The 1,014,457-nt window shown below is 51.4% G+C and overlaps 298 protein-coding genes across 298 annotated transcripts; 155 read left to right on the forward strand and 143 right to left on the reverse strand.

Annotated features, from left to right (window-relative positions):
- Positions 1-5,906: 5,906 nt before the first annotated feature.
- KVR01_003179 (uncharacterized protein) lies at positions 5,907-7,106 on the forward strand (the record flags this gene model as incomplete). The annotated part of the gene is made up of 3 exons (XM_044784532.1): positions 5,907-6,156; positions 6,249-6,589; positions 6,717-7,106. The coding sequence occupies 3 exons, from the start codon at positions 5,907-5,909 to the stop codon at positions 7,104-7,106; spliced, it is 981 nt and encodes a 326-aa protein (XP_044648194.1).
- A 147-nt stretch (positions 7,107-7,253) lies between these two features.
- KVR01_002123 (uncharacterized protein) lies at positions 7,254-9,763 on the reverse strand (the record flags this gene model as incomplete). The annotated part of the gene is made up of 2 exons (XM_044790193.1): positions 8,374-9,763; positions 7,254-8,281 (listed from the first exon to the last, which is right to left on the reverse strand). Exons 1-2 carry the CDS (start codon positions 9,632-9,634, stop codon positions 7,254-7,256), a joined length of 2,289 nt encoding a protein of 762 aa, XP_044647138.1. The 5' UTR covers positions 9,635-9,763.
- A 1,919-nt stretch (positions 9,764-11,682) lies between these two features.
- On the forward strand, positions 11,683-13,931 carry KVR01_003586 (uncharacterized protein). Its single transcript, XM_044790004.1, has 8 exons — positions 11,683-11,752; positions 11,824-12,320; positions 12,409-12,492; positions 12,554-12,623; positions 12,694-13,089; positions 13,174-13,371; positions 13,451-13,588; positions 13,679-13,931. The coding sequence occupies exons 2-8, from the start codon at positions 11,887-11,889 to the stop codon at positions 13,901-13,903; spliced, it is 1,545 nt and encodes a 514-aa protein (XP_044648601.1). The 5' UTR covers positions 11,683-11,752; positions 11,824-11,886; the 3' UTR covers positions 13,904-13,931.
- Positions 13,932-15,754: 1,823 nt separating this feature from the next.
- Positions 15,755-16,989, forward strand: KVR01_002506 (uncharacterized protein; the record flags this gene model as incomplete). The annotated part of the gene is made up of 2 exons (XM_044790255.1): positions 15,755-16,046; positions 16,109-16,989. The coding sequence occupies 2 exons, from the start codon at positions 15,755-15,757 to the stop codon at positions 16,987-16,989; spliced, it is 1,173 nt and encodes a 390-aa protein (XP_044647521.1).
- A 394-nt stretch (positions 16,990-17,383) lies between these two features.
- On the reverse strand, positions 17,384-18,920 carry KVR01_003059 (uncharacterized protein). Its single transcript, XM_044789697.1, has 5 exons — positions 18,716-18,920; positions 17,980-18,648; positions 17,883-17,911; positions 17,645-17,734; positions 17,384-17,592 (listed from the first exon to the last, which is right to left on the reverse strand). Exons 1-5 carry the CDS (start codon positions 18,837-18,839, stop codon positions 17,536-17,538), a joined length of 969 nt encoding a protein of 322 aa, XP_044648074.1. The 5' UTR covers positions 18,840-18,920; the 3' UTR covers positions 17,384-17,535.
- A 2,945-nt stretch (positions 18,921-21,865) lies between these two features.
- Positions 21,866-23,089, forward strand: KVR01_002964 (uncharacterized protein; the record flags this gene model as incomplete). Its single annotated transcript, XM_044787239.1, has 4 exons — positions 21,866-22,052; positions 22,257-22,778; positions 22,887-22,971; positions 23,050-23,089. 4 exons carry the CDS (start codon positions 21,866-21,868, stop codon positions 23,087-23,089), a joined length of 834 nt encoding a protein of 277 aa, XP_044647979.1.
- A 424-nt stretch (positions 23,090-23,513) lies between these two features.
- KVR01_003308 (uncharacterized protein) lies at positions 23,514-27,005 on the reverse strand (the record flags this gene model as incomplete). The annotated part of the gene is made up of 9 exons (XM_044784663.1): positions 23,514-23,758; positions 23,955-24,054; positions 24,146-24,324; positions 24,396-24,736; positions 25,182-25,464; positions 25,778-25,938; positions 26,000-26,231; positions 26,308-26,776; positions 26,829-27,005. The coding sequence occupies 9 exons, from the start codon at positions 27,003-27,005 to the stop codon at positions 23,514-23,516; spliced, it is 2,187 nt and encodes a 728-aa protein (XP_044648323.1).
- Positions 27,006-36,118: 9,113 nt separating this feature from the next.
- KVR01_002853 (uncharacterized protein) lies at positions 36,119-37,600 on the forward strand (the record flags this gene model as incomplete). The annotated part of the gene is made up of 1 exon (XM_044794273.1): positions 36,119-37,600. One exon carries the CDS (start codon positions 36,119-36,121, stop codon positions 37,598-37,600), a length of 1,482 nt encoding a protein of 493 aa, XP_044647868.1.
- Positions 37,601-38,011: 411 nt separating this feature from the next.
- KVR01_003809 (uncharacterized protein) lies at positions 38,012-39,482 on the forward strand. The gene has a single exon (XM_044781804.1). It carries the CDS (start codon positions 38,266-38,268, stop codon positions 39,424-39,426), a length of 1,161 nt encoding a protein of 386 aa, XP_044648824.1. The 5' UTR covers positions 38,012-38,265; the 3' UTR covers positions 39,427-39,482.
- Positions 39,483-40,103: 621 nt separating this feature from the next.
- Positions 40,104-42,424, reverse strand: KVR01_002233 (uncharacterized protein; the record flags this gene model as incomplete). The annotated part of the gene is made up of 2 exons (XM_044787767.1): positions 40,104-40,987; positions 41,044-42,424. 2 exons carry the CDS (start codon positions 42,422-42,424, stop codon positions 40,104-40,106), a joined length of 2,265 nt encoding a protein of 754 aa, XP_044647248.1.
- A 763-nt stretch (positions 42,425-43,187) lies between these two features.
- Positions 43,188-45,607, reverse strand: KVR01_002155 (uncharacterized protein; the record flags this gene model as incomplete). Its single annotated transcript, XM_044785946.1, has 7 exons — positions 43,188-43,529; positions 43,594-43,816; positions 43,867-43,970; positions 44,036-44,397; positions 44,497-44,608; positions 44,658-45,219; positions 45,270-45,607. The coding sequence occupies 7 exons, from the start codon at positions 45,605-45,607 to the stop codon at positions 43,188-43,190; spliced, it is 2,043 nt and encodes a 680-aa protein (XP_044647170.1).
- A 1,336-nt stretch (positions 45,608-46,943) lies between these two features.
- KVR01_002445 (uncharacterized protein) lies at positions 46,944-48,436 on the forward strand (the record flags this gene model as incomplete). Its single annotated transcript, XM_044783486.1, has 3 exons — positions 46,944-47,040; positions 47,326-47,796; positions 47,874-48,436. 3 exons carry the CDS (start codon positions 46,944-46,946, stop codon positions 48,434-48,436), a joined length of 1,131 nt encoding a protein of 376 aa, XP_044647460.1.
- A 268-nt stretch (positions 48,437-48,704) lies between these two features.
- KVR01_002948 (uncharacterized protein) lies at positions 48,705-49,247 on the reverse strand (the record flags this gene model as incomplete). Its single annotated transcript, XM_044785926.1, has 1 exon — positions 48,705-49,247. The coding sequence occupies one exon, from the start codon at positions 49,245-49,247 to the stop codon at positions 48,705-48,707; it is 543 nt and encodes a 180-aa protein (XP_044647963.1).
- Positions 49,248-50,060: 813 nt separating this feature from the next.
- Positions 50,061-51,889, reverse strand: KVR01_002825 (uncharacterized protein; the record flags this gene model as incomplete). The annotated part of the gene is made up of 5 exons (XM_044785455.1): positions 50,061-50,695; positions 50,763-51,064; positions 51,134-51,201; positions 51,256-51,502; positions 51,633-51,889. The coding sequence occupies 5 exons, from the start codon at positions 51,887-51,889 to the stop codon at positions 50,061-50,063; spliced, it is 1,509 nt and encodes a 502-aa protein (XP_044647840.1).
- Positions 51,890-52,930: 1,041 nt separating this feature from the next.
- Positions 52,931-54,640, forward strand: KVR01_002801 (uncharacterized protein; the record flags this gene model as incomplete). Its single annotated transcript, XM_044790905.1, has 2 exons — positions 52,931-53,146; positions 53,177-54,640. The coding sequence occupies 2 exons, from the start codon at positions 52,931-52,933 to the stop codon at positions 54,638-54,640; spliced, it is 1,680 nt and encodes a 559-aa protein (XP_044647816.1).
- A 144-nt stretch (positions 54,641-54,784) lies between these two features.
- Positions 54,785-57,082, reverse strand: KVR01_003611 (uncharacterized protein). Its single transcript, XM_044785211.1, has 6 exons — positions 56,925-57,082; positions 56,548-56,857; positions 56,284-56,490; positions 56,077-56,178; positions 55,655-56,013; positions 54,785-55,523 (listed from the first exon to the last, which is right to left on the reverse strand). Exons 2-6 carry the CDS (start codon positions 56,563-56,565, stop codon positions 55,049-55,051), a joined length of 1,161 nt encoding a protein of 386 aa, XP_044648626.1. The 5' UTR covers positions 56,566-56,857; positions 56,925-57,082; the 3' UTR covers positions 54,785-55,048.
- A 778-nt stretch (positions 57,083-57,860) lies between these two features.
- Positions 57,861-59,152, reverse strand: KVR01_003641 (uncharacterized protein; the record flags this gene model as incomplete). The annotated part of the gene is made up of 5 exons (XM_044789957.1): positions 57,861-58,080; positions 58,126-58,186; positions 58,260-58,405; positions 58,761-58,816; positions 59,135-59,152. 5 exons carry the CDS (start codon positions 59,150-59,152, stop codon positions 57,861-57,863), a joined length of 501 nt encoding a protein of 166 aa, XP_044648656.1.
- A 2,062-nt stretch (positions 59,153-61,214) lies between these two features.
- Positions 61,215-63,518, forward strand: KVR01_002713 (uncharacterized protein; the record flags this gene model as incomplete). Its single annotated transcript, XM_044792273.1, has 1 exon — positions 61,215-63,518. One exon carries the CDS (start codon positions 61,215-61,217, stop codon positions 63,204-63,206), a length of 1,992 nt encoding a protein of 663 aa, XP_044647728.1. The 3' UTR covers positions 63,207-63,518.
- Positions 63,519-63,716: 198 nt separating this feature from the next.
- On the forward strand, positions 63,717-65,576 carry KVR01_003443 (uncharacterized protein). The gene is made up of 3 exons (XM_044794724.1): positions 63,717-63,992; positions 64,058-64,707; positions 64,788-65,576. Exons 2-3 carry the CDS (start codon positions 64,237-64,239, stop codon positions 65,091-65,093), a joined length of 777 nt encoding a protein of 258 aa, XP_044648458.1. The 5' UTR covers positions 63,717-63,992; positions 64,058-64,236; the 3' UTR covers positions 65,094-65,576.
- On the reverse strand, positions 65,181-67,441 carry KVR01_003658 (uncharacterized protein; the record flags this gene model as incomplete). The annotated part of the gene is made up of 2 exons (XM_044784583.1): positions 66,974-67,441; positions 65,181-66,879 (listed from the first exon to the last, which is right to left on the reverse strand). Exons 1-2 carry the CDS (start codon positions 67,171-67,173, stop codon positions 65,181-65,183), a joined length of 1,899 nt encoding a protein of 632 aa, XP_044648673.1. The 5' UTR covers positions 67,174-67,441.
- Positions 67,442-68,047: 606 nt separating this feature from the next.
- On the reverse strand, positions 68,048-70,006 carry KVR01_003573 (cleavage polyadenylation factor subunit CLP1). The gene is made up of 3 exons (XM_044786991.1): positions 69,729-70,006; positions 68,535-69,609; positions 68,048-68,471 (listed from the first exon to the last, which is right to left on the reverse strand). Exons 1-3 carry the CDS (start codon positions 69,762-69,764, stop codon positions 68,203-68,205), a joined length of 1,380 nt encoding a protein of 459 aa, XP_044648588.1. The 5' UTR covers positions 69,765-70,006; the 3' UTR covers positions 68,048-68,202.
- Positions 70,007-70,328: 322 nt separating this feature from the next.
- On the reverse strand, positions 70,329-72,872 carry KVR01_002300 (inositol polyphosphate multikinase). Its single transcript, XM_044795001.1, has 2 exons — positions 72,138-72,872; positions 70,329-72,046 (listed from the first exon to the last, which is right to left on the reverse strand). The coding sequence occupies exons 1-2, from the start codon at positions 72,230-72,232 to the stop codon at positions 70,858-70,860; spliced, it is 1,284 nt and encodes a 427-aa protein (XP_044647315.1). The 5' UTR covers positions 72,233-72,872; the 3' UTR covers positions 70,329-70,857.
- Positions 72,873-75,743: 2,871 nt separating this feature from the next.
- On the forward strand, positions 75,744-77,421 carry KVR01_003475 (uncharacterized protein; the record flags this gene model as incomplete). The annotated part of the gene is made up of 4 exons (XM_044794435.1): positions 75,744-75,865; positions 75,915-75,932; positions 75,997-76,296; positions 76,368-77,421. The coding sequence occupies 4 exons, from the start codon at positions 75,744-75,746 to the stop codon at positions 77,419-77,421; spliced, it is 1,494 nt and encodes a 497-aa protein (XP_044648490.1).
- Positions 77,422-78,074: 653 nt separating this feature from the next.
- On the reverse strand, positions 78,075-78,696 carry KVR01_002864 (uncharacterized protein; the record flags this gene model as incomplete). Its single annotated transcript, XM_044784280.1, has 2 exons — positions 78,075-78,508; positions 78,639-78,696. 2 exons carry the CDS (start codon positions 78,694-78,696, stop codon positions 78,075-78,077), a joined length of 492 nt encoding a protein of 163 aa, XP_044647879.1.
- Positions 78,697-83,846: 5,150 nt separating this feature from the next.
- Positions 83,847-87,975, forward strand: KVR01_003406 (uncharacterized protein). The gene has a single exon (XM_044793580.1). The coding sequence runs from the start codon at positions 84,334-84,336 to the stop codon at positions 87,865-87,867; it is 3,534 nt and encodes a 1,177-aa protein (XP_044648421.1). The 5' UTR covers positions 83,847-84,333; the 3' UTR covers positions 87,868-87,975.
- An 11-nt stretch (positions 87,976-87,986) lies between these two features.
- KVR01_002792 (uncharacterized protein) lies at positions 87,987-91,115 on the reverse strand. The gene is made up of 3 exons (XM_044783316.1): positions 90,550-91,115; positions 88,892-90,490; positions 87,987-88,835 (listed from the first exon to the last, which is right to left on the reverse strand). The coding sequence occupies exons 1-3, from the start codon at positions 90,593-90,595 to the stop codon at positions 88,765-88,767; spliced, it is 1,716 nt and encodes a 571-aa protein (XP_044647807.1). The 5' UTR covers positions 90,596-91,115; the 3' UTR covers positions 87,987-88,764.
- A 629-nt stretch (positions 91,116-91,744) lies between these two features.
- KVR01_002387 (uncharacterized protein) lies at positions 91,745-92,924 on the forward strand (the record flags this gene model as incomplete). The annotated part of the gene is made up of 3 exons (XM_044788344.1): positions 91,745-92,114; positions 92,309-92,431; positions 92,490-92,924. The coding sequence occupies exons 2-3, from the start codon at positions 92,348-92,350 to the stop codon at positions 92,922-92,924; spliced, it is 519 nt and encodes a 172-aa protein (XP_044647402.1). The 5' UTR covers positions 91,745-92,114; positions 92,309-92,347.
- Positions 92,925-93,765: 841 nt separating this feature from the next.
- On the forward strand, positions 93,766-94,266 carry KVR01_002685 (uncharacterized protein; the record flags this gene model as incomplete). The annotated part of the gene is made up of 1 exon (XM_044791755.1): positions 93,766-94,266. One exon carries the CDS (start codon positions 93,766-93,768, stop codon positions 94,264-94,266), a length of 501 nt encoding a protein of 166 aa, XP_044647700.1.
- Positions 94,267-95,306: 1,040 nt separating this feature from the next.
- On the forward strand, positions 95,307-97,938 carry KVR01_002556 (uncharacterized protein). Its single transcript, XM_044786337.1, has 4 exons — positions 95,307-95,387; positions 95,524-95,569; positions 95,628-96,654; positions 96,706-97,938. Exons 1-4 carry the CDS (start codon positions 95,324-95,326, stop codon positions 96,895-96,897), a joined length of 1,329 nt encoding a protein of 442 aa, XP_044647571.1. The 5' UTR covers positions 95,307-95,323; the 3' UTR covers positions 96,898-97,938.
- KVR01_003897 (uncharacterized protein) lies at positions 97,098-97,403 on the reverse strand (the record flags this gene model as incomplete). The annotated part of the gene is made up of 2 exons (XM_044789898.1): positions 97,098-97,228; positions 97,295-97,403. 2 exons carry the CDS (start codon positions 97,401-97,403, stop codon positions 97,098-97,100), a joined length of 240 nt encoding a protein of 79 aa, XP_044648912.1.
- Positions 97,939-98,445: 507 nt separating the features above from the next.
- KVR01_002920 (uncharacterized protein) lies at positions 98,446-99,707 on the reverse strand (the record flags this gene model as incomplete). Its single annotated transcript, XM_044791532.1, has 2 exons — positions 98,446-99,401; positions 99,474-99,707. 2 exons carry the CDS (start codon positions 99,705-99,707, stop codon positions 98,619-98,621), a joined length of 1,017 nt encoding a protein of 338 aa, XP_044647935.1. The 3' UTR covers positions 98,446-98,618.
- Positions 99,708-103,268: 3,561 nt separating this feature from the next.
- On the forward strand, positions 103,269-104,042 carry KVR01_002889 (uncharacterized protein; the record flags this gene model as incomplete). Its single annotated transcript, XM_044783214.1, has 3 exons — positions 103,269-103,282; positions 103,442-103,958; positions 104,007-104,042. The coding sequence occupies 3 exons, from the start codon at positions 103,269-103,271 to the stop codon at positions 104,040-104,042; spliced, it is 567 nt and encodes a 188-aa protein (XP_044647904.1).
- A 227-nt stretch (positions 104,043-104,269) lies between these two features.
- On the forward strand, positions 104,270-105,879 carry KVR01_002806 (uncharacterized protein; the record flags this gene model as incomplete). The annotated part of the gene is made up of 3 exons (XM_044791916.1): positions 104,270-105,070; positions 105,159-105,230; positions 105,295-105,879. Exons 1-3 carry the CDS (start codon positions 104,483-104,485, stop codon positions 105,877-105,879), a joined length of 1,245 nt encoding a protein of 414 aa, XP_044647821.1. The 5' UTR covers positions 104,270-104,482.
- Positions 105,880-106,593: 714 nt separating this feature from the next.
- KVR01_002697 (uncharacterized protein) lies at positions 106,594-107,949 on the reverse strand (the record flags this gene model as incomplete). The annotated part of the gene is made up of 1 exon (XM_044792621.1): positions 106,594-107,949. The coding sequence occupies one exon, from the start codon at positions 107,947-107,949 to the stop codon at positions 106,594-106,596; it is 1,356 nt and encodes a 451-aa protein (XP_044647712.1).
- Positions 107,950-109,818: 1,869 nt separating this feature from the next.
- KVR01_002719 (uncharacterized protein) lies at positions 109,819-113,052 on the forward strand (the record flags this gene model as incomplete). The annotated part of the gene is made up of 1 exon (XM_044792062.1): positions 109,819-113,052. The coding sequence occupies one exon, from the start codon at positions 109,819-109,821 to the stop codon at positions 113,050-113,052; it is 3,234 nt and encodes a 1,077-aa protein (XP_044647734.1).
- Positions 113,053-113,164: 112 nt separating this feature from the next.
- KVR01_002967 (uncharacterized protein) lies at positions 113,165-114,353 on the reverse strand. Its single transcript, XM_044789130.1, has 2 exons — positions 114,104-114,353; positions 113,165-114,042 (listed from the first exon to the last, which is right to left on the reverse strand). Exons 1-2 carry the CDS (start codon positions 114,215-114,217, stop codon positions 113,362-113,364), a joined length of 795 nt encoding a protein of 264 aa, XP_044647982.1. The 5' UTR covers positions 114,218-114,353; the 3' UTR covers positions 113,165-113,361.
- A 392-nt stretch (positions 114,354-114,745) lies between these two features.
- On the reverse strand, positions 114,746-115,907 carry KVR01_002412 (uncharacterized protein; the record flags this gene model as incomplete). The annotated part of the gene is made up of 2 exons (XM_044790047.1): positions 114,746-115,665; positions 115,727-115,907. 2 exons carry the CDS (start codon positions 115,905-115,907, stop codon positions 114,746-114,748), a joined length of 1,101 nt encoding a protein of 366 aa, XP_044647427.1.
- A 1,082-nt stretch (positions 115,908-116,989) lies between these two features.
- On the reverse strand, positions 116,990-120,317 carry KVR01_003545 (uncharacterized protein; the record flags this gene model as incomplete). Its single annotated transcript, XM_044789010.1, has 4 exons — positions 116,990-117,648; positions 117,733-117,811; positions 117,870-118,664; positions 118,734-120,317. 4 exons carry the CDS (start codon positions 120,315-120,317, stop codon positions 116,990-116,992), a joined length of 3,117 nt encoding a protein of 1,038 aa, XP_044648560.1.
- A 1,711-nt stretch (positions 120,318-122,028) lies between these two features.
- On the reverse strand, positions 122,029-123,930 carry KVR01_002882 (uncharacterized protein). The gene has a single exon (XM_044794002.1). The coding sequence runs from the start codon at positions 123,738-123,740 to the stop codon at positions 122,772-122,774; it is 969 nt and encodes a 322-aa protein (XP_044647897.1). The 5' UTR covers positions 123,741-123,930; the 3' UTR covers positions 122,029-122,771.
- Positions 123,931-125,749: 1,819 nt separating this feature from the next.
- Positions 125,750-126,973, forward strand: KVR01_003632 (uncharacterized protein; the record flags this gene model as incomplete). Its single annotated transcript, XM_044785034.1, has 1 exon — positions 125,750-126,973. The coding sequence occupies one exon, from the start codon at positions 125,750-125,752 to the stop codon at positions 126,971-126,973; it is 1,224 nt and encodes a 407-aa protein (XP_044648647.1).
- Positions 126,974-127,011: 38 nt separating this feature from the next.
- KVR01_002761 (uncharacterized protein) lies at positions 127,012-131,147 on the reverse strand. Its single transcript, XM_044783587.1, has 3 exons — positions 130,379-131,147; positions 129,939-130,309; positions 127,012-129,878 (listed from the first exon to the last, which is right to left on the reverse strand). The coding sequence occupies exons 1-3, from the start codon at positions 130,496-130,498 to the stop codon at positions 127,151-127,153; spliced, it is 3,219 nt and encodes a 1,072-aa protein (XP_044647776.1). The 5' UTR covers positions 130,499-131,147; the 3' UTR covers positions 127,012-127,150.
- Positions 131,148-131,419: 272 nt separating this feature from the next.
- KVR01_002636 (uncharacterized protein) lies at positions 131,420-133,929 on the forward strand. Its single transcript, XM_044786568.1, has 2 exons — positions 131,420-133,182; positions 133,261-133,929. The coding sequence occupies exons 1-2, from the start codon at positions 132,975-132,977 to the stop codon at positions 133,860-133,862; spliced, it is 810 nt and encodes a 269-aa protein (XP_044647651.1). The 5' UTR covers positions 131,420-132,974; the 3' UTR covers positions 133,863-133,929.
- A 1,111-nt stretch (positions 133,930-135,040) lies between these two features.
- Positions 135,041-136,194, forward strand: KVR01_002900 (uncharacterized protein; the record flags this gene model as incomplete). The annotated part of the gene is made up of 2 exons (XM_044789721.1): positions 135,041-135,227; positions 135,281-136,194. The coding sequence occupies 2 exons, from the start codon at positions 135,041-135,043 to the stop codon at positions 136,192-136,194; spliced, it is 1,101 nt and encodes a 366-aa protein (XP_044647915.1).
- Positions 136,195-137,613: 1,419 nt separating this feature from the next.
- On the forward strand, positions 137,614-139,629 carry KVR01_003434 (uncharacterized protein; the record flags this gene model as incomplete). The annotated part of the gene is made up of 5 exons (XM_044786029.1): positions 137,614-137,952; positions 138,003-138,411; positions 138,599-139,258; positions 139,321-139,461; positions 139,517-139,629. The coding sequence occupies 5 exons, from the start codon at positions 137,614-137,616 to the stop codon at positions 139,627-139,629; spliced, it is 1,662 nt and encodes a 553-aa protein (XP_044648449.1).
- A 3,062-nt stretch (positions 139,630-142,691) lies between these two features.
- Positions 142,692-143,712, reverse strand: KVR01_002952 (uncharacterized protein; the record flags this gene model as incomplete). Its single annotated transcript, XM_044787904.1, has 3 exons — positions 142,692-142,851; positions 142,923-143,201; positions 143,264-143,712. The coding sequence occupies 3 exons, from the start codon at positions 143,710-143,712 to the stop codon at positions 142,692-142,694; spliced, it is 888 nt and encodes a 295-aa protein (XP_044647967.1).
- A 1,711-nt stretch (positions 143,713-145,423) lies between these two features.
- On the reverse strand, positions 145,424-146,985 carry KVR01_003229 (uncharacterized protein; the record flags this gene model as incomplete). Its single annotated transcript, XM_044791095.1, has 1 exon — positions 145,424-146,985. Exon 1 carries the CDS (start codon positions 146,684-146,686, stop codon positions 145,424-145,426), a length of 1,263 nt encoding a protein of 420 aa, XP_044648244.1. The 5' UTR covers positions 146,687-146,985.
- Positions 146,986-147,872: 887 nt separating this feature from the next.
- On the forward strand, positions 147,873-149,754 carry KVR01_003451 (uncharacterized protein). The gene is made up of 3 exons (XM_044782657.1): positions 147,873-148,106; positions 148,186-149,121; positions 149,198-149,754. Exons 1-3 carry the CDS (start codon positions 147,906-147,908, stop codon positions 149,603-149,605), a joined length of 1,545 nt encoding a protein of 514 aa, XP_044648466.1. The 5' UTR covers positions 147,873-147,905; the 3' UTR covers positions 149,606-149,754.
- A 513-nt stretch (positions 149,755-150,267) lies between these two features.
- KVR01_003505 (uncharacterized protein) lies at positions 150,268-152,178 on the forward strand (the record flags this gene model as incomplete). The annotated part of the gene is made up of 4 exons (XM_044785469.1): positions 150,268-150,618; positions 150,723-151,037; positions 151,096-151,354; positions 151,418-152,178. The coding sequence occupies 4 exons, from the start codon at positions 150,268-150,270 to the stop codon at positions 152,176-152,178; spliced, it is 1,686 nt and encodes a 561-aa protein (XP_044648520.1).
- Positions 152,179-152,674: 496 nt separating this feature from the next.
- KVR01_003621 (uncharacterized protein) lies at positions 152,675-156,115 on the forward strand. Its single transcript, XM_044788728.1, has 2 exons — positions 152,675-154,427; positions 154,615-156,115. Exons 1-2 carry the CDS (start codon positions 152,785-152,787, stop codon positions 155,963-155,965), a joined length of 2,994 nt encoding a protein of 997 aa, XP_044648636.1. The 5' UTR covers positions 152,675-152,784; the 3' UTR covers positions 155,966-156,115.
- Positions 156,116-156,521: 406 nt separating this feature from the next.
- KVR01_003558 (uncharacterized protein) lies at positions 156,522-157,075 on the forward strand (the record flags this gene model as incomplete). Its single annotated transcript, XM_044791007.1, has 2 exons — positions 156,522-156,590; positions 156,677-157,075. 2 exons carry the CDS (start codon positions 156,522-156,524, stop codon positions 157,073-157,075), a joined length of 468 nt encoding a protein of 155 aa, XP_044648573.1.
- Positions 157,076-158,329: 1,254 nt separating this feature from the next.
- Positions 158,330-161,661, forward strand: KVR01_003422 (uncharacterized protein; the record flags this gene model as incomplete). Its single annotated transcript, XM_044787564.1, has 3 exons — positions 158,330-158,602; positions 158,669-159,091; positions 159,148-161,661. 3 exons carry the CDS (start codon positions 158,330-158,332, stop codon positions 161,659-161,661), a joined length of 3,210 nt encoding a protein of 1,069 aa, XP_044648437.1.
- Positions 161,662-161,733: 72 nt separating this feature from the next.
- On the reverse strand, positions 161,734-165,339 carry KVR01_002501 (uncharacterized protein). The gene is made up of 2 exons (XM_044782996.1): positions 162,871-165,339; positions 161,734-162,759 (listed from the first exon to the last, which is right to left on the reverse strand). Exons 1-2 carry the CDS (start codon positions 164,665-164,667, stop codon positions 162,727-162,729), a joined length of 1,830 nt encoding a protein of 609 aa, XP_044647516.1. The 5' UTR covers positions 164,668-165,339; the 3' UTR covers positions 161,734-162,726.
- A 1,573-nt stretch (positions 165,340-166,912) lies between these two features.
- Positions 166,913-167,728, forward strand: KVR01_003730 (uncharacterized protein; the record flags this gene model as incomplete). Its single annotated transcript, XM_044791835.1, has 1 exon — positions 166,913-167,728. One exon carries the CDS (start codon positions 166,913-166,915, stop codon positions 167,726-167,728), a length of 816 nt encoding a protein of 271 aa, XP_044648745.1.
- Positions 167,729-168,534: 806 nt separating this feature from the next.
- KVR01_002868 (uncharacterized protein) lies at positions 168,535-173,732 on the reverse strand. The gene is made up of 2 exons (XM_044791145.1): positions 173,133-173,732; positions 168,535-172,983 (listed from the first exon to the last, which is right to left on the reverse strand). Exon 2 carries the CDS (start codon positions 172,925-172,927, stop codon positions 169,913-169,915), a length of 3,015 nt encoding a protein of 1,004 aa, XP_044647883.1. The 5' UTR covers positions 172,928-172,983; positions 173,133-173,732; the 3' UTR covers positions 168,535-169,912.
- On the forward strand, positions 169,099-169,353 carry KVR01_003991 (uncharacterized protein; the record flags this gene model as incomplete). Its single annotated transcript, XM_044787500.1, has 1 exon — positions 169,099-169,353. The coding sequence occupies one exon, from the start codon at positions 169,099-169,101 to the stop codon at positions 169,351-169,353; it is 255 nt and encodes an 84-aa protein (XP_044649006.1).
- Positions 173,733-179,401: 5,669 nt separating the features above from the next.
- KVR01_003044 (ubiquitin-protein ligase RKR1) lies at positions 179,402-184,288 on the forward strand (the record flags this gene model as incomplete). Its single annotated transcript, XM_044788732.1, has 4 exons — positions 179,402-180,406; positions 180,809-181,203; positions 181,342-181,438; positions 181,505-184,288. 4 exons carry the CDS (start codon positions 179,402-179,404, stop codon positions 184,286-184,288), a joined length of 4,281 nt encoding a protein of 1,426 aa, XP_044648059.1.
- Positions 184,289-184,604: 316 nt separating this feature from the next.
- On the reverse strand, positions 184,605-185,465 carry KVR01_002347 (uncharacterized protein; the record flags this gene model as incomplete). Its single annotated transcript, XM_044795014.1, has 3 exons — positions 184,605-184,876; positions 184,943-185,203; positions 185,297-185,465. The coding sequence occupies 3 exons, from the start codon at positions 185,463-185,465 to the stop codon at positions 184,605-184,607; spliced, it is 702 nt and encodes a 233-aa protein (XP_044647362.1).
- A 1,085-nt stretch (positions 185,466-186,550) lies between these two features.
- Positions 186,551-188,028, forward strand: KVR01_003467 (uncharacterized protein; the record flags this gene model as incomplete). The annotated part of the gene is made up of 1 exon (XM_044790855.1): positions 186,551-188,028. The coding sequence occupies exon 1, from the start codon at positions 186,691-186,693 to the stop codon at positions 188,026-188,028; it is 1,338 nt and encodes a 445-aa protein (XP_044648482.1). The 5' UTR covers positions 186,551-186,690.
- KVR01_002207 (uncharacterized protein) lies at positions 187,686-189,817 on the reverse strand. The gene has a single exon (XM_044781590.1). It carries the CDS (start codon positions 189,446-189,448, stop codon positions 188,522-188,524), a length of 927 nt encoding a protein of 308 aa, XP_044647222.1. The 5' UTR covers positions 189,449-189,817; the 3' UTR covers positions 187,686-188,521.
- Positions 189,818-195,482: 5,665 nt separating this feature from the next.
- Positions 195,483-197,368, forward strand: KVR01_002273 (uncharacterized protein; the record flags this gene model as incomplete). The annotated part of the gene is made up of 2 exons (XM_044794376.1): positions 195,483-197,112; positions 197,172-197,368. The coding sequence occupies 2 exons, from the start codon at positions 195,483-195,485 to the stop codon at positions 197,366-197,368; spliced, it is 1,827 nt and encodes a 608-aa protein (XP_044647288.1).
- A 445-nt stretch (positions 197,369-197,813) lies between these two features.
- KVR01_003707 (uncharacterized protein) lies at positions 197,814-199,956 on the reverse strand. The gene has a single exon (XM_044782594.1). It carries the CDS (start codon positions 199,773-199,775, stop codon positions 198,102-198,104), a length of 1,674 nt encoding a protein of 557 aa, XP_044648722.1. The 5' UTR covers positions 199,776-199,956; the 3' UTR covers positions 197,814-198,101.
- Positions 199,957-201,268: 1,312 nt separating this feature from the next.
- On the forward strand, positions 201,269-201,749 carry KVR01_003095 (uncharacterized protein; the record flags this gene model as incomplete). The annotated part of the gene is made up of 2 exons (XM_044781834.1): positions 201,269-201,370; positions 201,432-201,749. The coding sequence occupies 2 exons, from the start codon at positions 201,269-201,271 to the stop codon at positions 201,747-201,749; spliced, it is 420 nt and encodes a 139-aa protein (XP_044648110.1).
- Positions 201,750-202,088: 339 nt separating this feature from the next.
- On the forward strand, positions 202,089-202,952 carry KVR01_002940 (uncharacterized protein; the record flags this gene model as incomplete). The annotated part of the gene is made up of 2 exons (XM_044792812.1): positions 202,089-202,344; positions 202,468-202,952. The coding sequence occupies 2 exons, from the start codon at positions 202,089-202,091 to the stop codon at positions 202,950-202,952; spliced, it is 741 nt and encodes a 246-aa protein (XP_044647955.1).
- Positions 202,953-203,381: 429 nt separating this feature from the next.
- On the reverse strand, positions 203,382-207,485 carry KVR01_002204 (uncharacterized protein; the record flags this gene model as incomplete). The annotated part of the gene is made up of 9 exons (XM_044794456.1): positions 203,382-203,953; positions 204,005-205,084; positions 205,144-205,388; positions 205,448-205,673; positions 206,197-206,946; positions 207,004-207,038; positions 207,099-207,196; positions 207,265-207,402; positions 207,463-207,485. The coding sequence occupies 8 exons, from the start codon at positions 207,483-207,485 to the stop codon at positions 204,176-204,178; spliced, it is 2,424 nt and encodes an 807-aa protein (XP_044647219.1). The 3' UTR covers positions 203,382-203,953; positions 204,005-204,175.
- Positions 203,541-204,070, forward strand: KVR01_003868 (uncharacterized protein; the record flags this gene model as incomplete). Its single annotated transcript, XM_044794314.1, has 2 exons — positions 203,541-203,857; positions 203,977-204,070. The coding sequence occupies 2 exons, from the start codon at positions 203,541-203,543 to the stop codon at positions 204,068-204,070; spliced, it is 411 nt and encodes a 136-aa protein (XP_044648883.1).
- Positions 207,486-208,020: 535 nt separating the features above from the next.
- KVR01_002676 (uncharacterized protein) lies at positions 208,021-210,833 on the forward strand. The gene is made up of 6 exons (XM_044788083.1): positions 208,021-208,954; positions 209,037-209,167; positions 209,238-209,315; positions 209,384-209,834; positions 209,901-210,104; positions 210,179-210,833. Exons 1-6 carry the CDS (start codon positions 208,855-208,857, stop codon positions 210,529-210,531), a joined length of 1,317 nt encoding a protein of 438 aa, XP_044647691.1. The 5' UTR covers positions 208,021-208,854; the 3' UTR covers positions 210,532-210,833.
- A 117-nt stretch (positions 210,834-210,950) lies between these two features.
- Positions 210,951-212,155, reverse strand: KVR01_003643 (uncharacterized protein). Its single transcript, XM_044786049.1, has 3 exons — positions 211,820-212,155; positions 211,458-211,562; positions 210,951-211,386 (listed from the first exon to the last, which is right to left on the reverse strand). Exons 1-3 carry the CDS (start codon positions 211,966-211,968, stop codon positions 211,158-211,160), a joined length of 483 nt encoding a protein of 160 aa, XP_044648658.1. The 5' UTR covers positions 211,969-212,155; the 3' UTR covers positions 210,951-211,157.
- Positions 212,156-212,836: 681 nt separating this feature from the next.
- KVR01_002966 (uncharacterized protein) lies at positions 212,837-217,290 on the reverse strand. Its single transcript, XM_044789858.1, has one exon. The coding sequence runs from the start codon at positions 215,920-215,922 to the stop codon at positions 213,490-213,492; it is 2,433 nt and encodes an 810-aa protein (XP_044647981.1). The 5' UTR covers positions 215,923-217,290; the 3' UTR covers positions 212,837-213,489.
- Positions 217,291-218,384: 1,094 nt separating this feature from the next.
- On the forward strand, positions 218,385-224,814 carry KVR01_003783 (uncharacterized protein). Its single transcript, XM_044783647.1, has 6 exons — positions 218,385-222,407; positions 222,491-222,524; positions 222,599-223,207; positions 223,272-223,853; positions 224,050-224,363; positions 224,473-224,814. Exons 3-6 carry the CDS (start codon positions 223,136-223,138, stop codon positions 224,708-224,710), a joined length of 1,206 nt encoding a protein of 401 aa, XP_044648798.1. The 5' UTR covers positions 218,385-222,407; positions 222,491-222,524; positions 222,599-223,135; the 3' UTR covers positions 224,711-224,814.
- A 210-nt stretch (positions 224,815-225,024) lies between these two features.
- KVR01_003826 (kinetochore-associated Ndc80 complex subunit NUF2) lies at positions 225,025-227,617 on the forward strand. Its single transcript, XM_044784591.1, has 2 exons — positions 225,025-226,429; positions 226,487-227,617. Exons 1-2 carry the CDS (start codon positions 225,155-225,157, stop codon positions 226,610-226,612), a joined length of 1,401 nt encoding a protein of 466 aa, XP_044648841.1. The 5' UTR covers positions 225,025-225,154; the 3' UTR covers positions 226,613-227,617.
- On the reverse strand, positions 226,796-227,554 carry KVR01_003318 (uncharacterized protein; the record flags this gene model as incomplete). Its single annotated transcript, XM_044792777.1, has 1 exon — positions 226,796-227,554. One exon carries the CDS (start codon positions 227,552-227,554, stop codon positions 226,796-226,798), a length of 759 nt encoding a protein of 252 aa, XP_044648333.1.
- Positions 227,618-227,790: 173 nt separating the features above from the next.
- KVR01_003959 (uncharacterized protein) lies at positions 227,791-230,510 on the forward strand. Its single transcript, XM_044782790.1, has 2 exons — positions 227,791-227,967; positions 228,027-230,510. The coding sequence occupies exons 1-2, from the start codon at positions 227,928-227,930 to the stop codon at positions 230,339-230,341; spliced, it is 2,355 nt and encodes a 784-aa protein (XP_044648974.1). The 5' UTR covers positions 227,791-227,927; the 3' UTR covers positions 230,342-230,510.
- Positions 230,511-231,321: 811 nt separating this feature from the next.
- On the forward strand, positions 231,322-233,381 carry KVR01_002029 (uncharacterized protein; the record flags this gene model as incomplete). The annotated part of the gene is made up of 2 exons (XM_044790056.1): positions 231,322-233,153; positions 233,303-233,381. 2 exons carry the CDS (start codon positions 231,322-231,324, stop codon positions 233,379-233,381), a joined length of 1,911 nt encoding a protein of 636 aa, XP_044647044.1.
- A 1,274-nt stretch (positions 233,382-234,655) lies between these two features.
- On the forward strand, positions 234,656-235,529 carry KVR01_002390 (uncharacterized protein; the record flags this gene model as incomplete). The annotated part of the gene is made up of 3 exons (XM_044784750.1): positions 234,656-234,836; positions 234,923-234,998; positions 235,040-235,529. The coding sequence occupies 3 exons, from the start codon at positions 234,656-234,658 to the stop codon at positions 235,527-235,529; spliced, it is 747 nt and encodes a 248-aa protein (XP_044647405.1).
- A 1,852-nt stretch (positions 235,530-237,381) lies between these two features.
- KVR01_002742 (uncharacterized protein) lies at positions 237,382-239,091 on the forward strand (the record flags this gene model as incomplete). The annotated part of the gene is made up of 3 exons (XM_044783348.1): positions 237,382-238,263; positions 238,319-238,367; positions 238,478-239,091. 3 exons carry the CDS (start codon positions 237,382-237,384, stop codon positions 239,089-239,091), a joined length of 1,545 nt encoding a protein of 514 aa, XP_044647757.1.
- A 103-nt stretch (positions 239,092-239,194) lies between these two features.
- Positions 239,195-240,441, reverse strand: KVR01_002362 (uncharacterized protein; the record flags this gene model as incomplete). Its single annotated transcript, XM_044792295.1, has 3 exons — positions 239,195-239,468; positions 239,537-240,035; positions 240,240-240,441. 3 exons carry the CDS (start codon positions 240,439-240,441, stop codon positions 239,195-239,197), a joined length of 975 nt encoding a protein of 324 aa, XP_044647377.1.
- Positions 240,442-241,551: 1,110 nt separating this feature from the next.
- KVR01_003745 (uncharacterized protein) lies at positions 241,552-243,333 on the reverse strand. The gene is made up of 3 exons (XM_044784346.1): positions 242,802-243,333; positions 242,560-242,733; positions 241,552-242,329 (listed from the first exon to the last, which is right to left on the reverse strand). The coding sequence occupies exons 1-3, from the start codon at positions 242,907-242,909 to the stop codon at positions 241,592-241,594; spliced, it is 1,020 nt and encodes a 339-aa protein (XP_044648760.1). The 5' UTR covers positions 242,910-243,333; the 3' UTR covers positions 241,552-241,591.
- Positions 243,334-243,346: 13 nt separating this feature from the next.
- On the reverse strand, positions 243,347-246,163 carry KVR01_003978 (uncharacterized protein). Its single transcript, XM_044790959.1, has 4 exons — positions 245,617-246,163; positions 245,270-245,538; positions 244,024-245,203; positions 243,347-243,957 (listed from the first exon to the last, which is right to left on the reverse strand). The coding sequence occupies exons 2-4, from the start codon at positions 245,337-245,339 to the stop codon at positions 243,924-243,926; spliced, it is 1,284 nt and encodes a 427-aa protein (XP_044648993.1). The 5' UTR covers positions 245,340-245,538; positions 245,617-246,163; the 3' UTR covers positions 243,347-243,923.
- Positions 246,164-247,568: 1,405 nt separating this feature from the next.
- On the forward strand, positions 247,569-248,858 carry KVR01_002332 (uncharacterized protein; the record flags this gene model as incomplete). The annotated part of the gene is made up of 4 exons (XM_044792331.1): positions 247,569-247,665; positions 248,240-248,562; positions 248,613-248,661; positions 248,725-248,858. 4 exons carry the CDS (start codon positions 247,569-247,571, stop codon positions 248,856-248,858), a joined length of 603 nt encoding a protein of 200 aa, XP_044647347.1.
- A 566-nt stretch (positions 248,859-249,424) lies between these two features.
- Positions 249,425-250,619, reverse strand: KVR01_002846 (uncharacterized protein; the record flags this gene model as incomplete). Its single annotated transcript, XM_044781770.1, has 3 exons — positions 249,425-249,885; positions 249,967-250,221; positions 250,370-250,619. The coding sequence occupies 3 exons, from the start codon at positions 250,617-250,619 to the stop codon at positions 249,425-249,427; spliced, it is 966 nt and encodes a 321-aa protein (XP_044647861.1).
- Positions 250,620-251,399: 780 nt separating this feature from the next.
- On the forward strand, positions 251,400-257,621 carry KVR01_003757 (uncharacterized protein). Its single transcript, XM_044781289.1, has 3 exons — positions 251,400-253,693; positions 253,799-255,883; positions 255,962-257,621. The coding sequence occupies exons 1-3, from the start codon at positions 253,578-253,580 to the stop codon at positions 255,972-255,974; spliced, it is 2,214 nt and encodes a 737-aa protein (XP_044648772.1). The 5' UTR covers positions 251,400-253,577; the 3' UTR covers positions 255,975-257,621.
- Positions 256,388-258,080, reverse strand: KVR01_003300 (uncharacterized protein; the record flags this gene model as incomplete). Its single annotated transcript, XM_044782656.1, has 3 exons — positions 256,388-257,461; positions 257,691-257,750; positions 257,847-258,080. 3 exons carry the CDS (start codon positions 258,078-258,080, stop codon positions 256,388-256,390), a joined length of 1,368 nt encoding a protein of 455 aa, XP_044648315.1.
- Positions 258,081-259,247: 1,167 nt separating this feature from the next.
- On the reverse strand, positions 259,248-260,463 carry KVR01_003946 (uncharacterized protein; the record flags this gene model as incomplete). The annotated part of the gene is made up of 1 exon (XM_044783420.1): positions 259,248-260,463. The coding sequence occupies exon 1, from the start codon at positions 260,337-260,339 to the stop codon at positions 259,248-259,250; it is 1,092 nt and encodes a 363-aa protein (XP_044648961.1). The 5' UTR covers positions 260,340-260,463.
- Positions 260,464-261,738: 1,275 nt separating this feature from the next.
- KVR01_003360 (uncharacterized protein) lies at positions 261,739-264,266 on the forward strand (the record flags this gene model as incomplete). Its single annotated transcript, XM_044784477.1, has 6 exons — positions 261,739-262,211; positions 262,362-262,438; positions 262,493-262,588; positions 262,695-262,782; positions 262,846-263,032; positions 263,177-264,266. Exons 1-6 carry the CDS (start codon positions 261,944-261,946, stop codon positions 264,264-264,266), a joined length of 1,806 nt encoding a protein of 601 aa, XP_044648375.1. The 5' UTR covers positions 261,739-261,943.
- Positions 264,267-265,699: 1,433 nt separating this feature from the next.
- On the forward strand, positions 265,700-266,437 carry KVR01_003807 (uncharacterized protein; the record flags this gene model as incomplete). The annotated part of the gene is made up of 1 exon (XM_044792571.1): positions 265,700-266,437. One exon carries the CDS (start codon positions 265,700-265,702, stop codon positions 266,435-266,437), a length of 738 nt encoding a protein of 245 aa, XP_044648822.1.
- Positions 266,438-270,413: 3,976 nt separating this feature from the next.
- On the forward strand, positions 270,414-271,213 carry KVR01_003021 (uncharacterized protein; the record flags this gene model as incomplete). The annotated part of the gene is made up of 3 exons (XM_044784974.1): positions 270,414-270,447; positions 270,498-271,070; positions 271,128-271,213. The coding sequence occupies 3 exons, from the start codon at positions 270,414-270,416 to the stop codon at positions 271,211-271,213; spliced, it is 693 nt and encodes a 230-aa protein (XP_044648036.1).
- A 311-nt stretch (positions 271,214-271,524) lies between these two features.
- KVR01_002411 (protein kinase C) lies at positions 271,525-278,316 on the reverse strand. Its single transcript, XM_044788371.1, has 7 exons — positions 276,955-278,316; positions 276,604-276,870; positions 275,562-276,542; positions 274,456-275,503; positions 274,204-274,405; positions 273,749-274,154; positions 271,525-273,672 (listed from the first exon to the last, which is right to left on the reverse strand). Exons 1-7 carry the CDS (start codon positions 277,391-277,393, stop codon positions 273,611-273,613), a joined length of 3,405 nt encoding a protein of 1,134 aa, XP_044647426.1. The 5' UTR covers positions 277,394-278,316; the 3' UTR covers positions 271,525-273,610.
- KVR01_003870 (uncharacterized protein) lies at positions 271,655-272,923 on the forward strand (the record flags this gene model as incomplete). Its single annotated transcript, XM_044783000.1, has 1 exon — positions 271,655-272,923. One exon carries the CDS (start codon positions 271,655-271,657, stop codon positions 272,921-272,923), a length of 1,269 nt encoding a protein of 422 aa, XP_044648885.1.
- A 3,221-nt stretch (positions 278,317-281,537) lies between the features above and the next one.
- On the forward strand, positions 281,538-282,152 carry KVR01_003023 (uncharacterized protein; the record flags this gene model as incomplete). The annotated part of the gene is made up of 2 exons (XM_044792683.1): positions 281,538-281,727; positions 281,782-282,152. The coding sequence occupies 2 exons, from the start codon at positions 281,538-281,540 to the stop codon at positions 282,150-282,152; spliced, it is 561 nt and encodes a 186-aa protein (XP_044648038.1).
- An 891-nt stretch (positions 282,153-283,043) lies between these two features.
- On the forward strand, positions 283,044-284,233 carry KVR01_002241 (uncharacterized protein; the record flags this gene model as incomplete). The annotated part of the gene is made up of 2 exons (XM_044791776.1): positions 283,044-283,854; positions 284,043-284,233. The coding sequence occupies exons 1-2, from the start codon at positions 283,134-283,136 to the stop codon at positions 284,231-284,233; spliced, it is 912 nt and encodes a 303-aa protein (XP_044647256.1). The 5' UTR covers positions 283,044-283,133.
- A 123-nt stretch (positions 284,234-284,356) lies between these two features.
- KVR01_003786 (uncharacterized protein) lies at positions 284,357-285,811 on the reverse strand (the record flags this gene model as incomplete). The annotated part of the gene is made up of 3 exons (XM_044790817.1): positions 284,357-284,402; positions 284,462-285,628; positions 285,690-285,811. The coding sequence occupies 3 exons, from the start codon at positions 285,809-285,811 to the stop codon at positions 284,357-284,359; spliced, it is 1,335 nt and encodes a 444-aa protein (XP_044648801.1).
- A 538-nt stretch (positions 285,812-286,349) lies between these two features.
- KVR01_003014 (uncharacterized protein) lies at positions 286,350-286,951 on the forward strand (the record flags this gene model as incomplete). Its single annotated transcript, XM_044786792.1, has 2 exons — positions 286,350-286,514; positions 286,583-286,951. 2 exons carry the CDS (start codon positions 286,350-286,352, stop codon positions 286,949-286,951), a joined length of 534 nt encoding a protein of 177 aa, XP_044648029.1.
- A 660-nt stretch (positions 286,952-287,611) lies between these two features.
- KVR01_003239 (uncharacterized protein) lies at positions 287,612-289,071 on the reverse strand (the record flags this gene model as incomplete). The annotated part of the gene is made up of 4 exons (XM_044783398.1): positions 287,612-287,679; positions 287,733-288,021; positions 288,072-288,914; positions 289,024-289,071. 4 exons carry the CDS (start codon positions 289,069-289,071, stop codon positions 287,612-287,614), a joined length of 1,248 nt encoding a protein of 415 aa, XP_044648254.1.
- Positions 289,072-291,647: 2,576 nt separating this feature from the next.
- KVR01_002661 (uncharacterized protein) lies at positions 291,648-294,250 on the forward strand (the record flags this gene model as incomplete). Its single annotated transcript, XM_044791369.1, has 2 exons — positions 291,648-293,908; positions 293,962-294,250. 2 exons carry the CDS (start codon positions 291,648-291,650, stop codon positions 294,248-294,250), a joined length of 2,550 nt encoding a protein of 849 aa, XP_044647676.1.
- A 526-nt stretch (positions 294,251-294,776) lies between these two features.
- KVR01_003007 (uncharacterized protein) lies at positions 294,777-296,153 on the reverse strand (the record flags this gene model as incomplete). The annotated part of the gene is made up of 3 exons (XM_044787096.1): positions 294,777-294,790; positions 294,903-295,511; positions 295,595-296,153. 3 exons carry the CDS (start codon positions 296,151-296,153, stop codon positions 294,777-294,779), a joined length of 1,182 nt encoding a protein of 393 aa, XP_044648022.1.
- A 1,296-nt stretch (positions 296,154-297,449) lies between these two features.
- Positions 297,450-299,429, reverse strand: KVR01_003223 (uncharacterized protein). Its single transcript, XM_044785871.1, has 2 exons — positions 298,307-299,429; positions 297,450-298,236 (listed from the first exon to the last, which is right to left on the reverse strand). The coding sequence occupies exons 1-2, from the start codon at positions 298,680-298,682 to the stop codon at positions 297,572-297,574; spliced, it is 1,041 nt and encodes a 346-aa protein (XP_044648238.1). The 5' UTR covers positions 298,683-299,429; the 3' UTR covers positions 297,450-297,571.
- Positions 299,430-299,636: 207 nt separating this feature from the next.
- Positions 299,637-302,106, reverse strand: KVR01_002130 (uncharacterized protein). Its single transcript, XM_044786636.1, has one exon. The coding sequence runs from the start codon at positions 301,917-301,919 to the stop codon at positions 299,994-299,996; it is 1,926 nt and encodes a 641-aa protein (XP_044647145.1). The 5' UTR covers positions 301,920-302,106; the 3' UTR covers positions 299,637-299,993.
- A 785-nt stretch (positions 302,107-302,891) lies between these two features.
- On the forward strand, positions 302,892-303,769 carry KVR01_002749 (uncharacterized protein; the record flags this gene model as incomplete). The annotated part of the gene is made up of 2 exons (XM_044791426.1): positions 302,892-302,904; positions 302,982-303,769. 2 exons carry the CDS (start codon positions 302,892-302,894, stop codon positions 303,767-303,769), a joined length of 801 nt encoding a protein of 266 aa, XP_044647764.1.
- Positions 303,770-303,928: 159 nt separating this feature from the next.
- On the reverse strand, positions 303,929-306,670 carry KVR01_002650 (uncharacterized protein). Its single transcript, XM_044793381.1, has 2 exons — positions 304,348-306,670; positions 303,929-304,274 (listed from the first exon to the last, which is right to left on the reverse strand). Exons 1-2 carry the CDS (start codon positions 306,529-306,531, stop codon positions 304,059-304,061), a joined length of 2,400 nt encoding a protein of 799 aa, XP_044647665.1. The 5' UTR covers positions 306,532-306,670; the 3' UTR covers positions 303,929-304,058.
- A 352-nt stretch (positions 306,671-307,022) lies between these two features.
- KVR01_003047 (uncharacterized protein) lies at positions 307,023-311,223 on the forward strand (the record flags this gene model as incomplete). Its single annotated transcript, XM_044784870.1, has 5 exons — positions 307,023-307,136; positions 307,226-309,204; positions 309,273-309,398; positions 309,504-309,592; positions 310,151-311,223. 5 exons carry the CDS (start codon positions 307,023-307,025, stop codon positions 311,221-311,223), a joined length of 3,381 nt encoding a protein of 1,126 aa, XP_044648062.1.
- A 196-nt stretch (positions 311,224-311,419) lies between these two features.
- On the reverse strand, positions 311,420-312,208 carry KVR01_002388 (uncharacterized protein; the record flags this gene model as incomplete). Its single annotated transcript, XM_044788687.1, has 2 exons — positions 311,420-311,993; positions 312,078-312,208. 2 exons carry the CDS (start codon positions 312,206-312,208, stop codon positions 311,420-311,422), a joined length of 705 nt encoding a protein of 234 aa, XP_044647403.1.
- A 666-nt stretch (positions 312,209-312,874) lies between these two features.
- Positions 312,875-313,586, reverse strand: KVR01_003265 (uncharacterized protein; the record flags this gene model as incomplete). The annotated part of the gene is made up of 2 exons (XM_044790286.1): positions 312,875-312,943; positions 312,978-313,586. 2 exons carry the CDS (start codon positions 313,584-313,586, stop codon positions 312,875-312,877), a joined length of 678 nt encoding a protein of 225 aa, XP_044648280.1.
- A 3,620-nt stretch (positions 313,587-317,206) lies between these two features.
- On the forward strand, positions 317,207-319,159 carry KVR01_003094 (uncharacterized protein; the record flags this gene model as incomplete). Its single annotated transcript, XM_044792241.1, has 6 exons — positions 317,207-317,310; positions 317,366-317,432; positions 317,499-317,751; positions 317,870-318,228; positions 318,297-318,378; positions 319,134-319,159. The coding sequence occupies 6 exons, from the start codon at positions 317,207-317,209 to the stop codon at positions 319,157-319,159; spliced, it is 891 nt and encodes a 296-aa protein (XP_044648109.1).
- A 169-nt stretch (positions 319,160-319,328) lies between these two features.
- On the forward strand, positions 319,329-321,146 carry KVR01_002010 (uncharacterized protein). The gene is made up of 3 exons (XM_044793619.1): positions 319,329-319,553; positions 319,612-320,824; positions 320,881-321,146. Exons 1-3 carry the CDS (start codon positions 319,413-319,415, stop codon positions 321,021-321,023), a joined length of 1,497 nt encoding a protein of 498 aa, XP_044647025.1. The 5' UTR covers positions 319,329-319,412; the 3' UTR covers positions 321,024-321,146.
- A 2,799-nt stretch (positions 321,147-323,945) lies between these two features.
- Positions 323,946-326,516, forward strand: KVR01_003743 (uncharacterized protein). Its single transcript, XM_044784546.1, has 6 exons — positions 323,946-324,213; positions 324,267-324,319; positions 324,390-324,557; positions 324,616-325,394; positions 325,453-325,500; positions 325,602-326,516. The coding sequence occupies exons 1-6, from the start codon at positions 324,080-324,082 to the stop codon at positions 325,935-325,937; spliced, it is 1,518 nt and encodes a 505-aa protein (XP_044648758.1). The 5' UTR covers positions 323,946-324,079; the 3' UTR covers positions 325,938-326,516.
- On the reverse strand, positions 326,237-332,553 carry KVR01_002182 (uncharacterized protein; the record flags this gene model as incomplete). The annotated part of the gene is made up of 3 exons (XM_044783797.1): positions 332,398-332,553; positions 332,262-332,336; positions 326,237-332,200 (listed from the first exon to the last, which is right to left on the reverse strand). Exons 1-3 carry the CDS (start codon positions 332,398-332,400, stop codon positions 326,237-326,239), a joined length of 6,042 nt encoding a protein of 2,013 aa, XP_044647197.1. The 5' UTR covers positions 332,401-332,553.
- Positions 332,554-332,733: 180 nt separating this feature from the next.
- Positions 332,734-336,047, forward strand: KVR01_002267 (uncharacterized protein). The gene is made up of 7 exons (XM_044788141.1): positions 332,734-332,953; positions 333,073-333,112; positions 333,172-333,298; positions 333,364-333,494; positions 333,559-333,839; positions 333,892-334,877; positions 334,938-336,047. Exons 1-7 carry the CDS (start codon positions 332,947-332,949, stop codon positions 335,484-335,486), a joined length of 2,121 nt encoding a protein of 706 aa, XP_044647282.1. The 5' UTR covers positions 332,734-332,946; the 3' UTR covers positions 335,487-336,047.
- Positions 336,048-337,363: 1,316 nt separating this feature from the next.
- On the forward strand, positions 337,364-341,001 carry KVR01_002605 (uncharacterized protein). Its single transcript, XM_044785630.1, has 5 exons — positions 337,364-338,835; positions 338,902-339,205; positions 339,314-339,481; positions 339,537-339,735; positions 339,804-341,001. Exons 1-5 carry the CDS (start codon positions 338,570-338,572, stop codon positions 340,628-340,630), a joined length of 1,764 nt encoding a protein of 587 aa, XP_044647620.1. The 5' UTR covers positions 337,364-338,569; the 3' UTR covers positions 340,631-341,001.
- Positions 341,002-346,131: 5,130 nt separating this feature from the next.
- KVR01_003754 (uncharacterized protein) lies at positions 346,132-347,970 on the forward strand (the record flags this gene model as incomplete). Its single annotated transcript, XM_044794691.1, has 3 exons — positions 346,132-346,374; positions 347,187-347,257; positions 347,334-347,970. The coding sequence occupies 3 exons, from the start codon at positions 346,132-346,134 to the stop codon at positions 347,968-347,970; spliced, it is 951 nt and encodes a 316-aa protein (XP_044648769.1).
- A 992-nt stretch (positions 347,971-348,962) lies between these two features.
- Positions 348,963-350,189, reverse strand: KVR01_002085 (translation machinery-associated protein 20). Its single transcript, XM_044787778.1, has 2 exons — positions 350,084-350,189; positions 348,963-349,979 (listed from the first exon to the last, which is right to left on the reverse strand). The coding sequence occupies exons 1-2, from the start codon at positions 350,095-350,097 to the stop codon at positions 349,409-349,411; spliced, it is 585 nt and encodes a 194-aa protein (XP_044647100.1). The 5' UTR covers positions 350,098-350,189; the 3' UTR covers positions 348,963-349,408.
- A 398-nt stretch (positions 350,190-350,587) lies between these two features.
- KVR01_003313 (uncharacterized protein) lies at positions 350,588-350,912 on the reverse strand (the record flags this gene model as incomplete). The annotated part of the gene is made up of 2 exons (XM_044788388.1): positions 350,588-350,725; positions 350,802-350,912. The coding sequence occupies 2 exons, from the start codon at positions 350,910-350,912 to the stop codon at positions 350,588-350,590; spliced, it is 249 nt and encodes an 82-aa protein (XP_044648328.1).
- A 1,474-nt stretch (positions 350,913-352,386) lies between these two features.
- Positions 352,387-353,157, forward strand: KVR01_003866 (uncharacterized protein; the record flags this gene model as incomplete). Its single annotated transcript, XM_044793678.1, has 3 exons — positions 352,387-352,698; positions 352,788-352,851; positions 353,057-353,157. The coding sequence occupies 3 exons, from the start codon at positions 352,387-352,389 to the stop codon at positions 353,155-353,157; spliced, it is 477 nt and encodes a 158-aa protein (XP_044648881.1).
- Positions 353,158-354,048: 891 nt separating this feature from the next.
- KVR01_002647 (uncharacterized protein) lies at positions 354,049-355,386 on the reverse strand (the record flags this gene model as incomplete). Its single annotated transcript, XM_044792945.1, has 4 exons — positions 354,049-354,578; positions 354,717-354,767; positions 354,875-355,231; positions 355,287-355,386. 4 exons carry the CDS (start codon positions 355,384-355,386, stop codon positions 354,049-354,051), a joined length of 1,038 nt encoding a protein of 345 aa, XP_044647662.1.
- A 1,642-nt stretch (positions 355,387-357,028) lies between these two features.
- On the reverse strand, positions 357,029-357,822 carry KVR01_003953 (uncharacterized protein; the record flags this gene model as incomplete). Its single annotated transcript, XM_044792700.1, has 3 exons — positions 357,029-357,394; positions 357,458-357,723; positions 357,783-357,822. The coding sequence occupies 3 exons, from the start codon at positions 357,820-357,822 to the stop codon at positions 357,029-357,031; spliced, it is 672 nt and encodes a 223-aa protein (XP_044648968.1).
- A 1,253-nt stretch (positions 357,823-359,075) lies between these two features.
- On the reverse strand, positions 359,076-359,962 carry KVR01_002135 (uncharacterized protein; the record flags this gene model as incomplete). Its single annotated transcript, XM_044787899.1, has 2 exons — positions 359,577-359,962; positions 359,076-359,518 (listed from the first exon to the last, which is right to left on the reverse strand). Exons 1-2 carry the CDS (start codon positions 359,875-359,877, stop codon positions 359,076-359,078), a joined length of 744 nt encoding a protein of 247 aa, XP_044647150.1. The 5' UTR covers positions 359,878-359,962.
- Positions 359,963-360,925: 963 nt separating this feature from the next.
- Positions 360,926-362,281, forward strand: KVR01_002053 (uncharacterized protein; the record flags this gene model as incomplete). The annotated part of the gene is made up of 3 exons (XM_044788096.1): positions 360,926-361,124; positions 361,196-361,518; positions 361,589-362,281. The coding sequence occupies 3 exons, from the start codon at positions 360,926-360,928 to the stop codon at positions 362,279-362,281; spliced, it is 1,215 nt and encodes a 404-aa protein (XP_044647068.1).
- A 512-nt stretch (positions 362,282-362,793) lies between these two features.
- On the forward strand, positions 362,794-363,917 carry KVR01_002101 (uncharacterized protein; the record flags this gene model as incomplete). Its single annotated transcript, XM_044785218.1, has 2 exons — positions 362,794-363,397; positions 363,499-363,917. 2 exons carry the CDS (start codon positions 362,794-362,796, stop codon positions 363,915-363,917), a joined length of 1,023 nt encoding a protein of 340 aa, XP_044647116.1.
- Positions 363,918-364,189: 272 nt separating this feature from the next.
- On the forward strand, positions 364,190-366,062 carry KVR01_003548 (uncharacterized protein). Its single transcript, XM_044792769.1, has 2 exons — positions 364,190-365,269; positions 365,332-366,062. Exons 1-2 carry the CDS (start codon positions 364,757-364,759, stop codon positions 365,818-365,820), a joined length of 1,002 nt encoding a protein of 333 aa, XP_044648563.1. The 5' UTR covers positions 364,190-364,756; the 3' UTR covers positions 365,821-366,062.
- A 2-nt stretch (positions 366,063-366,064) lies between these two features.
- KVR01_002306 (uncharacterized protein) lies at positions 366,065-367,502 on the reverse strand. The gene is made up of 3 exons (XM_044793614.1): positions 367,088-367,502; positions 366,630-366,904; positions 366,065-366,526 (listed from the first exon to the last, which is right to left on the reverse strand). The coding sequence occupies exons 1-3, from the start codon at positions 367,298-367,300 to the stop codon at positions 366,193-366,195; spliced, it is 822 nt and encodes a 273-aa protein (XP_044647321.1). The 5' UTR covers positions 367,301-367,502; the 3' UTR covers positions 366,065-366,192.
- A 525-nt stretch (positions 367,503-368,027) lies between these two features.
- KVR01_002758 (uncharacterized protein) lies at positions 368,028-372,985 on the reverse strand. The gene is made up of 4 exons (XM_044792058.1): positions 372,735-372,985; positions 371,082-372,338; positions 370,745-371,010; positions 368,028-370,694 (listed from the first exon to the last, which is right to left on the reverse strand). The coding sequence occupies exons 2-4, from the start codon at positions 372,193-372,195 to the stop codon at positions 368,538-368,540; spliced, it is 3,537 nt and encodes a 1,178-aa protein (XP_044647773.1). The 5' UTR covers positions 372,196-372,338; positions 372,735-372,985; the 3' UTR covers positions 368,028-368,537.
- Positions 372,986-379,665: 6,680 nt separating this feature from the next.
- On the reverse strand, positions 379,666-380,334 carry KVR01_002008 (uncharacterized protein; the record flags this gene model as incomplete). Its single annotated transcript, XM_044783940.1, has 1 exon — positions 379,666-380,334. The coding sequence occupies one exon, from the start codon at positions 380,332-380,334 to the stop codon at positions 379,666-379,668; it is 669 nt and encodes a 222-aa protein (XP_044647023.1).
- A 2,608-nt stretch (positions 380,335-382,942) lies between these two features.
- On the reverse strand, positions 382,943-387,001 carry KVR01_002873 (uncharacterized protein). The gene is made up of 2 exons (XM_044781721.1): positions 383,573-387,001; positions 382,943-383,504 (listed from the first exon to the last, which is right to left on the reverse strand). Exons 1-2 carry the CDS (start codon positions 386,303-386,305, stop codon positions 383,199-383,201), a joined length of 3,039 nt encoding a protein of 1,012 aa, XP_044647888.1. The 5' UTR covers positions 386,306-387,001; the 3' UTR covers positions 382,943-383,198.
- Positions 387,002-387,210: 209 nt separating this feature from the next.
- On the reverse strand, positions 387,211-390,265 carry KVR01_003396 (uncharacterized protein). The gene has a single exon (XM_044784513.1). The coding sequence runs from the start codon at positions 388,936-388,938 to the stop codon at positions 387,808-387,810; it is 1,131 nt and encodes a 376-aa protein (XP_044648411.1). The 5' UTR covers positions 388,939-390,265; the 3' UTR covers positions 387,211-387,807.
- A 2,538-nt stretch (positions 390,266-392,803) lies between these two features.
- KVR01_002824 (uncharacterized protein) lies at positions 392,804-394,880 on the reverse strand. The gene is made up of 2 exons (XM_044794693.1): positions 393,951-394,880; positions 392,804-393,693 (listed from the first exon to the last, which is right to left on the reverse strand). The coding sequence occupies exons 1-2, from the start codon at positions 394,325-394,327 to the stop codon at positions 393,681-393,683; spliced, it is 390 nt and encodes a 129-aa protein (XP_044647839.1). The 5' UTR covers positions 394,328-394,880; the 3' UTR covers positions 392,804-393,680.
- A 408-nt stretch (positions 394,881-395,288) lies between these two features.
- KVR01_002047 (uncharacterized protein) lies at positions 395,289-396,324 on the reverse strand (the record flags this gene model as incomplete). The annotated part of the gene is made up of 2 exons (XM_044784812.1): positions 395,289-395,816; positions 396,142-396,324. The coding sequence occupies 2 exons, from the start codon at positions 396,322-396,324 to the stop codon at positions 395,289-395,291; spliced, it is 711 nt and encodes a 236-aa protein (XP_044647062.1).
- Positions 396,325-397,035: 711 nt separating this feature from the next.
- Positions 397,036-398,546, forward strand: KVR01_003015 (uncharacterized protein; the record flags this gene model as incomplete). The annotated part of the gene is made up of 3 exons (XM_044784324.1): positions 397,036-397,047; positions 397,504-398,324; positions 398,537-398,546. 3 exons carry the CDS (start codon positions 397,036-397,038, stop codon positions 398,544-398,546), a joined length of 843 nt encoding a protein of 280 aa, XP_044648030.1.
- Positions 398,547-402,920: 4,374 nt separating this feature from the next.
- Positions 402,921-405,295, forward strand: KVR01_002741 (acetolactate synthase catalytic subunit; the record flags this gene model as incomplete). The annotated part of the gene is made up of 5 exons (XM_044792260.1): positions 402,921-403,093; positions 403,197-403,289; positions 403,346-403,413; positions 403,473-405,164; positions 405,234-405,295. The coding sequence occupies 5 exons, from the start codon at positions 402,921-402,923 to the stop codon at positions 405,293-405,295; spliced, it is 2,088 nt and encodes a 695-aa protein (XP_044647756.1).
- A 5,536-nt stretch (positions 405,296-410,831) lies between these two features.
- On the forward strand, positions 410,832-419,398 carry KVR01_002938 (uncharacterized protein). The gene is made up of 3 exons (XM_044789775.1): positions 410,832-413,118; positions 413,204-414,485; positions 414,666-419,398. The coding sequence occupies exons 1-3, from the start codon at positions 413,010-413,012 to the stop codon at positions 415,096-415,098; spliced, it is 1,824 nt and encodes a 607-aa protein (XP_044647953.1). The 5' UTR covers positions 410,832-413,009; the 3' UTR covers positions 415,099-419,398.
- Positions 417,388-418,959, reverse strand: KVR01_003795 (uncharacterized protein; the record flags this gene model as incomplete). The annotated part of the gene is made up of 1 exon (XM_044783464.1): positions 417,388-418,959. The coding sequence occupies one exon, from the start codon at positions 418,957-418,959 to the stop codon at positions 417,388-417,390; it is 1,572 nt and encodes a 523-aa protein (XP_044648810.1).
- A 393-nt stretch (positions 419,399-419,791) lies between the features above and the next one.
- Positions 419,792-420,409, reverse strand: KVR01_002935 (uncharacterized protein; the record flags this gene model as incomplete). The annotated part of the gene is made up of 3 exons (XM_044791658.1): positions 419,792-419,830; positions 419,914-420,006; positions 420,050-420,409. The coding sequence occupies 3 exons, from the start codon at positions 420,407-420,409 to the stop codon at positions 419,792-419,794; spliced, it is 492 nt and encodes a 163-aa protein (XP_044647950.1).
- A 742-nt stretch (positions 420,410-421,151) lies between these two features.
- KVR01_003399 (uncharacterized protein) lies at positions 421,152-423,091 on the reverse strand (the record flags this gene model as incomplete). Its single annotated transcript, XM_044783372.1, has 3 exons — positions 421,152-422,159; positions 422,221-422,477; positions 422,665-423,091. The coding sequence occupies 3 exons, from the start codon at positions 423,089-423,091 to the stop codon at positions 421,152-421,154; spliced, it is 1,692 nt and encodes a 563-aa protein (XP_044648414.1).
- An 869-nt stretch (positions 423,092-423,960) lies between these two features.
- On the forward strand, positions 423,961-425,996 carry KVR01_003006 (uncharacterized protein). Its single transcript, XM_044788159.1, has 3 exons — positions 423,961-424,168; positions 424,263-425,257; positions 425,314-425,996. Exons 1-3 carry the CDS (start codon positions 424,166-424,168, stop codon positions 425,402-425,404), a joined length of 1,089 nt encoding a protein of 362 aa, XP_044648021.1. The 5' UTR covers positions 423,961-424,165; the 3' UTR covers positions 425,405-425,996.
- Positions 425,997-426,867: 871 nt separating this feature from the next.
- Positions 426,868-427,986, forward strand: KVR01_003967 (uncharacterized protein; the record flags this gene model as incomplete). The annotated part of the gene is made up of 5 exons (XM_044783178.1): positions 426,868-426,960; positions 427,180-427,433; positions 427,520-427,580; positions 427,629-427,881; positions 427,943-427,986. 5 exons carry the CDS (start codon positions 426,868-426,870, stop codon positions 427,984-427,986), a joined length of 705 nt encoding a protein of 234 aa, XP_044648982.1.
- A 1,035-nt stretch (positions 427,987-429,021) lies between these two features.
- KVR01_002726 (uncharacterized protein) lies at positions 429,022-434,219 on the reverse strand. Its single transcript, XM_044793568.1, has 2 exons — positions 433,111-434,219; positions 429,022-433,050 (listed from the first exon to the last, which is right to left on the reverse strand). The coding sequence occupies exons 1-2, from the start codon at positions 433,234-433,236 to the stop codon at positions 429,373-429,375; spliced, it is 3,804 nt and encodes a 1,267-aa protein (XP_044647741.1). The 5' UTR covers positions 433,237-434,219; the 3' UTR covers positions 429,022-429,372.
- A 1,571-nt stretch (positions 434,220-435,790) lies between these two features.
- Positions 435,791-437,538, forward strand: KVR01_003395 (uncharacterized protein; the record flags this gene model as incomplete). The annotated part of the gene is made up of 5 exons (XM_044786095.1): positions 435,791-436,259; positions 436,337-436,446; positions 436,506-436,565; positions 436,634-436,888; positions 436,948-437,538. The coding sequence occupies 5 exons, from the start codon at positions 435,791-435,793 to the stop codon at positions 437,536-437,538; spliced, it is 1,485 nt and encodes a 494-aa protein (XP_044648410.1).
- Positions 437,539-439,719: 2,181 nt separating this feature from the next.
- On the forward strand, positions 439,720-442,562 carry KVR01_002795 (uncharacterized protein). Its single transcript, XM_044782906.1, has 2 exons — positions 439,720-440,557; positions 440,611-442,562. The coding sequence occupies exons 1-2, from the start codon at positions 440,024-440,026 to the stop codon at positions 441,673-441,675; spliced, it is 1,599 nt and encodes a 532-aa protein (XP_044647810.1). The 5' UTR covers positions 439,720-440,023; the 3' UTR covers positions 441,676-442,562.
- Positions 442,563-443,379: 817 nt separating this feature from the next.
- KVR01_002646 (uncharacterized protein) lies at positions 443,380-445,254 on the reverse strand (the record flags this gene model as incomplete). The annotated part of the gene is made up of 4 exons (XM_044787243.1): positions 443,380-444,448; positions 444,513-444,680; positions 444,736-444,790; positions 444,873-445,254. 4 exons carry the CDS (start codon positions 445,252-445,254, stop codon positions 443,380-443,382), a joined length of 1,674 nt encoding a protein of 557 aa, XP_044647661.1.
- Positions 445,255-445,370: 116 nt separating this feature from the next.
- Positions 445,371-448,012, reverse strand: KVR01_002353 (uncharacterized protein). The gene is made up of 5 exons (XM_044785153.1): positions 447,706-448,012; positions 447,280-447,630; positions 446,826-446,930; positions 446,574-446,639; positions 445,371-446,456 (listed from the first exon to the last, which is right to left on the reverse strand). The coding sequence occupies exons 1-5, from the start codon at positions 447,820-447,822 to the stop codon at positions 445,797-445,799; spliced, it is 1,299 nt and encodes a 432-aa protein (XP_044647368.1). The 5' UTR covers positions 447,823-448,012; the 3' UTR covers positions 445,371-445,796.
- A 1,607-nt stretch (positions 448,013-449,619) lies between these two features.
- On the reverse strand, positions 449,620-450,375 carry KVR01_003933 (uncharacterized protein; the record flags this gene model as incomplete). The annotated part of the gene is made up of 3 exons (XM_044789786.1): positions 449,620-450,069; positions 450,227-450,294; positions 450,354-450,375. The coding sequence occupies 3 exons, from the start codon at positions 450,373-450,375 to the stop codon at positions 449,620-449,622; spliced, it is 540 nt and encodes a 179-aa protein (XP_044648948.1).
- Positions 450,376-451,400: 1,025 nt separating this feature from the next.
- Positions 451,401-452,525, reverse strand: KVR01_003671 (uncharacterized protein; the record flags this gene model as incomplete). Its single annotated transcript, XM_044783069.1, has 2 exons — positions 451,401-451,823; positions 451,941-452,525. The coding sequence occupies 2 exons, from the start codon at positions 452,523-452,525 to the stop codon at positions 451,401-451,403; spliced, it is 1,008 nt and encodes a 335-aa protein (XP_044648686.1).
- A 590-nt stretch (positions 452,526-453,115) lies between these two features.
- Positions 453,116-454,305, reverse strand: KVR01_003371 (uncharacterized protein). Its single transcript, XM_044781370.1, has 2 exons — positions 453,942-454,305; positions 453,116-453,879 (listed from the first exon to the last, which is right to left on the reverse strand). Exons 1-2 carry the CDS (start codon positions 454,228-454,230, stop codon positions 453,224-453,226), a joined length of 945 nt encoding a protein of 314 aa, XP_044648386.1. The 5' UTR covers positions 454,231-454,305; the 3' UTR covers positions 453,116-453,223.
- A 487-nt stretch (positions 454,306-454,792) lies between these two features.
- KVR01_002120 (malate dehydrogenase MDH1) lies at positions 454,793-456,883 on the forward strand. The gene is made up of 4 exons (XM_044793040.1): positions 454,793-455,041; positions 455,113-455,223; positions 455,294-455,411; positions 455,522-456,883. The coding sequence occupies exons 2-4, from the start codon at positions 455,158-455,160 to the stop codon at positions 456,358-456,360; spliced, it is 1,023 nt and encodes a 340-aa protein (XP_044647135.1). The 5' UTR covers positions 454,793-455,041; positions 455,113-455,157; the 3' UTR covers positions 456,361-456,883.
- Positions 456,860-461,365, reverse strand: KVR01_002649 (ion-transporting P-type ATPase SPF1). Its single transcript, XM_044787592.1, has 3 exons — positions 460,745-461,365; positions 457,601-460,674; positions 456,860-457,541 (listed from the first exon to the last, which is right to left on the reverse strand). Exons 1-3 carry the CDS (start codon positions 461,114-461,116, stop codon positions 457,004-457,006), a joined length of 3,984 nt encoding a protein of 1,327 aa, XP_044647664.1. The 5' UTR covers positions 461,117-461,365; the 3' UTR covers positions 456,860-457,003.
- A 329-nt stretch (positions 461,366-461,694) lies between these two features.
- KVR01_003554 (uncharacterized protein) lies at positions 461,695-462,828 on the reverse strand (the record flags this gene model as incomplete). Its single annotated transcript, XM_044785923.1, has 3 exons — positions 461,695-461,734; positions 461,804-462,757; positions 462,814-462,828. 3 exons carry the CDS (start codon positions 462,826-462,828, stop codon positions 461,714-461,716), a joined length of 990 nt encoding a protein of 329 aa, XP_044648569.1. The 3' UTR covers positions 461,695-461,713.
- A 331-nt stretch (positions 462,829-463,159) lies between these two features.
- Positions 463,160-465,650, reverse strand: KVR01_003816 (uncharacterized protein). The gene is made up of 3 exons (XM_044788482.1): positions 464,908-465,650; positions 463,872-464,717; positions 463,160-463,796 (listed from the first exon to the last, which is right to left on the reverse strand). Exons 1-3 carry the CDS (start codon positions 465,121-465,123, stop codon positions 463,389-463,391), a joined length of 1,470 nt encoding a protein of 489 aa, XP_044648831.1. The 5' UTR covers positions 465,124-465,650; the 3' UTR covers positions 463,160-463,388.
- Positions 465,651-469,638: 3,988 nt separating this feature from the next.
- On the forward strand, positions 469,639-471,490 carry KVR01_003875 (uncharacterized protein). The gene is made up of 4 exons (XM_044782650.1): positions 469,639-469,982; positions 470,044-470,221; positions 470,287-470,313; positions 470,404-471,490. The coding sequence occupies exons 1-4, from the start codon at positions 469,713-469,715 to the stop codon at positions 471,303-471,305; spliced, it is 1,377 nt and encodes a 458-aa protein (XP_044648890.1). The 5' UTR covers positions 469,639-469,712; the 3' UTR covers positions 471,306-471,490.
- A 1,702-nt stretch (positions 471,491-473,192) lies between these two features.
- On the forward strand, positions 473,193-475,594 carry KVR01_003879 (uncharacterized protein). Its single transcript, XM_044783932.1, has 3 exons — positions 473,193-474,324; positions 474,389-475,391; positions 475,485-475,594. The coding sequence occupies exons 1-2, from the start codon at positions 473,286-473,288 to the stop codon at positions 474,991-474,993; spliced, it is 1,644 nt and encodes a 547-aa protein (XP_044648894.1). The 5' UTR covers positions 473,193-473,285; the 3' UTR covers positions 474,994-475,391; positions 475,485-475,594.
- A 370-nt stretch (positions 475,595-475,964) lies between these two features.
- On the reverse strand, positions 475,965-479,805 carry KVR01_003314 (uncharacterized protein; the record flags this gene model as incomplete). The annotated part of the gene is made up of 5 exons (XM_044781921.1): positions 479,335-479,805; positions 479,070-479,274; positions 478,513-479,003; positions 478,220-478,462; positions 475,965-476,075 (listed from the first exon to the last, which is right to left on the reverse strand). Exons 1-5 carry the CDS (start codon positions 479,485-479,487, stop codon positions 475,965-475,967), a joined length of 1,203 nt encoding a protein of 400 aa, XP_044648329.1. The 5' UTR covers positions 479,488-479,805.
- A 755-nt stretch (positions 479,806-480,560) lies between these two features.
- KVR01_003008 (uncharacterized protein) lies at positions 480,561-482,845 on the forward strand. The gene is made up of 8 exons (XM_044792814.1): positions 480,561-481,050; positions 481,129-481,271; positions 481,360-481,401; positions 481,485-481,551; positions 481,618-481,658; positions 481,756-481,845; positions 481,921-482,263; positions 482,349-482,845. Exons 1-8 carry the CDS (start codon positions 480,823-480,825, stop codon positions 482,580-482,582), a joined length of 1,188 nt encoding a protein of 395 aa, XP_044648023.1. The 5' UTR covers positions 480,561-480,822; the 3' UTR covers positions 482,583-482,845.
- Positions 482,846-482,922: 77 nt separating this feature from the next.
- KVR01_002145 (uncharacterized protein) lies at positions 482,923-483,649 on the reverse strand (the record flags this gene model as incomplete). Its single annotated transcript, XM_044792636.1, has 2 exons — positions 482,923-483,004; positions 483,063-483,649. The coding sequence occupies 2 exons, from the start codon at positions 483,647-483,649 to the stop codon at positions 482,923-482,925; spliced, it is 669 nt and encodes a 222-aa protein (XP_044647160.1).
- An 884-nt stretch (positions 483,650-484,533) lies between these two features.
- Positions 484,534-485,324, forward strand: KVR01_002033 (uncharacterized protein). The gene is made up of 3 exons (XM_044786817.1): positions 484,534-484,821; positions 484,904-485,148; positions 485,229-485,324. Exons 1-3 carry the CDS (start codon positions 484,614-484,616, stop codon positions 485,244-485,246), a joined length of 471 nt encoding a protein of 156 aa, XP_044647048.1. The 5' UTR covers positions 484,534-484,613; the 3' UTR covers positions 485,247-485,324.
- Positions 485,325-488,061: 2,737 nt separating this feature from the next.
- Positions 488,062-490,557, forward strand: KVR01_002291 (uncharacterized protein; the record flags this gene model as incomplete). The annotated part of the gene is made up of 3 exons (XM_044789569.1): positions 488,062-488,218; positions 488,292-488,687; positions 488,738-490,557. 3 exons carry the CDS (start codon positions 488,062-488,064, stop codon positions 490,555-490,557), a joined length of 2,373 nt encoding a protein of 790 aa, XP_044647306.1.
- A 958-nt stretch (positions 490,558-491,515) lies between these two features.
- KVR01_002477 (uncharacterized protein) lies at positions 491,516-493,955 on the forward strand. Its single transcript, XM_044793583.1, has 5 exons — positions 491,516-492,164; positions 492,217-492,761; positions 492,839-493,046; positions 493,152-493,494; positions 493,573-493,955. The coding sequence occupies exons 1-5, from the start codon at positions 491,929-491,931 to the stop codon at positions 493,849-493,851; spliced, it is 1,611 nt and encodes a 536-aa protein (XP_044647492.1). The 5' UTR covers positions 491,516-491,928; the 3' UTR covers positions 493,852-493,955.
- A 1,885-nt stretch (positions 493,956-495,840) lies between these two features.
- Positions 495,841-497,691, forward strand: KVR01_002682 (uncharacterized protein; the record flags this gene model as incomplete). Its single annotated transcript, XM_044793059.1, has 7 exons — positions 495,841-495,981; positions 496,038-496,181; positions 496,249-496,407; positions 496,458-496,924; positions 496,991-497,108; positions 497,213-497,364; positions 497,430-497,691. The coding sequence occupies 7 exons, from the start codon at positions 495,841-495,843 to the stop codon at positions 497,689-497,691; spliced, it is 1,443 nt and encodes a 480-aa protein (XP_044647697.1).
- Positions 497,692-512,820: 15,129 nt separating this feature from the next.
- KVR01_002981 (uncharacterized protein) lies at positions 512,821-514,011 on the forward strand (the record flags this gene model as incomplete). The annotated part of the gene is made up of 2 exons (XM_044781570.1): positions 512,821-513,022; positions 513,089-514,011. The coding sequence occupies 2 exons, from the start codon at positions 512,821-512,823 to the stop codon at positions 514,009-514,011; spliced, it is 1,125 nt and encodes a 374-aa protein (XP_044647996.1).
- Positions 514,012-514,337: 326 nt separating this feature from the next.
- On the forward strand, positions 514,338-516,210 carry KVR01_002655 (uncharacterized protein; the record flags this gene model as incomplete). Its single annotated transcript, XM_044789239.1, has 4 exons — positions 514,338-514,988; positions 515,062-515,496; positions 515,553-516,086; positions 516,142-516,210. 4 exons carry the CDS (start codon positions 514,338-514,340, stop codon positions 516,208-516,210), a joined length of 1,689 nt encoding a protein of 562 aa, XP_044647670.1.
- Positions 516,211-517,637: 1,427 nt separating this feature from the next.
- On the forward strand, positions 517,638-518,111 carry KVR01_002754 (uncharacterized protein; the record flags this gene model as incomplete). The annotated part of the gene is made up of 3 exons (XM_044790021.1): positions 517,638-517,678; positions 517,764-518,004; positions 518,097-518,111. 3 exons carry the CDS (start codon positions 517,638-517,640, stop codon positions 518,109-518,111), a joined length of 297 nt encoding a protein of 98 aa, XP_044647769.1.
- Positions 518,112-518,619: 508 nt separating this feature from the next.
- KVR01_003364 (uncharacterized protein) lies at positions 518,620-522,351 on the reverse strand (the record flags this gene model as incomplete). Its single annotated transcript, XM_044793319.1, has 9 exons — positions 518,620-518,651; positions 518,775-519,267; positions 519,321-519,841; positions 519,926-520,286; positions 520,835-521,268; positions 521,324-521,828; positions 521,884-522,010; positions 522,085-522,116; positions 522,172-522,351. The coding sequence occupies 9 exons, from the start codon at positions 522,349-522,351 to the stop codon at positions 518,620-518,622; spliced, it is 2,685 nt and encodes an 894-aa protein (XP_044648379.1).
- Positions 522,352-522,831: 480 nt separating this feature from the next.
- On the reverse strand, positions 522,832-524,047 carry KVR01_002893 (uncharacterized protein). Its single transcript, XM_044782695.1, has 4 exons — positions 523,653-524,047; positions 523,472-523,554; positions 523,315-523,365; positions 522,832-523,245 (listed from the first exon to the last, which is right to left on the reverse strand). Exons 1-4 carry the CDS (start codon positions 523,953-523,955, stop codon positions 522,870-522,872), a joined length of 813 nt encoding a protein of 270 aa, XP_044647908.1. The 5' UTR covers positions 523,956-524,047; the 3' UTR covers positions 522,832-522,869.
- A 3,642-nt stretch (positions 524,048-527,689) lies between these two features.
- On the reverse strand, positions 527,690-531,406 carry KVR01_002980 (uncharacterized protein). Its single transcript, XM_044789360.1, has 4 exons — positions 530,952-531,406; positions 530,584-530,877; positions 530,418-530,527; positions 527,690-530,364 (listed from the first exon to the last, which is right to left on the reverse strand). The coding sequence occupies exons 1-4, from the start codon at positions 531,108-531,110 to the stop codon at positions 528,165-528,167; spliced, it is 2,763 nt and encodes a 920-aa protein (XP_044647995.1). The 5' UTR covers positions 531,111-531,406; the 3' UTR covers positions 527,690-528,164.
- A 278-nt stretch (positions 531,407-531,684) lies between these two features.
- On the reverse strand, positions 531,685-534,272 carry KVR01_003339 (metalloendopeptidase). Its single transcript, XM_044782874.1, has 2 exons — positions 532,155-534,272; positions 531,685-532,094 (listed from the first exon to the last, which is right to left on the reverse strand). Exons 1-2 carry the CDS (start codon positions 533,987-533,989, stop codon positions 531,824-531,826), a joined length of 2,106 nt encoding a protein of 701 aa, XP_044648354.1. The 5' UTR covers positions 533,990-534,272; the 3' UTR covers positions 531,685-531,823.
- Positions 534,273-534,935: 663 nt separating this feature from the next.
- On the reverse strand, positions 534,936-536,789 carry KVR01_002351 (uncharacterized protein). The gene is made up of 3 exons (XM_044786685.1): positions 535,740-536,384; positions 535,344-535,577; positions 534,936-535,257 (listed from the first exon to the last, which is right to left on the reverse strand). Exons 1-3 carry the CDS (start codon positions 535,918-535,920, stop codon positions 535,229-535,231), a joined length of 444 nt encoding a protein of 147 aa, XP_044647366.1. The 5' UTR covers positions 535,921-536,384; the 3' UTR covers positions 534,936-535,228.
- A 674-nt stretch (positions 536,790-537,463) lies between these two features.
- On the forward strand, positions 537,464-538,632 carry KVR01_004002 (uncharacterized protein). The gene is made up of 3 exons (XM_044782013.1): positions 537,464-537,762; positions 537,928-538,149; positions 538,226-538,632. The coding sequence occupies exons 1-3, from the start codon at positions 537,513-537,515 to the stop codon at positions 538,411-538,413; spliced, it is 660 nt and encodes a 219-aa protein (XP_044649017.1). The 5' UTR covers positions 537,464-537,512; the 3' UTR covers positions 538,414-538,632.
- Positions 538,633-538,839: 207 nt separating this feature from the next.
- On the reverse strand, positions 538,840-541,384 carry KVR01_002736 (RNA-dependent ATPase HCA4). Its single transcript, XM_044782155.1, has 2 exons — positions 541,210-541,384; positions 538,840-541,158 (listed from the first exon to the last, which is right to left on the reverse strand). Exons 1-2 carry the CDS (start codon positions 541,342-541,344, stop codon positions 538,873-538,875), a joined length of 2,421 nt encoding a protein of 806 aa, XP_044647751.1. The 5' UTR covers positions 541,345-541,384; the 3' UTR covers positions 538,840-538,872.
- A 1,623-nt stretch (positions 541,385-543,007) lies between these two features.
- On the forward strand, positions 543,008-544,730 carry KVR01_003234 (uncharacterized protein; the record flags this gene model as incomplete). Its single annotated transcript, XM_044782373.1, has 7 exons — positions 543,008-543,092; positions 543,141-543,189; positions 543,305-543,437; positions 543,483-543,761; positions 543,827-544,014; positions 544,096-544,339; positions 544,419-544,730. The coding sequence occupies 7 exons, from the start codon at positions 543,008-543,010 to the stop codon at positions 544,728-544,730; spliced, it is 1,290 nt and encodes a 429-aa protein (XP_044648249.1).
- Positions 544,731-545,273: 543 nt separating this feature from the next.
- Positions 545,274-546,910, forward strand: KVR01_003055 (FMN adenylyltransferase). Its single transcript, XM_044794179.1, has 2 exons — positions 545,274-546,220; positions 546,284-546,910. Exons 1-2 carry the CDS (start codon positions 545,441-545,443, stop codon positions 546,473-546,475), a joined length of 972 nt encoding a protein of 323 aa, XP_044648070.1. The 5' UTR covers positions 545,274-545,440; the 3' UTR covers positions 546,476-546,910.
- Positions 546,911-547,173: 263 nt separating this feature from the next.
- KVR01_003926 (uncharacterized protein) lies at positions 547,174-551,443 on the reverse strand. Its single transcript, XM_044790972.1, has 3 exons — positions 550,999-551,443; positions 550,438-550,859; positions 547,174-550,360 (listed from the first exon to the last, which is right to left on the reverse strand). The coding sequence occupies exons 2-3, from the start codon at positions 550,796-550,798 to the stop codon at positions 547,293-547,295; spliced, it is 3,429 nt and encodes a 1,142-aa protein (XP_044648941.1). The 5' UTR covers positions 550,799-550,859; positions 550,999-551,443; the 3' UTR covers positions 547,174-547,292.
- Positions 551,444-551,806: 363 nt separating this feature from the next.
- On the reverse strand, positions 551,807-553,747 carry KVR01_002573 (uncharacterized protein). Its single transcript, XM_044781706.1, has 3 exons — positions 553,290-553,747; positions 552,944-553,178; positions 551,807-552,864 (listed from the first exon to the last, which is right to left on the reverse strand). The coding sequence occupies exons 1-3, from the start codon at positions 553,319-553,321 to the stop codon at positions 552,019-552,021; spliced, it is 1,113 nt and encodes a 370-aa protein (XP_044647588.1). The 5' UTR covers positions 553,322-553,747; the 3' UTR covers positions 551,807-552,018.
- Positions 553,748-554,705: 958 nt separating this feature from the next.
- KVR01_003213 (uncharacterized protein) lies at positions 554,706-561,297 on the reverse strand. Its single transcript, XM_044788960.1, has 2 exons — positions 558,544-561,297; positions 554,706-558,489 (listed from the first exon to the last, which is right to left on the reverse strand). The coding sequence occupies exons 1-2, from the start codon at positions 560,645-560,647 to the stop codon at positions 554,969-554,971; spliced, it is 5,625 nt and encodes a 1,874-aa protein (XP_044648228.1). The 5' UTR covers positions 560,648-561,297; the 3' UTR covers positions 554,706-554,968.
- A 24,995-nt stretch (positions 561,298-586,292) lies between these two features.
- KVR01_002007 (GPI-anchor transamidase) lies at positions 586,293-587,739 on the forward strand. The gene is made up of 2 exons (XM_044793197.1): positions 586,293-586,972; positions 587,038-587,739. Exons 1-2 carry the CDS (start codon positions 586,434-586,436, stop codon positions 587,681-587,683), a joined length of 1,185 nt encoding a protein of 394 aa, XP_044647022.1. The 5' UTR covers positions 586,293-586,433; the 3' UTR covers positions 587,684-587,739.
- Positions 587,740-588,197: 458 nt separating this feature from the next.
- On the forward strand, positions 588,198-591,143 carry KVR01_003099 (uncharacterized protein; the record flags this gene model as incomplete). The annotated part of the gene is made up of 3 exons (XM_044794995.1): positions 588,198-588,212; positions 588,269-589,444; positions 589,497-591,143. 3 exons carry the CDS (start codon positions 588,198-588,200, stop codon positions 591,141-591,143), a joined length of 2,838 nt encoding a protein of 945 aa, XP_044648114.1.
- A 347-nt stretch (positions 591,144-591,490) lies between these two features.
- KVR01_003740 (uncharacterized protein) lies at positions 591,491-592,598 on the reverse strand (the record flags this gene model as incomplete). The annotated part of the gene is made up of 2 exons (XM_044786225.1): positions 591,491-592,161; positions 592,235-592,598. 2 exons carry the CDS (start codon positions 592,596-592,598, stop codon positions 591,491-591,493), a joined length of 1,035 nt encoding a protein of 344 aa, XP_044648755.1.
- A 3,319-nt stretch (positions 592,599-595,917) lies between these two features.
- On the reverse strand, positions 595,918-597,030 carry KVR01_002839 (uncharacterized protein). Its single transcript, XM_044790153.1, has 2 exons — positions 596,494-597,030; positions 595,918-596,423 (listed from the first exon to the last, which is right to left on the reverse strand). Exons 1-2 carry the CDS (start codon positions 596,849-596,851, stop codon positions 596,047-596,049), a joined length of 735 nt encoding a protein of 244 aa, XP_044647854.1. The 5' UTR covers positions 596,852-597,030; the 3' UTR covers positions 595,918-596,046.
- Positions 597,031-597,876: 846 nt separating this feature from the next.
- Positions 597,877-602,026, forward strand: KVR01_002487 (uncharacterized protein; the record flags this gene model as incomplete). Its single annotated transcript, XM_044787105.1, has 15 exons — positions 597,877-597,997; positions 598,028-598,116; positions 598,187-598,357; positions 598,417-598,567; positions 598,655-599,040; positions 599,106-599,462; positions 599,555-599,765; positions 599,810-599,967; positions 600,003-600,183; positions 600,491-600,727; positions 600,789-601,025; positions 601,088-601,164; positions 601,224-601,387; positions 601,453-601,488; positions 601,561-602,026. The coding sequence occupies 15 exons, from the start codon at positions 597,877-597,879 to the stop codon at positions 602,024-602,026; spliced, it is 3,042 nt and encodes a 1,013-aa protein (XP_044647502.1).
- Positions 602,027-603,283: 1,257 nt separating this feature from the next.
- Positions 603,284-603,951, forward strand: KVR01_002784 (uncharacterized protein; the record flags this gene model as incomplete). Its single annotated transcript, XM_044794338.1, has 2 exons — positions 603,284-603,452; positions 603,584-603,951. 2 exons carry the CDS (start codon positions 603,284-603,286, stop codon positions 603,949-603,951), a joined length of 537 nt encoding a protein of 178 aa, XP_044647799.1.
- Positions 603,952-604,327: 376 nt separating this feature from the next.
- On the reverse strand, positions 604,328-605,900 carry KVR01_002606 (chitobiosyldiphosphodolichol beta-1,4 mannosyltransferase; the record flags this gene model as incomplete). Its single annotated transcript, XM_044783104.1, has 3 exons — positions 604,328-605,323; positions 605,390-605,583; positions 605,678-605,900. 3 exons carry the CDS (start codon positions 605,898-605,900, stop codon positions 604,328-604,330), a joined length of 1,413 nt encoding a protein of 470 aa, XP_044647621.1.
- Positions 605,901-606,568: 668 nt separating this feature from the next.
- KVR01_002398 (uncharacterized protein) lies at positions 606,569-610,374 on the forward strand. The gene is made up of 2 exons (XM_044784511.1): positions 606,569-607,676; positions 607,736-610,374. The coding sequence occupies exons 1-2, from the start codon at positions 607,117-607,119 to the stop codon at positions 608,892-608,894; spliced, it is 1,719 nt and encodes a 572-aa protein (XP_044647413.1). The 5' UTR covers positions 606,569-607,116; the 3' UTR covers positions 608,895-610,374.
- KVR01_003910 (U4/U6-U5 snRNP complex subunit SNU23) lies at positions 609,535-610,245 on the reverse strand (the record flags this gene model as incomplete). The annotated part of the gene is made up of 1 exon (XM_044794914.1): positions 609,535-610,245. The coding sequence occupies one exon, from the start codon at positions 610,243-610,245 to the stop codon at positions 609,535-609,537; it is 711 nt and encodes a 236-aa protein (XP_044648925.1).
- Positions 610,375-610,637: 263 nt separating the features above from the next.
- Positions 610,638-611,588, forward strand: KVR01_003088 (diphthine synthase; the record flags this gene model as incomplete). The annotated part of the gene is made up of 2 exons (XM_044790482.1): positions 610,638-610,772; positions 610,860-611,588. 2 exons carry the CDS (start codon positions 610,638-610,640, stop codon positions 611,586-611,588), a joined length of 864 nt encoding a protein of 287 aa, XP_044648103.1.
- Positions 611,589-612,214: 626 nt separating this feature from the next.
- Positions 612,215-613,031, forward strand: KVR01_003846 (uncharacterized protein; the record flags this gene model as incomplete). Its single annotated transcript, XM_044783141.1, has 1 exon — positions 612,215-613,031. Exon 1 carries the CDS (start codon positions 612,240-612,242, stop codon positions 613,029-613,031), a length of 792 nt encoding a protein of 263 aa, XP_044648861.1. The 5' UTR covers positions 612,215-612,239.
- Positions 613,032-613,709: 678 nt separating this feature from the next.
- On the reverse strand, positions 613,710-615,904 carry KVR01_002224 (uncharacterized protein). The gene is made up of 2 exons (XM_044792568.1): positions 615,730-615,904; positions 613,710-615,678 (listed from the first exon to the last, which is right to left on the reverse strand). The coding sequence occupies exon 2, from the start codon at positions 614,957-614,959 to the stop codon at positions 614,117-614,119; it is 843 nt and encodes a 280-aa protein (XP_044647239.1). The 5' UTR covers positions 614,960-615,678; positions 615,730-615,904; the 3' UTR covers positions 613,710-614,116.
- A 40-nt stretch (positions 615,905-615,944) lies between these two features.
- On the forward strand, positions 615,945-618,726 carry KVR01_002648 (uncharacterized protein). The gene is made up of 4 exons (XM_044793567.1): positions 615,945-616,641; positions 616,702-617,135; positions 617,200-617,710; positions 617,766-618,726. Exons 1-4 carry the CDS (start codon positions 616,627-616,629, stop codon positions 618,183-618,185), a joined length of 1,380 nt encoding a protein of 459 aa, XP_044647663.1. The 5' UTR covers positions 615,945-616,626; the 3' UTR covers positions 618,186-618,726.
- A 180-nt stretch (positions 618,727-618,906) lies between these two features.
- KVR01_002319 (uncharacterized protein) lies at positions 618,907-621,432 on the forward strand. Its single transcript, XM_044793594.1, has 4 exons — positions 618,907-619,249; positions 619,327-619,795; positions 619,849-620,667; positions 620,754-621,432. The coding sequence occupies exons 1-4, from the start codon at positions 619,050-619,052 to the stop codon at positions 620,982-620,984; spliced, it is 1,719 nt and encodes a 572-aa protein (XP_044647334.1). The 5' UTR covers positions 618,907-619,049; the 3' UTR covers positions 620,985-621,432.
- A 464-nt stretch (positions 621,433-621,896) lies between these two features.
- On the forward strand, positions 621,897-625,163 carry KVR01_002484 (uncharacterized protein). Its single transcript, XM_044785629.1, has 2 exons — positions 621,897-622,776; positions 622,899-625,163. Exons 1-2 carry the CDS (start codon positions 622,742-622,744, stop codon positions 624,949-624,951), a joined length of 2,088 nt encoding a protein of 695 aa, XP_044647499.1. The 5' UTR covers positions 621,897-622,741; the 3' UTR covers positions 624,952-625,163.
- A 2,923-nt stretch (positions 625,164-628,086) lies between these two features.
- KVR01_003544 (uncharacterized protein) lies at positions 628,087-629,875 on the forward strand (the record flags this gene model as incomplete). The annotated part of the gene is made up of 3 exons (XM_044793826.1): positions 628,087-628,566; positions 628,635-629,530; positions 629,602-629,875. 3 exons carry the CDS (start codon positions 628,087-628,089, stop codon positions 629,873-629,875), a joined length of 1,650 nt encoding a protein of 549 aa, XP_044648559.1.
- An 89-nt stretch (positions 629,876-629,964) lies between these two features.
- KVR01_002396 (uncharacterized protein) lies at positions 629,965-631,210 on the reverse strand (the record flags this gene model as incomplete). The annotated part of the gene is made up of 3 exons (XM_044791804.1): positions 629,965-630,045; positions 630,383-631,043; positions 631,146-631,210. 3 exons carry the CDS (start codon positions 631,208-631,210, stop codon positions 629,965-629,967), a joined length of 807 nt encoding a protein of 268 aa, XP_044647411.1.
- A 4,982-nt stretch (positions 631,211-636,192) lies between these two features.
- KVR01_002438 (uncharacterized protein) lies at positions 636,193-637,701 on the forward strand (the record flags this gene model as incomplete). The annotated part of the gene is made up of 4 exons (XM_044781441.1): positions 636,193-636,635; positions 636,951-637,263; positions 637,324-637,386; positions 637,417-637,701. 4 exons carry the CDS (start codon positions 636,193-636,195, stop codon positions 637,699-637,701), a joined length of 1,104 nt encoding a protein of 367 aa, XP_044647453.1.
- A 7,012-nt stretch (positions 637,702-644,713) lies between these two features.
- On the forward strand, positions 644,714-646,499 carry KVR01_003139 (uncharacterized protein; the record flags this gene model as incomplete). Its single annotated transcript, XM_044781392.1, has 3 exons — positions 644,714-645,053; positions 645,112-645,588; positions 645,672-646,499. Exons 1-3 carry the CDS (start codon positions 644,805-644,807, stop codon positions 646,497-646,499), a joined length of 1,554 nt encoding a protein of 517 aa, XP_044648154.1. The 5' UTR covers positions 644,714-644,804.
- A 1,161-nt stretch (positions 646,500-647,660) lies between these two features.
- Positions 647,661-650,776, reverse strand: KVR01_003039 (guanine nucleotide exchange factor VPS9). Its single transcript, XM_044781691.1, has 5 exons — positions 649,065-650,776; positions 648,939-649,016; positions 648,712-648,884; positions 648,026-648,657; positions 647,661-647,967 (listed from the first exon to the last, which is right to left on the reverse strand). The coding sequence occupies exons 1-5, from the start codon at positions 650,548-650,550 to the stop codon at positions 647,925-647,927; spliced, it is 2,412 nt and encodes an 803-aa protein (XP_044648054.1). The 5' UTR covers positions 650,551-650,776; the 3' UTR covers positions 647,661-647,924.
- Positions 650,777-651,431: 655 nt separating this feature from the next.
- Positions 651,432-652,891, forward strand: KVR01_003552 (uncharacterized protein). The gene is made up of 2 exons (XM_044791806.1): positions 651,432-651,766; positions 651,825-652,891. Exons 1-2 carry the CDS (start codon positions 651,580-651,582, stop codon positions 652,781-652,783), a joined length of 1,146 nt encoding a protein of 381 aa, XP_044648567.1. The 5' UTR covers positions 651,432-651,579; the 3' UTR covers positions 652,784-652,891.
- Positions 652,892-653,064: 173 nt separating this feature from the next.
- KVR01_003704 (uncharacterized protein) lies at positions 653,065-657,328 on the reverse strand. Its single transcript, XM_044781308.1, has 5 exons — positions 657,055-657,328; positions 656,524-656,988; positions 655,597-656,446; positions 655,225-655,477; positions 653,065-655,165 (listed from the first exon to the last, which is right to left on the reverse strand). Exons 2-5 carry the CDS (start codon positions 656,859-656,861, stop codon positions 653,538-653,540), a joined length of 3,069 nt encoding a protein of 1,022 aa, XP_044648719.1. The 5' UTR covers positions 656,862-656,988; positions 657,055-657,328; the 3' UTR covers positions 653,065-653,537.
- Positions 657,329-657,535: 207 nt separating this feature from the next.
- On the forward strand, positions 657,536-659,039 carry KVR01_003780 (uncharacterized protein). Its single transcript, XM_044791261.1, has 2 exons — positions 657,536-657,712; positions 657,796-659,039. Exon 2 carries the CDS (start codon positions 658,023-658,025, stop codon positions 658,959-658,961), a length of 939 nt encoding a protein of 312 aa, XP_044648795.1. The 5' UTR covers positions 657,536-657,712; positions 657,796-658,022; the 3' UTR covers positions 658,962-659,039.
- Positions 659,040-660,383: 1,344 nt separating this feature from the next.
- KVR01_002151 (uncharacterized protein) lies at positions 660,384-661,147 on the reverse strand (the record flags this gene model as incomplete). Its single annotated transcript, XM_044787980.1, has 3 exons — positions 660,384-660,646; positions 660,719-660,790; positions 660,858-661,147. The coding sequence occupies 3 exons, from the start codon at positions 661,145-661,147 to the stop codon at positions 660,469-660,471; spliced, it is 540 nt and encodes a 179-aa protein (XP_044647166.1). The 3' UTR covers positions 660,384-660,468.
- A 649-nt stretch (positions 661,148-661,796) lies between these two features.
- Positions 661,797-663,427, forward strand: KVR01_002478 (uncharacterized protein). Its single transcript, XM_044794712.1, has 3 exons — positions 661,797-662,626; positions 662,699-662,829; positions 662,908-663,427. The coding sequence occupies exons 1-3, from the start codon at positions 662,459-662,461 to the stop codon at positions 663,260-663,262; spliced, it is 654 nt and encodes a 217-aa protein (XP_044647493.1). The 5' UTR covers positions 661,797-662,458; the 3' UTR covers positions 663,263-663,427.
- Positions 663,428-664,136: 709 nt separating this feature from the next.
- Positions 664,137-666,484, forward strand: KVR01_003282 (uncharacterized protein). The gene is made up of 3 exons (XM_044789531.1): positions 664,137-664,769; positions 664,830-664,897; positions 665,007-666,484. Exons 1-3 carry the CDS (start codon positions 664,649-664,651, stop codon positions 666,249-666,251), a joined length of 1,434 nt encoding a protein of 477 aa, XP_044648297.1. The 5' UTR covers positions 664,137-664,648; the 3' UTR covers positions 666,252-666,484.
- Positions 666,461-668,734, reverse strand: KVR01_002193 (histidinol-phosphate transaminase). Its single transcript, XM_044792959.1, has 2 exons — positions 668,068-668,734; positions 666,461-668,003 (listed from the first exon to the last, which is right to left on the reverse strand). The coding sequence occupies exons 1-2, from the start codon at positions 668,139-668,141 to the stop codon at positions 666,794-666,796; spliced, it is 1,284 nt and encodes a 427-aa protein (XP_044647208.1). The 5' UTR covers positions 668,142-668,734; the 3' UTR covers positions 666,461-666,793.
- Positions 668,735-669,387: 653 nt separating this feature from the next.
- On the forward strand, positions 669,388-670,859 carry KVR01_002785 (uncharacterized protein; the record flags this gene model as incomplete). The annotated part of the gene is made up of 5 exons (XM_044788149.1): positions 669,388-669,492; positions 669,664-670,041; positions 670,102-670,249; positions 670,368-670,700; positions 670,789-670,859. The coding sequence occupies 5 exons, from the start codon at positions 669,388-669,390 to the stop codon at positions 670,857-670,859; spliced, it is 1,035 nt and encodes a 344-aa protein (XP_044647800.1).
- A 417-nt stretch (positions 670,860-671,276) lies between these two features.
- Positions 671,277-671,687, forward strand: KVR01_002055 (uncharacterized protein; the record flags this gene model as incomplete). The annotated part of the gene is made up of 2 exons (XM_044784548.1): positions 671,277-671,305; positions 671,378-671,687. The coding sequence occupies 2 exons, from the start codon at positions 671,277-671,279 to the stop codon at positions 671,685-671,687; spliced, it is 339 nt and encodes a 112-aa protein (XP_044647070.1).
- Positions 671,688-673,081: 1,394 nt separating this feature from the next.
- On the forward strand, positions 673,082-674,805 carry KVR01_002146 (uncharacterized protein; the record flags this gene model as incomplete). The annotated part of the gene is made up of 3 exons (XM_044784907.1): positions 673,082-673,379; positions 673,661-674,306; positions 674,367-674,805. 3 exons carry the CDS (start codon positions 673,082-673,084, stop codon positions 674,803-674,805), a joined length of 1,383 nt encoding a protein of 460 aa, XP_044647161.1.
- A 1,816-nt stretch (positions 674,806-676,621) lies between these two features.
- On the forward strand, positions 676,622-681,821 carry KVR01_003686 (uncharacterized protein). Its single transcript, XM_044787501.1, has 3 exons — positions 676,622-678,187; positions 678,318-678,934; positions 679,027-681,821. Exons 1-3 carry the CDS (start codon positions 677,690-677,692, stop codon positions 680,984-680,986), a joined length of 3,075 nt encoding a protein of 1,024 aa, XP_044648701.1. The 5' UTR covers positions 676,622-677,689; the 3' UTR covers positions 680,987-681,821.
- A 1,712-nt stretch (positions 681,822-683,533) lies between these two features.
- KVR01_002221 (uncharacterized protein) lies at positions 683,534-686,202 on the forward strand. The gene is made up of 4 exons (XM_044793507.1): positions 683,534-683,885; positions 684,065-684,226; positions 684,339-684,640; positions 684,717-686,202. Exons 1-4 carry the CDS (start codon positions 683,843-683,845, stop codon positions 685,173-685,175), a joined length of 966 nt encoding a protein of 321 aa, XP_044647236.1. The 5' UTR covers positions 683,534-683,842; the 3' UTR covers positions 685,176-686,202.
- A 102-nt stretch (positions 686,203-686,304) lies between these two features.
- KVR01_003036 (DNA topoisomerase 2) lies at positions 686,305-692,644 on the reverse strand. Its single transcript, XM_044782123.1, has 4 exons — positions 692,235-692,644; positions 688,765-692,115; positions 688,418-688,696; positions 686,305-688,365 (listed from the first exon to the last, which is right to left on the reverse strand). The coding sequence occupies exons 1-4, from the start codon at positions 692,304-692,306 to the stop codon at positions 686,692-686,694; spliced, it is 5,376 nt and encodes a 1,791-aa protein (XP_044648051.1). The 5' UTR covers positions 692,307-692,644; the 3' UTR covers positions 686,305-686,691.
- A 446-nt stretch (positions 692,645-693,090) lies between these two features.
- KVR01_003152 (uncharacterized protein) lies at positions 693,091-699,310 on the forward strand. The gene is made up of 4 exons (XM_044781338.1): positions 693,091-697,400; positions 697,482-697,597; positions 697,656-697,740; positions 697,813-699,310. The coding sequence occupies exons 1-4, from the start codon at positions 697,022-697,024 to the stop codon at positions 698,955-698,957; spliced, it is 1,725 nt and encodes a 574-aa protein (XP_044648167.1). The 5' UTR covers positions 693,091-697,021; the 3' UTR covers positions 698,958-699,310.
- Positions 699,311-699,346: 36 nt separating this feature from the next.
- Positions 699,347-701,111, reverse strand: KVR01_003889 (HSP70/90 family co-chaperone CNS1). The gene has a single exon (XM_044792892.1). It carries the CDS (start codon positions 700,732-700,734, stop codon positions 699,415-699,417), a length of 1,320 nt encoding a protein of 439 aa, XP_044648904.1. The 5' UTR covers positions 700,735-701,111; the 3' UTR covers positions 699,347-699,414.
- Positions 701,112-708,954: 7,843 nt separating this feature from the next.
- KVR01_002054 (uncharacterized protein) lies at positions 708,955-710,147 on the reverse strand. Its single transcript, XM_044793341.1, has 2 exons — positions 709,952-710,147; positions 708,955-709,874 (listed from the first exon to the last, which is right to left on the reverse strand). Exons 1-2 carry the CDS (start codon positions 710,067-710,069, stop codon positions 709,042-709,044), a joined length of 951 nt encoding a protein of 316 aa, XP_044647069.1. The 5' UTR covers positions 710,070-710,147; the 3' UTR covers positions 708,955-709,041.
- A 288-nt stretch (positions 710,148-710,435) lies between these two features.
- KVR01_003320 (uncharacterized protein) lies at positions 710,436-712,043 on the reverse strand. The gene is made up of 2 exons (XM_044785167.1): positions 711,555-712,043; positions 710,436-711,446 (listed from the first exon to the last, which is right to left on the reverse strand). The coding sequence occupies exons 1-2, from the start codon at positions 711,657-711,659 to the stop codon at positions 710,862-710,864; spliced, it is 690 nt and encodes a 229-aa protein (XP_044648335.1). The 5' UTR covers positions 711,660-712,043; the 3' UTR covers positions 710,436-710,861.
- A 678-nt stretch (positions 712,044-712,721) lies between these two features.
- On the reverse strand, positions 712,722-714,366 carry KVR01_003106 (uncharacterized protein; the record flags this gene model as incomplete). Its single annotated transcript, XM_044794062.1, has 2 exons — positions 712,722-714,069; positions 714,155-714,366. The coding sequence occupies 2 exons, from the start codon at positions 714,364-714,366 to the stop codon at positions 712,722-712,724; spliced, it is 1,560 nt and encodes a 519-aa protein (XP_044648121.1).
- A 954-nt stretch (positions 714,367-715,320) lies between these two features.
- KVR01_002497 (uncharacterized protein) lies at positions 715,321-717,396 on the reverse strand (the record flags this gene model as incomplete). Its single annotated transcript, XM_044794733.1, has 3 exons — positions 715,321-716,177; positions 716,244-716,966; positions 717,051-717,396. The coding sequence occupies 3 exons, from the start codon at positions 717,394-717,396 to the stop codon at positions 715,321-715,323; spliced, it is 1,926 nt and encodes a 641-aa protein (XP_044647512.1).
- A 3,253-nt stretch (positions 717,397-720,649) lies between these two features.
- KVR01_002452 (Sec63 complex subunit SEC62) lies at positions 720,650-722,040 on the forward strand (the record flags this gene model as incomplete). The annotated part of the gene is made up of 3 exons (XM_044784314.1): positions 720,650-721,145; positions 721,204-721,760; positions 721,822-722,040. 3 exons carry the CDS (start codon positions 720,650-720,652, stop codon positions 722,038-722,040), a joined length of 1,272 nt encoding a protein of 423 aa, XP_044647467.1.
- A 356-nt stretch (positions 722,041-722,396) lies between these two features.
- On the reverse strand, positions 722,397-723,514 carry KVR01_003324 (uncharacterized protein; the record flags this gene model as incomplete). The annotated part of the gene is made up of 3 exons (XM_044785213.1): positions 722,397-722,536; positions 722,595-723,323; positions 723,391-723,514. The coding sequence occupies 3 exons, from the start codon at positions 723,512-723,514 to the stop codon at positions 722,397-722,399; spliced, it is 993 nt and encodes a 330-aa protein (XP_044648339.1).
- A 1,043-nt stretch (positions 723,515-724,557) lies between these two features.
- Positions 724,558-726,072, reverse strand: KVR01_003216 (uncharacterized protein). The gene is made up of 2 exons (XM_044786125.1): positions 725,046-726,072; positions 724,558-724,990 (listed from the first exon to the last, which is right to left on the reverse strand). Exons 1-2 carry the CDS (start codon positions 725,550-725,552, stop codon positions 724,838-724,840), a joined length of 660 nt encoding a protein of 219 aa, XP_044648231.1. The 5' UTR covers positions 725,553-726,072; the 3' UTR covers positions 724,558-724,837.
- A 4,184-nt stretch (positions 726,073-730,256) lies between these two features.
- KVR01_003041 (uncharacterized protein) lies at positions 730,257-733,124 on the forward strand (the record flags this gene model as incomplete). The annotated part of the gene is made up of 3 exons (XM_044785952.1): positions 730,257-730,479; positions 730,542-731,581; positions 731,652-733,124. 3 exons carry the CDS (start codon positions 730,257-730,259, stop codon positions 733,122-733,124), a joined length of 2,736 nt encoding a protein of 911 aa, XP_044648056.1.
- Positions 733,125-733,716: 592 nt separating this feature from the next.
- KVR01_002037 (uncharacterized protein) lies at positions 733,717-736,014 on the reverse strand (the record flags this gene model as incomplete). Its single annotated transcript, XM_044781282.1, has 3 exons — positions 733,717-734,043; positions 734,097-735,738; positions 735,800-736,014. The coding sequence occupies 3 exons, from the start codon at positions 736,012-736,014 to the stop codon at positions 733,717-733,719; spliced, it is 2,184 nt and encodes a 727-aa protein (XP_044647052.1).
- A 1,207-nt stretch (positions 736,015-737,221) lies between these two features.
- Positions 737,222-739,289, forward strand: KVR01_002092 (uncharacterized protein). The gene is made up of 2 exons (XM_044783155.1): positions 737,222-737,946; positions 738,037-739,289. The coding sequence occupies exons 1-2, from the start codon at positions 737,458-737,460 to the stop codon at positions 739,210-739,212; spliced, it is 1,665 nt and encodes a 554-aa protein (XP_044647107.1). The 5' UTR covers positions 737,222-737,457; the 3' UTR covers positions 739,213-739,289.
- Positions 739,290-739,473: 184 nt separating this feature from the next.
- Positions 739,474-739,926, reverse strand: KVR01_003455 (uncharacterized protein; the record flags this gene model as incomplete). The annotated part of the gene is made up of 3 exons (XM_044781585.1): positions 739,474-739,623; positions 739,720-739,787; positions 739,848-739,926. 3 exons carry the CDS (start codon positions 739,924-739,926, stop codon positions 739,474-739,476), a joined length of 297 nt encoding a protein of 98 aa, XP_044648470.1.
- A 1,518-nt stretch (positions 739,927-741,444) lies between these two features.
- Positions 741,445-742,770, forward strand: KVR01_003635 (uncharacterized protein; the record flags this gene model as incomplete). Its single annotated transcript, XM_044793556.1, has 3 exons — positions 741,445-741,552; positions 741,699-742,484; positions 742,549-742,770. The coding sequence occupies 3 exons, from the start codon at positions 741,445-741,447 to the stop codon at positions 742,768-742,770; spliced, it is 1,116 nt and encodes a 371-aa protein (XP_044648650.1).
- A 219-nt stretch (positions 742,771-742,989) lies between these two features.
- KVR01_002470 (uncharacterized protein) lies at positions 742,990-744,330 on the reverse strand (the record flags this gene model as incomplete). Its single annotated transcript, XM_044792907.1, has 3 exons — positions 742,990-743,714; positions 743,794-744,028; positions 744,094-744,330. 3 exons carry the CDS (start codon positions 744,328-744,330, stop codon positions 742,990-742,992), a joined length of 1,197 nt encoding a protein of 398 aa, XP_044647485.1.
- A 1,125-nt stretch (positions 744,331-745,455) lies between these two features.
- On the reverse strand, positions 745,456-749,822 carry KVR01_002157 (uncharacterized protein; the record flags this gene model as incomplete). The annotated part of the gene is made up of 2 exons (XM_044792377.1): positions 745,456-749,151; positions 749,250-749,822. The coding sequence occupies 2 exons, from the start codon at positions 749,820-749,822 to the stop codon at positions 745,456-745,458; spliced, it is 4,269 nt and encodes a 1,422-aa protein (XP_044647172.1).
- A 988-nt stretch (positions 749,823-750,810) lies between these two features.
- KVR01_002927 (uncharacterized protein) lies at positions 750,811-752,496 on the reverse strand. Its single transcript, XM_044788780.1, has one exon. It carries the CDS (start codon positions 752,386-752,388, stop codon positions 751,210-751,212), a length of 1,179 nt encoding a protein of 392 aa, XP_044647942.1. The 5' UTR covers positions 752,389-752,496; the 3' UTR covers positions 750,811-751,209.
- Positions 752,497-752,860: 364 nt separating this feature from the next.
- Positions 752,861-754,642, reverse strand: KVR01_003532 (Nem1-Spo7 phosphatase regulatory subunit SPO7). Its single transcript, XM_044784275.1, has one exon. It carries the CDS (start codon positions 754,282-754,284, stop codon positions 752,983-752,985), a length of 1,302 nt encoding a protein of 433 aa, XP_044648547.1. The 5' UTR covers positions 754,285-754,642; the 3' UTR covers positions 752,861-752,982.
- A 21-nt stretch (positions 754,643-754,663) lies between these two features.
- On the forward strand, positions 754,664-757,627 carry KVR01_003495 (uncharacterized protein). The gene is made up of 2 exons (XM_044787064.1): positions 754,664-755,426; positions 755,537-757,627. The coding sequence occupies exons 1-2, from the start codon at positions 755,073-755,075 to the stop codon at positions 756,848-756,850; spliced, it is 1,668 nt and encodes a 555-aa protein (XP_044648510.1). The 5' UTR covers positions 754,664-755,072; the 3' UTR covers positions 756,851-757,627.
- Positions 757,628-757,932: 305 nt separating this feature from the next.
- On the reverse strand, positions 757,933-763,177 carry KVR01_003271 (uncharacterized protein). Its single transcript, XM_044789210.1, has 7 exons — positions 761,551-763,177; positions 761,426-761,479; positions 761,003-761,370; positions 760,860-760,955; positions 760,150-760,802; positions 759,084-760,092; positions 757,933-759,015 (listed from the first exon to the last, which is right to left on the reverse strand). The coding sequence occupies exons 3-7, from the start codon at positions 761,115-761,117 to the stop codon at positions 758,231-758,233; spliced, it is 2,658 nt and encodes an 885-aa protein (XP_044648286.1). The 5' UTR covers positions 761,118-761,370; positions 761,426-761,479; positions 761,551-763,177; the 3' UTR covers positions 757,933-758,230.
- A 2,860-nt stretch (positions 763,178-766,037) lies between these two features.
- On the forward strand, positions 766,038-772,015 carry KVR01_003536 (uncharacterized protein; the record flags this gene model as incomplete). The annotated part of the gene is made up of 11 exons (XM_044782917.1): positions 766,038-766,408; positions 766,535-766,568; positions 766,631-766,930; positions 767,201-767,274; positions 767,390-767,423; positions 767,489-767,728; positions 767,922-768,056; positions 768,287-768,417; positions 768,948-769,056; positions 769,250-769,407; positions 769,587-772,015. The coding sequence occupies 11 exons, from the start codon at positions 766,038-766,040 to the stop codon at positions 771,427-771,429; spliced, it is 3,429 nt and encodes a 1,142-aa protein (XP_044648551.1). The 3' UTR covers positions 771,430-772,015.
- Positions 772,016-776,550: 4,535 nt separating this feature from the next.
- Positions 776,551-777,298, reverse strand: KVR01_003851 (uncharacterized protein; the record flags this gene model as incomplete). Its single annotated transcript, XM_044783033.1, has 2 exons — positions 776,551-776,565; positions 776,765-777,298. 2 exons carry the CDS (start codon positions 777,296-777,298, stop codon positions 776,551-776,553), a joined length of 549 nt encoding a protein of 182 aa, XP_044648866.1.
- A 2,776-nt stretch (positions 777,299-780,074) lies between these two features.
- On the forward strand, positions 780,075-782,168 carry KVR01_002915 (pre-rRNA-processing protein ESF1; the record flags this gene model as incomplete). The annotated part of the gene is made up of 1 exon (XM_044781340.1): positions 780,075-782,168. One exon carries the CDS (start codon positions 780,075-780,077, stop codon positions 782,166-782,168), a length of 2,094 nt encoding a protein of 697 aa, XP_044647930.1.
- A 311-nt stretch (positions 782,169-782,479) lies between these two features.
- KVR01_003712 (uncharacterized protein) lies at positions 782,480-783,264 on the forward strand (the record flags this gene model as incomplete). The annotated part of the gene is made up of 3 exons (XM_044789959.1): positions 782,480-782,614; positions 782,770-782,917; positions 783,011-783,264. The coding sequence occupies 3 exons, from the start codon at positions 782,480-782,482 to the stop codon at positions 783,262-783,264; spliced, it is 537 nt and encodes a 178-aa protein (XP_044648727.1).
- An 89-nt stretch (positions 783,265-783,353) lies between these two features.
- Positions 783,354-785,904, reverse strand: KVR01_003453 (uncharacterized protein; the record flags this gene model as incomplete). Its single annotated transcript, XM_044784375.1, has 4 exons — positions 785,379-785,904; positions 784,789-785,266; positions 784,305-784,703; positions 783,354-784,251 (listed from the first exon to the last, which is right to left on the reverse strand). Exons 1-4 carry the CDS (start codon positions 785,716-785,718, stop codon positions 783,354-783,356), a joined length of 2,115 nt encoding a protein of 704 aa, XP_044648468.1. The 5' UTR covers positions 785,719-785,904.
- A 2,339-nt stretch (positions 785,905-788,243) lies between these two features.
- KVR01_003800 (uncharacterized protein) lies at positions 788,244-790,277 on the forward strand (the record flags this gene model as incomplete). Its single annotated transcript, XM_044786699.1, has 2 exons — positions 788,244-789,492; positions 789,553-790,277. 2 exons carry the CDS (start codon positions 788,244-788,246, stop codon positions 790,275-790,277), a joined length of 1,974 nt encoding a protein of 657 aa, XP_044648815.1.
- An 880-nt stretch (positions 790,278-791,157) lies between these two features.
- Positions 791,158-791,772, forward strand: KVR01_003963 (uncharacterized protein; the record flags this gene model as incomplete). The annotated part of the gene is made up of 4 exons (XM_044791659.1): positions 791,158-791,315; positions 791,388-791,464; positions 791,534-791,649; positions 791,722-791,772. The coding sequence occupies 4 exons, from the start codon at positions 791,158-791,160 to the stop codon at positions 791,770-791,772; spliced, it is 402 nt and encodes a 133-aa protein (XP_044648978.1).
- Positions 791,773-792,832: 1,060 nt separating this feature from the next.
- On the forward strand, positions 792,833-793,855 carry KVR01_003869 (uncharacterized protein). Its single transcript, XM_044790192.1, has one exon. The coding sequence runs from the start codon at positions 793,064-793,066 to the stop codon at positions 793,697-793,699; it is 636 nt and encodes a 211-aa protein (XP_044648884.1). The 5' UTR covers positions 792,833-793,063; the 3' UTR covers positions 793,700-793,855.
- Positions 793,856-800,587: 6,732 nt separating this feature from the next.
- On the forward strand, positions 800,588-803,299 carry KVR01_002064 (transcription factor TFIIB). Its single transcript, XM_044782925.1, has 3 exons — positions 800,588-801,798; positions 801,853-802,156; positions 802,219-803,299. Exons 1-3 carry the CDS (start codon positions 801,637-801,639, stop codon positions 802,815-802,817), a joined length of 1,065 nt encoding a protein of 354 aa, XP_044647079.1. The 5' UTR covers positions 800,588-801,636; the 3' UTR covers positions 802,818-803,299.
- A 310-nt stretch (positions 803,300-803,609) lies between these two features.
- On the forward strand, positions 803,610-805,932 carry KVR01_002586 (uncharacterized protein). Its single transcript, XM_044784241.1, has 3 exons — positions 803,610-803,847; positions 804,065-805,061; positions 805,115-805,932. Exons 1-3 carry the CDS (start codon positions 803,793-803,795, stop codon positions 805,614-805,616), a joined length of 1,554 nt encoding a protein of 517 aa, XP_044647601.1. The 5' UTR covers positions 803,610-803,792; the 3' UTR covers positions 805,617-805,932.
- A 3,775-nt stretch (positions 805,933-809,707) lies between these two features.
- Positions 809,708-810,007, forward strand: KVR01_003648 (uncharacterized protein; the record flags this gene model as incomplete). The annotated part of the gene is made up of 1 exon (XM_044787602.1): positions 809,708-810,007. The coding sequence occupies one exon, from the start codon at positions 809,708-809,710 to the stop codon at positions 810,005-810,007; it is 300 nt and encodes a 99-aa protein (XP_044648663.1).
- A 4,098-nt stretch (positions 810,008-814,105) lies between these two features.
- KVR01_002378 (uncharacterized protein) lies at positions 814,106-818,866 on the forward strand. The gene is made up of 2 exons (XM_044790345.1): positions 814,106-814,899; positions 815,730-818,866. Exon 2 carries the CDS (start codon positions 816,184-816,186, stop codon positions 817,219-817,221), a length of 1,038 nt encoding a protein of 345 aa, XP_044647393.1. The 5' UTR covers positions 814,106-814,899; positions 815,730-816,183; the 3' UTR covers positions 817,222-818,866.
- Positions 818,867-819,225: 359 nt separating this feature from the next.
- Positions 819,226-819,957, forward strand: KVR01_003768 (uncharacterized protein; the record flags this gene model as incomplete). Its single annotated transcript, XM_044791934.1, has 1 exon — positions 819,226-819,957. One exon carries the CDS (start codon positions 819,226-819,228, stop codon positions 819,955-819,957), a length of 732 nt encoding a protein of 243 aa, XP_044648783.1.
- Positions 819,958-820,444: 487 nt separating this feature from the next.
- KVR01_002568 (uncharacterized protein) lies at positions 820,445-821,827 on the reverse strand (the record flags this gene model as incomplete). The annotated part of the gene is made up of 1 exon (XM_044785002.1): positions 820,445-821,827. One exon carries the CDS (start codon positions 821,825-821,827, stop codon positions 820,445-820,447), a length of 1,383 nt encoding a protein of 460 aa, XP_044647583.1.
- Positions 821,828-822,739: 912 nt separating this feature from the next.
- Positions 822,740-827,748, forward strand: KVR01_003925 (uncharacterized protein). The gene is made up of 5 exons (XM_044788642.1): positions 822,740-823,085; positions 823,194-824,490; positions 824,589-825,089; positions 825,151-825,624; positions 825,693-827,748. Exons 2-5 carry the CDS (start codon positions 823,787-823,789, stop codon positions 826,000-826,002), a joined length of 1,989 nt encoding a protein of 662 aa, XP_044648940.1. The 5' UTR covers positions 822,740-823,085; positions 823,194-823,786; the 3' UTR covers positions 826,003-827,748.
- KVR01_003404 (uncharacterized protein) lies at positions 826,906-827,664 on the reverse strand (the record flags this gene model as incomplete). Its single annotated transcript, XM_044786681.1, has 1 exon — positions 826,906-827,664. One exon carries the CDS (start codon positions 827,662-827,664, stop codon positions 826,906-826,908), a length of 759 nt encoding a protein of 252 aa, XP_044648419.1.
- A 3,508-nt stretch (positions 827,749-831,256) lies between the features above and the next one.
- KVR01_002572 (uncharacterized protein) lies at positions 831,257-832,477 on the forward strand (the record flags this gene model as incomplete). The annotated part of the gene is made up of 5 exons (XM_044794258.1): positions 831,257-831,610; positions 831,687-831,743; positions 831,879-832,065; positions 832,143-832,371; positions 832,438-832,477. 5 exons carry the CDS (start codon positions 831,257-831,259, stop codon positions 832,475-832,477), a joined length of 867 nt encoding a protein of 288 aa, XP_044647587.1.
- Positions 831,735-834,670, reverse strand: KVR01_002504 (uncharacterized protein). Its single transcript, XM_044789133.1, has 2 exons — positions 833,984-834,670; positions 831,735-833,881 (listed from the first exon to the last, which is right to left on the reverse strand). Exons 1-2 carry the CDS (start codon positions 834,180-834,182, stop codon positions 832,776-832,778), a joined length of 1,305 nt encoding a protein of 434 aa, XP_044647519.1. The 5' UTR covers positions 834,183-834,670; the 3' UTR covers positions 831,735-832,775.
- Positions 834,671-834,713: 43 nt separating this feature from the next.
- On the forward strand, positions 834,714-836,867 carry KVR01_003966 (uncharacterized protein). The gene is made up of 2 exons (XM_044783029.1): positions 834,714-835,750; positions 835,801-836,867. Exons 1-2 carry the CDS (start codon positions 835,120-835,122, stop codon positions 836,634-836,636), a joined length of 1,467 nt encoding a protein of 488 aa, XP_044648981.1. The 5' UTR covers positions 834,714-835,119; the 3' UTR covers positions 836,637-836,867.
- Positions 836,868-838,166: 1,299 nt separating this feature from the next.
- Positions 838,167-841,550, reverse strand: KVR01_002461 (uncharacterized protein). The gene is made up of 2 exons (XM_044783276.1): positions 840,226-841,550; positions 838,167-840,172 (listed from the first exon to the last, which is right to left on the reverse strand). The coding sequence occupies exons 1-2, from the start codon at positions 840,980-840,982 to the stop codon at positions 838,731-838,733; spliced, it is 2,199 nt and encodes a 732-aa protein (XP_044647476.1). The 5' UTR covers positions 840,983-841,550; the 3' UTR covers positions 838,167-838,730.
- Positions 841,551-841,724: 174 nt separating this feature from the next.
- Positions 841,725-845,291, forward strand: KVR01_002337 (uncharacterized protein). The gene is made up of 2 exons (XM_044788749.1): positions 841,725-842,635; positions 842,723-845,291. The coding sequence occupies exons 1-2, from the start codon at positions 842,111-842,113 to the stop codon at positions 842,981-842,983; spliced, it is 786 nt and encodes a 261-aa protein (XP_044647352.1). The 5' UTR covers positions 841,725-842,110; the 3' UTR covers positions 842,984-845,291.
- On the reverse strand, positions 843,347-844,891 carry KVR01_003480 (uncharacterized protein; the record flags this gene model as incomplete). Its single annotated transcript, XM_044793915.1, has 1 exon — positions 843,347-844,891. The coding sequence occupies one exon, from the start codon at positions 844,889-844,891 to the stop codon at positions 843,347-843,349; it is 1,545 nt and encodes a 514-aa protein (XP_044648495.1).
- A 492-nt stretch (positions 845,292-845,783) lies between the features above and the next one.
- KVR01_003798 (uncharacterized protein) lies at positions 845,784-846,940 on the forward strand (the record flags this gene model as incomplete). Its single annotated transcript, XM_044785401.1, has 4 exons — positions 845,784-845,838; positions 845,907-846,100; positions 846,163-846,227; positions 846,295-846,940. 4 exons carry the CDS (start codon positions 845,784-845,786, stop codon positions 846,938-846,940), a joined length of 960 nt encoding a protein of 319 aa, XP_044648813.1.
- A 521-nt stretch (positions 846,941-847,461) lies between these two features.
- Positions 847,462-848,507, reverse strand: KVR01_002352 (uncharacterized protein; the record flags this gene model as incomplete). The annotated part of the gene is made up of 3 exons (XM_044787421.1): positions 847,462-848,172; positions 848,227-848,330; positions 848,492-848,507. 3 exons carry the CDS (start codon positions 848,505-848,507, stop codon positions 847,462-847,464), a joined length of 831 nt encoding a protein of 276 aa, XP_044647367.1.
- Positions 848,508-850,358: 1,851 nt separating this feature from the next.
- KVR01_002136 (uncharacterized protein) lies at positions 850,359-854,131 on the forward strand. The gene is made up of 2 exons (XM_044785299.1): positions 850,359-851,513; positions 851,573-854,131. The coding sequence occupies exons 1-2, from the start codon at positions 850,890-850,892 to the stop codon at positions 852,023-852,025; spliced, it is 1,077 nt and encodes a 358-aa protein (XP_044647151.1). The 5' UTR covers positions 850,359-850,889; the 3' UTR covers positions 852,026-854,131.
- Positions 854,132-855,516: 1,385 nt separating this feature from the next.
- On the forward strand, positions 855,517-859,632 carry KVR01_003900 (uncharacterized protein). Its single transcript, XM_044785788.1, has 3 exons — positions 855,517-856,164; positions 856,400-858,282; positions 858,337-859,632. Exons 2-3 carry the CDS (start codon positions 857,118-857,120, stop codon positions 859,323-859,325), a joined length of 2,154 nt encoding a protein of 717 aa, XP_044648915.1. The 5' UTR covers positions 855,517-856,164; positions 856,400-857,117; the 3' UTR covers positions 859,326-859,632.
- A 2,205-nt stretch (positions 859,633-861,837) lies between these two features.
- On the reverse strand, positions 861,838-864,296 carry KVR01_002149 (uncharacterized protein; the record flags this gene model as incomplete). The annotated part of the gene is made up of 4 exons (XM_044782481.1): positions 861,838-862,746; positions 862,828-863,831; positions 863,903-864,012; positions 864,091-864,296. The coding sequence occupies 4 exons, from the start codon at positions 864,294-864,296 to the stop codon at positions 861,838-861,840; spliced, it is 2,229 nt and encodes a 742-aa protein (XP_044647164.1).
- Positions 864,297-864,632: 336 nt separating this feature from the next.
- Positions 864,633-868,986, forward strand: KVR01_003804 (uncharacterized protein). Its single transcript, XM_044793286.1, has 6 exons — positions 864,633-865,238; positions 865,404-865,564; positions 865,620-866,423; positions 866,493-866,742; positions 866,909-867,028; positions 867,104-868,986. Exons 1-6 carry the CDS (start codon positions 865,085-865,087, stop codon positions 867,769-867,771), a joined length of 2,157 nt encoding a protein of 718 aa, XP_044648819.1. The 5' UTR covers positions 864,633-865,084; the 3' UTR covers positions 867,772-868,986.
- Positions 867,817-868,759, reverse strand: KVR01_003488 (uncharacterized protein; the record flags this gene model as incomplete). The annotated part of the gene is made up of 2 exons (XM_044791819.1): positions 867,817-868,131; positions 868,199-868,759. The coding sequence occupies 2 exons, from the start codon at positions 868,757-868,759 to the stop codon at positions 867,817-867,819; spliced, it is 876 nt and encodes a 291-aa protein (XP_044648503.1).
- Positions 868,987-870,117: 1,131 nt separating the features above from the next.
- Positions 870,118-872,438, forward strand: KVR01_002075 (uncharacterized protein; the record flags this gene model as incomplete). The annotated part of the gene is made up of 9 exons (XM_044782358.1): positions 870,118-870,187; positions 870,303-870,629; positions 870,711-870,757; positions 870,832-871,005; positions 871,076-871,311; positions 871,370-871,407; positions 871,578-871,781; positions 872,018-872,164; positions 872,242-872,438. The coding sequence occupies 9 exons, from the start codon at positions 870,118-870,120 to the stop codon at positions 872,436-872,438; spliced, it is 1,440 nt and encodes a 479-aa protein (XP_044647090.1).
- Positions 872,439-873,508: 1,070 nt separating this feature from the next.
- KVR01_002845 (uncharacterized protein) lies at positions 873,509-875,075 on the forward strand. The gene has a single exon (XM_044785502.1). The coding sequence runs from the start codon at positions 873,551-873,553 to the stop codon at positions 874,823-874,825; it is 1,275 nt and encodes a 424-aa protein (XP_044647860.1). The 5' UTR covers positions 873,509-873,550; the 3' UTR covers positions 874,826-875,075.
- Positions 875,076-879,289: 4,214 nt separating this feature from the next.
- On the forward strand, positions 879,290-880,690 carry KVR01_003148 (uncharacterized protein; the record flags this gene model as incomplete). Its single annotated transcript, XM_044782827.1, has 3 exons — positions 879,290-879,564; positions 879,640-879,731; positions 879,901-880,690. The coding sequence occupies exons 1-3, from the start codon at positions 879,379-879,381 to the stop codon at positions 880,688-880,690; spliced, it is 1,068 nt and encodes a 355-aa protein (XP_044648163.1). The 5' UTR covers positions 879,290-879,378.
- Positions 880,691-881,074: 384 nt separating this feature from the next.
- KVR01_002454 (uncharacterized protein) lies at positions 881,075-882,588 on the reverse strand. Its single transcript, XM_044786809.1, has one exon. It carries the CDS (start codon positions 882,332-882,334, stop codon positions 881,651-881,653), a length of 684 nt encoding a protein of 227 aa, XP_044647469.1. The 5' UTR covers positions 882,335-882,588; the 3' UTR covers positions 881,075-881,650.
- A 2,169-nt stretch (positions 882,589-884,757) lies between these two features.
- KVR01_002069 (uncharacterized protein) lies at positions 884,758-893,571 on the forward strand. Its single transcript, XM_044785771.1, has 5 exons — positions 884,758-885,789; positions 886,075-887,220; positions 887,301-890,702; positions 890,870-892,042; positions 892,106-893,571. The coding sequence occupies exons 1-5, from the start codon at positions 885,607-885,609 to the stop codon at positions 893,255-893,257; spliced, it is 7,056 nt and encodes a 2,351-aa protein (XP_044647084.1). The 5' UTR covers positions 884,758-885,606; the 3' UTR covers positions 893,258-893,571.
- A 189-nt stretch (positions 893,572-893,760) lies between these two features.
- On the reverse strand, positions 893,761-894,551 carry KVR01_003107 (uncharacterized protein; the record flags this gene model as incomplete). The annotated part of the gene is made up of 2 exons (XM_044789267.1): positions 893,761-893,972; positions 894,107-894,551. The coding sequence occupies 2 exons, from the start codon at positions 894,549-894,551 to the stop codon at positions 893,761-893,763; spliced, it is 657 nt and encodes a 218-aa protein (XP_044648122.1).
- Positions 894,552-895,144: 593 nt separating this feature from the next.
- KVR01_003899 (uncharacterized protein) lies at positions 895,145-896,647 on the reverse strand. Its single transcript, XM_044793447.1, has 2 exons — positions 896,446-896,647; positions 895,145-896,291 (listed from the first exon to the last, which is right to left on the reverse strand). The coding sequence occupies exons 1-2, from the start codon at positions 896,506-896,508 to the stop codon at positions 895,686-895,688; spliced, it is 669 nt and encodes a 222-aa protein (XP_044648914.1). The 5' UTR covers positions 896,509-896,647; the 3' UTR covers positions 895,145-895,685.
- Positions 896,648-898,125: 1,478 nt separating this feature from the next.
- KVR01_003450 (uncharacterized protein) lies at positions 898,126-901,142 on the reverse strand. Its single transcript, XM_044785075.1, has 4 exons — positions 900,269-901,142; positions 900,114-900,178; positions 899,734-899,881; positions 898,126-899,429 (listed from the first exon to the last, which is right to left on the reverse strand). The coding sequence occupies exons 1-4, from the start codon at positions 900,506-900,508 to the stop codon at positions 898,254-898,256; spliced, it is 1,629 nt and encodes a 542-aa protein (XP_044648465.1). The 5' UTR covers positions 900,509-901,142; the 3' UTR covers positions 898,126-898,253.
- A 1,029-nt stretch (positions 901,143-902,171) lies between these two features.
- Positions 902,172-904,184, forward strand: KVR01_002372 (uncharacterized protein; the record flags this gene model as incomplete). Its single annotated transcript, XM_044788997.1, has 3 exons — positions 902,172-902,685; positions 902,778-903,991; positions 904,022-904,184. The coding sequence occupies exons 1-3, from the start codon at positions 902,524-902,526 to the stop codon at positions 904,182-904,184; spliced, it is 1,539 nt and encodes a 512-aa protein (XP_044647387.1). The 5' UTR covers positions 902,172-902,523.
- Positions 904,185-905,824: 1,640 nt separating this feature from the next.
- KVR01_002779 (uncharacterized protein) lies at positions 905,825-908,570 on the reverse strand. Its single transcript, XM_044788079.1, has one exon. The coding sequence runs from the start codon at positions 908,299-908,301 to the stop codon at positions 906,085-906,087; it is 2,217 nt and encodes a 738-aa protein (XP_044647794.1). The 5' UTR covers positions 908,302-908,570; the 3' UTR covers positions 905,825-906,084.
- Positions 908,571-908,626: 56 nt separating this feature from the next.
- KVR01_002269 (uncharacterized protein) lies at positions 908,627-910,791 on the forward strand. Its single transcript, XM_044792383.1, has 2 exons — positions 908,627-909,404; positions 909,462-910,791. The coding sequence occupies exons 1-2, from the start codon at positions 909,212-909,214 to the stop codon at positions 910,709-910,711; spliced, it is 1,443 nt and encodes a 480-aa protein (XP_044647284.1). The 5' UTR covers positions 908,627-909,211; the 3' UTR covers positions 910,712-910,791.
- Positions 910,792-911,182: 391 nt separating this feature from the next.
- KVR01_002639 (uncharacterized protein) lies at positions 911,183-911,704 on the forward strand (the record flags this gene model as incomplete). The annotated part of the gene is made up of 1 exon (XM_044793332.1): positions 911,183-911,704. The coding sequence occupies one exon, from the start codon at positions 911,183-911,185 to the stop codon at positions 911,702-911,704; it is 522 nt and encodes a 173-aa protein (XP_044647654.1).
- A 699-nt stretch (positions 911,705-912,403) lies between these two features.
- Positions 912,404-912,721, forward strand: KVR01_002044 (uncharacterized protein; the record flags this gene model as incomplete). The annotated part of the gene is made up of 1 exon (XM_044784130.1): positions 912,404-912,721. The coding sequence occupies one exon, from the start codon at positions 912,404-912,406 to the stop codon at positions 912,719-912,721; it is 318 nt and encodes a 105-aa protein (XP_044647059.1).
- Positions 912,722-914,314: 1,593 nt separating this feature from the next.
- KVR01_002472 (uncharacterized protein) lies at positions 914,315-914,998 on the forward strand (the record flags this gene model as incomplete). Its single annotated transcript, XM_044782716.1, has 3 exons — positions 914,315-914,390; positions 914,473-914,859; positions 914,919-914,998. The coding sequence occupies 3 exons, from the start codon at positions 914,315-914,317 to the stop codon at positions 914,996-914,998; spliced, it is 543 nt and encodes a 180-aa protein (XP_044647487.1).
- Positions 914,999-915,290: 292 nt separating this feature from the next.
- On the forward strand, positions 915,291-919,595 carry KVR01_002939 (uncharacterized protein; the record flags this gene model as incomplete). The annotated part of the gene is made up of 5 exons (XM_044786606.1): positions 915,291-915,301; positions 916,976-917,192; positions 917,514-918,091; positions 918,215-918,759; positions 919,096-919,595. 5 exons carry the CDS (start codon positions 915,291-915,293, stop codon positions 919,593-919,595), a joined length of 1,851 nt encoding a protein of 616 aa, XP_044647954.1.
- Positions 919,596-919,945: 350 nt separating this feature from the next.
- On the reverse strand, positions 919,946-920,953 carry KVR01_003118 (uncharacterized protein; the record flags this gene model as incomplete). The annotated part of the gene is made up of 2 exons (XM_044787097.1): positions 919,946-920,233; positions 920,306-920,953. 2 exons carry the CDS (start codon positions 920,951-920,953, stop codon positions 919,946-919,948), a joined length of 936 nt encoding a protein of 311 aa, XP_044648133.1.
- A 1,496-nt stretch (positions 920,954-922,449) lies between these two features.
- KVR01_003102 (uncharacterized protein) lies at positions 922,450-923,157 on the reverse strand (the record flags this gene model as incomplete). Its single annotated transcript, XM_044790383.1, has 1 exon — positions 922,450-923,157. One exon carries the CDS (start codon positions 923,155-923,157, stop codon positions 922,450-922,452), a length of 708 nt encoding a protein of 235 aa, XP_044648117.1.
- Positions 923,158-924,404: 1,247 nt separating this feature from the next.
- On the forward strand, positions 924,405-925,773 carry KVR01_002442 (uncharacterized protein; the record flags this gene model as incomplete). Its single annotated transcript, XM_044791920.1, has 2 exons — positions 924,405-924,619; positions 924,699-925,773. 2 exons carry the CDS (start codon positions 924,405-924,407, stop codon positions 925,771-925,773), a joined length of 1,290 nt encoding a protein of 429 aa, XP_044647457.1.
- Positions 925,646-927,177, reverse strand: KVR01_002822 (uncharacterized protein). The gene is made up of 2 exons (XM_044794579.1): positions 926,237-927,177; positions 925,646-926,175 (listed from the first exon to the last, which is right to left on the reverse strand). Exons 1-2 carry the CDS (start codon positions 926,913-926,915, stop codon positions 925,955-925,957), a joined length of 900 nt encoding a protein of 299 aa, XP_044647837.1. The 5' UTR covers positions 926,916-927,177; the 3' UTR covers positions 925,646-925,954.
- Positions 927,178-929,178: 2,001 nt separating this feature from the next.
- KVR01_002227 (uncharacterized protein) lies at positions 929,179-931,181 on the forward strand (the record flags this gene model as incomplete). The annotated part of the gene is made up of 5 exons (XM_044786781.1): positions 929,179-929,370; positions 929,422-929,452; positions 929,550-930,057; positions 930,111-931,010; positions 931,061-931,181. Exons 1-5 carry the CDS (start codon positions 929,212-929,214, stop codon positions 931,179-931,181), a joined length of 1,719 nt encoding a protein of 572 aa, XP_044647242.1. The 5' UTR covers positions 929,179-929,211.
- Positions 931,182-931,415: 234 nt separating this feature from the next.
- KVR01_002326 (uncharacterized protein) lies at positions 931,416-931,938 on the reverse strand (the record flags this gene model as incomplete). The annotated part of the gene is made up of 3 exons (XM_044794015.1): positions 931,416-931,456; positions 931,543-931,675; positions 931,735-931,938. The coding sequence occupies 3 exons, from the start codon at positions 931,936-931,938 to the stop codon at positions 931,416-931,418; spliced, it is 378 nt and encodes a 125-aa protein (XP_044647341.1).
- Positions 931,939-932,671: 733 nt separating this feature from the next.
- Positions 932,672-934,421, reverse strand: KVR01_002428 (uncharacterized protein). The gene is made up of 3 exons (XM_044782940.1): positions 934,372-934,421; positions 933,481-934,291; positions 932,672-933,376 (listed from the first exon to the last, which is right to left on the reverse strand). The coding sequence occupies exons 2-3, from the start codon at positions 933,630-933,632 to the stop codon at positions 932,704-932,706; spliced, it is 825 nt and encodes a 274-aa protein (XP_044647443.1). The 5' UTR covers positions 933,633-934,291; positions 934,372-934,421; the 3' UTR covers positions 932,672-932,703.
- Positions 934,422-936,680: 2,259 nt separating this feature from the next.
- Positions 936,681-940,215, reverse strand: KVR01_002698 (uncharacterized protein). The gene is made up of 2 exons (XM_044792122.1): positions 938,063-940,215; positions 936,681-938,001 (listed from the first exon to the last, which is right to left on the reverse strand). The coding sequence occupies exons 1-2, from the start codon at positions 938,239-938,241 to the stop codon at positions 936,744-936,746; spliced, it is 1,437 nt and encodes a 478-aa protein (XP_044647713.1). The 5' UTR covers positions 938,242-940,215; the 3' UTR covers positions 936,681-936,743.
- Positions 940,216-940,806: 591 nt separating this feature from the next.
- On the forward strand, positions 940,807-942,136 carry KVR01_003703 (uncharacterized protein; the record flags this gene model as incomplete). Its single annotated transcript, XM_044783715.1, has 5 exons — positions 940,807-940,875; positions 941,099-941,189; positions 941,306-941,674; positions 941,785-941,951; positions 942,017-942,136. The coding sequence occupies 5 exons, from the start codon at positions 940,807-940,809 to the stop codon at positions 942,134-942,136; spliced, it is 816 nt and encodes a 271-aa protein (XP_044648718.1).
- An 804-nt stretch (positions 942,137-942,940) lies between these two features.
- On the forward strand, positions 942,941-944,505 carry KVR01_003675 (phosphoglycerate kinase; the record flags this gene model as incomplete). Its single annotated transcript, XM_044781722.1, has 3 exons — positions 942,941-943,006; positions 943,262-943,682; positions 943,739-944,505. The coding sequence occupies 3 exons, from the start codon at positions 942,941-942,943 to the stop codon at positions 944,503-944,505; spliced, it is 1,254 nt and encodes a 417-aa protein (XP_044648690.1).
- Positions 944,506-945,078: 573 nt separating this feature from the next.
- Positions 945,079-945,600, reverse strand: KVR01_002903 (proteasome regulatory particle lid subunit SEM1; the record flags this gene model as incomplete). Its single annotated transcript, XM_044794840.1, has 3 exons — positions 945,079-945,121; positions 945,283-945,391; positions 945,474-945,600. The coding sequence occupies 3 exons, from the start codon at positions 945,598-945,600 to the stop codon at positions 945,079-945,081; spliced, it is 279 nt and encodes a 92-aa protein (XP_044647918.1).
- A 568-nt stretch (positions 945,601-946,168) lies between these two features.
- Positions 946,169-951,024, forward strand: KVR01_002485 (uncharacterized protein). The gene is made up of 2 exons (XM_044781394.1): positions 946,169-948,939; positions 948,996-951,024. The coding sequence occupies exons 1-2, from the start codon at positions 946,901-946,903 to the stop codon at positions 949,273-949,275; spliced, it is 2,319 nt and encodes a 772-aa protein (XP_044647500.1). The 5' UTR covers positions 946,169-946,900; the 3' UTR covers positions 949,276-951,024.
- KVR01_002301 (uncharacterized protein) lies at positions 949,633-950,694 on the reverse strand (the record flags this gene model as incomplete). The annotated part of the gene is made up of 1 exon (XM_044790886.1): positions 949,633-950,694. The coding sequence occupies one exon, from the start codon at positions 950,692-950,694 to the stop codon at positions 949,633-949,635; it is 1,062 nt and encodes a 353-aa protein (XP_044647316.1).
- A 1,395-nt stretch (positions 951,025-952,419) lies between the features above and the next one.
- On the forward strand, positions 952,420-958,062 carry KVR01_002624 (uncharacterized protein). The gene is made up of 3 exons (XM_044790899.1): positions 952,420-954,625; positions 954,717-956,381; positions 956,478-958,062. Exons 1-3 carry the CDS (start codon positions 954,547-954,549, stop codon positions 957,509-957,511), a joined length of 2,778 nt encoding a protein of 925 aa, XP_044647639.1. The 5' UTR covers positions 952,420-954,546; the 3' UTR covers positions 957,512-958,062.
- Positions 958,063-959,404: 1,342 nt separating this feature from the next.
- Positions 959,405-960,185, reverse strand: KVR01_002733 (uncharacterized protein; the record flags this gene model as incomplete). Its single annotated transcript, XM_044794221.1, has 2 exons — positions 959,756-960,185; positions 959,405-959,683 (listed from the first exon to the last, which is right to left on the reverse strand). Exons 1-2 carry the CDS (start codon positions 959,906-959,908, stop codon positions 959,405-959,407), a joined length of 432 nt encoding a protein of 143 aa, XP_044647748.1. The 5' UTR covers positions 959,909-960,185.
- A 1,132-nt stretch (positions 960,186-961,317) lies between these two features.
- Positions 961,318-966,085, forward strand: KVR01_003990 (uncharacterized protein; the record flags this gene model as incomplete). Its single annotated transcript, XM_044790412.1, has 8 exons — positions 961,318-961,665; positions 961,728-961,781; positions 961,876-962,037; positions 962,102-962,230; positions 962,368-962,596; positions 962,686-962,771; positions 962,839-965,673; positions 965,777-966,085. 8 exons carry the CDS (start codon positions 961,318-961,320, stop codon positions 966,083-966,085), a joined length of 4,152 nt encoding a protein of 1,383 aa, XP_044649005.1.
- A 690-nt stretch (positions 966,086-966,775) lies between these two features.
- KVR01_003165 (uncharacterized protein) lies at positions 966,776-967,313 on the reverse strand (the record flags this gene model as incomplete). Its single annotated transcript, XM_044792870.1, has 3 exons — positions 966,776-966,832; positions 966,887-966,998; positions 967,060-967,313. 3 exons carry the CDS (start codon positions 967,311-967,313, stop codon positions 966,776-966,778), a joined length of 423 nt encoding a protein of 140 aa, XP_044648180.1.
- Positions 967,314-971,237: 3,924 nt separating this feature from the next.
- On the forward strand, positions 971,238-972,664 carry KVR01_003100 (uncharacterized protein). The gene is made up of 5 exons (XM_044783369.1): positions 971,238-971,412; positions 971,467-971,629; positions 971,756-971,944; positions 972,062-972,150; positions 972,340-972,664. Exons 2-5 carry the CDS (start codon positions 971,495-971,497, stop codon positions 972,521-972,523), a joined length of 597 nt encoding a protein of 198 aa, XP_044648115.1. The 5' UTR covers positions 971,238-971,412; positions 971,467-971,494; the 3' UTR covers positions 972,524-972,664.
- On the reverse strand, positions 972,642-976,510 carry KVR01_002612 (uncharacterized protein). The gene is made up of 2 exons (XM_044785465.1): positions 973,746-976,510; positions 972,642-973,696 (listed from the first exon to the last, which is right to left on the reverse strand). The coding sequence occupies exons 1-2, from the start codon at positions 975,321-975,323 to the stop codon at positions 973,112-973,114; spliced, it is 2,163 nt and encodes a 720-aa protein (XP_044647627.1). The 5' UTR covers positions 975,324-976,510; the 3' UTR covers positions 972,642-973,111.
- A 1,455-nt stretch (positions 976,511-977,965) lies between these two features.
- KVR01_003003 (uncharacterized protein) lies at positions 977,966-980,910 on the reverse strand. The gene has a single exon (XM_044790599.1). It carries the CDS (start codon positions 980,695-980,697, stop codon positions 978,655-978,657), a length of 2,043 nt encoding a protein of 680 aa, XP_044648018.1. The 5' UTR covers positions 980,698-980,910; the 3' UTR covers positions 977,966-978,654.
- Positions 980,911-981,146: 236 nt separating this feature from the next.
- On the forward strand, positions 981,147-983,333 carry KVR01_002287 (dolichyl-P-Man:Man(6)GlcNAc(2)-PP-dolichol alpha-1,2-mannosyltransferase). The gene is made up of 4 exons (XM_044789977.1): positions 981,147-981,290; positions 981,371-981,629; positions 981,698-982,123; positions 982,172-983,333. The coding sequence occupies exons 1-4, from the start codon at positions 981,226-981,228 to the stop codon at positions 983,243-983,245; spliced, it is 1,824 nt and encodes a 607-aa protein (XP_044647302.1). The 5' UTR covers positions 981,147-981,225; the 3' UTR covers positions 983,246-983,333.
- Positions 983,334-984,033: 700 nt separating this feature from the next.
- KVR01_002957 (uncharacterized protein) lies at positions 984,034-984,555 on the forward strand (the record flags this gene model as incomplete). Its single annotated transcript, XM_044784814.1, has 1 exon — positions 984,034-984,555. The coding sequence occupies one exon, from the start codon at positions 984,034-984,036 to the stop codon at positions 984,553-984,555; it is 522 nt and encodes a 173-aa protein (XP_044647972.1).
- A 5,874-nt stretch (positions 984,556-990,429) lies between these two features.
- On the reverse strand, positions 990,430-991,698 carry KVR01_002748 (uncharacterized protein). The gene is made up of 2 exons (XM_044791496.1): positions 991,678-991,698; positions 990,430-991,620 (listed from the first exon to the last, which is right to left on the reverse strand). Exon 2 carries the CDS (start codon positions 991,190-991,192, stop codon positions 990,542-990,544), a length of 651 nt encoding a protein of 216 aa, XP_044647763.1. The 5' UTR covers positions 991,193-991,620; positions 991,678-991,698; the 3' UTR covers positions 990,430-990,541.
- Positions 991,699-991,776: 78 nt separating this feature from the next.
- KVR01_002871 (uncharacterized protein) lies at positions 991,777-993,940 on the forward strand. The gene is made up of 3 exons (XM_044791848.1): positions 991,777-992,230; positions 992,293-993,026; positions 993,220-993,940. Exons 1-3 carry the CDS (start codon positions 991,975-991,977, stop codon positions 993,820-993,822), a joined length of 1,593 nt encoding a protein of 530 aa, XP_044647886.1. The 5' UTR covers positions 991,777-991,974; the 3' UTR covers positions 993,823-993,940.
- Positions 993,941-994,431: 491 nt separating this feature from the next.
- KVR01_002024 (uncharacterized protein) lies at positions 994,432-996,005 on the reverse strand. Its single transcript, XM_044783626.1, has 4 exons — positions 995,903-996,005; positions 995,637-995,724; positions 995,069-995,579; positions 994,432-994,967 (listed from the first exon to the last, which is right to left on the reverse strand). The coding sequence occupies exons 3-4, from the start codon at positions 995,569-995,571 to the stop codon at positions 994,580-994,582; spliced, it is 891 nt and encodes a 296-aa protein (XP_044647039.1). The 5' UTR covers positions 995,572-995,579; positions 995,637-995,724; positions 995,903-996,005; the 3' UTR covers positions 994,432-994,579.
- A 195-nt stretch (positions 996,006-996,200) lies between these two features.
- Positions 996,201-998,299, reverse strand: KVR01_003288 (uncharacterized protein). Its single transcript, XM_044789844.1, has 4 exons — positions 997,961-998,299; positions 997,513-997,850; positions 997,352-997,450; positions 996,201-997,282 (listed from the first exon to the last, which is right to left on the reverse strand). The coding sequence occupies exons 1-4, from the start codon at positions 998,026-998,028 to the stop codon at positions 997,008-997,010; spliced, it is 780 nt and encodes a 259-aa protein (XP_044648303.1). The 5' UTR covers positions 998,029-998,299; the 3' UTR covers positions 996,201-997,007.
- A 249-nt stretch (positions 998,300-998,548) lies between these two features.
- KVR01_003565 (uncharacterized protein) lies at positions 998,549-1,000,270 on the forward strand. The gene has a single exon (XM_044784360.1). It carries the CDS (start codon positions 999,041-999,043, stop codon positions 1,000,010-1,000,012), a length of 972 nt encoding a protein of 323 aa, XP_044648580.1. The 5' UTR covers positions 998,549-999,040; the 3' UTR covers positions 1,000,013-1,000,270.
- Positions 1,000,271-1,000,278: 8 nt separating this feature from the next.
- Positions 1,000,279-1,002,644, reverse strand: KVR01_003186 (uncharacterized protein). Its single transcript, XM_044792523.1, has 4 exons — positions 1,001,878-1,002,644; positions 1,001,549-1,001,805; positions 1,001,272-1,001,391; positions 1,000,279-1,001,201 (listed from the first exon to the last, which is right to left on the reverse strand). The coding sequence occupies exons 1-4, from the start codon at positions 1,002,178-1,002,180 to the stop codon at positions 1,000,472-1,000,474; spliced, it is 1,410 nt and encodes a 469-aa protein (XP_044648201.1). The 5' UTR covers positions 1,002,181-1,002,644; the 3' UTR covers positions 1,000,279-1,000,471.
- Positions 1,002,645-1,003,823: 1,179 nt separating this feature from the next.
- KVR01_003916 (uncharacterized protein) lies at positions 1,003,824-1,004,168 on the reverse strand (the record flags this gene model as incomplete). Its single annotated transcript, XM_044786100.1, has 1 exon — positions 1,003,824-1,004,168. The coding sequence occupies one exon, from the start codon at positions 1,004,166-1,004,168 to the stop codon at positions 1,003,824-1,003,826; it is 345 nt and encodes a 114-aa protein (XP_044648931.1).
- A 3,498-nt stretch (positions 1,004,169-1,007,666) lies between these two features.
- On the reverse strand, positions 1,007,667-1,008,683 carry KVR01_002270 (uncharacterized protein). Its single transcript, XM_044783138.1, has 3 exons — positions 1,008,530-1,008,683; positions 1,008,174-1,008,467; positions 1,007,667-1,008,097 (listed from the first exon to the last, which is right to left on the reverse strand). Exons 2-3 carry the CDS (start codon positions 1,008,380-1,008,382, stop codon positions 1,008,007-1,008,009), a joined length of 300 nt encoding a protein of 99 aa, XP_044647285.1. The 5' UTR covers positions 1,008,383-1,008,467; positions 1,008,530-1,008,683; the 3' UTR covers positions 1,007,667-1,008,006.
- Positions 1,008,684-1,008,772: 89 nt separating this feature from the next.
- KVR01_002912 (mitochondrial 54S ribosomal protein YmL3) lies at positions 1,008,773-1,010,741 on the forward strand. The gene has a single exon (XM_044793571.1). The coding sequence runs from the start codon at positions 1,009,047-1,009,049 to the stop codon at positions 1,010,409-1,010,411; it is 1,365 nt and encodes a 454-aa protein (XP_044647927.1). The 5' UTR covers positions 1,008,773-1,009,046; the 3' UTR covers positions 1,010,412-1,010,741.
- A 20-nt stretch (positions 1,010,742-1,010,761) lies between these two features.
- Positions 1,010,762-1,013,568, reverse strand: KVR01_002813 (uncharacterized protein). The gene is made up of 2 exons (XM_044787947.1): positions 1,013,192-1,013,568; positions 1,010,762-1,013,119 (listed from the first exon to the last, which is right to left on the reverse strand). Exons 1-2 carry the CDS (start codon positions 1,013,379-1,013,381, stop codon positions 1,010,859-1,010,861), a joined length of 2,451 nt encoding a protein of 816 aa, XP_044647828.1. The 5' UTR covers positions 1,013,382-1,013,568; the 3' UTR covers positions 1,010,762-1,010,858.
- Positions 1,013,569-1,014,457: the final 889 nt, after the last annotated feature.

The raw sequence follows: 1,014,457 nt of genomic DNA on the forward strand, positions 1-1,014,457 counted from the left end.
AAATAATTTTATTTATAATATAATAAAATTAATAAATAAATATTTATTTATAAAATAAAATTAAAATTTTAATTAAAAATAATAATTTTATTTTATTTATTTTAATTAATTTATATTTAAATTATATAATAATTTTATATATAATATTTAATAATATTAAAATTAAATAACTTATAATTTATAATAATTTTAATTTTTAATAAATTAAATATAATTTAATATATTAATATATAAAAATAATTTTTAATAATAAATAATATTATAAATATAATAAATTATAAAATTATTATAAAAATTTTATATAATAAATTTAATTAAATTAATTTTTAAAATATATTATATTTTATTTTTAAAATTTTAATTATTTTATTTAATTTAATAATAAAATTAAAAATATAAATAATTTATAATAAATATTAAATATTTTTTATTAATTTTATTTTTTAAAATTATTAAAATAAATTTATAATAATTAATTATTATAATTTAAAAATATTATAAATTATATTAATAAACTTTTATAATATTTTATATATATAATAAATTATAAATAAACTTTTAAAAGTTTTTATAATATAAAATATTTATTAATAATATTATAATATTTTTAAATATTTTTAAATATTTATTTATAAAATTATTAAATTTATAATTAATATTTTAAATTTAAATTTAATATATAATATATAAAAATATTAATAAATTTTATTAAATTATATATATTATATATATTAAAATAATATTTAAAATTATTAATTATTTTTATTATTTATTTTCTTAATTTATTTAAATTTAAATTTATTATAAATAAAAATTTCTTTTAAATATAAAATTAAAATTATAATTATAATTTTTAATTAATTTTAATTAATTATTTTATTATATTATAATTTAATTTAATTTTTAATTTAATTTAAACTTTTTAAATTTTATAAAAGTTTTTATTTATATAAATATAAACTTTAAATTAAAACTTTTAAATTTAAATTTAAAACTTTTATAAATTTTAATATATTTTAAATTAAATTTATAATTTTAAATTTTTAAAATATATTAATTATTTTAAATATTAATAATTTTTTTAAAATAAAACTTTATTTTATATAATTATAAATTTAATTATTAATAATTATTTTTATTTAATAAATTTATTAAAATTATAAATTTAAATAATAAAATATAATTATTTTATTTATAAATTATTTTTAATTTAATTAAATAATTATTTTAAATATTTTTATTTATAATATAATAAAATTAATAAATAAATATTTATTTATAAAATAAAATTAAAATATATATATATATATTAAAAATAATAATTTTAATTTATTTATTTTAATTAATTTAAAAATTTAAATTATATAATAATTTTATATATAATATTTAATAATATTAAAATTAATTTATAATTTATAATAATTTTAATTTTTAATAAATTAATTTATATTAAAATTTATAATATTAATTTAAATTAATATAATTTAATATATTAATATATTAAAATATTTTTAATAATAAATAATACTATAAATAATTATAAAATTATTATAAAATATTTATATAATAAATTTAATTAAATTAATTTTTAAAATATATTATATTTATTTTTAAAACTTTAATTACTTATTTTAATTTAATAATAAAATTAAAAATATAAATAATTTATAAATAAAAGTAATATTATTTATAAAATATTAATAAAATTATTATAAAATAAATTAATAAATATTAAATATATATAAAATTATAACTTTTAATATTAATTAAATTATTTATATATAAATTTTAATAATTAAAATAATATATATTTATATTAATTAAAGTTTATTTAATTAAATTAATTAATTTATTTAATTAAATTAAATAATTTATATATAAATTTAAATTTATTAATTTTATTTATTTATTTAAATTATTTATATTTTTAATTTTATTATTAAATTAAAATAAATAATTAAAGTTTTAAAAATAAAATATAATATATTTTTAAAAATTAATTTAATTAAATTTATTATATAATATTTTTATAATAATTTTATAATTTTTATAATATTATTTATTATTAAAAATATTATTTAATATTAATATATTAAATTATATTTAATTAATTTAAATTAATATTATTAATTTTAATATAAATTAATTTATTAAAAATTAAAATTATTATAAATTATAAATTAATTTAATATTAATAAATATTATATATAAATTATTTATATTTTTAATTTTATTATTAAATTAAAATAAATAATTAAAGTTTTAAAAATAAAATATAATATATTTTTAAAAATTAATTTAATTAAATTTATTATATAAAACTTTTATAATAATTTTATAATTTATATTTATAATATTATTTATTATTAAAAATATTTTTATATTAATAAAGTTAATATTTATTTATTTAATAATTATATTTATTTATTTAATTTTTTTTAACTATTTACTTAATATAAAAATTTATATATAAAGCTTATATAAAACTATATACTTAATTAAGATTCTTTAAATTTTTAATACTTTTAATATAAGCCCTTTCTATACTCCTTTTAATACCCCTTTTAATATACCTTCTAATATACCTTTTAACACACCTTCTAACATACCTTCTAGGCCTTCTAGGCTGTATATATTTAGGTACTAACTAAGTATTTAAATGCTAACTAAACGCTAAAAGGCTAGAAGCTAAGAAGGTAAAAGTAAAGACTATATACTTTCTAACCTTCTAGCACCCCTTCTAGCTCTCTCTAGCATTTTAAACTTCTAGCCTTTTACCGTTTAGTTAGTATTTAAATGTTTAGTTAATATTTAAATATATATAAATTAAATAATAAAGGTAAAGATAAAGGTAAAGGTAAAGGTATATTAAAAGGGGTATTAAAAGAGGTATTAAAAGGGGTATTAGAAAGTATATTAGAAGGGGCTTATATTAAAAGTATTAAAAATTAAAAAAAGAAATTATATTATAAAGTTTTTAATATTAATTTAAAAGGTATTTATAAATATAAAGGAATTACTTAAAAATTAATATTAAATAAATAAATATTAATTTATATTAATATATTAAATTATATTTAATTAATTTAAATTAATATTATTAATTTATTAAAAATTAAAATTATTATAAATTATAAATTAATTTAATATTAATAAATATTATATATAAATATTAAATTTATTATATAACTTAAATTATATATAAATATAAATTAATTAAAATAAATAAAAATAAAGTTATTATTTTTAAAAATTTTAACTTTATTTAAATAAATATTTATTAAATAAAATTATTTAAAATAATTATTTAATTTATTATATTATTAAATTAAAAATAATTAAATAAAATAATTATATTTTATTATTTAAATTTATAATTTTAATAATTTTATAAAAAATAATTATTAATAATTAAATTTATAATTATATAAAGATAAATTTTATTTTAAAAAAGTTATTAATATTTAAAATAATTAATATATTTTTAAAAGTTAAAAATTATAAATTTAATTTAAAATTAAAATTTATAAAAATTTTAAATTTAAATTTAAAAGTTTTAATTTAATATTTATATTTATATTTATAAAATATTTATATAATTTAAAAAACTTAAATTAAATTAAATTAAATTATAATAAAAAATTAATTAAATAAAAATTAATTAAAATTTTAAAATTATAAATCTTTTAATTTTATATTTAAAAATTATAATTATTTATAATATTATTTATTATTAAAAATATTTTTATATTAATATATCAAATTATATTTAATTATTTTTAAATTAATATTATTAATTTATTAATATTTAAAATTATTATAAATTATAAATTAATTTTAATATTATTAAATATTATATATAAAATTATTATATAATTTAAATAAATATAAATTAATTAAAATAAATAAAATAAATTTATTATAAATATATATATATAAATAATTAAAAGTTTTATTAATTATTTATTATTTAATTATTTAATATAATTTATTTATTTATTTTTTAAAATTAAACTTTTTTATAATTTTTAAACTTTTTTATATAAAAATAATATTATTTTAATTTAAATTAATATATTAAAATAAATATTTTATTTTATTTTCTTTTATAATATTTATTATTTTTAAACTTTTTTATTTTATTTTATAAATTAATATTTATTAAATAAATTTATTTAAAATAATTATTTAATTTATTATATTTTAAATTAAATATAATTTTAATAATTATAAATAATTAAATTTATAATTATATAAAAATAAATTTTATTTTAAATAAAATTATTAATATTTAAAATAATTAATATAAAAATTAAAAATATAAATTTAATTTAAAATATATTAAAATTTATAAATATTTTAAATTTAAATTTTATAAAAATAAAAGTTTTTATATAATTTATAAATATATATATATAGGTAATTAAAGGCTTTATTAACTATTTATTATTTAATTATTTAATATAATTTATTTATTTATATTTTTAAAATTTAAACTTTTTTATAATTCTTTTAAACCTTTCTTTTATATAAAAAGTAATATTATTTTAATTTAAATTAATATATTAAAAATAATTATTTATTTTATTCTTTTTATAATATAATTTAAAAAATTAAATTAAATTAAAAATTAAATTAAATTATAATAAAAAATTAATTAAATAAAAATTAATTATAAAATTATAATTATATTTTTAATTTTATATTTAAAATAAATATTAATTATATAAATATATATTATATAAAAATTATATATTAAAATTTATTTTATAATTAATTTAAAATAATAAAAAATAATTTAACTTTAATTTTAATTTTAACTTTTATATAATTTTAATAATAATATATATAATTATTATATTTATTTTTATTATTTAATATTAATATTAAAAATATATTTAATTTTAATTTATTTATTTAATTTAAGGTTTTAATAATTATATTTTAAAAATAAAAAATATATAAAGAAATAAAGAAATAAAGAAATAAAGAAAAAGAGAAATAAAAAAAAAATAAAGAAATAAAGAAATAAAGAAATAAAGAAATAAAGAAATAAAGAAATAAAGAAATAAAGAAATAAAGAAATAAAGAAATAAAGAAATAAAGAAATAAAGAAATAAAGAAATAAAGAATAAAAAAATAAAGAAATAAAGAAATAAAGAAATAAAGAAATAAAGAAATAAAGAAATAAAGAAATAAAGAAATAAAGAAATAAAGAAATAAAGAATAAAGAAATAAAGAAATAAAAATAAAGAAATAAAGAAATAAAAATAAAAATAAAGAAATAAAGAAATAAAGAAATAAAGAAATAAAGAAATAAAGAAATAAAAATAAAGAAATAAATAAATAAAAAAAATAAATAAATAAATAAATAAATAAATAAATAAATAAATAAATAAATAAATACTTTTATTAATAAATTTTAATAATAAATTCTAATATTTAATATTAATAGTTAAAAAATTATTAATATTAATAGTTAAAAGAAGTTAAGTTAAAGGGGGGGTATAAAAAGTACTCTATGTGGGTAAGTGTAGGTATTGTGGAAGGGCTTGAATGTGTGGATTTGGGGTTTTGTTGCAAAATAGCGTTTGGTCCAGCGTACCTGGGGCTTGCTGCTGGCAGGGTACGCACAGTGCCAACCAATACACGCGTCTGCTACCCACCTCGGCAGCATGAACCGTCCGTCATTTCGAGTTGTTGACCTCGGGAAGGCATGACGAAGTCCAATGAACCCGGCATGTGCAAGTCCCAACAATCAACAAAAAAACATCAAAAGTGAGACCACATGGCACCACTCAGGCCTGCATTTTGATATGTAAGACGGCGGAGTCCAGCCTCAGGTCCTGTTCAGAGAAGCGTACAATCTCTTCGGAACGTATACTTGCTTGCACTCACCCACCGAGATGACGGCCAACACCGGGGAAGCCAACGTGCGCCGGCGGCGGCGGGATTCCCTGGGCGCCGATGACAGCCAAACCTCCAATTCCCTCGTGAACGCCGCAAAGAGTGTGGAGGGCAAGATAGAAGACACGCTGCTCTGGGCTTGGGATGAGCTTCCTGACTGGCGCAAGGACAATGCCTTCATCCACACCGGCTACCGGCCCACCAGCAACAGCTACCGCCTCTCCTTCGGCAGCATATTCTCCATCCACAGTACGCATATCATCCCGTCGCGCCTTTCACACACACCTGATATCTGGTCTTGAGCACCGGAATCCGTCACAAGGTCACTCACAAGCAAGCAGACGAAACCGTCAACGTGTGGACTCATCTCCTGGGCGCTATAATCTTCTCGGCCCTGGGCGCCATAGCCTACTCCTTCTACGAGGCTGTCATCGCACCGCGTTATGCAACCGCGAAATGGGAGGACTGGCTGGTCTTTGGCTGCTTCTTCGCCGGCGCATTCATGTGTCTGGGCATGAGCGCGACCTACCACGCCCTCTGCAACCACTCCCCGGAGGTGGCCAAGTGGGGCAACAAGCTCGACTACACGGGCATTGTGTGTCTGATCATGGGGAGCTACATGCCCGCAATGTATTACGGCTTCTACTGCTTGCCCAGGCTGTTGGAGATCTATCTTGCTCTGGTGAGTCCTAGCCATATTTACTGCCGTGGTGGGACGATACATGTCCCCACCATGCTTCTATGGAGCACCGCCTCAACATTCCCATCCATATTGGGGTGCACTTCCTCTATGCTGACGTTCATCTCAGATATGGGCACTCGGCCTGGGTTGTCTTACGGTCTCATGGTTCGAGCACTTCCGGACGCCAGAGTGGCGGCCATACCGCGCCATGATGTTTGTGGGCTTGGGTGCCTCCGGCGTGGTCCCCGTTATCCATGGTCTGAAGATATACGGATATAAAGACCTCAACGAGCGCATGGGGCTTGCGTGGGTCTTGCTGCAGGGCTTCCTATACATCTCGGGAGCTTTCATTTACGCCATGCGATGGCCGGAGCGGAGCTGGCCCAAGACGTTTGATATTTGGGGCTCCTCCCACCAGATCTTCCATGTCCTCATCGTCCTAGCTGCTGCGGCGCATCTCTACGGGATGACAAAGGCGTTTGATTACCATCACGGACCGTTCGGGGCGAGATGTTAGAGTGTTATTCGTTGGTCAGTTAGACAGCATAGACGCACAAACTCCTTGCATCGTCTTGGGTATCTTGGTTCTATGGAAAGGTCTATAGCCTGTGTCACTGGATTTACAGAACCCCGTCACAAGCACAACCTGATGACCTTTGATTAATCATTCTCCAATCCCAAGGTCCATGATCTTGACTAGCCCAGAACCCATCGCGGCCGCCGCCCACCAGCCATATTCAACATTGGGATTCCACGCCGCCACCACAATTCTCGTCCTTGCGTCGTGGACAACCGCCCTGGTCTCGTCCAGCAGCTTCGACAGAGCCTTGCCCTCCCCCTTCGTCAGCAGGTCATCCTCATCATCGGTGTCCTCCTCAAGTGCCTTCTTCTTGCCCTTGCCCTTGGACTTCCTCCGGTTCGCCTCGTTCCTCTTCTTGTTCTGCTCCCTCACATACTCGGCGCGAGGGTTGCTGTTCATCTCGGGCAGAAAGCCCTGCAGGATCCGAGCCGCGCCGCGGACAACCTCTCCGCCCGACTGCTGCTGCTGTGGCACGACGCCGCCGAGCTTGGCTGGGGGCCGGAACTCGTGCTGCAAGATCTTGAGCTTGTAGATGGGGTCCCCGCGGTCCTTGAGAAGGATCCGCAGGGGATTGATGGCCCATAGGCTGCCGTCTGCGCAGCCGACTAGGGTGAAGGGATGCGTCCTCCCCGAGGCGAGGCACATGGGCGGGTTGGGCGTCGTCATGAGCGTGCGGCTCTGGGTATAGTAGCGTATGTGCCCCCAGCCGATGATGGTGTTGTGTGGGATCGGCGCTGGATGCATGCCGAAGAAGCCTTGCAGGTGGTCGTTCCAGTCCACGAGGTTGTGCTGGAAGTTGACGGTGCCGACCATAGGGATGTAGGTTGTCTCTGCACTTGGGAGGTTGAGATCCGTCACGGTCGGACAACCACCTACCGGCGTGGAAGAGATATGATAAGGGTATGAAGGAAAGCCGCTGGCGATGTCGAGAATGTAGCTTATGTGAACGGATTTCCGCATCAGCATGTGACGGGGACAGATAGACCAGAGACTGATTGAACCATCAGTGTGGCCCAGGCAAATGCGATTAGTGTTGACCCAGGCGAGGGACGTTGCATGGACCATGTACTCGTCCGTGAAGCCAATGGTGGCAACGGGGCTCGTGATCCATTCTGGGAAGTGTCATCAGAAAAATGAAATTAGAGCGGGCTGCTGTCCGGCCTCCTTTTTTGAGTATGGTTCACCTGGCAGCGTTTGTACTCACCGTAGATTGTCTGATCAGAATTCGGCTTGGGAACTTCGAGGACCCTTACTTGACCATCGCCACACAGGACGGCAAGTAGTCCGATGGTGGAGTCGTCAGGCGAAGGGATGGGACACCACTGTAACCGCTTCGGCCGGCCCCAGTCGAACCAGAAATGGTGTGCCAAGCGGGCGTGGCTACCGTCAGCTTTGTGGCATGGGATCGACCATATTTGGACGCTGCCCTTATTCTCCTCCCCCAACTCTCCTTCAGGTGAACGCGACAATTTGATCTCCTGGTCTGAAGGTGGAATAGTGCAGACTGCCAGATACTGCTCCTGACGTCCCGTGATAGGTGCCCAGCCTATCCCCAGCGGCAGGCCGCCAGTATCCAACAGCCACCCTCTAGCCGGCGTGGCTTCTTGTTGTAGTTCTGGATCGATCGCGGCTTGTGGCTGTCCAGTCTCCAATAGAGGTTGGCCATACCCGTAGCTTGACCGCGCTTGGGTCTGGTTGTTGAAGGGGCCCAGAAAACACACCAAGCTTTCTGGGGGCGGCCTGAACATGTCGATGTGCTCGGGTCGGATTTTGTGCGAGCGTTGGATTTGCTTGGCAGCACGACACCGCTCCTGCCACGCCCTGGCCCACTGTCTCTGCTTCACCTCATAGTCCTCTGCCAGCCAGGGACTTGACATGACGCCGCCTCTCCCAGAGTGAGTCTTGCCGGGCAGCACCTGACTCGAGAACCATTTCTTGAACATGCCTCTCGCGACAGCGAGGCGTGCCTGGTCGGGACCGTAGAGCATGGCGAGGAGCTGGTGGCTGCGGGTCCATCGCTTCAGAGGTCCGTCGTAGACCCGAGTTTTCCGCAGGTCGGTTGGGTACGGAGGCACAGCATGGACCGTTGTGCGCTTTGGGAGGTTCTTCCTCCACCTGCCCCTCCCTCTTGGAACTCTGGTGTGGCGCTTTCTGGGGGTGCCGACGACGCCGTCGTCCTCAGATTCAACGAGAACAATGCCATCCCCGTCGACTGCCCCAAGCTCATCCCCCCCTCCCAGTGGCTCCTCATCCTCGACCTCTGCGTCTTGTTCGTCGTCGTCATCCTCATCGTCGTCGCTGGCACCTTGCCCGCCTTCGACATCTTGAGTCACGTCAAAGTCGACATCATCGTCCTCGTCAGCGTCTTCGACCTCAGCGGGCCTGTCCGAGTCGTCGTCCGACTCAATGCCATAGGTTTCGGTGAAGCTGAATCGTTTTGACTTGTTGGCTTTGCGTGTGCGCATTCTGAGTCTTTCAGAGATCACTTGAGCAAGGCGAGGTGAGATTTCCACGGCGGCTGTGATGTTTTAGCTGGTTCAGGTCCACAAACCGTAGCTCAAATTCCAGAGGCCTGTGCAGTGCCGAGCTGAGAAGATTGAGGTCCCAAGTATTGCGGCTAAGGGTTGGCAGCTGCGGGTTAGCGGGCCTGGGCCTGCAGCCCTGCAAGCTTGGGGAGACAGGAGGTGCCACAGGCCCACATCAGTTAACAGCCCTACAGCGGGTGCCCCACACTAAAGTGAATGGCAGCTCGCTCTGTAGACGACCCAACTCACGAGGAGCAAAGATAGCCACCTCAATTATATCAGCGTCACCCATTTGAATATGATATAATTTGCTTAGTTTGGAAGAATTCAGGGGCTTGGTGGTCTCACCCAGCAATGACATAACCGTACAGCCAGAACTTGCTTGATTCGACAGTGAATGCTACTGGCTATGAGATGTCGACTTCGGTGATGTAGCTCGAGATAGCAAAGGAGTATACTGTTGTGGTATATCATGTTTTAAGAGATTCATTCCAGGTTTGGGGGTAGAGAGCAAGCAATTAGCGATCTACCAGAGCACAAACCTAATATGGTTAGATGTTTCTCCTCTGCCAGTAGCTTAGCTTCTAAGGCTTCAAGATAATTTATCATAAGAACGGATATTCACACAGGAAAAAACAGCTAGTACACAGGTACAAATACCCCCCAGTATACCGACCTTAATTTACACCACCCACTTGCTATACAAAATAGAAATTTACACTCATTAACTACATATATCCTTATCAGCCCTTAATTTTTAATCCTCTTTAAGTTATTATTACTTTTAATTTAATAGTTTACTACTTCTTTCCTTCTTATCACCTACCTAACTAAGTAAGGCACTTTAATAAATATTTAAATACTTAAATCTCTTCTTAAATCTCCTTCTTATCACTAGTAAAGTCCTCTATAGTTAGTCCTATAAGCCTTGATATAAGGCTTCTTAATAGTGAAGGAGAATTAATAGGTTTATATAGGGGGGGGGGTAAAAAGCACTTTATGTAGGTAGTATGTATAGTTAGGGGAGGTTGAATAGAGCCCTCTAATTAGCTGCAGCCTAGGTGGGCATTTGTATCTGTGTACTAGCCGTTTATTCCTGTGCGAATATCCGTTCTCTTTATTATAACGATCTTTCCAAGCCACATGAAGTGCAATGCAAAATGCCGTGGTCAGTTTGAGCCTTCTGAAACTAGCACTTTGTATCAATATACAAAGTAACTGGTTTCGCTTCTATTCCGCATATGTCCGAGGACATACATGGCGCCTTCATACGGTGGTAAACGCTCAAGACCTAGCGTTTAAAACGCAGGCTGTCGGACTGTATCATTCTTAACTGCGAAATTGTAGTAATATAACTTCCAAATTAACAAGATCCACCACTCTGGCGTCCAGTTGATCGCGTATCACGAAAACAAAGATGACGCCTACTCGCTTCCAGCATCACTCCAGCATCACTCACCACGGAGTGCAATGGGATTGCGTTCGTGTTTGTACTGTCAGCACTCCCGAAGATACTTGAATAAGAAGAGGTTGAGACTAAATGCAGAGATCTGCAAAGCACAGAGAGCTTTACACCCAAGACCGGAAAGATGGAATCACACGAGAAGCAGATGGAGACCTGCAGAGTGAGGAGCTGGGCTGTCGCCACCGGTAAAACCGATCAAATCCTTCATCAGAACACGATGCACTCCTACTGAACTGCACAGTACCCCCGACCTTAGTGGCATGGGTGTATCTATCAGGCCGCAGCCACCGCATTACGCTGGGAAATACACGCTGTCTACCAACTGTTCAGGAGTCTGTCTCTTAATTTACTGTCTGAATCAATTGCAATGGAAGAAACATGTGTACTCATTATGACTGCAGCACCAAGTATTTTGTGAAGTCGGTTGCGTGCATTGTATCGGACTCGAAGAATGCCGAGGGCCACAACCTGGGCATGCATAGAGTGACATCGTCTGATCAGCAATAGCACATCCGACTCCTCTCTTCTCACTCATCACATATATCCTGAGGTCGCTTCAAACTCTCGATTGACTTCTTGCTACATTGACGGAGGTAACTGCCCATCCTATTTAGGGTCCTGGCTATTGATAGTCAAGTTGTTAAATCCTTCACTACTTACCCAGATACTACTGCACTTGCACAACTACGGGCTAGCCGTCACCGACATCGCAGCGACGTTCTATCCTATGGATGCCTTCGATGTGCTACTGAGAACAACCAGCACCTCGGGGCTCGTTCTTCGAGGCGCAGTAGTTCTAGCCGCCATCGCGATCATCATATCCTTGATTCGAGCGGCCGCCTCCCCGTTGAGATCCACCCCCGGGCCCTTACTGGCACGCTTCAGTCGCATGTGGTACCTGAAGAAAGTCTGGACCGGAGAGCTGCCACGGATTAACGTCGATTTGCACCGCAGATATGGCCCGGTGGTCCGGATTGCTCCAAATGAATACTCGCTTGACGACCCTGCCGCAGTCAAAACCATCTACGGTCTGGGAACCACATTCACAAAGGGGCCATGGTACACCGCAAGCGGTCTCCCTTTCAAGAAGGACTGGAACATGTTCCAGATTCCCGAGAATGACAAGCATATCCTGATCAGGAAGAAGCTAGCGGGATTGTAGTATGTCAATTCTACTTCGGGGGTTACACAGAGCAAGTTGATCAAGTTGCAAAATGCAACAATCACTGACAACATCAATGGCGAGCAGTACAATGTCATCTTTGATGAAGATGGAAGCACAAGTTGACCAATGCATTGACTTAATCGAGACGAGATTCCGCGAGATCGCTCGGTGAGTGACGATGGGAAAGCAGCCATTACAACATGTGGAAGCTGATTGTTGGCGAATAAAGGAGCGGAACGGCCATGGACTTGCAGGAATGGATGCAGTTCTATGCCTTCGATGTTATTGGAAACATAACAGTAAGAGTACTCTATTCCGAATGACCTCACCATGTCCATCTTATGCGATTAATGTTTATGATAAACACAGGTAGCGAAGCGCTTCGGGTTTCTCGACGCTGGCCGAGATGAAATGAACCTCATCCGGTCTCTCGACTTCTTCCTCGTCTACGCAGCCCGTGTCGGTATATATCCAGAGCTGCACAAGTTTCTGTTTCTATACGGGGCCACAGGTGCTCAGGCAATGGTCAAGATTATCAAGTTCGTAAGGGAAGAAATGGAGCAATATGAATCTGACAAACCGATCGGCGATGACTTCTTCCTGGCGCGTGCATTGCGGCTGCACAAGGAAAAGCCCGACTACTTCACAGACGTTGAGATCTATAACACCGCCGCAGCGAATATTAACGCTGGAAGTGATACAACGAGCATTAGTCTCACAGCTATTATGTGGAATCTGTTGAAGCATCCTGAGTCTTTTGCCAAGGTATGAACAAGAGTTCAGACTTGCCACCCTTGACAGATGATTTAGAGCTTGAGGGTAACCGAGTCTGACGCTTATGTGGAATAGCTACGGGCCGAAATCGACACGAAGATATCGAATGGAGAGGCCAGCGAGAGTCTTACGTTCAGCGACACGCAGAAGATGCCTTATCTCCAGGCAGTCATCAAGGAGGCTTTGAGGCTGCATCCTGCGGCGGGCCTTCCGATGCAGAGAGTAGTTCCCAAGGGAGGAGCTCAGCTCGCGGGTCTATTCTTTCCAGAGGGAGTAAGTTTCTCGTTGACATGGCATGCTGAGTTGGGCCCACAATGAGTCCCTCTAGCTAACCAGACTTGCCAATATTTAGACATATGTCGGAATCAACTCTTGGGTCGCACACCGCAACTCAGAAGTCTTTGGCAGTTGCGTTGATGACTTCAGGCCGGAAAGATGGCTAACTGATGACGAGGAGACCAATCTTAAGATGGATCGATACTTTCTGACGGTGCGGCTTGTCCCTTTCCACACCTGCCTTGGCACCCGGTACAAGAACATTGACTGCAGATGATGATTGCTAACGCCACATGTTTTCCAGTTTGGGCACGGTGCCAGGACTTGTTTGGGCAAAAACATATCAATGATGGAGATATGCAAGGTTATTCCTCAGCTGGTTCGAAAGTTTGACTTCCAGCTGGCAGATCCAAACGCGGAGCTGAAAACATACAACGCATGGTTTGTGAAGCAGGCCGATCTGAAGGTCACGGTGAGCGAGAGGGAGCTGTGTTCTTCCCTAACGCATCAGCAAGTCCCACTGCACTGAATTACCTGTCCTCTCAGGACCTCGGGAGTTTGTTCTTGTCCATTGCTACCATACAACTACGTGATGCCAAGAGCGGAAGATTGGAATATGTGGTTTCGCTTCTATTCCGTATACGTCCGAGGACATATATGGAATATGTAGCAACCATAAATATGGAATGGAAAATAGTCGCTTGAAATAACTAGGTCTCGCCCTACCTCACCTCAACCGTCGAAGTCACCCAGCGCCCGGTCCACTCGGTGAAGAATTTGCGACGGGTTCCTATCGTCTAGTCAGTCCACCATGCAGCTTTTTTTTATGGTTCAATCAGTGGATGGGACGAGTTTGATATCTTGTAGTCCTTAGGCAATTGTTTGGGAACCTCGGCCGTTATCCTCCCGGGTATAGCTAACCCGATCTTGCATTTCCAGGCGGTGGGGAATGAGGTGCAATCCCTCGGTACTCGATGACAATCACGCGTGCTTCTCAGGCGCGAGTCATTTCATCGATACCGATCCTGCTCCCCGGCAGAGATCACATACCTTCCCTATTAGGAACAGATTGATGAACTGCCGCTAGCTGGGCTCGTTACCGGGACCCAGTCCGATGCCACCCAAACCGACTGCTAACTAGGGCTTACGGTAAGCGTCGCGGCACCTTTCTTTGTTGGCCCCCCTTTTTCTCACTCGAATTGGTCTTCTTGTTGACGTCGGCCCCTGTTCTCTTCGCCGATAAGCATCAACCACCAACCCAAGAGGGCAGGTAGCTATCACTGGAGCACCACCAGGTGGTATTCCTGCATGCAAGAATCGGCCAAGAAAGCTTGAACCAAAGCTTGTGCTGTGACAAAAGCTTGTTCCGCTTCGACTGGGGTCTTCCACTGTTCAAGTTAGCCTCACTGGAACGACATCACATGGTTGATTCCCACACCATCTTCAAGGACGCGCCCACGGGTGGCCGTCGACATGGGCATTGGTTTACGGGGGATTGACAAGTGCGACTGTGTGGCTCAATAATCGAACTGTCCTGACCAGTTTCACCCGAGAAGGACCTCTTGGACACCTGTGCATACAAACACCGCAGGCGACGGACAGGACTTTGCGATTTGATTTCCCATCAATGATGTCACTACATGAAGCTGTGTACCTAAGCAGGGGAGGCCCGCTGATGGAGAGTCTCTTGATGTGCTGAATTTGCTTCCGTCTGCTGAAGAATCGTTGACTACAATGACTACAACGAGTGGAGGTGGGGACAGGCGTTTAGAACCCACCTGGGCAGGGAAGAACCACAAAGTTATAGCGGCAGTCGAATACCTACTTAAGTAGGTAACTAAGTAAGTACTATATTTCTCTTAGGCGCGAGAAGTTCTTCTCTGAGGTCGAGTCCAATATCCTTCACAAATTCATTTGAAGCCTGGACTATTCTGACGCAACCTAATTGAAAGTTGACATTTGAGTTCCCTTACTTACGAGAGAGAATCTGGAAGAAGAAGGTGACGTGCTTTAAGCGCGTGTATTGTCAGACCCCAGGAACACTGCCGGGCACCAGTGCTCCACACTGCAGCTATACCCAGGTATCCTGGTAAACCCCGTGTTCCTGAGCAGTCCGAGATAAGCAAAGCACACCATACTACAATGGATAAAAGAACGAAGCCGTTAATGCTCACCTTCCTTTTCCGTATAGGACAACCATGAATAACCAACATCACGGCCAAGCGTGTGACCGGTATATTCTTGGGCACGGCCTGCGAGGTCCACATGTGCAGGCCCAGTATAAATACCTGTCCAGCCGGCCGTTCAAAGAATACCTAAGCGATACCAATCCTTTGCTTCAAGCATCTTTTGCCTCTAGGTCTTGTCTTATATACCAACAATGTTGTTCGTCGCCTGCCTTTCCGTAGCTGCCGTGGCAGTGTCCGCGGCTCCGCTGGAGAACCGAGCTGCGGCGATCGCCCTGCCGTTGAAGAAACACGTCAATGTCACATCGATCAGCAACATCGTCCAGAAAGGCCACGCCCGCATCAGCGCGATCAATGGAGAGCAGGCAGCTCCTGCCGCCCGCGCCGTGCAGGTTAGCTCCGGCACGGTCACCAACGAGGACGTTACATATGTTGCCGCGGTCACCATTGGTGGTAAATCCTATGATCTGATCGTCGACACTGGATGTAAGTCGTTCTCGGACAATCTATGGTTGAGGTGCTTTGAACTGATGCGGGACCCTCTCCAGCTTCAAACACCTGGTGTGGTGCTCAGAGCGCATGTGAGAAGTCCTCGACTGGCAAGTCTACTGGCGGCACAGTCTCTGTCACCTACGGCAGTGGTTCATTTTCCGGAACTGAGTACACGGACACGGTCAGCTTCGGCGGCCTGACCGTCTCTTCCCAGTCGATCGGTTCCGCTTCCACCTCGTCAGGATTCAGTGGCGTGGACGGAATCATCGGGTTTGGTCCTGTCGGTCTTACCTCGGGAACTGTTTCCAACGCCAACACAGTTCCGACTTTCCTTGACAACCTGAAGAGCCAGGGGTCTATTTCAACTGAAGTCCTTGGTGTTTCCTTCAAGCCCGAAAGCGGTAGTGATACAGATGATGCCAACGGCGAGCTGACCCTCGGCGGCACCGATTCGTCGAAGTACACTGGCACGCTCACCTACTTCCCCAAGCTCACGAGTGGCTCTGCTGCCGCCTACTGGGGCATCTCAATTGCCAGCTTCACCTACGGCTCTCAGACCCTCGCGTCGAGCGCGTCTGGCATCGTCGACACCGGCACCACGCTGATCTACATCCCGAGCTCGGCCTACTCCGCGTTCCTGTCGGCGACCGGTGGCAAGACTGACAGCTCGTCCGGGCTTGCTGTCTTTACCACTAAGCCGACTGCGAATTTCGGTATCAAGTTTGGTTCGACGACTTACACCCTGACGCCAGCCCAGTACCTCGTTCCCACTGCTCAGTACAGCGTCTTCGGCCTCACCTCTGGCAAGTACTACGCCTGGATCAACAACGGCGGCAGCTCAGGTGTCAACACAATTATTGGCCAGAAGTTCCTCGAGAACTACTACTCGGTTTACGATACTACCAACTCTCGCATCGGCTTTGCTACTGCTGCCTAAAATCCATGTGAGAGCTTGGCTTGAGTCGTTGGTTTGATGCAGTGAATGTAAAGCTTCTAGTCAGACCCCGTCTGATGAGCGGAAGAGGGCTCTTGTTCGTCTAGGCCTAGATTTTCATTACATTTACACTACTTTCTAGGCCAAAAGTGCCTCAGTATATACATGTGAATAGTTACGATATCTGATAGGACACGAATCACATTAGCGAGCTTCCCAACTAGTTGATGTGAAAGAAACCTTGGAACCAGTTTGCAGCGGCACTGGCTCAACCTCGAGAAAAATGGATGCTGAGCATCCCGACCTAGGTGCTGACGAGCTGTCTTTTCCGTGTGTCTTTATCAGGGCACGGAGTGGACGGGAACCTCAACTAAGCAGGTGCGTGGCCTAAAAGTCACACGAAGCAGCATAGAGTATGTTCTGGCCTGTGTCTAGTACGAACTATCCTCGCAATTGTTATCATAAACGATCATCCATATAACAGGCACAGAATCTCCACGAAAGCACCCCTAGCCAACCATTCACAAAGTAACCACGACTCGGATGTAGCTATAGCTTAGCATATTCATCGCATGTTTCTATGAGTTTGCGCTTGGTTCCGGGCTCCTGACGCAGGTCAGTGGTTAGGTCTTGTCTCAGAGATGAGTATTCAACTTACTAGTGCACTGTGTCCAGCATCATCGATCCAATGAAGCCTAGACTCAGGAAACGCCTTGAATAATTCCCACGCGGTGATAGGCGGACAAACCTGGTAATCCTTAGCAAGTTTCACAAGATCAGGTTGCTATGCCGTGGAAAATTATCCATAGGGATTGATACTGCCCCGTAATCATCTTGGTCGAATTGATCTGTTTTGGAATTCGGTCTGAGGTGGGACACCTCGACTCATCACTTACCACGTCGTAACGGCCTTGCACCAATGTAGCTTTACCAGAGAATCAGCATTTTGCCCGTAGAACAGTGTTAATGTATCCAAGAACAAAACATTCTTACTTGGTAAATGACGGATTTTGTCAACATTTGCCTTTTTCAGCAGCTGACCCTCTTCCAGAAAGGCGCCATTTGTGAAGTAATGTGCCTCGATCCGTGCGTGGGCAAGCAAGTAAGACTCATCGTCAAGCTGCTTGAGTGCATCAGCACTTGGATAGAGGGTGCTGATGGAAAGCTCCCATTTGTTCCAAGCCTTGGCCGCAGGAAGGCTGATCTTCGGGTCGTCTGAAAGCAACCGTTTCAAGTAGGACTCGACATGGTTCTTCCTCTCTTCATCTGGAAGAAAGTTGATGAACTCGTCAAATGCATCGGGCCACATGATGCTAGCGCCTTCAATTAGAGACCATTTGAGCTCGAGCTGGCGAACAGCGAAGATGCCTCTGAGGATGAGGGAGCCGACGGATCCAGGATGGGTCTGGGCATAGGCCAGGGCAAGGGTCGAGCCCCACGAGCCTCCAAATACCACGTGCCATTTCTCAATCTTGAGGTGGCGCCGGAGTCTCTCGATGTCTTCCACCAAGTGCCACGTGGTGTTCTCGCGAGTCTCGGCGTTGGGCCGGGATTTCCCACAGCCTCGCTGGTCTAATAACACAACTTGGTATTGCTCTGGGTCGAAGAAAGCTGTGTTGCTCTTTGAGATGTGACCGCCTGGTCCTCCATGGAGATATATCGCTGACCCGCAGACATGGAACCATCAGTCTCGCCATCTTTTCCAATGGGTAAGGGTCAGCGGAGATACCTGGCTTCCCGTCTTTCTTGCCGTATTGCTCATAGTATAACTCATGGATGGAGTCAACACGGAGCCAGTCGACGTGCCATGCGTCCTCATGAGCATACCCGCTGGGCTGAGCCTGTTGCGCCATGTTGCTCGGGATGCCGCGGCAGAGAGCTTGTATCAGGTGGCGGAGGAGAGTAATACGCGGCTTTGAATGCTCGGCGCTAACTGGAAGCTGAGATCATTGATGACACTCTTGCAATTGCGGCTTCACTATTTGCTTGCTTACTAAGCCATAGATCCCCCACATAAGCAAATGCAGGAATTACGCGCGATTCAGGCCGATAACAACCTGTAGCCAGATAGGTACAGTTCTCGATTTAGCAGACCGGCAAAACTGGACATCCTTACATGTGAGACTACAAGACGTTTTCTCACATGTCCTACTTACTAGTCACGGTTACTAGTCACTGTGTTCAGAGGTCTGCTTTGCCATCACTCACACCCTGTCCGACCTTCAATGTTGTCATGACAGGCAGGCACTACCTAGTTACTAGTAGTGTATTGAAGAACGTCGGCAGGAGATCCGCGCCGTGCAAGCCGAGCACGATGGCCAACGAGACATAAAAGCTCTTGCCCAGATGCACAAGCCGAATAGCGTCTTTCGCGAAAACTAACAGCTGAGGTTGGCCCAGATAATCGGGCCTGGGGATTTCTAGCTATTTCAACCCCGGCCCCCCCCCCCTCTAGTAGGTATCCATTGAATCAATGATCATGGTGAGATTGGGGTAAGATGGCGTCTAGAATAAGGATGATACTACCCTGCCACCTCTCGGGTTTGTACAGGCATGAATGGCCTGGCCAATGAAAGTCTCAAGTACGTTGCCGTGATTGCCAAGAAGCTGAATGCAATGCCTGAACAAAATCGGCAGATTCGTGCGTGGAACCAGTTTTTGAAAATCTCATTTTGCTTTTCGGCATGGTCGGATGCATCTGTTATCCTTTGCGCGTGGTAGCTTAAATGCGACGAACCGACTTCGAGACTCTCCAGCCTGGGGCGTCCGGTCCGTTCTCATGAGTACCTAGGTAGTTAGCAGAGGCCGCCCGGGGGCCAGACGTGATGTTAACAAGGTACTTGCCGTGACGCTCCCGAAGAGCTATTACTTCAGCATAGAGGACGATGGCAGAGGCAGAGTTGAATCCGCCGTTGTAATAGCATGTGTCATAATAGGATCGCCAAGGGATTGCTAAATACGAATTACCAGCAGGCTGGGCAAAGTCATGTGCATGCTGCGATCCCACCTCACCCGAGGGATGTTGGAGGCAAATGTGGACCCCTCTCAAGGACAAGAGTCGGCGCCAAGAGCTCCCTTGATCCTATGCGGGGCCAGAAGACAAACGACACACTCCGAGCCCAGAATCTAGGCCTGATGCTAATTCCAGAGCTCACAAAGTGAAGGAGTATTGTCCCGAAAGTTTCCTTGACCGACATGGTTTTGACAAAGGACATGCCCTCACGTATGATCTGAATAAGACAAATGTTTATCCGCAAACCCCATTGACCTGTCAAAACCCCTGGCTGTCAACTGACTGAATGATCGGATAGACTTCATACACTGTTGTAAATAGACAGGCGCATACGGGACCCCCATGACAAGCCCAGACCGAGCAAAGCTAAAAGAAAAAGCCCCAGAAATAACCAGGCAACAAGCAGACAGCAATTGCAGGGGAAAGCTGACGCTAAAACTGTGCGCCGCCCAGGTGGTGGGCCACACTACTCTAGCTCCCTGCGATATCAGAAGCATTTTCTTTTTTTCTTGGGTAGTACTCGGTAAAACAGACGTTGCCAATTGATTGAGGTGGAATTTCAAGTGCGAAGCTACGAACAGACTGATGCCGGGAATCTGCTGCCTGTGGCCCATTGCTGGTGTAACTTGGTCTTTGGTGAAATAATACCAGTTGACCCCACGTTTCCTAATGCCCAAGCCAACCTGGGGAACACACGGCCATTTCTTTATGGCCTGAGGGACCCTTGCCGAATCAGCATCGCCATTTGAACCAGGATAGGTGGCCAATATAGTTGGAGCCAAAGCTACTTCCGAGTCTTGCAAGGTCTGCTTGAGCCGCGAATCACGCGATTTACAGTCTGTTGGGCACATGCTCCGCGTGGTGGCGGCACTCTCGGAGACTGGAATTGTGATGCATTTCAGGTCACGGGTCAGCATGATTAAAGATGAGCCCCGTATAGTAAGCAGTGAAAATAAGTGGCTGTGCAAGGAGATATGCTGTTCCATTGCACTAGGCTGATGTGACGATCGCGACCTCGGGAACGACGAGTGGTCCCGCCGAGTGCTGGCGCCCCTGTCGGGGTGCCGACCTACACTCCCGTCTCGGGCACACCTTTACACGCGATGTGCATCTCATCGTGACCGGTTCCGCCGCAAGCATGACACGCGCCTCGATAATGGAGCCCAAGCAAGTGTGCATACTATCAGGCCAAGATAGTAACAAGACTTTTCCAAGCTTAGGAAACGGCAGGCGCCAAGGTCAGTTCCAGACACGCACACCACACCACATCACCGTCGAGTCCGCATTTTACAATTTCACAATTTCTCCTAGGCTGAGGTTTCATTTCCGAATGTTCGTCATAGTCATGCCATCAGCTTCAAGTGAACTCTATCTTTATCTTTGTTTCACTAGGTGAAAACAAACCCGTACCTTGGCCTAGCCGGGTGTAGGTTTGCCAAGCTACCTACTTAAGTACTTAGGTAGGGCGGCCACGACATGCATGGCATGGTACCTAGGTAGTTCCTTGGCAACCTGTAGACCCAGCCTGCCGGTCCTCACCCAACGTCGGCTACATCACGACTTTTCGGTATTTCTACTTTTCCTGTCGCGTGGACAGGGCGAAGGCCCACTGATACCCCTTAGGATAGCCCGGGCAGACGAAATGGGGTTGTCACAGCTAGGGTAGTCAGAGGAGCAAAGGCCGAGAAACTCAATCCTGCCGCCAGAAGCGATGATGAATTATATAAATCCCCTCAGTATCCTACTTAAGGCTAAGGAATGACACCCGTCTTCTTCTGGAAGCTTTTGCTTGTAAACCTTCGCTGACTGTTCCACCTACCGGGCCTTTTCACGCACCACAGTCCTCACAACAGCCTCCAAGTCAAAATGCTTAGACATAGCTTGGTAGTCGCCTTGTCGCTGGCCACAGCCACTCTCGGCTGTGCGACACACAATTACCACGCGCAGCTGGCAAAGCGACAAGACGGGGCCAACGGGGGCAACTCATCAACTGGCCCGGAAGCCAGCGATTGGAGCTACGATGCATCGTTCGACTGGGGAAGAGTCAGCGCAGGTGAGAACTCCTAATTGATTTGCAGCGCACCGAACGAGCCGACTTCGCGGGTGCAGACCGAGTTCGACAACGTACTTAGGTACACAGCTAGGCTTCTCCTGGCGTGACTTGCCGTTAGTCCCGGCGTTCACCAAGCCTGAAGCTTGTCTCGCATTGGCAATGAGTATCCAAAAGCGTACATTTCATCTAATTGGGTTTTGCTAGAGTACGAACTTTGCCAAGCTGGGACACAGCAGTCTCCAATTGCGCTCAGCCTCAACAATGGGCTATCTTTGAATCACATTCCTACGTTCAACTATCCCAATGAGACATCGGGGAAATTTTGGAACTGGGGTTACGGTCCTGCTTTTACTTTGGAGCACGAGGAGGGAGTCTATACTGACAACCCATCCGTGACCTACGACAACGAGACTGTGTACCTTATCGGCTGGCACATTCATACCCCGGCTGACCACTCGATAAACAACTACCGCACCCGTGCTGAGCTGCATCTCGTGCACGTCGACGCCGAGGGCCACGAGAAGGCAGTCTTTGCCATCATGCTTGATCCAGGGAACACCAATGATGCTTTCGTGGACCAGTTCATTTCGCCTCTGATTAGGTTCAACGACACCCAGGAAGTGGACACGACCCTGTCTCTGCCTGAGGCTCTTGCGAGCGTGGCGAGGTTCAATGAGTTCTGGTCATACGAGGGCAGCCTGACAAGCCCTCCTTGCCACGAAGGGAGTAAGTTGCCCCCCCAACTTTCAAGCAGAAAGGCCTTCGGGCGAATCTCTCATCATGATTGAACTTTTCAAAATGTCCCATCCCATCAGCTGACTCTGAAAATCAAAGTTCGATGGTTTGTAGCACGACAGGTGATGTTTACAAGCAACGACCAAATGCAAAGGATTTTGGCCGCAAGCACGTACAGTGCTAGGTAAGACCTTCCTTTTCCTCTGTGATGCAATCTCTCAAACATAGTCTGTTGTCTGATGCTAACCTGGGGCGCCTATAGGGAAGAGCAGATGGTGTGGCAGCATAGAATCAATGAGTAAGAGTGGAGAGAGACCGTGTGGGGGGGGGGGGGCTCGTTCACAATTTCTTGTACATTACCGCAAGGTCTGACCCTGCGTTGGACTGTATTCTTTTCATGACATACTTGTAGACGCGAGGACTTCAAACCCCTCAAATGCACATAACTGGCTTCGCTTCTATTCCACATATATCCAGTGACATACATAGCGCCTTCATACGGTGGTAAACTCTTAAGACCCAGCGTTTGAAAACAATAGTGTGTCTAAAACTATAGTTAAATACTACTTAAGTCATTATTCTCGGACCCCTGTGTACATAGGTAACTGATACAGAAACCTTTCAAAGTGCTAGTGGCTTAGAAAACATGCCGACATTGCAAGGGCAATGAAACTTTTCATGAGCGCACAAGACGAGCCCTCATCACCGTGACAAGACTAATAAAATCTAGCGCACGATGGTAGAGGTGGAGGCGTTGGCGGTACTGTTATTCTGGACCACCAGCCGGTTGGAAAGCCTGAATTGCCAGTCTTGTGCATTTTCACGGTCGCCAAAGGTCTTCAACGCTCGGCCAAGGATTCGGTATTGACCATTCAAGATCGGCGTTCCATCGCTATAATTGCTGCTGACGCTTGCCTGGAAGGTGTTCAAGCTTCGTGGGTAGTAGGCGAAAGGGTACGGATAGTACACATCTAAGTTCATATCAGCATACCGCCCGTCACGTATATATATCCAATAAAGCTAGAGAGAAAAACGTGCGGCTGTGGGCAATGTGTTCCCACTCTTATGTCTTCGCGCGATAACGAGTGACAAACAACGGCCGCAGGAAGATGTTCCTGGATTCAACAGCGCCAAACCCATGCGAACCGCTGAGATAAAGATACGTACCGTTCAGAGCGTCATAGAATTGAAGTGAGCCGAACCAGTTGTTCTTTCCAGCGACTTGAGGGTAGACCCAATCGGACTCCTTCCAGTCTACACTGACAAGCTGTTTCCAAGAAACAAAGATGTCAGTCCCGTTGTAGAAAAGCAAAAGAACGCTGGCGTCAAAATCAGTCCCAAGGGAATGGCATACTTACATCAAAACTGTGCTCACGTGTAGCCCAGAGCATGTTATAGTACAAAACCGGGGTTCCCTGGTTCAAGTCAAAGACACGGCCGTCCTCGAAAGTATCGCCGTAACCACCAGCGCCGAAATATACCGGGACGCCACGATCGAGTTCCCATGTCTTGGCATCATGTAGCGACCCATAAACACCTATGTGGAAAATGTGAGTCAGAGATAGAAGTATGACAGTAAAATAGATCGAAAAAGATATTTATACTTACCTAAATAAGTGGCTTTCAGAGCCTCACCATTGTCGCCGACGATATGAATGAATCCGCCGTAAATAGGCAATACTGAAGCATCGATATCAATGGGAGCAGTGAAGACCACATCAAAAGTGGCCTTGCCCCCAGTGGGAACCGTGATCGTTGACACAGAAAAGTTGGCACTTGCCTGGCCGAAGTCTGTCTGAAGAATAGGATCTTGTCCCACCCAATTCACGGGGTTCATTGTCATACAGGCAGGGCCGGATTCATGACTGATAGAGTAGGTGACTGGTTCAGCTCCGTTGTTTGAGATGGTAATTGTGTGTTGGCCGGTGAAGTGGTCTGTGTCATTGAGGCTGAGAGTCGCCGGAAAAATTGAAGTGTTGTATGACACAACCTTATAGGCATCAATGAGACCGGCACCGGCCTGCCCGATATGTCTGGAGGAACAATTTGTGGGTTAATCAGAAGAAACAGGAAGGGAGGCGTTGTGGGGATCGATGCGAAGTGGGAGGCACGTACGCTTGCAGAGTTGTGCTGCCATTGTGGTGGAGGACAGGGGAGCCACTCGAGGCAAGACGAGTGTGCGCTACTTGGGCCGCATTAGAGCCGAGACCGGATCGTCCCCCAACAGACTGGTAAAATAAGGCGGCCACACCGGCGATGTACGGTGTGGCCATGCTGGTTCCTGAGAGAACTGCCCAGCTGCCCTTGGATGTTGGCCACGTGGACAAAATTTGACCACCTAGCTTGTCAGAATCGTAGTTATTCATCATGTGTGTCTTCTTGATCAATCTCAACTCACCAGGTGCAGATATCTCAGGCTTCTGCCTCACGTCCAAAGTCGGTCCCCATGAACTAAAGTCGTTGATCATGTTTGTGAAGGAGTCAACTCCGATCGCAGCCGCGGGATCATATTTGAACTCAAAGGTCACGTTCCCGCCCGCAAGGATTTGGTTCTTCAACCAGACCCCATCATCATAGTTGATACTGGCGAAGCCGACAGCCTGCCCTTGTGTATAGAGGATCCGAGAGGGACGGTCGTAGAGCCTGTCCTCCCAGTTCACCAAGAATACCCAGGTGGCTTTATCGATGAGAGCAGAGTCCATGACCTGCCAGGATCCGTCTGCACAAACTCCATTCCGCCCACGAGGCTACATATGTAGTAAGTCTTGTCAGTTCCCCCGCCATTTGAACCCATTGGACACGAAAGCGTGATTAGGAAGGCTTCAGTCAACATACCAGCACGGCAACGATATCTGGTGATAGAGCTCCATCCCAAGGCACCTCTAGAGAGCAGATATCCGGAGGGTCTAGAGGAATATATGCCGAGAAGGTCCCCGTCAAGTTCCAGTTCTTGGCAGCAGAGTCCAGGTAAACTACCGTTCTTGACTCGCCACTTGTTGACCTGGCCACAACGGAATAGGCAACCTGCTGTGTCGATTGAACACTGCCGACTGCGAGGGCACCGTATCCATTGCCGAGGCTGCTGGTGAAGAATGGACCACGCTGTCCAGCGTTTCCTGCTGCAACAGAGGCGAAAACACCCTGACTCGTACTAGCACACCAGGACTAAGTTATCCACACGTCAAGCAACAGTGACCCGGATAGATCCTTACATTCTGGTGACAACCAGGGCAGAGAGGATTTCTGGGAATCCTTGACTCGAGCCAAGCGAAGCGGTAATGATATCAGCGCCGTCCTCGAAAGCCCGAATTAAAGCCATGGCGATGATGTCCTCGGTAGTACCATCCTCGCACCCAAAGACCTTGTAGGCTCTCAGGGTAGCTCCGGGTGCAACGCCAGGCAATTCACCATTGGAACTGCCAGCAATTCCGGCTACATGTGTACCTAGGCGAAATTCAGCGGTGCACCGCCTTCGCAAGGTCGACGAACACGGCAGGCCAGTAAGGACAGTACGACTTACCGTGGCCAAGGCAGTCAATTGGATCTTCATCTGGAAAGAGAACATCCGGAGAGCTTGCACTGTAGTTGTCTCCGACGAAATCGTATCCAGACTCGACCTTGAAGCCCGTGCCAAAGCCGCCACCAAGAGAGGGATGAAGATAGTCGATGCCACTATCAACTACAGCTATCACAACGCCTTTTCCATCATACCCCAGAGCATGAACATCTTTGACACGGGTTAGATTGTGAGGGCTCCATTGGCTAAAGTTCGCGACAGTAGACTCAATCTTCGGGCTGGCGTAGACAGTTGCGACGGGCCACAGGTTTACAACCCCAGGCAACGCCTTGATTTCCTCTAGATCTGTCGCAGCAGTGTCGCTGGCTAAATCAAACGACGCGCCATGAAAGATGCTGGAGGTGAAGTTGAGAGCGGCTTTGGCAGTGACATTAGTGTCCTGAGCGACGCTCTGATAGAAGCCCTCGGTATTCTATCGTGCTGCAGTGAGCGGAGGACACTAGACAATAGAAGGTCGCTCGTACCATGGAGCCGTCGCGAGCTCGAAACTTTTCAGAGCCAGCTTCTGAGAATTCGACTACATATCGTGCCCGGAGAGGCACGTTGGAGGGGTCAACGGGTTCGAGACCAGTGTCCGGATCTTGGACCTGAGCGAGCACAAAGCCGCTGAGGAGAAGAGCTGGCACCACAGTGAGTAACATCGTCGTTTATGTTGACAGAACAAGCGTTATCTCAGGCAAGGCCCATTGCTGATCGCATCGTGGGGCTTCGCTCTTATATCGCAGCTCTCATTCGCACTTGAGCACTTCAGGTGAGCTTATTAGGGCCGTGGAAATTGAAGGCTCTTAGCATAGCTGGTCCTGAAACTGGCCTTGGGCGGCCCACTTGTCAACGCAAAAGTCCAATGAGCTTGGAAGAACCATTCGTTGGCGCCGAATCAATAGCTTGTCTGCCAATAATTGCGCAAAACAGGCATTGCAAGTTACCACCTTCTGTTCCTGGTGATCCGTAGCGGTGCAATCCTTCCAAAGCCCCATCGAAACATACATGGCCAGATGCACCCGCGTGTTGATGTCTGCATCTGGCGAGAAAGGGAAATTAATCCGTGGATTCTCAGGGGCTGAATCGGATCTACTGCCTTGGTTCTTGCTTCCGAGCCTCAAGCGCGTCTGCCGAATGTTGGAAGAGCATGGTATTACCACGAAATCGACGCCAAGGAAGTTAACCATGGACTTAGACTTTGCATGTCCCGCATAGGGTAGCATTAAAGGGACCTTTAATCAACCGCGTGCCAGGAATTTGATATCGCAATCATTTACCCGTTTAATTTCACAATACACCTACCTAATTTGGAGCTGATATATGCCAGTGATAGGCGCCTATCAAGCTTTGAACCCTCTGAATTGGCTACTGCACATCCGGTCCCACACACACCCTAAATTTGGTCCACTTTCTAAAGTTTCCCACCGAAATCGCTATTCTCTTATATCTTCAGACATATGCGAAATAGAAGCGAAACCAGGTAGGTAAGTTCTTTATAAGCATCTCATATATGCCAGCTAAGCAACTAACAGCCAAGTTAACACATACCTAGGTAGCTATTATATATCATACTTATAAAAAATACCCTATTTATTGACGGCTTTATATCTATCTATAGCCTAATATAACTACTATTTTAGTCCTTTAAATACAAGGTACTAACTTATATAAGGAATACTTATTTCTCTTAATTTTTATAGTATTTTAGTAGGTATTTAAAGAATTTACCTTTATTTATAAAAGGGATTATCCTCTTTCTTTTAAATAAATTTATAATTAAAAGAAATTTATTCCTTTATTTTTATAAATTATATCCTCTAATACTTAACTAATTAGATTATAGTAAACTTAACTTATTTATTTTAAAAGTTAATTTATTATATTAAACTTATTAAGTCTATATTTAATTAAATTAAATTCTTTAACTACCTTTTAATTAAATTAATTAAATCTTATCTTTTAAATTAAAATTAATAAAATATTTTAAACTATTTATACCTATTTTTAATATTATTAACTTTAAATACTTTTTAATTATTTTATTATTATAAGATTTATTTTATTATAAGGTATACTATTTAATTTATTTTAATAAATAAATTTTAATTATATTATTTTTAATTATTTAAATTTATAATTTTAATAAATTATTATATAATTTTTAATTTCCTTAAAAACCTTTAAATTAATTTTTTATTAAAGACCCTTTAAATATCTATTAAAAATCCTCCTTTTAACTTTATTTTTAAATTTTTACTTTATAAATTCTTAATTAAATTTTTATAAAAATATTATTTAAAACCTTAAATTTCCTTAATTTTTAATAATACTTATATTACTATTTTAACTAATTAATAAAACCTTAAATCTTTTAAAATATTTATTAATAATACTTTAATACTTAAATTTTATAATTTATTTAAAATTAATTATTTTAATTAGTTTTTAATATTTAAATAAAGTTAATATATATTATATTTAATATTTAATTTATAAGAAAATATTTAAAAATATTTTTAATATTATTATAAAAGATTATTATTATTATAACTTTATAAAATATTTTTAAAACCTATAACTTTATTATAAAATATAATTCTTTAATTTATTATATTATATTTAATATAATTAAAATTATAAAAATATTTTTAATTTTAAAAATAAATAAAATTTTTATAAAAAATTATAAAAAAGTTAAAAATATATTAAATATAATAAAAATATATTTAAAAGGTGTTATTATATAAAGTTTTTAACTTATTTTTATAATATAAGTTTTTTTCCTTTATAAAAATTTAAAAATTCCTAATAACTTTATATAATAAATATAGTATTCTCTAGTTATCTAATATAAAAATTACCTATATTAAAGTATAAAACTATAACTTTCTTTATAAAAAAGGTTTAATTAAAAATAATAATAATTTATAAAATCTTTTAGTTAATAAAACTATAAAGTTAATACTTAATTTACTTAATATATAAAAGAGACCTTTTATATATATAAAGTATAAAATATTATTATAAAATTTTAAAATACCTTTAAAAGTTTTATAAACTTAGTAAATTTACTATAAAATATTTAATTTTAAAAACTTTAAAATACCTTTTAAAGGAATTTAATATTATAAAAATATTTAAATAAAATTAAATAATTAATTAAAAATTTAAAAATAAATAATATTAATCTTTTAAATAAATAATTATTATTTAAGTATTAAATTTACTTAATAATAATTATAAAAATTTATATAAAATATTATATAAAGCTTAAAAAGATTTTAAAACTATATAATTAATACTCTATTTATTAATTTAATAAATAAATTAAAAAGAAAAAACTCCTTTTATAAAAGTATTATTTATAAAAATAATAATAATAATAAAAGAAAAATATAAGGTACTCTTATTATAATTTAAAAGGGTATATTAAAGAAAATTATTATTTTTAATTTTAATAAAGTATTAAAAGTTTAAAAATAAAGAAAAAATACTTATATATATAAATTAAATTTTAATAAATTAAATTAAAATAAAAGATTAATAAATTATTCTTTATAATTATTAAATTAAAAGAAAGGCACTAATCCTTTTAATAAATTAAAGGATAAAAAGATAAAAAGATTTATTAAAAATTTTTTAAAAATTACTACCACTTATATACTATATAAATTATTTATAAACAAAATAAATATAAATAAAATAATAAATAACCTTAATAATATTAACCTATTAAGTTTTAAATAAAAGGTAAATACTATTTATACCCTTATATATTTATAATAAATATAATAACTAATATAAAATATAAAAATTATATAAAACTATACCTATAAAATTTATATTTAATAGTAAAATAAATATAATTAATCTATATAATAAAAACTATTTAAAATATTAAAATCTATAAATAAAAAGTTAAATAAAGTAAAATAAGTATAATAAATATTAAATATATTAAAAAGTAATATATTATTCTTAAATAATAACTATAAGCTTAAAGTATTAAATATATATTATATATTCTTATTAAATTTAAATATATTTAATTATAATATTATAAATTATATTATATAAACTATATTAAAAGGAAATATAGTTAAACTTTATTTTATTAAGTTTAATAAATTTATAGGTAAAGAATATAAAAAATAACCTATATTATATTAAAGTTAAAATATTTAATAATAATTCTAATAATATATAAATAAATACTTTAATTATATAAAAGATAAAATAACCTCTTTAAATAATTTATATTATTAATATTATTATTTAAGCTATATAAACCTTATTTTATTTATATAAATACTTAAAATAATAAAATAAATATTAAAATTTCTATTAAAACTTTATAAATTTTTAAATATAATATTTACCTATAAACTAAATATATAATTAAATAAAATAAAAGTTTAAATAATAAAGAATATAATATTTTAAAAGAATATATAATAATATAAGTAAACTACTTATATTTATATATAATAAATATAAATATTATATTTTATTTCTTAATAAAAACTAAATATCTATATAAGTATTTATTAAAAGAAAAATAAAATTTTAAAACCTTTAAAGACTTTAAAAATAAAGAAGAAAATAATAATAATAAATCTATTAAAGAATTCTTTTCTAATAATAATACTAAATTTACTAATAAAAGATTTAAATTCTCTTTAAATAAAAGTAGTATATATTACTTTATTACTCCTATATATATAAAAGAATCTAATAAAGTTATAAAAATTAAATCTTATTATAATAAATAAAGTTTAAAGTTTAATAATAACCTTTAATTTATTATATATATTATAAAAAATATTTTTAGAATTATTATATATTTATATAATATAACTTTATATACCTTTTAAATTTTAAGAGTCTTTATAAAATAAAAATGATAAAATACCTAATATTAATAATATAAGAACTTAGGGTTCTATAGTTTATTATAATAATAATAAATATAAAATTAAGTTAAAAGTTAAAAATAAAAGGTTTCTTAATAGGTTATATTTTTAAGATATATATATATAGAGTCTAAGATATAAAACTAATAAACCTATATTAGTATAAGATATATAAATTTTAAAAGGAAAATTTTTAATAAATTTAATAAATTTAAAAATAAAAATAATATTAAAAATCCTATAAAAGAAGAAATATTTATAAAAGAAGATAAAATTTAGAAAAAATTCCTATAAGAGAAGAGATACCTATAAAAATAAAAATAATAGTAAAAGGGTATAAAAACTATATTTTATTAAGAATATTTATATAAATATTATTATAAATAATTTTAATAATTCTTCTATTATTATAATAGTTAGTATTATAGTTAAACTTTTAATATAAAAGAAATATTAAATTCTTTTAAAAAGATTTATAATTTAAATTTATAATAAATAAAAAAATAATTTAAAAATAAAATTTTATAAAATAATTATATTACTTAAAAATAAAAATAATATTATTTAATAAATAGGTATTAAAAAGAAATATATAAATAATTTTAATATAATAAAATTTAATTAAATAGTTAATAAAGAAAAACTATTAAATATAAAGTTAGATAGGTTATTTATAGTTATAAATAATAATTTAAAATAGATTTTTAAAAATTTTTTAACTATTTATAAGTTAAAGACTTATAATATATTATTAATTATAATAATTAATAAAGGTTAATATATATTAAGTTATAATATAAAAATATCTTTTATATTTTAATATAAACTATAAAATATATATTAAATTCCTAACTTTATATATAATAAGGATAAATATAAAATAAGGTTATTTTATTATAAAAGTTATATATAGTTTTAAATAAATACTTTTATTATAATATAAATATTTAATTAATATTCTAATAAAAGTTAAATTTAAAATATATTTTTATAATAAAGGTATATTTATAAATATAAATTTATAAATAGTATTTATATATTATATAGATAATATAATAGTTTTAAATATTAATTTAAATATTATAAATAATTTAATTTTTAATATTTAAAATATAAATTTAGATTTTTAAAAGGAATTAAATAGTTTTTAGAAAATAATATTAAAATTAATAAAAATAATAAAATTATTATTATAAATTAAAATTAATATACTTTTAAAATATTTATAAAATTTAATATATTTAAAAATAATTATATTAATAATATTAAAATAAAATTAAAATTAATACTTTATACTTTTAAAAGAACCTTAAAGAGAAATATAAATTAAGCCTTTAAAGAAGAAATAGAAGCTTTTAATAATAAATAGGCTCTCTTATATATTAATTTAAAAATTAAGTTAAATATATACTTTTAATATCTAAATTAATTAAATATATATCTAACCTTAATATAAAATATTTTAAAGAATTAAATAAATTATAGGAATATTTATTAAAATTCCTTAATATATATAAAAATTTAATATTTTAAAAATACTTTATATTTAATAGATTATTATAATTTAAGTTAAGGTAATAATATAAATAATAGAAAATCTACTTTAAACTATATATTCTCTTTATCTATTAAAAATAAAAATATATTTAACCTTATTAATTAGTTCTTTTAATAATAAAAATACCTATATTAAGTACTTATAAGGCTAAATATATAACTTTAAAAAGCTATTAAAAAGGAATTTATTTATATAATTTAATAATTTATTTTAATAATTCTTTAAAATTAAAATATAATATTCCTAAAAGTAAAATATATAAAGATAATAATACTATTTTAAAATTAACTAAAAATTAAATATTTTATAAATAAACTAAATATATAAATATTATATATTACTTTAATAAATATATAATTAAAGAAAACTTAATTAAAATTATTAGAATAAATATAAAAATAACCTTATAGATTAATTAATAAAGCCTATAGTTAAGTAAGAATTTAAGTTAGTTAAAAAACATAATTTATATAAAAATAAATATAAAATATTCTATATATATATAAAAGTTTTAAAATAAAAAAGTATTTTAAAATAATAAATAAACTATAAATATCTATTATAATACACTTAATAAAGAAAATATTTTTCTAAAAATAATAAACTCTTTAAATAAAAATATTTAATTTTTACTCTTTATAAATAGATTATTTTCTCCTTTAAAACTAAATTTAACCCTATATACTAAAAGGTTTTAATTATTAAAAATTCTTATTAAAAGTAGAAATTTTTCTATATTTTATAAACTATTAAAAATATACTAAAAATATACTAAATAAGTTTAAAAGTACTCTAATTTATAAGTTTAAAGTAACTTAAAATAAAAGTTTAAAGTAACTCTCTTAACTTATAATATATAATATACTATATATTATTATAACTATTATACTTAATTTATATTTATAAACCTATAAATTTATATATATTTTATAGATTTATAGTATATATAATATAATAATCTAAATATAATAATTAAATTATATAAAAATATATCTATATATAAATAAATATAATAATATATAAATATAATTATAAAATCTTTTAATAAAATAACTATAATTATATATTAAAGGTTCTAAGTTTAATTACTAATATAATTAAACTTTTAAACTTTTAGTTTTTATTCTATTTAATAAATTAAATTAAAAATTATTAATATATATATAGTTTATATTTTACTTATAAACTAAACTTTTTTATAAAGGTTTTATTTAGTTAAAATATTTATAATTATAACTATTTATTAAGTTTTTATTCCTTTATAAAGGTTTTTCTTAATAATAAATTCTTAAAATTAAGTTAAATAATACTTATATTTTTATAAAAAGCTATTTAAATAACTTATATTATATATCTAACTTTTAAGGGACTATAAAAAATACTTTATTTATTAATAGCTTTATATTTATCTATAGTTTAATATAACTACTATTTTAGTCCTCTAAATATAAGGTACTAACTTATATAAGGAATACTTATTTCTCTTGATTTCTATGGTATTCTAGTGGGTGTTTAGAGGACTTGCCTTTGTCTATAAAAGGGACCGTCCTCTCCCTCCTAAATAGGTCTATAGTTGAGAGAAATCTATCCCTTCATTCTTACAGTGCTGCACCGTTGACTAGAATCGTCGACACAAGTCACGCAAGGGATATGATGAAGAATCAAGAGGATGAATGACAAGAAGCGCTGCTCTGACAAATACCAACTTCTTTCCACAGTAGGGCTTCATACCATGTGCGTCTTATCAGGCATTTGATCAGGTCACTCGACATTCGCCAAGCCCTGCGATTACCCGCTGGGAACTCGGGACCGTTTGCCAACATGGCAAGCTTCAATGTTCTGTCTACAGATCCCATTGATAACATGGATCAAGCACGGGTAGATAATGTAAGGCTCTGGCGTGAAGACTTAGCGTGGACGCATTGCCTTAGATCATCTGTTCCAACCAAAGCTTCTGGGGCCATCTAACTCCAGCCTCGTAACCCAAAGCCACACATATGGGGTGTACCTACACTCTCAGAAATCACCACATTCCACTTTTCGAAGTAGGTATCTGTTCTAGCAGTTCGGAAGGCATTCGGGATTAGCTCAATTTCCTCGCCCGACACGATTCCCAACAAATTTCTCAGGTAGTTCAAAGCCAAGTACCACTGGCAGCGAATCCAGCGCCCGGCAGATAAGTCTGTCGTCTGCTATAAGCAAGTGGTAGCTTTCCGATCAGAATTTGACGGGAGACCCCCTGTTCTCACTGGTCTATCTCTGACTGGTTCTTGACGGTTATCAAGCCTGCACGCTGTGCACATGCAACTTGGCTGAACTTGTCTTCGTGTTCTGCACCTGAACAATTTCACCTGGCAATCATCGATCAACTTGCACACTTACAGGTTCAATATCCCCCTGCCTGCCGACTTGCTTTGGTACCAACCAAACAGACCCCCGTCACTGGTCTTTTCGACCACTTATCATCGAGCTGCATATGGGCCGTTTGGTTTGAGAAGGCTCCGGAGATTCATCTTCAGACCATATTGCTTCTTCCCAGGTGCGATCTTACAACGTCACTTTCTTCAAAGGTTCCACCAGAAAGCCTTACCCAGAACGGCACTCTGAACTAGTCCGATCAAGTCTCAAGGGCCCGGTTTCTGAGGAGTCCGTCAACTTCTCGAAACAGCCTTGCCCTAAACAAGCGCCGATCAACATCCTCGTTCTAAAGTTCTCAAAAGCAAGGTCCAGTCCCAGTACTACCCACCCAAGCACATTGAATTAGCGAAACTGAGGGTTTCGACTTCAACGTGAAATAGCATACACACTCAAGATTTGCCGGAGGCTGCTGACACATTGGATGAGGTACGTTTATTTGTCTAAGCCGCTTTTCGAGGGTGAGCCACGACTTTTTCGAAACACCCACTTCAGCAGTGCTCCATTCCACCGCTGTCGAGCACTTTCATATTTGTGGAACTTCATGCACAGGTGCTTTCACTCCCTTCACTTATTTTCAGGTGCCCAGCCCTTCGATATGAGGAATCTTCTTCCTCGGTCGACGGTTGCCTGTTTTACCTGCCAGTAGTTCAGCAACCCCGTATCAGAGCACATGTCACCTTTCTCTTGTGCCCTTTCATCCGTCCTATGAATGGACCCTTATTCCGGGGTGCCCGTTCGTATCAATTTCCCAATCCCTGAGCCGGCCGCGTTTGTCTACTGCATTGCTCACCACCAAAAGTGGTTCTCCTTCTCCGTCCTCAGAGAACTCAAAACGCTAACGCGCAAACAGCCGAACAAGTCAAATCAACCAGGCACTGCAGAAATGGCTCCACTAGAAGCTCCTGTCCCTGGCAGCTTGCGGCCGTTTGATCCAACAGCATACACCGGCAAGGCTCAAGCCGCCACACCGCCTTCAGACCCAGCGGTCGGTGTGAAGGTGGATGACAAAGCCAATTTGGAGAATCTCGGGACTGGTACACCCATTCATGAGGATCGAATCAGCCTGAAAGGCTTTGGTTCGGCTGTCCCTACTGATCCCGCAGGGATTGCCCCATCGACGAAGAGCACCACCACAGTGGACAAGGCCGCCACGGAAAATGCTGGCACGGAGCGACTTGTCAGCCTGCGAGTGATCGAGAAGATCTTCAACGCGGAGGTGGACGACAAGAACTATACCTTCGCCCAGGTCGGTGGTTGGACATGCAAGATACCACCCCGGCAGTACAGAGAGGGCGAGCTCGTCCTCTACTTCCAGATCGACTCTTTCCTCCCGGGCGTCGATGACCGGTTCGGCACGGGCTCTGGCAGAGCCAGAAAGCTCCAGATGCTGGACGGGAAGCTCGGGCAGAGGCTCAAGACGGAGAAGTTTGGGAGTGGTGAAGACAAGGTGTTGTCGCAGGGCATGATCATGCCGGTGCAGACGTTCCCGGAGATCTGGAAGACGCTCGAGGTGGTGCGGCAATTCATCTCGAAGGATGCCATGGAGAGGAACGTTGGCTTGATCAACGCGACCTTGTTGATCATGTACCGCGACCGGAACTGGGCGGAGGTGCTGGGGGTCAAGAAGTGGGAGGACCAGCTGGCCCAGCCGGACAAACCTGAACACCGGCGCCTGGGCAACTACCCCGGAGAAGTATTCAGGAGGACCGACGTGACGCGAGTGCAAGACTGCCTAAACCTTTTCCAGAAACACAAGTACAACAGCCTGGTCTACCAGGAGAGCGTCAAGATGGATGGCTCCGCAATGGTTGTCTACTTCGTCAAGAAGTCGTGCAGACACTTCAACTCTCTCAACCCGTTGCCAGAGAAGGTGGGCCCAAACACGGTGCTGGAGGGTGCCCGGTTCGGCGTCTGTAGCAACAAGGTCGACAAGAACGAGCTGGAAGAAGATGGGCCAAATGCTCCCAGGTACTGGCAGACTGCCCTCCGGCACGACCTGCCGGCCAAGCTGTCGAAGCTCGGCGCCAACATTGCGATCCAGGGGGAGCTCTGCGGCGACGCGATCCAGGGCAACCGCGAGGGCCTCCCGGAGGGGGAGCAGGAATTCTTTGTCTACGCCATGTTTGACATCGACAAGCAGCAGTTTATCCACCCCAGAAGGGTGGAGCTCATGGCGAAGGAGTTGGGACTCAAGCATGTGCCGGTGGTGGGCTACGTCAAGCTCACCGAAATCGCGAGCAACCACCAGGACTTCCAGAAGCGAGCAGCGCAGAGGAAGGGCGAGGGCCTGGTGTTCAAGTGCGTTCGCGACGGGCGACGGTTCAAGGTCATCTCCAACACTTACCTGCTGGAGCACGGTCTCTGAGGACGAGTGCGGACAGCGCAACTGCACTGGACTTGGGGGTTGATCTTTGCTTTTCACAGATCGGCCGGTTGCAGGCTTGGGGACTTTTTAGACTGGGGCGCATGATGGACAGCGACCGACTGGATTTTGGAGCCGAAAAGGCAGTAGACTTTTGCGAATGAATTTTTTATCACGCCCGATCCTACAGGTGCCTAAAATGGGCTGCCAAGCAACACGGCCGCCATGTGTGTGGCGCAGCTTGGATCATCGGTTAACCACCCTCTGCCTTGGGAGTCGATGGATGGGGCTGAGTGCAGCGGGCCAGGCACTGCCAAAAGGCTGAACCAGATGTGAGCATCCCACAGACATGTAGTCTACTAATAAGCCCTCATTTAAGAGTGCGGAATGCCGTTGCGTCACCCATCGTGCATTTTTATAAGTCACTAGTAGTTTCGTGATTTCAAATGTTTGACGCACCAACGTAATTATTAACTGATTCATTGACTTCCAGACAGGACAGGCTCTCTTTGAAATAACAAACGCATCAACCGGTCTAATAACCGGTCTTTCTGAGCCCGCCAGGGTCGTCGCACACTCACCCAGACTGCCACCATCTATTAACTATCACGTAACCACAAGTGCACTCGGTCCAGTCGCTGAGACCCACCACCCACCACCCACTTACAATGTCCCTCGAACCCATTGAAGCCAAGATCAGAGAAACTTCGGAGCGCAACTCGGAGCTGCTCAACATTCTCCACCAGACCGAGAGCGCGGCCCCGGATCTCGACGCACAGAACCACCAGGTCGCCGACCTCGAGAAGCAGGTCGCCCAGCAGGCCGAGAGGCTGAAGCAGATCGGCTACAGGCGCAAGCAGGAGCTGAGAGAACATGAGCACTACCGCGACAGCGTCCTGCGGCGCTTCGCCTTCAAGATGTCGGGCAAGGCCGACAAGTTCGAGGCCAGGGCCGCCAAGGAGGAGCGCGAGTACTTTGACGTCCTGCAGGAGGAGCACCAGGCCGGCGTCATGAAGAAGAACCTGGACGAGATGCTCGCCGACGCCAGGACGGTGCGCGGCGAGCTCGAGGTCAGGGCCGCCACCCACGCCGAGGCCCAGAGGGAGCTGGACAGCCTGTACGAGTCCATCTTCACGGGGCCGTCGCCCGGCTTCCCCGAGGAGGACCAGCGGGAGCGCGAGACGAGCAACGCCCTGCGTGCCTACAAGGAGGCCCGGTCGCGGGCAGAGGCAGACGGTCAGGTGGTCAGCATCCTCACACAGGCCCAGAACCGGCTCAACGGCGCCCTGATGGCGATGGAGGATGCCCTGCACGCGTCCCGGCTGGACATGTACGGCGGCGGCACCTTCGCCGACATGATGGAGCGCAACGCACTCAACCAGGCCGAGAACCTCGTCCGGCAGGCCACCGCCCTGGTAACGCAGGCCCAGCGCGCTTCGCCCATGGTCCGCCCCCTGCCCCCGGTCAGGATCGCACAGGGGAACCTGCTCGGCGACGTCTTCTTCGACAACATCTTCTCGGACATGGCCTTCCACGAGAAGATCCAGCAGTCAAACCTCGAGGTTCGCAACTGCGCGCAGTCCCTCAACATCGACCTCATGTCGGCCACACAACGACACATGGAAACACTGCGCGAAGCAGACCAGAAGAACGAGGTGGTCAGGCAGGCCAGGGCGCGGTTACAGAAGGCACGGGAGAATGTGTTTCAAAGGGTCAGTGGCAGGGTGGCGTCTTCATCGCCATCGCCCCCGCCAGTGCCGCCCCCTGATGGACCACCGCCTAGTTACACAGAACGTGCTGATGCTGTGGATAACTGGTGGGAGAGATGAGAATGCGCCAAAAAAAATTAGTTGATCAATTTCAATCTACCTAGGTAGTCTCCCTGTCCTCTGCTGTCGTGATATTCATTAAATGCCTCGAGCGTGTCGCACTTGCGGCCCAAATTAGAGCAGCGGTCAGGTGAGGTGAGCATCTCCCCACGGACTCGCCTGGCTTTCTTTGTGTCACAAAGGAGAACTGCAGCCATTCCGAAGCTTGCCATTTGTTTGCATCAGCCAATGGCTCCTCAAAACTGGCAATTCTCCATCCGTGAGCCGCGGTCCCATTCGTTTTCTCTCTCCATCCTTCAAGAGCATTCAACAGGCCCCATGTGCGTCCTTTCAATTCGGACGCTCTAGGCCTCTTCTGAATGCCACGATGTCCACAAACCCAGGACCTTTGATTGCGCAACCGCGCGCGTGAACGTGCCGAGGTCAGATATAGCTCTGCCTCAACTCTGCTGTCATCTCCTCAGTAGTGGCAGGGTTCCGAGATTCGTAACTGTGCACTATTATCTCAAACAAAGTCTTCTTCAAGACCATATCCGCATGGAATCATGAATCACCTGGGGCAGATGAATATCCATGCGATGTATCCCCGTTGGGCCACCCGCTGCGAGCTGACGGCCCCGCTTTCATGACCTTCTAAGTTCGCGCACAACTCGTTGTAGCGATACTTTCTCACTAGCCTAGGCGCGTGCAGGATTGAAATCCGCATCCGGATCATTGTCTTTGCTGCTTTTCGCTCCCCGAGCCTTGGAGCCGCGGGTATTTGGAGTTGATGGTGTGCTGGACTTGCCGCCAGTAGCATTGTTGTTGGCCTTTGGCAGTCCATGGCTACGAGTCTTCACGTTCAATACCATTCTTGGTTGGGAAGTTGTGGCACTGTGATCCAGCTCGTCCTCTTCTTCTTCGTACTTAACAGAGTTCGGTGTAGATTGTGCTTCCTTCGCTCTTCTGGCTGCGGGGACTGAGGCGTTGCATTCACCCCCTGTCTTGGCTTCGTTCGACTGAGTAGAGATCGCTCGTGACGGAGTGGAAATAGTTGGCTTCCGGATCAGTTCTTCTGCATTGCACACGACGCCCATCTTGATCAAGCATGTCTTCATGTCATACTTTGCGCCGCTGTTGTTGCCTCGCTTGTACATCCCAGGACACGTGATGAAATCTACGGACAGATCATGTGGAGGACTCTTGCCGCTGCGCTTGGGGGAATGATCGACCATGATCTCATCAGAAAATGCGAATCCATGCTTGAGCCTCTGTTTTTGCCCAGATATGTCCAAAACATGCTTGCACCAGCGGAAGCCGTAGACAGGTTTCAGGATTCGGAGCTGGATCTCCAACTCTCGGGCCTCCTTGAAAATCACCATTGCATCGTCCTTCATGGTGCCAGTGATGTCGCAACCGCAGAGCTTTGACAGAGTCGAGATCACGGTTTGAACGTCTGAGTCGAAGTACTTGGGTAGAAAGTTGTCGCCGTTTATGCGGTGGATGAGGCTGCTCGAACTTGATCGAAAGTGTTGGAAGTCAATGTACAGGTCGTGTTTGTACCCTACTTCTTGAACTTCATCTGTTTCCATTGAGTCAGCTCGATGGTACGAGAACGATGGATTGCAGAGAACTTACTACCCGCTAAGCGAATGGTCTTTTCTAGAGACTGGCCCAACTCGCCAGTCCAGATTTCTGATCCCGGAGAGAAGATCCTCGTGTGCAGGTAGTCCCACACATATGCTTCGAAGACGAGGTTGCAGAGAAACGGTGATGCCAAGAAGTCTTGTAGTCCGGGCGACCAGTTGGGCCAGAGAGTCTTCAGGTCCTGATCCGTAGCAGCGAGGACTGGCCTCGCGCAGCCATCGACGAACTGACGAATCCTAGCCTCCAAAGAAGCGAAATCCTCTTTGATCTTTTCATCTGGCTCTTTGTAGTTGTATCGCTGGCTCTGATTGCGAGATGCTATTAGCTTTTGCTGGAGTTTTTCGACCGTCTGGCTCAGGTCATTACAACGACGCTCTAACGCAGCCTTCTCTGACCGCACCAACTTAAGCGTAGCTTTAGTCCTCTCCTCTCTTGCCAGAGCACCATGCATCCGGTGGCCGTTTGCATCATTGACAAGGTGTAATGCTTCTGCTTCCTTCCCAGCCTGCTCACGGGCTGTGTTGGCCTCGTCCAGCTTCTGTTCCGTTGATCTCAATTTCTCCGATTTCTTTACAAGCTCATTCCGATATTCGTCCTGATTCGACAGTGCAGTCTTGAGTGCAGCGCTTGTCTCGCCGACAGCATTCTCGAGCCCTGCACTTTGGGCTTTGCTGTCATCGAGATTCTTCTCTAAAGCAGCGATGCGCTCGGCTTTGATGTTCAACTCGTCATCCTTTTCTTGGCATGACTGACGCAATGCGTGAAGGTCATTGTCAGTGTCGTTCACCTGAGCCTTCAACTGCTGAATTTCCTCGCGTTCCGCCTTGATGGTCAGCTGTTGCTTTCGCACCTCTTCACGCTGTAGCTTCTCCAATTCATTGGCGTGCTCCAAATCGGAAATGATTGATTGAAGGCGTCCATCTTGTTCTTTGAGCTGTTCCTTTGTGGACGCAAGATCTGCCTTTGTGCCGTAATGTGCTTCCCTAGATTTCTCCAACGAGCGCTTGAGATCGCGAATGTTATCAGATGACTCCTGCTTCAAGTCTTCCAGCTCTTGCTGGATGTCGAAGTGCTTTCGCTGGGCATCCTTCAACTCTTGCTTGAGAGTACAAACGTCCTCCTTCAGCTGATGATAATTGCTGGTGCGGGAGGCTTTGCGATGGTTAACCCTCTCTCTCTTTCTCTTACGCTTCGCCTTTGGGGGCATGTTTTCATCCTTACACATCGGAGGCTCGCTGACCCTCTCCGTCTTGGGGCGCTTGCTCGGGCCTTCGACATGAGTATCTTGATCATTCCGATCGTGCTTGCGCGAGCTGTCGGTATCGCTCAGCCTGTCGCCCGTGAGGTCGATAAAATTTTCTCGGGGCATCATGCTGGTTGAAAGTGATCTTCGGTGTCTCTTGGAAGGACGGCACTGCTGGTCTGGCGGGTCCGGCGTCATCTTGAGTGTCAGTGATTGCTTTCAATCTCGTGGGGAAAGGCACAGCAGTTACGGATCCTCAAGTGTCGGCTTTGATGGGACAAGAAACGCAAGTCGAGGAAAGGAGATGGAGAGGAGACACAGCATGGGCCAAGCTGGTTTATGGGTGTAGGATGTAGGTCTTGTAGACAGCACATCAACTAAGAAGAGCGGACCCCAAACGGTTAACCACGGAAGGATCAGAGTTGTAAGGGTGAACTTTGTGCCAAGTTGGGAGGTGGGTATCGAGACTGTAATACCGGTAACTCAGGTACATTGAGGAAACTTTGGGCAACAATTTCTCACGCGCGGAACCTCGGCGGGAGAGCTTGATGGAAATATTTTGAGTGAAACTTTGGTCGAAGCAAAGCAGCGCAAGGCGCCAGACTAAAAGTAGCTACCTAGATACGAGGATCGTGTTGGAAATCTACGAAATAGCCCAGTCATAAAATGACCAAGGAGATGGCAAACCCATGTGCATGTATTTTGAATGGCTTGGTCTCAACGCTATGTACCAGACGGCAAGGTCACAATCCCAACGTTTGACTGTCTTGCCATGCACTTAGGTACCTACCTAGGTAGGTATGTGCAGCTAAGAAAGCAAGTGCGCCACCCGAGAAAACTGTCCGCCAGATTCAAAAAGCCCCCAAAGATGAAAACGCATGCTCCCTCCAAGTCAGGTATCTGCAGTCTCCAAAACCTCAACAGATACGTTCTTGCCAGCCTGTTTGTATCCACCATGGTAGATGTAGAAAGCCGTAGCTCCAGAACTGCACTTCATCTCGACTGTGTACTCAAGCTTCCTGTAGTTCTCGTCCTGTTCGAGAAGCTCTAAGGCATTCCAATCAATCTGAATGTCCCAAGTGAGTTTGAAAACCTCACCAACCGAGTTGTCCTTGCGTGTAGGAGGATTTTCTGCCAGAGACATGAAAATGCTGGTCTCGATCGTCTCTGGCGGCTGAGACAGGAGTTTCGTGAACAGGAATGAAGGATTCTTCTTTGAAAAGATGTCCTGGCCCTGTAGGTCGGGAGCCAGAATGTTAGAGAGTAAACAATCGATTAGAAATACTTTTGCATCTTACCTTGATAACATGCCACTTCATCACCCCGGGCACCACATGCTTCCGCAAGACAGGGTTGAACCGCTTGTGCTCTGGGTTGTGTTTACCCTCATCGTACAGCTCCTCACACTTCACCCCGTAACTGGCCCTCGCAATTCTTGATCCGACACTCACACTGAAGGGTGAGTCGATCTTCAAATTCGTGAGACCATGGATTACGGCGCCGCGCGAGATCGCCGACCAGCTTGACTGTGTTAGCACGAGTCCATTGCAAGGACAGCGAACAATGCTTACGGCGCGGAGCCTCTCCCTGGCAAAACTTCTACGTCTCGAAAGTGACGCCTGAGATGCTGACGAATATAATTGCAACTTCCGAAGCCTCCCACGAGCATCACGTACTTGAGAACATGGTCAATAAGGCGTTCAAAAATACGCATGAGGTTGTTCGAAAAGTCGCACTCACCTGGGGGGGACGGTCCGGGTGCTTTTTGATTGCAGCTTCAATCTGGCGGTGAACCAGGGACTGGATTTCCTCCACACTGGATTTGAAAACCTCTTCAATCTCTGCTGATGTGATTGTGAACTGGGGATAGCCACTGTTTGGGTCCGGCTGACCGTCAATGAGGCGGTACGGCTGGCGGATGGTCCAAGTCTTGGCTTGACCGTTGAATTGGCTGCGGATTTCACTCTCCCAATTGCGTTTCATGATCTCCTGGATCTCTGCCTCAGATACCAAGTCCGTAGCGTCTTCACGTATTGCTCGTAGCTTTCTGATCAGAAGCTCCTTGAATCGCTCGTCCACGAAGATGGCGCCACAAAGCCGACCTAATCATTGGTCAGGACTTTTCGCAAATGACCAGAGCTAAATGCTCCAAGGTCAAAGATGTCGTACAGGGAATAAACAGCCATAAAATCATCACTGACCTTGACCCTTAACGACCTCTGCAACATCCATAGGATCCATGCTCTTGATCCTGTAAGTTATGATGTCGACTGTGCCGCCTCCACAGTCAACGACAACAAAGACATCGCCCTCCTATGATTTGGTCAACGGAAAATTCCAATACTCAAGCCAATATACAGACCTTGATGGTGTGTCGCCCTCGCATGCCTGATAGCGTTGCAAGAGCAGCAGCCTCAGGCTCAAAGACAAGTTCATGTTTGGTTTGACCAGCTGGGCGCTTCTTGAGAATGCCTGCCAGCTTGACGGCCTTTTCCATTCGGTTGCGAGCATAGGTTGGCCAGATGGCTGGAACTGTGATGTAAACGTGGAAGCATGAGGTGTCAACAATCTCCTCTCCCTCTGCCTCTTTGAGCTTCTCATTGCAGCGGTCCCACACATGTTTCAGGTAAGCACCAATGGCCTCTTCAGGGGAGATCCCCAAGTCTGATAGCACTCGTCGTGCGTTCTGAATCTGGATGGAGTTGCGGACTCCGACATCTAGGTCGGACGGATTCACGAGGAGCAGCTTGAACCATCTCAATGCGTCCGGAAGATCCTTGGCTTCGATGCCCCAGATGTCCTTTGGTTTGCCTAACTTGATGACTGTGGGGATCTTCACATGGTCGTCGTTAGAGTCATCCCAGCTCATAACAATTTCAATTCTGTTCGCATCTCCCGAGTAGGCGTAACTGACGCCCGTAAACCTGCTGACCGTGAGCATCCACCATGTGGCCTGTAAGTTGATTCGACTTACGTAGTTCCGAGGTCGATGCCGAAAACGAGTTTGCCTTTGACTCTCGGCTTTGTTGGAGGCTTCGCTGGGGCTGCCGTCTTCTTCTTGGAGGCGGTCGAGGCCCTGGAGGCAGCAGAGGCCCTGGCGGACGCGGAGGCCCTGGCGGAGGCCGCAGTGTTCGCTCGCTTAGTTGACGGACTTGCGCCGGAGGAAGTGCCTGATCGCTTGCGACCCCTCGTGGGTGTTCCGTTTGACCCGACCGTTCCAATGGTACCTGGAGTGTACAGGTCATCACGCTCAAACTCTTCCTCTCCTCCTCCACCTGGAGGTGACGGCGATGGCGTCTTCACGCGCGTCATTCTGGAGATACCTTCTCAAACTCAGTCTGTGGTCAAATGGTGTAAGGATGAATAAAGTGCGTGTTTGTGTGTTGAACAAAACGAACCTTTCAGAATTGACGAAGTGCAAGCAGCTTTCTTGAGGTGTTGAGTAACGTGGCCGAGCTGCTTCTTGTAATTGATCGATGGGAAAGTCGAAAGGAGGTAGTCTCAAGTGGGACTGCTGACTTTTCCAATTAGATGAGAAGGGATGAAAGTCGGACGACGACGAAAGCACTCAAGTGCTCATAAGCCAAATGCGTGTGACCAGCCTCTCCTACCTAGGTAGGCCCCTAGAGAAAGTCTAAGCTCCTCAGGAAGCGATCAATGTAGAAAAGCAAGAGCGGTTTGGTGTGAAGTAGGCTGTAAATGCGAGTAGTAGGAGATTTGGTAAATTTGGATGGGCTTTAGATAGGAGCGGACAGGGATACAGTGCTTGACCAGCAGACGGGCATTGGCTTCAAGGTGGTAGAGAAGCTGCCAATATTTGAAGCCTCTAGCTGCGGGGTTGGGAAGTTGCGATGAGAAGGAAGGTTTCTTGCAAGTCAGCAGTTGGTGTCAGCGTTATGGACGATCATCTGAGTACTTTAAGTTGTTCTATGCATAGCTCATTTATAGACTCATGTCAAATGTCTCATTGATTTCTTGTATGATCCAGTAGTCTCTGTTGCGTTCAGTAGCATCACCATAATTGACTCAGTCAACGCGTTGCGTTTCTACTAGCTACGTAGGCAGCTCTGCCACATCAAGTGAATAAATTTCTGCACTATGACACCTTGACTGTAATATGCCACTGGTGAGAGACACGGAAGGACCTAGGCCCGCATAATTAGATGCAATAGTCTAGAATTTGCGGCTCCAAATCAGGTTCCCAATTAGAGGTAGACTCAACTGTGCCCAAAGAAGCTTGTATTGAACGTGCTGAAAACCCACCTGGGCAGTAAGGCTTCGTAAAATGAAACCTTAGCGCCTTGGATCACCATGGCTAGAGTCGTTTAGAAACAAAGCTTAAGCATACACTGCTGAATGAGCCATTGATTGAAGGACCAAAACTGAATTTGAGACCATCATTTGGTCCTACACTCTTTCTTTTATATTTCTGGCCTGTTTTCAAGAGCAGGCCGGATGCGGTCAGGTTTGGGGGACTTCTTTGAACCACGAGGTCCATCATTCGCATAAAGACGGATTGCTCTGCACGTAATTGAATTTACGACCAATGGAATTTTGATACTGTTTTCGAATGATCCACTCGCAACCTCAACAATTGGCCCAGGATCACCCCCCACGGATGCCCGGCGAGGGGACCGAACAGCTCATCATGCCGGACCAATGGTCCCCGGTCGACCGCTGTTGCGCCAAGCGCAGCAATGACGAATGCGCAGGAATGTTCGCAAAGAAACAGAGGACATCCACAAGTCTTTGCGAAGAACAGACTGAATGGGAAGATGTCTTAATAAAAAGCCGCGAAGGGTCTCGTCCAAGACCACCGCCACTCGACCCCCCAGACCGGGCTACCAACTCCGGCTCGCAAGGAAATACGGCAAATCCTCCAGGCATTATGATATTTGATGATGATGAGGATGACGACGAAGTAACCTGGCGCGCCGAGTGGGCCCAGCGAAATACAACCACACCTGTGCCACCCGCCGAGACGAACAAAACCGGAGTTCAAGGGCAGCATGATCATCCTCAGCAATCAGCACAGGTTGATAATACAAATGCACCAATAAAACTCCCTAGGCAAGGGACACAACACATACCCGCCCCGCCGCAAAGTAGCCCATCTGCTACAAAGCAGGGCGGTGCGACAACGGCAGAAGCACTGCAAAATTTCTCAACGGAAAATGAGATTCTGGACCTGTTTGCCATCCTTGAACAGATGGTCGTCCTCTGGGTTGGGGAATGTCTGCCGGATGTATTGCCACCCGATTTCATAACGACCAAACCTGAAATATACTGGGAGCTCTGTGGCTGGACCAAGCCTATGTCGGCGCTTGGGCGGAATTTGCTCCAAAACCGATCATGGGCCAAGCATGTATACGAATCATGGGTCTGGCGGTTTTTTTATCAAGAGATCTTCCACATCGATTCGCTTGTTTGGGCGGGCTTTGACGTCCCCATCACTGTGGGGGGACTCGGCGGAGTCGGAAGGGCGACCAACAGGCAGTTCGGTAAGCCAACACACGCCACCTGGCGCGCCGCTCATAACACATGATATATAGAACGAGCTGACTCTGATTTACTACAGAGTTCCTGAAAGAAGGAGAACAGAAGATCACTCGTGATGAGTATCAAAAACGCATACGGTCAAGAGCGGCTACGATGAGACGAGTACAGGAAGAAGGTGCGGTCACCGATTCCGTACAACGCGCAGTATCAGGATGGCTCGTCGAAGAGATGCTTGCCGCCTTCTACCCATACTTCGCAGATGAGTACCATCCTGTCGATCACCCTCAAAACGCCGAGGTGCTCATTAGGGACACGTTGTTATTGGTCTTGAAGGCTCAAGAACTCGACGAGAAATTGAGGAGCGCCAGACATGTGTACGAAATTGTTGGTGGCAAAGAGCACTACCCGGTCCAAATCAGCGGGGTTCCCTCGCCGACAATGCAGAGCTATCCTGTTAGTCGGAGTGTCGCCCGTGTCCTGGGCGATGACGACGACATCGCGCTGATAGTTGTGCCGGGTCTAGTCAAGAATATTGTCCTGCAGTCCGCGGGCGCGAGCCCTCAGTTGAGCAAAGTTGTGCGTCGGTATGCCAAAGCCTTTACGCAGATGGACTTGTTCGACGCAATTGGAAGAGCCTCTTGATACAGAGACCCATGTTTCGAGCTCCGAGAGGACAGATTACTGCCTTGTAAACTTTAGCTGTACAACCTAGCCTATTTATCTGCAGTACAAGATCCAATTGCGAGCAGTTTCTGTGTGCAAAGTTTGACTTGTCCCTTTCACCTGACACTGGTCTGGTCAAGTTAGGTATCCTACCATGCAAGCAACCCTGGGGCACACAAACAGGATCATCCCATCGCATAACACCATGGCCATTGGGCTGGGGCGGATGGTAGCTTGGTCGTCTCAATCAGCCATGCGGCAGCACTTGGGCTTTGGTGTCGAAGACGGTGCCATGCGCTGTTGGCCTCATGTACGAAGTCAGTAGCCCGCCAAGCCAGGCCAACAGACTCGGCTTTGTATACGTCCTCCGCAGCACCAGCGACGCAAGGAACCAGCCGCCTTCTTTCTTCCTCCATGTCTCGTAGTAGTAGCCTCCACCACGGACCTCGATGGGCAGCAAGCCCTGGCGCAAGATGATGTGATCCTCCATCGGCCAGATGGCTCTGACTTCGTCCGACTGGATATGCTCCAGCTCTCCTCTTCCGAACATGTGAATTGTCTGGGCATTGCCCAAAAGCTTGTGGAAAAAGGATACGCATTCTTCCGACGACGTAAAGGCAAGAGGCGTGCTGCCAAAATGGCTGAGGGAGCCGTCGGGGTCGAAGAAGCGCAGCTCCGCGTCGGGAAGGGCGATCGACCTCAGCTTGTCCCACTGTTTCGTATCGATGTATCGGCCGTAGAGAGCCTTGCGGCGTGAGATTGCTTCAGTTGCTTCCCACGAGACGGGCATGGTGGTCGTCAAGGTCGAGGCACTTGTTGTCTACTCAAATGGTTGCCGTAAGAGATCCAAAAGAGGAAAATGATGAAAGGTTGAAGGACGGTGCCATAGAAGGGAAAAAAAAAACATTTTTAGTACTTATAATATTTGATATGTATTGGTCTGTGAAGTCAGCCACATCCTGAGCATGACCAAATGCTGACGGCGCTTCGCAAACGACGGGGCTACCCCCGGGTAGGTCTTTGGTCAGCCCCTTTGAGCCCATCATGGCGGCTGGACGTAATCAAATGCGGCCATATTGGCTGGGACAGATGTAAAGAGAATTTCATTCAATTGTGTAAAGAGTCCCGATAAAGTGATGAGATGCCGGAGTATTCCCCGGAATTGGAGCTCTCTCTGAGCACTCGCCTTGTATCCGTCTGTGATGGGCCACTGCTGGCGTCTGGCGGGCATAAAATCCAGATGTGAGGCAAAAACCTCGAGTGTAAGTGTGCTGCGCTCATTACATTTTGCTAGACTGTGTCGCCTGTAGCTCGATCACTTGCTGATCGCGAATGTGTGCGGGGGTACCTAGGTAGACACGTACTTTTCCTAGCCAACGAGGTTGAGAAACTGTCGAAGAAAACGCAGTGCGATACATATAACTATTGTTATCGGCATCGTGTTCTTTCCAAGCGCTGGGTCTTGAGTGCTTACCACCGTATGAAGGCGCCATGTATGTCCTCGGACGTATACGGAATAGAAGCGAAACCACACATAGGACCCCTATACTTAGATTTTGTAGACGAGCTGTGGCCTAGCAGACGACGCAAATAAAGAAACGTCTCATGAACTCCTCACAGCCACCTCGCGATCGTATCTCAAAACGCTCTGACACAAAACCTCTGCGCCCAAGGCACAGTCCTCGGCACTCGTCCACTCCTCGGGGTGGTGAGAAATGCCATTCCTGCTCGGCACGAAGATCATAGAAGTCGGACACCTCTGACTTGTGTAGACACTGTCGTGCCCGGCCCCGCTCGTCATGTCCCGGAAGAGGCCATCGTCGCGCAGGACCGACTTCGCAGCCGCCCTCACCGCAGCTATGCAGTCCTGGTGGAACAGCACAGCGGGGCTGTTGAAGTCTGTCCTCCAGGTGACGGAGAGCGGCAGCCCTTCCTCCCTGCCCTGCGCGGGGTCCCCGCCTTCGCCGTCGACAGCACCCCGCTGGGCGAGGGTCGCGAAGTCGCGCTTCAGCTCCGACTCGACGGCCTCGACGGCTGCGTCGGCGGCGGCTCGTATGTCGAGACTAAAGCGGACGTTGCCCGGGACCGTGTTGACGCTGCCGGGGGACAGGGTCAGGATGCCCGTCGAGGCGAGCGCCGAGTGTTTTGCCGCGATGCGGTTGGAGTGGGTTATCAGCCTCGACGCGAGGAGCAGGGCGTCGGCGCGGGCGGAGAAGGGAGTAGTGCCTGTGTGGGATGCTTTGGTGGTGGGTGAGCCGTCATGGTCCACTTGAGTAGAATCGGGGCAATCAGCCCTGGAGCTCACCTCGTCCCTCGACGTCGATGGTGAACCATTTGTACGCCTGCACCCCTTGCACCACCCCAATCTTTTGTTTCTGGGCTTCCAAGATCGGGCCCTGCTCGATATGGAGCTCAAAATGGGCGGTCATTGGTGTTGAGCGGTAGCTCGCAGGCATGTCGCCCAGATACCCAATCCGCTCCAGTTCCGACCGCATCGTCGCGGTGCCGCCGCCGACCTCCTGGAGGTTGTGTGCCCGCTCAAGGGGGATCTCTTCGGCCCACACGCCCGAGGAGCTCATCGACATGGGGAACCTCGCTCCCTCCTCGCTGCAATGGTGTCAGCGATTTGAAGCCGGGAGACCTCGAGCCACGTTTGAGCATGCCCAGGTGGCTTACTTGGTCCAGTTGACTACACCAATCGGATACTCTGTCTCGACGTCGTGATCACGGAGCAAGTTCAGCATCTGCAGAGAGCACACTCAGCTTCGAATGTTCCACCCAGTCATACGGAAACGTACTTCAATGCCTGCATGGATGCCCAAGATTCCATCATACCGGCCAGCAGCAGGTTGGGTGTCGAGATGCGAGCCCGCAAATATGGGCGCAACGTCCTTCCTCCGCCCCGGCCTGACGGCAAAGATGTTCCCCATTGCATCAACAGTGACGGAACAACCGAGGGACGCCGCTGTTTCCACAAACCAGTCGCGAGCTAGTTTGTCCGCGTCTGACAGCGCAAGACGCGCCATGCCCGTCTCAGTCGGCTCACTGGGTGTGGATAGGAACATGTCAGCCTTGAGTCTCTTTCGATGCATGTGGGCAGCCACCAATGTCATGAGAGCTCGACCCGTCCTTCCAGCTTGATCTAAACAGGTCTGCAACAGGTGGAAATTCTTGCCTTCCCCATCTGAGGCCGGTGCCAAACTTGCAGGTGTGGTGAAGGGTGTCCATCAACCTCCGCCCATCGACCTTGACAGCAGCCAGGTCAGATTCTTTCATGTCGGCCGTCCTGATCCAACTCGGCTTTGAAACGCTGAAGGTCCTCTTCGACAGAACGTAACATGTCGTCGCCGGTGCTGCCCTGAAGATGGGTCGACCATGCATACTGCGCCAACACACGCCCCTGATTCCTGCCGCAGGATGTCGACCGAGCATGGTGTTATGACTTGGACCTGAACAAGGCCACTTCAGCTTCCGGCGATGACGGCCAAAAGGACGAGTCTTCCTTTGGGTTCACTGCTGATTGCAGAAGTTACTTAGACAGCCCGTCGTCGCTCGGAAGCGGGGTTGTCGCCCAGGTGCCGCCCCTGACGGCGCTCGGCGCTCGCAGCGGCACACTGCCGAGATAAGGACCGGACATTGGGAGCACTCTTGTTTGCCGGGCCGTGCTGTCTCTCGTCTTCCAACGTTCCGGTTCATCACTTCGAGCCCTCATCACAGATGACTACGGTTGCCTAAGGATATCGACAGGATGCAGGGAAACCCTTCCCTTGCAGATCGTATCGAAAACTCCCAGCATATTATCTAGGTACAGCATCGCCGGCCCCTGTCGGTTGACTTTGTAGATGATTAACTGCGTCTTCACTGAGCTCATGCCATGTGCCTACATATGTGTGGTCTTGAAGCTGCATTACAAATCCTTGACTGGCGCGTCACCCTTCTTTTTGCCTGTTCCATTAGTGCGCCCCTTCTCCCTGCCTGCTTCGAACTATGGTACTTCGGGGCTATCCATGATCTTGGCGGCTTTGTCTGCCTGGAGCTTCTTGATGGCCACACCGATTCCCTCGTTCGAGTGGTCCTTCTCATCTGCCTGGTGTCTATCGTGCTTGACCTGTATGAAGTCATCTACGTGCAGGCGTGGCTGCACCCTATCGTGCCTGCCACAGGTTGCCTAAGTAAAAAGAGAAGAAAGGAAGGTTGCCCCTCAGGCCTCAGGGCAAGAGGTAATGGTGTAGCAGTCTTGTCTTACCGATGAGGGCACCTGCAGGGACTCCTGCGGGTCCCACCTGCCACCCTTGGCTCTACTGTAAGCTGATGGGTAGTCGGAAATTCGAGCTGACAGCAGGCAGGAAAACAATTCCTTCGAACAAGCACACGCCGAAGCCCATCATCCTGAGTCGATTCCAAAAGGCCGCATTTGACACTCAACATCTGTACCAAACACTTATTACAGCAAGTCCTTTTCAAAACCTCAAAATGTATCTCATCAGTCTCGCTGCTCTCGTGCTGCTGATGTTGGCCTCCATTGCTCACGAGCTGGCCCCCTACCAATGGAGGCACCAATGCCCACAGCTCGGTCCTCTTTTCCCTGGTCCTCGTAACCTCAACGAGAACAACAAAGTTTCCGGGCTCGATGAATACCTCAAATCAAAGGAATTCTTCAACACCTCCGTGGCTCGCTTATCTGGAGCGGTAAAAATTGACACTGTCAGTCAGGACTAGTGGTCTGAGTTGCCTGGCAATGATCCTGTCTGGACGCAAATGGGGAAGTTTCGCGACTACCTAAGGGAAACTTTTCCATCAACCCATCGTTACCTGGATCTTGAGAATATCAACGAGCATGGTCTTTTATACACATGGAAGGGAAACAATCCATCGCTCAAGCCAACTCTGCTCCTGGCTCACCAGGACGTTGTACCGGTGCCTGACGACACGATCCTCGAATGGACGCATCACCCTTTCAGCGGCGATTTCGACGAAACGTACGTCTGGGGTAGAGGTGCGTTCGACTGCAAGACCACACTCATCGCGATCATGTCAACTGTTGAGGAATTGCTCAAGGTTGGCTGGAAGCCCCAAAGAACACTGATACTCGCGTTTGGCTTCGATGAGGAGATATCCGGATTCCAAGGAGCCATGAAAATAGCTCAACGTCTCGAGGAGCAATATGGGAGGGACGGGATAGCCTTGCTCATCGATGAAGGCCCTGGTATACAGCATCACGTGGGAACTGGCACAACCTGTGCCACTCCGGCGTTATCCGAGAAAGGCAGCTTCAACGCCAACATTTCTGTTCACATGACTTCCGGTCACAGCTCATCCTCAGATGGTCACAATTCCATCACCGTGATGTCTGCTCTGATCGGCAAAATCCATGCTACTCAATTGCCTGCCGAACTTCAAACGGATGATATTTTCCTGCAATCTGTTTTCTGCGCAGGGCAGCACGTTCCTAGTTTGCCACCGTCTGTTATCGGCCACATCCAACGAATCGACCAGAATGAGTCAGTCATAAACGACATTCTCCAGAATAAGTCAGCCATGAAAGAAATTCCCCAGAACATCAGGATTCTGCAGCCATTTTTGAAACCACTTGTTGGAAACAAACGGACTGTGGCAAAAGTCGAAGGTGGGGTCAAAGTGAACATGGTTCCAGAACGGACGACATTGTCAATCAATCATCGCCTGCTACTAGGGACCTCTGTTAAGGAAGCCAAGAGTGCTCTCGAGAAGATCGTCAAGAAACACATTGAAAATATCAATGAAGTCGAGGGAGGAACCAATCTCACCTTTCGCGGCTGGTCTGAGGAAGAGACTGTGAATTCGATCAAGTTGACTGCGTTTCCTGGAGAACTAGAGGCCTCGCCAACCACGCCTTTCGCCGTTGATGGCCAGACTCCATACGGTGTCCTCCAGGCAACAATCCGAAGTTTGTACGATGACCAGAACTTGACATTTGTGGCTCCAATACCACTGCCCGCAAACACCGACTCTCGCCACTACTGGAACCTCACGCAACACATCTTTCGTTTCAGCCCAGGGCATGACATGACGGATCCAACAGATAACTACATTGGAAGCGGAATACACAACACCAACGAGCGTGTCAATGTTCTCGGACATGTCAACGGCGTGAGATGGTTCTCATTGTTCATACAGAACATGGACAACGCAGACTTGATATAAAATCATTACTCGCACAGACGACTTCCACAAGTTGGTTGGGTCAGAAAGACGATCAAACCTGAAATTCCACGACTGATAATTAGCCGGTAGAAAGTTTGAATTGAATTCCTGGTATTACTTCCAAGGTTGTGATGATATGTGATTGTTTGTAGACTTCCTCGCCAGTTTTACTGTGTTGCAATTGGACCTCGAGGCATCACAAGCTCCGAGAATATGCGAACAGACACAGAAATCTGCTAGAGACCGTGAATTAGTGATGAAGGAAATTCGGGGACCAGTACGCGACAAAATCTGTAGTGACTCTTAAGTAGTGATAGATTGTCCTCGATGAGACCTAACGAGAATGCCGACATGCAAGCAAGACAGCACAGACCAGGTATCTTCACTGCTCTTACAATTCTCCATGCCTCAAGCCGGAACCCCCATATCTTGTGCTTTCGCTTCGACCAATCTCTTGTGGCTTTCTGAACTACCATTATATGCTTCGGCAAGGTACAATGGTTCCTGCGCATGGCCTTCAGCAGTGTATTCGCTGTGGACGGAGACTTCATTTCGCACACCAATAGTGCCCAGCTCGTTTGACTCTGTCGGTGCCGACCAGTTCGTCCTTTTCGAGACTCGACTCGAGGTACCGGTACCCTGGCCGGAGGACTTGGCGCCCTTGCTGCCGCCGCCGTAGAAGCTGCTCGAGATTGATTGCCATCCTCTTGACACCATCCTTGCAAGAGGTCTCAGTGCAAGCACGGAGCTAGCAAATATCGATAGCCCGTGCTCTGTAAAGGCCCATAACATGGTCAAATACCATATGGTGAGGTCGTCGTTGCTTCGTGGGTGGAATGTTTCGTAATGAATCTGAAGCTTCATGATCGCCGCCACGGCAGCACTGGTGATGTAGCTTGCATTAGTGATTGATCCCAATTGGGAGTGAATTTTTGGCAGCAGGTTTGGCAATTTGATATGGAATGGACAGAGGAAGGAACTTTAGCAGTTAGACAAATATCCAACCAGACTTACAGGAGTCCGACACTGAACAGTCCGACCACGCTCACTTTGAGAGCCTTTGATATTTGCACATTCCATAGAATGTAAATAGGCAATAGAACATGGAAGACGTCGTAAATGACATAGGACGAATCCTGTGCGTAGAAGGTATTTGCGCACACTGTCATGCTGATTGCATATGGGCTGAGCCTCATACAGCCGAGCGAGATCACCAAAGTTGTGGCCAGATTCCATAGAACGCATGTGACAATGTCTATGATGATGATTGTTCGAACCGCCGGACGGCTGTCCAGACGAAATAGTACCAATGCGACGCTTATCTTGACCACTCCGGATATCACGAAGCAGACGACGTTTTTCACAAAGTCGTACTAGAATAGAAGTCGGCTTAGGAACCATTCATTTGGGGCAAAATTCCAGGACGAACTACTCACCCTCGTAGTTGCAGGATCATTGAGCCACGGCTTATCCTCGGATGAGTCCACCTGACTTTCCATAGATAGTATGCAGAGGGCCGCAAGTACTATCATCAGTACCTAGAAAACGTCGTGCTTCATTAGCTGTGTCCATCATAGGAAAATACCCCAAGGTGGCAAGGAGGCCGGGCGTTGCTGCCTACGCCAGGAAATTAAGAAACTCACGTATGAAATGACGAGGGAAACATCATCCCACCCGAACGCTCCTTTTGTGAGCCTGGTTCTAACAAACACACGGAGTCCGACGGTGGTTGTGCAAAGTGCACTAAAGAATATCAAAACGCCGAGGAACTGGTCGTGCAAGTAGAAGCCCATGCTGAGTTTGATGCGCGCCTGATAGCGCCGGGCTCTGAGGGTGGGGAGTAAACGATGCTACACAAGAATCGCCGTTGGCTCTCGGGTGCACACCTGGGCAAATTGGATACATACAAGGGCTGACAAGACCATGGGGAAGCAGAGTTCGAAAGCGATCGGGAAACTCAGTCATCAGAGCCCCGGCAGGGCCATTTGCTATATATCAGCCGGCGATCCAATTATGACTGCACTTACATCACTTTCCTCACACCCTCAGCGCCGCCTTTGTCAGGGCCAAGGGCTGGAGCTAGAGCCTTTCCTCAGGAGAAGAGAGGACTTTTTGGACGGAACGGCGCGGACCACGGTTAAGGGAGGACAACAGTAGTCGACACTCACCTCGGACTCTGGTCGTTACAGTGGTTTCCATTAATACTAGAGTGGAGCACTGAACATTGAGAATGCGTCTCAGTGGTTTATTTTGGTTGCGGGATGGTGTGGTCGTGTCAGCTTACTGCGTCTTGATCGGTTGTTCTAATTGCCCATCAGGGGGAAACTCCGGCCGCTTGGTATGTCACAGCATGCAAGCGTTGTTTGGCAGTCGTACGCCAACCCTTCTGGGCAAATCACATCCACACGATCCCAAGGTGTGTGCAAGCTGTGCGGAGAAAAGGAACGTGGGCCTGCTGGGAAGCTTACACCGACCCACAATTGGATGGAATACTCTAGTCTGGTCTCATCTACCGGTTATGTCCAGTGACCTAGCGGATCTGCTGGAGCATGTGTATTTGGACGTATGCAGGTTTGAGGGGAACTGATTTAGCAGGTTCGAGTTCTCGATTTGACGGAAATGTCCGGTAAAAGTCGCATGGCTGATTTGCTAGATGTTGAGATATCGGTCATTTTTCTGTAGAGACAAGTGACAAGGAACAGGTCTCATATGACGGGGGATATGCGACAGATATCTCGCCACGAAATTACATGGGTGGTCTTCTGGACATCCACCGAATGCTCCAGTGTGGCCGGATCAATCAAACCGGACCTCAGGAGTAAAGACGGTGTGAAGTGGCGGGAGCGTGACACGAAGCCCAGAGGAAAATGGATGCACACACAACCTCTGGCTGTGAGTTTGACAATACACTTAGGTATACGGACCTAGCCAAAGTTTTCAACTGTTTCAAAAAAAAAATCCAGAGCTTCTTTCTCGAATGCAGTCCCACCGGCTACTTCAGCAAATGTAATCTTCAAGTTCTACACAAGCGTTGAAAGCGCAATGCGCAGGCTCATTGTAAGCGAGATTCCTGCCCGAGCATGAACACTTAGGTACCTAGGTATGCACATCAGAACCAACTTAGCCACTTATGATGGGCTTCTAGTCACTCATCGGACTTCTCATACCAGCCAGGAAGGGGAGATACGACGCCTTGTCGGTCCCCTTGGGCGCCCACCGCTCAGGTATAAACTAATGTGCCCCCAGCCAATCGCAGGTCTCTTTGAATGTTGTGTACAAGCACTAGGAAGTTTGTATTCCCTGAGATGTGGACTTGCTTGATCAGCAGACCTGCCGCTAGGTCCTCACGGGACCCGGCAACAAGAACTGTTGGCTTCAGCTGAAGTGTCTCGGCGACGATGATCCAAAAATGTGACGATTTACTTTTTCTCGTACCCCTACTGCCGTGCCGGCCCCGGTCATTCATAGCTTGTGGAGCTGCTTACGCAGCTTTGTCTGTACTCCCACACTTTTGCAGAGACAGAGAACGGAGCATTTGGCAACGTGCTCGATGTTGTATCACCATGCAAGGGCTCGAGTTAGCAGGACATCTTCCAACTTTGCCACTGGTTTATGGAACGGTCCACCAATCTGTCAGCCAGTAGAAACAGTCTGAAGTCATTCTGAAGGGCTTCAGGGGTTGGGGCTGCAGAGAGGTCCTTGTCATGTACCGCCTTGACCAACCAGGATACGATGTCGCTCGGAAAATTCTCATTGTTCCACGACCTTTGATGGCCCGCAGATCAGTAATAGTCCAGAACACCAATGTGACGTTGGTCCACGCAGGAGATGGTTACATTCTGTTTAGCACGGATCTCGCCCGCGTGAAAGGCCGAAAATTCAAAGTAGATGTGTGGAATTGGAAGGCAGGTGAGAATGTTCATCAACCATGGTACAGGCCCAAGACCCCCAAGGCCTTGATATGCTTATGAATTGGCATGATGGCTGGATGCTCGCTACCAGTCAATCACGAGATTACCTACCTAGGTAGGTACCAAAATCCCCAAATTCACCGATGAAGCCGAAACTGTAGAACATGGCCCACTTCGTGATGATGATAGATCACCTGCTGCATTATTGCATTCGTCCCCCCAGGATATCCGCCTTGGCTTTGACACATTCTAATTGACATTTGAACTCGCAAGGACTGCATATCGTTAGCCAATAATGGTACGTCCTGCTTTCAATGCCACATCATTTTGATAGCAAAACCTCGGTCCCAGGCTCTTCGTCGACTTTGGTGTCGTGTCAAATTGCGCACATTGTCTAGTGAAAACTCCACCTGCATCATCTTCTCGCTGGGCATGCCAGATTCACTTCAGTCGTAGTGTTCCGGGACCCTATATCTCAGTGACAGCCGAAGCACGAAAGATAACTAGCGATTTCACGCGGCCCTGTAATCGGTCATCTTACGTCACACTGCACCCCATAAGTGTCCTGTAGCTGAAACTTTGCACCATGCTTCGACTGCATCTTTTGAATCGGCTGCTCGTGAGTTTGTGTGCCTACCTAGGTATCGGTACCGGACGTCTTCTGAATCTGTGGAACAGTGACCTGTAAACGCCGGTGCTAATAAAATAACTCGGGTTGAAAACCTACCTGGATGAAGGTCGACTTCACAATTCCTTGTCTTCAAACCCCGAGAACACTATCGCCACTGATAGAGACATTATCGGCAAAAATTCCAGGTAATAAAAAATAGACCTTTCGAGTTTGAAAGTCTGAATAGAGACGTGTAGCAAGACTCTGAGTAATGCCGCTCCAATGAGGGCATACCGAATTGGCAGTAGCCACGTCGTGGAGTAAGCTTTGTTCCATATTTCAAAAGCGGTCCATTATAATGATCCGAGTGATTCACGTCAGTACTGACTACTCCGCTCTGATGGAACAGCATCAAGCTAAGGAAGATAGAACAGAGCCGACGGTCAAAGAAGTCGCGTGTCAATCGTTTTATGCAGTCAGATCGTTACACCTCTTGATGCGGTGGAGTCATGGACTCGCAAAAATTGACAAAATGACAGCTCCGATTTGCATAAGCCGTACTTCAACATGAAGAGTAGCTATTCAGAGCCCTTGGGGTGGACAATTACGTGAAAGATTCGTAGCATCAGAGAGCAAACCCTTCTTGAAAAGGGCGTCCTACGTGCCAGGACCACGGTCGAGGTTGGACTCCGGTATTCGCTTTGTGTGACGGTACGGGCTTATTTACCGCTGGATTTCTAAGATGGGGGACTTGGAAATAGGGTCTTTTGGCCGAGCGGTCTGTTACGCAGCAGTCAATGGGTAAAGCCGTCTCACTCTGGGCTTTGGGCTCATCTTCAATTTATGGTAGAAACGACTTGGACAGGAGCAGTGATTTTCATTCGTTCAGCCATGATATACAAACAAGTTTACCTTTAAAACACACTCTCCTCTCGTCAATATTCTTCCGCAGGAAGGCTGTAGAATTCTATTAGGTCTCAACTCGGTATTATTGCTACCCTCTAGGCGGTATAGCGTCAAACACTTTAGCTTAATGTTAGTAGTACTGGGGCTATAACAATGTTCCCTGTGAGTATATCCTGTGTTATAATCGTTGCTATTCCGTTCAATTTTGACTTCTATGACCAGCCGTGGACACTTGTTTACAAGCCTATCTTATGCGTATGGTGCCACAGCCGAAGATCTAGCATCATGCCGTGTGCAGATGTTTGCATGGCCAGATCTGGTATGTTCTGCCTACTTTGGAACAATCTTTAACGGCAGTTAACCAATCATTCAGGGTAACTTGAAATGGTTGGACGGTCATTCATCCAGTCACAAAGCTACAAAATGATGTTGTGTGTTCCTGGGAATATGCAGGTCTTGTTACTGTAACACAAACCTGGAAAGACTTTTGATGCTATTGGGTTGGAAAGGACAGTTAGTCTGTCCAAAAATTTCATGAGAAAGGACCGGGTGGATGCTTGCTTATCCATGGTGTTTGCGCTTGCAGCGTTGCCCTCCCGTCCAAACCGTTTTAATGAGCTGCCTGGCACGTTCAACAGGTTGAGTTGGAATCCCTAGCTCGGTCTGTCATATACCAAGAATCCATGCCTTGAGGTGTGGATGCATCCATTTTCCTCTTGGCTCACTGTTTGATACCTCCGTGAAACCATCTGCCCCAATCGGAACATATGGTATCCTCCTTATCAGAGAATGTGTACACATGAGATAAATGGGAACCCGCATGATGAAAGATTGCTGTGAAAACGATCTGAGACAATGTTTCATGATTTCTTTGACGAGGAAACGCATTGTGACGTACATTGAGAATTCTGTTTGCTGTATGTAAGTCGTCTTCACCCGACCTTCAGATAATTTTTACATGGTGGGAAATTACACTAGCCTCCGAACAAGGAGAAAACCGGTCCATAACTCCATCAAAGCTACCATAATTCTTCGAGAACTCTCCCCTGCCAAGGGATTCTCTCAGCACCTTAACTCTGCGAAGCATTTATCAAATCGTGATTCAGGGACACCGCACCGAATCCAATTGCCGAACAGTGTTGCAAAGATGTCAGCAAGCGAGGACAAACCGGTGATAGTCGGCATATATGGTGTTTCCGGATGCGGGAAAACAACACTTGTTGAACGTCTGAAGACGACTCTCGGCGAGAAAGACTTTTCGTTCTTCGATGGCTCTCAAATTCTCAGCTCCCTGGTACGCGGAGGGCTAGCCGCCTTCAAGCAGAAGCTTGACTCCGAAAAGGCTGTCTACCGTGAAATTGCCATTCAACACATCGCAGCAAAATGCCAGTCAGACCAGACAGTGGGTATTGTCGCTGGACACCTCACTCTCTGGACCGGAAATGGCGCCCTGGCGATACACACGCAGGCCGATCTCGACACATACACTCACATTTTGTACCTTGACACACCCCCTGAAACCATTTTCGAGTATCGCCTGAATGACAACAAGCGGGACCGCCCGGACATGAGTGTGGAAGACTTGCGCCGGTGGCAGTGGAACGAGAAGTCGAGAGCAAAGACTTTGTGTCGCCAGCATGGCATCATGTTTATCAACCTGCGGCTTCCTTTGGAGCCTGGTATGTCCCGTGCCTTAAATCTGATGCGAGACATTCGAGATCACTCTGAGCAGGAAAACCTGCGACGAGCACTCGCCAGGCTCGACGATATCGTGGCCCCTTTGTCGAACAAGATCGAGACTATCCTAGTCTTGGACGCAGACAGGACTTTAGCGCCCCTGGATACTGGAGCAAGGTTCTGGGGCGAGCATCTGAAGATGGGCGAAGATGGAAGCAACAGACTGAAGCAGTTTTTTGGCCATTCAGTTTGGGGCTATTCGTACAAGGCTTTCCGGCAAGCTGCATGGCTTTATGAAGAAATCCCGGAACCTGAATTTGAGCGACTTTGCCAAGTCATTGCTGAGGAAGTCAACTTGCACCCTGAACTAGCAGATCTTCTTCACTCTGGGGGGAAATTGAGGCATATCAGAGCCGTGGTCGTGACTTGTGGGATCAAGCGCATCTGGGAAGTGGTTTTGCAACGTGTACAGTCTTCGGCCCACGTCGACATCATCGGGGGTGGGCGGATTTCAGACAGCTTCGTTGTCACACCAGAGGTCAAGGCAGCAGTTGTCGAGCGCCTCCGCAAGCACTATGGAGTGCAAGTCTATGCCTTTGGCGACAGCGAGGTGGACATACCGATGTTGAGGGCAGCCGATCGCGCTTACGTTGTGACAGGAGACGTCGAGACCAGGAGCAAGAGCATGGATCAAGCCTTGCTGAATGCTATCAGCAGTGGTCTCTGCCCGAGACAGATACTCTTGCCCCCCGGCTCACGCCCCAGACTGGCCGAAGGCGTGGTTCCGATTGTCGAAATGAACGCCGCCTTCTTCCACGACATACTTGCCCGACGATCGAATGATCCACAGCTCGGCCGCGTCCACGCAACTGGCTCAGCGGCAGCGAAAATTCTCATGACGCCAATGAGAGACGCGGGCGTCGCTGGCCCAGGCTTGCGAGAGGCACATCGAAATGCAGGTTGGTGGATCGCAACACAACATGTATCAGAGATGATCGGATGCGAGGAGATCAAGATTCCTCACGTACAGAATCACCAGACTGAGGGGTACCGACTCCGCGGTGAAGACAAGACGACCATTGTTGCCTTGATGCGAGGGGGCGAGCCGATGGCCTTGGGCGTGAGCGAGGCCTTCCCAGCCGCCGTGTTCGTCCATGCGAAAACCCGGGACGATCTGACGGAGCAGTACATCAGAGGTCAGAGCACTATCCTTCTTGTGGATTCTGTTGTGAACAGTGGAAAGACCATTGTTGGTTTCATCGAGCACATTCGGAGCATCGAGAAGAGCGTGCGCATTGTGGTCGTTGCCGGCGTCATCCAGGCCAAGTTCTTTACCAACCCCGTGGCCCAGGCCGATCGGAATGTCGGCTTGGTCGCGATGCGCCTCTCCGAGAATGAGTTCAAAGGAAAGGGGCAGACAGACACTGGAAACCGATTGTTCAACACCACACAGTTGGACTAGACGCGCGAGCTGCTCCGGAGTGCCGCGACTCGGGAAGAAGTCTATGTATTTAGCACAGATAGTGTATGGTCGGAAGCCTCAGCCCTCGAGCTGTCTCTTGGAACAAAAGTGCGCCCGTCGACATGGTGGTTGCTCAATGACCGGCGTCTGGGTCTTCTGTTGCGTAGCTCGGTTACTATCTCACGTCATCGGCCCAAAGGGAAAGTTTCCGTGATATTTGCGTCACAAATTAAGCCTTCACATGCCTAGAAACCGAGAGGTGAGTGCGAGACAAGTCCACCTGCCCACTATTACTGAGGTGGGCACCTGGGCACCTGGGCAGCTGCGGCGCAGGAGGATGATAGGATCTTGGAGTGGCGGCTGACGTTGCGAGGGTTAGGGAGCAGCAGAGGTACTGCAGTGTACCTAAAGGAGGTACTGCAAGCGCATGCGCAATCAGCCACCCGCATGCAAGCAAGCCTCGCCTCCACTACACGTACGACAAGATATGGACTTCCAAGTTACACTGACAATATGTCCATGGCTCACAGTGAGTCTCTTACTGCGAGGCCCCCCACCGAGGCCCCTATGAAGCCCTCAGCACTACCGACGGAAAGCTCCATTTAGATGGCGCTTGCCGGGGCCTCCGAGAACGGCGGCGGCTGTGACCACCAAACCGAGGCGCTTATCGCGACTACGAGTCAAGATGGACGTCACACACATAGGTATCACTTGCTCTCCCTTGTCCTCGCCCGCTTGTCCACACGAGCAAACACCCCAAAGCTGCCATCGTCTGCATATATATATGTGTGTGTGTGTTCGAGTGTGTGGGTGTGTACGTGTGTGTATAAACTCACCGAATACGCCCCCAGAACACTGCTTTTTCCAAACTTGGCCACCCTTGAGCTTGCTTGAAATTCAAGGCTTCATTCACTCAAGCTGAAACTCGCCTTACCCCTTGTCGAGAGCCGCCCGTCTCCTGGCGCCGAGCTTGAATATATCATCCTATATACATACACGCTTGAGTCCGAAATCTCCTGCACGCGCAAACATGGGATCGACGGCCGCGAGAACCCCCGTCCGCCTTGCAATCCTTGAGGCAGACACCCCCGTGCCCAATGCAAACGCCAAGTACCACGGCTACAGGGGCGTCTTCACTGACCTCTTCCGACGTGCCGTCGCCCCGGAGCCGCTCGAGGTTCACTTGGACATCACCGGCTACGACGTCGTCAACGAGCCGGACAACTACCCTGACCTGGAGTCTCTCGACGCCGTCCTGATCAGCGGGTCCAAGCACTCCGCATACCTGGACGACGAGTGGATCGTCAAGCTGGTGGCCTTCACGCGCAAGGCCCTGGCCACCAACGGGAGGGTCAAGGTGGTGGGCGTCTGCTTTGGCCACCAGATCGTCGGGCGGGCCCTCGGCGTCAAGGTCGACCGCAACGACAAGGGCTGGGAGGTCAGTGTGACCGAGGTCAGATTGAGTGAGACGGGGAGGGCCGTGTTTGGGTCCGACACCCTGGTAAGGCGCCAACAGCGAACAGCGTGCCACCCGGCTCAACGTGGTCCTATCAATCTCCATACACTAATCCAGTATCGCAGAAAATACACCAGATGCACCGTGACATCGTCTTCTCAAATCCCGAGGGTGCGCAGAACCTGGGCGAGAACGACATCTGTGCCAACCAGGGCTTCCTCCTCCCGGGCAAGGCCATCACGGTGCAAGGGCACCCAGAGTTTACGGGCGAGATCATAAGCGAGATCCTTGAGCTGCGCCACGACACAAAGGTCTTTACTGACGACGTGTACTCGTCGGGCGTGGACAGGGCAAATATCGATCACGACGGTGTCATGATAGCACAAGCCTTCTTGCGGTTCATACAGGGCCAAGAAGCCGTCAAGGCCTAGAGGTCGAAAATTAATAGTAATCATTGTAACGTATCTCAACCATGTTACACACTAAGCAAACATGACGTCCTCAAAGGCACGACACGTTTAATTGGTCTGCGTGCTGCGCCGTTTCCCGAGCATGTTATGCTCTGGCCCCTCATCAATCTTGACCTTGCCATCTTGACTTCCTACCTCGTCACTGTTCAGCTCAACATCCCACCAGTTTCTAGACACAGATGCCTGAGACGTTCCCCCTGGACTGAACCTGCTGGCTCGCTGCTCCCGCTCCATCTCCTCCTCCCTCCTCAGCCTCGCCCTCGATCCCTCGTGGAACATCTCCTCCCTCGTCCTGCCAATCTCATTCCTCGAGTCAAAGCTAAAGCCATTAATGAAGCTGCCCATGTTCTCGAAGAAGCCGCCCTGCATATATCTCCACGGCTTCTCGCGCGCGCAAAACACAATCGAATCTGCCAATCCCTGTACGCACAGCGAGACAAGGCTAGCCACTGAGACCCAATAAGGCCCCTGAAAATGATCTTTGTCGAACCCAATCACATCGCTGATGAGAGGGAATATCCAGATACATGCATATACTGTCGGGTATACGAATAAGAGGCGTAGCTGGCGGCGTATCCTGTCCCTGTCGCGCGAGACTCCGTCAGATGCAAGCATTTCACAGTCGAGTGAGGCTGTAACAGTGTTCCGCCTCGGTGCGGTCTCGTTTTGCTGACTGGGTCCTTGCTGCAGGATCGTAAAGATGTGCATCTGAGCGCCTCTCAAGATTCTGCTTCTGCCGATGTTGAGGTTTTCGTCTTTGGACAGCTCTTCGTCTTCTTCCATAGCTATGGATATTGGGCGACGATAGCATTCGGGCAATTTGGGGCATAAAGGGACGAACGACCGCGATGCAAGACTCGAGACCTTTCCACTCGGTGACGGCGGGGGTCTTGTTGGGTGTAGCCCGTGCTCTATGCCTCCGTTTCCTATCACCCGTTCCTGGTCAACTGTCCTTGGGGACACCAAGCCCGAAGCAGGAGTGGGCTCTCTGACTCCAGCCTCCCAGTCCAAACCCTCCCATGGCCAGGCCTTTGGTCGTGCTGAGCTCACACTAAGCCGTTCCAGCCTTGATCGCAGTGAATTTCGAAACCCGGTGCTCTCGTCATCCTGGAAAAGTCGACTTTCTTCGTACAAGCTCCCATTGGTAGGAACTCTGAAGGAAATTCGCCTGGATTCATGTTGTGAAGGGATCAAACCATGGCAGATGAGAGGCGGTGTGTCCGGGGTTTGCCTCTCTCGACGGCTCATGGGAATTGGCACATGTTGTCTGCTGAAACGTCTCATCTTTGTGCGTATGTATGCGTAAGAAGCACCGTACATGAAGATGATCAAGATCACGTTGATGTATCGTGGAATCCAGGAAAGAGACATGCGGCCCCACCATGGATTTCTAGGCAAGTAGCAGTACTGACCCGTATCCACGTAGGCTGGGAACCTTGTGAGAAATGCCAACGAAGCCATCAGCATGGGGAAAATAGCGTAAAAGGCAAAGGCGAGATATCTATAAGGATAAATGCTACTTTCGCCCGTCACTCTGTTCGATCGAAAGATGTAGACGGCCCAATGAAGCGCGATCAGAAACACGGCGGCGTCGGACGCCTCGATGCCTAAGGCGAAGAAGAAGCCGCTGACTTGGCAAAATGTTGTTGCAGAGTCCGTTGACAGTGAGTTCGCAATGGTGATGCAGGAGTAGATAACGAGCCACAGGGACCTGACGAGGTCACTGGATATCAACAGAATGATCAGGCTGAAGCCCAAGTCAGCCTTCGCCCAGGTCACAAGTAGAGCACGCTCAATATGCAAGGTCAGATAAGTAACGGACCCAAACCATGCTGACTTACTCATGACGAAAACTTCGGCGCATTCGGACAAGCCAGTACATCGACAGAGATCCGGCAAGGAGACTGCCAGACGACAAGACGAGTGAGATTATCTTCAGACTCCTAGCCTCGGGCCAGTCGACTCCAGACTCGGGTGTCGATATAGTCTCCGGTCTGGCAGACCTCGTGTGTGCTGCCAGGGTCGCCAACCACCTCTGCATGGTTGCAGATTCTCATCCTACGCTGCCCGTAAACGTAACGAGCCCATGAGATGGGTGTCGTGTTAGAGGATGAAGTGGTCTCCGCTTGTTGTATGCACCTCCGTGCTCTTGATTTGAAGTTGCAAGAAGCCGGCAATCAGAATACGGCAACGCGCCCCGTGCTGTGTTGTGATAATCCGGGGTGCTCCTGCTCGTCCATCTCCGTCGAATTAATTGACACCACTCCGAAGATGAGGAAGCAACGAGCTGCGCAACACCCGGCTTTTTCTAAACTGTTTCTAGCAACCGCACGACTCAAGCAACGAATGTCCAGGCTCAGTCATACGCGATAGGGAAAAAGCAAAGACGAGGCAGTATGATCATCTTGCTGCAAAAGCAGAAGTTGGCGTCAGGCGAGGACGCCGCCTCTACAGTCGATTTAATGATTCACACCTTCTTCATATGTAACGCATCACAGGGGTAATTAGCGCTTGGGTCTAATGACATTTCAGGCTGCCCTAATGAAACAGCGAGGTAGGCCCAGACTGTGGCTTCATCCGCGAGGGCCTCATTAGTCAAAGAGCCTTGTTGCTTCTGGCAAGAGTTGGGGGTTACTTCGCCACCCTTGCCCTGATCTGCATGCGCTGGGCGTCGCGGAGGGGAGCTGAGAGAAAGAAGCAAATCGCCTCCGCAAAAGTCCCGAGGTAAATGGCCACTGGGTCTATTTCTGATCTATCCAAAGCAGAACAGCTATGTGGTAGTAGTATTATGTGCTGATCAGATCGTGGGATTTATCAATGGTGTGAGAACTTAAAAATGTCTGACGAAGCCATCAAAAATCATGAGCATCATTTTTTGTAAGCTGCGCCCGGAGCATAGCCTCAGCTGAAATCATGATTGGTACCTTGTACAATTCTTGAAGTCCTCTAATCGTCTATAGTACGAAAAAATGACGCCGTGAACGCCGGTCCCAATGCAGCCCAAACCGAGACGAGCCAGAAGGTGGCAAGTCTGTTGCCCCTGAAAAGCCAAACTGCGTGACAGACGTGCTCATCCCAAGAGATTGATATATTGCTCCGGCCAGTTCCCCCACAATAATGGCCGCTGGCCGAGCCTACCGCTCACAGGCGTGAGCATGCTCAGCTTTCTTCTATCCTTGACAACGTCCGAGATGTAGACAAATCCCAGCACCGACGCCGTCCGTATGCTTTCCGGAGAGTCACCGACCGAAGCGTTCATAACCGCCAGGGTCCAGTGGGACAGGGCTGGCGTAGGTTCGATCTTCTCAAGTCCTCGCCCTTCACTGCCATGCTCGTTCGCTGCTCGTTTCTGTCAGTACTGATTACACCAGAACAGAAGAGGGGGGGTGGGGCAAGACGCACGCTCGGGAATACGGTAGATAGCCACGGAATCAAAATCAACTTGCTGAGAAAAGGGACTCAAGGTCCTCTTGCTGTCCCCAAAGAAGTATTCCTTAATAGCAGCCTCTTGCATAAGCTTCATCCATCCCTCATCCCTCTCGACGACACCGTGAGACTGATCAAGCAATACCGACGCGATGGGCTCGCCCAGCGTCGTCTTCTCCCTAGCAAAGCGCTTCTGTAGCTCCGTATGTATCTTGGGTGAGCCCAGGACAACGACGATGTTGACAGAGAACTCGTCGATCACGTGGGTCAAGGCGTCCAAGGTCCCTGGTTCGATCTGGCCAGAGAATTCGATGCCTGGCGTGTCAATGATCATCCCAGAACTCTTTACGTCCCCATCGCCGCTCATGCGGGCGGTCGCGGCCCCAGCAAGCTTCGACACAAGCTCCTTGTACAGCTGGATATCGTCCGTCGCGTCCTGGCGACCATAATACTGTGCAATGGGCAGCTTCACGGGCACGCCAGACGGTCCACTGGTTGGGGTCCCACCCCACCCATTCGTCCCCTCACCATCCAAATCCATGATCGTGGCGTAGACGGCAGCGGTTAGTGTCCCTGGCAGACTCAGCATACCCTCATGCGGGTCCATGTTGGCCACCACCGGCTGCGCGCCAGACTTGACGGCGAGCGCCGCCAGCGTGCGCGCCAAGCTCGTCTTGCCGACACTGGGGGCGCCGGCGATCAGGACGCGCGGGCCTGTGGCGCTCCTCGCCCTGGCTTCTTTCCTCAGGCCGTCGAGCAGGAAGTGCAGGTTCAGGTACGAGACCTCGGGCGTCTCGTCGGGGCCGGCGTACTCGGCCAAATACTCGTCGAATTCGCCCGAGGGTTCGATGTCGAGCTCGCAGCCGCGCCAGGTCAGAATCTTTGACTTTATGCCGCGGAACTTGTAGGTAACGTTGAGGGCGAGCTCGGTGCCGTCGCGCTCGGCGGTGCCGGAGACGAGCCGCACGGCCACGGTGTTGTTATGGGGGATCTGGAAGCGCCATTCCCAGAAGGGCCGGAGGTTTATCTTGCGGGCGGAAGTGGTGGCTGCCTGTGTAGGTTTTGAGGAAGCAGTTAGCTAGCTGGCCAGCCTGTTTTCCGCAGGGCAGTCTGAGCTCCGCCCTGCCCTGCCAATTGGTGTTCTGGGGATGACAGTTCAGGCTGGCTTACCTTGATGGGCAGCTGCCCTAATCCAGGAATTGACATGGCGGAATGCTCATCCCCAAATATTCGACTGGTGATAAGGATAGGGCCGAGGATGGCAGCAGCTCAGCCTTGTCGGGTTCGACTCAAGGCGGGACGCGATTGTGGAGCTGCTGCTTGCGGCCCGCAGATATCGAGAGCTACCATGTACTCCGTACAGCAAAAGATCTGCCCCAAGCAAAATAGCCTAGCCTGGGCAAGTACCCAGGTACCACCTACCTTCCTACCTGCACAGCAGCTTTTGGGAAGTCGTTAGCTTCTGGGTGGGTAACAGCAGATTGCCACGGGCCAAGCCGAAGGCACTCCACACACCCACCCACTGAGAGATACCCCCACACCTGATGAGGCGCATCGCCCGGCTAGTGCAGCTCCCCTGAGCTGGGGGACGAGGCAACCAGACAGCGGCCCAATCCTGAGCCGGGATGCAGTCGAGAGGGTCCGTCGCTGGTGACGGAAGACTTGCAGGAAGACGTCATGTCCTTTTGACTTTTGATGGCCGCTACGGTTAAGGTATTCTACAAACCAGTCCAGATTTGCCTTTGATGGCTGTGCCGCAAACAAATAGGCGCAGCATGTGCCTGCAACATGGCAGAGCGTCTTGATAGTCTCGCACGCGTGCCCAGTTCGGGTTTACTCGGTGCCACGGTGGTCTAGAGGGTAGGTTTCAAATTTAGTTGCCTCCGCGTTGCGAACATTACTGGGAAGAAACATCAGGGTCCAGAATGCATGCGCTCCTGGAACCCACATCACTGCCACATGGCACACCACAGACACACACAGACACACACACATGTATATACCAGAGGGTTAACATGAGAAGCCAAGTTTATTGCAAGACCAAGAGGCCGCTGGGGCCCCTTTCCGAACGCCTGTTGTAAGTCAAGTAGGTACCGGTAAAGCTACTTGCGCGACAAGACCTTGTATGGGGTATTATGATGAATCGTCATGGACAACCAAGGTGGATCGAACAAGTTTCTTGCCGTATCCAGTCATGCCTGAACCCGTTGATGCTGCCCAGAACTCTTTTTCTCTTGCCCGAATATCATCAACACAAATGTCTACCGTGTAATGCCCGGAACGCCTATCCACACCCTCATCAAGATGACCGTCTCTGTTTCCGACTGGTCACCGGCTTTTCTGGGTCCCTTGACAACTCTTCGAAAATGTTGATCAAGCTTCGGACGCCCAGCAGAATATTTTCGTCGGGACCCTGCCCCGGGACGAAGGCAGCGTGTGCAAAGTCAATGAGCTTCAATCTCCAGATGTGCTGCTCGTCGGCATCCTCGTCGCTCTCAGACATCTCGCCGTACTGTTCTTGTGTGGGGAAGACCATCTCGCCCTCGTCGTCTAGGCCGATGCCACTATCGATTCGGTTCGTTGTCCGACCAGGCAGACAGTCTTCTTCCGTCTTGGCCTTCACAGAGGCGACGGTGCTCCGGCTCTGCTCATCTATCTCTGCCTTGAGCGCGGGGCCGTCGCCCTCGAAGATGAACAAAAGACTGGAAGAGTACATGCGGGTCTCTTCGTTCTCGAGGACCTCACGAACGTGCTTCAAGTCTCGCAGGAAAGCCTCTGCGACGGCTCTGGCATACTCGTCGTCGATCCCAGCCCTGCGGTTGTACAGAAAACTTCGGAACGCGTCAACAACATTGTCACAGTTGACATCTTTTCGGCCGTAGTCCTTGTCGTAGATGCGATAGTCCTCCTGGTCAAGATCCTCGGGATTGTCTGAGCCTTTGAAGATGCGCATGCCGGCGATTCGGAAGCCAAGCTCGCGGTGGGTCGTCTCGGCGCTGATCTTGTCAAACCTCCGCTTCTTCTCCAGTGGTGCGTCGTCAGCCCAAAGGCGTTTGCCCAGTTTGACGTCCACAATGTTGGGGCGCCTGAAACCATAAGCCGCATTGTCCAGCACAACCGCCTTGTCTGTCGGGATCTTCCTGCTGGCATTCGGTATCCAAGTCACATTTTCCACTGGTGCCGAGTCTTTTGCCCGGACCGGCGTCGGCGCTGGGGCGGCCATCTCGGCAAGTTCTGCCGTCTTCTCTGAGATCAGCTCGAGGACCTGCTCTTTCATCTCGGGAATGACATCTCCATCTACTACTGGCAGCTGCTCGGTGATGGAGTTGATATCGGTGGCGGCGTTCAAGGAGAGGCTGCCGACGAACTCGGGCACGATTTCCAGCATGCGCGAATGGTTCTGAGGCAAAGATTGATAGAAGTCGATTTCGGCCTGTGTGCATGGCTTTATGAACAGCTCGCCCTCGGTGTCGCAGAGCGTTCCATCACTTTGGGGACAAGAAGCTGTCAGCGGACGAAAGGGTTCGGGGGCCGGGGGGGACACGGGTCCTGAGCCCGTACAGGCTTGCGCAAACTTACTGTCCAGCGACCGCATAGTTGTACTCGACGAGTTCCGAGGGGTGAGGTATCTGCTTTTGCGAAAGTGGCATTCTGATGTGTGTCGTCCGTTGCATGTTGAGAGGCGCCCGTCTCAGGCAGGGAAACGGGTGGGAAAGAAAAAGTTGGCGACTATCAGTGCCTGAGTGTGGCGCATGTATTTGGGCGAGACGAGACGGGAAGCGGCGTTGGGGGGTAAGGGGTTTGAAAGGGGCCGCCAAAATTAATTAAGCTGTGGCGAGGGTCAATTTGCGAAGGCCGGGAGCCCAAACGGCACGTAGTTGTAGACAATGGCAACGGCAACGGCAACGGCAACGTGGTGTCCAGGTCGGATTCGGAGTCAGGTTGACGGAATGAGAAAATGGGCCGGGTCGAGGCGGAGCGTGCAGAAGAAGAGAGGATAAAAGAGAGAGGTAGTGCAAGGTATTGAAGAGAAGAGACACACAAGAGTCAAGGATGGAAAGAAAGGGGACGGATGAAGGAGTGAAAAGAGGGAAGACGAAGACGAGGATCGCAACCTTGGAGGGCTTAGATTGTGACGGAGCAACAAGTACGAGTACGTAGGTACAGCCTTCGCAGGCAAGCGTGTCCGAGGGGCGGTCATGGATCTGTGTCCGCAGGTGGTAGATTGTGACCGATGACTGGCCTTGATCAGCGACTTTTGGCCATGGACCCCGGGATGGGCTTTGCGGCCGTGCCCAAGGCGGAAGCAAAGGCGCACACGCCCAGACGGCCTTGGGTGCCAGGGTGCCTTCTACCGGTTCTTCCACTAGTAGTAGACTGCTGTGCCACCCGTGCAGCAGCCCATGCCCATGTACCTACTGTACGGCTGTACGGCTGTACGACTACCGAGTACCTGAGTAGGTACCTGGCTGCCTGGGTGCCTCCCAGTGTGCACGCCCAGCCGAAGCGAAATGGCGCTAGGAGCCAACGTGCCAAGCTGGCAGGGGTGCAGATCTTCTGACAGCTGCAGGTGAGTTTGGGGCAAACCGTAGCAACCCCAAGACTGTTCATTGTTGGAGACAGCGTGCCAGCGTGCCAGCGTGCAGGGCGTGCCAGTGCCTGTGCCTGCCTGGCGGGCCCTGTCCGTGGTACGGATACAGCAGATTGCTTGCCCCCAGTTCAGTCCATCTGTCACCTTCTGTCACCTTTCTCGTGCAGCAGGCAACCCACTCACTCCGCATTCTGCAATCCAATAATAAATGGTGGCTGCTTGCTGCTTGCTGCTTGCTGCTGTGCCCAGACCCCAGGCCAGGTACTTAACTACATGTTCAGAAGATCAATATCAGCAGCGCGAGAGAGTCATTCACAGTCCCACGTCGCGCCCACGTCCCGCCCACGTCCTGCCCACGCACTACCCACGCCGCTGTCACCGCCTGACGCCAGCAGCTGGGACGTGCGTGTCATCCAGGCGCAGGAATGCCACGATGTGGACCCGGACGGATCTCCTTGCAGAAGAACAGGAGCACAAGAAGAAAAAAATAACCCCCAAGCCGCAGGGCCTAACGGCGCTTACGTGTGGCGTGCCAGGCCTGCCTCGGTGGAAACACAGGGGTCTTGTCCATCCTTGTTGGAGGGGCAGAGGGGGTTGAGGGGATAGAGGTCGAGGGGCGAGGGCCTCCCAGGCAGGCCAGGCCCCTCGGAGACCTCAGCCTGTGCTCAGCCACTCCCGAACCCTTCTTGCTACATGTAGTAGTAGCAAGAGCATGAAGGGGGATGGCAGCGTGGCAGGGTGTGGCAGGTCTGGCAGAGTGGCACAATCTCACGCCGTCTGTCCGTCCAGGCCGTCCAATCTTTTCGACTTCTGAGCCACCCCTCCTGCCCTCCTGATGAGCGACCGCACCGGAGCCCTCGCAGCCCTCGCAGCCCTCGCAGCCCTCGCAGCCCTCGCAAGCCCTCGCACTCAAGCCTCTTCCTGCCCCAAGCAGCGTCCTGCATATACGCAGTGAAACCCCCTTTACACAACACCCCGACACGAGACAAACACGCGCCGCCGGCCATTGCGAATCAGAGCAGTCCAGGTGTCCAACACCTGCCCAAGGGCTGATCATGGCCCTCTGCCAACTGGCACGCCTGAACAGAGACACCTCGCCCATCAGACGGCACTGCCGGCCTCTTGACCAACCACGCTAGGCGTGCAGGCAAGACCGTGCGTCCCACCGAGCTCTCTCTTCTCTCGACTGCCTTCGTGCCGGTTGCCGTGCCCATTTTCGCCGCTTCCTTTAGGTCCTGTGCCATGCAAAATAGGTTCATTCCTATTTTGGTACTGTCCAGTCTTGGGCCCTGCCGCAGCCCCACGACGTAGCATTTGCAGACCGCTCGCGGGTCGTAGATGACCCAGGGAGTGCCCTGGCCCTTGCTCTCCCTGTCTCCCTTGGTCGCTGGGTCGGCCTTGTCGATGCCTCTCTTTGCTGCAGGCAGATCGGTTCCACCAATCCTTCACTCGCATAATCTTTGCCCGAGTGCGCCACTCTGCACGTTGGCTGCTAAAAGAACTACCGTATAGTGTCGCTCGCATGCAGATAAAGTGTTCAGCCCTGATCTTGCATGAGCACAAATGGCTCAGTCTCACGGCAGATTCACCGTATGACAGAATCGCCAGCCACTCTCTCTTCCCAACACTTGCATGAGCCACCATGCAGTCAGAGTAAATAGATAGACTCGGCCTCGCCAGAAAATTCTCGTTTGCCTCTTAGGCTGATTTGGGGCTTTGTCCTTGCCTTTTCTCACTCATCAGGCGTGACAGAAGTTGAAGTGAATGTTCTAGACTCTACCTGCTTCTGTTAGAATGGGTATTCAAGTAGAAGAGCACGTCCCAGGCTTCATCTCATCTCTGAAGTTTGTTGGACAAGACTAAACTGCATACTCACTGATGAAATCCCTTGGAGACGAGACGGTGTCGTTGTGAAGAATTCTCTGTACTGTGTAGACAGTCTCGAGCAGGATCTTTCCCCGACTTTGACCCGGATGGTTTGTATTGATTGTACGAGGGGATTGTTCTTAAAGTAGCAGGTTCCTTCCATTACGTATCGGTTCAGAAGCAGTAGGGCGATCTGATCTTCTGTCTTGTGATCTCTAGATGTTTCCATGAGATATGTCATTGGACTAAGATTATTTCAATTTGTGGCCCGAAGCCTTGTAATTGTGCTGCCTTATTCGTCCTTGAGCATCATAGAAGCTCAGTGCACCCATGATTGCAAATTGCTAGCCTAGAAAGCTCAGTGTAGATTGAAGATTGTGGACAGTTTGCTAGATGGATAAGCGCATGATGGGTATATTAATTCATGTCCAAACAAGTTGGGAATGCTAAATCAGAGAGTTGTCCACTCCATCTGAACTTCTGAAGGCATTGTTTGTAGCTCTTGAATGGCAGCGCTCCTTCCACGGCCGTCATTCACCTGACTGCTGTTTTTTTACATCAATCTCTCTGCTTTTCATTTAAAATCTCTTTTTCCGTCGACCTTCCTTTCGCTACCCACGCTGCCAGTGCCAACAACAAACGGGCTGGCTTCTTGGTGGCCTCGCCCTCTCTCCCATCCTGCAGCAACTTTACTTCCTACCCTTCCCACCTCCCAGAATCAATCCATCATGAGCGCAAAAGGCAAGAGCAAGAGCAAGGGCAAGAGTCGTCCCTCAGGCTTCGAGGATGGCTTCGCGGATCCCCCTGTCACTCCGATGGAGTATGCCGCCGAAAGGCAGATCTACGACCCGTATGTCCCCCCTCCTTTTGTTGAGCAGATTGTAGCTAATTTGAACCAGGGCCCGACCTTTTCCTGAGTAAGCACTGTTTGGTCTTTCGAGTTTCCCAAACTTTTCAACTGATGTTTCAAAACCTGAACAGCCGAATCGAGGAGTGTATACAGCGGTACATGTCGCGTCGCCGCCTCACCAACGATCGCAGGGCTCTGTTCACCAAGTACCTGGCCCTAGGTGGCGTGGAAATAGACCAGCGCCAGTTCACTGGCACCGCGAAGCACGCCAAGGATATGAGGGAGGACGACGACTACGATGCCGACAACTTCCGCGAGATGACGGCCAACGAGGGTCTGTCCCGCGACTGCGACGAGGTTGGAAGGTACTATAATCCGTACTTTCCTCAGCACTGGGACGTGGATTTCGCTGGAATTGTGGCTGGGTTCCTGTAAGCTAGACCTTGCTTTCGCCAGGGACACCACACTACCACATATGCTAACATACACGGTCATGCAACAGTAGCGACCCTCTCTCGGTTCGCGACTACAAGCTCGCAGCCGATACCGTCCTCAACTTCTTGCGATACATCCAGCACCACGATGTCTGCCCCGAGTACGCGGACAACCTCAACCAGGCCCAGAGGATTGCTGAACTCTCTTTTACGGAGATCCCCTGCACCGTCGAGGTCAGCGCTGCCATGCCAGGCGACTTCAACACTGCTTGCCAGGTCCTCTTCTGCTGCGATAGAAACGCCGGCAGCGACCTTCCAGACTCTACTGACTCCGAGAGCGTGTCCGACGAGATGGGCGTTTGGGACCATGATCCAAGCTGCTGGGATGCGAGCATACTTGCCCCCCAGGATTTTGACGCTGAGCGCATCTTCAAAGCCACCATCTCTATCCTGGAGCCCGGCCTGATCGACCGCGTCCTCCAGCATACCTATGATCCGATTCGTGTGGTCAAGACGTACGAGGACGCCTTCGCCGTCAAGGAGATTATTCCCCCCGACGAGGAAATCACCAACATCTACAGTGGGATCAAGAGCAAGCTTGGAAAGACCAGCACCGTCGAGCCCGTCGGCCGCGCCGTCCTGATCCCTTCGATCATCGAGGACGGCTGGGACAACCATCCGACCGTGGCTGACGGACGTCGCGACGAGGGCAAGCCCATATCTCTTTACTTCGAGAATCAGATACTGGTCTACCTGAAGGAGGGCATGAAACTGCGCCTGACGATCTGCCAGCTGAACATCGGCGGTGGAGGCAACGGCGGCGGCGATGACGGCATTCATTTCGTGAGAGCGTGCTCCGACGTCCTGCCCAGCTTCCATACCTTCCTGCCGCAGTCGCTCATGTTGAAATACAAGAAGCCCCGGCTCAGCGACCGACCGCCACCGTCGGTGGACGATCCCGATGCAGAGGATCGCATCTTCCTCGAAGAGGCCGAGGCAGACGCCAAGGATGCCGAGAAGGCCGAGCGGCAGGCGGACTCCCAGCTGGACCGCGAGATGAAGGAGCAAGAGCAGGCCGAGGCGCTGTTAAAGGTCATGGAGAGGGTGAAGGTGGAGGAGTAATTCCAACACACCAGCACGCACCCTTTGAATCCGGAAGTCGTTGGGAAGTTTAGAGCTAGGACCGTCAGTTCAGATCGCACTAGCAATGCCTTTTTTCTTCAACAAGCGAAAACGTATGAAATGCTATCGTGTCTAGCGGGTGTGTGTTTCTGCTAGGGATCCCGAGGGTGTGACCGGGGCGTAGACTGCCACGATCTCCTAGACTTGGGCCACCTCGTAATATCAAAAAAAAAAAAAAAAAAAAAAGGCCAAGGTACAGACGATTACATCAGGAAGTAAGAGTTCTGCTCCGCCAGCCCTCATGCCGAACAATTGCGTCCCAACCAGCACCCAGAATCCTTATGCCGACCTCCCCGGGAACGCCATTCCAATGCAAATACAAATTCATGCATGTCTCATAAAACGAGTGAGTCGTGAAGCCTGAACAGGCTGGCACTGAGTGCAAAATCGGGCCGGGTGCCCTTGTCTTCCGTGAGCAAAGAGACGAAGCCCTAACCGGCTTGATCTGGTCCTTCTTTTGTCCGCCGCTCTTTCCAGCAACTCCTTGAGCCCCCACCTGGCCGTCGCTCGCACCGAATAAAAAGCCACTGTCACGCCCCATGCTGTCGCCATGAAACGCCCAAGACCAATCATTTCACTTGTCGGCCGCTCTATTACCGAGTCTGGTCCTGGATCTTGTGGTCGCCCATGACGACCTGGGCATAGCTTGGCGGAGGCTGGTCGTCGCTCGAGCCCTCGCCTCCGTTGGCTTGGCCTTGCTGCGGTGGCGGCGCGGAGGACGAGCCGGCGTGGCTGTTGCCGCCGCCCTGGGATGTGCCGTAGCTCATGTTTCCCTGGCGGGCGGGCTTGGGCTGCTGGCCCTGGGCGCGGGGCCGCTGGGACCGGCGGGCGTCATCGTCCTGCGAGACGACGATGTAGGTGACGCGGCCGTGCTCGGAGTCGCCGACGCGCTCGTAGTCGCCGTAGTCGGGCTCGGGGAACTTGGCGATGATGTACCAGGCGTGGAGGAGGCCCGGGAGGAAGCCGAGGACACACAGAAGGATGTTGATGACCGAGTCGGCGCTGCAGATTCCACACTTGACCCAGACTGCGGATGGGTTGGTTAGTCATGGCTTCATTCGCGGTGAGAACATGCGGCTCGCAGGAGCATCTTGAGTCAGGCGAGTAGCATGAGCGAGCGAGTGCCGCCTGGTGGGGGCCGCAGAGGGGGTGCTCACCAGGCAAAGGCGGGAACAGGATGGCGAGGAAGCCGAGGAAGATGTCAGAGGAGCACATTGTGGTGCGCAGTCAGGGACGAACTGCTGGCTGGAAGATGAAATGTTACGGATAGCACGATCTCGTTGTTGGTGTGCAGTGGTTGCTGCGTTATTCGGAGCCGAGTGGAGGAGGGTTTGTAGGAGAGAGGTTGGGTGGGAGGCTGCAGGCAGGATGCGGCTCGAGAGTCCAGTCACTGAGGCACAGGCAGCAGTCCCGTGGACATCCTCCCGCGGAATGGACGTAGTTGGGGGCCGACGGGGCGTTGCCGTTGGACAGAACCAGGCTGGAATACCTCCCTGGGGGCAAGCTAGTCCAGGCTGAAGGAGGGACTGAGGTCATGTTTCCTCGCGGGTGGCAGTGTTGAGCCGGGGGTACGTAAGTGGGGCGGCATACAGCACCTAGGTACCCACAGCTTGGCCACACTAGGCCTGAAGTCTCATGCCTGCTCTCTCCTGCATTGTTCGAGAACAACGGCCTTCTGTGGTGGGTTTTCTTGATGGTCTGACGGTGTATGCACAGCATTGTGGTCGTGGTCATGGACAAGGGTGTTTGGCTAGCAAATTCCAGGCACAGACTTGGCACATACGTCTGCAACCTTGAAGGGCACATCTACACCCTGTTGAGTGTCGAGCGGGTTGAAGGTTTTGGAGCTTATCAACGCTGCGGAGTGGGAATGCCCACTATCTCGGAAAAATGAAGCAGAGCCCCCCCCCAGTTAAATACCCCCTATTCCTTAATTAAACTAAAACTTTATTAATAGGGTAGAAACTCTAATATTCTTACTAGAATACCCCTATTAACCTTATTAATATTAGTAATAAGTTATCTTTATTATTTAATTAAATAAAAATAATATTATATTAATTTTATATAGTTAATTTAAACTTAATTTATAAAGGTATATATAATCTACTTACTTTAATATAAAATAATATTAATTTAATTAATTTTATAAATAATATTATTAAATTAATTTATTAAGTTTAAACTATTTAATATTTATTATATAAAACTTATTTAAAGAGTTAAATTATATAATTTATTAATAAAAATATTATATTATTTAAATAATTATATACTTAAAAGTTAACTATTAAGGTAATTAAAGCTTAATAAACTACTTAAAAGTATTTATAAATACTTAAAAACTATTTAAAATAAAATTATTATAATAAATTAAATAGTTTAAAGGGTATAAAAAATACTATTTAAGTTAATAATAAAGAAAATATATCTAATAATAGGAAAAGAAGGGTTTAAAAGTATTAATAATAAAACCTTTTACTATTAGAGTAGAATTTTAATAAATAATAATAATAATAATATTAAATACTTTAAAAGTTACTTAATTAACTCTTTAATATAAATATATTTAAATAAATTAATTTTAACTTTATTTATTAAAATTTATAACTTAAAAATTATTAATATTTTTATTATATAACCTAAAAATAAAATATTATATTAAAAAAGAATTAAAGTTAAGGAATTTAAGGCTTTTTATTAAATTATATTAACTTATTTAAAAACTTAATTAAAAGAAAGTATAAAACTATTTAAATATAATTATTAAGTTAAAAGATATTTTTATTAAAGTTAATTAGTTTATAAATTAAAAGTTTTTAATTTTATAATTAAAAACTATAAGGAAAGATATTAATAGGAAGATTAAAATATTTAATTATAATAATATTATAAATATACTTTTAAATTTTAAAGACTTTTTTAATTTTATATAACTATAAAGTTATATTATTAATATAAAAGTTATAAATATTTATATTATAAAGTAATTATTTAATTAAATAATTATTAATTAAGGTTTTTAATTATTATTAATTATTTAATAAATAACTATTTTAAAAGATAGTTTATTAATAATTAAATAAATAGTAAATATAAATATATTTAATAAAGATTTAAATTTTAAGACTTTTAACTTATATTAATAACTATTAAATAAAGAGTTAAAATAAAAATAGAAGTAAACCCTATATAAAAAAGTATAAATAATTAATAAAGATATAGCTATATTTTTAAGTAATTATTATAAAGTTAATTATTATTATTAAAATAAGAAGAATTTCTATAATAATAATATTTTATTAAATAAAATAATATATATATTAGTTTATTTAATAAAAATTAAAGGATTAATTTAATATAATTATAATAAATAATATTATAATTAAATACTTATTAAAAGTCCTTTTAATTATTAAATAACTTAAATAAAACTTAATAAAAGAGTTTAATAGTAATAGGATTAACTTTATTTCTTTTAAAAAAGTAATAAAAGTAGAAATAAAAGAAGTAATATTAATATAGTTATTAACCTATTATTTAATATTAACTTATTTAAAGTTAAATATAATTAAATAATTTTAATAAAGTTATTATTATTACTATTATTATTAACTTTTTTATAGGTTTAATAAAGTTTTATTATTATTAATAGTAATAATAATAGTATTTAAAAACTTATAATAAAGGTAAAGGTTATTAGTTATTTTTATTATTACTATTATAAATAAAAGGAGATAAGATAATCTTATATTAAAAGTTTATTATAAAAGTATTTTAAAAATATTTTAAAATTTATTAAAAAGGTTTAATTTAAATAATTTATAAAAGTTATAAAGTATAAAGGGTTTAATTTTTATAGGCTTTATAAAAGAAAGATATTTAATTTAATAAATATAATTTAAAGGTTATTTTATTAATTAAAATATTAATTAAATTATATTTAAAAGGAAAAAACTTTATTAATTTTTTAATAATAATAATAATAAAAGAACTTATTATTATAATAGAAACTATTAAATAGTTATTTAATAAATTATTAAATAAATATTAAAAATATATATTTTATAAAATTTATAAAAGTTATTTAACTAATTAATTAGTTTTATTTAATATTAGGTTTTATAATTAGGTTAGTTATTTAATAAAAGGTTAAAAGTTTATTAGAGTAGTTTTTTATTTAATAGGGTAGAGTTATATAATAAGTTTTAAAGGACTTTTAAATAAAGGAAGTAGTAATTAGGTATATAAAAGATATAATTAATAATAGAAAGTAGTTAGAAAGAAAAGTTATTTATTTTAAGTAAATAAAGTAAATTAAATATTTAACACTAAATATTTAATTAATTAAATAAATTTATTTATAATTAATTTATTTATTTTAATTTTTAACTATTAATTTAACTATTTAATTTATAAATAATACTCTTTTATTTATATAACTTTATTTAATTAAAACTTTATTAATTTTAATTTTTATAATTTTTAATTAGAATTATTATATTTATTTTATTTTATATTTTTTAGTATTTATATATAATAGAAATATTTTTAAATAGCCTTAATTTTAAATCTAACCTTTTAAATATAAAAGAATAGAAATTAAATAAAATCTTTATTTAAATTATAATTTAATAATTTATATTAATATTAATAATATAAATAGTATTTTAAATTATTAAAATATATTTTAATAAAATTAAAATTAAAGGAGTATAAAGGTAGATATTTATACTTTATACTTTTATATTTATTACTTTAATTATTTCTATTTTATAATATTAAAAATATTATTTATTATAAAGATTAATTTTAAATTTAAATATAGATTTATTTTTAATAAAATATTTTCTTTTAATTATTAAAAGAAAAACTTTTATTATATAACTTTTATATATTATAATAATAAATAAGTTATTTAATATAATTATAAAGAGAATATAAAGGTAAGCTTTTATTTAAAAGACTTTTAATTTATAAAGTATATTTAATAAATATCTAACCTATTTTTTATATTATTTTACTTATTAAAATTAAACTTATTAATAAAAATAAATATTTTTATTATATAATTTAATTAATATATTTATTAAAGGTAATAATTATAAAGCTTTTATTATATTAATAAATTAATATATATATTTATTTATTATTTTATATATAAGTTTTAAAGATATTACTTATTATTTTATAATAATATTAATTTATAATTATTTAATAAAAAGTATTATATTTTATTAAAGTATAAATTTAATTTATTAAATAGAAAATTTTTAATTTTTAATTTATATAACCTATATATTAATTATACTTTATAATATTATTATAAAAGTAAGCTAATAAATCTTTATAATTTATTACTTTAATTTAATTATATTTAATAATAATAATAATAATATATTTAAAGTAATTATATAAATAATAGTAACTCTTTAATAATAAATTTAAATTATTATATAACTATATTAAAACTTAATTTATAGTTATTTATTAAATAATAATAAATTAAAATATAAATAAAACTTTAACTATTAAAATTTAAAATATAATAAATAATAACTAGTTATTATTAGAACCTTTTTTTTATTAATTAAGAAATATTAATAGATTAATAGGGGTATTCTAATAAGAATATTAGAGTTTCTACCCTATTAGTGAAGTTTTAGTTTAATCGAGGAATAGGGGGTATTTAACTGAGGGGGGGCTTTGCTTCATTTTTCCGAGACAGCAACAGTACTCCACCAACCAGTCCTCGACCAAGTAAATGCACATCTACTGTCTCTCCCCACCTGCAGTTCCTGGTAGTCCACAGTTACTTGTCTTTGGTCCCCGGAGAACAGACCATTTAAATGTTTAGTGGGCTCTGGTGTCAAATGTAAAAGCATCATACCGACTAGAATGACGTCCGATGGTAGGCGCGCCCCAAAAAATTCTGGTGCCAGATCAAGATTCAGAGCGACGTCAACAATGAATACCTGACAGTTGAATAGACGCTATGGGGCCTATTTGAGCATCATCTCCAATACTCTAAATGGTAACCTCCCATACTGTAGATTATCCGAATAGGCATCACACTCAAGTAATACCAATGGTTCTCACGATATTACAATTTGCAAAGCTATCTATGACTTGACTGCCGTCTACCTAGTTGCCTATATCCTAGAGATCCTAGAGCAGCCTCTCATGCGGGCTGTCCAGGTTAAAGCTATCACTATACACAAGCTAGTCTAACGCCATTCCACACTATGTCAAAGTGACCTCGCTAAGTGACTCAGACTTTAAGATCGCCCAAAATGGAACATTATAAAAGACGCCGTACCCTGACAATATATGCACGAGTTCTCAATCCATGCTCTGGTTTCCTTGACACACCCCCGGCATCCACCATCCCTTTCCAATCCTCCTATAGGATATCCTCCTACTTCCGATCGTCCTATAGGATATCCTCCCCTCCTATTTCCGATCCTCCCATAGGACTTCCTCCCATAGGACATCCTCCCATAGGATATCCTCCTATAGGATAACTTCACACAACACAGCTTCCCTTTGGAGTCAAGTTCTGAGGTATAATTTCCTAGCAGACAACCTCCTAAGAGATAACCTCCTAAGGGATAACGTCCTAGGGGACGGTTTTCAACCTTGCCCGTGGTGGGGGCCATCACGTTTGTGAATCAGAGGTTTGCGGATAAGCTAGCTGCTAGCGCAGATCTATCAGTTACATCCCTGCAAGGCTCTCTACGGTCGCAAGGTAGCTAAGCCACCAAAACCTCAAACCCAGGTCGCGCCTGTCCAAATCCGCCTTCCAGGTAGCAAGCACCTTTCCTCGCCGTCTCCGTCGTGCGCCACGCCACCATGGATGAGTTACAGGCCCTCGAGTCCCTGGAGCAGCTGTCGCTTGTCTCCAAGATTTCTTCAGAGCTGCATAACCATCTAGGCATTCCCGACAACGACGCCCGCAAGACCCTCGCCGAGTTCGTCATCGCGAAACGACTGGACTGCGAAAGCCTCGATGACTTCAAGAAGATGCTGCCCAGCATGGGCGCATCGTCCCTACCAGACAGTCTCATTGAGAGCGTTGACCGTCTTGTTTGCACAATGCACCCCAAGATGAAGGGCAAGGCCCAACAGGAAGACAACAGGCCGCCGACCCGCACGATTCAGGACAAGGAGCAGATATTCAAGGGCCTGAGCCTGCCGGACAAGGAACCAGTTGGCAGAGGAATAGACGAGATCGACGATACCATGGCTCTCCTCGAAGGTCTGGAGGAGAAGACGGCAGGCAGGAAGCGCGGCCGAAGCCCGGAACACGACGGATCACGCAGGCAAAGGAAAGATCGTTACCGAGAACGAGACAGCGACCCATACGAGGATGATTACGGAAGGGAACGAAGGAAGCACAGGAGGCGAGGGCGCTACGACGACGACGACGCCGAGTACGAACAAAACGACGACCAGACTCGACGACCTCCACCGCAGGAGCTCGACGATACCCCACAGCTTTACAAAGTCTACGATGGGCATGTCACAGGCGTCAAGGACTTTGGCGCTTTTGTTAATATCCATGGGATAAGAGGAAAGGCTGACGGTCTTGTACACGTATCAGCACTTGTCGAAGGCCAGCGGGTCAATCACCCCTCCGATCTCGTTTCGAAGGGCCAGAACGTGAAGGTCAAGGTCACCAAACTCGAGGGAAACCGTATTGGACTCTCCATGAAGGATGTGGACCAGGAAACCGGCGATGACCTCGCGCCACAGGCAAGAATACAGTCCGGGGCTAATTCGATGGCTCTGGGTAGCGCGGGTTCCATGCCGAGCAGCCTCCCATCCAGCGGCGCTGGCACACAGAAGCGGCACAAGAAGCGCATGACGTCGCCTGAAAGATGGGAAATACGCCAGCTGATCGCATCGGGAGTGGTAAAGGCTTCCGATTTTCCTGAGCTGAATGAGGACTACAATGCAACACTTACCGGCAATGGTCAGATGGAGCTTGAGGAAGATGTGGACATCGAAATTCGGGACGAGGAGCCTCCCTTCCTGGTTGGACAGACGAAACAGAGTCTCGAGCTGACTCCAATCCGAATCGTCAAGGCACCGGACGGATCACTCAACCGTGCGGCAATGTCCGGCACGAATCTTGGAAGAGAAAGGAAAGAATTGCGCCAGCAAGAAGCGGCGGCGGCGGAGGAGCACTCAAAGGTGGACCTTGCAAGTCAGTGGCATGATCCAATGGCAGATCCAGACAAGCGGAAATTTGCCAGCGATATGAGGCAGGCCAACGTGCGACAGAAAACGGATGCAGCTCCGGATTGGCGAAAAGCGATTGCACCAAAGGATGCATCCATGGGCAAGCGATCAAATTTGAGCATCAAGCAGCAACGAGAATCTCTACCCGTCTTCAGCTTCAGGAGCCAGCTCATACAGGCGATCAAGGACAATCAAATCATGATCGTGGTCGGGGAAACTGGTTCTGGGAAGACCACACAACTGCCTCAGTACCTGGCAGAGGCTGGATTCATCGAGCATGGCATGGTAGGTTGCACGCAACCTCGTCGAGTCGCGGCTATGAGCGTGGCAAAGCGCGTAGCAGAAGAAGTCGGATGTGAGGTTGGCGCCGAGGTCGGGTACGCCATCCGGTTCGAAGACAAGACCAGCAAAGACACTGTTATCAAGTACATGACGGACGGCCATCTTCAGCGAGAGATCGTTATGGACCCTGACCTACACAAATACTCAGTCATCATGATAGACGAGGCTCACGAAAGAACGATTGCGACAGATGTGCTCTTCGGCCTGCTTAAGAAGACAGTCAAACGGCGGCCCGATCTCAAAATCATTGTCACCTCCGCCACACTGGATGCGGACAAGTTCTCGTCGTATTTTAACGAGGCACCGATCTTCACCATCCCTGGAAGAACGTTCCCTGTGGAAGTTCTCTACTCAAAAGAGCCAGAGAGCGATTATCTGGACGCCGCATTGGTTACGGTCATGGAGATTCACCTTGGAGAACCGGCCGGAGACATCCTCGTTTTCCTTACGGGCCAAGAAGAAATCGACACAGCCTGCGAAGTCCTATTCGAGCGGATGAAAGCCCTTGGCCCCAATGTGCCTGAACTCATTATTCTGCCTGTCTACTCGGCACTGCCAAGTGAGATGCAAAGCAGGATCTTCGATCCCGCGCCCCCGGGAAGCAGGAAAGTTGTTCTGGCCACCAATATTGCTGAGACGTCCATTACCATTGACGGCATCTATTATGTCGTTGACCCAGGCTTCGTCAAGCAGAACGCCTACGATCCGAAGCTAGGAATGGACTCCCTGGTCGTTGTGCCGATTTCTCGCGCCAGTGCTCAACAGCGTGCAGGACGCGCAGGCAGGACTGGTCCAGGAAAATGCTTCAGGCTCTACACTCAGCAAGCATTCGAGACGGAGATGCTCCCTACGACGGTACCTGAAATCCAAAGGCAGAACCTCGCACATACAATCTTGATGCTGAAAGCCTCAAACATCAACAATCTAGTGAACTTTGGTTTCATGGATCCGCCACCCATGAATACTATGCTTACGGCTATGGAAGAATTGTACGCGTTATCCGCCCTGGACGACGAAGGACTACTCACCCGACTCGGTCGAAAGATGGCAGACTTTCCCGTCGAGCCCTCACTGGCCAAGGCCCTTGTATACAGCGTTGACCTGGGTTGTTCCGACGAAATGCTCACCATTGTCTCCATGCTCAACATCCAAACCGTGTTCTACCGGCCCAAAGAGAAGCAATCCCAAGCGGACCAGAAGAAAGCCAAATTCCACGACCCGCACGGCGACCACCTGACGCTGCTCAACGTGTACAACTCTTGGAAGCACAGTGGGTTCTCCAACCCTTGGTGTTTCGAGAACTTCATCCAGGCGCGGAGCGTGCGGCGTGCCAAGGACGTGCGGGACCAGCTCACCAAGATGATGCAGCGGTACCGGCACCCCATCACGTCGTGCGGCCGCGACACGGAAAAGGTGCGGCGGGCGCTGTGCTCTGGCTTCTTCCGCAACTCGGCCCGCAAGGACCCGCAGGAGGGCTACAAGACGCTGATCGAGGGCACCAACGTCTACCTGCACCCGAGCTCCGCGCTGTTCGGCAAGAACGCCGAGTGGGTCATCTACCACTCGCTGGTGATGACGACCAAGGAGTACATGCACATCACGACGGCCATCGAGCCCAAGTGGCTGGTCGAGGCGGCCCCGACCTTCTTCAAGGTCGCCCCTACCGACCAGCTCAGCAAGAGGAAGAAGGCCGAGAGGATCCAGCCGCTGTACAACAAGTACCAGGGAGAAGACGACTGGCGGCTAAGTGCTCAGAGGAGGGGTGGGCGGTCAGGCGGCGGTGGTGGCACATGGGGTTAGGTTAGTATATGCGGTGAAGAGTTGCATATAATAGATATACTCTAAAAATTAACACATAGTTTATTTCACACTATAAACCCTGCTAATGATAAGTCTATTCTACTAGAAGTAATAGATGTATTAGAAGTAAGATAGTATCTTAGGAAGGTTATATTATAGGAAGACACCTTATAGGTAGGTAGGAGGTAACCCTATAGGAGGGTAGGAGGTTACTCTATAGGAGGGTAGGAGGTTACCCTATAGGAGGTTAGCCTGTGGGAGGTTGCCCTGTGGGAGGTTGCCCTATAGGAGGTTGCCCTATGGGAAGTTATGGGAGGTTGCCCTATGGGAGGGTAGGAGGTTACCATATGGGAGGTTGCCCTATGGGGGTTACCCTAAGAGGGGGGGCCGCGGTAGGAGGTTGCCCTATGTGAGGGTTTTGTCCTACTGGATAGGTATCACTCTGGCCCTTTGATCCCTTGTAGCCTGTCCGATAGAAGTCTAGGGGTTGGTCCTACAGAAGGTCGTCTTGTAGGAAGGTATCCCGCTAGAGGATGTTGTATTCCTGGAGCCTATGCTACTGGAGGGAATCCTACGGCAGACGAGCAGCTGACAGCAGTATTTACATGTGTCTTTCATGAAATCGCTCCCATATAGTTCCCAGGATATATTTTAAGCTCGGCTTTGCAGGCACCTCGTATGGCCATCTCACCGGGAATGTCACGTAGAATGTCACCTGCGACAATCATTCTGGGACAATAATCCTACAGCTCGTATGTGTATGCTGCACAAGTCGCCTGCTAAATTTGAGGTGGATTCCTTTCCTAACTACTATTTATATTAGATATGCCATTAGATGTCTTCAGACGTAACCACCTAGGTTAAAAAAAACCACTTCGTAATGGGGCTCCGCCGCGGTCACCTCAGCCCGAGCAATTTCAAAATGTCATGACGATGGAAGAAACTCCGATTCCGCTTGCCATAGATGTCTAAAGAGAGCGTCAGCAACGTGTAGCAAATGCTGGACCGGGGGGCGTGTACGTACACATCGGGATGCTGGAAGCGCAGATGACCACCTGAATTGCGCCAAGGGCGTTGAAGAGAGGTGTCGCCTTCGTACCATTGGTGATGAGCCACTCATAGGCCTTGAAGGTAAGAGCAAAGCTGAACATATTCTTGAATATGATCATACATGTGAGACCTTCGATGGCGAGATCACGATACGCATCCACGATGTACAGACTGCTCGCGACAGCACCAATGACCATACCACAGACCTCAAAGGCGAAGAACATGAGCGGCACGGCGAAGCCATACTTGCCAGCCAGCAGCCCGTCGGAGGCGGCGCCCCAGCCGAAGACGCCGATGCACCCAAAGACGAACTGGGGGATGACCAGGACGATGCGGAACTCGGGCTCGTAGACGCCGCCGTTACGCCTGGTCATGACCTTTGCGGACCAGTCGGAGAGCCCGCCGGCGATGAGGAAGCCGGCAATAGCACCGATGAAGGCGGCCGTGTAGGCGTAGCCCGTCTTGACCTCGTCCCACCACAGCGGGTAGCCCAGGAAGAAGGCGCCGAGGATGACGCCGATGAAGACGGTCCAGCCGATCAGGGAGCCGCCGATCAGGGTGGCCCACAGGAAGGCGGGCTGCAGGAAGAGCGGGAAGGGCCGCAGGGCGAGCTTCCAGAGAGCCTCGTCGGTCTTGCGGCCGTTGAAGAGCGCGAGGGACCGCAGGTAGCTGACCTTGGGCGGGATGGGCGCCGCGTTGCCGCCGGCCGCGGGTCCTGGGCCGTCTCCGTTCATGTACTTCTCGGAATCCTGGCTGTTGTTTTCGCGGGCGGATAGCGGGTAGTCATCGCTGCTGGCGACGCCGGCAGGGTTCTCCTGGGCGAGCATGTCGGTGTTGAGGTCGGTGTCCCGCCTGTAGGCGGTCTCGGGGCAGAAGAAGACGATGGCGGGCAGGCACAAGGCGCAGAAGATGGCGGTCAGGTAGAAGGTCCACCACCAGTTCAGCTCGTGGGTGATCTTGCCGACGACGATGGGGGTGAAGAAGGCGCCGCCAAAGACGGCCAGGTTGGTCAGGGCCATCCTGCTGCCGCGCTGGTGGACAAAGTACAAGTCGCCGACGGCAGCGTTGACCAGGGCCTCGTAGGGGGCGCAGCCGACGCCCTGGATGATGCGGGACCAGAGGAAGCTGTTGTAGTCCTTCCGGTAGCCGACATAGCCGCCCCAGGCGCTGGAGGCGACGAGGACGACCATGCCGAAGATGAAGGTGTGCCTCTTGCCCCAGACGCGGCTTGAGGGCACGAACAAGGCGCTCGCGAAGCCGGTGCCGAGCAGGAAGTAGCCGGTCAGGACGGCGACGTCGGTGAAGTCATGGGTCATGTACAGCGACACGGTGACGGTGTTGGCGGCGAGGATGGGCCCGAGGGCGGTGGCGAAGATGGCGGAGAAGGAGAGGATGAAGGTGATGAGGTCGCGCTTCCACAGGGGCCAGTTGAGGGGGTCGTTGGGGTCGTCGGAGGGCTGGGGCACGAGGATGATGGGCACGGGGCCGCTGTTGTCGGTCTTGAGGCCGGGGGCGCCTTGTGTGGAGGCATAGCGCGGCGGCTGGTCGGGATCGTCAAAATAGCGGGTGGTCCCTGAGAAGAACAGTCAGTCAGAGCCCAGGTAAGTGAGAGAGGTCGGGATGCAAGCGCACCTGGGACATGGTCCATGACCCTGTCCTCGAGAATTCCGAGGCCCATGATGGATGACTGGTAGATGTGTGATGTCCTAGAGATCTCTGCAATATCCAACAACTATTCAAAGCATGTTGATTGCTGGGGGGGGACAACCAGCGAACCTCGACAGCTCAAGCTGACAGGGAGGATGGGATCAAAAAAGAGTCGTGGGCGAGGGCGGGAAGGTATAGGCGTCCGCCCCGGGTTTTTTTGGCTGGTGCTGGATGTCTTGGCGCGGCGGCCGTCGCAAGATCGGAGTTCAAAGGTTGTTACTAGTGGCCGACTGGCTGGAGCTAGTGTAGAGTTGCAGCAGCACGGTGTGATGGGCGGGGTTGGCGGGAGAGGCGAGCTCTGTCGACGACCTCTCATCAGGAGTCAGAACTCTAATGGCAAGCATCCAGTGCCCCCCGTGCTGCACCATTCCGTCATGTCCAGCGGCAGTGCTAGTGCAGTGCAACACACGATGCCTGGATGCCTCGCAGCGCTCGTAGGCAGGAAGGCCTCTCAACCTCTCTCACGGGCTGACAGGCCATGTCAGGCATCCCGGCACCTAGCCTGGCACCCTGCACCCCTGATCGACCAGGCCTCGTGGTCTGCCCATTACAAGTGGAGCAGGCGTCCGATGTGACAAGCACTGGGCCGTCACAATCAACAACGGCTGCAGGCGTCTGTTTCTCCGCCTTTGTTGGCTGCTATGCAGTATATGCCGGCAGTGGCGTGGAAGATCTCTTGATGATCAGAGGGGAGTCCCTGGCATAGCTGGCATAGCTGGCATAGCTGCTGCCGTGTCCATTCGGCAGATACCCTCTGGTTTCTACACTAGATGTGGCAGACGTGCAGACGTGACGAGACAAAAGTAACGAGACAAGAGTGACGAGCAGTCGTCGAGGGTGGGCCCATTTTACCCTAGCTCCAGGGAACCTTGGGAGCACAGCTGAGTCTCTTCAGCGGGGCGGCGGGGCCCATGGCCCGGTGGGGGCCCCATTAAGGTTGAGCTGGAAATTGTCAATTTGGTTGGCTGGTTGGCTGGTTGGCTGCTTCGGCTGCTACACAGTATCTAGAGTCTACTTCACATGCCTCACATGCACTTCTTGCAAGTTGTTGACCTCAGCCGAGCAATCCGACTTGGTTTGCTCGACCGTGCCACAGAAGATGGAAAGCTTCCCACGATGCTTCAGCGCAGCAGCAAGCTCGGCACTGCACCTCGAGAAGCTTCCCCCGGGCAGGTTGCAAATCTTCATGATTCAGAGGCCCAACTTGAGCCCGGCAGCCGGCCGTCTGAAGTCATTAGTCTCTCCGGCCGCTCCGTCTCTATTCTCAGATTCTTCAGTGCTCTAATGAGTTGACGGCACAGCAACTTGGGTTGGTGGCGCTGGCCTGGACGCGGCAGCCAGACAAACTCGGCCCTGTAGTTAATCGCTAACACCACGCGTTGCATGAACCGGCGCCACTTCGTGATCCTCCCCGCCTGCTCCTGGCTTGCTTTCCCAGCCGGGTTAGCTTTGCATGGGTATCGGCGCGTTGTTCCTCTGCAGACGACTCCGTACGTCTGCACACCTTCCCCACCCGCCCTTGAACACTTTCCACGGGACTTCCAACAACTTTTGCTCCACTCACCGTTCTTTCTTCAGCCCCGAGCTTCTCTTCTGGCAGCATTACTCTTCGTTCCTTACGAGTACTTCACCCAGAGTATCGCCAGTTGTCTAACGTCAAGGTATTGCCTTCTCACCCACACAGACACGAGAATACCTCCGTACACAGCCACTGCCACCCAAGATGCTCTTCCCCACAGTCTCCCTCTCGGCGGCCATCTTCGCTGGCCTGACCGTCGCACAATTCCAGGGCCTGCCCACTTGTGCTGTAAGTCTGACCACTCTAACTCGAGTCCCTTCGCGACTGACATCCAATCCCACAACAGCAAGGTTGCGCCTCCGAGTTCTTTTCCGGCGGCTCTTACGCCGGATGCGGCACTGACCCCAAGTGCATCTGCGCGAACCAGGACTTCATCGGAAACGTCGCCTGCTGTCTGGTCGACGCCTGCAGCGAGGCCGACCAGGAATCCGCCCTCACCTTTGCCAAGCAGATCTGCAGTGCAAACGGCGTCGACGTCCCCGACCAGGTCAGCTGCTCCACCGCCTCGGCCGCAGGTGCCTCCGCCACCGGCACGCCCACCGGCTCCTCCAACAGCGGCTCCGCCACTGCCACCGGGGACTCGGCCAGCGCCACCGGGAGCTCCGCCAGTGCTACCAGCTCGGGCACCGCCGCCGCCCAGGCCTGGGCCCCCCGCCAGACTGCCGCCCTGGGACTCGAGCTGTTGGGCGGCCTGGCAGCCGCTGGGCTGGCGTTGCTGTAGGATGATATGGCAACCAAGAGTTGTGAAATAACAATACCAAGGCTGTCTTGCGGTTGGGTACGCCGTCGACGAGGCCTATAATTTGCCCTATGGGGCTACGGAGGGTGTCTGTGTGCTCCTTTCCTTTACTCGGTCTGCGTATATATCGGGAATGAATCTGGGGGCGCAACATCTTTTGACTACGGCCACAGCCGTTGGCAGTTTCTATTTTTTGTACATCTTGATCGGATACTCCTGATAATATCAACTTCTCCTGAGCACACCTCTTTACTCAACCATGTCGGTATCGGATACATCTTCAACGTTGTGGCTGCCACGCACAATGATCGCCTCTTCTAGTATTTGTCCAGGGATGTCCATGTCGTTGTCGCAAGCTCCAGACCAGCTCATGTTGGTACAGGTCCACACTGCCGTAAATCCTTCTTCACTGACTTCCAAGGTTGTAAGTCAGCGCCTGACGGTTCAGCCTTACCCAGGCTCCAGTCAGCTGATCAACTGCAGACATGTCAGCTGGAAGGATGTAAGCAGAGCAGCGTAGATCCCCCCTCCCCCCCCGGATAAGCAGTGCACTGCCGATCGCCTATGGGTGGAGAGTGAAAACCCAGAGTGCGAGACCATTGAACCACCGCTGTCTTTTCCCCAGACACTTCACACTTTGGCATCGCGACCTGCCTTTTCGAGCACTGGCAATCAGACTCAGACAGGAGGCCACACTGTCGATAGTGCGCGCTGTCGACTGACGACATAACCCTACCATACCGTTAAGCGCGTCAGTTGGGGATATCATTCAAGACGCTCTCGGGCTAGCCTAATACGCAAGCCCAAACAGGCCCTCGACAAGATGTTGCGCTTCCTGCTCATCCTCGTCTACATACTCGGCTTCCTCACCGCAGCAGTCATGACCATCCGACATGCCCACGACAGCGATACAGGGTCCACAAACTGGGACCAGCCCTGGGTCCCGGGCATAGCCCGCCGCGACGCCTGCGCCATGCCTTTCTTCCCGGTCTTCTTCCTCCTGCCGGCCATCCTCTGGCCCCTCATCCTGGCGGGCGGCATCCTGCTCGCGGCCGGCGCCGGCTTGTGCATGATGCTCAGCTCCGCGACCTCGTGCTGCGGCATACCGCTCCCCCGCGGTGACAAGAAACAGGCCGGCGGCGACGGCGAGCTGCCTGGGGACTTGGAGATGGGGGCGGGTAGTGGGTCTGCTGAGGGTGGGGATGGGCGTGCCGCAGAAGGTAGCGACAAGGAGTCGGAACACCCGCCCTCGTATGCGTCTCTTGGGCCCCGGGAGGATGGCGATGGAGAGGCAGATGGTCTTCTTGGCCAGGGTGCTAAGTGAGGCGCAGCCTTGTGGTCGTTGCGACATGGAGTTATATTTCTGGACCTGTCAGACAGGATGGATTCGTGACCGCTTCCAGCCATCTGAGAGATGGATCTACCTGATGGCACTTAGAGCACACCGGATGGACCCAGCTTACGGAGAATACTAGGGTCGGGAGCGAGCATCTTCGATATATATATAGGAAAATGCATAGCTGCCTTGATAGACCAATTCAAGTTACATTAGGTCAAGAATGTCCATTGAAAATCGACTAGACATTCTAACCGCTACATGATTCTTGCTTGGGTCAAACGCAGCACCAGCAATCTGGGCCGCCACTCAAGCTCGATATATATCTGCTTGGAAAATCTCGTTCCGGATAAGTGTTGTTTTAACATGCTTCAGTGTAAACAGTCGTTCCGAGACAATACAGGTGAATAGTAATTTGTTTATATACCTAGGTACTATAGAATGCAGGCTTGAACAACCCTGGAAGATGAGGAACATTTCGTCAGATAAACACCGGATACGTACCGACTGCTTTGGTGGTTTGACAGCGGAAATCACGGGGCTATCTAATCATATGTCGATGGGATGTTGAGCATGACCAACTTCTAAAGTTGAACTCCATTGATTTTGTGGTGTATGTTTCTGGAGAAACACCGCTGTGACTAGACTCGAGAAATTCCTCAGAGAGGGGGACTACAGTAACTTGATGAATCCCATGGGTCCATCCGCTCCAAACTGACCTTTGGGCTCAAATATGGCTGGCTCGGTCGACACTTGGCCAGGTCTGGGCCAAACAGGTCGTTTGGAATCATTTTATTTCTATCATTTGATACCATTTGTATGTATCAATTCGCCTTTTTGTTTTCTTCGTATTTTCCTAGAGAGAGTCGAACTTCCTCGAGGCGAGTCTGGGGCGGACGGCGTGCTGTAGACTGTGCCAGCTGGCGACAGCTGTGCCCCAGCTGCACCGGCCAGGATCACCTGCCCAAGCTTCAAGATGCCTACGACGACAGCGGTCCGCTCAGACCAGCCTGCACTGATAACACCCCCTTTCGTCAACTTCACCATGGATCAGTCACAGACTTTGCCGATACGCGGGCATGTTCGGAACAAGTCTTCAACGAGCAGGTGTAAGTCTATCGGCATGAGCCTTCATTCAAGCCCGAAACAGACGCCGTTCTAGTGACGCCGATCTGCGCCATGAAGCTGCATGCACACCACGCACCTAGTCCCAAGGCGTAGGACACTGGCTGATCTGATGTCTAGCAACGAGGCCTCGGTCCTCAACCAAGGGCCCACTCGATGCCGATGAGTGAGTCTTCTCACAGCCTGGTTGCTTGTATCATTCATAACTGAAGCCTGGAGCACAGCGACCCCCTAGCTTCGCCCCTGTCTCCTCAGCAGGCAAAGCATCTGGTTCCATCCCGCCCACTATCTCAGCGCGGCAGCCCACGGGTTTCTATCGACAGGCCTCGTGCATCCCCTCGCTCCCCAGGGCCCCGTCGGGCTGCCAGTCCAGCCATTCTACCACCCAAGGACTTCTCCTATCTGCTGCGGCCTGAGGTCTACCACCCCTTGACGCCTGTCACAGTCCCGCCTCCCTTCCGCAATTCAAGCAAGCAACCACCTCCAGATTCACCAATCGACGAGCTACTTTCAAGGGGCCACTTCCGTGCCGCGGCTATCGCAGCCGTCCAGGCGCTGACTGGCACCGGAGGCCAACCCGCGCCGGCACCCACGGACTATGCCAGGATCTTCGAGCTGCTCTACGTGCGGCTGTCATGCCTGACGCTCATAGATTCTACCCAGATTGCGGCCCAAGAGGTCCGGGCCCTCGAAGATGTCAACAGTGCCATTTACATGGATGAGATATCTGGCACCCACCTCGTGCCTTGGGACCTACGTGTCTTGATCGTCCGCTTGCAAGCCATGGGCTTCGGCGACCCTAGAAGGGCCATCATGAGCTACTACGATCTTGCGAGGGAGGCCCGGTCCGAGATAGCGACGGCATTAGCCAATCACAATAATTCGGCCAGTGAGGTCTGGAAAGACCGCCTGGTGGATTTGGGCATGAAGGTGGCTGGCGCAATGATCGAGATGGACGACCTCGCAGGTGCAGCACATCACCTCGCAGGTCTAAAGAGTCGCCCAGATGGAAAGCTAAACATCGCGAAGGCCCTCCTGTGGCTGCATCTCGGCAACACTGACGCTGCCAGACAGTGCATAAAGGACGGCGAGTCCGGCGAGAGGATCATATCCGCCCTGTGCGGCATGGCTGATGGCGAATACGAGACTGCCCTCTCGACATGGAAAGAACTCCGAGATGAGATGGGCGATGATGAGATGATTGCTGTCAATTTGGCTGTGTGCCTGCTCTATACAGGTAAAATGGAGGAGGTATAGTTGGTTTCTCAATCTCTTGCACGCATCGAGGCTAACGCATGGAAGGGACGCGAGATATTGGAGAGCCTGGTTGACCGCGGTTTCTCCTCGCATACCCTGTTGTTCAACCTGGCGACAATATTCGAACTCTGCACTGATAGGTCACGGAGCTTGAAGACCAAGCTCGTGGAACGAGTGGCTGCGTTGGAGCCTTCAACCTCAGGGTGGGAGAAGGCAAACGGTGACTTCAAACTCTGAAAACGCATTGCCATCACGAATCAAGTCTTGATGAGACAACCGCACTGGATGCAGGACCTGCCCAAATATATTGCTGTGGATGGTGGCACAGCTGGCCGCATTCGATGACCGCCAATGACAAATCAATCCCAATCGCTGGAAACACCAGCCCCATGCGCCGAAGGAAACCACACCTAGCCGTCCTCTGACCACCAACACGCTCAGATAATGCAACAGTCGCAAGGTAGGGGGCACGGGACGCAGAAACAAAAGCGTCCCGGGCAACACCGGCTGCGGTCGCCACCTCGCATCCGAGGAGTTGTATCAGCGATGGTGTGCGGTCGCTGAGGGTCTGTGTGCCAAGGTCAGCTCTGAGCACCGCTTGAAAATGACATGGTCCTGAGAGAGCAAATCTTACCCATCGGCGGGGATACTCTTGGCTGTGTCACTTCTATCCTCGGGGGCGGCGCGGGGAGACTCTGTTCGTCCACCACATTGCATTGAGGTTGGTTCTCCACTGGCGACATTGTGCTGCTCGGGTTGTGGAGGATGGTCCGTGGGAAGATAGCTGCAGTCTTTCCTTTGGCTACAGGCGGATGGTTTGTAGCGCAAGCACTTCGTCCCTGGGCAATGCTGCTTCGGTTGTGATGACAAGCTGAAAATGAACAGGCCAGATACCGTAACTTGCTGGAAAGAGAACTGGGCTTGGTCGCCTTTTTCAAATGCGTGCCGTGGGCTCACTGGAGCTCAATCAACCGCAGCGTCACCCCCACCTTTCAGGCCGAGTCAGGCTTTAGTGACCATGGCCCCCCCAACCGGCCCCTATCATTCGTGGCTGAGAGGCGTGCCCGTTTCATGCTGTGCATTGCTCGATTTGCTGGCGAGCCTGCTAGCGCCCTCGTGCTAACAATTAAACCTGCTGTGCAGCCAAGCGCCAGCCGGGATGCTGTCTTGCTCCGCATTACCGCAGGGCGTTTCAATCCCCGAACACGCAGACACGCGCGTCCCGAGGCACTGCCAGCGGTCGGGCCATTAAAATCCCTGCGTCATACGTGACATCACCCCCACCGAGGCGAAGTCAACCAGCTCTTCGCCGTTGATCTCTCTCGGCGCTTGCAATGCACCAGAACAAGCTTACTAGGCGTTGCGTTGGCTCGGACTCTTCGGTGTTTCTAGTTGTCTGCGGCATGGTCCGAGATTAGTAGACACTATCCCATCGTATTGGCAAAAGCATGCGGTCGGCAACACAACGCAGATCGTCTTCAGTGGTTGTCAGATCTCACATTGTATTGGCGAGATCCCCAGATTCATGGCAGCAGGAGAAAGACTCAGATAAGAGATATCACAATTCTACCTATTACCTCAGCTCTAGTCTTGTGTGAAGCAAACGCAGGGCCCACTGATGCCTAATTAGGCAACTTTCATGCACTCCCGGTTGCAGAAGCCCACGTGCTGGTCGTCAACGTCCAAATAGCCACAACGAGCCGCTCTTCAACTCATATGTGGGAATATTCTGATCTGGCCTCCACCTGTACCTGCTCACCAAGCTTCAACAGATCATTGTGGACTCGAGAATCTACATTGCACTCGATCTAGGCTCCGTGATTCTCGCTGACTGATGCCTTCCAAAATCGAACGTTTAATATGTGGTGTATGTCGCTACGTTGGCAATTAACTGCAGCATGATCTTCGTGCCACAAACTCCAACTTATGCCAATGCCTGAATGTGCATATATGCGCCCTTAACCATCTACACTGACAACAATTGTGGTCAGGCTCGTCGACGCTCCAAAGTATCTTGTCGCCAGGACCGGGGTGACCACGTCCAACACCTCCCAGCAGTCAACGTCCATCTTTGGGTACAGACACTGCCGCAGGCTGTCTGTGCTTCTGAGCATGATAAGTGCGCCCGGCTTCATGGCCTTGGCGACCGCGATCAGCAGATCCCTCTTGTCCCTTTCCGTCTCACCGATGAGCGCAGCAAAGTGGACGAGGTCACAGTCGCCCAGATCCGAAAGCGCCATCACCTCTGTGCCCGTGCGGTCAACCGAGGCGTCGTTCCCAGCTTCGGACGATGACGGGCTCGAAGCCGCCACCGCGACCTCAGCACGCACAAAAGTCATGTTCCCCGAGAACTCGTGCCCCAGCGAGAGGGCCACCCGCTGGCCGTGGTCGATCGCCTCCTCGCTGCGGTCGATGTTGACAATCTCCACCTCCCGGCCTAGCCTCTCCCGGAAACACAGGGCTGAGAACGGGGTGGGCCCGGACCCCAGGAAGGCGATCTTGCGCACCGGCGGCAGACCCTTTTCGCCGAGCGCGGTGTCGAGAGTGTTTGTCTCCATGCGTGCGAGCTGGCGGTACTGGTCCAGGTAGGGGAAGCTCTCGTACAGCCGCCGGCAGTCGGGGACCGAGGGCGACCCTGAGATGACCTTGCGCGCAAAGTCGAGCTCGAGGAGGTACTCGGCGTCACCCCACACCTGCCGCAGTTCTGGGATGATGGCTTGTATGCGTGGGTCCGAGAGGATCTGTCCACAATGGTTAGCGGGTTCGAGATCAGAGCGTGAGCCAAGTCGGAGGGGGGGAGGTTGAGCAATCACCTGTTCTTCCTGAGTGGTGGTGGTTTTTGAGATGGTCACGAGATCAAACAGCTGGTTGAAGAGTCTTCCGTTGATCGGATCTGGCTGTAGGGTCTCGAGCTCTCGCAGTTTACCGAACAATGTCAGTATGCCAAGGGTGATGCGCTCGGCTGTGTCTTCGTGGTATGGCAGTTTCGTGGCCACGCGTTCCACGGTGTTGCTGTGGCTCCCATTTTGTCTCGTGTCGACGGTCATGGTTGCAGATGGACTGTGCTGTACAGCGTACAAAGATGGCGGAGGAAGGAGGATACAAGCAGGCAGCCAAAATCTGTGAGTTTTAAATAGTCTCGAGGTACCCCCGCGGGGGCAGTTACGACTAGGGTGAATGAAGTGAGTTGGATTCAGCAGCGTGTGCAGGCCACATGTGATTCATCGCCTCGCTGCAGGTCAGAGTGATAAACAGAGAGAAGCAACAAAAACATTCCGTATGACCAAGCCACCTGGGTGGGTGATCAACAACGCCTGGGCCAAGTCGTGCGCAGTTACTAGCAGACGCGTGCCCGCGGTGTCCGCCGAAAACCTGGTGAAGCTTTGCCCATGTTGTGTTCACCTGGGCACCCAGGTCCACCCAGCAGAGACGCCCTAGACTGTCGAGGGCGGGCAGATTCATTGGTGAAACCTTCTTTGCTGCCCCGAAAAACAACACTATACGGGTGTAGTCGCATCTCGTCAACGGCCATATCCTTGCAGACCGCGGGCCATCAGGGTCCCCTCCACCCTTGTCCATCCATGCAGAACAACTCACACCACCATTATTATTGACCTACACAGGTAGCCCGTGTGACTTTGGATGGCGGGAGCTAGCTGCCTTGCCAAGCACGCTCGAACATCCCATTGCCCTCTCACCCGCGCCCCCTTCTTCCAGAATGTGGCTGCTCGGCCTTCTATATGACCCAGAGAAAGCCCTCCCGGCAGAGAGCCAGCGTGCTCCAGTCCCGAACTTCCGGCTTCCACCTGGACTGGATCATGGAGAGCTCGGGCCGAACTTTACGGCACGCCGAGTCCGCGGGACTTTTGTCACCTTCTCACCTCGGCCGCCGCCCGAGGTCCAGATATGCTGGTCCCTGCAAACATCCCACGCCGATCCTCTCAAGTGACTTCCGCCTCACTCACGTGGCTCTCACTGATGGTCTTATCACAACGTGGGACTCACATCCTCCAGTCATTTGTAACGTGTTCTGGCCAATATCCCTCACTACCTGCCTAGGTAGGTACCTGTTAAAAATCCTAGCAAAGCCTATTGAGAGCCTGAGAATCCCCATTGCAGCTTCATCATTAATGCGTTTGATTGTAGATCTACATGGGGCTGATAGCTCGGGCGAGTCCCCTTGCTCCCGACCCCCACGCTCTTTAATAATGTCATAAGAAATATGTGATAATAACCTATAGTCGGCAGATTGGTGCAAGCTTAAAGACACTATCTCCTGTATTCCTGATGCGCAATATGGAACCCAGTGGTACTTTGTTCCGTAGAATGCATGTGACCATAACAACTTATATTTGACTCAGTCAGCACACATGTACAGGGCACGCTGGACCTGGTTCAACTCGCCAGACTTAGACACTGGGTAGAAAGTAGAACTCAATGGTTACACAGGTAGAGGTCATAGTTTCTTCAAAGTGCTTTCGTTTCTAATACCCATATATATAAAACATACGTGGCGCCTTCATACAGTGGTAAACGCTCAAGACCCATCGTTTATAAAAAAACACAATGATCAAACTTTACACAACCAGTTGTACGTCCGTCCCCGGTGATCTACCTCGATTTGCACGGTAAAGTCTTATCTGGAAGGGCTTTTAAGGCAGTGCAGCCTAGTCTTCACAATCCTCCTTCCCATCACCTAGAAACACAAGTCAAATTACCAAAAGTCCCAAGGATCAAAGCAGCATGAGCTTTTATTGTGTGAGCTTTTATTGTGTGAAAGCTCTCAAGCACTCGACTTCATTGAAATTAATCTACTTGTTGCTTGAACCATAAACAGGTTGATCAAGACCAGAGTTTCCCATCATATGGTTTGGAATTCAAGCAATATATTTCTGCCCTACAAAGAGGCTGGAGTGCAGAAGAATTGCGGTCTTTCACCCCCTTCCCTTGCCTTCAGTGTATTTCCAGATAAACGCCCGACAGTGCCGTACCGTCACCTCGAACGAGAAAGTGGCTATGAACAATATGAGAATGTTTCAAGTTTAGCATACAATACAGAATTGATTGATTTGCAAATATAATATGCATAGATTGGTTACCGAAAATCAATGCTCCCGTTGCACCACCACTGTGCTAATTTTGGAAGTACGCCACTTAGGAGTTCTCAGCTGTGAGGTGGGATGCTTAGACTTGCTGCATAAGTTACCAGAGGGTTGTATTCTGAGAATACTTTTCAGTTCCTGTGCATGTATGTGCTGTCGTGTTCAGGTTTCACGTGTCACAGCGTCTTCAACATCGCATTCAGTTCGCATTCTGTTTCCAGCACAGGAAAAAGCAAAGACCCAGAGCCCCGGCTCATGCGAGCACGGAAGCTAAACATTCCTCTGGCCACATGTCTCCTAATATCACCTACTTCTTTCCGCCAGCAGATCCCTTGGCTGATCGTATATAGGACCACAAGACAGCGGGCTGAGACAAGATTGACAAGCACTGCCTTACGTGGGCACTACCGCATCCCTCGGTAACCAATTGAAACGAGGGCGTCCATCACCACCCAAAGGTGTTGCGAGCCCCGAAGGTGGCCCGTCTGCCACGGACCACGAAATACACGCTCCGTCCAATGAACAGCTGGTTACATGCATCACGATTCCCCAGTTTTGGAACACCTGTGCCGGCCTCCCCCAGCGGTGCCACCCTCCAACCCGGGGCAGAGCACAAAAGTCCCTAAGCCTTCAAGCCGAGTGGGGGAGAGGTTTGGGGCAGCACACCACCCCTCGGTCTCACAAGAAGGATGGAGGAAGCCCGGCGATCGCACACGGGTTGCATGCCCGCTCTTTTACGCTCTGGGATCTGGTTCGTGCATTTTCGATTGTGCAACCCTGAAGCCTGCAGCTCCCTTTTCAGCTTGGTCATCTTCGGTAGTGCTCTGATGCCGCCATGTGTCCCACGCGCCCCTCTGAGGCTTACGCTACGTCAGTTGCCCTTGGGTCTTACACAGAGGTGTGTATAAAAAGACTTGTGGTATCCGACAACTGTGCGCTAGCATTCTTACATTGTCATTTTGGCCACCTTTCTTTCCCAAAGATCACATTCCATGGCTAAGCGAATAGCTCTCGTGAGTACAGTCCCGCTGCCACGTGAAACCGGTCGAGTGCATTATGAGCCCTCTTGGTGGCACCGCTGGACTGGTGTCCAGGGCAGGTAATGGGAAGAATCCACCGTCAGAAACCTCGGCAATCATACTCGAGGGTTGGGCAGAAGGATTTAGGTGAGATGCGGTCCCCTTCCATCAATCCCAAATATCAGATGCAGCAGTGGGACGTCACTTGCCCAGCCCTGGAGGCTGTCATCTGCTATCAGAGGGTTGCTCGTTGCTAATAAAGCTTTCACGTCTAGTACGTAGCGCCATCATTGCGTGTCTTAGGTCTAGTAGCCTTAGTACTGACAAAAGTCATGTATATAGTGATTGGCGCATTGGTTGTCATGATGGGTATCACAATCGCCAACATGCGCAAAGGCGTTATTCTTCACAAACTAATTCTCCTTGAAGTGCGTGCCTGAGACCACACCTCCGATGGTCCCATAATAGTCACAGCTAACTGACTCAGATGTTATGCACTCAGCTTCTTCTCGGCGGATGGCAGGGCTACAACCTATTCTGGACGAACCCGACTTACGGATGGTGGCTCTCTATTGCTGCTACCTTTCTCCATATTTCCAACGGGTTACACAATCTCATCGCATGGATGAAAATCAAACCTTTCATGACCAAGCGGAGCAGCCGTATTTTTATTTCCACAATCATCCTTGTGCAGCCTTACTGGATAGTGGAAATATATGCCACCTTTGCCTTCTTCAACGACCTTCCTAACCGCAACCTTTTCTCAAAAACGAGGCCCATCGAGACCATCTTCCGCGACCCTTGGTGGGTCGCCGCGTGCATCAAGCTGATCTGGACGCTCAAGCGGCACTACGAGATGACCTTCACCCAGGTCGTCGTAATTTCTCCGAGGTTCGCCGTCATGCTAGCCGCCATGGCACTGAGCATTATTTTCTGCCTCCTCGATATTGTCTCCGTCACAGGCGCGCTGGGGGACGCCCTGCCCACGGGGGTGAACCCGTTCTGGAAGCTGGCGTTGGTTTTCAAGTGTCTCACAGACACTCTCGTGCTGGACGACTTCAAGACAGCACTGGACAAGCTGTGGACATTGAGGAGGGAGAGTCTTGGGTCTGGCACGCCACTGGTACCGAGGCAAGATGCCACAACCGTTAAGGCCCGGCCTGATGGGGCAGGCCATGTTCCGGCGCACAGGGGGCCAGGGCCCTCGAATTTTGATCATTTTGAGCTACAACCTCCAAGTAGCGTTCGCGGAATTGTTTAGCATAGTTCAATTTGGTCTGCGCAGTATATAGATTTCAAAATACAGGCTGCATAGTCTCAACCTTGGAAGTCAACTGCGTATCAAGAACCGGTCCGCCGGTCCCGAGACGGAGTTCTGTCGTCTGCCCTAACCCTGTCTGCCCTCGGTTTCAAGTATAGAAGAGGCGTTTTCCCCGCAAAATTGGCGATCATTATTGCCGAGACCTTTGCGATGGAATCGCTTCACGAGAGGCACACTAGACTGAATAGTCTACTTGGTTAGTCAGGTCCTACCCGTTCGGCGTTCGGCTTGTACATTTGATACCGAGACCTCCTACTTCAGATCTCCAAGTCATGGCTCAGGCTATGGTATTTAAATTACTGATGACTTGCTTCGCCTGAACCCAATCAACCACAAGACGTCAAAAGATTCATCCTATCAGCTAGTACATACGTCTCGAAATGGCTAGAAAGGGGTTTGAAAACATCATTATCGTAGGCGCTGGGCCGTCAGGGCTCTTGCTCGCCCTACTGCTTTCAAAGCATGGCATACCAGTTACCGTGGTCGAGATGTCGCACGAGCTGGACCAACAGCCTCGAGCAGCACATTATGGCCCAGCCGCGACCCCGGACTTGAGGCGAGCTGGAGTTTTGGACAAGGTCAAGTCCGAGGGTATGACCCTGGACACTATGTGTTGGCGTCGCGCCGAGGACCATGGCTATATCGCCGGATTCAACGCCGAGGTCATCTCTAACGTGGACGGCAACGACTGTCGCACCGTTTGTCTTCCATTACAGGACTTGGACAAGCTTATGCTGGATCTTTTTGTGGACAAGTATAATGGCAACATCCTGTGGAAACACAAAGTCGTCGACGTCGGTCAAGATGAGAACAAAGCGTGGATTGACGTCGAGGCTCCGGACGGGAAGAAGCGGCTGGAGGCAGACTACGTTGTCGGCTGCGACGGTGCGAACAGCGCCGTCAGAAGGGCATTATTTGGCAGTGACTACCCTGGCTTTACTTGGGATGCTCAAATTATCGCAACTAATGTAAGTCTCGGTTCTATACTTGCACCCCGCTTCTCTCATTCTGCTGCTCGCTGTCAGTGAACTATTATACTGATCATTGGTATCAAAGACTTATTATGATTTCGAGGGCAAGTTTGGGTTTGACGATGCCAACTTCATTATACACCCTGAGCACTTCTTTGTGAGTTTTTATGTTCCCAGCCCTGTGGCGAATGCAGAATCCTGATGAAACCCACGACGTGAAGATGGCAGCAAAGATTACGCGCGACGGCCTGTACCGTGTCACCTATGGCGAAACGCCCGGCCTGTCTACTGAAGAATATAAAGAAAGGCAACCGTGGAAGTTTGAGACAATGCTCCCTGGAAATCCGAAGCCGGATGAGTACAAGATGATCAACTTCGCGCCGTACAAAATGCATCAACGATGCGCAACCAAATTCCGAGTTGGCCGCATTCTCCTGGCCGCCGACGCCGCACATCTCTGTAACCCGTGGGGCGGACTTGGGATTACGGGCGGATTTGTGGATTGTGGAGGCCTCTTCGACTGTCTCGCTGGCATATGGGATGGCAAAGCCGACGACTCTATCCTAGACTTGTACAGCGAGAAGAGGATCGAGAAGTGGAAGACTATCATCGATCCAATTTCGCAGGAGAACTTCCGTCGCGTGTCCGACAAAGACCCAGCGACCAGGTACGAGAGGGATGAATTTATGCACTTGTTGACCAAGGGGCAGACGGACAAGGCTTTCTTGAAAGAATTGCTCATGGGAACCTTTGATGTAAGATATGATTTTACTCAGCATTATCATAATGCTGCGAAGGCGGCATAGATGATCTGCTGGGAATACAATTATCACGAAGAGCCGTTGGCAAAGGGAACTGTGGTCTGTAATTACAATGTCACTTTTCAAGATCATACTAAGAGAACAAATGATGAGAGTTTGCTCCGAATTCGTAATACGTCCCCGAACAATGTTCGGCGCGAGTATTTATGGTTCGAGATATGCTCGACTAAGTAGAAAATGACAGGCCTTGAAGAACCGACAGTCAGGAAATACCTAGGTAGGCACTTTTCCCGTGGTCATCGCGACCAAGTTCTACACCAGTAGACATACTAGAATGGGTGCTGTCCAAAAAACGCAACATCGCCGTCTCAAGCTTGGCTCCAGCACAGCTTGAACATATCCCAGCTTCCATACTTGATCCTGCCGAATCTTCATGATAACTCGATCTCTCTAGCAGTCTCAGAGCACACCAGCAAAGGGCTTTGCTGACCCAAACACATCACGAAAGGTTGAATACTTGCACGACCAGTTCGTCGTGTGTCGAGGATCTAACAAATGACTGGACGTAGGGAGTCAGTTACATGTCCAATCATAAGCTTGGGGGTTTTATGGGCTTCAAATGAGTTACTGACATTCCTGACAACACCGAGGGCCAGATTTAGCACTAATGACTGCTGGTTCGATGCCATTCTCGCATCTGACCGCCAAACTTGTGAGTTGACCGTATCGTCGATGGTCGGGAGAGAAGGCATGCTGGAACTAGGAACAACGATTGTTCGAAAGAGGGTGCAACGCTGGGCGGCTGTGGGCATGCTGTTCCTCAGCAGCTTCATGTACGACAGGAAGTCCAGGGAACTGTCGAGATCCAACACGGAATCCAGCATGCTGGTGCTGTTGCATAGTAGGAGGAGGAGCGGTGGGAAAGCGCATCGGCATGGCAGGGGCGACGGGAATCCTCTGGTCCGACGGCTTCCAGTGCTCCGGGTCGCAAGGGTCGCAGTGGAAGAAGCACCTAACCTCGGGGTGCTCGCGGACGAGCGCCATCTTGGCCGCCTCAGCCTGGCACCTGAAGCTGCCGAAGCGGTACTCGACGACGGCGTCGGTGTTATCGCCATTGAGGCCATCGCTGTGGGTAATGATGCAGTCGATCTGGAACTGGAGCTTTGTGCAGAAGTACTCGGTAAGGGTGGTCGGGTTGACAAAGCTGGGGTCGCCGCCGATGAGCAGCACGCGCGTGGTCGACCGGGCATGCTCCTGCTGGGCCGTCTTGATGCGGTTCCACATGACGCGCACGCCGAAGCCTTCGACTGTGAAGCCTCTCTCCTCGCAGGCTCTGTAGAAAGCCTTGGCCGCGGTGAGCTCGAAGAAGATGACCTTGGCGGCGCAGCCGTAGTGCTTGCGGTCCGGCTCAGGTGCGTTGATGTGAGTGGCGTAGATGCGGCCAGTGGGGCCCATGGCATGAATAGCAGTGATGAGACGATGTGTTGTGAGGGCCGGCGGCAAGTTGACCAGGAAAAGTGAGCAGTTGAGCTCGTCGGGGATATTGGCAGATCGGTTGCGTGGCAAGTTCGGATCTCCGTGATACTCTGGACTGAAACCGAGAGCGACCTTGGATGGCGCATTGGACTCGTCAGCATGGACTGAGTTCTTTGCGACATCGAAAGGAATGTTGCGGGCCTTGTCGCTTACCAGAATGGGTTTGGGATATTTGAGTTCGGCGAGGCCAGGGTGCATGGCGAGAGGTTGCTCTGCGAGTGACAGCTCTGCTATACCATGGATGCTGTTCATGGGCCAATAGTACTTTTCGGATGCCGCCTTTTCGGATGGACCAGCTCCACCAGAGAATACGCCAGAATAGTTGGGCTGCATGGGCTGGCGTATGGGCAAGACGAAATTCTGGACAGGATCATGACCTTGGAAAGTCTGCATGGACCCATGTTGGTCCTTAAAGGCATCAGGGATGGCCACAGCTTTCTGGCCAGGCTCTTTGGCAATCTTCATGAGATGTCGATGAGCATCGTCGTATTGAGAAAACCGCGTAGGTGTGTCAAAATTTCCAACCCTCGCTCGCCAACCAAGATCCATCAGATGATTCCGGGGCGAGCTGTCTGTCATGTTTCTCGGCGGAACAAAAGTCCAGTTGGACGGGGTATTCACCACTTGACCTGGTTTATTGTGTTGGACTGGCGTGGCCGGAACGGGAGCGAGATTCTCCTTGTTGGCTCTGACATGAGCCGGAATGCCCGATTCATTGGGGGTTTGATAAGACATGATGACTGGACTCTTGTAGGAGGGAGAAGAAGAGGTGAGAAGTACCAAAGGAGATGCGAGGGTGTCAACAGAAGAATGTGTTGTAAGATCAAAATGGTGTGACAGGCCCGTGGGAAAAAACAGCATGATATATAGTTTTGATAAGGCTTCCTTCCCCCAGGCTGTGCAAACAAGGGTTCCTGCCTCAGACACCTCAGGAATCACCTCATAATGGAATGTAGCTAACTTTAGAAAGGTTCTAGGTTCTTGTTGATACAAAATGGCGTAGTCATCGTCAAAGGCACCTGTCGAGCACGGCAAAAGTCTCAGGCTCGCTGACTCACTCTGCTCCGAATCTCTTGGATTTGTATTTCTACCGGGTACGCCTATCGACAACATTCCAAAAGGCCTTCATTATAAACAGAAGTTTTCCACTCAAATCCTCTTAGATGTGCCTACACATGTATCTAGGTAGATATGGCATTTGTCCAATCGTCAGCAAATGCGCCTGATAGCTCGTGTCAGGTGGTAGCAGCATCAAACGAAAATCCAGTAGTGTTGGAAAAGACTGGCGAGATTGGAGCAGACCATGGAAACCAGTTCTTGAAGCGTAGCCAAAAGCGAGAATGAATCCAGCGCGGATTGTCGTCTTCCATCATACAATAGCGCTTTTACCCATGGGTTGAAAGTGCCGCTTGACTTGGATTCTGTAAATCCATCTCAAATCAGAGCAATGCTGGACCGTAGGTTTATAAGCCGAAAGCTTGTCTCTGTTACAGGCTCTGAGAGCCCGGGCTACCATCAACGTGCGTATGAACGAGGAAGGTAAACAAGGGCAAGCATGTATCTGTGGGCCTCGTTGGATTGATTGCACGCGAGCTGAGTCTTCGTTCCCATGGCTAATAGCCCGCACACGATATTTCAATACATATTCACGTTTATTCTATTCATACTCGATCCCACATTCTACTGAGATAGACAGTTTGAGGCTCTGAATGAAACCTGGCCACGTCTTTTGTGTGAATGTGATCTCAGAACTTCATCCGCATTCAACGTCCGCGATAAGTTTTGAGCATTGCAAAATTGACGGACGGACGAAATGTACGGAAAAGATAGTCTTGCATAGAAAACGCAATCGCAGGCTTCCTGTGGGAATTGCCAGTGCATTTTCAGGCTGCATAATTGACAAAGAGGTGTTGATGTTGGGACATTGATACCTTACTCGACTGAAAAGTTGACAAAAGCGGAGGCAAAAGAGGATAGGGTATTGCGGAGACGCAATCGAGGATGGCCATGACAACCCTGGCAGTCTTCCGGGCATAATGAAACAACTTTCGAGTAAGAACGAGTTCAGCCCTCGAGGACTGAAGGGTGCCCCCACAAACACTCACAAAGTCGACTCTTTGTCCTTTTCCTTTGCAGCAGACATCCCTGGCTCGCGACTTTATTGTACATTGTTCCGTGCCCGAAAACAGCAGAGGCTTACACTCGAACAAAGATAGAGGGATTCGAACATGAAACTGCAATCAGTTCGGCTCGATCTCAACTGTGGACGTAGGACCTCCTGAATTATTACCAGATATGCGTTTCCAGCAATAAATATACTTCTTTCACAACTGCACGCTACGAATCAGACAGGCCTCGGCTTTGGAGGAGCCCCAGAGGCTGCAGTAAAATCATCATCGCTTAATCCGAGACCAGCGGGTTTTGTGTTTTTCGAAAGGCTCGAACGGAATGGACGCGATCAGGGTCAAAAAGCAGTCTCCGGCCAAAAGGCGGGCGGACGGAGTCATTCGTCGTCCAGGCCAAACAGCAAAAAAGCGGCAAGCGACAACTCCGCCCCGAATGACTCGATCTATGCTTAAGAAGCTCAACGAGAATGGAGGGTCACCTGTAGAACTCAACCCAGGGCTGGATATGGGTGTCAAGCGACGGGGTCCAAGAACAACACGGCCTCCGAAGCGACCTGCGCAGGACCAAGATATTACAGACAGTGTCAAGCAGATCGTTACAAAAAAGAGAAAGGCAGCAAAAGCACAAACCAGAGAGTACAAAACTGGAGGAATTGAGCCTGCAAAACCAGAACCTGCAGAGCAAGAGCCCAAGGAACTGGAACACACAGTGCCCAAGCTTGCCGAGCCACAAGTCACGGAGTCACAGCCTGTGGGGCTACAAACCACAAGATCACAACCCGCAGAGCCGCAGCTCGTAACGGCACAGGCCTCAGTACCAGTGACGGCAGCACCAGAAAATACAACATCGCAGCCGGGAGATTTGCACACAAGGATCTCAAAAGCCGATGTTGCTGCGGCGTCTCGACTCGCCCAGGCAGCACTTGCGGCAGGACTTACGAGAACAACTCCGGAGCCTGCGACCCCTGTGGTTGAAGAACGCCCAAGGCTTGTGCGCTTTTCGAAAAAAGACCTCAGGGATATTCTAAGTGAGGTCGTGGTGGATGACAGAACCCGTCAGAGAATGGAGCCTCACTGGCTCGCGAGGACGGAATTCCTCACATGGTGGGAGCGGCCCGCGGCCGACACGGACCACATCAAGGAGCAAGTCCGCAGGCTGGCAATACGGTGGAGCAAGGACCTCCAGGCTCGAAGTCCTGATGATTCGTCTATACCTACACCCATCCTGGAATCATGGCGAGCTGACCTCGTCATCATGGGTGGCCCTGAACAGGACGTAGGCGGCAATGGGGCTGAGAACGAAGGTGCGAAAGTGACACAGGATCAAAATTCAGACGATTATGGACCGGTAAGACGAGAGCAGAGCAAGAATGAAGTCGGGATGGAAGGAGATGGAAGGACTGAGGTCAAGAAGCAGGGGGGTGACGGAGTAGATCAAGTTGAGGGAGCCGACGACAACCCCAGGGCTGCAGAAGCACTCGCCGAAGAACTGATGATGGCAATGCGAGAAATGGTTGAATGGAAGAACTATTTTGACAAGGAAATGGCAGCTCAGCCGGAGTTCAGGAGGAGGCGTGCCTGGACTACGGTCGTATCGGAGTCTCAGCAGGAAGCGACGGCACTCGAAGAAGCAGCACGGGACCTGGGCATGCGCATACACCAGTTTGGATTGTCCACAGATTTGGCCGAGAAATCCGCGCAACCTTTGCTGAGTGACCTGCGGAGTTTCAGGCATAAGCTCAAAATGGACCGCGCGGCATTTTGGGATGAGTTCGATGAAGAAGGAGCAGAGGCTTTGTTAGAAAAGGCGCGAAGCGGTGGGAACGCTGAGGCACAGATACGAGATGACACTCAGCAAAGCGAAATGCAGACGGCCAAGGCAGTCATAGAGGCAAGGCTCCCGTCAGAGCCTGTGGTCGAGGGCACATCTCTGACCGAGAGGGACTCCGAGGGCGAGACCGCGAGTGAGCCGGAGAAGGCTGCCATCCAGGCGGCGGATATTCAAACACCCACCAAAGACGACACCAGTATGACAGATATTGAAGACCGCAACGACGTCGTAGCTGGCGATGAACGTATTTCAGGATCTGAAACAGGACAGGCTGAACCCCTTTCCGAAGTAGCGAATAGTGACAGCGAACCGGCGTCAATGCCTGTCGGACCAGAGCACAAGCCAGAAGGAAAGCCCAGTGAGGGATCCCTCGACCCCGATCAGCATGATGAATCTGCTTCGATAATGACAGAGCCATTGGTGGAGAGCAACAGTAAAGTCGCAGAGCTCCACCAATGGCGCGACGCTGAACGATTTGCACGTAAAAGCCCCATGGGCCTGCCGAGGGTAGCAGAAGAAAAGGAGTTCGATGCATCGCCTGTAGCCAAGCCTCAAGAGCAGGGTAAAGAAAGGGAAAGACCAGAAGCGGCACAGATGGATCCTCATAGAGAACCTACTTCTTGTGTGCCGGAGAGGAGCGGCGGTCAGAGCCCATCTCGACAACGTCCAGGTCGAGAACAACAAGCGTCCAAGGTAACCAGGCTTTCTGCCGCGGTCACTGCGGAGGGACAACCAAACCCTTTCCGCGAGGCCAGGATATGCATCGCTGCTCATTTGTACAAATCCGCAACAATCGAGGAAGGCAGTAGCGAAGGAGATCGCACAAACAATCAAGCCTCGACATCCCCTGACACAACCGGGATGTTTACGCCGGAGACGAACTCTGCGGCATCTAGAACCCGTTCAGCGAGCCCAGAGATAGTCACCTGCAAATCACAAAACGAGGAGGATGACAAGTCTTCCATTGCCTCCAATATCTCCAGTTTGCCTGGCGATCCAGGCTCTCCTGGGCCCGGCCAGTCAGAGACTGCTGAGGGAGTCGGGGAGGGAGTCGGGGAGGGAGACGTCGGGGGCACGCCTCCAGATACCCAGGACGACGTCGCCTTGGCAGAAGACACAAGCTTGCCGCAAGACGTTAATTCTTCCGTGGCGGTCGTATCCATAGGGAACACCGAGGAAGTCAGTGGCACCATAGAAGAGGCGGTGGAGGACATCTCGCCCAGCACTCATATAAAGAGGTTGCTAGAGGAAGTAAGCATGCCACGGGATATGGGCGCTTCGATCACCAGCGAACTGTCACGGCAATTGGAGGAAAGTGACGGCAAGCCAGAAGGGACAGCAGACCGTGACCCTACTCCGAAGTCACCGCAAGGTACAGGCCACACGGCGTCCGGCATCCCGTCAGGCAGCGACGTGGGGTTGAAAATCCAAGTCGAACAAGCCGTCGAGGACGGTGCTGCCCCTGGTGCTGCCCCTGATGCAACCCCTCTTCCACAAACAAGCAGCATTGGAGGTGACATTGACTCCCCCCCAGCCCGGAGCGTCCAGGAGAGCACGCTTGTTGTTCCAACTGTGCGGTACATTAAGCCGCAGTGGGAGGATACGGGTAGCCTGTTCAGTCCTGAGGAGCCCACGTACAGCTATAGTGCGAACGAGGCGGAGGAAGACGACGGCGACGAGGCCAACTCTATCGATGATAAAGAAACCGATGACGTTGATCCATGAATCGGACATGACGACGTTGCGGATCGCGGGTATGGGTCCGGGCGACTTGGAGTTTGGACTTGGAAGACGGTCGAAGTCTTAAGAGAACCTGGAGCTCGCCAGGTGGATTAGATTGCTGCGAACATTGAGCTTTTGATTTACCTGTATATGAGTCCCGAGGTTTAACCTATCGAAACGCCGAGCCATGCTTGCTGTTCCCAAGATGCCGCCGCCATCCGTGGTCTCTGGGCGGACCGACCGTACATAAAGCGTCCAGTGTATTAGTTCGTAGCGCGTGGATCATGCCGTGCCACCCGACCCCCAGCGTCATCATAAGCCCATATCGTCATCACTCTCCTCATACCCGGCACCGTCGGCGCCTTCCTCGTCCTCCTCCCGGCGCGTGGCCTCGGCACTGGCGCCGAGCTTCCTGACGCCGTCGACGACGCCGAGCACGAACCCCCTGTTCTCGGCCAGCTCCATGGCGCCCACGCCGCGGAGGTTCATGACGCCGCCGCCGAACTGCTCGAGCTGGGTGGTGCTGCCCCGGAGCTTGGCCGAGCGCACCTCGACCAGGTCGCGCAGCAGGCCCCTGATCTCGCCGGCGGGGGCGGACATGTCGTCGGGCGCGTGGGCCAGCAGCATCTCGGCCGTCTCGAGCCAGTGGTAGGGCAGGTACCCGGCGGGGGACTCGGCGGTGGAGCTCGGCAGGAAGGGCGGCGAGAGGAGGGCTGCGCCCTCGCCCTCGCCGTCGTCGCCGCCACCGCCGCCCAGGGCCGAGGTGTTGAGGCGGTGGGCGACGCCGCGGCTGTCAGCCCGTACTGGTGGCGGGGGTGGTTTGCTGAAGGCTGTGGGATCTTCTCTCGTTTCCTGGCGGATGATCTCGGCGAGTGACAAGGGGTGGAGCCATGCTGGTGGCACGATGTTGGCGCGACGTTGCTTCTTGAGGAGGAGGGCGAGCCAGAGGGGGAGTTGGGCACGATGCGGTGGTCGGAGGGGAGGAGTTGTGCCCTGGGCAAAAGACAGTCAGCGTGATGCTTGTATGTGAGCTGTGAGCGTGGGCAGGACGAACACTGAGAAGCTCTATACTGTCCAGGCGCCCTCTCGGGACGACCGTCACCATTTCCATCTCGCAGAGGAACGAGACCTCTGCGGGCGTCAGGCCCGGCGGGTGTGGGTGGGCCATTCTGTGCTTTTGGAGGCTGCTGTCATGCCATGGAGGAAGGCCTGGGCTATGGGCATGGACGGTCTGAGAATTGGTGACTTTGCGCCGGCATACCGCGCCGTATCATGCACAGTACGTGGGGTCGATGCTGACCCGCAGCGGTCGTCATATTCCGACCAGACGCGCCTCGACGCGACCCTCTTCCCGGGGTTGTCTGCCTGCCCAGGGAGTACCCCAACCCCGATATGTTGCGCCTGCCACAGCAATTCGACATGAGCTCGAGACGGACCCCGTCAGCAACACGCTGTGCTGCTTCATGATATTATGAACCCGGGGAGATCCAAAAAAAGAAAGGCACATCTACAGTGGTTGATTATCTGATTAATTTTATTTCGACTGGACGGTGATGAGAGGGACTGCATAGCACGCTAATTGTGGACGATCACACTCGGGCGAGGCATTCGATCGATCAATCAATCACTCACTTCACACATTTACGGAGGTACGCAATCACTCACTCACTCATTGATTGCATCACTCAGCACACTCTCACAGGATCTCCTCGGGCAGCACAACCACCCAGTTCTTGTCAGCAGTCACCTCGAGCCCGAGGTCCGCCTGCTGGCCCGCAAAGTCCTCGATCATCTCGCTGATGCCCTCCCAGGCAGACGACGACCGGTTCACCCACAGGTGGATCCCGCCCTTGGACACGTCCACGCCGTGGAACTGCATGGGCCCGTCGCTGTTTGGCGTGTCGCCGCCCGCCAGCACCGGCATGCGCCAGTTGTCGATGAAGGTCAGGATCGCCGCAAACTTGCCCGCCATCCACGTCGCCGGCGTCGACAGGTACGCCGTGTAGACGAGGTCCAGGTTGGCCGAGGGGTCGTACTCGCCCTCCTCGATCTGCCTCCTCGCCGTCACGAGGTCGCCGCTCGTCGTGTTGCGCAGGAAGCACGTCACCCCGATCACGTTCTCCGCCGGCACGTTGTACCCGTACTTTGGGTCCGACGCCACCATGCGCACCAGCTCCTCCGACGCCGCCGAGATCACGTACACGGCGATGCCGTTGGCCATGAGCCGGTTGTACAGCTCCGCCTGCCCCCGGAAGATGCGCGGCGGGCTGACCTCCACCGCCACCGCCTCGCCGCTGTCCTCGTCGTAGTACGTCGTCGATACCGTCCCGTTGTGCGCGAGCAGGTCGTCCACGTGGCCCTTGAGCTCCCGCAGCGTCAGCCCCGCGAACACCTGCGCCGACCACGGGTAGCAGAGCAGCTCGTCCATGTCGCACAGCCGCAGGTAGTAGCTGTACATCGACTCCGTGTGCGTCGCGTTGTCCCGGAACGGGATCAGCTTCAGCGACGGGTCGAGCGACTCCCGCGTCAGGACCCCCTTGTTGTCCAGCCACGGGATGAGCGACTCCTCCAGGTCGAACCTGTACGAGGTGTTGTCCATGTCAAAGACGGCGTAGTCTGGGACCCTGTCAGCAACCTGCGTTACACGACCGAACCATAAGGCACGTCCTGTACTCACTGCTCGAGTTCGCATTCTTAGCGATCATGGCGTCCAGCGACGCCGCCGCCTCGGCCGGCCAGTGCGTCAGGGACGGACCCGCCAGCGTCGCATTGCCGTTCCTGCGCGCCGGGCCGGCGTTGACCGAAAGAGCCCACATGGCTCCGGTGAGCGTGCCGGCTATTCTTGTCGAGGGCCTCATCTTGCTTGTTTGCTAGCCCACTGCAGGGAAGACAAGTGCGTTCGTTGTGTGAGGGTCTTGTCGAAGTCGCAGCACGTCTTTCAGTCGGTCAGGGGGCCTGCGGAGCGGAGGAGGAGGCTTGCGCTGCAGCAGCATTTTCCCCATGACACTGACGGTCAACCTCTCTAGTTATACCTGCGTCTTTATCGGCCACAATCTAGGTTAGCGGCCGGAGCTGCAAGGGCAACGCGAGATTGCGGCCCGGGGTATCGGTGTTGATGGTCGTGGGGACTGGGAGCCGTGGGGACCCGCTCGGCAGTCGGTCATTGGACACCTGCGGGCCGTTTAATTACCTAGAAGCCGGGGAGAGTCATTCATTCGCTTTGCTTTGTTATCTCATTCTCTCAACTTTCAACATCTTCTTCTTCATTATACACATGACTGGTGCGTGCCCGGTACGGCACACGGCGGCCTCTCTCAGAATCAAGGAATCGCTCAGCCACTCCACCAAAGCATGAGTATTTGACCCCTAAGTGTGTTTGTTTTGTCCCACCCACCAGGATCCCGGGCGACGACACCAAGGCCCCGGTGCCGAAATCCCGACAAGCGATAGATAGACATGCAAGGCATGACTCGAGTCACTTACACGAGGCTTGACAAATGATATCACACTTTATCTCAATGAGCCGTGGTATCACAGAAGCGAGTCTCGAAAAACCAGTTTTGAACAGCATGTGCCGTATAGGGCCAATCTCGGGATGAAAACCATGCACGTGTCAACAACACAGAGGCTTCACATGCCGTTGTGCGGAATTCATACATAGTACTTCAACTGAGCTGAAATCACTCAACCGCTTCTCCTTCAACCGCACTGAGTTGCGCCGAGGAGTCCAAAACCGCTGCCTCCACAACGACAACGACCGGCGTGACTATTCAGATTCAATATTGTTAAATCTGTTGGGTCAAGGGCCATAATCCACGCTCGCTGTATCAACGCCACAAATGTTGCACTTTGCTTTCTTGTTCTGCGCTCCGTGCCGTGCCACAAAAAGAGTGTCGAATATGCAAAACAAGAACGGTCTTGTGCCATAGTCTCCACTGTACTAGAAGTAGCTGCGCATGGCATCCTGATACCCGGTGCCACCCTTCAGGTCACGATCAAAATTGACCTGGACATCCAGGATCTGTCTGACGTGCACCATCGACAGCGGCTCACCCTTATTGACCGCGAGTGCCTGCGCCCTAATGACGGTGTTCTTGATCTGTCTGCCGTTGAGGTCATGTCGGGCAAGTGTGTTGTACTCTTCCTCCGTGAAAGGTGTGCTGTCCACCTTTTGTTGCACCCGGGCCTTCTCCACAAACATCTTGAAAATGGCCTTCTTGGCCCTCGAGTCGAGTGGATCGTACCGCAGGGCAATGTGAATGCGCGACTGGAATGCGTCATCGAAAGTCTCCACCCGGTTCGTGGTGAGGAACAGGATGCCCTGGAAGTACTCCAGTTGTCGCAGGAAGATGCTGACGAGGGCGTTGCGGTGAATATCGTGCATATTGCGCTTCTCCAAGAAAACGTCCGCCTCGTCTAACAACAGGATTGCACCCCAGGCATGGCATATGTCAAGAATTCTCTGCAGCTCGCCCTCGAGGATACGTGAGTCCGTGCCAAGCTCACCAGCAGATACCATATATAATGGGCACTTCAAGAGCTCACTGATCCCCTCGGCGGTGAGGGTTTTGCCTGTGCCGGGTGGGCCATGAAGCACGGCTTCACATTGAGTCAGCGATTAGTGCAATCAAAAAAAAAAAAAAAAAAAAAAGAAGGAAACAGTAAGAAGGAGAGCCGGCTTACAAACAAGGCCTTTGCCTTTGCCCTGGATCACGTCGTCTATGGATTCCGCTGCATGATACTTGTGGGATTCGACGAGAGCCTGGTCGAGAGTTAGCTGATATCGCACGTATGAGGTGCACCGTGGCGTTTCTGCGGACCTTGACCGTCTCCTTGGTTGTCTTCTCCAAAACCAAAGACTCATATGCATCTTCGTTCCACCGGATCTCCTGGACTCCAGAAACTGTGAATTCCAGCCAGAGCTTCTCTCCAAAAGAAAAGCCGAGGACGACAGGGCTTGCAATTAGGTACTCCTCATCAGTCCATTCCGGTCTCTTCTTGGAGCCCTGCAGTATGCCTTCATCACTGCTGCTCTCAAGAGCAGCATCGTCCTGGGTTTCAACCTTGGACAGCTTCTCCTTATTCATGTCCTCGGCTTCGTCCTTGGTCATATGGACAAAGGAAACTCGTCCCTTGTTGTCCCTAAGAAGTTTTGTGACGAATTTGACTTTCTCTTCACCGTCCTCGAGGTGGTCCTTGTCCTGGGCTTCATCCTCCTCCGAGTCTGACCCAACAGGGCAGCAGGCGTCCTCATCAGACTGTTCATCCTCACTAAGGACGTCCTGTTCCTTGGGACGGACAAGTGAGATTGGATAATTCGGGTTGATCCTCCTGTGTATTGCTGGATCAATCATCACGCGACCGTTGACGTTCACCTTGATGATGGACTTCTTCTTCTTATAGTACGCCATGCCATGGTGAGACTTGTAGTGGACCCCACTGAGAGACACAAACTTCTTCCCTCGCTCGACGAGATCCTCTGTTATCTGTTTCTCGTTCTTGTGGTATTTGAGTGGGTAGCAACTGAGACTCGTGATCTTCTTGGCGCCACGGAACTCTCCGATTTCTTCCATCATGCGACCATACCCAAATTGCTTTCCATCGTACTCGAAATACTAGGGAAAAGTCAGCATTGAATCTTATATGTGCCAAAAGAACCCTGGGGGTGGGGAGGTTGCCCTGACCTTGCCGTCAACGTAGTAGAATTCACCCTTGGTGATGTGATAATGCTTCTCGGCAGTATCAACCTTGAAGACCCGAGGTTCATCGTGTGACCCGTAGGTTGTGGTATACGCAAGGGTACCTGGCTTCCACAAGGCCCAAAGAAGATCAAAGGTAATCAGTCCGTGCTCCAACATTGGGTAAAGACTCTTCTTGATGTGCTCGTAGTCCTTGTCAATGTATTCCACAAGAACCTTGAGATTGCGCCACTTGTTCACGGCCCACTTAGAGTCCTTCGTCTGGTCTTGCTTCTTCCTCGCTTGCTTCTTGATATTCTTCCGGAGACTCCTGGCGTATTCCCTCAGGTCCTCAAGGTAGAGGAACAACACGTTCGGATCAAGCTTGGGCGTCTCATCCACGAGACTGACACCCTTGATGTTGCCTATGACATCTTGAAGGCATTCGCGTAGAGCCTTGCTCTTAACGTCCACGACTGTGGCCTTGTATTTACCTTCCCAGTCAAAAGTGCGACGAACATGGAAACAGAATCCATCGTATTTCTTGTCGGAGGATGACTCTGCAGTATCCTGGAGCTTGAAGTTGTGGATGGAGTTATCCCACACCTGATCAACCCTCTTGAAATCGAACTTCTTGGTTTTCTTCTTCTGCGGGGCGTCCGCACCAGCAGGCAGCTTACTGCCTGTAGCGACGGGTCGGCGGCCGGGAATGACAGCACCTCGTCTCAGTGGATCATGTAAACCATCAAACCCCCCAAACTCCCCTTCCAATGTCTGACGGGCTTCGCTTCTGGCCGCGGCGAAGGGGTCAGCTCCCTGCAGACCTAATGTGGCTGATCGAGGCAAAGCACCACCAGAATTTGGCAGTAGACCCGATGTGATCGCCGGTCCGAGTGCATAGCCTAGGCCACCATGGCTGGGAAGCGGCGGAGGAGGAGCGGCTGCTTGAGCAAGCTGCTGAAGCTGAATGGCCCGCCGGACTTCCCGTTGGACCTGGAGCGCGAGCTGCTGCTTGAAGGCCTGATCCTTGGTTTTCTTTTGGGAATCTACCAGCGGCTCAGAGTCGTCCAGGTCGTCGCTGGAGGATAGCTGAGAAGAATCGGAGTCGGAGTCGGAGTCGGAGCTGGAAGCCACCGGAGGCTTGAGCTTGCTCTTGACCGGGCTCTTGTGTTTCTTTGAGCCTCCCATGGTCTTGAGATTTGGGGCCTCCTCTCGCTTCTTATTTGTGCGCCTGCGGCGTATAACAACGCCTTCATCTGCGGAATCACTATCTGAATCCATTCCCGTTGCATCATCATCATCATCATCATCGGAGGTAGAGGAAAGGTCGGAAGAGTCATTGATTGCGGCTCGCTTCTTCTTCTTCTTCTTGTTCTTCTTCTTGTCCTTCTTTGCCTTGCTCCCCTTGGACTGCTTCGTGCCAGATTTTCCCTTCGACTCAGATGGCTTGGAGACGTCCTTGGGCTTAGAAGGGGCGTCAGGACTGGGAGCGGCGTCGGTGGAGGTTGGCTTGCCGTCCTGGCCGAGGCGCGGGTTGGGAGGCTCGCCTTCCCTAATGATGCTGTCTTCTGGCTGTGTGATCGGGTCCATTTCGGGGGATGGCTGGGAGAATTTTCGCGGAAAACCGGTGGCTTGATTTCAGCACTCCAGGGAAGTGACAAGCAAACCACATGCGGGAGCAAGTGGGTACGTAATTATGGAGTAGTAGGCAGTAGGGAGGGGTATGGTGGTAAGTCTGCCGGGGGGCAAAGCTGGTGGATGTTGGGGAAGTATTTGGTAAAAGTGCAGAAAGATGAGGTGATAAAAACCTTGAAAGGCGCCAGAGGCCTGTCGATGGGCGGGTTGAAGTCGTAGACCAGACAGCCAGGCATGAGTGGGAGTGGGGCAGGTGCCTTGGGCGCAAGCTGAGGTACGAGCCTGCGTCGCCAGAGAAGAGGCAGGCGTGCACCTCTCTCCAAGTGAGGGTTCTGGCGTTGCTCACACAGCAGGACCAGACAGTCACAGATCAGGCGCAGACGGGGAACCTGCAGGTGAGGGTGCAACAACTTGAGGGTGCAAAGGAAGAAAGAAAGAAAAAAAGAGAAGAGGGTGCGAAAGAGGGTGAGGCTCGCAGAGTCCACAGGTTGAGAGGCAGAGAAGTCGGTCGGCGGACTTTGTGTTCCTGTTGCCTCGATGCGAGCTACTGCAGGGTGAAGACGTGCATGGGATGGATGGATGGGATGGCAGAAGAAGCGGCTGCAGGCGGACGGCCAATCAATGAGGCGAGGCGACAAGCCTGGATCGACTTGCATGCAGCCGACGACGACGCTGCTGGCGCTGCTGGCAAGGGGCCTGTAGGAGGAAGATTTATGATAGATACAGCAAGTACTAAACACGGATACGGTCACATGAGGCTGTCTGTTTGCTCGTCGGCCAGATGAACGGAGCGAGACGACAGCTGCCTTGGGAATAATTCGTTGGTCGGGCTCCGGTGACGAGATGTGACGGCGACATCCGGTCTCGCTGCAGTGACGCCATGTAACTACAGTACAAGAGGGGAAGACCTGAAAGTAGCAGCAGGCTAAGATACCACCGCTGAAGCCTGGACGCGGCGCAAGAGCTGCCTACAACATGGTACGTACTTACTTAAAGACCTAGGTAAGTAAACAGGAGACATCTACGTGTAGGTACCTACCTGCTGGGGCACCTAGGTACCCAGCAACCTGGACCTTGACAGCTGAGATCTGGGGAGCTGAACCCTGGACTTCGGGACCGGGGCCCCTCTTGCCGGGTGGATCTACCCTGTGGGTGTGGACCCAATTGGCCCCATCTGACATGCCCAGGGTGGGGCAGCCGGGTGAATGCTTGGCGGCCCGAGAGCGGTCTCCCGCTCAGCTCAGCAAACCAGCACCAACAACCCGCCATCGACCCAAGTGCAAATATACTCCGTACGTCACGTTCCCATATCGAGCACTTCTTCATCAGGTACTGTGCTAATAATGTCGAGACATCGCAGCTGAGATGTTCAGCTTTGCATCCCAGGATGCATGTATTTCCCAGGGAAATAACCGATGTGAGGTCGTCCAGGCAGACGGGCGGATCCTCTCGCAGGTGCGGCTTGCAGAGTCCAAAGTACGACGCTACGATGCGTCAATGGTTTTATTTTTGGACGAACAAGAGCCCGTAGCATCCGCTGTCACAATGCCTGGTGTGCCATTGTGCCAAACAGCCCACAGGGCCCTGTGCAGGCCCAGAGCGGGTTTGCGAGCCACCCGCCACCCTGCGAGACCGTCGACACGGCGCCGTTCATCCCAGAGCATCATCGCCATTGGACCGCTTCATCCGATGTACGACATGCCGTGAGAAGGGCCACCAGGCAGACTGAACCCTGCCACATGAGCCGTTGCCCCAGGCAGAGACACGGCCTGGAGGCATGAACAGGCGACGGCCAGGCCGCCTATGCCGCCGACAACTGTTGCCGGACGGATGAGCCTCTCTTGAGAACCACCCCCACCCTGTGGACAGACAGGATCCACCGAGCCTCAAACTCTAAATCGGCAGGCATTGCCCATGCATGCACGCAGCTTCGCTCCCACACTGTCGTTGCTATCGTGCACGATGCCTGTGGTAACAGTGACTGACGGATGCCATCAACAACACGTCAGCGACGCCCACCGATCGAGCCATCCCGTGACATTCTTGGCCCATTCAGTGTTGAGCCCCGGGCGTGACTACTGTCTCAACTGTGGTGCGCATCGCCACTGTTCTTGACCGCACTGATTCGGCGCTGGGGGCGAGGAACTGAGACATTGCGGGTTGATTCACGAATGAAATGACCCTGGCCTGCCTCACCATGCCTCTGAGTATACAAATATCAAACCATGCCATGCAATCTCATTATTCTGTACCTGTCCAGACCCAAGCCGGAGTCATGCCTTCATCGCCAATCCCGCCCATCGCCGTCGCCTGTTCCAGATGCCTAGTCTGCCAGTGCAGAAACCATGTCTTGCCTCCCCATTGCTCCGCGCTCTAAAGCTCCGCCGTCTCTCCGGACACCCAGGACCATCAGCCCGCGTAGGAGTGACCAGCAAAGCTCCTCCGCTTTGTCTTTTTCCTGGGAGACCGTCTCACGTTGCGCGGCGTGCCGGCATGCGAGTCCTCTGCGCTTGAATCCCTGACTTCCTCCTTCGGCTTGATGGGCGTGTCGGCCGACAGCTTCAGCGCTGCATTCGTCGCGGTGTCAGGTGTTCCATCAGCCACCTCTGGCTGGTCCTCCGGCTTGTTGTCGCTGGCAGTGTTCACATCCTCGCCACTGTTCTCTTCAACCGCCTGTGTGGGCTCCTCGACGGACGGCAGCATAGGGTATTCCACGTCCTGCTCAACACTGGTGATCACAGTGGTCTCCTGGACGCCCTCCATCGGCTCCCCAGAAGCATTTTCTCCAGCAGGCCTCTTTACGACCTCCTCCACCTCCACGACCGTCTGGCCCTCGCCGAGGGGCGACCGTGACGCATCCGTCAAGAGCTGGTCTCTGATCTTCGCAGGCGACGAGTCCGGCTCTTCATCCAGGCCCGTACCCGCGGTCGGTGGGCTAGCCGGGGGTTGTAGTCTTGGGGTAGTGCCCATCGCCAGCTTCCTCAGCTCCTTGATCTGCTCCTGCTGCCTCTTGACGAGATCCTCGAGCTCAGAAACCTTCTTGGACGTAGCCTTGGCCTTTTGCCTGTGAGGCCGGTACGTCTGGACCCGCAGAGCGTACCGCTCCTTTCTGCCCATCGGCTTGCCTGCTGACTCCAGTGACTTCTGCAGTTCCACGACGCCCCGATGCCTCCTTGTCTTTTTGTACAGGTCCCGCCTGTTGGCCCGGCGCTGTTTGCTCTTTGTCCTTGAATCATCCTTTGACTCTTGCTTTTCTGGCACTGTCTGTTTCTCAGTGGCCGTTGGGCTGACTGCTGATGTGGTCACGCCCGTAGGTGCTTCTGTTGCAACGGCCTCTGGTGCGGCAGCCGCCGCCTTGGACCTTGTCGTCCGTGCCATGGTCGGGTCCTTGTGGTGCAGATGAGAAGCCTAGGCCGCGGGTTGGTGCTACGCCTGGTTCTCTCTTGACTGTCTCATTCAAGTCCTTTTTCAAGGAGAATTCTGATAGGTTCCTTCACAGGTGATTTTAGTGAGTGATGTGTTGTTGAAACTTCATTTGCTTGTTTGCATCTGAAAATTTCAAATTTTTGACGGGCACGGTCCAGCGTTGAAGTGGGGCTTGCATCTAAACCCTGGACTCTCTCTGCCTCTGCACTTGCAGCGCTTTCACCCCAAATCGGAATGCGACACAGCTGATTTCGGGGGTTACATAACCAGCCTCGGCCTGTGAGGTCTTCTTAGTCAAGAGCTGACGACCGACGGACCAAAGATCCGTCGACGTCTCTTGATGAGGCTCACTCCACTTAGAGAGGAGGTAAAGGTTTCAACCTGGCACTGGGTGCTCGTCAGTGGGGCACGCTCTGTCACATGCTGGACAAAAAATCAAATAGCAGAATATGCCTCTCCCAAAAGATGAATGAAGCCTTGTTGATCTTAATGCCTCTACTGTACCGGTGGACCTATGTAGATATTGTGCGAGGTTGTCTGGCCTGGCTATCGGCCATCTCCACAGCAGTGGTGCTCGTTTAAAGCTGTTTCCGGATGGTAAGCCTGGGAAGTAGTTGTGTATGCAGGGGTGTTCTCCCGATTAATTTCGCCCTACTATATGCAGGAGACGGTAAATTGTAGATATTCTTCTGACGGCGGTGTTCCTCGAATTTCCAGTTGCACGCACCTGCGCTATGAAACGGTTCGAACATTCTAATCTTCGCTTTCTTGGTCTGGGACTCCCTAAAGTCCTTGTTCATCCCCTCCTGAATCATGACGATCCACTTGTGCCTTCCGCTGTATGACTTGGTTCACCAGCTATTGCTCCTTCGGCTCCGTTTGTCGACGAGTCTAGTCAACGGCTACAACAGAAGCGATTTTTGCTAGTCTTGTCTATGCGGCTGCCACTGGGCTTGTTAGCCCATGTGTCACAGACCATTGTGGTCTCGAACCGCTGTTGTGAGATTTGTATTTTACTTGCCCAGTTACAAATTTAAAAATGTTAGGTCTTTAAGCACTTGATGCCGCATGAAAGTATCATGAGTACCTTCAGATGTATACCGATACAGGCCGAGGACGAAACTTCTTGAGACTTGGTCACTTCCTTCCAAGTTGTGCTCACCACCCTGCTATAGGACTCGTCTAGATTATAACGTCTGGAGAGTCATGCATTACTACATTTCACAGACATTGTTGAGTATATCACTGCAAGGAATAATCTTCCCAAACTGAGAACTAATGGAGAAGTAAAGGCCATCATTGAGCCAGTTGGTCATCCAAGGTGAGCGCTATTCACTTATATGGTATGTGCTTGCTTTGGGACCCACAACTCTGGCCCTTTCCACGACTCACCTGTAAGTACAAAGCCATTTGTGCATTGCATGACAGATACAAGTAAAGGAGTCATGTAAGTGCGTAGCTTCTATAGTCTCAATTAACCAACTGCCGTCACGAGCAAAGTGTTACCTGATGTTGATGTGGAATGATGGGATCTCACAACTCCGAGATTCAACCCTCCCTTCTCCGTATTGATTCCTTTCTGTGCCCGTTCACGGGACCAGTGACGCCTATGATCGAAACATCAAAGGGGTGTATCGAAGCTACAGTCTGTCTAATAGAATACACCCAAAATGTTCATTTTAAGAAAAGGTTGTAATCGCCGAGAAGCCCCTAACTTGTCCCAAGAGCTGCACCACACCCCGCAAACCAGGAGCGTCGGGCCGAGGGTGGAGAGGGCCGTGGCAGCACCAAAAGCAACAACTTCGGATTGAAAGGGGTCGGATCAACGAGATCCCCCTTGCAGGGCCGGCCTGCTGGAGATGGGCCACTGGCAGGGCATGTATATATCACACCAACCCTCTTCCCGCCCGTTATGATAGAAGCTGAGAGCATATCCAGGAAAATGACATGATCACTTCAACATGGCAGCATCAGCATCAGCGCAGAAGGTGATGAGGAGTGCGCCCTCACGGGCACGGGGCACGATGAAGCGCCTCTTCGCCCTCGACGAGGCACCGCCCCTAGACCAGCTCGCCTTCATGTGCTCGCAGACGGCGACACGCGATCATTACCCTCTCGCAGCCACGGTAGAAAGGAACGTGCCCATCTACAACCTCCCTCCCTCTTACTCATCCCTACCGTCCGCGGAGCGCAGCGCCCTGCAAGACGAGTGGTACCGTATCCTGCACAGCGGACCGGGCGTGTTCGTGACCAAGGGCCTGTTCCGCGACCGCAGCCTGCTGGAGCGGTCCAACAAGGCCTTCTACTCCATCATCGAGCGGGAGCGCGCAGGCGGCGTGTCGCAGGGCGATCACTTTGCCGCCGCGGGGAAGAATGACCGCATCTGGAACTCGTTCAGCAAGCACGCCCTCGCCGACCCGGCCTCGTTTGCAGACTACTACGGGAACCCGTTCCTGGGCCTCATCTCGTCCGCATGGCTGGGCGGCGGGCACAGGATCACGGCGCAGGTGAACAATATCCGGCCGGGGTCCAAGGCCCAGGTCTGCCACCGGGACTACCACCTCGGCTTCCAGACGGCCGACGGCGCGGCACAGATACCCAGGGCGATGCACGTCGCGAGCCAGTTCCTCACGCTCCAGGGCGCCGTGGCGCACGTCGACGTCCCGCCGGAGAGCGGGCCCACGCGGCTGCTGCCCTTCTCGCAGACGTTCGAGCAAGGGTACATGGCCTACCGCCGGCAGGAGTTCGTCGACTACTTTGACGCGCACTATGTCGCCCTGCCCATGGAGCAGGGCGACGGCATCTTCTTCAACCCGGCGCTCTTCCACGCCGCGGGCGAGAACGTCAGCGCCGGCGTTAACCGCATGGCCAACCTGCTGCAGATCAGCAGCCCCTTTGGGAAGCCGATGGAGTCGGTCGACGCCTTGCCGCTGCTGGACGCGTGCTGGGACGAGATCGTCGCGAGGCACAGGAGGCAGGGGAGGAGTGATGCAGTGGATGCGCTGTTGTGTGCGATATTTGAGGGCTATGCGTTCCCCACCAACCTGGACAACAACCCTCCCCGGCCGGGAGGCCTGGCGCCCGTGTCTGAGCTTGATGTTGCCATCAGGGGTTTGGAGGAGGGATGGAGCAGAGAGAAGCTCGTAAGCGAGTTCAAGACTCATCGGGACATGTCACGGCCATGATGAGAGGCCGTGGAAGGAACATGAGTGTGCGCAAAAACTAAAAGATAAGAGAGCCTAAATTAAAAAGAAATGTCCAATCTATGAGCTCCTGTCCGATCTACCTAAGCTTTTGTCGACCCAGACCTGCCTTTCCTATATCCAACGCCAACCTGTCTGTATCCCCAGTCTGGTACGAAATTAGTCGAACACATCCGTGGCGTATCTCTCATTCCTCACAGCGTCGAAGCGCGCCGTCGCATCCTCAACACTCAGGTCCTTGCCATGGTTCACCCTGGCGCCCTCGACGTACATCTTGATCGCCACTTCTCTCACCGCATCGCCCACGCCGCGGGAACCGCAGACGTAGACCTTGGCCCCCTGATCCCATAGCGCCTGCACCTCCCTGCGGTCCTGCCACAGACGGTCTTGCACGTGGGCGCAGCCCTCGCTGGCCTCGGGCTTCCGGCTGTACGCGCGCCGCACATCCACCGCGCCGGCCGCCTGCCATTTGTCCAGCTCCTCGCGGTAGAGGTCGTCATGCTCCGGGCCCCGGCAGCCAAAGAAGAGGATCGCAGGCGCCAGCTTCCTGCCGGCGCCGAGCATGGCCGCCCGCTCCTGGATGAACCCGCGGAAAGGCGCGAGGCCCGAGCCCGCCGCGATGCACAGCACTGGCGTCCTCTCGCTGTCCACCGGCAGGTGGAAGCTCGCGTGCGACGGCCTGATCGCGACATGCAGCTTGTCGCCCGCCTCGAGGCTCGCGAGGTAGCTAGTGGCGACGCCCACGTGGCGCTGGCCATTCCCGGCAAGGGCTGGTGCATCGAGCACGGCGTAGGTCAGGGTCAGGTTGTTGGGGTTCCACAGCGGTGACGAGGATATGGAGTACTGGCGCACCCTCATTGGGGGAAGTAGTGAGAGGAAAGTGGCGAAAGGAAGCTCGACTGATGGGAACTTCTCCAGAAGATCCAGCACCGAGAGGCGTTTAGCACTGACTTCGGACAGGTAGTTGTCACCGCCCAAGTTGCTGAGCGCGGCCTTGGTCTCGTCGTCCTTTGCAGCCTCGGTCAGGGCTGCAACGCTGCGTTTTGTGGCTGGCTGGGCGAGCTCGACATAGGCACCGAGAACATCAGATGCCGGCACGGAGGAGCCGGTGGGCAGGGTGGTTTGGCTTTGGCTGCTGATGGTGATGTGGGCGTCCCACGGCAGTTGGAAGCGGCGGAGGGCTCGGTGCACAATGTCCTTGGGGTTGATGGGAAGAATCGCCAAGTAGTCTCCTGCAGAGTAGGACATGTCACTCGGCAGTTGGATTTCAATGTGCTTCTTCGTAGGAGCCTCAGGGGATGTGAGATTGCGGGTTTCGACAACGACAGCCTCCTTGACGTCTTGGCGAAGGGTCGAGGACCGAGGCGTCGAGATTTCGACCGAGAGTCCACCTTGCAGGGCCTCTCCATCCTTCTCGGCCCCATCGATCCCATACTTCACCTTCATAGCTGGCCAGAAGACCTCGTCCTCCCAGGACTCAAACTTGGTGAACATGTCACCATCGGCGGCGTCAGCCAGCCCCAGCGGCGCTATTCTCGATCCACCAAACTTCTCAATTGTCGCATCACACATTTTTGGGATCTTGTGGAATGTCGAAGACCAGTCATGGTGTCCACAGCCAAACACCGCATACGAAACGTTCTCCAGCTCCTTGCCCTTGAGACCTTGAATCCAGTTGCAGAATAAAGCTGCGTTGTCTGGTGGTTCACCCTCATAGGAAGCGGTGATGATGGCGACAGGCCTATCGGTGGGAAGATTCTCGTTAGCGGCGTCAAGAGAATCAACCACTGCGGCACTAAAGCCGTGGCTTAGCGCGTCCGAGGCAAGTCGCTGAGCAAAGGCCTCGCATGTGCCGCTGTTTGATCCGTAGTAGATAGCCATCGGCTTCCCCTTTGCCCCTGACTCCACCGAGAGGCTGGCTACTGAATTCTCGAGAGGGGTCGAGGGAGCAGTGGTACCGTTGAGACGGTGCTCCAGTTGGGTGGGGGTGAGGCCGTGCCGGAGTGAAGCCCGCATCAGGAAGTCCTTGGGCTTGATAGTCAGGGTCTGCTTGATGCTGAGGTGGTAGTTGGGGTCGTCCGGCATGAAGTTGAAATTTTGCAACAACATAGCCATAACCAAAACAGCCTCCTGCCAGGCGAACGGCCTTCCGATGCAAGCTCTCATGCCGTTCCCGAAGGGCTTCCAAGAATTGGGGAATTCCCTGTTCAGTTTGTTGAAGTTATCTTCCAGCATCCTGTCCGGGATGAAGTCGTGGGCAGTCTCGCCGAAGACAGCGGGATCGACCTGAGACTTGGCAACAAGAAGCGCGATGGACTCGTGGGCGCCGACTGCATACTTGCCGCCAAGGACTGTATCTTGAAGCGGCTTCACCGAGATGGTGGGGATGGTGGCAGTGAGCCTGAGGGTTTCCCTCAAAACGGCCTGGATGTATTGCAGCTTCTTCACGTGGTCGACCATGATGGGTCCGGTCCCGACAACCTCGTCCACTTCCTGCTGGGCCTTCTTGTAAGTCTCGGGGTTCTTCAGGAGGTTGTAGAATGCAAATGAGAGCATTCCTGATGTGGTCTCATGGCCAGCAATGAGGAAGGTGATCAGATTGTCGGTGATGGACTGGTCGGTCATCTTCTGCCCAGTCTTTGGGTCCACCCCGTTCAACATAGCGTTGAGGAGATCCTTCCGGTCGGTGGGATTCTCTTTTCTCGCCTTGAGCACGTCGTCGGCTGTTTTCCTGAGGATCTCAATATCGCGCTCGTACTTGCGGTCGACCTCGCGATAGAAAATAGATGTGAAAGGTGGGCGTCTCGTCTTGTTGCCGGACTCGACCAGAAAATCTCCCATAGCCTCAATGAATGGGTGCATCTCGTCATGATAGAACGAGTTGAATCTATGACCAGTCTCAGCCAGAAATTCTCATCTCAGTTGTGACCCAGGTGGGGAGATTTACCTGTAGTCCATGGAGCAAAGGGCGAGGGTGTCGAGGGTCAGCCTCGTAAACTCGTCTGTGACCATGATGGGCTGGCTCGGGCCATGGCGAGCCCACTTCATCGCCAGCTGGTTCGCAATATCGTGCATCTCAGGGAACATGGCCTGGATGCTCATGGGTCCGAACGCAGGCATCAAGACTCGGTGAGCAATGCCCCAGTTGGGCTCGTCGGCATGGGCGGTGAAAAGGCCGTCGTGGACGCCAGCTCTGACCTCCTGAAGAACCTTGGCGACATCCTTCTTGAAGCGCTTCTCGTCGCAGACCTCGTTGACCAGGGCTTGTGAGGAAACAACGACCACACTTCTTCCGGGGAGACTTAGTCGATAGATTTCCTGTGCCAACATGTGAGCATGAGATGACAGGCAGGGCATTGGGCGTCTAGGGACAGGCTTATTACTTACACCGTATTTGTCTGCCATGTTGATCATGGACCCGAGGGGAAACTCTGGGTTGATGTCGTTGATGTTGCCCAGGAGTGGCAGCCCAGGGGGCTGTGGGATGGGCACTGTGTTGTCCGCCATGTTGTCGAGTCTGCCGGCGTGTGAGGTGGACAATTGAGTTCAGGTTGGGGCCTGAGAGGGGGCGACACCAGAGGCCCGTCCAAGGCGATGGGCGTAGTATTATTATATATGGTGTCAGGTCTCGGCGAGGAGAAGAGCATTGTGGATGAACGGCGACCAAGCTGGAGCACGGTTCCAGATACACAGACACAATAGCACGGTATGGTATGGTCAACAGGGCCGGCGTCATTGGCTGTGGACGGCAAGCGGCGGTTCTCCAGCTCCACCAGCTCCTCGGCAAGCCCCTGCAGTGCAGCATGGGCATAGCATCATGCAATTCTGACGCTAATGACAATGTCGAGATAAAGTCACCCTGCAGGACATGACATAGCACCCAAGCTACGCGTGTGTACTATGTAGTGCTTTGTGCCATTCACATCATACACAGCGTGCACGGCCTTGGATCATGGGAGGCAAAGGCAGAGGCAAAGGACCGGAGACGGACTTGGGGCAAACCGGCCATCCAAGTCCGTCGGGGCCAACACGGTGGACGCTGAAAAGGCCGAGGGAGAACATGTGCATATTATTGATGAATTCTGTCGCAGCCACGCGGCCGTATGATGTTGCATTACGGTACCAAAAGATTGAACCGAATGGCGAGCGAATAAAGGGCTGAAGGGTGCAAATTTGATGCAAGGGAGAAACCTAGCAAAGCTGGGCCGGCTGGGGGTAGGGTTACACCCACCAGCAGGGGGTAACCTGCCGAGGTCGTCGGGACGGCCGGGTCCCACCTTGCCTGACCCTCTGACGTGCAGCAGAGACGCAACCTACAGGTGCCTAGGTACCTCGATACTTGCTAACTTATCCCTCGGGCCAAACCTTGCCCAAGTCACCAGGTACTGTGTGATTACTCTATCCGTACACGATCTGGATCTGGATCGGATCAGCTCGCTCTTCCGGGGCGGAGTCCTCCCAGCCAAGTCCACGGCATCGGCAGGGCGAAGGATACGGAGTACACCTCGTCAATCAATTTCTCCGAAGACCCATGGATTCGGCACGGCTGCAACGAACCCACCGCTCCCGTGGGCCTCGGCTGAAGAGCAAGAGATACGAAGCGAAGCCCCGAAAACCACACCACGCCATGCCATGCCATGCCATGTCCTCTTCTCTTGGACCAGGCAGTCGACAATCCTCGATGATTCTAGGTGGGGCAATCTGCTTGGTTTCCAAGGCTCCCTTCTGGATCGAATCTAAGCAAAGCATCTTGTCCCGCTAGGCCCCGCTGACTGACTCTTGCAAACCCTGCCTGCCAAAGAGCCAAACTCGATCCCTACTTGGGTATCGTAGCCAATGCCAAACCGGCGACGAAGCGGGGCAGCACAGGTTTTGAGTTTGCTGTGTACCATCCAAGTAAGCACTGCTACTCTGGCAGTTCATGTTCCTCCCAGAATAGATCATGTGCCAAGCGGCCCACGCCAACCCGTACGAAAGCGAACCTTCACGGCACATGGCACAGTCACTGGGTGCTGGGGTTTGATCACCACCAACTGCTTGGGCGCCTCTTGGCGTGCTCGTGCCGATCTCGAGAGTCTACCTTACACCCCCACGCACCTCCTACCTGACCTAAGCGACCTCCTAGCTTTGCTTTGGCAAGTAAAAAGGCTTTCGGCAGTCCAAAGTTGTTGCCCTGCAACGACACCGCCCCAGACGGTTTCAAAAATCCACAACCCTCAACAAGTACACCTCCTACCGGCAGCTAGGTCGTCATCGTCCCAAAGCCATTTCAGCCTCGGCCCATTGGGGATGGCACTGAGCCCAGTACTGTGCAATCAAACCGCAGCTCATCGGACGAACTACCCCGGAACCTCGATCGCTGTTCATTTGTGGTAATAATGGCTGCTCCGTTATGTCATTGGGCTGGACTTGAGACGAGGTGACTGCCAACCATTCATCCACCAGTCCTTGCTGAGGCTGAGGCTCCCCGGACCAATTCCTCCCTTCCCGCCTTCACATGGCAGCCCACGAGCCTCGGGGCCGTCCCGTCCTGCAGTCGCATCCTTCCCACCCTACTGGTAGAGATGCCCAATCGGGTTCGGATTGCTGCATGTGCATGGGGTGAAACATTCCTTGATCAATGACAGGACGGTAGTTCGATCGTTTGTCCTTCCGCTGCCAGGCCTATTACGGCAATTTGAGCGCAGAAAACGTGGCTGCATGACGTCGACCCAATCACTGCTCCGCCGTCCATATAGACTTGGATGTCAACATATACGATCATGACATCGAGCCTAGTCCTGGTAGCGGTCTAGCTTTGTCCGCTCCCGAGTGCTGCGAGACCATGTGTCTTGACGCATTCTCCCCGGAGCCGATGGATAAATACTACTAGTAGTGAGAGGGAGCCGCAAGACACCCGCTGTCCGCTCTTATAACCTCATTTTGATGTTGCCTGTCGCGAGTGTCCGTCGTCCCCAGCTGCCAGCTCGAGACTCGCGGTAGAATGGCGCCAGCCACAGAAGTCGCTGTTGCGGTTCCTCACCGCAAGCGACAGAGCGACTGTCCTGTATTATTCCCAACCGACTGTGGAGATGGATTCTGCTGTGGTCCCTCGAGTACTTGTGTCGAGTCGCGTGGAAGCACAATGTGTGCCTTCGCTGGGGGCCCCGTCAACTTCCCTGCCGCGCCTGGAGCAGCAACGCCATCACCAAGTGAGACAATCCCAATTGAAGTGCCTCAGGGTCGTATAGCAATGCGGAAGCAAATCTAACCATGAGCCTTGCTCCCAGCCCCATCTACAAGCGCGAGAACCTCTTCCAGCACGAAACTTCCGACCAGTACCACTCAGCCATCGACAGAACAAGTCTCCACCACAACGCCACCCCCCCAAAGCATGGGCACGGGGTCGGTCGCCGGGATAGCCGTCGGTTCTTCAATCGGAGGAATCATGCTCATCCTGTTCATCATATCCGCCCTGATGTGGTATCATCGGAGGAAGCAGCCACGCTCGGAGCGAGACGAGGGATTCAACCCGGCCACAGACAGCGTGCGCGCAATGATAGACAGTCCTCGAAACACAAGTTCTCAGGTGGTATCAATGTATGACCCGGCTGCCTGGCGCGAAAACTATTCGGCAGCGTCACCGCGGGAGTTAGACGGCCGCCCGTCGATGCAGTTTCCCAAGCATGTCGCCAGCGATGCCGAGCTGCGAGGGGCTGCGTCTTCGATTGTGTCTCCCGTAGGTACCGTTTCCTCACATGGAAGGATTTCGCACTCTTCTTCGGGATCATCCAGAATGTCTAGAGATGGCTTGGCTGTGCATGGGGGTGGGGCTCCTCCCTATGCTCGGAGGACTTCGACAAGGGGAACTCCAATTGCCGAGCTGGAATAATTGCTAAATTGATATCTAATCCTTCATACCCTCCTCATTAATTTAAATGTCATTTGTGACATTGCCATCTAATTTGCTAGCCTTTGTGTGCACATTTACACATTTACGTCCAACCTTGGAAGCAAATATATACCTTGTGCAGGCTGTCTACTTAGTTTGTTAACATCAATGGTTGTGTGAACCACACTTGCCTTGGTTTTATTCTGAGCTTCAGGTGTGGGAGAATTGGCAATCTTCTCGCCAAACAATCATAAAATCTGGTGTTCTACACAGGCTTCGTGATCAAATCCAGGTGCAACATAGTAGCATCAGCTCTACCTTTATTGTGGTTGACTGCAGTGGCCACTACCTAGATAGTCGGTGTTCCTCTGAAAACTACTGTGTTTTATCAGTCTCGTATCTAAAGCTTGCCATTTGAAGAGTATTGCGCACCTCATTCTTCCAGAAGATCACTTGTCACTTCTAGGAAAGCCACAATGAAGTAAAGGTCTATTTGGTATTTTTTTAGCTGTTCAAGTACTCAAACAGATATATTAAAGCACATGGTGCTTGTGCTTTGAGTCAATACCAAGCTTAGTCTTGAACTGAGACCCAGAGAGCCTCCGCGATCTCAAAGATACTAATTAGGTTCCAAGATACTGAATAGGTTGATAGCAGCACAACAATACTACAACACCGGAACAACACAGCACTGCTAAAGTCTTCCTCAAGTACTATACACTGCGTATAACAATACCCAACCGTGCAAATAATAGAAAGCCCATCAGTCTCTGAGAGTTGCAGGCAGCACAAAAAGAATATTTAGACCCTGCTCGGTTCTCGCGTCTCTGACTTCCACCCAACTTTCTGAAGAGGCTTTTGCAGATCAGTAATTCCGACGGTTATTCTTTCCGTGACAACCTGATATTTTGATTGCATCAGAGTCACTCTCACCCCCTATCCCAAGATGTCTGACCAAAACCCGCCTATTCGACAGACTGCCCTCACCTTCGGAGTCGAATACGAGTAAGTGATTGCCATGTGTTCATATAAACAAGCCCGTTGTATTTCATACTGTGTATGCAAGCTCTTCGTGATACTGAGAAGTGAATAGATTTATGACGGCGAATCGCCTAGCTAACACACCCAATCCGCACCCCAACGAGACTCGTTATGCTTTCCCACCAGCCCCACCACCTATGTCCCCCAACTTCTCTGGAATTTCGGCGGCAGACCAGGCGCAGAGTTATATCGTCGCCCTGCTAAAGGACGGAAACATCCCCGCCCTCAGTGAAATTCGTTTTGACCAAGGAGGTCTCGAGTATTTGCGCGGCAAGGCGCAAGAGCAAGGAGTCTTAGTAGACCCTGGCCGTATTGCAGCGCACAGTAAGTGCTGGCTTTCCCATATGATATGAATTACAAACAATCTACGATCAAAGCTGATGATGGGCTTCTTCAAGAGTTCTGGATGGTCTCCGAGGACGTGGGCATCACACCGATCGATCGCCAGGACATTCCCGGGTACGAGTTTGTGGGCATGGAAGTGGCATCCCGAGTCCTGAAGGAGACTCAGTTCCAAGAAGTGGAAAGGGTTTATTCCCTGATCAAGAGTAGGCTGCGGACGCAGGTCAACAGTTCTTGCGGGCTTCACGTCCACGTTGGCATCAACCACCTCTCGCTTGAGTCGACCAAGAAGCTAGTCACGCTTCTCATGATCTTGGAGGAGCAAAGCCTGTTCAAGGACATCTGTGCGCCGCACCGCGAATATAGCGGCTGGTGCGACCCTGTCTCGGAAAAGAGCCGGGCTGTGATGCGCGGTAGCAACCAAGCAAGGGACATCATCAACCCCCGCCTCGCCCTACATGTCCCGCAGGTCCCCTTTGGCGTGTCTGCCAACTTGCGCCTAGGCCTGGACCGCATCTGGAATTGTGAGACCATCGACGCGATTGCGAACGAGACAAAAGTCCACGGAGGCTACCACGCCTCCAAAAAAGACCCATGGTGCGAGCGGGGAGGGTTTGCCATCAGAAACGATACATGGGGCCTCGATATTGACGGCGAGATGGTTCTCGGAGATGTCACCATCGAATTCCGGTATAAGGAATCCACGGGGAGTGCCGTACAAGACAAACACTGGCTGAAGCTGTGCCTGTGTTTCGTCCGGGCGGCAGAGTGGTCGGTTGAGCAATTTCGACGCGCAATGCGGGACATACATGAGGCGAGAGATTTGGAGGGCAATTTGGCCAGTCTGGGTGTGGAAGAGAGCGAAAGACAGTGGTGGTCAAGGATAGCCCGACATCATCGGGAGCACCCATACCCGGTGAGGATGACACAATTCCTGGCAGCAGAGTAGTTTGGCCGGCTTTATTCGCGGTCGCATTCGAAGTCATTTTATTCCTTTCTCTTAGGAGACATAGCCCTGGAGAAACATGGTCATACTGAGATTGAGATTGTCACCCACAAAGATCGGATACTCACTCATTAATCCACTGTGACCCTTCTGAAAATGTTCTCTTATTTTTCAAGACACTGCTCCGAGCATTCATCTGCCACTATCAACTCCACAAGCTGTTATCACTTTTGAAAAAAAAAAAGCTATTCCAACTCTATACGGGTGAACAAATATGCACATGAAGTGCTTGGGTCCTTTTGAAGTAATAGACTAGGACTTGAAACCACAGCATAGATAGTTGCATGCTAGGTATCATATGGGCTGGCTATATTAGCACATTGAGCGTGCAATTAGATTGTAACAATGCCATTTAAGTTCTTTCAGCTTACCTCAAACCGTGGCATAGGAGCTCTTATACAGCCATATATAGAGTATCACTATAGACTTAGGAAGTCTTAAGGTCTGGTATTCTCCTTAGCCATATGCCCTATCTCTTCTAAGGTTCAGATGGTAGCCCCATCCCGTCCCAAGGTTCAGGTGGTAGCCCCGTCCCGTCCAAGGTTCAGATGGTGGTGACTTCCCTCACTGTCTCCGCTGTAAAAAATTGCACTACTCTCCACTAGTCTGAACAAAGACACTCAGTGATACTCTCATGCTTTTTCAACCAACTTTCTAAGTATTAGGTGCAGGAATTATAAGCAAGACTCCATGAGATATGCTAGGACAATGCTGTGAAAACAATTACTTAAAATACAGATATCTACCCAGGTACCTACTATATATCCTGTATTATTATGGTCTATCTAGGAATATCTTTTATGAGATGTCCTGATTTGTGAGATTTCTTTCATGGCATTCTTGGCAACTATCACCCCATTCCCTAGACAGCCGCTTTGCCCCCCCCCCCCACTCTATGCGGGACCCGGGGAGGCAGGAAGATTATCTTTTCTCAGCTTCGTGCCGGAACGGAGTAGCATAATAAGATGTTATCATGTGGAGACTCCGGAGCCCGCCGCAGCAGAGGGCGCAGTAGGTTACATCCAGCATTTGAATATCAATACGCATCAGTACCGGTATTGTTATCTTGCCGCACTTGGCGAATCGCCGGGGGATCGTGAAATCCCCGCTTTCTATCAGGCCCGGTGATCGGCCTGTTGGCTCCCCTAGCTTTCCGATAGTCTGGGCCGCTTCCCGGGCACGCTACCGGGTAGCCGCTACCGTCGCACCAACTATTGGTTAGAGCACCATTTCCCCCTTCCTTAATACCAGTAGATCAATCGGCCTTTGTCTCTGCTCAGTGCGCGTCATCAGATTTGCAGTTTTATTCCTCCTTACCTAGGTACCATTAGACATCTTGTGTTTACGATCCTACTCGCTAAGATGACTATCAATCAGGCAATCACGTCCGCAACCAATTCTTCCAGCTCTTCAGCTAAGACTGGAAAGAAAGAAACATGGGAAGAAATTGGAGCACGTAAGAGGGCAGCTCTCCTAGCTTCTATACCGGAAGAGTGGCGTGTCCCAGATCATCTTTTGCCTCCTGATTCTCAGGACGACGTGACAGGATGGCCGCAAACTTCCGGCTGGTTCACTGCTGAAGAGCTTGCCATCACCGAGCTCTCAGCTTCCGAACTCATACCGAAACTCGCGTCTGGCGCGCTCAAGTCTGTGGTTGTAACTCGGGCATTCTGCAAGAGGGCAGCAGCAGCTCACAAACTTGTACGCCGAATTCTGGCCCCCCTGTGAAGTCAATGCTAACCCTGTCAAAGACGAATTGTTTGTCTGAAACATGTTTTGCTCGCGCTCTCGAAACAGCAGAGGCCCGTGACGAGCATCTGGCTCGCACAGGAAAGCCACTGGGACCTCTACATGGGCTGCCCGTTTCATTGAAGGACAATTTCAATCTCAAAGGGCTCGATGCTACCGTCGGCTTCGCTAGCCACGTGGATGCCCCGGCTGAGTACGACTCAACGCTCGCCACCATACTCGAAGATGCAGGCGCTGTGTTCTACGTCAAAACGAATGTTCCAACAGCGATGATGATCGCTGAATCTGTCAACAACGTTTTCGGTCGAACGGTCAACCCTAGAAACAGGCAGGTGACCTCAGGCGGCAGCAGCGGCGGGGAGTCTGCCCTAATTGCATTCAAGGGCAGCTGCCTAGGCGTCGGAACAGACAGTAAGCAGCTTCTGGATACAATTCTTACCCCTTCAAGAACAAGTATACCCCATTCTCATCAATACAAGGATTTCGGTGCTATAATGTGTGAAGACGAGCTATAGCCACCTTGTGGCCCACTCCTGGCCCCATTATTGGTATTGAGCCACTCGTTACATTTTTTGATCGCTGACTCCCAATGCTGTAGTTGGTGGGAGCCTTCGGATTCCCGCTGCCTGTACGGGGATATTCACTCTAAAGCCCAGCTTTGGGCGCTTCCCTACACTCAAATGCCGTAGTGGCATGCCGGGGCAGGAGGCTGTTCAGAGCGTGAATGGGCCTCTGGCAAGGACCCTCGACGACATTGCCCTCGAAGCCAAGACGGTCGTTGACGCGGAACCATGGCTTCACGATCCTCGCATGGTTCCTATCCCGTGGAGGGAGATCAAGCTGCCCGAGAAGTTGAAGATCGCCGTGATGTGGAACGACGGAATCGTCACGCCAACGCCTCCTGTCTCACGAGCTCTGCGAGCCACGGTGGAGAAGCTGCAAGCCTCTGGGCATGAAATCGTAGCCTGGGACCCGAAAGATCAGGCGCAGGGAGTGCGGCTCTTGGACCGCATGTTCCTCGCAGACGGCGCGGTTTCGATTCGCAAAGAGCTCGAGCGAACTGGGGAACCTATCCGGCCCGAAATGCGGGCGTATTCAGAGGCCAACGAGCTTGGCACTTATGATATGTGGCAACTCCACCTTGAGAGGACAGAGTTTCAAAAGCGCTACCTGGACAGGTGGAAAGACGCAGGAATCGACGCGATTCTTTGTCCCACGACGCCATACAGCTCAGTGCGGAACGGAGGATTCAAATACGGTGCGTGAAAATCACCATTTGCAGCATTTAACCTGTGACCTCACCTACTGACATAACTCCAGTTGGGTATACCGGCGTTTTCAACGTCCTAGACTATTCTTCTGTCTCCTTCCCGACCGGGATATTTGGAGAAAAGGAAGTTGACGCGCCATCGAATGACCACAAGCCCCTGAGCGATATTTGCAAAACGACGCATGCTGAATGTGAGTCGGAAAGAACCATGTCAAACCTGGCGATTGAATATTGACACTGTTGCAGATGATGCAGAACTTGTCCATGGACTACCAGTAAGTCTGCAATTGGTTGCTGGGAGATTACAGGAAGAGAAGGTTATAGCAATGGTCCAGCGGATATTGGAGACTCTGTCGTAACTAGCATTTTGTCGTAGCCAGCTAGGTGTTGTGCATTTTCAGGTTATAAAAATGCTAGTAGGCATGACCTCAACCGAGGACTTTTCATTTTCATCAGTATGAATTGTCGGAATCAATTGATTCCATGAGATCCTCGGTTTCAGCTGTGTTGCCCAAATAAACACACCGGCTATACTGTATGAGCAATTGTTCTTGGTAAATGACACGAATGTGAAGATCGGACAACCGTAACTTAGAAGTATACAGCAGTACTCTTTTACTTGACCTGTATTTCTTCAAACGCTGGGTCTTGAGTGTTTACCACTGTATGAAGGCGCCACATACATTTTATATGTATGGGGATTAAAAACGAAACCACCCTTTTACTTGACAAAATAATCTTACTCCGCGAACTTTGGTCCGGTGTCCTCCTCGGCCTGTTCGCTCTCCGCATCATGCCCAAAACCTTCTACCCTCCTTTTCAGATCGTCCTTGTGATGGAACCACGACAAACCACCACACCAGACCGCAAGTGCAATGGACGTAGCGATCATTGCCCACATACCGCGCTGCGCGGTGAGTCAGAACTAGGCTTTGTTTTAACACATCGGTTGATTGGAAGACTCACATTGAACCATGGAGCCATTGACGCGCCGTAGAATATGATGGACCACCATGCGTTTATCGCATTACTCCCTAAATTCATGCCAGCCAAGACCACACCCCGGAACACTGGCTCCTCGAACCTCATCGCGTCGTTGCACCAGGCGAAAAATGTTGCCTGACATGCGTAGACTGCACCAGCCCAGTAGTAGGCGCCGAAGACTACTGCCGTGGACTTGGAGCTCGTCGGATCTCTGCCGGCCTGGAGTATCATTGCAGATGTCACGATGCCTGTGATGCCGATAAAATAGCCAACGAGATACCTCTTTCCACTCAGGAAGTCGGTGAGCGTGGCCCAGAACAGCGTTGAGATGATCCCAATAGCCGGCACGCCCGTTGGATAGTTGTTCAGCTGGGCCACCGTGTACTTGTTCTTTGGGTGGCTCTTCATGTAGAGTGCTAGAAGTGAGTTGCTGCTAAAGGATTCCGTCTCGCCGGCAATGATCCATAGGATAACGAAACCCCACCAGTACCAGGATGTCAGGACCTTCCTTAAGAATTGCCACGTCATGGGGCTGCGATCGTGGACCTCGGGCACGCGGGCTTGGGCCAGAGCCTTTTCGTTCTCGGTGAGATAGGAGGCTTTCGTGGTGGAGGGAGTATCTGGAAAGAGTAAGAAGCCGTACAAGGCGACTGGCAGGGTCATGATTCCGTCAACTGTGGATGGTTAGTGGTCAGTCTCTGGCGATGAGATTTGTTGCTCCTTCAGCTTTTCATACTAATAAATAGCCATCTCCAGCCGCTAAGACCCCGGATGCCATCCATGCTCTCATGAATGCCCGTCTGAATGAAGCCTCCGATACTTGGCACACATGTCAGCGCCGAGACACGACCAAGAGTCTGTCAGCCCGACTTACAGGGTTCCTGCAAGGCCTGATGCGGTAAAAATGCCGCTCCGCTTCCCAAGCTCGCGCTCAGTGTACCAAGCGCCAAGAATGTAATGAGTGCCGACGAACGTGCTGGCCTCAAAGATCCCCTGAAAGAATCGAATAGCCATGATGGAGCGAGGATCGTGGACGGAAGCAGTGACCATTGTCAAGCCAGCCCATACCAGCATCATACTGGGAAAGAAGAGGCGGGGGCGGACATAGTGGAGCGACAAGTTTGAGGGGATCTGGCCGAGGACATATCCCACAGTGAAGCAGGTGTTGATCTGATTCAACTGATTGCCAACGAAGCCTATCTCTTCTTTCATGCCTGAGACGTACGCATTGGCGAGGTTGCTGGCGCGTGTTAGTCACCTTCCAAGGTTGAGAGAACATTTGGATAGGAAGGGCGGAATGAGGAGAGGTGTGCCCACGAGCGATCGAGCTATGGCAGCCAAGTGTCAGTCAGGCATGCTAGCAGAGGAACTGCAGGGGCGATGCATCGAGGGCTCACGTAATTCATGAAGTAGCTTAGACAGCAGAAGGTGAGGATGAAAAAGTCGATCTTCTGGACCAGCAGCCGCTCCCCCGGCTGGTACTCCACCTTGAAGTACTCGCGAACGGCACGCGCCATTATGCAAATCCACACGGCTTGTATGTTAGTTCTAAAATTTGATCAGGAAGCTGTGTCTTGATGCGTCCGGAGCCGACATGGGGGCACCTGGGTGCTTGTGTGCCGCGCACTATATATCCATGCAGGTGCTGCGGTGGAGTCGGGCCTCTCGGTTTCGCTGAGTCGGCAGTGGGCACTGGGTTTGTTACGGCTGCCCTGCAGAAAAAAAGGGCGTGCGGCAAAGGCCCGGCCTCTAGCGCCAAGAACCCTGAACCCACCGGCTTGGCTCTTGGCTCCAATGTTGCATTTCACACGGCCCGGCACCACGATACCAGTTGGGCAGGGGTGGATGATAAGTGAGATAGTCTTGCATGCTTCTGATACAGAAAGATCGCTATCTGATATCTCCAAGGTCAGCCGTGCCGGACAGATGCCAGCTAGCCTTGAAATGGACAAGACTGTGGCTGCAAGGAAAGATGACCGCAGGTTGCAAGTGATTGCAATCCCGAGTATAATAAACCCTTGACGATGCCCCTTGGCCCGTGGCATTTGAGAAGCTCATGGCTACTTAAGTGCGTTTACATTAATGCAAAGCAGTGCTGTTCATCATACCTAGGTCCAGGGCTCTCTTTTGTGGGCCCGGTGACGACTCTTGAAGGCTAAGAGACACACATTCCCCTGCCAGCCCAGCCACATATTGTAGACAGACTGTCCCGTTTCACAACATCTTCCAATGGCATGCCTTTATGCTGCTTCAAACAGAATGAGCACATTCAAGCCTTGAGGGCATGTTCACGTTGGCAGCTTAACAATCATCATGCGCCTGTTTTCATAGTTTGAAGTCGAAGTGGATAAACTAACATACAACGCTAGAATTCATAATACATATCTCATACAAGAATGGACGTCGCATAATGATACAAATACACCACGGTTGACATCTAAGCCGAGTTGTACACAGCGACATACTCCGCCTGGTACACACCACCTGATGCAGTGCTCTCCAGGGGTGTTGCGTCGGCACCGTAATCCTTGTTCGGGAAAGAGCCGCCGATGGCGAGGTTCATGAGAACAAAGTGTCCTCGGTGAGCGATTTGAGCCCTGAGAGTACCACGTTAGTATTTGAAAGCCTCAGATTGTGGGTGCTGGTGGACCGGAACGGGCTGACTGACCAGACGTCCTCGGGGAGTTCTGATTGCTTGATCTCCTTGTACTGCTCATCGTCGACAAACCAGCGCATCGCCTCTTGGCCAGTTGTCGTGCGGTCTACCTCAAAGGTGTATGTGTGGAAGTTGCCTTGCGGCAGGGATTTGGGCGTGATTGATCCCGAGAGACCAGTAGTCTCGTTGCACACACCACCAGGGTTGGTGCCGCAGTGAAGAGTTCCGAATGTGGTCGGCTTGCAGTTGACGTTCTCCAAGATGTCAAACTCTCCAATAGACGGCCAGTTTCTGTACAAAGGATTGTCAGGGGCTGCGAATCGGAAAAGGTCCCAGATCGGATTTGAACTCACTGAAAGTTGCCACGGAAGTCTGCTCCCAGTGTCCAGAACGCTGGCCAATAACCAGCACAGGCTTCTCCCATGTCGGGCAGACTCAGGCTTGCTTGTATCCGCATCTTGCCGCCAGCAGCAGCCAGGAAATCCGTCCGCTGAGTCTCAATTCGAGCCGAGGTCCAGCTTGTGCCGGTCTTGACTGCCGTGATCTGAAGTGTACCGTTCCCGCTAACTTTCAGGTTTGCCGGATCAGATGTGTAGGTTTGAATCTCGCCGGTGCCCCAGTTAGCAGCACCTCCAGGGTAGGATGTTCCGGTGGAGACGATCCAATTGGCTGGGTTTGGAAGAGAGTTTGCCTCTCCGACAAAGTCATCACTCCACGTGACTTTAAAGCCCTCGATGTTAGGGACCGCAGCATTTGCGACTTGGAATGCAAAAGCCAGAACGAGTATCTTTGAGTAAGGCATGATGTCGATGATGTTGATGATAGAAAACGAGTCTCTCAATAATGATTGAAGGCAAGGGAAGGAGTGTTCTTGTGTGTAAAGACAGAAGAGTTATGATGGTGATGATGATGGTGATAGATATTCATGATATTCCTGAAGACATGAGATCATACTTATATTACTTCCCATTGCACGAATTTGAAGAGTATCTCGGTGGCTTGAAGACTTGCACACCGTCAAGATCGCATGTTGTCCCTTGCCCAGGTATCCACCTTTCATTACCCATTCTTGGAATTTGGCATATAGTGGTACGCACCAGGAATGTCACTGCAGCGTATAAACAAGCCAAGTATATCTTGTTTGATGTTTAAAGGTGTTCCGCCTAGAGGGTGCCTAGATTCAACCCCGGACACGTCGGGGATCTGCCTAGATAGCCGGAGTTGCTATTATTCCTCTCTGAACCGTTAGATATTCTACAAGCGAGGTGGCTGTGGTAGCCAAAAGTCGTGCACTCGACATCACGGCCAAGCTTTCTGTAGATATCTTGGGATGATCAGATGTATCGGATGAAACCAGGGCCCTGAGGACACCGGCTCCTTGAGCAAATCGGGCAAGCAGTCCGGGTCCCGTCGCGCGGTGGGCGCCTGTGTCTAAGGCATTGCCAGCCGAGTTGGATCTGGCATTGGTTGTTAAACAGAGACGTTTGGCCCCGAAATACCAAACTACCTAGGTACCCTGAACATCCAAAGCTTGGCCTGTTTGATGTGCCCGATCCCTGGCAGCCAGATTGGCGAACCTTTGGCGGCCCGCTATTGGCTGTAGAAGTTAAATATGGAGGAGCGCCGTAGATCGTCAAGGTTGCCCCTTGAGCGCCCTGATTGATTCACTAAGCATAGTGAACCCCATAATAGCGGCCGTTGCCTGTCAGATGATGCCAAGGGTGGGACAGAATGGGGCCAGGGTAGGGGCCAAGCGCGACAATAGTTTATTCGAAGGGTACAGATTACCTGAACCCCACACTACAAGGTATGTAGAGGATAGCTTGTCTGCAATGCTTTCTCGCTCCTGCAAAATTACTTACTCGTGTCTTGACGAGCGCGCGCGTATGGGCATGGGAGCTGTTGGTTGCGTTCGTGTGGTCTTCAGGTTTCCTCCTACTAGCACTATGACTAAACTTGGCGAAACACACAAGGCCCACTCATTTCAAACAACGCTACCAAAAAACCTTATAAATGCATTTTTAGATCATTGCACACTTACCTGCCATGTCCCCCACGAGTCGTAGAACTCGCCCTTGCCCTAAATGGTGTCACAGCTGATGCAGCATTCTTCCACCACTTTAAGGATTCCAGCGACCTATCTACAGCTTCCTTTCATCCAACACCATTTGACTTATATATAGCTCCTATCGCCCACTTCTCAATCAATCTGTCACTTTACTGGAAGCCCTGGAGCCGCGGTGAGCAGAATACCTAGGTATCCGGGATAGGCTGCGAGTCAGGACTTGCGTGAATTACGCTGGCGCAAACATAGTAACCAATATGCCCAGGTGGTGTCTTGCTGAGGTCTGAATTCATTGGTACACTATGCTGAGCTCGTCTTGGAGTAAATCAGAGCCCGCCTGCCAATTCCGCACGCCGCCTTTGCCCCGACTTAGGTACACTATCCCACACTAACAGACTATTATGAGAATCGCCCTCTTCCATTGCTCACGAATATTAGAAAGTCGAAGTCAAGACTCCTTGTTCCACTTCTTGCCATTCCACAGGTTCCCAGTCGTCCAAAGCCAGTAGTCCCTCCCCTTCAATAACCATACCAGGAAACTGGGTAGTTGAGCTCCCATCGCTGCGCCCACACCCTTCGTTGTACCAATAGGAACCAGCTGTGTTTCTCTGGTATCCTCCTCGAAAACACGTCCGCCTCCGGCCGACGGGTCTTCCTGGTGATCCCCTTCAAAGAGCAGGTCATGTTTCAAGCTCGCACAGAGAACAGGGACTGCCGAAAGGATGTTGTGTACGGCTGGACGCGCGTAGGAGCTTGCGTCCCCGATGGAATAGATCCTGGAACCAGGGCCGGCGCAGTCCACCCGCAGAGTCGATGGATTGGTATTGACACGGCCATCGGTTGTCAGCAGAGATCTGTCGGAAATGAAGCCGGTATTGGGTGTCGTGCCGGTTGCAGGTATGTACAGATCGGCGTCGATGGTTCTCCCGTCCTCCAGGACGACGGTGGTCTCAGATGTCAGCAGCTCGAGATCACTGCCGGCGCCGGTGGGCGTGACAGTCCTGACGCGGGCATTCTTGATGACTGACACGCCAACATCGGCCAAGAGCTTCTCCGCTTTGTCGGCAATACTCTGACCTAAATTTGGCAGGATCTTTGAACTACTCGTGATGATAGTTATGTTGGCGCGAGCGCTGTTTCGTCTTGAGCGAATGGAACTGGGTCGTCCGTTCAGGAACTGGCCAAGTTCTCCAGCTGTCTCAACGCTGGTTGGGCCACCTCCGGAGATGACGATGTTTCGAGCTGCAGGAAGTGCCTTTCGGAGTGAGCTCCAGCTTTCACGTAGGAATGCCTCGTCCTGGATGAATCCAAACAATGGGGATGACGTCGAAGCACCAGTAGCGATGACAAGAGCATGAAAAGCCAATTCCTGCGAAGTGTCGGAACCTTTCTTGATGGTAACAATGCGCTGCTCATGATCAAGATGCGTGGCCGTGCCTTTGATGAATTGGAAGTGGATGTCATCTTCATAATGCTGAAATTGGGTCTGTATGTCCACGAAGAGCTTGTCCTGGGGGAACATATCGTCCGAGAGCATCGCGCGCGGGCAAGAAGGCCGGCAGAAGGCTTGAGACGAAGTGCTGATCAGAATAACCCGAAAGATCTGTTTGTTTGGGGCCTTCGCGATGATATGTTTGATAGTGTAATGCGCAACAGACAAGCCACCATAAGATCCGCCCAAAATAATGATGTTCTTTGGAGACTGGGCCATGATTCCAGCTAGCTGTGCTGTCTATGAAAATGTGAAGACGTGGTTGGAAGGCAAAGCAACCTGTGGTAGCCAAACCTTGGAACCTGTCGAACGAGACAATGCTCCTGAACAAGAGTTTCAGTGAGTTTCGGGAGCTAGAGGCAGATAAATAGTTTTTGGAACCGCTATGCGGCTTCCTCATGGTGGACGAACGGCCGAATTTCGTCCTGAATCCTTTACAACGCGATCTGCTGGTGAGCGCTAGTCCTCAAGCGGCTGGGCTAGTCCAAAGGGGATCGAACCACGGTGTCCGGGCGGACGAAGTGTCGGCGCCCGGGACTTGTCGAACGATACATTTGAAGGAAACAGAGAGCTGCCTCTTGATGAGAGACGGCAACTCCAAAGTGACATCATCGGAGTGGCCTCTCTTGTCCACATGCATGCAGACGTAAGAATTCTGGCTTGTTCGTCATGGTCAAGGCCTTGCGAGCCAATCAGTCACGGGCGACAACTCTAGACGAGCCAATCAACTTACACCAAGCCAGCGGGGAATTTCCTTTTCCTCTCCACCACAGGAATAAGGAAGCATGCGGCGCTTTCTTCTCCTAGCAATTGTCATTCAAGGTCTTCGCTTACCCTGTATATTAGGCACGCGACATTTATGCTTCAATCACCTACCTACTAGGTACCTAGGTAGGTAATAATTCGGGCTGGCTGCCCGTCAAAGGAACCCGCCAAAGATCTTCATGACGGACTATACGGCAACATCCAACCGCTCTTGATCAAGACTTCAGGCTGAGTCTCTGCCAAGGATAAGCCCGGAAGTTCGGCGCTCGACTCGAACGGAATATGCCATGCGAGCACTGCAGTCCGAGGGGGACGGCCCAGAGTCAGGCTCGTTTACATTGGCATCCTCGGAGTTCGCACTGCTTCTTAGCTAGTTGTGGGTTTCGTTGTTGATCCGACTGCTGACGACCCCATAATTCGGAACTCAGGTGGCCAACCAGGCCCTCGATGGTTGTATTGGTGCCTGTGAATGATGCATAAGCGGCGACTAGCTTAGCGCATGCGACCCTGATCTGACATGTTCATGCAGGGTCACAAACAGGACAGTATCCGTCGACAATTCAGATGCTTATAAAGTCAAGATACATGCCTAGGTATGTAGGCTATGCCGAGCTGTCTCAATCTTCCAAAGAAATTTTGTCTTCCACCCCCTCAAGAGGCAGACCTGACCAACATGGCTACTGAAGCGTACAGCCTACTGAGCAGGTCACCCTTGGTTGTGGCCAGCATCGTCCTCATCGCCGCAGTGCCGATTGTGTCTTGGCTGCTGCAATGCAATCAACGGCCGAAAACCTTCCCGCCCGGACCGCCAACCATTCCAATCTTCGGAAATCTCCATCAAATGCCCACGAAATCGATATATGTCAAGTTTGCTGTAAGCGATAAAGCCTCTGTGTACTGTCACCGGAGAGTGTCGAGACTGGATTGAAGTTCGCTAATGACCCTTCTCTTAGGAATGGTCAAAGCAATACGGAGATATAATTGGGCTCAAGGCCGGTCCACAGAACATGGTGATTATAAGTAGTCCTCAGCTTATACGTGAGACTTTTGTCAACCGCGGCGTCATCTATTCGGGCAGGCCGGTGCTCTACGTTAGCCGCGAATTGCTATTTCCCAACCAGACCAACCACATGTTCATGCTGCAGAATGACGACACGCTGCGACGCAACAGAACTGCCCTTAAGCGCCTCATGGGCCAGGCCGGACTCAAAGAGGCCTTCTCGTTTCAAGAAACCTTGACGACCGAGCTGATTTCGAATCTCTCCAGTGGCAAGGAATCTCCGGAGAGGTGCGTCCGTTTATACATGTTCAGAATTGCCATGACTGCAACCATGGGCCCAGTCGCCGACGAGGGGACCGCCACACTCATGCTTGACGAGTGGACACACATACAACATAGACTTATCAAGGTCCTCGAGGCAACAATGTCATCGCTCTTCGACATGCTACCATTCCTCAAATACGTGCCATTTATTCCCGGCAAACAGAATGCGAGGGATATCGGGGCTTACTTGCTCAATCTGAGTACGGAATTACTTGGACGCTTGAAATTCCATCTGGCACAGGCAAAAGAGTCTGGTTCTGATGATGTCAAATACTGGGGTCTGATTGGCAACATTCTCCGGGACCAGGAGGGAGAGAAAGATGATGTGGAGAAGAGAAAATTCCACTTCACGGACTCGCAGCTCAAAACGATGGGCCAATTCGTCCAGGATGCAGCCACAGACACAACGCTTTCGACTGCAATGACTTGCATCATGGCACTGACAGCAAACCAAAGCCTGTTCCGCAAGGTTCAGGAGGAGGTTGACACAGTCTGCGGAAAGGACGGCGAGCTGTTCTACTATGACATTGACAGGCTACCTTATGTCAAGGCATGTGTGCTTGAGGTATGCACAATCTGAGCTGGTCTATCCTGGATCTCACATTCCGTACCTAAGTATGGCCAAGCTGACTCTCCGACAGACACTTCGATGGCGGCCTGCAGCACCTATCTTGTTGCCGCACCGTCTCGAACAGGATGACCACGTACGGGGTTATCACATACCAAGAGATACGATGATCATGGCGAACGCCTGGGCTGCTAACCATGACCCTGCACACTTTGATGAGCCCGATGTCTTCAACCCTGATCGTTTCTTGGGATTTGAAACCTACCCAGGCGTTTACCCCTTCGGAATTGGGCGTCGCTCCTGTCCTGGTGACCGGTTCGCATTAAACACGTTGATCATAATGCTTTCCAAGCTGGCAGCATCCTTTGACTTTACCTTTGATGGTCCAGCTCCAGACATGAGCCTTGAGAACGGTTACGATGCTGGCGTTATAATGTACCCTAAAACGTTCCCTGTAAAGTTCATTGAGAGGAGAGTCTGAAGTATTGTGGTGTCCTGAAGTCTGTGTGTGGTGGGTCGGGACTGCAGCATGCCCCGGTGGTGGGTGGAATGTGAGCAAACATTGATGAGACCAAACATGAGAGGATGCATGGGGATGACATCAGATGGACAGACAGAGACAAACTTGCTATTGAGACCATTGTGTACATTGATTGATGTGCCCTCGAGCCATTGTTTCTCTCCAGTGCCATTGACAGACAGGAATTAAATTGAGTAGCAATAGCTCCATGGCTGCCGCCCGGTCAGCTGGCTCTCTGGCAGTTCACCTACCGGGAGGTACTACTTAAGCTCCACCTCCTCGATTTGATTCCTGCAAGCCCCAAACTTTCACCCTACAACGAGTCTGGACAGGGAAGGCGCTCAGCTACCTGCCCACTCCAGCAGCACAGTTGTCCGCAAGCGCAAGACCGTTTGCGCGTGACCGTTTGCGCGTGACCGTTTGCGCGGCAGCTGCCAACCTCCCAAGTTGGAACATCATCCATCATCTCCAGTCTTGTGCTGCACTGCGCTTGGCGGTGCCCGATCCGCAACCCACAGTCGCGATAGCTTCTACGAGGCGGTGGTCACCTCCAGGTAAGCACTCAACGCTCACGGGGCTATTAATCACAGACTCAGCCAAACAACCCTCAGGCAGCCGCCACAATGGAAGCCTCTCGCGAGAAGCCGATCCATCAGCAGCCGAAGCTCTGCGAGCATATCCTCAGCCATGCTTCCAAGTCGGCCGTTCCCCTCCGCATTGGCGCATCCTCGATTCCTCAGGCTGGCAGTGGGCTGTTCGCTGTCAATCACATTCCTGCTGGGTCCGAGATTTTTCGCTCTAGCCCGCTCGTCGTCGTGGCCGAGTCTGCCCACCAAAACGTTTGTGACTTCTGCTTTCTGAATCGTGGATCATCGGTCAATCGCGATGGCCAATTCTACGGCAGCATTGAAAATGAGGAACGGCCGGCACTCACTCGCTGCGGGGCCTGCAAGGTCTCGTATTACTGCTCAAAGGTGAGTGCACACAGCTTCTCAACTACGTACCCACTTAGGTACCTAGGTAGGTGGGTAATTGGCCACTTGCTGACCATGCCTTTTCGTCTTCTTTTCATCTTCAGACATGCCAGACCAAGGCGTGGAAGAGCTACCACAAACGGGAATGCAAATTCCTGCGAGACAATCCGCGCATGGCATCCTTGGATCAAGCGTTGTGTCGACTGCTCGTCTGGATCAAACATAGGACCCTCTCCGAAGATGACATGCGTGCTATCGTGGCATTGGAGACCAAGTTCGACGCCCAGCTCGAACAAACGCGCCAGGCGGCCGGTGACGAGGGACCTGGCATCGACAAGTCTCTTCACGTCGCTCAGAACCTACACGCTGTTGTCAAGCCGGGCATCAGCCTGAGTCTGTGCCGCCAACTCTACTGCATGGTAAGCTCGGCCTCCCAGTGCATGCAGAACAACACAGCTAACTTAGCCACCCTAATAGCTCGCTATCAATTGCCTCGCCATACGCCCTCCCGAGTTACAGATCGCTTACGGGACCTGTCTCGACCTCGTGGTGTCACTCATCAATCATTGCTGTGATGAAAACGCACACATCTTCTTCGAGGGACGAGAGCTGAGGTGTCGTGCCGTGAAGAACATAGCAGCTGGGACAGAGATCACCGTGTGCTACCAAGATAGCCGGCAAGATGTCCTCCATAGGCGCAGCCTTTTGAAAGACATCTTCTTCTTCACCTGTGACTGTAAGTCCGTGGTCCTGGGAAAGAAAGGCCTTTTGCGATGCCTCAAAACTGACCTCGATCAAGGCAGCAAATGCAAGTCCGAAACGGCGCAGCATATCGCCGCTGCAGTCAAGCGCCCAAACTACCTCGAAATTCTCAGGGAGGCGCAGGATGATCTGAACAAAGTCGTGCACAAATATACCTTGGCATCTGAGCGCTCGGCCAGGAACATCAAAACCATCATGGATTATCAGACCGAGCTCCTTGACATCGAGGAAAAGGTCTTCCAGGGTAGCAACTGGCCTGACCACATCGAACCGATGCCATCAGCCCTTCGCGATTTGGGTGGCATGTACTTGGAGCTCAAGTACGTCGTGGGCCTGGAGTTTGTTCTCAAAGGCACCTTCTACTCACGCACCCAAGACGACCCCCGCTGGGTGCTCGACCTGATGAAGCTCGTCAAATACATCCTCTACCTCTCACAAGAGAGAGATGACGTGCTCAACTGGACTGGTGCTGCACCACCTCAGGTACTAGGGGGCCGGCCCACCCTCTTTGATACTGCTAGGGGATATCTCGTCCACGTGTGCCTGAGTGGCAAGTTTACCTTTGGCCTTGACACGAAGTACGTCCAGGCCCTGTACCACTGGGCGGGCAACCTGATCGAGCGGCCTGGAGATCCGGGCATCGACACGAAGGCCTTCCAAGAGCGTTTCAAGAGTTCGCAGGACAAGCTTCTCACCTGGGCAAAGATGAAGACGGGCCGTGGCCTGGAGCTGCCCTCTCTCCAGGTCATGGTCGGATTTCGAAAGGACGTTGCTGAGGCAGCGGAAGGTGACAAGTGAAATGGGGTTGCTCCTTTGGCATGCTTCCTTTCAGATCATTCGATGTGAGAGGAGAACAAGGCGCATGTCAGGATGCGCCAAAGAACAGCCTTGGGCGATTCTTGATGGCGTGGAGATGAACGGGGCTGCTTGGGTCTGCGAAGAGTTCAGCGTTGTAGAATTTGTAGACTAGATCGCTTGCACGAAATCTGATAGATGCAATCAAAAACGGTCATGGAAGGAAATTGGTCATATCTAGTGCACCGACGCCAGAATAAGACTGCAGAGGCCTGATTCCATCCACCACCGAAGCATATATCGCTAGGGCATTATGTCCTTCGGGGGAGCTAGTAAGCTACCTACCTAGGTACTTAAGTACGTAGACACCAGGTGTAATAAAGGGGTGTTGCATTGCTACGGTTGGCGGTGAGTCGCGGCAGAATGCATGGGTAGACGCGTCGAACACTACCAATCCAACCTCCGGTCAGTCTCATTTCATTGCTTGTTCATTTCTTTTGTGAGAGGCCAGTTCACTAAGGACAAGAGAGAGGCCTCAGATTGGTGCGAAAAGGGATATTGTGATCTAGCCTTCTTCACTGCGGCGCGACAAAACGGCCACTGGCGACCATGGCCAGGATCGAAGACCTCCCAGTGGAGCTGGTTGAATTCATTACGGACTACCTCGGCCGAACTAGCGACCTTGCAGCTTTGGCGCGGACGAGCCACAAGTTCAATGATGCAGTGGATCCGATCCTGTACAAGTTCGCCAAGGCGAATGTATCGAATCTTGTACCACGGCACCCTTTATGGTGGGCCGCGCAACATGGCCAGACCGGGACAGTCAGGAAGGCCCTGGCGTCTGGGATCGACGTCAACATGGCTTTCCTGAGATCCCATGCGATGGAACACGACCGGCACATGTGGAGGGATAGTGAAGAGATGGTGGATATGCCCCCGTTGGAGTCTGACCATGAATGGCAGCCACAGGAGGACGACACGGACCACGACGATACGAGGAGCTTGACTTCTACAGACGACCAGCCCGACAGGTATTCTGACCTGCGAGGCCGCAACGGTCCAAACATGTATGGCGACGAAGACAGCTGGGATGATTATGATGTATTGGCTGCAATGGATCCGTTCCACGCAGAGAGCGCAACCAACTCCATGGCTGAAGATGATTCCTTGTCCGGAGATCAAGCTGCTGCCGCGCTCGACTTTTTTGGCCCTTTCGATCCGGCCTTCGATGGTGGTGTTGATTCTGACGAGGAGAATCTTTTTGACGAGGATGACGAGGATGGTCTGGATGAAGATCCTGGTGAGGATTCGGAGGATTCCAGCCACTCAAGGGAAAGAAGACACATCGTGACGCAGACTTTCAGGGCACTACACCTCGCAGCCCGAGCAGGCAATGACGATGTCGTGGGAATACTACTTGACCACGGCGCTAGCATCGACGCTTGTTCACACCAACTGGGCCGACGCACGCATTTTCTCTCCTTGGGTTCTGACATTTATTATGGGGCGTCGATATCTGACGCAGGTTACTCGCCACTCCATCTAGCAATCTGTCATTTTCGGTCTTCCACGGCCAGATTGCTGCTGTCCCGCGGCGCTTCCTCCAAGTTGAGCGAGCCGGACCGCAAGGATGCTATGACAGCTCTCCACGCCGCTGCTGCTACTGGCCAGGTCGACCTGTGCAAGCATCTATTAGATGGAGGCTTTGTCGAACTAGATGCCCCTGACCAGACCGGTTTGACACCGTTCTACTACGCGTACCGGAGCGGCCAGTGGAACTCGACAGTGGCCTTACTTCTTGAGAGAGGCGCAAACATCAACTGCTCCGTCCGCCGGTGTCCTCGTGTTACCCGAGCCTCCGTCGAAGACGGCAAGTTTGGTACTGTACTTTACGAGGCTTGCACCTTTGGCCGCTATTACGCAGCCAAGAAGCTCATTTATCTCGGGGCCGACGTCAACAGAGGGCTCGTTGACCGTGATACTCAGTGCCGCTCGCCTCTTCACGCTGTCTGTGACCTGACCGAGGCGTCCAGCGAAGCCTATCGGCACCACGCGCTGCGTACTCTAGCCCCAGCTAGGAACGATGAGCTGGAGCGTTTGGAGCTGATTAAGCTCATGCTAAAGTCGGGAGCCGAGCTCGAGGCTACGACACGGCCAGAGCGCGAGTCGGCGCTTCACATTGCGGCAAATCATCGTGATGTCGCTGTGCTTCGACTTCTTCTCGCCGAGGGAGCCCATGTGGAATCACAAAGGTGAGTTGCTTTGTCGACATTTAACTTATGGCCGAACATGTCTTGATCAAATCCTCCGATATCCTGAGACGGCTGCTACCCCGTTTGCTGTCTTCAGTCCCCTTCCCCTTTAACTAAGCTCCTGCCCACCGTTCTGTTGTATTTCAAGCTCACTTTGGGAAGCGGCAACTGATCCGTGAGGCTTTAGTTCTGACGGGCGAACGGCCCTTATTCATGCATGTGATCTAAGAGGTCCACGGGGTTATTATACCTCACATCTTCATCTTCGCCGCGAATCGCAAATAAATGCCGTCAACATGCTGGTAGACCATGGTGCAAATCTCAATGCCAAAGACAAGGCCGGCGACACGGCCCTCCATCGCGTCTGCTCAGTTGCCAACGATCCACAATCTAAGGATCACGACAAGATAGTCCGCAGACTTCTACAAAGGGGAGCTGAAGGTAATGCTCAAAACCGCTCTGGCATTACTCCTTTTGAGGCCGCGTTCCGTGGTGGAGTCATGGGAGTCTGCGACATACTTGCGCGGCATGGGCATTACCCTCGCAAGCAGGAGGACTTCGAAAGGATGATTCTTGATCTCATCCAACTCAGACCATATGACTTGTCCGCTCTTGACTTTCTGATTGATCTTGATGTCCAAGGCTTTCTGTTTAGCAAGTCGGAATATCTGATGAAGATGATAGATGGACGACATGTCAAAATGGCAAGCAGGTACCTGGAAAGGTGCCCTCGGTTCCCACCTCTGAGCCCGAAACAGAAGCTCACCGTCCTGCGAGAGGGACTCGCTCTTGACAATAAAGAGCTCGTCAAACAGATTCTGGGGACGAAAGTCTCAATTAATGTCCCAGATAAGAACGGCCACACGCCACTCTACGTTGCGGTGCAGCGCTATCGTTCGTCGGACCACGACCTCATCAAGGCACTCCTTGAGGCTGGCTCGGACATGCATTTCAAGCCACCGTCAAGCACCATCATGACGCCTCTGGAGAAGGCTATCACGGAAGGGAAAGAGATTCTTGTTCAAATCATGCTTGATCACCAGCCAATTCGAGACAACCCAAAGGCGCCGAAAGGGGTCTACCTTCACGCAGCAGCCCGCCGGGCTCCATCCAAGCGGATGATCAGCACCCTCGTCCGGTCCGGCGCCAGTGTGACCGAGCTAGACGGCAACAACGACACCCCGCTCTCGGTGTTCCTCAAGTCTATCGCCGACCTGCCGCAGTGGACAGCGTTCAAGCGGCGCGCGGGAAACCGAATCTTCAGGACAATCTGGTACCTGTGGAGCAAGGAGTTGGATATCAATTTCAGGAACAATAGCGGCAAGGCCATCACCAGCTACCTGCTCGCGTTGCGGATGTATGACGGCGATAGTCCGGCTCGGAAACGAATCGCGCAGGAGTTGGAGCTTGGTCTTTACCTGGTTCCGGCTGAGGGCGTAGATGGTGAGAAGGGTCTCAAGACTCTTCGCTTTCGACACTCGGTCATGGGACTGGGAGATTCCCGTGGTGGGTCAAAGCGGGCCGTTTGCTCATACTGAGGCTTTCAAGCCTACCTAGGTATACGGTCTCCCACGAAGGTACCCGTAGATGTCGGCGGGGGGAGGTTCTGATTTGTGCGTTTCTTCCCATGTAGAATGTCGCTTATGAAGGTCTTGGGAGCCAGGCTTATCAGAACCTGGCTTTGCGGTAGCTGTATAGCGTATAATGTCCTTGCTAGGCTTCTATTTTTGTAATAAAATAATAACGGGTCCTGGGCGCCACATACTTTTTATATGCAAAGGGATTAGAAACGAAACCACTTCAGACAATACCGTCACAAGGTACCTTCAGCGTCAGTCCTGCACGCCAAAAGCTGTGCGGCCAGCGCGGCGGACAGTCCTCATAGCGACGGAAGGTGCCCGAGTTGTGCTGCAGAGGTGCTTCAGAGGTGCTGCTGTCAAGTGGCAAGGTGCCAGCCAGCCTGACGGGAAGGTACGGCGCGCTTCAAATGTTGCCTGGGGTCAGGTAAAAATGACCTCTTCGAGCCAACTTGGAAAACGTCAGTTACCGATTTTCAAAGCTCGATTTTCCACTCTCGTCACATCTGCTCCCACGATGTTCCCCAACATCATCGTCCAAGCTCTCAAGCTCGTCACAGTCGTGGAGGGCTGGATTCCGCTCCCTGTAGGTGGTCGCCTTCCCTGGTTTTGGGCCCCGTGATGCCATCAGGAATACCGTAATTGCTGACTGCTGCCCTGACTACTGCCCAGACCCCCCCTTTTGGCGAATCTGCACTTTCAAGCGGCTTAATACAGCTCCAGACCTACAACATCCATGCAGCGGTGTCGCACCACTTAAGCACACTCACAGCCCACATGGAGGCGGAGATACGCATGCTTCGCGACCTTGAGGCCATGGCAAACCAGCACCAGAACGACTACGCGGATTTCTTCGAGCTCATAGAGTCCCACCGCCCTCTGGATGACTTCGAAAGCGCGGCTCGTAATTTCTACCAAGTGTTGGCGGAAAGTGGACGGTCCGCTGGAGCGAGCGCCGAGGCCAAGGAGCAGTTCTTGGCGGGGATCTTGAACAAGAGTGGTGCGAAGGAGGGGAACGATACGGTGGAATTGATGGACCCGAACAACGGTATGGGCCTCTTCGTGTTGTGAGAGAGCTGGATTGCGGTGATTGGGACACGGAGGTCGTCGTCATGGTCTGCGTTATTGTAATGTCCCGAGTCGCATGACGGGCATTTATTTCTCTTCGGCTATTGGGGTCAGAACGAGCAAATTGTGAGGTTTGGTTTTTACACCAATGTCAACTCTTGCGCTTGCCGCTGAATGTAAAACTTCCGCAAATTTTCTCTAGATTTTACAAGGTGATCGTAACCTAAGTAGTGCGCTACCCCGTCTACAGGTGACAGTGGAGTCCAACCTCAAGTGCTTCCATCCTGCCATGTGCCCAACAGTGATTTATGGTACCAGTTGACTGCATGGTCCCCTTGAACCCACCGAACTGCCCTTGAATCAGAACGCTGGGGGAAGGTGATATCTCAAGATAAAAACTGGCTCACATTTATGCCATATCGCTCGCACAGGACGTTGAGTGATAGCTAATCAAAATGGAGGACGTGGTGGGTAGCCCAGTGCCATTCATAAGCTTTAGACTTGTCGGGACCCTCGGATACCTAGGTACATCAATACCGCAACTGGGCACCGTGACACAACGGCTCCGAGCGAGCAAGCCCCGAGTGAGTGCATGTGTACGTCTCCGAATGTTTTCCAGGGGCTCCCTCTCGCGCTTCGCGCCCAACGGCGAGACCGTAGCCGTGCGGGACCTGCGGATCTGCCCGCGATCCACCAATGTCAGAGGGAGTGGAGGGAAGGTTGGGAGGGAACAGCGATTGTGGTGCCTAGTGTAGAAGAAAAAGCTTGCTCTGGTGGAAGTGTGGAAACCGCTCGCGATCCTGACGTTAACATCGACCAAGAGTGCCGGGCGCCCATCCCTGTCTGGCCACTCGTGGGCCCGGGAATGAATCATTCTGACCATGACATCGTGGTATCGACAGCGACCCACCTCGAGCACAAACACAATATCTTTCCGCACCTGTTCCGCGATGGAGCCTACTCCCTATATGTGGGCCCTCCCTCTGTGCCTTCGGAGGCTCGGTTTGAGTGTTAGATGGCGAGAGGCGTGCACACACGGGGTTTCCTAGCGACTAGGTGCAAGGACATGCATGTCGGTGTACATGAGCATGGCTGGCTGCCACAACATAAAAACGCGCCAAGCCTCTCCTCACTTGAATATGCTTCCAAGACATCCCTGAAGTCTTCTAGAATATATTTTTAAGCTGATTGAATCTTCTCTGACCACGGTGTTGTCCTTGCTTATATTCAACGTCTTTGCGGTGTTCTCCTTTTGAAATGTCGGATATTTGGTGGACAACAGAGAAGGGCCTCTTGCCCAACTTTGTCAACCGAGAGAGAACAAACCAGACCGAGCCTTTCTTCGTCGTCACCAACCCAGAGACTGTTGTCCTAGAGTTGAGCTATGCCGACGTCGACAATGCGGCCAACAGGGCCGCCTGGTTTCTATCCAAGAATATGGCACAAGATGAAGAGAAGTTCTTCTACATGGGTCGGATGGACTTGAGATACTACATTTGGGTTCTTGGAGCGATGAAAGCTGGAAAATGCGTGAGTTTTAAATGCGTCCACATGATATTGAAGACCTTGGATCTACTAACCTGAGAAATCTACCAGGCTGTACTGCCCTCGCCCAGCAACACGGTCAATGCAAACCAGATGTTGTTTAAGGATGTTGGCGCAAAGACAATGTTCTTTAGCAGAGAAAGTTTCGACATGTTGGAGGACCTGTACGCTGCGACCAAAGACGACATGCGATGGATCGAAGCGCCAATGTATGAAGACCTCCTTAGCAAAGACAGAGTCGAGGATTTTCCCTTCACATATACCTTCGAGGAGGTCAAGAACAAACCATTCATGGGCCTCCACACATCCGGCACGACTGGCCACCCTAAGCCCATCTACTGGACACATTCCACGGTTCCCATCTTTGCCTCCCAGATTGACCGCAGTATCCGACCGGCCGGCTCGACCGACGAGCTTGTGTTTGAGCAGATTTGGTCTAGAACACGGCTCTTCATGTCTTTCCCATTTTACCACGTATGTGACAACGATAAGCATACCAGATACCGCTGATGACTGAAACAAGATCTTAGGCTGGCGGCATGATCGCGTTCCTTGCAAGTATAGTGGTTGGGGCGAGGACAGTGATCGTCCCCGCCCCGGGGACCCGCCTCACTTCCGAGAACGTGGCCGGCATGCTGCAGGTCACCAACCCCGACACCGGTATTTTCGCACCATCGATCCTCGAGAACATGCTGAAATACCCGTCGGGTATGGACGCACTCGCCAAGATGAAGCACGTCGCCTACGGTGGAGGTCCCATGAACCCAACGTCGGGCAGCAAGGTCGCCGAGGCCGTGCCGCACTTGATAAACTTCATTGGCTCGACGGAAGCCTCTCTCTATCACACAGACGCCTCCACTGATAACAAGTACTGGAACGCCTTCAAGTTCATCGAGATGGGCCAGCGGATGGAGGAGGTCGAGCCCGGCTTGTACGAGCTGGTGTACCCCCGGACGGAGCTGATCGAGAAGACACACCTGATCTTCCACAGCTATCCGGACCTGCAGGAGTACCGGACCAAGGACCTTTTCTCGCCGGTGGATGACAACTCAGGCTGGTGGGTTTACCGAGGACGCGCCGACAACTGGATCGCCATGAGCAACGGCCTGAAATTTGACCCCAAGAGCATGGAAGACAAGATTGGGGCACACCCCGACATCACGGCTGTGATGCTCGCTGGAGAGCGGCGCTTCAGGCTATGCCTGCTCATCGAGCTGGATGAGAGCTGCTACCCGGCCCAGCCCTTTGAGTCTCCCGAGGACGGGTCGAGGTGGACGCAGAAAACCCTGGCCAGGCTGTGGCCGGCTATCGACGCGGCCAACCATGAGGCGCCCAAGTTCGGCCGTGTGCCCAAAGAGCTCGTGCTTTTCACCAAGAAGGACAAGCCGTTCTCTCGATCGCCGAAGGGCAGTGTCCAGAGGCGACTCACAGTCTCTTTCTACCAACAGGAGATCGACGACCTATACACCCAGTCCGAGCAGGGCCTCCTGACGAGCGGCCTGCCACCTCTCAAGTCAACAGCCGCTGATGACCTGATTCCATTCCTCACAGAACTTTACGCGCAGACGCTGGAGCACGAGAACCTCAGACCAGACGACGATGCCTTCTCCTTCGGCATGGATTCATTCGCAGTCGCCTCCCTATCCTCCCGGCTGAAGGCTGCCCTGAGAGCCTTCGGCACATCCGAACAGAAGCTCGGCCGGATTGGTCTCCGCCTGATGTACACCGCACCCACACCCCGGAAAATGGCGCAGAGCCTGTCAAACCTGCTTTCTGAGACGAATGGCATCAGCGGCGGCGAAGATGGCGCGAGCGAGGCGGTGGAGATGGTGGAAAAGTACGAGGCCGAGGTGAAGAAGCTCGTCGAGAGGAGGGTGCAGCAGAACGGATTGAACGGGCACTCCAATGGTTATGCCCCCGGACACGTCGTCGCCGTCACCGGTACGACTGGCTCCCTGGGTAGCTACCTCCTGGCCACGCTCCTTGCCCGGCCGGACGTCAGCAAGGTGATCTGCCTCAACCGCGCCGCCGACGCCGAGGCGCGACAGGCCAAGGCGCTGAGCTCCAGGGGCCTGCCTGCCCTGCAGCCAGCCATCGACTCGGGGCGCGTGGTGTTCATGAAGATGGACGTCGCCGCGCCGAGGCTCGGTCTCACCGGCGACGAGTACGACCTCCTGCTGCGAGAGACGACCTCCATCATCCACAACGCCTTCCCCGTGAACTTCCTGCTGGCCGTGGCCCAGTTCGAGCCGCAGTTTTTGGGCACGCTGAGCCTGCTCGAGGTCGCCCTCGCAGGGCGGAGGCACCCGTCGTTCCTGTTCGTGTCGAGCATCGGCGCCTCCGTGCGCAGGACGAACCCGCGCAACCCGGTCCCGGAGATCATCTTTGACCGCGACGAGGCCAAGGACCTCGCCCTCGAGGGCTACGGCTCGGCCAAGTTCGTCTGCGAGCGCATGACGCACCAGTTCACCCTCTCGTGCGCCGAGGCCGGCCTGTCCTCGGCCGCCGCCGTGCTCCGCGTCGGTCAGGTGTCGGGCCCACTGGCCGGCGGCGGCGCGTGGAACATCTGGGAGTGGCTCCCCTCCATCGTGGCCAGCTCCAAGTTCCTCGGTGCAGCGCCTGCCACCATCGGCCAGAAGGTCGACTGGATCCCCGTCGACGAGCTGGCCAAGATCACGAGCGACCTCGTCGACTCCGTCGAGGGGCACAGGCAAAGAAGCTTCACCCCTGTGTACAACGTGGTCAACCCCAATGTCACCACCTGGGAGAAGGAGCTGCTTCCCGCGGTGGAGGCCCTCACGTCTGAGGTCGTGCCTCTCGAGGAGTGGCTGGACCGCCTCGACAAGACCAAGGACACGAGCGCTCACATCCTTGACAAGAACCCAGGAGCGAAACTGGCGGACTTCTACAAGGGCTTCCTTTCGACTGAGGCTGCCATGAACTTTGCAACGGATCAACTTATCCGAGACAGCCCCACCGCCGCTAATCTGGGGCCTATCACTCAGAAAAATATGGCTGGATGGATCAAGACATGGGGTCTGTAGACTGTAGCGATATTTGTTTAATTGACTTGACTTGAAGCGGTTAGCCTTAACCGACTCATCATATCGGAGTTCGAGTGGTCGCCTGTCTTTTGTTGCCTTTTTGAGATTACCTTTTGTATGTGATTGTGGTAGATTTGTTGTCCGAGTGAGAGGGAGTGGGAACGGGGCCAGGCAATGACAGCAAAGGATTGAAGAAGAAAGGGTTTGGGGGCAAGTAAGGCGATCATCAGTCTGAGCGTCATGACATGTCCCAACTGCTGCAACAACACATTCCATTCGCCAGCTATCGGAAACCAGAACCCCTCAAATGCACCAATTTCATCCTCCACGAAGCGGTTATCAACTTTCGGTTTCCCCTCTTTCACCAAGTTCGGTATCCTGCCATCGCTCCACCATACACATTTGATATAATCAAAAGTATTGAAGGCCAGCCAACAACAGGCTGGGCGGAACCAACGCGACTTGTGTACCTTACTAGGGATGTCTTGAGTTCTTTGTGACCAATGTTGCAAGCGGTCAGACAGCGCCAAGAGCTGTGTGTATATTTCTGTGTTATTGTTATGTCGGGGGGGGGGGGGGCATGGGGCTGAAGGAAAAGGAGAAAATTGAAGATGAGATAGCCGGCAACATCCCAATCTTTCTTTGAAAACTCCTTCGCGCTATGCAAGAAGGGAATATCTGTATGTGCAGAGGCGGCGGTTCATAAGATGAAAACAGGGCGGCGATATACATCAATGATATCAGGTCATCTCATGATAGCGGCGTAACGATGCTAGCGTAAAAGGGGCATTAGATATTTGGTTGATTGGGGCTGCAAGACCGAGTCGGCTTTCGCCTTGTGCCCACGAAACCGTACCATGTGGTTCTGTACGAAAGACGTCGATACCAGGAGTTGATCATCCGTCGACAGGAGTCAGTGGGCTTTGGATGGGTGACATCGAAATCGTTCGTCCGGATCGGGCGGCCAAGGAGGCGCCATGATGTTATTGACAGCATTGACAGCGGGAACCGCGACAAGCAGTGCATGCGGGCATAGAAAGGCTAGGCCTCGCCATGTGCAACAACCTATGGTGTCCGCGGTCTCTTCCAATAGTATTGCTGCAATACAAATGTCAGTATAACATACACGATCTGACAAGGGCGGGCTCATTAAAGTTGGACCTGGGACACGGTTTTTGCAAGAGCCATGGCTCAGAGGGATGTTCGTACCACATGATGCTTCCGACAATTTCGCAGCGTCGGCTTCCTCAACCCATCGACGACTGCCGCGCGCCTATGTTCGTCGTCATCCTCCTCGGGAATGTAATAGTACTGACTCTCCAGCGGCTTGCCGTCGGCATCCTTGCCTTCACGCTCAATAGTACCTATACAAGTGGCGGTCTCGACGATAAACTTCAAGTGATGGCGCAGAAGGTCCTTCTTCTCCTCGGCAGGGAGGTTGGCCATGATGGTTGACAAGGGCGTAGACGAGAGGCGGGAGAAGGCTAGCTGATTGACAACATGGTTGGTGATAGTTGCAACATCCAGGTGGCTCACATCAGGCTGAACTTCCTTCTCCTTCTCGACCCGCACAGAAGTCTCATGCCTGAGGCTATCCGGCGTAGGAGTGTGCGAAGCCTTGTTGCCGATGCTCGCCTCACGCGATGTCGATGCGGACTTGCTGCCAGTAAGGGCGTGGTTGGAGGCATCTGCAGAGGCCCGCACCTTGGAAGCCCCGTTCACTCGGGGGGACGCAAATGCCCCGGATTCCAGTCGACGGCGTTTGGGCGAGTCAACGTGGAACGAAGTCATAGCCATACGGCTGTTGAGGTTGGCACCGAAGGGGCCGAACGAGTGGACGATGGGGTCGTTTTCCTCGTTGGCGTAGTTCTCGTCCTCTCCGTCCGAGCCGGCGTCACTCAGGTCGCTCGAGAAACTGTTGTTGATATCGGTCATGAAGCTCTGGTCAACAGTCAGTCCGGCCTTGGCGCCAGCCCCCTGCTCCTCAGCATCCTCATCCTCATATATCTCGACGCTCTTTTCCCTCTCGCTGATGCTTGGCAAGTCGGACAGGATGCTGCTGTGCTGAGAGTTGCTGGGGACATCATCAGACATGACCTGCTGTAAGGACGCGTGTGCGGGAGTGGGCGATTCCGGAGAAGTAATACGCGTCCTCCTGTGCAGGGGACTGGACTGCAGCAAGCCGAGGCCACCAGCACTTCCGAGGCGCGGACTGCCACCTCCGAGCTGAGACGCGGCGTTCCGAAGCGAACGCGGCGGGGAGTCCTCCCAACCCAAATCTGCCAAGCCATCCCTCGCATCCCTCTTAGGCCAATGTATCAGAACGCGTGCATCTTGGACGTTGAGCATGATCTCGACACCCTCGGTCTCGAAGGAGAGCACCTCGCCCTTGTGCATGTCATAGGTCCTGCCCTGGCAGTGCAACTTGAGGCCGTTCCAGCCGTTGCACTCGATCTCGATCTTGTTGGGCTGCAGCGGGACGGTGGCGGGGACATATCTGGCCTTTACATGGACGCGGCTGATGAGACGGTTGGCGGATAGCTGGTAGTCGGACGAGTTGCTGGACCTGCCCATGCGGAGGGTGTCGCCGTTCTCATTGAGCTCGACCGAGGGGACGGCGGACAGAGGAGCACGTTCGGAGACAATGCTGGGGGCGCGTTGGGGCTGTGGGTGGGCATGGACGCGTGGGGGGGACGAGGAGAGGATGCCGGTGCTGGACGTGGGCACAGGGGTGGGATACTTTAGGTAGTCATTGTTGGTGACAGCAGACGCGGTCTTGTGGGCCGAGACGGGGCGGCTCTGGCGTCTTGCAGGCACATTGGGAAGTGCTGGCAGCCCGGGCGACGACGACAGCAGCTCGAGGGGCGGCAGGAGCTGGGGCTGGGAGGCGGGCCTCTTTGACGTGGAGGTGGTGGTGGTGGTGGTGGACGCGTCGCGATGCCCAGAGGCAGAGGCAGAGGCAGAGGCAGGACGGTCGTCTGCCTTTGTGCGGGGCGACGAGTCCATGATGTGGATTGCAATCAGGCGTGCATAGCAATTGGCAGGCACAAAGGAGGAATATGTGTGCGCGTGGTGGAATCAATGAATGGACGTTTCCCTGCAGGCAAACTCGACCCAGACCCGAGGAGATGGAAAGGGAGAAAGCACTTGAGGGATACAGAGGAGAGAGGGAAAGGGCTGGGCTGGGGGTCCTTTTTTTGCAGAGCCCAAATCGCGGTCCCAAGTCAAGTCGCGTACAGTACGGAGTCGAGGACGGCACCGCGTTCCAGGGTCCGTCAGACCGTCCGCCCGTCCCCACCAGCGCCCGTGTCAGAGCTCAGAGCTGGGCTTGGGGCCCAGAAACGGCAACTCCCTGGTTGTTAGTCTGGTCCGCCAGAGGAAAAGAAGCAGAGGGAAAGCTGGGGTGAGAGGCGAGGTGAGGTGAGGCGAGGCCAAGTTGCAGAGCTGGTATCAGTCTTGTGTCTCTGGATATCAGGATATCAGACAGCAGCAGACAGACAAAATGAGAAATGTTTCACGGCCTGCGAGGCTGGTCGGTTTTGAGGAGCGAGGGCCTGGGTGCCTGGGTACCTGGGTACCTGGCCAAGTACTACTTGCCTTGGAACGTTCAACTTTTGTTGCTTGACGCGCTGCGCATGGCCGGCTTACAACCGCGTTTTGGGGCGGGCGGCAGACGAGCTAAGGCCTGGGTGAGCAATGAGCTAGCTGGCCTGGCTGGCCGCAAGTGACGGGGTCCCACGTCTTATTAGTGGCCCCGAGTCACCGCACCAGCGCACCTGCATGCGGTACACCGAACACCGCAGCTCCCTAAAATGTCACCACCATCCATTCCTGGGTACTGGCTGCACTTCTTGCACTGTATCTTCCACTCGTCAGTGTTTCACATCCCACGCGCAGCCAGACCGGCAGCCAGACAGACACGACCGTGCCGTGAAGGAAGAGCAGTAATCGGCTGCTGAGCTAGATACCTAGGTACCTAGGTAGATCGGTACTGTGAGGTAGACGACCGTCACAGCCTGGGAGGATGCATGCACTCTTCCAATATTGCCATATAAGACTCCCTACCTCCCGTGCTTGATGCCAATACCCAGGCCTGCTCGGGCCCTGCTCAGCCAGCTTCCAATTGCGGCCGTGGCTGCCCTCCCCTTCCGCGCCAACCCCTGTCCGTCGCGTTCTCTACCTTCCTCCGTTTCCCCCCTTCCCCTGCTCTACGTCACTCCCACTCTGCCGCTCCGTTCCCGTCACTGCCTGCCCTCTCGATTCGAAATAATCGTGGCAGAACACCTGTCAGAGACGCCCAAAGGACTGTGCACCCATCCGCAGTCCAACAAGGACATCGCGTCGAAAGCCTGGCACGCCCGTACTTGTGACGTTGCATCGGCCGACTCCGGGCATCCTCCGGAGCCGAACCCCTGTCAGACGCGTCTCGGCTCCGGACCCGGCTGCCGCCGACCTCACCCGAACTCGGAGCCTATCAGCTGCGGCTGCCGGCTTTGCATCCCAACGTTGCGAACCAGGCTCTGTTGTCAACTGCAGAGATGCCTCCTCTCACATTTTCAAAGCCTCATTCTGCTGTCGGCTCAAACACGTTCACGTTGAGACCCGGGCTGCACCTGCGTGCCTCGGCAATAGCGCCGTCTCGACTACGACCACAGAAGACAGTCGTGTCATGTGTCACAATGCTCAAAAACCGGACGTAGGGCGAGGACGAAAAAATACCAGCATTAGTTTTCCAGCGTCTTAATTCGTGGCTGTCCAATGACGAGGTCGGCAGCCCAAGCTGGCCACTCGTTCTTTCTACCATGCCCGTGAGATTTCGGGACCTTCAATGAGCCCGCATGCATTACCTGCCCACCTCACATCAATATCATGTAGAGATGCCATGCCCTGAAGGAATTGTGTCGGGACCACCTCAGTTCTTAATCGACTTGGAAGGCAACGCGACTTCCAATAGGCGCAAGAACGTTGGCAGTCCTGCTTTCACTCGATTAGCAAGTGCGTCGTCAATGATATGCTAGGCGCAGTCTCCTGCTCAGTGCCAGCTGTTCTCGTACACCCACTCGCACCCTGCTTACTGTTCGTGTTTCCACACGATCTCTCCTCCCTCTCGAGCTGCCCAACCAAAAGAATCTAGTACAACCGGGTTCTACCTCCCAGGAACCAAATCCTGCACGACAACACCATCATACACACAAAGTACTCCTCTTTCAGCTCCAAATCTCGGCAGTGTGCTGTCGAGGAACCCACCAAGATGTCGTTGGATCATCAGAAACTCGGTGAACTGGTCCAGCTGCTCGAGGACTACTCGGAGCTTCAAGAAAAGAGGCAAAAGGTCCAAGAACAAGCCGAGAAAATTGCCCAGGCTCGAGCTCGGGGCAAACGAGCTCCCAGTGTGCCCAACAACTTCTCGGAAAACCTCGATGCAGACCGCGAGATGACCCCAGGCCAAGAGCAAAAGAGCTACGATTCCTCCGTCGACAGCGACGAGGATATGGACTATACAGTCCCTCCTCCTTCCATCGCCGAGAGCCCAAACTCGAATCCACCGGCCCCAAGCGAGGAAGCCCTCCGGCGATTCGCCACGACGGTCGCCTACTCGTCATATAGCAACTTCTGCGGCACCTCGGATGAGACCTTGGTGCGTCACTTGTTTGAAGATGGCCTACAGAACGATTCAGCTGTCATTTTTGATCCAAAGAAGATGATCGAGATCAACAAGACAGATCACAACATTGCCTACCTCTGGAACGAGCTGGCTGAAGCCGCTGCTTCCCCTTTTGTCGCCAGCATGACCGAGGCCCGCCGCCGAATCGACCCTGGACTCACGACAGACGATCAAATCCGCCGGTTCGGGCCTGCTGAGATCCTAAATGACAGCTTACCGATCTACTGGATCGTCACCCTCAGCCAGCGGGGCGTGATCGATTGGGAAGGAGGCTGCTCCTTGGCCCGCGCCTACCGCCGTGTCTTTGAGAAATTCGGCGTCGATGACGTCCATTGCTTGGTGTTCGAGTACGAGACAGATCTTTCAGGCGAGGATAGCCGGAAGGCATTTGCTCTGGAGTAGACTCCTGCTTGCTTGTTACTTGATTCTTGTTGGCGTGGCAGGCTTGAAGACCCCGGTCCAGAAAAGGAACCCGGGACTGGTTCGTTGGAGATGCCCTAGATGCTCGAAAGGTGAAAGAAAGTTGCGTTTGGTATTTGATTGAATAGGATATGGCCATTTGGTCGACCAAGAAGTTAGACACCATGAAACTGCAGTTTGAAGGTGCAGGTTCCAAGGCTGGATCGGTCGTTGTATCAGGCCATGGCAGAGAGTTATTTCGCGGAGGGGAGAAAAGTTTAAAGTCGATAAGTTTGGGAAGACATCAGATGTCTTCCGAACGCCGCGGTATCAGCGTGGGTGGCCTTGTCTTCGGTTATGGTCCAAATTCGGTCTTTTCACGTGCTAACCCCGTTGCACACAACGGAGATCTGCACTCGTTGATCATCGCTTTAAGAAGAAAGATGGCTACTGAATGAAATTCAATGATTCCGCCTCTTGTTAACAAGTCTTCAAGCGAGTCTTGGTGAGACCCGTGCCGTCGCCAAAAGACAGCCTTGAAGTCAGCAGAAGCGAATATCCGAGTGTGATCGAATGAGGGTAGTTCCGGCTGGGGATGGTGTGAGGATTCTCAGAGGGGTCGCCCCGGACGTCCAAGGCAGTCGATTCAGCAAACAAATTTGAGAGCTACAGTCCGATCCTCACCTTTCTGAAGGTAGACTGCAGATATCACATGTTCTCTTACATGTTGATCTTGAGCTACCTATATATAGGTATCTACTCCAGGTATGCCAACGTATTCTGGCCAGACCACCCTCAACCCGAGGCCTACGTAGCCCAAATGCAACACTTGAAAGAATGAGACGCTGCGGCTGCCGCGCCGATCAGCTCACTGGCGTCACGTCAATGTCAAGCTGCCGCCGACGAGGGCTGCAGTGCAGGAGCTACCCCGCAGCGTACGATCCCGATTGACCAATGGCCCAGCTGCAACAGGGACAAAAGCTTCCCACTTGTGCTGCACCAAGGGACCATTGGGGAGGGATGTCCGCCTGTGGCACCAGTCCATTGCCGGGGAGAAGGGTGCTAGTACTGCGATATGAGGTCGTGATCGACCCACGGGCGATAAGTTTCCTGGCCCCTCCTCGCCTTATTTGACGGATTCCCTCGCTTTCTCATCTCTAATCAGACTCTCGATCCTCTAATCGACCTATTTTAACCCATCACCAGTTGTGTACTTATTTCTGCACAGGCCCTTAACCACCAACCCGAGTCTCACCAAGCAAGATCCACTTACACCCAAACAAGCACATCGTCACCAAGAACCCTCCTCGGCTCGCCGCGGCAACAACCCCCCCACCACCACAACCAGACACATCCTCAGAGACCTCTCCAAAATGGCCGCCAGTCAGCAGCAACAAGCAAGGATCAACACAGATACCTCCTCCTTCGGCGGAGCGGACGCAGACCTCGCCGCGCGCCTGACGGGCCCGACCTCGCCCACCACCGAGCGTGCCGCAGAGGAGGCCCGCCGCCGCACCTCGACCTCGGAGTGGAAACCCCCGATCCAGCGCACTGCCAGCTTCGACCACGAGGAGTACAAGCGCCAGATGATGTCCTCCAGCGGCACCTTGGAAAAGGACCATGCCTAGGCCTAGGATCGACGGTCTGGGGATGAGATAACCAAGGGAGGGGTGTTGGTTTCCCCCGAGGGCAGTGCTTTGGGGCTCGTCGGTCTGCATTTGTTTTCCTGTATTTTTGGGACCTCAGAATGATTCAATGAGCGGGTGCGGGACTGTTGCGTCTTGAGCAGTGGGTTTGCCTGTGAGTCGGAGTCGTGGCTTGTACGGCCAGGTTAGGTGCATGAAGAATGGCATCAAGTGACACAAAATGGCACATATCATAGAAGAATGTTAGCATTAGGAAACAAAACTATGCCATCAAGGATGTGGCGCTAATATTGAAAGGAGAGTGTTTACGCTGTGGGAGTATCTGCCGAGTCGTGTCTGCCATCCTGAACGCCGACCAAAATCCATGGACTCGAAATATTCAGAGTGGGGAGTCCGCAATCATAATGTACCTTGTACAGTGCCATCCCTTCCATCACGTCTGCCACTTGTCCTACAATATCTTTACAAGCAATTCTCCACCATCGAAAGATCCAAATCGTGATCCCTACCATACTACTGAAGGCGCCATCCAAACGAGTTCTTAGAGTCCTGTTGGTCCCATTCCATCAATACCACCGGTTGTGAAGTATTCTGAGATGACACCGAGCGCGTAACTGATACCGGCAACCCAGACACCACCCACAATTAGCCTCTTGCCGAGGCCTGTCTTCTTGGTCCTCTTATCGTTGATTCTTGCTTTTGGTCCACTGAAAACGGGCTCCTCGCGGTGGACATCGATGTTGTACTTGATCCTCGGAGGAGGTGGCGGCAGTTTGCTAGCTGCAGTCTCTGGTATGTTCTCGTAATTCACATAGCCTGTAGGTGAAGCAAAATTGGCACTGGCAGGAGAGAACCGCGGCATCCCCGTCATGTCGATTGGGTTGATGCGTGTCTCGACCGCTGCAGACTCATCTGTCGCTGAGACCGATTGTTCAGGCGCCGGAGTTTGCACGGCCGGTATGCCCTTGCTGACCTCTGAACGTACTTTGCGGAAAACAAGTACATCGCCTGACCCGGAGATGATCTCGTAGCCTTCAGCCTGCAAAGGCCCAAAGTGGGGGAAGAATCTCGTAGGGTGGGATAGGCGGAGTAGGGCATCAGCTGGTGTCAAGGCAGACGCAGTGTCGGGAACGAACGAGGACGTCTCAGCGATTTCGATCTTCTGCATAGTTGGATCATAGGCTAGGATCTTGTACAAGGTAGGCTCGTTTGTCGTTTCACGATGGATGGTGTCTGAGATTGTTGGTTCCATTCCCTTGTTGGCCGGGGTTGGGGAGGGCGCTGTTCCGCTGGTAGAATTGGCAACCATGGTCTTTACCTCCCGAGCAGAGTTGATGTCGCCGTGCTCACTTGCAATACCTGGGGTAGTCTTTCGTTGCTGTCCATCAGACTGCCTGTCGAGTGCGGGCTGGATCTTAGCTGGTGATGGCCGTCCAAAAGCACCCTCGAGTCCGCCGTCCATGTTCTGACTTTCGAACAAAAACTCGTAATCTCGCTGAGCCGTCTCACTCGGGGCCGTCGACAGCGTCTCCGTCCAGGACTTTTCAAATTCTTCAGGGAAGTCTCGGACATAATTGCCAGTGAGCTGGCGCGACGACTCGGCCTTCGCCGCTCTGGCCTTTGCAGACTTGACGGCCAGACTTGCCTCATGGTCTGTCACATCCGAGGCTGCCTGGTCTTCCTTCATCTGTGATTCCAGCATCTGTCTGCGATGGGTTTCTTCGGAATTGTTTTCAAGCTGCTGGCTCTCGCAAGTCCTTCTCGGCACCTCAGTGCCCGAATCGTCGGCTGTGTCTGCTGCTGAAGGCTGCCCATCAGGCTCGTTCCGTTGCACTGGTCTCTCGTAACCTTCAAGCTCTTCAGGCATGTATCTTTTCAAAAGGCCCTCGGCTACTCGCTCGTCCATACCAGGTAAAGGCTTCCCATCTGATTCGTTCCAGTAGTCTGGGTTATACTTGGCAAGTTCCCTGGGATTGTATCTCATTGTGAGATCTTCGGCGACTCGCTCATCTGGCTCGTTATGATACACATGCTTGTGATTTTCCAGCTCTTCAAGCTGTTGCCTCAAGGTCTTCAATTCCGCAACTGGCTCTGCTGCAGACGATGAAGAGCCCCTCTTCGGCTCGGCATTCCCCACGACCGTGTACTTTCGCAGCTTTGCTGTCCCATACTTTTCCCGCAGCTTCTCGATAGTGGATGTGTCAAAATCGCCGGGCCCCAGATGCTCGACCTTTTGCTGACGATTCACCGACGTCCAAGATGGTCCGGTCATAGAGATTTGGGGGCCAAGAGGTTTCTCGTGAGGCTCTTCGGCCCCTGGTGGTATGTGATTATCCAAGCCATCCTCCGCTGGCAAGACTTCTGTTCGCTTGGCAGCAGAGTCGACAGAGAAAGCTGGTCTGAGCTTGCCGAGGTCGTTGTACCCAGCGCCTTGATCTAATGCGTTTTCTGAGACGAAATCTTGGCTGTATCCGTGCAGATCCGAGTATGGGGCCTTGTCACTCTCGAAACGAGCCACAATTTCGTCGACCACTGCTTCATTGTACTTTTCAAGGTCTTGGTACGGGGGGTTCAAGTCCTGGAACTGGATGGGCTCCTTGTTTTCCACTGACTCGTATTTGTCCACGGCGGCGTACGGTTGCTGCGGTGCCTCGGACGAGACCTGTCCTTTGTCCAACACAGGCTTGTACTTATGTAAGTCGTCGAATTCGGGTTTCAAACTTTGGACACCATCGCCAACTGGTTTTCTAGAATGACCAGACGATCCTCCTGGGTTTTCTGCGTTGGGATCGGCCTCGACCTGGCTTGGTTTGTATAGGTCATTCAGGGGTATCTCATTGTAAAATCCAAGTCCGAAGTGTCTGGTTGAATATTGAATTCCGCGGTCTTTGAAGGTCTTGACGGGTATGTCCACCCCGACATCAGGACTACTCGGAACGGGATGCTTCGCAACCTTCCGGTTGGTGACTGGGTCAATGAAGAAGTCGTCTTGCTCCTCAGCTAAACCAGAGAAAGGGCGAATTTGCTTGTTCTTCTTGCCACCTCGCTTCCGCTTCGTCTTGAGCCCACGCGCTGGATCCTCTTCATCTTTGCCGAATATAAGATGCTCAATGGCTCCTCGCTCCACATCTTCAATGTTCTGGCCTGGGCGCACTCCATCCTTGTTATCGGATGTGTGTTGCTTGCTGGACACAGCATCCTCGGGTGCGGCGCATGGGCGTGGATCATGGGAAAGCCAATAGCTAGCCATCACGCGCTTGACGGCTCGCTGGGCGTCATTCGCCACCTGGTAATCGTCCGAATTGTGCTGGCGTCGGCCGAGATATTTCTGCTTGAAGATCTGTTCTTGCCGCCGCCTTATTTTGTCCTGAATTTCCGAGTCTAATTGGGTGAACCACGAGCCGAAGCGAAAGCCGCGGGTTTGCTGGTACTGCGGCAGGGCGATGGCGCCGGAGGCACCAAGCACGCGATGCACAGTTGCAGCTGCACTTGCGGTGGCATGGGTGGTCCGCAGACACCTGGCTCGAGGGCCGAATTGGGATGCGGTGGTTAACATGGCGTGGAGTTTATGGCAAGGGTCATATTATGTGAAGTGCGTCCAGGCAGGAGATACTGGAAGAAGTCAGACCGAAGATGCCGTCAAGTCTCAGACGACGGCTGTACAAGAAGAAAAGTGCAGGCATGGGGTGCCCGACAGCATGCCTTGATGCCGGGATCAGGTATCACATAGAAGTTGGACTTCACATAGAAGTTGGACTGACCGGTGTGATTTCCGGAGGGGGACGGCAGGACCGTTGGTTGTTCACGCAGCCTTTGTGACGTTGATATGCAGAGCGATACCTGAAGTGTAATGTGCAGGCTGCTGGCAAGGACATCAAGGGTCAAAGATCAAACAGCGAATCTCGAATCTCGAATCTCGAATCTCGAATCTCGAATGGTACGGCGGGAGCAAGGCAAGGAGAGGCAGCAAGTGTGGCCAAGGCGTTGGCCAGGATGGCCGGCTGCTTGGGAGGACGACCCGACCGACTGCGTGTTGTGCTCGTACCGCAGTTGCCGTGGGAGCAGTCAGCCAGCCTCAGGGGCATGGGCAAACAGCTCAGTCAGCGGGACGTGTGTCTTGAGGCATCTGTCCGGGTCTAGGGGGCCGGCTAGGCAAGTGCAGTGTGACAATATGTGCCTAGGCAGATGAGCCGACGATGGCAGTTGAGTGATGCGGGAGAGGAGGAGGGAAAGGCAAGAGAGGGCTGTGGTCGTGCAAGCTGGATGAGGGGTCACGTTGGAGCTGGTCGTGCACATACAAGGCTCCCTCCCGTCCTTATCTCGGGGTTAAAGAACGGGCCTACTGCCACACCTTAATGAGAGACCCGTGTACTGTCCATGTGTTCCTTCTTGGCCAGCATCTTCCCCAGGCCCAGGGCCGAGCCCACCTTGCAACGTCGGCCCCGGGGACTGGAGAACAACCTGGCCCAGGTCGACTGGACCAAGGCCTATATTTCTGGCTGCCAGAAAGTTCCGTGCTGCGACACAACGTGCTTGCATGCATGTGTCGGCGTGCTGTCGACATGCCATGTACGGCGGGGCGCTTCCTTGTCATGCGGGGTACTGTGGGGCATTGCCGACGGGAGCCCGGGGCCAAGACGCCCTTCCGGAGCTCCAGCCCCACCGTCACTAATTGCTGATTGTGAATACTAATAACAAGTGGACGGCACGGACATATTTAAGTAGGCAGGACTACTACTACTAGCATATACTAGCTTCATTATAGTGTCCTATTATAGTCTATAGCTTCTCTAAGCAATATTAATAGTATAAGAAGAGATTATATAAAAAGAAATAAATAGTATATAAGTATAAATACTCTTTAATATACTAACTTTAATTTATAAAATTAATATCTATTTATTTAATAATTATATTTACTTACTTAATTTCTACTAATTATTTACTTAATATTAATTTTTTTTAAGTAACTCCTTTATATTTATAAATACCTTTTAAGTTAGTATTAAAAGACCTTATAGTATAATTTCTTTTTTTAATTTTAATACTTTAAATATAAGCTCTTTTTATATACCTTTTAATATACCTTTTAACACCCCTTTTAATATACCTTCTAATACCCCTTTTAACACACCTTTTAATATACCTTCTAGTCTATATATATTTAGGTATTAACTAAGTATTTAAATACTAATTAAATGTTAAAAAGTTAGAAGTTTAAAGGGTTAGAAGGTTAAAAGGAGAGTTAAAAGGTTAGAAAGTATATAATCTTTACTTTTACTTTCTTAACTTTTAGCTTTTTAGTGTTTAATTAGTATTTAAATACTTAGTTAATATCTAAATATATATAGGTTAAAAGGTTTAAAAGGTATATTAAAAGGTATATTAAAAGGTGTATTAAAAGATATATTAAAAGGTATATAGAAAGAGTTTATATTAAAAGTATTAAAAATTTAAAAATTTTAATTAAATATATAATTTTATATAAACTTTATATATAAATTCTTATATTAAATAAGTAATTAAAAATTAAGTAAGTAAATATAATTATTAAATAAATAGATATTAGCTTTAATTTATATTACTTACTTATTATATAAAATTAAAATTTATATTTATTAACTATACTTTTAATTTTTATTATTACTTTTAATTTAATACTTTTAATTTAATAATTTATTACTTCTTTTATATTATTATTATTTAAAGCACTTTAACTTATATTTAAATACTTAAATCTCCTTTTAAATCCCTTTCTTATTATTAATAAAGTTTTTTATAATAAAGTTAACTTATAATAACTAATTTATAATTCTATAAATCTTTATATAAAGTTTTTTAATAGTTAGTAATAAAGTATTATTTAGTAAGTAAAGGAGAATTAATAAGCCTAACCTTAAAGTAAGAGTGTAAAAAGCACTTTATTTAAGTGGTATATATAGTTAAAAAAGGTTAAATAAAGCCCTTTAATTAATTATAACTTAAAAGGAAATATTATATCTATATACTATCTATTTCTTTCTATATAAATATTCATTCCCTATAAGAATACTATTAAATATAACTAATAAAAATAAAACTCTATTAGTTCCTTAGGTGATTTAAGAAGTCTCTTATATACCTTGTTATAGAGGCAGCTAATAGTGTTGATATGAAGGTGAAGGTGGGATTGATTGTTATGTACATGGATGACTAGAATATACACCACAACGGTGGAGGTGAAAGTCACTGTGGAAAAATACAATTCGCCAAGCGGACCAGCCTTGGTAAGTCAGCTACTCGGACGAGCTGAAAACCCTGGCACGCCCATGTGTTCGGAGATGTAGAAGGGTTGTGGCTGAGAGACGGTTCTTTGAACGTTGATGCACAAGCATTGCTGTGGTCTCTACTAGTGAGATCTTCATGCCTCATGCTTGGATACCTAGGTATTACTATTCTAAAATCACTGCAGATTCACTGGTACCCGTGGCTATGTTCTATTGCTGCAATTAAAATCTACAGTCTATCTAGTTATATTATTATTGAGAACGGAAATTCACGCACCTAGAATCGGAAGGTACACACCTATCTACTAACTAAGAAGTACTCTATATAGATTTCTTCCACGAAAGGGCCGGCTAGGGTAAAGGGGGTAAGCTCTAAAGTATAAAGTATAATGGAGGGCTGTAAGTAGGGCTAATAGGTACGACCTAAGTTCCTAGAGGATTAACCCACCCTATTTATAGCCTTTAAAATCGTAAAGAATACTTATTTATTAAAGTTATAAGGACTTTAAGGTTTTATACTCTAATTGGCTGAATAGTAGGGAGGGTGTGCGCCTTCTGACTCTGGGTGCGCGAATTTCCGTTCTCTTATTATTGTGCCCTGACACCTGTTTGGGTGAGTATGTCTCCCACCTCCTTTGCGCTCTTCAAGTCTTGAGCTTGTGCTTAACTTTAACCTTGACGTCGGTCCCGGTGTTGATTCTGCTAGTTAGGAATATGGAGTAGCCAGTTATTTTTTTCTCGGCTGAGATGTCTTTGGTTGTTGTCTACAGGTGTCGTATAAGTCAGCGCACCGGTCTGCGCACATCCCCACCAACGCACACACATTTCCCACTAAAAAGGTTGATTTTTACTAGACTTTATTTAATTCTATAAAAATACTATATAAATAAATTTAATATTATTAAAAATTAGATTTTTTATTTATAGTAAATAAAAATCTAAATTATTAATAAATATTACTATAAGTTAGAAATAAATTATTAAAGTTTAATATTTTCTTTCTTAATTAAATAACTAATAATTAATATAGAAATTAGTTAAGATATTAAAATTTAATTTTAAATTTAATTTAATTAAATAATAATATAAGTTTTATTATAAAAATATATATTATTATAATATTTATATATATTTTAAAAGTTTCTATTTATAGAAATTTATTAGAATTAATTATTAAAGATTTAAGAAAAGTAGAGTAAAAGAGTAGGGAATTTACTCTACTTTTCTAAAATCTTTAATAATTAATTCTATTAATTTTATAAATAGAAACTCTTTAATTTTAATTTTAATAATTTTAATAGATTTTTATATATAATAAATTATAAATATTATTAAAAACTATATTTTATAATAACTTAAAGTTTTAAAAATATTTCTTATATTTAGTAAGGAAACTTTAAAAATAAAATTTCTAACTTTAAATAATTCTTTTAAAAATACTTACCTATTCTTTTATTATAAAAGTTATTATATATATAAATAAAAATAAAGATTTAAATAAAGTAACTTACTTATTTCTAATATTTAAATAGATTTATTTATTAATAAAAATGAAAATTATATATATTTTAATTTATTATAATAAATAATATTATTTATATAATAAAAACTATATTATTATATAGATATTAACTATACTTATAATATATATTTAATTTAGAATTTTAAAAGTTATATAGAATTAATAATAATATATTATATAGTTAAGAAATAATGTGTGTTGGTGGGGATGTGTGCAGACCGGTGCGCTGACTTAATTCCATGTCGAACTTGCAGAAGACACGTGCGAGAATCATATAGGGTTCATTGTAAGCTGAAATAGAATTGAGACATCAATATTTCCAGACTTGTGCAGTTTGCAGATAAATGCAGCTGCATGTGTACCAACTTATCTTCACTAACTTTGAGACACGGAAGGAATGGATAGGAGAGGCGCATCGGTTAAGTGTGAATAATCAAGGGCCGAACTCGGTTGAAAGACAAACATAACCAGCACTACTCATCACTTACTACTCTGGGTAGTCTTGAGAGGTTCTGAGAACTTGATTCTTGCCCTATTTTAAGAGAAAATAAACTGAGCAAACGTTTGAAGTCACCTCCGGTTGCTCCATGGACAGAGGGGCTGACGAACTCATATGATTAAAGGTGTGCTACAAATCGTGCTGCCTACCCTGGGGTACCAATGAAACCCCCCGCTGTGACACTCAGGCAAATAGCCGATTGAGTATCCAGTTGACACTCTGGCTCTTGCTCGATGACTGTGCAGACGACAGTAACGCTAGCATGGAGTCATTGTTCCAGGACCTGGTACAGAATCATACTCAGAGGAACGCGTGATGGCTCCTGTTCAACGATAGGATTCCGGCCTTGCTTAGGTGCTACAGTCCTTTCTATTCTTTGAATATTTCCAGGAGCAGCCTAGACTGTGAGTTACTATAGCGTTGTAGTATTCTGGATGTTCTGTGCTCTCATATTAGAGAAACTGACGGAAACCGTCTCAAATTAGTCTTCTAAGGATGCTGGATCGAAAGATACAACTTCCAGGGTCTACACGGCGCAAATTATTACCCACAGTCCCCCGTGGTCTGAACAGGTTAGGCCAGATTGTGGGGGCGTCGTTGTTCCTCAGCACGCCGACACAAGAGCGGGAGCTAATAAACAGTTCGTCTGACAATGAGTCCAAGAATACAAGGACGTGCTTGGTAGCAGCAATGGCGAAATGGTGGGGCCGGGCACCCCACTAAAAGAATGCATGATTTCAGAGGGTTAGCTTAAAAGGGAAAAGTAAATAAAACTAACCTTAAAAGATTAAAACTTATAATTATATTAATTGTGGGAATAGTAGGCTGCAGTGGATTAGCCACTGCAAGGCTAGTGGGCCCGTGCGCACGCACGGACCAAGATTAGTCAGCAGGTCTGGCCAACCCAACTGGGCGCTTCGCCGCCCAGCCAGGCAGACCTCTAACTATCACCAATACACACCACTTCACCCAACCACTTACGCGTAAGCAAGCCGACCGACATTAATATTATTATAAAAATAAAAATTAGATTAAATTAAATTAAATTATAAAGTAATATAATAAATAAGAAAAATTAAAGTTTAAAATAATTATTAATAAATTAAAATAATTATTATTTATATTTTATTAAAATCTTTAATATTTATTATTTTTTATATTTTATTAAATATATAATAATTACTTTATTATTTTTTATTATTCTTTTAAAAATTTAAATTTTAAAATTAAAAAGTATTAATAAATTATAGGAATGATTTTATGTAAATTATATACTTACCTTACCTAGTGAAGTAAAATGGGGAGTGAAAGATTCCGAAATTAACTAAAACCATCACTGTAAGTTGGCAGTCTATCCGTCCCGGCTCCGTGGTGGTTGGCGCGCAAGCAGGGGACTGCCCTGCGGGTCCGAGGTACACTCAATAAGGTACAGTTAAACCGCGCTAGTGATGCTGCCCGGCATGACGCATTTCGGATCCATCCCACCAACCGTGGGGTAGCTTTGGAGATACTGAGCATTTCTTCTGCTGATGATTTATAACCCATCTACCACCATCCCGCCGATGATCGCCAGTCTCCTGCGAGTACAACCGACTCGTCAGGCCCAGATTGTCCCATCCCACCTTCCTCGACACTTTGGCCTCCTCCTTGTCCTCAGTTTCGCCCTTCCGAGACGTCGACGAGAAGCTGTAGTGGCGCGTTCCGATCATCAACGTCACTCCCTGTCCTGTCCTGATCTCGGCCATGTCCTTCAAGGGTGCAAAGGGTCGCGCCGCGAGTGGCAGGGGCTTTGGAAGCCCGGCGCCCTCTGGCTTCGGTGGATTCTCCTCATATTCGACCAACAGCGGCAGCCTCTCGTACCTCTCCGAAGACCCTGATTTGTCCTCGCTGTCAGATCCGAATATCGTCGTCTCGTTCAAGAACCTCTTAAAAAAGGACAACACCACAAAGTCAAAAGCACTCGCAGACCTCATCCAATACACGCAGGCGCACCCTAATGAGACAGATGGGGGCGTGGAGGAGGCTATACTGGAGGCCTGGGTCCGGCTCTACCCTCGCATATCAATCGACAACGACCGCCGGGTCCGCGAGCTGTCCCACACACTCCAAGTCGAGCTGCTGAAGTCCGCCCGAAAACGGATGGAGAGGAACCTGCCCAAGATTGCAGGGCCTTGGCTGGCTGGTACATACGACAAGGACAAGGCTGTCGCAAGATGTGCGACTGAAGGCATCTCGGCCTTCTTGAACACAGAAGACAAATTGACCCTTTTCTGGAACAAGTGTCAAGCACAGATCCTCCAATATGCGACCGATGCAATCACCGAGACCCCCGACACGTTGAGCGACGAGCGTTCTACCAAGCCAGAAGACGCAGAAGCGAAATACTACCGTGTGATCGCTGCAAGCTTTTCTCTGGTCCATGGCCTCCTCGAGAGGCTCTCAGGCTCGGGCATGGAGAAGCATCGCACAGAGTACGAGACGTTCTTCACATCTGGCCCGGGCGATAATGCATGGGCCTTTGCAGTTGCCGACGATACCCACGTTAGGAAGACGGTCTACCAGTTGCTGCAGCTCTGCGCCGAGACCCATTGGGATCTGATTGAATCAGACATGTCGCGTATTGGCAAGATCTTGACATCAGACGCCCTGAAAAAGTCACAGCTGGGCTCTGCAGCCGAATTGCTCACGACCTTGACCATTGTGACACGCAAAGACAAGGAGCTTTGGGGCACAAAAAAGTCGCCCCTTGCTAGGTTAAGGGCCTTCATTGAGAAGGGATCCCAAGGTGGTCCCCCAAGATTCTGGCGGGCCTTGGACGAGCTGTTGGCGGCGCTTCCATCAGATTCTCTGCCACCTGCGGATCTTTCAACCTTCTTGAAGTCCTTCAGGATTGGTCTCAGTAGAAGAGAAGAGGCGAGATCCAACGCTCCGTATGCTTGGATGGCTTATCTCAACGCTGTCTCTCGCTTTCTCCCTCGAATCGACTCAGCCGCGCGCGTCGATATCATTAAGGATCATGTTTTCCCATTGACTGATCATTACTTGTTCGCGGCCGATCGCGAGGAGGGTTGGTCAGTGAACGGCGAGATTGCAATTGTCTCTCAAGCCTACAGAGTTGCAGCACTCTCCAGGGATCCTTCGATTCTACAGCTCCTTGACACTGAGTGGGACAGGTTGGCTCAGGTACTCGTGGCTCGGATTTCGAATTCCCTGCCTGAAGTCTCGAAAGAGTTCGACGCATCCCAGAAGAAACTTGCAGAGGATGGTGCCCGGTGGTTCTCCGTCGTTAGTACCATCCAAAGAGATGTCAAAGCAGTGCCAAAACAGAGTGCGAGCGATGAAATACCTGACCACACCGAAGCCTCATCCTGCACCGTCATTCAGAACGCCACAGATCTTCTAAGGCGACGGAACTACAAGCCATTTGGCGCAGCTGCAATCCTACAGTCAGCCATCAAGTTGACGCCACACCTCTTTAACATAAGCGACGCATCCTACCTGCAGTCCTTGATCCCAACTGACTCTGACGAAGACATGCAGAAGATGTTGTGTTCACCGTCAGCCTCATCTATTATCTCTTGTCTCCTTCCTTTGGGTCAGCAGAACCCCGACCTATACAGGTCGTTATGGAGCGCCACTATCAGCTGCATTCTTAAGATGAGCGATCGGGAAAGGGCTGATAGTTACATCACACTCCTGATTTCACATGTTTTGGCAAAGCCTCTGGCACAGGACAACCTCGCACTACAAGACTATGTCAAGACTCGGGTCTTGGCCAGCGTGCGCAACGAGTGCCATTCGTGGGCGCTTTTCAAGTCAGCTCTGCAGTATGATGCCCTATCACAGGCGAGTTCACAGGACATATGTTCGCAGCTTGTCGATGCACTCAGCTCCGAGAATGAATCTAGTATCCTGGCCTTGGAGATGATACTGAAGAGCAAGCCTGCATCCCTTTCAGAGGACGACGCTCTACATCTCAACCTTGTCACGAAGCTCCTCTCCATGATGGAGGTGGCAGACTCGACAGTCTCGTCAAGAGCCACTCAGCTACGATCAATGTTGGAAGGACACGTTGATGCCCAGCCGTCCATCCTGAGCATAATCCAGGACAATTTGGAACGCCCGGGGTCAGGATCCTTGGCTATTGACACTCTTGTACAACAGGCCAGGTCTGTGTCGCTGTCTGATGGGGTGGATGTGGAGCAACTATTCCCGAACACGAATGTCTGGATGCAGGAGCTTCTGCAGCTGCTGCAATTCGAGCTCAGTCCTTCACTGGCACTGACGAGCAACATTCTCGGGGCCTACTTCCTTCCTCAAGGCACCAGCAAGTCCAGGCCGCGAGTTCAGCGTGACCAAAGAGGGCTTTCCGTTCCAGCTCGGATGGCCATGTATACAGTGGCGCTTATTGAGAGCGGTTCTGAACTCGGGACTCTTGCCCAGAAATTCCAGGCGGAACTGTTATATCTGCTATACCTCGTTGCAGAAGTGGCATCTGATCAGATTACCCTCATGGAAGAGAATGTCTTGTTGGGCTCCCTCAGAGAGCCATCCCTCCTGAAAGAAATCGAAGATCTGGTCTCTACAACGAGGAGATTGGTCAACAACATCTTTACTGAGTCTCCTCAATGGCGGCCCGGAGGCACCGAAAAAGGCCTGCGTGATGAGCTGATTGACATAATGATTCAACAGTCAAAAGAGCTCACGCCCATTGCTCTTTATAGTGCTCGGGCATTGAGCGAGATATTCGCAGCTTTCTCAGACGCCCACGGCCAGGAGGCGGTTGTCGAGGACTGGCTGGCTGCAATCGACGTTATGAAGGCGACTCACACGACGGTCTTCCCCGCCGTTGCCCTCTTGACGGGCTACGGCGAGGCGCTTGCAAACTCCAAGATTGTCTCAAATCTTCTCAACCGGCTTGTCAGTGATATTGCTGGTGCCTCAACTCAGTCGGACAAGACGGTCCTGACCTTAGTTCTGCTGAACGCTTGTATGCCAATCTATGAGCTTGGCCAGCTTCCGGTGGCGAACAATCGTCTTGTCTTCGCGGTGAAGCAAATCACTTCCTGGACGGGGCAGCCAGTTGTGGATCTAAGTGTGGGCATCGTCACAGAGAGCTGCAGAGCGTTGCAGCGATTACTGCCATGTATTCGCGAAGTCTACGGTCCCTATTGGGAGCAGTCGATCGAGTTCTGCCTCGCTCTGTGGAAGCGTGCTGGCAGAGGCAGCATCGAGAAGCACTTGCCGTACATTCACGCGTCCGTCAAGCTTATGTCTGGCCTTTCCGCTATTGAAGATCCCAATGATGATCTTGTCGACGCTCTCAACGCCCACGCGGAGTCACGAAACCACGCTCTTTTGGAATTGTTGAAGCTTCCCCGACCCGAGATAACTTCGCAACCAGGAGCAATGGTAGATGCCCTGCTCTGTCGTGAAGCGGGGAAGATTCCGTTGGAGCATCTCAAAGATCTGTCGGAGGTCTACGGCTTGGTGGCATCCGACTCACGAGACATACAGTCAGCTGGCTTCAACCTGCTCCACCGAGCGCTTCCAGCCGCCCAGGAAGAACTCTCGCTAGACGTTCTAATCGAAAAGAAGCAGGCCAAGCTCCCTGATGAGCTCATGTCTCTCCTTCTCGATGCACCGACGCTCGAGGCCTACCCGGAGGAGGTTCTGGTTCAGTTCCCCACAGCCATCAGGTCCTATCTTCTATCATGGAAGCTCATCTTCGACGCTTACCAAGGCTCTGCGCACAAGTTGCGGGAGGATTACACGGAGCAGCTCAAGACCTTGGGAGCCATCAATCCACTCATGGAATTCACCGTTGACGTGTTGGGGCACTCAGCTGCTCACGCCATCAACCTCGACAAGATTGGCTTCTCATCCCTTGACATTCAAGATTATGACATCAATGTTGGCGACTCTCTGCCGGAGGAGAAGAACATGCAGTGGCTTCTAATCCACCTGTTCTACCTGTCGCTCAAGTACGTGCCGGGCCTGTTCAGGACGTGGTTCATCGACTGCAAATCCAGGCAAACCAAGAACGCCATCGAGCCATGGACAGAGAGATGGTTCTCGCCCATCCTGATCCGCGACGTCATGGAGGAAGTGGAGACTTGGTCCAAGTCGCAGGTGGCCGACCCGGACGAGCACGAGTTCGTGATCAAGGTGAACCAGAAGGCGCGTGAGATCACAGCAGCGTACCCGATCGACGACGGCGACGAGGAGCAGTCGGCATCGCTGCTCCTGCAGATCAGCGCCAACTTCCCCATCGGCAACGTCAATGTGGTGGGGCTCAACCGTGTGGCTTGCAACGAGCGCACGTGGCAGTCGTGGGTGCGCACCACACAGGGCATCATCATCATCTCCAACGGCAGCATCGTGGAGGGCCTCGGCGCGTTCCGCCGCAACGTGGTCGGCGCTCTCAAGGGCAACGTCGAGTGCGCCATCTGCTACAGCTACATCTCGGTCGACAAGCGCATGCCCGACAAGCGGTGCGCCACCTGCAAGAACTTGTTCCACCGCGACTGCCTGTACAAGTGGCTCGAGTCGGCCAACCAGAACACATGCCCTCTGTGTCGGACGAGGATGGATTTTGTGGACAAGAAGAAGCCACGGAGGAATGTGTGAGGAATTTCTGTTGGTGAATATGCACGCATCACCTCGAAACCGCATAAGATCATGTTGGAGGGTTATACCACTCTAGAATACTTTTGACTTCTTCAATCAGATACAGTACAACCAAATCAGACGTGATCGACCGTGTACCAAAAGCAGGGGGTTTTCACCGCTATATATACTACATCAGGGAGGGTTGCGGTTTAGTCAAAGGAGTGTTGGATATGCGCCATGTCCTCGCGCTTGCTTGGCTCGGGCAAGCAAAGGAAGAGCCCTCAGCATCAATGCCAGGCTCCCATACCATCGTGTTGTTGGCAACATGATCCGCTCACAGGTTAAGATTTGCGAGCTTGTGGTGTAGAACCTCACCAATGAAATGTCCGATGGACTGCGTTATGTTCCCACCTGGGCCGCCGGCCGTCTGTTTCTCTTTCTCAGACACAAGGTGGCCAAGGTAGGCAATCCCGGCGGCGATGGCGAACCCGATGCCATTCACCAGAGCAGCGAGCGCGGCCAAGGCCCCACCGACGACGGCGTTGATCACCAGGACTATTGCGCTGAGGGCGAGGAAGAAGGGACTGATGGATTTGCCCAGGGCGTCTGTGCGGTCGGGGATGCTCAGCTTGGTCGAACCGGCAACTCGGGTGAGGGATTGATGGTACTTACGCAGCCCGACCTTGAGAAGTGACCTGTGGGCCGTGCCGCCGACATGCTTGACGAGATTTTTGGTTTTGTCGATGATACACGTCACATTGCAGGGCAGCCCGTTCTCGTCGACCAGCTTCGTTTCGTTTGTCAATGAACCCAAGAGGCCCCGGGCGTCGTGTAGGGTGTCTGTGATGTTATGGAGATGTATGCCGATCAGACCGGCGACCTTGTCGGCGGCATCTCCCACGATGGGGCCTGGGTGCTGATCCAGGATGTTGTCTATAAACATTTGTTACTGTCAGCCCGTGATGCCTGTACCCTTCTTCGTGGAGTCAATTGTTGGCCACTGGACCAAGGGGATTACCAACTTACCAATCGCACTGGTCTCGTGCTGGATAGTATGGAGGAGATCGGGTAGGATGGTGGTCAAGTTTGGAAACAGGCGGCTGCCCTCGATCTGCACCTGTGGGATTTCGGCGGCGATTGGGCCGCCGGAAACGCCAGCAACAAGCGTCAAAGCTGTAATAAAAATTAATCTCATGGTTGGTTTGCTCTTCAAAGTGCTTGCGCAGAAGTAAGGCACAACAGATTCGGGTCGCAGGAGAACGTCAAGGGCAATGCAGGCACGGGGACACGCGGACAGCCTGTTTATCCGCGGCTTATATGTGTAGTTGCCTGTTTCCCGAGTTCAAAGTCCCATATGTAAACAACAGGAACGAGATTCGGTAGTTCTCGGCTAGGGGCACACCGTCTCACTGCCATGGTGCCATCCAGAAGGCCGGTGGATCAACCGTGCAGAGCGACGACCGAGTCGTCATGGCTCAGAGATGGCATTGGCTCATATGCGCACCCATGAGATACTGAGGCTCCTGGGGCAAGGTCTGCTGGAGAGATATCAGTCGACAGCATGTACACCTGTGAGAAGACGGATTTCTGGGGCTTCGAGGAGCTCCGTTACGCATGACAATGTCCTATGCCAAAATTCGACATGAAGAGTACTATGTAGTATCGAGGTAGTTGACTTCAGGACCGACGATAGAGGGCCGCATTGACGCTGCGCCATTGGACGTCGACGATGTCACTTGAGAGGTTCAATGATGTGTCCATGTCCGACCTCGTCGCTCGAGCGTAGATGCCTGGGCGACTTTCACAAGCTTCATCCGGAGCTTCCTGTCCGTCTTCAGCAGACGGGGTGAGGACCTGTGAGAGCACAATTCACAATTAATGGTCCTCGTGGATGTGTCAGCATGTCAGGTTGGGGATAGCCTCACTCTCGGTCCTGGGAATGGAAAGACTGACAGGCCAGGCGGCCGAGGTGGCGTGCCGAAGCTACAGCACACATGCACATAGCTATAGCTCGGTATCTGGGGCGTTTGGTGAGCGTTGCAGTCCAGTTTTACCCGCCAATCGGCCGGGCCCCCGGAAAGCTGTCGGTAAGCGAGCAGCCACTCAGCCAGTCTAGAGCTGTCAAGGGTCCGCCAAGAGGGCAGGCGGGCAGGAGGGGAACCGGGGCAGACAGGGGTAGAATTGGTAGAGAAGATGCCCCACAAAACAACGCATCCGGGGAAACGTCCTGCTTCATTTCGTGCAGTCCCTTGAACCATACCAATCATACCAATCATACCACCCACTCCCAGTGGCACCCACCACCCACCATCTACCTACCTGTCTACATACACAGTCACAGTAAACTTGCAATGCAGTCAATACGTCACCCTCAGCTTCTTCCCCCGCGTCAACGCGAAAGTCTGGCAGGCTGACTTTCGATGCCGATGCCCTTCAACTTTCTTTCTCCCATCACGCTTGGCATCACTCGACGCCTCTGCCACTCAGCACTCCTGCAAACCCATGCAAGGGACAACCTTAGACCCTGCCAAGAATCTCTGCAGTCTGCAGTCTGCAGACTGGCACTCACCGAGAGCACGGTGGAAGTGAGACAGCCGACGTGCCTGTCTGACCCGCGCCCCAACATCCACCCACGTCGTCCTCGAAACATTTGCGCGATATTGCTTGCACCTTCAGCCCTCGGCCCTCACAGTACGGAAACAATAAGCCAACCACAGGCCATACCTCACGCAGGCCACAACCAGCCACGCAGATCATCGTCGTTCTTCAAGATGGGAACCAAGTCACTTAACAGGAGGCCCAGCCTGGTTGACCGCCTCCGCCAACTCCGCACCGCTACCCTGTCCCCCTCAAAGGCCACCTTTTTAACAGAGAAGCGACCATCCTATGTCCCCATCCACACAGATGCTGAGCAAACCACTGCTCACTACCGTGACGAAGAGCCCCACAAGCCAATGTCCAATCCTTGGTCTCGGTCTCGGTCTTATTATCCCGGAAAAAGCCTGGACTTGGAGGAACTGGACGCCAAACTTGAGCAGTATGCCCAGAGGTCCCTGGAATCGGCGGACGCCGACTTTGGCCTGTATGGAGTGAATGACCAGGCCTCGACGGCCGAGGCCTCTGATGACGGACCGGAGCGTGACCCAAGCTCGTGCTTAGAGCCGGTTGCCAGCTTGCAACCGCCATCCCAGGGGGTCGGCAGCGTCGAGTCTTGCCTTGTCTCGCCCACGAGCGCGGCACAAGAGTCACAGCCATCAGACTATGAGCTGTTCATGCGGGAAGCCTTGGAGGCCGAGCGGCAACGGATAGAGGACAATGGCCAGGCCCCACGGCCCGCCCGTGAGCCACCACTGAATCCCTTCTACTCCAACAACTGGGATCACCAATCGCGCCCGTCACCAAAACTCGGGGGGATCCAGGAGGCAGGCGACGATAATGCGAGGGAGGGTGGGGATGCCCACGCAGTACCAGGGCACGTTGATTCGGAGCGGCGGGCGCTGTCCTCGGAAACATCGAGCGAAGGGGGAGACGCGAACCTTGCACCACCAAAGGGCACCCTCTCGCGGGCCAACACTGACCTGCCCGGCATGGGGAGACGTGTCACGTTCAGCAACACATCTGTGCCCCGGGAACGCGTGGAGAGGAGAGCCTCAGCACCGAGCTGTGCGACCCGGGTCAGGTCGCCGTCCAGGCCAGTGCGCAAGCAAAAGAGCATCAAGCAGCTCATTGCAGATTACATACGGCCTCCCAGGAGCTAGTATCTTAGAGAGTGTGGAACATGATGTATTGGAGAATGATGATGGAGAAAAGGTATTTCTGAGGATGGCTACGATAGTCCTTCTTAAAGTGGGGATGAAAATAATACTTTGAAGCGTGTGAAGAAGCCCTGGTTCCGTCGAGGTCACTTTGTGTCACTCAAGCAAAGTCTGCCCATATACTCGATTTCAAATGTGACCCAGGGTGAAGTAAAAAGTGGTATCATTCTGGCCAGACTGAAATTCTAATAAGCCCCATCGCTCCCTCGAAAAAACCCCATCAAACATCCAAAGAACACCGCCCTCACTCCACGGGCGACAAAGCTGCAAAAGCACTTGTCACGTTGCGCCTGAACTCCCTCGTCCCATCAGCTCCATGCCGAAAAGTCCAATGCTAGATTCCATCCCATGCAGTCACACCCTACCCTCCTGGACGGAGCCGCCCACAAGGTCCACACAGCCAGAACTACCCAGTCCGGCTTCACCAGAAAGAGTCCTAGTCCCTCCTGCGCTCCTGATCCCAAATGACGAGCCCCGTAGTGACGGCCATGACCGCCCAGCGCTCCCCGAGAGCCCCCGACAGCCCCGTCCCCAGGAACGAGAACTTAAACAGCTTAGTCATGCTCATGACGGCGTCTGTGCACACGGCCACGACCTCGTGCCCGTCGCCGGCGGGGGGCCCGCTCCCCGAGACGGCCAGGCCGCCCGGGGGCAGCTCGTTGCTGATGCGCACGAGCTTCCAGCCCTGGGAGCGGCCGCCCAGCCCGCCGATGGCGAGGCTGTTGCTCCTGCGCCACTCGAAGGACTCCATGCGGTAGGTGGTCGCGGGGCCGGCGGCGGGGCCGGGCCAGGGGACCTCGACGGTGAAGGCGAACTTGGCGCTCATGAAGGTCGGGGTCTGGACGTGGACGGGGCCGGAGGCGGGGCGGCCGGGCAGGGGCGGCAGGCTGACGCGCATGTGGCGGCCGGTCATGTCGTAGGCGACGGTGGCGAGGGGCGCGTGGTCGTCGCTGGGGCCGTTGTGCAGGACCAGGCTGGAGCCGGAGGCGGCGGCGGTCCAGCCGGCGGTGACGGAGTAGAGCGGGGAGACCTGGTGCTCGGCGAGGAAGTAGGAGCGCGGCCCGCCCGGGAAGGCGTCGCGGTAGAGGTTGAAGGCGGGCGGGAACTGCCTGGCGGTGGCCTGCTGGGAGACGGGGAGGATCTGCTGGAAGGTCTGGGCCGGCGTGTGTGGGGTGACGGTTGGTGATGCCGGGCCGCCCGGCGTGACGGGCCCGTTGGTGTTGATCTTGTTGTTTGAGGGCCTTGGTGGTAATGTCGGCGGCTGGGCTCCGTTCTGTCCGGGGCGGTGGGTGATGGACGGGCGGCCGGTGGCCTCCTCGTAAGAAGGGGGTGGCTCCTCGTCGAGGATGTCGTGATTGTTCATGGTGGTGGTTGTGGTTGTGGTTATCGAGTGGTCTGCGACGACGGTTCGAAAGTGAAAGTGGACGAGGAAGACGATGCCGCTCCTTGGTGGCCGACGGGCAGTAAAATAAGTCGGGCAGCCGGCAGTCAAGTCAAGTGCGTCGAGCTGCCCGCGCGCCGAGGCTGGCTTCCAAGCTTCGTAAACGTCTCGGCGCAGGAGTGGCTGTGTTTGTGTGAGGTGGTGGGTGGATGTTTCCGTCCCCTGGATCCGGCCCTCTTAGCTCCCGCTGGCAGCTTGTTGCTTGGTCTAGTTTCCCCCCGCGCTGGAAAACAGTCAGTCAGTCCGTCAGCTCAGGTGAGGTGGAACATGGAAATAATATTCTGGGGTTCGGTGTCAGCAGCAAAGTCGCATGTTGGGGGTCAAAGCCGAGAGACCCTGCTCCGGGTTGCGTATGACGTAACCGCAGCCCTCGGCCCTTGTCTGTAGGGCTGATCAAGACCCACTGCAGTTCACCTTTGCTTTGTACGACTACCGACACCTCGGGCCATTGAACATACCGGCATGGTCGGATTGTCTGGTAAATATCCCAGCACTCGATAGAGCTGGACACTCACCTTAATGCAAGCTTTATATATATATATATACTGATCAGCATCTCGATGCCTTCCTCTTTCATATGCACCACACTGCGTGCACCTCGCTCCTTATTGCCGTGCTTGGTGAGGCCGTCGTGCAGATGGCCCAGCCCAGCCCATGCTGCCGAACGAGCTCGTGCTGCTCAGCATGGCGGACTGGTCGTCTGCCGCCAAGGCGAGCAGCGTGGCGAACTAGATCCATGTGGCAAAGAAACCCTACCTGCACCTCCTGAAACTCGACCACCGCTCTTCATTAAGTAACCTTTCCTTAATGGGGCTTTTTTTCAAGGGCACAGCTTTCAACTAACACTAACCTCAGCCTAACTATGTGTGCTGTCCTCAGAACTCAGTATGCATTAGTAGGGAAGGGACGGCCCATGTTGCTTTGACCCCAGATTAAAAAGCTTCTGTCCGGAAGGATACCCTTACATGGAAAAGAAAAGGATAGCATACAATTTGGAGTTCCTGCTCCTATAAATTTGTGTGCCGAGGCAAGCATCCCTTACCTAGGTAGCTTGCATGTTTTAACTTGTCATGACTTGTTTGCGAATCATGACGGTCAACGGTGTTGTAGAATGTCACGTTGGTGGGTTTTTTAATGAATGAGTTCTCATGCAGGCTCACACTTCTTTTGATGGAAGCATGCAAATACATCTGCAGGCAAGTTCACCTGAGCCATCATTAAAATGTGAGATCTTGGATCTAGATGCTGCCCCACTTCAAAGGAGAGTTTGCTACCTTCCAAGGTTATCAGCTTAACAAGTGATTCCATATGGTTTGTATACTTAGGTTGACCTATGGCACTTAGGATGAATGTACTTGCAGTGTGGCTGCAATAACTCACATCCATGGACCGCAGCTGCCTGTGGGTGTACCACAAAGCTATTAATATTTGGTTTATGAAGTTGTCACTCTTCTAATTGTAGTGTAGAGGTCAATTTCATAGCAAGCCCTACCAGGCTGATTATGATGGGAAAATAGTACCTAGGTACCCTGGTTATTAGATATGACTGCCGACCACCCTGGGCATCAATGACCATGTGAAGAGTTCACAAGATGGCATAATACGAAATTACAAGACACCAAATGGATATAACATAACCCCACAGGCTGAAAACTTGAAGAAGTTATAGATTTGTGCTCTGCTAGTGTTCATTTTATCTAGCCAGGGACCTAGTTCCTCCCAATAGGAAGACATGGCTTTCAAGGTGCGATATTCTGGTTTGCTAGTATTGGTCAATAGGCATTAGATATATTCTTCTAAGCCGAGGGAGCTTGAGATGGCAGATGTACATTGTGCACTTCAGTTGCATACAGCCATTTCACTCCCATGTGATTGTTACTACCCTAGCGTACCTCTAGGTACAAGTGTAGGTACCTTAGAACATTGGATCCACAATTTGAACTGCTAAAGCGAAACCATGCTCTACCCCTTTCTGTACTGATTCGCCCGTATATATGTCTGACAGTTTTCAGCTCATGCATTCTGTTGGCTCAGAACTACGGCGATAGACTGTAGCAGATGCATAAGCGATCAGTTGAAAGCCTTCGATCTGGATTTCCCAGATTCCTTGCACCAGGTTTTATTGCTAGTCTGTGACACTGGCCCTTTTCATTGCTAAATTTGTAGGTATTCTGCGGGCGCTTCCTGAGATATTGGGAACTGTGAATGACAACCGACGAATCGCTGACCAAAAGTTCTGGATAAAACGGCGGCTGACCTATCCGAGGATACTTACCAGCCATCCTCGTACAAGGACAAGCAGCTGTGGGGGGTGGGGGGGCCTTTTTAATAAACCTCAACAGCTTATGATAAAGTAGAAAGCGTTTAAGTCAAAGTCACCCAACATTGAACCCCCTCGAACCTGCTCCTCATGCTCGATTAACTACTGAAGCTGAGAACCACACTCAGTTAAGCTGTCCATTCGAACAGGGGACTTCACTCCTCCGCCGTTCACCTCCTGAACCAAGCAGTGGCTAAGGTTTTCAGATCTGTAGACTGTGGGTCAAATCGAACATCGAGCCGATTGAGCATGATTGTGCGCGACCGTCATGCTTGCGCCACAGGGTTCGTCCAGAACGACACCATGATCTCGACGATCAGGAAAGCCTGTTCAACTGTGGGCTGATTTCTCCTGCGGACATTGCTGCGCAGATGTCTGGGGCTACAAGATGATACTCTGGTTGGCTACCGACCCGCGCGTGGGAACCCAGGGTTTGGTCTGTTGGCCGTGCTGTGTGGAGCAGTGGCAGTGTCCGATCTGACACAGATCTTGGGCCATCTAGATTTGTGACGAGATAGTCGACACTCGACTCACCTCATTGACAGTCTCGGGAGGCATGCCGAGATTCTAAGGTAAGCTGGGCGGCTTGCATGAATAACTTGAGTTTTGAGCACAAGAATCTGCCCCCAGCACCGCCTTCTGGGTCGAAAGCGAGATGGTTCCCTTCCCTCGTAGAACCGCAAAATGCAGTGGACTCAGTCTGGAACAAAACCTCCACAACGGCCCATGCACTATAAAGTTTTCGGCGGGTCGCGCCGCCTTGTTTGAGAACAGTTTGCAGGTCAATGAAACTCAAAGTAGCACCTCGAGCACACAGATTGCACTTGAGCATTCTCACGACGTCGCGTCACATATTTCTGGTTGGTAAGACGGGGCGCAAGCTCACAAGCACGGGTACAGTGGGATTCTGGTGGATCACGAAGCTGGTGAGCCCCAAGCTCCCGGTCGAGGTACTTACTATGTCAGTGTTGCGCATTGGTCGGTCGTCATACACGACTCGATATGCGCGCAGCACATTGTCTCGGCCGGTCTCATATCATTGTCGGACGGCAAAGACACACGCATCGTCTGTGACGGGATCCTGGGCAATTGTTTGCGAACCCAGCGGCTCCCCATGCGTGAGCTTCTCTGAGATCTGAAGTCTGAGCTTGTTTCGTTGTCCAAGACGTTCGTTTCTGACTCTCGAATAATACCTTGCTGGAGGACTTGGTCATGACGGCCCGTGGTGAGGAGGTGATGGAGGGCCCACTTCCCGCGATGTCAAAGGAGTTGCAGACCTTCTTGGAGGCCGTATCGGCAGGGTGTAGAAGAAACCGGGCATTTTTCAACAGATCATGCTGTCGATATGGCGAGCGTGCGGAAATTTGATCCTGGGGCAGAGCAAGCAGTGATGCCACAGCGCCTGGGCATATCACGGCTCCGAGCTGAAGTCCGACCGAAGTTACGGCGGAGGAGGGAAGGAGCCGGTCTCGACACAATGACTATGGTGCAAGGTGTGTGCGGGCGCGCGGGCTTGGTGTTTAGGCGCGAGGCTGGGACCACTGCGGCGACAGAGAAGAGGCTCCATGCAAGGGGAAACTTTCGCGGCATCGTGAAACCTTTTCTGGGTCTACGCCATTGACAGCGATCAAGGCCCACTCGGCACAGGTTCAGGCGCAGGGCCAGAACCAGGGCCAGGGTGCAAGTACAGGAGAAGGGTGGGCGTTGTGGACACTCCCAGATTCTGTGAGTGTGGCGACAGGTGTCACGGCGGCGTGACGATGCGGCTCTCTCATGCTATGCAGGGCCCGACATCAGTCGAACGGGCCTGACTGTTGTGATAGTTCAGAGTCCAGACATTGAGATCCAGAGATAGCGTAGCAAACAAAGAGGGCCCCCACGCAGGGTGGGTAGGTGGGCGTTGCAGGGGTGGCGGTTAGGAATCAAGGCTGGCGAGAGCTTGGATGGAGTGGTGCGAGGTTCGGCCAGGAATAGCGTGGTGGGCAGGGCCGAGAGCCTCCAAGGCATGGGTGGAGCTCGGGATGCAGGCCAAGGAGGCATCGAACGTCGAACCATCGGCGCTGGGCCAGAGCGTGATGGGCTGGGCTGGCTGGCTGGCTGGACGGGCGGCCCAGAGCGGACTTGCTGCCAGTGCAGCCAGTGCTGCGGTATTATCAGCGAGCAATGAATGTGCATCTCTCATGGCATCTCATGATTTGGCCAGGGTGGTCGCCGAGGTGCTGGGCGTGGAAAAGTGGCTGCAGCGGGAGTGAGGTGTCAAGTTGTCAAGAGTCGGAGGCTGCAGGAGGGACCCGCCAGGACCGAGGGCTGGTGGCGTGATTTCTGAGCTCCCGTTGTCCCAGCACATGGGACCATGCCATCCGTCATCTCCCGCCCCAGGGGCCCTGAGCACTCAATGTCGGCAGGGATCCGAGCTTATCAGCAACCCGCAGTCAGTTATTCAGTCAGCCAGTCAGTCAATGTCTGTCGCAACCTCAGCTGAGCTCAGCACAACTTACAACGGAGACAAGAGCGAGAGTTTTTTCAAACACGCACTGCATACGCTGCACGTTTGCACCGTCATCAGAGGATACACTTCCGGTGTGGAGTGACCATGACGAAACAAATGCCTATTTTTTCTCCCTGTTCGTTTCCATTCTTATCTCTCTTGTCTCGAAGCGCCTGCATCTCGTGTCATGGCGACCGCACGGCAAATAGTAAGCAGCTTGCCGTATGTATGTATGAATGTGTGTATGTATGTGTGTACGTAGGTAGCCAGGCATCATAGTGCCGTCCGTGTATGTATGTATGTACCTAGGTGTGTATAGATGTGTGGCTGCAGGCTGCATGGCTGCGTGGCTGTGGTGCAGATATGCAGCAGGTCAGTATTGAGGCCGTCCCGGCTTTTCATCTTTGCAACTCCACCTAGGCACATTGTGTTCACACTTTCCCAGTTGTGAGACCTCGTCCAATGTACCTTTGTACCCTCGTAAACGGCGGAAGCAACAGTGGGCGATCCCGCCAACCTCCTGCCCCAGTTTTCCTGGGATGGGCTGGGTGGCCGCTCCCGAAGACCAGCAGATGTCAGGCAGTCAGGATGTACTCCGTACTGCTGCTATGCCTGCCGTACCGGCCCGTGCAGACACGACAGTACGTACACGTACATTCCCGTCTCCAACAATCTGGACTCGTCCTGCCCTGCTTCCGGCCCTGCTGCCCTGACACTCAACCACCCGCAGCCAGTGACTTTGTGACATGTCGCTTCCACTTTTCATCAGTCCATCACCGCAAAGTTTTTCCAGGGAACCGCCAATGGGTCCCCGATCCGTCTCTCGGACGCTGGCGATGGCCACAGCGTACGACACGACACACCCAACCAGGCCCAGCCCTTGACAGCCAGCCGCCTTGTGCTGTCTGTTGCGAGCAAAAGATATAAGACCATCTTGAGCCTCATACGACATCCAGCACTCAGACCTCCCTCATCAGTCTACTACTCATCCAAGCCTTCTTCTTATAGAAAGACAACAACCAATCCCCAGTCCTCTGGACGACACCACCACCACCACAACCACCACCCTTCCCTCCTCCGCCAAAGGGAACAAGATAACCTCCCTCACCTTACCCTCACCTCAACACCTCACATAATAAACCCTCCCAATGTCGGCAACACCGGGCAAATTCACCGTCGGTGACTACCTCGCCGAGCGGTTGGCCCAGATCGGCATCCGGCACCACTTTGTCGTGCCTGGCGACTACAACCTCATCCTCCTCGACAAGCTCCAGGCCCACCCGGACCTCAAGGAGATCGGATGTGCCAATGAGCTCAACTGCAGCATGGCTGCTGAGGGCTATGCCCGTGCCAACGGTGTCTCCGCCTGCGTCGTCACCTACTCTGTCGGTGCCATCTCCGCCCTGAACGGAACCGGCAGTGCCTACGCCGAGAACCTGCCTCTGATCCTCATCTCCGGCTCCCCAAACACCAACGATGCCGGCCAGTTCCACCTGCTGCACCACACCCTCGGCAAGCTCGACTACAACTACCAGCTTGAGATGGCCGAGAAGGTCACATGTTGCGCCGTTGCTGTCAACCGTGCCGAGGAGGCCCCCAGGCTGATCGACAGAGCCATCCGCGCCGCCATCCTCGCCAGGAAGCCTTGCTACATCGAGATCCCCACCAACCTGTCCGGCGCCACCTGTGTCCGCCCCGGCCCCATCTCCGCCGTCACCGAGCCCGTAATCTCCGACCAGGGCGCCCTCGCCGCCGCCGCCGACTGCGCCGCCGAGTACCTGAGGGGCAAGCTCAAGCCTCTTATCCTCGTCGGCCCCAAGCTGTCTCGCTGTGGCGCCGAGAAGGCCCTCATCAAGCTGGCCGAGGCCATGGGCTGTGCCGTCGCCCTCCAGCCCGCAGCCAAGGGCATGTTCCCCGAGGATCACCCTCAGTTTGTCGGTGTCTTCTGGGGCCAGGTCTCCACCCTCGCCGCCGATGCCATCCTCAACTGGGCCGACGCCATCATCTGCGCCGGCTGCGTCTTCAACGACTACTCCACCGTCGGCTGGACCGCCATGCCCAACATCCCCCTCATGAAGTGCGACATGGACCACGTCACCTTCCCCGGCAGCCACTTCAGCCGCGTCCGCCTCAGCGAGTTCCTCGACCACCTCTCCACCGAGGTCCAGTTCAACGACTCCACCATGGTCGAGTACAAGCGTCTCCGCCCCGACCCCTACGTCGTCCACGAGGCCGCCGACGAGGAGGAGCTCACCCGCAAGGAGATCCAGCGCCAGCTGCAGCCCCTCGTCACCCCCAACACCACCCTCTTCATCGAGACCGGTGACTCGTGGTTCAACGGCACACAGCTGCACCTCCCCAGGGGCGCAGGCTACGAGATCGAGATGCAGTGGGGACACATCGGCTGGTCTGTGCCCGCCTCCTTTGGCTACGCCATTCGCCACCCCGACCGCCGCACCATCTGCGTCTGCGGTGACGGTTCCTTCCAGGTGACCGCCCAGGAGGTCTCCCAGATGGTGCGCTTCAACCTGCCAATCACCATCCTGCTCATCAACAACCGCGGCTACACCATCGAGGTCGAGATCCACGACGGCAGCTACAACAAGATCAAGAACTGGAACTACGCCCTGCTGATGCAGGCCTTCAACTCCACCGACGGCAACGGCATCTCCTTCGTCGCCAACACCGCCGGCGAGCTCAAGGAGGCCATCGCCGCCGCCAACAACCACAAGGCTGGCCCCGCTCTGATCGAGTGCACTATCCACCAGGACGACTGCAGTAAGGAACTGATCACATGGGGCCACTACGTCGCTGCAGCTAACGCCCGACCGCCGAAGGCCTCGACCCTGGACGACTACTAGGAGAGTCAAAGTCCAACACCGGCGGCGGCTCGCGGCGAGCGGCGGGAGACGGCCTGAACGGCCTCACCAAGCAAGACATCGTAGAGAAGGTCTACGACGGTAAGGGGAGGCTTGGTGGGTATGGCTTTTGCAGCCTTGTCACAGGTATGAGACGAGAGCCCGAGGCTCACTGAGCATTGTATATATTGGGCCATTGGCATTGGTTTTCTGTTCTTTTTTTTTTCTTTCATCATCATCGTCATCGGAGTCATTTTACGGATGGGTTTATTCCTTTTTCTGGTAATGAGGAGAGGAGAATGGGACATTGCATTTGATCAGACTCGGTTTACTTCAAGTTTCGGCTCAGGGTTGCGGTGTCCCGTCATAAATCATAGAAAAAGGCATAGATACCTCATAGACGATTTCAAAAAACAACTCATCTTCAATACTTGAACTTCTTCGAACATGCCGCGCTGAACATGAAAAGTCCATCCTGCTGAGCAATGGCAATTCGTCTCAAATTGGCCACGTCTTCATTTCGATTTTATTTTTTTTTTAATTTTTTTTTTGGGAAGGCATACAGTACCCACTCACACGTACCATGTCGTCCCCAGTCATCCCCAGCGCCGCCCTTGAGTCGCGTGTCGGTAGTCACCCTCGTTAGCCCACCAGATTGGACTCATCAGGGTCCTGAAGAAAGTGACCTATCTGTTTGCGTGGGGCTCGCGGCGCTCGTAGGGCTGACTCTAGGCCAGGCTTCGGGCCATTTGGTCCCGAATAGGAAAAATGGCGCCACGGAGAAATCCAATCCCCATCAATGGCGAGGTCGCACGACAGCATGGCTCACGACGGGACGCTCAACAATCCTGTGTGTCTCTCGACAGCAACATGCGGTCAGGGGTCTATCATTTCTGGGGCCTCTCGAGTCTATCCACAGTCGGGCTCATCACCTGCGCTGCCTGTCTTCGCGCCCTGCTGCCCACCGTACACACCGCCGTCCAAGATGACAGCCTCGTTGTCGTCGAGGTCGTCCTGGACCCTCCTCCATCGCGTCGCGGCCCTGTCCTTGCGGCCCTCAAGTGCGACCCCTTTGCCCTTTGCATCGTAGACCGGCTTGATCATCCCGCCCAGAAGGGGGTTCCTGCTGAAAGTGCCCCCGGCCCCGGGCCGCCTGTTCGCACTGGTTTCTTCTAGGATGCCATCGGCAGCAGCGCCGGAGCCCAGTGGCCCGTCCCCATCCTCGTCGTCGGGCGTGACCGGCCTCTCCTTGGCCACAAACTTCTTGACCACCTTGCCGCCCACCAAGTCAATGCTGACGACCTGCTGCCTCTTCTCGTAGTCGGGCCGCGCGTTCCACTCCATCTCGCGCAGGACCTTCTGCTGCCTCTTGAGCTCGCGCGCCCGGTCCTCAGGCGACGCCCACAGGCTGCCGCCGAACCCTGCCATGGCGCCCGAGACGTCGAAATCGGCCGCCTCGTCCCTGACGGTCGTCCGCCGGGCGTTCTGGGCCTGGAACCCGAGGAGCCTGTCGCGGTGCTCTAGCGCCCGCGCCTCGGCCTCGTTCACGCTGCCGGTCTCGTCGGCCCCCGTCCGCGGCTTGGTGAACGGCCTCGGGGTGGCGGACACGTCGGCCCGCTTGTGCGCCTGGCGGTCTGCCGCCTGCTTCTCGCGGCCCCGCTCGGCGCGCAGCTCCTGGATCATGGACTGGACCTCGCTCGAGGACAGGAGCGGTGTGCCGCAGGACGTACAGGGACCCAGGCCTTCCTTGAGGCAGATCACCTTGCCACAGCTCAGGCAGTTGGGCGCGGCGCTCTGCAGCGGGTGCCGGGTCGCCACGCAGTTGCAGCGGCGGGCCGAGACGTCGCGGCCGGAGGTGGATAATGACGGGTTCGTGGTCACCTCGAGCGAGCGGATGGCTGCGTCCAGGTCGGCGAGGGCTGTCGAGGCGCCGTGCATGGGCGTGCCGCCGGCAATCGATACCTTGGTGACTGGGCCGCCATTTCCCTTGGACGCCGGGCCGGGCGTCGAGCTGCGGGAGGTCGGGGTTGACTTTGGCTTCTGCTTGGGTGCCAGGCGGTCCGAGACGAGGGAACCGCCCGCGGACGGAGGCTGTTTGCTGAATTTCTTGGGCGGTGGTGTGGCAGACTTTGGCGGAGGGGCCACAAAGGGTGAGTTGCTGTTAGATGGTGTCGACGGGCCGGACCTGCTTGCTATGTAGTCATCCTCGACCGTCTTCTTGCTGTAGACGGTTCCTGAGGCCGGGGTCGCATCTGTGATCTGGCGTGCCGCTGGCGTTCCAAGGGGCGCTTTCTTCTTCTTGGGCGCCCTTTGCTTTTTGGGGACAGCGTCCAAGTCTGAGGAGGCCTGATTCCGCGAGTCTGGAGCGGGAGAAGGGGCAGGGCCCGGGGCAGGGGCAGGCTTTGGATCCTGTCGCCGTGAATTGAAGGACGAGATGAACTCGATGGCCTGCGGCGAATCGCCAAGCAAGTTCTTGAAGTGGTCTGCCGCCTCTGCCTTGGACAGCGTGGCTCCGTAGTCGAGAATTTGTTTGCAGTCCGAGTCCGGGAGACCCAAGAGCATGGATAGCTGGTTCAGCGACATATTGCGCTCTTGGAATTCCTGTCTTGACAAAGTTGTAAGACAAGACGAGCGCTGAAGCTCCAGGGGTGACGTCCTCAACTCACATGAGTAACGACAAGCATGCAGGCAGTCACAGTAAGCAGCACTTCGGCCTGCCCATTTCGGCTCGCCGCCCTGACCCTGACCCTAACCCCAAAGCGTCTAGACTAGAGGTCACTTGTGCTGAGTTGGAAGATATGAGATCCAGTCTCTTCTTTTACACCTCTAATATTAGCACAATTTGAACCATTTCTCTTCCTTGTAGTGAGAAGACACACCTGGGCGTGGAGTAGATATCTTCTTAGGCTTCAAGTGTACATTTAGACCCATAACATTGATAAGATGAACTACAGTAACGTGAGAGCACGATTTTACTACTGGGACCTGTGTGCATCAATTGATCTTTTGAACGTTGTGACAGGTCGTTTGAAGCCCACTGGTCGGGGTAGAAGGCAGGCTTGTCAAATCAATTGATGCAGCTCTAACAAGTTTGGATCATAAACTGGGCAAGAAATGAGCATAATGTCTTCATCTTGAGGAATAAAATGTTGGATCTCAAACAGGGACATGCAGAGCTTGGTAAGACGGATGCGTATTTCAAATGCGGGAACAAGCGAGTCCCCTCAAACTTCATGGACTTTGACCAGCGGGAATCCGTCGGGATTGGGTGTTTATTTCTCTCTAACGCCGAACCTTTTTAGTGCTTGGGTGCTTGCGGGATACGGCCCTGCGAGCCATGATGTCTACTAGCTGAGATGGCCTGCCTGGGAACTCGGTCAGGTGCTTGGTGGAAGCCGTCTGGCCTGCTGACGCGAATTGCACCTCGTACACATGGTCGAATCACAGATTAGGATTCAACGAAAGTTGGTCACTTTCTGTTGGCGTGGTAAGCAGGATGAATTTCAAATGTCTCGCTGCACATGGTGTCCTTGGATGATATGAGGACATTATTTCCACAAGTATGCCGGGGTTCCCGCTGCATTTGTTCTCATTTCTGGTCTTGAAATACCTAGATAATAATCAAATTCCACCGGCACAGTTCAAAATGACAACTAGCACCATGGTCACCATTGGCTCAGCCGAACAGAGTGCTAGGACCGACGACTTGAATGCAACCAGGGAGAAAGTGTCCGATCAGGCTAACAGCGCCGAACATGCTCAATCTGCGGACACTGTCCCGGACAAAAAGCCGCTATGGCGGCGTATACTCATTACAATAGCTTTACTAGCGGGAGTCTTTCTCGTTGCTCTGGACGTCAACATACTTGGTATGTCCATGCCAAATTGTTTATCCAGAGGCCATTTTTCCGTACAAATAGAAACTGACATGATCCTGCCACAGCTACGGCGACTCCGAAAATCACGACCGAGTTCCACAGTCTTGAGGACGCAGCCTGGTACACCACATCGTATAACCTGGCAAAACTGGCCACCCAGCCAGCATTCGGGCGACTTTATACATCTTTCTCACTCAAATGGACATTCTGCTGGAGCATTATGGTATTCATAATTGGTTCCATAATCTGTGCTGTTGCGCCCAACTCAGCCGTCCTCATATTCGGAAGAGCTTTTCAAGGGTGTTCAACGGCTGGGGTCTTTACAGGCGGCCTGGTCATAGCTGGCTATGTCGTCTCTAAGCAGAAAGTGCCCCTGTTCATCTCCTTCATATCTACCATGTACATGGTTGCCTCTATAGTGGGCCCTGTTCTAGGGGGCGTTTTCACCGAAAGCAGCTTGACCTGGAGGTTCTGCTTCTGGATCAATCTTCGTGAGCTTTCCCGTCTTCCCTCAACCCGCGGTTTTATCCTGCCTATGATTGTAGCACAAGTGCTTTCAGATTATTATCAATGCGTCGTGCTAACATTGCCGGTCCTCAAGCCATCAGTGTCGTCTGTCTCGCCTTCACGTATGTTGGCTTCCAGGAGCCAGCTAGGGAGCATACAAACGTCACATTAAAGGAGAAGCTCCTTTCCCTGGACCCTATCGGCACATGCCTAATACTTGCCTCCATGACCTGTCTCGTCCTCGCTTTCCAATGGGGCGGGGCTGTTCTTCCGTGGAGCGACTCGAGAGTTTGGGGCACTTTGCTTGGTTTCGGGTTGCTGTTGATTCTGTTCTTGTTTCTGCAAGTGAGGCAGAAAGAAAGGTACTTATGAAAGTCCCTGCCACAAAATCCGGGCTTATTGGGTTGCCTGTCCCATGGCTGATTCTGAAGTCCACAGGGCGCTCGTTCCCATCCGAATCTTGATCCACCGGACGGTAGGCTTCGGGTGTGTCGCCGGTGGGGCTGTCATCATGGCAATTAACTGTCTGACCGTTTATCTTCCATTCTACTTCCAAGCAACAAAGGGTGTATCACCGGCCACTTCGGGTCTGTATATTCTTGCTTTGGGCATACCGAATTCCTTGGCGACGGTGGCTTGTGGTCTCCTGATGACCACCACGAGATACTACATCCCCTACATATTAGCTGGATCTGCAGTGCTTGCGGTCGGCTCAGGTCTCTTATCGACTCTCGATGCCAGCAGCAATGTGGGGCATATCGTAGGCTGTAAGTAAAATCGGGATTTCCAACTTCACCCTTCCGCAAGCTCCACAGGTCTTGCACATCCACGCGACCCGTTCAGTGTTCTTCATTCTTCGAGCCAAGACCGGTAGCTAATAGTCTGAACAGATCAATTCATAGCAAGCATCGGCTTCGGCTTCAGCGTACAGGTTCCATTGACAGCGATGCAAAACGTCTTGAACGAAGCCGACCTCCCCACCGGCAACTCTCTGTTCATGTTCGCCCAGTCACTGGGAACTGTGATTGCACTACCAATTGCCCAGTCTATTTTCTTGGAAACACTACATAACAAGCTTGACGCGCGTTTATCCGATGCTCAGGCATCCCAGATCATAGACCTCGGGGCATCGAGTGTCGATGCTGGCCACATGGACGCCGATCTGGTGCCATTAGTTGCTGAAGCCTACGGCTATGCAGTTCAGACTGCAATATACGTCTCAGTGGCAGCGGCTACCTTAGCTTTCGTGACGGCAGGAGCTATGGAGTGGAAGAAGCTGGATTTCAAGAAGAGCACTGATGGGGATACAGAGGCTGGGACTTCGGCGAGAATCGAAGCAAGCTCAACAGATATTCAAGGATCTGAGAAAGCATGAAAACACAATGGCGAGGTCCCGCCTAGCAGATGTTCAGGAAACTCAACGGCAGCAGCCTCTGCGCTTCTTCTTCCATGAACAAGGTCGCAGTTATGGAGTGTCGGAAATGTGAACTTCTCAAAACTATACCAGACGAAAGATAGAGAAACGAAATGTGCATTGAAATATGTACGGTTATCTGGGAATGCAGACTTGCATACTGTCGTCCTTCCCAACTTTCGCCATCATGAGTCCGGAGGTCTCCTTGTTTCGTCTAGACCCAGGGACAATTCTTGGGGGGAGGAGGAACATTTTACACAGGAGACATTTGACAGCTTCACTGTATGATTGAATGCATGAAAAGAGCATGTTCAACCAGGAAAGCCCTCGGAATACAGCGTTCTGGAAGAAGCATGGAAAACGGCGTAACGGTCAGGTGGAAGTGGGCAGTGGAGTGCACATGTGAGTTTATGCATGTTCGTTATGCTACCGCATTATCCAGATTATGCATTTAGCGTGGTACCAGAAAAAAGTTGGTGGGGCACGAAAACCGACGCTCGATCGCGCCCAAGTCACCGACCCGCCGCCTACAACATCTCAAGTCGAACAATGGGCCGTCCCAAGCGCAGCGTGCTGGCAGCAGCCACCGAGTCCACCACTCCTCCCGACGAGCTGACCGAGCACCAGTTCGTCGCGCGCGTTGGCAAGCCCGAGGGCAACAACACGTACACGTGCATCCTGCCCAACACCAAGACCGCCCTCGTCGAGCTCGCGCAGCGGTTCCGCAACACGATATGGATCAAGAGAGGGGGCTTTGTCGTGGTCGATCTGACGCCGAGTGAGGAGCGCAAGACGAATAACAAAGTCGAGGGGGAGATCATCAACGTGGTCCGGGACGAGAAGGAGTGGCGCAAGATGCCATACTGGTATGAGACGCCCTGTGCACCCTTTTTCCTGCGCTGCAGTCCCACGAGGCAGCCCAGAACCCAATTGCCTCCCAATCACACAAAGACTGGCCAGTTCTGACGAACGTGTTAATCACCAGGCCTCGAGAATTCCCAAAGAACACTTACCCTGACGACGAGGATGACTCGAGAGGCCTGCCACCAACAGACTCCGAATCCGAAGGGGAGGAGTGACCCCAGCATTGGTCTCGTGCGGGACCTGCTGAACACGTTGTTTCCGAAGAGGTAGTCTCACCACCTTGGACGCTTGAACTCAGTCTTCCCGTTTTGGTAGCCGGTCTAGGGCTTCCGAATAGACCGAGTCGGCGCTCCAGGGTTGCCGGCGGACTGGTTGCGCGCATTTGGGCCCGCCGTATCGTCGGACGTGCCAAACCACACCGCCATGACTGTTATCGCCATGACACCCACCACGGCGGCTGAACTGGCTGGTGTGCTGGGGAATACATTCCAGGCCCACTCCTGAAGGCCCCACAAGACGTACTGCAACACAGGATGCACCCCACCGCGCCACAGGAGGTAGGGGGTAGACCAGGCTAGGTAGGAGTAGAACTGGTAATGGAGAGAACGAGCGAAGAGTAGGCCGACAACATTGGCAGTCAGGATAGTAGTCAGAATGTACTGGGGCGTAAATCCCTGAAATAATGGCTGCCAGGTCCTCCGGACAAATGTGGCATGAAGGACGTCCCCCAGCGATTTCCCGGTTGGCGGGAGCCACCGAGTGAATATGAATGTCAAGAGGACGGAAGCGTGCAAGACGAGTAAGGAAGTCGAGAACCCGCGGCTGAGAAAGGTCTCCTCGCCGACAAAGCGCCAGTTCACGGTCCACTTGAATAGGAATTGGCGAGAGAATTCGAAGGCACGTCCAAAGTACGAGGCCGGGTACTTGAGGAACGGCGCCGCAAGCTGGACCTGCAAGCCCGCCATTGAACCGCCCAAAGCAATGGTTCCAATCACGCCCTTGGCGAAGAAGATGAGAATACCGACCACCGGAAGCACCAGAAGCAGGGTCATCTTGACTCCAAGGCCGAAACTGTAGACGAGACCGCCGGCGACCCACTGTCTGTGCTGGAAGAGGAGGATCGACAGCCACATAAAAAAAACTGCAAAACAGTCATTGAAGCATCGGAGCATAAAAACGCTGTGCAGGCGTTTGGACAGGATCAACAGTGGGAAGACGTAGGGGGGAGCCTATTGGCACAGGTCAGCCGGCCACAGTTTAGTCCCAGTAGGTCGGCATCGCGGCCTACCTTCGCCTTCCAGTAGCAGGACATGACGACCGCCAGATTAACCAAGTACAACCCGGCAAACAGTTGCTGGGCTAGGGGGATATCCTTCCCATGGTTGGTGAGGTAGTACAGCCCAGTGTATATCCAGACGTGAGCAGCTGGGTAGACCAAAGGACCAGTGCCGCCCTCGATCTTCGTGTAGTCCCTCTCTCCATCGAGAAACAACTGTACCTGCTCCATGTAGGCAGTCCAGTCAATTTCGGTGTCTTGGCACAAGCGAGGTCAGTATTGTGAACATGTCTTCTTATGCCGTCGGCTCACTTACAGGCCACCTTGGCTATCACCAGCACACACAAGGCTGCATCCAGAAGAATCAGTACAGGGGGAACTAGCCTTGACAGCCAGTGCCTCCCCGTAGCAACATCCTGTGCAAATCGGAGGAGTTGCAGGTACAGTGGGGCCTGGTTGGTGGCCATGGTGTCGGGGGACGTGAGGGAATGATGGTCGTTCTTGAGAGGGTGGGAATGTTTAGCACGGGACGGACGGGTGGTCTGAATTGCAGGCGACGACGTGTTTAGAGCTACCCCTGTCACTCAAACCCCAGGGCTGGGCCAGAGCTGGAACCCTGCCCACGGTGGCCGAAGCTCATGTCCTCAATTTAGCGATATTTATTTATCAGGTGAGTGCATGCTTCTCCCAACTCCCCTGCCTTATTCCTGTTGTTGCAGCCAACGCTTTTCAGTTCATGGCCTTTAAATCTATGCTTTCCTGAATTTCAAAAGATATTTCAAATTGAGATATTTTTAACCAGAATATGGCTGATGTTTCTTAGAATTCTCATCAATTGTTTAGTTTATATCCGCTGGGGTTCTCATTTATTCACCCTATTCCAACCGAGACCCATCACTCAGCAGTACTATGTAGTACGTCTACTGAGACACATAGTTGTACGCTGCAGCCAATGATATTATTTATAATTTTGAAAATAAACGTCTAATTCGTCAACCACGACATTCATTACCCCTCGCACCAACTCACGGCTTACAGCTTGCTCCTCCCCTGGATCTCACCAACCAACTCGACCACCCTCTCGGCTGTCCCATAAGATCCCTGATAACCCCAGCCTGCATGGCCGTAATTGTGGACGACCCACGTCCCATCTATCTTCTCCTTCTCAATCCTCACTCCTCCCTCCCGGTATGGCCTCAGCCCTACCCCATGACGGATGATGTCCAAACCTTTCACCCCCTTCCCACCAGCTATTTGCGGATACAGGTCCACCACCCGCTGCATAATCCTCGCAGCAATGTTCGGGTCCGGATTTGGATCCCAGTTCCCCTTCTGGTACGTGCCGCCCAGTATCGTGCCGCCGCCAGCAGCCCGCGTCATGGTGTAGACCAGCTCGTCCGGCGAGTCCTCGGTGCTGGACGTGGCGACCATGAACGGGCTCACGTTCCTCACCACCACGATCTGGCCCCTGGCCGGCGTCACCTTGGTGTCCATCACGCCCCCGAGCTTGCACGCCATCAGGCCGGTGCAGTTCACGATGATGTCTGCCTTGCCGGAGGGCCCCAGCGACGAGGCCTCGGAGATGTGGTTCAGAGACGCCCGCTTGAGGACCACGCCGTGCCGGCGGCACTGGCCCACCAACCAGGGCAGGTAGATGGCCGTGTTGATGCACACGGACCCGAACTCGTGGCCGTAGGCCATGCCTGAGGGCAGCTCCTCTGGCTTCATGCTGCGGTAGTCCGGGAAGAAGTTGGCGTACCAGGGCTTCTCGTCAAAGAGGGCATCCCCGAGGCCATTCTTGGCGGAGACGTCGGGCTGGTGGCAGTCATAAGTCACATGTCCCTCTTTGTCCCTTTCCTTGGTTCAACTCACCTCTAGGTCTCGGGCGCTTCGCATGACGGCCGCCTCTTGACGCGTATGTCAGCATGGACCAATGGCACCCCGTTCCTAGCCATGTATGCACTCACTCTGGAAATGTATGCCGGCTTCTGGAACCTCCGCCGCGAGCCTCTTGATTTCGGGCCATGTCCTCCTCTCCCAACGGCTGTTTTCATTTGTCGACATACTGCGGATGATGAGAACAAGCCCTGTGTTTCTCGGCGCTCGCCATTCATTGATGGGCCCTGGACTCACGGCAAGTAGTTGGCTCCAGCCCACGGAGAAGTATATTGGATGTCGTAATCCCCGGGCATGTGCTTGGCGACAACGGTCACATTGTTCCCTTTGTCTTTGGCCAGCAGCAGAGCCGAAGTGAGGCCCACCACCCCGGCGCTGGCTCACGACTGCGTTAGTTACTTCCAGCTTGGACATGGGCTTCTCAAATCTGCCTACCCGACAACGACGATTTCAGGCATAGTTTTCCTCTAAATACAACTCGTTGAATCAGAAGTAACTATTACCACGGTCAACGATGGCGGTGATGGCCAGTCGCGTCACTGACGGGGTCCAACGTTGATAATAGGCCCAGGGAAAGCTCCGGCACCGCGGCCCGCTCGCGGGTGCGGAGCTCTGCGATGGCCGGACGGCGCAAAATCGGCGCCTCATCCTCAAACCGGCAACAGATCTCTAGGCACGTCAACACCGGCCCGTCTGTTTTTTTCTGGTCCCGCGGGAAACATATCTCTTGGGTCCCGCTTGCAATCCATGGAACCACGTGAGATCAGCCCACCACAATCTTGTGGTCTGAGGCTCCGCGTCCGAAGACGCAGACCGAGAAACAAATATCACGCCCTTGGTGCCGGCTTCATTCACACGTCTCTCAAATGCTGGTTCCAACACATCTCCTTGACGGGCCTACAACTGCACATGGATGAAAACCAAAGACGTTCTCAACAAGGAGATGAGAATTGCCCAGGTGGGTATAAGTCAACTTTCCTGGACCATTGTGGCGTCAGCCTCTGTCACGCATGTGGCACTTGACACTCAAAGCTCGTCCAGCTCGTGCAAGCCTGCCCGTCCTAGTCCAGTAAGCGCACATCGGGCTGAACTCGATCATCTATAGCTGCACCTGTGCTCATCCCGATTGATTGCACTGCGCCCACCACCCTCAGCCCTTCCATGCAAGAGGGTACCCAAGCAGCGTAACCTCGTTTTCGTAAACCATGGCAAAAAGCAAAACAAACACCACTGTTACACCCTCCCCCTCCACACGTGCGAATATCCCAACTCGCGCAGCCCAACATCCCTCTGGCCGCGGCGCTCGGGGGGAGGGAACATCAGCTGAACTGTACATCGAACCACCGAGGCCGAGCGGCGCCGCAGTCCGGCCAGACCTCATTGGCCGCCCTAAAGCCAAATCTATATCGACCTGCCATCTTGCATCTCCCGTGCATTGGCGGCCAGGGCGGCGCGGGGCATGCCACGACGCAGCGTAGCAGCAATGGCTGCCCGCCCTGCCCGCCAGGCCCGCCACCTCGGCCGATGGGTGCTTGCCACATGGGCAGATGGGCAGCCGGCGAGGGAAGAGGGGTCGGACAAGATAACCTACGTAGTCTGTCCCACCGCATGCACATGGCCCTACCTGCAATGTTATACTTAGAAATACATCACATACCGTCGCCGCGCGGGCGCTAGACGGACTTCCCCCACTGAGAAAAAGGCGAACGGCTAGTGTCATTGCGCTGAGAAAAGGGAGAAATCCTCCAGGGCTGACAGAGCCCGCTTCACATACCGCCTCTATCTGCAAAGCTACGAGTTTTCTGGTCCTGGCTCGATACCGCGGCGATGGGATCTACGGCAAATGCTCTGCGGGTGCTGGTGGCAGGAGGGGGGATTGGCGGGCTTACGGCTGCTGTTGCCCTCCGCCGACAAGGGCATGATGTGGATAAGTTAAAACCGCTACCAGTGTTTTGTTTGCTCTCGAGTTCGGCTGTGGTTCACCCCAGCGTCTCTGACCGTGTATGCACAGGTGTTTGAAAAGTCCCGGCTACACCGGGGCCAGGTAGGGGCCGCTGTCTACATCGCGCCGAACTGCACGGTTGCACTGTCGCATATAGATGTACACAGTCAGGATTATAAAGGGACCGAATACCGAGGGGTGAGTCCTTTGAATCCAGTATCGTGACTGATGATTCAATAGGGGCTGGTCCTGACGTGTATCCGAACAGTTCAAATTTGTGAACAGCGACTGTGAAGTGGAGCAGAATTGGACCTACACCGATGAGCAACGAGCAAATTGGCCAGCCGTACGTACATATTTCCCGGCGGGGTTTCCCTCGGGCGGCGGGCGACTAATATGGATGCGTCCATCAAGGGCTGGTGGCTGGTCAACCGGCCAGACCTCCACGAGGCCTTGAAGGCGAAAGCAACCTCGACCGAGGGGCCAGGAGCCCCGGTGAGGATCCACACGGGCACAGGCGTCGAGGGCGTGGACTGCGAAGCAGGCACCATCCTGCTCTCCGATGGCACCCGCGTGGGCGGCGACCTGATCGTCTGCGCAGACGGAATCCACAGCAAAACACGAGCGTCCGTCGCGGGCGGCGAGGTCCCCATGATCGTCAGCGGGCACGCCTGCTATAGATGGCTAACACCGGTCTCTGTGCTCGAGAACGACCCCATCACAAGGACCTTTGTGGACAACCCAGGTCATTTTGTGCAGATCTCCGGTTCGGATCGGAGGATTGTGCTTTATCCTTGTTCAGAAGGGCGGCTGGTCAACTGTGTCGCCTTTGCGCCGAGGGACGAGGTTGGCGAGATCAAGAAGGGTGAGTGAAATACTGCCTCAAGCCTGCTGTTCTGGACCAGGGTTGACAACCAGTGGCTGGCCGCAGACGTGACCGGGTATGACCAGCGCGCGAACAAGAAGCAACTCATAGACCACTTCAAGTCTTGGTCCGAGCCAGTGCTGCGCCTCCTGGACACGGCTCCGGACGACGGGGTGATGCTATGGGATCTGCTTGACATGGAATTGTTGCCCAACCTCATCAAGGGCAAGGCAAACCTGATCGGTGACGCAGCGCACCCTTTCCTGCCCCGTGAGTCTTTCCTCATATTGACTCTCTGTGTTTGAATACATGGAAGCTGAAGTAAGTATTCCGGGTCCGAACAGACATGGGCCAAGGTGCAGCCCAGGCTGTTGAGGACGCTTGCGCCCTCGGGGCGATATTGCCCCTTGGGACCACGCCCGAGAAGATTCCCTCGCGACTGGGGCTGTGGCAGCAGTGCAGGAGGGACAGGGCGGCCAGGATTGTGATGCACACGAGGCGCAGGTCGCGAAAGGCGGACGGGAGCCAGGGGCCACCTCAGACCAGTGAGTATTCACCCGCAAGACCCTACACACGTGTGCCGTGCGTCTGGACACGTGTACTGAGACTTCAACCCGTTTCTCAGTGGACGAGTTCAACGCTGCCATGTCTTATTGCATCCATCACGATGCTTGGACGCACGCCGAGGAGCAACTGAAGGAATGGAGCGAGGCCAAGGCCCTGGCAACTGCCGCATCGTAATCGCGTAAAAGCTGGTAATGGCGAGTTTCAAAAGACTTGGTTAGAGGGCTGTGTATTGGGGAGGAGTATCAGAATATGTTCTGCTTGAAGTTGCATCTCAAATTGTTTCGACGATGTCCAAGCTTTGCTTTATGTTCCGTGGTTCTCACAAAAGTCGACGACAAGCAACCTGAACAAGGGTATAACCCTCACAGTTCTGTACCCCGCCACCTGCGAGACCGGGACTTGGCTCACCCCGCGATGACAGCTTTGAATTGGAGAAACAGCAGCAGCTCGCGTCACAAGCACGTAATAATGCAGCATGGTTGATTTACGCGCCAGAACAAGCGGAAGAGAAACCCAACAAATCACTATACTGAGATGTGTGGCATGAGGCTTCTAAAATACTTCAATTGGTATCTGCGGGATATAGGAGTGGCAGCCTCCCTCATGATACATCACATTCCCTTCAGTTCGAACCTCTCGAACCGTCGTCACAAATGACTGCTGTTGCTGCCATTGCCCCTATAGTAGAACCGATTTTCTTGCTCAGGGACCGCGCCATGTAGCCGGGTATGAGAGAGGACGGAGACAGAGAAACCCTTACTCGGCCTTGGCCTCCTCCGCGGCCTCGCCCTCCTCGGCGGGCTTCCACTTCTCGATAACCTTGAGCAGGGCGGGCGGGTTGGCGCTGACGTACTCGTCGACCTTCTCGCCGTCCTTGAAGATGTGGAAGGTGGGCATGGCGCGCACGCTGTACTCCTGCGCGAGGTCGGGCAGTGCGTCGACGTCGACCTTGGCGAAGTGGATCGCCGGCATGGACTGGGACCACCTGTTGTTGTGGTTGGGCCAGAGGTCAGCGTGACACCTAGGAGACGAGATGAGGAGGGACTGTATGCTTACTTGGCGATCTGGGGGGCGATCAGCTTGCAAGGGCCGCACCACGTCGCGAACCAGTCGACAACGACGACGGGGTTCGAGGCGATGGTCTCCTTGAAGGCAGAGGCACTGGGGGAAGAAGAAGACTCTGTCAGTATCGTAGGACCGACCCGACCCGGCAGTTGACGTTGGGACCTGCAGCTGCAGCTGCACCTGCGGCAACTGAACTGGGCGTCAGAGTGCCCTGCGGCGCGAGCCTCGCAGCAGAGGCGGCCGGCTGCTTGCTTTTGCCTGCTCGGGTGCTCTGGTGCCCTGGTGCCCTGGTGCCTTGGTGCCTTGGTGCCCGGGGATGGGCCACGGCGGGGCCAGGGCCAGGATAAACTCACGACTCAATGTTGTGGACAGTCATCTTGGGCAGTGTGGAGTGGAATGATCTCGCGAGTGTGATGCGTGCAGAAGTGGACAGTGGTGTGCTGGAGACAGAAGTGCGTGTCGCTATGTTGAGGAGCGGTCGTAGGAATTGCTTCGCAGGCATTTGTATCGCGGGTCGGGAGGGACGGGGTGGGGGAGTGGTGGAGGGAGTTTTGCCGGTTGCACCCTTTTTGTATTTACGGCGCGGGTGACGGGTGAAACGCCTCTTGGGGATTTTGCTATGGTAATCTGGTAGCGTACTCAGTACGCCTTTCCCCTTCGCCGCGCTATCAGAAAATCTGCGGTTTCTGGAAAAGTCTCAATGATGTAAGCCGCTTGATTTGTCAAGGCCCGCTGTCTTGTCCCCAGAGCTCCCAACCAGGGCCCAGGATCGCGTCATCCTGGGCCCTGCCCACCGACTGCCGACTGCCGCCGCACCACAGCCAGCCTTGATCAGTCATCAGACAGCGGGAGGGAGTTGGGAGGATATCCCAGTGATCCGTGGCGGCATTGAACAGAACTAGGACCAGTTGACTGTCTGTTGTGCGCTCTCCATATGTAAATGAGTACATAGGTGCCTAGGTACATCTTACCATGAGCGGCTCGGTAATGGTTGTGCTCGTACAGTACAGTAGAGTCAAAGGTACCTGGGTACTTGCAATCCGCCACGCATCACCACCTACAAACGTGCTTCTCCCAGGATCCCTATGCCTCTCTCAAAATGGCCACAAAGGGCCACTAAATTGGCTCCCGCCTGTCAGTGTGACAGATAAGGACAACGCAGGTCCCTTGGCCCCAGTCGGAAAGGACAAAGTCGCACATGGTGACATCAATGATGTGTCTAGCCCGGCAGCTGGTTCATGTCACACCTCGCTCTCCTTTTTACGAACTGCACAATGCTGTGTCCTTGTCTCTCCTGGCTGGGCTGCCCCACCGTCCGTCCACACATGCCGATCATACCGCATTTAATCCATCAAAAAGAGACCGCAGGTAGGTTCAAATAATAATAGGGTATTTGATGGGATATGAACGCCCACGTCAGCCGACGTTACCGTAGTAATCTATGTACATGCCAATTGTAAAAAGCTCAACGCGCTCTCAGAGGCTTTGTTCCCGAAACGCCCCGTCTTGCCCATCCTTGCTTTTCCGTCCCCACTGGAACAAAACCAAAACGCGTCAAGGGTATCCTGTGAGAAAATGTGTCATGTCGAAGTAGTAGAATGTAGAATGGAAACCGCCGTGCCTCCTATGACACCGCCCTTGGCTACAAGACAATGGTGATTTGAGATTTGGCCGTGAGATCAGAGCAACCAGAGCAGAGAGACAACGCGAGAGATCTTGATCAGATATGAGCTAGAACCTGTTGATGGAGTGACCGATATGCGAGACGCCAACATTTTTATCTTGCCTTTTCAACTGTTTTTTGTGTGGTTTGGTCGATTTTGGTGACTAGGATAGGAAATTTGAAGGAGCGAATGAAGGTCGGTGCTGACAGTTGTAAGGAAATGTCGTCGAGACTGTGGTTCTTGAAGATTGTAAGGAAATTGCAACGAGTGTGGCAGGCATCTTCGCATATCAGAGTCAAGCTCCATGGTTGAGGTTTTCACCGTCTCTGTCTCTCAGACGTATGGTCTCTACTGCAAAATTAGTTGGCCGAGGCTCTCCTCCTCGCGTCATCAGAGTGCCGCGGTGAGATCTGGAGCAACTTCGCATTGCCCTTCTGTCGAGTAATGCTCGTTGCTCGCTTCAGACCGTTCTCGTCCTCATTGTTGATCTCTATGTCATCGTCACTCAGGTCGCTGGCATCATCTGCATCAGAAAATGTGTTGAGCAACCCCTCACGGCTCCTGACAAAGTCGCCAGCAACCACTTTGGGTTGTTGCCCCCCGACAGTGCCCCAGCGAGGATCATCGATGTCGTCAGAAGATGGTCGTGCGTTCGTAGCATGGGAGTCCGAGCTCCGGTGGTTTGCGAACCGATCAAGGTACTCGTCATCTTCGACGTAGGTCGCCGATTCATCCAGTATCTCCTGGGTCGGAAGGTCTGGGTCGTGGTGTGACGAGCCATCGGAGCTCATGGATGATGTTCTGTGGTGCTCGAAGCGGGGCGGCGAGATTGGCGTTGGGATCGAACGACGGGGTGTCATTCTCTTCCCGAACCACGCACCCTCGGAGTCCACTGAGTTCAACGACATGGCTTGTGGTTCGGGAGAAGGGCCGACCGATGTCGGAACACTGGGCGGGACACTTCCCACGACACCTTCTTCCGGTGACATGGGGGTATCTCGCCGCTTCGGTAACGTCTCCTCCAGACGTGGGTTTGCTTCGAGTTCGGGGGAGTCCTGTTCGATAATTGCAGGTGGTAGAGGGTCGGCGTCGGGTGAGTGAGGTGGTGACAGGGGCAACTCGGGCAAATCCTCGCGGAAGCGAGACATTGTCCTCTTTGGCACATTGCTGCTGAGCTTGCGCGTCAATGCGTCCGAGATGGGAGGGGCTGGCACATGGTTCGCCGACATCGAGTCCCGGGATGTGTTGGAAAACGAGGACGGGCCAGAGTTGCGCTTCGACCTGCTTCCCCATCTGAACAGATTGGTCCATGACCGCCGAGGTCTCGCTGGACCAGAGCTGCCTTCAGAAACCTTCCTGAGCGAGTCTGATACATCGGTCTTGGCAGGTTCCGATGGGTGGGGAGACTTGGACCTAGATATCCTCTTCATCAGAGCGATTTTCTTCCTCGGGCTCTCGGTCCGTTCTGGTCGGGGACCCTCCAGCTGCTCCGAATCGTTGACCACGGAGACCCGATCCAGCGGCACGCTGTCAGTCCTGTGGAAGTGATCAAGGGGCCTGTTGCCGGAGCTGCTGCCATCGCTGTCATAATCATCCTCCATGTCCGCAGCAGGCCGCTTGCCCAGCGCCTTGGCTGTGGGACTCGGCGACCTTCTCTTCTTTGAGGATGTCACGACAGCTGACTCTGGACCGATACCTAGACCGACCGACTCTCGGCCAAGCACGCCCCTCTCCATGTTAGGGGGTGATTGCCTGCCTTCCGCCTTGGCTGCGCGTTCCTTCTCTGCCCTTCTGGCCAGCCTCCGTTCCATCCTCTCTTGTTCACGTTCTCTCTTCTTTGCCCTCCTGCGCTCATCACGCTCCATTAACTCCCTCAGGTCGCTCGCGGTGAGGTCGTCGGCGAGGTCGTCGATCCGCTTGTGTGCCTTCAAAGTGGCCTCAGGGATTGGCTCCTTCTCTGATAATTTGTTCTTCACTGACAGGTGGCGACCAGATGCGGTCGGCGGTGTGCCATACCTTGGGTATACGGCATACTTCAAGGTTGGGCGGGGCGCCAGGGCCTCCAGGGCCGACACCTTGAACGAGACCTGCTCTGAATCAGAGGACAGGCTGGAGTGGATGCTCCCAGGCATGGGTAATGATATGTCCGAGGTCGGGTGTTCCTTTTCCCAGGAGCGTCGGAAACCAAGACCGAGCCCGGTCTTGACCCGCCTGCTGTCCCGCTTCATGGGGCGGCCTGACTGCCAGGGCTCGGCGGCCGGTCGCATCGGCTCGAAGCTGGCCAATGCCTTGATCTCCTGCTCGCGAGCATGGTCTGCCTTCCTCCGCTTGCTGGACTTCTTGTGCGGCAGGTGCTCGCCATTTCGTTTGTTGTGTAGGGTGGGCATCCTTGGAAAGTTGGCAGAGTTGAAGACAGAGGGGTCGGAGGGATCGAGGACTCCCGTCTCTTTTGAACGAGAGTGGACGCGGGGGCCCACTGGACCCTGGGAGGAGACCCCTGCCCCTGTTTTCCGACTGGGTCTCTGCCGGTGGACCACCAGGTCATCGTCCCTCCCTTCCTCGAAGCTGTAGGTGCGTTCTCGACGGTGTAGTTTGTTTGGTTGTCTCTTGATTGGTATCGGGGCAGTGGGCAGGGGGTCCGAGGCGCCGGGGTTGATAGGCTCGGTTTTCCTCCTGCTGCGGGCACGGGCCTGGTCCTCTGGCGTGCCCCTTGACGCACCTTCGCCCTCAGACTGGTTCCCACTACGGGGCCTCTTTCTGCGGCTCCGCCGACGGAACGGCCAGAGGGCCATTGCTCCCCTGGCTCGGGCCTACGCCCGCTCTGGTGAGATGTGATTGATGGGATGTGGGTGGAGGTGGTTGCGGGCTAGAACGAAACAAAGCGCTGTGCTGGGTGGTGGGCTGTATGCTGCAATGTGCTGGAGGACAGAAGCGAAGTCATTCTGGTCGGAGAATATGCTGGCAACGGCAGATCTGGGTCATCGGCAGGGTGGGCCCGGCAGAGGTGTGCTGGGTTGGACCAGTTTCGCAAGAATTGGGGTTGCTAAGATTGCCGTGGGTAGGTATCAAGACCCAAGGGTTGAGCCCAAGGGGTTTGCTGCAGTACTCGGGCGCAAAGGTGAGTCTGGGCGTGTCAGACAGGAGCGAGGGCTGTTTTGTTTGCGTGGGAGTGTGTGTACGAGGTGTGGTGAGTGGTGGAGGGAAAGGAGGGAAATAGAAAGTTGGAAAGAGGATGGATGGATTATGCGTGAGAAAGGTGCGGCGCAAGGCGAGCTGCGCCGCACTGAACCCTCGTAGCAGCAGGACGGGGATTTGGGGACTTGGGACTTGGGACTTGGGACTGGGAGGTTGTGTGACCCCGATGGCGCGGCGAGGTGGCGACGGGCCCAGGGAGGCTCGACCTGGGCTGGCCTGGGGGTGATACGCAGGATACGGCCTGTGAACCTTGAATATGCAGGTACCACGGCGGCACGTCTCCTTGCTCCCTCGTGATTGACTGTGCAAATTGGGACGGCCTGGCGCGGTGCGACTGGTCAATGCTGCATGCGCCTTCGCCCTCGTCGTACGGTACCTTGTAGTGAATGGAGCACTCAAAGTTGTTATGCCCTTGACCACCGACCCGAGGACCCCTTTTTTGCTTGTCGGCAGGGGGGACGGGGACGGGGACTGGGACTGAGACTGGGACTGTGACTGACGATGTGTGCCTGCGTGCCGGGCCAGGCACGGAGCACACCAGATATGTATGTATGTATGTACCTGGAAAAGCTTACTGCAGGTTGCATGCGTCGCTGATGAATTGGGTGTCGCAGATGGCAGATCACAAAGAAAAGAGAAAAGGGCAGTCAGGGCCCCCCGGGTAGGTACGGAGTCCTCGGTACCCCTAACCAGAGACAAATGCTGGGAAAAGGTTGGAATGGGGTGGGTGGCTCAAAGGGGTCTGTCTCTGTCTGGTCTTGCCTGATGAAAGCCGTGGGAGCAGGGAGGGGCGGCTGGTGACGGGCAAGGACCTGCCTGGCAGGGGAGGGAATGCGATTCGAAATCAAGTACCGGGCGCGGGCATCAATGCCCCCCGAGGTTATTATTACCCTCAATGGGCCCTCATCACTCTGCAGGCATACGAGACGGGAAGCAGGTTGGCAGGCACAAGCAGTTGGCATTTCTCCGTACAACCTTGGAAGGGAGGAGGGGGAGATGGGCAGAGAAGCCATGTGCTTTGGCTGCTGGCCAGTCACCGTTAAAAAGCAGGTCTTGCCACACCTGGGCACCACATCCGCACCACACCAAGACCACACCATGCCATGCCCTGCCCTGCCCTGCCCTGCCCTGCCATGCCGCACCAAGGGGGGGGGGGTGCCTGATGACCAGGTCTGGCTGGCCTTCATGTCAGTCCCTCCAACTGGCCGAGCGTGCCAAAGCAAGCACAGCATGAAGCAGTAAAACAGTGAATAGCCCGGCAGCAGTAAAACACCGAAAGATAAGTTGCTGAGAAACAAAAACGTGGAAGCCCAACCAGCCCTATCAATCTACCTGCTTACCTATATACCTGTCTACTGTGTAAGTACCTAGGTATACCTAAGCGAGCAAGCAGCAGCCCAAGGTGGGGATACGTTGTGGGCTCGACTTCAACGTCTGCCCCCGGTTGAGGATTCTGGCCCGCTTGACTGGCTCGAGCTCCAGCGCTGGTGGGCGGGCTAGTCTACTGGGCCCACTCGAAGCTTTAAACCCGGCCAGTGCACGGCTGGAAGTACCCAGGTACCATGGTAGGTAGCCAATTCATGGATTATAGTGTAGCTCAGTGGGGGACAGACTCGATACAAACCCCGTCAGTGCGCGTGCTATGCCTTCTCCATGTACCTCAGTACCCCTGAAACCTCCAAGCTCGTCTATTTAGTGCATAGTACCTGGCCTGCGACATGTTGTAGTGTAGATGATGGCATGTTTCCTTGGCCCGTGTTCAAGGTTTCCGGGCCGCGGGGACACCTGGGAAGGGACTTGGTTGGAAAGGGAATGGCTCCCGATCTGGGCGCTGAGGGCGGCGATGGCATGTGGGGCCAAGCCGACAAGAGAAGCAAGCAAGACAAGAAGCCGCCCAACACGAGGAACGTGCGGCTGGCCAGCTGCTGTCGAGAATTGCCATCACATCATTGCAGGAGCCCAGGCCTGGGGCGCCAGGGGGCTCTCACCCCATCAGCCTCCATTACAGGAGGTTGGCCCGGGCCAGACCACCCAGCCCACCCTGACCAGGCCACCGCACCGCCGGCCAACTCTATCCTCAGGGGAGCAGGTCTGTTTTCTGACCTGCCAGGCTGCCACCCTGCCCGTGGCAACCTTGATAAATTAATCACCCAGGCACCTAGGGGAGCGGGCAAACAGGCGCGCAGCTGAGTGCTGAGCCGCTTCCGCTCCCGCGCAAACCACCGTCAAGGTTTCTGCCGCCATGACGCCCGCCCCTCGCTCGATCCAGAGGGTCCGTCCTTGACTCCTTGGCCAGCCAACTTCCTGCCCTTCCAAAGCCACCCTGGGCAGGGTTGTCCTTCCGGGGGCAACAACTCCTCGCAAGAGAGGCAGCGACGTGCGAGGCGCGAGGCGGCGAGGCGGCGAGGTCAGACGTCAGAGCCCTCGGACTCATCAAACCTACTAGGCCTGCCATGATACATTCTTGGTTGCCAAATGCAAGAAATCCTCTGCACAATACGTAAATGCTGCTCGAGGAACGGCCAGTTCGAGATACATCTCCGTTCAGAGACACGTCGCATCAACCCGCCCCGCCAATCTTTTCCCCAACAGAGGAACGACTGGGGCCGTTAGCCCACTATGTCATACCTGCCAGGCGAGAGCTAAGAGCAAGATCGCCGTAACGGTGGACGGGGTCGAGCTAGGCTCAAACTGTCCTAATCCCGGCCGATCAGATCCTCCTCCTCCAGCAACCTGGGCAGTCAGGCAGCCTGGCAAGCGTGGCAGCCAACAGTAGGCAGCCAGCGCTTGCCAGCGCCCCTCCAACGAAAGCATCAACGGCGCATCTCGGGTGCAAACACTGCGAGGCCACGCTGCTGACGAGTCCGGTGTCGATAGGCTGTGGCGCTCTCGCTGCTCCAGCCCGGGGGAGGGTGACGCCTGCGTGGGGACGGACTGACCACCATTTGGCATCAACACCAACAGCCGATGGTTGCGCGCGACAAGCCGACCTGCAGCACGCTTCGGTGGAGCATCCACGTATCTTTCAACTGCATTGCATTGCATGCTCTTGCCACGACTTGGTTGCAGCTATCGTTTTACCCGGGGCACTCGAGCGAGGATTGCTGAGACCAGGACTCCTTGGGCTTTCACTCCCTACTGTGACCCTCCGCTCGATAGCACGACACTTGGTCGGTTGCTGCTCCGAACCAATGTCAGACGGTAGCGCACGCCCAACGCCCCGGCTCGTCTGCTCGTCTGGATACCAATGACCCTACGCTACGACTAGCACCAAGCGCTGTTCAATTAGGCCTGCCGTGGTCTAGCTTTCCCGCCAAGGGCTGGCCGTTGGACTCCGGTCGCCATGCTGCCATTGGGATCTTAGTTATTAGCCCCAGGCCGAGCGTCGTGTGGGGAGGAAAACCTCGTGATACCACACCTGAGGTTTTAGCAGCAGCCCGATTCATGCACTTGCTCAAGTCGCTGCTAAGCTTTCCCTCGTCAATTGGGCTGCAGCAACCAAAGGAGGGCTCGTGACCCGAGACTTTTTGTCAAGAGCTCTGCGGGGAGACGGGAGACGCCAGATGAACCGTTGCTCGCCAGCAGATCGGCCGCAATTTGATCAGAGTTCCTGCAGAGATGCTGACCATGATTCGCGTGGCGATCGCGACTTCACAGTCAGCCAATCCAGTCCCTTGTCTTGTCCATCGAGTCTGGCCTCACTTCCAGACGCTACCTACATCGCAAGGGCCGGCAGGCCGGCAGGCTGGGAGGGGGGGGCCGGATCGATTCAAACATCGTCATTCGAGGTCGGTGACGAGCTGGGCGGGCTGGTTGTTTCAAGCCAATATCAGTCCAATCAAGCCCATCTCGGCACACCCCTTCCCAATAGTCATTCTTCACATTGGGGAGGGGACGTCGCTCGAATTCTATTCTTGCATCCAATCTCAAGGGTCCCAAGCGGGCATTTCTTCCCTCCGAGTTTCACTTCTCCAAATGAACCCCTGTAGCGTCGGCAGAGGCTATTTTCTGCAAGCTCTCGAGACCACCCGACCTGCCTGGCAGCCTGGGCAGCTGGATGCACGGCGCCGCCCTGTTCTGCCTGTGAGCACTACGGAGTGCATGGCCTTGTCGGTTCGGCCGCCTGTGGCTGACGGGAATATGTATCTGGCTCGCGTGGTAGCTCGATAGCATGGAGTTAAGATCACCCGCGATGGACAGATCGTCTTGCCCTTTTGGATCTTGGTCGGCGGATCTTGCAGAACGCCACTGGCTGCAATTGTGGCTTACCCCATATCGCCAACGACGCCTGCAGCATTTACTCAACTACCCAGACTACCTCAGCACCATTGCAGGCGAGGCTTTCTACAAAGTTTGGCTGCCAGGAACTGCGAAGGCAGACAGACTATCGCTCAGCAGGAAAAGTTCCGGGATGTGGGCGGTCTTGAGGCCCTGCCGACCTATCAGCCCACCCAACCTGGATCATTGGCGGGCCAGCATGCTCGGAGCGGTCTGGTTTTAGGCCTGCTATTTTCACCCGACATTGGTAAGACCATCTCTGAAGCTCTGAAGGGGAGCAGATGGTCCAAGGGCGGCATTCCGTTGGCACTGCTCTGGTCTGTCAGTCGTCAGTTTGCGTACCATAGCAACCTATACCTAGAGGGCAGATGCAACCGATGCTCAATGGTGCAATTGTGATTGCCCGCGGGACTCGAATGCCGAAACGTGCTCGCGATGCCTGTGGGCCCCACTGTTCCCGCGATCGGCAGAAGCCAGAAAGCTCCGAACCTTGGAAGTGGGACGGGCAGGCCGGGCTAGAACACGCCGGGGCCTATTGCGCCCAGAATTTGAGGTCGCAACAAGGCAGAGCACGCGCCGACTCGGGAACTCACGGCGGGCTCTCTCAGCACGGCCGGACGTACTGCCCATGAAAACTACCCTCGGGCAACAAATTTGGAGCAAAGGACCACTGGACCTCCACGTTGAAACGAGCGGGGCGGAACTTTGCTGGGCCACCAACTCGTCCCGTGCGCTCTGTCGCCCTTCACAATTCATTCTGCCGTGATCCGGATCTACTCTTAAGCGCAGCTGTGTTGCAAGGCAACGAGTACGTACGCGGCAGATATGTTGTACATTGTCCGGGATGCTTGCAGTGGACCCGCGGGAGGAGATGTTAGACTTCGTATATCTGTAGATCTCGGACCTTTTACCTCTTACAACTCGGCATCTCCATAGGTAATAAAAGTTTCAACTTTGAGCCCCGCCCGTAACCTCCGCCCAGAACCTCCGCCCAGAACCTCCGCCCGCGCGTTTGTCAACCGAAACAGAAAAATGTTTTTCCCTCCCGCCGCTGGGCTGGAGGCGCTTGATTTCAAAGCAAGGGGGGTCTGGCTGGTGGGCTCCGGAATTCCCGCGGCAAGACGCCGCAGCGGAAGGTCGAGATATCTATGGCGGGCCATCGCGACATTTTGGCCGTATGCCTCGGCCAAGTCCGAGTCATCGCCCCGGCTGTGTCCGGCGCCCCGGCCATCGCGGCCTGAGGACTTGGCAAAGTGCATGAATTTAATGCGCCGGAGAGGACCATCACCAGACAGTCCGGTTTTCCAGGAGATCCGAGGGCATGGCTACGCCATCTCTGTCATGGTTGACGACAACGCGAAGGTGTCGCCCCACAACCGTTGCCATGAATGGAAATGAAGAAAGAATAATTTTTTTTTTTAAAAAAAAAAAACCCCAAAAAAAAACACCGGGAAACCCCGAAACAAACCTCCCAAAGCACAGAACCTGGGGGGGTTCGGACTGCCGACGCTCACGGGGCGTAGATACGTGTCTACCATCGCTGCCAGGGGGATACTCGGTTTAAGGCGCGTGGTCAGGATTGGAGGTGGTTCTGCCACGGGCTCCCCGTCGTGATGCCCATACTGCAAGAGTCGAGAGTTCGAGAAAAACGAATCCGCAAGGCCTTACTCTCCTTGGGGACTTTCCTGAACTTGACACGCTGGTACCGACGTACCTGTGCCACCACGCGTTCTAAATGGCGACAATATTCGGGCTGAAAAGGAGTCGGTCCACCTCTGTAACCGATCTGTCGGCTGCCGCTGAGGTAGGTCTACCCCATATGCCTTGTGGGAGATGACCCGAGGTTTGCGACCAGATATTAGCTGAGAAGCACACTGGATGGCCCAGGAATTTGTGTGCAATATGCTGTAGCAGCATCGAAGTCAGTATCGCTGTGAACTGTGGCACTGTTTGCCTCCATACGAAATTTGTGGCCATACACTGATAGTGCTCCAGCACCAGCCCGTGTGTCTAGGCAAGAAAGGAAACGGCCAGACAGCGACGACAATTGGCCAAGGACGTCAGGTCTTGCGTGAGCATGCGCGGCGAGACCCCACGTGCTGGTGTACGCATCTTGCGTGCCCTGTGTTTCTACCTTCACGACTTCGTCGTGAGGACTGTGGGACTCAAAATGCGTAGTGATACGCTTGCTTATTACGGCCAAGTGTCTAGACGCAGCATTAGTGATTTGTAGCATTCCAAGCAGGGTTCACGACTAGCTGCAGGAAGAATGGCACCCCGCTTTGCAGGAGAAAGGCTGACGGCGTGCTTGAGCAATTTCATAGAAATGTCGATCCATTTGAATCCGAGGCCATGAACAAACAAGGCGGTTGCAAGTGTGAACTAGATTCGCAGGCATCACGTGTAACGAGGACAGTCACTGGAGTGAACTAGACCGGGAAGACGACCCGGTACGGCCTGGAAATAGAGGACGGGGAACAGAAAGCCAGGCTTTTTTTGAATTGCCGCGCTCACCTGAGCAACGTGGAGAGGATGCCGGAAAGACCTGTCCTCATTGTCGGTGCAGGAATTGTGGGACTGAGTCTTGCCAATGGCCTTAGAAAGGTGAGAAAAGATTGGAAGGGAGGATATGCAACTTTCGAGACTCGTCGACTTATGCCACGTCTAGAAGAACATTCCCTTTCAGGTCTTCGAACGTGATGACAACATTGCCACTAGGGACCAAGGTTGGGCCATCACTATCCACTGGGCTCTAGGATTTCTGAGATCTCTCTTGTCAGAGAAGGCCTTCAATGGTATCGAAGACACCCAAGTCGACCCCGAAGTTGGTCGCAACGACACGGGAAACTTTTTATTCATCGACCTCGCTTCACTCGAGACCAAGTTCCGCATCCCACCCAATGACCGGCGCCGAGTGAACCGAGACAAGATCAGGAAGTTGCTGCTGAAAGAAGTCAGTGAAGAGGTTCACTGGAACAAACGCTTCGTCGGCATTGAGGAAATTGAGGGCGGCGGGGTCGTTGCGGTCTTCGAAGATGGCTCAAGAGTGGAAGGCTCCGTCATTGTTGGCGCTGAGGGATCCAACTCGCGGACGCGACAGCTCGTCGCTCCGGAGACATACAGAAACACCCAGCTTCCTGTGCGGCTCACCGGAACGGCTGTCGACTTCAAGCCAGAGCAGGTCAAGCCGCTGCGGGACTTGGACCCCCTCTTATTCCAGGGATGTCATCCCAGCAGCTCGACGTTTCTCGTAAGCAGCTTCTGGATACAATCTCCACCCCCTTCAAGGACAAACGTGCCCCATTCTTAGCCTATATAACAAAGACTTCAGCCCTAGGGGCCATGGGTTGGAGAGATAGGATATGATTAAGTAGTGGCCTGCTCTTTTCCGCACTGGCATGAAGTTATTCCTCTACTTCTCTGATGGCTGACTCTGACTGGTGCAGTGGGTTAGCATGATCGATACACCGGAAAGTAATGGTACTCAAGGGACGGACGATGAGCGGTATCGTGTTCAGATCCTCATGTCCTGGCCTTACAAGTCACCGGAGGATGAGGTGAAGCACACGCAGGCCGAACGTCTTAAGGAGATGAAGCGGCGGGCGGAAGTATTTCACGAGAACCTGCGAGGCACCATACAGTCTATGCCCGAGGACACCAACTGTGTCGAGATCGTGCTACAGGACTGGCCGTGCCTGGACTGGGATAATCATGGTGGCAGGGTCACGTTAGCTGGGGACGCAGCTCATGCAATGACGATGTTCGTACCACTATTCTCATGCCCTGGATCCCCATTGTCTATGTTTTGGAATGCCCAGAACCCCTTACAATACGATCGGCAGCATGTGACTGACACGTACCGGTAATAGGTATAGGGGAGAGGCGGCCAACCACGGCATACTCGATGCTCTCAGGCTCTGTGAAGCTCTCGAAGCCGTGTATACGGGCGCCCAAGGCATGGAAGACGCCATCCTCGAGTTCGAGAAAGAGCTCCGGGGCAGGGCGATTCCTGCGGTGCTTCTCAGCCGTCAGGCATGCTTGGACGCACACGATCTGGCGGGCCTGAACGAGCATTCGGCGGTGCTGAAGAGGAGAGCGATCAATTAGATAAGCTCTCAGAGCCCAGGGTGGTAAATAGATGCACTGTGTCTCTTTATGGAAATCGTGGGTACGATATATTTTAATTGTGTAGACTTGGTTTGCACCACTTAGATCAAGGCACAATAGTCCGTGTGTACATAAATCCGAGCCTGGGTACGGTAAGGTTGCACATGTGCAGTGAGATGGACAGGGAGCCCCACTGCGGGACCATTGCATTCAGCCCCACACGTGGTTGCTGTACCAACGCCCGGGCACTAGCTCCCACCATCTTGGCCCATGAGCCGCCATGTTTTCTTGGGTCGCAAATTGGTCCGTTCAACGATTGAACCTCGTCGTCAACTCCCACCAACTCCCGCCAACTCCAACTTGTGTGCAGCACCTTACTCCCCGCCTCTGAAGACTGCATCGGACCGCCAATATCCGACATTTTGCCCTTAAAAGCAGGCCAAGATGGCCTACAACCCCAGGATGAGCATCATCCCTCCGGGGCAGCAGCACTCGCGCAACCAGCGCAAGGAACCAGAACCCGACGCGTTCATGCTGCTCAAAGACAGCGAGATCGTCGGCTGCATCACTGACATTGGCATCCCATTCACCGTCGCCGACCTTGCGAAGCCGAACCCTCTCCAAGTACAGATGATCTTCGAATGGTTCGCCGAGCTCATCCTCAATGCAACCCGCGAGACCGTCGACCCTGCCATGCGCGCCGCCGCCGAAGACATTGTTGGCGACAAGAGCGATGTGCTGTTCCCTGCCGACACGAGGAACCTCATGGGATTCTACGTGTCATTACGCCGACTGCTGCTGGAGTGTGGCATCCGCGATTTCAGCTTCACAGACCTGTACAAGCCCACGCAGCCCCGGCTGGTCAAGATTTTCAGCTACCTCATCAACTTTGTGCGCTTCCGCGAGAGCCAGACCTCTGTGATCGATGCGCACTTCAACAAGGCGGAACAGACGAAGACGCGGATCGAGAGTCTTTACGGCGAGAACCAAGACATGGAGGCCCGACTGGAGGAAATGCAGCAGACCCGATCGCAGATGCAAGGCATGTACGCGGAGAAGCAGCGACGTAACGAGGACTTGAAGAAGCGCCTGCTGGAACTCCGACGCGGGCAAGAGAGGGTCGCAGCCCGGCTAGAGGAGGCCAAGGAGAGGAAGAGCGAGTTGTCGACGCAGCTCGAGCAGAAGACGGCCGAGAAACTAGCTGTCAAGCACGAGAGCGCCAAGCTGAGGCCCTACGTCCTACAGAGCGCATCTGCGTTGCAAGCGAGCCTGACGGAGCTGTCAAACACCCTTGGCAACGACAAGGCACATATCGATTCACTCGACCGGCGGGCACGGGCACTGCAAACCTCTACGGATTCTTTCTCCGTGGTATCTACCGACGTGGCGTCATGCATCAAGCTCCTGGACGAGATCGGCGTGGAGCTTCAGAAGGAGGAGGACGAGACCGCACGCAAGAACAAGCAGAAGGATGCCCTTCTTGAACGGCGGACAGACGTCCAGGATGTCGAGCGAGCCGAGACACTACTGCAGAGGCAGCTGTCCAAGTGGCTTGAGAGGACGGAGAAGCTTAGGGAGCAAGCCAACCAAAAAGCCCAAGAGGCCAAGAGGAAAATGGAGGAGCTGGAGAAGGTCCACAGGCAACTGAAGCAGGAGCGGACGGAGAAGGGCAATGAGATGGAGAAGCGCCGGGTACGGATTGAGCAGACGGAGAAGAAGGTAAGTTGCATACTCAAATGTGTGCCTTGTCTCGACTCGCTAACGCGCTGTGTACAGATGCAAGACCTTAAGGAGGCCATCGAAAACGAGGTCCACAATGCTCATGATGAGTACCTCAAGATGGAGGCACACATCAAGCTGTATATCACGGAGATGGAGCAGGCCATCCCGTTCAACGAGTGAAACGACTGTCTCTTTGTGTATTTATTTGCAATGAGTTTGGGAGGGCTGATACCAGGTCGGGGCGTTCGGTTGGAGTACTGCTTCTGGATACCTAGCGATTAAGACCACTGAGGACTGCAAGAATTCCAAGCCTCGGCATGATTATGATCATGTCGCAATACATTCAGCCAAGCCCCATGGTAATCATGTATGCTCCTGCACATCCTGAGCCCAGTCCCCTTTGCGGTACCGAAACCACCTGCCAAGGACCCTCTCGATGGTTACAGTACGGCCGGTCCAGTCAGCATTATCCAGATGGGCGCCGGCCCTTCTAGTACTGGCGCTCAGGACTGGGACCTCCTCGGACAATGACGTTTGCTCTGTCTCAGTTCCCAGGTGGCTATCATCGGCATCTTCGTCTCGTGCCTCCCCGCCATCTTCCGAGCTTTGCATCACAAACTGCGGTGGATCGACTACAACAGCCCGGAGGCCAGCCCTCCACGCAGTCTCTACTAGGTTTGCAGCCGTGCTGCTTATACCCTGGGCGCTCCACTCACTCGTGTCGCGGTGCATGGCGAGGAAGCCATAGACCAGCAGGAGAGGCGGCATCCTTGCTCGGCCCAGGTTTGTGGCCGGCGGAGGAGGAGGGACCTTGGAGTCCTTGGTGTCAAAGACGGAGAGGCAGGCCCGCAGGTGGGAGACAGTGGGCACGAAGATCATTCGTATATGGCGGACAATGGCAACTTGGTAGAGAGGGGACGAAAGTAGGGACGAAAGAGGTGATGCTTGGCCATCGTCACCCGCTGCTGGCAGGCTCTTCTGTGCGTCGCTCAGGAGGGATTCTAGAAATTCTGCTTGCGTCGAGCACACGATCAGTGTGGTTGGGTACTCATGGCGTCGGATGATGTATGTGAGCAGCTCTGAGGGAAGTGCCGGCGACAGGATGAGCGGCGTCAGCGGCATCTTGAAGAGGACAGCTCCTCATGGTGATGTGATATGGTTCAGTGACTGAGACGTCCAGCCCGCTGACCGTGTTGATGAAGCTCCCGCTCTCCCCAGAATACAAAGTCGGCGTGGGTACTATGTACCTAAGTACCTAGGTAGGTACCTACCCGGGTAGGCGGACTAGGTAGCTACCTGCTTAATGTGGCAGGGTGCCAGGTGCCTCACGCCTGCCCGGTGCTGCCCCACCACGCCTGCAGGGATCCTCCAGCACGTCACTACCGCCTGTCAGCACCACCTACACACCACGCCCAACAGATGGACGAGGTAGCTACCTAAACCACGGACTATCCCTCCCACCACGACCAAGACGCCCGTCTTGTGCCTGTTCAGGATGGAGCCAATATCCCGGATCTCGTCGCTCCTCGAGAGAGGTGAGTCCTCAATACAGGCCGCCAGTTGATCGGCAAGACTGACAGTATCGTGCACCTAGCCCAGGAGCTTACCCTCGACGCTGCCTCCGCCGCCCGAAGCTCGCGAAGTGCGCCAAGGTCCCTGGACAAGAACCAGGTCAAGAAACTCCTCGATAGCCGAAATGAACGCGAGGTGCTCGAGGGCCTGCGCAAGGTCATCTCCATGATGTACCGCGCACAAAAGACCCTGCCCTTCTTCTCGTCCGTGGTCAAGAACGTCGCGTCGCCGAACCTTGAGATCAAGAAGCTTGTCTACATCTACCTCATCCACCATGCCGAGCAGGAACCCGACCTCGCGCTGCTGTCGATCAACACCATACAGAAGTCTCTGTCAGACAGCAACCCTCAGGTCCGTGCGCTGGCGCTGAAGACCATGTCGGGAATACGAGTGCCGGTTATCAGCCAGATCGTCTCTCTGGCCATCAAGAAAGGCGCCGGCGACATGAGCCCCTACGTGAGGAGAGCAGCAGCAATGGCCATACCGAAGTGCTTCCGCCTAGACCCAAATCAGTCACCGCAGCTGATTGAGTACCTCACGACGCTCCTGGGGGATAAGCAATACTTCGTTGCCGGTGCAGCTGTCACGGCGTTTATGGAGATCTGCCCTGAGAGGACGGATGTTATACATAAACACTACCGCAGCCTGGTCCGGAAGATTGTCGACATGGACGAGTGGAGCCAGCTCTCAACATTGAGGATGCTGACTGTGTATGCTCGAAAGTGTTTCCCAAGGAGGACCAAGACTGTCAAAGCTGGAGAGAAAGCAGCCGACTTGCGAGGCTTCTACAACGAGGCAGGCAACAGCGGAGACGCAGGCGAACAAGTGGTAATCCTGGACCCGGATCTCGAGCTGCTTCTCAACTCAATAAAGCCACTGCTCCAGAGCAGGAACTCAGGCGTCGTTGTTGCTACAGCCCGCTGTTATGTTTCAATAGGGACACCCGAGTATATCAAGTCAGCCGTTGGACCGCTGGTCGCTTTGCTCAGGGGCCCCTCCGACATTCAACAAATTGCTCTTTACAACATCGTGTCTGTCTGTTTACTAAGGCCTACAGACTTCGTCAAATATGCCTCACACTTCCTCGTCAGGGCAACTGATAGCAGCTCAGTATGGGAACTCAAGCTAGAGGTGTTGACCCTCGTCTTCCCACACTCCCCGCCACACGTCAAATCGCTCATCCTCAACGAACTGGAACACTTCTCGAGAGGCTCAGACAAGCTATTGGTGCGTGAAGCTGTCCGAGCCATCGGGCGATGCGCGCAGAGCGACCCGAAGACGAGTTCAAGGTGTTTGAGGTTGTTGTTGAGTCAGATATCCAGCCTCGACGGGAATCTGGCGGCAGAGAGCTTGACTGTCATCCGACACCTAATCCAGCAGGATTCTACCGCCCACACTTCCACAGTGGTGAGGCTGGCAAAGAACCTCGATTCCGCCACTGATCCACAAGCTCGAGCTACCATCATCTGGCTTGTCAGTGAGTTCGCCGGCCTCAATGGCGAAGACAACATCGCAGCAGATGTCTGCAGGATTCTACTCAAAGGCTTCGCAGAGGAATCAGAGATCGCCAAGCGGCAGATCCTATTACTAACCGCCAAGGTCTATTTGCACCATGTGAACCGTGTCATAGAAGCCAGGAAGAGCCAGGAGTCCGAAGAAGGGGAAGCAGCTGAACCAACGTCACTGAACGAGATGGAAGATCACCCTGTGGCCCGATTGTGGGACTATGTTCTATTACTGGTGCGCTACGACACCTCGTATGACCTTCGGGACAGGGCAAGATTGTTCAAGGCGCTGCTTGGTGTTCCTCAGCTAGCAACCCTCATGCTTCTTGCACCAAAGCCAGCGCCACAAGCCCCCAGCCCATCAGAAACGAGAAAGGGCTTCACACTCGGCTCCGCAGCTTTGGTTTTAGGCGGTGGAGGGGGGATCCACGGCCTCAAAGGGTACGAGGCTCTGCCGGACTGGGTGGAGGACGGTAGGGAGCCGGATCCAAAGTTGAGATCCGAAGGAGAGCCAGCTAGCAGCAGTGGTGGCTTTGCGGTCTGGGAGAAGCGCTCCGCACCTGCAGCAGATAGTCTCGATAGCTCTACCGCCAGGTCTGGCGTGGGCAAGGCTACCAACGGGGACGAAGGGTCCGGTCTCGGTACCAAGTCTCTCGCTGACTGGCTTGCCGAAGATGAAGGCCAAGAGGAGTCAGGCGAGAGCGAGGAGGAAGAGTCGTCTGAGGAGGAAGACGAGGAAGAAGACGAGGAAGAAGAGGATGGCGAAGAAGAGTCCGGCGAGAGCGAGGAGGAGAGTTCCGAAGAGGATGCGCGGTTGGTTCGAGGATCATGATCGGAGAAGGCCTAACAACATACCCTAAGGACAACAGAGATACCTGGACTCCACCATCAACCCAGCGCAATATATCTAGTTCAAAGAGGCAGGGTGACATGGAACAAGGTGAATCGTATGTGGCACATAGCCCGAAAAAGATTTCTCACGGTGTAGAATGGAAATATCGAAGACAGGCTCGTGAACAATGGTCCTGCCTAGATTCGCTCGACTCATTGCCTCACGTTGAGCATTCAGACCCCGTCACGCTCAAAATTTCTATCACCTGTTTTCCAAACTTGTATACAGGGTTGATCATACTTCACCCTATGTTGCACATGAAATTCTTGCTTAGATATACTGAAGTCGCTCGTTTTGATACACTGCGATGATCTGCAACTCATTAGTTACTTGTGCGCTAAGCAAAGCCAGTATATCTTTGCACTACCAATTGCTGAGTTCAAACTACCCGTGGGCCCTGATAAATGTAGTCGACGCATATGGATACAGGGTACGATTCACGACTGTTCTCCGTTACAATGCCGAGAACATTTGAACCCGTGAGATCTGATCCTCAATTTAATTGGAGTGAAATCCTCAGCTGCAGCCACCTAGCGCCATCGAATCAAGCACCTATACGTGCCAATAGTTCGTACATCACTGCAGTGGAACTATTCCGGATCCAATCATGTAAAGTGTATCTGCATGATTCCTTATCCCGTCCCCACGCAGAGCCTCAGTCTGGCCCGTATTGGGGAGCACTGGGGTGCCCATCCTTGCTTACTGTCTTGTGCCATATTCTTTGCCTATTCTATCAGTGTCCTCGTTCCACCTCGGTCGTCCCCACTAGTGCAACTTTGTCTCGCCATGAGCAGCTTCTCCCAAGGCTTACCACGTCAACCCCTCCCTATTCGGCACATTTCAGCGTCTCATTACCTTCCGTTGTTGGGCCGGTTCTGGGCTGGCCTATCGCGCGGCTGTGGTATATTTCAGCCGAGATAATGTGGCTGATCGATACCACCACCCTGAGACTCGAGGAGATCGTCGATCTGCAGGACTGCAAATATGCTATTCTGTCACACACCTGGGAAAAAGATGAGGTAGACTTCCAGGACATGATGGCCGAAGTCCGGCCGGCACAACTCCTGAAGAAGGCTGGCTTTTTGAAAATCAAAAAGACATGCGAAGTGGCGAAGGAGAAGGGGTACGGGTTTGCGTGGGTTGATACCTGCTGTATCGACAAGACCAGCAGTGCTGCGCTTTCGGAAGCAATCAACTCCATGTTCCACTGGTATAAAGAATCATCATTGTGTCTTGCTTATCTGTCCGACCTCGAGGCCAACAACTTCGAGCACTCTGAGAGCAAGACATCGGAGTTCATGAAAGATTGCGTTTGGTTTACTCGCGGCTGGACGCTGCAAGAATTAATCGGCCCTGAGGAGCTCGATTTCTACGACCAGGAGTGGAAGTTCAGAGGCAGCAAGAAGACTCTTAGGCGTGAGCTGTCCACGATCACGGGAATCGACATCGGTGTTCTCGAAGACTCAGAATTGTTGCCGACGATTCCCGTGGGCCGGAGAATGTCGTGGGCAGCGTATAGGAAGACAACGCGGGTAGAAGACATTGCTTATTGCCTCTTCGGGATATTTGGCGTCAATATGCCAATGATTTACGGCGAAGGCAAGAACGCTTTCCTGAGACTCCAAGAAGAGATCGCCAAGAGCAACAACGACCTGACACTATTCGCTTGGACATCACAGAATGAGTCGGGAGTCGACAGGCGACCAACCCATCCAAGTCAACAGGGAAAAGACCTGCGCGGTATTCTCGCTCAGTCACCCTCGGAATTTGTGGATTGTGGCCGGCTAAGAATACTTCGAGACGGAGTCGCACCCGTTAAGGAGTTCGCGATGACGAACAACGGTCTGAGGGTAGAGACTGTTCTTGGATCGTCCCCTGAAAAGGAGTACGTCTTCGCCCTCGACTGTGTCAACGACAAGAATCGCAGGCTAGGGATCTATCTCATGAAGACAGAATTTGGGTTCGTCCGAGATCGCGCAAATGAATTATTCTCAACAACAGATAGGGGTTTCTGGAACGGGAAGCCGATCACGAGGTACATTGCAAGGACACTGAGCAATAGCCTTGCCCTCCGCCTGAGGGCTCAACTGCTACAGTCGCTGAACTTCCGCTTCCATCTGCAGCCCAGGGCAAGCTACAGTGTGGAGAGAATAAGGCCTCGGCCCTCTAATTTATGGGACAGTAACGGAAAACTGTTCCTCACAGGGAACCGCCGCGACTTCACCGCGTGCGTCGAGTTCAGTCTCAAACCGCTGTGGTGGAGATTCGTGATTGTTTGTGGCCTCATCGACATCAGGAGCGAAAACCCGGCCGTTTCTGACCTTTGGCACCAAGGTGATCACTTCTCGTCCGCCATGCCCTGGATGACCATATTCACAGATCAAGACCCAAGTGCAAGGCCCCAATTGGAGATAATCGACAAACTGAAGAAAGGCAACGATGAGCTGAGAAAGTTGAGGAGCACAGTTCTGTCATGGTATGTCGACGAAAATAATCGGTTGCCCTTGCGCAGTATGGCCGAGAAGATAAAGACGGTTTTTATCGAAGATGACGGCAGGGAGATATCGTATCACCTAGAGATGATCAGGGAAGCAAATTTCCACAGCAAGGGCACACCGGTTTTCAACATCAGAGTCTCCATTTCCGAGGTGACCAGGGTCCGCGATTCCTCTACCATGGGCGAGGTCGGGTCAGAAGAAGACGAGGCGAGTTATGCTCGCGCTGGGCCCAGCCCTAGAGCGCCGCAGCCCCCGTCAGCCGACCGCGAGCCGCCCCCAAGGCCGTCTGCACGGCGACCTAATCCGTTCTCACCGCAACCAGGACCCGCACAGCGGCATTATACTGACCCCGGTCCATTTCCCTTTCAGCCATATGCGAGCCCGTACCCTCATGGGATGCCAGAAAATCCGTACGGCTCGGGTCCTTCGGCAGGGCAATGGGCAAGCCCATCCGGATACTGTCCATCCGGGCCGGGATATAATCACGGCGGAGGAAACCCGGCGGGGTACAGATAACTTTCATCAACCTGTTCTTTCCTAAGCCGGGCGTTAGGGTATCTCCAAGGGCTGTTTGCTTAGACGTCACTGGGGCTTCATGGCATAAGGGCTTATAGTTTGCACCAAATAAGTGTAGTGAGTTGTAACACTGGAAATGCTTTGGGGGACAGGGGGATATCTGTGCCAGATTCATAGGTCTGGAAGCCTGTGGCCTGATCCAGGTTGTCGGCGAGCGCGGTTGACTGGACTTGAATTCAGTAACAGGAATGCGTTCTCTAGTCCCTTAGCCTTCTATAAGACTAGTAGGGAGAATTCTCCCTTCCTAAATACTCCTAGCATACACAAAAGCTCTAATACCTAACAAGGTATTAGGCAGCCTTAGACATAATCATACAAAGGATGTGTAAGGGCTCTTTCAAACAACTACTGGCCGGTCAAAAATAGACCAGCGATTTCAACCGCAGTCTTACTACTGGGGAAGCAGCTATTAACTAACTAGGTAGGTAGCGTTGTGCGATCCCGGCGGTGTAAATGCAATGGTATTTCGTGCTCAAGTGGGCCTGTCAGCGCACTGTCGTCGTTGGTTCAGCTCGCAGCTCCAGGGCGCAGACACACGATATGTCGTACTAGATCCAGCTCAAAGCATGGTGACTTCGAAACATGCCATTGTACAAGAGCCTCCTAGATATGGCAACTTTCTGAAACCCATCAGGGTATCTTGGGCGACTTCAAAGATGAGAGCATAAATGAATCCGTCCTCATATCCACCCCTCTTTCTATGGTCTTAATTAAGGGTACGGTTGAGGCTGCTCTCTCATAAGGAAAGGCGGGCGTTCTCATTTATGGCCTGCCACGCAGCGTGGAGCAAGATCCTGTGTTCGAGGAGGAGGTATGCCGGGGCCGCTTTCCCGTTTGAATGACACGGTTGTCACGTTGATATGATCCAATCAGCAGGTAGCCAAGTCCTACTCGACAACCTCTCTTGAGCGCTCCACTGACGCTATGGTTGGGCGCATCAAGGAAAAAGCCACGTCGAGTTCTGCTTGGTCCGATGACGAAACTGGAGGTTGTTGCAAGACCTGTAGACGCCTGACAGCTCCAACAAGTCCAACGCTGCCGTGGCCAAACATCTGCAGGCAAGATTGTAACTCTAGTCCCTCCACTCGCAAGACCGAAACAAAACGTCTTCACGCCTGCTAGAAGAACGCACCAGGTTACACGATATCAATAACACCAAAGAACAACAGACCCGTCCGCCATGGGTGCTTCCGAAGGAAGCAGAAAGCCCCATGATGAGCTGCCCGACTCCAAAGTGTTGGATGAGGTCGGCGATGTTCTCATTAAGGACGAGGACGGGAAGGAACTCCCTTTGAAATCACTCTACATGGACAAGCCCGGAGATGAACGCCAGCTTCTTATCTTCGTCCGCCATTTCCACTGTAAGCAGATTCTGGATTGAGTTTGCCCCTACACATGTCCAGAACAAACATCCCACGTTCTTAGCCTACATTTTAAAAGACTTCAGGGGCTCCGGATTTCAAGGCATACCATGGCCACATTATGACCTACTCTTCGCTGTATCAGCATGTAGCTAATACCTTGTTCCTTTAATGGCTGACCCCGAATGCTGTAGGCGGTGTAGGTGCATGCTCACTGGCCCAAGCTACCGGACAATTTCAGAACTGACCTGGGCCCAACAGAGCTGCCAGCAGTACGTGGAGGCGCTCATGAAAGACCTGACGCCTGAGAAGCTGTCCAAAGCCAAAATCAGCCTCACGATCATCGGCAGCGGGGAGGCCATCTGCATCCCAGACTACGCCAAAGCCACTGGGTCCGCGTTCCCCATCTACACGGACCCGAGCGTGCAGACCTATAAGAAATTGGGAATGATCTCGTCCCTCCGGCCGGGGACCACGACGCCATCCTACCTCAAGAAGAGTACGCTGGACAATTTTGTGAGTTCAACGTGGGCATTAGCCACCTCCGGGCACATTCTTTCTGGCGGGCCTAAGGCGCAGAATGGGGGAGAGTGGCTGTTCCAGGGAGGGGAGCTGAAGTGGTTTCATAGGATGAGAAACTCGTCCGACCATACTGAGACGGAGGAGTTGAAGAAGGTACTAGGGTTGACTTGAGTACATGAATAGCTACCCCTTACATTTAGCTGCCCACTGGATCTAGAAAGGAAATGAAGCCAGAGTGTAACGGTACGAAAGTAAAGAAGTTGTGTCGTTAGGACGGTGCTCTCTGTGCGGCACGAGGCTCAAGTGCTGAGGCCACCTGTCCACAGACGTACTGTATTCTCTCTGCAATGTTATTGGTACTGTATTTCTTTTTTAAACGCTGGGTATTGAGCGTTTACCACTGTATGAAGGCGCCACATACATTTTATATGCATGGGGATTAACAACGAAACCACCTAGGACGGCGCTCATTGCCGGTGCTGAGGACTCACCGGCCACTGCCCATGTTTACGGAGGATGACCTCGGGACGGCGTTTCACTGCTTGCACGCCTGTTGCGGGTCCATATGTGCCGGGAGGAAATATTCCTCCCAGGATACCTGGGAAGAGTGAAATCTGGGACCTCACTTGGTGCTGTGGCTGTCACCCTTGCTGGCTACATCTATCGCTCGGAACTCGCCAGCAGGACAGTGTCAGTGGCTCCCACGGCTGAGAAATTTGGTAGAAACTAGTTGATGATCGCAGTCTACGTGTGACTCTGAGGCAGCAAAGCAGCTTGTCTCACAGAGGCTGAGCGAATGTGATGAGACGACGTGGCTCTGGGGCAAAATAAAGAGTGATACGAGTCACCTCTGATCCGGCCCACACCTCACTGTTGCTCAATGCCCTCATCAATGTGTAAACCCCTTGAGACCCCACCCCCAACACCTCAGCTCCAACACCAAGGCCAACTCGTTTCCTTTTGAAATCGATCAATTTCACACAACTATCACGCCTTGTGCTAGAATTCCAGCCACTGCTGTTGTAATGATGGCTGCTTGCGAGCAGGGTGAGGAGCCCTGGTTCGTAGAGCCTCTGGCCTAATAATTGACTGCCATCTTGCCCTTCTGCTAGAGTTCTGTACTTATGGCAGTTATGGTCGTGGTTACGATTGCTTCCTCTACATACTACTGACCTGCAGCCCTGCTAACTACACCCTTACCGACCTTTCTTACACTACGTCACAATGCCGCCGTGTAAGACTGCTAAGGAAGCTATCTGTAGAGGTACAGAAAGGAGTTTAATTAGAGATAGAAGGGGATTAATAATAATTCTATTATCCTTAAGCTTATAGCTAAGGCAAACATAGATTGTTAAACATAATTTATTTATCACAAGATATCTAGGTATCAAGTTTTAACGGCGGCATGTTCGACACTACCTAGGTATGTGGGCATATTGTAACTTCCGGGCATGGAATAATAAATCGGAATAAAGATCGTATTATATCCTCCCTGCCCGGCTGCCGTCGATCGGCATCGTGGATCGCTGCATCTCGGTTTAGCCAGCCGCCTGCTCGGCTCATAGCGCCGCTTGAGTGGGCAGCCGTGGGCATCGCGTGGGCTGGGAATGACGTACCCCCAAGGGCAGATGCGTGGGACTCCGATTCCACATTTCAACACTACTGCCCACCATCGTCACATGTGCATGTAGCGCCAATACGCCCGATCCCATGCTGCTTGTTGCTTAGCGCAATGGCAGGCAGGCCGGCCAGCTTGCAACAAATATGCACTCCTACTCACCGCCATGCCATGTCTTCTCCCCCTACATGTCTCGGCCTGCGAAACATTTCGTCCGGATTTGGAGTTCCTGCTGAACCGTGGGGATTGGACTTAAGAAGCTTTGTTTCGTTGCTTCATTTTCCTTGGCTGGGATTTTCGAAGAATCGGGGATCAATTCGAGTCTGCCGTTTGGAAGCAATATAGAAAGACACCAAACTCCCCTCCGATTCATCTCCCAGCTGCCAGCGGGTCACCAACGCCGTCATGCCGTCTATCGGGCTGTCCAAGACCCAAGAGGTCGTCCTCTTCAGCTCGACAGCCATTGCCCTGTATGGCTATGACCAGGGCATGATGTCTCTGATCAACACCAACGAGGACTACTTGCGGACCATGGGAATTGGCGCAGAGGACCCCATGGTGGGCATCCTGGTCGCTGTCTACTACCTGGGCTGCTCCCTCGGCGCGGTGCTCTTCTCCTGGCTGTCTGACAACTACGGCCGCAAGAAGGCCATCTTCGCCTGCCTGGCGACCGCGAGCCTGGGTAATCTGATCATGTTCGTCACCGGCCTGGGAGGATGGATGCAGAATGCCCTGCACATGTTCTGGGTCGGGCGTGTGGTGATGGGCTTGGGTGTCGGGGGGATCGACGCCGTCATTCCCGTCTTCAGCTCTGAGCTGAGCAGCGACGGTGCGAGGGGGAAGGCACTGGCCCAGGAGTTTCAAATGAACATCTTTGGGCTCAACATGGCCTTCGCCATCAACATCGCAGTAACCAATGCGCTGGGCAAGTCAAGCCAATGGGCTTGGCGGACTCCGATCGTGGTTATGCAGGCGTACCCAGTGCTTCTGTTCCTGGTCATCGGCAGGCTCCCGGAGAGCCCGAGATGGTTCATTTTCCATGGGAGGGAAAACGACGCAAAGGACGCTCTGGTCGATATCTACGGTGATGAGGAGGGCGAGGAGAAATCGAAGGAGTTGTTCGAGGCGCACGAGAAGGAGAAGGATGATGAAAAGGCGACATATATCAACATGCTGACTCCTGGAAAGCCTCTGTTTCACCCGACTGTCATCGTACTCATGGGTCAAGTGAACCAGGCCCTGACAGGATACGGTGCTGTCTCGGTGTACGGCCCTCAAATCTTTGAGGTAGGTCAGTCCTGTTGTGGTGGAATCTTGACTTCGGCTAACCACACGCACACAGCTCCTTGGATTCGGCGTCAAGATGGCGGAGTACATAACCCAAGCGAACTGTAAGCACGATTTTTCTCATCCACTGTTCCCTATGTATCGGGATGTGTTTGAACTCCACGGTGTACACCACTCTCAGAACAGCAGGCAGTAGACGACTGACACGAAATAGACATCAGTTATTTTGTACTGATGACCTTGGCCTGGATCTTGATCGACGCAGTCGGCCGCCGCAAGCTCCTCCTCGGCGGCAGCATGGCACTGACGACCTGCTTCGCCTTGCTCACGCTCTTCGGCGCGCTGGCCATGAACTCTCCCGCGGACGGCCTGGGCGCCCCCGCGATTCTCGGTACTGTCACCCTCTTCGTCGCCACGGGGGCCTTTGGGATCGGTTGGCTGGCGACGGTTTGGCTCATCCCGACTGAGATATACGCGACAACAGCAAGGGCCCAGGCTTCTGCGATATCCGTGATAGTGTGGGGGCTCGCCAACTTCGCCGTGACCCTTTTGAGTCCTATACTGTTCAACAACCTGAAATACTGGATATTTTTGATCTTTTCGGCGACGAATGCATTTGCTGGCATTTGGACTTATATCTACCTCCCCGAAAGCGGCGGACGAAGTTTCGAGGACAACCAGCAGTTCTTCATCGACGCAAAGGATCAAGGTACCTGGAGGGTATCCAAGGTTTCGGGTGGGGTGTATAAGAAGCTGGCGTACGGCGGTACGGTGGGCGAGAACGAGCCACTGCTTCAGAGACTGCAGGACCAGGTTCAGGAACTGTGAACACCAGGTTAAGTGTGGTTTTCGGTGGTCTATTCTTGATCTAAGATTTGTGTTGCGTATCTTCTTGTGGTAGAGCGAGAGCATAGCGGTGCGCATATATACTTCATGTTTCTGGTTTTGACAGATGGCCTTCCTTTGGTTCTTGTTCAGCGGCCAGCCCACCCTGCTCTGCCTGGCTTTCCTCCCCAGCACTCTCTGGAACCCCGTTCTTGGCTTGTGCTGACTTCGAGTTCCTGGCCATCTGCGGGAAGAAGATGCCTGGCGGGAAGCAGCTGAGCAGCCAGACGCATATCAACATCATGAAGGAGTCGAGAACCGCAAAGGAGGGCTCGTCTTGCATGATCTCATTGCCCCACCCGCCAGCCATCTCGGCAACTCTGGGAGAGATGTTTAGTACATCAGGCTGCAAGCCGTTCCAAACATGGGCTGGATAGGGGCGGCTTACCGGTAAATACACCGAACCTGAACGCAAAGGTACGCTCCAAGCACAGCGTAGCAGAAGGTCCGAACCTTTTTGTCGTTCCAAAGCGCAAGCGCGGCAGGAGTCACGTCGGCGCTGTGCACCCACTTCTTGGCCCTGAAATAGTAGTCGGCGCACATGCTTCCGAAAGCCACCAGCACCACGACCTGGAGCGCAATGCCCGCGATGATGGCCTGGTTCCCGGCGTTGACCAGCTTCCGGTTCTGACTACCCCCGCTGGCAGCCAGCGCACCACCGATGGCCTGGACCAGGAGGCAGCTCACGTCGGCGGGCACGAAGATGAATGGGAGCCACTTTGGCCTGACACGAGAGAGGGATGGGTTCAGCGCGGTGGTGAGGTGTTTGAGCGTCAGGTATATCGAGATGCAGGTCAAGGTGGGAGCCAGAACGATGGCACATATCTCGGTCTGAAAGGCTTGCTGGTTCCATGGGTTGTCTGCGAGTGGCACTCGAGCAGCGTAGCCTATTCCAGTCTCGTGTCAGTAAGGTCTCTCTCCCCTGACTGTCCCACCGAGAAAGGACACAGGCATTAAAGAGCAGCCTAAAGTGGTTGCATCGTTGCCTGCTCCTGACGACGACTGGGAGTTGATTTCCGAGGTTCGAGGGACGGTTCTTGACAGTCGTGGCCACATCATCGACTATATACGCATGTAAAAGAGGCACGCACCAGCTACTTCGAGTGCACACCCGGCTACTATAAAGCCTGTGAATGCATACGTCTTCTTCCAGATGCCAATCACCAGTTGGATAACCAAGGCCAAGGCGAAAGCAGCGGCGCAGAAAATATTGAGAGGCTTGTTCGGGTAGTAACCAAGTGTTGTGTATTCCACCGGGCACAACGGGCTGACTTCTGTACACCTGGGCGCCATATCGAACAAGAGACACCCTCTGTGTAGCGGGCGGCGCTGATAGGTGTCGTACTGGGCAGCGCGTTGGCGGCTTGGATCGAAGGTTCGTACACCACCAGGGAAAAGGAAGACAGCCGGAAGAATCGAAATCGCGCTTCGAACAAGCAGAAACACAAGACAAAAAGATAACATTTGCAAATAGGGCGATACGCCCTATTTAGGTATAAGCAAGGCCCAGACCGTTGAAGGAGAAAAACGGGGACTCGAATGCGGCGACCTCAAGGGTGTGTCGCGTAAGCCACAACACACCCACGCTAGACAGCATCCTGCCAACCAGACAACCAGACGGCACGATAGACTTACTGACCGGGCCCGAAGGATCATTACTCATTGAGAGTGCCTGTCAGCCGGTGCGTGGCCAAGGGAGAAACGTAGCATCGCGCCAGCAGCCGGCGACCTGGGCAGCTGCTGGGCTGCTTTGGTGCCATGCTGTGCTCCCATTGCCTGTCAAGTCAGATTCCGGATTGGGCCGACATGGAGAGCAGCAGGCCGTGGTGATAGTCCTGGCATGGCCTCCCGGACCAGAACACACGTGGATCACCGTGTTGTTCCACTTGTCGAGAACAAACTAGCCAACAACGTGCTGTTGAAGGCCGTTACAGGCGTGCGAACAGACAGTCTGGCCGGCAGAAATTATTCCAGGCGCAGCCGAATCGGGTAACCAGCGCGGGTGGGATGCCGAGGGATGCCCAAGAAACGGGCGCTACAAAGGTGGGTTGGCACTCCCGGAGCAGCTGTGCTCCGGCCTGGCTTTGTGCAAGCCGTGCCGGGAATTGTGCAAGTTGCACCCGCTGGACCTATGCTCGGTCATTGCCTACCAGCAACATGAAAATACATTGTCTTAATTTTTCCTAGTTTAGTCGCTACGTAATCTGCAAGCAGCGGACTCTCAGAGTACTATGTAGTATGCACTGGGTATTGACAGCATGTCGGTACTTTTACAAGACTACAGACTGACTCGCCGGACACAGCACAATTTCTTCTCACCAGTTCATAGTTCACAGCTGGCTTGCTTGTTAGTCGCCAATCAACAAACCCCAGACTTTCTTTACTGGCAGAACCGCGACACAATCATGGAAAATGGTCTTTTATTTTGGAGCACGCGCTCGTCTTACGACTCCTTCCCGCCGAGCCATCTATAGACAACACTAAAGTCCCGGCCCTTGCAAGCCTCGTCCTTCTCGGCCGCCTCATAAAGCTCCCTCGCCGGCCCGGCCAGCTCGAGCCTCGCCCCGGCCTCGTCCGCCGCGACCATGGCGAGCCTCAGGTCCTTGCGCATCAGCGAGATGCCGAACCCGCCGGCGTAGTCCCTGCCCGCGGGGGCCTTGTCCACGACGCCCTTGACGGGGTTGTTGACCTCGCTGGGCCAGCACCGGCCCGTGCTGACGTTGATCACGCCCGCCAGCACCTTCGGGTCAAGCCCCCAGCGCATGCCCAGGTTCATCGCCTCGGCCGTCGCGATGTTGTTGATGGCCAGCAGGTAGTTGTTGGCCAGCTTGGCCGACAGGCCCGTCCCCTGCTTGCCGCAGTGGAGCACGTTCTTGCCCATCCGCCGCAGGACCGGCTCTACCCTGGGCACGACTTCCGCCGGCGCCCCGAGCATGAACGTCAGCGTGCCTCCGGCTGCCCCGACGATCCCTCCCGACATCGGCGCGTCGACAAAGTGTGCTTTCCCGCCGGGGAATGCCTCTGCGACCTTCCGGGCTACCTCTTGTGACGATGACGGGTCAATGGTGGAGCAGTCTATGAAGAGGCGCGGGCTAGGCCGTGGGCTTGGGTTCGCCTCCAGGATGGAGGCATACACGGCCTTGACGTGACTGGGCTCGGGCAGTGCTGTGATGGTGACATCCTGTGACAACCGCTTCATTAGCTCTCCTGCTGGCCACTGCGGGTCGGGTTTGAGTTGCTCAAGGAAGGGGTTGTGTGTGCCTATGTCAGAGGATTGGCTTTGTATGTATGAATAATCACGGGAGGGCCAGCAAGCTGACCCCAACTTAGATCATATATGGGATCATTGGTCTCATCATTTAGGACGGCGGCAGGGAAGTGCGTCAGAGGCGACACAGAGATCAGACTTACAGCTTCCATGGAGGCATCTGCTGCGCTGTCGGCCAGCGCAACAGATGCTCCCCCGGCCTGCGAGGCTGCCATTTCCCCGGCAAGCCTCTGGGCGGCCTCACGGTTGATGTCGAATATCTTCAGACGGTCACCTGGGGGAAGTTTGGCTTGGAGGTTCTTAGCCATTTGGAATCCCTGGTAGTGGTAAGCTCAAGTCAATCACGGTTCGCGGTGTGCGGCCGGGTCGAGCGGGACGTACTCACCATCTGGCCCAAGCCGATGAAGGCATAGTTGTCCAGCCTGCGAGGCGACGAAGAGAAGTGTCGCCTCTGCAGGCGGAGCTGCTTCCATGTTGTAGACACAGGGCGCATGGTGACTGTGTGTTAGCTGGCAGAATTGGAGAGGCGGCGCTCAATAAGCAGGAGTGCCCGAGACACGGCTTGCTCTTCTCTCTGAGAGCTTGACGTTTGCCGGCATCCTGGGCAGAGGGGCACAGTAGTGGTGGACAAGATCGTCCCTGCCCACGAAAGCCGCCCATTGCCGAGCTTCTCCAACCTCGGCGGATTGGGGCACGAGAGGGAACCCCCTCAACCCCTTTACCGGCCATGGTAAGCCGCCTCACCTCGGCCGGCCACTTACCTCGGAATCGACCACGGTGGATTGATTGTTTATGGTGGTAACGATGACCCTGTGGTCTCCAAGAACTCATGACTTTGAGCGCTGAGCGGTCATTGAGAGACCTGCGACATCCTCAACACAAACTGGTTGCGGAAGCAGCTTGCTTGTCCAGTGTTTGAAGGGGGGGGAAAGCAGAGTAAAATATTATTTGGTGCGAGTGCAACCAAAAATACAGGTTAGCCTCATTTGGAGCGGTCACCGGCGGCAGATTGACCTAGATTGACCTGACCCCGATACGGACGGACCCAGCTCCTCACAATTGGACGCGGCATCGTTTGAAGTAACTACGGCGGCAGCCACCTCCCATAGAACCAACTACCTAGGTACCCACGTACCCAACATACTGTGTACGCACACGAGACCGATTGATAAAATGGTTTGATTCCAGGCCAAAGTGTACACAAGTTACAAAAATCCGTTTTCTCTCAGCTCCTCTGGCTAGATAATCGTTGAAACGAACGAGATCCGCAGCGAGGGCGAGGCGCAACCGAAATGCTGTATGAAGCAGGTCCCGTTAAAACAATGATACTTCACCGGACCTTGAGAGAATATACCTGCAGGCGAAGAAATGTCCGACCACCCAAACTCCGCAGTCCAAGCCGAAAAGCAAAGAAATCTCGTCCTTTCAGGGGCCTGTTCTTTGTCCAAACACCGCGCCGTTTCCTACATCATACACGGCCCCGCCCGTTCTTGAATAATGCTCAATCTCACAGGAAGTTCATTGCGTAGGGGATCAGAGCTCTGTTCACATTGTTAGCAGGTGGCCCTGTGAGCTTGGTCAGGCCTCCCCGGGCTGTGTGCACTTACCCAGCTGCCAGCGTAAAGGTGATGCCCATCAATGCGCGCCTCTTCACCTTGTTCTTGCGCAGCTCGACCTCGGTCTTGGCCTTCTTTGCCCTCGGGCGAAGGTCGACATTCGTTTCCCCGGCTGCGCCATCCTCCTCCATGTCTGCCTCGTAGTCCTCCGCCTTCCTCTTGCCCTTGGCAGTTTTGGAGGAAGTCTCGGCGATGTCTGCTTCGGCGCTGGCCACCATTGCCTTCGCCTCCTCGATCATCCGAGCCGCGTCGTCCGCGCTCGGAGGGGCTCCAGCGGTGAAGGGCATCTTGAGGTCGACCTTGGTGCGCTCGACTTCGGTGCCGTTTTCCTCGACCTTGACGTCTTGTTCAATGGTCACCTTCACCTTGGGCTCCTCCTGGACGGTCTCGAGTGTCCCCGTTAGTCCCTTGTCGACGTGCTCGACCTTGAGCTCCTCAACCTTGAGCGCCTCGCTAGGGGCGAGCACTGGGATGTCACCATTAGTGAGAGAAGTCTTCCTGCTGGTGCTTGGTGTCTCGCTGGACTCAGGCTGCGCAGATGTTGTTCTGGTGGACCGCTTGCGCGGGCTCGCAGCGACGTTGCGGCGGCTGGAGGGCCCCTTGGTCGGGCTGGCGGATCGGCGGCTGCGCGTGCTGCGCATCGAGGTCGGCGTCGGTGGCACGAGAGTGGTGGCGGACGCGGTAGGGATGTACTTCGGGGGGGCGTTAATCCGCTTCGGTGGGCTGTTCTCGGACGCGTTCGATACCACAATGTCGGCGGGGTCCAACAGGGCACGGATCCAAGGCCCGATTCCGTACTCGTCAGCGAGGCTGAGGGCAGACTCTGGAGGAATCCACACGTTGCCGGCAGTCTCTTCGGGACTAGTAGTCGACAGAGACTTGATGTACCGGCGCTCGGCCTCTTCCTCCTCAGCCAGAGCATACGGGAAGCTGGCCTTGAACATTCCGGTGGCGGACACAAAACCGTCGTTGCTTCGGCGCATCAAGAAGTAGCTGTTTGGGCTCGACTTGAAGATGCCGGAAACGATGCCTTTGGGCAGGGGGGCGCGCAGGTGCGCGTAGTCGAAGACACCGAGGTTGGAGGGGTCGACTTGGGCGCCGGGTAGCGCGGCGACCATCTTGGCCGTCAGCTGGGTCTGGCCGAGGCGGCGCCTTGAGACAAGGTCAGTGTCTGCAGGGGACTGGTCAGCTTCTCTTGCGGTCTAGCCGTCGGCGTCAAGCACGCGAGGTCTCGTACAGTTTGGCACGTCCGCGGTCATGAAGGGGTTGCGCTTCTGCGGCAACTGCCTCGCGATGGTCGGCGCCATGATGGATGCGCTTTATGTGCAAACTTGATAGACAGGATGAGGTATCGCAGGCCGCCAGGGAGAGTGACGACCAGGCCGGTGGACAAGGTCAGGTCGGCGATGGGAGGGAATCGACGACTCTGCCAGCTTGGGTGTTGAGTTTGGACGGAAGGGCGATGCGACACTAGCGAGCTCGCAGCAGATTATTGTCGACACCTGGCTGCACAAATCGAGTCAGCGCGTGCACTTGATGCAGCCTATGTGGCACGGCCAAGGAGCTCGGACCCCCCTCACTGACCTGCTTCTGCGCGATTGATAATAAACGCAGCCTGAGGCCAATTCGCAATTCGGTGGGCAAAGACGAAGGCCGCCCTCACTCAAGATTGTGCGCCGAAGGCCGTTTACGCGCTACTTTTTGGGTGGAGCGGGAACGAAAAGAAGGGACGGGGCACGGGGGCAACGAAAGGGGGTCTTCGCACGAGAGGCGGGGCGGTCAGTCGGTCGTTGGTCCGGTCTGGTCTGTTCTGTTCTGTGCAAGGTTGATGAAATCTAATGACTGTGCTGTAGACAGTGTATGATTTATTGAAGGAAAGCTCCAACAAATAAGTTATCGTCAAGCAGAGGATGTGTGCGATCGACGGGTAAATAATCGTTGTTGCTGGTAATAAGCAGTCTGGATGGTTCGGATCGAAAGCGACGGCGTGGGGGGGGTGGATGTGATGAAGAAGCTGGAGTATCCGAGCAACTAACCAGTGGTACTGTGTAATAAGATGAGGTGCATGAGCTGGGGGGGGTCAAGACGGGGTCTGGTGCTTGTGACTCTCGGGTGCTGGGGCCTGGGGCAGTGACAGAGTGGGTGAGGAGACGTTGTGGGAGAGCACAAGGAGGAAAGGGGCTCGAGTGGGTCGGGGCACTGTTAAGGTCGCGATGCCCTTCCACAGCCAGCTTCACGTGGTGTTCTCACAGCTGCCTAACATGGGGCCTACGGCCTGGATCTCAATGTAACGCTTCCTTTCTGGAAGCCCAATTTTGCCGAGTGGGACCCGGACCCCAAAGCGGGAGCTGTCGGCCGGATACTGACAGGCAGCTCTGGAACTGCCCAGGTGGTTTGCTAGTGATAGTCGCGACCGCCTCGTGGGCACAAAGCATCTAACCAATCAGTCGATGTGCCCCCCCCCCCCCCGAGTCTGTTGGATAAGGACTCGCGGGAGTATGCGCAGGTGCCGGGTGGCAGCACAATCGACTTGCTAGACAGGCTGACAGGTTGACAGGGGCACAAGCTCACTCAAGCTCAAGCTTCGAACCATGCGATCACCCTCCCATATATGATGGTCAAGCCATCCCGGGCCGGTAGCTCTAACTTACACCATAACTACCACAGTATAGTGTAGTATGGCGGTTCAAGCTCATATCCTTGCCCCCCGCTCCCGCCATAGGTGGTCTACGCTACACTAACCACATCAGCCATGCCATGCCATGCCTTGCCATGCCCTGCCATGTCCTGCCCTTCCAGGAACAGCCTGACAGGTGTTCACGAGCCCAACAACCGTCCTTGGTGCACTAGTATGTGCATGAACTATTGACATCAGAATCTCGGGTACTCGTAATCTGATCTGGTCTGATTCCAAGCAACACCTTGGGGCAGCGGCCGCAGTCGGGCGCATCAGCGCGAGCGAGGAGCGGCAACTTTCACCGCCATGATGCGCAACTAGGTCCATGTGCCTCTGCTCAAGTGGCACTACTACTATGACATGGCCGCAGGAGGAGGAGCCCAGTTGGGCCTATTCTTGGCTGATGGATCAGAGCTTGTCACCGTCGGCAGGGAGCGGGCACGGAGCAGCCAGACCGTACTTGTGTGTGAGGAAGCTTGAGCCTGCGTGGTGGCTGTGGCCAGGTTGGCCTGCTTGGTTGGTCGAGTGTGTTCTCAGTACTGTGTTCCAGAACACATGCAGCAGCGAGGCCAGGTCCGGTCGCTCCAGTCATGCATCTCCCCTGGCCACACAAGACCGACCCCACCATGGGCCCGGGTGCTGGCCCGCTCTTTGTGCCCCTCATCAGGCTGGCTGGCCGCTGGCAATAAATACATGTGTGTTGAACTGTCCGCCTCATTGTCACTAACGGTTGATGGTCCTCACCGTATTCGACACACCTACCCTGACCGTCCCCCCTTCCAACAAGCTCTTCGTGACCTCACGATCCCGATTCGAGATCCCAACACTCCCACTCCTTGGACACCACCCAGCCGCCAACATGGCCTCCCACCATGACGAAGACACGATGCCCGAGGAGACCCAGGGCTACAAGCTGTCCCAGCCCAAGCAGAGCTTAGCTGAATATCAACAGATGGGTATGTCGATCAGCACGGCCCAAACCTCCAGCCCACAAAGGAGACACGGTCCATGAACACCACAAGAGCTTCTGCAAACAAGTCCGTCTCCAATGGCTGCATCTCATACTCTGGTGACGAGAAGAAGCAAGTGCTTTGTAGTATGCTATTTGGGGGGCCCGGCCTGGTTCTCAGCATCCCACCCGCCAACTCAACCCACAACTTGAGGCTCCACCAACCCATGACGAAGCCATCTTCGTCTTGGCCCCCCCCTCCATCCCGCTCAATGGCGATGGTTTCCCCCAGAACTCGCATTGGGATCATCTTGGGATTTCCCCCTCTCCCCATGGGCACCGTCTCGTGGTCCCTAGCGAGAACACATCTCCCCTTTACCTGCAGAGCCCCCAAGCCCCGCCTCCTTTCCTCGCCAGGGTATGAGAACGCAGTAACCAGGGCTCGCGCCTCCTCATGACCCCTCAACACCAAATGCGGGATGTCAAGCACTACTTGGCCGTTGTCCAGGACAAAGAGCACTCGTCCCCTCCGAGTTGACCCCGCAATGATCACTAACAACTGCCTTTCCGCGCCCACACAGACTCAAATGACGAGTCCCTCCAACGCTACAAGGAGTCTCTCGGCCTCACCGGCGGCAACGACCTCTCCGACCCCAACGACCCGCGAGTCTGCATCATCCAGTCCCTGACCATGGACTCGCCCGGCCGCTCCCCAGTCACCATCGACCTCTCCACCGCCGGCAGCGAGAACACCCTCAAGGACAAGCCCTTCAAGATCAAGGAGGGCGCAAAGTTCACCATGTCCGCCACCTTCCGCGTCCAGCATGAGATCCTGAGCGGCCTGCACTACGTCCAGATCGTCAAGCGCAAGGGCGTCAGGGTGTCCAAGGACAGCGAGATGATTGTGAGTCACCCCCCGCGGAACGCGACCGCACTGGTACTGACCGGGCATAGGGCTCTTATGCTCCCAACACGGACAAGCAGCCTTTGTACACCAAGAAATGTAGGTCATCGACGCCACGAGTTTCCTTTTTATCGTCCGAGACCCAGGGCTGACAGGTCACAGTCAACGAGGAAGAGGCGCCCTCCGGCATGCTGGCCCGTGGCCACTACAACGCCGTCTCCTCCTTTGTCGATGACGACAAGAAGGAGCACCTGAAATTCGAGTGGTCCTTCGACATCTCCAAGGATTGGGAGTAGGCGGCGCAGAGGAGGATTGTTTAGCTTAGTCTGCTCTCGTGCGACCGACCGCGACCCGCGACCCCCGGCCTGGCTCCCTCTTGCCACAGGGGCGAGAAGCCATCTATCTGGGCGGGGGACTACGAACGTTGAATCAGCCCAGAGTGGACTTGTGCCAGTGAATGAGCGTTGAAGAAAAGAGAGCTTTGGATCTGGGAAAGACGGGCTGGCTTGACGTGGAGTGACGACGCCCATCCATCCGGTCCACTTTCTGATCAACCACTCGCCTTGTTTTATTTATGTCTTTTTTCCTGCTTACTCAGAAGCACTCGACCAAACTCAGACACTATTGCACGAACCACGTGCAAGGGGGAGAACAAGAAAAGCGCAGAGAATCCGGGTTCCAGAATTGATCGTTATTTATGACACCCGGCCCTCCGTAGTCTATGTTTCTTGACCTTTATTTAATGCATGAGTCCTTGATCATAAAAGCCCCGTTCTCTGAAACACGCGAGTATTCCCAGGGCTGGTTGCAGCAGCTATCCAGTAATATAACTTTCCCCACTGGCTTTTTCCTGCTTCCCCCTTTACAAGAAGTAGTCAGGCAGGGCGTTCCCGTCTGGGCCCTTGTCGGCCGCCTGCTGCTGCATGTCCTTGTGCAGATCGTTCTCGGGCGCCGCGGCAAACACATTAAAGAACCGCTCGCCCGTGTCGCTGACCTCGAGGACGCTCGCCATGTTGCCACACCGGTAGCAGTAGTTGGGGGCGCTCCACACCGTGCTCAGCCGGTCGTCGTACAGCACCTGGAAGCCCTCCTGGCACAGCTGGTGCGCCCGCAGGATGTGGCTCATGTTGTTGACGGAGAGGAACTTCTTGACCACCTGCGCGCCAAAGGTGTAGCCGGCGCCGCGGGGCGAGAGGGAGAACTCGTCACGTTCGGGATCTGGGTCGGACCAGACCAGGTCGGCCATGGGGCCCTCGTGGGGGATCTCGCGGAAGCGATCGATGATTTTGATTTGGTCGATGGAGTGGATGGAGGGAGACAGCCCTGGGGGATCCGATCACATGTCAGCAATGATCTCTGGCAGGCGGGACACGGGGGGTTGATTTCTTGTGGACGGCGACTGACCTCCGTGTACACAAAAGATCTGGTCGTTTATCACAACGCTGAGCGTCAAAAAGTCAAACATGTCTGTAAAGTAATGCCAGACATTGGCATTGCCATATTTCCTCGAGCACTCCGTGTAGAACCCATAGGACTGCGTCACGCCGCGCGACTCGTGGTTGCCTCGTATCAAATGCACTCGGTTGGGGTATCTTAATTTCAAACAGACAAGAAGGGAAATAGTTTCGACGCTGAACATGCCGCGGTCAACATAGTCGCCTGTTTACGAAAGCCAGGACTTTGTCAGCAGGGTGCACAGGCGGGCAGTTTGGGGAGCCAGGGGGGGGGGGAAGGCAAGAGACGGCCAGGCCAGTGCTGCAGGCGTTGCCCCCGTGTCTCGCACGGCCGGGCCCAGGGGCATGCGCACCTAGGAACAGGTAGTTGGTATCGGGGCACCAGCCTCCTATCTTGAATATCTCGATGAGGTCGAAGAACTGCCCGTGTATGTCGCCGACGACGGTGACGGGGGCGCGCACGTGGACGACGTTGCTCTCGCGCATGAGCAGCTCCTTGGTCTTGGCGCATATTGCCTCGATGACTGACTCGGCGAGGAGCTCCTTCTTGTAGAGGCGCGATATGCATTCGTCCAAGTCGACTGACGCCGGCAGGCCGGGCATGGTGGTGGTCGGCTATGTGCAGCCGGCCAGGATGTTGAGGGCTGCGCGGGCGGGGATGTGGCCGTGGCGTGCGGAGGTGGGAAGAGGCGATATAGACAGAGGGCGCGTGGGGCGCGTGGAGGGGGGCTTCGTTCTGCAGAGGAAGGAACGAGGGGGTGAGCAAGATGTTCAGCAGGCTAGTTCAGCAGGCTACCTCGGGGTTGTTCTGCTGCCGTTGCTGGGACGTGAAGTTGGGTGTGGTGGACTTCTCCCGGCAAAGAAGGTCGACGCGATGGTTGAAGCGGTTGACCGAAGAACCAACATGATCGTGAGAGGGAAACGGCGGGCGGACGGGAATCGAATCGAAGCTCTCACACTGGACAGATGGAGCGCCGTCTCGATCAAAAGGCCTGGGCAGTGGACAAAGGCATTGGGAGGCGAGTCTGGCGGGTTTGAGGGGCTCAGTTGAAGCAGTTGAGCCGCGGGCTGGAACTGTCAAGGTCAAGAGATCCTTCCAGATATCCCACCAACAACAGCTCTGGCAGACGAAGCTCGAGGGGTCGGTCGGTCGGTCTAACACTGCCACCGCGGCCGTCACAAACCCTGGGACTTGGCTCCGTAATCAGAAAGTAGCCGGCCGGCCTGGGCTCGTCATTGGCCGGCCCCCATCCAAGGGAACCTTAGGTAGGGAGCCCTGGGGAGCCCTGTGCCTCAGGCCACAAGTCGGGCCCCAGGTTGCTTTAAAACCAGCCCTCGCCCTCTCGCTCCTGGCCATGGTCCCACGCCCTTTCGTCGTCATTTGTTCATTTCACACTCTCTCTGCAGGCAGCACCTGCTGTCGCCGTTCTCCCCTGGTGTGTGGCCGTCCCGGGTCTCGCTGGTTGACGAGTGCCCCGCCCTTGATGACCGTGCCGGACGAGGCTCTGTGGTCTCAGAGCCGCCGGTCTGATTTCATTTCAATCAAGTCGGCTCTGTCACAGCCGAAAAGCAGAGGCGGTATCGGGCCTTCCACTCCACGGCGGACTGGTTTTCCTTTGTTCTGCTACCGGGCAGTTGTGGGTTCAGGTGGTCGTTGCCGGCGGCCTTGGGGTCGAGATTGAGGCAGCTCCGCCGCCCTTCTTCCAAGGCCCGCTCGCTCGTCATCACTCCATCCCTTTGGCCAGTCTGGCTGTTTGTTCGGGACCGATCCGCGTCTCAAGTTCAAGTTCTCAGAGCCACCACCTTCGCCTGACGTCCGGCTTGGTCTGTCGTTGGACGTGGGCGACTTTTTCTATTCCCGAGCGCTGTGTCCGTCCTGCTCTGCACACACTTGACCTGGCAGGCTCATGAGGGGGCATCCAGAGACGATGGCCGGGTCATTGCAGTGTTCTTGGGTGGGAAGTCTACGAGTGCCTCCGTGTTGGCCTCACCGGGCCACATGGCACGTCTGCGCCTTTCACATCTTGGAGTCTGCTACAGCCTGCCTGCCCATGTCAGAAGCAGAGAACTCCCCGTACTGCATTGCACGCATTGCATTGTTCCCAGTTGCCTTGCTCCAATGTCATCGAGTCTGGTCTGTCAGTTTGGCATTCAGTCTTCTGCGGTGGCTTCGGTTTTCCGAGCCAGTCGTTGACCTTTTCCTTTTTCCTTTTCACATATGGTCTTTTCCTACTTCTTGAAACGCCAATATAGACACTAGAGCATCTATGCGAGAGCTAGAGGCCGACAAAAAGTATTGACTGGGCACATGTCATACGGAATTGGCATCTAGGCAGAGCGCATCCAACAAGGCACAGAGACAATAGTGACCGGTACTCCGTATCTGCTGCATGACTGACTGGACTGCTCACTCACTCACTCACAGCGGGGAATGTGTCGGGCCGACGTGTCGGCGGGAGCAGCGCAGAACAAACCAAACCAAACCAATAGAGCAGCATCAGACGCGGGAGGCAACGAGGCAGGCACACGGTAGAGACAGGCAGGCAGGCAGGCAGGCAGGCAGGCAGGCAGGTAGGTAGGTCAGGGGGCGCGGGGCTGGGCTGAAGCGAGCAAGCGACTGACTGACTGACTGACTGACTGACTGGCTTGACTTTGGCTGAGCTGAACGGGTGAGTGAGCGGGTGAGTGAGTGCCATGCCAGCGTTGGATGGAACCTTGCCTTTCCGAGCCGGTCAGTCAGCTCGACCCGTCCTTTCCCCAACCCAAACCCAAACCCAGACCCAGACCCAGACCCAACCACCGCCACTCACGGGACACCACTCGAGTGAGCTGCAAATATTCCATGCGATACCTCTTTGCCCCCCGTCGCGACTAGTTTGTCTGTTCTCTGATCTGTAATCCTTCCTCATTCTGCCATCTATCTACCCTGGAGTGCCAGCTCCGGGTGGGCTCAACGGGAGAGAGAGAGAGAGAGACAGAGCAGGCAAGCGGATCGTACCAGAGCAGACCCAGGTCTGCGCACGGTCGGCGCCTGGTCACTGTTTGATCCTCGGCTGGCGGCGCATGCCTTTCTTTGCCGCGAACCCTCAACATCGCCAACATCGCACCGTACCGCACCGCACCGAATTGCACGGCACCGAATCACACGGCACCGCACCGTTCCGCAGTCCTCCCCCGTCCCCCGGCTCTCCTCCCGACCGGGACTGTCTTCTGGCGTCTTTTCCTTGTGCTGCCCACCACTCCCGGGGGTTCCAGTGCGACGGTGGCGTCGCCTGCCCAGCGTCTTACCCAGCGGTCCGTCGCTTGTCAGCTTGAGCAAAACCTCTCCACAGCTGATTGCGGCTTCTGCTGCTCCCCATCCTGCGCTCCAACAGGGTCCACTTCGATGCTTGACGCCCTCCCCGTCCACTCTCATTGATCCCTCTCCTCGCGCATTGGGTGCGGTCCACTGCTCTCGCATGCTGGGTACTATAACCGGTCCCGACGCCATTTCAGTCGTCTCTCCCGTCTCAGCCCCGCGGCGCTCCTCTCCTCACGTTTCCTCACCCATGTCGGCGCAACATGGGCGATCGTCCGCCAGGTTTTGATACCCCAAAGGCAGAAGGGGGCTGCTTCAATTGCGGCAGCCAACTTCATTTTGCCTATGCATGTCCTGAGCCGACACGCAAGGAGCCACAGTAGGTTGAAATCTCCTTCGTCCGGCCCCAGCGCCACACGGGCCGCCGTTGCTGCCATCAACAGCCGCCCGCCCCTGTCTCCCGCACGGCTAACGGTCGATGCAGTGGCGCAGAGGTCTTCCGCCAGCGACAAGCGGCCAAGAGCATGCACAGTCACGGTGGACAAGGCTCCCCGAACAACCGGTCTAAGGGGCTGGTCATCACTCGATATGGCCCACCTCCATCTCAATATCCTCCTCCTCCCGCCCCGCAGAACCCATGGGGGCCTCCTGGCGGCCCTTATCCTCCCCCAGCGCAACCACCCAGCGCATACACACAGCAGCCGCCTGCACCTTACCCTCCGCCAACCCACGGCGCGCCGGCTTACCCACCTCCGTATCAAAACGTGAATCCGCCACCCGGCGTCTACGGGCCTCCGGTTCCTCCTCCTCCCCCGGCTCCCGCCCCGGGCTATGGACAATACGGGCAACCTTCCTACCCTCCACCTGCCCCTCCACAGTCATATGCTCCTCCGGGACCGTACGGGCCACCCTCTTACGCGCCTCCCTACCAGCCGCCAAATCCAGCGTATAATGGTGCGCCGCCTCCCAGCTTCCCCGGACCACCACCTCCACCAGCACCGCCTCCGGCTACCTATCCGCCACCCTACAGTAATTCTGCTCCCCCAGGTCCACCACCGCCGGGTCTCCTGCCAGGGATTTCTCCAAGTCTTCCCCCGCCTCCTCCCTCAATTTCATACCCGCCGACCCCCTACTCATCGGGCTACGAGCCTCAAGCACCGTACCCAGCCCCATACCCTCCGCCGCCAAGTCAGAGTTGGCAGCAGGGCTCTTCAGGTCAGAACCATTCGCGCCATCGAGACCACCGAGATCGTCGCAACGACCGTGACAAAGGCGGCAGGAACAAGCAGTCCGGCCGGGGTAACGACAGACACCACCGCGGCCGTGATCGTCGACACCAAGGGCCTGGCACGCGCTCCTCGTCCCATTCTCGCCAGCGAACGCCCAGACCTGAAAGCGAAAAGAAGGATGACAGCGTGAGATCGACCCCCAGGGTTGAAGAGGTGAAGCCCGACGGAAAGGACTCGGAGGTTGATGATGAGTTCTCCTGGGACCTGGAAAAGGCGTTCGTTGAGCTGGACACAAAGCCAGGCGACCCTGTTGGAAAGCCCCTCGCAGCAGACTGGAGCGACGAGCCAACAATACCTCCAGCGTATAACGCCAAATGCGTCAAGTCGGCATTTTGTGACCCACAAAATCCAGAATCCTTCACGCTATCAGTACGGGAGTCGAAGCAGTGGACTCAAGTCAGACGGGATCCCGTATTTCGGTATCGGCGTGATATGGTCGTCATCCGCTTTCCTGGGTCAAGCCACGAGTATTTCACGTATCATTTCTCTCGGAAGCTCGACTCTGGGTCTTTGGATGGCAGAGAGGTTGTTGCGCTGGGCCCTAGCGACTCGAGCTTAAATGATGTCGTCAGGCCTGCTGAAAGTCCTTCCAAAGACGCGCAACCCATCCCCAGCTCGAGTAGTGGCAAGCGAGGCCACGAGCATCCGGATGGAAACGCGAGGGACGTCAAGCGTCTCAAGGTCCAACCGGAGAGGATTGTGCACAGTCTACCACCACGACCGATGTCGCCGCGCCCCCAATCACACTCACCAGCACATGGGTCGAACATTAACGTCAGGGTCGAACCTTGGTCCCCACGGCCGGACGAGGCGGGACGGCCTGATTCCAGAGGCCGGTACTCCCGGTCGCCGAGTGGGTATCCAAAAGGAAACTCCAACAGCAAAGGCCATTTCACCCCGCGTGATTCAGCGCAGCGCTACGACTCGGGATACCAGAGCGCGCACTCCGGCGACAGGAGTAAGCCCTACCGAGAGAGGAGCCACAGCAGGCGTCTCTCCCCGCCGCCATCGCGCCGAGGTCGCGACGAGCGTGGCCCGAGCAGTGACCGAAGCCGCGACGAACCGACCCCGCGTAAATGGTCTCCGTCATATGCCAAGGCACGAGGGCGGTCACGTTCGCCCACGCCGATTGCAGCCACAAGCGATACCGAGTCCGCGGATCTGTCGGATCTAGAGTATGAGCTTCTGGGTATGGAACGACCCGAGAAGAAAAAGAAGAAGGCTGTGCCGAGCAAATCGACAGGGAAGAGAAGGCAGGTCAAGATGAACGACGCCTTTGGGTAAGTCTTAAATCCCCGTCTCCGTCCCGACAAACATTAAGGATGGTCTGGTTCAGCTTACTAACTGCACCATCATAGTCGTCGTTGGTGACACCAAGAGCCATAACTAAAGCAGGCACATCTCTCGTCTTGATTTTTTGGGGGGCTTTCCTGGCTCGCCATCCATCACCAGGCATTGCAACTTTGCCTTATATGCGTGCATAACATGTGAATTTTCACAATAGCGGCGGCGTTGGACGGCTGCGGTTAATACTCTGCATTTAGGAACGCAGGTGCACGGAAGGGTACAAGCAAACGGGACGGTCACAAAGCATGTACAAGCATACGCATTACTTGCAGATAGCGAGGAGTGGCGCATTCGACATTCTGAACCGCTTCACTTTGAGACATCATCTACTCAGCGTTTTCTTTTACTTTATCAAATGGTTCCGTTCCCAAAGAGGCTTCGCTTCCCGACTTCCCGACTTCCCAGCTTCCCATCTCTTCTGGTCCTGATACTGATAATCACGAAGAATCCCTCACAACCTTGTCCACAGCTTTGGCGAAGTACTCGACATTCCTCGTGTTCAAGCCCGCCATGCTGATCCGGCCGTTCTTGGTCATGTAGACGTGGAAGTCCTGGCGCAGCTTCAGGACCTGGGCCTCGGTCAGGCCGGTGAAGCTGAACATGCCGATCTGGTCGGTGATGTGGTTCCAGGTGCCCGGGGTGCCGAGCTCCTCGAGCTTGGAGCGCAGGGTCTTGCGCATGCTGATGATCCTCCCGCTCATGGTGCGCAGGTTCTCCTTCCACTCAGCAAAGAGGGCGTCGTCGTTGAGGACGGTGGAGGCGACGCGGGCGCCGTAGATGGGCGGGTTGCTGATCTCGGAGCGCTGCAGGATGGCCAGCTGGGAGGCGACGCGGGTGACGGTCTCGGAGGCGGAGGGGCCCGTGGGCGCGGTGACGAAGTGGAAACAGCCGGCGCGCTCGCCGTAGAGGCCAAAGTTCTTGGCGAAGGACTGGGCGACCAGGAGCTCGAAGCCCTGCTCGACAAAGTACCGGATGGCGCCGGCGTCGCGGTCCAGGTCGCCCGAGGCGAAGCCCTGGTAGGCGGTGTCGAAGAAGGGGAAGTGGTTCTTGGCGCGAATCACGTCGGCGATCTCGCGCCATTGCTGCTCGGTGGGGTCGACGCCGGTGGGGTTGTGGGCGCAGGCGTGCAGCAGGATGATGCTCCGGTCGGGAGCGTCGGAGATGGCCTTCTTCATGCCCTCGAAGTCGAGGCCCTTGGTCTTCTTGTCAAAGTAGGGGTATGTGGCGATGGGAAGGCCCACGTTGGTGAAGATCTGGTTGTGGTTGGCCCATGTCGGGTTGGAGAGGTAGACTGTCCGGTTGCCCTTGTAGAATCTGGCGAGGAACAGGGCGCCGAGATGGCAGGCGCCGGTGCCAGAGATGGTCTGGACGGAGGTGACACGCTTCTCGGAAATGGCAGCTGACGAAGGCCCGAGGACGAGGTCGCGGGCTTTGGAGGTGAAGGAGGCCAGACCTGCGATGGGCAGGTACTCGTGGTTTAGGTCGGGGTCGTTGCGAATGATCTCATCGGCCTAGGTGCAGCACAGAAACGGCGTGTTAGCAGAGTGGCGTGATGGTCACGTTGTGATGGGAATCTGGGGTGATCTGGATCCTGGATCCGGGGTAGCGGGGGAAGATCGAGGGGACCCCAGGATTGCGATCGAGCCGCGAGGTTGCAGATGCAACACGGTCGTGCATGAACTGCTTGGGGTTTGACAGGTGACAGGTAGAGAGGCCATCGACTCGTGCTCGCTCACTCACCTTCTTGACAACTGGCAAAATCCAGGGCTTTGCGTTATCGTCACGGTAGGCGCCGATTCCCTGGTATCGTGAGGCGTCTGGTCAGCTAGACAGCTCCGAGGCCGATGAAGAAGACATCATATCATGAGCTTGAAGGGAGAGGGAGTGGTGACGCACCAAATCGACCTTGTCCGGGCTGGTGTCTGCCCTGTAGGCAGCCATCAGACCAAACAGAGGGTCCTCGGGCGCCTGAGGGACGGCATCAGCTGGGAAGCTGGTGGTGAGTGCTGGGGAAGACATCTGGTTGGCGATGCTGCGTATCCTGTCGGTGGGGTTGGTCGGTGAGTTGTGGGCGTTGTAAGTCTGGGCCTTTGATCTGTCGCTGCTGGAGTTGTTGGGCGTGGAAGGCATCCTATAGAGAGAAGGGGTGGTTGTTATTGAGCTGGACCTGGGAAGAACCAGACCGTGCGACCTGAGGGAGGGTAATACTACCGGGCAGTCAGGTACGGAGTACAGCACTTACTTGATCGACAGGGTACCTGGGTAGGTACGGATAGCACGCGCAGGCTGGCAGGGTGCTGCAGGTATTCGCGGAGGGGCGAGCTGGGGAGGCAGCAAGCAGCAGCAGCAGTGGTAAGGACTCCCGAGCTTGGGAGGGGTCAGAGGGGCCCGTCCGGGGTAACAGGGGCCGGGGTAATGGGGTGGGCGGGCCCTGATGGCCTGTTCTTATTATCCAAAACTGTGGTAATAAATACCCTCGAGCGGGCGATCCAGTCAGGGAACCCGTATTACCCAAGGGCTCACGCTGAAGATGTATGCCAGGTATTGATCAAAGCAGCAGCTGTGGATGCCACCGCCGAAGCTCCCGCAGGCGCGCCAATGCCGTTTCGAAGCGTGGAGGCTACCGTTCTGCTGTGTTTCGAAGCTGGTCCCCGATCTTGCCGAGCAAAGTCCAGTGGCCGAGGCGGCGGGCGCAAGAGGGCGGTGATGTAAGAATATGTGAGAGGCCAGAGACCCGCGTCACTTGGCACCAGAGGGGATCCACGGCAGCCAGAGGGGATCCCTGGTATATCATACGAGTGCCCGTAACACCGACAGTGCACAGGAGTCAGGAGTCGACACAGACAAGATAAATGCCGCACCAGGCCCGGTGTCAGAAGAGCCAACAAGGTGAGTGAGAGAGTGAGAGAGAGCGTCCTTGTGTTCGTGTGTTGTGAGGACGACGCTGTAAACCATGGGCTTTTATCATCTGTACCAACCCAAGCACCCAAGCAAGCAAGCAAATAAATGCATGTGATTCTGCCGCACCAGGACCCCCCCCCTAAAAGGTGGTCTGGCCTGGGCTGCCAGGCTAACAAACTGCCTGGCTTGCGAGGTCTCATCCGCTGGGTGCTGGGTGCTCGGCCCACCGGGCAGGTCCCATCGGCTGCCGGCCGAGCTCCCGAGGTACCTAGGTAAACTGGCCCTCCCAGCACGTCATCTGCATCACCGGGTAAGCTCCTCAGGTCAATTCTGTCGACTTGGATTCCCGCAACATCCGTGAGTGCTGCATCACCACATCACCACCGCTATGCTATGCTATATTATCAGGTCCCACAACACCAGAACCGTGCAGAGGGCGCTGGCCGCGTAGAAGGTTACCCGCGCCTGGCTGAACTTCTTCTGCGACGCCTTCTTGAGCTGCTTGTTGCCGCCCCCGACGTTCTCCTCCGTCCTCTCCGCGTCCGTCACCAGCTGGTCGATGTGCGCCGACTGCACCGTCAGGTTGTCCGCCAGCATCTGCTGCAGCTCTGCGATCTCCACGATCGACTTCTCCACCGTCTTGACCTTGTCCAGGGCGCTGTTGTAGTGCTTGAGCATGTCCTGGTTGTCCCGCTCAAACATCTGCTTCTGTTCGTCCGTGAGGTCGAGGTCCTCGTCCTGTCTCCTCCTTGATTCCTCATCATCGACTGGCAGGCCGGTGGTGGATGACCTTGGCCCAGGAGCTGCGCCTGCGTCTGAGTCGTCGAACCCAAACTCCTTGGCCAGCGCGGGCGGCAGCTGCGAGCTTCTGGCCTTGGCCAGTATGCTCCTGTTCTTCTCCATCTCCCTCGCGAGCCTCGTCTCCATCATGCTGCCCTGTAGCTTGGTCGTTGAGCCCAGCCTCTCCCTGAGGTAGCCAATGATCGTCTCCTTGTGCACGAACAGCTGCATCTCCAGCTTGATGGCGGCTGCGTGCTCCGGGCTCTTTGCGCCGTCCCCTTCCCCGCCCAGCGCACCACCGGCGGCCCATCCTGTCAGCGCCCGTAAGCCGCGCCCATATCTGCGATTGATGTCCTTCATGGCTGCGTCGTGCCGTTTGGCCTCCTCATCCTCCAGGATGCGGATTCGTAGGTTGAGCCGCTGTAGTGACTCCTTAGCCATCTTGTCGACTGCATTGCGGTCCGCATCGGTCAGGTAGACCGGCTTGTCCTGCGTGCCTTTTCGAAGCTGTGTTCTGCGCGGGGCGGCTGTGGACAGGTATGCTTGTCGGATGTGGGACAGTTCGCTGTGCAGGTTGACAATGTCGCGGTTGATTGACGATGCCTCCTTGAGGTAACTGTCGATTCGGTCGAGGCCTGGCAGGGCGCCCCGTGTTGGAGACGCGGACCGCGCCTTGAGCAGCTCATTGAATGTGACGGTTACCTCCATGTTGTGGGTGCACTGTTCGTTGTACAGGCGGAAGAACAACCAGAGGGGTGGAAACCAGTGGCGAGGCGAAATGTACTGCCCGTCTGCAGTAATAAAGCTGCGATGGGGACAGCAAGCTTCCCGCAGAGCCCCCTGCCAATGACGGGTGCCAGTCTGCCAAGCAGCTCGATGTTAGTGCAGGTAGAGCGTGGCTTGAGAGGTCCAGCCACACCTGCGGCGACGGTCTTGCCGCATCGGCTCCGACATGCAACTAAGCCTTTAGTTCAACTACTCGCGTAAATCAGCATCATTACGAGTCGCACGAATCCATCTGATCATCAACCAACCCCACTGTCAGCCCTCCCAGATTCCAGGACCGTTGGACCTGTGGACTTGGCCATTAGCTTCCCTGCATGTGACAATGGCATGGCTCAGTGTGACCATGGCCCAGTCTCTCACAGCTGGCATCTCTGCTACCGTGGCCTCGTGGCTCTGGGCCATCCAACAGGCTTCCGGCCGAGGATACTCACCCTCAACACCATTCCAAGGTCTCGTTGTGCCTATTAACCACGTCAAACACAGGTGCATGGTCTCGGAAACTATGTAGCCCTCGATGACTACTCCGAATATGCGAGTGACAAAAGACGGGCCCGTTGTTGTAGATCACTTGCTTCGAAGTCAAAGGGCTAAGGCAGTCAGCCCAGAGCCATCAATCAAGGTGTGCCTCATTGGCTGTTTCTGCACCTCCTTCCTCTTCTGTGCTCTGGCAGCCGGTGTGCCACCTGGATAAGCCGTGACGAGACGGCCAGAACGGCCCAAGGGAAAGTGCCGAAGCGGTTGTCCGGCAACGCCGTCCACGATTCGCCTGTCGGCTACGGTGCCGATACCGGACACCCTTGGCGGCCATCAGACCGCTCGCCGTCGAGCGGGTCCTCCACAGCCGAGTCGCAGAATCGGTCCCACAGGGCACCAGGCACAAGATCGTGGGCCGTGGCTGCTGTTGGGCGCCAGGAACCACTCCAGCGAGACCAGCTGGCCGGGATGCTTGGCCGCCCTGGGGCAGTCTGGCCATCATCACAGGCCGGCGCGGACACGACGTGTCTCTTGCCACCGCACCTGGTGGTTTGCCAGATGTTTGTGCCTCGCAAGCCGCAAGTGGGGGCACTCGCCTGCCAGTTCTGCCCTCGGATTCCCTCCAGACAAGAGGCGCCGATCAGTCCTGTCATGGCGCCTGGCAGGGTGCCTGTCAGGGTGAGGTCGGACGGACTTCGACCGTGATGGAGAAGCTAACGGCAATAAGGCCCTGTGTAGTGGGCCCTGACATCGACTCCTGTCCTGCTTGCATTATTACGCATTCGACGGTGCCTTCGACTCCAGTCGCCCGGATTTCCTGTCTCTCAGTCCTTCTTCCCTTATGGCTCTGGCCGGCCCTGTTCATCGCCGATAAAAATCCCCACGAGAGTCTGGACTCTGCTGGGACTTTTGCGGCCTAGAACCCGATCTGTCGAACAAGTGATTCGATCTCTTACATAGACTCTCTTGCTGCCCCATGAGTAGCCAGAATCGGTTTCTGCTTCCCTTCCCTCTCTGCCGAGACCAGAAAGGCCCTGCTCTGTCCTCAAGCCATGGCAAATGCTGGACTTGCTGAGCCGGGGAGGACCCCCTCCCTCGTTCCACCCAACCTACCAGCAGCTGCCGTTGATTCCCAAGCGACTGCCGGTCAGGATCCATCCGTCGGGCACACAAGCAATCAGCCCGCCGTTGATCTGTCCGGGGAAAGACCCGCAGACTCCCAAAAGGGGTTTACAGGCGCGGTGCCGAGCCATGCCGACATTGAGGACCCCGAGCCGGACCCGGAAGCCCTTACCCGAACGACTAGTGGCCCGGTCTATTGTAGGTGAAGCCCTGGGCCTGCTTACTGTTGGTTATACTCGATACGCGTGATATGGCCTACAAGGCATATATGCTCACCCAAGACGTGTGGTTCTCATCATGTCCTGCCAGACTTCAAAGTTGCCCTTACTGACCTACACTACTGTCTAGCCGTCTTCTCAAGTCGCATGAAAAAATGGATCATTGGCGTTGTGACCTTGACGTCTTTCATTTCGCCCATGACAGCTGTATGAAGCTTCATCCCGCACGGCTTTGCAGACGATACCTAACAATCCTCTTAGAATATCTACTTCCCGGCCCTAAACCCCATCGCCGAGGAGCTGCACGTCTCTGTGAGCTTGATCAATCTCACATTGACGACATACATGATTTTTCAGGTCAGTCTTCACCACCGCGTCGGGGATGGGTTGCGGAAATCAAGTCCTTCGTTCCTTGGCTTATCTGTGTGGTCAAGACCACTTCTCAGTACTGACTTGCAGCCAGGGTATCGCACCAACCATGTTTGGTGACTTTGGGGATATGGCCGGCCGGCGCCCGGCTTTTATTGTTGCTGTGCTTATCTACATTGTCGGTAAGTTTGAACACTGCCATCATCCCATGGTCGTCGGAGTCGTTCTGATCAGTTCCGACCTAGCCAACCTCGGCCTTGCCCTGCAGAATAATTACGCTGCCCTCTTGATCCTCCGAATGGTCCAAAGTGGTGGCAGCAGCGGCACGTTAGCTTTAGGGTATGCTGTCGTTGCTGATATAGCTACCAGCTCTGAGAGGGGCAAGTATATGGGTGTTGTTGGTGCAGGCATCAACGTTGGACCATCATTATCGTATGTGAAATCTACAATCAACCCGATTCCTCTGCAATTATTGCTCCGATTTGCGCTCCAGCGGCAGAAAAAAGCGTCTTACACTTTGAGCAATATATGTTTCCTGGGTCCCTTTTGCTAATCAGGCTCTTCGACTTCGAAAAGACCAGTGATCGGCGGCTTGCTCTCTCAGTATCTCGGATGGCGTGCCATCTTTTGGTTCTGTTTCATATTTGCCTGCTTCGTCTTCGTGCTCTACACGCTGATGGTTCCGGAGACATGCCGCACCATTGTGGGCAATGGCTCTGTGACGCCAACCGGTTTCAACATGACGGCAATCGCCTGGCTGTCTCAGAAACGACGCCAGAGGAAACAACAGAAGGCAGGCGGCGGCACACAGAGTGTTGTCGTCCATCTCAATGAGGACGGCACCGTGCGACAAAAGCCAAAGCTCCGATTCCCCAATCCTCTACGAGCTCTAGCAGTTGTTTTCGACAAGGGTGTTGGCCTCATCATTTTCTACAACTCTTTGCTCTACCTCATGTTCATCACCTCCGTGGCAACGCTATCCACGCAGTTCAAAGAAAAGTATGGTTATGATGACCTGGAGATAGGCTTGTGTTACCTGCCCTATGGAGCAGGTTGTTTCGCCGCAGCTATTGGCCAGGGCTACATGCTGGACTGGTACTACCGCCGAATCGCCAAGAAGATCGGCTTCAGTATCGACAAGAAGCGCGGTGATGACCTGTCTAACTTTCCCATCGAGAAGGCCAGGATCATGCCTGCCTACTTCTTCATAGGCGTCGGCCTCGTGGCCGTCATCATCTACGGCTGGGTCCTCGAGCTCCGGCCATCCGTCGCCGCGCCGTTGTGCCTCCATTTCGTGATAGGGCTGTGCATCACCGGATCGTTCGGAATCCTGAACACGCTCATCGTGGACCTGAGCCCGGAGGCGCCGGCCACCGCGGTCGCGGCTAACAACTTTGTCCGCTGCGAGATGGGCGCCGCCGCGACGGCCGTCATCGACCTCATGATCTCGGGCATGGGCACGGGCTGGTGCTTCACCTTCTTCGCGCTGCTGGGCGTCGTCTGCCTTCCGATACTGTGGGCGGAGGGGAAGTACGGGATACAGTGGAGGCAGGAGAAGAGGCTGAGGAGAGAGAAGAAGCTTATTGAGAAGCGGGACAGGAAAGAACGCAAGGAGATGGAGAAGGCGGCTGCGGCCGTGCAGAGGGAAACGCAACAGGATTCATGATAATGATGCGGACAGGTTTCTACAAATGGTGCAACATAGAATTTGCATTCTGGCCCACTGGTTGTATATCAACTCTGGTTTTCGGGTCAGCTTGCATAGATTGATACCCAGATATGTATATATATGTACAAGTGTGTTTAAATAGTTCACACACAAGCTGGACTTGTAGTAATCCTGTTTTTGGTGTCACGTTATTAACTGGAGCACATGAACAGTGAGCCCATTGGTTTGTTAGTTCTGACAGGAAACCCTCAGGTTTCGTACTCAGCCGCGGCTCTAGTCGTTGACCCCTGCTCTCTACACGCTTCCCGACACGTGAAGAGCAAGCTACTTGGCTTACTCGGGACAAACAGGCTTATTCATCTAATACCAAGAGCAGAATTTGCCGGATTTTAAAGAACTAGTATACTTGAGGTCGACGCAGTCTAGGAAAGGGTAACTCTAGCCGCGTTCATTCAATTTTTGGACCAGTCTATGACTGAGGTCCTTCCTCAGCCTGGCCAGTCTCAGCTAATTAGTTGGTGTCCGAGTCACTCCTGCCGACCAATTTAGACTTCTACACAATGACCAAAGCATCACTCCATCACTCCTACCATTTGATCTGTTCTCCACATGCAGGCAAACTCGGCCCAATCTATCAGTGTGTCTATCAGCTTCATGATAATTTCGTGATAGAAAGACATATCTACTTAAGTAGCTAGATACTCTAGAATGTACATATCTATGATTGCGCGTTCAAACTCAAGCCTTTGAATTGACTTAATACTCAATTCCTCGAATTCTTGGCGATCTCTTCAACAGCATCTATGCTCAGAATCTGAAAATAATTTTCCGCTGCTGAAATGTCAGCATGAGTAATTAGTCGGCTTGTAATGAATCCGAGTACCTGTGCACCAAAAAAAGTCAGAATTCAGTCTCATACAACACTACTTGCACATTCACCCATAACATACTTTTCCCCAATAAATATTCCTAGTGCAATTCACCAGTCACCTTTCACGGCAATCTTTGTCCTCTAGTTGTTTCAGTTTACTTCCTAGCCTTGAAACAATCAACTCACTATCCCACTTACATGTTTTGATTAGGGCAAGCAGTCTTTTAGAAACACTCTTATTAGGCTTACATGTAGTGCCATTCCTGTACCCTAGGGCATACTAGTAAACCTAGTGTACAGTATCCCCCTGTCTACTTAGTAAACAACAGAAATTGGAAGAAATGGCAGCTTCATGAAAAATGTAGAATATAAAAAAGGAGCTCGCTCCTATACTGGCCTGGGAATTTTCTCATCTCCCTATCTCTCAAACACCACCTCTAGCCGGGCTTCAGCACACCTGGCTATCACAAAACAAACAGACATTAGCACCTCAACTTTCTCACGCTAGTACTTGCACAATCATAATTCTCAATATATCTGAACAACACAGAACTCTAAGATGGACACGACACGCTCCAAGTCTTTCCGCCTATTGGCACAACAGATCTACGGCCCTGCCTCGGGAAAATCTACTAACGCACGCGACCTTATCGAGGAACTGCTGTATGCCAAACGCCACAGGCCCCGGGGTTGTTCAACATCCGGTGTCATCTCCCCGTCCAAGCAGCCTCTCCCTCAAGACGAGGCGAGCTCCGATGGCGCTCCAACCTCGCGGGACGATGAGACCTCGGTTGACGACAACTTTCATGAAGCGATGAGATCAGAGATGACTACCAAGAGTGTTTCAATTGAGGCACCCACCACAGATGGGTCTTCTGCAACTGAATACTCCACCCCTCTCACGTCTTCTACAACTCAAGAACTCCCTCAGCCTAGCGCTTCCACCGACCGGCTACTAGCAATGCTTCCTCCGCCTTGTGCAAGTACCGTCGATCCCAAAGGTCCTCCACACCCCCCACCTGAAATCCCAATGGAGCCTTGCATGGTCGGCGGGGTGTCACGCATCGAACAGCTCGAGTACTTGATCAGGTGGAAGATCATGATCTTCCGTCAGCGACTGGGGGTTCCCTACATCTTCCGGAGCACGCAGCTGTGGGACATCGACTGCTGGGAGCAGGACCGTCGCCGCAACTTCTTCGAAAAGAACGGAGAGGAAGCATACCTTGCCCGCTATATCAACAGCGACTACGTCGGACGCGTGGAGTTTCACTATATCGCCCCTGAGGAAGTGTACTGATAATCCAGACGACAAAGGCGGCGATGAAATTTTGGATAAGCGGTATCGTCATTCTAGACTGACAATCATCCATCGGGTCAAGACCATCGAAGAGACTCAGGTCGGCCAGGTGTTTTGCTTTTTGATTTCTTTTTCCCCCAGAAAAGGGGAGGACGCCGAGTCTTTTTGGGGGGTAGAAACAAGGGTACTAGCGCAAGGCTCGGGCTTTTAGATCGTAATAAGCGGACTTCGCAGGAGGGATCTGACGGCGCCGTGAATGGCCACCCCACACGAAACGTCACTCGCCGTCAGGCTCGGGAGCAAAACAGATTTAAGTCTGTCCTAGAATCGGGGCCGTCTCTTACTACTATCGAATTGCCAGCCGACCGCGATCTTAATCGAAGCAAGACAGACACAGTCTATACTTAATGGTCCACCTGGGCAGTTTGGAAGGAAGGGCATTCTGGGCAACTAAGCCGGCATTAGGTGACAAACTAGATAGAACTCCAAAATAAAAGCGGAATCAACTGAATCCACTAATTACTGAATTTTTTGTAGTAATTACTTGTGATTATAGGGATCACACCAGTTGTGCAAAAGGTTATCAGGCCGTCATCTTACCTCCACGTTCCCAGTAGTGCTTGTAAAAAGCAACTAAGACTTGTAAAAATGTGATCTACCAATAGACAGAATTATGATAAATCGGTGATTTGTACTAATGGACATGACTCCCCGTCTGTACATGATGCGTTTGCCAAGCCATGTCGTGTGATTCTGTGGCATCCATGGATGGCTATCGACAGGTCATCTTCCAACCCTTGAAGCAACAAAGAAGTCGGAGAGGCTTTTGTCTGACACAAATATTATTATTGATGCCGGCAGATGAATTACAAATGACCTTTTGGCTTGTTTCATCGGATTTGGGAATGTCTGACTACGTAAGAAGTGATAAAGGCTTCTCCGGGAGGTTGTCTTGCATGTTGTAGGCCAGAACACGTTGCGACGCCGTATGTAAGCTTGATTCCGGCAACTTCTATAAAATGTGCAACAACTACTAAATTCTTTAAGGGCCTACAATAATCTGCCCGAATAGCTCTACCAGAACAATTCTGTGGTGCGAGAAAAACAATACTTGCTTGACCGCATCAATACTTGATCCGAATCCTCACAAATTGTTAGCACATTTCTACACGAACGGCTTTGCATTCAATCAAAAAAGAAATATATTTCGACATGCTTCTGGACACACACAAAAAGGAGGCCATCGTCAACGTCAGACTTGCCATGTCCCAGATGTTGTGGGCAAACGAAGGGCTACTGGCACAGAGGCTCATCGACAAACTAGAAAGACCCGTTTGCGATGTGGGCGCTTGGGAATTCTATCCGTCATGGTTCAAACGAGTTGATCGCTATCTAATCAGCACATCGAATGTCCCTGCAAGATTCTATTTGAGGTCGGCTGTCCATCTCTTGTGGGAGGCATGTCTTGAATTCGAAGCGGCCGGGATGCCACAGGCGGCACTTGCGTGTCTGGAATTCGGTGTCATGATTGTAAAGGAGGAGCTTTTGTTGTCTTGAGACATCAACAATTAACCCCTTGAGAACAATCTTATGAGGAGTATTCAGGGAAGACGAATGCTGCTGTGGACCCTGTATCTGTGAAGGGCATGAAGCATTCAGCGGGCCGGATGCGAACAGAATCATCACAACCTCTGACTAGCCCCCTCATCTATGCATATGATTACACGCTTAGACTTGACCATGATTGGTAGCAGGGTACCTAGGTAGCTTGGAGAGTACAATGCATTCTTCAACTCCATCAATGATGTTTGCAATAGAAGAGATCAAAAAGCTTAGAAAACAATGTACTACGGCTACCACACGCTTTTATCAAAAAGGAGTGTATTGCATCCTCAGACACGGAAAATGAAAATCCCGGTTTTCTTCAGACGAGAACCTATCAGGAAATTGTAAAATTTGGGGAGAGTGTCTGAGCCCAGTCTCTCATCTGGCACGAGTCTAAAGCTCTTCTAATGCGCCTCTGATTTGTCGAGAATGCAGGATCCAAGAGAATGAAGTAATCCCAGTCTTTCTCACAATGCTGGACTTGCTATCGAAAAGCCTGGGCCAAAAGTCGAGATCTTTGCTATATGCCAAGTCGCCAAGTGGCGCTTGACAGCATGATGATTGTTCCTTTCGCTGCGGAAAGTTACCGGCTCAACGCGTCCCTCTACCATTCTCCGCCAAACGTCCGAAAGGCTAGGACGTCGGGGCGTTCCTAAAGGACCTGGAAAACCGTGGGCCGGTGCACCACTTGTCATGAGCTAACTACTGTCTAGCTCATAGGCGGGCTGTTGGCATTCACGCCGATTGTGTGCTGCAAGAACGGCCTTGATTCTTTCAATGTTGAGAGCGAATCATCAATCATGGTAGCCCAATACTGTTATGCAAATAAGCTCAAGTTCTTTTATCATCAAACGAGCTAAAAAGAGAGCACATGGGTCAATGTCAATTGCAAGTGTAGTAGACACACAGGCCAGGAGTGGGTTGGGCGACTTCTGCGTCTTGCATGGGCCGATTCATACATGTATGTCAATGATGTGCTGCCCCTAGGTTGCGAATCCGAGTTGAACATGGTCATGCTTTGCCGATTTCTGTAAGATAATCATTGCCATCTGCCTTGAGGTTGTAGATCATTTCTCCTTTGAAGACTCTATGTGAACATGTACGATGCTGGACTGGTCTAGGCCCCGAGCTCTACAGGTACTACCAAAATTCTGCCGAGTGCTCAATTAAGACCTGTCCGTGGTGTTGTCGGCCTCCGGGTTCAAGGCACTGACCGATGCAGATCAAGGGATCGAGACGTTGGGGAGTGAATGCTTGGCTTGATCCCAGCCGCAGCTTATCAGATCCGAACGGGCTCTCTGGGAGTACCTCCAATCCAGAGAGAGCAAGTATCCAGAAACTCCTGTTCCCTTGCATCCTTCTGCCCACAAAATGAATACGTAAACTTGCGCGGCTGTGTAGCAATGATTCGTAGTGACCAACCTTGGAATCCATGCTTGCTGGACAGGAGCCTTATTACTATATAGTAACATCTTTATACTCCACGAAAACACGGCTCGCCGGAAGTCCGTCTGCAACTTTTGCAGGCTAAAGGCATGGCAATATTTTTCCAAGAGCTCCTTCTCAACACCGAGTGGCCAGCTTTGTGTGAACTTATAGAAATCACACTGTAGTCGTGAACAGACCCCTGAGTCCCCACAATCGACTTTCTTTCTCTTAATTTGATTGTATTCCAACGCTGTCGCCGTTATTAATACAGGAGACCTAGCTCTATCCAGGGAGATACTTAGTGTGCCGATAGCTGGCATGGCACGCGAGCGGCTTCCCCATGATGCGGAAGTACTGCACGCTTCTTCACACTAGTAGTCCACCGGCGTATATAAATCATGGCCGCCTGCAACGGACAAGCGGCGAAAAGGAGCCAGGCTCTTGAATTCTTTTCACCCTGAGCTCTTCACCCGAGGATGAAATGATGGTGCCTGATATCAAAGTCCTCTCCTGCTTCTGGGCACTGATCGTCAGTTTATGATATTCCCGCATCCTGAGATCTCTCAGGACCTCAATCTATGCTGCGCAAGGTGCTGACATAAATTAGGTTGGTGTCAGAAGCTATGCCGAACCAGAGCATTGCCTCGGAGAGTGCTTCGCTCACGATCCAGGGCTGATCCGGCGGTCCTCAGACGGGGTCTACTTCCGCTTCAACACGGACACGTACATCAATATCATGAAGTCCAACTCGTTATCTGGCCCGTGGAAAACCGTCGGCAACGTGCTGCCACAAGGCACTATTGTAGACCTGCCAAATGTCACGGCGCTTTGGGTGGGTGGATATCCTGCGGATGTTGCACCTTGACGTTGCTTTACAGTCTCATTGTTTAGTGTTGTTTGTGGCAGCTGGGTCTGCATTACTGACAGAGGACTCAAGGCCCCGATGATTATCGAGAGAGATGGAACATATATACTGTGTAAGTGATGACTCAAATGGTCTCATGTCATGACTGACAGTGCCATATAGACTACAGCGTCTCAACCCTTGGGAGCCAGGACTCGGTCATTGCATATGCAACTAGCACGACTATGGAGGATGGCACTTCGGAGGATCATGGGTCGACGGGCGTGGAGTCGACCTCGGGCAACTCATATAACGCCATTGATCCTACAATGGTCCTGGTCGATGGGACTTATCATCTCTCCTTTGGGTCTTACTGGGGTGACATCCACCTAGTCACGTTCAACTCGGACGCGACGGCTGCCAATGGAGATGCAACCCAGATCATCTACGAACCAGATGGGAACCACGAAGTCGAAGCTAGCTTCCCCTTCAAGTACGGGGATTACTTCTATATGTTCTGGAGTCAGGGGCAGGCCAACGACTATGATATCGTACGACCCGCCGAGGGTGAAGAGTACCGGATTCGCGCGTGCCGAAGCAGTGATATCGGGGGACCATACACCGACGAGGACGGAGACAGCTGCCTGGAGGGCGGCGGCAACGATGTTCTTGCCTCACACGATGATGTCTACGGCCCTGGTGGGCAGGGTGTCTACAATGACGCTGAGTATGGGCCGATCCTGTACTACAGATTTGGTAAGTTGGCACGCCCCCCGGACGTGGGATCCGAGATGGCTCATATCAGTTGCGTAGTCAACACATCGATCGGGTATGCACTCAGAGATTATCAATGGGGATGGAATGTAATTGACTGGGTCGACGGCTGGCCGACAATATGAGGCCGGGGGATGTGGGCTTGAAGAGGGAGGGGAGAGCCGTAGGACCATATTTTATATGCAACATGGATCAAGTCTGTTACTGCGGTGTACTTGCCAGAGGATGGTTGTGAAAGCACTGACAGTGGTGGCAGAGCTACCTAGGTACCCAGGTAGGTAAGTACCCAGGTACCTACTCAAGTACCCAGGCAGGTAGCATTGCGGCTGGTAACAAGCCGACGACCCCTGCCGGCGGGAGCTCTGACTGACGTGGAATCGGCCCCACTACCGGGACGGGCAGGGCGGGAGTTCAAGCTTCCTGGCTTAGGCCCGAGGTGGCATTGAAATAAAAAGTGCGGCGTCCAAAGGGGGCCGACCACACCCGCCCCTCGGTCATTAAACGGTTGACAGTTGACAGCCCGCTGCCTCTCGTCCCGCTGCGACTGCCCTGCACCCCAATTGGCAATGACGGGCCATGTAGCTGCTGCTCGGCCCTTGTTGCGGCCCGGGTCGACCACCTTCCTCCTCAAGCAGCTCACTGGCCCATCAGCACCAGCCTCGACCGCCTCGCTGTCGATATCCGCCTCGATATCCGCCTCCACCACCCGAGCCCTGACCGCCAGCCGCAGCCCTCGACGGCAGCTGCTCTCCCTGCACACACCATGTAGGCCGCAAAGCCGACTGCGCCTCTACTCCACGAGCCAGACACCGCCGCCAGGAGGCTCGTCCCCTGCCACACAGACAGGCGCCTCGAGACCAGGCCCCGAGCTCCCCTCGCAGGCCGACTCCCGCCGCTCCGCCGCCTCCCAGCAGTTCTCCCACGTCATGGACAACCTGCAGTCCCGCGTGCTGGTCGCCTCGCAGACCCTCAGCGACCTGACGGGCTACAGCGCCATCGAGGCCATCAAGGCCTCCAACGCCGCCCTCGAGGCCGACCTGGCCCGCGCCCAGGCCGACCTGAAGCGCGCGCGCCAGCACTACAAGGCCGTCAACGCCCGCCGCGCCTCCACCCAGCGCGAGGTCACCACCCTGCTGGCCCGCAAGGACACCTGGGCCCCGCCCGACCTCGAGCGCTTCACCACCATGTACCGCCAGGACCACGAGCTCGAGGCCGAGGTCGCCGAGGCCTCCACCGCCCTCACCGACGCAGAGGCCGACGAGGCCCGCCTCAGCCAGGCCCTCAACAGCGGCATCCTGCGCCGCTACCACGAGGAGCAGATCTGGAGCGACCGCATCCGCCGCCAGTCCACCTGGGGCACCTGGGGGCTCATGGGCGTCAACATCCTGCTGTTTATCGTCCTGCAGTTCGTCGCCGAGCCCTGGAAGCGGAAGAGGCTCATGAAGGGCATCGCCGCCGAGGAGAAGGCCGCCCTCGACGCCGTCCGCCGGGAGCTCGAGGAGGTCAGGGGCGCCCTGACCAGGAGGGAGGAGGCCGACGCCGCCGCAACAGCTGCTGCTGCTGCCGCCGCCGTCGTCGAGGGCGTCGGCGTCGAGGCTGCGCCCCTGGCATCGCTGCCAGATGCCGACACCCCGACCGTGCCGAGCCCGCCGGTGCTATCGTGGAAGGAGTTCCTGTCGGACCCCAGCCTGTGGCGGCCCGCGCTCGAGGACCTGTATAGCGACAGGATGATAGACTTGCGCATGAGGGATGTCTCCCTCATTGCTCTAGAGGGTGCCGTGACGGGCGCCGTGGCCGTGGCCGGCGTCGCCGCGCTGTTGGCCCGCCAGCGCTGAAGTCTGCACCCAACAGTTGGGAAAAAGAGCAAGGACAAGGTCTGTAAAATCATTGTATAGAGACACGGGTGACTCGCCGTCCACTGTTGTCTCGTGTAGATATGTACACGGGCTGGCGCATTCGAGCACTGGGGTTGATGCAAGGACTGGTCTTGTGTGTACGCCTGGTCTCGTCTCTCTACATTCAAAGCCATGCATCGGGACACTGTTCGATACCAATAGAAGGCAGGCTGGGCGACCAAGTGTAAAAGGCGCCTCCAAGCTGGCCAGTGTTGTTCACGAGGCGCTGGGTGCAATGATACCCAGTCTGTTTGGGGCATCTCCTCTTTGTTTCCATGCTCTCTCTATTAAAGTAGGCTGTCTAGCCGTCGCCCGCTCAAGGAACTCATCGTCAAATACGTGGCCATCATTTCTACAGTATCTAACATCCAGTCCCATGCGCTGCCGATGCGTCGTATGCTCCAGCGTCGAGGGGCGTGGCCTTTGAGCACTTGCGTGCGCATGAGAACACCCTGCGCTTGGCCTCGCCCAAGTATTATTAGCCCTCAATATATAAAACCAGCCTTTCGTGGCCCGCACATTCTGGCAAGCGCGGCTACATGCCAACCAAGGGCCCCGCCAAAGTCAATTGCAACCATGATCGTTCGCACACGGGTACCAATTACATTGGTCATTATGCTTCCTCGTCTACTCAAAATCGGCGGTGTAGGAGAAGCCACGGAACTCTTCTTGCATGGCTTGTGACAACACTGATAATCCGTTTAGTACAGTGACAGATACGACAGTGCACAAGGCGAAGGGAAAGGGACAGGAAAAGGGGCGTACCTGATTGGACTGGGGTGAGAACCGGAGTAACACTCGTGAACTCGGAGTCGAAGTTGCTAGTATCAGTTGCGCTCTTGATTTGAGGCAGGAAAGGAGGCGCGACGCGCTTGTGGTAGATGTCGTCCCAGTTAATGTTCCGGAAGAAAGGCTGGCTCATGACCTCCTGCGCATCGGTGGGCCCGCTTCCCAGTCGCTGGTCAGGCTCACGGATGAGCAGCTTCTGTAGGATCGACACCGAGTCCCTAGGCATGTGAATAGGGTAGAGAGGCTCATCTGCCAAGATGGCGTCGTAGATTTCGTCCTCGTCTTCACCACGGAAAGGAGATTGTTGCAGGAGCATCTGGTAGATAAGAACACCAAAGGCCCACCAGTCCACGGCGCGTCCGTACTTCTTGTCCAAAAGAATCTACAAAGGTCAGTACGGCTTCAATAACGAGATCCGCAGCGATACAAACCTCGGGTGCCATGAACTCGGGCGTGCCACAGAACGTGCTCGTCGTGGAGCCGAACCACATGTCTTCTTTGCAGAGACCGTAGTCGGCAATCTTGATGTGACCGTCAAGAGTGAGGAGAATGTTGTCAAGCTTCAGGTCTCGATAAACAACACCGTTTTCGTGGAAATATTTGAGAGCCAAGCAGACCTCAGCAGCATAGAACCTGATAAATGGTCAGCATGTTTCACGACAATCTGGGAGGGGTTTTCTTACTGAGCACGCTTGGTTCCAAACTGCCCGCGCTGGATATGGAGCATCAGATCACCACCGCTGATGTACTCCATCACGAAGTAAACTCTTGTCTCTGTCTGGAAACAGGCGTGGAGGTTGGTCAAGAACGGATGTCGTTCGCGGTTAGCAATCAAGAAGACCCGCTTTTCGGATCGAATGCTTTCGACTTCGTCATTTTCGATGATAAATTCCTTCTTGAGCACCTTGATAGCGTAAAGCTTCCTTGATCTCTTTGTCTCCGCAAGCATGACCTTTCCGAAGTTACCTTTTCCAAGAACCGCAAGGAAGTTGAAATGATCCAACCCAATACGCATACCGGTACCAGGGTCGGTAGCCGACGGGAGGGGCTTCTTGAGCGGGCCCGAGGAGGCTGTGGAGGTCGGCGAGGGCGCAATGGGTTCCGGCTGGGGCTTGGGCGCAGCGATTGGCTGCTGATAAGGCTGCTGCGGTTGGGCTTGGACGGGTGGTCGCTGCTGCTGCACGGGAGGCTGCTGAGCGTACTGGTTGACATTGGCGTAATCGGCTGGGTTGTATCTGCGACCCTGCGTGGGACTGCCATGCTGCTGAGAAGCATACGGATCCTCCTGCCCTGACTGGGGCTGCCCGTAACTATCCTGACGAGCCATGTAGTCCTGCTGCCCGCCTTGCTGCGGCCGCGGGGACTGGGTCCCAACTGCTCCGCTCATAGCCATTGTTGCCGCAGCGGCGGCATCCGTTGAGCTCGACATACGGCTGTTTCCAGGCCGGTCCGGTGAGGGCTGGCCATAAGTTCTCCTGGCAGCCTCTGCAGCCTCAGGAGAAACTGCGTTGAACGAGCCCCCACTCGTGCGGTCATAAAGTGTCGAAGCTTGCGAGGCCCCAGGGCTGGTTGTGCCGGAACGCAGTGTCCTCTCGCTCATCGATGGCCTCTGAGATTGGCGTTGCTTCTGGGACCTCATGCCCTCAAGAATCTGGTTTGCAGTGGTCATGGACATGCCACAGAAGTCCGGTACCAAATGCACACATTGCGCGTGAGCAGTGAGAGCGCATTCTACAGCAAGACCGTGTTAGCGTACGGAACCAGAACAGAGGATGGGAACAACACGTGCCTGAACATTTCCTGCAGTTCTTCCTTCCAAAAGGCAGTAGGTAGCCACAGTGGCAGCACCAGTTGGCAGTAAGATTCGAGAAGCCCTGGAATCTGTGGGGAATCCTGTGGTTGATCTTCTCTTCCTCGGGGTCGGTCTCTGCGTTCGATTTGCTGATGCACTTGGTTACAACATTAGTGTAACATTTCGTGTGGCAAGTGTACTTGCAGTCCTCGCACTGCATGCCCGCCGAGTACTTGAGGAAGTCGGCGCAGAAGGCGCAACGCATGATGTTGTAGAACTGCCGCGACACAAACTTGTGTCCGTACATCTCGTGAACCTCCTCCTTGCGCTGACGGACGGCACCCTTTCGACCAAGACCGACATCGAACTTGTGTGTGTTGCTGGTCTGCTTGATGAAGTTGAAGTTCAACAGGATCTGGCCGGTGGGCTCCAGGTTGAACCACCCATCGATGGGCTGGTTCACCGCTTGTGCCGGAGCTTGCGGTGGCGGGTAGGTGGCCTGCGCACTTTGATATCCAGGTGAGGTCGGAGGAGGGCCGAATTGAGGCTGCGGTTGCTGTGGATTCATTGGGAATTGCGACGGAGGCTTGGAGTTAGCCATCCTATCGGCCGACACCCATCCTGAGTTGTTGATCTCCGCCTCAATCCTCTTTCTACGCAGCTCTTCCGCGATGTCGGAAATCCTGACCCAGAGCAAGCCGATGGGGAGGGCGTGCTCCCCAGGCTTGTCGTACACCGTCAATTCGATCTCGTTTGCCTTGTCCACGTCGATGTTGTGGTACTCGGCCTCCCATCGGTCATTTCGGGTAGCCCTCGTTCGTGCCACGACCGCGTCCTCTACCTTGACGGCGACAAAGGTATCAGGGGTTCGAGCGAAGCGTCCGGTTGGGGCGTGGTCTACATCCTTCACGGCAACGACCCTGATGGTGAGCTGACCGGACAATGGTTTCCGCAAGTTTGGCATATTGATACTGTCATCTGGAGGCGGCGCATGTTAGCGAAAAGCAAGGGAGAGATCTGGGAGTACCGAGCCACGAACCGTCCGAGTTTTCAGCGCTGTCGGTGTCGATGTGCAGCTCTTCATACCGCTTCAGAGCCTGCTTGAGGAGGGTTATCTTTTGCTTGCTCTCGACTTTCCTGGCTGCGGCATCGGCTCGGCTCTTCTTGTCGCCTTCCATCTGGTACAACTGCACCATCTTCTCGACGCCCTTCAGGTACTGCTCCTCGACATTCAGTTTGAACTGGATCTGAGATAGCATGAGCTGGATGCGGGGCCCAAGGTAGGGCGTGTCATATTTGATCAGGTCTAGGACCAACACGCGGCATTAGCATCAGGAGCTCAGCTGACAGGAGACGGGGACAGGCCTGTGCCCAGAGAAGAGGAACGTACCAAGCTTGGTGAAGTTGGGGCGAGGTTTGGGGCCCGAAGACCCGGGGCCGGGTGGTGCAAATGGATGACGGGGAGGCATCAAGTCGCTGTGGCCGCCGATCTGACTGAACTGGGTCTCGCCGCCAGAAGTTGCATGACCGGATGCATCCTTGGGCGGAGGGGTGGGAGGGGCATCCGAGTCGGCGCGCGTGCCATGGGGTCGTGAGCTGGAGCTTCCGGGGCCCAAGTCCATGCCCTGCATGCCCCGGCGCAGCTGAAGCTCCTTAAGCTTCTCCTCGAAGAACTCGAGATTCCTCTTGCCCTCGCGCATCTGGGTGTCGAGCTTTGAGCGGACAGTGTCGTTGTTTGTCTGCTGTCGCATGAGGTTTGCGGCCTGGATCAGCGACTTCTCACGCTCGATCTTCTTGTAGACCTCCATTATCTTGTCTTCGTCGGCCATGGCGGCGGTGTTGTGCTGCGCGAGCAGGCGCGCAGTGCAGAGAAGAGCAAGATCGGGAGTGGAAAGGGATGTGGTGGCCTAGCAGAGGACGGAGAGCGGAGAGCAGAGAGCGGAGAGCGAGGTGGCCCGTCGCCGGCTGGGAGAGCTGGGTGGGTTGGTGAGATGGTGGTCTTTATCGGGCGGGTGGAGGGATCAAGAGGTTGACGGGCAGATTGATCGTGTCGCCCCACGCGACACGAGGGAGAGAGGGAGGTTGTTGTCGTGGTCCACGGGGAGGTCTCGCGGGTTGGTGAAGATTTGGCTAGTACGGAGTACAGCCAGACTGGTCGTGCCCGACTGGGAGCGAGTGCGGGCGCAGATGCAGTTGCAGTCCCCACGCAACCGCCCAGGACTCCACCCCCTACCCTGGGCTGGTCTGTCCTGCCTCTCTGGCCGGCTCTATCAGGCCGTGTGTGTCCTGTCCCACAGCCACCGGCTCTGCTCTGCCACTGCCGCCGCACGGGTTCGGTTGGGTTCCAAGGCTCGCCCGACCGCTAGCAGTAGTGTAGCATCAGCTCACGTGAAGGGGCGATCTTGTTCAGACTCGGCGAGGGATGTGGAGCCGACAATCTGGGATCTGGGTGGGGAGGGGGGTGTGATCCAGTGCGAGATGGGGTGGCAGAGTGGTGAGAGTGTGTGCTGTGTATGTTTGCGGTGCGTGGGAAATGTTGAAAGGGCAATGTCGTCAGTGCTTCTGGCACGCACGGGGAGACAGATAGATAGAGAGATAGAGACGGTGGGTGAATGGGCGAATGGACCGCCGCCGTGTTGGAGGTTCAATGGCGGGGTTTTTGTTTCGCATCTCAGCCTGCCTCAGCACCCAGCAGCTCAATCGATCAACGGTACGGTCACCCAAGCACCTAGGCACGCAGGTGATATTGGATGGGGTATGGGGTAGGGGTTGGAGAGACTACTACTACTACGCAGTCCTGACCTGACAGGACAAGTTGACAGGCAGGACGGCCAATCCTGCAAGCTACTGCGAGAAAGCTCCTCCTCTCGGGGAGGGGCTACGGCAAGCAGGGGAGGAAACAGGGAGGAGACAGGCCACGAGTGACAGGTGAGCAGAGGGGCACAGGTACTCCGTACCACCACCGCAGCCGTAGGACACACAGCATCCGGCTTGTTGCTTATTACTGCCCAGCCCAGGTGGGCGCTGCTGGGGGGCTGGGTGGGGGGAGGGGCGAAGGGGCGGGATCTCCCCTGCACAGCAACATCAACCAATATCTGGATGTGATGGCCACCATTTTGCCCGACCACACCCGGTTGACGCGTTCCTGGGGGCAGCCACGGCGGCGAGATTCCCCTCGGTTCCATTCAGAGCGCCTGTGTGCCCTGTGTGCGCGACACATTGACGCCGCCGTGGCAGCTGTGGCAGTTGTGGCAAGACAACAAGGGCCGAGTTTCTTTGACCCAACCCGTGCCAGAAATGCCAGAAATGCCACACAAGACAGCCCAGCCTTGATTGATACCTCAATGCCGTGATACCCAATGACGGGACGGAGGAGATGCGTCTTGCATCGCCCTCGTCGTCGTCATCCAGACACTGCCAACACACCAGGCACACCTTGTGTCCCTCCTCGGCGGCCAAGACGAGAGAAGTCAACCACTCATGCACGCCCGCATGAATTGCGCAGTACGGGAGCTTCCTTCCCGTCGCTTGCTTTTCCCCGGGGCCAGGGGCGCCTATCGCCTGGTCAACCTCGGACGTTGTCTGGCCAGTCAGCCTGTCAAACTGTCCGTCTTCAGCCGCCTGGTCGGTTCATTAGTCTAGGACTTTTTGCCCTGCCCTCCCGTGCCCTGCCGTGCAACGGGGCAGATCCCATCCAGGACTTTGCTTGCCCTAACCCTTGACTGGCTGACTGGCCCGTCTCTTCTCGTGTCTACAGGTCCGAGTGTTCGTCATCGCCTTGTCCCAGCCAGCAACCGTTCACCAGCCCACCCAAACTGCCGGGAATTGGTCCGATTCTAGATCTGCCAATCCCACACTAAAGTGTCATTCATCGGCTGCTTTACCCAATGTTCTAGACCTGGCTATTTGGGGTTCACAAACAATGCGGTCATGGCACTACCCCTCTGCCATGGTCGTAACAAAGTTCTCTGAGTCCATTGACAGTGGCCTGGATGACTAGAGGTCACGTCGAGGCCGGATACTCCGGATATTCCGGCCATTCTGGGTTCCTTGGAGCCGTTGGACCGCATCCGCACTCGGCTCCAATGACATGTGATTCCACAGTAGTGCGGCCACTGCCGATCTACAACCACCTGGGCAGCCATGCGCTACAGCTCATGTGTGAGTTCGAGAGACTGTGGGCATATAGACCGACTATTGTTGCCAGTCCATCACTAATATCCTGTCAACTGGTCCCATCAAAAGACCTCGGGACCTTTTCGGCCTCAGCCTTACCATCCAACACCCAACAACTGCATGTACGGCCACCCGGGCACCGAAGATACAGCTGACACCCCACTGGCAGGATGTACTCCGGTGAAGAGGCCCTGGTCCAAGCTGACGAAATAAAGTTTGCTGTCGCGGACCCAGATGCCGATGATACCGATGTCCAAAGGCGCCAGCTCAGGTTCTCGGTCGACAGTGCTCACCACTTTCGTGTCGATGTATAATCGGATGACATAACCCTGAGCAGGATCACAGATCGGTCAGAAGATTCTTCGTGTCATTGGGTGCGAGCCAAGCCATGCAGTTAAATTGCAAAGCTGAAGGTATTCGTGTGACCAAAGCTGTCGAAGGTGTGCAGGCTGCGCGACGGTGCTATTCTGGGCAGTACGGAAGTTGCGCATGATGAATCTCCATGTCACGTTGGAGCCCTCCGTCGACGTAAGGTTGGAAACAACCACATAAAACATTGAGGAGGTCTTTCTCAAGATCGGCGATTCTCAAACGGCCAGTGACGGTTAACTCGGCGACTTGTAGTGGTGGGTGGTCGCCTTGAGAAGACAGCCCACAATATAGCTTTGGCGAAGCGACCCATGCGGCAAGAGTGTCCGTCATTGCTCCGAAGAGCGAGATTCTGAGATTCTCTAGAGTTTGTGTATCTTGTACCACTTGCAAGGCTCAGGGCTGTGACTTCGGTCGCAGTCTGGCAGCCAGGGCTACTTAGAAAGTGAAAAAACCAGAGGCAGCAAGAAAACAATTGTTAGCCCTAGTGAACGAAGGTCTAGTATGAGTAGGTAATACCTTGTACTTGAACTGCGGCATGTGAGCTTTATGAGCAGTCTTGCCCCCACGCCAACCACGTCTTCCTGCAAGTGAAGTCTGCCAAGCATTCCAGGACTTCTGGATGCCTTCAAGATGCATCGCCTTTTTCAAGCTGCAAGTTAATAAGAAATGTCATTCTATGCAGACCCAAGTTTACGTAACCAGTCTGGTAGTCTATGTTACTACTTAAGTTCTCGCGCCCGGGCGGTATCTCATACGTGAAAAGGAACTGTTACAAGATTCTACATAGCGGATCGCAAAACCTCCGTTCTGTGGCATGTGTACTTATTTCATTGGGATTTGATAGAGCTTCAGGTGGGAAGCATGTCGTTTTGCCCGTAATTGGACCTGAGCGCCGTCCCGCGAATGGCACTCAAATTAGACTTTCATCTGAAGCACCACATGTTGTCAAGAGAAAGCTTACCAGTGAATACACAATGATGCGCGAGGTCGTCCTAGGTTTCAGACAGTGCTCCTGGGCACTTGGCATTTGCAGATTACTTCTCCGAATAGGGGTTCGGATTCCCATTCTACCGGTGCAACTGCTCAGCAACACAGCAGAACATCCATCTCACGTGGATCTACCCATGGTTGATAATAACTCTGATGCGAAGGGGTTCGTCTCATCAAAAGCTATTTACAAGGATTTCGTCGTTCGATGTAAGCTTTCCCACGGATATCTATATCCGGACTATGCCAGTGTTGCCCATAAGATCTGCCTGGAATCCTATTTTCCGCATGGCCCGTTCCTGTGCTCTTCTGGTCCACAGTACCTTAAGACAGGACTCACTCGTTCAGAGTTCGCGCAGACGCTTCTTGTTGGACGCTCGCTTCATTTGTTCTTTGATTGTATTCACTCTTTGTGTGTGGTCGCTCTTTATTAACGAAATGGGAATATTCACCTTAATCACGATACTTCTTGGCGCGACTGCTGCCGCACATGGGGTGATTAGGAATCCGCCATCCCGAGTTCTAGGACCATCTATGACTCGACTTTGTGGACAAACCGCGTTCGATATCGCCAGAGGGGATGTTACCGCCTCACTTGAGACCGTTGCCCCAAATATCACGGCTGGATGTCAGTGCCAATGCCGCATACATAGAAAACATTGATGCTAATATATCTTGGAAGGCCCTCTCACACTTTGCCGTGGGCACCAGTTCGACGACAATCTGGACAAGCTCTCCGTCTTCCGACCCGGTCAGATTGTCCCGATGAAGATTGAACTGAATATCCTGCACGGAGGACCGGCCAATGTATCAATTGTGAAGACTGCAACGAATAGCATGATTGGACCCCCTCTTATTCTATTTGAAGATTACGGGAACAGGGACCTGCCTGCGCTACCACCGAACAATACAGACTTTGCCGTAACGATGCCCACCAACTTGGCAGACACGGATTGCCGGGTGGCAGGAGACTGTGCTCTGCAATGGTTCTGGTCCACAATTGACAACCAGACCTATGTGGGCTGTTCGGATTTCATTCTGTTCGGACATTAGACTTGGCTTCGGGGCTTCTCTTGGTACAACGCGCAAGAGCGATGTTGAGAGAGGCCGCCGCAAGATAACCTCCCAACTTCGTGTTGCTCAATATCTGCAATACTCTGCGCGATGCTAGAGATTCTGATCACGATTGATGAGAGAATACGAAAGCCGGTGGCGGATATGATAGCTGCTGTTGGAGCTTCAGTGAAACTTCTATGTGCAATACGCGGGACAGCCAGAGCACAGCAGGACGCCGGCTGAGCCCTGAGGACGAGAATACCGAAAAACTGAAAGGGTTTTAATTCCGCCTGATACGAGAGAAATTGAAATCCTCATGACTTGCAAGACGCTGTTGGAGATGGACATTTTGGCAGTAGTGAGTGTCCGTATGTGACTTGAAGTGTCAAAAACATAGTTTCAAATGTTAGTTAGCTGAAACCTCAAGAAACAAGCATACCTAAGTACATATTCGCCGGCATAGAAGCATGTAGTAGTACAGAAATTGGTCGTTTGTGGGTTTGGTATTTGGTATTTGAGCTGCAAGTAAGGGAAATCATTTTGGAATGACAATAGTCTGTTCTTCAAGCACAGACAACCAGCAGGGAGGTACGCTTGGAGAGATTCTGGTGCCCCATACAGCAGACCTTTTAGATGTTGAGTTTGCATCCGCTACAGCTAACAACTTGTCAACCTATTCTTCCAGGCCAAGTATCATGGGTATCTATACTCATAGTTCTTTTGTTTTTGTCAATGGATTTCCACCTGCCCTTTGAGGTTAGACTCGGATGTGGCATTGAGACGAAGACTACCATAAAACCACATGTGCAATCTAAGCGCCTCGCTCCTATCTAGGTAGACGGCTGACAGCACTGAAGTGCTCCGGCTCCTTGGAACCAACAAAGTCTCTTGCAACTCCATGTCAGAAATTAGACTGTGTTTCGTGCAACGTGAGGAGTGCTTCACTTCCCCAACATTTGAACATAGACAAATGCGCAAATGGACGATCTCAAGCATCTCATCACCCCCGCCTTGCTCAACCTCCTCGTTGAGGCGCGTATCCCCTTCGCGCCGACTGGGCCCCTTGATTTCTCGCATGTCGGGCGGGAGACATTCCTGGAGTACAACTTTGGCCCAAAGGTCGAAGCTACTGCATGGCCTGCCCTCATCGCCCTCAGCAAAGCCGGCCTGGACAACCTCAGCCCTGAATACTTGATGACCAACTTTCTGCCGTCCCCGACGGGCACTGACTTCCCCCGACAGTGTCTGGGGCTGCAGCTTCTCCTGGACCAGGTTCCGCGAGCGCTCTGCAGCGGCGTCGACGGGAGGTGGAGGTCGTGCTACTTTGACGTGGTGAGCCAGCGATTCGCGAGGTCGTGGCTGGCCTTGCCCGCCGACCAGAGGCCGGACTCGATGCACCGCTGGTGCAACGAGCTGGGCGTGTCGTTCGACTACTGGACGTGTGTCCGGTTCTGGCTCGGCGCCCCGTTCGTCCACTCCGAATCAATGGAGAACCAAGAGATTGCCCTGGACTTCACGGACACGACCCGCAAAGCCGTTGAGGATAAGACTGGGTTGAGGGATCCGTGGAGAGCGAGGCGTGATGAGGTCCTCTCGGACCTTGACGGCTTCCCACGTTGCCTTGTCGCTGGACCGCCACAGGGCGAAACTGTGACCTTGGAAACGTGGTCTTGGTGGTGGACGATGCTTATGGATATCCGTAAGCATTTTCTAGATACAAGATTGACCACTCTTTCAAGGACAAACATACTTGACCTGCAGCCTCAAAAAAGAAGACTTTACGGGCTGCAGATCTTTACACAGGCTGTGGCCACCTTGTGGCATGCTTTCCATATTCCTACGAAGCCACTTCTTGGATTCTTTGATGGCTAACTCCTAATTCTATAGATAAACCAATAATCGACCGGTTTGGCAGATATCCGTACATGAATGCAGTTCGTGGACGTGAGAGTACGAAGGAGGAGCTGGACTGGGTCCAGAGGACAGATCTCTTTCGTCAAGACTCACCAGACGTTGCGAGGCAACTTGCGGAGGATTACGGGGCCGGGGTATGGCAGCCACTCGGGGCCGGGAGGTGATATGCTTGGAGGAAAATCAAAAGATGGCACATTGCTGGCTGCTAGTTACTTGTCATCTAAATTCTACATGAACTCCTGCCAAAATGCGTCCTGACTCTTCAAGCTGATTGGCCGGAAGCCGCTTCATGCCGTGTATTCCTTCTGCAGCAGCTTTGCAATGGTGTTCAGCCTAGAAGTGGTGTTAGTATTGGTCGACTTGTGTTTTGGTCTCACCGAGTGAAGACTTACTGGATGTTGCTTGTTCCCTCGTAAATAGCACCAATCTTGCTGTCTCGCCAGTACTTCTCAGCAAGCCCCTCTCTCACGAAGCCCATGCCTCCCATCCACTCAACCGCGAGCCCACTGACCCTACCGGCCACCTGGGAGGCGAACAGCTTGGCCATGGCCGCATCCCTGACAAACTCCTCGCCAGCCTCCTTCTTCCGGGCGGCATTGTACACTAGCGCCCGCGCAGCAGCAATCTCGGTGTACGACTGCGCAATCTGGTGCTGCATGCCTTGGAACTCGCCAACCAGCTGGCCGAACTGCTTCCTGTCATTCCATACATACCGGGCAGCATTCTCCCATGCGCCCAGCGCGAGCCCGGTCATCTGTGCCGCAATACCTATCCGGCCCTCGTTCAGGAGGGCAATGGCATACTTGTAGCCCTCGCCCACCTTTCCGAGGAGGTTCTCCTTGGGGACCTCGACATCATCAAAGTTGATGACGCATGTGCTGCTGGCCTTGATGCCGAGCTTCTTCTCCTTCTTGGCGATGGAGAAACCCTTCATCTCCCTCTCGACGATGAACGCAGTGATGCCCTTGTACCCCTTGCTGGGGTCCAAGTTGGCGAAGACAATAAAGAAGTTCGCCTCCATAGAGTTGGTGATCCACATCTTGGAGCCCGAGATCTTGTATCCGTTCGGGGTCTCGGTGGCCTTGGTGGCCAGCGCGAAAGCATCAGACCCGGAAACAGGCTCCGACAGACAAAAGGACCCGACCGTGTTGGTGGCAAGCTTGGGCAGGAACCGCTTCTGGAGGTCCTTGCTTCCCCACTTGAGGATGGCGGTGTTGACCAGCGTGTTGTGGACGTCGACGAGCACACTGACGGAGGGATCCACACGCGCCAGCTCCTCAATGGCGAGGATACCGGCAGTGAAATTCATCCCGGCGCCACCGTACTCCTCTGGAATCTCAATGCCCATCACACCTTGCTCAAAGAGCTGCTCGACTATGGCGGGGTCCATCTTCTCGGCCTCATCCATGTCTCGGACCTTGGGCAGGATCACGTCGTTGGCGAACTTGGATACTGACTCCTGCATTGCGGTTTCGACCTCGGACAAGTGTGTTATGGGCGTGGGAGGAATCTCCATCATGTCGGACAGCAGGCGCGGGGTGTTGGACAAAGAACGGGCACTGCAACGCGATGCTTGTGAGCACACACACCTGCAGTCAGGGTCGTACACCAGGTACTCACCTCTGTGCATTGGCAAGCCTTTGGACAGGACGTGCTACTCTGGGGGTTGCGCGCAGACCGCCCAGTCCCCTCTGGCTTACCCGGACCGCCGGGCGCAGTGCTCTCGCAAGAGAGGAAGACATGGTGTGCAGAGGTGATGATGCTATATGACTAGGTGGCAGAACAGAGAGAGAGCAAAGCCAGGGAATCCTAATTGTCACCAAGATCACGAGGAAGAGAGGTGTATAAGATGTCTCAAAGGTCAGGGGCGGGTTTGAGGGAAAACAAGCCGAGTAGGCGACTTGCGAGCAGCTATGGAGTAAACGGGCTCAAGCCGAGGATAACCATCAGGTCGCATCCCGCATTCCAATGCCCACTCCAGAACACCCCTGCTCCCCTCCCCCAACGCACCTGCACCCGGCCGCAGGGGTGCTCGGCCTGGTGCGTCATGGAGAAAAATTGGGGTCCGGGGTAGAGGCCCAGGGCCATGGCGAATAGCTCTCTCTCAGAGGCGGGTGGCATGTGAAGGGAAGTGACTAAGCGATGCCCAGAACGCTTGGACCACACCGGCTGTCCCAAGATTTTGGGCTCATCGGGACCTCTAATGCTGAACAGACGCGAGTGGGCCTCGATTCGTGACAACGGCGAACCCCAGGCCACGCACCTTCACCACCAGCAGTCATGGCGATGCCAATGCTGAGGCATCTGTTGATGTCATCGATGAGGAAGGCGATTCTCCCCACAGCTCGCCCCGTGGCAAAATCTGCCTTCCTCAAACCGTCGACACCCGTGCGATCCTTTTCAGCAACACCGGCACAGAACGCGACGCTCAACCAGGTTCTCAGGGTGCGTACTTCCCCAGAGCCCGTGGCTCTGCTACTTGGCCGATCTACGTGCTGAATAAACTCATCCAGGGCTGCCGCAAACCCCGCCGAGCCCGTCACGCCGTCTCCCCTGCCCTGGCCAGCGGCCACGATCCCCAGCGCAAGGGCGTGTGCATCAAGGTCGGCATCACGCGGCCCAAGAAGCCCAACTCGGGAGAGCGAAAGACGGCGCGTGTGCGCCTGACGTCTGGCAAGACTGTGACGGCCTACATTCCGGGAGAGGGCCACAACATCCAGCAGCACAGTGTGGTCCTGGTCAGGGGCGGCAGGGCGCAGGATTGCCCCGGTGTGCGGTACAAGTTGGTGAGGGGTGCGCTTGACCTGGGTGGTGTCACGAACAGGACGAACGCCCGGAGCAAGTACGGCACCAAGAAGCCTAAGAAGGCCAGTGTCAGCTAAGGCTGGATGAAAGGGGTGTTGGTGGGAACAATTGGCCACCGCTGGCAAACGGTGGAGTATATATCCGAGCTGTAGAACTGCATAGATCTCTCTATCTGGGAAATCTCTGGGGGCATGGCCTTCATGCCAAGTAAGCTATGGAATTCTGGAGGTTCGTGTCATGAAACCAAGGCTGCATAACTGAGAGATTCATTCGAACGCCAGTGACCAATGCATTTGCTTCTTGGAGTCACGAAGCACTAGAGTTCCACGTCCAGTAGTACGCTAGAATGTGTACATGATATACAAATAGGAGCCTTTTGTGTGGTGGCGGCAGGCCCGGGTTCGGGACGCGCGGTCATGATCTTTTCGAGTGCTTCATATTTCTGGTGGAGCTTCTTTTGCGCTCCGAATCTACCTGTCTCGCACGGAGGCATCGATATTCGTGGTTATAATGGACGTCGAAACTATGGACGTCATAATTATAGACGTAATCCCCTTTGCGATAAATCAATCGCGTTACCCAGATCCAGCCTGCCAAGCCCTGACTAGACGCCTCCAAGATCCTTTGATTCCCCCAGTGCTATGGTCGCATCCTACCTTTTGAGGGGGAAAAACCTGAAAACCAGAAGATGTGGAATTTCATAAAATGGCTAGTTGCCTGGTGTTTTCTTCTTCTTCTCAATCTGTTTGGCTCTCCCATCCTTCTGGCTTGTCTAAGCCGTTGATGTCGAAGTACCTCGATGTGCCTGCAGGACGAGATCAGCAAAATCACAAACACATGGACCGGGGATAAACGCACATGAGTAACCCTTCCAGTCGAAGTTGTCTTTAGGGTTGCAGTGACACTTCAGATCTTGTCGGTGTTTCTCGCCAGTCGGGCAGTGCGTGAATGGGACGTGATAGTACGCGATGTCGTTGAAGAAGTGGATCTGGTCTTTCGGCAGCATGAGCCCGGCGGCGATGGAATGAACAGGCGCATCGCCCCAGCGCTCGTAGAAAAAGCCCCCGTCCTGATCCAGAGACTCGAAGAAGTCGATGTACGCCTTTGAGCGTAGCCAGTTCAGGTCGCCGACCTCGAAGTTGGACCACTGGTCATTGTTAGTGAGACGCTCCAAATACAAGTTTCGAGGGGACGTACAAAATGGCAGTGGTTGTAGTTTTCGCCGTTGTCGTCGCTGAGGAAGCCCATAGAGTTATCCTTTGCAATGTGCTCTGGGTGGTTCTTGATGAATTTCTTGACGCTGTCCCAGAGAGTCGGGATAGTCTCGACATATTCGTACAGGCTGAGAACGAAGCTGTACTTCTTGCCGTTCTCCGCCATAAATCGGAAGGGGTCGTAGTGGATGTCGCAGAAGATCTCGACACTGGGCTCGACGCGCCAGTAGTAATCGTAATTCATCATGAGTGGCTGGCGGAAGAAGAAGCCGGACTCGAACCGACACATGTGACGATAGCTTATGGAGTCTCCGTAGATGATCTTGCGTTCCTTCATGTCCTCGCGGACCTGCTTAGCCCTCTCCTGGTCGATATGAGGAGGGAAGGACCAGTGTTCCTCGGCGATCTCGCCATAGTGCGTTTTCCCCGAGACCAGAGACGAGGTCACCTTCTTAAAGGTTGAATCAAATGGCTTGTCATTGAGAAACACCCAGTCATAGTTGTAGCGACGGTTAAACCGGTCCTCGATCTGTCGAATAGAGCGTGCAATTTCCCAAACGTCCGAGTTACGAGCCAGAGTCACAAACGTCGCGTTCATGCGCGGGCCAGGCGCAGTGCTGACCAGGTCCTCCCATTGCGGCGACCCGGGCTGGGTGACCAGTGGGCTTGTTCCCAGGTCTTGTTTCTTGTCGCCGGCCTGGGGCGCCTGGGTCTTTTCGCCATCTGGTTTGCTGGCATCTGTGTTGCCATGGGAGAAGCCGGGGGTCGTGATGGAGGTGATGGAGCCCCGATATGAGGTCTGAGCAATATAGAGAAGTATAATTATCTGGGCGCTGTGTTAGTACGGACTGATGCTGCCGGGCGCCTTGTACGTCGGCGCACGTGGACAACCGAGCGTATAGATGAGATGGCGAGTTGGCTCCGCGAAAACGTACAAAGAAGGTGGGCAGAGCGTATCGCAAAATCCGCACGCCGCCAGCCATCTTGAAGATTGTGAGAGAGTGTCGGAAGGGAAATGAGAGTCGATGGTCGGTAGGTTCAAGGAAGACTGGTCGTCTGCTGGTCGAGTATCGTGGCTCGATCGGCACTTAGTGGTCGCAGGTCGGGCTCAGGCGTAGCATTCTCCGCCTGCACTGCGCGCCAACTCGGCACTCTCAGGTGAGACGAGGATAATGATTCCGCTGGTGCAAGATTGGAACTCGACAGCGGGACGATATGACCTCCGTAGAACAGTCAATCGGATAGGAGAAGCGAAAATAAGCGGTTGCGAAGAAGTGCGAATGGACGGAGGCCAGTTAAGACGTCGGTCGTGCGCTCTGGTGCAGCACCACCTCCTGTCTGAGTCTAGTTGCCGCGTCGGTTTGTCCTACCCCTGCACCGAACGCTAATTTAGTACCTAGGTAGCCAGGGACCATCCGCACCCCTAACAAGAAGGCCGCGTCCGTGTGCCGCCCATCCGTTAGAGGGGTATTGTCCGCATGTCGTGCACCAAGACCCAAGCCACCCAGGCCTGATGAGCGGGATTCATCAATGCCCCCCCTATTCCGCTGCCCTCCTGTTTCGTTTGGTACAAACTTGGTATCTGGTTTAACTGTTGCAAGTGCCTGCCCGCAGAGGTCGTACATCGCATGGCCCTCTTTCGCTATTCAGGCTCCAGGGCTAAGGGCGGAATTCGTTTTGCAGTGGCAAATTGACCAAGCACGTGTCTCTGATAGAGAGGACCCGGAATGGCCGGCAAGGACGAGACTGGGGCGACCCTGAGATGCGCTGAGACATCCCCCAAGATCGCCCAGTCTGGCAGTCTGGCAGGCCTGCAGGCCTGGGCTCTCTGGGCCCATTGTCAGTTACCATGTGCTAGCCATGGCCCTCACTGCTGATACACAGTATTCATTTGTCAATCTGTCAGCTCGCATTTTGGAGTGCGACAATCTGTTCATTTGCTTTCCGCCCACTTGTTGATTCGCTTTTAACCAACCCCGCTGCCCCGCTGGATTCTGCTCTGACACCTGTCCCGACATGCCTCAGCCTCATGCCCAAGCTCCTTATTATCAGGGATTTGGACACTGCTGAGTGTTAATTGTAAGCAATGCTGCCACCCCTGTAGGCTCTTGTTGGTTACCTACGCCCGAGCCTGTCTTGCCAGTGCCGGACGACAGCATTAAACAACAGCTATCCACCCAAGTTAGCTACCTACCTAGGTACCTACCTAGGTACCTAGGTAGTGAATTAGGCACTCCGTAGTCTTAAGATGGCCCGGCTAGCCTTGAGACTCTCTCGTATTACTACCGGATCCAGCCATTATCTGTAGACGACCCGTCAATGAAACAAAGCTTGCTTTTCGTATCACGGCAGGCCCCTATTCCTCTTACGGCAGTTGCCCTAGCTCCCCACGTCAAGTGTCACTGTGTTACTCAGCACTTCTTGACCTGGATAATTACCACGAGAGCGCCCTCGGTGTTGTAACGCCAAAAGTTATGGTGATTGGCGGCACCTTGTACCCAAAATCCCGGGACTTGTTTGTTGGGCGTTCGGTTGTACAACGACAAATGAGCCCAGAGACTGTGCAAGATGCTTGAAATTCGCCCTGTTCCTGCAACACGATATTACGGTGCATTGTCTGTCGTCTTGAGGGTGAGTTTGTGTAGCAAGACCGGATGGTAGACTCGCATGTTCGGTCGGCTGGTCCGCAGTCAGTCGTCTGTCCTTTACGTACTGGGCGACCTCGGGTGCCGGAAGCCTCAGCGCCGATTCGGTGGTCCGTGCTGCGGGACTAGTCGTGGAGCTCTCCTCGCCAATGTTGTGTGCATCGTGACAGGCGTCATCTTTCCCAGCACTGCCCAACCATCCTTACTGCGCCGACCGTGTCGCTTGTTTTGACCCAAGGGCTGCCTGTCTTCCCTTACCCACCTTCTGCTTCCTAACTGCTCGCACATTCTTATTCTTGGCGACGACTCTCCTCTGCGTCTGAGCCTCATTGGACCGGTCAGGTCAAGATCCTGTCTCGCTGCTATCCTGCCCACTTGCGTCTCGAGATGATCGTGATAAAGCAGACCATTGGAGACACGCCGTACCCTTACTTCCTCTAGGTGTGAGTACTTGTCCAGCTCTGCTCTACCCCCGAAGCGCTTGCGCAAGTCCTCGCCCGCGACTGCGTCAGCTGCATCAGTCCCTCCTCGCAGACGTCCGACCCCTCCCTTGCCCTCCTCCCACCATAGACCCACTTTGGCCATACCAGCATGTGCGAAAGCTACCTGTCTATGGTAAGCTTGGAACTGCTGCTTTCCAGCCCACCCTGCACATTGCACCTTGCACCTTGCAACAGCTCCGACATCCACCAGAAAGCTGCTCTTACCCCACTGCCCCAAAGCAGACCACCCCGCGCTCTTCACCAGCCATCCCATCAATCGCTCCTCTACTGCTGTCTTGATTCGCATGCCTGGGACATGTGGCTCTTAGCCCTCGTGCCTGCATCTCAACCCACTCGCTCTGACTGACAAGGTTTTAGCCCTGTATCCGCTCCTCGACCCCTCTGATCCTCGAGACTACGAACGCCTGCAAAATGTCATTCTTTGGCTTTGATACCAAGGGCCACAACCAAGCCGCACCTGGCTTCTCTCAGGCGCATGATCCTTTCGCCGGACTCTCCGGTCACCACGAAGGTGATGGAGATGCAGTCGATTTTGAAGACACCTATGATGGCCTCGGCGACCAGCTTGACGAAACCGGCGATGACTTCAACGATGATACCTTCGGAGGCGACGCCGGCGCAGGTGGTGGGCCCGTTGGCAAGGATTTCGACTTCTTTGGCCGGACTGCCCAGGTAGCCAACGCCATCGAGGAGGAACACATGCTCTACACCCGCAACAATGCGACCGCCGCCGCAGCCCCACCCGCTCCGACAAACAATCAGTATGCGTCGTCTTACAACTATGCTCAGCCTGCCTACAGGCCTGTGCGCACGGGATACGAGAAATATGATGGGCCGGACTCTAGCATGGATCTCCAGGTCGACCCGACCCTCTGGGGTGTCGCTCCCGCCGAGCAGCAGGCTCCTGCAGCGCCCGCTCATCCCTCCCCAGCCCCCGCGCCAGCCTCGGGCCGTAAGGTCATGAGCCTGGAGGAGGTGGAGGCTGCAATGCGGGCCGAAGCTCAGGCGAGAAAGCAAGCTCAAGTTGGTGCGGGCGCAGCTCAAGGCAACTTCCAGCAGGCCGCTTCACAGCCGCAGCAACATGCGCCGCAAGTCCACGGGGGCTTTGATCAAGCCAACTTTTACGGTGGATCCAACCATGGTGGACAACCGCATATTCCAACCGAAACTCAGCGTCCCAACGATACGGCGCAGTTTCACGCGCATGGTCAGCCCGTGCAGATCCTCCAGCGACCTCGCTCAAAGCCTCAGCAACCGCAGCCTACCGTGCCACCCTCTTCGAGTCCCATGGTCCAGCAGCGTCAGCAAGTACCCCAGCCCACACAGATCCTGCAAAATCCAAACCGCCTGTCTGGTGACGCCGCTCGGGTTGGAGTGCCATCGTACCCGTCTCATCCTACCCACCAGTCACAAGGCTCCATTGGTCGCCAGCCACCGATAATCACCCACCCCTCGCAACTGGCCCAGCTTTCGGAAGACGAGAAGGCCGCTTATCTCGAGCGGGAGGCGCGCCGAGCCAAGCGCAACCACAAGATCTACCTCTTGTCCCGCGATAACGGCATCATGACCCCGCACGACAAGAACTTTATCACCCGTATACAGCTGCAACAGCTCGTTGCAGCTACAGGCAACCCGTCCGACAATGGTACCGATGAGGCCCTCGCCGAAGATTTCTACTACCAGGTTCACAACCAGATTCGGGGTGGCCAGCGACAGAACCCCAGCCAGCCTCTGAGCAACTTCGCGCAGACGTATCTATACCAGACGGGCAACCGTCAAGGAGGTCACAGGCGTCACCGCGGTGGACCGGAAAATCATATGCAGCGCATGGAACAGCAGGTTCAGCGGGCTGTAGAGGCGGCCAAGAACAAGCCCAAGAACTCACAGCTTGTCATCGAGGGCAGTCTAGGCAAGATTTCTTTCAGCAATGCCAAGACACCGAAGCCATTGCTCAACATCAAGCGCACAGAGAGTGGCGGTGATGTGCATCGTCAGGGCACACCACACAAGACTCACCCTGGTTCAATTCTTAACAGGAAAAACCTGCTCGCAGACATTGAGAAGGTCTACAACACTTTGATGAAGCTGGAGGACCACGGGCGCAAGATGCCGCCTCCGGCAGCGAGCGAGAACGATTCAGAGCTCGTCCAGCAGTTCGCCGAATGGGAGCAGACCACGAAGCAGCTCAATCAGCAGCTTTGGCGAGAGCTCAAGATCCATGAACCCATGCCCGCAGGAGCATTCGTCCACCCTTTCATCGCAATGCTCGAAACTGCCAAGGGCAAGAAAGCCATCCCACGAGTTTTTCGCCACGTGAACTTCGAACAGCGCACGACTATCCTTACATTGATCGTTGTGAATCTCGACAAGCTCGACGTTGTCCGAAGAGGCTCGGTTACCGACGGTCACATCAACCTCGACGCTAAGTTGCGTGAGGACATCGAGCTCTTCAGCATGGCAGTACATAACACGCTCTTCATGTTCATGGGCGAGCTCGAGTTGAACATCATCACCGGCATTCTAGGCCTGCTTTGTTCCGAGGTTAATGTGGATCTCGTTGCCAGAACCCGGGTTGGTGCTGGTTTTATGACTATGATTCTAAGCCGTGCCGAGATTATGATCCAGCAACAAGGAGGCAGAGACGGCATCCGCGCTCAAGACGGCGGCGCATGGTATGTAGCTTCTTACAACTATTCGGAAGCAGTGTGCTAATCGTTCTATGCAGGGAGCGCAACTACGCGAACCTATTCAACATTTTGGAGCCCACTCTGCCATACATGTTCCCGGGCACACCGGTGTCTGGCGAGGACGCCTATGTCTGGCAGCTTCTCGCAGCCCTTGGCATCGGCGCCAATGCTGATCAGCAGCAGCGGCTGGTTGTAGGAGTCAAGGACCGCGTGCTCGGGACCGTCGAGGTGGCCAAGACCCTGCCTCAAGATCTGGCAGTGCAGCGCCTGAACAATGTGAACTTGTTCATGCAAGCCATCGGCCTCGATGTGTCATTGCTGGGTTAATTCCCACGATTTACGGTGGTCGATGTTGACCGCCCCCCCCTTCGGGGCAGAGCGCACACTTGGGCCCATCTTGCTTTAGACAGGTGGGATTGAAATTTTGGAGAGCGGAACTTGGCGACATTAACCATTGGCGACGACGGGCTGCGAAGCCAGTTCACGACGGAAAAGTGGACGACCGTCACGGAGGATTGCGGTTTCAGGTGCCGTCGAATCAGTGAGGAACGGATATTTGAACAACAGGCACGAGCGGCTTGTACAATGTCCGTAATACCAGCGTGAGAGAAAGATGAGGTGAGGTTTGATATCGGACGGTATTACGCCTGTTCGATAGATTGAGCGGATCACTGTGGATCAGCAAATCATAGTATCCATCGAAAGCAAATACAACAACGCATATACGCATTCAGTGCCTTGCAGCGTGCCAGAGCCCCTTTCATCCTTTCCTTGTTGGGTATCGATGACCTTTGCGCCTAACCAACGCCATTGTATGCACTCAGAAAGCCTGGCTGCTATCTCGCGTGAATCATCATGACCCCGTCCCTAAAAAATCAAAACAACGCCACCCATAATCAGCACTCGTGTAATCATCAATCATTCTTCTTGGTCCTCGAAGGTCCTGCTCTCGCGGTGTTGGTGTTGGTTGCTCTCTTACCCCTGGTTGTGGTCTTCGCGGTGGTGGTCGTCGCAACGGCTTTGCCTTTTCCCTTCGCCTTGGATGCCGGCCCGGCAGCTGGTTCGTCGTCGGATATTTCGATCTTGACGTTCTTCGACCTCTCGATGCCGCTCGTCGTCTCCAGCATGCTGTCCTCGTCCCACGTGGTCCGTAGCTGCGCCACCTTGTCGACCAGGTCCGGCAGGCCGGGCTGGCTGAGCGGGTCGGGGTCGGCCTCGGGCGCCTTGCCCTTGCTGGCGTCCTGGTCCGCGGCGGGGGGTTCGGGCTGGTGCAGGAACAGGGCCTCCTCGGCGACGGCCCACGAGTCGCTGGCCTCCTCGTGCACGTAGCGCATCTTCTTCCAGGCCTCGAGCTGCACCTTCTTGAGCCGGTCCGCCATCGTCTCCTGCACGATCTCCTCGCTGCCGTCCGTGTTCTGCTTCACCGTCATGTGGATGGCGCGCGCGACGTCCTTGGTGGCGGCGGCCCCTGCGCCGCCTGCGCCGCCGCGTGTGGCTGCGAGGCGCTCCTGCTCGGTCGTGGCGTCGATGTGGTGGAGCTGTGGGCGAAGGTGGATGAGAGACGTTGCGGGTGTCAGGTGAAGGTTTGCTGTGTGGGAGCGGACAGTGGTCAGCAATTGCACGGCAGAAGGAGGTGGTCCTGACAGTGGGGTTGAAGCATTTTTCACATACGGCCAGAGAACACCCCAACCATGTACTTGGACTCCTGGCTCGTGTCTGGCATCTGCCCGCCCAGGGTCTGGGTGCGCAAGACGTAGTCCTTCCTCAGCGCCTCTGCCCAGTCAGTGGTGGGGTCGAACACCTCGTCCTGCTGCCTCCCGGGCCTCGCGCGGGGCGGAGGTGCACCGACGCCGAAGCCGCCGGCGAGACCGTGGGTGCCGCCCTTTTTGGCCTCGGTGCTCTTCTGCAGGTGGGTTCCCCAGTTGAGGCCCTTGGACCTGTCGTAGAAGGAGTTGTAGTCGATGGGGTAGTCCACCTCGACCATGCCCGTGTTGGTCTTCATACGGATCTCGAGCGGGGCGCGGGCCATTTTCTTGCCGTCGGACTTGTTGGGGTGTTCGAGGATCATGACCCTGCGGTGGGCGGGTAGCGAGGGCTTGAGGAAGACGTTGTACGACGCAACAATTGGGTCGTCATCGTCGCTTGCTGGGCTCTTGGCCCTTTTGGGAGGCATGCGGTCCATCGCGGAGTCAGACAGCGCCGGGTCGATCATGCTTGAGTCGACGTCCATTCTGGATGTCGAGGAATCTTGATCCCGGATCAATGCAGTCACCTCGAAGGCCAGTGGGCGAACCTGAGATATTCGAGTAGGCTGGGAAGATGTCGGCCGGGTGAGTCAAGGTTGTCGCTGACGGTCCGAGAGAGCACCCACCCAGGTCAGGGACGACAGACAGGTCGCAGGCTCCAAATTTTCGTTTGCCGGTTCGGCACCGATTGGAGGGCAAGGCGAAGGCTAAAGTCGATTTGACGTCAAATTTGCGCTTAGGAACAGAGGTTCTAGAAGCCCTGCTGAAATTGATGTCATGCCTGATATTTTAGTCTGGGAGATCTTTACGAGGTCTCACAATTGTGAGCGTGGGTTGGTAAAGGTTCTTTTAGCGGCGATGGCGAGCCAGACCAGAGAAGCTCGTGATGTTCTTGAATGGCAGCTTGGAATAATCCAAACACCAAGAATATTCCCTCAATATAGTGGCACTGGATTATGAGTAATAAATGGTTTAAAATCCCCTGCTAACGTTCAGGAAGACCTGTGGAATTATGAATCGATTGCATCGAATTACGCCCAGTATGCAACTTGCACCGTATTTGGCAATGCGTCTTCCGAGAACAAGTTGCCTCTCACCAGGGGCCACCGTGAGTCGGCAACTCGCCGCCCCTTCTCTCCAAATATCTGTCGCACAACCTGCTTAACCGGTGTGGAAGAAAGTAAAAGTGAGACTGTTTCGCTTGTATCCAAAGACATGTCAGGTACATATCCCTCCGCGACACCACACCAATCCTACATTTTATAATGAGGATGTGGACAAGCCAGAAAGTCATAGAAAATAGACGATGTGGGGCTTTTGTCTCTTCCCCACGATAGCCTGCAAGACCCCGCGCTGGTGCGGAGAACGACCTTCTGCCCCCTGACAAAGACAGGCCCATCCCGAGTCCCGGCCAGGAGGGGGCCATCTTATCTACGGCTTATTATTATGCTTGCCTGTGCCAAAGCACCCGCAACTGACAGCCGGGGACCCGTGCAGTAGCCTGATTTTTGAGTTCTGACGCCCAGGTGGGTGCCCGGGTGCCTGGCATGCTTAGGTGCGCAGCGAACATGCGGGCAGGTGGCCGGCTTAGCAGCCTACTAGGTAGGCAGCAACTTTGAAGGCACTGCCGTAAATCCACAAACCAACCACCTCGGAGCTCCCTCCAACTCTCAGCCACCGTGTGTCACAATGCTGAAGCGTCACGCCCATTCTTCAGTTGGTGTAGCGGTCATCGTTCTTACATCACGGAACAGCGGCGGAAATGAATGCGGCGGCAGAGGCTCGTGGGAAAGCAGCAGCTAGATCGTATTGGCTTCTTGGGAAAGCCACCTCATTATCTACATTAGGTCATAAATACAGTGGAAATCGGGTATCTTCTCGCTGTTGGTGATGCCTCGCCTGGTCACTTTTCATATGTCTGATACGAGAAACGACCCGTCGGTGACAGCGGGCTGGGGCTCCCTTCCAACTCGTGCCTGTCCTCGATCCCGGTTGGCAGCTCCTGTGGCTCCTGCTGCTGGTCCTGCTCCTTTTTAGCCGGCTGGTAGAACTCCTGGTGCTGATATGGGATCTTCTCCGACTGGAACTGGTAAGCAGGTTGCTTCTGATGCGACGGTGCGACCGGCAACGGCGATATGTGGTATTCCGAACTGCTGGGCGAAGCCACGACAGGCGCCTTGGTTGGCATCTCGTGGCTGTGATACTGGGTCGGCAGTTCCTGCGTCGTACCTGCGATCCGGGCCGGCCATCTGAACTCGGGCCTCAGACTCCCCACGCCCGCCGCCTGGGACGCTGACTCCAGCTGCTGGCGCTTCTCGGATCTCAGCTGCTCGTGTCTCCGGCGGCGGCGGCACCAGATCAGAGACGCTACTATTGCGATGGCTATGATGCCACATGGCACTGAAATCCCCACCGCGATGGCCACGACTCTGGAACGGCTCATTGACGAGCTCGGGGCTGACGTTGAGGTCGGGGTTACAGGGGCGGAGCCCACAGGTGTCGCCGATGCCGCAGTTGGCGACGCCGTCGATGCTGGCGACGCAGATGCTGTCCCGCTCGCCGTTGAAGCTACAACTCGGGGGTCAGCTTGAACAGACACCACATTCAACCGGCCCGGTGGCTGTCCAGAGTCACATACCGGCCGTAGTCGCTGTCGCCAGGTCACCCGGGACCCCGATGGCGCAGTACGCATCGAAGACGTCAATTGCACTTGAGGCCTGGTCCGAGACGATTGACGAGTCGCACCGATCTGAAATGGCATTCGTGATCATGCCGCTCATGAGTGAGCTTGAGTCGGTGCAGAAACATGTGTAGCTCGTCACGGCGCCCTTGTCACCACACCCGCTGTACTGCGCTCGTACGATGGTCGAGAGGACCTCCTCGGCACATGTCGAGAGCTCGTCGTATCCGGAGACAGTGTCAATGAAGATGGACGTGACCTTGGCCGATGCAGCGCCCTGGGCCCGGGCCACGAGCGGAGCGGCCATGGCCAGGACAAGGCGCAAGATCAACATGGTCGACGAACAAGACAGCAGTGGTCATGCGCTACCGACGAGATGGTCGAGGGGGAAATGCCCCGAGTGTCTGGCGCCCTGGGGTAATGGGACCTCGTGGAAGGATCAAAAAGCTCCCGGCGAGTCCCACACTGCTCCGTTTTTATTGCTCAGAACTGGACGTTCCCCCTTGGACTTGCGCCTCTCGGACACATTCTTTGGGGGCGGCGGGGCTCCTGGCTGTTGTGCTGGATGGCATGCAGGTCGACAGGACCTGAGCAGCAAAAGAGTCTGGAGTAGAACGAGAGCCCCTTCTTTACCCGCAGCTGCTTGGGTGTGCGGGCGCGGGCCAGGATTCTTTTGATTGCGTCGCATCGTGGGGCCCACAAGGGCAATACGGACAGGTGCCCCAGGGGCCTAGCCCAAGTCCTCCCTTTGCGGACAAGTGCGTCGCCGTTCCTGGCGCCATGCCGATGAAGTTGAAATGGGCTCTTCTGCGGCCATGTGGCGCAGGCGACTCAGCGAGCCGGCGAGGTGCGCAGCAAATTGCAATGGATGGGAGGGAAGGAATCCTAAAATTGGCATTGGGAAAAATTGACCAGGTCGTAAAGGCGGCAAAAAGGGGGGGCCGGACAGGCGTGCAAGTGGACGACGCACCCGCAGCACGATCTCGAGTTGAGACCAACCGCAGCTCACCCTGATCCTGCTGGACGCGTGGTTGCCGGGGGCCAATGGGGCCTTGCGATGCTGTGATGTTGGCCCGCAGCTTGACATGGCAGGATCTTGGGTTGCATATTGTGTGCCGTCAGGTCGTACGGCTGCCGCACCTTCAGAGGCTGTGCCTGTTCGGTCGAGCAGAAGGGCAGGCAGGGCAGGCAGGGTCTGTACCTACATAGCCGATTAGCAGGGTTGGATGCAGGGGCCTTGATCACAACATTCAGACAGATCCTTGGGGGCTTGCACTTGAACATATTCCGCGGGATCGTGGCACCGTGGGGGCCTTCTACAACACATCATTGAAGCAAATGTCTATAATCCATGTATCTATCTATATACTCACCACGTATGTATGTACGCACTGTGGATAACTACCGCAGGTGCACAATTCCCGGATATTCACCTCCAAAAGATGCCCGCCGACGCCATATGAAGCCGAAAGATCATGAACCACCATAAACTCCTGATACCCAGCTCCGACACCCATCAGAGGCAATCACTTATTGCCTTTTATGCTCTTGTCTAAAATATAGCACTCGTGGACTATGTCACCGGTCGAAAAACCTCTTGCCCTGAAAATGCACGTATGCGAATGCTTTGGAACAGGTGATCCCTTCACGAGCGAACCAACCTCGCTTCCACCCTTCTCCCTACAGTGACGCTCCAATTATCGATAACTTGCCAGTAAGACACCAGCTTCAGCGTGGCGCTCAAGAGCATGAACCACCCCATAACAAACCCAACCGGCCTGCCGAACAGCTCGAACAGCCGCGGCATGACCCAGAAACCGAGACTGTGGAGGACCGGCCCGTGGACCAGGTAGAATGAGAAGCTGACCTTTCCCAGGTACTGCGCCACCGAGCCCTCGAGCAGGTTGCGCAGGGTCGGGCTGCGGAGCACGCAAGGGATAAGCAGCAGCGCCCCGATGGCCTGGTAGTACATCCACTTGGACATCGGGTGGTAGTAGCGAGGCGCCAGCCAGGAAAGCAGCTTGAACCCGGGCGTGTACTCGGCGGCGGCGTCCGGGTACGAGAGGAGCCATAGCGAGACGAAGATGACAAGCCAGCGAAGGGCCCTCGCCTTGAGCGGCGACATCGGCTGCGCCCTGGCACCGCCTTTCCCACCGCCCAGGGCCAACAGGAGGGCTCGGTCGTCCGGTCCTACCTCGCTCGGGTCCGAGGTGCTGAGCACGTCGATCTCGGAGAGAATCATGCCGCCAACAAACGTGCCGATATCCCACCGTCCCAGAGTCAAGGCGTAGAGGGAGAGACCCACTGCCGTGCCCAGCCTCCACTTCGCCTTGAGTGCCGCCGTGCCCAGCAGGAAGGTGTAGAGCACCATCGAGCCGCGGAGTTCCATCGGTATGGTGTATGTGTGCGGGTCGTATCGCGGGTGGTAATGGTTAAAGTTGAAGGGATTTGCCCATTCCGAGTACACCACCGTAAAGTTGGCGAGGGCCTTGAAGATGTGAGGGTGGATAATCGGATGCTCCTCCCACATGCCGCCCAGCTGCATCCACGTAAAGTTCTGCGTAGTGTTGGTGGTGTTGAGCCCGAAATCGAAGCTGGAGTTGAGGTAGGGCACCTCGAGCTGAGAGCCGTCCGCGTGGTACCCCAGGTAGCTGTACAGTCCACGCAGGGTGCCCTTGTCCCTCCAGCTGTTGTCCTCGGTCTCGTTGACGTTGAAGCTTTCAGTGTCGTTGAAGCGCATGGTATCGTTGAACCCCAGGGTGCCGTTGAGCATTCTCTTGGGCTTCTTGACCTCGATCTGATTCTCGGGGCTGTAAATGGCGGCAGCGCCGTACAATGTCGACGTGGAGTTTAGACACAGCGTATCATTCCAGTGAATCGTATGGTTCAGGTAGTCCGGGGTCTGCAGGCCCAATGCACCAGCCACCCCCTCGGTGCCCATTACCGCGATCGTGTCGTTGGTCATGCATGTCTGATTGAAGAAGGCGTGCGTCACGGTGCCATTGATCCAGATCGAGTCGCTGCCCTTGTAGATGGCGTCCTCGGATTTGAAGGCTCCCATCTGCACGAGCAGTGCCACGATGAACATGCTAATGGACGGCGGGATGTAGAGGCGGAATATGCGCCGGAACACTGCAGACCCGAGCCTCTTGCGCGTGTCGTCGAGGCGTCCTTGGTACATGGACCTCAGCATGTGCCTGCAAAGAACATAGCCGGATATGGCAAAGAAGATGGCCACCATGGGCCTGCCCCTATGCAGGAGGCACACGATGGGCAGCGACGCCCACTCCGTGAAGGGCTCCGGGGAGTATGGCGGCCTCGCGCCGTAGCCCAGCATGATCAGTGGCGTCCATGGCCACAGGAAGTGGTAGTTGAAGACCAGGAAGCAGGCGACACCCCGCAGGCCGTCGAGGGCCTTGATCTTGTCCCTCTGCTTGCCGGGGTCCAACGGCTTCGCCTCGCCGTGCTTGTGCCCGCTCGAGTCCTCGGCCCCGTCGCTGGTCTGGGGCAACAGCTGCTGCCCTCCCCCTCGCTTCTGCGGGGCAGATGCGCCCCAGAGGCTGCTCAACATTGTCTGAATGGCGTTTCCAGGTGGGCGCTGCGAGAGACAGGCGGCTCGGCTGTGGAGAGGATACCTAGTATCTTTCACATTGTGCAACGGACGGACAAGACGACGTCACAACTGCCACGAGAGCTTAATTCATCTTTTGTGCTGTGCTGGCCTAATTCCCCTGAAACGGATCGCCCAGAGAACGAACCCACTTATTATCTCAGGGGAAGAGCCTGTAACACAGGCGGCTGGCCGACCTGCCGACTTGTCGGCGTCAGAATAGGCCTAAGCACCCTAACCCCGGACTCCAGGAACCCCCGGGCTCCCGGCCTATTTCTGAAGAGCGACCCAAATTAATGTTCTATAAAAAGTACCTAGGTACCTAGGCAGGCATGTAGGCGATACGTCGGGCTGTAGATACGAGAGGACCTTTCAGACACCACATAAGTTGTTGATACGACCCTTCTTATAGAACCTCTGCAACTAGCACGACAGGCTTAGCAGCATTTCATCTCACAGGCTCATGAGAACCTGGGAAGCTACAATCCCCGGGAGGCTACCATTCAGACCAATTCACATTGACTTCGATATCCAAGATCCACGACATACGTGCTGCGGCTGTGAAGCGAACAAGCGGGCAAGGCTCATTCATCTTGATTCTGGACTCTTTGGTTGCTTTATTAACCTGTTGTTTTCACTTAAAGCTTTGCTTTTGTGAACATTGTGAGGTAGTAGTTACGCCAAAAACAGAGGAGCCTGTGTTGTCGGCAGAGATCTTAGCCGCTGCTTGGGTGGAGGAAGCTTGATGCGCCGCCGCCTCTGCCGGGGAAATAGATTACCGGCATCACTGTAAAAAGTAACCAAGTAAACACGGAACAAGTTCATCATTTCAAGCTGCATGTTTTGCGATTCAAATTCAACCCATAAATTCCGTTGACAAGAGCTCGGAGAGCCAGCCAACAGCCATGGCTTCACCAATAAACCGTCTGCCAGATGGGCAGCCAGAGTGTGTCCAGCCAAGAAAGTTTTATATTTTTGGCTACAATATATCGCATTCCCTTTCCCCAACCATCCATAACGCAGGCTTTCAACATACGGGCTTCGCCGGACACTACACGATCCATGAGACTCCGGAGGTAGACTCGAGCGTTGCGGCACTCCTCACCGACCCTGATTTTGGCGGCGCTTCCGTCACCTTCCCACACAAGCTGCAAGTTGCGCACCTTCTCGAGTCTGTGTCCGACGCTGCTCAGAAGATAGGCGCCATCAACACCATTAGCAAAAAAGACGGGAAGCTGTGCGGAGACAATACAGACTGGTCCGGTATCAAGGCATGCATCGAGAGCGCGGACATATCCGGGCTCTCAGACTCGCCTGCAATTGTGGTTGGTGCTGGGGGTGCAGCGAGGGCGGCGTGTTACGCGCTGATCCAGCTGGGTATCCCCAAGATCGTGGTGGTCAATCGCACCAGGGCCAACGCAGAGTCCATGGCATCGAGGTTGGCGGGGGCAACCTTCGAAATACACGAGACGCTCCAGGGAGCCGTGGAGGCATTGAAAGTCACACCACCCAGGGTCGTCATAGGATGTATCCCTGCGGACGACCTCACCGAGGATAAAATCCCTGCAGAGTTGTTTGGGGCCATAGATACCGGGGTCCTGGTTGAGATGGCTTACAGACCACCTGTCACGGGCATGGAAAAGGCAGCTGCGAGGCAACCGGGCTGGCGAGTCTTTAAGGGAGTCGACGTTTTGAGAGAACAGGGCTATGCGCAATTTTCAATCTGGACCGGCAAAGCTGCGCCTAAGGAAGTCATGTCAAAGGCGATGGATGAAGAGCTGAAGCGAAGAGCTCTGGCCAAGGGACAATAAGGGAATGAATGTTTTTTGAGCATGACCTAACTAGTAGAGGTTGGAGCGCTTCAAGTTGTTGAGCGCATCCTGGCAATGTTGAGTATTATAAATATCCAAGTAAGGGGACGATGTTACCTAGGTATTTACATATGTAGCTATTCTAGAACGACCATAGATATACACCCAAAGAATTCCACCCCACACCTTCGAAACGTAGTCATTTGATTATGTGCCGGTATCTGCAAACGGCCAATTGAAAAGTTCTCAGCACAGGCTCTGGGAGGCTGATGATCGTGGCCAAAGAGAATTACGACGTTTGGCCGCGTCTCAGGTGCATCCTTTTGAATTCGCGCAGCATATCGGCGCGCATCAGCTTCTCCGGTGCCTTGCGGCCAGTAAAAAGCTCAAATTGAGAAATCCCCTGTTCGGGAAGCACATGCAAGCCGTGGACTCTAATCCACTCAGGCCTTCCTAGTTCGCGCACTTGCTTCAACAGAGTCGTCTCGAGGCGGTCATATGCTAGCTGCAAGGACGTCAGAACAAATAATCAATAGGAAGTTGTAAATGGGGGGGGGGGGGAAGGGTTCGGAACTCACCTCAACGACTACTCCCCCGGTCTTGCTTCCCAACCATGAAGAAGGGATCTCGATTTGTGGAGAGGGTATGCATGATACTATTATGGTAGGTAACGCCGTAAGGGCTTGCCAGTCCTCTTCCAGGTTCTCAACCACCCGGACGTTCGCCGGGCCAAAATAATCATCTTCTTGTCGTTCCTCAGGCGCATCCATAGCTACTAGCTCCGGTCTTGGGATGGAGTATCGCTTCCCATTATACCTGGCAGCCAGAGCCTTGGAATTTGCCAGGGTGCGACTCCATATCCATATGTTTTGAACTCCAAGACGTATCAGGCTGTACACACTCGCGTGGGCCATGCCGCCCGCGCCTAGCACGAGGGCAGATGTCCGATGCTTGACGGCATTGACGGGAGACAGGTTCCGGCGGACCGTGGTGTGGACTCCAATCCAGTCTGTATTCTCGCCGTAAAGAGCCAGCACTGGTCCTGTCGAAGTCCGGTCTAGCAGAGCGTTATCGCCAACACTCCGCAGCGGTATGACTGTGTTCACAGCACCGATCGCCTGGGCGTCGGGGCTTAGAATGTCAATCAATGGTATGATCTCTTGTTTGAAGGGAGACGTAATGCTCGCACCGCCGAAAGTCGGACTCTTGATAAAGAGAGCCAGGTCCTGAAGGGACGACGAATCGAAAGCCTGATATGTGTGCGGCATGGATGAATATTGAAAAGCGGCACCTTGCATTACTGGAGAGAGACTTGAAAAAACCCCTTGACCAAATATCCCAAAGCGCTTAGGTTCTAGTGTGAAGGAAGAATACAGGATCTTTTGCGCTTCCTGAACAGTGAAAAGCCCCTCATCTGACATTTGTTGGGTTGACGACCTGATGCGTAGGGTGCTGACGACAGGTGATAATATTGGATTAAGAACTCGAGATTGGCGGCCAATATGGCCAGTATTGTATGCGATGACAGGAATTCGCCTGCCTCTGGACTCTGTGACGGTCTTGAGGAACCTTTGTGCCTCGAGGTTGTCAGCCTCAGACAGGGCTGGTTGGCTGATGCGCACAAGATCACACCCGAGATCTTGAGCTCGAACAACAAATGACATGCGGTGCTGGCTCCTCCAGCCGGAGTTATCGATTTTGTTGTCAAAATAATCGCCGATGATTTTCGTATGCCCCTTGGCTGAGACTATGTCCTCGACGAGCGCATTGCCGAGACCAAGGTCCACAGTCAAGTATTCAGGCAGGAAACGTAAGGCGAAATGCGTGGCCTGCCTGTACAGCTCCACTGCATTCTCATAAGAAATACCGCATGATACCTGGGGAAAGCCCGAGGGGTGGGTGATGTGAAAGATCAAAGGTAACCTGGAGGCATTCCGAATCGTCCAGAAAGATTTGGTGATGTAGCTAGCCGCAGCGTGGTCAAAAGCCAAAGACTTTCCAAAAAAGGTCGACAAGTCAACCCTTAGCTCGACTGCGTCAACGAGACAATCTTCTTGGCGCAGAACTGGGGCCATCTGAGGCACCTGCTCCAGCGGCAACTGGAGGGCGTAAGTGTACAGCTTCCTTTCGAGGCTTGCGAAAGCAGTAGGCGTGCGAGCCTGGGCCGTCCGGGCGGCTGCGTGGCCCTGAATGCTATAGGCCAAGTGCAGAAAGTCTTTCTGAACTTCCTTCAAGGCTAATGTTGGCCTTTGTACAGCAAGACTATGCTCACGCCCATCCTGACGCTGGCCCGGCTGAGGGCTGGCAAGGTTGAAGAACTCGAAGCTGGATATAGATCGAAAAGTGGGATTTCCGGCCTCGATTATGGCAGAGACAGCCTCCGAGGAACATTTTAGATGGTGGGATATGCTTTCCGGATCCCTGAGAATGTAGATGACGGGATGGTCTTTGGCAAAGCGTCGGAGAAGAGTCTGGCCTGATTCATCAACACAGATTGGGCCGCAAATTATGACTGCTTGTGATGGATTTTGAGCAAGGACGCCTTCCAGCAACTTGAATTCTTTCGAGCGGCAATCGATGTGGCCGTGCTTGGATATATATGCACGTCTTGAAAGGCCGAATGCCTCTTGAAAGATGGTGTCGGTTTCGATGAGGCGGAAGCCTAGCGAGGCCGCAGCCAGAAGCCCCAAGGTCGTTCGCCCCGTCCCTCTGAGAGAGATGAGGACTATCGAGGCTTCAGGCGCGAACCTGCGTCCTGGCATGGCTGTTCACCGGGGTTGGAGTTGAGAGACCGATTAGGACTGCAACTTTCTTGGTCATATCTGTTGGACAATAGTTCCCATTTCCCGGCTTTAGACTGAGTCAACAAGCAGGTTTAGCGTTACTCGAGCCTCCTTCCGCGAGTTCTATTTGCGCGACAAGCCCCTAATCTCCTCGTTGGAACCGTTGGTGTCCGACTCGGGGCAGTTCATGCGTGGCCAGCGCTGTGACCTCCGGCTAAGACCTTTGCCGGCCGCTTCGCGGTCAGTGACGTGACCACTGGGCATCCTCGTCGATGCCATTACCTAGGTATTGACTCAGTTTGGGGAAGTACGTTCTACCATAATGGTCCAAAGTACTCTCTATGAGCTTGCAACGAATGGCACGTAGAATTACTGTCCATCTGCTCGAGCTCCGGAGGTCTGGCCTATGCCTTTGGGAGTGCCGACAATTTTGCTCACCCTGGTAGTGGAGCCGAGGCTATTTACCCAGCATGTCATCAAGCGAGACACGTTCGAGAAAAAGGGACGCGGAGACAATCCAGGTGGCAAGACAACCGGAAGCGAAGCGGACCAAACGTGTCAGAGTCTTTTGGGCTTGCACAGAGGTAAGCAAGCGCTCCCAAGTGCTCTAATCGCCACCGCGAAGGTGGAGTTGGATCAATGGCTCCAAATTTTCTGACGTCCAGTCTCGTAGTGTCGCAGAAAAAAAGAGCGATGCGATGGCATACAACCAATTTGTGGATCATGCAAATCTCAGGATCGCGACTGCTCCTACGTACGACGTCCCAAGAAACGCGGGCTCACGACAGGCTACGTCAGGGGCCTCGAGATATTGCTCGGGCTAATATTCCACTCTGTGGAGGGATGCGAGCCCTTCATTGCTGCCATATTGAAAGGCGAGTCCTCTATCGCTTCGCCCGGTGGCCAGGAACACCAGTCGGCCTCGACTGTCAACGTGCTGGTAGATACCTGGCGGACCAGCTCGTCATGGAAGGAACTGGAGAGAATCCTTTCGACAGTCGAATCTGGAGAAGATGAAGAGTTCACCGCGCGTGATCTACATGACAGACTTGATGAAGCTCTGAAAGAGTCGTTGTCTATTAAGGAAGGGACCGGCACAAGCACGCTACTTTCTGAAAAGCCATCAACCGATAGCCGGACTGTCCTGCCTGAGGGTGGCGGTACTCCAGAGGTCAATGATTCCCCTACACGAGAAGCAGGCGGCGGCATGCAGGCGACAGAATCCGCCACCGTTGAAACACTACCAAGTGATACTCCAAGGTTTTCCAATCTATTGCAAGATTGGCCTGAGCTTCTGGATACCTATTTCGCGAGTACAAACTCTTGGATACCTATTATCTTAAAGAATGACGCCTTTCGGGCAGCATATACTCTCGCTGCTGCCGAGCCGCACAGCGGTCAGAATGATCAACTTCCATTGGGCGACCAGGCTTGTCTTCTTTCAATGCTCGCCTACGCCAGATATACAGAGTGTGTTGCTCTTGGGAAGAACGGCTTTAGCAAAGATCTACAAGACAAGTTCGCAAATGTTTTCGCATGGGCTTCACAACTGATATCACATTACGAGAGTCAAAGTGATATCGGCCATATTCAAGCCATGCTCATCTTTACCATGCTCTACTACGCCCAGGGCAACTTGAAAATGGCGTGGTCCCTTGTTGGGAAAGCCGTTTACCATGTCGTGGAGCTAGGTCTTTTAAAATCGGGTATCGCACAGTCATCCCCTTTGGAACCCCGAAGCAAACGGGTTGTATTGAGTTGCTTTGTCCTAGAGACTCTGCTATCGGCTCGGCTGCACCGACGGCCATATATGCGGACCTGCGACATTCAATCAGTGGGATTACTTGATGCTGATGGCATTGAAGAATGGGAACCATGGAGGCCGGCAAGTTTATTGCCATCATCAACAAGTTGCGACCTACCACGGCTTTCACAGCAACCTGCAAGGGTGCTAACCACTTTCAACCTCCTGTTGCAAGCGTCAACCATAATGAACGACAACCTCCAAGGTCACATTGGTGACGCCGACAAGGGAATCCAACAAAGACATCTTGATATACTTGGTCTCTTGCAATCACAAGATCATCTTAACAACCTTATTGCCCAACCAGAAGCACAGGAGATGTCACCACAAGCTGCTAACCTCATGTTGGCTACTGTGGCCTGCCTTCCAAATCTGATCCCCACAGGTGCTCATATAGGACATACCAACCCCTCGTGTCCTAGCAGCCCCCAAGCCAACCGGATTCTTGCAAGTGTCGCCGAAAGAGCCAAGCAACAAAGAACCTTCTTACTGCCACCTTTTTCCGATTTATACCTCAATATCATCGAGAACAGGAGCAAGAACCCCGTGTTTTCTCACGAAACACATTATTCTATGACATGGATATGGGAACTCAGGGCGAAATACAATGGAACTTGGGGTGCTACCGACTTCTACTGTCACCATTCGCCGGAAGCAACGAGCCACCATTTTGGGGAGCCCTTGACCACCCCCAACGCCGGCTCTGCGGTAATTGGACAAGGCTCGAGTGATGAAGTTGGCTCGAGAAACCAATTCTCAACTATGATTCCAACGAGCACAGACAAAGGTGACACTGGTATATCTGCTGCCGGAGATCCAAGCGCTTCTCTCAGGCTCCAGCCGGAAGGGTAAATAATCCACATAACGACGCAAGTAATTCGCGGGCTGACGTCAACTGGTACTGTGCTTGATACAGATTTACTCGATCCGGTCAAGCTGGTGCGAACCGTACACCATACATGGGTCATTCTAGGTCGCCCCTCCTAGACTCCAGCCCGCAAGATTTGTTCAGCAGCCTTCTATCTCTGGAAAATGACGACAGGTGCGCTTCCATCTCCCCGTTGTCATTTTAAACGTCTTTCTACCGGTGCTTGACAACACGAGCCATCCTCGGTTCCCATACCTTTCTGACCGGGACAACCACTAGGCCGGTTCTATCACAAGAGTTTGTAGAAAATTTAGGGGTATTGGGGGACATCGGCATTGATTCCGTAGAGTTTCATAATCTCTTCACGGGTTAGGCCCTGTGGACCACAAGTAGCGAGTTGCGCTATTTACGCATTCATTAATGCCAGCAAATAGACTCTCACGGCTACCAGAGATGCGTTGTACTTTTGAGACTCATAATCGGCGACTTGAGTAGCGCAGACAATACCTAGGTAAGTCGAGACCACCCTGAGCCATGCGAAATGGACTTCATGAAATCAAGATATCACCCAGGAAAACCTGGCTACAACTTTCAGGAGACACGGACTTGTTCATTATTAATGGCGTCAATGCCACACTGCCGATTAATCCCGGGTACATATGTAGATATAGTACACTTTTACGAGTTGATAGGTGATGGTATCATCAGAGCACGACGTGTGCAAGTACCTGGAAAAGTTCTTATCAACCTCACGAGCTGCATGACATCATGCCATATGAGTGACTGAGTGATTGTCTTGGGTCTGCCTTGGGTAATGTCTTATCCGAGAGGTTGCAAGCATCCTGCTAGCTCTAGAAAAGTTACACAGGACGGATCTTTTAAAGTTCCACTACAACTTGAAGTCGGATGAAATTAAAATCTTTAAGTGAAACCTCGCCACATCGTCCATCGGCTGCCAAACCCAATGGCTAACGTTAACTATCAACCTTCCATCCTGTCTGTGTCGTTGGGCCGTGCTTGGCATCATGATCTCCACCATAAACTGAACCAGGCGGCTGCAGATGGCTTCAAGGGTGTGGAGATCTTCTACGAAGACCTCGAATATGAGGCGAAACGGAAGTTCGGGACATCTAGCCCAAGCTCAGAACAGTTGATTGAAGCTGCAGCCGGAGTCTATCAGACCTGTCAATCAGCTGGGCTTGAGGTCATCGATCTCCAGCCGTTCCTATTCTACGACGGTCTGCTAGATCGAGCTGAGCATGATCGACTGATCGGCAAGTTGAGTGTTTGGTTTCAAATTGCCAAAGCACTCCGAACAAACACGATCCAGATCCCAGCCAACTTCTTGCCTGCTGAAAAGCTCACCGGCGACTTCAACGTCATTGCGTCTGACCTCAGAAAGCTAGCCGATCTGGGCCTCAAAGAAGAGCCCCAGGTGAGATTTGCGTACGAGAATCTCTGCTGGAGCACTCATGTCGACACGTGGGAGAAAGCCTGGCAAATCTGCAAGATGGTCGACCGCCCCAACTTTGGCCTTTGTCTCGACACGTTCAATATCGCTGGCAGGGTCTGGGCCGACCCGACGTCGCCAGACGGGAAGACCCCTAATGCAGACGCGGACCTGAAAGCGTCTATTCAAGCAATGGTGCGGGAGGTAGACTTGACCAAGGTCTTCTTCATCCAGGTAGTGGATGCGGAGAGGTTGGCGTCGCCGCTCGTCGACGGTCACCCTTTCCATGTGGACGGCCAGCCGGCGCGGATGAGTTGGTCACGCAATGCCCGAACTTTCATATACGAGGATGATCGTGGGGCATATCTCCCCGTGGAAGATGTTGCTAGAGCCCTTATTGACGACATGGGATACAAGGGATACATCTCTATGGAGCTTTTCTCCCGCACCATGTCTGAGGAAGGCAGTGAGGTCCCCAAACAGCATTCGCAGAGAGGGATCCGAGCATGGGAAAAGCTGAAGGATCGATTGCAGCTAGATGTCAAGTGAAATCGAGAAGGAGCCTCATTTGCGCATCTCAAATAGTCAATCTTGCTAATCACATTAATGTGAACATTTCTAAATATTTCAAAAACCCGTTCTTTGCGGCACATGCAGTAGATGATCTTCTCGCCTCAAGATACCCTTAATCACCCCAGCGACGAGGCACTGGCACTGGAGTACTTCCGATCACCCCATCCAATCCCTAAATCTCTATCTCTCCCCCTTCTACCCAGGCACGTGCCTGTCTGTAAAGAAGATCATGCTTGTCACCAGATGGTGTCCCGGCGTGGCGTCGGTGACCGGGCATATCCCTAAGAACAGAGACCCCCATGGTGGCTTCTTGACAGTATGCCAGCATCTTGTATCCGTCAGGGTACGACCTGAGTCTCTCTTCGTCGAGAATAGGCACCCTAGCAGGGTTTACGGGGATCAATTTGTCCTTCTCGTACCAGTGCCTTACGAGGCGCGCCGCCCATCGCTCATCCCTCTTCTCAAAGAAGAATATGAATCGGCAATCCGCTTCTGCGTCTACCTCGCACCCATCGATGATGAACCTCTGCGTTATTGTCGCCTTCATCTTGGTGACTGCACGCTTTGCGTCTGGGGAGATATCTGTCGTGGTCCCATGACACCGATGCATGATGAATGCGCCTTTGTTTATTCCGGCCTTTGATCCCTCGATGAAGTCGGTGTATTTGACCCTCCCGGACCAGGTCGTGTAGACGTATGCATCCTCGTGGAATATTGACGCGAAGTTTTCCCATTCGCATGCGTCTCTGTCATGAAATAAATGTCAGCCTGATGTCGTATCACCAACTCACACGTTCCTGGGCGGAGAGTATCTCCACATGTGCACACACCTGTAACATGGCCAGCCTTCTGCAAGCTCTCGCAACTTGAATCGCTCCAGCACCAGATTTTCTGGACCATTGTTGCGCACAATTTCACTTCCAGGCAGCCAGCCATCCGGGAGACTGTGCAAGTCAGGCATGTTGCTGGGGCGGTACTGGACTCTGATGAAAGCCTCGAGTGCGTTCGAATGTTATGGGAAAAACAAGATGTAAAACGTTTTGTGGCAGTCAAAGCTGATGAATGCTACATTGACTATCAAAAGGAAAACCAATTTTGGGCCGGGACCTGCGCGTTCGCCATGTAACTAACATTGTACGGCTGCTGGCGACCGCTCATGAGTCCCGCGGTAGGACCTCGGGATGAGGGGCCGGCAGAGGTCTTTCCCGAACCACCACCCACCAAACCACTTGCTCTCAGAAGTTTATTCCGGGGCTTTCTTCAGCAGCGCGGAGCAACACCTTCCACGCCCCTTCGTTGTCTAGCTCGGCGGCCCGTTCTTCACCCGCCCAGAGTTTCCATTGTTTCTCAATCTGGTACCCAATGACGTGCGTTCCTTCTACCGTCGGCCATCCCTGCAGCATTAGAAGTCAGCCATCAAAGAACCAGACAATTAGCTTTATATCAACGCAGAAAGGGTAGGCTACGAGGTGGCAATAACATATCTCGAACCCTACAGCCCTTGAAATCTTTGTTATGTGGGCTAAGAACAGGGCATGTCTGTTCTCCGAGGGGTGAATCCAAAAGCTGCTTACCTTCTTCTCCGCCAGCTGGATCATCCGGGTTCGCCTCGGCTTAAAACACATGTCTAGAACAACACCTTTGGGAGAACGGCCCAGGAAGTGGTCCAAGACTGCCGCCACCGTCTTTTCCGCTTCTGTAGAGGGTGGGAAGTCGGGGACAGTGCCCACCACGTAGTACGGAGTTTCGAGACTTGAAGCCTGCTCCAGAGATTTGACATGTACGATCCTTGGACGTGGTTCGATGTGTGTTGTGTCCCGGACCAAGTCCTCCACCTCCTTTTCGTCGCGGTTCAAGACATAGATGGTCGTGGAGAAGAGCTGCGTGCTCAAGGCGTATACGGCGGCGCGGCTTGCACCACCAGCCCCGACAAGCAGCGCTGGCTGGTCGCTTTTCCCTGGCTTGGGGCGTTCGTTGTCGTCGCCCTTCTCGAGGAGACACCCTTTGATCCCCAACCAATCGGTATTTGTGCCCACCAGCTTGTGATCTGACGGGTCGTAGTACACATTGTTGCATGCCCCGATCGTGGTGGCTAGCTCGTCCAGGCGATCGAGACGAGCCATGACGGTACTTTTGTATGGCATGGTCACCACAAGCCCGGCAGTTTCTCCTGACCTTGCAAGCTCCATCAAACTGTCCAAGTCAGAGCACTCGGTGCTGTGGAATGTCCATGGTAGGCCGAGAGACTCGGCGATATGGTTGTGCATTGGGGGTGCGATGGAGTGCTTGACTCCAATGCCGACGAGATGGAGCTTTTTCTTTCCGTCCATGCCCGCCATGTTTGTGGAGCGTCTGGCGATCGAACGTAGGCAGAGCGGAATGTGAAGAGAGCAATAGACCGGAAGTCGCTCGATGTAGAGATATTGTACGATAATAACGCCTATTTCATGTGTGCAAGGACATCTCGGCCTATTAATTTGGAGTTTCCGTACCGAACGTCTTGTCCGGATGAGCTCTGGGCAAGGCGGATAAGAACTTATGCTGGTCGCATGTTGCCGCGCTGGTGCAGGGGATCAACTCAATTACGGCTCCGAGCGGGGTTATGGCTCATGTGCTGTGACACACCACTTGCACTTCTGGAAAAGTCGGAAGTCGTGCTGGATTGGTGCAGCAAGTAATTTCGTGACTTCGGGGTTCTTCAATTTTCTAGTTAGGATCACTGGAGAACACCTCGCGTTTAATAAGCGCAATCCTGTCCTTTCCCTACAACTCGTACTAATCAATTAACCAGCAACTTCTTTCACCCCCACAAAGCAAAGTTTCCAAGCTTCCCTTCACGTAAAATTATGAAGCAGTCCATATTCTCAAACTATAGTGGTATGACGGTACAGGCTTATAACTACTAGATTTCCAAGGTGGGGGACTTAGAAATTATAGTCTTTTAGCCGGGGTGTCTATGATGTAGTAGTTTATAATCTATCTTGATTTCTAAATTAAGAGTTATAAGTTTAAACCCCTATAGTTGAATAAAAAATCACAATATGGCTGAAGCCCCGTCTCAGCATACTTCTCTATCACAGACACTTGGTCTTCCATAGACGGAGCACAGCCAGCTGTCCAATGAGCCTACCATCCCGAAGCGTCTGCGCAATTGCAGCCGCCGCTGTGGCCTTCGGGCCCAGACGCTCGAGATTGCAATCGTTATCAACGTATTATTCAGCTTTGCATCTGGGTCCGTCTCAGAGGCTAACTGCAAGGTTGGATTGATGTAGAACGGTCCGAGGGCATTGTAAAAATCAGAGGTCGCCGCTGGCAGGTGCCATCGTCGAGTAGGCGGGGGACCTCGTTGACCATCCCACGTATAAAGCTGCGCTTTCCAATGGCCGGTTACGCTAACATTATGTGTGTAGTGATTACTTCAGTTGCCTCTGCAGTTATCCAACTCTGCGCCTCTACAAAAGAGGGAAGCTGCGGGTGCCACCTGGGCAGCCCTGGAGACTGAAGCGCGGCATCGCAGATTTTGGCTTGTGACTTGGCCAGGGAAGACTTTATCTCACCCTCCGTGAAGTTGATGAAGTTGAAAACACCTCTCTCAGGTTCATTGGGAAGCTACTTGAGCGCATGTGTTAGTCATCTAAGGTGTCCCACATAGGTTTCGAAAAATGCCTTTTGGCCGTTGGTACCTAGGTAGGCTTCTTCTCACTGGCACCCACCACGCTCGCGCTGCCCAGGGGAGTCAAGACGCGCAGGCGAAGTATTTCAACCCTGCTCTTTCTCCAAAAAGTACCTACAGCTGCCATGATTCCAGAGGCAAATACATGTGCTTTACGAAGAACTCGAGGACGTGTGCAGTTCGTCTCGAGTAGATCGTGGTTAGTACAAGCCTTCTATTTAGGGTAGATGGCGGCAACCTCGAACTTGGGGAGGCCCTTGGTGGTTTTGTATTCTTAAACCTGCTAGGTAAAATATTGCGGTCCTGCTACCTAGGTAGACAAGACCACCCAGCGTCTTCAATCAAGATGACGTGGACGTGATCCATACAATACCAGGACTGCTTTGCTCTCATTTCAGCTGCTACTCGGGACTCAACTTGAAGTTTGTATTTTTAGGTCTCGAATCTAGGCTGCGTGGGCCGAGGCCATGACACCATCATTGTTATTCAGATGTCAACCACAACGCCATTTGGGCATCACTCGCATTTACAAGCGCACTGCAGTCTGACTCCCCACGCTTCTCTGTTAATATTGGCTTGCCCCCTCTACATCTGCGCTACTAGAAGCTTTGTTCTGCCTCCTAAAGCGATTCGAACAGCAACCTTGGAAGGGCGTGGCGACTAGGACAAGCAGTTGAGTCCTCGGAATTCGCTTCGTGAAGGCACTGAGACATCATTGGGAATGATTCTCATGCTTATGAGGAGCGCCCTATCTCACCCAACTGCTGTTTCTGATGGCAAGCAACGCTGAAGTTGATTCAATGTCGAGTCTCGACAGGTGCCAACCTGAACCGGAAAAGAACAATAATGAGCGCATAACAAGTAATACATATAGTATGTACACAAACCTACTTGTCCATATTGCCTTTTGGGGCCGGCCAGAGTGCATCACTGCAACTCAAATGATAAAAGCTAACTTAACTCTTCACAGGAGCAGTGTCAATCTAATCGTAGGAATCCACATGTGCTGGTATGAAGCGACCGATCATCATTTTTGCCAACAAGAAATACTGCGCAATCCGTATCGACACCCTATGAGATATACTTTGAGAGCCTGTTTAGAAGCGATTAGTCATACCAGCTTGGGACGTCGTGGTGGTAAGGGGCGTGGTGGACACTAACTCGACCAAATTTCCGTCTGGATCTCTCACATACACACTTCGAATAGGTCCGTTTGCACCGGTCCTGCTGACCACTTGTTCACCCTCAAGAACCTCCACACCCTCTTTTTGGAATTTTTCGACCAGATCCTCAAGACTAGAATCGGCCTCTATGAGGAAGCACAGGTCTGCGGTTCCTGGCAGAGCTGTCTGGGCCTTTGGTTCAAATTCCTTCCCTTTTTGATGCAGGTTGATCTTCTGCGTGCCAAATTTCAGAGCATGCCGCTGGGCCGATGGATCAGACGACGTCGCGAAAGTTTCAGGCTTCATCGCGAGGAACTTGCTATACCACTGGATTGTTCTTGGTATGCTCGTACACGTAAGAACCAGGTGGTCAAGCGACCTTACAACAGCTAATGGTCTTGACATGATTATCCAAGCTTCCTAAGGTTGCCTTGGAGATTGATGCTGACTCAGAACTAAGGCGGCAGTAGAGAGCTATGTTAACAATGTGCTCTAGGTGCTCTAGTTGAGGGAGCTGGAAAATCGTGATGTCAGCTGCCCAGGTGTCGTTTGGTCCGGGCCGTGTGGAGTCAATTCCCCAGAATCTTGACTCCAACGCGCCTCCTACCGAGATCGGAGAATAAACTAAGGCCTAGCACGCGCTATCATACAAAGACTGAGTGAGACCTGACTGTATTTGGTACCGTGGAGGTCAATGTCTTGATCCCTGGCTTTCAGTTGAACTGCAAAATGAAGGAACACTGCAGCCCATATACAGCTGTACTCAACCCGAATGGCCCATCCACGATGTGGATTATCGCCAAGCCCAGGAAGTGCTGTTATTTACCCGCTGAAATTAGCTCTAGCACGGTAGCCCCAGCACTGCTCGTCCCAAAATGCCCCGAGCTGTCGTACAGTGGCGTGGGAAATTACGAGCCTGGTTCGACTGCAACAACGCCATTCGCGTCCCCTTCCGCCGGAAAACAAAATCCAGGATGCGGAGTCCATACGGGCTGCATATTCTACATGACAGTCTCTGCGTGTACAAGTACTGGCGAACCCCGCCAATGTTCAGTCCCTTGCCCTCTATTCGCCTCTTATCTCTGCTTCAAGTTGTGCTTGACCCTCAGCTATTTTGCCTACAATGGCGCGACTCCAAGCTGTTTACCGATTGGCGACTTTGTTTGTTGGCGTAGCAAACGCTGCACTTATTGATTCCTCCACACTGCAGAACTTCTCAAGTTTGGTGTAAGGGCTGAAATCCTCGCATTTACTCGTTGAGCTGTGATCTAAACTGTGACAGGGTCTTTGGTGATAGTTATACGGACGACGGACCAGAGTATTATACTCCACAGCCAAGTCAGAACCTTGTGAGTCCTCCACTTGTGTCGATAGCCAAGGCTTTGTCCAATGTAGTTATGCTGACTGACTGCCAGTCAACGGTCACTTCAACCGGAGGACGAATCTGGCCTCAGTACATCCAGCAGTATACAGGAATAAATCTCTATGATTATGCTGTATCTGGAGCAGTTTGTGACGCATACTTCTCGCCCTCGAAGCGGAATGGAGTGAAACAAAATCAAGTACCTTACTTCTTGAAAGACAAGGACTACGTTGGTGATAATTCACTCGTCATTCCCAGCAACGAGACGATCTACGCAATTTGGATTGGCACAAACGACCTAGGCCGTCAGTATCACTTTTATCCTCTTACTGATCCCCGTTGTTCATGTTTTGGAATATTCTAGAATGTAACACTTTAGGATCCGTGGCAGCCCGGAGGACTAACGTCACTGCCCTAGGTTAGCTTCATCATTTTTCACGGACAATCGGCAGGATCTTTCCCTTCTAGACTACGTGGACTGCGTCTACGAGCAGCTCGATACTCTTCACGAGGCCGGCGCACGAAACTTCATCCTCCTCAACCTCGCACCGCTCAACTACGCGCCGATGTATGCGTTGCCCGAGAACGGAGGCACGATCAACTCGACTTTCTGGAAGGATGAGGGCCCTGCCTACAGCAGCAACGTGACTCAGGTCAGCGAGAAGATGCGCCAGTATGTTGCGCTGCTCAACAGCGTCTATGACTACCGGACGACAGAAGAGGTTCAGATCTCCGATCGCTACCCCAGCAGCTCTTTTACCATCTTTGATGTGCATTCATTGGTAAGCCACTTTTTATCCTTTGGTGTCCCCATCGAGAAAATCGTGCTGACCGACCATTTGACCAACAGCTAAGTGACATCTGGAATAATCCTGAATCTTACCTCAATGGCACTGTGCCTGCGAACGTGACTTCAACAATCGTTGCCTGCGGTGCTGCCTGCAATAGTTCTGAGGTTCGAGACAGCTACCTGTGGTACGATGCGCTGCATCCGTCGGAGCAAACTGACAGAATCATTGCCCGGGAATTTGTCGACATTGTATCTGGGAATAGCACGTGGGGTAGGACATGGAAGTCGCCCAGTTCCAAGTAAGGTGGAACATATAAACACTCGTTCTTATAGAGCAATCATTCATCATATTCTTACCACTGTTATCGGCATAACATGTTTTTAGACGCTGGGTCTTGAGCGTTTACCACTGTATGAAGGCGCCACATACATTTTATATGTATGCGGATTAGAAACGAAACCACTTGCCATTGTATGTACAGGCTATGGATGGCTTGGACATGTGATACGGAAAAGAAGCGAGACCAGTTAAGATTATTGACCGGAAGTGATCTTGATCTGCCTTGGAATATATCTGTATGTATTTTCCAGGGCTGGGGAGTACGATTTTCCGAATGTTATTTGAATGCCCGTTTTTGGGCACCAAAAGCTTAGCATGAGAATATGTAGCGAGACAGCTCATATCATGCCCAACTTGAAGTGGTTTGAGCCAACAGAAGAACATCCACGGCGGGTTAGAGCCCCATGTTCTATTCCACACCCAAGACGTCGCAGAAACAAAATAATGAGTCTTTTTTTGGTGCTTCTATACTGTGCAAATACGATCCGTGACCTGCAGCGAATTTTATGAGAAGTCTTTGTGGTGGACTTGTTATCCGTGGATTGTCCCGTCCCCAGCTGTGCCGGGTCAAGGGTCCGGCTAGAGCTTACCGATTAGAGCAGGAAATGTGAGGAAATTTCCCCGCAATGTGCACACGGTCGCCGGGCGGCATCCTGTGCCGGCAATCCCGAGCGGCCGGGGTAATCATCTTAGTAGTCATTAGGCTTCTTGAGTGGCCGGTCTGCAATCTCTCATACAAACCTCGACATACCTCGTCCACTCCTGAGAGACAAAACTCAGAGCATCTGGATTACGTCAGAAGGCGAGGTGATCTCTCAGAAACTAACTACTTCACCATGTTGACCGGTTCTGAAGTTGCAAAGCATAAATCCAACGACTCATGTTGGACAGTGATACACGGCAAGGTCTATGATATCACGAGTTTCCTGGACAAGCACCCGGGTGGTCGAAGCATCCTTCTCAGGCAAGGCGGAGCTGTGAGTGTGCATACAATGATCCAGGCGGCCCACGTGTAGTATTGACGACCCTCGGTAGGACGCCACAGTCGAGTTCGACAAGATACACTCTTTGGAGATCATTGAAGACCTGCCCGATGGCAGCCTCAAGGGCGAACTGGACCCTTTGACGGCCGATTCTCTGAATGTTCCTACAAACCCATCGAAGGCAACAGCAGCATCCGACAGCCAAAAAGTGAAGCCCTTATCGCTCTGTGTCAGGGTCAGCGACTTCCGGGCCGAGGCTGAGAAGATACTCGACCGCCGGTCATGGATCTACGCTACCAGCAGTGCGAACGCGGGCCTCTCCTTACAAGGGAACATCGACTCGTGGAGCAGGGTGAATTTCCGACCGAGAATATTACGCAATGTAGCCAGCGTGTCTACAAAGTCATCCCTCCTCGGCAACCCTTCCCTCGTGCCCTTCTTCGTCTCCCCCATGGGCACAATGGGGATGTCGCATCCCAATGGAGAATTCGAGCTGGTAAACGCACTGGCACGGAAGGGCGTTCATGGTGTCACGTCGACAGCGAGTACCAAACCCTTGGAGAGCATCAAGCTATCCCATGCAGATGAGCTGAACAGGATCGGCGGAGAGTCAGTCAGCCCTTCCAGGTTGTTCTTCCAGCTTTATATCCCGACAGACAGGGCAAAAGCTGTGGAATTGGTCAGGAAGGTGAAACAGGCCGGTTACAAGGGTCTGTTCGTCACCGTGGACACGGCCGTGCTGGGAAAGAGGACGGAGGATCGAAGGAAGCAGGCTGACGAGGCGCTGGAGGATGGGCTAGATCACAGCACCTTCCAAACGCCTGTCGGCAAAGAAAGCAATGAGAATGCCTTTTCGCCTGCGGTGGGTGCACGACCGGTGCCGGGTCAGCTGAGTCCGATGGTCACCTGGGAGGACCTGGAGTGGATCAGAGAGGAATGGGCAGGCCCAATAGTCCTCAAAGGTATCCAGACAGCCGAGGATGCCAAACTAGCGGCCGAGAATGACTGCCAGGGTATCCTGCTCAGCAATCACGGCGGGCGACAGCAGCACACGGCCCCGAGCGCCTTATCAACTCTCCTGGAAATCCGCACATACTGCCCCGAAGTGCTCGAGAAGATGGAGATCTACCTGGATGGCGGCTGCCGCGATGGCGCGGATGTGCTTAAAGCCTTGGCACTGGGCGCCACAGCAGTCGGGTTTGGGCGGCCTTTCTTTTATGCGATGGCTGCTTATGGCGGGCAAGGCGTGGAGCGTTGTATAGACAGTAAGTTGTAAGCTGTGTTGATACCACTGAATGAGATACTGACAAAAGTATTGTAGTATTATCGGAAGAATTGGCGCTGGGAATGGCACTGTTGGGCGTGACTTCGCTTGACCAGCTTCGGCCGGAGATGGTGAATGCCAGCCGGCTTCTGAATGAGATGTGGAGACCAGAGTTACCTTCGATTTTGAGCAGACTGTAGTTTGAGCTATCTACGTACAGACAGTGTACTTTGGAGGTTGTCTTTGTGTATCGATTTGTTTGATTAGTCCCGTCGTGTCTGTGCATATGTTGCGTTGACGGATTAGACTATATCTGAGCTTCCGTGACCTCGAAACCTTTCCTCTTTGTGTTAAAGCTGTAGCAAGTCTCGCTCTTTCTGTTATGGCTCGTGACAGATAAGACCGTCGCGCCCCAGGACCGCCAGAGCGGCCAAACTTGACGAGTCTTCTTTCTTCTTCTTTCTTGAGCTATGATGTCTCGACAGCCTCAAGGTGTGTCACGATTTGCACGAGCACGCACTGTACTCAATTGCTTACGCACATATCATCATTAGCTCATAGCCCTCCAGCCGACAAATCAATCTACCAAGATGGGTCATTCAGGCCTCGGCGATTTAATCCCACAGCTTGCCAACCTGACGACTCTTACAAGGACCTTAGGATGGCAGAACTTTACGCACTGCTGTCTAGTCGCCGTCAATCAATCCATTGCGTTTAATGGACCGGATGGAACACTATCATTGAGCACTCCCACATACTTTCAGCCATCGTCCCTGACTATCTCAGAACTCGAACGAGCCTTCTCAGATGACTCCGGCTTCCCGTGCGGCGCTTCACGAGGTAGCAGCCCGGCTGGAGCACCCATCATCAGAGTTCCTTATGACTGGTGTCTATCTGAATGTCGAGGCTGGGAAATGAGTAGCATCAGCATTCCTCAGCAATCGGTTGGGCCCTTTGTTCACTTCATTCTGCCCAGCCTTGCATTTTGCTTAAGTATACCGAGGGCAAGTAAATTGGCGATGCCTCACATGATCGCCCGAGGGCGACCATGGAGCATTATATGGCTGGCCACATCCTGGATTGATTTGTTATGGACCAGTCTGCTCGTGGCGGTCGATACCATCGTTTGGATGTTCATCTGTTTTGCCTTTGGTGGGCCAATGCTGCTGAGTGCGATGTATGAGTCTGCGCTGGACAGGAAAATCTTGGGTCTCCTCAATGATCCCACGGGAGGGGGGAAATACGAAGGTGAAAAAGTCTCTCCAAAATTCAAGGCACAGCTGCTGTTGGCGGTGTCAGTTGGAAATTTGCGAATCTCCACGGCCCGCAGAATATCCATGGTCTCTCAATGGCACGCGGAGACCCACCGGAGAAGAATATCCGTCGGGGATATTCTCAAAGACAACACCTGGAACAGAGTCATGGCTATGGTCGATGAAGATGAATCAGACGTCGCATGGGTAGCTGGAGGTGGCAAGGTTTGTTTGTCAACCAAGCTGAACGCATTGCTCAACTCGCAGCCAAGGTCTGTCCACGTCCGGGAAAGAATACCCCGCAGAAACTCTGACTTTAATGAGACACAGATTCGGAGCAGCCATTGGGGCGCCAATCCTGTTCTTCATGGGTGCTTTCGTGTACACTTTGCTGGATCTAAAAGCCAGAAATTTCGAGGCCCACACCTTGGCCCTTGGAATGTGTAAGTCATGGGATCCTCATTAATTGGAAGTATACTCATTTTCCCATCAGGGTGGACAACAGTGCCGTATCTCGCCATTGTCTCTTGTGCCATGCTCGCATGCCCTGACCCGAGCACCCTCCGAGGCATTGTCTGGGATGGTGGTGCCATAGCGTCACGGGAGAGATCGGAGCGAGATTCTTGGGAAGCGATTAAAGATAAAGCCAAAGGCTTTGCCTTAGGTAGATGGATTCTAAAAGCCACGCGAAGGTACAAACTAACCCAGTCAATGTACGACGGCCAATTCAAGATAGTCACCCTATGGAGCCGTGGCCTCAATAAGAGGCGTTGGGTGGAAGAGGTCACCAGAGACTACACCGCCAACTTTGAGGAACATGGCGACCGATTGATGCCTCCAAATAATGTTCGCACCCGACTGGGCATGGGCCTTGGAGATTACCTCTACATTGCAGGTGGGGGTACTATCCTGGTGCTGGTTCCATCTGTGCTGGCATTTCTGACGTCGTACAATACGCCTCGGAAGGGAATTTCTTGTCACAGCGGCACGTATCTGATATATACCATCACTCAAATCTTCGAGAGTGTCTTCTGGGGCTGGGAAGCCCGGCTAAAGCACATATATAGGGAGAGGTGGTCGGAAGCGAGGACCCGGGCCAAAACGATTAGCTGGTGCGGTCAAATGATCATGGGGTTCTTTGCCACCCTCACAACGGTCATAGGTACCTTATTTCAACTAATTGGGGTGTACAGGACATGCGCCTGCAAGGTGTGTTTGGCCTTCTTTGCATTGCCGTTCCCACAAACTTCCCGCGCATCAGAGCAACTTTGGAATTGACATATCTGGAGTAGGTACCCTTCAGATACTGGCTGGATACAGAAGCACCTGGCGCCTATGTCGATCTGAGTGCCGATGGAGACATGAGCATTAAAAATGCTGAGAAATGGTGGCTAGTACTTGGCTGGGTATCAGTAGGCTGCGTTTGTTCTGTCAGTGTATCAGCTTGGTGGCAGCAAGGGAGACTTCGAGCAATTTTCAAAGTCCAAGCCGAAAGCCTGAATGATGGTCCAGGTAGTGCCCAGCTAACATTGGAGGAGAGTTGTGAGACCATAACGAAGGAGGGATCACGGATTCACTGGGGCAATTTAGGTTCCTATGCCCAAAATCGGATGTGACGGCCAGGAGTAGGTAGGAAAAGAGACCGCCTGGGAGTGGGTTGGTTGGAATCAACCTATCGAGCCGGCCCTTTCAAAGTCATCTCCTACCGACCACCACCCGACAACTGTAGGATTTAACACAACCTGTGGGAATAAGGGGCACGTCTCTAGCAGCTAGTTTTGAGGTCACGTGACCACCATGTTTGAGCCCATAGCGAGGAAGTCGCACTCGGCCCTGCAAGCCCGACTTCCTCCTCTAGCTTCCTACACACTACAACCCAACCAACCAAACCATCATTTACTTATGCATACGTGAAACCCGTACCAACACAATTCAAAGGGGAAGATCAACCCGACTGCATTAGATCCGAGGCTGGCGCCACGACAGCTTAGAAGACGACAGCAATGGTACCCCCCGAGAGGACAACAGTCGGCGGTTCGCTCGAGATTCCTCGAATGCTCAATGGCCTGTGGCAGCTCGCAGGAGGCCACCACAAAGACGTCTCCATTGCGGATGCATCAGCGGCCATGGACACACTGTGAGTGATAGCAAGTTGACGTCTACGAATGACTTGACCTGAGGATTGTATAGTATTAGTAATGGACTGGATGCATTTGATATGGCTGATCACTACGGGGATGCCGGTGAGAATGGTTTTGCCAAGAGACTCTTGATCCTATGTGATGGCACGACTGACCAGTTGACCCTCGCCAGAACTTGTCGTCGGCCGTCACAATGCTCAAAATCAAAACCAGGGGCAATTGACAGCGTTTACCAAGTGGTGCCCAGCAGAAAATGGGATCAAAAGTTTTGAGAATGCGGAAGCAGCAATTGAACTTGCTTTGAGGAGACTGAACCAGAGCACAATTTGCGTTCTGCAGTGTGAGCCGGCCCCCAACGATCGCCAACACGCCCCGGCGCTTACCCGTTAGCATTATAGATCATATTTGGGACTATACAGACGATACTTATTTGCACAACCTCTGCCACCTGACCAGCCTACAGTCCCAAGGCAAAATAGCTCACCTAGGCCTGACCAACACCGACGCCGCCCATCTGGAGATGTTGCTCGACACCGGATTCAACATTGCAACCAACCAGATCTCCTGCTCGGTGATCGACCTCCGGCCCGTCCGCGGGCGAATGAGCCAACTCTGCGCGTCCCGTGGCGTTGGCCTCCTGTGCTACGGGACGCTGCTGGGCGGTTTCATCTCTGAGAAGTGGCTAGGTAAGCCCGAGCCGGCGGACATAGACGCACTCAACTGGTCCCTGAGGAAGTACCTGCGCTTCATATGGGCCGCCGGAGGGTGGGCTACCTTCCAGGCTGTCCTCATGGCACTTGAAACTGTGTCGAATAAGCACGGCGTCCCGATCCCAGCGGTGGCGACGCGTTGGGTGCTTGACCTCCCTGCCGTCAAGGCCGTCATAGTGGGGACGGGGTTGAGTAACAACTCCGAGAAGCACATCGCGGAGAACCTCTTGGCCTTTTCGGTCGCCCTCGATGACGAGGACAGGGCAGTAATCGCAAAGGCACAGGATGCGCTGCGTGATATTCCGGGCGACTGTGGCGACGAGTACCGCAGGCCGCCATACCTGACAGCCGCTGGTGATCTAAGCCACCATGTCAGAGAGAGAGATCGCGCCAGTTCGGTGAGGGAAGCTATTGCTTTGGGCCAGAGGGTCGAGTATTTGAGCGGGAGTAAATGGGAGCCTATTTGTGTAAGATATAGACACCTTTGCCACGGGGCTTATTGCGCTGACCATCTATCTATCCCAGGGCTATGCTCGAGCAGTCCGAATTGGTTCTCATATCCATATTTCGGGGGTATGTTAACACTCATCTACCCCCTAACTTCCTACTTTCCTCCTGAAGCCTTCAAGCCTGCTCCACGTGAGGCTCAAATGTCAGTAAATAACATCCGCCAGACAACCGCGAACCCACCTGTGCCCTCTCTGCCCCGCGTAGGCGGCACCTCAGCTAGGAGTCAGGCAGTTTGGGCACTGGACATTATTGAAGCGGCATTGAAAGCCCTGGGTTCATCCATGAAAGACGTTGTCAGGACGCGTATCATCCTGTCCGACAGAAAGGACGCTGAAGCAGTAAGCGAGGCACATGGTTGGAGGATGCACTGCGCTGACGTCCTTCCCGCCAACACCTTGATTGAGGCAACCCTTTACGAGGATGAATTTCTGGTCGAGATTGAGGCATGGGCTGAGGTCGATTCTGGGGCCAGAGGGACAGTGCGAGTATACAAATCCTAACGACGCGGCCTTGATGCTGGCAACGCATCCCACTGGCGACCGGTACGCGCTCAAATGCTGAGAATCCAGGCTCGAAACGCCTTGCTCTTGAGCACCTTCTCGCAGCTGAGATTCTAGCTTCAATAAGAATTAAGGTTTTGCTACGGGGGTGACTTCGGTCAGGTCCGTCTCTCAAACGATACGCTACTGAGACCTCAAAGGCCCAGAATTTATTATCCAAAGGGCAGGCAACCTCCACATCTTGGCTGCCCTTCTTCCTCATACCTGACACCTGGAAGTTAAGCGGTGGGCCTGGATACTCAATCGGTCTCTTCCGCAGTGCCCTGGCTGTCCGGCACTTCCAGCTCCTCTCCTTCCTCCGCGGCCTCGGCCATCTCCTCATCCTCGTCTTGCGCGTCTTCTGCCTCGCCTTCATCTTCACTTCCATTCTCACCCTCCTGCTCCTCACCCTCCTGCTCGCCTTCGTCCTCGCCTTCTTCTCCTTCTTCTTCTTCGTCGTCCTCCTCCACGCCCTCGCCCTCCTCGCCCTCCTCACCTTCTTCTTCGCCTTCCTCTTCGCCGGAGCCCTCGCCGGAGCCCTCGCCGGAGCCCTCGGCTTCCTCCTCACCATCAGATGCACTGGTGCTCGAACCTGAGCTGGCTACAACCGAGAGATCCACACTGCGGCGTAGATTTGGGAACATCAATGTCGGCGGTATATCTCGGTCGTAGTCGTCAGGGACATCACTAAGGTCGCTCTCGTCATCTGCATCATCGTGGTCGGGCCTCGGACTCGACGCTTCACTCTCTTCGCCTTCCGCCGCTGCCTCTTCACCTGCTTCGTTACCGCCTTCTTGTTTTCCGTCAGCCTGCTCATCCTCGTTCTCGTTCTCCTGCTTCATCTCAACATCTCCGTCACCGTCCTCACCTTCGCTCTCTTCGCCCACGTTGTCGTCTACGCCGTTCTGCTGACTGCCTGGACTGCCACGCCTGGACCTCCTGCCGTTGGATCTCTCGCTAACGGCAGACTTGGGCGGCGGCTGCTCAGTAGCTCTCGAAGCTGCCTGTTCGGCCTTGCGCAGCACATCGGCACGTCGTACTCCTAGTAGCCTGCGTCGTGTGACGCCCGGGTCTCCCGTGTTGGAGGTGGACCGTTCCATCTTCTCCCCCCCGTTGACACCAGCAGATGGCGCCTCACTAGGTGCACGGCCGGCCGTTGAGTTTCCTGGGTCAGCACTCTTGTCCATCCCGCCGGGGTGTAGCAGACCGTTGAATTGCTCTTTGTCCTGATTGCCGTTGGTCTGCATTTCGGAGGTCTTAAGCCTGTTGCGCTCCTCGATAATCTGTGAAGGCTCCGGACCGGGAAGCTCCTTGGCGATACTTCGGTAGAGATCGGAATAGCAGTCGTGTATCAAGTCGTCAATCATACCTGCTTTGGTCAAACCACCGTTCAATTTCTTCACCTCGATCGCCTCCTTCATGGCGCTTAAAGCCGTGTGGGCCCTCTCCTTCGCCCCTGCCCAGTCGTTGATGCGTTCTCCCAGTATATCGAACTCTTCGAAGCTCATGTTCTTGAAAATATCCTCTTCAAGTGCTGGGATCTCATAGGTGCGGCGCAGGAGTCTCGTGTATGCTTGTAAACATGAAGCCCAGAGGTCACTAAAGTGGTAGAAGTCTGCACCTTTCTTGCGAATCTTGCGCAGAAGAAGCTCCATATTCACATGATCTTTTGTGTCAGTCAAGAGCTTCACTGTGTACCGTACATATTGCTCCGTGTACACATGATGACGACCGGCGCGCTCAGCGTCGCACTTCCAGACGTTGATTGCCATCGTCTTTGTGATCATGTGCTCGCGTAAGACAGCGAAGGCCGCTTGCGCTTCCGCAAGCTGGTTCAAGGGCTCCTCTTCTCGTGGGTCATAGATCATGCGTGCGTTCCGCATGATGATACGGTGCTGCCAGTGAGATTTGTCTTTGTCGCGCAAATGGCGCAAGTTCTCAATCACAAGAGCATTCCAATCATCTACAGACTGGATGCTCTCTTGTTGACTTTGTTGGACAGCGTAGGGCTGGCGCTGAAGGATGCTAACCGCCTCCGGGACCGTCAAGCTCTTGCGCGAGACCAGCTTGTGCAAAATGGAGACAATCTTGTAGTGCGGCTCCAAGATGGGGTCTTGGCCATGCCTCGGCTTGGGCAGCAGGACCACGACCTCGATTGTCTTCTCCAGAGCCTCGATGAGTGTCTTCACCGTAGGCAGCGTCTTTCGATCCTTCAGCTCAAGAACGTCCGCTGGCTTCTGGTGCATCTTCCAGAGACACTTGGACAGCATGTAAGCATTCTTCCAATCGTTTGGCTTGCCTTTCAATGCTCTCCTGAACAAAGTAGCTGCGTACTTCCACACCTCGTATTCGCTCATCTCTCTGTGCAAAAGCTTTTTGAACGTGCCACTTCCATTTGCCTCTGGGTAGAACCTGGCGTAGTCGCTATGTTGGAGAGGCTCCATCGCGAATGGCTCGCGGCTTGATGCATACATGCGCATGGCAAAATTGTGGTAGAATTGTGACAACTTGTCCTCGTCCTCTTTGGTCTCGGGGGTCCACGCGTGGGAATGTGACAGTGCTAGGGTGTAGCAGTGAATGGCATGGCGCTGGAACTTGAGAAGCTCGCTCCGATCTTTGTTCATTTTGTCAGCCGACCACAGCACTGCTTCGTCCAGCTCGTAGTCAAAACACTCCGCCAGTCGAAACCATGCCTCCCACATGTCAGGCGTGAATTGTAGCTGTAGGCGCAGGAATGTCGCACCGATGCGGAGGTCGTCTGTTGCTCCCGGGGTCTGGCGGCGATTCAAATCCACGCCCTTGAACTTGGTGAGGGCGATCATGCCCAACAAAAAGAACCAGCCATTCCTGGCGAGAGATGCTTCCGCCGTGTTGACCGTAGTTGCATCCAGCGGCACAGTGCCATCAAGAGCTTGATAAAGGCGCAACGGGTGTATCGGCTTCTTGAGGTACTCCTGGAAGTTGCGAAGATTGTGGATCATGGGTGTGCTGGACCTGGCCTGCCCGATAGCCCCTTGCATGTGCTCAATGGTATTCTTGAGATCCGACTTGAGCAAATCCTTCATAGATATGCGATTGGCGAGTGTCGTGATCTTCTCGACTAGCTGCATCGCCTGCCGCTTTTCCAGTTTCTCTGGTACGCAGCCATGGTCGTGTACCTCCCATATACCAACGCCCAGCCTGAGACCATGCAAATCGTAAAGAACCTGGCCCAGATAATCTTCCCAGTTCTCGATATTCGTCTGCTTCAAAAGCTCTATTCGCATCATCTTCAAGAAAATCTTGTTTGACGCACTGCAAGCTTTCCTGAGTCCAAGAACTTGGTGTACCGCGTTCAAAAAGTCAGCAAGGTCGTTGTCTGGTGTCTTGAACACACCAGTGTCCTGGTGGATGCCGACTTTGATCAGGCAGTATTGCAGTGTCCAAGTCCTCACCTCCAAGTCTCGCAAGCGCTCCGATAACTCCTTGAAGGTTGCAGACTTGGACGGCGGTGGCGTGATTCCTAGAGTGAACTCATCCCCTTGCATCACAGCAACGTGGATGAGGCAGCTCAGCCTCGCGAGAGCTGACGAAGTAGACCGAATGTGATCCTCATCAATGATGTCGAATGAAGTGTTGTCATTCAATGCCAAAGAAAGGGCGGACACCATCATATCATGGATGGATCTCAGGAGCTTCAGCAGAGCCATCTTTCGAGATTCTGGGGCCGCAGTTGAGTACGTCTCGCTGTCTATGTCATCGATGACCATCTCGATGCTTTTCAAGAGACAGGAGAACTGTTTCGTTGTGTATTTGATGGTGCCGTAGGCATCACTCAGACGAGACCACAAAAGAAGCCTGAGATCAGTGCTACTGGTCAGAAGGAATTTCCACAAGTCTTTCAGACCTTGGCTAGCACAGTCCTTGATTGAGACCTTGGCCACGGCTGCGCTCCCAGCTTTGTCGCCGTTCGTAGAGGGCCCTTGAGGCGGTTTTACGAAAACTGCATCGGGATTGAGCACTGGCTCAAGAGTATCGATGACCGCCACAGGGTCGGCCATTTCTTCCTGAAAAAGGCCAAGAAAAAAGTCCATGGTTGTCAGTTTACTGATCTCCCTGTCTGCCTCAACAGACGAGATCTCCGGCATAATGGCATTGTTCGGCAAGTCAATCCTGCCATCGCCAGTCGTCGTCAAATAGTCCCGCAGACTATGCCAGCATGCCAGTACGTGGTCTCGCGAGATTCCCTCGGCTAGGGTGGTTGAAAAGACGCATGCCCAAAGGAATCGCAAAGACAAGTCGACACTGGCGTCCGCTGGCCTCGTGCGCCTCAGATCAGATGCTAGATCCAACCACCGTCCAAGTCGCCCCTTCGTGCCAAGTCGTATTGCAACGTCGACGCGGCTATTCGGGTTCGTGATACGCTCGTAGACGTCAAGATACAACTCGAATAGCATCTGGACAAGGTTGTCAAGTTCAACAAATTCGGACTCCTTGTTTTCCTCATCCTCGCGGCCTTGAAGCTGGCCAATCTCGTAGACGACGCGATCATGGATAGCCTCGTCAAAATGACTGATGACTTGAACGACTGCGGTTTTGAGCTGCTCAGACCATTTCTTGGTTGTGTAACTTTTGGATATCAACAGAATCCAGTCAAAAGCGACGTCCTGAGCAGTCATCCAACCCGAGTTTATCCTCTTCACGAAGGCTTTCAGGCCGCTGCGTTCATCAAAACCGGCTGTCTCCACTACTCGTTGCGCACCAGGCTTTGTGTGCTCGAGGAAGGTGTTCATGCCTAGAGTGGGCGTCTTCAACTTTGTGAGGAAGACTTGTGCAATCTCTTCGTCGTATGAGACGAGGGAGTCGCGCAAATCCATGCTCGCAGCGTGCGTGATCTTCGACGTCCTTTCCTCGAGAGCGGCGGAGTCGATAATGTCACCAATCCGGTCAACGGTAGCCTTATCGGTCACGCCAAGATTTTCCAGAATATTTTTGGTCAATTGGAAGAGGTTCTGATCTGCGCCTTGGTATGGTTGCAACTGAGTCGCCCGCAAATTTGTGTCATTGACAACGTCTTCGGTGAGCGTGGTTTCACGTCTCCTTACTCTTTTTGGTCGTTTTGAATCAGCGTTGTCTTCTTCTGTGGGCTCCGGTAGACCGGCCACAGACATCGATCGTTTCCGGGATGGTAACGAAACGCTTCGCTGCCGACTTGTCCCATTCTCAGTCTGTCCATCTTTGGAGGAGGGCTTCGTATCAGTAGGCGAATCAAGTGCCGCATTTTCCAGAGAGGTTTCCTGAGCTGCAGCGGCGGGAGACTGTTGGTCAACTTCCATCTGCAGTCCTTCCTCGTCTTCGTCCCTCCCATCTGGCAGCTCAATCAGAACTGCTCGCCCAGTAAAGCCAGCCTCTGTAGCCAGATACACCAAGCGCATACCGATCTGTGCCCAGGACAAGCTTGGAATGTCGACAGGTAGTCTTGGCGAGCTGATTTCCGCGGCTAGTGATTTACGGGCAGCCAGCTCTTTGGTCGGGTTCGGAAGGAAAGGAAACGGGTCCAGATGCGGCTTCAACAATGCGGGCATGTCCTTTTCCACGAACGGTTTCATGATGGGATGGGATAGGGCTATGTCATCGGAAAGAATTTCGAGGTGATCCTTGAGTTGTTCGCCGGCGAACGCCTCAGCCAAGGATGGAGGTTCGGGTTCGACGAGGGCTGGGTCATCATCCATTTCTATTGCAGCCTCGAGGCAATATCGGCTCAATCGTGTACTGTCAAGGAACGCCGCCGTCCTTGCGGTTCTTCTCCAGAGCTCGGCGTCAGACGGGTCCCTGTCCAGGGCAGCTGTGAAATCATCCAGCGCTTTCCGAGCACTGGCTATGACCTCGGGCTCCTCGAAGACGGTGTCTGCAGACGGTCCCGCGGATTTCGCCCTGTATTTTATCTTATCCAAGGCGAATTGACCATGGTTCTTGTAGGAGAGGAAAAGAGCCTGGGGGAGACTGGCAGCACTGCCATCAGGGTCCACGGCAGTCACCTCGAGGCCCGAGCCAAAGTTCGACTCCAGCGGCACGAAGGGGTTCTGCAATCTTTCGGTACGTTCATACTCGGTCGTGCTCTCGGGGAGCTTAAATATGTCGGAAAGGAAGAGGGAGTCGTAGGCCTCGGATGCCTCGTCGAAGAACTGTGGACCTTGGGCATGGAGCTTAAGAGCATTCTGGAAGAGCTTGAGGGCTTCATCGACCTGAACACTGTCAATCACGCAATCCGAAGGATAAGGGGAAGGAGGAATGGGGTGTGTTTACTTGGAGCTCCTTGGTCGTGTCGAATTCCTCCTCGATATTCTCCTCGGGCTCGAGGTTGATGGCAGAGAAGGCAGGCTATGTATGAGTTGTAAGTCAGCGCGGCGCGTCGAGTTGCGCAAATGCCTGCAGCACCTACCATGACGCGTCAAGTACAACTGACGGAGCAATCGTTGCTTCCACAGAGGGCCCCGGTGTTGGAACGGGAACCAAAGACAGAATAAATGGCATCCGCCTTGTTGCCAGCCTGCGATGTGGTTTGCGACAGTAGGAAGTCTCTCTGGGTGCTTTACGCGTAGCAGGTCTGACCTCAGGCGGTGCTATGATGTACCCTGCCTGCCGCGTGGGACCTAAGCTTGGGCTCCAGCTACAGTACAAGCTAGCTCGGCATTGGCTGCCCATGCAGGGGTCTGCCGCCCTAGCAGAGGACCCCAAGCTTCCAGGCTCGTCTTCCAAGGCAGGCCTACCTGGATCCCGCTTTTCTTGGCCAACTGTTTGGTGTTGATCGTGCAGCAGCTGGCCTGGAGCTGAGCGAATGGACAAGTATCGGCCCGGGCCATCGTCGACGGATTCCACCACTGCGCCCGTGTTGTCTCATCAGTGACCAGCCAGATTATTTCAACATTGTCCAAGACTCGACACCCCAAAACGACCGCCCGTGCAGCCCTTGCCCATCTTCAGAGGTCGCATGCCGAGTACGTCTCCGTTTGGTTTAGTTCTCCCCGGCGGTGCTCTACCTTATCGGCGATTTGTTGTCTCGGAGCCGCTGCGAACTGAAGCCTCACAAGCGATCCAATTGCTCACTTGTCGCAAGGGGAGGACGTCGTCGCCATGGTAGCGCCAGCTGTGCCAGAGTATGTGCCCGAGCTCCCTCCCTCTCAATCAACCCCACTGCTGATGACTTGTTTCTCAGGATCACGGAGGAAGTCCTACAGGAATCCATCGATGCACGCACCGAGTCGCTCATCTCCCTCCGCGAACTTGGCCCCCCCGATCTTGTCCACCTCCTGAAGCAGCAGGCCCGTAACTCTGGCAAACATGTACGCTACAGCCTGCGCTTCCCCGACAGTAACTCACCGAGAACTATCGATTGACTCTGCATCAGATTGGCGTATACCACCATGTCACCGGCGTGGATGCCTCCTCCTCGGCCAGCCTGGCTGCGTACATAAACACTCTCACCTACAAAGAGCATGGACAGGCACAGTCTGCCAAGATCGTCGAGGGGGTGTACTGGTATGATACCACTTTGTCGTCTGAAGCATGCAGGTCCATCAAGCTAACCGCGATGCGCCATCAGTTGCTACAATGCCTTCTCCCGACTAGACATGCGTGTCCACGTCACCATCCCCGGGACCGTCGAGAGCTATTGCGTCGACGAGAGAGGTGAAAAGAGGAAGGCGACAGACGATCTCTGGCTGGAAACGTACCTCTGTAGCGTTCTGCGCGCTTACTCCTATGCCGACGATGGGAGCGGCGACACAATCAGGAAGGTCATGGGTGTGCGGCGCTTCAACCCAGTAACAAACACCGAGACCGAACAACGTTTCCTAATTGCTGCGGAGCAGTTGTTCTTCAGAGGTAAGCCAAGAAAGGGTGTCTCTCGACAGCATTGGATACTGACCACTACCAGGCTGGCAGCTTGGCTCGGACTCTATCGTTCAGGTACCGAATATTGTCTCGAACCACCTCACCACCGGCCTCCTTAAATATTTTGAAACCACTGGCCGTTATTCCTCCGGCATCAACCTGTTCGAGAAGCTCCGAACACAAAACGTGGAGGTGGCTTCGCTGTTGGCCAAGGTCTTGTTTATGGGCAACGAAGAGGTCGAGGGTGTCCGCGCTTTGCATGCGGCTCTCAAAGAGAGACCAATGGACTATGTCATGCTCGACACGCAAGCAGGCTTCTTGTTGAAGAAGGCGCAAACCGCTGCCACCCAGGAGCAGAAGGAGGATCGTCTACGGATGGCGCTGGGGTGCGCGGATAGGAGCACCATTGCAGCTCCGAGCGAGTTCGGAACATGGGCAAGACTCGCCGAAGTATATGTCGCCATGGAGGACTGGGAAAACGCGCTCACGATCCTGAACTCGTGCCCCATGTTTACGTACCAGGACAAGGACGCACCTCTGATGCCGGAACCCAAGGATGTATACCTTCCGACATTGCCCGAGACTAGGCTCGACGAGATCGACAGTGAGCCAGAATCAAGGTACCAGGAGCAGGTGGAGCCGAGCTTGCTGAGCTTGCGCGCCGCCTCGTACCGCGGCACATTCAAGAAAGCCTACGCAATCCTCACGGAAATGACCGCGAAGATCGGTTGGGACCAGCTTCTCAAGATTCGGAGCAATGTGTTTGTTATGGAAGACGAATACCGAACTGAGAAGCACGAGGTCGGGCCGCCTGTCCCAGCGAAGCGTGGGCCTAGTACTGACGTCCTTCGTGGAACGCCTGAGCCCACCACGAACGGCGAACAGTCCGACGAAGATGCTTCCGAAGAAGATTCGAAGCCCACCAACACCGACGAGACTGGGCAGTCGTCGGTTCCGAACGGAGACAATGGGAATGTGGAGAAGCCGACTGTCGCTGCTGATCCTGGCGAACCCAAGACGGAAGAGAACGTGCGTAAACAATGGCCCGAGTGCGATATTATCGCTCACGAAGCTAATTTGATGTCACAGGGAACCACAACTCAGCCTGAAGAGAACCTTTCCCGATTGAACAACAAGCGTCTTTGCGAGCGTTGGTTGGACAGCCTCTTCATGGTGTTATACGAGGACCTGCGTGTATATACCATCTGGCGCACGCAGATGGCTCAGTACCGTGCTCAATCCATGCAATACAAGAAGTCTGCCGAGGAATGGGAAATCCTCGGCTCTCTTGCGCACCGTCTGCAGCACACGGAAGAGGCCGTTGAGGCTTACCGTGCATGCCTTTCCCAGCGCTTCAGCCCCAAGGCTCTGACCGGGATCCTGAGGGTTTTCGAGCAGCAGAAGAACACGAGGGAAACGGTTGCAGCGACTATTCGCCTGGTCACCTGGCAGTACCGCTGGTATAGCGAGTTCAGCCCGGAGCTCCTGCACACGATCAGGACGCTTATCGAGGACGAGGGCGCCGTTAAGGTGAGGAGTATCATCCAAGCAACAAGCCTGCCGCAGAACGTTTTGGACTTGACCCATCATTACGCGGCTCTGTGCGCGACGTTCAGGAGCAGTGGGACCGATGGTTAGGAGCTGGCGCATGGGACCACTCCCGGACGGCGGCACAGAACATTTTTTGGGGGTGGTGAAAAGTCAACGGCAGACGGGAGTTTCATTGGAGCTTGATACCTTTTTGAAGTTGTTATTGGGCAGACATAATCCGTAACTCAAAAGAGCACATTGATACCAATGCAAGGCCTACTCGCGTCATGCTTCGTCGTATGGAGGCCTCGATGCGGATCAGGGCAACCCTGCCTGTCCTTTCATTGAAATGAAGGCTTGAATTGCACCGTCAGTGACCTCATAAGGAACACCACGACTACACAGGACCTTCTCAACCTTAGGGGCATGGGCATTTTTCCATGCTCGCTCTTGCCCGACTCCCGCTTCGCGCCCAACATAACGTCACCTGGTAAGCCTGCTGGTGATGAGATTGTTATGGCCAGCGCGGTGCAGATAGTTATGAAGAGAGCTGCGAGGTGTATGGTACACATCCTGGCGAGTTTCAGCCGATTTTCAAGGGAGACGATCGTTGGTGTGTGAATGAGCTAGCGTTGGTTGAGGCGGAAGAGTTTGCGTGACTTAAAGTTCTCGAAGGGAAGAGGGGGCATGATGGAGAGATTCACCTAGTCTAATTAATATACAAATTGCATAGCCCAGCTGATCTTTTTATTTCAAATGTATTATAATTTTCAAATGAATTATTACTATTCTGAATTTACCAGGGTCCTTTGGTCTTGGCCAGTTTCATACCTTGTTTACGAAGAAGGAAGAGAAAGACAATGACAGGAAACGCAGCAAATGGAAGGAATGACAGCTTGGTGGCTTTGTTCGAGGCACGTGTGACGGGGCCAGCAGAGTTTCGCCTGACGCGCAACACGCTACCACCTATTATTCATAGCAAGTGCGCGTTAGGCTGGACAGGCCAGGTCTTCTTGTCGGGGTCGTGGTCCATGAGTCGAGTGCTCCGTCCACAGCCTCTGGTAAAAGCTGGGTGTGCCCAGGTGTTGTTGAGATGCGGCAGCATGACTGACATGAGGCACCTCCAATCCGGCAGCCCAGCAGCAATGCCACTTGGCACCAAAGACAGCTGTGAACACCACGGCAGAAGCACGACGACCTGAGTGGAATCTGATTCCCATACTGTCTGACGTAGGCGCCTGCAAGCGCGACTACCACGGCACAGAATGGCAAGACCTGGCGAACAGTTAGCTCGAGTTTGACGGACGCGACCGAGTACACATTGATTGAAGGGTGCCATGTCAGAATTTTCAGTGTTATCTGATCACGGAAACACCATGCACAATAGGCAATGGTGCTTCTCAATGATGATAAATTTTGATGTCATCCTTATAGCGGAGAAGAGCGGTGTTCGCAAAACTTACACTTTCCGAGGTCGCATCGCCGTTTCTGCGCGCCGAGGTAGTGATATCAGGTCAGTCGTGATGAGGCGGGCGTCACCGGAACCATATCCCAGGTCTCCTCGTCATGGTCGTCACCAGTATGTGACTTCGAGTAGCCGGTGTCAAGGCCATGATTTGTGCGCGGTCCAGCCCTTGCCTTGCACCGCAGCAGGCTCAGGCGTGTGACCGCAGTGCGCTGCAACCCATCACGCAAGGAGCCTCATGCTTGGTTGCGACGTCCAAGAAGTCAGGTCGCTGCAAGCTGACGGCGCGCGTGGGACGTTGTGGCAGGCACAGTCCAGTGTGTGTGCCAGAGAAAGAGAGCGCGGGAGGGAAAAACTCGTCACCAAAGTGGGTTGGATTTTGAGTCGCCGTGGCCGCCGGGTTAGTGATTGTGGTGGGTCCGTGCGCCTGACGTCCAACGTCGGCCCAGAGGAAGAGAGACTTCAGCCTCGATCCTCACGACCTCTCAATACCTACACTACACGTACCGATATATCGTTCATGTCTTGGCAGAAATTGACCGTACAGATGCCGAGGAAAGGCCCCTGAAACCCGGAGCCGTCTTACTCGGTTGAGTTGACGCGCTCGGCCCATCAGACGATGGCGTCACTGCTCATCGCGGAGCATCCACAGTCTCTTCGCTCCCAGGACGAGGGGAAAATCATTCTGGTCTGTGCAGCGCGGACACAACATCCGGCAGAGCCGAGACCGCGGGTTCGGACCGCTCTCGCCGTGCAGAATATTTTGGGCCCGTACCATGAGGCGTCATGTCCATGCTGTTTCCGCTCTGCAGTACCCACCACAACCGTCCCAAGGGACAGTCGGCCTGACATGTCACTTGGACAAAGAAGCTGAAGCCAGGCAGCTCACGCGTCTACACGGCCAGCTAGACAGACTCCCGCCACTGCTTACTTCGTACAGGTCAGGGGCTAACCGCCTGTTGATCGATGCAAACAACGCTCGCTGGTCAGGTCTCAGCCGGGTTCAGCCTCTTTCCTTAGATTCGTGGGGTTTTGGTGACAGCACTACCGGAGTAGGCCATCTTGCCCTTGTACGCCTGTCCTGCAAGGCCACGGAACATGTCCGATGTTCGCATTTCCAGATGCCATGGTACTTTGACTATTTGGCTGACAATCCTGGCTTCCATTCTACCGAAAGGTGTGAGACTGTTGTATGATCGTGGGGCTCATGATGTCGACTATCCACGGCAAATGCGGCCGAGGCACAACCGCGTGCTGCACCACCTGCTTCGCCGCCATTCGTTGATGGACCCCTTCTAGCTTACCAGTCTCATACTTGCCAGATCTAGAGATCATCTTGCCGGTGGAGCCATGGTATTGGTCACTGTGCTCGGCAATGCAAACTAACGGCAGTGCTATACAGTGCACCACGTTGTTGATGTGAAAAGGGGCGAGCCCTTCTGGACGTCATCAGCCCGCGGAACAAATGCGTCTTTCCGCATCGCGCACATTCATGTTTACCTAATAGGCTCGCGGCCGCGCTGAGCTCTGGGGCGCGAGACTGCTTCTGAGATGATGGCCAGAAGCGAGGGCTTTCTCTCTCTCTTACGTCCTTGCTCCTGTTTTAAGGATTTACTCAAGTAGAGTTCACTACAACTTCTGGGGGTTTGGACGACAAGGATTACTGATCATTCTTAATTGCCATCTTTTCATACATCGAATTTGTGTTTTCGCATAAGCACGAATCATGTCACCCCGGACTGCAGTGCCGGCCCCTGACTGCGGTCGACGGCTGCTCCCTGCGGTCATCGACCAGCGAGCAAGAGAGGAGCCGGAAAGGCCTTGGTGCTCACTACCACGAGACGACTATGACTTGTCCAAGGGCTTTGAGAACATCTCATATGCTCGGTTCGCCAATGGAATCAACAAGCTCGCCTGGTTCATCGAGAAGGCGATCGGGAAGTCCACTTCCTTTGAGACCGTCGCCTATCTGGGAGTCACGGATGTTAGGTAGTAAGTCCATCAAAAAGATACCTGACCGTTATACACAAGTAATTTCATTAACCTCAACTCCTCTAGTCATATGATGCAGATGGCCGTGTGCAAAACGGGGCACAAGGTCCTATTTTCGACAATGCTCAATACCCCGGCAGTTCACGTGTCCCTGATGGAGCAAACTGACTGCAAGGCCCTGTTCACAGCTCAAGGTGTTCACGTGAAGGACATCTTGGCCTCACGGCCGATGAAGACCACGGTCATTCCAGAACTTGAGGTTCTCCTGGAGCCGAGCCCAGTACCTCGCTATCCGTATGAGAAGACTTTTGAGGAGGCCGAGCACGACCCGTACCTCATTCTCCACACAAGTGGCACGACAGGAGACCCGGTCAGTAGACTCAACATGAGCACCAGCAGCCCTGTCCTGCCCCAGGCTGGGCATGGACTTTTTGCTGGAGTCACCCTGCAATGTGGCTTGGCTAAAGGTAGTCTGTAGAAACCAATCGTCTGGAACCATGCATTCATTGCCACACAAGACAGGCATCTCTTGTTGCCGGAACGATCGGGACGAAAACACTGTTTGATGTTATCCCACCCCGGCGAGGACGTTCGATATATCATCACGACTTCGCCGTTCCACGCTATCTCTTCAGGATTCGCCATGGTCAGTCAAATAAGATCTTGGTGGCCAGCGGCAGTCACTTACACCTTCCTCACAGTGTATTTCGGTCTTCGGGAAGGCTGTTTTCCTGCCTGGTTTCCGTCACCGCACCGCTACTGCCAATGACGCACATTTGCTTCTCCAATATGCAAATGCATCCAAGGCATTCTTTACGCCCTGGGTCATGGAGGAGATTTCCCGTCGCGCTGATGCCGAAGGGCTCATCAAGCCCTTTGATCATGTATGCTTTGGTGGCGGTGAGTGGCATTCGCAGTCTTCCAAAGTTGGCAATCCGAATGGACGTCATCTAACAATTCTTTTTCAGCGGTGCTGTCACCGCAAGCAGCGAGCGTATGGGCCAAGTACACAAAAGTCCAGAACTTCTGGGGCGCTACCGAAGCTCTCGCTGCGGCTCAGCTTGAAGCTGACAGAGAAGATTATGCTTACAATTACTTTGACGTATTCACTGAGGGTTACGAGTTCCGTCGTGTGGAAGATACAGGATATGTGTCAGAGGAGGGCGATTCCAAAGACCTGTATGAGTTCGTCATGAAGGTTAACGACAAGTCGGCTCCGATCGCAAGCTGGCACGCCCGCCAAAATATCCACCCGTCAACCACCAAGCCACATCCCCTGGAGTGGTTTACAGGAGACCTGTGGACACCCCACCCCGACCCCGCAAAATCAGCCTTCGCTTGGAAGTTCGTGTGTCGCAAAGACGACTTGATCTCATTCTCAACGGGAGTGACAGGACACCCTGCTCCCCTAGAGCGCTCTGTCATGGCGGCCGACCAAGTGAGCGCCGCGATACTCATCGGCAACAAGCACCAACAGCCCCTCGCGCTTGTCGAGCTCGTTGCCGGTGTTGAGCCGTCCTCAGAACTGTCAAGACAGCTGTGGGAGCAGACTATCGAGCCCGCGAACGAGAAGGTACCAACTCATATCCGCATAGCCAAGACACACGTCGTGCTGGTGCCGGCCAATGGATTCGTCAGAACCGCCAAGGGGAGCGTAATACGGAAGCACACGGAGGAGAAGTTTAAGGGCCTTATCGACGAAGTGTTTGAGAAACACGGTGACAAGTGGCAGGAGGCTAAGGAGAGGTATGGCTCGATCTCACAGTCGACGGAAATTACGGTCGAGATCAACTAGAGAAGAGCAAATACGGATCTCACCACAGCGGGGCCGATTGATGCTAGGGAGATTTCAGTTGTTACCTCAGCACCAGAAACCTTGGAACGAACAGAAAGTTTCTTTGCCGAAAGCACCAGGTTGACAAACACATGGAGGCAGTTTTCCAGCCTTTTCAGTACCATGTCTCGTCTGCTTTGAGTAGAATCGAAGGAGCAACAGTCAAACAAGCTGCTGATTCACTTTATCCATCAATCTCAAAATTCTGACAATTATCTAGCCTGGTAGTATCTCCAGGCCAGAAAGGACCTTTGTATAGTAATTTGGAGAACAGTGTGTTGGTTATTGATGAGCCCTGGAGTACTTGAGGATAAATCTGACGAGAAGAGATGATCATGCATGTAAAACAGGTTTTGGTGAATCCCTAGAATAAGACCTTGTTTTGTCAGAGATTTTCGCCCCTCCCGGGCCATCCAGAAACGATTAAGCAAATTATCACTTGTCTTGTCAGTAGCGAGCAACATCTCAAGTATGATTGTCAATGCTTCCCTCTCTATCCAACTTGACAAAATCTAGTACTTGGCAATTCTGACCAGTATTCCAGTGGATTTCAGACAATTAGTACACATCATGTGACAAAACAGAATTCATCACACCAAAGACTTTGTAGGGGTTGTCTGTTGTAGTGCAGAGGTCATGAGCTGCTACATTTTTGCATGATTCACCAAGGATAACTGAGCAGACATGCACCCATTTCGTTCTCTGCTGTTAAGAGCCGTGCTGCCAAGAATTCCTTTGATCCTTGCCAAGAAGCCACAGTCTTTTGTTCCCTCCTGCTTAACCCTGTTTCCACTGCTGCTCTCCATCCTAATCAGGATAGATTCACCTGTGCCAAACACCCTCATGGCCCTGTCCATCAATAAAAGAGACACACATGGGCACTCAAGTCCTTCTGTGGAAAACTACTTCTACCAACTGTTTGGAACAAGGAGAATTTGTGATTCTAAGTAGAAAAGCCATCCCAGATAAAAAATTCCATATTAACTGGATGGGATAGGTCTTGTTCCTTCTGGACAAATATAAGACAATGTTTACACTTTATCCTGAAGTTCTGAAGGAGTGCTTACACAACTCCAAAGCCATATCACTGCTACGTGAGAGATACCAGACAGACTGTATTGAAACAAGGTGATGAAGATGATCCCAACTCACCGTGTTTCTGGAAGATTGGATCAATAACTGGCGAAGAGTAGTGTTCCCACTTGTATTTCCAACTCAACACCTCTCCTGCCTCAATGGTAACAAATAACTCCAAACCACCTTCTATTTTCATTACCTACAACCATCTGAGCAGTAGCAGCATAGCATACTACTTAGTATGACAATGCTTACCAAGTAGCCAAAGAACAGAGGTAAAAAGCTTAAGAAATGACTGCAAAAAGCCAACAAGAGACGTGACTGGGAAGTTATGTAATCATACGGTTCAACTGGCTACAGTGAGCCCCTTGATTTGCCGTTTCTGCTTTAGAAAGGTTTCATATTGGTCCAATTGCTGGTTTTGAGGGAGAAGAATCCCAAAAGCCGTCAGATTTTGCCACGGCCGAGTTTAAATGGCTTTTTTTGGTGTTAAGAGTCCATGGGTGGCAACTGGCGAGACATGCTCTTGGAAGGCTACCTACCTAGGTACCTAGGTACTTAAGTAGGTACCTAGTTATGTATTCAGATGTCTGCCACTGCCACCAGCTTTTCACCTGTCCATGCCGTATAATGGCTCAATGGACTAACTAGGTAGAGGCCTACATTGAATATGGGCTACTTTAGTCTTCATTTGCTTCAAACAAAAGCACTTGAGTGTGCTTTCTTCGCTACACCCAACAACCAGTTTCAGGTATGTGAACTCTGCGCTTGTGATACACGTCCATCCACATGCCCTAGAGTGTGTGACTTACCCTCAGGTAGCTAAACACACTATTTCTATCAATCCACTCATTTGTGCATGGTTCTTCCACTGATGGATTTGACGTAGTAGCCTCCACCTGGGCAGGCCTTTCCCGCTTAAGCAGTCCAAGGAGCTGACCTTACCAATATTAGGGTTTGAAGGGGCACCTTTTGTATCGTTGTACCCTCAGTCATATTTTGAAATGCTTTGCTATCCGCAGTAGGTACTGGCACAACCGATACAACACTTCCCTTTTATTTAACCCCAATGAACATAATTCCATACCTAGTACCAATGCTCGTATTGTCCTTATGTTACCGGCCAAGATTCTAAAGGCTGCTACTCGAGCTCTCGGTATTGACAGGAAAATTGGCTCTTTCCACCCATTCTGAAAGTGCAGAATTTGTTGAATCCATCTCAATTTTGTGGTATCTTGGTGATCTGGAAAGAGTTGGCGCAACTCCTTCCATACCTAGGTATGTTCTTGCGCGGATCCGTCGGATTTAAGGCTCGTGTTGGGAGGACAGTCGGTATTCAATGGGCGAAAGTCCTGTTAACCAGTGATCGCGGCATCATATTCTTCGGAATCGTATCTATGTTATGGGAAGTTCTTTCAGCTCTTTTCTGGATGTTTTGGTCTTCCAACGCCTGTTTGCCGTGAGACTCGGTGCTGTGGTGGTCGTATGGCGAGACGTGGCCTTGCAGCTTAAGCCACCAGACCTGGCTGCATCGAGATTGTCTCGGCTTCCTCGATCTTCTCGTTCCTCGAATCGATTTCGAAGCAGTAGGACATTACTCATGTGTCTAGACTAAGTGCCAAATGATGTCAGCAAGTTGAAAGGCGGTGCTAGCAGACAAACTTGAAGTGGGCAGGTCTCCTCGAGTCGGGCGTCTCAAAACTGTGAGGTTGACGGCCATTTCCCTGTTTGCGAGAAAAAAGTCATTCTGGATTTCCTCTTCAGCGACAGTGTTTCATCGTGAAATAGATCCAGGAAAGCACTGGCTGTCAGCTTTCGGTGAGCTCCAATGCCGTTCCACGTTTTGCTAGACTTCCACAGAACGTGAGGTCTTAGGAAACAACTGATGATTCAGAAGAACAGCTCCCTGGAATTCTTCTGTAACATCAGGCACCGACTGCCTTCGAGTGCCGCTGCTTGCATTCTCTTCCCTTGCAGTACGCACTTACGCCATCACTCTGCTCAGCCACAGATGATCGTGGTACGTACCGACACAACCCTCATCAGAAGCTTCCGGACAAGCATTCATACCATGAGAAGTACAGCCGGATCAAACGCTTACCGATACCACCATGGAACATGGGCCTGACCATGAGCAGTCACACGATCATCCGGCCGATCACGTGGCCAGTCCTTCTCATCACATGCTCAGAGCTGCTGTCTCATGGACTCAGCGAAACGGAATGGGTTTTCACAAAGGACAACAGCCAAAGAGCCGGAGACAATGTGCATGAATGACATTATATTTTTGCTCTTGCGGGATTACCCGAAGATGCACGGAAGGCTGAGAGGATGGGAAGACAATCACTGCATGATGTTGTATTGCACTACAGGATGAAAGACAAGAATCAATAACAAGAAACGTCAAGATAAAGGCATTCATTGAGATGCACTGCCATGTATTGCTTCTAAGGGACGGGCTCAAGTTGGTGTCACTCATGGCAAGGCTGCACTTACGAGGCTTGGAGACGGGGCTGTCCGAGGCTGTCCGAGGCTGTCCGGGCACAAGCGATGTACATCAGGAGAGAATGCCATAGGGATTACACTGTGTGGAGGACTCAAGGCACCACCTGGGCAAGTTTATTTTCCATTTCAACATGGACATCCCTGTAAGTTGGTCCCCAAGTCTTGCAAATTTTGGTTCAGGAGGATCTTCACACCAAGACTTTGTTTTCAGACGGGAGTGTGGTATCAAATTGTCAAACTGTCCCCCCAATCTACAAATCTAGTGTCCTATAGCTATTGGGACTACCTCCATGTTCAGGGGATTATTCTTATCTAGGTCTTGGCCAAAATTTCAATGACTCTATGGAAGTCACCCTAAGGAAAGCAGCAATGGGACATTAGGACACTCACCACCCCCAGCACCAGGCTCAAGGTAAACCTGTCAAGAAACAACCACGGCAAGAGTGTATGGGATGGTTGCTATGCCCCTTGTTTTAAGCTGGCAATAGAAGGAAGTCAGACACTAAATGGTTCACCAGCATCCTATCTCTTTCCGTGTCGTACAATGAGCTTCAGATATGACCAAAAGAGGCCTCTACTACATGGTGGTTGCCTTAGACACCGTCTGTCTACCTTTTTCATAATACACAACACTTGGAATCATGTGTATCCGGGCAGGCCTCCTTTCCAATCTGGTCTGTGGCTTCCCGAGGTCCTTGCGAAGGAGCTCACCTACCCTCCAGGAACTACAATGTCCACAGACATACCGCTATCTCTTAATCACAGGTCATGATGGATCTGTACCTAGGTACCTAGGTACTCATGCCCTGAGCCCTTTCGTAATGGATTCATCGTCCCTGATGGCAACAACAGCTGAGGGGACACTGGCACCATGATACATGTGTCTTGCCAACTCTTGGAAGGTACTCCTTCCCATCATGCTCATGGTCTCTATTCTGTCACACTTCCTACAACTAATCTTGTCAAACAACAAGCTGTGGGATTGCAGTATTTCGAAGACTTCGAAGACTTCGAGGACTTCGAGGACTTCGAAGACCTAAGCAGCCAAGGGCTGGCTTTCATACTGGGCACATTCAAGATTAGTATTCAAGTATGCCAACAAATCTTAAGGACACCTGGGCAATCACTGGCCACAGTTCCTCTGGTTGGAAGCACTCTAATTCACTCAATGTCATCCATAGCTCTTGCCAGTTTGGCCCCAGAGCCCGCGGTCCAAACTTCCAATGGCCCACAATGTTGGACCCGCCAACTTGACAACCACTCGCGACTTTCACGATAGCATCACTTCGTGATTTTCGCGATCCGGAATTGTAGCACAACACGGTCCATTGTGCGACTGAGATCAATAAAAGTTCTGGCACCCTCCCACAGGGTTGTTCTTTCCTGGGGTAATAATATTTAAACCCCCTCCCCTTTCCACCATAGACTGACCATCTTTCTCTCCTTTCCCACACCAGCCCCGTTTCGATGATTTCGTTTCTGACAGTCCAGTATTCAAGACCTCATTGAGCCATCCTCATACCCACGTCTTTCAGTTACAACCAACCGTCATCGAGACCGAGCTTCTCAAGATCAACCGTTGACCGCATAACATATCGCCTTCTCCGACAATCGTCGTCTTGGTCCATCGCACCCGTGAGGCAGCAACGCCTTGAGCCAGCAACGCCTTGAGCCAGCAACGTCTTGAGCCAGCATCGCCTTGAGCCAACCGACTACGGAGTCATAGCCACCTTGGGCCACCCTCGTCTACAGCCATCCTCGTCTACAGCAGCTTTACCACAGGGTCATCATCACCTTGAACGTCGCGATCCAGCATCGTACGATTTACCACGAAGCTCATATCCTCTGCTGTCATCGCCATCCACAGCCAGCCCTTCAACATGTCTTCCAACATTCCTACCAACGAGCAGAATGCTGTTGTCGCCGACGGAAGCGACGATGATTCTGTCTCGTCCATGGCCTCGCAGGTTGCTCACCTGAACCTCGAGAGCTCCTCTCCCCCGCCTCTCCTGTCGAGCCAGGTTTCTGATGATGAGGGTGACGTTACCATTACCAAGGACGTTTACGGAGAGGATTACCCAGATGAGGAGGGCCAAATCCCATTCCTTGACAAGGACGGTGAGGTAAGCGTTCCAGTCAAAACGGTTTCTGGATGGTGCCTTCTGTTATACTGCTACCCACAAATTCAAACCCCACTTTTTGTCTCTGTTGATGTCTGTCACTGTCTTTGTTTTGATCATACATCACAAAATCATGTATTGTGTTTCTTTTCAGATGTCTCTTGCCCTTGGTTGGGCGTTTTCCTCCAGTTCAAGCTTGAGCTCTTTTGTCATGATTTGGTTGTGCGTGCCCTTCAAAGATCCCACTCTCACCCCATTGGTGCCATCACTGAAGGGCCCTGATATTCTTTCGTCCAATATCACATTCCTCGTTCCCCTGTTGGCCTGACCGTCCCAACTTCACCCAAATGACCATGCCTATCTCCCACCACACATTTTTTGTTGGTTCACGTCTCCCCAACCGTCTGATATTCCTGGACGAGGCCTGCCTTACTCCTATTCCACGTTCTCTCACTGGTGGAATCATCGGATGTTTAGTTTGACACAACCCTTCTCACCTACCACTATACATTGTTCTTTTATTGGGCTTGTCTGCATGTTGCTGCTGGCAGGATTCCCCAAAAACTACTTAAACCCCCGCCTCCCCCCCTCCAGTTTCTGCTTTTTCCCCCCTCAACCATCTCCTCAACCATTCACTTCCTGAAGTCTCTTCAGATATCCTCAGAAATCCTCAAACCCTCACATGCCATCCTTGGGCAAGCTTTCTGCCCCCTCAGCCTCAAACACCCAACCCTCCTACCTATCGCGAGACCTTACTGGCGGCTTGGCACCGCTTCCTTTCGAATGTTCTCGAGCTGACGCGTTGTCGACTCTAGCCAGTCGACGAGGCCACACCTCCGGAGGACTTTGGCTCCTGGCCAGAGTACCTGCTGTTCTGCAAGCAGGGGTAAGTCTACTGTCCCCGTCACAATCCGAGGGGCACTATAGGTTTCTCGAGCAATGTTCTGACAATGACTCTGCAGGCCAAAGCTGAAGATCAGGCTGGCGGTGGTCAGGGACGGGGAAGCAGTTGGCTTCCGAAAAGTCAACTACCCGAAGAAGATGCTGCTCGACCACTCCGAGTACTTCCGTGGTCTCCTGCGCAACGCGGGAGCGATGGCCGAGTCGGAGAACGGATACGTCGACTTGGACGATGTCGACATGGTCAGCTTCGAGAGGGTCTTCATGATTCTCTCCTCTGGGCACCCCGGTGCGTACAACAACATCGGACCAACCTTCAGGACCCTTTCGGACCTCCTGGACGCGGCAATCCTCTGCGACCGCCTCATGATGAGGCAGATCGAGGCCTGGGTCAAGAAAATGATGACCGACTACATCCGAGACATGTCGGGCTGGTCGATCCAATACCAGCGCGAGGTGGTCGCGCACCCGAACGCTGGGCTCCTCGCCCAGCACAAGGAGAGGGTGATCGACGTGTCCGACGCGTGGGAGAGGACGATGGCCATGAGGGCCGACAACATAGGCCTGCCACTCCAGCCGCGGCACTATGTGAACTTCCTCATCACCTCGTGCCCCAAATTCCTGCTATCGCAGGTGGTCCACGAATTCCCGCCGGCACTGACCACGGAGGTCCTGACACAGATGTTGATGCTGCCCTAGAAGATGCGATCGGAGGTTCGATGAGGGGGGGAGGGGGGAGGGGGGAGGGGGGACTCAAAGGAGTCCAACTGGTGGTCGCTAGGTCGGCGGCCGGGGCAGAGAAAGTGGGAGGAGGGAGTTTGATTGTTTGAAGTTTGATTTTCGCACAGAGATCTGCACCATTCCAAAGTGAGGTGACAAGGGGAAAAGTTATTTCTGGCGTTCTAGGCTACGACGCCGTTTTCGAATGAGAATCACAGCCAAGCATAAGGCTTCATTCGTCATGCAACTCTCAGGGCCCTTTTTGTGAAATTCGGTGCTGGACGTAAGCTGCTAATGTGGTGACCTCTGCCAGGTGCTGCCAGACCTCGACAATACCTCCTTCCTCGATCCAAAATAGGTACAAAAAGTCACTCTCAAGGCCGCGTTTCTACTTCTGAGTCCATTTTAACTTTGAGAATCCTCGATGTGACTGGAGAAAACTGGCCAACGCTCTCATGACATTCCGCCAGCAGTGTTCCACTTGAAAAAGAAATGTATGGCGTTGTCATGGTGCCCACAAAGTACCTAGTTGGCAAGTATCAGAAATAAAGGACAAATTTCCATGGTGGAGAGCTACTGGTCAGAAGTGCTCAACACAGTGTCGACGCTATTGCGCCGCCAAGGGCGTCAGAGTACTTCTAAGTTGGAGGCATCTGGAGGGCATTTGCCCGTCTTCGAAAGCCGCCAGCCACCCACGAGGTGAGGATTCATAGCATGGGAGGGCCTGGGGAGGGATAAGTGCCCTGGATTTTCTGCGAGTATGCCCGAGGATGGCTGTCTAAGAGATGCAGTGGGAGACGGCCAGTTATGGTACCAAGGATACTACGATAACCCTAATTCTAGTCGCAGGTCTGAGATTTCACATAGCCATCATTTTGACAGAGTTCCAGAGCCCAGAGCGAGGTTGGGAGGATGTCCATGGCCTTGAGAGCCTGGAGTGGAGGGTCTTTGTCGTCGGAAGCAAGGACATGCCAATGAATATGGATGCATGATTGAGTGGCAGAGCACGCTATGGAGAAGCTGCATAAAAGTTTCCTGCTACAACCATTCTCCGTATGCTGGTTCTGAAGGCATTTTGGATCTCCTTAGAAATACTGGAACCACACCCATTTTCTTCTCCCCTCGTCACAACCGTCACAACGGCACCGCTCAGCCAATGCGTTGTTGGCAGCTAGGTGACTTGGAACCCGGCATAGAAGGGCAGTGACAGCAGCGTCCGTGAAGATAATTGGTCCGAGCCCCTTCCAGGAGACATTACGGCCCCAATTCTCGAAGACGAGTATCCCCTGGTCTTTCAAATGCGACAGCGACGCATCTGATGAGGCTCAAGCGTCCATCTCTGGACCTCCCATCCCGAGGCCGTTGCCATGAGGATACAGCCTCAACCACCACGACGACGAGCCAAATAGTGTCCACCTCAGTCGATGTTCAGTTTCCACAGTCCATCCCCAAGGAAATGGGCCTCCTCGATCACAGGACCCTTGCCCTTGTCCTTGACCTCCTTGGTCCCTGCCACCAGCAGCCCCACGGCGCAGGCGTGCTCCTTCCCCTCGGCCATAACCACCACGGGCTCCTCCTTCTCAAGCTCCCTGCTCCAGTGGCCCTCCTCGTCGACGCCCTCGTCTCCGTCCCGGGGCTGGGGCAAGCGACCGCCGGGGCTGGTCAGGCCGGGGGCCATGAGGGTGGCGCCGCTGAGCACGAAGCGGATAGCGCCGCGGTCTATGCGGATGGTGGGGAAGGCCTGGGGGAAGCGGTGGACGAGCTTCAGGTGAGGCAGGAGGGTGTCGTTGTCGTGCTGGAAGAAGATGGGCTCGCCATCGGCGACGTATAGCGAGGCGCGCTCGGGCAGCTTGATCTGGTTGAGGGAGGCCTTCTTGGGCAGGACCTCGTCGATGTATGGGTTCAGCAGCGGGTATGTGGTCAGGAGGGACTGGCGCAGGGAGCGCTGCACCGAGGACTTGAGCTTCTGCTTGGGAGCGCCCGGCAGACTGCGCGAGGTGGTCAGCCAACGTTACTGCTGGGCGGGCTCTGGAGGACGCAGGGGTGGGGGCTGCGCATCGGTCCATGTGCTATTGAGGGCCGGGACACTTACTCTTTCTTGAACATCTTTTCTGGCTATTCTGGGGCGCTGGGAGGTTCAGATCCGTTTGGTGATAAGATGTTGTGGGTTGGGAGCATGTTTGAGGCGGACTAGAAACTGCCCCGCGGAGCCATCGCGGGGTGAACGGGCAGGGGCAGGGGCCAATTCAGGTGTGGCGCTACAAGCATCTCCAATCAGCTGCCGCCACAGGCAGTGTCGTCAGCGGGGTAGCTCCCGAGGCTCATGCCTCAGTACCTGGTAGGTAGACAGTCGCTCTACGACGTTGGGGGGTCCTCCCCAAAGGCCTCACTGCATTTTGAGGGATTCCAAGATTGGTATCGTATCGTATTCTGATTAAACGTGACTAGGTAGGTAGGTGCTCAAGTACTCATGTAGGCTACGATGTCGTAATGGAGATTTTGACATGTCCCCCACCAACCAACTGCCCCAGCAACGTCGTCAAACGCCAGCACAGACAGCTATCGTGGGTGTCCCATTCCGCTCCCTCGCGTCGACTCAACCGTGGGTGACGTGCGAGACGGTGCCATCTTCCCTGACGTGGACGTTGAGGCGATCGGCGTGGAAGTCCTTGGTCACCATCGTGCCTGGCGCGATGACCCGGTGCTTCTCGGGAAGCTCACGCCTTGCAAAGTTCTGTTGGGACATGGACCGGTCAGCATAACTCGCTCTTTGGGACTCGGGTATTCAGGTGTCTGGGGAGATGGCTTACCACCTCGTTGGACGTCTCATCGTCGGTGATCTTCTTGCCGACTAGCTTGTTGCTCCACTCCTCCGTCTTGCTGTCGGGCGCGTTGGTGACTCCTGGCACGACGAGAGGCATCTTGGGCAGATTTCTGGGGATGCTCAGTCTTGGTGTTCTTCTGAAGGGCGGCACTTTGATGTCTTTGGTCGTACCGTATTGTCTTCGAGTTTTGAGATGGTTTGAGGTAGGGGGGAACGGCAGAGGGCCTGGAGTCTTGTCTCTGGGGAATCTGGTCACAGGCCATGACGTATGCTCCACCCAGCTGGGCTGGCCACGGTGACTCCTCACTGCGACTCCAATCACTCACTCACCTTCCCGAGTAGGCTACAACACCGGGCGGCGGCCTCCCAGACACCACGCCACGCATTCCGCACTTCTTACCCCAACCCTCCCGACCTCAAACTCGCGGCATCGAGGTGATACCACATGCCTTTCTGGCCTGCAGTATGTCCCTCTGACGGAGCAATTCCTTCAACGCGGAGCCTTTGCCGGTCCTCGCTGTCGCCGCCGCCGTGGATGCATCCTAGCCGTGAACACAACTCGTCGATATGCATGATGATGCACAGCAAAAGGCCATCCAGCCAGCCAGCTTGACCAGAAGAGAATCCCTCGAGTCATTTGGCAGACACTGTGACCGATCTCAGCCAGGAAAATTTTCCCGTCCTCTCGCCCTCACGCGCTAGGCGTCCCAATGCTTTCGCACGGAATGTCCAGGAGTACATGGTGTTGAGCGCGATCAAGTGAACCCCGTGGAGTCTGCGTGCCTCGCGCTGTCAGTGCCAACAAGTGCTGCGGGTCGGGCCTCTCGGTGCGGATCCGTGGCTGGCGGCAGGGACCTCCTCTATCTATGTATTGCTTCCCGGGGGGGTTGTCGCCCCAGACCAGGCGGACCCAATGAGGCTCCATTACAGTGCATAGAAAAGTCCCTGTTGGTGACCAACATCGTGTTCCTTTTGCTCCTGCAGGCTCAAAATAAGCGAGGCTGATGTGCATCTCAGGTGCAAGCATCCCTCCGCCCCTACTACATAGTACAGTATTCCCCAGATGTGGGCACGGCGAGCCTCATGAGGAACAGAACAGCTGGTCGAAATCGTGAGGGACTCATCTGCTGGGCTTGGAGCAAATAAGTCCTATCTATCATGACGTACAACCGATGGGAACTGTCCATGATGGCCAGTCCATCTGCAGGGAGAGATCAGTCTAACAGATCTTTCAATCTTCAGGCCCACCTAAAAATACTGGGCCACCGGACGGTGAGCATGGGATCGCTCCCCAACCTTCACCGTGATTACCCCTCGTTCGGGGGTTTCCCTGGTTCGATCTACACGATTTATTGTCTGATTTGCAAAAACGATACGAGGATTGGCTCCGGTGAGCCTCAGCCACCGCTGCCTGGTCAGGAAACTGGCCGTACAGTTGGCTATATAATTAGGCTGCCGGAAGCACTTGTCCAGACGTTGAGATACTCGGTGCAACAAGCAAAGACAACCGGTAGAGAACAGCTGAACATTCTCCACACAGATCCCAGAACCTGCCTACCAGCAATTTCATCATGCTTTTCACGGCCTTTGCTTTCTTCGCCGCTCTCGTCGGTGGTGCATATGCTGCTCCTGCTTCCGGTCGGACTGCCATCTCAGCACCCCAAGGACATGGCCAAATCATCGTCAGTCAGACCCAGCTCCGTGTGACGGGATGCCTCAATGCCTCTGGTCTTTGGAACGTGGCAGGCGACTGTGCGACCTTCACTGGCGATGAAGAGGGCGGTATTTCCGGCCCGGAGGGATATCTGCTCCTCACTGAAGATGGTATCACCACCTCGACAAGCTCTGATACGACCTGGCTGGGCTATTACTTTGATGGAAACGTGAGTATCTGGGCGAAAATAAAGCCAGATCAGGGTCCCGTTGATCCCACGAGGTGCCGATTGCATACTGATCTGCTCTCTTTGGATAGTCATCTGCCAAATACATTTCTGCCGATAAGACAAGGGTGAATGATGCTTCTGGACAGATCCTGCGTAAGTTCAAGTCCACCATCTCAGAACTGGCCCTCCTTCATGGCGGGAGGAAGGAAAGTTCTCACTTGGTTTCGCTCTTAATTCCTACACGTATAAAGCGAACGTGGTGCCTTCATGTATACGCTCAAAGGGGACTTCTATTCTCATGAATGTACCGCGGCCTTTTTTGTGACAATTGGACCATTACTGACATGGCATTATCAAGTACACGCGGACCATGTGCCCTCTGAGGCTGAGACGGTGCCAGTACACGCATCTGCCGCAGACAACGACGTTGCCGTGTACCTCTCATGGATCGCGCAATGATTGACGAATAACAAGGCCTTGGCAATCCCGGACACGCAAGACGAACATTTGAATTCAAGACTTGATGACCCGTGTAGAAGAGTGTGCGGCAAGGTTTTACGACTGTGTAACGTTAATGAATATTAAATGTAATCACTTGAGGCTCCGCCTCAATCTAGCACTCTCGCCACTAATCACCATTTAGAATTTGGTCATGAATCTCCATCCGCGGGCTCTCTGACTTCCATTCATATTGATTAATTCGAGAAGAAGGTATCCCATGAGATGCTAACCGATAGAAGGATGAGAGCCTGAGGTTATGAGAGTGGTGGGTAGACCTTTCTCCGGAGAGACGGGAGGATGCATATGTATGTTACAGGTGGTGAGCCCATATAAGGGTCCTTATTTTACGCCATTTGACTACAGCCTTTGGCTTTATCCCGAGGTCATTTCAGTGGGTTGACCAATCGAGACCCAGAATAAGTTTTCATATTCGTCCGAAGGCGAACGGTCTTTTCACATAGTGGTAGACTCTTAAAGACTCAGCCTTCACAAAAACACACAACGTCTATAACAGTGCTGAAAATACTATCGGTGGATTGCAAGAAAGCCTCTACCGTTTCCCGGATAATTTGGGCCCCAGTCATGGACTGGAAGCTGTTGATCTCAAGTGATAAATGCCTTTATACAGGTTCCATTTTGCAGAAGTATGTACAAGAAAGCTCAACGGTACCATTCATTACTCCAGCTCTTGAAGCCCGAAACATGATACCATCTGAGGGAGATGAGGCGGTACAAGATGTGTATCCAGATAGTGCGGCGCATGGCACAAGAAGAGTTCAACAAGCTCAGGATCTCACGGCGTTAGGCGGCAGGCCCAATAACAGTGAATCAAAGGCATTGAGAATAGTACTAAACCCCATCATTAGCTATCGCCAACCCGTAATGAAAGGAGATAATTACCTGGTTGGTAGCAGAACAAGTGCTGCCAGATTGGCAGCAGGTGGCCCCAGTCCAGCCTTGTCCGCCACATTGCGCGTACTTGGCAGCGCAGTTGGCACCACCCCCGGATGAAGCACTCGAAGTAGTCCCCGGCGCAGTAGAGGTAGTGAGCGTCGTAGGCGCAGCGGTCGTCGACGGCTTAACCGCGGTTCCAGTCGCCTGCGTGGCAGCACAAGTCGACTCACAACCCGCACATCCCGCGCCAGCACTCTTGGTTGAGCCCCCGGAGTAGACTGTGGGCCCGGGCGCGATGTAAGTCGACATCGGGGCGTGGATGTCGACGAGAATGCCAGGGTTGGCGGCGGCGTAGGCACCAGGGAGCTTGACAGTCGCGGGGGAGGCGGATCCACCGCCCGTGACGGTGATCTGGTAACACGTCATGTAAAACTGGGCTCCGCCAGATGAGCCTGCTGTGTGCAGTGCGAGGGCCTCGGCACGCACTTTTTTCATGTTAGTTGAAGATCAGTCAAGCATGAATGAGATGGCAGAATCAATACGGGGTCAACAGCATTGAGTAGTGAAGGGTATAAAGCGGTCAAGATGCTCAGAAGAATGTTGATAATTGTTGTAATACTTACACAGATAATCTCCAGGTGCAATATCGGAAGGAATCTTGACATTCATCCTACCTATAGTATTTGTTTGTCAGTGCTAGGTAATTACATTTTGAGCGGTCCGAGACACGAGACAGAGTTGGACGAATGCCCAGCAGGTAGGGTCAGAGTTGTAAACGTACCACAGCATGTTGTCAAGTCCTTGGTCCCCCAAAAATCGTCATCTCCAGAGGCCCCAGCAGAGTTCTTTGCCCAAGTGTCTGCAAAAATTTTAAACCATCCTGCTGAAGAACCAACAGCAGTAGAAGCGTCCGAGACCTTGGCCAGGTACACTTGCACAGGACCGTAGTGGGCTCCACCAATAGCTTCAGAAGCACAGTCCTTTGTGTTGGGCTGTTGATGCATCTCGACGGTGACCGTGGAGCCAGCCTTCACGGCGCATTTTGCCGCAGCGCTTGAGGACCCAGCATTGCAGGCGATGTCGTTCGAGAGGACGTCCGTGACTGGTGAGTTGCTCCCGGGAAGTCTGGCACACTGGGCTCCGTGCAAAGGAAGTCAGCTTGGGTATTCAGCCTGGTCTCGGAGATGGGAGACTTATATAATTAACGCCATCGACGTATAGAATCTGGAAGGTAGCATGGGCTGAGGCTTGAGCAACCAAGCCTGCCAGAATCGCAATCAATGTGGACTTCATTTCGGTTTGGATCTGCGTGATCTTCAATCAAAGCGTCTTGGCCTCTGAGGATCGTCAGGGACTGGTAATCGGATGCGTGGTTCGCCCATTCAAGAAGCCTACATCTGCAGGGCTGCAGCACCGTTATATACGCTTCATCTGGCGGTCCAGGCTCAGGGAATTTCAGTCATCTCGGGCCCTTGATCCCGTGCCCTTGTCATCATTATTTTGTTCTAGCTCAATCCAGGCGAGGCGACATTGGCATTCCAGACAAAAGCAGAGTCAAGCCGCAGTGCCTGGGTAGCCTCGTGCTCTCTAGGATGTACCACATGTACACAGTATAATGTCAATGCAAGCCTCTAATTACTGACGCATCTGACGCGCCTATTGATTACATGCACGTTGAACCAAGATCTGTTGTTGAGAAAAGTGCCCATGCGGCGCCAGTGAACATATCGTGTGATTCAACCCGGAATAGACGGGCCCGAGGATTGGCTGGCTGAATGTGATCAATATACCGGCAAAAGGTCACGGTCGGCTTGGCATAGACAGATGCGTGGTTATACTAGGCGAATCCATGCCCCGGTCCATGAGGTTCTCCGTCCCGTAAGTCAACTGGTATGAATTAGGAACCATGGAAGCAGCAGCGCCGAGATCCGAAATCCCACCTCTAAGGAGAGCAGAGCAACTCACCGACAACCTTGGAATGGCCGTCCATGTCTCCGATCGATACGCGCTCATTCGATCTCGTGGATGCTATGTACACAGTGTTTGGGAGAACGCAAGACGCCTATGTCTCGTTCTGCGTTGTACAGTCAGTCCCCAGCCCTGTCTAGCGACCTACAACGAACTCGAAGTCTGTGATGGTTTGAAAAGAATTCTCCGGTGCTGGGCCGGTCAGGCTAAAATTCTTGGCAAAAGCTTGATTTATCTATATTACTACATCGCTTCAGTCTTTCAACGGCAGCCACGTCACGGAGAGCGAGTTACGAGATGCGTTAGGATAGATGACAGCTGCAGCCGCAAATAATCGATTTTGTAAATGCCTCGTACTGTGGAAAACTTCACTTGGGAGAGCTCTCCGGGGGCATCTCATATCTTGTGAAACACAAGGAGAAAGGACTGCCTGGCATCGCTTCTATTTTTTCCATGGCTCTGTGTGGGTCTACTGGAAGTTAAACTGCTCCTATCCGTATGGATACCTAGGTACTACGTCTCTACCCACAGCACCCTGGATTTCCCGTTGGAATCATGTACGAAATGCGTTGCTCCATCCCATAACTAGCACTCCATATTGAAGTGCTGTTCAAGTTATTTATACCTACTTACCTACCTAGGTACTTGAGTATCTGAGTAGGTATGGCGTCAATGGTACCTAGGCAGGCTTGGTTGAGGTCGGCAGCATACCTGAACACGATCGTCCGCTGCTCTCACCTTAACGCATACAAAATAGTGCACAGAATATTTAATCATGACCCGTGCCATAAAGCCTCAGCCACACAAGGTATCAGTCTGAGAATGCAATGCTGCTTTGACATGTCGCTAATTGCGCATCCAGGCACTCTCCGAAAATGTTCTCTGATTGTCTGCGTGATCGAATCTCGAGGAGCGCTCTCGTCGGAACGGCGCCGTCTGATTGTCTACCTAGGTATGTATCTAGCAGTTAAGAAACCTGCACACCGAACAATTTGTCTGAGATCTGATACGGGATCGTGAGAATGTCCCCCTTGCGGACAACAAATTCGGGGCCATCTATATGCGGGTTGCGGTTCTTGAGGTCCTCCAAGGACACACCAAGCTTCTGCGAGATATTCGACATGGAGTCGCCATCAACAATGCTACACTCCGACGACCGCTCGGCTGACACCTCCTCGACCGATGGCGCATTGAAAGCATTGGCGGTGTTGGTCCCGTAAGCGGTCTGGCCCCACCAGTTTCCTGGTGGCGTATACCTGGCAACGATATAAGTCGCGCCATTCGAGGCCTTGGCGGCGGCGATCCCAACCTTCGTGGTTGTCGGCCATATGCACTGTTTACAAAAGGTTCTCGGTTATTTCAGTGAAAGAAAAAAAATGCTTGCATCGAGACTTACCTGGGTGTAGTGGCCGTAGCTGCCGAAATTCCCGTCCGCGATTTTCTCGCCGTGGTAGTTGGGCTTCTCTGCAAGCCAAGCTCGGGTGCCGTCGAGCAGACTGGCGTTACCACTAGACATGAACAAGTTTTCACCCTGGCCCTGAGCCCCAGAGTGCTCAAACTTTTTGTTGTCTGCTAGATATTGCGCGTATTTCTTGGCGTCGTTGATCAGACCATCATCCAAGGTAAGATCTGGGCGCTTCTGGCCCTGAGCAGCGCGGCGAGCTAGCATGTCGTTATTAGCTGGCAGTGATCTGGGGTAAGGAGGTCTGTAGGGTCTTCACCATCATTGTGAGCATTGAGAGCGGAAGTGATGTCAGACATGTCGATGGAGAATTCGGAACAACCGAGATATGTGGGATAGACCTCTGTGAACACGGTAGGAATATGAGCCGAGTACTGTAGGACAGACAAAGTCTTTACGAGGATGGAAGCGGAAATTCTCAATATTTATACACCCAAGGTCTAAGCAGAGACTCTAAAAAGCTATCTTGGTCCAAAGTGTCTCCACGATGAGGAGGTTCGACACATACCCCAATACAGACTCGGACATCCAATGTCTCAGATGATCTTGAGGTGGCCACTTGCAGAGCCCATGGTTCAGTTTCATGCTTCTCTTCTACTCACTTAAAGCGCGTGACTATATTTTTCGAGAAAAATGTGATTGTTCTAGAGATCTAACTGCTCATGTTTTGGTCGACGATGCGCTTGTTTCGCGAAAGGGATGCCAAACCCTGGCGGGTTTGGTCTTGTGTAGTCCCAATGGAGTGGAACATGCAGGCACAGCGCGTCGATGATGAAGGATGACCGTTGAGCCGACGCCATGCGGCGAGGCAAGGCAATACCAAAGCCACAATGAAGCCGCAAGGAACGCCTGCTGACATGCTGAGGCGGAAGGCTGTGGCCCGTCTCGGCTGACGACGAACATGGCTGTCAATCACATCAGCGGCCATGTACTGTATTTGGAAGGTAAACGAAATCTATCCGAGACCCGGACTGGAATATGACCTCATATTCAGGTATGGACTTTACAAAGCGCGGACGATGAGGTTGGTGGCTGCCGCTTCCGCACGCAGAGATATGCTCAGTACCTCTCTCCTTTGGGATGGGTCTCGTGGCCTCAGAGGTCCATGATTGAAATGGCCTTTGCCGCCATAAAATTACTCCATAGGTGCCTGGCGGGCGGGAAGCAAGGCGGCTTTTCAAGATCAGGTAATGTAACCGCATAGGTGCAAGAGCTTATGAGTACTAGGTGGTTTCGTTTCTGATGCCCACCCTATACCTATAAAACGTATGTGGGGCCTTCATAAAGAGGCAAACGCTCAAGACACAGTGTTTCAAAAACGCACAATGCCAATAAAAGTGTAGAGAGAATATAATACAGACTTGTAAGTTATTCCCTGTAATATAAGTATCAGAGAGAGTAAACTCTAGACTTTGGGAAATCAGACAATCCGTGCGAATAGCATCCCATTTCAATTACTACACAGATACAATTCCCTGACAACTTGAAGTTCGTACGAAGCGGACCTCTCTATTGCATGCCAACCTCCAATATAATGCATTTCACTGATATCTTAGATGTGCATTGGCTGGTCGTACATGAGCTTATAGCAGAGATCCTTGAATGAGCCGTCGGGGTTCATGAGCTGGGCCTCAGGGCTGACAAAGTCGTCGGCAACATGTCCCATACACCCAAAAAAGGCATACTCGTAGATGAAGTCCTTGCTGTCCATCCAGTTAGCCATCTCGACAGTGAAAGCCAGGACCTCGTCGTAGTTGCGCGAGACGCTGGCAATCTCGTGGACAATGATCGGTAGGCCGTAGCGCTGGTGCATCTCCTCGAGGTACCGCATGGTTGCGCCCGCGTCGGTGTTGTAGGCGTGGAGGCCGAGGTAGTCCGGCGGGCTGTCGGCGACGAGGGCCATGAATTGCTCGAGCCAGGCGCGACCCTCGTCGGTCCACGCCGGGCAGGGGCTGCACAGCTGCTTGCCGCGATTTCGCAGTTCTAGAACCTGACCTGATAGGAATTAGAAGTTTGACAGACAAGCAAGCCAAATGGGTCATCTCTGATTTACCATGCCAGATGTCTGCGGCCTGCTGAGGGCTAATGCCGTTGCGCTCCGGCTCGTTGAAGTAAAGTACTAGCGGCTGGTCGCTGTTGAGGATCCACTGCCACTTGTCACCTTGTGTCTCCTCTATCAAATGAATCATCGGCCGGAACGGCGCCCGGCCCTTAAGCTCTGGTGGGACCCAAGCATTCCAGTTGCAGACTGAGGATATAGGGTGGTCGTTGTCGAAAGGGACTTGGTCGAGCTGCTGGGGAAAGTTGTTGGTGTTGGTATAGTCCCAGAGCAGCATTCGTTTCTTGATGACCATGATGACCGATTATTTAAAGAGACAACTGTTGCGGAATTTGGATATGGAATCGATGATACTTCTGGGGTACTATGTGAACTTAATGTAGAGCAATGTGGAAGGTATGTTGCGACAAGCAGAATACTCAACACTTGAGAGGAATTCGAGTTGCTGAAATACGGACAAGAGCCGTGGAAAAGGACCGCCTGGCTCCATCCTCGGATTTTTTTCAAGACGAAGAACCTCATGCGGTCCCTCCACAGGCTAACGTGAGCTTAGACGACGGACACAGTACGTTGCTGACTCTAGAAGGGAGGCTTCACTCACGCGACCCCGATCGTATGTTGAGCGGTGAGCTAGGCCGCCAGGGGAAAATGCAATCGTTCGAAGTTAGATGCACGATGTTAGACGCCAAATCCGTATAAGCAACTTCCAAGAGTCAGCGCCATGCCCACCCACCGATGTGCTCCAGTCAGATCATGTGAGTGCCACTTACTAAGTAGCACATCTCAGCCACGCCAAGTAGGGCTGACTACGCTCATCTTTTGGAAAACACCAGGTTATTCAATAGATCGTTCACATCAGCCTCCAGGGCTTTCCTATCGTGGAGCAGTTGATCATATGATCCTTGGAGACCAACCATTTCTGACTAAGATCTTGGGACGCCGCTGCTAGATCGTGAGGATCGTGGCTGTTAGAAACCTCATGCCGCAGGTGTTTTGCGAGTCCAAGCTGTGCGAAGAGGCGGCCGCTTTTTTTTGAAGGAATCCGCCGTCAAAATTTACAAGATCGTCCCTCAAGAGGCGGTGATGGTTAGTCGTATAGCCTTGGAGATTTGTAAGTCTATATTTGTAGTTCTAGGCACGCTATTGCGTCCTCGAGTGTTGGTAAGCCAACCACGGCACTGAAGTATATAAGAAGACATTCACGAAGGCACAAAGGCCGTTTCTTGAATGCACATATCTTCAGAATCTCTCAATTTCCAGTACAATTGAGCATTTCAAGTTTGATTCGATTCACACCTATCCTTATCAGCAAAGCACTACGCATACCCACGAAAGCAACAGACATGGGCGTCATTAATATCAACAACATTTCTAGCCACGATCAGCTCTTTTACATCCATGGATGGGGCCAGGGAGACACTACTGTAGGCGCTGGTCAGATGTTCACATTTGATGCACCTGACGGTACTTCTGGCGCTATCATTGCTGTCCACGAGGGCCGTGAAGGAGAACAAGTCGAGGTCACCAAGGCCGGCTGGGGAGGTTCGTGTTAAATGCCGTTGATGATTTAGTTGCTGTTTTTACCATCCACATTCTCTAACGATTAGCACTAGGCAACGATGTCTTCGACACCAGCGTCCTGGTCGGCTCGGGTGGAAACATCACGGTCCAGCATTGGGGCAATGACAGCACCCGTAAGGGAGCACCGACTTACATGCAAGATGCTCAGGTTGCTTGGGATAAAGCGAGCGAGGAGACCAGAAATGCTATCCGGAGCGCTGTCATCGTCGACGGCGAGGGGAAGGTTGTCTATATCGGGCCGACGAAGGAAAACCCTCCCCTGGAGAACTGGGTTCGCAGCTTCGCCAATGGAAAGACTTATATCGGCATTGGGGCTTGGGGTGATTTCAAAGGGGACGTGAACGATAACAATCAGGTAAGCTACACCACAGGGAAGCAAACTCGTTCGTCTATCTAGGGAGGCTAATCTTCAATGACATCAACAGAGCTCCGCTGCTCCCGGAAGCCAGGACATCATTATAACATACAACGACGGCAATGCCAACCCTACACTAGGGGCCTCAGGTGGGTCCAACGAGCCCGAGCCGGCGCCGGTATTCGCGTTCACGGCCGACACGCAACAGGGGCCAGGAATCGTCCTGACTAACAAGTCCGGGGCGCAGTGTAACTACAACTTCTACAACAACACAGCCAACGGTGACGGCTGGGCCAACCCGGAGTTCAACAACACGACCGCCAGCGCGACCCTCGAGCCGGGACAGACCCAATTCGTGGCTCTCGACAGCTCATTCAAGGGCCGCGTGCAGCGCGGCACGCAGCAGCCGGCGACGTGGGTCGAGTTCCAGCTGCGTGCTGACGACGGCTGTGCGTGGGGCAACATCTCGCTCATCATGGGTTGCGACGGGGCGGCCGTCATCTCGGCGACGGATGGCAAGGGCGTCAGCGCTGGCTTTACGAATGACATCGTCAGCGGTGCGCCTGAGGCGGCCAAGGTGACCCGGGGCGACGGGGTCGTTGTGCTCGACACTACGCAGGGCTACTGGGCCGGCGGGCCCAACAAGGCCGCCAGTGATCACGAGTTGGCTGTCGTCGGCCAGCAGAACGCCTATGTGCTCGGGGGCTCCGGCACGACTGTCGTCCGGTCCGAGAACAACCGTCTTGCTGTGGACATGTATTGATCTAGTTTGACCTTTCATCTTTTGCCATATAAATAATAGATTTCCCTAACAAAAAGTACCGTGTTGGACCTTGGCTGGGGACGCCGTGCCTAGCTTTTACACCAAGGAGTTGCTGTGTTCAGCTGGCTGTCATTGAAACCACGAACAGTCATGTCAATCTAGTATGAAGCACTTGAATGGTTAAAAGCTGTGGCCCGGGCGCGCAAAGGAGAGCAAATACGAAAGCAGGAATAGCGCCATCGCATAAAGTTTTAGCGGGTGGATCTAATGCAACTGATGGCGGGATCCGTTAGTTGATAGATGCGTGGGCGTCCCGGAGTCCAAGATGCACACGTAATTCCGTCTAAGTCCGTCGGGGCACCGCCAGCGAGGCACAAGCAGTCAGGCCCATCAGTCTGACAAGATCGAATATAAAAAGGGAATGGATCTCGGTCCGATATCATGATGCACGCGGATCACAGATCTTGGACTGCGTCTTTTGAAACCAATCTACTCCAGTGCACAGAATTATAATGGCTTCCAACAGAGCCGCAATCCTGACAGCGACCAAGGCACCGCTCCAAGTCAAGGAGGCCCCCTACCCAATGCCAAAGGACAAGGAGATGGTAATCAAGAACCGCGCCATAGCCATCAATCCCGTCGATTGGTTTCAGCAGGAGATGGGGCCGGAGGGAATCCCATTCCTCAAGTTCCCAGCCATATTAGGGTATGATATCGCCGGCGAGGTTGAGGCCCTAGGATCCGGCGTGACCAAGTTCAAAGTCGGCGACAGGGTGACGGGGCTGGTGAACCAGGGGTTCCAGCAGCATGTGGCGCTCGCTGAACACATGGCGACGGCCATACCCAGCTCTGTCACTTTTGAGCAGGCAGCTGCCCTCCCGATGGGCGTCTCTGTTGCTACCAAGGCCCTCTTCCACAAGGACTACCTGTCGTTGGACCTGCCGTCAGCGTGTCCGAGCCGCAAGCAGGAGACGGTTCTGATCTGGGGCGGCTCGACCAGCGTTGGCTCCAATGCGATCCAGCTGGCGGTGGCTGCGGGATACGAGGTGTTCACGACAGCCTCACCGCATCGATTTGAGTATGCCAAGGGCCTTGGGGCTGCCCAGGTATTCGACTGTATGTATATCAGGTCTCAGATTGTGACGGCCGGCAAGCCCTTCACGCGTCCCCCTCTGAAAGACACGCCACCTCAGCCTGCGGTAATTGACACATCGCAGACAACAGCCCCAGCGTGAAAGAAGACCTGGTTGCCGCGGTCAAGGGGAAGATGATGGCTGGAGCGATTGCAAATGGCGGGGTGGACTTCAGCACATTCCCAGGGATCGTGGACGTGTGTGCGGCTGTGCTGTTGAGCACAGAGTCTGTTAACAAGGGCGGTAATTTTGTCGCTCTGACTATGGTGCCAGGCTTCCCAATGCCGGAGGGCATTCAGACCAAATTCGTGGAGGAGCTAGGGCCCGACGTGGAGCTTGCTTCGGCAGTCTTTCATGACTTCTTGGCTGGAGCGCTGGCCGACGGGAAGTACACGATTGCTCCGGAGTCGCGGGTTGTGGGGGAGGGTCTCGAGGCCGTGCAGGGGGCCATGGACACCCTGAGGAAGGGAGTGTCGGCTCAGAAGATCGTCGTCTCTCTCTGAGTGACGATTGTACTGCCCATAAAGCACACGATCTAGAATGGGAGAGAGAAAAAAGTATATTGAGCCAGAAGGATGTGCTTGGCCCGTGCTCCTGCCAAAATTAGAACTGCGGGAGTTGGCTGTGTGCGTTGGTGCAGATCTTAGCTCCCAAGTACCCAAGTACCTACCTAGGTACCTACCAACCACCATCGCCGTCAAGTGGTGCGGCGAGTGGACGTGTCTCTCCCCATCTGTCACCCCAAACACCTTCTCTTTGTTTGCCATCTCCTGCCAGACAGAATGCCTACTAGACAGGTAGATACCTAGGTATGTTACACCCGTGAGAGCATGGTCCTCAGGGGCAAGAGAGTGAGTGATACAATACAGTAAGACTGGCCCAGTGGGACCGGTCGAGTGAGACTGACCCCCGCCGGCCAAACATGCTTTGTGCAGCCGCTCTACATCCACAAAAGTCCATCGAATGGGCCGCAGTCAATCGGCCGTTGGTCGCTGCTGGCAAGCCCGAACGCGGCGTTTCAGGCAGCGGTGGGCTGGATCTGCGCGTTGGTGCGGGTGTGGAAGGATTTACTGCGCCCGTTGGTGAGTTGGTGAGCGATGCAGGAATCTGACTGAGATCCGCACCCTTGGAAACTCAAGTGCGCAGGCTTTTTTTTTTTTGGTGCTCCCTCCCTGATATTAAACTGGCAAGTTTGCCATCCTACCTCAGGTGATTTTTCTGCTTGCTCTCAGGTCCTCACATCCCCAGATCTGACCGTCTGCGTTGGTGGGACAAGCTGTACTCTTTTTTTTCCCCCCTCAACTACATCCTTCTCTCATTATTTCTCCTCGAATCTGTGAGGATGAAGCCCGCAAATATGAGAAACACCCTTCAGGCGGTGCTCCTGTCCTCGTCGTGGGCAGCCTTGGTCATGGCGGACCAGAAGCACTTCGAGCCGTGCTCCCTTGCCGAGAGACAAGACCTCGCCGCACACATTTCCTGCGGATCCCAAGAATCAGTCACACGGTGTGTGGCCGACCTCGCCGGGGACGAGGGCCTGCTGCAGGCGTGCCTGACCAGTGCAGGCTGCGATACGCAGGGCGCCAGGCAAGAGGCAGAGCAAGTAGCCAGGCGTTGCGGGACCAGCTCGGACATCGACGAGGCCAACATCGAGCTGCGGAGGCAGCAAAACCGGGGCCGCCTACGCTCCATCCAAACGGTCGTCGAGGTCCGCGCAGCCCTGCCCGCCGCCGACGGGAACGCCAACGACAACGCAGGAACAACGCTCGAAACAGTGGCCATCCGGGATGAGGCCACGCCCGCGCCCACCTCTACAAATACTTGGGTGATGATCCAACACCTGAAGGGCACGACCGTAAGCAGCTTCTAGACACTACCTCGAACCTATAAAACAATGGCTGACTCCAGACGCTGTAGTACACCACCGTGACGTGCATGACCCCCACCACCGTCGCCACCAGCGCCTGCAGCTTCATCAACGAAGCCGAGGACACTGCCTGCGTCCCGACCACAGCAGTTGTCCCCTCCTGCGTTCCAGGTATGATGTGCGCGTTTAATCAGGACAACGGCAGCGTCAGGTGTGCACAGACGGGGGGTTTCGGCCCTGGCGGCTTCGTCGTTGCTGGTGTCTTGGGCGTTGCCGCGGCCGTCGCCGTGTCCGCGCTGTGCTTCATGTGCTGCCGGGAGCGCAGTGCCCACAAGAGGGACCGCCGCGCTGCTGAGGCCCAGGCGGCGCTTGCTGCTGCCGCCGAGGCGAAGAAGGCTTCCTCGCGCGCCGCCACTGGCATGGCTACTGGAGGTGACTACGTGCCGCTGATGGGTGCCAGTGGCGGGCGAGACGGCCCCGAACAGCCCGGCCAGGCTGACCCTTTCAGAGGGGGCCAGCAATACTATGACCCTAGGTGAGAACCACCTGGAGTCTAGGTGCAGTGCATAAAATCGTGGCTGGTTTCGTATCCGGGTCAAACTTGATGGAACATGATTATAGAGGCGAAAGGGGCGATGCTTCATGGCCAATGGCTTGATGCCGGGTTACCGGGACAGTTGGGCTAAATAGACTGGAAATAGACCTGCTCCAACATCTCGCAGTAAGGCTCACATGAGGGACTCATAGACGTATTCTCAATCAGAATGTGAAATTAGTGTGATATGTGGTTTGCGCTGGTTCGTGCACAATGTTTTGACACTGATGTAACGTGTAATGAACTCTTCCGGTCCCAGATTAATTATACCAGTTGTCCCTGCTTCGACCGAGATCCGAAACACCATGATGAAGCTCTATGGTTTCAATACAAATTTCTGGTTCCCGCTCACATCATCCGTACCCAGCACCGGCATCTCATGGCCAACCTGGCTACCAGTCACCTCTATCGGGCGCTCGTCAACGCTCATCTCCACCGGCTGCTGGTTCACGGCTGGCATCTCGGCCGGCCACGAGGGCTTGGTGCTGTCGTAGTCCGGCGGCGGCGATCGCAGCGCGGCGAGGACGTCGTTGGCATTCTGGCCGCGTTCCTGGATGATGGCGAGGACCTCGTTCACCTTCCGCTCCATGTTCCTCCTCTTCTGGTCGACTTCTATGCAAGAAACCACAAAGAGGAAAAACTGGCACACGCTGCGGAGCCATTGTCAGTATGGAGTACTTGGTCGGAGGCGGTTTGTCAAGCAGCCCGTGCCGTGGAAGCAAGTCAAAGGAAAAGGGGGCCCCAAAAACTTACACCGTGGCAAAGTTGAGTGCGCACCAGAAGTAGATCACGCTCGCCCACTTGTTATACGTAGCTGCCGATATACCGCCCCCGCCTTCTGTGAAACTGCCTGAATATTGCTGGGTGGCAGCTGTGTCTGTGACCCACAGCGCCCCGACGACCACGCCCCCGAGCAATAGCAACAGCTCGCACGCGAGGTGCGCAGAAGGGTCGAGGCCCTTGTTCTTGTGACGCCGGACAAGCAGGACGGCGATCTCACTGAGCTCCCAGGCGAGGCTGAGAAGTGGCTGCCATGGTGTCTTGTGTCAGTATCAATGTGCGGGTCCTGGGGTATTCATCGTCGTTTCTGCCCGCCCGATCTGTCTCATAATAATATCTCGCTCCGGAAAGGGGCGAGCCTTTGGACAGTCATGCAGGTCTATCTATGTTGGTGGTGGTGGTGGTGGTGGTGGTGGTGGGGAACAACTAACATATGGGAGCCCGTACACGGGCATGAGGCGAATAATCCAGGAATCCCATCTTTTTGGGGCGCTGACGGACACGAGACTGGTGATGGTCGCGGCGAGCGACAGAACAATAATGATGCCTCTGACGGTGATCTTTGCGGTTGCATATCTCGGGTTTGTGGCCTGCTCGATCTCCTTTCTCTTCGGGCGTTGCGTGGCATCGCCAGAGTCACCCATGTTTGCTCTGATGAGCCCGGCGCCGATTTTCAAGCGATGAGGTAGAGGAACAGAGGTCTTCAAGCAGATCGTTGGTCACTCAATTCGAGCAGTGGGTCCAATTCAGAGTGTAGATTTAGTGTTTGCTTAAGAGCAAGACACCATGACTTGTTGAGGCGAGGAGGGACACCCCAAGGGCAACGTGTAGAGCTGACAAGGGCAGGAGAAAACACATGTGTTACCACAATCAGGATCGGGTCCGACTGTCGCGTGTCACATTCTGCCTCTCCATTTTATTTTATTTTCATTTCTTCCACCCATGTATGGCCACAAGCCGGACATGTTGCTCGGCATTCTTTCTCCTGCTGAAGGATCAAACATGGGGGCAGTGCGTCGCCCCATATTTTTTGTCCTTTTACCCTCAACATCCTACTTGCAACTTCTAGTTCCCCGTCTGTGTGTCTTGAGAGGCTCTGCCTCACAGTTATTCAGACTCTCTATCAAAATCTAGCTTGCTGGAAACAAGCAAGCAAAATATGAGGGACTCGCGCTCAGCTGAGCGATCGTCATTTCACTGAGAGCCATTGCACCAATTTCGTATCGAATCTTACTCAGCCTGGTGGCTCCTTAGGACCCATATTTGGTCCATAATGCGAGCTGTCATCCAGTCACATTCAACGCCACGGTTTGGTGGCCGTGGCGAAGCGGTGCGGAGACAGGCAGTGAGATGCAAGTTCAACAGGGAGTTGCCAAATCCATAAGGAAGATGATTCAGTCTGTAAGGGCCAAGACAGCAAGCAGCGTCATTGCACGCCTTCTTACCTGGGATAATGTACAAGACACGCAGGACCGGCAAGCAGATATAGTGATGGCAACAAGACCAGAGGTCACTTGGTTGCGCAGTTTTTGTATCGCACTTTCAGTACGGATACCAGCTAGTATTACAGTGATAATCCATAAAGTGGTAGGCTCAGGGGTATCAACAAGGGCGACCAGCCCCAAAGTGAGGGCCCAGGCCTCGGTTTCAGTGGGGACAAGCAACCATAGAGCGCTACAAGCATTGAGGAGAACCGGTATGTGGGTCTGGGTGTTGCGAGCCCCCTGGTTAAGGTTATTGTCGAAAGTTTCCAGCACGAGGTTCTTCACAGGCAAGTATTCGGCGCAAAGTTGTCTCGAGAGTCGGGTAACAGTCGCATAAGGCTGCCATGCTATAATGCACAAGGTCCGCCAACCATGACAAGTCGCCAATTTCCGAAAGCTAATGGCCAAAGGACGACCCCAACACGGGACTGCCAATGCCCGGCTGACCAGGCGCGCCGAAAGCGCCTAATGGCTGAGGCATCTTGTCCGGATTCCATCGAATGCTCTTCGTGCCGGCTTCATCAACCAGGTCGAAATTTCCCCCGCCGTTGGCCATGTTCCCCTCCGTCTCGCAGAGCGCGACAATGTCGTTCTCCGTCAACGGCCCGTCGCCCATAGGATTGAAGTCGACATAGGTCTTCACTGCCTCCTGCAGAGAAGTGAGCGGAATGAAGCCGTCTTTAGTGGGCTCCTTCAAGGCAAGGTCACGGCAGACATTGCAAAGGATCTGCCGTATCGCGACGCTTGCTGGCGGACGAACTGGCGCGACGTGGCGGAGGGGGATGGGCGAGGTGAATCCGAGACTTGGGCTGGCAGGCCATCCAACGGGAGTGCCAAACCCAGGAGGTGCCACAGGTGCCTGGCCGAATGCACTTATTCCAGGCAGCTGCATGGGGCTGCCCCACATAGAAGCGATTGCTGGATCGGCAAAGGGAGCTGGCGGGAAAGCCGGTCCCGGGCGGCCCGGAGCAACGTACCCGCGACGCAAGCCTGGCTGGAAGTCGGGGAGCGTCGGCAGGACGTCTTCAGAATCATCCAGTAAGGCGCTACTTCCCAAGTGATCCTGCATGTCATCAGGCTCCTGCTTCGGGGCCTTTGGCGGGGAGCCTGACTGCGGCCGCTGCCCGTGTACTACAGACGAGGGCCGGCCGATAGGCGTAGGCCGACTGATGGGTTGAGCGGCATGCATCGATGGAGAATCATAGCCTCCTGACTGCTGTCGCGTGTGTGTGCCCAGGGGTGCGTCTTTCGATGAGTGGTTGAAAGGTGACACCAGATCTGCAGCCGGTTGACCAAAACCAGGAGGCGGTGCGGGTGCAGGAAAGCCTCGGCCGAGCATGGGGCTGCTCAATCCCGGGGGGACCATCCCCGGGGGCGGCTGTCTGAAGCCAGGAGGCCCCGGGGGAAACAGAGGATTTCCAAAGCCTGGAGGCGGCAGCCCAGGAGGGTACGGCATACCCATGGGCGGGATGTTGATGGGAGCGGGCTGGGCGGAAGGGAACCTCGTTCCGCCAGACTGCGCCGGTGACATCGCCCGGGACACATTCGCCGAATGCTGACTTGCTGTGCTGCCTCTGGCACTTGGAGGCCCCGACGGCCGCGGGCTGGTCTGTGCCGGTGTGTTGGCACTCGGGGAAGGGTCGTTGCTCGCGGACCCGGACAATGACGTTGTGCCCGGGCCTGAGGAAATCGTATCCTGCTGCGACGCCTGTCGCGGTCGCATCGGCGTCGGTGCTTTCGGCAAGGCTGGCGTGGCGACCGAGGGTTTTGGCGAGGCAAAACTCGCCGTTGGCGGCTGCTGAGGCAAGACTGGCAATGCCGGGTTTGTCGGGTGTTGAGCTGGCCGCTTCGGGAGCGTCATCGTGGCAGGGGCCGTGGCCAGTGCTGCTGCTTTCTTGGCTGCGCGTTCCTCTTGTTTCTGCTTTTGGTTCGCCTTGTTCCCGTGCTCCGAGGTCTTGCTCTCGAGTTCCTTCTGTCGTTTCTGCGAGTCTTGCTTCTCCTTGAGCTCTTTGGCCTCGCGGTCCGACCTCTCCCTCTCCTCCTTCTCCTTGAGACGGGCCTCCTCACGAGCTTTCCTCTCACGATCCTTAGCCTCCTTTGCCTTCCTTTCCTGGTCGGCTTGGAGTTGCTTCTGGCGCTGTCGCTCGGCCTCCTTCCTCGCCCTTTCGTCTTCCTCGGCTTTCCTCTGGGCCTCCTTCTTCTTGCGCTTCTCGTCGGCCTTCCTTCTCGCTTCCTCGGCTTTCCGGGCTTCTTCCAGCTTCCGCTGCTCCTCCTCGGCCGCCCTCTCAGCCTCCCTGCGTGCTTTCTCCTCGGCCTGGGCTTGCTTCTTCTGGGCTGCCTTCTCTTTCTTCTTCTGTGCCTCCTTTGCCTTCTTCTCCTTACGGGCCGCTTCCCTCCGCAGCTCCTCCTCCTCCTCCTCCATGAGCTTGGCCTGGCGTTCGCGCGCCACTTTTTCGCGGTATGCTTGGAGTACTCTCTGCTCAAACATTCGCGCAGCGAAAATTTGGAACATCCGACGGCCTTCTTCCATACGTTGCTCTTCGGTCATGGTGTCCTGTGGTACGTCAGACATTGTCACACTTGCTCGCCAACTCGGACACCTACGTCATCCTCTTCCTCGTAATCGTCGTCCTCTCCAGAGTCGTACTCCTCGTCCTCGTCCTCCTCGTACTCTTCGTCGTCAACTGGTGGAGGTGGAGGGTGATCGTGGCTGGGAAGGCCGCCATTGACACCATGGCCGTAGCTCCGGTACTGGTCCTGGGTAAAGTCGCCCTCGCGTGCCATGCGTCGCTCGGCCAACTGTTCCATCATCTCAATGAACTTCTTGCCATCATTTTTCAGCAAGTCGTCGGCTACCGTTAATATGCCACCTAGAACAGACCCCAGTTACCATCGTGACACGGCTTGTAACCACGCATAGAGAGATTAGGGACACCCATACCCTGAACTGTCAGACTGCTTCCGAAGTTGAAGAACTCGGAAGCATAGTCGCGATGTATCTCCTCTTCGGGCTCATCCTCGTCGCTGTAGGCCTCGTCGTCGTCGAGCTCGTCTTCGCTATAGGCCTCGTCGTCGAGATCGTCCTCGTCGTCCTCGCCAACATGCTCCACTATTCGCCCGCGAGAGGGCTGGTGCCCCGCGTAGCTCGGAAACCTGTTGCCGTGGTGGAAGCCAAAATGCCGCGACGCACCCATCAAGGGCGGGTGGCCGTCTTGCTGAGGATGATTGGCAAACTGCTTGAGCTCCTCGTAGTAGGCATCGTACAAGCCCTCCAGCTCCTCCTCTATCGCATGCCGCTTCCTCCCACACACCGAGCAACTGCACGTGTGCTTCTGTTGCTCCTTCATCTTTTTCAGCACGGCCTCCTTTTCGACCTTGACCAGCGACTTGCGCTCATCCTCGCCGAGCCCGAGCCAGAATTCCTTGATCCTCTCCCGCTCCTCTTGAGAACTGGTGTTCCAAATCCGCTCCTTGGAGATGCCGGAGGGGTGGGGCGTGCTCAGCTGGGGGGTCGGAGAATCCGGCTGGTCTGCCAGCTCCCCCGCGGCTGCGGCGCCCTTGTGTCTCTTCTTCTTTGACTTCTTGGACTTGGGCGCGGGGCCAGGTATACGCCCGTTCGCCTGAGCATGTGCCTGGTCGGGTTGGGTGTGGAACTGGTCTTCATCCTCCTCGCTGTCCTCCTGGTCGGGAACCTGGTTCGGTCTGCGGCCTGCCGAGTCTGGTGCGCCGTTGGCATTTCCCGCATTCAGAGCAGCTTCGGCTGCGGCTTTGGCGGCTGCCTTTTCACGACGCTTCTGCTTCTTCCGGTTAACAGTCGGTGGTGGCGGGGGTGGCCCGTTACTTGTCAGGCCAGGGGCCCCGACGGCCTGTGGCTTTGCGCCAGACGCAGCGGAGGTCATTGGCGAGGGCTGTGCAGAATCGGGAGCAGACATGGTATCGGGCAACGTGATGAACTTGGAGCCGTCTCTGTTTCTGTATTTGGCGCCCCTCGCTGTCGGCGACATTGGTGGAGGGGCCTGGGGCGCAGGCTGGTTTCTAGACCCTTTGGACTTCATGTTGGCTGATTCTGTCTCCTACAAAGGGGCGGGTGTCGAGATCATAGAGGGGTATTCGGCGACTGCGCGGCCCGTCGGGTGGTCGTCAAGGTCTAGAGAGCTCGGTGGGGGGGGGGGGGGTCAAGCGTGACCTGGTTGGTGGCCTGCGGAGGCGGGATCGCGGGTCAGCTCAGATGCTCGGCAGCCAATATCAATCAGGCTCGTGCAGAGCGGCGCCCTTGGTTCGGCCTGGGGATTCAGTGCAAGGGCGAGCGGCCAAACGAGTGCTGCGGCCGTTTCGCGCTGGAGGGCGGAGGAGCTCTGACTGTAGCTACGGCTCGAGTGCGACCGGGACTGCACATGGGACGCAGGCGTGTGCAGGTATGAATCAAGCAAAAGAAATGGGACCAGGCACGGGTGCAGGTGCTGGGACAGGTGTGGGTAGTGTGCTTGGTGCACACAAATATCGCGGGCGGCTGGATGGCAGGATGGGAGGCTTGCTTGGTTGGGTGCAGGAGGGGCTGCGATGGCTCGCTCGCCTTGGGCTTGGCCTGCCTTACCTGACAGCGTCTGAAGGCTATCCGTACTCCGTACACACTAGCAGCTAGCAGCAGCTTCCCCGATGGACCAGAGCGAGGGGCGAACGGTTGATTGCGGGCGAGAGAGCCAGGCGTCGGGTGGGTCGTGTCAGCAGAAAAACCACAATGCAGGCTGCCACAAAAAAGAGCGATGATGATGCTGCTGCCCGCAAGAGCGCCAGGTGGTTGTCTGTCGTCTTCCCAAATAGAACCAAGACCCAAGGGGCGCCGTGGTGACACTGGCAATCAGTACTTTTCCCAAGAGCTACCAGCGTCGGCACGTCGTTCCAACAAGTCGGCCATAAGGGAGGCCGCGGGCCCAAGTCCCTCCCAGGTAGCCCTCCCATGCCGCCGAGGTGTGGCCGGTACATGCCCAGGACTTTGGGAGGAATCACGCCAATGAGCCTCGCCCCATGTGACCTGGAGACCCACTTCGCCCCATCTCCCCCGCGCCCGCCTTATCGGGCCTGGCACGAAGTCAGGGCACACAGTCCAGGGCAATCAGGCAGCGCAGGCAGCGCAGCAGGCAGGGCTGGGCAGGGCTGGCAGGTCGGTCCAGGGAGCCTGGAGCCTGCAGAGCCTGCAAAGCCTGAGTTGCAAGGCAAGTCATTACCGGTCTACGGCGTCACTTGGTTTGGCTGGATTCCACGTCTCGAAAATGCGAATTGCCACATCGGATTTCTGGACTTCCCCATCCTGAAACATGAGCAAATGCTCAGCTCAGCTCGGCTCTGAACCGATGCCTGGCGTACCTAGGTATGCTACACCTTGGCTCGACACAACCCCGGCAGCCCGGGCAGCTTCACCACACCAGCGCCCGACCAAGAGGGAAGAACTTGGCCCAGCAAGCCCAGATCAGGTCTCGACTGCCGCCAGCTGGCCTCCAATGGTGATATGACCCCGCCGGCGGTGGTCATGTACAGGATGTTTGGATCACGCTCGCGCCGTCCAAATTTTGCAGATGTTGCCTCCGCGACGGCTGTTGAGGTCACGCCTCCAGCCACGATAGTGACATCTCCCAGAGCGTCTATTGGTCTTCTGGATCATGCTTGCTCCTCCCGCGGCCATCCACGCATTGTCTCCATCGTCGAGCGCGAAGTTGATCCACTGGTCCAGCTCAGTGTGCGTGTGTGGTGGTCTCGAATTCGCCGACCGCCGTGCCACCATTAGCGTCAACGAAATTGGCAAAACACATCATGTCTTTATGAATCTGTATTCCACTCGTTGCAGGCGTACCGGAGGCGTGATCCGGTGCCGGGGCTTGAATGTATTGTGGGTCACGTCGGCATAGTCTCCGGTAGCGACACCACCCAATAGATGGTCCCGGTCTTGACGTCGCCAACGATGAGAAGCTGTTGGTCTGTATTGTTAGGAAACTGGTGAATGATGATTCGTGAGTCTGCCTTGCCGAAGGAAGAGTTATACGTCTCAGCGGTGATCGCGCAGCCTGAGAGCATACCCAGAGCGGTGGGTACGTTGGACAACATTTCTGGGGGTTGTCTTCGTTCTGGCCGAGATCAAAGACTGGTGCAGATTGTCTACCAGGGTAGTGGGCACACGTCGTCGCCTCATGCCCGATTCTTACGGGCACCATGGATTCCTCAAGTGCTCTACGAGGTCTCAGAGTAAGTCGCCGCCGACCTGAAGAAAATTGTCATCACTGATTCTTAACTCCGCCTTTTGACATCGGCCTCGTGAGGTGATGTCGGGGTTAACGAGATTGGTAAGGCAGACAGGATCCTGTACCACCAAGAGCTTTGCTCGGGTGTCCGGCACGCCACCACAGCCTCTACATAAGGCATCTAAGCAGTGCTCACGGTCTAAATTCCTGTAGGACAGATTCCCAAAGGATAACATACAGAATAACCGAATACCCCCCTTACGCCATAGGTAGGTAGTGCGTGATCCATCCATATGGGGTTATGCAATGACGGTCTCGCCCCTTTGAACTTGTTGTAACAGCGTATCCATATATGATGATGGTGACGGATTCCCAAGGCTCGGGTTCTGGCCACGGGCAGAGTGGCCAACGGCTGGCGCCTACCTCCGAGGGCCTCGGATACTCAAAAGAAAGCAAATCCAACACCAAACTTTGAAGCCAGTAAACGAGTCACGCTGGTTGGTTGACGGTCCACGGATTTCCACGCTGTTAGCCAGTAAATATACATGATTGAATCACGACTTGCACGTGCAGTGCAACGTCTGTCTTGTCGAAATTCGGGCTGATAGAACGGACAACGGCCCTGGGCGTTGCGCGGGCCCAAGGCAGCGGCACAACGCCCGATGTTCCGACCAGATTTGATCTTAGCTCAGGTCCTTTTGCCGTTGGATACACATGTAGTTAGTCCATGGGGTGCGTCACGCCTCGCGGCAAGCCCACATGACCTCGCGTAGACTAATCGGAGGGTGGTTTTTTAAGACGCACGACGCGCCCTATACTGTTCTGGGGGCCTGTGTGGAGAAGGTCGGAATAAAAACGCATTTTCCTGTGGTACGTAGGTAGATCCTTCTCTACATATGTCATTCTAATTACTCGTGTGCCCATATGGAGCTTTTTGGGGTCGCTGGGGCCGAACCAAAGCCGTGCCTGTAGACTACTCGGTACAGCTACGGAGACTCGAATCGCTTGCTGTCCATCTGCCGACGATCCCCCTGATGACGTGCTGCTTATTGTCCGCGCCAGGGCTGTCGTACCTGGCATGTACACTAGCATGCGCGAATGCATATCGAGGGGACATGTGATGGTCTCCGCCCTATTTGCAAGAATGGGGTACATGGCCCCAGTTGCGTACCCGACGGTATGGCAGAGACGGCGGTAATGGCAACAACTAGACGGCCCCATGCGTGCCGCCGGGGTTCTCGAAGGTTAACCAGAGCTAGCGGATGCGGCTAGCTGTTTCGCTCACGCTGGCCGGGGCAGCGTTCCAGTTCAAATTGACCCTCGTATCTCGCCTCTATTCTTGGTGCGCGCCCGGCTCCTTGGGTCGCTAGGGCCGGACATCAGCAAGATCAGCTAACAGAACCGCCCATACACACGCAGTAGCGCCAGATAAATCATGAGCCTGGCAACCTGGGTTGCCTCCCCCATCACCCAACGACAATGCCAGGTCGCCAGTTCGTGGCCGTCCCCACCTCCAGACGGCCGGCCGGGAGCCAAGAGAACCGTGACAAAGTTCTTCGGCACGGCCATGGGGGGGACGCTCGCTCGTGTCGCGATACAGAACAGAGGCGCTGGGGACCCTTTTGGGGCCATGGGTTGCACAGCCTCACTAGCCCTCTGCAACCTCCGACAGCAATGACGCGCATCGCATGCAGTACACCAGCGCGGTAGTTCACCAGCAGCTTCCGGTGGCCCCACCGTCGGCAGCAGCGAGCCCAGGAGTCGAAGGGCCGGCCTGCGCTGGGTTTGATTCGACATGGTTCGCTGATTCTGTGGCAGTTCGCCGGCGAGGAGCTGAGCACCAGTCAGTGCCGGACGAGGTCTTCGCATGCAACGCACGCGTCTCGCGATATTGCAGGCGGTGTGGACCTTGGAGCCGGGGCCATAATGAAGTCTCCGTTGACTCGTGCCATTTCTCATTTCTTTAATTTTTTTTTGTTTATTTTTTCTGTCTTTCCGAATTTGTTGGCAATGTAATAGCGGCTTGATTTACCATCGAAATGGTATATATGCTTGATATGGTCGCGCTCATGTCTGCTCGGGGTGGGTGTGACACTGCAGTTGGTTGGTTGTCGAGAGTGCCCGAGGCTCAAGGATGCTCCTTACGTCTGCTGCAGGCAGGGTCTCGTTGGATGCTTGCATCTCACGAGGCCCGATGCAGCCTGTCGATAGTCAGCTGTAGGCCTCGGGGCTCAGACGACTGGACGGTTGCTACAGCATCGACGATCAAAGCATCGGCCTGAACACGAAGGCGATTGTTCAGAAATAGAAAGAAGTATGGCATGGAAAGGTCCAAGGTCTCGTTGCTGTACCCTCGTACACAGTACAGCGGGAGCACACCACTTCGTCACAAGGTTGCAGTGCAGTGGGTGTGAAGCCCGATCGTGTACTGTACTGTGTCAAAGCAAGCATCTGGGAAGCCCTGGGGGTGGTGGGCAGGCCCGCAGGGTCGCAGGCCTCGGGACGCTGATGGCCTCACCTCCTTCCTCACAGTCGTGCTCGAATCTACCCCGTACTGTTACGGGTCGGCCGGGCAGTCGGCGGAGCTGGCAGGGAAAAGTGGAGTGAGTGACAGCGACGGGAATGCAGTGCTCCAGTTGCTCGTGGTCCCTCAGGTCCCTGCTGCCGCCTGCGCATCAAATACCCCCAGGCTGCAGGTGCTGCCCAAGACCCAGAAGACCCAGGCCTATGTCCCCTTCTTGGACCGAGGGTGCTTGGCGCCACAGGAGATCCCTGCCGCCGATCCACCCTGCCCATCGAGGCGGGCGCAGCAGAGCAACCCCCAATTCCCCCAATTTGTCTCAATCCATCGGTCCAGGACGGGCTGGCAGGCTGGACGGGGCTTCCAGGGCTCCCCCAAAAAGGTTGGCAGTTTGTCCATGACTGAACTGCCCGACTGGCTGGCTGGCCTCCGTACTGCGTACTCCCTACCTACTCCGTACCTGCTTGCTATTCTGCCCCTGCAGAGACGGCCATCCAATCCACCTCGCGAGTTTCAACCTGGCAAAGGCTGAAAGACCTGGCCGACCTACATGGGTACCTAAGTAATCTACCTGCCTAGCTAGCCTATTAAGCCTATCTTTCTACCTGGAATTCTTTCCCCTCAAGAATCTCCCATCCCGATCCACCCCCCAGCCTTGGAACCTCCCGCCGTCCCCCCCCCCCCAACGACATCCCAGTCCGAAACATTGATCCCGTCCGCTTTCTCGCATCTCTCCACGCCCAGCTCGTTTCACTGCGACTAGTAGTTCAGCTACTAACACTAAATTCCTTGCTTTGCTTGCTTGCTTCATTCATACTTCTTGACGATCGTTCATCCGCAACCCCCTTTTGGATCCTGCTCATCAGGCGCACTTGTTGGCGGAGGAAAAGGAGAACCTCACCGTTACATCCACAGCAGCCGGCCAGCAGGGACAGCACCACCACCAGCGAGACACCACTCCCGCCACATCAGTCAGCAGCACGCAGTTGGCGCCGACACTCACACATCCCAGTCCGATAACGACATCATAAGCTTTCCCACCTGCGACGGCTCTCCAACAACCCCCCAAACGAGCAATTGCTCAGTGAAGAGCGCTGTGAAACCTTGCTCTCCACGATGGCAAGCGCCGGTAGTGCTCAGAACGTCATCCGAAGGTACTCCAGAAGACACATATCCCCTTGACCTTGCCCTGGCCCTTTCGCCTCCCCAGTCGCCAATTGGATCTGACCGTCTTCTCCGCAGGAAGCTGGTTATTATCGGCGACGGAGCCTGCGGGAAAACATCACTGCTCAGCGTCTTCACATTAGGCTACTTTCCCACGGTTGGTTCTCCCCCATGCATGGCGATTCCCTCTTGGATCGAACAGTGAACTAACTCTTTCTCCAGCACTATGTAAGTCAATCGAACAGAGACTCCCCGATCCGGGCTGCCAGGGCGACACCATCCAGTCCGTGCTATCGCGACCACGATACCTAACGAGCTCGCTTGCCCCAGATACCCACCGTCTTCGAGAACTACGTCACCGATTGCAGGGTAGATGGGAAATCAGTTCAACTGGCACTATGGGATACGGCAGGACAGGAGGACTACGAGAGGTTGCGCCCACTTGCATACTCAAAAGCACATGTCATCCTAATAGGGTTCTCCGTGGACACGCCAGATTCACTGGACAATGTCAAACACAAGGTGGGTCGTTTTCTCTCCCGGGACTTTGACTCATGATAGGGACGCGGCAACACAGGCTGTGTGTGACGGACGGTCTTGTCCTTCCGAGGCCGTCTTGTCGCACCGGCATGGGCGACTGTCAACATCTTGGGCATTAAGGCCCTTGACGGCTGGCGGATGCGCCGGCCGTTCGTCGAAAATAAACCCGGAAGCTGACACAGACGCGCGCGGAACAGTGGGTCGAAGAAGCGACGGAAAAATGCCCGGGCGTGCCGATCATACTCGTCGGATTGAAGAAAGATCTGAGGGATGACCCGGTCGCCGTCGAGGAAATGCGGAAGAAGTCGCTCCGATTCGTCACAGAACACGACGGTGAGGCGGCTGCGAGAGAAGTCGGGGCGAAGAAGTACCTTGAGTGCTCGAGTCTAAGCGGAGAGGGCGTCGACGACGTATTCGAGGCAGCGACCAGAGCAGCACTGCTCACGTTTGAGAAGGGCGAGGGCGGTGGCTGTTGTGTGATCCTGTGAGCATGCGCCAACCTTGATTTTTCAGTGTTGCAAGGTGGTGTTGCCGGGGACCAACACAGGGACTTCCTGGTACAATCCCACTCGAAGCAGCACGACTTGAGACAGCGTCCCCAACAACGAATGCGCGGATAGCCACCTCTCCTTTGCACCGTCGCACACGTGGTATCCACGGGGCCCAAACAGGTACTCTGAGAGCCACAAAGCCACGAACGGAACACGGATGTCGACGGCCAAACATGTTCGGCAGCAATCTTGCCCTACCGCCCTGCATTATTTGATGGTGCAAATCCCACACGAAAGGGGCTTGCGAGAAACGCACCGGGAGCCTAAAGGCTGGCTAGCAAGGCCTGGTTCACGGTCGGGCGGAACGGAACGGAACGGAACGTAAAAAGGTATGGTCTACCGGGGAAGGGGGGGCTTACAGGAGGGAACGGGGCAAGGCAAGGGGGTTCAGTCATTCGGAGCAGCATCGCAGAAATCGCGCAAACTTCAGGCAGACTGAAATTCCAGCGTAGCAGACTTTTAACTATAAGCATCTAATTTCCATTCTATACACTCTCTGCGAGACTGGCGGAATAATCACTGCCTCTTCCACTCGTGGTTCCATGCCTTCTCGGCAGGGGTCTCGACCATGGGCCGGGCGTACTCGATGGGGATGGCCCCCTTGCCCCAGACACCAAACTTCTGCATGGCCTTGCGGTACAGCCAGCCCTCGGGGCGGGGCCCCGGCCCGCCCATGTTTCTCAGGGCCTCGCAGGCGTGGGCCATGCTCTGCTGCATGCGCATCATCTCCCTCTCGCGCGCCTCGGCCTCCTTGCGGCGGAACAGCTGCCAGGCGCGGTGGATGGTCCAGTGCCGGAGCCACCTGTTGCGGGCCATGCGCAGCGGCGGGGGCAGCTGCGATCCGGCGTAGATGAACTTCATCATGTCGGCGACCTTGGGGTCCAGCTTGGCCGCCATCTGGGCGCGCCGCTTCTTGCGTGCCGCCGCGTCCATGGGCTGGCCCTTGCCCTTGCCCGTGCCGCCCTTTACGTTCCGCTGCTGCTTCGGCGGGGCGCGCGCCAGGGGGGCCGCGGTGGTGCTGAAGGCCCGGGGCGTGCTCGGTGATGCCGTCGTGGTGGGCGGGCTGATCGAGAGCGCGGCCGTGGCGCGTGCGAGCGAGGTGATCCCATCTTGGGAGGAGGGTGTCGGGCGGATGCTGGTGCGTGCCGGTCTCAGGAGGGCCCGCAGGCCTGTTGATGTGAACATTTTGTTTGGGGTGTGGTGGTAGAGGTTGCTGGGCCTGGATGGTCGGTCTCGACTACGGCGAGGGTGTGGCGGTTGCGGGTCGGGAGGTGATGGTCGCCTGTGTTCGCGCTCACGCAGACCGCAGGCTATTCCAGCGTCACGGGTGGTATGCGTCCTTTCCCCTTGGCCACTCGCGTAGTCCCCGACCCTAGTGCCTGTCCTCTCGGTCGGTGTGTCGGCTGGTGTGTTCGCTGTTGTGTTCGCTGGCGCTCGCTCCTGGGCAGGCGAGTGCAGCGCGGAGAACTCGCAGGCTGGCTTGTCTGTCGGTGCAGGGTGGTGCGGGTCAATTGGCCGCCGGACCAGTCAGAGGAGGTGTCTGCAAAGTGTCGCCGCGAGGGCAGTGGGTGTCCGTCAGACGGGCAGGACAGTCGTGCTTGGCCTCGAGGGGATGCAGTATGGGGTACTGTACTGGGGAAGCATGGCTTGTCGCGACCCCAGAAAATCCGTACCGCCGGAGAAGCTCAGCTCCCGACGCTCCGATAAATTGGGTGGGGACGCGCTCCGCAGCTGTCTCGGATGACCTGTCGGGCGCTGCCGAGCTGGGTAGCATCAGGACCTCCCTATTAAGCCTAGTGGATCCCGTAGATATGTGCATCCTTGTCAAATGAGGCTCTTCGGTGCGCAGGTACGACGCTCAGACTTCAACCCCCCAGCAGTGCGGGTTTGGCACGGGCGCCATGTTATATCAGTTGGCATCCCTGAAAAGTCATATCCATCCTGGTACCTAGGAGTTCTTTCACATACCTAGGTACTTAGCAGGTAAGTAAGTAGCATTTGAGGTCTTTCGGTATAGCCCACGCTGTAGTGGAACGGACCTGTCGCACACAATGGCTGGTACGGCTGGCAGGAGCATAATATGTTTTCAGTACAGATTTCTGTCCGGCGTAGCGAATGAATAGACCCAAGGCTTCAACAAATAGAGTTTGTGACTTTTCACTCTGGGGCACAGACACCAGCCGAGCCGAAAGAGCCACATCTTTGGTCTACGACACTTGGGTTTATTTCCAGGCTCCGATGCCAGGGAACTAATCTTGTGCTTTGGGTTATGATCCAATCCTAGCGCTGGTCTTCGTGGTTAATGCTTCTCTATAAGCGTATGGAATATATTCCAGCTAGTTACACATCGACTCGCTCACTATTTGAACAAGATTTTACTAGCCTCAGGCGGGCTAAATTAGCTATATCATTTGCCAGTAATTGCCAGTAATTGCCCATTTTATATCTTCTTACCATCGGTCGACCTTGCCCTGTTAATTTGGAATCTAATCTGCACTTTCTCCAAATGCTAAATTCTAATCAAGGTCCCCTTTCCAGCCGGCAATTATCTACATAATCAGCCTCCGTCACAAAACAAGACCAATCAGATATACTGTACCATCAGTGACACCGACTCCTTTACTTCTCGCGGTGTACATCTTCTCCAAGAAATCGGCCTCACAGCCAGCCAGCCAGCCAGCCAGCCAGCCAGTCATTTCAAAGACCAGATTGGGTTAAAGTCTGTTCAGCTTTAGCCATGGATTCCGACTCTCTACCTTCGTCTACTGATTTCCCGGAATCAACACCGGGCAGCTCTACAACTTCACTCTCCACTTCAGATTCCATCAACGACACCAATACTCCTGGACTAATCAACATCCCGGCCCGTGTCCCACCGGTCGCAGGCTCAAAATATCCGAGGTCTCCTTTTCCGCGGCCATCCGATCGTCGTGTCTTTGGGCCAGGCGCTCACGTCAACATCGATGCTATCCCCCCTCTCGAACTCGGGCCACCAATGTTGAAGGTCCCACAACATACGTCAGCATCCCCATTCTCAAAATCTGTCGTCGATTTTGAGGGTGGGCCTGTCGTGGTCCATCCATTGCCGTATATCTTCACTACTCAGCCCACAAATGCCTTTGCAAAGCATGGTGTTCGTATAAACGAGGGATCTCAGGAGTTGAAAAACGCTACTCGCTCCATATTTCGAAATGGGTCGCGCCAGGAAGACAGGAACGAGACTCGGTCCAAAACAGGGCGTTTCCTGAGAGGGGCTCTGCGCCGAATTCTATAATTTTATGACTCTCTGGTTTAGTTGGAGCTGGTGGGGATTTTCTCGGCTTTGTCTGCTTCTTTGATCAATCGAGTCCGGGAAGAATTTTGAGCGACTTACATAGTCCATACTTGGGAGCTCGCCTCGCCCCTCTTATCGACGCAGTGCTAGTGAATGCTGGAGCGGGTGACATCAATCTGCAGGGTGTTGTGATTGTAGGCCAAGTTGAGGTTTCACTAATATACATCGCCTGAATTCCTCTCCAGTTCTTGTTCCTTATGCTCTTGACCGTTCTTCTACGTCGTCTGGCTTCACTCCGGAAACGAGCACATTCTCCTGACACCTGCCATCAATTCCATGCAGGGGTGGGCTAATTGTGAACTCAGCTTGCTGTATTGCATCTTTTAACCTAGTAAAAATGCAATGAACCTTGACTCAAGCAACCAAGCACTTAGAAGCTACCCTAGGAAATCAAAGTGGCCGTAGTAGTCAGGACTGCGGATGTATGCAAGAACGATTTGACAAGGTGAGTAATCTGGGCAAGTGTTAATTTGGTTTGTTAGATTAGATATTTGATTAATCCGCTGAAATCATACATCATACTAAGATACATGGACGTTAAGATCGTAGTCGCATTCCATCAAAGCGTACCATCAACTTCCCTTTCAAGGTCCCAAAACATTTTACCCGATTCCCCCCAATGGATAAATTACCATCGTGAATTATAACAGTCCAATAGTGCTCTTCGTTATCAAAAGTTCCCGGGAAGAAACCAGAGGGGGCTTGCGCGTTTCATTTATTTCTTCTTCTTGTCCTTGCCTGTCAGGGCCTTGGTCAAAGAACCTAGTCCAAGACCATCGAGCAGCCTGTTGAGGCCAAGAGTGCCCAGGAGGCCGTCGACGATACCGCCTAGGCCGAGACCGCTGAGCAGGCGACCCACGATGCCGAGAACACCGGTGAGCAGCAGACCGACGGCGGCGATGATCTGGAAGAGAGGCTCGCCCAGAAGACCCCACAGGGGGTTGAGCTCCTTCTTGGCGTGGGGCATGCCCTCCAGCTTGCGCTTGGCGCCGTCGATGGTCTCGGTGACGTTGGTGGTAAGCTATATAGTGGTATGTTAGTAAGTGTTTCTTGTTCTAGTTTATCAGCGGCATTGGGATCGACGCTTACCTCCTTGATAACCTCAGCAAGGTGGAACTCCTCGGGAGTGGCCTCACGGGTACCAGACTTGTGCTTAGCGTTGGCCTGGATGTGTCCGTCGGGGTCGATGCCGCGGATGACACCGTGCGCCTCGCGCAGGATGTTACCACCCTCCTCGATGAGTGGGCGGACCTCCCTGACTAGAGCCTCCTCGTCACGCTCTTCCTCGGGCTTACGCTCCTCAGCCTCGATCTTGTTGGTGATCATCTTGCAGATGGGCTTGACCTTGTCGAGGCACTGCTCCAAGCACATGGCCATCTGGGTTGCAAGCTTCTTGTCCTGCTCCGCCTGCAAGCGCGCCTCCTTCTCCTCCTCGGTCTCTCCGACTTCTTCCTCTTGGGGAATCTCGGAGAGCATGTTGACGTGACCGACTGCCTGACCTTTGCTGTTGATGACATCGCCATCGTCATCAATCTCCAAGCCAGAGCAGACAAGTGGGTCACCGCTGGTAAGCTTGGCGATGATGTTACCGTTGGTGTCGACGACATTACCCTCCTGGTTGACGTGCAGACCAGCGAGGGCGCCGACCTTCTTCTCCACCTCCTCGGGCTCCCAGCGCTCGGCCTTGCCGATGACGTTGCCGTTGCTGTCGAGAATGTCACCGTCCTGGTCGACCGTGCGGCCAGAGAGCTTCTTGGGGTCACCCTCCACGAGACGGCCGACAATGTCGCCGCCAGGAGTAACAACGTGGCCCTCCTTGTTGACGGTCAGACCGCTGAGCTGAGCGAAGATGCCCTCTTTGGAACCCTCACGCTCGCCCTCGGTGACAAGCTCCGCGTGTCCGATAACGTCGCCGGACTCGCTGAGGATCTCACCGTTCTTGTTGCACATGCGGCCAATCATCTTGGAAACATCACCATCGACGACCCGGCCGAAGATGACGCCGGCGGAGTCAACGATGTTGCCGTTCTTGTTGACGCGCTTGCCGGCAAGAATGGACTTGTCAATCTCAACCTCAGCCTCCGGCTCAACCTCCTCCTCTTCCCAGCGCTCGGCCTTGCCAATGACATTGCCGGCCTTGTCAAGAATTTCACCGTCAGGATCGACGGTCTTGCCCTGAAGGACCTTGAGGTCGCCCTCGATCACCTGACCAACTTGCTGGCCCTCCCACATGACTTTGCCCTTGCCGTCGATGGTGTTGCCCTCGAAGGACTCAAACGGCTTGGACTCCATGAGGTCTTGCAGCTCATTGTCGGGGATTGGCTCAGCACGACCAATCTCCTTGCCGCTGTCGTTCCAGATGATGCCATTCTCATCTACCTTTCGGCCGATGAGGTGCGACATGATACCCTGAGTAATGCGGCCGATAGCCTGGCCCTTCTCATTGACGACGTTGCCCGTCTTGTTAACCTTGGCACCCTTGAGGATCGAGTAATCGATCTCAGCCTCAGGCTGCACGGTGGCTGTCGGATAACCACTGGCATACGTGTATTCCGTCTGCTGGTCGTCGGGGATCTGGGCCTCGGAGCCAGCAGCCTGGGTACCCTCAGCGGCTTGGGTACCTTCAGCCTGGGTCCCGACCTCCGTCTCCGGAGCCTGGGTACCCTCATACTGGGTAGTACCGGGCTGGGACTCGTACTGGGTACCCTCATACTGGGTGGTGCCCTCCTGGAGCTGAGAGTCGGCCAGGGTGCCGTCCTGGAGTTGGGATCCCTGGATCTGGGTGCCGTCTGGGAGTTGGGTACCTTCTGGGAGGTCGTTCAGGTCGATTTGAGAGGCCGTGTACCCTTCGGGCAACTGGGTGCCCTCGGGCAGTTGGCGGAGTGTGCTCTCAGCCTCAGTTTGGCCTTCGGTTTGCTCGTCACCTGGGAGCTTTTGGCTGTTGTCAGCAGCGTAGGTGACCGAGTCGTCAGGTCCTAGTTCCTCGCCGTCAAGTCCGTCACCCTCGGTGTACTGACTGTCCTCGGGCCTTGCCGTGGTAGTTGCCTGCTCAGTGATTGCCTGGTCGTCGGTCTCGGCCGGAGTAATCCCTTCCTCGGTGGTGGCCTCGGTACCGCTCTTCTGGTCGGATCCCAGGGTCTGTGCTTGAGAGCTCTCGCCCGGCATGGTCAAGTTGGTGCCTGTGTCGCCGATCTGGCTCTGGATCTTGCGGATGGACTCCGGGATCTCCGAGTCGTCTTGCTGAGACTTCTTGCTGCCACCTCCGAATGAAGGAACAAGTCTGCTGGCGCCGCCCATGAAGCTGGAGAATTTGGAGCCGGTCTGGGACTGCGCCTTCTGGGTGTCCTCACCGGCCTGAGTGGCCTCTTCTCCGGCTTGCTCTATCGGCTCAGTCATGTCCTTGCCCTCATCCTCAGGGAGGTCGTCCTTCTTGGATGAGGCAGTCTCCTGCACGTTCTGGACTGCCTCATTGGCATTCTCAGAAATATCATCCTTGTCAACGCCGTTGGACAAGACACTGGGCTCCTTGGCGTTCCTGCTGAAGCTGGTGTTACTACCAGGACCCTTGACTTCATCATCCTCGTACCTGACTGACTTGTTGGCGGCACTGCCGGCGGCCGACTTGGCGTCCCCGACTTTGGATTGTACTTGAGATTGAGCATTGTCGCCCTCCTGAAGGACTTCTGGCTCTTGGATGCCCTTGTCCTGGAGTTGGTGCTGGGCTGTACTGGTGGGGGCCTCGGACGCGTCATCGCCCTTGGATGACTGCTGCTGCTTGTTCTTGCCCCATGGCCAACCTCCTGGTGGTTGAGTCTCCGACATGTTGATGATTAGAGCACGTGAATATGGTATGGGGTCTGATGACACTTGGTTCGCGTTGATGGTGTGATGATATAAGTTTGGTGTGTGATTATTCAGTCAGAGAACACGATAAAGATGCGATTTGAAAAATACGATGGGGGATCAGGGGGGAATCTTTTCGGGTATACGATAGTTGATTTGGACCTTTTGTGTTTTCTCAGCTTGGGATGATGGCAGAGACCAATCCAACAGCCTGGATTTGCCTGCGACGCCAGCTTATATGCGTCCAAACCACCAGTTCGAAGGACCCTGGGGGGCTCCGGCCTGGCGGCAGCTACAGTAGGCTGTCGACAACTTGCTGGCCAGGAACGTCATCTGTGGAAAGGGGTTGGTAGTGGTTCTCCAGCCTTACGTCACAGCCACACCCATCTCGATCGTGTCTCGTCCCGCCCGGTGGAGGAGATCATTGCATGATGACAGGATGGTGGTGAGTACAGAGGCAGAAGAAGCAGGCATCAAGCCACAAGAGCTCCCCGCGCATGACTTCATAACAGGGGGAGGGGGCGACATGTTCCGTGCTGGTGTAATTCTGCAGTGCATGTCACATCTGAAGTCCTGGACCAGCAAAAGCAGCCGGGCCCAGACCTGTCAGGGTTCGAGCGGTTACATCTCGAGCATGTCTCAGACTGGGCCTCGTGGATATTGCGTTGGCATACCGAGGTGAGGTGGGCGTGGGAGGGTGGGCCAGACTCGTGTAATGCCATTGGCCGGGCTCAGGTAAATTGGAGACGGCGCCCAGCGTATCATCGCATGCGGCAAGTGGCAAGAAACAGGTTATTGCAAAGGTGTGGCTTGTCTTCCTGGCGTGTGGCGAAGGACTTACACCAGGATGAAGTCAAGCCAGCCACTGGGCATCCTTCCAACGGCCCCAAGTGGCCGCCAGATATGCACTTCGCCCACAAGGATCGTTCGACAGGCCCTGATCGACACGACAGCGTTTTCCTGAGGCTTTCGCGCAGACAGAGGTCAGACAAGGGTAGCTACTTGCGTTGTACGTCATTCGGCCGGCTGGTGTGAGCCCATACGGGTTGCTTCTTGAAGCTGAGTTCCGTATCAGGAAACAGACAGCGGATGAATCGGCTCTCCTCCGGCTGCTTGTTCTCACTTTTGCTTCTGGACTCGCTGTTGATTCCCTGCCCCGCCGCGTCCGGTGCCCCCCGACTAATGTGGAAATTAGACAAATCGTATTTCTACAGAAGCTCCGCTTGGGCCAGCTGTTCGTTTCATCGCGGATTGACGAAGGGTGGTCCTGATCTCATCTCGGAATCTACGGAATACCACCTGCAAGACCACCACACGGACCCATATCACCACTCGGCCACCTCTCGGACCTATTGTCAGATCACCAGTTTAGCTAAGACAAACCCCGTTTGGTATCCCGTCTTCACTTTTTGGAACTCCTGACGCCGGCTCCCATCTATGGTGAAAACATATTGAACGTGAAAATCTCCAGCATGCCACAATCACTCGAACACGATCTTGGGTTTTGTCGGCTGCCCACTGCTGTTGAAAACCGTTGGAATGCGTATGGTGAGCTGAATGCCTTCAGTTGTTGATTTGACGTCGAGGAAAATGTCCGAAGGGCTCGGCTTCCTCTCTTCGGGCTCTTTCCTGTGACTCTGGGCATTCTCGCGGGGCCGGTACTCAGACGACGACTCGGCCTGACCGCCGGACTCGGGTGGATTGTCCTTTTGTTCTGAACCAGATTGTTTTGAACGCCCCTTGCCGGCCTTCCCGGCCTTGCCAGATTTCCCACTGTTACCATCGTGGGCTTTCTTCCCAAACCCGGTTTTGTTGTCGTGGAATGAGCCAACAACGTTCCCCTCTGCATCCAGGATGTTACCGAACGGATCGACTCTCAACCCGCCCGGGCCCTGACCAGCAGCAGCCATCGCTTTCATGACCTCCGCCAAGTCCCATGTCGGAGGTTGTTGTTTTGACTCCTGCTGCTGGCCCTCGCCGGTTTCCACCTCGGCAACGTAGCCGAGTAGTTCGCCATCGTCACCGAGCACATCACCCCGAGCGTTTGATATCGTGCGCCCAACCATCGACGGTAAATCACCCTCGACCCGGCCGAGCACGGCCCCTTGGTCGTCCAGAATATCCCCGAACTCATCGATGGTTTTACCCACAAGATGGTCCTTGGGTATTTGGTATATGGGGAGCTTTTTTGGATGACCTGGAGATTCGCCTTCTGGTGGAGGCGTTGGATGGAAACTGGGCTCTATGTGTTCGATTGGGTCGATCTTGGGAATGCCTCCAATAGGGGCAACATACGCCGGGCTATCTTTGGGCGTCTTCTTTCGCAAGCCACCTGGATTCTGGTCCTGTTCCGGCTCCGGACTGTCGTCTGAGAGCTCTTCCGCCTCAGGATCATCAGCATGGTAGACACCCTGTGGAGAGCTGCCTTGGCGATGCGTAGACTGGCGATAAGAGTCATCGACATCATTTTTTCCGCGACTGGCCGATTCAGGCGCAGCAGGCTTGTTGGCGCCGGGGCCAGGGCCGGGGCCGCCAGCGCTGGCACTCTGCTCCATGGGGATGTCGTAGGAGCCTCTCAAGGTCCCCTGGTGTGACACTTGTTCAATCGACATGGACTGATGGCCCGTCTCACTCCTTGATGTAGAGTGCAGGCGGAATATGCCTCTCGGGGCGAGGGCGAAGCTTGACTGTGAACTCTAAACAAGCTGTCTGCGGCGGTGAGCTCAAGGCGAGACCTTTTGTCGCGTCAGGCGGCGCTACAAGGTGGCGGCGACGCGCTCAGCTTCACCCCTAGCCAGTCGACAGGCAGAGCTCGAGAGGTGCAGGCGGAAGAAGCCGCAGACTACGTCACTCGGGATGGTTGGTGATGTGGGGAACGGCCAGGGCTGGTGTGAAGACAAGGAAGGCTGCAGTTGCAGGCTGGTTGGCTGGCAGGATGCAGGACATGCGAGGCCAGCGTAAGAAAGTAGTGCGAGTGAGCGAGTCTGGCGCCGTTGACTGTGTCGGGAGAACGCAGGAACACGACAAGGGGAGCAGCATACGGCCACGGCTGGGAGAGGGTTGAGGCGTAAGCAGGGCGAGTGCCGTGGATGGTCAAGAGGGTGACCCCGCTGGACTCTTGATCAAGCCACAGCTCTCTGAATACCCAAGCAACCAAGTAGGGTCTACATCGGCCAGTGGCCCAGTAGCCATCATGCGGGTGACATCACCTGGGCCGCCGCGCATACAGCAATGAATTGGAGGCATCTGATTCAGCGACGGGATGCCAGAAACCTGCTTTGGGCCCACAGACGCACACAGATCTGCTCCACACTCGCGCTTGAGATGAGGCTAGGGTGGAGTCTAGACTCGACAGAGATGTGGCTGACGCTCTGATGCTGGGATTGCGGGAAGATGATGGACATCCTGACCAGGTGCCAGGCAAGCAGGCAAGCCAGGCCCCCCCTCCAGCCACACCGGGCGTCTTTGGATGGCAGCAGACCTCCCTGCCTCCCGGGATGGGGGTTGTGCTGAGCAGCCTCAGCACGAACTACCGTTTCAGCTGCGGCGGGCGGTTCAAGGACCAGGAAGCCGTTCATAGCGTACCAGACATTTTCCATGCTACGGTCTACTATCTCGAGGGGCGCGGCTTGGCTGAGCATCACATGGACTTGGTCTCATTGCTCGAGACAGGCCCTGAGCGACCGTGGACCGGTAGTTCCAATGTCTCTGCAACTTGGAAATTCAGCAGGATCAAAAAAGGGAGGGTGTGTTTTGAGCTTCGTCGGTGAGGGAGGAGGGTGCAACCTGCTGGGTCGGCCGATAGGCAAAGCTTATATTTCCACGCACGAGGGTGGTGTTGTATGTAGCCCACCACAAGCTTTATGCGATGCCCCCTCGGTGAACTGCCGGACGTGCAGAGGAGAGAGCCAGTCTCAGCGGCTGATGAAGAGGCCATCAGCTGACAGGATGTGTATGTACGCAGTGCAGTCGTACCTGGCCTCGGGAGGTGGAAGGTTGATGTTGGTTGTAGTGAGTGAGTGGGTGGGCCAAAAGAGAAACACATGCACTCAACGCGAGGAACCCACACGCTCCGTACAATACTGTGTAGATGCATTGTGCGGACCCGGGTAGGTTGGTAGGTTGTGCTGCTGTGAGACATGCGCCAGCCTAAGCCTTTTTTTCCAACCTTAACCTGTACGGTTATCAGCATAGTGTGACTGCGGGTGTGCGGGTGTGCTACGGGACGCCTGGGCCGTCACACAAGAAAGACCCAGGCTGCCAGCCAGTCCAGAGTCCAGAGTCCTGGCCGTCCAAAATTTGGTACGGCACCGTTCGCCAAGCAGACCAGCAGCCCGGCTCACTGTGGCTCTCGTGGCAGCCGCCAAACTCTAATAAACCACTGCTCGACCCGCCACGCGACAAAACCAGGCTGAGCCACAGTTATTTGTCCTGTTATTATGAGCCTGAGCGCCACACCTGTCGATCCTGTTGTTATGCACGGCCATTGCCCCGTTGCAGTCGGATCCAATAGGCAAAACGGGCATACCTGGCGGTCCTCACGGTCTGGACCATTTGATCAACAGCGACAGCCTCTGGGCCTTTGGACCGGGCCATGCGCTACTGCGGAGGACTGCGGGCATGCGACAGCAAAGGTAGCATGTCAGCCATGTGTGGCGGCCGATTGGGCAGTCGGCCTGACCTTGGACCATGAATGGACGCCTCGAGGGCACTCGGCGCTGTTGATCGACATCCTTTACGCGTGGCCCTCCTCATCAAACCGTTGCTGTCTAGTCCCCAGGTCCCGTTGCTGTTTACACAGTACTACTACTCTGGCCATCCTGCACTGGGACTCGCCAAGCCCTCACCGTAGCGCCTCCGCCAGAGATTGGCTCTTTCTAGCTGCGGATTCAACCCCCCGATTCGTGCGAGGCGTGCTTCGGGATTCTCGTACGGAGAATATATGCATCACGCATGGAGCCTATCGAGCGGAGCCCACGCTGTTGGCTTGCTGGCTTTTTTGCCTTTTTGCCTTTTAGCACTGCGCTTCCTCAACAAATGACGTTGTTTTGGTGGAGAGCATGCGCCAGCCTGCCAGCGTGGCTAAACATGGCGGCCTTGTGCGAAAGTATGCTCGCAAGTGTCTTGTCTAGCCTCTGAGTTGTTCCGCGCCGGCCCCCATCGTTCAAGGGGGTACGTTGTGAGGCTGTTGCGAGCCGCCCGCCGCGCTGTTCTCAGCTTGAGCTTGTTCACGCCGTGCTGGATATCGGCACAAGGGTTTGCCTGGACTGACGGCAGGTCATAGGCGGCAAGAGGACGTGATGGCAGAACCGTGGGCCGGAGCTCATATATGCAACTGTGGTAGCTGGTTTTCCAATCTCCCGGTCCTGCAGGAGGCGCCGCCTAATGCGACAAGATGGCTTGACCAGCAAGACCAGCAGCGGCTGGTGGGGAGCAGTTGCTCCATCCTGTCGCCGGGGCTCCCCTGCATGGGCGCGATGGCAGGCTACGTACGGCTGGGCGTTGGGCCTGGCAGGCTGGCAGGCTGGCAGGCTGCCCACCACCGGCAGACAGTATGTGCAAGTCGACTGACTGTTTTGAATCATGAACCTCGCGGGATGTTGACATTTGATGGGAACAAACTCGACGTGGGGGTGGCCCAAAGTCACACAAACTTCCCGAACAACTCGTGCAGTGAGACAGGCCTAATATAAACTGTCCCTCACACTGGCAGACTGGCAGACTGGCTCATCCGTTCAGCCCGTTGCACAAGGACTCGATTTGTTCCCAAGGGATGGGCAACGCCAATGGTATTCAGATAGACCATGTAAAGGTGAGCACCGGGAATCCCGACGACCCATCCCCGGCCGCGCTACTCGTCCTCGAATATCGCCAGGACCGCTCGACGTTGCACTGATCTGCACACCAGAGGTGGAGAAAGGCATCACGGGCCACGGCCCAGTTGGAGGGCCGGGACCGCGAGCCATTGGCCGCTCCCAGATCTCCGGAGACGGCTCGATCATTCTTGCTGTGGGACCATGCCGTGGAACCAGCGGCCCTGTCCTATTGGCAGTCCCGTCTCGCGTCCGGTTTCCAACTGCACACGTCCTGACGTCCTGCGATGGACGGAGCAGCCTGGCAGCCTGGCAGCCCCTCCGTCGGGCAGGCGCACAGGCGCAGCGCGGCAGTGTGCGTGGGAAGGACTGCAGTGGAGTGCCGTGGTGCCCGCGATCTTCTACCGAGACATGTCCGTCATGTCCAAGATGCCTGGAGATCTGGTGTTGCATCGAGATGTTTGAGAACTATCGGCACTCCGGACTCTATAGCAGTGGGCATTCATTCCCATGAATTTCACATGAAGTTCATGCGCCACCTCAGCGCCGGCAGCCGGGCAGTCAGCAGCAAGTGTGTATGGGGACTACGGAGTATGGCAATGATGGGCACCCACCCCAGCGGTGATCCCGCAAGATCGGACCACACGCCACAGCCAAGCCCGCGCCAAAACCTGACAGTTTCGCCTCTGGCGCATGGCGGTGCCTGCGCAGCTGGGGTGGTAAGTGTGGCGCACCGCGCTGTGGAGAAACTCTGTTCACAAAGATGCTGCAAGCAACCGTCCTTCCCGCCCCCGTAGGGTTTCATCGAGCTGGGTCGGAGACGCGGGGAGCACGGTCAGTCCCATCAACATGACATCTGAGGCGAAGATCTAGAACCGCACACCCTCCAACACGGGAGCAGATCACTGTTCACGACTCGCAACTTGCTCTGGAGATCGACACATGGCGCATTTGTTTTGTTCTTATTCCCGTCGGAGGAGGCGACTCTTCAGCACAGTAGATGCAAGAACAAATTACACAGTAAATGGATTAACGTCGATAGGTCGTAATCATCCCCCGTTGGAATCTAGGCAAGCTCATACCCCTTTCATGACATGACTCTTGGTGAGTCCCCAAACCCAAACATGCGCCAGCACCGACTGCAATGACAATAAAAAAATACAAGAAAAATCCGTAAAATCGCCCCGAAAACGGCAGTGTCTCCGCGGGCGCCCCTCGCTCTCAGTTCCTAGTGTCCCAGCTTCATTAGTCTTCCGTGTCGCCTTTCACTGCCTTGTTCGCAGACAACAGTACATGAAGGTGCGGGAAATAGGATGCCAATCGCTCGGGACCACACCGCACGGCCAAAACAGAGACTAGCCAAGCAGGGAAAGACGACAACAGTATTGGTACATGTTTTCTTGGGGGGGTGCTCTTCGTCTTAGTCCCTGTCCGCCACACACAAACACACACTGTCTGGTTTGTCGAGTTCGGGTTTTATGTCTCCCTGTTTCTCGCCTTTAGCTGCCGTCCATGGTGCACCGTTGCTTTTTTTTTTTTTTTTACGTTGTGTCCCTGCCCGTTCTTTAGATACAGAACAGATGTGGTTACAGTGTGGTGGAGTTGATAGTGAGAAGGCCGTGTTGCGCTTTCCCTGTGGCAATGTGACAAGAAAAAAAGGGGAGCAATCTGAGGCAGGGGCTACCTCCGTCCACTGGGAGGTAGGTTTGCAGCCCCTCCCCCATGCATGGCGCCGCACCGGTGGGTGGCGAGAAAGCGACCAGGGGTGGATACAACAGACAAGAATAAATATGAAAGAGGTGAGCACATACAGCAGAGCAAGCTCAAGATCACCGTGGATCTTGGCCTTGAGAGTGATTTCGATATCCAGGTTCAGGTCCAGCCTCAACCGCAGCGTGTCTGACTTGCCGCCGCCGCCGCCGCCTTGTGGTTGCTGCTGCATGGCCTGGTTGGCCATGTTGCCCATAGCGCCAGGCATGCCACCGCCCATCTGGTCCATCTGGCCCATCTGGTTCATCGGGCCTTGTTGATTCCGCTGCTGCATCTGGTTGTTCTGCTGGCGCGAGCGACGGTTTGACCTCTTCGGGGGCTCGTACTGCTCCTCTGAGCCCGAGTCGGACTCGGACTCCTCGACCACCTGCTGCTGCTTCTTTTGCTTGCGGGGCTGGCGTTCCTGGGAGGAAGACATGCTGGCGGGTCTGGGGTTTGGTGGGTGAGGGCAGGGTAGATTGGGTATAGCTTGTTGGAGGGGCTTTGTGTGTGATGGATATGATGGCAGAGAAGAAGGAGAAAGGGCCGCTGGTAAGTGATTATTTCCCTTTTGTCTTTAAGAGATGGGCATGTCCAAGTGTCTCTGCCTCATCGACGCATGACAGCCTTCTTGTCCGAACGCCCGTGGCCTATATGGTGTCCCCCGTGCCGTCAAAACCTGATTTCCCCCTTCCTTTGCGATGTGCAAAGGTGTCGAAACAGAATGAGATCATACCTCACCCGCCGTGTGGCCCTCTCGGGGGCTTCGTCATCTGCACCCTCAGATGTGATCTTGGCTTGAACCACAGCTGATCGGATCGATGCCTGCTGGTGAGTGCATGGGCGGGACCCCTGTGGGCCCTCCCCACCGTACGGGGCAGGCGGTGGGACCACAAGATACATGGGATACATCACGGCAGGGGGGCGCCGCCCATCACCATTCCGTCTTGCCGTCTTGCCGTCCTGCCGTCCTGCCGTCCTGCCGTCCTGCCAGCCTACACTCGGCACGGTCTGGGTGGTCTGGGTGGTCTGGGTCTGGGCTCAGGTGGTCAGGGTGAGTGTCTTCTGTGAGAGGGAGTTGGGAGACAGGGAGACAGGTGCACCGGACAAGCCAGTCCCATGAAGTGGTTGGAGATTGACTTCCACTAACTCATTATGCCACGCAGCCAGCCCATGCGAGCTGCTGGGGCTGGTGAAGCTCAGACCAGCCTGCCACCTGCCCATGCTGACCTTCCCTTCCGTCTTTGCGTCCAGCGCCTGCCAACCTTGCTGCTGCCTCTGGACGCCTCTGTTTCGTGTCTGCCGCCAGCGGCTGTCCAGCCCGTCTTGTCTTCACTTCACCCCCCTCCACCCTGCCAGCCCTGCCTGCTGGCCTGCGGGTGCTACTGTGTTCAAGTGCACTACTGGTTCTCGTCCTTCTTGCCCCCGACCCAGTGGCTGTTCACCCCCAGCTGCAGCTTCCTGAGCAGCTTGATCGGCGCCCACCTGTAGGATGAGAATCTGGGGTCAAACACCGGCTGCTCATCACCCTGCTCCTCCTTGTCCTCCCCCTCCTCCCCTTTCTCAGCCTTGGGTTTCAAGCTGCCATCTCGATCCCTCGACAGGAAGACCTCCCACATCTTCCTCGCCCCTCCCCCGAGTGCCACCTCGACCTCGACGGCGATGAATCGCCAGTCGTCCTCGTCAAAGGTCAGGAACTGCTCGTCCTCGCTCCAGCCCCATGGCCCGATGACGTGCTCCGTCGTGTCCTTGCGGCTGCCGTACTTGATCATCCCCGTGTCCTTGTCGACGTACAGCCAGTTCAGCATCGGCGGGTCGTCTGAGATTGTGGACACCAGGCCCTGATACCCTTGTTCGGATGGGTACTTGAAGTAGTAGCCGTTGAACTTGTGGCCGGGGAACGGCGCGTCAGGGTGGTCTATCCACATCTGCCCCACGATTCAGTCAGCCCCAGTGTCCTCTTTCCTCTTTGAGGATCGCGATGCATCTCGGCATATATGTACGACGGCGAACAGGCAGTGCGTGCGTGTGTTTCGCAGTTCAGGGACCGTCACCCGGCTGCGACGGTGCGTCCATGGGCATAATTGCATGGGCGCATGTTGGTTCACCGCTGGCGTCGGCCGCTGGTCCAAGGGCGCGTCCGATCGAGTCCTGGGCAGGCCAGGCATGATGCCATAGCGTCCCCTCCCAAGACCGATGAGACAGGTGTGGCTAGTGCCACTATGCCGGAACAGGAGATATTAGCCTACTTACTCTTCCCGCCGCGAGGACTATCCAGGATTCCTTGGGTGGTCCCCCGTCGATGGACAGCGTTGCTGTCATGTTGAACTTGATCTTCTCCTTGAGCTTTGCATTCTCCTGTTTCTTCGCGCTGATGCCCTGGGCCACGCCCGTCACCGTCGGTATGGACGCGAGGACAAGTAGTCCTATCACCATGTCGTCTGTCGTCTGTCGCCTGGTGGGTCTCTTGTCCACTCTGTCGTTCCGTATCGTGGGCGATCTCCCCGTGTTGTTGTCCGATGCGATGTGGGGACTCGCCGACGGAATTAGAAGTTTGGTAGATCCTCCGTGTCGTCGCGGTCGCGCGCCTTTCTTGCGGGTCTCGCAGTGCAGTCGTGCATGCGGTCAGTCCACTGAATAGTCAGTCGGAGAGTAGAGAGTCAGACGGCAGGTTTGCAACTCGGCCGCCATCACGGTTCTATGCATCAAAGAGGGCCCTTTCTTTCGTCATCTTTTCCCCGGGTCCAGCCTTACTGTCCCCACACACCTGAAGCTCACCCTACCCTCCAGCGTGAAGCTCCATCCTGGCTATGACTTCACATCCTGCATGGTTGGCCGATGTGGCCCACCGTATCCCCACTTCACGCGTGTGTCATGCAGACCCCCTTAGTCGGTACCTGACAGTACATGTCATGTCAACGCTGCACACGCAGCGAAAGCCACCTTTTCTGCCTCTGCCTCTGCCTCTGCCTTCAGCTTCTCTCGACGTCATCCCACATCATCTCGATGTCCTCAATACCCACAGGCGCGGTCTGGACCACGGATACACACACACAGCGGTCCCTTGAGTTGCAAAACAAGATTCCACCCCAGCTCTCGGTATCACCCAACCCAGACCGGGCCCACTGACGCAAGTGCTCTGAGGCCATGGGTTCGTCGGCCGCGAGCTGGCCAGGCTGGGCGGGCGGAGGGTGTGAGATGATCGAAATGTGATCGGTAGTCCCCTTCGTTGTAAAACATGTTTTTTTCCGGACGCTCGTCGTCTGCCCTCCTTCGGGGTAGCAGGATCATTGCGTCAAGGCTGCCAACTTTCTCATGCAGGGTCTCTTCTGATCTCATCGACGGCTTTTAAAACAAAGACTTGCCGGGGCATGCACTTGCCCACCTTTTGGGATCCCCATTTTGTGTAAAGACAACTTTGTCAACTTAGTGTCTCGTTACCCTCCAGCAATATAGCCAGTATTCGAGTCCACTCACTAGAGTCACTCAACCTACTCAGCCCCATTCAAGCCTTTGTAATAGAATAACCGGAGTAATCATGTCGTCTCCGGTAGGTCGTCATCTTTGCCCGGTAACGCTCTTGATGGACACGGTACTGATTGCCGACACTTGTAGCAACAGGGAACGCCCAAGACCGAGGACAAGAAGGAGTCCCAGGGCGAGTCATCTCGTCCCGGCCAGCAGAGACAGGAGTCGCAGCAACAGGGAAATAAGGAAACCCAGGGCCAACAATCAGACAACAGCCAGGCACAGCAGTCAAAAGCTGAGGATACCAACCGCAACGCGCAGCCTGAGTCTCATAACAACCAGGCCAGCGCAGAAGACGAGCAAGAAGACTACGACCAAGACCAAAACCAGGAACAATATGACGAGGATGAAGAGCAATATGACGACCAGGACCAAGATCAAGAGGAAGACAACTATGACGACCAGGCCTACTCTGGCGACGAGGAACAGTATGAGCCTGAGCAGGGCCAAGAGCAAGCAGAGCAAGGAGAAGACGAGCCTGAGCCTGAGCCCGAGCCGGAGATGCAGCGCGACTCGGCCGCCACGCCGGCATCCGACCGGCCCGCCACGCCCAAGGACAACGAGGAAGCGACACCATATTGGGAACAGGACAACCAGCAAGACGAGGAGGACAAACAGGTAGCCAAGACCAAGAAGAGCAGCAAGAAGAAGAAGAGCAAGCGTCGACAGCCGCGGTACGAGACCGAGGATGAGGAGGACGACTACCAGGAAGATGACTACCAACAGCAGCAGTACTGGCAGCAGCAGCAACAGATGCAGATGATGCAGCAACAGCAGATGATGCAGCAACAGCAAGGTGGCGGCGACGGCGGCAGCAAGAACCCGCTCAAGCTGAGGCTGGACCTCAACCTCGAGATTGAGATCGAGCTGAAGGCGCACATCCACGGTGACCTGGAGCTGGCTTTGCTGTAAGTGGCCCCATTAAAACCCCCCATGCCTCTGACATGGCCTCTTTCCTTGCCCATTCAGTCCATGGCTTCCACGCGACCACTTGGTCCATGCCGTGTGGCTGGCACTCTCGGCGTTCGTCGCGGGTGTGTCGTTCTTTGGGTGTCATTCATCGTCCAGACTGCGGTCATCCGGCTAATTCAAGTGCTAATCAAGTACGATGTGATTGCAGTGACGGTTAATTATCCTTCATGTCGACTCGTACACACCACTGCTCCATGTCCGTGTCATCACATTCGCGTCGGCGGGTGTGAGGTCTCGCTGGCGTTTGGTCGAGGCGTATTTGAACGTTATTGTATTTTTGTTGACTTGCACGATGTTATGATTATGTGAACGGGTTTTCGGTTCAATATGGTGTGGTGGTTGGGCATCTCATGCTTTGTACTGATATCGTGTCTCTTTTGTATGCCAAAAGGATGCTTGATGGACAGCGTCAGGTCGATGGTATTCCAGATAGACCTAAATGTAATGCGCAGAACAAAACAAAAGTCTGTGAAGTTAGCTTGGTTCATGTCGCGATGCGGCAGCAAGCTCCTGAGGAAAGTGTTGTCTCTCTTGTTTGTTCGCGACCTGCCACCGCATAAAAATGTTTCCTGTCGTCAGGCATGTTGCCGCTGGTACGCTAATTCGACAAACAGACCACTCGAGGCTTGGGTATATCTCAAGCTCTATAGGCGGTATCGCGGCCGCTGAGGCTCAATCCGTCCGGATTGTTCATGCATCACCCACCTGGCAAGCAACCCTGGACGTGGCAGCCGGGACGACGCTACTGCCAATAGATCCAGCGGGATCCGACATCACAATCCAAACAAACAGTCGACAGGAACCCAAAGTCTGGCCCTGCGCTGTCGGCCGTCCTTGGCCATTTTGTTCCCAGCCCCGCTCGACGTCGTCGTCCTGTGGGTGGTCCATGCCCCGAGCCGCAGCCGCGAGGCGTCTTTTGTGAGCCCTCGGGATGTCTCGCGACACGGCAGCTGTCATCCCAAGGCGCCGGCACCGTCGCGCCGGGCATATGTCGCACAGGAAAATGAGGTCCGTGTTTTCTTTGGTTGGCGTTTGGCTGCCCGAGAAAAGCCCGTTGTTGTACAAATATTTGAATCTCTGCAGGCGTCTCAGCCACGCGCAAGGGGATGATCTCGGTGGTGCGGGTCTTGCGTCTTCGAGGTGACCGTCAGATGCTGGCTGCTGGGAGTGCCGAACCTCGGTGCTGTGGGTGGCTTTTGTGTTGACGTCGCAAGACACGTTCCTTCTCACTCGTGTTCTGCATTTCTCGCGGCTTTTTGGCATGCGCAGTCCCGGGGAGATGTCAATGGGTCCCTGGTAACTTGGCTCCTTTTCAAACTTGTACCTATTGGTGAGCATTTCGTGTCAGTAGCACGCCCTGCAATGTGCATCAAGGCTGCTGTCACTTTTCATATTGAGATTCGACTTGCGCTCTTGCCATGTCGGACCAGGTGTTGTTAACGGAGGAAAGGTCGACGGACCTTGCTCGAACGCCTCCTGTTACCATGGCGGAGCGGACATCTTGCCTCCTTGAAGAATTCCTGCGCGTGCTCGCTGGTTCCGGGAGGCGAGTTCCTCGACAAAGCGCGTGGATTCGTCAGGAACTGCGACTTGGGCATCCTGCTTGCTCTCCTGATCGAGCTGCCTTGCCCTTGAATGCAAACTCGGCCCAGCAGGAGTGGCACCGAGCTTTTGTCCAGAGATTCATGCCTCGTCGCTGTTCGTCTCGTCAAAGTCGCCAGCCTTCAGCAAAAGTGATGGTCATCCCGCAAACATCATCTCCAAACCTGGTGGAGGCTTTCCTGTGATACTGTTGTCGAGACATGTAACTCTTCCCATTCCCAAGACATCTCGTCCTCCTCTTGATGACCATGTAGCCATCACTATACTCTCCTCTTCTTGGTCAAATGAGACGATTCCCTGCGTGAAGCTCCTCCGCCGTGCACGAGATCGAAGACTGGTCGCCCGTTCAGCACGTGGAGCTCACTCATTACACTTGATAAACCATAGCCATCAACGGTCGGCGATCACAAGATGACTGCTCAGGCCCTTCGAGGCTCTGAATCCATATAAAGTCGATTTTCCGCAATTGTGTTCTGGAGAACCTTCAGCTTGCATCGGTTGTCAAAACTGTAGGCTACTGCCGAGAGCAGAGCATCCTCGCCGCAGGGGCACCTGTGCGGTTTATCAGGCGCACAATCTTCGGCTGGGAACGCATCTTTGTTTGTCATGGTGCGTCATTCTGCCCGTTGACGCTATGTTGTACCGAAGAAAGGGCCGCCGTCGTCCTACGGTCGGGCTGTTGATTGGCCGTGGGTTAGTTCCGCAAGCTACTCGCCGCCGCCGGTCCATCTTGATCGGTCAAGTTGAGGAGATTTTTGTTTTGTTTTGGCTAGGCGAACATTCCATCAAGCCGGATTGCAGCCTAGTCGCCTTCCCGTGCGTGTGACCAATTTTGTACACCGCAACTCGTGGCCCTCGCTATCATTGTGGTCCAAACCCGCCAAGAGCCGGAGCTGGGAGGTTGTCGAGCGGATCATGAACAGATACTGTCTGTTCTGCAGAGAGAATAAGAGGAAAAGAGTGGAAAGAACAGAGAGGAAGAAGAAGAAGTAAGAAGGATTTGCCGAGTACTACTCGACCAAGCCCATAGATGTCAAAGCCTGCAGGAGAGAGGAGCAGGCTGAACAGGAGGGTATAGGAGTTATTACCGTGGCAGTCCGCAGGCTCCGACGGCGGTTGACCAAGTTATCGGACGTGCTCGATGGGTTCCTGACTACAAGGACCAAGCAGGAGGGTTAAGGCTGACACCAAGATTGTTCAAAGGCCGAAATGTGGGCATAGTGTTGCAACGAACCAGGTATTCGTTCCAACGCCCTGACCTTTGCACGCAAAGGACCCTGAGAAGTTGGAAGGAGGATGTCGGCACCCCGGGTCGATAGCGGCCTCACATAAGCCCAAAATGCCCAGAAAGCATGGAATGTCGGCGCCCCTGAGGACGCCATTGGTGGAGGGGCAGCTGTGGACCCTTTGTGCTGCGACCTACAGAAACCTTATTTGGACCCTCGATGAGGTCAACAGGTTTTCTCGTACGATGCTGGGTGTGGCTCCCGGTGCACACCATCGGTGCCTCCTCCGACTACTACGGAGTACTGTAGCATGTAGTACTCGCAGGAGAGAGACACCGAGGCTGCCCGGGTGCTTGGGAGCCCTGGAGCTTGCGATGGACGGTCACAGGGCAGTGCGACCTCGAAGCCGGTGACCTCGCCCGCCAGTTGTGCAACTTGTGAGAATTTACCCAAGTATGGCCCAGTGACGCCAGAAAGTGTGACTATCTTGGCAGCCTAAGAGTGACAGGCGTTGAGCCTCTGGGACCATAGGCCAAACCAGGACAGAGAGCCCGTGTTGGTGGCTTGTTGGCTGCGCATTTGGAGTTTTATGGGTGTCAAATCTCACTATAGGCCATGGGTGGAGGTGCTTGCTGGGTTGGGAATCGAGATCAGGACCTGGGTTACATTGTGACCTGTACTCCGTAGACCTCGGGTCGTTGGCTACGATGCTGAACGATGGTTGACGACGATGTAGATGCATGTGTAAGTATATTATTATATGAGCTCTGGTCGGGTGTGAGCTGCTCGACCACGGGCTCCTACGGGGCGACCTCTTGTGCTCTTACGATCCCCCTATGGAACAAGGTTCTATAGACAAGTCTCCCACAGAGATAATACAGACAGCAAGCAGTCCAGCCACAGACTCTGCTGCAATATGATATTATTATTTTGATGGTGTGACGGCAGAACGGAAATAGTGTACATGATTGATGATAGACACAGCATCTACTACAGCCTGGTCCACATGTAGAGACCAAGATACCAGCCAAACAGAGGACGAGCAATGCTCGACCATGCACAGCGGGTGAAGTAGGCGTGGTGGGTCCAGGATTACTGAGGCCACGAGGGAGAGGTGGGATGTGGGAGGGGGGTAAGCTAACGATTTCAGGTTTGGGAGGGCAGGCGGTGGCAGTCTAGTACGGCAGTATGTGGCAGTATGGCAGTCTGGCAGTGTCCCGGCCCCTTTCTCCCCCGCAATTGCCCCCGGGGCCAGCAGGCTAGTGCAAAATGAAAATTCCAGTAAGAGTCACCAACCTGAGAGTGCAGCGAAAGTCAACCATGAGTTTGGGCGATCTCGGAGTCCAATTCTTTCCCGCTCGACTCGAGTCGCCTCCCACTGCTCCCATCCCTCTCTCCCCCCAGAGTGAGTCAACTACCGGACCCCTGCCCAGTGGAATAAAATAAGCTGCAGTCTTCTTCGCCGGCTACCGTTCGGTCCAGCCTGAATCTTCACCCGCCCTCTGCCCTCCTGCTACTGCCATTGACCTTCGTCACGTTGATGAAGACGTCGTAGGCTGTCCAATTCTCTGGGCCCAGTAGGACACACCTGTGCCAGACGTGCAGCCTCGCTCTAATCCTCTCTCTCTCTCTGTTTCTTTTGCCTTTTTCCTTTCCTCCTCTCCGTTATTGTGACCTCTCCACTCCTCTGCGCACACGCTCAAAATGCTCCGGTCCGGAAGCCACCAGGCCAGCAGGGCCTTCAAGGCCGTGGCACAGTCACAATCAAAACGGTCATTCACCACATCAAGTGCTCTGGCGACGGCCTCAAGACGGAGGGCGGTTCACTCCACAGCCAGGAATTCTGCAGCCGCCACCGCATCACAACCTACATCTTCGTAAGTCGCGCGCGCAACCTCTCGCAACCTCTCGCAGCCCTTTCCAGGCTCCCCCCCCACGCCCTTTTTATTGGTCCAATTGCTAATCCCAGCTGCTTTATAGCGAGGTCCGGTCGAAGCCCAGTCCCTCCTTCAACGCCGCGACAAGAAACCATGTCGAGCCCCTGGCCGAGAAGGCCTCTGACATGGACGAGTCGTACGTACCCATGCCAGTGTTTGGCCCGGCAGAATTGGTGTTGACAGCATGTGCAGGTTCATCGGCAAGACTGGAGGAGAGATCTTCCACGAGATGATGCTGAGGCAGAAGGTGGAGCACATCTGTAAGTCCCCATGCAAGACTGGACTGCGGGTTACCCTGTGGCTAACTCATGCACCCCAGTTGGCTATCCCGGCGGTGCTATCCTCCCCGTTTTCGACGCTATCTACAACTCAAAACACTTCGACTTCATTCTTCCAAAACATGAGCAGGGAGCTGGGCACATGGCCGAGGGCTACGCCCGCGCCTCCGGGAAGCCAGGTGTCGTCCTGGTCACCTCTGGCCCCGGTGCTACGAATGTTGTCACCCCCATGGCAGATGCTCTTGCTGACGGCATACCCCTGGTTGTCTTCACTGGGCAGGTCCCCACCAGCGCGATCGGAAGCGACGCGTTCCAGGAGGCAGACGTCATTGGTATCTCGAGGGCGTGCACCAAGTGGAATGTGATGGTTAAGAGTGTTGCCGAGCTGCCCCGGAGGATCAACGAGGCCTTCGAGATCGCCACCAGCGGCAGGCCCGGGCCTGTTCTCGTCGACCTCCCCAAGGACATTACAGCCGGTGTCCTGAGGCGGGCTATTCCTACTGAGTCAGCCCTGCCCTTCCTTCCCAGTGCCGCTTCGCAAGCCATGGCAGAGCTCAGCAGGAAGCAGCTGCAGGCTTCCATTCGTCGCGTGGCCGACCTGATCAACATTGCCAAGAAGCCGGTCATCTATGCTGGCAATGGTGTCATCTGCTCGGAGAATGGTCCTGCTATGCTGAGGGCTCTGGCTGACAAGGCTTCTATACCCGTTACAACCACCTTGCAGGGCATGGGCTCATTCGACGAGCTGGACGAGAAGTCCCTGCACATGCTGGGCATGCACGGCTCAGCGTACGCCAACATGTCCATGCAGGAGGCCGATTTGATCATTGCTCTGGGCGGACGATTCGACGACCGTGTCACCCTGAGCGTCCCAGGCTTCGCCCCTGGCGCCAAGGCCGCGGCGGCCGAGGGTCGTGGCGGTATTGTGCAGTTCGAGATCATGCCCAAGAACATCAACAAGGTCATCCAGGCCACCGAAGCCGTCGAGGGCGACGTGGCGACTAACCTGGACATCCTGCTGCCAATGGTCCAATCCAAGACCATGGAGGACCGCAAGGAATGGTTCGGACAGATCAACGCCTGGAAGAAGAAGTGGCCCATGAACGACTTCGAGAGGGCTGGGGATTCCGGGCGCATCAAGCCTCAGGAGATGATTGAGCAGCTGTCCGATCTGTGCAAGGACCGGAAGGAGAGCACGTATATCGCCACCGGTGTTGGTCAACACCAGATGTGGACCGCTCAACACTTCCGCTGGAGGCACCCACGCACCCTGATCACCTCGGGCGGTCTGGGTACCATGGGCTTCGGTCTGCCCGCCGCCATCGGTGCCAAGGTCGCCAAGCCCGACTCCTTGGTCATCGACATCGACGGAGACGCTTCCTTCTGCATGACCCTGACAGAACTCAGCACCGCCGCCCAGTTTAACATTGGCGTCAAGGTGATCATTCTGAACAACGAGGAGCAAGGCATGGTGACGCAGTGGCAGAACCTCTTCTACCAGGACCGTTACAGCCACACCCACCAGAAGAACCCTGATTTCATGAAGCTCGCGGATGCCATGGGTCTCGCCCACAGGCGCGTGTCGAAGCCTGAAGAGGTGGCCGACAGCCTGAAGTGGCTGATTGACACTGATGGCCCAGCTGTGCTGGAGGTCATTACGGATAAGAAGGTGCCTGTCCTGCCCATGGTGCCTGCAGGTCATGCCCTGCACGAGTTCATCACATGGGATGCTGGTAAGTGTGCTGATACATCTGAGCTCATGCAATGCCGGTCTCGTGACTAACTGATAATGTGTTCAACAGCCAAGGACAAGGCCCGAAGAGAAACGATGAGGGAGCGAACCGGAGGTCTGCATGGCAACTGATAGTCAACCACCCTCGACCAGGTCTACGAGTCTTCTCACAGCCAGCATGTTGTCTTGATCGTGATGCTACTGCCATGAAGAGGTTGTCCCGTTAAAACCCGCGGAGAAGATGGTGGATGTCCGTTGAAAATATACCCATCTGCGGGTTTTTCGATTACAAAAGTTGCATGTGCGGTTATGCCTCGTACATTGAGGAGTTTCACTGGAGCATCCGGGTTCGATTGGTATTGTCTGTAAATAATTAGTAAAACTTGAGGGGACCCAGGTTGGCGCAATGCAAAATAAGAACACATCTTGAGCGATAAACCGCTTCAGTACTGTATCCACGACACTCCTAGTACCATCCAAGCCCCCGTGATGTCGCGGCACCAAAGCGATTCTGTCCGGAAGATGTTGAGATGATAGATCACAATCCTCTGACTCTGAACCAAAAGTTTGACTATGTATGCTAAGTATGCGCAGTCATGAACCTACTTACACGAGTAGTGCCCACACTTGGACGTATCTCAAGCTCAATTAGAACCTACTTGCCAACATCACCGCACCGGCAAATCGGATATGCCTGACCACAAGCAGGTGGAGCGTCCAACCAGCGAAAGCGATAGCAGACACAGGAAAATCTCCAGGTTCTGACAAGGCCCTGGCGAGTTCTTTACGAGAATGGCGAGACTGTCCCATCAAGCCATGCAGAATACGGCTCGCGCTCGGACGTCATTTTGTTTTCCTTTCCCTGGACCTTGAAGGCAGCGATATTCAAGCCAGGACTCGTATATCACCTGCCGACTTGATTCCGCTTTTGGTGGGGGCTCCGCCGAGGGCGATTCCTGAAGCGGCCGACGTCTGAGGGCATCGCCCATCGTACCGAGAGAGCGAATTCAATCTCGACTCCCTGGGGCGCATGTCCTCGTGTTTGCCTTCCAGTAGGAATTGGGGTGCCAGGGCGTTTGCCAGAGGGCGACCGTGCTGCCGCCGGGTGCCGCACCGGTCACCCCGGGCTCGAGTCCGAAACCCCTGGCATTTTGCGGTCCAGACAGGGAGTGAGACCCTTAGCATTGTGGTAGCGCTCCGGAGGCAGGCTCGGAAGGACCATCCGGGGCTGGATCAAGAAAAAGCCTGGTCTGTTTGGCACGGGCCGAGATTTGTACACATAGGAGGCCTACGTCAAATGAGGACCCTGATCTCTTTTTCAAAAATGCCAAGACGAGAAAACAACAATCGTAGAGACCCGTGACCTTCATAAAACGGGTCCTGGTCCCACCCCTTATTTGCTTTTTTTTTCGTCCTCGTCTCCGCTAACACTGTCACCATCGGCCATTTCAGCGAGTGCGGTACCAGGGAAACAATCCGAACTGTTGTGTAAAGGACGGATCACCGCCGATCTCGAACGTTCCCATGAACGCATTGACAAAAAAACGGCAAGAGCCGACTGCGGGACCCGCGGAATACAAACGCACAAACGCAGCAGTGGGAAGAAAAGTGGATGTGTTGATGCTCGATTCCGGGGTCGTATGAAGCGCCTAGGAGCCCGGCTGCGTGCCGAGCGTCGAGTCTTGCGCCAGGCGACCCAGCCTGGTCATCTTTGCCCCCCCCCCCCCCCAAAAAAGAACTTATCTACCGCAGGGGCTGGCTGGCCGTTGTCCTCAGTAAAGTTGTGTTGTCGAGGTTTCACCGATGGTGGGTGTATGGCGATGGTCAGGGATATTCAGGAGATCCTGAAGTACAAGACCAAGCGGGCCAGCATAAAGGAGTTGCCAGTTCGACCAGGTAGGTAACATGGTAGCGGTAATCATTGTAGAGTGAGTGCAAAGGCTGCTTTGTGGAACACTCAATGTTGCTGGCAACAAGCCCACGCCTGAGGCCCAGAAGACGTGACTAACTTGAGCTTTGTGGTTTTCCTGTGTACTTAGTTGCACGCAGTTGCCACGAAGGCGAGCGCTCAAGCCAGCGTGGATTCGCAATTACTGAACAGTCGGGCCAAAACGGACGCACAGCGTTCGTTCTGTAGTCGATGGGGATTCAAGGTTGAAGGATGCTGTTGATGATGGGCATCGGAAGTGCTCGGCACAGTATTGCACGAAGAGAGCCCGTCTTGGGGAGGGATTCGAATGTGTCGTCCTCACCTGAGACCTATCCGAAACCTCTTTGCCAGGGGCGTCCCGCAGACGCAGGAGTGACACGCATGATTTTTCTAGCGAGCAAGACTCTGACGGCAGCAACAGATGCCGACTGCGCGCCTGTTGTGGCAGCGGGCATTGCTGCTGCTGCGTGACAGCCCTAAGGAGGACGCGTTTCTGGCACGGATGCGAGTGGCAGCCCCAGGGTCCAATAGCCTAGGGATTAGTGGCTGGCTCGGGCAGGTATTGTTGTGCATGGGAGCAGTGATGCGGCTTGATACAGTTTCGACGGGATGGATCGCTTAGTCGTCCGCACGGGATTCCTCGCGGTGGGATGGTGGGTCTGAGAGGCCGCAAGAACGGACGTTATATGCCAAGCACTGCTTGGGTATTTTTTGTCAGAGCTTACAGAGGGCATCCTCTTGCACGAGGTAGATTGAACTCTGTGTGCATGACGCAGAGCATGAACTGTTGAGCCCTGCTTGCGGCACACGGCCGCTGTGACTGCTGGCACGAGCTTGCATGCATGATTCCCACGTTGTTAAGGTTCGGGGCCCGACGAAGCACGTGGGAAAAAGCAAGAACCGCCGGGAGGGCGGTAAGGAAAAGGATGTTGGTTGCGTCAACTTGCGTGGGCGTTCTTTTCTCTCGCATGTGGTTGTTGGCGGGGCTGTCACCCTCGAGGTCGACACGCTTGATACCAGACCTGGCCCAATGCTTGCGCGAGGGCCGACATGACGGAGTGGATGTTGCGGAATATCCGTACTCATCGGCTTCCCCAGCCAGCAAGAACCATTGCGTGCCCTCGCTAATCTGGAGACGGCGCAGAGTCGCATCACCACCAGCCCCAGTCGCAGCGATCATTTTAGTGCAGTGACAGTGGATGGGGTTTGGAGTCATGACTTGTACGGAGTACCATGGTCCATGGTATCTACAGTGCTGTGGTAGAAGGCACTCGCTGGCGTGACAAGGGCGACCGACTGACTGACAGCGACCGTGCGTCGTGCGTCGTGCATGCAGTGGGATGCGGGACAGCCGGCGCCGAGCAATTTCGGTCAGTGCGGTCGTGTGCGCCTTGTCGTCAGCAAAGTCAATAGCGCAGCTTGTTTGATGAATATTGAAGCTTGACGAGCTCTGGAGTGTTATTACAAGTGGGTAGCTCCCGAGGTGACATTAGGGCGGGGGTGGGTGGAAGCATGTGGCATCATCGAGCAGGCAGAGCAGGCCTGGCAGGACGGCTGGCGAGTCGCACTTGATGTTACTTGCTGTGCGGCGGGCGGGGCGGCTGGGCTGCTGGGGCATGAACGAGCTGCAAGCTTCGAGGCTGCAAGAGGCTGCAAGAGGCTGCAAGAGGCTGCAAGAGGCTGCAAGGTCACAGTGCTTGCTGGCGGCTGCAACTGGCCAACGTCACTCCTGCCTGGCCGTTGTCAGCCCAAAGACAGTTTCTGCTCAACTCTTGCTCAATTTAGCACCAGCACTGGTTGCACCTGCCTGAATTGTAAGTGCCTGATTATGTGTCTAGGGTACGTACCTCTGTACCTAGCTTAGGTAGCTGGATTCCGGCTATTACCAGAGAGGCTATCTGTGTACTACGGTGTACTACTAAACCGACTAAAATCAGGGCCGTCCGCTTCAGACCAAGCTGACATTGCACGCTGTGGTGCAGTTGGTACAGTCAGTACCTAGCTCCGTACCTACACTAGGCGTGCACTTCCTTGAAGATCTAGGCAGGCTGGCTCTGGTGGCACGGAAGCTGCAAGCACGCTTATTAGATGCGACCTGCAGGTGTTGGCCCGCACTGCTGCTGTTTTTAGAAACGGGTAGTCTCGAGCTCCGCTTTTCTGACACTGACCAATTTGACGTGAGGAGAAGTGCAGCAGCCCAGCGAGCTGTCTCCAACGGCCGAATTCCACCCGCAATCCCAAATCCCTCGTGCGCCCCCGACTCTGTGCACTCAGCGACGGGCAAAGTGGCGGACAGGCGGCGAACATCACGGCGAGGAAGAGAGGAAGAGGAGGAGGAGGAGGAGTAGGAAGAGGATGATGATGATGAACATGCGCCGATCAGATCAGCCAGCCACTTGATCGCCGGCACGTCAATCCGCATGTCAGTCAAGCTGGTCAGGCAGGCCCGCCCTGGGTCTGGGCCGTCACCAACCCACCTCGACCTCCTGCACAATCAGAGTCTACACCCTTTTGATCTCATGTCCACCCAGGCTGCCAGGCTGGATATCTAAGCAGAGCAGAGGCCACCCCCGCCTGCGTCGCACCAAGATGCTGTCCTGATGGATCACCCGCGGAACACACCGCTCTCGTACGTACGTACGTACGTACGAACTACTATGTCCACAGTATGTGGAGTCGTCGACTGATTCCAGAGTCGCAAAAGCCTGTTATTAGCGTCTACTATACGGTGTATCCAAAGGCCAACTGAGATCCAGCCTACACTACTCCGTAGATCGGTTTGCGTCGAGCTAGGCTGTCGGCCGGCCTGTCGCCTCCTCTCGCTCGTGAGACCCTCCATCTGCGCAGGGGGTGGTTCGCAGGGATGCCTATGGCACTTGCATTGGTGGGCGATGGGCGGTGGGCTTCCATCCTCCTCCTGCTGTCAACACCGAACAAGCCCTCGCATCCGCTTTCGTGGCCGCGGACGGGACAAATCCTGACGAACACGATCTGCAAAGCACGTGGCTCCCTGTAGCTTCATCGGCGGCTCCCAGCATGCGGCTTATTGTTCCTCTGGGCTCTCCCGCCCTGTGCAACAATGCGCACAATGCACCTGTTCGGCCAGGACGACAAGCAATTACCCGGAAGACACAGGGCCCCAGGGATTCCAACTCGGCAAGATGCATGTTTCCCTATTCAAGAGATGCCAGCGCCGGTTCAGCTCATCCATGACAGCCGCCCGGGCCCGTGTCAACCTTAATGGTCCACCTTGTCACCTTGCCACCTCGTCACCTCGTCACCTCGTCACCTCGTCACCTCGTCACCCTGTCACCTGGCTCATATAACTGTTCGCCTATGACCCGTTGTCCCAGATATTCCGGTCTGTGAGGTCGCATCTGGCAGCCGAGGTGGTAGCTTCGCCGTGCTATGTCGTCGTCAATGGCATTGAACTGGCGGCTGACTCCGGCTATCACTTTGCGCAGCTTGGTGTGAACACACACGGCCTGGCTCTGCGTTAGCAGAACAAGACGCGGGCGAGAGTGAAACCTCTCTGTGGCAACATATCTATATACAGTCTGCGGTTGTGTGGCTGCTCGTGCATGACTTTGGTCTCAAGACGTGGTGGCTGTGGGATTTTCAGCTGGGCCCAGCCCCGGGCTGTTGGGGGTCGATCAGCGAGCCGAGATGTAAGGTGGAGGGCACCAGTCATCCATCAGCACGCCCGCTGAGAAGGGAGTAGCCCATCGGCGCAGGTGTTGGCTGAAGGTTTAGTGCACCACCAACTTGGGACCAGGTTGCAGACGCATATGGCTCACGGATGCACATTGCACACAGGACAGAACAGGTCTTGCTTTTCCCAGCTGGCCGTCCGCAGTAAATCATCAGCCGTGATCCCCGAGGCCACCGCGACTGCGATGCATCAAGCTAAGTTGAGTTGCAGTCAGAGGCCCGTCTCTGGAGCTCGAGGCGGCAGAACTCCTGTGAGTGGTTGATACTTGCAGCTTCTGGTTTCAAGTACTTCTAGCTCCTTTCCAAAATCATTCTCAGCCGTGTCGAAACATACCCAAGTGGTGATGAGCAAGGAGCATGGACCCCCATCTCGTTCATGGGGATCCCCCCGTCGGAAACGAGAGCTGGGTCCCCAGTCCAAGCAGGGCCCTGGAGACTCGACAGCAACGCCCCGCTCGAGGTCCCGCGTCTTCCGCCTCCGACAGGCTGCTGGTGCTGGTGCTGGTGCTGGTACCGCTACGACTGCAGCACGGCTGGTACCCTATACACACAGCCTGTGGTGCCTTGGGGCAACGGGATTGGTATTGTCTACACCGTGGCCAGCGTACCCAAAGCGTGGCGCACGCGCCCTTGGCATCCTGGCCTCGAGTTTGGATGGGTGTGGGCTTGGAGCCTTGGGCTGGCTGCCGAGAGGCCCGGCCAACCACAGTCCGAAGAGCGCAAAGGCTAGTAAAGTGACCAAAGCAGAAATGGATTTGGCCCTGGCAGGCCCTGGCAGCCTGAAGTGACCGACTGCGGTAGGGCAGGGCAGAACTCCGTACAGGGCAGACAGAAGAGGGTGGGATGGCGAAGAGGGGAGGGGAAAGGAGGAGGGGAAGGGACCCCAAGACAGGTTGCCAGCCAACAGGCAGGCCCAAGCCAAACGGCAGAACAGAGAGCAGTGCGCAGCAGACCACTGCGACATCACAGGCTCACAGCACAGCACAGCAGGCAGAGCAGGGCAGGCCGGGCACCACCCAGACTCAGACTACAACCACACCGCAACCTTGTGCTTTGGCTCTGCCTTTCATCCTCCCTCGCTCCCTCGCTCCCTCACCCTCTCCTCACCTTACCTTTCCCAGCAGCATCAGCACCAACAGAAGCAGCCAGCAGCCAGCAGCCGTGAAATTGCTGCGTGGATGGACCTCGACAACCGGCAACGCTCCTGCCGATCTCCCTCCCATTCAAGCATCGGGCCATTCCCAATTCAACCCAGCGCTCCCACCCGTGACAGGCAGCGGTGGTCCTGGCAGGCTCGCGCCAGACCAACTGCCCTTCCGGGTTTAAACCAGTGCAGAAGAATGCAGCAGACAGCACCAAAGCCCATCAGCTCATAATCTCTTTTTGCGCAGTAGGGTCTGCTTGGGCCAGTCACCACTCATCACGGCGCGGCCCCATCTGTGTGCATACGCCCTCATATAACCCTTTTCATCCTCCTGTCACCGGGTCTGCCTGCTCTTGTGTTGTCCGATGACACCCGCTTGATTTGGCTCGAGACCACCCATTTCCATATCCAGATCCATCCTGTCCATATTCAGGCCAATACCCATATACCCATACCTTATATCCACATTCCACACCCAGGCCTTGGGCAATAAGGTTGTGGAAAGCCGCCGCGTCCTCAACCGAACCGGTCGGTCACCCACACGCTCGCACCCACGCTCGCACGCACCTTTACCTATCTATATTTGAGGCCGCACACCACTCGACCTACCCTCTCCTCACCTGCAGATGTCGATGTGATTGGCACTTCCTGGACGTGAAGAGCCTCGTACGAACTCACCCGCAGAGGTCAATCATTCTTTTTTTCCCCGAACCCTTTTTTTCTCTTCTTCTCTTTCTCCTTCTCCCCACAATCTATTGTTCTCTTCTCTGCTTTCCAACATCATCACTTCGATTCAGCACGATCCCTACCCTTGTACACCGCCGACCACGCACGGCATCTTCGCTTTCTCAGCAGACAGCAATTTATCAGTCATTGCGGCAAATCAAACTCGGAGAAGACCAGTTCCTCGCCCCCAACTCTTACGCTTTTTCTCACCACCGCTCAACACATCGCAATCGGTCTGTTTTCCGAGTCCAACCCACGCATGTCGCGCCTTCACATGCCCCTGAACCTTCCCCGGAATTGAGCCAGTGGAGCCCATTTGCTTGAAATTCGGAAGGATGGACGGCAACAACAACGCCATGGACGACAGCGCGATGATGCGGTATTTGTTGGGGAAGTATGGATTGACCGATCTTGTGGGCATGCTGCGGTCAATGTCAGCAAACGGTAAGAACCCCCCTCCGAGCCCATCGCGACGCCCGGGTGCTGCCACGGGCGCTCGTTCTCTCACGTGTCTAACGGTCAGTCCCAGAACAAGGCATGGTACCACCTGTCAGTTCCAGCAGCAACGGCCACATGGCCGTGCCTTTCGAGGCCAATCCGAGCCCGATCTCATTCTCCGACGCCAGTTCCATCACTGGCAGCCTCTATTCTACCTGTTCCGACACCTCATCATTCCACAGCCTGAGTCTCGCACCCTCTCCGGCGTCCAACCAAAATGTGATGCCAGGCCACAATGCCGCACAAACCTCGTCAGTACGCTCTATTGGCCGCAAGGTCGTCCGTCGGGCAGCAGGCGCATCGAAACGCTCGAACCTCGGGGGGATTGGCAGTGCGTGGGGGAATAAAAAGCAGGATCCCTTCGAGTGTCCGTTCTGCGGGGAACGAGGGATTACGGTCGAGATCAAGCGAAAGAACGATTTGAAGCGCCACTTTCACGAATTCCACACCAACCACTCGGTGTGGACATGCGCCGCTCCCGGCTGCGGCTTGCCGTTCGAGTGGAAATCAGCATACACGAACCATTTGAAATCCTGCCACCAGGGCGTCGGGCCCTTGCCTGACGATGCAATGGCAAAAACATGCCCGCAGGTTGTTTTTGCGTGCGGCTTCCAGGACTGCAAACGGATTTTCGAAGCCCAGAGCGACGAGGATGCCGACAAGAAGGCACACGAGTATTTCGCTCACGTTGCCGACCATTTTGACGGCGATGGATTAACGCATCGCGATTGGTCCTACTCGGCGAGATTCCGAAACCTGATGCGCCAGTCTCCGGTGGACGAGGCGTGGAAACGCCGCGTCAAAATGTCATCCGAGTCGCCTGCTTGGCAGGCACTGTCGTCCTTCACGCTACGAAAGATGCTCGAGTGTCGCCACATCTCGGATGTTCAGCAATTTGTGCAATGTGCCTCAATGTTAGGATACGCGAAGAAGGACACCCAGCCTACTCTACCGCCTGGATTCTTCATTCCGATCCGCGCCACGTGCCAGATGGCATCGGTGAACCACCGCGCCAATCGCAGCCAGACCAGCCTCGACCAACTCCAACAACATCATCCGACGCAGCAGCAACAACATCAGCACCAGCAGCAGCAAGGCGTGGACATACCCGATTTTAGCCCTTTCGAGACACCATTGCCTACTTTCCCCAAGGTAGAGGAAGACGCGCAGAGCATGTCCAAGATAAGCATGGTGCCGGCGCCACTAAGCTTCACGCCTCAAAGCCTCCCATCGGATGCCGGCTCTTGGACTTCACAGGATCCACAGTCCGCTATGACAACAGCACAAGATCTCTCTAACACATCATTCCTATTGTAAGCCGTTTCTTTTCTTTTTTTTCCCCCCGTCCACCTTCTTCCTTTCTTTTCGTGCCTTGGGTGGCTCTTGGCGCACCTTTTGTAATGTGAGACATGTCTCAGCTCAGGGCTCATGTCATGTCTCACAAAGTCAATGTCCGCCATGTCTTCAGATGATACTAACCGTTGAAATCTTAGCCTGGACCCTGACGACACTATCATGAGCACACCCAACATGCCCAACATGCCGCTTCCGACGGCGCCAACCAACTCTTTCGGCTACTGGACGGATCTCCTCGCGCAGAACAACGGCTATTCGAACATGTCCGCCTCCATGGTTGTCCCAGGTGACCAGCAGCAGCACGGTCACATGCATCAGCACTATACAACATCGAGAGCGCCGGACCCACCCATCGGCCTCGACATGCAGCAAGGGCAACATCAAGGCCATATGTCCCAGGCATCGCAGAAGCGGCGATGGAGCATGCGGACCTCTAGCTCAGGCCAGACGGTCAGGCCTCCTCGCGAAAGTGCCCAGGGCGTGCCATACAGAGACTCAACCTTGACACAAAACAGCGATTCACGACCTGGCTCAATCATGTCCAGTGTTTTCCATTTTGGCGGATCATAGACCTGTGCATCGTTCACCGCGGGCGCTTGTCGCCGTTCAACGTAATTGGTCTACGATTTACCCAAGACCACACCATTCTCTTGCTATCTACCGATTGTTGGTTCTCCGAGAAGCAACTCACACTCTCTATCGATCTCATACCTTGTCACCCTTCACACACAAACACCACCCCGGCTGGTCGGTCTAGTACTTTTACTGGAGTCTGAGCGTTTCTTCGGCTGATGATGTACGCAACTACGTTTTCGTATGCGAGAGATACCGAGATACCCCCCTCCATTGTCATTTTTCGTCGACGGCCACCGTCGATCCGAGTCGCTCACACGAACACCTAATTTTCTTGCGTCATTTCCTCGGCGGTTCTGCTTGTTTTCGGTGTTCTCTTTTTTCCTTGTTCAAACCCTTCAAAAAAGTGGAGGATGTTGATCATCGGTTCTGCTGTGAATAATCATCTGGGAACCTGCCCACTTACTTGGAGTTTCCGAATCCCCATCCTGTTCTTACTTCCTCGTCTCTTCCGAATGTTTTCCTGCTCATTCCTTTGTTGGTTTCATGAAAGCGTTGTTATTTGCTCACATAGAATGGAGGTTGGTGGCCCATGCAACGAGTTACTCGGAGTGGAACGGACTTTTCTGGAAATGAAGAATACCCACAATCACACCTACATCCCGGACATTTTTCCTCGATGATGTCGGACGGTAGCAGCAGCTGCCCTGCTTAAAGTACCTAATATGGCACGTGGATCTTTGTTCTCATGGGCACTGACATAAAATACCCCCCAGTATCCCAAATACTATATACTTAAGTAGTGATGAATATACATAGACCCTGATGACCCCAATAGTCAAAGCGCCCTCCACGCCCTGCCCCAGTCTGCTCATTTTCGCCTAAGACAAGATCACACCACCTCTGGCTCAAAGCTGCCTGCAATGCCTCGGCAACAAAAGACTCCCTAGGCATCCGTGGCCCCACGTCCCTCTCTTAAACCTGCCGAAACGGTCACCCGGCAAGAGCCACAGATGCGTAATACAAAATGCAAAATGCGAGGTACAAGAAGCAATCATTCTCCTGCGGAACTGCCCTTGCAGTCGTCAAATAGATTACCGGCTTCTGCGCCTGGGACCCCTCGGGCTCCGCTTTGCTTTTCCGGATTCGAGGCGATGCAGCGGTGCTGATTACGCAGTTACAATACGAGGAGGGGCCGGGCCCGTTGTGTGCGATGCTGCTCTGCCTGCCTACTCGCCGACCCATGTTCCCCTTTACATGTGATTGTACTACATAGTGGTCTTTGTCCCACCTCTGAGTGACACGACAGTCGCCGGAATGCGACGTCGTGAAGGCACCTGCGGGAGAAAAGTCTAAAAGTGATGCGGCGCCGGAAGAGGCAGTTTGGAGCGGGGGTCATCGTCAGCGCAGACAGATTGGAACAAGCAACGGTGGGCGAACTGGGCCATGCTGATACTTGAGAAGCCCTCAATCACCCTCCTTATTTCCTTTTCCTGTGTTCTTTTGCTGTGACGGGCCACCCGGACGCAACTGTCCGACTGGCAAGACGTGGCACTCCGCGTCCGGCAACGTCCAGTCCGACCGACCGTCTGTCCGCTCCCTCACACGCCGGTTTCGTGCATTTCTGACTTGAGCGGAGATCTGGTCGACGACAAACCTTCCCAGGACCTTCTCTCCCTCTCCAAGCAGCAATCGCATCCCAAGCACAGGTTCTATTGCTCCCGTGGGAATGCCCAGTCGTCAGGGAGTTCAGTCCGGTGCGACTCTGCGGCGGGGCGCTCCAGGATTCCGCAAACCCCCCAAAACCACTGGGTTCCCACCTCCCGCTTTCTCGTCTGATGTTGTCAGGTTCGATCGCCCCAAGTATGGCGACACCGGTAGCCTCAACGGCCTCGTAGCCGGGAAACCGGGCTGGTGTGAGGTTCGTTCGAAGAGTGACGCTGGGGCTGTTTCGGGGCGCATGGACCCCCCCCAAAGGCCCCCCTGGTTCTCGATCATGCTCAGTCCTCCGGTTCTTGCTTGCTTCGGATGAACGCACATATCACGGTGCGGATATATGCCAGGTACCGCCGAGAATGTTCTCTCCAGTCCGTCTGAGCGTGGTCTCACCTGGACCCCTTCGAGGAGAGCAACGTCATCCCGGGACGTCTTTCGCTCACGGCGCAGTGCTCTTAATTCAACGGGGTGTTGGCCTCGCAGGGCTAGCCCTACAATGGTACTATTTTACAAGATGAAGCCTCTCAATCGCACCCTTCAGGCGTTCCTGCTGGGCACAAGAAGCCACATTCACAATGTGCCGTCGGCCACGACATAGACCGCGCTGCCGCTTCCCGGCCGGCTCTCGACAACCGCCCCCTCCCTCTGCTCCGGGGTGAGCTCCCTCTTGCTGTAGTACTCCCTCTCCCAGGCCTCCCTGACGGCGTCAACCTTGTCCGCCGGCACCAGGTGGACGCTGCACCCGCCCCACCCGGCCCCGGTCAGGCGGCTGCCGTAGCTGCCCGCCCTCCGCGCGATGCTGCAGATGTCGTCGATCTCGGGGCAGCTGCACTCGTAGTCGTCCCGGCAGCTGTCCTGGGTGGCGTTCATCAGCGCACCCAGCTTCTCGTTGTAGGCGGTCGTGTCCGCGCCGGCGTCCGGGTGGTTGGCCGGGTCCTCGAGCAGCGACATGAAGTCGAGCACGCGCAGGGCCTCGCTGAAGACGTGCAGCGCGCGCTGGCGCAGCTTGAACCGGTCGGCGCGCACGGGGAACTTGGACGTGAACCGGGCGTTGAGCTCGTCCACGCTGACGCCCAGCGTCTCGGCGACCTCCTCGCGCGTGTAGCCCTCGGCCTTGCTCAGGGTCGTCTCCGTCAGCGAGATGAGCTCGCGCAGCTGGTCCTTGACCGGCTTGCCCGCCTTGCCCGGGTGGCTGGCGTAGTAGGTGTCGTGGAAGCCCTTGAGCGAGACGCCCAGCGGCGCGGCGTCGGCGGGCAGCTGGGTTCCCGCGGGGTTCAGCGCGGCATTCAGGTAGGCAGCGGCCAGGCTGCACTCGACCACGCGCAGGTTGTAGTGGATGGGGCCGGTGACGTACTTGTCGGCGACGACGAAGGACTGGGCGATCAGGAAGCACAGCTCTGGCTTGGTCTTGGGGAAGTGCACGGGGCGCGCGGTGAGGCTGGGCGAGAAGGAGACGTAGAGGGCCGAGCCGCGCTCGGAGAAGACTGATGCGGACTGGTCCATGCCTCCCGAGTTGACGCCGACGGCGCGCTCGGAGACGATGGCCAGCTCGGTGAGCTCGGTCTTGTCGACCGTCTTCTCGCCGTTGGCGATCATGACGGCCAGGGCGGAGGTGCTTGTGAAGGCGGCGCTGGAACTCAGGCCGCCGCCGGCGGGCACGGTGCCGTCCATGAGGATCTGCATGGAGACGGGCTTGTAGGCGGCGCCATGCTTCTTCCTGAGGAGCTCCAGGGCGCCCTTGAGGCCGGACTTGAAGTAATTGGTCCACTCGTGGACCGTGGCGTCGATCTCGACGGCATCAAAGGGGATGTCGAACTCGTGGCTGGGGAACTTTTGGCCCTGGACATTGGCAATCTTGATCTTGTAAGTCCCCTCCTTCACAGAGGCAGCGTCGAGCGTCGTGGAGACGGCGATCAGGCAGTCGGCGGTAATGGCCATGGGCAGCACCGAGTACAGCGAATAGTCAATGTGCTCGCCGATGATGTTGACGCGACCCGGCGAGCGGGCGACGAACTCGGCAGGCTGGCCATAGGTTGCCTGGAACTGGCTCAGGAGATTATTCCACCTTTTCCCCTGGGTCGCGAGGGCATTGTCGGGGTAGATCTGGTCCAACGACTTTGCAAACGGCACGGGGCCCGCCATGGTGAGGGGTGAGGGTGGTGTCTTGTGTCTTGTGTGTCTTTGGGGGACGTGAAGAATATGCCCCGCAGTGGTGATGGTGGGTGATGGTGGGGGTGCGTTGGTTGCGTTGGTTGCAGGAGCGAGGGCGGGTTGGACGTAGTAGGCGAGTGGTTTATATGGACAAGACGTCGGGAGGCTGGAGAGACTTATAGAAGGAAGAACAAGGCCATGAGGCCAGGTGAGGTGATTTCATGATCTGTTAGCCTGGTCATCTCCCCATTTGCGCCGAGGATTGAGCCGCACCCTAACTGGGAGCACAACGCTGGTGCGCGAGCAAGCGAGCTGGCTGGTCGGAGCTGCTGGCTGGAGCTTGGAGCTGGTTCCACAGCCCACAGCCCACTCGCCCAACCCCATCGCCGCCCCATCCCATCCCACAACTGCCCCGCGTCCCACTCCCTGCCTAGGTACGTAGCTACCTAGGTACTTAGGTACTTAGGCACGTACCTACCCAGGTCGGCACGCTGCATCACGCATTCCTCCCACGAGATCCAGGAACGTGGCGACATGGGCGGCTGCGCTGACGGGCGCCGCAGGAACACACGCGACAACCACCAGGCTCGCTGCTCGCTGCTCGCCAGAACCGTGCCGCCAGAAAATGTGCACAACCAGGGCTCTAGGGCACCTCACCCGACCCATCCTAACGAGCTGATAGACTGATTGCTCGGTCCGCACTTCCCCGGCCCGGAATAATTTTATGTGGTAGCAAAACAGGGCTCCCATCGCCATCCTTGCAGCGATCATTTCACATGTCCACGCCAGAGGGCAAAATGTGCTCGTGACAGACAACATAAAACTACACACCATCGCCCATTTCATAATGCTTGTCCCACCGCTGTTGCCAGGGCATGTCAGCACCTAACCTTTGAGCGACGATGGCGATACAACAACTTGCGAGCTGGTGGCACGCACACTTACCGTGTCCCATGGCCTCGATGAGTCCACGAACCGCAGATCAGTCCCGACCCTGATCCGACCTTGGGCATCATGCTTTATCGTGGAAGCATGGATCTGGGAATTGGCGGCATCCAAGTGGATGAGCAGACGGCAACACCACAAATGCGGCCGCCAGCGGTGACCTCTCGAGCGCGTCCTGGCCCGCGCCGATGCCCGGATAGTCGGTGGGAGCCTTAGTGCTATTGAAGATGCCCTCGACGTTCACGGTGCCGGGCCTGAGGACGCCCGTGTGTGCCAGGCTGGCGAAATACGCTTCGCGGGCCTTCAGGACGTCACCGCGAGGGATAAGTCCCTTTAGGAAGACGTATCCGTCTGCCTGGTACCGCTCCCGCAGGACGTCGAGGGGTTCGTCTGTGCGAGACACTCGCATCAGTGCAACCTCAGACGGTGAGAAGAGACCATCGTTCACGTGTAGGTTGACGCCGCCGAGGGAAGCAGGTGGTTCTGCGTGAGGCATGATGACAATTCCGCTGGAGGCAGAACAATGAGAAAGACAAGAGCTGTGGCAGGGAGGTGATGTGGTTTAAACTTCCTGGTGCCGGCGTGAAAACGAAGAAAACAACCAGATCTGAACTACATATCCTGTGCTCCTTCTACCTGGGGACCATCGCTGAGGTCCCTCTGATCGCCATGTAGGTGCACTCGGAAGTGTGCTCAACCAAGCTTCCTCCCAGGGCGACCCACAAGGCAAAAACGGGCGAAAACCTTCCCAATCTGGAGTAAAAGGGCTAGGATACCCGACCGCACCGACGGATCCCTCAGGCGATTTGGGGAACCGACGCGTGGGGAAGATGGGGACTCCACGGGATTGGGCCCTGTGCCAGGAGCAACTAAGTCATGGTGGCCCGAATTTCAATACCTCGCGGCCGGAGGGCTGCCATCCTACGCCGCCTATCTTACCAGCCCGCGGATCTGACCCCTTATCCGCCTTGACGTGGAAGGTTTCGGCGGCTCGAACCGGCCATTCTGGTCCTCGGTCGATGCAATCGAGGCGACGTTGGTTGGAAATGCGATTACAAAGGTGAACAAGGTGGCTGCCTCAGTCATTTGCAACTTGTTTACCAGCCGCCATGCAAGTGCAAGCCTTGGACAGCTCCATAGCATGATATGACATATCGCTATCAGTCAAAACAATATGAACACAACGAGCTTTCGCGAAGCTGTTCCTGTACCCCACGCTATGTACCTCAGTATGTAGTCTAATCACCCTGTTGCGTTTGTGCCGGCTTTGGCTTCCGTCGCGGAACATTCCGAACCCTCCGGTGCCTCCTTACCTCAACGCGCCGATGTTTTGTGTACAGGTTTACCGCGTCCCTCGCCACGATAAAGACCATCCCGCCGACCAGGCTACGCCCCCATTGCTCCTGAAGTAACCCCGTGGCGGCCCGGGTGTGGGTTCGCATGATCCAGTTGTCGGGCAAAGTGTGGCGCAGGATCTCGCCCGCGCCCCAGCAGACGAGCGGAAAGGTGATGGCAGTGACGACCCCATTGACGAGATCGGTCAGGGTCGTCGAGGGACCGCCATTCCGCTCCCGAATCATCTCCTCTTGTGCTTGGTTGTTGTTGTTGTTGTTGTTGTTGTTGACGTTCTGGTTGTCGTTATCTGGGGGTGCGTTCTGCTCGCCATTACCCTGAGGCTCGATCCTGATGGGCGGTGGTGGTTCGGCGGCATCTTGCTCCCCCCCTTGGCTCGCGTTCTGCTCCTGCGGCTGCTCGGCTTCCTGCGCCCCAGCACCAGCACCAACACCGTCATCAACCCGCTCTTCGACCACTATGACACCCTGGTCATTCAGCTCATCCTGCAGCTCCTGGATTGCGGCGGCCTCGTCTTGATCAGGGCCGATGTGGAGCTCGATCTCGGCCACGACCTCTTCTTGGTTGTTCTCGTCGCCCATCAGATTGAGCACGGCATTACCGACCCTCAATGCCTGGGCAAAGTAGCCTTCATCATCCTCATCAGCTGGGGCAGGATTGTCCACAGCAGCATTGGCTTGCTGGCCACCGTCAGCATTTTCTGCGGCAGGGAGCTGCTCGTTGGGGAGACCACGGCCCCGGAGAGCCTTGTTGAGGCGACGCTCGTATCCTCCGAGGAGATCGTAATAAATCCTATTGTACGAGAAGCTAACCCATGGCATCATCGTCATGACCCAGGCTGGCGACGGGGGCCAGGTAGGCATTTCATCGCGGAGGACGAGCGAGACGCCATACTGCCACGGTTGTTAGGTATGAAGTCTCTGTCTCTTTCGTTGCCAAAGAAGGCCAACTCACGAGAATAGAAGCCGGGAGGGTCAGCATGTCCACTAGCTGGGACGGTAGGGCTTTTTGAATCATCAAGGCGGGCGCGATGAAGTTCAGCATCCAGAACCTGAAGCAGAACTCCCACCCAGCTTTCCACCTGTACCACGGCACGCCTGGGTTTATCCTTCGGTCTGCCAAAGCGCGTCCGAGACCAAGCCAACTCATCGCCGGGCCGGGGCCAGCGAAGACGCACATTGATAACATGCCGTAATAGCTCGATGACGCCACTGGTTTGGTAAAACACGCAGTTAGCCACCTCTGCTCCTTGACAAAGACCACATGTCTCTGGACAGAAGGCCAGACCGCATAGAGGTCTCGGATACAGGCGGTCTCCACTCCAAACCACCTTCGAGACAAAATGTCTGGTCACTACTGAAATGTGACAGACTCGCGGTGCGAGCAGGGGTCACCTACTGCTGCATCCTGTGACGACGCCCAACAATATCGCAGGGGTAATGCGACTGTACATCTTGTGTAACCGGTCTCGGAGACCCACGAAGCTGTCCTTGGGCTCTGTGGTCTGAATCTTTCCCTTACAGGCAGGGCAGCGCAGCGCTTTGGTGCTCTCACGCTCATGCTCCGAAATCCACCGCAGCATACAGTCTTCGTGCGCCTCCAGTGAACACGGGCATGCGTTGACCCAGGCGGCATTCGGCGTCTCGGCGGGCGTTTGCAGGCAGATAAAGCAGCTCCGAGAGCTGGAGTCGGTCTGGGCCCGTTGAAGCTGCGGCGCGGTTGGCGCTGCTGCGGGAGCAGCGTCGGTCCCGTCGGCGGAGGACATGCTGGGCTGGTCGGGGGGAGAACGGAGGTCGGCGACTGGCTCGCTGGGCTCAGGCGACATGGCTGAACGAATCGCGCCGACCCTGCCGCTGCCGGGGGAAGAAAGAGCTTCGTATGGTCAAGCTGTCTGCCAGGGAAGCGTGTGGTGCGTGCACGTTCTGAGGTGTATCTCCAAAGGGGGAGGGGAGGAGGGCAAAGCCGGCAGAGGTGGGCGCTGCCTGGGGATTCAGATTCAACCTGGATACTTGAGTGTGATTCGGTAATTCCTGTACCTGGGCTGAGATATGTCGTCTCTCCTCGTACGGCAGCTGAATTTTCAGACTTTTATCCCGTCACTGTTGGGAAGAGAGCAACAAGGACACGGAGCAGCAAACGAGGAGAGGTTAAGCAGTCTAGATGAAAGGGGGGTGGGTGGTCGGAAGGAGCTGCACCATTTGGGGCGGACCTGAGTGAGTGATGATTGTTTGAGGTGACATCAGAAACGCCAAGGGTTATGGGTGGACAGGCTTGGAGGAGCCTGGGAGAGAGAGGTGCCCGGTGGAGCAGTGGCCTACCAACCCTGAGTGAGTGCTTGCTTGGGTTGGTGCCCAAAATACTCCGTACCGGGAGAACGGTGCAACCCCCCTCGAGCTGTACTACTAGTTATCGTTTGCTGACGGCAGGCTGGGGCCCCTGAGACTTGGCTAGGTGCTGGGTACCTGCACATCCAACGTTTCTCACCTAGGGGGTCGGCAAGGTGTGTCCCTCATGTCTTGAAAGCATAGGGGATTGGTGTTTTTATGGTAGATACATAGGTACCTAGGTACTCTTCAAGCTCTGCAGGTTCGATCCTCGGGTATGCATTGATTATCTACGTATGAGAATATATTAAGTACATGGAGCTTGCTATGTATGTGTGTACCTAGCTGTGTCACTCAGGCCTACTGTGCATCAACCTCTTCTCCAAACTGGTCCCCGGGCAGGCCCCACCATCTGCTCCTCTTCTAGAACATCCCTCAATCCCACCTTTGTTTATTAGACAAGACACATCCTAGAGCCTCACCACCCCCCACCTTTCTGAATCTGCACAACATTTACCCTCTCACAGAGATACCCGAGCAATCTCTTTTCCCTGTGATATAAGATCCATCGAGCTATGGTACGTGCCCTGCTCTGCCCTGCCCTGCTCTGCCTGCCCCCATGAATTCTTGGCCCAGGCAAGAATGAATTGCCCCGCTGATCTCTGACCACAGGCAACTACGTCCAAGCAGCGCCTTGCGCTGGCCATCTGCGACTTCCTGTCAACCTCTGTCACCGATGGCACACTCTCAGCAGATGACCAGGACTCCATCGATGTTGCTGTCAACTGCATTGCCGAGTCCTTCAAGGTCGACCCCTCCAACAAGGCCGCCGTATCCGAGGCCATTGGCGACCAAAATCTCCTGAAAATATACGGCGTTTACGAGAAGTTGAAGAACTCTGCAAAGCCTGCTACCGATGCTTCCTCCTCTGCCGCACCGTCCCAATCAGGCCCAGTCAGCGAAGATGCCAAGAAGGAGGCCGAGGCGCTCAAGTCCAAGGGCAATGCCGCCATGGCGCAGAAGGACTACCCCAAGGCCATCGACCTGTACACCCAGGCCCTGAGCCTCCACCCCGGCAACGCAATCTTCCTGTCGAACCGTGCTGCCGCACACAGTGCCGCAAAGGATCACGAGAGCGCCCGTGCTGACGCCGAGGCCGCTGTCGCCATAGACCCCAAGTACACCAAGGCGTGGAGTCGCCTGGGCCTCGCCCGATACGCCCTGGACGACGCCAAGGGATCCATGGAGGCATACCAGAAGGGTATCGAGTACGAGGGCAACGGTGGCAGCGAGGCCATGAAGAAGGGTTTTGAGACCGCCAAGAGGCGGGTCCAGGAAGAGTCTGAGGCCGAGGTCGCGTCAAGAGGTGCCGGTGCCGGTGCTGGAGCCGGCGGCCCCAACCTGAATGACCTGGCGAGCATGTTCGGTGGCGGCGGTGGCCAAGGAGGTGGTGGCGGCGGCATGCCGGATCTGTCGTCCATCATGAGCAACCCCATGTTTGCTTCCATGGCTCAGAACCTCATGAGCAACCCAGATCTCATGCAAAACCTCATGAGCAACCCCAGGCTGCGTGAGATGGCCAACTCTTTCGGTGGCGGTGGTGGTGGCGGCGGCGGCGGCATGCCTGATATGTCAGCTCTTATGAACGATCCCAACATCGCCGAGATGTGAGTTCGACTGCCCTTCACGGCGTACGATACATCATCCACTGACATGTATACAGGGCACGTAATCTGATGGGAGGTGGCGGTGCTGGCGGCAACGGTGGTGCCCCTGGTGGTGGGCCTGGGGCTGGAAGCGGTTCTAGCAACTGAGCACAATAGCCGGCATCGCACATCACTCAACCTTCTTCTCCAAGTCTCACCTTCAAGACAACTGCTCCTCATTATTACTAGAAGCCTAGCTTTGGAGTTCACAACGAGGTTTTTCTCTGCCGGCTCTTTTACCGTATTTGACTGGCTACACCATGGTCACACTATTTCCCGCGTTCGCGCGCTGCTCGTGCCATATAAACCATATTTGAGAAGCTCATGACCCAAGCACAGCGCAGAAGAGGCGTTTGACCACAACCCAAGGCAAAGCACGCTCAAGTGAACGAGTGGCCACTGATGTGAACTTCACCCGTCTTTTGAAATCCGTTTATCTCGGCTCTTCGGGGTCTCGTGTCTGCCTCGTCTTGATGATTCCAATAAATAGCCCGGTGGGATGTTTCATATGGCAGTACCAACAAGTGGTTAAAAAATGCTCAAAATATGCCACTGCCTGCGTCCAAGTCATGATGACTATCAACGCGTGCTCGCGGTTGTAGATTCTTGCGTCTACAAAAGGCTCCTGTCCAGCTTGGACCATTGGGAAAAGGCATATTTAATATATATTCGGCTGGTTCAGCTCAGAAGCCACGCTCCGCTCCGTTCCACATTGATCTCAATGTGCTGAACATGGTCTCCCGGTGTTGCTTACAAATGTTTATGATATGTGATTGGTAGGCAAATGCTCAAACACCGAAAAAGCCACTCCCGGGACGTTCGTTGCAAAGCGAGGCGAGGTTGAAGCAGAGCAATAGCAACTTTGTGAATCCTCAAGTCCTTCCATGTCCAATAAAAGACCGTCTTATAAGAGAAGTCAAGAAAGAACTTGAAATAGTCCGTGATTTTGTTTTTGGAAGCCGTAGGTGGCTGCCATGAATAGAATTACCACAAACTCGTCCGAGACTCCGATGTCGTGACGACTTCAAGTATCTCGATCACACACACGGGAACGCACTCGAGGTGTTGAAAAGTAGCTTTCACAATACCAAGGCTCGAGGAAGGTTCGTTGTTGAGATCCTGGTAATAAGTAGCCTTACCATGTTACTCTTGGCAATAATTGGTGGACGCATTGGAGATACTGTCCTTGCCGTCACGCATAATTGGCGGAACATCTGCGGCGGCGCACGGCGCCTAGTCTCAAATAATATATAACGGACCCTCCGCGCCCCAGCTCACGAGGCTCGACCGTCCAGGTGGACAACACTCTCAGGTCTCGATGGACCGCTCTGTCTCACGCCAAGTGCCATGTTCGTGCCCACGGAACATGGCATCCGTAATGTGAGCACCAGGGCGAGCAGCCGTGTACGAGCGGGACATGGGATGTTGACTTTGCAGGAATGGCACTGCCAACACAGAAATACATATAGATGCTCGTTTCTATCAGATCTCGTCGCTCGGTAGTTGAAGTGAATCATTACTCTATCCATCGAAAGTCATCTCTTGGCAAATCGGAGAATAATTAACGCAAAATGAAGGCCATCGCATTTCTTCTGGGGTTTGTCGCTTCGGTCGCTGCTCACGGATATGTTGATAATGGAACCATTGGTGGGACCAACTACCAGGTATGGACATGAGCCTTGCAGTGTAGCTTACATCATGAATTCTGACATTCTTAGTTCTACCAACGTGAGTTGTGCAAGACTCTTCTGTGATATCCGACTCCGTCGTTGACAATGACAAGCCTACCAGGACCCTTACACTTCGACGCCTGTCAGTGCAACTGACCCTAGGACCCCTTTGTGCCATACCTTCTTGGGTACTGACGTTTCAATGCGGTCCAGCCTCAAAGGATCTCGCGCGCCATCCCAGGCAACGGCCCCGTGACCGATGTCACGCTCATTGATATTCAGTGTAACGGATATACCGAGGGCGGTGTTGTCGGCAGCAAGCCTGCTCCCCTACATGCAACAGCCGCTGCTGGATCAACATCCACGCTCTACTGGACAATATGGCCGGAGTCACACGTCGGACCAGTGATCACGTACATGGCGCGGTGCCCTGACGCAGGTTGCCAGAACTATCAGCCAGGCACGAGGTATGTGAAACACGATTCGCAGATGCATTGCATACTTAAGTACCTTGTTGTCGAGAATCGCAATATCAACTCACTTTGCATCCTAGTGCTGTCTGGTTCAAGATCGCTGAGGGGGGCCGTACTGGAACCTCAAACACCTGGGCTGATGTAAGCATCCTCATGAACTCGAAAAGACTGCTACTAACCAGGCTCAAGTCTTCCTTGATGGTTGCTGGCAATGCTGGAGTCAAGTACACCATCCCCTCCTGCCTGAAGGCAGGTTACTACCTCGTACGCCACGAGATCATTGCCTTGCACTCGTCAGGTACCTATCCAGGCGCACAATTTTACCCAGGGTGTCATCAGCTGCAGGTCACCGGCGGTGGATCGACAACTCCCGGTAACCTTGTTGCCATACCCGGTGCCTACAAGGGCAGTGATGCGGGCATCACATACGACGCTTATAAGGGTAAGTCCACGCAAACAGACATAGGACCCCGAGGGATATAATCCAGACTAACACCTCGCAGCGCAAGCCTACACAATCCCCGGCCCGGCTGTTTTCAAGTGTTGAGGAGGTCTAGTGCCAGTGGGTTGACTGAGGGACCGGGCTGGCTCTGCATCTTTCAATATAGTCAATATGCATGTTGACTGGTTTCGTTTCTATTCCATATAAGTCCGAAACCATACGCTGCGAATTAACAAGTCACATGTGCAGTACTCCTGTGAGGTCTGACTAGGAGACTGCTCTGATTTTTGAATATCTGTGTCATTTTGGAGTCTTTCTTTGCAGGATCGACTCAAGTGCCGAAAATACGCCAACTCATAAATCTTCCCAAGGGTTGTTTCTTGTGTGAAACTGCATCTTATTTGGGTCCGGAAGCATTTAAACTCGAGCTTGAAATGATGGATAATGAGCGGGCAGAGTTTGGTACCAGTCGACAGCTGTATACGAGCAATGTTGTTGCCCACATATGTTCGTGTCCCGAGCCCAAACTCCATCATAACGATACTTATCTAGTTATGTGGGAACGGTCAGGAAATGCTCAGCATTGCGCCTCCAGATTTCATGAAACTCTCGGCTCGGAAAGCTGCACACGGTGCAGAACTTAACCTCCGGGCATGAAACTGCTCGCATGTTCGGGTCGGCGCAACTGACGACGATTTGCCTTGCAGCTCGGTGGCAAATGTGTCATACACAACAGAAGATGACAAGCTCATGTCAACTGGTTCTATCAGCGTCAGCTGGGACTCCTGCGCAGGTGCTCTATCAAACCTGCCACCACAGGTATTCACTCTGAAGATCAGTTGCCTCAATTCGTCATTGAGCGGCGTATACTTAGCTATATATGTAGTTTTCACACCGTATGAAGGCGCCATGTATGTCCTCGGACGTATGCGGCATAGAAGCGAAACCACATAGAAGCGAAACCACATAGAAGCGAAACCACATAGAAGCGAAACCAGATATGTAGTCTTCGAGCCTCGCACTGACACCTATATACTAACAAACGATGTTTGGTCCTCATGTGACTCATGTTTCTTGATATGGTGTGGGCCACAACGCAGTGAGCTGCTGAATTGTGCTATATTGTATGACAAGGTCTTGCGCGGCCCAAGGGTCTGCTCGATCGACGTTACGATCTGGATGTTACATAGAACTGGCACCTATAGCACGATCTGGTGGCCGACCAGTATGACGTCCCTCCGGTCGGGGCATAATGGCAGTGGTTCAGTCACTGTGAACGCATAGTTGATGCTTCTTCATTCCACTGACGCTTGGACATTGATGATTCTCTTGGCGTGATGCTATCCTAGACCCGCTTGAAACAAATGAATGCCTGTCCTACAATACTCCGGCTGTAATGATGCATCATATCCGTCTTTGTTTGAGACGGGCGACAGTTTCGAAATCAATTTGTCGCATAGCACACTTTTAACTCCATTTTCATGCTCGACTTCAGACCATGAAGCGCCTTTCGTCAAAAACAGGCGGTCTTCTCAATTGGTTCAGAGCAGCCGCGGCCTCGAGAGCTTCTTCCTGATGGAGCTGGCGACTCGGGCTGTCGTGAATTGATTGCGCGCTCAGCGGCAGATGGACATCCTCGAACCCTGCGTTGTGGGGCAACATGATCGGCGCGCTGGCAAACGCGGACGAGCTGTGTGATGGGGGCACGGTTATCATCGCTAGCTGAGTGGCCAGTTGCGAAGTTGGTGGAGGAGCCGGCGGTGCCGCACCCGTCATTGTGTTTTGTCCATCGGGCTGTGCTGTGGTTGTCAGACCGACAAAGTCGAGACCTCTGCAAGGTCCCTCGAAGTTTCTCGATTGTGGATCTCTCAAATGAAAGGCACGATTCTGCCAGTGTTGAGGCGATGTTGGGGACATATCAGATGGCGGGCCCTCCACAATGACAATCGGTTCGAGTGGCTTGGCCAAAGGGTATGGCCGATCGTTGTGTTCCTTCTGCAGGTTGTAGCCTTCCAGGTTCTCTGGGTGGAGGGGTGCCAGTCTGCAGGACTCGTCAGGATTACCGGATCGCCCTGGATCAGGAGATTTACTCCTCTTGGGCTTTGGGACCGGACGACGTATAGGTATGGGAGGTGGTAGAATAACACTCTCCTTCATTCGAGCGGGTGCTGTTACTTCAGTTTTCACTGCCTTTCCCGCTCCTTTGTTTTTCTTCGCCTGTGCTGTCCTCGCCTGTGCTGGCTTCGCCCTGGGTTTGGCGCTGACGGCCGACGATGCAGGAGTCCCCCTCCCTGACTTTGAGAAACAGATGGTTTCTGGCTCAAAAATTGCTTTCGGCTTCCTAATTCTGTGGTGCGATTTGACCGCCGCAAGGATAGAGTTGCTCTCGACCGTGGTATCAGGACTGACACCCAAATCCAGCACTGGGGGCTTCTGGCAGGCTTGTGATACGGGCGTGGGGTCGTCTTTCCAGTCCCGGAAAGACTGATCTTCCGTGACTGTCAAATCTGGATCTGGTTTTGCTTCCGCCATGGCGGCAAGAGGACGGTCATCTCCGGGTATGGCCAATTTTTGTTGAAGCCCAGGACAGTCTGCACGTAACGTGCCAGCTTTGGGCTTCTGATCCTCTACTTGACCGTTCTGGTGGCCGGTTGAATCTTGATCCACATCTGAATTAGCAGCATCAATCATGGAGGTTTTTTCTGGCAGACGCTTTCTGGTCCTCGCATTCTTAAGGCGTGGGCCACGGCCCTTATTCAGGGGCAGTTTTGGCGCGACCAGTTCTGCAGGTTCCGGTTCAGCAGGTTTATAAACAGGTTGCCCAGCCCCAGGTTGTTTCTTCGCCGGTGCTGGCGTTGCTGACATCGTCGAGTACTTCTTCACCTGACGTCCGGTGAGCAAGGCCAAATTTGACATGATTCTTGTCGTCCAGTATGCACCATTGTCCTTGTGCTCCCGCTCGGAAACTGGTCGTTTCGGTGCAGGCTTCGGGGCAGAAGGTTTTGTTGGCGGCCGTGCACATTTCTTCTCGGCCTTTTTTGCGGGGACTTTTGGTTCGCTCATAGGCGAATCGTCAGCACCCTCACCTTTGACATCTCCCTTGCCGGCTGCCGCCTTCTCCAAGTCAACGTTGGTACGGCGTCTCCTCTTCGTGTTTCGGGGTTCCTCGGCAATGGTACCAGGCGGCGACCAGATAATAGGCTTCTTCTTTTTCAAATCATTCACCCAGGCATCGCAGTCCATCTCGACCCAGAAGTCGATTGTATCCGCCCAGACACTGTCAGCGGGTTTTGTGTAGTTTATGAAGATGACCTTGCCGTCCTTCTTGTTATGTATTGCTTTTGCAAATTCCTTGACGACTGTCTTGAGGCCATGGACTTTGAGACTCGTGCCCATGATTATGAGTAGGTCAGGCGCAAGAGATAGATCATGCTGTATGATATCGGATATCCGCTGTGACTCGGGATGTTCTTCGCCGTAGAGGACAATGTCAGGTCGCAATTTTCCAACGCCGAGAGCACGTTTGCCTTTTTCTTGCCTGGCCGTGGTTGCATCTTCACAGCGGGGGCAAGGCGGCTGATTACCAGACATGGTCTGCATTTCTCGATCGCCTTCGTCCCAGTCGATCACGCCTCCGCACTGGAAGCAGCGAAGCGAGCGCAGCGAGCCGTGGAGATATACGCACTCTACCCCTCGGTCTGGTTCTGGAGAGGAGGGAACTGTCTGGGCATCTCCTTGCTGGCACTGGTCTTTCGCTCCCTCGGTGGCCAGCGCGTGTGTCGTGTCATTTGCACCATTCTTCTCCTCCTCCTGGCATTCATCACTTGGCCGTGAGGACTGGGCGACTGGTTCTGGGCGATCAGAGCCATCAGCTGGACAAGAGGCAATCGGAGTAGCCGAGGTGGATGTTGCTGCTGGCCCAGCCGCCGCCGCGGCTGCCGCGGCTGTGGCTGTCGCTATTGCGGCAGCGGCAGCTGCTCGAGAGGCCCGTGCAGAAAATCGCGATCTGCTACCAGGACCTAAAAGTAGGCGCGTAGAAAGACCCACTTTGTCCTCAAGAAGGTCGATATTCTGGGTGTAACATCGAACCATCCTGCCGGAGTCTCGAAGGTGGCTGATGAAGTGATGTGAGCCAGTGGGATAAGCTTCTCTGGACTTCTGACGAAGGTTGGTGGCAAAGGTATAGAAGACGGAGGTTTTGACTGGATCTGACCATATGGAGGCGTCGAAAAGGTCACGTCCCTTCATCGTCGACAGGCTCGCACGCTTGAAGGTTTGGGAGTAGCTGAACGGCGGCAATGAAGGGGGTGAGTTCTCTGCCTCAGATGCAGACTCCGGTGACGTACACCTGCTACTAGATGTGGGCGAGTGATGAAATGCTTCCTCATAAGGATCAGAAAGAATCGGTGGAGGCGAGGACAAGGGTGAGCTGAAAGTGTTCGTTTGGGCCCCAGAATCAGAAGATGTTTGTTTGGGAGTCGAAGATCCAGACGACGTGGCATTAAGTGTATCTGCAGAGCGATTCGGGGATTTCGGCGCACTGCACCCCGATGTTCCTATGTCTTGTTGCTCTTGGTGGGAGGATAGCGCTTCAGGGGCCGGCGAGCTGCGCCGGGAGGGTCGTCTCGAGGATGCGGCTGCTGAGATAGGTTGGGCTTGACATTGTGAGTCCACGTGGGAGTTATTATGCGCCCCTTCGCTGCACTGGCCTCGATTCGCGGACTCGCGCTGAGACGCCCCCTTCGCATCCGGTCCAGCGAAGGAAGCTTCGCCCACGAGCACTGATTCCTCAGAGAGCAGATCGGCCTCCTCCTCTCCTGGTTCTTCCCGCTCACAGACGCGTTCATCATGATCACCTGGCTTCGTCTCATCTACTGGGTCCTGGTCTCCATGGTTTTCTCCTTGGGTCACGTCTGAGACAAGACTGTCGTCGGGACCCAGGACTTTGATGCTGTCGCCTTCAACCGTGGCGTCCCTATCCAGGTTTGGACCACCAACCTCAATGGTGTCGCCCACTAGTGATAACTTTCTGCGCTTCTTGGGGCGCAGCTCGTCACCACTGTCGTCTGACAAGACCCCATTGCCTCGGGTCTTGGCTCCGTCCAATCTGGCAGCGGCATCAAACTGGCTTTGAATCATGGAATACAAGCCATTCTCTGAGCGAAAATCCTGCAGGCACTGTCAGCAGACCGCATGTGAGCGGCGTATGCGTGCGAGCAAAATACTCACTGGAATCCCGGAATTGGTGCTGATACCGGCTCCTGTTACAACCACAACTTTCTTCGCCTTCCACAGCGAGTCGGCGATTTCCTGGAGCTGGGCTGATGAGCCAGCCTGTACGTGGATCGTCGGCATCGTGGACTAGCACACGGTCCTTGCAGCGGCAAGTCCGGCGATGTTTAGACTTGTTAGGACTTGCAGCGCCGCAGGGCAGATTCTGCCGCGATCTGGTGGCCTGTCTCCCGCAGTCCCTACTTGACAGGGACGGCCCTGACCCAATGAATGGTCCAGGGCGGTATGTTTTAGTCCTCCCAGGTTTTCCACAAGACTGTTCACGTGGCTGCTCTGCGTGCCCGTCTTGTCCATCCGTGACCTTGAACGCGTTGCCGGTCGGAGTAGCATGTGCTGTGGCCTCCGAGTGGGTTCTGTGGTAGCCTGGCAGAGACCGGAAGCACCACGGCTGCAGGGTGGGTGTATTTGCAGGCGCTCTTCGCCCTAATTGGTGTCTTTACTCGTTGGCAGTGAAGCTGTCACGCCATGGGGTGTCATCCGACCGCCTGTACGGAAAGTCGCATTGACCAGTAGTCGAAAGGGCCACCGATGACTCGATCCGGACACGAGAATGATTTGGCGGCTGTGTAGTACTCGAATGAGCCGCGCTCTCGGTGGTGATGTGGGAATTTGCTGTGTTGAGTGTCGAGGCTGTCTCGACTCCGCGGACTCGGCTCAATCCATGTGACCGCAAACAATGGCGACCGGGCAACACAAGTGCTGGAGGAAGGCCAAGCAGACTCAATTGAGGCTCAGATAGTCATTTGCTTGCCAGTCTCGACGGTCGTAGTCGTAGTTGTTATTGTCGTCGGTGTCGGCGGTGAACGCGTGTGGGATGCGGGAGACAAGGGTCCGAAGTCGAGGCACCGCGTCGGACGGGTACGGATACCTACTTAGTATATAGGGGGGCGGTCCCCTCCCCGAGGAGCAGAGCAGTCTGAATACCAGTCGGGCAGATGAGCCGACGGGGCCCGCAAGGAAGAGGTCGTTGCTGTTGCCGGCTGACACGGTCGGGACGGACAAGATGTCGGAGTGGTGGTCTGAAATGGGTATTGTCAATGTGGTGGTTTTGCCCAGTGAAGTCGAGGCGCGAGCTGCACATGGTCCAAAACATCCCCGCACAGGCCAAAGACAGCTCCTAGCTCTTTTGGAGTTCCTCCTGGCCTGCCACCTGCCAGCCTGCCACCCTCCACAACGCGCTAGAGAGGGCCAGACGGCCGAGACCCCTGTCCTGTGAAACCGTCTGCTGATGATCCCACTGTTCGTCCCTGCAGACGGAAACTCTGAACAGGGTTGCCTGGGGGGTTCGGGAGCTGCCGAACACAAGCCATGATCGAGTACCCTTTGTTTCGCAGCCACATCTCGGTCTGCCGAGACACTTCCTACCAGCCCACAGCTGCCACAACGAGAAACCGAGGGCTCAGGATTTTGTAGAGCTCGGATCAGTCAACTTCGATATAAGCCACAGGCTGAGGCCTTCCTCATCAATAACAAGACTGATGTAGGTAGGGGAGCAACACAACCCTCCAAGGTTTGATTCCTAGAAACAAGCCACCTGGAAGACAAGCTTTTCTTCCAGGTTAACAGCTGTACCATCAAGCATCCTCAAGAATCCCCCAACCTTTGCACGTCTAGTGAATTGTTACTCCTCGTCTGGACCAGGGGTCTCATGGTTGCCTGTGCCCACTCAATCCGCCAAATGTTCCAGTGGTGGATAGATCAGCAATAACAAGATAGGCACGGAAGGACTGCATTGACTTGGGTTTGAAATGCCGCAAGGTCTGGCTATCCACAGCAGCATCGAACCTGCTCCATGGGCTGCCCACAGGCCTCATGTCTTTCCCGCCCAGCTTCTCAGAGCTTTAACGCTCTCATCAATACCGCGAGGGCAGCCGTTTCTGTTCCATGGCCACTAATTTGAAGCCCGTCGAGCTGATGGTCATGATTGGACCAAAACTGAGTCCAAAATTGCTAAACAGGGCTAACGCTGAGGACGTGAACATTCTCGTCCCAGAAAGCCAGCCGGTAGGGAGGTCCAAGTCCCAAAGAGCCTCACACACTCGAGCCAATCCCTACGGCCTGTCCTGTTTATTAATCAACAGGGAGGCTGCCAGAATTTCGGTGCACATTTCCGCGGCTCTGGATTTTCAAGTCCGCTGTTACTATGCTGCTTTCTCCGATTCTTGATTTGCGCTACAGCCCCCTTGTCAATCGAGCACGCAACGGCCACAGGGCCGGGCCCGTCCAATCACATGTTACATTTGCAAGAGCGCTACATCATCCACGGATGTCGCCATCGCCCCTAGCCATGATGGATAACTTAACTCGCACACTGAGGGCCATTGCATAACTGGGTACTGCGTAGGATTCTGCCCTTGGTCCCGGAGGACTGGGCCAGTCGACTGAAGTGCCGGGACGAGGGCGGATCACTTGATAAATCTTGAACTCCTGCCCACGCCTGCATGCTTTTGGGGCACTGTGCCCCGTCTTCTCGCTTTCGATCTTTGTGTGCCTGGCGATTGTGTCCGTCCAACACTACACCGTGTGTTCCTGAAACACGCCGACTTCCATTCTGGTGGGCTCACGCGTGCTCTTGATCTTGGAAGGTTCACATCCGGCGCTTCTCAAGTTGCTGGTCATGGCTGAACAAGGCACCCAATATCCCGACGACAAGGTGGTTGAGAAGCAGACTGCGAGCCCCGGCTCCTCGTCTGATAATGGAGAAGCTGGTACCACTGGCATCAACGAGAACGCGCTTCTCCGCAAGATCGATCTTCGCCTCCTACCGGCCGTGGGGATCCTGTACTTGCTCTCCTTCTTAGACCGAAGCAACGTCGCAAATGCTCGCATCGAGGGTCTCGCCGACGACTTGGGGATGAGTGGCAATCAGTACCTGACTGGTCTTACGTTATACTTCATCGGTTACGTGTTGTTCGAGATACCGTGCAATATAATCCTCAAGAGGACCTCGCCACGGCTATGGCTGCCCACTCTCACGATCGCTTGGGGAATAGTCGCGACGCTGCTTGGGGTTGTCCAGAATCTTGCCGGTTTCTTTGTCGCCCGCTTCTTTCTCGGTGTGACTGAGTCTGGACTGTTCCCAGGTGGTGAGTAAATTCAGTCGCTCGTCCGAGTCTTCAAGGTCATGCCGCCACCTCAAACTGACTGACGCGGCTGCGTACAGTTGTTTACTACTTCTCCATGTGGTACAAGCGACGCGAACGGCAGTATAGGATCTCACTCTTCTTCTCTGCGGCAGCTCTAGCAGGGTCTTTCGGTGGAATCCTCGCCTATGTGAGCTAAACTGAGATCCTTCAACTTGATGCTCAACTCGATGCTGATATTAAGCTCAGGGAATAAGCTTCATGGCAGGAATTGTCTGGGCCAACGGCTGGCGATGGATTTTTATATTGGTACCCCCCCCCCCAGTTGGATAAAAAATAGAGGCTTCAGACTTGGTGCTAACAAATCGCTATTCCAGGAGGGTCTTGCGACCATTGTAGTCGCTGTCTTCGCGTACTGGTTCGTTTACAACTACCCAGATACTGCCGGATTCTTGACCGAGAAAGAGCGGAACATGATTCAAGCACGGCTCTCTGCAGACAGTGACTCGACGCATAACGAGGTCTTCACCTGGGGAAATGTCAACAAGGCACTCCGAGACCCCAAGTGTTGGCTTTACGGGTTCGCCTTCCACACTATGAGCCTGCCTCTGTACACGTACTCTCTCTTCCTGGTATGTACCATAATAACTTCTCCTCAATGTCTCGACAGTCTTGCTGACTGTAATCACAGCCAAGTATCATCAAGTCACTGGGATATACAGCAGCGAGGGCTCAACTCCTGACCATTCCGCCATACGCTTTCGCATTCATCACTACCCTGGCAGTAGCCATCCTCTCTGAGAAGCTGAACAAGCGTGCGATTTTCGTGGCCGGGTCGGCTGCTTTCGGAGCGATAGGCTATGTAATTCTGCTCGCAAATACCGATCCCGTTGGCCGACCTGGCATCCACTATCTGGGGACATTCTTCGCCGCCGGCGGGATCTACCCGGCCACGGCCTTGGCTCTGTCCTGGCCGGCCATCAATGTCTCCGGCCAGACGAAGAGAGCCATTGCAAACGCTATGCAAATCTCGATTGGAAACTGCGGAGCAGTCTTGGGTACGCAGCTGTACCGTGCCAATGACGGACCTCGGTATATCGTCGGGCACAGCTTTGCACTGGGGTATCTCTTGGCAAATATTATAGTGTCTGGTCTCCTGTATTGGATATTGAAAAAAGAGAACACCGAGAGGGAGGCGATTGCCGAGGAGGTCAAGGAGGTGGGCCAACTGGACGACTGGGCCCTCGGCGACGATGACCCAAGGTGGCGATTCCAGTACTGAAGCGGAAGCTTTCACATTGATACCATGTCCAAAAGATTAGTTACGTTATTGTAGTCTAGAGTTCCTGCCTGTTGAGAGGTGGACATAGATACCCCAGTTTGTATTCGTCGTTCTCCTTCACTAAACAGCCCTCAGGCACACTGCAAGCCGCGTATTGCAAACGCGTGAGGCCGACCGAGCGGGGTTATTTCTCTTCAAATTTATCATGTGCTCAACCCCAATGCGTGGTTCCTTCGAGGCATTCGGAAAGCAATACTCGAGTAGCTTCAAGCTATGATGGTTTGGGCTACTCTAAGTATTTGGACTCCATGCTTGAGTGCCTACCACCCGAAGGACTCGTCGAATCACAGCACACACCATCATCCTCTAATGGAGGCTTGGCAACCTGCCTACGCACACAGTTTGCATAGGCGCGAGCAACATGTTCTTCTGATGGTTTGACTGTGCAGGAACCGCTCATCCCTGCTTTCCCTAGGCCAAGAAGGATAAAAGATTCTTGCGTCCAGATGTTGTTCTGTTCTCAACATGCCCATGTTACGGTCCTCACTCTGGACATACAAGATGTTGCCCAAGGATGATACCGTCGTTAACTTGAGCGCTCCAGCTGAGGCGGACGTTACCACTACATCTGCGCCTACCAGGGAACGTCACAACCAGCAACAGTCTGCGAAAAGGGTGTGGTAATATCACAACTAATACTTAAGTATATTCCTCTATAACTTAATTATACATATAAATAAATTTATAATTATATAAATATAAAACTTTATTTTTTTAAAAAGAATTATTATATAAATATAAAACTTTATTTTTTTTTAAAAAGAATTATTATATAAATATAAAACTTTATTTTTTTAAAAAGAATTATTATATAAATATAAAACTTTATTTTTTTTTAAAAAGAATTATTATATAAATATAAAACTTTATTTTTTTAAAAAGAATTATTATTTAAAATAATTATAATATTTTTTTAAAATATTTAAAAAAGTTTAATTTTAAATTAAATAAATTAAAGCTTATTAAATTAAATAATTTAATATTATAAATATATAAACTTATTTTTTTTATTTTAATAATTATTTACTTTTTAATTTTATTAATATTATAATTATTAGTAGATTATAAGTATATACTTTAATAAGTGGGGGAATAAGGCTTGAGATAGTAAGAAACACCTGGCCCATGTGTTAATCTAGGTGACCTAGGACTCAGGCAAGCATGAGTTCCAATGAATTAGGGCTCCTGTTAGCCAAAAGTAACACAGGGAGTCTTAATGTCCTGATCATGTTGGGGTTGGACGCCTGCACTGCAGGTCACGTGAAACCGCGGCTGGGGCTGGGCGCGGCGCCGCAGAGGGAACAAGGGCATTATTATCATTGCCTTCAACCGCCTCCCCCAGCCGCACCCCGAGTTCTCGATGCGTCCTCGACTCAGATTTTGTTTGCTGAGGCGCTGGCCCTCAAAGAGGCTACGCAGTCGGGTATGGACCGGCGCTGGCAGACACGCAAGTGTTAACCTAGGTAGACTTTAGAGGGTGTAGAGACGATTGGATCGGGTCGATGAAAGCGAAGCGAGCTTTGAGACGTGGGAAGTGGGTGGCTGGGGGCGTCGAGGTGGACGGACTGGGTATGGCCCTGCTGGTACGCCGGGCCGACCCCACTGCACTAACTTCCACTTGGACGGTGGGTGCCAGTGCTGCCCCAGTGCCCAGTGCCCACGCACAAGGGCCCCGCCGACGAAACGCTGCCCACACAAACTCACGCTTGCCTGCCCACCCGTCCGCGAACCGCGTCGGCCTGGTGCACTGCAAATACTGTACACTGAATAAATGCAACACCCGGCATGCGACCAACCGACCGGCTGGTGGATTGTTGGATCAGTTAGATGGTTGGTTGGTTGGTTGGTTGATTGATGGACACTTGTGATCATATACAAAATCACACACAAATTAATTCCTCTCGTCAAGAAATGAGAGAGAGAGAGAGAAAGAGAAGAGAGAAGGCTGCTTGCTCTGCCCACCAGGCCTAGGCCCAGGCAGGCCCAGGCGTGTGTGTATGTGTTGCGTTACTTAATGCTTGCTCCCACGGGCCTGCTAGGCAAGGATGACCCGCCCGCCCAGCGCCCAGAAGCTATGGATTACCGCGCTGCGCGTCGCAACCACCTCGCCCGTCCGTCCACCAGACTGTCTGTGTTCCGTCCCGCTTCCCGCTTCCCGCCTCCCGTCGCCCGCACCGTCGCCAGCCAGTCGCCAGTCGACCGTCGACCGTCACCGACACCGTTCAACCACTCACTCCCACACTCGCTGCTGCAAATCCCCGCCGAGTCCACCCCCCGACCGCACCCTCTGCACCGTCGAGCACTCTCTCCCACCGCGCGCATGCGCAACCCAACCCAACCCGGTCACGACGCCATCGCCTTTGTTGTTGTTGTTGTTGTTGTTGGGCCACCCGAGACCTGGCCCTGACAGCGCCCATTGTTGACCATGTCGCGGCCTGCTGACGGCTTGCCGAGTCAGGCAGGACTCGGTGACAAGAGTGCCTCGAATCCTACAGCCAGCAAGCCTCACCTCTCCCTGTCTCGCGACACCATCACTCAACATTCCGCCCCACGAAACCGAAACCAAGACCAAGACCACGACCACCTCGACCCCTCTCGGAAGCGCTCCTCGTCCAACAGCGACTCCCAGGCCACCAACCTCTCCTCCGACGAGTCAACCCGCGTCTTCTCCCCGCCCATGATCGAGGCCGCCGCCAGCGACGGAGGCCCTGCGAGCGCCCAGGGCTCCAGCCAGGAGTCGCAACTCTTGCAGCTGTCCCAGCTGGCTGCTGCCCAGGACAAGCTCCCTGGCCACTCCCCGCCCCTCCGCTCTGCCGTCAAGCGGTCCGCCGATGGCACCATCAAGGACCCTCGCTTCTCCCCGGCCGCCTCCCCGGGTCGCACCGCCAACCACTCCAGGAACACCAGCGCCGTGAGCGCCGTGAGCGCCACCTCTGCTGCCAGCAGTCGCGTCACCGAGGTAAGTTCGGCCCCGCGGCCTCGTAAGCAGACACTGACGCGTCATGCTCGCAGCTGTCCTCGGAGCTCAAGACACGCCTCTCCTACGCCCTGCTCAAGGTCAACAACGGCTGGGAATCGCGCAACATCAACCAGGTTGAGGATCTGGCCTCGAGGGGTGCTTCTCCCGCCTCCAGCAACTCCACAATCCCCGGCGCGCCAAGGTCCTCTGCCAGCCCGCGCATCCAAGCTTCACATGTCCCGCCACCTCTGGCTCCACACGCCGCCTCCTTACCCATCCCGTCCCCGGAGGATACCTCGCGAGGCGCACCCACCAGCCCGGCATCACAACCCGCAAATGCTCACCCTCAAGACACCCCATCTCTCGCCCCTCCAGTATCGATACAGCCACATCATGGCGAGGGCAATCCTCGTCGGAATCCGAACCCCAAGCTCCCTGCCAACTTCCCTCCGCAGCAGCAATCGCATCATGCCAGCCCACGCACACCCTCGCTGGCCTCTCTGAACCTGTCGCCTGGCCCAAGGGGCTTGCACGCTGGTGCGGACCCCATGGTGGTGTCCCCGACTCACAACAACCGTGAGAAGGACGCCATGGAAGCCCTTCTGTTTATGAGTAGCCCGGGCAATTCCGCGAACCTAAAGCAATTTCCCAGGCCAACTCAACCACTGGAGCGTGTGCGCAACGGTGCGTCGGCCGCTCTCACCTCGCAGAGGACTGCCTTGCCTACTTCGGCACCAAAGAGAAAGAGCCTGCCAAACGGCCGCCCTACCCACAGCTCACAACCATCACCGTCTGCGCACTCACCCAAGAAACGCGTCGGCTTTAGTAGATCTCACAGCACGCTCAGTGAGATGGACATTGACGACCCCGCCAGTCCTCGCCGTCATGCCGGGTATGCGCGTCCGCCAGTCCCACCGCGGAAACCAAATGGCACAGCGGCAGACATGTTGCCGCCACACGGAAGATTCGCCGTGCCGCTTGCCCCGGCGTCAAGCAGGCCCACGCGGCCCAAACCCAGGATAAGGTCTTATGAGGACCTGGACGCCATGTTGGACCGCGTGGCAGCAGAGGCTTCGTCGTCAGATTCTGACGATGAGATTGACCTGTCCGGGGCATAACACGTAACAGTATGGCCGTCCATACTGTCGGGGAGTTTCGTGCACAACTCACCCTCAAAAGCGCCGAATGCATGTCCAATGCGCTCCAAAAGCCGGTGTCCAGGTGTCCAGGCCCGTTTGTTCGGTTCTTGGTTCGGGCCGTGCCGGTTTTGCCTGCACTCCTGAGTCTATTAACAGCAGCCGTACATATGTGGAGTCCTGGAACGGAGACTCGATTGGCGGCCCCATACACAGTTTTTGCTTCTTCCCCGTTTCTCCGCGCCGGACGTCGCCACGTGCTCCTGGCGCGCGCCTGAGGGCCAAACACACCAGTGATCACACGTTTCAAGCGTCATTCTGCTCCTATATATAACAATTTTGCCGTTTTATTTTTTCAATCATCACCACGGAGTTCTGGGACGGTTTTCGGGTCCTTGACCGGGCCTCGGAGGGATCAATGTACTATTATTGTCATTGTTAGTCTGATGAGCCACGACAGCATTTGCCCTAGCCAGGGCGGAAAGAGATCTGGCCACTGTTACCTGGCCGATCCAACGGAGTTTGCATCTTGATCACGGCGTTCTACTGGAGGCTTTGGATTTTGCACATGGCGGGCGGGCGGGCGAAGTGTCCGGAAGCTGGCTAGTCACGGTACTCTGGCATCAGACTTTACTTGATATATACAATATGTATAAGTAAGTCAAAAGGTCAAAAGGCCCCAGGCTATTCTTCGGTGCTCTACGGCGAGACAGGCCTTGGAGTTGTGACAGCTTCCGAGTAGCTTGCATGGTGGCTACGTGGCGTTCATGGCGCTTTCTGTGGCTGCATGTCTGTATGTTGCACCCGTACTTGTGATAGGAATTACATGATACATGCGGATCCCAATATCCCCAACCTTAATTTTCCACATCCGAGGCTATATCGTTGAAATCTCAAGAAATCATTTGCGCCTTTAAGAAGGAAGTGCGCGAAATGCGGCCCTGTATGTGGCCCCTTTTTGGGCATCCTCATTTTCATTCCTTGTCTGGTGAGCGACAACAAAAGCTCTTAAACCTTATGGTAGATATTTCTTTAAAGGTTTTTCTTCAAGTATTGGGAATTGGATAAGGCTGTCTCCACAAGGTCTTGTAATAGTCCAACATATGTGGTTTCGCTTCTATTCCGTATACGTCCGAGGACATACATGGCGCCTTCATATGGTGGTAAGCACTCAAGACCCAGCGCTTGGAAAGAATACGATGCCGATAACGATAGTTATAATACGATAGGTGGCTGCTACATATGCTCGCGAAAGATCGTTCTCCCCAGCACGAAATGATTCCAGGTTCCAGACAGAACTTCAAGACTGAGCGAGAGCGACCAAGGTCATTGCCTGATACCATACGAAAGGCGACCTGGAACGCCATTTGCAAGCACTTGAGAGCAGAAAAGCGGGGGCTTTCTGCTCCATGGGTCTTAAACCGGCTTTACAATAGCAAGGTAAAATAAATCCTCATGACAGACTTCAGGAAGCAACAGCTTCGGACGAAAATGTGGACAGAGCAAGTCTTCACACTTAGTTTGCAAGTATGTGCTCAGATGTATTAGTCTCGAGAAGTATATGTCCCGTTGATTGTTTCACACTATGTAGAATCTGGGTGATAGCGCACGGATTTGGCCGGGCACGCTTCTACCCTTGCCAGGTCCACACTGGCGAGGAAGTATTTACAGTGAATAGAAATTATCTCAAGCAATCTCATAGACCTCAAACCCAACCAAGTCCGGCGCCCAGGTCTGCGCAGTCCCCGAAGCAGTGAATACCACCTGGTTCGAGCTGCCGGCCTGGAACCCATCAACGTAGACATACAGCCGCCCAGAGTCGTACCAGTCACCGCCCGAGAGCGGAAAGGCAAAGCGCGTCCCGCTCGCGGCCGCCTTGTTGACGGCAATCGTCATGTTGCGAGTGTTGTCCCCCAGGCCCCACGCCGACCCCAGTGCGGCGTCGTAGTTGACAAAGTCCACGCCTAGGAGCTTCTTCCCGGCGGACTTGGCCGTGACGTTGGCGAAGGTCACCGCGGCCGCGCCCTGGCCCTGTCCGATGTTGCCGACCTTGCTGCCGGCTGGGAGACACTGGCCGGAGGGGCAGGCGACGACCGTGGCGGCCCCGGAGCGGGAAGAGCCCGTGGCGGCTGTGTAGTAGCCAGACGAGGTCTGGATGCCAGAGGTTGCGTTGGCGATGTTGGAGAGGACGATGAGGCGCAGCTCGTGGCCGGCAAGTGTGGTCGTGTACGAGCTGCTGAGGGTGCCGAGGTCCTTGGCCGCCCAGACGTCCCGGCCGGTGGCGGAGGCGATTCCCAGGTCGGCAGGGAGGCTGACAGTGACGCTCTGGCTGGCGTTGTTCCAGTTGGCCAGGCCCAGCACCTTGCGCGACCCGGAGAGCTCGCCCACCCAGACGTCGTACTGCTCGGTTGTGTACCGGCGGACGAGCTGGGCCTGCTTTCCCAGAGGGTCTTGGTTCAGGGCGAGGACCTCGGCATTCTTGAGGAGGTCTAGCGAGGCCGTGGGGGCCAGCTTGGTGTCCATGGGCGCCCCGATGATGAGAGGGGACTTGTTGATGGCCCACATTCCGAAATGGAATTTCTCCTCCTCGAGTGAGAGCGCGTTCAGGCCGACAATCAGCATGTCCATGTCGGCGTACTTTCCGACGCCGGTGTGCTTGTAGTATGGTACGACCTGGTTTGTAATGCGCCAAATGCTCCGCCAGGCATTGTAGATATCGTTGCTAATCCTCCACGAATTTCCGAGCTCAGAAGCCCTTTGAGGTTTTACGTTAGCACCTTCTAATTACTTCCGGCCAGCCTCGAATTGCGGAAACTTACCAGGTTCCTATATCAGTACCAACACCCCACTGGCAGATTTGGTATACAATGGCACGAGACGTGGCATCAAGAGCATCCTTCATGACACGGAATTTCGTAGGATCCTGTGTGACGGGGTCGTTGTAGTCTGCCGGGTCCGTCGTCGAGTTGGCGAAGCAGTTATCGTACCTATCTTGAAATTAGTATGAATACCTGAGGGGCTTGGGATGAGAATGGCACTTACTTGAGAGAATCTGCACCCCATGCTGTGAACGAATTGGCGTCTGTCGTCTCGTGGCCTGGGATAGGGGGGAAACATTAGTCAGATCAGTATGAAAGCAGTTAACACGCAATTACAGATAAATATCACGGTCAACTCACCCTTGGAAGCAGGCTGATCAGTCGAACCACACTGCAAGATGCCGCCGCCGGAATATACGCCGAATTTCAGACCAAGGCCATGAATGTATTCACCAAGTGCCGCGCCGCCGGCTGGGAAAATACTTGGGTTCCACACCAACTGGCCCGATGAGTCGCGGTAGTTGGCGTTCCAACCGCAGTCTACAGTCAGGTAAGTGTAGCCAGCCTTGTCGAAACCCAGGTTAACCAAGCCGAGGGCATTGTTCCGGACGATAGTCTCATTGGGATAGCAATTGTAGTAGTTGTACGTGTTCCACCCCAGCACCGGCGTAGATGTACGCACAGTCGCGGCAGAGACGAGGTTGCTTGTCAAGAACAAGCCCAGGAGCACAGTCGACGACATGTTGCCAGTTCAGATCAGAAACAAGCACTGGGATGGGGAAGTGAGGTTGAGCGGATGCTGTCTCTCATCCCGTCGCGACCTATAGCCATGCGCAAGGGCCGGACTATATATATGCGCGTGTATTCAATGTTGCTATATTCCGCCGGCAGACCGGCCGGATTGACATCACACGGCCGAACATTGCTAGGCAAATTGCTCCTGCATTCGCGTCGTCAGTGACCATAGGAAGCCCCTCAAGCAGACTATCCCCGTCCGACGTCGTATTATGCAAGTCATTTCCCCACAGACTGACCCCGGATTCGGGAGAAATGACCATCGGTCCCCGCATGTTAGTGCAGGGGCATAAGCGCACCATTCAATTGCGCCGACGAGTCGATCACCGCTAAGAATCAAACACAGACCCCCAGAGACAGGCCGGACAGAACGCGTTCATGGGAAATTCCGCCTGTTGTGACTCGTACGTTGTCCTCATATCGCTGTGGGCGTTCATCCCTGGCCCCACCCCGCCACCACCATGCCAACGACACGACGTTGCTGTTACATCAGATCGCCAGTTGCTCTGTCGAGACCAGGCCACTGGATCGCTTGGGGAATTCTAGTAAGCGCTCCAAATATGGAATGTTGTTGTGGTAGCGTTCGAGGAAGATGCATATAGCCTGGCATTCGAGGAACGCTCTCTTGCGCGTCCACCACTGCTGGTAGGGAATTGTCTTGGCGTACCAATAGGAGATCAAGAGGAGTACTCCGGGATCCTTCTCGATCCATAGTTCCCTGAAACCTTGTGTCATTAGGTATAGGAAAGTGGTGAATTTCAGAAGGTGGCGTTGATTGTACTCGAAGGGCATAAGCTGTGAAACAATGTTTGCGGCGCGGTAATAAGGACTAGACTGCCAGGTCTGTGGGTCTGCAAGTCCGAGAAAGTCCAGCAGCGGGCCGGGGAGGTTGTGGAATCCCCCATCTTTGAGCTCGTAGGGGTTGAAATCTGCGTCTCCGCCTTCGAGATTGGATCTGAGAAGCAGATTTCTGAAACAACTGTCCGCCCTGGACGGATCACAGAGATCCCAGATCTCATTCTTGGCTTGGCTGAGAGTCAACCAGTCTGGCTCTCCAGGCTCCAGGTCTTTCAATGGCCAGGCCTGTTCAGGTGACTCTGCTTCAATTTTGCTCCATTCCATTCCGCCAATCAATGTTGAGGTCATCCACTGAATAGAAGTAAGTCACTGATCTCCCAGGTCTGTTCTCTGGGTATTGTGAACGGCAAACAGGCCCCGGGGGTTCAATGTCAGAGCTGATATCTGGAATTAAGACTGGATACTCACTATTGCATCGCGCTCTGACGGAGTGACGTCTGCATTAAGCCTGTAGTTGAGGAGCGCAGCTCCTTTCTACAGAATTGGGAGTCAACGATCAAAGGGTTCAAGGAGTAGCTCAACGCTCATAAGGCAAAGGGTAGGTCGCAAGTAGCTATAGCCTGTCTTGAAATATGTAGCCCCGGAAGTCTTTATTGCAGAGACTAGAAATGGGGCATATTGTTCGAAAGCGTGGAAGGCTTGTATATAAAAGCTGCTTACATAGTTATGGAAGAGCTCAGCCGTACCGGCTTTTCCTGGTACTCGTTTTAAGAGGCGATCATGAGCGTAAGTGAAGGCGAGCACAACGTGCATTAGAAAAGGATGCTGGGTTTTTTATCAGCCTTGCAACCAAGAAGAAGCATAATCATGAAGGTTTAAAAGATAGGTAAGGGAATTATGATATTGAAGAAGCCCCGGTCTTTGAGCGTTCGCCACTGCATGAAGGCGTCGTATATGCCCAGGTGGCTTTGGACTTATACGGAATAGAAGCGAAACCAGTTATATGGAATAAGAACGAGACCAGTGAAGAAGCATGAAATTCACAGCATCAAGTAGATTCTGAGTCAAGTGCACAAGTGTTTGTGCGACCGAATCTTTGCGAAAAGTCTTGCTGGGTTATTGTTGCAAGAAAAAAAAAATGAAATGGGGACATTCGGAGATGAGCGTGACTTACAAGGCAGGCAAGCCTCGGGGTCTCAGCTTGAAGAACCCATTTGGTGACGTCGGTACCAATTGTTAAGATAGTGCGATTGCGGAACCTATCCAAGACCTCTAAATCCTGGACCTTGAGTTTGTATATTTGATCTCCCAGTATCTTGCCGGTGGGAGAATGGCGCAGGTTGTAATTGATCAAATCAAGCATAGTCTGATGCATGGAGACAGGGGCTTTTGGAGGCGTCTCCATGCATGAGGCCCCCTCGAAGGAGAGAACGAGCTCTCCCACGCTTGTGCTTCCCTTGGCCCCGTAATTACACGAGACCCCAAAGGCAACGCATTTCTTGCATTTTGGCTTCGTTTCGTCGCACTGTAAACGAGCCAAGGTTAGCGTGCTGCTGCTTACAAAATACTTTAGAGGTCTTGCCCTGCAGACCATACGCACCTTGACACGTCTAATCTTGCAATTGCCACATCCTGCTCGAGACTTGTGGTGGGCTTTGCGTTGCCTCTGGCCAGTCTTTGCCAAGGCGGCCGCTGATAACGTTGACACAGGGACCATGTCGGTGAGGGATTATTTGGTGAATCCTCGGGTCTTAATTCCGGCCCCAGGAGGTGTTCAGACTCGTGCTTCTCGGAAAACGAAAACTCTATTAAGACTTAAATCTGCGCATCCGACAACCCGGGAGGCAAGTGTATCGGATGGTTCGGACACACTGTCACTAGATCTGGCGAGGGGACGATGATTGCTCGATGCCGAAGGGATCGAAAGGAATTTCAGATCAACCCAGCCTGCTCGTCATTAGTCCATTCAAGTTGGGAGGCGCCAAAGGGGCTGAACTTAGGTGCAACCCTTTAAACCCGATTGGTCCGAACAATCTCGTCTTACTATTTGAGCAGATTACACTAACCTTGTTTCGTATTCACTTTGCTTCATTATTCCCGGGCTATGACAACCAAGACCCACACGTGCTTAGCAAGAAGGAACATATTATTTTCTTGCACCATAAATCTCATCCTCATGGGTGTATTTTATAGCGACAATTTGGGGATAATCTTTAAGAGATTTGGCCGTGATTTTGTATGTAATGCTAAGAACTTCCGCATGTCAGCGGTTCTGAATCCAGATGTCTGGAGGCAAAGTCATTACATATGCGGCTCACACCCATTTCGAGAACAAGATGATTATCATTCGATCAGACATTCTGGGGGATCTTAATGAGATGATGGGCAGCGTGCGCACTCAATTTACATGCCTCAAGCGTACCTAGCGCGTGTAGATGACCCCATCTGCTGTCTGGGCTGCCCCTGAAAGGATCCAGAGTTTGACATACTTAGGTATACTCGTGCGGTACACCGTCGTGGGGGTTTGTTTCATGGAGCTCCCGAGGTCCTCTGGTATTCAAATAGGACCTTGACAACGATAGTGTATATTTGAAGCATTGACGCCACGTGGACAGACCAACTCATCACAAATCTTATCTATTCCTAGGTTATCCTAGGCAATATTGGTACCTATTGCGGAAGGGGTCTTCAATGCAGCGGATTGAGAGGAACATGTGCATTTTACTGCAGCGTTTATTTGATCTTGCAGCCACGTTGAGATTTCCGCGCATAGCCATCGTGTGATCTAAAAGAGAGAAAGGGAATGGGTGCACTAGCTATCAGAGTACCGGGCTGTTTCGACAACTTTCTCTATCTTTACGTATCTGGTCCTTGACTACCTCCCCAGGTAGGTAGGTGGGGACGTCAGAGTTGTCGACTGCAATTTGAACCAGAATGAGCTTACTTGACGGATCTTCTAGAATATTCGCCAGCCGATCTGCACCATGGACACCGACAAGGGACATAAACTATCGCAAAGGGCTGCCCCTGATCGTTGGGGTTTGCCAAGATTGCTGTACCCAGATGACTGAACCTTGTCACTGTGAATATATCACGGAACCAACTGAGGCTGGAATCAAGTCAGATTTCGCTCTGTAGAAAATTGTCCCTACCGCCAGGTTTTGCCACGAGGCCCTCGGGTGTGCAGAGATAAGTGCTTGCGGCATTAACTTATGCGGAAACTTTCTTAGCGGGCACCGTGCGTCAGAGACAACCAAACGTATCCGCAGGACGGTGAAATGTATTCGTCATAAATATATAGATTCTTTCTTATGCTGTGTCTCAATATGTCTTGTAAAGTTGTTCGCCTTAACAGGGGTATAAACAATCCGGTCGTTCCGAGGTCAACCTATCGGCGCAATTCCCACCCCAGCATGTAGCCGCCCATACAAGTAAAAATCACAAAAACTCCACAAAGCTAATGCAAGGAATCCGTCACAATCAAACAGGTGTCGGTGTGTGGCGAGATCATGTTCTACCACTTGTGATGCCCGTGGTGACCATGGTGGCTGGAATGATGCGAGGGCGGCCCCTGGTGCTTCTGTCCGCCGAATAGGCCCCCGAGCGAGCTCATGGATCCCCCGTGCTGCGAGCCAGCGGCCGGAAGCAGGCCCCCGAACGACCCGCCGTGTCCGTGGTGAGAGTGGTTCGGGTGGTGCGGGGGAGGCGGCGCGTGATGGTGACCGTGGCTGGCCATGGGCTTCTTCTTGCCCTTGATCTTGTGCTCCACGGCGTTTGCCAGGGCGGCACCGGCTGCGCCTCCTAGGAGCGTCTTGAACTTGGAACCGTGGCTCATCTTGTGTCCTAGGGCCCCGCCGGCGCCGCCGCCGATGACCGTTGCCATGAGACCCTTTTCGCCATCCTGAGGCTGACCAGTCTGGCGGTTATCGTAATATTGTGAGGAAGGCCCCGACGCGTACTGCTGCTGTTGGGGTGCAGCATAATGTGAGTGCTGTTGATACTGGCTGGGGTGGCCACCATAATAATCTGCGGCAGACATGTCGATTGATGTTTGTATTGTGTTGTGTTGAAATGCTTGGTTTGTTGTGGTTCAAGTAAGAATGGGTGACAGGAGAACTTACTGCGTTTTCCGGGGAGAGGCGCGTCTTTTTGTATTTCTGGAATATTGTAGGTTCGCCTCTTAGGTTCGCTCCGCCAACGGAGCTTCAGCTATCGTGGCCGAGGCTTATGGAGGCGAAGTCCACGTACAAGGAGGCTCGTTGCTGCGCATTACGAATCAACGCGGCTTGTCATGGTTGCTCGGCGCTGAGCCAGCTGCTCGCCCTTCGCTGGCCAAAGGTGGCTGTGGCCAAACGTTATCTCACTTCTAATAAGGCTCCCAGTGGGTTGGGGTTAGGCGACGTCACCAATTAGGGCCGAAGTACCTGGGTACCCAGGCACTGCGCCCTGCATGCGGGGATCCCACACGATGGTCTATCCCTGTCGATGCCCCGGGCGGCCCGAGCTCGGGTCCCCCAGCCGTGGCCAGCTGCCGGCGACGTCTGATAGTTGGTGGCCGGAAGCACCAGGAGTACATGATGCCCCAGGAGCCGTTCTTCAGCCAGCCAGAGCGCGCGTAGACCTGGCCGGTGCTGGGTCATAGTTAGAAAAAAAAAAAAAAAAAAGACTGCTCCTTGCTGGATGACTTGAAGACGAGTATGTTCTTACCTGACCTTGCCGTCCTCAGAGACGACGTGGAAGGGGACACAGCGAGTGACTACCTTGGGATAAGGCTGGTTAGGAGTCGACGACGACTTGACCAGCCCAGCTTGGGGCGAGAGTGTTGTTCCAGGACTGAGCCTTCACGCCATCGAGCAGCAGTGACAACACTGGCAATAGCAAGCATGGACATGAGAGTGGACTGGATTTTGAAGGAATGTGGTTGACGACCATCAAATCAAGAATGAGTGTTGTGGTAGTTCGGCAAATGAGCGAAAACTGGCAAGGAAAGACTGGAGAATGCAAAAGAGAGTGAGATCCTGGGGTTGATAACTCGCGCGGAACAATGGTTTATACGGTAATTGTTTTCTATGGAGAGTTTTTCACATCTGATTCCCTTGAATCAACTGGCAACGTCCTCTTCGGCACTAAGAGAAGACAAATCCCCCTTAGCATCCAGGGCTCACAACGGTGGATGCCCAGGCCGTGCCACCTTCACCGGAATGTTGGTCTGCAAAGACACTACACAGCACAGCAGAATGGCTGCCAAAAGACATAGACGGGTGGTGGAGGGTAAGGGTCTTCGGCGAGTTTAAATCATCTCCCACGCCCATTGCATGAGGTTGAGAACGGCAGGTGGCGGTGCATCCGGTCGGTGATATGCAGCAGGCCGGGCTCATTCTGCTCGTCCACAATGCAATGCCGGACAAGGAAGTCTAGCCACACAATCGCTGCATCGTCCGTCATTTCGCCGGCCATGATCGCTTCTCTCAACTCCTCCGCATCCATTAGGAGAAACTCGTCGACCTCTCCATCGCGCGGGCGCGGCAGCAGGTCCGGCGGAAGCTCTAGCTCGTACGTGTGAAGGACTCGCGGTCGCAGGTGCCCTCCCTCGGCTGCGGGGCATTGATTGTAGTATGTCAGGATGCTTGTCGTTTTGATGTTCTCAGTCACAAAGTCCGGGCTAAGAGCGGCTTCCTCCTCGGCCTCGGCGAGGATTGTCTGCAATGGAGAGTCTCCCTAAGTATCAGGCATCCACTGTTAGTTGCGTGGTGAAACTCACAACAATACGTTCAGGGGTATTGAAGGAGAATTGACGGCAGTAGACAGACTTTCGAAAAACAAGACGGAACTTACGTTGGTGATGCCCCCGGCAACGGTGTTGTCAAGTTTTCCAGCATCATATTTCTTGTTGCTTGCTCGACGCGGAACCCAGAGCATCATCCGACTGCCTTCCTCAGATGGCACCCGAGTGTAGCAATTCATGTGTGAGCCCATTGTCACAATTCCAAACAGCTGGGCAGCGTTGCGGTCGACTTTGACGGAATCAAACGGGCTGGGGATCTGACAGCAGTCATTCTTGCGGTGGAGCTGATCAAAACCAGCGATGCCGCCACCATCAAGTAACTCCATGATCAGAGCGTGCAGAGCCTTGGTCCCTTCAGAGCCAGTACTGGCGTCAAGGTTGATGGCTTTGCTATCCCGATCGATTGTGAACCGGGGATGACGGTCCCAGTGGACCTTGTTAACGAGCCAGTCTGTGATATGGCCCACAGTGACAAAATGGCTCTGGGTTTCCTCTTGTAGGAGAAAGTCCCAGTAATGATTGAAGATTCCACCGCAGCTCTTTCGGTCTTCTTGGTCGGGGTAGGGAATATTGTCGAGTCTACTCAAGATTGTGAGCCAGGAAGACTGACCCCTCACAGGGTTGGTCGCATCCATGACTCAACAGACTGAGGTCAAGGCTGCTGCGATCTTAGTTTCGGGGGGTTTAGGGTGCTGAAGGAATCATACTGACAGAAGCAGTGAGAGATTTGGCTGATCACATCCAGACCATTTGTTGTCGGCTCAGTGCTCAAATGCTGAGTCTCAATGTCTACCCTGTGCACACAGCTCAGGTGTGTGAGACCAGGATTGAGTAGCGTTTAGGGTGGTGATCTGGAAGAAATGTTTTGCAAAGCTCCATCTGAGCCCAGACCTTAAGTAATGGCATGGGCGGTCTAAAATCGTCTGCGCTATTGGCAGAATCCCAGTGAATGTGAAGTCATTCACTCCCAGGGCTCACAGGGTTCAGACTTTTAATGTGCACATGGAATGACATGATTGCTATAAAGTGAGTTCCCGGTGGAAAACAAAAAAGACCAACGGATTATAGCCCCTATACCTTCCAAGGACAACATCTTCCCTGGGTCAAAGGCTGTAATTTGCATCCCCAAGTCTTAAATTGATGAAGTACAGGCTCACTGCAGCACATTCATAGTGTGTCCTGGGAAGCTGGGCTAAGATTGATGCAACACTCTTTTGATATGGACTTACCCAACCCAGCAATGCATTTGGTGTAATTATTATTACTGGACACATATTGAGAAAGCAAAAACCAACGATAGCATATGCCATATCTCACAGCAAATGATACTGAACTATGCCGTATTCTCCTTGGCAAATGAAACAAGTCTCGACCCCACAGCTTCGTACTCTGGCTCGTCCAGGCCCATACCAAATGTATATGATACATGGTTATGGCCTTTGAGCACCTCCAAGACGGGCAACTTGGAGAACCTCTTCCTGTAGTCGCTCAAGAATTCGAAGGTGCCATCGAGGATCTCATCGGCTTCGGCCTCGCCGACCATCACCAGCAGCTCACACGGGAGCGTTTCGCGAGGTGGGGCTGTTGCAGAGCCAAAATATTGCTGGCGGAAAATGGCAGCAGGGGCCCAGCGCTGGTTGATCTCGAACAGGTCGTTCGTCTGGAACCACTCCTTGAGCATTTGCACCCTGCTGGGGTCGCTGATGCTTGTGGTGAAGGGGGCCGAGAGGAGCACAGCACCACGGAGGATTGGCTTGGGGTTGGGGTCGAGCTTGCCAAGGAACATTGCAGTAGCAAGATGGAATCCGCCTGCGCTCTGGCCGAGTGCAACAATCTTGTCTGGGTCCCCTCCGTGCTTGGAGATGTTGGCTTGGATCCACTGGAGGGCTGCGGCGACATCTTCGGCTCCGTTGGGATGGTGGCCGCCCTGCAATGCCAGGCGGTATGTGACAAGACATGTGATGAAGCCATTGCTGGTGAAGTAGTTGCCTGACCAAGCATCAGACAAGGATTAAAAACGGTTGGCACGGGATGAGAAGATGGCAACACACCTATGTTAGCATACATGTTGTTGTCCCCAGCCACGAGGCCACCGCCGTGGATGAAGACCATAACAGGTCTGCCAGGGCCCATGGACTTGTCTGCCTCTGCTGGCTTGTAGACATCGAGACGATTCCTTGCGTCTGACCCGTACTTTATGGCAGTCTCGGCCTCGATCTTGCCGTCGTACTTGCTGCTGAGCTTGGCCTGGACGGGCCCGTAGAGCTTGGCCAGCGCAGGAGGCACCTCATTATTCCAGGTGTTGCCATATTTGGCCAGGGCTTCCCTTATGGAATCCATTTTGATGGACTGATTGAGAGACGAGGTTTGGGCACACGGTGGGGGGTCAAAGCCACATCCGATAGAAGTTCTGGGAGACTGCGACTTTTCATACGCATATTGGTAGCTGTGTGTAAGCCCCGGCAGCCGTGTATTATACAACCCCACACACGGACGGCTGGACCGGGAATTCCGGCATGAGTGCTCAAGTGCGTATATACCTATATACCTAGGTACCCATACTATCCGGGAAGAGGAACTCGACGAAGCTTGACTGGATGATCCGGCAGTATTGGAGCTGAAGATGGCTTGGCCCTAGCCTGGCCCGGTTTTGACCATGACCTGGGCCATTAAATAATTTGAAGCCTTCCCGGCCTCAGACAATTCATGTCACAACAAGATGAGGAGGTGGCCAAGGCTCAAAGAGGAGATGATGCATGCTCCTGGTGAGGCAAAAGACATGCATCAGACTAGCATTGCTACTGGACAAGAAAGTCAGTTAGGCTTTTGGGTGTGCACCAGCCCAGACAGGTCAATCAATTATAGACTGAAGCTGAGCTGAGGACAGACCCTCACCCACGATCGACCTCATTGCCAGGTAGACCAAGAGTCTCTCGACAGTGCCTGGAATCCCGAGGTGCTCCGATGGCCCGTGGCGCTAAGCCCTGAGGGGACAGTCGGCTAGCTCGCTAGCGCCGAACGGACAGATGGGCTCCACATCAGCAAGACCGACCGGAGTGAGCTTTTTGGACGCACCTGCAACCTCAGATTGGAAACTTTTCTTAAAGGCATTGTCGTCACCATCAACCCCCCAGCCTCTAATCTCTTGTTGGTAAGGCTGCCTATCATCCTCCTCGAGCTTCCTCCGCAGCAGTCGGGCTAACCAAGGTCTTCACCGCAAAGTCGTCTAGCCTTTCTGTTCTCTACCCTGACAAAAAGATAGTCAAGATGTTCGCCGCTCCTCGTATGGCTTCCATGTTCCAGCGCCGCGCCTTCTCGGCGTCGGCCCGTCAGGTATGCCTCCAATTGCAGCGGTGCCCATCATCTCAGAGTGGGAATTGACCTCTGCCTGTCTTCTCTTTAGCTGTCCAAGGTGACCGTCCTCGGTGCTGCTGGTGGCATTGGCCAGCCTCTGTCCCTGCTGCTCAAGCTCAACCCCAGAGTGACCGAGCTCGCCCTGTACGACATCCGCATGGCTCCGGGTAAGCTTCAGAATCTCCTCGTGCCATCGCATCAACTCCCCCGTTGTGGCCCGAGTCTGGCAACCAACCAACGGCATGAAGCGCTGACCGTCCCGTCCCGTCCCTTGCAGGTGTTGCTGCCGACATCTCCCACATCAACACCAAGTCCACCGTCACCGGCTACGACCCTACCGCCTCCGGTCTGGCCGACGCCCTCAAGGGTGCCGAGGTCGTCCTCATCCCCGCTGGTGTCCCCCGCAAGCCCGGCATGACCCGTGACGACCTCTTCAACACCAACGCCTCCATCGTCCGCGACCTGGCCAAGGCCGCCGCCGAGGCCTCCCCCAACGCCAACATCCTCGTCATCTCCAACCCCGTCAACTCCACCGTCCCCATCGTTGCCGAGGTCTTCAAGGCCCGTGGCGTCTACAACCCCAAGCGCCTGTTCGGTGTCACCACCCTCGACGTCGTCCGCGCCTCCCGCTTCGTCTCCCAGCTCAAGGGCACCGACCCCGCCGATGAGAACATCACCGTCGTCGGTGGCCACTCCGGTGTGACCATCGTCCCCCTCTTCTCCCAGTCCGCCCACCCCGACCTGTCCTCCAACGAGGAGATCGTCAAGCGCGTCCAGTTTGGTGGTGACGAGGTCGTCAAGGCCAAGGACGGTGCCGGTTCCGCCACCCTCTCCATGGCCATGGCTGGTGCCCGTATGGCCGAGTCCCTGCTGCGCGCCGCCCAGGGCGAGAAGGGCGTCGTCGAGCCTACCTTTGTCGACTCCCCCCTGTACAAGGACCAGGGCATCGACTTCTTCTCTTCCAAGGTCGAGCTCGGCCCCAACGGTGTCGAGAAGATCCTGCCCCTTGGCAAGATCGACGCCAACGAGGAGAAGATGGTCGAGGCCTGCCTTGCCGACCTCAAGAAGAACATCGAGAAGGGTGTTGCCTTCGTCGCCAAGAACCCCGGCAACTAAGGCTCTTTGCGGCCAACACTCGAGCCGGTGGAATGGATCAGACGTGCAGAACCGCTGGTAATCTTGACTGTGTCGGTTGTGTGATGGGAGACGGCTGTTTCTGGATCCTTGATTCCTGCGTTTCCTTGACCGGAATATCCCAGACTTGTGATTGTGGATTTGGATCCGATGTTTCGAAAAAGAGGCAAGATAAAACGGGGGAGAGCGAGAGAAAGAGCTGCTACTTTCTGCGTAGTCAGTCTAGTCTTTAATTCTTTTTCGATCTTCTATCGGAGATGCAAATAGACGACAGCTGCTTGTACAATAGCACAATGTTTCCCGAGGCTCCAGCTCGACTGTGAGAACGTTCTGTGACGGGAAAGAGCCTGCCTCAGGATGATCCCATGGTTTCTGGTCAAGCCCATTCACCTCCCGCAGTCCATGGCTTTGTGTAATGAATTCAAGCTACCGGAAGGCTGTAGATGCCTCCCCGGGACAGCGCACTTATGACTTGAAGGCGTGGAGCGAAACAGATTTGTTGGTGGGTACAAGCGTTTGCACCATGCGTAGTCTATCAGATCTTGTGTGATTCTAATCGAACCCCACCCAGTCTATATTACTTTCCTGACTTCGTACCTTCTGGCACGGCAGTCGACAGGTTTACCTAGCCCTGCTGACGGCCGTCTCTCCAAGCCTCCAGCCTCTGCCTCTGGGCCTCAACTTTGCGCTCAAACTCAGCCACCTTCTCAAGCCTCTTCCTCTCCTCCTCGGCCTCCTTGCGCTTCAGCGCCTCTTCCTGGCGCACCCGCTCCCGCTCCAGCTGGTCTGGTCTCCGAAGCGCGATGTCACGCGGCCTGTAGTCCGAGAAGAGCTTCTTCAGGGCAACTTCAATGATCCAGCATGCTGCGTAGTCGACGATCATGACCGCAGTCATGGTGTACTTGAACTCGTCCGAGAACGGCACAAGCTTCATTTGCTCATTGAGCTCCGGAATGAACTCGGTCGAGCAAGAGAAGGCAATGGCCGTCACGCCCACGATGCCGTAGAACATGCCCTTGTTCTCGGACAGGGCCTCACGGAATGGCCGACCTTGGTAGTTGACGGCGAAGGTGCTGATTTGCTGGATGAGCTGCAGGAGGTACACCGCACTGTTGAGGAGCGAGGGAGTGAACTCCGCCTCGAGATCGACAATTTCGTCACGGCTATAACAAGGTGTCAGTGGATTCCCGGGGCTCCTTTGAAGGCAATGATGGAAACTTACGGCTCGAGCTTGTCACAGAACCTGGCGATATAAATCAAAGTCACAATGTGCACAGCAAACTGGCCGAGGATAGAGCCGATGATGTAAAAGTTGAAGATGTTGGGCTGCGGGCGCTCCTTGGAGAGCCCCTCCACAGATTTGGCCCGTGAGATGGACAAGAAGCAGACGCTCATGAGCATGCCGCTGATGGTGTACTGGCCATCACCGAACTTGATGCCCTCCAAGTACAGAACACTCAAGCTGTAAGCACTGATGAGACAGTTGAGAGCAAGGATCTTGTACATCTGAATAGTGGCGACGAGTGTGCATCGGCCCTGGCGGATAATGTTCGGTATGGCAATGACATTCCGCAACTTGGAGGTGAATGGCGCAGCGACGGAGGCATCTCCAAGCTTGAGGGCTGGAGGTTCACCGTCGTCCAGATCGTTGTCCATCATGCTTTGCTGGATCTGCTCGGCGAAGCTAGCTGCCTTCTTGGCTGCTTGTGCTTGTCTGGCCGCACGGGGGTCAGAGTCGATCAGCTGTTGAGCACCCGGGGACGTGACTGTCTCGATGGGCTGCTGATGCCCCTGAGAACGGGCGTACTCAGCTGGAGAAACATTCTTCTTTTGTGCTTCGCGCTCGATGGCCTTTTGGTAATGGGGATTAGACGGCCCAGGAGGGTACAGGTGTGCGATCAGTGGAGGCACTGGAGGCGCAGGCTGGTTGAAGCGCTTCATCAGATCAATCTGCTTTTGGTACATCTCCTTCATCTTGGTGTTGCGACTGTGTTCGGCGATACGGGTGAGGTCTTCTTGGGTTCCGTTCAAGAGCGCAATTCCAATGTGAGCTTGCTTCAGTGCACCGACGTCGTTGGTTCCGTCGCCTGCCATCAGCGTGAAATATCCCATGTCCTTGTATCCCAAGAGCAGTTCCTCCTTTTGCTTGGGGGAAACTCGGGCATATACCCAGGTATAACGCAGAATTTGATGCCAGCCGACCTGATCCTTGAACTTGGCGAGAGCGTAGCCAGTAACACAAAGGTCATACTTGTTTAGGATTTCCGAGTCAATGGGCTTCGACGCGTCCACCTGGATATTGATGCGGCCATCGACGCTGTGCCATACAAGCTTGTCTCCATTCTCATTCTGCTCGGGCGCGTCAAGGATAAGCACATCACGATCAACAATCTCAACCTCACGAGCCACGTGGGCAGCCGTAAGAGGGTTGTCACCAGTGATCATGACGACCCTGTGACTGCTCTCGTTAAGCATCTGGACAGCCTGCTTGGCATCGTCCTTCAACGGTGTGTGCAGTACCAAGAAACCGGCGAAAGTCAGCCCAGCCTCCACGTTCTCACGCTTCAACTCGTTGATCTTCTTGGCGCCGAGTTCGTCGTCCGTCGATAATTGCTTATAAGCCAGGGCCAACACGCGGGATCCCCTGCGAGTGAAGTATTTGAACGTTTCCTCGTAATCGGCGGGAACGGATAGGAGCATTTTCATGATTGTTTCTGGCGCGCCTTTGACCCCGACAAATGTGCCTCGCATCTGCGCACCGGTCTTGGGATCCTTTCCTGCGACCGTAGCAACTGAACTCTGACGCTTGAGAGCAGACGAGAATTGGAAGCGGCGCTTGATCTGAACAGTCCCAACAGTACCTCCAGCAGCAGCAGTCGCAGGTTTGTGCGTCAACGTGTCGTTCTTGCCAAGAGTCCAGCCGAGAGCTGACAAGGTTGCCTTCTCCATTGGGTCGCCGACTATTTCGCCCTCATCCAGCTTGACCAGTGCATGAGCGGTCGCGAGCACGAGTGTGGAAGCCAAACCAGAATCCTTCACAGGCGTCATGTTGCTATGTGCGCCATCGGACTCCTTTGGTGTGTCGGTGCCAGACGCACCCAGGCCAAGTCCAGCGATACCCTCGACGACAAGATCCTCTCCGGTCAGGGTCCCCGTCTTGTCGAAACAGGCCACATCGATGCGACCAGCGAAGGGAATGCGGAAAGGCTCCGTGCAGAATATGGCGTACTTGGCAAGAGCCGCCAGACTCGTGTTGACAGCCAGACTAAGCTCCATAGGCAACTCGGGAGGGACCACACTCGTGATGATGAGAACGCAGTCGAGCAGAAGCTTGGATCGCTTACGGTCTTTCTGAACACCCTCAGTCCACACGTACCAAGATGCGGCGATGGCGAAAATAAGCAGGAACAGGATGAAGAGTAGAGCCTCGACGTTGTTGGCAGATACACGCTCTGTGGAATAGATCATGGTGCGGACCAAGCTACCCTGCGACGTTTCGAATCCGGTCTTGATAACAATGGCCATGGCACCCTTGTCTGGGGGAGGAGGCACGCCGGACGCAACGGGAGGCTTCGGGTCATCGGGATTGCCGTGGGTGATCTGGAGGACTTTGGTGCCTCCCCATAGGAAGGCGTTCTTGTCAAGACCTTCGGGCTCCAATCTCGCGTCGGCCGGGCGTAGCTGGATCGACTCCTTCAGTAACGGTGTGCTCTCTCCAGACAGCATAGCCTCGTTGACGATAGCTGTTCCTTCAACGAGTAGCATATCGCAGGCCACGCCGCTGTCTTCCTTGGTTCGGCCAGCAGACACCAAGTCCCCCGGGAGTAGCTTATCGCTCTGAATCTCAGTCCACTTTCCCAGTCGGTAGACCCAAATATCATACGGTTTGATGCTCATGCCACGGAACTCGTTCAAGGTCCTCTGACGCTGCCAGACAACGGTACTCTCAAACACAACCAGCATGAACAGGGTGAAGAGCGAGTAGTACCAATAATCATCCAGCATCCACAGACCAACGCAGAACACCTGGAAGACGAAGAACGGCGCGACTGCATGCTCCTTGAAGAGCTCGGTGAACGTAGGGACAGGGATGTCGAAGGTATTGGTACCGTAGTACTGCTCCAGCTTCTTGATCTCGGCAGCATTCGTAAAACCCTTTGCCTTTTGAAAGGTGTCGATCGTAGGCTTTGGCTCTGCGTCGACAGCGTAGCTCAAGGTTGCGAATGTCTTCTTGTCGGGGTCATAGAGGAAACGGCGTTTCTGGAAGAGGAAAGACAGGGTGTTCTTGCCATCAATCTAGAGACCGGTCAGCCAACAGTTCCGCGTGGTCCCAAGCTGACGGACAGAGCCGGCGGCAGAGACTCACCTTCTCTCGGATCAGGTCGCTGATGTCGGCGACGCCGGCATTTGCGACAGGAATGACCTTGATCAGTTGCGCCTCCTCAAGAGACGAAGCCTTTCTCGCGGTGATTATGGCCTTCGCGCTGACGCTCCAATGGGTACTCAACCAGAAGAGACTCTGGAAGGTGATGATGGTGCCCATCCAGACAAAGGTCCATTCTTGGCCACCAATGTGCTGATCATAGAGCTCGGGAGTCAGGTAGAAGGCCAGGAATACGGGCCAGGCGATGGTAAAAGGCCAGACATAGGCATGCAGGAACAGCGGCCGCGGCGTCAACAACTCAGCAGACTTGATCTGCGGGTTGTCGACGAGAGTCGTCGGTGGCGGCGGCGCCATGGTGGGGCGGGCTGCAACAACACCTGCAGAGCGGTGGTTGCGATGAGAGGAACCGGGTCAAGGTGAATGATCTAGGTATGCGCGCACAGCATTGAGGGGTGGGACGGAGGTGGTTACTTCAAGCAGGCTGCGCTTGCTCATGCGGAAGGGGTAAAGGAATGGAGTTGGGAGAGGTGGAAGTGGACGGGATACGTTCCTAGGCAGGAAGCAGATGACGAAGGAAATTTGGAGTCGCCATCTGTACTTTTTTGGGCCTGTCTGGCCAGAAGGAGCTGGAGAAGGTGCTGGTACGACAGGGATCAGTGTCCCCAATCCGCCCACCATGCGGAGGCGCTAGCCTTGCCAGGTACCTAGGCATCTTAGCAGATAAGCTGCCCTACGGCGAGGCCAACGTGCCCGCAGTCACAGACGGTGGGTACCAGGTAGGTAGTTGAGTATTCGAGTATTTACGCATGTCCACACTACGGTGACAACGGATCCGACCTGTTTTGACACACTTTTCCTGTTGCTAGTGTAACTCAAGTACCTAAGTGCCTACTTCAAAGGGACCTAGGTACTTAAGTGGGTATCTGATACTATGGGTGTGCTCCACCAAGCTCAGTTATACGGTGGCCAATCCTACAGCATCCGAATTAGCTCATGGTCAGCCCTCTCAGACTTGAGGGAAATTCACGGTTCAAAACTTACCCAGACACATCTCTCCTCTAACCTCTTAGTAACTACAACATCTCCCCCCACCTGGATCTCTGCACGCTCGGCCTGGAGGAAGCCGTACCGGCCAAAGACGGGCGAGTACTTGTTGCCTTTGTCGACTCTGCGATCTTTCATCAGCTTCTTGAGAACTTTGCCGCTTTCGCCTGTTCCGGGCTTCCCCGTCGTGTAGTCGACATTTATCGACACGCATCGCCCGCAGTTCCCCGTCAGGGAGAGCCGCACGCCATTCTCAACCTCTAGCTCTCCCCAGTAGTCTTCGTCGAACGGTCCCTCGCCCTCAACGACTATGTTTGGCCGGAATTTCCGGATGTCCATCTCCTCGCCAGGTGGAAGCCTGCTGCTGACGTCGTTCAGAGATGTCTCAGTAGCTACTAGATATGGGGCGACACAGGTGAATGTGAGCCAGTGCGGATCTTCGCTAGAACCAATATAGCTCTTCATAGAAGACAGCCACCCCTGGTTTTGCTTGTTCTGCGCATGTGGCGACATCGTACCCAGCACCTGCCGTTTGCCGTCGCCGACATAAACGAGTATGGCCTCGAATCCCAACCATGAGCTGAACCACGAGTTATGAGCCTCGGGCATACGGTAACCCATGGTCTTGCTCTTGTACAAGTCGACTTCTATTTTCTCAAGCCCCGAAGTATCCGGTTCCAATGGTATCTCGAGTGTTGTTTCCTGCGCCGGTGTCGGCGCCGGAGCAGAATCTGGCAGCTGGTATCTCACAACGATGTTCCCATCACGAATTTCCGGGATGAATAGAGCACATGCCGGATACCTGACAACTTCCACTGGTTCATGCCAGTGGTTGCCATCACGGTGGACTCTCAGGAGCATAAATCGACGGTCATGCTGAACACCCTGCCTATCAAGATTCGCCTTTTGCAACGCAATGCCTTGCAGCGATTTGATTGGGTAAACATAGATCTGTCAAGGTTATCAAATGTCCTTCATCTTATCATTCTCGTGTCGAAAATGCTCACTTTTGTGATTTTCATGGTGTTTGATACGTTCAGCTTCGATGCAACTTAGAAGGGAAAGGGAAAGGCAGACCTTTCGACCATCTCGGGCTTACATAAGAGCTGCTTGTCAATGACTAGCTGCTTGTTCATGACTCCATGTCTGCCAGGCTCGGTGCCTTCCTTCCCGACCTAACCGAGCCGAGAAGACTGTTTTATGTCGCGAAGCATTTAATTGTCTTCAATACATTAAGCAGATACTAAAAACCTTACTTTTCACAATATTAAGTAATTTAATAAAACTACTATTATAATACTAATAGTTTTACTTCTATTTCACAAATATTTAAAGATAAATATAGTATTTTTAAATAAAAGTAAATAGTTAAATTTAATACTTGAATAATTTTGAAAGAATATAGTTATATAGTATAAAGGAAAAGTATAGTGTGGCTAAAGCTAGACACTATTAATATCTTTAAAAGAATAAACTAATCCTCAAGGCCACAATGTGTCTGTGGTCTTATAGGACTATCTTTGCCCCGATGAGATATGCGAGCTCCCAACGAAAAGGTTCCCAGGTTCAGGAAAGAGGGAAATCAGTGCCGGTCTTCGCTTGTCGCAACTTGCTCCATCGAGGTACGTGGCAAAGTCGGCAAAGCACCGCTTTCTGCCTCTTGCTTCTGCAGACCCCAGCGAGGGTTGTTTGCAATGACCTCTTCTAACCTCTTAAGCAGCAGGCCAACGGAAAGTGGGCCCACGATGGTGTTCAGGACGATGGCCCAAATAGCGACAAGGAAGGCCTCCCCGGACAGGAACGTGGTGTCGTTCAGGCCCAGTTGGATTATTAGCAAACCAATCTCGCCCCTGGCGACCATTGCCATCCCTAGTAGAGTAGCAGGAGCCCAGTCGCTTGGAATGCCACTCTGTGGCTTGATTTGATCTCCATGCCCGGACACAAGCCCGCCCCAGAGCGAATTGAGCGGGATAGAGAGGCCAACCACAGCCTGTCGTGATAACGGTGTGAGCAGAGTGACATTAAGCTGGCATCTAGATTAGAGGTGAAGTGGATCAATTCTTACCTTTCCAATCACCATGAGCAAGGACAGTGTGATACCACGCCAAACAACAGTGCCTGTCCACAGCCTCGTGAATGGGATAGCGAAACCAATGCTGGCAAAGAAGAGCGGTTCCAGTACAAGGGCCAGTGAACCTGATATGAAGGTCTCGAACGTCTCGTGGAAAGCCGGGGCTACCTTTGAGCCGTCACTCCCACTCTCAACAGCTTGGATTGGACCATGTGGAAGGGTACTCAAGAACGTGCCCGCTAAGAAAGCTCCAAACAGGACAGAAGCCCCGGCATAGCCACAGACAGCGAGGTGGGCCGACAGAACGAGTATCATGAGGCATATCGTGGCTCGGTGGCCACAGGCAGCTATTTGTCGCTCTACAAAGCGCCGGTACAATGGACCTGCGACGAATTTGGCTAGTAGGGGCGAGACAGCACCAATTGCGAAACTCGCAAGGATGGGTCTGCCCACAATCCAGCCGATGTTTCCTCCTCCACCCTTGCCAATCCGTCCGAGGTTTGATATGACGCTGATCATGATCAAGCCAACGACGTCGTCAAACAGAGCCGCAGAGATCAAGACGGTGCCAACCTTGGTGTGTGTGAAGTCGACATTCGGCGAGCTATTGATGACCACGAAAGTTGTGCCGATAGATGTGGTGGAGAGAGCAGCACCGATAATAAACGTCTCCAATGCTCCATATCCAAATCCGAGGAAAAGGAGCAGATAGCATAGAGCGATGGGCACAGTGATTCCTATGGCTGCAGCGACTGTGCTGAGCAGGAAATTAGCCTTCAAAAGATCGAGTCTAATTGTCAGACCGCCTTCAAAGATGATCAGGATAAGCCCAACATATCCCTACAGCATTTAGAGTCAGCCATAAAAGAAGCAAAGGAGTAGCTTTATGCTAATATAGCAAAGGGTGGGCAACAAGTAAGCTATAGAATGTCTCAAGAACTAGAGCCCTTCAAGTCTTTGTTATGTAGGCTAAAAACGTGGTATTTTTGTTCCTGAAGTGGTAAAGACTTTCCAGAAGCTGCTTACTTACCAAGGCCATAAAGGTCTCCTGCCAACTGTCCAGGATGTTGCCGACGGGAGCGCCGTAGAGGATGCCCACGATAATCTGGCCTATAAGACCGGCATGGATGGCCTTGTGGAAGATCCACCTCAAAGATGACAGGAAGAAAAAGAACGAGATCAAGACCAGAATACTGATTATATCCGGTTCTTGATATTGAAGGAAGCGGTCTTCGGCTCCAGCCATGCTTACTTGGGCTGAGCTGGACAGTCTCGCGCAGAAGGTGCTGCAATTAGCAGGGGTGCAGTAATCTCAGGGACCACGGCGAAAGGAAGCCCTGTAGAAGCCTCTGGACACTGAGTGGCAGGAGTCCTGTGTGAAGGAATGATCGTGAAGATGGTGGGGTTTGCTGTGATGGTGAGCCAGAGCACTTGAGCCCTGAGGTTTGACGACTGCCCCGGGGTGGCCAGGTCAGGGAGCACGATGTCTTTGTCTGTCGCGCCGGATTCTGCGTGAGATAGTGTTGAGTGTCAAAGACTCCATCGAGAGACGATATGAGCCGCAGCAGTGTCTGGACGTCTGGTCCTTGGAAAGGGGGTGGAAGCTCGGAAACTACAGTGTGGATGGGCCGAGAACCGATGAACCGTGAGCAATTGAAATGTACGCGGCTGGATTGTGGCCGTCGATCTTTGGACGGATGAGTGCGGTTTGGACTGATGAATTGTAGACAGAAAAAAACGACGTCCTCATGATTTGGTAGATAAGGAATTGAGTTGAGGTTGGCAATCGTGGTGGGGACTGAGTGGGCGAGTTATTTCCGCCCCCTTGTTCATGGCCGATTTCAACGACGCTTCTTAGCATGATGCCATTTGCCATTTCCCATCATACTAGAACCCCAACCCTCATGTGAGCAAGAGGCCTTATTAAAAAACTTAATTAGGCTATAAAAGTATTAAATATTCTTATTATTAAGATATAATATACTAATTAATTCTTTAATAATTTCTTAATTATAATTAAAAAAATTATATAATAATTATAAATATATTATTATTAATAATAAATATTATTATTATTAAAAAAAATTATATATAAATAAATAATAATAATTTATATTTTAATTAAAAGTATATTATTATTAATAATTATTATTATTATTATTTAAAAAATTTATATATAAATAAAAAATAATAATTTAATAATTATAAAAATAGTAGGCTGCAGTAAATTAACCACTATAAGGCTAGTAGGCCCGTGCATACACACGGACCAAGCTTAGTCAGCAGGTCTAACCAACCTAACTAGGCACTTCACCACCCAGCCAGACAGACCTCTAACTATCATTAATTCACATCACTTCACCCACTTACACATAAGCTAAGCCAACCGACACTAATTAGTTATCAACTAACTTCTAATAGTTAGGTATAGAAATTATCTAAACTACTTAAACATCAAGTCCTCTCAAAGAACGAATTAATAAAGCTACTTTACCGTCATAGTCTTTAATAAGGAGGACAAATCGGCAATACTACTATTACCGTTACAACCTTTTTAAAAGGCGAGTCGTCTAAGTTACCTAGGCGCAATCAACCACTAAGTAGGACCCCTTCACTAAGCAAGTCTTACAAGCAAGCAACTCTCTTACAATAACTCTCTCTCTTTCTCATAACCAATAATTCAAGCCTACCCACCAGACCCTCAAACTAACGTTTAGCTACATACCTACTAACCCTTATTTAGCTACCTATTAATTAACCTATTTACCTACCCTTACATCACCTAAGCAATCAACTAAGTAAGCAACTTTTTATACACTCTTTTAACTTCTCTCTCTCTCTCTCTCTTTCTCTCTCTCTCTCTCTCTCTTATAACACTTAAGTAAAATTACTCTAGCATTATAACTACTATAATCCTAAGTCCTTTAAAGATAAAATTATTTATAACTACTATAAGTATATACTAACAATACTTTTACCTATACTACCTTAATAAAAAAAAGAAAATATTTAAGTTAAAAAATAAAATAAAGAAGTATATTAATAATATTTATAAAGAGGAATATATAATTATAAAGTTTAATAATAATAAAGTTTAATAGTTTATTAATAACCTTATTAATAACTTATTTTAAAGTAACTTTAATAACTATTTTTAATACTTCTATAAGACTTTTAAGTATTAAAGTAATTATTTTAAGTAAATTAAGTTAGAACTTTTAAAGATTTTTATAATAACTTTTATTTAAATAGTGTTTATATTAAGTTAAGTAAGTTATTATTTAATACTCTATTTACCTTTATTTAAATACCCTACTTAAATAAAGAGAAGATACTATAACTACTTATATAGCTAATTAAATATAAGATAAAACCTTTAATTAAATAAAAGATAAAATTCTTAATTAAAATAAAGGATTAATAAAGTAAGTAATAGTTTATTATAGAAAAAGAAACTACTAAAAGGGCTAATTAGTTAAATATTAATAGTTAGTAACTACTTAGTAGATAGCTTAATAAGTAATTAATTAGTAATTTAAACTTAATTTTATTTATTAAAGTAATTTAAATTTAAGTAATTTAAATAATTTATAAAATATTGATTTAGAGTGTTTTTATAGTATTTAAATTAAGTGAATTATAATTATATATTTAGTGGTAATTCTAAGTAATTTAGTAATTTAGTTAGAAATTACTTTATTAATAAATAGAGTTTTTTAATTAGTTAGAAGGAAGGAACTTAATTTTAAAAGACTAAAAAGTTACTAATATAAGAATAGTAGGTTATAGTAGATTAGTTACTATAAGGCTAGTGGGCCTATATATATATATAGACTAAGCTTAATTAGTAGGTCTGGCTAACCTAACTAGGCACTTTACCGCCTAGTTAGGTAGACCTCTAATTATTATTAATTTATATTACTTTACTTACTTCTTATATATAAGTTAAGCCGATTATTAATAATATTATTTTTTTAAAACTTTTTAATTATTTACTTTTAATTTAATAATAAAATTAAAAAAATATAAATAATTTATAATATTATTTTTATAAACTATTTATATTTTTTAATTCTATTATTAAGTTAGAAATAAATAGTTAAAGTCTTAAAAAAATAAAATATAATATATTTTTTAAAAATTAATTTAATTAAGTTTATTATATAAAACTTTTTATAATAACTTTATAATTATTTATAATATTATCTATTATTAGAAGATACCTTTTTATACTAATATATTAGGCTATACCTATTGAAAGTTAAAGCTATTATAGACTATAAGCTACTTAGTTTTAACGCCGTTAAGCACTATATATAATATCGCTATATAACTTAAATATAAATATAAGTTAGCTAAAATAGGTAAAGATAAAAGCTACTATTCTTCTAATTAGGGTTCTAGTTTTACTCTATAAGTAAATATTTATCTATTAGCTTTATAAGTAAAACTACTTAAAAGTAGTCACTTAGTTAACCTATTAAACTAAGAGATAATTAAATAAGGTAATTACACTCTATTATCTAGGTTTATAGTTTTAATAGCTTTATAAAAAAAGAAATAACTATTAATAATTAAATCTATAACTATATAAAGATAGACTTTTACTTTAAAGAGAAGTTATTAATATTTAAAATAGTTAATATATTTTTAAAAAACTAAAAATTATAAGTTTAATTTAAAGTATATTAAGATTTATAAGAATCTTAAATTTAAAATTAAAAAATATAAAGCTTTAACTCCTTTAAAGATATTAAAGTTAGAAAAACTTAAAAAGAGACTTAAATAAAGTTAGAAATTAAATAAGGTTATAATAATATAATATAGTTAAATAAAAACTAATTATAAAATTATAATTATAAGTTTTTAACTTTATACTTAAAAGAGTTATTTAAATATATAAATATTAATTTATAAAAATTTAAAATAAAGAAATAATTTATAATATATTACCTTTAAGATTTCTATAATAAAATATTAAATCTTTTAAAAAGAGTTTTAAAAGTAATTTATAAAAAATAAAAAAATATAATAAATTTATTCTTTTAAGTTTATACTTTTATTATTAATAATTATTAACTCTTTAATAATATAAAAATATAATAAAAATAAAAAAAAGTAAATTTAAAATTCCTTTATATTTAAATTATAAGGATATATATAAAACTATTAAAAACTTTATATATAAGTTTTAAACTATTAAAGAAAAAATAAATAATTAAATTAAAAAATAGTTATATAATATAAAGAAAAAATATAATATAGTTAAAGTTATAATATATTATTTAAAAACTATTTAAACTCTCTTTTTATATACTTAAAGATTTATAGAAGGCCTTAAAGAGAGTAGTAATAATATAATACTTATATACTATTAGGAATACCCAATAGGTAGATTAGTTATTATGGTCTTTTAGCCGGGCAGTTAAGACGTGTGGCTAGCAGTCGCGCCTTCCGTTGCAGAGGGGAGCTAAGAACAGCCTTTTTAGTGGAAAATAGACGTGTGTGAAGGGGTTGGTGTGTGAGTGGATATTCTGACTTACTATCTTGAATCTGCATGGTTCGCATTCTCCTCGCATCCTACCTACATCACGGACCGAGCACCCCATATGTGAATGATCGACGGATATCATGCATCGAGTGTGATAAGACTCATGCAGGGCATGCTTACACCAGCGTTCCAGTTGCGTTAGCTTGAAATTTGAGGGCTGGGCATCAGTCATCTCACGCACTCGTCAGCGCATATATTTACTCAGACGATTCCCACTCAGCATTCATGGCCACTCGATATTCTGGGGGAGCAAAGCCCAAAGTCCAACTTGAGGAACACCAGAAATGTCAAATGAAGCAGAGAAGCTCAATGTCCGATCAATTGGCGATCTGGAGGACTTGGGCAATGTGATATTGGCCAGTGCAAAAACAGTCAAGTCCTTCCTCTTGGATAACAATTTGCCAACACTGTCTTTCTCTTCTGGTGCTCCTCCGAGCTTCCCCGACTGCCCTCAGCATGTGCGAGAAGCACGGAATCAACTTCTTGATGCGTCCAAAAAGATTCACCAGCTGGCTCTCGGGCCAATCGATCATCTTTTTGAATACATGTGCTCGGTGTGCCCAGCTCCCAGCTTTGTCCAATCCCGATTACATTTTATTACTGACATCTTTCCAGCACAACATCGGCAATGCGTTTCGCTGGGTCTGTCATTTTGATGTGCCTTCGTTCGTGCCTATCGACGGTGATATTAGTTACTCTGATCTGGCAGCAAAGACGGGCGCCAACCAAGAAATCACTCAACGCATGCTGCGCTACCTGATGACGAGCAATATCTTCCATGAGCCCCGACCAGGTACCTAGAGCTCTGTCTATGTCTGGACGGTTTTGAACTCTTCTGATAAGTAATTCATGCAACAGGTTTCATTGCTCACACTGCTGGGTCAAGTAAGAACATACTTCTAAAGTTTGCCTTTTTATAGAATCTCTGCTTTCTTCACACGTTTTCACAGCAAGATACTTACCGATACACACCAGAGCTCCTGACTGTCCCTGGGCCTCGAGATCTGACCTATTTCTCAACGCTTGAGTCTACCCAATGGGCCGCCTCGTACGTCGAAACTTTTGACAGGTGGGGCTACTCAGGGGAACCCAACGAGACTGCCTTCAACTACACGTCAGGAAGCCCTCTCCCTATATACAAGGCCTGGGACTTGGATCCGGTCAGGGGCCCTCGTTTTGCTCGCGCCATGGACGGGTTTCAGTCTTCCCACGCCTACCATACAGAACATATGGTCGCAGGATGGGACTGGCAAAGCCTACCACCGGGAAGCACCGTAGTGGACGTCGGAGGCAGCAGGGGTACTGTATCATACGCACTCGCCAAGGAATTCCCGGACCCGAACTTTATTGTTCAGGATCTGCCCGAAATTATCTCTGAGGCGCAGGGCAAGTTGATCGTGGAAACGAGTATTGCCTCGCGGGTCAGTTTCCTCCCGCATGACTTCTTCACTCTACAGCCTGTCAAAAACGCCGACGCTTACTTCCTACGCATGATCCTTCACAACTACTCCGACAAGTACGCCATCAAGATCCTCCATCAGCTGATGCCAGCGATGAAAAAAGGGCCAGGGGGGTCCAAGCTGTTGATTGCGGATCAAATCATGCAACCGATGGTGGGATGTACCTCTTGGGATAGTACTGGTGGCGGCAGTAACCGAATGCCTGCGGGTGATGAGAGTTGGATGCGATTCTTGGACTTGCAAATGCTCATCATGCTGAACGCCAAGGAAAGAGAGTTGGTGGATTGGGAAGCTCTATTCGAAAAAGCAAGCGAGGAACGGGAAGAGGGGGTGTTAAGGATTACAGGCCACAGAAGGCCAGCAGGGGGCGTTCACTCCATCATCGTGGTTGAGCTGCTTCCCCATGGAGTTGAGTGACATCTGGAAGCCACCAGTTGACATAGCACCGATACTGTCGCAACTGGTAGTAAACCCATTGACATCTCATTCAGGGATGAGAGGTAAATGGAACGGTTATTTGGATGCCCCCAAGCAACAGTCAGGCTCTTTCAGGCGGAGAAGCTGCTGTCCCTGTTTTTTAGTCAATTGTTTCGATGATTCCACACAAATCGATTGCAATAGGTTACAGACAAAACAGCAAGATGCAACCTTCTGATAGAGACACCCTAAAACTTCTTCAATCACGGCCAAACATCACATTCTTTCATGGGCCACGTATATCCCCACTTCATTACCGGAGTATTACCACGGCTGACTTGCCTCTGATCTCATTTTCCAGGAAGGAATACTACAGAAGTCTTCTCAATACTCTGCCACAAGACATTATCCAATAGCAGGTTCTTAGAAATTATCCTATGGGATTTTATTTATGGGAGACTATTCCGTGGGAGCACCTGAGATGATTTTATTGGAGTTTTGGTCACAAATGATGAGGCTGCGAGGTGAACATCTGAGAAGAGCTCGCAGACTTAAATCCCTAGTAGGTAGCTTCCGAGGTATGTAGGTTTGGGAGCACTTGAGAGTTTCGCCTGACCATCCAATTCCTAGAGGCTCAACTGTGATGTCGATCAATCTTGGGTGCCAGTGCAGCCATGTTGATACCGACAGGCCTGTAGGGTAAGGGTTCTTCGAGTGTAGCAAAGGCGAGGTTCTGGAGCATCTCGCACCTTGGATACCGCGGGCTGATTTGCTCTGTCCACCTTCATATTTGATTGAGCGAGCGAAGGGTCGGGCGCTCGCGGCGCCTCGAATATTAGTGATAACATGAGCCAAGACGGGGCTGAAACCGCATCGATAGCGTGTGAGCCATGCAGGCACAAGAAATGCAAGGTCGGTGTTGTCTTTCCCCGGCACGAGCAGCGGCGACTGACGATCGGATGCAATCCCGGCAGTGTGATCGCAAGCTGTAAGGACCGTGGCCTTCTTATTATATGGGCAAACACAGGGGCACTGGCTGACTTGTCTCGGAAGACCCACGTGCACGCAATGTGCCGGTGCAACGGCGAGCTGCCTTTATCCAGAAAAGCACCGCAGGTTGGTCTTTCCGGCCAGCACAGCGGCGGAGGTCACTGACGAGGACCCCTGACAGAGGCATACCCGCTGGATACGTGAATGCTTTAGAAAAGAGGCTCGCTGAGACAGAAAGGGCTCTTTTCGAGGCCCTTGCCGAGGCCCGTTTCGGCGCTCGCCGTGGCGCGACGGCGGTGCCTGCTATTGCCATGAGGCCATCCGTCCTTGTCAGGTCCACGCCGACGACGCAGCAAGAGAAGGCAGGATTGATGGCGGTTTGGGGCAACGCCCCGCTGGAAGAGCCCGCCCAAGTAGAGGCATGGTTTGAGGCGAATGCAGCGGAAGGTGGACCCCAGACCAGCGTAGATGTCGGTCAGGCTCAGACACATGACGATTCTCAGCCTGGCATTCCACCCTCCACAGCACAAGATGATGGCCAGCACCGACTCGGAGTACGTGCCCAGCGGACCCGTCGTGTCCCGAGGCAGTCCGAGTCTCGCATCAGCCGACCGAGCACGACTCCGCGGCCGGCTCTGCCAAAAGTGAGTAGGGCAAGCAAGTTCGTCAACGAGAATAAAAACCTGTACTTCTAATTTCGGTGCAATTGTGCTCATCTTTGAGGCATCTGACTTCGCGCCGACGGGGAGCAGTGGAGGGACTTCATGGCGACAGTCGAAGTATAGAGACGGGTTATACCCAGGTACCTAGGCTCAGCGCCCTGGGTGCTAAATGTGCCCCGCCATCTCAGCTCCGAGGGTGCCAGGCATTTGGAAACTCGGCGCCGCTCTCTCACATCGGCCAACCTCACTTGCATGTTTTCCAAGTACGATCCGCAACAACAACAACAACAACAACCCAAGCACATACATTGGGTGGCCACCGGACACGATGAGCGCCTCTGCAAGTCCGGACGATTATGAGGGCGATTGGTCTCAAACAGAACCACGTTCCCCCGCCGAGCGATCCCGTAAACGACAGCGCACCGCCGCCTTTCGCGATCATCAGAACCAGGAGACAGGCTTGATGAGAGATGGCGACAACCCGGGACTTCCTCGCTTTGTAGGTAGCAGCAGTGGCATCCACTTTGTTCGAACAGTCTACGGCATTCTGTCCCGCACTGGCAACCAACTCAGCGTCTCACACCTGGTACCAGGTGAAGACGACCAGCTTGACGACGCCCGCGAATCTGTGGCCGGGTCCCCGGCCACACCAGGAACCGGTGCCCGTACTCCTCTGTGGCGTTCCGATGAGGTCGTACAGGGTGGGAACCACAAGGCCTCGGACATCACCTTCGACACCTTAATAGCCTGGACAAAGAGTTACTTCGAGATATGGCATCCCGTCTTTCCGTTCCTGCATGGCCCCGAGGTAGTGGAGATCCTCGAGCAAGTCGCCAACAACGGCCTGGAGAATATCTCTCCTCAGGACGCAGCTATAGTGAGAGCAGTAGTCTCCATCTCATTGGCAGATACCCGCCAGTTGGGCCCTGGGACAGATCCTGGCCCAGGGCCAGTTCCCCTGGACCTCGTTTTCTCCAGCCTCGATCACTTGGCCTCATCCCTCCACTTTGTCTTGGGGACACCGGCTTCACTTAAGAATATGCAGGCCGCTCTCTGCGTCGAGCTTTTTCTTGTCAGCATGCTGAAATTCAACATGGCCTCCAGAATAGGCGGAGTAGCCGTGAGGATGGCGTACCACCTCGGCTTGCATAGATGCCCGCGTCGCTACCAGAACTTTAATCCACATGAGGTATCGATGAGAAAACGGATATGGTGGTCGTTTTACTGTCTGGAACGGCTGGTGTGTCAGGCTCTTGGCCTCCCACTGGATGTCCAAGATTCCGACGTCGATGTCTGCTTCTCACACGATGTGGAATATCACCAACAAGCTAATAGCGAAGACGAGCAGTACGAAGATGAGTCCAATGGCATGCCGTTCCAGTTATCTCGGTGACATCATACTCTATGGCTGACATTGTAGTCGAGGGTCAGCTCAGTTAAAGCTCCTGACTCTTCTGTCTAAACATGCGCAGATCAGAGGCATGATTCTGGAGCTGCGTCACAAGAGCCTGCACGTTAGACAAGATACCCTTGATCGCTCATTGCTCGTTCAATCGAAACTTACGAGGTGGACAAATGTTGTTCATGAGAGTTATGAGTCCCTCACTGGCGAACAAACAGACGATGAAGATCAACCAGGGCCTGTGGCAGCAGGACAGTCCGGCGTTGACCGCACAGCTCCCTTGTATCACCCTTTACTCCTGATTCTTCAGCATGAGTCTACAATTGCGCTCAACAGACCACTCCTGGCCAAGACGCCTCGGACGTCTGCCTCTCAAGCCGCCCTTGAGGCTTGTATTGGCGCTTCGAGGGGGATCCTGGAAACAGTGAGTGACCAACAGTCGGACTGTGCCGGCCGTGCATTTTCGGCTGCGCTCATGGTCTGGCCCTTATTGACGTGGTCTGTGTGGATGAGCTGTTTTATTCTCAGTTACGCTGCACTAGAAGGTGTAACCAGTATTTCGTCCGCCCTAAGGTCTGTTAAGCGGGAAATTCACGTCTTGAACGCGCCTATTCGGAAAGTCTTAGCCCGCTGACCAGTTGACCAACCCCCATGGTACAGATATGCGAGGCGGACGCTTCGAATACTCGGCGAGCTCTCCAAACGGGGCACCTCGTGGCCTGATTCTTGTGCCCAGGCAGTAAAGCATCTAATTACGGCTCTCGAACAGAGGAAGTCAAAACCAGATGCTGCGCCCGCTCCCGGCGAGAAATCTTCTGCCACTGGCCCAGCTCATCCAACGGACCGCTCTACACGATCTTCTGGCAGAAGGAAGGGCAAAGCTATTGGGGACGCTATCAGAGAGGCCCAACAAGATGACGAGAGCCAGGCCACGCCAGTCGGCCAGACAATTGCGAATGGACAGCGTATCAGCACAGCATACCAACCTAACAAGCTTGGCCACGGTCTGAGGCCTTCGGAATCCGCTAGAGGGCAAGTGCTTGATCTGTTTGAGCCAAACATGTCTTCTGCATGCAACTCTCCCAGCAGACCACCACGAGCATGATGGCTAACTTTGCTGACCAGTACTCCATTGGTTGCCCAGCAGCCCGAAGTCGTGAGTTTCTATGGCATGGCACCGGGGTCCACCGGCTGGAACCCAGGAATGACTGCTACAGACCCGTATTTTATGCCGGAAGACATCACGGATTTCATTGAGAAGGAATGGTGGGACCCTCTTGGCGCCCTGGATTTCTCAAACTTTGCACAAGCTAGTAGTGCAGACTCCACGACCGGATTCACATTCTACTAGTACTGATAATCTGAGTCCGGCCCCATGCTTCCTAGCCTTGTCTGCGCGGCACGAGGCTGAAGCCACAGGCCCAGTCTTCTAACAGCGGTGTTGGCATCGTGTCTTTTTAAACGCTGGATCTTTCAGCGTTTACCACTCTCCGGGCTGTAAAGGGACCGTACGCCTTCGGGATGTGTACGGATTAAGAACGAAACCACACACCACCTATAATATCAAATCCCCGCTGATTTAACTTTCCACGACGCGGACTCGCCTTACTTCTTCCCATACAGGCTTCTGATCTCGTCACATACGGCAGCGGTGACATCAGCCGTCTTTGCGTTGCCGCCAAGGTCGGCTGTGACGATCCCCTTCTCACAGTCCAGCTTCGGGAGTTAAAATTTTCCTATTTTAGTAAAAGCTTTTCCTTTAAATAGTATATTATATTAATTATATATTTTATTTATATATATTTAAATAGTTTTATTTTTAATTTTTATATTTTTAAAACTTTATTTTTATTATTATTATTTAAAGTTATTATAAATATAAAAATATAAATATAAATATAAATATAAATATAAATATAAATATAAATATAAATATAAATATAAATAAATATAAATATAAATATAAATATAAATATAAATATAAAATATAATATAAATATAAATATAAATATAAATATAAATATAAATATAAATATAAATATAAATATAAATATAAATATAAATATAAATATAAATATAAATATAAATATATTAAAATATAAAATTTAAAATATAAAATATAAAATATAATATTTAATAAATTAATAAAATATTTATTTAAACTTTTATATATTTATTTAATTATTTATTAAAGTTATATTAAATTTTATATTTTATATATTTTATATTTTATATTTTAAAATATAAAATATAAAATATAAAATATAAAATATAAAATATAAAATATAATTATTATTATTATTATTATTATTATTATTATTATTATTATTATTATTATTATTATTATTATTATTATTATTATTATTATTATTATTATTATTATTATTATTATTATTATTATTATTATTATTATTATTATTATTATTATTATTATTATTATTATTATTATTATTATTATTATTATTATAATAATAATAATAAAAATAAAAGAATAATTAAATAAATAATTAGGTAAATAACTAGAAGGGTAGGTGGGAGGGTGGGTAAGTCGGCTGGCCAGCTATTGGCTAGCTGTTGGCCAGCTGCAGGGCGCGGCCGCACGGGTTAATCCGCTAGAGACCTTTAACAAAGCCTATAACCACCATAGGGTAGGGTACCTCTAAGGTATATAAGAACGGGATAATGGGTACCTAAGAATCTGGACCACTAACTGAAACTGAAGCGCGAAGAATAAAGTTAAACCTTTACGTTTATTAATTTACTAGCAAAGGCTACTAAACTTACTACAGAGAAAAATTGCCGCCAACATTAAAGATAAGCCGCGAAGAATAAAGTTAATATTTGCGGCAAATCTTTTCAAGTACCTGCTTATGTACCTTCTAGGTTACTTCACCTGGCCCCTTCGCCTTCTAACCTGCCTAGCCCTTCCAACCTGCCTAGCCCTTTCAACCTACCTAGCCCTTCTAACCCACCTAGCCCTTCCAACCCGCCTAGCCCCTCTTATCTACCCTCTTATCTACCCTTTTATCTACCTTTTTATTTACTCTTTTAACTACTTTTTAACTACTTTTTTAACTACCCTTTTATTTATTTATTTATTTATTTATTTATTTATTTATTTATTTATTTATTTATTTATTTATTTATTTATTTATTTATTTATTTATTTATTTATTTATTTATTTATTTATTTATTTATTTATTTATTTATTTATTTATTTATTTATTTATTTATTTATTTATTATTTATTTATTTATTTATTTATTTATTTATTTATTTATTTATTTATTTATTTATTTATTTATTTATTTATTTATTAAAATATATTTTAAAATATATTAAATTAAATAAAACTTTTAATGTAAATAATTAATAAAAACTTAAATAAATATTAAATAAATATTAAATAAATATTAAATAAATATTAAATAAATATTAAAGTTTTATATTAATTTTATTAAAATTATTAAAGATATTAATTAATTAAAATTAAATTTATAAATTATATTTTTAAATATTTTATTTATAATTTTATATATATATAATTATAATTATAATATTATATTTAAATAATTATAATATAATATAATTTTTATTTTATATATATTTAAATATATATATATTAATTAAAAATATATATTAATTATAATAATATATAATAATATAAAATATATTTATTTATTAAACTTTTATTATAAATAGTTTAAAATTATATAATTAATATAATAAAATAATTATTATTATATAACTTAATTTCTTTTTAATAATATTTATTTATATAAAAAGTTAAATAAACTATTAAAATAGGTAAAAGCTTCTATAAAAATAGGAAATCTTTTACTCCCGAAGCTGAAGAGACGTGCTCCACGGCATCCAACAGCTTGGTGCTTGCATCCTTTTCCCCGATCCATGCCAGCATTTCCGCACTAGTCCAGAATGTGGCAACAGGGTTAGATATTCCCTTTCCGGTGATGTCGAACGCGGAACCGTGGATGGGCTCGAACATGCTGGGATTTTGGCGGGTTGGATCCAGGTTTGATGTTGGCGCGATCCCTATGGACCCAGCAAGCGCGGCTGCCAGATCAGAAAGGATATCCGCGTGCTGAGACAAGGTCAGATCTAGGTTCAGCCCCCGCGAGGAGATGTGCTTACCAAATTCGTAGCCACGATGGTGTCGAGTGACTCGGGCTTCAGAACCATCCTGCAAGTCATAGCATCTACCAGCATCTTATCAACAGTAACATCAGGAAAGTCCTCGGCCACTGATGCGGCGACCTCGTCCCAGAGGACCATCCCGTTACGTTGGGCATTGCTCTTGGTCACGACTGTGAGGAGCTTCCGCGGCCTGCTCCGCGCCGTCTCGAATGCGAACCTCATGATCCTCTCCACTCCGTGGCGCGTGAACACTGCCACCTCGGTGGCGGTCTCCCAGGCCTGCCCGCGGTGGCTACGTCCGCCCTGCCCAGCATACTCGCCCTCAGAGTTCTCGCGGACGATGACCCAGTCGAGATCACCGGAATTGCAATTCCTCAGAGGCGACTGAGTTCCTCGGAAGACCTTGGTCGGTCTTACGTTGGCATATTGCTGGAAAGGTTGACATATAGCAAGCCGGAGGCCCCAGAGCGAAATGTGGTCGGGAACGTCTCCGGATTTGTTAGCAAAATTGAAACAAACCCTAAATTCAGCGACAGACAAGGTGAATTAATTACCTGGGGCGCCGACGGCGCCAAACAGAATGGCGTCGTGCTTTTTCAACTCATCGAGTCCGCCGTCGGGGATGTACTTTCCTGTTTTCTTGTACGTGGCAGAACTCCAGTCGAAGTGAGTGAAGTCAATGTCAAACGACCCCAGCGTTTCTGACAGTGTCTTCAGGACTGTGATGGCGGCATCAACAACCTCGGGCCCGATGCCGTCCTGGAGCCTCGTCAACAAGTCGTCCCGCGCGAGGGAGGCGGCCCAACTGGAGGTACTCACCGCTGGGATGGAGGCGATGCTGTAGCTCTTGGGTGCTGGGGCAGCTGAAGGGGACATGTTCACGGTCAACACAAGGTTACGGAGTAGCTTGTCTTCGTATGTGGGGGTTTTCAAAGAGATGTCCTCGTCAGTCGCTTCTTGCCATACACACATTATATACGACCGGTTGTCAGGCCGGGGCGGGGTGGTGGGGGCGGCGGGCGGCGGGCGGCGGGCCTGTTCCGGCAGCGGCCGGGCAAAGGAAACACCGTGAGGGCCCCGTCAACCGGTCCCTGTCTACGGCATTGCATACTTCCGCCTCCAACGTCCGACAAGCCAGCAACGACGTGCGGTTCAATGCGTTGTGCAACGATCCGAGTCCGCCGAATCCTCACGGCCGAGGCAGCAGGAAACATGTCGATTGCATTCGGAGATCACTGTTCTCCTCGGAGCATTGAGCTTTCTCACCGGCAGGAGTTAGTACTGTGCCTGCATCTCAACAACCGCCAGCTCCTGCATTCATTCACATGCGGCCCCAACCTGGGCCCGCAACGCCGCGCCCCCCCCCCCCCCAAACGCGCCAGGCTCGGCTCGTCTTATATGCATACGTGCTCGGATCTCGCTGCAGCCCGCGCTCCTGCTTGACGTCTTCGTGTTGTAAATGGGTTTCTACGCGTACAAGCAAGTCCCCCCACTTATTGGCAGCTCAAAGCTGGTGCTCACATATGACAGCCACGACAACATGGAGGATTGCGGGTCGACAGCGGGCAGGAAGCGGGCAACATGACCAGCCCGGCTGCCCGGCTGTCGTCATCCCACGCGTGCATACGGATACACAGTAACGTACCCTCAAGTGCTACCTCCCATGTTGGTACTTGAGTGGGTAGGGGTACTGTCAAGTACCGCCCTAATCCTTCCCCTGAACGTTGCCTTGGTTTTAGCTGGTTAGCATTGGGGCAGTAGGGGTGACGGCTTCTCGTGTTTAGCCAGTCAGCCAGTCGAGCGCCGTCACTGCCCTACCACGGCATGTGGCGCAGCCGTGAGCACCGGCTGTTGCGCTACCAGCGCCAAGTCCTGGGGGAGGGGAGGGTTCCAGGAGACAGTCGTATCCGTAGAGCTAGTCGAGACCGCCCTGGGCAGCTAATAAGGGAGTTAGTTGCAAATCACCATGCCGCTGCGTAACGTCCCGGAAGCCAATGGCCTCACCCTGGTCTAAAGCCACGAGATATTGGCCTGGCTCTGGCGGCCCCCGTCATTAGCACCCACAGTGGGGTCATCCGCCATGGAAATCCTGTGCTCGGGGCGATGCCCCGACCGCTACTCGTGGCGGGGGATGGCTAGGTAGTAGTAGTGCACGGAAGAGTAGACTAAGTAGACTAAGTAGACTATTTCATCTGCCCGTTGGCCTAGGCATTCCTGCTCCTGCCCAGATCCCACTGCCGACGCTGTCGACACTGTCCGTTCTTGAGGCTTCCACGGTTCCTCACAGCGTTTTGCAATTCATCAACGATGGCGAGCAGCGAACCCCCCGGGGATGCAGCGGGTGCGACGCCTCCAGCACCCCGACCTCCGGCCACCGAACCGTCGCCCGGTTCCTCTCCGCCCGTGCAACCCCCGGCGGCAGCGGCAACAGCAGCGGAAGCGGCACATGCAGCCAGCGGATCAGCAGGCGAGGAGGCGGCGGTCGAGGAGACGGGCTTACTGCCTCCCACGCATTGGACGGAACTGGCGGGACAGGTGGGTGCCACCTTGGGCAGGCTGAGAGGCATACAAGCAGAGAAGCATAGAAGCATGTGACGCTGAGATCCGGAACAGCAGGACCTGGACGAAGACAACGACTCCGCCTTCGGGGACACGGCCAGCTCGACAGACTCCATCACCTCGAGCATCCTCGAGTACAGGACCATCCACGGCCGGACATATCACAGCGACAATGTGGGCCTCAATGCGCAGTACTGGTGCGAGACACCCCATCCCGAAGTCCCCGCTGCTCCGACCCCCCTCTGTGTCTTGGCAACTGACTTGAACCTTGCTTTTCGACGCCAGGGGCTCCAACGATGAGATGCAGAACGAGGCCATGGATATCAAGTGGGCAATATCAATCCTGGTAACACCATCCACCAAGGGCGAAGGGCAACCTTTGGCTGATTACCGCGTCAATTAACAAACAGCCACCACTTCCTGAGCCTCTGCTCTGACAACAAGCTCTATTTTGCCCCGCTCCGAGACAATGTCCAGGTACGGCCCGGCCCTGCGGCACAGCACGGCGGATCCACGGATGCCACGCTGACCCTCGCTTACTAGAAAGTCCTCGATGTTGGTACCGGAACAGGGCTGTGGGCAATGTATGGCCCCCGATCCCGCATGCCTGGTGCATGACCGTTGCATTACCGGTGCATGACTGTTGCATGAGTGGTGCATGGCTTACAGATGCCTTCACAGAGACTTCGCCGACGACCACCCCGAGGCAACTGTCATCGGCACCGATATCTCCCCGATCCAGCCCAAATGGGTGCCCCCTAATCTGAAGTTGTAAGTCCTCCTGGCCGTCACTCAGCGTTGGCTGCGACCATGTACCCTGACCAAGAAATCCCCCCCCCCCTGCAGCGAGATCGAGGATTGCACCTCAGAATGGACCTTCCACGCCAATGAGTTTGACTACATCCATCTACGTTACCTCGTCGGCAGCATTGTCGACTGGTCTGCGCTATTCAAGGAGGCGTACAACGCTGCGAAACCAGGCGGCTGGGTGGAGAGCTTCGAGGGCTCGCCCCACATGGTCAGCGACGACGGCTCGGTCGCCGACAAGTCGGCCATCTCCCAGTGGGGCAAGTTCTTCGAAGAGGGCGGAAAGACCCTTGGCCGGACGTTCCTGGTAGTTGAACAGGGAATCCAGAGGAAAGCCATGGAAGAGGCCGGCTTCGTTGACATCCAGGAATGGGAATTCAAGGTGAGCCCGTCGTCATCGGGTGGGAGGCAATCGGATCTTGACCCAGGATCTTGTAATGAACCATGACTGACCAGCAACACCGCAGGCTCCTGTTGGCGGCTGGCCCCGCGACAAGAAGCTGAAGGAGATAGGGCACTGGGCGCAGACCGCTCTCGAATCCGACATCGAGGGCTACGTTCTCTTCATTGCCAATGTCATTGTCGGCTGGAGCAGGGAAGAGGTTCTGGTGTACATTGCTCAATTGAGGAGAGAGATCCGCTCGAGCAAGAACCACTCCTACTTCAAGTTGAAGGCGGTGTGGGGCCGCAAGCCAGAGTAAAAGCCTTGATTTCTTAGTCCATAACTGGGGCGGCACTTTGTACTTGCACATATCGTATACCCGAACGCAGCTCTGGGCAGAGCGGGCTCAGAGCGTGAGTTGTGAACTTATGGGATGAGATCATGACCATGACATTTCAAGATAATTAAGCGAACCTTATTTTATTGTCCGCTTTGTCTGCCCAGTTACTTGTATATACCCACTTTGTATGATCCTTCTAGATGAAGGGGGGCCAAGGGCTACCAATTTCTCGCTAAACATGCACCAGACTCGGGAAAGCCTTGGGTTACTTGCAGTGAGTCTTCGAGGGATTGTCCCGAGCTCAGTGTCATGTAGAGTCTCAAACAGTGTCTGAATCCGTCGCCAATATCGATTTCAACCCAAGGTCAAAATCTCCCGCCTGTGACTCTTGGCCGAAGAAACTGGAACAAATTCATTAATCATTGCGTCGAGGAAAAAACCTTTAACATTGTTACTCACCTCCGAATCATGATATTAAAGCGCTTGATGTCTCCGAGATTGAGAGGCGCCGTATCATTCTGCACCCTGCCACGATACGTGGGGACCAGGTCCTCGAACCTAACTACGGCCTGGCCATAACGGTCATCCGCCGCAGCAGCCGCGTCCCGAGGGGGCAACTGGAAGTCATGCTCCCAGCTGACCGTCGCCTGCTCGACCCCGTTGACAGGCGGGAGCACCGTATCCTTCACATTGAGCGTGTACGTCTTGCCGTCCGTGTACGGCACCTCGATGATGAACCTGTCGAAGGCGGAGAGGTCCGCCCCGGCCCACCCGTCGACGGTCCGCTGCGATGCGAACCCACTGCCGTTGAGCGCCTCGTAGTCGAGGTTGCCGGAGAACCTAGCGATGGCCTCGTCGCCCAGCAGGTTCCCGGGCGAGCCGGGCTGGATCACTTCGAGGCGGGACCGGCTCAGGCCGCCGCGGATGCCGTCGTCTGATGCGATCCACTCGCTGGCGTTCCAAGGGTGGAATAGTGCCAGACTGGCCCCGTGGACTCCGGCGGCGTGCAGGACAAGCACCGCGAGCGAATGCTGGGAATAGTACATGTCGATTGTTTGCTTGGATCGGTAGAGACACTACAGACTGCGGACCAGGTTCGCTCTGACCTAATAAATAATATTGGTTCTGAGCAGTCCCTCCTTTTCTCAAAATTAAGCTAGCTTCTAATTTTGACTCCGCTGCCGAGACTGGTTCTCATGATTCAAGACGCTGCGCCTGCGCACTCGGGGTGATGGCTATCCCGCGGGGGTGGATCCTGGTACGTTGTGCCTCCGACGGTACAGACAACCCGAGATGGTCTTCTCAGTCAGAGCATTTGAGATATCACGGCTCACCTGTTCAAATTCTGGCTTGAAATACGATCTGTATCCAAACCTAGAAGATTGACTTCATGATCATTGAGGCGCTGGGCAGTCATTGCCAAGCCAAGTTATGTCTACATTGCTTTTCAACTAACAATCGGCATACACCGTAATTCAATGTCTCGGTTGAACCATGCTTGCTAATATGCTGTGTGTATTACCTCTTGGCATATGCTTACATGTTCGAGACCGCTGACCATACTGCTGGCTTGCCTCGACAAAGTGCATGGGCCCGCAGCTACCTGGCCAGGTGCACGAACGACCATGTAACACGTCACTGATTTCTGCTGACTATGAAGTAGGTGCCGCCGTCTCGGTGCACAATGGCTTGTATTGATTTATGGTGCTGAGATGTTAGTCTTGATGAGGCATCGTGGCGGGCGCTAGGACGGCTCCAATCTGCTCAGCCGTTCGGATGACCTCAGCTCGACCTCAACTTTCAAAAGCAAAAAGTAGTAACCTGCAGTATCAGCTGGGGCTGAGGTGTTTGTGGCATAGAGAGGCAGGCTATAAGACTCTAGGGTACCTAGGTATTTCTGCAGCACAGAATCTTGCCATCTTTTCGAACACCGATAACCTGATTTCTGCCCGTCGCTCACCGTCTCGATTTTCAAATCATAAACCTTCATCTTTAATCGATCGTCTAGTCATGAAGATGATTCGCTCGTGCCTATCATTGCTGGCTCTAGCTGCTGCGGCCACGGCGGCCCCTCGTCAGCCCTCTCCGCCAGCCCTGAGCTACTTATTCTCGCTCAACATCACAAGTGGCCAGGCTATCCCTATCGGGCCAACTCCGTTGGGAGATAGGGTATTCGAACCTATTGTCGGTGGATCCTTCTCTGGGCCCAAGCTTTCAGGTAAGTCCAGTGAGCGAGACAGAGAAGCAGCTTTCTCGCCCCCTGCCGAAACAGATTGCTAATCCAAGATTGATGTATGTAGGCACTGTAGCTTCTGGCGGTGGTGATGCACTTCTGACTGACGGCAACGGGTCCGTCAATCCGGATGTCGTGTACGTGCTTCAGACACACGACGGAGGTAACATACTGGTCCGAGAAAAGGGCCACGCGCCGAACCTGTTCCTACTGTTCGAGACCGGCAGCGACAAGTACGACTGGCTTAACTCGGTCGTTGCGTATGGGCAAGGTTCGCAGATCCCTGGTGGGGTATCACTCAGTGTTTGGCAGGTCAGTGCCCCTTGAATTTTCCATAACATTCCTATATAGGAGTGTTTGTGCCGAAGAGAGTGAGTGCTGACATATTGAAGGTGGGCACATACCATTGAAAAGGTTCTGGCCGCTGGCTTGTGGTTCATGGCTGAGGGCCGGATAGTGCTTTGTCATTCACCTATGTAGCAATCTACTTAATCATGAGCGGTGGAAAAGTACTAGTTTATATTAATAAGAGGTCAGACAAACCCATAGAGCGCTATGCTATAGACGTCCTAGCTAAAAGACCACAATTTAAAGTAACTTATAACTTAGAGTCTAGTATTTATTAACCTATATTATTATAAGAAAGAAACTTTAAGAATTATTTTATAAAAAATAAAGTTTTATATTATATATAAATATATATAAAGTATTATTATTAATTAATTAATTAAATAACTTATAATATTATATTATTAAATTTTATATTATATTAACTTTTAATAATCTTTATATTTTAAAATAATAAATATTTATAAAGTAAAAGATAAATAATATAAAGTATTTTTTATAAAAATAAAGCTTTATATATATTATAATTTATTTAATATATTAATTTAATTATAATTATTATATTTTATAATAATTTATATTTTTAAATATATATTTAATAAATTACTTTATATAAATACTTTATATATAAAAATAAAAATAAATATAAATATATATTCTTTACTTTTATTATATAAATTATTACTTTTAATTTTATATTATAACTTTTAAAAGTATTTAATTTTAAATAAATAAAAGTATTATATAATATAATAAAGAAAATATATTATTAAAAGTATTATTATTAAAATTTTACTTTTATATTTTTATAATTATAAAATATATATTATTATATTAAATTAAAATAAATAAATATAATAATAATTTTTAATAACTTTATTTTTAATATAAACTATTTATTAAATAATAATAAATAATAAAAAGTTTTAAAAAATATATTTATAAATATTATTTAAAGAAATTAAAAAAGTAAAATATAAGTTAAATAATTTAAAGCTATAATATATTATAGTAGATAGACCGCTAGCTTATTAAAGTAAGTCGACAATTATAAAATATAGGTATTTTATTAGGTAAGCATTATATTCCCTCTGCACTGCTATTGTCATTATATCTTTTAAAACGCTGGGTATTGAGCGTTTACTATTGTATGAAGGCGCTACATATGTTTTATATGTATGGGGATAGAAACGAACTAACCCACTTTGTTGGGTAAGTTAGGGACATCTGAGTGATACTGACTTCCACACGAGAAGCTGTCCGGGTTTGAAAGAGCGTCTTCCACACAAGCCACTTTTGGGCGATATCACATATTATGGATAATTAATGGATCCCTTTGAGCTAAAATGAGTGTGGTTTGCCAGCGTGCTTAAATTTCCCCGCAGGAGAGAATTCCTGCAACACAGACGATGTTTCAAGCGCTAAATAAACGCGCTGGAACAGAAACACGGACACTCAGGAGTTGCCCAGGGCTACAGGACGGTGGTAATGGGGCGGGGCAACACAGGCCAAAAATAGAAGCTAACAGAAATAATGCACTGCCTTGACTCGTCGTGAAGGGCACTGATAAATAGGTTGACCTCGAGTAAACTCTGCTGGGGATTACTTTTACCTGCGGTGGCCGGCGCTGACAGTGTTGGGAATAAACTCGATGCTCTTGACTGAAACCCACCCTACTGGGCAGCAAACAGAAACGCCATTCCGGAACTAAAGGTCGATCATGGCACTGAGCCTGTCCAATGATTTGGTTCCCAGGTTGTATTTGCAATTAATAGTACTTTCGTTGGCGCTGTCCTGTCACGGCGCAATGCATTATCACTATCGCATGATATGGTGATCGATGTTAGGTGTGGCAGCCATTAGACTAAACGCTTCTGGGCCGGTGGTGGCTCGTTCTAGCCTTTCTGCCCCGCGAAACTGTCCCCCCCATATTGAGTCAACCTTAATGTCGTGCTCGGGTCGGCCGTCTCCCGGGGACTCTTTGAGCGGTGGCGTGGGGTGAGAAAAACTTGGTACCGCAGATGGTCCAAGGAACTCCCGGAACCCGGAGGGATGCTTGCCTGTGGCCTGCGACAGTTTTCGGGTTTTAGGGGGGGAGCAGGCGCCGAGATGGGATGGCGCTGTGGATTGGGTTGGCTCCAGCTGGGGGAAAGCGTAGCACAGCACAGCACAGACAGCAGTCCGATGTCCTCGTTGGGGTGTCTCCGGCGCCCCTTATCATACCATGTGTGGTCATGCCCTCTGGCGGTATCGGTTCTGGTTTCTGCTTGGTCTTGGCGACGGTTGGACTGGGCGCTGTTTCGACGAAGTCATTCGACGGCTCCAGTCTCCTCTTGGCTCGCTCACGCTCGCTCACGCTCTCCCCAAAATGCCAAGGCCAGAGCTGCAATAAGGCTCGATTGAGCGTATTGTGGATGGAGTCCCCGAAGTCATGGTTCGGCACGTCGATACCGAATGCAAGGAGATAATCATGGATGGCTAGAACTTTGAACTCGTGCATATGTTGTATGCTTTCGTATCAAAACGAACGCCGTCTTTCTGGCGTGCACGGGTGCGGCGCTCGCATATCGTTCGTGTGCCGCAGATCTCCAGGACAAGGAAGCTTATCGTTTTTGGGGCAGCGGCTCAACTGTTTCAGCCCGGTAGCATCATGGACATCCTTCTTGGCAATAGAAGCTCGGGACAATGCAGGTCATATAGTCATGAGGGCCCTGGAGGGGAGGCAGTTAATCATAGAAGACGATCTCTTGCGACCTTGCTGGCATCGTCAAAGGTCACCGCCGTGCCTCCCGTCTGTGTATACCCGTAGCTAGCCGGGTGCTGCTACTTTTTTGCGTTCAGTTAAATCCTGTTTGGAGACCACTTACATACGTGGTCATGGGCTTCAACACGAGAGCGGCCGGCCTGCTCGGGCTCTTCTCCTTCTCGTTGGCTGCGCCGGCTCCACAAGTTGGCGCTCCTCCTCCAGCCGGCAACAATGCCTGCGCGGCTGTCTCGCAGGCTCAGGCCCAGCAGATGGCCGCGAACCCTCGAGGTATGTCATGAAGCACTAGGAGTCGAGCAGTGTACGATAGCCAGCCAGTCGCGCTAACTCACCCTGCACAAAGCTGTTGCGAGGGTACCGGCCTCAACAGCCTTCGCATGCCTCCAGTCCGTGCCAAACAAGCCAGCAGAAGCCGCAAAGCTGATCGCCAGTACCAAGGCCTACGCCCAATGGCAGAGTACACTTGCATGGCTCAAAGATCCACCACCTTCCTACATGCTTCCGCCTACGGACATCCAAGGCGGGCTTGACGCTATAGGTGCCAATGCCACGGCAGGAAGGTTCCAAAGCGAGTTCGAGTTCCAGTCTGCCATGATCCAACTGGTTGCATCAGCACATGACGGCCACTTTGCGATCCGCCCAGACATGTTCAAAGCATTCAGCTTCAGGAATGACCTTGCCACGGACATCGTCTCCGTGTCAGTTGACGGCAAGCAGGTGCCAAAACTCTACAACCTCGGTCAGTGTTGAACCTCAAAGCCGTCTCAACTTTGCTAACTTCCCGTCAAGGCGTCCTCAATGGCACAGCATCGATAGGAGGCACAAACCAGACAGCCGTGAACAGCACGAACGGAATGCCACCAGCAATAGTGAAGATCAACGGCCAAGATGCCGCACAAGTCATTGAGGAGCAAGGCTTGAGGTTCATCAACTTCCAGGATCCCGATTCTCAGTGGAACTCACAATTCCAGTCGTACGCCGTGCCCACAGCGCGGACCGCACTGGCCTCGTCGATCTTCTTCCTCGGCGACTCGGTGACGCTCGAGTATGACAACGGCCAGAAGGTGACACAGGAAAGCTACGCCCTGATCCGACCAACGGCAGATTTCACGGGTGTGAACACCGGGGAGGACTTCTACCAGAAGTTCTGCAACCCAGCCAATGCACCACCGCCCACGGCGGGAGGTGGAGGCGGCCAGCCCATGCAGCCGCCGACACCACAGCCGCAGCCGCCCCCGGGTACATTGCAGCCGCCGGCGCCGGCGATTCCTGGATTCCCCATGCCCGCGATCCGTGACAGTGGGGCCAACATCACAGCCGGGTATTTCCTCCAAGGCGCGGGATACGAGGACACGGCCGTGCTATCGGTGCTGGGCTTCTCGCCCGAGGGAGACTTCGACATCCTCGAGTACGTGGTCAACTTCCAGAAACTGACCGAGAACTTCCTGGCCATGTGCAAGCAGGCGGGCAAGACGAAGCTCGTCGTCGACGTGACGGGCAACGGTGGTGGCCTCGTGGCGGCCGGTTTCGAGCTGTATGCGCAGCTGTTCCCAGGCACGCCGCTGTTCCAGGCCAACAACATGCGCCTGACAGAAAGCATGGAACAGATGGCCAAGATCTCGGCAGCATTGCAGCCCGAGGTCCTGGCGCTCGACCTCAACACGCTGTCCCCACAGAACGCGACGCAGAGGCAGCTCGCGCTCGCAGCGATCTCACAGAGCAGCGTCATCAGCAACCTCGTCCCGGGCGGCGTGTTCTCCGCCGGCGGTCAGGTGAATCTGACCTCGACGGACCAGATCATCTCACCGGTGACCATCAAGGGTGACCGGTTCACGTCGTACATCAGCACGCCGCTGAACGACACGGCCTCTGACTTCAACCTGACGGGAACCGGCAACCGAGCCAACCCGCCGCCGGCAGTGTTCGACCCGAACAACGTGGTGATCCTGACAGATGGCACCTGCGGCTCGACGTGCACGTTGTTCTCGTACCTCATGATCATGCAACAGAACGTCAAGACGGTTGTCGTGGGCGGGCGGCCGACGACGGGGCCGATGCAGTCGATCGCAGGCGTGGAAGGCGCGCAGGTGTTCCCGCTGAACGAGCTCCAGCAGGCGGCGGCAGCCACGCTATTCCTGGCGCCGCCGGAGCAGCAGCAGCAGCTGAGCCAGTCGGAGCTCGGTGTGATCGCCGAGGGCTACCTGCTGGACCGGTCGGCGACGCCGGGCAACGGGGGCGCGATCAACGGCAAGAACGCCTTCTCGCACACGGACGCGCAGACGCCGCTGCAGTTCCTGATGCAGCCGGCGCAGTGCCGGTTCTTCTACACCAAGGAGATGATCTACGGGCCCGAGGCGGTGTGGAAGCGTGCGGCCGACGCGACGTTCAAGGACCCGCAGGGACTGTGCGTCGAGGGCAGCATCACGCCGACGATGGGCGTGCAGGCCATCTCGAACGACTTCTTCGCGAACCAGCCGGGCATCGGAGGCTCGAGGGCGGAGGGCGCCAACAACCCGGGGGCGAGCGCCGGAGTCCGCTCCGCGGCGGAGAAGAGTGGCGTGGCGGTCTTGGCTGCGGCGCTGGCCAGCATGGTGTTGTTCTTAATCTGAGGGGGTCCCTTTTTTGTTGATTGCCTGCACGGCGTAATCAGGATCAGGATAAACGAGCTCATTTAAATTAAAGCCTTGACAGAATATTACCAGTTAGAAATTCATACATCAGTCCAGCCGCTCAATACCAAGGTCGACTGTCGATTTTCTTCAGCTGGCCTGCGCATACGAGACAGGCGCACTGGTGATAAGGGTGGGTCGCTTTGATGACTCGCTTGGTTCATCAGAGATATCATCCTGTCAGCCTGTCCGCCTGCCCGGTTGTCCGGTCGAGCAGTGCGTTGGTTGTCCCATGGGGATGCGGGCGGCTGCAGGGACCGAGCAATGGTCAAGTGGTTTCGATTAGAAGACGTTTCCACTTTTCCATGCCTCCTGGCCTCCCAGGTCGAGGAGCCGCGGCCTAGATGCAGCCCAAGTGGACGTCAGCTCCCGGGCTGGAGTATCGATTGGATAAGCAGCTGGGGTAAAAGATGGGTGTATCTACATACTAGTACCTGGGTAGTAGTACATGGTAAGTATTTATAGGTCTGCTGTCACTGACAAAAGCCAACCACGGCTGATGCCAACGTCGATGCTCCTTTTTGGACATACCAAGAGCCAAGCCGCCGTGGCTTTCGCGATTGCCGAGGGGCCAAAAAGCTTAACTGTCGGGACTGTCGGGGTGTGGCTTCAGGCGCGGGCATTGACTGGCCGATTTGATGAATCCATGAATGACTGATTGAATGCTCGAGGGGCCTATACTGGCCGATTGCGACCTGATAAGCACCCCAGCAAGCCCAGTCCATGTCCCAGTCCATGTCGCCAGATTCCGCATTGGCTGTGGAGACGGTCGGGTCCCGACGGCAATTCCCAGATTGGCAAGTACACACGAGAAAGGGTCCCGCCTCCCCAACCCCAACCTTGACCTTGGTGCTTGGGGCTCTTTTGGGCTGAGCCAATGCATACCCGGCCCGTCCTGTCGGTCACGAGGGGCGATCACTACATCACCTCCTGGGTACACAAGGTACACTACCAATGTATACACTGTACATGACAGCCCTGGAGTCCTTGACATTGCAGGCCTAGCGTCGTGTTGCAGACCAGATAGATAGAGCAAGAGATCTGCCCCAAGGTAAAACATAGTCTATCTACCATCTCTATATCTTTCCTGGCGGCTGCTCCTCGTTGCTCCAAAGCCCTCCTCCCATCGTCCCAGGTGCCGGAGCGCTACCCTTTTCTTTTCTTTCCTTTTCTTCTCTCCCCCCGCCCCTTTCGAGCCTCAGCCAGCTAGCCCCCGGCCACTGCAACCTCACTGGCATCGACGACCCCGACCCCGACCCCGACTCCGCATCCTCCGGCACCGACACGAGTGAAAAGCTTTACCCGGGCAACATGACACACGGTGGCATTATGGCCAATTCGGCCCAGGCCGACACTGAGGCCGACGCCACGCTCGAGAAGTTGGGGGTCAAGCAGGAGTTGCAGAGGAACTTCTCTCGTGTTTCCATGCTGGGTCTCGCCTTTGCTATCCTCAACAGCTGGACCGCCCTGGCCGCCTCACTTTCTCTGGCTCTTCCCTCTGGAGGGCCCTCGGCTATTCTTTGGGGCCTGATAACTGCTGGAATTTGGTAGGCATCTTCAACACTTTGAGACCCGTGGCAGGACTAACGTCACCATCAGCAACCTGTGCCTTGCTGCCTCACTCGCCGAGTTTCTCTCAGCCTGGCCAACGGCCGGGGGTCAATACCACTGGGTTGCCATCATCTCATGGAAGCGTTCCAGTAGGGCCATCTCATACTCGACCGGCTGGATCAACACCGCTGCCTGGGTGTGCCTCACTGCCACCGGCGGGCTCCTCGGGAGTGACCTGATTGGCGGCATCATCTCCCTGCTCAATCCCTCATATGAGCCCAAGTCCTGGCACCAGTTCCTCATCTACATCGCCTACACTCTCGCCGCCTTCTTCCTCAATGCTTTTGCCAACCGCCTCCTCCCGTACTTCAACAAGGCCGCATTCCTGTGGTCCCTCGCTGGGTTCACCATCATCTGCATCACTGTACTCTCATGCGCCACCCCAAACTATCAGAGTGCCTCGTTTGTCTTTGGGGGCTTCATTAACGACGTGTCATGGCCGGACGGGTTGGCATGGATGCTTGGTTTGCTGCAAGGTGCATTTGCGCTGACTGGATTTGATGCCACTGTGCACATGATCGAGGAGATCCCACGTAAGTCATCACCGGGCCTTCCGGGCGTTCAGCATCGACCTTTGGACCTGCAGAGACTAACTCACCATGCCATCCAGGTCCCCAGATTGAAGGTCCAAAGATCATGCTGTATGCCATCTGCATCGGCATGTTCACCGGCTTCATCTTCCTCACCTGCCTGCTGTTCGTCCTCAAGGACGTCAACGTCGTCATCGAGTCCGCGGCAGGACCTCTCTTGCAGATCCTGTATGACGCAACGAACAACAAGGCCGGCGCGGTGTGTCTACTAATGTTTCCGGTCGTCTGGTGAGTACAATTCTCTTCTCCTATGGGACCGATCACCTTCATGTTTTGGGGGTGTTCCAGAATGCGTCCTTCCAGGATCCGCAGCAAGTGACTGACGCATACTAGCATGCTTTTCACGACAACTTCCATCATGACCACCAGCTCTCGCATGAGCTATGCTTTTGCGCGTGATCGTGGCTTGCCCGCGTCCCGCGTCTTCGCCCAGGTCCACAAGGGCCTTGACGTGCCTCTCAACGCATTGATCTGGACTACCGTGTGGGTCATCATCTTCGGCTGCGTCTTCTTGGGCAGTGATTCTGCTTTCAATGCGATTACTGCCGCCAGTGTTGTCGCTCTGGGTGTCACATATGCCATCCCACCAGCCATCAACGTCATGCGCGGCCGGAAGATGTTGCCAGAGTCGCGGGCTTTCAAGATGCCAGAGTGGCTGGGTTGGTTCACCAATCTTGTGAGTGCCTCGCCGGTTCCTTGCATTTGTGCGATGACCCTCAATAGCTTGATGGGAAACTGACAACCCTTAATCTAGGTTGGAATCGGCTGGACGCTCCTGACGACCGTCCTGTTTGTCTTCCCTCCTGAGCAACCTGTAACAGGGACAAACATGAACTATGCTGTTGTCCCCTTTGGTGTAGTCCTTCTCATCGCCATTGTCCAATGGCTGACCGACGGCCGTAAGAATTACGAAGGCCCAATTATCGACGCGGAAGTCTTCGGTGTTGGCAAGGATGTTGTCGAAGGCGTCTCGGGCGGTGAAAGCAAGCCCTCGGGGGACGAGACAATTGAGTCCAAGGCAGTGGATCAGTGAGCGTAGCCACTTGAGCATGTAGACAGCTGCAAAATTGGGGAAACTGTCACATATATCAGCAAATTACCATAGCCACGCGCATAAAATGAGAAAATACTATTATGAAGCTCCTCTGGCCCATTGACCTTCCGTCTGTTTCTCCCATAGGGTACTTGGGTAATACCAAGTCAGAGCCTGGGAGGGTTTTCTCATAAGAGTTCGTCGCGATGGGGGCTTTTCTGCAGGGAATTAGCCTGCAGATGATTTTCTAGTTAGGTAGGTATCTCATCCGAGACAGTCCGGCGGGAATTCTAGATGAGGCTGTCCTGTATGAGACTGTCCTGTGTGAGGCTGTCATACCTAGGTATGTGACATAGTTTCCTGGGGGCACTATCCCGTAGTAGATTGTCAATTGTCTGTGAAATGGTGTCTCAAGAGAGCTGGTCTTATAGGGGCCATTCTAACAAGGGATTCTGCGCACGTAAGTTATTCTTCAAACACTCGAGGGTTGCTTGTGAGTATAGCCCATTGGGTAAAGGTGCTGTGGCCGCGTAACTAGTGGACCACCGAGCAATTTTGCATGAACGGGCAATGCAAATTGCGGATTGATCCTTGAAGTTTCTTTGATCGCCATGTCAAATGGTTGACTGTATGGGGAGTAGCATCGCAGTTGTTCATTATTGGTTCGGCGATAATTTCAAGATGCCGAGTGTATGCACGCCCAATCCCAAGTCCAGATGCCGTCAGTGAACCCCTGTTATGATACACTGCAAAGAAAGATACGCACATCAACAACCCTAGACACTGCTTGCAATTTACCACCAAGGGTAAAAGGGAAACAGCCGAAGCAACACAACATTTGAAATCTGAGGGGGAATGGCACGTCACTGCACGTGGCAAGATCGAACTCGTATTTGCAGCTAGCAGCGCTTCGTTGCTTCAACTTTGGAAGGCAATAAACTGTCGGTTGTGAAGAAACCTTGTTCGCGTATGCCATGAGCCGCTGAGGTTCCAAGGTTTACGTGCTTGCTCCATTGTACACAGCCATTGCGGCATGTTGATTATAGCTCAGCCCTCGGCAAAAATGCTCTTGTAATTTCTTCCAAATGTCAGACCAACAGAGTATCAGTCCTCAAGCCGAGTATCAGTCCTCAAGCCGTCGGCGACACGGGCGGCATCTCGGTGGCTACGTCTTCGCACGCGGTGCCTGGGCGCATCTCGGTGGCTCAAAGACGACTCGTAAAGAAATGGCCGTGGCGGTGTGAACATTCGAGAAGAAAATAACTGGCGAGACAATGACGCGTTCGGTCTATTCACCCGCCGAAGGGACGTAGGCTTATTACTTGTACCGACGGCGCACGGGCACGGTTGAGTCTACCTCCCCTCATTGCCAAGCAAACAGGTGAATGCGGCCCCTATTCCGAACTAGAAGGTCGAGTGGCATCGGGCCCGTGAATGTAACAACGCTATCTCTTGGCTGACTTTGCATCAACTCGTGCCCGGGAGTCGTGATGGGAAGCGGGTGGCTGCCTCTTAATCACTTTTGTCCGATTGGCGGCCGCGTCTTGGAAGAGGAGATGATCTTCATTGCAAGCCTTGGTTGCCGGCGAATCTGTCGACGGCAGTATGTAGCCGAGAAAAAGCCAAGGAAGCCAAGTACGGCCCACAGCAGTTTGTGTACTGTGACCCGGGGTGTCATTTGCCAAGCGTATTCACACCTACCTATTTCGTACACTCGAATATACGAGAGGCGATCATAGACTCTGTGATGCTTGAATGGCGTGCTGAGAACTTCGCCAACGTGACTAATACCATACCATCGCGGTTTTTTTCCAAGACCTATAAAAGATAGAGCCTGCCAGCATACGAAATTTGTTAGCCGTCTGTTTTTTATTGCTTGGTTGCTGTTGCTGCCGTTGTGCCCCATCGCGAACAATTCAAGCCCGTGTCGCGCAGCTAAGGAAGCCTGACAAGAACTCCCTTCTGACTATCCCACAATCGGCTTTCACCATGAAGACCACAGCTATTGGGGCCCTGGCCACGCTGGCTGGCTCACCGTTGGTGGCCGCAATCAGCCAGGTCAATAACCCTGCCAGGCAGGAGAAATACACCAGTGGCGCTGTTATGGACGGAATCATGGCTAAGAAATACGTGAGCGGGATGCCCCGTCGCTTCCCAAGTGCCAAGTACTAAAGGAGCACTCTTAGGCAACTTGGGACTCTCAGAAGGCTGCTGGCGTCTTCAACTCGGCTCTTTACCCGTCTTACACTGACGCCGCACCTGTTGCTTGCGTCAACGGCGTCGCCGAGGTTGTTCCTGGTGATGCCAACAACACCTTCAGGTGTAGCAACGTGAGTATAATATTGTCGCTGCAGCCTTTGTCATCTCAAAATAGCAAAGCCTCTAACAAATTACTAGATCGACTTCTATGACTTCAAGAGCCACGCCGACCTGGGATCCGCTACTGGCGAGGGTGCTTCAACTTGGGGGTGGGTCAGCGAGGATGGCCGCGAGTTCGTCGCCATTGCCCAAGCTGATGGTGCTGCCTTGGCCGAGGTTTCCACCGAGGGCAAGCTTGTGAGTGTAGTCCCACCACCATCTATGATTTATGACTGACCCAATCCTAGGTCTACCTTGGCCGCCTTCCCCAATATTCGGCAGCCGCGCCCAGCATCTGGCGCGAGATCCGAGGTTACAAGAACTATATCGTGATCGGCAGCGAGGCCCAGAAGCACGGTGTGCAGTTCTTCGACATGTCCAAGCTGGTCGATGTCGATCCAGCGAGCCCAGTAACGTTCGGTGATGCCGATCTGGCTGGCCATTTTAACGAGCTGCCTGTCGGCCGCTCGCACAACGTTGTTGTAAACGAAGAGCTCAACTACGCCGTTGCCGTCGGCGCGCAGCCTCGAAACTCATCCTGTGCCTCTGGTCTTATCTTCATCGATCTTGAGGACATCTCCAACCCTACCACTCCAGGCTGCGCGTCTGGCGATGGTTACGTACATGACGCACAGTGCCTCGTCTACCGTGGCCCTGACGAGAAGTACGCTGGTCGCGACATCTGCTACGGCTACAACGAGGACACTTTGACAATGTAAGCTTGAGTTCTCGCTCATTGCAGCGTGTGTGGCTTGGCGGCGGTTGTTAATGCATAAGATAGCTACGATGTGACCGACAAGACCACCACAAACATCATTTCGCGCGTTGGCTATGACGGTGCATCTTACACGCACCAAGGCTGGGTCACTGACAAGAACTGGCAAACAACCCTTGTCCTGGTAAGTGAGCTTACTTTCGGCCCTCTAGGCTTCGTTCCCGAAAGCCGTCCTCCAACTATCCTCTGATCTGGGCAAGAAAAAACTAATACCTAGGTAACCAATAGGATGACGAGTATGACGAGTACGACAAAGCTGGAGCTGGAGCTAATGGTTTCCCGATCTCCTACTTCTGGGACATTACCAGTCTGGAGGCACCGGTCCTCACGGGATATTTCAGGAACGAGTATGCCCTGGGTATCGACCACAACCAGTATATGTCAGTGTCTTCCAGATAATAGGTCGTGGAGCTTCTCCATTGCGGTAAATACTAACACCCACTAGTATCGATGGAGTCGCATATCAGAGCAACTATGGTGCTGGTCTGCACGTGCTTGACATCTCCTCGCTGGAGACTGACAAGACCGGTGCCGGTGTCACCGAGCTCGGCTACTTCGACATCTATCCCGAGAACGACGCACTTCCTGGTGGCGGCAGCATTGAGTTCGTCGGCACATGGGGACACTACCCCTTCTTCCCGTCTGGTTTCATCGTCATCAACACTATTGAGCGGGGAGCTTTTGTTGTGAAGAGGACTAACGCCTAGAGATGTTGGCGGGCCAGTGTCTTCAATTAGGGATTTGAGGCTGGTTAGGCAGCCCTGACTGGGACATTCGGCAGAGCTTAGATTATTCTAGTATAAATTATACTGAAACATCTTTCACTCTAGTCATATGCTAATTAACATAAGACCGACTTTTCACACACCCTTAGATATTATGCACCTTTTATTTACTAAGAATCCCTTTAGCTAATTAGGCTATAGGATTTTAAAATCTTTATAACTTTAAGAAATAAATCTTCTTCATAATTTCAAAGAACATAGGTAAAAGAGGTAGGTTAGCCCTCTAGACTTCCTAAGGGTTATGTTATGTGGTAAACTTATGTGACCCTCCTTGTAGCACTTTACTACACCTTAGGGCTTGCCCCCTTTACTCTACCGGTCTTTCTAGAGAAAAAGTTATCTTTAATTTATATAAGATGTATTAAGGGTGTGTGTTAGCTAAGAATAGGTGCCCTAATATTCAGTCCCATTAATATATACTAAGCTTGGTGATTAAATTTACTTAGATACATACCTAAGTATTTAACCTTCTATAGGTCCTAATAGACATACTATTAAAATACCTACCCTAACATACTATAAGTGCTTATATCACCTAATAATATACATAATATTATTTTTTCATGTATATATATATATATATAACTAATATATACTAAGTATGTGTGAGAGTTGAAAAGCGGTGTCGGTGAGACTAAGGATCCTAGTGTGGCTACTGGATGGTTTCTTGTGTGGGTTAAAGCAGCTACTTCTTGAGGTCGGCCATAGGAACGGCCCGCCTGAAAGAGAACTACAAGTTTTCGACACTACAAGTAATGGGTACACAAGGCAATGTATCGTCGTTGCTTTCAATACAATGCGCCGTCACCATTAGCGATTTCCCATATATTCATACGCAACTGGCCACTACAACCCGGCATACTCTGCGGGTGTCACACTCCGGCTTTTCCCGGTCAGAACCATGTCTAATAGCAGGACTATTGTCTTGTCTATCGTGGTGGTCCTCTCGTAAACCGGGACGCGATTTACAATACTCCTGGCTTCTTGGGACAGGCTTGAAGTTTCCAAGGTTCAGTGGAGCATGCCAAGCCTTGCGATCCATAGTAATTAGAATGAGAACGGAAATTCGCGTACCCTTAATCGAAAGGCGCATACCCTCCCTACTATTTAACCAATCAGAGCACAAAACCTTAAAGTCTTTATAACTTTAATAAATAAGGCTTCTTTATAATAAAGGACTATAAACAGGGTGGGTTAATCCTCTAGGAACTTAGGTCGTACCTACTAACCCTACTTACAGCCCTCCGCTATACTTCGCACTCTAGGGCTCACCCCCTTCACCCTAGCCGACCCTTTTAAAAAAAAGTCATCTTATATAAAATACTTCTTAATTAACAGATAGATATATACCTTCCAATTAAGGGTACGCGAATTTCCGTTCTCATTAAAATTTAACAATAACTTTATAAGCACCTACAATTATAACGTTTTACTTTATAATAGATAAGCAGCCGGATTTACCGCTGTTAGAGCAGCCTAGAATGAAATAAAAGGCAAGGTTACTTTTCCCGTACTATTATATTTAGAATATTAAAAAAGAGCACTAAAGCTACTATATACTATACTATACACACTAAGTTTATTAATAGAATATAAATATAAATACTTTAACTTTTAATATAAATATAATATAATATAAAGACTTTTAATATAAGTATATATAATGTAGTAAGTTTAAAATTTAAGTGTAAATAAAGGGGGGTAGGGGGGAAATTTTAACTATTTATTTAACTACTTATTTAACTACCTATTTAACTACTTATTTAACTATTTATTTAATTATTTATTTAACTATTAATAGAATAAATAAAATAAATAAATAGAATAAATAAATAAAATAAATAAATAAAATAAATAAATAAAATAAATAAATAAAATAAATAAATAAAATAAATAAATAAAATAAATAAATAAAATAAATAAATAAAATAAATAAATAAATAAATAAATAAATAAAAAATAAATAAATAAATAAATAAATAAATAAATAAATAAATAAATAAATAAATAAATAAATAAATAATAAATAAATAAATAAATAAATAAATAAATAAATAAATAAATAAATAAATAAATAAATAAATAAATAAATAAATAAATAAATAAATAAATAAATAAATAAATAAATAAATAAATAAGTAAGTAAATAAGTAGGTAAAAGTTATTTTATTTTATTTTATTTTATTTTATTTTATCTTATCTTATCTTATCTTATCTTATCTTATCTTATCTTATCTTATCTTATCTTATCTTATCTTATCTTATCTTATCTTATCTTATCTTATCTTATCTTATCTTATCTTATCTTATCTTATTTATCTACTAAATTAGAGCGTAAGTAGGTTAGTTAAGCGCCTAATTATAAGCTTAAGGAAGCACCTATATAGGGTAAAAGGAGATAGTAAAAATCTCTTAATTTAAATATATTTAGAAAAGAAATAAAGAAGGATTAAATTCTTCTAACTACTTAAAAGAGGGGTAGGTAGGTATTTTTTATATAGAGTGTCTATAGGTATAAAGGCCCTTACTAACTTATATTTTTACTAGTATATATATATTTAAGTATATAGGTAATAATATAGGTTTAATACTTATATAAATAAAGAATATTAAAAAGAATATTAAAAAATATTATAGTATAAATATAAGGAATAAATAAAGTTAGGTTTTAAAATAAAATTAATATATTAAAAGCTATAAAATATATTATTATTTCTATAAGTTTTTATTTAATTTTTAAACTATATTTTATATTTTAATTTTCTTTAACTTTTATATAAATTTATTTTTAAAATTAATATTATAGTTTATTTATTAATAAATATTATACTTTTATTTTAATTATAAGTAAAGTTAGAATACTTAAATAGAAGTAGTATTTATAACCCTTATAGTTAAAAAAATAGCTAATAGAGTAATTAAGTTAATAATAAGCTAATATTAATTATTATAATAAAATAATATTAATTAACTTAAAGACTATAAAGACTATATAAGTTAATTATTATTATTATTACTAATAATAAAAAGGATAATACTTTATATTTTAAAGGTATATAATAAGTATTTATCTTTATATATAGCTTTTATAAGAGTTATTTAGTTTAAAGAAATACTTTATATATATAAGTAATATTTAAAAGTATTAATTTCTTTATTTTTATTATAAAGCTTTATATAAATATATTTAATAGTAGAGTTTTTAAAAGAATTTATTTTAAAATAAAATATAAGCTAATAGGTTTAATAATTATATAAATTAAAATTTTAATAATACTTTAAGTTCCTTAATAAAACTTAAATTATTAGTTAATTATAAAGTAATATATAGTTATAACTAAAACTAAATATTTTTATAGTTAGATAAATTAATTTTATTTTTAATAAAAAGTTTAGGGATAAATAAGTTAAATTAAGGACTAATTTATAATTAAATATAAAAATAGCTTCTATTTTAAAAGTATTATTTTTTTATAATATCTACTTTATTTAAAGACTTATAGTTTTTAAGTTAATAAAGTTAATAACCTTTACTTTTAAATTTTATTTAAATAACTATAACTATTATATCTTTTATTATATTTTCTTTTATTTTTATATTTTAAATAAGGTTTATTATAAATAAAAGCTTTTATTTAATTTATATATCTATAAAAGCTTTTAAATAAAATAATTTTTAATTTTTAAAAAAGTATTTAAAAGTTATTAATAATATAAAAATTATTATTAAATACTTTTAAAGATTATATAATATTTAATAGGTATATTATATTAAAAATAAGTACTTTATAATCTTTTACTTAAATATATATAAATAAAATTATTTAATTATATATAGTAATTATTAAAAGGTTTTATAACCTTTATAATTTAAATTAATTATAAAAATCTTTTAAGTTTATAATTAACCTAATAAAGTATATAGTACTTATTAGTAGCTATATAAGTAATAAAGGTAACTAGCCACTTATTTTTAAGTTAAATATTATATTTTTAATTATTATATCTTTTTCTTATTAATAAATTTAATTATAATATTAATAATATAAATTATATTTTATAAATATTAATTAAAAACTTATTTTAATTTAAATATAGGTATTAGTTAGTTTTAATTATTTAAAATAAATCTTTTTAACTTATAAAAAGTATAAAATATTTTACTAAATAGGTATTATAAACTTTATTCTTATATTTATCTCTTATTAATAGGTTAGGAAGAAATAGTTAATAATATACTTTATTTAAGGTCTTAAAGTTATATTTATATAAAGAAAGGGAGGATATTTTTAATAAATTTAACTAAATATAAAACTTTACTAAATTAATTATATAATATTTAAGTCTTTTTAAAATTTTATTATTACTTAAATAAATATAAAAGAATATATAAGTTATTTTATTCTACTACTTTTAAGGTATTATATTAAAGTAATTTTAAATTAATATATAGTTTAATAAAAATTAGAAAGTTTATTTAATAATAGTATATTAAATAATAAAGTAAATAAATTTAAATAATAAAAGGGGTTTTATATATAAAAAAGTTTATAACTTTAGGGAATATTATATAGTTAATTAAGAAGGAAAGCGTTATAAAAGTTATTAATAAAAGGGCTATAAATAATTAAAGCTTTTATTATAATAATTAAAGTTAGATATATTTAATAATAATAAAAGTAAGTAACCTTTTTCTTATTTAATATTTAAAGGAGAAGTTATTAAAATTTTATTATTAATAGTTATTAAAAACTTCTTATAGCCTCTTTTATAAAGTAGTTATTAAAAGAAAGAAGGTTAAAGTTAGTTATATTAAATTAAAAGTTATGTTTTAAATTACTAATTTATAAATAGTTAAAATTATTACTAACTTATTTTAAATAGTTATTTATTTAAGTAATTAATAAAGTTAAATAAATTATTAGCTTTTTTATAACTTTTATTATTTCTAATTATTACTTAAACTTTTTTTCTTTTATATAACTTTTAACTCCTTTCCTTCTTCTCTTTATAATAATAATTCTAACTTTATAACTTTTATTTTATAAACCCTTTACTATATCTTCTAATAATATTAATAAATAAACTAAATATAAAGTTATTTATTTAAACCCTTAATAATTAATTAGGCTTAATATTAATATTAAATATATTTAATTTATAAAAAGAGTTACTTATTAAAAATAATATAAGTATTTAAATAATTAATTAATAAATTATAAACTAAACTATTTTTATTTATATTATAAATATAAATAAAAATTTACTTTTATTATATTTAAAAGTTAAATAATATTAATAAATTATTTAAATTAATAAATAATATTTCTTATAATATTAATAAGTTTATTACTCTTTATATTAATTAACCTATATAAAATATTCTTATATATTATATTAAATTCTACTATTTTAAAAGTACTTTTAATAAATATTTATTCATTTATAGCAATATTAATTATTATTAATTATATTATAAAGTTATTAAAATATAACTTTTATTTTTATTATATCTATTATTATATATTAACTATCTATACTTATAAAAATAAATATAATAAGATAATTCTATTTTATATTAATTACCCTTTTTCTATTATATCTTTTATTTTATAATAATAGGTAAAACCTATATAAATTATATTTATTATATAAAGTTAGGTTATAAGTATAATTATAAAACTTTAGTATATATATATATAAATATATTACTAAATAAGCTATAATAGTATAACTCTCCTTTCTTATTTAGTTCCTAATTTTAATAGTTTTATAAATTAATATTTCTTTTATAAAACTAGTATATTAAATTTAACTAAAATAACTTTAAAAAGTAATTAATTAAATAAAATATATAAAAATAATAAAAAGTAATAAAAGGAACTTAATAAATTTTAAAAATATAATAAAAGAGTAAAATAATAAAAGAAATAATAAAATAAGAATTAAGGTTAATAAGTAGATAAATAAATATTAAATCTAAATAAAATAGAATATTATTAAAAATTAAAGTTCTTATATATTATAATAAAATTTTATAAGTTTTAAAATTATTAATAAAATTAAATAAAATAAATATATTATATTAAATAAAAGTATATAAATATAATATTATAATATAAAAAGAGGAAGATTAAAATAAATAAATAAATAAATATAATTTATATTCCTTTCTTTATTAAATTAAAGGCTTAATAAAATATAAGAATAACTAAATAAAAGAATTATTAAAAATCTTTTTAATAGGATTTTAATATATTATAATTATTAATAGGCTTTATTTTATTTAGCTTTTCTTTATATTAGGAATAAATAACTAAATAATTTATTAATTATAAAAATAAAAATAAAGTTAATAATTCTAAGTTAAAGATTTTATTATTTAATAATAAAAGGTATTAAAAATATATAAATAATTTAAAGTTATTTAAAAGTTTTATTTAAATAATAAATTAAATTTTAAAACCTAAAAGGGTTATTTTATAGGTCTTAATAAAGATAAAATAGTTTTAAATAGTTAAGTTTTTATTTAAAAAAATCTTATTTAAATTCTTTACTAATATCTTTCTAAAATATAAACATAAATAAATACTATATATTTAGCTTCTTATTCTTAACAAATAATTTTAAATTCCTTACTATAAATATTCCTTATAAAACTACTTTATTTAAAATTTATAAATAATATATATTATTATTAAGGGCTTTATAAACAATAAATAAACCTTTTATTAATAGATTATCTTTATTTTATTAAATAATCTATTTTTATATATAATTATAAATAAAAACTATATTTTTAGTTAAATATTATTTTCTAATAATATATAATATTCTTTCCTTTCTTAACTCTATATTAATAAAAGAGTTTAATAGCTTTAATTACTTTCTAAACATCCTTTACTTTATTTTTAAGTATATTTAATTTAAATTAAAAGCTTCTTTTATAAACTAATTTAAATTCTAAAAGAATTCTTTATATAAAGATTTTATTTTAATAAAAATAATTAAATTCTATCTATAAATAAAATAAAATAATATATATTTATAAAAGTACTATATAAAAGTTCTATTTATAAAAGAGTAAGCTTAAAATAGTAAATTTAGTTTTTCTTTAATTTAAAAGTTTTTAATATTTAAATAATATTATAATAATTATTTTTAATAATTCTTTAAACTTATAAATTATATTTTAAGACTTAAATATAAAGAATACTAAATACTTAAAAATATACCTTAAATTTATATTAATTTTAAGCCTACTATTAATTATTACTTTAAAAATAATCTTTTAAAAGAATTTCCTTAATAAAGAATTTCTTTAATTTAAGTATAATTATAACTTTAAATAGTTAGCTAAATAAAAGCCTAAAAATTATACCTTACCTTTATAAAATATTAATTCCTTTATATAAAAATAAATATTAAATATTAATTCTAATAATAAAAATAATTAATTAAATATTAATAATATAATTCCCTAATTATATATTTTTAAATTAAACTATATATATTATAAATAATTAAAAATAACTTTTAAACCTTAATATATATTTTCTTTTAATAATAATAACATTAAATTCTATATATAGTTATATCTCTACCTTTATATTTATAAAGTATATAATAGTTTTAAATAATTTATCTTTATAAAATTAAATTATCTATTATTTATTACCTTAACTATTTTCTTTTTCTTTCCTTTATAAAAACTATTAATTACTTAATATTTTAGTACCTTAACTTTAAATCTATTAATTATAATTAAAATAAATTATAAAAGAATAATACTATATAAAAAAATTTATATATTAATTAAAGGTTATTATTTATTTATAATAATTATTAAAAATAACTTTTAACCTATTTAAAATTAATAATATTAATTTATATATTATACTAATTATTTAAATCTTTATTAAAGTTATAATTAAATTATTTTAAAGTTAATAGTTATAAAAGTATATTTATTATTAAATTTTAAACTTAAAAATATATTATATTTTAAAGTTAAAAATTTAATAACTAATATTACCTTATAATTAAAGTATTAAATATATTTAATATTCCTTTATTAATTTAATTTATTAATACTTTTATATTATTTTAATATAAATTAATAATTAAAAAATAATTTCTTATTTTCTTATTAAATAAAGTACTCTTTAATATTCCCTTTTATTATATTATATTTTACTTTTACTACTATTTAAACTTTACTTTTATATTAAACTAGCTTTTAATAGCTAAGAACTTCCTATATTAAAATTATTTTCTATCCTATAAAACTTATATCTACTATTAAAATAATCTTTTATAACCTTACTATAATTAAGATTAATAAAAATAAGTTTTAATAAAAGCTTTTAATTAACTCTTTTATTATACTCTATTTTAATTCTATTTATTAAAAAAGTATTCTTCTTCTATAAGTTAAATAATAATTATATAATTTATATAAATTTCTAAATTTAATAACTATAATAACCAACTATTTCTAAAAAAATTTAATATTTCTTAAACTTATATAGTAAATTTATCTTTAAATTTTATATATTTTCTAATTTTAAGGTATATAATTATTTACTTTATATAAATACTTAATAATATTAATTTATTTTTATATTATTTTAATTTAAATATAAATATTATTACTTTTATAAGTTTTATATTAAAAGAATTTTATTAAAATTTATAAAATACTTAATAATAAAGTATTAAACTTTAAAAATTTTAAAACTTCTTTACTATAATATATTATAATAAATCCTTTAATAATAATATTATCTATAAAAGTTTAATAAATTTATAAAATAAAATTAAATAGAAATTATATAATAATATATAGGAATTAAACTACTAAATTTATAACTTTTATTAGTAATATTATTATTTTAAATAGCCTTAAAAGTATTAAAAATTATTATATTTTAATTACTTTCCTTTAATTTAATTTAATTATATCTTAAAAGATATTTAAAAGTAATAAAATTTAATATATATTAAACTCCTTAAAAATTAGTTAATTAAAAATAAAATAAATATATTTTTAATTATAAACTAATTATACTCTTATATATTATTAATTAGTCTAAGTTTTTATTTTCTTTATAATTAGAAACTATTTATTTCTATATAATAATTTAAACTCCTTAAACATTCCTTTTTATAACTACTCTTTAAGTACTTTAATAACTTTATTTTAAAAAGTATAAAATATTAAAATACTTTAAGATTAAAATAGTTTATAAAGATAATTCTAATTTTCTATTTAAATATAACTTTTAAAATAATTTTACTAAAATAGAATTAATTTTAAGTTAAAGCTTCTTTTAGTTAGTAAGTAAATATTAAAATATATCCTTTTAGCCTTTATAAAGTTATTATAGTTTATTTTAAATAAAGTATTTTATTATTTATTTATAAATTAAAACTTAATAATAATTTTATAAAATAAAGTTTAATTTATTAATTATACTTTATTACTAATATATTTAATTATATAACTTATACTTTTTAAACTTTTATTTTTAATAAATTATCCTTTTAAATATTAATTTATTTATTTTAAATTTATTAATAAGTTTAACTTTCCTTTTAATTACCTTATATATTATATTTATTAATTAAAAAAATATTTAAACCCTTTACTATATAATTACTATTATATATAAAAGCTTATTAATATATAAACTAATAATAACTATATTTATACTTCTCCTTATTACTATTAAACTCCTTTTTATATATAGCTATTAACTTTATTTTAATAGAAAAGTAAAGCTATTTAATAAAAATAGGAATATTAAATATAAAAAAAAAGGATAAATATATTTCCTTCTTTTAAAACCTTAGTAACCTAATTAAGGACTTCTTTATTACTAACTACTAATTTCCCTAGCTTAAGGTTAATAGTTAGTTTTTTAACTATTTAAGTTATTTTATAAATTAACTTAAATTAATTATAGCTATAAGTTAGACTTTACTAAATTTAAAACTTACTTTTATTTTACTTTTTTAAGAATAAATAAATATTATTTTAATTTAATTAAAAAAGATATTCTAATAAAACTTTATAATTAACTTCTTCCTAATTAATTATAAAAAAGTATATAATCTTAATATCTAGTTATATATATATTTATTTTATTATTTTAATTATATTAATTAATATATTATTAAAAATAATTAAAAAAAAAAATATAAGGTAATAAAAATTTATTATATATAAAGTACTAATAATATTTATTATTATACTAATATTAATTAATACTTAAAATACTTATATTTTAGGCTACTAAACTATATAAATAATAAGTTAATTTAAACTATATATTTATTTAATATTTAATTTATTATAATATTAAACTTAATAACCTTATTATTAATAACTTTATTATTAAATTTATTATTTATAAAAGAATATTAATTTAAAGAAGATTAAAGAGCCCTTACTTTTAAAGAAATTAAATACCCTTTATATATTTAAAATTCCAATTATAGTTATATTTCACACTATTAAAAGGTAAAAGATAAATAAAGCTATATAAACTATTCTCTAATTAATACTAACTATTAGTTCTTTACTTATATATACTATTTCCTCTACTTTATTTTAAACTACTTAAATATACTTAATAATATAATTACCTAACTCTAAATAAATTATAATAAGTTTATTTTATATAAAACCTTTAAATATTTTAAAAAACTATAAAATAATTAATTCTAAAATTAATATAAGATTCAATTATTTAATTTTAGCCTTCAATTTTTTTAATTTTATAGGGTTAGCTTCTAGCTTAAAAGTCTAAATATTTTTAGGCTATGCAAGTTTATTTAAATTTATAGAAGTTGTTAAGTAAACTTTCTTAAAGTTTAATATTTAAAAGTATTCCTTTTTAAGTCCTCTACTATATAAAATAAGAGAGGTAGCTTTCTAGCTTCTTCTTTTTACCCTATTAGTATTAGTTTCTAATTAATTAACTAATAAATATAGTATTATTATCTACCTAACTTTCTTATTTAAATATAAATATTTTATTAAAATATTAAATTTCTTTTTTTTTAAATTAACTATTATAATTAAGCTAATTTATTTTAAACTATATTATAAATTAAAATAAAAGCTTCCTTAAAATTTATAAAATATTTTATTAATAGCTAGATTTATATTTCTTTTATAAATTTTATTCTTTTAATTAAATTTATATATTTAAATATTTAAGTTTTATTAATACTTTTATTAAAAGATATTTAAGAATTTTATAAATATAAATAATAATCCCTTTTATTAACTTATAATAGTTAACTATATAAAATTAAAAAGTCTTATAATTCCTTATTATACTTTATCTTTTAATTTAAATTAAAATTAATTTTTAAATAATTTTTATAATATAAAACCTTTTATTCTTTATTAATCTTAATATTAAATATTTTATAATAAAATAATTAATATTTAAATAATTATAGTAATTTATTTTTATATTATTTTTTATAATATATTAATTTATAAGTTAGTTTAATTATTAATATTATTTAAATTATCCCTTATAATTTTAAACTCTTTTAAATTATAACTAAATTCTTATTACTTTTCTATATTAACTTATATAAAATACTTATATTATTAATAGTTATTAGTTTCTTATTTTTATAATTCTTTATTTACTTTAAAAGCACTTTTAATTAATATTATACTTTATAATACTATATATATTTTACTTTAATATAAATTACTTAACCTATTTTTCTATCTATTATTTAAATATAGTTATTTCTATTTTTAAATTATTTAACTAAATTCTTAATTTTAAAAACTTATTAGAGTCTTTAAGAGATTTAATATTTATAAAATTACTATTAAAAATAGCATATTTTATTTTATTATTATAGTTAATTAAATATTAATTAATTAGTTTATTAAAGCTAGTTTAAACTTATAAGCTTTATTATTATAAATCTTAATATACTTTAATATTTATAAATATTTTTATTAACTATATTAATAAATATTATTTAAAATATAAAGTATAAATTTATTATAATTATATAATTATTAAATAGTTTTAATATCTATTTTAATCTTATATTTAATAGTTTTTAATTTTATTAGATTTTATTTTATATATTCTTTATTATATTTTATAAGTATTTTATTAATTATAACTACTTTTTTAAAAGATACTTTATTTTAATATTATAGTTTAAAGCTAGTTATTTTATAATATAAAAGAAGCTTTTTAAAAGTTTCTAACTAGCTTTTATTTATTTAGTTAAATTTATAAAATAATTAATTATAATTATAAATTATATATTATAAAGAGTTAATATTAATAATAAAGTAATTTAATATAAATTATTTAAATTACTAATTAAAAATATACTATTAATTAATATTTTTATTTTAAAATATATTTTTAATTAAGTTTTTAATTTACCTAATTACTTATATTAATTATATAAAGATTAATTTTAATAGCTATTTTTAAAAAGCTATTAAACCTTTTAATATATTTAAAATATATTTAAATAGTATATTTAAAAAAGTTAAATATTATTAAAATATTTTAAATAATTTATAATATTTTTATTTATAAAAGGTTTAAGTTTAAAATTATAAAAGTTTACTTAAATAGATAGAGACTATTACGCCCTTATAGTAGGAACCTATTTAAGTAATTATATAATAGGCTGCAATAAATTACTATTATTAAAGTTATTTTATTAATAACTATTTCTAATATTAATAATATTAAAGGTATTAGAGTTAAGGGTATTAACTATTTAAATAACTTTAATAAGCTTTAACTTAAATTTATTATTATTATAAATAAAAGATTATTAATAATATTTTAAAAGGAGTTAAGTTACTTATATTAACTTTAACCTTTTTAAATACTAAATTATATATATATATATAAATATTTATATAATAGCTTATTTATTAATAAAATAAAGAGTAAATAAATTTATTTAAAGTAAATTTTATATTAATTAATTTATTTAATAGTTTTATATAAATAAAATAAAGTTAGTATTTTAATTAAGTTTATAATTCTAATATTTTATATTTATAAAGTATATTATAAACCTTTTATTACCTAAACTTTACTACCTTTAAGTCTTTTAATAAAAAGTTTTACCCCTTAACTATTTTATATTAAAATAGATAGAAAATTATTCCATTTTTTTTTTAAAGTTTACTAGATTCTTATTTAAAAGTACCTTAAAGTTTTTAATATTTTAAATATTTCCCTATATTAATAAACTATTCTTCTTTATATTAAAATAATAACTATTATTTTTAATTAATAATTACTTTTAAGTTTTTAAAAGCTTATTTTAATTTCTTTAATATATATAAATAAAGCTATATATATAATTAAGTTATAAAAGTAGGCTTTCTATTAATAGTTATTAAAAAACTTATAATTAAAAATCTATTTTTAATAATTAGGATATTTAATAAATATAGCTACTAAATATAAATATATATATAGATTAAATTTCCTTTTTATATAAAAAATCTTTTTATAATTATCTATTAATAAATTAAAGTGTAAATAGGTTAATTAAGCACTTAACTATAGGCCTAAAGAAGCGTCTATATAGGGTAAAGGAAGATAGTAAAAATCTCTTAATTTAAATGTATTTAGAAGAGAAATGAAGAAGGATTGAATTCTTTTAACTACCTAAAAGAGGGGTAGGTAGGTATTTTTTATATAGGGTGTCTATAGGTATAGAGGCCCTTACTAACTCACTACTTAGTTAGCTTTTCTCTCTCTTTCTCTCCTTTCTTCTTTAACCCCCCCTATTTATATTTAAATTCTAAACCTACTATATTATATATATTAAATACTTTAATATAATATAATAGACTTTAAAATACCTTTAATATAATGGGGTATAGTGGGTATATTTATATGTATTATACTATATTAATTACACTAAGTGTAGTGAGTGGCAGCCTTAAAGAGCACCTTGGCCCACGAGCAAGCTAGCGACTAGAGACGGGATAGACACAATGAACGACAACTAAAACTTAAACTCGAATAGCGCGTCCGGCCACCGTAAAAATGGGCACTAAATCGACTATAAGAAATACGAGAATAAATATAAGAGTAGTTTCGTTTTTAATCCCTATATATATAAAATATATATAACACTTTTATATAATAATAAATACTTAAAACCTAGTATTTAAAGAAATATAGTATTAATAATAGTAGAAAGAGAATATAATATATTTATAAGTATATAACTAAATTTTATACTATATAAATAAGGTTAGAAAGCATTACTCTTAATAGCACTATATTAGAATTATTAATATAAATAGCCTAAAAGCTAATTTACTATAATATTAGAGTTAAAGTTAATAAAGTAGTTATATAGTGAAACTAGAATAATCTTTTAAAATAGCCTTTATAAAAGAAAAATCTTATAATATAAGATTTAATAAGTTAACTTTTCCTTATTAATATACTTATTATATAACTACTTAAATCTACCTTTATTAAGTAAGTTAAATATACTATAATCCCTATTTTAAATATATAATTAATAAAATAATAATACTATAATAATAAATTTATTTAAAAAAATCTTTCTATATAAATTTTATAAAAAAATTAAAACTTTTTTAAAAAATTAAATAAAGTTTATTTACTATATATTAAATAAATACTATATAAGGAAAGTAGAAATCTAGGTATTTAAAGATTAAATCTTCCTTTTTTAAATATACTATTTTATTATTAAGGATTTATTTACTTCTATATAATATATAAGGAATATAATAGAAGAGAGAGCCCTATAAAGGAAGCTAATAACTTTATATATAGATAAGTTTAAAGGTATATATTAAGCAATTATTAACTTTATGCTTGAGGTATGAGCTAATGGCTAGTTTAAAAGTCGAGAAGATAATGAATAGATAAATAGTTGAACAAAAAATACAATGTAGCCGAAGCCGATAAACGTGAGAGCCGAGGAGATATTCTCGGTCGGTTGGAACATTTTACATGGGCAAACTACACCCTGACGATGAGTACTGGTGGTATAACATTACTTATCTCGGAGGGCACACAACCGAATACATTCTACGGCCAACAAACCATCGGGAAGGTTTTGTACATATTCGACCTCGTGCTTTTCACCCTGGTCACCGGCGCTCTTGTCACCCGTTTCATCAAATACAAAGGCACATTCCTGGCCTCCCTCACACACCCAACCGAAGGCCTCTTCTGTAAGATTGACTTGGGCGTCATCAATGCTTCTGCCTGCAGGGATACTAATCACAAGTATACGACAGCGGCCTGTTTCTTCCTCTCCCTAGCAAGCATCATAGGATCTGTCGTTCGCTACGGTATCCCGAACTGCGGTTACTGGCTGGTCGTGGTCTGGAGGATCCTCTTCTGGGTCTATTTCGCCGCTACATTCATCTACGCTGTGGGAATGTACCTGGTCCTTTTTGCGTCACCCAAACTGAAAATTGACGACATGACGCCTGCTTGGGATCTCCCGATCTTCCCCTTCATGCTCTCGGGCACGATCGCAACCATCGGAGCTGGCAGCTCCGGCGGACAGCCGGCAGATCAGGCGATACCGATGATTGTAGCGGGGTTGACGGCGCAAGGACTCGGGATGCTGGTTTCTATCATGATGTATGCATGTTACATCCGCCGCATGGTCCAGTTCGGACTGCCGAGCCCTCACTCCCGGCCCGCGATGTTCATTGCCGTCGGACCACCCGGGTTTACTGCTTTGGCGCTCATTGGCCTGGCGAAGGCGTGGCCAACCCACTATTATAACTACTTCGGTGACGACGAGGTGACGAGTCAGATACTGCAGGTTATGGCGACGATGACGGGCGTCTTCATATGGTCTTCAGCTTTCTGGTTCTTCTGCCTTGCCCTGGCGTCTTGTCTGATGTGCTGGAGAGCTATTTCCTTCTCGATGAGCTGGTATGCCTGCATTTTTCCTAATGTTGGGTTCACGATAGCCACTATCAACATCGGCCAAGCGTTTGAAAGTAAGGCTATCCAGTGGGTGGGGACGGCGATGACGCTCATACTCATATGTGTATATCTGTCTGTATTCGTTTGCCAGATGAGGGCTTTGATCCGAGCAGAGGTGGTGGCTGAGGGCAAAGACGAGGATATTTATATCAATGAGCTCAGGCACAAGTACGGAAAGGTGAAGTGGACTGAGAACGATGCAGAGAAGCAGGCGTAGAGCTTACGAAAAACTCAAATACCAACTCGCATGATCGGATGCCCGAATTCAAAGTAATATTTCAATGAGCACCAACTGAATTGGTTCTGTTGCAATGCTCAAGCAAATGTGCGCGACCTTCCCTGCAGCGAATAGTGGTATTAATATTGGAAATTCAGAATTCTGGTTGATGGCCGAGGTCATAACCCTGAGTGTCACAACCCTGAAGTCTAACCCAGGGCTCCGCTGCAAACCCTGAAAACGCAGAGCCTTGGGTGAAGCCTCGAGCTCCTCGCCGAGCTTCTCACTTGAACCAATGTCAAGCCTAGCTGCACACCCATGGCAACATGTGCGGGATCCATGCTTTGATATCTGCATCGCATCCAGCAGCCATCACAGCCAATCTGCGACGATGTCTCTGTGGCCGGGGCCCAGATCACATCACCACTCTCGAGACGCAGCTGGTCGACGGCGCAGCCACGACTCACCTCTCCTTCACCTCCTCGGTCCTCGCTCTTCGTGGTGATCACGTTGCCCAGCAGCCGTTCGTCGACGCCGAGACCGGCTCGATACTTTGCTGGAACGGGGAAGCCTGGAAGATTCGTCACCATGACGTATCCGGCAATGATGGCGAAGCGATAGCTGCTCTCCTGGGTGAAGCCGTGAGGCGGCACCGTGGAGAGCGTGAGGCTGCCATTTTGCAGGTACTCCGGTCCATCGACGGCCCATTCGCATTCGTGTTTTTTGATAAGCCATCAAGCAAGATATATTATGGTCGCGATCGCCTTGGGCGTCGATCATTGGTGCTACTCGAAGAAGGCCAGCGCGTTACGCTGTCCAGCATTGCAGATGCAGTCAACCCGCAGTGGAGGGAGGTTGAGGCTGACGGCATCTACGTCCTGGATGCGGCGAGCATTCACTCACATAATTCCTCTGAAGATAATCACCGTGCGACAACACGACTGAGTTGGTTGGATGAGGATGACGCAGTAGATTTTGTGAGTTTACTGCTGCTACTCATCGGGTTGTTACATCGTACTCCCAGCAAGTACCCGGGACTTACTCATGCAGGTTTCCAACATTGGCCATTTTAATTCAGATGTCCCCGAAGGAGACGTTCGCCTAGCACCCGGCTCGCCACCAGTGACGGCCCTGCGTCAGCAGCTGACAGAGTCTCTCAGACTGCGCGTCCTCAATGTGCCTTTACCACCAGGAGCTGATGAGCACCAGCAAAGTGCGAGGGTGGCTGTATTGTTCTCCGGTGGGCTGGACTGTACTGTGATTGCGAGAATGTGTCACGATCTCATTCCTCTTGAACAGTCTATCGACTTGATCAATGTCGCGTTTGAGAATCCTCGAGTCGCGGCCAACGCTCAGAAGCTGAGGGGCCAGGAGGACTCAGGTTCATTCAACATCTATGAGGCCTGCCCGGATAGGATGACGGGAAGGAAGTCCTTCGCCGAACTTCAGGAAGTCTGTCCTGGGCGGGCCTGGAACTTTATCGCAGTACGTCTTTCCCTAGATGCCTAATCCCGCGGCCTCAATACTTAAACCCAAGGCAGGTCAATGTCCCTTACTCCGAGTATTCAAGCCACAAGGCCGAGGTTGTATCTCTCATTTACCCCCACAACACCGAGATGGACCTCTCCATAGCTTGTGCTCTGTACTTTTCTGCTCGGGGTCAGGGCGTGGCTATCACAGATGCCACCACAACTGCCTCAGCAGACTGTACCACAGGGGCGCGAGTGCTTCTCTCAGGGCTTGGCGCCGATGAGCTCTTTGGAGGCTATCAACGTCATGCGACAGCCTACCAGAGACAAGGCTATCCGGGGCTGGTCGACGAGCTCAAACTTGACGTTAGCAGGCTAGGAAAGCGGAACCTCGGCAGAGATGATCGAGTGATGTCGCACTGGGGAAAAGAAGTACGCTTCCCGTATCTGGACGAAGAGCTGGTGCGATGGGCCATTGGGACCCCAGCATGGGAGAAATGCGATTTCAGTAACCCCGATGGGGTTGTTGAAGCGGGCAAGCGGGTTTTGAGACTGGTTGCTTTGGAACTCGGCATGAGCCAGGTGGCGACTGAGAAGAAGCGGGCCGTGAGTTGGGTTGTCATTTCCGTCTGGAAGCTTGGTTCTAACTTGGTTGCAACAGATCCAGTTCGGCTCCCGAACAGCAAAGATGGAAAGTGGAAAGGTCAAAGGCACAACGCCGTTGTCGTGAGACAGACGAACCGGTGCGGGCTCGACTTCCTCCTGGCGGTGATGACATTACAGATACTTCTGAGTCACAGAGGCTTTCCGGATATCATGATGGTCGTGTTGTTTCGTACAGAAACCCATCGTCTTGTAATACCTGGCCCTGCGAGACAATGAAGTCGTAAAGGCAAGTCTGAGCCAGGATGTGAGGGGCGAATTCAGGCATAGAGAGTAGAAATGGCATGTGGCCAAACACGAAGCAATGACACTACTACTACAGTACCGAAGAACTTGGTGGTTGCATCCGAATGCGGGAGCCGGCCGTGGGCTAATCTCTTCGCCATGCCCATTCTGGACCCAGAAGCTCAGAAAATCGAAAATACCATACCCCCTGGACCCGGCTGCTAGCTACTGCAGGAGCGGGACGGTCTGGGGGTGGGGCCGCCCCATAAAAGAAAGACCCTAAACGGGCAGGTTGGCAGGCTGCCAGGAACACAGTTGAAGGCCCAGACCGTCCAGTTAGGGGCTGTGCTTTGGGCGCCACCCTCCAGCTGGCAGCCCTGCCGGGCCCTGCTCGGGAGCTGCAAGTTCGAAACGCCTGGGCTCTTGACCTTGCCAACCTACGACGTTTCCTGCAAGACCACTGTGCTCCTGATTTGGAATCGGTGAGTCCCAGAAATGCCGCTGGAGAAGAAAATGGAGCTCGGCTCTTCTGTCACGCGCGCCAGCTGGCGAGGACAAAACTTGGGAGGGTCCCCGGCTGCCCTGCCAAGAGGTGACATGGCGGGCCCGACGGGCTGGCTGTCCCGATCTGGCGATTCCTTCGCCTGAAGAGACAAGCCCCTCTCCCCACCAGGACCAGTCTCTTGATCAAAGACACGAGAGGCGGGCGCCATGACTCGAATGTTTTCTCCCTGGACACTTGGGTCCCACAAGGCCATTCGAGCCAGCCCTCAGTCTTCTCCTGGCCGCACTCTCTGGTCGCTTGTTGACAAGTGAGCCGGCCCCAATTGCAACAGTCAAGAGCACGAGACACGAGACCAGCTTCCTTTCTCGCAACAGCTTCGACTCGCGCCCGCGCATTGAGCGGCTGAGAAGAGACCCAGAGCCACATGTCTCAGGCCCGGGGCACCTCCACGCTGGGCGAGGATCAGGACCGGCGCATATCGACAAGGCAAGTTTCGAGGGGTTGACCAAGAGGCCAAGAACGTCAGCATGGCAACCTCACCAACGCCCGCCACGCGGCCGCCACCCACGGCGCATAGCAGGAGGTCAATGTTTATCGAGGCGCCCATGGAATACACGCCCGCACAGTCGACCTACGAGGGCTCGGTCCGCGGGCGCGACCGCTGGGGCTGGCCTGATATAACCCAACGCAGCTGGGCTCAAGCTGCGCTGCGGGCCTCGAATGGAGTTGCGCATGCCGCGGCGTGTTCGTTGCTTCTCTCGATCATGGCCGAGTTCCTCTACAGGCACAGAGGCCGCGAGCAAAGGTTCGTCTCAAGATCTGATGGGGTTGGTGCGGGCCCGCTCTGAACTGGGACAGGGCTCACTAACAGAGTTATCTTGTGGACACAGGCCGCCAGCCATCGCGCTTACTATCCTCGTCGCTACCGATATTTCCCTCGATATTTATTCCGTCGCCAGGGCCAAGAAGAAATGGCAAGCCTTGGCCTTGATTGCCCGCTTACTCAACGGGCTAGGCTACATTGCCATGTTCCTGGTTTATGTCGGCTTCCGCGAAGTGTTCCCGCACGGTTATACTTACTGGGGAATGACTTCAGGATTCTCGGACCCTGTCGTTTACCTTCTCCTATGGGTGATTGGGATCTGGGACCTGCTACACACCAGCATTCATCGCCACACCCTGGGACGAGACCTACGGACCGGGATCACATTCTCTCGGCACAGAACGAGGCCAAATGACAGTGGCGTCTCTCAAGTTCCGAACACCGTTTCAACGCCTTCCCAGCTTGAGCGCGGCATGGCCACAGAAGTGAACATCGCTCTAGGTGAGGTCCAATCGGGCGAAAAGCATAGAACTCAATTGGATGCGATGAGTAGAAATGGGTCATCTTCGACATCAGTGGAGTCGTCATCCCAAGGATCAACATCAGCAGGTACTCCAGAGAGCAAGACCGTGAGCGCAGAGTCGAGCAGGAGAACAAGCACTGCCTTATCAGAGGGCACGTCGGAGGGTGACGGCGCTCGCGAAGTCGCCATCTCACGAGAAGCATCCAAGCCATGAAATTAGCAAATTCTACAATTGTACATATATCCGTAATGCTAAAGCCGTCGCTTTCTACATTGAGGCCTACCCAGTTGCCCCTCGTCGAATTCCTTCCACTTTCGATAAGCTGAGTTGCCTCCGGAGACCGACTTTCGCAAATATCACAGAGCGGGCCTAAGAGGGAATCGTCCTGTTGGTATGCCTCTAAACTTTGACACCATTCTCTTCGATTTTCTCTACATCAGCATTGGTCAGCAAAATCAGCATGTCAGTCGCCTCAGTCAAACCTTAGTATGGCCATTTGGCTCATGCCTACAAGTGGATCGCTGATGGAGATCTTGGGGAGGGATTAAACGTACTGCCTTTCTCATTGAAAACAATCACACTGAATGCAGCATGGTCGTTGTCGTCCGTTAACCCACGGTCGTCGTCGGCCTCAGGCGGTAGCCGGCTATACATCCCCTTCCCCGGCCGAGGCCACAGCTTGGTGAACGAGGACTCCTCTTCATCATAGACATGATTCCCAGCCGCGAGGGCGCTTGCCTGCGCGGCTGTCTTGCTCTGCAGTGAGCCAGTCCCCGAACGGGCTTTGGCCAGGGTTGACTTCTTCGCATTGGCCGGGATCTTGCGGATGAAGTTCAGGGGGGCTGTGGGGTTTGTCTCGGCGCGGTGGAAGAGACCACCTGCCGAGGCACCTGCGAAGAGAGACCGTGGCGAGCTGCCCGCTGGCAATTTCTTTGGGGTAGAAGTGGACTCGATTGGGAAGATAGGGAGGTCGGGGTGCAACTCCGTGGCATGGAGTATTATGTTGACCAAGTCTTCGGGGGAGAGGGCAGAAAGATAGGCTCGTTTCTGGTGTCGATATTAGCAGCGGCAGCCGACGTTGGCTACGAGGACCAGCTCACCTGCGATGCTGGTCTATCAGCCCAACTGCCAAACCTAGGCTGCTCGACCTTCTTCTTGGGTTGTAGCCGCTCCCTCTTGGCCTGACAGATCACACAGTACCATTTCAGGTTCTGGTCCTTGGTGATCTCGTCTTCTATCCATGGATCATGACACCGCTGGTGCCAGGGATCGTTGCAGCCATCACAAAACACCATCTGGTTGGTGGCCGGGCTGTGCATTCGGGTACATTTCTTGCAGAGAGCCTGCTCCGTCGTTCGCTTGCCCAGACGCGCATTCTTCTTTGCATTGTCCTCGGCTGCAGGATCGTACGTGTCCGGTTTTAGAATCCGCCTTCCTGATTGTGTGATCTGAGGGGTTGTCGCCTGCTTGGGCTTTGCTTTCTTGATGCCCTCACCGTAATCCGAACCCTCAGCTAGCGAGGAGACGTCACTAATATCCCCATCGCCACGGGCTCGTTTTCGCTTCTGACCGACTGCCCCTGTTTGTCTTGCGTTGGAGCCGCTTGTCAGAGCTGACTTCACTGGGAGGCGGATTGTGCTGGTTGTTGTGCTCCTCGAAGAAGACGTGGGAGCCGGCAGCGACATGGTGTTTCCACTCGTCATGCTTGCAACTATGCGCTCCCTGACACTCTCATAGACGGGCCTCGGGAAGCTCGGTCTCGGCGCGCCGGGGGCTGTGGCTGATGCGAGGGCGGAACTCAGCCCGCCAGCTTCGCCGCGCATTCGCTTCAATATCATCTGTGTCGCAGGCGAGAACTGGGGGGTATACGGGGACGAGAACCTCCTGGAGCCATCGCTGACATACGGGGAGGCTGAGCGTGAGGCAAGGGCAGGCGATGCGTTTGCTGCTGCGGATGGGGGTGCTGCTGGTGTTGTGCCTTTACCATCACCGGCGTCGTCCGCTGGCACTGACGTGCCTGTTGTCAAATTGGGATCAGCCATGGTTTTTGTTCGGGGAATATTGCCCTGTAAGTGTTCTCTGTAAGTGGTCTGGCTACATTGCATGAACAGCCGCGAGTGAGGACGATGGCCCCGGGGAGTGGCCCGACGCTGGAAAGCACGTGCATATCACGTGCTATGTCGATCCCTGCGTACCTTCACCTCTTCCGCTCCCACTTTAATGCCATCTTATGTTCAGTCACTTGCTCTCTGCTCGAAGCTATCAGCTCTGCTTCACCTACCCTCAAGAGAGCCCATGCTCTTCAATGGCTGCATGTGTAGTTTGCCTGCCAAAGTGCCTAGCTCGTTGCAGTATCCGCAGACAACCTTGGAGCCCAACAGATTGTCTGCTGCGGCAATGGTCGATCCATAAAACGCTCCTTTTCCTGGATTCACAGACAAATCAACACCTAAAGAACCTGATGATATCTACTCATGTGGTAGAAGCAATTATCGACGGCTGCTACCTCTGGTCGGTGCTATGCTACTTAGGCACTTGGTTCTCAATTGACTACGCCCTTCTCTCTCAGGGCGCGAATCTGGGCCTCATCCAAGCCGATGTGTTCCCGTAACACCTCGTCGGTGTGCTGTCCCAGCGTCGGTGGTGGGCTCCTGAGCCCAGGCTTGCTTTCGGAAAATTTCATCGGGGTGTTGACCAACTTGATAGGACCGCAGTCCCCGTGATCGACTTCTATGACCATGTTGCGCGCCAGCGTGTGCTCGTGGTTCAATGTCCCCTGGACGTCGTTTACCGCGGCATACGGCATTCCTTTCCCCTCAAAGACGTCCAGCCACTCTTTTGTGGTCTTCTGGGTCGATATATTCTCGATCTCTGCCTCAAGCTCGTCCCTGTTCGCAACTCGTTGCGAGTTGATCTTGAATTTAGGGTCGTCTTTCCACTCAGGCTTGCCCAATCCGTCGCAAAGGATGCCGAACAAGCGGTCATTCCCGCCACCAAACAGGACATCGCCGTCTTTAGTTTTGAAGGCCTTGTATGGGACAATCGATGCTGATCATGTTAGTCAGAAAGATGCAAGCAGACCGCCGTGGCTCGGCGAACTCACGATGTGCCGTGCCCCATCTCCCGGTGTCCTTGTCGCCACTGATGAGGCAGCTACTGGCAATATTGGCCAGGGTGGCCGTTTGACAGTCGCTCAAGGCGATATCGAGATGCTGCCCTTTCCCGGACTTCTGACGGCCAAGAAGGGCAGCCATGATGGAATTGCTCGTGTATAGGCCCGTGGTCAGATCAGTGACAGCAACACCAACCTTGACGGGGGGGCCATCACGGGCGCCGGTGATGTGCATCAAGCCGAATTCTGCCTCAACCATCACATCATAGCCTGCTCTTTGCGAGTACGGGCCGCTCTGGCCGTAGCCAGTAATCGAGGCATAGATCAGGGCCGGGTTGATCTTATGGATGGTATCGAAGTCGAGCCCGTATTTCTTCAGCGCTCCGGGGATGTAATTCTCCACGAGAATGTCGCATTTAGCCGCCAGCTTGTGGAGGATGTCGACGCCAGCGGGATCCTGGAAGGACAGACCCAAGGACTTCTTGTTCCGGTTGACCTTGGTAGGAGTTAGTCTCCAAGGTGCCAACACGCCGAGCGACTCAATTGCTCACACCTAAGAAGTAAGCCGACTCTCCAGGCCCTTTATGCTCCGAGCCGTCTCTGTATTTTGCATATGGAGGACCCCACGCCCTTGTGTCATCACCGCGAACTGGATGCTCGATCTTGATGACCTCAGCACTGGCCAGACTCAGCATCTGCGGACCGAACTCGGTTTGAATGAACGTCTCCCCCCCCCCCTAGGGCGTGCTTACCCAAGATCACCAAGAATTTGAGTGCAGTAAGGCTAGACCATTGGGTTAGCGAATCAGGGGACACTTGGCCGACAGAGGTCGACTTACACCGGCCAATACACGTGTCATGTCTAGCACCCGGTAGCCTTGAAGGGGCAGCGAGCCGGCCGCGGTCGAGGAGCGGCGACAGAGACGGGCTTGATTCCTGCTGGCACTCGAAAGCTGAGACAGGCATGGTCGCGCACTTTTGCATGACCTCATCAAGGCCGAGAGACTGCTGGAAGCCATGTTTGGGGCGCTCACATTGAGTGTTGCACGATGGAGGACCTACCTAGGCACAGTAGAAACAATCCCATCCCGTGGACCGCTGGCCGAGATCGCAAGGACGGTGGTTGGGAGCCGAGGTCCACTGAGTGGCCCCCGGAGGCTAGCTGCCCTTCAGCGGGGTCGGCATTCGGTTTCGGTCCAAGGTGGGAGGGACGGACCGGAGCCGCCTGTGCTGCATCCAACGCCAAAACGGCGTGGATAATAAACGTTCGGTCATTCACAATAAGAAGCTCGCGTGCTCATTGTTGTGTGGACGGAAGACGATCAGAGCGGGGCAAGCGGCCGTCGCCAAACTTTAAGTTGATAATTACTTGAGTATGCTACGGACTACGAGTAGAATGCACGAAATACTCGCTACAACAGCTCGAGCAGCACTCAACCCCCTCTCATTCCACCCACCCCGACATCCCAAAACTTACTATTACTAGTATGCCGCCGGGACCGTCGTTTCGCACATATAGCCCATCCCCAGGCCAGTCCTAACCAGTGTACTTCACTGTGACAGAAGATCCAGAGACAGACGAGCTGGTCAGGACCTTGCTGTTCTGCTTTATGTCAATGAGGGTGGCCCCAGAGGGGGAAACCGTGCCGGAAGACCCGCTGGCAGAGGCTCCAGTGAAGGTCACAGTGCCGAAGTTGGCAAATGGGACAAGAGAGCCGCCGGAGCTGAAGTCCTCGACAATCCATTCCGCGTTGAGCTCCTGCAGGGCTCGGGTTTGGCCGGTGAACGTGTGGGTCACGGAAGTACCCTTTGACACGTTCTTCACAACTGCAGTTCCGGCCGTGGTCGAGGTAGCTGTGACGGTCACAGTGATGGTATCACCAGCCGAGATGCTGATACCGCTGAAGGTATAGCTGTTGTAAACTTGGTTAGACCAACAGCCACTCATCTCAGAAATGTTCCGCGGACGTTGTGGTACTTACGCATAATCGGGGTACCACTCATACCATGCGTCAAAGCTGATTGTTGACCCCCTAAGTCGTGACGTTAGTCCTGCTACGGATCCTAAAGTGTTGCATTCTACAGCATCCCAAAAACATGACAGGTTGGGATCCGTCAGAGGAGAAAGGTGATACTGACTTAATATAGAAGTCCACTCCAGTCTGCAAAATCGAATTTGTTGCAGTGTCTCCGTCAATGCCCACCCACGCGGAAGCGGCGTACTACATCAGTCCGAGTCAGCATGGGAATTTCTGGCACCACCATGTCCAAGCACTTCAGGATTTCCACAGTGATGGACGTTTGGGAGCTGCTCACTAACCTCAGTATTGGAGCTACCACCCGAGGGCTTGGAAGGAGTCGGCACGACAAATGTGCCCGTGACCGACTTGTAGCCAGTGCCAATGAGAACGGCGCCCGCCCAGTTGGACGAGTACTCGGCATGAGCAGTCTCGTTGGTGAATGCCTCGACCTGAAGACCATCGAGCTCCGTAGCAGGAAGAAGCGGGTTGGTCTGCCTGGATGCCGCGCGGGCCGCGTGCCGCTCACGACGCTTCTCGGTCCAACGGGCGGCGATGGCAACCTCAGCGCTGAGGGCGACGGTGGCAAGAGCAGAGAACCTCATTTTGAAGTCGTTTCACCGAGTCTGTACTTGTGCAAGGAGGAAAGCGAGGAGACAATGGTAGGTCCTGAATTTGGCTGATGCTCAAAGGCCGCTGTTGATGAGAGGGACACAGCTTTTACGATGAGGATATCAATGCTTCTTTATACCTGAGCCTTTGATAATCGAGGACCTGCGTGCCTGACCAGCCGCTGCACCTATGCATCTCTCCCCGTGCAATCACCATCGGCCATGGCCAGGGCCACCGGGTTGCGAAGCAACATTACGAAGCCAGAGAGATATGGAATGAGGCTATCTTGCCCCATATGGTGTCACTGCAGGGCCGTGTGTATTTACTACCACCTTCCTCATTGAAGGGGAATATCCCGGACCATTTCGAGTGCATAGAGTCCCCGTCTGGCAGTCTGGCCAGCCTGCACATGTGGTGTTGAATGGACGGGCGGGCAGGGGTGTCAGGGCACTGTCGCCATTCCACCAAGCTTATGTCAAGCTTGAAGGGGTGTGAACCAGGAAGATAGAAGATCAACGTCCACGTAGCGCCATGGTCCGATGGGCCCAGTGAGATATGAGATACGGCAAGCCCATATACACCGTAACATACTATTCTGAATAGCAATGTCCACCAATCAACAAAGATAAAGCGAGTTCAGCCGGCAGGTCTAGCTGAGACTGGAATCACTGCCCCGGGCGGGGTCCGGGGGGTGGGAACACTCGAGGTGGTCGTGACCGGTGGGTACTAGTATTAGTATGAGAATGTTGTGGACGGTCGGACTTGAGGTTGGAACATCCAGATACAACGCAGCAGGCCATCGGCAGGGGAGCGGAGAGGGGCCACACCACCTAGTGTTATCAATACGACCCATGAATGGTCAGCGGCACGCTTTCGTCAGGGCAGTCGCCGTGTGCGTTATCAAACGCCTGATTTCACAATGCACGCCCAGGTCGTTTTCTTCTCATAATAAGCTGTTGACGTGATGCCGTATCTCGCCGGAATGGAGAGAGTTGGCAACACTCAATTCGCTTCCAAGACTGCGGCGGCTCATCGTAATCCCTGAACAGCAGTCCAGCCAGGCTATCAACCTCACCAGCACAAGATGATGGGAGCTCTAAGCGCTCCTCCGTCAGATGCAGGCCGCGCGGTAAACTGCAACCCTTCTTGCCGGGCTCTTCCGTCTGCCGATCCACCTTGCAAACAATCCCGGGCAATCGCCAAGATCCCTTGTCAAAAGCTTGTGTTGCTGGGCGCCAAGGTCCCGACTATTTCGTGCACTCACTAGTATTCACCAATACCGTCCAAAGCTTGCGTGCGACGCACCTCATCTGACATGAACCAACCCAGGCAAAGCTGGCCTGAACACCTTCCTCTTTTGCCCTTGGGCCAACAACCTTGCCTCGCGCTAGGATGTGGCGATGATAGCCAGTGCCGGAATTTCCAGTTGCTCTGCTACCTAGGTACGGAGTATGAGCCCGTGATATCATCTTCGTGCCCGGCCAGTGCCAGATGTGTTGAATACAATTGAGTCTTCCTCAAAGATGTCTCGGAGATCCGGAGCCGAAAGTCGTGCTTCCGGTTTGGCAGCAATCAGGGACCGGTTGTGCACAGGAAGTGAACGCCAAAGTGAACGCCAACGTTTCCCGATATTACCTAGGCACTCGGCATCCCCACGAATATGAGTCCCTCCATTGTGTCATCTGGTGCGCGGAGCTGTTTACCTAGGGACTTTTCCAGAGCAGTCAAAATTATATCCCATAGTCTCAAGCCACCCATGACCGTGGTTTCATTTCTAATGCCCATACGTATAAAATGAATGTGGTGCATTTACAGCGGTCAAGGGTTTCACTTCTATTCCGGATACGTCCGAATTGCATAGCACGATTTAAATTACTTGTGTATGTCCAAATCGTGTGGGTTCGCTCATTCACACTGCCTCAGGCGACTTGTCGAGCACATTGGGCAACTGATATGCCACTTACCTCAGCCGAACTACCCAAGTCAGAAAAGGACTACCTTCATATCTATTGCTCAATCATGTTGCAGCTCACCTGCTTATTGGATTTGTCTCTGCAGTGACACAATGGCACTTCGTTTTTATATACGGTCCTGATTTCAGCAGGAAACCGAGTTCTCATGTACCACAAAGTCCTCAAAGCACTAAAGTGCTTGATACAATGCAGGGTGGCACGCCAGACAGCTTTGTGATATTTACTGCTATCAGCGAGCACAAATGCTTGAACCTAACATTGTCTCCCATTTTCCAAGGAGCCTTCCGACATGTCCCTTTGAGCTTACTTAGATACCTTTTAGAACTCTGGCTCTGGGCAACGAAATTTGGCTTCGCAGTTGTTTTATATCTGTACTGTAGCCGACCTTTAGGGATCAGATCTTGGGCTCGACGGCGTCTCGTAGAGGCAGGGATGGATGGTATTCAACATGCTGCGATCATTCATAATTCGACTAATGGTGGGTCAACTGGTGGCCTCCTTGTTACACTTCTCGCCACAGCCAAGACCAACAAGTTGGCTGAGACACCGTTGCCCCCTCCCCTAATGTGCATCATATCCGCCGTTGTTCTAATTGCCACCCACATGCCAAACCCCAAGCCCCTGGCAGTTGAACGGCTACAACGCGGTGCCCACGAGCTTCACAACGGGAAACATCAACAACTTGAAGTCGTGCTGCGCTGATGAATTAAGTAACTCCCACCAATGCAACCCTTTTGAGCCGCTCAGGCAGCGGAAGGTTTTAATCTCAAAACCTGCAACACAAGGGAAGCAGGCTGGGAACTTCAGAGCACACGAGAAGTTGCATATGTGGTTTCGCTTCTATTCCGTATACGTCCGAGGACATATATAGCGCCTTTATACGGTGGTAAGCACTCAAGACCCAGCGCTTGGAAAGAATACGATGCCGATAACGATAGTTATAATACGATAGGTGCTTGTGGCCTCAGCCTTGCGACGCACAGATAAGGCTAGGGGGTACCGTCTTGACGACGGCGTCGATCGTGGACAGAAGTAGCCCACGGGCTAGTCGCCGACTCTAGGGTATGTAGCTGCGAAGTCGGAATATCATGCTACCAAGTAGGTATGTAAAGTAGGTTGGGCTTGTGCTGTCCTACCAAACCCTTGGGGAAAACACAAGCAGGAAGAACGCTATAAATCTCGATCATTCTCCCAGTCACCGGCCTGAAAGACCGGGCTGTGATAGATATCAATGCCTTGATCCATCATTACGAAACAAAGAAGAGACAATGGTAGATGGGCTGAGGGCTTTCAGATGGATGCCCCTGTGAGCCTTGTTCGAAACGATTATCGACATCTTGAACTTGAAGTTTTGCGAAAGAGCACCGCCACTCGGAGTCCTTACATGACGACATTTCAAGACTTATCGATCGTCGTACCGCATAGGGGCCGTTGCCCGCGTGCTCCCCGCCCGATCGATGCTGCTTTGGCTGGATTAGTCTACACGCAGTATTATCGCCGACCACCCTTTGCATGCACATTATGTACACCAAGAAGATCCGCGCCCGATCGTTTGCTCTTGCTAATAGGTCTCCCAATGGATACTACGCATTAACGCGACGACCCTGGCTCGCTTGTCAAATTGCTTCGTTTGCTGTATGACCAGATATGCAAAAAAGAAAAGAGGACTCATGGTATTGCAGACAACTGGGTCACGCTGGAAATTCAAAAGTACTGGACTGGGACTATCAGGGCACTTTGCACACTTGAACGCCCAGTGGCAAAAATAACATAAAATTTCAGGAGCAACGAGATGTATATAAAAACAAAAAACGCCTTTGCCATGCGATGCTCCAACTCTGAACAACCAGACCGAAGAAGAAAGAAGAGCAAGTTACTTAAACCTCCCGATGCTCGGATATCCGCAGCGAGCACCTTCTTTGCGTGTTGGTAAACGCAAAGGAGCTCAAGCCGCATTGTCTGAGATCGGGCCTGACGATCACCTTCACCTTCGTTGCTCAACGGCAAACCCGGAAGAGATCAGTCATGTTGTACCGCCCATAAACATCTCCAAGGGCATCTCACCTGCCCCAAGGTCTTGCCGATTCCATCACAACGCCATAGTAATTTCCACAGCCTCAAGAACTCCTGACCTCGTGTGACACATGCTCGCGCGAGCAACATTGTTGGCTCAACTTGTACTTCAACATAACACGCAAACATCCCCTTCTAAGAACCGCTTGGCGCCGCTTATTCAGCGACGACCAGGCCTTCTAGGGCTCTAATAGCCCTTGTTCCTTCCTTCTCAAACGCCATAACCATGCTTTCGCACTCGAACTTAAGCTTCTGCTCAGCTTGGCCAGCGTTGTAATAGATCCATTCCTCGACGGTCATGTTGCGCTCCTGTTCCGTGAGCTCGCCACCTTTGGAGAAAAAGCGGTCAGCCGCCCCATGAGTGTCCTCCTGGTCATTTTGAAATCCGCCAAAGACGGAATCTAGGTCGACTGCCGTCCAAGGCTCTGTGCTCTGCAAACTCCCAATGGCATGTTGTTTTGACGGAGAGAGCTGCTTGGAAGGCGACATCTGACGGCTAGGCGTGACTGCGGTGGGAAGAGAAACAGGTGGTATGCGCTTGCCTTTGCTGCTGGCAGTGTTCGGCTTGGAGGAGGGAGGCCGGTTCTCTGCGTCTGACGCTTGTGGGGAAGGGGATGGCGAGATGGTGGCTTGCTTGGCCGATTGCGCGGGTGAGGCATTATGGCGTGGTGTTTTTGGTGGTACCGCAAGGACATTGGAAGTAGAAGTCGAGGTAGAGGGCTCATCTTTCCGAATCGCGAAAGGCGAATCTTTCGGGGCCGGTACAGGTTTTCGGGCGATCCGAGGACTGCTGGCTGCTGCCGAGAAGCTTTCTTGCACCGTCGCTGACTCGACTTGGACATCAGTCACAATATTTTGTGGCTTTGGCTCGACTGATGCCTGGTGAGGAGGCGGCATCTCTGGCCCGACTTCCAAAGGTTTGGGATTCTTGGGAGGGCGACCACGCTTCCCGGTGCTTGTCCGCTTCGTTGTGCCATCCGCCGGGACCAGGGCGGGGGCGGACTCAACGTCCGTCGGTTCTGTAGTGTGCCCCGTGGCGGCCGTTGGGCCAGCAGTCGGAGTTGCCTCAGACTTGACGGCCTCTGATACCTTCGGCTTCTTTGGCGGGCGGCCGCGCTTTGCTGGGCCCTTGGTGCTCGTAGTGCTCACGACGCTGCCAAGCGATGTTCTCCCCAGCGATGTTCTCCCGAGCGATGTTCTGCCCAATGACTTTCTGACCACGGTGCCATTGCTCCCGAAACTGACGTCTGCCTCTGCGATCTCATCCGGCTCTTCTGCCTCTGCATCCATGCGGGACTGTGGCTGCTCCGAAAGCACCGGCAGAGCGGGTTCTTCGCTTTTCTTAGCGGCTGTTTGTTTCGACACTTTCCGAGTGCCAGCCTTACGGCCCTTCTTTGGGACGACCATTTGTTCTGCCTCGGCCTTCTGATCAACATCCATCTCATCCTCCATAGCCTTCAAGTCCGCGTCAACCTGCGCATCGGTTGGCTCGGCCGGCGCAGGGTCAAACATGGCAAAATCAGCCGTCGCAGTATGGGCAAGAGGCTCGTCTTCGTTGTAATCGTTCTTGGCTTCCACCTTCACACGGGAGGCCGTCTTCTTCTTGATGTCCGGATCAGCCAGGATATCCTCATCATCCGACAGTGGCCGCTCAAGGTCAGCCTCCAGCTGTCTATCGATCTCGCTGTCGCTTGGGACAGCGACTGGCCCAGGAGAGTCGGCTGAAGCAGTCGATAATTCTCTGGCGAGCTGAGCCCCAGGTGTTTTCCGCGTATCAGACGCCTTCCTCGCCTTCCTGACTACGGACTTTTTGGGTGGCTCTGGCGCATCGACCATGTCTGTATCAACCGAAGAGGCCTCGGTCGCGGTGCTACCGCGGGCCTTGCGCGTCTTGGCTCGTTTCTTTGGAGCAGGTGCTTCGGCGTTGGTTAGCACCGCATCTTCCAACTCCTCGCTCGATCTCTTGCGGCCTCTTGCGGGCTTTGCAGGTGATGGAGGCGCGGGAGCCGCCTCTTGCTCTGGTTGGTCTTCCGGTACTTCAACAGCTTCGTCCTTCTTCGCACGAGTCTTCCTGGTCTTCGTTGTCGTCGGACCCTTTTTGCCCTTTGTGGCCTTCTTGGCCCCCTTAGAAGCCGTCGTCATGGTGGACGCTGTTGTGAGAACGCTGTCGTCGATATCTGCAGTGACATCGGCAAGGGATGTCAAGTCCGAAGCGACAGTAGCGACAGACTGTAGCGACAGGCGGGAGGCCTTGGAAGTCCTGGCAGCCTTGGACCGTCCTGTCTTCTTAGGGGCCGGCTTCGAGCTGATCAGGGCGAAAAAGGGGCAGTTGGGTGCCCGGCTATAATGTTCATCCCTAGGATGGGTCAGTGCCTCAGACGCATTGAAAGGAGTGGCGCGGCCTCGTACCAAGGTTTGTCACCCTTCTCCCACCCGTCAAGGCCCAAGTGGCAGTATGTGCAAGTGGCATGGTCATCTGACTCCAATGTTGGCGTGTATTTCCAACCAGCCTCAACAAGCTTTTGAGCGCATCAGCACATCTCTTGTAGCGCAGGATAGCAATGGAGCATCATACCTGCTTTGTCTTGCACGTCCAACCCTTGCTGCTCTCGTGAGGCCAACGTCCGGCAAAGGTGGCCTTCCGGGCCTCGGACATGAGCGCGTCTCTGGGGTCCTCGCGCACGTATTCGCCCAGCTCGGCCTCGACCGCCGCCGTGATGGCCCAGCCACATTCAGGTGCGTGTTTTAGGTGCTCCTCGAGGGGTCGGTCGTCCTCCTCCCAGCCGTCGAGGGCCTTGTTGCAGAGGAAACAGATGACATTGTCTGGGTTGCTGGGGTACGGCTGGAAGTAAAAGCCTGCCTTGGCCATCTGTACACAACAGGATCTGGTCAGGACATGTTCAAAAGTGAGCTGTCTGGGGGCACGGGGGTCGAACTGCGCACATCAGAAGGTTTAATGGACTTGTGCGGCCATGACAGCGTCTTTGGGGCGCGAGATGTGGCCGCGGACGATGCCCTCCGCTTTGTGACACGCTGTGGGCCATGGAAAGATGCAAGTCGGTTCTCGTAGATGAAGTACTCATCAATGTCGTCGGTAGACATCGTGAGGGCGATTGCAGCCTGGTGGGCTACGCAGGGCTGGAAGCTATCGTGTTATGATGGACTGGTCGGCGCGTGCATGCGTGCAGCTGGAACAGCCGAAGTGGCAGCCCAGACAGCGTGGGAGTGATGTGGGACGATGAGGTGGGAGTCGTTGTTAGGCGTGTAGGTGTTCTGAAGATGCAAGAGGGCGCGTCCGCATCGTAGACAAGCCTTATTGATCGTGGTTGCAAGGGACAAGCGGATGTAAAGAAATCGCGTCGCAGGGCATGGAGCTCTCAAGCAAGGCAAGGAAGGGCGAGGCGAGGCAAAGCAAACAACCCTGGGCATGAATCCCGACGCGTCATTGGCCTGCCGGCTCTTAAAGTAAACAAACGGGAGCCCCACCACAGCCCCCAGTCAGTCAGCTCCAGTGCTGGAGCTGCTCCGCACCAACCTGGATCTCATATTCAAACACGGCTGCTGATAAATGCATCCAACAAACTCCCTTCACTTTCGCATAACCTCCGATACCTCACAAGGATGCTTTCACTTCCACAGGAATGGAAGCTAATGCTTACCGCAGAATCATTTCGAGTGCGGGATTTTACAGTGTTCCACTCTTTATGTCGAGGCTAGCTAGATTGTAGGTACATCCATCCGCCCAGGCTAAAGCCATGAAGTGCTTCAGTGACAGCCCCTTGCTGTCAGAGGCGACTGGTCCTGGCCTGATCGAGTCAGCTGGCAAGACCGAGGTCTTTGTAGAAAGCGTCATTTGAAGGCCTCCTGCCCAGGAATTGTTCCAGAGTGACCATCTCTTCCTGACTGCCACCCCTCTCGAGAACCGTGTGCCTGTACCGTCGACCTTCTTTGCCGTTGAGGGGGTCCGCCTTGAAAGCAGTGTAGAACATGTCAGTAGAGTAGACCTGGGAAGACAGGTAGCCGTAATAGCCAGCGTCGTATCCTCCTATGAGGTGACCAAAAGTCGCCGGGCCGTTGCCCCAGTTGCTATGACGGACATGTCAGCATCTCATGCGCCACGGCCTCTTCTCGATAGCAAGAACTCACCTTCCCTGTCCCAGGGACTCCGGGCCCTGCAGGCCGGCAATTTCGGCACGCAGGTCGTTATAAACTGCGCTAGCATCAAGCTTCTCTACCTCCTCGTGGCTCTTGGGCGTGTGGACGGTCATGTCGAAGATGCCAAAATGTAACTGGCGCAAGTTGAACAGTGCACCGTTCACATGCTTCGTCGCAACAAGCTTCTCCACCAGTTCGTCTGGGATCTGCTCACCCGTCTCATAATGGCTCGACAGGCCCTTGATCTGACTAGGGGTCCAGCACCAGTTCTCAAGCATTTGTGAGGGCGCCTCGACAAAGTCCCGAACTGTCGAGGTGCCGTGGAATCTGGATGTCTTTGTGCGGCCTGCCAAGTCGTGGATGCCGTGCCCCAACTCGTGGAAGAGCGTCACCACCTCGTCGTGCTTTAGAAGACTGGGTTTCTTTGGCGTTGGCTTGCTAAAGTTGCATACCAATGCAGTGGCAGGATAACGGCGTTTCCCATCTGCCTGCAAGAAGCCTGGAGACAGGTTGAAGTTGGCCGCGTGAGAGTATTTTCCAGTTCGTGGATGAAGGTCAAGGTATAGGTACCCAACGAACTCGCCGCCTTCGTTGTCGTCGTCCCAAACCGAGAAGACGATCACGTCCTCGTGCCAGGATATATCCTCGCCCTTTCCTGTAGGGCTGATTGCTGCCCTGTCCTCCGGGGAAAGCTCGACGAAGACGAAGCCGAACAGCTTTTCGAAGATATTCAGCATGCCAGCCACCGTCTTCGACAAGGGGAAGTATTCGGAGATCTTGTTCTCATCGATAGAGTACTCCTGCTCGATCATCAGACGATCATAGAAGCGGTGGTCCCACAGGTAGTAGCTGCCGTCGAACTTCTCTCCGCGTGACTCGACGTCGGCCTTCTTGATCGCCTTGAGGTGTTCCGTCTCCTTCCTCCCACCAGGTGCAAGCTTGACACGCAGGTCTCCGAGGAAATCGTTGACCGTCTTTGTGGTCTTGGCCATCTTGTCCTCAATCCTGAAAGAGGCATGGTCTGGGAAGCCAAGCATGCGCGCAGCCTCGTCCCGCAGGGTAATGGCCTCCTTGAACAGGGGCATGTTCTTGTTGCACTTGTTCTCGTTGGCGATGAAAATCTTCCGGCGGGTCTCGGGGTTCTTGGCGAACTTCAAGGTTGGGAAGAGGTCCGGGTATTTGAAGGAGACGCGGAGCTTGCCCTCGTTCTCCCCCGTTCCCTTGTCCCAGCTTTCGGTGAGGTCGGTCGGAACGCCGTCCAACTCCTCGGGGGTGAAGTAGATTGCACCGTTCTCCTCGTTCAGGGCCTTGGTGAACTCGATCTGGATCTGACTAAGTCTCTTCTTGATCTCCTTGAAGCGCTCCCTCTGGGGTCCAGCGGGGAGCCCCAGTCCGTTCGAGATGTAGTTCTTCCTCTCTTTCTCTAAGAATTTCTTGTCCTCGGTGTCTAGACCAAGGCTGTCCTTTTTCTGGTAGACGGCGTCCACGATCTTGAAGACATCCTCCCTGGTGGCCATCTCAATGGCGAACTCATCCATGATGCTCTCGGCCTCCGTTGAGGCATCCCGCAGCTCCGAGTTGCTCGAGACATACTGATAGAAGCCCAGGATGCGGGCTGTCAAAGCCGAGTCATTCTCGTCATAAATCTGGGGCAGCAAGACGTCCTGGAACGTGATCTTGGAGCTGTCGTCGGCAGGTATCTTGGCGACGAGGTCGTCCAAGAGGCTGCGTGTCTTGTCACATAACGCCTTGGTGTCCGAGACGATGTTCTCCTTGGTGCCGATAAAAGTGGGCGGTGCCTGCGGAGGCTTCTTGTACTTGTCCATGATGTAGGAAGGTTGGGCGACGAACGGCCTAAATGTCGAAAATGAAGCAGTCGCAATGAAGGGGAACTTGGTCAGACGACCGGCTTTCAGGTGTGAGAAGGTTCCGAGCAGCGTGCGCGGAACGGCTCGTGAGACAGCCAGGATGGAAAGTAGAAGCACAAAGAGGGAGAAGGCAAAGAGGAGGGCAGTTTTCCGGGGCTTACCCCTAGTTTTCAAGGGTCGTTTTGGAAAATGGGACGCCACGTTGGAGGTCGGAGGATGTTCCTGCACAGCACGGTTGAGGGGATGGAATAGCATTGGCAGCAAGCAAGCGGGCTGGCTGGCTCGCGCAGCTCGATGGACGGGGAAGCTCGACTGCGGGACGGACACTGCGGGGTGCTTGCAGCTACATCAGGGGGTCCCTGCAGAGTTGGTGCGAGTGCATGCGGGGCCTTGCAGGGGGCTTTATCCCCGAGCCCTGCCACGTTGGGTGCGGTGAGGGCCGCTTTTGGGCTGTGACATACATACCTCCCGAGGTCTATAGGTAGACAACTACCCAAGGACCCTCCTAGGGCTGAACTAGGAGGTTGTCCCATGAGAGGTTATCCCGTGGAAGCTTGGGCATATGCAGTGATGCACAGCATGTGCATTGAGCAACCACTCAGACGGACGGTCCGCTGGTGACTCGCCGATGCACGAAGGCATCAATGCTCAATACGGGCACGGCAGCAGGGACGGGGACGACTTGGCGACAGTAGGCGGGTAGGTCACCCGCCAGCAACCAACTCAGAGAGGATGGGAGGAACAGGCTCATCATCCTCGAGTCAGGCGAAGCTGCAGAGCCTACGCCGTAGATCCACCACTTCTCTCCATATCACGGCATCGATGGAGTTCGGCAGCGTTTAAACCCGGAGGTTGTAGCGCTGCGACAAAGGTTGCACAGGCTCGATGGAGGGCCTGGCTGGTGCTGACAAGCAAAAAGAGGCTCCATATTCTCAAATGTCTGATCGATTGTACCTATCCTCCGGGCACTTTGGCCAACAGCCGACCCAGGGCACCCGACCCAGGGCACCCGACGTTTGTTTGTTTTGCTCAAGGCATATCTCGTCACTCGTCAGCAACAAAAGCAGTAAACGCCGGCCAGTCCCTTGACAACCCATGCAGTATATCATCCTATGCCTTGTTCTCCCCTCCCAGCATATGGCGCAGTCATCTTGTTCGCCCATCGTCCCGCGGCGTCTGGACTCGGTAATGTTCCATCTAGTTCGCAAGAATCGTCCGGACCAGATCTAGTCGGATCGCGTGTCAGTCAGCCATAACGCCATGGTCATAAGCGGCTCGTGCTCGGTGCAGGAGCGGGAGAGGTGGCACGCACCCGTGTAGTTGACCTCGCCCGAGGTGGTGTCAACGGCCTTGAGCAGCTCTTCCACCTCCTCCTCCGTCATCTTCTCGCCCAGGTTGGTCAGGATGTACTTGAGCTGGCCGACGCCGATGAAGCCCGTCATGTCCTTGTCGAAGACCTGGAAGCCGCGGCAGTACTCCTCAGGCTCGCCTGGGTCACGGAATCCGCCGGGGCGGTTCAGCACGCGCTGGAAAGTCTCGAAGTCGACTGTGCATTGTCAGACAGGAATTAGCGTCCGGGCGTCTTGCACAAATGAACTTGTTTGGCTGGCGTGGCGAGGCGTGGCGCGGCGAGGGCATGTTGTTGGAGTCGGGCGCACGAAACCACCCAGATAAACAAAGGTGGCTGGGGCGGGGAGGCAAGACTCACAGTCACCGCCGACGCTCTTCTCCAGGTCCTTGATCTCGGTCATGGTAGGGTTCTGGCCACAGGCGCGCAGGAGGTCGCCGAGGTTGTCGAGGGTGACACGGCCGTTGCCGCGCTTGTCGAACAGCGAGAAAGCCTCCTTGTAGTTGGTTGAAGCCTGCGCGTCATACTGATTAGAAGACATGATTGCGGCGCGTGCGAGTCAGGCCGGGGGGCTTGGAAGCAGCAGCGGATGAGGGAGTGGTGAGGAAGTGGGTGACGGATGCAGACGGCCAGGGCGGGTTGTGCAGTGATGTCGTGATGGCTAGCGTGTTGACAAAAGAGGGAGCGGTGTCGAGGGTGCTGGCTGCGGCTATCTGAGGTGGCTGGACTTTGAAATTTGGAGATGGGATCGACCCGAGACAGACAAGACAACACGGCCAACGCGGCCGACACGGCAACGGGGTTGGAGTCAAGCGCCTTCCTCGGGCTGGGCTGGCTGGCTGGCTGGCTGGCTGGCCTGGTACGCTGGTACACGAGGGCAGTTGGAGTACCAGGGCTGCCAGGTTCTGGGCTGGGCTGGCTGGGCGGCAGCACTAGACTGGAACCTGCCAGCCAGCCAGCCAGCCAGCCTGCGAGGGAGGCGCATCCGTGCTGCAGGCCGGGCGCTCTCCTTTGTTTACGTGTTGCCGGCTGTCCCAGCCCTCAGCGTCCAATAGCCGCACTTGCTGCTGGTGCGGGAAATGCCATGTCCATGTCTGTTGAGGGTCACGCAACTCACCATTGTGGGTCGTAGGGGCCGGCGGAAAGTGCGAAAAATGCGCAAAATGCGAGGATGGCGGGAGAGGGGCGGTAACGAGGTTGGCGATGGTGGTTCCTGGCGTTGAGGTTGGGATCCAGCTGGGCTTTATAAATAAAATGGAAGAGCGGTCTCCGTCCTGCCTTGTCTCGCTGGACATGGACCTGCTTATGGACCTGGCCTACGGGGCCCCTTTCGTGGTCTGTGCTGTTCATGCGAGCGGTGCAGGGCCACGCGAGCCGCCAGAGCCAGGGCCAGAGCCAGAGCCTGCCAGGCCTGCCCGACTGCCTGACTGCAGCCTCTTTTCAGAGGTCCAAGGTGTGATGAATGTGTGGGGCTGAAACTGACGGGGCAACGGGCGGGGGTCAACAAGGGGCAAACGAAACGACACACACAAGATCCATCCATCCAATTGACACCGTCATAGCCCACCTCCAGCCACCTCTCTATCTAGCACTCACTCCTACCGAGCACATATATCCACAGATCCTGGTATTTATGGAGTGCAGTCTGTCAAGTAGTAAGTACCTAGGTACATGATATGTATTGTCGTCTTCTGAACAAGACCGACCACCTTCTCGAATGTCATCATGTCTGCAGGCTGTTGTACAATGCGTCGTCCCATGCCGCCCGCCCCTGGCCACCTGTCCGTTTACGCACAACTCCTGCGAGTTCGTCTCAATCCGTCCCGGCCCCCGGGGCAGTCAGAACCTTGCAAAGGCTGTAAACCACCTCTGTATGTAGCTCTCCAACACACCTACCCAGATAGGCAGCACCCAAGACGCCGGAGACGCACAAAGAACCGCTCCCATGAAACGCTGTGACGCCGTTGTACATGGCTTTGGCGACACAAAGCCAATTACGTGATAGCGACTCTCTATGTAGTCTACCTAGGTACTTACCTAGGTAGGTAGTTACCTACCGTGGCAGGTAGAGACACGATATTTGGAATTCAACGACGACCTCACAATTACAAATCACGGCAACAGCTTGTTTTCATGTTGACTTATAACCCCGTCGCCCTCCGCTGCCTTCTATCGCATCGCCCCCTCAGCTGTGTCTGCTCCAGGCCGTCTTCCCCATCTAAGCTCGCCAAAACACCTCATTCATCATTATCATCCCGGCATCATCCTGCCTCTCATCTCACCACCACAATGAGCACCGACGCATCTCTAAAGACCTTCTTCTCCTCCAAAAACTTCGCCGTGGTCGGCGCAAGCTCAAACACGGCCAAGTTCGGACACAAGAGTAAGACACCTAGATAGATTCCGAGCCAGTGCACAAATACAGTAATAAATGTCTGCCGACTTTGAGCCAGGCAGGGGGGCCCAATCACCGCCTGCGGACCACTTAGATGGACATGAGTCCAGAGGCACGCCATCAGGTCGCACATGGGCTAACAATATCTCCCAGTCTTCGCCTGGTACCTCCACCACGACATCCAGGCCATCCCGATCAACCCGGCCGCCGCCACCATCGCCGTGCCATCCCTCCCGGACGCCGCAGGCAAGCCATCCGAGGTCCCTACCGTCAAGTCCCTCTCGGACCTGCCCGACCCCAAGGAGACCTCCGTGTCCATCATCACACCTCCCCCAGTAACCCTGAAGGTGCTCGGCGAGGCCAAGAAGCTAGGGAGTAAGCCATACCTACCTATGTACCCACCGACCTGCCTTTGCCGAGCCGATGACTGACCAGACATTGCCGTCCCTAGTCCCCTCCGTGTTCCTGCAGCCCGGAACCTTTGACGATGAGGTTCTGAAGTTTGCGAGGGATGGCGAGGGCGAGGACGCGGGCTTCAAGGCCGTCGTCGCCGGCTTTGGCGGCGGCACCGTCGGCAGCGAGGGGTGGTGCGTGCTGGTCGACGGAGAGAGGGGCCTGAAGAAGGTGGGAAAGCTGTAAGGCGACAAGGCACATGTGGATTGGATGACTGCGCCGCATACTAATCTTGGAACCGATCAACATGGGGCGGACGATGGGGTTCAAAACAGCCCCGGCGGATTTGAAGCATCCTCAGACGTTCATGTACCTGTGCCTTGGAGAGATAGAGTAGAATAGGCTCGTGATAGAACAGCCTCTACTGGTACAGCAGGGTATACGAATACACCATCTTGTTGGGGGACAACATGTTTCGTTGATGTCTCTTGTCGCATAGTCTCCCATAGATAAGCTTGCTGGGAATGTTGTTCTATGGCATAGATTACGCATAGCTTGGCCGCCCTACGTCGACCTTCTAGGGCAGCCTCACACGGAACACGTCCCTCGAGGAAGTTTCACGTGATGATGGCGTCGTGGGCAGCAACTCGTCTCATGGCAATGGGTCTTTAGTCGCGACTAGGGAGGGTATCAATTGTTTTATCACTACTCCAGCAGCCCTGCGGCGAGAGCCTCGAGATCCTCCAGGTTGTCTGGTTCCTCAGCCATCTCGATGACCCTGTTTCTGGTCTTCTTGTCCTTCTTGGACTTCTTCGAGGGCTTCTCTTCCTCAACGTCCGAGTCGTTCTGGAACCACTTCTTCTGCTTCTTCTTCGCGGGCCTCTCCTCTCCGGCCTCGCTGTCACTGTATCCTGCATCGTCCCCAGTGGGCAACGACCGCAACAGGGCAAGTGGGTCCTCGCCGTCGTCCGAGCCCTCGAGCCGAGCAACAGGCGCAGCCGGCCCGGGCCCTTCGCCACGCTCCATCCTCTCGAGCTCCTTTCTCCTTTCCCTCTTCTCCCTCCTCCTCGTCTTGGCCAGCTCCTTGTCCTCGACATCTGCCTCCTGGACCTTCTCCGTCTCCTGGTCGACGAATTGCCGCCTGAGCTCGTCCACGGGCCCCAACTGCTTGAACTCGTCCTCTCCGACGAGCTCGTAGATAGGGTGTGCGTTGCCTTCGTCGTCAAACACGAGCTTCTGGCCATGGCCCTTGAACTTGAGGAGTTTCTTCTTGGACTTGAGCAGCTTTTCGCGTCGTTTCGAATCGATGACGAGCTGCTGGTCTCCTCCAAAGTCGATGACCTTGGCACTGCTGTGATCGCCATTTTGCGCTGCCTTCTCGAGATCGTCGTCGTTGAGGACCCGCTTGGCAACCATGAAGTTGTCCTCGTCCTCATCGTCCTCCCCTGTCTCGCCTACCATCTTGCGGTAATGACTAGACAGCACGTCCTGGTTCGTTCGCTCAAACATCTTCTGCACCTTTGTCTTCACTTCGTCCTTGTTCTTGCGCTTGCCACCTTCGCCCTCCGAAGAGTCCTCCGAGTCGCTTAGTGCCATCCTCGGCGCATTCTTCAGCTTCTTGATGTCCTCTCCAGGCCGGAATTTGATATTTGGCGTTCCCGGCAGTCCCAAACTGGCAGCGTATGCATCCAAATCTAGCTTTCCCATGTCGAAGATCTCCTTATCCTTTTGTACATAGACAGACCGCACGTAAGTAACAAAGGCTTTCTGCGCCAGATACTTGATGTTGGGCTGCTTGAAGCACATGCTTTGCACCTGGTTCTTGATGCTCTTCTTCATGCTGTCCTTGATGTTGATCTTCTCTATCGGAATCTTCTTTTGCTTGAGCCTCTTCAACATGCCCTCCTCTTCGCTTGGGTCCAGGAAAAGAACCGCGCGGCCCTTGCTTTGGTACCTTGCTGTTCGGCCCACACGGTGGATGTAGGTGTCCGCGTCTTCAGGACAGTCGACTTGTATGACCCAATCAACCGCGGGAAAGTCGACACCTCGTGCGACAACATCCGTCGCAAACAAGCACGAATGCCTTGCCGATGTAAATTGTTGTGTTATGCGCAATCTCGCCTCCTGTTTTTGTCGACCGTGCAAGTGAAGCAATGGTATACCCGGTTGCAGCTGTCGCAGCGTCTCGTATACGTATCGGACCTGTTTCCCGGACGACAAGAAGACCACGATCTTGGTCTTCAAGCTCGCCTTTATGAAGCCATACAGCGTGTCCAGCTTTTCCGAGAGCGGCGTCACGACGTAGTGCTGCTGAAGGTTACTCGGCGTGGCTGTCTCGGCCGCTTCGTGAACTGAGACATATTCTGGTTCCTTGAGGCTGAGACGGGCGAGATCCGATATCTTCTTGCTCTGGGTGGCGCTAAACAGCAGTGTTTGCCTCTCCTTGGGCAGGTGCTCAATGAGGGCGTCAACGGCGTGCTGGAAACCCATATCCATGATGCGGTCGGCCTCGTCCAGAACCAGAATCTGCAGGTCGTCGACGTTGAATCCAAATCGCTGGTCCAGATGCTGAAGCATGCGACCAGGAGTACAAACGAGGATGTTCATACGATCGATGCGCTCGGCCTCCTCTTTCAGGTTGTTGCCGCCAATGACCAGGCCGGCAGAGAAGTCATGGTACCGGCCAATCTTGCGGAGGACGTCAAAGATTTGCACAGCCAGTTCGCGCGTAGGCGACATGATCAGGGCGCCGAGGCCATCGCGGGGGGTCCAGCGGGCGTGGTAGAGCTTCTCGAGGACGGGCACGAGGAAGGCGAGGGTCTTGCCGCTCCCGGTCTTGGCAGCGGCGAGGAGATCATGGCCTTTCAGGGCCAGAGGAATGGCTCGAGCCTGGACATCGGTGAGGGTTTCGAAGTGGGAGGCTTTGATGCCGGAGATTGTGGCTTCGCAGAGGGGCAGGTCGGCGAAATTTGCGGCTGGGGACTTGGGGTCCTAGAGGCATTGTCAGTCAGGACCGAGGGACTGTCAGTGAGAGATGCGTACCAGTTCGTCGATCGCCTTCTTCAGGCGGTCATGGTCCTCTGCCTCTCGTTTTCTTTTAAGGACTTTATCCTCTTTTTTTGAGTGTTTGGAGTGCCCTTTGGGCCCGGACTTTCCAGACTTCGGATGTGGCGCCATCTTCGTCTTGTCCGTCGTTGCCCGTAGGAGGGAATCTGCGTTGCAGTTGCGCATTCCGAATTCCAGAAAATTTCCAGCTCGGCAGGGTTGCTGGACAGGGATGTGACGGTACGTGGGGCTACCCCAGCAGATAGTTCGGCGACTGCCTGTCGCAGCGCTAGTCCCTAACCAGAATTAAACAACCCTTGCACGTTGCCAGAGCTGTTTCGAGACCTCCTTCTCGTCACACTTCGCGGCACTTGTCCTTGTTCATGATAATTGAGCTCTTAAGAGCTATTGGCGTCTGATGAAATGCTTGCCCACAATTTTTTTTTTTTTTTTTTTTGGCTTTGCTAGTGCCCTCGAGGCAATGATCCTGTGAACAGCTTTGCTACAAGAGATCTCTTAGTGCTCACAACCTAGCAGCAGCAGCGGGCGTTGATCTTCGCCCGACTCCTTGTGCAAAAGCATTTGGATCTCACAGGATGGCTTCTCATAGGAGAGCCTACTATGTGATAAAATCAGGTGAAATAATGTCCCATGGGATTACCTCCCACACGATTATCTACTCCTAGTACTGCAAGGCTTCTTTCTGCACGTTGAAATGCTTGGGCAAGCCTCCCATAGAAGAATGAAGAGAACGTACTTGAGTAAGTAAGCAAGCCACAAATCTCCGCGAACAGTTCAGTCAATTTTTACACGAGTGCTGAAGAACTCAAGACCAGCGAAGCCCTCTAACACTACGGGATGGAGTCTGAGTATCCAACCTGAAGATGAGAGCCGTGTTGTACTCGGCATTCAAAGGGCATTTTGGTGATATGTCAATTAATGTGGGCCCTGAAAGAACGAATCGAGAAGCATGTTTGCATTTATCATAAAATTGAGCCCTAGGTACAACAGAGAGCACGGATCCGTTGACACGGCACAGTAAAGCCCGCTTACTCTACTGCAATATTGAACATGAATTTCCAATAGGCGCTCTAGATTTAACAAAACCCACCATTTGAGAAGTGCTTTGTGGCAGACCCAAGTGACCAACAAAGGAAAGTGTTGAATTGATTGGAAGTGTTAGTGGCAGCGTGCGAAGCCGGATCTGGCATCTGGCAATGTCTGGACCTAGGTAAATAGATATCAATGATCTGGAGAGAGTCCTCGCAAGGCAGAGACAAACGGACGAACCACGACTGGCAGGTTTGAACTCATCAAAACCGACATCACTGCGGGGTTCTAGAAGTGATGCTGAGTGAGGGCTAAGTGAACTAGACTTTTGCATAGTTGATCCGCGGAAAGGCATTACCTCTATGTAAGGTGCTACACTTATTGTACATAATTACTTGGTTAACACTTGCTCTGCATCACATTGCACGTAATGCAGGCCGTTGAACAATATAAGCCGTAATTCTCCCTCATTTACACGGCTAAGTATATCGTGGGAATACCGTTGATTGTGGAAATGATCTCCTGAGTCGCCTCTCTGGCAGTTGTTGCTGTAACTGCCGTGCGGAGATGCACAGTCCGGAATAAATGTAGGACAACCTCAATCAATCGAGCCGCCAGCTGTGTCTTATATCGGTCACACATCTGATATGGAGACCTTAGCCGGCTCTCAATCCCTCGCTCTCAAGCGGAGGGCAGATCCTTAATTCTGTACCCAAGTATTAATGAAGCCTTGCGTAACGTCAGCATGAATGTTTCCCACCACAGATCAAAAGTGGCGGCAGCTATATATGCCATGACTCTTCCTCGGTGCGTGGTACGAGCACAAGTATGTTTGATGCCCCCTTTCTGGCTTCATTATACCTCAAACAGGTGAAAAGCCCAAGATGTGGTCAAACTGCAGCCCTCTCTTGTTCGTCGCGCTCCTCAGTGGAGCTCTTGCAAAGTTGCCCCCTGCTGGATATTCAGAAAGGAGTAACGCGTATGACGCTCCTTGATATTCTTCCGTTCGTTGTGCCTCTGCTTACTGTACGGGTTCACGCAGGGATCGTAACCCGAACTATCCACTCGATGTTGTCGACAAGCTAGAAGAGGCCACGATGCCCAAGGTCGAGGCTTGGCTGGAACAAAAGATTGCTGCCGGCAAGAACAATGAATGTACGATGGAGAATGCGTCAGTGAGACGAGAGTGGTGCGTCTCGATCTTCGTGGCACTCATGGAGGTGTCCCATCTCACTGACACACGTGGCAGGAGTGATCTTTCCGAGGAACAGAGACAGGAATATGTGGCGGCGGTGAAGTGTTTGATGAAGTTACCGCCAAAGTCAGACAAAACCAGATTCCCTGGAGCGATGAATCGGTTTGATGACTTTGTGGCCTACCACATGACGCACGCTATGGAGCTTCACAGCAACTACTACCTTTTCGGCGCTCACAAGTATTATGTCTATCTATACGAGCAGGCCCTTCGTGAAGAGTGTGGCTATACCGGCTACCAGCCCGTACGACACTTCTACTCACACCCAAGTCTGGCCGTTTTCGTACTAACCTTTGCCTTATCATACAGTATATGAACTACGACCGCTACTCAGATGACCCAATCCACTCACCGTTGCTCAACGGGAATGCATCTAGCATGGGGGGCAACGGCGAACCAGATCCACGATACAAGGGTGTTCAGCAACCGGGGCGAACACCGAACATTATCAAGTCTGGCGGCGGAGGCGGCTGCGTCACCGAAGGGCCATTCTCAGAGTCTGTCACACACACACACACACAGCTTGCCAACAGGATGTGCTCGCGTGAAGCATGTAAGGATGGCTGACCAGTCTATAGCATGGTGGTGAGCCTGGGGCCGACCTCGATGTCAACGGCGCTTGACCTGGTGCCCAAGAACCCCAGATCAGACGGGACAGGTGCTAACCCACGATGCTTGCGGCGCGACGTCAACCGCAATGCGGCAATGGGTGCCACGGCTGATCGCGCGCTCAGCCTGATCAACGACAACAACGAGATGAACGGCTTCTACAACCAGCTGCTAGGCACGCCGGTGCCCAAGAACGACTCGTTCCCCTGGGGAGTAAGTATCCCAACCTCACACCCGTCGTGGCGATGGTGGAGTCTGGACAATAGTCCAAGCTGACCATGATCCGAAACAGATCCACACAGCAGGCCACTACGTCGCTGCGGTGGACCCGGGCGGTGATGCCATGACATCGCCCGGGGATCCCATCTTCTACTTCCACCATGCCGCGCTGGACCGGCTGTGGTGGATCTGGCAGATGCAGGACGCAGACAAACGCCTCAATGCGATCCCCACGGTGACGATGCCGCCGATGCCCATGGCGCGGCGGGCGGACCCCATGAATATGACGGTGGATATGGCGTGGCTTGGGCCCGAGATCCCGCTCCTCGAGACTCACGACCAGCTGGGAGGAAATGGTGGAGCGTTCTGCTACATTTATGTCTAGGCCCCGGGTCGGATTAGCAGGGATGGTTTGACGGTGAAGTGAATAATGACAAAGTTTCTTGTGTCTTAGTATGGTATCAACGCTGCTCGGGACAAGGTGTGTCATTGAAGTTGTCCCGAGATGCTTCGTTTCTTCTGTCCGGACCCCGGGAATGTGATTCGAATTGTCACCGCAAGGTTGCAGTGAGGCGACTCGGGTCACGATGGTTCTGCAGCAATTACAACTAGTATCCGGGAAGTCGTCTCCCTCTGTTGATGTTGTCTTGGGCGTGATATTTTTACCTGAGTAACCTGATATGGCCATGTGGAAGGACCCCTGATTTACCGGTCGTGAATACTACAGTACAAGAGGATAGATACCCCGAGCGAGTTGGGACTAGACAGTACCCTAGGTGGTTACTCCGTACCTAGGTACCTATTAGTGTGGACCCCTGTCAGTTGCCGATCCCCCCGCCGTACTATTGCAGCCGAGGCCGGTGGAGAGACTGCCCAGCTTATCCGTCCACAGCTCGGACCGATCCACGGGCCAGACGGACAGCTTTCTGCCCGTTATTGTTCTAGTCAGCACATCTGTCTGCGGCACGGCGTGCCCGACAAGACACATAATCTTGCCACTTCAGCATCTTCCACAGCCGGCGTCCATGGCTGCATCTTCCGGGCCACACACAGCACGATCTGACCTCTGACCTCTGACCTCGTCCCTCTCACGCGATGCCACACAACCACCACCTCGCCAACGGCGGCGTCCCGCCCACCGCGAATGCGAATGGCGGGGTCAAGGAGCCGCCAGCTGCGGGCCCGGCCCCGTCGCCGTCGCTGCGCCAGGTCTGTCTCGAGCTGCAGGCAAAGGTCGACGCCCTCCTGGCCCACGAGGCCGAGACGAGCCTCCTCCGGGGCGTGCAGTCCCACGCGCGGGAGGCAATGTCCGTCATTGACGAGGCCCTCGAGAGATACAGCATCGACGAGCTCGCTCTCTCCTACAACGGCGGCAAGGACTGCCTCGTGCTCCTGGTCCTGATCCTCGCCTGCCTCCCGCGCCACCTCGAGCCCCCAGACGACCAGCCGCCGTCGCCCTCGCTCTCGCCGTCGCCCTACACGAACAGGACCGCCACCAACGGCCTCACCTCGCAGATCCCGACCAACACCCCCGCCGCCCCGACACCGGTGCGCAGCCGGTCGCCGCGCCCCTTCCCCACCGCCCTGCAGTCCGTCTACATCGTGGCCCCCGACCCCTTCGCCGAGGTCGACGCCTTCGTCGAGCACTCGGCCGCCGCATACCACCTCGACCTGTGCCGCTACGCCCTGCCCATGCGCGCCGCCCTCGACGCCTACCTGCGCGACAGGCCCCGCCTCAGGGCCGTCTTCGTCGGCACCCGCAGGACAGACCCCCACGGCGCCGACCTGACCCACTTCGACCCCACCGACGGCGACTGGCCCGCCTTTGTGCGCGTCCACCCCGTCATCGACTGGCACTACGCCGAGATCTGGGCCGTGAGTAAATGTGCTTCCCCTCGCGAGGCAGCACAAACCCCTGGCTGACAGACACACATCTAGTTCCTCCGCCACCTCGGCATCCCCTACATATCACTATACGACCAGGGATACACCTCATTAGGCGGCACCAAAGACACACATCCCAATCCTCTCCTCAAGAGGCAGCCCGGCGGGTCCGGCGACCCCCAAGGTTTCAGGCCCGCCTATGAGCTGGTCGACGATGACGAGGAGAGGTTAGGCCGTGACAGATGAGGGCCTCCGCCCAGGCCCCAGCTTCTGCAGAGCCAGGGGCCATCAAGTGGAAACGGGTTAGATAAGGTGCCCCCGGGGGGGGCGGGCTTGGTGGTGGTGGTGGTGGTGTTGGTTGTGGTCTGACTGTCATCATTTCACTCAGCGGGTCTTTCATTTTGTGCATAGAGATCATACACTATTTTCCGCCATATCCAGCGGGGCGCCCCCAGGCGCTGCCGAATACTTGCGAGCAAGGGCTCATTAAACAATTCTGCACCTCTAATTGTTGGTGATTCAGGAGGGCACGCCGTTGCGTCTAAAGAGATACCATGTTTATTCATGGGTGTGCTGTTTTGGGCCATGGTAATAAGCTTGGGTTCCCAATCCACCTCGATCAAATCATTGCTGTGCTCATCAAAAGAAAGAAGCAAAGAAATGCCAACTCTATGATTCTTCTGTCTACTCGGGTCGAGGTGATATATGGCCTTCATAATCGTTCCCGACTTCCGTCTTCCTCAAGCTGTCAAGACGACCGCTCACCAGCATTGCAAAGGACCAACTTTGAGGTAGATCAGTGTACAATAACCCAATATACAAGACCGAAGGGTATTGCCGACAAACGCCCTGGTCAAGCACCCTCACCCTATTCCCGAGTGGCACACGACCAACGCCCCCTCTCCATTTCCTCTCCATTTCCTCCATCCCCCCCATCCCCCAAGCTCGAGGGCATCATCTCTGCTCGTGTGCACCAACGGGTCATCCATCCATCGTGCTGGGTGCCAAAATAGCAAACGCCCTCTCTCGAGCTTCTATCCTCCTGTTACAAAGGAAAAGCCTGTCAAAGGTCCTTGTGCTCTGGGTCACCCGCCTCTGGCTTGTTGCTATCCCCGTCCGGCTTCAGGCCAAAGAGTCGCAGCCTGTAGAAACAGGTGTGGTCGCTTGCTCCATAGTTGCTGTTGGAGCGCACCAACACCTGCTGGGTCCTTACCCCAAAGTCCTCCAGCTCTTTGGGCAGCTTGAAGACCTGGGTCTCGCCCTTTCCTCCTCCCGAGTCGAATTCAAATTCTCCGACCTTGACGAAACCCTTCTCTTGGAGCTTCATTGCTGGAATCGTAGGGGGTTCGGTCCACTTGTTCTTGCTCCATTCGTCCAGGGGCCGCTGACTGCTGTCGCCCGGGGCCTTGACCCAGAACTCGATGTCTTTGGGCGTGGACCCCGGGTCGAAAGTAGAATCGCGGCTGATGTGTTCCACAACCAGGTATTGCGGAATGAGAACCTCGGCAGTGTAGATCGACAGGTCTGCGATTTGCGTGCCATTCTCGTGCGCCGCACACCAGCACTCCCCGTCGTCGTGCCATCTTTCTAGCGCAGCGGCCGGAGCAAAGGACATGCCGGTGAACTTTCTCCCGGGGCGGAATACCGCAGGATCCCCCCCAAGTATCCAGTCACTGAAGCTCCAGGATCTGGGTTTTGGCTCGTCTTGCTTCACCGCATCCCTCTTCGCCCTCCAGTCATACGTAGCTGAAGTCAGGTGCGGATCGATAAGACATCCTCGAAGGGTGCTGAAGTAGTTCTTTTGAGTGAGAAGCTCGGTGCTGAAATGGGACTTGATAGTACCCCTGGCCAAGGCCTCCAACTGGGCTTCTCCAACGGCCCGGCGCACCATCTCGCCCACAAGGCTCTCGACTTCGGAGCGGCTCAGACCAGGGGGAAGATTGGCAGAACTCTTGGCATCCCGAGCAATGCCCAGTGCTTGCGAGATCTTGTCATTCATAGCCGCCAGCTCCTTCTCGACGGTGGCACTGTGGTTGCGGAAATGCCCTTCCAACTTGGATATGAACTCTTCTCTGGTGACGACCCGGGCCTCCAAATTCATCTCCTTGAGCCGTTGGTCGACTGCCTTGTCAACCTGACCAAAGAGTTCTGAGTAAGAGGCACTTGGCTCCCCCTTTTCAGTGCCCTGTGCCTTGCGCACGTCATCTGCGTTTTTGGAGAGCCAATCCCGGAAAGATTTGGACACGGACAAGTCCACGTATCTCATGACCTCGTTGCTCAGCGCCAGTGGGTCATCATTCCCTGACTGGTGAGAAGTCGAGTCCTCCTCACGTAGTCGTTGCTTGATGGCATCCCAGTGCGCGTCTGAGATGGTATAAGAACCATTCTCCCCTTTGTGCATGCTGAGCAGATGCCACAGTAAGCCTCCCTTCTTCATCTCGTCATTCAAGGCATGCCAAAAAGTGTCCTCGACTTTCCACTCGGACGTAGCGATGCCAGCGTCCACCTTGATGAGCTCTGGAAGAATCCTGCGCAGCTGTCCGACGGCCTCTGTGAGAGTGTCCACTTTCTTCCCAGTGGCATCTTGGTTCAATTGCAACCAGTTTATGGTGGTGCGATAGTCTGCGTAGTCCAGATTGCCGGTCACAGTAGCAAGAGGATGCAGCAAGATCCACGGTACAAACTGCATGATGTTTTGCCTCCAACCCACAAGCGAATTCCCATGATACTCAAAGCGTTTGTTGACCACGATGCCGTCCCATCCAACCGCAGGGACGAAAAGCTCGATAAGGATCAACAGGAGCCACATGACCAAGGTGAAGAGGGCGAACATTTGCAGTGGTGTGCTAAGCCAACGTGGCAACTGGCCAATGTTGAGAGCCTCGTACAGCCAATTGAGGCTTCGAGCGATGACATTGTCGGCCTCAAACAAAACGTCTGGTGGGAGATCGGTGCCGTTGCCTGCTGGCCCTGGCGGCCCTGGCGGCCCCCGTGGCCCCGCCGGCCCTTGTGGTCCCTGCTGTCCCTGCTGTCCCTGCTGTCCCTGCTCTCCCTTGTCTCCCTTCTGTCCTTGCTGACCGCGCGGCCCTTGCTGTCCTTGTAGTCCCGGTAGCCCGGGCTGTCCTGGTGCTCCTGGCGGTCCCCTAGGGCCCTGCGTTCCTTCACTACCCCCTTGCTGAGCGCCGTCGTTAGAGCCTTGATTGGTGCCTCGATCAGGCGCTTGCTGGTTACCTCTGTTAGAGCGTCGCTGGCCAGGAATAACAGGAGGGACAGAAGGGCCAGGAGGGCCAGGAGGGCCGGGCACCATACCGTTTCCTCCGGTACCGGTTGTCCCAGTACCAGGCCCTCCAGTGATTGGTGCTCCAGTGATGGGTGCTCCAGTGATGGGTGCTCTAGTGATGGGTGCTCCAGTGATGGGTGCTCCAGTGATGGGTGCTCCAGTGATGGGTGCTCCAGGGGTGGGTGCTCCAGGGGTGGGTACCCCCAAACTCTCCCAAGTCACAGTACCTGGTTGATCTCCGGTGGCTGGTCCTCCTGTTGGAGGATTAAAGGGTGGGGGTCTCGTGTTGCGTCCGGGGATGTTCAACAATCCAGTGCCCGGAACTCCATCATTTTGCTGTATGGGGGTGCCTTGGCCTCCGGTCGGTGTCACCCCTGAATTGTCACTCGGGGTAGGTAGCCCTCCAGGGGGTGGAAGTCCTGGAACTCTAGTATCATCTCCTGTAGGAGTGGCGGTGGTATCCGGAGGCGGGCCAGGAGCTGTTCCTCCGAATCCACCACCTTGTGTGAAGCGATCGGCCCAGCTGATTGGCCGATAGCTCGGTGGAGGACGTGAGATCGTCGTTGGATCTCTACTGACCCTCGAACCGCTAGGCGTACCGCGTTGTAGTGGATCCTCGTCGTCATTGTCATCGATGGAATCCGATCCAGAATGCGACGCAGCAGTTGGCTGTTGTCGGGGTGGTCTGGATGATCCCGGTGTCCCGACGTTTGCATTTTGGTAGAGTTCGCTCTCCTCAATGAAGCTTCTGTGAGACGGAGTATCAGAGTGAAGTGGTACCGACATGAATCGATATGCCCTCGGATTGTTGGCATCAGGTTGGGCGGTCCTTGCCCGTCCACCAACTGACCCTATTTGTAACGGGGTTAGATACAATTACGAAGCTTGTAGACAAAATAACAAGAGCAGAGAGAGCCAGGAAGCATACCGTTGTTGTTGTTGTTGTTGCCTGCCGGTCCTGGGGGTGGAAGTGGAGGAAGCGGAGGTTGAGGAAGCGGAGGTTGAGGAGGCGGCGCAGGAGGGTTTGCAGGAGGGACCGCAGAGCCTCGGTTCCGTTGACTCCTTCTGCCTCTCTGTGCGTCTGGGTTATGTTGTTGCACGGATCTGATGGCATCGCCCATGCCGACATTCGTTGTTTGCACGGAGGCGCGGGACGGGGCGAGCTGCGCGGGAGATCCATACGCGGTACTCAACCTGGACGGTCCTGGAGTCCTCTGCGCTCTTGGCGATGGGTCAGGCGCCCCTGGGGTGTCTCCCGAGCGGGCGCCACGACCTTGCCTAGGCGGCATGATGGCGGTTCAATGGATGGAGCCCCCGAGATATTTGTTGCCGAGCAAGAACGAGGTCTTCCTGTGGCTAGTCAGATTTTGTTTGTTTGCGGCAAGTGAGACGACACATGAAAGATGGTTGCAGTAACGATGAGAGATCAGGCATAAACCTTGTGTTGCCTGGGGGCAATGGGGGGAAGCTCAAGGCCGCCAAAACTCACCTCGAAAATCGAGACCAAACACCTTCGTGAATATGGGCGGCGGAGGTTGGATGTGCAAAGAGAAAGGTGCAAGAGTGTTGAGATCAGGTCCGGTCACAGACAGCGATGGATGACTTTCCAGTGCGAAGACATCGGGCAGCAGTGGTTGTTGGCAGACGGATCCCAAATCAAAAACGAGGTCAGGGGTCGGGGGCATGAGCGGTGATGATGACCTCGAGAGAAGCGGGCGACCTGGACGAGAAAAGCAGCTGTCGCGCGCGGGCGGAATGTAGCATGGCGCAAAGGAGCCTTTGTTGTGGACTGAAAACGGGCGTTAAGTGCAGGCTTGCGTCTCGCAGGGGTGGCTTTGTGTTGAAGAAATCTTGTTGTTCGTCTCTTCAAATGCTGTACGAAACCGGCGGTGCAAATGCATTTCACTGTACGCAGTACGGCGCCTCGGGCGACGCGTCTGGGCCTAGGACGTGTCGTCGCCCATGTACTGTGTAATCTAATCTATCTGCAGTGTAAAGAGGTGTAAAGACAGCGCGACTAGGTGGGCCTGGGTGCAAGTGGTTAGTCAGCAGCACTGTGGGGGGTAGCTCTCCTCGCTCTGGGGAGACGGCCTCGTGCTATGCTTACGGCCACCTTCATGTCATTAACTGACTACCTACTTAAGACTGAAGTAGGTACCCAACACCTATCGTCATATAGCATATCACACCAGGTTGGAGGGGAGGGAAAAGCTTGCCCACATCACATTGTCTAGGATACGAACGGGCAGGCTCTCGCCGAAAAGCCTCCTTTGAGACTCGTCACGGGGCCACCGGCATGATTTGAAAAGTTCCATTATTCGTCTAACTCGTCGAAGCAAATTCTATGGGTGCTCCAGCCTTGATTTGCAGCCTTGTGTCCGCATGACAATGATAATCCCACTTCACCGGCAGTCATTGACTGCCACATTCCCAAAACGGCACTCATTATTCTTTTGCACATTCTTCCCCTCCGAACGCAACCGTGCTACTTCCAACATCCCTGCCGGGCCTATTTCTTCAGGGCCTCGAGCAGTTCCGCCGGTGGGCTCTGGCGGTAGCCTTGGGGGTTGTTGCTGACCCACCGCCACAGATCCGAGCAGGCGTCCTCCATCTTGAGCTCTGTCTTCCAGTTCAGCTCCTTGTTGGCCAGGCTGGGGTTTGCCGTCAGGTCCAGCACGTCGCCTTGCCTCCTCTCCACGACCTCGTACTTGAGATCCCGACCGACAACATCCTTGAAGGCGTTGATGATCTCAAACACGGTGCTGCCACGTCCCGAGCCGAGGTTCCAGGCCTTGACGCCTGGGTGGTGCTCCCGCAGGTAGTTCAGCGCCACCAGGTGGCCCTTGGCAAGGTCGCACACGTGGATGTAGTCGCGGATGGCCGTGCCGTCACGGGAGGCGTAGTCGTCGCCAAACACCAGCAGCTTCTCGCGCTGGCCGGTGGCAACCTGGCCGAGCAGGGGAAGCAGGTTGTATGGCACGCCCTGGGGGTCCTCGCCCATGATGCCCGAGGGGTGCGCGCCACAGGGGTTGAAGTAGCGCAGGTTGGCGCCGTTCCACTGCTCGTAGGGCTTGCCTGCCTTCTTGAGGTTGTTGCGCTGGGCGTTGATGTGGTCCTCGATGACGGTCTCGATCATGGACTTGGTGCGACCGTACGAGTTGGTCGGGCCGGTAGGGCAGTTCTCTGGGATGGGGATCATGTTGGGGAAACGGGTGGCGTCGCCGTAGACGGTCGCAGAGGAGGAGAAGACAATGTTGGTGACATTGTGGTCGGTCATGGAGCGCAGCAGGGAGATGCTGCCGCCGACATTGACGCGGTAGTACTCGAGCGGGATCTCGGCAGACTCGCCGACGGCCTGCACACGTTGTTAGCTCTCCTCTGGCCGCTCCCTTGCGCAGCAGCCGCACGACGATGCGCGGCCGGTGTGGACTTGCCTTGAGGGCGGCGAAGTGGATGACACTATCGATCTCGGGGTTCTCATCAAAGACCTTGTCCAGGGCGGGCTTGTCGGTGATGTCGACCTTGTAGAACTTTGGTCGCTTGCCGCAGATGAGCTCAATGCGGTCGAGGGCCACCTCGGACGAGTTGTAGAGGTTATCGACAATCACCACCTCGTAGCCGTTCTCGAGGAGGGCGAGGGAGGTGAAGGAGCCGATGTAGCCAGTGCCACTGCAAGTCACAGTCAATAATCGGGTCTTGGGCCGATGCCTGGCAGATCTACTCGTAGAGTGTCGCTCGCTGGTCGCGCGCGGCTCAGGCCAGAGGGGAAGGAGGGCTCACCCGGTGATGAGAACAGTTCCAACGGGCGCCATGGTGGACCGGAGAGGGTTGTGTGGCGTGGATTCCAACGAGCTTGGTGCGGCGGGACGGGACGAGCGAGTCGTGATGTGATGCCAGACAAGGAGGGGGTTCTGGTGGGAAGAGGCGGCGGGAGAAGGTGTAGGGAGAGAGCAGAGAGAGTGTGGTGTGAGGGATATTCGACAATTGACGTCCTCGGCCGTAGGTAGGCAATATTAAGGAACGGTGTGAAGAGTGCGATCAATCAACCTGGTCCAATGCATGCAAGGTTCGCGCGCGCATGGGTGGGCAAGGTACCTGGGCAGCTTGTCTAGCTGCGGCGGCAGAGGGAGGATTGGCGGGGCTGAAATTGATGGCAATCAAAAACAGCCCTCGCCCCTCACCCGACTCATTACGAGCAGGAGACCTGGAGACCTGGAGACCTGGAGACCTTCCACCTGCCGCCCTACCTGGGAAACTGGGCAACCACAAAGTTGGCAGCCAGGGCTGGGATACCCAAGCACAGAGGCACCGCGGTCGCGACTTGCCCCTCCACACCCGACCCACCGCTCAACTCGTGCCCCAAGCTTTCAGATCTGCCCCCCGCTGACGCAAGCACCCGGGCCAAGGGCCGCAAGGGGTGGCCGGGCTGCCGAGCAGGCATGCTCGTTTCACTTAGATAGGGCAGTGGTCCACAGCTCACACACTCGCATGCTCGCAGACCAGGAACGGCTGGCGATCAGGCAGTTTCACATGCTTCTGTCCGAGATTCTGTCCCGTGCTCTGTCACAACCTGCCTGCCTGCCTGCCAGCCCTGCACCTGTTATAACATGTCGATCGCCGCACAAGATTGCACCCTGTAGATCTTCACTTTGTGTCTTTGTGCAGCGGAAGCAACAGGAGCTGATCGCATCTCGCCATTCCCACGGGAGCAGGCGGGTCTAGGATGATGGATGCCCTGGCCTGTTGGTCGAGCCATCAACGAGTCCCATGACACAAAATAACCTCGACACATGACTACAGCAACAGGTTGGGCCGACTTCAGCACTGCAACTCACGCGAAAATACTGTAGCCCGTAGCCATTTGTAGTAAAGGGCACAACCAAACGGCTACATCTCAATAAGCTACCCCCCAGGACGTTGTCTGATGGGACGTTCGAGGCAAGGCTATGGCGAACAATCAAGCTTGTTTCCAAGCTCATCCGGGCCGAAAGCATCCGGCAATGACGGTATGGACCACTATTGGGGCGAAGCATGCCTGCTCCTTTCGCCCTCACCTTCATCAAAGTCACTCGTCACAAACTGCCCTGCAAATGCCAGCCAGCACGGCGCCTCTTCAGGCAAGACTAAGGCTCAAGCAGGCACAACGCCCGGGCCAACCTCGGGGTGGATCACCAGTAGTACCAAGACCACGGCAGACGCTGGCATCACATCATGAGATTCGTCAAACGACCAGACTATCGCAGACAGAGCCGGAAAGACTAAAAGAGAAACCCAGCGCTTCCTGTATCCCCAGATTCTAACGCGCTATACACGATTCTATATTGACAAAAAAAAAAACGAGATTCGTCATAGATATTCGCCTCGTGATCCTGAACACCTTCCTTCCGCCCACTTGCTCCAGTAATTATATGCCTCGGCAGCCGAGAATGTGTTCCCCCGGGGGGGCCCACACGCTACCATCAGTCCAGCTCTCCCGAGATGTAGCCAATCTGCCTCCTCTGCGGCATGCCCACGGTGCCAAGCTGGTTTGCCAATTGATTTTGCGAATCAACCAGCTTTTTCTGTTGCGCGATGCGGTTCTTGATCCTCGAATCGTGCTCTCGGTCCAGACGGTCAATGGCTTGCCGCTCGTCCACCCGGTTGGCCGTCATCTGCCGCGCGTGTTCCTCTCTCGCATCCGCCGTAGCTTTCTCGTACTCGAGCAACTGCAGCTGCCTGCGGCCTTCGGCCTCGAACTCCGTCTCCGCCTCTAACCGTTTGCGCTCGATCGCCGCCTGCGTGATGGACGACTGGTGCTCCATCGCCGCCGCCCTCTCCGCCCGCTGCCGCCGTACCGCCTCGTTGAACAGCTCCTCCTCCAGCTGCGCCCTCTCGCGGATGCCCTCGATCTCCGTGCTGCGCTGCTGTCGCGACCGTGCGTCCTCTAGTTGCGCCCTTTGTGCAAATATCTGGTCCTGGATGTCGGCAAACTCCTTGGTGCGTGAAAGGTTCCGCGAGTGGTCCTCAGCTTCGAGCTGGATCCGCTCCAGCCGTGCCTTCCGCTGGCGCTCGATGCGAACTATGTCGTCTGGTAAGCCGGTCGCGCCCTCCGGTTGGGGTCCTTCGTTCGCGTAGTATATATCCTGGCCCCGGTTCGCTTTGAGGAGATTGAGAAGCTGGTCAGAGTGGTTGCTTTGCGGCAGCACCCGCTTGACGTATTGCGTGGGTGAGTAGGTGTACGTGCTATCTGTGAAGTGGTTAAACGGCCGGTTGATGTGCTTCCACATGCCGGCTTTGAGCAGGGCTCTTGTTGTGACAATTGGTTCACGCGATTCCATGGCTAGGAGCAGCACTGATTTTCCATCTGACAAGAGGCTGAGATCCGTATTCTGCTTGAGGAGATATGCCATGGCTTTCTCCATGGTCTTTTCCTGGGCCGCAGTCAAAGCCCCGCCGTCTGCTGCATGTAGGCACAATTCGCCGAGAGCAGTCCGGCCACCGTGTATTGGACTGGGGAAGTCGATCTCGTGTCCGTGATCGACTAACACTTGCATGGCCGCAACATTGAGCTCCCTCGCGGCGTTGTGGAGGGAGCCGTCGTTCTGCGATGGTTCAGCAGCGAGAATGTTCTGCATAATCATCGTCCCCAGGTCTCCGCCGATCTCAGTAGCCAGTGTTAATGGCGTGTTCCCCGTGACATCGGCCACATCGACCTCTGCGCCAGCAAAAACAAGCTTCTTGACGATGTCATGGCGTCTTTCTTTGATAGCCAACATCAACGGAGTCGTCTTCGAGAGTTGTGCTTCAAAATTAACGCGTGCGCCTCTGTCAATGAGCATGTTGATGATGTTACTGCTGACCTTCTTCTGCGGCTGCAGGAGACACCAAAGCAGCAGATTCACAGGCTCCTCTTCTTCGATTTCATGTAGAATCCGTGCACTGGTCATCTGATCATGATAATACCCTGCGTCATCAAGTAAAGTCTCGACAATCGTTGTGGATCGCGGATACCGTGAGATGGCCTTGAAAACCACGGGCTCAGCATCTGGGTGGTTGAACATAGCATCTAGTCGCGTTTCGCCGTCAGAGTAGTCCGTAAATAAGGAAATAAGCTCCAGAGCTTGGTCCTCTGGCACCTCGTGGTCGAATACATAAGGGAAGGCCATGGAAACCGAATCTGAGTTTGGCTTTTGCTGCAACACCTGCCGCATCAGGTGAGCATTCGCACTCTTTGCGGCTTTGATCAGCGCAGCGCCCTGGTCCTGATTGACGTCTGCATTGTACTCGATGAGGAGGTCCACAAACTTCCGAGCTATTTCATCCTTTTCGGTGCCCAGATAGTCGATCGCGACTATTAGAGCACTGGCAGGGCCATCGCCTTGAGCCCCTTTCACCAGAAGGCGTTGTGCCACTTGGAAGCCTGGCTCTGTGAACCACTTGTCCACATCGGCAGCCGAGAAGGTCTGTAAGAATGCCCAGCTTAGGTCGTCCCGCGAGACTTCGCGTTGCAAGAACAAGTCTAGTATGGCGAGATTCATTTTTTGCGCGGCATCAACTAGGGCCTTGCAGCCGTTCGCGAGTGGCGATGCTCCGTTTTGTAAAAGCAGCCTGACCAGGTCAATATTGGGCTCCTCCTCGTTCACGGCTTTATCAAGCGAGACGTGCACCTCGTCGCAGACTGTTAGGCCGGCAGCAAAGAGCCAGTTCATGACCTCGTATCTCGGCTGGCCGCTTAGCTTCGAGCTTGCCTTGAGGGCGCGAATCATTGTCTGACTCGAAGGCTTGACTTGCTTTCCGCCCACTGGAACGATGCCAAGCATCAACTGGAGAATGAGCAGGAATGCACATCTCGTAGCATTGTAGACAGCCTCGCCGCCGTTGTAGTCGGTTTGCGCACCATATCGAAGGAGAAGGCGGACCAGGTCCAGTGCATCATCGCCGAAGCGAGCGGCGGACACCAGCTGTGCATCTAATACTTCCCCGCCGACGCCCTTGTCCAATAACAGCTGGAACACAGCCGCGCGGTGGTTGAGATCGCCCACTTCTGTAGCAGCTTGGAAGCCACGCTCGAGAGTCTCTTTCTTGATGGCGCTCTTGCTGGATAGTAGCATCTTCAGAACCTCTGGCGAACCAGCACGACACGCTTCAACCACTGCTTGACCCTCCTGGTGGTCGACACTACCTCCGTGGTCCAAGAGCATTTTCCCAAGGGACAGGTCCCCCGTGCCAGCGGCAGCGAGAAGGGCGTCAGAAATAGCAGTGCCTGTCGCTCCGGCCCTGAGTAGGAGCTCACAGATCGACTTCCGATTATCTCTGTTTTCGATGCCGATTGCCGCGCTGAAGGCATCATTCAATGTGGCCGGCGCGTGCTTCCTTCCTCGAATTGTGATCATCTCCACCATGAGCACGTTGACTTTTCTAACCGCCACCATCAAGGCCTCGCCGTCGCTGGTGTCTGCTCTGGCAAGAAGGGTATTAATCAGGGCGGTGTCGTCAGGATGCGTTGCAATCGCATGAACCAAAGCCCTGTTGACCTCCACCGCTGGGGCACCAGCATGAAGCAGCTTCTGGATGAAAGTAAGCCGTTCGGTTTGATCGGCGATGTGGAAGGTGAAAGGCATCGCCGCTGCCAGCGAAATGGTGTTCGGCTTGGCCGCAAGGAGGACGTCGGTGATTTTTGAATCTGCGCCAGCCACAGCATATTGGAGTGCTTTGGCCTTGTTGGTATTGACATCAACCCCCAAGTCAAGGAGTGCCCTCAAGACAACCAAGGTGCGGTTTTGAGGCGGCGCCCTGAGAATTGATTGGACCTCAAAGGCGAGGAGGCTGTTCAGGGACTCCTTCTGCTTCGCCCGCTTCACAATCGAATCCAGCTTGGTGGCTTTCTCTTGGCTTGACGGCACGTTGGCCATTGCCTGTATGGCTAAGTCGAGAGTCTCGGGTGTGGCCTTGCCCGCCTGTAGAACAAGCTCGAGCACTTGAGGATTTTGATCTCGGACAGCTACGCAACTGGTCAGCGAGGAAATTATAGGGGGTCCGGCTTGGATTAACTCACCAATCGTCACTGGGTCGCCTTCTTTCATATTGATGTCGGCATGCCCTTGTTGCAAAATCACGACCAGCAAACGAGTATCCACAGGTTGCTCGTGTAATGCCTTCATCAAAGAGTCGCCAACTATCTCCTTCGATTCATTTGCACCGGCCCGGAGAAGTGCGTTCACCATTCGTGCTCGCTTACTCTTGTCTTCTACAATCATGGCTTTCTTGAGTGCTGCTACCGCATTCTTCACTGTGGGTCGCTTCCTGAGCAAAGCCTCCAAAAGGTCGGCATCGAGATGCTCAATTGCTGATAAAATCGGTGCGCCATCGTCAGCGTTCGCATCGACGTCATGTTGGAGCAGGATCTTGATGAGACGCTCGTCTCTCCTCGGCGGTGAATCATCTATGGCCTGTTGTAAGGCGGCATGCACGCAAGGCCCGGTGACGCCAGCGTTAAGGAACGACTCTGTCATCACGTATCGCTGCATTTGATCGAGTTGATTTATGCCTGGGAAGACGGCGACAAGAGTCTCGATGCTTGGCTTCGCCGAGAGAATATACTCGACCATGGTAAGATTACCAGAGGAGACCGCCTTTGAAAGCGCCAAGCCAGCTTTGCAGTTCACATCTGCCGTTGCGTGTCGCTCGAACACCATAGATCGGGGCCCCATCTTGAGGTCGTGGCTTGCTTTTGGTTGCAATTTTCCCGAGCCAGGGAAGTGTGGCGTCAGTAGGAGCTTGACACATTCGTTGTCTCCACCTTCCACCGCCTTGATCAACGCTTCGTCGAGCGGTGGCCCCTTTGCGCCCTTCCGAAGCAGTGCACTGAGCAGGATACGTCTTTGTTCCGGGTCGATGCGCTTCCCTATACTTTCAATGAGCTGGCCGGCGAGGATGGGGCTTAGGACCGAGCCCTTTAGTAGCAAGTCCACTAGGTCCATGTTGCCACTTTCAATTGCAATCCTGAGGACCTTGGCGTTCTGATACTCGACCGAGGCGCCATTACTGAGGAGCAATTCGATCATTTCGTAAAACGGCCCATCGCAGGCCTTGATCAATGCTGCCGACACCACATCACCCTCGGCGCCGGCGAGGAGCAACACGTCTGTCAGAGTGATCTTCTCTGGCGGAAGCATGTTGTTATTCAAGGTGACCTTGTAGAAAGCCTCATTGAGGCATTGCTTGTTCGGAGGCTTGTTGCCAATAAGAATTGCCAAGGCAATGTCGACCCGGCACTGTGAGACGGCCTCCATGAGAGCCGCGCCGTCATTAAAACTGCCATCCGCGACAGACCGGCTTAGTTGGGCGACAGTACCCGCACAGCCTTTCCTTGCCGCGTCGATCATGGCCCCGGAGAGCCAATCTGGAGGAGGCCTGCCATCAGACTGCAGAATCAAGCCAACCAGCTCGGCCTGTCCACCGTTAATGCACAGCTGCCGAAACTGGAACTGCCCCTCTGGAGTCTGTGACACGCTGGCCCCGTACCTCAAAAGAGACTCGACGATATGGAGGTTCCCACTCCGCATAGCCAGGGGCAATGCAGCGTCCAGTGTCGCTGATTCGGCGTGGGGTACGAGGACGTCGACCATGTCTTCTTGGCCGGTCTCGACAGCCTTCTGCAGGATCCGGCTCTGCTCCTGCCCTAGGTCGTCCATGCTCCTCCTCCTGAGATTAAAAGGCGTTTTCGACTTTGAGTTTGCGCGGTTGAGGTCACCGCCTGCCATGCGTAGCTTGTGAATCAGAGCTTCCGCCACGCCTGGGGCACCTGCATTTGTGACATGAGCATCCAGGGCTTCGAAAATCTCCTTGGAGGCGAACTTGGACGAAAAGCTGTCTTTGCGGGTCAAAGTGAAGGATCTCTTCTTGGTTCCAGCCGCAGCACCACCACCACCACCACCACCGTCGCCATTAGCCTGGGAACTGACCTGCCTCCTCCGCCTGAGCAGGTCGTCTGCGCGGTGCTCATCCTCGGGGTTCTTGAAGTTTGGTGTCAGTGGCGAGGGGGTAGCTGCTGGCTTGTAGCGGGGTGTTGGCTCTGGGCTGTCGTTGATGTCGTACTCCTGGGCCAGCCGTCGCAAGCGCCATTGGCGCTCTTCGGCACTGACCGGGGAAAGAGCCATGGCGGACACGTGTGGAATTCGGAAAGGAGTAGGCTTGTGAACAAACACCCTCTCTGGTGTTGGAGATGCTCAAGACGACATGTGATATGACGAGGCACGAAGGCCCACACCAGAAAGGCCTACGGGTCTCTGGTGGCTTTTGATGGACGGGCTGGTGGATGCCAGCACTATGTCCTGCTTGGGCCTGGCCGCACAAGCGACAAAAGAATGCCTTGTGCCGTGGCGCCCACGTATGGTCTGCTTGTTTGCGATGGAGGGAGGGAACACCAGCACAACCGGTCAGCGTGTGACTTGACGGTTGGCAATGGCCACGGCTGGTGAGCCTTGCTGTGACAGTTGCGGCACTTGCACTGTCGTTGAAGCGATTGGATGGAAAGCGCCGAGGCACGTATCCTCAACTGCGAGCACACGGAGGGAGATGTTCTTGGATGGCGACTGGCAATCGACAAGATGAAGATCTATGACAAGACGTAGACGTCGCAAAAGCCAACCGCTCCCCGGCGTCGAACCGTGGGTAGGGTGAGTGGCGAAGCTGTGGTGTCTAGAAAGTCGAAGTAAGTTTAGCGGGGTTCCCTCGAACTGCAGACGGCCGGGATGTTTCAGATCACAACCGTGTGTGGAAGCGGCCAGCACTCGAACGCTGCGGCCAGCTTTTGATTTCGATTGCTACCAGAAACAAAAGTCCAGAAGGTTCTGACGAGGGCAGGATTCGATGTTTCAATGAGAGAATTCCTGCTCTGACGTCGGCACAAGTCCCAAGATGGTGAATCCCTACCGCCCCGACCGAACCCCTTCTCCTGTTTCTGGTGCCTACGAAGCTTGAGCCGCAGCACGAGGCTTCCAGGCTTCCTTGCCATCTTGGCGTTTGACGTTGCCAACCTGGGCAACTCCAACCCCTCTGCCCCTGCTGATCCGCAACGCCCACGTCTGCATGCTCGCCACGACCCGCCTTCAATGTTGCCGCTGGGCTGACTGGGCAAGCTGGGCTGACTGGAGAAACAAACGGCGCCCAACTCTTGTCACCCTGTTGCCGAGCGCGCCAGCCCGCATCGTATCGACGGGATGATCTCCACCCATCGGGACCTGCCAGCTGCTTGGCTCCAAATCGTCCTAGCCCCTTGGCCCGGACCTCCTAACCACAATATAGACCATGTTGGCTGAACTTGGGACCGACATACTACTTACTACCCGTGTCTCTTCATCCGGTTTCCGCACGGTCTCTCCTGGTGTCAGTACCGGTAACAAGCTGGCAACGCTTTCGCGAGGCTGTTACTGGGCAAGCCTCAATTCTCCTATTATCACCTCGTGGAGGCCAATCACCGCCATGGCACCCGGAGAATCGAGTAACTATAGGAATGTAAATAAAGAAATAATTTATAATAAATAACTTTTAAATATTAATTATTATTATAATTAAAAAACTTAAAGTTAAAAAGTAATAAAATTATAAAAATTATTTTAAATTATATTTTTAAAGATATTTTTTATATTTATTAATATAAATTATAAGTTTTATACTTTTAAATAAAAGTTATAATATTAATTTATTTAATAAAAGTTTTATTAATATATCTTTATATATATATATAAATAATTTTTAATTAAACTTTTTTTAATATAATTTATATATATAATAAATATTTTTAAATTTAATTTTATTATATAATATTTCTATAATATTTTAATTAATATTATTATTAAAATAATATTTTTTAACTTTATTTATATATTATAAAATTAAAGTTATAAATATTTATTATATTATAATTATTATTATTAATATTATATTCTTTCTAAGTTTTAAATTTTAAATACTTATTATTATTATATAAAGGCGCTATATATGTCTTTAAATATATATAGAATAGAAGCGAAACTATATTATAGCTAATGACATTAAGCTTCTTTAGTATTCTGTATTTGATGGCTGACGTTGTGGCCTTATAGTGTTTGTGTTGCCACCACTTTATGGTGGTCTTCTAGGAATGTCTCTGGCGTGTCATTTTGGAAGGGTTTCGTGACGATTCATGTGCAGGGAGGGATTGATGGCTGGCGGGTGAGTACAGATGTCAGGTCTCGAGAAGCTTATGTGAAGGGGGAATAATGAAAACACTTGGTAGGTAGTTGTGGTAGGCAACCATGTGTCTGTTCGGGTCAAAAAAGCAGGTGCCCAGGTGTGAGGGCCGTCTCGGAGTAAATATATTATTCAGAGGCAGCATCCCTCGGACGTAGAAAGATCCAAGTTAACCGCAGCCAAGACCTAAACCGTTGTCCTTTCGAAGAGCACAAATTTATCTTAAGGCTAGCCGCCTTACTCAGCATATAAACATCCTATAATAAATCCACTATAATTCTAATAGCCTATTAGTTAATATAACTACTTAAAGGCGGAGTAGCTATCGTTCCCACCTAGTATTTATAAAATAATGTAGGAGCCCTTTAAGGGTGTATTATAATTCTAACTTAGTTAGTAGTTTAGTTAGTAGGCTTTTAAACCTAAGGTTAGAGCCTTTACTCTAGCCTACTTATAGCTAACTTAATAACTAACTAATTTAATATACTCTTTTTAAACTTACTTACTTACTCTTTTATTTATTTATTATAAGTAGTAACTATAATTAATATTTTAATTTAATAAAATACTTTTATTATAAATATTTAAATAATATTAATTTTATTAAAATTAATTAATCTATAAATATAAAGTTATAATTAATTATTAATTTATTTATAATTATATTTATAGTTATATTTATAATTATTATTTAAATTAAATATTATAACTATTTATTAATTTATTAAAAGATATATTTATTTAAAACTTTTTTAATTAATTATTATATTTATTTAAAACTTCTTTTAATTAATTATTATATTTATTTAAAGAAAATATAAAGTTATAATTATTAAATTAAAAGAATACTTTAATTAATAAAATTAAACCTTTTAATAATAAGATAATAACTTTAAATTATATAATTAAACTTTTAAAAGTAATTATAATATTTTTAAAAATAAATTAATAAATATACTTTAATTAAACCACTTTTATTTTACTTTTAATATTAAATTATAATATTAATAATTATAAAACTTTTATTAAATAATCTTTTATTAAATAACTATTTAAACTTATAAAAGTATAATATAATTTATTTATTATAATTTAATTTATTTACTTATATATATTTAAATATATATAAATATTATTATTTATTAAATTAATTATTAATATTATTAATATCCTTACTTTTACTTTTAAATATTAATAATAAGAATATCTTTCTTTTATATATTTATTAATACTTTTAAATTTATTAAATTTTTAAACTTATTAATTAAATTAAACTTAATATTAATTAAATAATTTATATAATAATTAAACTTCATATTAATTAAATAATAAATATTAATTAAATAATAAATATATTAATTTTATATATTTATAATAAACTTTTAAAATATATTATTTATATATTTAAAAGGAGAAATATATAAAATAAAAGTTTTAAAATAATTAAAATAATAATAGTTAAAATAATTATTAAAGTAATTATTAAAGTAATTAATTAAATTATTAATTAATTTATTAAAAGAATTATTAAACTAATTATTAAAGTAATTAATTAAATAATATAAAAATAATAACTTTTATAATTTTAATTATTTAAATAATAATAATTTATATAAATTAATAAATAATTAATAACTATTTATTAACTAATAAAAGTTATATAATAATTAATAATTTAAACTTAATTTTATATATTAAAGGAATTAAAATTTAAATAATTTAAATAATTTATAAAATATTAATTTTAAGTATTTTTAAAATATTTAAATAAATTAAATTATAATTATATATTTAATAATAATTTTAAATAAATTAATAATTTAATTTAAAATAACTTTATTAATAAATAAAACTTTTAATTAAATAAAAATTATAATAAAAATATTATTCTTTTAATAACTTTATATTTATAAAACTTTAAAAATATATTATAATTCTAATTTAATTAATAGTTTAATTAATAAACTTTTAAATTTAAAATTAAAGTTTTACTTTAATTTATTTATAATTAATTTAATAATTAATTAATTTAATATACTTTTTTAAATTTAATTATTTACCTTTTATTTATTTATTATAAATAAATATAATATATAAATTATATTAATAATTATATAATTACTTTATATAATAATTAATTATAAATTATAAAAATTAAAATAATATTTATATTTAATTTAATTAAAATATATAATATTTTTAAGTTATTAAATATATAATAAATAAATATATAATAATATTTTATAATTTTAATTTTTAAATATATTTTTAAAAGTTTTAAATAAAATTAAAAGTTTAATTATTTATTTATATTAATTTTAATTACATTTAAAGTTTTTATTTATTTATTAATTTTATATATATTTATAAATATAACTTTATTAATATATAATAAAATTCTTATTATTTAAATAAATATTATTATATAATAAAATTTTATTATTTAAATAAATATTTAAAATTAAAATATTTAAAATTAATATATCTTATTATAAATTTATAGTAAATTTATTATTTTATTATAAATTTATAATAAATTTATTATATTTATTAATTTATTATAAATTTATAATAGATTTACTATATAGGAATATTTAATAAATTTATTAGGAATTTATTAAGTTATTAATTTATTTTATTTTTATTATATAGTAATTATACTTATATATTCTTACTATATATTTTATTATTTTATTTTAATTTAAGAATTAAGTTAATTTTATATTATTATTATTATATATTTATATATAAAATAATTAAGTAATTTTTATTATAAAAGTTTTTAATTATATTAAAATATTTACTATTTTATAGTTAAACTATTATAGAATATAAAGGTTTACTATTTTATTAATAAGTAGTTAAAGTTTTATAATAATAATTATATTTAAAAAGTCTTTAAATTTAACTTAAAGTTCTTTTTAATATTCCTAACTACTTTAATAAACTTTTAACTAATATATAATTATTAAAAGCTATTTTAACTTAAAGTAACTTTTATAAATATTTATTAGTTTATTAAAATAAAATTTTAATAAAAGATATAAATCTTTTAAAATTAAATACTTTATTTATTATACAATAAATATTATATAAGTAGTATTTATTATATTATAACTCTTTAAAAAAACTTAAACTAATAACTTAATACTATTTATTAATAGGTAAACTTTAAGATAAACTTATTTACTCCTTATAGTTAATAATAAGATTAAAACTTAAAAGAAAATTTAATAACTTTCTTATTAATTAGAAAGTTTATAATAATAACAATTAATAATTTCTATTTTTACTATTAATATTAACTTTTAATAATAATATTTAAACTTTATAATTAGAATATTATCCTTAATTAAATTTAATTACCTTAGTTTATAGCTTATTATTAAAAGTTTTTATAAAAATTAATTTAACTTAAATATAACTTAATTAAGAAATTTTATTTATTAATACTTTAAGTTTTAAACTATTAAATTTAATTTATTAGTATATAGTATATAAAACTTAATAAAAGAAATATTCTATTAAATATTAATAAAAGTAAAAACTTTTAGTTATAAATAATATATAGGATTAATAAAACCTTTAAATATTATAAAATTAAATATAAAGTTTAAAAGTTATATTTAATTTACTTTACTTTAAAATTATTAAAATTTAAAAAAGTATTAATATATAAGTATTTTATTAAGAAAGTTTTAAATAAAAGTATAATATAAAAATAAATTTAATATAAGAATTTATTAAAGAATTCTTTTAATTTTTATATATTATAGAAAAATTAAGTAATTACTTTAAAAATAATAAATAAGAATATAAATCTTACTTTTATAAGTATTTTAAGTTAAGTAAGTATCGGTTAGCTTAGCTTATATATAAGAAGTAGTTAAAGTAATATATATTAATATTAGTTAAAAGGTCTACTTAATTAGGTAGTGAAGCGTCTAGATAAGTTAGCTAAATTTTATTAATTAAACTTAGTTTATATATATATATAAGCTAACTATTACTTATAATAATTAATTTATTATAGTTTATTATTTCTATATTAATATCGTTTTAGTTTTTAAAATTTTTCTTCTTTTAATTAATTAAAGAGCTTTATTTTATTAATAAAATAGTTTTTAACTAAATTCTTTTAATTACTTAAAATTATTATTAAATGTATAATTATAATTTACTTAATTTAAGTACTTAAAATACTTTAAATTAATGTTTTATAAATTATTTAAATTACTTAAATTTAAATTATTCTAATAAATAAAATTAAGTTTAAATTATTAATTAATTAATTACTTATTAGATTATTATTAAGTGGTTATTAATTGTAGCTATATTTAATTAATTAATCCTTTTAATAGTTTTTTCTTTTATAGTTTATTTAGTTAAAGTATTTTAATATATATTAAATAAGTTTTTAATTAGAATAATAATTATTAAAGTTATTAAAATTATTATTAAAGTATAATTATTATAATTATTATTATAATTAAAATTATTATTAAAGTATAATTATTTAAGTAGTAATTATTATTTAAATTAAAGTTTTTATTTAAAGTAAAGTTTAATTTATCTTTATTTAAATAATAGTTCTTTCTTTCTTATAGTCTTTATTTTTATTAGTAGTATAAATTTTTAAAGTTTAATAAAGTAAGTTAAGGTAAAGTTATTACTATTATTACTATTATTATTACTATTTTATTATATAGTAAAGTTAGTTTAATTAAAGCTATTATTTATTATAAATTTAGGTTTTAGTTTAAATAGTTAAGGTTATTAATTTTAACTTTAATTTAAAAGAAAGTAGTTACTTTTACTTTTTTACTTTTTATAGGTTATTAAAATAAGTAGAAAGTTACCTTTTAAATTTATTTTAAGATTATTTAAATAAGTTTAATTAGTAGTCTTTATTTAATTAAAGGATTTTATTAGGTTAATAAAGGTGTTAATTATTTTTAAGTCTTTTTATTAATATAGAAACTATAATAATAAAAGTATTTTTAAAGCTTTTAAAGTATTTTATATTTAATTTTTAAAAGTTATTTTTAATTAATTTTAAAAACTTTTAAAAGTTATAATAGAAAAGTTTATTAAAGTTAATTAATTTATAGTTTATTATATAAAAACTTAAATAGTTTTATAAATTATTAATTCCTTTAAATAATGTATTAAAAGATCTTTATAATAGTAATTTATATTATAAAGAATTTAAGTTATTATAAGTTTTAATTTAAATAAGTAAATCTTTATAAATATTATTAATATACTTTTAAAGGCTATATATAACTTTAATTTATAGTTTTTATATTATAGGTAGGTAATAAATTAGCTAGTAAATATTATAATCTTTATAAAAGGTTACTTTAAAAAAGGTTATTTAATAAAAAAAGAAGAGCTTATTATAAGTATTTATAATTTAATAGTTTTTTTAATATATTATAAAAAAGAGAGAGAGAAAGAGTTATTATAAAGAGGGTTTATTTATTTAATTACTTATTTAAGTAATATAGGGTAGGTAGGCGGGCTACTAAATATATTAACTAGTAAGTAGCTAAATACTAGTTTAAAGGTTTAATAAATAGGTTTAAATTATTAGTTATAAGAGAGAAAGATTACTTAATAAGTAGAAAAGATTATTATAACTATTTATAATTTAATACTTTTTATAAGTTATTATATAAAAGTTTTATTATAAGAGTTATAAGATTTATTTAATAAAGGGGTTTTATTTAAATTATTAGTTTATATTTATAAGTATTTATAAATAATTTTATCCTTTTTAAATTATAGTATTTATAGGTATTTATAAATAGTTTTAATAATAGCTTTAAGTATTATATTTTATTATTAAAAGTTAGTAAGTAATTAATTAATATTAGTTAGTTTAACTTATATATAAGAAATGGTTGAAGTGGTGTGTATTAATGTTAGTTAGAAGGTTTATTTAGTTGGGTGGTAAAGCGCTTAAATAGGTTGGTTAGACCTTATTAACTAAGCTTAGTTTATATATATATACGGGTTAACTATTATTTATAGTAGCTAATCTACTATAGCCTACTATTCCTATAATAAGCCTACTTACTATTAATTAATATTAATTAAAAAGTTTTTATAATATATAAAACTTTATATTCTTTTAATTTTAAAATATTATATTAAAACTTTTATAATAAAAATAAATTTTATTTATATTAAATTAAATATTTAATAATTTTAATTATATAATATAATTAGTTTAATAAAATTAATTATATTAACTTAAAATAATTAAAATTATATATATAATTTTAATTTAATTAATTATAATTAAAATTTAAATATATATAATTTAAAATTATTAAAACTTTTAATTTTTTAAAATAAACTTTTAATTAACTTTTAAAGTTTTAAAATAATTAAAAATAGAAAATATAATTATTAAATAATTTAAATTATATAAAAATTAAAATAACTTTTAAAATTTTTATAAATATTTTATATTAATAAGAAAATTATTATATAAAAAGATTTTAAAGCTTTATTAATTATTATAAAATTTATATTATTAAAATAAAAGCTATAAAAATAATTTTATTAAAACCTATTAATAAATTTATTAAATATAATTTATTTATAATTTAAACTACTTTATTTAATAATAAAAATAAAAACTTATTATAATAAATATAAATAAATAAACTTTTAAAAATACTTTATAAAAATTTTAAAATATTAAAAATATTATTAAAACTTTATTTAATTAAGAATATTATTTCTATTTAAATATATATTATAATTATAATATTTAAAAATATATTTAAAAGTATATTACTTTACTTTTAATTAAATAATTATATTTCTTTATATTTTATAATATATAAAATAGTATTAATAAACTATTAATAATTTTTATTTTAATTATTTATTAATAAAAGTTAATTTATATATTTTAAAATAAACTTTTAAAATAAATAAAAGATATAATATTTAATAAAAAAGATTATATAAAATTATACCTTCCTTTATATTTTTAAACTTATTTATTTTAATTAATTTAACTAAAAAGGTATAACTTTATTAATATTTTAATTAATTTATATTTATTTTTATTAAATTTATATAAATATTTTAAAAATATTTAACTATTTTTCTATTTTATTTAATAATTATTTATTTAATTATAAACTTAAAATATATATTTTAATAATATTTTTATTATATAATTTTAAAATAAAATAAAAGTTATTTAATATTAAAAGACTTTTAAAGTAAAAATTATTAATATATTTTTAATTTAAACTCTTTATAAATACTTTTATATAAAAGAAAAATAAAATTAAAACTTTAAAAAGTTATAATTAATTTATTAATTTAATTAAAAATAATTATAATAATATCTTTAATAATATTATTTAAATTTTTATAATAAATAATAAATAGTTTTAATATAATATATTTTAAAAAAACTTTAATTTTAAAAATATTATTTAATAAATAATAAGCTAAATATTTTAAAATAAAGTTAATAATATATAAAATAAAGTAAAATTTAATTAAATTTAAATAATTTAAATAATTTAAAAATAATAATACTTTAATTATATTTAAAAATAACTACTATATTTTAAATAATATTAATTTATTTATTATTAATTTTTATAAAAATAAAAAATTTAAATATTAAATTATATATTAATAAATATATATATTATATAACTATTAAATTATATTATAAATAAAGTATTAATCTTTAAAATTAAACTAATTTATTACTTTAAATAAATAAATTATTATAAATTTTATTTAATTAAAACTATAAATATATTTATATTTATATATAAACTTAAAAATTATTAATAAATCTATTTTTATTACTTATTATAATATAAATATTTTAAAATATATTATATTTAAAAATATATTAAATAAGTTATTAAATATTATAGTAAATTAAAAGTTTAAATTAATATTTAAAAATTAAAAAATTTAAACTTTAAATTAAACTAAATTTAATATATTTTATTAAACCTTAAAAATAATAATTTAATAATAGTTTTTATATAAATTAAAACTTAAATATTTAATTAACTTAAAGTTAACCTTTTAATTAAATATAAATTTATAATATTATATAAAATAAATATATTAAATTTATTTAATAATAAAATTCTTTTAAATACTTTAAAAAGTTATTATAAAAGTAGTAATTTTTATTAAAACTTTAATAAAATTATTTACTATAAAATTTATTATAATAATAATTATTTTATTTTTTTATTAAATAATCTTTATTAAAACCCTTTATAAAAAAATAATTACTTTTTATTTAAATTTAAATAAGAAAGTTAAATTAACTATTTATTAAGTTATAATAACTTTAAAATAATAGTTATAAATTAATTTAACTATTTACTTTAAATACTTTAAAACTTTAAACTTAATATTATTATTATTTATTTTTATAAAATATACTTTTATTTATAAAAATATAAACTTTTAACTTTAATAAATAGAAATTATTAAGATTTTAAAATTAAATAAATTTATTTTTTTACTTTTTTAATTTAATTAATTTATTAAATATTCTTAATTAAAATAGTTTAAATTATATTTAACTTAATTAAAATATAATTCCTTTAATAATTATAAAGTAAAACTATTTAACTTTAATAAATTAAAGTTTTAAAATTATTTATATTTTAATAAAAGTTTAAAATAATTAAAATTAAAAATTTATTAAAAATTAAATTAAATAATAATATTTATATATATTAAAATTTAATTAAATTTATAATTAAAACTTTTATATTAATTTAAAATTTAATAATATTTTTAAAGATATTAATTTTATAAATATTTTAAAGTTATATTAAATAAAATTCCTTTAATAAAAGTTAATATAAAATTCTAAAATTAATAAATATTTATATTATTTTAATAAAAATTAAAAATTATTAATAAAATAATAATTAATTTTATAATAAAGTTTAAATTAAATAAATAAATATAATTATATTTTTAAATTATTAATATTTATTATATAATATATTATTAATAATTAAAAAGAAATTATATTATAATTAATTTATAAATATTAAATAAAGTTATAATATTAAATATTTATTTTTATTTTTATAATTAAAATAATTTAAAAGATTTATAATAAAAATATTTATTAATAATAAATATAAATCTTTTTTTATTAATTTTTAATTTATTTATTATATTAAAATAAATTTATTATAATTAATTATTATAATTAAAAGATTTAAAGTTATTATTATAAAATTTTATAATTTATTTATTTATATTTAAAAGTATATAAATTATTTATTTTATTTTTATTAATATTTTATTATTATTTTTATAAATAATATAATTATTTTTTTAATTTTATTATAAATTATATATAATATTTATATATAATTTTTAAATTATTTTAAAATTAAAATATTTCTTTTATTTAAAAATCTTTTAAAGTATTTATTAATTAATTTTTAAAATTTTATATAAATAAATTTAAACTTTATAATATAAAAATTAAACTAATATCTATTTATTTAATAATTATATCCACTTACTTAATTTCTATTAACTACTTATTTAATATTAATTTTTTTAAATAACTCCTTTATATTTATAAGTACCTTTTAAGTTAATATTAAGAGACCTTATAATATAATTTCCTTCTCTAATTTTTAATACTTTTAGTATAAGCCCCTTCTAGTACACCTTCTAGTATGCCTTCTAGCACGCCTTCTAGCACGCCTTCTGGCACGCCTTCTGGCACGCCTTCTAGCACGCCTTCTGGCACGCCTTCTGGCACGCCTTCTAGCACGCCTTCTAGCACACCTTCTGGCACACCTTCTAACACACCTTCTAGCCTACATACATTCAGGTACCAACTAAGCATTTAGATGCCAACTGAACACCAAAGGGCTAGAAGCTAAAAAGGTGAAAGTAAAGAGTATATACTTTCTAGCCTTCTAACTCTCCTTCTAACCTTTTATCCTTATAGACTTCTAGCCTTCTAATATTTAATTAGTATCTAAACGCTTAATTAATACCTAAATATATATAGGCTAAAAGGCTTAAAAGGTATACTAGAAGGTGTATTAGAAGGTATACTAGAAGGTATATTAAAAGGTATATAGAAAAGGTTTATATTAAAAGTATTAAAAATTTAAAGAATTTTAGTTAAATATATAGTTTTATATAAACCCTATATATAAATCTTTATACTAAGTAAGTAGTTAAAAAACTAAATAAGTAAATATAATTATTAAATAAATAAATATTAGCTTTAAAAGATTATATTAAAATTATTTATAAATTAAAATTTTTAAAACTTTTAATAGTTAAAAAGTTTATTAATTTTATTAAATACTTAAAGTATTTAGTTTTTAATATAATTATTAAATAAACTTTTTATAAAAGAAATAGTTATATTATTAATTACTTACTTTAAAGAAGAATTATTAAAAATAACTTTTAAGTAATATATAAAATAATAAATTATAATTAAATAATAATTAAAATAATTATTTTAAAAACTTTAAAAACCTTTATAAAATTAAATATATTATTTTATTATAATTTAAATTAAATTTTATTTATTTAATTAAATATATTTAAAAGTTAATTTTTAAATATTATATTTTAATTATTAAAGAATAAGTTTAAAATAATAAATTATTAATTTTATAATTTTAAATATAGTTAATTAACTATTTAAATAAAATTATTAATTTAATTAAATAAAAATATTAGTTTATTAAGTTAAAAGTTACTTATTTAATTTAATTAATTTATAAATTTTAATTATTATTAAATTTAATAAAGTTTAATTAATTTATATATTAATTAATTATTTAATTATAATTAATATAGTAAATTAAATATTTATAAAATTATAAATAAAATTAAAATAAACTTTAAATTAATTTTAATATTAAAATTCTTTAATTAATATTAACTTAATATTTATTATATTTTAAATTATATTAATAGAATTATAAATATTTTATTAAAATTATTAATATATTAATAATTAAAAAATTATAATATTTTAAATAAATTATATAATTAAATAATATTATTAATATATAACTTATTAACTATATATTAAATATAAAATATTTAAAGTACTTTTAATTTTTAAAAAAATCTAACTATTACTATTATTTATCCACTTATATTAATACTATAAAATTTTATATAAAGTAAAGTCTTTTAATATTAATTAATAATTAATAATAGTTATAAATTAATAAAAGAAGAAAATATTAACTATTTATTATAAAACTTAATATATTAAACTTATTTATTAATTATATATTATATATTAATTTTAAAGTATATTAACTAAATATTTTTAAAAAATACTTTTATTAAAATAAAATTTTAAGTATTTAATAAAATTAATTTATTTAATTAATTTATTTAATTAATTATTTAAAATAATTAAAAACTTTTAAATAATTAATAAAACTAATTTATTAACTTTAAAAATATTATAATATATATATAAAAAGAAAGTAATTTATTTATTTAAATATTACTTTTTATTATTTAAAACCTTAATTTTAATAAATATATATTTTTCTTTTATTTTCCTTAATATTCTATTTTTATTATTTTTATTTTTATATTTTAATACTTTTATAAAATATAGTATATTTAAAATAATAAATTTTTAAACATTAAAACTTAATTATAATAAGTTTAATTAAATTATTAAAATAATTAAAATTTAATTTTAATTTTATTATAATTTAATTAATTAATTAATATTAATATAATTATTAATAATTTTAATTTTAATATTAATTAATTAAATATTTTTATATATTATTTATATTAATATTTTATAATAAAGTATTTTAATTATAATTTATTTTAAAGTTTATTAATAACTTTAAAATTATAATATAAAGTATTTAAAAATTAATAAAATTATTTTATAAAAATAAAGTATATATTTAAATATAATAAAATATATATTAAAAAGCTAACCTTAAATATATTATAATTATTAATAAAAATATAATTTAAAAACCTTTTAAATAATTAAATAGGTAAGAAATAAATATTATATAATTAAATTTATTTTTATAGTATATAAAAATAGATAATATTATTTAAAAGGTTATAACCTAAAAGCACTCTTTAAAAGTAACTTTATATAAAAATTATTAAAAGATAATTATTACTTTAAGTTTAAAATATAAAAATAATAATAATATATAATATTAATAAAGTTTAAATTATTAATTTAAATATATATAGTTTTAAAAACTTTTATTATTATAATTACTTTTATAGTAATATTAAAATTATACTTTAAAATAAATTAATAAAGAGTAAATAATTATAATATACTTTTTTAAAAGTTTTAAATAATATTATTTTATTAAATAAATTAATAAGGTTTATTAAATTATATAATAAAATTAATATTATATAAGATAAATATATAATATACTTAATATTAAAGTTTATTTAATATTTTATATATATAAAGTTTATAAGATTAACCCTTTAAAATTTAAAGTAGTTTTTAAAAGATTATATTTAAACTAATATTTAATTATTAGATTTAATATATTAAAAGTAATATATTTAGAAATATTTATTTAAAGATTTAATTTTATTTTAATATTAAAATAAATTATTAATAATATTATAATAATTAAATTAATAATATATTTAATATTATTAAATTAAATAATAATAATATTAATAAGATATTTAAAGAGTTATTTTAAATTTTATTTAATATTTTAATAAAGACTTAAAATATTTAAATTATTATAAAGATATAAATAACTATAAGTTACCTTTATTAAAGTATATATTATAAATTATAAGAGCTTAAAATAGTATTAATAATATTTAAGTTAAATATAAAAAGTTAATATAATAGATTATAATTCTCTTAATATAACTTTAATTAAATAATTAAAATAAAGCTTTATATATATTATAATACTTTAAAGATAATATATATAAATTATTAATATTATAAATTATTTTAATTACTTTAATAAAGTTAATTATTATTTAAAGTAAAAGGATTTAAAAATAGTTTTTAAAACTATTTTAAAAGAGAATTATAAAGGTTATATTATAAAAGATTTTTAATATATAATAAGAATATAATAAACTAAAAATATATATTATATATAAAAGTAAGGATATTAGTTAATTAATTATTTAACTTAAAAGAGATTATAAAATAATAATTTTTAACTTTTAATAAAAATAAAGATAATAAATAAAATTAAAGTAATTAAAAGGAATACTTTAAAATATAAATTATTAATATAAAAGGTATAAACTTAAAAATAAAAATTAAAGATAATAATAATTATTAAAATTAATAAAATAATAATAATAAATAATACTTTATTTATTATTTAAAGAATTAAATATTTATTTATTATTTTATTAATAAGGTTAATATTTTAAAATTTAAATAAAGTTTAAAATAAATATAATTATTTAAGACTATTTTATTATAATATTTTAAAATATTATTTTAAATATAAATATAATAAAGGTTTTAATTATTAGAAAATAATAATTTAAAGTATTATAATAAAAGATTTAAATATTTAATTTAATACTTTTATAAAAGGTAGAGTATAAATTACTTTTAAAAATATATATATTAATTAAGTTTATAATAATTAAAATAATATTTAATATAGTTTTATTTTATATTATAAACTTTAATATATTATTTTTATTATTTTTAGATTTAAATTAATTAAATATTAAAGTTTATAATATAATAAATAAAATAATTTATATTAAAGATAAACTTTTAATATTTTTAATTATAAAGTTTAAATATTTATAATTTTTTTAAAATATAATTTAAAATATATTATATTTTATTTAATAAAAATAAAACTTTAATATTTATATAAATAATTTAATTATTTATTAATAAATTAATTATATAAACTTTATATAAATATAAAATATAAATTAAAAGTAATAAAATTTATTATAAATTTTATTATTAATATTAAATATATTTATTAAGCTTTTAATAATTTAAATTTATAATTTAAAATAATTATAATTTTAACTATATTATTATTATTATATATATATTTATTAAATAAAAGTTAGTTTTATATAGTATTAATAAAGAAATAAACTTTAAAATATATTTTTTAAAATATATTTATAAAATAATTTAAAAGTATTTTAATAAATTTAAGTAGATACTTATTTAAAACTATTTAATTATATTATTTATAATATAAAACTTAATTTAACTTTATTAAATTTTATAATAAGGTTAGAATTATAAAATAAAGTATAAATAAATATTAATAAAAGTATATTAATTAATTAATAAAATAAAGAAATATTATAAACTATTAAAATATATATTTAAGATCTTATAAATAAAATTAAATATATTTATATTAAAAGTAATTTATAAATAGTTATTAAAATAATAAATAATATTATAAGTTTAAATAAATTAGTATTAATACTTTTATTTTTAATATATATTTTAAAATAGTTAATTTTACTTTTAATAATAATAATACTTTAAAGAGCTAAAATAATTTAAAAGCTATAAAATACTTTAAAATAATTAAATATATAAAATATAAAATATATTTTAAAATTATTATATAAATTAAATATTATATAAATACTTAACTTTTATTTTAAAGTAATATTTTTATATAAAGAAAAAGTATAATTAAATTAAACTTTTAAAATAGTTTTATAAAAGGTTATAATATAATTATTTAAATAAAAATATATTTAAAGTATTTAAATTAATATATATTAAATTATATTATTAGAAAGTATATAAAAATAATATATAAAAGTAATAAATAAAAGAATTAATATAAAGAAAATAATAATTAAAAAGCTAAATAATAAATATAAATTTAAATATTTAAAATTAAAGTAATATAATACCTATATAATAAAAGAAAAGACTTTTAAAATTAAAGAATAAATTAAATTATTATATTATATAAAAGAAGTTAATAATTATAAATTTACTTTAAACTAAAATATAAAGGTATTATTATAATATTAAATATTTTATTTAATATATTTATAAAAGTAAAGTTATAAAATTAATTAATAAAAGTAATTAATTTTAAATAATATAATAAAACTTTTATTAAAATATATATATATTTAAAATATATTTTATATATAAAGTTAAAAATATATTTATAAAGCTATTTAAAAATAAAATAATTATATAAAAATATAATAATAAAAATAAAATATATATTTTAACTTAATTATTAATAATTTAATATATAAATATAAAATTAATTTAATTTTAATATTAAAAGATATATTTTAAAATAATAATTTTTAATTTTATATAATATTATATAAATATATATATAATTAAAATTAAACTTTAAAAGAGATCTTTATTTAGTTACTATTAGAAATAATTATAAATACCTATATAAAATAATTATATAAATCTTAAAACTATTTTATAAAATTATAAAATTAAATATATACTAATTTATAACTTATTAACTTTATTTATATAAAAAGTTATATATAATTATATCTTTATATAATTTTTATTTATTTATTATTATAAATAATATAATTAGTTTTAATTTTATTAAAATATAAATAAATAATACTTTTATACTTTATAATTTAATATTTTAAAAGGAGAAAGATTTCTAATTATATACTATAAAGTTAAAAGCTAAGAAATCACCTTTTTACTTATAAAATAACTTAAACTTTAATAATTATAAAATTATATAAATTAATAAAATAATTAACCTTATTTAAAAGGAATAAAATATACTATTTAAACCTATATAATATAAAACTTAAAATTAAAGAGATAAATATAGATTATAATATATTAAAATAATATAAATTATAATAATATTTTAATTAAAAGCTTTATTTATACTATTTATAATAGTATAATTATAATAAAACTTTATAAAAATAACTATAAATAGTTAAATATTTACCTATAATAATAAATTAATAATATTAATTAGGGACTAAAATATATTCTATTTAATATAAATATATTAAAACTATATATATTTATAAATAGATTACTTATTAATATTACTAATTTAAATTTATAAATTAATTTTATTATTATATTTAAAATAAACAATTAAATAATAATAACTTTAAATTATAAACTAATTTAATTTATTAAAGTTTAATAAAGTATAAAAGGGTTACTTATAATATTCTAATATTAAAATATATAAAATAATAATTAAATTTAATATTAATATTACTAAAAAACTACTTTTAATTCTATTATTTTAAGTATTATTACTAAAATCCCTTTATTATTTATATAAACTTAAAATTATAATTAAAAATATTTAATAATTAATATTATAATATTATATTAATTTTATAAATAATAAGAAATAAATAAGACTAAATAAATTTATAATAATAATAACCTAATTAATATAATAATAAAAGTTAAATTAAATAATATTTTATAAAGTTTATAAATAAAAATAAACTTATAATTTATATTAAAAAAAAGTAATTTACTTAAAGTTAGAATAATATATTCTTTTCTTTTATAAACTCTATTATTATATTTTAAAAGTATAATATATTATATTTATTATAAAGATTATTTTAAAATAATAAATTATTATAATTACTCTTTAAAAATATATTTTAAATTAAAAGTTATTAAATTTATTTTAAGATATTATTTAAAATAATAAACTATTATAGTTACTTTTTTAAAATAATATTTTAATTAAAATATTATTTAATTTTATTAACTTAAATTTAAATTTTAAATAAACCTTTAAATAATAAGCTTTAAAATTAATTTCTTAACTAATTTATTTTTAAAAATATATTAAAATAGAAATTAAGTTATAAAATTATTTTAAAATTTTTAAATTGTTTTTTTAATTAATTTTAATAACTTTTTATTAATATTAATATCTAAATTAATATCCTAAAGGTTAGTAAAATTACCTTCTTAAAGTTACTTTTTTAAAATTATTATTTTAATTATAATATTTAAATATTTACTATTTAATTAAAATACTTAAAAGAGTAATATTTTTATTAATATATTTTAATAGATTTTATAAAAAGTTAAAATAATTATAGATTTAAAATTACTATTTTAATAAGTATATATAAAAGGTAATTATATATATTATTAATATAAAACTTATAGTTAGTCTTTTATATTAAAATAATTTAATTTAAAATATAAATATTAAAATATTATACTCTTTTAATTCTTTTAAAAGTATATAAATAATAAATAATTAAAATTAAAATATTAAAATCTTTATATAAATATTACTACTTTAATTATAGTAAGTATAATAATTATTTTTATTTAAATTATTATTAAAATAGTTTCTAATAGATTTATTAAAATAGTACTATTAATATAACTTAAATAAAAATATTATATTTAATAATTATATTATAAACCTTATTTTTCTTTTAATAGTATATTTCTTTAATATTTTTAACTTTAAAGATTTTAAAATTATTTAATACTTTATAATTAAATAAATATAGTAAATAATAGAATCTTTTAAAAAGTAATATTAAAATAATAAATATTAAAGAAAAGTATTAAAATAAAGTTTTAAAACTTACCCTTTATACTTCTTAACCTCTTTATTAAATTTATAAGGATACTTCTTCTTAAATATAATTATAATTTAATTTAATACTTTAAAATAAATTAAAAAAGTATATAATTTAAACCTTAATTTTAAAAGTATTTTTAAGAGTACTTTAAAAGGATTTTAAAAAGTTATTAAAAGAAAATTTAAATTTACTTATTAAAAAGTAACTAAATATAAAAGCTTTAAATTAATATAAAGTAGAAAAATAATATCTATTTATATTAATAAAAGATAGCTATACTTTTAAAATTAAATTTTAAAAGTAATAGTATTTTTAAATTACTTATTTAACTAAATAATTAGAAAGTAACATCTTATTTTTAAAGATTACTTACTTAATTAAATAAATAAAAAAACAAGTTTTTCTTTTAAATTACTTACTCCCTTAAAAAATAAAATATTAATATTAATATATAGCCTTATTAACTATATATTAAATATTTAAAATACTCCTTTTAAAGTATTTTAGTTTTTAAAATCTAACTATTACTATTATTTATTTATTTATATTAATACTATAAAACTTTATATAAAGTAAAACCCTTTTAATAAATATATATTATAATAAAATTAAAGTTAATAATAATTTTTAAAATTATTATTTAAAATTATAAATATTATAAAAATTAAATAAAATTATTATTTAATTTAAAGACTTTAAAAAAGTTATTATTTTATTTAAATTAAAAAATAATAAACTTCTCTTTAAAAATATAATAATAAAAATAATTATATATTTTATATAAATTAATAAAACTTTAATTATTAAAATATATAACTTAAAGTATTATTTTAAATAATTTATATTTATTATAACCTTTAAAATTAATATATTATTTTTAAATATTAATAATAAATAGAAAAATATATTTAATATTATTTAATTTATAAAAATTAAAATAATAACTATATATTATTAAAAAATATAATTAATTCTTTTATTATTAATATTATTTTATATAATTATTATAAACTTTATTACTTATTTATTAAAAATATTAATAAAATAAATATTATAAAATTATTAATAACTCTTTTTTAATATATTTATAATAATAATAAATAAATTCTTTAAAATATTATTTATTATTTTAAATAATTTAATATATATTATTAGAAATTAAATTTAAATTCTTCTTAAATATTATATTTAAATAATTAAAGAATCTTATAATAAATAATCTTTAATTATAATAAAAGTTTCTATTTATATTTTAAAAGAACTTTAAAATCTATTAATATAAAGTTTTTCTTTTATTATATAATACTTTTAAATTAATAATTAATTAAAATTAAAACTATATAATTAAAGTAATTATATATATATAAACTATTATAAACTTTAATTAAAATAAATAAATATTATATTAATATTATAATTTAATTTAAATAATATATATAATAAAATAACTAAATATTTTATAAATTAAATTTTATATAACTTTAATATATTAAATATTATTATTATTATTAAAGTATTTATTATTAAGTTTAAAAATATATTAAAAAAGCTTTAATTTCCTTTATTAAAACTTAAATATTTATTAAAGAATATTATAACAAAAAGTATTATTAAGTTTAACTTAATATTAATAATTAAATATACTTTAATTTAAAATAAAATATTATCTTTTAAATAAACCTTTTATAAATATTTAAAATAATATATTAATTTATTTTAATTAAAATTAAAATTAATAAACTAATATATTAATTTAAAATACTATTTAATATAAATATATATTTAATAATATTTATATTATAACTTATATTAAGTTTTTATTAATAATTAATTATATAAATAAAATAAATTATTAAAAAGAAAGTTAAAATTAAAATAATAAAAAAATTAAAAGTATTTAAGTATTATAAAGTTAGTTATATAATTTAAAGGAGAGATTAAAGAATAAAATAAAATAAATAATTATAAAATATTTAATTAAATAAATAGATTATTTTAATTATTATAATATTTAAATATTAATAAAATATTTAAATATAAAAGTTAATTTAAAGTTTTAAAATTAAATATATTTATATAAATAAATTATAATAATAAATAAGAATTATAATTAATAATAAATTATTATTATTAAAATTAAAAACTTAAAGATATTAATTTATATTAATATAAATAATTAAATAATAAAAAATAAAATTTTATTATACTTTAAAATATATTAATATAAATATATTAAAATTAAATTAAATTATAAGGATATATTATAAATAGTAAAAGTTTTAAATAAAATAAGTTTTAATAAATTTATTATAAAAGTATATTATAATAAAGTTAACTTTAAAATATTATAAGTTATATTAAAATAAATAAAGTTATATATTAATTTATTATAAATTTATTATAAAAATAGTTATTATTTATTTTTATATAATTTAACTTACTTATAATATATTAAACCTTTATTTTATTTAAATTTAATTTTATTATATTACTTTTATTATTATTAATTTATAACTTTATATTATTATTAATATTTTTATTACTATTATTTTTAAATACTTTATTATTATTTATTAAACTACCCCTTTATTACTATATTATATTTAATTATAAATATTAAAGTTAACTATAACTTTATTTTAATAAATACTTTATTATATTAAACTTTTATATTATATTATATTTTATAAATTAAAATTTAAATATTATTTATTTTAATATAACTATATAATAAAGTATTATTATTAAATAGTTAATTTATATAAAAGAGAAACTATTATTTAATAAATATTATTAAATAATATATCTATATAATAAAGAAACTAATATTACTTTATAAATATATATTATATTAAACTAATATAATAACTTACTTATTTATTATTAAAATAATTATATTATATTTTAATAAATACTTATTAATAAAGAATATAATAAACTTTTAAATTATATTATATAATTTAATATTTTTATTTTATATGTTTTTTTCTACTTTTTTAATTAATTAATCTATTATTTAAATATAAGTTTAAACCTTTTAATATTTTATTTATTTTTATTTAAGTTAATTATAATAACTTATTATATTATAATTAAAAGTTATACTTTAATAATTAATTAAGTTAATAAATATTAAATAATTTTACTAACTAATAAAAAATAAATAAATTTATAACTATTAGATTCTTTTTAAAACCTTTAAATCTATTTATATATAGCTTTTTTAAACCTATATTATTAAGGTACTTTATTATATAAATAATATTATTATTTAATTTATATAATATTTATTATATATTAAAATAAATATAATTAATTTATTTATAATAAAGTTTAAGTTAATATAATTATTAAAAGGTTAATATTTTTAATATATTATTATTATAATAGTATATTTAATTAATAACCTTACTTTTTACTTTAATATTTAAATAGTTAAATTTTTAAAAAATAAGCTATTATTAACTTTATTTATAAGATTAATATTATTATAAATTTAAATAAGTTAAAGACTTTAAGTTAAATTATAGCTTATTTATAATTAATATTTATTAATTATAAATATTATATAACTATTAACTTTATTAAGAATAATAAGAATAAAGGTTTTATTTATAAGAAATCTTTTAAGTTTACTTTTAATTAAACTTTTAACCCTTTTATTACTTTTAATTATATTATTATTATATTTAAATATTTAAATAAAATTAATATTACTACTCTTTTACTATTATAAAAAAGTATTTCTTTTAAATTATTACTTTTTTATAAGTAAATTTAATACTATAATAATTATTAAATTTAATATTATTATAGTTATTATTATTACTTATTATAATAATTAATTAACTTAAATTAAGAACTATACTATTATTAATAGTTATTAAATTAATCTTATCTTTTTATTAATAGTAAAACTTAAATATATAAATCTTAATTAAGCTTATTAAAATATTATTATAATTATTAATAAAATAAAGGTAGTTAATAAAATTAATAATTTAAATAAACTTTTATTTACTTTATTTTTATAATATCTTTTATAAATATAGTAACTTTAATATTATTATTATTTATTATTATAAAGGTAGTAAACTTAATTAAAATATATTTTTATTACTTAAAAGTTAAATACTTTATTATTTTTAGTTTTAATTATAAGAATATATTATATTATTAAATTATTAAACTTATTAATTATATAACTTATTATAGTATTATTAAAATCTTTATTTTAAATAATATTAAAATTAAATTTATTATTAATATTATAATTAATAAAGTTATAAAGATTATTTAAAAGTTAATAATAATATTAATTTATTTAATTTATATAATTATTAATAAAAGAGTTAATTCTTTATATATATTAATATTATTTTATTTATTTTTTATATTAATTAAATTATAATTAACTTAAATTAACTATTAAAGTTATAATATTTTAATATTAATATATAATATATATTATATATATTATTAGATAAATTAATTAAATAAATAATAAATTAAATTTAAATTAATTATAATAAGTAATATATTATAATATAAAAGATATATAGTTTTAAACTTTAAATTAATTAATAAATTATATATATTTATTATAAATTTATATATAATATTAATATTATTATAATATTATTATTAATAATACTACTTTATATTATTTATATTCTTACTTTATATTAATATAATTATTTACTTATTATTATAATATTTTATATTTTTATAATAATTAAACCTACTTATTAAATTACTAGCTTATATAAAATAAATTATTATTAAAAGGTAATTAATATATTTTATTATAAATTTATAGTAAATTTATTGTTTTATTATAAATTTATAGTAAATTTATAGTATTTATTAATCTATTATAAATTTATAATAAATTTATTATATTAAAATACTTAGTAAATTTACTAGGAATTTATTAAGCTATTAATTTATTTTATTTTTATTAAAATATTAATTTTATTTTTATTAAAATTAATTTTTAAATAATAAATAATTAATATTTTTAAATTAAATAAATATAAATTAATTTTAAAGTAAATTTTATAATTATATTATATTAAATTTATAAATGTTTATAATATTTTAAAAATAAACTTTATTTATATTATAATAAAATTTAAAGTTATTTAAAGAATTTTAATTAATTTAATTTTTAATAATAATTATTATATTTTAAATAAATAAATTAAGTTTATTAAATTTATTTTTATTTTAAAAATATTTTAAATTATTATTTTATATTAAAAATTATATTTAATAAATTAATAATAATATAATAATAATTTAATTTTTAATTATATAAAATATTAATTTTAAATTATAATTTAATATTTTTATTTTTATATAAAATTATTTTTAATTATAAATTTTATAAAAATTAAAATAATATAATTTATATTAATATATTTAATTATTATTAATTATAATAATTATAAAAATATAATTATAAAAATAAAAGAAATTTAAAAAATTTAAAAATATAATATAAAAATTAAATAAATAAAAAAAAAAAAGAAAGAAAAAAGAAAGAAAGATAGAAAGAAAGAAAGAAAAAGAAAAAGAAAGAAAGAATAAATAAAAAAAAAGTAAAAAATAAATAAATAAAAAGATTAAATAAAAAAATTAAATAAAAATAAATAAAAAATTAATAAATTAATAAAAAAATTAATAAAAATAATTAATAATAATTAATAAAAAAAATTAATAAAAACAATTAATAAAAAAATTAATAAAAAATAAAAAATATAATTTTTTAAAAGTTTAAATTTAAAACTTTAAAATAGAGATAGTTAATAGAAGGGGTAGGGTGAGTAAATTAATATTTTTAACTTTTTTTATATTTATTACTTTAGACCACCCTATCTAAGTACTTAAGTAGTGTCGCTTTCTCAGCTATAGTGGACCCTGGTGCTGCAAGGGTGTCAACCGAGACTCTAACACATGCATTATGATTCTCGCCTCTCCTTAAAACCCAAGTCTACATTCTTTCCCCCGCCTGCACCTCTGCCTCGTCAACGTCTGCCCCTACTGCAGGCATCGAGCTGAGGTGCTTCCATCACCGTCACCATGAAGCTCTTCAACATCCTCCAGCTACCGGCGTTGCTGGCCGCGGCCCTCCTGAGCGCCGCCCTCGTTTCCGCAGAGCACACCAGCAACTGGGCCGTCCTCGTCTGCACGTCACGCTTCTGGTTCAACTACCGCCACCTAGCCAACGTCCTTTCCATATACCGCACCGTCAAGCGCCTGGGCATACCAGACTCCCAGATCATTCTCATGCTGCCCGACGACATGGCCTGCAACCCGCGAAACGCATTCCCCGGCACCGTCTACTCCAATGCCGACCGCGCAGTCGACCTGTATGGCGACAACATCGAGGTCGATTACAGGGGATACGAGGTTACCGTCGAGAATTTCATCCGCCTGCTGACGGATCGCGTCGGCGAGGAGACGCCCAGGAGCAAGCGGCTCCTGACGGATGATCGAAGCAACATCCTGGTCTACATGACGGGCCATGGCGGAAACGAGTTTCTGAAATTTCAGGATGCCGAGGAGATTGGCGCTTTCGACCTAGCGGACGCCTTCGAGCAGATGTGGGAGAAGAAGAGGTACGGCCACGTCTTGTCACGGCCCTGACGTCGCAACAAAAGGCTAACACAGGCTCATATTGCAGATACCACGAGATCCTCTTCATGATCGATACCTGCCAAGCAAACACAATGTACACTAAGCTGTACTCTCCAAATATCATTGCCACCGGCTCTTCCGAGCTTGACCAGTCTTCGTATTCCCACCATGCAGACAATGACGTCGGCGTGGCCGTCATCGATAGGTATACGTATTACAACCTCGAGTTCCTCGAAGGCGAGGTGCGGGACCTCAGCAGTAAGAAGACACTGGGCAACCTCTTCGACAGCTATACGTATGAGAAAATACACTCTCACGCTGGCGTGCGGTACGACTTATTCCCAGGCGGAGAATCGGCAGCCAAGGCAAGGCTGGTAACGGACTTTTTCGGCAATGTACAGAATGTAGAGGTTGACGGCACGAAGAACAACACACTCGAGGAGGACCTGTTGGCACTCAGCAAGCACATAGCAGAGCTAAGGAGGAGGGTTGGTGAGGACGAGGGCAAGGGTCCACAGAAAAGTGTGACAGAAGAAGAAAAGAGGCGCGAGGCTAGCAACAACAGGGTGAAGTCTGCTAAGCCGTTGACAAACGAGAACTGGTGGGCCAAAAAGCTTCTTGGGGCTGTTGTTGTTGGAGGCTGCATCTCAATCTGGGGCCTGGGCTCATTTCTGGAAAAGTCAACCAGGTAGCACGGTAGATGATATATCCCTCCATCAAGCGATTGAATTTCATAATTTTATCTTTCAATCTGGTCTTGGCCCCCACATGCGGCAAACCCAAGGTATTCACTTTGTGTGCCGACCCTCCGTGAGAAGTGTCGCAGTCTATTTTGGAGGTTGGTGGAGTGAGGGCGATGGCTTCAGTGATGGCAATTCTCGAGAATCAGAAGCATCAAAATTTGTCATCACCACTGTGAAAATGGTTTGTAGGTTATTTGTTGCGCAGCAACTATACCAGTGGATGTATTTGGGGTGTGGGTGGTTTTAGGAGGCCAGTGAGACACGAAATCTAGTGTCGTCGACTGGGGAGCGCAACCATTGAAAAACTTCACTCCTTCAACCCATCGTACACCAACTCAATGTACCATGCCCAAACACTACACCAACCGTACACTGCTCCCATTCGTTCATTCTGGAATTACCTGAGACGACGAAGCGAGCCTGGTTTCAACGACACATAATTGAGCTCAGCCAATCGCTCGAAATGAAAGACTCAAAAGTAGGTCCCGCTTTCATTGAATGCGACACGCCATCGGGTCTAACGCCGATCCGCAGATACTACCGCTTCGCGGCCTCAATCTTAATTCAAAACCGCTCAACCACAGGGCAATAGCATGGTCCTGCGATGCAGAACTGGCAGTCGCAGCTGATGACTCACTGGTTGTTTTCCTGCCAGAGTTCCCTATCCTGGACCCAAATGACGGGGACGAGGCCGAAGATGAGGACGAGTCCATGGGCGAAGATGACGCCCAAGACTTGCAGGTGCAGGACGGATATCTCTCATCACGTCTCCCAAAGCAGTATGGCGAAGGAGAAGACGACGACGAGGATCGGCTCGAGGACGACTCAGAGGACGACGACATCGAGGCTGCCGCCGCTGGCCAGATGAACGGCCCTGACAAGCCAGACATGGGCGCCGGGGACGACACGCACCAGGCAGCGACGCGCGCCAACATTGACCCGCTCGACACGTCCGACCCGCGGCGCCAGTTCTTCGACGGCATGCGGCACTTCCCCGTGTCGTGGCCATACCTGAGCGCCGACCTCAACGCGCACGTGTGGGAGGCCGCAGGCAAGCAGATGCCGCTCCTGCACACCAATGTGCGCGACCACCTCGATCGCGACGTCACGCACATCCTGGAGGCCATGCCCAAGGACGCCGAGCAGGAGGCCGAGTACATGGAGAGCGGCGCCGTCGTCCCCTTCCACGAGGTCAACCACCACCCGGGAGCCGGCGTCGGCCTGATCGGCTCCACCGGCACCAGCATGAACCACGTCGTCGCGATCGAGTGGTCACCCAGCGGGCTGGGCCGCAACCGGCGCCCCGTGCTGGCCGTGCTGACTGGGTGTGGCGGCCTGTCTGTCTACGGCGAAGGCTGTGCGCTGCCCTTTGGTAGCACGGTTCGGCCCTTGAGGAGCGTGGCTGCCAAGGGCAAGGGGGCAGCTAGGGACCTGGCCAGCTGGGTAGTGCTGTGGGCCGTGGGCGAGAATTTCGTCGTTCCTGGACAAGAGGATTACGGTTACGGCGAATTCATCAAGGCCTTCTCCTGGAGCCAGGAGGTTGGGCCAGGAAAAGCCTTGCTTGGCTATATGAATGACCTGAGAGAGATTGTGGTACTGTCTGTTGGGACTGAATACCGGACAACCAAGGAAGATGGTCTGGAGGAGGCGGTCTGGAATGTCCATGAGATCAGCAGGTTCGAAGTCGAGGTGCCCCATCGACAGCAGGATGTGAGTTGAGAACATACACGTGCCTAGGGGGTTGAACTAATGATGGGCGCAGGTCAACGATCCAGACTATGTCCCTGGAGCATCTAGCTACTGTATACGTTGGAGCCCATGGCTTCGAGCGAAAGACACATGGACGTGTGTGTTATCATACATGGAAAGGAACTACGTTGGGTTTCGGAGGATCACCCTCAACGCCCCAAGTTGGAAGCCCAGCGAGCAGCCGAAAATTACCGTCGATCCCAGCGATTTGGATGGCCGCTGCGTTCACCTGGGCCCGGATGCCTTCCTGGAATTTGAGAACATGGTGTGGGATGTTTCCAGCACGAAACTCTGCCGTGGCTATATCGCCACACCACTCATCGCCCAGCCCTTCGAGGTCGACATTACGCGCAGCAACCCGAACAGGCCAAAGTCCGAACACTCCACCGACCAATGCGATACCTCGCTTCCGAGCCACGAGCTGATTACAAATCCCATCACCGGCCTGGTTGTCCATCCTCCAGGTCTCCAGACCGTCAGCCCTTCGTTAGTGCCTTCCTACACCGCCGTTCGTCTCTCTGCGACAGCTACAAACCCCGCCTGGTGGGAGTCGAATTTGAACAAGCCTGGTGACCAAACCGGTGAGCCACAATGGGTGGCAGAGATCCAGCAGAAGATCTGCTCTAAACTTCCTCAGGGGTTAGCGGGCCGAGTGGGCATCTTCGGCGACGATGGGGAGGACGGGGAGGACGGAATCGAGCCCGACGACGGCGCGGAAGCCGCAAACGCAGGACCCGACGGCGATGATGACGTCGGGTCGGAGGAGTCCTCGGACGATGAAATGGACGAGGGCGACGGGTACGTGGGTCCGGACGTCCACCCGCACCGAATGCGCATCTGGGGCCTCACCATCTCGCCAGGTGGCGGTTCGACGGCGGTGCTCGCCACCACGCAGCTGACACAGAAGCCCGAGCGTGGCGGCTGGCACAGTCACCGCAGCCGCGTCATGTTCGCGTACACGGAGGGCGGCGCCCGGCGGATGGGACAGCAGCCGCCGCCGCCGCCGCCACAGCAGCAGCAGCAGCAGCAGAGGCCACTGCGGCCCGAGGACTTCCTGGACCCCAGCCTCGGCGGGACGCTGGGAACGGAAGACAGCCCCCAAAACGTGGACAACCTCACCACCGAGGCCAGGCTGTGGGAGTGGATGTACGGCGGCGGGCCTGGCGTGCCCGGGATCACGCACTATGCATACCCCCCGGAGGCGGGTGACGGCACGATCAGCCCCGGAAGGGCAGCACAAGAGGCCATGGACGCGCTCGCGCAGGCGCGGCGCGACCGGGTCAGGGACATCTTCCGGCCGTTCGTGGAGGGGCAGACGTGCGAGATCTGCGATGACGGCAGGACCAGGTTCGGGCCCATCCCCGGCGCCCGAGACCAGTCGCACGACGGGGCCATGGGCGGCGAGGGCGCGATCGGTCGCCAGCTCGACTGCATCTGCGAGAACGGGCACCGGGTCGCCGTGTGTGGCGCCTCCGGGCTCGCGATCGGGGAGCCGGGGATATCACGGTGCTGCGGGGTGTGTCGGTCACGGTGCATCAACATTGACGTCCTGGTCAATAAGGTGCTTCTCCCGGCGGGCAAGGCGGACGAGGCTGAGGTTGTGAGGAGGGATATCACGGGCGACGTCTGTGTCCGGTGTGGGGGGAAGTACCTTGACTAGTATATGGTAGGTGTGGAGGACTGTTTAACGCAGAGTGTATTCGCGTATATTCTAGATATTTGTCTAGGTATTTTATAAAGGGACAAGAAACTCAGGCATGTGCCTGCCGACTCTAAATGCTTGTAAAAACCAGTGGGTAACCACCAAACGCTTCAAAGAGACCCGAGACGGCCCATCGTCGTCGTCGTCGTCATCATCATCACCATGCATCCTTTCTAGGCCGGAACTATGACTGGACCAATGCGCGCCGTTGAGACGGCCCGTGACGATGTTAACTATTCAAAGACGCCTTGCTTTTGTCCACACACGCACACACGCACACACGCAAACACGTAAACAGCCGTGCCTCAGCCGAAGGCCTTGTTCATGGCCTGGTGCGCCAGCTCCACGCCGAGGAAGGTGGCGGCGTTGGCGGGGACGGCCCTCGCCAGGGCGGGGCCGAAGCCGGGGAAGAAGGACCGGATGCCGCCCTTTGCGTACAGCTCCCGGATGATGCCGCCGACGGTGACGTTGCCCTCGGAGGTCTGCAGGCGCGACTTGACGGTGTCGACGGGGAAGACGGGGATCCACATGGCGACGCCGGCGGCGGCACCGGCGCAGGTGATGGCGGTCAGGCTGAGCTGGCCGCTGGGCTTGCCGGTGGCCGGGTCGAGCGGCGTCAGCTTGCGCTTGATGTACTCGTAGGCGGCAAAGTAGGCGGCGCTGCCGGGCCCGTCGCGGGCGAGGGTGGCGGCGCTGCCGCGGAAGACGGAGCGCACGCCGCCCTCGCGGTAGAGCTGGCGCACGACGTCCAGGCCGCCGTTGTAGCGGGGCTTCTCGCCGGGGGCGAGGCGCTGGTCCTGGACCTGCAGGATGACCTTGACGCGCTCGAAGGGGGCGGTGATGGCGGTCATGGGGATGGCGGAGAAGAAGCCGGCGGCGGAGACCTGGGCGATGGAGAGGGAGCCGTCGGCGGAGGGGGCGGTGGTGCTGCGGACGATGGTCTTGCCCAGGTCGTAGCCCCAGAAGGACACGGCGACTGCGCACGGGGTGGCGGTCAGCAACGGCGGGAGAGGAGGAGGAGGACAAGGGGGAAAAAAAAGAAATCGTACACATCGGGGTGACGCCGACGAGCGGGGCGCTGACGCCGGCGTAGAGGCCACGCCTCAGGCCATCCCTCGCGACACTCTTGCGCACGACATCGAGGGCGCTCGAGTAGACGCCCTTGTCGGCGGTCTGCAGGCGGACCTTGACGAGGTCGAAGGGGTGGCCGACGACGACGGCGCAGAGGCCACCGAAGCCGCCAGCGGCGAGGGAGCGCAGCTGGGCGAGCCCTGCCGAGGCGGCGGCCTTTGCCTCGGCCTTTGCCTGGTCCTTTGACTCTGGGATGTGCGGGACCTTGTGTCCGATCTGGGCGGGGACGGCGTTCTGGATGGCCTGGTTGATGGAGGCGGCGGGGTTATCGTTGGAGGCCATGGCTGGCGAGGCAGTCGTCGAGATGGGTGTGGTGTATGGGGCCTTGTGTCTTCTCTGGTGCGGTTCTGCGGTTCTGCAGTTCTGCAGTTCGTTCCAGCCCCGTCGGTCCGTCCGTCCGTCCGCCCGTTGCCCGGAATGCGCCTAGTCCTCGAGCTTGTGGATGTGAAACCGCGCGTGCTGAGGTGGATGTCCTTTGTCCTATGTCCTATGTCCTCTGTGCTGATACACCTGGCTCTCGTCGTCGTCGTCGTCGTCGTCGTCGTCGTCTCCGTTTTTGTGTTGGCCGATCCGAGTCTGGGGGCCGGGTTGACAATTCCCGCGGTATTATAAAAGGGCGGACCTTGGGTTTGCGACGTCACGGCCGAGCCTCGGCTAACTTTGTGGTGGTGTGCAAGTCAATGGCGCTGCGGCTTAGCCTAATCTTGTGCCGACCGCAGCTTTACCCCCACGTCGCACCTGCGCCCTTGACCCTGTCACCTGGGGTCTTGTCTTTTTTCTTCTCTTCTCTTCTTTCTTTCTTTCTTCTTCTTTTCTTTGTCTGTCTGGGGTGATGACTCGGCCTGTTCCGGAACGGACAATGGTAGTCGGCTCGGTGGTGACTTGCTGTGCTGTGCTGAAGATCACGGTCAGATTTAAGCCTCGGCAACTCGGGCGCAGCTCTCCATAAATCTTTCAACAGTTACTCCGTCTCTACCAAGCAGCTGAAGATGGGGTCGGGAGGTGGGTCCAGATCCATCCTGACCGCCAGGCCCGATCCCCAGATTTTTATACCGTGTACCCAGTACCCAGTACTCTTATTATCCACTCCACTCATCCCGCGCCCTGGGTCGGATGACAGCTGGCGAATCCGTCCCAGCGCACCCTCCTCTTGATGGGGTGGTTGGGTGGGATATGACTTCATCCACACCTGCGGGCCAGAGGAAGGATGCGCAGCCCCGACTGCCCGACGCCCCCTTGTCCGGTGACATGGAGCTGTGATTTCTGATTTCTGATTGCTGATTGCTACTGGCAATGTCAGCCGCTGCGGACCGGCGGAGGCCAAGCAGCCCAGACGTCGGCTTACTTGGCGAGTACCAGCCAACTGCCCGGACATGGCAGATCCGCCATGACAGACAGAGTATAAGGCCCAGGCAGAACTGGGAGGGAGATGTGGCAACCCCAGAATCCAGAATCCCGAGGACACGGCTGGGTAGGAGGTGCCCAGCCTATATACCTACCTAGGTACTTAGTACCTACTTAAGCCGGCAGTAATGAGTAGGTGGCTTCCGAGGTCGTGAGTGAGGGGCAGTCCACACGCAGCGGCTGGGCCTGCATGACTCCATGCTACACAACAGTGCCCAGCCACAGGAGACTGCCCCGATTCGACGGCAACGATGCCACCTGCTGGGCATTTCACAATGTTGTCAATAGCCCACTCACATACATAACAATCAACAGACAGAGCCCCTGCGGCTTGCTCGTCTTTGGTTCGCTTCCCACGCAAGAGTGTTTCCCATCGAGAATGGGTGTTATAGGAGCACACTCTATGCAGAGAAGACTGATAGACATCCAAAGCATAAAGAATAGTTCTTTGTCCCTGGGATCCCACCTCTCAACCCCCTACCTCCGAATCTACCAAGTGCCTCATCCTATGGAATTGGAGGGAAATTCACAGATACATTTTCTCCCTAGTAGAGTTCCAACGTAGCATATCAGAATTTGTTTGTGGTGTGGCAGTTTAAACACCTAGGTAGGCTGCGGGATGCCCTTACATATACAGTCCCTGGGCAGCCAATACCAATTCTCAAGCGACGCAACATACCTAGGTAGCAAAATGCAAATCACGACAAGCCAGCAATCCCGGTACCATATAGTCATTGTGTCATTGCAATTCGAACTGATAGCAAAGCTCTTTTGCTGTCGGCATACAAGGACTCCTGCCCTCCCTCGCTGCACCGGATTAATTACCTTGGTACCTAGATAGCAAAGATGGTATTACAACACCCCCCCCACCCACCCTCCCCCAAAAGAACACAACACAATCAATGCATGGCCTCCGGCATCTGTGCAGTTACGCTTTTACATATCGGAGATGCGAGTAAGAGAATAAACTTTTGTATCCAACCACCTCCCCACCAGCTTATTTCCCCTTTCTATCTTTATCGCTCCGCCGTTTCTGTCGCCTATCGTGCTTCCTCGATTCCCGTGCGTACTGCCCAGGCACCTTATCTTGATCCAAATGACGCTCCAGCATGCTCAACTCCTTCTGCAGGCCCTCGGCCTGTACGTGGTCGGAGAGGCTGCCGGATGTTGAATTACGCTGCTGCATGCTGCCAGGCGTGAGTCTGACAAGCTCATCCAGTAGCGCAGAATATGACGTTGCCAGTGGTGCATGTCGGTTTGTGCGGTCGACATTAGTTGTCTCTCGTGCCGTGTAATCTGAACTCCAACCACCAACGCCCATCAGGGTCTGTTCGCTGTGACTCGCGTCGGCCATTGTTCCTCAGTTTCAGCAGCGCTGGGCTGCCGTTGAAGGGACGGAGATGAAAGCCTCGATAAATTTCCCCAGGCTCGTATAACAAACCCTGTGGGTATGACGTGGGTGCTGTTGTGCCTCGACACCATTCGCAATGATATCTTCTCGGGCCTCACTGCGCGTCTCAACGCCCAGGTGGATCAATATCGGCGCCAAATATTTGAAGTCTGTGGCAGGACCTATTACACCTTGAGCAAAGCAACTCTCAGTGCGTCGCAGAGGCCACATTACATGCTCTCCCACAGCATATATACATGACTGCATGCCATCATACAATCCTCAAGCTTCGAGGTCATCCGCGACAGCGATAGCCGCCCTCCAATGTGGCCACGCCCGGCGAATGATGGGCGCGCAGCATCTCTGGGCAGCCCTGTATGAGTGACTCAACACTGTGATTGAGCCTTGCATTCTTCTTCCGACTGCCCAGAAGGACATAGTTGGCCGTTCCTCATGGCACGTGGAACACGGGAACCTAGGTAGCCTTGCACGAGCAGGGGTCTACTTGACAATATGGCGGAGAAGAACATGGTCCCCTCCTGTTTTCATCACCCCAAGACCTCGTCGTGAAGGCGGTCTACCCATAATTTGCTGCTCACCCGCCGAGCGACAAGCCACGCCCTCACCATAGCGAGCTAAGTGAGCATGTCCCGACTTCCGATTGTGGACTAGAGGCGGCCTTTCCTGCGGGGCGTTCGGGGAGGATCTGCTGCATGCTGACCTGCAAGCCTGGTCTGCTTGGTCAACGACCTAGGTAGTCAGCCCATCCATAGAATCATACGTCGGAATCACGAAGGAATTGTTTGTGACTGCATGTTGGTGAAATTTGTAACTGGGACTTGGTTGTGTGGGTTCTCGAGATGGGGCCTCGACGTGTGAAGTTCGCAAGGACGCCCCCGCCCCCCTCCCCGGCTCCTCCGGTCCATCTCCGGGCAGTCAGGCGGGCCGGGCCGTTACACAGAGGTCCTCTCTTGACATCACGTCGATGTCCACCGTCTCTTCTTCATCATCCATCCCAGCAGTCACGGTCCCAACAAGCCTAAATCCCAGGTGTGCGTAGAGCAGATTCCCCATTGGACTCGCCATGACGGTCAGGGCCCAACCCCCTCGCCTGACGGCTTCCTCCTCGCCCCATTTGCACAATTTGGTGCCGGCCCCACGACGCCGGAAGCTAGGATGGGTGATGAGCCATTCCAGGCTGAGCTGCTCGTTGCCATATATGCTGAAATATTTCGTGAAAGCTGCAGACAGTGTCTCGGAATAGGCTCTCATGTGGCCCGGGTTCGCATCGCGTCGCTCACTGATGCCACGATCTGGTCAACATGCCTGTCAGCAAGTGGACCTGGATGTCAGACGTCCAGACGGGGAGGCGAGCAGTCTCACCTCCGCCGGCGCGCTGGGTGTTCACAGATATGTCCCAGACTGCGTATGCAATTGGTCTGTCCAAGTCTGCCCGGCTCTGGTCTGCGCCCGAGCCTGACGCGTCAGCAGCCACAGGGCAGGTTGCGACTAGTACGGCGAACTTGTTGGGTTGTTCGATATATTCCTCGTATTCCTTCCTCGTCCATTCCCAGAAATCAGCAGAGTACTTGCCGCGGTGTGGATATTTGTAATCACAACCCGGATCGTCTGGGAAGCCGGCCCTGACAATATCCGTGATGGCGTCTAAGTCGTGCTTCTCGGCTGCTCGAATCGTGATGGCCCTTGAGGACGCGTCTAGCTTGCTCGGTTCTCCACCCATTCATTAGTGCGGGCTTTTTGGCAGGTCGCCCTACTCTTGTGTGTGGCGTGAGGTGATGGGATTGCCGTTACACAGCAGTAGGGCAAGACAGGAGCAGCGTCGCGCCAATGGGATTGGGCCAGACTGTCCAGAATATCGGTTCGGGAGAAGCAAATGATGGAAAGAGCGCTGCCATGGACATTTTATTCTGCCTTGCGGCCTGATCGAAACCAAGGGGCAGGGCCCACAGCACTTTTTATAATACCTAACCAAGCCTCCGAATGTCTTGTCGTATGCCGAACACGGTCTCGCCCGACTTCCCAAGGTTCCGCAAAGAGTAACAACCTTGGAACAACCCGACTTCCCTTTTGGGTAGTCGGGAAGCGAGGGAGCCCAACCATCGCAGTGTCAACGTTGAAGCTGCCTTTTGGTCAACGTGGGAAGCTGAGCGCCATTGCAGCCGCAGAAGCCCTTGGCTCCCGGTCATTCCGGGATGACTTCTGAAAACCTATCCAATTAAGTCTAGGTAGTCAGCCTCACAAGGTGTACTCACAGGTGAGGCCGCTCCCGGACTGCATCTTCATACGTTGGTTGGTTTTCATCCGCCGTGGACACGCCTGACCGCCTCACACAAGTGGCGCTTGTCACGAATAATCCACAATGTTCTGCGCTGCGCTATGTTACAGCCCAGTGTCTAGATCCTTCCTCATTTGGATTCGTTACACAAAGCTACCCTATTGTACTTGGAACGTGATCACCGCCTATCCGGGTACTTAGGTAGCTTTGACCAGTACGCCTTGGGCGCCTTGGGCAGCGTTTTCTAAACCTAGCTGATGACCTGATATCCTCCAGACCGGTTGGCGGATCGTACACCCGCAGAATACTTATTGCGTCCATCTTATAGACTTGACGATATAGACCTTCCAATCCCAGCCACGTCCCATCCTACACGCTGGCCATATCAGCGAGGAGCATTGGCCCCTTTCTCTCCGCCACATTCAGCCGTTTCGTCACTTTATCGTCTGTAGCCCCCACTTCGAGTAACAATGGCGTTCCATGCTCGTTCGACGTTCGGCGCTTCGCTGAATGATTCCTCTTGGGAGACAACGGATCCTAAAATCTCGGCCGAGGCGGACAAATCACTTCAGGTTGTGCAGTATCACCATGGTACGTCCCACAGAATTTTGGGCACAGCAGGCAGGCCCAAGGGTGGTCCTATGACCAAGCGTCGCAAGGGTAAGGCTCGAGGGCCGACCTCAAGGTTTGACGTGTTGAAGACTGATAGGGTAAGTGGAGGCCCTCACAGAAGTCTTCTTACACCACCAGTACCCCACGCTGAATCCCTACTTCCACTAGTCACCCAAAACCATTATCAAGAAAGACGCGCGTGGAAAGATTGCCGGTACTTTGAACACTTTTGGTCTCCATCAGACCGCCCGCGTGGCACGCACGAGCGAAGAAGAGCGTGCAACGAACAATACGAGGAAGCTGGGGGCCTGCGAAAAGTGCAAAACCCTACGAAAAGGGGTCAGCACAGTCCACACCGTTCTAAACTGGCATTTCGGCTTACCTGTGGCATGGTGCAGTGTGTCAGGCCAGACGACCCGGTCGGCCTATATGAGCCTTGTGCCCGTTGCAAAACCTTGGTGCTCAATTCCTACTTGAAGCATGTGACAAAAGTTCAATATAATCCGTGCTTACGAGTGTCTCTTCTCGAACTTCGTTTGCATCGGAACGGTAAGTCAGGATTTGCCACTCGTCACTGCGGGCATGCACATGTTGAGGGAGAGGATTATTCTCCAGGGGCTGACAAAATCTTGGTAGGTCCGACGACACGCGACGATCTCTCGATTTGGTTTAGCGAAAAGCACAGAATTCTGCGTGAAGAACAGATGGATAAATCCGAGCATTTTCTGTTCCTCACGCAATTCTTTGGGGAGGGTTACGACGACGCACTCCGCCTCAAAGTCTCCCGCTTTCGACCAGAGCCTAAGGATAGGCTGGCCTATTTTTGGACGGATTCGTCTGGCCAATTTAGATTCATGGAGATGCCTCCAATCTTCATCAGCGACCTGGAAGATGCACGCCAGGAGCTGCTTCGATATTTTAAGGTCGTTCGTCCAGTTTATATCGAGACACTCTTGGCCGACTCAAACCCTATTGTGCACGAGACATTCCAGACTGCTCTATTATTCGTTCCTTTCGGTCAGGTCGGTACTATACTCCCAGGTGCTCTTCCGTGTCCCATGGTTTTTCTAACGGGTTTCTTCCACAGAGCGGACTAGTTTCAGACGCCTTGGACTTTTGGGTCGCGTCCCGCTTGATTGAGGAGCAGTTCCGCGTAATTAGTGGCGGCGTCATGCTGGGGATGGAGCATGTGAACGAGGTTGGCCATCCATACAATGGCTTCACGCCCGTGACACCGATGATGGACTCTCAGCTGGATGACCTTGTTATCCGCCATCTTATCCGTCCTATCTGTACCCGGTTCCTCGCACGACTGAAAGAAAAGATTGAGCAGTGCAAACGAGAGAATTGGCTGGAAATATATCTAGCATTGTTCATCATGTTGTATAACATGGCGCTTATTCAGAAAGACATGGCTATCCAAGCTGGGCGGAAAGGCCTGAAGGTTAGTAGCTAGGTGTTTTTATTCGCACCACCCACCCAGGTGGTCTCTATTCAGTACCGACATTGCCTCTCTGGAGCTAATTCGATAACCAGCCAGGTAATCGCGGAGGAACACTGACACAGTCTTACATACATGCATGCAAAACCATTCTGGCCTACTTTCACTTTGCCTGTGCCGGATCGGTCCCCTTCTCGATAGCCTTCGGGGAGTCGGAGGACGGAAATGTCGGGAGAAGCTACCACGGAATGACACAAGATCAACTCAACTACATGAGAAACATCCAGCAAAAGATGCGTCAGCAAAGTTAGTCATTGATTAGGCCCACCTCTAAATTCCCATCCTGCAAGAACGAAGTGGACTAACCATGGAACGCATTCAGAAACGACGTTCGCTAACTGGAGCGAAGCTTCAATGTACGAAAATGAGCTTTATTGGTGTAACCAACTCTTTGCACCAGACTGGCAAGGCGACATCCCCTATACAGCCGGGGAGATTGACGATTTCCGTGAGGAGGATTTTCTCTCGTCCTCTACCACGTAGCCTCGTGTGTTTCATGCAACTTGCTTACTACGCCGGGATGCGATCAAGCCACTTATTTTGACCGGTGAACCATCCAATATGGGATGCTTCAAGAACTGTGGGACAGAATGGAGATCCCTCCGTAGGATGGAGGGTGGGTTAAAGGCCTGTGAGGTCGGCTTTACTCACCTTCTTTACACCGGTAAGCCAAGGCTTGGAAGGCAGTCTTGTCGTTGGACCGTGATTTATGCATCGGAGATGTTAAAACAAGCTGCATAATCAATTGGACAAATTGTTGGACAGTCAAACAGCTGACCGCGTTGAGAAGAGAGGGGTTGGGCGTGGGGGGCAGAGCCTCATTGTCCATTGCGGAGGTCAGCTACTGACTAACATGATTTCAGTCAGGCTGAGTTGGGACATAAAAGCAGACAACATGAACATGTTTCCCTTCCAGTGACCCTGCCTAGGTAGCCATTCCATCCATCAAGCATTAAATATGGCCTCCGTAGTGTCAATGCAGGCACACGGCCTGGACTACGACTCTGCGAATTTGTTCAAAGGCACTCCATCTTGTCAGCAGACAATTGACGGCCAAGCTGAGGAGCTTCTCCCAGGATGGCCGTCCCGATACACAAGCGAGCGAGTCTGGAGTGGCTCAGACATGGCCCAGAAACAAGACAGATGGATATATGTTCTTTCCGAGCAAGACCATGACTCTATTATCAAAGCCTTGCGACTTTTCCAGGGTGAGGCGAGTCATCTGCTAACAATTGATCGATGCTCCAGAAGACAACTAACGGAGAACAGGCCTCGGACTCGGGCCCGAGGCGCTGAGTCCTCAATCTTTCCCTTTGCCACAAGAGCTCAGGGCTAGGCTGAGGGGCATATCGCGCGACTGTCACGAGGGCCGGGGTTTCGCAGTGCTGAGAGGGCTGCGTACGAAAGAATTCACGGACAAAGAGAATGTGCTGGTGTTCGGGGGCGTCTCTTCACACGTTGCTCCAACGCGAGGCTTCCAGGATATCAAACGCGAGTTGGTGACTTGTAAGAATAAGTAAACGGAGGAGTTACTGAGGCTTGTGATAGCTTCGCTGACTTCTTTGCAGGTCATGTAATCAGCGAGGACACTCGGCCCGGGGCCGAGGACCAGCAACTTCGACCGGCATTCACCAACGGGCGCCTGGTAAGACTTCCCATGGTTCGGAAAAAGAGCACCAAGCCAGCACTGACTTCGGCCCGTAGGCATTTCACACTGATCTTGGGGATATTCTTACCTTGTTCAACCTAGATGTCTCAAGGAACGGTGGGAAGACCTTGATAGCCAGCTCGTCTCAGGTCTATAACATCATCGCAGCCTCGCGACCTGATCTCCTCAAAGAGCTCGGAGAGAAATGGGTCTATTCAAAGTGAGCCCGGCGTTCTGTGTTCTATCTGCTATTTCCAACCAACATGAAATCTGACTCTGCCACAGCTCCATGGACTACCACACAGACGGCACCCCACTTGTGTAAAACATCACCTTTTACAATGTTTGGAACAAATACTTTAGCATCGGTAGCGGGACTAACATGACCACTAGTCTGAACGCCGCCGGTGACCGCCTCATCTTCCAATACTCGCGCCTGCCGATCACCGGCTTCCGTAACACAGGTGCCAACCCAAGCCTGCCTACCGTGTCGTCTCGGCGCCTAGAGGCCATGGCGCTGGTCGAAGAGATCGCCCTGGAGAACGCACTCCCGCTGCCCTGTGAGCACGGCGACATAGCGTTCATCAACAATCTGTGCCTGATGCATGCGCGGACACCGTTTGACCTGGATGCCGACGGCGCACCGCTGCCGTCTGCGCGGCATGTCGTCAAGCTCATGCTGCGCGACCCGGAGATGGCGTGGGAGGTACCGCGGGAATTGGACTGGCAGGTGGAGAGGGTGTATGGGCCGAATCGCGAGGACGGGAGCAGGAAGGAGAAGTGGCATTTGAGCATACATGATGAGAAGACTCCCGAGGGGAGGATGTGGGCTGGGTCAGGGGCTATGAGCAATGGGTAGAGCCTGATCTGCAATCTTTGCGTTGGGAAAGCCTATTCTAAAGTCACAACAGAGCAACACGCCTTTGGCCCCAGATTGGAAACTTCTGTTTGTTTATTCCGGTAGTCGTAATTTTAAATCGGGCTTGCAAATAACTCCCTTGATTTGAGCCAAGCCTGCCGCTTGATATATTACGATAGCCTGTGTTGCGGCTCTATAGTGTCTAGTACAGATTCACTGCGTAATTGTCTATATTTGCGTGGCAGCTATCAATGATTTATAGGATAATTTCCTACCTAGGTAATGGACAGCCTCCTATATATGAGATACTGTAGGACAAGCTCATATGGTACGTAGTTAGAATGTGAGCGAGTTTAGATGTTTTCAATGACATTCACTACTTATACTATGAGGATTTAGCACATATAGGAAGCCGGCATGGAATGTTCCCAAAGGGGAACCTCAGACTTGGCTCCGCTCCGCTCCGGGTCCGTGTTTGGGTGGGGCCGGAGCCTTTAGGGTCTGACTGTGCCTCGGTGCAAGGCAAGATGTCATGGGCACCTCCGGATAACAGGCGACAAGGTTGGTTTGTTTCTGTTGCATGAAGTTTGTACCACCGCGGTGAGACAGATGCAGTCCGGGACAAATTGAGCAGGCTGCATACATATACCTAGGTAGAGTATAACACCAAATCAGTGATCCCAGAAACCGGTGAGCCGAGTTGTCCAGAGCGCTCGCTACCAAGAGCAGGGCTTTGCTCCAAGGTCATACGGTCATACATGTAGGTACCTAGGTACCTAGGTACTCAAGCACTTACCTAGACTAGCAGTTCGCCGTAGCTGGGCTTCGACTCGGCCTCCGGGTTGCGGGCTTCCGGATAGCTCGAGTTGCCCCTCCCCCTCTTGGGCCATTTTACCAACCCTCAACTTCCCCTCTCAAGACGGCCTCGTCAACCATTCATTCAGTGCTGCCGAGCACCTCGGATATAACTAATTGCTTCTTTGGAATAACCACAGTGGGCTAAGCTCCAGTCACTCGACCCTTGGCTCAGTGACTCCTGTCGTTAATCATCGAGGTCTCGGACCCTTGAGGCTGGCTCCCTGCATGGTCATGCAAGATCCACAAGCCGCCACTTGCACCCGCCGGAATCGCCTCCCTCCAAGACCACACCGTCACCGCACCAGCCTGCCTGCCAGCCTGCTCTAGCAGAAAATATTAACCTTTCACCTCCCGAGACGAGACACCCGCCTCCAGAACACGCCAGAACACGCACGCGACATGTCCACATCCTCGAGCCCCGGTTCCGCCGGCCTGCTGCGGCGGCAACTTAAACAGATGCAGACCGACAAGGACATCCCAGGGATCTCGTGTGGTCTGGTCAACGACAACAACATTTATGAATGGGAGGTCATGCTCATGATAAACGACGAGACAAAATACTACGGAGGTACCGAGTCCCGTCGCCAGCCCAGCCCCAGCCCCAGCCCCTTGGCCGATCTCCTCCTCCCCTGCCGCCCTTCATCATTCCACAAGACAAGACTCACGGAACCCGATCCGCTGACATGCCGCTTCTCCCAGGAGCAAATTTCCGCGCACGACTAAAGTTCCCGCCCGAGTACCCGCTGATGCCCCCCGCCCTCACCTTCCAGGATCCGATCCCATTCCACCCTAACGTCTACCCGGATACCGGCCTGCTGTGCATCAGCATCCTGCACCCTCCCGAGGAGGACAAGTACGGCTACGAGGCTGCCTCGGAGCGCTGGAGCCCGGTACAGACCCCCGAGACCATCCTGCTCAGCGTCATCAGCCTGTTCGCCAGCCCCAACGACGAGTCGCCCGCTAACCCCGAGGCGGCCAAACTGCTGCGCGAGGAGAGGGCCGGCGCCAACAAGGATTTCCGGAAGAGGGTGCGGAAGTGCGTCCGGGAGAGCCTCGGCGAGGACTGAGCAGTGCTGAGTTCAATGAGTACGTACGTCAGTGTGACACTATATACCCTACAGCAGTCATTGTGAGCTGTACATTGCATACCAGACAGGTGGCGGCAGTGTTATCCCTAAGGGTCCTGGTCCTAGGGGCAAACAAGTTGGCAAACATGGGTGCCAAAGCAGCGGGCGGCCAGATCTCAACGAGCCAGAAACCGGATGCGGGGGCAAATATTTTGTAGACTATTTTGTTCTTTTGGTGGTTTGCCCATGCCCCTCCGTATTAAATTGAATTTGAAGCGAACATAACGAACCATATCACTAGGACTGGTAACATCATGCATTCCACGTGTGCCTGTTGTGACACGAGACCCTATCACGCGCCGCTGTGGCCCGCATATCATTCCGAGCGGGTGCCCTCATTCCGAGAGAACCCCAGGAGAGGCTTCACGACTTGATCCCATTCCTCGTCCCACCGGCGGCGACCCTCTCTGACGGCACCCTCCCTGAGCCTCGCCAGCTCGCCCTGCCCCTCGGCGCCCAACAGCCGCGACATGGCATCGCCGAGCTCGGCCGACGTCTCGAAGCCACACCCGTTCTCGCCCTCCCTGACCAGCTCGCTAAAGCTCTCGTAGCCCGAGTACGCCAGCACCGGCAGGCCCGCGCCGAACATGTCCACCACCTTCATGGGCAGGTCGACGCCGGAGCTGCTCATGTGCAGGCAGATGCCCAGGTCCGCGGCGGCCAGGAGGTGCGCGTAGTTCTCGAACGTGAGGAACGCCGTGCGCACCGTGATGCCAGGCAGCTTTCCCTCGGAGGCGAGCCTGGCGATCTTGGCCTCGTACGCTGCCTTCTGCGGCCCGCGCCCCGTGATTATGACGAGCAAGGGTGGCTGCGAGCTTCCGGTGGCGGAGGCGGGGGCGGAGGCGGAAGCGGCGCCGTACCGCACCAGCGCCTCGAGAAGCAGGCCGAAGTCCTCGTCGGGCGTCCAGGACGTGCTGCTCACGACGAGTCTGTGCTGGCCCCCCACGACGGCGCTGGCGAAGTCGCGTGCCTCGTCGACGGCTGAGAGGTACGACTCCCGCTGGCTCGAGGAGGCGACGGGCTGGAAGATAGCGGCGGGGCGGTCGTGCATCGTCACGATGGGGGAGCGGATGCCCCACGGCGCCTTCTGAAGCTGTCGCTTCATGGCGTGGGTGACGGTCAGGTTGGCCGAGGGCGCAAGGCGGCCGAAGAAGCACTCGTAGAGCTTTGATATGCGGACGAAGGGGTGGGAGGACCCACGGGTGCCCTCAAGGATTGTCCAGCCATAGTTGTGCCAGTCTATGACGAGGCGTGTGTTGCGGGCGGCGCATGTCAGCCAGGCCACAGCCAGGGTTGGTATTGAGGGCGGGTTCTAGAGACCATGTGAGTACTTGTGGCCGGGTTGTTCCACTGCCGGGCCGGGGTGCAGCTGGCATACCTGAACAAGCAGCCATTGTGCCGGCTGCGTCTTGTACAATAGAACGTGAAATAGATTGGAAACCTGCCACAGCACCTTGAGCGGCCCGGTGACGAGGAATGGTGCAGACTTGGACCTCAGAACGGCTGGCGGGGCGCCCAATGCGCAGACGGTCACATTCGGGAGCTTGGTAAGGGCGGGCAAGAGTGCCGACTCTGCGGGGTGGTTGGGCGTGTAAGCATGAGGCTATTCGCAGTGTGTGTGTGTGAGAGAGAGAGAGAGAGAGGGAGAGGGCTGCGTCAAACCCACCATGGTAGCCTATCAGCTCGACTGTCCCTCCATGCTTGGCGATGCTGTGTGCGTGGTATTGCATGCGAGGGCTGCGGCCGATATCTCCCAGCACCAGGACCTGGGCCGTTACGTGTCGCTGTGCGGCTGGGCGATGCCTTGTTGGAGAGAGCAGGAACACGGCGATGAGCAGGGTGAGAAGTACGGCCCCGAGCAGAGACAGCAGGATCACCTGTATCTCCATCCTGACCTACGGGGCGAAACTGGGAATTGGCCGTTCCTGCTGTAATGAGTGCTCCATTGAATGATGGTTGACGCAACAGATCACCGTGCACAAGGGTCTGGTTGGATGAGACGTGTTCGGAGTAAAGATGGGTTGCGAGTCTGAGCTAGACAACCGTCCAAACTTTTCTAGCACACGGACGGACGAACCCGTCTACCTAGGTTATAAGATCATCTATACAACATATATTATTGATCTCTGATCTTAGGGCCCCTGTTCTGGCTGGACCCCGAGCTGTAGATAATTTGGGGCTGAACCAACTTCCAAGCAGCTCAACTGCCTGGGAATATTGATGCATCCCGTCCGCTCCTTTGCCTCTTATTGCAAGACAGCAAGGTTGACACTGCCATTGCCGGCCCGGGGCACCTACCCAGGTACGGAGTACCTACTATAGGTAGCAGGTCCCAAGCTGCCGGGGCCAGATCAATCCAGTTAGCTTGTTGTTGCCGTGCGCAGCTTGTTTCTAACACTGATAATCCCTCCCCCTTTTGAGATTAGCTCGGGCTTCTTCCTGCATGCAGTCGCGGCAGAGCAACGAGATCGGCCTGGTGCCAGAAGATACCCAGAAGAGGACAAAGGCTGCTTGGCCACAGGCTGGCGCGCTAAGCTCAGGGGAACCTTGGGCTCTGGCGCTGGGCAGTCATGACGGTGCTGTGCCACCCTGCCACCGCCCTACCACACCCACCCCCACGATTTGCCCTCTCCTTTCCAGGAAGGTCGTCCCCAGATTTCCGCCCTCTCCCCTCTCCTAAATAATAATAGATGCGACCTCCTCTCTCCCTCCCGACTCGAGCCTCCAGCCGACTCAATTGAACAGGACGCGCCTCTTCGCACCAACACCTTGCCCCACCGTTCCCGAAATACCTCAGGCGGTACAACAGCACTGGGAAGACGGCCGGTTCCGCTTCGGCTCCTTCGACACGGGCCAGACACGACGCGAGGTCTAACACCAGGGGTCACTAAAAAAGACAAGCGGGCCGACGACATCGTGGGCCTTCCCATCGTGTGGGGTCCCCGTTATCCTGCGAGCTGGGAGCGGCAGACACGGGAGATATCACCATCTGCCTCCCCTCATGCTGTAGCCGCCCCGATCCTCAGCACTTTGTCGTGCGGCTCAGGGGCAGCACGGCTTAGACAACGCCAAGCCCTGGTCTATTCTTGCCTCGGGTTCGAGATCATGGCCTCCACCTATGTGCTACCGGGGACTACCATGCCCACCTCCCACCGACACCATGGACATAAACATGCCCATTCTCGCTCGCGCTCGCCCTCGTTTGGCTCCCTGAACAGGTCCTTCAAGATGGACTCGAGCTTTGGTATCCCCTCACCAAGCCTCGACGGCGAGCACGACCACGACCACGGCCACGGCCACGGCCACACCCATAACCACTCGCACTCGCACTCGCATTCGCATACTCATTCCGAACCACGCACGCAGCACGTCCATCATGCGAACTCGATGCAGCCACGGCAAAATGTGCCCCCGCCGCTGCTTCCCAGCAACGGGTGGAAGACAACGACGACGGCTGGGAAACAACTCATAACTCCTGTCACCTCGTCGTTTGCCGAGCATGAGCAGTACGAGGCACCAGAAGCACAGGGTACCGAGCCCATTCACGACCACTCTGTCGAGCGCTCGAAATTCACAAATATGCTACTACCATATACTTCAAAGTGGCCTATATTGCATGCAATCATGACCGAGAAAGACTCGAGGAGGATCTTTTATTTCATGAGGTACCTCGATCTTCGTACTATGTGGGGGGGTTGCATTGTGCTAATACTCTGTCTTACAGCTTGAACTTCTTTTTCATGACAATCCAGGCCTTCTACGGCTACATCACGGATTCTCTTGGCTTGCTGAGCGACAGCATCCACATGTTTTTCGACTGTGTTGCGCTCGCGGTTGGCCTGTTTGCTTCTGTGGCGAGCAAATGGCCCCCCAGTGCGCGCTTCCCCTATGGCTTCGGGAAGATCGAGACGCTCAGCGGCTTTGCAAATGGCGTGTTCTTGGTGCTCATCAGCGTTGAAATCATGATAGAGGCCGTGGAGCGGATCGTCGAGGGCAGGGAGACCAAGAGGCTCGCTGAGCTGTTCATTGTGAGCAGCCTCGGTCTGGCGGTCAACCTCGTTGGCATGGCCGCGTTTGGTCATCATCACCACGGCCATGGACACGATCACGGATGCGGCGGGCATGCTCATGGCCACGCAGAATCGGACGCTCACTCACATTCGCATCATCACACAGATTCTCATTCACATTCGCATGCTCATTCGCACTCTCACACACTATCGGAGAAGAGCAACCATTCAAATGATCACGACCATGATCACAGTGACCATAAGCACTCAGTTTCCCACGGACACGACCACCATCATTCTCATTCTCATACGCATTCGCATTCGCATGATAACGAAAACATGCTCGGCATATATTTGCATGTTTTGGCGGACACTCTCGGCAGTGCAGCAGTAATCGCGTCGACAGTTATGACCCATTTTGTCCCCTGGTCCGGTTGGGACCCACTGGCATCCTTCTTGATCGCAGCACTCATCATGGGATCTGCCATACCGTTGGTCAAGTCGTCCGCACGACGGCTCCTCTTGACAATCCCAGACGACATCGAGTACACTCTCCGCGAGACCATGTCCGGAATTCCAGAAATCCCCGGCGTTGCAAGCTACTCGGTTCCCAAGTTCTGGATCGACGACCGGTTCTCTGGCGAGGACGCCCAGGCTGGAAAGATGATGGGCGTCATGCACGTTGTCGCAGTCCGCGGCGCTGACATGGGGACCGTGCGAGACCGCGTACAGAAGTACCTCGCGTCGAGGAACATCGATGTCACATTGCAGGTCGAGCGGGAAGGAGACGGAAGCTGTTGGTGCGGTGTCGGGAAGATGCCGCTGACGCCCCTGTCCCCCCTGGGAGCTTCGCAGAGCCTGAAGGCGCGCTAGGCGGTTCATTCTTTCGAGACGCATGGCCATTCTTGAACGAAATGGGCCATGTCTATATTTGGTTTCATGTCGGGTCGTGATACCTGTGCAGCAAATATTCATTTCTATGGAGACACATGGTGTGGCTTTTTGTATATTACTTTATACGATTCCCATGAGAGGGTCTTGCAATAGATGAAGATACCCTTTGATTCATTGCTCGTGTGCTGTGACTCGGTCTTGCCTTGCCTCCCCAACTATCTCGACGTAGAAGCACTTCAGTGTGGCTATGGTGTAGATGGTATCGTCGCCACTGCGGCTTCTGGAGCGTAGGGACACCCAAGAACCAGTCTTGGCTCTCTATGCCTTGTTGCTCTTCCAACAGCCCTTTTCGTTCTCCGAACATGGGCGGCCGCTCGACCAAATGCTGTTCTGGTTCTCCGCGTGGTACCTGACCAGGTGAGTTGGTGGTCCACGCCGAGACCACGTCCTCGCGAGCTGCTTGGCCATAGCCGTTTCTGCCTTGTACCCCTTCGGCGCGAGCAGTCTCCTGTCACGGGCTGCCACCGGTACATATACGGGTGCGGCGCGAGCCTCGTACAGGGTCATATCGAACGCCTCGAATTGGGGCATGAACGAAGTAATGGAACCGCGGGCGTTCTCACTTCTTGGACGTGCCAAAGCCTGCAATACCCATCGCGGCCATCATGTCCTCCTCGTCATGCTCGCCCTCGATCCTCACGTCCTCGCCGTACTCCATCTTGACGCTCTTCTCCTTCTCCTTCTCGGCCCGCCTCCTCTCTTCGGCCTCTTTCCTCTTCTTTCTCCGCTCCTCCCTCTCGCGGGCCTCATCCTCCTCGTGGATCTTGATCCTCTCCTGCAGGCTCGTCTCGCGCTCCCTCTCGAGCTCGAGCCTCCTCTCCCAGACCTCGTCGATGCGCCGGTGGACGTCCTCGGCGGACGCGGCCCTGACCTCGCCCGTCTGGCCCACGGCTCGGATATGCTGCATCGAGTTGATGTGCTCGACCCACTGCTTGTTATCCTTGAACGTCAGGTCGCACGCCTCGCAGTAGAAGCCGGCGCCGCGCCCGCGCTTGCCCACGCCCGCGCCCGCGGCCACCAGCTGCGTCTTGCCCACGTGGCTGCTCAGGTCCAGCACGGCATTCCGCGCCTGCGTCAGCGTCTCCTCGCCAGTCATCGGCTTGTAGTACTTCTTGCCCGCCAGCTTCGCCTCGTACCGCGCCTTGGACTCCTCGCGCTCCGCTGCCTCCCGCGCCTTGGCCTTGGCGGCGTACTCGTCCAGATCGTACTTCTTGCGGAAGGACGTGTCGTCCGCCGCCTGGCCATAGGCGCCGCCGCCTGATTTCGACATTGTGATGGAGAGGCGGGCTAGAGTTCGAGGTCGGGTCAAGTCAGAGCGACGCGGTGGGCGGTGGGAGGTGGTCGTTGGGTTTTCAGGGGAAATGCAATTGCCATACGGCGGTTGGTTACGTCTGCAGAGGTGATGCGGATGGGTGGGCAGGCATCAGATAAGATATGGGAGGCTCGTCAGCCGACGTTAGTGCGTACTCCCGTGTACTTGGGCCAGTGGCTTGTAGCGCTATAGTGAGAGGTATAGTGGGCTGTTGCAATAACAGGGACAGGCAGATCTGGGGAAATTTAAGATTTCGGGAGCACTGCAACCAATTCAAAGATTAATTCGACATCTTCTCCCAGGACCAGAGCACGGCGTCTGCCATTATCATACGGCCACAACTCGCCGAGATGCTCTACCTCGTAGGCCTCGGCCTGTCCGATGAGACAGATATCACGGTCAAGGGTCTGGAGGTGGTGAAGAAGGCCTCACGAGTCTACCTCGAAGCATACACCAGCATTCTGCTTGTGGACCAACCGGTTCTGGTGAGTCAAGATCAAGTCCCCTTGCCTTCCTGGACGTTTTACAGCCATTTTACAGCAAATGGAGGGCTAACACTGACCGACCAGTAGGAAGGCTACTATGGCCGCCCAGTCATCCTGGCCGACCGCGAAATGGTCGAGTCGAATAGCGAGGAGATCCTGCGAGACGCCCAGACCGAGGACGTAGCATTCCTCGTCGTCGGCGACCCCTTTGGAGCGACCACACACACCGACCTCGTCCTGCGTGCGCGAGAGCTGCAGATCCCCGTGCGGACCGTCCCCAACGCCTCCATCATGAGCGGCATCGGCGCAGCAGGGCTCCAGCTCTACAACTTCGGGCAGACGGTGAGCATGGTGTTCTTCACGGACAACTGGCGGCCGAGCTCGTTCTACGACCGCGTCAAGGAGAACAGGGAAATCGGCCTGCACACGCTCGTGCTTCTGGACATCAAGGTCAAAGAGCAGAGCATGGAGAACCTGATGAGGGGACGCAAGATCTTCGAACCGCCCCGCTACATGACCGTTGGCCAGTGTGCCGCGCAGATGCTCGAGGTCGAGGAGGACAGGCAGGAGGGCGCGTACGGGCCTGACAGCCTTGCTATCGGCGCGGCCAGGGTTGGCGGGAAGGAGGAGAAGTTTGTCGCCGGCACACTCAAGGAGTTGTGCGATCAGGATGAGGTGCTTGGGTCTCCCCTGCACAGTCTCGTGCTCCTGGGACGGAGGACACACGAACTGGAGCACGACTACGTCCGTGAATTCGCCGTGGACAAGGAGACGTGGGACCGAATTTGGAGGGCCGAGTATGGCAAGCAGCAATGATCACCGTTGATACCCTCGTTATTGCTTGCAGTCTGGCGCACACAAGCCATTGGGACACCCCATCGCGCTTAGAGCCTACCGTTCAGCACAAGCCAACGGAAGCTTAAGGGGCCCGGACCGTGCTAGCTTGGTGACACGAGGTACTTGCACAAAGGGGTGGAGGGGCGGCGACGATCCCACCCCCTCCCGTGGGGCTGATCAATCGGTACTGAGGCTGGCTGGCGTCCACCTTTCTCGATTTCAAGCCATATTCCACCGAGTTGCGCAATCGGAGAATTGCAGGAAGGGGCTAGGAGATCGCTGTCTGTCAAATATCGGGTGTGCAGTCTGTGAAGGTGTGACGGGTACTAGCGCATGTCATCGAACGGCGACGCAGAGATGACATCATTAGGGAGTAGGAAAGAACGATGTCCCTTCGATGATGATATATCGCGCCTGGTACAAGACGAGAGAATTGGAGAAGGGGCAATTCTGGAGAAGAGATACTTAAGCAGATAGGCAGCAGCTTGTTGGGTGTCAAGTGTTTCGTACAGCTCTCATCCCTTGCCTTAGCCTGAGCAACTCAACAACACCAAAGCCACCTCACGTCGCCTTGGACATACCATATCAACCACAGCACCACCAAATCACACCTTTACCACCTACCAAAGTATGTTTTCTCTCCGTTCGCGGCTGATACAGCTATTGCCTGCTTCCAGAGCACCAATTCGTCTGCTTGACGGCCAATTCTCTAGATCTGTGGTCCCTTCTCAACCTTTGAAATTGTTGTCGTACACGACCAATTCTCAAGCCAAACGGTTGCTGACTTCATCGTCTAGTAGGAAGATGTCTTTCTCAAACACAAACACAGGCGACAAGCCCGCCGACCCTTACAAGGCAGCCAATGCCGACACTAATGTTTCAGTCGATCAGAAGATCAAGGACCTGAGTGACTTCATCGACGCCAGCAAGTTCGGAATGATGACCACACGTGACGCCAGCTCCGGCAGGCTTGTCTCACGGTGTATGGCCGTCGCGGCCAAGGAGTCCGGCGGCATTGACCTCCTGTTCCACACAAACACCGAGTCCAATAAGACAGACGAGCTCCAGGACGACTCCCACGTCAACATCTCCTTCCTGAACGCCTCTGGAGAGTGGGCCTCTGTCTCAGGAACGGCATCTGTGCAAACTGATCGGGACTTGGTCAAGAAGCACTACAGCCCTATTCTCAAGACGTGGCTGGGAGACCTCGGAGATGGCAAGCACGACGGAAGCGAGAACGACCCTCGCATTGGTGTGATTCGTGTCAAGACAGTCACCGCAACATATGCGGTTGTGGCCAAGAACTTCATAGCTCGAACAGCAGAAATAGCCCAGGGCGCGGTGACTGGCAAGCCTGCTGCCGTCAACAACCTGAGGGAGATCTCGGAGGCTGAGGTCACCCAGTGGAGGAGTGTGCACTAGGACAAGAGGGCAGTGATCGACAATCGACGCCGCATAGCATTGATATTTAGGTTGGGCAGGCCTAGCATGGCAGACGGTCCGCCGGGCAAACAATAATGATCATTTTGCCAACTAACCAAGCATCACACTCCACACTATGATATGCGCACACCGTCTGTGTATATGGCAGATCAGCCACTGCTAGACCGTCTCCAGTGATGTGATTAACTATCGTTTAATCATGCAACCACGGCCACTGCACGGTCGGCTTTTGGCTCTCAAATTCCGTAGGTTTGTAGGACCTGAAAGTTCGGTCTCCGCTACGCATCTATCAACCAACCTCTTACGGGATAACCTCCTATGTATGAACAAACCCGCTGTAGATCAGCCCCCCAGAGAACTACCAGCCAGGGCACAACGTTGTAGACTAACCTTGCGTAGGGCCATGCAAAATAACATGGTGGAGAATATACCCATTCCCCTTAATAAAGGCCATCATTCAGATGATATCCTACAGAACAACATGCTTTGGAATACCATACTAGGGGCGGGTGTAGGTATCCATGTGCAGCTATAGAGCCTCTACAAAAATATTGTCAAATTCCTTGGATGCGACCGTGTTACTGCAATATATGTGATGTGCCTTCCAACGCTTTCAGCGTGTTGCTATCTCCGAATCAGGGAACTCTTGTCGGAAAAGGAAAGTATGCATACCTAGCTATGTAAGTGTGTTTCCTGGAATAGCAAGATCTCATGAAGAGGTACCATGGAACAGCTGAAGTTTAAGGGACTTTGAAAGATGGGATGGCGCTTCCAATGGAAGCAAAAGTACCAGGGTGTTCAAGCATCAGGCATGCTTCACATCATTTTGCGGGTTGCATTGGTGGACGGGATGTGTTCTCGAAAGTTGGCCACACCAAAGTTCAAACACCTCGCTCTGCCTGAGAGGGGCAGCCGTTGCTACTGTCACAGTCTTGGCACGTACAGATAGATGTTCGCGATATATCACTTGATTTTTCGTTTCATCGATGGCCTGCTCGCAACCCAGAACGTTTCCCACAGTCAAGGCACTTGCTTGGACATGGTGGTCCGACCCCGTGGCAAATTCAACCGTGACTCGCAATCGAGGCGACCGACTGGCTTCTCCGCAACGCCACTCTGCTGACTGCCCTCCGCAGAGACATGGTCGAGGTCACACTGCGCAGCCTAGACGGCCGCCCTTCCAGACCCGCCCCAGCTTCTGCCCTGTAATAGGGTGTGGCCGCATCCTTTCCTGGCTCTCCATCCATATACTCTCGCAGCGTCTCGGGCAGCGGCGGCGCGCCTGGATTTAGTAAGCTCCTCTCAAAGCCGCAGTTGCTCAGCTTGTAGTCCTTCAGCAGCGCCTTGAGCTTCTTGTGGTAGACCCTGTGCGCCTGGTAGCAGACCAGCGCGTAAGGGCTCCTGACTGTCTTCTGGTCGGACATGCGGACGGGAAGCGACATGTATTGCAGTTGTACGGGCCAGAGGAAGCGGTTGAACATTTGAAGTTGCCATACGGAATCCCTGGGCAAGACGATGAATGATACCTCGCGCTCGGCGGCGGGGCCCTTGCCGGATAGCCTCCCCTGCCCCGTCAAATACTCGTCGACCAGTTGCCGTCTTGCCTCATAGGCACGGGTCTTGCGCGGGATGAGGCGTGTGGTGTGCACCTCGAAGGGCTTGAGCGGCTTGAGCAGGGCCTCGTACAGCTCGACCGAGTTCAGCGGCGCCTCGATCAGGAAGAGGACTTCATCTGGTCCGATACGGACGCTGTCGTCGGGAATGCGCGAGGGCGGTACTGCCTCGAAGATATTGGTATATCTGTCATATATGAGCAAGCCGAAGTCATCGGCCCGCTTCGGGGGCGGGCCTGATGATGGCTTGGCCGTGGCCGCGGCAGAAGGTTGTAGGACTGGAAATGTAGCCATCAGGTTGAGCTTGAGGCCCGCAAAGGGGACATTTGACGAAGTTCAAGTCCACGGGTGGGAGGGCGTGCACGCGTGATGAACGTGGTTTCCAGACACGAACAACCTCCAATGCTTGCAAAGGGCCAAGGCCATGCATATATATACCCATTCTGGTGTCATTTACCTGGAGACAGGCGAGTACGTGTAGATCGTTGTTGCAAGTGTTCCATATAGACTTTGGGGACTTGAAACATGCGGGTAGAGGCGTCGAGCCATGTCAGAAGCGTCACGCCTCGGTTGAGTGGTGTGATGGGGCGTGGCGTGCATTCTTTGCAGATCCTCAGAGCAGGTGGCACCCGTTTTGGGTTGAGCGTGTGGGCGTCCGGGGAAGGTTTAGACGGAGGTGGTATTGCTGCGTAGCAGATGCTGGATGGCCTGGACGGTGGGATCCCTGGCTCCTGGCCGACTGGTGGGAACTTGCGGGCTCCCCAGTCGTCAGGTTTCATGATCGAGTCCCGAGTGAGTTCTCAGGTTGTCAGGGTCCCCCGCTGCACTGCACTGCACTGCACTTACTCCGTATTATATTACACTCCAGCGGCCCTTGTTCAGGGTACGGGTATCGGGCCCGTCAGGTACCTGCCTGCCGATCCTGGGAGCTACCGGCCGACCAAACAGCCGGGACACCATTTTGAGAAGCACCAACAGGGTGCCGGAAGGCCGATCCTGTTGAGGCCGAATTCCTTGTCCGAGGATTAGACTAGAAATGTTCTGTCGAAAAAGGCAGCACGTACATGTTCAGCTGAGGGGAAGTCCTCACAGAGTCAAGGCGCATGTCCTGTCGTGTTGCCTTAGGTTTGGGTCACACCTACCTTGCACCGAGGCACCCGGCTGCCCCAGGCCTGGGGCTTGAGGTGGAGGGAGAGGGAGAGCTTCCAAAGGGGGGACGGACGGACATGCGTTGGAGCTGGGCCTGGAGTTTTCTTTTGGGACACGCACGCCTGCCCCTTCCACCTGCAACACGCCTCTCCTCCACTCTTCCCCGTCCGGCAAGCGCACGGGAGCCACTTCCACCCGCACACGCACCCGCTTGCGCACCTGCACCTGCACCTGCGCCGTTTGCTGTGCACCACTTGACGACTTACCTTAGTCATTCGCGCGCACTTTGACCTCTGTTCGTCGTGCGCCCGTCTCCCCGTCCCGACCTCACCTCCTCTCGCCTCATCAACGTCCACCATCCCATTCATTCATCAACGTCCCACCCCGCACGCCTTGAGCGTCCTGTGCGGGAGACCAAGTCACTGTCGCCCCCCTCGGCCCAGTCGGGGCGGTGATACACGTCCGTCTCTGACACCTGGGCATTCCGCATCTCGCCGACCCGACTTGGCCATCACTTTCGCAGCTCTCGTCATCTCGTGGGACCATAATCCCCCCTCTTTATCAGCCAACCTGCACGCTCAGGCCATCCCACTCAGGGGCCATCTCACCAAGGCAGCATTGAGCAACCACCACTCCATCACCACTTCTTCTCCCACTCACTCACGGCCTCTGCCAACTCACACCAGAACCCACGTCTTACGTCATCCGCCACAACGGCTCTCGGCCGCTGTTCTTTAATGTACATAGGGGCGAGTCTGTACGCATCTGCATCAAGCATCTAACCTGAGTTTGTGCAAACGCCCGATCTCATCATGGCCGGAACAATCGTGAGTCTGCGGCGCCCCCATTCTCCTACCGGACCCTCTTCTGTGTCTGACAAGTCCCAGGTACCGTGGGATGGCCGAGACCAGGAGGAGCAAAGCGAGATTCTCTACAACGCCCCATTGCGCACCAAGAACCGACAGCTGGAGGATGAGAACATGCATCTGAAGCGACTTCTGAGAGAACATGGAATCCCGTGGTCCGATTCCGTTGCCTCTCACCACGCCTTCCGGTCTAGCGACTCACACCCCACCTCGAGGCGCCGGCGTAGCTCCCGCCTCTCTGCTGTCGGCCAGCACCGCTTCCCCCACCTCCCTGTAGAGGTCATCCTCAGGATCCTTCACTATGCGCTGGTGGCAGACGGCCCTATTATTGACCCGCTGTCCAAGCTGAACACGGAGACCCTGACCTCCGCCGAGGCCAAGTCTGGACCTCAGATCGCCATCGGTTTCCTGGCTACCTGCAAGGCATACCACGTGGATGGCAAACGAATTCTGTGGTACGTGAGAGCCATTTCTGAAGGGTCTCTTGATACAGCATTGGTCTCTGACATTCGTATCCAGGACCAAGAACAAGTTCTCCTTCACTAGTCCAGCAGCTCTTCGCAAGTTCAGCGAACTTGACTTTGACCTGCGCAAGGGCATCGAGTCGATCAATTTGAGAATCGTGGCTCGTTACTACGACGATGAGAAGCGCCGCCACAGGCTGAGCTCAGACTACCACCCAGAGCTGACCAAACCACAGGCGCTCAAAGTCATCCCACGGTCCAGGGATGAAAGCAGCATGGCACGGAAAGGCTTCCACTCCTATGCCTGGACTCAGACCGTCGACTTTCTTGATGCCTTACGCCCTCCGTTCGATCCACGTCACACCCAAGGCAATCGACCGCGGCTTTTACCCGGCCTCTTGTCCATGCGGATGGATTTTGTCAACTTCCCGGATTACTTCCTACCGTTCCCAGAAGTGGACCTCCACGAAATCGCTGCCCATGACTTCGGCTGTACCTTGAACGAGTTGATGGTCACGGGGCTGCCTTGCTGCGAAGTCGGCGTCAAGGCCGGTGCTGATCTGCAGGTGGGTACAAATACACTCTTCCGCTTGTGAATGCCTACTCACAGGTCTTGACTAGGGCATGGTGAAAGATGACGGCCTTTTTTTGTGCCACGCCCCTTCGTACGTGCAACAGAAGAAATACTTGAAGCCACTCGGTGGTTACGAGGGACTCGCGAGAGTCGTCCGGGCCTGGCGAAAGCTGGCCAGGGAGCGCCAGGAAGCTGCGGGCCAAGTCTCTCTCATCAATGTCCCTTCTGTTCCCGAGGAGCAAGGACATCCCAATTCGGTTTGGAAGAAGAGAAAGACCATCTGGAAGCGAGTTCCCATCGCGCGGGACTCGGAGGAGAGGGATTGGGTTGAGTTTGACCGGAATACCGGAGAACCTGTTGAGGACATTCTGGACGACTACGACAGCGACGACGACAGCGATGCTATATGTCCAAACTGTGGTGTAGTTCACGGTCACTACGACTATTGGGGAAGCGACTCCGAATGAAGAGCGCAGCGCTTGACTGGTGGTTCGACTCTGGCATGGATATCGGGCTTCTGGTCTGGCTCCGTACAAGACAATGTGTTGAAAATTCGCTATGGCTGAGCAGGGTAAGTCGATATTGGTCGATGCCATAGGTGGCATGGAGTTGTTTTGGGAGTTTTTGTTTGCCATACAATGATACCAAAGCGACCGTGGAAGCTGCCTGCCTGTCCATATATTGATAGCTTGTTTGGGGGTCTTGCACCTTAATTACACCTCAAGGCACTTGATTACTACAGTGGCTGTCCCCGGAGGTACTTGGACCTCTTGTCTAGTTGTTGGTAACCCACCGGCCCAGACGGCCGATGCCCTCTCAGCACTGTGACATCCTCTCTTTCTGTCCCTACAGAAGAGCCCTTCTGGGGTTCCGCGCGGATGCATTGTGACGGTCGGGGAAAGGACAAATGGGGAAGAGAAGAAGCACTACACAATAGGCGACAGTTGTCAGAATCAGGCAGTAGGGAAGAAATAGGAAGGATGGGGGGAAAGGACCAGAGGCCACGACCACTCTCAGTACTACGTGGCGGAGGCAGGAAGCCCAGCTCGGGACAGGTCTCACCGTGGCTTGCTGATCTACGGCCGACGACCAGTCCCTGTGCAAGTACCACTTTTTCCCCACGTGAGAGCTGAACGAGCTGAACATCATCCTTTAACCATCATATTGTGCTTATTATTACCTATGAAGGACAAAAGTCCTTCCTCAACCTCAATCGTGTGATGAGAAAAAGCGCCCGGTATTAGCTGCACCACCCGCATTTGAGCATTTCAGCTTGATAGAGCACCGGTTGCTCGATTACCTAGGTTTTTCATACAGTCTAGTTTGTCAAAATGACCCGGGGTGATCGAGCGTCATTGAAATCAACAAATGGTACCGAAGTCGGACTTGAAAAGATTACACGAAGACATTTTCGCCAGTGGGGAATCGTCGAATATCGAGTCTACCGTGCAGAGCCTGAGTGTCCTTTTGAGGAGGTGGATCTTGCAGAGGATGAAGACTCGCCACTGTGCCAAGGAAGTCAGACTCTTATGTAGGCCAGTACTACCCTGCATAGAGAACATACAATGAGCAGTCTCTACGCTTTCGAAGATCGAGCTAACATGACAGTGTCTGCGAATCTCCAACCGGGCAAAGTAGTGACTCCCGCAGCACTCAAGATCTTGACCAGCCACATGAGCCTCTGAACACATTTGCGGACGTCCGGTGGTATCTCCGAAAAAACGAAGAATGCGAGCCTCTTCAATTCGAAGGGCATAGACATAATCCATGGCGACACGATGACATCATTTTTCACTTGCCTTACTTCCAGTTCAATGAGAGCAAACGCGTACACTATAGGGACGCTCAGTCAACGGACGAGTTCGAAGTCGAGAAGGAATGGTACTTTGAGTACGAACGAACCGCAGCAGAACCTTCAACGTCTTCCCAAAGGCTCAGTATCTTCATGAATATAGTTCGAGGGTTGGTCTCATCGAAGCATCCAAAAAAGGGAGGAGTCGATGAGGAGCGGGGTGCTCCTGAGCAGCGAACATTGTCTAACCCGACGAGTCTGTACTTTGACTCAAGGGCCTTCACCGTAGGAGCTACACAATGTCCTGCTTTAAGAGCACTTGCTGATAATCTTGCCAGATATGTATGTTACCATTTCTTGACGGCAAGCAGGCAGACAAGACTGAAGGCCCGGAGCAAAAGGGGCGCACGAACTGCAGAAGCTGGGTCGCCCTCGTCGTAGCACCCGGGGATATCATCTGGGACAGACAGGATGGGGAGAAGAAGCTCCTTGATGAGAAGCTTCTGGATGGCAACCTGGCGAGCCGAGCACCTGCCAATCGGAAAAGTCACAACCGGCGTCGGTTTGGCATGGAAAGATTCAAATCGCCGAGGGATGCAGACTACTTCCAGACATGTCTGATTGAGGTCGGAATGAAAAAGATCGCGGAGATCTGGAACAACAACGCGGACAAAGCTACCAAAGCTTGCCACTCCTTGGAAAGGAACATCCACGGAAACATCCACGGCTCTCCCAATAGCCGGTCGGACTACTGGCGCAGGGGCGTGAATGACGACTTGCTGAGTATTTACAAATTACAGAAGCGGCTGGAGTCGCTTGAAGCAAACCTGTTCAACAACCTCACGAGCCACGAGCAAGGAGTCTGGAGCAATTTCCGGAAGGCAAGACCAGGGCAAAGACTGGAACAACTAGAGAAGGAGGAGGAGGATGGTAAGGAGGAGAGGAAGAAGAAGAAGCGGAAGGTGAAGGCCCAGAAGTCGTCCGAGGCAGAGAATGAAAACGACTACAAGAACGGTCCGGATGAAAAGGACGCACTCGAGCGCGAGAGGCTGCGATTCTTACTGCACGGGTGTCTGGACCGACATTGGGATCGACTATGCGGCCAAAGCAAGAAACTGCGGCAAAAGATTGATGATTTAAAAGCTCTTCGTGAATTGGTAGGTAATAATACCCTGTACTGGCCAGGTGGATAGGCCGACTGGCCTCGTCTCCAAGATCCCAAGCTGACCTTGACCCCGGCAAGCTGGTCGAACTTTCACAGACAAGAGCATCGCTGTATGCCAACGACCTGGGAGACAACGTCATGTACTTGACGTACATCAGCATTCTTTTCCTTCCCCTCAGCTTCTGTACCTCGCTGTGGGCAATGAACCACGAGCTTCCTTACTATGCTTTTGTGCCCACCATCTGCGTCACTTCGGGGGCGACGGCCGTTCTACTCGCAGTTATCCGTTTTCGGATGAGTTATCAGTGACAGGGAAGGTTGTGTACTTGAGCTGAAGTCTGCTCCCCCCCCCCCTCTTTCCGCGCGCGTGTGTGTTTGTGTGTGGTGTGGGAATTTGGGTGTGTGTTTCGTGTTGCCACAAGCCAGGGCCTAATTTTCAATCTCTCTACCTGCCTGGATTTGGGGAGTGCATGCTTGGGTTGACGGTTTGATGGATTCAGTGACCCGAGTGAACAAGTACCTGCAATGCAGGTGTCTAGGTTGGTAGACATTTTGCTAGGTACTCAGTGAGTCAGGCGCATGACCACCAATCACAGGTGGCATGCAGGCAAGTGATTCTTTCGGTGCGGAGGGCGGAAGCTAATACACCAAGGTCAGTCTGAAGGCTAACACCATTTATTATCATTTCTGATTCTCATGTACTGGGAGATGGTGGGTTGCACATGAGGTTGTAGGTACGGTACACAGTACCACCCAGGTAGTCCTGTCAAAACCACCTGCTACCAAACAACCGTGGCAACGTGGAAGGGGAGAGGGTGGGGTTGGAGGGGCCCCGCCTGAGAAAATGGGCCCTGGATCACTGGCATGTGATGTGTGGAGTGGGGAAGCGTGCAGTGGATCAGACCGAGTGCAGCTTGCAGGAGCGGGAGCTGCACGATGATGCGTGTGCAGGATTGGTGGCAATTCAGGGCTACCTAGGTAGGTACCTAGGTACACAGTCCGGGGCGCTGAGTCTGGGTGCATGCGCGGGGCAGCTGGGGTCCTTGCTCAGGTGGCACGGCAGCGGCTAGACTGTCGAGGGATGCGATGAGGCAGCTTGAGGCAGCGTGAGGCAGCGTGAGGCATCGTGACAAGATGAAAAATGACGTGTTGGCAGGCTTGCAGTCGGTCACACAAGACCAGTGCTAGCAGCTGGAAATGGCTGTCATTAGTGTCGGCCCGGTTTGATTTTATTTTGCACCGCGGAATGCGTTGCCCATGTGTCCTCGTTCACAATTTTAAATCGGAAAGTTCCCTCATGGACAGTCCCTCCCGTTTAAACTTTCAGATCCAGATCCATCCGTCCACGGACTTCCCCGGCACGACACAGCTTTGTCTCAAGCAGCGACCCCTTCCCGTCCTCGTATGGTTCCTGCAGGGCCTTGGCTTTTGCCCGTCCGAGAATAGCGAGCAGCAGCATCAGCATCAGCATCAGGGCCCCTAGGCCAGAGACCCGAGGTCACGTTCACGCCAGCCGGCCGAGTTGAGTCGCGTCGCACGTCGCAGGTCTGCTGCGTGTGCATAACACCGCCGTCGGCCTGGTCGTGCAGCTCAAACAGCCCCCAACCACAGGGCGCATGCTCCGGAGACCACGGGGTTTACCCTCCTTGCCTCGTGTCAAACACACTCTGGCAGACAAAACCCGGCCCACTGTCCACCCTTCTAGACCTCCTCGATCGGCTGTCCGAGTTAATCTCATTCTCGCAACTTGCCATACCCTGCGATCCACCTCATTACCGAGTAGAGACGCTGGACCGCTGGAGCCGGGCAGCACGTGGGCCACCCTGCCCGTCCACCACCACACCGTACCCGCACCGTACCCTCGTACCGTACGCTGCATTCTGCCGCCAGCCCTTCACTATTACCCAACCGAGACAGCCCGCCTTTTGCCTACCCGTCACATTGATCGTCGACGACACTTGCGACCTCGCTAGCTCTTTCTCTCCAGCCCCAGGCCTCGAGCCCTGCGTCCCTGCGTCCTTGCCCTTCCGATCTGCTAGATCCCATTCCAAATCCCTTCCTCAGCTATGGGCCACGCTCCGGCCTACATTTTCGTCGTAAGGTGCGCCGCCGCCTCCCTCTCCACCAACCCCTTGCCTCCCACATCCGGTTCCGGTATCACCGCCGCCGACAGACGTCACCCCCGCCCACGACATTGCTCGCTAACAAAACCCCCGGCTGCAGACACGGAAACAGACTCGACGCCGCCAACAAGCAGTGGCACCTTCAATCGCCCACTCCCTACGACCCTCCCCTGACCTACAGTGGATGGAACCAGGCGAGAGCGGTCGGACAGAGGATCGGCGAGATCTTGCGTGATGGTGACAAGGAGAGGGACAAGCAACAGCAATCCGGCTCGCCTGCCACTGACGGCACCTCGAGAAAGCGTCGCAAGTACAAGGTCGTCATACACAGCTCGCCCTTTCTGCGCTGCATCCAGACTTCGATAGGCATCAGCGCCGGACTGGCCTCCATACCTGAGCCTGCACCGCCCACCGTCGCTCGAACATCCTCGACACATTCAGCCACAAACCCTCGTATCCCCGCGACAACTCAGCCAGACGTTTCCGTGCCGCCACCCACCCCTCCCACAAGCTCGCGTCCCGGCTCGAGACCAAGCTCTGATATCCAAAAGACCGTGCTGAGGCTCGATGCCTTCCTCGGAGAATGGCTCACCCCGGGCTACTTCGAGCTCATCACTCCGCCGCCTGGTTCGGGTCTGATGCTTGCCAGTGCCAAGGCGGAATTGCTGCGGAAGGAAGACTACACAAGTTATCCCGGCCTGTATGCACACAATCCCCAATACAGCTCATCATCATCTGGGGCCGCGGCTGGTCAGATGTGGGGCCAGTCCTCGGCCACCGCAACACCTGAAGCTGGGCTCGAGAATTTGGGCAGCCTCGCCGAAGCTATGAGGCGGGCCGGCCGGAGCGCCAGCGTGACGAGTAACGGAGAGTCGCGCCTGATCACCGGCGGTGCCTATGTTGCCCCAGTCCCCTCGTATGCGCTCTCGCATAATGCGGAGATACCCAGGGGATATGTCCCACATGCTAGAGACAACTGCTGTGATATTGACTACCAATGGGACTCGATGCGTGAGCCTTTGGACTGGGGTGATGGAGGTTCCTATGGCGAGGAGTGGACCGCGATGCACCACAGATTCCGCAAGGGTCTGCAAAACCTGGTCGACTGGTACGCCACTCACGAGCAGCCCGCGGAGATGGTGACCAAGGAGAGGCGGGATAGCGTTACGGCGAACGAGGACGCGATCATCGATGACGAGGAGGATGACGCTGAGACGGAGTCGGTGGTCATTCTCGTCTCTCACGGTGCTGGCTGCAATGCCCTCATCGGAGCCATCACACACAAGCCTGTCTTGACAGACGTCGGCTTGGCTTCGCTGACATCGGCGGTACGAAGGCCGGGCCTGGACGAAACAAGCCATGGAACAGGTTCTGACCGTACCAGAGGTGCCAATGGCGCCCTCGCCGACGCACCTTCCGGTCTGGTTGCGATCCATCAGTGTTATGACCTCAAGCTTTTCGCAAGTACCGAACACCTGACCTCCACAAGATCGGGGCGGTCGGGGTCTGTGACGGCACAAAATCGAGGACGTCTCTCCAACGCATTCGCATCGTCTCCCTTGAATGGGAATGACGGTTCTGGCAGTCGAAGTTCCTCTGCAGCTGCCAGCCTGGGCAGCATGAGGCGAGATTCGGGGGCTTCGTCGCGGCTGCCGAGCCGGCTCGGGCTGAACACGAACGGTATGAGCAGCGGAGGTATCACGGTTGGAAGCGGCGTGACTTCTTTCCTGAAGCAGACGCCCACGTCGACCATCGGTGGGCTCTGGTCCCCGCTTCGAAATACTCTGGATACGCCGGATGAGGGTGACGATGACGACTTCCTCCCGAACTTTACCAGCTTCGACATCGTGTCGCCAAGCACGAAAGCTGATGATGCTGCGAAGTCAACCGCTGAACCGCCAAGCACCCCAAAGACAAATGGGAATGGTACGGGCAGGAACAGGGCAGACAGTCGCGTATCCCCGCGGGCAATACCTCAGAATGAGTCTTTTCACCCCGAGGAGGAAGAACGCAACGCGGTGCCCGCCCTGCCTCAGCTAGGTTCGGGGACGGGCGGCTTATGGGGGAGCCCCAAGCCCCTTGGAACGACTGAGATACCGCGTGATCTGACATCCCCAAAACGGAGATGGACAGTGACTGAGAGAATGACTTGATCTTTCATGATGGAATTCAGCATCCCCAACTCTTTCCAGTTGGTCTAATACCGAGACGTCCGCATTATGAATTGGGTGGCATAGCATATTATGGGGTATATCGAAAGGAAAACCACAAAAAGTTCTGTCTGTATCGGAGCATGGCGCTCTTCGCCACTGTACGACTGCAGAAAAGTAGATGATATTTAATGAAAAGTTGTCCGAGAAGATCAGCCTGGTTGTAGGAGCACTTTCGCATGACTGTTCTTCGTGTGCTGCATGTCACCTGCCGGAATGCCGAGGTGTGCCTACCGACATCCCGAACTATCCCGAGTCCTCAGCCATACATCCACTGCGCTGAGGAGGGACAAAGACTTCGGGAACCCCAAAGCTGAGTTGGACCTTTATTCCCCATGAGTTTGCCTTCCCCGCCATCTGGAACTCTATCTTGAGCTTAATTCTTGCATTGGCCCTCCCGTCGCCAAGGGACAGACGTTAGTGAAGGCATCTTAATAGTGCTTGGACTTGAGAAGTTTGAAAAATATGCTGGTGGGAAGAGGTAGGATGCGTGCGAGGATGCACCAAGACATGGGAACGGTGGGCGCGGTACAAGGCCGTCCTGGGGTGGCACTTCCGGGTGAAGTCGCACCCTAGACACGATGCCGCCGACACCTAGGCAGAAACAAGCGCCTCGAAAAGTCCACGTTGTCTTTCACCAATGGGGCAACTGTGCAGCCAGCCTTCTCATTCGAGAAATATATCTTTACACATTTGCGTAAAGGATCTGCATCAATACCCTCCATAATCAATCAGCAATGGGGCAAAGAGTCATGTCCAAAGGGCTAACGTTGTAGTGTAAGTCTAGTAAAGTCGCAAGTCTCAACTAGTCAATGCCAACTTACCTGGAAGCAGGGCCTTGGATAGCGGACCTTCAACTCACATTGAATCCTTCTGCATCTCCATATCTGGACAATTTTCCAAATCTCCTGGTGCGTGGTGTGTATGCTCGACGTCAACAAGTGTCTCTTGTGTCGGTAACTGCCTACCGAGGCACTTACACTATCTAGCTCGGGCCAATCACATAACATGATTTCTCCCGCCGCTTCCCGCTTTTCAGCCTTCTCCCATTCCCACACAGCTGTAAGAATTGGGGATTCGTGTGCGAGGGAAGAGCGGTGCGAACAACCATTTTGCATTGTTATGAAGCGGCAGAACTTTGTGGATGTAGGATCCTGCGCGACTGATTGCTGCAGATATAGGATGTGTGCTCCAACTGTTCTTATTCCAGCATGCCACAGGGCTCAGGCCATGTGCCGCCAAATGTTCTTCATATGCCAGTCATAGACCTTGTCCCCGATAATAGGTCTCTGAGCATCTACTACCATGTAAAGGCACTCTAAATACTCTCTCTCTCTCTCTACACACACACACATGTATATGGGCATTTAAAACGAAACAACTTGAAAATGATCAAACAGCAACGGACATGGGTGAGGCTGCAAATGACAGGCACTTCGACCGGCGTGGAAATGTCCCGTGGGTTAATGTTCTCGCAAATCACTGGCTGGTCGATGCGCATTGCAGCTTAGCAGAGCAAAAACAAGACCTGTAGGCGTATCAATTACACGCGTGTCTTCCGATTTCCCCATGCTGGCCGGTCATGCTGCAGCCTGATGCATGTGATCGACGAGTGCAGCCCAAGCTGAGCGAGGGCCTCTATTCTATTCCATGCCATTACCGAAAAGTTCTCGCAATCATGTAGACCATTGCTGCGTCTCATCAACAAGCCAAATGTCTCGGAGCTTCAAGTCCAGGAGTGAAGTCAACTTCGGGTCGGCTTTGAACTGATGCCGTCGACGATTGCCAGAAATGGACGCCAACGTACTTAAGTAGATGCGAGATGACGTCTGCGTTTCTGTTGGTACTACATGTCATGAAGAGCGAACCCAGGGACTCGAGGACAAAGCATTTTCTTTTTGAAAACTGGCCGATGACGGCCGATAAAACCAAGCACGAGGCGCTGCAGCCGTTTTATTTTGGACCTCGAGCTGGATTTTAAGGTTTGATAAGGATCGCTAGCAACCTGTGAGAAGTTCGAGGGGTGCGGACCCTGCAAAGAAGTCGGGGTGTGGTGGACGAGCGGGCGAGGGTGCGCTTTGTACTATTTCAGGATTAGAGCGTGTTGGTTGACTCGATGAGATCGAGTAAGAGATGCGGAGTTTGTGGGGAATATGTTGATAAGCCGCTATCATGCTCTGGGAGCTTATCTATGTCACTCTAGCCTGGCCCCTGCCTGCGTCAGAGTACCTGGTACCTGGCTCCAAGCTGTAGGACCAGCTGGCTACGATGGCATCGGTACCTGAAATACGTCTTGTCCCAGCTCCGAGGGAATGCCGCAATCTCGCACCCAGCCATGAGTTACTCCCAGGGTTCACGTGTGCTCTTTAGCTTTTTCCGCCATGGCGACCAATGAATATTATCGGATTGACCGATGGCACAGGCCAAGAGCGCGCATATCTGATATCTCATCTCCTCGGCCGCTTGCGGACCTCGAGCCTAAGCCATCGGAGGATGGATCAACCAGCACTGAGATCAGCATGACCCCATTCGGTCCTGGGGGGCTTTCCATGCCCGACTAATGACTTACATGTCGCTATATGTCCTACCATTCCCGCATATCCTGCAGGACAATCTCTGCTTCTGCCAGGGTTCAGCATGTCGCTCGCACCCTGGAGTAAAAGAGTGGTCTTGGACGTGGGGATCTTATCAGTCTCAGGCGATGGTCAACCGTAGTCGCACGACCACTTGCTCTTAGCCCCAGAAATATGACCTGGGCAAACTCGCGCCTTTAGACTTTGCTTCCGTTGTAGGAGTATATATAAAATCTCAGCATATCCCCTCCCTCGATTCCCTCGCCTGATCTTCGCGCCATATCCCCAAATTCCCCTGCGACTTCTTTCATCTGCCAGACCTCGGGACTCAATCGAGGACTCTGTGGGCAAACCCCAACGGCAGCTTGTAACCAGACTCACCTCAGCCCTCTGCCGAACTGCCCCCGCTTACTCCATATCAACCTGCGTCCATCGCTCCTCGGAAGCGCCTGTTCTCGAGGCCACCACCTTGACGTTGCGATAGTCGCACCCCACAAGAACAGCCATGGACCAGTCCAGGGGAGCACGTCTCAGGCGATGGGGTGACAGGCTCGCCGTCGACAACGAGCCGGGCCTGACCACCGCCCAACTCATGCTCACCAACCTCGACCTCAAGCCTGTCGAGCCCGAGCGCCGCCAGTGGGGTTCTTGGAACTTCGTGGGCTTCTGGATTGCAGACTCGTTCAATATAAACACATGGATGATCTCCAGCTCCATGGTCGTCGCCGGCCTCTCTTGGTGGCAGTCATGGTTGTGTGTCTGGATCGGCTATACCATCGCCGCGTGCTTCGTCTGCCTCACGGGAAGAATCGGCGCGACATATCATATTGGTTTCCCCGTTGTCAACCGCTCGTCCTTCGGTATCTGGGGTTCTCTCTGGCCTGTATTCAACAGGGCTGCTATGGCCTGTATCTGGTACGGAGTCCAGTCGTATATCGGCGGAAAATGTGTTTACTTGATGATCCGATCCATCTGGAAGAGCTGGGTAAGTCACTCTCCCACTGCGGCCACGCACATATGCCCCAGGGTGTGTCTGCTAACACTGTTTCGAAGGATCGAAACACTATCCCGAACACATTCCCCGAGGGCTCTGGCACTACCACCGCGGACTGGGTCAGCTTCTTCCTCTTTTGGCTCATCTCTCTACCTGCCATCTGGTTCCCAGTACACAAGATCCGCCACCTCTTCACAGTCAAGGCCTACTTCGTCCCCTGCGCTGGGATTGCCTTCCTCATCTGGGCCATCGTCCGCGCAGGCGGTATCGGCCCTATCGTCCACCAACCAGCCACCATTTCCGGATCGAAGCTGGCATGGGAGTTCGTCACGGGCGTCATGAGCGCCATCGCCAACTTTGCCACACTGATCGTGAACGACCCAGATTTCTCGAGGTTCGCCACCAAGCCCAAGGACGCGCTCTGGTCCCAGCTGTTCACCATCCCTCTGGGCTTCGCCGTGACTAGTTTCATCGGAATCTTTGTCTCGTCGAGCTCGGCCGTCATCTACAACAGCGGGCCCGTCTGGGACCCCCTGCAGCTGCTGGAGCACTTCATCGACGACGGCGGCTCCGGGCAGCGCTTCGGCGTTTTCGTCATCGCGACGGCCTTTGCGCTGGCCCAGCTTGGAACCAACATTGCGGCGAACTCTGTCAGCGCAGGAACCGACTTGACCGCCTTGTTCCCTCGGTTCTTGAACATCCGACGCGGAGGCTACATTTGTGCTGCTGTGGGTCTGGCGATGTGCCCATACACGCTCCTCACGGACTCGAACAAGTTTACCACGTACCTGTCCGCCTACTCTGTGTTCCTTTCATCCATCGCCGGCGTGATGTGCGCGGACTACTACGTCGTCAGGAAGGGTTATCTTGAGATTAAGGAGCTTTATGATGCCCGGAAGACAGGGCCGTACTATTTCACATATGGCGTCCACTGGAGAGCTTACGTGGCCTACATGTAAGTCCACAGAGACAAGATACGTTCGAGTCAACCTTTGTATGCATGATACTGACTTTTCATTACCATAGTGCGGGCATCCTGATCAATGTGGTGGGCTTCGCGGGCGCAATCGGTCGAGACGTCCCCGACGGGGCCAGATATCTTTACAACGTCAACTTCTTCGGCGGATTCATCGTCTCTGGAACCGTGTATTGGGCACTTTGCAAGGTGTCCCCGATCCCCGCGTGTAGTGACCACTGGATGGAAGTTGGCGATGCAATCGATGACGTGCAACTCGCGTACGATGGCAGTGACTTGGAGGAGAGGAATGACAAACTTGATGGGGACACGAAAATGGTATGAATGATATGAAAGTATAAGCCCCAAAATTAGCGGATTCTTGAATGAATTTGTTTACTCAGCTACTCATGCCGACCTTGCCTCTACTCAAGCTACCTAGGTATGCTACACCCATTGCATTTTGTATCAAACACTGTACAAACACGATAATTACCCCAGGGTACAGCCGAAAACTATGCCACACCCGTATCAATGAGCTGCCCGAACAAACTCGGGTCCGCCAGCGCCAGGACGCAACCTTGGAATCGTTACGGATAACAGACAAGTTAGAAACCTACTGGAATTGCACCACGGGTCCGCCAAAACAATTTGCACAACTGTTTGCGATCCATGGCCCAGTGCACACCCAACAAAACTCACATCCACAATGGCACGTCATGTGCATACTGTTCTCAAACGTTAGTTTAGTAGTCCGCAACGGCACTTGAGCCAAGAAGAGTATTCAGAAACTCACCATCCTTCATTTTTCTCGATTCTGTTCCCACATCCAGGGCAACTCTTTGTCGAGACCTCAATCCATTTCTCACTGTTCTCATCCTCCACCTTTCTGCGGAGGACCTCTTCAGCCCTCGCCCTTCTCTCCGTCTCTGCTCTCTCACGCTCTTCTGCGTATCGCCTCGCCTCCAGTCTGGCGCGCTCCTCTCGCGCCTCACGCTCCAGACGCTCCCTCAGCTCTACTTGCTTCTGCCGCTGCTCACGTTCCCGGCGCTCCCGCGACAGCCTCGCCGCGTTCTGCATTTGAGCCCTCTCCTCTCTTATTCTTCTTTCCTCCTCGGCGGCCGCGGCGGCAGCTGCAGCAGCCTCCCGCCGGCGCTCCAAGATCTTCTCCATACGCTCGCGCGCCCGTGTGACGGCCTCTTCCTCCCTGCGCTCCACTGCTGCGCGCTCCTGCTGCCGCTGGTGGTCGCTGCGGAAGTTTGTTGGATCAGCGAGGTAGCTGTCATACTCGTCGCAGGTCATGTTCTCGTGCTGTGAGGGGGCCTGCTGCTCCGGCCGCGGCTGCGTGGGGATCCCGTGTCGGAAGCAGAACTGGGTGTTGCAGGCTGCGCATGTTACGAACGGGTGGGCATCGCCGCCCTCATGGACCTGACCCGAGCCGCAGTCTGGCATGGGACATCGTGTGAAGTTGGGCATGTCATTGACAGTCCGGTCGATCATGTGGGATAGATACCTGTCGATATTTGTGTTATTAATTCCGGTTGAACTTGGCCAGACGGGCCGTTTGAGTCTGTCCTGGCAGGCTCAGAGTGCAAGGGATGTTTTGTATACTTACGTCTTGAAAGTGTAGCTGTCCGCAAATTCCTCTATTTCCTGTAGTACGAGCGGTCTGTTGCACATTGGGCAGGTAAGTGAACCCTCTCTCGATTCCTTCGACTCTGTTTGTGACTTGATGTGCTGCATCATACAAACCATGCAGATATCTGAAAGGCATCTACAATCACTATCTGTCGATATTTGCGGGTACGAGTCGATATGCTTCTCTTCAGCACATACTAAACACTCCTTAGTCACAATCGTCCCGTGAAGAGACGAGCTGCTTGTCCTTGATTGATGTACACTTGGGCTGCTCGGCCGGTATAATTCTTCCTCTTGGAATGCAAAAGCCCTAAAACAGGCAACAAAGTCAGTCTCAGTTCATCGGGCCAAGTGTCTAAAGCATACAATTCTGCGTCAGTGAGAAAATCAACCCTGTTGAGATTGAATCCCGAACTCTGCCATTCTGGCTCCATCTCTGTGTTGAGTCCCAGACATTCCATGACCTGAGCTGAGGAGTTGCACTCAGTGTCGCTGGAGAGGACAGCCTGCGCCTTCTTCGCATAATCGACCAGTACATCCTTGTGGCGCTTGGCATCAGTGATCCACGCGTTGGTGTTGAGTCTTGCAGGGTTCTCAGCAAGCACGCTGACCGCTGAGACAGCAAAGTCCAAAGCCAGGGAGTCCTTCTGCGTGATGCCAACCTCCTGGGCAACCCACTTGCCCTTCTCATTGCGCGGAGTGTTTTCAACCATATTGCTGAACCCGTTGTTACGGTAGAATTACCTAGGTGTTCTCCCGTGTGTGTTTACTGATGGCCCGAGTAACAACGGACTAGGAGAATTCGTGCTGGGTGGGTTTGGAGGACTAGTTGAGCTGGGAGGGCTGATTTGGCCTGTATTTATGGTTCTAAAAATCGTCTCAAGTCAGCTTGATGTCTTTGAGACGCTGCTCTCCGGCCTACTTGGCTGTATAAAGCGTCCATCCACTGTAGAGCTCGTTGTCGTGTTAATGAGGATTCATGTTTCTAGCGCAACACCCATCTCCTCTGTAAAAGGATGTAGCCCAGTGGTACCACGTGGACCGAGCTTGCCAGATCTGCACGGTTCTGCCATCCGGACGCGATACCGGTGCTCGACAGTGCGGGTCCGCTGAGGCACCTTGGATAAGGCTGACAATGGTCTTGTGCGGTGGGGGTGGGGAAGGGAGCAGCATAGAAGTCTGGTGTCGTAAGGCAACTCACTTTTTAATGTGGAAGAGTGAGTTGATGAGTGGATGTTGTGTTGTAGGTGGATGGTGGTTGTTGTATTGTATGTGAGTATGTTGCTGTGGATGTGGTGTCAACTGGTAGAAGCGTTTTAAGTTGACCTCAAGCTGACCTTGGCTTTATATAGCCACATGACTTGCGTTTGAGTTAGGTGAGCGGAAGAGATAAATAGTAGTATAGAATGTGATTGCCCATGGGTCTTCCTACACTCCTCTGCCTTGACTCTGTTTGGAAGGATCCTTGTTGGAGTGACTGTGGGTCTCCGGTAAATGTATGAGTTGGGATGAGTTCTGTGTTGTAGGTGAGATGAAGCTCGGGAAGGTGACTGATACACAAAATCTTGATATGACTTTTGAGCTTTAATTCATCTCTGTAACTGAGGCTTTCTTGAGGAAAGATGTAGATAGACTAAAATCGACTACAGTTGTCGTGATCACATTGGGCGGAAGGTTCGCATCATGTCGTCCTATCAAAACCTTTGTGGCTTGTTTGATTGTGCTTGCCACAGCACAGTGAGTCAGCAACTTGAAGTTCTGAGGCCGTATATCGCTATGACTGCAGCTACTCGGTGACTGCCCTGACCAGCCCATCATCGATAAATACAGTTCTGTTCTAAAGTGTCAGGCAGAAGCAAGGCTCACATCATACTTAACAAGGCTCACAAGACAGACAGTGTGTGAAAATGGCCAAAGCAGTAGTGATATTTCTGTCGGTCAATGGTCATTACGGGCTCTGCCCGAGTGGCCACCATGGTGCCTCGTCTACAGGTATCCATCCCCCAACATCTTCAAATTGGGATGACCTCCCGTGGTGAGATCACATAGGATATCACCAAGTCACAGGGTCTCAATGCTTTGCTTCAGAACTTTTCCGAATGTGACTGTAGTCATGTATATGATGATGATTTCTGGCAAGACTTGTGGCCTTGCTGCACGCAATCTGAGAGCATTGCCCAGGTGTGATGTTCGCTTGGGCAGTGGACCCGTAACTATTATCCAGAACCTGATAGAAATTGGCATGAGCTTCTAATATAGGTTTCTCTAGAAAGCAGGTTTCCATCAGAGATTGTGTCATAGAGAGATGTTCCAAGAAGTGAATTATTAGTACAACATGAAACAAGGGTAACCAGTCTTCTTTCCCTTTGGCCATCCCTGTTGCTTTTACGGAAGTCGATGCACACTCGCCTCTCAAACCTGCCTTGCCACACCCGGTTGCCAGGGTTGTTTCCGTTCCGCTTGCAGCATCTTAAATCGGACACTGGCTGTGAAGCCTCACGCATCCCTACCCAAGCACTCCAGCTATTCCGCCGACACAGCGTTCGAACTTGAGTAGAAAACTTACCCTCCTCAACACACTTCCCTCGCCCCTTCTTCGCCGCTGAGGGAGGTCACCTAATTCTTGGTGCGCTCCCTTCATAACCATATGAGACAAATCAACACCAACTCATATCTTGACTGAGTCCTGAGATTCGTAGGCTCATTCGGAAGCTGCCCTCAACAAGACCACGGACCTTCCATTCCTTGCATCAGCAAGTTCGTTGTTTCCTTCTGGTCTCGTCTGTATCGGGAAATAGCTCTCAAGTGCTAGTCAGGACCTTCGCACTTCGCTCCATCCTACCGGCGAACACGCTCACTGGCACTGCCACCACGGCGGACAATTCTCAGTGATCTTCTGATTTGCAACTCATCTACTCCCATCCCTTTCCCCCAGCGTTGACGTACATCAGCAGAGGTTCCTTGGCAGGTACACTCCTCCCACCTTCGACTTTCTAATCATTAGCAGGTAGAGGCTGGCTAACACTTTGCAAGACACTACCTTTTCTTGGACTCGTCTCTTTAGGACAGGTCAGCCTTCAACTTCAACCTTGGCAGTTGGCTACACTGCCACCCGATACCTTTCTTTTCATTGAAGTTCCATCATTCTCATCTTATCCCCATCTGACCAATCTACCATGAGGATCTGGTAATCGAAATCATCCATCATGGCACCCAAGCGTGTCAAGCTGAATCTTCCTCGTCGCAAAGACGCTACTGCGTCACATAAACAAGACGACCCAGTCGATTCCGGTCCGGTAGATGACCGCAGCTTGATCCCTGCTGCAAAATCCGACGACACCAGCCATCAGTCTCACAGCCCAGAGATCAAGCAACCCCCAAGTACCTACATCAAGCAAGAGCCGACCTCCAGGCTAGCTAACGTTGCTTCTGCCACTACATCAAGCATTGCGAAAGAATGCAATGCAGTGTGGCAAGGGTCTGCAGCAACAGAGCGGAAAGACCAAGCTTCGTCTTCCTCCGCAAACCGTCCTGATCCAGATCCGATGGATGCTGACAATGGCTCCAACACAACTGTGAATCCCAATAATTGTGGTCCCAATCTCTCTACAAAGAGCGATGCAGAGCTATCGGAGTACCTGGACGAATGCAGGAATGAAGAATATCATATGACGCAGAGGCTTGAGAAAGCTCAGAGTCCCTTTACAGAATTCTACAGACAGCCGATCGAGGAGATACGATCTACAATCAAGCAGGTGAAGAAAGAGCAGGAGCTAAGGCAAAGTCACATTGACAATGCAAAGAAAATATCGAAGAGCCTTGGGCTTTCCAATTCAGCACTGCTGAAAGCTCCTGAGTCACCTCAGAGCAATGAGACGGATGAGACAGAACAGCGGCGACTGCGGAAACGCAAGTCTGGCAGCGACACAAGACCATTCAAACGGCCCAAGATTTCGAAGAAGACTCGCCAGGTCAAGGACACAGTCATGAAGACAGCCCTGTCCCGATTGAAGGGGGAAACATCTACCGTTCTCGACAGGGGCATTGCAAACACACTGCCCTCAATCGACAAAGCTCCCGCCCACCTCATAGATCACCTGAGAGCGATTGAGAACGCCGCGCTACAGAAGCCAGGGGTGGAAAAGGATGCTGTCTCACACGATATACTTGCATTTGCTGGTATATTGCCCGTCTTCCACACCATGATTCAACCGTGGGTGTCACCAGGGGAAGGGCCAAAGAAGATTGGAGACTACAAGTGGCAGCTCCGAGACATGGCTTTCCCCCTTCTTCATCACCAGGTTCCGGCAATTGGCGTTATGATCATATGCGAGAAGGATCTCGACAAAGACGGGGAAACCAAGTTCGCCCTGAGATCAGGCTTTCTCTTCGACTACATGGGTCTCGGCAAGACAATTGAGATACTGGGCTGCATTGTCTACAATCGGCCGACGAAACGACGGGGAAACTCCTCTGATAAAGGCCGTACCACAACCCTGATCGTCGTTCCCAAGTCTGTTGTCATTCAGTGGGAGCATGAGGTCCAACGTCATTGTCCTAGCCTCAAGGTTAGTATCTACGACAAAAGCTGCGAGACGGATCCAGAAGAAACCTTGAGCAACGACATCTTGCTTGTGACGTATGACCAGCTTCTTGTAGCTGATCGTATGGCTATTCGAAAGAACAAGGCCAAGAGAGGCAAGACCCGCGCCTCGCTACTCTTCAGATCAAACTTTTGGCGCGTGTGCCTTGACGAGGCCCATAAGATCAAGAACAAGAACTCGGAGACTTTCAGAATCTGCTGCAAGTTACAAGCCACACACAAATGGTGCGCCTCTGGAACACCTACCCCGAATGGCATAGCTGAGATATACTCGTATTTCAAGTTCATCAACCACCCTTTGGTGGAAGACTTCCCCAACTTCAGGAAACAGTACCTCGGAGGGGAAAACGGGAAAGTCTCCCAGAAAGAGGGCGAAAACAAGTACGAAAAGCTAGAACCACTGCTAGAGCAGATCATGATCATGCGAGCTCCAGGAAACAAGTTTCTGGACAGTGTTCTTGTGGAGATACCGGATCCTGACTGTTCTGCAAAATTAGTCGAGCTTTCCATGGAAGAAATCGTCATCTACGAATACATGGAGAGACATGTTGAGGCATATCTCGTCAGGAAGTCGGGAAGGAAGCCAAAGCCAAAGCTGAAGCCGAAGCCAAAGCCGAAGCCAAAGTCAAGCCGAACTCGCAACAAACCAGATTCTGAAATGAAAAAAAACCCAGACGCAGCCCAATTGTGCTACACGTCGCTTTACGAGGCTGCTCTGAGACTCCGACAGCTGGTTTCTAGCCCTCTCCTGCTAGAACAAATCGTCAAGGATGGGATCTGGACGGCGGAACAGGCCAGAGAAATGAAGAATGAAGCTCACAGACGAGGCTGTTCTGAGACCCCTTTCATCGACTATTTTGGGAAGTGGATGTCAGAACCGAGGATACCTCACACTCAGCCGAAGAGTAGGATGAGGCGGGAGCGAGAGCTGAATGAGCTCAACAGTTTGCGTTGTCCAGATTGCAATACACAGCAGCAGCAAGAACCGCACAGATCCCAATGTGGTTGTGTCTGGTGCAAGGAATGTGTGTCCGAACGGATCAAATACTACGAACACAAGAAGATGGGAATTAATTGTCATCGTTGCAAACAACCCATCGGAACACCGCAACCATGCGCTCTGCCTCAAGAGCTCCCATCAGGTTTCGATGTGCCAGCCATTGAGCGGCCGCGCATGAGGGGAGACGACGCCATTCATTTCCAACCAAAAGAAAACTTTGGCGCCTCTTTGATTCGCAACCTTGACGCAAATACTGGGATGGAGATACCGCTCAGCTCGAAGATGCGTGAGATCCTCGAGCAAATTCAAGCTTGGCAGCTTGATGCTCCAGGTGACAAGATCGTGGTATTTTTTCAGTTCATCGACACTCAACGTCTAATGGGAAGGGTTCTTCAGGATCACAACATCGATTTCCTATATTTCATCGGAGAGATGGACTATCAACAACGTGAAGCAGCGAAGGAGCGCTTCCGGACGGTACCTGAGATCAAAGTGATGGCAAGTATTATCATCGCCAGTGTCTCGATTTGTAAACACTAACCAGAATTCCAGATGATGTCTATGAAATGTGGGGGAGAAGCAATCAATCTCACATGTGCGAATCGCGTGATCATCGTGGATCCTTGGTAGAATCAAGGAGCCGAGCTTCAGGCGATCTGCAGAGTTGCTCGCTTGGGACAGCCGAAGAAAGTCCATGCCGTGCGTCTGCTAGCAGATGAAACAGTCGATAGAAGAATGTTTGATATGCAAGAGGCCAAGGTCTGTCAAATTAAGACCGCACTCCAGCGTTTACAAGAAGGTTCCTACGGACTCCGTGCTCTCAGGAGGGTACTCGGCTATCACTTCGAGCAGGTCAGTGTCATTCTTCACATCGCCCCTATCCCCAATTGTTTGGCGATTCACAATGAGGCCCAGAAGCAGCCGCTTTAGGATCATAGCCGGTCACTAATTTGTACTAGGATGGCGATGACGAGGACGAGAATCTCTCCAAAGACGGGGATACAATTGAGGACGAAGAAGAATACGATGATTCCGTCGATAATGATGACCCAGACTACGAGGATGAAGATGGTTAGCTCTACAACGGTGGCGGAAACCTTACAAGGTTTGTGGTTTCGTCGACCACCTGAGCAGTCTCTCGCCTGAACCCTGGAGCTGGAGCTTACCACCGCCCTGCTACTACGTGAGTCACTGGCAGTCTTGCATGAGACAAAACGTGGCATTTTACATTTCACAACGCATTGATTTTCTCTTTACTAATGCAAATCGAGCCCGAGTGGCCAATGTTTGCCTTTCGAAGCTCGGGTTGGGCCCCGGGAGGACGGGCTCGAAAAGCCATGGGCTTCCACGTACTCACAGAGTCTACACGAGCTTGAAGGCTACTCGGATGGTTTTAGCAGGACACCTGGCACAGCAAACTGTCATTGCAGTTGATAGTACATGCCCCATAGTGAGAGACATCTGGAGGCCCCAAAAACGACAGGATGGTTCAACTGGTGGAAAGGAACTTGGTATTGTTGGGGCCTCCTACGAATGGAGGGTAGACATGCACGCGATGAATTCATTGAAAAGCTTTTGCAATGAAGCCGACACCCATTTGACATCCGTGATATTATGCACTGGACTGAATAGCTAGCCGCTTGCTTGATGACCTGCTAGTGCTTCTCCCCAAGCGTGGACGCGAATTTCCCACAAATCACTGGCATTTATAAACAAAAATTTCGTGGGTTTCCGCTTTATTACACTGGTTCTGAGATTTTCGATGCCTCCAAGGGATGGTTTATAGGGCAAAGTCCACTGAGGATGCCTACCTCAGGAGGACATCTAACATTGAATAGGAAAGGCCACACTAGGTTAAATTGACGTATGATAACCTCCTACAAGGTGGTCTTAAGCAGATTTCCTTTCAAGGTGGTCTTTACACAGAAATTCTATAGAACTACTTCTAGTAAAGTCGAGGTACGTAAAATACAGAGGGTACATTACAAAATAGCTTCAACCACATTATATTTTTTATTTAACTATTTATCTATTTATTATCTTCTTAATTTTTAAACTAATTATTAACTTATATTTTAAATATAAAGTTAATAATTATTTAATATATACCTTTAAACTTATTTATATATAGAATTATTAACTTTTTTATAAAGCTCTCTTTTTTATTATATTTTTTATATATTATATATAATTTCACTTCTATTTTATATATATCTAAAGATATATATAATACTTTTATATAGTAATATATTATATAAAAGTAAATAAATCCTTAATAATAAAATAATATATTTTTAAAAATTAATTTTTAAGTATTTAAACTTCTACTTTCTTTATATAATATTTATTTAATATATAATAAATAAACTTCCCTTTTAAATATAAAGTTAAAAGATTTATAATTATAATTTTCTAACTAATTTTTATTTAACTATTTTATTATATTATAACTTAATCTAACTTTATTTAAGCTTTCTTTTAAGCTTTATAAAAGTTCTTATTTCTATAAATATAAACTTTAATTTAAAACTTTTAAGTTTAAGTTTAAAATTCTTATAAATCTTAATATACTTTAAATTAAACTTATAATCCCTTAACTTTTAAAAATATATTAATTATTTTAAATAATAATAACTTTTCTTTAAAATAAAAGTTTATTTTTATATAGTTATAAATTTAATTATTAATAGCTATTTCTTTTTCTATTTATAATAGAACTATTAGAACTATAAACTTAAATAATAAAGTATAATTACCTTACTTAATTATCTTTTAGTTTAGCTAAATAATTACTTTTAAGTAATTTTATTTAATAGGTATTTATTTATAGAATAGAGTTAGAACCTTTAGGGGAATAGTAGCTTTTATCTTCACCTATTTTAACTAACTTACCTAAGTTATATAGTAACCTCGCATATAGTACTTAATAGCGTTAAGATTAAATAGCCTACGGTCCGTAATAGCTTTAACCTTTAACGGGTATAGCCTAGTATACTAGCGTAAAAAGGTGTCTTCTAATAATAAATAGCGTTATAAATAATTATAAAGTTATTATAAAAAGTTTTATATAATAAACTTAATTAAGTTAATTTTTAAAAAATATATTATATTTTATTCTTTTAAAACTTTAATTATTTACTTTTAACTTAATAGTAGAATTAAAAAAATATAAATAGTTTATAATAAATAAACTTTATTTAACTTTTTAAAAAAGTTTTAATTTTTTTATAAAATTTATATAAAAGATTTTCTTAAATAAATTTATTATTATAATATTATTATTTTATTAATTATAGATTATAAATTATTTATATTTTTTAATTTTATTATTAAATTAAAAATAAATAGTTAGAGTTTTAAAGAAATAAAATATAATATATCTTTTAAAATTAATTTAATTAAGTTTATTATATAAAACTTTTATAATAACTTTATAATTATTTATAATATTATTTATTATTAAAAATATTTTTATATTAGTATATTAAGTTATATTTAATTAGTTTAAGTTAATATTATAAGTTTATTAAAAGTTAAAGCTATTATAAACTATAAGCTACTTAATTTAATACTAGTAAGTATTATATATAAGTATTAAATTTATTATATAATTTAAGTAAATATAAGTTAGTTAAAATAGGTGAAAATAAAGCTATTATTCCTTTAATTAAAGTTTTAACTCTATTTAAATAAATACTTATTAAGTAAAATTACTTAAAAATAATTACTTAACCTATTATATAAACTAAAAGATAATTAAGTAAGATAACTACACTCTATTACTACTCTAAGTTTATAATTCTAATAACTTTATTATAAATAGAAAAAGAAATAGCTATTAATAATAAAGCCGGGGGCGAGGACTTCGCACCCGGGGCTAGGGGTCCTCTACCCCCGACTTCTACGGTTAACTGTTTACTCGTAACGAGTAAGAAAGAAGATAGAATAGTTACTTCTAGGTACTAATTAAATAAGAATAAGGAGGGATAATTGCTAGTAAAGTCCTTTAAGGGAGAGGTACCTATTTATATAGTCTATATCTAGGGCTATTACTAACGGCCACTAAGATAATAATTAAATCTATAATTATATAAAGGTAGATCTTTACTTTAAAAAGAAGTTATTAATATTTAAAAGAATTAATATATTTTTAAAAAAGTTAAGGGATTATAAATTTAATTTAAAGAAAATTAAAATTTATAAAAATTTTAAATTTAAGCTTAAAGGTTTTAATTTAATATTTATATTTATAGAAATAAAAGTATTTATATAATTTAAAAGATATTTAAATTAAGTTAAAGATTAAATTAAATTATAATAAAAGAAATTAATTAAATAAAAATTAATTAGAAAATTATAATTATAAATCTTTTAACTTTATATTAAAAAGGATTTTATTAACTATATATTTAAAATAAGAATTATAATATATTTAATTTACTTAATAAAAATAAATTTAAATAATTATTAAATATATTAATAGAAAAGAGTTAACTTATTAAATCTTATATTATAAAATTCTTCTTTTATAAAAACTATTTTAAAACTATTTTAATTTTATTATATAACTACTTTCTTACTTTTTAATATAATATTATTAAGAGTAATACTTTCTAACTTTATTTATATAATATAAAGTTTAATTATATACTTATATATTATATTCTCTTTCTATTATTATTAATATTATATTTCTTTAAATACTAAATTTTAAATATTTATTATTATATAAAGACACTATATATATATTATATATATAGGGATTAAAAATAAAACCACTATATTATAAAATAATATAGATTATAAGAGGCTATATACCCACATATTTTATTCTCTCTTCACTATTATTAGTATTGTGCTGGCATTGTGCCTTATTCTAAAGTTAAACGCCGGGTCTTGAGCGTTTACCGCTGTATGAAAGCGCTAAATACGTTTTATATATTTGAGTCACCGTATGAAGGCGCCATGTATATCCTCGGACGTATACGGAATAGAAGCGAAACCACAACCACATATATTTAAGTATTAGAATTGAAACCACATGGATTATGAGCCGTTGAACTAATTGTATTTTTCGATTTCCTCTATTAAGCTCAAAACCATAATTACTAGTAGTGTCCTAGAAGGACGAGGCACAATGCATGCAGGGTGGGCCGTTTATACAGTGGGCTTCTGAGCTCCACTGTTGACGTGATCAATGACATTGTATTATATGACTACTGACAGGACCAACCAGATGACTATCGCCCGTGGATTCCTAGGGACCGTTATAGTGCCTGAAATTTAAGTACCTGGACTGGTCTGCGCACATCCCCATCAACGCACACGTATTTCTCACCAAAAACGTCGATTTTTACCCTAGCCTATTTAATTATATAAAATTACTATAAAAATAAAAATTAAACTAATAGTTAAAAGTATTTTTTTAAACTTTATAAAAAAATTTATTTAAGTAATATTTATTATATTAATATAGAAATAAATTCTTTAATATTAATATTATTTATTTTAATTAATCTCTATACTATTTATTAGTTATTTAGTTAAAAAAGAAAAATTAATTTTTTAAGTTAATTAAATTAATTATAATAATAGATTTAACTTTAAAATATTAATTAATATTATACTTTTATAAATATAAAAGATTCCTATTAATAGAAATTTATAGAATTAATTATTAAAGAATTAAAATAAGTGGAGTAGAAAAAGTAGGGAATTTACTTTACTTTTATTAAATTTTAAATAATTAATTTTAAAGAGTTTCTATTAATAAGAACTTTTAAAATTTATATTAATATATTTTAAATAGATTTATCTATATAAAGGTTATTAATATATATTAAATTTAAAATATATTATTTAATTTTTTAAAAAATAAGAAATAAAGTATAAAAAGTATATTTTTAAAAATCTCTTCTATTTTAATTATTTTAATATATTTAGAATTTAATAAGAATTTTAATATTTAGAATACACTTTATTTAATTTTATAATATTTATTATAAATTTAGTCTATATTTTTTATATTTTTATAGAATTAAATATACTAGAGTAAAAATCGATATTTTTAGTGGGAAATGTGTGTGCGTTGGTGGGGATGTGCGCAGACCAGTCCAGGTACTTATTGCACAGTTGAAGAGACTTTTTTCACCTTCGTGATGGCGCCTTTTTGGGAGTACCTTGCGGCAGACCGGCTGAGCGCCTCCAGAGCGTATGCGATTATAATGGTAGGACTTTTCCTTACCAAATTTACCCTAAGGTACTGTTATGGTGAAGTTCACTGCTATATTGCACAGGTCATGTAGTGGTGACTAGAGGTTGAGGCTTAACTCTCACGACTATTCCATGATAATTCTATTTTCCTTTGCTTCAACCAGACTATCCCGAACTCGTCGTGGTCCATCATATTCCCCTCGATATTCTTGCATCTAAGCGTATGATTCTATGAAGCAGGATGCCCTCATAAGACAACAAAGCTAGCAGGGCCAGTATATTGCTGGTACACGGCTGCACCAGCCGCAATGACAGGGAAATCTGTCTTGTTCCAGACTTTGAAAGCTCCAATTCCCAGCTTGTAATCCTCAAGAAAAAGCGTGTAATTTCCGTCGGAGTTGTCTGTTACAAAGGACCAGAGAATGGACGAGTCGTAGCAGGCAGTGGAAGGAACATTGGGAAGGAAGTAAGCCGTGTATATTGATGCGCTGCAGTTAGTCGGTGCAAGCAGCTGGTCGGTGGTGACATTGAAATGAAAACTAGGAACAAAGGCCCGTTAGCTAGCAGTTTCAATACTTCTCTTCACTTTCTGCCATTGACTTTTCTTTGCGCTCCTCCCCCCCCCCACCATTCCTTACTAATTTGTTCTTCTTTGCGATGAATCCGCCGCAATAGCCGTGGGCTATAAGCAGTGACTGTATCTATTTGGTGAAGGGGCAGGTAAGGAGATAAAACAGTTCGTACCTGCAAAGGGTGCCGTGAGGAATACAGCCGGCGTCGAATATTGACACATTGAATCCCTGGGCCCGCTGTTCGATGAGATTTGCAGACACGACTGCAAAAAGGGTCACCACAGAGACAAGTGAAAACTCCATACTGTAATATGACGGAGAGTGCAAAGAGACGGCTAGAGTAATTGTCGACGATGTTTGACGCGGAATTTCTGATGAGTCTACTTTTGTACTTTCAATCATCAAGTGGCCTTTGCTGTGGCGTACGGGATAGTATTTAAGTCACTCTATTCTCCTACTTAATGCTGTGTATTGATGAAAATAGGAGCATGTACCTAAGTACCTAGGCACACATGTGGGATTTGGGGTATTCCTGTTCCTCAAGGTACATGTAGCCGTACTGATTGAGCCCTTATTGTTGCAAGGAAGTATCACCCGTTCGCTCAACGGGCTGCTCCACGCCCAGACGTGGCATATATGGGTGAAAGAGAGCATGCTGTGTACATACGCTGTCACCCGCAAGCTATTTGCCTACAAGCACATTACGGGACCGGGTGTAATCTTACCCGCCGTACGATGTGGAACCAGAGGTAATTTGTCCGCCTCATGCAAAAAGTATTATATGATGTGCTCGAGGCTTGGTTGGTGCAGTTTCATCCATTGATGCCTCTCAATGAAAATCCACCTGAATATCGTTGCATATCAAGCACAGACTTTACCAACACTGCTCGTGTATGGATCGAGTAACCAGGTAGAGGACGGGCTAGAAAGCCCTCAAAGTTCTCTCGTGTTTGAACCAAAAGCCCCAGTCAATTGAGTAATTCAATTTGCTGGTCTAGAAGACCCGCTGTCAGCAACAGGTGGATTCGCAATAATCTGAAGCCCGGATGCCGGCCCCAGTATGCCGGAATGCCGGGGTGAGCAGCTACTAGTGGCTTATTCCATGTCTTTTTGCAAAGGTAATTTGAAAGCACCACCTCTCCTCACCCTTGGCCTCAGGAGAATGGAGCAAACTCCTCATCCGACAGTGAGAAGTGATCGTGGGTCCGACTTTCGATCTTCAGCAGTTCGTCAGCACCAATCGAAACAATGAAGTGGTGCACGGTTGGACGGCTTGGCAGTGTCGCGTTACAAGTTTGCGCAGCTGTCGCATATGCGTCACCCAACTACAGCAACTGCGTGGCTCATACAGACGACGTGGACTTCCTGGGACATCATCGAAATTCGATATGTGAATGGCTTGGAATTCCGTACGCGCAAGCTCCGGTGCGAGACCTGAGGTTTGCACCACCTGCCAAACCATTACCATCAAATGGCACTTTCAAAGCCGAGAACTATGTAAGTCGTTGTGGTGACACTGAACACCGGCATGCATCTGACAGGTTTCTCAACCAAGGGCTACGACTGTCCCCAAACACAGTCCAAGTATTTTGCGTACCCCAATGCAACCGACCAGTATGCTCGAGTCTACGCCAATTTCGTCAACTTGCTGAACAACACCCAAAGCGAAGACTGTTTGACATTGAATGTCTGGTCGAAGCCAGCTGTTAGTGGCCTGAAGCCTGTGCTCGTGTGGATCTATGGAGGGCGTTTTTCAGCCGGAACCAGTAACACTCCTTTCTATCATGGAGGACTTCTGGCCGATGCCCAGGATGTAGTGGTGGTGACATTCAACTTTCGGATGAACATATTCGGCTTTCCTGGCGCGCCTGAGCTCGAGGTCAAAAACCTCGCTCTCTTGGACCAGCGCCTGGTTGTTTCATGGGTTCGAGACAACATTTTGGCATTTGGTGGTGATCCTTCTCGAATAACAATTGCTGGCCAATCATCTGGCTCTTGGGCTGTGAATAATTGGGCGTATGCCTTCCAGGATGTGGGTTTTGGTTCCATGCTCTCTCGGGTCTCATAGTATCTCGCCTGAAGAGGCATCCAACGCTGACTAGACATTTATCCCAGGATCCAATCGTTTCGGGACTCGTCTCTCATTCTGGCAACGTCTTCTCCTTTGACAGCAACGGCGCCGAGCTGGCAGCGTCAAATTGGTATAATGTTACGAGGACGCTTGGATGTGGTGCTTCGCAGTCGACACTCGAGTGTATGCGCTCACCCAACATCACAATCGATTCTATTCTCGCCGCTGCTGCCCGTGTGCCCACCACCGGCGCAGGCAGTCGCGCTCTTCCGGCCTTTCAGATCACCCAGGACAACCACACCGTGTTCCCGAGGTCTGAATACGTCTCGAGACTTGCTTCGGGCAACCTAGCACCTATACCAAGCCTGATACTGCAGACCGACCACGAGTCTGGCTTCTACCGGGTCTCAGCATTAGCCCGTGGCACTGTGCTCCCGGAGAGCAACTGGACCCTCTTCGAAGAGCAGACTTTCACTTGCCCGCTGGCGGCGGACGCGCAAGGACGGGCGGAGCTGGGTTTCACGAGCTATCGCGCGCGATACATGGCCGATTGGGACAGCCTGCGGCTTTTCTACCAGTCTGACCCACCATTCACCAGCGGAGCCTATCACGGGTCGGACATCAACATGGTTGTTGGCAACACAGAGGGAGTCAGCGGCATTGCACCATCGGCTGAGGAGGTAAGGCTTACACAGGCTATGCAAGAGGCCTGGGCTGCTTTTGCCGCTGATCCCGCGGATGGCCTGACCTCTATGAAGGGTTGGCCTAAGTACCAGGCCGACAGCGAGACCCTGATCTTGCTGGGCTATAACACCACTTCGGCTGTGAAATTTGTGGACCCAAGGATTTACGATTTCTCATGTGGTGGCTGAGCTTTAACTCCATGAGGCCAGTCTGTATAATTCCAACACATAGTAAATTTTAGAATTTTCAAAGGGCTTTAATATACATTATTCTTATAACTTTATAATACCTTAAAAGATATAACACATTATTATAAATACTAAGCTAATATTCACCTACTTAACTTTTATAACCACTTACTTAATAATTTTTATAAACCTACTTAATATTAACTTTTTATATATAGAGTTTATATAAAACTATATACCTAACTAAGATTCTTTAAATTTTTAATACTTTAAATATAAACTTCTTTTAATATACTTTTTAATATACTTTCTAATATACCTTTTAAACTATATATATTTAAATATTAATTAAATATTTAAAAACTAAAAATTAAAAATAAAGGTAAAAACTATACTTTTTCTAACTTTTTAATACTTTAAACTTTTAACTTTTTAATATTTAATTAGTATTTAAATACCTAATTAATACCTAAATATATATAGTTTAAAAGGTTTAAAAGGAGTGTTAAAAAGTATATTAAAAGGTGTGTTAAAAGGTATATTAAAAGATATATTAAAAGAGGTATTAAAAGAGGTATTAAAAGAGGTATTAAAAGAAGTATTAAAGGAGTTTATACTTAAAGTATTAAAAATTAAAGAAAGAAGTTATACTATAAAGTCTCTTAACACTAACTTAAAAAGTATTTATAAATATAAAAGAGTTATTTAAAAAAAAATTAAAGAAATTATTAAATAAGTAGTTATAAAAGTTAGATAGGTGGATATTAATTTATAAATACTTTTTAATTTAATAATAGTTTAAATATTTTTATAAAAAGTTTTTAAAAAATTAAATTATAAAATTATAACTTTTTATAATAATTAAAATCTATTATAGCATATTTAAAATCCACATGTGTCTAGAATCATGTCTGGGAAGTTAAGAATAATGAACGACTGTACCTTGAATACAAGTCCTAGGATTGTTTCAGTCACTGCTAGAGCCATGAATGCCATTATGGCGACGAAATTTCGAGCCTTCTTGGCCAAGCGGTAAGGCGTCGCACTCGTAATGCGAAGATCGACGGTTCGATTCCGTCAGGAGGCACTAGTTTTGCTTTTTGCTCTACAAACCTTCCGCACAGGTGACTAGGCTATATAAAGAGAGAGAATATTAAGGGCAAAGAGGAGTATTGTGAGGCTCGCACGCTCTAGGCAGGGCAAGGTAAATCAAGGACATAGGTTCCCTGGGACGTTTTAATTTGGTAATGCATGATTATGACAGACAGGACCTCCGCCCGCCGCCGTCTTTGGACCACCCACAACATCTACGGTGTTTAGGCCAGTCTGTCTTCAAATATCGCTAATGCTTGCTGGTATCATCCCCGCCCTCTTCATCTCTTTGAACCAATTCCAATTTCCCACACTCACGTGGGCCCCAGACGCTCATGTGGACAATGCAAGACAGGCATCCACAGCCAGACCGACACTGTGACATCCTGTCAGCAAGTCATACAAATGATGTGATGTGGTGGGGTCTGACGTACCGTCCTTCTTTCTGGTAAACCACGTCACTGATGATATCCCTATCGAGGTCGGGAAACATTCCAGCCAGCGTTTCTACTACATTGGCATGTTCTGCCCTGTGCAGCCTGTGCGCCTCTGCTGCCTCGGCGCTGGCCTGCCTTGCCGCGGCTTCTTCCGCAGTATAGCGGCTCTGGTGGCTCGAAACTCTCTGAAGTGGGTTCGGCCTCGCATCTGGCAAGGGAGTATGTGCGGGACTGCGTCCCGATGCGCTTGACGAACCGGCCATTGGCTCATCATTGTCGGAGAACATTCTGCCAATTGTGGACAGCGGCCTTTGAATTGTTCGCAGCAGCCCAGTAATGGCGGCCTTCTCATCGTATTCACCGTTGTCATCATTGGAAGTTGACTGGCGAGGTGTATACGACGAGCGGGCTGTGGCATCATTGTCCATGGATGGCCGGGTTGACAAAGATTCACCCATACCAATAATGGATGGCGGTGGCCTCTCTGCGGTGGCCGATGTAGGGGGTGACTCTAGTCGATGCTTCTCGGCAATGGCAGAGACTGCAGCCTCGACGTTCTTCTCAAACTCCTCGTCTGAAATTGTGAGCGTTGTGCGATCCATGTTCTCAATGAATTGGACAGCACCCATCTGAGAGATAATGTTAGCAGCCACGATGTGACACTAGGAAAAGTCGTTTCATACCAGTGATGAGAGGTAGTAGCCAGCCTCCCCTCCCAACTTCTCTTGATTTCGGAATCTGAGGATGTACTGGACATTTGACACGATATGTTCCGGGTTTGCCTGGAGCGTGACGTATATGAGGAGCGGCATGAATGAGTCCGCGGACGAGTCGGATTTGGAGTGCTTGAGGAGTCCTGTGCCGTGTGAGCACGTCAAGTTGAACTCCAGCAAGAATTTCGTGGACCTACCGAAGATGACCTTGCAGCAATTAAGAATGCAAATGATTTTATCCCTCGGAGCTCGGTAGGACTTGATTTTCAGTAGTTCTGTCCAGGTCAGCCGTGGTCTTGGACCGTAGATGGGAATCCTCGTACCTTGTTGTGCGAGCTTGAGGAATCGTTTCCCACTTTCACCGACTGGTGGTATATCTAGATGTTCTTCACGCACCCAGCCATAGATCTTGATCTTCTGGGCAACCACTTCGTCGCGCTCGACGTCTTCTTGATGCTGGCCACGCCGCCCAGGTCCTAACGGTCGCTCCGCGCCCTTCCGCCGTGGCTTGGCGCCAGGAATCGGCTGTGGTGGGGGTATGGCTGGTGAGAAAGTCTGAGCGTATAGTCGGTTCATGACGAGTTTCTCCATGCCTTCCCGGGCATTATCAAATTCAGCATCGGATACATCCCTCCACACTTCACACAAGGCCATTTTGTTCGCAATGAAAGCCAAGAAATCACTGATAATCTTGACCTGCTCATGCACCATCCACTGCCGCTTTCCAAACTCATTTAGAAATGATCGCAGGTACTTGGCAACCGGGTCTGCCTTTTTGTTCCGCAGCTGTTCAAGAAACCGGTGGAAGTCAAAAGGAAGCGCCGACTCAGGCTCGGGCTCTGGTGGAGGCGGTCGGTGTAATGACACTGTTGGGGACATGGGCGACCCGATGCTGTCCCTTTCGTCCACGAGCTGGCCGGTCCTGCCAGACCGGATGGAGGCGTCTTTTGGAGGGACGGGGGGCCCTTGGTCTTCCGGATCCTTCCCTTTCGACGCCATGCTGGCTGGCGAAGTGGAGTTGAGTCGTAGTCCTTGCATGTCCTGCAACTGTTGGGCAATGTTCGTGCTCAGCGGCTCCAGACTAGAGTGCCGAGGAGGGTGTTGAACGGGCCCGGTCGAGAAAGGGGATGCGATCTCCAGTCGCGGACTCATAACCTCCTGTTCGCCTGGACCGCCCTCTCGAAACTGGGCCATGATGGTTTGGATCTCGGAAGCATCGTTCTCGCGGTCATCTTCGCTTGTGCGCTGCTTCTCGTCATCGGAGCGCCCTCCTCGGGAGGAGTCAAGAGACAGGCGAGGTCGGTCGGCGTTGGACGGGGTCCTCGAGGGGGGCTGGGATTCGGTTGGTGTAGACGGCGTAGGGTCGATGTATGGCTTTGTTTCGACGTTTAGGTATGAAGTGGCGATTGTGGTTGTAGGAGTTGTGGCAGGCCTCAGGGTCGCGACCGAGGAGTTCAACCCCTCATCTGTCTTTGGGGGCACCTCTGGTGGTGGCCAGTCTTCCGACTTGTTTCCCTCGGGCTGTCCATCTTGTCCATCTTGTTGCGGAACGGCACCTGCTGGGGCTCCTGTGACAGTGGCGGGGAACTGTGAGCCCTCGTCAAGGGAGATCAAGTCCTCCGAGGGGTTCGGGGGTGCTGTAGTAGAGCCGGGCTGGGCCATGTTGTCATTATGTGACGAAGCCGGGGGATTTGGCCCCATTGAGCTCTTCACCTCACCAGAGGCAGCATACGACTCATGTTTCTGGGGAAGTGGGTTGCTGGAGCTGCAGCTGGTGCTGGGGGCGTCTGGGTTGAAGGGAGGAGACATGCACGAAGCTTTGTTGAGCGGCGATGTCTCGAGGGAGGTTGGCAGTGGGGTGGAAGGGATCCAGGTCAGGTCTGTGGTTGGTGGTCGCTCCCTCCTCCTTTTGCTGCCAACAGCTTGGCCCTTGTGTATGGGTGCCTGACAAGCTTCTGCAACAGGGAATCGAGGGCCCCGCAGAAAGTGGTGGTGATCCTGTGTCAGCGGGTGCACGATTTGTCTCGAGGCGGTTGTCATCATGTCATTGCCAGCCCGGGAGGGACCCCAACAAGCAGGGCAGGCCATCCAGGCAGCCGATAAGCTCGGCCAGGCCAATGATCCGAGCCGTTTCAAAATATCCCCACCTGCCGCCAGCCCAGGGATGACGACTCCCTGCCCATTTACCACTACCACCTATATACCAACCTACCTAGGTACTACCTAGGTAAGTACTTGAGCAGGTAATAAGTACCCGGGAACAAAGTATCCACCTACATATACTCATGGCCTATTGTTAAAGACTCTATCGAGGGGACTGCAATACTTGAATGTCAAAGACTCCAGAGCTTGCCAGCATTGGTCGACCCGTATGCTGTATGTAGTGGACAGCAGCTGCCAAGGCAGATCAGATCTGCCATTTCGTACTCCATCTGCCCAAAGGCTACAATGCTACACGCTGAGAAGGGCATGGCCTCCTCCCAACGTGCAGCTGTACCGCGCCTGTTGCTACCAAGGCATGCTCTGCCCCTGCTAGAAGCCAGCTTTAAACTGCGTAGCTCCTGCTGTCCAAGTCACCACACCTGGCATCCCCCGCAGGTCTTGGCCTTGGGTCCTCCGGCTCAGCCCTACAGCTACTTATTAGGCAGGCCCTCTGACGCCACCACTACACCAGGTCAGTCATATAAGTCATGGCCCATCTCAACGGCAGCGGCCTGCACGTCCCACCTTAGCAAACCATCTCAGTAACGGCCACTACCTGTAAGCTTCTTTCTTTTACTTCAACACGCTCCTCCTCGCAGCCACTCTTGACAGAGGCCCATACGCTCGCTCAACAAAATGGCATCCAACCCCCTCAGCCCGCAGAATGTCCTGCAGGGCATGGCAGACGCACTGCCTACCCATCAGAAGGACGACTCCACCTCAGACATGAGCAGCTCTGTAGAGGCCATTGCCCTCTTCACACATTCCTGCATGATCAAGCTTGGCTTCCGCCTGCTAGGCTTCAACGAGGACCAGAAGAACGGTACGCGGAGACTGTTCGTCCACCCATTAAGGCTTGCCCAAGCTGACTTGCTCCTCAGAGACCGAGTGCCAGGCACTGGCTCCACGCCTTCCAGCAAGATGGAATGCCTCTGTCTCTTCCTACTCCTTTCTCTACGCACACACCCAGTCCTCCATGCAATTTGTCATCAGGGTAGACCGCATGGGAGGCAAGGCTGAGATCCGCGGGCTTGCCGTGGGCGACGAGCGCATCGTGCGGGTCGAGGTCACCCCAAGAGACTATGTCTCCAGCTCTGCGCTTCCGCTGCGCATCAACGTCGACGCCGATGGTAACGAGGACCGCACTGACCTCACGTCAAAACTGCAAGGCGTCTTCATCTCGCCCGAGCGGCTGGCCGACCTAGCAACCCTCCTCAAGATCAACATCATCCAGAAGCTCATCCCAGGTCTCCAAAAGGAGGGTTACGAGGACTCGAGCCCGGACGACAGGGCAGCCCGGCAAGACGCGGACAGGCAGGGGCGGGAGGGCCCAAGCAACCCGCGCCCACAGCCGCCCCAGCTGCCGGAGCCCGCACGTCCGTACCCCTTCGATGATCCCCTCGCGGCACCACCACGGCGGCCTATTCCAGCCGGGGAGTTTGCCCCTCCCGACTTTGAGGACGAGTTCGAGATCAACAGGCCACCACGCGGACCGCTGCGTATGCCCGGCGACGGACGCTCGCCCTTCAACATCGGCCACGATGACCTTCACCCTCCCGGGCTGGGGCCGTACGACCCACTGAGGGGTTCCTTTGTGCCCGGCGGAGGCCTGCCGAGACCAGGCGGCATGGGCGGCGGCATGCACCCTACCTTTGACGATCCTCTGTTTCAAGGGCCAGGTGGCAGCGGACAGGGAGGCTACGACCCACAAGCACCGCCCGGGGCGAGATGGGATCCTCTGGGACCCGGCGGCGCAGGGCCAAGGTTCGGAGGCGGACGACCCGGGGGCGGAAGTGGTTTTGGAGGCGGTGGCAATCCCTTTGGCGGAGACATAATCTGAGAAGGGACTCTTGAAGCCCGGAGTAACTGTCCGTTTTCATATAGTTATCCCCGAGACTGTCACCAGCAATATTGGACGAGGATAGTTTTCAAAATCACCATGATTACATTCAAGTGCCCATGTATTTGTCCGTGCATTATCAGTATCATGGACAGAGACTGTTGAACAGAGACTCTCCATTCCATTCCCAGGCCGACGACTTGCCGTCGTCCTGTCCCTCCACCTGTCCCTCCACCTGTCTAATTTATGTCTCATCTTCCACGGCTGTCGTGCTCGGTCTGCTTCCTATGTCAACATTGGGCGTCACGAATGAGATACTCGGCGAAACCAGTATCATATTGGCCATAGCAATGGCACGGCCTTATCTACTTTTATTTTCCCGGTCCCTTCCAAGCAAGCAGGACCACATGTATTTACCGGTGTGTAAAAGAGATCAGAAAGTGAGTTTGTGGGGGCTGTGCTCACAATGTCTTGGGAATATCTGTGCATGAGGTTGAAGAGAGTAGGTATCGACAAAACAAAAAAGTGCCACAGTAACAATGATAATCTTTCCACCCATAGCTATTTTATCTCCAACATTCCACCTAGAACTGGCGCGATTGGCGATGGTATCCGAACTTGCCTCTGGAACGACGGCCAAACGGGCTTTGGTGGTAGGTGGTCTCGGGGGAGGGATTTAACTTGGAATAACTCCAACACAACCTCCCAGCTTCTATAATGTGTCCTCCATTCCTTCGCCTGAGCACTCAACTCCTTACTGAGCCGTTGCCAGCTCATTCAACTTATTCTTCTCATCGTCCGTAAGCATGCCGTACCAGTTTTGGAAGTCAGCAATGTTCTCTCTCGCAGCGCGCACGAAGAACTCAGAGAGGTACTGCTGCGTCTCGTCATCCCGCATCCTGCTGTTGGCACCCTCGGCTAGGTTCATCAGAGTCTGTGCATTGGCCCCCAGCCCCACGGTGTCGAACTCGTCTTCCCAACCCTCATCACCATCGTCCTCATCCGCGTCAGCAAACTCCGCCGCCGCCGCCGCGGCAGCGTTGGCCGCGCCCTGAACACCGGACGCTGAGATCAGTTCTTCGATCAGGACTTTGAGTATCTTCAGAGTTGCGGGAATCAGGGTGTACTGGTCTGGGTTCTGCTTGGCCCGCGACCGCGTCATTATCCTGCCGTCGCTAGGCTGCATGATGAGATCGCCCTTGACCATGGTTTGAGCAAGGCGTGCATCGTTAAGCGAGTACAGCTTCGAGAGGGCGATGACATTCTGTCGGATCTCGTCGTAGCCTGCAAAGTTGACAGAGTTCTCCAGCCACTTGCTCAGCACCACCTGCAGGCCGTTGTGTCCTCCGACATCAATGTTGCTGAGGAACTGTACAACGTCACCCGCTTGCATCAGGGACAGACGGGCGAAGACAATAATCAGGGACTGGATGAAAGGGGCAGCCTCGGCGGTCGCCAGTCGGTTCGCCACCGCCTGCAACAGTTTTTCCAGATAGGGGCCGAGACGCTCGGGGCCTGCCTTCTCCACAAGCTCTGCAGCAAGGCCGCCAACCTCGGAGGCCGCGTTGTCCTCGATATTAGGACCCAGGAGTCGGTCAATTATGATGAGGCATGTCTCCAACCCAGACTGACCATTCTCATCATGCCAGCCGAGAACCTGGTGATGGTCGTGCATCAACATGTACTTGATCGCTTCAGCGCCAGGCCGCAGGACCTCGCCCTCTGGAGACTGCAGCAGCATGTTCTTCACCTTGGGTAAAGTCGCGGCCACAAAGCCCGCGGGCAAGGGTTCAGACCCGTTCTGGACGATTGGTACCAGGAGCTCGCAGGCCAGGGTGAGAAGTGGATCGTCCGAGGTCATATCCGCAACGTTAAAGGCCCCAGTGATAGTCGGCAAGACCTTGGCGCACAGAGCTGCGTAAGATGCCGAGTCTGAAAGGCTCTGCACAAGCTCCTCGAATGCCTCACACACTAGAACCGTGACTTGAAAGTTTGATGCACCGTGCTTAGCTATCAGGAACAGCAAGTCAATCGACTTGATGTCTGAAGCGATCGTGACCCTGGGGTCGATGCCAATGACTGCTCTGAGCGCCTCAGCCAAAGTGACTAGCAGGTCATCCGCATCCATGAGATCAGTCATGTCCTTTCCATCGAGGAAGCCGTTTATGGCCACCAGCATTTGCACCTGGCGATCCGCAGGCACGTTGCTAGAGCTGACAAACCCTTCAACGGCCTTGACGCAAGCGACTTGGACAAGCTCCGAGCTGTCTCGGCTGACAGATTCAATCGTCTTGTCAACGATCCCAGCAACGGGTGGGTATATTTGGGCCAATGTACTAGCAACGAGAAAGCCTCGAGCGCGAAGGAGGGGCTGCTCTTGGCCTGTGACAGGGTAAGTAAAGTGACATTTGGTGACAGAACGGACGGAACAGGGAACTCACCGATGGCATAATCAATCAGGTCCATGTGGGCATGAGCAACCTCAGGAGGAACAGCTTCTGAGCGGTCTTGCAGGTCGCTGATGAGCATGTTGAACAGGTACAGACATGCCTCCTGCGAGCGCCAGTCATTCTCGCCAGAGAACTGGCTCTTGGTGTATGCGAAGAGGCCTTCCAGCGCTCGTTGGTGGAGCCATTCTCCAACTTTTATTAGGAGATCTCCGCAAGCAGTACGCGCCGTGTAATTAGCAGTCACCTACTGAGGTCAGCATGGTGTTGATATGATGGCGAGCCTTTAAGAAGAGTGCGCAGAGGTCATCCATCCCGTGCTAGACTCCCGCCAAACGCACACGCAGAAGAAGCAAGAACACGTACCGAAGTCTCCTCGGCAAGGTAGAGCGAGACATCTATGTCCCATAATTCTTCCTCCTCATGAGTAATCCGACTGTAAGCTACCAGCAGCTTCATAAGGTCCAGTATCCAGGGAATTTCATGAGCGGGCCCTGCCCCGAGCTGGGCCTCCAGCTCTTTCTGCACTGGCGCGGCCCTCATGCACTGGTTGAGGAAATCGAGTTCTTCCAGAATCAGGAAATCGAGGGTGTAGGGCAGCCCATCGGAATCCTCCAGCCTTCCCTGGCTTCCGTTATCTATGTAGTTCGACTTGTAAGATTCCTGGAGGAGCGAGAGCTCGTGCCAGGCGGCCTGGAAGAATGCAGTGCTCTGGGGCAGCAGGAGTGTGGGGAACACGCTCTTGACCTTCATTAGTGTCTTGACCACCTGGAGCTTGAAGGCGATAATGCCGTTCCTGTATTCCCGCTGCGGGGCCTCTTCGGAACTCTCAGGCAGTTGCACCTGGAGTACCTGGGAGAAGAAGGGGAGCCAATTCTTGAGCGACTCCTCGGCAAAGCCCTTGACCTCCTTGGGATGGTCGTCCTTCACCATGTCCATAAGGTCGAAGCAGCCGCGGAAAACGTGTACCGCAAGGGCGCGAAGGGTCGGCTTCCGGCCGTCATTGACGGCGACGCGAAAGACATTGTCGATGATGGGGCGGGCCATGGAGAAGAACTGGTCCTCGGTCAGGCTCTCCTCGACGATATCGCTCAGGACCTTGAGGGCACCGTAGAGGCGGATGTCGTTGCCATTGGCTATGACGTCGAGGAGGGAGGGCAGCAGTGAGGGCCACTTCTCGGGGAAGTCATTGTTCGCAATCTTGCCAACGGCATAACTGCGCGAGGTTACTAACACGGTCCCGCGATCAGAGCTGGGACTCGCGCGGGGACGCGTGGGGAGGGCAGAGCGTACCTAACCGACGCCTTGACCTTGCGATCAGGCTCGTCACTCAGGGCAAGGTCCAGCAGCTTCTGACGCAGCTGCTCCTTGGTGGAGTCGGGGATGGGCACCAGGGGGCCCTCGCCATCGTCGCCCTCCTCGCCCCAGTTGTGCTCTATGAAGCGGCGCAGGTATGCCAGGGCGGCCTGGCGGATTTCTGTGGAGACGGAGTTGTGGGCGGCGATGTTGGCGAGGGCGACTGGGAAGGCCGGGTTTGTCTGGGCATGTTTGAGGTCGAGCTCTGCGCGTTTTCGAGGCTCTTCGGCGGGGAGCTGGGTGTTTGCGAGCAGCTGGGCCAGCTGGTCCTCCATGGTGGCTGCTCTTGCCTGTTTTTTTTTCGTTCTGTCGCTCAGACTCGCTCGTGGACTGCGGGGTCCGGGTGCGTGGCTGACTGACTGACTGACAGGCCGATTGCTTGGTTATATTGGCGGGCTTAGGCTGGGGCGGTGAGATGGGAGGATTAGACACGGTGGGCAGGTGGATTGGGACGGCGTGGGAACTAACCCGGTGTACTCAAGCGGTACGGTTGCTGGACGAGTCTGCCTGGCAAGATGGGCTGCTGGCGTGGGAGGTTTTGGGGATTGGGGGCTTAAAGGAGGGACCGGGGGGTCGCTGGGCGCTGGGTGAGCTTTTGGGTATGGTGGGGTTTCAAGCAAGCAAGTATTTATTTGGGTTTGGGCGTAGCATTGATCGGCTCCAGACGCGTTCTGGGCCAGGGCTCAGCCTGTTCATATTGCCATACAGCAAGCGTTCACCTCGATCTCTTTCCCTGGCTGCCAAGCATCTACCCGGGTATCTAGGTTCCTAAGTACTTAAGTAGGTAGGTTCTTCACAATGGTCACGGCAGAAACCTTGAGCAGGCCGGTCGAGCAGTAGCTGCAGGCGGCGCTGCACCATTTCCTCCCCCGCCTATTGTGTCTGTGAAACTCGAGCGTGACGCGGTAGAGTCGCGTAAATAGGGAGGGGGCACTAGACTACCTGGCCGTAGGTACCCACATACCCGCCCGAGCTAGCCCGAAGAGGCTGCGTTCAATCCCCCTAGAGGCTAGAGATATTATCACAGCAGGCCAATGTCATTCCCACCTTGACCACATACAATCCAGCCCCCATGCCCGAGGTTTCTCGCCTTTTAGTCTTTCGCCCGTGGGCAACAAATGGTTAGGTATGTCTTCCCCGGCTCTTTCCTCTATTGTACAAGCAGGCACGAGCACCTCAAGATCATGATTGACTCAATACCTGCGTCAGTGCCAAATCACTTAGAAGTCGAGTCAAGAAGGACAGGGTCTGCTGCTGCTGTAGGCCTCGACACATGCAGTCGTGGACAGGAAGCATCCTGGGGTGACACCCAAAAGGCGTAGGCGTAGCTGCCTCGCAAGTCGCATTGCCAGCTCACAAAAAATCCAATCCTGGACTCCAAAGCTTGGCGGGCTCCGAGAACAGTAACCATCAACGGTCAATTCGGAAGCTCAACCATGTCCATGTCACCTTCTCCGGCACCCGCCCCCTTGCCAGACGGCCTGCCAGGCGGCCTGCCAGTGGACGAGGTCCCGCCTCATCAGACGATAGATGTGCCCATCAGTGACGCTCGCGCTCTGTTCGGCTCCTTCTCAAGCTTCCTCACCGTCTCCATCCATACCATCCTCTACTACCGCGGTATATATCCCAAGGAAACTTTCCTCTCTGCCAAGGCATTCAACCTGCCTGTGCACCAGTCTCGCCATCCCAAGGTGTGCTCCTGGATCAACGATGCCGTAGATGCGGTCATGGCCCAGGCTGCCAACGGTAGTGTCGACCGAGTGGCCGTGGTTGTCCATGCTCCCCTGCATCCAACACCTTCAAAGGACTCTCCAGACCAGCAGCTGGCACCAGCAAGCGTTCTCGAGCGATGGGTTTTTGATATATCTCGACTCCCGGCTTGGCCAGGCGGCATAGACGCAATGAGAAATTTCCGCGGGGAGGAGAGGGCAGGCGACCGCCTGCGACATGATGACGAGGTCGCCGGTGAAGAGGTGGGAAGTGGCGGCGAACAAGCCGAAGACGCGGCCCTTGACGCAGCTGCCGCCGACGGTAATCGGCCTGAATCGGTCAACTGGGCTGATGTCGACGAGCAGCTTCGTGGTGCCGTCCGTCGCCTTGCCTATGCCGGAGAGACCATGGACGCCTTGCCGCCTGGCTGCACTTTCACCGTGGCGGTTGAGCTGCGAGATGAAGCACGGGCTCCAATCGGCCACCCTCAACCCTGGATTCCATCTCAGCCAGATCTCCAGCCGCCATCTGCGGCGCGGCCCCAGAAAGGCGTCCGCACCAGAAGCTCGAGAACCATTCCTGTCCGTACAGTTGAGGCTGGGCCGCTATTGTTCGAGTGCTGGGTCGAAGAGGGCAGGACGAAAGGCGCACCCCAAGGATCATAGTACTTAAGCAGACAGGAATCTTATATTATCCAAAGTTACCTTTTACCAGACTGAGAGCAACTTCTCCAGGTGGTTTCGTTTTTAACCCCCATACATGTAAAATCCTCGGACATATGCGGAATAGAAGCGAAACCACCTCAACCATACATATAAAATATACATGGCGCCTTAATACAGTGGTAAACACTTAAGACCCAACTTTTTTTTTAAAAAAAAAAAAAAACACATATACAAGATAGGTGGGTTCGTTCTTAATCCACATGCATCCCGTACATCATGTGATAAACACTGAAAGAGCCAGCGTTCTTTCATATAAAAAAAACAACTAAATGCTAACAAGAGTGTAAGAGGACTGACCATGTGGCCTCAGCTTCATGCCGCACAGACAATGTTAGGGAGCACAGTCCTAACGGCGCCGTTAACTAGAATCATCAACATAAGTAGCCTACAGGCTTAGAGGGAATGAACAATTACATCTATAGCTGGGTGCATAGGTAGTTATACAGTTACAAAGAAGACTATAGAGTAGCTAAAGCCTTATTTCAAGCAAGTTAATAGGTTTTAAGAAGAATAAACCTAATAGGGTAGCTAATATAGAATACAGTGAGGAAGCTAACAAGCTTTCAAAGTGTAAGGATAATATTTAGGGTAGTTATAAAAGTAAAAGGTGGTGCTTTATGTGTTGTCAAGTGGCCTTGTTAATGCTGTGGGAGACTAGCTTGAATGGGGTTCCCTCGGCTCTGGAAGTCGAGTATAATCACAACTTAATGCAAGGTGCTAAGGTCTTTAGGGAATTATCAGCCCTGTATTTCACAGGAAGACTCTGAATTTAGTTTGAGTGGTTTCATTTTTAATCCCCACACATAAAATGTATGTGGCGCCTTCATATAGTGGTAAACAAACCAGTTTGAATTAAGCTGATTTTGGTCCTCAGAATCACAGGTATTTCCCTGGGTTCCATAGACTCATAAAGAGTTCAATGATCAACCATTGCTTTCATGGATCTTGAAGGGGACAATCTCAACCGATGTACGGCTGTCTCTCAATTGCCATTGGACGACTGTAGAAGGTGTTGAGCGATTATAGAGTTAATCAGGATATTATTACTAGAACTGGTGAAGCCATACTCTTTTCCCCAACTTGACCTGTGGTTATGAAGAGAGCGCAGCCCCGTTATCACCGTGATGAGATAGGATCTCAATATAAGCAGAAACCCGAGCAGAGCTCATTTATAATCAAGATACTTCACTCATTAACTGCTCCACTGCGCAATATGACTACTAGAAGCTTTGGACTGGAGTTTTATTACTTGTTTATCCATGGAATGTGTTCTACCAACGATGTCTGCTACCTCCTGAAACCCTTAGCCCATTGAGTTTCCCCCAGAGTCCAGGGCCAGGCATTTTGCCAGTCCTCTAGCGCGTGGATTTGCTCAAATCAGAAGCGGCCAGCCATATGAAGTATTTTACCACGTCTAAAATACTGCCCCGAGTGCAGTACGTAGCCCTTAAAGCATCATTGCACCTCCAAACATAACTGCGGCTCCAGCTAAAACCGCGTTCTGCGTCATTCTGGGCACACCGGCAGTGACTACGCTGCTGCTAGGCTGAGAGGCAGATGTCGCAGTGGCTGTTGCGGTCAATTTCTCGAGCACTGCCGTGACAGTAACTGGCATTGTCCGGGAGCTGATATCGGCAATTGTCCCTGTACCAGTCATCGTCGCCATCGAATAATCGGTTGCAGTATTATCAATAGACAAGTCGATTGATGCCACCGAGGAGGTGCAACTGGCAGTGTTGGAAATGATAGAGCAAGATATGTCGGCAGTTCTGGCACATGATGTCAGTCATCTTCGGCCTGACCTCCGCTCATTGCTGGGGACGCGGGAGTACTCACACGACATTATCTTGCGTCATGTGCACCTCCAGCACCTCTTGTCCCTCCACGATCTCCAGGCCCTTGCCGAGACCACACTGGAGAGAGACCGCATCTGTCGGGCAGGTGAGAAAGAACGTCGTCGCCGTCGCATCAACACCCACAACGGAGCCCATAATGGTCTGAGGCTCGAGCATAGGCAAGATGATATCAACTACTGAAGAGCCCGCTGAGCTGCTTGCGGAAGTAGATTGGCCAACGACAGAGGCCGCAGACGCGGCCAGCAAGGGGAGGAGAGAGCGATGCGTCATGATATCCGATGTCGTGGTTCCTGGGATATTGCATATAATGCAAAGTTGGTGGCGCTCAATTCTTGTCGAGTTCACAGCATGGGCGAATCAAGAGACTGATAGGGACTAACAGTGTCTTCACGATAGGTGACAGACAGGGCTGGCTCTTTATTCAATGATCCGCACGGCCCGCTTGTGAGAGATGACCCCTTTAATCATGTCGGTTATCCTTCCGACGAAGCCTGACCGTTGATGGATCGGGGCCCATCTCTAAGCCCCCAGTGAGAAGTCTCGGACGTGCCCACCTTGCAAAGCGAGGCCTCTGCAACAGGCAAAACCACATGATTCCTCCCCTGCGGCAGCTTCTTGAGAAACCACAACGTTACTGGTCTCCGTGAAGATCGGTGGATACGGAGTATGTGCTCATGAAGCAAATCGGATTGATCCCTCGCAAGGCGATTTGAACGCATTTCACTTGTTGTGCAGCTGTCCGGCCTGTTCGGGTTGTAAGCCGAACAACTGCATCTGACTCGAGGATAGATGTATTTGACGCCGGGCTGAAATTGCACCAAGCTGCTCCACACGGACCACACCAATGAACGCCAGGCGACAGACACTGTCAAACCGTCAGTGTCCTGCCTTCTCACTGCCTGTCAGAGCGGCTGATCTACTCGGCCCACAGCGGGCGACCAGGATCTTGGAAATCTTAGGGATCCTCAGCGGCTCTCACGTTAACAACTCAAATATGACTGCTTGCGGAGGGACTCAGGTTGGCCAACGGCCAACTATCACGTGTACTCTCCGCCGCGCGGCAAGTTGGGAGGGGGCTTGCCCGTCCCGGGTCGCTGCGCCGAGCAGAGATGGCCAAATCTCCGCCCGAGGGCGACTGACCTGCACGCTATCCCACCTGGGCATTGCTTGATCCATCCTGTGCAGGCTTGGCACCTGCTCTGCAGCACACCGGAGGCCAGAACAACTTCTTTGGCGGGCCAATTCCCTACCATTACTGTCGGATTTATGGGGGCCAGAGGAGCGCCAGAGGAGCGATGGGCTTCTTGGCAAGGTCAGACAGCCAAGAGCCAAGACCTCCCAGTACCATGGTTTTGCCAATCATGCCCAGGACCGAGGACATGGGACAAGAGAGCTTGGTTCTTTCTTTCCTTTCTGCTTTGCTTGTCTTGTTCGATCCCAGGTCTCCTCTTGTCATCAACTCAGATCCGTGCTGTGTGGCTGCTCAGAGCTGGTCCGGAGGGCCACGACCTCTCGTCCACCGTGACCAATGATCCGATAGCCCCATAGCCCACCCTTGAGACTGCTCCTGTCTCCTCAACCATGAGGGGCCTGTGGCCACCCCTGCCCCTCTTGCTGATCGCTTTGGCACTGGGCTTACCACCGCCGGCCGCCGCGCAAGACTCGAGCTCACAGTCCACCGTGTCCGTCTACGTACCTGGATATGAAGCACAGAACTGGGAGGACCTCGCCGGTAGCGTGATCACCAGTGTATGTTGACATTTGACAATCCAGAATCGGCTGGCTCAGCTGTCATGTCAACTGGTGCTAACACCGCCACAGGATAGCACTGCAACCACATACACCGTCTTCTGTGCCGATGCCAAGGACTGTCAGATATCCGGGCCTGTTCCCTTCACCTTTGCCGAGGGACCAAGTACGTTCCGTTATTCTGGATCGATAGAAGGCCAGCTGTTAGTCGTCTCCCGGTCTGCGGGCCGTGTGCCCTCCGCCGTACACCTCAACCGCAGCAGCCACTGACTCGTTTCCAGCACGGCCGAGATATCATGTCAGCTAGCATCAACGACCGCCGCGACTTGCACAGAGTACTCCTCATTCGGCTCGGGTTTTACAGAGAATAATATCACTGGCCCGACTGAGACAACCCGCACCGTGACCTACTCGGGCAAGGATGTCCAGTGGGGCACTTTGGTCATGACAACACCTGCGCCCGCGCCTGCGTCGCCAACTGCTGATGGCCCAGGCGGACCATTGGATCCTTCGGACACGGCCTGGTATTTTCCATCCCCGACGAGCACATCCTGGGCTGCAAGTGCGCATCCAAGGATGGCGGTGGTCCTAGGAGTCTTTATGGTAGCAGCTGCATTTATACTGAACATCACCTGATCGGGCGACTTGTAGTAGATCATCCCGAACAATAAGAGATGGCAGGATGGCAAAGGTAGCGAGCATATTATGGCGTTCGGGTCTAGCATCATTGACGGTCATTACTTTCTACTGGCACTCAAGGACAACGTGAGAGATCAGACGCGAAGTGATACCCCGTGTTTGTGAAGACGTGTATCTATTTGGAATGAAACATAGATGATGGTTCTCATGCCAAGAGTGCCTAGTCGCATCATGCATCTATTATCATTTCACCACCACACCTTGATTTATCTACCTAGGGGAAAATAATTACCTTCCGCAGGAGGTTTCCCTATAGAGCGCTACCCCATAGGAGGCTGTCCCATAGGAGAGGCGGGTATCCCATCATACTAGTAGGAGGGTCTCATAGGAGGGTAGCCCAAAGGAGGGCATCCCATATGGGGATGCACCATAGGACGATATCTTACAAGAGGTTGCCCCATAAGAGATTGGGGACACCCGACCACAGCTCGTACCCGTATGACGAGCCTCAATTGTTGGGATTCGAGGTTCTCCCGTGTAGACCCTAGGGTAGGCACTGGATATCAAATCCGGTAGACGCCTTGGAATGGGCGGTAACCGACAACTACTTCAGGGAAGCCTAGCCAGTTGGCCCAAATCAGCCGGCGGCCGTTTCAAGTCAAACGGCGTGGCTCCAAAGACCAGCCAATGGGGCCTTGTGGACGCGCTTTTGGGGGACTCAGCAGCAAGTGCACTATGCGCCGGGCTCCCGAATCTTGGGGATCGGCCCCAGGAACCCTTGGAACCCTACAGTGACAAGCGCCCGCGCACTGCCGATCTGGGCTGTCTGGCATATGCACCAGGGGCAAAGACATGCATACCGATGAAGAAACAAAACACGGCCAGGACAGGGACTGGTGGGCTGAGGGGCCATCAGACACGCAAAAATGCCCTTTTCCTTCCATCAGACAGGCATCTTTGAGCAGTCTGTCCCTGCACTCACAATAGGTAGGATGTGGTCCTTGTTTGGGAAAGGGGCTGTCCATGTCAGTCGCCCATCACTTTGAAGTCTGAGATGGCGATGGCTTCTTCACTTCGAACGTTTCCTCTCAATCTTTGATTCACCTCCGCCACAGATCTCTCCTCGTGGTGACATACGCGGGTCTCACCGTTCAACACGTGGGTTACTGGTGTTCTTCAACTCTGGACCAGTTGTGCGAGTCCAGTAACTGTCCCTTCCTTCCATTTCTCACTACCAACGCAGGCGCTTTTCTTTCACCCGAAGCCGTCCGATCTCTTCTTATTTTCCCGCCACATGCCCCTCAGACTTTCCAATTCTCATGAGTTCTGAACAAAGATTGGACCTGGTTGCGGCGTTTCCTCTCGTGCTATCCGAGCAGCCTAATGGGTGCGACTACGATGACGCACCTCCACGCCACCAGCGCCACCTTGTTGGCTGTCTTCACCAACGCCGTCGCTGCCATGACACTCGTTCCTCCTACGAACCTCAATCTAGGCGAGACCAGTAAGCCTTTGAATATCATCTTGCACCATACCATGACCCAGGGCTGACGAGGTACTACAGCATCCATCAAAGGTGTCGCTAAAACGATCGCCGAGGGCGCTCTGTTCTACTACCCTGGAAATGCGACTGTAAGGAATACATGTGATCCGATTGTTTGCTCAGAAGATGGATCTGGCTCAGCGACCTCTTCGTCCATGGTGCAGGCGTGTCGTTCGGAATTACTAACTCGGTTCCTAGAATTTCATCGATCTCCCTTCCCCTTACTACTGGTGGGAATGCGGTGCCTTCATGGGCGCTTTACTCGACTATTCTCACTACACACAAGACCGAAGTTATGATGAACTTCTGTCCACCGCTCTCTCTGCCAACATGGGCCCAGCAAACGACTTGATGATCCCAAAATATCGGGGCCAGGAGGGCAATGACGATCTAGCCTTTTGGGCATTCAACATGCTCACAGCCGCCGAACGCAACCTCCCACAGGTCGAAGACGCAGGTGTTCCGTCATGGCTACAGGTCGCCGAGAATTCCTGGAATAGTCTTGCAGGCCGCTGGAATATGTCCGCGTGTGGCGGTGGCTTGCTTTGGCAAATATTTCCAGAAAACCCCAATGGCCTTAATTACCGCAACTCTGTCAGCAACGGAGGGTTGTTCCAAATCAGCGCACGTTTGTACAGGGCGACGGGGAACCAGACATACCTCGACTGGGCTAACAAGGTCTGGGACTGGTCTGTGTCAGTCAACATGATCGACAAGGACTATTTCGTGTACGACGGCGCCAATTCAGACACGAATTGCACAGACATGAACCCTGTCTCCTTCAGCTACTCGGCGGGGATCTATCTATACGGCGCTGCCGTCCTTGCCAACGCCACCGACGGAGCTGCCGCCCCGACGTGGAACGAGCGAACCGAAGGCCTGCTCCAGGCGAGCAGGAGCTTCTTCAGCCCGTACGGCAACGCGACAAACGTCATGTACGAGCATGCGTGCGAGACGGTCGAGCGCTGCAACACGGACATGAAGTCCTTCAAGGGCTACCTCTCGCGATTCATGTACGCCTCCGCGGTGATGCTGCCATCTCTATCTGCTCCCGTCAATGACCTCCTCAGCGCCAGCGCCACGGCGGCTGCGAACGCGTGCTCGGGGGGCGACGACTCGGTGACGTGCGGGCAGAAGTGGTACGTGGGTGGCTTCGACGGCAATGTTGGGCTTGGGCAGCAGATGTGTGCCCTCGAGACCGTCCAGGGGCACCTGGCGGGGCAGGCAGCTGCACCATTGGGAAATGGGCAGATCAAGGACGTCAGGGGCTCGGCGTCAGCGGAGACGGGTGCGACTGCATCGGACGCCGGCCCGGTCACCGTCTCCGCGGCTATCCTGCCGACAGATGCTAAGAATGCGGGTGTCGCCATGGTCCCTGGAAGCAAGGGATTCTGGAGTACTTTGAGTCTGATGATGTCCGCTGTGGCCTTCGCAACGGTTTAGGGTACCGCTGCGTGTCTCTGGGCGGGTGACGGCATGCCTCAAGGAATCTTCATCTGAGCCTTTCTTTCGTCTTGTTCTCTGAGAGATGATGACCACGGTGATGAATATCAATGCTCCAGGGGTATTGTGGGGTTAGCAGGCGTTCATCTTAAACCACATCCATATCACTTGGGCTAGTAATTATCATACTACCGCAGCACCGTTAAAGTAATGATATGTCTTAGTGGAGTTCATATGGCTAGAGTACTTCCGGTAGCTCCTCCGTAGACATTATTTCACAGGAGGGTGTTCTCTGGGACACCCTTCTATGGGACGCGCCGACCTCCTAGACGCTCGTAGGGTAACCTGTGACACTCCTATTAGGCAATATGACAGGGCCAAGCCAGGCCACAGGGGCTATATTGTGACATTGCTTAATTTTCTTTCTGGAAATGTGGCCGTGTTGTGGCAATAGTGTATGTAAAATACCAGAGCCCGTGACTCTGGCTGGAAGCTCTATTTTGTCTAATCCGCTTTTCGAGCAATCAAGGACAGCTGATCGTCTATGCAACAACACCGCTCGCCTCCTTCTCCCTGGCCTCCTCGTCGCTGGGTGTGGCCGTCCCCCTGACCTCAGCCAGCGTTCTCCTGATGGACTCGAGGAACCGCGTGACCTCGGCCTCTGTGCCGACGGTGATCCTGAGGCACCCAAGGCAGCCGTGCTCCTTGCCCCTGAACCTCACCACGACGCCCTTGGTCTCGGCCAGGCCCTCGTAGACAGCCAGGGCCGTCTTGTTGTCCGGCTCGCCATCTGCGTTGAGCATCTCGTACAGCAGGAAGTTGCTCTCGGTGCCGCCGCGCAGCCTCCCGACGCCGGGGACGCGGGCCAGCTCGGCGACCATGCGGTCCCTCTGGGCGACGAGCCTCGCCCTGTTGTCGCGCATGGCGGCGAGGCCGTCGGGGGACAGGGCGTACGAGGCCAGGGCGCTGGTGGGCGAGGAGATGTTGTAGGGGGCCTTGAGGCTGTTGAGGATGCGGGCGACGGGGGGCGCGCAGAAGGCGGCGCCGAGCCTGATGCCGGCCATGCCAAAGGCCTTGGACAGGGTCTGCATGACGACGAGGTTGGGCCACTCGTTGACCCACTCGGCCAGGGAGGCGTCGGCGGTGTCGGTGTTGGCGCGGGCGAAGTCGACGTAGGCCTCGTCCAGCACGACGATGCCGTTCCAGGTGGGGTGCTCGAGGACGCGGCGGACGTCGTCCTTGGCCAGCAGGGAGCCGGTGGGGTTGCCCGGGGAGCACAGGTAGACGAGCTTGACGTGGTTGGTGGCGGCGTCGTCGAGGGCGGCCAGGACGGCGGGGAGGTCCAGCTGGAAGGCCGGGGCGGGCAGCAGGGGCACGCGGTGCAGGCCGACGTCGTTGACGTCGGCGGAGACGGCGTACATGCCGTAGGTTGGGGGGCAGACCAGGACGCGGTCGCGGGCGGGCACGCAGAAGCAGCGCAGCAGGGCGTCGATGGCCTCGTCGGAGCCGACGCCGACAAAGAGGTTGTCCGGGGTCAGGGGCTTGTCCGAGTGGGCGCCGGTGGTGCGCAGGTCGCACAGCTGCTGCTTGAGGGCGTGCTGGTGCGGGTCCGGGTAGCGGTGCAGGCCCAGGAGGTCCAGCCTGGCCGAGTTGCCCTCCTGCAGCGCCGCCGCCGCCTGCTGCGACAAGGGCGGGCCGTAGGCGTTCTCATTGGCGTCGAGCAGGACGTTGTGCCCGTCATCCTTGTAGTCACTGTTGTTTGACGGTTAACGGTTGACGTTGACGGTTGACAATTGACAATTGACGGCTGACTCACTCTCTCGCGCAGCGGTACGGCTGCAGCTTGATGATGTTTGGCCGGGCGCATGTCTCGAGGTTGAAAGGAGACATTGTCGAGACCTGTTTTTGTGACAGTCGGGCTGGCGTGACGGATGGTCTCCGCAGGCTCCAGCCGGTTGCTGATATTTATGCAGCTGGATGTGACTCAACAATTAATTGGTCGGGTTGATATGGCAGTTGACTCACAGCAGCCACGGCTCGTGTTTGGTGAAGCCGAGTCTGGAAGCTTTTGCAGTGCCCGCTGTGCCGGGCCCGCTCGGCGCCCCGCGGGTCGGTCCAGCATCAATGACCCATGCATCCACTGCCGCTCCGAGCCCGGAGACCAAGTTCCACACGCGGACCGGCTCGGCTCACTACCTAGGTACTGACTTATTAGTTATTGCTGCGACAACACAGACTTCAGATTAGCGGCTTAGTCGCTTCATTTCTGTCCCCCATACATGGAAAATAACTACATCTGAGGTCTTCATACAGTGGTGAACGCTCAAGACCCAGATTTCTTTTATTTTGTTGCTTAAGAAGAAGCAGAAAGAAAGAGAGAAAGACAGAAATATAATGCTGTTAGTGCACAGAGCATACAATAGGCGTAGGCCTGGGTATTTCTTAATACTTTGCTAAGCTGGGTCACATAGAGTAGCTAGAGGTTCGCGGGATTGCGGTGGGAACATGGCTCTGTGAATACTGACCGTGCCTAGGTACTTAAGTACCTATGCATGTATGCTGACCTCATAGCCTTCAGGGATTCCCCAATTTCCCATCAACGAAGCAGGGCCCCAGCCTGATCTTATTCAGCAGTCTCTATTCTTCCGGCGGCGGTATTGAATAGTAACCAGCCAGCCCAGCCTACCTGCACACACTAATCAGGTGCCACGCGAAAATGTTATTAGTCGCCTTCCCAAATCTCCGCAATTTCCGGCCCGGATGCATGGTCTTCATGGCCAACAACAGACTGCAACCCCCCCCGCCCCTGTGAAGCTAGGTACTTATCACCCTGTCTTCATAGCTATGTAGCTCCACCCCTCCCAGGTTGTTCATCCGCATGTCCGGATGAACGGGACCTGCCCATGGAGTCCCCTCGTAATAGAGTCAAGCCTCGATGCGTTCGTTTCCTGGGGTGCCAGTTAAATAGCCGCCCAAGGTCACATCGTTAAAAGCTCAATGGCCACTCGCCTGTACTTAAAAAGGGCATCTCGCGCTGCTCCTGCTCTTGGGCTTAGATATACGTAGTGTTGCTGTCACTCCTAGCCAAAAGCTTGAACAATTTCTCGCTACTCAAATACCCAAGGGACCGGCCAAGATGAATTCTCTTCTTTTTGCCGCAGGTGTACTGGCATTGGCGGCTAGGGCTTCTTGTGATTCAAAGCCCTTTGACAACTTCGTTACTTTTGGGGACAGCTACACGGTGAGTCGGTGCTTTGAGTCGGTGCTTTGAGAACACTGTGATCTCCCTCCCAGACGGATGGTACACGCTGGCAACATGTCTACGTATCGCGTCAGGTCCAGACAATGGCAGCGGGTTTGCTAAATTTGTTCTGCCAGCTTGTTTCGATGGCTAACCCCAGGGGCTATATAGGACAACGGCAGGCTCTCGTCCTACTTCGCCAACGGAGGACAGCCGCCTCCACCTGGAACGCTTCACCCGTCGACCAACGTGACGGCATCTGGAGGTCTTGCCTGGGGCCAGGTCGTTGCGCAGTCGACAGGAGCAGCTTACTTTGATTACGCCGTGTCCGGCGCAACCTGCTCTAACGACATTGTTGCTCGTTATCTCGCTGGTATCAACCGGACCTTCCCGGCGGTGCTTGAGGATGAGCTACCTAGCTTTATTGCGGACATACAGTTTGAGACGCTTTATGCCAACCGGTCCTCAGAAAATACTGTCTACGCACTCTGGATTGGCACCAATGATCTCGGTTATGGCGCTCTTTTGACCGACTCACAAGCCCCGGGGGTAAGCGGATTCTTGTCACAAGTGAAAACGAGCACGAAGTGGGTGGTTAACCTGAGCCAGACAAACATTACCTCGTACATAGATTGTATATGGACCGTGTTCGATACAATTTACGCAGCTGGTGGCCGGCGTTTTGTTTTGTTGAACACGGCCCCTCTGCAGCTCGCTCCTTTGTACGCCCCGCAAAGTGTTGGCGGCATTGGTGACAGTAAGTTAGCCCCGCTGGCAGCTCATCATCCGTATTGTCACCCTTTTCCGATTTGCGAGGAAAGAATCAGGAGCAGGTCTTATCATGTTTAGCAACTGCTGACCACGGGTCACAATAGATCAATTCTGGCCGAACAAGACGTTGTACAATGAAACGGAGTACCAGTACAAGATTCTAGAGTATACCCAGCTGGTGGATCGACTATTTGACTATGGCGTACCATTCGAGATGTTGGTCAAAGGAAGGTGGCCGGATGCAACCTTTGATATCTTCGATGTGAACTCCCTCATCACGGACATTTACGATGACCCTTTGGCGTACTTGGACGCCCCGGCAAATGTGACTGGCTGGTACCATAACTGTGACACAGAAGGTGCAAACTGCGTCGATGCCACCAACCCGCTGGACACCTTCCTGTGGTACGACAGTCTTCACCCGTCAAAGAGGACAGGTAAGTTGACTTCCTGGGGTTTCGCTTTCTCAACACTCCCCCCCTCATATGCTTCATATTCTCGACTGACAACGGCTTCTCTTTGCAGATGAAATCATCGCCAGGGAATTCATTGGGGTAGTTGCAGGGAACTCGTCCTACGGAACCCACTACGGTTGATGCTGAAGGGTGGAGGTCTACGAAGAATCAAAGACAGGCATAGGACCTTTAACACACACAATTGCGGTCTCATCAATCGCTGAGCCCCAAATTTTAAGCCGCCACGTGTTGCGCCCGAGAGAATCGAACCAGAGACTATTATGCTTAGGTACTTACTCAGTATGTACTCGCCGTCCACGTGGGACGTGGGGAGAATGCGCCTGTCTCGGCACGCCCAGGCGAGGATCACCTGGGTAGAGTCTAGAATCCTACCTAGGTGCCCAGAGTAGGTTTCTAGCAAGTCCTTGGTGTAGATCTACAGTTGCATACAGTAAAACAACCTTGTGCACAAGTACCTGCGTGGGCATCCAGAATCCCACCACGCGTTGGGTGGGCACTCCATACTTGAGATACTGTACATGACGGTACGTACCGCAAATGCCCGGCGGGTATGGGTGGGACAGAGTGTCTGCACTGTGGGTGCGGCCCCTGCCACCATGATCCCTGACTGCTTTAGGCTACATGCGGAATAGCGCGAGGATGGCCCGCTCACCGAGAGGAGCTCCAGGCCTGCGGTACAGCCAACTGGCACGGGCAGAACTGTTTTTCCCTCGATGCTGCGCCGGCCGGCTAAGGGGGGAAAGCGCGAGGCAAAAAAAGTCTGATGACTCCCGCCCACCAGAAAAGCGAATCGACCGACCGACCGACCGACCGACCGACGACTCATCCCCAGCAGCAGCACACAAGCGATCGCACCGCACAGCACCCGCCCAGCGGCAGCGCCAGCATCACACCGCATTTGCTCCGGCTCTTGTTCCCATCTTGCATCATCTCGATCCTCGACGCTGACGGACGGCCCGCCTGCTCCAGACCGTGCTGGCCCCGACTGCAGAGCTCCAGCCTCACAAGCACCCACCACTCACTCCCCCTTCCATCCCCCCGTCCCCTGCTGCTGCTGCGGCACCGCTAGATTAGGTTCGCTGCCTTTCAGTGTGGCATTGATCCACCGGGACCCCCAACTTGAGACCTTCTCTTACGTCGCCTCGTCGACTCTTCCCTACTATCATCTAGGTTGTCTTTGCCTTTTGGCTAGGCCGTGTACTTTTTTGAGACCCTATTTTGATCCCCCCCGGGTACCTGACCTACCCACACAGCCTCTCCAGCCTATCAGCCCACCGGCCCATCGGCCCATCTCTCTTTCTCTCTCTATCTCGCTCGCTCGCTCTCGCACGCGCGCGCACACACACAGGCACACACACGGGCACACACACACAACAGGCACAGGCACTACTCACATTAACGTACCTGGTACAGCTGGTACAGCTGCCCCGAGCCACGTCTCAGTCTGATCCTCGCCCCGGCTCCAGCTGGCTGCTTTATTACTGGCGTGCGTGCCATTGCAGTCTACACAGTCTAGTCACTGTCACCAGTCAAAGAGGCCAGAGACCACCGGTGTCACCGCACCTCTCTGGTGCCAAGTGCCATCCAATCCCCTTTGGCCGCCTATCACCCAAGACCCGGACCCAGAGCCAGACCCAGGCCCAGGGCAAGCCCAGCAGGCGAGAAAGGGAACATCCCCCGAGACTCTTGTTCCAGGAGGCTGGCTGCTTGTCTGCTTGTCGCTTGTTTGAGAATCCCGCCTCCACACACACACACACCCCGGCCGTCCTGAATTGGCCTTCACGGCGCCGTCAACCATTGTTCCACGCACTTGGGACAGGCACTCGGCCGTTTATATCGCGCGCTTCGGGCTGGTGTGTCAACGATTGCCACCCGCTGCTCCAAGCTCGGCCCACCTTGGCTATAGTGAAGGAGACAGACATAGTCTCGCTCTTCGACACTCGAACCCGCCCGAGGCCCAGGGCTGGTTTGGTCTGCACCAAGACCAGGCCCTGCCCCTCGCCGTGCACCTCGGTACACTTGTCCGTCGCGCCTGCCAGATCATCTGTCACACGCGGGCCGGCACCGCTGTCAATCAAGTCGGCTGTCAGGTACTGATTGATTGATTGATTGATTGATTGACTGAATTGATTGACTGACTGACCCGTTGACCGATTGACTGACACTGACTGATGGTCGTACCCCTACCCACACACACACCCAAGGGACCCCCCACACACAATATCAATCGCCCGCAGGGACCATTACCTACGTACCTGAGGCGAGCCGCACTTCCCAATCGGGCTGATCGCCTTTGTCTGCTCGTACCCGGGCGGCTACTGTCCCCCCTTGGGTCTTGAGCCATGTACTCGGCTCCTTATGGCTACGGCAACGCTGCAGGACAAGCTTTCAATGGTGCCCCACCAGGTCAGAGCCCTCAGATGCAGCCTGGTCCTGGTCAGAGCCAGCCTCAGCAGCAGATGATGTATAACCAACAATTCTCCATGGGGCCCTCTGTTCCTGGCGGATATGCCGGTGCTCAGAACCCAGGCGCCATGATGCCGGGTGCTGGCGGCGGTGCTGGCGGCGGCGGCGGTGTTGGTGGCCCTGCAGGAATGATGCAAAATACCGCCATGCCACAGATGCCCGCTAACGGCCAGAGTGAGTTTATCCGTCTTCTCTCGTCTCGACCACCCGTGTGTCACACGCTCTGACCGGCCAAACTCCTACTCTGCCTGCGGTCCCCTATTCCTCCTTTGTCCTACCTTCAGTCCCGTCCCCTTCCCTCATGACCGGGCGCTTCCCAGCCGCAGCTGCTGCCACTGCCGGGCATGGCCAACCATCCACCCCGTCCTCGCCTCGAGAAGGAAGTTGGCATCCTGTCTCACACACACGTGAAGGCAAATAATCGAAAGGACAAGCCATGACTGACGAGGGTCCAGTGAACTTCCACACGCCTTACACAAGCTCGCCGTACGGAGCTGGCGTCCCGTCGACCTCAGGTCCACAGGGCCAGTTCAACCCCAACTATATGATGTCTGGGCCTATGGGTGGCTATCCTATGAATAGCCAGCAGCAAATGATTCAACGCATGCAGCAGCAGCAGCAGCAGCAGCAACAACAACAACAACAGCCGCAACAACAGCCGCAGCAAGGCCCTGGGGGCATGGGCACTCCGACACCACCGCGCCAGTTTCCTGGGTCACAAGGGACGCCTAACCCAACAGTACCAGCCCAACAAGGCCAGTTTGGCACACCGTCGAACCCCCAAGCTGCTGCTCAAAGCCAAACACCGACGCAGGCACCGCCGTCCGCGAACAGCGTGACGACTCCCCAGACCCCGACCTTCCCGATGACGGGACAAGGAGCGGTCAACGGGAATGCCACCCCATTAAGCCCCAGCTCACAGGCCAAGGGGCAAGAGAGGATCTCGCTACTCCTGGAGATCAACCAAGAGCTATTATTTGAAGCTATCAATTTAAAACATAATATAGACGAGCTCAAACGCGAAGCGACGAGTTCTACGGAGCCGGATCAACAGAAGGAGAAGAAGGAAGAGGAGGAAGCATTTGCACACGATTGGGCCCAGTAAGTGGTCCCATGAAGCCCTACCACTGTTGGATACCAAGCGGCTAACCGTCAAAACAGGGTATGTAGGAGGTTACAGGCTAACCTCGCCTACTTGGCCTCGCTCGCGGACCGGAAGCAATCATCGCAGCCGGCACCGGCCTATCTGACGCCGCCCACTCTGACGATGAGGCTCAGGCTCAGGCCGATGCCAGCAACCCCGGATACCGAAAAGGTAGACGGTTCGGGAGATCGTGAGGAGAGGGAGAAACTCATGAGAGAACAATATCAGAAGCTGCAGACCCTTTTCCCCGGCATCGACCCGAACAACGTGCCCGTATCCAGGCCCCAGCCGAAGCCCGGTGTATCCAACGCGGCGATGGCCATGCAGAATGCACAGCGGATGGGGAGTCTCGGATCAATACCAATACCTCAATCGCCCGCGTCGTCTGCGCACCACGGGACGCCACAGATGGCAAATGCTGCGCCGCCGACAAACCAGGCCACAAACTCTACCTAGGGGTCCGGGTTTCTACGAGGATAGGCGGCAAGATTCGTTCGAGCAAAGTAGATACCCGTGTGAGGCGTACTGGCGTCCTGGACGTCGATTGACGTTGGTAATGGGTACCTCTCTGGGCTGGGCGGGTGTATAGTGCTGGTTCTAAAAGGGGTAAATACTTGGGACTGGGCATGCTCAAATGCTGTGCTGTGGGTGTATTCCCATGCAAGGGAATGATTGTACGAGGAAGTAGAAGCGTCCAACAAAGCGCACAATGGGAAATTGGGCTGTAGATATGATCTCTGATCCGGTTGGAAATAAAATTAATGGAAACAAGCAAGACCACGAGGACTCCATTGAACAGCATGCCACCTGACGGGGCGTGCTACTGATGTCGACCCTCTGGTACCATTTCCTGGACGGCTGCCTCGGGGCCTCGTATAAGGGATGGATTCTGCCCCGGGGAGACTGATTCGAGCACGGACCCGGACAAGCTGTTCTGTTCTGTGGTGCAGAGTCCGGGTCGAAACACGTCTCCGGAGTCAGAGGTGAAGCTCGGAGGGAGGGTCGTGGTGAGGGCAAGCAAGATGGAGGGCTCGGCTGGCCGCCGGTTGGCCGGGCGGTTGTTTGGATGATTGCGGCCGGGCTTGCAGCGATGGCTGGGTGTGTGACAGGCCCCCCCTCAGACATTGGCCATGGGCGTCGCCCGCTGTTTCGGTGTGTGCACGTAGGGCATATTCGAGTGGCAATGATTGTGAAAGTAGGCCAAATTCTTGCAGGTAGGCTCATGCTCAAGTACCGTGCATTGGGTCACTCCAACACACATGTGCTCCCACTTCGATTGGGCCGTGGGATGCGCGGGTGGGCTGCCCGGAGAATGATCATCGTCGGGGTTTTGCTTTTGCTGTGATGCAGGGACAGGGATCCTCCTCCGCAATGGGACAAACAATCAGACAGTTCGGGCGGGACTTTGCCCACACGGTGACTAAAACGTCTGCTGCCCACCCTGAGAGCTAATCTTGGGAGGGTTGTAACGCGCATCTCGTCGAGATCTGCCAGCGAGCGAGATAAGTTTTGGAGCGTTACGATGGGATGATCTCGGGGGGTTGGAATCGACCGTACGCACAGTGTCCCGTCTTCCCGTCTTCCCGTTCCCCTCCCAGAAGGTCAGCAGATTGGGGGACGACAGGCCCTCCGGAGATACCTACAGGCGCAATCGTCATGGCCCATCTCTCTTGTTTGGGCGCCCCACTGGTCAATCGACTGGACCCACCAGCCGGTGACCTTTGGTTTGGTCGTGGGCTGGACGCGCCCGACGCCTGGTTTTAGCGGAGCACCCGTTCCCGCGGGCGGGCTGGGCGGGCTGGATGCGTGCCATCTTTCTGGTACACATTGGATACTTGTGGGATCGCTCGCCGTACACTAGACAGGCTCGTGCTATAATTCTCCACGAGCGTCGTGAAGTATTGGCCTGGCAGTATTGGCCTGGCGTGGCCACACAAACACCACACAGTACCGGTACCCAGCTGTGTGCAAACAAATGAAGGGCGATGCATGCTGCAAGGGGTCGGCCAGTGACATCACTCCAGGCCGAGGCGGGTGCGAGACTCTGGCCTGGGCCTGAAGCAAGCACTCGGGTGTCCAACACGCCAATAGCGGCCCGTTTCAGGGGACTAGCTGGACCAGGCGAACGGGAGGCTGACAGCAGCTGCCGTCTATGTACGTACCTGCCTAGCCCGCTGTCTGTGTGTGCGATTCTAGTGTAGAGTCGCATGCGTCTGGTCCGGCTGCAGCAAAGCTTGGGGGGAAAGGGGAACCACACGCATTAGCCCTGACGCTGGCATCTGGCACTTGCTTGCCTGGGCCCGTACCGTACGGCCACCACCACGACCACCAGTCGTCCGTCAGTCAACACGGGGACCGGGCGACGTCTGTGTTGTTTCCACCCAAACCACCAAACCTGTCCCGTCCTTCGTTTGAACTGAGGCTCTGTCGTATCCACTCTTTCTATGATTGTTGCCCGAGGGTGTCGGTCTCTCCTTTCACTCACTGTATCTGTGTTCTTCCTTTTTTTTTTTGTTCCTTTTCGACTCTGTCCACCGAGACTTTTCTCAGTTGTTGACATCGTACCTGCCCCTGCCTCTTTCTCTTGCACTAGGCGGGTCGTGACTCTTGCCGTGTTTCAACTCCCCTTTTTTTTTTGTTGCCCGGCACCGACAACAAAGGACGACCGACTACTGCTGCTGGTGCTGCTGTGGCTGCTACACTCCTTTGCCCCTCGACACTGCAGTGGCCAGCCTGCCAGCGAGACCACTCTCAAAGAGAAAGACCCGAACATTGTAGGCTGCGTACTGAGCACACCACCGAGTGGCGCGCGTCTCCCACCAACCAACTGCCCTTGACGTCGATCCATTCTTGCACGACTCTTCCTCCTGCGCCCTTGCCAGAGCGGAGCTTTTGTGGGCGAGCCCCTGGCATCACCCCTCGACTCGCTTGCACCAGACCCTGCACGACACTGGAAAAACGAAGGCTCCCGTGGAGCCCACACCGACCTTATTACAGCCTGACGGGAGGACGCGCCTTTCTGGAGATATTATCCATTGATCATCCCTGCGGCTCGCTGCCAGCACACATCACACACGCACACGCACACACGAATACACGCAAACGCGGCAGAGACACCCTCGTTGCCTCCCCTCAGATGCATTGACAGCTGCATCGATCCCTCCCGAGGCTCCAGACACGAATCGATCGAACCCCTGGTGCCCAGCCGACCTCCGCCTGACTACCCGACCGCCCGCCCGCTTGTTTTCCCGCCGGCAGTTCTGCGCGCCTCCCTTCGTTGCTGCGGCCCTGAGGGCACGTCACTCAGGCCACGCCCGCATTCCAGACACATCCCGGCCCCATGGACCTCGACAATCATGGGTCGTCGGGCTCCATCTCGACACCCCGACAGAGAAGCAGCTCTCAGCCCTCAGAGGCACCGGTGAAGCGGAGCGACGAGCACGACTCCCTTGTCACCGTCCGACTGTCCGAGCCGCCGAAGCAGCTGACCCTCAACACCAACGTGGACACCAATGGCACGATTCAGAACCGGAGAAGCCTCTTTTCCGCCCATCTGAGCGCCAGTCCAATCAGCCCCAGCCCTCTGAGCGCGTCGTCCGAGACAAAACTGGATGATGAGATTATGAGCCCTGTCACGACCGCCTACGGTTCAAAAACAAATTTACAACAAGAGTTGGACGCACTTCAGGATAACGAGGACGACAGCAAGACGATAAGCGGGGTCCAGGTCGCCGAGAAGCCCGACGACCCCGACGACTCCGACGACGACGAGGAAGTGAATTGGGATCAACTGCAAAAGACCGAGGACGCCGTGGTCAAGGACACCGATTCTGAAGACGTACGTTTCATCCCGGTCTCGGGCCTTCCCAATGGCCTTCCCAATGGGCCTTCCCAATGGGCCTTACCCAAGGAGCTGCCCTCTGTTTCTGGCCTTGTCTGCCTGCTGACCAAAAGCCCTTTAACTACAGTCCACCGCCATGCTGCTCGCCCGGCTGGAGCAGGCAAATGACGAGCTTGCTACGAACCCGAAAAGTATCAAGGCCAAGAGCCCGCTCGAGAGGGTTCAGCAGTCTGCCCGCAAGCCTCGACCGCCTTCTATGGCACAACTGCGAGAGATGGTCCAGGGGCCGCAACCGGCCCCTCTGCGGTACTCGATGTTGCCGCCGCCGCCGATGACAGACCTCGAGTTCTACGCCGCCCTGGTCAAGGACTACCAACAGACGGCTGCGCGGCTTCCGACGCTACTGGCCAACAAGATCCGCAAGGGCATCCCGCCGCCGCTCCGTGGGGTCGTCTGGCAGAGCATGTCCGGGGCGCGGGACTCGACGCTCGAGGACGCCTTCGAGAGGTTCACTGGCGAGTCGAGCCCGTACGAGGGCCTGATCGGCAAGGACCTCGGGCGCAGCTTTCCCGGGGTGGACATGTTCCGCGACCCTGAGGGCGACGGGCAGCGGATGCTGGGGCGGGTACTCAAGTGCTACAGCCTGTACGACCCAAAGATTGGGTACTGCCAGGGGCTCGCCCTATTGGTCGGGCCCCTCTTGATGCACATGACGGATAAGCAGGCGTTCTGCGTGCTGGTCAAGTGAGTGCCTATCGCCATATTCTGATTTTGTCTTGTTTTGGTCATGTTTGGCTTGGCGAGATGAGATGATTTGGACACTGACACCGATTCAGGTTGATGGAGAATTATGATCTACGCTCGTCCTTCACGCCAGACCTGCATGGGCTGCACGTCAAGATTTACCAGTTCCGGGAACTGCTCAGGCTGGATCTGCCTGCGCTGTCAGGCCACCTGGATGATTTGCAGGTCGATCCCGCCTACGTTTCACAATGGTTCCTGTCCTTCTTTGCGGTGACATGCCCTCTTCCGATGCTGTTTCGCATCTACGATGTCATTTTTGCCGAGGGCGCAATCGAGACGATCATGCGGGTGGCCCTGTCGCTAATGCGCAAGAATCAGGGGCGCATCCTTGCCTGTACCGAAATGGAGGATGTGCTGCAGCTCCTCCTCTCCCGCGGCCTGTGGGATTGCTACCACTACAACGCTGACGAGTTTGTGCATGACTTTGTCAGTCTGTCTAGCGTTGTGACCAGAGAACGACTCGCGGCGCTAGAGCAGGGGTACAGGGAGAGCCAGTTGACCACCCCACCCGCCAGCACTGGCGCCAATGCAGCACGGGCATCGGCCGTGTCCACCGCTGCATCCCGCTTCCTGGGCCGCCTCTGGGCCAACTCGACCACCTCTCTCAAAGCATCTCCAAACACAGCGTCCGCCAACCTCAGCCCAGGAGCAGCATCTCGGCCAATGAGCATGCTGCGGCGAACCGCCTCCAAGCAGAGCCTGGCTTCCACATTGAATTCGATGGAAGCCGGCTCGTCAACATCCACCTCGTCCGCCTCCAGTGTACTTACCGACGCCACCACCATCTCCAGGGACTCGGCCGCCGACGATAGCGCCAACCCCGGCAAGCTGCCCGCCCAGGGCAACAACTCCGACAGCAAGAATCTCCACACCCAGATCGAAGAACTCCTCGTCGCCTTGAGCGATCTGCAGCGACAGCATGCACAGCTCGCCGACCAATTGCAAAAGGAGAGGGAGGAGAGGGAAGAAGACCGCGCCGCCGTTCGCACCCTGCTCACCGGGCTCAGGAAGAAGGGGAGCAACGAGACCCTGACGACTGCACACAGCGCCGACAGCGAAGAGACCATCACACCAGCGCAGGGCGCCGAGCACACCAGTGTCGAGAAACTGACGCCCGAGGGGCTCTCAGACCTCCTGGACAGCCTCGAGGACAGGTTTGGCAGCGATGCCGACAAGAGGCGGTCATCCATAACACAGACAAAGATACAGATGCGCGATGATGTCGCGAGAGCCAAGGAACATTTGCGCATCGAACAGACCAGGACTCAGGATGCAAACAGGCGGGTCCTAGACCTCGAGGAAGAGATCAAGACCATCAGGGAGCAGCTCCGGGAAAGCCACGCCCACGTTCGCAACTTGCATAACGACAAGCAGCGTCTGGAGAAGCAGGTGCATAGCATGCGCGTGCGCGCTTCTGACTCGACCAACGATGGTGGAAGCGGCTGGTTGTCTAGGAACCCCAGCACCAAGTCCAATGCTTCCGGTCTGCGGGAGTTCAAGCTGAACCGCAGCAAGTCAACTCCCTCACAGATCACTGTTAACAAGCGGACCTCTTCGCTTCTGATGATTGATCCGAGGGAGACCATGCCGCCACCGGCGCCAACATCAGCGGCCACTCCGGCGCCCATGGCCTCGCCACAGAAGCCGCCTCCATCCGACGAGAACGAAGCGCTGCTACTTGAACTAGTCGAGGCGAAGACGGCGCAGGCCATCGCAAGACAGGAAGCAGATGAGGCGAAGCAGAAGCTCGAGCAGCTTCGGAAGCAGATAGGACTGGCCTCCGGGGAACAGCCAGGCGCAGCCGCAGCCGCAGCCGCAGCCCAACCGGCTGGCTCCGTCATGGGCATGTTCAGGAGTTTCTCCTCGCCAGCCGCCGAGCCAACCCCTCCAGCAGCCAAGCCCGCTGCACCGGCAGCAGCATCGCCTGCGCCGGCCGCAACTCCAGCACCTGTCTCGGGCGGCGGTGGGTTCTGGGGCTGGGGAAGGAAATAAGCTGGGCAATACGATGTGACAGGCCGCCGAGCGACGGTAACTTTTGAATTTTTGAATCATCACTGGCTTGGATACCCTGGCGTGTCGTTGCTTTTTGCCAGCCAGAGAGCTTGTATATTCTTGAGACGGAAGCGAGCATGTATACTCACGAGAGGGCATTTGGCATTTCTGCGGTGACTGGAGAGACATGGAATTTTCTATTTTTATTTGAGCCGGGCAGAGAGTGGTTTTCAGCATTCATCCAAATACCCTGCCCATCCAACAGAACGGATGCGGCAAGCTTGACGGGCGACGAGGTTTGAGGAAGGCATTCAGCAGGAGCTTTCGATTCTTGGTTGAAAAAGCATTGCACAAAAGCAGAAGGCATTTACAAGAGAGACTAGATTGGGGTCGACGCATTTTGTTGCTGATCATCCGCCAACATGGTGGGAGCAACTTCGGAGTTTTTATTATACATACACACTTTATCATTGGGCTTTCTGTAGAATGAACGGGTGGAGGACAATTACATACATTTTTTCTCCGTCTTCCTTCCTGAACCTCTCTCCTTCTGGTCATGATACTTCCGAATAGCGACTGGGTTGGTATCTCCTGCTGAGGATGTGATCAGCCAGGCTCCGCTCTTCCTTGTCTTCGCGACATTTAGATTGTTGTCCTTTCAAATTGCCTAGCCTATCGCTCGTATGAAGAGACTACGCGCTGTTGCTATCGAACACATCACTTGTCCAGGCTCAAGGTCACCCGCAGCGCAATCCTATGGCCTGCCTGCCTGGCTCGTGCTGTTTGGCTACTTCTTCGACCAGCTCCAGGGGCCGTGGACACTTTTGAGATGTTTACTTCCTGAGAGTATTCAATATTGGCAGGGCTATCTACGAATGCATGGGCACACACGGTTTCCGGCAAAGTCGAAAATCTCCGACGCCCCTGTCTATACCGATTTGATTGAGCAGTCCGTTCTTTCAACGGTCTTGACTTGAATTGACCCGAACACGGGTCCATGGTGATTTGATTGTTTCGTTTCGAGGGTGGCATGTCCCAAGTCGTCGGTAAGATCGGCCCCGGGACATTTGTCACGATGAAACCTGGCCTACCCAGCCTTCTGGGCGGCCTGGCTCTGCTCGGGCGCTCCCTATGCAGTCATTATTATTGGACTCGGTATATGAGTATTTGGAGCAAAGTCATTCAACGTGGCTAGTGGTGAGATCAATTGATGGCTGTATGTGGTCTGTACTTTACAATGAGGCTAGGTCATATACCGAGCAAGTGGGCTCTGCTCGAGTGAGATGTGTGCTGGCCAGGGGCAATTGAGAAGAGGAAAAGTGTCCTATTGGAGAGGCATGTGCCTGGATCATCCTTTCTTCCCTGATGTCTGAAGAGTATCAGCATGCGTCGGGGCAATTGCATGCTCCGTGACTGCGAGGGGATGCACCTAAGAGGATATATCATGCAGCAATCGGAACGAGAAGCCCTCGCGACTTCTCGCGACTTTTACGAAGCATGGCGTATTTAATGGTTGCCATACAGTCGTGTTTTTTTCCCTGTTTGGTTCATGTCTCAAGACAGGCAAGATCTCGGCGCTCGTTGGGCGGCCGGGGAGCGAGGAGGAGGGGCTGGCTGCACTAGCCCCGAGCTCAGTCACGAAAATCACATGTGTCATTGCGACAAGAGCATGACGACACAGGCAGCTCCTTGGTCACGCAAGATGGTGGACAGCTGTGTCCAGCCTCCCAGCCCTCCCAAGCCTCCGCAGCCCCCAACCCCGTTGCCCTCGCACCGTCGGCTTCCCTAAAGTCCCCGATCTGCAGTGCTGATAGTCGGGCAGAGCCTTGGAAGATGCCTAATGTGTACTTCTTGGGGATGAGCCACCGCCGTAGATCTGCCCCAGCTACCAGCTCCCCGTAGGTTTCTGTCCAGGCCATGTTGTCGTCACTGTGTTGCTGTCCTTTGAGAGAGATGGTGCAGCTGTCATCATCCCCATGGTACGGACGAGAGACACTGTGGTGGGGTGTGCTAATACGGGTAGTGCGCTATGACACCATGGTGTGGCGCCTAGGCAGAGGGAAGCTGGTGAAAGCTGGGCTGGTACTGATAAGGGAGCCCCCCTTTTTTGTTGCCCACCGTCAAAGTTTCAAAATGCTATCCTGCATGCTTGCAAAGTAATTAGAAGCCGAGTCCGTGTCACGGGCTCAACCAGAGCTGGTGACTCGGAGCTGAGCTTGCTGGCTTGCTGGCTTGCTGGCCTCCTGTCAGTTGCCTCTCTAGCCTTTGAAGGTGTGGAATGGGTTGTCGTCATGAGAGGCAGGCACACTTGCTGTAGCACATTGGGAGTACCGAGTACTCCGTACCTACACCAGACAAGCAGGCAAGCCACATTGTGCCCCACCTAGGCACCTAAGTACCTGGGAACCTAGGAACCTAGGTACCAAGGTACCTACCTACCTGGGTAGCTGTGTGCCCGCCTGGGCAGGTATGGGTCCAGGCCCAGAAGGCCCTGCCACTGCAGCCAGCTCAACCCCATCCGATGCGCTCATGCTCTGAGTCCTGACTGCTGGTGCTGCTTGACCTGACCTGACTGACCTTGACCTGGCCAAAAGTGCCAACCCGGCAACAAAACCACCTCTGCAAAAAGCGACGACGTCCTCACTCCTGCTCTTTCCACAGCAGCATCCCTCAATCCCCTACCTTCCATCAACCTGCATCAACAACACCCACATTGCCTGGCAGAGAGCTCCGTTTTGCCCTCGCGAACCGTTGTGTGATCCAGCCCAGCTACCCACCTAAGAGCACGTGCTCCCGTCAAGCAACAACGAGAACCAAATCTCATCTGTTACCTGCCCTGCCATCACCACTTCCGACATGGCCGACACCCTCAACTCGGTCACCAACTCGGTCACCAATGGTACGTCCAGCCCTGCCGGCCTCGCTGCAGCAGCCCTCGCCCTTCCTCTGCCTCCTCTGCCTCCTCTGCCGGGACGCACGGCTCTCCTGCCACTATCTCTGCAGAAATCCACCCTGCTGCCCAGCTTATCTGCCTGTTGCTGTTGCTCTTCATGATGGCTAACACGTCACCTGCCACAGGCCCCGTTGCAGACAAGGTCAGGGAGCAGCACCAGAAGACCTCTGACGAGCTCTCCAACCTCTACGCTTCCCGCCAGACACCTAACAACCCAACCGCAACCGGCCAACCTCTGACGCACTACCATTCCTTCTTCTCCGAGCTCCTCTCGTGGAGGAACCCTCGTACGTACCACACCCTGACAGACACTCTGGGGCTCCTCCGGGGCACCCCCGCGTTGTCCGCCTTGCGCGGGACACTCAGGGACAAGAACCAGCCACTGACAAACTCCTACAGGCGCTTCCGCGATCGCTTATGCCTCCATCATCGCCTTCATCTTCTCGGTTAGGTACCTGGACGTGATTCGATGGGGCTTCAAGCTCACGTGGATGATCCTGGGTATCACCATCGCCGCCGAGGCCGCTGGAAAGGCTGTTATGAACACCGGCATCGCCAGTCAGCTCAGGCCCCGTCGATACTACACCGTTCCTCGTGAGACTCTCGACGTCCTCATCGGCGATGTCCACGAGCTGGTCAACTTCCTCGTTATCGAGTCCCAGCGCATCGTCTTTGCCGAGAACATCTGGGCTTCACTGGCCGTATGTACATTCTCGGGGCAACCCGCGACCACCAAGGTCGTCTTCTGTTTTGACTAACATTTGTGCCTCCTGCCAGGTCTGCGTGAGCGCCTTCATCTCGTACTGGCTCGTTAAGGTCGTCCCGTACTGGGGTCTTGCGCTGATCGGCACCACCGTTCTCTTCACCGCCCCCTTGATCTACACCTCCAACCAGGAGCTTATCGACCACCACCTTAAGAACGCCCAGCAAATCGTTAACACCCAGACTGAGCAGCTTCGCCAGGTCGCCGGCACCCACACCGCCCGTGCCACCGAGCTCACCAAGCAGTACGTCGGCGACTACACCTCCAAGGCCCAGGAGATGATCCGGGGCAAGACTGCCTCTCAGGCTCCCCCCTCAGCCCCAGCCGCCCCGGCCGCCCCGGCCGCCCCCGCTGTCAAGGACAGTGACTTCCCCGCGGCTCCCAAGGAGGACATCAAGGTCGAGGAGCCTGCTGTCCCCGCCCCCGAGATCAAGCACGAGGGGGCTGAGCAAGAGCCCCTGATTGCTACCTAAGCGAGCCCAATACCCTTGGGCGGACTCCCCTGGTCTATCAGCCACCTTGAAGGCCGCCAAACGGCTGCGGGCAGGCTGCATTGCGCCACCCATGGATCCAGGTGAGGTGGAGCCTGCTCAAAGCTAGCTCGTTAGGGAGAGCAAACAAAGTTGAACAACCATGGTGTGGAAAACGAGGTCAGTAGACGAATGACCGGAGGTTAGGTGACAAGGGGAAGGCTGGGAACATATTGATAGGGGTGAGGATGGGGTTCTGTCTTTCCGGGGTCAGATCACGGCGTGCAGAGCGATTGCGTTGTTCTTTTGACTATTTTGTCATGTGAAACAGAGATTGACGCTTCATGGTTGACGATGGACGACCGGTAGTCATTTTCCTTTTTCTCGTAACGGCCAAAGGACCGGGGTAGTCGCGAGGTTTTATCTTAATCCACATTGGTGTCTGTTTTGGTTTCATAGCCTCTTTGGGCGTTCTCTGATCGGCCTGTCTTGCTCTGCTTCGCTTTGCTCTGCTCTGCTTTACATTGCATCAGTCTGCCATGCCTTCTTTTTCTATAGTGTCGTGTGAATCTCTCTCTCCTCCCCCGTCTCTCTCTGTGTGTGTGTGCAGCATTGCTGCAATAAGCTTGTCCCCATAGTCATCTCGAGCATGGATACTTTTTGAATCCTTTGCTCTGCGGATGAGCCCGGCGCACATGTAGTACTCCTCTATCCAGCACGGCTCCGTTCTAGCACTTGTTACCCGATTCCTTTGTTTGGATTTGAATAAGGAGGTGCGTTTGGTGAGACTGTGCGGCTGCTACACGCTTGCCGGGTTCCCATCAAGGCAATCCGTGCGTGGTATTATACTTCGCAACCACCGTTCTGTATCACGCCACAGCACACACCTGGACTGCATCAGAACCAAGAAAACAACCTCGATCGGGAATGAGCGCATAGAAAGAATAATTGTCCGTGGGGATTGTCGTGCCACCACGCTATTCCAAGGATGCAACCGGTGGGCATCGATGACAACAGACATGTCTACTACCGGGTGATCATTATGTATTTGGTTTATATTGAGATGTCCACTTATCACACTCGTATCCTATGGCAGGGCATATGGCCACTGCTCGGGCCACAATACACCGCAGGCGGATTCTCTTTTCTGAGTCCTTGTATTTCTCAAGTCTCTATCGAAGACATAGATTACAGGCAGTCGTGAGGATCGTGACAAGGGAAGGGTTGACACAGACGTCGCGTGGTGTGTCCTCGATAAGCCGGTCGGTGAAAAGCAGATGCGTGCAGGTTATCAACAGAGGCATTATCCAGACCCGAGAGCGTAGAAGGAAAACACGCACTAAAAGCAAAACCAGTTCTCAGCACGCAAAAGAAAGGAAATGATGATAGCCGACGAACCCTCGTCACGAAAGCCAGGCACCCCGACCACCTCCCTGAATCGCCATCAACATGCTCGAGGAGAAGGAAAACGTTCAAGGCTCATGCTTGCACCTTTGCAGAGGACATCGCCAAAAGACGCTCAGTCAGAACCATCCATGTCGTAAACATCGCTTCCACCTCCACCGTCGGACATCAGCTCGTCCTCATCATCGTCTGAGACGATTGCGTACGTCTTCTTGGCCTTGGCAGCCGCCGCTCGGCCTGGACGAGCGCGAGGTGGTGGCGGCGGGGAGTCGTCTTTCATAGCTACGTCCCCATCACCATCCTCGTCGTCGTCGCTGAAGTCGAATGACTTCTTCTTCGACTTGCTCGCCGCAGTGGTCTTGTTCTTCGCCGCATAGGCCTTGGCAGCTGGAGACAGCTGTACAGTTTTCGCAGGCTTCTCTTCCCTGGCTTTGTTCTTGGTTCCAGCCGGACGCCCACGGCTCTTCTTCGCCGGGGCCGACACGACGTTCAGAGGCGCCTTGGCTGATTTCGCCTTTGCCGATGAGGCTTTGGCTGTGGTGGTAGTAGGGAGCGCCTCATTTTCCGACATGTCATCAATGTCAGAAGACCTCGTCGGCTTGTGAGGCGACGACCTGGCCAGAAGCTCGTAGTTTGTGTCATCAGGCTCGTCAAAGTCGAAGTTGCGCGATTGCTTTGTCTTCAGCTTGGCAGGTATTGCCGCATTACCATGCTCGGATCGTGACATGGCAAACAGACTAAGCCTGCCGTTGTTTGACGCCGCGGCTGGCTCTCCAATCCCACGAACCATGGCACCGACGTCCCCAAGCATATCGTCACCATTGTCAGCCTCGGACTCGTCATCATCGTCGCTGAAGACCCAGGTTTTCTTGGCCCTTGACGCAGCAGCGCGCTTGGAGCGGCTATTAGTGGGCGCGGCAACCTCCTCAACCTCAGGTTCGTCATCCTCGACGACGGATTCGACAGGAGAAGGTTTTGACACGGCAGCACGCTTGGAGCGGCTATTTGCTGGTGCACTGACCTCTTCAATCTCAGGCTCTTCCGCTGCCTCTTCAATCTCGGGCTCGTCATCCTCTACCAAAGACACGACCGGCGATGGTTTCTTCACCGGCGCAGACTTGCCCGTGTTCAAAGTAGCGAAGTCCTCATCAGAAAAGTCTGAGTCTGAACCATCATTGGCGTACGACTTGGCCTTGGCGGCTGCTGCACGCTTGGAGCGGTTCGTAGCCGGCCCAGAAACCTCCTCGATCTCCGAGTCCTCATCCTTAGCATCGTCAGCAGGTGACGGAACCTTCTTTGAAGGTGCAGCCTTCGGCTTGCTCTTGCTCAATGCCGCGAAGTCATCATCAGAGAAGTCAGACTCCGCTCCATCGTTGCCATGCGCCTGCAATCTCGGCTTCGTCGCGGTGAACTTCTGGGCAAAGGCGGCGCCCTGCTTCTTCGGCTCGACGGGTCTCTTCACGACAGTCATTTCTTTCTTCATCGTCTTTGCTGCCTTGGCCGTCTTGCCAGGGTCATAGTCGTCATCGTCACGTTTGGCCCGCTTACCACCGCGGCCGCCTCCAGCCCCAATCTTCTTAGAGCGGCGGCGACCCATGTTCCGAATGTTCTTCGCGATCTCCGCATCTAGAACCTGCTGGTGCTCCCACTCCTCGAGGAACTCGTCGAGATCCCTGGACCAGAGGTCCTTCTCATCGAGTTGCTCCAAGTCGTCGTGCTCCTTCTTCTTCGCAGCGATTTGCTTCTTCAGCCGCTCCAGGCGCTCAGCGGTCAAGGAGTAGATGGGCATCTATATGATGTCAGTGCACTGGTTCCCAGCAGAGGATCAGGGGTTCACGCACAGAAAGGAGATAGTCGTAGTCCCCTGCACCAGGTTCGTTGGATGTGAGGTCATCGTTATCCTCATCATCATCCTGGTCCATCTCCTCATCCGTGTTTCGTGCTTTCTTCACGCTCTCACCACGGGGGAACGCCTCGTACTTGCGGTCACGAAGCTCTTCCACCAACACGGCCTTCTTCTTCCTGGAGACGACCAGCTTCCCCTCAATGATCTCCTCGACGAATCGGGCCATGTTCTTCAACTTGCGATAGTCGGCGTGGAAGACCTTGAGCCAGTACGCCTACAGAGGGCCAAGTCAATTTTCCACTTCGTACGATGGCAGCGTAAGGGGAATGGAGCAAGACGAACCTTTCGCTTCTTGTACATTTCAAGGCGGTAGTGGTAGAACTCCTCCAGGATGTCCTCGACCTTCTCATATTTCCGGATCTGTCCCCGAACATCGAAAGCAACAAGGTTGGTAGTTCCGATACTCTTGTTCAGCTTGAACCGTTCAAGGACGCCCTCCTCCCGAGTCTTCTTGATCTGCGTCTCATCCATTTCGATTTCAAAATGCACATTTGCATGGTCGTTGTACTCCTTGTAATCCTTGATCCAGGAAGGAGCCTTTTCTCCCTTTATGATCTGCTCGAGCTTGGCCTTGAAATCATCGGTCCACATACGGATGGGCAGCTCGGTGATGGTGACGACGGACTTGGCCTGGCTATCGTCGATACTCGCAATACCATTGAACTTGTACCGCTTCGAACCGGCCTCTTCTTCCTCAACCACTCCCTTCCACCCACGGAACCAGGGCGTCATGGTCTCGAAGGGTTGCTCCTCATTTGAACCACCGTCACGGCCCATACGCCTCTTGAGGTTCTTCACAATGTCCCTCGGGTTGTAATTGGGGATGGAAGTGCTCCAACCCGTACCGATGCCGTCAGCGCCGTTGCAAAGGACCATGGGAATGATAGGAGCGTAGACCTTCGGTTCAATTTGCTTTCCATCGTCATATTGCAGCTCGAGGTTCGGCTCGTCTAGTGCAGAGAACACGCGCCTGGCAAAAGGAGACAGACGTGTAAAGATGTAACGAGCGCTGGCCGAATCGCTACCACCGGCAAGACGAGAACCGAAGTTACCACTGGGCTCCAGGATGTTTATGTTGTTCGAACCAACAAAGTTCTGGGCCAAACCAATGATTGTCTGCTGCAATGAAACTTCACCGTGGTGGTAGGCAGTCTGTTCGGAGACGTATCCGGCCAATTCAACGACCTTCTTGTCCTTCGTCAAGTTGCGCTTGAAGCAGGCGTAGATGACCTTTCGCTGACCAGGTTTCAATCCGTCCACAATGGACGGAATGGACCGAAGGTTATCAGCCATGCTGAAGAGAATGAGCTCCCTGTTGACGAAATCCGTGTACGTGATTGATTTGGACGAGTGGTCCAGGAAAGTTCCCGGGATGAAGTTGCCAAGCCATTGCTTTCTCGCATCGGCCTTCTTCTTGGAGAAGGCAAGCTCGAAAAGCTCAGCCTCCTCGGTCTTCATGGTCTGGAATTCCTTCAAGTGATCATCCAGGTTGGTAAAGTAGACCTGGGCATCTTCGTTGGAACTGGTTCCCAGACCCTTGAAGTACTTGTAGTGCCATTTCTTGATCTCCTGGTGGTGTCTCTCTTTCCACTCCTCATATTCGGGCATGGTAAAGAACGACTTCAGATGGAGAGGCTTCTTGGGGTTGGGGCCTTGCCAGACCTTCACCACTGGGGTGATGAACTCTCTAAAAAAGTCCGGGATCTTGAGCAACGAAGGGAACTGGCATTCGAGGAAGTTGATGAGCAAGCCCTTGATATGACTACCGTCGTGATCTTGATCGGCCATGATCATCAAATGGCCATACCGAAGGCTCTTGGTGTCGGTATATGTCGTCTTGTGCTTCAGTCCAAGGAACTGTTTGATGTTGTTGATCTCTGCATTCTTCAAGATCTGGTCTATCGAAGCATCACGAACGTTCAGCATCTTACCCCTCAACGGGAAGACACCAATGCGGTCAGGATCCAGAATGGCGCGGCCTGCCACAGCCAAAGCTCGGGCCGAGTCACCCTCTGTCAGGATCAAAGTACACTCGTGGCCGTTCCTGGTGCCCGCCATGTTCGCATCGACGAGCTTCTCGTTGCTTATGCGGGACCGCTTGTTTCCATCAGATTTGGACATCATCTTGTCAGCCTTCTTCTCGGCAAAGTGAAGGATGTTCTCAATAGCCTCTGTTGCCCTGATCTTCTTGATGAAGCCATCTGTGAGTTGGCATTTGCTACCAAAGGCACTCGGCTTGGTGGTCATCTGCTCTTTGGTTTGCGATGTAAAGGCAGGGTTGTCAATCAGACAGTTGACGAAGATGAAGATGTGATTTCGGACATGGTTCGCCTTGAGCGAGTGCCCCTTCATCTTCTTATTGAGGTCTTTCAACAGGGCATTGCAGATCTGGTCGGCGACGTAGTTGACGTGCGTGCCGCCAGATGTTGTTGCAATCGAGTTCACGAAGGACACCTGCTGGAAAGACCCATCTGAGACGGTAAATCCAACCTGCCACCGTTGGTGAGCCTTGGTATCTTCGAAAATGACGGTGGCAGGTGGGGGTCCGTTCCCGTCCGCATCAAGATCGTTGCGTTCTGTTGCGATAGCCTTGGCGTACATCTCGCAATACTTCTTCCACCCGAGCTTGAGCTGTTCTCCGTTGAGGTGCACCTTGACTGCCTCGACGGTACCAGCCAAGTCGTAGACACGCCGGTACATCAGGGACTCGGTATGTTCGTCAATGCCGTCTGGCATGCCAAACCTCTTAAAGTCGGGCTTGAAAGTGACCTTGACGAAGTCCTTGCTCTTGTTGGAGGTGATTTTGGCCTTGTCCATCTTTCCCATGTTGTCCCTCCAAGTAGTCTTGTATCTCTTGCCATTCGTTGAGTCCTGACACTCAAGGGTGAACTCTGTACTGAAGACGTTGCAAAGCTTGGCACCGTAACCGTTACGACCACCGACGGTCTTCTTCTCGGTATCATCGAAATTGGAACCCGCCAGTAGATGACCGAAGACCATCTCGGGGATGTAGACGCCCTCCTTCTCGTGCATCACAATCGGGATACCCTTACCATCGTTCTCGACGGAGATCTCGCCCTTCTCGCGGTCGATGTGGACTTTGATGTAGCTCATGCCCTTGTCCCGCTGCTTGTTGTCGGCGGCATTGACCAGAATCTCGTCAAAAATCTTGTAGAAACCAGGCACGAAAGAGATCGTCTTGTACTCCATCAAGCACTTCTCTTTGTTGTAGACCCACATTCTACTGTCGGTGCGTTCCACAGAGCCAATGTAGGTATCAGGCCGCTTAATGATGTGCTCGAGCTGGGTCAGCTTCTGGTATGTCTCGGTGGCGGTCTTGACGGGTCGAGACCCCGAAGGACCATCGAGTTGCGTGAAACTATCATTCTCGATTTCGCCCAGAGGCTTGCCGCTAGACTTCTTTGCGCCAGTCGCCATCTTTTGCTTCTTGGGAGGCGTGTTTGACATGTCGCCGCCAAAGTCACCGTCGTCACCGTCGTCGTCGCTCTCCGGCTTTGCGCGTTTCTTAGGCGCGGCCTTTGACTTGAGCGTTGTCTGAACCATCTTCTTGGGCGCGGCCTTGGCGGCTGGCTTTGCTGCTGTTGCCTTCTTCACAGGCTTGGACTTGGGCTTCTGCGTCTGGTAAGCAGGTGACGTGGAGAAGGACCGTGTCTGCGACACTGACAGAGGCAGACTTTGGGCGAAAAAAGTCAGGGAGGCACAGACACGTGGCGGGGCGCATCGCTACTTACAGGCTCGGGCGAGAACGCGTCGGAGTCATCTTGTTGGACGTCATCAAAGACCGACTCGGCGTCGGAATCCATTCTGAGAGATTGTGTGAGGGCTTCGAAGCCCACGCGCTTAGTCGCAGAGGCTTGCGCAGGTTGATGGGTGGGCTGTTGCGCAGAACCGAACGGGCGAGGAAGAAACAGTTGCGCGAATGCATGAACGGGCGAAGATTACTTGTGGGGTATCCTCAGCCGCAGGGGTGTTCAGGCTCGGCCTGCAGCCCGGTAATGAAGGTGGTGGTTGTGATGGGGGTGGTAAGAGAAGCAGCGCCGGCAGCGTCGGTGTGCTGTGCTTTGTTGTCGACGTTGTTGATGATGGACGTTGTCGTTGTTGCTGGCTAGCGCTCGTCAATCGCATTCAATCACTAACGCTCTACTGTGTAGTGGTTGCCCCGGCCCAGAAGGTCGATGTTTGTTTTGGCCGGGTCCGAGACTGCGCTAAAAACGCGGTCTTATCGTCGGACCACGGAAAACGATTGGACGATAGTGCACCCAGAGCCCCATTCAACGCAGGCGCGTCCTGCAGGGATCTCAAGGCGGGCCTTTTGACTGGAGGTACCCCAGTACCCAGGCACCCAGGCTAAGGTACATACCTAGGTACCTAGGTAGGTACCTAGGAAGGTAGCCAACGCCGCCAGCCGCAGGATGCCCATCAACAGACGGGCCGCGACCGCAACGGCAATGACAAGGTCCCCAGGTACCTGCTGGTAGTGCACAGACGACATGTGATAAGTCTCTGGGTGGAAACTGGACAGTGCAGTGAGTGGCCTGCATCCATCTCAGTCAGCCGCACAGCTCGTGCGTGCAATGCAATCGTGCACGTCTTTTGATCTCCACAGACGGATTATTCTGTTCGTGCTTGCCCAGATCCCATCAACTCGCACGTCATTTGTCTCCAGTGACCATTTCTGATCTGCAATGCAAAGGTGGTAACCTCCCTCCCTCCCAAGTGATACAGCTGGGCTTGTGTTTGGCCTCCTCTGGCTGGCCTCTCCCTCTCAGCTCGCGCAAGCACACATGCTGTAACGCCCCGCCAACTCTCAATTGCGTGACTCTGCCTTCTGAGTTGCGGTGGCACTGCTCTCGTCGAGTGGTCACTGTAGCTGCCTCGTTCGACCCAGGCAATGATGCTTTGGCTCGGTCAAGGAGCGGGGGCAGAGTCGGCCGTCGAGCCATGACGATATTGGGCTTGGGCTCTGTGCCTAGGTAACCAGCGAATGGACCAGCCCGCGCAGTCAGGGACGACCATCCTCGAGAAAAAGGGGCTGGCCAGAGCCAGATGTGACCACACGTCGGGTGCTGTGCCGACGACTGCCTTGCCCACCTGTGATCTATCACCTCATCGCCGCCAGCCTCCAATCGATAGGCAGGTAGGTAGTCGGCCTGCTATTTTGGTTTGGTCCAGGGCGGACCTGACCCTGCCCCAGAATCGACATGTTGGATCGGATCGTTGGCATGCCGAAAGCCTCCCGAAGCCAGCCCAACTGGACCATCGGCGGGTCTACAGGGCAAAGCATGTGTGTCACTTCTCTGCGCGTCGCGTTACCCCCTCGACCGTCATCTTTCCGGATGGGGAGCAGGTTCCACGGGTGCATGGGCAGTGGGGGATTTGCTGCTGCATATCATAACTGCCGTGCGACGCCCACCCGAGCATGAGAGGAGAGGAAATTTCCCGATCGAAGCGTAACAGCCGTTTGGATATACACACCCGTCACACAGCACTCATCCGCGTTGCCAGAGCTCCCTTATCCCCTGCCTGTCAAGCTGCTGCCGTGCTACTACTGCGAGGAGCACAATCATCTGAAACCATCCGGGTGTGTCTGCGCTCGACTTCCTCGCCCTCGGCGCTACACTTCTAGAAGTAACATGGCAGAGCTGGCAACATTTAAGCTTATGTCCACGACGGACTCCTCGGGGAGGGGGGCTTGCTCTGGCGAGATTGCGACCTCAGAGGCAGTCGGATCCGGCCATTCAGATTGATACGTTGCAACTCGGTGGCACCTCGCGGCAACAGTCACTGGGGGACGGCTGGGCTGGCGGCAGATGTTCTTGTCGAGGCTGGCGTGCGACAGTGGAGCATGGGCGTGCTGGGATTGGCCGGCGCAATAACCGCAGGTCAACCCAGCGTAGGTTTCTTTTTACTTCCGCTTCAATAGTTCCTCGCACCGGTAAAGATGCCTCGTATCTCACATACAACAGTTTGCGGCGCGACGCGTTTCCCAGCCTCCAACAAAGCTCGCAAGACACAAGCTCGTTCCCAAGGCCCTGCTCAACCCAACACGCCTTGGTCATTCCTCCTCTGGACAATGTCACATTTGCGGCGCAGTCTGTGCTTCAGAAGGCACCAGATCCAGAGGCCTGTCATTTTACTGCTCCCGTTTGGTAGCAAGCACTGGTCATGCCGTCTTTTACGTTTCAGGCAACCTGCTCCATTGAAATACGGGAAGCTGCAGAAATTATGACGGCTGGAACGGTGCGCCACCATGATTGTCAACCAGGGGCACTTTGACTCGAGGCACCGTCGTCCACTGCTGGGACTCAATGCGGACGGGGCACCAGAGATTTCCCGTCACGACTGCACCTTGGCTGTCCTATCTGACCAGAGCAACCAGGGTCTCCATTAATCGAGCCCAAACTGGCTACACATTGGTCCCATAGGCGCGCTGCTCCCTAGCTGTACCCCGCCAGTTTCTCCCAAAGGTTGATGGTGCTTTGGGCAAGGCTGCCGGTGAATGTACTGGCTAGAGAGGTGCCTAAGTAGCTTAATGAGACAGGTCACCATACCTCGGTCACTGGCTTGCCGGGATGGAGGTCGATAGCGTGGCGAAGCTGACCCAGCTGCGGACCCAGCTCCGCTCATCGACACGGCATCAGGGCTGGCTGCTCATGGACGACCAGACTGGAATATGGGCGCCAGTCAGTAGCCCACTGGTGGCTCCCGCACGGGTACAAGCTCTGTGTTGCTTTCAGGTCATGTACGCACACCCATGCTTGTACGGGCCAGAGCTCATGGGAGAAACATTGCTCGACACGTTGGCGTAGCTCGTGCCCCCCTTTTGATCGGCCGTCCACCATGGACAGATCCCAACCCCTCAAAGCTTCTGGAACAGCGCTGGAATCTCTTGAAAGGGCGACGAACAGCGACATACTCCACTTTCGACACTTGTTGCTGGCTGTCAACCGCGGATACGCACAGATTCTCCTCGCCGCAGAACGGAGGTGAATGGAGCAGCCGTCAGGTATTCTGGCGGTCAGAGCGGAAGGCTGAAAGCCAGGTGGAGCCGGAATATGCAGAGATGTTTTCACCATCTGCAGAGAAGCATGCGCAGAAGGCTGGAAAGCAGCCTCGTTCCCTGTCTGGGGGCAAGGGCAGGGTGCTGGCAACGATGGGACATGGTGTCCCCTACCCCATCCTTCTCCTTCACGCTGAGGGCAGAGCGGCCACGTGTGTCGAGTCAAGCAGGAGTTGTGTCTAGGATCTCTGAGCCTGGGAGGGGGGGCTTTTCTTTGTTGCACCCTTCTCAGGAAGCCGCCTAGTCTGGTGGCTAGACGGCACCTCCTGCAGCCATCCGTCAGTCTGCTCTGTCAAAGCTTCTCCTGTACATTTTCAAACAAGCCAATGGGATGTTTGGCTGTGTATGCTACAATATTTGCTGTCAAACTGATTTGTTTTTCCTTAGCCACATATCCGCTGCGTCTTGCAGTCGCCTGTGTTCACCCTTTCGGGTCAGCGCTCCAGCCTGGTGAAATCAACTGAAACTCTACCTCACCTCGATCCTGGTGTGGCCATAATCACCATTCTCCTTGTTTCCCGTCCTTATTGCGGTCCTGAAGGTATTAGCTAGCTACTCAAGGTAACCGCCGGCCTTGGTTGTTGCTGGGTTGGACTCGCTGCCGATGAACAGAGACGGAGACAAGGAGCCCCCGGTGCCATCATCACTGAGAAAACAAAATCGATAGATCGGGAAAGGCAGCTTTGGGACTGTCACGGAGTCGTTTGACCTTTCCGATCGGCCTGGCCCCCTGATGCTGAAGCGATGCCTCAGCAAAGGTAACATGGACAGCAGCCGGGCCCGACAAAGTCATCCTCACCACTCAGCCCAAGAGCGAGCCCAGCAGAACCCGGCACCCGCACCATTGATGCTCGTCTGATCAGCTGCCCCGGCCCCTATCGCTCACCCCGATCAGTACTCACTTTGTGGCTTACAACTCGACCCCCAAGAAGAGCGGTGGGCACCGCCCAAACGACCATCTCTCCGTTCAGAGGCTCGATTCCAAGACATCCCGGACAAAGGAGCAGCACCGAGAACACCGCCGACTGCGTCGCCCACGGGAAGAGGCCAGCGGACTTGCAGTTGGTTGCATGGCCAGTCCCAAGTAAGGAAGAAAGGAAGAGAACATCTCGGTTCCTTGTACACGCGCCTTGACCGCGCCCACCCATTCCCATCCTCTCCGTGCCTTGGTCCTTGGGAGCGAATGGCCTGGCAAGCCCGACGACGATCGTGTGGTTGCTTTGCCTGCTTGCTAATTGAAAAGGGTCCTGGTTTCCCTTTTCTTGCCTGACCTGGCCTCGCCCTGATTTCCCAGTCTGACCGAGCTGCAAGCGCTGTCTTGCAGTCTGAGTCCATATTACCACTACCCGTCCCCCTTGGGCCTGGGTACTATCTTTCTGGCATCAAAATCCCATCCTCCCCTCTTACACCTGCATCTTCTCCTACACATTCGAGACATTTAGACCAGGGCTCACCGCTATGTTGTCGCTCGCCTCCCTTCTTAACCCGGCGCCCCCTGGGCCTCCTCCGCCAACTCCTCGGTACCGACCAAGTCCAGCCATGTCGTCGCCTGCAACATCCTACTCGGACGACTGCCCAAGTCTTCTATTCGAACGACACCTCGCCTCTACGACAAAACCAACCAAAATGGCCAAGGAGTCTGGAGGTTTCGTCAAGTCCAAGGCCAAAGGCCTTGTCAACTACCCACCCTTCGAAAACCTGGATGAGGGCTCGCTGCGAGAGATCAAGAAATACCAAGTATGCCCCTATGGCAAGATCCAGGACTATTGTCGACATATTCCTTACAACAGCGGCAAGAAAGACTTCTACGAGAAGACAGGCCGCGAGAGCTTTGAAGGTTAGAAACTCCCGGACGCCAATCACAAGCGTCCTCGCCCCCCCCCCCCCCCAGGACTCGAAGCTTACGGTCGCCATGCAGTCTTCCAGTACATCTTCCAAGTCCCGGGCGATGATGCTGAATATACCGTCATGTGGGACTACAACGTTGGCTTGGTCCGGATGACCCCCTTCTTCAAATGTTGCAAGTACTCAAAGGTAACCCATTCCATTTCTCATTGTGCCTTTCAACGATCCTCATGCTGACCAAAAACAGACCATGCCGGCCAAGATGCTTAACATGAATCCTGGCCTTCGCGACATCACGCACAGTATTACTGGAGGCTCTATCATGGCCCAGGGTAAGCACTATGCACCTTGTTCTCTATAGTGACATCCCGCCTCTGCAACAGCAACTGACCCGCACTCCACAGGCTACTGGATGCCCCATGCGTGTGCCAAAGCCGTCTGCGCGACATTCTGCGCGCCGATCGCCGGTGCACTGATCCCCATATTCGGCCCAGACTTCCCTTCCCAATGCATATCCCCTGACGCCCCAGAGTACGGCCGGATGGCCATCGACCCTGCCATCGTCGCGGAGTCTGGGCGTGAGGCCGAGCTCTATCGCCGCGTGTTTGCCAACGTGAACGCAGTCAACGTTAACGGCCACCTGCCGCTCCACCCTCAGCAAATGCACCACTACAGTCATGGCCCAGCGCTCCCAAGCCCAACCAGTATCCCCAGCCCTCGTCTTGCACGTCGTGGCCTGCATCGGAACGGATCTCCATACGACTTCGAGAGGGATCGTGTTGACTTTGGTGAACGGTTGTGCTTCAAGAGGGGAATAGACAGTCCACATGTCAAGGAGTCTGACCCGGAGATCCATGCTGGCCCTGAGACACCCTCCTTGCCTCATGCACCTCATCACCGCAGCATCCCGTATTCACCAATGTCACCACCACGCTCCAGCGGCTGGACAGTCGCGAACCACCCAGGACATGCACACCCGTCCTCAAGTTCGCCAAACAGCCTCCACCCGAACTTCTCTGAGGACTTCTTGTACCCGGGCGGTCCGAACCCGTTACTCAGCGCGATACCCCGTTTCAACCATGCGAGCAGGCTTGAACACTACCAGACCTCGCAGAGGCTCCCTCATGCCCCACATGCCTCGACAGCATGGACGGCATCGAAGCGGCCGGCACCTGATGCCGAGGCCGGCCCAGGATTTGGCTACGATGGCCAGGGCCAGAGCAGCCCGACGGCCACAATCGCCATGCCGACGTCTCAAGCCTCTGGAAGTTGTATTCGAGATCGGAGCCGTGAGCAGGACGGGCCGTGGTTTGCATCCAGTTCCGTCGCGACTACCGGTGCCGAGAAGAACGCGGCACTGCTATTAATGAACCTGAGCGTCAGAGACCACAGGGAGGTCCGGCGCCGCGACAAGAGGGAGATAGATAGCAGGGCAGCGGTGGGCGACCGCGCCCCGCGGGGCTGTGGACAAGAGTCGATGTCCATGTCACCAGTGTCGGCAACACCGGATGGGCATAGAAGCAAGAGACGAAGGGCAACCTCTATGTAAGACTAAATCGGTGTTTTTTTTTTCTTCTTTTCTCCTTTTTGTGCCTGTGTTCTCTTTTCATTTCCTCCTCATCCCTGTCTCTCCTTTCAAGCATTCCAATCGGTGGTTAAGGAAATGGCGTTCCGAACTGGGCATTCATTACTGTGTTTCTTCTCTACTGGACTACGGGTCGCGTGCGATATGAGTTGATACCTTTTTCTAGGGATATGCAAGAAACTAGGCGTGACAGGTCAATTTGGAAAATGTTGGAAGCAGACATACGAGTGGCTTGCTCTCAGGGCGTTCACCACAACCACCACGCCAGTAGCATCTACTAGGCAATTAGCACCAATAGACTCATAATGCAGGGCAAATTCGTTCTTGAGGCCACGTAGTGAGGGCCCCAGGGTACAGTACCGAAATGTGTTCTCTACGTTATTTTTGTGGATGCCTGGACCAACGAAAATGTTTGCCACAACTATTGCTTTGCTCCAGCCTCCTTTGCCTTCGCCTCCTTGAAGGTCTTCACCCAGTTATCCGCCTTGCCACGGGGGACGACATAAATCTTGACCACACCGTCGACGACCTCGACGCTATCTAGGCTAAGAACCTTGAGCAGCGGCACCTTCTTGCCGACCTTGACCAGGCCACCCGCCGCCGTCTCCATGAAGCACTCGACCGTGTTGGCACCATACTCGCCCTCCCTGTCCCAAGGCAGCGGGAAGACATAGCCAAAATGCTGGACGAGTGCCTCCCTCTCGTTGAAGGCCTTGATGAAGTCACTCTCGTAATGAACCGGATACAGGAGGACGGCAGGGAAGCTCAGGGTGCTGTTGAGGTCCTCCGGGTCCGGGACGAGCTCCAGCTTCGCGTCACCCATGTCGGGCGGGGTCTTGCTCGTGCGGACGGTGATGTTGCGCTCCTTGAGCGCGCCGGCCAGGAACTGCGCCCGCCGCTGAAGCTTTCTCTTCTCCTCGGCGGCGGCCTGGGCCTTCCTGTCCAGGTCCTCGGCGCGCGCAACGATGTCCCTCGCGACGGCCCGCAGGCTGGCGTTGTCGGCGTCGACGCTCAGCCCGCCCGCGCACGCGTCGTCGGCCTCCTGCACTCGCCCCACCGCCAGCAGCGCCCGCGCGCTCCGGTACCACGCCTTGACGTTTCGAGGGTTCAGCCGCAGTGCCGCGCCGCAGTCCAGCCAGCACGAGCGGTAGTTCTGCAGCTCCAGCTGCACGGCGGCCCGGTTGACGTACAGCGCCTCGAGCACGGCGCGCTGGGCGGCGACCTCGGCCTCGTCGTCCCCGTTTGGATCGCCCTCGCGCGGCGGCTCCCCCTTCTCGCGGCGCTTCTCCTCCTGCGTCACGAGCTTGACGCCCCTCCCGTAGAACTCGATCGCGTCTCGCCATCGCTTCGTCTTGAAGCACTCGTTGCCGCGCTCCTTGAAGTCGGTGGCGTTCTCCAGCGACGTGCCCTCGTAGGCCAGGGCCTCCAGCGCTGCCACGTCATCGTTCTCCTCCATCTCCGTCATGAAGAGCGGCGACTTGTTCAGGTCCTCCATGATCTCCTCGGCCGTCTTGCCAGCATTGCGGGCGAGCTGGGGCGGGAGCTCTGGCGCAGCGACTGGCGGCATTGATGGGCCCACTGACGCTGCCGGTGGTGGTGCTGGCCCCGCTACTGGGGTCGACGAGCTGCCATTCTTGGGTTCTGTGCCCGTGGGGGGCGTTGTTGTTTGTGGTGCATTTTGGGCGTCTGAGATTTTGAGCGAAGACTCAGTCTTCTCCGTGATCTCTGTGAGTTGCACCATCCTGGGGCGGTTCAGACAGACGAATCGCCCACCCTGTGATTTGAGGAAAGAAAGAAAGACAAAACAGGCCAAAAGTCTATGAACTCTCTCTTCTTGGGCTTGACAAGTACCTGGGTACCTAGGACCTAGGTAGTGCGTGGAAGTGATGTAGTTGAAATCAACAGTCGATTTCTCAAGTCAAGTTTCCCCAAACGGCAGTGCCGCTTGAAATTCTTGAGGCGGGGCGGCCAAATATTTCCGAAGGTTTGGGCAGTCCAATGATCACAACACACAAGGTAAGGCCGGGCTCATGAGCGTAGTCTCAACTGTTTGATGATTTTCATCCAATGTCTCGAGATTGTGGCATGCAAAGTCAAGGGTGGAAAAAGGGGGGTGATGTCACACTGTGAGGTGCTCAATTTTGCCTTTCGTTTCCTCGCTCAGCAACCTTCTCCCACCCCATTTCCACCGTCTGCAAAACCGATCAGGCAAGGGTTAGGGGATCGATCAACCACATCACGTTGAGCTTCAGAACCCGATGTCATGGTTGGTACAGCTTGTGATGCCCAAATTCCAAGATCCAGGTCTCCCAGTTTTGCGATTTGTCTTGCATGACACGAGAAGTCTGCTCGTATCCATCTGCCTCAACAGGTCGTTGTTGGTCTCACCTTCTCGATCCTGCATCCCAGGAGAGACAGAGCTCGCCTCTGGATGTGACCGACTTGAGCAGTTTGTTTGAGTGATCGCCTCCATATTTTTGATAGATCACGGCAACTCGTCATGATTCGCCGTCCCTCGGGAGCCCCTTCTCCTTCCAGGCCTGCCTTGTGTCGGTTTTTGAATCCGCCAACAGGACAAGCACCAGCCGGCCACACAGGCTGTGACACCCAGTCCTGAAAATTGTAACACCCACAGTGGTCTTATCGCCTGGTCTTCATGATGATATATTAATTTAACGTCAAGTCTGTCTATGCGAGGTATTGTGGTATCCCTCTCCCAAACTGGTGCAACACACCAAGCGCCAACGCCAGCAACTCCATGCCAGGTGACCGCACACTACCTGAGTACAAATGCAGAGTCCCTGCCTTAACTCCATGAAACCAAACCCACTTAACATGCGCCGCCGTTTTGACAACCCCAAGAAAACGCCATTTTTATGACCGCGCTCATCTGTAGTCACCTTCGAGTCCACAGGATCCGCATTCTGCCCCATCACATCAGGTCCTCGACTTCTCGTTGTCCATGTCTCGTAACCACGCCGCACTCTTCCATAGTCCCACCAACAACAACACCTGCCAATATATCAATAGTCGTTGTCAGAGACATCCACGACCGATACGGCTGCCTGCTTCGACTGGGTGCGAACCAGTCCCTCCACTTCGCGATAAATAGGGTCTTCGGCCTTGGTCCTCTGCACAGCAAAGCACTGGACAGAACCAACAAGAGCAGCAGCGGCACTGCCCCACCAAGCCAAAGCGGTGCAGTCCATCCTACTCCCGACCGTGTACAGATACCCGGCGATAGGCGGTGCAATCATCCGGCATGCGGCACCAGCACTGGCTGCAAACCCATTCACCTTCCCAAGGACGGATTTGGGCGCCGCTTCCTTGATCTGGATGAGCAGCAGCGGGTAGACGAGGATGGAAAAGATGTTCCGGACGGTCAGGTTGAAGTAGATGACGGGGTACAGGGCGGACTCCGGGGTCCAGACGAGGAAGGGCATCAAAAAGTAGGCGATAGGGTGCAGCACCGTGACAATGATGAAGAGTCGGAATACCCCGATCCGATCGGCGGCGATAGGGAACACGACGGCCTGGATGAAAAGTGCGATGGCCCCATTAACAGCCACTAAACCCCAAGTCAGACAGCCATTCTAGAATGACGAGCAATGCATTCTTCACAGTCTCTATGCGCGCCATGGGACGGGGTCCGGGACAGTCGGATAATATGCCGGAAATATTGGGACTTACTGATCATTCCAACAGCGGGGATTGAGAGTCCAAGTCCACCCGGGAAATAAAGCAAGCTAGACGAAGCAACGGAGCTGATGGAGTCAACCACGGCCCGATCATCTTCAAAGAATATGGGCATGAGGTGGTCGTAGCACATCGCATGGTACGTCTGAAAATTGTCAGCACCTGGGCCATCACATGGACATTCGAGTTGCAACTTACATATATGGACAGGCTGATAACCACTGCCATGATCCGCTTGTCGCAGAAGATGTTGAACGGCGCCGCCTTCTCCGTCTCTTGGCGTTGCTCTACTGCCTCTAGGTTCTGAGTGAGGAAAGTGCCGTATGTTTCCGAACGAAGGTCCACGGCAGGACGCTTTACGGCATCCGAGGTCTGTTTAAGAGGCGTCTCTTCAGACATGTACGTATCTGCCGGAAGCACGATTCGCGACTGCAAGCCAGGATGGGTCTCCTCGAGCAGTACGTAGCCAAGGATGATGCTGATGAAAAGAAGAGCGGCGCAGATCAGGTTTGGTAAGAGATAGGGGAACCTTTCGAATAGGCCGCCCTCGGGAAACACGTCTGGCCACGATTCGTGGGGATCCGAGAAAGTACCGCCGATGCACGGTCCTACTATGGTCCCTATGCTCCATACGAAAGGCATGATGGAATAAGCCCTCGCTTCGACAAGTTAGCATTCATGATCGTTTTCGTCCAAGGCTGGTCATCGTTGTGGTACCCACGTTCCTGGAAGAAATCAGTCATTTGTCATGGAAGTTGCTGCTCCCGAGGAGACGACTCACGTGTTCAGGCTTGGTCACGAGCTCTCCGACCATGGTCTGGATGACTCCAATGTTCCCATTCAGAGCTCCACCAAAGACACGCCCAAGGAGGGCGACCCAGATGTTGTCGGCAAAGCCAAGGACGATCATGGAGATCATGGTACCAAGGCAGCCCAGCAGAAGGACGGGTTTGCGGCCGATTCGATCACTCAGCCCACCCCAAAACATTCCCATCACGGCCTCCGCCAGGGCGAAGGACGAGATAAGCAGGCCGGAATAAGTGGATGCATCTTCTTCGTTGCCGACCTTGAAGCGCTTGACGAGCTGCCACGCGTATGGGAAGATGGACGTGAGCGCAATGGGCTCGGCGAGACGAACGATTGCTAGTCGGTGTGAGTAATTTTTTGCGTAATGCTGTTGAAAGTGGAAATCATGCCGGTGCGCCGTGACCTACCGAGAAGGAAAAGTTGTAGAGTGGGAAAGCCGTCCGAATCACGGGGTGATCTCTGAGCGGTTAGGGTCATTGCTTCTGAAAGTTGGTCTCAGTCTTACGACTCGCAACACAACACTTGAAGCAGATGAACAAAATGTACAAGTGCAAAGTGAAGCGTCGCCGATGGGGCAGCAAATATACTGCTGGTGTCCCCCGTCTCTCGACCCTGACAGATCGTCGAGTGCAAAAAGGCAAGGCGGTGCGAGTGAGTGGGCTGGGCCCCGCAACGAGTTGGGCAGGATGCCGGGCGGACGGGTCGATAGGTATTTATTTGATTTATCTTTTACTTTGGACAGCAGGAAATGAGACAGTACACCGTGGACGAGAGCCTGTGAGAGCAAGGCAAGAGGTGGATGGCGACAAATATCAAGGAGGGGAAAGCTGGCGAAACAACAACAGCAGCAGCAGCAGCAGCAGCAAGCGGTGGGAGCAGGTAAATATTTGTGCTGTTTATGTGGTGTGTGCCAGGGTAGGCGTGGTATATCTGTGCACTGATAAGAGAGGGGGGTAGAAAGAGAGAAAACAGAAAAGATAAACACACAACCCAGGCAGGGCGGAAGCGCGTGCAACGGGGCGAAGTTACGGTCAGGATGATTTTCGTCTGTCATGGGTTTGGTCTGGTCTGGTCTGGTCCAGAGACGAGGTTGGCCTTTGCCCGAGAACGGACGACCCGGTGGTGCTTGCTCATTCTGCCAATGGCCCCCTGCCATGGCACGGTGAAACCTGGTTGGTTAGGTCGAGTAGCGCACCGCAGGGTCTAGACGTCTAGTGTAGACATGGAGAGATACGCACGCAGAAGAGATATGCAACCTAGGTGAAGGTGCCTGGGTGCTTGGGTTGTTGGAAAGATGCAGGTGCCCCCCCCCCCCGACTTCCGGCGCCAACATAGCGGATCGTCCCCAGGTGGGTCCTGCTTCGGGATACACATGTGCGTGGACGCAGTGTGGTGGAGCTGCATCGCAATTGCCAGAACCAGTTGCCAGGGAATGTTCTCGCTCGCTCGCTCTTGCACCTCGCAGGGGTTCCCATGAGATGTCACGAGACGCAAAAATATTGACGTCCTCCTGGTCAACTTCATGTGATGGATTATACTGCCCGCCTGTGTTTCTGCTTGTTATCCAAGAAGGACACCTAACGCAGAAGCCAGATAGATACTACCTAGGTACCTAGGTACATAGTAGATGCTCTGGAATCCGAACCGGTGAGGACTCTTCCTCCCCGCTCCTCCCTCTCGTACTCCTCAGATCTCGACCAAAGCCACTCGGCGACTTATCGGACTCGCCTGCTCAAAAATCCAGGCGAGGCGAGGGGAGTTGCGGCTCGTGATGCAGGTCTGCAAGCGTCTGGAGCGGTCGAAACCAGCGAAGCGAGAGTCGACAGTGCAAGGATCAGGCGTATGCACGTTGCATTCACACCGGGATGGCACAGACTTCGGGAGGTAGCGAGCATCCAGGCATCCTGGGCCTTGCCTGGGCCACAGGGCCACCAGAGGCCCTTGCCCCCAAACGGCCCCACGTCAACACCACGAGCGACAGGGGTGGAGGAAGCCCCCATGTCTCAATTCAACGGCCGCATTCGTCCCCCCAGCGCCGCGTGCATGGCCCATTTTACCAAACCCACGGCAGAGCGGCACTTCCCACATGGCGCATCTTTTGGCACGCGAGCCATACCTCAAGCAACAGCGAGCAAGGTGAAACACCCGGCGATCATCTCTACAGCTTCTGTATGTGCACCTTGCCGCAGCCATATATCTTTCCGACTGTTGTGTATTGTGTACGGAGCAGGCGGGTGTGTGTGTCTGTGGGTGGATGCAACTGGCGCACACCAACACACCCTGCTCGGCTGTCGGGACGGCTACGGCGAAACCGTACCAAAGTCGTTGGACATCCGTTCTCCGGAGTGGCTGGTGGCCCTACTCCTGAGTCGCACCTCTATTCTGCGCGTGTATGAGCATGTATGTGTATTCGTCGGCCCCCGAAACGTGCTCATCTGCGTTTGACCACTCCTTCATGTCCTGGCCGAGGATGACGTCGCCAGACACCGTTAAATGACTCTGCTTGGCAAATCTCGGCCAGCCTGCTCTCAGCCAGGTCTGCTTGCAGTCGGTCGATCGATCCTCTGCAACCAGCGGGCAGTGTTGGACGGCGGGTGCCCGAGCAGGGCGGCTGACAGCATGATCAATACTGTCCAGAACTGTGTAATCAGGCAATCTGCATTGCAACACCCGTCGAGTGGCCCACCGCAAAAAAAAATTGCAGATCGAGGCGCGCTACGCCGATCAACAATCGGTGCGGCATCACAGGCAGGCCCCCTGGCCCCCAGGTCTCCCGGGCTACACAGCGCAATTGGAGACTTTTTTTGGCCCACATTTCCGCTCGGCTGAAGTTGAAGTCCAAACTCCTGCCATGGCACAGCTGCGATGGCTGCGAGGCCGCGGAACGCAGATGTCCTAAGGCCAATGAGACCCCAGACCGATGGTCGTGGTACGCTTGAGAGACCGGCAAATGTCCAACGACTCCGCCGGGGGTCAATATGCCTTGGTGCACACCCCTCGGCAAACCGCAGCTGCATTCGATCCAGTCTCGAACTTGCTTATCTGGGTTGTTTGTCTGGTGAGGTCGCACGAGAATGCATCACCCTTGGGCAATGATCGGCGCCCGTTGAGGTTGTGCATGGCGATACGTCCCTGTCACATCTTCAGTCGAACAAGATCGGATGTGTCTACGACTCTGTTGAGTGCTTCGCTCATCGGCTGTCATGCGGGCGAGTGCACACCGCTAGCACAGCCTATCAACGACGCTTGATATGCCCACTTTCCATGGCATGCGACCAGGCCGTGTGGGCGGCCCGGTCACCCCACCCGATTTGATCGAAACTGGCTGGGCGACCGGTGTAATTTCCCACATGCCATGTCCTCCTCATCTTCAATGCGGGCAGGGTTTGGTTGCTGCCGTTGTCGCTCTGCCAGGGCTGTGAGCTCTGGCTGCGCTAGCTTCTCCTGGTTCCTGATGGGTAACCTCTTTGCTAGTGCAAATTTCTCGGGGGAAATACTCCCGCCTCTTGGTTCTGGAAGTGGGCCGGAGACGGGCACCTCCATCGACAAACAGCCTCGCACTCAAACTCATCTATCCCATAGTCGTCTCTTTTGACTTTTATAGCTGCCAGGGAATGTCCATGAACCGCCGAGATAATAATCACTGCATCCCGAACGTTGAAATGGAGGCTGAAAGATCCCTGTAGCCCGAGTACCACCCAACCCCGTCCTTCCCCGGACTAGTATGGGGCCGCGTCGTGGGGGTCCTCTGGATTGTCGAATTACAAGTCCGCAGGACCTCAACCATGACCCCACGGGCCTGCTTTGTACCTGAGCACGCAATATCACCCAAACGGATTCGACCTCTTTTTCCTCAAGATCCCGCACGGGAAGACCCGTAGATCCTTTTCTCGGCGTATTGTAGAGCGTAAATCCCCGAGTTAATGATTAATTCCAATAATGGGGTTGCCGGATGTCGGACTTTATACCCAAATTGAATCTACAAGGTTATTCATTGTCGGGATGTGCACAAATCTCGCAAGGTATCAACGTTGGAACGACGAAAGCGGCTCAATTGCCACAAACACAACCTACCTCATCTCTCGGAACATTCACTAGCATGAGTGTAAAGTACACCTAGATATGTAGTCTTTTTTAGGCATGATATATGTTTAGTATAGAGTGATAGGATAGTAGTATTAACTAATTTTATAATATTTAAGTAGTATAAGAATGTTAAGAGTATACTTTATATTAACTAGTTTTACTTATATCCTATGTATATTTAAGGATAGATATAGTGCCTTAATATAAATGTAAACCCTTAAGACCTAGTGTTTAAAAAATAATACTATATCTATAATAACATTTAAAACACAATAGGTGTATGACCCAGCCTTGTGACACACAGACAAGGCTAAGGGATAACGATGGCGGCGTTGATTAGAACGCCGCGAAGTAGGCTGAATAAATGACAGTAGTAAGGCAGCTTGACCGCCTGCACTGGGAAATCCCAGACTAGACAGAAGCACCATTTGCATTGTTCGTCAAGACTATCCCGAACTAAGCATCTATATCATGAAGATCCGCGGGGCTGATATGAGCTAGCCCTGTGTACGGAATAAAAGCCAATCATCCATGTTCCTACTATACATTACAACCTTGGAAGGAACCCCACCTAGGTCTGAACTAGGGAGTGGACATCCCGATGTCTGATAAATTAACCGTTCATATAAATGACAGTCAGAAATCAAAATTGTTATGTTATGACCCGTCTGGTATGCATATGTCTAGTGTAAAAAGAATCTTGGAGGCGTGGACCACGAGCTTGTGTCTCGGACCTCAGGACCTCGGGAGCTTCAGACGTTGAATGTGAAGGAGCAAACCGATTCAAGGCTTTGGGAACCGAGTACCTATGTACCTAGGTAGTATGAATCCATACGCTTGATTCTCCAGGTATGTCCTCGGACGTATGCGGAATAGAAGCGAAACCAGCAGGTAAGGTACACCACAACATTCACAAAACTTTGGATGGAGTCTGTAGTAAAGCAATCAGTACCTCAAAAGTATTGTTCAGTTCTTGGATCTTTTTTCTTCTGCTCTTTTTCTTCTTGCCCTGCCAACACTCCCTTATTGATACCGCTTTGCCCGTTTATTGGCTTGTGTCGTGGCTACCTAGGTATCTATGTTTCTTGCAATTGCAAGCGAGCTAACAGCCGCCCTGCAATTGATGGAGATTTTAGTTGATCCCTCTCACTTAGGCCGTGTGCAAACACGTAAGGAAACATGCCGGAAGATTGTGTTGGTCAAGGGGGTGGGAGAAGACCTAGATTGGCATAGTACTGAATACTTAAGTAGCCAGCCTTTCCTGCTACCACTCGCCTTGCAGCACTTGGGTAGCTTCACATCAGTCCTGCCTGGATCGCCCTCACCGGCTGAGGAGTACCGAGAGCCATCTCACTACTACCTAGGTAAAAAATGACGAGTCGAACGCGTGTCTAGATGGTGATCTATATAGTCCTTTATCAAACTTTAAGCCTAGATGACCCATGTATGCAAAGACTGGCTAATGCTTGTACTCCATCCTCCCATCACCAATAACCTTCCACACCTCCTCTATGAGCTCCTTCTGCCCGCTAGGGGCGCCCCTCACCGCGAGATAGACTCTCGAATCCAACGGCGGGTCCCAATCCCCCGGATTGCCACTCGCCATGATGCCACCCGCCTCAGCGAGGATGCACCAGCCCGCGCAGACGTCCCAAGCATAACAACCGCCCTCCCAGTACACATCCAGCCCGCCCTCGGCAACGACACACAGGTTCAGCGCCGCAGAGCCCAGATTCCGCAGCGAGTGGACCATGGCGCCGCCCGTCTCCTTGCTGGCAGCAAGCCGGCGGAATGTTTCGACCTTGACGTCGAAGTTGGCCCCGTCACGGCTGGACCCCCACTCGGCAGCCACGAGCGCCGTGGACAGGTCGCCCAGCGCGGGGGCCTTGTGGCCGTCGCCGTTGCCCGCGGCGGGGAGGCGCACCCTCTCGCAGCCCTCGCCGCCGTCCTTGAGGATGCCGCGCGCGGCTAGCGAGGCGTTGCGCTGCACGTAGGCGCCCTGCCCCGCGACGCCCGTGTACAGCTTGTCCTGGAAGGGGTTGTAGACCACGCCGACGCTGGGCTTGCGGCGGACGGCGAAGCCGAGGGAAATGCAGGCGTTGGGGAAGCCATGGATGAAGTTGGTGGTGCCGTCTATGGGGTCGACAATGAAGGTGGGCTCGTCTGTGATCTTTGTCGTGCCTGCGACATACGTCTCCTCGCCGACGAAGAGGAAGGTCGGGTAGAGGGTCTGTAGGCGGGTGGTGACGTGCTTCTCGACGGCCTGGTCGGTCTCGGTCACGATATCGACAGCTGAGGTGGGGAAATGGAAATCAGCCCTTGTCCTCTCGTCGTGTGGTCGGTGAAGGAATGGGGGATGGTGGTCTTACAATTCAGCTTCGTGTCGGTCGAGATGCTGTTCGGGTTGGCCGCCATGATCATGGCCCCTGCCTCGTAGGCAATGGCCACAAGATCATTCTGGATTTTTTGCAGGTTGATATCCGCCATCTTGACCAATCATTGAATGCTTTCAAGGCGGCCGTGTCTTGTGGTTGAAACGTTGACCTGGAAGTAACGCCATCTCGCAGGTGTGAGCAGGGAGGAGGCCGTGGAGGTGCATGGAAGCGCCTTATATGGAGGGGCTCGAATGCTACAACGTCAGTGGGGCCCACTTTGGGGCCTGAGCAGTCCCCACCAATACGTACTGTGGGTGGCATTACACTAGAATCGTGGGGGACGACCCTTGGCTTTATCAGATGCCAAGCAATCCACTGCGATCCGTCCTGTCGGTTTTCTGGGTTGGCAGGCATGAATGGTATTGGCATGACACGTTGTGGGCTCATCGGACCGGGGCACACGTGTTTGAGAGACTGGTGTGCGTGAGATATGGATATGCGCCCTGTGTCTTAAAAGTATGCCTCAGGAGCGACGACTACCTCGGGAATCAAAAAGAATGGTCTTGGAACCAGGACTATCGAACAACCCTCGAGCACGCCAACTTTTGCGTAGACAAATCAGTCAGTCATAAACAAACAGAGAAGACCCACGCCTCCGGATCCAGTCACCCATATGCCCAACGCATCCCAACCATGATCGTATACTTGTCACAGGTCCACGTAGCCTTCCCTCCCCAGTATACCTACCGGCCTTGCGGGGCCGATCAGATGCCTCTTCGGGTCACGTACCCTCCCCTGCCCCACCCAAAGGCTGATTTCAACTTTGAAGCCTGAAATGTATTGTCTGTGTGCCATCTTCATCACTGCCTTCCAGACCGTGATCAGTTCTGGGTGACGCATACTATTAAACGTCCTCCCGGAATATACTCCTCCTCTCACTGGCGTTGTCCTCGCGACGTTCGCCGTCCATGGGCCTTGGCGACACTCCTCTCAAGCTGATGTTAGACGGCTCAGCGGCGTCGTCGTCAAACGGGTTCCGCCCATCCCTGCTGAGCGTCCTGCCCCGGTCTTCGCCGAAACCCCGCGGTGGATGCTGCGGCGTAGCAGCCAGGTTCATCGAGTAGCTCTCAGGCTCGCCGGCACCCCGGTAGGCGGTGTTCTCGCCCTGATGTGACGGCCGGGCGGGCTGGTGCAGCCCCAGTTCTTGCTCCTCGTAATAGCCCCCGGGCCCATAGTGGTCCGCCTCGTTGCCGACGCGCGAGTCCCAGGCCTCGTCCGGATCGAGGGGCCCGAAGCCGCGACGCGTCGGGGCCGAGCCGGTGCCTTCGTATGCGCCGGCGGCACTGCGGTTGTTGCGATTTTTGAATTTGCGGATCTGGTCATTGAACCACCCGGAGACGCCCCCTGGCGCCGGAGCCGGGGGTCCGTAAGGGGACGGGTCGGATTTGTGGACAAAAGGTATAAAGGAGGTGAAGGATGGAGGAGGAAGCTGTGCGGATATCACGGTCAGCCTTGCGCCATCTCACAGCATGAATAGGGCGAGGAGGGCAGGAGGGCAGGAGGGCAAGCAGGTGTTGCAGCGCATGCGACCACGTACCCCAAGCTTCTTAGCTTGTAGTCTGCTGTAGAAGACCCATCCGGCAGCACCGACGACAGCGAGCACCACGATGGTGATAATAATCGCCCCAGCCGTCCCGACCATATTTGTTGTCTTGACGTCTGGACGTCCTCAGGTCTCGTCGCGGGCGGACTTGGCGCTGAGCGGTGGCCAACAGAGGGTGCGAGCGGCTGAAGCGGTCGTCAAGCCACGAGAACGGGAGCGAGGTGGGGGGTTGCGCCTGTTCAGGCAGATGCGATCGGCTGGATGATGTCGGCCTGGGGATGCACAGCCAACATTTGATGCGCATTCGATTTTTCTGTCGCCGAGGTTTCTCCTTGGGGCAGGTAGGTCCAATCTGGGGAAACGTTGCCCGACGGGTTGTTGCTGCTGGAAAAGAAACGGGTTTGACAGGTGCTCACACACGCAAAGGGGAAATCCCTGGGCAAAGCTGAGAAGGTGTGACGCTGGTCGTGCCGCAGAAGCTCCGTCACCGAGCAGCTCGTTTGGGGAGCGACCATTTGGGTGCAAAGGCTGGGTGGGGGTTGCCGTACGGCGGTAATAAGGTTTCCAAGGCCCACCTTTCCGGGCTGAGCTGCAGCGACTCACAGGCCCAAGCTTCCGCTAAAAAGACCCCAAACTAGTGGAGTACTTGTGCTTACAGAGACTAGATTTACACAGTCGGCGGAACAAGGTCGACATGGCCAAACTGTCGAGATACAAAGGATAAGTAACTCTTTGGTAATCTGAGAACCATAACGCAGGGCACTCCGTTTGATGGCAACTCAATTACCTCAATTCACATGCGCCATTATATACGTGCATGTTAATGTTTACGTGGTCCGCAATAGACCACCACTCTGCTCATAACCCTGTACCTCGCTCAATAAGGAGTTGACTCAAGCACAGGGCTTGCAGCAGAGGCTGAATATTTGACCAAGCTCATTCGATCCTAAATTACCACATGTAACACAACTTGAGTAGACAAATAAATCTCCGCCGGCACGCGCGGACGGCGGGATTCCAACAGATCAGTTGACCTCGACGGGACCGCTCTACGCTTGGAAAGAATCGATGCTATTTATCTGCGCCACGCTTGGTATATATGGTATAATATACATGGAATAGTAAGCTGCACGGTGTGCCACACCATGCCAGTTGCCTCAGCTACGTGAAGCACGAGGCCCAGTGCCCACCACCCCTCGCGAAGCTCAGGCTGTCGACGAATTTGCTAAGCGTGCACCGGCCCAGCTCGTCGGCGCCGCAGCCCTGAAGGGGCGTGACCCGGTCGTTGATCAGGACACGGACGAGCTCCTCGTCCCCGGCGTCCTGGCACGTCATCTTCTCGACGTACATGCGCGCGCCGAACGGCACCGTCCACGACGCCGCGTAGCCCCCCGTCTGCTCGGCGTCCTGGCGCGTCGTGTTGGACAGCTGGGCGGTGGCGTTGTACAGGCCCAGCGCCGAGTAGATGGCCGTCATGTCGTTGTCGTGGCTGAAGTCGGCGTAGAGGGTCCTGTTGAGCGGGAAGGTGGCCGGGTTGCCGTCCAGCGTGCTGTTGGTGGTGGTGCTGTCGACCACGGGCTGGCCCGTCAGCCGGGCGATGAGCTCGTTGGTGAAGCCCACGCCCTGGGTCGGCCCCAGCGGGTTCCCGTTGGCGTAGCCGTACCACTTGTCCAGCGTCTGCAGGTAGTCGTAGCTCCGCCACTCGTCGGCCGTGAAGAGCCCGCAGAAGTCCGACAGCTTGCCGTTCTCGTCGGCGACCGTGTTGAAGGGGCACAGGTCCATCATGGATATCGTGTCTGTTGCCGACAGATTCGCGCCGGGCAGGTTCGCGTTCAGCCGGGCGGTGATGTTTCGTGTGAAGACGTCCATCCAGAGGCTCTTTGCGTTGTCCTTGATCTCGGAGACCGGGCCATCCTCAAACGCCGTGCACAGCTCGTGGTTGAGGGTGTTGTTCATGCCATCCTCCTCGGAGATGGTCACGATATCATAAGGGAAGGTGTCGGGGCGGCCGTCCGCCTCCGCGTCGGCCAGACGGGCCTGGTGGAACCCCTGGGTCCAGTTCTGCGCTGACTCGACGACCCTGTCCTGGCCCGAGGAGCGCACGAAGGGGATGCCGGCCCTCGTCAGGGCCGCGTACCGCTCATAGAACTTGGTGCCCGAGTTGACCAGCTCCTGCTGGCCAAAGGTGGTGAGCTGGTCGGCACCCAGCGTGTAGACATAGTCCTTGATGAACTCGTAGCCGGCACCATAGCTGGACACGCTGCTCTGGATGCGCTGGATCGTCGCGTTGTACACGGCGGTCTTGCCGGCGGTGGGATCGCGCGCGCCATGGCGGCTGAGAATCTGGGCAAAGGTGAGGGTGCACTGGTCCGGGACGGCGTTGTCGACCTCGGAGGGCACAGCAAAGTAAGGGCTGTACTGGCCCCAGAAGTGAGAGACATCAGGCGAGCACTGGAAGCCGTTGGCGACGGTGTCGCAGCTGGAGTCGTTGACGGCCCTCACCACGCGACTTGGAGGGGCGTTGTCAGCACTTGCGAGCACATCTCGAGGGGCAAGGGGGGAAGACAAGACTTGACGATGGACGTTTTACTCACGCAGTCGCGGTGGCCAGGTGGTACAAGACAAGCAGTGCCAGGGCAGCCATTGTGCACTTCAGGACTGTGCGATGGCGGTTTGACCAGAAGCCGAGAGCCTCCTGGGCCTCCCTCGCCGGGTTGCGGTTCGCGAGGGGGCTGTACTTATATCTGCCCCGGGCCATGTTGTATTGGGAGACGGCCGTATCCTTTAGGGTGTCCCAGATACCCATGCTGGCGGTCCCCCTTTTTTCCTCGCCGCACAAGCTCTCTCAATCATCCCTGGTCCAGGGGCGAGGTGACGATCCCGGGGGGGCCTCTCTCTGCGAGTGGGGTGGCGGGAACTGTAGCTATGGCATGTCGCCCTTGTCAGAAATGGGCTGCCTGCCTGCCTGCCAATCGGAGAGGAGACGTGACACTGACTGCTTGCGCAGGCCTGGGGGGAACCTTCGGTGACGGAAAGAGGTAGGGTTGGGTTCGCGGGTTGATGCGACTCGTCCAATGCTCGTGCCCACGTGCGCCCTGGCCTGCTGCGGTTGAGGAGCCGTGAGAAATTGATTGCAGCGGGGTTCGAGTCACCATCCCGGACGGCATTATAGGTAGGTCGGCGGGCCGATTAAGCACCCTGCCGCCCAGCCGCCGGGCAGCAGGCCGTTTGTTTCATCGGCCGAGCAGCCTCCCCGTCTACGTAATGTTCTGGTACCGCGCATGAACACCCTATACACATTTGTATGTTGCACTCCGTACGTCTAAGCCCCCGTGCCTGTTGGCGTTGCGTTTAGGTTCACTTCCGGTAGATCTCCCGCTGATGTGAGGTCCATTTTATGCACAGCAGTTGGTGGTCCTGACGGACAAACATCATTTCGTACTTGGTATCCTGGTATCTAAAAAGAGGTAGCTTCAACAGCAGGCTGCAACCAGCAGCGTCAACAACAACAGCAAGAGCAACAGCAACGGCAAGGCAACAGCAGCTGGCCAGCCATGATGGGGACAAATAATGTAAAGCAAGGGGCTCCGATCGAGAAGCTTCCCAATGGCGTCTCCTCCACGCCTTTGACCGGCCCAGTGCCTCTCTGGGTCTTGGATATCATATCATCACATTAGACCATGGCCCATTTTTGCCACGTCTTGCTTCTTCTCTTGTGTCTTCTCTTCGTTTTTCTCATCAAGGTCATTGCATGGAGCCTCTAGAAGGCCACTCCAACCGACGTGGGCCGTGGGCCTGACATGACTACCCCGTCAACGGGTCTGTCACGGCTGCCAAAGGTCCCAGTCCGCGACAGGCTCAAGCTCGCCGAATGGCCGCTCATGTAACCAGAGGTGGACGAGCTGTCCTTTCTCCGTGCGTGCTCGGGTGGTGTGCTCCCTGGGCTCCAGTTGGACGTCGCCGTGCCCGTGCCAGGCCCGACGAACGGGTCCTCGTCGGTCGAGTACACCGAGTGTGTCTGGCTCCGTGTGATGTCTGACATGGAGCCAAAGCTGCTCCTGCGCCCGGAGAACACGGCAGAGGGCGGCAGGGTCTGGTAGAACCCGTCGCGGTCAGTAAGTGCGCGCGGCGCATTGGTCACGCTCTCAAGCGAAACCTCGCGCCTGTGCTGAGGCGACGGCACCCGTTCCCGGTCTTCCACGCCCGCGGGGAACAGCCAGCTCGAGACGCGCGAGAACGACTTCTTCTTGCGCAGCGGGGGCCGGAGGATCAGAGGTAGAGGTGGTGCCAGGGGTACGCCGATGTCAACGCTGTTGTCGATGATCTGCGGGCTGCGCCATGGTGGGTGTGAGTTGAATGCGGACGCGGCCACGGGTCGAGGTGGTGCCGTGGTTGTGGTTGGTGCCGCGGTTTGAGCATGCTGCGCTCTCGAGTCATCGGTACTCCGAGTGCGGTTCGGGTTCTGTGGTGGTGGGGGAGGAGGGAAGGCAGAATCGATCTCAAAGGTAGATCGCGTCGAAGGTGCCGTCCGGGGGCGGTCGATGCTCAGGCGTTCCGCGAATGATGGCCCGGAAGGCGGCATGAGCGGGACAGGAGGCATGGGCTCTTCTCCGTCATCTGTGGCACCGTAAGCGTCCGATCAAACACTGAGGAGACAAATGGCTGGCATCTTGGGCCACTCACCAGCTAGGCCGTACAGAGACGACGGCCGGCTCAGGCAGAAGCTCTGTCGCTCCTTGACCGACTCAATCTCCTCCTCGAGCCTTTCCTTCTCGATCATCGCGCCTGCAATACGCTCCACGATGGCCTCCACGCTCGGCGAGGTGTAAGCTCGGGGTCGCGTGCGAGCCCGTGGTGGTATCCTCGGAGGACTGTCCCCAGTGCTGCTGGTAGTGCCGCTGGTAGTGCCAGTCGTGAATGATGCCACATCGTTTACTGGGCGCCTCGGGATGGAAAACGACTGTGATGAATAGCTCCTGGAATGCGCGAGCGTGCTGGCATCCTCGTCGAATGTGTCCCTGGTCAGAGCCCGCGGCGGTGGTGAAGGAGTGATGTTTCGCGTGAAATAGGGCATCAACGGTGATATTTGGTCGTTCGCCCGGTAGATGCTGAGCTCGAGGGGCCGGAAGGCTGGGGCCGACCGAGGAAGGTCTGCTGCCGACTCCATGAAGTTGACGGCCCCCGTCCCGGTATGCTGAAAGTTGAAGGGGTCCGATATCAGAGGCCCAGGTGCTTTCCTCTTGCCAGCGCGGAAATTCCGGTCGAGCCAGCCCATGTGTGGTTGCCTTGCTGCGGCCCTCTTGCTCTCCTTCCGCACCTTTCCCATGGACATCGCCCGCGGCCTCTGAGCGCGGGGCGGCGGCGTGGGTTCAGGTTGGTCATAGTAGACCTGGTAGTACTTCTCTTCTGGTGGGTCTTGTTGGTTCAGTACTCCACGCCTCGCGAGAGTGTTGTCGATGGGTTGGATGTGCACACCAGGCCCAGACTCACTTCGAGGGTCCTTGCTGTCGGAGCACGGGAAGAGCAAAGCCTTGAGGGTATCCAGCCACCCATGTGAGGCTTGCACGCCACTGGAGCCCATCTTGGTGGTGATTATACAGGAGTGCCCCTCATGCCGGCCACTTGTGGAGGGAAGATAGCAGGCTGAGTGAAGAACGACCAGCGAACTGAGGGCATCCGGAACAGAGCAAAAGACACGAGTGAGGAAAAACGAACTAGTTATTACGAGTATGAGGAGACCAAAGAAAGGACGGACCGCATGGCCAGATCTGACGAGATCGGGCGGCAGACTCCAACATAAGGGAAAACGGAGAAACCTGGGAAGCCTAGGTGGCATGCCTTATTCTTTAGTATTGCCGGCCTACCTGCGTGACCCCGAATGGGCCTCATCATCTCCCCCAAGAGACCCACGGAAGGGCAGCACGCCCATTGTGCACACCCTCCAGGCCGCTCCGCCCGTCCGCCTACACAGAGGCAGGTCCAGCTCTGGGCTGAGGCAGGCCGGGCACGCTGACTGTGTGGACGAAAGCAGGAGGAGTCGTGGATGGAGAGGTCTCAGTTTGGGCCATTTGATAGGCCGTGCTGGATTGGCCGAGGACCAGTCGGCGGCTACCGGCCAGGGTCAGGATGGCTGGCGCTACACCCCTGCCTGTACAAGGGCCCAGTTGTGTTAGAAGAACAATCAAGTAGAGCGAGTCGATGTCTTAGAATGCCTTGGTTTAGTGACCACCACCAACCGCAGCTCCCCAGGGATCCCCGAACGTTAAGGCTGGTACGCCGAGCGCACAAAGCAGCTTCGGCCCTGCATGGACCGCCCGCATCTGTACCACATCATTCCTGAGCCCTGACCCTATCGATGGTCCTGCAGAGAGCCCAGAGGGCATCTCCAATAGGTAGCCACCGCGTGGGACCTGGCAGGCCGTCCCGGGGGAGAGGTCGCTGTCGTCGACGGGCAGGTCGCGGGCTAACGAGCTGGATCCTGGTGAGCTGTGCACCGGGGTGCTAGCTCCCTCCAGCGTCGCCACAAAACTCCGAAGAGATTGGCTCGTGGGACCCCAAGATTGGGTGAGAACAATGGGGCATCTGGGGCACCTGGATTCGTGGCATCCTAGGGCCACCCCCAGCCTCCCTGACAAAAAGGGAAGAGCCACACAACACTGCAGGCCCGCGAGCAAGCAGGCAAGACGAAGGACAGACAAAGGACAGGCGAAGGACAGGCAAAGGACAGACGCGAGCCCGGCCAAGGGGGCAGATGCAGCTTCATTTCCCCCCCGGCAAGGGCCTCAGTTTCCGCGACCATGCGGCGACTAGCTAATTGGTAGCTGTTGCTATTCTTTGCTGAAACCGTGTCGCAGGCCCAATTGGCCAGCCTTGAAGCCAGGCACACCGTCTCATCTGGTGCAGATGAAGGGCGGCCCAACACGGCGGCCGCGCCCGCTCACGCGCGAACCAGCAACCAGCAGGCCAGCCGGTGGTGGCACTGGCATACTGGCAGACTGGTACTGGGATTCGGAGGTGGTGGGTGGTGTCCGTCCATCCAGCACATCCTGCCATCTTGCCAGCCAGCCAGCCAGCCAATCCCATCCTTGCCCATCTCGCAGTGGCAGCCCGTCGCGGTGCGCGGCAGCAGGCTTGCAGGCTTGCTTATTACTGCACTCCACACAAGAAGCAACGGCCCGCGTCGGCAACGTGGGCTGCGTTGCAGACAAGGGAGCAACATCAAAACAAGCACAGGTTTGCGCGCTCGGATTGGGCGGCTTGCCACGGCCTGGAATTGGCTGGATTTGCATGTGCTGCCACCTGTCTCGCGGGTAACATCTGAACCATCCTGCCATCCCACACACAGCATTCACGCCCGTGACATGTTTGACAACAACGGTCGGACAATATTTGACAAGTACTCCGTACCAGTTGACATGACCCAAGCACCAAGGCAAGGTGGCACAGATGACCAGGCGTCTAGCCCATTTCGCAGATGAGCAGCAGTCCGAGATGTGCCAGTCCAGCGCCTTGCGTCGAGTCCGGCCGATCCGGGCCTCTGATTCGCCGAGACATCACTTGCCATGGAGGCAGGGCAATTTCAACAGTGCCTCGCTCTCTTCCAAGGTTCTAAGAATAGGCGGCTCTGGTGCCACCGCACAGGCAGGCCGGCAGAATGGCCGGACAAACAACCCACAAACAAGGTGGCAGCTCGTCATGCGCCGCCTTCTCTCGAGGCCTCGAAAGGTGGCGAGGAGCGTCATCTCTGTAACGAGGCCTGACCTCAAATCTGGTACGGACCGGGGCGGCGACAGTCTGTCTTGGGCACTGCCCGCGGCGCCAACGCCAACCGCCGAGATGACCAACGCGGCCTTGGGGCGCTTCCAGCAGGATGACCTGTTGCCATGATCTGATTTGGGTAACTCCTGTGGGATGACTTCCTACACTGACCTACCGTGTTGTCTCTTTTGGAAAGTCAGGATTGTCTCTGGGTCCCTTTGAGGAATTCAGGACTCGTCCAAGCACTTGAGGTGTGCCGTTGTTTGTGGCCGCAGGCGGATTGTAACACTAGGTCAGGCTAGTAAGCATGAAGGGCGAAATGAGACCCCAGGGCTATCTTTCGTCCCGGGCAGTATTCCAGCTGCGCCCAGTTCGCAACGTCGAACAGTGATAGACCCCAAGTCGGAGAGCCGGGCCCTTTCGAGTACGGAGGTCGGTCCAATAAGTCTTTACCGCCAAGGAGCAGGGGGGGCTGTCTACGCCTATAGACACAGCCACTTAGCTGTACTAACAGACTAAATCCAGCCCCCCATAAGTAGTTCACACTAATGTATACTATAAGACAGAAGTGGAAGGTGTATGAAGCTGGTGTTGGAAGTAATTTTTACTTTAGGTAGCTGATTAATTTTTAGTACCTCTTAGGGGGCTGTAGGAACGTACTCTGTAGTGGTGGGACAGCCCCCCATGCGCCTTGGCGGTAAAGACTTATTGGACCGACCTCCGTAGACGCGGGTCGACTCGACGACAGGCTAGGACACCTGACCGTATTGTGCGACATATTCACGTACTGTTGGTCAGTGAGATGTTGTGGGAACGACATGTGTGGAAAATGAGCCTTCTGCGATTGCAACTGAAAGTTGCGTCGGAGAAGAAATGGCCGCCGCTTGCTGGCCTTTATTATTAGTACAATGGCAGACTAACAATAACCCTTGGTTGTGACGGGCGAGTCGGAAATGGACCTGGTGCTGACTAAGGAGACAGACCAGACACCAGTAGTCTACTCCGTACTCCGTACAGGCAGGCAGGCACGTTGGTGCATGTTGCCTGCCTAGAGATGCGGCGGGCCGGCCCTGGCAGAGTGCTGAAGTGAACAGCTTGCTGTTTGTTCGAAAAAAATGCCAAGACACCGACTCCCATCAGGACAGCTTGTTGTTCGATTGCATCTGCATCTCCGCCAAATCACTGTGTAAGTGCCAGGACTCGTTTTCGCACTCGCAACCACTCACTCCCTTCACTTTAACTGCCCCAGGCCGCCGCCGCCCCTTTCTATACTCCCGTTCACATCAAACACCTCACGCTCTGTTTCAATTGCTGCAACCGAGCCGCCCACGATGCAGAACCAAAACGGTCCACCACCAGGTGGCATGCCTCCGCCTGGAGCTATCCCGGTGCCGCCCATGCCACCAGGAGTGCCTCCTCTCCAGCCTGGCGTGCCGCCCACCCCGGAGCAGATGGCTGTCATCAGACAGTTCCAGCAGCAGATGAACCAGAAAATCGCCCAAGAAGCCGAGAAGGCCGGCTTGTCCGTCCCCGAGTTTGTCCAGCGCATGCAGCAACAGCAACAGGCAATGCGAGCCCAGATGCTCCGACAGCAGCAGCTGCAGCAGCAACAGCAACAGCAAGCAGGCGGACCTCAGCAGCCGGGCCAGCAGCAAGGCCAGGGACAGCCCCAGGGCCCGCCTCAGCAGCGTCCTGGCGGCCAACCCCAGCCCATCACACCGGGACCGCCTAACCCGGTCGCCATCGCCATGGCCAACTTCCTGCGCGGCCAGGACCTCAAGCTCCGCACTTGTATCCTGAACGGCGAGCGCAAGGATATGTTCAGAGGTGTGTTTGCCGTGTGCCTCGCATTGTCTAGATTTACTCGGTACTGACAATGCGATAGTGAAGAGAGCCCTTCGGGCGCTCGAGTCTCCAGCATACGAGAAGGCACGTAAGAAGAACCCTGCGCTGCCCGAGATCAAAGACCGGCCGTCCCTCGAGAATGCCTTCAAGCTCCTGCCCATGTCCATGCTGGCCCTCCGAGTCGAGAAATCCGACCCCCATGCGGGCCACGCCCACCCTCCGAAGCGAACAAAGCGGGTCAAGGGTCTCTGGACGGTGCGCATCGTGCCGCAACAAGATGCTGCCGACGACATGTACTACGTTTGGATGTACGAGGGAAGCCAGATCAAGCGCAAGGTCTACGCCGCCCTTGCCCTCCTGGCCATCTTCACCATCGTCCTCTACCCACTGTGGCCACTCAAAATGCGCCAGGGTGTCTACTATCTCAGTTGGGGCTTCTTGGGTCTTCTAGGACTGTTCTTCCTCATGGCCATCTTCCGTGTCATTCTCTTCTGCATCACCTACTTTGTTGTCTCGCCTGGTCTCTGGCTGTTCCCCAACCTGTGGGAGGACGTCTCGTTTTTGGACTCTTTCAAACCCGTATGGGCCTGGCACGAGGTAAGCCAAAACTAGTGCACTGATGCTGTGACGTTCCTCGCTGACTAAAATTGCGACATAGACCGAGAAGAAAAAGAAGAAGAGGTCCAAGGGGTCTGTTAGTGCGAGCTCCGTGAACCCTCAGGTATCGTCATCTTTTGCTGCTGCTACCGGCCAGCCAATGCCAGCCAGTGCGACAACTACCGCAACTGAGACTCAGATTGAAACGGGAGGTGAGAAGCAAAGGGCGAGGGCCGAATACATGGTTCCAAGGGTGGAAGAAGTTGGAGATGACGAGTAGGAGCAGGCCTGACTTTTCTTCCCTTCCCTTCCCTTCCTGCGAGCATGTTGTGTGAGTTGCTGTGTGCGGAACGGTTCATTGCGAGCAAAATATCCCGAGCTACTATCTAGGTAGCGTTTAGAGCCACCCCCGGAGATCAAGCTACCTGCGCTCTCTTGGAGCACTCTGCATCCGCTTAGATTTGAGGGCCACCAACACAGTTGTCACTGCCAGTTCCGCGGGAATTTTGCTATGCTCGCAATCTGCGATTATTATGTGCATTATCATGGAGAATGCGACAGGCGAAGGCGCCGTTGATACCCATCTTAGGGCGGCGTGAGATATCTAGGCGGCCACAACCTCTGGCCGGGTTTCCCTCATGCTTCCGAGCCGACCGCACGCTCAAAGTAATGGATTGCCCCGGCTGTCGAGGCACAGTTGCCCACGCTCCCACCGGTCGCGTTTGCAGCCACGGGCACCGCATCGTAGTCCTGCGGTCTGCCGTTGACATGGTGATCTGGTGGCTCATGGTCAGTTTCTCAGTCCCAACGACGTGTGGCCCTTTGAACACTCACAATACCAAACCTCACTCAACTGCGTTTTCCCGTTGTCCAGACTTCCAGCCCCGGCCGCGGTCTCGTTGAACCTCGGACCCGAGCACCCGATGTACGGCACCTCGCCAAAGGCGTCCGCGAGGGCCGACTGGAGGTCGAACAGGTCGTACGTGGTCGTGTTGCTGGGCGTGATTCCCGCGGCTTCGAGCCACTCCCAGGTGGGGAGGCCGCGGAAGTACTCGACGGCGGTGGCGAAGAAGTCGACGACCTCCTCGTGCTGGACGTACTGGGGGCCGTAACACTCGACGTCAAAGGTCGAGTAGCAGGTCGCGTGCTTGGAGAACTCGTGGCCCCAAAAGTCCCCGTTGGGCTGGCCCTGGGCGATCCAGTACGTGTTCATGTACTCCAGCAGGTCGTACCGCCCGAAGGGCTCCAGGAAGGTGCCGATGTTGGGCCCCGTGTAGGGGACGACGGGCGCGCCGGACGGGGTCCCGGTTGTCGTGTTTGGGGAGGGCTCCGGGTCGTACTGCCTGGTCAAGTCGCAGTACTGCGTGTACGAACCGTTGCAGAAGTCTGGCCAGAGGCCGTGGAGGGTCCACGACTCGGCCGGGAGCAGCTGGCCGCGGGACTCAAGCCCGGTGTAGACGTCCCAGAACTGGGTGGCGAGGACGAGCCCGCCGAAGGTCTCTGTGCAGCACGAGTCGGTGAGCCCGGCTTGGGCACCGGCGGAGCACGAGAGGATCGGGTCGTCTGGGGAGTATGTCAGCCACATGGAATCCTCGTTTTCTGCCGAACCGTCCCCAATGTTCTTGCATACATAGCTGGCACGTATGGTTCGCAGTGCTTTCGTTGTAGAGGCCGCGGCTGAAGACTGGGGCAGAAGCCACAGCCTCCCGCACGACAGCAGCCAATGCAACCGAGGATACAATAGAGCGATGCATATTGTCAGGTCAGGTCAGGTCGGTCACGAGCTCATCAGGCCAGAGGAGCTGTGGACTGGCTCACCTCCAGAGGGAGCAGGGCAGAACCAACTTCTATTAAATAAAATGACATCTCGGCCTATCTCGACGTAGCATTCGGGAGCGCCTATCGCCCCCCTCCCCCCGGTGCAGAATGGGTCTCGGAAGACCGGCGTCTTGCAGTAGAAGGACGATGGCTTGCTCTGGACCGGGGAAACCAACTCAAAGAGGAAGTTGGCGATGGACAGAGGGCGACAGGTTAACCACGTGCCAGGGGTGGCAGCGCGAGCCCGCGTCTGCAGAAATGGCCCACCTGCTCGCATCCTGTGCTCTGACAGGCTGGCGGTCGATTGGCTATCAGCAGAGAGAGGACCCAGGCCGGCGGGTGGACCCTTCTAGCACGTTTCCAGGGCCGTATCCTGGCAGCGACCGAGCCTACCTAGGTACTTAAGTTCTTCAGGTACCTACGAAAGCTGGGATGAACCGGCGGGCAGCCGGCAACTCAACCTACACGACAGTCAATTGAGACATGCGGGATTTCATTGTATAGAACCTGGATGTCTACGCGGTCGTATGAGACTAGACTTGGGCAGCAAAATAGGCTAATTAGCACACCTGGGCACCGCACGATTGGGCCCAGGATTGATGGCGTTTCTGGGGTAACACGTGGTGTATCAAAAGGCTGAGTCCATCAGTTGCACATACCCGGGTAGGGTTGAATCAGGTTGTGCCGTGTTGTGACACGTCGAGGCAATATACTAGTAGTGTTGAGTCTTCTGAAGCAACTTCAGAACTACGGCTCCACGGAATATAGTCCTGGGAAACGTACCCTTGCGTGTGCTCTCGGCCAACTGTACCCTAGGGTAAGTGGGTGTGCGGAAAGCATTTCACTGTTGGTAGGTGGATAAGGGCAGCTGTTCGATACAAGTCTGTTCTCGACAATGTCATATTATGCACATCTCAAAAAGCACCAGGCGTCTGAGGGCAGGTCGCGCCCAGATCGGAACACACACCACTGCTAGACAGGTGACACGCCAGGCTGGCCGCCCTTTTCCATGCCAACATTGCTCGTGGACAGCTTGCGAGTCCACACACCATGTGGTTCCACCGGCCAAACACCATGACAATAAAGCTTCATTGTAGCCTGGCCTCAACTCATGGCTGTCCATCCACCCCCCAAAGTCAAATACTATTCGGGCAACTTGCCCAGGCTTTCTCGAAGGGGCTCTTCCTGAATACGGTTGTAATGAAGCGCGGGTGGACTTTTGCGCGTCGAGGCCCCGACCCACGAGCCACCAATACTAATTAAGCCTCGGTGTTGAGTCTCTTGTAGAAAAATACAACGTCTTTGAGCTCACCAGAAGCATTGACGCTGTGACCAGGCACCTTTCCGATCTCGACGTACCCCAACTTCTTGAAGACTTTCTCAGCAATACTTCCGCTCTCTGTCTGCGCCGTCTTGGGTCCAAAGTCAGCTATCGCATGATGTGGGGCCCCGGGGCGAAATGCTCACCAAGAGTGTCCTGCCTCTAAGTATCGCTTGCCCATGTATCTCGTTCATCAACGTCACAGAGCCTCCCCTTTTCCGGTACTTTGCGGCGACTAGAAGATGTTGGACCTGGGCACGGAAGGGGCCCGATGGTGAGTGTGGAGTTGCCAACATAGCGACGCCAACCAGGTTGTCACCCTGCACTCTGGCCGCGGGTGCTACTCCTGCCAGCAGCAGGATGATAACCCTCGTGCCCTCCTTGGCCTCGGCCATCCTGTCTTTCCAGTAGTTAAGGAGCTTGTCATTAGCCAATGGGGGCAGGAAGCTCCCGGTCATGAGGTCACGGGTGATGCATTGGGCGTGGAGGCCGGCCAGGTAGGGCGTCAGATGGGAGTGTTCTTTGGGGTCGAAGATGATGGCCTGCGCAGGGCCATCCACGGGGAGCGTCTGCTGCCTTTGCTGCTCCTTTTCCTGTTGTTTGGGCGAGTGACCAAGGGCCGAGCGGCCCGGATCTCCTGAGCTACTGCTCATCGTGCCGGATCGTACCGGAGGGTATTCAGAATGCCACAAGCGGCAGAAGACACAGACGGACGTCCGGCGGCGCGGAGGAAGATTGTTGCGCGTCGGCGTGTCGCCCTACCAGGACACCACAAGGTTTTCTGATGTGTCTTGAGCGGTCTGCAGGACTTTGCCGATGACCACGAGTCCTTATAAGATATGCCAGACAGTAATATCATGTATGAGCCTTATGGGGTCACAGATGTATCCCACGATAGGTGACAAAGAGGACGGGGGGATGATCTTGGTACCCCGGAGCAAAAGACGGAGGACGAAGCTGAAGGCTAAATAGTCAAGGGGGCAGAAACCAAGAAAAAAAACAAGAGAATAATAGAATAAGCAATGCGGATGCACAAACCGTCTCAGGGCCGTATGGAAGTGCTCAATGCGGTCCAAAAATTGCTGTTCGCCTTCTGAAGCTGCATTGAAGGGAGCACGAGCCGGCAGGTATCAGGAGCTACCGTGTTTGGGTGTGGACATGGCCCTGGAGCAGCGCAGTATGTACACGATGTCGACATGCCCTTCTACCTGGGTAGCTTCTAGTGCGCCCCTGCCGGTGCCCGCACCGTACCTGGCAGCATGTACAGGGGCGTATCTGCATACCTCGAGCTGCGAATCACACTACGACAGTACCTGCCCAGGGTGGGTACCTACCTACCTAGGTAGGCAGTCAGGTATGTAGTGCGGTGTGAAAGTACTTACTGATCTAAGTGCTTGGTATCTCATAGTGACCTCGGCACAGGACAATCGCTGCCTGCCTGCACTGCACGCAGTACCAATAAGGCTGAGCGCCCGCCTCTTGCGCAATTGGCTCAGAAAGTGGCCGCAGTAGCGGTCTCCCGAACCACAGATCCTGGCATCGCGACCGGCAGCCACAGCTCCAAGCATGACAGCTTCTAGAACCTGGCCGGAGCACTGCAGTGGTCTGCTCAAGAGACTAATAAAGGATAAAAACATTATACCCCACGCCGTCAGCTTCAGGCCCGATAGCTCTTGAGCAATGCCTCTTGTTACACAAGTTTCACCAGCCATCATGCCCTCTCACACTTCCATGGGCATGAGAACAAACCGCAAGCCTTCCGACCCAAGCGCTGCTTCGACTCAGCTCCGATACCCTCGATCACGGAGCTGTCCCGTCCTGCGCATGGTTCCCTTCCCGTCATCGCCTATGCGGTGCGACTTGGTTCCGTTGTCAGCACGTTGCATCCGTTGATATCTTTCGCTTCCGGGCCGCCACCTAGCATCCCCATATGAGGAGAGATATCATCCTTGTGGCTGGTGTGCTGACGCAAACTCGCATGTGCACGACGCCATCAGCCGTCCTAACCGGCCTCACATGCACTGCTTCTTTTCAAAGGGGAGGCCTCAAAGACCACAAGCTGCCCTTCAGATCCAGCCTGGCCCCATCTGCAAGACACGGGGGCTTCGAGGGGCTGATATATCGTCAAATTCCCATGCCCTTCGATTCTGAGAGGAAGCACAGCTGGCACCTCTGCCTGGTTCGAAAGACGCCTGATCGTATGGAAATGGTTCCTGGGAGACTACCTACTTACATATGTAAGTAGGTACCATGCGTGATCAACAGGCCACGAACTACTAGAAACCACGGCCCATCCTTCCGACGGGACCAGTGACAAGTAACCACCACAGGGTTATGAGTGGACACGACAAGTCAATGCTTCCAAAGGCGGCTGTGTGCTCTGTCCCCGGTGATAGATCACAGCACTTTTCCGATCTACTTGGCCACCGACATTTTCTTTTCCCGAAATCCTGTGAGAAGCTTGGAAACCCAACAGCCTGCGTGTATATGTCAGCATCGCTTAACCGGTGGCACGATTTCAGCCACCGGAGAGCTGCAGCTGGAGATAGACTCTGCCTTTCCGAGTACTTAGTTAGCGTCGGACGAGGCCCCAATCACGATACACACGAGGCGGAATATCTCGCTTGCAACCCGTCGTAAGATCTCCTCTGCCCCAAGAGGTCAGCATGACAGCCTAGCCTTTCGTTTCCACCCGGTAGCTTGTGTGATGATCACCGGCGTGGACCCCGCCCTTCTCGGGTCTCTCGGTCTTCGGCTGAGCAAGTACCTATCAGGTATAGGGGTAGAGGCCTGAGGCTTTGGGATGAGAACGGGCATGGATTCTGAGTGTACAGAAGTGTTCTCCTAATCTGACAAATACGAGGAATGCAACTGAAATGAGACGAGGCACATGGGCAACGCGGCACAAATTGTCCTGCTCGTTTGCTCATTCGAGGCCCTTTTCTGTTGGCTTTGGGGCCGCAGGCAAACATGTCGTTTTAGAACTAAATTGACGACTCTAAAAGCAGGTTTCGTGATATTATTGCTGGCTCAGATGCCATAAAGGCGGACTTTGGTCTCTACGCGACTAGGAGGAGCTTGTATGTCAAACAATCGCCGGCCACAGCTCAACAGCGGCAGTAAGTTCATTTGTTTTTAGTTGAAAAAACGCAAAACATGGCAGCACCCCGACTCCGCTATGCAGGAAAACCACCCCCGTCCATTCATGATAGCACAATAGCCTCAGCAGGTCAGCCGGCTGAAGTTGAAGATCACGAAGGACCTGCCGACGGATGCCTTGTCGGCGATAATCGCCCCTTGGGATAGAGGAGAGGCGCGCATCGAATATGTGCTACCACGCAACTGTAAACATCATGACAGTTTAGAGTCATGGGCCCAAGGCTGTGACGCCCACTGTAATTTCTCGCGTTAAATTTCACAGGGACTGCCCTGGAGCCCTCATTAAACGCACGGCAGGCCGACCGGCTGAGGAGATTCCCGAAGGATGGCCCCATGGTCGGCATCAGGCAAGCATCAACTAACCTGCAGAATCGTGAAAGTTCATAGAATCTGCTAGATGTGGAGAGTGTGATCCAATGTCTCGAATAGTCACGACCGAGCTCTGCCCGGGTATCCGCTACACGGCCACGGTATCTATTGTCCAGTCTCCTGTGGGATAAGTTCCTGTGGGATAAGTTCCTATGGGATAAGTTCCTAAGGGACACCCTCCTATCAGATACCTTTTTAAGGGACGCTTTCCTATAGGTTGGGTTGTTTGAGGATAAAATTTAGATGATAGCTTTCAAACACTTATAGGATAACATCCTGTGGGATGCCCTGTGGGGGCCATCTAGTTACCAGAGGAATGAATCATACCGCCGAGGGTGTGGCAGGAATAGTTGTATGAAGCTGGGCGGAGACTTGTGCAGGCCAGGACCAGCCCAAGATGTTGTGCCGAAACCACAGCTGACAGTTCTCGGATCTTGGGAGTACAATGAATTTGTGGCAACCTGGCTCTTATTGTTCCACGGCGGATGTTCTCTGCATACGGCAGCATATTCCGATGTCTCGGATTCTGTGTTTGTACTACCGGGCTATTTGTCTCACTGGCGAGTCACATACCTACAGTGGACGGGGCGTCGTCCATGGTCGCTCAGCCTTCCTGGCAAACCACGTGTGTGGAAACAGTCAGGTTCTAGATCATTTCCAGTAAGAGAGGGCTTGGCAAGGGAAAAAGGACCTTTCAATGGTACGTCGCGATTGAACGAAATATGCCGGGTTAGTTCTCACCAGCCTCGCTGAGTCCTGGCAGACTTGGCCTTGTGACGTGGATGAAGGATGGATGATTCCAAGCCGGGCTCTCACGATCCCATTGAGGTGAGGTCGGCTGAGGCTCACGCATGCTCTGGCTCACACTTGGCTGCTTACGGGTTCGGGCAGCTCCGTAAAAGCCGTTGGCACATGTTAAGCGACGCCATGAATGCAGCCCTACTGGCCGCATAACGGCTTGTTTCAGGTGCCCTGTTGAGCGTGCAGAGGTGGTGCTGGATCTGGTTGGTACCAGAGGGAGGGTCTGACAGAGAGAAAAGGGTGCTTCACGCTTCACGAGCCAACACACACCATGGCGTCGAATGCGTCAGGCCCTGGCGGTCTGGCGGAAGCCCGGCACAACAGTCGTGCAAACCCAGTGGCTGTCTCATCCAATCGTCGTTGGCATCTTGTAGCCTGAGCCACGTAGGCCAGCAGAGCTTCCACAATCACGGGGGCCATTCGCTATTGCTCAAGTAATGTGCTGAAGCTTGCCCGAGTCGATTTCACCGCTCTGCTGGGTGGCTCCTCCTGAGTGGCAGTGAACAGTTCCAAGATATGCAGGCCAAGACCCTGTTTTTGCAGGGAAGCTCTGTTTCGACCCCTCAGCTCCTCCCGCCGCCGTCGCGGATCACTGTCGGGCTTTTTTGGAGGCGAGGTGCCAAATAGAGGCATCCATCCATCCAACTTTGTACCTCACGAAACCAAGGCCCAAGAAAAAAAAAGGGAGAGACATTCTGAGAACCCACCTCTGATACTGACCCGAGATCTTGACTACACCACTTGGATAGCACTCATTTGGGAAACCCCATCGCTTAGGTTTCTCGACCGACAGGGACGCATTGAAAGTTTTCAGGGTCCGCAGTCCGTCGAGCAGCCGTGGAGACCGCATCGTGGCTTTGCGTGGAGCTACCCCCTGACTCTGACCTCACAGAACAGAGAGGCCTGAGAGGCTGCCCCCACATTGTCTTATCGACCGACGTGTTTATAAACACGGCGTGCATCTCATCCCGTCTTATTCTGCTCCCACACGCCCGGCAGATCCTCCATACAATTTCGTGGCAGCCAAAATGTCGAGCATCTTCAAGAAACTCGAGCAGGGCCTCGCTGGCGTCTTCGGCTCCGACGAGGAGAAGCACTCGCACACTCACGATGGGGCTGAGTGCCATGCTGACTTCCACGCCGAGCACGCGGAGAACCGCTATGCTTCTTTTGCTCCCCAGACCTCTGGCCAGGTCAAGTGGCACGTCGATGGGTGCGCCTACTTCTGGGCCCTGTCTGAAGCCCTCGAGAGTGAGTTCCCATCCGCGGACAATCGCATGCTGTGTGGGATACTGATGGCGTACAACCTGCAGATGCACAGGAGTCCATCTTCATCCTGGACTGGTGGCTGTCCCCAGAGTTGTTCCTGCGCCGGCCCCCGGCAAAGAACAACAAGTACCGCCTGGACTACATGCTCAAGGCCGCGGCCGAGCGAGGCGTCCAGGTCAGGATCATCGTGTACAAGGAGGTTGCTCAGGCCCTTTCCTGCAACTCGGCGCACACCAAGCACGCCCTGGAGGACCTCCATGAGAACATCAAGGTGTTCAGGCATCCGGATCACATGCCCACCAAGGACAGCATCAACGCCGAGATCAACACTGCCTTCCACAACCTGACCCTTGGCGCCTTCAGCCTGTCCAAGATGTCCGGAGACAGCCTCAAGACTCTGTATGGCACCCATGATGATGTTGTGCTGTTCTGGGCCCACCACGAGAAGCTGTGCCTGATTGACCACAACGTTGCCTTCATGGGCGGCCTCGACGCCTGCTTCGGCCGTTGGGACACCAGCACTCACCCCATCGCCGACGACCACCCCGGCAATGTGGACGGCATCATCTTCCCCGGCCAGGACTACAACAACGCACGTGTCTACGACTTTGAGGGCGTCGACAAGTGGGAGCAGAACAAGCTCGACCGCACCAAGTTCTCGAGGATGGGCTGGTCGGATATCAGCATCTCGCTGGTCGGCCCCATCGTGAAGAGCCTGGATCTCCACTTTGTCGACCGGTGGAACTACATCTGGGGCCAAAAGTACAACCACGACGGCAACACAAAGTACCAGAGTCTCGAGGACACCGACGTTTCCCACGCCCCGCCCAGCCGGAGCCTGCTCGAGGAAGGGCAGTACGAGGCCGGCCAGATGTTTGGCGGCCTCCAGCGTCACTTCACCAGGGGCCTGAGCCGTGCCTGGGGCGAGGAGCCGCGCGAGGAACCACGCAACGAGGAGGCGCACATCCAGCTTGTGCGGAGCTGCTGCCCATGGTCCTCTGGCCACCCCACCGAGCACTCCATTGCCAATGCCTACATCGACGCCATCACAAACGCACAGCATTTCATCTACATGGAGAACCAGGTAAGTTGCCCAGACGCCGAGCGCGCGCTCCGCCGCCAGAACTCGGGATCTGACATGATCGCACTCTTAGTTCTTCATTACTGCTACCGACGACGAGCAGAAGCCGGTGTACAACAAGATCGGCGCGGCCATCGTGTCCCGTATCATAAAGGCACACCAGGCCGGCGAGAAGTTCTCCGTCATCGTCGCCATGCCAGCCGTCCCCGCCTTTGCCGGCGACCTCAAGTCCGATGGCGCCCTGGGTACGCGGGGCATTATGGAGTTCCAGTACAACTCCATCAGCCGTGGCGGCCACTCCATCATTGAGAAGTTGACGCAGGCCGGCATCGTGCACCCGGACCAGTACATCAGCTTCTACAACCTGCGCAACTACGACCGCCTCAACACCTCGGCTACCATGCAGCGCGCGCAGGACGAGTCGGGCGTGCAGTACGACGACGCCCGCCGCGAGTTTGACGACTACGTCGAGAGGGGATACGACGGCTACTCGCGCGACGAGAACGTCGAGGGCCGGCTGGGAAGCCAGTACCGCCGCTACCAGGAGGCGGCACAGCGCCAGGACGACAACACGTGGGACACCATCTCGGCGGCGTACATGCAAAACGGGCCGGACCTGGACTCGATCCCGTGGGAGGGCGACCCGGAGTCCGAGATCGACGCCTACGTGTCGGAGGAGCTGTACATCCACTCCAAGGTGCTGATCGCCGACGACCGGCTGGTCATCTGCGGCTCGGCGAACCTGAACGACCGGTCGCAGCTGGGCACCCACGACTCCGAGATCGCCGTCGTCATCGAGGACCCGACCCCCGTGCGCTCCAAGATGAACGGCGAGGACTTCACCGCCTCCAAGTTCGCCGCCAGCCTGCGGCGCCAGCTGTTCCGCAAGCACCTGGGCCTGCTGCCCGACCAGCGCTGCGACCGGCCCGACGCCAACTTCCACCCCGTCACCCAGGGCCCCAACGAGTACGACTGGGGCTCCGAGGCCGACCGGCTGGTCGAGGACCCCATCAGCGAGGAATTCCAGCACCTGTGGCTCAAGACGGCCCGCACCAACACCGAGGTCTTCAGCCGCGTCTTCCACAACGTTCCCAACGACGTCGTGCGCACCTGGGACGACTACGACTCCTTCTTCAGCAAGTACTTCATCGTCCCCGGCTCGGACGAGGAGGCGAAGCTCAAGAAGAAGGAGGAGAAGGAGCAGAAGGAGAGGCTCAAGCGGGAGGCTGCCGAGCGCGGCGAGGATGCCGGCGAGGACGCCGGCGAGGACAACGACGCCGGCGAAAACAAGGAGGAGGAAGAGAACAAGGAGGATGTGGAGGAGGAGGAGAAGAAGGATGATGGCGACAAGGAGAAGCCTACCAAGGTCCCCTACGGCCACGTCGTCAAGAGCGAGTTCCCCGGCGGCGTCCAGGAGGTCAAGGACCAGCTCAAGCGCATCAGGGGTACCCTGGTGGAGATGCCTCTCAACTTCTTGGTCGATGTTAAGGACATCGCCAAGTCTGGCCTGTCGCTGAACGGCTTCACCGAGGAGATCTACACGTAAGAAGAATGGACGGACAGACTCCTATGCGGGGTCTAGGTTGGATGGATCTTGTACACCTGAAGCAGCGTTGATTTATAGCCTTGCTCGTCGCGATACTCACGGCCAATCTGGATTTCCACTTGAATCATGTGACATTTCTCTGCCCATGTGCGACATGGCGTTCCGGATTGGAAACCTCACAGCTCCTGGTGAGTCAAATGCTTGACAACTGGGTCCAAAGGAGCCTTGCTCTCTGCGCGGACGCGATCTCATCGAACCAAGATAAACGGAAGTGATATTAGTATGCAACATTTGCCCCCATGTCCTTTCAACCTAGTACTTCCTTTCGGACCTACCCGCTCCCGTCCTTTTAAGCTCGGGACTTGTGGCGTGGCACTTAGACCCGTTCCCAGGCATATCCTTACAACCAAACCCTAGTGTCCCCGAAGGAGGTCTGATACGCCATGTATAAAATGACATGTACAGGTATGTCGCTCGATATACATACAGATCTGATGTGGTCGCTATTGGCCTCACTAATCGTCCCGGATCCTTCTTGGGGTTCTTCTTCTCCGCATGTCTCCCCACTGCGCAAAGGTTCTGTCCTTTCAACTCAGTCCGTCTTACCGTTGATGTTGGAGCCGAGAAGAGGTGCCTTGAAGTCTTCGTTCAGGAAAGGACGGCCGCTTCTCCGCCTATGGCGACCACGGAACCATGATGCAGAACCAAGTATCAGCCCAAAGATGCAGCCGATGGTGAGATACGGGTGCTCGGAGAAAGTGACCCGCATGTCGAAAAAGATCTTCTCGAAGCTTGAGATAGTCAGCTTCGGCTTGAGCTTGGGAGGTTGCGCGGTGACCTTGTTGAGGGTCTCCAAGATCGAGGTACGCGACGGGACGATGTAGTTGCCCGTGCTGGTTTGGTCCCAATAACGGCGGTTCTGTGTGTGTCAGTAAATGCGCGACAACCATAGCAAAGGGAGCTGGAGCTTACATCTTCGTCATTGATGATGACCCTCTCGCCATCCTTCACATCAATACCATATGTGGTGCGGATCCACCTCTGCCAGAAAACCCCATCGACCCACGCAAATGCAACCTCTTTCCGATCTGCCCTGTTCATGTTGACCTGTTGGCTCTTGGCGGCCCGGAGCGCTCTCTGGTCCCCACGGTCCTCGGCTTCCTCGATTCGCAATTGTTTCGCATCACGTAGCTCCTGACGTTCTAATTGGAACAGCTGGATCTGCTTGTCCATCCATTCAGTAGCCGCGCTCTTCATTTCTCTAATAGCACCCGAGAATGACTCCTGGTCTTCCCTATTTAGGATGCCCAGGACCACTATCTTGCCATCCATGATTTCACGAGCGTTCGATGCAGTCAGCTCGGGAATAAGAGGCAGCCAGACTGACTTCATCCACTCAAGGACCTGCCGAGTATTTCGCATCTCGTTTGGCGTGAGAGGATTATAATAGGTCGGCCTGCCTTCCCGGGAAATGATGAGACGCGGCCAGGTAGTGATCTTGTACCTCTCGTACAGCTTGGGGTCCTTGGTCTTGACCAGCTTGGCCCTGCCAATGAGGCTCAGGGGCAATCGCTCGAGGGCCGCAAAATCCTCGCTTGTGGTTGCATGGTCGTAGAAGTATATGAAGATGACGTCTTCCTTCTCCTCCATGGCCGCAAGAGAGTCGGCGTCCACGTCGCGAACCCCGTTGGAGAGGTCAATCGCCTTCTCGGCATAGCTAACAAAGTCACCAATGCCTCTGAGACCCTCGTATTCTACTCGCTCGCCACCCCTGAAGAAGAGAATTGTCGGGTAGCCACGAAGGCGAGCATCCTTGCAAAGTCGCTTTTCTGCTTCACAGTTGACCTCACCAATGTTTAGCTTGCCCTTCATCTCCTTGGCAAGCTGCTGCCAGTTCGGCGCCATGGCCTGACAGTGATGACACCACGGGGCGTAGAATTTGATGAACCACGGGTCACGGGTCATAGTCACCAGCGTTTGGAAGCTTTCTGCTGTCAGAGGAACGGAGGCGCCATTTGGATTCGGGGTCTTTGTAGGCTTTGCCGGTTTCTCAGGCTCGGTTTTCGCAGGAGCGACGTCTTTGGGCTTCTCGGCCTTGGGCTTCTCGGCCTTGAGGGAACCCAGCTCTTCAATCGCGGGGGCCGCAGCCGCTGGTGCCTTGGGGGCAGCCGCGGCTTCAGAACCAGCCTTAGCGGGCTCCCTGAGTTCTATCTGCGGCTGGGCATCGGGCTTGGGAACTGAAGCCAACTTTGAATCATCGGCTGGCTTCGGGCGAGCTGTGGCGAGGGGCTCGGGAAGCAACAGCGCCTTGGGTCTGGAACCGGGTCTCTCGCGCTCGAGCACGGGTTCGATGGCGTCGGTCAAGAATTTCAAGCTCTTGACACCCCTGTAACTCTCGTTCTTGACGCCATTTATGAAGAGCATCGACGTCGGGTAGGACTGGACCCCATTTCCGGCGCAAAGATCATAGAACGCGACACAATTTATCATTGCAAAGCGCCAGTCGTAGAATTGTTCGAAAGATTTGCCGGGGCCTGGTGCCGGGTCGGTGTAGTAAAACTCGTACAGTGTGCGATAGATTGGGGCGTAGTCCTGGCAATGTGGGCAGTACGGACTGTGGCATGTCAGCAATACTCCAGGGCCAACCTGACAATGATGGAGAGCGAGGGACGCACCTGTAGTGTTTGACCAACATGTATTTTGACTTTTTGATCTCGGACTCGAAGTTATCGGGGGTGAGCTCGAGCATCGGAGGGACCTTGATGCCATCAAAGGTGGTTGTTTCCAGGGATTTGTCCTCTGGTATTTCATCATCGTAGTCGTCGTCCTGGGCGGCCACCCGGGCGGCAGCCCCGAGCAGCAGGCCCCAGGCAAGGGAGGAGAGCCTCATGGCTTATATGCCCCAGTGTTCACGATGCTATCGAGTGTTGAGCCGGGTCGGGACGGGAGGATGGCCGGTCGATAACAACACGGGGCTGTCGACTATAACGGGTGCCGGAGCACACCTGCGTCTGTCGCGAATCTTGTCGGGCGGCCTCGTCACCTAGACATCGGACGTCACGAACCAACGAGTCCGGGCGAATCGGGTATCTTGAAAAACTTCCCAAGGCAAATGCGAAGATAACGGAAGCGTCCGGCACGGGGCGAGGGTGGCGATCAACGCGGAGGGGGAGATCTATCCGCCTGGTTCCAGGAAAGGGGCGTGCGGTACAGAGTCGAGGACCAGCGCAATCAATCGCCCTCAAGCAGGACGAGGGAAGGCAAGACGACAAGGGACGCAGGGGGAGGAATTAATGGGCGATGTGGTGAGGATGAGGATGATTTGCAAGGCAAGACAGTGAGCAGTGAGCAGCAGTGAGCGGACGAAGCAAGCGAGGCTAAAAGTGGTCTATCGAGCAAGGAGTGCAAGCGCAAAGTGCAGGTGCAACAGGTAATTGTGGAAATGCGCCATGTCACACGAGTGCCAGATTGCCCCAAGCCAAGCGCCGTCTCAACCTCTTGCCCTGCTGCATGCGTACTATTGCTGGAAGTGCCAGGCCAACTGACGGACTCGAGGCCATCTGTCATTGGGCAGGACAGCCCAGGCTTGGCCGGCCCAGCCTGGCTCAGGTCCAAGAGGCCCCTGGGGGGATCTGCGGGTCCTGCCCCAATTTTAGTGGCTTCCACCCACACCAGAGTACCCTCTCAGCCTCTCGACTTGGCTGTTTAGGTACCTACCTAGAGCGGTCTAGAGTAACAAATATAAAAAAAGTTAAAAATATTAATTTACCTACCCTACCCCTTCTACTAGCTACCTTTATTTTAAGGTCTTACTTTTATATATATATATATAAATTTATTTTTATATATAAATTTTTTTAATTTTTTTTAATTAAAATAATAAATAAATAAAGTTTTAATTAATGAATTATTAATTATTAAAACTTAAAAAAAGAAAAGAAGAAAGGAAGAGGTAGGTAGCTTTTAAGAAGAAGGGTAAGTATTTTAATTTATTTATTGTTTTTAGCCTTTTTTATATGTATTACTCTGGACCCCCGTACCTACCTAGGTAGGTAGCCAGCCTAGATGGCAAGAACAACTGCGTAAAGCCCATGTCCATCTATCTCCTGCCGAGTTCAGGGTCTAAAGTCAAAGTTTAGACTTCACAGTGTGTTTGTCATCCCTTCCGCCTGCTCAATTGCCAAGTTGATCCTCATTCAAGATTTCCAAGCCGTATCCGTTCTTATTAGGGCGACTCCCAAGGACACACACTGCTGCGACCCCTGCCCAGTCACCAACTGACCCTCCCATGAAGCTGGGAACCAGTGAACCAATGAACTGGTGACCAAAAGCAATGGAGCCTCCCCCCAAGAGGAGACGTCTCAGTGTCGAGCCTGTCGAGTCAGATCCCACAGGCACACCCGACCCATCGACTCCTCGCTCGCTCAGCCATCCTGTCAGTCCTCCGAGGAAGCGAAGAAGTCGTCAGACAGCTGCCCAGGGTCAGGACAACGAGGATGAGGAACATACCCAAACCACGCCTGCACCTCCTGCACCTTCTGCACCAACTGAAGCCCCTTCAGCTCATGAAACAAACCACGCCTTCAAGTCGCCTTTCCAGCTCACCTGGATTCGAGATCTCCCTGCCGCTGCCAATACTGATGCCGTCACCCTCCGAGACATCCTCGGTGACCCCTTGATTGCGCAATGCTGGCAGTTCAACTACCTACACGATATTGACTTCCTCCTCTCGCATTTCGATGAGGACACAAAACATCTGGTTCAAGTTCATGTAGTCCATGGCTTCTGGAAGAAAGAGGACACGGGCCGTCTGATGCTCCAGGTTAGTCAGCTTATTCTTGCCCCGGTCGATGATCTTGGCCGCATGTCGCCGTCCTCGAGACAGAACCATCTTTGCTGACAGACAAGCTAGGAGCAGGCCCATAGGCACAAGAATGTGACACTCCACTGCGCCTTTATGCCTGAGATGTTCGGCACCCATCACTCCAAAATGATGATTCTCATTCGCCATGATGATACAGCCCAGGTCGTCATCCACACGGCCAACATGATTGCGAGAGACTGGACAAATATGACCCAGGCGGTCTGGCGAAGCCCTCTTCTTCCTCTACAGAAGGCAACTCCTGGTCATAGCACACCAGACAACTCGGTCGCATTTGGTAGTGGTGAGAAATTCAAGATTGACCTACTGAATTACCTTAGAGCATACGACCACCAAAGGAGGACAGCCTGCACGACATTGGTGGAAAAGCTGGAGAAGTTTGATTTTTCTGCCATCAGGGCTGTTTTGATCGCATCAGTCCCTGGCCGCCACCTTATTCACGACGATTCTGAGACGAGATGGGGCTGGGCAGGCCTTCGGCAGGCGCTGAAAAACGTGCCGGTGCAAGACGGTGAGTCTGACATTGTGGTTCAGATCTCGAGCATTGCCACCTTAGGGCCGACAGACACCTGGCTCCGCCGCAGCCTGTTCGACTCTCTCAAGGCCTCGAGGAACACCACTCAGACGCAGCCCAATTTCAAGATCGTGTTTCCTACCCCTGACGAGATCCGGCGCAGCCTGGACGGCTACGAGAGCGGAGGCTCTATACATACGAAGATCCAGTCTGCGCAGCAAGCCAAGCAGCTCCTGTATCTGAAACCCATGTTCTGTCACTGGGCGAACGACGCGCCACGAGGACGTCAACTCAAACCTGACTCCTCATGTAAAGAGGCAGGCCGCAAGCGAGCCGCGCCGCATATCAAAACTTACATCCGGTACGGTGAGAAATCGATCGACTGGGCGCTCACCACTTCGGCGAATCTATCCAAGCAAGCATGGGGAGAAGCAGCCAACTCGTCGGGGGAGGTGCGGATCGCCTCGTACGAGATTGGCGTTCTGGTCTGGCCGGCGCTCTTTTCCAAAAAAGCGAAGATGGTCGGCACGTTTCAGACAGACAGGCCAGAGGAGAGCACGGAGACGCCCATCGTTGGCCTTCGCATCCCGTACAACCATCCTCTCCAGGCGTATGGCGCGGATGAGAAGCCGTGGGTCGCCACGGCAAGCTACCAGGAACCCGACTGGAAAGGTCGGGTGTGGTCGGTGTAGCGGCCGCAGTCCTGCCCGGCTCAATCGACTCACATGATCTGGACACACGTAGACTTGTTACAAGATTAGTCCGTCCACTACTGACTAATGAGCTCGCATCGGGCAATCATTTTCGAGCGACTCTGGGCCGTATGTTCTGCGAGTACACGTAGTTCGGCCGTTTCTCCCTGCCCGCTCTATCTGGCAGTGTGCGCCCGCCTTGTACCCTCCACACCGGGTGTGACCTCGCGTCATTGCCGCCCCTCCGGGGGCAGCACCCGCTTAGTTGCCGACGGCCTCTGGCTGCTTGTTCTCGTCGTATCCGTACTGGGTCTTGAGCTTCTCGACGAGCGCGACGTACTGCTCCTTGGCCTGGTCCGCAGTGATGCCCTCGTCAACCTTCTTCTGCCAGGCGTTCTTCTTGGCCTTGCCCTGTACGCAGGGAGAAAGTAGTTGTTAGCTGGATGTTGAAGGATGCTCGGCGGCGGGCTCATGCAGGGGGGCCGAGACGAGGCCAGGGGGGCGTACCTTGAGGTCGAACATGCCGGGTGCAGGGGCCGAGGAGATGTCCTCGCCGTTTGCGATCTTGAAGAGAGCTGTGATGCTGTTAGTAGGATGGCCAGCATGGGAGTCAGGAGGGCCAGGGCCAGGCGTACCGTAGAGGTCCAGCAGCTCCTCGTTGGAGGGCTTGGAGGTGAGCTTCTTGGAGTCGGCGACGGCCTTTTCGAAAGACATGATGGATGGTGGGTATGTGAAAATTGAGGGGCAAATGGGCAGCGTTTGGCAGTTTTCAGAGCAGTGGGATTGGTGGTTTTGTTACGCGACGTGCTCTTCCGAGATGTTGAGGGAAGGGGAAATCCTGACGTGCAAGTTGTTGAGAGCTCTATGCGCAAGAGGAAAGAAACCTGGGGCCAAGTTGGCGGGGTCACCTGGGCTGCCCCGGCCTGCTGGGCGCGTGGAGGGAGGGGCAAAGGGGTTCTTTCTGGGCTTTGTGGTTTGCACGTCATTGGGCCTGACTTGCGGAGGCAGGCCCCACTGTTCGAAACGCTCCAGATGGCCGGTTGCCCCGCGCGAAGCCCCGGTAGCTCCCTCTTCTGCGTGGTACGGTGCAGCCTCACCTGATGAAATATATCCACGACACCTCGACCTATCTCCCTTGCCCAGCGACATCTGGATGGCTGCAGACAGTGAGACACAGTAAGGTACAGGCCATGTCAACTGGTCCAGGGGTGACTGGCTGAGCATGATATTGTACGTCCGTATGTACAGACAACACCGACTAATTATAAACCTCGATGTTCCAAAACGGCATATGCTTGTCAGCTGCTTTGGGGAAGTCATCCCATTGTGGGCCCGAGAACTGGTTGGTCCCCTTTGGGAAGGTTAGGAGGGAGCATGTATCGCACTCCCTGGACATGATGACAATCTACCTAGGTACCTTAGGTACCTTGTCTACTCTTCCGCTTATTACTGTATCCGGCCCCAGGGTCCAGACTCCAGACGTCAGTAGACTGCACAACGTCTGGCAGTACCTACACCCCACACGTCAGCACGTATGGGCATCTTGTTTCAATAGTCGGGACCGAGCCGGCAGCGTGACTGGGATCAGCATTCCGCCTCGTGGGCCCCCCGAAGCCGACATCCAGGGCCAGCTGTGATCTCTTACTGAGCACTGCTTTTTGTGGCTCTCTCCCATGACCTTCCGCCCTGACTATAGGGCGAGCAGCTTACCACTCGTGGGCACCCAGGCGGCCGGGCAGGTCTGGGAGACGGGGACCAATGGCCAGCTGTTGACCGAGCGTCCTGTTCGGATGCTAGCCCGCTGTCTGAGCAACCCTCGCCGGCCAGGCAGCCAGGCCAGCCCGAGGTCGAGGTCGAGCGAGCTCGCGCTTTTGGCTCCCTGATTCATCAGCCATCCAGCTGCCGTTCGTTGCGCACCCTGGTCTCATTCGTCACCCTGCAACCAAGCCTTCCGTCCCATCTCTGCACGGACTCGCCAGACGAGCGGACGGGTCCCTGCAAGGTACGGAGTACATCACCGGAATGTTCCCACATGAGCTTCCCCAACACATCTCCGGCGTTTGGGTCTCACATCTGCGCCCTCCCTCTCTCCTGGCTTTTTTCTTCCCTTCAAAATATATATATTCTTAGTCTCTGCTCGGCGACTCGTGTCTCTGGTTGACTCTGGTAACTTGTCTGACGACCTGCTCCACACATCCTTCGAGGCTGCGCGAAACTGCCCATCTGCCCGCCATGGCCAAGACAGTCGTGATCCTGGGGGGATCTTATGGTGGTCTCCATATTGCCCACTACCTCCTCAAGCAGAAGATTCCTGACCTCAAAGTCATACTTGTGTCAAAGGTATGACAATCGCGACATCCATCCTCTCCACCTCTCTGTACAGACACCGCTGGCATGAGGGGACCACTTGTTCCTCCGAGGTGGTTATGAGCGCGGAGCTCATGCCGGACTCATCCAGGCTGACAGAACGATGCCCGCATGAGCAGAGCTCGCATTTCTACTGGAACATGGCCTCCGTCCGCGCCATCGTCCCCGGCCAGATCACAGACGAACAGCTCTTCCAGCCGCTCACAGCCGCCCTCGAGCGTTACCCCAAGGAGAGCTACGAGGTCATCATCGGCGCGGCCGGCAAGGTCGACGCGGCGTCCAAGACCGTGCTGGTCTCTCTCCCGGGCTCCTCGCGCTCCCTGAGCTACGACCAGCTCGTGGTCGCCACCGGCTCGCGCTCCACCACGTCCACCGTGCCCTGGAAGATCCTCGACAGCTACGACGAGACCGTGTCGAACCTGGACGCCACCCGGGAGCGCGTCAAGGAGGCCAAGCACATCGTCGTCGCCGGTGCCGGCGCCACGGGCATCGAGGTCGCCGGCGAGCTCGGGTGCGAGTACGGCAAGGACAAGGAGGTCCTCCTGCTCTCCGGCGGGCCCTCGCTCCTGGACGGCGACTCGGTTGGGCCTGCCGCCCTGGCAGAGCTCAAGAAGCTGCACGTAAACGTCCGCTTCGACGCCCGCGTCACGGGGAGCAAGGAGCTGCCCGACGGCAAGACCGAGGTCGCCCTGCAGGGTGGCGAGACCATCACCACGGACCTGTACCTGCCCACCATGGGTATGCGCGCCAACAGCGAGATGATGGACCAGTCCTACCTGACGGACAAGGGCTACGTGAGCGTGGACGACTTCTACCGGGTCAAGGGCCTGGAGAAGGAGGGTGTCTGGGCGCTGGGTGACGTGGTCAGCGTGCCGAGGGGTGGCTTCCTGTTCACGCAGAAGCAGGTGAGTTCTTCCGCCCAGAGCCTGTATCGCCCGGTTGGATGCGTGACTGACAGTGGCACTTCAGGCTGCGGGCGTAGGAAAGAATGTGGAGCTTGCCCTCCAGGGCAAGGAGCCGCAGCCAGTGAAGCTGATGCCGGTAGAAATCATGGCGTGCGCTGTGGGGAGGAACAGGGGCGCAGGCAGGATGGGACCAGTGAAGATGTTTTCCATCATGGTGTGGTTGGCGAAGGGGAAGACATTGGGTATACAGCGGATGCCGGGTTATATCAACGGCAGTGTCGCTTAGGGTCTTGTTCGGTTTAGCTTTGCACATGTTCAGATATCATTATACTTGTTTATTGCGAGGAAGGGGCTGTGTGGGCTGATATTGGAGGATGCATTAAAGTCCCTCTTGCGATAATAATTTCTGGTGGCTAGAATGAATCCAAATAGGTATCAACAGCAGTCTCTACCATGATCTCTTGCTGCTCAGAGGCAACAAGCAAAAGGTGCCGTTCACTTCTGATCATCGGTTCGCCTTCTCATCCTCGATCTCCCGTCGGATCTGCTCCAGCACTTGTTCCCTAGACCTCAGATGCGTTTCGAGACCCTCAACCTGCTCCTTTACCGTCTGTAGGTCGTCCTGGATGCCTTTTAGACTGTTGCCGCCGCCCCCTTTGCTTGAGCCCTCCTCGAGGTCCCGCAGCTGCTTCCGTTTGTACTCTAGCAGCTGCTCCAGCTCCCTCTTCACCAGCGCGGGCTTGCTCTCCCTCTTCCCGCTCGATCTTATCTCAGCCGACGACTCGACCTTCTCGATCTTGGCCTCCAGGTCCGCCAGCTGTTTCTTCAGCCTGACCTCCTCCCAGTCGTCGGTCTTCTCGGTGGAGAAGTCGGTGCCTGCGCTCTTGAACCCGCTGCGCCCCAGTCGCGTCAGGTACTGGTCGCCGAACTTAGCCTTGCGGCCCGTGGCGGTCTCGTTGTCGGCCTTGACAGCCCACCGGGACTGAGCGGCGGTGCGCTGGTTGTCAATCTGGTAGTCGATCTGATTGCGCTCGAATGATGCGCGGAGGGAGGCGGGCACCGTGCGCGGGATCCGGTAGCCCTCGTGGCGGTAGTTGAGCATGTGCAGGAAGGCTATGCATGCATCTTTGTTGACGGAGGAGGCGGCAGATGGGTTGATCAGGTTCCACGCGGAGCGAATATCGGTGTCGGGAACGTCAAGGCTGTCGTATAGGTCTTGTAAGGCGCCGACTGTCCGAAAACAACCACATGTTAGCCACGCTATCCGCGATCGCTCAGTCATCAGGAAGCCGGATTGGTGGCAGCTCACAGGATATCTCCCCTCGCATGTCCCGGTTCTCCTGGTATATCTGCTCGTACTTGGACCTGTCTGCAGGGCTGATGTACCAGTCGAAGCCATCCTTCAGGCCCAGCTCGTCCGGATCGTCATCGACTTGCTCGAATTGCGCCGCCTTTCCCGTGAGCGCGCGGTTTGCCTGGACAAGGTGTGCTTTCGACTCCGGGACCATCCAGTCTGGTAGTGTGGCGGGTACGTCCATGTATTCCTAAGAGCAACTATTAGCACGCCTCGGGTTGCCTCATCATCTGCCTGTCTGGGCTTAGCACGCACGCCGTTGAGGATGTCGAATATCAGCCGCATGCCGACACAGAACTCCTCAAAGTCCAGGTTGCCATCATTATCGACATCCGCAAGGTCCCACACCCGCTCGAGCTGGGAGTCATTGAGGCCGCTGTTCTTGAGTACCGGCGCTGCTTGCTCTCCTGTGAGGAATTGACCGCCGCCGGTGCGTGCTGAGAAGATGTTCCAGTATGTTTCGATTTCCTGAGCTTCTATCCGGGGTGCCATGATCGGGGGCGCAGTCGCCGGAGCCTGGGGATGTTGCGGCGTTTGTTGGTTTTGGTGATTGTTCGGACGGGCGGGGGATGCGCCGAGTGCGAGTACGGAATTAGAAGCTGACAGCGGATCTGATGGAATTCTCAGGTATTTGATTCGATGGGGAATTGACGTTGATGGCCTCTTTATAAAGTGAGGGCTGGTCAATCGCAGTGCGAGGCTTGGGTTCAGGGGAGAATGATGCTATTACATTGGGCAGAGTGGACAACTGGGGCAAGCTTGGGAGCATACGGAGTAAGTGGATGCGGTCTCTCGCCGCCATCAAGTGGGCCTGTGCACGAATAGCAGGGGCTTGTGCCTCGTACCGAATACGCACTCCGTCCCTGCCCACCTACCTAAATACTTAGTACCTAGGGACCTTCCCAGGCTAATCAGGTAGACGGAGTGCCAGCCCGGCCGCCAGCTCGAGCTCCAGAGCTAGCTGCCCCAACGTAGTAGTACATAGTATTGATGCCAATACACAAATTTGGTCAAGTCACTCTCTGCACTGAAGAATTGCATTTTTCTCTGCACCGCGTTTTTTTGTTTCAAATGAATATCAACCTATGAGTGAAGAACGTTTTGCAATGAGCATTGCATCTGCTTCAATGATCCATAATCCATCTCCAAGACTTCTTCTGCCTCATCCAAGCCACCACCAAAGAATCTCCTTAGTGACCAATCCCGTTACCGCCAGATCCTCAAAATGTATTCTGGTGCCTCATATCCATGGACAAGCAACCTTCTTTTGATCTGACGCGGTGTTCTCACGGGACACAGCTTTGCAGATCAACTCGTGCTGAGCCTGCTCTGACGGTGGCTATTCACCCAGAGACCATCAGCCCAGCGGCAGAAAAAGAAAACCTTTCATCAAATTCTGAAAACACATAGCCATTCTTTTTTGGCTACTGCGGACGGGATGCCCGGTGTCTCAGGCTTCTGCAAGAGAACCTGGTAGGTCCATCTGTGCAAGTTTCGTCGGCTTGGAACGACGAATGAACAAACAACATCGCCCCCGCGATGGACAGAACATCCTTTTGATTCCGAGGCGAGCCACGTCCCAATGGTAAAAATCTCAGACTCATCTGCGTCCTTGGTCTAACGGTTCTTGCTGGGTCCAGGAGATCGGGGGCTTATGTTTTGCGCCTTTTCCATCTCCTTGAGCACTGGGTCAATCTGCTCTTGGACGTTGGCGGGCTGGCTGGGCTGGCTGAACGGCCTGAACGAGACCTCAAATGAACCATCACCGCCAAAAAACGGCTTGGCCGAGGGATGGGGGGCATCTTTCTTCTTTGACTGAGAATCATTTGCCCATTGCGTTCGCGCTAGCTCCTGCCAGCTCTTTGCGTCTCTCGGCGGAGCCTGAGGGCTGTTGGAAGTCCCTGGTTTCTTTCTGGAGGGCTGCTGGCCCAGGTCCGATGAAGCATCTGCCATTCGCTTTGGTGGCCGAGGCGAAGCTCCTTGCTGCTGCTGCGAAGGGGAGTCGCTGAATCCTCGTGATCCGGATCGCACCCCCTCGCCTTGATGGTCACGAAACATGCCAGATGTGCTAAAAGGGGGCCCCGATTGTTGACGGCCCTGATAGCCATACTGCAGCCTCGAGACTGGACGAGGTATGCGTCGCGAGTCTGGGAACGCAGCGTAAGGTGGCATGAGTCCGGAAGACACAGCGAAGCCTGGAGCCGCCGACGTCAAGGGGGAGGTCACACCCGTGACTGGACCCGGGGCTCCGTTGCTGTGTGACGAACCCGACAGGTGTCGCTGAGGCACGGTTGGCGAACCCAGCGAGACCATGCCCGCCGGAAAGCCTGTGGATGAGCCGGGACTGCCTTGTGGGTTCCTGCCTGGCATGCCCCCATGGCCGTAATGGCTGTAGGCAGGAGACCCTTGCATCGGGCTGAAAGGCATGGCAAGAAAGTCCATGGATGCCGTCGTGCCTGAGCCGCTTGATTGTGATGTCGGCGAGACATCTGTGGGCCCAGGGGAGCCACTCAAGCCGGGCCGGCTCTGCGGCATCGCGGACATTCCCTCGCCGGTGACCGGCAGCGTATCGTGCAGCGCAGTTCGGCCATAGAAGTTTGAGGCAGGAAACATGGCACCATTGAGATGGTTGTTCTCTGTCGCGATTGTCTGATGACGCGGAAGCATGACATGACTTGGAATACCTGGCATCGCAAAGGCTCCCTGAGATGGATACACGCCGGGAAACCCTGTGATGGGCCTGTGAACTGGTGTCATTCGCGGGTGTATTTGCGGGGCAACTGGGGCGAAAGAGGCATCGAGGTAGGGTGAGTTCTCAGCATCGGAAAGGCTGGGATAAGCCAACGACGGATTGAGGACACCGTGCATCTCGCTGCGCTGTCCGACAGGGACGGGCCGAACGTTCGTCATCCCGGCTGATGCCTGTCTCACTGCCTTAGCAGCGTTGTGTACTGGTAGTCTTGCTCCAGTCTCGGAGGGATCAACCTCGTCGGTATTCAGGGACAGGTCGCAAGGCTTATCCTTCTCAGCTGCGGGAGCCTTTTCTGGATTCTTTCGCGCCTTCGTGACGGCAACAGCACTGTCAGAAGAGGCACTTCCGTCGGGCTGTGGAGGCAATGTGTTCTTGGTGTCATCATTGTCCTTGAGAGCAGAGTCTCTAGCCTTCTTCTTGTACGGTCCCCGCGAACCCTTCTTGGTGGGAGTAGAAGCCGCAGGTGCTCCCTTGGCGGTGGCTTTCTTTTTGATAGCCGGGGTGCTGCCTTTCTTCGGCCGTTTCTTCTTCGGTGTGTGGTCATAATCGCCATCTTCCGGATCCTCCTTCTCGGATGGGTACTGATCAAGATCAGAGTCATCTTTTCCAAACGAAGTGTCTCTAGCAGTGGCCGAGTATTTGTGCCTGACCCCGGTGGTCTTCGCAATCGAGAGTGCAGGCGCGGGCGTCGCCGCATTCGGAGTCGAGGCAGGGCTTCGTATCATGACCTGTCCCTCACCCTGAGCAGCCTTCGCGCTCGCCTTGGCCCGATCTGCAATCAATCTCTCCGCCCGGTCTGGATATTTATCCAGGTCCGCCTTTGTGACATCCTTGCACCTTCTATTCCTGCTCCCGCAGGTGCTGCAGGGCCGACCGCCGTCACATCGGGCTCTAGACGCGAAGCAGGGAGCGCACTTTGGAAATCCGTCGGTATCGATGCCATTCTGGGAAAATCGACCAGAGTCGTCTGGTTCTTGCGATTCGGATTGCGTGACGGCTACTTGAGGATCTTGCTTGACTTTCTTCGCTGTGCCTCGAGCTTCATGATACGACGACGCCTTAACGGACGGGGATCCCGTGGAATCTGTCATGGCGATCGATGCATCCTTGGTCTGGGCCTGTGTTGTCTCTCCGGTGCTCTTGATCTGGCTGCTGTCATGTCCCGAGAGGGACGAAGCGGGAGCGGCTTTGCCGGCTGGTTGCACGATGCCATGATGAGGCAGAGAGACAGAGGGGAGCTGATGGGAAGACTGTGAGTTTGATGGCGGGACACTATTGTGTTTGTCGAAACCGCCGTCAGATCCGACATGGCCAAATACAGGAAAGTTGTGTACGATGCCATTATCCCGTCGAGGCACGGAAGGGCTATTTGGTATAGCTGTCTTCGTATTGAACAGCTGAGCCCCCTCGCCGAGAACAGTTTCAGGCGTACCTGTGGGTACCAAGTTACCATGCTGCCCATAGGACTTGCTAGACAGCTGGGTCCCATTGCTGTCAGCGCGAAAGCCTTTCTCTGCCTCGTTTTGGATGAGATCCGCCGCCTCTTCGCCAGCCAAATCGTCGTCCGCATTCATTTGAGCAAACGTGCCAGTCTGGGCACGCTCAACAAGATTCAGGTGACCCAGCACGCCTTGAGGAGTCTGATTCGATGACACATCACCAGTTCTATGACTCCTGATGGGGTGGCCGCTGATGCGCTCAGCTACGGCCTGGAATTGCTGCAGTTCCAAATCTTCCGGTCTTTCGGGTCGAAGTCCACCCTGAGGAAGAGCTTCTGTGAGCCATTCACGCTGTGGAAGACCTTCCAAGGGGTGCGGAGCTGGTCCTTGCCAATCCAGTTCGTTGCCGTTGTACAGTGCCTCGTTGGTATCCTCGGTTGGGAAAATAAGCTCGTTGTTTTCGTCGAAGATGCCAGGGATCTCGCGAAACCAGGTTCCCGTACCAAACCATTCACCGAAGCGATCGGCGTACTCTGGGAGGCCGACGAAGTTCAAGTAGCTACGTCCACTTGCGATGTCTTCCCTCGAGAACCTGTCAGTGACGAGGTCTACCGGAGGTGGCGTACCTTCGAATGAAGCTTGTACTTCGTCTGCCTGGCGGCCGGGCTGGTTAACAGTGTCTGGTTGCTTGACTGGTTCCTCAGCTGCGACGTTGTCTGCTCCAAGAAAAAGCTCCTCCTCAGGCTCTTGCCAAATGTCAGCAACTCGTCCGTGACCTTGTGAGCTGACTTCAGTGTCGTTGACCGTTTGAAAAAAACCAGCCGGATCGGGTTCCTCCAAATCTTGCCAGGGATAGTCCACCTCAGCCTCTAGTACTGGCTGGACGTCCTCGTCTTGCGCACCGTCACGCTGGGCAAGCGCACGAGCGGAGTGGCCGCTGTCATCCTGGGGTGCACCGTTCTCCCATAGCGCCTTCTCACGCAGGTACAGGTTGACGAAGTTGATCACCTCGGTCATGTTGAGGCTCAGCAGGTTTGCAGCATCGGTGATACCACCTCGGTGGTCGTGGGCCAGGTCACAGATGATGGCCCACTGGACATTTTCACTGAGAGCGGACCAGTCCTGGGGCTGCGAATAAATGGTCAGCTTCTCGCCATCAGACTCACAGATGATAGGATCCAGGCGACTTGTGGAAGGCAGGACTCGGTTGGACCACTGACCTTGATTTGGGGGCTGAATTTGTGACGAACCACGCGAGACACACCGTCGCCGCCTGAATGGGACTCATCGTCTTCAAATTCGGCCAGATTGCGGTCAAATGCCTCGTCAAACGCGTCTTTCTGCTCGACTGTATTGAGAAGGGACCGCGACAGATCGGGGCGGGCAGAGGGCAGTTGGCGGCATTTCAGGTGAGCGACGGTGGGGCCAGGCGGACTGGCGACATCGACGTCCCCACGCGATGGCGATGACGGCACGACGGGCTTTCCAAACTCGTCTCTTGGCTCACCTTGCTCCTGCCACAGCTTGTATCGCGCCTCGCCTGGCGAGGGCTCGTTAAGCTCGAGCGTGGGCCATTGCACAAAGTGTGCGCGGTCCTTGTTGAAGACGGGGTCGTCGTGGACGAAGATTGGGCGGCCGGGGTCGATGGGCTCGTTGTCCTGAACGTAACGTACGGGGCGCTTGAGGCGCGAGGCGTCACGGAGCTTCATCGCGTCTCTTGAGGTGGTGTTGGGTTGAAGTGGTGGCCCACCATCCTCGTAGGACGAGTCTGAGTGGAGATCGTCGAACGCCATTTCTGTTGGCTGTGATACTGTTGGAAGGGCATAGGGGCACCCGGGGTATGGGGTGCCGTCAACAGGGTCGGGGTTGTTGACGACGGGGATGGGGTGAGTGGACGGGGATGTGTGATGGGGGACAACAGGTTGTCGATAGGATGGATGGACTTGCTACTTAGGTACTTGGGTACCCAGTAGGGTCCAGCAAGAAAAGCTCAAAGTGTGGCCTCCAGCAACGAGTTTGCAAGTCAGCTGGATGGATGTCGGGGTGAGTGCAAATCATTGGTGTCATGTCAAATTCAGTTGGAAGACACCAGACGAGGCATGACCATGATCCTTTGCCCTGACACTGGAGAGGTACTTACCCCCTCAAATAAAAGAACTGAGCACTGTCGGCAAGCACAACAACCACGAGATTGCAGTGCCTGATGTACACGGATTAGAAGCTGAAGCTGATGCGACTGGGGTCATTGCGCAAGTGCTAGATCATGAAGAAGGAATCTCCTTCACTTCAATGTGTTGGCTACTGGTGGCAAGCCTCATGTCATTCAGAAACCGGATGAGGCACCCTTTAAAGAGTGGGCAAAGCAATGCCTCGGGCTTCTTCTTTTTTGCCCCTGATACCCAGGCTCCTGGACTTTGGGCATTTGCTATACAGGACGTGCTCAGAGCTGCCTGATCAGGCTTTCTTGTGCAAAGGAGAATGAAGTAGCACTACGATATTGAGATACCATCCTAAATGTGTTGGCACGAGCAGTTCCTCTAGGTGCCCAAGAGGTGGTTCATTCTTATCACTTTTTGCAAGCATTTCTTGTATCTCTCACCTCTTCTGCTAGTTGGCAACCTCTCCAAAAGCACCAGTCATACATGGGAAGCCATCAATGACCCTGCATGGTTACTTCTGAAAATGTGTGGGCTTGTGCAGGTCCTCAGCATCGTCATCACCAATGTGGGAAAAAGAAAAGGGGTGGGGATTGGACCTGAAACTGTATTGGATCTTCGACCTGTTTACGGCAGCTTACTCGATATGCAGCAGCCTCGAGTTGAGCTCTATCGACACGTATCAATCCTGGACTGCCGCCCAAACATCCCCGGGCTTCTTCTTTTGATATTTGGCAAGACCCCTTGCTCAAGAACGCCCAAGAGAATGGGTATCAGTAAATCAGCCAACGCCAACGCCATGCAAACGAAATGTCCACCGCTCCCAATGAGAAAAATAAAATAAAATGGGGTGGGTGACCCTGATTATACCTTGCCCTGCGTCCATAATCGCGTGACATGTGAGAGACGCTGACCGAACGACGCAACTCCAAGCAGTTGACAAATAACTCTAGTCTGCGGATCATGGGTCGCTCCGGAGCATTGGCAGACCTGCCACCTTGGCCGGTGGCTGCGACGCACCGACTCAGTTCTGCCTGTACGGCGTGAAGGCAACCCTGTCTTCATAGCGATCATGGTCCATTGAGGGATCATCCTCTAGATCGTCCTCATCCATAGTGTCATCGATGCCCCTCTTCTTAGACACTGGGTCTGCACCAGCCGTGGCGCCATGCAAATGGCGGCCGATGAAGGCCTGGCCGTTGCCAGCCTGCTGGGCCCCGTTGGAGACCATTCTCTGCGCCTCGAGAATGTCCCCGAAGGACCGCAGCATATGTTTCATTTCCTCGTCAAAGGTGGCACAGAAACGCTGGGCAGAGATGAACTGAACAGTGTTGACCAAGCTTGCGCCATAGATGGCCATCAGGTAGGCCGCCACGACGACGGCGGACCGCTCGTTGCCAGTCTCGCAGAAGACGAGCACCTTGCCCCGCTTGAAGGTGGCCGTGTCGATGGCCATATTACCGGCGTCATTGACTGCCTGTAGCTGACTCTTATACACACTCAGGAGGTGGTTGTTGATCCTGGCGATGATGAGAGGGAAGTCGTGGATGAGCTGGTTCCGGCTGGCCACGTCGACATACTCGCTCTGCAGATTGAGCTCCGCGGCGGCCCTTTCCACGGCGACGAGGCGCAGGTGTGACATGGACGCATCGCGCACCGCAAGAAGCATAGTGATGCCTTGTTGCCTGAGGAACTCATGGTCTCGGATCACGGCGAGGGGGCCGAGGTAGAGGAAGTCCAGGATGGGCTGGGCCTTGCGCCGGTCTTCATACCTCCACGTGTTCTTGTAATCCTCAGAGGCTTCCTGGACTGTTCCGCCGGTGATGATGCGCAGGTCCTCGGGGGTGAGAGTGCGAGGGTCAATGGCGGCGTAGGACGGGGTCAGGGTGAGAGACTTGCTATTGTCTTCCCTCGTTGAAGTGGGGATGTGGAGGTATGGTGGGCTTGGAGGCCGGCTGGCAAAGGATGCCGTGCGGACGACGCCGTCAGACAGCTGCTGCGGCTGCGGCTGCTGAGCCTGCGGAATGAGCATTCTTGCAGGAGTGGACTGGCAGCGACTCCGGGGAGGGGGGTAGTCAAGTCGGCCGGCTGAGGCGTAGTAAGAAAGGATGTGTGGCGGGATCTCAGAGATGGGAGGCAGCGATGACCTCTGTAATTTCTTTACCAGGACGGTGCAGAAACGGCTTGGTCCTTCCCTTACCATGTGGCTGCTGACGGGTTTGTAATGTAGCTATCCCGTTCTGGCTGGGGGCAGTTCTGCTGGTGGTCGAGGACAATGTGTGTGCCTGTTCCTTTGTCAAACCAAACAAACGAGGGATGGAGTGAGGACAAGCACTCGAAGACTAATGTGAGTTGTCGTGGACTGTCAGGCACCTGCCCTGCCCCCTGCCCGTCTGCCCGTGCGAGTAACTAGGTACCCAGGTATCCGATGTGGGGCGGGGCAGATTAGCCACTGGAGGAGCCAGGCCGTCTGGCCGTTTGGTATCTGGCATCTGGCATCTGGCATCTATGTAACAACCAGGGCCCCATGCGCAGATCGTAAGGCGGCCAGGTGCGATGTGGCGTGCCTAGGTACCTAGGTACCCCATACTTGCTTGGTACTCTACTCTCAAACATCTCTGCTTCACCACAACCCGAAAGAAATATCTAGCGAGGACTGGACTTGAACTGCCAGATTGCATCGATGGATGTTCATGTCGCCACCGGTAAAGCATTTGGGTCTAGTCTAACAGTAGTCTACAATGATGATTGTGCGTCTGCACACACTGCTATCAGTACAGTCTGAGCCGCCTACAACCTAGGCCGGATCTGAGGCAGACTTGGCTCGTCTGTCACTTGCGGTACCTGACGCTGTTGGCGTCAAACCACTGACACTGCTCTCTCGAGCCAGTGGTGACAAGAATTCCGGCGTGACAGATCGCGATTCCACCCCGGGCCGCTTGCCAGACTTGGAACCAGAGGAAGACAGGGCTTTCTTCCTCTTCTGCGAGGCGTCTGAGGACCTCCTGCTGGCATTTCCCTCCTTGACCTCCAGTGTCGGTGTCGGGCTCCGGCTGGAGTGGCCAGAGATACTACCTCGCCGGACGCTTCCACTGCGAGACCGCTTGCCTTCCTTTTCAACCACCGAGAGCCTTCGGTGGTGTGCCTTGTCGGGGTGTGCGTGATGGGGCTTCTCGACGGTCGGCGCCGGCTTCGACCACGGTGCCCACCACAACCAGCCAAACTGCTCCTTGCGCAGGCGGCGGTCTCTCTCCTGGAGCTTGGTGCGGAACAGCGCCCTTCTCTCGTTCTCCCGGTCCCAGTATTCGGTCCTGTACAGTTCCCAATTCTCGCGGAAGGTGGGCGAGAAAGGCTTGGCCAGCAGCAGCAGCTTGACGTAATCTCCCCCGGGGGCGAGGTCCTCCTCGCGCCCAGCTTTCTCCTCGTCACTGCTGACGGAGGGCAGGGCCGGGTGTCCCTTCCCTGCGAGGTCCAGCTCCTTGTCCACCTCGCGGAGTATGGCGGGGTCGACGAACTGGTAGGAGGATCCCGCGGTGTGGGAGAACAAGCCGTAGGTTAGGAACCAGCCCAGCGTGGACAAGGCCTCGGCGTACCAGGACCTCTTGACCAGCACCAGCTTGAGGTTGAAAGCCCTGATGCCGCGGTTGGTGATGGCAAACCACCTCCTGGGCCACCTCACGCCGCGCTCCCATATGCCCGTGGCCCAGACGAGGGCTGCAGTTATGACGCCGCCCATGAAGCACAGTTTCTCGATCATCTCGACTCCCCAGTAGACCGAGCCACCAACGCCTCTGCCGTCCTCCCTCGGGGCGAAGAACAGGGCATAGCCGAAGCCGACGACCCAGACGCTGAGGATGGAGAGGAAGAAGGTGTGGTGCCGCCTGCGTGCGCGCAGCTCGAGGTACTGTGCGCGCAGGGAGGCCTCGAGGATGAGGAGGTTGAGGTAGATCATGGAGGGAGAGGAGGGCGCATGGCTGAGGGGGTCGCCGGGCTTGCCGCTGGGAGGGGTGACGCCGGAGGTGCTGGCGACCTTCTCGGCAGCCTTCTCGGCGGGCGGGGCGGCGGTGCCCTTGACTATCGAGTCGAGGTCGTCAGGCATGGCTCTGGGGATCGAGTGCGGACGCGGTGGGATGAGGCGACGGCAGCGAGGTGTCGCAAGGGGAACGGGGCGAGGCGGTGCGGTGCGCGGCGGTCAGGCCTGGACAGCCAGCTAGCTGCAGGCACGCGGTAGGGATTGGTGGTCTCTCGCGCGGCCCAAACATTCGCATGTGTGCTCAGCTGTGCACCGAGAACGGGCTGGAGCTGTGGTGTTGTGGTTACCGTGTGTGTGGCATGGCCCCAGCTCAACGGCGGATGGAACCGAGCTTCGTTCGGCCTGTCGGGTGGGCCAGGCCTGCCAGGCCTCCTCGCTGAGAGGCTAAGGGGGTAGGGGCCAGGGGCTAGGCCCACGGTGGGCTTGGTCCCGCCAGGGGTCAACTGCGTCATCGCCGACGCGGAGTTAGCGGGGACAAGAGCCCGGGCTGATGTCTCATGGGGGTCGGAGTACGGGAGGATTCTGAAGGCCGGCCCAGCAAGTGCACGCCACAGAGGATGCACGCAATGAAGGCCATTGGCTCGGGGCTGCAGGCTGTCTTCGGACTCGCAAACACGCCGGGGCGTTCTTGCCATTCCCGCAGGCTTTCGACAGTGCCTCAGGCCCCGTGTTGCTCCTTAAGTCCGTCCAAGGTGCAGGACAAAGGACAATCAATGGATGATGCGGCGCGGCGGCTGAGTCCAAGGGAACAGGTTGGCTGACGCCATGCAAAGGCCTGCAATGCCTCGACCGTGGTCTTCATAAGAAGGTGTTTCGCCACTTCTCCCGGGGAGGCAGAAGGGGGAGGGGGAGACATGTTGATCTCCAGAGTTCCTCTTCCCGTTGCTGTTCCCATATTCAGACCCAGACTAACAGCCAGGCTCCCGGCGACTGCAGTAACAGCACCACCGCCTCTTACCCCTGTCGCCCTGTTAGTCCCGGCAACAATGTCTACCGCCGCAGTGCTCCCTCAACAACCTCAACACTTCGCACAACCCGACCTCGCCCCCACCTCTACATCTCCTGCCACCTCTGGTTCCGAAACTCCACCCTCCTCTAGGGGCTCCTCAAGGTCTCGCTCAAAGTCTGGGAACCAGCAAGAACAGCGTGGTCTGCAGCGAATGTCGACATATTTCCCCCTGGGTTACAAGGAGGCCGCCTACCAATGGGTAAGCTGCTTGTGTTCTTTCATCTGTCCTTCCCCCCCTCCCTCCGGCCATCTGCGGTCGACGCCCACCACGTCGTAGCAACGGATCCTAACTGTCATGCCCAAATCCAGTGGACAAACCTCTCGCCCGCCGCATCCGAGCGCAATGTCTTGAAATATGTCCCCTTCCTCAGGGAGGCCGTCTCCGACTCCTCCAACCCCGAAGGCGCCATCTCCAAACACGACCCCTACGGCCCGCGGGTGTGGCGGTCCACCATGGTCGCCCTGTCCGGGAAGAACAGGGCGTTGAATGAGTACTCGGTCGAACGCCTCGACGAGTCGCCAGACGAGACTCTTGTCATGCTGCACGGCTACGGCGCCGGCCTGGGTTTCTTCTACAAGAACTTCGAGCCCCTCACACGAGTCAAGGGGTGGCGCCTGTATGCTCTAGACATGCTCGGCATGGGGAACTCCTCGCGACCGGCTTTCCGGATCAAGGCCAAGGACCCAGCGGAGAAGATCCAAGAGGCTGAGAACTTCTTTGTCGATGCGCTCGAGGAGTGGCGCAAGATCCGGAAGATCGACAAGTTCACGCTCCTGGGACACTCGCTCGGGGGCTACCTGGCCACGGCTTACGCGCTCAAATATCCTGGTCACCTGAACAAGCTGATACTGGCATCCCCCGTCGGCGTCCCAGAAGACCCCAACGCGACAAGCTCCGAGCTGCCCGAACCGCAGGACTCAACGCTAGCCCAAGAGTTTACCCAGAGCCAGGAAAGCATCGTTCAGCAGGAGACCAATGTCAAGACCAAGCAGGCCCCCAGGCCTCCAAGGAGACAACTCCCTGGTTGGCTGGTGTGGTTGTGGGATACCAACGCCGTCTCGCCATTCAGTATCGTCCGTATGGGTGGCCCGCTTGGCCCTCGCTTCGTGTCCGGCTGGACATCGCGCCGTTTCAACCATCTCCCCCCCGAGGAGGCCACCACCCTCCACGACTACTCGTACAATTTGTTCCGGCAGAAGGGCAGCGGTGAATTTGCTCTGACGTACATCCTCGCGCCTGGTGCATACGCGCGGAACCCACTCATCAACCGCATCGACGAGGTTGGCCGTCAGGTCCTCAAACCCGCCTCCGACGGCCAGCCAGCCAAGCGCGAAACCGGCTTCCCTATCGTCCTGATGTACGGGGACGGTGACTGGATGGATGTGGCTGGCGGTTTTGCTGCCGAGGAGAAGATCAAGGCACGCGTCGAGAAAGCACTGATGGAAGGCACGGAGCAGGAGAGGCGGGACGAGAATGGGAGTGCAAGGGTGATTGTGGTACGGAAGGCCGGCCACCACTTGTATCTCGACAACCCGGATGAGTTCAACCAGTACATCACCAAAGAGCTGGAAGAGACAAGGGACTACAACAGGAGGAGGAAGTCTCAAGGCCTGTCCGTCTAGGGATGATTCGATCACGGTTGCATTTTGAGATGACGTTAGATGGCTAGACGGGAAGAGCGGAAAGGGTCGCCCACACATTTGCATTGGCTAGGCGTTAGGAGGATTTAGAAGAAGACACCCAGGGAGCGGGAGTGTCTATCTACGAGGTCACCTTTGGGGGTCGAGGCCGGCGAGCCGGGTTCGGCTGGAGACCTAGACTTGCTGACAAGGCAGTCTGCGCTGTGTGAGGACAGCTCGCAGGTTAGACAGACGGAGTAAGTCCCTAGAGCGCTACACCTTGAGTTGTAAAGGCAGTTTAATTCCGTAATTAAGAAATATTCGCACGGTTCAATCCGGTAGACGGATGGTCTGAGCCAATCTGCTCTGTCTTGGGTGTTTTGGGTAGAGGTCCGCAAGATTAAATGTGCCGAGGTCGACAAGTAGATGGCATCGAAACGCGGGTGGACCTTTTAAATCATGTTACCTCACAGCTTGGACCGTCTAGGGCAGACAAGAAAAGTGCACAGTTACACGCAACATTTTGACTTGCTCAAAAAGGTCGCGTACCATTACGTCTCGGCAAAAGACAAACCGCCTGCCTGCCTGGCGGGTAAAGGTCCCGCCTTGCCACATTGATGATTTAATTTCCTGCTTGTCGAAAATACACGAGACTACTCTCAGCGAGTGCAGGAGATATCTGTGCTCAAGGTCAAGGTTATTTGTTCCTGGAGACGTGGCACTAAAAACTCGGTGAGAGAGCGTGGTGGCGAGACATGGTGATGCTGATCATATTCGTAGCGCTGGTTGGAAATCCTAGCTGAGTCTCAAGTACCAAAATCCACGGCTCAGAGGTTGTAAGTGCATCCATTTTATATTCTGTAGCTTACTGCGCTGGGCCTCACGTGGATAGCAGCACAGTGTCCTAGAAGTACCATGCCTACGTGGTGTTTGTGGTGCGAGCGATGTAGAGATTACGCTCAAAGCCGCCCCCCCCCCCCGGCAAAAAAAAAGTGATATTGACTATTGCTATCACAAGATGACCGCTAGTCGAATAACAGCGAAGGTCAATGCTGGATAGAGAACATAAACAGGCAGAGTGTTTTAAAGATGGTATTATTAATTCATCCGGAGGTCGCTTTTTGTTCTCAACAAGAAATCCTCCAAGCGCGGCACACGGGGAGAGAGGAAGCCCCAGCAGACGCTGCGTCTCTCGATGTGCCACTCTGATGGCTCCTCTTTGGTCAACAGTGCAGCCATACCGACAGTGGAGGCTCACCAGTTTACTATATACATCAAATGATAGCCTAGGAAAAGAAAAACACAGACTTGACCCATGTGAACTCCTTGCATCTATTCATTCATCATCTCACACCGCACTAGTCGCCCGCTGTGCTCCTCCCCTCATTTAGAGCCTCCCATGTCCTCCATAGACTCCTCCCGGAAAATACTCTTCCTACTCGGGGCCGGGCTGTTGGTGGACCGCGGGACCGAGGGCCCGGGAGGGGGGTTCAGCGGGCTCACTGGCCCGCTGCTGCCTCTCGCGCTGACATAGTCCTCTGCATCGGTCTCGCCGGCCGTGGGTGGGCTTATTGTGGCCGTGGCCGTCCCCGTTGCTGCGTTGCTGCGCAAGGGGTTGAGCGAGCCCTCCTCCATAATCGGCGGGCTTGCTATGCGCGTGGTCTGCTGCGGCCCCAGGCGCGGCGAGCCAACGAGCGTCCCGTCCATCGTGCTCACCGTCGCGGGGTCGCTGATGTTCCTCAGGTGGGACCGGTCGCGCTCGCTAAACGCCGATACCCCCGACTCACCCCGCGGAGACTCCTGGTCCCCTGGCGCTGCGTCGCTAGAGGACTGGGCTGGGAGCGGCTTCCCGGCGGTTGGGGTCCGGTCATCGTCGTATGGGGAGGAGGCTGGCAGTGCAGGTGAGTCCGGGCGCACCTGATGCTCGGGAATGAAGCGTTGTGTTGGGGGAGGGTTCCTCGAGGAGGGCCCCGCATGCATAGCTGCTCCTGCAGCGGAGTTGCTGCTTACCATGCTCGCGTGGTCTGTCGCGGCTATGGAAGAGTATGCGAACGACGGGTTCCCCAACGGGCTGCTGCTGCCGCCAGTGGAGCCAAAGTGCGTGTGTTTGCTGATGATGTCCGCTGGAGTGAGTGCCGTGTCTGAGAGTTCTGCACGGGGCGAGGTGTCTACAAAAATAATTATTAGTACTGAATGGTCTGGCGCAAGTTGAGATTTAAATACAGGAGCAGCATACCCATCAGCTCGGAGACTTGAGTGTCACCCATCTCATGATGTATGAACTGATTCTGCAGATACTGCTGGTGCGGATGAGGGGGGGCGTATAATGCAGCGCGCTCTGGGTCTGGGCTCTGCGGCATGTCGTCGCTGGTAGTGACCGTTGGTGCCTTTGTATCTGTGGGCTGACCGCGAATCCAGGACATGATACGGTGGCCATTCTCATCAGTCATCTCGGTCATGCCACCGTTCCTCTTCAGGTACTTGCGACGCCGCCAGAATAAAAAGCCGAGGCCGACGGATGTGAGTAAGATCAGGCCCAGGATGACACCAAGCAGTGGGGGGAGGAAGCCGGGGACGCCACCGCCCGATTCAGCGCTGGAGGTAGGCAGACTTGACCCGCTCGTGGCAGCTGGGGCGTACGGGTAGTATGTTGTGAGCTTAGAGGTAGGATATGACATTTCAAAGATGCTTGCCAGTCCCGAAGTTGCCCAGCCCGTGGGCCCAGGGGCCATCTCGGTTGCGCCGCCTTTCTCGTTGCCGCCGATCATCGCATATATCATTTCCGGAACTTGGTAGTCGGACCAGAGGCTCGGGTCATACCTGTCGACCCACTTGGACGAGCTCAAATTGAACAACTGGATGATACCGCCGTTGAGGCAACTAGACGACGCGCCAGGTTGCGCCGGATAGCCTCCAATGACCATCATCTGATTTGGGTACGGCATGAAGCACTTGTGGCCTGCGCGACCGTAGCCAGCCCGTCCAGAGGCGACCTTCATCCACATGAAGGAGGGCAGTGACAGAATCCAAACGTCGTCCTTGAAGTCTGACGCGTCGGTATGATGAAGCCCGTCATAGCCACCGTAGTAGTAGATGTTGAAGCTCGAGTAATCTTGAGCTGGCTGCATGACAGCACAGCCTCTTGCGAGCTGCGACGGCCCGCCATTCGTTGGCTGTGTGTACCACTCCCGGCTCGCGATATCGTATATGTTGATATTAGACATGAACGAAGGGCTTACGTTCTCCTGTGACTTTTCTTAATATGCCTTAGGATGTCATGTATGCGGGTGGATTCTACTCACACTGCCGGTAACATTGTTTGATATGTGGGCAGAGTTAACAAAATCGGGATCGACCACGCCGCCCAGGGCAACCAAGATCCCTTGGGCGCCGACTGGAACCCAGACGAGCTCTGGGTTCGCCCGGCCCGGGATGCTGTCGGGCAAGGTCACATTGCTCCATTGCTCCTCATTCTGGGTCCCCATGTCGAGAGTGATCAAGGTATTGGAGACGTTGATGGCGGTAAGCGAGTCGTTAAAGCTGGGCGTGTATATAGGACCCCACTCGGGGGCACGAAGCCCGGAGAAGTAGAATGCCTTGTTCTCAGATGGGGCGCTGGCAGCACCACCGAAAGCGAGATATCTGGTCAGTCCCTCAGGTAAATCGGTGTTGACGTAACCTGGTATGACCTGCTTCTCAACGCCATAGCTAGACTGCTGATACTCCATGACCTCGTCCGCGTCCGGGTCGCGCCACTTGTCAGTCTGCCTCAGCAATCCTCCGTACATGAAGTACTGGTGATCATTCGCGAGTAGTGCCCCATCAAGATAGTTAGGGGCGAGATTGCTCGCAGCACCCACTACCTTGGGATTCTGGCCGAAGACTTCACTGATGTTTTGACTCATGTTGAAAGCCCTAGTGAAGTTCAAAGTATAGACAATTCCCAGAGGGTTATCTGTTTTATACCGTTAGGACAAATGAAAGTACGAGAAATGACCACTCGCCGACCTACCATCTCGCGTTCCCGCGCCGTAAGACCCATCAGACATGCCCGGAATCCAGGTAAGATATCCACCGTCGATGTAGACGGTATCCTTTAGAAGAGCAGCTGCAACTGTCAGTTCAAAGCTCCCCGAAAGTGATAGCTGCACAAACCTCTTGGTTGTTGCCACATGCACATGGTCGCATTAACCTGATTGCTCTGCCATCCGGACTGTTGGGCCACCGCTGCGGACACAAGTCCCGCGGCTATCGAAAGTGACCGCGCCATCGGACCGGTTATGCTGGGCGGCCAAAGAGAAAGAGAGAGTGGACGAGTCGAGGTTCAGACTTCTACACGGATCTCCGAGCAACAGGGACAGGGAGACGTAATGTTTGCTTGAGGGACGCTCCTAGGTACACATAATCGCAGGACAGACGCTTTTCTGTGGGGATCACTGGTTTGACGACGTCCTCAGAGGTGAACAAAGACGAACCCGTTGCCTCGTGGGCTACTGGAATGCGGAATTGGGAGCCGCCAAGTGCTGTTGTTGACGTTAGATACACAAAGAGAGACAGGGCATGCCGCCACAGACGGACAGGATGGAACTGATGAGAAACCGCATTTGGACGAGACCCGGATCCAGTCTTTGTCTCGAGATAGATTCAAAACTCAGAACCAGAACAGTGGAATGATGCAAGCAAAAAGGCGGGACACGGCTTACCAAATTACTCCAAATTAGTCGGGTTCGCGAACAAGACCGAGGGGAGACAGTCAGATGCCGATTCTCTAGATGGAGTCAAGATTCATAGGTCAAGAGGGCGGGTGCGATATGTTGACCAGACCAGGGTATAATTCTGCGAGCTGTGCTGGCAAGTGTCTAAGTTGTCTCGCAGGGTTCGTGACCAGACCGTCACTTGAAGAGAAGATAGAACTGCAGCGCGGGCTGCTTCACTGACACACATCCTACCCAAACAGCATCTCAGCAGTAGGAGACCTTGGAACCAGGCAGAACCAGGCATGGTGCCCCTCCTCGGGTGCACCATGCGCGCTTCCTAGAATGGCCCGTAAGCGGAAGGGTGCCCATGGTCGGAGCCTCCACCCTCGCCCACGGGTGGCGAAGGCGGATCAATTAGCCTTGAGGGGGGGCAAGTGGTGGTCAGGCGATGGGGGTACCGCATCCTGCATGCGAGAAAGACATGTCTTGCTGATTGGGTGTGTTGTGCGTAGTCCTTCGGTTGGAGCTGCGCCGCAGTAGAACACAGCACTAGAGCGAATATGTCGACGTGACGGAAGGGTTCTGCGGCTGAAGAGCGGTGCAGGGACATACCCTTCTTCACCCGGCCCACCCGTGTGCAGATGATCCCTGCGGTGAACCCGGTGAAGCCTCTCATCCTCTCTATTCCGTGCAAGAGCAACACGCTTGACGATATCGCCCTGTGATTATGGGTGTTGATGCTGGATTGGAACCGTTGGTTTTCTCCTCACAACCTGCGTACACAAAAGTACCATCCGGCGAGGCTGTGGTAGAGCAACAAAATGTCGCAGGGCTCGGGTATTTGCTGGCGCAGGCGGGGTCTCAACTGGTCTGTGGCCGCCAGCAAGTCTCTGCTCCGGCCGCACACAGCACACGCAACCATGGCAACCGTGACGACAACAAAGCCTCAAGGTGGACAGCCACAAGCTACATTTGGAAGGCTGCAAGGTTGCTTCTAGATCTTTGGAAGCATGCTTGGAATGGCCCGAGGCCCGCCCGCAGGATCAACTGGATGGGCGCCATTCTGTGTACCGACGTAAGCCACAGTCCGGCAGGCTGAGCCTGAACATGTTGTAAGCTGACTCGTATGGGGGAGGCATCATAGACCGAGGGGGTTATGAATCATGATCAGTCAGCGACAGGAAGTCGATCCCATGAAGACCGTTCCAAGCCTGCTGCCTCGTTCTCGCAACAGCAGCCTCACCGCGCCAGGCACGCGGTCCAAGACTGCCAGGTGAGGGAGGGAACGAAAAACAGACCGAGTGGCGTGACCAGCGGAGACATTGAGAACGATGAGCCTGCTGCTGCAGCGCTGCTACGTTGCGAAGACAGACACAACCGGGCCCAGAATACCGCGGTTCTCTGCAACCCACCCAGCCTTGTGCATTAGCGCAGAATCCCTCGCAAGCAGGCAAGTCGCGGCCCACCTGCCAGAAAAGCGGGCTGCGGGCTGCCGGGTCGGCTGGTCGGGTGTGCCTGCCTGTGTGCCTGCCTGTTGTGTCTGTGCCTGTGCCTGCCTGATCGAGGGAATTGATTCGAGGATGCCAGGTCGCACAGATGAGCTGTTGCATGCTACAATACGAAGTGGTCCTTCGGCACCTAGGTACCTAGGTACCCAGATATCTATGTACTTAAGTGCTTAGCATTCACACCAACACCCAGTCCACAGTAGCGCACTCGAGTCGGGACGGGGTCGTTGGCTCCCGCCGTTAAGTGTGTGGATTGTTAGTGTGGATCTTACCGACCTTCCGTCCGAACCCTCGAGCCTACAAGGGTGTGGGGTGACAGGGTGGGCAGGTGGGGACCATTGGGCTGAGCTGGGCTGGGCCGCCTGGCTGGTGGGCTGGTGGGCTGGCACGGTGGCACGGTGGCTTGGGTTGGGTAGTGGGGGATCACACTAAGCTCTCTTATCGATTGGATCTAACCGATCTCGAGTTCCCAACGGTCCACTTTCAACCACCAACTGCAGAACTGCATCCAATATTGGACACCCAATATCCTGACCTTTTCATCCCACCCACCCCACCAGCCCACCCTCGTGTCGCATTTTACGACACCACCGAGTCCCGCTGTCCGCGCTGTCCACGCTGTCCACGCTGTCCAGGACAGCCCCAGACCAGAACTGCCAGATGCCCAGGCTGCCGGGAGGGGAAGCACCCGCAGACACGATGGAGGGACGGGCCCTGCAAGGGAACACGACCAGTGCGGCACGCACCACTGCTGCGACCGAGACAACCTCGTGCTCATCAATTCTGCGTTATGTCCCGTAACACTCCGGCTTTTCGACACCTCGCATGGAGAGGCATCTACACACGTCGACGATGTTGCCACCACGCAGACGAGCAGATTCCCCGCGACTGACAAGGCGGCCAATCCGGCCACTCGCAAGTAGGAGCCGGCATCCCAGTCGTGCAACCCCAGCTCCTCCGTACACAGTACTTGGACGGTGAGCACTAGGCGAGACTATTGTTGATCGGCCCAGCCATCCCATGTCTTGCCGTGCCACACGACCTTGGGGTTGCCCAACTCGGCTCCTTGCGAGGCTGTTTGGTATCACAAATGCACCGGGAAGCCCTCCACTTTGCACTTTGACGACCGCATTTCGGTCGCTTTGTCTGCGTGAGACTGTCATCGATCGAGGCCCGGTTCAATCGGCCATGGATCAACATTGCAGCTTCCCCAGCTTTCCCACAATGTCTCAGTGGCAGGGAGAGCGGCATCAGGCGCGTAGAAGCATTGTCCTCATCTCTGGTAGGGTTGTGGGATCATAGACTCGCAACTCTGCCTTGATGCCGAGCTTGGTTCTATCTGCCACCGCACTACCAGCAAACCAACGTCCCAACGGCCGAGACCTGTCATGGACCAGAGTTTCAGTTGGCTGCATGATTCTCGCAATTTTCCACCACGTCTTGGTGGACGGCTGAGTCTGACAGTGTTTGTTAACCAGCCTCTGCATCCATGAGCGAGTCATCCAAGCGAGGGAAGCAGTGATTATGGTCCACGATGGATCTGGTGAGAGCTAACCTCAGCTCTTCGGCCCATCTATCCACACCTTCGGCCACGGAAAGCCTCTGGGCGGCGGCTTGGACAGGCCCGGAGTGGAAGCCTGGTCCCAATGGCTTCTTCACCTGCTGACTTTGCCATGCTCCCTGATCCCTGATCATTGCCGTCGTGGTCACTGACCCCTGGCCCCTGGCCCCTGGCCCCTGTCCCTGAGCTGTCGACAGGGGTAGCTGCCTCTCCGTCGATCTAGTCGTCCGCTCCCACCCCATCTGGCCCATCCATTGCAGCCTTGCTGCGACCTCCCTCAGTTGGTACCCAGAGAGCTGGGGGAAGGAGCAAAATTCGGACACTTCTCCACCAAATGGATCCCAGGCTCGCGGACTCGGCGGCACACACGTCTTCAACGTCGGCCGGGTAACCTGGAGGGGTTCTTCTGTTTCCAATGATTTGTGCGCGGTCAGAATCACGAGCGTGAACTGTTGGTAGTTCAGCCCGCTGCGCGATGCTGTATTACTCCTCACGGCGGGTGATGTGAGGCTCATGTCCTTGTTGGACCGTTTCCGAGTTCTCACTCGTTTGTACAAGTGATATTCGGGAATGCCTTGAAGTTCATCCCACCATCAGCTTATGCTATCGTGCCTATTTCTGCCGACCGATCAAATCCGCGCACACGGTTCTCGACGACGCCAGTCGTCAGCTTCAGCGGTCTCGAGTCTTGGCCTCCGGTGGCACAGGGTATAGAATCCCGTCATCGTCTATGAGTTAGGGTCCCATCCACGAGGTACATCCGGAATTCTGGCCTCGTCCTGCTGTTGGCTCTACGAACCAGGCCTAGTGGCCTCCACCCTGCGGAGCCCGATTCGTGCAGCTCGGTCTTGCATGCATTCGTTCTACTTGCAGGTTGCCAGGCAGTTGTACCTTTGGTTTCTTTAGATCCCGGCAACTGCCATTTCTCTTTTCTGCCCCGGATACCCATCGCGAGTGCGTTCTGGAGATCGTTCGTGTTCATATTGCCGTCGTCAGGACTACTCACGCCTCGCGTGTAGCCTTGAGTTGTGCCGTCAGAGCAACTTACGCTCACTAAAGAGAAAGTCCTGGGGAGCATCTTGAACCAAGACCATCCGTCCTGTCAAGTGGCGTCAGAGCCGAGCTAAGATCAAGGCAATCTCGGTTGACCTGCGACTCTGCCGTCGGCCCTTCCACCGGGGTGGTACTCGAGACTGGCTCGTCTGGTCAAGCCCTCTTTGCCCTCCAATACCCTGGCCGATCCACATATGATCGGCAGGTACCTCTCTCTCCACCGACCAGGCCGTTGCCCATATCCCTCACAAGTCTTCGTGCTTGACAGCAGACTCGTCTTTCTGCAACTCTTTCGTTTTTGCGCCGACCTACCAGACCTTCGTTTGCGCTGTGAGCGGATACGACAGTTCTCGCACTCGCGACCTTGAAAGATGGTATCTTTCTACGGGCCATGGGTCTTTGCAGCGCTTGGATCGGGGGCCCTCGCTGCAGTTGCCACATACCCAAACGCCACTACCTCGAGCATTTGCGCCGATTGGTGTTGGAAGACAATCACGGAGACGTTGACTTATGCCGAGCCTACAACTGTGTACGAGACGGTGACAGAAACTGCTGGTGGACCAATCTATGGTGATCCCAGCGCTTCTATCGTCACCTCGTGGAGGACGACCACCGTCACGGCACCCGGAGAATCTAGTAACTATACTCTGACCTCATGGCAGACCTCTACAGTTGTTAGCACGGAGGAGGATAAGACGACCGAGAAAACGACAGAAACCGCCTACCAGAACGCAACTGTCACGTAAGTACTGCTGAGACGCAAGATTGGCCAAGGCATGATTTAGCCTGTCAAATATTGAGACATGGACACATCCCCGATCGTGCCGCGAGTGGCTTTCCGCGGAAACGTGTGCTAATATGAGACTAGGGCAACCGAATTGACCACAACGACGGTGGTTTCGGTAAGTGCCTCCATTTATCTGTGCTGGTTTTGAGAATGCAGACGCTCACCACAAGAACTTAGTCATACATCGTCACTACGACTAACTATGTCTGCTCTGTCGCATCTCCTGTGCCTTACAACGCCTTGGCCGTTGATGACCAGACCAGTACCGTCTACACCACAGAAGTCCACACCGTCACAAGTTGCGCCCCAACAGTCACTGGATGCCCAGGCAGCTCGCCTGGAAGCGGTTATCCGACAGGCGGCTCCCCGACTTACGAACCTTCACCAAGCGCTCCTGCACCAAGCGACGAGCCACCGAGCGTCACTACCATTGGATGTGTGGGAAACACGGTTACGAGCTGGAAGACCGTCACAACGGTATGTTTTGAGATTTTCTAGTATTTATGGCCCCCAGTGGTTGGTCTGGGAACCGGATTATCTTCTCGCCGGGGTCGAACCAGGCGAGGACTTGATGTGCCCTGGAGTTCATTCTACGGAAGTCTCTTCGCTTCGGCTCTCTGCTCATCGATCGACTTCACTCAACATTTCACCCTATCATGCATTTATCAGACTCTGCACATGTGGAAGGAGGGAGTGATGTGAAGAGATGTGGTGCGCTTGACCTGATATTTTCTGACACTGGAACAGATTGTACCGACGACTATAGCGACTACTGTGGATCATACAACCACAGAAGTCTCCAAAACTACGGAAACCGACACGTATGTATTAAAAACACTTAGACGCTACATACTCAATCCTATGTTTTCCCTTTATTTACTTTTGGATCACCATTACTTTGTCGAAGAGCGTTGCTCGTGCTAATGCTTCACATAGAACCACTGCGTTGACCACGACCACACTCGTTTCGGTAAGAACTATTTACATCCTAAACCATTATCTTAATGTGATCTTGATTCTAATAGAGAAAACCAGTCTTACCCCTACTATGTCACCGTATCAGTCTGCTCTTACGCTGAGCCTACATATTATGCACTCGCTGACCCCACGAGCACTGTCTATACGACATCGTACACGACAATCACTTCATGCCCACCTGTCGTGACAAATTGTCCTGGTCGCACAAGCAGCACCGCTGATTCCTACCCAACTGCACCTCCGGTCGGCTGCAGTGGGTCGGTAGAAACGCGGTGGACCACAGTAACCAAGACCACGGTATGTGCACACCTGTCTGATATTTGAAGTGTTCTGTGGAATCGCCGGGTACAGCCAGATTCTCAGACACACGGCCCGATGCCTACCTTGCTCTCCTCAACTGCAGTCGTTTCATGAGAAAGCTTCTTTCCAGGCGCGGTCTATGAGTGAAGCGCTCTGCTTCTAGCCGTAATGCTAATTACTTTCTCAATAGGCTGTCCCGACGACTATTCCGACGACAATCACTCGTGACCGTACAACGACCACCACCAAAGAGCGCACCGTAACTCGGACATCCGTGACCACTTGTACCGAAACAACTACAACAACTAGGCTCTCCACTTACACGGTACGTACCGCATGCAGCATCCTGCTCTATGTTCACTGCCCCCCTCCCCTAGGCCCGGTCGCTCCGCATGTGTGTTCGTTCTCTTAAAACCAGTTGGGTTAAAGCCGCGCTTCAATGTTACGCGCGATGGAAGGATCGGCAGACTACCAAAGACCTGGATCTGTTCTCAGGATTTTCATTTGAGGAATTTTCAATAGTTTGTGGTGATATATTGCTGACTTGATATTAAGACTACCAAAATCCAGCCTACAACCAAGACGGTTGACCACACACTCACTACTACGGATTGGGAGACAACTACAATTACCGATGTGTCCACTGTGATAGATACCACGACATACGTCACAACCAGCTCTGTCCCGTACACGGTTCGTAACCCCTGATACATTTCTCTCCTGAACTAAGACCTACGGGCCCGTTTTCAACGCCTTCGGTCCAGAATCCCCAATTCTAGTGCGGCCGTGTGGAGCATGGAGCGGATGGGCCTCATTGTTATATCCCTATAGCAAGTCGTGAAAAAGTAACTAAACATACTTTCCAGATCACTGAGACATTGCATGAACCCACGACCACAACAGAATACGAGCCTACAACAGCCACAGACTACGTGCCCACCACTATTACCGATTACAGCTCCACTACTTCATATATCACGACGACGTACTCGACAAGCTACCCGGTGACCGTAACCAGTGATCGCACGATCACCAGCACATTCTGGACAACTGATATACTGACGGTCACGACACCGGTCACTCTGACGGCGACGTCGACTCTGGTAACCTACGTGCCCACCACTGTTACCGATTACAGCTCCACTACTTCATATATCACGACGACGTACTCGACGAGCTACCCGGTGACCGTAACCAGTGATCGCACGATCACCAGCACATTCTGGACAACTGATATACTGACGGCGACGTCGACTCTGGTAACCTCTGTGCCTTTCACATTGACAGAGACGACCTCAGTTCCGACCACCGTTATTAGCACATCTGTACGCGACCCCCTCCCCCTTTTGAAATTCTAATGCCCTAAGGATCTCCATTGCTTTCGGGTCGTTTTTATGCGCGGTCTGTAGAGCTTGGGATATTTCCATGATGTTGTGTCTGCATAAAGTAGCCCTTGGGCCTACAGCTTCCAGTGCGTTATCTCATGGCTACAACGACTAATCATAATTTTTAAAATAGATTACAACCTATACAACAGCTACAACATCTACTGTCATCTCTACTGAAATCTTGCCAATTACCTATCCTATTACAGTCACAGACAGTACCACGATCTATACGACCGAGTTCAGTACTAGGGAGACAACCTTAACAACTTCGTTCTCCTACCCTGTTACGTGAGTTGCAACCCTCCTCCACTTCAATCCCATATAAGTATTAGCACAGAATGTTTTATTCGGCAGCATCGAGTGCTGTGCCGTTTTGGTCCCCTTGACTACTGAGGCCTGCATCTCGGCCCGGCGCAAAGCAAATCAGCAATGTGTAGCATACCCTTTACTAACTTGGCACGTGACAGGGAGACTTTGAGTTTCACAGATACACTCACAGATACGGTCACAGATACGACTATTCTACCAGCAATCACTGTCACTAGCACTCTCCCAGGGGTTCCTACGACCCTAACAGAGAGCTACACTACAACGACGAGTATCTCCGGCAGTCTGACGACGTTGACTCTCACATCCACGACTGTATCCACACAGCCAGGGGAAATTGTCACGGTGACCCAACAACTTCCTGGCTCTGTCACAACGTTGCCCGGTATTACCTTGACGAGTACTGAGCCAGGTAGCGTCACAACTTTGTCGGGAAGCACTGTGGTGGAAACTATTGTTATCCCGCCAAGTACTATCACGCAGCCAGGAGAGACAACAACCCAGGTCATTACTTCTGTGATTCCGCCCGTAACAACCACTTATACAGAGGATGGCACAACTGTCACAGAAACGCTTCCGGCGTCGACAGTGCTGCAAACGCAGACAATCACAGCTCCACCAGTGACTGTCACATCACCGCCAGAACTTGTCACCTTAACCTCTACGATTGTTCAAAGCCTCAGTATCTGCAATCCCCCTCCTGTTGCAACGAACGCACCTGCGCTCGACCCCAGTTCAAATTTGACGTGGAGCTGCTCGCCTGGCCGCCACTGCAACCCACCGAAGCCTGACGGTTGTAACATCTGGTCTGATCTTCCCGCGAACAACTACCAGTGCCCACCGGAGTATTGCGTGCCCGTGACGCCTTACTTCAATACAACTTGGCAAGAAGGCAACACCAGCTACTTCCCAGTCACGGAAGGTTATTTCAACCTCAATCCCGAAGCGTTCGGCCTCAGCTACGACATCTTCTCTGAGGAGCTTATTGTTAAGGAAATAGATGGCTACGAGGTGACTTTCACGACCGGAAATTGGGCGTCGCAGACGTCGATCTCAGAGCTCACCATAAGTACAACCGCAACAATCTTACCGAAGAGTTCGAGCTTCGAGAAACCCAAACGCATGTTCACAAGCAAGAAGCATGTAAAGGGGATCTCTCTTACCAAGCGGGATACTGTGACTGGGACAATTCCAGCCGTTTGCTTCGATGTATGCAACGACTGCAACCTAGAGGCTCAATCCAGAGGCAAGGTTCCGTCGCTTTGTGACAGCGGCTCTGCCTTCAACAATTATCTTGAAGGCTGCAATAAATGCATCGACACTTACGAGGACACGACGAAAATCTCCGGCCGGCAGTACATAACCAACTCATTTGCCCAGTACCTCAACTTCTGTCAGGCATCCGACCCCTCTGAACCCAGCACCTCATCTGCTGCTGCCGATGTCACGTCGGCTACATCTGTCAGAACTTCATCTCAAGTCGAGGCCTCCAGTCAATCTACTAGCATCATCTCAAGGTCTAGTAGCTCCTCTGGCTCCAGTTCATCCTCGGCTTCAGAGTCGGCCTCGGCTTCAGAGTCGGCCTCGGCTTCAGAGTCGGCCTCGGCTTCAGAGTCGGCCTCGACGTCGTCATCTGCTTCAGGCTCCGTATCTGAGACTTCGACCTCGGAAACCCAAACGTCTGTAACAGGTACCTCGTCAGCCCTGAGCTCGTCTGAGACTTCTGCAAGCTCGGGGCAGTCGCCGACCACTGGACCCTCGGCAACAGGGTCTGCTCCAGCCAGCTCAGGCCCTTCAGCTTCAACCTCTGAAGCAACGACAACAGCCACAGGTACGGGACAAACTAGTGGCACAAATACAACGCCATCTGGTACAAGCACGTCGGGTCCCGTCCAGGCTGCCGCCGTCAGGCTTCGAAGTGGCAGTCTGGCAGGTCTAGGCGGGCTTGTTTTCCCCATCCTGGCCTGCATCTTGTTGGTCTAAGCATGACCGGCACAGACTCGCCGGAATTAATTGCATTTCTTTCCATTCGAAAATTCTTCAGCCACTCCCTAAGGAAATAATGTCTTGACGCAATATTATCATTGGAGACAAGCGTATATGATTTAACGACACTCATTTAACGGCACAGTGCGACGACACTCATTTACAACAACGAAAATCACGAATTGATGAAATTCAACGACACTCATTAATACATCAAGCATGGTTAGGAATTTTAAAAAGGATTCACGGCATATAAATATAATGATACCCATCCACAACACTCCCTTAATGTGGAAACTTTTACCAGCAGTGGCTTTTTGGAAATGGAATTGGGCGATGCCATTTTGAATATTTGCCCCGGCAGACCGCACGAATAGCCTGGAATGAAGCAGATATAGACGCGTGGCGTCAGGATTCAACGAGCCTTTGAGCATGAGCATTGATGGGCTAGCTGCAGGGCTGGGGATGTGAAGCCTCGAGAGGTTCACATAATGCTATGATTAGGAGATTCTGTTCGACATAATTGATGTTATACTGTAGCTCGCAGTTTTTCAATAAAAATTTAATATCATTTGCTTCTTGAGCAATCCCAACCCTCGGGGCTGGTACAAGGATCAGGATGAAGATGCTTCAATCGAAAGCAGTCACGCACCAGAAGGCGGTAGCCGGCGCTACCTATAAGTACCTGGACCGATCTACGCACATCCCCACCAACGCACACACATTTCCCACTAAAAATGTCGATTTTTACTCTAGCGTATTTAATTCTATAAAAATATAAAAAATATAAATTAAATTTATAATAAATATTATAAAATTAAATAAAGTATATTCTAAATATTAAAATTCTTATTAAATTCTAAGTATATTAAAATAATTAAAATAAAAGAGATTTTTAAAAATATACTTTTTATACTTTATTTCTTACTTTTTTAAAAATTAAATAATATATTTTAAATTTAATATATATTAATAATTTTTATATAAATAAATTTATTTAAAATATATTAATATAAATCTTAAAAGTTCTTATTAATAGAAACTCTTTAAAATTAATTATTTAAGATTTAATAAAAGTAAAGTAAATTCCTCCGCTTTTCTACTTTATTTATTTTAATTCTTTAATAAATAATTCTATAAATCTCTATTGATAAAAACTTTTATATTTATAAAAGTATAATATTAATTAATATTTTAAAGTTAAATCTATTATTATAATTAATTTAATTAACTTAAAAAAATAATTTTTCGTTTTTAATTAAATAATTAATAAATAGTATAAAAATTAATTAAAATAAATAATATTAATATTAAAGAATTTATTTCTATATTAATATAATAAATATTACTTAAATAATTTTTTTTATATAATTTAAAAAAAATAATTTTAACTATTAATTTAATTTTTATTTTTATAATAATTTTATATAATTAAATAGGCTAGGGTAAAAATCGACGTTTTTAGTGAGAAATACGTGTGCGTTGGTGGGGATGTGCGCAGACCAGTCCAGGTACTTACTACATCCAAGGCACTCCACCATTCATGATCCCAATTCTCCGAGAGAAACTACCATCATTCAACCTTCGGAAAAATAAGACCCAAAACAGGTCCTCTACCCCAACTCCAATCAACTCCACTTCCACTAAGGCAGATACATTTAAGGGTTTCTCGGGCACGCCAGACAAAGAACCCAATCAAGCCATCTGTCGGAAACGAAAGAGGGTCACAGCCGACAGTCGACCAAGTCAACACATCAAGCGGCCCCGGCTTGATCCAACTACCAGTGACATAGATGCAACCATACATCTAATCAAGGCATACAAGAAGACCCTGAAGAAATACCAGCCAGACCCTGACTGGTTCAAGGCATGGAACTTACGACACATACTCACGAAATCAAACCAACAATTGATCAAAGATGGCCTCCTTGCAGGGGACTTCGTCCCAATCCCGATGCTAGTATACGATGCTGGTATTGGAGATCTGGACAAGCTTTCCCTAGCCGAAGCCATCGACAAGCATGTCGTGCAACAATCCACTGACATGAAGAGAAAAGGAAAGAGCTACCTCCGTCACCGTAACAAATACCTAAAGAAAGGTATGGACTCATCGCACAGGTGCCACAACCCATGGTGTCAACTTTGGTGGCACATTTGTGCCGAGACTCACGCCATGAATGCCGACCGCGAGGATACAGACTGCCATCCTCGAACGATTTCTGATGGCATGACATTTCAGTGTATTCGACATCCCACAAACCCATGTCTGCCTGCGTGCAGTTTGAGTACTTTGGCACAGGTCATCTATCAATGGATGGCAGCAAACCAGTATGCAAGTTTCAGCCGTATTGCACCAGATGACCTGGAGGGACTCGATGAATTACCACGAGATGTCCTGGAGGAACCACTTTACACTTATGTCCTCACGGAGGATGATGAACCCCTTACTAGGGGTAGTAAGCGTATTTTATACCTTACAGTTCAAGCTCAGCATACCCTCGACAGCCTAACTGCCAGTGCCCCAAATCTACCAGTCACACGACATTCAATGGCGTTTCGCCAAAGGAAGCAGGATGCAGTGGACGAACACAAAAGGGTGGAAAAGCTCAACCCGGACACCTCGAAGGTACTTGCCTTGAAGCACTAGCATAAAAAGAGGCCACCTTCTAACCAGCACATGCTCGCCTAGGAGAACACATTTATCCTAGAGACTTAATGGAGATCCCTAAATGATTTCTATAAGTTCATCCTTAGTTTAAGACACTCCACTATTTATAATCCTAATTCTCTAAGAGTGTGAGTGTGTGTGCGTGGGTGACTGGGGGCCCCACTGGCTGCCTGCTGCTTAGTCATCCAGTATGGCCCCTTCGCCCACACCCTCTAAGACCTAAACCTTCCCCCTACGATCCCTTCAAACCTTTCCCCTTACATAAAAGGTAGCACCGTCTTAATCTGAATTAACGTATTGAGGATAGTTACTTTATCTCTATTTCCCCTCTTATAATAAAGAGAAACTACTATTATTTAACCTTTAAAAAAATAAAACTTAAAGTAAGTTCTCTACTTTAACTTTAATTTAACTTTACTTTTATTAAAATAAATATTAATAATATTAATAATATATTTAATAAGTTTTTAAATATATTAAATAATATAATTTTTATTAATTATTTATATAATAAATTATTTAATTAAAAGATTAAAATTTTAAGTTAATATATTTAAAAGATTAAATAATATATAAAGTTTAATAAAATTATATTAAATTATATTTAATTAGTTTAAATTAATATTATTAATTTTATTATAAACTAATTTATTAAAAGTTAAAATTATTATAAATTATAAACTATTTAATTTAATATTAATAAATATTATTATATAAAAGTATTAAATTTATTATATAGTTTAAATATAAATTAATTAAAATAAATAAAAATAAAGTTTTAATTCTTTTAATTAAAGTTTTAATTTTATTTAAATAAATATTTATTTAATAAACTTAAAAAGCTATTTAAAAATAATTATTTAATTAATTATACTTTAATTTATAAAATAAAAATAAAACTTTTAAATAAAGTAATTATACTTTATTATTATATATAATATTTAAGTTTATAAATTAAATATATTATATATATAATTAAGGTGTATAAGAAGACTTTAAGAAAATACTAGCTATACTTAGACTGGCTTAAGATATGGAACTTACGGTATATACTCACGAAATCCAACCAACAACTGATCAAAGATGCCCTCCTTGCCGTACTGTCTGTGTCGTTTCGCGATCTAGCATAGGACGACCGGCCATGCAGACGACCATGGAGGATCAACTGGAATGCTCGGATTCTATATTAGATATTGAAAAGGCAAGTCCGAAGACATGCGACTTCAAGCTATATCATGTTCTAGAATATAAGATCTACCGTGCTGTCTATGACACACTTGTTCTAAAATGCCAATGCCGTATTATCAGAAATCCCATAGAGTGCCAAATGCGTGCATTCCAGCTGCGCGGCAACCTTGCATCATTTCATCATTGCCCTGCATGTTTGATGTTATAAAGATGACCTCGGCGCCAAATCTCGTCCAAGTGTCTTTGAGAAGTTCCATGGTGTCTGGTCGACCTCCTCGTTTCTTCGAGTCCCAAAGGATCATTCTCTCCGGTTCGATGTTGTTGTGAATCAGTCCGGTAATGGTAGGCCCGAATGTTTTCTCCTGATCAGAACCTATCCAGATGAGGAACCAATTAGGGCTCTGGATACAGGTGGACAGTGCTGCTCCAATACCGGTTCCAGTACAGATCCGAATTCCTCTCTTGAACATCGCTGAGGCATGCCCGACGCCAGCTATAGTATGTCAGTCAAAGGCAAGAAGAAATATAGCACAAGTAACATACCGAACTTTAGCTCTCTGGTCCACACTATCTTAGGTGGGTTGGCAACGAGCTCTCTCGTAAAGTCGCCTTGAACGCCGCAGATCATATAGTGTTGTTTGGACTTCCGGCCCTCGCTAATTATACCAAAAGCGTGGTACTCCATAATTGAAGTGCGGCTAATCCTTCCCAAGAGACCCTGCTGCATTCCACGCTCAAAACGAAGAACTGCAACTTTGGGGGATGGGAGCTCGACCACGACGGGTACTTCTCGAAGAGTGACCCAAGGGATAATAACACTAAGCAGAATTAGGGTTAATCACAAAGTAGGTGTGAACAGACGTACAATATCGTCATAAACACAGCAAACCAAAGCTCTTGTGCACTTAGTAGGGAGTGAGCATCGGGTCTCCACTGCCCAACTTTGATATCATATGTGTTACCCATGATTACAAATATCCAGGTAGTCTGGCTCAGGTTAGCTACACTTAGTAACAGGCGAGATTAGGGCGCGTACTGCGAGTCCAAGCCATCCAACAAATCGGTGATGCTTCTCGAACACGTTATGATAAGTACTAATCGAAGTGTTAGTTGTTGAAGCCCAGATACAATTCGGAGCCACCTACTTGCGAACCCAAGGAAAGGCACTCAAGACGGAAACGATCACAAGGACATTCGTGATGATGCCGCTGACGATCACGGCAGGATGTTGAACGGCACGGTACCGTACAATGTCCGCGATTTTAAACACTAGCCAGCTGTGAGCCAAATTAGCAACTCTTCAGTACTGAATGATGCAGTTAACTTACCCAGCACCAGAAAGAGCACATCCTGAATGAATGCCTCCAACGTGTTGTAGAGCAGATGTCGCCGCCAGCTTGATGCGTACTGGAGCCCACTGGTGGATTGATCTTTTGTCAGCAGCCCGTTCCGTGACCGACAGGGAGAGCCACATACCCCCCGCAGGCCGTATATGCAAATTGTGTATAGAAAACGTATCCATAGTTCGTTTCGCATCAGGATGGCGCAGAGGAGGTTGCCCAGTACCAAGGCGCCCATGTGATTCTCAGCGTAAGGAAAGCGTCCTAGTGCTGCCACGATAATTCCAGTCAAGTTGAGCAAAACAATGAGTGTGAAGAACCTCCGGTATGTGTTGAACCAAAGTTCTGCAAGTATCCATCGACTGATCTTTGGTTTTGGTGGTGCCGGCTTTTTGACCGTCGTCTCAAGTACGTTGGCGTTGATGGCCTTTGCAGTTATTGGCATGGACAGAGACAGTTCCGGCACACTGGACAGCGGCGTGATGCCTTCGTGGACTGGGGAGGTGGGGGAAAGGCGGGTGTCCAAGTGAAGTTCCCTCTTCTGGCCCATGTAGACGAAAGGGGGAGGCGCCCTCAATTCCGCCGAGCTGTCATATATGCCCTTCTCTGCATCATCGAGAGAGTCTAGGCTGCTGTTACCAGCAAGGGAGCTTTGTGGTGAGATTGCCATGATGAGAGGAGGACTCTTTGCGAGGCTTCGAAACACAACTGCTGAGAAACGGCGGGGCAGGGGTGACTCGAGGCAGGGAAACCATCAGCGGATTGCCAGAGGGCGAGTTTTAATCAGGCCTGGGGGTCAAGCCCGGGCCCGACTGCCTGCTCCAACAGCCCGAACAAGATGCGAGAAGTACGTATCATTGCTAGATGGAAATCGTGGAATGGCCAGCCAAGCATGCCGGAATTGGGTGGGCCGTATTATTCGGCCCGTCCTCGAGAAGCACGATCATCTCGCAGAGAGTTCTGAGAACCGTAAAAGGCTGAGTATCGAGGCTGCTGAAGGCACTGAGGTGGCACGTGGGCAAAACCTTGGAATTGCCGCCCATGCAAGCCTCAGGCGGAAGACAGTTCCATCTAGTCCGTGAGAATAATATATTGCGCGATATTGTTGCCCTTCGCCCCGTTTGCTCACGGTCTACGGTGTTGTCATATGTGGTGCTGATTTTGGGTACCTGGTGAGCAACGGCCCCACAGCCATCTCGATGACAGCAGCTGCGACCAAGAAAAAGGCCATCGCGGGCCGTGACACCGGGCTCGCATCAGCAACAGCAAGGTCTTCATATCCCTCCTCAGGTTCGCCGAGACATGTCCCACAAGCCTGGTCGGTCGTTGGGAAACAGACGCTTTCATGGATTCAGTCACGGATGATTGCACTCCGGGCCCCCTCGGCCGAGGTAAGATTGTGGCTTTTCCATGTTCTCGCGTCTTGTAAGCGTTGGGGCGCAGGAGCTAGAATCCGGGTTTAATTTGGATAAAGAGCAAATTGATAGGAACCTGCCTTATCAGCGCGTATGATAAGCGAATAATACATTTCATCCCGTGCTTCCAAGGTTACTTCACACGACATCATCGTACGGCACAGCTAGATGACTCGACGAGTCGGGATTTACAGGCCCAAACCATATTGCAGACATACTACCTCTAAACGCGCATAGGCGCATGAGGCGAGGACTTAGTCATCTTCTTCACAGGCCTAAATTTAAGCTTAATCAGGGCCGTGACCAGGGCAATCAAGCAGTGGAGTGTTTCAATCTAGAGCATTCGCACCCATGCCGGCATTCAGCACCTCATGATATCGGTTCCACATTGCCACAATTCAACCGGATGCCGGCAGAGAGTTGAATTGTGTGGGAGTATCGTCGAGATGTTTCAGAACCATAGTGCCTTTTTGCCACGATGCTTGTGAACGGTGTTAGATCTAAGGGCGAGGGAGCGATTCGAGACAGGGACATAATCCTGGCTATTGGAATTCGGATAATACTCCCGAGGGCCCCTTGATGTATCAAGTGTCAATGAAAGTCTCTGTCGTGGTGCATCGGCACAAGCTAGGCACTCCTCGCTAGGCTCCGAAGCGGTTGTGGGTTCCGCTAGTGGCCGGTGCGATCTTGTTCGTGTCGTGTAAAGTCTGCGCTTTGGCAGACTGGTTACGTAGATGTCAGCCTCGTTCTTTTCGTAAGGCTCTGCGTCACCCTAGCTAGTAAAGAGCATCCTTTAGGGGTTCATACATCTACATTCACCTATATACTAGGCTTAAAGTATTTTATATAGTTTTTACTTTCTAAAAGAATTTATTTATAATATAAGTTTAAAGTTTTAAATATTTAATTTATTTTATAAACTTAAAATAATAATAAAATAATAATATTAAAATTAAAATAATATTTATTTTAAAAAATAAATAATTTAATTTATTTTTTATAAATTATTAAATTATTAAATTATTAAATTATTAAATTATTAAATTATTAAATTATTAAATTATTAAATTATTAAATTATTAAATTATTAAATTATTAAATTATTAAATTATTAAATTATTAAATTATTAAATTATTAAATTATTAAATTATTAAATTATTAAATTATTAAATTATTAAATTATTAAATTATTAAATTATTAAATTATTAAATTATTAAATTATTAAATTATTAAATTATTAAATTATTAAATTATTAAATTATTAAATTATTAAATTATTAAATTATTAAATTATTAAATTATTAAATTATTAAATTATTAAATTATTAAATTATTAAATTATTAAATTATTAAATTATTAAATTATTAAATTATTAAATTATTAAATTATTAAATTATTAAATTATTAAATTATTAAATTATTAAATTATTAAATTATTAAATTATTAAATTATTAAATTATTAAATTATTAAATTATTAAATTATTAAATTATTAAATTATTAAACTATTAAATTATAAATTTTATATTACTTTATTAAATAATTTTAATTTTAAAATTATTTTAAATATTTTAATTAAAAGTAATTATATAATTAAATTAATAATTAAATATTATTTAATATTTAAAAATAAACTTTAATATTAAAATATTATTTAAACTTTATAATATAAGAGCTTAAAGTTTATATTAAATAAGGTAGATTTTATAAATACTTAAGTAGGTTACTTAAGGAAAAAGAGAAGAAAGGTAGGTTGCCCCTTAGGCCTTAGGGTGAGGTGACGGTATGGCAGCCTTATCGATAAGAAGACCTGCAGGGACCCCTGCGACCCCTAACCCCTGCCCCTTACTAGCACCCACGAGCACATCCAATACTAGGGGGAAAGTGGTCTGTGCATCTCACCGCTTTCCCTTTTCTCAACCCAAGAAACTTGAGTGGGCAGAACTCTAAAAGTTTCCAAAAAGCTGTGCCTAGTGATGGATAGCGATGCCTCCGACACCTGCCCATCAACTTGAGAAAAATCTCGTGATGTCTTCCAAATCGTCCAAGAAGCGCGATGGCGCTTCATCGTCTAAAATCAATGATACGCGTTTCGCCAGCTTCGAGACTGACCCTCGATATGCCCTCCCCTCCAAGAAGAAATCCAAGACAACTATCGATAAACGATTCTCGCGCATGCTGAAGGATGACGAATTCACCGCTGTCTCTAGAGTCGACAAGTACGGACGAAAAATCAAGTCCGATTCCAAGAAGAAGGCGCTGCAGCGATTGTATCAGGATCAAGACGAGGATGAAGATATCGAAGTCGAAGACGATGACATTGTCCAGCGGGAGCTGGAGAAGGCTGAGGCGAAATATGATCCGGCGAGAGGAGGCGGCTTCTCTTCCTCGGAATCTGATACAGAATCTGACGAGGAGTCCACCGACGAGGACGACGAACACGTGCACGAAGAGGCAGGCAAAGCACCCGATATGCAGAAGTACCGAACGCAGCAGTCAGAAGTGGAGACCGGAGAAGTAACGAACCGCATCGCTATCGTCAACATGGACTGGGACAACATCAAATCGGTTGACCTGATGGCTTTGTGTAAGAGTTTTGTGCCCATAAGTGGGCGCATAGAGAAGGTCTCCATTTACCCATCGGAATTCGGCAAGGAGAGAATGCAGCGAGAGGAGCTGGAGGGCCCACCGAAGGAGATTTTTAAGAAGGACAAGGCCAACCACGATTCAGACGAGTCCGAGTCCGAAGATGATGAGGGGTCAGAGGACGAGAGCGACCCAGCCGACGACAGTGACGAGGAGGCCAAGCGCGATCTTCTGAAAGAGGGCAACGATGAGGACTTCGACAGTGATGCGTTGCGGACATATCAGCTCGACAGGTTACGGTACTACTATGCAGTCATGGTCTGCTCAGACAAGAATACGGCACAGAAAATTTACGAAGCGACGGACGGCTCTGAATATCTCTCGTCCTCGAATTTCTTGGATCTGAGGTTCATACCCGATGATGTCACTTTTGACGACGAGCCTCGAGATGAATGCGACACAGTCCCCAACGATTACAAGCCAGTCGAGTTCGTGACCGACGCTCTCCAACACTCAAAGGTCAAACTCACATGGGACGTGGATCCCGAGGAAGTTAAACGCAAGGAGTCCATCAAAACTGCCTTCAGTGGAAGCAAGAACGATATCGCAGAGAATGACCTGCGAGCCTATCTGGCAAGCGATAGCGAGGAGGAAGAAGACGAAGACGAAGACGCCACGGAAAAGGCTACAGCCGAGCCAAAGCTCAGCAAGAAGGAGTTGGCCCGCAAGAAGATGCGGGAAGCTCTCGGCCTAAGCGATGACGCAGGCAAAGCTTCTGACAGTGGTCCTGTAGGAGACATGGAGATTACATTCACCCCGGCATTAACAGAAAGCTCCGGTGCAAAGGACCCGGAGACCGAAACCACCGCCGAAAAGTACATCCGCAAGGAGCGTGAGCGGAAGGCCCGGAGGAAAGAGCGAGCCGCCGCGACCCGGGGAGAGGATACCAACAAGGATGCGACAAACGGGCCAGAGGAGGACCTTGGATTCGACGATCCCTTCTTCACCATTGAGGAGCCCAAACCGGCCTCAAAAGCCCAGCTACACAAGGAAGAGCGCCGTAAGAAGAGGGAGGCCAGGGAGGCCGAGGAGAAGAAGAGCGCTGTTGACAGGGCGCAGCTGGAACTGCTCATGGAGGATAATCACGACGAGGAGACAGGCCAACTGAAGCATTTCAACATGGATGAGATCATCAAGGCCGAGAAGAAGAAGAACAAGAAGAAAGCCAAGACAGGCAAGAAGGATACTGTTGACGCAGGAGGACTACAGGAGAATTTCAAGATCAACGCGGGTGATGATCGTTTCAAGGCCCTATTTGAGGAGCACGAATTTGCTATCGACCCGTCCGACCCCAAGTTCAAAGCCGCATCTGGTATGAAGCAACTTGTAGAGGAGGGCAGAAAGAAACGAAAACATGGGGCTGGTTCTGATGGCCCTGAGGAGCCAAGGCAGAAGAAGCCCAAAAAAGTCAGATCTGGCCAGGACTTGGACAGCCTGGTCACGTCACTGAAGAAGAAGGCTGGGGTTAAGAAATAGATGCAGTGGAAAGGCAGATACCCAATCAACACATAACACCAATGATTGATTCACCTTGCCTTTTTTTTTACCGGTCGAGGGCTCCACTTGGCAGCCAGGAGTGGCTGACAGGTGACACTTCCTCGGGTTACACCGCAGGCCGTGCTGCAAGAGGCCCATCAGTGGGTGCCTAGTAGAGCCTCATGGAAATCTCACTCCCCTCATTTTTTACATATTCTTCCTCCCAGTCTTCAACCAGTCCTACTCCATAAGGCTTCCTGCGGACGATACACCGAATCTTGTCATATCACCAACCACCAACCATCTCTCCCATGACTTTGGCCCGGGCAGTTGTAGAGGTGGGCACCAAAGCAGTCAAAGGGGCTGCCCTGCCCAAGTCCCAACGAGCCACTATAATTACCACAATGGATAAAGGGCAAGAGTCGTCCAAGGGCGTTGTCTCGCAGGCAAGTTCTCACGTACTATTTCCCAACACCCATCCTCCAAAACAAGAACACGGCTCCATAGGGGCAAATACCGACAGGAGACCTGGCTGCCTGGGACGTGGGGCACACACCAAGCAAGACACTGGGCTGACTCAACTGGCTGACGTCGATCATAGGCCACCGACTGGGTCTCGGCCAACCCTGGAGCCGCTGCTTGCCTTGCTGTCGGTGCTGCGGTTGGTGTGCCTCTTGTAGTGGCCCCAATGGCCGTAGCGGGGCCCGTTCTGGCCGCTGCTGGTTTCGGCTCTGCTGGTATCGTCGGGGGTAAGCAAATTTGTCCCCCCAAAAACTGCGTCTCCCTTTCTTCGGGCCATCCGTCATGCTTTATTGCTCACAGGGACGTCTATTGCCATTTAGGTTCTGCCGCCGCCGGAGCAATGGGCTCAGGGGTTGCCGCAGGGAGTGCCTTTGCTACGTTGCAAAGCGCAGCGATGGGCGGCTACGGCGTTGCGGCGGTCACGGGCGTTGTGCAAAGCGCTGGTGTCGCTGTTGCCGGCGCCTCGGGTGGCTTGGCCACTTGGATTCAGAGGAAGAAATCCAAGGAGGAGGAGGAGGAGGAGACTGCTAGTTCTGAGAATTCGGAAGATGAAGCCGTTAAGACGAAGCTTTAGTAAGTTGGAGTGCTCAGCAACATTAGGCATTCCGGCCTAGTGCAATATCATTATGGCAATGCCTGGTTTCTACAGTATTATCTATATATTTACAGTGTAATCCTGACTGTCTTGGCAACGCTCGGAACACCGCTAGCAGACAAAGCAAACAAGTAGTAAAACCCAGGTATCAGGATCCCGCTGTCAGCAGGAAGGGTGGCCGTGTACGAATTTCCACGGATTTCCACGCTCGTCAGCGGCACACGCCTCTGGTCACTGTTGACGCTGTGCGTGACACTTCCAATGCGGACCAGAACCAGCTTCGAATTGGCCATGTTGACCGAAGCGGTGAGCTTCGCCCCGACCTTGACCACGGTGGCACTGACGGACGAGATCACAGGCCGTGCGGCGGCCGTGCCGTCGGCCTTGAACAGGTACGGCGGGCTGAAGATCTGGCCGTCCTTGTGGTCAACCACCTTGTTGCAGTTCGCTGAGCTTGCGCCCGGCTGACCGACATAGCACAAGCCTCCACCGCCGGTGAAGACGGTGCCGTCTGGGAGCAGCAGGCTCACCGAGTGATAGTTCCGCGGGACGGCCTCCGCGGCGAGTGTCTTCCAGGTCTTGGTGGCGGGGTTGAATATCTCAGCCTGGAGAATACCATCTGTGTCAGTAAAGACAAGCGAGCGCCTCTGTCCTCCCGTCACTAGGACCTGGCCGTCCGGAAGGACAACTGCATTGGCGAAGCCGCGCGGGTAGGCCATATCGGCGACGCGTTCAACCGATGCCGGCTGGTTGGGGTTGTTGATCGTGGTGACGTGAGCCCGATTTGTTGCGTCTGAGTCTGTGTAATCAGGCGAACCGCCGGCTGATAAAATCTTGCCAGGCTCATACATGGCCCATACGCCGCACATCGCGTCATCTGAATCTCGTGTGCCGGCTGCGGCTTGAGAGCCTGTGCCAGCCGTACCGTACCAGTTCTGAGCCTTGCTAGGCCCTGCCTGGAACACCCTATGAAACCTGTTAGCTCTGAAAGGCTGAGAAACTGGAAGTGCACAGCTCACGATCCGTTTTTCCAGCCTACAAGCCATCCATGGTTGTCCTCCCTCCAGATGCCCTCGTGGTCGACCGTCAGCATCGGCCCAACCTTGGCGCCTGGGAGAGCAGTCCACTTGTTGGTGGCAGGATCGTAGAGCTCTCCGTCTTTACCAACAACGGGTGGGGAATAAGCTCCGCCAATGGTAAACACTTTTCCGTCCGACAGGGTTGCAGACGTCTGGTAGCCCCGTGGGGTGACCATGTTCGGGCCCTTGGTGAAGGCGTTGGTAGCAGGATCATAGAAGCTGGTCACTTCGGCATTACTACCTCCCGTAATCACGAGACGCCCGTCTGCCAGACTGCTCATGCCGGGGCAGAACATGTCGTGACCTGTGTTTGCCACCGTCCGGGCTGAGACCGCACCACTTTGAGCAGTGAAGTTAGCAAATTGGAAAGGTCGGGAGTAGCAGCTCTCGGGGACAGAGGCACCCAGGTGATCTTTGTACTCACGTCTTGAAGTTATAGTCGGCGAATTGGGTCTGACCGCCAGCACCCCCGAAAGCATCACTCCCCCAGCTGCTGAATACCAGCAGCCTTGAAGATTCAGGCATCGCAGGGACGATATAGGCCGCAACAGGGATGACAGGGAAGCGGACAAGATCCGACCATGAGCCCGAAGTCGCGGGGGCGGCCGCAACATCCTGGCGAATGACATCAAAGCGCTTGTTGGTCGACCAGATCAGGGTGTTGGTCGCGGGGTCAGCTTTGATATGGCAGACCAGGGCCACGTTGTCGAAGACAGCCCTCTGACACCCGTTAGTTGTGGCACATCGCTGCGCGCAGTCCTGCGTGCTGGCGACGTTGTTGATCATCTGGGCGCTGGCACCCCGAACGTCAGTGTCTGGGCAGATCTTGTAGCTCTTTCCACTATTCGTATAGGTTGTCTCCGTGAAGGGGCAGCGAGCGACATTGGTCTGCTCAGGCAGGTCTGAGTGTGACGTTAGTCCTGAAATGTATACTGAAGTTTGGCGCATCTCAGAGCATCCAAAACCATGAAAAACGGAGGACTGTGACAGAAGAAAAGTGATAGTATAGCTTACTGTTGTTCAGATACACAACGGTGAACTGGTTGTTCTGGACCCAGTTCAAGGCATTTGGCCCATTGTTCTTAATGTGGCACACCTTGTTTTGGTTGTCGTAAACAGCCTTCAGGCAATTCCCTCTAACATCGCAGGCCTGGGCACATGCCGTGACTGTGGCGGTGTTGGCCAACATCTCGTCTGAAGGACCGACATAGTCTGTAGCTGCACATATCGCGTACTTGGCACCACCTGGACCTGTGTAGGTAGTAGGCGTTGTGGGGCATTGCGTGATAGCAGTCGCGAAATGTGACAGAGACCAAAAAGCAACCGCTACCTTGAGAATGGATAAGGAGCCCATGACGGTTTTGAACGAGTGAGTGAGCAAGTGAGTGAGCGAGTGTAGGGAGATACTGGCGAGAAGAGAGCACGCCTGGATGATACAACAATTCCCCCTTCGCCTCGAGGATGAAAAAGCAGATTGAATATAAGCATATATCTGACGAGGGATTCCTGGGGCCCGCCCAATTTATACGCAGGCACCATATTGAGTGCACATGTGTGGTAGGACCACGATGCCGGAGAACAGGAGTCAGCGATGCCTAGATACCTAGGCATGCAGTCATCGAATAGTCTATCAGTAGCAAGAAGGGTAACTAGGAACCGGTGAAGGAAACCAAGACGCCTGAGCAAAATTGCAAGCTTGGATACGAAAGGAACTAGTATCGATTTACAAGCCTGGATACCTCTCTCCTACTTACCCGGCCCCCTTGAGTGCTCCTCACGACGGCAGCACCGTTCACAAAATACAGATGGCCCAGCCAGACGGTTCTGTTCCTGGGCCACCCACGCGGTGGCATCTTAGCCCATCGCAAATGACGCCGTCGTGGCTATTTTAGAAGATTGAGCGTGCTAGTTACCAGCCGCAAAGCTAGAGAAGGTTCTGCGGATGCGATCTACCTCTACGGTGTCTAGTGGCTCGTGTGCCGGTCGTCGACCGAGCGGCCAAGACGCGGTCCGGCAGCAAAAGCCTCGTGATCAAGCGTGTAGTTGACCACGGGCCCTCGGGTAGTGGCCAAGAGATGGTCTGTTAGTACCTAGGTATGGTCGGATGTCGGCAGGCGTGTTCATTGGACCAGAAGGACCCAATGGACCGCCGGCGTCCAGGCCTTAGAAGTGCATTTGGCGTGTATCTGCCCACGAGTGAGCTAGGCGACGGGGCTAGACAAACTGGACCAACACTCAGCTGCCCATACTAGTAAATCCTGCTTCAGCCGCTATTAGTCTTGGTAAAATAGAGGAATACTTGCATCCCCCGTCACCGACCTTCTTGGATGGTTTTACTTCTTTCTGTCCAGGCTCACTTGAGATTGCACCCCATATTCCCAGATGGCGGGTGGGATCTTCAGCCACGAAATTGCAGACCCGAAGATGCCAAGTCGTGGGAAGACGCAGGAATGGTGGGATTGCTTACAATGTGCATATGCGCCCGTTTTGAGGTGCCTGGCCTCGAGATATGTCGACCGATTGGAAATAAACTTGGAAGCATGGGCGCATGCCACATGTGCACTGTATCGAATGGACGTCACCACAAAAATATGTTTTGTGAAGCACGTCCCGATCGCATCGGTTTGTAGACATGCGCAGGTGCGACTATACGTCCGTACACGGGCACCCCTTTACCGCCCTGGTCGCTTAGTAACTCGACCTCTTGATGTCCGGGGTTCTAGGGACTTCTTTCAACCTCCTTAGCCATCTACAACTACAGCATTAGTCTATTTTCTGTGAACAAGTTTCGTGCAACATGACTTTTCCAACACCGTATCATGGCCGCATGTTGTCTGAAGCTACGTTTTGTATGTGACGCGACCTCACCATTCAATGTTCTTTTTATTTTAAGTTCAGTACCGGCAGGATGTGGTCAGGGTACTTAGCGGGTGACCTATTAGAAAGTATAGTTTATTTAAGTACAAATGGTTACTTTTAGTTTAACAGGAGGATTACTAGGCGCCACCTAGGTATGATTAAAAACTGTAAGTTATGGTTCAAACCCATTATAATGGTAGAAATGTGCCCTGTGGTAGTTGTAATTCTCAACCATGCATTCTAGTAATCCTCCTGTTGAGTGCGAAGTAATCGTTAATTGATGGTGGAGAACCGTAATTCTCACTTGACCATTGCATTTTCTAGGGCCAGTCTTGGCTGACACCAAGCTCCTCTTGCTTTTGGGTTTGACTTTGAACAAGTCAGTATGCGTATTCTGTCGCCAATCTGCCTCAGAGGCTTCGCCAGCATTAATAACAGTCAGTTGTGGTCATTTGTGTGACGTTGTGACGTGAGACAGTCGTGGCCCTGTTGTTGGGCACCCCTGCCAAGTTATCGTCATCTGGTGTGCCCAGCCAGCCAGCCAGCCCAGAGCCTGCTGGAGCCAGCGGCGGAAATGAGACGGCAGCTGGACGGGCAATCTGCTGGCTTTCCCCAGGACGGGCCCATGACGTATGACGTCACCTCCCGAGCGCTCTGGGCCTTCTGGCCCTGTGCCTGGCAAGACTGTAACCGTAGCGTCCAGATTGACTGACAGGCTTCTAGTGCAGACTAGTTGACTACCTAGACCAGCAGACCAGATACTGCTCGGTGCTGTGGTATCTATCGCCAACCCGCGGTTTGTTCTTGGCTCTTCTGCATCGCCCCGGCTGCCCGGGACCCCGACTCAAAACTCAAACAACGACTGAATCCCGCCCGCAGCCCGCAGCCCGCAGCATCCGATGCTCTTTTGAAAGCGAGGCACCTCCCCAGACGCCTTGAGCAGCCGTCTTATCTCTTCGCAGCCACTCAGCCCGGCACCACTGCGACTGACTGCGCCAGGCCTGCCAGCTCCACGTCGCCATGGGCCGCAAACCACCACCCCGACAAGTCGACGGCGCCGCACAGGATGAGAATCCATATTTCGACCCCCGCGTCACTCACCGTGCCTCCGACCTGGCCCCTTCCAGGAGCGCTCCCCAGTCTCATTATGCTCCAGCACCCTCCACCGGCCCCAACACGCCCACGCGTGAGCTCCCTCCCCCGGTCACGAGGCCGCCGCCCTCCCACCCCCGTGGCAGTGCCGTAGGCCGACAACAGTCGTCCATCGGCCTCAGGAGACTCCGCGCCCCATCGCTGCCTTCTGGTACAGCTCCCGCTGCCACAGACTGGGAGCCCGCCCGTGCGCGCTCGCCCGCACCCGCAAACCATCACCGCAATGACCACTCGCCGGACAATGGCGGCCGCAGACGCTCCAGCTCTGATCCCCAGCGCCCAACCTGGCTCACCGATCCCACCCGGAGTGGCCACCCCGCCAAAAGCCGCGTGCGTCACTTGCCTTCGGTCCCTGAACTGTCAGAGTCTGGACCGCCCGCCGGCCGTGCCGCCAGTCGAAAGGGCTCAATGTTTTTCCGGCCGTGGAGGCATCACCAGCACGAGAAACAGCAGCCTCAGCCAGAACAAGAAGCCGAGTATGACACCAGGATCGTCGACCTCCTGGACGTCCTCGACCCCGAGGTCTCCACCCTGACCTCCATCACTAATGTTCAGAACTCCTTGTTCATACCCTCGCTCGGCCGATGGGTCAACCGACGACCAACCTACGACGTCTCCAGCATCCGTGGCCCCGCCGCCGGCAGATCACGGGAGGACCTCCCGGAACACCAGCCTGTTGTTGCCCAGGCAGACGAGCGCTCCGAGTCTGGTCGCGCCTACAGCATCTCATCCAACCTCGACGACACCCACTATGCCGTCCTCCCCCACGGCCAGTCCCTCGAGGGGTGGAGCCAGGAGGAGGTCGCCATGCTGAACGACCATGTCAGGCACATGCTGCATTCGCGGCGGTCAAAGTTCAAACGTGGCTTAAAGGGCTTTGGCAGATATGTCAGTCGGCCCCTGGGCTTTTTCGTCACCCTCTACGCCACACTCATCACCTTGTTTGGGCTCGCATGGGTTCTCTTCCTCATCGGCTGGATCTCCATCGGATCCAAGCAGAACTACCTCATCAACATCATTGATTACACCCTTGTTGCCCTCTTTGCCATCATGGGCGACGGCCTGGCACCCTTCCGTGCGGTAGATACCTATCACATGATCTACATCGCACATTACCGTAAGCATTGTCTGTGTGGGATCCCTCTCGAACTAACCTATCGTGACTAACGCACTACAGACCGCATGAGCTTGAAGATACGGAAGCAGCTGCTTCTCCCGAAGCTTCGCGACCCCAATGACCTGCCCACCGAGCCGGTCATCCCGGACGTCGAAGCTGCCGCCGCAAACAGCGATCTGCCCGAGGTGGAGCCTGGCGACGACTTTGCTGTTCTCTCGCCAAAGCAGCAGGAGACGCTGGTGCATCACCAGACAAAGTACGCCAAGTCACACACGTTCTACAAACCACACGAGACAGAAACCCACTACGCATTCCCGCTCAACTTCATGATCACCATCACGTGCCTCCTCGACCTCCACAGCTGCCTCCAGATCTCGCTCGGGGCCACCACCTACGGCATCAAGCCAGAGTCGCGCCCGTTCGCCCTGACGACGGTCATCCTCTGCTGTTCTATCACGGTCAATGCGACCGCTGGTCTGCTCATCTGGATCGGGGATCGCCAGACGCGGAAGAAGGATGTGATCGAGCGGATGACACGGCAGCAGATGACTGAGGAGGCCATGCACGAGGTACAGAAGAAGAAGAAGAAAGAGTTGGAGAAGGCCGCGAGGCCGTCCAGCGACGACAAGGGCAACGGAGACGGCGGGTGGAGGGAGAGCCTCAACCTCCCGCGGCTGAGCCTTGACCAGTTCAGGAACTCGCAGAAGAAGGGAGAAAGCTCAGCGTCTAGAGAAAAGGCTGAGAGCCCCCGCACTGAGGGTGCAGGATCTACTACGCGTGCCTAGAGGATCTTAGAAAAGGGGGCATTACCAGCATTACCAGCGGCGCTTTTGGCACAAGACTTTTCTATATCATTTTTAATAGCACACAACAAACAGCCTTGGAGATACCCGAAACAGCAGTCATTTTCAGAACCGAGCAACGATTGACAAGAAGTGACATTTGGCCGTGAGGAGCTTCCTGGTTTGGAATTAATCGATGGTCTTCAACATGAAACTGAAGACGTAAAGGCAACATCTTGGAGCTTCTCTAGTGACCAAGAGCCCACAGGTTGCGATGCTGGAGCCCGACGTTGGCAGCATTGAGGAGAGTGGTCCCACGAAACAGACTAAAAACCAAGGCGCTAGCAGACAATACCGGACTGACGGATAAGCAAGCCAACTAGACGCGTTGAGATGGTCGGCACAACCCCATTCCGAGCTAGCCCTGCGCGCCGGGCATCCCGGACATTAGCGGCATACCGAACCGGCCCAAACTCAACCGCCACGCGGGCTACGCCGGCACTTGCAGCAGGCTGTCCCACGCAAATCAACGGGACAACCGCGGACCGCCTGACAAAGGAATGGAGAAGGCATGTGGCGGAGAAGAAGCCAGCTAGGCATGCTAGGCAGCCACGCCGCCGGGTCAGGTCTTGGCATGGAGGAACTACAACGCTCTTGTCCGAAAACATCTTGGTGTGAAGTTGAGCGAGACATTGAGTGAGACACTGACCAGTGGGGTAATGGAACGTGCTTCTCTTGTCCAACATGGCTGAGGATAAATAGAAGACGCCTCTCACGTTGATATAACCTAGGTATTCTAAATACTAGCAACTACCCCGTCATCTCTATAGTTCCAACCCTGCCCCTGCCTACCACTGGCAATATTCGGATCTCCGTGGCCAAAATGATCGACCACACGCAGGTGTCCATAGCGGCGGCGGACCACAAGGCCCTTGTCGCCTTCTACGAGGCCGCGCTTAAGCCCCTCGGGTACAAGAAACTCATGGCCTTTGGGCCCAACGAGGAAGCCGTCGGCTTTGGGGACGGCCGTTTGGCGCACAGGTCGGTTGTGAATACTTTCAGACCACCTCCTTGTCCCTGTGAATGAACAAATCCACTGACCAGTCTGGACAGCCCAACGGCGACTGACTGGTGGGTCATGGCCTCGCCGACAACCCCCGGCAACTCACATCACGCGTTCCGCTGCAAAGGTCAGTCGTGGTGACCGGGAAGGGTGTGTGGGATCAGCAACTAATGGTTGTGTGGTCTCAAATGCGCAGATCGAGCATCTGTGGACGCCTTTTATAACGCAGCCATAGAAGCCGGGGCCAAAGACAACGGCAAGCCTGGCATTCGCGCTCACTACCACGCGAATTACTACGGTGCTTTTGTAATTGTCAGTCTATGGTGTCTTCAAATGTTGCAGCATGCTCCAGCGTTGCCGTTGCTGACCTCGGAAACCTGACAGGATCCTGCTGGCAATAACATCGAGGCTGTTTGCCATGAAATTGTCGAGTGATGGCGACTCATGACCTGGGCAGGCGCGTACTGGCGCCAATCTGTTACGGATTTGGCAGCTCGGCCTCCAAGTGTATGAAGACTGGCAGTTCAATGTGATCCCCAAGCTGTGGAACTTCAGATTTGAGAACACTGTCAAGGGATCTTCGGGACACATGTGTCAGACACGTAATTTGTCTGTCCTACAGCATTGTCATTGATGGATCACATGGCATGCACTACTTGTCAATTGCAAATATCTAGTGGACTTGGGTCAAACCTCGAGTTGATTTGAGTCTCCTAGAAGTTCACACACAGCCTTGAGGCCCACTTCGAAACCGTCGGGATGCTTGCCGAGAGGGACCCTGAGAAACCCCCGCAAAAAACGTCAACTGGTACCTACACTACATATCCGTACTTGGGATCCACAACCACCTGGGGGCTATTTATCTCGTGGGGTCGTGGGGCCGAGCGTCCTATTGTGTAAGTGACGTAGGCGGTCGCCATGTACTCCACTCAAGTGCTCCGTATGGCCTGCGACCGATCTGCCCGGTCCGGCGGCCCATATCAGCGGGAGGCCTTGTTTTGTTTCAGGCAGCGGTCTGCCGGCCCCAGCACAGACTGAGCAGCGGCCGGCTGCGAGATGGGCGGCCGAGGTTGGGGGACAATTGTCGAGGCCTCGGCAATGTGCCAGGCCCCTGGTGTAATAACTGAAGTAAGCAATGAAATATTAACTGCACCGCCTCGTGGCTCCTTCAGCGCCTACCGCATCGACTGCTCCGCGGGGGTGGGTAACAGAACCACACGACTGGAACACGGCAGGATTGCTAAGGCCATGACGATACTCCGTAGTGGCCCCCAAGTAGCAGGGGCGGGCCGGCCACCAGTCCCTAGCGCGGCAGCCAAGGCACTACCGACCCGAAAACAGGCCCAATTTTAGCATCTTTTGCAGGCTAGGCGTACTGTTGTATACGAGGACTGCCTTATGCACACACTTGCATGGGCTGCCCACGCCGCTCCTTCGTGTGTGACACTTGCAGCCCGTGTTCGCCTTCCCTCACACCACAATTTGAAGGTACAACGCCCAGCCCAGCCATTCTACATAATAACCATGCCCTGCTGCCCCTCCGTCCCCTCGGGCGCCTCGTGCGTGCCAGTGCAGTGCAACCTCGAGGCTTGAGCTTCGTCGGCCCACTTGGTCAAGTCTGTCTACTTGAGTATCTCAAGTAACTTGGAGATATCGTGTGTGCACATACACACAAAAGCCCCTACACACACACACACACACCGAACTGGACCCAGGTGCCGCAACGATGCCTTCGGTCCTCGTCACCCTCACACGTCGTGATGCGTCACCAAGCACCGGTACAGACACGGCTGCGAGCACAAGCACATCCACCACAGACCCAACCCGACCATGGATAATACTCGCAGCCGTAGCCGCCCTCTTGACGCTCGGCGCATGTACCGCATTGGTCGTCATCTCCTTGTCAAAACGACGCCTCCTCAAGCGACAACTCGACGAGAGTCGACGGCGGGACTCGGGCTTCGACTCGGGCCTCGACTCGGGCCGCGCCTGGGAGAAGCCAAGCAGGAAGCGCAAGATGACAGCAGAGGCCCTAGAGATGGAGGCAGAGTCAACCAGGACGGCAATCATCAGGAAATCACTGGCCGGCCGGACCGCATCCTTCGCCACTTCACACCGCTCCAGCATGGCAGAGAGGCCCGAGAGCGGCGACGGCGACGGCCCGAGGTACGACTGGAAGGACTTCGAGGCGGGCTTCTCCCGCCACAGCTCAGTCGCGTCCCTGAGGAGGTCCTCTTCGCCCATGCCCGAGCTGCCCGCGCCTACCCTCTCGCGCTCGTCGTCACCGAGTAGGAATCCTTTGCTCGTGGGGCGGGCGGAGCTTCCCCCACCGCTCGAGCAGCACCCTTGTTTGAGACAATGAGCCCGCCTGATTAGTAGTAAAGAGGCAGCTTGATATATCAACAGCAGCATTTCTCACGACTTTTAGGGGTTCCTTTACTCTACTAAGTCTAGTTATAATAAGTATATATATTTAGTCTTAATTTAATTAGCGGAATATAACCCTTAATAGCACCTACTAATATTTATATTAATTAATATTTATAAAGTAATATTTATTATTTATTATTTATTATATTATATATTATTAAACTTATTTTTAAATATTATTAATAATATATTATAAATTTTTAAAAAACTTATATTATAATATAATATATAAAAAAGATATTAAAGAATAAATAGAATAAATTAGATTATAAACTATTATAATTAATTAAATATACTTAAAGTAGTGTATTATAGCCTCTTAGAGCTATATTATAACTATTAGCCTTTATATATAATTCACTAGCTAGATTATACCACACTCTAAAGACTAAGATAGTTCTTACCCTAGCTTATTCCTCACACCCCAAACTCGCTTTGATTTTAATATATCCTAAATGTCCTGCTCTTAGCTTGGCATTCCTGATTTCTTGTGTGAGTTGCATTCGGTCTACTATGCTCCCCACTTAGCTTTAGTGGAATGGCCCCTTCATCTTTCTTTTTCCTTTCTGGAACCTAGAATGCCACCCTGGCCTGAAGGGCCTTACAAACAACCGGTGGAAATGCAGGGTACGTGTGACGGTACGGGCTTATATACTGCTGGGTCACCAATTACTTCGAATTGGTTATTATGGTCTTTTGGCCGAGCGGTCTATTACGCCAGCAGTTAATAGGTAAGCCGTCTCAGTATGTACCCTAGGGTAAGTATTGATGACCGACTGCCAGCATACCAATCACCACTACAATATGGTGGAATTACTACCTGATGCAGCTGTGCTGCCGGCTTTATGATTGACAATGTCTGCTAGACCTCACTGGCAGCCTCTGAATGACATCTGGACTGATGCTGCATGTGGTGCTTTTGTTCCATTCTCATTCACCTCATACTAGTCATACAAGATGTTGTTTCCCAAGGAAGGGAGTGATTCAAGCATAGGTGCTAAAACATGTACACAATTATGCGCAGATCATTTGTATTCTTTGAGTTCTTCGATTAGGCCGGAACAATAAAACCTGTGATGGGATGGAAGAGAACAGGTTGTATGCTACAACCTGGAGCCTAATCAGGGCCTCGGGGTGGCTTAGGAAGCCGCTCTTAATTAACAGGCCCATATTCGCTCGGGACTTCCCACCTCTTCTTCATCCACTTAAGCCTTCTATCATAGCCTTCCTCGGTGCGGTCATCATAGTCATTCAGTATCCAGCGCTGGCACCTAGGCGGCCAATAGCGTTCGAAGGTGGTGGCTGGGCATTTGGGCGGTGGTGTCTTTCTGATCACCATCCGGTCGTCTAAACACAATAGAATGGCTGAACCAATCAGTGTAATTTGCCAAACAGGAGTGTCGTCCGAAACCTTTGATACCATGTAGTCCCAGGATGCAAGTCATTGGACTGTACGGTCTGTACCCCAATCCAGGTGAGCTGGCTGTGGGCCTCCATCATACGGTCCAGTAAATCCATGCGGACCTTAGGGTTAATGTTCTCTACTTCCCCATTCTCTATAGTATCACCGTGGATGAATTGCTGTAGAATTAACCGGACCTCACGGCAGGCTACCAAGCGGCCCTCGGCATCATAAAGAAGCCGTTCTAGAAACCAGCAGCCTTGAAATCTTGGTGTATACTTTCCGTCCAGCTTCTTCTCTTTGATCCTCACACAGGCAGCGGCCTCGGAGGAGTGATACAGCTCAGAGAAGTATGTAGGCGAGCATTCCTGTGCCTCGCAATTTCCAAGTCCGATGTAAAGAGGGTCAAAGATCTTGGCGACTAGGTGTTTTCCAGCTAAGTCTTCCTTTCCGTCTGTGCCTTTTTTGTAAACACGGCACCTCACAACCTGGGCATTGCAAGGGTCACCACACCGGATCTCCTATGTAACTTGGAGGCGGCGTGTAGCTTCGTGTGGACGGACTTGGGCAGGAGGGGGCCTTGTTCTCCTAGGTCTATGCTCAAGGCACATCTCGACAATAGTACCTACTGGGTACGCCTTCAAAACCAGGCCACGGTTCACAATCCCACTCGTTGGGATCTGGCCCGGGTTGTCCGTTGCCGTTGTGGAATGCAGGCGGGGGTGTGTGTGGTTTGAAATCGAAGTAGGCGCCCGGGTTGTAAGAAAGAGGGGGTCGGGGTATGGCAACAGAAGACCTTTGAGAGGAAGGAGTGGGTGCATGATTTACTTGGACCCTACCGCCTGCCTGGTGGCAGCGGTAGTAGTGGGCGTAACGCGCGCATCCTGCTCAGAGGCCATTTCCATGGATTCAGTGTGCAAAATAGACCAAGCGGTTTAATGTGAATGGCAGATGTCTGGGCTGTGATGCTATGAACTTAAGGTTGGTTGTTGTTGAGTTCGGGGGGGGGGGCATCGTTTATAGCATTGCGAGAACGGGTCGCCGCAGCTTGAATGCAATTACCAAAGTAAAAAAGACTACATATCACTTCCAGGTATTTTTTCTTATATAAATATTAACTTTTAATTAGTTTTAATACCTTTTAATAAAATTTTAAAGATATAAAAAGGTATTTTTTTAATAATAAATAATATTATAAATATAATAAATTATAAAGTTATTATAAAAAGTTTTATATAATAAATTTAATTAAATTAATTTTTTAAAAATATATTATATTATATTTTTTTAAAACTTTAATTATTTATTTTTAATTTAATAATAAAATTAAAAATAAAATAATTTATATAAATATATTAAATTATATTTAATTAATTTAAATTAATATTATTAATTTATTAAAAGTTAAAGTTATTATAAATTATAAATTAATTTTAATATTATTAAATATTATATATAAAATTATTATATAATTTAAACTTTTAAATATAAATTAATTAAAATAAATAAAAATAAAGTTATTATTTTTAAAAATTTTAACTTTATTTAAATATTTATTTATTTATTAACTTTATAAATAAAATTATTAAAAATAATTATTTAACTTATTATATTTTTATTAATTTAAATTATAATTTTAAATAAAATAATTATATTTTATTATTTAAATTTATAATTTTAATAATTTATAAATAAATAAAATTATTAATAATTAAATATATAATTATATATAAATAAATATTTATTTTAAAATATTATTAATATTTAAAATAAATTAAAATTTATAAAATTTTAAATTTAAATTTAAAAGCTTTATTTTAAATTTAATATTTTTAAAAAAGAATATTAAAAACTTAAAAGTTTAAATAAAATTAAATTAAATTATAATAATATAAATCTCTCTTTAATATAAAGTTAAAAATTTATACTTATAATTTTTAATTAATTTTTATTATAATTTAATTTAATTTTTAATTTAATTTAAACTTTTTTAAATTATATAAAACTTTTATTTCTATAAATATAAATTTTAAAATAAAACTTTTAAACTTAAGTTTAAAATTTTTATAAATTTTAATTTTCTTTAAATTAAACTTATAATTCTTTAATATTTTTAAAAATATTAACTATTTTAAATATTAATAATTTTTTTAAAATTTATCTTTATATAATTATAAATTTAATTATTAATAATTATTTTTATTTTTATTTATAAACTATTAAAATTATAAACTTAAATATTATATATAATAATAAAGTATAATTATTTTATTTAAAAATTATTTTTAATTTAATAATATAATAAATTAAATAATTATTTTTAAATAAGTTTATTTATAATATAATAAAGTTAATAAATAAATATTTATTTAAATAAAATTAAAACTTTTAAAAATAATAACTTTATTTTATTTATTTTAATTAATTTATATTTATATTTAAATTATATAATAACTTTATATATAATATTTAATAATATTAAAATTAAATAATTTATAATTTATAATAATTTTAATTTTTAATAAATTAATTTATATTAAAATTAATATAATTTAATATATTAATATAAAAATATTTTTATAATATATAATATTATAAAAGTTTTATATAATAAATTTAATTAAATTAACTTTTAAAAATATATTATATTTTATTTTTAAAATTTAAACTATTTATTTTAAATTTAATAATAAAATTAAAAAATATAAATAATTTATAATAATATAAATTAATTAAATAAATATTAATTAAAAATTATAATTATAATTTTTTTAATTTTATATTTAAAAATATTAATATAAATTAATAATTAAAAGTTTAATATTATAATAAATAAATAAAATTAAAACTAAAATTAAAATATAATTAAATTATTGTTTAAATTAAATTATAAATAATTAAATTAAAAGTTTTAATTTTATTTTTAAAAATTTATTAATTAAATTAATAATTAAATTAAAATTTATTTTATTTATTTATATTTTTTATATTTATTATAAATATTTAAAATTTAAATTTTATATTTTTAATATACTTTTAATTATAAATATATTTTTATTTTTAAAAAAGAAATATTTTATTATTTTTAAAAGTTTAACTTTAATTTAATAATAATAAATAAATACTATTTAAATTTTATTAAATTTTAAAAATATTAAAAATATTTTAATTAATTAAATTAACTTTTATTTAATTTATAATTTTAATAATTAAATATAAATTTTTATTAAATAATATTATAAATTATTTATTTATTTTTAAATATAAAATTAAAAATTTATAATTATAATTCTTTAATTCTTTTTAAATATAAAGTTAAAAATTTATAATTATAATTTTATAATTAGTTTTTATTTAATAATATTATATTATTATAATTTTATTTAACTTTATTTAAGCTTTTTTAAGTTTTTTAACTTTAATATCTTTAAAAAGTTAAAGCTTTATATTTCTTAATTTTAAATTTAAGATTTCTATAAATTTTAATATACTTTAAATTAAGTTTATAATTCTTTAACTTTTAAAAATATATTAACTATTTTAAATATTAATAACTTTTTTAAAATAAAGATTTATTTTTATATAATTATAAATTTAATTATTAATAATTATTTCTTTTTTATTTATAATAAAACTATTAAAACTATAAATTTAAATATTATATATAATAATAAAGTATAATTATTTTATTTAATTATTTTTAATTTAATAAGTTAAGTAATTACTTTTAAATATTTTTATTTATTTTTAAGTTTATTAAATAAATATTTATTTAAATAAAATTAAAATCTATATATATTTTTAATTAAAAGAATAATAGTTTTATTTTTATTTATTTTAACTAACTTATATATAAGTTATATAATAATATTATATATAATATTTAATAATATTAAGATTAACTTATAATTTATAATAGCTTTAATTTTTAATAGGTTAATAGTATTAATTTAAATAAATATAGCTTAATATAGTAATATAAAAAAGTATTTTTAATAATAAATAGTATTATAGATAATTATAAAGTTATTATAAAAGTTTTATATAGTAAACTTAATTAAATTAATTTTTAAAAAATATATTATATTTTATTTCTTTAAAATTTTAATTATTTATTTTTAATTTAATAATAAAATTAAAAAATATAAATAGTTTATAATTTTTAATTAGTTTATATTTAATTATTTAATTATATTATAATTTAATTTAACTTTATTTAACTTTTATTTTAAATTTATTTAATATTTTTAAATAAATTAAATTTAAATTAAAATTTTTAAACTTAAATTTAAAGTTTTTATAAATTTTAATTTATTTTAAATTAAATTAATAATCTTTTAATATTTTTAAAAATATATTAATTATTTTAAATAATAATAACCTTTTTAAATAAAGATTTATTTTTATATAATTATAAATTTAATTATTAATAATTATTTTTTTATAAATTTATTAAAATTATAAACTTAAGTATTTTATATAATAATAAAATATAATTATTTTATTTAATTATATTTTAATTTAATAAATAAAATAATTATTTTTAAATAATTTTATTTATAAAATAAATAAATAAATATTTATTTAAATAAAATTAAAACTTTAATTAAAGAAATAATAACTTTATTTTTATTTATTTTAATTAACTTATATTTATATTTAAAAATTTAAATTATATAATAACTTTATATATAATATTTAATAATATTAAAATTAATTTATAATTTATAATAACTTTAACTTTTAATAAATTAATAATATTAATTTAAATTAATATAATTTAATATATTAATATAAAAATTATTTTGAATAATAAATAATATTATAAATATAATAAATTATAAAATTATTATAAAAGTTTTATATAATAAATTTAATTAAATTAATTTTTAAAATATACTATATTTTATTTTTTAAAATTTTATTTATTTACTTTTAACTTAATAATAAAATTAAAAAAATATAAATAGTTTATAATTAAAATTTAATAATATTTTAAGTTTAATAAAAAAAATAAAAATATATAAAACTTTAAATATATTATTTAATAAAACTATTTTTAATAAAATAAATAAATATATTAATATAGTAATTTTTATTTTAAAAATAATATTTTATATATTTTAAATTATATTTTATTTATTATAACTCTAATAAAAACTATTAGCTTCCTTTTAAGTATCTAAGAGCTCTAGAAGGCCTTGGGGGGGAAGTGACGGTATGGTACTTATATATTGCTAGGATGTAGCTAATCCTTTAGATTGATTATTTTAGTCTTTGGCTGGACGGTCGAGGTGTGTGGCTCATAGTCGCGCCTCCCATTGCAACGCCCTTGGTGTAGGGGGGCAGGGAAGGCTTGCCCGGGTACTTAAGTACAGAGGTAGGGCAGGACTCTAGGTTGGCTCGACTCAGCCTCTACTGGCCTCTACTTGTTAGGCAGCCAGGCAGCAATTGAGTCACTGACCCAGTTGGCCCGTGGTCACCTACCTAGGTACCTAGGCACCTACCAAGCAAGTAGATTAACCAGCTGCCGGCCGGGAGCTCCACTGAAACCATATTGTCGGCGAAGACGGCTCCAAAAGCCTGGCTGACAGAGCCCAAACATCACCTTCTTCTCTTTTTGCCCATTGTCAATCTTTCTCGCCGCGCAAACCGTCACGCCCACTGTCGTCTACCACTTCAGTGAAGTTCAACTACGGGTACGGTTGTCCACAGTTTCTGGCCTGCTTTTTTTCTCGACGGGAGCAAAGCGCATCGCCTCAGATCGCCTTGTCGCTCGTGGAGGACACCTTCACTGGTTGCAGATAAAGCGGTCGGCGACAAAGCAACAACGACGCGAGCCTCCCTTTTGTTCCCTGAACCACTTTCATTTCCATCGTTTGGGCACTACACAGTCCCCGCAACGACCCTGGTGACGATCTCCGAAGCGTAGTCTGCCGTGCTGTTCGAGCCGATCTCCCGCGTGACCCTCGAGTGGCAATCGATCCGTCCTCATTCGGTACTCTGGGACGTTCCATATCGACCAAGTCGTTGCACGAGAAGCAAGACGGTTCTTCGGAAGGAAAAATCTACCACGGGATAGGGCCGTCCCAAGGGACGCCCGTTCAAGAGCCAAGACGCATTCACCACTCTTCCGTTCAGTTGCTACCAACCTCCTCTCAAGAAGCATCGACGAGGTCCCCGATACCAAGGTCACGGAGGCAATAAAAACGCATAAAGCAGAACTCAGGAAAGAGAGGAAGGCGAAGAAGAAGGTACGCCTAGACGCGGAGCACAGCATCCACGTTGCTCGGAAGAGGGAGCCCAAGGTCCTACGTCAGCAGCAAACGATCAGCCGGTCCTTCACGAATTCCAAGCCGATCAGCCGCATCGAGCAGAAGCAAGCTCCCACAACAGGCGGCAGTGATCGCGAGGCGCTTACGGAGGTGGTTAACGACTTCTCGTCAGCTACCCTCCGCACCAGCGCCATGGCGTCGCCTGCGAGCATGAACGGGGGCCCGAACGATGACTACAAGGAGAATGACCAAATGTCTCACATCATGATATGCCCTGACTGCAAGGAGTTTCCGCCAAACTTGACTGAGGAGTTCAGCAGCGGCGACATGGTGTGCGCAACGTGTGGCCTCGTCGTAAGTCGGTTCTCTGGCTCTACATCGCGCTGCAGCTGACCTAGAATTACACAGGTGGGAGACAAGATTGTTGATACACGATCTGAGTGGCGTACATTTGCCAACGATGACACAAACAATGATGATCCATCGCGTGTCGGCGACGTGGGCAACCCCCTCTTCGAGGATACCGTCGCCACTTTGCAGACCACGATCGGCAGCGAGGGTAGCAACTCGTTCCATTTGATGAAGACGCAGCAGAAGACGGTTGAGAAGGGAGCGAAGAACCTCAAGGAAGGGTTCTCACAGATCAAGACCCTGACTGATGCTCTCCAAGTCGGAAACAACGTGCGCGACACTGCGATGCACATCTTCAAGCGTATGTATATGATCTTGGCTTGTATGCACTGCTGTGGGACCCCTTTCTCACCCAATTGATAGTCGCCGACGAGAAGAAGTTCCTGAAGGGCAAGCCCCAGGAAGCTGTCATCGCCGGCTGCATCTTCGTTGCGTGCCGTCAAGGCGGCGTTGCCCGAACGTTCAGGGAAATCTTCAACCTGACCCGCGTGTCCAAGAAGGAAATCGGCCGTGTGTTCAAGCTCCTCGAGAAGTTTTTGGTGGACATTCAAAACGAAGGTGACAAGACCGGACACAGTGCTGTGTCAACGGTCAATAATTTCGAGACCCGACCCTCGACCAACGCTGAGGACCTCGTCCGCCGCTATGTCTCCCAGCTGGGCGTGCGCAACCAGTCCGAGGTCGAATCTGTCGGCATGCTCATTGCGAAGAAGACCGGACAGGTTAGTACCCTGGCCGGACGGTCTCCCTTGTCAGTTGCAGCGGCCTGCATCTTCATGGCCACCCACTACTTGGGTGAGGCGAAGACATCCAAGGACATCGCTGTGGTCGCAGGTGTTAGCGACGGTACTATTAAGACAGCTTACAAGTACCTGTACGCCGAGAAGGAGTCCTTGTTGGATGCGGAAGCCCTCCAGAAGAGCCGTGGTAGGGGCAAGATTGAGAGGCTGCCCTCTGCTTAATCACCCGTGTCTCTACACCTTGGGCTTTTTTCCCCCTGCCTCACAGGCGTTTGTCATCGAATCCTGAGATGAAAGCCTGAGCCCGAGCCCAGAAACTGGGCGCATCTCCGATATTTCTGTCATTCAGAACGCTGGGGCTGTTTAGAGGGCACTTTTTGGGTGGTTGTTTTTCAGCCATCGTCAATGGTTGGTATTTTTCAGGAGTGATCAAGACTGAACCAAGGCAGTGGTCAACCACAACAGGCATGGGGTACATGCAGATGAATTACTCATTTAGCGACACCTGTGCTCCTGCTTGTGACTTACCTGTTGCTGGTACTTTCTGCGGAAAGAGACCGTACGGCCGACTGCTAACGTAACCCCTAGAAGTGAGTAGACTAGCCCCAGTAATTAACAGGTAAAGTATTCATCCCCCTGAACAAGCCATGATTAGTAGTCCACAAAATTAAATCGACGTTCATATCAAGACCCATTCATTCTAAGCCTTCGGAGAGGCCAAAATGACTGTCGCTTATGTGCTTCTATCTCACCAGTGAGAGGTAATTCTGAGGCGGCCCCCCTCCCTCCGGGGGAACCAGACTGAGTTGGCAGCATAAGAGTTCTCGCACTTGAACCCCACATGACTCCGATAGGTTTTTGATCATCAGTTATCAATGCTCCTTATAATTTCTTTTCTGGAAAGAAGAGGGAGAGGCGTCACTTCGGGGCACTCGTGGCCTGGGATTATAGTACGTACTTCAGTAGATAAGGCATCCGATAAGCCAGTGTGGGTCAGTGCAGCGCCAATAATTGGATCGGACAGCCCAGGTCCAAAATTCCTGGGCACGTTCTGTCGCGTCCAGCCTATGGCTTCCTGCATCTCTCCACCGGACTTATCGTTCAGCCCTCGATCCCGGAGCTTTGGCTACCAGAGTCTCCGTTTGTCGCATCCAACAATTCAACCACAGCAGCCAAGGACTGGGCCAACTTTGCAGGATGTCGGGTCGAAGGTCAGGCAGAGCTGCTGCTAAGCGCGCAGCCGCAGCACTGGGTAAGTCGTCAATGGGAGCATCGCAACCAGCCCTGGCTACCGGCTCCTCTTTTCCACCTGCCCGGGTGCCATGTCCATCGCGCTATTCATCTACCACAACTGTCCCCCGTTTGTGGCCCGGCCTGTGCGGGCCTGGCAAACGTTTCCTTCCCCGACTATCTGGCACACGACGTCGGCTGCAGCTTGCCTGCCAGAGACATGTCTAACCCGGTCGCAGAGAACACCCCAAAGACATGGAAGGAAATCGAGGACGATGACGAGCACATGCCCGACGCCGAGCCAGAGGACGATAAGAAGACGGAGGGAGATGGAGAAGCATCTGATGGCGAGGCTTCCGCCGTTGCTGACAACGCGGAAGAGGATGTGGAAGAGGCGCCCGAGGACAAATCACCCAGCCCTCCTCCCCAGCCGGTCATACGTCGCAAGAGACTTGGCCGTCCACCCAAGGTCAAACCTCCCGGCTGGGATGATGGAATCGAAGTACCGCGAGATGAAGCAACCCCACGGCGTCGTGGCCGAGGAGGCTGGCGCGGCCGTGGCGGTCGCAAGGGCCAGCCCGCCCCTGTGACACAGCAAGCCATCGAAAAGGACGGTCCGATGTACGATATTATCGAAGACGAACTCGCGCTCCCTGAGGATCCCGAGGGCGAGACCAAGGTCGACAAGATGGGCTATCTACAGGGAGGGCGAGAGTACCGCTGCCGCACCTTCACCATCCAGGGCCGTGGCGACCGCTTATACATGTTGTCCACAGAGCCGGCTCGTTGTGTTGGATTCCGAGACTCGTACCTGTTCTTCACCAAACATCGCCGCCTGTACAAGAGCATCGTGACCGACGACGAGAAGCGGGACATGATCGAGCGCGAGCTGATACCCCACTCCTACAAGGGGCGATCCATCGGTGTGGTCACAGCCCGATCGGTGTACCGTGAATTTGGAGCCTTGATACTCGTTGGCGGTCGCTGGATCCTGGATGACTACGACATACAGCGCTCAAGAGATGAAGGCCACGTCGAAGGAGCGCTTGCCGACCCCAACGATAAGTATAACCCCAACGAGCCGTACAACAAGAACCAATATGTCGCATGGTTTGGCGCCAGTCAGGTGTACCATACCAGCGCGCCCATCGCAACGACTCAAGTAACAGAACTGAAGAAACGCCGAGTCGCTGTCAACGACGTCAACTGGATGTTTGAGCATGTTCGAGAAGCCGCGTCAGTAGGACATCCTTGACTCAACGCGCACATATGCTGATGTTTGACCACAGGAACTTCAATGCCCAAATTAATGCAATCCGTCGACGCAATAACAAGGGAGTGTACGATGTTCACACCAATACCATTCAGTATCCTGCCATCATGCAGCCTACACAAGCGCGCATCGAGCCAGTTGTGGCTTCCGACCCCGAGGATGTAAACACCGAATCCCAGATCTTCCCTCCCCTGAGCCCCAGTATTCCACGCAACTTCATGGTCACGGATACCTACTTCGAGACACCTCCTTCGGGGATCGCTGCTGTCAGTTATATTCGCGCGCCAATGGGTTCGGTCAACGGCGAGAACGGCTCCGACTTCTTAGCGCCATTCCGTGGCCTAGGCGCCGTCAGTGACGACGTCAAGGATTGTTTGCCTCCCGAGTGTCGCGAGGCTTTCGAGAAGGCTGCCGCCCAGGAACAGAGCTGGCATGCCAAGTGGGGAGTCGAGGCAAGCGCGAAATCCAGGCGGAACCCTGTCATTGACAAGGCCATCGTGCCTTACAGTGCGCGGTAAATCGAACCATATTGCAGACTCGGTGCGTTTGGTGAGGCGGCGGACAGCCGAGCGGGACGAAGATAAGCCCAGGGCTTTCGATCGCATATTGCAGGAATGCCCCGCGAGAACTACCAACCCGGGTTTACTTGTTGTTCACCTCGACGTGTGGTTGTCTGAATTTTGAGAAAATAGGGAAGACACTGGGCCTCTTGGCCATGCTCCTCTTTGGAACGGCGGAGAGGTGCTTGAGGAGTTTAGGGATTACGATACCGACGAGGCGTCTGTCATGAATTAAGGGCGAATCACATCAATAATTAAATTATTTCATTGCAAATATTTCTCTGTGCTTCATGGTATTCCTGCTGCTTCAGGACCAACATCTGGTCTGAATTCCGTGTTCTGAACTCGAATATCAGCCCTGGAATGGCGTTTCCACCAGGAGCGCGCGGGCATGACACACTCTGCTATCGCCATTGCTAATAAATTGTCCTTACTGTTGCGCGTCTTAACGGGCCGGTGCTGGAGAGCGCGGGTGCGTCCGGTCTTTGTAGTTCACCCTTGTTGACACTCGGCTTATAACAGCGAGGCAATCCACCTTGGGCTGTCTGCATTCAATAGTTCTTCGACTGAACAGAGACGGTATGTGTCATTTAGTCGCAAGGTCGTAAGTGTTGAGAGGCCATCTGTCCACCAGGAGCAAACACCTGGCAATATTCGTCACCATCTACGCATGTTACTCAAGGCATCATCTCACACATCGTCCAGATCGCGTCAACCCTCAGCGCAGAATCGCTTCTCCCAAGTATCGAACAAAGCATATGTGGACGCCATTGGGAAGATTGCACCTCTCACGTACGGCTGATGGCCTGCTCAATCGTGCAAATTCAACGATGACATTCGCTTAGCTTATTACCTGCCCGGTGCGTTCCCAAGAAGTAAACAAGGTTCCCAGCCCCTTCGGATCGCCGTTCGGCCGCATGCCCTGTTTCGATCGAATGTCCCACTTGGTTCGCTTTCGAGGTGGGTATCTGCGTCGCCGGTGTTACTGAGAGGTCGATCACACTTCGGTACCCACCTTTGACTGCGGCCTAATAATTGCTGGGTGGCTACCAGCTTGGGATGGCAGGCCTGGACTGCCGCAGACTACCTGACAACGTGATGTCTGCCTGCTGCCCTGACTGCCTGATGGACTAGTGCACACGTCCGACCAGGTCTCTTGTTGATGACGCTGAAGTGGCGATGACCTCAACTTGAAGTGGCTGAGGGTGCCACGCTGACAGGACATTGCTACGGCGACGGCATTACAGCATACTAGCAGAAACACTCTCCTCCGCGCCCCCGGGCAGCCTCACGGGTCATCTTTACTAGCTGTGGTGTGGAACGTATTTCTGAACGCCATGCGAGGGACGAGACGTTTGAATTATTCCGAAGTGTGAATTCCAGGGTCCAGTGACGTCACACGCGCCTGACACAAACTGCCCGACTCCCCGGAGTTCGAGAGCACTGGGAGCCTCGGTGCATCAGCCAGAAATGCGACCAGGCCATCCGATGTATGTACTTTGGACGCAACTAGCGTAGCCGTCGCGAAGCCCATGTTGGGCCGGCAGCCTGGCAGCCTAGAGAAGGATGTCCCGAGTCCGAGGTTTTCTCATTTGCCCTTTGGGTTCTTCCTGTGCTTCCCTGTCTCTCGTCGATCAGCACGATCAGCATCAAAGCCGCCCGCGCCGCGGCGTCATCATTCCTCCCTCCCGACTGGCCCGACCGGGCAAGGGCTCGCTGGCTCGCCAGACAGGCTGATGGTCAGGTTTGGGTTTGCGACGAATCGATGGCGGCTACCTGGACACAAGATGCTGATCAGAGGCAGCGGGAGCTGCATACAGGCAGGACAGGGCGACTGGGGCGACCGACGACCAAAGACTACGTACGGCTCGCTCGGATGCTACCTGCCTGCCTGCCTGCTGAATGCTGCTATTGTAGAAAGCGGCTGTATACGCAACAGATGGATATTGCCGAGCGCCCAGTCCGCGTAGCCTTTGTGGTGGGAGGTGTCATACCCTGGTGACTGACGGGAACTATGACAGATTGAACAGGCACGAAGAGTTCCGTTTCCTTTCCTCACGGAGTGAATACTACAGTAGGTGCGAGACCAACCACCACCTGCCCTGTCACAGCCCCCGCTGTTGCGCCACGCTTCAGGTGACCTCGGCGTCCTGGCGTCCTGGCGTCCTGGCCTCCGTTCTGCCACACCCGGAGAGCAAGCTCCAGTCTGTCAGGCGAGCCAGGCCCGGAGTCGCCTATGGGATCTGCTTCTGTCTCCCGTGAACGAGGAGTCACCAGGAAGAGGGGGATGACGACGATATTATTTCTGGCTGTCCAACGGCGGAAGCAGGACAGGGACGCGCTACTGCAGCCTACTTTAAACTCTCCAGCCCCACCTGGACAGGAAGGAGGAAGGTGCTGGTGGTGGCGGGCCAGCCGGGCTTGGGATTCCATCTCAACGGTCAGACATCCGCGTCTAGCCAGCCTGCCAGCCCACCGGCCTCTGTCATCACATGGTCTCGTTGCAGACTGCTCTTCCCATGCTGACACCTGCTCCTGCACAGGAGGACGCCATGAGGCACCTATTACTTGTGGTACTACCATTTCCGTAAGCTTTATTACCGGATAGCGGATTGAAGTTGGCCCAAGATTTGCCCACTTTGTCCGAGAGGCTAGCTAGGTGACTGCGAGAATTTTGGCCACCGAGCTACAACAGACTGACAGGGTGCGCCGATGCCAATCGAATGATCTCGCATCTGACCAAGGTCAGTCAATCAACCATGACTCTATAGGCTCGGCTGCTGCCCTGGCTGCCGTGACAGCGTGAGTACTTCTGCCTGGGCCAACCTGACGCAGACTGGAGAGGGGAACCTCGCCCCAAGACTGACGTGGTGGTGGTTGCAAGCAAAGCCGGGCCCGCCGCCGCCGCCGCCTCCGTCACAGATGGGACCAGGCTTCCCTCCGTCATGATGTGTGACGAATGTCAACTGGGCCCTGTGCCTCTCTCGGCTGCACGAAGGGTTGCCAGTCTAAGCCAAGTCCCCATCATCATTCTGCGTGATCGTCTCCTCTCACATCATGGGAGGGGCGTACTAGTAGGCAACAGAAGAAAAACTCTAACGTCTTGGAACTGCATGTACCGAGCCCGCGGAATCCACCAAAAGAGTCTAGAATCGGTCGGACGGGGTAGGACGGGATCGGTCTTGTACAACAAGTCCTCACCAGCGCTGTGGCCGGGCGAGTTGTCAACCAACCGCACCTGCCACGCCTCGCAGCGGCGAGTTGGCCCTCAGATGGACAAACCCCACAACAAAATGCGTGGGGTGTCGAGTTCGCCAATTCGTTCTCGTGTCCCGGCCTTGGAAGAAGCCATGACTGATCTGCGGGGCAACGGGGTCGTTGATTGGGGGCGACAGCTTATTCACCAAGACGCCGAATGGCTGCAGGCACACTATCATGCAGGCTGAACTCTCCACGGATGCAGAAAAAATCTCAAATAGTCGGGTCTCTTGACAGAAGTGCGGCAGGGTTCGAGCCGCTCGGGGCTCAAGATGCCAGGATGCCCGTTTCAACCAGCCGACAGCGCAGCTTTGCGAAACCCTCGCCAAAACCAGAAAAACACGAGTGCCCCCGGGAGAGGGGCGACTGGGACTGGTCTGCGAGGCAAATCAGTGTTACCTCATCACTCATGTGATGTCAAGCACAATGTCAGCGAATGTTCTAAAGATGGCAGCCCAGATGCATCGTGTGATTGGACATCTAGGTTGCAGTTTCGACTTTGGCGGGCACACGCAGGAGGGGACATCGTGGCTTCCCAAGATCGTGTTCAAGATCTGCCGTGGTGGGAAGACGCTTTGGTAGTGGGTATCGATCAAAACCACCGCTCCGGGTTCGGTACCAGCGTCCGGAGCTGCAGTTACTGGCTTCTGCCCGCACGCATAGAGGCACGGGTGATCTAAGTCGCGACTCGCTTTCCGGGTGCGGTCGACTTGGACAGCCCTGACCCTGAGCCTATGGGTGTGTGCGTGTGCGTGTGTGTTTGGGTGTGTGTGTGTGTGGATGGTTTGTGAATGGACAGTCTAGACCACGGCCTGCCTGGAGACGAGTTAGAAGGCACACTAGGCAAAGGCACGGAAAGTTTGCTTCTCGGCGATGGGGGCACGTCTCTCCGATTCTCCAGCATCGCCCGGCAGGCTGGTACTGCGTCCGAGAGGCTAGCAAAGCCAGGAAACCCTCGGCAGCATTCAATCTACGTGAGCTTTGAAGGCACCCCATGGACTTCCACGCCGGGTTGCGGTGAAGCAGAAGAGGAGAATGGCGGTGGAAGGGAGACGGGCGAGCTAGCCTTGGAGGGCCAGGCCCCGCACTGACAGCCGCATCGTCGGGTCCCGAGGAATATGGAGTCGACTCAACAGGGCCGGCATCACTAAAAATTCTCACGAGGTTGCTCCAGTCGCCCCCTGCACTGCCATCGCTCGTGTCTGCTCTGCCGTTGACCCTTGGGTTGCTGGGCAGCCTGGGCAAGTTGGCAGCCCGGGTGGGCAGTGAGGGGTACAAGGAAGAGCCGGGACCTGTCCGTAGTGTTGTTTCTAACCAGTCATACGGGTCAAGCTCGGTGGTTGCGCTGAGAGACCCATTTTCCTGCTGAGCGTAAAATTTCTGACTTGGATGTGGGTAGATCGGGCGACGCCTCAGCAAACGGCCTCGCGGCTCAACCACGGGCATAGCAGACACACAGGGCTCTCGCAGTGAGGATCGGCAGGTTGAGACGGGCCGTTTCTCTCATTGAGCAGCTCGTGATTCGCTCTAGCTTGCGCTTGGCCTGCCATCTTGACAGGAAACAAGCCACCACGAAGGAAGCCGCCATGATACGTCAGGTCGCAGCACTGCGCAACGGGCGGGGATACCGCACAGGAGCATTAATGAAAGCCCAGGCCGAGCTGCCGAGTTTGAGAACTGCGGTATTGGGATTGGCGCCTGTACCTGACGGCCTGGTTCGATGCGGTTTTGCTCGCAGGTTATTTTCAGACATAGACAGCCTTCTGTCCGGAAGCCCAGGCTCCATCAGGTCCGCACCTGGTCCAACACGGAGCAGGCAGGTAACCGGCCCTCGAGTGCTTGAACCGGGCTCGGTGGTGCCTCCTCATTAGTGAAATGGAGTGCCAGAAATGGAATGGATGACATCTAAACATGGGTGCCGGCGTCAAGCTGCTGATGAGGAAGGCAGACTGAAGCGACGACTCGGCTCAAAAATTCCGATAGGTTGGTACATCGGATTTCGTCTGATGGTTCATTTGTTTCTCGACGATTTCTTCCTCTCAGCTGCTCTTCGGAGTTCCCAAATGCGACGCTGACTCGTGTCGGAGGTTCACCGTTCGCTTGATTCTGCACGGCAAACGCGCAGGGGTATCCCCCGAGCGAGTTTGTCCACAGGGTGATCGAGAGAGGCAGGTAAATTGTATACACAATGGCAACCACAGTAGGCAGTCGCATGATGAGCACAAGGTGATCAATCGACGAGAACCGCAATTACCATACCACCGCCCTCCAACAAGGTGCTGAGGCCCAGCCCGGACTTACGTGGACTCCGACCACTGTGGCCTAACTGCCTGGTGGCCCCAGGACCACAGCCCTGGCCTTGTCCTGGTTTCGTCAGTAGTTCCTGTCAGGGCGCGGACTGTCACAGCCTTGCCAGCCTCCCCTGACACCGGGGCAGGGCAGGGCAGGGCAGGGCAGGGCAGGGCAGGGCAGGGCAGGGCAGGGCAGGGCAGGGCACGTGTCTGGGTGACAGACGTCCTGTGGTCCGGCTGCAAAGGCAAGTGACTGTGTTGACCTGAGACGTCTGCAGTTGCCGTGAAGTGGCTGGCGGGGCGTGTGCGCCTCTGTGCCCTGTGTTTGCCCGTGGAAAGGTGTCTCCAGGCTTAGATGATATGACAGCAGCCAGGATGTTGCTCAGCGAAAGAGCATAGGATCAGGCATTGATGCAGGCAGTTGATGTGTTGCTACACGTCAAAAGGCCCACACTGGCAGACTGGGTTCCTGGCTGGCCCTGTGGAATCCAAGGCAAACCGTTCTGGCGCCCTGCCGCCTCGGTGTTCCAGAATCCCCAGGGTTGCCATGGAAGCAATTTGATTGCTGGTGGTGCCCCTGGCGAAATTGCAGCTAAATTGACCTGCCCGTCCAGCCGCCGTTGATGAGACCCTGATTTTTTTTCTCTTTTACGAGCGTCCCGTAGTTTTGAGAGTGGGCCAAAATAAACTCATCCACCCACACTCCTTGCACTTTTCTTATCAGTTCACTGGTGGATGAGAAGCCTGTCGTCCGGAACGATGGTATGAGAGACATTCTCGTGCATCAGGCGATCCAGATGGGGGGCAGGCCACGACGAGCAGGATGGATCAGAGCACCGTCAGGGAGCCCGTGCTGCCTAGTTGGAGGTCGATGATTCAATTGTTGCACTGACTTTATGCAGCCCCAGCAGAAGATGGATCCATGATGGGAAGGAAGCCCCAAAACGCTATCTTGGCACGTGCTCAAGAGACCGTCTGCCTGTGAAGGCCGCTTGGGAGCAGCCGACTGTTCCGCGGCTAACAAGTCAGACAACAGCAGCTTGCATCGTCACCAGTAGTGTAGGGAGTACGGAGTAGAGGATGAAATGGACGGATGACTCTTGACGTCCTGCAGGCTACTGTACGCGGGTTGCGCACATTGTTGCCCAGGCTGCCCGGCTGCATAATACAGTCACAGGCTCAACACGGTTTGGTTTGCCTGGAGCCAATCAAGCAGGGGCTGGATCTTGAGCGGACTGATCAGGAAGCCAAAGGGTCGATGCTCCAGACGGGAGCGCGATTATTGGTTCGACAGGCGGTGAAGTTGACGTCGCATTCCCTGCTGGAGAGAGTCGAGCGACAACAGTGCCCGCGAGGTGGATTGCAATTGGGCGCCAGGTGGGGTTCTCGAGAGCAGGGCCCGTCCGGCTGCTACGGCTGGGATCTCAACCCCTGCATTGCCCAACGCCAGAAGAAGAGGAGTAGGAGGAGGAGCAGGAGAAGAAGGAGGAGGAGCAGGAAGAAGAACCTCGGGCTGGGACCAGGGCCAACGACCAGGATCAGAGCCGGGACCACTGGGCCAGGGCCAGGGCCAGGGCGGTGGGCTGGGTGGGCGCTCCAACACGATCTCTGGGCGACCTGTGCTCGGCAACGAAACCTGAGTCCTGAGTCCTGACAAGAGCCAGCATCTGGCCAGAGCTCCAGATGCAGGTGTCCACAACGTATCCATTGCACAGGGCCGCCTGAAGCGTGGCCTGTGCTTTGCAAAGCGTTATCTGCCTGGCGCCGATTACTGTGTGTTTTTCTTCCCACATTTTTTGTTTCTTTGGTCTGGTTTGTTGCACATGTGTGTATAAGGCCCAAACTAGACTGGCTGGCTGCACTATTCCCTCCTCGTGGCATGACGAGGGGCGAAAATGCTGGAATAATAGTAGCTGCTAGCGAGGGATGTCTTCAATGCCATGGCAACTTTGACCAAGACTCCGGGGTTGGCATTTTTGCCTGGCGTGTGGACTGCTGAAAACGAAAACAAGGGGACGTCGGGACAGTGGGATCATCAATCCAGGAACGGAGCAGGCAGGCTGGGTGCTGCTGGAGGCAGGGAGGCAGGGAGGCAGGGGGGCAGGGGGGAAGGGGTGCAGGGGGGAGGGGCCAGGGGGGCAGGAGGCAGGGAGGAACGAGGGCGGGCTCAAAAAGAGTCGCCAGTCGGCTCGCGTGGCACTCCACATCCTGAGGCCCAGCGGCCGTCGGTTTTCCCTGCTACCCCCCACCGGCCGGGGGATACCTTGACCTTTTCCCAGATTAGCAAATTTGGCTACACAGCACTGTCCAAAGGCTGCCAAATGGTCAACGGTCATGTTGAGCAGAGGCACGACCAGACAGACACCAACAAATGTTCGTGTGGATACTGTCGACCATCGTGGACGCTGTCGTGTGCTCCTGGCGCAGCCCAGCCAGGTGACCTCGACTGCTGCTGCTGCGACAACTTTTTTTTTTTGGTCCCTCATCCTCTCTCTCACAGAGAGACAGAGAGACCCATAAATCTGCACAGGGTTTCCTTAGCCTCTAGGTGCCCTGGCTTGCCTGGTTTGGCATTCTTGTACACATGTCGTGTTGTGCGTATTATTGTATCGGCTGTCGTCTTGTGTCGTGGTCCCGGCCCAGGCTGGGTTAGGCTGCTGCCCGGGTTGGCTGGTGGAGTGGCGGGCAGGCGGGCGGGTTGGTGTTTGGTGGTGTTTGGTGGTGTCTGATGGTGTCTGATGTCTGATGTGTCGGGAGGGGGGGTGTCTGACCTCTACGGTTGCCATGGCGGGTACGTACCCAACTCTACGCATGTGTGTGTGTGTGTGTGTGTGAGAGAGAGAGAGAGAGAGGCAAGAGAGGGAGATGGACTGAAGGTGTTGGTGTGTCGCCGGTTCAGGTTCAGGTCCAGTCCGGGTTCCAGTCCAGGTCCAGGCTCGGGGCGCGGGGTGCGGGTGTGGTGGCCCTTGCCCCCTTCATTCAGTCACTCGTCATCACTACCCGCACCATTTTTCCTGCTCTGCACCGGGTCTTGCTTGGTCGCTTCGCCTCCCCGACCGTCAAACCCTCAATCTCTTTTTTCCCTTGTTCCATCCCACCACTTCCTCCACTCTCACCCGCCCACGCCCAGATCATTTACTTGTCCCCCGTCCCCCATCTCCATCTGCCATTCTTCCTCTCCCGCTTTCGACCAGACTTGTTCCCCCCCAAGCGGAAACCTCTCACGTCCACATTCCACCATCCTCGACTGCGGCCAAATTGACTTTTGTGTCGTCAAAGTCAGGATTACCCACCTACCGCATTGTCCCGCTGTCGTCTTCGCGTCTCTTTCTTTCTCGGTGTTTTGCGGCCTGTTCAGTCTTTCATCAGCCAGGATCGGGAGAAGTGGACGCAGCAGCCCACGGCAGTCGGTCGAAAACAGCCAAAGGGCGCAACCCCCCCCTCGGAAATCCCTGCAGTCGAGTCGAGTGCAGCCCAGCCCAGCCAAGTGCATGGTAGGCTAGCCCGTTGCCCAGTGCCCACCCACGACCAGCACCCGCTGCTTACCGCACACCTCTCTCGCCCTCGCGCCCTCGCCCTTGTAGGCAGGCACTCTCTTCCTACAACCCGACCACGACATCCCCTCGATCTGCCAGGTCGTCGAGATCGCTACCGGACCCTCAAGATCCCTCGTTCTTCTGTGTGCTAAGCAGGTGAGTTCAGCCATCTCCTGATTCCTCCTCCAGCCCTCTTGGTGCATTCACCGTGTGTGCAATCCTCCGCGTCTCACCCGTTCATTACACATCACACCTCATCCGTCACACGCCTCATCTCCATTCCTGCGCCCGACACGCCAGCCGACTGGGGTGGTTTGAGAGGCGTGGCTGCCGCTGCCGCTTGCTGCAGGCGCAGGTGTTGCTGGTGCTGGAGCAATTTCACTCCTCGGCACAATTTGGCGACGCGGGTCCACACCACCCATTTGTTTTGGTCCCTTCCACCCTCGCCCCAGCGCTCCTGTTGGTCGCATCCACTGCCCCAGGCAAAACCCACCCTCGCCTGGCCACCCCGGCTCGTCTCAACACTGCCCGCTACAAATCTCCCACTCGAGACTCGGCACACCTGCACTTCCGGTTCAGCCTTCTCTCGTCTGGGCTCTGCTCGCGATCCTCGACTCGTTTCCTGACACCTGCACCCGTCGCGACACAGAGATCATTGCAAAACTCAGGCAGCAAGCCCTCCAGAGTTTTCCAACGGTCTTCTGCTGCCCCTCGAGTCGTGTGTCAAACTCAACCTTCTTCCCCCTCAAATCCCCTCCAACCTCACCTTTTTCACTCTTTCCCTTCACCCTCCGCACCGCTGCGCCCGCCACACCCTCGCGGCCTGTCTCCCTCCGCCCACACAACCCCGTCAAACCTTGCGCTTGACGCATACCGTCACCCAAGTTTTTGTGTGTCAGACCCACGGCACGGACTGGATCACTCTTGTTTCCGCGTTTGAATACGGACCGGCGGACAGACCTACTGACTCTCGAATCATTCTTCAGCCGTGCATAGAGTTCCTTCTCTACCCTTTTCGTCTGTCAGGTCCTTGACTTTGACGCGGCGGTCTCCTGCTCTCCGGTCGAAGCTCTCGCCGACCTCGATCCCCAACTCGGATCACCACCTTGCTCAGGCTCCGATTCATTTCGACAGTCTCCCTCCGATCCGCGATAGATTCCGAGTATCTACACTCGCAGTCATCAACTCGACCATCCTACCTGTGGTTTCGACCTTTTCACCATCGGAAAGGACACAACAACATCATATGGCGCGAGCATCTCAGTAAAAACCTACCACCTCCTTATCGGCCTCTCGACTCTTCAGCCTTGGAACTTTTCGCCGGCCTGCAGTGACTACCTCGCATTGCTACCTTCGACTCTCCTTGCGCTCGAAGCAGATCGCTCTCTTACCAACCAAGGCATCCTCTCCTCGCTCAAAATCCGCATTCTCACCGTCAACATGCCTGGCGGAGGTGTCTGTGCCGTCCTCGACTATGAGGTCGACATGATGGCCGAGTACGTCGCCGAGATGGCCATCGAGCTGGTCCTCCCCCAGTCCCCAGTCTCGCCGTCCTTCCGAAAGTTTGTTTCACAGATCTTGTCGTCCACCCGTTTGCCCAAGGCCACCATTCTGCTCGGCATGAACTACCTCTCCAAGAGGGTCAATGGCCTCAAGGCTATCGGTACCTTCCATCCCATCGAGGGACAGGTCTGGCGGATGTTGACCATCGCCTTGCTCCTCGGAAGCAAGTTCCTTGACGACAATACATTCCAGAACCGGTCCTGGTCCGAAGTCTCTGGCATTTCCGTTGCAGAGCTGAACAAGCTAGAGGCGGAGTGGCTCGTCGGAATCGGCTGGAATCTCTATGTCAACTTGGAGAGGAGCGAGGATTACAACGCTTGGTTGGACAACTGGAGCCAGTGGATGGGTCGTAAGAAGATGGCCCAGACCCTGGCCAGTCGGGAGAGGCTTGCAGCTCTTGTGCCCCCGATCGACACCGACTTCGCCCGCCCCCGCAACCAGGCCTACAACCTCTGGCATCAGCAGCAGGTTGCTGAGTACGAGCGTCTGTCGAGCATGAAGCGTGCGGAGCAAGCTCAACAGCAGGCGGCGTACCGTCCGCAGGAGCTCGGCTGGAGCCAGTACTCTGCTGGACCATGGTCGAGCGCGCCGCTCACCCCGCCTGATTCTGGTTATGGCACCCCAGAGTACCCAGCTTCTGCGACCTCCGGCAACGGTCAGTTCTACGGCGACTGGTTCAACCGCGCATTTGCCAACGATGCTCAGGGCCAACGATACTCTCGACAAAACTCGACCCACAACATCTACCACCACGGTCGCCACTCCCACTACCCTGGCTACTACAACTATGGCCAGAACATTTGGGACAACAACATGGCGGAGTGCCCTTGTGCTAACTGCACTGGCCCTGTGGGCATGAAGAACCAACACTACTTCATGCCGAACGCCGCGTACGGCCAGGCTGTTCTGGGTTGATCTTGCCTCCAAGCTTGACCACATGCATTGTTGGCACCGACCTTAACGCTGACATGGAGACATGGACGGAGTTCACTTTTTTTCCTTTTTCGCATTGCGGACGGTCACGGATTTGAGACAAAAAAACGATACATTTGCATTCAGATACCCCTTCGAGTCTCAGTACATGTTCTCGGGGTCTTCCACAACGAGTTGCCTCTTGCAACGGCTACACCAGCCAACTTCTGCAAACAACCTCGGGCTCTTTGCCCAGGGACGGCTACAAGCATACTGGATCACTCCCATCGCCACTGCGGGTACCACATACCCGTTGTCAGGGCGAAATGCTGCGGACCTCTTTAATGATTTGATTTAGTTGGTCTTTTTTCTTTCTCATCGGTTCTGTTACGGTATATGGCATGGTTGGCCATCTCACCTTCTGGCGTTTTCGGATTCGATACCAGGTGGTCTAGGCGGTGATCTTGCAAATAGATCGCGATCTTATTTTATCCGATCGAAGGCTTGGCGGCACTATCGCGCGTGCCAGGGCTCAGGGAAATTGAAAGGGAGGAAATCAGGGAGACACAATGCGACGTGTCCCTGGAATGCGTTGGTCCGACGACACCTTGGCGATTGGACAACCCATCATCGGCAACATACGCCCGGCGACCCGTATCTAGCTTGGCAATCGACGACTCCGATCGATCACCTACAATTGCAGGCGGTATACTGTCAGGAGCCACGACTTGGTCCCGGTCTGCCCGCCAGGCGTTTCTATAGCAGCATTCTCGGAACGGAAAGGAAATGTTGCCGATGTTGAAAAGTATTGGCTGGTCTGTTTTTGTCCTTGTTTTCATCCGCATCCACTGTGCTTCTTCGCGCAGCCTCCTGGCCCTGACAAACGCATCTTGTCTGGGAGAGCCTGCCCAGTCTTCCTTTCTTGTCCTATACCCAAGCCGGGAGAACTTCCGGTCTGGCCTGTATTGCTGTCGACATGACTTTTCAGACTTTATCTTCGTCCTCTCTTTGGTTGGATGCATTCAATTAAGCCGGGTCAAGAGAGATATCTTATCTCCCTCGGTGTCTTTTTTTTTCTTTTCTTTTTTCGGTATATGGCTTGGACAAACATGTCCCATGCCGGAGAGCATTCCCTCCTCCTTGAAACTTCGAGTTGCACCTACCCTTCTTGTCTCAATACTGCATGGCACGTTTGTTTAGAGGATATCCTTTGATTGGCATCCATAGAGGGCTTTTCACGGCTGGCGGTTTCCCTACACACTTTCTTATAATGCTTGTTGATTTCCTTTTTATACCTACAGAGGTGGACCGCATTTTACAACGTTCACGCTCACGATGCGATGAAAGAGGGGTTTTAGGAAATGGGTCAAGAAGGGACGAAAAAACAAAAGGGTGCCTTTGCTCAAAAAGAATGATATTCCGCTGCAAACCTTGGGCGTGCCAGGAGGGCTGATACTGGGGGGAAGAAATGAAAAGTCGTCTTTCATGTGTCTGCCTGTGAGCATTCGGAACTGGAGCGAGAGGACAATGTGACCGTTCTCTACGGACTAGAGAAGCGGTCTCTTCAGACTCCCGAACGTGCACTTGGGCCATTCACATGGAGCACTGGGGAAATTTTTGCCTGGCGCTCACACTACATACCAATACCAAAGATAAAAAAAGAAAAAAAAACTAAAATAAACTCTTAAAAACACGTTCTAGATATTTTTGCATTCAGATTGATCTCACCGCGCGTGACAATCAAGTCAGCCCTGGTTTATGCCGTCTGAGTGAGTTGCGTCTTTAGCATGTAGAAGTCGGGAATGAGTTTCAATAACCAATCACAATCCTTTTCTGCCCCACTTACACTTACCTGCCCATCCTCACTTGTCTCGCTCACTCTGAATCAGCCAGCCACTGGGGAGCTGCCGTAGATCAACCCAAACATTTCAGCAAAAGCCTACGGCAACCTCTCCCTCGCCGTGCGACGGAAACACGCCTCCCGGGAGTCTCCAGAACCCGCGGAAAATGTCTTCCCGTTTTGTGTCAGGCGGTACGACTGATGCTGAGACGGGCGAAATCGTGCCCGCGGACCCGTCGACGTCGACATCGACCTCAGCAGCGCCCGCCGCTGGGGGCAGCAGTAGCGCTAAGAGGTCGGAGGAGTGGGCCGCCGTGCAGGCGCAGGTCGAGGAGGAGCGGAGGCGCCGACAGCAGCTCAGGGAAGAAGCAGCATCGCGCGGCGGCGGCGAGGGCGAAAAGTCGCTGTATGACGTTCTCCAGGCCAACAAGGCGGCCAAGCAGGCGGCGTTCGAGGAGGCCAACAAGATAAAGAACCAGTTCCGGCCGCTCGACGACGACGAGGTCGAGTTCCTGGACGGCGTGAGAGAGCGGAAGAGGGCCGAGGAGGAGAGGCTGCGGCAGGAGACGGAGGAGGGTCTCAAGGGGTTCCGCGAGCTGCAGTCCAAGATCTCATCCGGGGAGGCCGCCCCGGGGGACGAGGACGCTGTCGCGGGTGGGGGGTGGAGTGTTGGCAGGAAGAGGAAGAGGCGGAAGGACGAGCCCGAGGGCCTGATCAAGGGGTTGAAGAGACGGAGTAGCGGGGCTGCTGTTGAAACGACTGATACGGCAGCCTCCACGCCGCCTGCTGCTGCGAAGGATGCGCGAGAGACGCAGGAGCCTGCGACGAAACCTGCTGCAGCGGCAGCGACGAAACCAAAAGTTGGCCTCGTCGACTACGGCTCAGACGATAGTGACTGAGAGCCTGGATTGCACTCTTTGTGCTACGGAATCCGCACCTAGCTCTCGCGATGAGCACTGGCTAGGGCGTTCAAGCGTAAGGGCTGCCTACCTAGGTACACAAGGCACACAGTCTTGACCAGACAAGGACAGGTTCCGACCTGAACGGGAAGCTCGCCCGTCATACAAGAGTTGCGCTCTCATGGGGCCAAGAAGTGATGCGGTGGACGGGTAAATACACCTGCCTCTGATTCAATTATGTATGAGTGGCGAGGCCCCAAGTCTTTCTCTGCACATTAGCTACCTGAAGATGAGATGGCTCATAGTGCACACAAAATATGCAAACCCCACACAATAATACAATACAGTTCCTGACAACTCCTCTCTATATTCACCTCGCTGCCCCCGGCCCCCCAAAATAACTCCAGGAATGCGCCTGAGCGTTGTCAAAAGTTCCGTGGATGTCTGATTGCCAGGGTCCACCAAGCAAGCACACGTAAGACAGGGTTTACTCATCGTCGAAGCTTGTTGGGACCTTGCGCTCCTCCTTCTGGAAATTGCTGGCGGTCCACCTCCAAAGAGCCCTCAGGTGGCCCTTGGTCCAACCCTCGACCTCTTCTTCGGGGACAACGATGCCCCTCGCCCGTTCCTCATCCTCGGGCAACAGCTCGAACCTCCTCATCCGCATGCCGATGCGCTGATCAATGACCATCGGCCTTGGCCAGATCTTCTCCTTGCCAGCGGCTGCCGGCCTGGGCACATCGACAAGCTCGCTCCCAGTGGCGGGCTTTTCTTCCTCCTTGTCGGCCTTCCACACGGACTTGACCCAGTCCTTCTCCTCGTGCGCCAGGGCCGTCTGCTGCTCCCAGTGCGAGTCCGGGCTGTCGCCATCGCCCGCATCCTCACGGTACTCTCGGTACGCCGCCAGGCACACGGCAGCCACGTCGCGGCCGACCTCGTCCGCCAGTTTTCGCCTCGTCAGGAAGCGCACGAAGCGCGTCGGCGTGTTGAGGAAGCCGAGGATGTGCGGGAAGGAGACGGGCGCCGAAGGAGCCAGCTCGGAAGGCACCAGGAGCGGGAGGTGGGCAGTCGCGTAGTCCTCGGGGGAGTCGTAAGGTTTTATCTGCGGCGGCCGCTTCGTCTTGTTGCTGCCCTCGGCATCCGCGTCGGCCGACTCGGCCTCTGGCTCCGGGTCGGGCTGCGCGTGCGGCGGTGCCGTCAGTGGGCCGAGCCAGCCCTCGTGCAGGCCGCGGGTGTACTCCTTCCACGTGTGGCGGCCGACGACGATGTCACCGCGCACGCCATCGTACAGCGGGACGCCGTGCGCCTGGCGCCAGGCGTCGATGCGGTCCTCCTCGGTCGCCAGGGCCTCTGCCGCGGCATCCCCCTCGGCACCCACGTGCTTCTCCTGTGCCCTCCGCCTGCGGCGGACCCTCTCAGCCACAGCGGCGCGGATGTCGCCCTGCTGGCGGCCCTGGACAAAGTCCCAGTCCAGCCCGCTGGCGGCCAGCACGGGCTTGATGTACTCGCTGTAGTGGTCCTGGGCGACGCGCAGGCCGTCGCCGGGGGGCGCCTCGAGATACACGGTCACCTTGCGGGGCATCTGGCTCGGGTTGGCGAGGGGCCGCTTGGCGAGGTGCTCGACGGCGTGGGCCCAGCGGGCAGTGGCACGCTTCTTCTCGCGGCGGTCGTAGATGATGGTGGCGGCCAGGGCGGAGGAGAGGGTCCAGAAGATCATCCAGTTGCGCGAGGGCAGCTTTCGCGGCAGTGCGGGCAGGCCCATCATGCGGAGGGCCGGGTTTTGCGCGGGTGGTTTCGGCGGCGACGCCGTCGTGGCTGATGCTGCCGGTGCCGTCGCGGCTGGGGCGGCCGGGGGCTGGGGCTCAGCCATCTTTGCTGGTAGCCGCAGATATGCGAGCTTCTCAGACGGGGACCGGATCAACCAAGCTGGGGGGGAGGCGAGGCTGGTGGAGATGTTGCTGGATGCTGGAGACGGGGTCGTCAATTGGGGACGTCGCTAGTTGGACTGACTGCTGAGATACAAAAAAATCACGGATGCCGATAAGCTTGCTCTTATCGGAGCTTATCGGGATCCCGCACCAGCTCTCTGTGTGAGAGCTGGTGTGCAGATCCCCTAGAAAGGAAAGTGGCCCTCTGTGTCAGTGTGTATATTCTCACCAGATATGTCACGATTGGCCTCTGAATCCGTAGTGTCTTGGCTCTTGTGTGCATCAGAGAGACCTTTATCATTCGAGGTACCTAGGTGCTTAATTACCTACCTACCTACCTAGGTAGGTACCTAGGTAGGTAGGTACCCTAGGTACCCAGGTAATGAGTACCAAGCACCATTGAAATTGAACCCTGCCTGGGTGCCTGCCTTGCTGGTTTCTCACCCGTGGGCGCTAGGTACGTGCCGACACTCTAGATCGTCGGGAGCTCTGGCAAAGGGACCAGTCAGATCGGGAGCACCAAGGTCAGAGTGTCAGATCTGTGTGCTATAGATGCAGCCGGTATAGCAGCTGGTCGAGCGTCGAGCCTGGTTCGGTCTCAACCTGGACCACCTGTTCGGGACGGTCAGACATGTACGGCGTATTTCATGGGATTGTGAGGCCTCAGCTGGAGGCCAAGCAGCACTCGAGATGGTGTGTGTGCGCATGTGCACCGCCCACAATAAGAGGAATGCTTCCCAGAACAAGACAACGTTGGCCGTGAGTGACGTCCCTGCCGCTTAGTAAAAGGAGCCGTTTTAGGTTCTGGCGTGCCGGAGCACCCAGAGAGCCTTTTCAGCCTCCAAGGCCACCCGGCCAGGCCAACCAACCGATGCTTACCCTGCACCCCTTTTCCAGGGGTGAACGCTCGCGAACCTAGGTTGTTTGGGATGAGGAGGCGAGAGGGGGGAGGGAGGGGAAAGTCTCACACCTCCTCCAAAACTCGCAAAACTTTGATTGTTCTTTTTCGTTGACGGTTAGCACTACTACTGCTGCTACTTTTGTTTGTGTATTGCGATTCGGATATCAGCCTGTCATCTCTTTGCCCTCCTGTCCCGCTCTCGCCTTTGGGAATCTGCATGTGATTCAAATAGAGTGCCTTCCCCGTCTGCCATCCTCCTTGGCCTTTTGACATGTTTTGAGTTGTGCGTATGTGTGTATGTATGTTTGTGTGTGTGTGCGTGGAATGCCCCTCCCAAGGCAAGTCGAGGTAGAGAGTATAAGCAACCGTGGAAGCTAATTGACTTTTTCTCTCTCTCTTTCTCCCAGGACACCGAGCACATACATACTTATACACCACTATACGGCTTTCACGACTGTCTCTCCGTCTGATTGACTGACTCGGAGGCACAGCGTTTGGTTGTACAACCTTCAGAGACACGCACAGGAAGAGTCAGGCCGTTGCCGCCGTCGTCTTGAGCTTGGCAAGGATCCGAGATCCAAGCGAGGGACAGACATTGAGGCTCCCCGTCGTCCAGGTCGTGGAATTGGGCATCGTCGGCCGCCCTCACCGCTGCAGCCTGCCTGCGACGAGCTTGAAGGGCAATCAAGGTCCACGGCCCACGCTCGCTCTACGCTACACGCTCCACGCTCCACACCTCATCCAAGGCAAACCCACGTCCCTGGCGGGCATTTGCTAGCGCCTGCGGCAGCTGGTCCCACCCTGACAGCCTGAGAGGCCACTCCCCCCTTTCCCCTCCATCCTCAAAGTGGAAAGACCCTCCCTTTTCCGACCACACTGACTCCCTTGGCCACACGCGACCAATACCAGCCAAGAGTCCCGAGGTCCCAGCGGCCGGTTCAATTTCCACCGTAATACAATACGTTGCAGTCAGTCCCGTTCCTGTCCTTGAATCGCCGCAATGGACAACCAGGGGAACCGCCTGTACCTCAACATTGCCAACAACGGCGCCAACACATCCTCGAGGCCCGACCGAGCTGCCTACCCTACCACTCCCTCCACTTTCCCACAGCCCGTCTACCCCCCCACCGCAAACCAGCAGGCCGCCTCCAGTGCCTCTGGCATGCAACAGCAGCAGCAGCAGCAGCCTTACGGTTACGCTCCCCAGGGCTACTTCAACCCCGGCCAGCAGCAGCAGCAACAACAACAACAGCAGCAGCAGCAGCAGTACCAGCCCGCCTACCAAGGTCAACCAATGCCTACCCACCACCAGGACTTTGCCCAGGCCTATGGCCAAGGCCGATCCAACACCCCAGGTGCTAGCAATGACCCAAACACCGGCCTCGCTCACCAGTTCTCCCACCAGAACCTCGGCGGTGCTGCGAGATCAGGCGGCTATGGCTCGAGGGGTCCCTCGCCTGCCGGTGCCCAGCGCCCGCGCACCGCTGGTGGTTCCGGCCAGGCCCAGAACTATAGCTATCTGAACGCCCCCATGCCCTCCCAGGCCGGCTCCAAGGCCGGCATCTCTGGCGATTTCGAGGTTGCTCCTGAGCGCAACCCCGACAAGTTTGGCCCCAATGCGAACAACAACCAGAAGAAGTGCTCCCAGCTCGCCGCAGACTTCTTCAAGGACAGCGTGAAGCGCGCCAGGGAGCGCAACCAGAGGTAGGCTCTCACATGACCCCCCCCCTCCCCGTGCCTACCTAGGTACCTATCCCGCACGAGCCAGGAGCTCGGCTAACCTTGACTTGTTGCGCCTGCAGGCAGAGCGAGATGGAGCAGAAGCTGTCCGAGCCGAACCAGTCGCCCGCCCGCAGGGAACAGATCTGGGCCACTGGTGGCCGCCGCGAGGGCTCCTACCTGCGTTTCCTCCGAACCAAGGACAAGCCCGAGAACTACAACACGATCAAGATCATCGGCAAGGGAGCTTTCGGCGAGGTCAAGCTGGTGCAGAAGAAGGCAGACGGCAAGGTTTATGCCATGAAGTCCCTGATCAAGACGGAAATGTTCAAGAAGGACCAGCTGGCACACGTCCGAGCCGAGAGAGATATCCTTGCCGAGAGCGACAGCCCCTGGGTGGTGAAACTGTTCACCACCTTCCAAGACGCCCACTTCTTATATATGCTGATGGAGTTCTTGCCCGGTGGTGATCTGATGACCATGCTGATCAAGTACGAGATCTTCTCAGAGGATATCACACGTTTCTACATTGCCGAGATCGTCCTCGCCATCGATGCCGTTCACAAGTTGGGCTTCATTCACAGGTACCGTCACACCTCGTCTCTCCGTGACCCCAGCGATCCTGGGCGCTGACATCCACCGCAGAGATATCAAGCCCGACAACATCCTGCTCGACCGCGGTGGCCACGTCAAGCTGACCGACTTTGGCTTGTCGACCGGTTTCCACAAGCTTCATGACAACAACTACTACCAACAGCTCCTACAGGGCAAGTCGAACCGGCCCCGTGACCGTAACTCGGTGGCCATCGATCAGATCAATCTGACCGTATCCAACCGTGCGCAAATCAACGACTGGCGACGGAGTCGAAGGTTAATGGCTTACTCCACCGTCGGAACGCCTGATTACATTGCCCCCGAAATCTTCACTGGCCACGGCTACAGCTTCGACTGCGATTGGTGGAGTTTGGGAACTATCATGTTCGAGTGCTTGGTCGGCTGGCCTCCTTTCTGTGCCGAGGACAGCCATGACACGTACCGCAAGATCGTCAACTGGAGACAAAGCTTGTACTTCCCTGACGACATCACCTTGGGCGCAGAGGCGGAGAACTTGATTCGGAGGTATGGACCTGAAGAGCCGTCCGCCCCCTGTTGTTCACAGCCAAGCGTGCTGACTGACTGGTTAATAGCCTGATCTGTAACACCGAGAACCGCTTGGGTCGCGGCGGTGCTCACGAGATCAAGAGCCACGCCTTCTTCCGTGGCGTTGAATTCGACTCGCTGAGGCGGATTCGCGCTCCATTCGAGCCACGCCTAACGAGCAACATCGATACAACATACTTCCCTACGGACGAGATTGACCAGACCGACAACGCGACCCTGCTCAAGGCCCAGCAAGTCCAGGCCGCCAAGGCCGTGGGCGTTGTAGAGGAGAGCCCAGAGATGAGCCTACCTTTCATTGGATATACATTCAAGAGATTCGACAACAATTTCCGATAAACCACAAGAGATACAATACTGCATGCGTAGGGCGCGAGTCTGTTGAGACCACTGGGCCGTGCGTTGTGCAACAGACATTGCGGTACTACTGCCACTTCACGTGCTTTTGACTGTGGATGCATCTCGTTCTCTGAGAGGGAACGGGCGAGCCATTGGCGATTACCCGAGTGCGAAGATGACGGGCTGGAAATCGACCTTCCTTTCGACGCGAGCCACGCGGGCAATCCCTGGCTCTTTGACTTTTGGATCGGACAGGCTCCGCACCAGCCTCCCCACAGGCCTGGGCAAGAGCTGAAGACTTGAGGATGCGAGCATCATCAGCATGACAATTGAAGAGAAAAGGACAAATACGCAGGCCAGGCGTTGTTGGTTCAGTCTATTTTTCTTTTGAGCTTGTTGTACGTCAGGCTATGCTAGACAACATATCGAAATGATAGACGGGCGGATGGTCTGATGCCTGAATAAAAATCTGCATAAGAGGGGTATCTTGATATCTCATGCAATATCATCAAATTTGGTTGGGGTATTACTGGCACTTTTTGCCCTTATCCCTCTGGCTGGAGGCATTCCACTTGACCTTCTGAGAATTCCTTCTCCCCTGTGTGGCAGCCTTTGTTATGATGCTTGAGTGATTCTGTGAAAGCACAGTCCCTGATTCATGTCAGTGAGACTGTTCTCTGGTATGGTCTCAACCTCCCCTTACGCTTTTCCCTTGCCCCTGCACCCAACTTCTTGGAGTCTCCACAATGCCCTCTGCCATCCTCAAGCATGAGCCAAGGCCACAATCCCTTTCTCAGCATCCACTTCTGTGGCAATATCAATGCATATAGCCCGGTGTATCGCACCACATCGGCAACTCTCAGTGATCTGCCAACAGGCATCCCACGCGTTTTCCTCATCCGCCTATCGGCGGCCCCCGAGGCCTGGCGCAGCATTGAACCTCTCCTCTCGCTCCGTCATGAACATGATCTGGACCCAGTACTCCTTGGAGTCAGGGTCCCAGAACTCAAACTGCTTGTCGTCGCGCTTGTCGAGCTCGCGGGCGGGTATCTTGAAGCCGCAGGTCTCGTAGGGCTCGGCGGCGACGAGGAGGTACTGGAAGTTCTTGTCGGCCTCCTCGACGCGCTGCGAGAAGGCGCTCATGATCTGCCACTTGGGCGTGATGCCCTGCCCGATGTCCGGGTACTGCAGCTGGAACAGCAGCCCCTGCTGCCGCGTGACGGGGTCCCGCACCTTGGTGATCTTGTAACCCGGCCGCCCGATCTTGACGACGTTGCGCCGCACCCCGCCGGCGCCCGCACCGCCGGCGCCCAGCCCCAGCGCGCCGAAGCCGGCGCCGACGACGCCCACGGGCAGGCCCGTCTGCGGGTCGACCTGGGCCTTGCCCTCCTTCTGCTCCTTGGCCGCGCGGCGGGCGAGGTTCGTCTGGTGCTTCTTGCCCTGCGTGTGGGCGAGGTAGCTGCCGTCGTTCTGGTGCACCGTCAGGCAGAGGCGGCACTCGAAGCTGCCGACGTGGTTCTTGAAGAAGTACGGGTCCTTGTCGAGGTCGATGGTCTCGAGGGCGAGCTTCCGCAGCCGCTCGCGCCGGTCGGCGTTGGTGGCGCTGTGGGAAGCGACGCCTCCGCCGCCGAATTTGGAGCCCGCTCGGTTCTGGTAGTCCATTTTTCGCGGTCGGTGTGCTGGTGTCGGTCGCGAGGATGGACTTGGTCAGGGTGGTGCGAGTTGTGTTGGGTCCGTCCTCGCGACTTGCGCATGTGAAGTGTGAAGTTCAGATTGGCTGCCGCTATCGATAGTCTTATCTTATCAGCCCCGTAGTCCGAGTCCCTGTAACCCTTACCCAGCAGTCCATGCATAATCAATGCCTCCCATGGTCTATTATGCCGCTGCGTGTAAGTTGCAGAGATCTCCCGCAGTCGTTGTGCCTGACCTCTTTCGGGTTGATGGTGAGCGATGTAAGTCTGACAGTAACTTCACCCATAATGTTGTTCTCGTCTTTTCGCAACCTCGACTAAATGGATGAGTATATACCACCATGTTAATGATTGCGTCTCAGCCTCTAATCCCGTGATAACATTGAACAGCATTGTAGAACTCTTGTAGATATTTCTCGTCGTTCAAACGCGCCACAGAATATATGCTCACGACACACCACTGTACCGCCCAACACATAATCCAGACCGCCACATTTCTTCGCGGGTGCGATGCATTTCGAGGCCAGCCCCTTTGTCAAGACTCCCGAGTGAACCGCCCAGATGCAAACATGTAGTCGGCCGCTAATCAACGGACAGAACCCTTTCGACCGATGCTTTATTCGACGCCTACGCAATGTCGGCAGTCTCGGACCGCCAACGCCTTCCTACAGGTCTTCCTCCCTCCAATGCACTCCTTGCGAAACCGTCTGCCGCCGCAGCAAACAACGGAGTCCCGCACTCGTCAGCTCCATATGATTTGATGATGCCCTGGGCTCGGTCATTGAGCAGGTACTCGAGGAAGCGGAGGGTTTCCTGAGACGGGGACGGCGAGCACAATGCGTAACAGCTATTCATCAACACGTCACCTTCCGAGGTTGGCTCGAAGAAAACGGTTGTTTTGGAAACGGTGCCTGACGACACTTGGCGTAAAAGTGTGGACCGGTCGGTGAGGAGGTAGGCCCCGGAAGCATCAGCACTCTTCAACGCTTCTGACGGGGAGAGCAGGCTGGTCTGGTACCATCGACCGCCTGAGCCTCCTTCCGCCGAGTCGTTCCACGGAGACAAGTTGCAGCTTGTCCAGAGGTACCGCTCCTTCCACATCGTAGCAGACATGTCTGCCCGGCTGTGGAAGAGCGCCTTGGAATTCGCAATCTTGACCAGAGCATCCGACAGAGAGCTTGCGGCCCCAACGCCGGCCGGGTCGTTGAGAGGCCCTGCAAGACAAAAGTGGTCGTGAAAAACGCATCCCTTCGTGAGCGACCACCCCTCAGCTGCGGCGAGGTCTTCCTGGTCCCGCTCGTAGGTCAAGGCGACGTCAATGTATCCATTGAGAAGGGCTAGTTGGGTGTTCCTGGAATGATTGCAAACCCAAGCGATGGAACGGCCCTCAGCAAGTGTACTGAGATAGTCATTTGCCAGAGCTTCTATCAGCCCTGTCGCGCCTTGGCTATGTCAGGCCACTTCACATGTGCACCAGTGAGCACGAGGTCTCGGGGACGTACCTGCACCTCCATTTCTTCACCCCATACAACCCTTGTTTAGTACCTAGGTCTGTACGTGCATGTTCGACCTACAGGGGCGCTCACCCTATTCGAAGCAGGAGGGGCCCAGTTCCATAAATCTCTGTCGGGTCTCTCACCAACTCTCCATGAGAGATTATAGCAGTCTGCCGTGGGGTTGACGATGACCTGCTAGAGCTCGTATTGCCTTGCAACGAGTCTCCTGCGGTCATGCTTCCTTCCATCTCGCGTACTCGGTCGAATACGTCTTCGGAGTGATTTCAGGTTGAAACGCCTTACTCCGGTAAGCAGCAGTGATGCGCGTCTTAAGTTCAATGTTGTGACAATGTATGAAGGCGCCACATACATTTTACATGTATGGGGATTAAAAATAAAACCACTCAATGTTGTGAGGGGTCGCGGGTCGATGTGGGGCACGGCCGTCGTTTCCATACCCCTACTGTAGCTCCAAGCCCCAGTTGACATGCGGTATGACTCTGTCGAGGCTTCCAGTAAATTGATCTTAGCTAAACATGACCTTCATTGTGGACATGAAAAAAAAGGGTTAGATGCTTGCAACAGAGTTACCCAGATACCTAGGTAGTAAAGAAGTCGGCACTTGAGTTCAGCATCAAAAAAACAGCCTCAAATGTTTACCTAGGCATGCTTGCGTTTGTATAGGTAGACCCAGGGTCCTTGATAACATACGTCTGACCACTGTGAAGACGAACCCTCCTTTCTCACATCCCTTCTCTAGGAATGAGCAGAATGTATAATTTCACATGTTACCTAGGTAGTTGAGTCCTACATACACAATTGACCGGTTGCTGCCCTAGTAGGGTAGCACTTAAGGTCTTGCAGGCTGTGATTGACACAACTGTATTTATGACTATGAAGTCAGATGAGCAATAGCGGAAAGAGCCGCATGATTTGGTAAAGACAGTGTTTTAATGCATGTTATAGACTTCAGGCCTTGAGGAAAGCATGGATTTGATGTTGCCAGAGTTGTTGGTAACAACGTGCATAGACTCAAATTGGCAGGTTACCGTTCTTGTATCCCTTCAATCTGTCTAGTAGTCTGCTGGGGTGTTTAAATACCTATGTATTTAGGTACCTTGACCGCCGTATGAAGGCGCCATGTATGTCCTCGGACGTATACGGAATAGAAGCGAAACCACATTTAGGTACCTTGCTTTAGTTGTTGAAGTCCCTGATTTGTGATTACCAATGGCTGCTTATTACCACGTGCTCCCTTGTGTCATGTCTGCCGATGAGCAGAGGGCAAGGACTCGGAGAAGTTACCCCGCGCGGCAGAGGGATAGAAGCACCCACAGAGCAGCAGTCTGCATCACACGTCAATGCAAGACAAGCACCAGCAATCACCCTTTGCTACATCCGCAAACCAAGAATTTTAGTGACAAGTAGTGGAGTCCAAGGAGGCTAGAAGGGTGGTAGAGGCATGCATCTCTCCGTTGGATCAAGTGAAGTACAAATTATTGTAAATATAAAGTCAGGTACTATATAGTAGCTATCTATATGATTAATGATCTTCTATAGGCCTTAACTGAAAAGTATTGTGCGACTGTGTCTTTCCTGTAGGAACCAAGATCTAGAGCTGGCAGAATGTTGTAGGACTACTATTGTGATTCCTTCGGTGTGAAACGTGGCTAGGCCTGTCCCGGTACGTGTCCCTGTCCGTTAGCCGGATAGCCTCACCTGCCGAATTGGGAGTATTGTTACCGAAAACGTGGGGACCTGATTGGCCCTGCCACACGCTCAAATGCTTGATTCTCACCCATTCTCGCTCATTGGTCTATCTTAAATTCCTTAATTGTCTTGTGGTTCGGTAGTCTATGGCAAGCGGGAGATTTGCAGCGACAAAGCCAAACCATGGAGGGAAGGACGTTAGAGTGGATATTGCTACGGTGTCATGCGATAGGACCTGAGGGAGTCGGATCTTATATATGTAGGCATTGGCTTTCCCTCAGCACTCAGCAAAGACTGCAATCTGAAAGTGAAAGTCCTCCCCAGATCCAAGATCCCCTGGAGACCCCACATCCCAAGATGATTGTCCCCACCGTTCACTGCTTCACATTTCTCCTCGGCGCCCTCGGCTTCCTGTCTACCGGCGTCGAAGCCTGGGGGGCCTTTGGTCACGAGACAGTTGCCTACATAGCCACTAACTTCGTAGCCGCTTCTACCAAGACATACTTCCAGACCCTCCTGGGTGATACGTCTGCAGACTATCTGGCGACAGTTTCCACTTGGGCCGACTCGTACCGCAGCACAACAGCGGGCAAGTTCTCCGCGCCGTTCCATTATATTGATGCTCAGGACAACCCGCCAAGCTCATGCGGTGTGAATTACAACCGGGATTGTGGGAGTGGAGGATGTGTTGTCAGCGCAATCAGCAATTATGTGAGTGAGGGTCTTTTCTCATGGCATGGAAAACGAGATTGTATAAATGACTGAAGACTGAATAAATTCATGGCAGACTAGTATACTGCTCAATACTGGTCTGAGCAAGGCTGAAAGACAGGTTGCGGCAAAGGTATGTGCTTCATTGAGATTCGCTCGACTCCGTGCCACCAGGTTTGACTGACGGCGGTACCAGATGATTATTCATGTAAGCCCCTGCCTGTTAGATTGCGACTCTGTGTTCGACATTGGGCTGACATTGTTATAGTTCATCGGCGACATTGGCCAGCCCCTCCACTGCGAGAATCTCGACGTCGGAGGCAATAATATCGACGTGACCTATGACGGAGACAGCACCAACCTGCACGCGATATGGGACACGCAGATTCCTGAATCTGTTGCTGGCAGCTCGTCTCTCAGCGGGGCGAAGACCTGGGCAAGCTCGCTCACAACAGGTAAGGCCGCGGCGATCAGCCGTTGACGTGCCAGGAGGGCCGATGGCTAACCGTCCCATGTGATTTACGCACAACAGCTATCCAGACAGGCACGTACAAGTCCAGCGCGGCCGGCTGGGTGAGCGGCTTGAACGTCCAAGACGCGGTCAGCAGCTCCTTGAAGTGGGCCACTGAGAGCAATGCTGCGGTGTGCAGTACAGTATTGGCCAAGGGGATCTCGTACGTCGAGAGTAACGACCTCAGTGGCGCGTATACGACGACGGCGAGCCCGGTGGTCAAGCTGCAAATCGCCAAGCAGGGTTACAGGTGCGTGTCTCCATGTTCGACCGTCAATACCACGGGCATTAAATGGGTTCTAATGTTTGACTGCAGGCTTGCGAAGTGGCTGGATGCGATTGTGGCAGCCATCTGATGCTGTACAAGACATTGTGAGAGGGCGGTTTGACCCTGATGACAGGCTGCTGACGGAATGCGTGGCTCCCTTGTTACCTTCTCGAGAGTCATGATGTGATGGTCGCGACATGTTGCTTGTTTACACCTGGCTGGATGGACACCTCAAATGGATGAGTTGTCGGGCATGCGACACTCAACATACCTTTCGGAGTACATAGATAACAGTCACCGTGTACTTCAGTTTGCCACAATCTTATATATACGGGCAACAACATGTGCGCATGCCCTCCCAGTTCAGGAAGGGTATCATTTGACGATCAGAGCTTTGACGCCTCCGTCATGGCAGACCTCAACATAGGAGCCAACTGCTTCCGGCTGTTGCCTGTCTGATGCTGGTTCCAGCAGTATCGTATCTCATGCTGGCCATCTCCGCCGCTAAGATCGATGTGGTGGAAAGGCTCCAGCCCAAGGCTCTCCTTTTGCGCCTCGACGAACCTCTGCACAGCCTTGACAGCCTTCTCGTTGAGGCCCCAGACGAGCAGGTTCCTCTTGAAGACGCCGTCATCCTTGGCGGAGGACGTCATGATGGCCGCGATATCGAGTTTCTTGTCCTGTGCAAAGGCGCGGAACTCGCGCAGGAGTGTCTCCTGGTCACCAATGTTCTCGAGCATGTACTTGAACCCCTGAGGGACACTGGATGTTCCCAGGACCAGACCGGCCTCGGTCCAGGACTTGAAGTCCTTGCGGAAGTTATCGCGGTAGGACAGCTGTGAGATATCCTCCTTGAGCTTACTCAGTTTCTTGTGATACTTCTTCCTCTCGAAGTCTCTGTCAGCGATCTTGGCCTCCAGAAGCTCGACAACCTTGACATCGGTGGGCGTCGTCTTGGCCTTTGACTTGAGGTTGTTTGTGTCAATCAGTATGGGGGCCAGTGCGACACGGGCAAGCTGGGCATCCAGATCCCCACCAGGGTCGTCGTGGCTGGTGGTGCTGGACAAGGAATCCCAGGCGTCTTGGCAGTACTCCACCACGAGGCTCATGCAGCTGCCCGTCTTGCGCAGCACCCGGGGCTCATCCCCGGTATCCTGGGAGACCACACCCTCGTCGTCGTGGTGGTCCAGGCACCCGACGACGCGGCCTGCGAAGCGCTCTGCGAGGGTGCCAGTCAGGGCGTTGTGGTCCACCAGCAGCCACCTGGTGTCGCTGGGCTCCAGGCCGTGGGAAGTGACGACCTCGTCGAGATCTGACAGGGTCAGAAGGTCGTCGGCGCCTACACCGGCATAGCTCAGGGCCTTGCTGAGCTCAGGGCGCAGGCGCAGGTCCTCTCGGGGTATGTTGGCAAGAGGGATGTGCAGATTGTACCTGGGCTGGGAGTGGCTGCGGAGGTATGCGAAGACGAGGGCCGAGCAGAGGGAGTCGAGGTCTGGGAGGAGGTGGGGGCCGGGTCAGCTTTGCGAACAGGTCGGACAGGTTGATTGAGCAGGCCGAGCAGGCGAATGTCAAGGCACACGACCCGAGAACCTACCGGCAGATTCATTGCCCACGACAAAGGTCAGGGGCGACTGTCGCTGGGCTGCCGGGGCCGTCAAGGTGTTCCTCGCGAGGGCCAGGAAGGCTCGCAGATTCCGAGGGGGAGGCATGGCCGTCGGTGCTGGAGAGGGTGTTGTGGTTGAAGCTACGAGGGGCAGTGGAGGGGTTTTGGCCCGGGGCGGCGTTGAGATCATACGTCACTTTTTTTTTTCCAACCACTGCAGCCGCGGCGGCTGACTGACTGACTTGCACAGAGCAGACACCCACCTCGTCGAAATTCTACCGTGACCAGGTGCCGGTGCCGGTGCTGCGCTGCGCTGGTCACCCAAGGGCATCTCATTACAAGCAGACATAACCTTCCAGCTCAAGCAGTTCCCAGGTACCCACCACTGCCAGGTTCTACCTCGCCGACTCGACGGATTAGCTCCATGTAGGATGTGCCTAGTGGGGCAGGCTATCACAGGCTTATCTTGGACCAGTTCTTTGTTTTTTTCCCCTTTGCCCCTCCCCGGGGGACCTGAAGATCAGCAGACGACTGATGAACTGCTGTCAAAAAATGGCCATATCGGTTCTCGGCGTTGGGTCTGCATACAGTATCTCCGTGGAAGAGGATCCAATGGTATTGTTGCACGGCGTGACAGATAGAAATTCCCGGAATGGAGACAGAGAGAGCTTATCCCAACCCCTCTTGCCCCTCCTACCGGAGATGCAGTCTAGTGTACGTGCTGTGTAGTACTGTGCAGCTCGCCGACCCACATCGACATGCAGACGATGCAACCGAGCAGTCGTCCGTGTGGTCCGATAGCTCGGCCAGCCTGCCTCTCACCTAGTTCACCACTTCACCACTCCACCATGCCCGGCCGGTGGGTTCCGTTCTCACTGGTGGGACTATCCTGCTTCTGGGAAAGACCTCCCCACGACTGCCGCTCATCGGGATGCTTGTTTTCTCTACCTAGGTAGGTAGGTACTTCAAGACTGAGCTCTTGCCCCCCTCATCCTCACCCTCCTCCTCCTCCTCCTGGTGCTGCTCCTTCTTCGCAGTACAACTAGCTGCCCTGCCAGATCTCACTGGGCCCGATATCTGATTGCTGGACTGCCGTTCAACATCCCCCGAGAGCCATCCAAGAGACCATGGCCATCAAGCAGCTCGTTGCCCTTCTCTCCATGCTGCCGGCAGAGGCGCTGGCCGAGACCGTCCTGGGGGCCTACATCTTCCATCGTCATGGAGACCGGACCACCAAATCATGGCCACCTACCTCTCTGACGAACCTGGGCGCCGACCAGGTCTACGTCTCGGGCCAGTGGTACCGCAATCGCTATATTGCGAGCAACAGCACTCATACCATCTTGAACGTCGCCTCAGATATCGCAGTCTTGTCCCAGGTGTCCATAACTGCTCCAGTTGACAATGTCCTCCAGGCGTCCGCCGAGGTCTTCACACAGGCCATCTACCCACCGGCCGGCTCTGCTGCCACTCAGACATTGGCCAACGGACAGCAGATCCAGGCCCCCCTGAACGGCTATCAGTACATCCCCGTCAACATCGTCAGCTCTGCTTCTAGCACGTCCGGCGCTGAGGACAACCCCTGGCTCCAGGGCAACTCGGGATGCGCCAAGGCTGTTGTCAGCAGCAACGAGTATTTCTCGAGCCCCGAGTACCTCGGCCTCCTGGACCAAACCCGTGACTTCTATCAGAGCCTGCTGCCCGTGTACAATACCACCTTTGACTCCTCCGAGGCCACCTTCAAGAATGCCTATGCAAGTATGTATGTCTCTCCAGAGCTTTTTACGGCGTTGCCCTAACGGCTGCAGTCTTCGACTATGTCCATGTCTCACAAATCCACAACACGAGCATCCCCAGTGATGATCTGCTCACAAATGACACCCTCGTCCAGCTGCAGACCCTGGCCAACATGCACGAGTTGGGCCTTGCTTTCAACAAATCTGAGCCTGTGCGAGCCATTGCTGGCTCAGTACTTGCCGCTGAGATCCTCGAGTCCCTGAATGACACAATAGAGGCCTCCCTGACGAAGAAGTCGGCTGAGCGCTTCAACGTGCAGTTCGGCGCCTACGCAACCTTCATGTCCTTCTTCGGACTGGCAAATCTCACAAACACAAGCGCCGATTTCCAGGGAATTGTCGACTACGCGAGCTCGATGGCCTTCGAGCTGGTCACCAACGCCACGGTGAGCGGGGCTGATGCCCCCACCAGAGTAAACCCAGACGACGTCTCCGTGCGCTTCCTGTTCGCGAACGGCTCTGCTTCGGACTCGACCCCGGCCCAGGAATACCCCCTGTTTGGCCAGAGCGAGACCACGCTTCCTTGGAGCGACTTTGTCACGAACATGCAGAAGTTTGCCATCGGGGACACTCAATCCTGGTGCAAGGCCTGTGGCAACAGCACTGGCGTCTGCGCTTCGGCGTCATCCTCTGGGTCCGGCTCGGATGATTCTGGGGCTTCCGCTTCGAGCTCGAGCCGTGGTCTGAGCCCGGGGGCTGCGGCTGCTGTTGGAGTCTGCTCGCTACTCGGGCTTGTCCTGCTCCTCATTTTGGGGGCAGCTCTCGCGGGATTCAGGGTGGTCAAGAAGGGCAGGCGAGGTGCGGAACCGCAGGCCGCGGTGGCGGAGGAGGCTGGCAAGAAAGCTTAGATAGTGCTTGCCTGTCAGGGCCACGGGGCACCTTTGAGTGAATCTTCACAGCTTTGGGTTGTGGATGCTCACTCGAAGGCGGAATGTAACTTGTTGACTTTGGGGGATAGTTCACCTCTGCTTATAGTCAGAAAGATCACGGGTCATGCCATTCCTCTGTCTTCACTGTGTACATGACTACCTCAGTACAATTATTACAGTATAATGTTTGAACATCAGTTCAGTCTTGAAGCCATGCACCTACTTTCCCATCGTTGAACTCTCCTCGCTGCAAGTGCCAAGGTTGCTCAGGAGGGCGCGTCGCCGGAGATCAGATCGTGTACTCGATTTCTCCCAACACTGCCATGTCAACACCTTACTTGGTCTTAGTGCATTTCTCGACGTACACAGGCCAGCCATGTGTTACACAAGTAGTGGTTTCATTCCTCATCCCCATATATATGAAATATATCTGGTTTCGCTTCTATTCCGCACACGTTCAAAGAAATACGTAGCACATCCATATAGCACTTGACGCTCAAGACCCAGTGTTTCAAAAAATACGATGTCGATAACAGTGGAAAAAATACGAAAGGTGCTTGTACACCTAAAAATCCTCTCAGTCGCCGATACATCCACTCAACTAACTCTCTGCTATCTTGTAGGGTGTGGGTTGCTATCCTGTGATCAGTCCTCATCTGCCAGCCTCTCGCATCCAACTGGGATCAAACGGGTTAGTATAACTTTTCATTTATCACGGATCTCTGTCTTCCTGACCACGGTGTTCTATCTAGACTGCAACACTTTGGGATCTGTAGCAGGGCCAACGTCACCTTTATCTAGGTAGTTACTGGACACCACGGAAGCTCGATCACAACATTTGAATTGCTCGATGAAGAGGCTTGTGAGGATGTCAATGCCTTAGATGGGTGGATATTAAAGAAATCTGTTTTTTAATGTGGACGTACACAGTGTGCTCAATATTGTGACAAACTGAATTGTTCTGCTGCTTCCCATGCCGTACATCTATAGCTTAGAGGAACTGTTGCTGTACAAGAAGCTGGTGCTGATGGTTACATTCGGCCTTGGGCTCTTGTGAGCCCACCATTCTCCTTTCCTTGCCTCTATATTTCTGTCCCCTGTTGCAACCAAGACTTCACACTTTGTGTTGGAACTGATCAGTGATCATCTCTGAGTATAGTGCCGCTATCGTCAGCCCCATCCGCCTCTCCTCCATCCTGCACATAGGCATGATCAACGTCACCTACACCATCTTGAAGCTGATCATGTGGAGCGGACTAGAGCCGTGCCCAGCCATTACACTTGCGTGCATCCCTCTCCTCCGTCTGCCGCTAGGTGTCAAATACACACCGACTGGTTCTGCCAGGCTGGAGCCGATGCCGAAGTCCACCCAGCGCTGAGCTTCAAAATGTAATGGACGGATAAAAAAACATGGTTAAGGGCCACGAATTATACGAGCTACTGGCATGTGGGCATGAAAATGAGCCGCCCAAATATTCAGACGAGCATTACTGCCATTAGAACGGTGTGTGTACGTTCGTAACAAAGTGACATTGCATCGTTGCTATTGGCCGTGTATATATAAATTTGTCTACGCGCTCAGCCGCGGACGATACATAACGCGTCAGGGTATCAATCAATGTGCCATAACCTGACTGCTGGCAAAAACAAACCCCCTTAACTCCAATTGAAGAAATGTCATCTCTTCAACTCCAACGCCGTGGCTTCTTTCCTGTATACATGCAAGCGTGTTCACGCACCCCAAAACTTAGAGTGGAGAAGTTGCTGAAAACCCAGCCATTCCGTCCCAGTTTTGAAGTTGCTGCCGTTTCGTCCTTTTCGTTATGTCACCCCAATAGAAGTGTGGGGTTGGGAGGTGAAGTAAGGCGAGAATGGCCGGCTCGATCAGGGGAATGCGACCACTCTGACAGAATGCTGTTCGGTGAGGGTCGCGAAGCCGCGGTGGCCGACCGCGGTTTACGGCCGTGACAGTCAGGCTGTCTGCGACCGACAGATCCGACAAAGTCAACACGTTCTGATACATCGTTGCCAGAGGCTGTGCATCTAGCAAAACTTGAAGTGCGCTTGCGAACTTCAAGTGATCAGATCACCCGCAACACCCACGAGTAGGGCTTGTAGAGCAACGCTGACGGCCCAAAAGCCCACCTTCTTCAGCCTCTTCACACGTGAGTGCTGGTTTTCGACATCGCGAGCGAATGCTGTGTACACTTCTGCGGACATGTCATCCATTAGGCCACAGTCGAATATCGTCCAGGATCCGTCGAAGTCCTGATGCCGCTTTACGATGCGGCAGTTGATCGGGATGTATGTGTGCTTGGCGTTGATGTAGGCCACGATGGGCCGAATCAAGTTCTGGTTGACATAGGAGATATCCGGAGTGGCATGGAACATCGGCACATGTGCCCGGACATCGTTTAGATGAATACGGAGGTCCATGACCAAGTAACGAGGAACTTCGTCCGTATCCGACTCATCTGTATCTGAAGTATTGGTCCACGTTTCCTCCCCGTGGTATTCGGTGTTCTCTGAAAGGTGACCCCTGGTTGGGTTTGACGGTTCGTTGTGAATGTTGTAAGAACTCAGGTTCGTCCCGATGTCTTTGTCCAGGATCTTCAGATACCTATTGCTAGTGACCGCATCCTCCATTTTGTCGTAGAAATCGCTCATGACCTTGCCAATGCTCTCGTCAGGGTCTGCTGGGAACATGACATCTGCCACAATGTCGACGTTTCCTTCGTAGATCCACCCAAATGTGCCTTGCACACCGCGATTCAGGTGATCGATCTTGAGCCCGTCAATGCGGAGACGGCTGAACTTCTTCCAAGCCTTCGGTTCTCCAAGGTTATCTGCGGCGTATTTCTCCTCACCAGCAAGTGCACCGTGGATCTGTTTCGGGTGTATGGTAAATAACGAGCCGTCAAAAGATCCTGACATGTGTGAAGCCGAGAGGAAGTCATAGAAGAGCCACTGTTTCCGCAGCTGAGGTAGCTCACAGCTGTATATGCTCACGGAAAATGGGCGAAAACCGCCGGGTTGATGGACGGTGACCAGCAGATCTTCCAGTTTGAAGTGCTCGATTTCGAAATCCCCAGGCTGGGCCTCGTGGCGGTAGGACAGTGGGTCTTGCTGCTCCCCTGACCAGAACACAGACGTGCGATCGACGACGCCGCGGACTCCCTTTACCTCGACGTCTCGAAGGGGGCCTTTGCTGTTCCACCATTTGGCAAAAGAAAGCGTGACATTCACCTCGCTGATTGTCACGTCAAATTGAGTGTAGTTGCCATCATCATCGTTAGCCTGCGAGTCGGGCTGGGTGGCGGCCGCTGCCGCCGCGGCGGCATCTGTAGGAGAACCTTTCGAGACGGAAGACTTGATCTGGCCAGGGCGGCGCGACACGAACACATTGCGGAATGTAATGACGCCGTCTCCCCACTTTGGCACGATGGCGGATTCGAAGACGACGGTTACCCCGGCTGCTTGTGTTAGGTAGTCACCGATCCATCGGGCGAGCGTCTCTATGTGCAACGGTCAGCGGCTGAAGGGGAGAGAATCTTGGCATGCAACTAACCCTGTGCGAAGACTGTGTTGACCAAGAGGATCAGGAGCGAGGCGAACGTGGTGGTTCCAACAAGGATCCAGACGAAGTGCCCAAAGAGTATCCATGACAGGAAGGCACCCCACTCGTCGGCATTAAAAGGTCTCGCACTGCGTATAGAAAACCACTTGAAGCGGACCTTGAGCCTCTGCCAGAACCCATTCGCTGCGGACAGGAGTTCTTCCTTGGTGGGCCGATGGGGCATCTTGGGCAGGTGCGGGAGATGCAGATATCTTGAGACCGAGTCCGTGAGGCTGTCATGGGCTTCCTCGGCGTTCTTCCCCACGGTCTCGTGGTCCTTGCCCTTGGTTGTCGCATTTTGCGGGCCCTGCTGTGTGCCGGCCGGCCTTTCTTCCTCCCCAGCCTTTGAACTCTTGTACCGCCTTGCTCGGGGCTTCCCGACCACGCCAGGTGTGTGTATACTTCTTGCCCATGCCAGTCGTGCCATGCGGACGACCACAGCATGGTTGGAACTGACTCCCTTCACGGCTGTCTCGGACGCGGTGGTGCAGCTGGCGAGCGCATTCTGCGTGGATGGCTGAGCATCGAGGGCGAGCAGCAATAACCCGCCGGAACAGTTGCGTCGAACATTGTGTTGGGATACGGATCGGATCTGTGGGTTGAAAGAGGCGAAATTGAAGGCGAACGGCCGCTGGGCAGTTCTTGGAGTAAAGCTTCGGGCGATGCTTTCCCAGACGATGCGCCCGAATTTTGTCGAGCTGCTAGACATTCTTCGCGCAGTGCAAGCCGTTCATGGTGAAGCAAGAGTGTTGGATGGCCAAGTGGTATTGGACTTGGTGACTGGGGGAGGTCGTGTACTGCGTGGTCGTCTTCCAAGACGGCAGCCGGTAATGCAGCACTGACGTCGGGTGGTGGTTGGGATTGTGCCCTGCCCGCTAGTGAATGCAACCACTTACTTAGCCTTTGGCAGTCTGGCTTGGTGGTCAGTCTGGCGGCCGGATTGGAACAAGGATTGCAACTGAGGAAATGTTTGGATGTGTCTAGTTGCTTGCGCCGTCCGTTTCTTTTTTCTGGTGGCCTGTCGGACTTTATGGGGTTTGGCCGGCTCCCTCTGGCCGTCTGTTGTGGGTTATCACCGGTTTTTTCGACCGAGAAAGTGCTTGTGTCGCAACTTCGCCTGTCTGTAACGACCGGGTCGCGCCCTTCATATAAGGATGAGGATACTCCGCATGTCGCGTGCCTGTGAGTCACCAAATGAACAATTATGCTGCCGCCAGCATCTTGAGGGGACGTCTCTTGTGATTGGTATGTGTCTGTTGTTGTGCCGTAGGGCCTTGAGGTCGGGAGGCTGCTCGCATGAAGAGAACTTCGGGGCGATGACGCGCTAGACACCAAGGATCCCCGGCTGCAGCGGGAGCAGGGGTTGTTCGCACCTACCACCTCTTGTACCGAAGTACCTGCCCCCGCCTGTGTCTTTTTTTTTCTCTTCTTTTGCAGCGGGCTGGATACAGCACGGTGGCAGTGGTAGAGCCCAGCATTTTGCGATAAGAGCTGATTGTCGATCTGCCCAGGTAGTAGCCCCACCGTCTGGACCACAACTTTTGCATCCCACCGCCCTGGCCAGAAACTTTTCCAAGGGTATTGCAGGCCGCGCCCATCGACCAACGACCCTTCAGCCCAGTCAGGACTTGCGACAACCGACTTTCAGGTTTATTGGCACCCAGGAAATCCGAAAAGGAGAGCAATCCAAGCCGAGCAACTGCCAGAAGGATAACACTCGACAAGATCCGGCCGCACGCTTTGCAACACCTAACCCAGGACCGGATCTCTCTGGGTCCCCGGCTTATCGACACAGCCTGATATCCTCGCACTGATAACCTCCACACCCGTCGCCACGATGCCTGCGCCAACAGCCCTCAAGGCTGCCCCGGAGGAGCCAGCAGCCAAACTCCCCCTCCCAACCGATTCCCAAGACGACGACATCCTCCTCGACGCCCCAGACGCCGTCGCCGCCGCAGCAGCAGGCGCAGATGGGGAGGCGCCGCAGCAGCCCGAGACAGACATGCAGCTCGATGATGCCGTCGACGAGGAGGGCCGGCCGCGGTTCGCCCCGTCGTCGGCGAGGTCCGAGGCGGTGCGCGTCGAGCACCGCAAGGTCCCCATCCCGCCACACCGCATGACGCCTCTCAAGGCCTCGTGGCCCAAGATCTACCCGCCCCTGGTCGAGCACCTCAAGCTACAGTGCCGCATGAACATGAAGAGCAAGGCCGTCGAGCTGCGCACCTCCAAGGCCACCACCGACAATGGCGCCATCCAGAAGGGCGCCGACTTTGTGCGCGCCTTTGCGCTCGGCTTCGACGTCGACGACGCCATCGCCCTGCTGCGGATGGATGACCTCTATATTGAGACGTTTGAGATAAAAGTATAGTGGAGACCCTGCCCTTTTGTTTGCTGTACCATAGCTTGTCGTGGTCGTTGGGGTAGTGCTGACACGTGCTCTCTTTTCTAGGATGTCAAGACACTTCAGGGCGACCATCTCGCCCGTGCCATCGGCCGTATTGCAGGCAAGGACGGCAAGACCAGGTACGCGATCGAGAATGCCTCGCGGACGCGGGTGGTGCTCGCCGACTCCAAGATCCACATCCTTGGGGCATTCAAGAATACGAGGATCGCCCGTGAGTCCATCGTCAGCCTGATTCTCGGAAAGCCACCAGGCAAGGTCTACAACGGCCTGAGGACGGTGTCGGCACGCATGAAGGAGAGGTTCTGAGCCCCTGTGGGTTGCGGTTATTTCACGATTATACATACAATGGCATGAAGGCGAACCGGCGTTTCTCTTTTGGGGTCAACATTTGGCCGAAAAGTTTGCATTTCGCAGAGGAATTTCCGATACCTGAAGATAGCACGTCTCGTTCCGATAGGCGGAGAACAAAACTCCTGAGACATTAAATGACTGAATACCTCCAATGACCATTGACTTCCGTACCTGAGGCCTGGCTGTGCGGCATCAGATGAATGCTGCTAGGATGAGGTATCTGGTTCAAAAGAATAGAGGCCGCTTGGTCGCCTTGAAACTCTTAACAAAGCTCCGCGCTTCTTTGTTGCTGCGTCAGGCTTCCGCAGCAGCCCTGAATTACCTCAGATACATCTCAACGGTACAGAGGTCCTCAATGTCAGCCTCTTCAACTGTCCCGTCTCCCTCTAACCACTCGCCCTCGAATCTAAGCTTGATCTCTCGGTCATTGGGGATTTTCCTCATCTTCCGAATCGCAGGAATGAGAAGGCGGATCTGCATGTCGGCGTAGACTGTCAATTTGAACGGCTCTTGATCCTTCTCCTTGATGGAAATTCGAATTTTTGTGTCCCTCTCGTCCGGCTCCTCGGCAAATTCCTCGTCGGATACATCCTCGACCAGATCCCCGCGTTTCACCATCCTCTGCTTCTCCTCCTCAGCAAGCCACCTGTCATAATCCTCCTGAGTCCACGCCTCGAGAAGGACACCTCCCTTCATGAATCCAGGGGTTGAGGACGATCTCGAGTTCTCGGCGGCTGGCAGTTTCCACCCCAAACTGACGCCCGTGGACACGTCGTAGATCTTGCGGCGCTTCCAGGTGAGAAAGGTGTTTGCCTCGTCCTCTTCAGAGATTGCATGACCACCCTTCTGCAGCCACATTATGAAGAACCGGCGAATGACTCCCAGGTTCTGGCTCATGCCACGCTTCGCGCCAAAGGGACCGACATCAGGGAACCTCGCCATGCGTGATTGAACAAAAATCTCGACCTCAATCATGGGCTCCCTCTTTGGCGCGCCATCTGGGGTTGCGGGTTGGCACTCAGCTCTGGATGCCGCTGCTGCGGCCGCCTCAGCCTTGGCGGCATCCTCGCGCTCCCTGGCACGCACAACGAAATGTGCAAATGGGTCATCCTTGTCTGCAGTGTTCGAAGAGTTCTCGAACAAGTCGTCATCGTCGTCATCAATTGTGATTGAAACAAAACTTGGCGTCTCCTCATCCCGAGTTACTGAAGCGTCCCTGATTGTTCTCGTGCTGGTCGTCGCTGCAGATGTGGCACGCCTGGATGGAGGAAGCTTCTCAAAGGCATCATCCTCCTCATCGACCAGGGAGATCACCTCATTGGCGCATGGCTGGTTGGAGCTCGATCTTGTGGGTGTAAGCAGAATGTCACCTTGCACCGGTTGCACGCTTCCCTTTCCCTTGCTCTGAGCTGGCGACGGCGTTGACCGCATCGTGCGTGGCTTCTGTGGAGATGTTGAAATTGACTTTGTGGAGCGACGCGGAGGCGTTGGTGGCCCGTACAGGTCGTCTTCGGTGTCCTTAAAGTCGGTCGTGCGCATGGGCGACGAGAGCTTGCGTCGCTTGGAAGATGGAGGCGACGGGGATTGAGTGCTTGCTTGAGAAAGTCGATCGTGGTCTTCTACTTCATCTGGTGAGACCTGCGGGCGCACCTGCTCTTGCACCACGATAGGGAAGAAGTCGCGGGATCGCCTGAATAAGTCGAGGCCATCGTCGTCCTCGCCTGCTTCGTTGCCAGATTTCCCGCCGCCGGATTGCCCTCCGTCTGCATCGGAGCTTGGGCTTGACTTGGGACCTGACTTGAGGAATGCGAACGCCTTCTTCTTCTTGATGCCCTTTGCAGGCGTTCCCATTGTGTCGGCCATGGTGGGGTACCAGCCTTGACTTGTCACGCAGGATAATCAAGATGCAACGGGAGGTGGATGTTCCGAGCTCGTCGGCGTCGCGCTCCAGGATATGTCCAGGCTGAAGTCGTCGCCTGCGTGGTGGCTGTGAAACTTTATGGCGACAACAAATGCGACCAGAGAATGCGCGAGCGCAACAACAGTGTTCTCTGGCGGGCTATCCACTACGGTGCAGGGAGTCTGAGGTGAAGCCCGGGTAAGATAAGAGGGAAACGGCTGGTTCGGTTGGAAAGTGGCGTTGTGCTTGTCGCGGGATGCGCGATGGCGAGGCGCGTTTCCACCGGGCGTGTTTAATGAGGATTAGAAAAGAACAAGGCGATCTCATTGCAGCTGCCGGGGCAACGAGTGGAGAGGGTTCAACAGTGCGGAAAGCTTAACCCAGCCCAGATCTGTTAGGGCAGGGCCTTGCCAGGGCAAGGGCCGGGTGGGGGGGTGGTGGTGAGGGTCTGCAAGAGGTCTGCCTGAGGGTTAAGGCACAGAGTTGCTTGGCTGTCGTAACCTGCCAGCGTGCGGCCTGCTGAAGACAAATCGTGGGGAGCCGAGGCAGATCAACTTCTCCACTCCGAATAGTAAACTCCGGCCGGGGACCGCTGCCAGTTGCCCCGTGCGCTCCGTCCTCAGGCCCGAGGTGTTCAGACGACAAGCGGAAGGATGCATAGCTTTACCTTTGTGGCCATCTACGAGTTTTGCGCATATTTTCTCGTCGGTAGTCTTGTCTTCGTCCTGGCCGTAGCCTGTGACCAAGAGATTGAACAGACGAGAGCCCCATTCTACAAAACCATTCTTGACCCCTTGAGTTCCTGGATCTTTGGCTGAATCTGACATCACAATCAGCCTCGGTACACCAGACATCATGGCTGTCGACCGCTCAGAGTTCCTGAGCAGCATTTACAAGGAAGGGATCTTCAGTGAGTGCACTCTCGCCGCCCGAGGCCACACCGGTTACCCTGGAATCTGACGCGACTGCTTCTACCAGACAATAGGGTCGTCTTCGTGACAGGAGGCGCTGGTACAATCTGCAAAGTACAGACCAAGGCTCTCGTCTACCTCGGTGCTAACGCCTGTATCCTCGGGCGCAACGTCCAGAAGACCGAGGCCGGTGCCAAAGAGATAGCCGCTGTCCGCAAGGGCGCCAAGGTCATTGGTATCGGTGGTGTTGACGTGAGAAATGTATGCCATCCGAGCCCAACATGTCCTACCGCACACACATTTTCTCTGACCAAAGGCCACAGTTCGACAGTCTGAAGGCTGCAGCCGATCGCTGTGTCAACGAGCTTGGTGCTATTGACTTTGTTATGTCTGTCCCTCCCCTCCACAGTGCTCGAGCCGTAGATCACCACATACTGACTATCCTCGGCATGGAGTGCGGGAGCAGCAGGCAACTTTGTCGCTCCCATCTCAGGCCTGTCCCCCAATGGGTTCAAATCCGTCATTGAGATTGACACAATCGGCACGTTCAACACCGTCAAGGCCACAGCACCTTACCTGGTTGAGTCGGCCGCGCGGAACCCAAACCCACCACCCGCCGGCCAGGTCGGAACAGGAGGACGCATCCTGGCCGTGTCGGCTACCTTCCACTACACGGGCCTCCCTCTCCAGTCCCACGTCAGCGCCGCAAAGGCCGGGGTTGACAGCATCATGGCAAGCGTCTCGCTCGAGTACGGACCCATGGGCGTGTGTGCGAACGTTATCGCCCCTGGTGGCATCGATGGGACCGAGGGCCTGGAAAGGCTGGCAAGCAGCACAGCCGCCCACACCGAGGCAGCCACCGCTGCTATCCCGAGTGGGAGGTGGGGCACTGTCCGTGATATCGCAGACGCGACGGTATGGTTGTTCAGTGACGCTGCCAATTATGTCAATGGCCACACCCTCGTCGTCGATGGCGCCGCGTGGAGGAGCCCTGGTGCAATGGCTGTTGGCCTTGACGAGGGCATGCAGTATCCCGGCTTCTTGAAGACCGGACACTCCAAGAACATCAAGACAGGAAGGAAGTCGGACAGTAAATTGTGATCTTGCTGTCCCAGTAGATGGGAGCCATGGCAGGCCATGGGGGGAGATGCACCCACTACTACCTCTAGCCGTGCATTTGGTGTAGTATGTAACGTGACGTGTGACTTAGCCGGGGCTTCGAACTGCCATCAGGGTCTGTCACTGTCAGTGAGGGACATGGAGAGCCGCAATCTTGTATTAAGTATTCTGTTGTCCAACTAGCGCCTGCAATCTATGCCGCTCATGCGAATGCCAGTCTGTAGAATCTCTCCCAACGGCTTCTGCCTCTAAAACTCCTCATACCACCCACAACGCCTCGAACCCCACGCCTCGACGCTAGTGTTGTCTGTCGCCAGAGTCGGGGGCGCAAGCCCACTGCCTGACCTTGTTCGATGTTCCTGGTTGAATGCCACGGTTCGGGAGCAGTGGCGGCCCGGCGGACGTAGCCAGCTACCTGACGCCCGTGGGTGGTACCTGATGGCACAGGAATCTGTCCGTGTGCCTGTGCTTGGCTGTCGAGGAACCCTTTTCAACCCGACGCCTCACATGAAGTCATCATCACCAAACTCATTGTCATCGTAAGCAGTGGTATCGGTAGTGGTGGGGCGAGACATGGCTAGGGTGGTCTTGGTCTTGGCCGCCTTGGACTTCTTGCCGCCCTTCTCTTGTGCCTTCTCCTCCTTGAGCTTCTCGTTGCTGAGGGTCGTCATGGCGCTGGCAACCTTCTTGATCTGGTCACTGGGCAGGTCCTTGGCCAGCTGCTTCGCGAATTCAACGAGGAACAGCGTGTAGTGGGCCTTCTTGGCGTTGTTGGAGATGATGGGGCCCATCACCTCGCGGAGCTGTTCGAACTGCGCCTTGGTCTTGGGGTCGAAGAGAGCCACCGTGGACAAGTCGATCAGGTTGTTGGGGTCCTTGGGGTCAGGCACGCTGGACCCCTTGATGACCGCCTTGCGCGAGGAAGGAACACCACCGACATCGCCTCCAAAGAGATCCTCGGCGTGTTTGAGATCAGCCTCCTTCTGGGCTTGAGCAAGGCGAGCCCTCTTGGTGGCTTCGTCCTCCTCGGACTCGTAGTCGGAGTCGTCCTCCTTTTGCTTTTGACGCTCGGCGATCTTCTCCTGCAGGCGTTGTGTCTTGGACTTCTTGTTGGCCTTTGCTTCGGCGTCAGCCTTGGCCTTGGCCTCGGCAGCCTTCTTTGCCTTCTCGCGCTCAACCTCCGAGTCCTCAGCTGCGTCCCAGGAGTCTAGAACCTGTGACCGACATGGTTAGTTGGGCTTCGTCAGAGAAGGCGGCGGAATGCATACATCGTCATCGTCTTCCTCATCATCAAACTTGCGTCGGCCAGCGGCGGCGGCAGCCTTGGTGGTCTCATCGGGGGAGCTGGAGGCATCGGAAGCCTCTTCGTCATCTGCCGGCAAATGTCGTCAGCTTGACGCAGAGAAAGATCGGTTGTACCAGAAATCACCGCAGGACTGGTCGATCATAGCGCTGTCGGAGCCATGGCGAGGCCGCGATCAAGCCGAAAGCCGCAGTGGATTGATGGACAACGCGAGGATGAGTCTTACGTACCCCACTTTCCAGCCATATTGACGATGGTATCGGGTATTTAAAGGTGGGCAGGAGTGGTTCAAGTTGTTGGGGACTAGTGGATCGTGGTGTTCTGAAAGATCGCAGGGCGTCTGCTCTTGAGCGTCGACAGGGACAATCTCAACTGCACGGTTGCGTTGGTATTGTGGTTCCTTTGGGCACAAGCCAGAAAAAAGACGACCCGATTTAGGCGCGGGAAGCAAGGATTTGGAGGGGTAGATTTTTGGCGGGAATGACTCTGCCTGTTTACATAAGCGTTCCTGGCGTCTCGGCCTGGGCCATTGGCAGAGCTCTAAATATCTAAGGCCTCGTACGAATGCTTGGTTGAAATTGACATCAAATATGGTCCCCAGCAGTAAAATGAGGTAGGTTTACTAGTATTCCCTAAATTTCCATCCATAGATATTGACCTCCTCAATCAGAGAGCTCTATTAACCGGTACAGCACTCGTTAGCACCGAGGGCAGCCCGACGCCACATGTGTTGCATGGCGGCTAACCTTACTTGGACCCTCGTGAAAAGAGAGAACAGACAGACATATGCCTCGCACATACCAATGACTGTCAAATAATAAGTGGCAACCCTTTTTATGTCGTATATCAGATTACCAAAGAGGAAGAAATGCTTGTAACACGGCAGCTCTTTTCCCGATGGGGTTATGGCGCAGGACCCCATAGGTTTGGGCAATGCGGCATCACCAATAGCCACTGGTCAAGGTTTGAAGAGCTCAGTCCAATGATTTGGCCGGACTTTTGCCCCTTTCAAAATCAGGTTGTACCATATCCGCACCAGTATTTGACTTGCTCGATCGTGTCAAAAGTAAAGACTTGTGTGCCAGTGTGCGACAAGGAGGTGCTGTTGAGGAACTGCTGAGGCCAGGCTACATGGCAGCCACTGTCTTCCCATGGCAGTTCTTATTCGCCTGGGTTATGGATTTTGGTTTTTTGTGGCTTTTTTTCTTAAACACAGAAAAGAAAAAAGACATTAATTCATCCTGCTGTAGCATCCTGGGTTTCACACACTCACCCAAGCCCCTTTACGTTGACCAGGGTTCCCCCAGCACACGGCAGGAAGGATTTCGGGCCCCTCTGGCTTCTCGGGCTTTCTTCATTGGTATCTGGGTAGCAAAAAAAAAACAATAAATGGAAATTTTGCACTACGAGAGAAATCTATATTAGAGCATGCTGTTTGACAAGCTCCGGTCTAGGGTCCGGTACGAGGACACTAGGTCTATTTTGCGAATTTCCTAGACGGTGCCGACACCATGGCCACAATAGGACGGGCCTCTCTTGGAATTGAAATCGGCAGAATAAAGTACTTTTGAAAGAAATCCATGAAAAACATTTAGCTGGAGTGAAACTTGTGGGATAATACTCGGGTCTTCGAAGGGTGTCCACCGAAAGAACAGTTGCAACACGACATGAGCAGGGCCCCAGCTTCCATGATGTAATTACTATCGTGTCCGCGGAAGTGACAGATCCGCCCACTGGGGTGACTGCAAAGAATTCGATCATCCGGTAACAGGGCTCCATGAACGGTCCACAATCCGGGATTCCAGAAATCTTCAAACACCTGAACGACCAAGGGGCATCGGGCACCGACTCGGAGGTTGACTGTTGGTCGACGGTGGGTCTGTAGTGGGAATTTCGTATTAAATGATTGGCCAGATTCCCGCGATAATGCAGCGGGACGCTCAGCCGCTTGCAGTCGGTCGCTTTCCCGGCCTCTCCCGAACAACGGCCCCCTTGGCTAGAGAATTTCCAGGCTCCTATAGCCTTGGGCTGACAAAACCCAGGGGCAGATGACCATTACAGCCCCATCGAATTGTCAAAGACTCATCCCAAAATTTCTTCGCATGCTCCACCAGATCGGGATCTGCTACCGCGCTCGCGCTCAGCAGGTGAGCGTGTCTCGGGCTTTCAGCGAATTGGCGAACGAACCCTTTAGACGCCGATTAAACTTGCTCACAGCCGGGCTGGACATGTGACACATTGGGCTAGGCGCACTATCGCTTACTGTTTGTCCCTTTGTGAGATGGGTGAAGCCGGCCTGAATACGTGGCCATGGCGTTCGTTCCTTGTTTCTTTTCTTGGTTTGTGCTGCAATTCCTTCAGCGTCATCCTGGGTTCCGATCTCTCCCTACTACTGTGTAAGCAGCCATGAGCGGGCTTCCCCTGCCGGGAGCGGACTCGGGCGTTCACTTGCACCTGCCTCTACAGCGTATATAGACTGGCCTGGGACGAGGCATGGCTTGCCTCAGGACCTATGGTTCTTGTAGTCCAACCCAGAAGCAGACTTGATAAGTCAGCATTATATCTCTATTGAAGACAAATCTCTACTCTCAACATACAAACTACCTACCTAGGTACCTAACGATCTCGATGTTCGCCCCACGGGTTAACACCAAACTATGCTCCCCTAAACACGCAAGCCAGCTCGGCCGGACTGTGGCGCCCCTGCTCCAGTCCTATATATCCTCGGGCTCTACTTCCTCAGTGGTCGGCCTGCGGCTGGCCGCAACTACCCCCCCAACCTCCACCCAGCACCGGTCTTTCTCGTCGACCCCAGCAAACCACCTTCGAGACTTCTTCCCCGCCAAGGAGACCGAGAACATCCGCACAACGCCCCCGGCGTGGCCTCACCATGGCGCCACTGAGGCCGCGATGCTCGCGGTGGAGCCTGGCCACCGCCCTCCCGTCACGCTGGGAGATCGGTTTGCCTGGCGCCTTATGCGGCTTTGCCGGTGGGGGATGGACACCGTCAACGGTTTGAGCAAGGACCAGAAGACGAATAAGAAGGAGCCCACCACGGCGGTGGTGGCCGAGAAGCCACTCACTGAGGCCCAATGGCTCGTCCGATTCATATTCCTCGAGTCCATTGCTGGTGTTCCGGGCATGATCGCCGGCATGCTCCGACACCTACATTCGATCCGTCGTCTGAAACGCGACAACGGTTGGATTGAGACGCTCCTTGAGGAGTCATACAATGAGAGAATGCATCTTTTGGTATGTTCTCACCCCCTCGATCTCCTGTTAAGCCAGGAGTGCTTACTCATTACTCGCAGACCTTTATGAAGATGTGTGAACCAGGCTGGTTTATGAAATTCCTTATTCTCGGAGCGCAGGGTGTCTACTTCAACGCCATGTTTCTTAGCTACCTGGTCTCACCTCGTATTTGCCACCGGTTCGTCGGGTATCTCGAGGAGGAAGCCGTCCATACTTACACGCGATGCCTCCACGAACTTGAGGCCGGGTACCTGCCGAAGTGGACAGACCCTGACTTCAAGGTGCCAGACATTGCCGTGACGTATTGGAACATGCCAGAGGGGAAGCGGACGATGAGGGACCTGATTCTATACATCCGTGCCGATGAGGCGACTCACCGTGGGGTCAACCACACCCTTGGAAACCTGAACCAGACCGAGGACCCGAACCCCTTCGTGAGCACCTACAGGGACGGCCACAAGCTTCTCCCGATGACGAAGGCTGAGGGCTGGGAGAGGGAGGAGGTTTTGTGAAGAGCGCCAGCAAAATCGAGCGGGTACGTCAAAAGTGGTGAAGTGGCCTCGGCGATATTCTCTTGTGGTTATTGTGTTTTTGTTTTTACTAGACCTGCATACTGGCCAGGGCCTACTCACGGCGTCCTGGAAAATTCTCTACTCTCAAGATACCCTCAAAATAGAACTATAGACCTCTGTTATGGAGACGAGCAATGGATCTGGTTTCTCGAACCCTGCAGAGGGGCCCTTGCCAGTTAGCACAGGACTCCATCCCTGCTTGAAGCCACAAGACACATGCATGGTCCTTCACCGGCGTGTCGGAGTCAAGACATGTAAGATCTGCTGACTGAGCAACGGACAGACTTTGCGTCTACCAAGTTGGTGCGTCTCATCCATCGCACCTGTGCGGCCTCTTGGGCGGCCCTGACATCAAGAACAGGGCCCTTGGGGAGAGAAAATAACCACGGGATGACCAAAAAAAATTCAGTGGATGACAAGTGGCCCTCTCGGTCATCGCTCTTGGAAGCCTTGGTGGTGTGACTTCGCGTAGATCACTCGCAAACTCGCTCGGGGCTTTGGGGGGGGGGGGTCTAATTGTCAGCTTATTCGCGTGTTACTACTGCCAGTGCAATAAGTACCATCGACAGATTCTCCATTCAACCCCCTTTGGTTACCCGTGATCGTGGCGATGGCGTGCAAAGCGGAACCCGAGACTTCGGGTCTTAACCCTGGTCATGGCCCCTTCCTTACTCACGCAAGACAACGTTGGAAGCCCGAGAATTGGATGTCAGTGTGCTAGCCAAGACAACTCTAGTGAGCTGCCAGACTTTCCGATCAAGGGTCTCGGTTGGGGGGGGGGGGCAAGTGTGAAGGGAAGGGGGCGGACGGAAATGTCTGTGAAGCCTTTGAAAAGTAGATTCCGCCAACGCACAGCTTTGATGTCCTCTTGTTGGGCTAGGTTGTGGACAGGTGTGGGACGGCAAGGGCTGGAGGAACCCGACAGCGGAAATCCTTCGAAGACGTTTCCTGCTTTCTAGAAGAGTACGGATCAGCCCTACAGATCTCACCCGCAGGATCTGAACCCCGAGGGGTGGGGGGAGCGCTGCTCTGGTGGCGAGGACAGGTGGATGTCCGTCTGAGCTCGCGGTCTTTGTCGTGCTGCAACTGTACGCTATACGCTCCACTGCCAGCCTGTGTGGCCGGCGCCAACGGGCCAAGAATTTGGGAGTTAGGATGCTTGGAACCAAGAGAGCTCGCACAAATCACCTCGACTGTTCCTTGTGTCCCCCCTCCCCCCCCCCCCGGCCTGGCGCTTTTACCGTGCCCCTTAATCACCAAGACCTCGGACGAAATGATAAGCTCAGGGTCATCCACCATGTAAGCAGAGCTGGTGAGTGCAGGATCGGATGAATGCCGATCAAGAGTATGAGATCATCCAGGAAGTCTTGGTCGATCTGCCCAGTCCGCTCAGTGGTACCGTGTAAGGTCATTGAGAGTGCCTCTTCCCGAAGACTGCTGGGAGTCATATGCTCAGAATGCTGTGGCCGGGTGGTCTAGTGTACTCCGTAGATGTGGGAGGATTCCAAAATAGCAACTCAAGTCCACGCTGCCACGCTGCCACCCACCCTGTTGTCCAGCTGGACAGGGGAGGCTCAGTTATCGCTCGCCCACCCAGGGTACGGAGTACATAGTACATGCAATAGGGGGAGCAAGGTTGAAAGTTGAAACAGTCGGGCAGGCGAGTCGTCTTGTTGGTGAGGGCTGTTAGGCGGACAGTTGGAGTCGGGCGAAGGAATTTGTTTTATTTCCCGGTGTCAACAGCAGTTGTTCCCCGGGCCTTGTTTCGTTGCAGCTCCTGTGGGCGAGGTGGAATTGTTTCGCTGACCTGCTTTCCCACGGGAAGGGATTTCAGAAGCAGGTGTGTCAGGGCAGCCCTGTCGAGGATGGAGATGGTTCAGGTAGATTGGGTACAGCCTCAATCGTCAGTGTGGTCTGATGGCAGCTGCCCATGGAGATTAGGTTCAATCTGCACGGGAGCCCGAGCGCCGGGGACAGAGACAGTCAGGACAGTGTACGGAGTACCAGCTAGGGCAGTGCAGTGGGCAGCAAACGCAACTAACTGGTGGCCGCGTACAGATTACAGGGCGTACATGGCGTACACGGCGCTAGCAGCCAGCCCAGCCAGCCAGCCTGCTTGTCTGAAGACATTGGCGGCATGACACCGCGGTTCAGATAGGGCTGGAGTATGGCATGGAAGGTGCTCCGCCCCGTTCAAGCCTGCGCCGCGCCGGTGTTGGCCATCTGAGTGACGCTGCGAGGTACGCGTCTTGGGTTCTTCAAATCCAACGTCCGTCCCAGCCATGAATGGGCTCGACGTTGGCTACTGTGGTACTGTGGTACCGCACTCGTCGTCGTGGACGAGTCATGAGAGGCTTGGGCAGTTCCCTACTAACGCCCGACAGATCGGTACCAAGATGCTGGAAATTTGGCAATACAATGCTATGCCCTGAGTCCTGCCCGACTGTGCAGAAAAGCCACGGACTGGGGGGGGGGGAGAGGCTGTCTCATCAGGTGGCGGGAGCTTTCTTACCCGGGCGACAAGCTCACTGGCAGGCTAAGAGGTAAGGCGTTACTGTGGTATACCTAGGAACTTGGCGAGGTATCCAGGTACCTGCTTACCTAGGTAAGTATTCACCCCACGGCCTGGGCTCGAGTCGAATCCGAGACTCGACATGATACCACCTGCTGTCGCGATAGAACCCTGGCAGCCCTGGACATGTCCTGAATCGCCCTCTCAGGGCAGGAATCCAGCCTAGCGTTGCGCCAGGACAGACAGCGCCAGGACAGACAGCGCCAGGACAGACAGCGCCGACGACAGAAATGAGGCCCAGCTGGCCCAGGCCCCTGCTCCCTGCACCGGTTCTTTACCGGCCGAACAGGAAGGAATACGAAGGCGAGTGTAAACAAGCACTGAATAATGCCGTGATGTTTCGTGCTGGACTGTGCTGTGCCGTGCCGTGCCGTGCTGTTATGCTGTGTTGTGCTTATGCTGCGCGGTGCTTGTGCTGCGTTGTGCTTATGTACTTAAGTATGCATTGTGTGCGTGCCTCTGGCCCCGTGATATTGGTGCTGTGCGTCCCCGTTGCTGCTGCAGCTGGCTGTCAACGACCTCGACCTCGAACCCGACTCCGGTTTCCGGTCTGCTGTGAGGGTCCTGATGCTACTTCATAATAGCTTCCTTGGCACTGTGGAGTTAGGAGGGGTAGACTAGCAGTTAGCCCACCTGTTAACAATCCCTTATGTTAGAGAGGACAGTGCGAAACACAGGGGCCAAGAGCTCGCCCAGATTGAGAATCCTATTCTACTGCCATGTGCAACGAGGGGGACCTGGGTAGCAAGTAGTAGTGCAGACTGCGCTGTACGGAGTACCTAGGTAGCTCCTACCAGCCTGCCAGCCCGCCAGCCAGCCCGCCCGTCACAGTCCTAGGCGTGCACCTCCACCCACCCCCCCCCGGCTCGGGCTTTCCTCCACTTGGTGGTCTCAGTTCAGCTGTTACTGTCACTGTCACTGTCACTATCACTGTCATCCTGCCACCAGTTCGCGACTCTTCTGACCCTCTCCCGCCGTCCAGTGTCGCCCTCATACACGACAGCCAGGCCCTGACGGCATACAGTGCTGCTGCGACACGTCACGTATATACACCTGCGACTACAGCCCAGCCACGACACAACGGCATTCAGTCTCGCCGATCCCATCACCCACGGCCAAAGTCGGAACCCGCCCGCCCGACCTAAGCGCCCACCTCGCAATCGACAACCCTTTTCTGTCGCATCGTCGCATCGCCGCGCGCACTCGCCATACCGCTATACTCTACACCTGCCCGCCAGGCCCTGACAGGATTGACTCCTGGACTGCTGGGTCTTGAACCAACCCAGTGCTCGTACCGACAGTCGAGACAAGGCTCCCAAGACTCGTGCCCGAGTCCCGCGCGACGCACACTGAGGGGCAGAGGCAGAGGGTGAAGGTGCTCCCAGAACAAGACCGCGCCAGGCTTGTGGGCCAGCTCCCGACCGCACCGAGTGTGTCGCGTCATCGTATACGGGCTGTCAAGGGGAGGAGATTGTTTTCGGTATCGAAATTGGAAGATCCAAAAGAGGTCAGTCCTAATCCGATTGTCCTGAGCCCGGGGCAATCCACCCTAGGTCCTGCACAGCCTTCCCGCTGTCGCTGGATTACGCGAGTGGGGGGCGTCAAGGCCGTGAGACACCAGCCTCATGCCCACCCACGAGACATTCCCGGGCGGGCGCATTCCCGCCTTGAGCACCCGGTTGAGAAGGCTGGCAGTATGTGCCTGAGTGCATGAGATTCTGACTGCGGGCCAAGGACCACAGATTGCACGGTAGAGGGCCTCAGGAACCCCGTCGCGACCAGCTCCCGCGGCACCAGCGGCATCACCACGAGCAAGGCCGCGCAGACAAGACCTTGCAACGTTGGTGTCCTACTGATATTGAGAACGATCCATCACGAGACCAAGTTCTCTGGCAGGGGGAACAGAGACTCGCATCCAGAGAGGACCAGTGCTGTGTACCGCTCAAGCTGCGCATGCCATAAGGCACCACGGGTCCAGGACGCATCAAAAGCAGGGCACCACCTCGATTCATCCAGGCACCAACGCAACCCCAGCGCCCCAAGGTTCGGCAGACAGCAAGCAGCATTTCACGCTTTGGTTTTTTAGTGTGTGCGTGTGTGTGTGGTGCGGCCCTGACGTCGCTGCAAGCCAACACCTGTCTCATCATCCTGAGGTGGTAGGGCCTGATAGGACCGTTCCCAGGGTGGGTTGTCAGCTCTTGCGTCCAGCACAGCCCCAATACAGTGCTCCGCCACCGAGTCTCGCAGGCTGACCTGGAAACTGCCTTGCCTGATAGCTGCTGTTCTAAAGACGGAAACATCAGGCAGACCAAACCTAACCCAACCCAACCCAGCTAACTGGCTGGCTATCCACTCCCCTCTACCCCAAGCTTTCCAAGTGCCACAGGGCCCTGGGGTTCAACCTGCCCCCCTGCTGGACCGGGAGCCGTGTCCCGCAGTACATATCACACCCACATCGCCATGGACCAACAGCAGGCACGGGGTCGCTCCCCCTCTGCCGCTGCACATCAGCAACAGCCTCATATAAACCAAAGCCACTCGCCTTCTCCCGCCCGACCATACCCTGCAGAAGCCTCAAACATCGGTCTGGGTATCGATTTGGAATCTCAGGCACAGCCCTTTGCCCCCGCCGCCTCGGACTACTCCACCTATAACGGCAACAACTTCCTTGACCCTCAACAAGGCCAGCATACCTTCTCGGGGGACCCCTCGTTTCAGAGCTTCACAGCACAGCTGGAGGGAACCAACGACCTGTCCTCCTTTGCCCAGCAGCAGCAGCAGGTGCCCCAGCACTCCGCGCCAAACAACTTCCAGGACGACTTCACCATCTTCCCGTCCACAACCGGGGAGCAGCAGTACGGGACCTCGCTCTTTGCTGGCGACCCGGGTCTCAACCCGACCCTTGGCGGTCCGGACAACAGCATGGCATCCGCTCAACCTCACCACAGCCCCACCCCACCCCATCTTCTGAACCAGGAGCCGACGTCAGCCCCGTCGGCGCACCACTCCCCAAGCTTCAACCAGCATCAGTTTGCGCAGCAGCGCCCAAGGGGCCACTCGCGCAACGCGTCCCTCGGCGTTGAGGCCGCCCTTCTCCCCGGTCAGGACTGGAGCAACGTGCCCCAGTTCCAGTCGCACAGGAGGAGCCCTTCCGAGTATTCCGACGTGTCGTCAGTTGGCCACTCGCCGAACCTCATCGCCAACGACAGCTTTGACCACATGGACCCGAGCCATTCTCCCATGCAGCGGCCCCAGGACCCAGCAGTACTCCAGGAGCTTCACGGCATCGGCAGCTTCACCATCTCGGACAGGGGCCGCAGCCCGTCCCACAGCCCGGCCATCTCGCCCCGGATATTGCCTCAGCAGCAGATGGCTGACGTCACTCAACACGGCTTCACCCTCGGCAGCAATGGCTTCGTCGGTGCTCCGCCCTCGCAGTACGGTCTTCAGGCCCCTGAGGCTTTCCCCCAGCTCCAACAGACCGGTGCGCCTGGCGAAGCAACGCAGAGCATGCCCCAGCTGGCAGCTCCCACCATCAACATCGACTATGCGCCACCACCAGTCCGGAGCAACTTTGATGGCAGGTCGTCGATGGATACTGATGCCTTGACGCCTCCCGAACGAGGTAAGCCTGTCCCAGAAGCCCCTTGACAAATGTTTGATGCTTACCCCAAGACAGGTCGTCAGCGTGCTAGGCCCAGAGCTGTCACAGATCCTTACAATAGCGGTGCTTACCGGCAGTCACCAGGAGGCTCAGTTTCTCCCCATCTCAGCCCTGGGCTGTCTCCCAACAGGGACGATTCGTCTAGATCTTTGTCGCCTCTTGACCGCCAGCAATCCGCCTCTCCTAGCAGGAGACGCCAATCAACATCAGCCGTGCCCAACAACGTCATTGCTCTCCGACTCGTGGAGAGCGAGGGCAGCCAGGACACTTCTGGGGGGTCCAAGCGCGTGCAGAAGCACCCTGCAACTTTCCAGTGCTCCCTCTGCCCCAAACGCTTCACCCGCGCGTACAACCTACGCTCTCACCTTCGCACCCATACCGACGAGCGGCCCTTCGTTTGCACCGTGTGTGGCAAGGCATTCGCACGACAACATGACCGGAAGCGCCACGAGGGTCTTCATTCAGGAGAAAAGAAATTCGTGTGCAAGGGTGATCTCAAGGCTGGCGGGCAGTGGGGATGTGGCAGGCGCTTTGCACGTGCTGACGCGCTGGGGCGGCATTTCCGGTCTGAAGCCGGCCGCATCTGCATCAAACCGCTCCTTGACGAGGAGATGATTGAGCGGCAACGTCAATGGGGCGAGCAGCGATTAGCCGCACAGCAAGCTGCGGCCGCACAGCATCAGCAGATGGCAATGGGCGGCCTGATGGCCCCGCCGGCCCTTGACAACTCGAACTACCCATCGGCAGGGGGTTACATGCTTCCTCAGGCGCTGTTGGCCCAATACCCGGCGCTGGCAAATATGGACTGGGGTGCACCGAACATGCAGGGCGACGTGAGCGACATGGGAGACGATCTCAGCGGTCGGTCGAGCTTCGATGCCTCTGACCTTGAAAATGAGAATGACGACGGTTACGTGTCTGGGCCTGGCACGGGATTTGGCCCTGGTGGCATGACCGAGGGATTCGGTGAGATTGGCTATGCTAGTGACTATGGCGGCCGCTAAATTTTGCACACTGGTTTCTGGGCACACTACTTCCCCTAGGCGTTCTGCTGCTTTTGGTTCTCGTTCGATTCTCATAGGCCATGGCCATTGATTTGTCTCGGTTATGGATGGAAAGATTCTTGACAGGGGCGTTTCATGATTCCCACGTTGAAAAACATTCGAAGACGGGTTTTCACGGGCTGGAAATATCCCTGACGCTTTTCTGGAGAACGCGAGTTTGCGGATTCGGTTGGATAGACCACTTTTAAGGATTCATTTTAGATACCAGTATCACTTCCTTTCAAAAAGAGCACTCTGATTATCTTGACCTGTCCTCACATACAAATAGTTAGAGACGCGTCGTGACTAGGTAGTATACATAAGGAAGCTCTACTTACTACTACTAGCTTTAGTATCTCCTAAAAGATTCCCCCCCTATAAAGTATACACACTCTTATATAATAAGTACCTTATTAGTATAAATATTATATATATATATATATAATAATTAAATTAGTTAGTTAATATAGGTTATATAAAAAAAATAAAGTTTAATATAAAAAGTTAAAAATATTACTTTTATTATTATATATAAAATATTTATTTATATTTAATTATATAACTTTTTATATATTAAATAATAAATTAATTAAAAGAATTATATTATTAATATAATAAATATTAAAAGGATTTATTAAGTATTAATTTATTATTAATAAACTTTTTATTTTTAATTTTTAATATTATTATATTATATTTTTATTAAAGAATAAAATTTTATAAAAATATTATAAATATTAATTTTTAAAAATATAATAAAAATTAAATTATTATAAATAAAATTATTAAAAAATTATAAAAAAATATAAAAAAAGTAAAAAAAAATAATTTATTTATTTAAAGAATAATACTTTATATATAAAAACTTTATAAAAAGTGAGATAGTTAGACTTATTAAGTGTTGTGTGATAAGTGTCTTGGCTAAAAGACTATAATTCTAAGTTGCCTAAACTTAGAATTTAACACTTATAAGCTTATATCGTTATATTCTCTCTTTAAAGCTTATTAAAGTCTATTAGGATTGCTAGATAAGGAAGTGGTTTTAAGATAATGGAATTTTAATTTGTGGAGATTAACTATTTATTGCTGAATTAATACGCTAGCCTATAGGAGGCCTAAAAATCTATGGTATGGTGTTAGTTTTTAAGGTTTATAGATACCTACTTTTTAGCCGTTTGTTAAACGGAGGCTTGCCTTCTCACCCTGGGTACTGTGGGGATTTATCTTAGAGGATTAGGACTAACTGGAATTTTTAAATTGTAGGGGCTTGAATCTACGACCTTGTAACTTGGAATTGAGACGGTTAGATTTATTAAGTGTTGTGTAATAGGTATCCCGGCTAAAAGACTATAATTTTAAGTTACCTAAACTTAGAATTTAACACTTATAAGCCTATACTATTATAAAAAGTATTATAAAAAATATAAAAATAAATTCTATATTATAAATTATAAATAATCTTTTTATAATATTATATTTCTTTAATTTAACTTTTATTTTATATATTATAAAAACTTATATATTTTACTTTATAGATTTATAATTATAAAAGTTAAATAAAAATTTAAATTTTTAAAACTAATATATTTTATATTTAAAAAACTATTAAATTTTAATTTAATATATAATAATTTATTTATTAAACTTTTAAAAATATTAAATATTAACTTTTATTATAATAATTTTCTTTAAAAGTTTAAATTAAAAAAATCTTAAAAGATATATTTTTAATAATAACTTATTTTATAAATTATAGAATAATTATATATATATTTAATAAAAGTATAGAAAATTATAATAAAGTTTAAAAGTTTATAACCTTCTTTAAAAGTCTTTTAAAAGTTATTATATAAAAGAATATTAATAAAATAGAATCTTTTTAAATAAATTTACTTTAATTATTATTAAATACTTTAAGTTTAAATACTTACTTTAATATAATAATTAAAGAAATATTAATTAAAAACTATTTTTTTAATATAGAAATTAACTAAATTAAAATATTATATATTATTTTTTAAATACTTAATTTTAAGTACTTACTACTATATAAAGGCACTAAGTGGGTGGTCTTGTTTTTAATCCCTATGTGGTTTCGTATGGTTTCGCTTCTATTCCGTATACGTCCGAGGACATACATAGTGCCTTCATACAGTGGTAACGGACATATGACATGCTAGTTTCTCTGGTTTCGCTTCTATTCCGCATATGTGACAACATGGCTATATGGGCTATTATAGGTCCTTTGGCCTATGTGGATGTCCCAGAAGGAAAGGGCAAGTGATCACAGTATACTTGGTGATTTGAAGGTGGTTCATTTTATCCGATTTGTCCCTATCAGCACTTGAGCTCTCGGCCAGGATGCTCAGGGGATCAATTGAAGCAATAACTGCGATCATTACACGTACATGTCGTCCACATATCTATCGATCAGAACAGACCGATTTGGTATCTACAACAGCAGACGCAACCTCTAATGGTCCTTAGATCTAACATTTAGATCCTTAAACTCGCCACGGAACTCCTCCGGACCACGCTCCTTCCACTCCCCGACGAAAGCGGCGACGCGCGAGGCAATCAGCTCCGGTTCGTAGCCGAAGTACTTGTAGGCGTCGGCACCAGGCAGCGAGTGGCCGAAGGAGCTCATCGAGTACCCGGCGTCGGCGTAGCGCTCCCAGCCGTTGGCGGCATAGGCCTCGACAACTACGCGGGGCGGAGCCTTCGCCCCCTTGTACCGCAGGACCTCGGCCTTGTACTCGCGCGGCTGGGCGTCGAACAGGCGCTGGCAGGGGAAGCTGACGATGCGGGCGCGCAGGCCGTGGCGGTCGCGGAGGGCGTCGCGCGCCCGCACGGCGAATACCATCTCGGCGCCGACGCCTATCAGCGTAACGTCGGCCTCGTCGTCCTCGATGAAGGGGTAGGCGCCGCGGAGGACGCCGTCGCGCGACGAGTGGGCTGGGTACTGCTCGAGGTTCTGGCGGGACAGCGAGATGATGGACGGGGTCTCGCGGGCGCTGAGGGCCGCGATGAAGGCGCCTGCGACCTCCTCGCTGTCGCATGGGCGGATGTACAGCAGGTTTGGCATGGCGCGGTACAGGGCTGCCAGCTCAACCGGCTGGTGCGTGGGCCCGTCCTCGCCCGTGCCGATGCTGTCGTGCGTGCCGATGTGGATCGCCTGGAGGCGCTGCAGGGCGCCCATGCGGATGCCCGGGGCGGCGTATATGTAGAATATGAAGAAGGTGGAGGTCACGGGGAGGATAGTGCCCTTGTTGTAGGCCGCGAGGCCGTTCGAGATGGCCGCCATCGCGTGCTCGCGGACGCCCCAGTGGATGTAGCGGCCTGAGTAGTCGCCGGTGATGCCGCATGTGGGTCGGAGGTCAGGCTGTGAGTGAGATTAGTATAGGCCCATCACTTCAGGTAGGAAATCAATTAGGAAGTTAACATGGGACGACTGGAAGCTCACATGTTGGAAGTCGGTCTTGCCCTTCCAGATCATGTTGACTGAAGGGCTCAGGTCGGCTGTTCCGACCATGAAGTTGCTCAGCTTAGCAGCCAAGGGGTTGCAGACAAGTCCTGCGGATTTTCGCGATGCTGTAGGTGCCGTTGGGAACTCCTCCTTCTTGGGAATAAGCTTCGTCCAGTCCTCTGGGAATTCGCCGCGGACGCGGAGCCCGAACTCGTTGGCCAGGTCTGGGTACTCGCCTCCGTACGATGCGACTAGGTCATCCCACTCCTTTTCAAAACCACGGCCCCGATTCCTGATCTCGGCAAAGTAGTCGTACACCTCTTGTGAGATCTGGAAGTGTTTCTCGGGGTCGAAACCGGCGTTCCTCTTAATGTTGGCGACATCGTCTGGCCCAAAGGCGGCACCGTGCGCCTTTGCGTCGCCGGCCACCTTGCTGCCAATTCCGATGACAGTGCGGATGTTGATGAAGACGGGCTTGTCGGTGCTCGCGCGGGCCTCGACCAGTGCGGAGACGATGCCCTCGACGTCGTGGTTGCCGTCCATGACGTCGATGACTTTCCAGCCACAGGCCGTCATCTTGGCGTTGACATCCTCGGTGTTGGTCAGGTCCACCGAGCCGTCACAGGTGATCTGGTTGTTGTCGTAGACCACGACCAGGTTGTTCAGTCTGAAGTGGCCGGCCACCGAGATGGCCTCCAGGCCGACGCCCTCCTGCAGGCATGCGTCGCCGATCATGCACCACGTCGTGTTGTCCACCACGGGGAAGCCGGGCTTGTTGTATGTGGCGGCCAGATGCTTGGTGGCCATGGCCAGACCGACGGCATTCGCGATACCCTGGCCAAGGGGTCCTGTCGTCACCTCAATACCCTCATGTTCGATCTCGGGGTGTCCTGGGCAGATGGAGTCGGTCCGGGCGGAGTGGTAGGACTTTAGCTGGTCAAGCGTCATGTTCTTGTAGCCGACAAGGTGCATGAAGGTATACTGCCATAAACAGCAGTGGCCTGCACGGGATATAGTCAACATCTGCCTCTACCCAGGCGAACCCGGCGCCGAGAGATCCCAGGGTACTCACCGTTTGAGAGAACAAACCTGTCCCGGTTGAAGAAGTTGGGGTTCTCTGGCGAGTAACGCATCACGTACTTCCACAGCGCGACACCAATGGCTGCCATACCCATGGCACTCCTGCAAATAACAGCAATAACCCATCAGCCGTCGTCGTCGTCATGTATGGGAGGCGGCAGAAACACCGAGAGAACTTACCCAGGGTGGCCACCCTTGAATTGCTCACAGAGGTCGGCAATGAGACATCTGAATGTCCGCAGGACAAGGTCTGTCTTTGCGACATCCTTGAGCTCGAGGGTTGAGATGCTGGCAAGGGCACCGTTCGTCTTGTCACCGTTCGCTGACAGTTTCAGCGGCAGGTGGGAGACGGTGTCTGTGGGAACTTCTGCTACGGAAGGAGCCATTGTGAGATCTGTAGGGCACTTGCAGAGGGATTGTGTGCTTTGTCCGTGGCAGAGACGGAGGCACTTGGCCGGCCATGATGGAGAGCATCGTCATTCATATACCGTGCTCTATTGCCCACCATGATATTATGCTCTCCGCGGGTTTGCCAAGTGCCGTCGGAGAAGAGAGCCACGACGGCGCATCGTCGGATGTCCCAGACTGCCTACTTTGCACTTCAGGAAGGCCGACGCGCCACCCCGACAACGCTACGGGTTACCCTTCTTCGCCTAGCAGGTTTCAAGCGGAGCAGAGTCATGACCTCGGGACCCCAGACACCCCACCCTCCACCAGCCAGCCAGCCCAGCAGCCCAGTGCCCACGGACTGCCCAATGCGACCAGTGCGGCCAGTGTGACCAATGCGACCCCATCGCTCCCAGCCAGATGGGAAAGCCTGCGGGGAGAGTTCTGTCATGCGGCCCCGAACTTTGCTCGAGTGAAGCATCCCGACGGATCAGGCAAGCCGAACTGCAAGTGCGCAATAGCCAAGAGTTTTGGCTCTCCACCAAGGTCAATATCCGGGGTAACATACAGCCGTCGACCAGGTGGCCTACCAGAGCCGCCAGGTGGCAGGGACGCCGGCGATTCGTCGTGACAGTGCGAAGCCCGGCTATGATACCTTGCTCGGCGTCACGGGGTCGGGTCTGGCATCGTCATTGCACACGATGAAGGCTCCTGAAGCCACCGCCGACTTGATAGTCTTATCATAGACTGCATCCAGGCGGAACAAGTCAAAGTTCCACAGGCGACCATGACGACCGGCGACAGTGCCTCGGTCTCGCCCCGAGTGGGAGGTCGGCGGGCCCGCGATTCTCGTCCGGCGCAGACTGCTCGTCGCAACCCGAGGGCCAAGCACGTCCGAACGAGAACCGGCTGCTGGAACTGCAGGCGTAAGCGCAAGAAATGTGAGTGCCTGAGCAGCCCACCGCGGCTGCTTCCTCGCCACACCGGCTGCAGGAACAGACATCTGGACTGGACAGACGGACAAGTCACACCATCCACATCCACACCCACACCCACACCCACACAAACCATGACGTCTTTGTCTAATCGTATGCAATTCTGAGCAGGCGATGAGCAAAGGCCATCCTGTAAGGAGTGCTCGCTGAGGGGGGTGCCATGCGAATGGGGAGTGCGGCTGGTCTTCCGCCCCGAGCATGTCGAGTCTATTCCAGCCAGCCATCCGTCAATGCTTGAGACAGCCACAGGGCAGTCCAGTGGGGATATCGAGGTAAGAAACAAGCACGTCTTCTCACAATGAATGCCCTTTGTTCTGATTACACCAGATAATCGACGTGACCAGTGAAGTCATACGGGACTATTGGAATGAGTCCAACATGTCCGCCACTACCGGCGGCACTGTCGGTGGCCACCAGCATAAATCCCCAGATCAACAGGACCCAGGGGATCAGCAACCTCGTGGATCCCCGAAATCTTCAAAGGGAAGCACTGTTTCCACGCTTTCCACGTTGTCTGGCCAGAGGGACGACGTGGCTTCGCTGACCGCCGCCGGCACCTCGGGACATGCCACTGATGCTGCCTCAGCACCCGTCACGCCGGCCCCAGGTCACCTTCCGAACCTGGAGGGCTCAGCGAACATCTTGTCGCCGCACTCATACGATATGATTCATTCTGCAGCTGCTCAGCTGCTCGATTTGGGATGCTCAACACCCGGTGCACCTCCTAACGCTGGCGCACCTCAGAGCGGACTGTTACAACCGGCAACCCATAGCAGCAATCACAGCATTGCCAGCCCGGGCTCGGAGGGAATGTCACACGATGGCATCTTCTTGCCTGGCTCGGCTTACTTGGAGTTCCACTCCGCTCTGAGAAGTCACACTTTCAATGCTGCTCGCTCGGCCTTTCCAAGCCGGTGTGGCACGCCGGAACACTCAGAGGCTGCACACGCAACGGCTGGGCCTGAAGGTCAGCTCGGAGAGGGTTGCCTGCTCTCGATTCCCAACACATCAGACAACGTATCGTCCCTGGACGACGTGGCTTTGTCTCGGCCAACTCCTCGGCTCAGCGAGCTGTCCCAACAGGAAGAGTTCGAACTATGGAAGAATTGGGTAGATGAAATTGGCCCATGGGTGAGTGCTCCTCTGCCAAGCATCGAATCTTATCGCTGCATGCTTCGCCGGGCTCACAAAACGACGTAGCTCGACAAATTTGACAATCAACGACGATTTGTTCGCGTGCTGCCCCCACTAGCACAAGAACACCCCCACTTACGATACTCGATGCTTGCCCTGTCGGCCCGGCAGCTAGAGAGAAAGTTCCCTGACCGGCCTGCTACCAGCCTGCAGCTTTACCAGGAAGCCATTCACCAGCTTGTGCCACAGCTGCAGACAAGGACCACGACTGTGGTCGCATCATGCGTTGTTCTCTGTGTTCTGGAGATGATGAGCTGTGAGTTACAGCGGGCTCTACTTAGAGCTGCCTATCCTGTTCCTCTAACTAACTCGAGCGAATTCCCCGAATTCACGCTCGCTTCGGCGTTGGTCACGTCAAACCGTGATGCTTAGTAGTTCCCGTTCTAAACGGCCCATAGTCCATAACTGACTTGTGTGGCTAGGTTCTCCGAAAATGTGGCGCCGGCATCTTGATGGTTCCGCCAGCCTCATTCTATCGCTGGGCATCAACGGGTTTTCTGGAGGATTAGAGCAGGCCCTTTTCTGGTGCTTCGCACGTATGGGTGAGTCCCCAATTGCCTATTCTTGACTACCAAATGACGACTTCGGGGTTCTCATGGATATTCGTTGGCTTGCAGACCTATGCGGTGCGCTCATCTCAGACGAGCGGACGATAATTCCAATCGATAGCTGGTTACCGAAAACCGCTGCGGATGTAAACGTCCGCCAGGCCTACAGTGCAGGTGGGTTCGATATGTACGCCAACTACATTGTGCACCTCTGCGCCGAGGCTATGGACCTGTTTGCCGACAGCACCAAAGGTCGCGAGGAGTTCAGTCGGCACTGGAGCAGCCTCTTTTCGCGTCTCAGCGACTGGTATCACTTCCGGCCTCCGGAGATGAGACCTGTGCTCGATCTCCCGAATTTATTAGAGACCGAGCCTGAACGACCTTTTCCCATCCTTCTGTTCTCTAACCCCTCCGCCATATCCGGAAATCAAATGTACCATACTGCCTCTCTCCTTATGCTTCAGAGAATCCCTCGAGGCACCAGGCTGCCAACTGGGACCCGGTCTATGCTCTGGCATGCTCGTAGGATATGCGCCATCTCGATATCCAACACCGACCATGCCTGCTGGACCAACTGCATCCAACCTCTTTGGATAGCAGGGCGCATCATGTCCAACCCGTCTGAGCACCGCGCAATTCTCAAGACGTATGAGCTTATCGAGAAGGAGACCGGCTGGGGCGCCAAATGGCGAGCAGACGACCTAAGGACATTTTGGGGAGACCTTGACGGAGGATGAATTATTCACGAATTCTTTTTTGATATTATTCTAGCACGAAGCTGTCTATGCAGAAGCACAGTGACCTCCGTCCACCCTGAGGTCTGCCCCTGTCATGAAGCAACTGCCTTGGGAGAGGAGGAACACTGCTGGCGCCTTGAAGTCTTCAGGCGCCCCGAGCCGTCCGAGGAGTGCTCCCGCCATCCAAATCTTCTCCAGCTCTGGATTCGTTGCCAACAACGCATCTGTCATGGCCGTCCTGATGTACCCTGGGGACAAAGTGTTCACCCTGATGCCGTATTGGCCCCACTCTTGCGCGACCGATCGGCACAGTTGCTGTACTGCGGCTTTGCTGGTGTTATACGCTGAACATGACAACCCCTGCAAGGAAAGACGTCAGTCAGCTTGTGTCAAACAGACATGCTCCACAGATGCGCAAAATACTTACGCGGTTGGCAATTTCACCAGACATGGAAGCAATCATAACGATGCTTCCCTTGACGCCATTCTTGATCAGGATCCTCGCCGTGTGCTTCGCTGTGAGGAAGGTGCCGGTGACGTTGACGCTCATCATGCGCTCGAAGTCCGACTTGGGGTAGTCGACTGCGGGCGTCTTCTGTTGGATGCCGGCACAGGCGATTGCGCCGTAGAAGGGGGCACCCGCCTCTCGCCCTTCTCTCTCGACCTCGTCCAGGATATTGGAGAGGTTCTCCTCATCTGTGATGTCGACGCGGCGGTAGGAGAGCTTGAGTCCGGATGTCTTGGCCGTCTTCTCGATCGCCGCCCACTCGTCCGCGGCGGGGGTCTCGAGGATATCCAGGCAGGCAACATTGCCGCCGGCCTCGAGAACGGCGGCGGCGAGTGTGATTCCCACGCCGCGACCGCCTCCGGTGATGGCAATAGTCTTGCCGCTCAGCGAGAACAAGGCTGTGTGGGAGACGTTTGCTGGTGTGATCCTGGACTCTGGGACGTCCGCCGGGAGCTTGAAGTCGGGAATCTGTTCACCCATGGTGTATAGATCTGCGAGGTGCTAGCGGGTGGTGTGGGTATCGAGAGGTAATCGAGAGGAACGTGTTCTAAATGTCAATGAGAAGCTAGTTGTAAGAACGATGGAATGACGACAATCTATATTGGATGGGAAGAGAAAGGGAACAAGGAACACCAGAATTACCGCGAGAAAAGGACACTATGATAAGAGCGATTTTCTAGAAGCAATCGTCATGCCAGTTTCGATCATGGTCATTATCGCAAATGCGCCTACGTTGGAACATTCGGCATCTGTCCGTTCCTAGAATCGTAGGTCTAAGCATTGCTCCCGAGGTCCCTACATACGAGTGGGACCGAGCAACGGGTAGCCATCGCTTCAGGCTGCCTATCCGGTATTTTGAAAAGGGATAGAGATTCACACCTAAAAACAACAGAGGGTACACCGATTGAGGCTAACTATGTACCTAGGTAGAGAAGATATAGGATAACTCGGAGATTTTAGTACTTAGGTTGATACTAGACTACCTTAGTAGTTATCTTGTAGGAGGTTATCCTAAAGGAGGTTGTCCTATTGAAGGTTGTCCCATAGGAAGTTGTCCCATAGGAGGTCAGGAGGTTGTCTTAAGAGTAGGTTGTTGTCCTACGGGGCGCGGTTACACCCTCCATTTTTTTGCGGGTGTGAATCAGCGATGTCTTTGGGAACGTCTCAACAAAGCCGGACGCCGCCTGAGCTTGATTTTTCGCGTCTTATGACCTACATACAGGTGTGCTATGGCAAAAACGTGGCAAGCGTGGGAAATGTCGGAAAAGTCCTTTTCCCAAGGGCGGTAGCGAGAACGTGCCCGCTAACTCACGGCCCTGCCGCAATGGCGAACTAGGAAAGCCGAAGCGCGACCTGCATGACTCTGTGCCAGGCGGGCATTGGGCCCTCCTCTTCCCCAGAAAACCTTTTACGGGGACCCCAGGAAAATTCCGGCTGTGTGTGGGGCCTTGCGGGCAGCGGATCAAACACCCCAACCCCCTCGCCTCCTAGGGGGGATTCAAGTTTGATGTGATGGTGAGAAAATGGCTCGATGAGGATGGATACCTACGTCGTCATTGAACGTCGGGTGTTGCTTGTCTTCTAGACCATTTCAGGAATCTAATTAGCCTTCAAGGCCAAGTTTTGAGGGGGGGGGAGGAGAGCCTTGTTTCCCCAGATCCCCCGGCTTATTTACGCACAGCTGGGGTATCCAAGAGTCGGCGTGTTCGCTTCAGTTGCAATGACACGGCCTGCGCTTTGTATGCCGGTTTAGCGAAGAACACTATATAACATCCAACATATCCTTGACTGCTACCCTATTGTTGTCCTCCTCTCTCGTGCATCAACACTATCCAAAAATGACAGTCCTCATAGGCCGCCCGCTCCATTGGGCAATTACAGCTGCAGCCGGTTCCGGCTTCCTTCTGTGTACGTGAAGTTATCTTTGAGTCTTCTCTCACCTCGCCGCCATATAGCTTGCCTCGTCAGGGGTACAAACAGAGGCACAGACATGCAGCGGCTACTGACTTCTTTGTGCGAATAGTCGGATATGACCAGGGTGTCATGTCAGGGCTGTTGACGGGCCAAGCCTTCACAGCTCAATTCCCTGAAATCGATACCAACGAGGGCTCCAACGGTAGCGCGTCTCTACAGGGAACTGTTGTCGCCATCTACGAAATCGGATGCTTCTTCGGCTCCATCCTCGCCCTCGTCTTCGGAGAAAAGCTGGGAAGAAGGATGACAATTCTGATCGGTTGTGCTATACTGTGTGTTGGTGGAGCACTCCAGGCTTCTGCATATTCTATCCCGCATCTCATCGTAGGGCGAATCGTGGCAGGTCTGGGAAATGGAATGAACACGAGTACCATACGTAAGTCCTTTCTGCGTCTGTGTTTTTTTTTCTTTTCATTCCCTATCATGGACAGTGTAGATGAGCTAACCCTACCTGAAGCCGTGTGGCATTCTGAGTTGATGCAGGCAGACAAGCGTGGAAAAGGGGTAAGTTTGACGACCGCCTACCGTTCAGCTCCATTATGCAAACCCTTCACTAACACTGGTAACTACTACAACAGCTTAGCATCGAGCTTGCCATCAATATTTTCGGCGTCATGACTGCTTACTGGGTCGATTATGGAATGTCGTATGTCAACAACCATGCGCAATTCCGCTTCCCGTTAGGTTTGCAATGTGTTTTCGCTCTTGTTACAATTGCCCTCATGCTTGTTTTGCCTGAGTCCCCACGATGGGTAAGTGTCCCCAAGCTACCTACACAGAGACCATGGGGCACTTCGAAGCTAATAATGTACCGCCAAACAGCTTATTGCGCAAGATCGACACGACGAAGCACGAAACATCCTCCTGGCCCTACTCCCGAAGAACAAACCCGATGAGGACTTTGTCCATAGAGAGATGTCAGAGATCCAGCACGCTATCGATGAGGAGAGAGAGGCAGCCCACGGAAGCTCCTACAAGGCTTTGTTTACGAATGGGCCACAAAAGTTCTTTTATCGAACAATGTTAGGCATAGGAGGCCAATTCATGCAACAACTCTCGTATGTCACCGTCTTTCATGTCTGCCCTTCCGTTGACCGCTAACAGTCATCTCTCCAGGGGTATCAACTTGATCACCTACTACGCTCCTGTCATCTGTAAGCAGCCTTTCGCATCCCCCACAATTTTTCAATTCTCCCAAATTTGCCTGCTGCTGTTCCTCAGTAGAATGCTTTATGTTGATCAATTACATACATCATTTCAACCTATACCATCATTTTGCGTGCATAGTCAGCCAGAGTATTGTTGTGCTAACATCTGCGCATAGTCCAGCAGTCTGTCGGGCTGTCGCACAATATGTCCATGCTGCTCGCGGGATTTAACGGCGTGGCATATTTTCTAAGCTCACTTATTCCAATCTGGGTCATCGATAGACTCGGAAGGCGTAAGCTTATGCTTTTCGCTGCAGCTGGTCAGGGTTGCTGCATGGCCATCTTGGCCGGAACCGTGTCTGATGGCTCAGCAACCTCCGGTATTATAGCATCAGTGATGTTGTTCCTCTTTAACTGGTTTTTTGCAGTGCGTATCACTTTCTACTTGCTACAGATCCCCGTATTTCAGGTTTTGGAATGCTCTAGTACGCAACACAGGACTAACATCACCAATAGATCGGCTTGCTGGCTATTCCCTGGTTGCGTAAGCTTCACTCCATCCATTCAACCTTTGCATTATATTAATTGTTGGCCCCGAAATCTAACGACGCTATAGTTCCTGCCGAGTATGCCCCGCTGGCGATTCGCCAGAGAGCTGCTGCGCTTGCATCGGCATCGAACTGGATCTTTACATTCCTGGTGGTCGAGATCACACCAGTTAGTATCGGTAATATCGGCTACCGTACATACATCTATTTCTGCAGTATGTTCAACCACTCCCAGAAATACCAGTTTCCCAAACGCTCCTTTGCGAAATTACCAGAACTGACCTCTTTCTAGTCTTTAACTTCTGCTTCCTGCCCCTGATCTACTTCTTCTATCCCGAAACGCGGAACCTAACCTTGGAGCAAATCGACAAGTTGTTCACTGGCGGGAAGGTTATGCTCCACTGGACGCCGTCTATGGGCGAGATTGGCGACCCAAGCGAGGTCAAGGACGGTATTGTAGAACAACACGTCGAAAAACAAATTGCCTAGGTTCATCGTATGCCGGGCTGGGATTTGGGAGAGCTCGTTCAATTTGCGTGTTTGGCTACGCTTCAGCACGCAATTCTACGTGTCTTGTTTTTCTTATGCAGATACCAACAATTGTTTCGGCCATATCAAATCAAGACTGGAGTACCAAGCATTTTGTCCTTTTGCTTGAAAATAAAATGGGTTTGCTCTACTTGAGTGCCTACCCAGGTACCAGGCAGGTAGGTGGTGACGCTTAACACGACCTCCGCCCAGGTGCTCGGGTTGCTGCGTGGCCACGATATCACTCACCCGACCTCCCATAAGACACTCTCCTATAGGATACCCTCCTATGGCACACCCTCCTGTGGCACACCCTCCTATGGCACACCCTCCTATGGCACACCCTCCTATGGCACACCATCCTATGTGATATCCTCTTATAAGATACCGTAGGGCACCCACTATCAGATATACCTACCTACCTTTAGTCACAATATACTATATAAAGTGAGAGCATTTAACTTATGTGGTTTCGCTTCTATTCCGTATATGTCCAAGGATATATATGGTGCCTTTATATGGTGGTTAGCGCTCAAGAAATAGTTTATATAGTATATTGTAACTAAAGGTTGTACCGGTATGTCTAAAGGTGGGTGCCCTATTCTTTCCACTGTTATTAGCACTGTATTTCTTTAAACGCTAGGTCTTGAGCGTTGACCACTGTATGAAGGCGCCATATACATTTTATATGTATGGGGATTAAAAATAAAACCACCTGGGTGCCCTATAGTATTATAAAGGGCCTCCTATAGAAAGTCATCACATAGACAGGAGCACTTGAGGTAGATTAGCCACAGCGAGATCAACATCACGGATTCTCATTTTCAACACGCAAACACGGTACGGACATAACACTATATGTGATAATTTCACTGTGGTCGTGTGTGGTGCATGTGAGGATCGCGTTATTCTTGGATTCGGAAATAATCGGACTTGCTGAGGTAAGCCTCATCAAAATGACTTGGAGATAACATTGAAGATAAGCCGTCTAGCCGTACCGATTACGCATTGATAACCGAGCTGGCCTCAAGCTGGCTTCAGTGCACAGTCACACGATCTTTAAGGGGAACACAATGGCGGAAATTACTGATAATCCGTTTCGTTTCCTTGACCTCCCATTTGAGGTCAGGAATGCCATATATCATGTGATTCTCTGCGATCCGCCACCTGCAAAACTGCGACGGGTTGAACAGGCTGACCTTCTCTGGCTACCCGAAGGCATGGCAAAAATTACGCACCCCCGAGAGATTCAGATACTGCACACCAATCACCAAGTTCACGCGGAAGCTAGAGATGTTATGCTTCGGGGCAATCAGTTCGTTCGAATCCGTGCGCGGGGAGTCGGCCAAGTCATCAAGGGGTTTTTCCTAGCCCGTCAAATCCCCATCATTCGCACTACTGCACGCTCAAGGGAGACCTTCAAGGGCTTTGTGATGACACATTCCATCGAGTTGGCTTCTGATCAGCCTGCAGAATTTCCTGGCTCCGAGCACGACGCCGATATCGATCTAGTCATCCTCCAACGTGACCACGGTCTGTTCTGTGAAGCTCTTGCCACAAGGGGTGTTTTGATGGTCAGGGGATTTGGCCGTCTCACCAGACACAGATTAACCATCCACAATCCGTTTGAGTCTACCCTGAGCCCTCGGTTCTTGGGAGAGAAAAACCAGGAGAGGCTTCTCCAGCCATACCGCGACCACTTGCGCGGGTTTCTACACTTCTCAGTCGACGGCAGTGTACGTAGCTCGCTGGCTGAATCCGTGAAACACGCCGTTGCCAAAGAAGACCTCCCGGAGCCCGATGCGGTCTTGGCCGAATTCAAACGCGACAAAGACCTAGGAAACCGCTACTTCAGGCAAAAAGAATTCCACAAGGCCGCTGAAGCCTACACGACTGGCTATATCAAGGTCGCGCTCATTAGGAACGGTAACCTCTGGTCACAAGTCGCGGCCAGAGGGGGACAGGGCTTCCTCCACGGAGTTTCCGAGACGTATTACCAGGTCTGCCTCAACTGCGCGCAGAACATCCTTGTCTTCCTAAGGGAGACATCAGAATCCGACAAGACCAAGATTCAGTACTACTGTGGCAAAGCCGACTACCACGTTAAATCGGCGATGGCGGCCGGGGAGAACTTCACGAGCGACTGGCGGCCAAACTTACAGCAGATGGCAAAGCTGTCGTTCCGAGCCGCGTCAATAGAGCGTGTTTTGGGAAACATGGATGCCGCAAAGTCACTTATAGATATTGCCCGCCAGCAAGCGCCCAGGGACCCGGTTATAAGACGTGAGGCGGAGGAAATTGACGCTCTGATGAGGTCGCAGGCGGGACTCGGCCGGCTATTGCTTTGAGCAAGTGAGACTGATCAACGGTGAAATAACATACCTAGATATGCTTGACTCCGTGACCATAGGGCCCCGTCTGGTTGACAATTTGATGCCCACCGCACTCAGGCTCACGACAGTCGGTGAAATATCCAAGTACAGGTGGCCGTGCCTGATTCTTATTGTTATCTCAGCTCCGGATCCAGAAAAGAGTTTGCTGCATGTGTGGGCATCAAAACTCGGTACGGCAGCAGGCTGTATATCACGTCGCACTGGACATGATGAGGACTTCTCAAGCCCAGCGAGTTACATGGCAGCCTATTAGAAACTAGAGAAAGTTCACTAGAATTTTCACAAGACAGGATTTAAGTACCGCTTATTCAGAAATCACTTCCCATGTTCCAAGGTAATCTAAAGATCAGAGCTGAAACTTGGCTGGCCCACAATAATGTCATCCCACATAGTCCAGCATGGTCAGTGAATATTATATCTAATTTCTAAAGGGAGTAGAACTAATCTAGTCTAGTAGTTTTATTTATTTAATCCTTATATATATAAAATATATATAGCGCCTTTATATAATAATAAATATTTAAAATTAAATATTTAAAAAATAATATATAATATTTTAATTTAATTATTTTTATATTAAAGAAATAATTTTTAATTAATATTACTTTAATTATTATATTAAAATAAATATTTAAATTTAAAATATCTATTAATAATTAAAGTAAAATTATTAAAAAATTATTTTATTAATACTTTTTATATAATAACTTTTAAAAACTTTTAAAAAATTATAAATTTTTAAATATTATTATAATTTTTATATATTTTATTAAATATATATATAATTATTTTATAATTTATAAAAGTAAGTTATTATTAAAAATATATTTTTAAAAATCTTTTCTTAATTTAAGTTTTCTAAAAATAATTACTATAATAAAAGTTAATATTTAATATTTTTAAAAGTTTAATAAATAAATTATTATATATTAAATTAAGCTTTAACTATATTATAGTTTTCCTTTATATTATATAACTATCTTTTAATTTAATTACTTATTTCTTTCTTAATTTAAAATTTATATATAAAGTCTTTAATAACTTTATATATATCTTTATAATTCTTTTATAAAGAAACTTTAAATTTATTCTTTTCTTTATTTCTATTATACTTTTTATATTATTAAAAAGTTAATAATTATTAATAATAAAAATATAAACTTAAAAAGATAAACTTATTATACCCTTCTTTTATTCTTTTATAAATTACTTTTAAAACTCTTTTAAAAGTTTTAATACTTTATTATAAAAATCTTAAAATAGTATATTATAAATTATTTCTTTATTTTAAGTTCTTTTAAAATTAATAATTATATATTTAAATAAAGATTATAATATTAACTTTTAAACTTATTTAATAAAGGTTTTAATATAATATATATATATATATATATATTTAAAAGATAATTTTAATTAAACTTTTTTAATATAATTTATTTATATAATAATTATTTTTAAACTTAATTTTATTATATAACTTTTTTATAATAATTAAAACTATTTTTATTTATAATTAATATTATTATTAAACTCTTTTTAATATAAAGTTAAAAGATTTATAATTATAATTTTCTAACTAATTTTTATTTAATTAATTTCTTTTATTATAATTTAATCTAACTTAATTTAAACCTTCTTTTAAATTATATAAATATTTTTATTTCTATAAATATAAATATTAAATTAAAACCTTTAAACTTAAATTTAAGATTTTTATAAATTTTAATTTCCTTTAAATTAAATTTATAATCTTTTAACTTTTTTAAAAATATATTAATTATCTTAAATATTAATAACTTCTTTTTAAAGTAAAGGTTTACCTTTATTATTAAAACTATAGGCTAAACACCTATAAAATTAACTAGTAGGTCTATATACTCTACTTATCTTATTAGCCTAAATAGCCTTTATACCTTTTATAATATAAGATTATAGCTTTACTATCTCCCCTATACTATTCCTTAAATAACTTTAGTTTTAAATTAATAATTCTTTATAAATAATTTAAGCCTTCTTTTACTATAAGTTATAAGAATTATTTTATTTATATAGTTATAAATTTAGTTATTAATACTTATTTCTTCTTTTATTTATAAGCTATTAGAATTATAAACTTAAATAATAGAGTATAATTACCTTATTTAGAGGTTGTCTCTTAGTTTAGTGGCGTAGTAGGTTAAGTAACTGCTTTTAAGTAGTTTTATTTATAATGTAGTGGAGTTAATGGATGGGTGTTTGCTTGTAGAGTAGAGCTAGAACCTATGTGTGTCCCTTGGGGGAATGGTAGCTTTATCTTCGCCTATTTCAACTAACTTGCCTGAGTTACACAGCGAATTTAGCACTTACATATAGTACTTGCTGGCATCAGACTAGGCAGCCTGTGGTCCGTGATAGCTTTAACCTTTGACGCGCCGGCCCGAACCAACTAGGTACGGCCCAGTGCACTAGCGCAAAAAGGTATCTTTTAATAATAGATAGTATTATAGATAATTATAAAATTACTATAAAAAGTCTTATATAGTAAACTTAATTAAGTTAATCTTTAAAAGATATATTATATTTTATTTTTTTAAAACTTTAACTATTTACTTTTAATTTAATAATAAAATTAAAAAAAATATAAATAGTTTATAATTTATATTATTATTAAAATAATATATTTTAATTTTATTTATATATTATAAAGTTAAAATTATAAATATTTATTATATTATAATTATTATTATTAATATTATATTCTTTTAAATATTAAGTTTTAAATATTTATTATTATATAAAAATATTATATATATTTTAAATATATATAAAATAGAAGTAAAATTATATATATTAAATTAAAAATTTAATAATTTTTTAAATATAAAATATATTAATTTTAAAAAATTTAAAACTTTTATTTTATTTTTTTATAATTAAATATTATATAAATAGCTTCTTTAAAGCTTATAAAGGTTATTTTTTTAAGTAATTAGTTAGTAAATATTTAGCTATAATTAGTTAAAATATAGAACTATTATTACCCTTATATAGGACTGCCGCTGCCCTTATATAGGATTGTTGCTGCCCCTTTATAGCAATTAGCCTAATAGTTAGTATATAGTTAGTAGCTAGCTATAGGCCCCTTTTTCCCTTAGTAAATATTAGGCTGTAATTGGTTGGGAGAGTGGCGACACTTTACCCTCACTTACTCGCTCCGCTTACTTACTTTAATAGCGTACCGCCGCCCTAGATTTAAATTAGCTAATTAGAAGTTAAGGATTAGTTAGGGCTAGTGTTAGTTAGGAGGCTTAGTTAGTTGTGTAGGGAAATTAGAGGAAGTAGTTTTAGTTAATTAGAAGTTTTAAAAGGGGAAGTTTTAACTTAAATTAGAAGTATCCTTACTATATACCTATTATAGGGGTAAAGTTATTAAAAACTTTAATTTATATCCTTAATTTCTTAGTTAATAAAGGTTTAAGAAAAGTAAAACTATAACTATTAAATCTATAAAAATTTAGGCTATATTTTAGTACTATTTTCTTAGTAAATTAAATATTTAATATTTTTTAATGTAAATTTTTAGGTTATTATTAATTTTTAATTTTTAAGATATTATAAGACTTAGAACTATTTTTAAAAGAATAATAAAGTTATAAAAAAATATATAAACCTTTATAATATATAAAGTAAAAGTTAAATTAAAAATATAATATTATAAAAGATTATTTATAACTTATAATATAAAATTTATTTTTATATTTTTATAATATTTTTATAAAGTTTTATATATAAAGTATTATTTTTAAATAAATAAATTATCTTTTTATATTTTTATATTTTTATAATTTTTATAATTATATTTATAATAATTTTATTTTATTATATTTTTAAAAATTAAGATTTATAATATTTTTATAAAATTTTATTCTTTAATAAAAATATATTAAAATATTATATATATCTTTAAATATATATATAATAAAAGTAAAATTATTTAGTTATTATATATATAACTTTTAATAGTTTAAAGCTATTAAATAATATAAGCTATAAGGGATCTATTCTATTATTATAGATTTAGAAGGTATGGTAGTGTTATGGAAATAATGTATGTGACTCTAGCTTGTATGGAGTTTTAGGCGTGTTATGATTATCTTGATGTATCCATCTAATCTAAGTAAATACTTGTTTCTCGAGCTTTAAAGCACACAATACTTACAGGAACTAAGATGTAGCAATTTGCCTCTAACAGCTGTAGGCAAAAGCTGCCAGCCAACGTGATGTGGGGAGGTAGCTAGCTTGTTGTGAATGAAATGGGGGATGGATTTGTAATCGAGTTGCCGTAGTGTTGAAGAGGTTTGTAATCGGCGGGACGTTGAGACATTGAAGGTTTTTGGGATGGCAGATTGCGTCACATTCAAGTTTAGCGGGCGGAGATACCCCGATCGTAGTCCGAATTGTTTTATATTGTATTATCCGTCACCTCATCGTCAACATTTCGGTACTGCATCAACTGCCAGTCTTTTCGTATGAGCACAATGTCATCAGCAAGCCGGGCCATAGTGTGTGTCGGAAAGGGGGAAGCCGCTGTCAAGGAAGTGCCCATTCCCAACCTTCGCGAGGGCCATGTTCTAGTCAAGGTGAAGGCATTAGGTTTGAATCCGACAGATTGGAAGTCCATTTACAGTGGCGACGCAATAGGCATGAGGATAGGTGTATGCCAGCCGTTCCTTCGCAAGCCCTGGAGCCTTCAGGGCGTCCACGCATGAACACTGACTAACCTGCGGCAGTGTGACTACGCAGGAGTGGTCGAGGAAGTCGGTTCGGGCGTGACTAAGGCCCTGAAGAAAGGGGACCGCGTAAGCGGGATGGCGCACGGAGGGTGAGTGATATCCCTCCTCGCAAACATGGACACATCGCGAGAAGTGTCAACTGGTATCTGGAATTTCATTGTCGTGCGTCAGGGACACAGAGCATGGCTAGGACCGCCTATTCTGTTCCCATTTTCCACAGGATTTTCGGAAGTAGGGCTCTAACATTGACTGGAATAGGATTGATGGCGTCAGAGGTGCTTTTGGGGACTATGCCATTGCAAATGCTGACGTACTGCTCATCATCCCGGATAATGTCAGCTTCGAAGACGCTGCGACTCTAGGCGTTGGCATCACAACAGTTGGCCAGGGCCTGTACCAGTTCTTGAAGCTTCCTCTCCCAATGAGCCCGCTCTCCACACCCAAGGCTATTCTGATCAACGGAGGAAGCACCGCCACTGGGATCTTGGGCATCCAGTTTGCGAAGCTATCCGGTCTCACTGTACTCACCACCTCCTCACCTCACAACTTTGACTACCTGAAGTCTCTGGGAGCAGATGCCGTATTCGATTACCATACTCCGGCCGAGGAGCTGGCCAAGGAGATAAAGGCACATACCCAGAACAGCCTCACTCTCGCTTGGGACTGCTCGCCCACGCCCGAGTCGACCCAGCTGTCTGCGGCGGCAATGAGCGACTCCCAGCCAGGGATCTATGGTGCCCTACTTCCCGTCAAGGATGAGGCGCTGAAGGCAGTCAATCCGCAAGTCTCTGGTGGGTTCACCATGGGCTATACGGTCTTTGGCGAGGCGTTCACGCGCGGTGGACGGGACTATCCCGCCAAGCCACAGGACAGGGAGTTTGGAAAGGCCTTTTGGGATCTTAGCCGGGACCTGCTGGCACAGGGAAAGTTCAAGGTTGCCCGGATATCGGTGAATCAGGGCGGGGCGGGCCTGGAGGGGGTGCTGAAGGGGTTGGAGGACCTGAGAAATGGCAAAGTGAGCGGGACCAAGCTGGTCTATACGCTATAGCAACAACGCGTCACCTTTGAAGGGTTCTCCTCTGGGGACAATACTGCATTGTGTTCAGAATGCAGCAAGATGCTGTTGTTTGTATGTGACGAGAGGTGTTTACTGTGTACGGACCCGGGTTTGACATAGGGCTGAAACTGGTGTCATGCGGTATCTGCACGTGGTTGCCTATGTATGCTACTCACCTTTTCCCCGTGGCTGAACCATTGGCGGTTCTAAACATGTCTCATGGTTCTGGCTCGGATCTGCTACCTAGGTAGTATTGTACATATCTATACACTTGAGCCCCTTAGCCTTGCCTGTGCATCGCAAGGCTGGGGCCACAAGCACCTATCGTATAGGTACTCCAGATAACACCAATCCAGACTTATGGATGATTCATAATTAAGAACATAATTTTAACTAAATTCAGTTGGGTTTCTCTCAGCAGCGACAATATATGACCTAATGATAGCGACGAAATAACTCTGAGCCTACTTACCCAGCTGATCTTTCCCCGCGCTACCTGACATAAACGAGGAGATGCTGCTTCCCAGCTTGAAGCACACAGTGAGATGCACGTATCAGTGGACCCTATATCATATATAACATATGCCATTGGCCGTGTATACGGATGTCCACTAGCATATAGGTGACAAGTACCTCCCCTAAGCTCGGGCCTTGGCCAGTATAAATGACAACCGAGCTCCCTTCCTGCCAAACACCTGAAATAATTGTCATCTTATACCTTACTATAACGGTGTCCCTTAGCCTTGTCTGTGCATTACAAGGCTGAGGCTACAAGCACCTATTGTATTATAACTATCGTTATTGATACCATATTCTTTCCAAGCGCTGGGTCTTAAGTGCTTACCACCGTATAAAGGCGCCATATATGTCCTCGGACGTATACGGAATAGAAGCGAAACCACTTATACCTTACTACACCAGCATTCCAATCCCTAGGCAATCTTTAATCGACTAGGAAGCCACAACCTGTGAAGCGGGTGTCACGACAGGTACCAGCTGGGCATGTGTCTGTGCCTGCGCAATATGCTCTTCGCCAGCCTTCCTCTTTAGCTCATCGATAAACTTCTGACAGAGATCCCTGTGTGCTGACTCGAAGCTCCTGACGACAAACGGCTTAACGATCGCGTTGCACTCTACCCTGGCGTACTCAACCAGCTCCCACTCCCCGGCACCGGGGGAGCTGAGCCCCGCGCCGTCCACGATGTCATGGAGGTCGTCCCTCGCGACCCCGTCTGAGCCCGCCCGGCCGGCCCGCTCAAACTCAGCACCGAGGTCCCGCCGCTGAACCTCATAGGTTGACCACACGTGCACGCCGCCCTGCGCATCCGCGCGGCACCGCACCCCGGCCGGGCTGGACTGGAAGGTGGCCGGGATCTTGATGTCCTTGTACAGGCCAAAAAGGGGGACGATGACGACGCGCTCAACGACTTCGTAGCATTCGATTCTGGCACCGTCTTGGGTGAAGAATGGATCTGATGTGACGTCCTTTTCATCTACGGGCCGACGGTTGTACCGTAACAGGTACGGATGTGGTGTTATGAGCGGCTCGTAAGCCTGCAGGTGTTGTATAACAATGTCCGGGGATAGGTAGGCCGGCAGAGGGAAATGTAGCTCTATCATATGAGATGCTGGCATATTTATAGCTGCACGGCGCCGAGACTGTGCGATGAAACAGGTCTCCTGGAACCTGTGCAATTCTGGAAAAGCTTTGTCGTGTAGTCTTGGGCCTCGGTGCTGCTATGGACCTGGTATGGTATGGGAGGACCTGGGAAGTGGGTAGGCAAACTGGCTCTGCTTGATGTGACGCGACTCTCCTGCCGCAGGTGAATTCAGTGAAACGAATCCTGGTCTACGTTTCTCACACGATATCAGGAATATTGCGAACAATGGTATTGTATATGACTGAATGGCTAGAGCAATGTGATGATGGGCAGGTAAGTAGCATCTCGGCCCTAAATCCAGCAGTCGGTTGGTGGCTGTGTTTGTTGCGGCTGAAGATGGCCCTGCTCGTGGGTCTGTCGCTCCGGCTCCTGAAAAGTGAGTTGTCAGAATCAAGCACTGCCGTTGGCGGTTGACAGCTCCAGTCGCGCGCTCTGACCTCGTGGGAATGGCCATGAGGAAGGGCTAGTATTGTCAGCATTGGACCCTGAAACAGGCCGGAGAGCCTATATTTGGCTCTATCCGCCAATGCTGCACCGTAGCATGGGAGAAGGAGCTGCTTGTATGAATTGTCGGCGCCGCGCGGAGCCGTGCAGAGCCGGGAGAAGCTCCAAAGCCCTTCTGTCTCTCTACTTAGAGATGGGGTGCTGCTGTGAGGGTTGTGTAGCCGCCTAATCCCAAAGGCGCCCAAGCCGGGGTCGGTGGACGTCCGGAAAACTTGACCTTGGCTTCGTCCGTGGTATCGGGTATCCTCTCACGCTACGGACTGCCGTCGGTCATAAAGCGGCCACAACCCTCTCGACGAGCGGCCAGCTTCCGCCGCGTTGCTGCGTTGCTGCAGGTCCCATTGAACCTCGGCTTCCACATAGTTCACTGGAAGTCGAGCCTGCCCAACAATCTAGGAGAATCACTGGGTCTCGGCTGTCGATAGACTCGTGGGGAGTGGGGAGTGGGTCGCCGGTGACGTGGAAACGGTCCATGTGCCCGAGCATGCAATGCAGTACAAAAAGAGAGGGCGGCGAAGCTGGCGAAGCTGGCGATGCTCGCTCATGCGTTGGTACCTTACAGTTCAGCCGTGTGGGCGTGTTCGAACCCAAACAAACCCAAATGCAGTCTCGCGGCGTGAGCCTTCACCGCCGTCCGCAGCCGTAACATGACACGACACGACGCGACATTGAGGTCAGTAGGGCCAAGGGCAGACCAGAAGAAATTTCGTCCTAGTGTCGGGTCTTGTTCTGCCAGCGCGACGGGCGGCGTGGAAAGGAGATGGCGGTGAAGGTGAAGCGATGCCGCTTCCAGGCAGCCTGGCAGTTGAGCTGCAGCTCCGGCTCGACTGATTCAATGCAAGTCAATGCTAGCTCCCGAGCGGCCACTGCAGCAGCTGCAGCAGCGCAGGCGAAGGTGGCAATGGTTTGCAGGCGTCGACGTCGCATTGTTCCAGATGCAAGATTAGCTCACTGATGAGTTCCGGCACAGGCTGACAGACAGTTGACAGGGTCCTCTGGGGTCCTCTGGCTACCACCGTTCGAGTCCAACCGTAGCCGAGATGGGTTTCGGAATGCAGCCGGCCGGCGACCGTTTGGACACAAACAGTCGCTCATTCAGTCATTGTGCGGGCTGCGAGCGGCGATACATAGACAGTACACTACTAGTGCAGGGTCGGCATGCCATTAGAATCCTTGTCGAACCCACTTCGCGTGTCCACCCTGGAGGGGCAGACATGTCACGGTGACTCCCGTCCAAGGAATGAATGGATGGAGAGAGGGGTGCCAGCCCTATCTGTCTGTTTGCCTCCCAGATCGTGTGAAACACTCGTGCTGTGGTGCTGTGGTGCTGGCGGGCCTTGGTGGTGATCATGTTCCCACTTCCCCGTGATCAAGCGCGGGCCGGTGGGTGGGAGCACAGACATGGGAGCTAGCCTCCGCCTGGTCGTTTGTTTCGCGAACAGCGGCACACGGGCAGAGCAAGAGCGTTGACGGCCAGCTAGTAGTTATCAGTCGCATTGTCCCGATGATTAAACGCTGGGCATTCTAGTATACTCTCCCATGCCCGCACCCTTCCACCCGCACGCCCACATGCATGCAGGCCTCCTCTGGGTGGCCGCAATCGGAAAGATTGGGGGCTAGGGGAGGAATGATTGATATTGTGGATGTGACGGGTGCGCACAGCAAAAGGTGGTGTGGTCAACAAACGTACCTACTTCAGGTGTACAGACAGAGGACCCGAGGGGTGCTGGATGGGCGATGGGGCCGTGGGTGGCAGGGTGGGTGCGCAGGACCGACCAGGGTTCCAAAGATTGCCTGGCAGGTGCGACACCTCGAGACCAATGAAGCCTGCCCCAGCCATCCAAATCCGAAAAGACCACCCTGCCCTAGGTCCCTTGGGAGGGTGTCTATATTTCACCCGTCATGCGCTGCTTCTATCATATTACTATCATGAAGAGCTGCCTTGCCATGTGATGGCTTCTCGTGCGCTCAGTCCCGTCATTCTATTTCTCGCCGCCTCCCCCACCCTTGTCGCGACAACAAGGCCAGGGCACATCTGGACGCGACAAGTAAAAAGCCAGTAGCTGACGGTCGCACAACTACCAGTTGAGCGATAGACAGACCTTATTTGTCGGTCAGCCCGTCACACATTCTGGCACTTGAGACACCCCTACCTGCCACCCATTACAGTCTATCCCTACGGCCAGGGATCAGGGCCCATTCCGTCTGGCGCATTTTCTCGTCTCTCTGCTGCTATCAACCCGCCACTCTCCAACTTTTTGCCGTGCTTCAACTTGCCACAACTCCTGGCTCCTTATTCGCGATCAGCACCCAGCGCCGTCATATTTCCACACCCTCCGCGACGGGCAAGCTGAGCTGCAGGCCAGGAGGACATGCACGGCTAACAGCTCCTTGGGTTACACAACCTCCCCCCAGGACGCCAATCCCGGGCAAGAGAGGCCCCTCTCTCGCCGTCGCAACGACTCATTGGCCCCCTTTACTTACTTACTTTCTCGCACTCCTTGCATGAACCGGCCCATCGGGATCCAGAGAAACACCTCGCCAACCAGGCCTCCTCAGGTCGTCGTCTCCCTGCGCCGCCCCGTCAACCAAGCAGCGCACATGAAATAACCGTGTCTGGAACCTGTCAGACCCGTCGCTGCAAATCCGACTCCTTCACAGTTGGAACGCCTCTGCGCAGCAAGCCACTCATGAGTTTTACAACCCGAGGACATCGCGCGCCCAGTTCCTCCGACATTCAGAATGGCCGCGGCCGAAGTCCTAGCTTTCGCCGCAAGCGATGGCTGCCATGCGGCTCCGAGTTTCTATAAGGCTCCTCGCCACGGTGGAGGTAGTCGACCGAGGAGGAATAGCCAATTCCACAATCGATTACAATTGCAATTGAGTCTCATCTCTGAGGTGTGGGTTCAACTGCGGTGTTCTCCCGTGAGTCTCCATCGTTCTGTCGGGGCGTATTTGGTTACTGCACACCGTCCGTCTCTGTCTCATCGCGGGCACGGGCTGGTTCGTTTCTTGATTCAGCGTTCCGAACAACTGGTTCGCGCCGTGGCCGTGTACTGCATGGCGCCGGTGCCCCGAGTTGGAGACCGCCTCTCTCCTGGGCCGGTGCCAGTGCCAGCGCTCACCCGTTGAACTAGCTTTGCGGCTGTCTAAAGTTCAACCATGCGACTGGTCCCCCCCGAAGCTTATACTGACTGTTGGTCTCCACAGCCCTCCCCCAGTTCAAAAGACTGCCGGACCAAACCACTTATTATCCCCGACTTCTGCTCGCCGAGATGGTCGCGCACCCGATGCCTGCCAGCCCCACCCAGCGACGATTCGGAATCATCTGTGGATTTGCGCAACACCAGCTGTACAGAGTCTACTGCTCAAACACGCCGCCTGCGCCCCGCGGACAGTGACGTAGTATTGCCGAGCTCGCAAGCAGGCCGACAGAGACGTGATGATCGCGATGTCGATCTCCTAGCCGACCCGAACATGGATCTGATCGATTTCGGGTCAGACGAGGGCTTCATTGAGGCCGCAGGGAAGAAAAAGAAGAAGCAGACAACGTCCTTCAACTGGCTTGAGGACGAGAACGACAAGAAGGATGGGGATGGCACGGAGGAGGGCGGCGGCGGCGACGGCAACAAGGATCAAAACGGCGGCGATGCGGGCGCAGGCGGCAACACAGGCGGAGATGGTGGAGGCGATGATGGCGGCAAGAAAGACGACGACAAGAACGGCGGCGAAGCTGATCCTGACGACATCTGGGGGTTTTCCACCGTCGGCGGCAAGAAGAAGAAGAACAAGGACAAGTCCGCAGACGCCTTTGGCCTGCCAGAGGTACCACCGGTGTCGGCCGATTTTCACGAGATCAAATTGGACGATTCGGGGGGCGCAACCAGCCTAGACTTCGGTCTAGGCCCAAAGACCGACAAACCGAAAACGGGAATCAGCGCGTGGACGTCCGGCTGGGGTGGCGGCGGCTGGGGCTGGGGAGGTCTCACCGGCTCACAGACTGAGGCCAGCAAGCCTGCCCACGAAGAGAAAACGGAATACCCGGTTGACGACAGCCCTTGGGGCATCAATCGCCCGAAGCCAAAGAAGAAGGAGACTTCCACATTCTCCTTCGGGGCTCTCGGCGACGACGATGGCTCCAAGGACTCGAACAGCTTCGATTTTCTAGGGGGCAGCAAGTCGCCTGAGACGAAAGACGTGGGCGCATTCTCTTGGGGCGCGCCCAAAGCTAAGACGGGCGATGATGACTTCTGGGGCAGTCTGAACAACAAAAAGGACGAAGCGCCTAAGGATGAAGAGAAGCCGGCTGAGGAGGCAGCTGACGACATTTGGGGTTGGTCCTCGACCAAAAAGGATGTAGGTGTCTCTGCGTGCATTCATCGTCATCGCGACGGTTACTTTTTGGCGTACATAGGTTTAACAAATGGGCCCTGCAGAAGAAGAAAAAGGGCAAGGTGACTGTTATAGAAGAGTCACCAGCAGCACAGGACGAACCCCTGCCCGCAGCACCCGACGTTCCGGACGCCAGCGACAAACAGCCGGAACCAGCCCTGACTCCAGAAGAGGAAGCCGAGCTCCTAAAATTACAGACCAAAAAGGACATTGGCAGCAAATTGACTAAGAAGCAGACGGATAGGTACAAACTCCTGACCGACAAAGCTGAGGAAGCGGCCAAGGCAGCAAAGGCAGCAGCACCCGAGACTGCCGAGCCCGTGGGTGGTGACACTGCTGATGTGCTCGATCACGCAGGGGCGCTCGCAGATGTGGACCCAGCTGATGGCTCTGCTCCCCTCGATGATGCCCAAGCCGAAGCAGACGAAAAGGCGCGGATCATTCAGGAGGAAGAGGAGGAAATGGCACAGCTGAGGGGCAAGAAGAAGCCGAAAAAGGCCGACAAGGATCGCCTGCGAGTCCTTGAAGAGCGCGCCGGCGAACGCCTTCGAGAAGCCGAGGAGAAGGCAGCAGCCAGCGGGAGCACCGCGCAAGATGACGCCGCACCTGAATCCGCTGGTGCCCCAGCAGGGGACTCGGCCCTAGCCGAAGATCCCGTGCCTGAAATTGACGCCGCGCAGGCCGAAGCGGACGACAAGGCCAGAATTGCCCAAGAAGAAGAGGACGAGATGGCCGAGCTGAGGGCCAAGAAGAAGCTGAAAAGAGCGGACAAGGACAGGCTTCAAGAACTTGAGGACCGGGCTGAAAGCCGGGCTCGCGAGGCGGAACAACTGGCCGCTGTCGCACAGGCCGAAGCTGATGCCGCGCAGGCTGCAGCTGCGCAAGCCGAAGCCGATGAGAAGGCCAAAATCGCTCAGGAGGAGGAGGAAGAGATGGCCCAGCTCAGAGCCAAGAAGAAACTGAAAAGCGCGGACAAGGAGCGCCTCCGAATCCTCGAGGAAAATGCCGACCTGCGCTCTCGCGAAGCCCAAATCGCCCAGCCGGACGAACCTAATCCAGAGAGTGGCGCAGACAGCAACGAGTCTAAGAGCGACGAAACGGCCCCAACCTCCGTTGATGACTCCGGTGTACAGGCCGAAAAGGACGAGGCCGCGCGGCTCATCAGGGAGGAAGAGCTTGAGATTGAGCAGCTGTTGTCCAAATCGAAGCTCAAAAAAGCCGAACGAACTAGGCTCAATGAACTTCAAAACAACAAGGAAAAACGCGAGCAGGATGCTGCAGCCAAGGCAGACGCCGCCCTTACAGACCCAGTTGACGTGAGTGTGCCATCAGCCGAGGATGCACCAGCCAGTGGTGGTATCGTGGAGCCAATCCCAGATGGGGACGACGACTTGGCGGCCAAAAGACTCGTCGAGGACGAGGAGCTCGAGCTCGAGCTGTTGTTGACCAAGTCAAAGCTCAAGAAGGCTGAAAAGGCACGCCTGAAGGAGCTTCAGGATAACAAGGACCAGCGAGAATACGAAGCCGCTGCTAAAGCCGCGTCTGAGCCGACTCCTGACGGTGTCGAACCACCAGCTGACGGCGCCGCTGATAGTGGCCCGGTCTTGGACGATGCTCCTGTTGACGAGACCGCGGCACAAGACGCATTGGTCGCCGCCGAGGAGAGTGAGCTCACGGAACTCTTGTCAAAGACCAAGCTCAAGAAGTCAGAGAAGGCTCGGCTCAAGGAGCTTCAAGACCGCAAAGACCAGTGCGACGAGGAATCCAGACGGGTGGCAGAGAAAGCCGAGGAAGACGAACGACTCGCCCGCGAGAAGGCCGAACAAGAAGCCCGGGAACTCGAGGAGCGAAAGCGCCGCGAGGAGATCGAAGCCGAGGAGGCTGAGATCGCCTCGCTCAAGTCCAAGAAGAAGCTCAAGAAGTCTGAGAAAGACCGGCTATCCGAGCTAGAATTCCGAGCACAAGACCGCGCATCAGCCGAAGCTGAGAAGCTGGCTGCAGAACTCCTCAAAGAGGACGCCGAAAACGAGGTCAAGCAAGACGAGCCGAAGGTCTCTAAAGGTTTCTCCTGGGCCGATGATGACCCAGCCGACGACAACGGCGCTGGCGACGACTGGATGGACTGGGGACTGAGCAGCTCCAAGAAGTCCAAGAAGAAGGACAAGTCGAGCCCTCTGATCGAGTTTGGCGGCACTGGTGATGCCCCAGCAGTCCCGGACGCGCCACCCGCTATTCCTGAGGCGGGCGCTTTCGACTTTGGCTGGGGCAAGCCAAAGAAGAAGGACGTGCAGACCCCCGCTGACGACCTCTGGAGCTTTGGTACCGGCTCCAAGAAGAAGTCAAAGAACAGCCCCGCCGAGGTGATTGACGACCCGATCAAAGCAGATTTTACAGGTGATGCCAAGGACAAGATGGGTGGAGACGACTTTTGGTCGACTTTTGGCGTTGACAAAAAGGACAAGAGTTCTCGTAAGAACGCCCTGGCCATGCAGCCCCCACCACCAGCACCTACACCTCCAAGTATGGATCTGACAGAAACAGAAGTCGACGCACATGACGCCGACGATGCATGGGGCGACCCGAGTGGCTCTACGGAACTGAGTGGGAGCAAGTCCAAAAAGTCCTCCAAAGAGCCCAAGCTCAGTAAGAAGGACCTCGAGAAGCTGGAGAAGGAAAAGAAAAAGGCCGAGAAGGAGCAGAGAGAGCGCGAGAAGCGCGAGGCCGAGGAAGCGGCGGAGAAAGAGAGGATCGCAGAAGAGGAGCGCCTCGCCGCCGAAGCAAAGGCCGAAGAAGAGAGGTTGGCCCGCGAGGCTGAAGAGCTAGCCAGGCAGGAAGAGGAGGCGAAGCAAGCAGCTATCGATGCTATCGCGCTGGAGGAGGCCGACCTGGCCATACTGCAGGCCAAAAAGGACTCGGGCAAGAAACTCACGAAAAAGGACAAGGAGAAGTATGACAAGCTTTCTGCCAGCTGCCAGGCGCGTGCGGACGAAAAGGCCGCCCAGGAGGCTGCCGAACAGGCCGCACGAGACGAGGAAGAAAGGCTGGCACGCGAGGCTGAGGAGCTTGCCCGCCAGCAGGAAATCGAAAAGGAGGAGGCCGAGCTCCAGGAGCTGCAGAAGAAGAAGGACGCCGGGAGGAAGCTGCTCAAAAAGGACAAGGAGAAGTACGACCTGCTGCGCTCAAACAAGAAAGCTCGAGACAAGGCTGCCGACGCGGCCAGTGCGCCCGTCGACGAGGCTGCGCCGGCGGGCGGCCCCGAGGCTGACGACGACCTCGACAAGGACCTGGCCAAGCTGGACGCGAATCAGCTGGACGAACTGGACCAGTTCCTGTCCTCCCCCACAAAGCCCACCGCAAGGGCGGCCGAGGTGGATCCGTTCGATTTCTGGGGTGCATCCAAGAAGTCGCCTAAGCCCAAAAAGGGCAAGAGTCCTGGGGCTGAAGCTGTAAGTGCATCTCTGTTGCAACCCCCCTTGCCTCCCTGCCACCTACCCCAGCACTTCCAATTTCCACAACACCAACGCCAGATGTTGGCGTCCGGGTGTTCATCTCAGTTTCTCATGTTCAAATCTGTCGGGCCCCAGCCGAGATTGCACATGCTGAGTCATACAAGCTTCTCGAAGCTACCACGAGCGATAGCGCCGCGGTCGAGAACTCGGCCCCCAAGGGGGTGGTAGCCGGTGCCTGGTCCGCCTGGCAGGACACGTACCCATCGTCGCGACCAAGACCAGAGACGCAGTTGGGGGGCGAGGCCGATCACCATGACCTTGACATAGCTACCAGCGCGCCAGCCTCTACTCCATCACCAGCACTCATGAAGGGCCGAAAGCCCGTGGGTGGCAAGATTGCTGACAGATTAAAGGCATTTGAGGCTACCATCCCGCCGCCACCTCCTGCTCCAGTTGCTGACGCTATCCCGCCACCGCCTCCACCTCCACCGGTGGAACCAGTGGTCGAGGACGGCAAAAAGAAGAAAAAGTCCAAGAGCAGAGCCGCGGAAATCCCAGGAAGCTTCCCGGTCGAGGACGATGAGCAGCTCCCAGATGATATAGTTGAGGTCATCGAAATGTCTCCCAAGGTCAAGAAGAGCAAGAAGTCAAAGTCAAAGACCGAAGACGCGGCATCCGTGCCGCCTCCGCCTCCACCTCCGCCTGCTGTTCCAGACGCACCTCTCTCACCACCACCTGAGGCCGTGGATGAGCCGAGGAAGGAGGGTAAGAAGGAACGGGCCAAGATCAACCGCGACGGCGGCTCAAGCTGGGGCATGTGGTCCGCGTCAACGCCAAGCGGCAAGGAAAAGAAGTCTTCCAAGTCCAAGGCGTCCGATGAGCCTAGACGGGAGAAGAAGTCGCGCTCGCCCGAGAAAGAGGAGAAGCTGTCGGCCCCAGGGTCCTCGTCGGACAAGGCAGAGCGCAGCGAGCGCGTCAGGGATATGGCCAAGGAGACACCAGTCCGGCCCAAGCTCATGAGCGTGTTCAACAGCACGCCCCCAATTTCCCGATCCATGTCAACACGCGAAAAGCGCCACAAGGAGGGCAAGTCGTCACGTCGCAGCTCATTCGACGTACCGAGCGGTATCGTCTCGCCACCACCCGAAGATGAGGTGCCCACGATGAGCTCCAAGGCGGCCAAGATCCTAGGCGTGGGTATCGGTGACTCCCTGGGAAGGTCAAGCAGCAAGCGCAAGAAGAGCTCGAGGGCAGTTGAAGAGGATGACATCGTCATGGTCGGTGCCAACGATGCCGTGGAGTCGAGTCCTGAGAAGTCTTCGCGCCGGAGGCACAAGGTACGCCGCCAACTACCAGCATACATGTGTGGCGATCAGCAGACTGACAAGACACTGGAACAGCAATATCCACGTGAAGATGACGATATTGTCATGGTTGACGCGGCGGACGCAACTCCGCCACCCGGTCTTCGGCGGTCGAACACGAGCGGATCAACCAAAAAGGGCCTTGGAGGCCTATTTGGTGGGATATTATCAACGCCTAAAACCGACCCGAGACCCGAATTGCGGCGACGGAACACGCACCACAACACAGACGCCGAGGACGGGGGCGCAGCGACGGACGTTGACGCTGAAGCGCGAAAGGCTGCTCGTCGCTTGCGGAGGGCCGAAAGAGAAGCTGCCGATAAGGAAGGGGAGGATTCTCGCCGTGCCAAGGATGAGGCCCGACGTGAGAAGCGTCGAAAACAAGAAGAGGACGAACGGGAGGCGCGGCGCGCTGAGCGACGCGCAGCCAAGTCGCGTCAAGAGGAGGAGCGCCGAGCTGCCGAGGAAAAGGAGGCAGCCCGTGAGGAGCGCAGGAGGCAGAAGCGGCTTGAGCGCCAGCAGGAGCGCGAGCATGCTGCGGCCAACGGCGAGACCGCCGTCGAAGACGACGAAGCCAGGCGGGCTGCGCGGCGTGAGAGACGAAAGGCTCGTGGCGCCGCCGAGAGCCACCGGGAGCCCGAACGTCGGCATGCCGACGACGACGACGAAGAGCGCCGCCGCCGCCGGGCTGAGCGACATGCTGCTCGTGACACGGCCGAGGGCAAAACGTCGTCGCGTCGCCGCACCGAGCGCGTAGATGACGAAACGCGCCGCCCATCCAAGCTTTCACGGAGGCACACCGATGGTTTAGACAAGCTGTTCCGGAAATCCGAACCGAATCCCAACCCGTGGCCGTACTCTGGGACGTCAAGCTGGGTCAAGGATCACAGTGATGCCGGCCCGCCGCCTGACGATGCCGAGGCTCCCAACGAAGCCATGAATGACATAGATGACGCGGCCGCCCGCCACGAGCGGAGACGGCGAAGGAAGTATGGCGATGGGGTGGTCGACATAGAAGTGGGCGACGAGGATGGCGAGCGCAGGCGAAGGAAGAGGAGGGAAGAGAGGGCTGGGGGCAGTGATGGCAGCGGGGAGAGGAAGAGGCATAGCTATGTCGGGGACGCATATGCCACCCCAACGCCTAGAAGCAGCGCGAGCAGCTGGTGGAAGAAGCTGAAGGGCAATTGAAGTAACGAGCTTACGATGGGATTGATTTCAGGACATGACTCGAAGGATACGAAAGGGACGAAATGGATATGATGGTATACGACAGTCTTGGATGGAACACGGTCAAGGATGGCCGGTCGGCATGGCTTGTGCTTGATATGATGGGCACGCTGAACCGAGCAAGCGAGCGAGCAACTGGATTCTGGTACTACTTGGCCTTCGAATACCCCTACCTTTTTGAAGCATTTGGATAGTTGATTTTTGTATACCTAAGCACATCCTCGTGTAATCTTGCGCCGTCCAAATGACTTACTTGTTACAGCATGTGAACAAAATGTCCCTTTCTCAACGGCAGCGTGAGGCCCTACTTGTTCGGTTGACATTGGCCAAACCACGACGGAGGGGGCACCGACTGGCCCGTCTGAAATGGGAACATTGACCAATACAAGGTATGTACGCTCGCACGAAACACGAGGATTCATCCCTCGGAAGGTGACCAGAGGGTGGATGATGCCAAATCTACATCATCCGTCAACCTTGGAAGGGGACCTCGGGCGATAGTACTCGTGGTAGGATGCTGAGTAGCCGAGCAGCCACTTGCCAATAAAAGCCCCACCAACGTAGTTGAGCAGCATGCCCAGGACTATGGAGATGCCGTCGGGGCCGGGCAGAGCCCTTGCGACGCCGCCACGGTGCATGAACAACAGAGCCTGGAAGACACTCGGCTTCACACCGGCTTTCCTGCAGTCATCTCGATAACCCCAGACGTTGCCTGCCCGAAATCAAGTAAACAAGGGTTCAGTCAGCCTCTGGAGGTGTGTCCCGCGCCCCTCTGCAGCCATGGAGGCAGCCAACCAGCCAGTCACTCACGGAAATATGCCTCGTCCGCGTCCCGGGAGGCCGGGTCCAGCACAAACTCCAGCACCAGCTCCTCGTCCTCGCTCGCGTTGCAGAACGTATGGGCCGCCCGCCTGGGGATGACGACCACCTCCCCCGCCGAGGCAAGCCTCTCCGTGGTGCTGGGGGACCGGCTGGTGCCGAGGGTGAACCGCGCCGTGCCCTTTATGACATGGAAGATCTCGTCCTGCCAGAGGTGGCGGTGCAAGGGCGGCGCAAGCGATGAGGTGGCGCCGGCGTGTGGCAGGCCCAGCTGTGCGGCCTCGCGGTCCGAGGCTGCTCGTGGGAGGCGGTTGAGGACGAGGTAGCGGTCCGTGGGCGGCCTGAACTCGGCTGTGGAACGGCCGCCATCGAGGGTCATGCTTTCCAGGTGTGAGATGGGGGTCCTTGGGACGCGGCGGGCTAGGAAGGAGAGCATCGTGCCGGGAGTGCGTGGCGCAGGAGTCTCTTGGCCAGCCAGAGGTGTGTCACATCAAGGCTAGATAGCTTTGATTTCTTGTTGATATTTTACAATCCCGTTGGCATGTGGCAGATCTTCTGAATAGAAAGGATGGATACGGTGAGGATGGAGAAGTCGAAGTCAGTGTCGTGATGGTTGAGGCAGCGGGAGATGGTGCTGGGCAGAGTTGCTCCGACTCCACTTCCCACTTATCAAACGTTGTAGGCCTTACTAGGTACCTACCTAGGTACTTAAGTGCCCAGGTAGGTATATATATACCTAGGTAGCCAGCCAACCATCTCATCTCATGCTGGTGGCTGACTAGCAATCATCCTCACATGAAAAGAAGGTGAACTTCATTTGACATCTTTTAGAATGGACTGCTGGGGATAATCAATTCAAGCTGCCCAATCACTAGAGCATATTAGGTGCCTGGGTGGAAATGCTAGAACACGTCTGGTCTAGTCTACGTATGTCTGTCACCAACATACTCCTCCAATCTGAAGTGGGCGTGGGTGCTGGGCAGGGCTGGCAGGCTTCACCACCAGACACACACTCTTTGTTGTGGTCGATGCCTGGAGTTTCAACTCCAGCAGGTAACCTTCCGAGGGAACACAGCTAACCCAACCCACCCCGCCCCACCCCAGACCAGACCACATCAGACCCTGACAATCCCTCAAACCATGCGACGGTTGAGTAGTGGTTAACTCACCTCCCTCCCATTTGGAATAATCCATTTCAAGCTGCAAAGGGGCTAGGAGGAGACCCGGGTTCAAACCCCGGCCGTCGCACTGTCTTTTTGCACCACTCCCCAAAACAAACACAGGCACTACCGTGGTCCAAAGTGATATCATTGATGTTTGTCGTAAGCATGTCTGTCTTTCTGAGGCTGGGTGGAGAGGAGTGAAAGGAGTGGAAGTACAAAGAGGAGAGACACGTTTAACCTCCACAAGCTATCAAGCTCCCAACGTCCATCAACAAGGGATTGATTCTCTTTTGATTGTGCCTGCCATTTTCAAACGCCTGCACATTCCCGTTGAAAACTCAAACCCTGGGTTAACGTCTCTTGTGCGTCCCACTGCTCGTCAACTAGCACAACCTGCCTGTATCTCCTCAGAACTCAACAACCCTGACAACCGTCTCGCTGACGTAGCCCACGGCACCGTCGCCCCAGATGCCGACCACAGCCATGAGGAAGCCCAGCCCCGCCGTCGCGGTAGAGACGACCTGTTTCTTAAGGAACGACTCGACCTCGCCGCGGACCTCCTCGCCGTTGAAGTTGTTGTCGGCCGTCGCTGCGTCTTCCTCGCTGCTCCTGTCGCTTGCCGAGTCGCTGTGGGCGTCGGAGCCTCCGATTACGTCGTAGCTCGCCTCCATGCGTCGGGCGGCCGACCGGTCCTTGCGAGAAGCAGAAGATGACGACTGCCTTTGCTGCGCGGGCGTGTGGGGGTGGGCGAACAGGTACGGTGCGACCATGTCGGATACGCTGAGGCGGGAGAGGGCGACGAGCACCGAGGTGTACAGCAGGTACGGGTGGCGGGCGGATCGGGGGGACAGGGCAAAGGCGAGGAAGAAGGCGGTGCTGGAGATGCCGGCGAGGGTGCGCAGGTGCGTGCCCGCAGTGGTGGCAAGGGACCGGAAGGCCTTGGCTGCCTCGTTGGCGGTGGGCAGCGTGAGGAGTGTTGGGACGGTCAGGGCCGACAGAGTATAGGACAGGCCCTGGATGGATGGAAAGTCAGCAAGGGGCGTCCTCCTATTGCGCGATGGGATTCACGGCGGCACAACGGAGTCGTGAAGTCATCAACAAGAGCATCAACCGAGCAAACCCCGTGCGGGGATGTCGCAGCGCCATTCAGAGACAAGATCAACTCACCGTCAGCAGCCCCAGCGACACGGTGCCGACGAATTTGAGAGTAGAAACCCCCCTGGAAGCCATGATAGATGGGGACAAATATTCCTTGGTGTGTAGAGCATCCGAAGCCAGACGGTGAAGAGGAAAGATACAGGCCGTCCTATTATGGCCACAACCGAGGCGGCTAGATGGTCGTGGTCCTCCCGCCGAGGGGTCAAATCACCTCCACTAACGACATGATTGGCTATCTGCGATAAGCGCGGAACTGTCGAGAAGCAGGACGTCATCCCGCCCGCCGGTGGGCGGCAGCTGAGCTCCAGGATGGCCCGTGCAGAGACGACAGCAACCGTGCACAGCAGGGTACCTAGGTACCTAAGCAAGTACCAGGGCCAGAAGACATTTCCACACTTGGTAAAGTCTTCTACCAGTAACTCCCTGAGCTGATGTTCCGCCATAATAGATAATAAATGTCAGGAGCTGGTTGGACAAATAGCACCTAGGGCTCCTAAAGTGGCAGATTGGGGTGCAAGTAATACGAGTTGTACTCTGATGTCGCTACGTGATCATGCCAACCAGGCGTCTCCCAACTATAGGACACATGTGCAACATCCAGTGGAATAACATACTAAGAGACAAATCTATCAACTACTACTTAATAGACAGCCCAACCAAAAGACTGAAGTTCCAGGTTGTCCAAACTAAGAATCTAGCAGTTATACACTCATGCTGTCAGAGTATGCAGTGCCTCCATACAGTAGTACAGGGTGTACCCTTAATTCTCATCATAGAGTGACTTCTAAAAGGTTAGGAAAGGATCCCCTAAGTGAGAATTAGGTCTATGTGGATTAATAAAGAAATACTAGTAAATATAGTAGAGTTTCTTATAGTGTTATATTTAGAAAATATAAGTAATTATTTAAAATATAGAAGGAGAATATTTAGTTAATAAGAAGAAAGTTATATTAAAATAAGTTAAAAGTATTTATATAATAAAAATTAAAAGAATACTCTATATATATTTAAACACTTAATTATATAAATTATATACTTATTTATACTTTTTATATTATTTAAAAAGAGATTTAAATAAACTTAAATTAATTATTCTACTTATATTAAATATACCTATTATATTAAGGCTTATAAATAGCTTATAAGAGTTATAAAAGTTAATAAAACTTACTTTATTTTAAGACTTATACCTATTATAAGACTTACACTTACTATAATAGTTACCCTTCTATAAAAGTTAGAGAATTAAGGTATAGAAGTTATATAAAGACTTATTAAAGGGAGTATATACTTAAGTACCTACTATTAACTAAAGGTAGTTATAAAGAGGTAGGTATAGTCTCATTAACCAATAGCTTTCCTTAGCATGGAAGCCATGCCTCATCATTTAGGTGTCTACCTAGGTAGGGACTAAACACAATAAGGGGTTAAACTTGATTGGTGGCTTTGGGTGGTGGTGTGCACGGGTGGCATGTGTCTTTGAAATAGACAATACTAGCCTTTGGTCTTCACATGTGCAATCAATTTATTGTTAGCATATAAATTTGTGGATGTGGACTAGAGTTTTGCCCCATGGAAATTTGCTGTAGAAAGCTGTCCCATAGAAGGTTGTTCTATACTACCGGTAGTTACAGGAGATGGGGGCAAAGATATTCAAGTTGTGGCTGCGTAGCAAACACCCGAGCAAAGCGCAATCTAAATTATTCTCATTAGCTTTGAGCTACCTAAGCATACATTCTGTGGTTCAGGCCAGTGTTACATATGAAGGTCCGACGAGCGTAGCCAAGATTTTCAGCACTTCCACGGCGAATAGCGGCTCAGACCATCTGATTCGGCCTATTCTCCCTGTTCCTCTCAGCCTCACCGATGCGCTTCACCTCAGCAGCATCTGCCAAGTCCTCATCGCTGAGGCCCATGCCCATTCTCTCGCGGCGGTGAATAGCCTGCTCGATGGTCTCCTCGCCCGCGATCTCACGCACATCAGCATCATGCTCGACCTCAAACTTGCGGCGCAGGTGCTCGGGGCCGAGGAACGTCAGGAGGATCACGTAGGCGTACACACAGCCCATGAAAATGCAGATGACCTTTCCGTATCCGTATCGCTTGACTCCTTTCTCTGTTGGCGGCAGGGGGAACCGCTCGCCGATTGTCGCCTCGATGGTCGAGCTCGCAGAGCTGACGAGGTTTCCCAGCTGGTATGAGGTCCCCACAACGAAGGTCCGGAACGCGCCCGGGGAAAGCTCCATTAGATGGATGGGAATGACACCCCAAGCGCCTTGCACGCAGAACTGCTCGAAAAACGCCGCTGCAATAACTCGCTCGTTCTCGACAAAGCTGTACGGGTATAGGAGTGCACCACCAACAACACAGATAACGATGATGCTGAGCCTGCGACCAAACGACTGCGACAGGAAGCCGACAACGGTGCCACCGGTCATTGCTCCAAGATTGGCTACAACCTGAGTGACTGTCACCTGATTTTCATCGAACTGGAATTGGTTCTTCAGCATCGTCGGGTACAAGTCCTGGCTGCCGTGGCTCATAAAGTTGAAGCCCGCCATCAGAAGGACAAGGTACGTGAGGAGCAACCAGTGTCTGCGGAGAGCGACCTTGCCCTCCTGGATGAAGGTCTTTGACACACTGCTCCCACTGGCCTGTGCGGTACGCCGCACAGATTCCCGTTGCTGGTGAACCTTCGTTTCGGGCAGCATCAGGCGGAACAGGATGATGAGGACCGGGGGGCATGCGCCAAACCAGTATAGAGGCCTCCAAGAATGTGGGGTGGTATCGACTAATCCGCGTGCAAAAGCAGTGGCGAGAAGATAGCCGAAAGCGTAGCCTTGCTGCAAGATACCGGACATTAAGCCACGAGTCTCCTCTGGGAGATCTTCCAGTGCGGTGGCGGCAGCGTTGCCGTACAAACCCCCCATGGCTATGCCAAACAGAGCCCTACAAGCGAGGAACTGGTCGTATGTATTGCAGAAACCGGTGCCCTAAGACCTCGATGTTAGAGCACATGCACAACGGCGATCCCGACTGTCGCCATTCCTTTTGATCGAGTACGAGCCCCCAAGACCGAGCACTTGTCTGTGGTTTGTTGCAGTGAAACACATCAAGGGAATGGCCAACCACTCGGCTGGATCATCCCGGGAATGTGGGCGGCCAAGACTGTGGGCGCTTGGCGTTGGAGGATTAAGCTTCGCCAAGTTGATCGATCCACACCCCAAGAAATGGGCTCGGCCCTTCCCCAGAAAGCTTATTTTCAGGACTAACAACTAAATACGAGAGAGGACTTACCAGTTCAAGAATAATGAACAAGATGTTATTCACGATAAAAGGCCACTTGCGACCATAACGGTCCGCCGCGATGCCAAATAAGATTGAGCCAATAGATCTAAACATAAGGACCAAAGTTATGCCCCAGGTTATCTCGGTGTTGGTCTTGCTGCTAGATGTTAGCCCTGCCTGATCCCGCGGCATCGTGACGGAGTTTGCTAAAATTCAGCATGGGGAATGATGACTTCAGGATGGGCGGGATACGCCGACGCTTATATCCACTTGATTAGTGCAATTTAAGGGCCCCGGAAGACAACCTTGGAAGATGTGATGATGAGGTGCAATCAAGAACAAGGGTGCTGCGGGTCAAGAACCGAGACGAGTCTCGAAAGGGTACTTGCCCAAATGTCTCGGCGAGGTCGCTGACAGTAAGCGAGACGGTGAAGAAGTCGAAAGCATCCCAGGTCTGTAGAAGTGTAGTCAGCGTCTGCTCGTTAATGTCCGCTCAAATGCGGATGAGAAAGCTGGAGATCATCTGGAGCAGCAGTATTCGTACCCAAGCGGAGAAGGCGACCAGGAAGAATGCCCATTGCTGGCGGTTGAGCATCGTGATCAGCCTCAGGGGGTTCGGAAGCTTGGACATGGGCGGCTTCAGACTGATGAGCCGGGAAGCGAGGTATTGCCCAGCTGACATGCCGTGGTGAGGCGGCTCATCGCCCAAGTGCTCCTCAGCCGGGCGTGGCTGCGTGTCAACATGGCCATGCTGATGGGCGGTAGGCTTCTCGTTGTCCGACATTTTGACTATGTTCCCTGACAGAGAGGCGTCTGTGTCGATCTCCAAGCAGGGTAGGAAATGATGAGAGAGGACTTAGGAAGAGCGAGTCCATCACAAGGCAGCTGGAAGACGAGTGTCTGGTATATAAACGATCCACATCCATCTTGTGGGTGACCGAGATGGGATGGCGTGCGGGGTTGCACCCAGAGACTGGGGGCGAGAGCCGAACCCGGCCAAGGATTACAGTCCCGATACAGTCGCGGTGCAGAAGGATTGATCGTGTGCCGCACCGGCGGCGAGTTAGTTGGTTTCGGCTAAGCAAAGCGAGTGACGTTTGAGGCGTAGAGGCAGAGGGCTTGCAGGGGTCCCGAGTCATCATTCGCTTGTGTTTGTGTGAGCTATCGATCGTATTCACAAGGCCGCTCGGAATTTATGAAGCTTAGTCTTGCACAGATGCGGTGTGAAGACATCTGGAGGCCTGGGCGATTCCATCCGGACATCCGGGCCTAGTTCGCAGTTGACAGACTGCCAGGTGCTCAGAATACACGGGTGCCGTCAGTGCTTGCTCGTTTCCTCGTACCGGCAGTGAGGCTGGTATTCACTATACTGTGTAATAAACAAGAGAAAACGGCAGGATTCAATTTGTGCAGGCGGCGGCGGGCCTTGTCAGGGGTCATGGTGTTGAGTGCCGGCTTGGCCAATCTCTCGGGTCCCCCCACCCGCCCAAGCACGTGAGACCCCAGACACACCCCGCACAACGCCTCTCACACGGGCCACTGCCCCAACGTTGCGGATTGGAAGGGGCGGTCTCCAGATGTCTTCCCCAAAATTCTGTTTGGGACCCCACTCCATTCACTAATCCACCAGACATGGGTTGGTTCCGAGGTCTTCTCTTTTTTTGGACTGGTGTTTCTGGCAGAAATGTCTTGCCACAACAGTCTCGAGACGCGGCCTGTCAGCCAGGCAAGCGAGGCTGTTCAACGTGATAGGCTTGGCTGTTGCTACCTTATTACTGTGCCACTGCCGGACTTAAGAAGAAGAAGAAAATCATGCAGAGGTTACCACGATCCATATGGCTTGCCCACCTGTGGTCCGTTGGAGTTGTTCTGCGAAACCTTGGAAAAGAGGCTGGACCCTAGAACTGGACCCTAGAAAGTTGATAGGAGTCCAGGGAGTTTGATCAATGGTCCGCTTGGGCCGTGTCAATTGCTTGGGAACTCAGGACCCAGGCACTGACGACCCAGAACGCCGGTCCAGCTCGTTGTTCGGAGTTAACGCGGCACCCACAAGACCTGTGGTTCTGAGAGCGCTAGCTTCTCAGTAATGACAGTAAGTACCTAGGTATGTATGCCGAATCCTGCTCAAGGTCCAGCATTGTAGCGGTCATCATTCGCGAGCGTGACATCGTCGGCGGACCCACCAGAGATTCAATGTTACCAAAGATTTGGTCCCAGCTGCCCAGTTGTCGAGGCACGAACTCACACACCAGGCTGACGCTCCTGAGAAATCCACACGCCGGGGCAGCTGTCTGCTCCAAGTAACTGTCGGGTCCGTTGCGTGCGTCCCAGGGTGAAGTTGCACGTGCTGGAACATGTACCTAGCTACCTAGCTACTTAAATAGGTAGTAACCCCAGCGCAGCACCGTCAAGATAAGCTTCCCGCAACAGAATGTTGTGCCTGCACTTCACTGACGACACGACTTTAGGTTGCCCACCGATGGTGCAGGGGTCCCTTGCTCCCGTCCTGCAGCAGTTGCCAGGAACTGCTTAACCCATCATCGGTCTCGTGTGATTTGATGGGCGACTACATGGGTACAGTGACAGGTGCACGTACTGTATCGTGCACGCATGACTTGCATTCCAGTGTGCCATATCTGGATTGCAACCATGAATACCGTGGTAACCATGACAGGGGAGTGGCTAGTGGCGGGTACTTAGGTATAAGAAGGCCTGGGATGGCCTCCATCAGCATCGCCCTGCTACCCTTCCTCCTGTCTCCCACCCCACGAAACCTCCTCCTATTCACTCACAATAGACATGGCACCAGCTGAGCCAAATACTCTCCCCTTCCAGGCCAAGGGGCAGGAGCCTCATTTTCCAGAGGAGCTTGAGGGTTGGAAAGGCTATATCGAATGGGAGAAATACCCCGAGAAGAAAAAGGAGGCAGAGGCCATACTCGACAGATATGACTTCCCTGATGTGAGCAGCAAGCTTCCGAGTCCTGCCCATCTCAATCCCTCGCTTAAGAACCTTGGAATGTTGGGACTGACGACGGCGATTCATCAATATAGCCCCCTGAATACCAACTGCAACACGTGCCGCCCAACAACCCGCTGCTAACGGGCGAAAGGTTTAAGCAATACCATTATGCACTGGGGCCCACAGTGGCGTCTATTCCAGACATCAGTTGGAATTACGTCCTCGAGGAAAAGTCAAAGGATATGATCCACGTTCTCCAATTCCCATACAACGGAGAACCGCCTCGGGACCGCCTCGTCGAGAACCCCATCACCTCCAACGCTGACTTTTTTGTTCGCAACCATGGGGGAGTTCCTGAAATCGACGCCGACAGGTACACTCTCGAAATCGGTGGCTTTGTCAAAGAGCCCAAACGTATCACCCTCGCTGAACTGCAGAACGAGGACTTGTTCCCGCGCAAGACAATGACAGTGTCACTGCAGTGCTCGGGCACCCGTCGCATAGAGCAAATTCGAAAATATCCAGGCGACGGCGATGAACTCATCAACGCGCCCTGGGGAGAGGGTGCCATAGGGACCGCCACCTGGACCGGTGTCTCGCTCAAGAAGGTCATTAAATACTGCGGCGGCCTGACCCCGGAGGCCAAGGCGGGTCACCTTGAGTTCTTCGGTGCGGACACCTATTTCAAGAAGAAACGGGTCATGAACTACCGCGTCTCTGTGCCTTGGCGAAAGGTCAAAGCCAACGAAGTTCTTCTGGCTTGGGAGATGAACGGGAAGCCGCTTCCGCGCATCCACGGCTACCCACTACGGACAGTCGTCTGCGGTTACATCGGTGCCCGGAGTTGCAAGTGGCTGTATCGAATCGACGCCATCTCGGAGCCGTCGCTCGCACCCGTCCAGAGGAAAGAGTACCTGTACTACACCACTCAGGTGGGCAAGCAGAACTCGATGTACTCGAATGGCTTCAGCATTCAGGACATGCCTGTTAGTAGCGCCATCATGTCGCCCGTGGAGAAGGACCAGATTATCCACGACGGCAAGATCAAGCTCAGGGGATGGGCCTACAGCGGAGGCGGCCGCTGGCCTGTTCGTGTGGAGGTCAGTGGTGATGGCGGTAGCATCTGGTATGAAGTGCCCTATGACAAGATGAGCAAGAAGTACTACCATGCATGGAGGCTCTGGGAGCTAGAGATGCCGGTCGATGCAGAGGGCTGGCTGGAGTTCTGCGTCCGGACCTGGGATAATGCTCTAAACACACAACCTACTTTTACCCGCTCGGCTTGGAACTGGGACCTTCACGTCACGTCATCCTGCCATCGCATCAAGATCTACAGCATCAACCGTTCGCGGCCCGCCACTGCGGCGAGGCTGAAGATGCTGGAGGAGAAGGGCCTGTCCATCATTCCCATCACAAAACCACTGGAGTTTGATCTTGAGACTGACGACGAGTGGCGTGCTAACATGGAGGCGCGGGATGGTAGGGATCCAGAGGAGTAGAGTACATACAATTTACTGATTCAGACTTGTGTACTGGCACGGCCTGGACACATTTGCCACTCAAATTTGATTATACTATATAATGGGCATGCTGCTCTCTCTGTTTAAAAGCCTGTGCCCAGGACTGCATCTTTACCGTGGTTGTCAAGAACCGGTTCAAGCTCATGTCGTTGGGAATGTCAACATTAAATAAAAGATTGGATACTCACACCTATTAAAATAGAGGGTATACCCAAGCCCCAAGGGATAACCTCTCATAGAACAACCTCCTATAGGACAACCTCCTCTAGGATAACCTCCTATAGGACAACCTCCTATAGGATAACCTCCTATAAGACAACCTCCTATAGGACAACCTTCTATAGGACAAGCTCCTAGGATAAAGGATAACCTCCTAAGATAACCTTCTAGGATAACCTTAAGTGCTCCTATAGAATAACCTCCTCTAGGATAACCTCCTATAGGACAACCTCTTATAGGACAACCTCCTATAGGACAACCTTCTAAGATAAAGGATAACCTTCTAAGATAACCTTCTAAGATAACCTTCTAAGATAACCTTAAATACTCTTATAAAATAACCTTCTTTAAAATAACCTTCTTTAAGATAATATTTTATAGTATAGGCTTATAAGATAATTAGTTTAATATTAACCTAAGTATTTTAACCTTTATATTATATATTAATAAGTATTAAAAATAGTTACTATAAATACTTATATTTTTCTAATAACCTTTTAATTACTATATTACTTTTTTTCCTTTAAAGTTATTATTATAATATTTATTTTAATTTAATAATTATAATAATATATATTATTAAACTTTAATAATTACTTTAAAATTATAAGGTTCTTTTAAAAGTTTAAAATAGTTATAGAGAAAAAGAGGTTATAAGAGTGAAAATAAACTTATTAAGGAGGCTTTTTTTTTAAGTAACTCTTTCTTTATTCCTTTATAGTTAGTCTCCTACTTAAGTACGCTAACTAGCTAAGAGAGAATTCAAAATAGTTATAGAGAAAAAGAGGTTATAAGAGTGAAAATAGACTTATTAAGGAGGCTTTTTTTTTAAGTAACTCTTTCTTTATTCCTTTATAGTTAGTCTCCTACTTAAGTACGCTAACTAGCTAAGAGAGAATTCCTTCCTTTTTCTTCCTATTAGGTCTATTTCTAAGTTTTAAGTTATTTAGGTAAAGTTTAGCTCTAGCTTTAGCTTTAGCTTTAACTCTAAACCTTTTAATTTGAATCTCTAGATGTGGTTGATTCTAACTAATTGACTTAAAGGAGGAAGGTGGAGGGAGGACTTAGTTGAAGTTAAAGGAAGGAAGGAAGGAAGGAAGGAAGGAAGGAAGGGGAAGAAGTACTTCTCCACTCCTTATATGGGGGAGGGTATAAAGACTTCTTCATAACCATTCTCCCTTCTACAAGTCCTTCTATAAGTCTATTTCTTTTCTTTATAACTACTTTTCCTCCTTAAGTCTTTTATTATTAGAAGTACACTAAGATACTATTTAACTACTTAAAAGTTAATATTCTTTTCTCTTTAAGTATATTTAAAGTCAGTTTTATAAAAAAGGAATTTCCTATTTAAAGGGTGTTTATAGTAACTATCTCTAATACCTACTAACGCACGGTATGGCTCTAAGTTGCCTAGTATGGGTGTACCCTCCGCTTTTACGAGTGCGAATATCTGGTCTTATTATCACCGGACCCGGCAAAACAAGGTTCCTCCCGCGGTCAAAACGGCTCCTACTGTTCTGGTTTCTTTTACGACGAGGCCGACTCATATTTATGTGACCTCGGGTAAAATAACTTGATTGGTCTTCTCTAATTGTGTTTTACTCGTCATGACCTTAGCCATGCGACGCAGGAAGGATAATGATATCCAGCCCGGTATAAACTATCGCTTCTCACCCTCGCGCATCATGTCTTCCTCCGTTTTCACGTTCTCTGTTGGCGTGGGCTTCTTGTTGATGCCAGATACCTTGTTGCCCACCCAGTCCATCGCCTTAGCCGCTTTGCTCTTTTGCTCAACTTCCTTTTCCATCTCGTCAGCCTCTTCCTCGGCGGACTTGCCCTCCGCTTCCTTGCGCGAGCGCGCTTCTTTGTCCTCTTTCTCCTGACGCTTCAACTTCTTCATCTGGTTTTCGACGACCTCCCCATCGATATCCTCGAGATCTAATTTCGCCAGGATCGCCCCCACCAGGAACCTATACTGCGTGTGCCCATCGACAAGGTCGGACACGTCAACATTCTCGATCCCCTGGGCCTCGCGGATCGCTTGCAGGCCGGCAATACCGTACTGGAAGCTGTTGGCGCGGTATAAGAAGGCGAGCAGGTAGTCTTTGGTGGAAAACACGTTGATCACGCGACCTGCGACAACGGAGCGTATTTTCCGCCAGACGATAGGGTCAGATGGAGCAGCTGAGCCAATGAGGCAGACCGATTCTACCAAGCCGAACGCCTTGCGGTCCGCGAGCTCAGCGAGGCAGGTGTAGATGACCCTTGCACCGAGCGAGTAGCCTATAAGCGTGACCGGCCGCTCGCCTTGGACCTTGTTTATGAGGGCATCGGCCAGAACCTTGCCTGCCTTCTCACTTCGTGACACCGCGACACTGAAGGGGTTATCGATGACACGCGAAGCCTTGGCGAGAGCATAGGGTAAGGTCAGGGCCGAAGCAAGTGTTGCGAATACAGTGCGGCTCAGAATCTCCTTCTTGGCGAAGCCCCAGGCATAGCTTTTGATGTAAGTATTCAGGGCGCATCCCAGCCGGAGCAAAGCGTCGAGCTCCCATCTGAGAGCGAACGCTTCCGTACTTCGCCCACTGATCGCTTGCCAGGGGGACACGACCTCGTCTGCTTCAACGAGCCACCCTGAGATGCCCACAGTCACGCGGAGGTGTCTGGAGTTCTTTTCGTCCTGTTTACCTCGCTGAAAAAGGGAAGGTTTGTTGATTGGTCTGAACGCGAAGTCTTCGACCTCCTTTGCATACTCATCCACCATTTTCCCGGTCATCCTCCCGCCATACGCGCCGAAGAGGATGCCGACGAGAGGCGCTGAGCCGGCCAAGGCGCCCAGGTATCCCGCGGTGGCAGTTGCACCGAGTCCCAGACCACCCATGACGGTCCCGACTCCAGCAGCGAGCAAGGGGGCAGCGAGGCCACCTGTCACTCCAATGAGGACGGCCCCTGCCACTGCGCCGAGGCCAACCTTCCACTTCCTGGCTGTTGAGCCCTCCTGGACCTTCTTCTTGGTCTCTTCATCCGCGTCCATCTGCTGTTTCGCGGCCTCCAGGAGCCCTTTGGCCACCGATATCTCATCCTGGGCGAGGAGATTCATGGATAACCCTAATGAGCTTGCGAGCCGAAGCATCATTACTCTGGATTGGGCTGGGTAAGACTCCAGTCCTAGCAGGATGAGCAAGATTGAATGCATAATCAGAACGCGCCGGGCATCACTGAGCGAAGTGAGCGGAGTCTCGAGCGGAGGAAAGATGCTCTGTAGCGACTCTCCTGCCGGGTCTGGCTTTTGTTGGCTCGAGGGACGGGACTGGCGGTCCTGGTGGTCCTGGTGACCTCCCTCCTCCCCGTCATGGCGCTGATTGACCGCCTCTCCAATGCGCTGCATAACTTTGTCACGCCAGTCGTCGAAATGAGCGAGTGCGGCCTCCTTCAGCCCCACAATCTCTGGCCTGGCAAGCTCCTTGGTCCGTTTCTCCAAGGCCTTCCTCGCCTTCTCGGCTGCATCGTTACGCTTCTCCGCCTTTGTCTTGGTATCGTCTACGGGCTCGGTGTTGGGTGCATCATCTGCAGCCTCTTCCTGCCCAGGAATACTCTGATCTGCGTCTTCGGGCTTGATTTCCAGGGCAGTATCCTCGCCGACGTGATCCAGGGAGCGGCCAATCTTGAGCGGTGTAGCACTCTGAATTTTGTTGGGGTCGAAGGTATCGACAAGCTGGACTCGCATCACCTCGATCAGGCCCGCAATGAGAAGCAGGAGGTTCGCCCTGTCCTCTCGCGTAGGGAGGATGGTGGTGAGCGACTCTCCCTTGTCGTGGTCGGACTGGGGGCTCGACGCCTGCCCCTTTTCGGCGAGGTTCTTGAGCTTGGAAAACATGTTCACTCTTGCTTCGAGGGCGCAGTGATGCAGGGTCGCATCGGGAGGTGCAACTCGGAGTTGCACGCTGTCATGTACGCCCCTCGAACAGAACACGCGTTACCTTCTCGCCGTGAGACATGTCGCTTCGTAACGGCGTGTGGCAGTGGTGGCTTGGTGTGATGTCATGGGCTGCACCGCAGTGCACGGAATACATGCCTTGGTATCTAGGTAACTTCCAAGGTTGTCAGGGTTTGACCCTCGGAGCGGCCACAGGACTTTCAATTGGCGAATGGCACGCACCACCAGCCTCAAGCGGTTCTTTTCACTGATACTTCCAAGGTTTGTTTGCCGCCGCTAGTTGTTAGTTTGAAATAACCATTATTTACCTACCAATTGGCCAATGCCGTTCTCCCCGCCTGCAATCGTGTCGTTTCTGGGCCGGTTCCTGGCATTCATCTTGGTTCAGACCAGGAACGTGGTGTGGCCAGAAGCAGCTGAGGCCCGACCGCATGTAACGGCATTCTCCAACCGTGGTGGCCTGCCAGGGTGCGTCATACAGCGTCATAAAATCTTGGATGCAATTGCCATCGCTCGAAGTACGCAGGCAGGATGGGAGTGTGAATTGCATACTCAGAAATGCAGCTCATGAGATCATGGTTCCCTGTACTAACCCTGTCAGGATCCTGTTTTACCTGATCGTCCTGGGGCAATGTCGCTTGTGATGTCAGTGCCGTGATATCGGTGGCACAAAGCTTCAGACGGACTGCAGCAGGTTTCAGCGGCGGATGGGCTCGTAGGAGGAAATCGGGGCATTTTATAAAAGAGGAGCATATCTTCTTCAATATAACCCAAAAACCGAATCATCGTTTTCGTCTACCACAACAACCTTTTACCTTAATATCATAACTCAAACTCAAATTATCTCAGCATGGGTCTGGGCGCAAAGATCAAGGAGGCACTTCACAGTGACCACCACGACAAGACGACCGCTGATGCTAGACCCCCAGGGGCCTTCCCAGATGATGTCCCTCAGAAGCATACCGACGGCAAGGAATATATCGCCCCCCATGGCAGCCTCATCGACAAAAACAGGAACAGCGGCACGAAGGGTACAACCACAGGTAGGTCATGACGATTACAACCCTGGCCTCGCTCAAACTACTGACGGGGAAAACTAGGACTGGACTCAGTTCCCTCTGGTGGCGCAGATTCGCTGAGCCATTCCAACACCCACCGCAACAAGTTGCACAAGGACGAGGGCTACCTTCCCTCAGAGACGGACAACACCACATCAGGACATGGCACTCGCGGCCACAAGACGGTCGACTCTGGTGTTGGTCTAGGCCAGACTTCTGGCAGGGACCACACAAGCAGTCAAGGCGCCTCCTACTGGGGCGACCTCTCTCCCAGCGGCCACGCAAGCAAGGACAATTCTCACGGCAGTTACTCGCCCACCGGCGCTGGACACAACGTCTCTTCACTTCCCGACAGAACCACCCACGGCCACAACCTGCATGGCGATCAAGCTGTAGGTGGCGGTGTGTACAACTCCGTCACTGGCGCCGGCAGCCCGGGTCACGACGGCCCCCACGGAAGTGCCAAGCCCCACGTCTCAGGAGGTGCCGTCCACGACCCCCTCACGTCGGGCACCAGGGGCGCGAGCGTTGTGTCAGGGACCAGCGAGTACGACTACAAGACAAGCCTCGGGGGAGCTGGTGCGCCGACCTCGCGCGATGACCGCGCCACTGGCCCAGGCCTGGCGGGTGCTGGTGGAGTTGGATCTGGATACGGCACCGGTAACACGTATAACCAGCACAGCGACGTACGCGGCAGTGAGCGTGGGCTCGGCCAAGGTGGTCTGTCCCATGGCGGGCTCACCGGAGGTGGCCTGAGTGGAAGTGGACTGGGCGGGAATGGTCTCACCCATCACGATCAGTCCACCAGCCACGGGAGCTCTCATGCTGGAGCAGGCCTTGCTGGAGCAGGTGCTGCCGCGGCTGCGGGATATGGTGCGAATGAGTTTGCCCATCGCGGCCAAGACAGCACCGGCCACAGCGGCTCCTACGACTCGCCATCGAGCCACCACGCGCCCGGTGTCCCACGCAGCAGCATGCTGCTCGACGCTGAACAGCCTTCTGGAGGCGTTACCGGCTCGCACCACGGTCAACCGGCGACTGGCGTCCCGCGCAACGTCACTCCTCCTCAACACGGTGCACACGGCATCGGGGGAGGGTCACCCGCAAACGTTGGCTCGGGAATTGGAGCGCACATGGGCCAGTCCTCACCCACCAGCAGCAGCCATAGCAACACTCACTATGGACCGGGTCACCCTGGGGCCAAAGTCATGCATCAATGTCAGCATTGCGGACGAGATAATGACATCAGCCGGTACTTTAAACAAGATGTAGTTTACCGTCTGGGACAGTAATTTTAGAAGCGCGGAAGTCTTCGACAGCATATGTAATGTAATATATATAGCAGTTTAATGATTTACCAACGATTTATACGAATGGGTACCTAGGTAGTCAACCACCTCATGCGGTGGAAGCTTGCGTTATGTGAATTGCAAGTTATATCATTGATTGATGGAGCATCTCGCTGCCCGGGCTTGGGAGTAGGTTTGGTGTGGGGGGGTGGGGTGGTTTGTGCGCCAGGCTCAATCAACCCTAGGCTAGGTGGCGACGTCAGGCAAAAGTGCTTCTGATCCGACTGCTCCACGCTGAAACGGTCGTACTCTGGCCCAAATCATCAGCCTCGCCCACTACGGCCGATTACATACTTAAGTAAGTACTTCTGTAATCTTGTTCCTATTTTGATCAACATACTCAACTCGTCCGTCTTTCACCCGCGACTGAAGATTTTGCCATCGAGACGAGTCGAGCCCTGGAGCCCACAGAAAATGTCGTCTGTGAACGGCAAAGATGCAGCCCCCAGCAAACCATCTCTACCGCCAAACGTTTCGATCTTCTCCCCAAAAGATCCTAGCGCCTCCAATGCCGTGCTGAACGGTCACATGTTCTCGCGCCTGACGACGAGCTCACAGACAGCGCCGTCACAGCTCGCGGCAGCCCTCGCGGCTAGCCCCGGCGTGAGCGAGACATTCTGCCTAAGCCACGGACCTGCTGTACTGGTGTTCGATGCCGAGAAGCCCGGCGTGGATCTCAAGGACAGCCACCACGAGCACGTCAGGGCCGTGTGCTTGGCGCTCAAGGATGCAGATATCAGCCTCAGCATCTCGGGCTGCGTGTTCGATGCGTCCGAGGTGGCAAAGGCAGGGTTCCAGCTCGACGGGCTGAGCCGCGGCGCGGTCATGGTTGTGGACCTGATGCATGAGGATGAGGACGACTCGGACTCCGGCGATGATGAGGATGCTGAGGCAATACTCATGATGGGTGGTGATTCCGGGGAGGTGGTGTCCTAGTTCCCGCGTTCTGACATCACAGGGCGGGCATGAAGGGCCAGCAAACATCCTCGGCCATCACCATGTCTCCAGATGCCGCACTTGAGCAATGTCGCATGGCACGTCCACGGGCCTGCCTCCTTATAAGGTCTAGAGTAAACAGGGCGCTAAATCCCCAACCAATACGATGATCATTTCGGCACAAACGATCGGTTTTAAATATCGGCGGTACCTACGTATGCTCCAGTCGCATTTATCAGCTTATGGAGAACCTTGGAGCCCTGTCGCGCTTCCTCGCAGGATGACTAATTTTCCGACATGTGGATCATGATGTCTTTTCAACTTTCAACGACTAGAACCACTTATGTTGCTTCCCAAGTGGGCTTCCAAGGCACTATCTCTCCAATGCCGAGGCCAGGCACCTGGGCAGTCCTGAACGATCGAATTGCAGCTAAGCTCTGGTTCCCTCGCGGTGTAGCTGCCGAGGTTCGTAGCAAGCCATCGGAAGGGAACCCTGGGTAGTGGAACCGCACCAGGTGGGGTACCGCTATGGTGTAACTTGTTGAACCTTAAAATCTCAGTATATATATATCAGTCCCGAGGCCATCGGACCGTCATTAGGCTAGACATTTGTCTTAGACCACACAACACCTACAAGCATACCTAATCTTCAAGTTTACAACCCAACCCAACATAACCACAACGACCATAACACACAAGATGCCTTCCGCTCTAGTCTCCGTCGTCTATCCAAACGAGCCGGACACCAAGTTCGACCTTGACTACTACAAATCTGAACATATCAGCCTCGTCAATGCGAAGTGGACAAAATACGGTCTGCAGCAGTATTGGGTGGCAGATCTGCGTTCCTCTGGCGGCCCGTACGCTATCCAGACCACCATGCTCTGGGATTCTCTCGAGAGCTTCCAGAAAGCGGCTGGGGCGGAGGAGTCTGCTGCCGTCTTTGCCGATGTGCCCAACTTCACCAATTCCAAGCCAGCTATCCTTTCCGGACCCATTGTGAAAAGCTCTCTCTAGTTGAGGCAACTACACAGGGATGGCTCGAGGTTGCCCACGAGGGTTTGCTCGAAGAGGATCCCGTATTGGTGGTGGGCCCGAGATCATATTCCAGCAATTCTCCTACGACGAGAAGCCAAACTATTGGTATTGGAGCTGTTGAGGAAGAGTTGTACTTGGGAAGTAGAATCCGAGGACAGTGCGGTTGAATGAAGGCCCAGGGGAGCCGCATTGAGACTTGGTCTTAGCAGCCGAGATGACTACCTACGTACTCAAAGAAATAGACTTGAAGAAAGGTCTATTAGATAGGGCTATCATATAACGGTTGAGGATGTCATACTCAAAGTCGATAACATCATGGAAGTGCCACTATGATGTCGCTTTCAAGGTTACAATAATAACTGGTTTCGCTTTTATTTCGCGTATGTCCAAGGACATACATGTTATGATTATAAAGCCCTTACTCGGCTTGTAGACATTTTGCTTCTTCAAAAGTTCTCTATAATGGAAGCGAAATGGCTGCAAGAGAGCGGATCCAGATTCAGTGGGCGAGTGGGGCAGTAAGCAGAGAAATATATTATAAACGGGAAACTAGACATGCTCATAACAGTGCGCGCTAACAATGCAACAGTTGACGGAGAATGACTGACGATGACAAGCAGCTCTCTCTTACAGTCTATATGCTAGGTCGGACCAATGTTCCAAGGATCGCGCGATATATTACATACAGGGGAGCTGAATTGAATGCTTATATTATGTTACATATGTATTCCTTTTTTTTTAAAAAAAAAAACACTAGACCTTAAGTGTTTACCATTGTATGAAGGTGCTATATATGTTTTGGATGTATGGTTATTAGAAATGAAACTACTGATTGCTTATGTCGTATTAAGGTTTGAAGCAAGAATATTAGTGGTAGGTAACCTTACTGCCATCTGTCTTGAATGAGGTCTGCTCGGGTGACTGCCACACGATCACAGCATGAGTGATGAAGCATCTGAACTAGGCATTTATCCCAGCCTAATTTTCCCCAGAATGATCTGTTGGATGAAATGTTGAATAATATTTCATATGAAAACCTGCTGAGATACCCCAAAGTCCTATTGGATGAACTCCAATGGACAATCACTCATGATATGACCTTATGGTAGTATCATTGATGGGATAATCTCCTATTGAATGACCTCCTGCAGGACAGTGGTTTAAAACTTAGTAGATATTAGTGATAAAGCCATAGGGACCTTACAATGATCAGTTCCTATTTCCAAGATATGATGCTGTGGATGCATTAATGCATGTGAAGAAATTAGCAGCCCAGAAATACTTAGTTAAGCTTTATATCATTTATTCCTATGCGCAAGCCTGTCTAGCACACATTTTATGATAAGAAAATACCAAGTATCCGTAAGTTAAAGGGGGGCCAAGTCTACACAACCCCCCTCCTAACCCCCCTGAATGCCACCGCCAGGGTCTCGAAACCCTCCTTGCCATCTCAAATCTGCATGTTTTCAACCAACCTTGGAACATAGGCCAGATCCGCTTCCTCCGGATCATACGTCGTGTATAGTAACGCGTCTTCTTGTACAACAACTGTACAAGACTCGTTGAACCATCATGGCGGTCTCACCAAAGAATTGGCGCGACAAGGCCTGGTTTGGCTGGTTCGTAATCCAGATCGTCGTCATATTCCGTATGTCTCATGCGCAGGTCCCCTTGCTCCCGCTTCATGCTGCGCCTTTCACACCTGTAGACCACTGACTGACAGACCCCAGTCATTGACGCAGTTCAATTCTACCCGCCGCAGCTGTACAAGGTGCCAGGCAGCCCGCTGTACTTCCTGCAGCGGCTCAAGGATTTCTACGTCGCGACGTACAACGACCCGCTCGTGCAGCCCGAGACGGAGCCCAACTGGATGCACATGGTCTCAGTCGTCGAGATCAGCTTCCAGCTGCCTGTCGCCCTGTACGCGTCATGGCGCCTGGGCGCCAGCCGGGGCACCTCGGGCCCGTTCGAGCTGGTGCTGCTGGTGTATGCGTTCGAGACGGCGTTCAGCACCCTACTATGCATTAACGATGTCTTCTACTGGGACCCGGCCGTTTACTCACAGGAGCAGAAGAATGTTTTCCTGTTCCAGCTGTACGGCTCGTGGCTTGTGATACGTGAGTTTCCATGTGTGAGCATGGTGGATTGCCAGGGACGTCGCTGACTTCTTTCGTAGCCGCGCTGATGTTTGTGGACATGTACTGGAGGCTGTACAGCCGGCTCTCGGCGCCAGACGTTACGAAGAAGACGCAGTAGATCCCAGCAGATGCTTTCCCCCAACGTGGGACACGACATATTTGCTCTGGAGACCATCAGTACTTGTTGTAAAGTAATGGCATTGATTATGGTATCGATGTTTCGACGCGGCCCCGGGAAGACACCCTAGTATTTACAATCGAAGGCGGAACAGACTGGCCACACTCCAGAAATCTAGTCAATAGCCCTTTTCGCCATTGGTATTCCCCAGCCATTGCCAACACCGTTGAGTCCATAACCCAAGGGGGTGGCGCCTCCCAGCGCCCTACCCCTGAGCCTCTTGGGCAATACCATGCCAAAGAAGTAGACCGCTGTCACACAGATGCCCGCCAGAAACGATACCAGACTGTAGAAGACGGTGCTCGCGTAGATGTGCCCTCCCATGCCCTGCCACTCGACCCTGCCCTCCGTCTTGGGCAGGGCGGGCGTGGGAAACCACCGCACGCTGAAGCTCAGCGGCAGAGGGTCGCCAATGATGAGTTTCTTTGTCGCCGCGCTGTTCATATGACTCAGAGGGCTGGTGCTGTAGGCGATCCCGGAGTCCAGGACTCCGCTGTCGTGGGGGTGTATATGGTGCTTGGGTGTGCTGTGTAGCAGCACGTTCATGTGCGTCGAGATGTGCATGTGGCTGTACTGCAGGGTGCCGGCGAGCGCGAAGACTAACGGGATGTACTCCTGGGCAGCGGGTTTCTCGTCGACGATCTCGACATGGGGCGGGGGGCGAGATGGGAGCCGGCAGGAGAGGGGCGCGTCGGAGTGGACGTAGAACTCGAGGAGGTGGAAGAAGGGGTCGCTGATCATGGGGATGGTGCAGTTTACTTCGGCCTCGATGCCGTAGTGGAACTCGAGTGGCTTGTTTGTCTCTTCGCAGACTGGGAAAGGTATCCACTGCAGCTCGTGGTTCTCCGGGTCCTCGATATGCTCGCCCGTTTCTCTGCGCCGCGATTGTCAGTCTCGTGTCCCTCTCCCAAGCTGTCCCAGGCCGGCCGCGCTATAGCTCCCAGATACGGGACGAATGCGCTAATGGTCTGGCGCACCCTCGGGTATCCATCTACACGAGTTAGGTGGGTGAGTACTCACGAGCTCCGGTTCATGCACTCGACCGCAATGGATGCGCCATAGTGGTAGGAGGGCAGTGAAAGCTGGGCGGCGTCGGCAGCACTCACGCGCGCGACGACGGCGACGAGTAGCACCAGCAGGAGGCTGGATATATGCCTGGGGCAAATGGCGGGAGCCATTTTGATCGCGATGAAGGCAGTTGCCTAGGACTGCCACCTGGACATAATCGCAACGTGGGAACCTGCAAGACGTCGTCGTGGGGGCGGCAGATCTGGGGAAGTGGACAAATCTTCGAAGGCCCCTTGTCTGCGGAACCATAGCACAGGTGGCCTACCCCCAGCCTGCAAAGCGACAGTTCTGGCATGTGTGCAAGGGCCCTTCAGTGGTTGGTGCCGCTGTCTTGGCACCCACAAGCCCCTGCCGTGGCATGCCGACTTGTCACGGCCCACTCGCACTGTTTGTCACAGCCATTTTCTCGCGACTGCCACTACTCATTTCATTTACGGCCTGTCTATGATGGCCACAGAGGCGTGCCAGATGCTGTGTGCATCGCTCCATAGTATGCAGTCTACCCGGTCGCGGAAATCTTGGCGAGCCCACTCAAACGCCTCTCCCACTCGCGTGGAAAGAGTCATCAATCTGCCATCCACTCGCCCATGCCCTCCTACCTAGGTACCTAGGTAGGTAGGTAGGCACCTACTATGTGGTACTAAAGCAGGTATGCTAAGAATAAAACACCCCCAACCCATGACACGGGCGTGGTTGTGGGTGGGGACCCTGCAGGTGGGGTGGACGACAGGGAGGGGTGCCTGTCGCGTGTGAGCCTCGGGGTCCAATTCACGGTCGAGCGAGACACGACCCTTCTGCATCCCATGCCCTCCCATGCCCACCACGCGAAAGCTCCGCCGCCTCCACCAGGCGCGTCGCCAATGGAGACATGGACGACTTCTCCGATGACGGCTTCGACGACCTCAACGCCACGACCCTCCAGGAGCTGGAGAACAATGCCATCCAGCTGACGCAGGCCCGGCAGCTCGCCCCCACCCAGCCCGTGCCTGTGAACGACGACGACTACGGGCTCGAGGACGATGACCTGGACGACACCGTTGTCATAGACGAGGCTGCCCACCTGCCCGTCCGCCATTCTGTCGAGAGGGAGAGACAGTCCCCTGCCCAGCCCTCCTCGCTTGTGCAGGACAATTCCTTGCAGCCTGCCCGCGCAGTCCAACAGCCACGATGGCAGCAGCCAGCCACTGCCTCGTCCGGTCGACCCGTCCCTCCTCGCGCAACGGTGCCCCTTCACATGGGACCTCCCCCTCCCCCATCCACTACGAACCGCTTTGCTCCTCCACCAACCCACCCACCGTATACCCGCCCAAGTCAACCACCACCTCGACCTCCACCACCATCATCGTCGCGTCCCACCTACCCGCAAAGCCAGGCCTCACAACAACAGCCAGCGCCCATACAGCAAAACCGGGACCCACAACTCGCTGCACTCCAGGCCCGTGTCAGAGCCCTCGAGAATGACTTGCGTTCAGCCCGTGGGGAGACGTCTATTGTGCGCTCCAAATACGAGAGGTCTGTTGCAACCCACGAGGCAGAAGTGTCCAAGCTCAAGAAGCAGAACGCCGAGGCCCTGGCCAAACAAGAACGCCTTGTTGAGGCTGCTGTCCACGCGGAGAAGGCTGCTGCCACAGAGTTGCAATTCACTCGGCAGGATTTGAGAGAGGAGCTACAGAAGTCAAAGAAGGGCCGCAAGGAACCCACAGAGGCAACTTTCTCAACCCCCAGGAAGAACAAAGCGAACAGTTTCAAAAATATTGCAGATGGCTTCGACGATGTGGAAATACTGCCCAGTCCCTCCAAGGCGCAGGGAGGGGGAAAGGGCAAGGGCAAGGGCTCTATCCTGGCCCCAGGCGATAGGACTCCGAGCAGGGCCAAGAGGAAAAGGCCCGCCATCGACAGTCCGGTGGCCGCTCTCGAGGTGGAAGATGACACTGTCATGGCCGATGCTGCTCCTGCTGCTACACAGTACGAGGCGCCGGGCTCGAGCCTCCGCCCAAGTGCCCTCCCGTACGATTTGCTGCGACTGGTCCTAGATCATGGCGCCATCCATGGACAGCCTTTGACATTTGACCTACTTGCTCGATACAGCTTCCCCTCGGATTCTGAGCAGTCCTTTGCCGGTATCATCTTCCAGAAGCTGCCCTCGCTCGGCGATCCTCGTGATCCCGTTCGGTTGCTGATCGACTTCTGTGAGATGATCATAGACCTGTGGGACCAGTGTCTCCGGGAGAAATACTATGAGCCGATCTATGAGCTGGTGGCCCTGATCACCTTCATTCTGCAGCTAAACACCATATCAGTCGCACCCTATATTACCTCGACCCTGGTCCCCGTTGCGCAGACCACAATATTCCTGCTCGCTGTCCCGCGGTTCGAAAGTCAAGATGGTGCTTCGGCGTCCAGCGCGGATGAGACGATACAACACCTAGTTCTGAACATTGATACCGAAGGCACATTGCAGCTCATGTACCTCGCCGCTCTTGGCTGCACCGACTCCTACCTGCTCGATCCGCAACATCCCCTGGACCTTGGCCCCGACCGGGATTCGCCACAGAGACTTTACTGGAAGCTCATGCGAATTGACTTTGTACTGTTGATGCTTTCGCCTAAGCAACCGCGCGACGACTTCCTCGGCATGCTGAGCTTACTCTGCACGTCTTGTCTTGCCGACTCCATAGGGCCGATCACCGGCGAGCCGGACCGCGACCCGGTCTTCGTGGCGCAGGCACTCATAGAGCGCGTTTCCAAGATGATGCACGAGCCTCGGAGCTGGGCGGCCCCGGGCGAGCCGTCGGGATCCTTTGGGCATCGCCAGTGTGCTGTGAGGCTGGCGGCTTTGAGAACACTGATGGCCTTTGCACAGTCTGGCTTGGGGGCGAGACAGCTGGCGCTCAGTGATGTTGCCATACCAAGACTAGTGAACGTCCTATGCGGAGCGATCGACGCACTGTACGACATGGATGTTCCAGTGGAGCTTATCCAACCTGCGTTTGACGGGGACGAAGAAGAAGAAAAGGAGCATGGAGAGCCACAGCCAGAGAAGCCACCTGCCGACTCTGAGATGATGGAAGGGGTGGACGAGGGCACTGCCAATCGGCCAATCGCACTAGACGAAGACGACGCGGAGCCGGAGGCGTTGCCAACGCCAGATCAGTCGCCGCAGACACCCCTGGATCCCAGCCCAACACCGCTCCTGTACAAAATTGCGTCGTCGGTGATATTACTCCTCCACACGCTTGTCACCGACCCGGCGACATCAGCACACACTGATATGCGCGCCAAGCTGTCGACGTCGCACGGTGCACCGCAAAAGTACCTACTCACACTGTCGCGACTCAACTATGCGGAAGAGGACTTGGTGTTCGAGGCCGGGATCGATCAGGGCACGCTTGACCGGGCGAACGAGCTGCTGGATCTGGCCATCACGCCAGAGGAGGCTGAGGGGGTAAGACAGGTCTTCGGTGCTTAATCTTGGGAGACAATGGCGGATTTGCAAAGGGTTGCCGGACCAGGGTATGATTTGAATGGAACGTGACACGATGAAATGATGGACAAGTTTTCGGGTATTATTCCGATCAAAAAGGGGATTCCAATGTGTGTACTAGCAAGGGCTGGTCCAATGTATCAAGAGACACCACAGGGCAGGCCGGTCACAGGTCACAACAGAACCGATTTAAGCCCGCGTCACCGAGACCAAAGAAGGATAGCATTTGTGACTGTACGTCTGAAGAATGACCGTATTTACAACAAGGTCCCGACCGTGAAGAGCCTAAAAACTACCCCCAGTACGCTGCCCACGCCACCGCAAGGCCAGCGCCGTTACACGGTGAAAAACTTGGCAGACCTCCCAACCTTGGCAGCAACTAACTCGGCGGCTTTGGCAGCCCCAGCACCCTCAGCCCCGGAACCCTCAGCCCCAGAGCCTTTCGTGCCCGAAGATGAAGAAGAAGAGGACGTTGCGTTTTGCTGCGAGGCTGCCGTCTCTCCTCCGGCTGCCGGGACTGGAGCAGCTGGAGCAGCCGGAGCAGGCTCCGCTGCCTGAGGCGGTGCTGGCATAGCAGCCGGCGCGGCGCCTGGCGCCTGCATGCCGCCGCAAGCGGACATGGCCTAGGAAGACAAGTGTTAGTACCCAATGTCACGCGCTTCGTGGCGAAACGGTCAGGCCGGTATGCCACTCACAGCAGCCATGTTCTTCATATTCTGCATGATGCCGCCCATGAAATCCATCTGCAGCGTCTGTACGATCTGCATATTGCCCGCGACGTTGTCGCCGCCCTGGACCGAGAGGTTGTTAGCCAGACCCAGCTCCGTGAGCTGCGCGTTGGCGACGGTGGCGATGCCAGGTGTGGCCTGGCTCTCCTGCGGCGTGATGAGCTGGTTCATCTCGCGGATGGCGATGCCGTTGTTGATGAACTTGAGCAGGTCCGTCCTCGCAGCCCCGTACGCCGCCGTGTCAACCGGGTTGGCCGCCAAGATCGTGGCCAGCGAGTTGGCCGTGGCGAGCTCCTGCTGCTGGTCGGCGATATTGAGCGCGATGCCCTGCGCCAGGATCGTGCCCTGCGCGCAGAGGGCGTTCATCGTGCCGCCGGCGGCTCCTGGGGCCGCACCGGCTCCTGGGGCAGCCCCGCCTCCTGGGGCCGGCGCACCTGACGCCTCCGCTGCGGCCGCGGCGGCCGGGTCGGCCATGACTGGAGCAGCAGGTTGCGGGGCGTTCATCGCCGCCGGGGGCTCCATCGTTTCACTCCGAGGCTGATGAGGGATGATCTGGGCGGCGCCCAGCCCCATGTATACAAATACGTTAAAGATAGTTGACGTTGATGCGTGCATCTTGCATATAAGGAATGGGCTGGCCACTTGAAACAGGTTTGTACAGCACAGGACCGGCCTGGTATTAATCGAGTGAATGACACGAATGAGATTAAGGAAGCTTGTCCAGACGAGCCTTGCTCGTGAGTAAGTGACGCGGGAGCGACAGCAAGAATGTGTAACTAAGGATGGCGCTCGAAACCTATTTAGACAAACAGAAGACGGACGAGGGGCACCATATGTACTGGTTGCACCCCAATTCCGACGAGATCCGCGCTTGCGCCTGCGCGTCTGATCTCGTCTGTCACTTAGGTTGCGGCCGAGATCATTCCGGGAGACAGCGTGGACAGGTGGACAGGTCAGGACAGATGGCAGGTAGTAGAGTCCACACCTGCCTGCTTCGCGATAGGTTCGAGTGACGAAACCAAACAAGAAGCTTATGATCCTCCGCGCGCCCCCCTGGCTCCGATCGTCTCAAGGGCCGACAGCCCAACGTGTTTCCGGGATCAGGCTGCCCAACGAAGCGGTTCGTCAGTGGTCCAGTGCCGTTCCCTGGGAGTTCGTGTGTTGCTAGGAAGGAAGGGAGCGAGTCATCCGAAACCCTAAATGACAAGAACACCAGGGTATATTATGCGAGGGCTGGGTGGCTGGCTGAATATCGCATCCAACGGCATAAGGAGTGCAGTCGTCCAATAGTTGTGTCTGTGCTGAAAGGGCTTGTCTGGGGCTGGTAGTGTTTTGAACTTTACATGCCGGCCCCACCTTGATGAGGACAAGCTCACTTGGCACTGCCTTATGAGCTTAGACTAAGACATACGTTTCATCCTCTGCCCGGCTTGTACTTGAGGAGAATCACTACCCAGGAAATTGGCAGCGTCAGCGTCGACCCGGAAAGCAAGCTTCCAGTCATGCCCCGAAGCAGTATGTCTCTGAGCTTCGCCCAACCTTGGAAGACAGACGACCGCAGCTAGTATTGAAACGGTCAACTGCTCGAGAACTTGCTGTAGGAGCTGCAAGCCTCCGGACGTCCTGAGGTACGTAGGTCTCTCCATCGAAAGACTGGGTCCAAACCACGTGACTGGTCAACCCCCTGCATACTGGAGGCTTGATCGGGTAGATCAAGCGACTGCGTTTACCACCGCGGTGCAGATCGGCAGATCTCTCGTGGGCTCAACCCCGACATCCTGGACCATCGCGGCTCGCTAATAGGCGCCGGTCGCTGCTGCCATGACCTGTATCAAGGGACGTTTTGATAATGTGCAATGACCCTCTCAAAAGGTCTGTATCCAGTTTTGCAAACAGGGGTGCCAACGACGATTGGAGCACACCATCTCGACGAAGGTTGTGCTCAAGTACGTGAGAGTTTTGCTCGAGCTTTACTCGCCTCAGACTTCTGACGAGTCGCATGTCCTGGGAAAGCAAGCCGTAAGCTAAGGCGCTATGCACTGATGCGACGGATAACCACGGCAGAGCGTCCGTTCCCAGCTGCTGCGCAAGAGCGGTGTTTTTTGAGGCTCTTACAGCGCAGGTGGATGGTCCTGGTTTGGATCTTCTGATGCGCCCGGGCCGGTAGCGTCTTGGCTCGCCTCATACTGCTTCCAGCGATATTCTCGCTCGATGCCCATCCGCTTCTGGGCAGAGTCGCAGAGCTCGGAGTCGCCGCATGGACACTCGGCACCAGGCCTCAACCAGCGATAGGTGATACTCCAACGGTCCTCTCGCGGCCGCACAGTTCCATCGTCGAGGACGTCAGTCTTGCGCTTCTTGATGGAGTGGGTCCAATGCAGGCGGGAGTCTCCAGACATTTTCATCAGACTGCGGGGGGTCAGGTCGACGTCGACCCGGCGATCTCCCTTTCTGAATTGCATGAAGACCGGTGCGCCTATAGAGAGAGCATACAGCTGGTCATAGGTCGAATGGGTGTCGACGTGGGGTGGGATGCCGGCTCCCGGTGGGTAGTGCTGCAGACAGACTTGTTCGGGCGGACGGCCCTCATGAGTGGGTATCAGTGGCTGAAGCCAGACTGGAAACTCCTTGAAGGGAATGTTCGGATCGACGCCGAATGTCTTATAGTCAAAGGTGTAACCGAAATGGATAGAGATGCGACCGGTTCGATCAGGCCACTCGAGCTGGCGGAAGATGTCGATGAGATTTTGCTCGTGCTCCGCGGTTATGAAGTCCTGCTGCCAGAAGATACCACGTGGCTCGATGGATAGCTCCTCCATCCTGGCGAATGCTCCGCTGCTCCGTCTGCCCTTGGAGTCGAGTGACTTCCCTCTGAAGTCCGGTGAGAAGTCTTGGGAGCAGGCAAAGTGGGCTGGAGACAACATCCAAGTCCGTCTTGGCCTTATTGGCTGATCAAAAATTGGCTTGCCGCAACGTTCCTAGATACCCGAACCCTTCACAAATCGACGAGCAGCAGCCCCCCCCCCCCAATATGCACTCTCTCTTGTCGGCCAGCAGTCCGATGCACGCAACTAACACTCCAAGATCAATTATTACTGGAATACAACCACTCCTTCATCAACATCGGAACGCCCATTTAGGAATCCAGTCCCCTGGCTTAACTCAATTCCCTCTTCCCGAGGATGTCTTCGAGATAGCGGTGTTCTAGAAACCTTGGAAGCCAAGTATGCAAGAAGCCATCCCTTAGGAGGCAGTTTCAAAGAAGTCGGTTCCAAGGGGGGTATCCCATATGAGGTCATCCCATAGGATGCCATGTACACATTAGGTGGTTTGTGGTTTTGTTTCTAATCCTCATATATGTGGCGGCTTAATATAGTGGTAAACACTCGAGACCTACTAGCTAAAAAGAAATACAATGCTAATAAAAGTATATCGCGTTGAACTTTAAATGTTGAGAGATTTTTCGGAAGACACTGTCCATATCGAAGAGACAATTTAGCTACCTAGGGAAACACATACATGAAATTTGCTCATCAAAACCCACATGTCTTGTCAAACTCCAAAGCCGTAGTCATCAATCAGTCTGGAGGGTATAAACATGGTGTCAAGGGGGTGAGGAGATGTCTTCAGCCGGGCGTATTGTTGCTTAGGATTGTTCCCAAAAGTGGGCTCTTTTAATTGGCTGACGGCTCGTGGTTCTGGCTTCAGTAATGTAATACCTTTGTACGCCACGGCAAATTGCCTGACTTGGCGCATTATCCCTACCGAGGACAAATATTGTTCTAGAACTTTAGAAGTGCATGGGGAATGCACACGCCTTGCAGAAACTCCAGGTCGCCGATTTATAAGATGCCCCTCGCTTCATGAACTTTTCAGACCTCATCTATCTTTTCCATGTGTCTCGCATGATTCTGAGGACAACTTCCGTCAATCTTCATGTCGAAAAGCCCTGTACTCCTCTGCGTTGACCGTTTTCCTGAGACTGTTGCTACGAGAGGTCAAGTTTGACGGCAGTACCAGTCATCGCAGTGTCGCTAAGAATCTATACCAGAATAACGAACTCGAAATGCGCATCAGTAAGCTCCTGGCCACGGCGGGAGTCTTCGTGGCGCCTGTCTTAGCCAAAGTATTAGCTACGAAACTCAGCAGTAACCACTTGTTCCGAAAAGACAACCGGGCAAGTGTCATCAACGTACCATTGACGGACCACACGAAGAATAATGGAAAGACCGACTTGCAGTGGTATACCAAGATCTCTGTCGGCACGCCTCGTCAAGAATTGTATGTGTAGATCGCAGGCCACTAGAAAAATATAACTCGCCTACGGACTTGTAGTGTTTGGCTAATATGGAATGAGCAGCAATGTCTTGATCGATACCGGCTCCACAAGGCTGCTTCTGCCCGCGGGCAACTGCACCACCTGCGGCCAGCAAACTCTGTTCGACTTTTCCAAGTCCGCCACATTTTCATGGTCGGAGGACTCATTCGAAGAGATCGGATTCGGGACAAGCGGAGACACCATTCCGGTCTCGGGTCCCGTGCTGGCCAGCTGCGCCAATGCGAGTGACTCTGTAAGCATACAGGGTCTGACGACGGACAAATATCGATTCATCTTGTGCGATCAACAAGATGCGTCATTTAGCGACCAGGGAGATATCGATGGAATCCTGGGCCTTCCCATCGAGGCTGATAACGGAGCGGGCCCGGGACTCGAGTGGGCATTGTATGATGCAGGACTACTTGCCGATCCTGTCTTTGGCATCTACACTCCACCAGGACAGGTTACTGGCGGCCAGCTGACCCTTGGCGGGGTTGATAAAACTAAATATGAAGGGGAGCTGATCTTCCTTGAATTGAACAAAGAACTGGCAGTCGAAAGACCAACCTGGATACTGGATATCCAGACCGTCTTCATCGGCGGCGAGCAGCTCCTCACTGCCGTCGACAACAGCACGGCCAAGGTTGTTTACCCACAAGCGCTCAGTGTTCTAGACACAGGCACGGCACACATGCAGGCTCCTACTTACCAGGTCGCCCGGGATATCTACGCCACAATTTCACCCGACATCTACCAGATAGATCCTGTTGGCACTTGGGGAGCCCCGTGTGCAATAATGGAGAGCATCACTTTGGATATTACATTCCTTTTCGGCTACGATGGAGCAACGACTCAGCTCAAGGTTACTCTACCGGGCCGGTCCATCAACCTCGGCCCGTATCCCGGAAAAGAAGGGATTTGCCAGGGTGTGATTACCAACTCCCGGCGCGGTCAGGTTCACGAAGATGGTAGAGGAGTATGGGTGATTGGATCTCCCCTCTTAAAGCAGTACTACACTGCCTGGAATGGTCGGGACTTGCGGGTGGGATTTGCCTCCTTGAAGGTACGGCCGCCCAGCGAGGAGCCGCATGATTGCAGGAGAAAGAAAGCATTTTGATGAGAGTTGGAAGTTGACTTAGCACGCGATGAGAAGGACAGCTTGGGAATAACACTGGCATCGGTCCAAAGACTTTAAAAGAAATGCCGTTTTTGCATGTTCCCGATGCCAGTTGTACATATTCCACGAAGGCCTGAGGAAGAAAATGAAAATTTCCCCACCCATACACAAGTTCCTCCCGTTAGCGACCAGATACCACGTTCAAAACTCCACCATCAACGGCAATGATTTCCCCGTTGACGTAGCCGTTCCTTGCCAGGTAGAGTAGAGTCATGCCCATCTCCTCGTCTCTCCCGCCCCTCTCTGCTGGAACATGTCCCTTCTCCTGGACCTTCTCTGCAGGCAGCTCGCTCTTCTGCTTGTCGTCCGAGCTCTTTGCTGTCATCTCTGAGGGAAAGTAGCCTTTTGAGCGATTAAAAAGTCAGCAAGATCCTCATGTTTACATTCCCGCGGACCTACTGACCTGGTGCAATCGAGTTCACCCTGATGCCAGTCTGCTGGAACTCAGCAGACATGAGCTTTGACAGGTGAACTGTGGCTCCCTTGGCGGCATTGTATGAGAAGTGACCCTGAGCGTGTCTCATCAGGCCTGACATGCTCGAGATTGTAACCACACTGGGCTGGAACCGCTCCAAGGGCCCCTTTGGCTGGAGGCTTGCCTGCAGGAGCGGGAGGAAAGCAACAGTAGTGAAATAGATACTCGTCACGTCGGTCTCAAAGGTGCTCTGCCATGCCTCAACGCTCTCGTTGTCCCAGAGCTTCTTCTTGAGGTCGGAGGCGTCGACCTCCTCGGGCTCCGCCTTGGTCCCCGAAACGCCAGCATTGCAGACCAGCAGGTTGATGTACTTCTCGCCGTGCTTGGTTTGAAGGTCGTCCACGATCTTTTCGAGGTCTTCTTTCTTTCTCACATCGCATGGTCCCACCGGGATGATCTTGCCTCCAGTCGAGAAACTTGGATTGTGCTTCTTGGCAGCGTTCTCCAGCGCTTCAGTCCGCCGACCTGTGATGTACACCTTAGCGCCGTTCGCTGCTAGGGCTTGCGTTGCCATCAAGCCGATGCCAGTGCCTCCTCCCGTAACAACGCACACCCAGCCTTGTACTGAGAACAATTTGGAGATGTCGAAATGGTGGGTTTCCGCCATTTTTGCTGAACGTTGTCGATGACCGTTCCAAAGTGTTCGGTTATAGTTAAGGATCCCGAGGTCAATAAGTTGTCAAATTTCAAAGCTGGTAGACTGTAAGTCACAATGACGCGTTTTCTATGGCATGGCCTCCACTTGCTGGTAATTTCGACGGTTGAAGGATTGAGTTTAGACGCGCACAGGTGGTGGTGAGAAGCAAGAGCAGTGCCACCAGATGGTGATATGGCTGATGACGTAGTGATGTTCGAATGCCCCAGATCACCAGAGGGAACCGACATTCCACAGTTACGTCAGATCAAGGGATCTATCTCAGTCTGCTTCATATATAAATCTGCACTCTTTCGACAAGTAGCTCCGAAAATAGATAAATATTTTTGATTTAAATTTAGGAGATTTAATTTAATATTATTTAAATTAAATATATTAAATATTAAATAATTTTATATATTTTATTTAATTAAAAAGAATTATTACTTTAAAGATTATTAAAAGTAATATAATTTTACTTTTATTTTATATATATTTAAGAATATATATAACACTTTATATAATAATAAACACTCAAAACCTAATATTTAAAAGAATATAATATTAATAATAATAATTATAATATAATAAGTATTTATAGTCTTAACTTTATAATATATAAATAAAGTTAAAGGGTATTATTTTAATAATAATATTAATTAGAATTATAAATAAAAGTAATTTATAATTTAATTATTATAAAGAAGTTATATAATAAAATTAAGTTTAAAAATAGTTATTATATAAATAAATTATATTAAAAAAACTTAATTAAAAATTATCTCTTTAAATATATATATATTAATAAGACCTTTATTAAATAAGTATTATAACTTTTATTTAAATATATAATTAATTTTAAAAGAATTTAAAATAAAGAAATAATTTATAATATACTACCTTTAAAACTTTTATAATAAAGTATTAAAACTCTTAAAGAAAGTCTTAAAAGTAATTTATAAAAAGATAAAAAAAGAGTATAATAAACTTATCCTTCTTTAAATTTATACTCTTATTATTAATAATTATTAACTCTTTAATAATATAGAAAACTATCACGAGAGGGGAAATAGAGATAAAGTAACTATCCTTAATATATTAATTTAGATTAAGATGGCGCTACCTTCTATATAAGGGGAAAGGTTTGAAGGGATTGTAGGGGGAAGGTTTAAGTCTTAAAGGGTGTGGGCAAATGGGCCACACTGGATGACTAAGCAGCAGGCAGCTAGTGGGGCCCCCAGTCACCTATATACACATACTTATAAAAAGTATAATAAAAATAAAGGAAAGAGTAGATTTAAAGTTCCTCTTTAAAAGAATTATAAGGATATATATAAAGCTATTAAAGACTTTATATATAAGCTTTAAACTATTAAGGAAGAAATAAATAGTTAAATTAAAAGATAGTTATATAATATAAAGGAAAAATATAGTATAGTTAAAGCTTATTAAAAGTAATAAATAAATATTCTTAACTTTTTTTAAAACCTTTATATCTTTTATAATATTATAGAGTTATACTTCCATCTTTTATAACCGGACTTCCTTCTTGCACCGGCTAGCCTAGTAGCGAATATTATTACTTAAACTATTATTTTTAATAATACTTTCCTAAAACTATAAGGGAGCTCACCTTTTCTCTAACTTAGAAGCCTTAAATAATATACATACTAATACTAATATTAAGTGTAGGGTAAGATAATTAATAAGATAAGATAGGTTGTAAGTACTTAGAATATAAAGATGTGTTGAGAGAATGAACCCTCCATAGTGTCTAAAGCAGGGAATGATGACTTGGGGCATAGTCAGCGGCTTTCAACACTGAGAGAGCTGTCCTGATCTCGACCCGTTCCCTGTGTAGACACTGGCGATGGGGAGTCACCTAGGTCTGTCGTGTGTTGGTAAAGTGTATCTACTATGGTATAGTAAAGCCTTCACACTCCGACACATCCCATGTTCGTGGGGCAATGTCGTCAAAATTTTGAGGATCTTGCCTAACTACGGTGCATTAGTCAAAGTGGTGCGGCAGTGCGATTGTACACTTTTTTGACGTGCATGAGATGGTGGAGCACCACCCACTTTATCGTGGTGTTGGTTGTGCGGTTGCAACCAGTCGACGCCCGGGCCAAGTTCGAAAACTCACATTCGTGGAGCGGGGAAACTTCAAGGAGAAATAAATGGACTATCGACCCCAGAGACCTGAACATGACACTCCAGTCCAGATGTGACTACCACTGTTCGATCGTTCTTCCATCTTTGATCCCTCACCATGGCGGCTAACCAAGAAATGCGCGCGGTCTCGTGGGCCGACTTACCCAGCCGTCTGATGAACCTCGTTGTACTCATCCTGGCTGTCCGTTTTGGTCTCTTTCTGTACAATGGCTGGCGTGTGCGGACTAGATTTCGAAAGCTTCAAAGTGAAGGCATAGTAAGGAAATGCGCCCGTTCGGCGGAAGGCGAGAAGGCTAACAGGCTGTAGGCTATCACTCCCGAGCACTCGCTCGTTTTAGGTATGTTGAACTACCGAGGGAAATAGAGGCAGCCGTGCCTCTTGTGGAGGTATGGCTTCTTATTTAAATGCTGACTTCCTGGTTCCAACATGTAAAGGACACCTCATGCTTCTCAAACGCGTCCGCGAGCTGTATCCCAAAGACTCCGCGAGCACCTATGCAACCCGGCATATAGTCATGAACTGGCAGGAATACTTCCCCAAGTTGACTAGTTGTCCACCCGTCATCTACTTGGATTTCTGGCCGTTCAGCAGCGACCCGGTCGCAATCATAATAGATCCTGTAATGTGCCAGAATGTCACTGCAGACCGATTCCCCATCCGTCACGAACAGGGAAAGTATTTGGCATGGACTATGTCTGGTCCTCGAAACCTCTTCGCTTTCGATGGAGATGACCACAAACGTTGGCGCGCCAGACTGAACCCAGGTTTCAGTGCCCGGAACCTTCAGTCCCATGTCGCCGGAGGTCAAATTATCGACGAAGTATTGATCTTTGTGGACCGCTTGAAGAAAAACGCCGGCGAAGATGGGAAACTGGGCGAGGTGTTCCAGCTGTTGCCACTGGCAATTGATCTGACATTTGACATTATCAGTAGGATCGTTTTGTGAGTTTGCTGCTCGCCATCAAGTCCGACTCGGAGCTGACATACGTCTGTAGAGATTTCAGCCCAGGGGAGCAGGTAAATGGGCCGACAGAGATGCAGAAGGCCTTTCGCATAATAAGCCAACATCTCGTATTCAAGAGCTGGGCAAGTCTTCACAAGCGTCTTAACCCCCTCTGGCAGCTCTCCCTCTGGAAGTCCCACCGTACATTGCGACGCGTGGTGCTGCCACATATACAGAAGCACATGAGAGTGCATACCCTCGTGAAGGACTCGGCGTCACAGAGGACAGTCCTTGACCTCGCCCTCAAAGAGGTTGAGCTGGAAAGCCCAGGAGCTGAGCCCAGCGGACAGTTTATCGAGGATGTAGTAGGGCTAACCAAGCAATTCCTGTTTGCGGGCCACGACACGACAGCCATCAATATATGCTTTGCTTATCACTTCCTCCACAAAAAGCCTGATGCACTTGCTCGGCTCAGGGATGAGCATGACGGCGTCTTTGGAACCGATCCAACCCAGGCAGGTGACATTCTACGGCACTCCCCACACCTCCTCAACTCCCTGCCCTTCACTACCGCAGTGATTAAGGAAACCCTGCGCCTTTGCCCCGTGGCAGCGAGCATTCGAAAAGGGCACCCAGGCTACACCGTGCGGAGCAACGACGGCGTGGAATATCCCATGGATGGCTTTATTGTCACTACCGGAGTTGCCTGCATGCAATACAGCTCAGAAATGTTTGCTAGAGCGACAGAGTTTCTCCCTGAGCGGTGGGAGGCACCTGCAGGGGATCCACTGCATATCAAGGACGAAGCCAAATATGCCTGGCGTCCCTTTGAGTGGGGCCCCATGAGCTGCATAGGCATGGAACTCGCGATGGTGGAGCTCAAGATGACTCTGGTACTTTCCATTAGGGAGGTGGAGGTGATTACTGCCTTGGAGGATTGGGATCAACAGCAGTAAGTAACCGTCTCTATCCACTCAAATGCCTACTGCTAATTGTTCATAGTGGAAGAGACAGTGGGATGAGGCCGGCACTGTTCGGCGACAAGATCTTCCAGGGTGCCGTTGGTCTGGGACCCCCGACCGAGTCCTTACCAGTACGCACCAGAATTTTGAGCCAAGAATGAGATTGCTTTTTGGTGTATGGAATTTGAGGAGCGGGCTCACATGAACTCGTTCTGACTGATACATCAAGGGTTATCGTTGAATGAGGATGAATGAAGATGGCCTCGCCAACTTAGTCTAAAACTTCAATTGCAAACTTCCCAAAAAATGCTAAGCCTTTCTTCTATCTCCCAGAGTTCCAAGGTCGCCAGCCACCAAGACTGTTCTAGCGACCGTTATGCTTGCTTAAATTTGCGCTAGCATCTCAATTGGCCATGGTCGTTGCCCACGCAGTCGTCTACCAGCAGAAAATAGATGTGTTAATTGCAGGTTGGATCAATACTACCACAAAGCGGGAGCTAGGGGAAATGGAAATTATCTTACTGAGGTTCTTCGCCACCCGAGAGTATATGCCATAGTTTGTGTCACAGCTGCACTCCATCCATGCGGGCTCGTGAATAGCACTTTGGGTGAAGGTGCAGTCCCAACAAGTGCTGAGATACTTGTGATTGGAGCACTGCCAGCCTGTCAGTCAGAACCAGATTCGGTAGTCAAGCACGATAATTGAGAACATACCACGAGCTGGCCTTGGACATTGCCAATACAGTCGTTTAGATCTAGGAGTGAGACGACAGCATCCCGGGAGCAGACAGCGCTGATATTTCTGTGTTCCTCGCCGAAGGAGTAGATGCTTTCGCAGGAAAAGGTGAAATTCTGGTACGAGCCCAAGTTCGCAGCTACAAGGCTGAAGAATAGCGACAAGAAGGTCAGAGACGACATCATGCGTGAGGTATCCTGCTTAAGTATGGATTGGGGGACTGAGTAGTAGGGCTCAAGTTGTTCTGCGGGTAAGAGTGTGGAAGTTTTGAAAGAATGCAGATGGAGTAGGCATGATCAGTGGAGGGCTACCAGTGAACCAAGTGAATCATACGGTGGGGTTTTGTGTCACAGTTCTTTGTGACTTTGGGGAAGTGTGTTGGCTCTTCATCTTCTCTCTGTTGCTCCACTACGAACCAACCGTTCCAATGGCCCTCGTCACATGGTTACTCACTGCCTTTGTGATATCTGCTTGGGGCGCCAACTTTACAGCCCAAGATTTTGAAATATACAACAGAAAGCAGTCCAAATCAAGAATAATTATCTCAAATTGTCCTTCCCGAGCACTTTTAGACAGTTGGATGTCGAATGGCCCTGCTCGTAACTCGGAGATTGGTCCTGCTAACCCTGAAGTGTGCCCAGGTAGACATTAGGCAAGGTTTAGTAAGAACTGCGGCGCCAACGCCGTCGTCAAGACAGTGCCCCTTAGCTTTATCTATACATCGTAAGGCTGAGGCTATAAGTGCTATCATATTATAACTATTATTATTGATATCATATCCTTTTAAGCACTAGGTCTTGAGCGCTTACTACCATATGAAGGCGCCATGTATGCTCTTGGACGTATACGAAATAGAAGTAAAACCACCTATAAAAAAACAAAAAAAGCAAAACTTAATTTCATGTCTATTTACCACCCACACTACCTAGGTATGTATTCTCTATGACCTAGACATTTTCCGCCTTGACGAACGAGACTCCAGACTGCGGAAGCATCACTCCAACGTGCATCATCACCCAGAGAACGACGAACAACCCAACCCAGTGAAGTAGACCTCTACCTATTATAAAGCGTTTGACCATTTTCATGGTCTTCTGGTCATTGATCCTTGGATATGGGGTCCGCGGAGTCTTGATGCCCAATAATTCGCAGATGGGTTGCCAACCATCCTCCGCCTTGAATTCAAGAATCTTCCTACCCCTCTTCCTGGCCTCATCTCTCACCCATTCATTGTGCTTATCGTAGATCGGCTGGTCGCGGAACGTCAACCCCCATCTCTCCATATATAGGTCATCCACAGCCTTCATCATACCCATCATGGCCCTGTCAGACCTAACGAGGAAGGTAGCGACCCAGAAGAGCCAGGAGTCAAAGAAGCGCAGCCCTTCCGAGAAACTGGTATACCAAGAAGCTGCGCCGCCAGATCGCACATTTAGCACGATAGCTGCGTCAGGGTAAAGGTCCATCAGGTCGTCGGCAAAGGTGATGGAGGGGAAGTCTGCCGTGGCGGCAAAGCCTGCGAACAGCTGGCTGAGTATCTTGCGGCGCTTCGTCGTGTCCTTCTCCTGGGCGGCAGCTGTGACGAGGCGCTGCCGCTCGGCACTGGGTTGGACATGCGCCCTAGTGGTGAAGTTAGTCCTGCTACGGGTCCTAAAGTGTTGTATTCTAGAACATTCCAAAAGGTGAAAGACGGGGATCCGTAAAAGGTGAAAAGTGATGCTTACATGTGCATGCAAGGGGTGAAACCAAGAGTCTCGAGGGCCGCTTGCAGGGACGATGTTGCGCACCGTGGGAGCCCGAGGGCTAGCACTTGTGGGTGGGTAGAGGATCCGTTGAGCTCCTGGGCGGAGACTGTCTCGTGAACAAAACGAACCATGGTGATCGCTTGAACAAAGTTCCGAGGTACTAGGAGAAAGGTTTTAGTCCAATATCGTACGAAAATAAGGTGTCTGTAGAATCTATTGTCTTTTGGTTGCCTTCCAAGCCTCTAAAACACCGATGTATGTGATGCATTCAAATAATCGACACTTTTTTGAAATCACGAGCTGTAGGTATTATAGCCTCCAATGTTCCCTACTTTATCCATACAGTCCGGAACTTCCCCTTCGGTGATCCATTAGCTTAACTTTGAATGATCAGCAGAAGTCGTCGGGAAGGATATGGAGTAAAATGCTTCTTCTACTGCAAGTTTCTCGGCTGCCAAGACTTTTGCTTAGACCGGAGGTGGTCTCACATCGCCCAGAAAATGAAGTCCGAAGGATGTTGGATGCAAGTCGGGCGATCGACAGTCTTAGCAGTAATCCCTCTGACTGGGTGTTGCCATAATTGGCTCCCAGAGAAGGTTAGTTCAAGGGCCTTCCGGTCTTATTACATCCAGCTCAGCAGTTCGTATAAGTCACTGGTGGATCCTGTCATACTGACGCTTATTACGGAGTAGAGCTGGCACCGCAGGAACGACAATGCAACAAGATCAGACGAACCAGTCAGGCAAGACATATGTACCTAGGTACGGTTCACAACTCCGTCCGATGTAATCTAGGTCACTGGTGTCATTACAGAAGGTCATTCCACGGGGAGGAAGCCTATAGGACAGGCAGGCAAAGGCGATTCCTCACCGAAGGAAACCAGCGCGGGGACATCCGACTGAAGTAATTTAGTGTGTGTGTGCGCATGTGTGTTATTAGTCCAATCCTTGGCCCGAAGCATCATCCGTTGGTGTGAACACCTGACTATACATCTGGACGCCATCATGTCTTTGTCAGAAAAGGCCTGGAGATGATGTTAATAAGAGACACCGACTCCCGCTCTCAAGGCATATAAGAGCCGGTTACGGTAGTCAGCCGACTTCCGAGCCGATATTGATCGTCTAAGAAGGGCTGACAGGACCCAATCAGGTGTTGCTTCTTAGGCGCGCCGAGATGCGGCTGTGATGCAAGGTGGCTGTGGTGCAACAGCGACTGCCCGCTTTGTGGTATAGCATTCGGTCCGTTGGATACTAATATGCGAGATGATTTATACTCTGATGCGTCGGTGAGACTTGGAGAGAAGCAGCAGACGGATATTACTCTCAAACAATTGACTTGAGGGGGCCGCTCACGAGACCTTGCTTTCCAGAGAAAGTATGACAATCTTCTCACCGATATGCCTAGGGGTAGTCAGCTAGTCTCACGAAACCCGTAATTTGCCCAGAGAGTCTGTGGGTGCGATCATCTACGCGCTAGACCTAGGCGACGAGCCTATCCTGGTTGGAAGCCTTGGCTTGCATTTCAGCAGCGAGCCCCAGACCTCTACCGTTCCACGACCAGAACCAATCGGGTCAATGATGGGATGGACGCACCTGTATTGCGGTCACCCGGTCTAGACACTGATGTATGAGATTCGGTGATCAGTGGCATCTTCCACTAGCCGACGAGAACTCGATCTGGTTCGGGGAGTCTGATCTGCGAACCAGTAGCTCGATCCGGTGGAGAACTACGTATGTAACAATTCCGAGGAACTTTGGGAAATCAGTTGGGCTCTATTCAACTAGCGACTCTGAATTGATATCAGCATGTGTTCTTTTACAGAAGAAGACACAAAAACCGCTGGATGTTGGAGAATTGCTCACTGTACTGCATGACGTGAGCGCATTTGCTCCGATGTCATACGCCTTCGGTTGTATGCGGATTAAGAACGAAACCACACACCACACCACTAAACCAGCTAAGAAATCGCCCCTGAAGTATTCTCTTGATCCTATCCACTTTACAGTTACGTCCTATTCCTCAAGTCTGTTCGCGTACCCAGCGCTTTTCTTGATCTTGACTTCTGTCGGAACTGCCGGTGATTTCAAGCCGCTTGATCATCCTTCTGATGATTCACCAAGGGCAGACGAAGGATCGTATTAATGAGGTTGACATGAGTTAATGCCCCGGACGGTGACACTAGATTCATGTGGGTGTGCTTGAGGTTGTTCCATGCCCTGTAGCAATAGCTGAGGTGACTGATCTGAGGTCGATATCGGCCTCTTAAACCAGAGGGTCTGTGGCACTGGAGGTATCTCGCAAAGGCTTTGTCCTTGCGTCAGGCCTACTAGTTCTCTGTTGATAGTTCACGATTTACGCGATAGCTCACGCACCTGGTTACCAGGAAGATGCTCCAAGATGTGGACATTTCATCATTGAGGTTGAGAGCATTGTCTTTTCCTTGTGCACTGTCGTCCGGCCTGTGCGAGCCATTAGGCCATATAATGATGCAGCTAAGACATGTTTGTAGTGCCGGATGTCAGAGTGTCTGCCCAGCTGTGCTTTGCTTTCCCTGAATTGTTTTCAACTGTCGAGAGGCTTCTATTTGTGAAAGTGTTGGTGGTTCTTACTTCTTCAATGGTGCGACTAGTCGGCTTCACCGAGCTCCATATCTACCTGAGTATGTACTGAGAACACATATAGAGACTCACTATGGGTATCATTGGGATATCAAATAGACCGTACACTCCCTTCCCTATATTCGTTGTTCAAAGATCCATCTTGATCTGTGGCTTATTCGCGCCGTCAAAACCGAATCTGAATGTACTGTTGTTTCTTGGAAATGCACATGGAACAGCAAAGCAACCGTGTGGCCCCAGATGCATAGTTCCAGCCTTGGCCCATTTTACTTCGGCGACGTGCTGGAGAAACCTCCAATGCTCTACACCTAAGCTTATGGAAATTGAGAAAAGGCTGACATTACGGCTCATCAGAGCCGTTTCACTAGCATGGCTAATTGCCCTTATATGAGGTAGCGATGACCTGCCCAGGTGGGCTTATATGCTGAGACTTGTTTCAAACGTTTGTTCGCCGCCTGCACCGGCTGTGATTTCACATGCGACATTGATGCTAACTACATTCTACTAGGTTGTTCTCAGAGGACGGTCTACAACACAGTCTAGGCGAGTAATTACTATGTATATCTTCATTAAGTATCTGCATTGAAAACTAGAAAGCGCTATATTATCCTCATATTCTGGTCATTATGCGCGGCACATCCTGCCGTTGGCGGCAACAGTCCAGGAATCACTGCCCACGGTCTTAAGCGCGTAGAACAAGCCTGCAGGGTCCCACTTGCGTTTGATCTGGAGGAGGCGACCATAGTTACCGCCGAAGAACTTCTCTTTCCAGCCGGCGATGTTGAAGTCGACCTCGTTGATGTAATTGCCTCCTCCCGGAGTCGCTGCCTCAATGGGTGGAATGATTTCGTCAGTCATGGCTTTTTGATCTGCGAGCATCTTGTCCCAGTCTGCTGGGTTATTGCTCCATGCCGTTGAATACTGCACGTGGAGGGTGGCTTTGCGGAAGTATGGGTTCACAGCGTTGGAGACGCCAGCAGGGGCGCTTGCGTTGAAGGCTGTTCCCGCGGCAAGCACCCCATGATTGTCGGCACCAGAGCGGATGGCAGCGATGTATTTGGCGCGAGAGTCTGAGTTGGCGAGGATATCGCGAGGGACTAGACGGGACCCGAAATTGTAGGACTCAACCTCGACGTGGCCGTATGGAAGAGGGCCCATCCATTGGTTGTAGTGATCGCGGTAGCTTGTGAAGTTGGTGGCAGACAGGGCGTACGGGATGGATAGGTTGGCAAGAACGTCAAGGAATGGGTTGAGAATAGCCTGTGCCTGTTCGGCGGTCTTGTTGTAGGCCGTCAGAGGGTTGATAGCAAAGACGGAGCTCCCGTAAATGAAAACAACCATAGCGCCCTGATCGGTCATGCCTGGGAGTAGTCCATGGAAAGCATCCAGCATTTGCCACCACTTGTCCTGGGTAGTATAAGAGGCCGCGGTCTGCAAGCCCACGCCCCCAATGATGGGTGCCTCGGGGTAGGCTCGAACGGTGACAGAGGCGACAACACCAAACGTGCCAGGGCCACCTCCACTCAGAGCCCAGAAGAGGTCGGCGTTCTTAGTACGGGAGGCAGTGACAATCGACCCGTTTGCGGTGACCACCTCGTACTCGAGAGCTTGATCGGCGGCCATACCGAAGTTAGTTGTTAGGGCCGAATGGCCACCACCTTGGATGTATCCACCTGCAGGGCCGACAGTAGGGCATTCGCCCCCGACGACGACAAGGCCTGCGGTCTTGCCAACCTCAGTGACCTCGTAACCGAGAACTCCGGCACCCATTTTGATTGCGGATCCTTTCCAGAGGTCGTCAGACCACTTGGTCACGGTGATCTCCTTGAGCTTGTGCGTCCATGCAGCGAGGGCTCCTGCACCGGTCGACCGGCCAAGGTGGCTAGATTCACACCAGTCAGACGGAGTTGCCACAGGTTAGGCGAGGGAGAGGTCTCGCTTACTCATGACCAGTATTTCGGACCAGGAAGCGAATGTTGTTGTCCCGCGCAAATTTGACAGTCTCCGCGATGTCCTGAGCAGATGTCACCTCAACGGCGTAGCTGACATAGTTTCCCAGCTGACAAGGGGTGCTACGATCTGTGAACGGATCACAAGACTGGTTCGCAAAGTAGGACTGCATTACGGAGGATGATGATGGGAAACTAGACTGGGCTTAGACTTGTCGCTTCGTAGCTGTATGTACGTGAACTCACTGTGTCTCTGGAAGAACCCAAGAGTCGCGCAAAGCCGTGCAAGCGGCCTCGTCGTATGTTGGATCATGGCACACGGAGCCGATAGGAACGGTGGCAATCAGCTTGCCACCGACGGTGCTGTTCAGGCGATCCCATGAGAACTTCGTTGGCCAACAAGCATCGCCCGGCAGACAACGACAGGTAGCACCAGGAGCACGGGTTGTAACGAGTCCGGCGGCGGCGAAAGGTGTGACAGCAATGGCAGCTGCCGCCGCGGCGAAGGTTGCGGACTTCATATTCCCGAATCAAAAGAATGTGTGAGCCTGATGATAAAAGGCAGGGAAAGAGAGAAGAGGTGGGCTGCAGAGACAACGGCTCATCCCAGCCTGACGACAAGAGACGCCATGGTGTGGATGTCTTTATATCGAGGGACACCGGTGGCGACGGCGAGGATGCGGACGTCCAGACTTGGCCGTGAGCCGTGGATGAGGAGCAAAAGCGCCGTTAATCTCCCTACTAGTGACATCGCCTCCTGTATGGTTTAGGAGTGTCGCGGTCTTACAGCACCGCTTTAGGCTTCTGGTCCGCGAAGTGTGCCAGAGCGGGACCATGTAGCCGAAGATGATCTCCCGCAGTCCCTCGCCGACCAGGGACCAGGGGTACAAAAGCTGCATCCACCGGCGCTGCCCAGGTGCTTAATTCTCCGCCCTGGGCGGAGATTGCCACGAGCGCCAACAAGCTTGAACCCATGACGGCAGGGACGGATAGCACATGGCACGATGGTTGATGGGCGACAGCGGGATCTATACAGAAAAGGGAGATGAGACGAGGATTGCGGTCCATAGTCAGGGTCGAGGGGCCGAGGCTATCGGCCAAGAAAGGCAGCTCTGCCATGGCATATGCCCCATAAGAAGGGCCCTGAAGGATCGTGAGCCTGACAGCGGCCCCGTCCGGGGACTCTGCGTCGACTGTATCCGGGCCGTCCTCATTATCCCCCGGCCCTGGAGGTACGCCGAAGCAGCCGATCCCTTCCAGATTCCCAAGATAGCGAGCCCAGTCGTCGTGCTAGCCGTATTGCGCATTCGCAGCATGGGCCAAAGAAATGTGAGCCTGCCTGCCTGCTCGGTCAATATCGGTTTGTGAGGTAGGTGTCTCCTATCCCTCGACGTCCTAGTCCCATGGAACCCCCTCTTTGACCTGCACAGCCCCCGATATGAAGCCCCTCGGCAGTCTCCTGTGGGAGGTATATCTTGAGCAGGCCCTGAAACCTATCGAGCCCTTCACATTCTTGATGGTATCCACAGGTTGGTTGGTTCCCATTGTGTTCCTAGGAGATAAGAGACAGCCACTTCCCGTATGCAAGTGTTGTGTGTGACAGAGATAGGCGAGGAGACTGCACGCAGTGTGCATGCAGTCGAAGGAGACGTCAGCGTGAGAGAGCGCCATCACTGTGGGACGATCTGAGTGCCGACTGCTCGGGCGCGAGTGGAGTGCCCCGAGTGCACGGTTTGGAGCTAACAGGCGCGCCGGGGCACTGCAACCCAGCCACGGGTGTTCGTCTTGGCCTCTTGAAGGAGGGGGAGGTTGAGGAGAGAGGGGCAAGAGGGGGTTGGATCTGATGCCACGCTGATGGGTGTCAAGTTGGGGACAGTGCTCACCACGCCGTCTGGTCGCCCGCAGTAGGGGGTTATTTATTGGTAATGTCGCAGCGTGCTCTGTCTGTCTGGGCTGGGGACGCTGGGACGGTAGGATGCGGCTCCTCCAAGAGTCTCCAACCCTACTATGTAGTACCTCCCTGTGAACGATCAGGGGTTGCCAGATTTGCCGCCTAGCACTTTAGAGTGCGCAAGCGCACCGTGGTTGATAGCGGCTGGAGGCACAGGGCAGATTCGAAACGGGGTTTGCGTGGCACAGCCGTTGGCGGTTACGGAGAGGGTCGCACATCCAAATGTGCTGGCTTGCGGGCCACCCAACCTGTGACCCGCCAGCCCGACATAGGTGACTGACGACCATCAACTCCGCACTCAGAACTCTCCCAAATCATCACACTCGTCCGTAACCATCATCGACCCTGTGCAATCTGTCGCCGCCATCAGCGAAAGGAAATTCGGGGCAGGATCCTCTCTCGACCTCAACTCAACGCTCACGCTGACGCCGTCTGATACTCGGGGAATCGAGCGACCCGCCGTTGCGCCTGCGCCTGCGCCTGCGACTGCGACAGAAACGGCACAGGTGGCTTTGCTAGGCGGAAGCCCAGCAGCAGCACACAGGAGATCGACCAGGCAGTACTGTACTGTACTCCTTACTCCGTAGGGACGTCATTTTGTTGCGGCTTATCATTACTGTGGTCCTCCAGAACGCACTTGTTCCAAGGTGCCAAAGCCCAACATTGAACCCGGCCCCCCGAGAGATCCACCCGAGGACACTACGCCTTCGTCATACTCGGCCTCTTGGACCGCTCTCGTTTTTTTAATTATCCTACCTCAGCCCGGCCACCTCGTCCTCCTTTCAAGATGACTTGGGAACTCACACGCCGACGCTTCACCCGCGCCATCAACAGCAAATATCTCTTTGACCGTGTCGTATGTCTTACCCTGGCCGTCTCCTTCCTGTCTGGGTGCACTGGCGTCTCTGACTCGCTGTCGTCATTTTGACCACAACCGCCTTGCGCTCACCCTGCTGCTGTCCTGCCTGCCGTCCTGCTTCATCTACCCTCTACCCAATTTCCCATCAACACAAACCTCTGAAAGAAAACCTTGGATTGGAATTCAAGACTGACAGTTTATTCCGTATCCATCCGCATAGCCTCTCCTACATGCCATCATCTTCCTTATCGAGATGACCCTCGTCGCTCGCCTCGTCGCCAGGTACAATGCCTTCTATGCTGAACGACCGGGTATGTACCAGCCGTGCCATTCATCGCCGCGAACCCCGCCCATCAGCTACAACCCCCTGGGCCTGTCCAACCACAATGTCGGCCTCAATGCGGGAAATCACACTGACAGTACCCAGTCCTCACCATGATGGTGACAAACGCCGTCCTGGGAGGTATCGCCGACACCGTCGCACAGTCAATCACCGCTGTCCGCCAGCGCGCCCTTAGGAAGGCCCCCGTTTCCCCGGGCGCGAGGGAGACAGCCTACGAACTGGACGTCAAAGATCCGATTACCGAGCGCGAGCTGATCCCCGGTTCCAAGGCCCTGCCGCCGCCATTTGATTTCGAGCGCCTGACAAGGTTCATGGCGTACGGTTTCGCCATGGCCCCCCTGCAGTTCAAGTGGTTCAGCTTCCTGTCGAGGACCTTCCCTATCACCAAGACTAGTGCTTTTGGGCCTGCTATGAAGAGGGTCGCCTTTGACCAGATCATCTTCGCCCCGTTTGGTACGTGCCTCCAGTGAACAACACCGACTGCCCGGCGGAGATGGTTGCATGATCTCGAGAGGAGCTTCATTCCTGGCCTGGCCTTGCGCATGGTACTAACAACGCCGTAGGTGTTGCCTGCTTTTTCACCGTCATGACTGTTGCCGAGGGTGGCGGCCGTCGTGCCGTCATGTCGAAGCTTCGTGACATGTACGTGCCGACTCTCAAGGCCAACTACGCAGTCTGGCCTGCCGTTCAGGTTATCAACTTCCGTCTGATGCCTGTCCAGTTCCAGCTTGTAAGTGCCATTCCCCCGTTAACACTTCTCAAGCCACTGTGCGGATTGCTGAGCTGTTCGTCTAGCCCTTCGTGTCTACCGTCGGTATCGCCTGGACTGCGTACCTTTCGCTCACCAACGCTGCCGAGGAGGCCACACAGCCAAACCCAGCCGCACTCAGTCCCAACAACATTCGCTTGGAGTAGAATAGGAATGGCCCCGTGAGATCGAAACAGGGTTTCCTTTTTCTTTTTTAACCCGGTGCTCTCAGTTGTGGTGCATCGTACATAGAATCTGGCCGGGGGGAGGGCTTCTCGGGCATTGTTTGCGGCGTTGGTCTACTGGGATTTCAAAGATGAGATTCCCGTACTTTTGTACTTTGGATCGACTTTATGGCGTTGATAGGACTGCGTTGAAGTACTAGAAATACGAAGTATCGTTTCTCGGCATACGGGGGATTGCCCTCGCGACGAAGCGAACGTGCGTGGTCGAGGCAGTGTCCGACAGTTTCAAGCAAGGTTCGGGTGCAAAACCCTGTGTTGACGCCAACGTTCAGGCGTGCTCTGGGTTATTCTGTCAGGGGCTGTCGCTCAGAGGCCGAGAACCTGGCTCTGTGTGTCGACTGTTTATCCACTCTCAAGAGCCTGTCTTAGATGAATTGCATGTTCAAAACACGAGATACAAAGGCTAAAAATTTGCCAAGTCAAACGGTATCGGACCTTCTGAGTCTGACAACTCAACGGCGAGAAATATCGCGCATGGAACGATCAGGAGAGCTCACGTCACCGGGAGCTCAGGTACTGCCCCTCCATAGCACCCCTCACCCCACCCAACGGCCCTTCAAAACCCAACCTTTCCCGCCGTCTCCTCCCACCAAGACATCGCCCGTACTCAAGCCCTACACATCTACCTGCGGACCTCTCGCTCACTGACACCCCCCTTCTATTCACCTCCGTCACCAAAAGCTTTTCTGCTGAGTTCAATTGATACCCCCGTTTAACGCCGCAAACATGTCTCTGTCCAGCAAGCTCTCCATCACCGATGTCGACCTGAAGGGCAAGCGGGTCCTGATCCGGGTAAGCTTTGACTGTTCTCTCAGCAATGTGCCGCGGCCATCTTCTACTCCTGGCCTTCTCTATCCGATGGGACTGGCCTGAACGGGGCTTTTAACCAGTCGCCGGTCATATTGGCCGCCTCGACAGATGTAGAGCTTGTCTTGGAGCTCCAGACTGTCCCCGGATAGTTCAAGCTCGGTGGGGGGGGGGGCACGCCGAAGCCCAAAATATCTGGCTCTGGAATCTTACGCTGACTTGCACGCTCAAACAAATTAGGTCGACTTCAACGTCCCTCTTGATGCCGACAAGAAGGTGACCAACAACCAGCGTATCGCCGGTGCCATCCCCACCATCAAGTATGCTGTGGAGAACGGCGCCAAGGCCGTGGTGCTCATGTCCCACCTCGGCCGTCCCAACGGGAGCCCCAACCCCAAGTACAGCCTGCAGCCCGTCGTTCCCGAGCTCGAGAAGCTTCTGGGCAAGTCTGTCACCTTTGCCCCCGAGTGCGTCGGCTCCGAGGTCGAGGCCATCGTAAACAAGACAGAGGGCGGCGGCGTCGTGCTGCTGGAGAACCTCCGCTTCCACATCGAGGAGGAGGGGTCTGCCAAGGACAAGGACGGCAACAAGACCAAGGCGGACAAGGAGAAGGTTGCCGAGTTCCGGAAGGGCCTCACGGCGCTTGGCGACGTCTACATCAGTAAGTTGATGATCCTGGCAACCTGTGTCGAGTCCGAGCACTAACAACAGCCTCAGACGACGCCTTCGGTACTGCCCACCGCGCACACTCCTCCATGGTCGGTGTCGACCTGCCACAGAAGGCTGCCGGTTTCCTGATGAAGAAGGAGCTGGACTACTTCGCAAAGGCCCTCGAGTCCCCGCAGAGGCCCTTCCTGGCCATCCTGGGTGGCGCCAAGGTGTCTGACAAGATCCAGCTCATCGACAACCTTCTGGACAAGGTCAACACGCTCGTGATTGCTGGCGGCATGGCCTTCACCTTCAAGAAGACCCTGGACAACATGTCCATCGGCAACTCGCTGTTTGACGAGGCCGGCTCCAAGACCGTCCCCCAGCTGGTCGAGAAGGCCAAGAAGAACAACGTCAAGCTCGTCCTGCCCGTGGACTTTATCACCGCCGACAAGTTCGACAAGGACGCCAACACTGGCACCGCTACGGACAAGGAGGGTATCCCCGAGGGCTGGATGGGTCTGGACTGCGGCGCCGAGTCCGTCAAGCTGTACAAGGCCGCTATCGCCGAGGCCAAGACCATCCTCTGGAACGGTCCCGCCGGTGTGTTTGAGTTTGACAAGTTCGCCAGTGGCACCAAGGCCACCCTGGACGCCGCTGTGGAGGGCGCCCAGGCCGGCAAGATCGTCATCATTGGCGGTGGCGACACGGCAACCGTAGCTGCCAAGTACGGCGTCGAGGACAAGCTCAGCCACGTCTCAACAGGCGGCGGTGCCAGCTTGGAGCTGCTCGAGGGCAAGGAGCTGCCCGGTGTGACCGCCCTGTCAAGCAAATGAAGATTCTCTGAGGCACATTGGGTCCACCACGGCAAAGTGCCAGGTCGGGTGATGGACAAGGCCAGTCTTTAGTTTGATGACTTCCAGGGTAAAAAGTAAACATAATAGAATGTAAAATGTGTCCCACGTTGTTTATTGTAACGCCAAGCCCTGTTGTGATTTGAGAGTACGTATGAGCCATCCCTAAAGTCATGTTTCGTCTGCTTGCCATCGAGTGTAGCCATCGAGTGTAGCCATCGAGTGTACCCTATGGTGTCAAGCTGTGCCCACTGGCCGCACACTCAAGAAAGTTATCATTGCCCAATGCCTCCTTGACGAGAATCTGAGCTCGTTCGGATTCTAAGACTCTCCTGCCTGCGCCCCATCATGTGGGTTGTCCACCATAACATAATCATCAGCAGCGCCATCACCACCGTTCGCCGAGGGAGTGCCGTGTTCTGAGCCGACGATCTCCTAGGTCGTGCTAGCTTCACTGTCACTCTTCACCGAGCCGCCGCCGCCGTGCTTTCCGGCAAAGGTTGCTGGTGCGCCCGGTTCCTCCCGAGTCGTCGCCTGGCCCGTGGCGCATGTCCCCTATCTACGGCGCTTGGACTCCTCGACCTTCTTGAGCTCTTCCCTGTGGAGTGAGGAACAGTTGTCAGCTAGCTGTACCGCATGGACAATGATGGGGGCGGGCAGATGTCCCGGGGCGGAAAAGGGCGGGGTGGTGTACGTGCCGGATGCATGTATACATGCAACCGGGTGTAAGGCTTGATTGGTTGCGGCGGCTTGACGTACTTGAGTTGCTGGGAGAAGTCGTCGCTCGTGTCGTCGTCATCCCAGGACTCCTCCCACAGGTGCTTGGTCTCGCTGTTGTTGGCAGCCTCGGTATCCTCTACGGACCAGTCTGTTTGGGGGGACGGGGGGTCAGCCATGAAAGTGCTCTCAGAGGATAGCAGGCGGGGCGTGGTGAGCAGGCTGGCGCATACCCTCGACCGGGAAGTCCTCAAACTCATCATCCTCCTCGAGGGCGGCGGCCGACTTCTGCTGGGTCTCCTCAGGCTTGGCCTCGTTGGACGTCGGCTTGTCGTCCTTCTTGGGTTGTGATGATGCCATTGTTGTTGGTGGTAGTCTCGTAAAATGGCTGGCGAGGAGAGGATTCGTTCGGGGGCGCCGGGTGCGAGTGCTGTGTACGGTATGAAAGGCGAAGAGTTGCGCTGGTAACAGGACGTCGGTAGGGTGGGTGGAAGCTGGGCAGATGGCATGGCCTGGAGGGGAGCTGTGATCAGAAGCGTAGCTCGACAGGGCCCCAGGCTGCTTGCTGATGCCGTAATGTGTGGCGCGGGCGCGGCCTGTGGCTGGTAAGTGGTGTCTGGGTACCTAAGTACTTACTCTACGGAGCACCAGTAGCGTCTGTAGCAGGTGCCTGGATGGGATGTAACGCTAGGAGATAGACTACCACCGCCTGGAAGCAGGACCGGACCCGGGCCCCCAGGCCACCAGGCCACCAAGCTACCAAGCTGGCAGGCTGGCTGCAGCAAGTGTCATGTCAGCAACCGCCTCTCCATCAGCCTGACGGGGGCCGGAGTTACCGGGCAGCCCCAAGAAGGGGAATTCTGCCTCGCCATGGGAGAAGATCCGAAGCTAACACACGCTTCTGGCAAAGGTCCAGGGACTGACATGGATAAAGGGCCCGAGACCGAGCACGGGTTACGCATTACAAAAGTGGCTCGTCTCTTCCCTCACGCTGACCAACTGATGAATGTTTCTACAGCGTACTTCCTTCACCCTCCACCTCCGGCTGGGTTCCTGTTTCGCTCTTGCAACAGGCGAGTCAGAGCCAGCCCGGCATCCACCTCACAAGGCTGTCTTGTCCTGTCTTGTCTTGTCTGTCTGCCGAGGCCAGCGTCCACAACTGCCACTGGTCATTGCCCGGTCCTGATACGTCATTTTGACCTGCGAGGCAGCGAGATTCGTCCTCTCTGCGAGTCCTTTGGCACCGTTGTTCTACTGGCTACTCCGGACTCCTGCGCGATCCAGACTCCGGGGTTCTTTGTCGTGGAAGACGGCTGAGCACATTCATCCGAATTCCATTCCCTCGCTCAGCCCGCCCCAGGACCCTTACTAGCAGCCCCGGGGCGATTACGAAAGTTTATCTTTAAAGCCAGCAGCTCTACGTACAGTACTCTAGTTACAGTAGCGCCCCCGGAGCTCCATTCCGCACCTCTGACTGTTACATCGGGCTTCTTAAAACGACTCGCTGACAGTTGCACGGCTGCAACCGTGCTTTCGACATTTCTCTGTATCTGTACGATCTGGGCAATTGTGTCCCTCCCTGTTCACCACAACTTCGCTGCTGCAGGCCAGGGCGGACGGACCCAGACTCGTCAAAAATCGCTCACCAACACTGCCCGTCATGAGGTCGTGGTTCAAGGGCTCCGTTGCCGCCAACTCCTCAAGACTGAGCGTCTCATCCAGCAAAAATGCCAGCTCCACTCAGGTTGCAGATCCCCGGGACGTCGAGGCATCCGACCTGCAAGATGCCATGGAAGCGGCTGCCCGCATCGTAAATGACGACATTGACGGCGCCGAGGCACAGCTCAAGGCGCGGAAGGACTCGTCCAGTTTCCACCAGCTCGGGCTCGGCATCGCAGTCTTCATGAGGTCCATTCTCGGCTTCGAAAAGGAGATCATGGCCGAGGCTGGCAACCGCCTGGCTGAGTGCGAGACGCGGGCCTGGGCCGATATGAAGAAGGCACAGAAGCAAGCCGAGGGTGGCGGCGGCTGGTTCAGGGGTACCAGCACTCCCAATGGCCAAGGGCCTCAAACAACAAGCAAGATCTACCCGCCAGGAAGCGAGTACCAGCTCGTCAATGCGGAGGCACAACTCATGGGTGCCATCATATCCGTCATGCATGAGAGTCTCACCGAGGGCATCAAGGGCTTCTATAAGCTACGCAAGGCCTTTATTGCACTCGACACAATTATGGAGGCCGAATCGAGGATCTTCGCGGAGCGGAAGCTTAATGGCGCCGCACGAGGACCGTCCAGCGACCCTGATGCTTCGAAACAGAACTCGGCTGTTGAGGAGCAGAAGAACCTCGAGTCTGACAGCGACCTGGAATTCGTAGACGCCCCGGAGGATGTTGAGAAATCGCAGGCACCTCCAGCATATGCCGGCCACCTGAAGAGAGTGAACAGCAAATCTGCTCCAAGTTCCGTGCTCGAGAAGGATATGAGCGACTTGGCCTTGGAGAACGCCACAACGTCCTTGCCGACGTCGAGGCAAGGCTCACCGGACTCTCAGGAAAGAAACGGGTCACCGCAACGACGCCCAGTCCGGCAGACTCTCCTCGATCAGGCCGGCCCAGACTCGTCCATTTTCACAAACCCAGTCGACGTCTTTGTTCACAGTGGGGCAAACATGTGTTTTGGTATCCTGTTGCTGATCATTTCCATGGTCCCTCCAGCCTTTTCGAAGCTTTTGTATATCATCGGTTTCAAGGGTGACCGTGAGCGCGGTGTTCAGATGCTGTGGCAAAGCACAAAATTTGACAATGTCAATGGGGGAGTGGCCGGGTTGGTGCTATTGGGGTATTATAATGGCATCCTCGCGTTTGCAGACATCCTCCCTTGCGAGAAGGACGTCGAGGAACTCGCGGACGAGGGCGAGATCATTGGGTATCCCAAGGAGCAGTGCTCCGCCCTCCTGCAAAGCATGCGCTCCCAATACCCGGAGTCCGGAATATGGAAAGTTGAGGAGGCTAGAAACCTTGCCAACGCTCAACGCGTCCCGGAGGCAGTGGCGATGCTCAAGTCGAACGGTGACTCCAAGATGCGCCAGGTCACAGCCCTCAGCAACTTTGAGCTGTCTACCAATGCGCTTTTCATGATGGATTGGGTGACGATGCGCGACGGCTTTCTGAGGTGCATCGAGCTCAACGACTGGAGCCACAGCCTCTACTACTTTTTTATCGCGTCGGCGGAGCTCGAAATGTACCGCGATGCGACGCAAGCAGGAGAAACCACGGAGGCCAAGAAGCACAAGAAGGCTGCTGAGGAATACTTCCGGAAGGTCCCCGCCTCGGCAGGCAGGAAGAAATTCCTAGCCCGGCAGATGCCCTTCGAGGTCTTTGCGCTCCGCAAGGTCCAGAAGTGGGAAGACCGCGCCAAGGAGTACGGTATTGATCTGGCCGACGCGGTCGGTATCTCGCCCGCCGAGGAGATGACCTATCTCTGGTCTGGCTCCAAACGCATGTCGGACGAGATGTTTGGAAAGGCCCTGGCGTACCTGAGCTGGGACAGGTGCACTGCAAGCAAAGAGCATGTGGAGAAGATGAAGGCCATCCCGGACGAGGCGGCCATCAAAGCGGTCGCGGAGTCCGCCATATTGAGTAACATGGGCCGTTACGAGGACGCCAGGGCCAAGGTGAAGCCCTACCTGGATCAGGACAGGTGAGATTCGTTGCTGTGTTATCATTCCCAGAGCCTGCCGCTGACTTTGTCTTCAGGATGCTATTCAAAGGCACCACGAAGGATGACTACACCCTCCCATGCACACATTACGAGATGGCAGTAGTGGCTTGGAAGGAAGCCTGCGACCCGAAGTGTTGGCCAGCAGCAGCAGAAGAGGCTGATGGGTTCCGGCGGAAGAAGGTCGCAGAAAGCCAGGAGTACCTCGACCACGTCAAGACGTGGGAAAGTTTCGTCCTCGACGCCAGGATCGGAATGAGGGTACAGACTGGCGCTGATAGCATCACTTGGCTGAGAAGGAAAAAGAACTGGACGTGATAGGGTTATCGACTCATGAGAGGCCACGTCGATTTGGGACGGTTTCATAGACGACGCATATGATTGGCATCTAAGGACACGGAGCACGGGGGATTTTAGGATGGGAGGCAGGTTTGAATTGGAATGTGGCGCTGCGTAACTACATGTGAGGAGGGTATCTAGGAGGTCTTAGAAGAAACATGGCAGCCAACAGGCTCTGAAGCAGCGATACAAAGACAACTGAACAATACATATGTAAACAAGCAATGTGCACAACGGCTTAGACGACCCGGACCCCAGCGAGCACCGTCCGGTGCCTTCCTTCCTTTCCATGCTCCGTCTTCTCATGCCCTGCAGGTCGCCAGGCGTTTGCTTCACTCAATCACCGCCACCGCCTCTCTTGCCCTTCTTTCCTCCTTTCCTTATCCCATCAAGTCCATTCTGGACCAGTGAAACAGCGTCATTCGCCTTCTTCTCGCCCCGTTCTCGAACCTGATGCTTTTCGGCCTCATCGCGCACATCGTCCTCGATGTCACGTCCGCCCATGGCCGTCCCGCAGCCCCAGTCCAACACACCCCAGGCGCCGTAGTTCCCGCTCGACGGTCCCCGGTGGCCAGCACCGTAGTGCTTCGCGTTACGCTTTGCGATGCCGCCCATGATGATGCCCGGCACGACGGTATAGCCCGACATGGTGAGTGTCTCCTCGAGGGTCACGAGGCCCACAAACAGGAAGTATACAAGCAGGTGGGGGCGCACAGCCAGCGCCGGCAAGTAGACGGGGGCGAAGCGGTGCAGCAGGAACGGCACGGGGTGGTCTGCGGCGACGGCCAGGCTGTAGGGCGCGGCGGGGCGCGAGTGGGCGAAGCGCGAGTGCTGCCTCGCGACCCAGCCGCGGGAGGACCTGAGCGGGGCCCTGCGGGTCCAGGCGTGGGTGTGCGAGTGCAGGACCGTCTTGTGGAGGTAGTAGGCGAGGGCCTCGCGGGAGACGTACAGCCAGCCCAGCTGCTTGAGGATGGCCCACGGCAGCGGGAGGGTGGTGGTGGTCTTGAAGGGCACGTGGCCGAACAGGAAGGTCAGGGCGAGGCTGGCGCCGGCCTCGAGGGCTGTCTCGAGGAGGATGTTGAGGAGCGCGAGGAGGAATGTAGTGGCGAGGGCGCGGGCGTTGCGGGGGGGCAGGGCGGACGAGCCGCCGAACTTGATGCTCTCGGCCAGGGACGGGAGGAGGGTGTCGAAGAGGAGGAAGACGAGGGAGGGCAGCAGGAAGAAGACAAGTCGGATGGCCAGGGTGCCGAACAGCTCGACGTAGAGCGGGTTGTGGGAAAGCACGAGGGTGGACCAGGTCATGTAGAAGAAGAGGAGGTTCAGCGAGGTCGACCACGAGGTCAAGCTACCCCCGAGGAAGACGGATAGAATTGGGAGGGAGAGGAGTATGTCCATCATCTTTGCAGCTGGAGGAGGACCTTGCCGCTTGGCTGGCTGTCGCCACGAGCAGTCTCTGGCTGTTCGCGATAAGCTTTGAATGGTGTTGGCTTATATTTACACAGTACCGGTACTACTGAATGGTGTCGCGAGAGCAAGGCTGAATACACGAACCGCACCAGCTACATGCAGATGGACGAGGAGGCACCAGCCTAAGTAGTATGCCCTCAAAACCAAGCTCCTGTTCGATCTAGTTTGCGCCACGATCTAGAGGAGGATGACGTGTGGCTGCTGGGCTGGTAGCTTTACCAGGCTAATTAGCTCACCCATCCTCACTCAAGTCAATGCGACGGCAGAAATAGTCAATACTCCCTCCGTGCCTACAATAGCTGAATAGGCAGGTTGGCAGGCTTGCTGGCTTGGTACTTAGGCAAGGCTGTGGACTGCCGAGTGCTACTGTGAGATGACGTAGTACCCGAGCAGGGGCCACCCGATTCCCTGGCTTGTTTCCCCCACTTGGCGAGATTGAGTGCGCGGCCGGTGCCGTGTCGGCACAACATCTCGGAGACTACTGGGGCGAGAGCGGCACGATTGTCGAGGGAGCCCACATTATAGATGGCCCGTGGATAGTCAGCCATCAGCCAGGTCAGGGGTTGAGGTTGAAGTCAAGGTCAAGTTGAAATGTTGCAGTCGACAGGGTTGAAGGGTGTTCAGCCAGCCCTTCATCAAACGTTGAGCTGCGTCGGGGTCATTGCACACATCAACCGCCAACCATTTGACAGAAAGTAAAGTGTCCAGGCTCACCCACATACTTGTATACTTGTGTGTACAGCTCGCAGATATGCCCGAGCGTATCCCAAGTCAGAAGGCTTATACAGCCACGGCAGTTTGCCCCATTGGTACCCTGCATTCGGGCCCCCTATACTTATACTTTGCACACAAACCAGGTAACACAGTGGGCAATATCTCCCACAGAGTATACGACATGAAGGCCCCGGTGGGATGTCTTGTTGGTTGTGGAGCTGCTCATCCCGGGCGCCGAGTCATACAATATTTAGTACACAGTAGTCCTGCCCGGCAGCCCAGGTGATGATTCCTGCCACTGCGAACCGTCCATATCAAATCCCTCCCTCGTGCAAGAGAGGCGTTTCAAAAGGGCAGCTGGGTCTGGCGGGCTATTTCATTTGGGGGGTAGTACCAGCTTCATATTTATTGCCCATCATGCTCCTATCCGACACTGGCGGCCCGCCTTATCACATGGCAGGCAAGGGTGCCCGCAGCGGCTGTTAGGCTGAGCTCCTCTCCCACCAGGCATAATGCTGATTTCGGGCCTGCCGAGCGGTCGAGCACCTGGCAATAAACCTCACGAACAGGTACCTAGCCACCTACTTGGGGTAGCTAGCTCTCGACCATGAAGCTTGCCTGACCAGGAACATGTCCAAGCCATGCCTCGCACCTGATGACTATTGTTCTTCTTATTTTCATTAATTAACATGATTATATACTTGTGCCCCGCGTTCCGTCGGAACCGTGGACCTAGTGACTGCCGCCTACAAAGCACAGCTCGGGGCTTTTTTTCCTTCTTTGTTTTTTCTTCTCTTGGTCTCTGTCGGGCAGACATGCTGCAATCCGTACCCACGTGGCTAGGGGGCGAGCAAGCGAGGTACCGGCTGTATCCGTACTCCGTATACTTTACACCTGCAGGCCGACGCCTTGATCTTCTGCCCAGGCGAGGGTCCGGATCCACCTGAACCTGCCCGGGGCGCGCCTTGCGAAATTCATCATTATCGAGGGTCATTATTGATTATTGATTTACGACCTTCAACACAGACCTCCGTCCCGAGCTTGGCGACAATACTCTTGTTCTTCTTCCTCCCTCCCATTTGTCTTTCTTGTCGTCCCTGGCTCTCTCGCATCCTGTCGCATCCTGTCGCTGTTCGTTCCCTGTCCCGCATCCCTTCTTCGCCTGGCCACGCCTCCCCCCCTACCTGGGTACCTGGGTAACAACACCAGCGCAAGGCGCAGCGAGCGCATCGCATTGCACAGAAAGAAGCCCGACGTGAACAGCGCTCCGGCTGCGGCTGGCTCCTTGGACCAAGACAACCTGTAACTCCCTTCTGAGTCGCCAACCCGCGCCTATTACAACTTTCGAAACACCCCGCCAGAGTGTGTGAGCCCGACGCCTCAAGCTACCTTGCCTACTTGCACTAGAACCGCCCTAGAAACCAGCCCAGGCCGTCTGTCTGTGCTGCGACATTTTGGAGGCAACGGCGCCACGCAACCCGTCTTCAGAACCACTCAAGGCAACCGCTGCGAGGGCCGGCGGACCGGATTCTCGGGTTAGACGGAGACAGGACACGACAGGACATTCCATACCAAGGCAACACCGAATACCTCACACCGAAACTGTGACCGACATCACCGGCGCATCTTCCCGAAGTGAGTGCGTGCATGTGTGCGTGCGACCTGGAAAGCCAAGACATAAATACCTCTGGGCCCAACTCGGCAGCCGTCCGCCGTCTTCATTTGCTCGAATCCGACGTTGCAATTTAAGGCCAGGCGCACGCCTACTTTTTTCGATAGTCGGTCCTTTGGCGCCACGCGGATCCCCTTCCAAGTCCCCTCCAGGTCCCCGCCCACAGCAGCCAACAAACCTGTGCGTGGTAAGTTGCCCATTCCCTACACCCAACGCCTCTTGTTGTTTGGCTGGATTGCGCAGGGCAGGGCAGGGCAGGACACAATTAATGCCGGCAGTAAGGCTACACACATCGCGGTCAGGGGAAACTGCGCACCAGCGATGCGACCCCTACTGGGCCAAGATGAGGATTGGCCAGTTGCTGCTACCCTCCTTGCCCCCCCAGGCACGCATTTGCTCGCGCATCAAGTCCGTGTCCCGTGCCGTACCGTTCCGTACGAGGCCTTGCATGGGGACCCAAGATGCGTGCCAGGGTCTCTCGGGTTTTGCCTGTCATGGCTGGACAGGACCACTGTGTGACCTAGTCTAGAGACTAGAGCTGAAAGGGCTGACAGGTGTTCTGAGACCAGGTACGCAGTCTGTGTGGTGTGTGGTGTGTGGTGACAGGTGTGGTGTGGTGTGGTGTGCCTGGTTCGCGCGACGATATCCAGCGACTCATATACCCAAGGGTTGGTATATCCAGATTCCAGACAGCCCAAGTTGGCTGCGATATTATTAAAGAAGAGTGCGCATCCCCCGGGCACAAGGTTTCAAGGTTTGGTTGCGCCGCGAAACTCGGGTCTCTTTGCATATTCACCTGCACCTGCACCTGCACCCTGCACCTGCAGAAACAGATGCAGACACAACCAGACACAGACAGGTAGGGAACAAAACAGGACATGACAGGCTTGTGTCTGCGAGACTCACAGTAACCCCGATGCTGCCATCCGATCTGTCGAGGCCCCCAACCAAGCCCCAAGACAGCCACTTGAAACCGACCTCGCCGCTCTTTTAGGTTCGACCGCACGCCAGAAGCAGCAGCAGCAGCGTCGGCGGCAGAGCAGAGCTGCAGCAGACGGCACATGGTCTTTGGGAGGGCAGCGCATCATCTTACACGGGCCCCACCCACCTACCCACCCATCCACCCACACCTTCGGAATTGGGGGGGTCAAGGAGTTAAGCAGTCAAGCAGTCAAGCAGTCAAGGAGTGTGCACGAACTGCATGTGTCCAACGCAGCGCCCTCTGCATGTCAGATTGTCTGGGCCTGCCTCATCGAGCCTTAGCCCTGAGGACCGCAGGCACGTACGCAGACAGTACAGACTACTGCGTGCCGCAACGGGGAAGGATTCTTTGACGCTTCAGCACGGTGCTTCCAATTTCGCAGCTCGACCTCGCGTCGCCCGCCCTGCAACAAAACATGGACCACGCTGCTGCCCCCGCAGCGCCTCCCTCAATCTCTAGGCACGGCCGTCACTCACGCCGCCGGGCGCCTGAAGGTCCGTCCGCAGTGCCTTAGCTGTCTCGCATCTGCATTCCCACCCAGCCGTTGTGCATCTTGTCACTGACACAAATCTTATTCCCACCCAGACACCAATCACGCTAGCCACTCGGCTATCCGACCACACGGACGGGACGAGTCTGTCGCGCCCGCCTCCCCAGAAGTCATCTCCTCCCTAATCACCAGTCTCTCCGTCATCTCGAGGCCAGCCAACGCACACTTCGACCACCAGCCCCTCGACCTGCTCCACGCCTCCTCGCCCGCCAGCCCCAAACCCCCACCCGACCACCGCTCCGGGTCCTTTGGTGTCACCTACGGTGCGCACAACCAGCCCACACTCGCCGGCCTGCGAGAGGAAGAAGCCGGTTACGACGACCTTGCCGCCCTCCCCCCGACCATCAAGACTGCGAAACCCCCGAGCGGCTTCTCGCCCCTGACCGCGCCAAAATCGCCCGACCGCCGCGAGAGCGGTGGATTGCGCAGCTTCCTCAGCGGGAGGTCCTCCTCGCGCCCCTCCTCGCGAGGCTCATGCGCGTCCAAGGATGCTGATGTCGGCAGCATTGGCAATCTGTCCGTCGAGCGCGGATTGTCCCCTGTCTCGTCCCCAGAAGTAAAACGGCAGCGGTCGTACGATAGCTGGGGCAAGAAGTCTGCAGCTCGATCACAGCGAGGCTTGATGTACATGAGCTCCAAGGAGCGGCTGAGAGACAACGAGGACAGGAAGAGAGTGTCCTCGGGAACCGGGGCAAGCAACAATAATAGTGGGCTAGACGCGAGCGCCATGGCACGAACGACGAGCCCCCGGGTGGAACAATTCCTCGCGGGGACTTCCATCACGGAAGAGCCAGCATGGAACACCGACGACCCACCTCCGAGGCCGAGCCTTGGTGCGGACGGGTCGGCCCGATCGATACCCCTCAGAGACTCAAGTTTATCAAAGACGGGCTCCAATGCGAAGCGGTCATCAACAAGGAACAGCCGGTCATCAAAACGCGACAGCGACCACGGGCCGATTCCAGAGGAGGACTACTTCGGCCAGTCTGATAAAGGAAAGGGGAAAAGTCCAGAGATATCGCGAGATAGGAACAGCTTCCGGATAGATCGCGAGGCGGCCAGAGAATCAAGGACCAGGAGGAGGGGCTCTGGGCCAGAGGGCTTTCTGGACCCCTCGCGGGCAGCAAAGGCCAAGGGTGGTCATCATAGCGATCATTATTTCACAGACACCGAAGTCGAGCTGGATGACGGGGCCCCGTCTCCTCACATTGCCCAGGGGAAAAGACGAGATCGGGAAGTTAGCAGCGATCGGGCCAGCCGTCGGCGATCGGGCCGGAGCACTCCGGAGCTCCGGGTGAAACGGAGCAGTTCGAGGCTGAAGAGGCTGTCCGGACCTTTGTCACCACGACCGGACGACAGGCCCAGAGACTCGACTGCCGAGTCAAGGGCTGTGTCCTACGAGCGGCCCCCTTCGGCGGATAGCATCGACGACTCGGTCGAGGCTTACTTGCGCTCGCCTCGCCTGAGCCAGAAGATCCGCCATCCGCAGACGGGGCGAGTCATCAGCTTCAGCGAGGTTGGAGACTCCGAGGGGAGCGCAGTGTTCTGCTGCGTCGGCATGGGCTTGACGAGGTACATCACGGCGTTTTATGATGAGCTTGCTGTCACCCTCAAGCTGCGTTTGATCACCCCTGACAGACCTGGCGTCGGGGACAGTGAGGCGTATGCGGACGGAAACGCAACGCCTCTGGGCTGGCCTGGTGAGTCATGAGTTCTATATTTCTACAAGCGCATCCCTGCGCTCGGTCTGTTTAGCATTGGAGGTGGTTGTGCACAGGCGCTAACATCAAAGACAGACGACGTGTATGCAATCTGCCAGGCGCTGCGAATTACCAAATTCTCCATTCTCGCACACTCTGCTGGTGCAATATATGCCCTGGCGACAGCTCTTCGAATGCCCCAACATATCCGTGGCCGAATCCACCTTCTGGCGCCATGGATCCCTCCGTCGCAGATGTCTGTATTCGGCGCTTCCGCCCAAACACCATTGCCGCCGACAAACGCCATACCTACATCTCAGAGGATACTTCGGGCGCTGCCGACACCGATCCTCAAGGCAGCTAATTCCAGCTTCATGACTGCCACAAGCAGTAGTATAACCAGCAGCCTTCCCAGACAGAAGCGAGCCAAACGAAAGACAAATGGCAAGGATAAGGACACATCGGCGTCGAGAGCGAGTGACCGGCCCATGCTCGACAAGGAGAACCACAATGGCGGGAAGCTGTCAGGTGACCACCCGACACTGACGCGGGAGATGTTTGCATCCGAGGAAATGGATCAGATACGCCCCGAAGGCGCGAGCCCAACGGGAAACCTGTCGCCCATCGGAGCTGCGATGGCAAACGACACATACGGTGGTATCGGCGGGGGCGGCAGGGGCAATGCCAATCGCAACAGCAAACAGGACGCCGTGATTGCCGCTGCTGAATCAGCCATGGCAGACAAGGAGAGGCAGGAGACATACGACACGCGGCTCACCCAGGCCATCTGGGAGCTGGCGACTACAGGGGCCAACCCGGCCGTGGATTTGCTGGTCTGCCTTGAGCGTCGACACACTATAGGCTTTAGGTACGTCGACATCACCAGACCGGTCGTCATCCACCACGGCAGCCGTGACACGCGCGTGCCTGTAGAGAACGTCAAGTGGCTAGGGAAAACAATGAAGAGGTGCGAGGTGCGAGTCCTCGAGGGCGAGGGCCACGGGCTCATGGCATCTGCGGGATGCATGGGCGGGATCCTCATGGAGATCAGCAAGGAATGGGAGGACTGGATGAGGGTTACGGGGGCAACGGCACGCAAGGAAGACAAGAAAAAAGCCTCGTTGAGGTAATGGGCCATGGAGACGCTCCCGGTTTGACACAGCCAAACCTGATTGGATTTTCAATCCTCACGATGCGAAGGCCATGGCGAGCGGCGTTTCGATTTTCTCAATGGGTCTGAATTGGCGGGGCTCCCTTTTGTTCGAAAAAAATGATACCGATTTCAGCCTGCAGAGACATCCGACTTTCTCTGCTTTTCTGCCTGTCAGGCGCATACTATATGTCATGTTCACGAGCGTTTTTTTTTTTTTTTTACATATCAAGCGTGTCGCGGCGCATGGAGGGGTGGACAAATACTTGGGTATAGTATTCTAATAATGACGAGCCAGCGGTGGGAGTGTTTGCGCCACTCACGTTTCAATCTTCCGAGGTGGTGTCGGCATCAATTACTGGCTTCTCCTCATCTTCACCAGGACAGAGTCTCCGGGAGGGACAACAGTGCCATGTCACGAACAATGGAATGCTGATTTATTGATGTCTATACGCTGTCGTTAGTCACGACCATCTAGCAAGTGAAACAAACTCCTGCAGACCGCTGGATACAGCCTCCCGACAATATATCTCCACAGCCAATCATGAACCTGGGTATCACTCGTGATCTTCTTCCAGCTGCCCTGCCAGATTCTTCTCAAGGTGGCTTCCCATCTTAATCCTCGGCGCCTGACGCGGCGCCTCGCTCTGTAGTAGATTCCTCGTCGTCCACGCCGCTAAGTGAGCTGGTTCCTGAAGAGGTTCGAAGCACTTGTGCAACAAGATCGGCTCGCACAGCCACCAAGCTGCCGCCGAGGTGCTCCAGCAGGATGGCCTTGTTTTTGTGCTGAATAATGCAGTGGATGCCGATGACCTGGACAAGCTGAATGCGTGAATGGTGCCAGAAGCTACCTGGGTAAGCAATTGTATTCGAGGTCCGGCAAGCACCGCAACTTCAGGCAGATAGATCACAGACAATATCCAACAAGAACCGGGATGGTGAGAGGAAGGCCAAAGTCTTAGAGGGTGTGGGCGAGTGGGCCACACTGGATGACTGCTTAGTAGTATGCCCACGCATACGCACTCACATCAGGAAGTGGGTGTTTTGGCGGGAAGGTTGCGCCAAAGGCATTGCAGGAAAGTAATGTGCCGTATAGTCCCAATGCGCTCATCTTCTCTCTGGGAGACTCCAATCCGAGCCCAGATGTCGACAACCTGATGCATCACGCCTCACACAGGCCACATCAGTCACTGGCATTGCTGATAAATCTTGATACAAAAGTCTCTCAGGCAGATCTATGTAGACATATGTGTACGTATATTCGTATGTCCGCTACACGGCCGCAACATCTATTTCCTACTACTCAGAGACAGACCCCTATTAGCTAATAAGCTATTAGATAACCTTGCATAAACGACCTCCTACAGGACCATGTTTTCTATTTCATAGCCTGATATGGGATAATCTACTCCCACAATCACAATCCATCTTTGGTACGATTTCTGTACCGAATAACTCCTTGTCAAGTACCTAGGTAGCCAGACAGGAGACGGGGCAGCGAGCTATAAGGTGTCCATGGTGACTTTTAATATTTGTTAATGTGGCTGCTGTACGGTAATACTTTTGGTCATGTAGAAAAAGGGGTTTGCTTTCTCCCTTTTTACGTGTGTGTATATCTATCTGCATTGTCGAGAGTGGGGTGACAGCATCGAGACCACAACATGTGCTCGGAATTTCCCGGTTTCGTCCCCTGTTCTCAAATATTAAGCTAGAATGGTTATACTCGTCTTGTCCTTCTGCAGTAGTCAACGCACACAAGGATACTCAAGATCAAATGAATTCCGCTATTTGAAACATGTCAGCGAAAGAATGTCGAAAGGTACCAGGGGTCTTGTGAGCTCTTGTGAGCAGGATGCCAATGGAGGGAAAAGACTCACGCAACAACAACCGGTAGGATCCACGTCACGAACGCAGCACTGAGGGCCTCGGATCGGAACCGCTCTTCCTCATCGCACTGATCCTGTGGTCGGCCTCCACATTCCCATGACAGGCCAGTGACAGCCAGTAAGTTGACCACCGGGAGGATCGCATTGATGAGCATCGTGAGGCAATCCAGGCATCCCAGGGAGCCCTCGGTGCACCGGCGGACCCGTCGCGTGCGGTCAGCGAGGCCGGCGATCTCTGCAGTATCTACCATCATAGTCCACACGGCCTTGTGTAGGAGTGTGCATGGTCAGCAACCTCGTCCTTTTACCGCCGGACCCGCTCAGGTAAGTAAGCATACCGCAATGAAGGCGCCGACCATCGCCTTGCCGTATCCATACTTGACAGAGGTATAAGCCGCAGCGATAAGCGTAGCGATGCTGAGTGCGAGTGAGATGATACGAAGTAACAGCTGTATCACCGCGAATGGCGCTGGGAACCTGGAACGCGGCATGTTGCTTTTGAGATGATCGAAGTTAACTTGAATGAACGGGAGGTGGACACGTCTTCAGTGACGAATTTTTGTACCGTCGCTGAGAAGGCCATGCACGGCGAGAGACGTCGGGAAACGTGACCTCATCTGTGTTCGAAGGAGGAGCGAGCACATGGGTGCTGTGATGGTGTCGCGTGCGAGGGTATTATCTGGAGGTTTCGTAGCCTTGGCTAAATCCGGCTTACAACACCTCAGAATCCATCTCAACTCTAGCTGTAGAACAAGGTAGCCAAAAAAGATTTCAGCTCTCAAGGACTGTTCTTCAGCGGCCCGCCTTTCCAAAATTGCAGTTGTTCGGAGGATTCTGTGTGCAGCAGACCTCCAAATGCCCACTTTCTTGTCTTGAACCTGTCAAAATGCTTGTCCTACCCACGTGGCCGCTCGAGGGGTTTGCCAAGCTCCTAGCCTTACAGCCTAATCGACCCTCAAGTGCTCCTCATTGATCTATAAATTGTGTTGTTACAATCTGCCCCCTTGTGATCGCGCGAAGGAACATGCTGTAATACTGCCAAGAGCTTCAAAGATACGCCGTAGACACACTTTGGGAAGGACAAATGTGAATGGTAGTACTTCAGGAATTAGACACGGTAGAATTTCTGCAGTGGCTGGTCAGGGATTGCTTTCGCATTTCCGCCACTTCCTTTTGCCGGAACCGAAACCACTCCCCTTCTCTCTGCTGCGTACAGATGGCTGTTAAGTCACTCAACCAAGTAAGTGCAGATGGCCTTAACATTTACGGGTGATCTGAACAGACATGGACGGGTTAAACCATTTGCAAAAGCTTAGCGATATCTTTTGAGAGAAATCCTTCTTCGAACAACAATCTCGGCAAAATATTTTGTGCCAGTGACGGCCCAGAGGACTGGAAGCCAAGCCTCTTGCGCACTTCCGGTTCAAGCAGGGTCGAATTCAGGGGGGTAGATTTTGTAGGTCTTGTGGATCAAGTTCGCGTTCGGGTGCTGGAATTTTGTGCTCTTGGTAGACGTATATAGGCATGACTATGGCCAACCTGCAAACTGATGTTGTCTCTTCTGAGGGATAGATTCACCGAACTCTATCGCAGTCGCTCTTTTCTGCTTGACTTGTTACTCTTTGCTGGCTGTCTGAGTCAGTGTACACTCTCTGGTTGACTTGGCCCTTTAGGGCTGTCCATTCTTTCCACCATGCTGTACAATATTGTGTTATTTGCTCTCCTGATAGTGGGATGTGTTGCCGAGAAAGCCGGTCATGGATATTCCCACCAATCGCTTCACAAACTTGAGCTCAGGAACAAACTCTCCAGTCGTGCTGATACCGACGGCGCCCCCCAACTAGGTCTCCGGCAAACGAGCGATGATGACGGGAAACCCCCCAGACTGGCTAACGCCTCCATGACTGATATTGAAGAGGCGAAGGCACTGGTCGCCGCTGCTAAGCTCAAGTCCGCGGAACTTAACAAGGCTAGAGTGGCCAGCCCCTCGAGAAATCAGTACAAGCTCGACCCGAACACGAAATTCACCAAACGACAAGCCGAGGGCTCTGGTGATGCACCACCATTATTGAATATCACGGAAGACATCCGCGCTGCTGCCGCACTGGTTGCTGAATTGGACGCCTATGATGGGACGACAAACGGTAACCAATCAACTGTTGACAAGCGACAGTCTGGCTCCTGGTGGATGGGCAATTTGGCCCATTCTGGCGGGTGGCCATGGGGCAGTAATCCCTCAGACTTCAAAGTTCGTCAACACTCTTTCACTTCTTGGAATCAGGCTCGTGGGGCTGATTTCAACTCCTTTAGGTGTATCGGAATGTGAAGGACCCTAAGTACGGTGCCAAAGGAGATGGCAAAACTGTAAGAATTTCTCCTTCTCTAGGTCCGGTGATCTGGTCTAAGAGATTCATTTGAAACATTGAATCCATTTCAAATTTAACGTGATGCTTTTCAGGATGACACTCAAGCCATCATCAACGCCGTCAAAGACTCCAAGGCCTGTGGGCCTGCTTGCTATAGCTCGACCACCAAAGGCGCTATCATCTACTTTCCTCCCGGAACTTACCTTGTCAGCAGCACGATTGAGACTTACTATGGAACTCAGTTCATCGGTGATGTATGAAAGATTTATGCTCCCAATGCTACAAATAATGTTGAACCTGTACTGACATGATAGTCAGGCCATAAACCGCCCAATCATCAAGGCCTCTGCTTCTTTTGTCGGGCTGGGTGTCATTAGCACTAACCATTACGTTCCGGATGGAGGTACAGGATCAGACGGTAACGCGAAGGAGTGGTTTATCAATACCGTAAGTATCACTTTGAAAGAGTGAGAGCTCTTTAAATGTGTTGTTTCCTCTTCTTGGTTACGAACGGACTGTCCGTGCGGCCTCTTGGTGAGACAGACAGCTCCCACCACGTAGAGACTAACGTCGCTCTGAGTCAGGCAAACTTCTATCGACAGATCAGGAACTTCATTATAGACATTACTGCTACTGACCAAGGGGCATATGTGGCCGCGCTTCATTATCAGGTTGCTCAGGCGACCAGTCTGCAATTCGTCGAATTCCGGTGCACCCAATCGACCACCACCACTCAGCAAGCCATCTATGCTGAAAATGGTAGCGGGGGCTTTATGAGCGACCTTCTGTTCAATGGTGGCGCATTCGGTATTTGTAAGTCCAGCCTAGAGATGCAATCCGGCTCATTGTGCACGCCTTGCAAGCACATTAGATCACTCGGACAGGCGCTAATCTTTTTGCAGACGGAGGAAACCAACAATTCACCAGCCAGAGGCTGACATTCAAGAACGTACGGACGGCGGTCCAACTTATTTGGGACTGGGGCTGGGTAAGCCGTCTTCTGATAATATCCAACGTTAGCACTCTGAGCCATCTCCTAATGTGAGCTTACTCAGGTATGGAAGAGCATTCGTATAGAGAATTGCGGCATCGGCTTCAAACTCATGGGAGAAGACCAGACCCATAACACCGGTTCTCTCGCAGTGGTGGATTCTATCTTCAAGTCAACTACAACAGCCATCCAGACCTACCCGTTCACGAACAAGACTGGAGACGCAACGACAGGAATCACCCTTGACAATGTCAGGTTCGACGGCGTCACAAATGGCGTATGGGATGGGTCCAAGTCTTACCTCGGCGCCTCTCAGAATATTGACACTTGGGTCCAAGGCCGAGTTTACTCTGGAAATACACAGAACAAGGCACTTGGGGCGCCTTACGACACCCCAAGAGATAAGACGCTCGTCGGCACCAATCCTGATGGACTTCCCAAGGCTCCTTTCTTTGAGAAGGCAAAGCCACAGTACGTGGATGTTGCTGCGAGCTCCTTCATCCATATGCGAGGTCCCTCAAGCTGCAAAGGTGATGGGGTGACAGACGACACGACGTGTTTCCAGAACATACTCAATTCTGCTGGCAGCGGTTCTGTGGTCTACATCGATGCCGGAACCTATATGATCAGCAACACTATCACCGTGCCCCCGAATATCAGAATCGTCGGCGAGGTCTGGTCCCAGATTGCCGCTTTTGGTCCCACTTTCGGAAATGTCAAGCAGCCGAAGCCGTTGTTTCGCGTCGGAAAGCCGGGCGATGTCGGCAATATCGAGATGCAAGATCTTCTTTTCACCAGCAAGGGCAATACGCCTGGCCTGGTATTCGTCGAATGGAACATCAAAGCGGCATCACCTGGTTCGGCAGGCATGTGGGACTGTCACGTCAGGGTTGGAGGAGCCGTTGGCACGAACCTGGAGTCCAAGAACTGTCCTGCGTCCAAAACGGGTACCAATGCGAATTGCAACGGCGGCAGCACAATGATGCACATTACCAGCCAGGCTTCTGGATATTTTGAAAATATGTGGCTGTGGGTTGCTGATCATGACCTCGACGATGCGGACCTGAGCAACGACAACAACTTCATGACCCAATTATCTGTCTATCTTGGGAGAGGCCTTCTCGTGGAAAGCACCAATCCCGTCTGGCTGTACGGCACCGCCAGCGAGCACGCGGTCATGTATCAATACCAGTTCAGCAAGGCTCGCCACGTCTATGCCAGCATGATCCAGACCGAGTCGCCCTACTACCAACCCAACCCGAAACCCCCTGCGCCGGTACAGGACTCCGTCGGTGTCTACGCAAGCGACCCCGACTACACCTGCAGCAGCAGCAAGTCTGTTGGATGCGATGCATCATGGGCGCTTCGGGTGGTCGGTAGCAACAGTATCACAATCCATGGGGCTGGGCTCTATTCTTGGTTCACCACTTATACACAAGAGTGTGTTGACACGGTCAATTGCCAACAGAACCTGATACAATTCAAGGACAACACCGGGAACGTCTTGATCCATAACTTGGTAACAATAGGGTCAGTCAATATGATCGAAACGGACGGCAAACTCATCACAGCCAAAGACAACCTCGCTGTCAATTTCCACCCCTACTGGAGTCAAATCGCAGTTTACGATGCCCGTCAGGTGTCACCTGGGATCTGTCAGAACATCGACGATAAGACCTGGATCAATCCAGATTTGCCGACGGGTGACTGGCAGACTTTACGAATCATGGATGATGAAGAGCAGCTAGTTTACTTTACCATCGTCAACGGCAGCCCTTACGACTTTGTCTACACCGGAGGAAACGACTATCAAATGGAGACCGACTGGAGCAAAGACTGGGTTACTATTCCCGCGGGCGAGTCTGCACAGTTCCTGGTCCAGATGCAGGACATGACGCCAAGCAACAAGAAGTCCGATACGGCCGGTGAAGCATATTTTACAATCGACAAGACAGGCAAAAAGTTCCATATTACAGACGATTGGATCGAAAGCAAAGGCATGCTACGAAATCGTGTCCAGTATGATACGATAGGCACCAATGACGTCGCGGCTGGCACAATCATCGATCTGGACTGGCCCTCGCTCGATTATGATCGAGGGCTCACCAACCAATGGGTCCTCACTGGATCCGAGGACTATGGGTACTGGTCATCCTCCAATCCACCTGTGGCCTGGATGAATTCCATCATAGGGGTGATTGGCGACCGTAAACTGAAGCATGTCTGCATGCCTGGCTCGCACGACGCAGGCATGAGTAAAATTGATGGGCACACAGGATCAGGGAGCTGGCAGAACACACAGACGCAGTTCCTTGATCTCTATGGTCAGATGAAGCGTGGGTCCCGCTGGTTTGACATACGCCCATGTCTTGGTAACGGCGGCCAGCAGCTCCTGTGCCACTACTCAGAGGTGCTGGGCATAAGCCAAGGCGGCAATGGGATCAAGGTGTCCGAAGCCATCGAAATGATCAATCGTTTCATGGCAGACTACCCCGGCGAGCTGGTCATCCTAGATCTGAACACGGACTGTGCCTACAATTCGGACGCAGGCTCCAAGTCCTATCCTCGTCTGTCAGATGTGCAGTGGAAGCCAATCTGGCAAGCTTTCCGGGACAAGATAGCCAAGCCATGCAAGAGTACTGCTTCGGACCTGACAGAGGTCACCATGAACGACTACATTGGCGACGGTGTGGGTTGTGTCATGACTATTGCTAGAGGCAGCATTCCGGGCTTGACCACCGCTGACACCAGTCCGTCCAAGGGATTCTATCACCAGAACTCATTCCCAAGTAAAGGCGACTTCTCCTCTACCGACGACATGCAGACTCTTGCGGAGGATCAGGTTGCGAAAATGACCCTGAACCGTGCCCTGAAAGGCAGCGGCGCAGATGGTAATCAGGTAAGACTTATACCCGACCTACTCGATTTCACTTCCTCTGTTGTCTTGTGCATGTGTCTTGATATTTGCGCAAAATTTTCTGATTATGGATGGCTCTTTACAGGACACTTTCTTTGTGCTCCACTGGGAAACAACAATCAGCTTCGACACCCTCGATATTCCCCTTTCGGCGCTGGCTGCGCAGGCCCAGAGCTCGCTTTTCTGGTATGCATATCACATGTTCACGCCGTACTCTTTCCCCAATGTCATATATGTGGACATGCTGGGCGCGCCATTCCGACTGCCAGACGGCAAGACGCAGGATGAATACATGGCCATGACACAAGGCCACATGACAGCCCTCGCTATGGCTGTTAACCTATACATCGCCAGCGAGAATTGCAACCTAGGCGGAGGCAAGATTCATTCATAGAACCCAAGCCGGTGTGCCGTTCCATTCCCAGGCAGCCCCTCAGATACGGACAGAACAAAAACAAAAAGACCCGAACACGTAGCTCAGGCGGTTTCATTTTCAATCCATACATGTTCGAAAGTGTATGGACATGACTCAGTGGTACTTAGAATCTCACGCTTTCATTTTCGACAGGATGGTATGTTCAAAGAAGATAGCTATCTTTTGAAATTCGACGTGAGCATATAGGATTATTATGACTCACTGTTGAACATGGTTTGTTGGCGAGTTATCTAGTCAGTCTTTTTAGGGGCCACACCATCATTCAAATTTATTCACGGCATGAATTGTCACGAAAGGGTGATGATGCAGAAAAGTGCCCATTACTAGATCGGTATTACACCCCAGCAGATCCTGGATTTGACACCAAGGGCAAATTTTGAGATAGGAAACGGGCATTGGACTTATTATTTGAACGCCACTACTCTCATTCCATCTAGCTTTGGACAGTCTTTCCAGCACCCCTGTGAGAGAACACAAAAGCCATGCAAAAGGTATGATACTAGAGTGAAATACTTGTTATACTTTTGATTTCCACGAGTAATTACTGACGTGTCCGTCAGAAGCCAGCAATTTGCCATATGTCGATCCATTTCTGGTGAGACAGACCGCCTTCTCAGCCCAATTCATGATAGTTCATAGATAGCTGTCTCAAGCACTTATAGTAATGTTGCTGTCCAAGATGTTCCAGTCAATCGTACCGGATGCCTATTCCTTCAGTCAGTAGCTGATACGTTAAGGAATACAAGCGTATTGACTTACACCAACCAGATAAGGAATCGCAGCTCGGAGAACGTATTCGCCCGCTGCAAAACCCTCTGGAATAGCAACATCCAGGTCGAAAGTGTATGGGTATTCAAGAGCCTCTTTGCCACTGTTACAAGATAATCAATGTCAGTTGGGCCCCGTAAAATTTTCACACTCAAGCTATTGACTATAGAGACGTACTTAAGAGGTGAATATCCAATTTGCGTTCCAATCGAGTCGTCATAAACGGTGTCGGCTGGCTTTTGTAAGCCAAAACGACTCCAAAATCGACCCAGTTCTGGATGTAAATCGAAGTCTGGAAGGTCGCAGTAATGTTGCTGCCAGCGGCGGCCTCGGCCGGGGCCGTGAAGCTATCGATCTTGCCCATAACCGTGGGGACGGCGGCCAGGGTGGCGGCGGCGAGAGACTTGATGGAGACCATTTTGGGTATTTTGTGAGGAGTTGAACGAGTGTCTGGCAGGCGAGAACGATATCCAAGGTGATATTCACGAGGTATTGGACGCTGTTGGACGGGAGAGTGATGGCAGTCCGGGTGAGCGGGTAAGTGAGGTTGGCCGGTGATGTTTTATACCTCGGACGTGAGTTACCAGCAACCTTGACCACTAATAAACATGCAGCTGGGCAAAGGTAGGTAACCGTAATTGCCAAGGCGGCAGTCAGACAGGGAGGCTGCCTGGACAAACACGAGCAGCCAGGAAGCCAGCGGGCAGGTGCAGTGACCGCCGATCCCTATGATGCTATTTCCAGGCCCTTTAGAAACTTGTGGGTCATGGGGCCCCGATCGCAGTGGCTGATGGGACGAACCTGCAGCCCGGCTCTCCACTTTTGGCTTCAATGGGTCTGTGATGAATAGAGGAGACTGCCCCTTTCCAAAACTCTAAATATTCCCGCAGGCCAATGCAAGATGGCCCGCCCGCTTCAAAGTTATGAGTGAAGAATAAGAGCCGCCCGTTGAACTTGTTCCCCGCGACCAATACAGGGCTGAGGTCGATTACAGGCAAGGCGCGGCCATGATCAATCAGTAGTTCTAGATCCCCGCTTTGCTGAGCTGATTCAGACTTGTGAGGTGGCCGCAGAAGCGTCGTCTGAGCCTCCATCGACGCACGTCATGTCACCAAGCATCATTCGGCTTGTTCGGAAAGTCAGTCCCAGAATCTCCTTTTTCTCCTTTTTCTTCTGGAAGGGAGCTGCGGTGTGCTGTACGTGGACAGCGCTAGCAGTTTACACGTAATGAGTAAGTCTTTCCGGCAGGACTGTGCCGAGCCTACAGAGTACGAGTAAGTTCCATATTATGCGAATTTAAAAGACTGATCTTGAATCCCGGTTGCTGCAACTTGGGTAGGGATGGCCATTATCTAGGCAGTGAGAGAAGATCAGTGGAAGCACTCACTCATGACATAAGGCCCGGGATGTTCGTATGCCTAGGTACACCTTGTTGTGGGCGCACCCTTATCCTAGCAGTGGTCATGCACTACGGATACGATGTGATGTCAGGGCCCAGGGATGTCTTGACAAGAGCCGATCCCCCGCCATAGCCCGGCCACTACCTAGGTACTCTTGGAGATCACTTTAGTTGATCGAATATGAGGTATCATGCAATTCATAGTAGCGATCTCCCATACTCTGGTATGCGGATTTTTTATAAAAAAAATGGGACTGCCACGGTGGTAGCCACGGAAAATGACCCACGACAGCCCCTGGAATCAGGGGTCTCTCGGCCGATACAAGCAGTAATTATACCCACAACCGCCAACCTGTGATTACCCAACCAAGCGGTGAGTTGTTGAGGTTCAGGGATATTGAACTTGATTATATTCTCAGTTGGCCGACCTCGACAGCAATCCTCGGCGGACTTGTGTTGGCTCCTCCATGTTCTCCGCTGCTTCTGCTGTGATCGAATGTCCTTTCTTGATATTCTGTTGGACTTGAGGAGCGAGGAATTAATCGAGTGACACCGATTAGACAGAAGCTCTCATGATCTGTTCTCGTTCTTTCTTAAACATTATTGGGAGATGTGATCCGTCCGTTGTATCCCCCCTCCCTCCAAAAAGACCGTCAGAAGCCCCCCCCCCCCAACGGGTGAAATGTTCCGAGACTGCCTCACGGAAACATTGATGGAAAACAAGTGAAATATTTAAGCAGGACTTCAAGAATTTTCCCTAAGCGTCGGTACATACGAACAAACTCTACTCGGGTGTCCGCTACGCAGCCAGATCTCTTCCCCAACCTAGTATGGGACAGCCCAAAAGAGTGATCACCTACCCTCAGATTGATAGGAAGCAATTTAGCCACAGGAAGCTACGGCGGATTATCACGTTGAAAGGTGTCGCAGTGATACGATAATAGTACATGTGATTGATGTTGCTACTGAGAGCCTGGGCCGTGCTTCAGATGCTGAATTCAGCTACTCCTGAGAGATCAAATTCAGACAACCGCCTCCCTCCTAGTAGTCAAGCACTGCTTGATTATCAACCTAGTTGACGGGCCAACCGACAATTTGGTACGTCCTCAGAGCAGGTGAGGAAGAGAGATAGCTAAATAATGTCTGGACAACGTAGTTGAGTGCAGGTTCTTGTGAGTGATCAATTGATGTGAACCTGGCCAGGCATGAACAAAGAGATTTTGGGGCAAGAATGACTGCAGGAGCTTGGGACACCTGTCTTCATCCGTGCCGCATTACATATCAGTCGAGTGAATTCGTCTAAATGATATTAACAACCCGATGTCAAGCTAAGTCCTTATGTCTAACAACCTCGGGAGGTAGCTCTCCTTCCTTCCAGTCACTTTGTAGAACCTTTGATAAATTGAGAAGGTCTGTTTAGTTGACGTGAGAGTGACATCCATTAGTGGTTGTGTTCCTTACATGCCTACATATGTATGTGCCTTTCATGCTTATACGGGCTGTAATATGTGTCAAATTAAGGATACTGTCAGATTAATCATGGCAACTTCAAATAGGATTCATGCTCTCTAGTAGATATTTCTTATTATCATGCCCATGGTATCAAACATCCTTTAAATCAACTAGGAACCACTTGAACTGAGCTGGAGAACACATTTGGCCAAGTCCTCATGAGTCAAAATCAAAGATCCCCAGACAAAACGGCCCCAATTGAGCGGCCCAAAGCAACCCTGGGAAATCGATGTGCACCATTGGACAGCGAGGTCGGCAGTCAACACACCGTTGAAGACACGAAACAAAATGTCTATGGGTCCGGGAACAGCCTGGAATCGTCAAAACAAACTCCCACGGTCAATCACAGGCTTCCACACTTGTTTCAAGACGGATCACTCTTGCTGAGGGTCGGACGACGGCGAGGATACCCGGGCACACCGGACGGAGCAGCCTGCAAGGAAAAGACCCCTGAATGGATTATCAGGAAGCCTGTCTCATACGCCTGCCTCCCCGCCGAGTTGAGAGACATGGTTCTCGGCAAACTTGTACCCACTGGGTCCATATACAATGGCACTTCGTTTCCGAAGTCCAGCCCGAGGGGATATCAGCAGGATTATTTCAAGACGACCGAGTTCTTCCACCCCACGTTCTGGGAACCCTGGGACGACCTCGTCAGGGCTACGATGCTGAGGGCGAGCGCAGACCACAACCTCGACCCAGATGGCGTCCAAGAAAGGTCACTGACATCAGCAAGGTAAGAACGAACCATCGTCCTTCAGCGTCCTGTAGAGGGAGGTTGAGAGGTTGACCTACCTGACGTTGTCGGTTGTCCTATGTGACGTTGAGAGGTTGTCCTGTCTGAAGTTGGCGTTCCTATTTGGATCAAGAGAGCCACCATGTCGACCACGGACGGTGACACGGACGTCCTCGACTTCGTTGTCGCACACTCATGGAAGTGCCTGGTTCTCCCGGCCAAGAATAGCGTCCTGCACGCCGTCTTCTTCGACAACGATGTCCTTGTAGAGGTTGCGACCGCGGCGAAGCTGACGCACGTTCCAGCCGATGTACGGGAGTTGATACCGACAGATTCACTCGGTGCGGGGACTCGGCTCCGGTGCTGTAGTGACTTAGTCGGGTTTCGACTCGGGCTTGCCCTCGGGCCTCGCCGGCACCCCCGACTTCCAGTACATTCCTGCTATTTTGATAAAAGGTGATCAACAACTAAATAGAATCACTGAAAACAGGATGCAAAAGCCTAAGGTTACCCTGTCAATCCAGGAAATTTGCTCTCTCCTGTCCTGTGGACGCAACGTGCCTTGTTCTGGCACCGTAACGCATCAAGTGTATGTACATACAGTACCTAGCTAGAACAAGGCCCCTGCAGATCGAAGCCCCCATGTCTGCCGGAGTTCCCCAAGCAAGCTGGCCATGCCTCGACTTTACTTTGCCCATGTTTGGGGCAAAGGATGCAACGCCAGCATGTAGCTAGGGCCTCTCTCGTGTAACCCAGCCCGCTTCGGAGTCCGGCAAAACGAACTGTCTGTCTCCTCGCGAATGCCCGCATAGTTCGGCTCAGGCTTACATACCCCACCCCGTTGCCCTCGACTTATATATGCCAGGTGCAGTAAGCTCACAGTGTCCACCAGACCAACTCAATAGCCCTAACTTGACCTGTAAGCACGTATCAAATAGACGTCAAAATCGCCATGGCATCATCCTCCACGACGACGACGCGGCCTCCTACCGAGAACCAGCTCTCTTCAAACCCGGGAGTCCGAGTCCAAGTTACAACCCATAATGATGAGGGGAAGGCGGTGGTGAAGTCGACCACACCGGTCAAGGTAATGCCCGTATCCCGAACAAAATGTCGAGAGTAGCCTCCTCGCTCGCCCTCCATCCTCCCCGCCCTCCCACTTCAACCCCGGGGACTTACACCGTTCTGGCTGACCAACACGCCCACACGCCAGTGGGTCCGGTATGACGATGATAAGCTTGTCATGTCGGTGCTCTATACCACCCAGTTCCCACCCGACCTCAATGACGAGGCCGACATCAAGCTCCACGAAGCCCGCATAGCCAAGGGGCCGGAGGCCACAGGCCTGGCGCTCAAGGGCGGCACCGTACTGAGATATGTCGAATTTTCTCCCGGGTACACCGTACGTCTTGGCCCTACCTCCACAGAAGCTCCAGGGTTCCCTCCTCCTTCTGCCCGTGTCTGAGCTCTTTTCATGGCTTCATTGCTGTAAAACAACCACCTCTCTGACTCCCTAGAGTGTATGATGCATAGGACACAAAGCCTAGACGCAGGAATTGTGATGGAGGGCTCCATCATCGCAGTACTGGACAGTGGCGAGGAGCACCTGTAAGCAGCTTCCAGATGCGACTCTTACCCCCTTGAAGGCCAAATTTCCCCCATTCGTTGCCCATATAAAAAAGACTTCAGGGGCTGCAGGTTTCAAGACATGCCCTGGCTACCTTGTGGCCTACCCTTTACTGTGTTGGCATGAAGATACTCCTTTATTACTTGGATGGCTGACTCTCAATACTGCAGCATGAGTAAGGGCGACATCATGGTCCAACGTGCCACGATGCACGCGTGGAAGAATCCGAGCGACACAGAGTGGGCGCGAATGCTGTTTTGCTTACAGGATTGCAAGCCTTTATTCATAGGGGAGGAGAGAATGAAGGAGGCCGGAGTGGGTGATGATCTCCCGCCGTCTGGCAACGATGACTAGGTAGTATGGCGTCTTCCAACTACGTAGATAATGGTGAAAGCACAAGGCACTTGGGAAAACAAGTCTTGTGCTCTCGACATGGCCGTCACACTTCAAAGGCAGGCAAGGGGACAAATGTGACCAAAATCTCACGCAAATGGTATTTGCCTAAGAGGGTTGGGCGAGGCATCTACTCTTGCTGCAAGATCGACGCCCCTGCCCAAGCCTGTTCGGAATAAGTAATAAGAAATTACCACCAAGAAATTAAAAGCATGTCCACAGCATGCCTGGATGGCTTGCTCCATCTGCCCCTCGCTATTGTTGGCCATGTATTGTCGGCAGACTGTAATCTGCGATGATCTTGTACAAAAGGTCGTGGGTAAAAAAGGGACCGGCTCTTGAACTGTATAAAAGGGAAGAGAAGAAGAGTAAATGAATGTCGTTCAAAGATTTCATCTCGTAGCGCCAGTCTTTTAGTCGTGACCAAACTCGGGGTGGGTAATGCCTATTGCCTCCGGAACTCATAAATAACGCCTGCACATGGTATTCTTGCCCGCCGGGTGGCCTAGAGGTTTCCTTTCTTGCCGGCATGCAAGTGGTGTGACTAGCTCAATACGCCTGACCAGGCACTGGCTTTCTCGTGACCGCTCCCTGGGGAGGGCCCTGGGGAGGACCTTGGGGGGGCTCCTGGCTTGGGCCATCGAAGCTTGGTCGGTATTCCTGCTGCATGCCAGAAGGCCCAGGTGGACTTGGTCTCCTGCCCGTGCCGTTGGGGGACTGAGACCTGGGTGGGCCCTGTCGGCTTGGAGACTGAGGTCGCTGCGCGGGTGACTGAGGTCGTTGCCCTGCTGGTGACTGGGGTCGTGGTCCAGGCCCAATTTGTGGTCCCATAGGGCGGGGAGGGCCCGGGCGGCCAGGTGGGCCCATCGGAGGACCCATTGGACGCAGCGGTCCAGGTCCGCGAGCTCCGGGAGCGAGCGGATGAGGAGGGCCCATAGGTCGGTTACCCGGTTGTTGGGTCGGGCCGGGTCCACGTTGGCTGCTCACAGAGGGGCCTCGGGGTCGACCTTGCGGCTTGATTGGAGGCCCTCGGGGGCCTGCTTGCTGAGGCGGTCGGGGCTTGACAGGACGGGTAGACAGACAAGTTCGGGGGACTACTCCTTGCTGAGATCGGTCAAGACGAATGCAGAGTGCCTGTTCCTCGTTAGCATTGATCGCGATTTTCCTGTGAAACCTGACTCACCCAACCGTCATCATACTCGTGAAGTAGTCTCACGACCTGTCCGATGTGCAGTTCCATCTCATCATCCATGGTGGGCTTGAAATCGAGCTGCACACGGTGGACTGACGAGTCCGCGGGGCCACCCGCAGCAGCGATCGCGGCAGCACCAGACGATGGTTCTGGAGCCTGACCAGACTCGACCTCATGCACGCTGAACTCAGTGCCGGCCGGACTAGGAGGCACGGGTCCCAGCTTTGGGACTATGGTCAAGTCGAGGGGCGCGGGAACATTGTCTTTCCGCACAGATTCCTTGCGTTGCAGACCAGGCGCAGCCGTGGCTCCGGCAGCAACCCCAGCCGCCGATGCGGCAGCAGCTTCGGGCGAGTCGGTCGGGCGAGTCGGGTTCATCTGCAAGGGCGCAGGAGTAGCGCCGGTGGGTGCGCCTTGCTGTGGCGGGTGCGGAGAGAGTGGGGGGGAGTGAGTGACAATGGGAGCAAGAACAGCAGAATCGGTCGTGATAGCAGAGGCTCGGGGAGCGGGGGCAAGGCCAGGTGCCAATGTTGGGGAGGCTATCATGCTGACCTCGCTGATGGGCGTCATGGGGCTGGCAGGGTTTCTGGGCGTGGCAGGTTCTTCCGGGATGGTCTCGGCGTGGATTCCGAACGGGTTGTGCGCATCCTGGCTGTCACTGGTCATGGGCCGTTCCCAAGCGCTGGAGCCCGGAGCCCGGTTCATGGTTGGGCTGGCGACCATGGCGATGTTTTGCTGAGGGCTCTTGCTTGCCCGCTTCTCCGCGGTGCTCGGGGCGAGGAACAGCTGGGTCATCGGCCGTAGACTGAGGCGTGGTGGTTTCGCGGGAGTCGGGGGAGCACGAGCATGGTCCCCGAATGGATTGCCATTGAGTTTCTCGTCATCAGCCAGACGCTGTTCCTCTCGCATCTGCCTCTTCCGCTTGGCGACGACAAAATACACCAGGCCAAGGATAACAAAGATACCAGCCAGGACGCCGATTGCAATGCCCGCCTTAGCCGCTGAGTTGCTTGAACCTGAACTTGAACCTGAACCAGAACCAGAACCAACCGACTGAGTTGCTGATGCCTCCGAGGCAGCTGTGGATCCCGCAGCCGTGTGCGACCTGGAGCTGGAGGAGCTTGAGGCTGCGGTGGCCAGCGCTAGTGGGTCTGTAGCGGTGTCGGATGCCACTGTGGAGGCCATGATGGCCGGGGGAAGTGTCGATGATGTGTGGTCGTCATTACCCGGACTGAGGCTGGTGCTGCTGGCAACGTCGCTGCTTATGGGGGTGCCCTTGAGAGCGGGCGCGCCCATGGAAACCCTCGGAGTGGGAGTTGGATCATCTCGGTCAGTTGCCGTTACTGTCTGGGTGACGGTCGCACGCTCGAGAGTTGTCAGGAGGCCGACGCCGTCCCAGCCATCTGTCTTGGTCTCGTAAATTGTGACTACCCGCCGCTGCTTGCGAAAGGTCGGCAAGGCACCCTCATCATTGCCCATGGCTTTGTCCTGGATCCATTCAGAGCCAGGGACGACGTCCGCGACATCGCCCAGTCCTCGTCGGTGGACATGACTTCTTTTGACAGACATGTTGATTAGTACTTTGCAGATCCGAACCCGTCACAACCTATCTCATCAATGTCGCCTGGTTGCTCTTCCGTGACACATTAAACCGTTGCGTAATCTGCGTGCGTCTGGCCTAGTAAATGTAATGACTGTCTGGTGACGGGGGCGTCGTGTGGAACTTGTGCGGAGGAATGGGCGGGAGAGAAATTATCTTGCACAGGTATGGAAGCAGTCGAGGTCACAGGTGGGTGACGAGATCCGAGTGGAGGCGGGCAGGATTATTGATTATCGACTTTGACTGACAGACAGAAAAGAATGACAAGCAGCCTGAGCTTTGGGGTCCGCGAGAGACTTGGCCAAGTCGGAAGCAGCCTCTGCGCGCAATGGGAGGTATGCCAAATGAAGGAACGAAGACAGTCAAGTCTTCCTCACGCCAGCTTTGCGACGGTGGGGTGCGAAGGGTGAGGCGCCGCTGAGAAGGAGTGGTCAAGATGCAGAGGCGGTCCTAAAAAGAGAGACGGGAGGAAGGAAGGAGTGAGAGGCAGAGAGAGGCTGTGCCCGGTAGCGTGTGTACTTAGCATGAGTGTTGGTGAGGTGAGCATGGGCATGGGTGTGTGCATATGGATGTGCGATATCCACCTGCAGCTGCAGCCGCACCTGCAGGCTCTGTCTGGTTGGGCCGGTCCTGTGCTGGGCTGGGCTGGGCTGGGGCCTGTTGGATGGAGAGGAGGGCAGGAGGGGGCGCACCTCGGGAGCAGAGATGTGGGCCGGTCAGGGTCGGCAGGTTGGGTTGGGGACCACACGAAGCACACACACACACACGCAAGCAGGCGTGGCGAGCAGGCAAGATTCCTCGGGCAACGGGGACCTGGGAGACCTGGGCAACTGCCAGCTGGGGTCCCGAGAGAACAATAACCTCGCATCCCAGCATGCAGCTTGCTGACAGCGTCGTCTGCGGGGGGCACGGCATATGGCAAAAAAGAGGGCGGCAGGGCGGCTTTAGCGACCAGGAAACGGACCCAGGAAACGACAGTCCTCAGCAGCTTCCCCAAACCTTGTCCCGGGAGGCGTCATTGGCATGGCAAGCAGTGATCGACCTCTCCTCTGGCGATCAGATGGGACATTTTGGCAGACGAGGGGAGCTCGACTCGCTCGAACAAACAAACGTGGGCTGCGTGGCAGGCGTGGGCACGGGGCACGGGGCACTGGGCAGAACTGGCGGAGCGGCACAGGCCAACGGATCGACCCTGAACCAGAACCCAGGGCCGGGCCTCTGCACTCGGGGCCCTTATTACCGTAGGCGCCAAGCTCCTTCCAGTCTGCCAGTCCACCCCCATGTCCCTGCGGTCCATCCCCACCCTCCAGGTACGCCTCGATGCCCATTGGCCAGGCAGTCCACCCCAGTCATGCAGCTTGCCCCAAGCGAAATTTGTTTGCAGCAGGGGCCGCATCCTGCCTCGGGCTTTGATTGGCAGGCTGGGGTAATTTTTGGATGCTGCAGGCCGGCTCCTCGTCTGCACCCTGGGCCCTCGCTCTTGGCCTGATCGCCAGTTCGTCTGGTCTCTGGCCTCTGCCGTTTCTTTTTCTCTCCCGCTGTCTACTATGACCGCACCTGGAACCTGGCACCTGGCAGTGTTTTGTCCGTTGGTGAAACTTAAACAGTGATCTCCCGAGTGGATTCCTCTTTGTGGACGACAATCACACCCTCGCAATCTTCAGGTCGACAACCTGCCCACTGCCCGAATTGACTTCGGAAAATGCCTCTTTTATTGCTGTGTACGTGCTACTGCTGTCGTATCCGAACTCTGTGCGTAGTGGAATAATCTGCGCGGTGATGACAACAATGCTCTTGTCTTCAGGCCTGTGCTTGTTAGTCCCGACCGGCCTCAGCCTTGTCCAGCGTGGGCTGCGTGGGTATCCTGCTCGCCATCCTCTGCTGTCTCATCAGTCCTGCAGTCCTGCAGTCCTGCCACTAGACCCGAGAAGACGTTGGGGGCCAGACGATCCTCATCATCAGCAGACAGTCTCGCCATCCCCGCCCCGGCAGCTCGGCCAGCCTATCTGGTGGTGAGATCAGCACAATTCCGCCCTGCTTGCGCGGAAACCTTGCGCGGAAATCTCCTCGTCGTCATCCCCCCCCCCCACACCTCATGACAACGCCATCGCGCTCATGCCGATGAGCCCGTCTTGATTCCAGTCATGCGATAAGTGACGAGCCGCCTGCAAATGAAGCAATCTTTATCTCGATTCCCACGGCCCACACGGGGATTTTGCACCGCACTGACTGTGGGGTCTGACCTCGGCACCCCGGTCTAGTCCACAATCTTGCTGCGTGAAATCTGGTGTACATACAATACACCACAGTACTACCTAGTACGGAGTAACAATGACGGGTCCCCGCCAGCGTGACAGGGCGGGTCCCCCGGAAGAGCCGTGTCATAAACCCAGCCAGCGCGTCGAGCCACCGTTGGGCAGTCCCCTCGTCGTCGTCTTCTCTACGCAGTACACAGTACTATGTAGCTTCCCGCCTTTGTGGCTCAAAGGTCTTGTGGTCACAGCGTCGGCGCTATGTTTCAGAATTGAGGTAACCTCTTTCTAGCCGGCGGGCCTCATCTCTTCCACTTGAAATCACAATCTACTTTTTCAGGCTGCGCAATAGGATCAACTGTCTGTATGGTATCATGGGCGCCTCCGCGGCCCGTCGCTACTATCCAGACACTGGTATCAGTGTCAAACATCTTTTTTTTTTCCAAACTCTAACGCCAGACAAATGCATCCCTTGTATCGCGGGAACATCCCGCCGTTTGGGTTCCCTGTCCTTCTACAGTAAGGACCAGCGATGGCGAAAAGTCGGGCCCACCCGCCCTTCTGAAGGAAAAACTTCAATTTCACACCCTCCAGTGAAATTTCTTGAAAAGTCCGCTAACCCCAATTGGGTAATCACTATACTCAAAGTGGCAGGCGGTCAAGCATTCTGCCCCTTCCACCAGTTTTCTTACCAGCTACCCACCAGCACTTTATACTAGCAGACCGTATAAGTAAAGATGCCAGTTGCTAGCAAACTACCTCAATTTTATATGACAGACCCACTAGATCTGAGGTACCCACAAAATATTTCAGACCCACCCAGCCTGGTGAAATGAAATCTGGCTGGGTGACTGAAATATTTCGACTTTGAAACTTTCACTGGCCATCGCTGGTAAGGACATGGCCACCCCAGTCTCTGCTAGGATCTTGAGTCGGTTGGATCCAGGTCCGTGTCCACAGGGCCAAGAGGTCGGCTCTCGCCGTGACCTTCTTCCAAAACGTTGTATGCAGCGAGCAAGAGTCTGATCTGCTTCAACTGCTGGGCATTCTATCCCCAGCGCTGTTGCTGATTGTTCTGAGCCTGTGCGCCGTAGTAGTTGGGATACTGGTAATTTTGCGCCGGAGCGGGAGGGCTTGGGCCATTGTTGGGCGGGTACTGCCCAGGCACGCTGTACCCTCCAGCTGGTGGCAGGTAACTTGTCTGCTGCGCTGGTCGCTGCTGTTGTGGTGTTGACCAGCTTGGCGGGGGGACGGGAGGAAAGGGGAACGGGTTGCCCTGGGCTGGACTCCAGCTGGGCATCGGGTAATTGGGAGCTGGGGCGCCAGGACTAGTAGAGGATCCGGGTGCACCTCCGAACTGGGGCAGCGGTGGTACTGGGAACGGCCACTGGCCTGGTGCAGGAGGTGGGATCACCGGGAACGGAGGTGGCGGTTGGTGAGGGTTTTGAGCTTGCGGTTGTGTTGGATGCTGTGGACGGCCATTGTGTCCTTGGCCGCCACCTCGGCCGCGCCCTTGGAAGCCCCTTCCTCGACCGCGACCCCTCGAGTCTCCACGCCGCCCGCCGTTCTGGCCACCCCTGGTACCGCCGTTCATGGCCGGGAAAGCCGGCACGCCAGGGGGCGGCGGAGGGGGAAGCCCCATACCGAAGTTCGAGGGACGTGGCAGCTTGTGATATGTGCCGTCATCGTCCTCGCCATAATTAAGATTCGAATCGCCCATGGCAGAAGGTGGCTGCGAGCCACGGTCATCGCCCTTGTTCGCTTTGCCCTTGCCGCCACGCTTCTTGTTCTTCTTCTCTCTCTTGTGGGCTTGTTCTTGCTCGTCGTCTGAGTACTCCATCTCGTCTGGGCCAACCTCCTCGTCATGCAGGTTGCTTGCGTCGGATCCCTTTTCCTGCCTGAGCTGCGAGGGGAAAACAAAGTTTGCGTGCGACTTGGAATACCACACCTGGGTGCCTCGCTCCAAGCCAGCCGCCTTCGCTTCCTCCTCTGATCGGAATCTGAGGATATACATGGGTTTATGCACAGTCGCAATTGTGTCGTGAATGACTCCAAGAACGTGGCGATCCTCTTTACAGAGGACAGAGCCGCGGTCCAACACCGTGACGGCAGCCCCCACTTGGAGCGCCTCGATGACGGCTTGGGTGCCTTCAACGATGTGCTGTACAACTCCCAGGGGTGCGATGATGTCTTCTGGACTGAGATTGATATGGGGTGTCGGCTCAGGCTCGTCCGGGAGCTCGTTCTTAGTGCGCACCCCGGCAGCCTGCTTCGCAGCCCTTGTACCGTCCATCTCATCATCACTCCCACCGTCGGCCTCCATCAGCAACCGTGCCGTCTCCTCGACACCCAGCAGCTTAGACTCATCCACGTCGGACTCGTCATCGTCATCGTCAGAGCTACTGTCGGAGCTTGAGGATTCGTAGGGCGAGGAATCAACTTCCCACTCGGGGTTCGCATCAACCACTCCTTCAACTGGCGCCGTCTCTGTCAACTCAGCTTGACCGTTGATGTGGGCCTCGGGAGAGAGCTTGTCTTCACCAGCTTGCTCCTCTTCGCTCTTTGATACTGGGCCAAGCAGACCATCAAGCGCAGCTTCGAGTGCATGCGTGACACTGGGTGACTCGTCTTCCTTTTCGGCCGACTGGCTCTGATGCTTCTCAGTAGAGGTATTTCCACGCTCTTCCATTTTCTCTGGACCAGCTGTTGTTTGTCCTTTGTTTGCATCGGATTTTGGCTCGATAGAGGCTTGGTCTTCTGGTTGTTCATCATGTTGCGCCGTCACGGCAGTCTCTTCCCGAATGCTGTTCGACTGGAGCGACGTTGGCTCGGAGCCACCCATAACAGTGTCCACCCTTTGTAAAGCTTGCCCATCCTCTTGTGCTACCACATCTTCCATGTGATTATATGCCCTCGGGACAACTTTGTTTTCCTCTTGTGGGCCTGGCCTGGGGCCATCTGTCATTGCTGTGTCGGTGTCTGCCTGGGTGCTCGTGGTGGCGCTTGGCTTTTCGGGGTCGAGATTCGCTGCTGCCGGCGTCGCTTCGGTCTGAAGCTCGCCCAGGCCGGGTATGTTGAAAGAATGGTCCATGGCGGAGTCAACCCTATCGAATGTGGCAGGGTAACGGGGTAACGGGGTGTGGTAGGTAGACCTGTCGGGTCACGAGGTGTGGGATAGCAGTATCCAAAATGTATGGGCCTCGCCTTTGCGGCTCAATAACACTTCCATAAAATATCGTATCCAAAGGCTCACACAAAACTTGGGGAATGCTTCAGCAGAGAAAGTAAACAGGGACGAAAAGCTGGGAGTGGGAAGGTTGGACGGAAAACTAATCCTAATCTCGAACTTTTCGGTTATCTTTTTTCTGGGTCGCTATCGATAAGGCGAGGTGGGATGGAAATTACTAGGATGTGAGGTGACGTCTGCTGGGGCTAGTAAATGTAGCGGCCAGCCGTTGGGTGAGTGGGTCCTTGACAGGTACCATACCACAGGCGGGCACGTCCGTCCAGAGCTCTCGTCTCAATACCTCAGATTCAACTCAACCTCTCTCAACACCATTTCCGGCCCCACGTTGTACCTTGGTCGCGATCTCACTCGTTTTCACACACACAAGCCAAGATGCCTCCCAAGACGGCCCAGTCAAGGGAGTTTGTCCATCCTGAAGCTTCACACGCTCGAAAAATGTAGGCTCCAATGGGTAAAGCTTCGGCCTAGGTGGCCTTAGCAGTGCGGTTTGGCGCGCAGGTGCTGACGGCTCCTTCAGAAAACCAAGTCTCTTCGCGCTAGAGCCCATATATGCATTTTACATGTTCTTGGCGGCCAATTTGATCTCGGCCTTGTTCAACCCGATCCAGGACTGTGATGAGACGTTCAACTTTTTAGAACCCACCCACTACCTAACCCATGGTTACGGCCTGCAGACATGGGAATGGTCACCTGCCTATGGCATCCGGGATTGGCTCTACGTACTCCCTCACGCAGTGGTTGCAGGCATGCGCCAACTGCTCCCACAAGCTACAAAGGTGAAGCTATCCCGCACGTCCCGTCCGGACGATCGTGTGTGCAACCCACGCTGATGCTGTCTGAATAGCTTGGGGGCTTCTACCTCATCCGCTATACGCTCGCCTTGGCTTGTGCGCTGTGTCAGACTTTGCTCTATCGTGTGGTCAGCCTCACCGTGCATCCACGGATCGGTGTCTTCTTTGTCCTGGCTATGGTTCTTAGCCCTGGGAACTTTCATGCAAGCACAGCATACCTGCCCTCAAGCTTCACAATGTACACGGGCATGTTGGGAGCTGCAGCCTTCATGGACTGGGCGGGAGGATTCAAGACCGCTGCTGGTATAGCCTGGTTCGCCGCTGGTGGCATCATCGGCTGGCCATTCGCCATGGCTCTTGCCACCCCCTTCCTTCTCGAAGAGGCTCTCCTCGCCATAACGGCCCTCGGCAACCTTGACCAGTTCCTCTTTGCAGTACGACGAGTCACAAGAGGTGTCCTTGCTGCTGTTGGTATCCTGGTGAGTGTCCTTTGAAACAATTGGCCGACAACGAACTGACAGGTCTAGGCGGTCGATTCGCTGGTCAACTCCTACTTCTACCGAGTGTGGGGCATCGTCGTCTCATGGAATATTGTCAAGTACAATGTCTTCTCCAAAGGCGGTGGCCCCGAACTATACGGCACCGAGCCATGGACGTTCTATTTCAAGAATCTGGCGCTGAACTTCAACTTATGGTTTGTTCTGGCTCTGGTCGCATTGCCACTCTTTCTACTGCAGAAGATCGTCGCTCCCAGTGGTCGCGCCTTTTCTTCATCCCTGCGGGCCATTGTATTCCTCTCGCCCTTCTACCTGTGGTTCACTATTTTTACGCTGCAGCCCCACAAAGAAGAGCGTTTCATGTACCCTGCCTACCCTTTTCTGGCCCTCAACGCAGCAGTGTCAGCCCACATCATCCTCACTGCGGCCGGCCATGTCAGCAAGAACACAGTGATTGGTAAAGTTCCGGCATCCGTCAGGCTCGTCTTGACTGTTGTCGTCCCGTTCTTGCTGGTGTTATCTTTGTACCTCCTCCGAGTAATCGGCATTTACTCAGCATACGGTGCACCTCTGTCACTGTACGACCCGCTTGGTGCCGGTACTCGCGGGGGAGACGCTGGGCTGCTTGGTGGCCGGGGCGACTCTGTGTGCTTCGGAAAGGAATGGTACCGGTTTCCGTCTTCATTCTTCTTGCCCAGAGATATGCAGGCCAAGTTTGTACAATCTGAGTTCCGTGGCCTGCTTCCAGGGCAGTTCCAGAGGAGCAGTCTACTGGAAGGCTTCACCGGCACCTACGTGCTCCCCAGCGGCATGAACGACCAGAACAAAGAGGACCCGGGAAAATACATCGACATCGCACAATGCAAGTTCCTGGTGGACACTCACTACCCCGTAAACACGGAGAAGGGGCTGGGCTTGCCGCCTAACGAGCCCGACTATATCGCCGACACAGTGAATTGGGAAATAGTTAAGTGCATCCCTTTCTTGGATGCTGGGAACACCGCGCTCATACCCAGGATGATTTGGATTCCCAGCTGGAGCTGGATTCCGGAAAATTACCAAAGGAAATGGGGGGAGCATTGCCTGCTCCAGAAGCGAGGTTAGATGGAAGAAGCGCCAAGTCACAAGCAGTCTCTAGAGACCTGAAAAATGCACAAGCTCAAGGCGCAATTATATGATACGTACAAGACTACCTTGGTGAGAAAATTAAGTAAGATCAGGCCGTGATTATATCTATCAGCACGTTGTCGCCTCATCTCAATAGTGGGCGGTTGCACCATTGTAATAGCTGATCTGACCAGAAGTTGTTCAGTTGGAAATCTCTAAGAACGTAGCGTGGAGGCCGATTGTCACCTCCTACTCACCATTTAGTCTACACAGCCCGCTGGAGGTTGGCAGGCATAGGCCCCGGTAATGATAAACAATGCCTGATTCTGGCACACCAGCCAGGTGGCCAGTTTCTGTCTCTGCAAGCCGGCAGTGGACCAGGTAGAGGCATCTCCCTAGAAGTACTTGAGACAAATGCTCCAAAGGCCTTCTTGGTCGGACTGGGTGACCCGTCGAGAGCAGGCTTCCTACTACACTCTCAAGAAATACAAGTAGGGAAGACTGGGCTTGCACCCGACCGGCTTGTGGAGGTAGTACACGGGTACCGAGCCCGCAAACAATCATTTCATCTGAGCAATACAGGAGATTAAAGTTTGTGTGCCCCCCCCCCCCTGCAGGCTTGTAAACACGGTCACAAGCAAGACTGGGGGCCATTTTCTCACATTTCAGATGCACTTGCAACAACTACCTCAGCACAGCTCCTGCTGACGATCAACCAAGCAGTCAATTAGGATCTAACGACTGAATCGATTCCTCACGACATCAATACTTCTGTCTTTCCTACCATGAGGTTCCTCCTCCTTCTGTCCAACACCATCGTGTCCGCCGCGATCGGCCTGTCTGCAACAACCACAACACTCTTTCTCAATTCCCAAGAAGCATCTCTTCTCAGTCAAAGATCGACAAACGACACCGACACCGCGCCCCTCGTCATTCGCGGTGACACAATGGAAGTCGGGTCGCCTTGCCCTGAGCTCGAGGGTGAATGGAATTGCATGGTCACTTCCTTCCAGCGATGCGCCTCGGGCCGGTGGAGCATTGTGCTCAACACCGCTCACGGCACCGTTTGCGAGCCTGAGGGCTTCTCCCACGACTTCCAGCCCGCTTTTGCCAGCTGGTATCCACCAACGGACACGACCGAGGCGATCGTGTGTACAGCCACGGTCACAGCGCCCAGTGTCTCGACAGATACGACTCGCCCGGGCGGTTCTATTGGGGCATCGCCCTCAGATGCAGCGCCACACCCCGTGGTTTGGGCCGTGGTCTTTGGCTTGGGGAGTATGGCTCTGCTTTTCTTGGCCATGTAAGGGGTCAGGGGGATTTGGGCATGTGGAAATCAACTATTATCAAGGAAATAGTGTGGACAACATGATCAAAATGAGCCTCGTCGCTTCAGATTGATTTCACCAGTCAATACTAGGATAAAGTTGAGCCAGGGGAGAGCGATGGAAGTCTCAGTGATGCTCTGTAGCCTGGCCAAAGCTTGGATTGATTTGAGGATCTGGGAAAGCTCCATCCATGGATGTATGTCTACATGCAAGAGACAAGGAGAGTCATTTGGTCGGTCATTACGCTCGCAAAGCCATCCAGAAGATGGTTAACAGACAGCCTGATTGTTCGAGACACAACCCTGGGAAACTATACTGGGACCCTCACCGCATGTTGAGACCAAATGAACTCTCTGAATCAAATCTACACATTATGAAAATATTGCTTCTTATGGTATCTATGTCCTCTGCCTGCAATTATACAACGGCAGGAATGGAAATAAGTCATCAAGGCAGTAATAGCCTCAGTTGTGTGCATTCACACGTTTCTCTCTCTAACACGCCAAACTTCAGTACCTAGGTACCTACTTAAGTACTTAGTAGGTAGCTTGTCTTCCTGCTCTTAGTGCTAACATTAGGTACCGCCTGGCCATGGTACCTGGGTACCTAAAATACCTATGTACCTAGGTACTGATCCACGGACTTGGCGCCAGTGAACTTACTTAAGTACCTAGGTATTCAGTCAAGAGTCCACAGGCCGGCCAGGTATTCTTTTTAGATGAGAGAATCAGATTCGTGTAGTTCAAATGTCTGTCTATTTACTTCGCTCTGGCCTGGTTGACACATTGCATAACTACTGGCCGCTGCCACTCGGCATTGCAGTCAGGTCTGTGTCAAGCACGGCAACACTCAGTTGCGGAAGGCTGAACTCAAAGGCTCCATTGGGGCCTGAAGTCACCTCCTGCATGGTCGTGTTGACAATGTTAACACCCGTGCGAGGATCATTGTAGGCAAAAGGATCGCCGACACTGTTCGTCAGAACGGTCAGCGATGCCTTGGTGCCCGCCTCGACGCCCTCAAACTGCACAGACACGGGGACATCAGCGCCATCTGTGGTGTTGTAAACTGCTCCCTTCCAGACGAACGCGCCATCCCTGGCCGAGTCAGTGCCGGCGCCCCCTAGTGGTGAAGTTAGTCCTGCTACGGGTCCTAAAGTGTTGTATTCTAGAACATTCCAAAACATGAAAGACGGGGGTCCGTAAAAGGTGAAAAGTGATACTGACAGTACAATGGGCCGTAGCTCGAGTTGCTCGTCGTGGGAAGCGTGTCGCTGATAGGGTGGTGGGCGAAGAGACTCCAGCAGTACCACGTGACGGCGCGAGTCGTCTGCTTCGGGTCCGCGGTGTACTGGAGCAGCGTGATGGGCCACTGGAACCTGTTCTCGTTTTTCAAGACAGGGGCATAGAATGTGCCGGGGATACGGTCCGAGTTGCGCTCGTAACCGATGAGTGAGATGGCCTCGCCTACCGCCCCGATCCACCACGGGTATTTATACAGTGCGCCCTCCCAGCGAGGAGGAGTAGCCCCGTTAACATGCGTAGCAGCTACCTCTCCAATGATGTGGCCGATGTCGTTGTCGAAGCGGTCAAATTCGAACACGAGCTCGTCCGGCTCGCGGTATGGGTGGTAGTCGCCAATAGCACCGGGAGTCTTGGAGAAATCGAGCCCGTCGCTGAGGTTTGGCCCAGTGGTCTCGCCTTCCGGTGCTGGGTCGCTACTGGCGCTAGAGGCAATGACCTGTATCTCTGGGTACGCAGCTGTGATAGCGTCGAAGAACATCTGGAATCGGTACTCTTTGTACGAGTCCCAGCCGGAGGGATAGCCAGCCAGCCAGTCCTCGTTGCCCACCTCCACATAGTTGAGCTCAAAGGGCTCAGGGTGGCCGAGCTCAGCACGGCGTGCGCCCCAGGTCGAGTCTGCTGGTCCGCGGACGAACTCGATCTCGTTGAGAGCATCGTCGATAAAAGGCTGAAGATCCTGTTGAGGCGTTACATCCCCGTTAAGAGAGAGGCCCGCGAAGACGCCAAGCACTAACTATCATATCAGCCAAATAATTCACTCCTGCAGCATATTCGACGCGTTCAAAGACTCACCAATCTGAAGACCCATGTCCTCTGCCCATTCGAGGTACTCTAGGAGACCAAGACCGTGGGTCTGTTGGTATCCCCATACGCCCGGGAAACCAGGGCGGTCCTTCAAAGGGCCGATAGAGTCTTTCCAGTCCCAGTAAGTCTTATTTGTGTTTCCCTCCATCATATTACCCCCAGGAAAGCGCAGTTTAGTCTTTTGGTGGTTAGTAGAGAACAAGAATGTCGCAGGCGAGGGACTTACAGGGTTCAAGTCGGCGAGAGCTTGTGCGATATCAACTCTCAACCCATTCTTCCTATCCTTGTACGTGGGCGGGAAGAGGCTGATGAGATTGAAGTGCAGCGCGTCGCCTTGAACTGCATCCACGTCAAAGGTGACCGAAAAGGTGTTGTTGCTGCTCGGAGCGTCAAATTCGGGGACGATCTCGAACCCATGTTCTGTCCACCCGCCCTCGACGGACTTGGACGCGACCTCGACGGAGCCGAAAACATCATCGGTCAGATTGGACTGCAGCGATGCAGTGAAGGACCCATTGTAAGCGCCCTTAACCCAGAAGGATCCTGTGTACTTTTGCCGGCTGACAGCCATGCCCCAAAACCCTTCATTCTTGAAGCCAATCTTTCCGGTGCTATTGCTTCCAGCCGAGACTCTTAGTGATGCAGGCAAAGCCTCTGAAAGAGGGTCATCGAGGAACTCGATGCTGAAATTGGCCCCATTGACAGGGAAATAATGTGCCGTTGACACGGGGTAATTAGGGCTGTACTGAAACGCTCGGTTCCTACAGCATTCGGAGTCAGCTACTAGCAACAAGGCGAGGAGTGAGCCGCGATGCCCATAGCCTGTCTCAAAACCTGTAGACCGTGAAGTCTCTGTTGCGTACGTACGCTCAGAACCTTGGAAGCGGACATGTCTGTACGTGTAGGGGTCAGGGTGTATTGCTTACTGGATGAGCTCTGCGTATATACCGCCATCGCCGCTATGGTGACGTTAGTCCTGCTGCGGATTCCAAGGAGTTGCGTTCTAGAGTTTCCAAAACATGAAAGACGGGATCTGTGGCCGGCTTACGAGTTGTTGATATCCTTGAGTCCGGGTCAGCCATGGTAAGTCAACAGCAGTTGCTCAAGTAACTCACCTCATGCAGAAAACCGTATCCGTACGGATGTCCAAATTTGACGGTGGAATTACCTCCAGATGCCTGAACTCGAACATCGACAGCAACTGAGGAAGTGATGAAGCTCGCAGCGGCGAGAGCCTGCTTCAGGTACACCATTTTCCCACGGGTTCGACGTTTGGTCGCTTATTAACGAGCAGGGCTGCCATCCACATCTCGTGTCAATACTCAACTTGATGTTCTCAATAGATCTTATATACCATCTCGTCTCTTGTATTCCAGCGTATTTACTCGGGACCCTGGCTGCGCCCTGATCTTCAACTGGTGCGCGTAGAATGTGATCTCCACAGGTTCGGGCTTTCATTGAGGCGTGGCGGGTAACGCGACGAGCTGCAGGCATGGCATTACAAGCAGGGGCGTACTGTACGCCAAGCTTGTCGTGAGTCTATTGTCGGTCATTGGTGGGCGGCAACCACCCTGGCGGTCATAGACATCTTGGGTGTTAGCGCCAATTTATCGAGCGGAGAAATTGGTACAGCACCCCGTCTCCCCCTTAGGAATTCGTCAAGCCTCACAACAGCACACACCAGGCGTCGTGCCCCGGCCCTTCAAGAGCCGAGGTGTTGTGCCTTGGGTGCCTGTGTGCATGGTTCGGGCGACGGCATAGCTGGGTGCAGGGGATAACTAGGCCCACCTGCTGTGGGCACCACTCAGATGGCGGAGAACCCTGTCTCCCACAATAGCGCCAGGCGTATACCTACCTACCCTTGTTGCCTTGCTACATTTTGCAACAAGCAATCTCACGATGCAGATACCCCATGGGCTCACTACACCTTTGCCAAGAGAACGGCCCCGGGGTAGTGTACGGACCGTATTTGTGGGGAAGCACTTGCGCACAAGCCGAGAAGCATGCCGGCACTTTCTAGTAGTGTATCTACTTAAGTACCTAGGTAGGTACCTAGTCTACACAGTGATTCTGTCAATTCACTGTCAAAGACCGCACGCCCGACATTCCCATATTTTCGACCATCAAAGAGCAGTATCGCATTTACTATTGCCATACCACAGCCACGCCTGCAGAAAATGCCAGTACATCATACCTAGCAAAGTCCTTGTGATTCAAATATTGTCTATGTACTGGCTTTCTGTAGGGGGTTCATCTATAGAACGGAGAATGTCCCAAGGGAGGGTATCCTATAAGAGGCTGTCCCATAGGACGTCACGGTTATCCTACCCTGGTTTGGTTGGAGTATGTCAACTGGTAGTCGCGTAGCTGATGACCAACCACGTATCCATGATAGGTGACGTTACGCGGTATTTCTACGAGAATGCAACAACAAAAGACTTAATAGAATGTGAGGCACAAACATGCAGCAGAATCTGGTTGAAAGCGTGAATTTAGTCGTTCTCTTTGAGGCTGCCCTCTTTGGCGCACATGTGCAGTGCCTGTGAGTTAGGTGGCTTATCATATTGTCACCTAGTTGTTTGATATCCGCAAAGAGAGAGAGTTGAAAGTGAGTGGAACAGTTCCTTCTCCTATCCGGAATCTAAGATAATTGAACACGTTAGCAGCTAGTGTTCGTGCTGGCCAGCTTCCAATCACCCGGTAAAATGTTGGAAATAAGGGGTTCTTGAATCCAGCGAGTCTCATACATCGAAGCATTAGGCTTTTTGCGGAGGTCCGCTGGGGAACCCACACAATACTCCGCCTTGCTGCTGGTATCCGGGCTTCCAAAACTCGACTACCCCCTTTACGCAATTTGAACAACTCTAGCCCCTCACATGATCAACGCAAAAATTGTGTAACCGAATGGTGAGTATCAGGGAGGTGCATGCATGCCAAGAAGCCTCGCAAACCTTGGTAGCATCTATATAAATGGCTGACCGATCGCTGCGAGCGGTCAAAAGTTTAACATAAGCAAACCCCCCTCCCTTCTTTGAGGCTCAACCTCTATTCGACTGAATCCTGCGGATTCCTTTGCTTTCCTATGATGGCTGGCCCCGGTAGCTCCACAGAAGCCCAAGGAGGCATTGCCAGGGCTCTTACTGCGCTTGATCACCCCATGAATTATAGCAATTCGACCTTCATAGAGCAGAAGCCGGCAAATGCGGAAGAACGGCAAGCCTACCTGTACGACCGAACAACCATAGAGGACCTCATCAGTGACTACAATTACGGAGTCGATGCTAGTATGGTTAAAACCCACATGCGCAAGACTCTAGAAAGTCTCTTCAGCAAAAATGCTGAGGTGGTTTTCCCTCACGGAAAACATTATGGCAATACAGGACTGGGAGACTGGCTTTTGTTACCAGTCTTGCAACTTCACCGCATGTCTGTGGGTTATGTCTATTTCTGGCACGTTGAACAGCAGTTGACAGTTACTTTTAGCACTTGTCGTCAAACCACAGCGTCAAGTTCGAATCCCGCACTGTGGCGCACGGCCGTTCGGCCTGGAAGTCGTCAGCGGGACTTCATGCAGCAGACATCGGCCAGACATTCTCCACCGGGGGTTATTATTACTGGTCATTTCGAAAGGTCGAGGAGGAATGGAAGATATCGTACCTCTTCGTCGACTTGACATGGACCAGCGGGGCATTTCCCGGCACAACAGCGAAATGAGGTATCATTCACATAGGTACCTAGGTACTGACAATTCATATCCCTCAGGAAAAATGACTTTCTGTCTCTTAATCGCTTTCAGGTGTTTGGACCACTACCCTAGGGTAGCTTGGAGACTCTAATCGAAAGACCCCATTAAGTGTATCTCAGGCCACTGCCCAGTTCGTGAGCTCCGCCATCCAGAGCCAGCCCAATATCAGTGGGATTGCGGCCAGCACAATCCACCAGATCTCAACTGTGATCTGCCGTTTCATCCAGCGTCTCCAGGCAGTCCTCCAGTCCCGCCGATAGGCGCATTGCGGAGTTGCAAAGACTAAGCAGCCGAGGCCTGGCCGGGACTCACATTCGATGTGCTCCCGACGCCTTTGTATTAGGAGACTGTTGGTGCTGAATGTCAGCGAAATCCGAGACAGATGTTGCAGTGTGGTGATTATATAGATGACACACGTTACGCTACCCCTGCAAAACTCGAGGTCAGAACGCAGGTTGCACTTCCGGTCGTTTGGACAGTCCAGGTGCAGCATTCTCCTCTCCATTAGCCACGCCACCTTGAGCCGAACGCCAGTGTCGACCAGGTTGTAGAAGTGACGGCTGGTATGTTTTAGGGAGAGCGCGTCAGGATACGTGAGCTCCTTGCTGATAAGAAGATGAAGTTCCGTCGGCAAGTCCATTAAGTTGGTCTGTGGCCTCGGTGCCGACGCCTCAATGCTGTGGTTGGCGGTGACCAACTCGTCATTTCCCAGGTCTGCTGACTTGGTGGTCTGAACAGGGATATGGCAGCATAGCAGGGAAGTCATGATGTGCCCTGTTCGAGAGTATGGCTTTGTAAGGTGAGGTGGTTTGTTTCAGGGGACTGCAGATTGTTTTCGAGGAAACGATGAGTGATGAATTGATGGAAATGGCACGGGTTGGGAAACGGCAAGATGGCTTGTACGAAATGTGGTTGCCTGGGGAAGGGACACACATCACATTGGCGCCCGACCTTGCTTGCCGGTACGTTTGGATCCAGGGGCCAGAGTGGTCAGCAAATGTAGAAACTGGGAATTCCATGAAAAGTTATTGCAACCAAGGTGTAGAGACGAGAATGACCTTCTTGCTCGAGTTGTGGTTCTGCGCATGCCTTTGCCGAAGCTACCAGCCGGGCATTGAGCCGTCTCTGCACTTTCCACTGAATTGGCCAGTTGAATTTCAGAGCCGAGATGAGAGTCGATATGATTGAGTGTGCCTTGACTGATGATCAGCTGTTGCCCTTCACTACCTAAGTAGGTACTTAAGTACCTACCTAGGTACCTGTGTACCTAAGCAGGTAAGCAGGTAGGAGCTGGTATTAAATCGCGTAGGCATTGAGCACCCTATGTAGACTCGAGCCCCTGTGCAGTCCGTCCCAGGCAACCAGGATACATATTACCACGTGCTTCCGCTCCACTAGCGCGTGTTGCGGGGGCGGGGAAGGCAGCCGCTCGTCTCGTCTCGCGCGACCAAAACCACCCTTGTGCAAACAGTCATGACGCGGCAAGCAGCAGGTCGATGATGCGTCCTGATGCAACAATAGGCATGAACTACTTGTACAGCCGCCGTCATGGCGTCTGACAGCGACAGCGAGTACGCCTTATCACTTGAAGAAGAACAGTTACTGGTCTCCCTCGTCAAAGACACGCCACTTGACCGTGCTGGTTCGCCCCACGATGCACCCAAGAGCCTTCCGAGTAGTTCGCAGCCGAGGGCTGCTTTGGTTGGCGTCGGCCGCACCAACAGCATCAACGCCTTTGTCCACAAGACCCAGCCGCAGTCTACGCCGTCAGTCATCCCGGCTGACGACATCAGGTACCCGGATCGTAGGCACAACAACTCCCCGCTATCGAGGTCCCAAAACCCTGACTGACCTGCAAGATTCCAGTGACTCCGGCCTTGGCCAATGTGGAACAATCCGAATCCTGCGGGCAACCCAAACCTCTGGCCGATGATACCCCGGATGCAAGACCGCCACTTCTTCGATTCCGAACATATCCCAGGAAGCCGCTCTCAGTCTCCGACTTGACCGCAGGGGCGTGGTGCGAGCTTCAGTATGAATATACCTTGACCCGGCTGCCGGGCGGCAAGAAGACTAGGACGGCGGCCATGAAAGAAGGCAGCAAGCTTCACCAGAAACTCGAAGATGAAGTGCACACCACCGTGCAGGTCGAGATAGCAACCAAGGAGGATGCTTTCGGCCTGAAAGTCTGGAACATTATCCAGGGTTTGAGGACGCTCCGGGACACCGGTCTGACAAGAGAGCTCGAGGTCTGGGGTCTGGTCGACGGAAACATCGTGAATGGTCTGATAGACTTTCTAAGCTATCAGAATCCGAGCCCAGAGTTCGAAGATGAGTGGCTCAGCAGTCAAAGCAGCCAACCCGCCACCGAGGACAAGTCGCAACATAAGATCACTAACTTCTTCCCGTCGGATCGACCCGAGCCGCCTCGGACAAAGCCTTTGCGAAAGGTTTACCTGACGGATGTCAAGACCCGAGGGTCGAAGACCCTGCCAAAAGGTGCGGCGCTGCGGCCGACCAAGGTGCAGCTGTATCTCTACCATCGCTTTCTATCTGATATGGCCTCAGACAAGGTCGATTTCTTGCAGGTATTCAGGAGAGTAAGCAGCTTCTACATACAATTCTTACCCCTTCAGGGACAAACACACCCCAGTCCCGGTCTCCACAGCCAAGGCATCAGGGGCTACGTGCTTGTTGAAGACAGGCTATAGCCACCTTGTGGCCTACTCCTCGCGCCTCTTGGCAGTAAGCTATTCCTTGAAAGTCTTTGACCGCTGACTCCGAATGCTGTAGTACGGCTTGGACGTTGACTCGCCCTTCTCCGACGCTTTCCTCGCACAGATCGGCGAGTTACACGACGACGTGTTTCACGACTCCAGCTCCGTCCTGTCTACGACCACGGCGCCATCCCAGGACTCGGATGTGCATGATCTCTTGAAATATCGCTCGCTGCAGGAGCTTGTCCCGTTGCTTAGAGATGAGGTCAGGTTGACCTTCCCGGCGGGCGCTGATAGCCTGGGAAGCTTGGTGACTGTGGAATACCGACTGCGCGGGCAAGAAGGTGAACGCATCGGGGCCACCCTCGTTGCGGTCGACTCACAGGTCCTGGACCAGTATCTGGATGAATACATGGAGTGGTGGAGGGGTGAGAGAGCGGCGAAAGGGGTCGAAATTGAAGAGGCGTACAAATGCTCCTATTGTGAATTTGCGGACATATGTTCTTGGAGGAAAGATATCGACGAAGAAAATCTGAGGCGGGCCCATGAGAAGAGGAACGCGCAAATGGAGAAGGGTGACGCCGGCGAAAGGAAGCAGCGTTCTAGGTCACCAAAACCCAGGCGAAAAAAGGGCAGCCCTTTAGCTGAAGTTGCGGCGACACCCCCAGCTATCTTATAATCGTGAGATAGGTGCCGGCGGGGGAAAATGCAATCACGTACAAAACAACATCATCCAGGCATACAGACACATGCAGTGTGTATATATATTTAAATTAAAGTATAAAAATAGAAAGGGGTTAAGAAAACTTATAATAACTTAGAAGTTAAAATACTTTAGTTCCTACTAAACTGTGGTAGGAGGTTCCTTGTAAGAGGTTACCCTAGAGGCCTTAGGTATACCCTCTGTTTTTACAGGTGTGGATCTCTAATCCCTTCATGAAAGCCTCATGATGTATTGAATTAGTAATTCAGAGGTCTAGATCAATAGTAGTTGTCTGTATGTGCCTGGATACTTGGGTAGCAAGGCCCACACAAGTAAGAGTAGACCAAGATTTATTAGTACAACTCAACCCCATTTTCCCTATCATTTCCTTTTTCTGCCCCCCCCCCAATTTTCTTTTCGTGCACGTAAGTCATCATAATCAGTCCTTTGAAGCCGATGCTACCACGGACGTCATGCTCAGGTAGCAGTATCAATAACGACACGTGCAACTTCAATCTCGAATGTCAGTATCAGTGACCTTGTGGGAGAAGAGGTTCGCCAACATAATGTAGACACCTCGCCTCCGTATCAAAGATATCAATATGTATTCCTGATAGTCGGGAAATATCATGTTGGTATTCGAACAACCCACTCCTTTCAACAAGACTCAACTAAGCGCAAGGAAGGAGTCAAACCTGTGCGAGCAACACAAGGTGCCATGACTGTCGTCGACTCAGTCAACAACAAAAGGATCATCTGGTGACACGCCCTTTACAACAAACCGGGGCTCCCTTGTAGGAGTCTCATGCTCAACCTTTGCGCCAAGGTCTGCAAGTGTGGCAGACAACCTCGCAGGTGCAGTTTTGGTCGCCTTGGTGGGCGCCTTAGTAGACGCCTTGCGAGCAACGCTCGAGGGTGTGACAATCTTGCGCTTCTTGGGCGTTGCGAGCGACCGGGTCTCTTCCAACTGCTGCCCAGCCTCTGCCAGCTGCATGTTGAGCTCGCAGACTTGCGCTGACAAGCTCTCGATCTCCTTGTTCATCGCTGCAAGCTCCAAATCCTTTCGAGCAAGCAGTCCCTCTCTCTGTATCAGCTGCTTCTTCAGCCACGCGGCGTTTCCCCTGCTCACCGTTAGTCACCCGCTGCGGAGCCTAAATTGATGCGTGCAGAGAAATGAAACACAAAACATGCGGATCAATGCAAATATAAGAATAGTGCTTACTCCGAGACGAGCCGATGCGACTTCTCCAGCTGGGTTGCTGGGTTGGCAGGTAAAAAGTTTTTCCATTCATCACAGCAAATCTGAACCTTCCACAGGTTCACCACAGCGCTTATATCCTCGAGGAGTGCACTGTGCGGTATTTCGAGCCATAGAGGACACGTGTTGTCCTCATGAACGTGTTCAACTGATGTCTGAGTCACAACGAAATGCTTTCGGGTCTTCTGGTGATCGTTACCGTAGGATTCGCTGAACTTGATGTAGTTGATGATGTTTGGATTGTTGTTGTCGAAATCGACGGTAAAGACAACCTTGGTCACACCAATCTTGAGATGCAAGAGTGCGTCACTCTTGGTGTCTACCGTGAAGGGCGATGTGACTTCAGAAAGAACGGCCGTCTCAAACTTCCACTGGAGCCAACAGTGCGTCATGTCGTTTTTAGAGCAGATCTCCGCAAATAGACCAGCATTCTGGTCGTTCAGGGAAAACTGAATCTTGGAATACATCTTGACAACTGGTCATGCTCGTGTGTTAGAATCGCACGAAACGAGCGTCGGGCGGCAGCGCCTACCGGTTTACCATGGAAGCCACTTGATTCGCAATTCAGACGAAGAGAGAGGTAGTTCTGCGATTACTAGGTGAATCGCGGGAGTGAAAGCCTGGTAATGAGGTATTACTTCAGTCAGCGAGATACGATCAAAGGCGGAGGAGAGCAATTCACAAGGACACGAAGGGCGAATTGTTCCTGATATGGCAGGAAGCTCATGGGCTTGGATCTCAAGTCATTCAAAATTGACTGGAAAGCAAGCGAGGTGAATGCGTTTATGGAGGGCTTACCACTGCAGTTGGTGAGGTTGACCTCGTACCACGTGGTGCATATGGGAACACAAGGCAGGAAGAACTTGGCACTTAGGAAAAGAGGGCGATGAGAAGTTGAAACTCTGAAAGAATAAGTTCAAGGCAATGAACGAGAGGAGAGCCTGATGGTTTGTAGCTGTTCAAGGTGTGCCGTCGGGCGGTGTTTGTGGGGACCGTCTTGCACTTGACTGATTTTGCATGGGTGGGGGGAAGGGGAAGGGGAAGGAGGGAGTGATTCGGACGGATTCAAGTAGCCCAGGCTTAAAAACGAAACATATGTCAACTAAGCCCGTAGTAAATTTGATGCAGTTGCTTCCAAGGTTCTGAGAGCTCAAATCTATCTACTTAGTAGGTACCTAAAGTCCTAGCATACTTCACCTCCGCTGTGGCTCTCCACGACATGAGTCTCAACCCCCCCCCCCCAACTCCTTCCTGGGCCACCGCAGTGGTTCACATTGTATCAAACCAGATGCTGACCAGCTTGCGTGTTGATAATCGCGTTGGTACAACCCGTTGGGGCGGGCTGTCTACTTTGGCAAATCGTCGCAGGCGTCCGGTTCTGCTCAGTGGAGGATTGCTCGCTCAGCTCCCTGAGCTCCTCTACATCTCGCTTTCCAAATTGGAGCAAAAGCACCGTTGCCTAAGTACTCTTTGTCCATACAACCGAGGCTGTAAAGGTGCGGCTGACCGTCTTCTATGCAAGCGCACAATTGGCACTCCCACTTTCCATGCCCAGGTGGACCCCCACCCAGCCGGAGGACGTGTAGTGCTCGTGGCACATTGTCCTTGAGACGGTCTGACAGGTGTAATGGCCAGCGCACCTTGCATCCTTGAAATCCGCTTCTCACAGACTCCCAGCTAGATTCCCAGCACAATGCTCCATACATTCTCGCCTTCCCTGAACCGCTTCATCGCAGCTTGGACGCGTTTGATGTTGTGGGACACGGTGAACGAGTTGTAAGAGGGGGGACTCTGAAGCGTAACGTGGCCGTATAGCAGGGGCAGGAAGACATGCCCTGGCGGTGGAAAAGGGTCAGCCATCGAACAGATCTCGGCCTTTTATAGAATCACCCGGGATCATCAATCATTCGTGTATCGCTTTGGACCCTTTGGCTACGATCAGGCGATCCCCTGCGGTTTTGATGTCCGATTTCAGCTCCCGTAACGCGTTACGATCCAGTGACATCTTCATCAGCAGGGTCGAGGACATCCTGTTCGAAAGCATCTTAACCTCTTCGCCCAGGTTGGACTGGCTGATGACCTTGCCGTTGCACAGTTCCACCACGAGGGCCTCGGCCAGGTTCTGACAGTTGGCCTCGAACAGGTTGTAGCGTGGATGCTCGGAGATATACCTAGATGCTGATGGAATGTCAGCCACCCACTCACTCACTCGGCCAGCAGGAGCTCATCATCACTTCGCCGACTTACCAATCTCCAGAATCTCCTGGTGTGTCCGTGTGGTCTCCCCGATATAGCTTGCTCCCGTCCAGGACTGCACCATCTCCTCGGTGACAGGGAAGCACCGTGCTGCGGGGCTGTCAGCTACCTGCCCAACGGGTCCATGGGACTTTAGAAACTGAAATGCCTACGGTAGTTCTTCATTATTTTAGTGGTCGGAAGCATTTGGTCACTCATTAGGTCGTAAAGATAGCACGTTCCCTCGCCTCTGTCGACAGTGACCAGCGCCCAGTGCGAGAGGCTGTCGAGCGACAGCCCGGCGCTCTTCATCAGGAGCTTGGAAGCCAGCTTGGTGACCTGGATGCCGTTGATGTCGATGGCCGAGGTGGCGACAAGCACCGCCCTCGTCTTGCATCTCGAGGTGTACTCTAGCGGCTCCTCCAGCTCACAGGCGGTGTGGTCACCGTTGAGTTTCGAGCGGATGAGGTTGAGGAGCGCCTTCTTGTCATCCTTGACTTCGCCATGTCTCCTGAGGGGCGCAGTCAGCTGGCAGGCCCCGGTGCATCCGTGCGGTTGGCCTCTTGTTGGCGCCGTCCGAGGCTGATGATGAAGGGAGGAGACGTGGGAGACGTCACTCACTTTAGCTTTTCGTAGTATTCCTTTCCTGCAGCGATCAGTTGCGTTGCGCTGACCCCGTGAAATGGCATCCTGCAGGGCCCAAAAAGAGAGAGAGGCTTGAATGAGCGAGAGCACTTCGGTATCAAAACACCCGAGTCCGAAGCACAGTAGCGCCCGCAGGCTTCGCAGCGGCTGAACCAAACGACAAGGAAAGGAAAATCGTGGAAGAAGGGTTCAAAAGACCGAGGGGAGAAAACAAGTCCGCATATGTGGAATCCTGGACGAAAGCACACATGGGAAGGTCCGGGAGACTTCCCTGTCCAGCCGCCGCCGGTGCCCAGGAACGCCCCGCCAACCCAGCTAAGCCTTGTGCTCAGCCTCAAAAATAGCAACGGGCTCTCCGCCGTCACGCATTGGTTGACATGCAGACTAGGTCCCGCCACCCCGGTGACTGACGCAAGGCGCGCGGGACTTGCTCGGCTTGCTGCTTTGGGGGCGGCCTCGGGGTTTCGTCCACTGGACCCAGTCCTTCGGCCTCAGGACTGCGCGCTACGGCAGCACCCGGCTCATAGGTACTCAAGTCAGAATATCCACTCACGCACCAACCCCCTGGCGCCCACCACGATTTCGTATGCTCGTGATTGGCATTACTTACTAACTTTAATATTATATATTAGACTTAACATATATTTTAAATCAAACTTCTAATCATATTAGAGATCCTAAATGAATGAATGAGCAAGACCTGTAGACCAGTCGCTAACGAGTTTGCTCTCCTCGAGCTTCAGAAGGGAACAGCGACCACTGGGGGTTGTTGTTGACCCTAACCCCAGCCCAACTCAATGACTGACACACAGGCTCGCTCGCAGCTGCCCTTTTCGGTGAGGCGTTACGACACCTTGTTCACCCGTTCCATTCGACGTTGATGAAGCCTACGACTGTTTTGAACCACCTAAATCTATAAGGAGAGCCTCTTAAATTTCACGACATCAGCGGCCGGCATCTTGTGTGCAAGCTTTTCTGAAACAACCTTGGAAGCTTCGGTCCCGACTCTGAAGCTCCCATCTCGCGGCATCACAACTCCAACTCACCACCACTACTATGAAGTTCCCCGCTGAGCCAGGCATGCAATATGCATACTGCGGAACGAATGACGGTGTTTCACTCGCTTTTCAGACCTCATTGCCTCTCGAGGACATCCCTGAATCTGGCCCCGGGTCGCTGAGTGACCCCCGCCGCCAGACCTGTATCCTTCTCATGCATGGCTTCAGCGGTTCCTCCAAGTACTTCACGCGCAACTTCGCCGCGCTCTCAGAAAACCACTGGGTAGTTTCCCCAGACATGCGTGGCCACGGTGCCTCGGGCCGCACCAAAGGGGGCTACCACGTTGCCAGACTGGCTGCCGACCTGCGATCGATCGTCGAGTGCCTCCGCCAAGCCAGTGGCAAGATCAAGATCGTACCCGTTGGCTGCTCCATAGGCGCCGCCATTCTGTGGACCCATGTTGAGCTCTTCGGCGACAACGATTTCGCAGGCTTTGTCTTCGCCGACCAGGCCCCTCTTCAGGACCGCTCGGCGTTCGACAACTGGGACGCCTCCAAAGCTCATCTCGGGTGCTACGATGAGGCGACCATGCTGGCCGCCCAGCGCGCCTGGATAGAGACCCCAGAAGAGGCGCACAAGGGACTGGTCAGCGAATGCCTTGGATACCGCTTCGCCCCTGAGGAGAGTGACCACGTCAGCCCTGAGGCTGCCGCAGATGATGAGGCGTTCTTTACGGGCATCAGCGCTCTGTGCGACGGGCAGTGGCTCGCGAGGCTCCTGGCCGACCATACAAGGTACGATCACCGCGAGGCTGTCGAGCTCATCAAAAAGCCTACCCTCGTTTTGGCCGGACGCCGGACGGGCTGTTTTCCATTGGAAGGTTTGAAGGAGACGGTTGCAAGGGTGGGCCAAGGGAATGAGAAGCCAGGACTAGCAAAGTGGTCCGTCTTTGACAGTGGCCACTGGATGTTCTATGAAGATCCGGAGCGTTTCAACAAGGAAATCCTCGAGTTCGTATCTCAGTGTTGAGCCGGATCTTGACGGAAAACATTCTTCAACAGATTGGGGCAGCCCTAATTATAAGTGTTACACCAGATGATACCTAATAGCTTTATCAGGCTGCGGACCCTGAGATTGAGTATAGCAGTCCATGTGAAGACGGCAGGACTAGTACCACACGTGCCGAGTGAGATCTGAGACGGCAATCACTGCTCGAATGTTTGACTCGTTTCTGTGCATCCCTGATTTGCACCTTGGAGTAGTGCATTTGACTTCAAATTCTGTGGAGCTGATGAAACATTTCGATCATTGATTATATCCAAGTCGAATTTCCAAGGCTGCGACTCGGCACACAAAACACAAGCGCGTAGTAGTTTTTCACACTATCATACTATCTGGTTTCGTCTATTCCGCACACGTCCAAGAACTATCATACTATCTCAAAGCATTTTGAAGGTCCGTTCGTCACTTCTATCACAAAGAACAGTGTTAGCCTCTCCAGGGGGTCGAACCGTCGGATGTGGTTCTTTCCAAGTCCCAATCCAGCCTTTCGGAGGACGAGTCGTATAATCCCGAGCTCGTCAGGGACCGCCGATGCCCAGACCCTGAGGCACGATGCTGTCTTCTAAGCGAAGAATCGTCGAGGAAAGCCCCAACTGCCAGGCCTCGCAACGCAGAAACTGAGCTCCTGTGCACATTAGGCGGCGGTGGCGGCATGAAGTGCGTGGCGTCGCGATCTGATGCTGCGTTCTGCCCCAGCCTTCTCTCAGAAGGGAGGTCGCTCATCTGAACAGAAAATGCGGCATCCCCTGTGCGGTCCTGTTCGAGACTGTCGATCCGGAGGTCGAAGTTTAGAACGGCCCGAGTACCCATAGACCCGGCCTCCAGGTCTTTGCTTGGCCTCTCGACAGTCCAGCTGTCGTGGCTGGTGGTGTGCTGCTCAACCTTGCTCAGCTTCCTCCTGCTTGCCCTCTGTCCAATCGTCAGGGGTGCTGGATTCTGACCGAGGGTGTTGTTTTGTCGGTAGACAGAAAACCACCTGGGCATCCATTGGTTCAGAAGTGGCTTAAGGGTGACTGCGCATGCACAGACAATTGCACCTTGCACCTCAATCGAGGTCCAGTAAACAAGATCGGCGCCGTCGTAGGAGAAGTCGAGAGACGGGTGGTTTTCCGTTTGAAGCAGTTTCATTAGTCGGACAATTGACACTATGCAAACGCTATATCATTTGGATGTCTTGGATCAGCGAGATGTCTTTGCCCAGCGAGATAAGTGGCTCTATTACTGACAAGAACCCTAGTGAAAACACCATAGCCAGCATCCATTTCTGACGTCTAGGCATGCGGAGTGTCGGCAGAACGGGGAGAGGTAGTGCAAATATTATAAAGTCTGTTGACATGTGAAGTCCTCTTGTCCAGTGTCAGTTTCCAAGTTGAGCCCAGATTGGATTGCCAGGTCTGCCGAGAGAAGGGGGGGTATGGCAGCTTTGCGAGAAGATCCGCTCCACATTGCAATCAATCTTACCTAGGTAGGGGGGAACGATGCCAAATGAGAGAAAACACTTACACGCTTGCCCACCACGCGCTTTGTGGCTGACAATAAGCCTTCTCACGGAGGGCAAACACCCAGTACGCCTCCAGAGGAATGCAGGCTGTGAAAACAATGCACAGCATCCATAGAGTCGCTATTATGACCGTAGCGAGGACCAGCCTCCCTGCAACTCTAATCCAGTGATAAGAAAACAAACTGAGATACAGCAACACCATTGATATCTTGGAAAAGCCTAAAGAAAGCGTGTAGAAAAGCACGCCATACCATGCCGACTAGAGGAAGACCTTTTTAGTTAATCCGGACGTAGTTGAGCAGTAGAAAAACAGCATTTGAAGAGAACTCACTTTTTGGAATGGGCTCAAATTTGCCATCCAGTCATAGTCGTACATGTGCTTTCCTATTCCTCGCTGACTCTGCTCGATAGCGCTGGTAGTTACGCCGCAGGAGAAAATCCACGATATTAGAATGAGCCAGTCAGACCAGCCAACTACACTGAGAATGCATGTCCTAGTGTAGAAGCGCAGCGCCACAAAAACAGCCGCGATCGCCCAGGTTACAACCGCGCATACAATGATATTTGGGACGAGGGAATCGTGGGGCAAGGTTGAAGGGTCCATCAGAGGTGGGAAAGGCCCGTCAGTCGACATGACGATTACGAAATGAGATCAAAAAGTGAGCGATAAGAACGTTGGAAAGTCTGGAACTCATGGAATCGGTGCCGCAGGAGATTTTGTTTATGCCATGTCTTCGCAGAATGCCCAGACCGGAAGAGCAGACAGAGCCCCAGTTTACACAGACACAGCCCGTAAACAGCTGTCATTTCTGCATAGAATCGTAGAAAGGGGTATAGTAGAACTGGGGGTTTTGGGATACTGACCGGTTCGTCCCATCTTGAGACCCGTGGTAGGATACAACCTGGATGATCATCCTACCCGGCTAGATGCGCCTCTGCTGTACGGTTTCCCCAGATTTTATGCGCTGCGACAGGAAACATGATTGAGTTATCTAATGACTTCGTAGCCGAGGAGCTTGAAGTTTGGTTGGGTGTGGCACACTAAAGTCTGACAGGCAGGGCGGGCCGTTGAGGCGACCTCTGCGGTCGTTGGTTCAGTGGCATCTGTTAATGATTACTAGTAGTCAGAGGAGGGTCAGCAAAAGCAGGGAACCTAAAGGCACCTGAGCCGAGAGGTAAGAAAACCAGTACAGAAGTAGCCGTGACCATCATGGAGATTTCTTCTTTGCCAGAACGCCAGCTGGCGTCATTTGAGAGCAGATTGCAATAAGAATCATGCATTGGGCCGTGTAGGCATACAATCTGTCTCGTCACACCCAACCGGGTGGTTCTCATAAAACTCAGACCTTGCACATGTGCTTGTGGCAAAGGGTCTCGAGCCCAGGTGGACGCAGGAATAAGCCCACCGCGTCACTCTCGGAACCATTGCGACAAGGGTTGGTTCGAGGGTCAACTCCAGTCGGTCAGATTGCCAATGGACAAACTAGGCTCCCTTGACAACTGCTGAATACCAATGTATGTCAATTGGAGCCATCGGTGAGGGCCGATGGCTTCATCAAGCAGGTCAGAGCAAAGGCAATTGGTGGATGGGCGCTCGGAACCGAAGTCCAAGACCCAAAGGAATCGGCGTTGGTTGTCTACATGGGTACTGCCTTCCGTATGCAAGTAAGACATCCTAGAGGTCGGCCCGTAGTCGTGATAGGCACACGACCGACAGGAGACAACGCGCCCGGGTTTCGTATTTGTTGCATGGAGTCTTCCATTGCAGTTAGGTCGGCGACCTCAGGCGGCGCCCCTGCATTGTCTGGGTGCCACATGCGTATGAAGTAGACTACCCTAGGGTAGATGCGGGTGTTTGCAGGTGTGCGGCGCCTTCCAACGCACAAGGGTTGTGATTCCGGGGTGAAGGAATGATTAATTGTTGCGAACCACAACTCGCAAAGAAAGCACCATCGGGAAAGAGACAAAACTTGAGTTTCAAGATCAACCAACAAGGTTGCAGGTGTATGTATGCATGCAGGAGCAGTGCTCGATATTGATCGACCGGTAGTGCTCAGGCTGAATCGGCCACGAGTAAATGAGCTGCCTATCCTCAACCCCGGAACGAGTATATCCGTCGCAATATTTGGCAGAACCGACCATTCAGGTCCTTGAATCATTTCCCCGCGTTCAGTCAGAAACCCTAGCTAGACCATACCATGTTAAACTCACAGGTGGATGCTGTGGGTGCATCCATCTTCCACTTTGGCTTAGTCGTCCCACTCTGGCAGTAGCCCATCAGTTCCTTGCCAATGACTCTTGCATTCGGACAGACTCGATACCTTTGCCAATAAGCCAAGCCGCAAGTAGCGAGTGAAACCAGCGACTGATCGAGCCCTCCAATAACGTCGGCTTCTCGTTCTGGTAGCGCCACAACCATGTTTCGTTGACGAAGACGACGTCGTCGGAAGCATCCGCTCCAACAGGCTCGATCGCTGCCACGATGATTCCGTCAGATCTCGGACCGCGGAAGCCCTCTGGCGCACTCAGTCTCATCTCTACACGCTCGCCATGAGATTCGCTGCCCCTGTACTGCACAATATATACTCCATCGACCCGCTGGTCCATGGTCGCAAAATCCATGGTGTTGATGTAATTGGCCTCAAAGGTCTCCCCAAAGCTGACCGGAAGCATCTTCCGGATGAGATATGCTTGAGGTGTCCATGTAAACGCAACCATTGTAGCCCTGACGTAGCGAGTGAGCAGCTCATCCAGACTCCCTGTAGACCAACCGAGCTCAGACAAAGCCGCTGGCTTGGACACCACACGCTCGTGCCATAAGACATATCCCTCTGCCTCGTTGGCTGCCAAAACCTGTGGCAATGACCTTGGTAACACAGCCCCAGGGGACTTATTTGGAGGGAATGAGTTACGTGATGTTGCAATTTCTGTGTGGGGACCTCGCTTATGTCTTTGAGTAGCACAGCTCTCTATGTTGCGCATAACTGACCGTCTCAGTAGGAATAGATACAGAGTAGGTGCAGCGACTGCAGCGAGTGCCACCGCCTGTCGTGGTGGGATATTGAAAAGCATCTTGTCAAAAGTTCTCAGGCAGCTTAGAAGAGACGTCGGGACCTGACCGTCACAAGATGTCTCAAGTGCTCCATCATCTCCGTCAGACGGGAGAGCTAGTCTAATTAGCTCCCGCGCCCATGTTGTGGTCCGGGAACTGTACTCGTCCTCGGCCCGCTCACATGTGAGCCTCCAGGGTCACCATTTCTGGCCCGCCATCCTGTCACAAATTTTTGACATTTAATTACACTCGAATTCCTTCACTTGTTTTTACATCGTGTATGACTTCATGAACTGTTAATATGCTTACAATTGTCACTCTTACATTACTATGTCCAACAGAACTTTCTTAATAAGAAATTCAAGATTATTGTACCGTGCTTCACTGACACATCCCATTGTGCTAGCAAAACATAATAGGTCTAAACAAATGTTGGATGAACTGACTGACCCCTGACTGCGGTATCCTAGCAAAGTGGGGTAGAGCTAAGGATAGAATAACTGAAATCAAAAAAATCGATCCTCCACGGACTCGAACCGTGAACCTTTACCACCGGAAAGTAACTAGATTTATATTAGATGGTTGTTGTGAGTGGATAGTGGAATAATGATGAATGCTTACCGCGCTACCATTGCGCCAAAGGACCTTGCAATAAAACCACTAACAGTACAAATATATTATATAGTAAATAACATTACAAGCAACATTTGAAAAGTCCCCACCCAAGCCTTACTCTTAAAAGTCCAAGAAGGCCTCATTAATCCATTTAACAACTGGCCAACAAGGGGAAATTTGGGGAAAGTAAGAGTAAGAACTGTACTAAGAACATTGTACCTCACCTGAAGTGCTGCTGACATAAAGGAACTTTGAAAAGTCCAGCAAACACAACGCCGAGCAGGCCCATTTGACTCCAAACTACAAGTGACACTGACTGTACTTCTGTGTAATTCTGCCTTGCGCTGCTGTATGTTTGTGGAAGACAGTGTCCACTGATAAGCCGTATGCCTAACGTGTCTTACACGGCATAGTCTCACCTAGTGACATTAGAATTCGTATGGGAATGAGCTTCTTGATGACTATCTATGGAAATCTTTTGGCAGCTCATTGGTGATCGCCAGTGACCTGGACTGGCTCCACACCGGTCTTCAATCTCAGTGAGGCCAGGAAGTCAAGTTTAAGCAGCGGATTACAGGCGCCAGGAACAGTATTGAACTAGCGTGCAAGATACCCTATTTGTCTGGTGATGGGCAACATGTGAATGTGATAAGTGTTGAGAAAGTTGAGAGAGGCAGGGTGGTGATTTCTTAAGCGAATGTATTCCTTACCATGGCACCGATTGCCGGGAGCTCAAGGAGCTCAAGCACTCATGGGCTTGCCGAAACAGGCAATCAGCGCGTGAAACCCAAGGAAGTGGTTTCCTTTCTGATCCCCATACATATAAGTTGTACGTGGTGCCTTCATAGAGTGGTAAAAGCTCACGGCACACCGTTAAAAGAGGGCATTATGCCAATAACAATACAGAGAGAATATAAGGGTGATCAAAGGGAATACAAATGAAGGGGGCGCATCTGTTTGTATCTGCAGTTGAACAGCACTTGTAGGGAGGATGCAGCCAGTAGAAGGACCTACCTCCCTAGTAGTGAGCCATTCTTTAGCAAAGTTTCAAGTGCACACCTAGGTACATAATCAATGACACATCTGGAAATGTCAAGCAAGCCTTGCTTAAATCAGCTTATAAACAGACTACTTTTCAATGGAGTGCCATCAATTGGCCGTTCAAGCAGCATTTTGAGTAGCTCCATCATCCATGGAACGTATTTGCTGCCGACTGATGACTTCTTTAACAACTCCTTGTCAGGGTCTCAACGGAACGGGGAAATAGATGCAGAGGTACTTTGAAGTTGGTGAGGGCCCGGGGACTTCCCCCCTCCATGCCCAAGTCGAGACGGTATGAGCCAGCAGGGCTGTTGCAAGTCAGCATGTTGCCTCGCTAGAGCAGACAAAAATCCAACTGAAAGTGTGCACTGGCCGTTGATTTCGGCTGCCACGTCATCTGGGAGTAGATTCTCAAAGGAAGGAATCTTGAGACTGAGTCGACCACTAGGTACCTGCCTGGGTACTTAGGTAGGTACCTATCAATGAATTCATCAAGCAGCATGCCTATGTGATCAATTCCTCTCCGAGTCGCATGAACCCTGGCAGTAAGCACAAAATTACAACGGATCCTACGAGGAGAACTTGACACCAGTTTACACACAGGAAACTTCAATAACTATGCGTCCCGATCCATTTGTCATTGTCGCAATAAAAGTGACCGATATATTACTGAGCATCATTTTTGATCCGCCAGGCCAGACCTCTGCCCCTGCTCTATACGGCCACAAGTTTACAGTGCAAGACCAGACCAACAGAATCGAAGCCTGCAGTATTGGCAGAAACACACTCTCCGGTTCGTGCAGTGCTGCCGTGATGTATACAGCAGCCACGGAAGGGCCGATTGCCGATACTAAATTCCGAAATTGATGCAGACAGGATTCCACCGGCCAATACATCTATACCGGACGCAGACCGGACGCAGCACCATCTGCCGTCCGGTTCACTGTTTGAGAGCAGCCGACGGCTTGATGCGGCAACCAAAGGCGGCAATCGCCTCTTCGGAAAATCGGCCCCATAGGTGCTGCAAAGGTCCGTCTGTCACCCGGAGAGGAAATCCATGTTGAACTTCTGCAATTTCTGACTTTTTTCATCTGTTGTTAGTTACCAGCTCTGACTTTGTTGCCGCGTCAAGCTTCACACCTGACACTGCAGCGACTCTCATGGTATCCACGGTCTTGGGCTCTTGGTTGTACTCCTGCTGGCAGCCTGAAGTTTGGAGATCTGGCTTTGTTGGAAGAAAAGCGTACATGGCATTTGCTGCTTGGCACCTGTTGGGGATTGTGGCTTGGGTACGAAGGTTAGTCGTGGTGATTTTGAAAGTGACTTCGAGCAGAAGAGCGTCCAGGATACACAGGAGTTCAAACCGCAGTATATTACCGTTGCAGCGGCCCGGAACAACGTAACCAAAGATCCGGGTTTGCATTGGAATACGTCGCATGAGGACTTGGTAGATACTACAGCGCAAGTATAGAGTAGCAGATTGTTCTGGAAATTAACGTCTCTTAAAAAAATCGAACGTGGCACGTCTGTGGGAGAGGTCGAGATGCCGTGATTCAAGACCCATCTGAGAAGTACCGATTGTCGCAATACTTATTCGCACAGCACATGCCCCATTCTCTCGGGTCTTGTAGTGTTTGCACCCCAACGAGTTCTGACGATGGTTCACAGCAGGCTTTCTGGTGACGTGCAATTGGTTCCGTGCTGGACTGTTCAGTCGACAGCCCGTATCTCTAAATATTCTACACTTGAATCCTACTTCGTTTGCACCTCCGATGACGCACTCAGTGCTGCAGTTGAGCTTCCGTTTTGGCCCTTCTCGTGCTCCCTTATTTGCTTGGTCCAGCTGGCCCCTGGTCAGTACTGCGGAGGTTCAACCTGCCTGCTGGTGCCTGCTGGGCTGTATTGGTTGGGCGACCTACTATCGGCTGGGGTAGAACCGGCCTGGTTCTGGCATCTTGTGTCTGAATTCGCGGTCCGCGCTTAGCCTCCAGGTGAGGGCTGTGAATCCCAGAATCACGGCACCGAAGACGGCAGTGTTGACCTTCCAGTTGGACGGCTGGGCATACCAGCCACCAGCTGGCGACCAGACGTGCTTGGGATATCTGCCGCGTAAGCTGTCAGTTCGCATGCCGCATGTACAGGGGCCATTGTCGTCGAGTCGGAGTCGGCGGGGGACGGAGGCGGGCTACTGACGGAACTCTGGGACCGCCACCCTGCAAAGCTGTCAGCGTGTGCTCGCTCGAAAGAGCAAGGAATCGGGAACGGCAGGGCTTACCATGGTGTCTGTTTCTCTTGGTCAATTGGGGGGATGGAGGCTGTGTGGGACGATGATGTCTGCGGGCGACGAGGGCTTGAGTTGAGGTCAGTCAGTCAATCAATCAGACGGGCGCGGATTGGTTGGACGTCGGGCACACGCCAGTGACCTCTGCCGGCCGGGAGAGCAAATGGCAGGCCGGGCACATGGTTAATGGTCGAGCTCTGGACAGTCTACCCGTAGGCAATTATGTCAGCGAAAACTCGAAGCAGTGGGCAGCTAACAGTGGCAGGGGTGCTTCGGGAGCTCACACGAGCGCCATGTGCAGACGCCTCTGATAGTGCGTCTGAGCTCACCATTTTTTTTCGCAACGGCTGCTCGCTCTGCTCCACGCGACGCCATCCACACGACTGCCACCACCACCCACCGCTGTCCCACGACCTCCCATGACGGCAACCCCCTCCGCGTCCCGCGTCTAAGTCAAGGTGCTGTACCCCGATTGAGTGGCTTGGGAGCACAGCCTGCACATTTTCTCCCCATGAAGAGGTTAAGGTTGGAAAAATGGTCCGGGCAACTGCTCACAGCTCGCCCGGCGGTCGCATCACGAAGCCTCTCGTCACACCCTCGTGTGCAATTTCCTAGACCGGACCAGCTTGCCTCTTCCCCACGATGGCAGTCAACAGCTGCAGCAAGAGACATCGAGGCCGAGATCAGGCAGGGCCAACCGGTGCCGAGCCAGCCTATATCTTCTGACCAATTCTCCAAAACTGCCACGGATGAGGCGCCGCTGTGGCCTTCAATATCCGGTCAAGAACCCACGGGACCGGCGCCCTCTCCTCCACCTCAGGACGCCGCAAAATCCGCAAAGCTGGCCGCCCTTCATGCTCGGCTGTCCCTCTCCGACAGGATCCCTATCCAGACCCTCGCGCGCACCCTCGTCGACGCCTCCGCCGACCCAGCACCGCTGTTCAACAACTCCAACCTCGCCTACCTGGGCCAGACTCTCATAAGCTACCATACCTCCGAGCTGCTCATGTGCCGATTCCCCAGGCTACCAATGCAGATCCTGCATGCGGCCATGAAGGCCTACGGTGGCGACAAGACCCTCTTCCATGTCGCACGGTCATGGGGTGTTGAGAGCGCTGCCGCACCAGGCGCCGAGGTTGATCCGGGCCTACTGCAGTTCTCGCTGGAGGCGGAGAGGACATTCAACACCAAGTGGGGCTTGGCAAGAGCCGAGACTGTCTGGGGCCCAAACAAAAACCAGAGGTTCCGTAGGGGTATCTCGAGCAGCGTGGTTTTTGACGACGACTTTGGCGACATGTTTGTTGGAATGAGGGAGGTCGAGCATGACCACGACAACGAGGCCGAGCCGGATCAAGAGGCCGAGTACGATCTTCCAGTGGAGCGGCAGTTGACCCTCGGCGACCCGGACAAGAAGGTGGAGAGGTCACATAACATCCACGCGACATTCGTGCGCGCTGTGGTGGGCGCCATTTACACGTACTGCGGAAGAGAGTCCGCACGGTCGTTCATCAAGGCGCACATACTCTCGCGCCATTTCGACCTGCAAAAGCTGTTCTCCTTCTCGCAACCCACAAGAGAGCTGTCCCGCCTCTGCGGGAGAGAGGAGTTTGACCCTCCCGTGGCAAGGCTACTGTCAGAGACCGGACGTCTTTCCAAGACGCCCGTGTTCGTGGTCGGCATCTTCAGCGGGAATGACAAGCTGGGAGAAGGCGCCGCCGCCAACCTGCACCAGGCCCGCCTCAAGGCTGCGATGAACGCACTCAAGGCGTGGTACCTGTACAGCCCTGGCGAGGACGTGCGGGTGCCGAGTGACATGCTGGTGGAGGGGGCCAAGCCGTGGGAACCGGTGTATGTCGACATTGGCGAGGTTGTATAAGCTGGCCGTTCAGTGTGGTCGAGCCGAAGAAAATATAAGGCAATATTGAGCAGGTCGGGTTGGCATCAGCGGCGCATTATAGACTCGGCGAGTGTACGAGAGCAACGATGATGACCAGAGGCCCTGGGGATTGGCCCGGGCGTGTTCGTGGGCGCTCGCTCCTCACTCCCTCGGGAGTTGTATATTTTGTTTAAAAAAAAATAAAAACGCCGAGATCAAGGAAAAAATTGCAGGAGAGCCCAAATCGTCTAACCACCCGCAAGGTAGTCGTATTCGGGACCTGCGCAACCCAGCTACTACAATTGAACCTATCATATAATCTGTTGACAATGTTATGGCACAACAACACATTCTAGGTTCTTTGTGATGCTCATTCCTACACTGCTGGGGTATCTTTTGCGTTTTGAGACGTGCCTCTGCCTGGTAACTATACAACACACCGGCTCCTCAGCTGAAGTGATCACCCTCCCCTAGTTTGCCGTCAACACCAAGCTGCACCCTACGTCTCCTCCTCTCCGACTTCTCTTTCCCCTCTCTCTCGAGCCTCATCTTCTTCCGCCTCTCATATACCGCCCTCACCGTCCTACGTATCTTCTCCTTCCCCTCGTCATAGTTCGTCTTGGCCAGCTGTACAACCTTGTCGATCTGCTCCGGCGTGTACACGAAATTCCACGTGCTGAGGTATTCGCTCACACCAGGGTCTACACCCTCCACCTTATCATTCTTAAGGAAGGGCAGGTAGACGACCGCGATGCCCGCATCAGGCTCTTGGAGCTGCCAGGTCGTGCTGTCGTCCAGCGCCTTGGAGGGTGGTGGCGGCTCCGTGGAACGCTCCTGGGTAGTGCCAACCCACACGGTGCAGTAACCCAGCTCTCCGGACTCGGCATTGCCCTTTTCGAATTTGTGCGGGCCCTCCACGTCTTCTAGGCCGACGCCTGCCTCACAACGCCGTGCCGTTTGCGCGGCTTTGGCCTCGTCCAGCTTGGCCGATGCTTCCTTTACAGTTGCGGCCTCGGCCTCGCTCAATTCGTGCGCGACCTGCGTGTTTGGCTCGGTCTCTTTGGGCCAGCCAATGCCTATGGGCCATCCCTTGATCCCACGCTGTCGTGCGTAACCGTCCGCCACGGATAGCCAGTTATCTGTCTTGACGTCCGCGGAAGCATCGAATGCGATGAGGATGTCGACATTACGACCGGGCCGCAGGAGAGGGTAGATTGGCAAGTTGTTCGACATCCCGGCATCCATCAGCTGTAAGTATTCATTCTTATAGATGCTCGTGGGCGTCGTGCGGGGCAGTTGTCCCTCCATCCCGTACGTAAAATTTGGCAGCATGGCAGGGTCGATCGGGTGAACCTTGCTCAAATCATCATTATGTCCCGTGACCATTTCGTCAATCGTGGAGAAACCCGTCAGGCTTCGCACCAGAGGACGGACCTCGCGGTAGTAGTGGCTGAGGGTCGCGCAAAAGGCGCTGCCAAAGATGCCCAGCAGAAGTGGCATGCGAGCTTCGGGAAGATGGAAACCTTCCTCTGGAGGGACATCTCGGCCGTTCGCGAACTTGCGTCCCAAAGCCCACGTTGGGATACCAGCGGCGAATTCCTCACAGAATGCCTCGTAGGGCGTGATCTCAAACCATTGGAACCAGGCCTCCTTAGCAGCCTCTTCCTTCTCCTTTTCAGTTGGATGACCAGTCCCGTCAGCCGCAGCGGAGGCATTCGGGATCTCGTGGCGGACTGCCGTGTAGATTGGGAACGGGTTCTGCCCAAATTTGATATTTTGCCTCTGGTTCGACAGCTTGAAATCTCTTGCGTCCACGCCAAGCTCGCCCCTGGGGACCAGCAGCCTCGCTGCCAGGAGGATGCCGTAAATGTCGACCAGGCCAAAGTCTGCATTGGGATCCCCCCTAAGCTTCTCCACGAGACCGCTCAGCAGGTATCTGTTTGTAGGTGCCGATGCTAGTGATGAGAAAGCTACCGGCGGATAAGCTATGTGCACCCCGAGTCTTGCCTTGAGGTGCTCCAAGACGAGGGGCAGACTGCCCTGGGCGAAGGTCGAGTGGAACAGTGCCTGGAGCCAGCACGAGCCACTCACGCCGGAGGTGTAGGTAACGCAATCAAAGAGGCCGTCCTCTCCTGTTGCGATCATGCTTCCGATGCCTGCAACCAAGGCTCTCAGGCCGCCACCGGAACCACAGACCGCAATGGTAGGCACGTCATCCTCATGAATTTCGTTCTCATCAAGGCCCAGATACTTGGCCAACGCCACCGTAACGATCTTCTTCCTCCGAGCCAGGTACTCCTTCTCCTCGTCGCAGAGGTCGTTTGACACACGAACCTTTGCTGAATAACGAATCTCAGGGTTGATTCCGGGGTCGTGAGCCTCCCTCCAGATCTCATCAGCCAAAGATCCAGGGGCCATGGACAGTTCCCCTTGCAGCTTCCTGATATACCCCGGGATGAACTTGGACCACTCGGGCAGCAGCAGGTCGATGAGCTTGTCGGAGACTGCACGCCATTCCTGGTCGGTTATGACGCTGAAATTCTGGAATGTCGTGGTGAATTTCTGCCATGCCCCATTGTCCTCACTCTGAGCCGTGTGGTCCTCCTGCTTGACATGCGTCGCTTGGCCCTCCTCGGTCTCAGCGGTGGAGTCGCCAGGTGTGGCCTGCTTCGGGTGTTTGGCCGCTGGCTGGAGCTCCCGGTAGACATCTGACGGATAGAGGGACCAGATCAGTACGCTGGCGATGAAAATGGTGGCGGGCAAGGTGCGCTTCGATTTACGTTGCTTGGTGTCGGAAGAGAAGAAGCCATGTCGGAGTTGCTGGTGCTGTTGAGGACCGGCGTGCTGACGCGAAGCTGTCGCCCTTTTGGCAGCCCATTGATGCAGCCTCGTCGGGCGACGATGAACGGACGGGCAAGCGCGAACAGCCTGAAAAGGAGCTCTTGACATGGATTGTCGCGGGAACCTCATTGCGCTGTGGGCGTGGTACCAAGTGACGTCCCCAGCTGAGGTAATTAAATTGTCGGCCAGGTGAGTGTTCCCATAAGCCAGGCGTGAATTCTCATATCAGCGAGCGAGGACGGGTCAGACTTGATGCTTAGAGGATGCAATATCTCAAAAGGCGCGTGCGCGTGGAATTCATGTCGTCTAATCAGCTAATGCGTAAAGTGACCGGGTCTGGTCCTGAAATACGGCTGAGCAAGGCCATCACGAACGCGTGAGGTGAGAGTGATATCATGCATCACGGGCGGGAAACAGGTTCGTGGAGCACCAGGGCCTAGAAGCTTCCGCCCGCTTCAACCTGGCGCTGCAGTGCCAAAACTCTTTTCTCAACGCTTGGAAGCCAGCCTGCCCAGCCTGCTTGTGCAAATGCCCTGCCAAGACTGCGTGAAAAGTCGCGGGCCTGCATTTCATACGTACTGGAATGCGTTGACGGCTACTAGCTCTCTTTTCTCTCTCACACTCTCTCTCTTACTTGTCCGTACTTAGACAAGCCTGAGGAGCTAGCGCCAGGTACCTGGGAGAGAGGAGCTTCACAAGGTGGGAGGAAGTACATGAGCTTACCTCCCAACCTCCCACCCTACTCCCTATGTTTCGTTCAGCCGAGCGCGGCTTGGGTCCAGAGTTTTCCCACAGGCCGCGAATGCGTTGGACGAGCTGCAAGAGGGATTGCCTGGATGCCATCGCGAGCTGCGGGTTGAGAGATGCGGAAGTTTGGTGCAGGATGGGCTCCGTGGCCGGTGAAACCCTAGATAAATGTGGGCAAAGTAACATGAAAGCTACATGGCTTGCAGTGATGACCTTGCCAAGCTAGGGGAGTCGAGTCTGCGATGATCAGCAATGGGCTCAACATCAGACAGGCCACACTCGGCTTGCGCTCCTGCTGTGAGTTGGCCAGCCGTCTGATCTAACTGTGACGATGGGCACTCTGTCCTGTCTGTACGCCAGGAGGAGCCAGGAGAAGCTTTGCCGCGACATTGCAAAGTTGGGTTGACTTTGTGCGCCACGAGGATCGCCGCGAGGATCACACAATGCTGTGCGTTTTG

This window comes from Diaporthe batatas, assembly GCF_019321695.1.
Source record: "Diaporthe batatas strain CRI 302-4 chromosome Unknown Contig00003, whole genome shotgun sequence".
Lineage (NCBI taxonomy): Eukaryota > Fungi > Ascomycota > Sordariomycetes > Diaporthales > Diaporthaceae > Diaporthe > Diaporthe batatas.

What these genes read in the sequence shown, in the direction of transcription:
- KVR01_003548 (XM_044792769.1), top strand. Translation starts at nt 364,757, where the DNA reads ATGAAGCCCGCAAATATGAGAAACACCCTTCAGGCGGTGCTCCTGTCC. An exon ending in AACACCTGAAGGGCACGACC is followed by an intron (nt 365,270 to 365,331) that starts GTAAGCAGCTTC and finishes CAGACGCTGTAG; the next exon opens with TACACCACCGTGACGTGCAT.
- KVR01_003371 (XM_044781370.1), bottom strand. Translation starts at nt 454,230, where the DNA reads ATGGATTCCATAAGGGAAGCCCTGGCCAAATATGGCAACACCTGGAAT. An exon ending in CAACATGTATGCTAACATAG is followed by an intron (nt 453,880 to 453,941) that starts GTGTGTTGCCAT and finishes ATGCTTGGTCAG; the next exon opens with GCAACTACTTCACCAGCAAT.
- KVR01_003966 (XM_044783029.1), top strand. Translation starts at nt 835,120, where the DNA reads ATGGCCATCAAGCAGCTCGTTGCCCTTCTCTCCATGCTGCCGGCAGAG. An exon ending in CTTCAAGAATGCCTATGCAA is followed by an intron (nt 835,751 to 835,800) that starts GTATGTATGTCT and finishes TAACGGCTGCAG; the next exon opens with TCTTCGACTATGTCCATGTC.
- KVR01_003450 (XM_044785075.1), bottom strand. Translation starts at nt 900,508, where the DNA reads ATGTCGGACAACGAGAAGCCTACCGCCCATCAGCATGGCCATGTTGAC. An exon ending in GACCTCGCCGAGACATTTGG is followed by an intron (nt 899,882 to 900,113) that starts GCAAGTACCCTT and finishes AACATCTAGCAG; the next exon opens with CAAGACCAACACCGAGATAA. An exon ending in TGTTCATTATTCTTGAACTG is followed by an intron (nt 899,430 to 899,733) that starts GTAAGTCCTCTC and finishes TCGAGGTCTTAG; the next exon opens with GGCACCGGTTTCTGCAATAC.
- KVR01_002454 (XM_044786809.1), bottom strand. Translation starts at nt 882,334, where the DNA reads ATGCCAGCATCTCATATGATAGAGCTACATTTCCCTCTGCCGGCCTAC.
- KVR01_002758 (XM_044792058.1), bottom strand. Translation starts at nt 372,195, where the DNA reads ATGAAGTCCAAAGGGTCTAGAAACCAGCCTGCGCCCCAGGCCCCTCCA. An exon ending in AAGCAGTCTGACAGTTCAGG is followed by an intron (nt 371,011 to 371,081) that starts GTATGGGTGTCC and finishes GGTCTGTTCTAG; the next exon opens with GTGGCATATTAACGGTAGCC. An exon ending in ATTACGAGGAAGAGGATGAC is followed by an intron (nt 370,695 to 370,744) that starts GTAGGTGTCCGA and finishes GACGTACCACAG; the next exon opens with GACACCATGACCGAAGAGCA.
- KVR01_003707 (XM_044782594.1), bottom strand. Translation starts at nt 199,775, where the DNA reads ATGTCGCTGAACCAGCTATCCATGCTCTTGGGTCTCCCGGACTCGGAC.
- KVR01_003959 (XM_044782790.1), top strand. Translation starts at nt 227,928, where the DNA reads ATGGAGCCAATATCCCGGATCTCGTCGCTCCTCGAGAGAG. An exon ending in CTCGTCGCTCCTCGAGAGAG is followed by an intron (nt 227,968 to 228,026) that starts GTGAGTCCTCAA and finishes TCGTGCACCTAG; the next exon opens with CCCAGGAGCTTACCCTCGAC.
- KVR01_002795 (XM_044782906.1), top strand. Translation starts at nt 440,024, where the DNA reads ATGTCGCGGCCTGCTGACGGCTTGCCGAGTCAGGCAGGACTCGGTGAC. An exon ending in CCAGCAGTCGCGTCACCGAG is followed by an intron (nt 440,558 to 440,610) that starts GTAAGTTCGGCC and finishes TCATGCTCGCAG; the next exon opens with CTGTCCTCGGAGCTCAAGAC.
- KVR01_002224 (XM_044792568.1), bottom strand. Translation starts at nt 614,959, where the DNA reads ATGGCTACATTTCCAGTCCTACAACCTTCTGCCGCGGCCACGGCCAAG.
- KVR01_002504 (XM_044789133.1), bottom strand. Translation starts at nt 834,182, where the DNA reads ATGATCTCAACGCCGCCCCGGGCCAAAACCCCTCCACTGCCCCTCGTA. An exon ending in CGTGGGCAATGAATCTGCCG is followed by an intron (nt 833,882 to 833,983) that starts GTAGGTTCTCGG and finishes ACCTCCTCCCAG; the next exon opens with ACCTCGACTCCCTCTGCTCG.
- KVR01_003611 (XM_044785211.1), bottom strand. An exon ending in TTTCCCTCGTCATTTCATAC is followed by an intron (nt 56,179 to 56,283) that starts GTGAGTTTCTTA and finishes GACGTTTTCTAG; the next exon opens with GTACTGATGATAGTACTTGC. An exon ending in ATGATCCTGCAACTACGAGG is followed by an intron (nt 56,014 to 56,076) that starts GTGAGTAGTTCG and finishes CTTCTATTCTAG; the next exon opens with TACGACTTTGTGAAAAACGT.
- KVR01_003532 (XM_044784275.1), bottom strand. Translation starts at nt 754,284, where the DNA reads ATGCCTGACGACCTCGACTCGATAGTCAAGGGCACCGCCGCCCCGCCC.
- KVR01_002676 (XM_044788083.1), top strand. Translation starts at nt 208,855, where the DNA reads ATGGGATCTACGGCAAATGCTCTGCGGGTGCTGGTGGCAGGAGGGGGG. An exon ending in GGTTGGCGAGATCAAGAAGG is followed by an intron (nt 209,835 to 209,900) that starts GTGAGTGAAATA and finishes GGCTGGCCGCAG; the next exon opens with ACGTGACCGGGTATGACCAG. An exon ending in AGCGCACCCTTTCCTGCCCC is followed by an intron (nt 210,105 to 210,178) that starts GTGAGTCTTTCC and finishes GGGTCCGAACAG; the next exon opens with ACATGGGCCAAGGTGCAGCC.
- KVR01_003743 (XM_044784546.1), top strand. Translation starts at nt 324,080, where the DNA reads ATGGTACCCCCCGAGAGGACAACAGTCGGCGGTTCGCTCGAGATTCCT. An exon ending in CACAATTTGCGTTCTGCAGT is followed by an intron (nt 324,558 to 324,615) that starts GTGAGCCGGCCC and finishes TTAGCATTATAG; the next exon opens with ATCATATTTGGGACTATACA. An exon ending in CTCATATCCATATTTCGGGG is followed by an intron (nt 325,501 to 325,601) that starts GTATGTTAACAC and finishes AACATCCGCCAG; the next exon opens with ACAACCGCGAACCCACCTGT.
- KVR01_002612 (XM_044785465.1), bottom strand. Translation starts at nt 975,323, where the DNA reads ATGTCTGTCAAAAGAAGTCATGTCCACCGACGAGGACTGGGCGATGTC. An exon ending in ACGAGTATGATGACGGTTGG is followed by an intron (nt 973,697 to 973,745) that starts GTGAGTCAGGTT and finishes AACGAGGAACAG; the next exon opens with GCACTCTGCATTCGTCTTGA.
- KVR01_003008 (XM_044792814.1), top strand. Translation starts at nt 480,823, where the DNA reads ATGGCGAGCAGCGAACCCCCCGGGGATGCAGCGGGTGCGACGCCTCCA. An exon ending in AACGAGGCCATGGATATCAA is followed by an intron (nt 481,402 to 481,484) that starts GTGGGCAATATC and finishes ATTAACAAACAG; the next exon opens with CCACCACTTCCTGAGCCTCT. An exon ending in GTGCCCCCTAATCTGAAGTT is followed by an intron (nt 481,846 to 481,920) that starts GTAAGTCCTCCT and finishes CCCCCCCTGCAG; the next exon opens with CGAGATCGAGGATTGCACCT.
- KVR01_004002 (XM_044782013.1), top strand. Translation starts at nt 537,513, where the DNA reads ATGTTGACTTATAACCCCGTCGCCCTCCGCTGCCTTCTATCGCATCGC. An exon ending in GGCCAAGTTCGGACACAAGA is followed by an intron (nt 537,763 to 537,927) that starts GTAAGACACCTA and finishes AATATCTCCCAG; the next exon opens with TCTTCGCCTGGTACCTCCAC. An exon ending in CGAGGCCAAGAAGCTAGGGA is followed by an intron (nt 538,150 to 538,225) that starts GTAAGCCATACC and finishes TGCCGTCCCTAG; the next exon opens with TCCCCTCCGTGTTCCTGCAG.
- KVR01_002966 (XM_044789858.1), bottom strand. Translation starts at nt 215,922, where the DNA reads ATGGCCCTCTGGCCGTTCCGTCGGCGGAGCCGCAGAAAGAGGCCCCGT.
- KVR01_002064 (XM_044782925.1), top strand. Translation starts at nt 801,637, where the DNA reads ATGGCGTCGCCTGCGAGCATGAACGGGGGCCCGAACGATGACTACAAG. An exon ending in GCGCAACGTGTGGCCTCGTC is followed by an intron (nt 801,799 to 801,852) that starts GTAAGTCGGTTC and finishes AGAATTACACAG; the next exon opens with GTGGGAGACAAGATTGTTGA. An exon ending in TGCGATGCACATCTTCAAGC is followed by an intron (nt 802,157 to 802,218) that starts GTATGTATATGA and finishes CCCAATTGATAG; the next exon opens with TCGCCGACGAGAAGAAGTTC.
- KVR01_002221 (XM_044793507.1), top strand. Translation starts at nt 683,843, where the DNA reads ATGGCCGACACCCTCAACTCGGTCACCAACTCGGTCACCAATG. An exon ending in CACCAACTCGGTCACCAATG is followed by an intron (nt 683,886 to 684,064) that starts GTACGTCCAGCC and finishes CACCTGCCACAG; the next exon opens with GCCCCGTTGCAGACAAGGTC. An exon ending in CCTCTCGTGGAGGAACCCTC is followed by an intron (nt 684,227 to 684,338) that starts GTACGTACCACA and finishes AAACTCCTACAG; the next exon opens with GCGCTTCCGCGATCGCTTAT.
- KVR01_003621 (XM_044788728.1), top strand. Translation starts at nt 152,785, where the DNA reads ATGGCCAGGATCGAAGACCTCCCAGTGGAGCTGGTTGAATTCATTACG. An exon ending in GCCCATGTGGAATCACAAAG is followed by an intron (nt 154,428 to 154,614) that starts GTGAGTTGCTTT and finishes GTGAGGCTTTAG; the next exon opens with TTCTGACGGGCGAACGGCCC.
- KVR01_002477 (XM_044793583.1), top strand. Translation starts at nt 491,929, where the DNA reads ATGACACACGGTGGCATTATGGCCAATTCGGCCCAGGCCGACACTGAG. An exon ending in CTGATAACTGCTGGAATTTG is followed by an intron (nt 492,165 to 492,216) that starts GTAGGCATCTTC and finishes CGTCACCATCAG; the next exon opens with CAACCTGTGCCTTGCTGCCT. An exon ending in TGGGTTGGTTCACCAATCTT is followed by an intron (nt 493,495 to 493,572) that starts GTGAGTGCCTCG and finishes CCCTTAATCTAG; the next exon opens with GTTGGAATCGGCTGGACGCT.
- KVR01_002967 (XM_044789130.1), bottom strand. Translation starts at nt 114,217, where the DNA reads ATGGCCCACCCACACCCGCCGGGCCTGACGCCCGCAGAGGTCTCGTTC. An exon ending in ACAGTATAGAGCTTCTCAGT is followed by an intron (nt 114,043 to 114,103) that starts GTTCGTCCTGCC and finishes TCTTTTGCCCAG; the next exon opens with GGCACAACTCCTCCCCTCCG.
- KVR01_002813 (XM_044787947.1), bottom strand. Translation starts at nt 1,013,381, where the DNA reads ATGAGGTTCCCGCGACAATCCATGTCAAGAGCTCCTTTTCAGGCTGTT. An exon ending in CTCTTCCGACACCAAGCAAC is followed by an intron (nt 1,013,120 to 1,013,191) that starts GTAAATCGAAGC and finishes TCTATCCGTCAG; the next exon opens with ATGTCTACCGGGAGCTCCAG.
- KVR01_002893 (XM_044782695.1), bottom strand. Translation starts at nt 523,955, where the DNA reads ATGAGGTTCTCTGCTCTTGCCACCGTCGCCCTCAGCGCTGAGGTTGCC. An exon ending in GTGGTAGCTCCAATACTGAG is followed by an intron (nt 523,555 to 523,652) that starts GTTAGTGAGCAG and finishes GGACTGATGTAG; the next exon opens with TACGCCGCTTCCGCGTGGGT. An exon ending in GAGTGGTACCCCGATTATGC is followed by an intron (nt 523,246 to 523,314) that starts GTAAGTACCACA and finishes AGTTTACAACAG; the next exon opens with CTATACCTTCAGCGGTATCA.
- KVR01_002306 (XM_044793614.1), bottom strand. Translation starts at nt 367,300, where the DNA reads ATGGGTGACTCTGGCGATGCCACGCAACGCCCGAAGAGAAAGGAGATC. An exon ending in CCGTGTACGGGCTCCCATAT is followed by an intron (nt 366,905 to 367,087) that starts GTTAGTTGTTCC and finishes ACACCATGGCAG; the next exon opens with CCACTTCTCAGCCTCGCCTG. An exon ending in GCACTCAACTTTGCCACGGT is followed by an intron (nt 366,527 to 366,629) that starts GTAAGTTTTTGG and finishes ATGGCTCCGCAG; the next exon opens with CGTGTGCCAGTTTTTCCTCT.
- KVR01_003100 (XM_044783369.1), top strand. Translation starts at nt 971,495, where the DNA reads ATGGCATCATCCTCCACGACGACGACGCGGCCTCCTACCGAGAACCAG. An exon ending in AGTCGACCACACCGGTCAAG is followed by an intron (nt 971,630 to 971,755) that starts GTAATGCCCGTA and finishes CCCACACGCCAG; the next exon opens with TGGGTCCGGTATGACGATGA. An exon ending in GACAGTGGCGAGGAGCACCT is followed by an intron (nt 972,151 to 972,339) that starts GTAAGCAGCTTC and finishes TCAATACTGCAG; the next exon opens with CATGAGTAAGGGCGACATCA.
- KVR01_003804 (XM_044793286.1), top strand. Translation starts at nt 865,085, where the DNA reads ATGACGACCGGCGACAGTGCCTCGGTCTCGCCCCGAGTGGGAGGTCGG. An exon ending in TAGATGAAATTGGCCCATGG is followed by an intron (nt 866,424 to 866,492) that starts GTGAGTGCTCCT and finishes AAAACGACGTAG; the next exon opens with CTCGACAAATTTGACAATCA. An exon ending in TGTTCTGGAGATGATGAGCT is followed by an intron (nt 866,743 to 866,908) that starts GTGAGTTACAGC and finishes TTGTGTGGCTAG; the next exon opens with GTTCTCCGAAAATGTGGCGC.
- KVR01_003573 (XM_044786991.1), bottom strand. Translation starts at nt 69,764, where the DNA reads ATGTCAATTCCTGGATTAGGGCAGCTGCCCATCAAG. An exon ending in TAGGGCAGCTGCCCATCAAG is followed by an intron (nt 69,610 to 69,728) that starts GTAAGCCAGCCT and finishes AAACCTACACAG; the next exon opens with GCAGCCACCACTTCCGCCCG. An exon ending in TATCTACCGTATTCCCGAGC is followed by an intron (nt 68,472 to 68,534) that starts GTGCGTCTTGCC and finishes AGAAACGAGCAG; the next exon opens with CGAACGAGCATGGCAGTGAA.
- KVR01_003869 (XM_044790192.1), top strand. Translation starts at nt 793,064, where the DNA reads ATGCCTTCGGTCCTCGTCACCCTCACACGTCGTGATGCGTCACCAAGC.
- KVR01_003451 (XM_044782657.1), top strand. Translation starts at nt 147,906, where the DNA reads ATGGCTACTGAAGCGTACAGCCTACTGAGCAGGTCACCCTTGGTTGTG. An exon ending in CGATATATGTCAAGTTTGCT is followed by an intron (nt 148,107 to 148,185) that starts GTAAGCGATAAA and finishes CCCTTCTCTTAG; the next exon opens with GAATGGTCAAAGCAATACGG. An exon ending in TCAAGGCATGTGTGCTTGAG is followed by an intron (nt 149,122 to 149,197) that starts GTATGCACAATC and finishes ACTCTCCGACAG; the next exon opens with ACACTTCGATGGCGGCCTGC.
- KVR01_003552 (XM_044791806.1), top strand. Translation starts at nt 651,580, where the DNA reads ATGGCATCCAACCCCCTCAGCCCGCAGAATGTCCTGCAGGGCATGGCA. An exon ending in CAACGAGGACCAGAAGAACG is followed by an intron (nt 651,767 to 651,824) that starts GTACGCGGAGAC and finishes CTTGCTCCTCAG; the next exon opens with AGACCGAGTGCCAGGCACTG.
- KVR01_002824 (XM_044794693.1), bottom strand. Translation starts at nt 394,327, where the DNA reads ATGTCTTCCTCCCAGGAACGCCAGCCCCGCAAGCAAAAGAAGCAGCAG.
- KVR01_003826 (XM_044784591.1), top strand. Translation starts at nt 225,155, where the DNA reads ATGGCCTACAACCCCAGGATGAGCATCATCCCTCCGGGGCAGCAGCAC. An exon ending in TTGAGCAGACGGAGAAGAAG is followed by an intron (nt 226,430 to 226,486) that starts GTAAGTTGCATA and finishes CGCTGTGTACAG; the next exon opens with ATGCAAGACCTTAAGGAGGC.
- KVR01_002130 (XM_044786636.1), bottom strand. Translation starts at nt 301,919, where the DNA reads ATGTTGAGCAGCCTCTGGGGCGCATCTGCCCCGCAGAAGCGAGGGGGA.
- KVR01_003757 (XM_044781289.1), top strand. Translation starts at nt 253,578, where the DNA reads ATGGGCGATCGTCCGCCAGGTTTTGATACCCCAAAGGCAGAAGGGGGC. An exon ending in CCGACACGCAAGGAGCCACA is followed by an intron (nt 253,694 to 253,798) that starts GTAGGTTGAAAT and finishes CGGTCGATGCAG; the next exon opens with TGGCGCAGAGGTCTTCCGCC.
- KVR01_002411 (XM_044788371.1), bottom strand. Translation starts at nt 277,393, where the DNA reads ATGGCCGACGAAGACAAGATAATGGAGGTCTACAAGAAGATCGAGCGT. An exon ending in TTTGGAACCAAGCGTGCTCA is followed by an intron (nt 274,406 to 274,455) that starts GTAAGAAAACCC and finishes ACCATTTATCAG; the next exon opens with GTTCTATGCTGCTGAGGTCT. An exon ending in CCGAGTTCATGGCACCCGAG is followed by an intron (nt 274,155 to 274,203) that starts GTTTGTATCGCT and finishes TGACCTTTGTAG; the next exon opens with ATTCTTTTGGACAAGAAGTA.
- KVR01_002822 (XM_044794579.1), bottom strand. Translation starts at nt 926,915, where the DNA reads ATGGCGGAAACCCACCATTTCGACATCTCCAAATTGTTCTCAGTACAA. An exon ending in GGTGAACTCGATTGCACCAG is followed by an intron (nt 926,176 to 926,236) that starts GTCAGTAGGTCC and finishes ATCGCTCAAAAG; the next exon opens with GCTACTTTCCCTCAGAGATG.
- KVR01_002868 (XM_044791145.1), bottom strand. Translation starts at nt 172,927, where the DNA reads ATGTTAACCACCGCATCCCAATTCGGCCCTCGAGCCAGGTGTCTGCGG.
- KVR01_003879 (XM_044783932.1), top strand. Translation starts at nt 473,286, where the DNA reads ATGAGCGCCTCTGCAAGTCCGGACGATTATGAGGGCGATTGGTCTCAA. An exon ending in GTACGAAGATGAGTCCAATG is followed by an intron (nt 474,325 to 474,388) that starts GCATGCCGTTCC and finishes GTCGAGGGTCAG; the next exon opens with CTCAGTTAAAGCTCCTGACT.
- KVR01_003495 (XM_044787064.1), top strand. Translation starts at nt 755,073, where the DNA reads ATGTTGATCTCCAGAGTTCCTCTTCCCGTTGCTGTTCCCATATTCAGA. An exon ending in AGGAGGCCGCCTACCAATGG is followed by an intron (nt 755,427 to 755,536) that starts GTAAGCTGCTTG and finishes GCCCAAATCCAG; the next exon opens with TGGACAAACCTCTCGCCCGC.
- KVR01_002726 (XM_044793568.1), bottom strand. Translation starts at nt 433,236, where the DNA reads ATGCCGACGATCCACGTACAGGCTGGCTCATCAGCCCAGCTCCAGGAA. An exon ending in GCACCAATTCCGGGATTCCA is followed by an intron (nt 433,051 to 433,110) that starts GTGAGTATTTTG and finishes CAGTGCCTGCAG; the next exon opens with GATTTTCGCTCAGAGAATGG.
- KVR01_002092 (XM_044783155.1), top strand. Translation starts at nt 737,458, where the DNA reads ATGGAGCCTCCCCCCAAGAGGAGACGTCTCAGTGTCGAGCCTGTCGAG. An exon ending in CGGGCCGTCTGATGCTCCAG is followed by an intron (nt 737,947 to 738,036) that starts GTTAGTCAGCTT and finishes CAGACAAGCTAG; the next exon opens with GAGCAGGCCCATAGGCACAA.
- KVR01_003900 (XM_044785788.1), top strand. Translation starts at nt 857,118, where the DNA reads ATGGACCAACAGCAGGCACGGGGTCGCTCCCCCTCTGCCGCTGCACAT. An exon ending in CTTGACGCCTCCCGAACGAG is followed by an intron (nt 858,283 to 858,336) that starts GTAAGCCTGTCC and finishes ACCCCAAGACAG; the next exon opens with GTCGTCAGCGTGCTAGGCCC.
- KVR01_003055 (XM_044794179.1), top strand. Translation starts at nt 545,441, where the DNA reads ATGCCACACAACCACCACCTCGCCAACGGCGGCGTCCCGCCCACCGCG. An exon ending in ACTACGCCGAGATCTGGGCC is followed by an intron (nt 546,221 to 546,283) that starts GTGAGTAAATGT and finishes ACACACATCTAG; the next exon opens with TTCCTCCGCCACCTCGGCAT.
- KVR01_003186 (XM_044792523.1), bottom strand. Translation starts at nt 1,002,180, where the DNA reads ATGTCGACTGACGGGCCTTTCCCACCTCTGATGGACCCTTCAACCTTG. An exon ending in AGCGCGTGGTGGGCAAGCGT is followed by an intron (nt 1,001,392 to 1,001,548) that starts GTAAGTGTTTTC and finishes ACACTGGACAAG; the next exon opens with AGGACTTCACATGTCAACAG. An exon ending in GTGTTTTCACTAGGGTTCTT is followed by an intron (nt 1,001,202 to 1,001,271) that starts GTCAGTAATAGA and finishes CAAATGATATAG; the next exon opens with CGTTTGCATAGTGTCAATTG.
- KVR01_003889 (XM_044792892.1), bottom strand. Translation starts at nt 700,734, where the DNA reads ATGGTGCAACTCACAGAGATCACGGAGAAGACTGAGTCTTCGCTCAAA.
- KVR01_003152 (XM_044781338.1), top strand. Translation starts at nt 697,022, where the DNA reads ATGTTGTCGCTCGCCTCCCTTCTTAACCCGGCGCCCCCTGGGCCTCCT. An exon ending in AATGTTGCAAGTACTCAAAG is followed by an intron (nt 697,598 to 697,655) that starts GTAACCCATTCC and finishes GACCAAAAACAG; the next exon opens with ACCATGCCGGCCAAGATGCT. An exon ending in AGGCTCTATCATGGCCCAGG is followed by an intron (nt 697,741 to 697,812) that starts GTAAGCACTATG and finishes CGCACTCCACAG; the next exon opens with GCTACTGGATGCCCCATGCG.
- KVR01_002300 (XM_044795001.1), bottom strand. Translation starts at nt 72,232, where the DNA reads ATGCAACGGACGACACACATCAGAATGCCACTTTCGCAAAAGCAGATA. An exon ending in AACTATGCGGTCGCTGGACA is followed by an intron (nt 72,047 to 72,137) that starts GTAAGTTTGCGC and finishes TTGTCCCCAAAG; the next exon opens with TGATGGAACGCTCTGCGACA.
- KVR01_002650 (XM_044793381.1), bottom strand. Translation starts at nt 306,531, where the DNA reads ATGCCAGGACGCAGGTTCGCGCCTGAAGCCTCGATAGTCCTCATCTCT. An exon ending in CCGGGGGAGTAGTCGTTGAG is followed by an intron (nt 304,275 to 304,347) that starts GTGAGTTCCGAA and finishes ACGTCCTTGCAG; the next exon opens with CTAGCATATGACCGCCTCGA.
- KVR01_002270 (XM_044783138.1), bottom strand. Translation starts at nt 1,008,382, where the DNA reads ATGCGAACTGACAGCTTACGCGGCAGATATCCCAAGCACGTCTGGTCG. An exon ending in CGGTTCTACCCCAGCCGATA is followed by an intron (nt 1,008,098 to 1,008,173) that starts GTAGGTCGCCCA and finishes ACCAGGGGCCAG; the next exon opens with CTGGACCAAGCAAATAAGGG.
- KVR01_002980 (XM_044789360.1), bottom strand. Translation starts at nt 531,110, where the DNA reads ATGTCTACCGACGACATTGATGAGTACTTCATCTACGAGAACCGACTT. An exon ending in AGTCCATTAAACCTTCTGAT is followed by an intron (nt 530,878 to 530,951) that starts GTGCGCAGTTCG and finishes TGTTGTGTACAG; the next exon opens with ATGGCCAAGGCAGGCTTTTA. An exon ending in GAGAAGGGTGACAAACCTTG is followed by an intron (nt 530,365 to 530,417) that starts GTACGAGGCCGC and finishes GACCCATCCTAG; the next exon opens with GGATGAACATTATAGCCGGG.
- KVR01_002428 (XM_044782940.1), bottom strand. Translation starts at nt 933,632, where the DNA reads ATGGTTCGTTTTGTTCACGAGACAGTCTCCGCCCAGGAGCTCAACGGA. An exon ending in TTCACCCCTTGCATGCACAT is followed by an intron (nt 933,377 to 933,480) that starts GTAAGCATCACT and finishes CTTCACCACTAG; the next exon opens with GGCGCATGTCCAACCCAGTG.
- KVR01_003339 (XM_044782874.1), bottom strand. Translation starts at nt 533,989, where the DNA reads ATGGACAAGTACAAGAAGCCTCCGCAGGCACCGCCCACTTTTATCGGC. An exon ending in GAGTCCCTGGGACAGGGAAG is followed by an intron (nt 532,095 to 532,154) that starts GTGAGTTCTTGC and finishes TGTCCGTCATAG; the next exon opens with CAACTGGGGCAACGGCCCGG.
- KVR01_003704 (XM_044781308.1), bottom strand. Translation starts at nt 656,861, where the DNA reads ATGGAGGACCAGCTGGCCCAGCTGCTCGCAAACACCCAGCTCCCCGCC. An exon ending in AAGGTCAAGGCGTCGGTTAG is followed by an intron (nt 656,447 to 656,523) that starts GTACGCTCTGCC and finishes AACCTCGCGCAG; the next exon opens with TTATGCCGTTGGCAAGATTG. An exon ending in CCTGATTGATTATGCCATCG is followed by an intron (nt 655,166 to 655,224) that starts GTGAGTTCCCTG and finishes ACCCTGTCACAG; the next exon opens with GCCAAGAGCAGCCCCTCCTT.
- KVR01_002478 (XM_044794712.1), top strand. Translation starts at nt 662,459, where the DNA reads ATGAGGGGCCTGTGGCCACCCCTGCCCCTCTTGCTGATCGCTTTGGCA. An exon ending in CCGGTAGCGTGATCACCAGT is followed by an intron (nt 662,627 to 662,698) that starts GTATGTTGACAT and finishes ACACCGCCACAG; the next exon opens with GATAGCACTGCAACCACATA. An exon ending in GGATCGATAGAAGGCCAGCT is followed by an intron (nt 662,830 to 662,907) that starts GTTAGTCGTCTC and finishes ACTCGTTTCCAG; the next exon opens with CACGGCCGAGATATCATGTC.
- KVR01_003816 (XM_044788482.1), bottom strand. Translation starts at nt 465,123, where the DNA reads ATGGCTGGAGCCGAAGACCGCTTCCTTCAATATCAAGAACCGGATATA. An exon ending in AGGAGACCTTTATGGCCTTG is followed by an intron (nt 464,718 to 464,907) that starts GTAAGTAAGCAG and finishes TAAATGCTGTAG; the next exon opens with GGATATGTTGGGCTTATCCT. An exon ending in TGCTCATGGTGATTGGAAAG is followed by an intron (nt 463,797 to 463,871) that starts GTAAGAATTGAT and finishes TTATCACGACAG; the next exon opens with GCTGTGGTTGGCCTCTCTAT.
- KVR01_002882 (XM_044794002.1), bottom strand. Translation starts at nt 123,740, where the DNA reads ATGGCACGGACGACAAGGTCCAAGGCGGCGGCTGCCGCACCAGAGGCC.
- KVR01_003780 (XM_044791261.1), top strand. Translation starts at nt 658,023, where the DNA reads ATGTCCATGTCACCTTCTCCGGCACCCGCCCCCTTGCCAGACGGCCTG.
- KVR01_002871 (XM_044791848.1), top strand. Translation starts at nt 991,975, where the DNA reads ATGGCGTCTGACAGCGACAGCGAGTACGCCTTATCACTTGAAGAAGAA. An exon ending in CGACATCAGGTACCCGGATC is followed by an intron (nt 992,231 to 992,292) that starts GTAGGCACAACA and finishes GCAAGATTCCAG; the next exon opens with TGACTCCGGCCTTGGCCAAT. An exon ending in TCTTGCAGGTATTCAGGAGA is followed by an intron (nt 993,027 to 993,219) that starts GTAAGCAGCTTC and finishes CGAATGCTGTAG; the next exon opens with TACGGCTTGGACGTTGACTC.
- KVR01_003586 (XM_044790004.1), top strand. Translation starts at nt 11,887, where the DNA reads ATGGATGCCTTCGATGTGCTACTGAGAACAACCAGCACCTCGGGGCTC. An exon ending in AAGAAGCTAGCGGGATTGTA is followed by an intron (nt 12,321 to 12,408) that starts GTATGTCAATTC and finishes AATGGCGAGCAG; the next exon opens with TACAATGTCATCTTTGATGA. An exon ending in GTCTATTCTTTCCAGAGGGA is followed by an intron (nt 13,372 to 13,450) that starts GTAAGTTTCTCG and finishes GCCAATATTTAG; the next exon opens with ACATATGTCGGAATCAACTC.
- KVR01_003783 (XM_044783647.1), top strand. Translation starts at nt 223,136, where the DNA reads ATGCCGGAAAGACCTGTCCTCATTGTCGGTGCAGGAATTGTGGGACTG. An exon ending in TTGCCAATGGCCTTAGAAAG is followed by an intron (nt 223,208 to 223,271) that starts GTGAGAAAAGAT and finishes TGCCACGTCTAG; the next exon opens with AAGAACATTCCCTTTCAGGT. An exon ending in GCAGCTCATGCAATGACGAT is followed by an intron (nt 224,364 to 224,472) that starts GTTCGTACCACT and finishes TACCGGTAATAG; the next exon opens with GTATAGGGGAGAGGCGGCCA.
- KVR01_003039 (XM_044781691.1), bottom strand. Translation starts at nt 650,550, where the DNA reads ATGTCTCCTCCCTTCAACCCAGACGCCCCCAGCACCAGCTGCAGCTCC. An exon ending in GCTACTACCTCTCATCACTG is followed by an intron (nt 648,658 to 648,711) that starts GTATGAAACGAC and finishes ATTATCTCTCAG; the next exon opens with ATGGGTGCTGTCCAATTCAT. An exon ending in GTTTACCAGAAAGAAGGACG is followed by an intron (nt 647,968 to 648,025) that starts GTACGTCAGACC and finishes AGGATGTCACAG; the next exon opens with TGTCGGTCTGGCTGTGGATG.
- KVR01_002698 (XM_044792122.1), bottom strand. Translation starts at nt 938,241, where the DNA reads ATGCAGTCCTACTTTGCGAACCAGTCTTGTGATCCGTTCACAGATCGT. An exon ending in GTCCGAAATACTGGTCATGA is followed by an intron (nt 938,002 to 938,062) that starts GTAAGCGAGACC and finishes GTGTGAATCTAG; the next exon opens with CCACCTTGGCCGGTCGACCG.
- KVR01_002351 (XM_044786685.1), bottom strand. Translation starts at nt 535,920, where the DNA reads ATGTCTTCTAATCAGTATGACGCGCAGGCTTCAACCAACTACAAGGAG. An exon ending in GAAGAGCGTCGGCGGTGACT is followed by an intron (nt 535,578 to 535,739) that starts GTGAGTCTTGCC and finishes GACAATGCACAG; the next exon opens with TCGACTTCGAGACTTTCCAG. An exon ending in GGGCGAGGTCAACTACACGG is followed by an intron (nt 535,258 to 535,343) that starts GTGCGTGCCACC and finishes CGATCCGACTAG; the next exon opens with ATCTGGTCCGGACGATTCTT.
- KVR01_002120 (XM_044793040.1), top strand. Translation starts at nt 455,158, where the DNA reads ATGTTCGCCGCTCCTCGTATGGCTTCCATGTTCCAGCGCCGCGCCTTC. An exon ending in TCTCGGCGTCGGCCCGTCAG is followed by an intron (nt 455,224 to 455,293) that starts GTATGCCTCCAA and finishes TCTTCTCTTTAG; the next exon opens with CTGTCCAAGGTGACCGTCCT. An exon ending in CGACATCCGCATGGCTCCGG is followed by an intron (nt 455,412 to 455,521) that starts GTAAGCTTCAGA and finishes CGTCCCTTGCAG; the next exon opens with GTGTTGCTGCCGACATCTCC.
- KVR01_003282 (XM_044789531.1), top strand. Translation starts at nt 664,649, where the DNA reads ATGGGTGCGACTACGATGACGCACCTCCACGCCACCAGCGCCACCTTG. An exon ending in CCTCAATCTAGGCGAGACCA is followed by an intron (nt 664,770 to 664,829) that starts GTAAGCCTTTGA and finishes GAGGTACTACAG; the next exon opens with CATCCATCAAAGGTGTCGCT. An exon ending in ACTACCCTGGAAATGCGACT is followed by an intron (nt 664,898 to 665,006) that starts GTAAGGAATACA and finishes CTCGGTTCCTAG; the next exon opens with AATTTCATCGATCTCCCTTC.
- KVR01_003565 (XM_044784360.1), top strand. Translation starts at nt 999,041, where the DNA reads ATGAAGTTCCCCGCTGAGCCAGGCATGCAATATGCATACTGCGGAACG.
- KVR01_002136 (XM_044785299.1), top strand. Translation starts at nt 850,890, where the DNA reads ATGTTCGCCCCACGGGTTAACACCAAACTATGCTCCCCTAAACACGCA. An exon ending in ATGAGAGAATGCATCTTTTG is followed by an intron (nt 851,514 to 851,572) that starts GTATGTTCTCAC and finishes CATTACTCGCAG; the next exon opens with ACCTTTATGAAGATGTGTGA.
- KVR01_002501 (XM_044782996.1), bottom strand. Translation starts at nt 164,667, where the DNA reads ATGGACTCGTCGCCCCGCACAAAGGCAGACGACCGTCCTGCCTCTGCC. An exon ending in ATTGTCGGAAGCATCATGTG is followed by an intron (nt 162,760 to 162,870) that starts GTACGAACATCC and finishes TTTGTATTGCAG; the next exon opens with CAATACTATTGGAAGAGACC.
- KVR01_002845 (XM_044785502.1), top strand. Translation starts at nt 873,551, where the DNA reads ATGGCGGAAATTACTGATAATCCGTTTCGTTTCCTTGACCTCCCATTT.
- KVR01_002378 (XM_044790345.1), top strand. Translation starts at nt 816,184, where the DNA reads ATGCCTGGCGGAGGTGTCTGTGCCGTCCTCGACTATGAGGTCGACATG.
- KVR01_002648 (XM_044793567.1), top strand. An exon ending in GATGGCAAACGAATTCTGTG is followed by an intron (nt 617,136 to 617,199) that starts GTACGTGAGAGC and finishes ATTCGTATCCAG; the next exon opens with GACCAAGAACAAGTTCTCCT. An exon ending in AGGCCGGTGCTGATCTGCAG is followed by an intron (nt 617,711 to 617,765) that starts GTGGGTACAAAT and finishes GGTCTTGACTAG; the next exon opens with GGCATGGTGAAAGATGACGG.
- KVR01_003059 (XM_044789697.1), bottom strand. Translation starts at nt 18,839, where the DNA reads ATGGCGCAACAGGCTCAGCCCAGCGGGTATGCTCATGAGGACGCATGG. An exon ending in TGCAAGGCCGTTACGACGTG is followed by an intron (nt 17,735 to 17,882) that starts GTAAGTGATGAG and finishes AAGGATTACCAG; the next exon opens with GTTTGTCCGCCTATCACCGC. An exon ending in ATGCTGGACACAGTGCACTA is followed by an intron (nt 17,593 to 17,644) that starts GTAAGTTGAATA and finishes GACCTGCGTCAG; the next exon opens with GAGCCCGGAACCAAGCGCAA.
- KVR01_002010 (XM_044793619.1), top strand. Translation starts at nt 319,413, where the DNA reads ATGTTGACCGGTTCTGAAGTTGCAAAGCATAAATCCAACGACTCATGT. An exon ending in TTCTCAGGCAAGGCGGAGCT is followed by an intron (nt 319,554 to 319,611) that starts GTGAGTGTGCAT and finishes GACCCTCGGTAG; the next exon opens with GACGCCACAGTCGAGTTCGA. An exon ending in CGTGGAGCGTTGTATAGACA is followed by an intron (nt 320,825 to 320,880) that starts GTAAGTTGTAAG and finishes AAAGTATTGTAG; the next exon opens with TATTATCGGAAGAATTGGCG.
- KVR01_002938 (XM_044789775.1), top strand. Translation starts at nt 413,010, where the DNA reads ATGGACGGCAACAACAACGCCATGGACGACAGCGCGATGATGCGGTAT. An exon ending in GCGGTCAATGTCAGCAAACG is followed by an intron (nt 413,119 to 413,203) that starts GTAAGAACCCCC and finishes GGTCAGTCCCAG; the next exon opens with AACAAGGCATGGTACCACCT. An exon ending in TCTAACACATCATTCCTATT is followed by an intron (nt 414,486 to 414,665) that starts GTAAGCCGTTTC and finishes TTGAAATCTTAG; the next exon opens with CCTGGACCCTGACGACACTA.
- KVR01_003006 (XM_044788159.1), top strand. An exon ending in GATCCCAACATCGCCGAGAT is followed by an intron (nt 425,258 to 425,313) that starts GTGAGTTCGACT and finishes ACATGTATACAG; the next exon opens with GGCACGTAATCTGATGGGAG.
- KVR01_003978 (XM_044790959.1), bottom strand. Translation starts at nt 245,339, where the DNA reads ATGGCGCCGACCATCGCGAGGCAGTTGCCGCAGAAGCGCAACCCCTTC. An exon ending in GACCGCGGACGTGCCAAACT is followed by an intron (nt 245,204 to 245,269) that starts GTACGAGACCTC and finishes AGTCCCCTGCAG; the next exon opens with ACACTGACCTTGTCTCAAGG. An exon ending in ACCTTTACGCTGGCAGCTGG is followed by an intron (nt 243,958 to 244,023) that starts GTAAGTGCACAC and finishes CAATGTGAACAG; the next exon opens with AGCTCTGATCCCCTACGCAA.
- KVR01_002605 (XM_044785630.1), top strand. Translation starts at nt 338,570, where the DNA reads ATGTCACCCCGGACTGCAGTGCCGGCCCCTGACTGCGGTCGACGGCTG. An exon ending in GGAGTCACGGATGTTAGGTA is followed by an intron (nt 338,836 to 338,901) that starts GTAAGTCCATCA and finishes CAACTCCTCTAG; the next exon opens with TCATATGATGCAGATGGCCG. An exon ending in TCTCTTCAGGATTCGCCATG is followed by an intron (nt 339,482 to 339,536) that starts GTCAGTCAAATA and finishes CCTTCCTCACAG; the next exon opens with TGTATTTCGGTCTTCGGGAA.
- KVR01_002736 (XM_044782155.1), bottom strand. Translation starts at nt 541,344, where the DNA reads ATGGCGCCACATCCGAAGTCTGGAAAGTCCGGGCCCAAAGGGCACTCC. An exon ending in AGAAGGCGATCGACGAACTG is followed by an intron (nt 541,159 to 541,209) that starts GTACGCATCTCT and finishes CAATGCCTCTAG; the next exon opens with GACCCCAAGTCCCCAGCCGC.
- KVR01_002624 (XM_044790899.1), top strand. Translation starts at nt 954,547, where the DNA reads ATGGACCACGCTGCTGCCCCCGCAGCGCCTCCCTCAATCTCTAGGCAC. An exon ending in ACGCCGCCGGGCGCCTGAAG is followed by an intron (nt 954,626 to 954,716) that starts GTCCGTCCGCAG and finishes ATTCCCACCCAG; the next exon opens with ACACCAATCACGCTAGCCAC. An exon ending in AACGCCTCTGGGCTGGCCTG is followed by an intron (nt 956,382 to 956,477) that starts GTGAGTCATGAG and finishes CATCAAAGACAG; the next exon opens with ACGACGTGTATGCAATCTGC.
- KVR01_002007 (XM_044793197.1), top strand. Translation starts at nt 586,434, where the DNA reads ATGAAGCTCTTCAACATCCTCCAGCTACCGGCGTTGCTGGCCGCGGCC. An exon ending in CAGATGTGGGAGAAGAAGAG is followed by an intron (nt 586,973 to 587,037) that starts GTACGGCCACGT and finishes CTCATATTGCAG; the next exon opens with ATACCACGAGATCCTCTTCA.
- KVR01_003213 (XM_044788960.1), bottom strand. Translation starts at nt 560,647, where the DNA reads ATGGCTCTTTCCCCGGTCAGTGCCGAAGAGCGCCAATGGCGCTTGCGA. An exon ending in AGGCGACCCAGTGACGATTG is followed by an intron (nt 558,490 to 558,543) that starts GTGAGTTAATCC and finishes CCAGTTGCGTAG; the next exon opens with CTGTCCGAGATCAAAATCCT.
- KVR01_003406 (XM_044793580.1), top strand. Translation starts at nt 84,334, where the DNA reads ATGGATGAGTTACAGGCCCTCGAGTCCCTGGAGCAGCTGTCGCTTGTC.
- KVR01_002573 (XM_044781706.1), bottom strand. Translation starts at nt 553,321, where the DNA reads ATGGCGCCCGTTGGAACTGTTCTCATCACCGG. An exon ending in GGAACTGTTCTCATCACCGG is followed by an intron (nt 553,179 to 553,289) that starts GTGAGCCCTCCT and finishes TGTGACTTGCAG; the next exon opens with TGGCACTGGCTACATCGGCT. An exon ending in TCCACTTCGCCGCCCTCAAG is followed by an intron (nt 552,865 to 552,943) that starts GCAAGTCCACAC and finishes CAACGTGTGCAG; the next exon opens with GCCGTCGGCGAGTCTGCCGA.
- KVR01_002193 (XM_044792959.1), bottom strand. Translation starts at nt 668,141, where the DNA reads ATGTCTCCTTTCAACCTCGAGACATGCGCCCGGCCAAACATCATCAAG. An exon ending in CCGTACCGCTGCGCGAGAGA is followed by an intron (nt 668,004 to 668,067) that starts GTGAGTCAGCCG and finishes GTCAAACAACAG; the next exon opens with TGACTACAAGGATGACGGGC.
- KVR01_002792 (XM_044783316.1), bottom strand. Translation starts at nt 90,595, where the DNA reads ATGGGCCTCGGAATTCTCGAGGACAGGGTCATGGACCATGTCCCAG. An exon ending in GGTCATGGACCATGTCCCAG is followed by an intron (nt 90,491 to 90,549) that starts GTGCGCTTGCAT and finishes TGTTCTTCTCAG; the next exon opens with GGACCACCCGCTATTTTGAC. An exon ending in CGCTTCCAGCATCCCGATGT is followed by an intron (nt 88,836 to 88,891) that starts GTACGTACACGC and finishes CGCTCTCTTTAG; the next exon opens with ACATCTATGGCAAGCGGAAT.
- KVR01_003320 (XM_044785167.1), bottom strand. Translation starts at nt 711,659, where the DNA reads ATGGTCGGGACGGCTGGGGCGATTATTATCACCATCGTGGTGCTCGCT. An exon ending in TACAAGCTAAGAAGCTTGGG is followed by an intron (nt 711,447 to 711,554) that starts GTACGTGGTCGC and finishes ATATCCGCACAG; the next exon opens with CTTCCTCCTCCATCCTTCAC.
- KVR01_002353 (XM_044785153.1), bottom strand. Translation starts at nt 447,822, where the DNA reads ATGGTCCCTGTGTCAACGTTATCAGCGGCCGCCTTGGCAAAGACTGGC. An exon ending in CTGAGCTCTTCCATAACTAT is followed by an intron (nt 446,640 to 446,825) that starts GTAAGCAGCTTT and finishes CCAATTCTGTAG; the next exon opens with AAAGGAGCTGCGCTCCTCAA. An exon ending in CGTCAGAGCGCGATGCAATA is followed by an intron (nt 446,457 to 446,573) that starts GTGAGTATCCAG and finishes ACTTCTATTCAG; the next exon opens with TGGATGACCTCAACATTGAT.
- KVR01_002556 (XM_044786337.1), top strand. Translation starts at nt 95,324, where the DNA reads ATGGATCAGTCACAGACTTTGCCGATACGCGGGCATGTTCGGAACAAG. An exon ending in GGCCCACTCGATGCCGATGA is followed by an intron (nt 95,570 to 95,627) that starts GTGAGTCTTCTC and finishes CCTGGAGCACAG; the next exon opens with CGACCCCCTAGCTTCGCCCC. An exon ending in ATACAGGTAAAATGGAGGAG is followed by an intron (nt 96,655 to 96,705) that starts GTATAGTTGGTT and finishes AACGCATGGAAG; the next exon opens with GGACGCGAGATATTGGAGAG.
- KVR01_003925 (XM_044788642.1), top strand. Translation starts at nt 823,787, where the DNA reads ATGGACAACCAGGGGAACCGCCTGTACCTCAACATTGCCAACAACGGC. An exon ending in GCCAGGGAGCGCAACCAGAG is followed by an intron (nt 824,491 to 824,588) that starts GTAGGCTCTCAC and finishes TTGCGCCTGCAG; the next exon opens with GCAGAGCGAGATGGAGCAGA. An exon ending in AAGTTGGGCTTCATTCACAG is followed by an intron (nt 825,090 to 825,150) that starts GTACCGTCACAC and finishes CATCCACCGCAG; the next exon opens with AGATATCAAGCCCGACAACA.
- KVR01_002912 (XM_044793571.1), top strand. Translation starts at nt 1,009,047, where the DNA reads ATGAAGAGGTTAAGGTTGGAAAAATGGTCCGGGCAACTGCTCACAGCT.
- KVR01_002873 (XM_044781721.1), bottom strand. Translation starts at nt 386,305, where the DNA reads ATGTCGGAGACTCAACCACCAGGAGGTTGGCCATGGGGCAAGAACAAG. An exon ending in TTGCTGAGGTTATCAAGGAG is followed by an intron (nt 383,505 to 383,572) that starts GTAAGCGTCGAT and finishes ACCACTATATAG; the next exon opens with CTTACCACCAACGTCACCGA.
- KVR01_003036 (XM_044782123.1), bottom strand. Translation starts at nt 692,306, where the DNA reads ATGGATTCCGACGCCGAGTCGGTCTTTGATGACGTCCAACAAGATGAC. An exon ending in ACGCGTTCTCGCCCGAGCCT is followed by an intron (nt 692,116 to 692,234) that starts GTAAGTAGCGAT and finishes TACCAGACGCAG; the next exon opens with AAGCCCAAGTCCAAGCCTGT. An exon ending in AAATGTACAAGAAGCGAAAG is followed by an intron (nt 688,697 to 688,764) that starts GTTCGTCTTGCT and finishes GGCCCTCTGTAG; the next exon opens with GCGTACTGGCTCAAGGTCTT.
- KVR01_002485 (XM_044781394.1), top strand. Translation starts at nt 946,901, where the DNA reads ATGAGGTCGTGGTTCAAGGGCTCCGTTGCCGCCAACTCCTCAAGACTG. An exon ending in CCCTACCTGGATCAGGACAG is followed by an intron (nt 948,940 to 948,995) that starts GTGAGATTCGTT and finishes CTTTGTCTTCAG; the next exon opens with GATGCTATTCAAAGGCACCA.
- KVR01_002207 (XM_044781590.1), bottom strand. Translation starts at nt 189,448, where the DNA reads ATGAACAATCACGACATCCTCGACGAGGAGCCACCCCCTTCTTACGAG.
- KVR01_002319 (XM_044793594.1), top strand. Translation starts at nt 619,050, where the DNA reads ATGACCCGGGGTGATCGAGCGTCATTGAAATCAACAAATGGTACCGAA. An exon ending in CAAGGAAGTCAGACTCTTAT is followed by an intron (nt 619,250 to 619,326) that starts GTAGGCCAGTAC and finishes CTAACATGACAG; the next exon opens with TGTCTGCGAATCTCCAACCG. An exon ending in TAAAAGCTCTTCGTGAATTG is followed by an intron (nt 620,668 to 620,753) that starts GTAGGTAATAAT and finishes GACCCCGGCAAG; the next exon opens with CTGGTCGAACTTTCACAGAC.
- KVR01_003926 (XM_044790972.1), bottom strand. Translation starts at nt 550,798, where the DNA reads ATGCCGCCTAGGCAAGGTCGTGGCGCCCGCTCGGGAGACACCCCAGGG. An exon ending in CAACAACAACAACAACAACG is followed by an intron (nt 550,361 to 550,437) that starts GTATGCTTCCTG and finishes CGTTACAAATAG; the next exon opens with GGTCAGTTGGTGGACGGGCA.
- KVR01_003809 (XM_044781804.1), top strand. Translation starts at nt 38,266, where the DNA reads ATGTCCCTCGAACCCATTGAAGCCAAGATCAGAGAAACTTCGGAGCGC.
- KVR01_003271 (XM_044789210.1), bottom strand. Translation starts at nt 761,117, where the DNA reads ATGGCGCGGTCACTTTCGATAGCCGCGGGACTTGTGTCCGCAGCGGTG. An exon ending in CAAACAATGTTACCGGCAGT is followed by an intron (nt 760,093 to 760,149) that starts GTGAGTAGAATC and finishes GAAAAGTCACAG; the next exon opens with GAGAACGTAAGCCCTTCGTT. An exon ending in TCAAGTCTCCGAGCTGATGG is followed by an intron (nt 759,016 to 759,083) that starts GTATGCTGCTCC and finishes TTATTTTTGTAG; the next exon opens with ACACCTCGCCCCGTGCAGAA.
- KVR01_003288 (XM_044789844.1), bottom strand. Translation starts at nt 998,028, where the DNA reads ATGCCATTTCACGGGGTCAGCGCAACGCAACTGATCGCTGCAGGAAAG. An exon ending in GAATACTACGAAAAGCTAAA is followed by an intron (nt 997,851 to 997,960) that starts GTGAGTGACGTC and finishes TGCGCCCCTCAG; the next exon opens with GAGACATGGCGAAGTCAAGG. An exon ending in CCAGGAGATTCTGGAGATTG is followed by an intron (nt 997,283 to 997,351) that starts GTAAGTCGGCGA and finishes ACATTCCATCAG; the next exon opens with CATCTAGGTATATCTCCGAG.
- KVR01_003223 (XM_044785871.1), bottom strand. Translation starts at nt 298,682, where the DNA reads ATGTTGATCTTGCGCCTTGTCCTGGCCATGGCCGCTCCGCTCGTGGCC. An exon ending in GGCGACAGCGACTACGGCCG is followed by an intron (nt 298,237 to 298,306) that starts GTATGTGACTCT and finishes CCCGAGTTGTAG; the next exon opens with CTTCAACGGCGAGCGGGACA.
- KVR01_002927 (XM_044788780.1), bottom strand. Translation starts at nt 752,388, where the DNA reads ATGGTAAGGGAAGGACCAAGCCGTTTCTGCACCGTCCTGGTAAAGAAA.
- KVR01_002484 (XM_044785629.1), top strand. Translation starts at nt 622,742, where the DNA reads ATGGGCCACGCTCCGGCCTACATTTTCGTCGTAAG. An exon ending in GCCTACATTTTCGTCGTAAG is followed by an intron (nt 622,777 to 622,898) that starts GTGCGCCGCCGC and finishes CCCCGGCTGCAG; the next exon opens with ACACGGAAACAGACTCGACG.
- KVR01_002748 (XM_044791496.1), bottom strand. Translation starts at nt 991,192, where the DNA reads ATGACTTCCCTGCTATGCTGCCATATCCCTGTTCAGACCACCAAGTCA.
- KVR01_003443 (XM_044794724.1), top strand. Translation starts at nt 64,237, where the DNA reads ATGGGATCGACGGCCGCGAGAACCCCCGTCCGCCTTGCAATCCTTGAG. An exon ending in TGTTTGGGTCCGACACCCTG is followed by an intron (nt 64,708 to 64,787) that starts GTAAGGCGCCAA and finishes CCAGTATCGCAG; the next exon opens with AAAATACACCAGATGCACCG.
- KVR01_002024 (XM_044783626.1), bottom strand. Translation starts at nt 995,571, where the DNA reads ATGTATTCCAAGATTCAGTTTTCCCTGAACGACCAGAATGCTGGTCTA. An exon ending in TCGCATCGGCTCGTCTCGGA is followed by an intron (nt 994,968 to 995,068) that starts GTAAGCACTATT and finishes AACGGTGAGCAG; the next exon opens with GGGAAACGCCGCGTGGCTGA.
- KVR01_003216 (XM_044786125.1), bottom strand. Translation starts at nt 725,552, where the DNA reads ATGAGCAGTAGCTCAGGAGATCCGGGCCGCTCGGCCCTTGGTCACTCG. An exon ending in TTAGAGGCAGGACACTCTTG is followed by an intron (nt 724,991 to 725,045) that starts GTGAGCATTTCG and finishes TTTGGACCCAAG; the next exon opens with ACGGCGCAGACAGAGAGCGG.
- KVR01_002069 (XM_044785771.1), top strand. Translation starts at nt 885,607, where the DNA reads ATGGCCGCGGCCGAAGTCCTAGCTTTCGCCGCAAGCGATGGCTGCCAT. An exon ending in GGTCCTCGACCAAAAAGGAT is followed by an intron (nt 887,221 to 887,300) that starts GTAGGTGTCTCT and finishes TGGGCCCTGCAG; the next exon opens with AAGAAGAAAAAGGGCAAGGT. An exon ending in CTTCGCGCCGGAGGCACAAG is followed by an intron (nt 892,043 to 892,105) that starts GTACGCCGCCAA and finishes ACACTGGAACAG; the next exon opens with CAATATCCACGTGAAGATGA.
- KVR01_002586 (XM_044784241.1), top strand. Translation starts at nt 803,793, where the DNA reads ATGTCGGGTCGAAGGTCAGGCAGAGCTGCTGCTAAGCGCGCAGCCGCA. An exon ending in GCGCGCAGCCGCAGCACTGG is followed by an intron (nt 803,848 to 804,064) that starts GTAAGTCGTCAA and finishes ACCCGGTCGCAG; the next exon opens with AGAACACCCCAAAGACATGG. An exon ending in GAGCATGTTCGAGAAGCCGC is followed by an intron (nt 805,062 to 805,114) that starts GTCAGTAGGACA and finishes GTTTGACCACAG; the next exon opens with GAACTTCAATGCCCAAATTA.
- KVR01_002779 (XM_044788079.1), bottom strand. Translation starts at nt 908,301, where the DNA reads ATGTTTTCCAAGCTCAAGAACCTCGCCGAAAAGGGGCAGGCGTCGAGC.
- KVR01_002054 (XM_044793341.1), bottom strand. Translation starts at nt 710,069, where the DNA reads ATGGCGGATATCAACCTGCAAAAAATCCAGAATGATCTTGTGGCCATT. An exon ending in GACCGACACGAAGCTGAATT is followed by an intron (nt 709,875 to 709,951) that starts GTAAGACCACCA and finishes TCCCCACCTCAG; the next exon opens with CTGTCGATATCGTGACCGAG.
- KVR01_002761 (XM_044783587.1), bottom strand. Translation starts at nt 130,498, where the DNA reads ATGGCGGACAACACAGTGCCCATCCCACAGCCCCCTGGGCTGCCACTC. An exon ending in ACATGGCAGACAAATACGGT is followed by an intron (nt 130,310 to 130,378) that starts GTAAGTAATAAG and finishes ATGTTGGCACAG; the next exon opens with GAAATCTATCGACTAAGTCT. An exon ending in CTTTGCTCCATGGACTACAG is followed by an intron (nt 129,879 to 129,938) that starts GTAAATCTCCCC and finishes GACTGGTCATAG; the next exon opens with ATTCAACTCGTTCTATCATG.
- KVR01_003899 (XM_044793447.1), bottom strand. Translation starts at nt 896,508, where the DNA reads ATGGCTTCCAGGGGGGTTTCTACTCTCAAATTCGTCGGCACCGTGTCG. An exon ending in TGTCGCTGGGGCTGCTGACG is followed by an intron (nt 896,292 to 896,445) that starts GTGAGTTGATCT and finishes CCATCCATCCAG; the next exon opens with GGCCTGTCCTATACTCTGTC.
- KVR01_003396 (XM_044784513.1), bottom strand. Translation starts at nt 388,938, where the DNA reads ATGTCGATTGAACAAGTGTCACACCAGGGGACCTTGAGAGGCTCCTAC.
- KVR01_003745 (XM_044784346.1), bottom strand. Translation starts at nt 242,909, where the DNA reads ATGCGCCCTGTGTCTACAACATGGAAGCAGCTCCGCCTGCAGAGGCGA. An exon ending in TCATCGGCTTGGGCCAGATG is followed by an intron (nt 242,734 to 242,801) that starts GTGAGTACGTCC and finishes TACCACTACCAG; the next exon opens with GGATTCCAAATGGCTAAGAA. An exon ending in CAGATGCCTCCATGGAAGCT is followed by an intron (nt 242,330 to 242,559) that starts GTAAGTCTGATC and finishes CGGTTGTCACAG; the next exon opens with GATGTCACCATCACAGCACT.
- KVR01_002287 (XM_044789977.1), top strand. Translation starts at nt 981,226, where the DNA reads ATGCCTCCCAAGACGGCCCAGTCAAGGGAGTTTGTCCATCCTGAAGCT. An exon ending in GCTTCACACGCTCGAAAAAT is followed by an intron (nt 981,291 to 981,370) that starts GTAGGCTCCAAT and finishes CGGCTCCTTCAG; the next exon opens with AAAACCAAGTCTCTTCGCGC. An exon ending in TGCTCCCACAAGCTACAAAG is followed by an intron (nt 981,630 to 981,697) that starts GTGAAGCTATCC and finishes CTGTCTGAATAG; the next exon opens with CTTGGGGGCTTCTACCTCAT.
- KVR01_002649 (XM_044787592.1), bottom strand. Translation starts at nt 461,116, where the DNA reads ATGGCGCCGCCGCCACCGACGACTCTCGTCGACAACCCGCAGATCAAG. An exon ending in GCGACCTGATCCGAGAGAAG is followed by an intron (nt 460,675 to 460,744) that starts GTGAGTCTCTGC and finishes ACCGGTCTCTAG; the next exon opens with ATTGATGGCAAGAACACCCT. An exon ending in TTCTGTGACAAGCTCGAGCC is followed by an intron (nt 457,542 to 457,600) that starts GTAAGTTTCCAT and finishes ACCTTGTTATAG; the next exon opens with CCGTGACGAAATTGTCGATC.
- KVR01_002269 (XM_044792383.1), top strand. Translation starts at nt 909,212, where the DNA reads ATGGGTCTGGGCGCAAAGATCAAGGAGGCACTTCACAGTGACCACCAC. An exon ending in CACGAAGGGTACAACCACAG is followed by an intron (nt 909,405 to 909,461) that starts GTAGGTCATGAC and finishes GGGGAAAACTAG; the next exon opens with GACTGGACTCAGTTCCCTCT.
- KVR01_002033 (XM_044786817.1), top strand. Translation starts at nt 484,614, where the DNA reads ATGAAGATGATTCGCTCGTGCCTATCATTGCTGGCTCTAGCTGCTGCG. An exon ending in CTCTGGGCCCAAGCTTTCAG is followed by an intron (nt 484,822 to 484,903) that starts GTAAGTCCAGTG and finishes TGATGTATGTAG; the next exon opens with GCACTGTAGCTTCTGGCGGT.
- KVR01_003643 (XM_044786049.1), bottom strand. Translation starts at nt 211,968, where the DNA reads ATGCCTGCGAAGCAATTCCTACGACCGCTCCTCAACATAGCGACACGC. An exon ending in ACTGTCCACAACATTGAGTC is followed by an intron (nt 211,563 to 211,819) that starts GTGAGTTTATCC and finishes TTCTTCCCCCAG; the next exon opens with TGCCTCTGCCTTCAAGGAGA. An exon ending in ATCGCCCCCCAGATCGCCAA is followed by an intron (nt 211,387 to 211,457) that starts GTAAGCATACAG and finishes CCACAACAACAG; the next exon opens with GTGGTCCCAGTCCATGCCGG.
- KVR01_002337 (XM_044788749.1), top strand. Translation starts at nt 842,111, where the DNA reads ATGCCTGCGCCAACAGCCCTCAAGGCTGCCCCGGAGGAGCCAGCAGCC. An exon ending in TTGAGACGTTTGAGATAAAA is followed by an intron (nt 842,636 to 842,722) that starts GTATAGTGGAGA and finishes TCTCTTTTCTAG; the next exon opens with GATGTCAAGACACTTCAGGG.
- KVR01_002636 (XM_044786568.1), top strand. Translation starts at nt 132,975, where the DNA reads ATGGCGCCAGCCACAGAAGTCGCTGTTGCGGTTCCTCACCGCAAGCGA. An exon ending in AGCAGCAACGCCATCACCAA is followed by an intron (nt 133,183 to 133,260) that starts GTGAGACAATCC and finishes CCTTGCTCCCAG; the next exon opens with CCCCATCTACAAGCGCGAGA.
- KVR01_003686 (XM_044787501.1), top strand. Translation starts at nt 677,690, where the DNA reads ATGGACCTCGACAATCATGGGTCGTCGGGCTCCATCTCGACACCCCGA. An exon ending in AGGACACCGATTCTGAAGAC is followed by an intron (nt 678,188 to 678,317) that starts GTACGTTTCATC and finishes CTTTAACTACAG; the next exon opens with TCCACCGCCATGCTGCTCGC. An exon ending in GCGTTCTGCGTGCTGGTCAA is followed by an intron (nt 678,935 to 679,026) that starts GTGAGTGCCTAT and finishes ACACCGATTCAG; the next exon opens with GTTGATGGAGAATTATGATC.
- KVR01_003875 (XM_044782650.1), top strand. Translation starts at nt 469,713, where the DNA reads ATGTCAAATGAAGCAGAGAAGCTCAATGTCCGATCAATTGGCGATCTG. An exon ending in TTTTTGAATACATGTGCTCG is followed by an intron (nt 469,983 to 470,043) that starts GTGTGCCCAGCT and finishes ACATCTTTCCAG; the next exon opens with CACAACATCGGCAATGCGTT. An exon ending in CTTCCATGAGCCCCGACCAG is followed by an intron (nt 470,222 to 470,286) that starts GTACCTAGAGCT and finishes TTCATGCAACAG; the next exon opens with GTTTCATTGCTCACACTGCT.
- KVR01_002398 (XM_044784511.1), top strand. Translation starts at nt 607,117, where the DNA reads ATGGCCTCCACCTATGTGCTACCGGGGACTACCATGCCCACCTCCCAC. An exon ending in AGGATCTTTTATTTCATGAG is followed by an intron (nt 607,677 to 607,735) that starts GTACCTCGATCT and finishes TCTGTCTTACAG; the next exon opens with CTTGAACTTCTTTTTCATGA.
- KVR01_002461 (XM_044783276.1), bottom strand. Translation starts at nt 840,982, where the DNA reads ATGTCTAGCAGCTCGACAAAATTCGGGCGCATCGTCTGGGAAAGCATC. An exon ending in CAACACAGTCTTCGCACAGG is followed by an intron (nt 840,173 to 840,225) that starts GTTAGTTGCATG and finishes CGTTGCACATAG; the next exon opens with AGACGCTCGCCCGATGGATC.
- KVR01_002267 (XM_044788141.1), top strand. An exon ending in ATCGTCGAGGGGGTGTACTG is followed by an intron (nt 333,495 to 333,558) that starts GTATGATACCAC and finishes ATGCGCCATCAG; the next exon opens with TTGCTACAATGCCTTCTCCC. An exon ending in GGAGCAGTTGTTCTTCAGAG is followed by an intron (nt 333,840 to 333,891) that starts GTAAGCCAAGAA and finishes GACCACTACCAG; the next exon opens with GCTGGCAGCTTGGCTCGGAC.
- KVR01_003003 (XM_044790599.1), bottom strand. Translation starts at nt 980,697, where the DNA reads ATGGACCATTCTTTCAACATACCCGGCCTGGGCGAGCTTCAGACCGAA.
- KVR01_002839 (XM_044790153.1), bottom strand. Translation starts at nt 596,851, where the DNA reads ATGGGTGGAGAACCGAGCAAGCTAGACGCGTCCTCAAGGGCCATCACG. An exon ending in CACCCAGCGCGCCGGCGGAG is followed by an intron (nt 596,424 to 596,493) that starts GTGAGACTGCTC and finishes CATGTTGACCAG; the next exon opens with ATCGTGGCATCAGTGAGCGA.